The sequence below is a fragment of the Carcharodon carcharias genome, chromosome 1 (assembly GCF_017639515.1).
Source record: "Carcharodon carcharias isolate sCarCar2 chromosome 1, sCarCar2.pri, whole genome shotgun sequence".
Classification (NCBI taxonomy): domain Eukaryota; kingdom Metazoa; phylum Chordata; class Chondrichthyes; order Lamniformes; family Lamnidae; genus Carcharodon; species Carcharodon carcharias.
In genome coordinates, this window is record NC_054467.1 from 33943044 (window position 1) to 34949694 (window position 1006651).

The window sequence follows — 1006651 nt, forward strand, 5'->3', positions numbered from 1 at the left end:
TGACTACTTACAGATCAGACAGAAAAAAGGAATTCACATATCAAGTTTTCATAATCAAACATTTGCGTTTACAAGTACTTGGGCAGGCTCCCCTAGAAATTACAGGTGTATCTGGTGACACTAAATTGCAAACATAACAGGTTTGCATTCCTAAACAAATAGCTGGAGTGTGTACTAATAAAAAGCCACACGCATTTTGATACTCAGTTGCTGTCACATTTGTACTGTATGCCATGTTTTGGGATTACACTAGTTCCCATTCATCAAAACAAGTAGATACAATTTAATGCAATTTAAACACAAGACAATGCTCTACCCAAATTTACAAGGTCTATGTTTGGAGACTGCAAATATTTAAACTGTAACTTTTCTCAAATAAATAATCTTTGGTAAAGATTAAATACCTCAGCCAATGTAACACAATCTGTTTCTTTGCAATTTCTGTTACCTGCTGTTAACAAAGGTTTTCAGTATTTTCAAAATAAATCACAAAATCAGACCAGATTAATAACCAAGTTTATTGTGCAATATCCATCTGATCCATCATAACCTATAGCTCTGATTCAAGATTTAATACTCTACATGAAGTCGGTTCTGCCTAGTTGTATGTTTTCATTAAAACAGTTGCACACATATTTACAAAATTCACATTGCCTTACCATCCCAATTTCTTTTCCTATCCCACACAAGCTAAATAAAGGTACTCTCCTCTCCCACAGAATAGAAGAGCTACTCCAAACAAGGAGGAAAATAAATGCAACGTGGGTTTCAGACTATGACAACACAAAACTATACAATCACTACATAAATATGGCAGTATCAGTAGATATGCTAGCTACACTTACATTAGCACGAGTGGACTTTTCCTCCCACTCTACCAATGGCAATATCACACTACAGGCAATGATAAACAGAGGTACAGGCAATGACTGCTTTTCTTCTTTGAACACTATTACAGCATTGACTCAGGTTTGGGGAAATTGATTCACAATATTTCAAGTTGAAGTAGAAAAGTAATCAAAATAAGGCACAATGAATATTACCTACATTTCGATAAATGGAGGGGAGCCAGACTTCAGTGTTACATCATTGCAGAGAAATATAATTGCGTAACATTCAGTGGAAATAAACCACATAACATTTTGAAACTGAATCAGCATAATCAGTTAGCAGTACCCCTCTTTCCTTTGATTACTATATACTGATTTAGTGCAGTTTTATGGAAAAAAGCCTATAAAACCACACTGCGCAGAGAATTCAAAATTCATCTCTGAACCCCAGCTGTCAGTAGTGCAAACTACTTACTGTTTTACTGTAAAAGCAAGATCACTGGTGATTGTTTGTAATGTTGCTGTACATAAAAAATTGCACGAAACAAGGATCCCAAGATACAGGGTCTTGTCCTATTACACCCAGTTTAAAGAATCTTGAAACATTGGTGATGTCAGATGGTTTAAGCCCATCTCACTTCCACCAGCAAACAAAAGGTCCAAGAAAAGTCAACTCCTGGGTGTTCTTTTTTTTTTGCTAACATGGACGTAACCATACCTGACTTATACAACAACTGCAAAACAATGTTGGCAGCATATACTGGACATTTTAATTAAAATCTCCACACAAGGGTATTCATCACTTTTTACAAAATATATTTTGCATTCAATTATTTGTAGCTTGTGAAGAAAAAGAAAGCTGCAGAAATCTGAGTAAAGTAAGTTGCAGCACGGAAGGCCCTTGCTTTGGTTGCTGAACAGTTTTAGTCCTGCTTTGAGTGCTCCTTAACATCTTCCTCATCTGTATATTCTGACGGTTCATCCCATGGTTTCAGCAGCCGGCCTATGTAGTCATATTTTTCTGCAAATTAAATAACCAAAGATTTTAATTCAATAACACATCATGCTTTTTTAAAAAAATCAATGTTTTATTTCCTTCATAACTTAGTGCACCAATGCATACCAGTTTAAAGTTTTTGTTTTAAATGCTGTTTTTTGGGGATACAGGTATTGTTTAGTAGCCCCCATCTTTTTCACCAGCGTGGGCTATTGCAAAGCCATGGAGGAGAATACAGAATTTGATAATAAATCGTTACCCAATGGGCATCCAAGCAGAAGAATTTTAGAATAAGTTAAATACAGATTAAAAACACTGACTTGTAAACAATCAAACCTGTATTTCTACTCAAATTCATTCCATTTTATACCAAATCCCTCTCATTTACAGCAAAATGATCAGAATTGTACTTTGGTGGAAAATTTGATGAACCGTACAAATCACTAAACTTTACATAGGCTATTGTGAAGTAAGCAGACATCTGAGTATATCATAGAATCATTACAGTATAGGTGGCCATTTGGCCCATCATGTTTGTGTCAGCTGTCTGCAAGAGCAACTCACTCAGTCCGACTCCCCAACCCTTTCACCATAGTCTCACAAATTTTCTCTTCAGATAATGATCCCATTCAACTGAATCTGCTCCTGCGCCCCTTTTATAATTGTACACTCTTAGACAGTGCATTGAAGGTTTTAACCACTGTTTAATTTACTCAGTAATGAGGCCAATTGTTTACCTTCACTACTGGTACTCGGAATGAGAGAGACTTAAACCATGCCTCTTTGACGAAACAACAGAATTATTAGTTTACCATTAAACTGGTCTTGTCAAATAGAAAGGCAAAGCTTATCAACATACAGTATGGAATATGAAATTATACTAATTACTCTTGAGATACCTTAAGTCTCTCACACAAACACACAAAAAGAAATTAAATAAAAATAGAAATGGAGGAATTCGGCCAAAGCTTATAAGTCAATGGTTCAATGGCAAAGGACGGAGTCCTTGAAGATGAACCATTTTCTGTGATTAGTGTTTATGATACTGCTGCTTCATTTGCTATAAATCGATGTTCTCATTTTCGACCCTCCCACCAACAGCAATATAGTTTTCCACTTTCCACTCTGTCCAGGATCATGATTTTGAGCTCCATCATCAAATTTCCCTTCAATCTTCTCTTCTCCAAGGAGAACAGCCCCTACTTCTCTCATCTATCCACATAACTGAAGTTCCTCATCCCTGGAACCACTTACCATTTCTGCACTCTTTCTAACGCCTTCACATCCTTTCTAAATGGTTCTCAGAAATGGACACAATACTCCAGGTCAGTCTGAACCAGTGTTTTATACAGTATTATCACAACTTCCTTGCTCTTGTACTCTATGCCCCTATTTATAAAGTCCAGGATCCTATACGCTTTATTAATCACTTTTGCAACCTGCCCTGTCACCTTCAATGACTTGTGCACATATACCCAAAGATCCCTCTGTTCCTGCACCCCCCTTTATAATTGTACCCTTTATGTTGTCTCTCTTCATTTTTCCTACCAAAACGAATCACTTCACACTTCTCCACATTAAATTTAATCTGCTACTTGTCCACCCATTCCATCAGTCTATCTATACCCTCTTGAAATTTATCACTTTCCTCTTCACAGTTCACAATACTCCCAAGGTTTCTGCCATCTGCAAATTTTGAAAGTATACCCTGTAGCCCTAAGTCTAGGTCATTAACACTTATCAAGAAAAGCAGGGCCCTAACACTGACCCCTGGGGAACCCACTATATACCTTTCTCCAGTCCAAAAAAACTGACCATTCCCAACTGCTCTGCTTCCTGTTACTTAGCCATTTCCGTCTTTATGTTTCTACATTCCCGTTTATTCCATGAGCTCTAATTTTGTTGACAAGCTTGTTATGTGACACTTCATCAAATGCCTTCTGGAAGATCGACTACATAACCCTCATCAACCCTCTCTGTTAGGCTGCTTATTTTTTTTCCCTCTGCTTCCATCACAGCACAGCCAGGACATTAATAACACTGCTGTAATAAAGTGTGTTAATCATCTACAGGTGCTGGATACTCTTTTAAATCAATGTTCTGCACTAATCTACAAGGGCTGTTGCTTCAAAAGAAATAAAACATAGCAAGGCCAAGAATTTTCTTGACCTAGCTAAGGCCAATATTACCACAAAACATCCCCTGATATTCAATCAACTTCTGCCGAAATTTCCTGGAAAGTTCATTTAACATAGGCCAGCACGTAAAAACTGTTTACACAGATTTCCAACAATCTATGTTACGAAAATTGAAGTCTGAAACCATCAAACCATCATTTATGCGCATAAGGCACAGGCATTTTAGGAAAATACAATTGTGGAAGCTTTTCTTTTCATGGAGCAGGTTCTGTTGCCTTCAAGATATACTTCAGAGAAAATGCAGAAATATAGAAAAAACAGTACAGGTCTTAGCAGTGAGAAATATTTTTAAAACGCTAAATATCAGAAAGTGATTGTTGGGTCCTACTTTGCCAAATATAATGCAGAAAACTCAGTTCTCTCATCTTATGTCATTTATGCTTGAATTTTCTTAGAAAGGCAGAGCACAACATAATTCTTCTTTCTTTGTTGCACTGAAAATTACAGAGAAATTGCAGACCAGCACAACAGAGAAAATTTTAAAACATACAGATCCAAGCGTGTTAGTAGACTTGGTGCAAAGCGTCTTCAATCACTGAGTAACAACAAAGAAAAGGTAATGTTGAACTATAAAATATGTACATAACGGTACAATTCAGAATACGCTAATGTTGAACCTGTACAATACTTTGGTTAAAAAGCACATTTGGATCTGTGGACGCAGTAGTAATAAGCCTGCTTTGCAAGCAGATAATTTTTTGATGTTTGTGCTGTTGACAAATACATCAAAAGTTTAGGCATGCACTGGCCAAGACTTTCAGAGCAAAATCTCAGGCAACAAATATCCGAACCTCCACTTTAAGCTTCCATTCCACTGATGTAGATTTGCAATATCATCCCACCAATGTCAGGGGGAAAAAGGAGAAAAGGAGAGGACAATGAAGAAGGGTGAGGGACGAAGAGGGGGGAGGGACGAGAGGGAAGCGTTGGGGTGGGGGGGGGTTGAAGAGAGAGAGGAGGAAGCGTTGGGGGGGAAAGAGGAGAGAGAGGAAGGGGAGGAAGGGGGGGAAAGGAGAGAGGAGGAAATGAGGAAAAGGAGAGAGGCGGAAGGAGAGAGGAAGAAAAGCAGAGGAGGGGAAGGGATGATGGAAAAAAGTTTCATATCCATAATGCTTCAGGACATTTCAAAACTTTCCATATACAAATTAATTATTTCAAGTCTAGTCACTCCAGCCATGAAGGTGAACTCAGCAACCAAGGCGTACAGATACCTCTGAGAAATTACCAGAGTTTTTAAAAAACATACCTAAGAACTTAAAAACATGAATTTATTAACCGAGTAAAGAACATTGCCCAAAAAATTTCCTGATCCTTGGATCTTTTAACATCTAGGTAAACAGTTCAGCAGACATTCAGTATTTCACCAGTATCACCCTAGATTCTTTTCAATTTCTGGTATGGGGCTTGAACCGGCAATCTTTTGTTTCAAAACAATTATGCTAGTTAATCGCTATAGAGAAAAATAAATCAGAAACCCTACTTTAAAGTAAACTTTGACATTATGATGCAGCTCAGTTGGTAGCATCACTCTGGAGTCACAATGCTCTGGGTTCAAGTTCCACTCCAGAACTTGATTGCAAAAATCAAGGCCAACACTCCAGTGCAGTGCTGAGGGTGTGCTGCACTGTGGAGATGTCAACTTTTGGATGAAACGTTAAACTTGAGGCCTCATCTGCCAGTTCTGGTGAATGTAAAAGGTCGCACGGCACTATTTTGAAGAACAGCAGAGGAATTATCCCCAGTAGCCTGGCCAATATTTATCCCTCAATCAACTTTAGAAAAACATTGGTGTCTGTGGGAATTTGCTATGCACAAAATTTACTACCACGTTTCCTGTATGACAGCAGTGACTACACTTCAACGGTATTTCATTGGCTGTACAGCACTTTGAGACATCGTGCGGTCCTGAAAGGTGTTACATAAATGCAAGTATTCCTTTTTCATTGGAAAAACAGTTGTAGGTTCAAATTAGTGAGAAGTAAAATAAGGACTTCAAGAAGCCCTTCACAGAATAATCAACCTGAAGAATGAAATTCCAGGTATGGTAGCCGAGGCATTAAGTAGGGCATTCAACTCCTTGGGCCTGTTTCACCATTCAATTAGATCATGGTTGATCTGTATTTTGACTCCATTAACCCTCCCTTGGTTTTACACCCCTTAATACAATTACCAAACGAACATAACTACAGCTTTTACATTGGTTTTAATGGGAAAATGTGATTTGCTACAAGTTCTTTCGTTTAAGTTGCACTTCTCAGGAACAAAATACAAATTTAATGAGAACTTACTGTACTCCAGATGTCATCTAACCAGAGCTTCATACAACTTTACCATAACCTCCACCCTTGAGATAAAGGTTAACACTTCATTAGCCTTTTTGAGCCATCTTTTTAAAAATTCTGGCATAATGTATGGACTGTTGGATGTTGTGATCGAACTGCAGTGGGATGGGGTGGGGCAGCTAAGGTTAGCGGCAAGACTGCAGATTTTTCAATATGGATGAACAATCTGCTGAATGGCCTTCCTAGTTCAATGGCCTTGCAAAACTGAGCAGCAACTCAAATTAAAATGCACACCTAAACAAAACCTAGCTCTCCCAAATTCACTTGAATCATAATTTAGTGCCAAAAGTAAGATCAAGTATTTTTTAAGTTTTCAAAAGGTTTGCATTACATTCAATATTTTTACACAATAGTTCACTTGGTTATCTTTAATTCAATCAAGCTATTTGATCATGCTAATGTTAAACCCTAAAAATTAGAAATTCATAGTTAAAACTAATGGCCTGTTAAGATGAAAGCAAAAAACTGCAGATGCTGGAAATCCAAAACAAAAACACCTGGAAAAACTCAGCAGGTCTGTTAAGATGACACTGCTGAGTTGCTACTAGAAACAGCTGCACAGCACTTAACAGATTAGTTAATAATCTGATTTTGAACAAAGACGACAATAAAATGATGTTCACAATGACTACACATTACGTTAGAGCACTACCAACAACTAATGGTCATTTCAAATCCACGTTCTATAGAGCATTGCTACCTAGATAACCTACCATTCCTCAACCAATTCCTTGTGTAACTGGGAGTGAGAAATGCATCAGAAACATGCTCCACTGCAATACCCACTCATTTTGCACCCATTAAATTTTACATTAGAAGCCCATCAGGTGCAAAGAAGCACTTGTTGGCAGAAAAATGTAAAAAAGGTAGAATGAGTGTCATAATGCATCCCATTACACCTTGACTTACCCCTAGTGTAAAGGATACCACACAAAAACAGGTGTACCCTGTTTCTGTAGTGTACTGGTAAGGCGCTTTGTCACAGGACTTCTATATTGAATGTGCTGGAAAATCCTTGAACCTGTACAGAATTACAATCATAAACATACTTTTTTGTATTTTGTGTCTCCTAAGGTGAAACATGTCATGTTGCATGCCTTAAAATTATAGGCACCATTATTCCTTTGGAATCTAGAGCACATCGTTTAACTATATTTGACTTCCTTGGTGGAAAATAGGAAGATGACGAAAGGAAAAGCAGAAAGTCAGGCTACACATGAAGCATTCAGGGCCAATCAAATATCTTAATCCACAGATTCTATTTCCACCTCACCCCAAAACAGTGTCTTCATTTGCTAAGTAAAGCTGTCCAGGGGAGTAATGCCAGATGCTGTAAGGTGACCTCCACATCACCTCTGGCATACCGATTGCATTGTCAATTGCAGTTTAAGCGCTCATTGCACATTTTTTTGCCTGACTCCCTTCAGGCAGAAGCAGGGAGCATGTTGCTCAGTCAGCTCCCCAACACTCCATAAGGCAGGTCATTGAGTTTTTTTTTGCAGCTGAGTTCATCACTTTCTGTACAGATTAAATATCCCAGCAGCAAATTCTCCAAGTTGGCAAGATTCCCCAAAGTTCAAGAAGCCATCAACGGAGCCACATGGGAATGCACATTTCCTTCATTGATGGTGCATCATACATGCAATCATGTGTAGAAAGAACAGAAGACAACCAGTGAGCCTATCACATATAGTCATAATCCCTACTTACCAACAACTAACTTCCAATATAAGAATGTTTTATTTTAAAACCCCAGGTAATTCAGGGACAATAGTCTCTGACCATGCCCCAAAAGTTGATTAAAGCGTTTTCCAAGAGATATAAAGTGATCACGAGATACATTGCTCTATACCTCATACCTTCATGATTTTAAACGCTGAAATGAAACCTTCTCAAAATCTAAGCTTTTCTAGAGTAAGCAGATCAAGTTCTCCAAGCCTATTATCACAAACAAGGGCTTTTAAGTCAACAACGCATTACTATTAATAACCTTAAGCCTACAACCAACTCCTTATCCAACTCAACATCTCTCCTCTAATGGGGAGAGGCTTGAGCTTATACAATTTACTTTGGGGCACTTTGGTGAACATGTAGCATGTCAACCATGCCAACTTCATTCAACAATCTATTAACTTCAAAAAAATGTAACTAGATTAGTAAGACTTGACTTTCTTTTCCAGAAGCCATGCTAAGGATCTCACAAACGCTTTCCCTGTCCCAGTGGTAGGGCAGAGTATTCATAAACCCTCCAATCAGCTTTCTGCTCTTGCCACAGGACCAAAATGGCTTTGATCAAAATCATAAATGACATCCTGGGTGACAAAGGCAAACTATCCCTCCTCAGCTTTCTCGACTTGTTTGCAGCCTTTTATACAGTCACTCACATCATTCTTCTTTAACGCCTCTCCAATGTTGTCCAACTGGGTGGGACTCCACTTGTTTGGTTCAATTCGCATTTATCTAAACTTTGCTAGAGATTTGCCATCAACGGCTTCTCTTAGCGTTGCTAGTTACTGCTGGTGTCCCTCAAGTACCTATCCTTGGCCGCCTCCTATCTCATCTACATACTTCCCCTGTTAGATCATCTGAAAACAGCAGTTTCCATATGTCTGTTTATGATGCTCAGCTTTACCTCATTGCCACTTCTCTCAAACCCCCCACTATTTCTAAAATGTCAGGCTGTTAGTCCAACATCCAATTCTGGATAAGAAGAAACTTCCTCCAATTAAATATTGGGAAGACTGAAGCCATCGTCTTTAGTCCCTGCCATAAACTCTGCTTGTGGAGTAGGTGGGAAAGCGGAGTTGAAGCCCAAGATCAGCCATGATCATATTGAATGCAGAGAGGGCTCGGTGGGCCATTTGGTCTCTTCTCCTGCTCCTATTTCTTATGTTCTTACATTTTTATGCTCCCTTGTTGCCAACTCCATCCCTCTCCCTGACATCTGTCTGAGGCTCATTCAGACTCTTTTGCAATGCTGGTATCTTATTTGGCCCATGGATGAAGTTTCAACTGCATATCTACGTTGTCACTAAGACCACCAATTTCCACCTCTATAACATCACTCTGATTGCCTCCTTAAGCCTCTCCACCTCTCTACCTCACTTTCCTCCCTTCTGATACTTCTTAAAACCTGCCTTTTCGACCAAGCTCTTGATCATCTGCTGTAATATTGTGTTAAGTGGCCCGGTGTCATATTTCACTTTATAGTGTCTCTGTGAAGCGCCTCAAGGTGTTTTATTACATTAAAACCACTACATAAACACAAATTGTTGGTGTTATAATTTCCCCAACTAGCAACCAGCCTGTAATCCAGTTAAACTAGTGGGACTAAGTTTCCTGTTCTGATTTGCTGCCCTTTTTTAATATTGGCACACTATGAGCCACTCTCCATTCCATGGGAACATTCCTTAACTCCAGGGAAATGTTAGATATACAAACAAAGGGCTTGCTAAGCGTAGCTTCCACATCTTTAAGCACCTCCTAGTAAATGCCATTGGGACCAGCAGTCGGATGAGCTTTGTGAAGAGGGTGTTAATGAACAATAATTAGAGAGAAGGGGCCCAGTAGCAGTAAGAGTAAGGAAGAAGCCAAGGGGAGATCACTGGCAGCACACAGAAATATTCATTAACTTCAGTTGATTCCTTCTCCTGAGAATCAGCTGTTGCCACCTCAGACTCATTCCACGTAACACTATTCCCCTGCCTATTCCTGACAACTCACCATGCCTACAAGCATATAGTAAACACCTAAACACTTCAGGTTCCACAAATCGCAACACATTGTTAATCCTGAAGTAAAAAACCTAAGGAAACGGTATGTTAACAATGATTTTTCCAAGTATCTATACATAATAAGACATCTTCACACCAACACATTTTCCCTTGGTGCTGCTGTGACCATTCGATTCATTGTACCTTTGCTGGCTCTTTGAAATTAGTCCCACTCTCCCCCACTCCTTTTCTCCAATTCCCTTTCGGAAAGTATTATTGCTTCTGCAACCTTTTCAAGTAGTGCATTCCAGATCATAGCAGATAGCTATGTAACTTACTTTTTTCTCCTCACTTTTTTTTGCCAATCACCTTAAATTTGTGATCTTTGGTTAATGACCCTTCTGCCACCGAAAACAGTTTCTTCTTAAAAGCAAAATACTGTGCATGCAGGAAATCGGAAACAAAAACAGAAAATGCTGGAAAAACTCAGCAGGTCTAGCAGCAGCTGTGGCGAGACAAACAGAGTTAACATTTTGAGTCTGTATGAACCTTCTTCAGAGCTGAAGAGAAGTGGAAATGTGATGAAATTTATACTGTTTAAGGGGGGTTGGAGCAGGATTGCAGGCCAGTGATAGGTGGGAGCAAAGGGGGGATTGACAAAGATGTCATGAACTAAAGGACAAAGGATATGTTAGTGGTAGTGGCTAGTGTTAAAAAAATGTGCTGATAGTGGCATAAAGGTTAAGAAAACAGAATGCGATAATAGAAGAAGTGTGAAAGAACATGGAACAAGTAACAGATGGCCCTATAGGGGATGGGGTAGGGGTAGGTGGTGGTGGTGGTGGTGGTGGTGGTGGTGGTGGGGGGGGGAATAGAAAATGGGATAAAAGGGGGCATAAAACCACAGATAAATGAATAAAATTAAAAATAAGTGGATAAATAATAAAAATGAATGTAGAGAAAAGGGGATTAAAAAAAGGGGCTCAGGATGGAGGGAAGAGTTCATGGTCTGAAGTTGTTGAACTCAATGTTAAGTCCAGAAGACTGTAAAGTGCCTAATCAGAAGGTGAGGTGCTGTTCCTACAGTTTGTGTTGGGCTTCACTGGAACATTGCAGCAGGCCAAAGACGGACAGGTGGATATGAAACCAGGATAAAAACAAAAATACCTGGAAAAACTCAGCAGGTCTGGCAGCATCTGTGGAGAGGAGCACAGTTAACGTTTCGAGTCTGCATGACTCTTCAACAGAACTAAGGAAAAATAGAAAAGGGTTGAAATATAAGTTGGTTTAAGGGGGAGCGGGGGGGTTGGGACAAGAAGAGCTGGCCAGTGATAGGTGGAGATAACCAAAAGATGTCACAGACAAAAGGACAAAGGGGTGTTGAAGGTGGTGATATTAACTAAAGGAATGTGCTAATTAAGGGCAGAAAACAGGACGAGCAAGGTAGAGATAAAACAATGGATGGAAATACATTTAAAAATAATGGAAATAGTTGGGAAAAGAAAAATCTATATAAATTATCGGAAAAAACAAAAAGGAGGGGGAAAATCGGAAAGGGGTGGGGATGGAGGAGAGAGTTCATGATCTAAAATTGTTGAACTCAATATTCAGTCCAGAAGGCTGTAAAGTGCCTAGTCGGAAGATGAGGTGCTGTTCCTCCAGTTTGCGTTGAGCTTCACTGGAACAATGCACAAGCCAAGGATGGACATGTGGGCATGAGAGCAGGGTGGAGTGTTGAAATGGCAAGCGACAAGGAGGTCTGGGTAATGCTTGCGGACAGACCAAAGGTGTTCTGCAAAGCGGTCACCCAGTCTGCGTTTGGTCTCTCCAATGTAGAGGAAACTGCATTGGGAGCAACGAATGCAGTAGACTAAGATGAGGGAAGTGCAAGTGAAATGCTGCTTCACTTGAAATGAGTGTTTGGGCCCTTGGACGGTGAGGAGAGGGGAAGTGAAGGGGCAGGTTTTGCATCTTCTGCGGTTGCATGGGAAGGTGCCGTGGGAGGGGTTTGAGGTGTAGGGGATGATGGAGGAGTGGACCAGGGTATCACGGAGGGAACGATCCCTACGGAATGCTGCCGGGGGTTGAAGGGAAGATGTGTTTGGCATCATGCTGGAGTTGGCGGAAATGGCGGAGGATGATCCTTTGAATGTGGAGGCTGGTGGGATGATAAGTGAGGACAAAGGGAATCCTATCATGTTTCTGGGAGGGAGAAGAAGGTGTGAGGGCGGATGGGCGGGAGATGGGCTGGACACGGTTCAGGGCCCGGTCAACCACTGTGGGTGGAAAACCTCGGTTAAGAAAGAAGGAAGACATGTCAGAGGAACTGTTTTTGAAAGTGGCATCATCAAAACAGATCCGACGGAGGCGAAGGAACTGGGAAAATGGGATGGAGTCCTTACAGGAAGTGGGGTGTGAGGAGCTGTAGTCGAGGTAGCTGTGGGAGTCAGTAGGCTTGTAATGGATATTGGTGGACAGTCTATCACCAGAAATTTCTGGTGATAGACTGTCCACCAATATCCATTACAAGCCTACCGACTCCCACAGCTACCTCGACTACAGCTCCTCACACCCCACTTCCTGTAAGGACTCCATCCCATTTTCCCAGTTCCTTCGCCTCCGTCGCATCTGTTCTGATGATGCCACTTTCAAAAACAGTTCCTCTGACAGGTCTTCCTTCTTCCTTAACCGAGGTTTTCCACCCACGGTGGTTGACAGGGCCCTCAACCGTGTCCGGCAAATCTCCCGCGCATCCACCCTCACACCTTCCTCTCCCTCCCAGAACCATGATAGGGTTCCCCTAGTCCTCACTTATCATCCCACCAGTCTCCGCATTCAAAGGATCATCCTCCGCCATTTCTGCCAACTCCAGCATGATGCCACCGCCAAACACATCTTTCCTTCATCCCCCCGGCGGCATTCCGTAGGGATCGTTCACTCCATGACACCCTGGTCCACTCCTCCATCACCCCCTACACCTCAACCCCCTCCCACGGCCCCATTATAATGAAGCTGCATGCCTCATTGGGTTTTCCAGGCCTCAGGAAATCCAATAGTTAAAGGGAGGCAATGACTGTTGGATCCAGCAAACAAGTGATCTCACCACTTAACTGCTGGATCAACCTTATCTGCTTCCCCCCCTAACCCCTGAGCTACAATTTCCCAATTCTGCCACGCCACCCCCCAACTTCCCCATCCCAGGTCTTTCCAATTCCTCCCTCCTGTGCACTTTCCAGCTGCAGCCTGTGATCTTCCCGTTATTGCTTTGTGCATGCACCCCACCTCACCAACACCTACAGTGATCTTCCCTCCAGCCTTCCATCCCTCAGCCTATCTGACCCCTCCCTCCTCTCCCTGGTTACGAAAAGCTTACCCGCACGATAACTAGCCAACGCCTCAACCTAGCTGCAGCCAGGAAAAGGAGGCAATAAATGTTACTCAGGTCCAGCCGTTAAATTAGTCAGAACCTGAGGGAAGCCTATTCTTCCAGGTTTCCTGACCTTAAGACAGTCAATACCCACATTGAGCTAACATTGGGGCCTATGTCTTTATTTTTAGTGACAAGGATCCTGTGTGCTTTTTTAAAAATCTCAACTTGTCCTGTCACCTTCAAAGCTTTGTGTACATACATTTTTGGGTCTCTGCTCCTGCACCCCATTTAAAATTGCACCATTTAGGTTATATTGTGTCTCCATATTTTTTCTATCAAAATTAATCACTTCATGCTTCTTTGCCCTAAATTTCACCTGCCATGTAATTTGCCATCTGTTTATTGCCTTCTGAAGTCTGTTACTATCCTCTGCAACGTTGGCTATGTTTCAGAGTTTGGTGTCATCTACAAGCTTTGTAATTGTGTCCTGTATATCCAAGTCAAGGTTATTCATATCAAAAAGAACACTAGACCCAATACCAGCCCCTGGGGAAAAAGACTGAAAACATCCCTCCAACATGAAAGGGAATATATACATCAACTGCAGTACCACCAACCCTCTCCATTACTTCATGGAAGAACTCAAGTTGGTCAAAAAGTATTTGACTGACAAATCTGTAACAAAACCATATTGTTCCCCTGACCAATTCCCTCTGTTGCTCCTTCATGTTTCCCTCCATAGTCAGAAGCTAGGTACCAAATTAAGCAGAACCTCAAAGGTAATAATCTCTGGTTTATTACCTAAGCCACGTGCAAATTGGCATAGGGCAAATAAGATTAGAGAGATGAATGTGTGGCTCAAAGGCTGGTGTGGGCAAAGTGGTTTCCAGTTCATGGGGCACTGGCACCAGTACTGGGGAAAGTGGGGGCTGTACCATTGGGACTGTCTACACCTGAACCATGCTGGGATGTGTGTTCCTGTGAACTGCATAACTAGGGAAGTAGAGAGAGCTTTACATTAAACAAGGAGGGTGATCCCAAGCTTGGGTAGATGTGGCAAATCAAGGGGTAGATTCAAGGCAGGACACCATAATAGTAATATGAGAAATGAAGTTCATAGGATAGCAGGGAGGGACAGAAATAAAACCTAAGCATACATCAATAGTCAAGACTAGATGTTACAAAGATAACAAAAAAACAAAACTAAAGGCTCTGTATTTGAATACGTGTAGCATTCATAACAAAGTGAATGAATATGATCTGATAGCCATTACGGAGACGAGGCTGCTCGATGACAAGGCTTGAGTCCTGAATATTGAGAGGTGTTTCACATTCAATAAGAAAAGGAAGAAGCTAGGTAAAGGTGGAGGGGTAGCACTTTTGATCAAGGATGGCATTACTGTAATAGTTAGAAATGACCTTGATTCAGGTGCTCAGGATGTAGAATCAATTGGGGTGGAGATGAGGAACAGTAGGGGAAAGAAGTCACTAGTGGGAGTGGTATACAATCCCCCTAACAGTAACCACAATGTAGGAGAAAGTGTACAAGAAGAAATGTTGGATGCTCGTGATAAAGGGACAGCAATAATCATGGGTGATTTTAATCAATGTATAAACTGGAAAAATCTGATTGGCAGTAGTTGCCTGGATGAGGAGTTCTTAGAATGCTTCCGAGATAGTTTTTTTTAGAACAGCACATTCTGGAATCAACCAGAGAGCAAGTTATATTAGACCTGGCATTGTGTAATGGGATAGGGTTAACTAATGACTGCAGAGTGAATGCACCCTTAAATGCAATATAATTGAATTTTACGTCCAGTTTGAAACAGAGAAGAGTGGCTAATATTTTAAACTCAAATAAGGGCAACTATGTGGTCATGAAAGCTGAGCTAGCTGAAGTGAACTGGGATACTAGGCCAGGGGATAAATAATAGAGCAGTGGCAGACATTTAAGGGGATATCCCAGAATACTCAGAATAAGTATATTCCTACTATAAAGAAAAATTCTAAGGGGAGGACCCACCATCTGAGATTAACTAAAGAAGTTAAGGAAAGCATCAAACTTAAGGAAAAAGCATATAACTGTGCAAAGATGAGTGACAGGTCAGATGATTGGTCAGAACATAATGAATGACAGAGAAAGACTAAAAGGTTAATCAGGAGAAGGAAATTATAGAGTATGAGAGGGGGCCAGCTAGAAATGTAAAAATGGATTGCATGAGTTTCTACAAGTATTTAAAAGGGAAAAAGGTAAAGTGAGTGTTGGTCCTCTAGAATGACAATGGGGAGTTAATAGTAGATAATAAAGGAACTGACATGAAATGAACAAATATTTTACTTCTGTCTTCATTATACAGGGTACAAAAAATATTTCAGTAATAGCTGCAAATTAGGAGGTGTAAGGAAGAGGGGAACTTGGTGAAATTATTAATCACTAGGGAGCAATATTGAGCAAACTGATGGAGCTATGGGCTGACAAGTCTCCAGGTCCAGATGGAGTTCATCCTAGGGTCTTAAAAAGAGGTGGCTGATGAGGTTGTAGATGCGTTGGTATTACTTTTCCAAAAACTGCTTGATTCTGAAAAGGTTTCAGACTGGAAATTAGCAAATATAACCCCTCTATTCAAGAAGGGATGGAGGCAGAAAACAGGAAACTATTGCCTAGTTAGCTTGATGTCTGTCCTGGGTAAGGTGTTAGAATCGATCATTAAGGAAGTTCTAGCTGAGCACTTAAGAGAAACTCAAGGTAGTCGGGAAGAGTCAGCAATCATGTTTAACCAATTTATTAGAGCTCTTTGAAGGCATAACATGCACTATGGATAAAGGGTAACTTGTAGACATGCTGTACTTGGATTTCCAGAAGGCATTTGATAAGGTGCCACATCAAAGATTATGGTGGAAAATAAAAGCTCATGGTGCAGGGGGTAACGTATTAGCATAGATAGAAGATTGGCTGGCAGAAAACAGAATATACATAGGTGGGTCTTTTTCTGATTGGCAGGGTGTGATGAGTGAAGTCCCGCAGGGATCTGTGCTGGGGCCTCAACTTTTCACAATTTATACCAATGACTTAAATGAGGGGGGTGAAGGCACAATAACTAAATTTGCAGATGACACAAAGATAAGTAGGAAAATATGTTGTGAAGAGGGCATAAGGGGGTTGTAGACAGATATAGATAGGTTGAGTGAGTGGGCAAAAATCTGGCAAATGGAATATAATGTAGGAAAATGTGAAATTGTTCACATTTGGCAGGATGAATTAGAAAAAAAGAGGGTATTACTTAAATGGAGGGCAGCTGCAGAATTCTGAGATGTAGATGGATCTAGTTGTCCTAGTGCATGAATCACAAAAAGTTAGTATGCAGGTACAGCAAGTAATTAAGAGTAATGGAATGTTCCCCTCAATTACGAGGGGGATTCAAAATAAAAGTAAGGATGTCATGCTTCAGTTATACACAGCATTGGTGAGACCACATCTCGAATATTGTGTGCCGTTTTGGTCTCCTTATTTAAGGAGGGATGTAAATGCATTGGAGGCAGTTCAGAGAAGGTATACTAGATTGATACCTGGAATGAGTAGGTCGTCTTATGAGGCAAGGTCACACTGGAGTTTAGAAGAGTGAGGGGTGATTTGATTGAAGTATATAAGATCCTGAACGGTATTGACAAGGTGGACATGGAAAGGATGTTTCCTCTTGTGGGCGAGTCCAGAACTAGGAGGTACCATTTTAAGATTAGGGGCTGCCCTTTTAGGACAGAGATGAGGAGAAGATTTTTTCTCTCAAGAGGGTTGTGCAACTTTGGAACACTGCCTCAGAAGGTGGCATCGTTGAATGTTTTTAAGGCAGAGGTAGACTGACTCCCTTGCCTAACAAGAATCTAAGGCTATTGGAGGTGGAATTGGAAACACAAGCAGATCAACCATATTCTTACTGAATGACAGAGCAGGCTCAAAGGGCCAAATGGCCTACTTTTTCTCCGATTTTATATGTTTGACTTTCTGGACTTTGTTGCTTTTGATCCCCAGGTTTCAACCCCACTTCTCTTTTCTGTGTTAGTATGTTGGATCATTGGTGTAGCACCCAAGGTCATTATGCAATTGCTCTGGACATATTAGTGAACCTCTAATTTGTGGGCAATTCTCCACTTCTTCTCTGTGCCAATTCCACAGGCGAGTGTCCAGCAGTGCACTACCAATTTTTGCTTCTCACCCACTTTAGATTAATTCCTCCCCTATAACTGGATATTTTTCGAGGTTGAATCTAGTCTGTCTACAATGTGAATTTATATGGCACCAGTAATGCAGTAAAACATTCCAATCCTCTGCTTTCTGATTGCCCTGATGCTGCTCCAGGCTTGATGTCCACAGCTCACCTCTGTGCCTCACTTTGCATTAAAAAAACCCCATCAAAGTACCTATTGTGACCTAAATAGCAGTAACCCTTATTGCTTCAACATCCTCTCTTGACCTCCCTACCAAATGCACCCACTGGAGGGCACACTTCTCATCTCATGACTCCCACCCACCAATGCCCCACTGGACAGCTGGTAGACCAACCACTTGCATTTTCCATCAGGATGTCTGCTCGCTCATGAACAAGGTCCTTGACACCCAAAACCTTTTTGTGTGCATGATTACATTATCATGGCTTTAATTGCAACATTGCTCATGGAAACCAACATCTTATTCCTCACTGAAGCTTCTCTGCTTGCTTATACTTTCCACCACCTGCCCTTCCTAAACTATCAAGATACTGATGTGAGTTTAACAACAATTCACACATTAGTCTCGACCCTTATTCCTTTGTGTAGACGGCGAGTGAGGGGAGGGGGAGGGCAGGTGTGGAATATCCTAAAAATGCTAATAGTCTTATTATACATTTTTATCAGCAGTAGACAGTTACACACTTTAAACCTAAGAACCTACAATAGAAGCACAGCATTAACAGGCCAGCAACCTGTAAGGACAGAAATGGTTTGTTCTACGAACTGAGCCAAATCAGGAGATGATCAAAAGACTTACATATACTATCTCATGCTTTCTCAGCTAGCCTAATCTAAGGTACACGCCGTGAGAAAAGCAATGATAGTGTCAAGCAGGCATATTAAAGAAGATTACACAATTTATAAGATAACTTAATGGATTGTTTTATGTATTAATTAAAAATAACCAGAATATGTTAGAGTATTTTCACATTAGCAAGAAGTTACTAACACTATAAATGGTCAAAAAGTCATCGGGACTTTAAGTCCTAGCTTTTATCAGCGTAAACAGGTTAGAACTAAGTTAGAATTTCCAACTTTTCTTGAAGAGTCCTCCTGTGAATCTATACCAGAAATAAGTACATTAGTAAGTGATGGAGAGGATTTGTCCCTTTGAGCCTACTCCATCATTCAGCAAGATTATGGCTAATCTTTTACTCAACTCCACCTTTCTGCAGTATCCAGTGTCCCTCAATTCCCTGGCACCAAAAATCTATCAACATCTGACTTGAATATACTCAACATCTAAACATCCACAATCCTCTAGGGGTAGGGAATTCCAAAAATTCACACTCCTTTGGATGAATAAATTTCTCATCTCAATCTTAAATGGCAGACCCAGTGTTCGAGATTCCCCAGCCGGAGGAAACATCATCTCAGCACATAACCTGTAAAGCTCCTTATGAATTTTACATGTTTCAATTAGGTCACACCCCATTCTTCTAAACTCTTGGGAATATAGAACTAGTCTATTCAATCTCTCCCAACAGAACAATCCCCTCATCCCAGGAACCAGTCCAGTGAACCTTTGTTGCAGTCTCCCTAGGGCAAGTGTGTCCTTCCCTGGGAATTTGTTGTCACTTAGTCCTATTAATTTCTCCAGTACTATTGCTTTTCTAATAATCACTTCAAGTTCCTCATTCTTGCTAGACCCTTGGTTTTCCGTTATTTCCAGAATTTATTTTACATCTTCTACCAAGAAGGCAGACACAAAGTATTTGTTAAATATCTGGAGCCGTTTCTTTATTGTCCATTATAATTTCACCCCTCTCTGCCTTATGGGCTCTTTTACTTTAATCTTTTCCTACTTAGATGCTTGCAGAAACTTTTACAATCTGTTTTTACGTCTTTTGCTAGCCTGATCTTATTTTCTTTCCTCATCAGTTTCTTGGTCCTCCTTTATCAAATTCTATATCTGCCCAATCTTGAGGGTTGCTACTGTTTTTTGGCAATATTATAAATGTTCTCCTTTGATCTAATACTGCCAGAGATGATTGCTGTGGTGTTTTTGTGCATTAATGGAATGTATATTTGAAGCAAATTATGTAACAAATCTTTAAATGCTAGCTGTTTGTCTACCATTATCTTTTAATGTCGTTTCCCAATCTACCCTAGCCAACTTTCCCTTGTGATTATGTGATCTGCTTTGTTTAGATTTAAGATCCTAGTTTCAGGCTGAACTTAATCACCTGAAAACTCATTGTACAATTCTATACAATTATGGCGATGCTTCCCTGTCAGCTCCTTTACTGCAGAGTTATTAATTAACCCACTGTCATTGCACAGGTGATGAGTAACTCACTTCTTTACTCCCCATAGCCTGTCACCATCAGCAAGATCTAAGCCAAGAGAGTGATGGAACACACTCCACTCGCTTAGATGAGTGGAGCTCCAACAAAAGTCAAGAAGCTCAACACCAGCCGAGACAATGCAGCCCAACTGATCGGCACCCCATCCGCCATCTTAAACATACACACACCCACCCCCACACCACCACCACTGGTGGGACAGTTGTGTACCATCTACAAGAACTAGCCAAGTTTCCTTCAGCAGCACCTCCAAACCCACAACCGCTACCACCAAGAGCAGCAGATATATGGAAACACCAAACCTAGCAGGTTCCCCTCCAAGTCTCATACCATCCTGACTTGGAACTAAATCACCATTCCATCACCATTGTTGGGTCAAAAGCTTGGAACCACCACCGCCCCCAGCACCCCCTCCCACAACAGCATTGTCAGTGTACTTACACCACATGCACTATAGCAGTTCATACTGCTCACCACAAACTTCTCAACGGCAATTAGGGATGGGCAACAAATGCTGACCTTGCCAGTGACACTCACATCCCAAGAATGATTTAATTTTTTTAAAAAGATCCAAAATAGCCTGTTCTCTAGTTGGTTCTTCAGTATATTGATCTAGAAAACTAAACTTGCATACATTCCATGAACTTGTTCAATTTTTACGAAGATTAATGTCCCCTTGTTACATGCACCTCTAATTTCTTGATTGATATTCTGCCCTACACGACAACTACTGTTAGGGGGAAAATAAGCAATTCTCAATGGTTTCAGCTTCTTGTTGTTCCTTTGCTCCACCCAAACTGATTCAGCTTAATTTTCTGAGCTTAGATGCTTTCTTTCTCCTGTCTTTATCCCATATTTATCAGGGTTGCTTCTCTTTTTCCTTATTGTCCATCTCTTCTAAAAGTTAATCTCAGTCACTGTAAACAGTGGTTTATATAGTATGATTAGAAAGCATGAAGCCACATAACAACAATTCCTAATTGTCAAATTTGTTTAAAAGGTGTCTGGGTATGGATTATCCTGTAAAAGCCCAAGGTGAATATTGGGCATCTCCTGATAAGATAGAATGCCAAATATGAAAGAACACCAACGTGCTGCAATACAAGGATGTCTGCAAGCTAGACTTCAAGTTGACCAGGATCCAAGTTGATGCCTGGTAAGTCCTTGTTGCTGACCAGAATGCCTGGAGAAAAGCATCAGGAAGGGCGTGGAAAAGCCAGAGGACAAAAGAAATGACCAGATGGCAGAAAAGCAAACCCGCCAGAAGGAAAAAACATTAGTCAACCTCAGGTCAACGCTATTCCTCTGTGCCAGCTGTGGAATCAGCTGTCACTCACAAATTTGTCTCCACAGCCACAAAAGATGATGTTCAATACAGAAGCAACATAGGCCCTGGGTGAAGTCCATCATCTTCTGAGATGGGCGGATGCCAATACATACATTTAGCCTATTGGGGCAAAAACATGATAGCCTGGTACCTTGCCCTTTGAGCTCCTCATCTTGTTCCACCCTATTATCCACTACTCCAGGATCATCATGAAGAGAAGATCATGGCTTTTCTCCACTATCAAACATTTCCATAAATCCCTCCGTCTTCACCTCAAACAAGGAAGAGGAGCTCAGGGACTTCTTCATCATGTAGACTTAGGTGATCTTATGCTGCTTTCTCCTACTTTCCTGGCAAGTCAAGCTTCCACCAGGATTCTCTGCACCCCAGCCATAAACCTACGTCTTTCTCCAACGTTCACCTCCTGCTCCCTTAACCCCATTCCTACTGAACTCACCACAACTTCCTTTTCTGGACCCCATGCTAGCTACCAGTGTAAACAGTTGTATCTCCTCAGGTACTGCTTGCCTCTTTTAAAATTGCCATCATCACCAGCTACTCAAAAAATCCACACTCATTCCCCTCTTCTTGCAAATTATGTCCCCTTTTCAATTTCAGTTTCCTCTTTCAAGTTCTGTAACGTGTTATAGCCTCCCAGATCCATGTCCAACTTTCTGATAATTATTTGAAGCTCTCTAGGTTTCCTTCAGGCAACAACATAAACTGCCCTAATCAAAGTCATAAATTATATTTTCTGTGCCTGTGACCATGATGTACTACCTCTCCTTGACCTTCCTGCAGCCTCTGACACACATGACCACATGCTCTTCTTCTCCTTCACTGTCCAGTTCAGTGGGAATACATTTTGTTTGGTACCATTCTTAGCTAGAATACTTCCAAGTGTTTCTATATCAACAATGCACCATCATCAAATTTCCTTGGCATTTATTTATTCTTGGCCCCCTTCCCTTTCTCATTTATATGCTGCCCTTTGGGGACATCAGCCAAAGACACAGATTCAGTTCTGACACAGACAATGACGACACACTATTCTACCTCTCCATTACTTCTCGAGCCCTTCAATGCCTCTGTGTTCAGACTGCTTCTCCAGTTCTAAATGTGTTACAAGTTTCCTAATTAAACACCAAGATGAGAGCCAATGGGCTGATTGGCCTCCTTCTGTGCCATTAAGATTCTATGATTCTATGACCAAAGCCATCATTTATGGCCCTGATTCAATCTTTTTCTTATTCATTCACAGGCTTTTCTGGCTGGGCCAGCATTTCTTGCCCATCCCTAGTTGCCCTTGAGAAAGTGGTGATGAGTTGCCTTCTTGAACTGCTGCAGTCCATATGCAGTAGGAACACCCACAGTGCTATTAGGAGGGTGCTTCCAGGATTTTGGCCCAGCGGCAGTGAAGGAATGGCAGTATATTTCCAAGTCAGGATGGTGAGTGACTTGGAGGGGAACTTCCAGGTGGTGGTGTTCCCAGCTTAACTACTGTATCAGGTTGAAGCAGACAGTTTCTACTCCCAGCGACCTGCTTGATCTCAAGATGGGCTCCTGAGCTGACTCTCTCTGTGACCGGGACATCCTACCTCTACATCCATATTATTGCCCCCTCCGCCCTTAACTCAGTCCATTTGTTGCTGAAATCTTCATCCATACTTTTTGTCAACTCTAGGTTAGTTTATTCCAATAAGCTGGCCTCCCAGCCTCCACCTTCTAAATCTTAGCTCACCCATCAATCTGCAGCTCATATTCTGTGCTACAAGTCTTCAGCTCTGTCCGCAATACCCTACTATGGCCATCAGTCCCCCATCAGCTGAAATTTCAAACTCTTATCACAGTGCTTAAATTCCTAATGGTCTCAACCCTTCCCAATCTCTGCAACCCCCTCCAGTCCTAAAGTCTCCTCCCTTGAAATTCTATCCAAGTCTGGCTTTTTGTGCAGTCCTTCGTCCTATTATTTGATGATTATGCCTTCTGCCATCTAGGTCCCACACTTCTAAATTACCTCCCTAAACCTTTGCAGATTTAAGACCCTCTTTGACCAAGCTTTCATAATTTCTCTTTCTTGAAGTCTAAAAATTACATGTAATTTGAATATTAGAATCTAGAACAAAACAGTACAAATGAAATGGAAATAGGGATTTTAACAAAATCTTTACTATACAACCATCTCAATATGCCTTCCCTCAATAGCATCAATTGCAGAATGTCAAAGGTAGCCAATGAAAGATGTTGAATACTTACCCATAAATTGCATCTCCCATTCTCTAACACTTTCCATCTGTACAGCATTTAAATCGGACAGATCATCAAATTCATCCCTCAGAGCTTCTTTATCAAGACAGAAAGTAGCCAATCCTCTAGAGGCATCTCGGCCAGCAAATATGCCATAGGGACCATCTGTTTAAAAAAAAGTTTCAGAAATAGATTAGAAACTCCTTGAATTGGCAACTGACAACTGATAATTGATTTTGTCCCAAGCTGCTTTAAACAGCAGTTGACAAAAGAAATTCAAGAATATTTAATCATAAGTAATACCTCTAGGCAATTTAACATGAGTAAGTTGCTACTCATGAAATTATTTGGGAATATAGAATGGCCATTAGGTTTAACAAGCTTGTTTCCTTTTTAAAGGAATCAACCTTACTCATATGCCTTCTCATGAAATCCTTCATTTCAATCCACAGAAATACACCCAATTGCCCCTTGAACTCATTTTTACAAAATCCCTAGATGGCCTTCCTGAATATTTCAATATTTCACTTGATCAGTTAACTGGAAAGTATTAATATATTGTTATTATGCCATTTAATTGGAGTATAGAACACAGAAAGACTAGCCTATTGACTCAATTCCTTGTGGAAATACACTTTCAATCAAGAAACAAGGATGGAGGGCCATGCCACCACAATCGCTGAAAAGAATCTAAAAGGGAAATGGCAGATCAGTAGTAATTTGTCACCAGGCCTGGGTTGGGTTTAAAGCCTGAAAAATAAAAAGACTGAAAATAGAAATCGAATAGTTCTGAAGTCCCACGCCCTTAGCCTTCGATTATAGTCGAGAGAAGCAGACTTATTTTCCATGGGTCTAACAAACTGCCAGTGTAACAAGCTACTGCACTGATCTACAAAACATGTTGAGCTGGTTCAGCATGCTCACAAAGCAACACTGAAGCTCAGCATCAAAACAAAGCAAGTTATTAAAGACAATGAACAAAAAAATCTTAAAACACCGGCAAGTATCCAAGTGAGTTCAGAAAATAGAATATCCAATCAATACAATGGAAAAAATTCCTGTGGTTAAAGCAAGTCCACGTGGCCTCAACAGCCTACACTAATGGGATGCCTAGTACATGTTCAAGCAAAATCTGTCCAGTCTCCAACATGCATACCTAAGACTTATGATGCAGAATTCATTCACAGATCACTCTTCCAAGACTCAATCTACATAGATTTGTAACCTAAAAGTGCCTTTACAGCAGGTGTGTTTTGATGATGTAATGAGTGAAATTGGCTGCCAGAGGCCAAACACAAATCCAGGACATCACTGCACGAATTCCTCTGTGAAGCTTGCTCAGCCCAACCACTTTCAGCTGCTTCAACAATTACCTTCCACCTAAGAACAGAAATTGGCTGTTCACCTCTATCACAACTTCTCTAATAATGAAGCAACTTATGTCAACCTGGAAGGGTGGGGGGGGCTTGGATAGCATTTAGTTTGAGCTGACAAGTGGTCAACAACATTTGTGCATTATTGACCAACAGTTAAATTGGACCAGCCATAGCAAGGCATGCCTATAAGTTGAATACTCTACGACATGGGGCTCATTGCCTGAGCCCCCAAAGCTTCTTCCATCGTCCACAAAGTCGAAGTGGGTGTAGGAATAATCAACAGGCTAGGTGCAGCCATAACAATCAATTAGCACAATACCAGCTAGGACAGAGCAACGTGTTTGACTGGTGCCCTTGCCTTTAGGATCATTATCCACCTCCCCCATCATCGACATACTGGCTACAGGATGTACAATCTATGGGATACATTCAGCAAGCAAAAGTTACTTGTATTATACCTGTAACAACTGTCAGGGCAGACAAGATTAGCAATGTTGCAGGAACACATTCATTTCGAAGATCTCTTCCAAGTTGCACATCGTCCTGCATTGGGCATACAGCACCATTCTTTCATCACCAGAGGTCAATATCCTGGAATTCCCTGCCTAACATGGCATCACCATCACACAAGTGCTGCTGAAGTTCAGAGGCAAAAACCACCTTTTCAGGGGAACTCAGAATAGACAATAAATGCAGCATTGCCAGCGCCACCCACATTCCATGAGAAATAGTTTTGATTTCAATATGGGTCACTTACAACTTTCAACTACCTAAATCTTCGAGGGAGGTGAATAGTCATAAGTTTTTGAAGTTATTTTTCTAGATGACGTTAGATAGTGGCAGGGGGACAGGGTATTCAAAAGAAACAACATTTCCGTAACATATTTGATTAACTCTGTATACTTATTCACTTTCAATCCTATTCTTAACCAATTACTCAGGAATTTTCCCCCAAAGGAATTGTTTCACAAAGCATTATTTGATCATGACTGGAGTCCATTTCACAGCTACTATTCTGCAGATTGGTTGGAGGTGAGGTGGTGGAATTCCAATCTTTAGAATCACACAGGGATTTTTTTTTTATATTTGTGTTCAAGGTCAGTAATAGATTTCAATAATACAAGATATTAATCCATTCTTATCATCATTTTTTAAAATTATGGATAATCCCTCTCTTCTGTCTTTTGAATTGAGTTTCTTTTAACAACAATGTTTTAAGTCTTAGGAATTATCCTAGTGACTTCTCATTAAACGTTATGAATCATCTAATGGAAGATAGGGCCTAAAAACCATGCACTGTAGTGCACATGCAGCTACAGGAAAATAATGCACTCACAACAACCTACAATCAACTGTATAGTACTTAGCTTCATTGTGACACTTATTTTCAGAAGGATTGATACATACCCAAGTTACATTCCACTTTTGCCAAGGCTCTTGAACATTTAGCATTCAATTTTTCCCCAAAATAAATGTTCCTATTATACATATTAAAGTCAGTTGTTCCTTTGTTGATCCACTTAATTTATTAAAATAAAGTCAAATATTAACCGGTTCCCCTTGCCGGCTGACCGCAACTTGCTCTTAAGTTCTATAACATAGTGAACTGTTATCTTCAACACCATCAGTATTAAAAAACAAAACAAACCTGGTCTCCTCACAACTTGCTAATTATCTTAAAGTTTTTATCATCTACCACTTTCTCATTTTGTTCGTCAAACTAGTTTTCAATCCATCTAACCAATCCACCTTCAATTATTCGTTAAAAGCATTACATGCTGGACTTCAACTTCTGAAAAGCCAAGTCAGTTAGAAGCAGTAGGCAGCCTATGATTGCAATTCAATTAGCTATCTCATCAGAAGGAATTCAAAAAGATCTGTACAGCATGATGAAATGCTTCTAAAATCATGTCAATTGCACCTTATTGCCTCCAGGCTTTAAATGAATATCCCAAAATTGCTCTTCTGCATTAACCATGTTATTATTTTACCATTGTCTGATTCATGTGTCATTCTTTTTGATAGCATTACTTAAATTATTCTCCATTCCACATGTACAGTCTTGTACACATGCAAATCCAAAAAATATTCAGTGCTTCACCTACCTCCTTGAAGATTATAGAGTGATTCGTATCTGGTCCAAGTGCCATGTAGGCATAATCTTTGAATATTTTTTCCAAAATGTTTTCCAAAAAGTTCAAAGCTGAATGCTTATATACATACATTCTTCCTGTATCCTGTTGTAGGACAGCTGTCCACCTGTTGCTCTGCTTTGATTCTCCAACTTGAAGCAACACAGTCCGAGCACACTTGGCCATACTTCAATGCGATGGGATCAGTTGCCACGCTTACGTAACTAAAATGATTATTTTACATTCACATTGGTGTTAACGGCATAGGAACAGGCCATTCAGTCCAGATCCTCCTCTCACCCTTCCATTTAGGAATAGAAGCATATGCTTTTGCCCTCGTGTATCTATTCAGTTTTGCCTTAAATGCATCTATGCCAGTCATCTCAACTATTCCTCATGGATGAGAGTTCCATTCAGAATCACAGGCCTTTATCTTCAGGGTCTGCCATGCAGTCAGTTCTGGAGCCTGGGCTGGTTTTCACCAGTGCACCCACAAATGGGAGATGTATATATCTACAATCAAGTACACTCTTAGGAGTAATCCTGCTGCCTACATTTCAAAGAGCTGGATTTTCCTGTGAAAATAATGGTGAGTGATTCATAGGCAAACAGAGCAGCAATTTGCAGCGAGCGTGCATTCACAGTTAACTGAGAAAAACTGTAAGCTACTGTCTAAGGTGCACTGCCCCACCATGAGCTCCATGAAAATAGCAACTTTCTGCCTAGCACCTTAGGCAAATGACTTGATTGACGTGAAATTCTGGTGCTTGCAAGGTAAATACAGACTAAATTTGCCACAAAAAGTTAGAGTTTGTCCATTACAATCTAAGTGCCCTTTTAATAACGTAGTTAGAAGATTATTAAGGCAGTTTAAATAGATCTTCAATTTGTCTAGCCTGCTACAGAATGGCATGAAAAATTTAATATTTTGGGCATTTAATGCCCATCCCTAATTGCCCTTATTCAGAGGGCATTTTTAAAGAGTCAACCACATTGCTGTGGGTCTGGAGTCACACGTAGACCAGACCAGGTAAGGACAGCAGATTTCCTTCCCTAAATGACACCAGTGAACCAAATGGGTTTTTATAACAACTGACAATGGTTTCATGGTCATCATTAGGCTTTTAATTCCAGTTAGTTATTAAATTCAAATTCCACCATCTGCTGTGGTGGGATTCGAACCCGAGTCCCCAGGGCATTACCCTGGGTCTCTGGATTACCAGTCCGGTGACAATACCACTATGCCATTGCCTGGTATTGAACACTAAATCTATTTCATATGTATATTTTGTTTTAAATACAAAAACAATTAAAAATCCTATGAAACACACTTGACAACTTTTCTAATTACTGATTCGTCAACTTTTCTCATTATGCTCATTTATGATGGAAACTACTTGTACTTATATAAATTGGTCATGCTATAGTACATTTTACCTCCAATGATGGTATTAAAATTTTAAATGTCCTATATAGTCTTACAGACCATAGAAATTTATGGCATAAGAGGCAATTCAGCCCACCTGTCTGCGCTGGCTGAAAAAAAGCTACCCAGCCTACCCACCTTCTAGTTCTTGTCCCACAGCTTTGTAGGTTATGGGTCTTCAAGTGCATTTCCAAGTACTTTTTCAATGCAGTGAGTTTCTGTCGCTGCCATCTTTTCAGGCTGAGAGCTCTAGGTTTCCACAACCTGCATGAAAGAACTTTTTCTCAACTCCCCTCTAATCCTTATATCAATTACTTTAAATCAATGACCCTTGGTTGTTGACCTCTCTGCCAATGGAACAAGGTCCTTCCTAAACACTACATAGGCCTCAATTTTGTGCGCCTCAATTAAATCTCCCCTCAGCCTCCTCTGTTCCTAAGAAAACAACCCTAGCGTATCCAAATCCTAATAGCTAAAATTCTCCAGTCCTACCAACATTCTTGTAAATCTCCTCCATACCTTCTCTAGTGTAATCATAGTTTTCCCATAATGCAGTCACCAGAATGTCTAACTCGTGTTTTATTGTTAATCTCCCTGTTTACTTTCTATGCCTCAACTAATGAAGAAAAGTATCTGGTGTGCCTTCTTGACCACCTTATCTACCTATCCTATCTTCAGGGGTCTGTGGACATGCATTCCAATGTACCTTTGTTCCTTGACACTTCTCCATATTCTATCATTTGTTGCGTATTCTCTCTCATTTTTCCTCCACAAATGCATTACCTCACACTTCTCTACATTGAATTTCACTTGCCATCTTTCTGCCCACTTGACCAGTCCTTTGATACATCCCTGCAGTCTACAGATTTCTTTCTCACTATCAACCACATAACCAATTTCTATCATCTGCAAAATTCTTAATCTTACCCCTACATGTAAATATGGGTATTAAGCCAGATTTTGCTGTGAAAATAACAGTAAATGACTCATATGCAAATCTGATGGCAACTTGTGGTTAATGCATATGCAGGTTAACTGTAAAAAATTGTAAGCAGCTGAGATGCACTGCTCCGAGCTGCATGAAAATAGCATTTTGCTGCCTAGCTGCTGTTCAAATGCCTTAATCCATGTGGAATTCCTGTATTTGCAGGGTAAATGCTGTCTAAAAATGGGACAACAAGTTAGGAGTTTGTCCATTCCAGTCGAATAACATCTAAATGTTAATTACTGCCAAATACCTTTTCTGGCACTGAAAATTAACTTTTACAAGTGTAGAATCTCATTCCTTCATCTATTACTTATTGCTGGTTATTTCTTAAAACTACTAAAATTTAACCAAGGTTCTTAGTCTCTCTCTCTCTCTCTTTTAATTCAGGCTCTCTTTCCTACCATTGTGATCGATTTGACATTGAATTCACTACTGTATCTAACACATCTTGGTTTGAAGTCTGCCTGTAGCAATTTTTCAATTTGACTGGTTAAAGAAACACCATGGATTGTCTTGCTCGCATAGGTCCCAGATGCCCTGCAGGGGTGCTGCACTGTTTGGATGGTGGCCAAAGGTCCATGGACAAGTGCAAATCTGACAAACAGCCATTTGCTCATTGCTCACAGCAAAGTATGACCTATTATCAAATCAAACAGCATAAAGAACAGAATATGACTTTAAAATGGGGAATTAAATATAATGTGCCTTTCCCTAATTAGCCAATAGGCTCTAATCCCACTTCACCTCAGAACTACACATGGTCCTCATATACATCATCACAGGAGACTGACTAATAGCTTAAAAAAAAATTGGAATCATTTTGTTGCTATTCGTAATGAGGTTTTTCACTTTCGGTTGCCCTGTGATAATTCCTCCAATAATCCTAAACTAACTTTTGTGAATCAAGGCTTCATTGCATTTTAATTTATTCTATTTTTTTTAAAGGAAGGTGAAAATTTACATCCCTTTACCTTCATTCACAGGTTAATAACAATTTCAGTTAAGTATTAAATGCAATATTCACTCCCATGATGTCAATCATTTATTTCCTCTGAAATTACCTGTGTTGTTGTTCCACTTATTTGATTGGCCTTAATCATTCATTTCACCTTTTGAGGTATTGAAATATTCCATGGTCAGATTAAAATTACCTGCAGCTGCCTTCACTAGCCTAAATAGTAGAATGATCTACTCAATACAGGCAACTGACAACCTGTACACTTATCTCCCACTCCATACTTATTTCTACCCAATTTTCCTCGTTCATATGCCCTGAATTATAAAATCACAGAATAAGCACAGGACAGAAGCAGGCCAGTTGGCCCATCAAATAAATGCCAGCGCTCTGCAAAAGCCAGAAATACCTGTTGGACCTCGACCTCAAAGATTGGAAGACCTAAACCTGAAGGAAAAAATTGTGCCCATTCCAGAAGGGAGTGCTTTCTTCTTATTTAGTAATACCAATCCGATCAGAGTGGCTTGTCACAGACTTATAAACCACCACATCTTTACAAATCTGATCCTCGTGTTCATTATGCTCAGCAGCATTTCCTTGGCTGCAGAAGATCCTATACGTAATCATTCTTTTCGTATCCCATTCTTCTGCCCTTTACCCATAACCCTGAAAATGTTTTCTCCCTTCAAGTGCTTAAATAATTCCATTCTAAAAGCCATGACTGACTCTGCCTCCGCCACCCTTTCAAACAGTGTACAGTTATGATCTGGAATGCACTAAGTAATAAAATTTTTCCTCATGGGATCTTTGGTTCGTTTGCCAATCACCTTAAATCTGGCAATTCTACATCAGGTTCTGGTTCTAGACCTTACTGCTGATGTGAACAGTTTCTCTCTATCTACTGTGTTTAGATCCCTCATGATTTTGAGCACTTCTATCAAATCTCCTTTCGATCTTTTGTGCTCAAATGAGAATAACTCCAGCTCCTCCAATCTGTCCATCTAACTAAAGTCCCTCATCCCTAGAACCATTTGCGTAAATCTTTTCTATACCCTCTCAATCTTTCACATTCTCCCTGAAGTGTGGTGCCTAGGATTGGACACAATGGTCACCTCTGGAGTATAAAAGTACATCATAACTTCCTTGTGTGTGTACGCTATACCTCTATTTATAAAGCCCAGGATCCTGAATGCTTTTTAAACCGTTTTCTCAAACTGTCCTGCCACCATAATGATTTATGCACATCTGGCTTGAGTTCTCTCTGTTCCTGCACTCCCTTTAGAATTGTACCCTTTAACTTATATTGCCTTTCTTCTTTCCAAAACAAATCATTTTGCACTTCTCTACGTTAAATTTCATCTGCCATGCATACACCCTTTATACCAGCCTACGTCTTCTCAAAACTCTTCAGTTCACAATACTTCCAAAATTTGTGTCATCTGCAAATTTTGAAATCGCATACAGTATACCCCAATCTAAGTTATTAATATACAGGAGGCATCATGAAAAGTAGTGGCCCTAATACCGACCCCTCCAGTCCAAAAAACCAATCATTCTCCACTAATCTGTTTTCTGTCACCCACCAACTTTGTACCCATGTTGCCCCTTTTATTTCATAAGTTTCAATTTTGCTGGCAAGTCTATTATGTTGTCTTTATCAAACAGCTTTTGTAAGTGATATACACATCAACCCTGCCTCTCTGTTCCCTCATCAAAATACTAAATAAAGTGAGTTAAGCACAATTTGTCTTTAAAAAAGCCCTTAAGAACACATACTCGGGTTCTAAAAGTGGAAACTGTAGAGATAGTGAATGATTTGATTGTGATCTGCCAAAAATTACTAGATTCTGGAACAGTCCCAGGGGATTGGAAGGTTGCAAATATAACATTGCTATTCAAGAAGGAAGAGAGAGAACAAAGGAAACTAGATCCAGTTAGCCTGAAGGAAAATGCTGGAATCCATTATTAAGCACTATCCTTAATTAATCCTTGGGGAGGCGGTGGCACAGTGGTATTTTCACTAGTTGAAGGGACCTGGGTTTGAATCCCACCATGGCAGATGGTGAAATTTGAATTCAATAAAATAAAATCTGGAATTAAAAGTCTGATGATGACCATGAAACCATTGCTGATTGTTGTAAAATCCCATCTGGAGCAGGGTTGATGAGAGTGATGTGATTGATGTGTATATCACTTCCAAAAGGATTCATGTCCTTTAGGCAAGGAAATCTCCTTTCCTTTCCTGGTCTGGCCTACAAGTGACTCCAGACCCACAGCAATGTGATTGACCCTTAAAATATCCTCTAAACAAGGTCTATGGGGGGTGGGCAATAAATGCTGGCCTAGCCAACGACACCCACATACCATGAATGAATAAAAAACTTGTCCAAGTGATTGCTAATTTTGCCCCTGGTTCTTGTTTCTACAAGTTTCCCCACTTCTGGAGTTAAACTAACTGGCCCTTAGAGGCTGGTTTATCCTCACATCCTTTTTTGAATAAGGGTGTAACATTTAGAATTATCTTAACCTCTAGCACCATCCTGTATCTAAGGAGGATTGGAAGATTATGGCTAGTACCTCTGCAATTTCCATCCTTGCTTCCCTCAACAACCTAGGAGGATCTAATACTACAACACTAATTTGAACTACAGTCAGCCTTTCCAGTACCTGTTTATCAATTTTCAGCCCTGTATCTCAATAACCACCTTTTTAACAGTGACTTTGACATTACCTTCTTCCTTGGCAAAGACAAATGCAAAGTACTCATTTAATACTTCACCTATGTCCTCTGCCTTCATGCGTAGGTCTCCATGTTCCCTAATTGGCCCCACCCCACTAATCATTCTTTTACTAATTACATTTCTACAGAAGATTTTTGATTTCCCTGTTATGTTAGCTGCTCGTCTGTTCTCAAGCTCTCTCTTTGCTTCTCATTTCCCTTTCCACCTGCCTCTGAGCTTTTTATATTCAGTCTGGTTCTCACTTGTATGATCAACCTAACCTCATTCACACACATCCTTTTTTGCTTCATTTTACATCTCTCTTTCATCATCCAGGGAGCTCTGGCTTTGGTTGCCCTAGTTTTCCCCCTTGTGAGAATGTACCTGAACCAGCTCCTCTTTAAAAGGCCACCCATTATTCAATTATATTTTTGCCTGCCAATCTTTGTAATTTACCAGGACCAGATCCATTCTCAACCTGCTGAAATTAGCCTCCTCCAATTAAGTATTTATAATCTAGACTGCTCTTTGTCCTTTTCCAAAACTAATCTAAAGCTTATGATACCATGATCACTGTTCCCTGAATAACCTCCTATTGACACTTGCTCCACTTGACTCACCTCAGTCCCCAGAACCAGATCCATTCCTTCAGCTGCAACCCTCATCAGTCACAGCAGCCCTCTGTTTAACCAAACTGATATATAAAAATATAAAGTATACTTCTACAGCAGTAACCAAACGCAGACACAAGGTTCTCTTGTCTGAAGTAACACTCAATACAAGGCTGCCAGCTTATAATAAACAATTGGGTATCTGAATATTTAGGTTCTGATTTTCAGCTTTATTAAATTAAGTGGGGAAATTCGACTCTCATCTGTATTCTAGGTCTCCTTTGGTACTAAAAGCAGACTACGGCAGCAATACAGGGAGAAACTCCCTAATATAGACTGCAGAATGGGGATCTTGACACATAGAGGCTGCTCCTACCCCAAAAGGATCAAAATTCAGGGTCCATTTTGTTCATCTTCTGTTTACTTCCATTTCCTGTTATATCCACTTTTGCTAGCATTACGATTAGTCGTTCTTTTACTGGGACTGGAAATTGGCAAATCCCCTGGGCCTGATGGTCTATATCCTCAGTTTCTAAAAGTTTATGCTGCAGATGATGGATGCACTGATTGCAATCTCCTAAAAATTCCTAGATTCTGGAACAGTCCCTATCGATTGGAAGGCAGCAAATATAAAACTGTTATTGAAAAAAGGAGGGAGAGAGAAAAAAGGGGAACTATGGGCCAGTTAGCCTGACATAGGCCATCAGGAAAATGTTGGAATCCATTATTAAGTAAGTGCCAACAGGGTACTTCGAAAATCATAGTACGGCTTAGAATCAACACAATTTTATGAAAGGAAAATAGTGTTTGACAAATCTATTAGATTATTTTTTGAGGATGTAACCAGCAGGGTAGATAAAGGGGAACCAGTGGATGTAGTATAGATGGATATCCAAAAGAGATCCAATAAGGTGTCACCCAAGATAAGGGCTCATAGGGTAGTGGGAAACATATTAGCATGAATAGAGGACTGGTTAAAGGACAGGAAACAGAGAAGGAATAAATGGGTTTTTTAAAGTTGGCAAGCTGCTACTACTGCAAAGATTGGTGCTGGGGCTGCAGTTGTTTACAAACTATGTTAATACTTGGATACATTACACTCATCCAAGTGTGCTGATGATACAAATCTAGATGGGAAGGTAAGTTGTGAGAAGCAAACAAAGTGTATGCAAAGGGAATAGATAGGTTAAGTGAGTGGGTAAGATGACGGCAAATAGAGTATAATGCAAGGAAATCTGAGGCTATTCACTTTGGTAGTGAGAATAGAAAAGCATTTTTTTAAAAAAAAGGTGAGGAACTATTAAATGTTGACATTCAGAGGGGCCTAATACAAGGAGCACAAAGTCAACCTGTTGGTACAATACCAGTTAGGAAAGCAAATCGAAAACAGAATTACCTGGAAAAACTCAGCAGGTCTGGCAGCATCGGCAGAGAAGAAAAGAGTTGACGTTTCGAGTCCTCATGACCCTTCGACAGAACTTGAGTTCGAGTCCAAGAAAGAGTTGAAATATAAGCTGGTTTAAGGTGTGTGGGGGCGGGGGGCGGAGAGAGAGAGAAGTGGAGGGGGTTGGTGTGGTTGTAGGGACAAACAAGCAGTGATAGAAGCAGATCATCAAAAGATGTCACCAACAATATGGTATGCTGGCCTTAATTGAAGGGGGCTGGAGTACGAAAGTGAGGAACACTTGCTGCAATTCTACAAGGCTTTGGTAAAAGAGTACACCTGAAGTACTGTGTAGTTTTGATCTCTGTACCTAGGGAAGGACATACTTGCTTTAGAGGGGGTGCAATGAAGGTTCACTAGATTGATTCCTGGGCGGAGAGGGCTTTGAGGAGAAATTGAGTAGAATGCAGTTGTTCTCTCTGGAGTTTAGAAGAATGAGAGGTGATCTCTTTGAAACATAAAAGATCCTGAAAGGCTATGACAGGGTAGATGCTGAGAGGCTGTTTTACCTGGCTGGAGTGTATAAAACCAAGAATTGTCTCAGATGAGACAGCCATTTTAGACTAAGATAAGGAGAAATCTCATCATTCACTAGGTTGTGAATCTTTGGAGTTTTCTAACCACAATCCCCTCCACTGTCCCTGAAAGCTCTGGATGCTCAGTCTAGTTTATTCAAGGCTGAGATTGACAGATTTTTGGGCACTAAGGTAATTAAGTGGGGTGGAGTTGAGGTCAAGGATCAGCTGTGTTCCCACAATGACAGACATGATGGATACCTCAGTTTTAAATAGAGAAGGCGTATAGCATTAATTCATCAGAGAGGAAAACTGTAGATATGAGGAAAGGCTTGAGAAGTAACAAAATATTTCCACTGGAATGTAGAGAGATAGTTAAGAGGAGGTTACTAAAATTATGAAGAGGTTTGATAGTATTTATAGGAAAATTTATATCTTGTTAAGGAGCAGTCATTCATTTAAAAGAGTCATAAACAGAGTGAAGAAAGATGTAATGAGAATTTTATGCTGCAACATGGAATGCTTTGTTTTAGAGAATAACTAACACAGAGATCACTATGGGGAGAAAGTAGTCGGACCAGTTCAGAATTGTAAAGAGCTGCTGGCGTGAATGCAATGCAACAAATAGCCTCCTTCTTGGTCATGTATGTATATGGTTCTAAGGCCAAAAATCATAGTACGACTTAGATCAACACGATTTTATGAAAGGAAAATAGTGTTTGACAAATCTATTAGTTTTTTTTTGAGGATGTAACCAACAGGGTAGATAAAGGGGAACCAGTGGATGTAGTATAGATGGATATTCAAAAGGGATTCAATAAAGGTGTCACCCAAGATAAGGGCTCATGGGGTAGTGGGTAACATATAATGAGTAGCATAAACAGACATAACTTTGGCTTTAATCAAGACATCTGACCTAAACATGTCCAGGCCCTAAATGGAACACATACAATGTGATATAACCAAAAGCTGCCTTTTCAGTTTCTATTCATTGAAATTATGTTAACGAGATACAATGTGTTCAATATTTTGTGGGAAAAAAAGTAGTCCAACTTACCTTTTCTTCTCATCCTCACGTTGTTTTGCCGCATAATAACTGCAACAGTTAATTACAAACCTACGAAATGGGAGATTATATATACATTGTAAGTAATAGCAGCTGCCTTGGATAGTAAATTACAACAAAGCACAATCCAAGTTGACTATTTAATAAATCAGTTCAGTTTTACCTAGTTTGGAACGTCTGAGTCTTGATGCTTACTAGCTTGCAACATACTGTCCAGGGTGGCTACTATTATTTAAATACACGCAAGGCTACTCTTATTTAAACACATGCAAACTTCCACTTTGAAATCTAGCTTTGTAATTTCTGCAGGTTTCACAATTAGGTCTTTACAGGATTTGCTGCTTAATATTGCAGGAATATGAAAATGTTAACAATTGGAAAATTTTGTTTTAACTACAAGTTCTAGATTTTAATGGGAAAAAGAACTATTTAGAAGGATCCAACCACACCCCTCTCCCTGTAAAAGAAAATTCTACACACCCTGCACCCAAATGCAGAGCACCATAGCTTACAACTGGACAAGGGGGAAAGACTTGTATTTTGTTCTATAGCTCAGTTTTTAAAACCAAACTGATTTAAGAAAATGTCTCTTAGTATTCTGAGATAACTCCACTTAGAGATCAAATTAATATGGTGCAGAAATAATGAGCAGGGTTTGTGCTGAACACCGACTTGCCTGTAGTTTTCACCACAAATTACTGGTGTAGCCAGAAAGTCAAAGTCCAAAAGACGTGAATTGCATAAACTTCAACACTGTATTGCAGACATAACCAAAATTTCAGGTATTCCACTAGATAGTTAAAATCCCAACCAAGGGCTCCGATAAAGTCCAATTATATGTTTTAACACACCATCTTTTCTTCATGGTATCTATAAATGTCAATTGTCTTCATTCTTATCCTGGCATAAAGATAATAGATTTTGTGATGGTAACAATGGCAAAACTCAGTTTTTGCCATCATTATGCCACTGAGATTGACAGCAGCTTCTGGAGTCCTCCCATGCGCAGAAAAAAAACAGAATTCTACATTACTCAAGAGGCTGTTGAGGCATCACCAGACTGCAATCATTGGGAAATCAATTGATGAAAACTTCTACTCCTGTGCATGTCAGCCTTGAAAAAAATTTACAGCAGTTGAACGAGCTGTTCCTAACTCAGTAATTACTAAGAAACACCTTCACTGGCCATCAGAAGCTAATTTATCATTTTATATTTATAGAATGTCAAATTTCAATATTATGATAAAAAAATTAAGTTTTTTTTAAGCTTTGTTTTAGCTTCTATCTTAATGCAATTGTTCACTTATTTTGCTATCTGAATTAAATTAAAATTGAAGGATATCAAGTGTTTTTGATTTGCAGTGTGTGAATACTTGAATGTCATTGGCTGCTTGCCCACTTGCTGATATCACTACTACTGCACTCCAAGGTCCACATCCCCTCCCCCAAACCAACTTGGCGCCAGATTGAAACTATCATTTGGAAGGGGAAAACCATGCCAAAGGTCACCAGATCTTAGTGAGCCGATTTCAACAAGGCAATCCCATTGCTTTACCACTGACTGCAATACCTGCCCATCTATTACTTCTGCAAAGTCTTCAAATTCTTTTCTCCCATACCTAGCCATGGAGATAGAGGCACAAGCTTCAGGTTGGTATCTCAACTCTACCTCGCAGTGACTCAGTTATTACCATTCCTGTAGGACAACTTGTCAGCTGCTCATCGAAGATCTCCTACATTACTGTGGTAAATTACAAAGGTAGTCTTTAGAGGTCATATCATAAGCTTTAACTTTCCAAAAGAGATCAAGATCACAAGTTCAGACAGCTTGTTAACAAATGAAAAGATATCCAACATAGGAGGGTAAACAACATAGCACAAATAATCTGGAGAGGAAGCTAAAAAACCTGCTGTGCTGAGAAACTTCCCCAGAATATCTAATCCAAATACAACAAAGAGCGTGGCAACCTGGGAGGCTCTAAACTTATACAATGGGCAGCTAATGTGAGAAAAATAACTGAGGCATCAAACTGATCATTAGAGTTGAAGGTAAAATTAAAAGAATTTGTAAATTAAACTTTCTTTGATACCGGGGTGCTCATTAGAAATTGTTGACATGCTACAGATATGGCAATAGTGACATTATTTTGACCACTTGCATTAAGTAAATACTTATTACATAATACAGATAAACGTACTCAAAAGTTTGAAACTCTGGCTTGAATCTATTTGATACAACATATCTTTGTGCAATTTCTAGTTTTTTGCTCAGCAATTGCAAATGGGACTTTGACTCTAAAGTGATTGCTGGGAATGTAATGAAATGCAATATATCACCCCCACCCCATCCCTGTTCTCCAGCCACAAAACAGAGTGCTGCTTGCCTTTTGCCATGACAGACCCTGTTGGAGCTGCTCATTTGGTTTATCTTACTTTGTTCTGGCAGTTATTCCAATTGATCAAACTGACCAGGGCTCTCCATGCAACATTGCTGGCTTTTCCATAATGCTGAAGTCCAGCATTCCACCCATGTTAAAAACCATTTTAGCAGATGACAAATAAATAGTAACCATGGAAGTAAGGCACAACACAATAAGCAAAAACCTCTTTTTCTTAGATATGTTATTTGGCATTTTCCTCAGTCATGATTTAGTAACACTTCTGTAACTTTGGGAACTCCTGGAGATTAACATCTTTTCCAATTACTTTTCACAGATAACACCAATGCCTTCTGTTCGCTCCTCCCACCACTGGTGACACTAGCGCCAGTTATGTACCCCTGGCTGCCATTTACTTTTTCTCACTGGCTACAAGCTGAAGATATTTAATGAGAGCTGCAAAGATAAGATTTCTGCAGCTTTTTTTTTTAAAGTCTGAAAAAAATATCTTCACCATTCTACCATATGCCCTCAGTCTGATTCTTATTCACCCCTTGCAGGCTTTCCCTTCATTCAATTGCAGTTTTCTCACCATTCACTCACTCACTGGTTTCTTCTGGAATCCACTGTCAGCATTTAAAATCCTATAATTCTACCATTGCCCTACTTTTCTATTCCCCAGTGGCAAAAATATTGTCCTCAACCACATAATCAAAGGACATAATCTCAAAAAAAGAGGGCTTCATACATGTGCGCATCAAGAAAATCCACCCTATAGTTCAACCCAACAAATAAAACTGCAAGGCTTCAGGCATTATTCCAAAGAGGTCTCACAGATACAACAACAATTAGAGCAGAAACACGGTACATCTGGCCCAACTGGTCTATGCTGGTGTTTGTACTCTACATGAACCTCCTCCCCACCCTATCAGCATAATTCCTTAACAAAAACAAAAAGCACTGTAAAAACTCAACAATTTATATTTCACCATATTTTTACTTCTCTTTAGTTCTGAAGAAGAGTCATACGGACTTGAAGCATTAACTCTGTCTTTCTCTACACAGATGCTGGCAGACCTGCTGAGTTTTTCCAGCACTTTTGGTTTTTGTTTCAGATTTCCAGCATTCGCAGTATTTTGCCTTCAGCATAATTCCTTTCTCTGTCGCATGCTGAACTGGCTTCCTTTTAAATGCATTACACCAATCACCCTGACTACTAGTGATAAGTTCCCCCATTGTAACCACTCTCTGGGCAATGTCTCTCCTGAACTCCTTACTGAATTTATTATTTTGCTAAAATCAGTGCGTGTGACAATAAGTGTTGCAAACATGAGACACGAGTCAACAATTTCTAATGCACATGTGATACAGAAGAAAACTTAACATGCAAATTCTCTTAATTTGACTTTAGACTCTAATCAGGTCATTGGTTAAATTGCGTGTTGGTGTTATAACAAACAGAATTACCTGGAAAAACTCAGCAGGTCTGGCAGCAGCATCGGCGGAGAAGAAAAGATTTGATGTTTCGAGTCCTCATGACCCTTCAACAGAACTGAGTAATATTAGGAGACGGGTGAAATATAAGCTGGTTTAAGGTTTGGGGGGGGGGGTGGTATGTGGAATATTCCTTGTTCCAGTCCTACTCTGGCACCCTCCCACAACTCTCTCTCCGGTACATCGATGATTACTTCGGTGCTGCTTCATGCTCTCATCGGGACTTGGAAAAATTTATTAATTTTGCTTCCAATCTCCACCCCTCCATCATTTTCACACGGTCCATCTCTGACACTTCCCTTCCCTTCCTCGACCTCTCTGTCTCAATTTCTGGTGATAGACTGTCCACCAATATCCATTACAAGCCTACCGACTCCCATAGCTACCTCGACTACAGCTCCTCACACCCTGCTTCCTGTAGGGACTCCATCCCATTCTCTCAGTTCCTTCGTCTTCGTCGCATCTGTTCTAATGATGCTACCTTCCAAAACAGTTCCTCTGACATGTCCTCCTTCCTCCTTAACCGAGATTTTCCACCCACGGTCGTTGACAGGGCCCTCAACCGTGTCCGGCCCATCTCCCGCGCATCCACCCTCATGCCTTCTCCTCCATCCTAGAAACATGATGGGTTCCCCTTGTCCTCACTTATCACCCCACCAGCCTCCGCATTCAAAGGATCATCCTCTGCCATTTCCAACAGCTCCAGCATGATGCCACCACTAAACACATCTTCTCTTCACCCCCCCGGCAGCATTCCGTAGGGATCATTCCCTCCAGGACACCCTGGTCCACTCCTCCATCACTCCCTATTCCTCAACCCCCACCGACAGCACCTCCCGATGCATACGCAAAAGATGCAACACCTGCCCCTTCACCTCCTCTTTCCTCACCGTCCAAGGGCCCAAACACTCCTTTCAAGTGAAGCAGCATTTCACTTGCATTTCCCCTAACTTAGTCTACTGCATTCGTTGCTCCCAATGCAGTCTCCTCTACATTGGAGGGACCAAACACAAACTGGGCGACCGCTTTGCAGAACACCTGTGGTCTGTCCGCAAGAAAGACCCAAACCTCCCTGTCGCTTGCCATTTTAACACTCCACCCTGCTCTCTTGCCCACATGTCTGTCCTTGGCTTGCTGCATTGTTCCAGTGAAGCCCAACGCAAACTGGAGGAACAGCACCTCATCTTCCGACTAGGCACTTTACAGCCTTCCGGACTGAATATTGAATTCAACACCTTTAGATCTTGAACTCCCTCCTCCATCCCCATCCCCTTTCCGTTTCTTCTCCCTTCCTTTTGTTTTTTTCCAATAATTTATATAGATTTTTCTTTTCCCACCTATTTCCATTATATTTAAATCTATACCTTTCATGCCCTGTTAGTCTTTCCACCCCACCCCCACTAGAGCTGTATCTTGAGTTTCCTGCCATCCATTCTTAATTAGCACATTCATTTAGATAATATCACCACCTTCAACACCTCTTTGTTCTTTTGTCTGTGACATCTTTTGATTATCTGCTCCTATCACTGCTTGCTTGTCCTTATAACCACACCACCACCCACCCCCCCCACTTCTCTCCCTTTACACCACCCCCCCACCTTAAACCAGCTTATATTTCACCCCTCTCCTAATATCATTCAGTTCTGTTGAAGGGTCATGAGGACTCGAAACGTCAATTCTTTTCTTCTCCACCGATGCTGCCAGACCTGCTGAGTTTTTCCAGGTAATTCTGTTTTTGCATTGGTTTAATTGATGCCTCAATTTTTTTTGCATTTGGAGCCTAGTACGTTAGCGCCTCTCCGCTTCCCACCATTTTCATCATGTCTGGATTTGCTATTTTGATGAGCTTCTCAGCATACACACATATCAAGTGTCATGGACAGCCACAAACATGAGCAAGCACTCAAGCAACACATTTAAAAAACAATCAAACACACAACAGCAAAACACTTTGCATACAGATGCTTGCAGCAAAGAAATTACACCAAAAAACTTACACATAACACTCATAAGCACCAATATCAATGAAACTCAGTTAGCATTCTAACATGAGAAGCGAATCACAAGGTATGCAAAGGTATTATGGACAAAACCAGAAGCAACAGATCAAATTAAAACAACTCTCAAAGGCACCAGTATCACAAATGCAAAACATATAACATGAATGTAAGTTAGCAACTGGGACAAAATAAAAGTATCCCGTCCCAGGTTAAGCCCTTATGTGTCAAAATTTTATCTCCTTTCATCACCCAACAGTTTTCTCTGCCTCCCCCTCTTATGTGTAGATTAGAAGTTAATGATGCCAACGAATTGGATACAGCATTATTTATTGGTAATTTAGTTTTGAAACCAAGTTTTAGATATTAATTACTCCATGCTTACTCATCAAAATTGCTTTTAACTTCCAGTTTGTTTTTAATATTCAGTAAAACTTTTGCAGTATAAGCTGGTGGTTCCTATTGCTGGTTTTATACTTTTGAATTTCTTAAAGTGGAGAAATATAGCTCAAACAAATCTTTTAGACTGATATGTCTATTAGACCAGAATGGTCAAACAACTGGTTAAAAAAGATCCAAGTGAGAAATCAAGTCAAATATAGCTTTTTAAGATCAAAAAGGTTTATTAAAAGAATCACCTTCACTACACCCATGAATAATGGAACTGGGATATGATATTAGGTGTCAGCTGTGGTTCAGTGGTCAGTATTCTTGGCTCTGAGTCAGCAGGTTCAAGTCCTATCCAGAGTTTTAAGCACAAATTCTGGGCTGACACTTCAGGGCAGTACTGAAGGAGTGCCGCACTGTCAGCTGCCACATTTTTCAGATGAGATCCCATCTTTTCCCCCACACAGGTGGGTAAAGTACTCCACCATTGTCATATTTTGTTTCTTTATTATCCCATTATCAATGCCTTTTGTCTTGCACCATCAGCCCCTTTTGCCATTTAAAAAATCCTGCTCTCCATCTTATCACAGACCCTTCCTTTAGATTTTGCCTCCCCTCCAACTACACCTCCGGCCTTTTGTTTTCTCTGGCTGTGCACTATAAATTGTTAAATCGGTAACTTTTTCCAATTCTAACAAAAAAGGTCATCAACCTGAAGCATCAACTGTTTCTATCTTCACAGATGCTGTCTGCCCTGAGTATCTGCAGCATTTTTATTTTCAGGATGCCCCTTTCCTCAGTAGCACTTATCAAAATGATCACTCGTTTTAAAACACATTTAAGCATTAGCACCAAATAGTTGTTACCAAGATCCATTTAACTATGAAGTGTCAAATAAGGGTCCTGATCACAATTCTCAGATTTGACAGTCCTGCGATTGGCTGCGAAGCCCCTTTAAATGTGTGTGCTTTGCTTTTGCCTGTGGGTATGACTTAATCCAATGAACTCTAAGGTCCTATCACTGACACCAGACCCTGAAAAATATTAAGTGTATCAGTTGTTTTTGTGCCTGTATCCCTGCTGTTTGAACCCCTACCCCACTCAACAGGTCTCTCCCCTGCACCACCGTCTCACCAATTTTCACCCTGGGGTCACACCAACTGTGAAGCCTTAAAATGGGCCCACAGCAGAAAAGTTTAGGAAGCACTGACATATGTTATACACCCAAGCACTTTCTTCAACCTTTGAATAGCCATCTTGCTTTCTTTTCTTCATGTACTTAAGAACATTAAGAACAAGATCACTAATCATGTACTATCAGGAAGCAATGACACCTATGCAAAAAGGAAAGAACTGCCTAGACTACAGGCTAGGAAATGTTGGTACCATTGCATAATGCTGCTAATCTTAGTACAGCTATGTGATACATGCTGGCAGGTTGATTTGACATGCAAATGGATATTAGGGGCATCAAGGGGTATGGAGAAAAAGCAGGAATATGGCGTTGAGATAGAGGATCAGCAATTATCATATTGAATGGTGCAGCAGGCTCAAAGGGCCAAATGGCCTACTCCTGCTCCTAGTTTCTATCATTTTCAGAGTGATGTGTGCAAACTGGGGGGGGGTTTGAGGGAGGGAGTTAGCTGGGGTTGCCCCTGATTCCTATCCAATGATCCTTGCTAGAAATTCACTTTTGGAGATCGGATGCAGACTCATCTGTGGTGCCCCTCCACAAATGAATAACACTGGTACTTTGTGAAACTGCCTAATAAGTTTCAAAATTCACCTCTACACTAATTACATTTATACTGTATTCCTTGTGTCAGAACTATGCATACTAATACAGCATTACTATCTCGTAAGGTTTTCTAATAACATGATTGGAATGTGTACACAAGCATATTTTTGTTTCAGATTTAAATAGGTAAAAACATTTTTTTTAAATGTTAGTATCAAAACTAAAGCACAAATGCAAGAGAATGTAAGGATCCAATGGGGAGCCACAAATAAAAAATTTCAAACCTTCAGTCTTAAGTAATTTAAGTCAGCAGTTTCACTATCAGGTTATCTTTGCTGCTGGCGTATAAAAAAAAACCAATAAAACATCTTATTTTCTGCCCCTTATTCCTTGGCTTCTCTTGATTCACCTTGGTTACTTCTTAATTTTCAAGTCATTGTAACCTTTTCTTTAGTTCATAATGAATACATTAGGTATTTTGGTATTAGGTATCAGTTTTAGGAAATGAAACTGAAAAGGTAGCTACTTGGCACATAAGTGCATGTGCTAATATTATCTAAACTCAGCTTTTCTAGTGCATCGGAAGAAATTGCAACAGTTCCCATTCACAAGATGGAGTAGTAAACATGGATCATGCTAAGGAATATTATGAGTCACCAGGAATTATTCTGCTGCACCTATCAGGACTAATGGCAAATTTGGAGCATACAACTGCCCAGTCCCCTAAAGAGTAAGCGGTAGGGAATTTTAAAATTAATGCAAAAATACCAGTGAATATGCTTTCAAATGCAAAAAAAAAAACACCCAGTAAGGCAAAAATAACTCCAGTGCCACAGAGCACAAACATTTATTTCATATCAGAGATAAAAACAAGTTCTGTCGAAGGGTCATGAGGACTCGAAACGTCAACTCTTTTCTTCTCCGCCGATGCTGCCAGACCTGCTGAGTTTTTCCAGGTAATTCTGTTTTTGTTTTTTATTTCACATCAGTTTATCACAGGTCAGTAGCACTTGTGCCTCAGAGGTAGCAGTTCAGACTCCATTGCAGACTTGAGTTAGGGTGACAGAGTAGATTATATTCTGAGAAGTGTAGACTTTTGGATGAGATATTAATAAAAGCTTTGTCTGCCTATTCAAATGGACCTAAATGATGCTGTGGCATTATTTTGAAAAAAGAGCAGTGCTCTCCCAGTGTCCTGGCCCTATCAGTAATTCCAAAAAGAGGGAATGAGGTCATTAGTTAGTTTGGTAAAACCTGGCTGAGAGCAGATCAGCTGCTGTGTTTACCCTACATAAGAGACTACACTTAAGAAGTAATTGTAAAACACATTACAACATCCTGAGGAAGAGAAAAGCACCATAGAAATGCAATCTGTCTTTATTGCGAAACTTAGAATATAGGTTTAAAAGATTATGCAAAAACAGCATTATACTTCATACAAATATACGCAGAGATAACCATCCTGTGACCACTTACACCCCTTTGTTTGTTCTTTCTCCCTTTCTCTAAAAAACAAAATTAAGTAATGCCTGTGGCACAGAACTGACTAATGAGCTAAAAATTCTATTCTGTACATAACAGATTCTTGACAAATCTGTTATTAAACTGAAGCCAATATCCTGAGCACCTTGGTGGTAAAAGGCTATTTTAAATTTGGCACAAAGCAGAAATCAGTTGTAAAAGGGGCCCACGGAGGCCTTATAACAAGATTTTAACTTATTTTTTAAAAGATGAAACAGTGCATGGCAGTAAATCACTATTGGTTCTGACATATTAAGTCAAGGAGAGCTGTTTCAAAAGTATCACTTAAGTATAAAGATATTTGAAAATCTACAGTACTTTAAGCATACATGCAACAGTACCACAGCTCGTAATAAGATAGTGCACATTCTTATCTCAACAACTTCCAAATGCTGAGATTAGATCAGAATTATGTCAGTTCATTGCCAAGCTCACCACATAGGCAAGCCTCGATGTAACTAGCATAATGGTGCATATGCTACACATAAAATATATTGTCTGTGACACTGTATTTAAAAAGAGGAACTTAGCTGCAGTTTCCTGGTGGGAAAATATTATGTTGCTGATTCCATGAGGTGAAATTACTTCAAATCAAAAAGAAACTTATAGCATGCTGTTGAATACTAACCAGTTTTGGAAGAACAACAAAATTCAATGAAGACAATAGAACATCAGAACACCTGAAACGTGAATCCTACTTTTGTCTTCCACAGATTCTGACTGAACTGCTCAGTGTTTCCAGCATTTTCTATTTTAGATTTCCAATGCCTGCAGTATTTTGCTTTTCGGTTTCATTTACTGCTCCATCTCTGCTAGGACTGCTCACCGCCTTGAAGAGTGCGTTGTTCAACACTATTTTTATTTCTTACCCCCTTCAACTCCATTTCAATCCATTTTCCATCTTGTATTTGATCGCATGTTCACTAAGTCACTTTCATAATCACATCTCTCAGCAACTGTACTCCACTCCAAACTATTCCCCATGATTTAATTCCACTTTTTCTGCTTCAGATCCTCTCATGATCAGATATCTTGGTGATATTCAGTGTTCCATATACCCTGTCACTTTAAGATTTAACTTCGCCACCATGAGTCATGTTCTTGATCTTTCTCTTCAGCAACATTGACTGAAGGTTCTGACAAAGGGTCACAAGGCCTGCGATGTTACCCTACCTTCCTCCCTCTACAGGTGCTGTCTGATCTGATTACATAGTCTTGTGTAATAATCTTTTGGCTAGTATTTCTCCTAGGACATCGCTCAAACTAAGTTGGGGGATGTACTGTTTCATAAAGATTGGGAATTATACCATGTAAAAGTGTACCTATAATTGTATTGAATTCTTGAAGTAACTCCTGAGTCCATTGCAGGTTAGGTTGGCTTTCTATGTGTTTTAGAATTGAAAAATTTGATTTGCTGAACATATGCTTAAGTTGCTCTGATAGGGAGACATTCAGCCTCCTGTGTCATATGACTGTTTTTGCTGTTTGACATATAGGGAGAACTATGATGGGCCAGAAATATGAGTTTTTCCAGGTATTTTTGTTTTTGTGTAGGGGAAAACAGCATTTTGTTTTTGATCATGAGATAAGTATTGTGTGAGCATTCCTCACACCTGAGTATGGAACTTAAAAAATTTTAAAAATGTCAATCATTTACAATCCACAAAGGCATAATACTTTATTGACCCAGGACTCAATGTCTGTAACCTCTAACTGACCCAACCAGCTACTGATCAGAAGCCAATTGATTTCAAGAATGCAGAGCAATTGAATTCAGAGAAATCTGATTACGCTGTAGCAAAATACATCATACTAAAGAGAAAACACAATGCCCTTTATAAAACAGCACGACTTCTTTGACCCTTAAGGGTCCTTAACCATGAACAGCACGCAAGACGATCCATTACCATAAAGAAAAAATATACCAAACATTGTTTTAATTGCTGTTCCTTAGGCACATCTTTCAACTGCATATACTATTGTGATTTGCAAGGTAGACAGATGTATCTGTTCCTAGCCCTTAATCACTTGTGCTTTGCAACCATTAGTGAGTACAAGATCTAAACTTTTTTTTACATTTTGTGGTGAAATGCCTAGCACACATATTTGCTTAAAGCTATCCCCAATGAAATCATGAATTAAGCATAATGAGAAACAACGGTGTACTCTACAACAGAGCATTAATATTCTCAAGAGACTAGACTGGCAAGGGGATGGGAACCTGAGTGGGGAGACACAAGAGAGGGAAACAAAGATAGGAATGAAAAACAGACAAGGAGAAAGCTAAAGTGGAAGGCATAGGAAACAATGGTTAGCATCAAATAGGGCCACAGTACAAAAAAGTGTAGAAATGTTAAAAAATCGAAAGGCACTGTATCTGAACGCACGGAGCATTCGCAATAAGGTAGATGAATTAATAGTGCAAATAGATGTAAACAGGTACAATATAATTGTGATCACAGAGACATGGCTGCACGGTGACCAAGGCTGGGAACTGAATATCCAAGGATACTCGATATTTAGGATGGACAAACAAAAAGAAAATGGGGGTGGCGTGGCATTGTTCATCCATTGTTCATGAAATCACTGGGATAGTGAGAGAGGATATTGGCTCAGAAAATCTAGATGTAGAATCAGTCTGGATGGAGCTAAGAAGTGACATGGGGTAGAAAACATTAGTAGGAGTTGTCTACAGGCCTCCAAAGAGTAGTGATAAGGTAGGGGATGGCATTAAACAGGAAATTAGAAATGCATGAAACAAGGGTGCTACAGTAATCATGGGTGAATTTAATCTACATATAGACCGGGCAAACCAAATAAGCAAAAATACAGTGGTGGATGAATTCCTGGAGTGTACACGAGACGGTTTTTAGACCAGTATGTCGAGGAACCGACTAGGGAACAGGCTACCCTCGATTTGACATTGTGCAATGAGAAGGGCTTAATTAATAAACTTGTTGTGTGGAATCCTTTCGGAAATAGTGACCATAACATGGTAGAATTCCACATTAGGATGGAAAGTGAACTAGTCCAATCTGAAATTAGGGCCCTAAATCTCAACAAAGGAAACTACGAAGGTATGAGGCACGAGCTGGCCAAGATCGATTGGGGAACTTCATTAAAAGGCATGATGGTGGATTGGCAATGGCTAATATTTAAGGAACAGTTGTATGCATTGCAACAGTTATACATTCCTTTCCGGCACAAAAATACAACAGGAAAAGTGACCTAATAAAAGAACTTAAGGATATTAGGTCCAAAGTGGAGTCATATAAAATCACTAGAAAAAGTAGCAGGCCTGAGGATTGGGAGCGGTTTAGAATTCAGCAAAGGAGGACCATGACGTTGACAAAGAGGGGAAAGTAGAATATGAGAGTAAACTTGCAAAGAACATAAAAGCAGACTGTAAAAGCTTCTAAGTATGTAAAAAGAAAAAGATTAGAGAAGACAAATGTAGGTCCCTTACAGTCTGAAATAGAAGAATTTATAATAGAGAACAAGGAAATGGCAGAACAATTAAACAACTACTTTAGTTCTGTCTTCACGGAGGAAGACACAAATAACTTCCCAGAAATATTAGGGAGAAGGAGGAATTGAAGGAAATTAGTATTACTAAAACAATAGTGGAGAAATTAATGGGACTGAAAGCTGATAAATTCCCAGGGCCTGATGATCTACATCCCAGGGTACTAAAGGAGATGGCCGTGGGAATAGTGGGTGGGTTGGTTGTCATCTTCCAAAATTCCCATAGATTCTGGAACAGTCCTGGCAGATTGGAGGGTAGCAAATATAACCCCACTATTTAAAAAAGGGAGGGAGAAAACAAATTACAGACCGGTTAGCCTAACATCAGTAAAGGATGTGATAACAGGACACTTAGAAAATATCAATGGGATTAGACAAAGTTAACATGGATTTATGAAAGGGAAATCATGTTTGACAAACCTACTGGAGTGTTTTTTGAGGATGTAACTAGCAGAACAGACAAGAGAAAACCAGTGGATGTGGTGTATTTGGATTTTCAGAAAGCTTTTGATAAGAGATTAGTGTGCTAAATTAAAACACATGGGATTGGAGGTAATATATTGGCATGGATTCAGAATTGGTTAGCAGGCAGGAAACAGAGTAGGAATAAATGGTTCTTTTTCAGAGTGACAAGTAGGGTACCGCAGGGATCAGTACTTGTGCCCCAGCTATTCACAATACATATCAATGATTCGGAAGAGGGAACCAAATGCAATATTTTCAAGTTTGATGACGACATGAAACTTGGTGGGAATGTGAGTGGAGGAGGAGATGTTAAGAGGCTTCAAGGCGATTTAGACAGGTTGAGTGAGTGGGCAAATACATGGCAGACGCAATACAAGGTGGACTAGTGTAAAGTTATCCACTTTGGTAGGAAAAACAGAATGGCAGAGTATTATTTAAATGGTGATAGATTGGGAAATGTTGATGTTTAAAGGGACCCGGTAGTCATTGTACACCAACCACTGAAAGCAAACATGCAGGTGCAGCAAGTAGTTAAGGCGGCAAATGGTTTGTTGACCTTCAGTGCAAAAGGATTTGAGGACAGAAGCAAGGAGGTCTTACTGCAGCTGCACAGGGGCTTTGTGAGACCACACCTGGAGTAGTGTGTGCCGTTTTGGTCTCTTTGCCTAAGAAAGGATATACTTGCCATAGAGGGAGTGCAGGGAAGGATCATCAGGCTAATTCCTGGGGTGGCAGGATTGTCGTGTGAGGAGAGATTGGGTTGACTAGGCCTGTATTCACTGAAGTTTAGAAGAATGAGAGGGGAGCTCATCAAAATATAAAATTCTGACAGGGTTGGACAGACTGGATGCAGGGGTGATGTGTCCTCTGGTTGGGGAGTCCAGAACTGAGATGAGGAAAAGCTTCTTCACTCAGGGGATGGTGAACCTTTGGAATTCTTTACCTCCGAAGGCTGTGGAAACCAAGTCACTGAATATATTTAAGAAGGAAATTGATAGATTTCTGGATCAAAAGGCATCAAGAGGTATGGAAAGAGAATGAGAGTATGGCGTTGAGATAGAGAATCAGCCACGATCATACTGAATGGCAGAGCAGGCTTGAAGGGCTAAATGAACGACTCCTGCTGTATTTTCTATGTTTCAATTGTACTAATTCACTGGATCTCCAGATAGTTCATATTTTATAGTGCCTGAATAAAACATTTATCTGGACCTATTTTATTTGGCTTCAAAAATGCTTCCACATTTCCCAGGGTAAAGACAAACAGTATTTTGATGACAACAAATACAGTTCCTACCATTTGTTCAAGCTATGCATTCCAGATAACAACTCTGCAGTATACAAATATCTTTCCTTATCTCCCCTGTAGTTGTCAATTGCCAGTGGAAACAGTTGCTCATTTACCCTACCTTAATAGTTCTGCATACCTCTCTAAATCTCCCCTTGACCTTTTCAATTCCAAGGAAAACAATCCAAATTTTCCCCTGTAAAGTGCTGATCTTTAATTAATGTTGATTCATATGAAAAGGCTCTTTCAATCCATTAGTACTAACTATTTAATTGATTCAATGTTCTCTCCCAATTTAATTCATTTATCCTGCTTCTGCCAACTCTTAATTTTTTTTATATATTAATGGCACCTTCACCAATTCTGTTTTTAAACTCAGTAACCTTTTCATTCACTTTTACTTTTGACTTCTTCCTCCTCCATTTCCCATATCGCCACACACTCTTCTCCTGACGTTCTCTCCAGTCTCGTCTACACTTCCCTTCCTTCTACATTCTAATAGATTTCTGTCATGGCTACAATAATGCAGCCAGTTCATATAGCCTCTACCCTTATTTTGAGATCCTCAAGCAACATTTTCTCCCTCAGCCCCAATAAGCCTCTTTCTGTATTCCACCTACCTACCTTCCAAACCTCTAAAACAAAAACAGAATTACCTGGAAAAACTCAGCAGGTCTGGCAGCATCGGCGGAGAAGGAAAGAGTTGACGTTTCAAGTCCTCATGACCCTTCAGTTCTGTTGAAGGGTCATGAGGACTCGAAATGTCAACTCTTTTCTTCTCTGTCGATGCTGCCAGACCTGCTTTTTCCAGGTAATTCTGTTTTTGTTTTGGATTTCCAGCATCCGCAGTTTTTTGTTTTTATTTTTGTTTTTATTCCAAACCTCTAACACTGTTCTACCTAGCCTTTTTTTAAAAAATCATTCTAGTGATGTGGGCTTCACTAGCTAGGCCAGCTTTTATTGCCCATCCTTAATTGCCCTTGAGGTGGTGGTGGCAAGCTGCATTTTTGAACTGCTGAAGCCCATGTGGTGTAGGTATACCCACAATGTTATTAAGAAGGGAGTTCTAGGATTTTGACCCAGCAGCAATGAAGGAACAGCAATATATTTCCAAGTCAGGATGGTGAGTGGCTTGGAGGGGAACTTCCAGGTGGTGGTGTTCCCATGTATCTGCTGCCCTTGTCCTTCTAGACGGTAGCAGTCCTGAGTTTGGAAAGTGCTGTTTAAGGAGCCTTGGTGACTTTTTGCAGTGCACCTTGTAGATGGTACCCATTGCTGCTACTGTGCTTCGGTAGTGGAGGGAGTGATTGCTTGTGGATGGGGTGCCAATCAAGCGGGCTGCTTTTCCTTAGATGGTGACAAGCTTCATAAGTATCGTTGGAGCTGTATTCATCCAGGCAAGTGGAGAGTATTCCATCACAATCCCGACCTGTGCACTGTAGATGGTGGACAGGCTTTGGGGAGTCCGCAGATGAGTTAACTGCTGTAGGATTCCTAGCCTCTGACACTCTCTTGTAGTCACCGTATTTATATGGCTAGTCCAGTTCAGTTTCTGGTCAATGGTAACTCCCAGGATGTTGATAGTGGGGGATTCAGTGGTGGTAATGCCACTGAATGTCAAGGGGCAATGGTTAGATTCTCTCTTGTTGGGGATGGTCACTGCCTGGCACTTGTGTGTTGCAAATGTCATTTGCCACTTGTCAGCCCAAGCCTGGATTTTGTCAAGGTCTTGCTGCATTTAGACATGGGCTGCTTCAGTATCTGAGGAGTCACGAATGTGCAATGTTGAGCACCAATCAGCAGCAAACATCCCCACTTCTGACCTTATGATGGAAGGAAGGTCAGCTGAAGCATGTGAAGATGGTTGAGCTGAAGACACTATCCTGAGGAACTCCTGCAGTGATGTACTGGAGCTGAGATGATTAACCCCAACAACCATAACCATCTTCCTTTGTGTTAGATATGGCTCCAATCAGTGGAGAGTTTTCCCCGATTCTCATTGACTCCAGATTTGCTTGGGCTCCTTGATGCCGCACTCAGTCAAGTGTAGCCTTGATGTCAAGGGTAGTCACTCTCACCTCACCGCAGGAGTTCAGCTCTTTTGTCCATGTTTGAACCAAGGCTACAATGAAGTCAGGACCTGGTGGAACCCAAACTGAGTGACAGTGAGCAGGTGATTGCTAAGCAAGTGCTGCTTGATAGCACTATTGGTGACCACTTCCACCACTTTACTAACGATCATGAGGAGATTGATGGGGTGGTAATTGCCGGGTTGGATTTGTCCTGCTTTATGTGCGCAGGACATATCTGGGCAACTTTCCATGTTGCTGGGTAGATTCCAGCTTTGTAGCTGTACTGGAACAGCTCGGCTAGGCGTCCTGCAAGTTCTGGAGCACAAGTCTTCAGTACTTTGCTGGAATATTGTCAAGAGTCCATAAGTCTTTGCAGTATCCAGTGCCATCAGCCGTTTCTTAATGTCACATAGAACAAATTGGCTAAAAGCTGGCATCTGTGATGCTGAGGACCTCCAGAGGCCAAGATGGATCATCCTCTCTGCATTTCTGGCTGAAGATTGTAGCAAATGCTTCAGCCTTATCTTTTACACTGATGTGCTGGGTACCCCCATCATTGAGGATGGGGATATTTGTTGACCCTCCTCCAGTAATTTGTTTAATTCTCCACCACTATTCACGGCTGGAGCTCTGTCTATCACTTGCTGCTTTTGCTATTTGTCACGCAAGTAATCCTGTGTTGTAGCTTCACCAGAATTTCACCTCATTTTTAGGTATGCCTGGTGCTGCTCCTGGCATGCCCTCCTGCGCTGTTCATTGAACCAGGGTTGATCCCTGGGCTTGGTAGTAGTGGTGGGGTGGCCGGGCCATGAAGTTACAGATTGTGGTTGAGTACAATTCTGCTGTTGCTGATGGTCCACAGTACCTCATGGTTGCCCAGTCTTGAGATGCTAGATCTGTTCAAAATCTCTCTCATTTAGCACGGTGGTAATGCCACACAATACGATGGAGGATATCCTCAATGTGAAGGTAGGACTTCATCTCCACAAGGACTGTGCGGTGGTCACTCCTACCAATACCGTCATGGACAAATTCATCTGTGGCAAGCAGTTTGGTGAGGATCAGGTCAAGTATGTTTTTCTCTCTTGTTGGTTCCCTCACCACATGCTGCAGACCTAGTCTGGCAGCTATGTACTTTAGGACTTGACCAACTCAGTCAGAAGTGGTGCTACTGAGCCACTCTTGGTGATGGACATTGAAGTCTCCCACCCAGAGTACATTCTGTGCCCTTGCCACTCTCAAATAGTATTCAACATGAAGGAGTACTGATTTATCAGCTGTGGGCAGTGGGGGGGGAGCTAGACTTCATTGAGTCCGAAGTCGATGTTGAGGACTCCTATCCCACATTAACTTTGCTCTTACCTGTCTATCCGAACCTTGACATGTCTTCAGAGTTTTGGTCCAATTACCCTTGCCCTAAAGACACCTCTCTTGACTCCCTATATACTATTCAATCTTCTATAGTTTGCATCTGTAGCATCTAAATGCCAGTCATTTCCATTTTTCACATAATAAAGTCATGAAATTCGATCACAAAAACAACAGTAAAAATACAGAATATATTTTTAAAAAATTGAATGATTTAGTAATTACAAATTAGTGGACTCTCTTACATTACATAAACAGTCCTCGTGTTATAAAACCCACTGAGCAACAGTACGTCTGGTGCATATTTCTGGTCTATCATAATTCTCCCTACGTGTCAAACAGCAAAAACAGTCATCTGACACAGGAGTCTGAATGTAAGCAGAGTAACTTAAAGTCTGTTCAGCAAATCAAATTTTTCAGTCTTAAAACATAGAAAGCCAATCTGACCTGCAAAGGACTCAGGAGTTACATTAAGAATTCAATGAAATTATACCTGCACACTTACATGGTAAAATGCTCTAACCTTTATTTGTTTTTATTCATTCATGGAATGTGGGCGTTGCTGTCTAAGCCAGCATTTATTGCCCATCCCTAAGTGCCCTTGAGACGGTGGGGTGAACTCCTCGAAGGTGGCAGTACATCTTCCAACTTAGTTTGTGGAATGTGAAAGGAGAAATACTAGCCAAAAGATTAAAAGGTTATTATGCAAGATTGTGTATTTGGAAGTTTATAAAACATAATTATTATCTTTTCATGAAATGCGAGGATTGGATCAAAATTGCCAGGAACCCATGTGGATATTTAACATTTAATAATATTTTGTGAAGCACTCCACTACTGCAGTTAATTGAACTTACGAGAACTGAAACTGAATTTCATAGCTCCTTGTACAGTAATTTAATGTCAAAAGATCAGTCATGTACAACTTTTGATTTAATTGTATGCAAATGTTTCAATTTGATTCCTGAATTTGAATTCCATGTCTCATCACTTTCAAAAGCCACTGATTCACAGATATAGTAATTTAAATATTTTAGCATTAAATTCCTACTTCCTCATTTAATGTTGATTTAAATCAAGTTACTGTATAATTCCACTTTAGTGGTAAAAAATTACCTTGAATTATTAGAAGTCAGCTGTATCAGTGTGCACCTGATGATTCAGTACCAAGAGCTAAAGAGGACAGAACTACCATCCACACATCCATTTTTGAACATATACATTGTATGACAAAATTCATGTGATAGAAAGCTGAATGTGCATGGAATCTTAACTATCCACTACTTGGTCCATAATACTGTCATACAGGCATTATTGCACAAATGATAATCACTAAACATACCAACTAGCATTACATAATTTGAGAGTCTGCACAGATCTGATGAGTCTCCATTCTATAATAGTTTTTAGGCTTCTGGGGTGAGGATAGGTTACCCTAGATGGTTTCTTCAAAGAAAACTACAAATTTTCTGTATTAAATTTACTTACATATTAAGAACAGCTGTACTCAGGGCCAAAACTTGCATGTACAAATTTAGCTGAACATTAGCACTCAGATTTCCCTCACTGAGCTACCAATGAAAACATGACAAGTCGTCATCGCCCAAATTCAAAGGTGATAAGCAAGTCCTTGAGGTAGAATAAGCGGGGTTACAGATTACAATTTTCTGGATGAAGGACAAAAACTGGTGCACTAGAGACAGCTAGGAGACTAAGTTGATAAGTTACCAAGGCCAGATCAGATGTATCCAATGGTACTGATGAAAGTAGGGGTGGAAATTGCAGAGGCAATAGCTACAATTTCCCAATCATCCTTAGATACAGGGGTGGACTGGAGAATTGCAAATTTCAACCCTTCTGCAAAGAAGGGTTTAATGACAAGTCCAGCAACTACTGGTCAGTCAGTTTGGTGGGAAGGTTTATAGAAACACTAATCTGGTGCAAAATTAACAGTCACTTCAATAAGTGCAGTTTAAGGAAAATCATAATGGACAGACTAAGGGAAAATCATGTTTAATTTTATTAGTTTTTTGCTGAGGTAAGAGAAGATTGAGGATAATGTGGTTTTGTGGTATCGGTAGTCTTATAAGAGACATTTGATAAAGCATCAACTCTGGACACCACACTTTAGGAAGGATGTGAAGGCATTGGAGAGGGTGCAGAAAAGATATGAGAATGGTTCCAGGGTTCAGGGACTTCAGTTACATGGACAGATAGGTGAAGCTATAGCTGTTCTCTTTAGAAAGGGTCGAGAAGAGGTTTGAAGAGGTGTCCAAAATCATGAGGTCTGGGCTGAGTAGATAGGGAGAAACTGTTCCTACTGGCAGAAGGGTTGAGGAACCAAGCACACCAATCTAGGCCAATTTGCAAAAGAACCAAAAGGCAACATAAGGTAAAACATTTTTTTAAAAACGCAACAAGTGCTGACATTGAGGCAGCATTTGACAGAGTATGGCATCAAGGAGCCGTAGCAAAACTGGAGTCAATGGAAATCAGGTGGAAAGCGCTCCACTTGTTGGAGTCATACTTAGCACAAAGGAAGATGGTTGTTGGAGGTCAATCATCTCAGTTCCAGGACATCATTGCAGGGGTTCCTCAGGGTCAGGTCCTAGGCCCATTCATCTTCAGCTGCCTCATCAATGACCTTCCTTCCATCATAAGGTCAGAAGTGGGGACATTTGATGATGAGAGCACAATGTTCAGCATCATTTGTGACTCCTCATATACTGTAGGAGTGCTTGTCCAAACGCAGCAAGATCTGGACAATATCCAGACTTGGGCTGACAAGTGGCAAGTAACATTCACGCCACACAAGTGCCAAGCAATGACCACCTCCACAAAAGAGAATTTAACCATCACACCTTGACATTCAATGGCATTACCATCACTGAAACCCCCGCTATCAACATCCAGGGGTTTTGGGGGGGCGGTGAGGGGTGTTACCACTGACCAGAAACTGAGCTGGACTAGTCAAATAAACATTGTAGCTACAAGAGCAGTTCAGAGGCTTGGAATCCTGTGGCGGGTAACTCACTTGCTGATTCCCCAAAGCCTGTCCACCGTCTACAGTGCACAGGTCAGGAGTGTGATGGAATACTGCCCACTTGCCTGTGTGAGTGCAGCTCCAACAACACTCGAAGTCTGACACCATAAAACAGCCCACTTGATTGGCATCCCATCCACAAACATTCACTCCCTCCTCCACCACTGACACACAGTGGCAGTGTGTACCAGTTACAAGGTGCACTGCAGGAACTCATCAAGCCCCCTTAGACAGAACCTTCCAAACCCACAACCATTACCATCTTGAAGGACAAGGGCAGCAGGCACATGGGAACAGCACCACCTGGAAGTTCCACTCCAAGCCACTCACCACCCCGACTTGGAAATATATAGCCATCTCTTCAGTGTCGCTGGGTCAAACTCCTGGAACTCCCTCCCTAACAGCATACCCACACCATGTGCACTGCAGTTGTTCAAGAAGGCAGCTCACCAACACCTTCCCAAAAGTAAGTAGGGATGGGCAATAAGTGCTATTCTAGCCAATGACGCTGAGGTTTCATGAACGAATAATAAAAAAAAGTAGTTAGGACCTGGAATACGCTGCCCGAGAGTGTGGTGAAAGCAGTTTCAATCATGGCTTCAAAAGGACTTTAATAACAGGAAAAGAGAAAAAAATTTACAGGGCTAGGGGGGAATGGCAGGAGTGAGACATCAGCTGAGTTGGTCTTACAACGAGCCAGAAATGACAAGGCAGATCAAGTGGCCTCTTTCAAGCCTGCAACCATTCTAAATCCCCTCCAACGTGGTGTCAACTATGGCTCAGCAGCACTCTTACATCTAAGTCAGAAGGTTGTGGGTGCAAGTCCCACTCCAGACTTTGAAGATAAAACATTAACTTCTGCCAACACCGCAAAGTATTGTCAAGCGCCAATGCCATCAGGTGAAGTGCTTTCTTTAAAAAGTTTAAAAGTTACTAAAATACCAGTCCAATGCAAGTCCATAATTCACCCCATTTAAAGTACTTCCTCCTGTTGCAGTACACAATTATTGCACTATTGATAGATTGTTTAATGAAGGAATATTTTTGAAGTAATCTCTCACCAGTGTGAAGGGTCTGAACACAAACTCAAAACAGTTTAAAGAATAACTTCAGGAGAGAGACTGAGACACAAGTTCATTAGTATTCTGATGCACTGTCAAGAACTGCCATTAACCCAGTCATGTATGCATGCCTACTGGGCATTACTGATCGAAAATGAAATGCTACCAGGTCTGCATACTTAAATTTAGAACACCAAAGCAAGGCATGACCATTTCAGACTTGCTGATTATGTAAGTGACAAGAATATAAATACATCCAAAAGATTTCAGTTAAAGTTCCATAATTCCATACAAGACAGACAGCACAGTCTCAGTGTTGTACTCTTCCATTTCTACACAGGACTTTAATGGAACAGTTATTGCTCACTCAAACCTGTGGTGATGTAACCGATAACCATCATGCAACACTACACTGATATCATCGAACAGCACAAGGAGAGAAAAGTTTATCCGAGTGCATCAGTTTTCTTTGTGGTTTTTATAAATATTGACCCCATGTGCTTTATCGCTCAGCTTATAAAAAGTGCACATATTACTTGATGAAGGAAGCAACATTCTTTCAGAATCCAACAATTTCACTCCCCAAGATGTCAGGAAATTGTCAGCAAAAAGTACCAACACCACAATCCTGTATGCAACATCAACATATTTATATAGCACTGGTAAAGTGATTAAAAAGTCAAACAAAATATGATACCAAACCACATAAGAAGATAGCCCAGATAAGAAAAGCTTAGGTCAAAGAGGTAGTAGGTTTTAAGGAGTATCTTAAAGGAGGGAAAGAGGCGTTGGAACATATCCGGAGCTTAGGGCCTAGGCAACTAAAGGTGTAGTCTCCAATGGTGGAGCGAATAAAATTGGGGATGCTCAAAAGGTCAGAATTAGAGGAGATACCTCAGAAGGTTGTGGGGCTGGAGGATATTACAGAGATTGAAGGGGTTGAGGCCATGGAAGGATTTGAAAAAACATGAGAATTTGAAAAACAGAACATTACTTGACTGGAAGCCAGCACAGGGGAAATAGTTGAATGGGATTTAGTTCAAGTTAACACACGGACGCAGAATTTTGGATGACCTCAAGTTTACAGGGGGTAGAATGTGGAAGGCCAGCCAACAGTGCGTTAAAATAGTCAAGTCTGGAGCCAATTTCGGCATGAATGAGGGTAATACTTGTATTTTCCCAATGACAGGATTTACCAGGCTCTTGCATGAAAGTCGAGTTACATACAATTTTTGTTCCCAGCTGAAGATACTACATAAAAACTTCACCTAACTGATAGCAAAGACTGAATTAGAAGTAAAATTCTCAAAACTCTGGGAATGCAAAACCCTAAACGCATCTAATCTTCGGCAGTTCGAAACTCGAGTACACAACGCCTGAATAGAAAAGCACTGCAAACGCGCGCAGCCACAGTAACTTTACGCTATTACCAATTCCGAGTCCCTCTAATTAACCAAACGTCTTCAGATCCGTAACAAGATTCCACTGTGCAGTGTATGTTTGACAACAAAATTACTCGCCAGACACATGCTCGGAAGCACTTGGGGAGGGAAAACTCTGCAATTATCGAATAAAAGCAATTATTTAAATCTCTACTTCTCACCTCTCCAGCTTAACTAATGAATGTTGTGCTGGAGTAAAAAATTATACCCAGTATTAATGTGCTGCTCTCTCTTCCTGTACGTGAACAGTTTGCATACAAATACACCAAGAATAAACGAGTGGGAAATGCAAACACGAAGGAACACAAATTGCACATAGCTGAATGATCACAGTATACAGCGAAGTTGTACAGGCAGATGTCTATCTGCATTCCGCGGCAGTGGATGTAGAGCCCCTGTGTTTTGTTTATTAGGTGGGTAATTTTGTTGTTGCACTGACCGGGTCCGTAGAATTTCTTCCCTTTGGTCACATCGAAGACTTTGCCGTTGACGGCGAGCAGGAGCCGCGGGTTCTGAAGCCCGTCGTACTCACGCAGCTGTTCCAGGCTGAAATCGCGTTTCTTCATCTTGGGCAGCTCGGGCTCCTTGCTCTCGGTCTCCGAGCCGGCCCTCCTCCTCCGATACAGTCTGTACACCCCGAGCAAAGCCAGCAGCAACAGACAGACGTTAAACACTAACCCGCCGACGCCGAAACCGGCCATCCCGGCTGCTTCCTCCTCCTCCACCGATGGACCACCCCCCTCGCCGCCACCAGCACCACCGCTATTCCCTTCCACATTGTCCGCCATAATGCACGTTAGCAACCCCGCCAGCAGCGCGTACCCACTCCAGTATAATGGCATCCCATTGGCGGCACCTCCGCCAATCAAACACCGTCCCCGGGGCCTGACGGGGATTGTAGTCCTTCAAGCGTCTGCGCCTGATACGTCGACAAACGCAGAGTCCAGTGCGCGTGCGCGGCCAGTCTGGCGCAGGACTTGCTGCCTACGTGGCGCCTCTTCAGAATCGGCACGTGGAGTATAGATAAGTCCTGGAGCAATGTATTGGAGTGGAGTTTGCTTTTAGGAGAGTTTCTCTCACAACTTTTCGTGATATGGTGGCATAGCGACGCAGATGGACATGGGATCTTAGGCTAGGGGTTACCAACACAGGAAAACTTAAAACGCTTGTAACAGGAACTCGTAACACTTGTCTTCAATGCTAAATGATATATTTAAATGATCTTTTGACCCAATTTTGTTCTTGGATGTATTCTTTTTCCACACATTACATTGAGAATATATTTCATGTTATTTATCATCCCAATGGAGATATACCAACATTAAAAAGGTAAAAAATACTGAGGTTTTGTACTAAAATTGGCAGTTTCTGTCAATAGTTAGAATATAAAGATATGACGTCTCCTATATTAGGTTCTAGGGGGCAAGGCTCATGAGTAGTGGGGTCTGAGGTAAATCCCCTGAATGTTTAGCCTTGTTTGTTGTTGAGGATGATGAACTGTACAAGATATAAGGCAGTCTCATTCAGTGGCCAGGAAACTTATGTAGAAACAGCAGGATTAAGTAAAAGTACATCAAAAGTATGACGAGAAGCCGAAAAAGTCTGAAATTATGAAAGTTGCGCAGAGAAAGACCAAAGAAATTAGAGGACTGAGACAAGCCGAAATAAGTAACACCTAAGGGAGATTTTAAAAAGTAAAACAAAACATAAAGGGGAAGTAAAATTAAAATTGAGCATCAAATACAAATAAAATAAAAATGGAACATGTTGCACACCGGAACTTCTAAAGGCAGACAGAAGAGAGGAGATTGTTGAGTGTAGATGGAGAGTATTAGACTCAGTAAGTAAATTCCCTCGGGTAAGTGATATGACCAGTCTAGCATTAGAGACTGAACCTTCAAGGATTGGAGCTGAAGAGCAGCACAGTAAGAACGGCATTGATTTGATGAAGGGACAAAGCGCTAGAGGAAGCCAAGAAGGAGACACAGGATAAAGATTGATAAAGTAAACAACAATAAAGCTACCTAAGAGATCTTATTAGCGAACATATACCAGGCACAGTCCAACCTGCAGAAAGGTTTAATGTTTTAGAAGAAAAGGGGCTTAGAAAACCAGACAGGAGGACCACCACTTGGAAACTAGAATCTTACCAGGTTGTCCCCCCTGTCTTTTTAATTACCTTTTCCGGACCAGAGAGAGATTGTGATCTTAAGTGATTCATGCTCAATGAACGGTGATGTGTGTTGTAAAGGCAATACCTGAAGAATCATGAGTGTCTGACTGAAGCTAGCACAGAAGGAAAACTGAAGGGCCCAGCTAGGGATCCAGTGGGAGTGGTCCATGTAAGTGTAAATGAGATAGGAAAAACATAGGGACAATAGCCATATATGTGAAAAATGGCTCAAAAACTCAAGGATAGAGAATTTAAAATTGTGTTTGGGAAAGGAAAGAAAATTTGTGGAAGAAAATGAGTGCTTGCTAGCCTGTGAGAGTACAACATTGCTATCTTCATAAATAACTGGGAATACTTCCAAAAAAAGAGTGATACAGGAGAGATGAGTCATCTGGGGACAAATAGGTTTTGAAGCAGCAATAGAAAATCATTTGTGGAAGGGGAGGGCAGGGGGAAAAAAGTTAGGATTCCAGAAATTGTAGAATAAAAGGCAATAGCAGGTAGGTTTGGACACTGATTATCAGACAAACATACAAACCATGGCAGATACTAGGGAACTATGTAACAAGGAAACATATATAAGATCTATATACATGAATGTTAGAAGAGAGAACTGCAAAATATTGTTAGCAAGTTGATTTGCAACATTTATTTAAAAATGTCTAAAAAATAACAAAGTAGATTGACCTATTTTGTTTACTTTTGTTCCTATATGGCATGTTTTCTAAAGGGGTTTTCAATACGTCTCACTTACTCTTTAATCATGAATCTTACTCCTAACTTTTCCCCTATGCTAATTGCTCCATTGTGGGAACTGAAGGAGCCCAAAAACCTGTAGCTCACTTTTATTACTTAACAACAACAACAATGCTTTTGTTAAGGGGAGTCATGTCTGACCAATTTGATTGAATTTTTCGAAGAGGTGACCAGGTGTGTGGATGAGGGCAATGCATTTTACGTAGTCTACTTGGATTTCCGTGAGGCTTTTGATAAGGTCCCACATGGGAGACTAATAACGAAGGTAAGAGCCCATGGGATCCAAGGCAATTTGGAAAATTGGATCCAGAATTGGCTGAGTGGCAGGAAGCAGAGGGTGATGGTCGAGCGGTGTTTTTGTGACTGGATGGCGGTGTCCAGTGGGCTTTCACAGGGATCAGTGTTGGGTCCCTTGTTGTTTGTGGTATATATAAATGATTTAGACTTGAATGTAGGAGGGTTGATCAGTAAGTTCGTGGATGACACGAAAATTGGTGGGGTGATATATAGTGAGGAGGATAGCTTTAGATTACTGGAGGATATAGATGGGCTGATCAGTGGCAAATGGAATTTAATCCAGATACGTGTGAGGTGATGCACTTGGGCATGACAAACAAGGCACGGGAATACACGGTCAGAGGAGGGGGTCATGATTGAGGTGTATAAAATTGAGGGGCATAGATAGGGTAGACAGGAAGGAACTTTTTCCCTTGGTGGAGGGATCAAAAACCAGGGGGCATACACTTAAGGAAAGGGGCAGGAAGTTTAGAGGGGATGTGAGGAAGAATTTTTCCATCCAGAGGGCGGTGGGAATCTGGAACTCTGCCTGAAAGGGTGGTGGAGGCAGAAACCCTCATAACATTTAACAAGTATTTGGATGTGCACTTGTGATGCCATGGCATTCAAAGCTATGGGCCTAGTGCTGGAAAATCGGATTAGAATAGTTAGGTAAAACAAAAACAAAAACAGAATTACCTGGAAAAACTCAGCAGGTCTGGCAGCATCGGCGGAGAAGAGTTGACGTTTCGAGTCCTCATGACCCTTCGACAGAACTTGAGTTCGAGTCCAGGAAAGAGCTGAAATATAAGCTGGTTTAAGGTGTGTGTGTGGGGGGCAGAGAGATAGAGAGACAGAGAGGTGGAGGGGGGGGGGGGGGGGCGGTGTGGTTGTAGGGACAAACAAGCAGTGATAGAAGCAGATCATCAAAAGATGTCAACGACAATAGTACAATAGAACACATAGGTGTTAAAGTTAAAGTTGGTGATATTATTTAAACGAATGTGCTAATTAAGAATGGATGGTAGGGCACTCAAGGTATAGCTCTAGTGGGGTTTTTTTATAATGGAAATAGGTGGGAAAAGGAAAATCTTTATAATTTATTGGGAAAAAAAAAGGAAGGGGGAAACAGAAAGGGGGTGGGGATGGGGGAGGGAGCTCACGACCTAAAGTTGTTGAATTCAATATTCAGTCCGGAAGGCTGTAAAGTCCCTAGTCGGAAGATGAGGTGTTGTTCCTCCAGTTTGCGTTGGGCTTCACTGGAACAATGCAGCAAGCCAAGGACAGACATGTGGGCAAGAGAGCAGGGTGGAGTGTTAAAATGGCAAGCGACAGGGAGGTTTGGGTCATTCTTGCGGACAGACCGCAGGTGTTCTGCAAAGCGGTCGCCCAGTTTACGTTTGGTCTCTCCAATGTAGAGGAGACCACATTGGGAGCAACGAATGCAGTAGACTAAGTTGGGGGAAATGCAAGTGAAATGCTGCTTCACTTGAAAGGAGTGTTTGGGTCCTTGGACGGTGAGGAGAGAGGAAGTGAAGGGGCAGGTGTTGCATCTTTTGCGTGGGCATGGGGTTGTGCCATAGGAGGGGGTTGAGGAGTAGGGGGTGATGGAGGAGTGGACCAGGGTGTCTCGGAGGGAGCGATCCCTACGGAATGCCGATAAGGGGGGTGAAGGGAAGATGTGTTTGGTGGTGGCATCATGCTGGAGTTGGCGGAAATGGCGGAGGATGATCCTTTGAATGCGGAGGCTGGTGGGGTGATAAGTGAGGACAAGGGGGACCCTATCATGTTTCTGGGAGGGAGGAGAAGGCGTGAGGGCGGATGCGCGGGAGATGGGCCGGACACGAACAGCATCCAGATTTCCAGCATCCGCAGTTTTTTTGTTTTTATCAGAATAGTTAGGTACTTGTTTGACCGGTGCAGGCTTGATGGGCCAAAGGGCCTTTTTCTGTGCTGTAGGCCTCTATGACTCTATAACTTGTAGTTATATAGCACCTTTAAGATAATAAAATTCCCAGGCTATTATAAAACAAAATATAACACAGGAACGTATTAGTACAGATACATGGTCAAAGCTTGGTCAAAGAGGTTGAGAAAGGTGGGCACACAATTAGGAGTTAACAATACATTCAAGGACTTTGCTGAGGAAATGAGGTTGGAGATATATCAGTCGTGTGCAAGGATGGAGGGATTAGTGGCTGAGTTTTTGAGGAAAGTGGTGATGACGGAAAATGTGAAGGAGCAATGCAATGAAATTTACTGACAAATGACATGTAAGTGACATTATATTTTTATAAATAATGGGAGATATATTTCCTAATAATTTTATTAGGAGGGGTATAATGCTTCAACAACTTGAATTTATATAATGTCTTTCTGTAGCAAAACAACCCAATGCACTTCATCAGTTATCAAAACAAGGTTTGACACTGAGTGACATGAGATTTTAGGACAGGTGAACAAAAGCTTGGTTAAAGAGGTAGGTTTTAAGGAGTGTTTTAAATGAGGAGAGAGAGGTGGAGAGGTTTGAGGAGGGAGTTCTCGAGCTCAGGGCCTAGACAACAATGCCACCAATGGTAGAGCAATTAAAATTAGGCATGCAGAAGAGGCCATAGTTGGAGGAACACAGAACTCTGAGGGTTATAGGGCTTGAGGACACTACACAAATAGGGAGGGGTGGGGCTAAAGACGGATTTGAAAATAAGGACGAGAATTTTAAAATCAATTAATTGCCAAACTGGAGAGCCAATTTGGATAAACAAGAGCAGGTGTGATGGATGGCAGCGACTTGGTGCGAGTTAGGATATGGGCTGCAGAGTTTTACAGAGGGTGTGAAGTGAGAAGCCGGCATGGAAAGCATTGGAATGGTTGAGTCTAGAAGGCATGGATAATGGTTTCAGCAGCAGTTAAGCTGAGGCAGGGCTGGAGGTGGGCATTATGGAGGATTAAGTGAAGATCTTGGTGTTGAAGAGGATATGGGGTTGGAAGCTCAGCTTGGGTCTTCATTAAAGATCAGCACTTTTCAGCAGACGCTTCCCAACACCCCTTACCCTGCCCATCCAACCCAACCACCATTATTGTAAAGCCTGTCATAAGGGGTAATTGAATATTGCTCCACTTTGAGAGGATCTTCTCTATTGGTGCATGTTCAGAAGTAGTTCATGAATCTCACTGGTCTTGATATTTGAAGAACAGGACAGGCGCAAATGGAGGGGCAAAACCCAAAAGCCCACTCAGAATCAGAAGCCAAATCAGAACCTGCAATTGTAACTGAATTAAATCAATAAATTTTCACTTATGGGTTTTGTATCTTCAAATGTATAGAGAGCATGCCTATTTGCATGACATAATCTCAGCTTTTTTTTTTATAGGGACATTTTATAAATGGATATTGGAGGTGCCAGGTGCACCACAATGGATGTTGCACACAGAACAAGAGCAGAACCCAGGTTTAATTATAGAATGGTTACAGCACAAAAGGAGGTCATTCAGCCCACTGAGTCTGTGCTGGCCCTGCAGGAACAATTTAGTTTGTTGCACTCCTCTGCCCTTTTGCCATAGGCCTATAATTTTTTTCCTCTTTAGACGATGCATCGTTGTATTTACTGCTGGATTGTCAGGAGCAGAAGGGATATGCTTTTCCCCCAGTAATGAGGAAGAAATCTGCAGTTCTTACGAAGAAGGCATAGATGGATTGTGCCCTGGTCTTGATAGAAATTTCAGAAATTCTTTGCATTTCATTATCTTCCTATTTATCCATCCACTGTTGCCATTAATCCCAGACCTTATGTTATGTGGTGCATTTATTTCAGTCATCCTAACAATGCAATATGTCCATTGAGTGAATACCTAACTTTCTTATTCGTGGGTGTTTTATGCAGCCTTTGGAGTACAAGGGAAAACAGAACGTGAGGGAAAGGATTGGAGGTGGTAGAGTTACTTTCTTTTGACAGCCAAATCTTAATGCTAAATTGTACATATCCCTCCTGCAAAGATGAGCCAATATAACATGCATAATGAAATAAAAATAATTAATTTAACAATACAAGAACTTTCTCTGCCAAATGTTTGTCAGAGGGAACTGAAGCACCGGCTGTAATAGTGAGATTGGATTCAGATGCAGTAGTCTCCGGTTTAAATATTCACCTGAACTGCAGCTCAATTTCGCCTTCATTTCACCGATCAACTTCATGAGCCTCAGGAATCCTATGCAGGTCATGATCTCATTAACATCTCCTAAGGATATTAGTTGCTGCAATAAGCACCCATCTATCTGCATTAATCTAAGCCCCAATTTAGGTGAGGATGCTTGCAGGTATTCACACGCACCTCTGTTTAAACCAAACGTGGGTGTGTTAGATCTGGATTGCAAAGCATTGTAGAATTCAGTTATTTTAACTACCCAGCTAACCTCAAATCACCTATTCTTGGGAGTTAAATTCCCTCTGTTGTGTTAGATATTTTGACTAAGATGCTGTTGGTTGATGTTAAATTTGAGCTTGAAATTGAAGATCAACATTTTCCTGTTCCTGGATGTCAATCTTGGCACAAAAAAACATTCATTCATGTGTTAATAAACAGCTGAGTGACTATTGAAAGCAAGTTACAAGGTAGCAGGAAGAATCATTCCACCTTCCTGTAGTGCAGCATTATTCCAAACATAACTTCACCACTAAGAAGCAACAATACAATTGGGCACCATTAGACACTGGCAAAGTTCAACTCATGTTCTGGAAATCAAGCGCTGGTGAATGTCTTGTTCTCTCAGAATGGAAGTATTTACAAAGGAATGAAAATGCATATATCTTCACAAAAATAAGGAATAAGAACAGTCGTGGGAATTAAAATTCAAAACTCAAAGGCAAGGAGATAGTAACTTTTGAAGTGTGTTTATTAACACAATGTGTACCTACATTAATAGCATACCAATGAATAAATATGCATTTTAAATGTTACATTTTCATATTTCTAGTTCTTAACAAGTTTTGCATATTATGGAAGTGTATTGCCTGACTAACATTACTAGAATAATTTACTTTGCTTAGTGTTTTTAGTATGGGGGTGTTTTGTGGCACAGTGATGGTACCCCTACCTGAGCCATAAGCTGTGGGTTCAAGTCCCACTCTGTGATTTAATGGTCACAGGTGTATTCATAATGTGGTCAAACAGGTTGATATCAACCTGCAATCCTTTCAAATGCCTACTGCAGGTGGTAAGAGCAAGAGAGTCTCCTGATCAGCCAGAACATGCAGAAGACTGGCAAACTGCTGTAGTACCTTGCCAAGCATAACCGTAGACCAACACGAGAAAGTCCATGCTCACCAACACCCTCTTAAAGCACAAAGCATGGTGCCTGAAGAGTGAGAGTCTATCCAGTGCTACAAGTGATAAATTTGGATGGGTTGTTTTTACCTAGTAAGAAAGCTAATTGGAATTATGAATATTTGGCAGCACTTGAGATTTTTTTTTAAACTGTGTTTTGGAAGATAACTTATATCTCACCCATTAGATAGATATACTTAACCACTGTTTTCATGTTCCTGATCAAGTTATTTGTGGAGTCCAATTCAGCTACAACCTAGTGGAATTAAAGAGAAGAATCTTGCTTAAGATCGTCAGCAAGAGCACACCTTCATTAACTATGAGCATTGATGGTTTTAATGAAGATAAAAATGCATAAAAAATATGAAGTAACACATGAGAAGTGTGAATATAGTGCCTGAAGACAAGTAATAATGTATATTGTTCCAATGTTAAAACAGAATAGTTATCAAGGAAGAACCAAGGACATCACAGATGATGGAGGAAATTCACATACAAATTAAATGTTACTATGAAGGAAAAGACTAGATGATTTTAAATACAAAGAACTGGATAAGATTACAAAGGATAAGTATATTAAAGCCCAGGATATGTGGATCATAAAATGATGGAGATAAACTGGACAAACTAAGAGCATAAAACCCATGGAAAGGAATCAAACAGCTAACAAAGGGATGAAAATGTAATTATTGGTTGCATTAATGATACATAAATATTTCAAGTAATTAAAAGGTACTAAAGCTAGATGGAATATATATATATATATATATATATATATAGAATATTTAATTAACTGAAGATTGAAAAAATGTTGAATATTACAGGTAAGCTAGAAGTACTGTATCAGAAAATAGGCAAGCTACAAAGCATGACCAGTGAAGGCATGTTATATTCATAACTTTTAAAATTCAATGTCAACTGTTTCTTTTAAAAAATGGTTCATTTCAATGTGCTGCTACAAAGATGGCCACTGAAGGTCAGCTGACCTGGCCTGTATATTCAAAAACTGACCGTCTATCAGAGACAAAAGGGTACATCCCAGTTGAAAAGATGTCAACTATACATAACCCTAAAGACATTCCTGAATTGATCATCTTAACCCCCTGCCCCCGGATGAATATCATTTATTGTTGATTTAAATTCACCATTATTTTCACTCTCCATCACGACTGATGTTTGGTTGGTTGAAATTTTTTTTCCAAGACTTGGACATTAAAAACATGCAAATGGATTAAAATGGAGATCAGGAGTTAAAAAAACTGAATAAAGTCTTTTACAGTGTGCTTCAAATATGTAAACCCTGATGACAATTTAGTGACTAATTTTAAAGGAGAACAAAAGAAGTTGTTGAATCAAGAGGGCAAGAAACAATATGATAGGGAACTTCTCCTTGGATTCCATTACAACTGCCAGTACCCAGATAGATTGTCAACAACATTGCTGATTCCGGCAAAGTTAAATGGACCAAACAAATTGTAAAAACCTTTGGACCCATTACAAAACTCTTAGGGTCCAGAATGTCCAAAATCCAATGCAGATTTTAAAAAAAGCAACATGAAGAATGCAAATCTAAGGTACAATATTTTAACCAAAAATGAAAAGCTGTTTTGGAGGAGTTTAATGCTACAGCTGTTAACACTAATGCAGGCCAAAGCTGTGTGGTTGCAGGTGCCCTGTCAAGAGTTTAAAGATCAAGGGATGGTAACAATATTTTAAAGCCTGTTGAACTTACAGGGTTTATTATTATAAAATAGTATTGTATGTTTATAATGAAGCTTGTTTTGTGAATACAATATATCATTGTAACCTGTGTAACTCGTAATATGCTGGTTATGTTTAAAACTTTAAGTATTTCAAACATTATTGCAAAGACAACTTTACCATGGTAAAGCTTTAATTTTTTTGGGGGGGGGATTGTGGTGGGTTTTTTTGTTGGGGGGGTGGAGAAAGTGTCATGTGACAATCTTTGTCTAGGAATCATTAATTGGTTTTAACAATGTTTGAAAAGTTCTAAGAGTTTGCATTAATTGTAAAGGTATCAATTGTAATTTTCTCGAAATGAGGAGTATTACTGGTCCATTTGACCTTGCAACCATTGACCTGGAAGCAGTACCAACAGCAAGGTTAAGATACAAAAGCTCAGTGGCTGGCAGACACAAAGGAGAGCTGGAAGCAGATGATGATCAGCAAGCAGTTGCAGGAACTCTTGGAGGCAGTTGTGCAAGCAGGCTGAAACGGCTTAAAACCTGGAAAACCATGAATAGCTCAGAGACACTAAACAGCTGGACATTTTACCAGAAGAGCAAAACTGTGCATTAATGATACATAAATATTTCAAGTAATTAAAAGGTACTAAAGCTAGATGGAGAAAGGGTTCGCATAAGTGTGCCTTGCTAATCATAATCATACCAGTAAAACTCAAACATGAAAACCATTGTTGGATAAGACTCCTGACCAATACTGCGTGAATAAAGAACAGCAAATTGTGGAACCATGCAGCTACATAGTGCCACATTTGTGCCATGAGTGATGTGGAAGATGCATCTTTGTTGTAGCAACTATTTAAAGTGAAATTTACCTTTTTATTTTAAGTATCATTTAATTCATGTTTAATTTACATCAATTCAGATTTGTGTTAAAGTGAAAGCTACAGAGAGTGGAATGTTAGTAATTTCTTCATTGGGGGTCATTCAGTAAATTTGGTTATTTTGGTTTACGGTTCCCCATCAGGTATTGTAACAGTAAATTACTCATGTATTATGGGAATGCTACACATGCACTTTATCAGTTATATAACATTTCCAAAAATTCAAAGGTGCAGAACATGGAAAGAATACAAGCAATACCACTGCAAGAGACGTAGGATTTGGTCTAATTTCATGATTAAACTTAAAAAAAATTTAGCTTGTAGATATGTACTCTAACTCAAAATACTGAAAATGGTTAGAAGTTGTTGATACCCAGGATGCTTTACAAGCTTGTCTTAGTGCAATAGGAATCATACAATAAGAACATCTTTAACAGAATGAAGTTTGGAAGATTAATAGATGCCTTGCAAAGGGTTGTATTTAATGAGAAAGACATGAGGGGTCAATTTTTGGTAGCACATTCAAGTGTTAACAATCCTGAGCTGGCCAAAGTGAGAACTTAACCTGAAGCACAATTAACTTGGTAAAGGAGTTGAAGTTTGTACTAAGAACAACCACCTGATTGCCTCAAAATGCTTGCTAACACTCATGAAGGAAGGTTATACAGCATTTTAGCAGCTAAAATTTATTCTCAACCCCCTCTCTAAATAGCAACCAACTATTTGGAACCAAACATAACATTGATGCCAACTTCAAGCATGAGCAGAAGTGACTCTCACTATTTTATGTTCACTTGCTGCTGGAACTGTGAAAAGGACCTCAAACATATTGGGAAAAATATTGGGACAGAGTCACGATTTCACTAACATTTATTCTGCAAATTCTGAGCATTTCAACTAAGGAATGTGCAGTGTGCTACTCCACTTCAGCAGACACCATAAAGGAATTACTAGGAGAAAGGGAATTGGTCATGGGCATCTTGCTAAGGGACCACCCACCCCAGTCTGGATGAGGATTGGGAGGACATGAGGACAAGATGACATCCTTTCCTACCCTTGCAGGTCAGGACATCCCTCTTCTGGACCTCCTTAAACAGGATCGCTACTTCCAGTTCTGAGAACCTATGCCCCCTCTTCTGTTCCTGGACCACTGTGCAACATGCCATTGTGTGCAAGCCAACACATTCCACTCATTCAATGGAAATGGGTGTGGGGAGCCTACATGTAGTGCTCCACGAAAATTGCATCTAACCAGTAGTTGAGCTTGAAGCCTACCAGGTTTCTGTTTCAGCGTGTCCAGACAAATTCAAATCAAAGGAATCAGCAATTAGAACAGAAATTGTGGGCTAAATACAGACTTTCAAACATTTAGTGCCCTTTTGCCAAGAAAACGTATTAAGCTTTAATGGAAACAGCAAAGAGTAAGAACTAATGAGTTAACATAATGGACAATCAGTTGAGATGGGTTAGAAGTTAAAGATCAATGGATGTAATAAATAACTTAAGGAACAACTGTAACTCTTTCGGGTCACAACCAATTAAACTAAATTAACAAAATCAGGGATAATGTAAAAGGAAACCCCTTAAAGGGAAACTGCAAAAACAAAGACAAAATTTAAAGAAAACTTACCAACATTAAATCAAAATGTGATCAAAGGAGTCTATAAAGCACCACAGTCCCTGTGATGCACACAAGATTACAAGGGGTACTTAATGGTAAATTAGACAAATTGAACTACTGATTGAAAACAAAATTATTGTTCTAGATTTTAAATACACACCTATTGATAGGGGGAGGGAAGGAGTGAATGGAGAAAAATTGCAAAGATCAGGTAGGTGAGTAGGCATAGTCAACAGGTTAACATTTTAGGTCTGTAACCTTTTATCACAACCATTTTCTCCAAAGATGTTGCCTGTCCTGCAAAGTATTTCCAGCATTTCCTGTTTCCATTTCAGATTTGCAGCATCCACAGTATTTTGGTTTAATATTTGAGATAAAATATGAGTTTTAAAATCCAAATGAAAAACTAGGCTAATTTTAGAAAGATGAGTGAATTTAGATGAGATGAGAAACAATAAATTAATACACAGGACTAGATTTTTTTATAGAATAAGGAACCTGCAAAGTTGAAAAATAAATGTATACAATTTATAAAGACTACTTCAAGTTTCTAAATGTTGTGACTGAATAAAGCGGTTAGAAACTAGGAAGCAAGCTTATTGGGATGATAAAAATAATAGAATACAAGATAATGTGGGAATAAATTAAGAAAAATATAAAGAAAGCAATGAGGAAAAGAAATGAGAACACTGGAAAAAAAATTTAAAAAAGAAAAAGCAATTTGTTGAATGTGAGTGGTATCCTTAAGAGAGGGTAGGGAATTAGTAAAGGATAAATAGAAATTGGCAGGATATTTATCAAGTATTTCATTTCTGTAATTATAAAAAGGACATTGGTGTGCAGATAAATTATGAATTAATTAAAATCAAGTGATATTATAACACTCTACTAATACTACAATTAAATATCCATCTGTCAGCTCAGGTGTGACAACACAGCTGAATGAAATCACTCCTTTGTTGTCAATGCTAAACTAAGTTGGCCTCTTCAGTCACCTGTATCCCTCTCTGTGACATGTCACTCTTAATAAACAGAAATGAATTAAGCTATTGCAGGATAAAGTGCTGAGATCTAATGGAATACATGCAAGGATGCCGAGAGAAATGGGAAAAGAAATGTACAAAATCTTCGATTACAGATTAAATCACTAAACATCGAGATGTAGAGAAGATAATCAGAAGCAGCCAACAGTAATTTTAGAAACTAATATTGTGTTTCATGAAAAGATAACAGATATGATGGATTGGGGGTGGGGGACAGGATAAGAAATAGCAGTGTATTTGGTGTATAGGAACTTTCAGAAAGCTTTTGAATAAGTGTTAAACCAGAGACTACTGGAGAAGGTTGAGAGATAAGGTATTAAGGAAGTAGTAGCAATTTGAGATGAAACCTGATTGGGAGGAAACAGAGCACAAATTAAAGCACGGTTCTTCAGAGGTTAGAAGTGGATAGCGTGACCCACAGGGTTTGGTTCTGGAACAACTTCTGCATACCATCAGGGTTGTCCGACATATGGCCCGCAGGCCACAATCCGGTCCGGGGAGCCAGTGTTCAAAATACAAGTGTAAGATTCTGCAAAGAGCTGCTCCTCCAATCACAGGCTACTCCTCTCCTGCCTATGCTGCTGATAGGCTCATTAGCGAAGGAGAGAAACAGCTTGTGATTGGAGGAGCAACAGTAATATGTGTGCGTGCACAAGTGTGAGAGCGCAAGAGTGAATGTGTGTATGTGTGTGTGTATGTATCTGGCTCACTCCCAGTCTCAGGATGCTAACTCACCCTTAGTCCCATACACATGCACACACAATGGGCATGGTTGAGGATAAGTGAGTGAGCACCCTGAGACTGGGAGTGAGCTAGGCACACACTCTAATGGTCATCCTTATTAATTGCTCATTTTTAAAAAATTTTATTGCTTTGACATTTTTGTTGTTTCTTTCTTTCATACCTAAATTTTTTACTTGAAATTCATGTTTAATGTTGTGCCAAACCTTATCTTTCTGAATTTGCTCATCAACACCTTGAGTGAGAAAAAAAATTTAAATATGGCCCCTCACACGAAAAGGTTGGACAACCTTGGTGTGCATGAATTATGTGCGAGCTGGAAACATGGGTTTGAGAGATACTGCCTTAGCAAGGTGGCAAATGCATCCTGTAGATGTAGCCACAGTACATTGGTGGAAGTTTCAGCTAGTGGAAGATTATTGAGATTCCTTTTGCAGCATCAAACATCCAAGTAAAAGGAGAGTATCCCATCACACTTAACTTTTGTCTTAAGGTGGAGATGATGTTTTGGGGAGCAAAGGGAGCCATTTGCTGCAGAGTAGCCAGAATGTGTGTGTGTTTCTGGACAGTGGTGACTTCCAGAATGTTGACATCAGGGTAACTGGCACTATTTGCAACATTGGCTGGCAGGAGAAAATGGGCAGACTTTCTATTGTTGAAGATGGATTTTTGGAACTTAAGTCACTTCCACAGTTGAGGAAAAATGAAATGCTTTGCCCTTTCAGACCAATCGACATAGGCAATTTGGTTAGAATCACCACTTGCTTTCTCCAAAATTCTGGAGAAGCCTAACAACTTCAATGTGGAAGTTACACAAAGAATAGATCTTGCCAATTCAACATAACTAGCCATAAACCCAACTTGTGCTAGGATGTATTATAGGGTCTTAAGAGTCACTTTTTAAGTTGTGCTATGCCTGCTCTTTCAAATTTTGATTCCCTAATTGTAAGCAGATCAAAGAAAATTTTGCAGTTGAAAATAGAGATTCAGTGGCATTTCTTAAATATTTGAAGCTTCCAGACTGAATTTCTGAAATACAATTTGAAACAACCTATTCTTAAACCAAGCAACAAATAATGCATCGGACAAAAACTGAAGTCAGACCACCTGTCACTTAAATAGTGCAAGAGTAGAAATGGTCAGATAAGGCAAGGGTGTCCAAAATATTCTTGCCAATTCACTCTTGAATCAGTCAACTCAGCCTTATTTGGATTAATCTGTTTGTTTGGCCCGTTTGAATTTTGTAGGCCTGAAGGTTTGGAAAGAGCTGATTTTATCAGATCTTATTGATAGATAATTAACGGTTCATAGTTCTGATTTAGGACTTATCAGCAACTCAGATGTATGCTACTTTATAGCAACGTGGATTTAAAAGTTTATCTGGACCGTAAAACTCATAGTACACACCTTGTGCAACCTATCAAAACAAAAGTTTGGACACCTCAGACAAAAGTAATGGTATAGGCAACATTCTCAAAATACAACTCTTTCTCCAGTGGCATTTGTGGGAGCTATTAAGTGGTAGGAGAAAAGTAAATCTACTGCAGTAGAAAGTAACTTGGTGCACTGGATTTGTGCATGTGGATCAGAGGGGCATTGTAAATTTTATGTATTCTCAAAACATTAATTACATAAAAACTGGTGGAAAAATACATCTATGACACCTATGTATACAAGTCACATGATTTGTCATGTGTACAAGTGTTGCTCTAATGTATTTACAAATGTATACATTTTTAGCTTTAACTGATTACTTTGATAAATTTATCAAGGTACCACAATTTAAAATTATTGAAAGACTCTGAATAATTTTTTGCCAGGTTGTGTACACGCTTCTTCCACCTCTGATCTTTACATTGAAAACCAGAAATCACAAGATATACACAATTCATGTGATATTTGGAACCAAAAATTACACAAAAAGAATTATACCACATAGTTACCCTGTCCTGTACAGTTATGAAGGATGACTAAAAACATATTTCAATTTCTGTAAAGGTAGAAATTTGAGATGTTGCTGTAGTTTTTCAAATTGCACATACTGAGCAGAAAGAGAAGTTCTTGAAACCTACATCTTTAAGTGACTGTGAAGATCTGGTTAGCACAGCAGTAAAGGCTAGACACCTCCCCACAAAGAAACAAAAAAATCAGAAACCAAAGTACACAGTCACATTTTCCATACCTACCAGTGTCTAGCTCAAAAGCAGCTTTGGCAGAAGCCTAGGAAACAGATCACTTGAACATTAGACCAAAAACAATTGACAATATTAAAATAAATTCAAATACATAAAGTGCTACATGCATTTCAGAATTTTAAAACGTAGCATACAATAGCCATCATAGCGACAGAGTCAAGTTCTCCCCCCTCATCAAAATTAGTTTCCAAAGAATCACAGTGCAACCAGTTACATTTTCTGATTGATTTTGTATGTTTTTATATGCATTTTTATAAAAGTTGAGAAGATTGCCACAAATTACACACGCTAATGCTAGATGTGCACACTTATTTCATTAGATGAAAAAATTAGGGTAAATATTCTAAACTGATTACTTTAAATGGTATATACAATCTTTCATCCAAGTATTTTACAATTGTTTCGTTCAGTTGGGTTTAAGCCTGGATTATACATTAAGGTACGATATGAATGTTATTTCAGCAAATTAAATCATGTACAGCTGCAACATATTTATAATGGTAGTTATGTGGATTCCACACTGCTACTGTTCATTCTAGCCCTCTGATTACCAGCAGTAATTCATGTTTACTACCCAGACTTTCCTACATTCAAGTCTGAACAGATAGGAAGACCAATAGATTGTTTTCACTGGTTGCATTAGGATGCTACTCTTAATAGCATATATTTAAATATAATAAATGCGTCTGATTTTGAAGTTTTTCCAGTAATTTTCACAGATGTGAATACAACCTTTCAAAATAAACCAGCAACCCACCCACCTTTTGCGAAGTATAATTTAAAATAAATGACACTGTCTTAATAATTCCCAAGAGCAAAATTAAACAAAATCACTTCAGCAAATGAGCACTTAAGTTTTTTTGCAAATTTTCCACAAAAAATTAACATTTTACAACAATATAATGGCATTAAAATATTACAAATCAATTTGTGCTTTACTGAAAGCACACTATAAGCATAAAATAATGAAACAAAACCAGACCCCCCCCCACCCAGTACCTCCTGAAGTGAGAATAATTTGTTATTTTATCTTTACCTGCATAACAAGATGCAGATGATTTAAGCAGTGCAAGATATTAGTGATTCAGAAGACCATTTTTAAAAAGCTGCACAATCTTCTTCAGTTTTACTTTCATTCAAGCCCAAACCATACCATCTATGCGAGTCATTCTGTAACAATCTCCACTAAATTGTCAATAACTAAGTAACCAACTGCTTTAAACCTAAAACACTCTGCATCCAGGATGATGCACAACCATTTTCAACACACTTTGTTAATTAAATTATTCATTCAATTATGTTGCAACCTTGGTTATACCATCTTGGATGTAATAGTTTTTCTTTCCAGATTTTATTCTCTCCCTACCCAAGTAATTTCAATTGTACACTTCCCAGAAATAAATTTATGCACTCTGATATAGGTATATATAATTAATAATTAACAATAGGAGGAACTGGCTGCCAAAGCACTATGGTAATGGACTAAAAAATAAATTTTCTTCTTTAAGAAGTATGAGAAATCCTCATTGAAATGTAAGGCATCCCAAATTCAAATGTGTAATTTTTGCATATTGTGCAGGAATGCGTTTCTGTAAACAGTAGCTCAAGGTAATCTTGAAAATCAAAACGAGGGGTGTGACAAATTGATTAGATTCCAAGCTCCCCTCCTCCAAAACAGCTGGCTGAAAGCTCAAAACTTGGACTTAGTAGGTTTTCCTACCCCCCAAACTGAAAGTAAAAGAATATTTTCAAGTTTTTTTCTTTCATTGAGGCAGTGTCTAAAAACTGGACAAGGTCCTTGAGCTTAAAATACTGATGCGATTTGTATAAGCAGGGAGACGTGATGCAGAAAGTCTACTTCTCAGGTGTTTCAGGTTCAGTGGTAGTCATGGCAGCAGTATTCAGGCTCCTGTTCTCCTCAGATTTCCCAGATGATGCATCCCATTTGGAAGGGTTTGTTGAGACCTGAGGCTTATTGGTGAGTAAGGGCTTAGCAGCATTTACTGGTTTACTAGTAGAGGAGTTTGATAGATGTCTTCTACGACCACTGTCATCAGCTCCAGAAGAACGTCTCTTTCGACCAACCTCGTCACCAAATGGGGGCTAAGAAATAATAAGTATTATGAAAACATTTCAACAAACAAGAGAATCAGAAGCATAATTACATGCACACTGTAAGGTAGAGCAGAGAACACTTGTGACAACACATAATTATCTTTAAAATGCTGAAGCATGCAAGCAGACTATTTGACTAGATCAGAAAAATATAAAAATTAATTAGTAGCTTCAAGATAGTAGTGGATATGTACCAACCAGACTCTTGTACAAAAGATAGCAAGATAATTATCTGGCTGGAATCAGACTTAAAAAGATCAGACGAGCATAAGTAGTTTACAGGCTATATTCTTTTTGTGTTTCTGTGACAGTTTCAGGGTCAGGTCTGAATAGCAAAGATGTAAAACTACTCTGTAAGCTTTGCTTGACTATGCTGGAGAATTAATTGCAGGGTTTAGCGGCCATCTTCTAGATTGGACAAATGACCCGAATGGTCGTCACCTACTCATTGACAGTGCTCAAAGACAATGATGGACCACAGTCAAAAGATCCTGCAGTACTGATAAAAACTATTGATACAAAATTCTGATTCATCCATATTTATACTTATTTCATTGTTATTGTGCCTTGTAAAAAATATGCATGATCTTTCTTATTCACCAACATTTGTTATCTTTGTAAGGAGCATGGAGACGGGAGGAGAAATCCTCCAAAGACTGGTCTGTAAGGAATCCTACATAGGCAGATGATCGTTCTTCATTACGCTGTGTACAAGAGACCATGTTCTGTATTTAAAATAGTTCAGAACAATAGCCCAGAAACTGGCCTGCTGGAAGGGGTGGGTCCCATTGTGTCTCTATTATTTAAGAAATGGGGGGTCTTTAATAAACTGGTATTTTCTGCATAGTGTAGAACTTCTATGAGATTAGCTAACCAGCATTGATTCTCTCTCTGGAAAGGCAATTTCCAAACAGGCAACAATTCTAAACAATCCTGAGAAACATCAGTTACTTAGTTCAGAGTGCCTCGTTGACATTCCTAAGTTGGTAGGATGGCATTCGTGTCTCCCCTTATTGCCAGAAAATGACCCACAACATGGCTTATGCTAAAAACCTGACCTCAAGCTTGGTGACAAAGGGAGGAGGTAACCACCCTGACATTTTGGGTACCTGTCCTGTACTCACTGGTCATAAGGGTTTGAATAAGTGATTGACACTGGGTAAGCTACCAACTCCCAGAAAAAGGACATATTAACAAGTGCTCGGGAACAGGGGACAGTCCTGGGAGGTGGCAGTGCTCGACAGGCAGCTTCCTCTTCCATCTGAAGACAAAGAAGAGGACAACTGAGGGAAAAGTTCCCTAACAATTCAGCTAAAGAGCAGAATGCTGTTATCACAAGCTGCTGAGATCAGCACACTGTGCCAACCGTCCGTTTGTCCTCTGGGATCAGTAAACTGCTCTCAAACTGTCACAGGTTGTATACTTTTATCTATCTAATTAATTAATGCATTGCATCTAAACTGTTTCTTCTTAAACTTAATAAACTATCTTAAAATTACTTTTGAATAGCTGCCTGCCTACCTTAGGTATCTGTGGTTCCCCCAATCCAAAATCCTACAATTATACCAGACTGGCAAAACTGTTTCAACTTCAGGCCACTACATTTTCTGCCATTGGCCCTGAGGCATTGGGAGAGCCAAAAGGGAGACTGAGCCAGCGTAGATGGGAAAGTGGTGACCAGCAACAGCAAGTGGCATTAACGTGGAACCCAAGGGGAACACTGCTGTATCTGGGCCGGATCCACATTAAGCAAAGTTCTTTTTAAAGACTTACCTATTTGGTGGCGACCCCTTTAAAGTCTGCTGGTTTTGCTACATGTAGACTTTCAGGGTCAAAAAATTTGGTAAATTTGTTAAAGGAGGCAACGAATGTTGCACCCTTTATTTCCATATGCAAAGACTTTTCAGTGTGGACCTTAAACAACATTTTTATACCAAACCAATACGATGCTAAGTACATTTCAGGTTTGGAATGTTTGCATGCAGCTCGCCGTTTTGAATACTTTGGCACCACAGGCCAAGGTCGTACATATAGTAGGAATGGAATAGGATCATGACCAAAATGGGCAAACATTCCAACCAAAACAATGTTCCTAGGCGATTCATCTCCTTTCCAATTTGATGGCTACAACTGTTATTTGTGCATACATGCCGACCAAGTGATGAATAAATTAGCCGATTACAATAACAGATGGAGTACACTTTTTAAACCATTCCCATGTAACTGAAGAAATCCCCTTCTGTAATGAAGAACAAAATGCTAAATGTACTCACATCAACTCTGAAGTCCTCAAGACGCTTGAACTTGCTAAGGTATTCTTGGAGTTTGGGGTCAATTGGTAAATTCTTGGTTTGAGTGTACTTGAGAAAAGCCCAGAATTTTTCCAAACCATACAGTTGGCCTGAAATGAAGGCACTCAAAAGTCAGTATTTTAAATCTAAAATAACCCAATTTATTAGTACACGATTGCTGTAATTTCTTTATAACAGTTTAGAATCTGAAGGCTGAATACTTCTTATGCCATCAATGTATCTTCTAATCCTGTTACCATGCACATATGAAATGATTTCTAAAAGTAATAATTTTTCCCTGTAATATACCTGTAGACTGTTAATCTCATACAGAATACTACCTAATTAGCTGGTTTTTATTGCTTTGGAATGAAGGTTACCCGCTTCGTAGTCTTTTACGGTTTCCTCTTGGAAGTCCTTGAATATGTCATGACGAAATCTTCTCTCTAATCCATAACTGTAAAATCTAAACAGGCACTCCAACCCATATCTGAAAAAAAAAAACCAATGTGGAAAAATAAAGAGGAAAAAAAAATCAAATATTTTCAACTTAATGCAAACAAAAAATAAAGTTAGAATTTAAACAGTAGTGCTGTGTAACGCAAGTTGCTGCACTCATTCTGGCAGCAACTGTTTAAAGTATGAGACTTGTATGAACCAAATATACAACTGTACATAATACAATTAAGTTTAACATGCAATTGACCTAGTGGGAACCTATTAAATAAAAGTTGTGCACAGAGTAAAAGAAAATAGGACAAAAGACAAATTACCTAGTACTACCACAATTTCCTGACAATAACTGTGTCACCTCTAAGTCTGAACTGTATGCTGGAAAGCTCCACAATTCAATTGGTATGGATCTGTTACCTGAAACAAAATTTTTTTCTGATGGATTCAGTAAGCTAGCCAGTTAGTAACCTCAGCATTCCTTTTGCACAAGAATCAGTTGTAAATGTGTGCAACTTGCTTAGATTTTTCAACTTGAATGGTTTAAAACTTTTCTAGACACCTATTCAGATTTTACCCAGACAATTAATTCTAATTTTAGTATCCTTCTCCTGAAAAACATTGAAGGAAAAAATACGAAATGCTTCTCACTGCTAATTAATTTTCTACATTGCATTCAAAGTCCAATGTAGTTTGAGCCTGATGCATCATTTTCCAGCAAGACAGACAGACTTCAGGGTGTGCCAAAGCACTTTATAGCCAATGAAGTACTTTTGAAATGTAGTCACTCTTGTCATGTTTGAAATGCAGCAATTTGAACACAGCAAGGTCAAACAAACAGCAATGTGATAATTTTTTGAAAGAAGGTCAGCATTCATATATAATGCTATCATCCCATGGGAGGGATATCTAGGTCAGTGGCAGTCAGGTAATATTTTATCAGTTTGCCTTTCACTATTTGCCCAGGGCAGCAGTAAAACATAAGGAACCATCACAAACACTGCAATTCTTAGCAAAACTGTTGTCTTATACTATTTGGTCTAGAAGCAGCAAAATCTTTAAAATACACCATACAAAACAGATCAAGTCAGCAAGGAAGGAGCTTTGTTCGAGGAGGTTGAACCTTTCAAGTAGAAGATGGCTTTGACTATGGTAAGATGGTTAGCAATTCCCTTGGTTAAGATCACATGCAAACAGCAGCATACCAGAAGAGTCCAGGATAAAAGTGGCTTGCTGAAGGGGAAGGTGGTTCAAAGGGCCTGCACCTTCAGATGTTTCAAAAATAGAGCCAAAACTGGCAATCCTAACCTCAAATCAGCATAGCTCAATCATAGTGCTCTTACACTGACTGGTTCAATTATTTGAACACGTAATCTAGGGGAAGGGTTGAAAGCAGAAGTATGTGAAATGGGTCAGACATGATTGAAGGCCCATTTCCTCAACCATGGTGAGGAAAAAGGAAGCCATATCAGAGGAGCTGGTGTCGAAGGTTGCATTATCAGAACAGAAGTGATGGAGACGGAGAAACTGGGAGAATGGGACGGAGTCCTTACAGAAAACAAGGTGTGAGGAAGAAGCAGCTGTGGGAATCAGTGTGCTTATAATGAATATTCGTTAATAGCCTGATTGCCAAAAATGGGTTCAGAGAAGTCAAGGATGGGAAGAGAGGATTCAGAGATGGACCTTGTGAAGGAAAGAAAAAGGCAAAAATTGGTGATGAGAAGTTGAGAGAGCAGGAACTGGCACGTACCCTACAAAAAGGCAGATGTAGCTCGGACATATACAGACACACATAGCAACACCTTTAATTTGCAGGAAGTGAGGGGACTCAAAACGATTAGCTGTTCAACGTGAGAACAAGTTCAGCCAGGTGGAGGGTAGTGGTAGTGATGGATTAAAACTGATAGGGCCTCTGTTTAAGAAATGTAGGGAATGGGGGTGTAGAGAGATTGGACATCCATGGTAAAGAAAGAAGTTAGGGCTAGGAAATCAGAAACTGTTGAAGTGATGGAGGGCATCAGAAGAGTCATGGATTTGGGTAGCGAGAGGCAGAGATATTACTTTCCCTGATGGGTATGGCTGAACCAGGGTGTTTAAACTCCACTACCCTACTTATAAAAAGAGATCACAAAATCAATTAGCTAAAATTTGCTTTCCAAAGGAAACAATGTTTGAATTAATGAAGATTAAGCACTCTGTTCACATCAGAGGATGAAATGAAATATAGTTAATAAAACTTTTGCACATTGTTTTAACAAATTAGGTGAAACTCAAACTTGAGGTAAAAAGGAAAGTTTAAGATGGTATACAGAGAATATTAAGAAGCGTAGAGGAACTTGAGAATGCACATCCACAAATCCCTGGAGGTTACAGGGCTGGTTGATAAAGATAGTTAGGAAGGCATACAGGACACTTTTCTTTGAAGAGTATTGAGCAGGGAGATAACACTAGAATTGTATTAAACACCAGTTAGACCACAGCTAGAGCACTGCATTGAGTTCTGGTCACCCACTGCGCTACAAGGACCAGAAAGTATACACAGGAAATGTTGTAAGAACGTTGCAGGAACATAAGAATGTAAGAAATAGGAACAGGAGTAGACCATTCAGCCCCTCGAGCTGTTCCACCATTCAATAAGATCATAGCTAATCTTGAGTTTTGATTTCCACATTCCCATCTAACCCAGATAACCTCTGATTCCCTTGCCTAACAAGAATTTATCTACCTCTGCATTAAAAATATTCAATGACTCCACCTCTACCACCTTCTCAGGCAGAGTGTTCCAAAGTTACACGGCCCTCAGAAAAAAATTCTCCTCATCTCTGCCCTAAAAGGGCATTCCCCAATTTTAAAACAGTGCTCCTTAGTTCTGGACTCACTCACAAGAGGAAGCATCCTTTCGATGTCTACCTTGTCAAGGCCATTCAGGATCTTGTATACTTCAATCAAGTCACCCCTCACTCTTCTAAACTCCACTGGAAACAAGCCAGTCTGTCCAACCTTTCCTCATAAGACAACCCACTCATTCCAGGTATCATCTAGTAAACCACATCCTTCCTTAAATAGGAGACCAAAACTGCACACGGTATTCAAGGTATGGTCTCACCAATGCCCTGTATAACTGAAGCATAACATCCTTACTTTTATGTTCAATCCCTCTCATAATAAAGGATAGCATTCCATTAGCCTTAATTAATTGCTGTACCTGTATACAAACCAAGGTCGTTAGGAAGGCTTTCCTATTAATTGTGTGTTCCTTTTGAGTACACCCAAGTCTCTTAAGATCAACATTTAAATGTTTCAAAAACAAAAATAGCTGGAAAAACTCAGCAGGTCTGACAGCATCTGTGGAGAGGAAGACAGAGTTAACGTTTTGAGTCCATATGACTCTTCTTCAGAACTGAAGAGAAATAGAAATGAGGTGAAATATAAGCTGTTTAAGCAGGGTGGGACAGGTGGAGCTGGACAGAGGACCAGTGATATGTGGAGGCAAAGAGAGATTGCCAAAGATGTCATAGACAAAAGGACAAAGGGGTATGACAGTGATATTAGCTAAAGGCTGTGCTAATGGTGACATTAAGGGTAGAAAGCAGGATGAGCAAGTGACAGATGGCCCTAGTGGGGCTGGGGGGGAAGAGATTGAAATAGGCTAAAAGGTGAAGATAAAACAATGGATGGAAATAAATTTAAAAATAGAAATAGGTGGGGAAAAGAAAAATATATATAATAATTATTAGAAAAAGGGGGATCGGAAAGGGGGTGGGGATGGAAGACAGAGTTCATGATCTGAAGTTGCTGAACTCAATGTTAAGTCCAGAAGGCTGTAAAGTGCCTAATCGAAAGATGAGGTGCTGTTCCTCCCAGTTTGCATTGAGCTTCACTGGAACATTGCAGCAGGCCAAGGATGGACATGTGTGTATGAGAGCAGGGTGGTGTGTTGAAATAGCAAGCGACAGGAAGGTCTGGGTCATGCTTGTGGACAGACCAAAGGTATTCTGCATAGTGGTCACCCAGTCTGCGTTTGGTCTCTCCAATGTAGAGGAGACTGCATTAGGAGCAGCAAATGCAGTCGCCTAAATTGAGGGAAGTGTAAGTGAAGTGCTGCTTCACTTGAAAGGAGTATTTGGGCCCTTGGTTGGCAAGGAGTGGGAGAAGTAAAGGGGCAGGTGTTGCATCTTCTGCAGTTACATGGGAAGGTGCTGTGGGAGGGGGTAGAGCTGCAGGGGGCAATGGAGGAGTGGACCAGGGTGTCCTGGAGGGAACAGTCCATATAGAATGCCGGTGGGGCGGGGGGAAGTGGCGGGGGGTGAATGTGTTTGGTGGTGGCATCATGCTGGAGCCGGAGAAAATGGCAGAGGATGATCTTTTGAATGCAGAGGCTGGTGGGATGATAAGTGAGGACAAGGGGGACTGGGAGGGAGAAGAAGGTGTGAGGGTGGGTGCGCAGGAGATGGGCCGGACACAGTTGAGGGCCCTGTCAACCATCGTGGGTGGAAAACCTCGGTTAAGGAAGAAGGAAGACATGTCAGAAGAACTGTTTTGGAAAGTGGCATCATCGGAACCTTTCATGCCATTTAAAAAATATTCTACTTTTCTGCTCTTACACCAAAGTGAATAGTCTCATGTTTCCCTCATAATAATCCATCTGCTACATTGTTGCCCAGTCACTCAACATGTCTATTCTTTGCAGCCTGTGTTTGTCTTCCTCACAGCTTACTTTCTCACCTAAATCTGTAGCATCAGCAGACTTGGTTACATTATTCTTGGTCTCCTCATCTAAGTTATTACTATAGTTTGCAAATAGCGGAGGCTCCATCTTGGATTCTTGCACTCCAGTAGTTACAGCCTGCCATCTTGAAAATGCCCCGTTTAGCCCTACTATCTGCTTCCTGTCTGTTAACCAGTCCTCCATCCACGTTAATATATTAGCCCACTCCATGAGTCCTTATCTTACCTATTAATTTTATCTGCTGCAGCTTATTAAATGCCTTTTGGAAATGCAAGGACACTACTTGCTCTCTTTTGTCTACTCTATTAGTTACATCCACAAAAGATTCCAATAAATTTGTCAATCATGATTTTCCTTTCATAAAACCAAGGTGACTTTGTCTTATTATACTATGATTTTCTAAGTGCATTGTTAAGACTGCCACAATAATGAATTCCAACATTTTCCCAATGACTGATGTCAGGCTAATAAGCCTGTAGTTCTTGGTTTTCTCTCTCCCTCCTTTCTTAAATGGTGGTGTTACAGTTGCTAACTTCCAATCTTCTGCAACAGTTCCAGAATCCAGGGAATTTTGGAAAATCATAAGCAGTGCATTAAATAGCTCTGCAGCTACCTTTTTTTAGAACCCTAGGATGTAGGCTACCAGGTCCCAGGGATTTTTCTGTGTTTAGTCCCTTAAATTTCTCCTAAACTTTTGTCCACTAATGTTAATTACCTTAAGTTCCTCACTCTTATTAACCCTTTTCAGGTTCATTTCTTCTACTGTGGAGACAGACGAAATATTGGTTCAAAGTCTCAGTCATTTCCTCATTTCCCATGATAATTTCTCCTGTCTCTGCCTCTAAGGGACCAACATTTACTTTAGCTACCATCAATCATCCTTTCATATATTTGTAAAAGCTCTTACAATCTGCTTTTATATTCCTGGCTAGTTAACTCTCATTCTATTCTTTTCCTTTTTTTTTTTACAAACCAACATTTCAGTTATCCTTTGCTGGTTTCTAAAACACTCCTAAATACTTAGGCTTACTACTATTCTTTTGCAATATTATAAACCTCTTCTTTTAATCTAATACTATCCTTAACTTTCCTAGTAAGCTATGGATGGATCTTTCTTGCTTAGTTTTTTGGTTTTCAATTAAATGTTTTTTTTGAAAATGTAATTTATTCTTTACATGTTTCTCACTGTTTATTTGCTACCATACCTTTTAGTATATTTACCCAATCACCCATAGCCAGCTCTCTTCTTAAATTTAACATGGAATTCAATTGTGATGAAAGGTTGAGCAGGTTGGGTCTATTCTCATTGGAGTATTTAGGGGAGTCGATGGTGTAGTAGTAATGTCACTGGACTAGTAATCCAGAAGCCCGGGCTAATGCTCTGGGGACACAGGTTCAAATCCTACTCAAGCAGCTGGTGGAATTTAAATTCAAATTAAAAGCTAGTCTCAGGTCCATTAATGTGGTCTGGCCTACATGTGACTCTAGATGCATCAAACCACTGCAGTCTAACAGGAATGAAACCAGACAGACCACCAGCTCTTGACCTAGGCACCAAAAACAACTTTGACAAACCCAGCACTGTCGACGCTGCAACATCCTCATTACTAATCTTTCTTACTATCTGTGGGCTTGTGCCAAATTAGGGAGAATTGTCCCAGAGACTATTCGAACAAAAGCCTGACCTAGTTATTCTCACTGAATCTTACCTTGCAGACTGTGTCCCAGTCACCACCTTATATGACCTTGTCCTTACCAATCTACTTGTCCATGACAGTATTGGAATGGGTGGCCACCGCACAGTCCTTGTGGAGACAAAGTCCTGCATTCTCCTTGAGGATTTAAAAAAATTCTTTCACGGGATGTGTGTGTGGCTGGCAAGGCCAGCAATTTTACTGCCTATTCTAAATTGCCCTCTAGGTAACAATGGTGAGCCGCATTCCTGAACTGCTGCAGTCCAGGTGGTGTAGGTACACCCATAGCGCTGTTAGGGAGGATGTTCCAGGATTTTGACCCAGCAACAATGAAGGATTGCCGATATAGTTCCAAGTCAATAGTGCATAGCTTGGAGGGAAACTTGCAGATGGTGGTGTTCTCATGCATCTGCTGTCCCCATTCTTCTGGATATCATCCATCATGTTGTATGGCACCACCACAGTGCTAAATGAGATAGATTTCAAACATGTCTAGCAACTCAAAACTGGGCATAATGAGGTAATGTGGGCCATAAGTAGCAGCACTGTATTCAATCACATATGTAACCTCATGGCACAGCATATCCCCCACACTACCCCTGCCATCAAGCCGGGGGATCAACCCTGGTTCAATTAAGAGTGCAGGAAGGCATGCAAGGGGCAGCACCAGACATACCTAAAAATGACACGTCAACATGGTGAAGCTACAACACAGGACTATTTGCATGCCAAACAGCAGAAGCAGCATGCGATAGACAGAGCTAAGCGATCCCACAACCTACAGATCAGATCCAAGCTCTGCAGTCCTGCCACATCCAGTTGTGGATGGTGGAGGACAATTAAACAACAGGAGGCTGCAGCTTCAAAAATATCCCCATCCTCAATGATGCCCAGCACATCAAGGCTAAAGCACCTACCTGCAACCACCTTCAGCCAGAAGTGCCAAGTGGATGATCCATCTCGTCCTCCTCCTGAGGTCCCCAGCATCACAATTGCCAGTCTTCAGGCAATTTGATTCACTTCGCGTGATATCAAGAAATGGCTGAAGGCACTGGATACTGCAAAGGCTATGGGCCCCCAAGAACAATCCTGCAATAATACTGAAGACTTGTGCTATAGAACTAGCCCCGCCCTTGGCCAAGCATTGGCACCTGCATCTTGTCTATTGTTGTAAAAATCCATCTGGTTCACTAATGTCTTTTAGGGAAGGAAACCCGCCATCCTTACCTGGTCTGGCCGACTTGACTCCAGAACCACAGCAACATGGTTGACTCTTAACTGTCCTGTGAAATGGCCTAGCAAGCTACTCAGTTCTAGGTCAATTAAGGATGGGCAACAAATGCTGGTTTTGCCAGCAATGCCGACGTCGCTTAAAAGAATAAAGGATCCACCCGGAAATGTGAAAAACTGCCCTAGTACGTCCTGTACACAAAAAGCAGGACAAACCCAACCTGGGCAATTACCGCTACATCTGTTCTACTCTCGATCATCAAAGTGACAGAAAAGGTCATCGACAGTGCTATAAAGCAGCACTTACTCAGCAATAACCTGCTCACTGACACTCAGTTTGGGTTCTGCCTGGGCCACTCAGCTCCTGACCTCATTACAACCACGGTCCAAACATGGACCGAAGTACTGAACTCAACAGGTGAGGCAAGATTGACTGCCTTGACATCAAGGCAACATTTGATCAAGTGTAGCATCAAGGAGCCCCTAGCAAAACTGATGTCAATGGGAACCAGGGAAAAACTCTCCACTTGTTGGAGTCATGCCTAGCACAAAGGAAGATGGCTGTGGTTGTTAGTAGTCAGTCAATCACCTCAGTCCCAGGACATCACTGCAGGAATTCGTCAGGGTAGTGTCCTAGACCCAATCATCTTCAGCTGCTTCTTCAAAAGACCATCACTTCATCATAAGTCAGAAGTGGGGATGTTCGCTAGTGACTGCACAATATTGAGCACCATTTGCAACTCCTCAGATACTGAAGCAGTCCGTTTCCATCTGCAGCAAGACCTGGACAACATTCAGGCTTGAGATGATAAGTGGCAAGAAACATTCACGCCATATAAGTGCCAGGCAATGACCATCTCCAAAAAAAGAGCATCTAACCATCGCTCCCTGACATTCGATGGCATTACCATCACCCAATCCCCCACCAGCCATATAAATACAGTGACTACAAGAGCAGGTCAGAGACTGGGAAGCCTGTCCACCATCTACAAGGCACAAATCAGTAGTGTGATGAAATACCCTCCACCTGCCTGGATGAACACAGCTCCAACAACACTTAAGAAGCTCAACATCATCCAGGACAAAGCAGTCTGCTTGACTGGCACTCCATGCACCACCGAGGCTCAGTGGCAGTAGTGTGTACCATATACAAGATGCACTGCAGCTACTCACCAAGGCTCCTTTAACAGCACCTTCCAAACCCGTGACCACTACCACCTAGAAGAACAAGGGCAGCAGATACATGGGAACACCACCCACCTGCAAGTTCCCCTTCAAGCTACATACCATCCTGATTTGGAACTATAATCGTCCTTCCTTCACCGTTGCTGGGTCCAAATCCTGGAACTCCTTTCCTAACAGCACTGTGGGGGTGTACCTAGGCCATTTGGACTGCAGCAGTTCAAGAAGGCACCTCACCACCACCTTCTCAAGGGTAATTAGGGATGGGCAATAAATGCTGGTCTAGCCAGCGATGCCCTCATCCCCTGAACGAATAAATAAGTTTAGGAGAATGAGAGGTGAAAACATTGAAACATAGATTCTGAGGAGGGCTTGATGCTGGGAGGATTTTCCTCTTGAGGGGCAATCTAGAATTAAGGGGCAGAGTTTTCAGGGGTCTCTTACTCAAGTCAGGGATGGAGGAAGAATTTCTTCCCTCAGAGGGTTGTTTGTCTTTAGAATTCTCTTCTCCAGTGAGGAGTGGGAACTGGATCATTGAATATATTCAAGGCTGAGTTTGACATATTTTTGACTGACAGGAGAGTCAGTCAAGGATTTGTGGTGACAGGTAGGAAAGCAGAGTGTAAGCCACAATCAGATCAGCCATGATCTTATTGAATGGTGGAACAGGTTCGAGGGGCTGAATGGGCTACACCTGCTCCTGTTTCTCATGTTATGTTCTTATGCATTGTGATCAATTCCCTAGCCCCCAGCAGAGGATATTACCTACAAAATTACTAATTAACCTTGCCTCATTGCACAATACCAGAACTAAGCTAACTTTATCCTTAATTGATTCAACCGAACTTTTCTTGAGAACTATTGCAAAAGCATTTTACAAATTCACCTTACAGACCATCTTTACCAATTTGATTGGTCCTGTCTGTAAGAAGATTAAAGTCCCAACAATTATTACAAGCTTCAATTATTTCTAGCTTAATGCTCCATCCAACGGTATAACTGTTAGGCAAACTATAAAAAAGTGTTCCCACCAGTGTTTACTTTTTTTTTCTAATCTCCACCCAAATTGATTCTACTTTCTGATCTTTTAAGCCATAATCCTTCATTACAAATGTCACCCTTTACGATCAGGGCTACTCCTCTTCCTTTACCAGTCTGTCCATCCCTTCAAAATGTGTATCCTGGAATATTTACTTACCAACCTTGGTCACCTTATAACCACATTGTCATTTGCTTAGATTTCCAAATCTCCCTTCACCTGAACCCCCCTGAACTGTTCAGGTTAAAGCCCTATCCACATCCCTGGTTAGATGATTTGCCAGGGCACTGATCTCAGGCAGGTTTAAGTGGAGCCCATCCAAATGGAAATCTCCTTTTCCCCAGTAATGCTGCCAAATACCCCATGAATCAAAATTCCTTCCCACACTTTGAGCCACATGTTTAAATTCTCTAATCTGCTTGACCCTATGACAAATGGTGTGTAACTCAGGTAATCCAGAGATTATCTTTGAGGTTCTACTTTTAATTTAGATTCTAGCTTCTCAAACTCTCTTAGCAGATCATTCTTAGTTCCTACATGAACCAAGACAACTGAATCAAACTCCTCACGCCAGGTTCTTCTCCAGCCATGAGGAGATGTCTCTAACCCTGACACCAGGCAGGCAACACAAACTTCAGAACTCCCAATCTCAGCAGCAAAAAACAGTATCTATCCCCCTGACTATACTGTCCTTATGTCACTATCTCATTTCTTCTTCTCACTCTCCCCACATGAATGGCTTTCTGCAGTTTACCATCCATACAGGTAACAAGTATCTTGTATCTGACTGTCAAAGTCAAGGGCCAAGGTTCCTCCATCACTAAACCTTGGGCCTCCAAACTTGCCTGACACTCAGTCATAGCCTCCAGTCATGATCACTGACGAACTCTAAAGTTCGACATAACCGAGGGGATTTGAATGCCTCCTGGAACAAGTGTTCAGGTAACTCTCCCCCTCCTTGGTGCCCTGCAATGTCTGCAGCTTATACTCCAGCTCTCTGCCAAAGTTGAGCTGCAGGCCCTTACCATAAATGTGGTCGTCCAGGATCGCAAAGCTTTCCACTTTCCACATCCCAAACTCCTAGAAGTCACAGCACACTACCTTTCCTGACAAATCTGTCTATCCTTACTTGTTTGTTAACTAGTTACTAGTTTATCACTAAAGTAATAGTGCATTCGATTTTCACCACTCCATCATATTGCCTTCAGCTACCAATTCCTTCAGCCTTACTTCCTCTCTAAACTCTCCCAACTTCATTTTCCTCCTCAAAATGTCTCTGATTGAGCTTCTGAATACCTGTTCTAATATATTACAATGTCAAATTCTGTTTTATGAAGCACCTGTGATATGCCTTGGAATGTTTTATTACATTAAACATGTTATACAAACACAAGTTTCTGTTATGTGAGGACCAAAATCTTTCATTTGATCTGCATCAGGAATTGCTCTTTTTCTATACTTTGTAATTGCATCTTCCACTGTAAATTATTACTGATCATTATACCTGTAATTGTCTTTTGCATCCTCAAGAGATAGCTGTTTAAACTCTTCATACATCTTCCTGTTGAAGTGGTCTCTGAGGAAGAAGGACCAGAAACGGAACAGCGTGTTCATTTCCTGGGACTGCCCAATTCCTAACCTCTTCCTCTCTGAAAAGAAAAGATTATGCAATGAAGTCTGTGGCATTCCCAATGTCCCTTTAAAGTGAGCTTGAAGAATCTGGAAAACAGATGCCAGAACCAGAGCAGTGTAATATTTTGGAACATGATTTTAAGTGGAGAGTAAAATACATTAAAAACTGCACTTAAATTGGCTGAGATATGGTGCGGCTGTGATTTAGGATTATAGCCAGTACACAAAACTGGTTACAGCCATCCACATTTGTATGTTTCCGAGCTGCCTTACCTTCTATGACGTTGCCTGTATTCCGTAGTTAATTCTATCTGCTGATCATGATATCCATTGTCATTACCACTAATCTGACTCATCAGGGAATATTTTGAACATACGAATGAGGAATAGGAGTAGGCCATGAGGCTCCTCGAACCTGCTCTGATATACAATATCATGGCTGATATGACGATAACTTCCAGCCCGCATCAAGAATCTACCTACCTCGGCCTTAAAAATATTCGAAGATTGTGCTTCCAAATCTTCTGAGGAAAAGTTCCAAAGACTCAAAACCCTCAGAAAATATTTCTCTTCATGTCTTAAATGGGCAACCCCTTATTATTAAACAGTGACTCCTAGTTCAAAACTCTCCCTCAAGAGGAAACATCCTTTCCACATCTACTCTGTCAAGACCCCATAAGATCTTATATGGTTCTTACTCTTCTAAACTCCAGCGGATACAAGCCGAAGCTATCCAACCTTTCCTCGCAAGACAACCTTCCCATTCCAGGTATTAGTCTAATAAACCTTCTCCAAACTGCTTCCAATGCACTTACATCCTTCCTTAAATAAGACGACCAATGCTGTACACAACACTCCAGGTGTGATCGCACAAATGCCCTATATAACTGAAGCATAATCTCTCTACTTTTGTATTCAACACCCCCACACTATAAATGATAACATTCTATTAGCTTTCCTAATTACTTGCTATACCCGCATACTACCCGTTTGCAATTCATGCTCTAGGTTACCCAGATCCCTCCATATCTCGGAGTTTTGCAATCTCTCACCATTTAGATTTTTAAAAATTCTTTCACAGGATGTGGGCTTCGCTGGCTGGGCCATCTCTAGCTGCTCTTGAGAAAGTGGTGGTGAGCTGCCTTCTTGAACCGCTGCAGTCAATATGGTGTAGGTATACCCACAGTGCTGTTAGGAAAGGAGTTCCAGGATTTTGACCCAGCAATAGTGAAGGAACGGTGATATATTTCCAAGTCAGGATGGTGAGTAACTTAGGGGGGGAACTTCCAGGTGTTGGCATTCCCATCTATCTGCTGCCCTCGTCTGGTTGTGGGTTTGGAAGGTGCTGTCAGAATAGCCTTGGTGAATTCCTGCAGTACATCTTCTACATAGTACACTGCTGCTACTGTGTGTCAGTGGTGGAGGGAGTGAATGTTTGTGGATGTGGTTCCAATCAAGCGGGCTGCTTTGTCCTGGACAATGTCAAGCTTCTTGAGTGTTGTGGGCTGCACTCATCCAGGCATTCCTGACTTGTGTCTTGTGGATTATGGACAGGCTTTGGAGAATCAGGAGGTGAGTTACTCAACACACGATTCCTAGCCTCTGACCTGCTCTTGTAGCCACAGTATTTATATGGCTAGTCCAGTTCAGTTTCTGAATACTCTTTTTTTTATTCTTCCTGCCAAAGTGGACAATTTCACATTTTCCCACGTTATACTCCATTTGCTAGACCTTTGCCTACTCACTTAACCTATCTATATCCCTTTGTTGCTCTATGTCCTCTTAACAACTTACTTTCCTATCCATTTTTGTATCGTCAGCAAATTTAGCAACCATACCTTCGGTCTCTTCATCCGTGCCCTTGATATAAATTGTAAAAAGTTGAGGCCCCAGCACGGATCCCTGTGGCAAACCACTCCTCCCTACATCTTCCAACTAGAAAATGACCCATTTATGTCTACTTTCAGTTTCATGTTAGCTAGCCAATCTTCTATCTATGCCAATACATTACCTCCTACACCATGAGCTTTTATCTTCTGCAATGTTTGATGTGATAGCTTATGAAATGCCTTCTAGAAATCGAAGTATAGCACATCCACCAGTTCCCCTTTATCCACAGAACATCTTACTTCCTCAAAGAACTCCAATAAAATTGGTTAAACATGGTTTCCCTCCCACAAAACCAGGTTGACTCTGCCTGATTACCTTGAAGTTTTCTGCTATAATATCTGTAATAATAGCTTCTAACATTTTCCCCATGACAGATGTTAAGCTATCTAGCTTGGAGTTTCCTGCTTTCTCTCTCTCCCTCTTTAAATAAACATGCACTATTTTCCAATCTAATGGAAACTTCCCTGAATCTCATTAGCCTGCAGCTCCAACAATTTGCTTAGTACCACTACCCTGATGATTGTAATTTTCCAGAGTTCCTCCCTCCCTTCCATTTCCTGATTTACAGCTATTTCTGGGATGTTAGTTGCATGGTTTATAGTGAGGACCGATGCAAAATACCTGTTCAATTCATCTGTCATCTCCTTATTTTACATTATTAATTCCCCAGACTCACTTTCTATAGGACCAATGCTCACTTTGTTAACTCTTTTCTTTAAATATCTAAAGAAACTCTTAGTGTCTATTTTTATATTTCTAGTTAGCTTTCACTTGTACTCTAAATTTTCCCTCCTTATTAATCTTTGTCATTCTTTGCTGTTTTGAATATTCTGTCCAATCTTCTGAGCAACCATTCATCCTTGCGCAATTATATGCTTTTTCTTTAAGTGCGATATTATCTTTAACTTTTTTAGTTAACCACAGATGACGGGTGCTCTCCCTTGGAATTTTTCTTTCTCATTGGAATGTATCTATTCTGTGTATTCTGAAATATCCCTTTAAACGTCTGCAACTACATCTCTATTGGCTTAAACCTTAACCCAATTTGCCAGCTCACTTTAGCTAGATCCTGCTTTCGTGCCCTCATAATTGCCCTTATTCAAGTTTAAAATACTGGTCTTGGGCCCACTCTTCCTCCTCACACTGAATGTAAAATTCAATCATATTATGATCACTGCTACCTAGGGGCACCTTCACCATGAGGTCGTTAATTAATCCTATCTTGTTGCACAATACCAGATCTGCTATAGCCTGCTCTGGTTGACTCCAGAACGTGTTGTTCTAAGAAATATCCTGAGAACATTTAATGAACTGCTCATCTAGGCGACCTTTGCCTATCTAATTTTTTCAGTCTAAATGTAGATTAAACTCCCCTGTGATTATTGCCGTACCTTTCTAATCAGTTGCACTATGTCTTCCTTTATACTCCATCCTACCGCATGGGAAAACGAGGCGGTTGACAAAAGTGCAACAATCTTCATTGTCTGGCCCACTGAAAATACTCCATTTGATATTCAGGTGCTACCTCTCTTTGAAGGCCCAGAAAAAAGATGTCTTTTTCTGTAATCTATAGATTTTGGTTTCACATGATGCAGCTAAGTGCAGTGGATGCCAGTACGCTGAATAAATTTAAGGAGGAGATAAATAGATTTTTAATTCTTAATGGGTTGAAAGGTTATGGGGAGAGGGCAGGAAATTGGTGTTGAGGCCAAAATGAGACCAGCTGTGATCGTAATGAATGGCGGGGCAGGCTCGAGGGGCTGAATTGCCTACTCCTGCTCCTGGTTCTTATGTTCTAAGAGGAGCTTTGTGACGTTTTCATATAGCATTTCAGAGAAACTCAAGAGCTACAAGGTTTATGTATGACAGAAAATCAAGTACTGTGCAGTTTGTCCATTTCTGTATTCTTCTGCATTCATTTTTTGTTTATAAATAAATTTGATTAGCTTGGGCCTGAAGTGCATACTACATCTGTGATATTTCACACGAATAGACATGTGTCTAAGATGAGCAGGCCAAGCATTCTTCTGGTGTATAATCCTTTGAAAAAGTATAACCTAATCCTATACAATGCTCTTTTATTCATGACATGCAAAAACACTGTAGGTCTCAATTCACTCAAGTTCATACAAACTTCCTTTTGCACTGCATACAAGTCAAATGCAGGAGAACAGCAGAACTATAACAATGAGGTTCTATGGAGCTACTAGAAACTTAATATTTAAACACAGGATCCTTAAGCCAAGAAAAACACAGTCTATCCTGGATTTAAACGCAGGTGCCAAAAGTGTCAGTGGCATTTGCAATTAATTGCTACACTACCCAAAAATACCCTTTTTGTGACAACTTACCAGATTAAAGTACTTTCCTTTCTTCACTTTGCATATTAGAAAAACATTCCAGTACGATAATTTATTTTAAAGCTGCAAAGATATCTTCAAATGAAAAACATCGCACAAACTGTTGTAGAACTGCTACTATTTTTGATGAATGACATCCGTTGTGTGCACTGTGCTCAGATTATCCAACCTCAACTTAAAACCAAATACAGGAAACAGGCTCACCATTTAAACACCTCCGACGATATTTGTGGTAAACTTGTTGGGTGAAGCCGTTTTCTCTTAAAAGCTCATGGGAAGGATGCTGGAACTTGGGTAGAGAGTTTGGTGTACAGCCGTAACTTCCAACTAATGTTGTGCCTTCCGAAGGACTGGCATTTGAACTACTAAACAGACAAAATAAATATCAGAGCTAGGAATTTTATTTTATTTTCTTCACTGCATTGTCTCCCATCATATTTCTTGTGAATCCGATGCTGAAGCTGGCCTGTAATTTCTGCACTTTTACATGCAGGAGTTTTGTTAGTATGCGCTGGTTACCTCAGCAAAATTAGCCAGAAATCATCCAAACTGACATGGAGAAGTGCAGAATTTTATGTGCAAGTACATTCAATACCATCTTGTGCGCCAGATTAAAAAACATTTAATCGGGAGTTGGTCCTGCCCACAAAACTGGCCAACCCCCAGATCAAAATTATCACTACTGAGTTTCCACTAATTGCAACCATTTGTAGGCCTTCAAGCAGGCTTAAATTAAACTTTAAAAAAATGGCAGACTGCCACCAAGACAGTTTAAAAGTCTTTGAACCATTTTTATATTTATCAAGAAACCGACTACTGTGCACAAATCTAACTTGTAAATGGTTGTGTATAGTTTTTTTAAAAATCAGTTTCAGTTATTTAAAATTAGGTTAATCATTGGTGGTGGACTATACACTGATTAAAAATTATGATTTTAGGAACATAGGAATGGGAGGTTATTTAGCCCCTCAAGCCTGTTCTGGTTTTCAATGAGATCATGGCTGATCTGCAACCAACTTCGTGCACCCCATCTTTGCCATATATTCCTTAATAACTATGGTTAACAAAAACTTATCAACCCTCAGATTTGAAATCAACAACTGATCTAGCTTCAACTATTGAATGCAGAAGAGTTTTAAACTTCTACCACTTTGTGTGTGTAGAAGGGCTAACCAGCAGAAACAGTTTCTTTCATCTATCCCATTTGTTTTCTGTAATATTGTGAAAACTTACATTGCTTGCACGGTGTTCCATGCCCAGAATTGCTCACAATACTCCAGGTGTGATCTATCCAAGGCTTTGTAACTGGAGCATAACTTCTAGCCCCTTGTATTCTAGTCCTTTAGATATGAAGGCCAGGGTAATCCATTAGCCCTTTTGCTTATTTTCAATATCTGTTCAAGATATTTTTATGATCCATATACCTGGCTGCCACTCCGCAGCCCCCACCAAAACTTTTTGTAAATGGTGAGAAGTTAGGAACTGTTCTATCCTTCTTAGCTCCAAAGTGATTGCCTCTCATTTGCCGACATTGATCTATTTGCTACGATTTTACACATCCTTGTAATCTATCAATATCGCTTCATAATTTCATGCTTCTAAAATACACTTCTTAGAATGCCGGCCATTTTTGTGTCATCAGCAAACCCAAATATGTGGTTATCTCACCACCTAAGCTGTTAATAAGGGTGCTGAACAGAGATCCTTGTGGGACACCCTTGTGAATTATATCTTGTCCATTATCTCTACTTTATCAATTCTACTTATCCAATTTTTTTAACAAGGTCAATAAGTTGCCTTCAATTGCGTGAGCTTTAACGGTACCTGTCTCTTATGAGGGGCTTTTGAAACCTTATGGAAGTCCAAATAACTAACATCCATAGCCACTCCCCCGTCCACTATCTATTTAACTCACCCAGAAAATTCAAAATCAGGTTAGTCAATTATAACAAATTCTTGCTCTGGCCCTCTCTGATCAGCTGAAAAATTTCAAGGTGTTCAGTCACCCTATCCTTAGTTATAGACTCTAGTAATTGTCCTGTCAACAGATGTTAGGCTAACCGATCTATAATTCACTGATGTCTCTCTATTTAAGAAAGGGACACGCATAATTTTCCAGTCTAAAGGAATAGCTCTTGAATCAAGAATTTGTGATTAATCCAATTTCAATTAATTAATAAAAAGCTGCGCCCAGGTTACACCTCAAATATAAATCAGGGAACTATTTTACTGTAAATTTTTAATGTTATGTTCTAAACGCTGCCCAATTATGCTGGTTCATGGCAATATGCAAATTAGTCTGAGCAGAAACCTAAAGGGAAAAACATTTCTCACAACTAGCACAATTTGTGCTCCAATCATGCCCAAAATGGAAACTTCAGACCTTTATACCATGGGTTGCCCTCTGTCTGTTTGGGCCGGTGGGCAAGTCTGATCCTGCTCTATTTCTTCTGCTGCCATGGTTTTCATATTCTCCCTGTATAGGTGTATAATTGCTGTTTTGTGTTGGTGTCAACGGCAGCAAAAATATTTTTAAGGTTTAGGATTAACTGCCAATTTGGGTGTTATCAAATAGAAAAGCAATTAATTTAAATTGAATGCCAACATTTCTAACAAACCCCAGCTTCAAAGAAGGATCCATTAATTACTTTTCTGCGATGCTTCTGAGAAATGCAGTTGAGAAGTAATATCTATAACCAAGCAAATGTCTCAAAAGTGGTCAGAGATTCTTAACTTGGAATATTCCAGACTAACATTTGTTTTTAGCTCTCAAGAAACTAGTCATATGCAAGTAACTACTGAGCTCTGCTGGTACAGAATAAATCTGGAATACTACTGCTGCATGAAAAAAAATTTGCTTAGTTATGTTTTCTACTGCTAAGGAAGTCTTTGTTAGTTTAGAATGGCATTTCTGGCATTTGCAAGTTAGATGCTGATCTTCCACAAACTTCAATAACTATTTCACTGTAGGGCTAGATTTTTCACATTGTTAAAGGCTAGATTCCTACCCAAACACCAACAAATAGTAATACATTTGGGTTAAATAGATCTGTGCACATGTGAATTGCATATTCCTGTAGCATAAATAACTGAATGTTTCCGAATTCAGCATAAATTAATGAAGGAACCCCCTAAGATTTAATACCTTAATAATGATATTTTCAGTGAAGAGACAAGTGAACATATGCAGTCTATTGATCATGCCATAACAGATGTCAAGGATACAATTATTGTACGTGTGGTTGCATTTTCTATTTTTGTGGAGGACTAATGAAATTGCTACTTATGCATTTGATATATATCAACTAAGCATTTTTGTAAAATTGATGCAATGATACAAGTATCATGATATTGGTTTATAATTGCATTGGGTTTCCTATTTTTCTAGATAAAAATAATGTGATCAGATTATTAACAAAGGCTATAAACAAAAGCATTCACCTAACAGACGATGTTCTTGGTCTGTGTTCTTTCGAATCCATAACCCAGCCAATATGACACTCAAGTGGTGGATTTGAACTGTGCCTTGTTTTTCTTTTCCTTGGTGTCTGCAATAACAATTACCATGGAGTTAAAAACTACCAATAACTTAGCTTCTGCCTCAGTAAATTAACGTTACCCTCAGTGCACACATTCACATCATGTATTTGGGCCAAGTCACTGTGAGGTCAGAAAGGGCCTGAGGTAAAGAGATTATGATGTTAAATAGGGATGTATTGCAAGACTAGTACTGTATAAAATGAATAAAATGGTAATGAAACATATCCTGCTATAAATTCATTTGAGTTTATAACATAAATTCAGATAATAAAACAGCCTGAAAATGTTAAATGGCTTATTACTGATAACTCAGGTTCTAGAACTTTCATTCCATTTTATGGAAATCTTCAAATCACTAATTGAATGAGGATTATCTTTTCTGAATTTCCTTGAAAGCTAACTCACTTTCTGAGATAGAAAATAATGTTTGATAAAATAATGCTATAGGAGGCCATAAATTGTTATACCTATAATTTGTTGAGAGAAAAAAAATGAGACAGAAGAAGAGGGAGACATAAGGAAAAAATGGCAATCACAGCTAAGGATAACATCCAAGTTGAGATATCTTGTAACCAGCCTTGTACCATCCTATACACCTGAGTAACGATATAGACGGACGCTACATAAGGAGAACCCACAGAAAAAACCAACCAAAAAACTTTTACATTTATGATTTTTAAAAATCATATGATAAAGACTGGACTAATAAAGATTGTGATAATTGTAAAATTTCAAATGAGCATTAAACTGATGCATATCTTGCAAAGCATAGTTCTCATTGGCTGCCTATTCCCAGCTGTGACATGGCACCACTGTATGGCCTAAGTGCATTCCGAACTGGGCCAAAATAATGCCATGTAAGATCTTTACTTTTTATCTTTATTTTAAGAGAAATAGGATAAAAATTTATTATACCTCAATGTCTATGGGTCGTCCTTCTTTAACAACAGGATAGAACCGTGGTGTTTTATTGGGATCCTGTAGCCTAGGTGTACGTGGAGTCCTTGGGGTTCTGGCAGGACATACTGGAGATTCTGGTACAGTTGTAGGCAAAGAACGGGCTAGGTTTGATGGTGGGGCCTCAGCAACACCAAACAGCTTGTTGGCTAACTCTTCAGCATAATCTGTCAGACACAAGCAATTCAAGATTTGTTATTTTTTAAAATAGTAGCCAAGTTTCTCTACCACCACAAAGTAATTTACCATTTAAGTACCAGTCTTCGCTAGCATTTGGATTCAGCTCTTCTCAGGTTAATGCCCTTTAATTCTCAGCCAGGTACTCCAAAAATGCAAAAGTAGTAGTTGAACAATATATTAAAAGCCATGGGCTAAAAAGAGGATGGCAAGCATGCAGGCAAAGGTTGCAAGCATTAACCATATTCTTTTTTGTTTTAAGGTTACTGTACACTCATAATTCATCACCCCTAAGCAGTAAACGATGTCTTAGTCATTTAGATTTTATTCTGATAAAATAGAGGGAAGAAAGGTAACGTGAACCCATGTGACAAGCATCAGTTGCTAATAGGATTGATTGAAGCCTGTCTATGCCCTGATTTGCATCGTCTATTTTTGAAGGTGACAGGAAAATTTGAGAAAGCAATTTTAAAAAATCATACAGGATTCATAGCTTTATAGTCATGAAGTAGAAAAGTAAGGGAATTATGCTAAATCATTATAATCATGGGTTAGACCTCACCTGGAGCCTCTAATTATAAACACCTACTTTGAGGATGCCAAAGCTTTGGAGAAAGTACAGAGGATGTTTATTAGAATGACACAGGGACAAAGGACCAATTATAGGGAAAGAGTGGAGAAGTTAAATGGAGATTTATCAAAGAATTATAGAATAATTAGTGGTATTGGCAGAACACAAACCAGTCAATGGTGAGCAAGTAATGCTTGATAGTAGTGTTAATGAATCCTTCCATCTTTTTGACGATTGAGAGCAGGCTGAGAGGACAGTAATTCATTGGGTTGGATTTGTCTTGCCTTTTGAGGACAGGACATACCTGCACAATTTGCCACATTTTTGGGTAGCGTTGAAGTTGTTCTACAGCAGCTAGGCTGGAGGCATGGTGAATCCCAAAGCACAAGTCTTCAGCAGCACAACTGGCTTTGGTCAGTAGCATCTGTAGTATATGCTGTATGCAATGCATTCAGTCACTTTTTGATATCACTTAAGTGAATTGAATTGGCTGAAGACATGTTAGGAGAATGGGCAAAGATGTGGCAGATGGAATACAATGTGGGGAAGTGTGAGGTCATGCACTTTGGTAGGAAGAATAGAGACATAGACTATTTTCTAAATGGGGAGAGAATTCAGAAATCTGGAGTGCAAAGGGACTTGGGAATCCTAGTTCAGGATTCTCTTAAGGTTAACTTGCAGGTTGAGTGGGTAGTTAGGAAGGCAAATGCAAAGTTGGCATTTATTTTGAGAGGACTAGAATATAAAAGCAGAGATGTGCTGCTGAGGCTTTATAAGGCTTTGGTCAGACCACATTTAGAATATTTTGAGCAATTTTGGGCCCCGTATCTCAGGAAGGATGTTCTGGCCCTGGAGAGGGTCCAGAGGAGGTTCACGAGAACGATCCCAGGAATGAAAGGCTTGACATATGAGGAACATTTGAGGCCTCTGGGTCTATACTCGATGGAGTTTAGAAGGATGAGGGGGGATCTGATTGAAACTTACAGAATACTGAAAGGCCTGGATAGAGTGGACGTGGGGAAGATGTTTCCATTAGGAGAGAGTAGGACCCGAGGGCACAGCCTCAGAGTAAAGGGAAGACCTTTTTAGAAAAGAGATGAGGAGAAACTTCCTTAGCCAGAGAATGGTGAATCTATGGAATTCATTGCCACAGAAGGCTGGGGAGGCCAGGTCACTGAGTGTACTTAAGACTGAGATAGATAGGTTCCTGATTGGTAAAGGGATCAAAGGTTCCGGGGAGAAGGCCGGAGAATGGGGTTGAGAAACTTATCAGCCATGATTGAAAAGCGGAGCAGACTCGATGGGCCGAATGGCCTATTTTCTGCTCCTATGTCTTATGTCTAAGACTGGAATTTATGACGGTGGGTCCATGTTCCCTCTAAGCTGCATGGTCACAAAGGAACCCAAAGCTTCCCATACACAAGCCAGTCCCTGAAAGTTATTGCACATGCACGGCCACACAAAATAATATAAAGGGTCCGTGTACTTAAACAAAATCGACCATGCACTACATTGAAGTCCCCCACCCAGGGTGTATTCTTTGCTTTTGCTACCCTCAGTATATCGTCCATGTCGTGTTCAACATGAAGGAGTACTGGTTAAGTGGTTGACAGAGTGATAAATGCTAATCAAGAGATTGCCATATAAGTGGTTTACCTGAAGCCTTGAGGGGTTCCAAGTATCAAGGACTCCCAGGGCCACTCCCACCTGACTGTGTTCACACCACTGATATGTCAGTCCTGACATTGGGCAGGGAATACTGGGAATGTTAATGGCAGAGCCAGAAGCATTGGCTGACAGTCATACTTAGAAAATCATACCTATGTCAGCCTGTTGCTTGACCAGTCTGTGGGCAACCGTCCCCATATCAGCACCAGACTCCAAGATGTTGGTGAGGATAGCTTGGCAGGATTGTGGTGTCTAAATTTTGATGCCTAGCTTACTGCCAAGTGACCAAACCAGTGGGCTTTTTATGGATACCAAACTTTTATTCCAAACTCATTTAATTTTTATTAAAATAAATTCAAACTTATAAACTGCCATGGCGGAATTTTAATAGTGTTCTCTGAATCATTAGCTCAGTAGCTTAACAGTAACACCACAATACCCCTGTGCTGTCTTATTGCTTCATAGATCCATACACAAACATAAATGGGGTTTCTTATTTTCTGCAAGCATGTCAAATAGAAACATTGATAAAATCTGGTACAAATATTTGATCCACTTTAGCTAAAGCCATAAAGACAAAATGGATCAATTTGCATTACAGATATAATACAGTAACTGTGATCTAGTCTATTTCAATTCGTAAATAGAATTTACTTCAGAAGTAAAAGCAAACGTCACCCATCACTTTTTAGGCATTAACTTCAGCTAATGAACTTGCTCTTGAAATCACAAAGAGGAAACTGGAATGAGGCATTCTTAAAGATACTCTAATGGAAGGGGTCATCAACAGTGCTATCAAGAGGCACTTGCTTAACAATAACCTGGTCAACTGCTGCCCAGTTTGGGTTCTGCCAGGGCCACTCAGCTCCTGACCTCATTATAGCTTTGTTCAAACATGGATAAAGGAGCTGAACTCCCAAGGTTAGGTGACAGTGACTATCCTTGGTATCAAAGCCACATTTGACCGAGTGTGGCATCAAGGAGCCCTAGCAAAATTGGAGTCAATGGGAATCAGAAGGAAGTTGGTTGAGTCATACCTAGCACAAAGGAAGATGGTTGTGGTTGTTTGAGGTCAGTCATCTCAGTTCCAGGACATCACTGCAGGAGTTCCTCAGGGTAATGTCCTCGACCCAACCATCTTCAGCACCATTCATGACTCCTCAGATACTGAAGCAGTCCATGTCCAAATGCAGCAAGACCTGGACAATATCCAGGCTTGGGCTGACAAGTGGCAAGTAACATCCGTGCCAGACAATGACCATCTCCAACAAGAGAGAACCCGACCATCGCCTCTTGATGTTCAATGGCATTACCATCACTAAATCCCCACTATCAACATCCTGGGGGTTAACATTGATCAGAAACTGAAATGGACTAGCCATTTAAATACTGTGGCTACAAGAGCCTGTCAGAGACTAGGAACCCTGCAGCGAGTAACTCACCTCCTGACTCCCCAAAGCCTGTCCACCATCTACAAGGTACAAGTCAGGACTGTGATGAAATACTCCCCACTTGCCTGGATGAGTGCAGCCACAACATTCAAGAAGCTTGACACCATGCAGGACAAAGCAGCCCGCTTGATTGGCATCACATCCACAAACATTCACTCCCTCCACCACTAGCAACAGCATGTACCACCTACAAGATGCAGTGCAGGAATTCACCAAGGCTCCTTTGAGAACACCTTCCAAACCCATGACCACTACCATCTAGAAGGACACAGGCAGCAGATAGATGGGAACACCACCATCTGCAAGTTCCCCTCCAAGTCACTCACCATTCTGACTTGGAAATATATCGCCATTCCTTCACTGTCGCTGGGTCAAAATCCTGGAACCCGCTTCCTAACAGCACTGTGGGTGTACTTACACCTCATGGACTGCAGCAGGTCAAGGCGGCAGCTCACTACCACCTTCTCAAGGACAACTAGGGATGGAGAATAAATGCTGGCCCAGCCAGAGAAGCCCACATCCCATGAATGAGTATATAAAAAAAAAATCAAGAATTAGGTGTTTGGTGTCGACGATACTGGTCTTACCTTGGTGGGCCTTTGGTGGTGCAGGAGGCACCTCCTGGTTTGGATCAACAGGTGGTTCAGGTGCGAGGGTATCAAAATGCTCTTTACTGATCACATTCAACTTCTTAAAATTCTCAATTTCTTGCTATATTGTTGGTAGAAAAGCAAAAAGAATGTTATTTTGGGACAATTTTCACTTAAACAGGTGGCTTATTTGTATACATGGAGGTTAAAAGCCCACCGAGACTAAATGGGCCAAATGGCCAGTCTCCAGGTAGTAATTTATGTATTTATGCATACTGATCAGGTTAGGCCATAGCAACCTTGTGACCCATGTTCAAAGCTATCATCTGTTTAGTCCAAGAGAACCACAAAACCAACAAGTAAAATACCATTTTTTTTCTGTGTGTGTGTGTGTGTGTGTGTGTCTGTGTGTGTGACCATGCTGGAGTGACTCAAATCATTTTATTGCATATATTTCAGTGCAGATCACAACTTTGGGACTGATATAGGAGCTAATCCAGAGCCATCCCATTCAAACAAAGCATGCTACTGACTGGGATGATGCCACATACTCAACTTTTTTGTATGGAAAATATTAATGATTAAATGCACATCCTTTTTCAGAAGAACTAAAGGAGTTTATAAAACATGCAATGACACTGCAGCACTAATGTTCATTTTCCCATTTTGATTCACATCTCCAGAAAGTAGACGAGACGAAACTATTTATATATTCATCATATCTCAAACATTCCAAAATGCTTTACTTGAAATTACTTTTTAATGGAATAACTATTAGTAGGCAAATATGGTAGCCATTGATACAGCAACTAGATGAATAATCACTTAATATGTTTTTGGTGGTATTGACTGAGGGAAAAAAATATTAGTTAAGGCATTTGGACGCTCCCTGCTTCAGACGAGGCCTTGCTTCAACCTCAAAATCTAACAAAGCAGCAATTCCCATACGAAGAGACACTCATTGAACAGACAGTATATTATAACTGCCAAGTTCAAATTGAGAATCCAGTTCAGTACGTTTCTCTAGTCCCTAACACCTATCCCCATCAGCTGCAAGTAAGTGCTATGTGGAGAATGGCAAGATAGATGGTCGCTTTAACAGAGACATCTTAACACACGACACGATTACATTTGATAGAGCTACAGACTCAAGCCACTAACCAAACCTAAAAGATTAGCAAAATGTAGCCAGTCTGGAATTCACCTTTATTGTTGAATATTCTGGCCCATTTTCTTCCATCCAAAGATCTTGTTCATAGTAATACAAGCCGTCATTGATGGCCTTTGCCAGCTCTGTTGTGATTTTTGCTCGTGAAACATGATTTCCTGTACGGTCGCCACCCGGGTGTTTGCGCATATGAGGAGGAGTCTGAGTCACAATCAAGATCTTGTTCACATCACGATCATCAATTTCATAGTCCGAGTCATCATCTGACCAATCGGTGAAGGTATTCTTGCGTCCTTCTATCTGTTCCATTTCTTCATCAAACATGAAATCCAATTCCTCCTGCTCTTCTTGCTCCTGTTTGTGAGCTTGTTGAGGTTTGGGTGACTCATTTTCCTACAAATCAGCAAAATTAGATAATTTAATTTTCATTATTTTATACAAACATATGAACATAAAAATTCGGAGCAGAAGGCCATTCGACCCCTCCAGCCTGCTCTGCCATTCAATAAGATCATAGCTAATCTGACTGCAGCCTCAACTCCACATTCTGCCTACTCCTGGTAACCTTTGACTCCTTTGATAGTCAAGAATTACCTACCTTTGCCTTAAAAATATTCAATGACCTGGCCTCCCCGACTCTCTGGGGAAGACAGTGCCTCAGAGAAAAAATTTCTCCTGACCTCTATCAAATGGGAGACCCCTTATTTTTAAACTGTGTTCCCTAGTTCTAGTCTCACCCACAAGGGGAAACATCCTTTCAACATCCACCCTGTCAAGTCCCCTCAGGGTCTTATGTTTCAATCAGATTGCCCCTCATTCTTCTGAACTCCAATGGATACAGTCCAAGCCCGCCTAACCTTTCCCCATAAGATAACTTCCCCATCCCAGGTATCAGTAGAGTGAACCTGCTCTCAACTGCTTCTAAAGGATTTATATCCTTTGTTGAATAAGGAGACCAAAACTGTACACAGTACTCCAGATGTGGTCTCATTAATATTGTACAGCTGTAGCAAAACATCCCTACTTTTATATTCCATTCCCCTTATAATAAACAACAACATTCTATCAACATCCTGGAGGGTTACCATTGACCAGAAGCTGCACTGGGCTAACCATATAAATACTGTGGCTACAAGAGCAGGTCAGAGGCTACGGATCCTGCAGCGACATAACTCACCTCCTGACTCCCCAAAGCCTGCCCACTATCTACAAGGCACAAGTCAGGAGTGTGATGGAATACTCTCCACCTGCCTGGATGAGTGCAGCTCCAACAACAACATTCAAGAAGCTTGGCACCATTTAGGACAAAGCAGCCCACTTCTTATTTGTGGATGGAGTGCCACTCAATTCCTCCACCACTAATGCATAGAGGCAGTAGTGTGTACCATCTACAAGATGCACTGCAGGAACTCACCAAGGTTCCTCAGACAGAACATTCCAAACCCACAGCTACTATCTAGAAGGACAAGAGCAGCAGATGCATGGGAACACCACCACCTGCAAGTTCCCCTCCAAGCCATACACCATCCTGACTTGGAAATATATTGCCATTCCTTCACTGCCGCTGGGTCAAAATCCTGGAACTCCTTTCCTAACAGCACTGTGGGTGTACCTTCACCACATGGACTGCAGTGGTTCAAGGCAGCAGCTCACCACCACCTTCTCAAGGACAATTAGGGATGGGTAATAAATGTTGGCCTAGCCAGTGATGTCCACATCCCATGAGTGAATTATCCACTTATTTTTCTAATTACTGCTGTACCTGTCTACTAACCTTTTGCGATTCATGTACCAGGACACTCAGATCCTTCTGTACAGTAGGGTTCTGCAATCTCCCGCCATTTAAATAATATGCTGCCTTTCTATTCTTCCTGCCAAAGTGGACAAGTTATATTTTCCCACCTTATACTCCATCTGACAATTTTTTGCCCACTCACTCAACCTATCTATATCCCTTTGCAGGTTCCTTATGCCCACTTCACAACTTAATTTCCTACCTATCTTTGTGTCATCTACAAATTTAGCAGCCAGTCATTTGGTGCCTCAATCTAAATCATTTATATAAATTGGAAATAGTTGAGGCCCCAGCACTGATCCCTGTGCCACTCCATTTGTCACATCTAAGCAACTGGAAAACTCATTTATGCTTACTCTCCATTTCCTGTTAGCTAACCAATCTTCAATCCATGAGCTCTTATTTTGCGCAGTAACCTTTGATGTAGCATGTGATGTGGTTATAAACTATGAAGTTACCTTTTGGTACAGCAACAAGGAACAGAGTTGGTTTATCTTGATAAGTACTAGTCTTAAATGCTTTTGTCAGGGCTCATTATTCAAATGTTTCAGAAATGAGACTTTACCATAAAATTTCTTGTGAATCATCATTACATGTTTTTTGCAGAGGGATACAAAGGTTGAGGGACTTCAGCTAAATGAGGAGAACCTGGGGTTGTTCTCCTCACACCACAGAAGATTTAAGCCAGCTATAATAGAGGTGACCAAAAACACAAAGGGCTTGTTCCCATTGACAGAAGGATTGTCAACCAGAGGAGCTGTTTGTTAAAGTAATAGCAAAAGAGGCGAAATGGAGAAAATTTTTGATGCAGGGAATTACGACCTGGAATGCACTCTGAAACAGTGGTGTAAGCAGATTTAATAGTAATTTTCAAAAGATACTTGGACAAATACTTGAAGGTGACAAATGCAGGTCTAGGAGGAAGGAGCTGGGACTAATTGGATAGTTTTTCCAAGAGCCAGCATAGACATGATGGGTTGAAAGACTCTGTGACCACATGTTTTTATGGTGGACAATCACCATTAAATTACAATTTGGCAATTGCAACAGGCTCCCATCAGGTTTCTCCAGGATACATCGTGCTTAGATAACATATTGCAAGCATACAGACTTTTAATGTAGAATAATTACTCAAGACATTTCATAGAAAAAGAAAGCTTATGTGGATGTGTAAAGGTTTCGTCAAAGAGCTGACTTGAAATGTCTTTCGAAAGCATGGAAAAGTGTCAGTGAGGCAGAAGGGTTTAAGGAATGAATTTCAGAGAGAAAGGCAAAGATGGCTGAAAGCTTCGCCAAAGATGGAGCAAGGAATAGAGTTAAATGAGCAAAAGATGCTGGCAGTGGAGTTTTGGATGATTTAAAATTTATGGAAGATAAGCCTAGCTTGAAGACAACATAGAAAGCAGTGGGGATCCATTATCTGACAGAAGCTAGTCTGTATTTTGAGTATTCTGTAATGAAAAGTGGCTCAAGGCCAGGCACAAAAATTCTACTTTATTCTGATTGGTGGGTAAAACTGGTACTTCAAAACTTGTCCTAGACCCTACAATAAAAAGAAATGTCACACAAACTATTGTCAGGTGTGTCAATAAGGGTTAAAAAGGAAACGGTCATAATTACCTTCCCCACAACCATAGGAATGTGTACCCATTTAGCCTACTCGTGTAATGTTTGGAATTGTTAAAGTCTATTTAAGACAAAATAAAAAAACTGGGATCCGAGTAAAAGAAAAGACAACTTCTTTGGAAGCTTAAGACAAAACATTATAGAATTACATTACCATTTTTCCTGTATTCTCCTATTATATACTATGGGCTAAAAAGACTTTTAAAATTTTCTTTGATGGGAAGGAGAGAAAAGGAGGAATTAAGAAAAGAAATCATTCTGAATTGGGCATTGTCATGACTATAACTGTCCATTTTGCATTTAAGTCATGAGAGCTGCAGAGATTGAAAATAATTAGCAAGACTCCAAGAAACGTATTAATCTGAAAAATCATTAGCCAACAACTTTGAATGGAAACATTCAAATTCAAGCGTTAATTTTTAAGAGTGCAAACATGATTTTTTTTTAGTCCTTGCATAACAGGATTTTCTTTTTTAAAAACTAGTGTAGAGGTTGTACCAAAAAAAATTCACTAAATGCAGCTGTGACTATGACAACTTGGAGAAATAACATTAAGAATCTACAGTCTAAGGCAAGGAACAATTCAATGGCTGCATGCACTTGCCCCTCACAAAAGCTACTTTCTGTCAGATATTAATGCTGAATGCAGGTCTTTTAAAGGTTACAAGAGCTTGTGGATATACATTAAAACTGGTGAAAAGAAAGTTCAGCGCTGTTGGCAAAACATTTTTTATACAAACAGTAAAGATAAGGTAGCATTAATGATAAAGTGAAGGTAAGATCGTGATGGCAAAAGCCTTCGATTAACTTAGACAATCAGATCTTGTGATGGGGAATTCTGGGTTTTATGCTGGATGGACGAGCTAAAATGGGCCAAGTGATCTCTCTCACCTGTTTAAAAATTTTGGGGTTTTCAGCGAATACTGTATATAGCACAATCAGAAATGAAATTTTAGTTATCTTCATACAAACGGAATTTTTAAATATATGCACTGTGACAGAAAACTATGAAGCACATCCCCAGTCTACAAACTTCAAAAATCTTTATTTGTCCAATGTGTCTCTATTCTTTCCTCTAAAGTTTATTTCCTGCATGTTTCACCTGGGTGGGAGGGGGTAAGGGAGCAGAGGTGGAAGGAGTCTGCTGATTGTTTTACACGTTTTGAACATTTTTATCTTCTAGTCTGTCTGGTGCCTCACTATTAATAGTCTTCTTGTTTTGCTGTTTTTTATTTCTCTACCACAGTAGCAGGTTTTAAATCTTAAGCTGATCGGTGTTTTTATATTTCACATATTGGAAATTAATTTTTGAAAGCAAATCCATGATCTTCAACTTTAACTGAGTTAATGCAAGGACAATATTGGGTATCACTGGACAAGGGTTTCAAGTTCCATTGGAGGCTGGGGCCAATTCTTTCAAAGACCTTGGAGGGGAAAAAGAGAGGTTAGATTTGAGTCCCAGCTTTTTTCTTTGTGCTCTACCAGGACCACGGCATAAAAGATCAAAATGCTACTCAATTATCTTTTACCTTACAATCAGGAGGGGCGGGGAGAGGGAAAGTAAGTAAGGGGAGAGTTCGAAAGAGAGAAAACACAGGAGGACAGGATAAAGAGAGAAGAAGCAAGAGGGCAGGAAAGAGGTGGCGAGAAAATCAGATGAGCAGGAAAGATGAATGATTTTACCAAAAAAGGGAAAGGAGGTTGCATTTTGAAAGGAATGACAGAGAAAGCAAGCATGTTAGTAAAATAACAACAAAGGAGAGCAAGGGACAGCGTGAAAAAACACAGAAGATGGAAATGGTGCACACCAATGACACCATAAAGATTGGGACATTCTTACAGCCCATTCAGGGTCCACTATTTGTGACACAGTCTTCGGGTTCATTGTTTCAACCAAGATCGGCATCCTAACACTATAACAAATTGTTTTTTTGAAACTCTAAACCTATGCTCCATTTAACTGACAAATTTTATCAAGTTGATTAAGTGAAGCGCCATAAACTATAGTTAAACATTACAGAATTGCTAAACTAAAAAAATAGCTTGAGATTAAAAGGAAATTTACTTAAAATTCAAGAGGAAACTATGTGGCCAATAGGCTACCATACTATCATTTAACCTCTGAAACCCTAGGTTTGTGTGCAATAAACGTGTGTTAGGATGAAAAGTCTCCTCTTTAAAAAAAAAACTAAGGATTCCTACTTGAAAAGAGTTTGGATAGTTTCCATGTCAACTAACCCAAAATACATATCGCCAGCAACTGTGCACCATTTGACAAAATTGAGTGTGGTAAATACAAAATATTATACTGGGTACATAAGTGTATTCGATACTGACAAAATTGGAAAAGCTATCCCCAAATATTCATTATGAGTTCTACTACTGGACAAATTAGCTTCCATTAAGTGAATTTCTGGTCACACTCTAAACCTTACACGTGCAAGAGTCTCCTCAATACACATTGCACCCTTATCGCAGACATTAATTAGTCTGGGCAGCTAACCAAACAAAAACATGCATGTGTTAAGTCTCAAAGGTTGCTTAGTAGAAGAAAGACATGAAGTTAAAGGTATACTGTAGTACAGCTTACTTTGTCTAAGGAATAAGTTTACAATTCAATATAGACCCCATATCACTCTAGTTTCAATTACAATATATAATTTAATACATGATGATGTGAACACTTTTGGCACTAAGGGATCTGGCATTAAATTAACTTGCTTCATAATGAAGTATATATTTCATAGATGAGGATAAATTCATGTATACCTTTGGACTGAGTTGCGATGGACGGTGTCTCTTTTTCACTTCTATCCAAGGATCAGATTCCAGATCAGGCAAACTTGTAGAAAGTCCCTTAGACATTGTCTGGAGGTTATTGGTTTCAACATTTTTCTTTGCGTCAACAGGACTTCCCACCCTAGGAGAGCTAGGAGCAGATTCTGAAAGTCACAAAAGACAAAATACATTACAATAACATTTCTTGCCACATTGCATAGGATTAATTACTTACAATTACACAATCTACAGGCTACAAGCAGGCCATTTGGCACAAGTTGTCTATGGCAGAGTTATACTCCACATTAGTCTCCTCTAATTGTAATTACCTTTGCACACCGTTCATATCTTTCTGTTCCTGCTCCCTCAAGTATGCAATAAGCCTTAACTGTGTCGATGCAACCTACTTCAGCCTTTTCTTGTGGCAAGTTTTACATTCTTACCATTCCATCAAAAAATATCAAATCCTTTTAGGTGTTTTGCTATATTTATGCCCCCTTGTTCAATACTCACCAGCAAGTGGAGACCATTTCTCTATGTCAAAAACTTTGTATTGATATAACAGCTTTAACATGATAAAATCTCAAAGCGTTTCACAAGAGCATTATCAAACAAAATTTGACAGCTGCATATGGAAATATTAGGGCAGCTGACCAAAAATTTGGTCCAGCTGTTAGATTTTAAGGAATTTCTTGAGGAGAGGAAGAAAGGCAGGGAGGTTTAGGAGGGTATTCCAGAGCTAAGGGCATTGGCAACTTAAGACACACTCAAAGGTGAGAGCAATTAAAATTGGCCAGCATTGGATGAGCACAGATAGCTGGGGGTAGAAGGGCGAGAGAAAATTAGAGAGCTCGGAAGGAGCAAGGTCATGGAGGGATTTGAAAACAAGGGTGAGAATTTTTAAACTGAGGTGTTGCTTAACTAAGAACCAGTGTAGACTAGGGAGCACTGGAGTGGTGAAAAGGATTTGGTGAGAGTTAGGACATGGCCAGCAGCTTTGGATAACCATAAGTTCATGGAGGGTAAAACATGGGAGACCAGCCAGGCATACACTGGAAGTTTTGGATCTAAAGGTAACAAAAGCAAAAGTTAGCTGATGTTAAAAGGTTGAAATAGCAGTCTTAGTGATGTGTGGCTGGTAGCTCATCTCAGGGTCAAAAAAACCAATGTTGTGAACAGTCCATCTAATTCAGCCTCAAGACAGTTGTCTAGGAGGGGGATGGAATTGGTAGTTCAGGAAAAGTTTGTAGCAGGGATCAAAGACACAGGTCTCTGGTCTTTCCAACATTTAGTTGGAGGAAAGGTCGAATAAGCAGTCGAACAACTTAAAACAGTGCGAGGGTCGAGAGAGGTGGTAGTTAGGCAGAGCTGGATATCACAACGTACCTTTTTTTATTATTTGCTCATGGAATATGTCACTGACAAGACCAGCATTTGTAGCCCCATCCCTAATTTCCCTCAAGGTGGTGGCTGTGAGCTGCCTTCTTGAACCGCTGCAGTCCATCTGGTGTATGTACCCAGAGTATCAGAAAGGGGCTTCCAGGTTTTTGACACAGCAACAGCGAAGGAACAGTGACATAGTTACAAGACAGGATGATTCAGTAATTTGGTAGGTTTAGAAATTTGATTAGAGGAATTCAAATATGGGGTTCCAGGAAAATTGGTAATGGATTTGGGAAACGCTAACAATTTTGAGGACTTGTGTCTTGTAGGTGGTGGATAGGCTTTGGGAGTCAGGATATGAGTTACTTGCTGCAGCCTTGTGGCCAATGATGTGCTATTGTAGCCACAGTATTTATGTGGTTGGTCCTGTTCAGTTTCTGGTCAAAGGTCACCCCCCCAGGATGTTCATGGTGGAGGCTTCAGTGATGGTAATACCAAAGGGAAATGGTTAGGTTCTCCCTTTTTGGAGGTGGTCATTGCCTGACACCTATGAGGCACACATGTGACTTGCCACTTATCAGTCTTAACCTGAACGTTGTCCAGGTCTTGTTGCACATGGACACAGGCTGCTTTAGTATTTGAGTCACCGTGAATAGTATTCAAAACTGTGCAAACATCAGAGAACATCTCCACTTTTGACCTTATAAGGGAAGAAGGTCATTGATAAAGCAGCTAAAGATGATTGGAACTAGGACTCTACACGAAGGAACTCCTGCATGTGGAAACTGATGCTATATTTTCAGATAATGTCATCAAGTGGCAACATGTTGATGGCAAATTGGAGGGGACCAAGGATATGGATATTAATTTAGAATGAGAAACCACTGTAAGTTATTCTCTGGCTACAAAAGATTGGTGAGAATGGCACCAGGTGAGTGCAGTTCCATCCAGCTGAGCAACAGAGGAGAGGAGTTGAAGAGCATTGTGGTCAACTGTGTCAAAAGCTACAGATATGTTGAGAAGGGATTATTTACCATTGTCAGGGTCACAAAGTCAGCAATGACACCTTAGCAGCCATTTCAGTAACTTGGCAGATTTAGAAATTTTATTAGAGGGATTCAAATATGGAGTTCCAGGAAAATGGCCATCGATTTGGGAAATGATAACAATGTTGAAGACTTGAGAGGAAGGGAAAGTTGGAGATGGGGTATAAGTTTGCAAGGACAAAGCAAAAGAAGGTAACTGAGAAGAGAGAACTGAATAATATCAACTAACCTGAGAGGCAGGAAGGGAAGCTGGATGGTCAGCAGTTTATTGGGATGAGGCAGAGGGAGCTGCAACTGAACAAGTTTAGCTTAGTGAGGCCATGAGGGAAGAAAAGAAAGAAAGAGAAAGGTTCAAGTTTGGGCTTGGGGAGCCCTTAGAGGAAGTTTAGTTCAGCAAGCTAGTGGAAGCAGCTGTAGCAGCTGATCAGATGGTTTCAACTTTAGTGATAAAAAAAAAGTCTAAGTTTGTTGTACTTGTTACTGGAGGCGAGGGTGGAGGAGACAGCAGAAAAATTTAAGATGACGGTTTGGAGCAAAGAAGGGGCTCTTCCAGGTTTTTGAACATCAGCCCGATAGAACATAAATTTTAAAGAGATCTCTTATTCTCTTTTCCAGAGGAAAGAGCCCCAGAGCTAAAGCAGCATGTAACCAAAAGAGTGCAACATTAACTGAATGCATCTATAACATCCTGGGAAGTTTGGAATTTGGAGAGAGTAGAAATTTGGTGAAGGGGAACTGCTTCTTTTTGCCTTTAACATTGGGGTTTGTGTAAGCTTAAGGCATAGAGTTGCAGAGTTAAACAGCATATGAGAGCCAGCAGCAGCAAGGCCTATTAGAATCAGAGGCACAGACACCAAACAGGAAAAAAAAAATTGAAAAGTTGCGTCATAATCAGCACCGAGTTTGCAACAGTGCAAGTATCTTACAGTTAATAATTATTATTGGTAAGTGCTTTTAGTGGTTAATGTTTGATTTACTAAACAGTTAAATAGCCTTAAAGCTAACAAAAATCTGTAAATAACTATAGACTAAGATGTGGCAGGACATGTCGTGTCTCTAGACTGCAGTACGTGGGAGTTGGTGGATCACAGCGAGACTATCCCACTATAACAAATCTGGAGACAATGTCTTTCAGGTTTATAAAAACAAAAAAACTGCGGATGCTGGAAATCCAAAACAAAAACAGAATTACCTGGAAAAACTCAGCAGGTCTGGCAGCATCGGCGGAGAAGAAAAGAGTTGACGTTTCGAGTCCTCATGACCCTTCGACAGAACTTGCGTTCGAGTCCAAGAAAGAGTTGAAATATAAGCTTAATAAGGTAATTCTGTTTTTGTTTTGGATTTCCAGCATCCGCAGTTTTTTTGTTTTTATCTCTGTGTTTAATTGACTGCCACTGCTCTTCAAGAAATGCCTACCTCCTTGAAGAAGTTCTGTTCCTCTCTGTGACAAGATTTCCGTATCTCTCTGTTGTCTTGCTCACCTTCCTTGCTTTCCATTTCCCTCCTAGTGTTTGATCTCTCCGCCCCCCACACACACACACACACACCTTAAACCAGCTTATATTTCAACTCTTTCTTGGACTCGAACGCAAGTTCTGTCGAAGGGTCATGAGGACTCGAAACGTCAACTCTTTTCTTCTCCGCCGATGCTGCCAGACCTGCTGAGTTTTCCCAGGTAATTCTGTTTTTGTTTTGGATTTCCAGCATCCGCAGTTTTTTTGTTTTTATCTCTGTGTTTAATCGACTGCCACTGCTCTTCAAGAAATGCCTACCTCCTTGAAGAAGTTCTGTTCCTCTCTGCGACAAGATTTCCGTATCTCTGTTGTCTTGCTCACCTTCCTTGCTTTCCATTTCCCTCCTAGTGTTTGATCTCTCCGCCCCCAACACACACACCTTAAACCAGCTTATATTTCAACTCTTTCTTGGACTCGAACGCAAGTTCTGTCGAAGGGTCATGAGGACTCGAAACGTCAACTCTTTTCTTCTCCGCCGATGCTGCCAGACCTGCTGAGTTTTTCCAGGTAATTCTCTTTCAGATTTATATTCATTTAGCTGAAGCGCAGAGTTGCAGATACTCTGACATAAGAGGTGGGGGAAGGAGCGTCTGGAAAGTTTGCTCCAGACAACTCTAACACCCCTGAGAAAGGTGCAAGATCAGAACTCCGATGTGCTATTGATAACATGCAGAGTAAGGGTAACCTCGATGAGATGATTCACAGAAACAGATCCTATCAATAGGTACAAGATTAAGGATGAAGACCGCTGAAGGGCAGCCAGAATGCTGACAATAATTGGAGAATCCCAATAAACTGCTGACCATCCAGCTTCCCTTCCTGCCTCTCAGGTTAGTTGATATTATTCAGTTCTCTCTTCTCAGTTACCTTCTTTTGCTTTGTCCTTGCAAACTTATACCCCATCTCCAACTTTCCCTTCCTCTCAAGTCTTGGAGTTAAGAGGTTGTCCAAAGGGAAGAGCAGGTGAAAACCTAACGTGATAGTCATAAGGATTCAATAATTAGGGAGACAGACAGTATCTTTTCTAAGTAGGATCAAATGATATGGTACAATGCCTGAGTGTGCGGCAGAGCCAAATTCATGCACGGCTTTCAAAAGAGAACTGGATCATTTTCAAAAGAGGAAAATGTTGCAACTATACTAGGAAAAGGCAAAGGAGTGACACTGTTTTTGCAGAGAGCAGTACAGACATGACAGGCCGAATGGCCTCCTGTGTTGTAACCATTCTACGATTGTGTCCACCAATTCCTTATTTTAATTTATAACATCACGATGGTCAGTTTTTAAGGGCCCACATTACTCTTAAAACAACCTCTTTTCTTCCAGGACAACTTTAAAAGTTGTGCTGATTTTGATACCCTTGCAAGTTTCTTTTCAGGCTTCCTTTCCATAGCTCTGCTTTGACTCTAATCATCTAAAAGTTTGATTTTGGCAAGCAGAACTCTTTCCCCTTAGGAGGATAAACTAGTTCTGTATCATGTTAAAATTTTGTTTCGAACACCTCCCAGTGTTTTTTTTTTGTCATTTATACCCATAACAGATTTGCCCAATTAAGTTGGCCTTGCCTAAATCTAGAATCTTAGTAGCTGTCCGATGTTTCTCTCTTTTAAACACTGAAATGCCAATCGTATTATGGTGACTTTCAGATAAATGTCCGGCACTGTTAGGCTGTTGGCTAAACCTAGCTCTTTTCTCATTATTAAATCTAATATGACCACCCCCCTCAATAATTCTAGGAAATATTGGTACGGATTTCACGTGAAGATGTTGGCCCCGTCCACAGGCCAGAAAGTCAGGGCAAGCCTGGAAGCCATGACTCAAATTGATGAGGTTCAGGTAATTAGTTGCTAAAAGTCATGGCTTCCGCCCCGCTGCTGTGGAAATGTCCTGCCTCCAAAATTGCCTGCCAATCAGTGGACCGACAGCTCCTCGGTCCTGGGATGCCGGAGGAGCGGTGGTCAGGGCTGAGGCTGCAGCAGGCCCAGAAGAGAGCCAACTATGATTGGGGACCGCCTGGGCCGATTGGGCAGGCCCCAGTGAAGAAGTGTAGGGGGACAGTAGGGAAAGAGGACGGCATGCCAGACACCCTAAACAAACCAATATTGAATCAAGGACGGGGACTGACCAAAGTTAACTTAAGCAAATTAATAGCAATGAAAAAAATAATGGCACAAAACTGTGACAAATCCCCAGGACCACTTTTTAAAATCACAATGTTTTAAAGGAAAAAAGTGGGAGCATTTTAGGTGCCTGAACTATGATTTTCAAAAATAACAGAAAATACCGGAAATACTTAGGTCAGGCAGCACCTGTGGAGACAGAAATAAAACTAATGTTTCAAGTTGATTAACCTTTGTCACAACGCCCAATAACCGCAACACTGTTTCTCTCTCCATAGGGATTGCCTGACCAGAATGTTTCCTACATTTCTTGTTTTATTTCCAATTCTCAGCACCTACAATTATCCTGCATTTTCATGGTCTTCTAAAATTCTCAATTCAGGAACCATTCCTTTAGATTGGAAAATTATATGACACACTGCTATTTAAGAGAAGACGAGAGAAAGTTACCAGGTTCCTAACATCTATTTTCAAGGAATTACTAGAGTCATAATTAAGTATGGAGTAACTGAACACCTGGAAAATTTTTAGCTGATAAGAACCAGCATCATGAATTTTTTTGAAGAGATGGCTAAAGTAACGGACAGAGGAACGTCTATGGATGTTATTTACAGCAAGATTTTTTTACACTGCATTGCCTTTACATTGCCTTGTTTCACTTTAACACCTGTCACTAAATGGGCCCTGTATTCTCATTTAGAGCTGCAAATTTTATTCTAAAGTTGTTTTACACCAGTCTGAAGTAGGGCATGTGACCCGATTGGCACCATTTTGGAATGGCCTTTCACACTGCCTGCTGACCCTCCGGTTCACGCCCCTGCTCCCTGACCCAGGAAAATAGGCAAATATTCTAACTGACAGCGTGTGACGAGTGGCATCCCGCAAGAATCCATGTTGGGGCCTCAACTATTCACTGTATTCATTTAATGACTTAGGTGACGGAATAGAAAGCTACGTAGCCAAGTTTGCACATGACACAAAAATAAGCATCATTGTAAGTAGTATAGATGGGACCATAAAATCACTAAGTGACATTAATAGATTAAGTTAATTGGACAGAATTGTGGCAAATAGATTTCCATACAGTCAAGTGCGAGATCATCCACTTTGGACCTGAAAAGGATAAAAGAGTACTTTCTAAATGGTAAAAAGCTAGAAGCTGTGAAGGTCCAGAGAAACTTATAGGAGCATATACATAGATCATTAAAATGTCATGCAAAGATCCAAAAAAAAATCAAACGCGTGAATCTAATGTCAACCTTTATTTCTAGCAGATTGGAATATCAAGGCTCAGAGGTCCTGCTGCTATTCAAAGCCCTCGTTAAACCATGCCTGGAGCACTGTGGACAGTTCTATCTCAGGAAAGATATATTGGTTTTGGGGAGAGTGCAGCCAGGTTCACTTGAATGACACCTGGACTCCAAGGGTTAAATTACAAGGACAGTACACAAACTAGGTTTGCATTCCTTGTAATTTAGAGATTAAAGGGTGATTTGATTCAAGTTTTCAAAATATTAAAAGGGAACAGGAACATGGTAGGTATGAGAAAAACAATTTTGCTGGTTAGGGAGTCTCAGACTAGGGAACATAGCAAAAATTAGAGGCAGGCCTCTCAGGAGTGAACTTGATGCTGGGTCAATTAAACCACACCCCCCCCCCACCCAAAACCCCGAGACTGATAGATTTCTGTTAACCAAAAGTATTGAGGGATATGGAAATGCACATACATGGAGTTAGCTCACAAATCAGCCACAAGCCCATTCAATGGTGGAATAGGCTTACGAGTTTAAATTTTAAAGTTTAACTCCTGTTCCCATGTTCCTATCCATTTTTTTTCCCTATCAGTCAAATCCCCATGTAAATCTTGCCTGCACTTTCTCCAGTGCTTCAATATTCTTTTAGTAAAAATCCCAGAGCACGCAAATATTTAAGAATTGATCAGTTTTAAACTTCCAAAACACAATGGTGCAAGTAGTGAAGTCTGTCTTACATACAACTACAAAGAGATCAAGCATCTAGTGTCTGAAATAGTCCTGAAGCTGATCAGCAGAAAGTCATAGTTTTTTTTAAAATCCGCTGAAATTGGCACCTCCAGTGCTGCAATTACCCCAAAGAATTTGATTCAGGTACTGTACTTCTCTAATTGAACTATTTCATCAGCCTTTTTGATTAGACCATGAAAAAGCATCAAAAAGCCAGCAAGACCAGTCTGACAGAGTTGCGCTTTTGTTTCAGACCATCTCCTTCTCCCAGCTGAGGGAAGAAGCACAATGCTGGTACACAGCAGCAAGGGAGGGGAAGACAGTTTTAAAAAAAATGCATAAACTAGTTGAGAAATTCGCCAAAACTTTTTGAATATAAAAATGAAAATATTAGGAATGTTTGTTAACCACACTCTTGTGACAAACATATAAAGGAAGAATGTCCAATACTGAACTACTATTTTCCTTCTTCAATATTTGCCCTGTCACCATGGCCACTTGCCTCCATATATTCTTTTTCAGCAGTAAGGGAAGGCGACTTCCAAGGCCAATGCCTGTCCTTCCTTAGCCTATAGCAAGCATACGTGCTGTAGGGTAAAGACAGATAAAGTGTCAGTTTACACTAAATTGAGGCATGTTACTTTGCCGGTTCATGTCCAATAGCCTTGCTGTGGACTGCGATATTTGGGGCTGCAAGTTGAGACACTAATGCAAGCACTCAAACCAGAGGTGACAACATAAAGGCACAGCAGCAGTCAACTGCCTGACTCAAGTTGCGTGCATTACCAATTTGGATATTGGACTAATATTTGAACTAAAATATTTACAGTATGCTTACCAGTTTGAGAGCCATACATCTGTCCAGGTACAAATTCTGGACAGTTAATTAAACGGGAGAAGTCAGTTCTTGGAATGTCAGAAACAGGTGGGCCTGGAATAGGCCATTTTTCAGGGCTCTCTTTTTTCCTCATTTTCTGGTCCACGATTTGTACCTCCGTACTCCCTTTTAAAGCCTAAATGATTTTGAAAATACAGCAATAGCATTGGTAAAGAGACTAGAAGATTTTTTGTAACATACCACCTTAGCTAATACATAATAAATGCAAAAGTTCAGAATAATCTACCAGGCAGTAGGTGGAAAAGGCCTGGAATTATTCAAAATACAATTCGATAATATGATGAGTTAAATGTACCAGAAAAACAAGTTTCCAGATGCAAGCTCATATTTCTGATTTTTGTTATTTGTCTGCTCTGAAGCACATTTCAGTGGTATGCTATTTTTCTTCATTTTTTCTGATGCACTGTGCCATACAACTTCTTAACTATAATTAGAGAATTTAAACCCCTCCTCCTCCAAAACATGAATTATAAGAACTCACATTCACATGTCTTAAAGACTCCTTTCTCTGCTTTAAATTCATAAAGTAAATAAATTGGACAAGGTATTTGTTATTGCAAGTCTAATTTTTGACACTGACTTTATCCACTGAGCTTTCAGAATAATCTTTTCAGAAATACATTCTAGAATTTATTCTGCAATTCTGTAAACTCCATCTCTTAACATTTTACATAACTATTACAAATATGGTCTGCTTTCTTCTTTGAAACGAGTTCAACCTCCATATACAAACTAAGATAGCCTAAAAAAGCCTCCCAACAATTTCAATCAGTTGCACAGAAGTCCTGATTGTAAACTATGCCCATGATTCTCTATTCGGAAGAGAAAAAATCTAAGGTGCAAAATCACTGAAAGCTAATGGGGAAGAAGCTCCAAGTAACTCAAAATCAGAAACAAAGGACAAGGCTGTAGCAAGAGCTTGTTATATGGAAATCAAAACTTATCAAAAAATGAGGGCAGCTATATCTATGGTAAGCAATCAAAATTCTTCAACTTGAACTGTCACAATTAGGAGCTCACATTGTTATGAGAAAAAATTAGTAAGGCATGTCAGACCCTATATGCTTAGGCCAATGGGCACCATTTGTACTGGTCCTGCAGTTAAATTGAAACAGCGCTGCATAGTGAAAATATGCACGCTGCTCCAGACAGCTATCCTGTAAACTTCTAAAAAGCCTGCACACGTTTGCCCAAGAAGCATCATATACTTAAGTAGAGGTGTCCTGCTAAGTTTAACTATTTTTTTTATTCCATGGGGAGATTGTGGGTTTTCACCAATCCTAAGTATAGGATTTTGAACGCTGTTAGTCAACCCCCTACACACATAGAAGTCTCATGCTTTGTACAACTTAAATACTGAAATCCCTTACTCCAAACATGCAGAAAACCTAAAATTCAGCATAAAACAGGGTGGGAATCGATTGATGTCAGGGAGTTGAGCATAAGCTACCCTCGGCAGGACAAGAATGGAAAAAATATTGGATCTCCTTGAGGATGAAATCCATGAAGTTTGTTTTAAGTTGATTTTGTAAAACAAAGTGCTTCTTGCTTTTATTGTGTTTTGGGGACAGTGTCACCATTTCCTACTGAAAGCCACCACTTTAAACTAATCCTCTCAAGGGTAAAGTATTTAGTGGACACTTTTGAGGGTACCAAGTGAGTTAGCAGGTCAGGAATGCTAGATAGTCTAATAATCACACCCACCTCAGCCAATCTGGGACCACAGATATCACAAATATAGATTTATTTCCTCTCATTTGTTGTGCTCTGATGCTGTTTAAGCTCTCTTAAGCTCTTTCTCCCATCTTCAAGACCAAACACCAATTTATTCTGAAAGCTCGACCAGAGTATCAGAACATCACATTAAGAGGTAAGGCTGAATCTATATGAGGCACTGGTTAGGCCACTGTTGTTATGTGCAGTCTTGGGTGCAATATTAGAGAAATGAAAATAAAGTCAAACACAAATAAGATTCACCAAGATGAAAAATTATGAGAAAAGGCTTAAGACACACGTGTTCAGTATCAAGTCATTTCCAGTTTAATAGAGGCTTTTAAAATTCTAAAAGTTTTTGATAGGATGAATAGGGGGCAATTATTTCCTCTGGCTTAGATGACAATCTGAAATTGTCACTGTGTGAAGGAAGGGAGTTGAAAGAAATTTGTTAAAGCAGAGAACGCAGTTAAAACGTGGAATGCCATCACAGGGAGTAGATGAGGCAGAGTTCATGAGAAACATAGGGCTGTAACCTCTGAGCTATCCAGTATCAGATTTGGGAGGTACCGTGAAGATGTGCTGGGGAATGCCTCTGAAAGGTTCCCAGTTAGGGGTTTGCACAGCAATTGCCCAGAAGGGCACACTTCCTCTGGGCAATTGCGCTGCGCTGGGAACCATCAGAAAATGGGGTTTAAATCACAAATGTCCGATGGTTTCGCCAGGGTTATACCAATAGTTACCTAGAAAAAGTTAGAAGAATCAAAAGCTCTAACTTCTCGGAGTAGCTATTGTAAAGACGCCCCCCCCATGATTCCCAACCCCCCAGGGGACTCGCAACCCCCCAGACTAACTACCAACCCCCCCCCACGGTATTCCCTGTTTCCTACCTGCTGATCCCCTGGCCATGGGATTCCCTCACCTAACACACCTCCTGCCCCTGTGGGGCCAACTCTTACACCCCACCTCACCCCTAATGTCTGATCCCCACACCATGAAATTCCAATCCCCGGGCCCCCCAAATGTCCCCCCAACACCCTGATCTCCTTCCCCCTCCCCCACCTCCTTGAAGACAGAACCAAAGTGGTTGTTTTTAATTGCTCTAACATTTCCTTGTTCTCTATTATACATCCCCCCGTTTCAGGCTGTAAGGGGCTTACATTTGTCTTCACTAATCTTTTTCTTTTTACATACTTGGAGAAGCTTTTACAGTCCGCTTTTATATTCTTTGCAAGTTTATTCTATTTTTCCCCTCTTTTGGTCCTCCTTTGTTGAATTCTAAACTGCTCCCAATCCTCAGACTTGCTACTTTTTCTAGCAACTTTATATGACTCCTCTTTGGATTTAATACTATCCTTAATTTCTACTGTTAGCCACAGTTGGGCTGCTTTTCCTGTTTACATTTCTTGAAGAAAAAGTGAAGAAATATTTGAAGCACAGGAAGACAGTGTATTGAAGAGAACAAGGCAGTTGAACGATGGCCCTAATTAAGAGTTGGTACAGTCAAAGGACAGAATAGCTTCCTTCTGTACTGTAATTTATCATCCTAAGAAAGAAATTCGTTTAAATTATTTGTACCTCAGTGAGAATAACTTTATTATACAATGGAACACTATTTGCAAGCTTTTGGACAAAAATCTTCTCTACTAAATACTTTCATGCATACAGAAAGCTGCAGGTCAATTGCTTAGCAGCACTACACCATTGGGCTTCCCATCTCCCACCACCTCCCTCATCCCCTTTTTAGGGAATCAAGATTGGCCAGGATAGCTTTTGCCAAATCTGAAGGCAGCTTCAGAGTTCTGCATATTGAATAAGGTATGAGTTATAAGTTTTGAATGCACATCTCTATCAGTCTTTTCCACAATGCTATAGTATTACAATGGGACAAGAAATTGAGGCAGGCCTTAAGAACTGCCTCAGCTGACTGAAGCTGCACAGGTGCTCTTAAGCACCACACTAACTATCTAAGCTAACTGGCCCTTCTAAAATGGCAATTACTAAGAAAATTTAGCTTTGTCAAACTTCTGAAAATATATTTCAAAAGCTATCATAAGACTCTAAGGAATTAAACTGACTTTTAAGAAAGGCGAAGAGCCAAAATGGCAAACCAAAACAGACATGAGTTAATAGTGTCACTCGAGAGAAAAAAAGTTTAAAGTGCAATTCAGAACAAACCCTAATGTTCAGCCAAGTAAGGGGAAATTACAGATAGTAAAAAGCTGCAAATGAAATTCAAAAGGATAGCCTCCTTGGTGGTACTTCAATTCGTGAAGAAAAATGATATTCATATCTGTACATGGCAGGCAGAAGAACTTGTATATCATTGTGATTTAACATATTGTTTCATAAACAAGGGTGCTACATGCCATATATGTACAGAATGTCAATTTCTTTAGACATATTCAAGTTTCAAGATTTTAAAAACATATCGTTTTAACAGTGCACATACAAAACATTGTCTTTTAGTTGTGCCACGTCAACGTGTCAAGCATATTGGAAATAGCATGCATTTTCAAGTAGCAGTTCAACACTGTGGGAACTTTAACACTACTATATGCTACAATTTTACATTTGGGGTGTCATTAGATTATAATTTCAAGGTCACTGGATTTGTGGCCATTAGTTGGCACCCTCTCCTCTCTGAGCCTCACAACAAGATTTGATCAATAATTTAAGCTGAGACTCCAGTGCAGCAATTCAGGCAGATGCTACATTATCAGAATACTGTCTTCATAGGAAATATTAAACCATGCCTTCCTGTTCAGATGATCATTTAAGATTCCATGACATTATTCAAACAGCAGGAGATTCTCCTGGCCAACATTTCCACCTAATTCCTCCCCCATCTCCAACCACCCGACAACAAACACCAAAAATGATCAACTATTAATTAATCTCATTGATGGTTGTGAGGCATTGTGAGGCATTTCCCACTATATTTCATTATTTTAAAAATCACATTACTCGTGGGAAACTCAAGATAAATCATTTTTCTTAATACGATTAGAAAGGGAGTTACTGTCATTTAAAAAAAGCTAGCATTAACCTGTTAGCTTACAGCAAAACTTAAATTTATTCAGCACCTTTAACATTGTCGAATGTTCCAAGGCACTTGACAATTGCATTATCAACCAGCAATGTACATTGGGAATGCACAATAGGCCAGAATTGAAGGAGCAGCATATCTTGGAATGTTGCAGGGCTGGAGGTGGGGAAGGGTGAGGATATGAAGAGATTGGAAAACAAGGACGAGAATTTTAAAATTGAGGCATTGTTAAACAGGAATCAATGTAGGTCAGGGAGCTTATAGGTGATGGGTGTGCAGATCTCAATTGTTAGGATATGGTCAGAGTTTCGGGTGAACTCAAGTTCTCACAAGGAGAGAGGCTATGAAGTGTAAGCTCTAACGATAGCTACTGAGCATATGAGTAAGGAGGTATATAACAATGATGTCACACAGAAGAGAATGAGGAGAATCTGAGAGATGAGCAGAGGCTCATGCCCTAATTCTTCGTAATCCTGTACATAGTTGAGTGTGTAAATGAAGGTTATTTTGAAAAAGGATCTTTGCCGTCAGCCAGATCTCCGAGATTAAGACACCCAACATCCTCCAAGACGACCCAAAGACAACAATAGGTTGTGAGCAATGGGGGCTCCAACAAGAGAGACCAGCCAAGAAAACAAATGCAATGACCAAGTTCAGCGCCATATCCTGCATTTCACATTAGGCAAACATTAAGACATTACCTCCAAAATGAGATTTACATCTGTGGTCAGAGCCTGTACCCGGTGGAAACTAGCAATCAGGGAAATGGGTAGAAAACCTTGTTCATCCATCTTTCGCCGTAGAAAAAAATCTCTTTCCAGGTTCTCTGTACTGAAGTAATATTCGCTAAAAAAAAATTACCGATGTTAAAATACTTCCCAGCTGTCTTCATTAGGAAAGCATTGCTACAGGAACACAAGAAATGCTCACATACATTTGCCGTTTTATGTACTCCTTCAGTAAGGTTTCATCCACTGTGTACATCTGTGCTCCACTTCCATCATCATAATAGTACATCATGTTAGTGTTGTACTCTGGTATATATTGGTCAGAGGTGTCATATGAATGCTTGTACCCATATGGGTAATCGTAATTCACTGAGGAAAGAGTAATCTAAATCAGTTGTGTTAATAAAATTTACATTCATACTATAAAATTACATCATATAGTGCCCAACATCAACTCACATAATTGCGCTTTGAGTACAGTTATTTCACGGGACTGTTTGAATTTGCGTACAACACACATTAATGAAATATAAGGCTGGAAAAGAGTATATTATTCACTTGCTCTAACAAAGCTTATTTCGCCAAACTGCTACTGTAATTTCAGTTTCTTGGACCAGAAGTATTACAGCAGACTTTGATGGAAACCCTGATTTCCTTCAAGAAAGGGGAATTTCCTTCGAGGAACACTGATGAAACATGATGTGATATCGTAAAAGTACCTCCTTCTGGAATTTAAAAATATTTCAGAGAAAAGTGTCAAAAAATCTATTCATCAATGAAGTTTACCTATGCGGATCCTTCTTGACTGGAATAATTAAAACAATGAATGGAAATACAGAATGTGATAAAACACTGGAAAATCCTGTAATCTCATGTGACAAAAAAAATTACCTTTTCACCCAACATAAACCAGTATTTTTGTCATGAGTCATTCATCATTCCTGTTGTGCATCGTCTGATAATCTGCTCTTAAGCCAAAAGACAAACCCTTAAACTCTGGAAAAGTGACCTTATGGCTTAATGTTTGTGGAATTCAGCCAGATCAAGTAGCAGATCCGAAACATCAATTATCTGTTCAGTTTTAGAAGGGTGGCTGCATGTCCACATAGAAGCATGCGAGGTCAGAACTAAGTTCAACTTTTGTATGTTCTATAGAGGGCCAGCCAATTGTTAACTGTTGAGGCCTATACATGAACGAACCAAGCCAAGGCACGGCTACCAGGTTTCCTTAAATATTGTATATTTGAATTTGTAGATTTTTTTTTCAAAATGGTTGTCTGTACAGGCCAATGGATTAGCCAAATATCCTGGGATGATGTGCATCTCCGACACATTCCCTCTTTACCTGCTGATGCCATGTGCTTACCTGGGTGTCCAGTATTCCAAGTTGTAAATGGACTTACTGTTGATGGGATTGGTAAACCAATACTATTCACTTACCTCGTGAGTTTCCCCTGCCACGTCCTCTTCCGCGACCCCGACCTCTACCTCGGCCTCTGAAACTTCCTCGCACGCCGCTGCCTTCACTTCTGACACTGCCAACTTCATCAGCATCATCTCTTCTGTCTCTATCACGCTTGTCATCTCGGCGCCAACCTTTACAAAAATGAGTCCCTGTGTTATTCAAGTGCAGTTTCTAAGAAAAGTGCTCCGAAATTTTGTTCACTTGTAACCGGGCGCAATGCAGACCCACCAGCAAGGGTGAATACTGCTGAAGCACATAGGGGAGTGCGACGGTGTCTCAGAAACCTCGTAGAGCCATCGGGTGGAAATGAAACATCTCCAGAGTGAGGCTTATGGGTGCAATTTTTTTCTTTTGTTTATTTTTATGGCCCTCCAGGGATCAGAGAGGAAGTTTTAATGCCCCTCCCATCTGCCACTGGAAAGCTGCCTATTGCTGCTGCTAACCTCCCAACTCTTCAGAATCTGGGAAAATCCTGACAACTTCACCAAGTTGCTCCCAGGTGAGCACTTAGTTGCTGCCTGGGGGTAGATGGTGGCTAGTTTGATTGTGCCTCTGGCAAGATCACTAGGAGACAGGAATGTGTTATGGAGCTGATCCTACATTTTCACATTTTGCTTCCGGTCCCACCAAAGATATCTCCATGGGACTAGGAATGTTCTGTCCATTTTGTCTGTACTTTGTCAGTCTGATTGCTGAAAATCTGCTCAAATGCAAATCATCAGGTCTAGATACAATCCAGTGAAACTCTTACATGGGTAATTTGCTTTAATCAAACTTGCTATATAAACATTTCCAATAGAAGCGCCAATGTAAAAGAGGTCCACACATTGCTATTCAGTTTTTATGTTGAGTCATGTAGTTTCCACTCTAATGCTGCCAACGATCACCTGATCATCAGCCTGTAACATTTCCCTGCAATACCACATGATGCTGTATAATCTTATTCCTCAATAAATCACTCAGCAAATTCTCAGGGAAAAAAAAATTTTGGAAAAATTGTTTTCCTCTCTAAATGTTCTTAATGGCCATGGTAACGATTTGAACAAAAGCACAAAAGTTAACTATATTTTTTTATAATAGAAAGTGACCGTTGAATTTAATGTATTTTAGTATCTTCATACAAGTTTTTAAAGCCTTTCTCCAACAAGGTGCAATGTTATTAAGGACTGTCATTATTAGCTGAATGGAGATTGTACATATGCTCAAACTGCACAATTTCCCAGGACAAATCAATACCAGTTAACTGAACTGCTGGATATTTTTCTTCAGCTTCTAGTGATTCTGCTCAGCTGTTCTTCAGAATTCTTTGAAGAAAAAGAGAGAATAAATTCCAGATGCTTTACTGAAGCAAAATTTATAGCGGATTTTTAAAGAAGTGCGTAGAATGAATAAATTAGTTTGTATAGATAACAACAGTAATACTGTTGCACTGTGCTTTAAACTCCAGAAAGGTGCTGCGCATTTTTACTTATCCATATCTGAGCCCATGTTACAAAGACAAGTTGAATTTTGAGACGAGGTATTACCTGTGCTTTGCCGACAATTAGAAAATGCATATCTTCTAACTGCTGATATCCGAGAGACAAGGAAAGCAAAGATATGCACTCATGTCCTTTGCAATCAGCTGATTGTCAAGGTTCTATATAAAACAATGCTGGGTACATTTAAGCAAGCATCAAAAACTGCATTGTGCTTAAAAAAACATTTAGGTCACTTACTTCTTGAATAATCATTTCTTTTGTTGTTTTGTAGTGATCGTGTTGTATCGGACTGAGATCGTGAACTGTTACGTGAGCTAGGCCTTTCTTGACCATCTTGTTTCATGTCTTCTAGGTGTAATGGAACCCATTTATGCTTGTTTGCTAAAATGTTTTTAAAACAAAATAGAAGTAATTGTGCGTGCTTACATTGGAATATCCTTCAATGTGATTTTACAGGAGCCAAAAGTTCTAAAACAGGGAAATTATTAAAAAAAGTCTTTTGATCTGAACATCTAAACCAAAATATTTTCTCCCAAACATAACTAATGGTTTCAACTTGAACCATGATCTCTGAAAAGGAATTACTCAAAAATATGAAAACCATGAACAGAAATAGGTACATAAATAGCAAGAAGTTGAATTATTTGACTTCCCAAGTCACAAAGAAATGCAAAAGGAGTTTAAAAAAAGATCCATTGATCATTATTTTATACCAGTGGACTATCAGCGAAGTACCGCCACTTTCTACAAATGAATCACTTAAAAAAAAAATTATAGCCCACTGACGGCAGGCCATTGTACAGCTCTGAACTGTACAACCACGTTTTTTTATAAGATCAGAGATACAAAGAAAAATAGTTTCTGTTAATCTACTGGTCATTTTAGCTTTATCCACGAAGTATAGCTTGTTTTATTTCAAATCTCACACAATAGGTTCTAAATTAGATAACAAGCAAGGCAGAGAATACTTGTTCTTATAACGGATTTATAGTCATTTGCTGGCAGTACAAAGAAAATTATGCATCTTGGATCAACTGTAAAAGAATTAACTGCACAAAACAGTCCATCCCAGTGTTCATGGTCCATGTTCCTCCCACCCTATTCATCTCACCCCATCAGCATATTTGCTTCTTTCTCATGACTGTACATAGTTTCCTAAAACACTGAAGTGCAACTTTGAACAAGAGCACTGAGTTGGATGAGCAAGGGAATCTTAATCTCTTTCTAAAAATCTAATTTTGTTTGTATTTAATATTTAACTTCAAACTGAAATTTACTATTTAAAAATTCTAAACTTCATCCAGGCTTAAGCAGCAATATGGAGGAAACTAGCTTAAACTAGTTTTTCTGTACCCAATGCTGAGCTAACTCTTTAGTTTCAGGACATATAAATAGGATGACTTTTAATGTGACCTTGAACAGAAGTGCTGGGAGTTGGGTCATAGAGGGAGTTAGGTGAAGAAGTTGGGAAGGAGGTGCTCCTTTCCTTTTCCTAACTTTGTCATGCTGTAGGAATTGGCTCTTACTATACCACAGAGGAAGTTTGGCAAGTATCTGGCACGTGGTAAAGGTTTACTCTATTTCTAAGATTTAAAATAGAAAACAAACTGGTAAAGTTAATAAAATACATAAAATGGAAAGTAATTAATTGACTAAAATAATTAAGTAGTTCATCAAAACACATCAAGATGGCGGGACAGGTGATGTGTCGTGGTTGCAGCTTGTGGGTACTCCTGGATGCCTGTGATCAAAGGCAAACACATCTGCAGTGTTTGGAGCTAGAGGAACTTTAGCTCAGAGTCATTGAGCTGAAGGCCGAGCTGCAGACACTGCGCTGCATCAGGGGAGGTCAAGTTACCTGGATACTTTGTACCAGGAGGCAATCACACCCCTTAGGATTGGGTCTTCTGATTTAGTCAGCAGTCAGGGACAGGAGAGTGCGACTGTGAGTGAGGCAGGTAAGGGGGCACAGAGGGTATGAGGGCAGGAAATGAATCCATGGATCAAAGATTGGTGTGGTAGAAGTGGGTTCAGGTACATGATCCGGTACTTTGCATCAGTCTTCACTATAGAGGATGCAAGTAATATCCCAGAAATAGCTGTAAATGGTGGTTTGGGGGGGGGGGGGGAGGGAGAAGAAGAACGGACCACAACGACTCAGGAAAATTATCACTAGGGAAGTGGTACTGAGCAAATTGTTGGAGCTGCAGGCTGACAAGTCCCTGGGTCCTGATGAGCTTCATCTTAAGGTCTTAAAAGTGGTTAGTGAGATAGTTGCTGCATTGGTTTTAATTTTCTAAAATTCCTTAGATTCGGAGAATGTTCCATTAAATTGGAAAATAGTGAATGTAACTCCTTTATACAAAAAAAAGTGAGGGAGAAAGAAAGCGGGAAGCTACAGGCCAGGTAGCTTAACATCTGTCATAGGGAAAATGTTAGAATCTATTATTATAGATGTTATAGCAGGGCTCTTAGAACAATTCAAGGTAATCAAGCAGAGTCAACTTGGTTTTGAGAGAGGGAAATCATGTTTAATCAATTTGTTGGAGTTCTTTGAAGTAGTAACATGTGCTCTGGACAAAGATGAAATTGGTGGATGTATTGTACTTAGATTTCCAGAAGACATTTGATAAGGTGCCACATCTAAGGTTATTGTGGAATATTTTAACAAGTGGTGTGCCACAGGAATCAGTGCTGGGGCCTCAACTTTTTGCAATTTATATGAATGACTTGGACGAAGGGACCAAAGGAATGGTTGCTAAATTTGCTGACAACACAAAGATAAGTAGGAAAGTAATTTGCGAAGAGAATATAAGGAGGCTACAAAGGAATATAGATAGGTTAAGTGAGTAGGCAAAGATCTGGCAAATGGGAATATAATGTGGAAAATGTACAAACAAACATACCAACTAGGAGCAGAAGTAGACCGCTCAGCCCCTTGAGCTGCTCAGCCATTGAACAAAGTCACAGTCGATCCGATTGTAACCTCAACTCCACATTCCTGTCCAACTTCGAAAACCTTTCACCCCTTTGCTTATCAAGAATCCATCTACCTCTGCCTCAAAAACATCCAAAGACTCCACCTCCACCACCCTTTGAGGAAGAGAATTCCAAAGACCCACGATCTTGAGAGAAAATATTTCTCCTCATCTTGGCCTCAATGGGCGACCCCTTATATTTAAACACTAAAATCGTCCATTTTGTCAGGAAGAATTAAAAAATTAACTAATTGGTGAGAGATTGCAGAGCTTCGAGATACAGGGATCTGGGTGTCCTAGTGCATGAAATGCAAAAGGTTATTATGGAGGTACAGCAAATAATTAGGAAAGCTAATCGAATGTTAACATTCATTGCGAGGGAAATTAAATACAAAAGTAGGGAAGTTATGCTTCAGTTATACAGGGCATTAGGCGACTTGATTGAAACATATGAAGATCCTGAGGGGTCTTGACAGGACGGATGCTGAGAGGATGTTTCCTCTTGTGGGAGAATCTAGAACTAAGGGTCACTGTTTAAAAATAAGGGGTTGCCCATTTAAGACAGAGGTGAGGAGAATTTTTTTCTCGGAAGGTCATGAGTCTTTGGAGAACTCTTCCTCAAAAGGCAATGGAAGCAGAGTCTTTGAATATTTTTAAGGCAGAGCTCAGTGGATTATTGATAAGCAAGGGGGTGAAAGGTCATGGGGGGGGGGGGGTTAGTTGGAAATGTGCAGTTGAGGTTACAATCAGATTAGCCATGATCTAATTGAATGGCAGAGCAGGCTCAAGAGGCAGAGTGGCCTACTCTTGCTCCTAATTTGTATTTTTTGTCTTAAATGTACCTATGCCATTTGCCTCAATCTATCCATTCTTACCACTCTGGGTAAAGGAGGGGAATCAGAATAATCTCCATGGTGGAACTATTGACTAAAACAGTTTATCAACAAATATAGAATGAGTTATTATCGCATGAAATAATCTAAGCTCAGCATGGTTTAGAAGAGGGCTTTATTTTGAAGTTTATGGTGTGCCAAGAAGTAAATAATGCAAAGTAATATTTGTGTCATCCACTACAGGTTGGATGAATCACCCAGATCCCAATAAAGGCCATTACAATGGGCTGCATAATTTCAATGCAGTTTATGTTCACACAGCTTTCAGAATCTTGGAAATTCTGTTTCAGCAGGAGGCTATAACAGAATGCACCTGGAGAGAAGTGTATGACACCAACTGGAAGGCTAAATGGTGTGAGAAAAGAAAAATCTCTCTTTCCAGAAAGCACGAATGTCTATCTGCTATTTGTTACTGATTTTTTTAAACTTGGTGAACTTTAGCTGGAAAGCCATTTTTCCAGAAATATTGATTACTGCAATGATTAGAATAAAATATTAAAGTAAAACTATGAAATAATAATGATTGTGCAATTAACAACAAAGAATAAAGATACGCAATAGGCACAGATTTGCGTATGTTTTATTCCTATGCTGAATATCTTATCATGGTTGTATATGGATGTTACTACATACAGACTTCCAGAAGGCACTCTCAAAAGGAAACTAAAGTTGAAGCTCATGGAATTAAAGGGAAATTATTAACCTGGTTAGGAAACTGGCTGTACAGAAGGTGACACAGTAGTAACATTTCATCTTTTCATAGAAGAAACAGAAAAATTCCTCACCAGCTGTCAGGCTGAGCATGTCCCGATTCACTATTTACCAATCATCTTGAATTTAAACCTAGATCCCCTCCTTCCCCTGCTCTCCATAACTTCACCTGTAAATAAGGTGCAAAAGTGATTCCAATGGTATTTAGTCTGGGAAGAAGGGGAGAGCAATTTGAATTTCATTTGTCTGATTTGTCATCTGCAAAAAAATTTGAACTTGTTCTGTTTATTCATAATGGCCAAGTTCATATCCCTGTCTGCTAGAGGTGCCAGCAGTTCCACAGCAAAATTTCTGCAAAAGAAACCGTGACCGCCATAACCAGCCTACGACTAGTCTTCCTTTATTTGCTTTGACCATTGCAAATTAGAAAGTAGAAATTTTGAAAAATTTTCATGAGTGCACAGTACCCTCTCTTAACATTGGCTTTTGTTACTCCCATTGCTAGATGGCTCAGTAGGTAAATGCATCATATAGTGTGATACTAAACATACATAATATGCTAATTCCATGTCTAGCCCCTAGCCTTTGCTTGTCAGATATCACCAGGGAAGTAAATATTTGTTAACGCTGCATCAAATTCTCACTTAGGAGTAAAGATGGGGCTACACCTGAATATACTATTTCTGATTCCTAATATGTAATCCTTGCAGGAATACAAGCACTTGCAAGAGGGAGGGGAGGAATTAAGTACAAGAACAAGAAGAAACAGAGGGGGGAAGATGGGCAGCAGTAAAACCAAGAAAGATGCCTTTAAATACATTTTTGGGTATGGTGTTGATCCCCATTTTATTGCCTAGGGGGATCAAGGCAAATGTAGTTACCAAGCAAGCTCAGGGCCAGGTCAGCACGTCAGCAAACAGTTACTACCTCGGCAAGGGAAGGAGGGCTGTTTGCTATGTGAAAGTGTGAGTCACCCATCTGATGCTAATTTTCCAGATCTACTCAGTATCAATATTTCCTCCAATTTGGGCAACATGTTTTCAATTTATACTGCAGCAATAAAAAATGTAAAATCTTGATCTGAAAAAACCCAAATTGAGCTACTAGATTGATCATAAGCAGCTTCCCAAGGAAGACGACATCTCATTCAGATCTTGTCAACAAACTTAAAACAACTGGATTGGAGAGCTTTCACTTTGAAAGATGCTGAAAGCTGTGTCTGTTGCTTGAAATTCAGCCTGAGTTTTGCAACATGACTAAAGCAAGTACTAGAAGGAAATTTCTATCCTAAGCTCTTCAATTTGCTCAGTTACAGAGAACTGTAAATGGCTCCTGGGGATAAAATTCAACCTTCTGCATTTGGAGTGAAGACCAGCCACCTCCAAAATAAAAAGTTGAAAAACAAAAAAACATTGCACCCTTGTTCAAAAAAAGGGGAGTCAAATAAACCTGTTAACTACAGACCAGTCAGACTAATGTGGCAATGGGGAAATATCTAGAGACAATAAGAGGACAACATTGTCACTTGAAGGTTAATAAATGAAAGCCAACATGGATTTGTTAAAAGCAAATCATGTCAGTCAAACCTGCTCGAGTTCTCTGATTAAGGAAAAAGTTAATAAAGAATCTGTATGTGGGTTTTCAAAGGTGTTTAAGTGCTACAATATAAATTTGTCAGCGAAAATCAAGCCCATGGGATTAAAAGGGTCGCAGCAGCCTAGTTACAAAATTGGCTATGAGATAGAAAGCAGGAGGTAGTGGTGGATGTGTTTTTCAGATTGGAGAGGAGTATACAGTGGTGTCTCCCGGGGGTCAGTATTTGGACCATCCTTCTTTTCAATACATATTAAAGGACTAGGGCTGATATTAGTGACATAATTTCAAAATTTTTTTGCAGATGACATGAAACTTGGAAATGTAGTAAACAGCAAGGAGGTCTGTCGCAAGCTTCAAGAACACACACCTGGCAGATTAAATTTAAGGCTGTGTTTGCTGACAATGCTGTGCATGCGCAGTTCTACTGTTTCTCTGCCATGCTTGCTGTTTTGCAGACACATGCAGCCATGAGCACATTGTTATCAGACTGACAGCAGAACAGGACTTCATAGATCTGAAACAAAAACAGAATTACCTGGAAAAACTCAGCAGGTCTGGCAGCATCGGCGGAGAAGAAAAGAGTTGACGTTTCGAGTCCTCATGACCCTTCGACAGAACTTGAGTTTGAGTTCCTGGACTCAAACTCAAGTTCTGTCGAAGGGTCTTGAGGACTCGAAACGTCAACTCTTTTCTTCTCCGCCGATGCTGCCAGACCTGCTGAGTTTTTCCAGGTAATTTTGTTTTTGTTTTGGATTTCCAGCATCCGCAGTTTTTTTGTTTTTATCTTCATAGATCTGACACTGCTAGACTGAAATTAATTCAGTGTCAAAGAAAACAAATGTTTTGCACCATTTTAATGCAGAAGTGGATAATTTAAAGCAGCAAACTAATGAACAGAAAATCTTGGAGACACTCAGGCAGCATCTTGCGTTGAATGCCACTAGAGTTTTTTGTTTCCAAGTTGCAGCATCGGCAATATTTTGCTGGTCTCTTTTGTGAATTGTTAATGATGGTTCTTTGACAATCATGCAATATTAGGAGGGGGAGCTGGTCCTGAAGATGTTAAGATGCATACATTTCCTGCCTAAAAAAAACCCATGTTTTGAGTGCAGCAGAGTGACATCTGCGTGGACCAGTGTGCATGTGCAGACGGCAATTTTGCATTGGCAGGAGACACTAAATTTAATGCCATGAAGTGTGGAGTGGTGTATTGTAGAAGGGCGCTAAAACAGAGAGACCTGGAGGTTTAGGTTTGTTGGTGGCAGGTCAAATTAATGAGGCTACTGAAGTGTAGAGGACTCTGCTTTATAAATAAGAGGCTTAGAGTGCAAATGCAAAGAAATTTGTAAATCAATTGTTAGGCCTCAGGTGGAGTAATGTTTCCAAGGCTTTGGAGACTCTGCAGAGAGAATTAACTAGAATGATATAGGGATGGGGATATCCAGTTATGTGCAGAGACTAGAGAAACTGAGGCTGTGGTCCTTAGAATAGAAATGTTATGGGGAGATTTAATTTAGGTGATGAAAATGTATAAAAGTTTTTACAGAGTTGGACAATTTATCTTGCAGGAAATGTCAGCAACCACAGGGAAGATGAGGATAGTTTTCTTTTTATTCAGGCAGTTACACCTGAAATGCAATGCCTGAAAGGGAGGTAGAAGCAGTTTCAAAAATAACTTTTTAATGTATATCCAAGGAATTGGATATACATTTAAAAAAAAACTACTTGCAGGGCTATAGGGAAAGAACAGGAGAGTGGGACTAATTGGAAAACCCCAACAACTGGCACAGGTATCTCCTACTCTGCTGTAAGGTTCTGGTGTTAAGTCTGTTGAATTATTAAATGACATGACAGGCCTTCTGTATTGCATGATTCCACGAAGATTGACTCTGATTAATTCGTTGAGGTTGAAGGCCCAACTCCCCAGCTGCTGTCTAAACCTACCCTTCAGGCAACATGGAGCGTTCGTTAAGTTGAACTTCGTGAGTAGGAGCATGCCCCTGGAAATCGCTATCTATTCAGTGACTTTAAAACGTAATACCACCAAGCAATCTCCATTTGATGCCGTGTTTGTCAGTGCCAGAACATTTTAACCCAAACTTGACAAAGAATTCCAGTAGAAACTTGAATACCAACAGATGACTAACTGTAGCATAAGAAGTTCTACCTATCCTTAGGGTTGCTTGCACAAACATACAAAGTGATGATTTGATTTCAGGCACTGCAAAGCACATAATACTGTGGATAAAACTTTGAATATTCTAAAAGGATGTGAAAAAAAATAATTTTGTCTAAAAAAAAAAGTACAATCAGAAAGAACAGCAAGCAAGGAGAACAAAACCCCCACAAAACAGAAATGATGCATCAAACCAGGAAAGGCAGCCTGCGTCTCTCAACATTAAACACTTGTACTAGGAATATACTCGCAATAATTCTAAAGCTTGCTTCCTCAGCATTCTTAATGTACTGAAGTTCTCAAAAGGTATGCAAGTGCTCAAGTTCTCAAAAGGGCTGTGGGTGGCGAAGGAGGGGAGAGGGGGAAGGTGCAGTTGCTCAAGCCCCATTCTAGAGAATTAAGCCAGTAATCTAGGGCAACAGTTCAGTGCAATATTGCAAGGGTGCTAGAGTTGAAAGTACTGTCTTTCGGATGAAATATTAAACCAAGCCTTTGCCTACTCCTTTGCCTACTCTCTCAAATAGATGTAAACGATCCTATGGCATGATCTGAGAAGGAGGGGGCTTGCAGGTGGTGCCTTGGAAAACATTTAACCCTTAAAGCAACACTGAGAAACAAGATTATCTCACTGCTACTCGTGGGACCTTGCTGTGTGCAAGCTGGCTGCCATGTTCTCCTACATTAAAATAATAACTACATTTCGTAGTACCTCACTGGCTGTGAAGCGCTTTTGAGGCATCCCGAGGCCACAAATAAAACTACAAAGTGCAAGTTCTATTACTGGCCATCATTGGAGAAAAAAAAAAATTAAGTCTATATTTCAGAAGAACCATTTTTTAAGTAGTACTGTAAATACATGACTTGTGGATTTGTTTAAACATCCAACACCGGTAGCAATGGTCTCCATTTTGTTTTCATTTAAAATTTTAGGAAACCAGTTAAATAAGAGCACTATGCAAATATATAAGCCATTAAAGTATTACCAAGATTATTAAAAAATGCCTACCAGCAAGAAGAATTTGGCCAATTTGTAGTTACTTGCATCTGAAGAAAAGACTTGCCCGGAAATAAGAGTTGCTTATAAGAAACCCAGCCATCAACCATATGGTTGGGGTGGGGGGGAGAGGAGATATGAAGATGTATTTATGCCTCAGTTACCATTATGGACAAGATCATGAGTTTGGCATGTAAATTGTGACCTTACTGTTTGGCTGGTTTACATATGGAAATGAACTGAAAGAAACTAAACTGAAAACTGCTATCTGAATGCAGACTGGAATGATGCAGAAACTCTTAATTTATCCATATGCACTGCTAAACTTTTCACAGGGATTAGAGACAAGGTGATTTTGTTAAGGTTCTCCTATCAAGCTAAATCACACCTTTGATGGTTTAAAAATATAACAATTAACTTTTAAAGCCAATTTATGTCTGCTTTCACATGTCTTCTAAGGACCCACAGCAATGTGTGTAAGGTACAAGTGTGATCACAACACTGTTGGAGCTATTTAACTCCAAGTTGAATATTATATGAAGTAATAAAAAAGCAAAATACTGCCAAAGGTGGAAATCTGAAACAAATGAAATGCTGAAAATACTCAGGCCAGGAATTTAACCTCTTCTGCCTTCTACTCTGCCAGACATTCCCTTTTGTTCTTTCTGCCTTTTCCCTGTCTCTATACTTGCTAAAAACATGATACATCTTTAACTTTTAAAGTTCTGTCGAAAAGTCATAGATTTGAAATGCTAACTTTTTCTCTTTCCATAGATGTTGCCTGTCATGGAATATTTCCAACTTTCTTTCATTTAAATGTATTTGTTTTTCTGCATTATCATGCTTGTGAACCTCAGATTTGGAGAAGGTTAGCTAGGATGCAGGAAAGGATCACAATATAACCCTTAGAAGTTTCTGTACAAAACATGCTACCTTTCTTCCCCTTTTGTGAAGATCCCTGGGATTCATCTTCAATGGTTGACTTTTCCTCGTCATCATTTTGCTGCGTTTCTCGGTTTTCTTTGCTTTCACTGTTGTCTTTCTTTTCAGTCTTGTCTTTTTTCTTATTTTTATTCAGAGGCTTTTTGTTTGGTTGGTTCATGATGTTATGGTGCTGTAAAAATGAGATTCAAAAACTAATATTCAGAATTGCACATTTCAATACAGTATAACCTTTCAAATCAACTATCCAAAAATCCAGTGATTATTCCAAATATTCTAAGTTAAAACCATCTAAAGCAGCTATGTAGCAAGGGTATACTGGTAAATTCAATCCTTGGGCCAAATTCAGCCAGAGAAATTCAAACGTGAATAGCACAATATGTAGAATAAGAGAGAGAAACTAATTACCAATTCCTCTGGTGTGAGAGTCAAGAATGGGGGCACAGCATTAAAATTATAGCTCGGTCATGGTGGCTTTGCACAAAGGAATCTGGAACTCTCTTCAAAGTTATTGATGTTAGTCAATCGAAAGTTTAAATTCTTAATTAAAGGGCTCAGGCACAAGATAACAAGGCGGAAGTTAAGTTTTACAAAAAGACAAGAGTTTAAAACAAAGTTCCACTTAATACAGAGTAGATGGGGAAAATAGATCAGTGTTTTCCCCATGGTATATATTTGTGGGTCACAGAAGAAACTCCTTCAGACATTCTGAGCTAGTGATCGACATGCTGAAACTTCTTCTGTATAGAAAACAAGCCTTTGCCATCAATGACAGGTGGAAAAATATTATCAGAATGTTGTTATAAACCTTTAGTGGAAAGGAAAAGATAGTGGTCAGTGCACAGAGTAGGTGTATCTTAAAGGCCTGCATTCCAAAGCACTCCTGGCTGGTCTCCCATATTCTATGCTCCATAAACTTGAGTCATCCAAAATTCTGATGCCCCTGTCTTAAATCGCACCAAGTCCCATTCCCCTATCCTGCGCTCACTGAACTACAAGCAATGTCTTGATTTTAAAATTCTCATTCTCATTTTCAAGTCCCTCCCCATCTCTGCAATCTCCTTCGACCCAATGCCTCAGAAATATCTGTGCGCCTCTAATTCTGGCCTCTTATGCATTTCTAATCATAACTGTTCCACCATCTGTGGCTGTGCCTTCAACTGCCTTATCCAAAACTCTTGAACTCCCACTCTACACCTCCCTGCTTCGCTTTCCTCCTTTAAGACAATTCTTAAAACCTACCTCTCCGACCAAGCTTTCAGTCATCTGACCAAAAATCTTGTGTTGTTCAGTGTCACACATTGTTTTATAATGCCCGTACTGCGCCTGAGGGCTCATTACATTAAAGGTCCTACATAAATATTTATTGTTGCTACATGACAAGGGAACTTCCCCTATTGGATAACAAGTGTGCTTTTGGGAAATAGTTTGAATGCAAAAAGAGAAAACCATTTATACTCTCAGATACAGACTGAATCAAAAGATTAATTCTTCACTAGAGAAACCATTTAAAAGGCAGTGTTGCACCTCATTTCAGATTGGGGGAATCATTTCAATACAGAAGCAAATGCACTGCATAGTAACATACCTCTTTATTAGCGATTTCCCCTGGAGTAGGCCAGTTTGTGATGTCACTAAAGTCACTTGCCTAAAATAGGAAGAAAGTGTATATCATTCAAAAATTCAACAGACTTAACACACAATCTTACAGCATAGAAGATGCCATTCTGGCTCTCTGGAAGAGCCATCTGATTAAACCCAGGCCCTTGCTCATTTACCACAAAAAAAAATCTACATTCCAAGCATATATCCAATTCTCTTTGGCAAGTTACTATTGAACCTACCTTTTCCACCCCCTTTTTCCAGATCATCACTTGCAAAAAAATTTTTCCATATCATTACTCGTAAAAAAATTCTCATCTCCCCTGTGATTATCGAACCTCCTGGAAAGAGTTTATCTTTAATTTACGCTGTCAAACCCCTTCATGATTTTGAACGCTCCTTAAGTTTCCCCTCAACATTTTCAGATCTAAGCAGAACAATCCCATCTTTCCATATAACTGAAATCCCTCAACCCCTGTATCATTCTGGTAATCTCTTCTGCTCCACCCTAACTATATGCAAATGAGATGAGGCATTTAATGATCGTTTCATGACAAGGTGTAAAATAAATCACAGGTTTAAAAGTTGCTGATATTTATTAACTTCAAGAACTTAAGTAACTTGAAGAGCATGCAGTTGCAACATCAGGCTCCTTTTATAAAAAACTGACATATTATGGGGGTATCTCCTAAAATGTCATTCCAGCAATGGCAGCTGATGGATAAAACTGCAACATTAAATCCCTAATCTCATCCATTCATCAATACCTCTGTGGTTGTCCTCACATTCCAAGGTGCTTCACTGGATCATTACAAAGCAAAATTTGACACCAAGTTGCATAGAGAGGTATTAGGGCAGCTGGCCAAAAGCTTGAGCGCCGATGCAGTGTCCTCAAGGAGGAAAGCAAAGTAGAGAGGTAGAGGAAAGGAATTCCAGGGCATATGGGCCTAGGCATCTGAAGGTGCGGCCACCAAAGGGGGAGCAATTAAAATCAAGGATGATCAAGAGGTCAGAATTGGAGGTGGCGCAGATAACCTGATGGTAGAAATTACTGACAGAGAGAGGTAAGCCCATTGAGGGATATGGAAACAAAAATGAGAATTTTAACATCCAGACATTGCTTAACAGGGAGCCAACATAGATTAGTGGGCACAGGGGTGATGGGTGAACTGGACTTGGTGTAAATGACAACATAGGAAGAAGTTAAGAAGACTTCAAGGCAACTCTGGCACATGTATTATAACACACACTAAATTTTGCTTATCCATCACCCTGTGCTTGCTGACCCACACAGGATCCTGATTCACATACAGCCTGATTTTCAAGTTCTTGTCCTTGATCATATATAGATTTTATTTTACATTGTCCCATCGTCTCACCCATCTCTATTTCTGTAACCTCCTACAGCCTTACATACTCCAAGAACTATGTTCCTCCAACTCTGGCCTCTTGTGCAATTCCCACTCCTTTCACTGCACCATTTGTGTATTCAGTCATCTTGGCTCTAAACTCTGAAATCCCTTTCCTAAACCTCTCCATCTCCCTCTCTCCTCCTAGACCGTTATTAAAAGAGCTAGATTTTAACAAAGCTTTTGGCAATCTATCCTAATATCTCCTCCTTCAGCTCAGTGTCAAATTTTGATTGTGCTCGTCTGAAACAGGGAGAGACGTTCTTAAGTTAAAGGTGCAATATAAATATTAGTTGCTTCTGTTGATCGAATAGGTTTTGTGAATATGATAAAATTGCAAACAGGTCGTTACTGAATAGAATCAAGTGTACATATGCTGCACAAAGTCCCCCACGCTCATCACCCCAGTGTCCCTGTGGTTGCCTTTAAAAATCTCTCATCTAAAAGCTCTCCAAGGCTTCACTACATTAGCTTTGCAACCTTAAACACTATTTCTTAAAATACATCCCCCAATTGTGGTTTATGCCTGCCACTTTTTCCATTCTACCGATGACAAATCCTTCAGCCACTAACCCTTCACGTTATGAGGTTCCCAACGAAAATCTCTAAATTACCCCCTCCTTTCAAAAATTTTGTCCAAACTTATTTCTTTAAGCAGTGTCCTTCAACAACTTCTTTCCTATTTCTTGATCAGTGTTCATTAGTTTTTCAAGGCAAGCAGTACATAAATTTATATGCTAGCAGCAACAAATGCACAAATTGCTTCCGTTTGTTGTTGCAAGCCTTCAAAGTCAAGGATTCTTGGGATGCCAGCAACCTGGTGACTCATCGAAAAGTGACTCAGGGTTTGAACAAGATAGCACTGTCACAATTATCCTGCAGCTCACTGTAATCGTCTATTCTTATAGTGAGGACCCAGACAGCAGACAATAGCACACAGTTTCCTTTGAAGAGAGGGGTGAAAGAATAACATCAAGCCAAAATCCAAGGATACTTTCCACAAATAATAGCTTTAGGTGACTTTTTTCATTTGGTTCTAAAGCTCAGCAGCTTTCGCCTGAAAGCCTCTGATCTATGTGCTATGCAGGGCAGAGAGCTGTAAGAGATGGGAGAGGAGCAAAGTGTGCAATTCAGACAAAGTATTATACATAAACTAGTAAGAGGAAACATTATAAGCTCACAGGGTACAAATTTCATCAAAAGAGCAGTGCTCACAGGTAGTTCAGATTTTTTCTCCTCCCTTTTCCCAACCCCTCAATGAGATACCGTTTGGTGGTGGAGGGTGAATATTTGTGGAAAGGTTGCCATTCAAGCAGGATTTGTCCTGGATGGTGTTGAACTTCTTGAGTGTTGTTGCAGTTGCACCCATCCAGGCAAGTGGAGTATTTCATCACACTCCTGACTTGTGCCTTGTAAATGGGGAAAGGTTTTGGGGAGTTAGGTGGTGCATTACTCTCTGCAGAATTCCTAGTCTCTGACCTGCTCTTGTAGTCAGTGTTTATATGGCTAGCCCAGTTCAATTTTTGGTCAATGGTAACCCCCAGGATGTTAATATTGGGGCAATGATGGTAAAGCCATTGAATATCAAGGAGTGATGGTTGGATTCTCTCTTATTGGAGATGGTCATTGCCTGACACTTGTGGTGCGAATGTTACTTGGCAGCCCATGCCTGGATATTGTCCAGTTCTTGCTGCATTTGGGCATGGACTGCTTCAGTATCTGAGGAGTCACGAATGGTGCTCAACATTGCACAATCAGCAGCAAACACCCAACTTCTGACCTTATGATGGAAGGTCGGTCATTGATGATGCAACTGAAAATGGTTGGGCCGGCCTGGGACACTACCCTGAGGAACTCCTGCAGTGATGTCCTGGGACTGAGATGACTGACCTCCAACAACCACAACCATCTTCCTTTGGTTGGAGTCATACCTAGCACAGTGGAGAGTTTTCCCCGATTCCCATTGATTCCAGTTTTGCTAGGGCTCCTTGATGCCACACTCAGTCAAGTGTAGCCTTGATGTCAAGGGCAGTCATTCTCATCTCACCTCAGGAGTTCAGCTCTTTTGTCCATGTTTGAGCCAAGGCTGCAATGAGGTCAGGAGCTGAGTGGTCCTGGCAGAACCCAAACTGGGCATCAGTCAGCAGGTGATTGCTAAGTAAGTGCTGCTTGATAGCATTGTTGATGACCCCTTCCATTACTTTACTGATGATCAAGAGTAGACTGATGGGGCGGTAATTAGCCGGGTTGGATTTGCCCTTTGTGTGTTGAGGACAAGCCTGGGCAATTTTCCACACAGCCGGGTAGATGCCTGCGATGTAGCTGTACTGGAACAGATTGGCTAGGGGGCGCAAGTAAGTTCTGGACTAGTACTATTGCCAGGGTCCATAGCCTTTGCAGTATCCAGTGCCTTCAGCCGTTTCTTGATATCACATGGAGTGAATTGAATTGGCTGAAGACTGGCATCTGTGATGCTGGGGACCTCCGGAGGAGGAGGCAGAGATGGATCATCCACTTGGCATTTCTGGCTGAAGATTGTAGCAAATGCTTCAGCCTCATCTTTTGCACTGATGTGCTGAGATCCTCCTTCATTGAGGATGGGGATATTTGTGGAGCCTCCTCCAGTGAGTTGTTTAATTGTCCACCAACATTCACGACTGGATGTGCTTCATGGCTAAATTTGATCCGTTGATTGTGGGATGGCTTAGCTCTGTCTATCACTTGCTGCTTATGCTGTTTGGCACACAAGTAGGCCTGTGTTAAAGCTTCACCAGGTTGATGCCTCATTTTTAGTTATTCCTGATGCTGCTCCTCGCATATCTTCCTGCACTCTTCATTGAATTAGGGCTGATCCCCTGGCTTGATAGCAATGGAGGAGTGGGGGATATGCTGGGCCATGAGGTTACAGATTATGCTCAAGTACAATTCTCCTGCTGCTGATGGCTCACAGCACTTCATGGATGCCCAGTCTCGAGTTGCTAAATCTGTTCGAAATCTATCCCATTACCACAGTGGTAATGCCACACAACACAATGGAGGTCATCTTCAATGTGAAGGCAAGATTTCATTTCCACAACGACTGTACGATGGTCACTTCTACCGATACTGTTATGGACAGATGCATCTGCAGCAGGCAGAGTGGTGAGGATGATGTCAAGTATGTTTTCCCCTCTTGTTGGTTCCCTCACCAACTGCCACAGACCCAGTCTAGCAGATATGTCATTTAGGACTCGGCCAGCTTGGTCAGTAGTGTTGCCTCTTGGTGATGGACATTGAAACCCCCACCCAGAGCACATTCTGTGCCCTTGCCACTCTCAGTGCTTCCTTTAAGTGGCGTTCAACATGGAGGAGCACAGATTCATCAGCTGAAGGAGGTCAGTACAAGGTAATCAGCAGCAGGTTTCCTTGCTCATGTTTCACCTGATGCCATGATACTTCATGAGGCCTGGAGTCGAAGTTAAGGAGTCCCAGGGCAACTCTCTCCTGACTATATCACTGTGCCGTCACTTCTGGATTACCAGCGACAATACCATTCCGCCATCACTTCCCCTTAAGGGAGAAACATGGAACTTTCTTGGTCTGTCTAGATGGACTACTTTACTTTTGCTTCTTTGGTCATTGTTACTTTCAGAGTCATTTAACGATCATTAATGTGGGCATCAAGCTCACAACCTGCTCAGCAACAATCAATGCCAAACACAGTGCGATGTTTATTTCACATAATACTTAGGCAGTAACTTGTTAAATCTTTTTTGAACTGATGTTCTTGTAGAAGATTCAAATGGAAAGGCTGCAGCAGCAAAATCAGTAGAGTTAATAAATCTGGGCTCTGCTTCTTGCAGTATGAATCTTAATAAAGAAAACTACGATAGTATGAGGCGCGAGTTGCTATGATGGATTGGGAAACGTTACTTGAAGGGATGATGGTGGATAGGCAATGCCAAACATTCAAAGAGCACATGGGTGAACTGCAACAATTGTTTATTCCTGTCTGGTGCAAAAGTAAAACAGGAAAGGTGGCCAAACCATGGCTTACAAGGGAAATTAGAGATAGTATTAGGTCCAAGGAAGAGGGATATAAATTGGCTAAAAACAAACAAACCTGGGGATTGGGAGTTTAGAAATCAGCAAAGGAGGACCAAGGGATTGATTAAGAAGGGGAAAATAGAGTACCAGAGTAAGCTTGCAGGGAACAAAAAAGCTGACTGTATAAGTTTCTATAGGTATGTAAAGACAAATGTAGGTCCCTTACAGTCAGAAACAGGGGAATTTACAATGGGAACAAAGAAATGGCTGACCAACTAAACAGATACTTTGGTTCTGTCTTCACAAAGGACACAAATAACATACCAGAAATGCTGGGGAACACAGGGTTTAGTAAGAGGGAGGAACTGAAAGAAATCAGTATTAGTAAGGAAATGGTGTTCGGGAAATTGGTGGGATTGCAGGCAGATAAATCCCCAGGGCCTGATAATCTACATCCCAGAGTACTTAAGGAAGTGGCCCTAGAAATAGTAGATACATTGGTGGTCATCTTCTGAGATTCTATAGACTCTGGAACAGTTCCTACAGATTGGAGGATAGCTAATGTAACCCCACTATTTAAAAAGGGAGGTAGAGATAAAACAGGGAATTATAGACCAGTCAGCTCGACGTCGGTAGTGGGGAAAATTCTAGAGTCTATTATAAAAGATTTAATAGCTAAGCACTTGGAAAACAGTGGCAGAATTGGACAGAGTCAGCGTGGATTTAGGAAAGGGAAATCACGCTTGACAAATCTACTGGAATTTTTCAAGGATGTAACTAGTAGAGTTGATGAGGGGCAGCCAGTAGATGTGGTTGATTTGGACTTTCAGAAGGCTTTCGACAAAGTCTCACATAAGAGATTAGCGTGTAAAATTGAAGTGCATGGGATTGGGGGTAGTGTATTGAGATGGATAGAAAACTGGTTGGCTGACAGGAAACCAAGATTAGGAATAAACAGGTCTTTTTCCGAATGGCAGGCCGTGACTAGTGGGGTACCGCAGGGATCGGTGCTGGGACCCCAGCTGTTCATAATATATATTAATGATTTAGATGAGGGAACTAAATATAATATCTCCAAATTTGCAGATGACACAAAGCTGGGTGGGAGGGGGAGCTGTGAGGAGGGTGCAGAGATGCTTCAGTGTGATTTGGACAAGCTGAGTGGGCAAATGCATGGCAGATGCGGTATAATGTGGATAAATGTGAGGTTATCCACTTTGGTAGCAACAACAGAAAGGCAGGTTATTATCTGAATGGCTATAAATTGAGAAAGGGGAATGTTCAACAAGACCTGGGTGTCCTCGTACACCAGTTGCTGAAGGTAAGCATGCAGGTGCAGCAGGCAGTAAAGGTGGCAAATGGTATGTTGGCCTTCATAGCAAGAGGATTCAAGTACAGGAGCAGGGATGTCTTTCTGCAATTATACAGGTCCTTGGTGAGATCACACATGGAATATTGTGTGCAGTTTTGGTCTCCTTATCTGAGGAAGGATGTTTTTGCTATAGAGGGAGTGCAACGAAGGTTTACCAGGCTGATTCCTGGTTTGGCGGCACTGACATATGAGAAGAGATTGAGTTGGTTAGCATTATATTCACTGGAGTTCAGAAGAATGAGGGGGGAAATCTCATAGAAACCTATAAAAATGTAACAGAACTAGACAGGGCAGATACAGGATGGATGTTCCCAATGGTGGGGGAGTCCAGAACCAGGGCTCACAGTCTGAGGATACGGGATAGACCACTTAGGACTGAGATGAGGAGAAATTTCTTCAACCAGAGAGTGGTGAACCTGGGGAATCCGCTACCATGGAAAGTGAGGCCAAAACATTGTATGTTTTCAAGAAGGAGTTAGATATAGCCCTTGGGGCAAAAGGGATCAAAGGATATGGGGAGAAAGCGGGAGCAGGCTATTGAGTTGGGTAATCAACCATGATCGTGGTGAATGACAGAGCAGGCTCAAAGGGCCGAATGGCCTACTCCTGCTCCTATTTTCTATGTTTCCCCACCACCCCACCTTCTGACAATGGTAAATCTTGCTGGCGTATAACATGATAGGTGCTGCAAGTGGTCCATGGTAGAGGTACCATGGTAGTGTGTTCATTCTTTGCAGGCAAATGAGGTTGTGGAAGTTACCAAAAAAGATATACACTTTCTATCAGGTATCACTACGGTCAGAAGCAGAAACTCTAGCTTATTTTGTTCCCTCATAAGGTAACAACAAAGTAACTCAACAAAAAAAAAAAAAATTTTCAACCTTTTGTAATGCTTGTATTTGCAGGATTCAGGTTAACCAACTCTATTGACTTGCTGATGCTTCCTGACCATTTGAATCTGTTACAAGTAAACAATGCAAGAAACAACCAAAAAAAATTCAGACCCAAATGCTGCTGTGAAGAAAATGTCATTGTATTAAGCACTGATTCACACACACAAGATCCTGCATGACAGTTTAAAAAAAAGCAGGACAGTAGGTGGAAAAGGGTCAGTTGAGAGCTAAAGAAAAATGTGACAGAGGAACTGAAGCGTGGATGAAGTACAAGAAAAACCCAGCAAACTAGCAGGAGCTGGTGAGGCAATAAAATCAGGGGACAAATATTGCAAACAAGCAGTTAGAAATCATATGGAAAAAATTAGTCAGATTCACATTGCGGGTTTTGCCTTTGTCAGAACTGGTGAAGGATCCATACTCAAAACGTTGACCTGTTCCTTGTACCTCTTTCCGGATAGAGTAACCTGAACAAGAATACCTAAAAAATACCTACAACTATTTATATTTACAGCACATCTCTAACATAATTAAACATTCCAATGCTCTCCTCAGAGCATTATAAAACAAAGTATGGCAGCTGAGCTACATAAGGACATATTAGGTCAGATGACCAAAAGCTTGGTCAAAGAACTAGTTTTTAAGAAGCAAGTGTGGTAGAGAGGTGTAGGGAGGGAATTCCAGAGCTTGAGGTCCAGGCAACTGAAGGCGCAGCTAAAGGTGGAGCAATTAAAACAAGGGGTGTTCGAGTGGCCAGAATTAGAGAACAGCAGATAACATGGAGGTTTGTGGGGCTGGAGGAGATTAGAGGATAAGGAAGGCTGAAGCAATGGAGGGATGTGAAAGCATGAAAATTTTAAAATCAAGACATTTATTGATCGCGAGTGAATACTAGTGGCTGAGCACAGGAATGATGTGAATGGGTGCAAGTTAGGCATGGGCAGCAGGGTTTTGGTAGCCTCAAGTTGTTTACCAACAGTAGAATGTGAAGACACCAGCAGGAGTCAAAGTCATGAATGTAGATCAGCCCAAGACAGAGGTGAAGTCGGGTGATGTTACGAGTGGAAATAGGCAGTCGTGGTTATGGCACGATTGAGGTCAGAGCTCATCTCAGAGCCAAATATGACACCAAGGTTGCAAACAGGCTGGCTTATCTCAGACTGTTGCCAGAGAGGGGGATGGAGGTCAATATCTAGGAAATAGAAAATGGTGTAATAACCTTCAGAAATAAAGAAAATTAGAAAAGTAGAAAGAAATTGGAATTTGGAAAAATAAGTCAAGGCGGAACATGCAATTTGAAACAAAACTTACATTTCTAATGTGCATTACCACTACAAATTTGATTTATCATTTTATCAACTCTGAAATGCATGGTGTCAAAACATTTTCTGGGTGGTGTTGGGAGTGCAGGAGGAAGAAGAACAGAGAGAAAAAGGTAAAGAAGAAAATGTTATTTCAAGGGTGGCAGGGGTTGGGGGGGTGGTTTGGCCTATACAACTAAAAGTACAGCAGATTATAGAACTATTTTTTGACCAGACCCAAAATTTAAGAAACACTTTGCTGGGCAATTCATCAACAAAACTTTCTAATATATCCATCTAGTTTATTGGTTTCTATGTACGGTATAGCTTCATTATATAGCTTCACTAAAACCAAATAAGGACAATCCTTTAAAAGGATATGATAGCTTATTTTACATACCTTTCCAGTTTTCTTTGTTTTGGGCTTGCCTGCCTTGATAACTTTGGTTGAACTTTGTTGCTCTGAAAATTAAAGTGCTCAGTTAAGTCTCTTGTACACAACTGAAAATTCAAGAATTCAATCAAAATAAAATACATTACAGCAAGAATGAAATACTGCATGTGGATTTAGCCAACAACAGAAAGCCCACAAAATGAACTCCTTTTAAAGGTGAGACTCCTATAAAGGAAAATGTTTCCTTCTTTGTGCCTTGTAATGATTTCTCTACTCTATATATAAAATCAAGTCAGCTGTTGGTTTTCACCCCATCACTCTGAAGCCTGCACAAGAGTAGCCAGGGAACACACTCCCACTGATACTTCCCCTTGATTTCCTAATGTCAATGGAGCAAATCCATACCTCGTTATTTCATGATGCAAGATATTAAGGTTCCATTGAATAAGACATTAACATTCCTTTGAAATTCACCTCATATTTCCATCATAAGGTTCTAAATTCACTTACCCTGTACAAAAGCATTTTCAAAAATTAGAGAATCAGGCATTTCTGTCTTCATGGTTGACAACACAAAAAATTCTGAAAATTATGGGAAACAAAAGGTACAGTGGAAGTGAGGAACTTAAAGTGAAGAAATTAATGGGACAAAGGGTTGACAAATCTCCAGGGATAATGGCCTGCTTCTGTTGGTTTTAAAAAAGGTAGCTACAGAGACAGTTAATGCATTGGCTTTGATCTTCCAGAATTCCCTGGTTACTAGAACTGTTTACATGGATTAGATAGTAGCTAACGTAACCCCACTATTCAAGAAAGGAGGGGGATAACGTGGAACTATAGGCCAGTTAGCCTGGCATCAATAGCAGAAAAAATGTGAAAATCTATTATTAGGGGCATGAAAACTGAACACTTCAAGATTCATAACATGATTAGGCAGTCAATTATGAATTATGAAAAAGAAATAGTGTTGAAAAATCTGCTGAGTTGTTTTGAGGTTATAGATAGCAAGATGGATATGATCAGGGGAAAAAACAGTGGACATGACTTATTTGGATTTTCAAAAAGCATGAGATAAAAGTACCGCACAAGAGGTTATTACACTAAGTTACAGCTTGTGGGATTGGGGGTGATACATTAACATGAATTGAAGATTGGCAATGGATAGAAAAGAGGGGGAAAACTGGTCATTTTCAGATTGGCAAGCTGTCACTATTGGGGTACCATAAAGATCAGTGCTTGGGGCTCAGCTACTTAAAATCTATATCAATGACTTAGAAGAGAAGGAGACCAATTGTAATGTATCCAAGTTTGCTGATGTTACAGTTAGGTGGGAAAGTAAGCTGTGAGGACAATACAATAGCAGATGGAATGTCATATGGATAAGTGTGAAGTTATCAACTTTGGAAGGAGATAGAGAAACAGCAAATTTTTTTTATAAATAGTGAGACTGGAAAATGTTGGTGTGCAAAGGGGCACGTGTGTCCTTATACATGAATCATAAAGATTAACATGCAAGCAATTCAAACATCAAAGTGGAAGCTAGCCTTTATTACAAAAGGGTTATAGAGTATCAATGTGAAGAAATCTCACTGGAATTGTATACAGCCTTGGTGAGAACACACTTGGAATATTGTGTGCAGTTTTGTTTTTTTTTACCTTAAATATGATATGCTAGCTTTGGAGGTAGTGCCATAAAAAAAAATCATTAGGCTGATCCCTGGGATAAGAGGATTATTCTATGAGCAGAGACATTTGGTCCAGGAACATATTTCCTAGAATTTAAAGGAAAGAGAGGTGATCTCATTGAAAGATTTATATTTTTTAAAAAAGGCATTATAGGGTCGATGCTAGAAGGATGTTTCCCCTCGCTAGGGAATCTGGAACTTGGGATTGCAGTCCCAGAGTAAAGGTCATTGAACATATTCAAGTCCGATTAATAATTGTTCTTTGGATATTATAGGGGTTCAGGAACATAGGGATAGTGCAAGAAGGTGGAATTGAGGTAGAAGATCAACTGTAATCATATTGAATGGTAGAGCAGGCACATAGGGATGAATGGTCAATTCCTGTTCCTATTTCTTTAGGCTATTTTCTTACAATTTTCTAACTATTGAAAGGTTACTATTATACATTCTGACATGCAGAACAAGTCATTGGTCTAGAGATATGACTGCATACCACAAAGCCATGAAGCAAAATAAGTGCAAAGAAATCATTTTCATTTTTAATGAATTAAGCAATACACAAAGTGGTGTTCTACAAGGATTGGTGCCAGGACCACTGTTGCTCACCACTTATATAAACAATTAGGACTTGGAACTTGAAGTATGTCAAAATTTGTGGATGACACCAACTTTGGTTAAGGACTTAGTTAAGTGTTGCGAACTGGCACAAAATACTGAAACAGATTAATAAACTTCCAGGATGGGTACATAATTGCCAAATGAATTTAAATATAGACAAGTGTGATATGGTACATTTTGGTAGGAAGAAAAAGGAGGCCACATACTCCTTCGAAAATAAAAGTGTCTAAACGGGGGAAAAGGGGCAAAGAGATCTGGGGTACAAATGCATAAATCACAACGTATCAATGCAGGTTAATCAGGCTACAAAACTTAAGTGCAGAGAATAGAATTGAAAAGGAGTGCATTTACATTAAACTTGTACAGTTAGAGGGACTGGAGAATGTGCAAAAATGATTTACTAGAACAATACCAGAACTCAGAGGTTATACCTATTAAGGAGGATTTTACTGGCAAAGATTCCAGTAAAGATGGAGGGATGACCTGGTAGACATTGAAGATTGGGTTTTTTTTTAAAAAAAGTTTCTCCTGACTTCCCCAGAGTGCAGAACTTGCTACCGCAAGTAACAGTTGAGGTGACTAGCAAAGATGCAAGTAAGGGGACACTAGCTAAACACATGCAAAAGTGAATAGAAGGATATGTTCCTAGGGTTAGGTTAGAAAACTGGAAGGAGGCTCATGTGGAACACAACACCGGCACGGATCCAATGAGTAGAATGGCCTGTTTCTGTGCTGTAAATACTATGTAATACCAAGTGTACAATGCTCACAATGCTGGTCCTTCCCAATGTCCACAAAGAGAGATAACTTGATAACAAAACGTACAAACAATGCATTCTTTTAAAATACATTCACGGGATATGGGCATCAGTGGCAAAAACTGGCATTTGCTGCCCACTTCTAAGTGCCCTTGAAAGTTAATGATGAGTCTGCTTGAACCACCACGCCAGCATGTTGTGAAAGAAATCGCATGGTGGTATTAGGGAGGGAGTTTCAACAATAGCAATGTATTCCCAAGTCAGAATGGTATACCTGATTTAAAGGTGATGGTATTTCCATGCACCTCTAAAGGAGCGGTAGAGCAAGCGTGGGTGGGGATGGATGAAAGAGAGCCAGGACAGAGACAGAGCACGTGGGATGGTCAGAAGAATAGTTACATCACGAATCCCATTAAAATTGCACACACACTAGAGAATTTTCTCCAAAGCATTAAAAACATTTAAGACAACTTCATAAGTACATTATCTTTCCCTCTCCTCAGGTACCATACCCCAAGAGGGCATTAGCAACCATGGACTTCCATGTGTTGGTCCATGGTTGTGCTTGACAAGGTAGGGCAGTTTTCCATTCCTTCTGCAGGCTGTAGCTGATCAGGAGGCACTCACTCTTACCGCATGCCACAGGATCACTGGAAGGATTTGCAGGTTGATAATCTACCTGTTTGGCCAAGTTGTGAATGCACCTTCTGTGGCCATCAAGTCCCAGAGTTGGGGACTCTCACTCTGAGCTTCTGACTCAGAGGTAAGGACGTACAACTTTCAAAATAAGACTTAAAAACACAAAAAGATCCTTTACATGAGGTCAAAGCTAAAACTATTCTTTTTAGTACTTCTACATAGCTTTCCAGATGCTCCAAAACTACAGTTTTAAAACAGCAGCTGACTTGACATTATTGTACTTCAAGCAAGGGAAAGGTATACAAAATGTAAACTGTTTGAAAATGTGATTACATGCAATAACCAAGGTCCAGCAGTCAGGTCTTAAACATTTTTAAATTTCATTTTAACAACAACTGTTTCTGGGAAACCTCATCTGCTAAAGTAGAAGAAAAATTCACATGGACTGCAGTTCTCTGAAATTCTTTGAAGAATTTTACAACCTTCACGACTACTAATCTGGTCATTCAGAAATCTATATTACATCATTTCAACCTTTTCAGTCTTGTTCAAAAAGCACTGTTGCCACAAAAGTAGCTTTCTATCACACCAACCTTCAGACAAATGGAGCTGGGGCAGGGACAAGCCAGTTTTTAAAAAACAACAGCGTATAACTGGTTGGCCAATGTTCCAATACCAGTCAAAGAAACTCTCTAAACATTCTATGTTGATTATTTAGGTAATAAGCATTCTATCATTTATTTTAATAGAATGCACAATTATGGATGATCGAAAGCAAATAACAGACTTCTTTCATATTACGTGATATGCATCTTCAAGCTGCCTGGAACACAAAATATGGACAGCTATCATACAAGCTGAGATAAGTAAAAACACTCTCTTCCACAAACTGACATTTATGCACAGTCAAGACAAACATGATCAAATGCATGTACACTATGGACCCCTGCAATTTACCCAGGAATTACATCCCAAACCACTGCATTCAATACATGTAAAAAGCAAGTTACAACTTTTTTTTTTAAAAAAGTACTTTGATTTAAACTAACACACTAAAACGCTTTGTTCCCAAAACTAAATTTGGATTGGCTACTTGGTTTCAGGAGAAATTGCAGGAGAGCAAATTACTAAAACATTAGGCGAGCTAACCAGAACTATTCTCAAAATTTACTTTTCTGCAGCCCTTTCAGCATGAAGAGCCTATATCAACAAGTAGTGCCTTCCCTCTTTTGAGCATTTGCACATTTCCCCACAGATAGCATTCAGTGAAAATACTTGTGGTTTTGATACCTTATTCCACAGCAGAGGCCAAAAATGTAGAATTTTAAAATTTAAGTTGACAAGTTAATACCCATCTACAATGCATAGACCCATGCGGAAAAATAAGTCCTAAGACACTGAAGCAGTGTGTGCCCATATGCAGCTTGATCTGGATAACACATTCAAGCTTGGTCTGTTAAGTGGCAAGTATCATTCTTGCCACACAAGTTCCAGGCAATGCCCATCGCCAACACAGAGAATCTAATTATCGCCCCATGACATTCAATGGCACTACCATCGCAGAGGGTCACCATCAACCAGAAATGAAACTGGATCAGCTATATAAATACGTTGATTACAAGAGCAGCTCAAGGACCTGGATCACTGGCCTGTCACCATCTACAAGACACAAGTCAGGAATATGATGGAATACGCTCCAATTGCCTGGACAAGTGCAGCTCCAACAACACTCAGAAAGCTCAACACCATCCAAAACAAAGCAGTTCACTTGATCGGCACCCCACCCACAACCTGAAGTATTCCACCACCAAAGCACGGTGGCAGCAGTGTGTACCATATACAAGATGCACTGTAGCAACTCAAAGTTCCTTTGACAGCATCTTCCAAACCCGCGACTTCTGCCACCTAGAAGGAAAGGGGCAGCAGACACATGGGAACACAGCCAGCTACAAGGTCCTTTTTAAGCCACATAGCATCCTGACTTAGAAATATAATCAATGTTTCTTCACTGTCGCTGGATCAAAATCCTGGAACTCCCTTCTTAACAGAACTGTGGGAGTACCTACATAAGATAAACTGCAGTGGTGCAGCACTCTGATCTTGACTCATTCTTTCCCAGAACACCCCTAAGTGTGGAGCTTATCTTTTTCCTTTTGCACCTTTTAAGCATTTAAAACACAATTTTACTGATTTTTCATACCCTTCAATATTCAGGAAGAGGTGAAGGACCTATGTGACATTTAAAAAGGGCAGGAAAATAGGAAAAGGTGGAGGGGTGGCTCTGTTAATTAATGATGGCATTAGCACATTAGAGAGAGATTACTTATGTTCAGGAAACCAGGATGTAGAAGTGGTTTGGGTTGAGATGAGGAATGATAAAGGCAAGAAGTCACTTGTGGAAGTGGTGTACAGGCCCCCTAATTGTAACTACACCGTAGGGCAGAATATAAAAGAGATAATGGGAGCTTGCCAGAAAGGTACAGCAATAACATGGGGGATTTTGATCTAAATATAGACTAGAAAAGTCAGATGAGCAAAAGGTTGCATAAATGTTACTCGAATGTTTTCGGGATAGTTTCTTAGAACAGCACATTCTGGAACCAACTTGAGAGCAGGCTGTACTAGACCTGGTATTGAGCAACGGGAATTGATAGCCTCCTAGTGAAGGCACCCTTAGGTGGCAATGATCATAATATGATTGAATTTTACATTCATTTTGAGGGGGAAACGAGTGCATACAAGGCTAGTATTTTAAACTTAAATAAGGGCAATTATGAGGGCTTGCACTGGCAAATGAGATTATGGGATAGGTCAATAGAAGTTCCAGTGGCAGACATTTAAAGGGATATTTCAGAATATGTACATTCCAATGAGAAAGTAAAATTCCAAGGGGAGGGCCTACCATCCGTAGTTAACTAAAAAAAAGTTAAAGACAGGATCACACTTAAAGAAAAAGCCAAAGACGGGTGGCAGGTCAGAAGATTGAAAAGGACATAAAGAACAGCAAAGAACGACAAAAAGATTAATAGGGAAGGAAAAATTAGAGTATGAGAGAAAGCTAGCTAGTAATATAAAGGCAGATAGTAAGAGTTTCTATAGATATTTAAATATGAGTTAACAAAGTGAATGTTGATGCTATAGAAAGTGCTTCTGGGGAATTAATAATGGAAAATAGGGAGATGGCAGATGAATTAAACAGGTATTTTGCTTCAATCTATAGAAGACACAAGTAACATCCCAGAAATAGCTGTAAATCAGGAAATGGAAGGGAGGGAGGAACTCTGGAAAATTACAATCACCAGGAAAGTGGTATTGAGCAAACCGTTGGGACTGCGGGCTGACAAATCCCTAGGTCCGGATGGACTTGACCCTAAAGGTCCTGAAACAAGTGGCTAGTGAGATAGTTGATGCACTGGTTTTAACTTTCCAAAATTCCCTAGATTCAAGGAAGGTTACATTAGATTGGAAAACGGCAAATATAACTCCTTCATTCAAAAAAGCAGGGAGATAGAAAGCAGAAAACTATAGACCAGTTAGCCTAACAGCTATAATAGGGAAAATGTTAGAAGCTGTTATTAAAGATGTTATAACAGGACACTTAGAGTCAACATGGTCTTGTAAAAGGGAAATCATGTTTAACCAATTTATTGGAGTTCTTTGAAGGATTCACATGTGCTTTGGATAAAGGGGAACTGATGGCTGTACCGTACTCAGATTTCCAGAAGGCATTTGATAAAGTGCCACATCAAAGGTTATTGTAGAAAATAAAAGCTCATAGTGTAGGGAGTAATATATTGGCATGGACAGAAGATTGGCTAGCTAACAGGAAGCAGAGAGTTGGCACAAATGGGTCTTTTTCTGGTTGGCAGGATGTGATGAGTGGTGTGCCACAGGGATCGGTGCTGGACCTCAACTTTTATAATTTATACAAATGACCTGGATGAAGGGACTGAAGGAATGGTGGCTAAATTTGCCGATGACTCAAAGATAGGTAGGAAAGTAAATTGTGAAGAGGATGTAAGGAGACTACAAAGTGACAGATTAAGTGAGTGGGCAAAGATCTGGCAAATGGAATATAATGTGGGCAAATATGAAATGGTTCATTTTGGCAGGAAGAATAAAAAAGATTATCTAAATGGTGAGAGATTGCAGAGCTCAGATTCAGAGGGATCTGGGTGTCCTTGTGCATAAATCACAAAAGGTTAGCATGCAGGTACAGCAAGTAATTAGGAAAGCTAATAGAATATCATTTTTTGTGAGGGGAATTGATTACAAAAGTAGGGAGGTTATGCTTCAGTTGTACAGGGCATTGGTGAGGCCATATCTGGAGTATTGTGTACAGTATTGGTCTCCTTATTTAAAGATGGAGATGTGTTAGCAGTTCGGAGAAAGTTTCCTATACTAATATTAGGAATGGACCGGTTACCTTATGAGGAAAGGCAGGACAGGTTAGGCTCGTGTCCAATGGAATTTAGAAGAGTAAGAGGCGACTTAATTGAGACCTTTAAGACCCTGAGGTATATTGACAGGGTGGATGTGGAGGGGAAGTTTCCTCCTGTGGGTGAATCTAGAACTAGGGGTCACTGTTTAAAAATAAGGTACACTCTTTTAAGACAGAGATGAGGAGAAATATTTCTCCGAGGGATTCCTCAAAGGTGGTGGAAGCACCTGCCTTTGAATATTTTTAAGGCACAGCTAGATAGATTCTTCATTAACAAGGGGGTGAAAGGTTATCAAGGGTGGGCAGGAATGTGGGGTTGAGGTTACATTCAGATCAGCCATGATCTTATTGAATGGTGGAGCAGGCTCGAGGGGCCTAATCCTCCTCAGAATTCATATGTTCTTCCCTTTCAATCTTGATGGTGCCCTTAGAGACATTAGCTTGGTTTCTCAACTAACAAACATCCAGTAGAAGAAAAATCAAGGATTTTCACTGCTTTTCAAAATAATCCAACTATCTTCTTACACTTATATATCAAATCATAATTAACTATGACTGCTATTTTTGTGTATTATACTTACAATCATCACTTGCAATGTTGGTTTCAAAGCTACAGTTTAACTGACATTCTGTGAAACAAACTTGGCAAATCAAAACACAGAAATCCAACTTCCTACATCAAAAATCATCCCCAGTTCCAATAATGATTCAGAGTAACCTTCCTGCAGTTTATAAGATAAACTATTTTACTGCTCAATGCCATTTTCAATTGCACCTTGCATAAATGCTTGTCAAATTTACTAAAAGCGAAAATTCACCTCAATCGTAGATAGTTTGATGTTATAATAGGGGTGTGATGTCATATTAGATTCAGCCACAAGCAGGCAAGTAGAGGGGGTTTTGTATAATGGCAGGGCAGCCTGGTAACATATTACATTGATGCATGAACATACTGCATCATAAAGTCAGTCTTAGCTGCACAATGCAATTTCCCAAACTGCTACTTACATGTTCAGTTAGGCCACTGGGAGCCAATACCTGAGGGAACTGACATATTATTTACTTTATTTATAGGCACACTCTAAGTGCAGCTTTCATACAAAATAAGCAATTTGCCAACACACACCTTTTTTAATCGTGGGGTGAAGAAAACTGGAGAATTACCTCAAAAATAAACTATTTTAAAATTATCTTAGGTAATCGCTCTGTTACACGACAGTCTTGTTGCTTGGCAAATATACAAAGCTTTTGCCTGCAGAGGGCAGGCTTGGCAACTCAGTAACAAATCAATAACAAGGGCAGCTGTTCAGCACTGGGCAATTACCAGATACAGTACATACGATCATAAGAAATGGGAGTAGGCCATTTGGCCCATCGTGCCTGCTCTGCCATTCAATAAGATCATGGCTGATCTTGATTGTGGCCTTAACTTCACTTTCCTGCCTGCCCTCCATAAATCTATAACTCCCTTGTCAATCAAAAATCTGTCTAACTCATCCTTGAATATATTCAATGACTCAGCCTCCATTGCTATCTGTGGAAAGAGAATTCCAAAGATTAACAACAGAGAAAAATTTCATCTCACCCCAGTCTTAAATGGGAGGCCCTTTGTTTTTAAACTGTATTCCCTAGTTCTAAATTACCCCATGACAGGAAAATCCTCACAGCATCTATCCCATCAAGCCCCCTCAAAACCTGATGGAGTATGTGTCAATAAGATCATCTCTTATTCTTCTAAACCCAAAAGAGCATAGGTCCAATCTGTGCAACATTTCCTCATAAGACAACCCCCTCATCCCAGGAATCAGCCAACTGAACCTTCTCTGAACTATTTCCAATACAAGGATATCCCTCCTTAAGTAAGGACACCAAAACCATACAGAATACACAAGGTGCAATCTCACCAATGCCCTGTACAGTTCTAACTTTTCCCATCACCGCGCACCCCCCCCCCCCCCAGTGCAATGAAGGCCAACATGCTTGCTGCCTTCCCAATTAGTTGCTGCACCTGCAAACTAACTTGGAGATTCATATACAAGGACACTCAGAACCCCTCTGAACTGCAACATTCTACAGCTTTTCTCCATTTAAATAATGTTGCTATTCTATTCTTCCTGCCTAAGTGGACAAGCTCACATTTTCCCACATTATACTCCATCTGCCATACATATCAGTCACACTCCATTTCATTGAGCAGGAACCTAATTATTTTTAATTAACTCTTAGGAAGTATGCACCGCTGGCAAGGCTGACTATTACTATCAATCCTTGGTTGTTCTGGGCCATATCTTTGAACCACTACAGTCTGTGATACATTCTTTGTAGTGGTTTGACAAGTCAAGTGATTTTCAAGGCCACTTCAAAAGGCAGCTAAGAGTCAATCACATTGGCTTGGGCCTGGCCCAGTGAGACAGCAGAGCCTTTCTTAAAAAGCACATTAGTGAACCAGCTGGGTGTTTATGACAATCTGACAGATTCACACATGTGATCTATAGCATGGAGTATGAGAGAAAAAAAATAGGAACCGCTAGACAAAAAAAATGAAGAAAATCCATTTAGTTCACTGTCTCATGTTCTGGTAGTCTCATGACAAAATGAAAATAGAGTTGTTAAATAATCATGGCAATCTATCTCGATCAACAACCTACATCAGACCCAGAATAAGGCAAGAAAAAACAGTGGTGGAAAGCTTTGGGAACTATAAGTCCAAAGCCAGCTGCTCTTCCCAAGCATGTTATTTTACCATATGAAACATCCAACATAACAGATGGGGAATGAGATAGATTTTGAAGGAAGCAAGCACCTTGGCAAGGTGATGGGGCTCAAGAAGAGAATTCACTAATAATGAACACTAGATCAGCGAGGGGTAACTGTGCACTAAATAGTTACACCAGTAGGACCAATGGTTGGTGGATCAAACATAGATGATCTTACACCAAAAGTTCAAACTGCTTTGCACTACTTAATGCCAACAAATACAGTTCATTGAAGCCTCGTAAAATAGAATCTCATGCTTGCTTTAAATTATAACACTGCTGTTTCAGCAGTTCAGACACTGGGGACAGCACTGTAATATAAAAGCGGCAATTGCACAACTGTCCTGACAAACAATAAGCCTCTTCAAAAGACATGTTAGCCATGTTTCTTGAAACAGCAATATTGATATCTATTTTTCTGGCCAGCAAAAAACTCAACATAACTCGTGTAAGTATCTCGTTTGCTGGTCCTTAGGGACACCTGGTCATCAGGGAAGCTCTGCAGTCAGGAACAAAGTTTACAATTCCTAGCTTTGAATCCACAATTTCAGTTGATTCAATGAGTTCTGTATTTTTGCAAGTGCTGCAGAATTCAACTGCAATGTGATGCTGCAATGCAAAGCGGATAATAAAAGAAAAGTCTCTCATGCTGCAAATTTAAAGATACTCTGAACCAAGGCACACACAAAGAATGGCTTAAGTGTGCACATGATGTTCACAGATAATATAACTTTCAGTAAAACACATGTTTCAAGATCTCACCAGGACAGAACTCAACAAACTTATTTCAGATATTTCTGAAATACTGTCTAATATTTACTACACGTATAAAAAATATTGTACTTAATAGCATAAATTATGCCCATGTTTAATGATATTAGGCATTCAGTGCAGATTACCTGAACTATTTAAGGCAATACATGTACCCAAATGTACTGCCTACTAAGTTTTCACAGAATAACAGAAAGGAACAGGAGTTCAGGAGTTGGTCATTTAGCCCCAAGCCTGATCCGCCATTCAATGAGATCATGGTTGATCCATGACCTAACTCCAGATATGTGTCTTTGCCAGATACCCTTTAATACCATTGATTGGTTAACAAAATGTGTGCCTGGGCCAAAGCTTTCAAAGAGCTAACCAATTAGCCCTGTCCCTATTCTTTCTGCACAGCAGTCCAAAGCTTTTTCAAGTATATATCCAATTCTTTTTTGAAAGTTACTATTAAATCTGCTTCCACCACTACTCTTACAGGCAGTGTATTCTAATACAACTTGCTGTATACAAATAATTCTCATTTCTCCCCAGTTCTTTGCCAATTATTTTACATTTGTGTCATCTAGTTATAGGACCTTCCTCCCTGTGAAAACAATTTCTCCATAGTTGCTCCATCATAACCCTTCAATATCTTGAACACCTGTTAGATCTGGCCTTAACCTTCTCTGCTCTAAGGAGAACAATTCTAGCTTCTCCAGTCTCCCCACAGAAGAAAAGTCTCTCTTCCCCCAGCTTCCTTGCTTTTATACACTACATCTATATTTATAAAGCCCAGGATCCCGCAGGTTTTATTTTAAAAACCAGTCACAACAACTTGCACTGCCACCTCCAATGATTTTGTATATCCAACTCCCAAGTCAGCATCATTATAACACAGGAGGCCACTATTCAGTCCATGTCTTACAGTCCAAATCTATTATATTAACAGAAATTGCAGATCAGGTAGCATCCCAAAGCCTGCCCACCATCCACAAGGCACAGCTCAGGAATGTGATGGGATGCTCTCCACTTGTCTAGATGAGTGCAGCTCCAACATCACTCAGGAAGCTTGACACCATCCAGGACAAAGCAGCCCACTTGATTGTTTATGGATGGGGTGCCATTCACTGCCTCCACCACCTACGCACAGTGGCAGCAATGTGTACCATCTACAAGGTGCACTGCAGAAACTCACCAAGGCTCTTTCAACAGCACCTTCCATGACCACTACCATCTAGAAGGATAAGGGCAGCAGATACATGGGAACACCACCGCCTGGAAGTTCACCTCCAAGCCACTCACCATCTTGACTTGGATATATATTGCCATATCTTCACGGTCGCTGGGTCAAAATCCTGGAACTTCATTCCTAACAGCACAGTGGGTGTATCTACACTACATAAATTGTAGTGGATCAAGGCAACAGTTTATCACCATCTTCTCAAGGGTAGTTAGGGATGGACAATGAATGCCAGCGATAGGAGTAAGAGGGAAGAGAAGGAATTAGGAAATAGGCACCATTTTTGAGCCAACTGCTTAATATCGCAAAGGAAATTCCAATTTTCCCTCTATCTTCAGGCTACACGTTTAGCACCTTTTATTCCAGCATGCCTGAAATTGATGACTTTCATTGAGGGGTTGACATTTCCTAATTAGGAACCCAGCTCCCTGAAGGAGAGACTTGAAACAAGTACAAAATACCATCATTTTCAAATTAAATTTTCTCTTCAGTTTTCCACAGGCAAACTTGGAAGATCTAGAAACATTGATTTAAATAGACCAAAAAAAAAAATCACATGAACAAAATTATGTACAGGTTCTAAACATCAAATTTGGAACACCTTTCCATAGTCTTCCCTTTGGCCCTGGAGTTTATTATGCAAATGTTATGCTAGTAATAAGCAGAAAGATGCAAACAGTAAAAAGCATCCTGTCTTAAAGAACTACTTTGCATGCGAGTGCTACACTTAAATTGAGGTCTTTGTGATCACATTAAGCGTTTCAAGGATAGAAGGAACTATCAACAAAACCTTTTTAAATAGTCGACATTCACAGAACTTGTAAAGTCAGTATCCATACGTTAACGACTAGAATAGCAGTGCACGGTCTATAGCTAGTTTCCCATTTTCATGATGCTAAGAAAGTCATAGGTCAAGAGATTTCCCACAGCAGCAAGGGTGTAATTTTTTTTTACACTTCACAGATAACTCAGGTCTTGATACCACAGCTGACAAAAAAGTGGATAGAGCAAGAACAAAATTGTATCCTAATTAAAAATGTAACCACAGTGCACAGAAACATTTCAAATAAATTTAACATGTTAAGGCTTAGCTTCAACTGTTACTTGAGGTCAAAATAATATTTAATTGACAGTAAAGGACATTAGGTCTAATTTTCAAGCACAGCATTCATAGGACAAATGTACCGAAAGTCATTTTTCCACTGATCTCAGATAGAGTACTTTATTTTTATTCATTCACGTGGTGTGGGCTAGGCCAGCATTTATTGCCCCAGTCCATGTGGTGTGGGCACACACATAGTGCAGTTCGAGAGTGTGTTCCAGGATTCTGACCAGCATTGAAGGAATGGCAATATATTTCCAAGTCAGGATGGAGCGTAGCTTGGAGGGGAACTTCCAGGTGGTGGTGTTCCTAAGCATTTGCTGCCATTGTCTTTCTAGATGGTAGCAGTTGTGGGTTAGGAAGGTGCTGTTTAAGGGTCTTGATGAGTTCCTGCTGTACATCTTGTAGATGGTACACACTGCTGCCACTGTGTGTCAGTGGTGGAGGGAATGAGTGTTTGTGAATAGGGTGCCAATCAGGTGGGCTGCTTTGCCCCAGATGGTGTCAAGTTTCTCAAATTTTGTTGGAGCTGCACTCATCCAGGCAATGGGAAAGTATTCCATCACACTCCTGACTTGTGCACTGTAGATGGTGGAAAGGCTTTGGGAAGTTAGGAAGTGAGTTACTCGCTGCAGGATTCCTAGCCTCTGACCTGCTCTTGTACCACAGTCTTTATATGGCTAGTCCACTTTGGTTTCTGTTCAATGGTAACCCCCAGGATGTTGACAGTGGGGAATTCAGTGATAATAATGCCAATGAATTTCATGGGGCAATGGCTAAGTTCTCTCTTGTTGGAGATCAACATTGCCTGGCACTTGTGTGGCACGAATGTTACTTGCCACTTGTCAGCCCAAGCCTGGATATTGTTCAGGTCTTACTGCATTTGGACATGAACTTCTTCAGGACCCAAGTCATCACAAACGGTGTGGAGCACTGTGCAATCATCAGTGAACATCCCCACTCCTGACCTTACGATAGAAGGAAGGTCATTGATGAAGCAGCTGAAGATGATTGGGCTGACATTACCCTGAGGAACTCCTGCAGTGATGCCCTGGAATTGAGATGATTGACCTCCTAAAATCACAACCATCTTCCTTTGTACTGGGTATGACTCCAACCAACGGAGAGTCCCCCCCAACCCCGATTTCCATTCACTCCAGTTTTGCTCGGGTGCCTTAGTGCCACACTCGGTCAAATGCTGCCTTGATGTCAAAGGCAATCATTCTCATCTCACCTCTGGAGTTCAGCTCTTTCATACATGTTTGAACAATGGCTGTAAAATTAATAGCTGCTAATATCAAAGTAATTTTGTTGTGAAAGAATTCTCCATTTCAAAACAAAATGCAGGGATTTCACAATAAAAATCAAACAGTTTGAACTTAAATTGTTGCTTCAATAATGCTTACCTCTCCAACCCATAAATTAAAAACAAGTATACAGAGGACCCAAATTACTAAATTAACTTGTGCACACGATTGGCAATTAGCTATGCGCAAAATTCTATAGTGCTGCAATCAATTTTACATTTAAGGCGATGCAGTGAAGGGAAAACAAACCAGTACCTAGTTTAAAGCAGTTAGCAATAGAGGAGAGATTGAAGAAATTGAGGCCATTTACTTCAGAATGGGCTTAAGGGAGGCTTTATTGCAAGTCCTTAAGCGATTAAATCAAAGGAACCCCATTAGCACAATGGAGACTCCTGCAAACTATGAAACCACAGGACATGGGTGGAAGCTTAGAAGACTGAAGTGCACAGGGATTTTAGATTTAATGACTTTACTCAAAGGGAGGAACACACAGCAGGAAAATGCTGAAGGGAGAACTGGACAGAAACAAGCAGAGTCTTTTCTATTGGACAACGTAGAATTGAAAGTATGGAATGAAGGATTAACTGATGCCTAATTCTAGTTCATTCCATCAGTGGACTACAAAATATTTTTCCATATCAAAATTCTGCAATGCTATAATGGTTCCCATGGCACCAGAGTATTTTATAGTAGTGTTTCCACAATTAGGGAGTGATTTTCCATTTTAGCTATATTTTCCAAATGCAGAAAGTAAAATTTATTTATCTCCTTAATTTTGGGAAGCAGTGCAGGGTAAAATTTAGTTACCAAGAGTATCTTCTTAGCCCACTTTATCAGATTGACAAAAAGTGAAAGCACATTTAATAAAAGGAAAAGGAATGGCAGTTCAATGCTAAAATATAACAAAGCAAATCTAGGTAGACCCAAGTGATGAACAAAATTCTCTATTGTAAATTCTCCATGATCATGGCAAACTTTGGACCTTACAGCAATTAAACCATGAGTAATTAAAATACTACTGTCCTTAACATTATAAAACCTTCTGCAGTTTTGAGATGGAAAAAAAAATGCGCACACAATTGCAATTTCCCCACAAACAGCACATCATAAACAAGTAATGGCAGCAAGATTTACTATGACCCAAATCATCAGGGATTGCATTTGTACAAAGGTGGAAATTGGACAGGCAATTAGATCAGAATCACAAACCACATCTTGTATGATTTGGGCTGCCCATGAGCCCTGGTAATCTGGTCCATGAAGGTGGTCACACAATTCAGTTCTATTTGCGCTGAAGTTTCTTACTAGCTGATTTGTCCTATTTGAATTTATGGACCTGAAGGTTTAGAAATTATTCTTAGTGTTTTTGGATAAAATCTTAAATCAAATCTTAGTATTCACAAATTTAGATACATTGAAATTAATGTTTTATTAAAACTTTATGTGTGGGCCATGAAAAAACTCAAATAGTCCTGCACTGAAAATAATTGCAGTCTTCCTAGGAATGACTTTTTTTTAAAGTAATATTTTACCTTTACTAAAGGAAGCTAAGTGTGAAGGTCAGTATTTTTGTTTCAACTGCACTGATTTTTTGCTAAAATGAACGTGAAGGATTTAAGTTGATTTTTCGGTACAGTACAATACTAGCTTTTTACACCCGTTCATGATATTTTTCAGTATGCATTTCTGCTTTATATTTTTTGAAAGTTTCCAACTTGAGAAGATGTCTAACACATCTAAAAATGTACTTGCTATTGTGGTGAATCTATCTTTCAGAATATTTGATCTTGCCCTGTATTTTGTTTAAATTGAGTTATGAACATGCTGGTATGTCACAACTTCTGTTATAAAGCGGGTTAAAAGGAGGGTATAACATAAATAGGAAAGATATTGCCATGTGTGCTTTGGTGACTTAACTTTTAGTTTCTGGGGGTAAATGTTATTCTCCGTTTTACATCTCATTTTTCTGCAAAAGAATACAGGCAAGATGAAGCACAAGAGGTGAGTCTCCTCACAAGGTACAGACTAGGTGGCTAGAATTCATTAATGAAGCCATGGGACCTCAAAACAATGATAAGGGAATCTGATCAACTTTTAAAGTTTTTAAGTGGCATTGAAAAATAATTGGTGTTTGCAATACAAATAACTAAACTGAATTTAACGTACTGAAGCTCAGTATAAAATGTACAGCCTCAATTTCACCAGTAACAAGCCATGTCAAATGTCCTTTTCGTTTGAGCTACTGCCTTTTAACTCTATTAAATAATGCAAATTCCTCTAAGTGATAATTATAGATTCTACTTGGTCACACCACACAAAATGGCTTCTGCAAGTACACTCACACTAGAGGACAGCAATAAGTTAGTATTAGGCCGCTGCAACAAATCACACAGCAAAATTATCAAATGATACAGGATCAATTATGGTTATTCTAACAAGGTAAAGGGTAAAAATACAAGGTACATGAATGGATGTCAAAAGGACAATGCCTCATTTAAAGGAATTGGATTGCATAGTATTAAATTCACACAAATTCTTCCACTCCTATGTTGTTTACACTTTCAAATTATAGTGTCATTCAACTACATACACAAAAATTAAGCACAACCTTCCCTAAAATACTTAGGCCTCAGGTCTCTTATTATCTGGGATGACTAAACAAAACCTTAAGTCTGTTCATACCATACAATATTAGAAACAACAGGGATCACCTGTTTTCAGGGAACAAAAGGTGCAGCTGCAGCTCTTGGAGCTGGCACAGTTCCAAGACACTAGCTAAGAAGCCACACTTTTACCTTTTCAAACACTTATTCCTAGGTGATTTTCCAGGAGCACTTAAGGGAGTATTTGGTGTCAAATTTTGTTTGACAATGCTCCTGTGAAGTGCCTTGGATCCCCAAATCAATTTCGTAAGAACCAAAATTATAAGGGATACACTATTCCTTCAATATTCTGCACTAGGTTTTAGTGCTACAATAAAATCAATATAGTTGGCTTCGAGTACATATAATAGCAAAGTATCAAAATCCAACTCTCTCTGCAGGAACACAGGAGTCACTCTGGGCTGCCAGAGCAATTCACTGATTGACAGGAATTAAATTGATCCACCAAATCAAGATTTCTCAGATACAAACTTGCTTGGAATCAAGCTAATTAAAGCCCTAATAGGATACAACAGTAGTTAACTTTTTGCCAAGTCAAAATTTCCCGATATATCCAGTCAGCACTGACCATAATATCTGCAGCAAGTGTTAAAACTTCCACATCAGCTCCATTGCTGGCCAATGAATAAAGGGAATACCCAGTGCAACATGGAGCTGCACAGAAAGGTCCTAGGTTTGGTTTCCTTTTGCTGACATTTAGAACATTTGAGGCCCCTGGACTATATAATGGGTGGGAAAAAAAAAACAGCTGGGAATTCTTTCCTCAATGCTGCGAGTGTTGGGTAAAAGGAGGATCCAACTTAATGCAATACTCTCTGGAGTCAACTGCCACATGACATTCACTGTTGAAACCTAAAATGAACAAATTCTTGGGCAAGGTACAGAGTTGGGCCAGCTTGCATGGGCCCACACAAAACCTTTTTTAAAAAAGGTAGAGAAACAAAATTAAACTGTACTTTAATTATATTGTCACTTTTCTCCCAGAAAATGCTTTGATTCCAAATACAAAATGTTGTAATGTAGGTCCCATTAATAAGATATTAGAAACAACTCCACTTACGTTCTTTATGAACTACATATCAACCAAACTCACAACTGGTATACCATATGTTCATGCCTCCAAATGGTCACAGGTTGAGTTCTTAAAGGTTTGCAACCTTAGTGTCATATTTGATCCCAAAATGAGCTTAAAACCACAAATCAGTACCATTGCTAAGACTGTCTACTTCCACCTCCATAACAGTCACATGTACCTCAGCTCACCTGCTACTGAAACCTTCATGGCATGCCTTTGTGACCACCAAACTTGATTGCTCTTTCGTACTATTGGCCAGTCTCTCAGATTTTAACCCACCAGCACTGGAGGTTAACAAAAACTCTACTGCCAGTGTCCCAAGTCACATCAAGTCTCATTCACCCATCAGCCCTATGTTCAACCTGGAACCTATGCCTCGATTTTAAAATTAAAATCCTTGTTTTCAAATCACTTCATGGCCTCGCCAGTCCCCCACCCCTCATCCCCACGCCCGCCTGGATCTCCACACTTCTTGAATTTTGGTCTCTCAGTATCTCAGATTTTAATTGCCACACCACTGGTGGCAGTGCCTTCAGCTGCCTAGGCCGTAAGCTCTGGAGCTCCTTCCTTCAACCTATCAGCTTCTCTAACCCAATTTCCTCTTCTAAGACACTCCTTAAAACCTACCTCTTTAACCAAGTTTTTGGTCACCTACCCCCATATCTCCTTATGTGGCTTAGCTTCATATTCTATGTATTTTATTATGCCTGTGGAGCACCTTTGGATGTTTTATTAAGCTAAAGAGGCTATATAAACACAAGATGTTGTTAAACTCAATTTGGGAAGGGAAATGTTGAGCGGGATGGGGTGTCAACAAGGGTGTGAAGGCATAGCAAAGGTTAGCCAATTCCCAACAGCAAGGGAAAAAGTAAAAGGTTAGGGCAACTCACCCTGGGATGCTCTTGCACACCTCCTAGCAACTGGTTAGAGCAGCTTTGGCAGAGGCCTGGGAGCAGGTCGCCTGCCCGCCCTCTCGGCAGGGGGGTGGTGCAGGGAGACCTAAAGAGGGGGGAAGAAAAATAAATTTTTAAAATAAAGTGATGGAGAAATTTGATCTCCAGCCCAATCAAATTTCATCCCACGGCAAAACAAGTTCTTAGCTCCAAATTAATCTTTTAACTTTAAGGGTTTAAATTATATTTGGAACACTGTCATCATGAGAAAAGCATCCCCCCCCCTCCTTTCCACCAATTTTCTCACTTCTCCTTAGAGCATTAATTATCTTCTGGGATACAGTTCTACCAGTGCCAAACATGATCTGGTAGCTTGCCAAGCAGCCATTTTTCTTGCGAAAGCCAAGGCAGTGGCAGTGACATAACAACTCATATTTATACATCACCTTTAACATAATGAAACATCCCAAGGTACTTCATAGGAGCTATGTACGATAATTTTTGATATCTAAGGAAATATTAGGTCAGATGACCCTCGGCTCAGTCAAAGAGGTAGATTTTAAAAATCTTAAAGAACGCAAGGGAGGTAGAGAAGTGTAAGGGGGGAAATTCCATGGTGGAGCAATTATGATCGGGATTGTGAAAGAGGTCAGAATTAGAAGAGTGCAGATATTTCATGAGGGTTGCGGACTGGAAGAGATTACAGACATAGGGAGGAACAAAGCCATGGAGGGATTTGAAAACAAGGATGAGACTTAAAATAAAAACTGTTGGCTCCCAGGCAAGCAACATAGGTCAGTGAGCACAGGGGTGATAGGGAAAAAGGGACTTGCTGCAAGTTGAGACATGGGCAGCAGAGGTTTGGATGACCTCAAGTTTACAGAGGGTAGAATGCAGAAGACCAGTCAGGAGTGCATTGCAATAGTCGTGCAATAGTTGTAGGTAACAAAGGCATGGATGAGAGTTTTCAGCAGCAAGCAAGCTGAGACAGGGATGAAGTTGAGTGATGTTACGGAGGTGGAAAAAGGCAGTCTTAGAGATGGCACGAATGAGGTCAAAAGCTCCTCTCAGGATCAAATGTAACACCAAGGTTGCGAACAGACTGGCTTAATCTTAGACTGATGTAAGGGAGAGGGATGGAGTCAGTAGTTAAGGAATGTAGTTTGGGGCAGGGACCAAAAACAGTGGCTCCAGTCTTCTGAATATTTAACTGCAGTCTGAATTTAGCAACAGTAGATGAAGCAAGGGAGTTGGTGTGAGGTAGAGCTGGGTGTCATCAGTGTACATGTGAAAACTAATTTTGTGCCTTCAGACAGTCACCAAGAGACAGCAAGCAGATAAGAAATGCGCGGGGGCCAAGGATTGATCCTTAGTGGATACCAGGGGCAATGTTGTGGGATAGCAAGTGATTCTTTGGCTACAATTAATTAGATAAGAATGGAAACACATCAGGCAGTTCCACCCAACTGGATGATGGTGGAGGGGCATTGAAGCAGGATTGTATGGTCAACCATGCCAAAGGCTGGAGACAATTAGAGAAGGATGAGGAGGGAAATTTTACCTTAGTCACACAGGATGTCATTTGTGACTTTTATAAGAGCCGTTTCAATACTGCGGCCGACGTAGACGCTTAATTGGACGGAGTGAAATATGGAGTTCAGGGAAAGATGGGAATGGATTTGAGAGGCGACAACATAATCAAGGAATTTGGAAAGGCAAGGGAGGTTGGAGATGGGGTGGTAGTGTGCAAAGACAGAGGGGTCAAGAGGTGTGTTTTTTTGAGGAGGGGGATTTTGACAGCAGATTTAAAGGATGGATAACAACGGTAGAGAGAACTATTTATAATTTCAACTAACATGGGGGCCAGGAGGGGACAGGAGCTGGGTCTCATGAACAAGGTGAGCTCAAACAGACAGAAGGGAAACTGGAGAAAGATGCAAGTTCAGGGATAACTCAAGGAGGAGCACTACACGAAGTGTAGCCAGACAGGCTAGTGGAAGGGATGGACAGGGGAGAGGCAACTAATCTAATTTTCTCAGTGATAAAGAAATCCATGAGGTCCTTGCACTTGTTAGAGGCAAAGGTGGATGGAACAGGGAAGAAGAGTTTAAGAAGACAGCAGGCAGACAAAAAAAGCCGGGGTTATCTTTGCATTCCAAGATAATCCTGAAATAGCGAGCAGTTTTAGACAAGAGTAGGACCCAATAGTGTTTTAAGGTCTGGCAGTGGATAGCTAAACTAGCTGTGTGCCCCATAACCTTTCAAGTCTGTGTCCCTTGCACTTAAGTGGAGGTGAGGGCCACGAGAGGGGGAATGGCCAGGGTGAGACCATGTAATGATTTTATTGGGAATAGGTCAAAGACGTTGGTGAAGATGCAGTTGAATAAATCAGTAGCCGCAGAAATGTTGTCACAAATGAAGGGCCGAAGGTTAGATAGATGGAATCTGAAAGTGCATTAAGTGAACTTGGGGATAGCTTTATCTAGGGCCTGATTCCCTCCTCACTTATTCACTTCAATTGTGCCACTGGTTTGTGATCAGCAATAGGAAAGCTGCTCACAGCCTAAAGATGCCTAGATTGAGATAAGTTCCAACTAAGTTGGGAATTAAATCAATGTGGAATCTTCCTGGTCTGTGTGGTCTTTACCTTATGTTTTAAACAACTAAGCCACTGGAGAATTGAACACAAACTTTTAACCAAAGCTACCCCACTAGATTACATGACCACTGATCTCAAATATTTACTAGGCTTGTGCACTTGCCAACTGACATGCCCAAGTAATGCTAAGAAGCAATCTCAAGAAGTAATTCAATCTGGATAACATGCTGATCATAAAATAGGATTTTTAAATAGATGCATTTTCAAAGCTGAAAGGCCACATGTGCTAGTTAACATAATATTAACTTCAAACAGGAAATGGCTGATTTACATCAAAATATAGATACAAGAGGGAAAATCTTGACACTTGCAGCCAACCAGTGATCATAAAGTCTACTGGCTGCAACCCTGAAGTAGAACACACGAACATACGAATGAGGAGTAGGCTACTTGGGTCCTTGAGCCTGCTCCGCCATACAGTAATAACATGGCTGATCTGACTGTAACCTCCACATTCCTGCCTTTAACCTCTTGGTTAATCAAGAATCTATCTAGCTCAGCCTTCAGTCTTCAAAGGCTCTGCTGCCACTGCCTTTTGAGGTAGAGTTCCAAAGGCTCACAGCCCTCAAACAATTTCTCCTAATGGTCTTAAATGAGCAACCCCTTACTTTTAAACCATGAACCCTAGTTCTAGATTCTCCCACAGGATGAAACATCCTCTCCACATCCACTCTGTCAAGACCCCTCAGGATCTTAAAGGTCTCAATCAAGTTGCCTCTTAGTCATCGAGACTCCAGACAATACAAGCTGCTTTTGCAGTTCAGATGGTCCAAAGCCAAGGATTTAGAAAGATTTAAAAAAAGGCAAACTTGCCCAAAACAAGGTTAGAAGAACAAAGATTTCATGCCCAAAAGGATTGGGCTTATTGCAATACCTATCAAATTATCTACACTTGCGAAGACTTAGATAAATAATAATGGTCCTTTGGGCAATGAGTCAGGAACCATGTAACAATAACAGCAAATGCCTTCTGAACAGGACAGGGAAGGATAATAGTTTGTTGAGAATAGGAATACCAGAAATACGGCTGTCAATGCCTCCAATGTTAAACCTAACTTGCTTTGTAATGTTACCAGGGGAGTATATAGTAATGCACTGCAAGTATATTATAATAAAGTGGAAAAAATGATGCAATCACCACCAGAATTCCTCAGCAATCAAACAATGTTAACAGTAAATTAAATTCAACTACATGACATTGAACATTTTCAGTAACTTCTCACCATTTATTCAACGTGATAAGAATTTGTTAAACAAGATATTCAAACACTAAAAACGAACGGTGTCGAAGAATGCGGGTCATATTCTTCAACAAAGTTACTAATATTTGCTACAGACATATCTGCTGGTAACAGCTGGAAAGAAGCAAGTCAGGTTTTAAAAGTTAAGCATATGCCTACGACCATGTAAAATATCAGTTTCGGTTATCGGGCACAGCCGGTTCAATATTCCGTTCCAACACTGTTCACTCACCTCCCTCCAACACTATTAAAACCTGATTTCCTCCCATGAAACACGGCCTGCCTATAGTGGAACTACACGTGCTAGACTGAAATTTGATCAGAAATGGGGGATGGGCATCATTCAAAATGCGCTGTAATCATGAATGTGCTTCCATCAGCAGATTCGACTACTTTCAGCCTTCCCTACGAAATTGAAACGATTTAACTTTGGGGGGTGGGGGGGGGGGAAGAGATAGAGAAATCTAACAAATCCACAATTTTCAAAGCCATATATTCTATTGGAATATCAAGTTAACAGAAAAACCACCACGTTTCTTTCCAGTAGGATTATGGGTAAAGCCGCTTTGATCTTTATTGTCTGGGTTAATGCAACTTGCTGATACCAACCCAGTACTAGTAAACTCAAGAAAACCGTTTACTTTCGAGTGTAAATCATTACAAAGTTGCTCACGGTACCGAAGAATGAAGTGTATTGTGATAATTATCATGTACATAAATTCTGTCAAACTAAAAATAAATTTGATTAAATCCCCAGGAATCGATTTCAAGTTTCCCGACTGACCTCCTTCCTTGACAGCAATAATATAGAAAACCTCGACAAGGCTGCAGTAAACAGCAGTTCTTTCATTTAAAAATTATGGATAGATTTCACTCCAGACTTCTAGTATAAACAGACCACACCTCTTACCAGATTTGCTTAACCTGATGCCCATTTATGTAAATAAAATGGGTGAATGACACATACCAATATGGCAACACAGCATGAAAACATGGACTGTATACAGATTAAAAGAACGAGTACTCTTAGGCACGTGGGCTGGCTATAAACTAATCCAATCAGATATTTCACCAAACCGAAAGACTGTTCACACAATTTTAAAACAGCAAGTCAGATTAAGAAACGGTTAAAAGCTCGTTTTAAAATGGATGCATGCCACCATTTTTTAAAAAACGCTATTTTTCCCCCCAAGCTATTTACTAAATCACAACTTCGTCAGGTATAAATAGCAAACCACAGGCGATTAGAAAAATAAAGGTTGTCGCCACTTGACTGTCACCTTGTAGCTTTCCTTCAAAAGACCCCCTCAGTCAGATTTTAAATAAAGATCCAGTGCACAAACCTGTCTCCTGGCTGCTGACATTCATGCTGTTGGCAGTGACCATGTTTTTCTTCTTGGTCCAGGGGTTGATTTTAGGAGGGGGCGCCTCCGTGAATTTTTTCTGCGACTTCTCCGTCGGCTCCCTCTGGGTTTGGTCGTTTTCCTTATTCTCGGCGTCGGTCGCTACCTCCAGCGCGCCGCTTCGCTGTTCGGACTGGTCTCGGCCTCCGGGCTGGGGCTCCAGCCTCGCCGATAGGCCGCTGCCCGCCTCGTCTATCCCCGCAGCCGACGACAACGTGGAGCGGTCGCGGGTCACCGGCTCATCTTGAGGGCTGCCTCCGCTGCTGCTGCTGCTACCTGAAGGCTGAAGAGATGTGTCGTGATCCGTGGGCTGAAGCATGGGGGACTGAACCTCCGTGGCCATCATGCGCTGCACGGCTGGGCGGCTCTCCAAATTCACCGCTCCTCCCTTGCTCTCTCTAATAATTGGCTTTTAAATATTCACGATTTACTGTCAAATCAAAATACAAGATGGGCAATTAAAACGTGTTCCCTCACTTCTTTAAAATCCCTAGAGTCACTGGGATCAAAAGCATAAAGGCAGCGAGTGGCTCTCTTCCCCCAAACCCCCCCCCCCCCATACCCGAAAAAGGGCAAAGTTTAGGCGATTTAAAAATGGAGGGGGTGAAAGCGAAAGGAGCAGTTAATAAAAAATGAATAAAAGAGTGTCAGTTGGGGTTGCAAATCAAACAGCTGCTCTAATGTTACTTGAAAGGGGGGGGGGGGGTTACAAAATGTATCTTAAGGTAACAAATATACGTGTTCTTTCAGTCTAGACTCTATAATGACCACGCGTCCTGTTGCTCACCTCCCCTCGGGGGAGGGGGGAGGAGGGGGTGTGGATGTGAGCGCTTGATCAGCTGCTTAAAGCGCTCTCGCCGGCTCTCGGCCACCACGTGTGAGTGCTTCACACTGACGTGTCCAGACTTCGGGATCTCTTCGCCGGCCTAGGGCCGCCTGTTCCCGGGCTTCGGGAAGCTCTCCGCCGGCCTCGAGTCCCCTCTTTCTTTCCCTCCCTCCCTCCCTCCCTCCCCTAGCCTCAGGAGCCCTCCGCCGGCCCGGGCCCCTATCCCTCCTCGGGCTTTCTCCGCTGCCTCCTCCTCCTCCTCCCTCCCGGGCTCCGGGAACTTCGCCGGCCTAGGGTCTTCTTCCCTCCCCCCTCCTGGGCCGCGGGAGCTCGCCGCCAGCCCGGGCCTCTCTCCCTCGGCCCGGGCTTCGGGAGCTCTTCCCGGGGCCGCCTCCCTTCACACCATTGTTACGACATCCAGCTGTTACTGTGGAAACAGGCCTTGTTTACTGTGTGTACCCCCCTCCTTCACCTGAGTCCGGTGAAATGTTTAAATTTTATCTTAGACCAAAAGCACGTGAGAAATTTGAACCCGAGGATTCCATAACGACCAGACGGGGAACGAGGCCGCCAAGGGTCAATTCAATGCCACACACCAGCCCAACAATATGAAGGGCAATGTCCTAATTCTCCCCTTACCTTGGATCAGCATCTAAAAATACACCCTCTCTCTCAAATCGCTTTGCAAAAAAAATCCCCAAGAGGGAAAACGTGTTTTCTCTTTTAGCTTCAATGTCTCAGCGGGATTTCTTCGGGCCGGGGTGGGGGAGGGTGGAGTGGAAAAGAGAAAAAGAAAACGAAGGAGCGTCCTGCGAGAGGAAATTCCAGCTCGCGAACTGAAAGCAGGAACCGGGAGGAGTCGAGCCAGCACCAGCACAATATGGTGGACTAGAGAAAAAAGGACGAGTCGCTCCCCCTTCGGAACTTGAGCACTGCAACAAACGTGGTTACACGCCAGCCTCCTCTACCACCCCCACCCCCCTCCTCTCCTCTTTTTCCTTTCCCCTTCCCCCCCAACCCGAGACCGCCCAGCAGGAGCAGCCTTTCTTCTTTAATCCGAGGAGCGCTCCGAATCTTCTCCTTCCTTCCCCTCCACTTACTGCTGCACCCGCCGGCCATCCGCTGCCATTTGCGTAAGTTCACACATGCTTTCCCCGCACCATTGTCGATCGACAGCTCGGTTATGGCGCTGCGCCTGCGCACTCTTGGCTTCGGCTGTGTTTCTTTTGCTCCTCTACCGTCCCCGGGAAATAGGGTGGTGGGGGGGGGGGAAGGGGCGGGATTACGCATGTACGTCTCGCTTTCCCTCCCTCCCTGCGCGTCGCCCTCCTTTTCAAAAGACGCTGCCGGAAGTGCGTGTCCTTGTTGCAGCATGATCCGTTTAAGAGCAGGGTGCGCAGTTCACTGAACGGCGTCTTCCCAAATTCACATTTCTTACCTTCTTCATCAATAGAAAATTAACATCACATCCCCAGTCCTTGCAAGAGCCAAACTACCAGAAAAGACAATTTACTGGGTGAGTTGCACTCAACGCTGTGGGGCTGGAGCAACTAGAAGTATATGAGATTTCACTTCTAACGGACAGCATACCACAATTCATGAGGAAAGGTATCATCACCCTCATCTACAAGCAGAAGGGGGGAAATGGAAGGAAATTAGCAACGACCAGGTCAAGTCAAGGGGTGGGGGGGAGGGGGCGGGGGAGATACCTACCTCATCAACGTGGAACTGGAGAAGGCCAATATTACACACACACATGCTTGGCCTAAACAGCCAAGTGGTTATGGTACTGGGCTTGTAACCCCAAGATCAAGAGTTCAAATCTCACAATGGCAAACTATGAAACAATGTAACTTCATCTGAAACAGATGGAAACAGGTTTACTCAAAAGAGTATCAAGAGTTCAAATCTCACAATGGCAAACTATGAAACAATGTAAAACAAAAACAATTACCTGGAAAAACTCAGCAGGTCTGGCAGCATCGGTGGAGAAGAGTTGACGTTTCGAGTCCTCATGACCCTTTGACAGAACTAGGTGAATCCCAGGAAGGGGTAAAATATAAGCTGGTTTAAGGGGGTGGGGGGAGAGAAGTGGATGGGGGTGGTGTGGTTGTAGGCAAAAGCAGTGATAGACAGCAGAACAAAAGAACACATAGGTGTCAAAGTTGGTGATATTATCTAACTGAATGTGCTAATTAAGAATGGATGGTAGGGCACTCAAGGTATAGCTCTAGTGGGGGTGGGGGAACATTAAATATTTTAAAATCTTTTAAAATAATGGAAATAGGTGGGAAAAAGAAAAATCTATATAATTTATTGGAAAAGAAACAAAAGGAAAGGGGAAGAAACAGAAAGGGGGTGGGGATGGAGGAGGGAGCTTAAGACCTAAAGTTGTTGAATTCAATATTCAGTCCGGAAGGCTGTAAAGTGCCTAGTCGGAATATGAGGTATTGTTCCTCCAATTTGCGTTGGGCTTCGCTGGAACAATGCAGCAAGCCAAGGACAGACGTGGGCAAGAGAGCAGGGTGGAGTGTTGAAATGGCAAGCGACAGGGAGGTTTGGGTCATTCTTGCGGACCCCCTCCACTTCTCTCTCCCCCCTCTCCCACCACCACCACCTTAAACCAGCTTATATTTCGCCCCTTCCTGGGATTCACCTAGTTCTGTCGAAGGGTCATGAGGACTCGAAACGTCAACTCTTTTCTTCTCCGCCGATGCTGCCAGACCTGCTGAGTTTTTCCAGGTAATTCTGTTTTTGTTTTGGATTTCCAGCATCCGCAGTTTTTTGTTTTTACACACACACACATGATGACTGTGCCCTCCAATATGGGGTTGAGGGAGGTAATTTGCAATTGGGGATGCAACTGCTCTACACAACATCAATAGCACAGTTTCAATCAATGGGTGGGAGTCGGAAATCTTTCCAATCAAATCTGGAGTCAGGCAGGGTTGTCCTCGCTCCCAAGTCCTGTTCGTGTGTTGTATCAAACGTTTTGTTGAGTCCATCAGGAGAGAAGCAGACATAAGGCGGAGATGTGCAGGTTAAAGCCCCCCCTGTACATAGACAATCGCCATCTTCTGCTCAGATGCACTGTTGGTATGCAAACTGATAAGCATCTGAGACCAGTTCGAACTGGCCTCGGGAGCCAAGGTAAATCTCGGCAAGAACGAGGCCAGGTTCTTTGGTTAGTGAGCCAACCAATCTTTTCACCATCAGATCAGACTACCTGATATGCTGGAGATATGGTTTGGTAGGGCTTGAGCATGTGCATAGCTCTAGTGAAACAAAAGTTGAACTTGTGAGTGGCCTGTTGGTCTTGTGCCGATAGCAAGCTCACCATAGAGCATGTCTTTGGGAATTCAGCCATCATCCATGCAGGCTAGCATATTTCCATATTTGGCACTCTGTCCTGCCAGGAGATGCCCAATATCTGTCTTAGGTCAGAGATGCAGAGGTGGAAGCTGGTCAGCCACTTTTCCTGGCTTGCATAAGTTGTCAAGGCTTCACTACTGTAAAGGTGGGTACTGAGAACACAAGCACAGTACATAAGGAGCTTTGATTTGTGTTAGTTTGCTGTTGGTCCACATTCGTCTTCTCAAATTTGACATAACAGCTGCGACCTTGGCAATCCTTGTGCTAATTTTGGTGTCAAGGGACAGGTTGCTTGTGATTGTTGAACCAAAGTATGTGAAGCTTTGATGACCTCCGCAGTGAGGTTTGTCAATGTTGATGGAAAGTGAAGTCACTAAGTCCTGGCTCACAATCTTGTTCTTCCTGACACTGATTGTCAGCCTAATTTCCTTGCAGGCCCAAGAGCAGCGATCTACAAGCTGTTGCAGGTGAACTTCAGTATGAGATGTCAGTGGTGTCATCAGCAAATAACATTACTCCTATGAGGCATCACGGGACATTTTACTACAGTAAAGACACAATAAAAATGCAAGTTGTTGTTTTACACAAGTGCTCTCTAATTGCCCTTGTCCAGAAGCAGATGCTTTTTGCCATCAGCTTAGGTGTTTTATTACATTTGTTTGTGTTTTATAAAAGTATATCTTTGCCTAACTTCACACCTGCCTCAGCTCATCTGCTGTAGAAACCCCCATTCATGCCTTTGTTCCTCTTGACTTGACTATTCCAACGCTCTCCTGGCTGGCCTCATATTCTTTCCACCATACATTTGCCCACTTCCGTACTCACACCAAGTTCTGTTCACCTGTGTTGATTGACTTACATTGGCTCCCAGTCATGCAACACATCAATTTTAAAAATGTTCAATCTTGTTATCAAGCTCCTCTATAGCATTGCCCTCCCCATCTTCTCCAGCGCTCCAAGATAATGAAACTCACCTACTTCTGGCCTCTTGAACTTTCTCAAATTGGTCTGCCATTAGTGGCTGTGCTTTCAGCTGCCTAGGTGCCAAGTCCTGGAATTCCTTCCTAAACCCCTCTGTCTCTCTTCCTTTATCTTTGACCTAGCTTTTGGTCATTTGCCTTGATATTGCTCTATGTGACTAGGTGTCTAATTTTGCTTTTTAAGGCTCCTGCAAAATGCTTCTGGACATTTTATTACATTCAAGGTAGTATATTAAGATGTCGTTGAGAACTGCACTGTATTTTCTGTTTCTTTAAATGCATTTTTATGACATCAGTGTACCCGCATTAAAACTTTTGCTTCTTCAGTTGCAGATTTTTAAGTATGCTGTACCTGAATGGTGGTTAAATTAATTGACATTTCATTTTCATACCTAAGGATATTTAAATAATGGATTATGTGCTGTCCTTGGGCCCTGATTTTCACATTAATTTTACATTGGAGCACATTCTAATGAAATTGGCAAGAAATTTGAGCGTACTTTTACATTGGGATTTTTGGGTCTAACTTCCAGGTTGTGTCCACAGAGGAAATTCCAAGTCTACTCCCAGGCCTTGGTCATTACCTTTTACCCATAGTTATCTATTTACTTGTTAAAATTACAAATTTTGATTTCACCAGATGTCATAATAATCAAGTGCAAAAAATTGTTCCAATTTCTCCTTTCATTCTTTCGATGATCTTAAGTTCCCTAGTTATCAACCACTGGAAATAGACTTTCCTTTTCAGAATACCCAAGTGCTATAATCTTGGTAGAGACCAGCAATATTTTCAATTTTGTTTTAGTAAACACTTGGGTTTTGGATTCTAAAAGAATGAATCCACAGGCTCATAGTTTAAACAAAAAATTATTACACAAAAATCAAAGAACATGAATAATAACTACACTATCTTAAATAGTCAGTTACACTAAAAGTGCAATGAACACAGTTAACTATACTCCAAACCAAATTTATAAATTTAACTTTCCTTCTATGCCCATTTGACTTACACCCCCAATAACTCAAGTCAGATACTTAAGAAATTGGAAGATAACCCACGATCTAAGTACTGTTTCAAAGATTCATATAAGGGCTGAGATTGTCCCTTCAAATCTCCTCCATCTCAGTTGTAGACTCTCAGTTCAACACAGGTGGCACTAGCGTCTTAAGCATAGTTGTCTCAGGTCAGAACTCCCCTGGTTCTACTTTTTAAAATCCACAGTCTTGCATCTTAAACTTGCTCTCCATCTTCTCAGCTTGGCTATCTCTAGAAGTTCAATTCAGTGTTAGTTCCTTCAGTTATTAATGTTTCTACATCCTTTTAACCAGCACACAGAATTTCAACTGAACTCTGCTTGAAAGAGATGATTTTTTTCCCCCGTGTTCTAAATGAAAAATTAAAATCCTGCTCGAGACAATCTGTTTCCCCCCCCCATAATTAACCTCCTATTTTTCTATCATTTAGTTCACAGACAACTTGGTCACCTGATCAATTGCTGGAAGCAAGGTGATTTACCAGAAATCATCTCCTACAGAAATTGAGTTCTTAAAAAGACCTTCTTCGCAACATAAGACATAGATATTTCCCCCAAAGCACATGGACCATCATATGTGACACAATACAATGCAAACAATCAATCACTTGCATTACTGTAACACTGTTCATGGGTTATAAGGTTTCTTCAAACATTTTGCATTGAGCAAAAGAAACAGTGAGAGTTGTGGTGGTAACCTGAGAGAACAAAGCTTGCTATGATCCCCATAGAGACCAATAACTTTTAAAGACAGATTGCTTCCCAAATGACCAATGGAAATAACTAAAGAACAAGACTTAACATTAAGATTTTTATTGTAACAAACAAACTAATTCAACGTAAATCAAACACTACTTAACAGGCAACTAATACATTGAAAAGGTACTCTAACATTAACCAAGACAATTAAGATGTCATCCAGCCTCTTTTGCTACACCTCTGGCAAATGTGTAGCATTACAAGGACAAGTCCAATGTTACTCTTGGCTGTCCAGCAGGCTTGCTTCTCCCTGCTACACTAGGTCAAAACTTCCAGTGTCCTTCATAAGTTGCTCCACTCAACCTTATTCTTCCAGATCCAAGGCCCACCTTGCAACTCGTTATTCCTTAAATTTCCAAAAGTCTTGTTGTTTCAGTTCACTTCCTTTCAATCAGAAAATGAACTCTTACAAGCATACTGCTTCTCCACAGCAGTAGTTGCTTTTTCCCTCTCCCTGTGTCTCACAAAGCAACTGTCCCTTTACTGAGAGTTAGTCTACAGGAAAACTGTCACTTGCTTTCAATGCATTTGAATTTCACCTCCCTGGCAACCAGACCACATTGGCATGTTTCTTCTGGAGTGCTTCCAGAATCCCCACTTTTACCTTAATTTAAATGAGACATTTTAAAAAATAACAGTCTTGTAAAGTCCAGCACTCCTAAGGTTTGATCAAAGAGAATCAGCTTAGGAGGTCTAGATGAAGTATTTCAGAGCCTAGACTGGTTGAAGAATTGGTCACTAATGTTGGGAACAAAGTTGGGGGTGGTAACAGGGCTATGTAGAGGCACGAATTAGAGGAATGGAGATTTCAGGGGAATTTCTAGCTTGGAGAAAGTAATGCAGATAGGCCACAGAGAGATTTAAACACGAGTGAGAATTTTAAATTTGAGGTAATGGAGAACTAGAATCCAGTATAGGTCGACCAGGGAAGGGATGAACAAACAGTCAGGATATGGGATCAGAAGGTTAGTTTGTGGTTGACTAGGTGACTGAGGTGGTGACCAAGGAAGATGGTGTCTGGAGCAGGGACATAAGACTATGGCTTTGATCTTCCCAAAACTTAGCTGGAAAAAAATATGGCTCATCCAAGATAATGTCAGACAAGCAATCAAACAGTTTAGAGGTAGTGGAAGAGCCAAGAAAGAGATGAGAGGTAGAGCTGTTGGTCATCAGCACATATGTGGAAGATGTCCTATTTCTGCAAATTATGTTATGAAAGGCAGTATGTAGATAAAGAGGGGCACAGTGCTAAGGATGGATTCTTGAGACTCCCAAAATGATAGCGCAAAGAAAGGCAAGAGGCCAGTGTTAGAGATACACAAAAAACAACCTGATTGGCATGAGTGGAACCAAAAAGGAAAATGTAATTGAGCTGGATAACAGAGGAGATGCACTAGGACAGCAGTCCACAACATATTCCAAAGTTTTCATAGAGGGGGCAGGATATTGCACTGATGGCCACAGGGAGTGTGAGAGACTTTGGTTAGGGCGTTTAGGTGCCACCGAAATGGAAGAAATCTGATTGGAGAGATTCAAATTGGAATAGCTGGAAAGATGAGCATAGATCTTGAAGTCAACATGTTCAGAGGATAAGGAAGTTCAATTTGGTGCAGTATTTTGAAAAGCCAGAGGTTGAGTATTTTTTTTTGGATAATGACGGTGGCTGTTTTGAAAAGGAGGGGTCAATATCTGAGGAGGGGGAACAATTTACAATTTAGCATGGGGCCAGGGAGGCAATTTTGGTTGTTAGTAGTTTAGGGGGAAATGGGGTTGATGAAGCAAGGGTGAGCAAGGTGAAAGCTGATTTAGGAGCTGATCAGATAGGCTGGAACAATCCAACTGAAGAATACAAAGCCAAGAACTAAAATTATTTAAATCAATGGCATGGGGAGCCACTGAAAGTTCAAGAACCCACAGAGTGACAAGGGTGCAGGCAAGGGTATTTTGCAGGAGTTGGAGATTGTGGAGAGTTAAGACAGGAAGGCCAGCGAGAAATGCATTAGATATATATTTTTTAAATTCTTTCATGGATGTCGGTATTGCTGGCAGGGTCAGCATTTGTTGCCCATCCCTAATTTCCTCTGATCTCTTCGGCCATTTCAGAGGGCAGTTAAGAGTCATCTACATTGCTGTGCGTCTGTAGCTACATGTAGGCCAGACCAGGTAAGGATGCCAGATTTCCTTCCCTAAAAGGACATTAGTGAATCAGATGGGTTTTAACGACAATCAAATGATAGCTTCATGGTGCTATTAGAGGGACTAGCTTTCAATTCCAGATTTTTTTCCCTATTAATTGAATTTAAATTCCACCAGCTGCCATGGTGGGATTGAACCCAAGACCCATAGCCATTAGCCTGAGCCTCTGGGTTACTAGTCCAGTGACATTACCAAGTTGGAAAGCCTGGGCCAAGGAGCAGAACATAAGCTACCAAAATCTACATTTCCTTGTCCAGCCCGATAAGCAAGACCTCAAATGTGTTATGAAATGAAAATACAGTAGGAATTCTAGTCTCAGTAAGGGTCCTATTAATTAACTAATTAAAAGCACAGGGTAATCTTTTGAATGGGGGAAAAAAAGTTAAGGATAAACATTTGTATAATTGATATTTTTTTTGATTAGTGATTTTAAGCTGAGGGTGAATATAAAAATGTCATGCAAGAAGCATTATAAATTCTATTTAGCCATTGATCATTTACAAAGCATGGAGAGAAGTGGGGGTGAACAGTCAAGAACTTTGCAGAAACATTGAGACTCTCTAAATACCATGTCTTAGCAAATACATTACCGATAACACACTGTCCCCATTCATGTCATTGTAACAGAACTCAATGTCCTCATATCAGGAGCGCTATGCAGAATGTCTGGTGCCAGCCTGCTTATAACCTGTAGCTTTGAAAATATGAAACATATTAAACTCTCAAAATGGCAATTATAAACATAAAAATATCTCCTGAAATGATATTTAGAATTAAGAACTATTTGATTATATCTCTGCTTTAGAGAGCAGTTCAATTTTATGTATGACAATTCCACTTTGAAAGGAAGGAAGCAAGTTCTGGGTGTTGAATATTCAGCTTTGAAGAACATGATCAAAACATATATTCTGAAGAAAAGTATTGTAAAACAACCAATACAGCAGCAGTTGTTGAAGCTCTTAAGTTCTATTTGTATGTCATAATTGGTTAAGTACGTTACGGACAGGAGGGGTTCAACTTAAACAGCCCCAATTTCTCCTGTAACCACCCACCCATAAACAGAAAGGTGTTTTGATTTGCTTCCCCCTTTATAGGTGGTGTATTTCCCAACCCCTTTTTTGGTATGATCCAAGTTCTATCAATAACCCCACAGCAAACTCGAGATAGGATGAACTTGAAGTGTTAATTTATTTGCACGCACTCAAACGTGGGAGGAGGGTTGCTACATAGCTCCCTGTGCACTCATACAGTAAAAGAGCAAAAGAGGAAAGAACGAGTTACAGGGCAAAAACCACAGAGAACAGAATTATTGTTTCACATGGGTCCAGAGTCCAGAATAAATGTCCAATGAGATATTCCTTACCTGAGGTCAGCAGCTAAAACTGATGCTGTACAATTCACTTTTCCAGTAGAGCTGACTTCCACGATGAATTGGCACATGGAGATGAATCAGCACATGGAGATGAATCAATCTTGTAGGTGATGGTACAGAAGTTCCAGTAGACACTGGGTGGGGCCAGGCATTCAAATCTAGGCAGAGCCCCTTTTTTTGTGTTGCTGCTTGTAGATAGTAAAATGGCAGACTGAACTTTGCAGCTCCACAAGGCAATATACCGGCTCCACCAGCTAGAGGTTCATATATGACTGCCATCTCTCCACCCCACTTTTGACAAAGGATGTATATTCCTCGTCTGGGTCCCCGAGATAGTTAAATGTCCAAGCCATTAAGAATTGAAAGGAAGGTTGCAAGGTTCTTTGTCCAAGCAGACTAGTGGACTCTGGGATTGGCATGCACTTTGTATAGTTCTTCGAATTTGGTTTCTGCAGCACACGGGTGGGGGGGTGGGGGCGCAGTTGTTAGGGTCTCTTCAGAGGTAACGAAGTGTAAGCTTCTTCAAAACTGCCAAATAGCTTCTTTTGTTCAGGGTCACAGACAGACATAGCTTTAGCCATTTTAAAAGGGTCTTTGTCCAGTTTTTAAAATTTTAGAAATAGCCATCAGGATATCCATATATATTTTACAAAAACATACAGCGTGAGGGCATAGTCCCATTACAAGTGATGATGCTAATTCTAAAATTCCAGTAGCAATAATACCATCATTTGGGAAAGATTTTTCTGCTGCACTGTGTACAAGTCTCAATGAAGACGTTTAGGGAATATATGATTCCTTGGAGCTCCAGCAGTCTAAAGGTTTGGAGAGACATATGGGGGGGGGGACATTAAAAGGAGGAATGATTGATTATGCTTTGGACTTTCAAAAGTACTCTTTTCTACCTTTGCTTAATGAATACCACCTATGAAACTCCATGACCTGGTTGCACTTGAGGGAATAAGTCATAAATTCTTCACTCTTGTTGCCTTTAAATAAAAGGAGCATTCCATCTTTCAAGAGTTTTAATGAAAATTGTAAATGATTAAATTTAATTAGAAAATTCACATATAACATTGAGCTACCTCATCAATTTTCAGTTACAACATTTCCATGCAAACTGTGCTAAACTCAAACCAAACATCATGGTTTTCATACATGCATCCAAAGTTTAAGAAATTAAGATGGGAAGATTACAGTGTGATTTCAATTCCAGTGTAGATTCAACAAAGCCGTTTTAACAAATTAGAACTAAAATGTCAATGTTATTTCCAGTTATTTCAGATAGACAGAATTTGCAATATTTTTATTCAAAAATGTCACCTTGTTACAACATGGTTTCCAAATGTTGTAGGCACTATATAGTACAACGTAGCACCAGATTTCTCATTTTTACATTGTGTTGTGCAGATTTCTATTACATTTGTTCAAGTCAGTTTTAATTTGTAGTACACACATTTAGTTTATTACTTTGTATTTATTCTTGTAAAAAATGCAATTTGTATCTGCTTTCCCTGCATTGCATACTTAAGTCAAAAAATAAAATTAAGCATGCTTCAACCTATCCAATATTTTACTAGTGAAAATGTAAAAACTATTCAATCAAGTTGACTGTTAATGCTGCTAAGAGCATCTTAGTTGCAACACTTATGACAATATAATAGTGTTAGTTTCAATCAATTTTGAAATATCAGACTAATAATAATTTGTAATAGGTTAGAGTACAGTGCATTTTTTTTGTTCCTGTAATACTAAGTGAATTACAACCAGTACGGAACAATTAAGTTCTCTGTCCTCAGTACAAAGTTGCTTCTACAATTCTTTTGCTTGCAGCAATAATTTGGACCAGCCGTAGTGCTGTCAGATATAAATGGAAAAAAAAATCACATGACAAGATGACGGGAATCAGCGTGGCATCCAATGCTCAGTTCTAGATGGAGTACTTCTGAAGAAAGCGGTCAAATGCATCATAAATGGCTCGCCTGTAAAAAAAAATTGTTGAATTTTGAAGAAATGTGCAAGAGGTGGAATGTGATTATTTAGCACCTTCAACAGGAAATTTAGTATACTCATACCAGTTTATCCCTATTATATACAGTTAATCAATGATGGAGCTTGTGAACAAAGTATAACAAAAAGAGAAGGGACACATTTGATCGGAACTCTAAACATATCCTGAATTCGCACACACAAGTCTGAATTTTTACACTCTGAAGCTACAAAGCAGTTCCCAACCACTAATAAATCTCATAACCTTTGTCATTACAACTTTTATATTTCACATTGTACCCTCATCCTACCCTAATAAGAACACAAGTGAGTATGCCTTCCAACGGTGCACGTTTCACCCAACCCAAAAGTGTCCATCTGTGCTTTTCCCCACTTGGCTCAAACCCTTCTTAAATGCATCTGCCCGCATTCCCCATTGTATCCCAACCATTTCAGTGCCAAGACTGCAAACCATATTTTCAAAGCAATACATAAAGCAGTACTGGGAACCAGGGCTGTTCCAGCCTATGTAGCAAATGAGAAAGAACACTCCATCTCCTATTTTTATATGGAATAGGAACCACTTACATCAGGTACAGGCCATTTGGCCCAACTGATCTATGCTGGTGTTCATGCTCCACATGAGCCTCCTTCCATTTCTCTTGATCTAACCTCATCAGTATAACTTATTTATTTCTTCCTTGTGCATTTAAGACAACTTCACCCGAACTGCATCTATGCCATTTGCCTCAACTAACTCTTGTGGTAATGCATTTCACAATCTTACCATTCTTTCAGTATGGAAATTTCTCCTGAATTCCCTAATGAATTTATAAGAGACCATCTTACATTTATGACACCTAGTTTTGGCCTCCAGCACAAGTGGAAACATCCTCTGTACCTTAACAAATCCTTTCATGATCTTAAATACCTCTATGACATTACCCATGAGCCTTCCCTATCCTGGAGAAAGAGCCCAACCCATTCAGTCTTTCCTGATAAATAAATCCTCTGGATTCTGGTATTAGTACTTGCAAACCTTTTTTGCATCTTCTCCAATGCATCTATATCCTTTTTTAAAATATGGAAACCAGAACTGTGCACAGTGTGATGTAAACCAAGATTCAATACCAGCACATCATTTCTCTGCTCTTCAATTCTATTCTGCTAGAAACAAACACTTGTGTTTTATTTGCTTTGTTTTTAAAAACATGGCCTTATCCACCTGTAACACTACTTTTAGTGATTAATGTATCTAATGCACTGAGACTAGACAGTTGAGCAAGCTGGGAGATACCTAGGCACATATATAAACACATTCCATACGTTTCTGAGTATATGAGTATTCACCTTCATCATTATCTTGACGCCTGCCACAGATTCCATATACCTTCTGGTCCTTTATACCTCCATCAGTTGTCCTCCAATATTCAACTTTCAATTAGCTTCTGGACTTCACTCACTACACCTGTTTGTAAACTTGGACAACATTTTGTTAATGCTCCATATTGACTCCACCCTACCTACGTCAACATTATCCCACCATGGGACCTCTGACTTTAACTTTGGACACCCTCCTCTTGTCTCCAATCCATTTCCCATCAGATTTTTATGTATTCTAATTGCTATGTAATCAGGCCCACGTAGCTTGAGATTTCCCTGTGTCCATATACATGCACATTTTGGCTGCCGCTGCAGACTCAAGTCCATCGCTTCTATTTCCACTTTTTCTCCCTTCTTTCAGCCCAATTCCATCTTCCTGCATTATCCCCATACCTTTTAATTCCCTTAGTACTCAAAAATCTATCGACCTGTCTTGAATACGCTCAACGACTGAGCATCCACAGCTTTCTGAGGTAGAGAATTCCAACAATTCACAACCACTTGAGTAAAGAAATTTCTCATTTCAGTCCTAAATGGTCAACCCATTATTCTGAGACTGAGACAACTGTGATCGAATACCCCAGCCAGGGAAAACATTTTCTCAGCAACTATCTTGTCAAACACTTTAAGGATTTATTGTATTTCAGTTAGATTATCTCTCAGTTTTCTAGACTCCAGGAAGTATAGCCAAGTCTACTTAATCTCTCTTTATAGTTCCATCCCACGAACCAGTCTAGTGAGCCCTCATTGTACTCGCTCTAGGGCAAGTATGCCCTTCCTAAGATAAGGAGACCAAAACTGCATACGGTACTCTACATGTGGCCTCAAAAATGCCTTGTATAAATTTTATTAAGTCTTGTTTACTCTTATACTCCCATTGTTTTATTAAAAAAATACTAAAATATCATTTTCCTTCCCAATTGCTTGGTGTACCTACATGTTAACTCTGATTCATGTACAAGGACATCTTTGAATGCAAAACATTGCCAATCTTTTCACCATTCAAAAAATATTGCCTGAATATTTCAACGTTCATCTCAATTAATCATACTATCCTTTGAGTTCACGGTCCTCTTATCTCTCCTTTCATGTAAACTCCCCAACCCATATTCACAACTATTCCCTTGACAATGCTATCTCATGTGGCTTTGTGACTTCCATGCTATCAATCACAGATAAGGTGATCTCTGATCACTTCCTCGTATAACTCTCCATCCACATTCTCCGTCCACAGCACTCCCCTACTTCTTTCTATATCTGCCCCGGGAAAGAAAAAACTACCCCCAATTCACTTATAACTGTACCTTGAAAATTCCAATTGTCTCACCTCTGGTCCTCCATTCATCACAACATTTCTGCAGCTGATTTGATCAACTGGACCTGACCACCACCTTTAACGCCATAGCCCCACTAAAACTATTACTCTCTCGCACCTTGGTCAGTCGCCCTGGTATTACTCTCATCTCTTAAATTCAAGGGACGCAGACATGAATGGATATGGCTGACAACTGCTTTCCTCATTCCCTACCAGATCTGGTTGGACTAAACACAGCATTATTGGGTCCTGCTCTCCTCTGCTAAAACAATGTTCCCTCTAGGCTGCAAGGCCCCACAGCAATCTGATATTCTCATGCACAGTTGGCTCCTTTGTTACACCGCACATGTATGGCTTTTGAGAAAAAATTTTAAGGGGCTGCACACAAACTAAATGCCCACTCACTCCACTCTCAAAGAAACCCACCCTTGATCCCACTGTTGCTTCAGACTCCTGCCCCATCTCCAACCTCCCTTTCTACTCCAAGTTCTGAAATGTGATTTTGCCTTCCAAATTCACATCCAACTTTCCCAGAACTCCATGTCAGAATTCATCCAGTCAGATTTTTGCTCTCATCACGGCACCAAACAGCTCTCATCAAAGACACAAATGACATCCTATGTGACTGCAACAAAGGTAAACTATCCAACATTGCCTTTCTCAATCTGTCTGCAGCCTTTGACATGGTTGACCTCACCATCCTCTGCCAATGTCTTTCTATTCTCCAGCTGGGTAGGCTTGCACTCACTTATTTAATCATAGTCAGGGCATCACTTCCAATAACTTCTCTTCCTGCTCCCATAAGCTTGTCTCTGGTGTCTCCCAAGGATACGTCTTTAGCCCCCACTTTCTCATCTAGCTTGAGAAATGGCCCTTGGCAACATCAACCGAAAATAGTGCTAGTTTTCACATGCATACTAATGACATCCAGCTCTACCTTTACCACTGCATTCTCATCTCCTCCACTGCCACTAAATGCTTGATCTGGATGAACAGAAACTACCTCCAATTAAATATTGTGAAGTCAGAAGCCTTTTGCCCAGATCTTCCCCACCAATGAGGATGTGCTACAGGACCTCTTGGAAGTCCCAACTCAAGGATTTAGCAGGAACTGCCCAGAAAGCTTCAACTTCTGAGGGACCACCAAAAGATTCTCCAACTCTGAGTTGGACTTGGAGACTTTGGAGGGTTCCGACTTATTTACCAAAGAAACGTAAAACAGAAAGAAACCATGGTCTAACTCCTGGGTAACTATACAACTGACACCTTCTGACCCTCTGCCGACCCTCCAACTCCCCCTGGCCCCCCAACCTACATCTCCCCGACCCTCCCACACCCTCCCTTCCACCCAACTGGCACCCTAACCACACTACCATCTACCTCACTCAAACTCATTCACTAACACACTGAAAAGCTATTTAAACATCCCAAAGCTTTTCAGTGTGGTAGTAAGTGAAGACTTACCAAAATATGGCAGCTAGTGCCATAAAAAGTAGATATGGCTTGACTTTCCCTGACAATCCTGCACGCTGCATTTCTGAAGAGGCCTGGTTTGGAAGTCTGGGCCAGAAATGCAGAGTTCCTGCTTAGTGCAAAAAAATAGCAGCGGAATGGCAATCCGATTGTAACTGCCACCCTTGGGAAGATTCGGCCCACTGTCTTTGGTCCCCACTACAAACTCTGTTCCCTGGTTATCAACTCCATCTCTAGCAACTGTCTGAGGCTGAACCAGACTGTCTACAATCTTAGTGACCTATTTGACCCAGTGATGAATTTCTGACCACATATCCACGCCATCACAACAACCACCTACTATTTCCACCTTCCTAACATCGCCCCTTTCTGCCCCTGCTTCAGCTCATCTGCTGCTGAAACCCTCATGCATGCCTTTGTTACCTTTAAACTTGACTATTCCAAAGCACTCCTGGATGGCCTCCTACTCTCTACCCTCTATAGTACAGAACTATTCAGTTGTACCCATAAACATTAGCTATGAGAAAGACTTACCTCTAATTTCAATTTCTAATGCATCTTTAATTTAATAGCTTGCATTTCCCTTTTATACCTTTTGCATCTTTCTCTTCTCCCCTCATTACCAAAAATCAGACAATAATGCTCTATATTCAGCATGCACATCCAGAAACAGCACAGTTAAACACAAGGAATTTGTGTTGGCATCAACATTCCCTCAAGTTGTGCAGCAACCCAAACGTCCTCGTGCAGGCTGCACACAAGTCAGTCCCTCATGTGTGAGCAGCCATGCAAAATAATTAAAGGGGTAACATACTTAAACTCCCTATGTACTCCAAAAAAACCTTAGGGAATAGGTTGGGAACTAAATTCAAGCAAAATCTCAATACACTGGAAGATCGTTAATAGATCATGTTTAGGCAATGCAGTGAGCAGTATTCTGCAATCCAAGACTTCGTTTTGGGATGGTAGGGGGGGGAGGAAGAAAGACTTTAGTTGAAAATGACACAGGGCTCCATTCAACCTTTAAAGTATTCTTCCATCTGAAACTTGAGATGAAACAATTATCATGGTTTCAGATCTCTCCGATTCATTTTCTGTATTGGAATAAGTTTCAGAAAACATCCTGCAAATGGTACTGAAGTCTGGTTGATTTAAAATACTAATTAGGGTAAATTTTTGACTTTTTCAAATTTAAAAAGATTATTGGCCTTACCAGATGGAACTAGTTCTCACTTAGGATATATACACACACTATATCCATTAGAAGCTGGCAAATGAGCTGAAGAGAATCTTTGTTTGTGTGTGTGGAGCTGGAGTGTCCCTCTGGGCCTTGAAAAATACAGCAGACCTCTGCCGGGCTTGCCGCCTAGGTGTTGTGCTTGACCCCTTGGTCTTGATACTCCTTTGAGGACCTACATATAATTGCAGAGATTCCTATGGCCCAAAACCAGTGAGCTACCTGCCTGAAGCTGCCCGTTTGCCAATGCAGCTCACCAATTAGTTTCAAAAGAGACTCTGACCTCAAAATCACAGTAACTTCTTCACCACCAGAGTGGCCAGTCAGATGATCTGCTGGTTGGCTGCTCAGAAGTTAAATCTATGTCATTATGGCAGATTTTGAATTGACTGGCAAAAGAACCAGAGGCAAAATGAATGTATTTAATGCCATGAGTTGTTGGGCTATAGAATGCACTGCTTGAAAGGATAGTGACAACAGCTTCAATAGTATCTTTCAATAAGGAATTAGGTTAATACCCAAAGGGGAAAAATATTACAGCTTGATGGAGATAAAGCAGGGAAATCTAACTACTTGGAGAGCTCTTTAAAAGAAGCACATGCGCTATGGGTTGAATGGCCTCCTATGTTATATCAGTCTATAATTCTATGCGTCAGCAAATTATCAAATCAAGGAGTTATCCTGTCCTCATGTGCACAATTTCAAACAGAGGTGAAACTTTCAAACAGAGATAAATGATCGCAATCAGGAGTGGGAACCCTGGCTAACTTGTTTTGGTCTCCTTACGAACACAGAGATACTACAAATTGCTATCATACTCCTAAGATGCTGTGCCATAGCAGCATTCTAGCTTCTAAGTCAGAACGTCATGGGTTCAAGCCCTATCCCACAGACTATCCCGATGACATAATCCAAGCTGATACTTCTGCATCGTACTGGGAGAGTGAAGCACAGTTGGAAGTGCAGTTTTTCGGATGGAATGTTAAATCAAGATCTTGTCCTTGTCCATAAAAGAGCCCATGGCACTATTTGAATAGATCGGGGGAGTTTTTCCTAGTCTCCTGGCCAACATTTATTCTGCAAATAACACCTAAACCAGATCTTTTCATATATTTCACTACTGTTGTTGGGACTTTGCTGTGTTCAATTTAGCTGCTGTGTTTCCTACAAAAGTGACATTTCAAGTACTTCTTTGACAGTAAAACGCTTTGGAATGTTCTGACATTGTAAAAGGCTGAGAAAGAGGTAAATAGGTGCATGACTCAGCCAGAGTGGTAACAGGTGTGAGAGGAATAATGAGTGGTAGATTGATCAAGCAGGCGAAGATTAAAAAGACACAAGGCCCAAAATAAAGAGTTTCCCATTCACCCATGCCAGCCAGTAAAGTCATCATGAACATATCTATAAGGTAGAGTTCAAAAATTGGAAAACAGTAATTTCATCCTCTTGTATATTACCAAATAGTTAGCTAGATTCTCATTTGTCTCCTCACCTGGGGACAGTGTTTGATATGGGAAGAATAATCAACCACCTACCAAAAAATTAGTGTTTGGATCTATATACTCGGCAATTTCTTCCCTTTAAACAACAGATAAATGCCAGTTTGGTAACTTTTCTCTCCTTTTACCTGAACAGGCCTTGTTTGAAGAGATAAGCACTAATGTGACCACCTTCCAAGTATCTGATTTCACACCCAGGCCAGATTTCATTAAGGCTGCGCACTCCAGCTCGGGGAATGTAGGCATCTTCCTTTGCTTGGACCACTATGATCAGACTAGGATCTACTGGCACTGTAATGTAAATCAAAGGAAAGATAATTAGAACTTGCAGAAACAGAGCATAATTTCTTCTAATTGTTTAGAACTAATGAATGCTAATTGGAATGCTCCACCAGAGAGAAAGCACAGAATTTAGTGCAATAGGCAGAGGTACAGGTTGTAGTTTACATTTGTTCTTTTTAGGGCATGACAGCCTACTTCTGCTTCAAATATTTATCGAATTTTCCCCATTAAAAGATGCAATGGTCTCTTGCCTCAACCATTATAATTTCATGCTCAACAACGCTATGTAAATAACATTTTCCAAGCCTGTTTCAGTGATAATTTTAATTGCCACCTCACCACCCCAACTTAAGACAATCTTTCTTCCTATTCTCCCGATGAAAAGAAATTACATTAAAATAAAAATCCTCATCTGTGCCACCAGAAGTAGTCCCACTAGTTCACGTTTCAACTCAAATATTTTCCCAATCTTGCTATCATCTTATGCTCTCTGTCATTTTCATATTTTGAGAAATGGAGCACCAAAAGCTGCAAACGTCACTCTTATTTGAATGTTAAGCAATGTTTTGATTCCGTACACCCACTAATTCTTTGCTCTTCCACTATTTCTAAAATGCAAAATTTACTCGCCTTTTTTATGGCTTTATGCATCAGTACACCAATTTTCCAGAAATTATGTACTGAATACATCTTTGTTCACTGTTCACACTCTTCCGTGTCTTTAAATTAATTGCATAATCCCAGAACTATATTCCTTCCATTAAACTGCATTCATAGTTGAATTACTTTTCCACATTAAACCGCATCTGACATCTGTCTGCCCATTCTGCTAACCTATCAAGGTCCTCCTGATGTTTAAAATAAAAATCCAGTCCTCCACAGAGTTTACCAAACATCCTACTTTTCAGTGATCATTTTGGCATTCTGTTCACCCCACCAAAATCCAACTCATCTCTATTCAGGAACAAAAGTTGGCCCAACAGTGACTTCTATTAACCCTAACCTTTTGTTTGTTGTAAACAAAATGTCTACTCATGTGCAACATGCTCTGTGACACATTTTACTGAACAGCTTCTGGAAATCTATTTACACTATATTAACCGCATTCCTTCATCCAGTCATTTCTTAAAAAGAGAGAGTATCAGGTTTGTCAAACGTGACATGCCTGTAATAAATCCTTGCTGGTTGTCCTCAGTTAAAACATCCACTTCTAAATGCTTATTACTTTGTCTCAAATTTTGGATACTAAGAGTCTGCAACAATAATAACTGTTGTTATTCTAAGAGCTTATCTACAACTTCTTTTAGACTAATTGGTCTATGATTACCCATATTATTATTACAGTCATTTGGTAGTACAGAACTTGAGTATTGCTGAAAAAAGAGACATGTCTAAGCTTTTCTTCTTGCACTCATCAGCCTATTCGCAAGGTTATCAATATAAGGGGGAAAACAACAATTTATACCGTATGTGAAGAGAGTGCTAATTGATTTGCAAGTGGCATTACCATGGAGAATGCACCACTGATGGTGGCTGACAGTTAACAAGCGGTATTCGCCACTAACAGGGTGCTGCCATCAAGCCAAAAAGAAATTCTGCCTAAAACAAAAATGAGTAATGTGGTATATGAATTCCAGTGCCCATGAGATGCTAGGTATGTAGGCCGTACATTCCAAAGACTGGATGATCTTATCAAACAGCATGCCCCAGCCGCTCTTCTCAATGGGCAGGATACAGACCATACCCAACTAGTCCGTGGTTGCAAAACTCAAAACATGTCCAACATTAGGTGTGAATCGGTGATTGGACAACATTTGCTGAATAATCCTCAATTACGCTGACAACCAATTTAAGATTACAAAAACAAAAACAGAATTACCTGGAAAAACTCAGCAGGTCTGACAGCATCGGCGGAGAAGAAAAGAGTTGACGTTTCGAGTCATGACCCTTCGAAGGGTCATGAGGACTCGAAATGTCAACTCTTTTCTTCTCCGCCGATGCTGCCAGACCTGCTGAGTTTTTCCAGGTAATTCTGTTTTTGTTTTTGTTTTGGATTTCCAGCATCCACAGTTTTTTTGTTTTTACCAATTTAAGATTGTTAGTTGGGCTCACAATGTGGCACATTTGCATGTACTGGAAACTACATACACAGGGCCCTGTTCTTTGCAGACAGAAAGAACATGTACACACATTGCACCTGTTTCAGCTGAACAAAATAAATGACAGCCTTTCGCAGACTCATTCCTCAGGGGCAATGCCTTGACCAATCAGGGTCAAGCTGCCCGATTTAACTGCCAAGCATTGTTTGAAATTTAACCGTCAGTCATTATCAGTGATGCATTCTCCATGGCAATGCCACTTGCCAACCAATCAGCAAGCTCTTCACATACAGTATAAATTGTTGTTTTCCCTCTTGCATTGGTATTCTTGCAAGTATCCTGATGAGTGTACAATGAAAAGCTTAGATGTGTCTCTTTTTCAGCAATACTTATATTCTTCTTCTTGAATAAGCCTTGCATTCTTGAAGATTGAAAATTATGGCCAGAGCTACAGTCTTTGGAACTTTGGCATCTGTGAGACACTGCATGCAGAAAAGGTCTACGTGCAATATGTAATTATTCCATGTGGAGCACTTCAGAAAAACTTTGAAAAATTATAAAGGTACAATATAAATGTAGTTTTTCTTGTCAGTGTATTCTAATCCACCTTGGTATAAGGATTTATTTTCCAATTTATATTCAAATGCTATGTGAACAAAGATACTTAGTCTGGGAAAAAAACTTTTGAACTTTATTTTCTTTTGGTTTTATTCCTTGCATTCATTAGTACCATGTGGGCTTAGAGGCTTTTTTATGAACGGACTGCAGCAGTTCAAGAAAGCAGCTCACCACCACCTTCTCAAGGGCAACTGGGGATGGGCAATAAATGATGGCCCTGCCAGCGAAGCCCAAATCCCGTGAATAAATTTTAAAAAACAATTATTCCACTGGAAATTTTAGCCTTAATTGGCAATTATCTAAGTAGCAAAATTGTTCTTTTAAGTCTTTATTCCTGGCTTTTGTAAGTCTTCAAAGAGGGATAACATGTATTCAGCATAAACAAAAAACTGAGGATTTAAGTCAAACACAATTTCATTTATGTATCAAAAAGAAAACGTGAAATTTAAAACAAAAAGCAGCTCTACTTGATATTTTATGCATAACTCTCACTGTGAGCATGGTGCCATATACCAGGTTTAAGAGCTCCAAAATCCAAGCAACCAACATAAAGCGCACATTTTTTTTTCTTGGGCAAGTTGGGTGGGGTTGGGGGGATTTTTATGCAGATGAGCGTGTCAGTACTAAATAGGAGGTTTTCCATGTTTGGCACAAGGTACTAGCAACTTCAGAAGAGCAACCATTTTGCATCAGTATGTCATTTTAAGAATCCCGACTTACCTTGTCGTCTGAAACTACAAGTCCCGATAGGCCTCAGGAGTTTCTGCACGTGCACGGAAAGGGAGCAGGATGGGCATGTGTAGCCCTGCGTCTGAGTTCTTTGGGCAAGGGACAAGTTCTCAGTGCACCCGCGTGAAAAAATAAATAGCGCCAAAACCTGATCACATGTCCCGGGAGCAGGGTGCCATAATCAAGGGAGTCCCAGGGCAGGGGATAGGGGGAGGGAATGGGGAGAGCTCCCATAGAGGGAATCCAGGGAGAGGAGATGGAGAGAGGTCCCAAACAGAGGGAGAGAACCAGGGAAGGAGCCACCAGGAGGAAACCACCAGTAGGAACCACAGCAGGGAAGGAGCAAAGAAAAAGGCTCCAAGCAGTAAAAGGGCTGCATTTAGCGAGTTTCAAGTAGTGAGGGCTTGGAAAAAGCCCTGGAGATCTGGGAAGACATAAGGTTGGTGATTCCTTGCTGCAGACTGTTGGGGCAAAGGTAACCCTTTGGAGCAGCAGTGTTCTGCTCAGTGTGGTTGAAGGGCTGAAGTTGTGCTTGTGAGCTGCAGCTGCAATGCAGACTCAGGAATCCAGCTGAACAGAGCCTTGGGAGGTGAGCAGTCATTGAGGTAGTACAAGTGAATTTTGGAGGGGATTCAGAGGTTAGATCTTTGAAGATGAAGACTGGAATGCCCGTCAAAGAGACAGAGTTTCAATGAGATTGGTTGACTCAGTGTTTACTGGGGTCTGGGTGGGTTGCTGAGAATTTCGTGGATCTGTCTTGGTTGCATCCTTTTTGTGCAGTGTTTTGTGTTTGACCACTGTTTGCCTGTTAATTCACATTTACCCCCAATGTTAAAGTATAAGACATATATTGTGAATTGCTTTATCTTTCTGATTTATATAGTAAAGTTTATTTTGTTTGTTCAAAAACCATGGAATCTTGTGGCTTTGTTTGTTAGCAAATAGCTTGGATCTCAAACTTTGTCTACTTTAAACAAGGAGTTACTGGACCCTAACTCCAAAAACTTAAGGGTCGAATGCAAGATCATAACACATTTCTATCATTTGCATTACACACATTCAGTGCAATGACTAATTCAGTGTTAAGCTGGAACAACGGTGTACTGTGAGCTCTCACTATTAAACGGGAAGGTGGATGTGAGATAGGGAATGGAGACATGATCTTCAGGCATTTGGAGAAGATTAATTCAGGAAATAGAAAGTGAAATGTGGAAGAGTGTGAATAGGTTACTATTGCAGTTTTATATCTTAATGTACAAAGCATTAGAAGTAATATAGAGATAAAGAAGGAAAAATTGGATGATGGGTGATCTTATTTATTGAGGACATGGTTACAACCAAAGTTCTCACTGATGGAGCATATCTACACTGACTTAAGAAATAAGGGATATGTTACCATACTAGAAATACATTTACGGATAACAGTGCGAAATAAATTATGGAATGTTTCTGTAATTTTGGGACTTAGAATAACAATTGCAATAATGATGAATTTTATATTTGTCTACCTTGGGATAGACAGTGTGTTTGTGGTGAAATTAGGAGGTGTTCTGAGAATGCAACCAGGACTGTTTCACTGATTAATGCTGAAGCCCTATATGAAAGGACACAATTAGATTCATTTCCAGGTACAGTTGGAAATGGTTACCAAAATTTAATTAGGTGCACATTGCAAATAAAGATAGTCAAGGATAAAGATACTGAACAGCGCTTTAAATGGCATTATGCGGAAGCTAGTTCAGAACAACTGGTTGGAAAAAAATGGCAGATCAAACATTAAAAGTAACATAGTCCAACTAAGTGTAAAGGGGCTGGATCAAAGACAGGGGTTCAATGGATAATGGTTACAGCAAAAATAACTTTTAAAAATCTGTTAAATAGAGGGATAATAGAAGGGAAAACTGAGGAACTTAAGTATTGAAGGCAAGCAAAAAAGGAAATTAATAAGGCTAAGAGAGTAAGAAAAAGGATTCAATAAAAGGAAAAACAAGGGTTATTATAAGCATGTGAGTAAAAGGATAGTCAAAGAAAACATATGACTATTTGCAATGAAGGGAGCCATCTTGTATTTGAGAGTCAGAAATGGCAGCAATACTTGCTTATCAATTTTCAGAGAAAGATGGAAGTGGAACTGTAGATAGGCCCAAAGTGTGCATGGAAGAATTATGAAAGATTTAAAGATCAAAAGGAAACTATTAGAAAGGTTGTGCAATTAAAAGTGGAGAAGTCACCTGTTCAGAGAGCATGCATCTCAACATTTCAGGAAGTTTGACAATACATAGACAGGCTTGAATGCAATTTCTTAAAAACTTTTGTCAACAGGAATTGAACAAAAGAACTATAGAATTTTTGAAAGATTACATGCATGTTCAAGGAGAAACAGACAAGCTTGTAAGCTGTAGGCCAGCTATTTAGTCTTACCTTGGCTGTGGATAAAATCTGTGGAATCATAATATGGAGCCAAATTACTTAACACTTAGGAGGTACCAGCAAATTAGGAATAGTCAGAATTGACTTCTAAAGGGTAGATCATGCTTAACTAATTGAATTTTTGATGAAATCACAATGTGCAGATAAAGTGAATGCAGTAGCTTTTCGGAAGTTGTTTGCTCAAGTGTCACATAGGAGACATTACGAAAATAAAGACATTGCTATTAAAAGAAAGTTTTTTTTATTCTTTCATAGGATGTGGGCATCACTGGCAAGGCTAGAATAATTGCTACAACTAAGGGGTTTGCTTGGCTATTTCAGGTTGAGTGTCAATCTGCAGTCACATGTAGGCCAGAGCAGGTATGGATGGTAGATTTCCTTCCCTAAATCACATTAGTTGTTTTTTTTAATGACAGTTTCACGGTCACTAGCTTTCAATCCAGATTTAATTAAATTTATTAAGTAATCACATTTTAATTCTGCCAGCTGTTGTGGGATTTGAACCTGTGTCCCTACAGCATTAGCCTAAATCTCCGGATTACTAGTCCAGTGACATTACCACTATGATAGGGACAGAAAACAAAGAGTATGTGTAAATTCATGGTTTTAGATATTAGAATGTGAGTTGTGGAATGCCACAGGAATCTGTGCTGGAACATCTTTTGTTTCCCATTTTTAAAATTTGCATAGGCACACAAGTTGTGATACTGAAGTTTGTAGGTAATGCCAAATATGGGGAATCGTAAACCATGAAGGGAGATGCAGAGTGACATATATATAGGTGACAGATATAGTTCAATGTGTGAAAAGATGAGTTAGTACCTTTTGGGTAAAAAAAGTGATAGTCCTTAAAGGTAAAATCATTAAAAGGTCAAAGGAACAAAGATTTCTAGGGGTGGAGATGCATAGATCTTCAAAGAGGAATGCAATAGAGAAGACCATAAAAACCAAATGGGATTCTGGATTTTATACATAAAGATATTGAGTATAAAAGCAAAGAAAATATTTTGAATTTGTAGAAGACATGGGTTGCAGATGGAGCATTGCAAGCCGTTGTGCCATCCTATTATAGAATACAGTAGCTATTAACTAGAGTTAAGCTAGGAATGAGAGACCATAGTTTTTGATGAATAGAGTGTTAAAAATTGAGGGGTATTTCACTGCAACAGAAAAGGTTAAGTGGGGGGTGTATGATTTCAGATTTATGAAAAGTTTTGAGGAATTCATAATCAAAGACTGATTTTCTGTTGGCGAATCATTAATGGAACTAAAGGCTCAGTGCTATCACTGGAAGAACAAAAAAATTACCAGAAACTCTTCTAGTTATTGGAGCATGGGATGTTTACCATGAATGGTAATTGAAACAGATTATAACTTCATTTAAAAACAGACTTAAGCAAAATATAAAAGCATACAGGGAAACAAGCATATCGCATTAGACTAGAGAACTTCAGTTGGATAGTTGGATCTGTTATGGTGGACATCAGTGCACTCTATTGATATGCAAGATTGGTGACAGTCAATGCAAGTTTGTTGAGTAATATTCAATAGCTGATTAGCAAGAATGAACAAGTCAAGGATATGTAGATGATTATAATTATTTCTCATTTAATTGCAATGTTGTCTGTCCTGCCCTGCCAGGATTGGCTCCACGTTTGACAGTAAAAACAAGTCCAGGTCTCTGTCAATGCAATTATCAAATGAACTCAGGCTGGGACAAGTCCCAACTGATTTCATTTCTCATCTCATGCCCTCTGCTACATCACTGTTGACATTGGTCATGAAGATGTGAAGCATGCTCTAGCACAGAGCTCTAAACATAGGTAGTGATTTATAGTAACAAAAGCTACTATAGTGCCCAAAGTGAAAGTGAATCTGAATCTTTAAATGAATCTCAGAATAAGGCACAGGTCATTTAAGACTGAGATGAAGAAGAACTTTTTCATTCAGATGGCAGTGAATCTACCCCAGAGGGTTGTGGAAGCTCAGTCATTGAGCAAGTTCAAGACAGAAATCAATAGATTTCTGGATACTAACGACATCAAAAGATATGGGGATGGTGGGAAAAATGGCATAAGGGGTTGATGATCAGTCATGATCTGTTTGAATGGCAGAGCAGACTCGATGGGCCGAATGGCCTGCTCCTGCTCCCATTTCCCATGTTCACTAACTTCATTTTGTAACTTGTTTTATCAATTCTCTCTTTGGAGCAGTGACTGATGCTGAGATTTCCATGCATATTGTCAGCCTTCCAAGTACCTCAACCAAGTTGCCATTCTCCACATTTAAGTTTAGACAGAGTTTGGCGGACTATTCCAAAATAGAATCCATTACTGTTGAGCCAATCCTACTATGACCAAATCAGCAGCTGAACCATTGCGTGAATCTTTTCTCTTCCTTTCTGGGTATAAAGACCAATCGTTAAAACCTAACTGCTGCCTTCACTGAGATAAGTTAACTACATGATGAATTTACCCAACAAACCATCAGGAAAGCCCCGAGCGGTTCCTAAATGATAAATTAGGCAAAGCTTCAATAGAATAAAAAAACAAAAACAGAATTACCTGGAAAAACTCAGCAGGTCTGGCAGCATCGGCGGAGAAGAAAAGAGTTGACGTTTCGAGTCCTCATGAGCCTTCGACAGAACTAGGTGAATCCCAGGAAGGGGCGAAATATAAGCTGGTTTAAGGTGGTGGTGGTGGTGGGAGAGGGGGGAGAGAGAAGTGGAGGGGGTCCGCAAGAATGACCCAAACCTCCCTGTCGCTTGCCATTTTAACACTCCACCCTGCTCTCTTGCCCACATGTCTGTCCTTGGTTTGCTGCATTGTTCCAGTGAAGCCCAACGCAAACTGGAGGAACAACACCTCATCTTCCGAATAGGGACTTTACAGCCTTCCGGACTGAATATTGAATTCAACAACTTTAGTTCGTGAGCTCCCTCCCCCATCCCCACCCCCTTTCTGTTTCCCCCTTCCTTTTTTTTTCCAATAAATTATAAAGATTTTCCTTTTCCCACCTATTTCCATTATAAAAAAAAAACCCACTAGAGCTATACCTTGAGTGCCCTACCATCCATTCTTAATTAGCACATTCGTTTAGATAATATCACCAACTTTAACTTTAACACCTATGTGTTCTATTGTACTATTGTCGTTGACATCTTTTGATGATCTGCTTCTATCACTGCTTGTTTGTCCCTACAACCACACCGCGCCCCCCCCCCCCCCCCACCTCTCTGTCTCTATCTCTCCGCCCCCCACACACACACCTTAAACCAGCTTATATTTCAGCTCTTTCCTGGACTCGAACTCAAGTTCTGTCGAAGGGTCATGAGGACTCGAAACGTCAACTCTTTTCTTCTCCGCCGATGCTGCCAGACCTGCTGAGTTTTTCCAGGTAATTCTGTTTTTGTTGTGGATTTCCAGCATCCGCAGTTTTTTTGTTTTTTACTTCAATAGAATACATCACATCAGTACATAATTTGAATATAATTTGCACTTCATTGAAAGTTTTAAATTACCTGAGAAATTTCCAATGTGTGTACATTCATCCATGACTCCTTTCATGAAGAGTATAGATTCTCGTGCTAGGGAGGCCTTCCTGTTTTTCATCTTTAACAGCTCATGGTTTACAGTGGATGAATATTTGCTAGTACTTGTTGACGACATTTGGTGATTCAGGCAACCAGTGTTTGAGGTACCTTGAAGCAGAATTCCTTGTGTAGAGGCATTTAAGGCAGCTGTGTTGGTACTAAACTGAGAAATTGTCGCAGTCCTCATCATTTCTCTCTTCGCATTTAAACCTATCATATCTGTGGTAAGTTCATGGTGTTGCAAATTTTCCAAACTGGATGGGGAGTTCTTCATAAAATCTTGGCCCATTTTAAAGGAATCTGTCTAAACATCAAATACTTGAAAGTTTATAAATAATTTCAAAGATATTTTGATAAGTGTTCAAAACAAGCATTAGACTAAGTATTTGTTCAATTTCTCCTTTCTCCCTCCACTCCCAACACTTACATATATGCAGTTGGAACAGGAATCTTAGACTATGATCAACAAAGAAATGCCAAGCCAAATTTCTCCATTTTAGGAATGCTGAAGACAATTATAACGCTCTTCAATTGAGACTAGTGTGTCAGTTCCACAGAAAACATTTATGCACAAACATTGAAAAGTAGGAATTTCATTCATTTTAATGAATACAATACCCAGCAATTTTCCCTCATTTGAATACCCATTTTACATCTTTCCTACAAAGACTTTTTGCTCAAAGAGAGTTGAGTGTACATAATTCTGTCAAGTGATCTTTTCTACAGACATCAGCCAAAAAAAGCAAGAGGTAGGGTCAGTCAAAATCTACAACAACTGAGGCACTAAAAAACCTTCGTGAACATCATTTGCAGAGGATTGGAAAGTCAGACAATCATGCTGGGATTCAAATTTAATCCCCTCCAAATTAGGTGAAAGTGCTTTAAGCTAGAGCTCCCAACAATTTCTTTCTCCTCACTCCTGAAGTCCTTCTTTACTTCCCAACTCCCATGTTATTTTTCCTGCAGCGGTAATGCAAGAGAATGGAAGCTTAGATAGTCAGTTATAAAGCTTCACAACAGCGGACACAAATCCAACTTCATGGTCAGCTGACACAAGGTGTACTCTAACAGGACAAGACTGAACCCCTTAGGTTTCAGCTTTCCCGAAACAGGGATGTTCAGTAGCGAATATTACTTTCTTTAAAAAGCCACCCAAGGACAACTAAGTCACCCAATAACATGGTTTTAATATCTGAGGCTGAAGTAAATAATTTTATATACTTATCAAAAAAGTGAAAACTCATTCAATAGCAGGAGGATGTTTGCAGCATGAAACAATGCCATGGATTTATGCAAATGATCTCCTATGATCAGGTCCCTTGTCTTACATGGGTGAATGGTTTAAAAACAAGCATCAGTCACTTCCCCACAAGGGCAAATAAATGCAGCAAGTCATTTTGGACTCCTTTCTCTTTTCCTAGCAGCTGGCTTTTGACTATTTGGATACTGTCTTTTGAAAGGTGAGGGATTTGCAAATGACAAGCATTGCTTTAACAGTAAAACAAGAGAGGGACAGAAGAGAGGCTGTATTTCAAGCAAGCAGGGTCAGGTAGGCTAACCACTTTTCTACTAATGCTGGGAATATGCAAAACAACATAGCAAAATTAGAAATGAGCTTTGAAGGGAAATTACAATAGGTCAACTAGGACATTATTTGGGAAATTAAGATACTGGATCTGGGTTAAGTATCTGGAGGAGGGGTAGGCAGAACAAAACAACAAAACATAACAATGCACTCCTGGCTGGTTTCCTTCTGTAAATTTGAAGCTATCCAAAACTTTGATGCCCATAAATAACTCGCAGCAATAACTCTGATCACCCCTTTGCTTGCTGACCTACATTGGTTCCCAGTCAAGTAATATCTTGATTTTAAAATTCACATCCTTGTTTTCAAATCCTTCCATGGCCTCACCTCTGTCCATCTCTATAAATCTTCTGCAGCCCTAGAACTCTCCAAGATATCTACGCTCCTCTAATTCTGGCCTCTTGTGCATCTTCAATTTTAATTGTTCCAGCATTGGTGGGCATGCCTTCACTTGTCTAGGCCCCAAGCTCAGGAATACCCTCCCTATCTTGCTTTCTTCCTTTAAGCACTCATTAAAACCTACCTCTTTGATCAAGCTTCTGGTCATCTATCCTAATATCTCAGCTCGGTGTCACACTTTGCTTTTAATGCTCCTGTGAAATGCCTTGGGATGTTTCATTACGTTAAAGGCATTATATAAATATAAGTTTCGGTCGTAGATTGGCAATGCAAGTAAGAGGCAATGCACTTATAGAGGTAATAGAGGCACCTTGATAGACTTTAGGACAATTTGGGTAGAGATTAAGGATGTTATACAATTCCTGGTCATGAAAAGATGAACAGTAAAATGATTTTGTACATCAAGGGGAATCACAGCAAGCCCTTTTAACTTGGTTTTGGTAGCTATGTTGGATGATACAGTTACAGATTTGAAGCAGGGCATCAGCAAGGAAAAAGGCAGCATTTCCAATCTCATGAGACTAAAGATCAAAACTGTAATATGGCAATGCATGATTCAAGAAGTTTTTTTCAATGATAATTAAGTTACACTCAACATTCTTAAATGGATCCACAGCATGTTATTTATCAGTTTTTTGTGACCTGTCAGTTTAAAAGAATCTAGGTTATGTTCACAACTGCACTGAGTCAAATCATACAATAAACCCATGATTATAATTCAGAACAATTTCCTCTAGTTTCTGCATTCACTGTAGATTGCACTTCTCACAAAGCCTTCCCTATAAAATAAAATTTAAAATATGGCAGCAAACAGGAGTGATATACCTCAAAGTTAACAACAGCCTTGTATCACTGGATTATGCAAATGAAGTCAAACAAGATGTTCACTGTACATTCCCAATCTTTGATAACCAAGAAACAACACAGCCAGGCCAAATGATTTAGGCTAAAGCTACAAACCGGATTTAACATAGGAAATATATATAGAAGCCAAATAAACCATTAGACAAAAAAAAAGAAAAAAACTTGCATTTATATAGTGCCTTTGATGACCTGAGGATGTCCAAAAGTATTTTTGGAAGTGTAATCACTGTTGTAATTAAGAGAAATGCAGTAACGAATACATATAACGGTCCCACAAACTGCAATGAGATAAATGAAACTCCCGTGTGTGGCTTAGTGATGTAGGTTGAGGGATAAACATTGGCCAGGAAACCAGAAAAAAAAAAATCGCTTACTGACCTTCAAATAGTGCCAAGATCTTTTACAATGGTCTCAGAGGGCAGATGAGGTCTCAGTTTGAAGTCTCACTCCCTTTGCATTGCACTAAAGTGTCAGCCTAGATGCTGTCCTTAAGTTTCTACAATGGACCTTGAATCCTTAACCTTCTGACCCAGAGGTGACAGTAAAATTCACTATTTACTTTAAATGGTTTCCATGACCAAAATAATTTGTTTGAATTTTTAAGTCAAACATATACAGGACATGCCTCTGCTCCCAAAGAGAACTCGCCAACCCCCACAACATTGAAGATAAATGGTTAAATTTAGTAAATCAATAAATAGCAGCTGCTGAACAAATCCCTTCTACCTTTAAAGTAGAAGACAGTTCCTTTTAAAGACATCAACAGACACTACTTAATAGAACAGAAACTTTATTTCCACCATTTAACTGGATGGGCTTGTGAATAAAAGTCTCAGCTTTCTGGTAAAATGCTTACTAGATCAAACAAGAAAAAAAATGTTTTTGGAATATCTGTCTGGTGTAACATGCCCTTGATGGCTGTGATAGTTCAGACATTAGGCTCTGTTTCTTCTTGGAGGTAAACATGGCCACAAATAATCTGACCGAATTAGGTCCAATTCGTAGACTGTGTCCATCTCCCAACTCCTGCTCAATGGTCTCCAAAGTTAGCAACAATTCTCCGTAAACAATTTATTTCTTGGCCCTCAGGCTCAAAGGTAAAAGGGATAATTTAAAAGTGCAGCTCAAAGACTTCAATTTAGAATATATTGGCCAAACTAAATTTTTAACAGAATGATTTTTTGCTAAAATGTAGGGTAGAATTTCATGTTCAATCATGATCAGGTGTATCAAGCAAAATAATAAACCTGCGTTTATGCAGTGCAATATCAATCCAAAGGGCTCCATGAACTGCTTTTTGAAGCTGAATAATTTATTTGGGAAAATATACAGCAACCATCTTGTGCACAGCATGGTCTCATATATAGTACATTATACTTACAGTGCAAAAACAAGCCATCTGGCCCAACTGGTCCTTGCTTATATTTCACACAAACCTCCTCCCAGTCCTCCTGATCTAAACTTGCAGCATAACCTTTCATTCCTTTCTTTCACTTGTGCCAGATCATAATAATGCACTGCATGAAGAATTTTCTCCTCATCTTGCCTTAGATTTTTTTTTCAGAATTAGCTTGAAATCGGTGTGCTCTGGCTACTGACCCTTCTGCCACTGGACAATTTCTCCATCAAAACCTTTTATGATTTTGAACATTTTATTATATCACTTAAGAGCCAGGAAAGGAAAAAAAGCTTGCTTTTGCTTCCAAATGATTTTACAAGCTTGAACAGTGTAGTATACGGATGAATTATTAAAAGCATTCTTCCAAAATCACTGTTTTTGTATGACTAGAGTTATCATAAGCTTCTCCTGTTTCATGAGCAGATGTCACCTGACATTCCCTCGTGCAGTACAATGTCCAAAAACACTGTGCAAAAATGCTCTTGCAGATCTTTTGACCCAATGCTTTCAGCATCAGGCATGGGATAACAGTTAATTTGAAGTTGTCAGGGCTTCCTTTAATTGGCAACTTCAGTAGCAAAGTGTCCAACTATATGAAAGCTATGAACATACAGGCCAAAGACACAAAATACACAGTATATCACCACAAATGAATTACTCCCAATGGCTCAATAAACATATTCATAATGAAAGATATAAAATGAGTCTGACATGTATTGCGCAAATGCTGACAGGCAGCTCAATGCTTACATAGTTGACTGACATATCACATGCCTTTTAAAAATATTGCATTTGTTTTGGAGGGGGGTAGATTTGGACAAGCGGTGAAAATCTCAAATAATTCATGTAACCATTTCTTTTCAGTACCAAAAGCCTTTAATTGTTTCACTGATTGTGTGATTCTAAAGTGACAAAGATAGGAAAGGAAAGAATAAATTGTTGTCTTGATATTTAGTGTTCATTTTTAAATTAAACCTGAGGTGATACTGATTAACTAAATTAGCTTATAACAAGAGACACTGTTAACAAAATGACCAAATAATTATATAAACTGGGCACAGTTTGATGCTGGAAAGAGGTCTCAAATTGTTTGTGACTTTGGTTTCAATGAAATATCAAAGGCCCGGATTTAAAGGGGGCTGTATTATACTGGGACCTCAGTCCTCAGATGACATGCTACCCATGGAAAATCTTTGAAAGCAGTTTATATAATTTGAAACAACCCAAAGGCAATAAAAATATTCAGTGCATAGGTTTGTAGCACTTTTCAAACTAAAACAAACTTACTCCACAGTACTCTAGCAGTCTGATAATTTCTTCTTCGTAAACAGTTTCTGTAGCATACTGCTTTTCCAGCTCTCTCCAATTCACGGCTTTGCTTAAAACACCCTGTGAATAGCATTAATATTAAATAAGACAATATTCTGTGTACGCATACTTAATACTTTAGAAGGCCGCAGCTACATTTATGTATTTCAATAGATCAATTTTCCATTGTTCAGACCAGGGAGAGATTTGTCCTATTTAGTATATGCATGATTTGTAAAGTTCAGCATTGTATCATCAAACATAAAACTAACAAACTTATCGATTGAGAAATGCAAGTATTCATAACAAATATATTAACTTACATAAATTGATCTTGGAAAAATTGATCTTGGAAAAAATAAAACCACTAACTTAAATGGCAAGGTTATATCATTGCCAGCTTGTCTTTCTAACAGATTTCTTTTCTGAAGAAATTAAAGGAATTAAAACTGTAGAAGCCTTTCCACCAGTCATATCTGTGCCAGTTCCTTGCTAACGTAATCCATATGTAATTCCATTGCCTTGCTCCCTTCCAACAGTCCTGTATCTTCCTCTGCTTCAAATATTTATCCAAGTTTCTCCAAAAAGATTCAAAGGATTGCCATAATGAATCCCTATGGCAAAGCATTTCATGCTCAAAAGCTGCACATCATGACATATCTCTTGACCTCTCCTGCCACAGTTATCATTTTAATAATGACCCATCACTGACTCTCCAACTAGGGAAAATCGTTCTTCCCTATTGATTCTATCAGAGCCCTTCATAATTTTAAAATACTCCAATAATTCTTGGGACTTCTTTCCTTCAGTAAAAATAGTTTCAGTATCTCCCATCTCTCCTCCTAACTATTTTTTTCCATCTTTGGCATCATATTGGTGAGCCTATGTTATATGCACTTCATATTTCTGAGGTCTTAAAAAGAAAACCCTGGAGTTGCATGTAGTACTCTAACTATTAGCTTATACAATACTACTTAAATTCTATAGACCTTGTATCATCCATCTCCAATTGTATTTTCACAAAGTTATTATTTGTACTCTTAAACATCTGTTCTTCCACTCGTGCTAATACCTTTTGAATGGATATTCCGATTACTTGTTTTTCCTCACAAAATGCATTACTGCATTCTGCCCCACATTAAACATCACCTGACACATATTTGCCTGTTCCACTAATATGTCAAGTCCTCAATAAAGCTTTCACAGTCCTCTTTGGTATTTAGTAAACCTCCCACTTCCATGTTATCAGCAAATTTCAACATTATGATCCCGAAGCTCAAATCCAAATCAGCTTTATAGACTGAAAACTAAAGTGGATTCTGTATTGTTGTAAAGATCTAGTTCATGGTTCATGTGTTTTAGAATATAAAGTTTAGCTTCAGGAATTAAAGTTTAATTGTAGAAAAAGTGGATAAAGGCAATTAAAGCAAGCTTGGAGTCTATTACACTTAAAATAAGTTGGAGCCATGGTGCCTTAAAAGGTTCACAGTTAGAAAGGGAAGATAATTAAAATACTAGGCTTTAGAGATTGCCAGAAAACCTCAAGAAAGATCAGTTTAAAATGTGACCCATGTTTGTACAATAAAGTCAGAATAGAACAGATAGAACCATAAACAGCAAGCAGGCTTACTTAGCTAAAGAGCTGGAGATATGACGGCTGCAATGCTTGTAAGAACATTGGAAATCCAGAGAGATGATTTTGTTTTGGGAAATATTCAGTAAACCGTGAGAGATTGCAAAACCCACTTGCTTCATCAGATGTCCCAGAAACGACCATCACCATCCCTGGGTATGTCCTGTCTCACCAAGGTGGTGGCACAACAGTATATAGTTGAGAGGGAGCTGCCATGGGAGTCCTCAACATCAGGATATTAAAGGAGGTAGCTACAGAGATAGCGGATGCACTGGTAGTAATCTTCCAAGAATCTTTAGATTCTGGAAAAGTCCCAAACGATTGGAAAACTGCCAATGTAACACCCTTATTCAAAAAGGGAGACAGACCAAAAAAACAGGTAACTATAGGCCAGCTAGCTTAACATCTGTCATTGGGAAAATGTTAGAGTCTATTATAAAGGATGTAGTAGCAGAGCACTTAGAATTACATAATCTAATCAAGCAGAGTCAGCATGACATCATGAAGGGGAAATCATGCTTGACAAATTTATTAGAATTCTTTGAGGAGGTAACTAGCAGGATAGATAAAGAGGAACCAATAGATGTAATATATTTGGATTTCCAAAAGGCATTTGATAAGGTACCGCACGTAAGGCTACTTAACAAGATAAGAGCCCATGGAGTTGGGGATAGTATACTAGCATGGATAGAGGATTGGCTAACTAAAAGAAGACAGAGTTGAGCTAAGGGGGGTTATTTTCAGGATGGCAACCTGTAACTAGTGCAGCATTATAAGGATCAGTGCTGGGGCCTCAATTATTTAAAATATATATTAATGATTTGATGAGGGAAGTAAATGTGCTATCACCAAATTTGCAGGTTATACAAAATAGGTGGGAAAGCAAGTGGTGAGGATGACACAATGAGTCTAAAAAGGGATATAGACAGGTTAAGTACATGCGTAGAAACTTGGCAGATGGAATATAATGTGGGAAAATGTGAGGTTATGCACTTTGGCAGGGAGAATAGAGGAGCTGAATGTTATTTAAATGGAGAAAGACTGCAGAAGGCTGCAGTACAGAGGGATTTGGGAGTCCTTGAAGTTAGCTTTTTGGGATTCATGCACAAGTTCAACAGTTAATAGGGAAGGCAAATGAAATGTTGAATTTTATTTCAAAGGAATGGAGTATAAAAATAGGGAAGTCTTGCTAAAACTATACAAGGCACTAGTTAGACCACACCTAGAATGCTGTGAACAGTTCTGGTCCCCTTATCTAAGGGAAGATATACTGGCATTGGAGGCAGTTCAGAAGTTTCACTAGGTTGATTCCAGGTATGGAGAGATTTTCTTATGAAGAGAGGTTGAGTAGGTTGGGCCTGTACTCATTGGAGTTTAGAAGAATGGAAGTCAACCTTATTGAAACATAAGATTCTTAGGGATCTTGACAGGGTAGATGCTGAAAGGTTGTTTCCCCTTGAGGGAGAGTCTAGGACCAGAGGGCATAACCTCACAATAAGGGTCACCCATTTAAGACAGAGATGAGGAGGAATTTCTTTTCCCAGAGGGTAGTTAATTTATGGGATTCTTCACCATAGACAGCTGTAGAGGCCGGGTCGTTTAGTATATTTGAAGCTGAGATACAGATTTTTAATCAGTAAGGGAATCAAGGCGTAAAGGGGAAAAGGCAGGAAAGTGGAGTTGAGGATTAGCAGATCTAGCATGATCTCATTGAATGGTGGGGCAGACTCGATGGGCCAAATGGCCTATTTTTGCTCCTATATCTTATGGTCTCATGTCATAAGGTCAAACATGGGCAAGGAGACCTTCTGCCAGTTCCCACTTACTGCCCCAAGGCTCCTTCAACAGAACCTTCCAAACCCATGACCTCTACCATCTAGAAGGACAAGGGAGGCAGATGTATGGGAAGACAACCACCTGCAGGTTCCCCTCAAAGTCACACAGCATCCTGACTTGGAACTACATTGCAGTTCCTTTAATGTTCCTGGATCAAAACCCTGGAATTCCATCCCTAGCAGCAATGCGTACACCCCTGCACCACGTGGACTACGGTGGTTCCAGAAGGGTGGCTCACCACCACTATCTCAAGGGCAAATTGGGATGGGCAAAAAATACTGGCCTAGCCAGTGATGCCCACATCCCAAGAAAAAATAAAAACACGATCAAAGGAGAAATTGTAAATGAAGAATCATTAACTTAAAGGACAGTTTGAGGACATCCCAGAGCAGTGTAAGGTCATTATGGAGATGGGTGGAGCTTCAGAAAATTCTCTGGTTTCAATTTATCCGGGTGTTTGCTGAAAAGATAGTTGCAGTTTGCATGTGATGCAGTTTGCAGCTCCCGGAGAAGATAGCCAAAGTAAATGACATAATGCACAGGAAACAGAATAAAACTCTTAACTTCATCACTGACTGTGTGGAATGTGGATGAGGCTTAATTTTAGTTTGAATGTTGAGAACAGAACAGAAGTGGCAGATTGCCTCATTTGAAGCTAGGGGAAAATATACAGTGGGCCACAGTATTGTTATTGCAAAAGAAAATAACTAGCTGAATTAGCTTGGAAGTATTGAAAAGTAACCAGAACAAGGGACTGGGGTATCCACAGTCAAGACGTGGTAAATGGAAGTTTTACCTATGAGAATAGTTGGGGCTGAGGAGAATTCTCCAGAGAACTGTGGCATACTTATGGGTGGTCCCTGCAGAAGTAAATAACTAAGATTGATGTGTTTTATAAGACAATTCTTGAGGTAAGAAAGTAAACCCAAGTACGTAACATAAGCTATAATGTTAACTTAATTATGTTTGCTTTAATTCTTCTTTAAACAAAGTTTTTTTTGGTTGAAAAGTGAAATCTTGCGGCGTTGTTCTGAGTTAAAATGATGTATTCAGATTTCTTTTTAAATATTAATGGTCCCTAACCGGACTGTTAACAATATTGTCCCAAAAGAACCCAACTTTCAATCCATCTTTAATCTGGCTATCTACTAACCTAAACATAACCACCTACTTCATCCAACATTTGATCTATGCTGCTATATTTTCTCATAACATATGCATGAATTTTCATAACAAGCCAACTTATCAAATGCTTTTTTAAAATTAATATACAACACATCTACTGCACTCACTTCCTTTACCTATCCAACCAATCACTTCTTCAAAAAACTCAACAGAACTTGCAGAAGGAGCAAGGATCTTGGCTACTTTTGCTCTCCCTAGTCCAAAGGTTTTGAAGTAATTACAGTGCCTTTACTGCATCCAAGATCAGTCAAATCAGCACATCAAATCTGAGACAGTCCTGTTTACATAATTCAATTACAGCTGAATTTAGCAACTCAGCGATTAGCTGCAATAACAGTATTGCAATAAGTTTTTATTTTCTAGCTTAACTATTTAGATTTAATATTTTTTGCCTTCTACATTCCGTCAAATTTCACACCATGTGAAATATCATCCACCACAGAAAAGTAGTGTATTTAGGTCGTACAGTGAACAAGATCACAGATTATAAATTCCATTCTCCTGCATCACCTCAAAGGTCAAATCCTGCAGAATTGTTCTCTTGCTGTTATACCCCTGGTTGTCCTAAAAGTCATACTTCCTTCAATGGTTTTTTTTTAACCTGTATTTACATTGGCTCCATTCTTGGCCTCTTCTTGGTCAATTACCTTCGTGGTGTCGTATGAAAGTACCTTTTACTGTCCACCCCATCCACTCAACTGTAACAGTTTAATTTTTCAGTCACTAAAATCCTGTCCTTTAGAACGCTATCTTGAAACTACTGCCCTCCTTCTTTGCCTTTGAGAATTCCTGGCATTGCCTTCAATTTTCATTCATTAACACTCAAAATTCCTCTTTTTCCTCCTACAGAAGGCCTTTTCCCCCCATCATAAAATGCTCTGAAACTTAAATATATGACAACAAGGTGTTCTGCAAATTAAGCTCTTCGGCCAATGAGGTAAACACCAATCATTTGCACTTCAGAAATGGATCTTATTCTGGAGCCATATTCAAGGAGGATCCGACTGTAGCACAATATTAGTCTTGCACATCAAGTGCATTAAAAGACAGCCATATATGTCTAGTCCTTCTGTTTTATAGTCATTTTATTAATGAATTTAAATAGAACAGATGATGGAATGCTTACAGACTTCACAATAAGTGTTGTTATATTGAATATTAAAGTATGCAAATATGCAAAGACACATAGAAAATCTTTTCTTCAAAGAGTGCAAGCTTTACATACACTGCTGTATGTGACATGAATCAAAAGTTACTTGACAAAAGGTTCAAAGGTAACTCTTAGCAACCTTTCTACAAAATAACTCCCAACCCTGAAACAATTTGGGACACAAAACCGAAAGATTACAGAACACATAGACCTGAATAAACCTGGCACCAAACCTGGCTGAACAGCCAGAGGCAACTTATTTCCATTGCTCCCCAATATCAATCCAAATACCTGAGAGCTATGGTCATCAACTCTCAACCCCCATCAAAATGAAATATAGTAAGGGTTTTCAAGTAATCTAAATCATATGTTTCATGAGTAAATGTGGAATATAATTTATTTTGCATGAAGGAAGAAACATTTCTTAGCTCCAATCTATCTGCTATTTCTTTTAGTCAAAAATATTTTGATTAAATTCTATACTCAATTTAGGGAAATTAAATACTTTAGAAATTCAGACACCCAAAAGCAGCATTCTTATTAACTCAATAGGCACAACCTAAAGGAAATATCTTCCATATCCTACACCAATGAGTTGAGACTGACCAAATTCATTTCACACAGGACATCAACCATCACAGACCTTCACCTAGCACTATGAGTGAATTCGAAACAAAATTTCAGAGCTGTTTTCAGATCTAATATGCTAATCGACTTAAAATTAGTTAACAAGATTTTCTAAGTTTGAAAGCAACTTGGAGATAAATTATCAGAATTTACTCAAGTCTGCTGAGGTTTAAATATTAATGATGAGGGGGAGACACAGAGAAATTTAGGGAGGAAAGTAGAAAGCTTCGGGGCTAGATGGTTGAAGGTATGACTGGCAATCATGGGGTAAAAAAAGTGGGAGATGCAAAAGTGGTCAGAATTGGAGGAACACACAATTCTTGGTAGTTTATGGCTTGCAAAGATTATAGAGATGATGGTCAGAATGTGGGGACGGTGGTGGTGGGAGATGAGGCCATGGAGTGATTTGAGCCAATGTCGATCAGCACAGAGATGATGGGAAAATAGGACTTGGTGTGGGTTAGGATACAAGCAGCAGAATTTAGGATAATCTGAAGCTTATGGAGGTAGCAAAAGCATGCATTAGGGTTTCAACAGCAAAAAAGCAGAGGCGGGGCAGAGAAGTGCAATGTTAGGTGGTAGAAGGTGGCCTTTGTGATGGAGAGGAAATGGGCTTGGAGCTCAGGTTAGAGTTAAAGTTAAAGAGTAGTGCAAAACCTGGTTCAGACCAAGATAGGCGGATGAAATCAGTGGTGAAGGAACAAAATTTATGGTTAAAACAAGGAAATTGCAACAATAAATGTCAGACAAGCCATCTGACAACACAGAAGAGATGGAGGGAAGAGGTGGTGAGGTAGAACTGAGTATCATCAGTGCATATATGGAACCTAACATCTCATCTTCAGAAAAGATTGCCAAGGGGCAGCATGTAGAATACAAATAGGAGCAGCCCATGGACAGATTTTTAGGGGTCTCCAGAGGTAACAGATCAGGGGCAGGAATAGAAGTCATTGCAGGAGATTCTCTATTTGTTACAAGATTGATAAGAGCAGAACTAGGTGAGGACAGTTCCACTCAGCTGGACAATCAAAGAGAGGTATTAAGAGTTGGATGATATGCTCAGCTGCATCAAAGGCTGCAGACAACTCAAGGAGAACGAGAAGGAATAGTGCACCATGATCACAGTTACATAAGATATAATTTGTGACTTTGATTAGGTAACTCTCAGTGCTGGAGAATGGGGCAGAAACCAGATAGGTACAACCATTAAGTCGCAGGGAAAATGGGCATGGATTTGGGAGGTAACAACACATTCAAGGATATCGGAGGCTAGAAATCGAGCTGTAGTTTACAAAGGAGGAGTTTTTTTTTACACTGTAGAAGTGGGGGATGAAAAGAGAACTGCACCCAATGGGAGGAAACTTATTGCATCATCAGCTAATTCTGGGTGGGAGACTTCAATGTCCATCGCCAAGACTGGCTCATTAGTACCACTACTGACCCAGCTAGCTGAGTCCTAAAGGACACAGCTGCTAAAGTAGGTCTGTGGCAGGTGGTGAGGGAACCAACAAGAGGGAAAAACATCTCTGACCTCATCCCCAGCAATCTGTCAGTACCTGTAGGAGTGATCACCGCACAGTCCTTGTGGAGACGAAGTCTCAGAAATTCAATGGGAAAAGGATGGAGAGAGCTGGAGGTCGATCTCATGGGCAAGATGAGCTCAAATGAGGCATGAGGGAGATTGGAGAGGAATGTGAATTCAGAGATAGGGTCTGGTGTTGGGGGTGGTGGGGTGGGGGGGGAGAGAGCATTCTGTGGGGGGAGGAAGCAACCTTGGCTTAGTGGACAGATGGGAGGGATGCAGCAGAGACATATAAATTGATGGTCTCAACCTAAGTGACGAAGAAGTCCACTCAGATAAGAGCAAAATACTGCGGATGCTGAAAATCTGAAACAAAAACAGAAAATGCTGGAAAAACTCAGCAGCTCTGACAGCATATGTGGAGCGTGAAAAACAAAATTAACGTTTCAAGTCTGTATGACCCTTTTTCAGAGCTCCGAAGAACACACACAAAAGGTACACAGAAATATGGATTTTAATGGTGGGATAAAACAGTTCAATAGCACCAGTTCTGGAGTACAGGGTTCAATAGGTTGATTTTGATCGATGTCTTCCACTCTCTCCACAGATGCTGTCAGGCCTGCTGAGTTTTTCCAGCATTTTACGTTTTTGTTTAAGTAGTCCACTCATGTTGGAAGTGAGGGTGAAAGGAGAAGAGGAGGCGGATCTAAGGAAACAGTTGGTATTGGACTGCATTCCAGGATGATCCTAGAGCAGTGAGCATTTGCAACAGAAGAGAACAGTGCTTGATGTGGTCCAGCTGATCTGGCAATGGTTGGCTAATCCAATTGTGTGCAATTATGTTCAAGTCTGCAAAAATGGGGGCTGTACCAGTGGGGGAGGCCACCTACGTCGGAGACAGCAAGTGTTTTACTGAGGACAAGGGAATCAAAAATGGAGGTAAGGGTGCTATTGAGTAGATTGACATCTGCAAACATAACAGGGGCTCAAAGGCTAGACAGTTGGGAGTCTCAAACTGCTGCCATAAATGACGTGGGAAGAGATCTTTTTCCAGAGGTTAACTCAAAGGAAGGAAGGTTGGAAGGGAGAACAGAATGCTGAATGATAAGGAATATAGGAAGGGATCAGAGGTGGTCTAATCTGCAATTCAGTTGATGGGAAGAGAGAGGCCATGCAACATGGCAAAGTCAAGGGGTTGGCTGTGAACATGGGTAGTACGGTTTATGTGGTGGGAAAGATTGAGAGGACAGGAAGCTAGAAACTCAATAGAGAGAAAACTAAATCAAGGTGAAGGTTTAAATTACTGAGAAGTCACTCAAGTGCAGAGGCAGAAATCAGTAAATTCCATTCTGTGTGCCTTGTGTGTGTGTATAGAGGGATTTAAGAAGGGGATAGAGTTCAAGTTATAGTGTTATAAATTAGCAGTTCATATTTCTTTCTTTTGCCACTGGTTAATGACAGTTTGTTCAATAAACAGTTATTTACTCACTAAGTTTACAAACCTGGTGCTCATATTCCATTAACCTAATTTAAACAGGTAGAATTGGGGCAATTTGGCGGCTTGATCAAACTTTTTCACATTTGTCATGGCTCGGGGAACAGTGGGGCTTGATATTACAGTGTACCATCCCCAGAGTCATGACAATATCTTAGTGAGAAGCTTAACAAGGAGCTTGGGTGGGCGATAGAGAATGAGGACTGTAAAAGAGAGGCGATAATAATAGAACAAAATGAGATGCTCAAAGGAGAAGAATGTGCCAGAGGAATAGGGGATGGATCAAGGTAGGGTTGGCAAGCAAAGTCACTGTGAGGCACACTGGGTAGGAATGACAGTATCATGCTGAGCAGGCCCGAGGACATTACAAATTTTTAACAACTTATAAGACTGCTTTAAAAAAAATTGGACATTGCTGATCTTTAAGATGGCTGCCACAGGTTACCTGACTTTTGGAACTGCAAGCTGGCCAAGCTTCTGGAAGCTTCTAATAGGTAGATTATAATGAACATGCCTAGACCATATCCTTGTGGAATATCGCACCAGACTTACATCAAAACAGCAAGGACAGTAAGGTCTTAGACTGTCTGTCACCAGGACTACTTGGTTTCAAAGGAGAACTCAAGAAGCTGTTTATGCACAAGGAATGTGCCAAGGACTCCTATCTGCCTCTATTTTATGTCAATGGTTTTTGACCATGAGAAGGGGAAATTCTTTCGTTAATATGAATAGACTATCGATTGTTTTTCACTGTGCATCAATGACCAGTCATCACATGACTGGAACTCTGATTTTTCAAAGTCTTTTATTATAAACCCTACTTGTTTTTTGCAGCAGATGATTAAGATCAGAAGGAACATCAGTGCTGAAATCAGGCTATAACATTTAGCCTCCTACCAGGCCACAAGGCTTAAAGTTTTAATGTTTCCTTGAAAACCTGTTTTCAATATAATTCACATATTTCTGGAAAAGGGAAACTGGTCCTTTAGCTTTAAGTATTATCAAGACTGCCTACTCTACTTGCTACATATCTCTTATCCCAAAGGAACTCCACAAAATTCTGTCATCAGCTATCTGGACTCATCTAAGTGGAAATGCCCCTCTCATTGGACTCTTACAAACACTTGAACTGTTAACTATTTGGTTTTAATATTTATAGAAGTGAAACTCCTTTCTTTTACTCTATCTTGCTTGTGTGTATGTGGTATATGCGAAGTAGCAATAAACATTTTTGGGAAAAGTGCGTGAATAAATAATAGTACTGGTTTAAAAATCCATGAAAGTCTGCTGCTAGTGACTTTGTAAAATCTGACCACACAGAAACATGGAGGTTTGGGAACACATCTCAGCCTTACCTAAATTAAACCACACTGACTATGGGCAGAAAGGTAGAAGAATTAGGGCAATTCAGTCTGTCTCTCTCCTGTGTCCGTAACAGTATGCAAAACTGTGAACGGGGGCTTGTAAAGAGGCAGCTATGAGTGCTAAGCCCTTCACTCGATGCTGCAAAAGGCATAGAAGGAAGCTGCAAGCATGGACCAGATGCATAAACCACTTTCAAACGAAGGTATACAGTATTCAGGATTAACAAATGGCAGTGTCAAAACAATTTGGTGCCTCTTCCTCCTCCCCATGGTATTGGGATAGTGAGATAGAAGCAGAAAAGTGAGTATTTAATGTAAAATTTATTTTGTGCAGCATACCAAGTTGTGAACTATTAGAGGTTACTTTAAAAGTTAGTTAGCTCAGGGCTTAATATTTATAATTTAAATTGAAAACCAGAAATCAAAACTCAACATTACTATCAAGGATTTCAATTCCATTTTCATAAACGACATCATAGAGAATCCATAGTGCAAACGTAACAAAACAAGAAGTTAATTGAAACAAATAAACTCACAAGGCTAGCAGGACCTTTTCAGAAAGTTTAAAAACCTTCCACTCAGTCTCTACACACACAATGTTTAAAAATTTCTTCAGATGCAACAAAGTAACAAATCATAAATTTGAAACCAATTATAATTACTCACTGTAGTAAAAACTCCCGAAGCTGTGGACCAAGACAGGCAGGGTACCAGTGGTATGGGTTTGGGCCAGTTACTTGCAGCTAACGATGCCATCTGTAAATGAAATATTTAGTCTGTCACTGCAATTAATGGAAAGCAATCTTCTCTGGAAGCCACAGATCAAACTTCTTGCAAGATAAAACTCAAACTTGCTTCTTTTACTCAAAATCAATTGTTCTAAAATTCTATAATAGCAGTGGATATTTCAGTGTATATCCTGAGATGACGCATATGCTCTTGGAGAAAACCCTATGTTTTATTTTGGTGTCATGGCCCCTTTAAGAATTAAGTTTCTTTGGAAGATGATTTCATGTAAAAAAGCAACTTGCTTCCAGTGACTGACCAAATGACCAAGCTGCCTGGAGAGAAACGATAGTAAAACAAAAAGGGGTCAACAAGAAGTTAATTACAGGTGGGAGTAGATTGTGTGTGGCGCTTGTACTTTCAAGCAGATTAGTGTACAACAAGCTGGCTGCAGGGAACATCTCTTTCAAGCAAAATTCAATTGAAATTCTGTGTGCTGGCTAACAGGTTTAAAAACCTTGATAACTGAAGGACTCTAACAGTGAGTTAGACTTCTGGGATAGCCAAGCTGTGAAGAGAAAAAGGGAGAGTTTCTAGATGCATGACTCTAGAGTTAAAGAACATTAGAACCAGGAGAGTGATGACCTGAGGTAGCTACAATTAAGACTTGTGCTGCCTGCATTGAACTGGGAGTCTACAACCATGGGACTGTTGGAGAAGATCTGAAGGGCCGACTTTACTGGAAGCATGTGGAAGGCCTAAGAAATCTCAAACCTTACACAAATCTTTGAATCAGTACTCAGATCAAGTGGTTAATCTTCCAATTTCTGATAAGTATCTGACTTAAGTTTTTAGGGTGCAAGTCCAATGGGTGTAGAAGGAAATTTGAGTTAAGAAGTGCAGTTTAGAGTTTAAGTAATACATTATACTTTTAATGCCTTTAACGTAACTGGTTATTTAAGCTAGAGTATGGTTATTAACATACATATTCTTTGATTTTTGTGTTATAAAATTATTTTGTTTAAACAGTGAACCTTGTAACTTCATTCTTTTAGTAAACACTGGATTTTTAGATTTCTAAGAAGTAAAACTATTGCTGGTCTCAACCGAGATCATAACAATTCTTCAAATCTGACTGATTTAACCCTCCTGTCTCCATATCATTCTTCCCATTTTTTTGCCCTGCTCATGTTTGTTATGCTCCCATTTGATACAACAATCAGCCTTTCTCTTATGTATTGCCCATTGCAGTCTAACCATTTCTGTCCTGGTCTACCCATCTCATCCTCTTCTGGCTTTATTCCCTTCTCTTCCCATCCATTTATCAAGTAATCCCATGACTTTATCCACTCCACAGGTCTTCACTCTTTCAGTTAAATGAAACTGTCAAAAAGTCTAAATCCTTTACATCTGTAATTTAAAAATACAAAAGTTCTACAATATTCAATGAAATATCCGAGTTTTTTTATAGCATGTTAAAATGCTATTTCATAGTTTTACAAAATTCTGTCAACTCAATTCTTTCAAAAATGATCAGAGTATGTGGCAATGATAAATCAATATTAAATTGGTCTTTTCTAAACTCAGGAAAGAAGCAGTGGCCAGCTGAAGCCAAGCCAAGGGAGCAGAGATTTCAGTGGTAAAGCCCAGGAGGAAGTAAGCTGACTGAAAATGGAGCCATGAGGGAGTGGCAAAACAGATAGAAGGACACTGAAATCACCAAGCAGAATCTCCAAATCTAACAGCTGAAGTATAGGTAAATAGTGGAGAGGCTGGGTGCGAGAGGGTCTGGCAAACATTAGGTGTGGAGGGATTGACCTCTACTAACTATATGACCAATAATTAACATTTCTTTATTGAAATTCAGGATAGAAATACCAAACCTAAAATTGAGAATCACTTAGCATAGTGGACTTGCAGCATTTCCAACCTTCATTTTCCTCAGATATGATACCTGCTCACTGTTGGACAGTTCAGCAGCTTTATACAATGGTGAAACTTACATGACCTCCCATTGATATCCCAGTCATTCCTAGAGGTCCATAACCCCCTCTCTCCAGCCAATGAAGAAGAGCTGCAGACTCTAGGACTAGAGCTCCTCCCATCACAAAAAGATCAGAGACATTCCTTAAACTTGACCTCCTGTCCAGAGAAAACAAGATAGAACAAGTGAAACCCAAGACTATTTAACAGCAGCTTTAACATTTTCCCCTTCAAACCATCTTGTTAAAAGTATATCATCATCACTATAAAGTACAATAGAAATCCCTTAGTGCAAGTTACTAAAATCCAAGATTCTTTCTTGAAGACGTCAACACATCCTGATGTATGGTTCACATTTTCTCGTACCTCAACCAAGTAACCATTCTTGATGTATGAGCCTAAATGATGAAGCTCCAGGCTAACTGACCACAATGGAGGCAAATATTGAAGAATCCACCCCTATCCCCATCAAACCTCATGGGCCACAGGATAGTGATCAGTGGTGGGCTGGTTGGCTCAGCTTCCCCTCCCAAGATCAGATATGTGAAGGCCATTGTACCACTTCTGTTGTCATGGAAACTACTATTCACTGATTAGTGTGGATATAATGCAGCACTGGAAAAAAATTCCAATTAACTCTTATCCTATATGGAAGCCCCATAAGATATCATAAAATTCAATAGACTGACTTTTATTTAACAGTGCGCAGGAGGGCCTGAATGCTAAAGGTGGAGGATGAGGTGCCACTCAAGTGGGCTGCTTTATTCTCAATGGTGCTGAGCTTCTTCAGAGTTGTTAGATCTGCACCCAGTCAGACAAGTGCAGAGTATGGTATCACATTCCTCACTTGTTAGTGGTGGAAATGTTTTGGGAAGTGAGAAGGTGAGTTACATACCACAGAATACCCAACCCCTGACCTGCTCCGGTAGCCACACTATTTATGTGGCTAGTCCATTAAGTTTCTGGTCACTGGTGAATCCCTGGCTGTTGGTAGGGAATTCAACATGGTAATGCAATTGAATGTCAACGGGAAGTGGTTCGATTCTCTCTTATTGGAGATAGTAATTACCTGGCACTTCTGCAGTATGAATGATATTTGCCACTTCTCTCAGCACAAGCCTGAATGTTGTCCAGGTCTTGCTGCATGCGGGCAGGGTTTGCTTCAATATCTGAGTTGCAAATGGTACTGAACACTGCAATCGTCAACAGAATACCCCACTTCTGACCTATGATGGAGGAAATGTCATTGATGAAGCAGCTGAAGATGGCTAGGCCTAGGACACTACCCTGAAGGACTCCTGCAGCCATGTCCTGGGACTGAGGTGATTGATCTCCAACAAATACAAACATATTCCTTTGTGCTAAGTATGAATCCAGTTGAGTTTTCTCCCAGTGACTTCAATTTTACTTTGGCTCCCTGACATCACACTTGGTCAAATGCTACGTTAACATTAATGGCAGTCACTCTCAGTTCATGTCTAGAATTCAGTTCTTGTACATGTTAGACCAAAGCTGTAATGAGGTCTGAAGCAGGATGATCTTAGTAGAATCCAAACCAGCCATTGGTAAGCAAGTTATAGATAAGTGCTGCTTGATTTTGCTGTTGATAACACATTCCACTTTGCTGATGATTAAGAGTAGGCTGATGAAAAGAAAAATTTGCATTTTTATAGCATCTTTCACAACCTCAGGGTGTTCCAAAAGTGCTTTAGAGCTAATGAAGTACTTTTGAAGTGTAGTCACTATTATAATGCAGGAAGCACAACAGCCAATTTTTGTACAGTAAGTTCCCACAAACAGCAATGGGGTGGCAATTGACCAAATCACATTTTGCCTGCTTTTGTGGGCAGGACATGCCTGGGCAATTTTCCACGTTGTTAGGTAAATGACAGTGATGTGTATTCATTGCAATACAGCTACAATAAATGATAGGTTTCTGAGAAATTTGAGCAAAAGGGACAGCACGTCCACAGATCCTTGAAGGTAGCAGGATAGGTAGATAAGGTGGCTAAGAATTAGGGATATCTTCCTTTCCCACCCAAGGCACAGAACATAAGAGCAGGGAGGTTATGCTAGAACCTTCTCTTATATCTATTTTTTAAAGTTAGAATTGTATAAAACATTAGTTAGAGGTACAGTATTGTAAAGGGTGTGATCACACTGGAGAGGGCACAAGTAGATACTGCTAGGACTGAAATTTTAGCTACATGGAAAGATTGGACAGGCTGGGGCTGTTTTCTTTGGAACAGAGGAGGTTGAGGACAGATTTAGATGACGTGTATAAAACTATGAGGGGCCTTGATAGAATGGATAGGGAGAACCCATTTCCCCTAGTAATAACCAGGGAGCAGAGATTTTAAATTTTTTTTGCTTTATTCTTTCATGGGATTTGGGTGTCATTGGCAAGGCCAGCATTTGTTGCCCAAATCCCTAATTACTCTTGACCTGAGTGGCTTACTCCGGCATTTGAGGACAATAAAAGGTCAACCACATTGCTGTGTGTCTGGAGTCAAATGTAGGCCAGAACAGGTAAGGATGGCAAATTTCCTTTCTTAAAGAACATTAGTGAACCAGATGGGTTTTTATGGCAGTCGATGATAATGTAATTGCAACCATTACTGAGGCTAGCTTTCAATTCCAGATTTATTAATTAATTGAATTTAAATTCCACCAGCTGCCATGGTGGAATTTGAACCCATACACCCAGAGGATTAGCCTAGACATCTGGATTTCCAGTCCAATGATACCATCATTATGCCACTGCCTCCCCATTGCAAAGGATTAGAGGGGAATTGAGAAATTTTTGCACCTGGAGTGTGGTGGGGGTCTGGAACTCTACCTGAAGGGGTGATTAAGGCAGAAATCCTCGTTACATTTAAAAAGCACTTGGCTATGTATTTGAAATGCTGTAATCTATAGGGGCTATGGACCAAGAGCTGGAAAGTGGTATTCGGCTAAATAGTTCTTTTTCAGCCGCCATAGAGACAATGGGCTGAAAGGTGTAAATTTCTAGGATCCTATGAACAGCTTGGCTAGAGGTGCATAATTATAGAGCACAAGTCTTCAGAATAAAAGGATGTGATGCTGTTGAGGCCCACAGCCTTTGCTGGATCCACTGTATTCAGCTGTTCCTTTATATGATGTAGAGTGAATGGAACTGGCTGAAGACTGGCTTTTGTGATAGTAGGGATTTTAGGAAAAGTTTACTCAGCTCTTCTAGCTGAAGGTATTAGCCAATGCTTTGGCATTGTCTTTTGCATCCACATGCTTGACTCCGCCATCAATGAAGTTGGTTTTTCACAGATTTAGATTTCATTTCTGGTAAAGCTGTTTATCAAATCATCCACATTAATTTTAATGTGGATCCCCAAACTTCCCTCTTCCTCTTTAAGATGCTTTTTAAAATTTCTCTCCTTGCCCAAGGTTTTGGTCTCATGTCTTAACATACTGTTATGCGGTTCAGTGCAAAATTTGGATTGATAATTCTTCTGTCACATGCCTTGGGATGTTTTACTAACTTCAAGGGACTATATAAATGCAAGCTGTTTTGTAGTAGACAGATGTGTTTTGGAAAACACATCAACTCATACAATTTCAACTGAAACAAAATACTGGAAAAATATAGTTAACGTTTAAGTTCTGATGAAAGATGATTGACTTGAAACATAACCGTTTCTCTCTTCACAAATGCTGCCGGACCTACTGAGTATTTCAGGCATTTTCTATTTTTATTTTGATTCCCAGCATTACTTTTGCATTACTGAAAATATACATTTGTTTTAGCTAGTCTATAATTCAACTAGTCCGTAATTACTTGGTTACAAATTTTAGGAGTAAAACTAGCAATCCAATTTCTTGTCTAGTTGTCTCATCTCCTAGCACAGAGTTGATTTCAGAAAAATGGATCCTACATTACTTTTTAAATTAACAGTTCTGTGTACTGCACATAAACATATTTAGACAGTTAAATCCAAATAGCTACAATATATTATATAAAAATCTTGCCCCTGCATGATTTCCTGCCTGGACCTGACTTCCCACTCCCCACTGTTTTAATTTTTGTGTCAACCTTTTCTCAATTGCTGTGGACAAAGCTTCTAATCACAGAAGTTCCAATAAGGTGAAATTGCTTCCAACTTTTAAATGTTGATTTTCCTGTTTGTTTATTTTGCTTCTTTCCTGTAGGCATTTATACATTTACATAAAGTATGTTTAGCAGAATTAATTGCTCCTCTTCCACATTTCTACCCCTGCGCTTGCCAGACACAAAATGTCTTGCGCTATACTATTCCTGCCTCATCCCTTTTCAGCTAGATGGTCAGCCGATGGACCACTCCTGTCTGCTCAGCCATTCTCCAAACTAGTACTCCCCAGCCTTCTGCCTTGGCTTCTCAACCCATTCCTTCCGAGTAGTATTACATGCCAACCTACTCAGTGGCTGGCCATTTCTGGAGCCATTCATCTGTTTGGGCTGGTGACTTCCACTCCCGCATCCAGGGAGATCATCCAGAATTCTTGCTCCTAGAGTACTTTCAACTCCTGCTGGTTCACTGTCTAGATGTCATATGAGGCCATAATTGGATTTAGGACAGAATATCTCAACACAAATGAAAAATTATCACTTGGACAACTTCATCATAAATAAAATGTCAAAACGTATTGCTGTCCTCATGAAGGAAGGGGAGACAAATATGGGAAAAAGTGGTGGTGGAAGGAGCAGAAGAAACAAGTGAAACTGAGCAAGAGATCACAACACAGGCAAATCTTAGATTAAAGATACACAACAAACCAATTTTAGATTTGAAAAAAATTAATTTCTATAGTTTTGAAGATTCCCTAAATTACACAACATTCCCGAGCAAAATAGGCAAGCAAGAAATCCACAACCTGTCCTAATGCAGCCTCCAGGTACAAGAAAATAATGGGAAGGTCTTGCCCTTGTTTCACCCCATCTGTAGACATTTGATTTCATTCCAAATCTCCTCCATTTTGGCTCACCAGGATCAGAACTAGTGAGAAACTACAGGCCCTAACCCATGTATTACATAATTTCTTATGCCACCAGGGGTTTCCAAATGTTACAGCTACAAGAGGGGAAACACCTCCTTGCTGTGTAATATGGAAAATAAATAATGTCTGGAAAAGCTATTTTCTAAAGCTAATTCTACCGAACAGAATGCCTAAATGGATAACAGCACAATTTGACATAATGCCACATTTTGTGACCTCTAAAACAGGCTGTAAATTTCAATCCTAAAGTCAATACCAGCATTTACAATCTCAGCACATGCACATATAATACAAAAAAAGACAAATATTACTTTGTCGAATTATTTACTAATGCTGATATTACAAACAGCACCTTGGATTTCAATACTGGCACTGATAGTACCCCAAGTTGTTGTATAACAATACTAAAGCAATATTTCAACATCATAATAGAGACGATAAATACTAACTTAGTCTATGGATTTTGGCTATAGCATGCCTGTGACAACATAATTTTGAGTGGGTTCCCAATTCTGGGCATCAGTGATACTTTTATATATTATTTTATAAAAGTGATTAACGACAGGGCTACAAGTAATTGCTTCTTACTATCTGGAAGTTTAACAAAGGGAACACAATACTTAACCATTATTAATTTTTCTCCAGGATAATTTTTAGCAGGCCTATGGAATAAAACCATAATTAATGCTGGGTTGAGTACATCAAGGACAAAAATCTCAAAAAATACCTCCTTCAAAATCTTGGCTTCTTTTTACTGGAAGGATCCATGATAGGTTGGTTCCTCTTCAACATTATCATGGTTATTAAACATGGTGATTACAAATAGTTATATTTATTTAGTGCTTTTTTAACACTGTGAATGTCCCAAAGTGCTTCATGGACAAGGTGGTAAATCCCAAGATCATTTAGCTCTGCACTACTGTAAGATTCTGAAATTAGGACCTCAGTTTTGTCCAGGCTCCAATTTTCACACTAAATTTTTCAAGGAATCAGACTGTTATGCCCCATGATGTATTTATATGTTTAACTAATCATTAATTACTAAATGCAACATTTTGAGTGTTAACGGCAGAACATCACTACTGCACCACTGAAACCACACTGAAGTATCATACATGGAAATTTCACAATCAGTATCTCAAAAATTAAACAGATCTAAATAATGATTAACCTAACAGCCCTTTGTTCATTTTAGCAATCTTTATTGAAATAAACGTTCCTTTACTTATCAGGGCTTTAATAGTTTAGTGCTCTTAACATCCTGCAGGACCAAAAACAGCTCGAACAAATCATAATCTTGTTTTGTTCATTAATTTGGCTAATTTCCTAAACATTTACAACTCTGACCTTAACTCTTACCATTACACTCTTCTACCCACTGTCTCATATGTATTCCTTGAAGAATAATCCTTAACGAATGTCACATGGTACCCTACAACTATTACTGCTACTGCATTTGAATAGTGCCTTTAAAATATTGAAACATCCCTAGACGCATCATGGGAACATTATCAAACAACATATGATACCGAATCACACAAGAAAATATTAAAACAGATGCCATGTAGGTTTTAAGCAGATTCTGAAAGGAGGCAAGAGAGAGGGACAGAGCAACATAGTAGTTTAGGGAGGGATCTCTAGCTGAAAACATAGCCACCAAGGCAGAGTGATTAAAACAGGGAATATGTAAGAGGCCAGAATTGGAGGAGCACAAAGATCTTGGAGAGTTGTATGGCTTAGAGGAGGTCATAAAGATAGCAAGGGACAAGACCATATAGCAATTTGAAAACAAGGATAAAAATTTTAAAATTGGAATGTTGCCAGGCTGGGAGCCAATGTAGTCAGTGAGCACAGGGTTTATGGGTATAAAGAGAGTTAGGATACTGGCAGCAGTATTTTAGATTACCTCAAGTTTATGGAGACTGAGGTAATAAAAGCATGGTGAGGGTTTCAGCAGCAGATGAGCTGAGGTAAGAACAGAATTGGGCGAAGCTATGGAGGTGGAAATAGGCAGCCTTGGTGATCTGCGAATGTGTGATGGGAAGCTCATTTCTGGGTCAAATACGACACCAAGGGAGCAAATTGCTTTGCTCAGCCTCAGACAGGAAGAGGGATAATGTCAGTGGCTTGAGAACAGAGATTATGGTAGGGACCGAAGACAATGGCTTTAGTCTTTCCAATGTTTAGTTGGAGGCAAATTGCACTTATTACTGGATAAAGGAAAAGCAGTCTGACAATTCATAAGCAAAGGAGCGGTCAAGAGAGGTAGTCGTGAGACGGAGCCAAGTTTCACTAGCGTATGTATTGAATCTGATTTTTAGATAATGTTGCCAAAGAGCAATATGTACTATAAATACATATAGTGCCTTTAAGGTAATAAGATGTCACAAGATGTTTCACAGAAGCATTATAAAACAAAATACGACAGTCACAAAAAGAGATATCAGGTCAGATGATGAAAACTTTTGTCAAAAAGCTAGGTTTTAAGGAGTGTCTTAAAGAAGGAAAATGAGATGGAGAATTGTAGGAAGAGAATTACAGAGCTTAGGGCCTAAGCAACTGAAAGTATGGCCACCAATGGTGGAATGATTAAAATTGGGGATGCATAAGAGGACAGGGTTAGATGAGCGCAGACATCTCAGGTGGATTGAGGGGTTGGAGGAGAAAACAGAGATAGGGAGGGGTGGGGCCAATGAGGAATTTGAAAACAAGGATGAGAATTTTAAAAGTCAAGAGATTGCTTGACCAGGTCAACAAGCACAGGGGTGAAAGGTGAACAGGTCCTTATGAGGGTAGGACCCAGGCAGTGTTTTTTGGATGACCTGAAGTTTATGGAGAGAAGAATGTGGAAGACCAGCTAAGAGTGTGTTGGAATAGTCAGGTCTAGAGGTAGCAAAGACATAAATGAGGATTTCATCAGAAGAGCTGAGGCAGGGGTAGTTATGGAGGTGGTAAAATATGGATTTTAGTGATAGCACAACTACATGATTAGATGCTCAAGTCGGGATCAGCTATGACACCAAGGCTGTGAACACTCTGGTTCAGACTCAGACAGTTGCCAGGGCGAGGGATGGAGTTGGTAGCTAGGGAACAGAGTTTGGAGCAGGGACTGAAAACTGGTTGGATGTCATTAGCGTACATGTGAACTGTGCTTTTCGGTGTTGTTACCAAGGGGCAGATTGTAATTGAGAAAGAGGAGGGGATCAAGGATAGATCCTTGGGGGACACCAGAGATAATGGTGCAGGAAGAGAAACCATTGCGATACACACTCTGGCAACAATTAAGTAGATGAGAATGGAACCAGGTGAATGCAATGCTACCAGCAAGACTATGACAGAGGCAGTGGAGGAGGATGGTTGGATCAATTGTGTCAAAGGCTGCAGACAGGTTGAGAAGGGATAGTTTACTTTTGTTACAGTCACATAGGATGTCATTTATGACTTTGATAAGGGTTGTTTTGGTACAGTGGCAGGGGAAGGACACTAATTGGAGGGATTTAAACATGGAGTTCCAGGAAAGTTGAACACAGATTTTGGAGGTGACAACACATTCAAGGATTTTGGAGTGAAGAGAGAGGTTGGAGATAGGTGGTAGTTTGCAAGGATGGTGGTGAGGTCAAGGGTTGGTTTTTTCAGAGGTGACAATGGCAGATTTAAATGAGAGAGAGGGACAGCACCTGAAAAGAGTAAACAATTTGACTAACAAGGGAACCAGAAGGGGAAGATGGGCAGTCAACAGGTTAATGGGAATAGAGTTGAGGGAGCTGAAAGTGGATGTAGATGAGAAATAGAAGGGGACCGAGGATAGATCCTTGGGAGACATCAGAGGTAACTGTGCAGGAGCAGGAAGAACAGTCATTGCAGGTGATCCTCTGGCTATGACCAATAAGAATGGAACCAGGTGAGTTGGCTCCCACCTAACTGCATGATGGAGGAAAGAATTACAGAAAGATAATATGGTCATGAAGTCATTTTCCAGTCACATAGGATGTTTACTGTGACTTTGATAAGGGCCATTTCAATTCCATCTCATCTGGCTTAAATAGATCATATTTTCAAGAAATCTCTAGGGTTTCGTCTTGATCCAACTGTTGCTTTCATTCTTTTTATCCTTTTACGCCAGTGATGTGATTTGTATTAATTTAGCTATTTCCCCTGCATCAGATTTGATATTACATTTTAATCTAATGAACAAAATGGCAGGCAGTCTCGTTTTTTTAAAAATTGCACCCGGCTATACTTGGTATGTTTGAAACACTCCAGCTAACTTCATCTCAGTTTACAACTTTTGGAAATCTACAATAAAAACTGCTAAATGCAACACATGGGAATTGATGCTTTTTTTTATTTTTCTGCCCTGCAGCAATCACTTCTTCTAATCTCTTGCTGAAATTGTCTTTCCAAATTCTTTTCCACAAATCTTCTATTCTGATGGCATACAGACCTCCTGAAGAGAAAAAAAACTGTTTGGCTCATCTTTCTGTTCCAACTCTAATCTTGAAGAACTTAGCAAGAACATTCTTTCACTACTCCATTCTACTCTACTATTATGGCTAAAATATTGGGCCAAATCTTGTGCCATATGCCATTACTTAGACATTTTCCTGCACCTTTACAGTGTAACGTATTGGAAGTGCAAGCTGATAATGGTGTGGCAAGGACAGCAGTGCATCAGGGACCTACATCAACTGAAACACCAATAATTTCATTGGTTAAGGGGGCAGAATTTAAGGATTGAAAAAGCCACAAAGGAATGAAGGAGGAGGACAATGACAAATTAAGAGTCAAATCAGGTAAAGAAAGAAAAATAAGGAGGGAAAGATAGACTGGATTGCAGGAGAAAAGACACAATGGAAAAGCAGGAAATTTTTTAAAGTTCTAAGAAGAATCTACTCCATGCAAGAATGAGACTGAATACTGCAGCTTAAATACTTCCCTTTCTAGGCCAGAGAAGTTGATTGGCGTGACAATAACTATTATTTAATTAAAAGTATACTTGCGTTCTTAGTGCATTCCAGTGAGCTCTCAAAATAACAGCTAGGATTAGGGCAGGATACCATTCAGTGGAAAGACTAAATTGACCAGCAAGTTCTGGAGATTCACTGTTCCAGACATATTTCAATATCCTGAACTTGAAGGCTGATTTGTGCATTAATAAGAGAATATGTCATGAATACGTCATTTGTTTTCCAGCAAGATTTGACCCCATGAGTATCCTATCGGTCCGTCAGAATCCTCCATTCTTGGTGAATCGTTACTGCTATTTTCACTTTGTATCTCCTGTCTTAATCACTCATTTCAAGATCCATCTTCCTTGTCAAAAATTCACTAGTATTCACCCCATCTATAAGAAAATGGATTCTTATTGTTCAAGCTATTGCTCTATTGCCTTCAGGTCCACTCCATAATCCAGACTCAACTAGCTCAGTTGGCTAGCCTCCATAAACTTAATCTCCTCTAAAATGTCACTGCCTGTATCCTAACTCGCACCAAGTCCAATTCACCCATCACACTTGTGCTTGCTGGCCTACGTTGACTCCCGGTCTAGTGATGCAATTTTAAAATTCTCATCATCTTATTCAAATACCTCCATGGCCTCATCCCTCCTCATCTTTGTAATCTCCTCCAGCCCTGCAACCCTTCAAGAATGATGTATTTCTCCACCTTTCCACTCTTGTGCATCCTTCACTCCTCAACTGGTGACTGTACAAGTGTCTAGTTCCTCAGCTCTGGAATTCCCTCCATAAGCTCCTCCACATCTCAGCCTCATTCTTCCTTTAAGTGGCTTCTGAAAACCCATCTCTCTGACCAAGCTTTTGGTCACCTGTCCTGCTATCTCCTTCATTGGCTCGACGTCAATTTTTGTCTGATTACACTTAAGTAAAACGCTTTGGGACATTTTACCTCTTTAAAGGTGTTGTATAAATACAAGTTGCTGATTACTTCAGGTTTCTTTTACCAAGTCAAGCAGAGCCACTAGTCTTATATGATGACCAGATTACAAAAAATATTGCACAGTTCAGTTTCAGAATTCTACTTGACAGCTTCCCTTGAAAAGTATCTAAAGAAAACCCTACTTACTGTTGCTTGCTTTTCTTCAACCTTACTGTAACATCCAATGCACCATAACACATTAAGCATAGAATACAATGTGCAAACCAGCCATTTTCTATTTTGAGGAATAAAAGCTGTTTTGCAATTTATAAACTATACTGTTTTAAAAAATTTAAAAGAGAACATTTCAGAGATTGTAGCATTTCAAACATTTTAAATGACACTGTTTAAAACAAAAATCAATCTTCAAATCCTTAGCTGAATTTGGGTTTAGCTAAAGTAAAATGCACTTTGGCGCGCACAGCCTATTAAGTGTGAATTTGTTTCAAATTAAGATTCACCTGTAGAAGGACCTATCGCATCCTCATTCTTTTGATTGATAGCACGCCTAACGCAATGCGGCATCTCTCCAATCGATTGATTCTAGGAAACGCAGACATATTTTGTCCAGCTGCCATTATAATTACCCCATTTGATTTGTTGCTTCTGCTTAAATGAAGGCCTAATGTTGGATTGATTCACACAACTCAAAGGTCCTATTTGATAGAAGATCTAATTTTGGCGATTCACATCTCTCTCAAACACCATTATGAATCTAGGAAGGTGGAAGCCCCAGTTGAGGCGTTACAAATGCTGTTGCCAGGACAAAACTGCTAGGAATACAGCCCCAAGTTTTGATCTCCTTCCATGAAACATGAATTTTATGGAGGAAAATTGCCCAAAGAAAGAAATGCAAAGCCTCCCTCCCTCTACACAAGACCCATTTGCTTTTCAAAATTAGGAAAAATAAGCCCCACAAAAATCATAAGAAGCCAACGGCTAACGGAAAGAATTTTTTTGTTGATAAAAGTTCTATCACTGTACTATCAACATGCAAAGGGCCTTCCTAGGGAAACAAAATCATCTATAGCTGGGTGGCACTCTACATCTATGAGGAGTTAGAGAGAGGATGGATCAAGGATATGTTGACCTATTAAAGGTGAAGTTGGATAAACTGGTCTCCCTTAAGTCAACAATATCTACCAAATTTGAAGTTCTCAATAAGAAAGTATCTGTGCTGAGATTGTCCAGCATGTCCTGGCTGAAGACAAGGGCCCTTTCTAATCAGACTAGTCAAGTGTGAAGTTCAATAAACTTGGTTGGAGCCTCCAAAATGGTACATCCTAATCAGAGAACATTTTTATTTAGATGCACTCTTCCTAGTAACAGAAAAAGTTCTCCACAACCAAGCTAGAAATAATTATGGAGATCACTGCAGAAATCAACATGTGCCCTTTAAGACTCTGATGCTCTAAGGTGATCGACATGTTTAGCTGAACCAGTCAGAGACAGCAAAAAAGATCAAAGGCAATCTGGAGGTTGATTTATCAGGAGTATTTCTATACAATAGGTCATGAGCTGGGAGCTCTTCAATTTTAAAACTGTTCAATTGGAGCAATCCATTAGTATATCTAGATTTACATACTGTAACCTATACCCCACAGAAATATCAAGACCAAACTGACTGAACACTTTAGATATCAAAGAAACTTTTTTTCTTTTAAAAGAACTTTTATCTCAATTTCGGCTTGCCATTTCCACCATTAAAGGCTAAGGAGCCTCACTAGGGTGACATACAATTTAGCAACTGTAAGGATTAGGAGTTGTGAAGAAAAAATTTAATCAATTCTCAAGATTAACTACATCAGAGTGTGGACCATCACAATTATAACAGTTTTTCAACCATAGAATCGCTAGGCCAGCCTTGAATTTCTAACTCAAAGTTCTAGATCTGGAAAGAGTACTGAGTCTGGGGAATAAAACAAAGACCTCACCCATACAATGCCATTTCTTAGGTACAGATAAAACTTAAGTGCATCAGAAATCCCCTACTTTAATTATACTGCGACCTTATGCTAAGGCTTGGTTCCTGCTCAATGACAGGGTAACGAGTTCTAAGTTTTACACCTGACTAGGAGGTCAAGTCCAAGGGTCAAACATATGAATTAGGAGCAGGAATAGGCCACTCGGCCCCTCAATCCTGCTTCGCAATTCAATAAGATCATGGCTTATCTGATTATATTCTCCTGCCTACCCCTGATAACCTTTCATTAATTAAGAATCTATCTAGCTCTGCCTTAAAAATATTCAAAGGCTCTACTTCAACCACCTTTTGAGGAAGAGAGTTCCAAAGTCTCACAAAGTCTGCGGGAAAAAAATTTCCTCATCTCTGTCTTAAATGAGCGACCCCTTATTTTTAAATAGTGACCCCTCGTTCTAGAATCTCCCACAAGAGGAAACATCCTTTCCACATCCACCCTGTCAAGACCCCTCAGGATTTTATATTTTTCAATCAAGCCACCTCTTACTCTTCTAAACTCCAGCGGATACAAGCCTAGCCTGTCCAACCTTTCCTCATAAGGCAACATTCCCATTCCAGGTATTAGTCTGGTAAACCTTCTCTGAACTGCTTCTAACGCATTAACATCTTTCCTTAAATAAGACCAATACTGTACACAGTACTCCAGATGTGGCCTCGCTGGGGCCCTGTACAACTGAAGCATAACTTCCCTACTTTTGTATAAAAGCAAAATACTGCGGATGCTAGAAATCTGAAACAAAAACAAAAATAGCTGGAAAAACTCAGCAGGTCTGACAGCATCTGCGGACAGGAATACAATTAATGTTTCGAGTCCGTATGACTCTTCATCAGAACTACTTTTGTATTCAATTCCCCTCACAATAAACGATAACATTCTATTGGTTTCCTAATTACTTGCTGTACCTGCATACTGGTCTTTTGCGATTTATGCACTAGGAGACCCAGATCCCTCTTGAATCTCAGAGCTCTGAAATCTCTTACCTTTTAAATAATGTAATTCTTTTTTATTCTTCCAGTCAAAATGGACAATTTCACATATACCCACATTAAACTCCATTTGCCAGATCTTTGCCCACTTATTTAACCTATCTATATCCCTTTGTAGCCTCCTTACAATCTCTTCACAACTTACTTTCCTACCTACCTTTGTGTCATCAGTAAATTTAGCAACCATTTCTTAGGTCCCTTCATCCAAATCTTTTATATAATTTGTAAAGATCTGAGGCCTCAGCACTGATCCCTACGGCACACCACTCGTTACACCCTGCCAACCAGAAAATGACCCATTTATGCCTACTCTGTTTTCTGTTAGCTACCCAACATTCTATCCATGCCAATACGTCATCCACTGCATCATGAGCTTTTATTTTCTGCAATAACCTTTGATGTGACACCATATCAAATAGCTCTGAAAATCTAAGTACAATTCATCCACCGGTTCCCCTATATTTACAGCAATGTGACTCCTTCTAAGAACTCCAATAAGTTGGTTAAACATGATTTCTCTTTCACAAAACCATGTTGTCTCTGCCTGATTACCTTGAATTTTTCCTCAGTACCCTGCTATAGCATCTTTAATAACAGCTTCTAACATTTTCCCTATGACAGATATTAGGCCAACTGGCCTATAGTTTCCTGCTCTCTTTCTTCCTTTTTGAAGAAATGAGTTACATTTGCTATTCTCCAATCTCATGGAATCTTCCCCGAATCTAGGGAATTTTGGGAAATTAAAACCAACGCATCAACTATCTCACTAGTCACTTCTTTTAAGACCCTAGGACGAAGACCTGGAGATCTGTCAGCCCGCAGCCCCAACAATTTGCTCAATAGCACTTCCCTGGTGGTTGTAATTTTCCTGAATTCCTCCCTTCTATTTCCTGATTTACAACTATTTCCAGGATGTTACCTGTATCCTCCATAGTGGAGACCTGGGAGGCGGTGGCGTAGTGGTATTGTCACTGGACTGGTATTCCAGAGACCCAGGATAATTGTCTGGGGACCTGGGTTCGAATCCCGCCATGGCAAATGGTGAGTATTTGGATTCAATAAAAATCTAGAATCACAAGTCTGATGATGACCACAAACCATTGTTAATTGCAAAAACCCATCAGGTTAATTAATGTCCTTACCTGGTCTGGCCTATAAGTGACTCCAAACCCACAGCAACGTGGTTGATTCTTAAATGCCCTGTGAACAAGGGCAATTTGGAATGAGCAATAAATGCTGGCCTAGCCAGTGACACCCACATCCCATGAACAAATAATAAAAAATACCTGTTCAATTCATCCTTATTTTCCATTATTAATTCCTCAGACTCACTTTCTATTGGATCAAAGCTCACTTTATTAACTTATCTTTTTAAAATACCTATAGAAACACTTTCTCTCGTACTGTATTTCTTTCCCTCTTTACCAACCTTTTAGTCATTCTTTGTTTTTTTTTATAATGGGCCTGAACTTCCTCGGAATAATAATCAGTATTGGATTGCCACTCCTCACCCAATTACTTATATCAGATTTTTCGATCCTATCTCACCCAACCTTCCGACTGAGGCTGGGCGAGATCTAGGCAGTGCAGTGCGTCCCCAAAGCCCCAAAGACCAGCAGCGAAGTACAAGAGTCAAAGGGAAAGACGTCACGCCTCTTTTTTACGGCATTAGCTGCCTTAAACCAGATAAGTTTTAAAGATGCATTGAAAGTTAAAAGTCCTTGACAGGCCAGGGAGAATGTAACTGTCTAAGGTAAGTGGATAGAATTTTGGAGGGTGAGGGGAGTGATTGGAGGTCTGGGGGAGATTGTAGGTCATGCGGTGCCAGAGGTCAGGGGAGTCAGAAGTCGGGGGTTGAAGATCGTGGGGTCAGAGTCAGACATTGGGGGGTGGGGTGTCAGATGTCTGTGTTGGGGAAGGTCAGAGGTCTGGGGGGGGGGGCAGGATTCAGATATCGGGGTCAGGGGTCAGAGGTCTGGTGTCTGGGCCTTGCCTTTGGGGGGTGGGGGGGTCGTCAGGACTCGGGGGGTGTCAGGCCTCGGAGGGGGACAGGGTCAGGAAGTCTGAGGTCACTGGGAACTGGACTTTGGGGGGGGATGGGAGGTCAGGAGGGTCAGTGGTTGGCGAGGTCAGATGTTTGGGAGGGGTCAGAGTTGGAGATTGGTGGGTCGGAGGTTAGGGGAGTGAGTTGGAGTTCCAGAAAGGGTGGGTGTGTCAGAGGTTGGAGGTTGAGGGGTGGTTAGAGGTCAAGGGAGGTCAAAGGTCGGGGAGTCAGGCATTCAGGGATGGGTTGTTGGGCCTCAGGAGGGGAGCATGTTGGGCTTCTGGGGGGTGGGGGGGGTCAGAGATCAGGGAGTGGTTGGAGGTCAGGTGGTTGGATTGGAGGTGGTGGGGGGGTGTCAGTTGGGTGTTGGGTCTTGGGGTGAGGGGGTTAGGCCTTGGGAAAGGGGCAGTTTGGGCCTTGGGGTAGAGGATGAAAGGCCTTGGGGGGTTCTGGGCATTGGTTTGGGGGAGGTGGTGTCAGGCCTTGGGTTGTGTCACGTTGGGTCTGCGGGAGGGTGCTGGTGCCGGGCCCGGTGGGGGTCGGGGGGGTTGGGGGAATGGTAGTTCCATGCAGATGAGGTGGAATCCCATGGTGGGAGGTTAGTGGGAGACTCCTGGGGGCCGTGGGGTTGTGGGTTGCAGGTTACTGTGTAGGGTGTAGGTGAGGGGTGGAGGGAGGGGGGAAGAGACACCCTTGGGAAGTCTGATGTGTGGGGGAGTCTCAAAGTGGGGGCAGGTAGTCAGGGGTTGTGGGGTAGTTCCCTCTGGGGTCGGGGTGTGTGGGCAGTCAGTCTGGGTCTGTACAATCATTAGCCAGAAGTTAGAAGAGGTTTTAATTCTTCTAACTTTCTCTGGGTAACTATTGGTATAACCCTGGCTGATGTCTGTGTTGGGGGAGGTCAGAGGTCTGGGGGGGTTGGGGGGGGGGGGGGGGTGGTCAGATATCGGGGTTCGTGATTTAAACCGTATTTTTGGATGGATCCCAGTGCAGGGCAGTTGCCCAGTGAAACTTGCACTTTTGGGCAAATGCTGTGCAAACCCTTACCTGGGAACCTCCGAAGGGGATTCCCCTGCGCATTTTTGGGAATCCCCCAAACCGACACTGGGGAGCTCAGAAGTTACAGCCCATTCTGTCCAATCTTCAGACCTGCTAGCCATCTTTGCGCAATTCTGTGCTTTTTCTTTAAGTTTGATACTATCTTTAACTTCTTTAGTTTGAAAGTCAAAGAAGAAAATCCTGATTGGACGGACACCTTGGCTCATGATGTAACTGAGTTGCATTAATATGATCTCGAATTTCCTGGTTTTCCTCCAAACTTGTTTTTTCCTGATGTTTGCTTCACAGCTTGGGCACAATCAGAAACTTTTGAAGCGGGAGATGGTGGCAGACTGCCAATGTCTCTGGACGAACACAGAGGCCCAGACTCTGGGGACATGAGTTCAAATCTCACCACAGAGGCTGGTGGAATTTGAGAGACCATGAAACTATCAACAATCATCACAAAAACCCACCTGGTTCACTGATGTCCTTGAGGGAAGGAAATCTGCCATCCTTACCTGGCCTGGCCTACATGTTTCTCCAGACCCACAGCAATGTTGATGCCCTCTAAATGGCCAAGCAAACCACTGAGTTCAAGGGCAATTAAGGATGGGCAACAAGTGGTGGAACAGGCTTGAGGGGCTGAATGCCCTCCTGATTCTACCTCCACTATGTCCCCTCGCACTTACTACAAACCTCTGTGACAGGGATTAGGGTTTGGGATGGGGTGGGCGGTCTGGGATGGGATGGGAGCAGTGGGATTAGATGCAGGGTCTGAGATGGGTGTGGGTTATGGCATGTGGTAAGGGGTCTGGTATAGGACGTGGGGTTTGGGATGGGATGCGGGTTCTGGGAGGGAGTGGGAGGGTCTGGGATGGGGTGGGAAGTCTGGGATGGGTTGAGGGGTATGGGATAGGTTGAGGGGCCTGGGGTGGGCTGGGAGGTCTGGGATGTGGTAAGGGATCTCAAACATTGAGGTATCAAGCTCCATCTTGAGGAACAAAGCTCCCTGCTGCAAATCCATTTTTTTCTTGTTTTAGTTATTGAAAGAGGCTACCATCTGGAGAAATCCACAACTAAATATACATAAGGACTGACGGAGAATCTCAAGTATTCATTGTTTTACAGGCTAGGCCTGCATAGAGAACAGTAGGCTTTGTACATAAAAACTATTATCCCATAGTAAGCCAAGTGTCACTGAGTGATAGAGAGAAATCCCTCCAGTCCAAGCATGTGTAGAGGAATCAACGAGAAGAAAAACACAAACAGGTAAAAGTATAACTAAACATCATGTGTGCCAGATTTCTCTCCAAGAACTCAATGACAAAGAAGAGTGAAATTGGGAGTTGGGAGAATTTTCTCAAAATTAGGTGGGTAAGAAATGAATTCTCTTGCAGGTCTTGGGCATTTACAGAAGGCAGGTGCAAAGGGTCACGCTGGGGACAAATCTTGACTGCATCAAGACAAAATACTCCAGTGCAATTCCTCAAGCAATCCAAGGTTAAAAAAGTGTGGGATGTCTGAGCACCAAAGAATAAAGATATTGATTCAAAATTATATCCGTTATGGAAACAATCCAGCATTCTTAAGAATTATCAAAATTTAAACAGAGAAAACAAAATATTAAATTCTTGGAGGAGAGGGAGGGAGAGATTAAGCATGAGGGGATAATGAGTACAGAAACACTTTTAATACTTACATTTGATCTCTAGGTTTTCTGTATCCATGTAAAAATACTGTCAAGGAGAATAGTTAATTTTACAATGTACTTTAAAAACAGATATAGAGGGAGAACAGATTAAAGAAATTTTTAAAATACAATAAATATATATACAATCTATATGACTTAGATGAGGAGACTCAGTGTAACCCATCCAAGTTTGCTGATGATAAAGTTAGGTGGGAAAGTAAGCAGTGAGGAGGACCCAAAGAGGTTGCAGGGGGTCGGAATAAGAACATGGCAGATGAAATACAATGTGGAGAATTGTGAAGTTATCAACTTTGGTGAAAAAATAAAAAGGCAGATTTTGTTTTGAATTGGGAAAGATTTGGAATGTTTGCTTTCAGAGGGACCTAGGTGTCCTTGTATATGTATCACAAAGTTAACATGCTGTTACTGCCAGCAATTAGAAGGAAAATGGCATATTATTTTTTGTTACAAAGAAATTGGAGAATAATAGTTTTTATACAATTATACAGGGTGTTGGTGAGGCCATATGTGGAATAGCATGCACAGTTTTGATCTCCTTATTGAAGGAGGAGTGTAACTAAAGTTCACTGACTTAGCAAGGTAGATGCTGAGAAAAGTATTCCCCTGGCAGTGGCATCCAGGACACAGATTGGGATTTTACTAGCCTCTGAAAGTCAGGCTGGGAAGCAGAAGGGCTGGTAAAATGGTGGCGGAGGGAAGCTTCCGTGCGATATTTCGAGAGGCGAGAACAGCAGAAGCTCGGCCACCCACCGACCAGAGGCAGGCAGCCAATTAATCCAATTGGCCATTCTACACCCAACCCCCGCATTCTACCAGTGTTGGAACAGTGCCTAATCACCGGGGAAGATTGCAGGAACATTGAAGCAACCTCTCAGCAGTTTCCCAGTGGTGGGGGCCCGTCCTTCCCAGAGGCTCCACGGTCCACAGAGAAACTCACTGGTCACAACGGCCACCCCCGCAGTTCTGACTGCTGCCAGAGTGTTCACTCCGATGATCTATGGGCCTCTCTCCCTGGTCCTGCCACAGTAGAAAAAAATTCTTACCTGCCCTTTGAGTGGATTTCAACAAGGAGGCATCCTCTTCTTCTCCCTACTCCCTTAGCAGCAGCCTCCGCCTTTATCGGTGGCGCTGCCGGCCCTTTGGTTGGGCCAGTAGCTTGGAAAGACAGGCTGCCAGCTAAGAAAGACAAGCCACTGTCCTTTCCTTATTTGGCTACCTGCAGAGAAAAGCTGTCGTGGTCCTGCTGTCGTCAGTGCAGGCTCAGGTCTTGCATTCTAGCCAGATAATAGGACTTCACTGTTGCCAGTAAAATTCCAGCCAGAGTCATAATCACAGAATTGAGGAGGTCAGCCATTTAGGACTCAAGTGTAGAGAAATTTCTACACACAAAGAGTTGTGAATCTTTGGAATTCTTTACCCCAAAGAGCTGTGGATGTTCAGTCATCGAGTATATTTGAGGTATAGATTGATAGATTTTAGAGAATCAAGGGATATGGAGATATTGTGGGAAGATGGAGTTGAGGTTAAAAAAAAACAGCCATGATCTTGTTGAATGGCAGAGCAGGCTCAAAGTACCAAATGGCCTACATTGTTTTATGAAGTACTCAGGTCTAGAAGATCCAAGGAAGAAATTGGCAAGAGCTCAAATCCTAGCCAGTGGAAAAATTATTCCTTCCCACCTCTTGGTAATGAGTAGCTACTTGGATCATCAAAAATAGCTAACACTACTATACTAAGTTAACTCGTTTATTATATATATAAAAATTGCACCTGCCTGCTTCACCCAACTCTCAAGCCAATGTAAAGAGATTGAAGGTTACTGGAAAGTATAGACACAGATGATCAAATACTCTATGGAGCACTGTGGCTCCCACTCTGCTCTGAAAAACAGAATGAAACGTGCTGGAACTGAATATTATTTAGATAACCCAGAGCTTTCGGTCACTTGTTTTCAAGGTTACAAAGAAGTTTAGCATTCAGGAGTTTTACTCATTCACTATTTGGCACACACAAAAGATTAAATAGGTTAAGAGTTCAGGCTAGCCCAGAGGGCAACACAGTTACTTGGACGCCATGACTAAAAACTGATTAATTTCTTCAATCCTTGGAGACACCAATTTCAGTAACATTGGTGCGAGGAAGCACTCAGCAGAAGAAAGATATCACTCAAACCTCTTACTTTCCTCCTGTCAGATGGGCAAATACCACATTGGCAATGTCCTGGAAGCAAACACTTGCACATTTGCATCAGCTGGAAAGGATTCATACAAGAAGTGAATCAAGTGAACAAAAGGTAACAAGGTCCAGAAAGAATCACAGGATCACAGAATCGCACAATGCAGAAGAAGCCCTTCGGCCCATTGAGTCTGCACCGACATGTGAGGAACACCTGACCTACCTACCTAATCCCATTTACCAGCACTTGGCCCATAGCCCTGAATGTTATGATGTGCCAAGTGCTCATTCAGGTACTTTTTAAAGGATGTGAGGCAACCCGCCTCCACCAACCTTCCAGGCAGCGCATTCCAGACCGTCACCACCCTCTGGGTAAAAGGTTTTTCCTCACATCCCCCCCAAACCTCCCACCCCTCACCTTGAACTTATGTCCCCTCGTGACTGACCCTTCAACTAAGGGGAACAGCTACTCCTTATCCACCCCCCTCGTAATCTTGTACACCTCAATCAGGTTGCCCCTCAGTCTTCTCTGCTCCAATGAAAACAACCCAAATCTATTCAACCTCTCTTCATAACTTAAATGTTTCATCCCAGGCAACATCCTGGTGAATCTCCTCTGCACCCCCTCCAGTGCAATCACATCCTGGAATGCAAATAAAATTAGGGTGAATCCATCACAGCACAAATAAGATACAACCTTTTGGAAGGAATAGATTTGATAGGCCAGTTTATCTTATATTTCATGTGGGTACTTGTATCTATCCTTCCCACATTTTCTTCTTGAATATTCCTCAAGTAATAGCATAATAATATTTACGACTGATCCATCCCCCGCTAACTCAGCTGGTTATGGTAGTGAGTTGCTGATCCATACAAACTAGGTTCAATAACATGGATTGTACTGATCTAATCTCAACTAGAGTAGTGATAAATGTACAATTGACCTCAATGCCCAGATTTTTCAGGCAGGGGGAAGCAAAACAGCAAGTTTCTCATTCTTGTTCATTATTTGTTGTACCCTACTGGAAGTGTACATGTAGAAGCCCAATTTTAGACAGAACTGGGCTATGTTTAAGTAAGGTGAAGAAAACGGGAGGAAAAAGAACTCCTGTTTATGTTAAGTCCTGTCTTCACTATTTAGGGATCATGACCACAGTCATGGGTTGTTCTTCCAATAAGGGAGACGACGATCACCTCTGAAATTATGTTTAGAATCATGTTAAATTCTTCAATTTATAAATAAATTATGTCCACTAGTCCACTAGATAAAAGAAAAAAATACATGTTATAACAAATAAGAACTTAAAAAACATTCAGGAATTGCCTTACCATTTTTATTCTAAAAGTAAAAGCTATACTTTCCATGGTTGTTTTAGGAAATGTAGTTTATTGATCTCACCTTTTCCAAACTAAACGCAATTCTAAACTTTCTCAAAATACTTAAGTGTAGCACCACAACAATTACTGTGCCAACAAATTTCTAAATGTGCACAAAAGGATATAGTAAGGATTTTCCAATAAAAGCGATCCAATGCATGCCTCCTTTATCATTGGACGAGCCATCAATGTACGTCTTCGCCAGTAAAACTTGGAATAATTTAAGGAAAATGAGTTAAATGGAATGCTTAATATGTAATTTCTAATAAAAGCCATAAATAATTCAAAACCACATTTTTAAATACGGTAATGCCACCATTAAGTTCAATATGTCAGTGTTTCCCAAACTTTTTTCTGCTTGGCCCCATTATAATACTTAATACTTGATGTGACCCAGAGTGAAAACTGCGGAAGGGGGAGGAGAGTTGTTGAATGGAGTGGATGTTCAACAGTGTTGATACATGCACAAAAAAAATCAGGCATCAGATCTCATTGGATTAGGCCAAAATTTATTTATTTTTTTAAAAACACATTTAAAAGGAGCCTGACAACCAATTCCAGGATTGTCAAATCCTAGTCTCCACTCTGTAACCTCCATTGCTGCCTTGAAGCTAGCGACCCCAATTACTCGTTCCCCAACCCCACTGGGGGTTGAGACCCACAGTTTGGGAACCCCTCCAATAGGTACTTATTATGTGATTGCTTCAAGTGACAAAACTTGCAACATCCAGAAATGGAGATCAGTTAACTTAGTTCTTACTAGTAATACAATGTGGGGCCTTCATGGCTTTGTATCTTTAGTACCATACCAGGTAATGCATTCACCAAATTTTTGGATTGGCTGGGGGGGGGCAGAGGAATTGAGAACAGTGCCTTTTTTTATTGAAACCAGTTGCTCTGAAGATAAAAACAAAAAAACTGCGGATGCTGGAAATCCAAAACAAAAACAGAATTACCTGGAAAAACTCAGCAGGTCTGGCAGCATCGGCGGAGAAGAAAAGAGTTGACGTTTCGAGTCCTCATGACCCTTCGACAGAACTCTGAAGATGTTGACTTATTGATGGGATACTGTTCCAGAGACACACAGTAACACACTTTATTACTAGTCAGGGCTACGTTAACTGATCTCCATCTGAGCAGTGATTGGGTTCCTGCAATTGCTGTAAGCATATCTGGTCTGACAAAGGGAAAAATCAAACAGGATTTCAACTCCAGATTGTTAGTTTTTGGTCTCTTCTTAGAAAGTACATGTATCTGTACAGAGTAAAACATGTTAAAAGTGACCTCCATAATGGATACCCCTCATGCTGTAGTCATTCTACAGCACTTCACTCAAGTGACCATGAATGTGTTGCATGAGGGGTATCAAAACATAGTTCAATCCTACCTCAGACATTTGTAATAATTTGGAATTTGGTATGACCTGGAAGCAGCAAAAGATGAAGGAGATAAAAAGGGCAGGACCAGGCTCAACTATAATGACCCCTCACAGTCAAGTAACCAACTAGCACTTTTTGTCAAGGCTTATGAATAATAATTATTTGGGTGACCATGGTATCATATTCCAGCAAAATTTCAATGCATTTTGAACAGAGAAAATATTTGAAGCAAAGGTAAATGATGCTGTGAATACAAAAATAACCCCATCACAATTCTAAATTTGTTTTAATGATACAATACTATGTCATGTATTCAAGAAATCAGGCTACTTTAAGTAAACCAATTTTGTTATATTATCCACTTACATGGTCTCCAGTGCCAGCCAGATGAACACATACAGGTCGGTATTTACTCTTCCATTCTTTGGGAACTATGAACTGAAACCTGCAGCAATGGCAGTGTGAGTAACTTCACGTTGCTAGTTGTACAATGATGTGATAACCATAAATCCTAAACACACAAAACTGGTCTGAAAAAACAGCTGATATATGATTAATATCTCAGCAAACTAAAAGGCAAGCTGTATAATCTGTTCATGGTGTGAGGAACTACAATGAACAGCTCTATCCCAAACTAGCAAAGCTGAAGCTTTTATGACACAATAGCCAGGATCTTACCAGCCTTCTGGAGACTGACTGGGAGGTGGGAGCAGGTGACCAACCCTCAGGGAGAAAATTAAGGAACATTTTGGCATGGGAGTCCATTAGGACAAGTGATCAGGGGTGGGGGCCAGGGTGGTGCTGCCTGATCCGCAGGAGTGAAGTTCAGCCAGTCGGTAGTCAAAGGCGGGCAGCCGATTGATTGAACTAATTTGCATATTAATGGCCATTTTACCAAAATCACAATGGCCTCCCACTGAGATGGGAGTACGCCTGGTACATTGAGACAACTTCCAGGTGGGGGAGAGACAGTGTCCATGCGTCTCCACCGCATTCAACCCACTGATCACCAGGTTACGTCTGCCTGACCGTGGCACACTAATAAAAAATTCTCGCTAGCCCTTCAAGGGTGTAACAACTTTCGCCACCACTAAAATCTCTACCACGGTCCCACCGTTCACCCACCAGCAGCAGGACCCAAGGCATGCCAGTAAAATTTTGGCCATTATGTTCTTAGTACCCTACCAGATTTTAAATATGTTTCATATATTTCCATTCATTATTAAATAGAATAAGATTGTTTTTGTTTCTTCTCCAAATAACTAGGTAATACCAAACATTAGAATTTAGAATATATTTTGTTTTATAATGCTCCTGTGAAGCATCCTGAGATGTTTTATTACATTAAAAGGTTTTATGTAGTTGTTGTGTAGATTATGCTAAGTCTTGCATTTGTGTCAGCATAAACTTTTCCCTTACAAGGAGAGGGAAATATAAGCTGGTTTAAGGTGGGGGGGTGGGGGAGAGAGAAGTGGAAGCGGGGGGTGTGTTGTTGTAGGGACAAGCAAGCAAGCAGTGATAGGAGCAGATCATCAAAAAGATGTCACAGACAAAAGAACACAGGTGCTGAAGTTGGTGATATTATCTAAACGAATGTGCTAATTAAGAATGGATGGTACCATCCATTCTTAATTAGCACATTCGTTTAGATAATATCACCATCTTCAACACGTCTGTGTTCTTTTGTCTGTGACATCTTTTGATGATCTGCTCCTATCACTGCTTGCTTGTCCCTACAACACCCCCCCCACCCCACCCCGCCCCCCACCCCCCCAAAAAACCTTAAACCAGCTTATATTTATTTCCCTCTCCTTGTAAAGAAAAATCAGTTCTGTTGAAGTGTCATGAGGACTCGAAACGTCAACTCTTTTCTTCTCCGCCAATGCTGCCAGACCTGCTGAGTTTTTCCAGGTAATTCTGTTTTTGTTTTGGATTTCCAGCATCTGCAGTTTTTTGTTTTTAAACTTTTCCCTCCTTAACCCTTATTAATTCACAACAACATCATATCCATCCCAATTCTGAACTGAACAGAACAAGATATCTGGCAGCATCGGCGGGGAAGAAAAGAGTTGACGTTTCGAGTCCTCATGACCCTTCGACAGAACTTGCGTTCGAGTCCAAGAAAGAGTTGAAATATAAGCTGGTTTAAGGTGTGTGTGGGGGGGGCGGAGAGATAGAGAGACAAAGAGGTGGAGGGGGGGGTGGGGGGGTGTGGTTGTAGGGACAAACAAGCAGTGATAGAAGCAGATCATCAAAAGATGTCAACGACAATAGTACAATAGAACACATAGGTGTTAAAATTAAAGTTGGTGATATTATCTAAACGAATGTGCTAATTAAGAATGGATGGTAGGGCACTCAAGGTATAGCTCTAGTGGGTTTTTTTTTGTTTTTAGAACAAGATATCTATTTAATTATATACTCATTTTTAAATAGCAATCACTATGAAAAGTGACCTTGCATAGAACACAAGCCATTTTTTCCCACCCCAAAGAAACTGACACCATTTCTGAACCACCCCAAAAGATATCACCCCGCACTGAAATCATAGAAATCAGGTCTTCTGATCTATTTTGCTCAGCGCTACACAAAAAGTGCATTTACCCAATAGGCTATCAGATAGTTACTTCATTTTAATTATCAGATGTGCAGCACCATAAATTATTGACAATGTAACATTTTTTTTTAATTGATTGTTAGTAGGTCTGTGATGCAATAATAATGTTAATTATCTCAGTAGTCAATCTATAAACTGTAATGTTCAAATTTCACAGAATCACAGAAATGATACGGCGCAGAAGGAAGCCATTCACCCGATAGTGTCTGGACTGGCTCTTCACATGAGCAAGTCATTTAGTGCCATTCTCCCACCTTTGCCCCATAGCCCCACACATTCTTCTTTTTAGACAATTGTCTAATTCCCTGTTGAATGCTTTAATTGAACCCGCTTCCACCACACACACAGGCAGTGCTTTTCAGACCCTAACCACTTGCTGCGTGAAAAAGATTTTCCTGATTTCGCTTTTGCTTCTTTTGTCAATTGTTATAAATCTGTGCCCTCACATTCTCAATCCTTTCATGAGTGGGAAAAGTTTCTCCCTATCTACTCTATCCAGACCTGCCATGATTCTGAATACCTCTATCAAATCTCCTCTCAGCCTTCTTTTCTCCAAAGGAAACACCCTAACTTCTTCAGTCTGTCTTCATAACTGAAGTTGCTCATCCCTGGAACCATTTTTATGAAACTTTTCTGCAGTCTCTCCAATGCCTTCATATCATTCCTAAATTCTGATGCCCAGAACTGGATGCAATGCTCCAGCTGAGGCTGAACTAGTGTCTTATACAAGTTCAACATAACGTCCTTGCTCTTGTACTCTATGCACCTATCAATAATTCTCAGGACACTGCTTTATTAACCACTCTCTCAATGTGCCACCTTCAATGACTTTTGCACATATACACCCAGGTCTCTCTGCTCCTGCACCCCCTTTAGAATGCTGCCCTTTATTTTATATTGTCTCTCCACGTTCTTCCTAACAAAATGAATCACTTCACATTTTATGCATTGAACTTCATCTGCCACCTGTCCGTCCATTCCATCAACCTGTCTATTTAAGTTCTACACTATCCTCCTCGCAGTTCACAATGCTACCAAGTTTCTTATCATTCGCAAACTTTGAAATTGTGCCCTGCACGCCAAGCTCTAGATCATTAATACATATCAGGACAATGCAAGGGTCCCAACACAAACCTCAGGGGAACTCCACTATAAACCTTCCTCCAGCCAGAAAAACATCCATTAGCCACTACTTTCTGTTTCCTGTTACTCAGCCAATATTGTATCCATGTCGCTACTGTTCTATGCAACTGGTGCAGTGTGGAATCACTGCAAGTTTGGCGAGAAGAGAGTTCAGTGAGGAGATGCTCTTTTCTTTGGGGAGAACTTTCTCCCCATTGGGCGGACGGTTCAGGAGCCAATTAAGGCCTGCCCAGCGTGATACGCACACGGAAGCGCTCAGCACTACCTGTGTGGGTTTGGGTGGGGGGGGGGGGGGGGAAAGAGTATGCGTGAAAGAGCAAAGAAATCTCTGAGGCACAGAGCTGCCTCAGGGAGATTAACTGAAGAATAAAACATTGCAAAAAAGAAAAATTACTCAGACATGTCCCCTCATGTGACACTGTCACATGAGCTGGGATATGTTTATGCATTAATAAAAAATTTTATTTAATTTATGAAGTCTTCATGAAACCTCATCCCGCCCATGGATGAGGTTTCATTAGAAATGCGAAGACTGCCTGGGCTCTTCAACTGCCTATCAACCTTAAGGTTGGACGGGCAGCCCAGGCAATCAGTTCAATTAGATAATTCATAGCTTTAATTGGCCTTTGACAGTTCGGCCGGCACGCAGCCAACTCTGGTGCGCGCCCGCCAAACTGAAAATCGGAATGACGCACAGTGACATCAGGATGCATGCCCAATGTCACTGCATGTCATTTTACACGTTGGCCCTGCACGCCAAACAGAAGACTCTGGCTTTTGTCTTTTTCTATTTTGCTCAGCCTGCAGGGTCCTGGAGTTGAAAAGCTGCACAAGGGGGCTGAGTTTTGAAAACATCCAAGAGTGACATCATAGGAGAAACACAAGTTCATCAGTTGGTAAGAACTGCTGTTAGGGAGGGTCTTCAAGTAGCTGAAAATTAGAAAATCAAATTAATTTTAAAAGAAGGAGCTACTTAGATTTCAGTAAGAAACAGAAGCAATAGGAAAGTAAAGTTAAGTCAGGGCTAGATAAAATAAAGAAGTACAAGTGGACGAAAGTAAAATAAAGTTAACATAAGGGAAGCAAATTGAAGCCATGGCAGGACAGCTCAGTCGTATGGAATGCACGTCATGTAACAGGTGGACAGTATCGGTGGCCTAGACAACATGTGCAGGAAATGTCACCAGTTGCAGAACCTTGAGCTCCGGGTTTCAGAGCTCGAGCAGCAGCTGGAGTCACTGTGGTGCACTGGCGAGGCTAAGAGCAACATGGCTAACGTGTTAAGAGAGGTCATCACATCACAGCTTAGGAGCCTGGAGGCAGAAAAGGTGACCACCAGCCAGCCCAAGAGAACTAGACAGGTAGTGCAGGGTACCCTGGGGTACCGCTCGCCAATCGGCTTTCCATTTAGGATGCTGGTGAGGGCGTTGGTTCCTTGGAGGATTGCAGTCAGAGGCAGGTTTGTGGCACCAAAGGCAGCTCAGGGGAGGAAAAAGAGGGAAAGAGCAGCAGTGATAAGGGATTCCTGAGTTAGGGGAACAGACAGGTGTTTCTGTGGCTGTAGATGTGACTCCAGGATGGTATGTGGCCTCCCTGGTGCCAGGGTCAAGGATGTCATGGAGCGGCTGCAAGACGTCCTTCTGTGGTAGGGTGATGAGCCAGAGGTCGTGGTCCATGTTGGTACCAATGACTTTGGTAGGAAGGGGGATGAGGTCCTGAAAGCAGATTTAGGGAGCTAGGAAGGAGAATGGAAAGCAGGACCTCGAAAGCAGTAATCTTAGGATTATTCCCAGTCCCATGTGTAAAGGAGTACAGAAAAAGGAGAATTGAGTGATTGAACACATGGCTGGAAAGCTGGTGTAGGAGAGAGCGCATCAGGTTTCTGAGGCATTGAGACAGGTTCTAGGGAAGGTGGGAACTGTACAAGCCAGACGGTCTACACCAGAACAGGATTGGGACGAATATCCTCGCAGGGAGATTTGCTAGTACTGTAGATAAAAATCAGAGCAGGGAATGGGAAATGGAGAATTAGTGAATGACTCCGAAAGACAATAGCAGCACAAGTTAAAAAGTTATAGCACAGGAATTTGGCAGTATCAAAATGGTAGATACGTAAATGCATGGAGTATAGCAAATAAAGCCAATGAGCTGAGGGCACAGATAGATACATGGCAGCATCTCATTGCTATAATGGAAACCTGGCTTAAAGGGGCAAAAATGGCAGCTCAACATCCCCAGATATTGAGTTTTCAGACAGGATAGAGAGAGGGATAAAAGAGATTGGGGTGTATCATTATTGGTTAAAGAATCAGTTACAGATGTAGGGAGGGATGATATACTAAATGAAGCATAAAATTAAGCCATATGGGTTGAGCTCAGGAAATAAAAAGGGGCAAACACATTGGGGGTCTATAGTATACGCCAACAAATAATGGAAGGAAGTTAGATGAGAAAACATGTAGGCAAATTTCTGAGTGCAAAAACAACAGGGCACTAACAGTTAGGGACTTCACCTACCCTAATACCAATTGGGGTACAAACAGTGTTAAGGGCGCAGGAAGCACAAAACTCTTTCACAGCATTCAAGTGAACTTTCTGAGCCAGCACATAACAGTCCAAGGAGAGGGGATGCAATTCTAGATTTAATCTTAGGAAACAAAGCTGAGCATGTGGATGAATGGGGGACCATTTTGGAAATAGAGACCATAATACAATTAGATTTAGCATCATTATGGAAAAGGACAAAGATAGAACAGGAGTAAAAGTTCTAAACTGGTAGAAGATAAATTTTACAAAGCTGAGAGGTGAACTGGCAAAAGTGGATTCGATACAGCTACTAGAAGGGAAAACTGTGTCAAATCACTGATAGGCATTCAAAAGTGAGATTCTACAGGCACAGTGTAGACATGCCCCTAAAAAGAAAAAGGGTGGCGCTGCCAAATCTAGAGCCCCCTCGTCATCCAGAAGCATACAGGGTAAGATAAAGCAGAAAAAGAAAGCTTATGATACTCACAAAAAGCTTAATACTGTAGAAAGGATTTTAGAAAGCACAGAGGCGAAGTAAAAAAGGAAATTATGAAAGCAAGGAGAGGATATGAAAAAATATTGGCAGGAAACCCATAGGTGTTTTACCAGTACATTAAGAGCAAAAGGAGAACTAAGGAAAAGGTAGGGCCTATCAGAAACGTGCATGGTAACCTGTAGGTTGACGCTGAAGATGTGGGCAGGATTCTCAATGAGTATTTTCTCTCTGTCTTCACTAAGGTGAGGGATGATGCAGATATTCTAGTTAAAGCGGAGGAGTGTGAAATATTAGATACAATAAGTATAATGAGAGAGGAAGTACTGGAAAGACTTACTCCTAGAAGGTTTATATATCACCAGGGCTGGATGGATTGTATCCCAGGTTGTTAAAGGAAGCCAGGGAGGAAATAGCAGATGTCATTTTCCAATCTTCACTCGATGCAAGTGAGGTATCAGAGGATTGGAAGTCCATGAACGTTGTACCAATACTTAAAAAGGGTGTGAGGGATAGGCCAGTCAGTCTAACTTCAGTGGTGGGCAAATTATTGGAATCAATTTTGAGGGACAGGATAAACAGTCACTTAGAAAGACAGATTGATAAGGGATAGTCAGCATGGTTTGTTCGGGGAAGATAGTGTCTTGCTAACTTAATAGAAAGTTTTGAGCAAGTAACAATGAGGGTAGTGCAGTGGATGTTGTCTACATGGATTTTAGTAAGACATCTGACAAAGTCCCACACAGCAGACTGGTCAAAAAAGTGAGATCCCGTGGAAAACAGGGGAAGGTGGTGAGTTGGAAGTTGGCAATTTTTTTAAACATATTCTTTAAATATATAAAAAGGAAGAGAGGGGCCAAAGTCAATATAGGCCCCTTAGAGAATGTGGCTGGGGAAATAATAATGGGGAGCCAGGAAACAGCAGAAGAATTGAAACTTTGTTTCAGTCTTCATGGTAGAAGACACTAATAGCATTCCAAAAATACTAAATAATCAAGGGGAAAAAGGGAGGCAGGAAATAAATGCAAAACTATCAATAGAGAAAAAGTACAAGGGAAACTAATAGGGCTAAAGGCCAATAGGTCCCCTGGCCTTGATGAGTTGCATCCTAGGATATTAAAGGAAGTGAATGTACTATCGCCAGGTTTGCGGGTGACACAAAAATAGGTGGGAAGGCAAGTGGTGAGGATGACACAAAGACTGTACTGAAGGATATCGACACGTTAACTGAGTGGGCAAATACTTGGCAAATGGAATATAATATGGGAAAATGTGAGGTTATGCACTTTGGCAGGAAGGATAGAGGAACTGAATATTATTTAAATGGAGAAAGACTGCAGAAAGCTGTAGCACAGAGGGATTTGGGGGTCCTCCTGCATGAATCAAAAAAAGCTAGCATACATGCTCAGCAGGCAATAGGGAAGGCAAATGGAATGTTGACCTTTATTTCAAAGGGAATACAGTATAAAAATAGGGAAGTCTTGCTAAAACAATACAAGGCACTAGTTAGACCACACCTAGAATACTTTGAATAGTTCCTTACCTAAGGAAAGGTATACTGGAGGCAGTCCAGAGAAGATTCACTAGGTTGATCCTAGGTTTGGAGGGATTTTCTTATGAGGGGAGGTTCAGTAGGTTGGGCCTGTACTCACTGGAGTTTAGAAGAATGAGAGGCAACCTTATTGAAACATATAAGATTCTTAGGAGGCTTGACAGGGTAGATGCTGAGAGGTTGTTTCCCCTTGTGGGAGACTCTAGGACCAGAGGGCATAATCTTAGTGTAAGAGGTCACCCATTCAAGACAGAGATGAGGAGGAATTTCCTCTGAGGGTAGTGAATCTGTAGAATTCGTTACTGCAGAGGGCTGTAGAGATTGGGTCGTTAAGCATAGTCAAAGCTGAGATGGACAGATTTTTAATCCATAAGGGAATCAAGGGTTACGGGGAAAAGGCAGGAAAGCGGAGTTGAGGATTATCAGATCAGCCATAATCTCAATGAATGGCGGAGCAGACTCCATGGGCCGAATAGCCTACTTCTGCTCCTACTTCTTATGTCAGTTTTCAGTGGTGTTCCACATGGGTCAGTGTTGGGCCCTTGCTGTTTGTTGTATATATGAATTATTTGAACTTAAATGTGGGAGACATGATCTGGAAATTTGCAGATGACAAAAAATGGCCGTGTAGTTGATCGTGAAGATGATAGCTGCTGTCTCCAGATTGATGTCAATGCTTTGGTTGAATAGGCGGGAAAGTGGCAAATGGAATTCAATCTGGAAAAGTGTGAGGCAAGTGCACACAAAGCAAGGAAATATCCAATAAATGGAAGGATATTGAGTGGTTGAGGGATTGAGACACCTTGAGGAGCATGTCCACAGGTCCCTGAAGGTGACAGGACAGATGGATAAGGTGGTCAAGAAAGCATATGGAATGTTTTCCTTTATTGGACGAGGTAATGAATACAAAAGCAGGAACAAATTGATGGAACTGCATAAAATGCTGGTTTGGCCACGGTTGGAATTTTGTGTACAGCTCTGGTTACATTACAGGAAGAACATATTGCTCTGGAGTGATTAGAGGAGATTTACAAGAATTGTTAGGGCTTGAAAATCGTAGCTATGAGGAGAAACTGCATAGGCTAGGGTTGTTTTCCTTAGACAGAGGGGGCTGAGGGGTGACCTAATTGAGATGCAGAAAAATGACGGGCCTAGATAAGGTAGACAGGAAAGACCCATTCCCCTAGCTGAAGGGTCAATTCTCAGGGGGCATAGATTTAAGGTGAGGTAGGATAGTGGGTATCTGGAATTCACTGCCTAATTTGAGGCTGAAATGTTCAACTCATTTAAAAAGTACCTGGAACTGCACCTGAATCACTGTAACCTGTAAGGCTACAGACCAGGTGCTGGAAAGTAGGATTAAAAATTAGCAGCTAGTTTCTTTTTTCTGGCCAGCGTAGACATGATGGCTTGAACGGCCTCTTTCTTTGTCGTAGCTTTTCCATGGTTCTATTTATTCCTTGATCTTTAATTTTGCACACAAGTCTGTTGAATGACACTATATCAAACACCTTTTGGAAGTCCATGTACATCACATCAACTACATTTCCTCATCAACCCTCTGTTATCTCTTCAAAAATCTCCAGCAAATCAGTTAAACAGGATTTTATCTTAAGAAATCCATGCTGGCTTTCTTTAATTAACCTGCATTTGTCCATGTGACTATTAATTTTGTTATAAATTATTGTTTCCCCATCACCAAAGTTAAGCTAATTGGCCTGTAGTTGTTGGGCTTATCTTTACAGTCGTTTTTGAACAAGGGTGCAAACACTTGCAATGCTGTAATCCTCTGGCACCACCCGAGTCTAAGGAAGACTGAAAAATTACGGCCAGTGCCTTCAGTTTCCACACTCACTTCCCTCCGTATATTTGGATGCATCTCATCCAGTCATGGTGCCTTTAAGCCTATCCAAGACCACCTCCTTACCAATTTCAAACTCTTTTAGTGTCTGAATTACCTTCTCTTTCACCAGGGCTTGGGTAGCATCTTCTTCCTCAGTAAAGACATGTAAAGTATTCATTTAATACTCAACTATGCCCTGCCTCCATGCATAAATCCCCTTTATGGTCCCAAATCAACCATACTCCCCCTTTTACCACCCTTCTACTATTTATTTACCTATAGAAGACTTTGGGATTCCATTTTATGTTAGTTGCCAGTCTCTTTTCATTTTCCCTCTTTGTTCTCTTATTGGCTTTTTCACCTCCCCACTGAACCTTCTATATCCAGCCTGGTTCTCAATTGTATTTGCTACCTGACATCTGCCATAAGCAGAATTTTTTTTCTTTATCTTAAATTTCTTTCTCTTTTATCATCCAGGGAGCTCTGACTTTGTTTTCGCTATGTCTCTGTTTAACAAGCCAAAAATATTTTCAGTGCTACATTTTGCATGACCGAGACTACAGTACACGGATATAAAGTATAACTAAAATAAACATGCAATTTGTTATATTGAACAGCAAATCTTCAAACTGGGAATAGATATAGTGGTGGAAAATTTACCATGCAGTCTTGTAAATGACGTCGACAAAAGAAAGGCTATAGATGTTGGATTTGGTTAAGTGACCTTGAGCTTATCACCACTAATTTTTGGGGCAAGAAGTTGTTCTTGACCCCCAAATATTCAATGGCATAATGAAATCTTGAAATTCACCCACTTCATTATGCTGCTACAGAAACTGTTGCTTAATGTTGGGTGAAAACCATTAAACATGGCCAGATTAGATTAGGTACAGAGTAATTGAATTTTAGAGCAGGCTATCTGAACCAACAGGTATTTGTGGTGTTTTATTCTAATGAGCGCGCAAAAGTGAGAGAGATCATGTGCAAGGCACATACACGTTGGATTAGTATTTGGTTTAATCTCATGATTAAGATTTTTCTTTACTTTTTATTTGTGGCTTTGTACTATGGCTAGAAATAATGAACTGGTTAACGATGTTCATTCCCAGGATGCCTTATGGTTGAATGCATCAATTCACAATTTAGCTGACTGTGCTGTTATTTCAAGCTAAAGGATGCAAGATTCCAGCCTGTTGACTTGACGTTAGTCATAAATATATTGTGAAATGAGATTGCTATGCTAGTGACAGGGAACGGGACCATGGATCCGAGATGGTAAACAAGTTTGCACCTGGTGTTTTATAGGAACTGCTTCATTTTTGGGGTCTTTTTCACAATAACTACTGTCATGCTGTAATGATTCATTTGGAATAGTATTTATGACTAGAAGTGTACAAAATTCTTGAGCTTTCCTTCACAATTTTAAGAGACACAAACAAAGGTTGATAAGGCTATGCCTTTACCCAAAGAAAACAAAAAGGAATAATTGAGTTCATTTCTGTGTTTGACTACGACTTTAAGACATTGAATGTGTCAAGACTTGGTTGAACAGAGGAGAAGGTTTAAATTAAAACCATATTTGGTGTCAGATTTGAATTTTCTCACACAGGCCTTCTCCCATGGTCAACATGGGCTTCTTTTCTCCCCTTTCCCGATTCCTCTTGAACGTATCTATGCAATTTGCCTCTACCTCTCCTTGTGGCAATGATTTCAATATTCTCATCACTCTAAGATTTCTTGAATTCCTTATTGAATCGATAGGTGACCATATTGCATTTATGGTCCTCAATTTTTGAAACCCCATAAGTGGCAACGTTCTCTCCATATCTATCCTATAAAACGCAAACACCTTCATAATCTTAAAAGCCTCTACTAGGTCACCTCTGAGTCTCTCTTTCTAGTCTACTCACTCTCTCTCAAGAGTTGCACTCTCTGAGTTCTGGTATCATTCTTGTAAATCTCTTTTGTATTTTCTCCTGTACTTCCAAATCCTTATTATATGGTCAGAATTCTAATTTTTGTTTAACCAAGGTTATATGCATGTTTAATACAACTTGTCTGCTTTTAAATTCTAAAATACTTGAAATGAAACCCACTGCTGTGTTTGCATGTTTTATAGCTTTGTTAACTGCACTGCTATTTTTATGATGTGAATCTGTACCTCTAGGTCCCTTTATGCCGCTATCTCATTCAGGCTCTTATTTTCAAAAGGTGTAGATGGCATCCTTATTCCTCCTACCAAAATGCATAACCCTCACATTTATATTGAAATTCATTTACCATTTACATATCCATTCTACAAATTTGTTAATGCCCTGTGTTATGTCGCAGTCTTCCTTGGTATTAACTATAACCTCTAATTTTGTGGCATCTGCAAGTTGATAATGTACGTCAGAGACCAAATAATTTATGCCAATGGTAAATAATGGTTCTAGCACCAATCCCTGTGGAACACCACTGCTAATTGCACGTTAATTGTTTTTAATTGTACACAGGTGGTGGGCATTAACTGGGGATTCACTTGTGCTTCTATAAATAAGAACAGCTGGGGTGTGCCACCACCCCAGGAAATTACATTTTGATTTAAAATTTAAGTGCCTGTTGTAGTTTTGTCTTTAGTTACTGTGCCCCTTTAAGGGGTTATCCACTTTCATTAGTTCATTTGATCTTTTTATTAATTTGTTAAATTGTCCCTAATTTTATTACAAAAACAAAAAGCACTGGAAAAACTCAGCAGGTCTGACAGCATCTGTGGAGAGAAAGACAGAGTTCACGTTTCGATGACTCTTTTTCAGAGAAGAGTCATACGGACTCGAAACGTTAACTCTGTCTTTCTCTCCACAGATGCTGTCAGACCTGCTGAGTTTTTCCAGCATTTTTTGTTTTTGTTTCAGATTTCCAGCATCTGCAGTTTTTTGCTTTTATCATATTTTGTTAATTGGTTTACTTTCAAAACCCAAATAGGAGCAGATTGAAACTGTGATTGTTGGGTGAGGAGGTGCATCCTTTTAAGATGCATCCCTGTAAATAAATGATTTTATAAAAAGAGTATAAAGATTGGTTCCAGTTCTATCCTTCTTTCTGGCTTTCTGAAGTACATCAACTGTTTATCACCTTCTGCCAGTCCAAGTAACTACCATTAATCCCTGCTCAGTTCTGTTTTGTGGTCACTTTGCTATCCATTATGCTACTTACCCACATTCCACAGTCATGAGACTACCAATTAGAACCTTATCAAAGGCCTTTTGAAAGTCCATGTATATTATATATGCTCTCTCATAATTTGTCTTCAGTTATTTGAAGGTTGCTAATCATGGTTTGTGACAGATCATTATCTCTAGCAGTCTTTCCATGATATCACACAATCGTAATGAGGCAAGTAGAAGTGGCAGGTCCCAAGAACTACCTTAGCCGTTATGGGTACCCACACTGTCAGCATTATTAAACACGGCACTCTAACTATCTGAACTAACCAGCCCTATGTATTATGTATATTGCATTATCTTTATCTACCCTCTTACTCCAACAAATTGAATACGTTTGGTCAAGCATAAACCCTTTTGAAATCTGCTCTGCCTATTGCTTTTATATATTGGGTTTCTACAAATTTTCTATTATATCATTGAGTGAAGTCTCCAATATATTTCCTACCACTGATATTAAGCTAACTGGTCTATAGTTCCATCTCTGTTTTTTGAATATAGAAATAATGTCAGCTGTCTGTCAGTCTTCTGGCATCATTCCCTTTTATTAGGTATTAGTACCTCTGCTATCTCTTCTTTAGCTTCTTTGAGTAATTGCGGAGATAATCCATCTAGATCCGTGATTACAGTAAATCTTTATAAGTCACATGCCAGACTTCAGCTGGAGTATCGTGTTCAAATCTGGGAACCACACTTCAAAATGGATGTCAAGATGCAGAAGAAATTTAAATGTTTAATATCAAGGATGTGGAATGCAGTTGTGGAGCAACTAGAAAACCTGGGATTGTTCTCAGAGCATAAAAGGTTAAGGGAAGATTTAACAGGTGTTCAAAATTGAGTAATTTTGGGTAAATAGGAAGAAACTGCTTCCACTGGCACAAGGGTCAGTAACCAGAAGGCACAGATTTAAGATAATCAGCAAAAGATCCTGGGGGAAGATATGATGATCTGTAATGCACTGCCTGAAAGGGTGTTTGAAGCAGATTCAATAATAACTTCAGAAGGGTATACAGTACTTTAAAAAGATGAAAATTTAGGACTAAGGAGAAAGAACACAGGAATGGGAGTAATCGGTAGCTTTTTCAGAGAACCAGCTCAAACATTCAGAGAACCAGCTCCTTCTGTGCTATATGATACTGTTTGATTAGTTTATTATCTCCCTCCTTCCTTTCTTAAATGTCTTGATAAGTATTTGATCTCTTCCCCTAAAGTCACATCCACCTTGTTATTCTCCCTGGTTAAAAAACTGAGGCAAAATAACAATTCAATATCTCCTGCATTTCACTATCATTACCTGCAAGTGTACCTTGTGCATCCCTATGTACTCTTAACCCAATCTTAATTTTTCTTTGTTATTTATGTATCATAATGTTACTTTTTTATATTCTTTGATTATTTCATTATTTCTCTTTGCCTTCCTAATCATATAACTTTCCTAACTTCTTCATATTCTCCCTCATTAGCCTCTGCTTCATTTTGTACTTAGTGCGTACTTTTATTAAATTTCAGTGTTATCCTTATTTTGTGACTTTATTAGCTAGTTTGTCCATGATTTTTAATGAGATATACTTCTCCTGAACTGTACTAATATTCTTATCAAATATTTCCCACTGTTCTTCATCTATCAGTATTTTTTCAGTTTACCTTCCCTATGTCCATCCTCAACCCCTCATAATTAGCTTTTCCCCCAACTTTTGTCTGTCTTGTTTCTTGAAATCATGATAAATCTTACTATGTTGTGATCATTATTCTCTAGATGTCCCTCCCTACCCCCACTCCCCCCCCCCTAAACATGCTTACTTCTCTTAATTGTTTTGGTTTGTTTCCCATACTAAATGCAGCAGTTATTCCTCTCTTGTTGAACATCTTTGATCAGCTTAACTTCTGCATCCGTCCAGTAGGATCAGCATCCATACTGTTTCTGGATGTTGGCAAAAGTAATCAACTTAGTGTTGGCTAAGTACTGCCCTACACTCCGTTTCTAAATTCAAAGCTATCAACCATGGTAAAAATCTAGAACCAAAAATATAGTCTCCCTGTTAGCTTTGTCCAATAGCTTCCAACTAATTCAAAATGTCAGGGTCACAGCAACATGTGGTAGAGGCATTTCATCTTTAAGGTTTGATGAAGGAAGCATTTTACTTCCTGAAAACTTAACCCCTTTTTCAATACTAAATAGCAATTGTAAGCTATCTAAAAAAAAATGTTACACTGAAGAATTGTGGTATAGTCAAGTGACATAACACATTAGTTTATTCATTTACTGCCCCATAAAAGGAATGAAAGATTATCCGACAATTTTTGGCAGCACTAGCTTTTGATCTTGACCAAAGTATGAAGGCCAAGGGAGGAGGAAAGAAAATTCAAGAAAATAGCAGGAAATTATCTAAAGGCATCAGTCACAACTCATGTTTGCATTTATACCATACTAATAATGCAAATGAATGGAAACTCAATTATATAAATAACCATTTAGGACATCATTAGATAACGTTTCAATCACATAGTTCAGGAAAGAAATGCAAGAACAGTGAGAATTCAATTGTGTGCTTTTATTTCCTTACCTAGCTTTGACAGATTCAGCTGGCATTATCCCTGGTAGATAATGATCCAGTGGGGATACAAAGTGCCCATCCAGGATCTGACAATCAGCCTGTTCCTCCATCTGTAACAAATAGCTCTGTTACAATTTTATTCCTTCAGGAACAGAAAGAAACAATTTTTTTGATTTTTGAATGGTTAATTTCTCACTCCTCAGGTAGCGTGGCACCAAAGACCCAGATTTTGTTGGCAGCAGTGAAAAATCAGCATGCACCATTCAACTGTTCAACAGCTGCCCACAAAGTTTTCTCAGCCTTTTGACTGTAGACTTGCTCTAATCCAGAATCTGATCCAGCACAGCACCCTCTACAAGGTTAACTATGGCATTCGTAAGCAGGTCAAGAAACAGTAAGGCTGTTCAACCAATCCTTATGTGACATGCTAGCTAAGCAGGACACATACATTTGATTTAAATTCTGTACAGAAAGTAAACTAAAAATTGGAAGAGACTTGAGATTAAGGTAGAGAAATAAAAGAAAAAAAGAATTTGTAACTAACTTGTGAAGAAATGAGACTTAACATCTGTGAAATTGAACTCCAAAGCCTAGAAAGCTGATTTGGCAGCAATTATCACTTAACATGCCATCAAAAATTCACTTACTCCTGAATGCACTTGTCCTAACTTTTTACTGGGATATCTTTGACAGCAACCTCTAGATTTCCATGTTTAACTGCACGCGTGGATGCCAAAAGTTACTGTCAGATTTTCTCTGTTATAAGAGTGAACATTTTTAACCTCACCCTTACTAACTATGCAAAATTTGGACCAAGCACCTCTGAACCAAGAAAGCAGTCAAAGACCCTGTGCTAAGCATCTCATTTTCATAGTGGTCATCCATTCCTCTACACACCTGCAGCCCCAAATAGCAAGGCCTGATGGTTCTCCATTTCTTCCATTAACTGAGGCGCAACCAGTCCCAATTCACAAGTAGCCTCCTCTGCCGAAATGAACTTCTTACATCGAACAACTTCCCCTTTGGCACCATTCACTTCTTTCAAACAAAAGATATTGCTATAGAAACATATGGCTATTAGGCAGGCCTGCCTTTAAATGACATATATGGTACATGCTTTGGTCCAGTTCTACTCTGGTCCCCTCAATCAACTCTTGTTCCAGAGCGCTAATGACTGTCATTGCCAATTCTTGCCCTTGCCCCGAACTGGAAAATTTCAAAAACTTTGTTTCTAATTTCCACCCTTCTCTCAAACTCTTCCCTTCCTCAATCTCTCTATCTTCTGTTACGAAGATGTGCTATACAGAATATTAATTTGTAATTTAATCAGCTAGTCAGGAAAGCTATCAGTATCTAGAAGGCCAGACAATTTATCCTTGGGGCAATGAGACCAATTATTGTCCCTGCTAAATTCATGTGGCTTAGCACTGACCAAGGACCTTGCTGGTTTAATTATACAATTCAAAAAATCTTTTGGTCAGGAATTTTCTGGAATGACATAATCAGCATATTATGCCTCAAACATGCTGGTTTCTACAATGTCCTTCCAGTCGCAAACTTGCATCTTAATTTCCTGGGACACTACTTTGCATACTCTGCAGCAAACATAGTGGTGTTCAATCAACTACAGAAAGTGGCAAGGCCAGTGGCATGTCCCAAGAATTTTGTAGTGCTTTCACGCAAAAAAAAACTCAGAACATACATCTACTACCATGATGCCTGATATGTTGTGCCTCCCACCTCTGCTTTCCCTCTATAATGATGATAGTAGTGAATGATGAATAGTCAAACAGCCTTTGCAACTATTTTGTCCTTCTGAATGGGGTGGAGGGGATCCTAAAAATAAATTCTTCAGGCACTCACAGGACTTTGATCAGGGAAAGTAAAGTTATTAGTACGAGAAGAGCAAAACAAAAACACCTCAAAAATTCAATTCAAAACAAGTGAAGCTGCAAAACTTGAATAGTCCTGTCAGATTGAAAATTGTCTGAAAGCCACAAGATGAGCTTATGTAAGCAGGTGATGTCAGGTCCAACAGCACCTGGAATTTTAAGTGAAATTGAAAGCCACAAAAAAGAGTAAATCCAGGAATTTAATCTTGCAGATGTTTTCAATGGTGGTTGAGCTATGTTAATAAGCTTTCTTAGATTTTAGGGAAGAGCTATAGAAAGTGGCAAGGTGGCACAGATGTTCCCAGGAGATTAGAGGTAGCGTAAAATTTGGCTTAACTCACTTACGCCAGTCACATTGGAGTCACATGTTGGCCAGACCAGGTAAGGACAGCAGATTTCCTTCCCTACAGGACATTAGTGAACCAGATGGGTTTTTACAACAATCGACGTGGTCATCATTAGATTTAATTCCAGATTTTTACTGAATTCAAATTCCACCGTCTGCCATGGCGGGATCGATCCGGGGTCTCTGGATTACTAGTCCCTGGATTTGTTGGTCCCACCCTTTGTCTTTACTGGAATATGCTGGCCCTGTACTCTCCCTATTTCCTTCTTGAATGAGTCCCACTGCTCTGACGCAGATTTACCTAAAAGTAACTGCTCCCAGTCCACTCTGGCCAAATCATATCTGATATTAAAATTGGCCTTCCCCCAATTTAGAACTCTGATTTCTGGCCCATCCTTGTCCTTTTCCATAACAATCTTGAATCTAACAGAGTCATGATCACTATCTGTAAAATTCTCCCCCACTAATACCTCTACCACTTGCATGGCTTCATTCCCTAAAATTATAGGACCTTCTACGCACTGGCTTAAAAAGCTCTCCTGGGTGCATTTTAAGAATTCTGCTCCCTCTACACCTATCACATTATAACTAAACCAGTTAATGTTGGTGAAGTTGAAATCCCCCACTATTATTACCCTGTTATTTTTACACTTCTCTGAAATTTGTCTACATATCTGCTCTTCTACTTCTCTGACTGTTTGGGGGCCTATAGTACACTCCCAGAAATGTGATTGCTCCTTTTTTGTTTTTAAGTTCTACCCATATGGTTTCTTTTGAGAAGCCTTTTAAGATGTCATCCCTCCTTACTGCTGTAATTGATTCCTTTATCAATACTGCGATACCCCCTCCTCTTTTACTTCCTTCCCTGTCTTGCCTGAAGACCCTGTATCCTGGAATATTGAGATGTCGATCCTGCCTCTCTCTCAACCACATCTCTGTGACAGCAATGACATCATATTACCATGTGTTAGTTTGTGCCCCCAACTCATTTGCCTTATTCGTCAGACTCCTTGCATTAAAACAAAGACCACCCAATCTTGCCAAACTCCCTTGTGCCTTAACTGGCTATAATTTCTATGCCTTCCAGACTCACTTGCTCTCTCTTCTAATTTTGGCTGCACATCTCCCCCTGCTGAATCTCCTCTCAGGATCCCAACCCCCTGCCAAGTTAGTTTAAAGCATCCCCAGCAGCAACAGCAAACCTCCCCGCAAGGGTATTGGTCCCATTCCAGTTAAGGTGCAATCCGTCCTTCCTAATTTCCTTCCCTAATATATTACTTCCCTATCTCATGAACACTTAGTTTGTGCAATAACCCCTTGTCTGGATCTTATTGAATGCTTTTTGAAAATCCAAACATGTTACACCCAATGATCTCCCCTTCTCCATGTTACTGATTATATTCTCAAAAAACTCCCAACAGCTATGTCAAATATGCTTGCCTTTTCATAAAAATATGTTGACTCTGCTCAATCATTCTTTAAGTTCCAAATGTCCTGTTATCATATCCCTAATAGATTCTAACATTTTCCCTACTATTGATGTCAGGCTAACTGGTCTGTAGTCTGTTTTCTGTCTCCCTCCTTTCTCGAATATTGGGATTACATTTGTTGCCTTTCAATCCACGGTGACCATTCTAAAATCCAGGAAATTCTGAAAGATCAAAACCAATTCATCCATTAACTCTGTAGCAAGTCTTTTAAGGGTGCAAGCCATCAGGTCCTGGGGATTTGTCAGCTTTCAGTCCCATTAATTTGTCCAGTACTATGTCATTACTAATACCCTTAAGTTCCTCATTGTCACCTGATCTTTAACTCCCTGCTATTTCTGGAATGTTTCTTGTGTCTTCTACTGTGAAGTGAAGATGGATACATAGTATCTGTTTAATATCTCTGCTATTCCCTTATTCTCCATTATTATTTCTCCTGTCTCCGCCTGTAAAGGATGCACGCTCACTCTCACAAATCCCTTCCTTTTTACATACCTATAGAAGCTGTTAAAATCTGTTTTTGTCACTAGCTAGTTCACTCACAGCTTATTATCTCTGTAATCCTTCACTGAACTTTAAAATCCTCCCAATCCTCAGGCTTACAGCTCTTTTTGGCTACATTATAAGCCACTTCCTTTAGTCCAGCACTATTGTTAGAAATTTCCCTGCTAATGTTAGACTGACTGATTTATAGTTACCTGATTTCACTCTTTCTGAACAGAGCCTCCACTCTTCATATTGGGGAATTTTGATTAAAAGGAGACTGTACAGTTTGCGTACCATTTTCCTAATGTTTCCAGTAACACTGTTACCATGCAAATAAAATGCAATGTAAACAAAGAGGGTACCTTAATACATGGTCTATCTCAGAAGTCCATCATCTAAGTTCATTTACGATTTCCTACATAGCAAGTTCCTAATCTCAAATATCGTATCACAGGGTGTTGCCTGGCGTTGGCTTAATACTGGTCCAAAGAGATGAAAATACTGAGCAGCCAAACATTCTCATTCCCTTTGTGTATCACCTAGCTGCAGCAGAGTTCAAGGAGTAGGGAAGATGCATGGTGAAAGGAAACACGGTGATTAACAAACAGCATCCAAAACTGAAACCAGTCTTTGTTCCTATTTTGTTTTATAGGTATTTATATATGAAATCCATGGAACTTGATCTTCAATCTCCCCACCTAAGCTTTTGAACGCTTCTAGTTCTGCGATGAACCTGTGAATGGCCAATGCCACCCAATGTATTTGCACTGTGAGTTTAAGCACATGTAAACTGACAACCAGTTTTAGCTCTCCACCACCCAAAATTTATGGGAAGGTGCCTAAAGGAGGCTAGATATTGTTCCATAGGGACTGGAATATTGAGTCATGAATCACTCTTGACTAGCTGTGTTGTCTGACATGATTGAGTCAGAACTTTCCCCGGCTCAACATTAGTAAGAGTGAAGCTACTGTTCAGTTTTTTAACAGAAACTTGATTCTACCTTCCTCTTGGCTACTCACAAAGACCAAATCCAATATTGTGCAACTTCAATGTCCTGCTTGGCCTCAAGCTGGGCTTCACAATCCACAACCAGCCCATTGTGAGGAACTATTTTCTGGAAAATTTGAAGAACATTGAATTTTGGACATTCTGCCTCCTGAGTTTTTTTTAAAGTTTGCAATATTACTTTGGGGCTTCGAAAATGCCATTCTTCAAGAAACCATGCATCAAAATAGATGTCCGGCAGGGAATGCCTGGAGAGGGAAGAAATACTTTGTATATCCAAGTTAACAAAGAGCTGCTGTTTCCAGGCTCAAAGCTCTTGCTGTTTGGTTAAAAACACCTTGCCTAAGGGAAGTATTCTTTAAACATCTTAGTCTTTAAAACTCTAAGAGAGAGTGTGGGTGCCTTAGAAGCAAGCTGCCTGAAAAAGACACTCTCTTTCCCTCTCTCTTCACACCTTTGTGTTAAACTTTCCTCAGAAATGGCTCATCAGAATAAGTCTTTTTTTGAGAGTTCGCAAAGTTGTGAAAAGTGAGAGTCGTTAAGGATAGTTTAATCAAAAAAACATCTGAAGGAACTTCCAGAACTATTATGGGCAGAATTCTGTTTGATCAACAGCGCCAAGATCTTTGTGAATTTTTTCATTTTAAAAGAAACTTTGTCCTGTTTTATGTCTGTGAGTGTTAGGGGGTTTGTATATTTTTTTCAAAAAGGAGAAATCGTTACACTTCTAAACTACAACTTGTATGTTAACCAGTTTATTAACTTGTTTTAAAAGTAGTTTGTTTTATAACAAATCGATATTTTTATGTTTACTTAAAGAAGCTTGGTTAGTATCTTTTTATGCTAGAAAAAACAATATCAAACGTAAATAATTGGCTAGTTTTGTGGGTGAATTAAACATTTAAACTACTGTTACAACCTGTGAAGAAGTGGGGCTAGAATTAACTGTGCACTCCTCCCATCTTGGTCAGTAACACCATCAACAACATAATTTCTTTCCACCTACTTCATCTCCACTACTACTAAAGCCTCAACCATACCCTTCATATCACTAGACTGGGCTTTTCCAAATCCTCCTAATCAGTGTCCAAAACTCTTCTCAAAAGTGCTCCAATTCAGCAGCAACTAATTTTCACTAACCTCCAAGGGCTCTTTGTACCCACTGCACACTGATTTAACTGACAAATCATTTCATGGCTCATTCTATCCTCCCTCTCCATCCTCTTTGATGTCTAATCCCAGCTCATGTTTTCTGCACTCAAGTCCGAGCCACTACTCTCATCTCCTCCCTCTATCCTACTAATAGCAACATTATTGTCTTGAGTTCAAGGTCATTCCTAAACATCTAATTCTTGCTAAGTTTCTCCCGACCTTTGAAAGCCCTCTCAAAACTAATATCTTTGACAATGCTTTTGGTTATCTCTGCTATCCTCTCCTAATTCCCACCGTCCCTGATCTGACCTGCCCTGTTTGACAAGTTGTTTTCTACATTAAAAGGCTCAATCTAAGTGTCAACTATTAGTGAAAAACGCATCATGGTACAACTGGACTCATCTGGAGGGAACCATGGCTGCACACAGTTGGTAGCTGAACTTGGTAGAGGAAATATCCAAATAAACCTACAATGGTTACGTGCACTATATTTGACTATCCGTGAGAAATTTTGCATGAGTGAGACCAGAGTTAGTGCTTGCCTGCTTTCACAATTGAGACAAAATTTTGATTTATTGGGGTGTACAAGTTAAATTAGGCAAAAAAGCTTTGAATGATATTTTATCTTGTCCAACAATACAATCAGAAACAAAAATAGTGCACCTTTACAAAAGGCCATTTCATCACTAAATGATTACCTTGTCAATGAATATGGGGTAGTCTTTTGGGACCAACTGTTGACATTTTTCTCGGTTTCCTATTTTTTTCCTAAATTCAAACAACCTGCAATTAAAAATAAAACCATGATACTTTCAAAACATGCTTTTAAAAAATATCCAATTAAATGCAAGTCCCATATCAGTCCACATTATAACTATAGGAAACCAAAGGTACAAAGAGCCATTTTGTTGCTTATTTACAGCTGCAATTTTCAAAATTTGATCATTGATTGCTATCAACTACTAATAGCAACTAAAAAAGACAACGTTTGGATTTATAATTTTTAAGGCATTAAAAATCTAAAAATAAATCCTACAGATTTTAAATTACTCTAAAGATTTTAGTCTAATTAAGTAAGCATATGATGCCACCATATTGGAAAACCCAATACCCATATCAGCTGTAGTTCAACCCATCCTACTGAACTCCTAAACTCAACTACTTCACCATAGAGAGACACTGGGTATATATGAGATATTTTCCATCCAGGGTTCTCTTTCTTTGACTGCAAATGTGATGTGAAACGAATGGTTCGGGTCTGGAATGCACTGCCTGGAAGTGTGGTGGAGGCGGGTTCAATCAAGGCATTCAAGAGGGCATTAGATGATTATTCGAATAGAAACAAGGTGCAGGGGTATGGGGAAAAGGCAGGGCAACAGCACTAGGTCTTATTGCTCACTGGAGAGCCGGTGCAGACACAATGGGCTGAATGGCCTCCTTCTGTGCCGTTAAGATTCTGTGATTATACAGACACACACACAGGTTTAGGACTGTATTCGAGGAGGCTTTTCAGGCAGAGGAGGCAAAGTAAACATCAGAATTCATCGCCCCACTGCATTAAACCTTCAATCTCCTCTTTCTATAAGTCAGTATAGCAGCTTTAGCGCTAATACCCATGACTGCAGGACAATTACTCAAGGTAGAAAACATTGAAACAAGTCAAGGCTATGCATCCTGTGCATACACATGTAGCATGCAGTTTAAAATTTAACCAAAATCTTCTCCACTCCACCCCAGATTTGAACAACTGCTGAGGATCCACAATATGTATAAAATGGCAAATCCAGTAGAGCATGGACAAAGGCAGAATAGGAGAATGCAGAACACTTGAATTTGCTGCATCCATTCCAAAATTCCTACATCAGGTAAAAGAAAACCTTACCTAATACATTATAAACAAGGCAATAGTATATAAGCTACATCCCACTCATTACTGTAACTCAACTTAGATGCTCACAAGTCATCAGGTCAGATCATTCAAGAGGTCAGACTGTACATCACAGCCCATCAGATAATTAGAAGGAAACATTTAAAGTTACACTAAAAATGTATTTTTTTTCCCCAAACATCAATAGCAAATTTTACTTCTATCTCTACTATTCTTTAGTCAAGATAAGCAACTAGTCTGAAAACAACGTTTGTCCACAGACACCAATTAATCCGTATTGCAGCTGAAAGGTGATATGTTTCAATGTTGCTGGAAAGGAGGAATCATTTCCCCACATGACAAGAACAAACTCAATTTAAATACAAAGGCTAGCTTCAAAAGCAGTCCCTCAAAAGAAATAATGGATCACAAGGACACCTCAAAAGTGCAACACAAAATCATGTTGAACGGAGGTCAATAAATGACACAAACAGTATCTTTATATAGTACCTTCTGAGATCATCCGGCTTTCCCCATCCTTGAATGAAAAATTTTGAAAGAAGGAATCGCCTGTAGAGAACGTCCAATTTACTGACACCCATCCGAAGGAGCAATTACTCTTAACAGCACATCTAATTAAAGAAAGACGCAGTACTTTTTAAAAAAAAAAGCATAATCATATCAGGATCTACATTACGATTATATAAAATAGTTACTGTAGCCAAAATGATTTAAGAAAAATCAAATTAGAAAAATTCATTCATAAAATCTAGTTCTTCCACAGACCAATGTACAGTGGTCAAGCCGAAATCTCTGGCACTTTACAAGTTACATGTATCCTATATTAGACTACCACACTTACCCAACACTAGTTAAAATACTCTAATTCCTGAAAGAAATATAGAAATCCTGAGTAACTCTCAGCCTTGCTAGACCCCAAAATCAATAATCATTTTGCCCCATGGAGAAGCTGATTACTTCAGTCCACACTTAATCTACATTTATCCCTTCAATAGAACCTTACCGCACAGTAATAGGCCATTTGGGCCCTCATACCTGTGCCAGCTCTTTGAAAGAGCAATCCAATGAGTCTCAACCCTCTGCTCTTTCCCCATAGCTCTGCATTTTTTTCTTTTTCAAGTACATATCCAATTTCCTTTCGAAAAAGCTACGCTACTATTGAGCCTGCTTCCCCACCCATGCAGGCAGTACATTTCAGATCATACTGCACTGCACAAAAATATTACATCTTGCCTCTGGTTCTTTTGCAGGTTACCTTAAATCTATTCCTTTAGTTACTTACACTGCTGTCAGTAGAAACAGTTTTTTTTAAATTATGCATCCATGGGATGTGGGGAGGGGGTAATGGGTAATGGGTGGGTCGCTGGCAAGGCCAACATTTAGTGCACATCTCTAAACGTCCTCAAGAAAGTGTCAGTGAGTCACCTTCTTGAACCACTGCAGTCTGCCTGATGTAGGTACACCCAGTGATGCTCAATAGGATGTTCCAGAATTTTGACCCTGATTTTTTTTTTTTAAGAACATGAGAAATAAGGGTAAGTCATATGGGGCCTCAAGCTTGCTCTGCCATTCAATATGTCTTTCTCCTGAGTTCCACTTTCCTGCACAATCCCACATTCCCTTGATTCTCTTGGTCTCCAAAAATACATGGACCTCAGTCTTGAATATACTCAACGAATCAACATCCAATGCCATCTGAAGTGGAGATTCACAAAGATTCACAAGCTTTTGATTGAAAAAATTTCTCATCTCAATCCTAAATGGTCGACTCCTTATCTTAAGACTTGACCCCTAGTTTTAGACTCTATAGCCAGGAAACAACAGCCTTTGAGCACTTGACCAGATAGATGCTGAAAGGATATTATACATTTCAATGAGATCATCTCTCATTCTTCTAAATTCCAGAGAATATAGGCCCATGCTACTCAATCTCTCCTCACAGAGGAATCCGCTCATCCCCAGGAATCAATCTAACAAACTGTTATTATACCTCCTCTAGGCATATATTTCCTCACTTTATTTAAGATACGGCCTCATTAAAGCCTCATATAATTGCAGCAAGACTTCTTTACCTTCATACTCCAACCATCTTGCAATGAAGGTTAACATACCATTTGCTTCCCAATTGCTTGATCTGCCTGCAGGACATTTCCAATCAAAACCCTTCATAATTCTGAACACCTCCATTGAATCACCCTTGAACTCTTTCTGTTCCAAGGAGAACAACTGGCTTTTCCAGTCTCTCACAATGCACCCTCACCAGTGAACTATGTACAGTTTTAATTTATTTCCATATACAGTTAAAATCAACAGGTATGTCAGCAATGCAGTACTTACGTGACAAAACAATCACAACTTATAACATCACATCACATGAAATCATTATACATTACAGGTTGCTAATGCTCAAATATCTGTTGTGTCATTATGACCTTGTCATTATGATCATAAATTTCTGGAGTTGATTCATAAGAATAACAATTTTATAGTGTACAATAGGGAACAGGAATGCCTATGTATTGGGTAAAAAAAGACACTTAAAACATTAACGAAAGGGGAAAGACAGACTATGTTTTATAAACAGATGTTTCATTCTGGCAAGCCATACAAATTAATAGGATGAGAAAGCTATCACCTGCAAATATTTTCAAACACAAGGTTTTTTTTAAACTCAACCTATTAAAAAAGGCCAACTTTTTCCTCAAATATTGTCTTTGCACTAAATTCCTCTCTAATGAAGTACCATGTACAATCAAGAAGGAAAATGATTTTTCTTTCAGATATGAATCATATAAAGGAAAGCAATAAAACATCACAGACTGTAGCTATAAATTTATGTTCAATGATGAAAATGCCCAAAAAAAGTTTAAAACAATGTTATCATTGTCAAGCACAGATTTGATCAATACCAAGGGCTATGCAAATGTCCCTGGCTAACGTGAAAAAAAAATCCATCATGAAAAGTCACTATTCAGTTTCACATACAATTTCCTTTTGTCATCTTGTGTCTTTTAATTTGGAATTAGGACAACGTATTGTAAAGTCTAATTTAGCCAATTGTGTAGATATTTTCGTAAAAGAGATAATTTGTAGAAAAGTGGCAATGCTTCATTTGTTACTATTTTGACCTTCAACAAATGCAACGTTCTACAACCACCATCACAATTATAACCCACTACCAGCAACCTTTTTGTTGAATGGCCTTACAGCTTATACATTTGGGAATATAAAAAAATTGTACTCATCCCCGATATTCCAGTTACATTTATCCGTCCATTTAACACACTGAAGAGAAAACCAACATAACCAACCACTCCCAACAGGCTCGAGCAACATTTGCACACTAGCAATTCCTTTCCTCACATGATAGCTAGCTGACCAGCACATCATCCATCCCGGTTAACACTATCCACTTAAGGACTTTGAGCAAGGCCCCAGTAAGGCAAATGTTGACCCCCATCTCATCTTCCTCTTCACTGTTTCTATGCTTCCCTCTTTTGTTTCTTTCTCCTTCTCTCACTTGATTCCAAGGCTCCTGTTCCCTCCCCTCACCCTGCCTCCCTTTCTGCCTCCTTCCCTAGCCCTGCGTTCCCCAAACCCCACCTCTAGTTTGATTCAAGTAACTCTCAACCATCTACAAATAAAAATCAAATGATCTGACAAGCCTCTGAGACTGACATTGTGTATAACTCCTTCATACAATCCTCCCTACCTGCCTCCAACCCACTAGACACACAATCTTATTGGAGAGATGAAAATAATGTTGGGAAACAATGCTTGACCTAAAAATGTTTTTTTTGACTTGAACTTGACTTGTGTAGCTGATTGGGAGATTAACTAATGTCTCCAAACTTTTGCAATTTTTGTGCTATTGCAGAATAAAACTCATTTCCAGCAGTAACAGAAAACATAAAAAAATGAATGTGCCATCAAAATCTACAAATCAGAACAGGAGCAAGAACCACCCTCTAAATATTTTTTTGACAATTCTTTTGACCACCTGACTGGCTTCCCTGATATATTTCCAGCAATAGGTGCCTAATTTATTTGTGACACAATAGACAAAAAAAAAACATGAAATTTACTAGGAAATAAAACTTGGCACATCTAGGGCCTATACATGAAACCTGAGCCTAGTATGTCTGCAAATATGTTGACCTACTACTGTTAGCTTCAGCTCCCGGCATACCTGTGTGCATATTTCTGTCGAATGACACCCTTCACAGAGCAAGGCATAACTTGATCTTTGTAAAACTGACCCCACTTCCATATTAGTTCACCAATGGATAATTGCTAACAAATACAGAAAATACTGAGAGTAAATAAGTTGTTTCTTTAAAATAAAAAGCAATAAAGAGCATAAACTTTATAAGGTGGTTTGGACAGGGAACTATCTATACAAGGAGCTGATTATTTATGCAACCTATGTTCACTCAAAGATTTCTATTTATTCTTCTGAAGCAATTCAATTATTTGCACCCTCTTTCGGAACAGTACTTAGATATTGCTGAAAAGAGAGACGTTGCCAAAGCTTCTCATCTTTCACTCATTTAGAACAACACAAGAATACCAAATGATCACAACTTATAATAAAGGAGAAAAGGGTGCTGATTGGTTGACAAGTTGACTGATTACTTTCTCCATGACAATGTCTCGGCCAAAGGGCTCCTCAAGCTCCCAGTTAATTGAAAAAAGGCATAAGGCTTGAACATATTCCTTTTGTTTATAGAGAATGGGTTCCTGCATTTGAATGTATGTCACTTCCAGCAAGTGTAAATGAGCCATGTTATAAGCTCAACTGATTATCTTAAATGGGTTGTTGATGTAGCAATGAGCACACTCAGGATTGTTCAGCGAGTGCTTCCTAATTGCGGAATCACATCTAACAGTGGATGTTTTGTTCTGGGTTTTGCAAACATGGGCTGGTTGAGTACGTTCTGTACTCTACATAAAATAACAACCGAAGAAGCATGCTGCTTGATTCATGCAGTGGCTATACGAGTCAGGTTTTCCACTAACCGGATTGAGCTGTCAGTCCAAAAAGGATGTTCTGCCTACCACACAGTCGAGCACTGTTGTGTATGAATAATGGTGCCAGTGCAATGCCAGGTACATAGGCCATACCTCCCAACAATTGACTGATCGAATCAAAAAGAGTCCTTTCCCTCAGTTGTCTGTAATAGGGAAAGTACAGATCATACTCAACCAGCCCCACACTTACAAAACCCAAAACAAAATGTCAACTGTTGGATGTGATTCAGCGATTGGGCAGCACTTGCTGAATGATCCTGAGTGTGTTAATAACAACACTTAAAACCAGTTTAAGATAATCAGTCGAGCTCATACAAGGCTCATTTACACATGCTAGAAGCAATGTACATTTATATGCAGAGACCCATTCTCTGCAAACAAAAGAAACGTGTACAAGCCTTGCACCTATTTTGAATTACCCTGGAGCTTGGGGAGCCTAAAGTTTTCCTTTGCTTTCCCCATGGCAACGCGTTGGCCAGAGTCGACTTGACAACCAATCAGCATCCTTTTCTCCTGTAGAAGAAATTGTTGTGATCATTTGAAATTTGATATTCTTGTGTTCGTCATCCTGATAAGCTGGGCAAAAAGCTTTGGCAACATGTCTTGCTTTTCAGCAATATTCAAGTTCTGTACTACCAAGCAACAGTACATAGGTTTGTTTTTTATTCCAGTATACAGTTTAGGTGTCACCCATGCCTTTATAAACTCTAGATCTGACTATTCAAATGACCTCCTGGCCAGCCTCTCTCCTTTCTTTCTACATGTACTTGAGCTCATCCAAAACACTGCAGCCTATACCCTAACTCACACCAAGTCCTGTTGACCCCTCAACCCTCTGCTTGCTCTCCTACATTTGGATTCTGGTCCTGGAATACCTCCATTTTAAAATTCCATCCTTGCATTCAAATCCCATGGCCTTGCCCCTGCCTCTCACTGTAACCTCCTCTACCTCTGCAATCCTCCAAGTTCTCTGCATTCCTTCAATCCTAGCCTCTTGCATCCGATTGTAAATCACTCCACCAACTATTCCACCATTGGCTGGAAAAGTCTGGACCACCCTCTCTAAATCATACCACCTCCCTGCTTTGGTCTCCTCCTTTAAGAGGCTCTTTATCCTACCTTTCTAACTAAACTTTTGATCATATATTCTAACACCTTCTTTTATGGCTGGGTCAGATTACGTTTCTATGAAGTGCTCAAGACTTATGACGTTATAAATTAAAGATCGTGTTATTTTCTGGAGATTTTTGTACCCCTGTAATTTTTACAAAGTTGATCAGCAGTTAAACAATAATTTTCATCCACTAAATCACTGTATTTAATGGGATAAGTAATTATCCAGTTACATGATCCTAATACAGTTCAAGGGAAAAGTAGCATGGCAAGGGCTTGAGACAGGTACTAGTCACAATGGGATTGAAGGAAGCCCAACTGCACTCCAAAGGTCCTCCACTCATTGGTGCTTTTCCAGCTAACTGCAAAATTTGACCCCCCATCTGTCTCCCAGTCAGCCCACAGTCTCCCTCAACTAGCTCAAAAGTACCCATACCACAATACCACTGACTATCCCCAGGCACAAATGCAACTCAACAACATTAGAGGTCCAACCTTTCCCCCACTCCTTCCGCCTTCCGAGAACATGCTCACCTCCTTAAGCTCCCTTACAAATTTTAGTGCCAATCCCTTTGCTTATTAATTTCCTCCCACCAGCCTACACCCCTGTCTCCAGTATCACTTCCTCTCTTAACAAGCTATATTGTAGCATATCTCTGGCAGCTGTTCAACAAACACAGGGTTACCTCTCATCTTCCTGCTTGGAAGAAGTTAAGAGTCAAATATTAAATACATCATTAATGGAACACAAATGAAAGGGAGGAGACTTCGAAAGTGAAAAGAACATGTGGCAGTAAGAGTGAAATATAGATGATTAGTTTTTTTGTCGCTAGGTAATCAGTAATGGGCACACGAGGAGACAGCCACGGGGGGGGGGAGAGAGAGAAGAGGTGTGGTATACACAGGAATTATTCTAAGTTAATTAAGAAAGTAATTAAATTAAGCTAACTAAATAACATAAAGGAGTCCATAAAACAGTGGGAGTTCGGAAAGGGAACGCCACCACGAAGCAGCAGAGAGCACAAGCCAGGAGTTTACAGATAAAATCTGTAACTGATGTCACAGGAGTCCAGTAAATTGATTGCTGGGTAAGACTAGGCCTTTCCAGACTCGGTAGAGGAGACAATTGGTGAGTGACAGGTGAGTTATTATATTATACCATACTGTGGTAAACATTTTATATAAACTTTAAGGTATGTCAGTGCAGCTCGGCCATGTGGAATGTGCATCCTGCAGGATGTGGGAAGATGTGCAGGCACAAAGTGCCCTCGAAGACTACATCTGGAGGAAGTGTCACCAGCTGCAGACTCGAGCAGCAGCTGGAGTCACTGTAGAGTATCTAAGAGAAACAGGCAGGTAGTGCAGGAATTCCCGGAGGCTCTCTCACTCTCTAATTGTTTTGCCATTCTAGATACTGGTGAGCAAGATGCTTTCTCAGGGGGTGTAGCAAGAGCCAGATTGTGGCACACAGGTGGCCCAGATGCACAGGATGGGAGGAGGAAGAGTAGAAGTGCTATGGTGGTAGGGGATTCCATAGTTAGGGGAGCAGACAGGCATTTCTGCGACCGTAGACATGACTCCAGGATGGTACTTTGCCTTCTTGGTGCCAGGGTCAAGGATATCACAGAACGGCTGCAGGACATTCTTTTGGGGAGGGTGAACAGCCAAAGGTCATGGTCCACATTGGGACCAATGATATAGGTAGGAAAGGAGAGGAGGTCCTAAAAGCAGATTTTAGGGAGTTAGGAAGGGAATTAAAAAGCAGGACCTCAAGAGCAGCAATCTCAGGATTATTCCCAGTGCCACGTGCTAGTGAGCATAAGAATAGGAAGATTCAGCAGTTCAACACATGGCCAAAGAAGTGTCGTAGGAGAGTGGGCTTTAGATTTCTGAGGCATTGGGACTTGTTCTGTTGCAGCTGAGACCTGTACAAGAATGGGCTACACCTTAACAGGACTGGGACTAACACCCTCACTGTGAGGTTTGCAAGATAGTTAAGGAAAGCCAGCATGGATTCATTAAGAGAAAATCATGTTGAACTAACTTGCAGATAACTTGGAGTTATTTTGAGGAGATAACAGAGAAGGTTGATAAGGGCAGCGCTGTTGATGTGGTGTATATGGATTTTCAAAAGGCATTTGATACAGTGCCACACCACAAACTTGAGAGCAAAATTCTCTCTCAGAATAAAAGACAGAGTAGGCACTTGAATAAGAAATTGGCTGCGTGACAGGAAACAAAGAGCAGTGGTTAATGGATGTTTTTCAGATGGGAGGAAGGTTTGTAGTGGAGTTCCCCAGGGGTCAGTGTTGGGACCCTTGCTCTTCCTGATCTATATTAATGACCTAGACTGTGGTGTTCAGGGCATGATTTCAAAATCTGCAGATGATACAAAGATTGGAAATGTTGGCAGCTGTGATGAGGATAGCCTTGAACTTCAAAAGGACAGATGGGGCAGACAAGTGACAGATGAAGTCCAGTGCGGAGAAGTGAGAGATAATTCATTTTGGCAAGAAAAATATGGTGAGACAGTATAAAATAAAGGGAGAAACTCTAAAGGAGGTGCAGGAACAGAGGGACCTCGGTGTATATGTACATAAGTCATTGAAGATGGCAGGGCATGTTGAGAGAGCAGTTACAAATCATATAGTATCTTAGGCTTTATTAATAGGGGCATTGAGCACAGGAGTAAGGTGGTTATGTTGAACCTGTATAAGACACAAGTTGGGTTTCATCTGGAGTACTGCGTCGTTCTGGGCGCCATACTAGAGGAAGGCATTGGAGACAATGCAGAGGAAATACACAAGAATGATTCCAAGGGTTAAGAACTGTAACTATGAGAATAGATTGGAGGTTGGGACTGTTTCCCTTGGAAGAAAGGCTGAGAGGAGACTTGATAGAGGTACTCAAGATGCTGAGGGCTATGGACATGGTAAATAATGCGAAACTGTTCCCACTCAAGGGAGCATCAAGAACTAGAGGGCACAGATTCAAAATAATTGGCAAAAGAAGTAAGGGACGTGAGGAAATTTTTTTCACCCAGAGGGTAGTTGGAGTCTGGAACGAGCTTCCTGAGAGGTTGGTGGAAACAAGTTCAATCGAGGTATTCCAAAACAAATTAGATGGCTATCTGAAAAGAAGCAATGTGCAAGGTTACGGGGATAAGGCAGTGCGGTGGGACTAAGTAGGATGCTCTTTCAGAGAGCCGGTGCAGACCCGATGGGCCGAATGGCCTCCTTCTACACAGTAAAGGTTCTGTGATTCTGTAATGTCATATAACTTGACATAGCTATCATGTAAAATCTTTAAAATGGCCCTAAAGACCCTGAAGCCTAAACCAATTGTAAATCAAGTGTAGCAACTGGCTCATTGGGTCTGAAAAAAGATTGGTGACAATGTCTTATTTTTCTTTACCATGTCTCACACAAAGTTAAGAAATTTTTGCTTTTTGACCATTATTATTTTAACATTATCAACCTCTCATACAAAGCATGCCAGAAAGAGCTAAATGATCCCACAATCAGTGCATCAGATTAAAGTTCTGCAGTCCTGCCACATGCAGTTGCGAATGTTGGCGGGCAATTAAACAAATAAAAGGAATGGGGAGTCCAGCTCGAGTGCAAATAAAAATCCTCAAGTATGTGCCTTCATCTTCAGAGATGCCTATGACATCTTTTGGCAATCTCCACCTATCACTAGCCCTTTATTCAGCTCTACCTGTCCCACTCCCCTTAAACCAGCTTATATTTCACCTCTCTTTTGTTTTTCCTTAGTTCTGTTGAAGAGTCATACGGACTCGAAACCTTAACTGTATTCCTCTCCGCAGGGGAAAACTCTTTATTGGTTGGGGACATATCTAGTACAAAGTGGTTGTTGGAGGCCAATGATCTCAGCTTCAGATCATCACCACAGGGGTTCCACAGGGCAGTGTCCTATCAAGCATCTTCAGCTGCTTCTTGATGACTTTCCCTTCAAAATAAGGTCAGAAAGAGGATGTTCATTGGTGAATGCAGCATTCAGTTCCATTCACAACTCCTCAAATAATGAAGCAGAACACGCCTATATCCAAGATCTAGACAACATTCAGGCTTGGGCTGCTAACTGACAAATAACATTTGTGCCACACATGTGCCAGGCAACAACCATCTCCACTTGACATTTAACTGCATTTCCTGGGTTGAATTACCAACATTAATACCATGGAGGGGGTCATCATTGACTAAAGTCTGAACAGGATCAGCCACATAAATACTATGGCTACAACTGAAGATCAGTGGCTGGAAATTCTGCAGCGAGTGACTCAATTACTGACTTCCCAAAGCCTGTCCACCATCTACAAGGCAATGTTAGAGGTGTAATGAATACTGTTCACATGCCTGGATAGGTGCAGCTCCAATACCGCCATGAAGCTTGACACCATCCAGGAAAAAGCAGCCCACATCCACCACCTTAATCTTTCACTCCCCCCACTAGTCTACCGTGCCTGCAGTATGTACTGCAAGATGCAGTGCAGCAACTCACCAAGGCTTCTTTGGCATCATTTTCCAAATCCGTGACCTTTACCTCTAACGGTAGCAGGCTCATAGGAACATGATCACTCGCAAGTTTCCCTTCAAGTCACACAGCATCCTGACATGGAAATATACTGTTCCTTCATTGTTGCTGGGTCAAAATCTTGGAACTCTCTACCTAGCAACTCTCTGGAAGTACCTATGCCACATGGACTGTAGCGGTTCAAAGGATAATTACCATCACCTTCTCAAGGGAAAGGCAATATATTCTGGCCTCATCAACAACATCCATATTCTATGAACAAATTAAAAAAGAGACAATTGAGTTTTCCTTCAGTAGTATCAAGAACAAAGTACATGCTCAAGTGCTGACTGTAGTGGGGCTTGAATCAAAGAAAGTTGCCAAGTGAGCACTGACAGTTAAATGTAATAAGCAACATATAAATAAATTTACTATTCAATTTAATTGAGGTGGTAAAGTGAAAGTAAGTGGATTTTTAATTCAATTTTCCTTCTTTTGGCTTTTACTATTGCATCTGTACCTCTCGACAGTTCACCTAAAATGAAGCAGTAACACTAAAGTCAATTACAAGTACTTTATAAGCCAATTGTAAGGAAGGTTTCGGATCATGAGTCAACGAGGTAGTATGCCTCAGGGTTCCTTCTTTTGTTCATTCCACTTGCTTACTCAAATGCTATCCTTCGGCGATATCATTCAGAAGTTCAGGTATGTTTAGTGAAACGCATTCCATCTCTCTACATCTTTCCAGCGATCCCAACACTCCTCAGTTTTTGAATCTTTACCTCAAGATGCCTTTCTTATGCTCAGTGCCAAAGACCAATGATAAGCAAGCAGTTGCTGCCCAAGCTGCAGTGTATTTCTTGATGCTCATTATCTGGGTAATTCTAACAAATCAAGAGTTAAACAGAAACCCTTGTTAGTATTTTGTAAGCCAATTAATCACATGCCCATACATGATGTCCTTGATCCCAGAAAGCAATGTAATAAACAATCTACAGTTTAGAGTATAAACTACAAGCAAGTTTATTAATAGCCAAGAAAACAGTACAAGAGACTAATAGCAAATTTACAGTAACAGAACACAACTAATCCTACTTGTAATATAGAAAATAAGTTGTGTCCTTAGCATTAAAATTTTCAATAAAATTAGTTTGGAATCAAGGATCTTTACCATAACCTTATGTTACTAAGCTCCCACAATGTCTACTAGATCAACTGAAACAAGTCTCATATTTTGTTACTGTATTTGGCTTGCAAGATACATCACAAGAAAGTCAATATGGGATTAGGGCTACTAAGGGTTAGACAGGATATTAGAAGCAACAAAACGGAAGAAATATTACATCACTAATGGAGAGGGAAACAGTTAATGTTTCAAGTCCACATGGCTCTTCTTCAGAGCACAATAATAGACAGAACACATTTCAGTATTTCAGCTCTGAAGAGTCATACTGACTCAAAATGTTAACTCTTTCTCTCTCTACAAAGGCTGCCAGACCTGCTGAGTTTTTCAAGCATTTTCTGTTTTTATTTCAGATTTCCAGCATCTGCAGTATTTTCTTTTATAGTAAATCATTATTCTGCTTTGGTATTTACCCAGGAGGCAGATCAGGTAGAGATGACATTGGAAGATTAGATTAGATTGATATAGCCACATTTAAAATTGAAAAGAAATATTAAATAAACAAATTCAAAAAGGATAAAAACCCCGGTGCAGTCAGATTGCATCCACACATTTGAAAAAAAATCTGGAGAAGAGGTAGCAGATGTACCATCACACATCTTTAATAATTTGCTAAAATAAGGTGTAGCCAGAGGATAGGCAGATAGCTAACGTTATTTCAATATTTAAGGTAGATACAACATAGCTAGAAAACTATAGACCAGTCAGTGGTGCAAGAATGCAGCTCACCACCCACCTTCTCAAGAGCAACTAGGGTTAGGCAATAAATGCTAGCCCAGCCAGTGAAGCCCAAACCCCGTGAATGAAGGGGGGAAAAAGGAAATTCCTACTGCAGGAGAAAAAAAGAAAAAGTCCTATATGGCCAAACTCACTGAACCTTAAGAGTTAACAGAGAGTAGCCGAGTGGAATGCAGATGTAACGTATCTCGATTTCAACAGCACCTTCAATAAGGTGCCACACAATAGATAATGAAGTTAGAGCATGCAGAGATAAGTAGCAAAATGGATAGCTAGCGGGCTGCAAGAGAGAAAGCAAAGGGTTAGGGTAAAGGGTAGCTATTCAGAGTGGCAGAAGGTGGAAGATGCTGTCCCACTAGGATCAGTGCTGGTACCACTTTCGTTCATGATCTGTATTAATGAGTTAGATGCTAGAATTAAAAAACAATTTCTAATGTGTGGATGGCACTAAATATTTTTGGCAGTGGCGTGGAAGAGGACAGTCACAGGTGAGGTTGACTGTAACGAATTACAAGACAATGTTCATAAACTTCCAGATTGGGCATAAAATTGTCAAATTAATTTCAAAACAGATAAGCATGAAGTATCACCTTTTGGTAAGAAAAATAGGAAGCTCATATTACTTGGAAAATAGGAATCTAAATGGGATGGGGGAGCAAAGGGATCTTGGAATACGACTATACAAATCACTAAAAGTAGCAAGGCAGGTTAAAAGGCAAGCAAACAAAGCACCAAAATTTATTTAGGAGGGACAGAATTCAAAAGCAGAAAAGTTATTCTAAACTCATACCTAGCCTTGGGCAGACCACACTTTACAACAGTGCCTACACTTACAAAGTATATCATTGACTGTAAAGCACTTTGGGATGTGCTAAGGTCATAAAAAACACTATTAAAATGCAGGTTGTTTATACCTGTTGGAATCTTAGTATATGCAAAATGTTTGCATGATTCCCTATAACACAGTCACGCATCTCGATAATTCAGTTTATGAAACTTTTTGATGTGATAACACAAATGCAAATCTTTCTTATGAAAGAAAGTTGTTCAATATTAAATTATACAATTAACACAGTGTGCAGTACAATAGCATCCACTACATTTTTTCACAATACAATAACTCCTTAATGCAGCCTTAAGCTAGAGATTCCACATTAATTTGCAAGGAATTAATTACTTCAGTAACTCCAAGTTTTCCTGGCTCCCAGTTAGCCCCGTATTGCTTTGACAGGTTCAAAGCTGTTCTCTCCCCATCACAACCCCTCCCCTCTTGACCTTTCATTCTTCCACATCCCATTGGATTTCGCCCTTGCCTCTGAGGAGACTAGTCTCCAGACTAATATGAGGCCCATATAGCATTTACGTGGCAGGTTTGAGGTTCAGAGACCAGTTGCCTGTGCACTCAGTTTGCTATGCTTGCACTTGCTTTGAAAGGGCTGTGACCTATATTTCTAAATCATTCCTGAACACTGCCACGGATGCTGAAGCCTGTACACAGACAACAGTGACCATTCAATTCCTCGCTGCCTCTCCCCCAGCAACCCCATTCTCCTCTGCAGCCTCCCTCACCACTGCCATTCCAGTACTGAGGCTGATGCGCCACCACTCACTTTCCCATTGCTTGCTACTCCTCCAATAACAAGCTGTTTCTCTCCTGCACTAGTAAGCCTATGAGCAGCAAGTAAGGGAGAGAAGCAGCCCCTGATTGGAGGAGCAACTTCTCAGGGATTCTTTAACTTTCACGTTCACGGGGTAGGTTTTCGCTCATTGGTTGCCCCTGTGATTGAATTGTCCTGGGCTTTTTTGGGGGCTTGAGGGCAAATTCATCCACCATCTCCATGTATTTTGAACCCTGCCTTCAATATAAGAAATTAAATATGGAATTCAAAAGAGACTTCTTTGCCTGGAGACTGAAGAGAATATAGAACTTGCTAGCACAGGTTGTGGTTGGGACAAATAATACAGCTTAATTTAAGGAAAGGCTAGATAAACATATGAGAGAGAAGGGAATAGAGGGTTATGCTGATACAGTTAGATGAGGAAGTATGGGAGGAAGCTCGAGCGGAGCATAAATGTTGCCATGGACAGGTTGAGCTGAATCCATTCCTGATTCTATACTTTTTAATCTCTTTAAGGTTCTACGACCGAACAAAGGAACTTGTGTCAGGATGTAAAACATCCACAGGATGTAACTTATAATGGTTCTACTTCCCAGAAAACATCACAAGATATATTTTGCCTTTTTGCCAAATTCAAGCCTGCATAGAAACAGCTTAATGGAATTTTTTTTTTTACTAATACACTTAATAGGTTGTGGTCATTGTAACTTTTTAATTAACTGCTGAAACCCAAGAGATGCAATGCAATAGATCTTTGAAATTAAATGAATAAAAGGGGCAGGTAAAGAAGAACGTAATCTAAGGCATTTATTTAATGATACCTGCAAGCGGAACAGCATCTGTTTCCTGGCTGCTACGTACCCAATAGAACATTGATACAAAAGCAAAATTCTGTGGATACTGGAAATCTGAATTAAAATCAAAAATGCTGCAAAAACTCAGCACCTATGGAGAGAAACAGAGTTAATGTTTCGGGTTAATGACCTTTCATCAGAATCTTACTGTTCTGATGAAAGGTCATTGACCAGAAACATTAACTCTGTTTCTCGCCACAGATGCATTCCCAACAGTGTTATTTTCTTTAAATTAACTTGTTTTTAACCACAAAAAGAACCAAAAACAAATTACTACAGGTATGGTCAAACATTCTACCTTTTGTCACAGTCATCAGTGAAATTTCTAAAAGCCTTTCCAATGTTAAAATCTGTATGAGCTGAAATTTCTGAACTCAACCTCAGTAAAATCAAAGCTAATCAATTCAGTTCCCAGCAACTCTGCACCCAAGCAAAAAACTCCAGATTAAGGCCCAAGATGCACAACACTGTCATGCCATTCAACACCAAACTCAGCCTCTTTCCCCACATTTAATGCATATCTAAATTCTCAAAAACATCATAGGTCTCCAACTCTATTGCTCCCTCACTGCTGCTGAAACCCCACTTGCGCCGTTATGGCTGAAGTTTGATTTCTCCAGCATTGCCACCTCACCTCCAGTTCCCAGAGTAATCCAATTCAGAAGTTATATCCTCACCAGTATCAAACCCAACATTATGTCAAACTTTGTTTCCACATCATGCCCCCAGAAAACTGACTTCAGGATCCTCATCCTCACCTTCAAGTTTCTTCACAATCTCAATAATAAATTATCTGCAGCCCCATGTCCCCTCAGGGAGCAGTTTACTCTTCAAAACAAAAAAATCCAGAAGCACTCAGCAGGCAAGGCCGCATCTCTGGAAAAGGCAAAAAAGTTCAGATGTATAGCCTTTTGACAAGTTCTAACAATGGGAATTATATCTGGAATGTTAACTTATCTTTCCCATTGAGGTTACCTTACTTGCTATGTGTTTCCAGCAATTTTCTGTTGTTTCAGATTTCCAGGAAATACAGTATTTTATTTTATGAACTTACTCATTGCTTCCTACTCCCTCACCCACTCAGTACCTGCCTTCTACAAATTGCTCTCTGAATATCTACACCCAACAACACACTTCACAGCTTTTAAAGCCTTCATAAATTTTTTCTATTCAATAACTAATTTTTCAACTTTTCTATTCCTTCTTTATCTCTCCACTTACTATCAATCTGTCCTCCACTGTAAGCCACTCATGAGGATGCTGTAGAAATGCAAATAATTGAGAAACAAAATGTACCAAAAAAAATCCACAACATTAGAAGTGTTCTAAGGCAGAGGAGGCCTCACTTCTGAAAAGCTTCAAAATGCTTTGAATGGTTTCAAGTTAAATAACATATCAAGATTCACAGGATAGTTCAGTTCAGAAGGTGGTCATTCAGCCCATCAAGTTTACGCTGGCTCTTTCAAAGAGAAATCTCGTTAGCCCCACCACCCAGCTCTTACCCATATCCCTGCATTTTATTTTCCTTCAAATATTTTTCAAATTCCCTTTTGAAAGCTGCTACTGAATCTGTACCCATCACCTGATCAGGCAATGTTTCTGCTAACCCGCATGGGTGGCAGTACCTTGCTACATACTGCACAAGCCTTGTGCTAGGTTAAATACTGCACTTTGCAGCTGCATAACAAAATTTAAAGGTACTGAACAGTGAAAAAACTGGTCACGCAAAACAATAAGATTTTACAGGGAACATTCCAGTCCATTCCAAATTGCATTAATAAAAGTTTTACCTCATGTCACCTCTGGTCCTTTTGCCAACTTTAATCATTGCCCTCTGGTCATTGACCCTTCACCCACTGGAAACAGTTTCTCTTATTTACTTTGTCTAATCCCTTTATAATTTTAAACACCTCTATCAAATCTCCTCTTAGCTTTAACTGTTCTAAGGAGTACAACCTCAGCTTCTCCAATCAAAGTAATCTGTCATCCCTTGCACCATTTTAGGAATTCTCTTCTTTATCCTCGCCAACACGTTCATTTCCTTCCTAATACATGTAAACAGAATTGAACATAATGGGGGGAATTTTATGGAAGCGATGGGAGTCTTGGCCACCGAGTGCCAGCAAGAGACCCGCTTTGCCTCCTTTGGGGAAACCCTGCCGAATTATGAGCCAAATAGGTAATTAACAGGTGGGCAGCAGGCCTTCCACAGGATCAGGACCCTGGGGATGGGAGGTCCTGCCGATAGTTATTGGCCAATCAGAGGCTGGCTGCTCTTTTGTTCAGCAGCGCCCCTGGGGAGGTGGCAACTGCTGCCTTAACAACAACAACAACCAGGGGCCCAGTATTGCAGAGCAACCCAGGCCAGAGGTAAATGATCACAGGAGGGGTTTCACAGGGTGGGGGCCACAACAGGAAGCAGTGAGGGAGGTCAGGAGCAAGGGATGGGGCTGGCTTTCAGTGGGCACTCCCTTCCCGATGTCAGATCCCTCGATCAGGCACCAAGTGCTTCTGAATGAAGACCGTCTCCCCGCCACCCTCCCACATTTGCTGGTCATGCTATCTATATGGCAACAGAACGGCCTGTCACTCGTTTAATACTAGTGGCGGCAGGATGAGGCCCTTAAGCAGGCATTAATTTCCCTTCAAGCTTCAATTGGCGGCAGGGTGTGAAGGCCGTCGACTGGTCTTCCCACAACAGAATTAATCAGGGTGGAGGTGGGAAGGTGGCATGGCCTCCACCCACCACCATCCTGCCCAATTAAGCACCCACCCTGCCAAACATGACACATGGGTGAGCATAAAATACCACCCAATATTCCAACTGGAGTTAAACTAGCATTTTTATCTAGGTTTAGTATAAGTTCCTGCATTTTGTACTCTATGCCTAAAGCTCAGGATTCCATCTGCTTTATCAACCTGCCCTGCCACCTCAAAGACCTATGTGTACAAACACACCCAGGTCCCCATGTGTTTCACCCCCTTTAAAATTGTACCACTTAGCTTGTATTGTCTTTCATTCTTCCCACCACATGAAAGAAAAAACAAACTTGCAATTATATAGCACCTTTCACAACCTAAGGATGTTCCACATTACAAAAATGACTGCTTTACAAAAAAATGTAAAAAGAGGAAATGTAGCTACCAATTTGTGCACAAGAAGGTCCCACAACAGCAACGAAATAAATGGGTTTTAGTGATCTTGGCCGAAATATAAATGTTGGCCAAAACATCAGAACACCCTCTGCTCTTCTTCAAAAAGTACCATGCAATCTTTTACATCCAAATGAGGGGACAGACAGGGACCAGCTTTAAGATTTTATCAGAAAGTCAACTGCTCCATTATTGCAGCATTCCTTGAGTTCTTCATTACTATACTGATGCGTCATTTTAGATTATATGCTCAAGTCTCTGAAGTGATGCTTAAACCTACAACCTCCTGACTAGGAGACAAGAGTAACACCGCTGAGGTACTGTCATCCTAGAAAATTAAAATCTATACAAAACCCACTTAAATTTTGCTCAGACCATTAAAAATGTTACACGGGAACATTCTTCAGCATTTGAAATTATTCCCTGGCCTAAGCGTTGGACATAAGCGTTGAGATTTTAACAGGCTTGGCAGTGATTCCTTTTGTTCAAGTTTTAAGTTCTGTGCACGAATGGACTCCATTTTCATTAATTGAGAGTAGCTTTGAGGGAAATTATGCATAAAATTACAAATTATGCATTCGGTGGTTTACACTAAGCTCGTTCTGATCCCAACCATTTCAGCACTTTGCAGCAATTCTTCACATTTTTTTTCTAAAATCTCAACCTAAATGCTCATGAAAAATTTTTTCCTGGAATATTAGCCCAGGTGCTCAACAGCAAATGTCCACTTTCGTCAATTGAAAAAAATCTTCAACGACCAAAAACATAGCCAGAACAAAAGTAACCTTTAACCTTGGATTCGAACCCCTTTTCAATCCAATCAGTTACTTATTCGCTTAAAAAAAAAGAAAGCAATTACCAAAGCACATTAAAAAAAAATCTGTAATGTGCCCTTCGGAGCTCCCCGACTTAAGCTAAAGTTTTGTCCTCTTTCGCCGGTCGCTTTTCACCATCACCCTGGACTGGGCTGAACCAGGCCGGACCATCCAGCTACAAGTCTGCAATTCAAACGGGCCTCAGAGGGTAACTCTCAGCGACCACCTAAATCAAAAGTCGGAATAAAATTAGCTCGACGGATTGTTGGCACACCCTTAACCTTTGTCCCATTTACAGGCACTACAAACTCTCACGGATCCCATTAACCAGGCCTCCCCCCCATCTTGCAGCCGCCGGTATTCGGCAACCGTCCAATCAGCACTCAGGACGGTCGACACTCATAGTATCGCGAGTGCTGGGCTTACGACAGCCAACGGCCCCCTGTAACTCAGCTCATTTATTCATTCATTCATTCATTCTCTCACTCACCTACCTGCCCGCCCACCTTTAGCAGGTGAGGAAGGATATCCGTCCCGTCTGCATTAATCTATCCAGAGAGGTCCCAATGTCCCCGTTTCTTCACTGATTCCATGGTTTTGGCCTTCACGACTTATCTGCAAGTTTAATGTTTGTGTTGGGCCCTCTTGTGCAAGGAATGTTCCCCGTATCAGTGATAAAATTACTAGTTTGAACCCAAGACCCCTAATTCTAAGAGCTGAGTGGATGATCCATCTCAGCCTCCTCCAGAGATCCCCAACATCACAGACTCCAGTCTTCAGCCAACTTGTTCACTCCATATCAAGAAACAGCTGAAGGCATTGGATACAAAGGCTATGGGCCCTGACAGTATCCCAGCACTTGTACTGAAGATTTATGCCTCAGAACTAGCTGCTCCCCGGTCTAAGCTATTCCAGTACAGCCACAGCAATTGTATCTTCCCAAAAAAGTGGAAAATTATTGCGGCCCTGTCCACAAAAAAAAAAGGAAAATCCAAACCGGTTAAGTATCATCTCATCAGTCTACTCTTGGTCATCAAACATGGAAGGTGCTGGGATACTTGACAGTGCTGTCAAGAGGCACATACACAGCAATAAACTGCTCACTGATGCTCAGTTTGGGTTCCACCAGTGCCACTCGGCTCCTGACCACATTACGCCCTTAGTCCAAACATGAACAAAATAACTGAACTGAGATAAGGTGAGAGTAATTGTCCTTGACATCAGTGTAGCATTTGATCAAGTATGGTATCAAGGAGCTCTAGCAGAATTGAAATCAATGGGAAAAAGGAACCTAGCACAAAGGAAGATGGTGTGTTTGTTGGAAGCCAATCATCTCAGTCCTGGACATTGCTGCAGGAGTTCCTCAGGTAGTATCCTAAGCTCAACCATCTTCAGCTGCTTCATCAATGACTTGCCCCTCCATCATAAGGTCAAAGTGGGGATGTTCACTGGTGGTTGCAGTGTTCAGTAGCATTTGAAACTCCTCTGACACTGAAGCAGTCTGGATCTTTCTTTTTCATTCATTCCTGGGATGTGGGCATTGCTGGCTAGGCCAGCATTTATTGCCCATCTCTAACTGCCCTGTTCAGGGGGCATTTAAGAGTCAACCACATTGCTGTGGGTCTGGAGTCACATGTAGGCCAGATCAGGTAAGGACAGCAGATTTCCTTCCCGGAAAGACATTAGTGAGCCAGATGGGTTTTTGGTCATCATCAGACTTTTTTTTGTTGGATTCAAATCTCACTATCTGCCATGGGATTTGAACCCACGTCCCCAGAGGATTACCCTGGGTCTCTGGAATACTAGTCCAGTGACAATACCACTATGCCACCACCTCCCCCCTCTGTATGCAGCAAGACCTGGACAACATTAAAGTTTGGGCTCATAAATGGCAAGTAACATTTGTGACACACAAATGCGAGGCAATGACCATTTCCAACAAGAGAGAATCTAATCATCTCCTCTTGACATTTAACAACATTACCATCTCTGAATCCCCCACCATCAACATACTGGGGCCGGGGGGTGGTGGGGGGTCATTACCATTGACCAGAAACTTAACTGGACCAGCCATACAAATATTGTGGCTAAAAGAGTAGCTCAAAGGCTAGGAATTCTGTGGCAAGCAACTCACCTCATTCCTTCTTAAAGCCTCTCCACCATCTGTAAGTCATAAGTGTGATGGAATGCTCTTCACTTGCTTGGTTAAGTACAGCTCCAACAACACTCCAGAAACTTGATGCAAACCAGGACAAAGCAGCTGGCTTGATTGGCATCCCATCCACCACCTTAAACATTCATTCCCTCCATCACCAGCACACAGTAGCAACAGTGTGTACCATCTACAAGATGCACTGCAGCAATTCATCAAGCTTCCTTATACAGCACCTTCTACAACATCTACCACAGAAGGACATGTGCAGAAAACACATGGGAATACTACCAACTGCAAGTTCCCCTCCAAGACACACACTATCCTGAATTGGAACTATATCGCCATTTGTTCACTGTCACTGGGTCAAAAACCTCCCTAATAGCACTATGGGTGTAATTACACCACATGGACTGCAGCAGTTCAAGAGGACAGCTCACCATCATCTTCTCAAGGGGAAATGGGGATGGGCAAAAGTTGCTGGCCTTGCCAGTGCACTCATCCCATGAAATAATTTTTAAAAATATAATTTTCTATGCTTTTAACAATCCTCTTAAAAAAATCTTTCTTCTAAGGTTGAAAAGCCAAAGATTTTTCAGTCTTTCTTCATAACTGGGAATCACATTCATGATTATCTTCCAGGCTTTTCTCTGCATTGCCTCTAGTATTTGAATACATCATTTGTTTCTTGGCAATCCAACACAGTATTCAAAGATGGCTTGAACCAGCAGAGTATAGTTTTAGTATTACTTCCTGTAGTTTATATTCTACAGCTTTGGCTATGTGGTTCAACATCTTATCAGCTTTGTTGATTGTTGCTCTGCATTTGTTGAACATGATTAGTGTAGAATCTTAGACTCCTCAGTCTCTATCACCTTCAGTACACTCCATGGAATATGTTTGTGGTCGATTTACCCTTCCTATGTGTAGTGTAGTACTATATGCGTATATATTCAATTTTCTCTGGCATTAAAGTGTTTGACACCCTTGAAAGTGGATAAATTGCCAGGCCCAAATGAAATGTATCCCAAGATGCGAAGGGAAGAAATAGCAGAAGCTGTGATCATCATTTTTCAATTGTCTGTAGCTACAGGCAAGTGTTGGAGGACTGTTTCACCTTGCACCATAGTTTAAAATGGAGGGAAGTGGTACCTGAGTAATTACAGGCCAGTCAGCCTAACCTCAGTGGTGGGCAAAGTATTGAAAAAAATGAGACACTGTATAAATCATTTAGAAAGGTATAGATTAATCAAAGACAGTCAGCATGGAATTTTTAGAAGAAAGTTATAACTAACTTGATTGAATTCTTTGAGGAGGCAACAAGGAGTGTCAATGAAGGTAGCATGTTTGATGTAGCCTACATGGATTTTAGCAAGGCTTTAACAAGGTCAGATGTGTGACCTTAGCCCAACCATCTCCAGCTGATTCCTCCTCCATCATAAGGTCAGAAATGGGGAAATTTGCAGAGGATTGCACAGTGTTCAGTCCCATTTGTGACTCCTCACATACTTAAGCAGTCTGTGCTCAAATGCAGCAAGATCTGGACAACATTCAGGTTTGGACTTATAAGCAACAAGTAACATTCTCGCCACACAAGTGCCAGGCAATGACTATCTCCAACAAGATAGAATCTAACCATCACCCCTTGACATTCAATAGCATTACCACCGCAATATACCCCAACATCAACATCATGGGGGCTGCCATTGATCTGCAACTTAACTGGACAAACCATATAAATATTGGGTCTACAAGAGTAGGTCAGAGGAGGGAAATTCTGTGATGAATAACTCACCTCTTGACTCCTCGTAGTCTGTCTACCATCTACAAGGCCCAAGTCAGGAATGTGATGGAATATAGTACTCGTGGTATGCTTGCAGCTCCAACACCATCCAGGATGAAGCAGCCCACTTACATGGCACCTCATCCGCAAGTTAAATATTCATTCCCTCCACCATCAGTGCACAGTGATGGCAGTGTACACCAATTACAGGATGCACAGCAACAACTAACCAAACCTCCTTCAACAGTACCTTCCAAGCCCACAATCTCTATCAATTCTAAAGACAAGGGCAGAGACAGATGGGAAGTCCCACTCTGAGCCACACACTACCCTGACTACACGACAAGTATATGAAACATGGTAGCAGCAGCGATTACACCAATCTAATGAAGTGTTGGTGCCATCAACAGAACACCCATGGCATGAAACTGGAACAAAACCTAATTGAACAGCAATCTGCAAACATACATAAGAAGGGGATCAACAGGAAAGCAGTAGTGATGGCAACACCATGTAAGCAGTCGCTATCCCTATCCCATCCATTTGAAAGTGTCGCGGTCCCGCACAGAGGCCAACATTGGAAGTCATGGCGAGAGAACCTCTTAAGGTATCGAGCAGCCTCAGATCTCCTTACCAAAAAGCAGAAGAACCAAGTTAGTTCATTCCTCTAAGCCAACGAGGTCCACCTGAGACAGTGGGTACAAGAAACCTCTGCAGACTTCAAATCTGTCCTAAAAGCAGCTTAGTACAATTCAAGCAGAGATTCCACTAACCAGGGGAATCCGTCGAATTGTTCCTTACTTACTGACCCGTCCAAGCTAGCTAATTGCTGCAAGCATGGGGTATTAAAAGACAACTTGATCAACTGCTTCACTCCATTAATCAGACAGAACTAAAGAAGTGAGATCAGCCCCCCATCCAACACACCAAGGCATTGGTGACCTCCGCTAAATGCTTAGCCCTGCACACTCAAAAGCCTGCCAAAACAGCCAAAAGGACGTGATCCCTACAACAGTCATCTTGAAGTGCTTATGCTGCAGGGCAAAGAAGCAGCACAGACAGCAAGATTTCCCAGCAGAGGGCGCATAGTGTTTCTGATGTGGGAGGACAGGACACTTCAAGCAGTTCTGTAAATTTAAAACCTCCTCTAAGGGAAGAAAGCAACAAAACAAATACAGCACACAAGGCACTCAGAAAATTGATCATCAACAAACAAATGCTATCAGACTTCCTGGGCGAAGTAAAGAATCATGAATAAGCCTACTAGTCCATCACATTGGAAGTAATAGGTTCTAAAACAACTTTAAGCTTGATACTGGAGTTGGTGTTTCCTGATAATTTAGCATGGCTCAAAACAATTCCTGTCCAGCCATCAAACATCGAACTTCAAGGTATGAATCTGCAAGTGTAAGGTTCGATCACAGCCACCTTCGGCTGTCTCCTTGGATCTCCTGGCTTCTCACAAACCTATTTTGCTTTAAGTCTGGGTCCTGCAGTTTTCTCCCTTTAAGGTTGGAGCCTTTCTCTGTGTCTCACTCTTGACTTCACTTTTCCAGAGTCCTGTTCTTCCTTTAACCAGAAGGTCTTCTTGGGATCTTTCTCCTGTTCCACTGCCTAGTTTTGGCTTCTTCTTTAATTGGGACTTACTATCAGTCACTCTCCTATGCTGCTTCTCCTGGCAGCTCCGTTCAACTGAACTGAAACTACTTTTCAGTTTTTCTCCATCTCTGTTGGTCCCTCTCTCTGGACCCCAGTTGCTAGGCAACAGTACAGTTTTTTCTACCTCTGGTTTGTTTTAACTTCCCTTCAAGAGTCATTAAACCTCATTAGAATGCAGGCATCTTTTAAAGTGAAACCAAAACTTAAGTTCCCCTTTCTTAACACACCAATACGGAAACACAAATCAAACAAACTTAAAGCTAAAACTCATTCCTAACACCCACAAATACACATATAACATACTTAAACAATCTCTAGTTCCAAACACTTTTCAGCTTGAGACCAACCATAAACCATTAATCACCCTCTTGAATTCCACAGAGATCGTCAAAATGCCCCTATGCATTCAAAGGTTCAGGCTTTGGTTGATGCGTTACCAATACACATCTGTGTATGTGCCAGGAAAGGTGCAGACCACAGCTGATGCCCTATCCAGAGTGATGGTGGACAAAGCTATTGCCGAGGACTTCATACTTGTATCCAAAATGGAAACATTCTCCTGAACCATAATCAATTCCTTGCCAGTCTCCACCAGAAAGCTGCAAGATTTATGGAGAGCACAGAAGGAAGACGTGGAACATTGCCCAAGTCCAAGAACTCTGCCAGGACAGTTGGTCTAAATATAGTCCTGTTGAGCAGCTCTGCCATAAATATCATGAACATTGCAGGCAACTAATGATAGTGGATGATCTCCAGGTCTTCAACCACCGCTTGGTCATTCCCAAGTTGATACAGAAAGAGATCCTCCATAGGCTCCATGGAGTCTATCTGGGGGTTGCAAAGTTCAGAAGATGAGTACCACAATCTTTGTAGCGGCTGGGTGTTACACATACTATCCAAGATTTTGTTTTCTCTTGCCACACCTGCAAAATTAATAGCCAGTTATGCACACAGCCCCGGTACCATCCTGGTTGGCAGAAGCAAGATTTTCAAGGCAAAGCATACTTCATTGCCATTGACTTCTACTTAAGGTGATTGGAAGAGACCAGACACCACACTACTCCAGCTGAGTCTGTGATCAGGGCACTGCAGACCATGTTCTACACACACGGGTTTCCATACAAAATTGTCTCAGATAATGAGCCACAATTCGTCAATGACCACTTCAGGAAATTTACCAAGGATAATGGGATCACCCATGTCACCAGTTCTCCCCTCCACCCTCAAACCAATGAAGAGACTGAAAGAGCCGTGAGAACCATCAAGACCTTAATGACAAAGAATTCTGACTGGAATTCAGCTCTGCTGTACTACAGAGCTACACCTTTAGCTAATGGTTTCTCAGCAGCAGAATTGCTCATGGGCCAACAGCTAATGACACATGTCCTTCTGCTGCCAAGGAACCTCCAACCTAATGTTTTGCCAGCTGACCACAAAAGGATGAGGAACATGGAGACTGGCCTCTGTGAGAAGCAGCAGCATTGGTACAACTCCAGACATAGGGTCAAGATCTAACCCACTTAACACCGAACCAGAGGGTTTGGATTCGGGATCGTAAATCAGAAAGTGTGGTCCTTCAAAGAATGGAGCATCCATGATCGTACCTGCTCCAAAAACTGTCTGGTACTTTCAGATATAACAGGAGAGCCCTGATTTCATTGGAATCCACAAGAACACAGGTCTTCGATTACTACATAATGTGGGATGGAAGTCTCAAGGTACTTCAAGCAGCTTGTGGAATGCTAACCCACCTAATGACCCAGTTCAAGACCACCTACCCAGCTCAGCAGCCAAAACAACGTGGTCAGGGAGAGTTGTGAAGCTACCACAAAAACTTAACCTCTGACCAGTGGACTTTGAGGGGAAGAGGTGGTAGAGCAATCGCAATGTAAATAGTTTAAAGGAAATGCAACGTAAATAATTTTTAAAATAGTTTAACATCGTTATTAAAGAAGTTGACAGTATGTTTGGGGGTAGGTCCCATGTAATGGGTTAATAGAATAGATATGGTAATGAGTGATGTACATGATGATGCAACAGTGACATCAACAGTCATGTGCTAGAAACTCTGTACAGCACATGGGATAGTCAGCACTCAGGATAAAGGTGCCTACTTAGTAGCTCATCATGTACATACTGTAAATAAATCAGTTTGAAGTAATTACCTGAGTCAAACTACAGTCTTTCTAGATAAAATCGGCCATGAAACCAGTATATGAAACATTATCCCCGGTGTCCTGGCCAATATTTATCCCTCAATCAATATTACAAAAACAGATGAGCTGGTCATTATCACATCGCTATTTGTGGGAGTTTCCTATGCGGCAATTGGCTGCTGCATTTCCTACAGCAGTAACTACACTTCGAAGGTACTTCATTGACTGTAAGGCACTTTGAGGTGTCTGGTTGCCATGAAAAGCACTATATAACTGCAAGTCTTGCTTTTTTTGTTGATATAGTTGCTTTGGTTATCTACTGGCTGTTACTGTTCAGTCATTTTCATTTCTTCATGCCAATAGTCTTACATTCTCACTAAGTGGATGATGTTGATAATTTGATGCTCTGCTGAGTTAGCATAAATTAGAATTGGAATTCATACAGAATTCCCATGACAACTATGTCAGTGCAGGAAGCGGAAAGTATCAAGCACCAGGCACACTTTCTCTAGGTTAAATGTATTAATCAAATTTATTTGTGATTGGGATTTACAAAAGTGATGATATTGGCAATATAAAGCACAAATGGTAATTCTGATGAACAGGGAGTAGGGTCCAATCCTAAAATGTTCCTTGAAGTGATCTGCCTGCTGGTTCCTTCTAATACAATTTGTGCTCTCTTGGCACTAAACAAGTTACATGTACCAATGTAGATTGTTAAATTCAAAATAAAGCATGCTATTTGCAGCCTTCAAACATTGCAGACATTGCTGCTGACCAGTGAACCAAGAAAAGCAATAACTGAAAGTCAAAGAGATTAAGTGAGCAAACTGGATATGGAACTAGCTCCCTCCAGCTAAATATAGCTTGAAGCAGCTAATTGTATATCGATGAATAATGCATATTGACACTTGCACTTACCTCCCCCTGGACTATGACCCCACTACCGAACATCAAGCCATTGTGTCCAGGATTGTCACTGACCTCATATCCTCAGGAGATCTTCCCTCTACTGTCTCCAACCTCATAGTTCCCCAACCCTAAACAACCTGCTTCTACCTCCTTCCCCAGATTCATAAACAAGACTGCCACAGTTGACCCATTGTTTCAGCCTGTTCCTGCCCCACTGAACCTCTTTCTTCCTTTCTTGACTTTATTTTTTCTCCCGTTGTACAGCCTCTTTCTACCTACATCTGTGACTTTTCTGATATTCATGTTGCCTCAATAATTTCCCACCCCGAACCTCTTCCTCTTCACTACAGACGTCCATCTCTCCATACATCATCCCCTACCAGGATGGTCACAGAGCTCCCTCTGAATTTCATTGACTTTGTTTCCAATTTTGACCCTTCCCTCACCTTCACCTGGTCCATCTCTGATTTTTCCCTTCTGTTCTTTGAATTCTCTGGCTATCTACTAATGTTCACTACAAACCCATGGACTCCCACAGCTACCTTGACTACAATTCCTCACATCCTGCTTTCTATAAGGACTCCATTCCATTCTCCCAGTTTCTCCTTCTCTGTCGCATCTGTTCTGATGACACAATCTTCCACATCAGTGCTTCTGATATGTGTCTTCCTTCTTCCTCAACTGAGGATTCTGACCGAGCGTGGTGGACAGGGCTCTCCAACATGTCCAATCCATCTCATGCATCTCTGTTCTTACTCCTTCTCCTCCCTCCCAGAACTGTGATAGGGTTTCTTGTCCTCAACTTCCAGTCTCCGTATTCAAAGGATCATCCTCTGCCATTTCCACCAGCTCCAGCATGATGCATCCACCAAACACATCTTCCCCTGCCCTCCCCTATCAGCAGTCTGAATGGACTGTTCACTCTGTGACATCATAGTTCGCTCCTCGGTCACCCTTAAAACCTCTTCCTTTTCCAATGGCACCTTTCTGTTCAAGCGTAGGAGATGCAATACCTGCCCTTTCACCTTCTCCCTTCTCATTGTCCAAGGCTCCAAACACTCCTTTCAAGTGAAGCAGCAACTTACTTGTACTTCCTTTAGTTTAGTACAGTGTATTCATTGTTCATAATGTGGTCTCCTCTACACTTGGGAGATTAAACACAGACTGGGTGACTGCTTTGCAGAACACTTCCGTTTAGTCTGCAAGCACGACCCAAGTTTCCGGTTGCTTGTCATTTTAATTCTCCACCAGCACCTCTCATGCTGACCTTCCTGTCCATGGTCTGCTACAGCGTTCCTGTGAAGCTCAACACAAGCTCAAGGAACAGTACCTTATCTTCCAACTCGGAACTCCATTGCCTTCTGGACTCAACATTGAGTTCAACAATTTTAGATCATAACCTCTGCCTCCATCTTGTTTTGTGTTTTTTTCTTTTTTTATTTTGCTTGGTCATCTTCACCTTGTTTCTTTATCCCTTCATGTTCCATTCAGATGTTTTTTTATTTAGCAATTAGTATTTAGTTGAGCACTTGAAACGCCATAGCATACAGGGCTATGGGCCAAGTGCTGGAAAATGGGATTAGAATGGGTGGGCACTTGATGGCCACACGGATACGATAGGCTGAAGTGCCTGTTTCTGTGCTGTATAACTCTATGACTCTATTAATGCTTCATTTAGACACAACCTTTGTTTCTTTACTATATCCTTTGCCACTGCTGTTGTATCATGAGATCTTTTGTTATTTAATCTCCCCTGGCCTCCACCCTATCATAGACCTTCTCCTTTGTTCTTCCCCACACCCACCCCCACCCCCACCCCCACCTCCCCAACCTTTTCTACTGGCTTAAAAACTCTTACATTTCCATCTTTATTCAGTTCTGACGAAAGGTCAGCGATCTGACACGTTAATTCTGTTCCTGTCCACAGATGCTACCTGACCTGCTGAGTTTTCCAGCTTTTTTTGTTCTTATTGCATATTGATGAAGGAACCACTGCAATGTTTTGTAATTAAGTCAATACTGTACAGTAGTGCATTATTCAGGAGATTCCCTCCCCACTAGGACAACAATGTAATTAATAACTAAACAGGGTTTCTTATTGTCACAAAAACAGAAAATGCTGCAAAAACTCAGCAGGTCTGACAGCATATGTGGTGAGAGAAACAGAATTGACGTTTTGAGTCCATACAACCCTTCTTCAGAGCTACAGAGAAGTAGAAATGTGATGAAATTTATACTGTTTAAGGGGCTGGAGCAGGTGAAGCCGGAAAAAAGGCCAGCAATAGATGGGGGCAAAGGAGAAATTGACAAAGATGTCATGAACAAAAAGATTGTTAATGGCAGTGGTAAGGGCCCCATGGAATTCATTTCTTCCTATCTTGACTCTGTTCTCTGTCTCCCCTTGTCCAGTCTCTTTCTACCAATATCTGTGATTCCTCTGATGCCGTACGTCATATCAACAATTTCCAGTTCCCTGGCCCTAACCGCCTCCTCTTCACCATGGATGTCCAATCCTTCTACATCTCCATCCCCCACCAGGATGGTCTGAGGGATCTCCGCTTCTTCTTGAACAAAGGCCCGAACAATCACCATGCACCACCGCTCTCCTCCATCTGGCTGATCTAGTTCTCTCACGGAACAATTTCTCCTTTAACTTGTCTAATTTCCTCCAAATAAAAGGTGTGGCTATGGGTACCCCATGGGCCCCAGTTATGCCTGTCTGTTTATGGGGTATTTGGAACATTCCTTGTTCCAGTCCTACTCAGGCCCTCTCCCAAAACTCTTTCTTTGGTATATCAATGACTGTTTCGGTGCCGCTTCAAACTCTTGTCTGGACCTGGAAAAATTTATCAATTTTGCTTCTGATTTCCACCCCTCTATCACCTTCACATGGTCCATTTCTGACACTTCCCTCCCCTTACTTGACCTCTCTGTCTCCATCTCTGGTGATAGGCTGTCAACCAATATTCATTACAAGCCCACTGACTCCCACAGCTACTTCGACTACAGCTCCTCACACCCTGCTTCCTGTAAGGACTCCATCCCATTCTCTCAGTTCCTTCACCTCCGTCGCATCTGTTCCAGTGATGCCACTTTCCAAAACGGCACTACTGACATGTATTCCTTCTTCCTTAACTGAGATTTCCCAGCTACTGTGGTTGACAGAGCCCTCAACCATGTCTGACCCTTCTCCCGAACCTCTGCCCTCACACCTTCCTCTCCCTCCCAGAACCATGATAGGGTCACGCTTGTCCTCTCTTTTCACCCCACCAGCATCCACATTCAAAGGATCACCCTCGACCATTTGCAGCAACTCCAGCATGATGCCACCACCAAACACATCTTCCCTACAACCGCCCATCAGCAATCCGTAGGGACCGTTCCCTCTGGAACACCATGTCCACTCCTCCATCACCCCCAACACCTCATCCCCTTCCCACGGCACCTTCCCATATAATCGCAGAAGGTACACCACCTGCCCCTTCAGTCTGTCCGCAAGCATGACCCAGACCTTCCTGTTGCTTGCCATTTCAACACACCATCCTGCTCTCATGCCAACATGTCTGCCCTTGGCCTGCTGCAATGTTCCAGGGAAGCCCAACGCAAACTGGAGGAACAGCACCTCATCTTCTGACTGGGCACTTTACAGCCTTCCAGACTTAACATTGAGTTCAACAACTTCAGATCATGAACTCCTTCCTCAGTCTACATCCTTTTTTATCCATTTTTTCAAAATTCATTCTTATTTTTATCCATTTATCTTTATTTTCATTCATTTATTCATTGTTGTATCCCCTTTTATCTCTCTCTTCTTATCACATTTTCAATCCCCCTTTTTCCCCCACCTCTGCCCCCTCCCCCCACCCCACACAACAAAGGCCATCTGTTATTTGTTCATGTTGTTCTTTTCAGAGTGCTTACCCTTGTCCCACTATTATCACATTCTGCTTCCTTACCTTAATGCCACTATCAGCACCTTTTTCAGCCCCTAGCACTGCCATTAATACTTCCTTTGTCCATTACATCTTTGTCAATCTCTCCATTGCCCCCAATCTCTCCATTGCCCCCACCTATCGCTAGCCTTCTATCCAGCTTCACTTGCTTCACCACCCCCCCCCCTTTAAACTGTATAAATTTCATGACATTTCTACCTTTTTGTGGCTCTGAAGAAGGGTCAAGGGTCATAATGATGTAAAACATCAACTCTGTTTCTCTCTCCACAGATGCTGTCAGACCTGCTGAGTTTTCCCAGCATTTTCTGTTTTTGTTTCAGACTTCCAGCATCCACAGAATTCTGCTTTATCTTTTTTATTGTCACCACTGCCTTTGACTCGTTTCTATTTGATTGTGTCTATGGTAGTACAGCCCTGAGTGAACAAAATTACGATTGAAGAAAAGCTGTCTCACTTGTAATACATTTAGGCGGTATAAGATTTTAAGAGTATCTTATGCATGACATCAGCAATTACTTTTTTTGCAACCATAATTTGATCTTGTATTCATTGGTTTGAGAAAAGTAAATTGACTGGCTTATAAGTAACTAACTATATAATTATTCTGTTATCTCTGTACATAATTTGTTGCCAAGCGACAGCGACTCAAAAATAGAAGCTGTAGCTCGAGTTTCAAATTCCTAAAGCAAAGCACTATTTTAAAAAGGGACACATGGATGCTGTGGTTATTTGAATTTAGTTCTCAAATAATGCAAATATTTTGTTGACTGTTTTAGTTTTCACAGTAAAGCAACATTATAGGTTACTAGGGGAGGATTTTTTAAAAAGAATCAACAATGATAATTGTTAGCAATTCCAGGGAGGAAGGGAGCAAAATGATGTGACTTCACAGAGAGTTCTGGAAGCCATCAGGTGCAATCACTTTTTTCTTTATCTTTAAAAAAAAGTCAGTGTCCTAATAACATTTTCAAGCAAGCTTCTTGACACTGATTAAAAACATGCAAAAGCGATAACATAATTATATTACAAATGTGTAATTATGTCACTTACAAATGATCTAAATGTGATACACTAATAACAAAAACTATACTGTGAATACCTTGGTTCTTTTCAGTGTCAGCTTCAGTTAAATGGTAGCCCTCGTATTTGAGTCGCAGGTTCTAGGTTTAAATAACACTTAAGCATTCAGTACGGTAGTGAGTCAGAGTTGCACAGTTGGGGGTGCCATCTTTCCAAGAAGACATTAAACCAAGGCTCCATCTGTTCTCTTAGGTGGATATAAATAATCCTATGGCACTCTCATAATCACAGAACAATACAGCACAGACTATATTTTTTTTTTAAATAACTCTTCTTGTTATTAAAGTTGTTGACCCTTGTATTGGACAGAGGGCTCTTTCCAGGCTGCTGTAAGTGTAAACCATGAATCTCTTACAAGTTTGTGTCTCTATGAATGTTGGGCGTTATTTTTCCTTCTGACTGATTAATCTGTGCTAACCATGTGACATCAGTATCAGCCTTGATTTAGTGGTAGCATTCCTGCCTTGTCAGAAGATCAAAAGTTCAAAACTCACTTAAGGACTTCAGCACATATTTCACTACTGAGGTGCCTATCAGAAGAGCTGTTTTTCAGATAAGACAATGAACAGAGGCGCTGCTGCCTTCTCAGGTCCCATTCACTATATTCATACAAGAGCAGGGGAGTGATTCTGGCATTCTGGTCAATATTTATCCCTTGACAAACCTCACTAAAACATCAGATTATCTGATATTACAGGGTCCTATTGTCTCGGAGCCTCCTTTCTCCTATAAGCGGTTGCCCTAGAAACCTCCCCAACCATCAGACTCTTTCAGCTTTGTTTCTATTCTTGAACATCACCTTTTTATGCTCAGCCGGCTGGGGAAGATCTCTCCCCAATCCGATTATAATTACCTTTTAAAAGTGAGGTTCTTAAAGGGGCCAAAACTTTACTCAGGCACACATCAGCCTGTGGCTGACATACTGACCTTTAATCATCTTGCTATACATCCTCCCTTTCCCCTTCCACTGCGGCCATAGAGCTATCAGCTCTAGCATTCTCATGCCTGATGTCCCACCTCAAGACAATAGGGCTACAGTGACAAAAACCACTGGGTAACAAGGGTATTTCTTTCTTTGTTATACTGCATCCATTTGATCACTTGGTCACTTAGAGAAACAGACAACCAAGTCAGCAGTACTCTACTGTTTCTACAGCCCTTGTTTTTTATTTTTTCACAGGATGTGGGCATTGGTGGCTAGGCCAGCATTTATTGCCCATCCTTCATTGCCCTTGAGATGATGGTGATGAGCCACCTTCTTGAATCATTGCAGTCCATGTGGTGTAGGTACACCCACAGTGCTTTTGGGAAGGGAGTTACAGAATTTTGTCTCAGCAATGGTGAAGGAATGGTGATAGATAGTTCCAAGTCAGGATAGTGTGTGGCTTGAAAGGCACTCCTTCACTACCACAGGGTACTGTTGCTTGCTAGGAAACAATTCCCTATTCAGGTAGAGCACGAGATGTTCTTCTCTATCAACTATTTGGGTAAGTACAGTTCCCAAGCTCACTTGAGGCAATGGTTTGAAAAACAAGTTCTTTGCTGAAGTCTGGAATCATGAGCACAGGATTATTATACAGCACTTGGCTCAGATTCCTAAAAACAGCCTATGCCTGAAGGCTCAACCACATCTGGATTGGTGTCTCAGTTCCATAAGGGGATTTGGCCAAGTAACGAAGTCTGGAATAATTCATTGGTAGTAACTGAAAACATCTAAAGATTGGCCCAGATTTGATTCTTACACCCCAGGTAAGGCCAGACTTTTATAGCTTCCATTTTCTGTAACTGAGCTTCACCACCTGGTGCCCTACAGTGTACCCTAAGTATTTGGTCTCTGACAACCCGATGTTGCACTTCTCTGGGTTTGCCATGAGCCCTAATATGCTTCGGTTAAATATGGCCTCTACCTAAATGAGAACCCCAGTCTCCACTGTAAACAATTATGTCATCCAAGTGCATTGCCTTGTACTGGATATGAAGCCTCAACACTGTCCACGAATCTCTGGAAGGTGTTTGGGACCACCACACAATTCAAACTGCATGATTTTGTACTGATTGAGTTCCTCAGGAGACACAAAAGCAGTTTTCTCTTTTGTGGACTTCATTAAAGGAATCTGCCACTACCATTTGGTCTATACTAAGGTGCTGAGTTGAATAAGCAACTCATCCACCTGAGACATCAGGTGAATTTGGATTCCTCATTTAGTTTCTGAAAAACAGAACCATCAGTTCCCATTGGATTTAGGAGCTAAGACAAATGGGGTGCTCCATTCACATCCATGCCTTTTAATCTCCTGTTCGCCTCCCTCCATTTGGCTTCTGAGATTTTGTAAAGTCTTATCTTTATTGTCAACAGATCATACCAGATTGTCCTCAACCTCCCAGGTTGGGATGTGACTACATCACGATTCTGATCTACTATGTTCTGAGCCTGCCTACACAGAACCCCATTCAGTTCATTAGAGGTGAGCTGTTCTTTGTACCATGGGGTCAGGGTCCCTTAGCGGTTCCACCACCACTGCACGGGCCTCTTCCAGAGCTTGCTTGGTCTCCATCAGTTCTCTAAACATTTCCTCTGTTGGGATTGGTCTCTTTCTCCCTCCATGGAGACACAAATCCCACAGCTGACATTGCATGTGACATGGTCCCACTGTCTCAGAACCTCCTTTCATCGACCAACAGTAGTCCTAGAAAACTATCCAAGTCCCAGCCACTTTCAGCTTGCTTACTTCTCTTGAATTTCACCCTATTATGCTTAGCTGTCTGAGGAAACTCTCCCCATTCCAGGAGGAGTGTGCTGCAAGTCAAGATCACTGTGAAGGAGACCGGGAGATATGAAGCAAGTTGGAGATCACTGTAAAGCAGACTGGCAGGAGCGTGCAGCAGGTCAGGGTCACTGTGAAGCAGACCAGAAGGTGCATGCAGTCGGTCAGGATTACCGTGAAGCAGACTGGGAGGAGTGTGAAGCAGGTCAGGATTACTGAAGCGAGGGGGGGGTGGGGAATCAAACTGTGACATCACAGGAAGGCTATGAGTTGATTGGATGGTGGGTGGTGAAGCTTTGTTTCCCTTCCTCAAAACTTAGGAAGTTAGTCTAAGGACTAGGGAAATTAAAAAAAAACTATTTTTGTTTTAAGGGTTTAAAAAAAGCATTTCAGTTCACCTCCTTATATTTAAGTGATGACAGAAAAGAGAGTAGCTAGTAAATCTTTATTGCAGTACATTTTATTATCTAATTGATGGAGGAATGGCAGGGCAGCTTTGACCCCTGAAGTGCAAATCCTGTTGCATGTGGGAACTTCAGGACATTTCCTGTGTCCTGGATAACCATTTGTGCAGGATTTGTCATCAGTGGCAGCCACTTGAGCTCTGGGCTTTGGAGCTGGAGCAGCAACTGGCCTGACTGTGGTAAGTCCATCAGGTTAAAAGCTGTGTGGATAGCATTATAGTAGGTGTGGTCACCCTGCACATTAAGAGTATGCAGTAAGAGAGGGAATGAGTGAACACCAGAAAGTCAAGAAGGAATAAGCAAGTAGTGCCGGAGTTCCTGAGTCCAGGTTCATCTAACTCTCCAACCAGTATTCAATTCTGAATGCTAATGAAAGTGATGCTTCACCTGGTGGGTGCAGCCAGAGCAAAGACCATGGCCCCAATGCTGGTTCAACTGTACAGGGGCACAAACAGGAGCAACAGTGAAAGGAGATTTGATAGGGGAACAGTCAGGCATTTCAGCGGCCACAAATGTGAATCCAAGATGACATGATGCCTCCCTTGTGTCGGGGTCTAGGATGTCACTGAACAACTGCAAGGCACCCTGAGGGGGCAGAGTGAACAGCCAGTGGTCGTGGTCCACATCGGTACCAATGACATAGGTAGAAAGAGAGATGAGGTCTGCAGTCAGAATTTAGGGATCTAGATAGGAAATTAGCAAGTGCATCCCCAAAAGTAGCAATCTCAGGATCACACTCAGTTTCATGCACAACTGAATAGCAAAATAGGAGAATACAACTGAAAAATGCCTGGTTGGAACAAAGGCTTTAGATTCTTGGGATATTGGGATCAGTTCTGGGGGAAATAGGACCTGCACAGGCTGGACAGGTTGCACCTAAATAGAGCTGGGACCAATTTCCTTGCGAGATGATTTCCTACTGCTATTGGAGAGGGTTTGAACTAACTTGGCAGGGGTTTCGGAATCAGGAAGTAATACTAGAGGGGGTATCAATGTGTAGAGAATATTAGGGGAGACAGATAGTACTAGAGCAATAAATAACAAGGTATTAGGCAGGTTCAGTGTAAGAGGGAAAAGTAATGAAGTCTGAATTAGGGTTACTAGCTGTTGCACGCTGCTACTTTGCAGTAGCAACACGAGTGGTATTCGCCACTAACAGGATGCTGCCATCAAGCCAAAAAGATGTTCTGCCTATCACACAAATGAATAATGTGGTATATGAATTTCAGTGCCAGTGTACATCCCAAAGACTGGAGGATCGTATCCAGCATGTCCCAGCCGCTCTTCGCAATGGGCAGGATACATTTGGTACCCAACCAGCCCGTGCTTGCAAAACTCAAAACACAGTGTCCATTATTAGATGCAATTCTATGATTGGACAACATTTACAAAATAATCTTCAATGTGCTAAGAATTATGCTGACAACCAATTTAAGATGGTCAGTCGGGCTTGCAATGTGGCACATTTGCGTGTACTGGAAGCTACATTTATTAATATACAGGGCCCCGCTCTTTGCAGACAGAAACATGTACACGCACTGCGCCTGTTTCAGCTAAGCATAATAAGTGATAATCATTTGCTGACTCATTCCTCAGGGCAACGCCTTGACCAATCAGTGTCAAGTTGCCTGGTTTAAATTTCAAACAATGCTTGGCAATTAACTGTCAGTCGCCATCAGTGGTGCATTCTCCATTGCAATGTCAGTTGCCAATCAATCAGCACTCTCTTCACATACAGTATAAATTGTTGTTTCCCCCCTTATATTGGTATTCTTGTGAATGTCCTGATGAGTGCAAGACAAAAAGCCTGGACAGGCTTCTTTTTTCAGCAACACTCAATTTCTGTACTACCAAACGACTATAAGTATACAAATGCTGCATTGCAATTCCAAGAATGGCACTTGAAACATATAAATATCAAACAAGTTACTCATGTCTCTGTGTTTCATTAGAATTTACCCACATGGGAGCAGCAGAACTGTTGAAGAATTGGCAATTAATGCAACACATACTCTGGTTATTCAGCCTGGGATATGGTGGGCAAAAGGACAGGTTAAGCAGTTGTAAGCACAACTACTACTACATAGAAAATTGTTGACTGTGACTATTATGATTGTGCTTAAATCAAACACATTTTACTTTGAAGTACTGTGATACGTTATGGACTGTTGTATGTATTACATTTTATTTTTGAGGGAATCATGAGCCTAAATGAATTGTTTCTTTGAAAAGCCATGAGTATCTGTCCGTTGCAGAACATTTTTGTTGATTGAACTTTTGATGCATGTTATTTCACGTAAACAAAAAAAAATTGGGGTATTTGCTTTAATACAAGACATGAAAATAAACGTAGTTACAAGTTGACCTAACACAACTCCAAAGTCTCTTGCTTCATCATGCTTAAAGTGACATGTTAAAATAAGCCTTTTCTACGTGTGTATCAGTGACCTGTGAAACATGACCAACTCCACAAGCTAGAGCACGTAATTTCAGTGCGTGGAATCCACTCACGTACGGCTGACAGGTAATTCATAAGAGACAAAAATCAGAAGGGAATTATTATTGTCCCATCAGGGAGAAATATTCCAATGATCTCCATAATATACTCTGATACACCGTATGTTAAAGCTCAAATAAGTAAAGAATGAAAATATGCCAGCTTTCGACTAGAGATTTTAAAAGTTGGCAGTTATTTTCAATATTCTGTTGTTTTGGTTCTGGTTTTGCTTGAAGAAACATGACTAATGATTTGTCAACATTATGTGATGCATTTAAAATGTTTACCCAGTGACCATTTACTTAAAATGTTGTATTTTTAAAAAAAACTTAAAGCTTTGTAATTATTACATTATATAGAGAAAGGACTCTACATATTTTGTAACAGTGCAGATGTAGAAGTTTGGCAAAGGATTATGAATAATTAGTGGAATACTTAATTACTTAAAAAAATGAAATTGCATCCAGTTGACTAAAATGGTTTTGTATCACAACCAATTTATCAGAATAATTAGGCATTCAGACAAAGCTTAATTTTTCAGTTTCACTAAAGCTTGATTTAATATTTTCCCAGCAGCCAAAATGTGTTCTGATGTTTTCTCCACAAGAAATTTTTATTTCTTAGTTAGTCCAAAGTCCTGTTAATTTGATAAGAATGAAAGTCAAATATTGCAATTAAATAAAAGGAAACTTCTGCAGATGCTGGAGATATGAAATAAAAACAGAAAGTGCTGAAAAAACTCAGCCGGTCTGGCACCATCTGTGGAGAGAGAAACAGAGTTAATGTTCCAAATCCATTATGGTCTTTCTTCGGTTCTAGGATTTCTTCACTCAGAGGGTAGCAAATTTTCGAAATTCTGTACTCCAGAGGGGTGTGGGGACTCAGTCATTGAGTATATTATGATGATGTCTAACTTACCATAATGTGGAATGGGGACTGGAAACTCCTGGCATGCCTTGGCAGTTTCATGCATGTGCAGGTGGCACATGCACAATCTGGCAGTTAAAGGGCTCCACCTTCATGTTTTTTAATTCTTTCATGGGATTTGGGCATCCCTGGCTAGGCCAGCATTTAATGCATTCCCTAACTATCCTTGAGAACATGGTCGTTCGCCATCTTCTTGAACCGCTGCAGTCCATCTGGTGTAGGTACACCCACAGTGCTGTTAGCAAGGGAGTTCCAGAATTTTGACCCAGCGACAGTGAAGGAATGGTGATATAGTTCCTAGTTAGGCTGGTGTGTGGCTTGGAGGGGAACTTGCAAGTGGCGGTGTTCCTGTGCATCTGCTGCCCTTGTGTGCTAGGTGGTAGAGATCAAGAATTTGTAAGGTGCTGTCAAAGGTGTCTTGGTGAGTTGCTGCAGTGCATCTTATGGATGGTACACACTGCTGCCATTGTGCGTCAGCAGTGGAGGAAATGAATGCTTATTGTTGTGGATGGGGAGAGGCCAATCAAGTGGACTGCTTTGTCCTCGATGGTGTCAAGCTTCTCGAGTATTGTTGGAGCTGCATTCATTGGGCAAGTGGAGAGCATTCCATCCCTTTTCTGACTTGTGCCTTGTAGATGGTGGACAGGCTTTGAGAAGTCAGGTGGTGAATTACTCACCGCAAGATTCCCAGCCTCTGAACTGTTCTTATAGCCATAGTATTAATATGGCTGGTCAAGTTCAGTTTCTGGTCAAAGGTTATCCCCAGGATGTTTATAGGTTATCCCCAGTGATGATAATACCATTGAATGTCAAGGGAAGATGGTTGGATTCTCCCTTGTTGAAGATTGTTATTGTCTGGCACTTAAGTGGCAAATTGCATCTGTGCTACACATCATCCCAACCTGAATGTTGTCCAGGTTTTGCTGCATGCATATGGACACAGACTGCTCAAATATCTGAGGAGCCATAAATGATGCTAAACACTTGCAATCATCAGTGGACATCCCCACTTCTGACCTTATGATGGAGGGAAGGTCATTGATGAAGTAACTGAAGATGGTTGGGTCAAGGACACTACCTTGAGGAACTCCAGCAGTGATATCCTGGAACTGAGATGGTTCACCTCCAACAACCACAACCATCTTCCTTTGTGCTAGGTAAGACACCAACTAGTGAGAGTTTTCCCTGTGATTCCCATTGACTTAAGTTGGGCTCCTTGATGTTACACTTAGTCAAATACTGCCTTGATGTCAAAGGCAGTCACTTTCACATCACCTTGAGCTTGGCTCTTTTATCCATGTTTGAGCCAAGGCCATAATGAAGTCAGGAGCTGACAGCGATGTACCCGAATAAACCAGGTCATGTGACTGGGAGCGGACGCCATAGTCGAGAGAATCTCAGGCAGGGGGAGGGGACAGGGAGAGGTCCCAAAACGGGAGTCCTAGACAGTAGACAAAGAGAAGGGACAGGGAGAAGTTCCTGTTAAGGAAAAAGAGGGAGGAGCAGAGAAAGAGGCTTCACTCAGAAAAAGGGCTGCAGTTGGTAGACATTAGGTAGTGAGAACTCAAGAGAAACCCCTTAGCTAAGAAGTACACTAACAACTAATTTAAGATTATCAGCTGGGCTCACAGTGTGGCTCACTTATGCGTACTAGAAGCTACTTATATTTACACACAGGGTCATGTCCTTTGCAGATAGAAGTTGCATCTTCATGCATTGTGCCTTTTTCAACTAAACAAAAGCTTGAGGGACAGCCATTCCCTGGTGCATTCCCAAAGCAATGCCCTGACCAGAGTCACCGTGTCTAGTTTGAATTTAAACAGAAGCTTGGCAGTTAACTGTTCCCTGATGCATTCTCCATGGCAATGCCTCTACCTTTCAGAGTCCACTTGTCACTCATGCAGTATAAATTGTTGTTCCCTTTACAATTGGTATTCTTGCGAATCTGTCCTGATGAGTGCATGACGAAAAGCTTTGACAGCATCTCTCTTTTTTCAGCCCCCTCATATCTGTGGCACCTTACATCAGGGTCATGATGTAATAGTCATGAGAGCTCCCTGGGAACCTAGCACAAACATACAGGATTTGCCTTCTGTGACCACAAATTAGTTGGGCATTCAGAGAGTGAAATACTTTTAGATTAATGAATCTCACATGCTCCTGCCAGGGAGCTCTCAAACCCACATGTATGCAGTTGACGGTGACCTGCACTTGTGGAAAACCAGATATTGCTGTGAGTCCCACATTTGGCATCCATGCAGAACCGAACATAATGGTGAGCTCTAGTGAATAGGGCATCTGGCCCCTATGCAATTGTGTGTCGCCGATTGGGAGATGCCACAAAGGTCTCCAGTAGAGCCCTGGAAAGACCCACTGGCAAAAAAGTTCATGGTAGCACTGACCTTCAATGCCACCAGTATGGTATGCCTTCCATGTCCTTGCAGCTTCAGTTCTAAGGAGAAGCTACCACATCCCTGAACAAGTGAAGGCACCTGTGGCATTGCCTTTCGCTCATTTCCACATATGAGCAGTGCCTCCATTATACCTGTGGTCAGGCCACTGGTCTTCATTGCTTTTGCCCCTCTCTGAGAGGATCTTGGACATCTTGGGACCTTGCTCCCTCTTGCTACTCATGTCGCTGCTCCTCCTGGACCTGTGTTAATCAACAATGGGCCCTTCTACTCCTCATTCATATTGGAGCAATAACCAAAGCAGGATTGCCTGCAGCCTGAATTCTCTATGCCTCTTTGTATCTGTGAACAAGTATATTAGATTACTTTATTAAGCTTTGGATTACCAGGTTTCCCTCCATCTCCAAGCCAGTAGGCCAGTGCTAAGTTCTTGGCCTGTCCTCCATCAAGATATGGCATCCCCAGCCCACCCCTTACAGGTGAAGGACATCCTGGAGGACCACAGGTGGGTGTCCCTCCCCTTTATAAATGACTGGGCGTGTAGATATTGAACCTTGACCACGGTGATTACAGCCATGTGAGAGAATCCTCCGTTCGGAAATTATCAGCTTGCCTTCAGGATCCTAGACACTCTTTAGAGAGAACATGGCCTTGGCATAATGGAGTGAGTTTATTGTGGGATTAGTGAGGCTTGAAGTGTGCATCTAGCTGCTGCCCAGCAGCTGTGCCTCTTGAATCAATTTACCTCCATCCCTTCTTTCATGTCTGTCAGGAACAGATGGCCAATCATACCTACTCATCTCCAGCTCCAAATCTTAATGGATTCTTACACGAATGCCCCATTAGTCATGGAGCATTGCTCCTTCAATGGACATTTGAACCTCGAGAACAGTACTCAGCTAAGCCTGGTTCTCCACTGCTTGAGCAAATAATTAATAGAGTGCCCCTTCACTCGGCCCAAAAGAGGAGTCCTTAACTCCTCTCACCTGCTTTGAGATGGCACCCATAGAATTTTTTTCCTAATTCCACAGTTATGACAGAGTTCAAAAAGCAAAGTGGAAGATGGTTCTTCTTCAATTTGTAAGTGCTTCCAGCACATTCCAACCTCCCCGTCACCCACCAAGCTCCTCCCATCCTCCTCCACAGTCACCACCTCCTAATTCCACTCCCTCCTGTGGCCTCCCCCAGTTACACTGGCCCCATTATCATTTATGTTGACATTCCTGTTCTCCCCCCATTCCCTTTAATGTTGATGTCCCCATGCCCCTTGTTAATCTGACCTCTCCCGTTCTTGAGACCAGCTGAACCATTACTTTTAAGAATGACCCACCATGAGACCAACCACAATCATTCTCCGGACAGTCTCTTAAGCATGCCGCTGACAGTCCGGCCTCATTCCCCAAGCAATCTTTTAAGCATGCTGCCGACTGTCTGGCCTCATTCCCTGACAGTCTCTTAAACATGCCCCCCCAGACAATCTTTCACCATTCCCCTCTGCTCCTTCCTTCTCACTCCTAATCCTGCCTCCATCTCACCCTTCCCCTTTGGCCCTCTTCCCCTACCCTACTACTCCATCTCATTCTTAACCCCTGGTCCTTCCCCCCCACCCCAGTCCTACCTCCATTTCACCCTTTGGGCCCTTTGACCTGCCTCCATCCTAGTCCTCCATCTCATCCTTGCCCTCTGGTCCTTCCGCCCCCCCGCCCCCCCCCCAGTCCCAATTCCATCCCACCCCCTCCCCACTGGTCATGTTTCTTGTGCCCAGCCTTGGCACAGCACCTCATCTTCTGACTAGGCACTTTACAGCCTTCCGGACTGAATTTTGAATTCAACAACCTTAGATCTTGAACTCCCTCCTCCATCCCCACCCCCTTTCCGTTTCTTCCCCCTTCCTTTTGTTTTTTTCCAATAATTTATATAGATTTTTCTTTTCCCACCTATTTCCATTATTTCTAAATCTTTTATGCCCTGCTAGTCTTTCCACCCCACTCCCACTAGAGCTGTACCTTGAGTGCCCTGCCATCCATTCTTAATTAGCACATTCGTTTAGATAATATCACCACCTTCAACACCTCTTTGTTCTTTTGTCTGTGACATCTTTTAATTATCTGCTCCTATCACCGCTTGCTATTCCCTACAACCACACCACCCCACCGACTTCTCTACCCCCCACCCCCATCACCTTAAACCAGCTTTTTTCACCCCTCTCCTAATATTCACTCAGTTCTGTTGAAGGGTCATGAGGACTTGAGACATCAACTCTTTTCTTCTCCACCAACGCTGCCAAACCTGCTGAGTTTTTCCAGGTAATTCTGTTTTTGTTTTGGATTTCCAGCATCCACAGTTTTTTGTTTTTATGGACTGTAAATAGCCTTACAGAATGCTTCTAATTGAATGAAATTGCTTGACTGATTGATTAGTTCCAAACACTTTTAATGATAGGTCTCAGAGATGGGTCCTTGTCAAAAGTTAATGGCTGAACATCACATTGTGTATGAATCCGCAATGATCACAGCAAGTAGTAAACATTCACACCAATGCCTTTGTCATATCAAAGCATAATAGGTAGTCTCTGTGATTTACAAAAATAACTAGCAGTAACCAAGTTTAATCTTGTGAGTGGCAAGAAAGAAACCATAAATACTCCATTGCTAATAATAATGCTTCATTTATTCATAACTTGTATGAAAAGATGTAGTGAGAAGTTACTGTTCCCGACCACATGTTCTTCTTGGTTCTTCACTGTTGTCAAATACTTAGGAGCAACAATTTTTCCAAATTCATTCATGGGATGTGGGCATCACTGGCTGGGCCAGCACTTATTGTCCATTGCCAGTTACCCTTGAGAAGGTGGTGGTGGGCTACCTTCTTGAACTGCTGCAGTCTGTGTGATGTAGGTACACGCACAATGCTGTTAGGGAAGGAGCCCAGGATTTTGACCCAGTGACAGTAAAGGAAAAGCGATATATTTCCAAGTCAGGATGGTGAGTGGCTTGGAGGGGAACTTCTAGGTGCTGGTGTTCCCATGTGTCTGCTGCCATTGTCCTTCTAGATAGTAGTGGTCGTGGGTTTGGAAGGTGCTGTCTGAGGAGTCTTGGCAAGTTCTTGCAGTGCAACTTGTAGATGGTACACACTGCTGCCAATGTGTGTGGAGGGAGTGAATGTGTGCTGATGGGGTGCCAATCAAGTGCGCCTCTCTGTCCTGGATGGTGTCAAGCTTCTTGAATGTTGTTGGAGCTGTACTCATCTAGGCAAGGGGAGAGTATTCCATTACACTCCTGACCTATGCCTTATAGATGGTGGAGAGGCTTTGGGGAGTCAGGAGATGAATCACTCACTGCAGGATTCCTAGCTTCTGACCTGCTCTTGTAGCCACAGTATTTATATGGCTAGTCCAGTTCTGTTTCTGGTCAATGGTAACCCCCAAGATGTTGATAGTGGGGGATTCAACTATGGTAATGCCATTGAATGTCAAGAGCCAATGGTTAGATTCTCTTGTTGAGATGGTCATTGCCTGACACTAGTGAAGCACCAATTTTACTTGCCACTTGACAGCCCAAGCCTGGATATTGTCCAGGACTTGCTGCATTTGGACGTGGACTGCTTCAGTATCTGAGGAGTCGCGAATGGTGCTGAATATTGTGCAATCTTCAGCAAATATCCCCACTCCTGACCTTATGAAGGAAGGAAGGTCATTGATGAAGCAACTGAAGATGGTTGGGCCTAGGGCATAACACCAGCATGGACCAGTTGGGCCAAGTAACCTTTTCTATACTGTAAATTCTATTTCATGTAATTCACACCCACAAAACCTCTCTAAAGTTAAGATTCTTTGAATATTCAAAATCATTTGATAAAACATCTCCTACTGGTTATGCTTCACAATTTTACTGCCACTGAGTATAAACCCATGCCATACAGGAAAGTGAAATACTGCAATGTCCGCCATAACATCCTGGAACAACAAACATCGCACCCACCATCAGACTTTATAGATAGCCTTGTGCACCTCCTGAATTGTGGGTTAAATTGTTCTGGAAAAATGTCTGAGTTCAAAAAGACTATACTCTCACTGCAGCTAAAAAAGAATATTTTCTAACTGCCCTTTTGTCACCAATATACAATATATTCCTACATAACAGATACCAAAGCAAAAGAAAAATAAATTACACCACAAGCAAAAATAAACATACATGTGGATATGACAGGAGAATAAAATAACATTCCAAAACTAATTGGTAAGGAAGAACCTGCTCCAAAGGGAACTAGATTTGGTACAGAATATCCTTTTATTAGTAGAAAATGTGAGGAATGCTTACAAAGCATTTACAAATATTTTCTACTTATCATGCTTTACAACATACAATATATTACAACATAATAAAGCATTCACTGTATGTAGTACAGCATTACACAGTGAAAGGGAGAAACAATTGCATTTTTAAAAATGAAATAATTTTTCTGCTAAGGAAATTTATTTTGAAACCCTTGCTTATTAATTTACAGTAATTAGTTTTGGCAGTGCCTAACAGGACTGAATATGTAAGCAAATGAAATATTCTTCTGTTTGAAATGAGTCAGTCTTGTTTAAGAAACTGTATTAAAAGGTTTTGGAGGAGGGCAACTTACCGAAAGAGTCAGGAACAACCCATTCAAGAACTCAGCTCAAAGTCCATGTTGGCTAATGATAAACATGCATTCAGCAGATGCCATATCTTTTACTTTGCTGGTCTGGTGAGCTTGTTTAACCAATACACTAGGATGAAACTTTAAATTCAAAAATTCAATGGAAAAATATAACACCATCTCTATAATTTATAAAATGTTAAATTTTTTGTGAAATTGTTAAAATAAGTTCTCACCAATTCTCTCCTTTTCCTTCCTGAGGGCATCAACATTAGTATTGCTTACCCTGGCACCTCAGTCTAGTGATCATGTCTTATGCGTGAACTTAGGTGGTGAGGGTTAGCAAGTTATTTGACTGTATGGGACATCACTTTTCAGCCTGGTCCTGTCCTCATCTTTAATTCACATATACTCTATGAAAAGGATTAACTTGCTTATGAAGAGGTATGGAAACTGATTTTTCAACTCCCTCTCTGAGGAGTGTTGAACCAATTTTAGTCATTCTAGTGCCACCCCAGCTGCTGAGATCAGCTAATAAAGCATAATTGAACCTAGGACATTGCTGTTTTGTATGGTTCAGTTGCCCACAGAAATTGGAGGATGTTTAAGAAAAAGGAATTTACAATGCAATGCAGTTTTCTCCTTCCCAATCAAGGCTCTCATCTTCAGGTAGTAGTTTAAGACAGGATACTGTAAATATTTATCACTACAATTTCTCCTTTAGTGATAAATTACTAAATCTACTTGCATGTATGCAAGTAGACTTTGTGCTATGATACTGAGCCATACAAGTTTATCTGTGGTCTGTCCCAAATGATCTGGGATAGTTTTAGGAATACAATTTCTCTCAGTGCCCTTAGGTGAGAGAGGGTGAGAAAGAAATGATTAGCCGAGGTTCCCATTCCAGATCATTATTTAGTAATCCCTGCTACAAAATTCATGTATGAACGTGAAATGAAAATAGGATCATGTACAGTTCTGATAGTCCATGTAGTCAACAATACTGAACATCTAGGCTCACACACAAAGTGACCATTTGGATGAAGGAGTGGAGAACTATTAAAAGTTTAATAAAATTGTAATGCTTTTCCAGCAGGAAACTTTTTTTAATCCTTGGGCTACCTATTATTTGGATAATATAATGTTTTGAGAATAATTACCTCACGAAATCTGTAAGTAATTAAACAATTATTGTGACTGAGTTGAAGGCAGTCAGTCTTGTTCAAGGGATATCATTGCTGTATTAGGCTTTTAAGCAGGCTCAGTTCTGAAGATAATCAGGCACAAACCATTCTAAAAACTTTGCTCAAGCAGCATGTTAACTGCTGATAAATGTCTATACAGCAGCACGTATTGTATCATTTACTGGGCAGTTTTGGTGGTGATGGGTGCAGGTGTTTGTTTAAACAAATACTTCAGGGGAAAGCCTCCATAATTATTCTATTTATATAAATGATACCCATGATACCTAATCCCACCATGGCAGTTGGTAGATCGCTGTATAAATTGACCCTAACTTTTAGCTAAAAAATCCAAAGTCTTTGTACCTACCGTCCACCCACCACTGAAGTCAAACTTGCCCTGGTGCAAATCTACTCACTGATAACACACCATTGAAGGCCGCTGTTTATCTCTTCCTGTCTGCGCATGTCAACATGTGATGTCAAGGCTACCACCTCACTGGCGCGCGCTGCGTTCCTGCCAATCCTGCCCTCTAAAATGGCAACATGTTATCAAGAAGAAACAGCAGATAGACAGCCAGTTCAAACTTAACGTCATTGAGATTGCAGAGCAGACAAATAATTGCGCAGCAGCTGGAGAATTTAAGATATCAAAGAACATCAGAGATTGGAGGAATTTCTCTACACATCTTAGATTCCATTTGCGCTTCTTTTGCAGGTGGGGTTGGCAGGAACAATTTCCAACGTGGCAACTTTACCATACGGCAGGATGAGAGATGGTGGATTTCAACCCTCCAAAACTATTACTTGTGCAAAAGTCGAACCCCTACTTTTTGGCTAAAATGTTAATCTTAGAAACTCGACTTTTACACGAGTATATATATTACTTCATTGGCTATAAAGCACTTGAAATGTCCGGTGTCGTAAAAGGCCCTATATAAATTCAAGTTTTTTTTTCACAATTACATAGGAAATGGGCCGCACTTAACTTCTTTTCCTCACAGAGTTTCAAACCCACCCTAATTTTTTGTATCTAAAAATCTCCCCTTGACATGCAACAAAATTACTATTGCTGAAACTCCACCATCAACATCCTAGGTGTTATAGTTAAGCAGAAACTTAACTGGGCCATATAAATACTGTGGCTGGAAGAGTGGGTCAGAGACTGAGAATCCTGCAGCACAATTTGGCCAAACCAGTGCAAAGCATAGTGGAATTTTAAGAGCAAATTATGTTCAGAGCAAAACGAATTGCCTTCATCTTTTGTGCTGGTTTAAAAAAACATGGTGTCCAAAGTTAGCCCCACCCATAAAGCTGGCCACATCTCCTGATCAAATTAATCACTGTGGTGAGTTTCCACTAATTGTGCCCATTTGGGTCTTTTTGGAGGCTGAGAGCTGATTCTTTTGGGCACACTTACACTAATGGGCACTTTTAGATGCTTCACCTCCTGTATCCCCAAAACTTGTCCACCATCTACAAGGCACAAGTCAGGAATGTGATGGAATGACCTCTGCCTGATGAGTGCAGCTCCAACAAGACTCAAGAAGCTCGATACCATCCAGGACAAAACATCTCTCTTAATTGGCACCCCAGCCATCTCAAACATTCTCTCCCACTGATGTATACTGGTACCAGTGTGCACCACTTATAAGATGCACTGCAGTAGCTCACCATTGATAGCACTTTCCAAACCTGCGACCTCTGCCACCTAGAACAGGATAGCAGATGCATATGGGAACACCACAATCTTTCCCCTCCAGATCACACACCTTCCCGATTCAATTATAGTCGAATATAATCGCTGTTTCTTAACCGTCTCTGAATCAAAATCCTGGAACTTCCTTCCTAACAGCACTGTGAGCACACCCACACCACATGGACAACACTGGCGCAAGAAGGAAACTCTCTATCACCTTCTCAAGTGCAACTAAGGCTGAGCAAAATACTGACCATGCCAGCAGTGTTCACATCCAATGAGCAAATAAAATAATTGAACGGATTTATAATATACAACTGCAACAATATACATGAAATTCCCAATGCTTAAAATTGAGATATTTTATATCAACCAGAACAAACTGTGACAAAGCCCTTGAATCCACAAATCTGCATCTATATAATGGTTAACATTAAAAATTAGGAGCAGAAGCAGGACATTTGGCCCCTCAAACCTGTTCTGCCATTCAAAAAGGTCATGGCTGATCTCACACTTGCCATCCCAACCCCTCCCCCCATAACCCTCAACTACCTTGACAATCAAAAATTGGAGGGAGTGAATATTTGAGATGGTTGGGGTGCCAACCATCAGCCTCGAATCTATTCAATGACCCAGCCTACACAGCTTTCTGGTGGTAGAGAATTTGAAAGTTTAATGACCTTCTAAGAGAAAAACATCCTCCTTCTCATCTTCATCTTAAATGGGAGACCCCTTATTTGTAAATGGTGCCCCCTAGTTCTAGACTCCCCCATGAGGGGAAGCATCCTCTCGCCATTTACTCTGTAAAGCCCCATTGGAAGCTTACATGTTTCAGTAAGATCACCTCTCATTCTTCTAAACTCCAATGAGTACAGGCCCCAACCTGCTCAATCTTTACTCATAAAACAACCCCTTCATCCCAGGAATCAATAAGTATAATTCCCCTTAAGTAAGGAGGCCAAAACTAAAAGGTAACCAGGCTTCTTTCTCAAAAAAAGCAAACTACTGCAGATGCTGGAAACCAGAAACAAAAACAGAAAATGCTGGAAAAACGCAGCAGATCTAGCAGCATCTGTGGAGAGAGAAACAGTTAGCGTTTCGAGGTCATAATGACCCTTTTTCAGAGTTCTGTTTCTCTCTCCACAGATGCTGCTAGACCTGCTGAGCTTTTCCAGCATTTTCTGTTTTTGCTTCACTCTCAAACTTGGAAATCTCTCCCCTAACTTTTACTACATAATATATTTTAAAGGAATCCTGTACCGATTTTTAAAAAAAACTTACACATTTTAATGTAAATCACATCAGTGAAACACAGCACGATTTTTTTGTCTTCAATATCCTCTCGATAATACCATACATACAGGTTTTATGTTAGAGCATTTTTTCTTTAATCTTGTCTGACTTAATCCATTGATATCGGTTGATTTCTTCTCGGGTTAAACTTTAAAAATCAGTGATCCCTAGACAACAAACAGTAACATTATATCTACCTCCCCCAATCAGTTCTCACGTCCTTATGGTTTGTCCGGAACATAGTATCAGGAACGCAGTTCCCTTCCTCTCAGTGGAGTGGAGTTGTTACACATCCTGCTGTCCCGTCGGCTTTAATGGGTTCGTCCGCCGAAGCTGTCACTTCCGATCATGAATTTGTTATTAAAAATAAATAAATCTGATTAAAGTCAGGAGATATTTCTGAAAAATGGCGGAGATTCAGGGTGAGGCGGATGAGAGAAGCCCCCTATTAAAGTCGGAGTCCGGCAGGTGAGTGATCGGAGGGCGGCAGAGTAGCTGCCGGTAAACATGCAGCAGCCAGAGACAGGGATAAGAGTGATGGCCATTCGGCAGGGCTGCTCTTTCATCTTACATACATCAACACAGTCCACACACATGTCTACACCTGATATAAAACCAGAAAATGGTCATACACCGCAGCATCTGGAAGAGAAAAGCAAACAGTCACATTTGGAATGTTAACCACCTGCCTTTTTCAGATGCTGACTGATTTTTTTTTTATTATCCTTATACCTGTGAGGAGACACTGCAACTTGCAGCAACTTCTAGAACGGATAACCAATTTTTTTCCCAGTCAGAAATCTTATTCAGGAATTGTTAGCAGTCTTCAGTTACAGTTGTAACAGAGGATTGTTAGTTTTCCAAGCCTGGGTGGTTTTAAAAGACAAGCTTTAATGTACATTGACTAATACAAGCATTGTTTTTTTTAAAAAATATGACTTCCAAAGTTAGCCATTAAATACAAAGCGAGTAATGCAACCTGTTTCCTTCATGAAGTCTCATTCAAGTTCACCAGACCTTTAACCTTCCTGGGTCATCGTTAATGCAAATGGACTCTATGTTTCCCAAGAGTGCTCTATTAGAGAAAAATGTCCCATTTTTGTGCCATTTAGCTTGGGTTGCACCTAAGCACAACATTATGTGTAGATGCGCATTTACAGAGGCCACACATTCAAGTGTTTACTCTGCTTTTAATCTTTCATCCTTCATCTCTGTTCTGCTGGGTTTGTTTATTATACATAGGCCGTGGCCTTACAGCCTTTCATAGTTCTAACTGACTTAGCAATATCTCAAAGCTATCTCTTGCTGTGATATGCCATCTCTTAGTAACTGCACCTCTATCTCGGTGACTGATTCACAAGACTTAGCCTGGTTTCTCCACATTGAATCCCTGGCTAAAATACCAAGACAAAGCCTGCTGGGACACCTTTGCCAATTAAACCACTTTAAAATATTCTCACAGGAATTGACACATAATCAGAATAGCTTCTAAATTGAGGTATGGCATGGTTTTCTGGTTTGTGTATGCATGATTATATAGCATTGGCTATTCTTTTCCATTCATGCAGAAGCACACTAATTTAAAAAAGAATCATTCTTGGGATATTGGCATTGTTGGTAAGGCTGGCATTTATTGCCCATTCCTAGTTGCCCTAAGAACGTGATAGTAGGACATCTTCTTGAACTGCTGTAGTCCATGTAATAGTTTTCATAGCAGTTTGATAGAAATGTGTGGCTTGCTGGTCCACTCCAGAGGACAGGGCAGTTAAAAGTCAATGATGTTCTTTTGGATTTAAGATGCACTATTTTCAAATGATATTTCACATTATCCTATGCATTCGTAACAGTTGGTTTTTTGAAATGCCTGATGAGAGACTCAGCTAAATGGCTGTTCACAAAGAAAGAATAATTTATCTTAATAGCTTAGATTTTTCAATTGTAATGGATAAAATTAATGGGTTACTGTGATCATGACAATCTAAAATCCAAGGCAATGTCTCCACACTGTAACCATAAATGAATGAAATTAAAATGTTCCTTTCAAAATTTTAAGGTACAATTCTCAATTTAATTGTGTCTTATAATATTAGAACCTACTACATGCTGCAGCATGAGGAAATAACTGCGTAGTTTGGAAATATTTAATGTCTCTGTTCTGCAGCTACCTTTATAAGTTCTATTTCAAATGTAAGTTCTATTTCAAATGTAATGGATATATTCTGAAAATATTGGGTATAATCTGAAAATATTAGGCATATGTTTGCTTTTAATTTCAGAATTTTTGGTTGAAAAATTACCCAATTCTGTTTCTCAAATTATCTTGCCTGGAATGAGATACTCGAAATGCAAAGTTTAACTACTCTATCCAGACTAGTATGTACAAAATAATTGATTTGGGGTAGATATTCTCTAATTGACTATCTTGATAAAAACAAAATATAGTTCTTAATGTTTCAAGAGGATAATGTAAATATAGTGCATTCACTATCTGGGTTATCAGTTGAATTTGCCATGCAGATTCATCATTTCATCCTATCTAGACATTGCAAAGTTCTTTAGATTATTCATGTGCTGAGCTTACCACATTCCCAAACCTGTTAGTCTTTGATCTTTTGTCAGTTAGAGGTTGTTGCTTCTTACTTCAATTTGCATTAGTATACCTTGTCCCCATTCCAGCAGGTATAATTTCCATTCAGTCATCATCCTTTCTGGTGCCATTGCCATTTTACAGGCTTAACTCCTCCCCCCCCGGAAACTAATGCTCAATTTGGGTTCTGTCTGGAACACTCAGTTCCTGAGCTCATTGCAGCCTAGGTCCAAACATGGACAGAAGAGTTTAACTCAAGAGGTAAAGTGAGAGTGGCTGCCCTTGACATCAAGGTAGCATTTGACCAAATGTGGCATCAAGGAGCCTTGGAAAAAAATTGGTCAATGGGAATCAGGGGAAAACTCTACACTGGTTGGAGTCATACCTAGCACAAAGGAAAATGGTTGTGGTAGTTGGTGACCAATTATCTCTGCCCTAGGACATTATTGTAAGAGTTCCTCAGGATAATGTCTTAAGCCCAACCATCTTCAGCTGCTTCATCAATGACCTTCCCTCCATCATAAGTTCAGAAGTGGGGATGTTCACTGATGATTGCACAGTGCTCAATACCATTCGTGACTCCTCAGATACTGAAGCAGTCCTGTCCATATGCAGTAAGACCTGAACCACACTCAGTCTTGGGCTGATAAGTGAGAAGTAACATTCATGCCACACAAGTGCCAGGCAATGTCCAACTCCAACAAAAAATAATCTAACCATCTCTCTTTACATTTAATGACATTACCATCACTGAATCACCCGCCATCAACATCCTGGGCATTACCATTGACCAGAAAATTAACTGGATCAGCCGTATAAAGGCACAAATCAGGAGAGTTATAGAATATTCTCCACTTTCCTAGATGGGTGCAACACTCAAGAAGCTTGACACCATTCAAGACTAAGCAGTCAGCTTGATTAGCATCCCATCCACCACCTTAAACGTTCACTCCCTCCACCACTGAGACACAGTAATAACAGTGTAAAGAATTTACAAGATGCACTGCAGCAATGTGCCAAGCCTCCTTCGAAACCACCTCCCAAACCTGTGAACTCTACCGCCTGGAAGGACAAGGGTAGCGTTCGCATGGGAATGCCACCACCAGCAAGTTCTGCTCAAAGCCACAGACCAGCCTGACTTGTAACTATATCACCGTTCCTTCACTTCAGATTGAGCTGAATCAGCACCATGAAACACCCTTCCTAACAACACTGTGGGTGTACCTACACCAGTTGCATGGTAGTGGTTCAAGAGGTGGCTCACCACCATCTTCTCAAGGACAGTCAGGGGTGGGCAACAAATGCTGGCCTTTCCAGTGATGCTCACATTCCATGAAAGAAGCTTTCACAAACTTGCCCTACCCTCTACCTACTAGCTGGATTTCCTATTCAAAAGTACCCTCCCTCCACTAGGTCGATTTTTCATTCAAGCCACCCTTTCGCTCAATCTCTAGTTCACAGCAACCCCCCCAGTTTGAATTCCCTCTCACAGGACCACTTCATTGCCATGTTGGCTGAATTTCTACTTCCTCAGCACCCACCTCTCCACTTCACTACCCCTCAACCTTGGCTGAATTTTATGGTCATTTACCACACGTTGAGAAGATTTCCCAGGCAGAGGCAGTTTGCTGAAAAGCACCTCCTCCTGTGTCCTTTGTTTCCTCTCTCCTCATCTTCCTTTCCTTTCTGCCCCCTCTTCACCTCATTCTCTCCCCCACTTCTTTCCCTACACCTATCTACTTTCCCTTTACTCCTCCTTCAGCCTCTCCACCTGCTTCACATCCTTTCATTCTTCATCCTCGCTCGCTTCCTGCTATCTTACGTCCTCTATTATTCCCTCCTCGCCATCCTCCACCTTTTCACTTGCTTTCCTTCTCACTCCTCCCCTTTCCTTCCACCCCCTCTCCACATATGCTTCCCTTTTTTTCTCTCCCATCATCTACCTCCTTCCCTTCCATCATCCTAACATATCCCTTCCATCCTCTAAACCATCTCTTCCATTTTCATACCCATCTCCTTCCCTCTATTCTTCTATCTCCCATTTCCCCTTTCACCTTTCTCAAACTCCTCCCTATTTGTATAATAAAAGCAAAATACTGTGGATGCTGGAGATCTGAAATAAAACAGAAAGTGTTGGAAAACCTGAGCAGGTGTGGCAGCATCTATGGAGAAACAGAGTTAACATTTCGAGTCCAATATGACTCTTCTTTGGAACTGAAGAGAGATAGAAAATGGTGGGTTTTATGCTTTTGGAAAAGGAATGGCGGCGGGAGGTAGGGTCAGGTGGAACAAAAGGGAAGATCAGAGATAGGTTAGAGGGTGGAAAGATTAAATTACAAAGATGATATGGAACAAAAGGCAAAGGGAGTGGTAATGGTTGTAGTAAATAAACAAAGCTCTTCCGCATTAACTTCTCTTCTCTTTCTCTGTCCCTACTTATCCTTTTTTCCTCCCTCCCTCAATAATCCCATTCCCCTCCTCCAATTCTTTCCTCCCCACCATTAATCCTCTTCACCCATCACCTCACCATCCCATCTCTCTGTTCACCACCTTGGCCTAATTATTTCTCCCGCCCTTTAACTCCTTTTGAGTTGAATACTACCCAGGGTTTTGACTCCCCTTACACAATGCTTCTGATTTTTGTCAAATTTCTGTTTAGGTATTTCCCATCCCATAATACCCTAGGCTGCAAGATCTGAATGTTACCAGCACAGCCACAATGCACTGCATTATGCTCTATGCTTTTTTGCTTTCAGACAGGTCACTCTTGAGCTCTTATAGAGTACTGTTTATTTTACTCATTCTGTGAAAGCTGCATTTTCCTTCAACAGGTTTGTGAACGACAACAATAGCTTTTAAACTGGCTTTAAAGACCATCCCAGCTTGCACTACATATGTGGAGTAAATAGGCTTAGTTGGCTTGAATATTACACTCAAGTCTGCACATCCAGCTTATTTAAATGTGTTTTTCATAGAACATTGTAGTTTGGAAAATAAGCTATGGTAATTAATCTTGCATATATCCCACCTTTTCTTATTGACACATCTACCAGGTCAATATTAAATAAATAAAAATACCATGGTTCCACCATGACCCAGTGATTCTGCACACTGACTCCACAGGAGTATTTGAGATTGAAAGCTGCCTGCATGCATATGGCTACATAGGTGAACGGTTACCGTAAAATGTAATATTGCTTATTTTGTAAAAAAAAAAAAAATTTCTTGTTATGAACAGTGTTCCTTTCAACACCTCCTAGATATCAACAATGTCCAGTGTCCAAATTTCAGGGGAAAAAACTGTTTAGTTGGCAGTGAATCTGTCTGGTAAGTAGTGTGGTTTGGCTTCCTTTTGGTCCAGATGTGCCAGCTACTTAAAATTAATTATAAATTGGTCTCGTTTACATTAAAGCTGCTTTGCAGTGTACAGTTTGGATTAAACATACAGCATTATGGTTGCCAATCCAGCTGATGCTAGATCCAGTTTTTGAACTAAGGCACAACCATGGTGCAACAGAAACTAGTGTTAACATAGGGATTTAGTTACATTCGTAGCTCCGTGTAACTTTAGTATTTAAAGCTTACTGCAAATGCATTTGGATTTTTAAAATTTTATTTTCAAATTTCCCCTAGCCCTGATTTTTGGTGCTATACTATATTTTTCCAACAGTAGGTGGGGGGGGGGGGCTATAATCTGACATCTGGAATTTTCTGTGAGAACTCAATCCAGAAGTTGCACACAAAATCATGCTAATTTGTGTGGCCATTTTGCCGATGCCTATATATGTGTTTTTCCTTACAATTCTCGTTCACATTTGCCAGAACCTAAAAATGGGTATAAATGAACAAGAATCAATGTAAAGAATTGATAAAAATACTGAACTCACAACATAAATTCCTTTTTAACATAAGAAAACTAAAATTTCAAGCTATATGACTATTATTCAGGCAAATTAGGCACAATGGTGTGGAGCTTTTTGCTGAGTTGTGCTAGATTTTTCAGTGTAATTTGTCCAAAATCGGCAAAAACGGCCTAAATGATTTCAGAATTTTAAGTGCAAATTGTGTTTTGAACAAATCCACGTCTTCTGCGCTCACTTAAGAAACGACAAGCTAGAAGCTGATGTTGCCCAAAAAAATGGCTACACTGCCAGATCAGAATAATCACCTTTGTGAGCTTCCTCTAATTACTTCTGTTTGCAGGCCTTCAAGGAGGCTCTGAAAGTTAAGCTTTTTTTAGGCTCAGGGCCTAATAAGCAAGTTTTAAAAGCTTTTTTAAATTTTCCTAAGAAATTGATGATTTTATGCCAGTGAAGCGAGTAAATGGTTCTGAATAGTTTTTTTACAAGTCATATTTAGTTATTTAAAATTCAGTTGCTTGCAGGTGATGGGCTAGATGCTCAGGCCAGAATTTTCCGGCCCTGGCATCAGATGTCATGGCAGGCGGAGGGTGGTGGGAGTGACAATATAGCGAGATGGCCAAAAGTCGGGGTTACGTCGTCGTGAAACCAGTTTGCCATGGTCCGCTCCACCCATTCAATGGCGGGCGGTGTTTCCTGCCGCCACACAACGGGAAGTTATTTTAGTACCTTTGTATCTAATCATTAGCCCTGCTCACTGGAATCAACCCCCCACATCAAATTTACTGCCCACGTCGGTGTGCTTCACAACTGCCTTTAAAAGGAGTGCACCTGGCGACGTGAACTTCGAGGGGAACTCGGAGTTGAGTGCACAAAATGTTGCACAGCGCTCGTGAGCAGCATCCGCAGGATACAAAGGAAAAGGCACTGTGTATTTGCGGGGTGCACAGGCAAGTTGCTTTTAGTCTGCTGGCTTTCAGTGTGGTGTTGGGCCAAGAGCTCCAATGCTGGTCAGACCGGTGGTGGTGGTGGTGGTGGTGGTGGTGGGTGGGTGGGTGGGTGGGGGGTGTGGGGGGGTGGGGGGGGGGGGGGGGGGGGGGGGGGGGGGGTGGTTGGTGGTGGCCAGGGATGTGAGAGGCATAGTAACACAGGTAGAATGAAGAAAATACTCAAGCACATGTCTTGGGGGTTAGTTGGGGAGAGGGGGGTGTGGGGGGTGTTGCGGTGGTGAAGGATGATTCGGAAAAGCTTGTGAGAAGTGAGCGTTCTTCCACAGCAGAGACCGTTCAGCTTCATGCTTGGAGTTGGGCCCCTGAGGTTTTTCTGCCCGCTCAAGCAACACAAAACATGAAAATGCTACAAAATGCTCCAGAATTTTTCACCCCTCGGGCACAGACTGTAAATTAATGTGTGTTATAAGAGGCAGTAGAGCAATTGGCTGATTAGGCAGGTTGTAGAATCCCCTTACTAAAGTGGCCATGGTGCAGTCACTGGTGGAGGTACATACAGCCCCTTGCAATGTTGTTATTAAGGTTTGGACCAGTATCTGTTATGTTCAAGCTAACAGCGCATCTTTGCAGTGCGAGTTAGGAGAATGCCTGCACTTGAGCTGAGAGCACAGCATTCAGTCCAATGGGCAAAGCTGCCGCCAATCGGTCAAGTGGAGTGGGGCGGAGATAGGTGGGGTTTCGGACAGCCAATGAGTGCACTACACACTGGCCAGCACTCTCCTGCATGCGTGAAGGGGCCTTCAGACTTAACCAAGAGAGAGTCTTAGTACACTCATGCTAAACCACGCATCTCTTTGATCCTGCAGAAGGAGAACATCAGGATCATGGAGCCTAGTGATTTAGCCGTATGCCTCATGGCATACAGAGAGCAGAGAAGAAGAAGAAAGCAGCGGAGGAGCCTGGCTTGGCAAAGGGAGGAGCACCTCTCTCAAAATGAAGACGCAGAAGGGCCTGTTGTGCACGCAGCTGAAGATCCACAGTAAACTGTCGCTTCCAGGTGCCTTGCTAGACTTAGGAGCTATAAACAGTGCCTGTCATTCCTGCAGACGTCGAACACTGCGCATGTCTAGGGAACTGGTCGGTCAGATATGCCACCTGTTGTAGGATTTGGCACTACAGGGACATGGAAGGTATCCACTGCCAGTGGCTGTGAAAGTAACCACGGCGCTCAATTTTTACACCAGTGGCTGTTTCCAGGGCTCCATAGGTGACCTATGCAGGATCTCGCAAGCTTCCACGCACAAGTGTATCCAGGAGGTCACAGACGCCATCTTTGCCAAGGCACAGAATGTTCTGCATTTTGCACAGGATCAGGAAAGTCAGGAAGCAAGAGCGCTGGGATTTGTGCAGAAATCAGATTTTCAACATGTGCAGGGTACCATTGACTGCACTCACGTGGTGCTTAGAGCTTCATGTCAACTACGTCAACTGCAAGGGTTTCCATTCGCTGAATGTTCAGCTGGTGTGTGACCACCACAAATGCATCCTGCAAGTCTGCGCATGATTCCCAGGGAGCATCCACGACTCCTATACCCTTACCAGGTCTTGGATCCCTGACATCTTCTGGGTCCAGAGAGACTGCAGGGTTGGCTCCTCGGCGACAGGGGCTACCCACAGAGGAGTGGCTGATGACGCCCGTTTGGCAGCCTCAGACTGCAGCAGAGCAATGGTACAATGCTCATGCCGCGACCTGGACTTTGGTGGACCAAACGATAGGTATTTTGAAAATGAGGTTCCAGTGCCTCGTTAGGTCCGGTGGAGCACTGCAGTACAGTCTCCAGAGGGTGCCACACATCATGCTTGCTGCACGCTGCACAACCTGGTGCAACAAGTTGGGGAAGCACCTGGCTGAGGAGGATATGGATGCATGTTTCTTCCAATGAGGAGGACATCGAAGGGGATGATGATGATAATGAGGCCCTTGAAGGCGAGGATGCCGACGATGAGGCCATTGTACTGGCCAGGCGAGCCAGGCCCTCATAGCTGTACAATTTGTGGAGGATGATGATGAGATACAGTGAGGACAGTCCTGACATCCTCACCTTGCATCTGAACTTTTGACTCCTGTGTGGCCGATGGCAGCGCACATACCCTCAGTGCTCAGGCTCATGTCAAGGAGATGCAACAGAGGCCCTAACAGTCTCTAGATTCCAGGAGGATGATGACAACATGCAGTGAGGTTACTCTGTAGATCTTCACATTGCCTCTGTGAATGCCTGAATCCTTTCTGGCTGAGGACAGTTCATTTGTGCTCTGCGATCAGGGTCAAATCATGGAGATGCAGTCTTGAACTTTAAATGCACTTGATCCTTTGTCAGCTTTCAGCACCTGACCCCTTCAGAAGCACATCGTCACCGGTCACAGATGCTGAAGAGATGGTGGGCAGCCCCACCTCAAAGGTGCTGAGAGCACACAAAGAGAATGACAAAACTCCGTGATGCCTGCCCGTCACATTCTGGCTGCAATAACAAGCACCATCGAGGCGCAGGCTTCACTAATATGTCCAGTGGGTGTGAAATTGGACTATCTCTTTGGTCTGAAGGTTACACACTGCACAGGGCAGATACCCTGGACTCAGACACCTGCCTTTATTTTGTGCAGAAAACAACGTTTCACGTTTGAGTGAGATGAACACTGCTCATCATAACATGGAGCTATAGGCAAGGAGACATTCTTGGGAGTTTATTTGCAATATTGAACATTAAATACAAGTGATTAACACCTGTACCCAGGCTGTGCAACTATATCTTCTTAACCTTCCTAACCCTGCCACTATGTCTTGGTGCTCCCCAACATGCACAGCAAAGGTGGAGGCAGCCTGCTGACTGCTACGGGCTGTCTGTGATGACCTTTGTGGGCGTCCTCTGGAGAGCCAAGACCTGGAGGGGCCCAGCCTGCTTCTGGGGTCCAGCTGTGTGGCAGTGGCACGCTACCCGGCTTGTGGAGTTGGAGCTGCTGGGGTCACAGGTAGAGGGGATTCGTATGGACTGGACATTCCCGGAGTCATCTGGGTGGATGGCCCTAGGGTGTGCACCTGCTGACCCTCCTGCCCATGAGTGCCCGAGGGACCCTGGCTGACTCCTTGAGGAAAAGGGGAAGCTAGAGCGAGATCAATCTGGTCCCACCCCTTTCACACTGACGCTGTTGGAGGTCAACAATGGCGTCAGCAATGGTGTTCAGCGTGCGCAGCCCTGCAGGACTGATGTCCTGGACCAAGGTCTCCATGGCGGCCGCCATCCTAACGGTGTTGACCTCAGTGCATTGGCGTGCTGGCACTATCATCTCAGAGTGAAGGTGGACGGACTCCTCCATCAATCCTTGCAATCTGAGAAGTACAGCAGACATCCTTTCCTGATGTTCCTGAGCTTGCCTTTGCAGCTCCAGCAACTGAGGTATGAGCAAGTCCAGAGGCTCGTCACCGAACTCGGACTCAGCAGATTTCTAGCCTCCAGCAGTCCTCTGAGTGCCGGAAACTTGGGAAGTCCCTGCCACCGCTTGCTTGGATCAGACAGTGCGATATGCTCATCAGATTGTGATCCTGAGGTTACACTAGAACTAGGTCCCCCCGAGGTGTGTGTCTCTGCATTGGTGGAGAGTGTGGGTGAACATTGTGACGGGCCTTTTGGGCTTGACTCAAGGACCTAGGTTGTGGATCCCCCGGGCTGCTTCCCAGATGTACCTGCGGAAGCAAGGAGAGATAATTAGTGCATGGCAGGGGACTGCGGAATAGGGAACTCACTCTCTGCCTGGTTGTCTGATGGATGTTGTATTGCTGGATCCTCACTTGGTTGAGCACCACCAACCTGACCATCAGCGCAGGAACGGTCCAGACCATCACTGGCCAGTTGGATGACTTTATTTTCAAAGTCTGTGAGGACTTTGACGTCGGGTATTTCTCCACCAGTCAGTGGCCTCTCCCTTTTGTTATGTGCCAGCTTGTCCTGCATGAAGACAGATGGAGAGAGTGTAAGCAGGACGCCTGCTAGACCAGATGATAAGGATGCCTGGCAAGTGTGGGTGGTGAGTGGTGCCATGGATGGGATGAGAACATTATCCGCAGGGCAAATTAAGAGGTGTGTGAGAGTGAATGGTGATGTTCATTGAACTGCCAGTGAGTGAGATCCCTGTGGATGTGTGATGCGTTTGTGAGTGTGTGAGTTGAGAGTGATGAGAAGAGTGACTTACCCTGGTGGAACGGAGGAGATCATTCATCCTCTTTTGGCACTGGGTGGCTGTCCTCTTTTGCAGGGCGTAAGCACTGACCACTGCTGCGACTGCCTCCCATGCTGGATTTGTCACCTTGCTTGTTGGTCTTTGCCCAAAGCAGGGGTGGAGGAATCACGGCGGGCCTCCACTGCCTCCAATAGGCACGTAAGGAAGGCGTCGTTAAATTTGGGGGCAACATGTTTCCTCCCTTTGGCAGCAATGACTTTGCAGCAGCTTCCAATCCCTTAGAGAGTGCTAGCTCTGTGCAGGGGCACCCTTTAAATAAGGCATCCTGTTACTGAAGACATGAGGTGATGGCAGGGCAGTTGAATCAGAGGCTCCCCTGCCAGCGATCCGGCGTGTTTCCCGAGAATGCATTACTTATGAGGCAGGACGGGTCGAAAATGGGATGACATAGCGCGAAAACACACTCAAGCGGCCAGCGAGTAAATGTCCTTTCTCCCGCCTGCTACCAGGGTTTGTGCAGATCTGGGACGATTCCGCCCTCTGGTTAAAAATGCTTAATTTTTGTGATAAACCCATTTTCAGATATATTCATTAAACTTGTGCCATGCAACCACTTTTTAATATATCAAGGAATATTTTGCAAATTTTTAAAGAAAAATTATGTTACAAAAAACTGTTCATAGCTGATATGAGTTTGGCAATATGCAGATAAATTTGAGCAGAAACATGAGAGAAAAAACTACTTTGCGAAACTAGTGCGAATTTGAGCGTAGTTCTGATCACAGCTTTCACTCTTGGCCAGCATGTTTAAGAAGATGCAATCGTACAAATTTTTCAATTTTGAATGTGACTTATGCTGGGTGCAATAATAATGAATTCAAAGAAAAAGAAATTGTAGTACCGGACTCAACGAGATTTATTTTTAAATTGCTCAAAAATATAAATAAAACACCTTAAAAATGACTGTTACCTGCTGCATGTAAAATCCTGGGGTTACTTTTGCACCCAGTTTGAATCAGCATAATTGCAGAAAGTTTGAATGATTTGTTCTTTTGCTTGGAAGTGGAGCCATTATGACAAGGTGACAAGGTGTGGGAAGGGATCAATAGACTTGCATAAAAGAACAAAGAACAAGCATAATATTGTGGAAAATACTTGCACCTGCATCTCATTGATCTTTCATGGCAACTATTTGAACATTCCTCAATTATTTCTATCTTTGGGTTCAATACACGAATCTTCAAGCTCAAAGTTCGTTGTTGACTCGGCCATGTCATAGTGCCACCTACAGGTATTGCAGGAACATGAAGACACAATGGAGGAGAAATTTGTTCATGGAAGCAGTGCTACATAGACATACGTCAATCCACCAGGGGAGGTGGTGTGTGAGCCTCTACGTGCACAGTTTGTGCACTCTTCATGATTAATATCATTGAAGAACGCTTCACTGGCAATCAGGTACTGGCTTGCGGCACTGCCTCCATTGGTGAATCAGCGTAAGTCTGCATAATGACCCTATGTGAGCAAATCTTTTCCCCAGTGCATTTTCTCATTCTTATTGAGTGACAGGGCAGTTTTCAATGCATGTTGAGATGAAATGTGGCGTCCCACTTAGACCCCCCAACCCTCCAACTGCCTCTGTGTGCTCTGGCCATTACCAAACAAACTGTCCTGCTACCTATTCCTGGTGTTGGATGGGACCAGACATCCATTGCGACTATCCTTACAGCTAGCTTTTGCATGCCTTGTGCATTTCCTCCTCCCTGCCAAACAACCTCACTGGCCTTGGACATTTTATTTTATAAGTGTGGTGTCTCATTCCTTCAGTATTTAGTTAGTGTTGGACATATATTTTTTGTCTCTCTCTTTTTCTCTCAATTTGATCTTTCTTCCCAATCATTATTTCACTTTATGTACATGATTTAAATCTAATTTATACTTTCTGGTTTGCAGTTTGCATGCCTCATTGTGGATTCTTCAATCTGATTAGTTGAAATGCCTCACTGTTGCTTGCCCTGCTCCCAGTTGCCACAGATCCCCTGTAGAGGGCCCTGTGATGAACCAAATGATTGAAGACAACAAGCCTCTGCTCAAAAGCTTCTGAAAACTCTGTGAGCAGCTGTCAGTTTCACCACCAACCTGAAAATCCGTTGTACTTTAAAATATTTATGCTGCCAATGAGTCACAGAATTTAAACAGGCTCTATGAGTATTTGGTGTCTCGGTATCTATGCTTTCTTTGAGTTTCTAACTTTAACCTGCACTTGGGAACTTTCCAAAATGATGGCCAAATACCTTTATTGGTATTTATTGGTAGTCTAGTTCTAAAGTATTAAAACATGCTCCATGCATATAAAGACTTTTAAAACCATATTTTTATTGGAAAAAGAATAAGATAGTTAAAGCTTATAACTTGATAGGTAAAGCTAATGAATATGGAACTTATCTAAAATATGTAAGGGCCCTACTGCACAATTTACACACAGCTCTTTTTGTTGTGAATTATTTGGTTGCTATTGCTCAGATAAGAGTTTCATAAGCTGTTGTCTGCATGTGTACTTCAGTCAGCTTATATCCTAATGATGATTGTTATATTCTTTTAGTCTGTTTATGCCTTTCCCTCGTGGGTGGAACCAGCATATTATATTGTGGGACAGTTTGACTAATAAGAGGGAGCAAAATGTGGCAGCAATGACCCTGTCTGTGCTCTACCCTTGTGATTTCAGAGGTACCTATCTTCTTTATTGCTCTTCTTGGTAATATTCAAATAAAGGTTGAAATTATATGAAAGAAGAGGGGAACTGTGCATGCAGTACATGAATGAATTTGTCTTAAATTTGCTTACTAGCAGATGAATAGCATCTTCCTCTCTTCCTTCTCTGCTTGAACAGCATCAGGATGAGGTAGATCTATCAACAACTTTCTTTAATAGAGTAGGAGCTCAAGGAATCTGGTGATGGTAATGTCTTGTGTACAAAATCTCAATTGTCTAAGTAGTGAAATTTGTTGTAACCACAAGGTTTATCAGATTGTTATCTTTTGGAACTGTGCCTTTAAGGCAAAACAAAGGGGTCATGTGAGCAGCTCTGAAGTCTGTTTGACAACAGGCGTGGCATGATTGAAGATCAAATGGAGGTCCAGATTGTGTTGCTGGGGTTTTGGGGGAAGTTGTTCATGCTTGGATACAATGGCAGCAGTCTCTTGAGTTCACAAAGGGTGAACTTTGATTTCCCCAATGTCCCAGAAAGTTGTTGAAAGTATCGGGTTGTGAATAGTTGTGCTGTAAACTGCCCATTTACTTCTAAGATGAAAGATTGAGGTCAAGAATGGCTAATCAACATTTCTACTTGGATGCAAGGCTAATGTATTTCACATTGACATGGGGAAGAGTGCAGAAGAAGCCATTTGTGAGATCAAGTCCAGGCTTCCCAATAAATCAATGAATATCACAGCCAGACATCAGTTTTTGTGTGGCCAGCAGAGAGAAGAGGCTGCTTGGCTTTGCGGACTACCACAGCCAGATGTGGGAGGGAGATAGCCTCTCGTCAAAGAGATGCATCCCACAGTCAGAGAGGAAAACTCATCGAGACAGGCTTTGCTGTTGGTAGTGGATTTAGGAAATTCCCTGAAAACTAAGGGAAATCTTGAGGTAGTCATTCACATTACTACTCAGCAAAATGGGGAAAAATTGAACTCATTGGAAGCTGGAAACGACAGTGGACTGTTTGCTATAAGGATTGTAATTCTGTAGCGAGTGAGATATGTGATAAGTATAAAAGAGGAATGTTTCTTTCTGCGGTTTAAAATATAAATTGGCTACAAAAATAGCATTTAGTCAATAGTGTTTTTAGTCATTTGTTACATTAAAAACCTTAAAACGTGAAATCTTGTCACATTATCCTTTTCAGCTACTAACTGGAAGTTCGAATTTCTTTTTAAACATCATTGGTCTATGGAGATTGTTATAAATGAAACAAAGCTAAACAATGATTCCAAATAAATGGTTTATTTTGCAGTGAAGGCACATTGGTTGAGACACTGCAGGAAAATCAAAGCCGCTGGACATCAATCCGGATAATGTACCTCACTATGTTCCTCAGTAGTATCGGTAGGTATTGCACTTGGAGTTAACCACTGAGATCCATTTTATGTATAAAGATTAATTGTGACGTAACTGGACTACATTTGAGTTGAATTATCTTTTTTATCCACTCCAATGGAATCTCATTCCAGAGATTGAGTGCAAAGATCTGGCTGATACTCCAGAGCAGTACTGAGGTAGTACTCTGCTGTCAGAGGTGCTATCTTTTGAATGAGACATTAACCAAGGCCTAGTCTGTCTTTTAAGTAGGCATAAAAAATCCTGTGGCACTATTTCAAAGAGCAGGGGTGCTATCACTGGTGTTCTGGCCAAAACTCCCAGTATATCTGGTCATTATCATATTACTGTTTGTGTGAGGTTGTGTGTAAATTGACCACTGCTTTTCCAATGCTACAGCAGTGACTACGGGCAGGATTTTCTGGCCCCGCTTGTTGCGGGACCAGAAATTCCTGCCAAAAGTCAATGGACCTTTTGCTGGCTGTCTAATTTTCCATTCCGCCCATGACGATTCCCGTGATGGGCAGGACCGGAAAATCCCAGCCTTCAAAAGTACTTAATTGGCTGTCAAGTGTTTTGGGGTGCCCTGAAGTTGTGAAAGGTACTATATATATGCAAGCCTTTGTTTACATGTGACCTTAGGACAGCAAACACTTTTAAGTATTGTACGTTTATATTCATCCCATTTTACTCCTGAAGTATTATTTAATAGCTAGTAAAGTTCTGCTTTCCCAAATCCATTAAGTTAATATTTTTCATTCAGCATTTAGTTCTTTCTCTCACAGCCCTGCCTATTTAAAAAAAAACATTATGTTCCTGTGCCAACCTAGGGTGTGGGCAGACTTTCTGACCTCAGGTCAGTGCTGCTGTTTATGTGGAGGTGTTTGAGGCAAGCCTGCCATCAGATATATTTATTTACTTTATTTCCCCCCTCCTCCACCCCCAGCCTTTGGATAAGTCCCTAGTTGCACAGATGAGGAATTATCATTAATGCTCTATAACATGTAGATTTCACTTTTTTTTTTAATCTTGAGCATTCTGCCAGAGTAGATTATTTTCTGACATGTCTTAAAAAAATTGACTGTAACAACATACCCAGAAGCATCAATGTGATCTCAGCAGCATAGTAGAGAGTTGGCCATTGGGGCTAGAAGGAAAGGAGACATCAGGCAGGAAGTTGTTACTGGATTGCTCTCAAATACTTTCTAGTGGGCCAGACCAAGTCAGCATTGCTTGAGGACAGGAGGCAGATTGCAGAGCTGTCACCACTAAGACCAGAACATAATGGGGAAGGAAATAAGTTTTTTTCAAAGTGGGTAGCTTAAAAACATGGGGCTGGATTTTTGCAGAGTTAGAAAGACTTCACTGACCTTTAAAAATGGTGAGAAGGACTTGGATGCAGAAATAGCCCCCCCTCCCCATTTCTGACGGATCCAATTTTTGCTGGCAGGGGTTAGCGGGCAGGACATGACTCATGCAGGTGTGAAACCCAAACTCTGCAGAGCCATTTGAAATTAGTGCCGAGTTCAAACAGACCCTATTTTGGCTTTTCCGAAAGCCTTAACCCACAGTGTGGAAGTCATGAATTGATGGAATAGACTTTAAAACTCTTGAAGGGTCTGTTTAAGTGTCATGATTTGAAGTTTACTTTAAATCCCCTGATCTTTGAACTCAAAAAAATGTAAACTGTCAGTAAGAGTTTAAAAAAAAAAGTCTGCTGGACTGCTTTGATTGACAGGCCATCTGGTGCAGATTAGAACAAAATTACCATCTGTTCATGCAGTTTCAATAGAGTTCTTGTTGACACTTTCCAAGGGCTATTATTATGTCATTATGAATGCTTACCCGAGCTTCAGAGGCTACATTTATCCCAGCAGGGAGTTCTGAGTTCACAGTTTGATTGACAATTTAAGAGGATATTAAATGATTAGCTGTCTTTGATATGGGGTCTGAGTAGAAATTTATTTGTTTTTATGAGATTGAACACTTGAGGAGATTTAAAAATTTAAATGGGTTTCATGAATTAGATTTTTTTCACTATCAAGCGTGCATGAAATTGTTAAAAGCTGCTGCGATCTGGCCATGGTGGATATCGGATAAGTGGCAATGGAGTTGGCATGAGGGGCTATGAGAGTGCATGGAGATGGGTGAGGGGGTGGAGGAGTGAGAGCTCGAGGGCCTAACAGCTTCTAAAACAATTGGAATCAAGTCCAAGAATTGAGACAAGCCTTCTACCCAGCCCACCTCGGCACTTGCCCGTCCCCATGGTCATCTAGGATTTTGCTTCTGGGGTCGGTGGACCTGACTCAATTGCATTCCCACCTCCCTGAAGCAAAAAATTTAGTCTAACGGTGTCCGGTTAACCTTGGTGGGTCTGCCGAGTCAGGAAATTTCCCAACTCAAGCTACCTACCTCAATTGAGATAATTCGGCCCATGGTCTTAAGATATGAAAGATCAGACTAACAATATTCATTTGATTTGATATGTATTTAAACAACAATGACTAAAACATAAATATCTTTGTTATGAAGAAGGCTGTACTGACTATATATAGTAAATGATCTTTTTTTCTGCAGGTTTCTCAATTGTAATGGCTTCTATATGGCCATTTCTTCAAAAGGTTTGTGACTTTCTTCTTAGTCATTTCATATTGAATTACATAGTTTTGTATGAATCACAATTTTCAATACCTGTATAACCCCAAGCTGATTTCGGATCAGGATTATTTAAGCTGTCAGCCTTAGCTCTGTGGTAGTGCCTTTGCCTCTAAGTCAGAAAGTTGTAGGTTCAAGTCCCTCTCCAATACTGAGGGAGAGCTGCACTGTTGAATGAGACAGTAAACCACATGCAAATTGGCTACCATGTCTACTACAGTGCAATAGAGACTACAAGTTAAAAAGGACTTAATTGACTGTAAGGTGCTTTGGGATGTCCTGAGGTTGTGAAAGACGCTAAATAAATGCAAGTTCTTTCCTTTTTTTCTCTGAAGAATTCTCTAATATAGATACGTATCCTAAGAGTAGGTTGTACCAGATCAAAGCTTCCCTTTTATACTGATATCAGTGAGTATCTGGAGGATATGTGTTTTTTGAAGCATGTGATGATGGCTTTTTTGGACACCTCATGTAGACACTTTTCTTTCCACCATGGTGCTCCTATTTGATTATGATTGAAGAATGCTACTTGAAAGTGACCCTAGTTCACTCTCACATAGGTGGTACAGCAAAGATATTAACATTAGGCACAGACTGGAAACCAGTGCTGCCTAAATTAAATGTTAAGTGGAAAGGATATACTGAAGTGTCAAATAGAGATTAAGTAATCATAGATGGAAAAACGTTAGACATCCTTAATACTGACTGATTAAGATTGTTTGTTCTTAACATGTTTTAAGTTATATACAGAAAGTTGTTTAACATTGCTACTATATGCTTCTTTATTGCAGGTGGATAATTCTGCAGATGCCAGTTTTCTTGGATGGGTCGTTGCTTCTTATAGCCTGGGACAAATGGTTGCTTCTCCACTATTTGGTGCATGGTCAAATTGCAGACCAAGAAGAGAACCTCTTATTATATCAATTTTCATTAATGTTGCAGCAAACATACTTTATGGCTATGTACATGCCCTTCCATCACATAATAAGTACTATATGCTGCTTAGTCGAGCATTTATTGGATTTGGAGCAGGTAAGACCAAGCTTGTGTGAAAGAAATGCAAGTAGCACTATTATGAATTTTAGCAAAATGGACAAATTCTAGGGTAAAGGCTAAGTTTATTGGGCTATCCTTATATTCTGATTCAGAAAGCATTGAAAACTTAAATACATATAAATAACAGGGTCGTTTAAGAAAATTTGCTAGGCTTTAGTTTGATTCTGAATATTCGGGTTTAATTTATATAACGCTGATTGTTCTGTTAAAATCTTTCCTGAAACTATTATCGTTCCATTTGGCTTATTCAGTTTTCTAAATATCATCATATCCAAAAGCCATTTCCCCCACTAATCAATTGCTTTGCTGATGATCTCCTGAAATGGTTCTGCATAAAAGTTGGATCTTTAGGTGTTGTGAATCATTTTTGAAATAAAAGTCCTCTTCAGTAATGTGCTGCTGAGATTTCTGTTCAAATAGCTATTTTACAGAGTAAAAATAAGTTTCTGGTGTGTGGAGGATTCTGTCTTTGAACATGTCAGGTGACTCTTGCAGTCCTGTCAAGAATTAGATAACTTACATAACTGCTGGAGTTCATTTGAAACTTTAATTTAATTCAGTTGATGTTGTGTTATTTCCTGTTTTGTTAGGAAACCTTTTTACCTTCAATAAACGAGTCATGGGGCCTCTTCATCTCTTTCCCTCTTTTGCCATTGTCTTTACCCTGCAGTGGGAATTCTGACAACCGTGATCCTTGATACAGCTCAGGGATGTGATCCTGGTTGTGCTGCCATCTTCAACTGAAACTAATTGTACCAAAATGTATGCACTGATATATAGATGCTGTGCCATGTGGCATAACACAAGTAATACTTCTCCAGTGATTAGATGATGATGGATAGCCAGTTTGTATGACAAATATGACCTGGCTAGTTCTGTTGTGTTTGTCCATCAGCATATTGCCGGTTGGTTCCAAGAATCAGGTTTGCACCAGTGGTTAATGGTACAAATTTGGTGTCAGCCATGCTTCAGTTGGTAGTATTCTTGCCTCTGAGTCAATAGGTTTTTTGTTCAAGCCCAACTACATAGGCTTGAGCACAAAATCTAGGTTGACACTCAAGTGCAGTACTGAAAGAGTGAGAGGTGCCATCTGTCAGATGAGATATTAATCCGAGGCCCCGTCGAATCTCTCAGGTTGGTGTAAAAGATCCCATGCCACTATTTCGAAGAAGAGTAGAGGAGTTCTCCCTGGTGTGTTAACCAATATTTATCCTCCAACCATCGTCAAAAACAGATGATCTATTCGTTTTCTCATTGGTGTTTTTTCGAACCTTGCATATGCAAATTGGCTGCCGCATTTCCTACATTACAACAGTAAACTGTACATCAAAGTATTTAATTAGCTGTAGGGTGTTTTGGGACACCCTGAGGATAGAGCAAATGCAGTACTTCTGAAGTGTTATCACTGTTGAAGGAAATGTGGAGCCAATTTGTGCACAGAAAGATGCCACAAACAGCAATGTAATAATGACCAGATAATCTGAGTTTTACTGATGTCAGTTGAGGGATAAATATTACACTGGTCACAGGAGAGATCTTCTCTGCTCTTCTTCAAAAAGTGCCATGGGATCTTTTACATCCACCTGAGAAGGTATATAGGACCTTGGATAAATATCTCATCTGAAAGATGGCACCTCCGACCATGCAGCACTCCCTCAATACTGCACTAGAATATTAGCCTAGGTTTTTTGTTCAAATCTGATGCTTTAGACAAAGCATTAAACTATACAGCATAGAAAGGTATAGGTTTGATTTCTTGTCCCTGCTGAATTAGTTGATCTTAAAGCTTGTAATGGTGCTAAAATATGTCTTGGTGTCCTTGGGCTAGGGAGGGAGAAAATCAGCCAAAGAGTCCTGTTCTTGATTGCTATCTGTAAACCCTGGCTACTAAGTGTGATTATGTTGATGTTAGGTAATGTCAGGATCAGTCTTTGGGTATGAGGTTCCCTTTAGTTGAAGAATTTGTTGGCATTGACTCAGTATATGAATGGCTGCTTGGGTGAGGTGCTGCAGGGTGATCAGCACCTTTCAAATTGTACCCCAACTGCTTACAGAAGAGGGCAAAGGGAAAACATTTGGCCTGAAAGAACTGTATGTAAGGCTTGCGGGTTTTTTTCCCCTACAATTTTCCCCCCACAGTTTTCTCTTTTCTGATGGTACTGGCTCTTGCACAATTCACAGAAAATGTCACACACACACACACACACACACACACACACACACACACACACACACCACACCACACACACACACACACACACACACACACACACACACACACACACACACACACCCACCCCCCCCCCCCCCCCGCCCAGGACCATGTGGAAAGCTGGACAGTGCATCTCAGTATAGGTTTTCATACAGTTGAGAATGGCTGTCAAGCTCAAGCTCAATCCTGATTTTGCTCCCTGGTGGCTCAGGTGCACTGAGGCCAACTGTGGGAGTGCAGTATTCACCTGGCTGAGAGCAGCAAACTCAGCACAGATCAAAAATTAACTCCAGAATTTTCTGGGCTGTATGATTTGGTATTACACCTCATGAATGAAATATACAGTAAAATATAACAATATGGATAGTAGAGGAATTTTTTTTATGTGAAAGTTTCAATAGTCTTTTGGTCTCTTTTCAGTTCCACCTTCAGGGCTTGGTGGTGTACACAGCTTTGTCCAATCTAAAATGCAAAGTGTACCGTAATCTTCGACTCTCAATTCTTGGGGCCCTACTGAGGCAATTTCTCCATTATCTGTGTGGGCACAAGATAAATTTAGGGCAAGACCCAGTTACACTAGATTACAACATCTGGAAAGCCTCACACCTCATTCATGTGCAGGAAGTGTACCCTGCCTCTCACCTGTCAACTAATAGGTGTGCCTGAATTTCTGGGCTGGTGTTTATAAAATAAAAAAAGCTTAATGACTAATTTTTTCTTTTTTCTTTCATGGGATGTGGGTGTCGCTGGCAAGGCCAGCATTTATTGCCCATCCCTAACTGCCCATGAACTGACTCGCTTGCTTGGACATTTCAGAGGGTAGTTAATGCCCAGTTGGGGATTAGCATTCACTGGCCAGCACATCAGGGCATATAATTAATTTAATCATGATCTTAATTACAAATCAGAGCTGTCCATCTTGTTTTTTGTTTTATTTATATGTTTAAATGTGGCAGATTCATAAAGAAATGTATCAGTAAAGATGGTTTAGCAGCGCAAATGCAACTCGCTTCAAGGTGTGCAGATTACAGCATCAAGGGATTAAAGAATTTCCAGTTAATTCCTAGAAGGTTGTAAGAAATATGAGCATTTTTATCAATCTAGTTAGAACATACTTTTGCAATATAAATATCTATGCTAAAGCAATAAAACTTTGAGAATGTAAATGTTTCCAAAGTGTTTCACCAGATGCAGACTCAATTTGTCTTGCCGTTAAAGCAAGGAAAACTTCTTGTAGTTTGTTTGAGGTTAAATTTGCTTATGAATCCACATGAAAGGTTTTTTCTTATTCATGGGATGTGGGCATCGCTGGCTAGGCCAGCATTTATTGCCCATCCCTAATTGCCCTTGTTCAGAGGGAATTTAAGAGCCAAGCACATTGCTGTGGGTCTGGAGTCATATGTAGGCCAGACTAGGTAAGGATGGCAGATTTCCTCCCCTAAAGGACATTAGTGAACCAGATAGGTTTTTACAACAATCGGCAATGGTTTCATGGTCATCGTTAGACTTTTAATTCCAGGTTACTATACAAGATAAGAGCTCATGGGTTGGGGGTAATATATTGGCATGGATAGAGGATTGGCTAACCAACTGGAAACAGAGGTCGTGATAAGTGGGTCATTTTCAGGTTGGCAAACTGCAACTAGTGGACTGCACAATGATCAGCGCTGGGGCTTAAATTATATGCAATCTACTGTATATTAATAACTTGGATGAAAGGGCTGAGTATATCGTAGCCAAATTTGCTGATGATACAAAGATTGGTAGGAAAGCAAGTATGAGGAAACACGAATCCACAAAGGGATATAACTGGGTTAAGTGAGTGGGCAAAAATTTGGCAGATGGAGTATAATGTGGGAAAATGTGAGATTGTCCACTTTTTTGAGAGGAGGAAGAGAAAAGCAGAATATTAGTTAACTGGAGAGAGAATGCAGAGTGCTCCGGGGGATCTAGCAGTTCCTGTACATGAATCACAATATGTTAACATGCAAGTACAGTAAGTAACTAGGAAGGCAAATGAAATGTTAGGGTTTATTGTAAGGGGACTGAGTATAAAAGTCGGAAGTCTTGCTACAACTGTACAGGGAATTGGTGAGATCACACTGTACTGCATATAGTTTTCGTCTCCTTACTTAAGGTGGGATATACTTGCATTGGAGGTAGTACAGAGCAGATTCACTAGGCTGATTCCTGGGATGAAAGAGTTGTCTTATGATTAAAGGTTGAGCAACTTGGGCTTATACTCACTGGAGTTTAGAAGAATGAGAGGTATTCTCATTGAAACATGTGAGGTTCTGAAGGGGTTGATAGAATGAATGGTAAGAGGATGTTTCCTCTTGTGGGGAAGTCTGGAACTGGGGGCACAGTTTACAAATAAGCCATTTAAAGTGGAGATGAGCAGAAATGTCTTCTCTTAGTGGTTCATTAATCTTTCAAATTCTCTACTCCCAGGAAGTTGTGGAAGCTTGGGCATTGACTATAGATTTTTGATTGAGAAGTGAGTCAAGGGTTATGTGGGGGGGTTGAGGGTGAGGCGGCTGTAGGAATGTGGAGTTCAGGCCATAATTAAATCAGCCATGACCTTATTGAATGATGTGCAGGCTTGAGGGGCCAATTTGCCTTCTTCTACTGCTAATTCTTATGTTATTCTTATTTAAGGAGGCACTGCTTTTCTTAAAGGGTCTTTTTTTACGAAAAGCTTATTTATTGTTTAGTGAATGTTGAATGCTATGCAGCAAGTTGCTTAAACAATTATTCTTTTTGGAATATGTCAGTGCAATGGAACTAACATGGGTAATTCCTTTACCACCGTCAAAGAGAACATCTTGCTACTCTAAAAGCAGATTATATGGTCACTGGCTGAGGGACAGGAAACAGAGAGTAGTGGTGAATGGTTGTTTTTTGTAAATGAGAAAGGTAAACATGGGGTTCGCCAGGGGTCGGTACTAGGACCAATGCTTTCCTTGATACATATTTATGTCCAAGACTTTGGCATGCAGGACAAATTTTCAAAATTTGGAGATGACACAAAACTTGGAAACATTGTGAACCGTGAGGAGAATAGAGATAGACTTCATGAGGACATGGACAGGAATGGGTGAACACTTGGCAAATAAAAGTTAAATGCAAAGAAGTGTGAAGTGACAAATATTGGGAGGAGAAGGATCAAGGAGAGGCAATATAAAATAAAGAATATGATTCTAAAGGAAGCGCAGGACCAGGCGGACCTGGGGGTACGTGTGTGCAAATCATTGAAGGTGGAAAGGCAGGTTGAGAAAAAGGTATATGGGATCCTGGGCTTTATAAACAGGGCAGTGGGTAGAAGAGCAAAGCAGTTACGATGAGCTTTATAAAATGCTGCTTCAACCTCAACTGGAGTATTATGTGCAACTCTGGGCACTATACTCTAGGAAGGATGTGCAGGACATTTTAGGAGGGTGCAGAAAAGATTTACTAGAATGGTTCCAAGATGAAGGACTTCAGTTACATGGATGGATTGGAGAGAAGATTGAGTGGAGATTTGATGGAGGTGCCCAAAATCATGAGAGGTCTAGACAGAATAGATAGAGAGAAACTGTTTCAATTGCCTTCAGTTGCCTAGCTCTGGAATTCGCTCCCTACACCTATCCACCTCTCCATCTCCCTTTCCTCCTTTAAGGCACTTCTTAAAACCTATCTCTTTGACCAAGCTTTTGTCATCTGAGCTAATACCTCCTTATGTGGCTAGGTGTCATACTTTGCTCTATAATGCTCCTGTGAAGCAATGTTTCATTGTGTTAAAGGTGCTGTATAAATATATGTTGTTGTATTGTCAGATGGGTCAAGAACCAGAGGGCACCAATTTAAGCTGAAAGGCAAAAAAACCAAAGACAACAAGAGGAAACGCTTTTTTATGCAGTGTGTGGTTAGGGCCTGGAGTGAAATGCCTGATATTATGGTGGAGACAGATTCAATCATGGCTTTCAAAAAGGAATTGGATAATTACCTGCAGAGAAAAGGGCAGGGAGTGGCACTAACTAAGTTGCTTTTGCAGAGAGCTGGCGCACACTCAACAAGCCAAATGGCTGTCTACTGTGTTGTAACCATTCTATGATCCTATATTGCTGTCTGTGGGAGTTCTTTGTGTACAAAATATGCTACATTACAACAGGAACTACACTTCAAAAATTAGCTGGAAAATATTTGGAACATCCTGAGGCTCTGAAAGGCTTTATATAAATGCAAGTTTTCCTTTCTTTTAGAGCGTTTGCATTTTATCACAGAGGCATTTTCTTTATTTGTTAAAAATGAATATCTGTTTTATTTTGTGTTATATCGATGCAGTTTTTTATTACAAGAGATTTCCCATTTTTCATTTGTTTGTGGAGTTTGGAAAGGATGTTGGAAAGGCCTAAATAAAACTTAAGGAGTTTGATGGCCTGATCAACTGGAAACAAAAATTTCAGTTAAAAATTCAATTTGTTACTGTATTTTATTTGGAACAACTAGGGAACTAATGATTTAACTTCAGACTTTTGATCTTTTAAGTTGATTTTAGAATTTAATAGTAGATAATGAGCTTAATTGGAAGTCATACCCCTTAGATTAAGTACAACTTTAGAGTTGGTCAGTGCAGGGACAGGAGGATATGACTGAGTCAGACAGATATGCGGATCCAGAATGTAGTGATGGAGGAGCCTGAGCTCTTGTCTTTGACCAACAGCCATGGGGTACTTGCTACGTGTGAATGAGAACAAGGACAGCAGAGTGGATGAGCAAACTGATCATGGCCCCATGGTGCAGGACGCCATTTAAGTCGGGGGAGCAATAAGAAATGTGGTAGTGATAGGGACACTATAGTCAGGGGGATAGTTACTGTTCTCTGCAACTGGGACCAGAATGTCGTGTTGTCTGTCCTGTGACAGTTTAAGGACATCTCCTCATGGCCGGGGACAAACTTGGAGTGTGAGGAGCAGGATCTTGTTGTCATGCACCACATAGGAATAAAAGAAATATGTAGAGCTGGGAATCTTGATCTGCTGAGAGAGTTTGAGGAATTAGCATCCAAATCAAAATACATGACCTCAAAGGTAATAATCTATGAGACACATGTCAATTAGCATAGGGTCAAGCATCTTAGAGAATTAAATGTGTGGCTCAAAGAATGGTGTGGGAAGAATGGGTTTCGATATCATGGGAGACTGGCACCAGTCCCAAAGAGGGAGCTGTTCTGTTGGGATTGGATCCGCTTAAACTGGGTTGGGATCAGAGTCCTGGCAAATTGTAGATCTAAGGCTGTGGATAGGGCATTAAACCAAAAGAGTTGGGGGGAGGGTTCAGGTAAAGGGAGGTTTAGAAATCTAAAGAGAACAGCTGAGGCAATAGAACAGTGTAGCAATTTAGGTAAAGACAAACCGAGTGGGAAAGACGGGGACAGAGAGTTGAATGGTAATAGTGCATCAATGAATAAGGCCCATGCAAATAATAATAATTTTAAAAATTAAACACTCTTTATCTGAAGGCGAGAAACATTTGTAATCAGATAGATGAACTACTGGCACAAATAGAGATAAATGGTTTAGATCTAATTGCTATTACAGGGACATGGTTAAAAATGACCAAGGTTGGGAAATAAATATTCCAGGGTACACTGGAACAATACACTGTAGGACTAACTAGGGATAAAGCTATTTTAGATCTAGTATTGTGCAACGTGGCAGGGTTAATAGTAATCTCATAGAAAAAGACTGGCTGAGAAAAAAATCACTATAATACAATTGAATTCCATATTAAGTTTGACCCAAACAAGAAACTTAAACTTAAACAAAACCAATGCATAATTATGAGGGGAGAGCTGGATAAGGATGATTAGATAAATAGACTAAAAGGTATGGCAATAAATAAAGTGGGAAATACTTAAAGAAACAATTCAAAATGTTCAACAAAAATATGTTCCATTAAAAAAACAAAACCTCAGCAAGAAAGATCCTTTCTTAGCTTGCTAGGATTGTTTAGGATAGTATTACATTAAAGAAGAGGCTTATAATGTCACAAAGAATAATGGTAAACCTGAGGATTGGGAATGTTTTGGAAACCCAAAAAGAGTGATCAAAATGTTGATTAAAAAGAAAAAAAATAGAACAAGAGTAAACTGGCCAGGAATATAAAAACATGTAGGAAGAGCTTTTGCAACTATATAAAATGGAGGAGGGTAGCTGAAGTAAATGTTCGTCCCTTGGAGGCAGAGACAGGAGAAATTACCATGGGGAATTTGGAAATGGCAGAGATATTTGTTATGATATGACAGATGGTATTTGCCAGGCTGAACTAATCCACAAGGGAAACTTGGCTATGCTATCACAACGATTTTGCAATCCACCTCCATCCTTATGGAAAAATAAACTTTCATAATTTTAAAAGACGGTTTCATTTTCTCAACCCATTTTGCATTATTTACTGTACTTATCTATATACACAAAACTATTACACTATCAGGTGCATGCATTAACATGACAATATATACAAATTCTTTGTATCAGAGGTCATTTCAGTCCAGTGTTCATGTTTTAAATGTCCAATTTCCTTTGAACTTTAAACTCTTGACAATGCACCTGCAATTAAATTTTCACATCCAGCCGCATGTTTAATCTGTAAATTAAACTGTTGGAGTAATAAACTCTATCTGAACAGTCTTGCAGTTCAGTCTCGAAATTTGTCCAGAAATTTTAAAGGATTGTGGTCTGTATAAAGAATTGTTTCTGAAGAATTGCTTGCAACATAAACCTCAAAATGCTGCAATGATAACACCAGACCTAGAGTCTGTTTTTTGATGGTTGAGTATCTTTTCTGATGTACATTCAGCTTCTGTGAAAAATATTCTACCAGCTTTTCAATTCCTGTTTCATCTTCACAGCATCAATACCCAAATCACTTGCATCAATTGCCAACTTAAACTGCTTGGCATAATTAGGTGCTGCCAAAACTGGTGTAGTAGTCAACACAGTTTTTAAACTGTCAAATGCATTTTGACAGTCTTGTGTCCATTGAAATTTCTTGTTCATTTTTAGAAGTTCCGTCAATGGAGCAACCACACTGCTAAACTGTCATACTAACTTCCTGTAAAATCCACTCATACTCAGAAATCTCAAAACTTCCTGTTTTGTTGTCGGCACTGGGAAATTCACGATGGCTTTTACTTTCACATCTCTTGGAGCCACGTGACCATGTCCTACAGTATGGCCTAGATATGTAACTTGCGCCTTTGCAGTTTCACTCTTAGCCAAGTTCACCAGCAAATTAGCTTCTTGCAGTCGATCAAACAGTTCCTTCAGATGTTGTAAATGCTCCTCCCACGTTTGACTGAAAACTACCAAATTGTCAATATGAACAGCTTAATTGCTCAGTCCTGCAATCACTTTGTTTGTCAGTCTTTGAAATATTGCTGTTGCATTCTTCATACCAAATGGCATAACTTTAAACTGATATAGTCCATCTGGCATTGCAAAAGCCGATATTTCTTTTGCTCTTTCCGATAACGATACCTGCCAATATCCTCACAGCAGGCCAATCTTTGATAAACTCTTGATTATCCCGCTTTCTGAAGACATGCTTCCAACCATGGAATAGGATATGAATCCGCTTTTTGTCACTGCATTTACATTTCGATAATCCACACACAGTCTTTGTGTTCCATCTGGTTTCAGTACCAACACAATAGGTGAACTCCAGTTACTGCAACGAGACTCTATATGTCATTCTGAAGCATGAATTCGATTTCTTTTTGTACTCGAGCTAATTTTATTGGATTTAATCTATAAGGATGTTGCCTTATTGTAACTGAATCTCCCACTTCTACGTCATATGTAATTAAATTTGTTTTCCCCAGCTTATTCCCACAAATAGCTTTGTGTGACTGCAATAGCTTTTCCAAATCACTTTGACACTTGTCTCAGAGGTAACTCAATATTACATTTAAATTTTTAAATACCTCCTCATTATCCAATTTGATTAGAGGAAAATCAATTTCAGAATCCCTCATTTCTACCTCTTTCTCTTTATCCACTACTATTCATTACTCCTTTTGGTTCTCTTCCCTGTCAAAGTACTTTTTAAGCATATTTACATGATACACCCTCTGCTTCTTTCTTCTATTTGGAATATTTATTAAATAATTTACTTCACTCAGTTTCTTTTCAATCCCATAAGGCCCACTAAACCTTGCCTTTAATGGTTCACCTGACACTGGTAACAAAACTAAAACCTTTTCTCCAGCAACAAATCTACGAGCTTTTGCCCTCTTATCTGCCTTCGCCTTCATCACCTGATTTGTGATATCTTTAAATGTTTCTCAGCCAACTCACATGCTCTGTTCAAACTTTCTCTGAATTTTGCCACATAATCCAGGAGAGTAGTTTCTGAACTCTGACCCACTAGTTTCATCTCAATCAACTTAAGTGGTACCCTCACCTCATGACCACAGACTAATTCAAAAAGACTAAATCCTGTTGATTCATTAGGGGCATCCCTAGCAGCAAATAACGAACGGAATCCCTCAGTCCCAGTCCTTTGGATTGTCTTGACTATAAGCTCTCATCGTAGTTTTTAAAGTTTGATGCTGTTTCTCTAAAGCACTTTGTGATTCAGAATGATAAGCTTATGACTGAAACTGTTTTATATCCAGGCTGTTCATTACTCCCTTAAACAGCTGTGACATGAAATTCGAACCCTGATCCGACTGTATTTCTTTTGGTAACCCATATCTTGTAAATCATTTGGTCAACTCCTCTATAATTCTCTTTGCTGTAATATTTCGTAAAGATATCCCTTCCGGAAATCTTGTAGGTACATCCATGATAGTCAGCAAGTACTGATTTCCACTTTTGGTCTTAGGGAGGGGCCCCACACAATCAATCAGGACTCTGGTAAAAGGTTCCTCAGATGCTTGAATTAGAATTAAAGATGCAGGTTTAATCACTGCTTGAGGTTTTCCTGTCATCTGACATGTGTGATATGTTCTACAGAAGTTGACCACATCTTTATGCAGCTCAGGCCAATAAAAGTGTTTTTGTATTTCGCCTGAGTTTTCCTAATTCCTAAATGTCCAGCTATTGGAATTTCATGAGCTACCCTCAATATTTAATTTCTGTATCTAGATGGTATAATTATTTGATGTACTACCACCCACTTCTCATCTGCTGGAATATGAGACGGTCTCAATTTCCTCATTAACACATTACCTATGAAGTAATAACACTCCGGAATACATTCTGCCTCTGTTTCTGAATAAGCTGTCTGATATAACTTCTTTATTCGTGAATCCTTCTGCTGTAACTCTATCAATTTCATTGAGCTGAACACTTCTGCCTCATTCTCTTCAACCTTCACTTCCTGCACAATCTTTTCAAAAACAGATTCGGCTAATTGGATATCAGCATCCTTCCCCTGCCTTTTAGATTCCTCCTTTTCCTGTTTCAACCTGTGATTTTGTGACCTCGTTACTACAAAATCTGGAAACAATCCAGGGTGTTCTTTCTGCAACACCTCTGTTGAATGCATCTCCACAGACTGCTTGATTACAGTAGGCATCACCAACATCTGTGACCTAGGTATATCATTACTTAAGATAAATTGCACCCCTGCAATGGGCAATTTTTCCTCTACTCCAACAATCACCTCATCTGTTTTCCACTTACTTTTTAAATTTACCTTCCACAATGGAATAGGTCTATGGACTAGCTGATTGCCTAGCCGCTTTAACCCTCTGTTCTTCCACATGAGTTCTAACTACCGAAGGAATTGATTCTTTAAATTCTTCCAAAATAACTACCTCTCTGAGAGCTATATATATTGTCTCTACCTTTAATGCCCATATTCACCGGTCAAAATGATTTTGTTTTACTCTCTCAAACTCAATATAAGTCTGACAAAGCTGCTTCCTTACATTCCGAAATTTCTGCCTGTACGCCTCAGGAACCAACTCATATGCACTCAGAATAGCCTTTTTTACTGCCTCATGATCCACTGATACTTCTTCTGACAGCAATACATATACCTCATGAACTGTACCTACCAACCTAGACTGTAAAAGCAATATCCCGATTTCTTGTGGCCATTTCATTTGCTTAGCTGTCTTCTCAAACAAAAGAAAGAACGCCTCTACATCCCTTTCTTCAAACTTTGGAAGAGCCTGCACAAATTTAAACATTTCCCCTCTGGGCTTCGGGCTAAAAGTGGTTGTTTCCAGATCAGAACCTTCCCCAGCATCTGAAGTGTCTTTTTTAACTTCCAACCTTTTAAGCTGATCTTCTCTTTCCCCTCCCTTTTCTCTTTCCACTATTGCTAATTTCTCCCTCTGGAGGTTAAGTTTTCTCATTTCTATTTCTCTTTGAAATGCTCTCTCTTTTTCCTTTCCCTTTACTTCTGCTTCCAGCCTTTTCAATTATAATTCATTTTCTCTTTCTTTTTCTGCCCATTTAGAGTTCCTGTGTTTGCCACCACACCTTGATCCACTCCTATTAGTAAATAGTTTCTTCTGTATGTCAGTTAAATGCTACCACTACACAGATGTCCTTGGTTGTAGATTGCTCAGTGTTGAAAGGGAGATGGGTACATAGAAATTAATTGGACCAGTACTTCTCTGTATAATTTTAGTTCTTGTTTTCTGATTATAGACTGATATCAGTGGCAGCTTTGGGCAAGGCTGCAAAGTAATTGGTTTCACCCTGTGTAACATAAGAACAAATTGTGGCTGGGGAGACAGCAGTAGAGATTTAATTTCCTGTTTTGTCCCTTGCCACTCCAACCCTCATACTACTTAGCTGATCTTTGACAGCCTCTTCAGTGCAGGTGCTGAATTAACAAATTTAGAATTTTTACTGCATCATATGGAGGTCAGACTTGTGATAAGATTGCTTGAATGTGACGATTGATTTCAGGAAATTGATGAGAATAGCATTTATATTATAATGTTAATTAGGCTACCAGGAAACGAAGACTAACTTCACACTCTTTGGCCGCAAAACTTGGCTTTGTGGTGCCCCTGGTTTTGGCACTATGTGAGCAGGGAGGGCAAAATAATGGTGTGGGGCACACTCCTAATGACTTCTAGCATAGCCTGTGCTAATTGGCATCTTTTGAAGAGTGATATTGTGCTCTATGCATGCCACAGGAGGCAGATTGCAATATCAGTGCCTAATGTTCATTTAACCCATGACCTGCCATTTTGGACCTTCCTAGTTCTGTTAATGCCTTCTTTTAAATATGCCCAGCTGAATAAGTGTTCAACTGCTCAACTAACACAACTTAAGGACATTGCCATGGAACTTTCAGGCCAGGTGATTTTGATTTTGTTTTGCTGCTGCAGAGTTAGTATACGCATTATTGGAGGAATTGACAGAAGTTCTTTCAGCTAGAATGGAGTGGTGCTGGACGTTTTGGAAGGTGTGGATTTGAAAAGCTGCTAAACAGAAAACACTCTCAGTCTTGGACTTTTGTTCCAGTTTTTCTTGAGCTGCAGCAGGACATAGTCATGGATCAGAGGCAGTAGAGAGAAGGTGCTGTTTGTAGAGGGAGTTGGGTTCTCACTTTGGGTCTTTAGAGAACACTTCACCTATCTCCACCTCAGCCAGGAGCAGCGTCTGCAGTGACTACGCTTTAGCAAGGAGAAGGCCACAGAACTGTGTCACTTCTTTGAATTGTGTCTATAGCTGCAGAGCAGAGCAAGGACAGCACTGTCAGTGGCCACCAAGGTCACAGTGGCCCTCAATTTCTACACCAGCGGATCCTTCCCAGATACAGCTGGCAACATCGCAAGATTTCTCAGTTTGCTATGCGTTGCTTCACCTGGGAGGTCACCAAGTCCCAGTACATAAGTAGAGGGGAATTAACTATCTGCTCTCTAAGCAGAGAGAGGCAGTAGGAATGGGCACCTAGTTCTGCAGAATTCCCAATGGTACAGAGAGCCACTGATTGAAAACATGTGGCTCTGTGGGCACCACATTTCAACAGGGGGATATACTCCCTGAATGTTCACCTGCTGTGTGATCAGACTCAGAAAATTATGCTAATGGGCCTTATTCAATTTTTAGCCTTTGAATGTTAACACACATTATGAAGCCCAACACTCAAGAGGAGTATTTCAATATCTCTGTTCCAGGAATATTTATAATGACAACTTAATACCTACATGAGCTCAATACCAATTTCATAATCATATGAGTGATGTGATATCAGTATAAGATAAAATTAGCTAGCATTTCAGATTTGACAGCTTTAGTTGTAATTCAAAAACAGCAACCATCTCGATGAAGTAAGGTCACTTTTGAAAAAGGAATACATTTGTTCTTGTTGGATCTGTGGGAAACCCACTAGTGCATGCTTGTGTAGACATTCGAGACTAAATACTAAGAGCATGTTTCTATTTCTTGATGTACTGCTTTCTCTTTTGTTTAGGAAATGTGGCTGTTGTAAGATCATATGTTGCTGGTGCAACTTCACTTCAGGAAAGGAGCGCTGCTATGGCAAATATCAGTGCTAGCCAGGCACTGGGTTTTATACTGGGACCAGGTACAAATCTTGTATTTCTAACAATATTTTGGCCATTAACAAGTTGGTACTGATGAGATTCACAAGTGGACACATTACTTACCATCAGCCCACCCTCTTCCTCCATGTGTTTCCTGCTGTGTGTTTTATTTTCAGTCTGCATGTTTTTTGCCTTATAATTGCTTTACTGAGCTGTCAACTTTGTTTTTGTCTAGTTATTGAGTTGATCATGCCACATTTAATGGGAATTGAACTTGAAAGTACAAAGAAACTATTCTGATACTGCTGGTAGTAGCACTGCCACAGAAAAGGAAAAGTTGGGTTTGAGTTTGGTAGTTCACAAATCTTCTTTAACCTCACCTGTTCCTTGTCAACATGGCTAGGTTATTACCATTTTCACTCCTGAGTCAGAAAGTTGTGTGTTTGAGCCCCAGTGTAGGATTTCAGTTCATAACCTAGGCTGACACTCCCGTGCAATACTTAGGGAATATTGCAGTGCCAGGAGTCCTTCACATGAGGTACCGATCTAAGGTCCCTTCAGTTAGTTAAAAATTCTGTGGTACTCTTTGATGAAGTGCCAGGAATTCTCCCAGCATTTTCTCTGAACGAACACCGCCACAATAGATTATTGGTCAAATTGGAATTTCCCAAAGATCTATCTTCTAACCCACATCTCCATATAAATAATAAATCTATTGATTGATCAGCATTATTCACTTCTTAGCTGATAATTCTATTCTACATTAATCAACTTCCTCCATATTCCTCAGGGTAGTGTCCAAGGCCCAACCATCTTCAGCTGCTTCATCAATGACCTTCCTTCCATCATAAGGTCAGAAGCAGGGGTGTTCGCTGATGATTGCAGATTGTTCAGCATCATTCGTGATTCCTGAGATACTGAAGTAGTCCATTTCTAAATGCAGCAAGACCTGGACAATGTCCAGGCTCGGGCTGACAGGTTGGAAGTAACATTCACGCCACCCAAATGCCAAGTAATGATCACCTCCAACAAGAAAGAATCTAACCATTGACCGTTGACATTCAATGGCATTACCATCTCTAAATCCCTCACTATCAATTTCCTGGGGGTTACCATTGACCATAAACTGAACTGAATCGCCATATAAATACTGTGGCTACAAGAGCAGGTCAGAGACTATGAATCCTGCAATGAGTAACTCACCTCCTGACTTCCCAAAGCCTGTCCACCATCTATAAGGCACAAGTCAAGAGTGTGATGGAATGCTCTGCACTAGCCTGGATGAGTGCAGCTCCAACAACTCTCAAGAAGCTTGACACCATCCAGCCAACACAGCCCACTTGATTGGCATTCCTTCCATAAACATTCACTCCCTCCTCCACCGATGAACAGTGGCAGCAGTGTGTACCATCTACAAGATACACTGCAGGAACTCCTTAGGCAGCACCTTCCAAACCCAGAACTGCTAACATCTAAAAGGACAAGGGCAGCAGATACATGGGAACACCACCACCTGGAAGGTCCCCTCCAAGCCACTTATCATCCTGACTTGGAAATATATTGCTGTTCTTTCGTTGTTACTGGGTCAAAATCCTGGAACTCCCTCCCTAATAACTGTGGGTGTCCCTACACTATACGGACTACAGCGGTTCAAGAAGGCAGCTCAACACCACCTTCTCAAGGACAATTAGTGATGGGCAATATATGCTGGCCTAGCATCCCATAAATGAATTTTTTAAAAATCACACCTCTTGTGTATACAATTTAAAATTCCTCTTATGCATCAGTGACTGACTCTTGATCTCCTTCATGCCATTTCATGATACATTTTGCTGTTTTTAGTTCATTAGAAATATGGGTTTTTACTTTCTTTTGCAAGATCAATTATCACAATGATGACCTGATTTTGGTTACACTCTCAGCCCTCATTATCTCCACTGACCTTGAGTGGATCTCCTGCAACAACTCCACTACTAAATTTGGTTCCAAGAAGCTTTGCTCAGCTTTCATGCCAAACATTCAAGTCATAATTATCTATTTAAACCCAAGATCATTAAAGGCTTGAATACTGCTGCCAGATCTGGGGAGTCTTTTCTAACTCAGCTCTTCTTGAGAAGAAATTAAATGTTTGGCATAAAAGATGAAGCCAGACTTCTTGGAGGCAATGTTAAAATGTTAGAGTTGTAAACAATCTATTGGAGATGAGCGGGGATAATGAGATAACCTGGAGAGGTGCATGACCTCAATGGAACAGAACAGGGAACAAAGTGTAAGCAACTGATTGTTTGGGTGACATTAGCTACTCCCAACATGGAGAGTTCCAAGTCATCTGGAGATTCAGGGCTTGACCTATTTTCAGTTGCACTTGCCTTTATTGGTGGAAATTTGATTCTTGTTTGAAGGCTCAAAAAGTGGGCTGTTGTTTATTTGTGGTGGATATTCACTTCCAGGAGAAGAATTAAGTTCACTTGTGCAATTCTGGTTTTAATAATTGTGCTCTAGTTAGCATTAGTATATTTTATTGATGTTCAAAAGCAGGAGAATTATTGTACTAATTACCTTAAATGTTACTATTCACAGAGGTAGTTAAGTTGGTTTTCTGAATTTATTCTGGTTCAGCTTTGCAGGCTGCTATGACAAGCATTGGACAAAAAGGAGTGTCTTGGAAATTAATTGACCTTGACTTGAACATGTATACTACCCCAGCTTTCCTAGGAGCTTTTCTAGGAGTTGCAAATATTGGGCTTATTATTGCATTATTCAGGTAAATACTAATGGATGCTTTATTTTACCAAGTTCCATGATATCCTTAACAAGATGATGGAAATAATTAAGTTCTGCAGTTGTTTCTAGAATTTAAAAAAAAAATGCTTTCCAGTGCTAGTCTTTAAAGTTTCATACTGGAGTTTTGTTGACAGTGATTTCGTAGCAAAACCTGTTTTTTTAAATTCCTTCTTTAAGTATTTTCTTCTCAGTACAAATCAACATGGTGTGCACTCCCATGAGGGATCTGTTGTTATTTCTCACGAGTGTTCCTTTGTGACCAGTTGCCTGGAGTGTACCTGTGTAACGGGAATTATACTTCCCCTCTCCGCCTCTCTAAATAAGATGGCATTCCATCCGAAAGGATGTGAGATTGCATCCAGGACTCTCCACATGTTGTGTCCTTTTGGAGAAGTTACCAAATACAATGGTTGTATTTCATGTCCTGGTGGTTGGATTAAGGGTAGTTGCCTGGAGTGAATAATCTGCTGACTGCCTTGGCGAGGGAATAAAGGGTGAAATGGTCAGACAAAAAGTAAGCGGACCATGTGAAACAAAGTAAAGCTATTGAGACGTAAGGATGGTGGCTGGGTTAGGAGGCACATTTATTCCTGAGACAAAGCCTAGAGAAAATCTAGTTCAAGCTGGTGGAGTAAAGGTATTCTCTCTCTCTTGCTAACGGGAGCCTTCATTTTCATGTTTGGGTCATGGCAGTTCTGTTCCTAATGGAGTGTAATGGAACACTCTCTGCTCGCCTGGATGAGTGCAATTCCAACAACACTTAAGAAGCTTGACACCATCCAGGACGAAGCAGCCCGCTTGATTGGCACCACATCCACAAACATTCACTTCCTCCACCACCAATGAGCAGCGGCAGCATTGTGTCCCATTCACAAGATGCACTGCAGAAACTTACCTAGGTTCCTTAGGCAGCACCTTCCAAACCCATGACCACTACTACCTAAAAGGACTAGGGCAGCAGATACAAGGGAACACCACTGCCTGGAAGTTCCCCTCCAAGCCACTCATCATCCTGACTTGGGAATATATTACCATTCCTTCACTGCCGCCGGGTCAAAATCCTGGAACTCCCTCTCAAATGGCACTGTAGGTATACCTACAGCACATGGACTGCAGCAGTTCAAGAAGGCAGCTCACAACCACCTTCTCAAGGGCAATTAGCTATGGGCAATAAAAGTTGGCTTAGCCAGTGAAGCCCACATCCCATAAATGAATAAAAAAGATATAGCCACAGCAAAAAATTGGCACCAAATTCGCAATCTCGTTCACAACCATATCTGTTCTGGCAAATTAAAATGTCACATTCGCAGAGGAGAAGGGCTTTTATTCTGCAACTGAGTGGAGTGTGCTTAAAGGCAATGCAGAGTATCTGAAATGGAAGGAGTTTTGGCTACCAGCACCCACACCCTTCACCCTAATAAGTATAAATATTTTACAAACACAAATGAAAAGAAATATATGAAAGTGCATATCAACAGTCATGCAGATTCAGTTTTTAAATACAGTCTATTCCATAATAGTTGAGATTTCATGATATTAAAAGATATAATGACTCTAAAAAGTAAATTTTAATCATGTTTTTATTATCTCAGTGGAGCTTGCTACAACATTATGTTGAAACCTGTCCCAAAATGCTTATGATCATTATAAAATTGTGTATTTAATTTTAACATTTAGATCAGAGACCAACTCTAAACAAACATTATTTTTCAATTGACTCAAGAGTTTGTTCAGTATAATGTAGTCAGCGTGCAAACTGACTCAACTAGACCAGAAGTTCCTGGATTCAATTCTCAGAGCCTTAGGCTAATGGACTTAGGACCTAAGGTTAGAGTAGAAAAAATCAGCCTGGGTTCTTGCTCCTAATCATTACTCAGTGATTCACTTAAAATACATATACCTGATTTTTCTTTTCAAAACTGAAAATCAGCCATTTGTGATTATGCTCTTTGTCCAGCTTTTGTATGAATGCTGCGTTCCTTAGTCGAGGTGAGATGGCTCAACTCATATAGATCTCCACTACCCTTCCCTTTTTCTTCCATATGCAACAGGCAAACATTACTTAAGTTTAAGTGTAAAATTTAAGTGAAATGTTAGTATTCTGTAGAGACCAGTAACTTATAAAAAGAGATAAATTTCCCAGCAACTGACAGAAATTACTGAGGGACAAGATTTCATGTTTTAAGACTTTTGTTGTAATGAACAATCTAAAATCAACATAGATCAAACACTACTTAACAGGCAATTAATGCACCAAACTAAAGTAAAGGTACTTTTACATTAACAAACTAACAAAATCAAGATACGTCTTACAACCATTTTTGCTATGCAGCGCACTTCTAGCAAATTGCAGCATTTCAAGAACAAGTCCAAAGTTACCCCTGGCTCTCCAGCAGGCTCACTTCTCCCTGCCACATTAGGTTGAAACTCCCGCTGTTCTTTGAAAGTCGTTACTCTTAGTCTGAGGTTATCCAGTTTCGACTTTCATCAGCAAGGTCTGCCTTGGCAACTCCTTGTTCCTTAAATCTCTAAAAGTTCTGTTGGTTCTATCCACTTCCTTTTGAACAGAAAATCAACTCTAACAAACATTATGCTTGTTTGTTAATACAGAACAGACCTTCTCTTTTCTTCACGCAGCTGCTTTGATCCTCTCCATAGCAGTATCTGCTTTGTCTTTCTCTGAGACTCAAAAAGCAGCTGTTCCTGGTGTGCAAACTGTCACTTGATATTTCAGTAGGTTTCTTTTGAGTTTTACCCCCCATAGCAGCCAAATCACATGGGCCAAGCTGAGGTGCTTCCAGAATTCTCTGTCTCACTTTAAGTTAAAGGAGACATTTTAAAACATGATCATCTTTTAAAGTCTAGCATTTGTAATAGATAATAACAGTAAAGACTGGCATTCAGATATGACTCTCTTGGATAAACCCTTGCTTTAACAATAGCCCAAAATTTGCGATGAGAATAATAGCAAGACTATCAGTGCTCACTGTTAAACTGCAGAAAATTTGACAACAACTTCTGGGGTATGCATAGGTGCAGTTAAATGTGGGAACCCAAAAGTTCTTGTCAGAGATACCTGAATAACTCCAATTGGTGCAATGTTGCAGTCTTCACCAATAGAATCAACATTCAGGCTATTGCACAGGTATGAGCTTGGGGTACTTAGCCACTAGTCACATGCTAAAAATGGCTGAATATTTTAGGGCTAGTGCATTTGGGCTTAAGTGATTTTTTTAACATCATGATAATTGCTGCTGAACAGCTATACTGGCCCATCAAAATTTATTTTATTAGTGTGGAGTCTCATTCCCTCAGAAGGAAATTAATATTGGAGATTTTTTTATTTTTTTCAGATTTCTCTTTTATCTCTTCCTTAATCTACTTTGATTTGTATCTCCTAATTTTCATTGCGCTTTCGGTTCATCGTTTAAATCTAATTTCTATCCTTTTCCTGGTTTGGACACAGTGTGGTTAAATGAAGATACTTCTATTTGATTGGTTGAAGAGCCTTGCTATTGTTTGCCCTGTTCACCAGAAGCCGCAGACTTCCTGTAGAGTATGCTAGTTTGAAAAAGATGCTGGATCATTGAAGTTCTCCCCTAATGTGCCCACAAAAGATCTGTTGGCGTTGTGTCAGTGAGGTGAATGGCAAGCACCATTCCTTTGCTGTTGGAGAAAAATGCAGACCATTGTAGCTATTGGGCCACAGCAGACTATTATTTTTAAAATACATGTACAAATTTTCAATTTTAAATGAAGTCATTTATGTCTGAATCACAATTTTAAACACCTCTACAAGAATATATTTGTTTTCTAGTCCAAATTTAACCTTAAATATGTGTTTTTCTTCCCCCAGGGAGCACTGTGGTATGGAATTGAATAGAGTGAAAGGTTTAAATGGTAATATCCAAGGTAACTCATTCACATTTTCTTGCGATTTCTGCAGAATCAAATTATTGATATATGGCTAGTGTCCTATGTAGTGATTCTGTGTTTTTGTGTAGAAATTCCTGAGGTGCTTGAAAATTCCTTTGGCAGCATTGATCTGATTGCAGTGGTGACGTCTAACATCCTATTCTTCATCATCCTATTTGTGTTTGCTATTTTTGAAACGTAAGTGTTTTTCAGGTTTACAAAGCTATTTTTCTTTTCTGCGCTTAATTAGCAAACTTGGTTCTGTATGACCCAGATTTTTTTTCTTTTCCTACCTGGGATGTGGGCGTTGCTGAAAAGGCCAACATTCATTGCCCATCCCTAATTGTCCTCGAGAAGGTGGTGATGAGTTGCCTTAAACCATTGTATTCCATCTGGTGCAGGTATACCCACAATGCTGTTAGGAAGGGTGTTCCAGGATTTTGATCCAGTAACAGTGAAGGAATGGAAATGGAGTTCCAAGTCAGGATGGTGTGTGATTAGAGGGAACTTGCAGGTAGTGATGTTCTGATGCATCTGCTGTCCTTGTTCTTCTAGATGGTAGAGGTTGTGGGTTTGGAAGGTGCTATCAAAGGAGGCTTGGCGAGTTGTTGCAGTACATCTTGCAGATGGTGCACAGTGCTGTCACTGTGCACAAGTGGTATAGAATGAATGTTTAAGGTGGTAGATGGGGTGCCGATTAAAGGGGCTGCTTTGTTCTGGATGATCTTGAGCTTCTTGACTATCTTTGGAGATGCATTCATCCAAGCAGTGGAGAGTATTCCATCAAACTCCTGACTTGTGCCTTGTAGATAGTGGACAGGCTTTATGGAGTCAGGAGGTGAGTTACTCACCACCGAATTCCCAATTTCTGAGCTGCTGTTATAGCTGCAATATTTATATGGCTGGTCCAGTTAAGTTTCTGATCAATGGTAACTCCCAGGAAATTGATAGTTCTTCTAATCATCAATAGATGATGTACCAAATGAATAGCAGTTCACAGGATCCATTCTTCAACTTGTTAAATATGAATGAAAATAATTCAACCCCCATCCTCAAGCTCTATTTGAATGCATTGACTGTAAGCCCATAGCAGAACAGCCCCATATTTAAAAAGCAGTATAAAATTATAATTTTGAGGTTTAGAAATTAGATAATTAAGCCCCCATGGTGATGGTGGATATGGGCCTCTAAGACCGTATGTACAGTCACATTACATCTTAGAATAGCGATGAAAAGTTTGAATGTTTTGTCTCTGGATGTTAAATTTAAAGGGTGTAATTGAAGTGACAAATTTTTCTTAGATAGTTCAGGCATGGTGTGTAACAGCAGATTTTACTGTGTGTAAGTGAAGAGCTTCTACCTTTTGGATTACGGCAATAAAAGACCCACAGTCCAACAATGTTGGCTGAGGTTCCCCAAGTGGTTCTTCAGGAGAATTAGAAGAGTAGAGTAAAGAGATTTTAATAAAACTGACTGCAGAACAATATAAATTTCCTGGAAATACTGAAAGATGTTGGTGATTTTTCTTTCCAAAAACCCTTTCTTCCAGAGCTGCTGTTATAGAATACAAATAGTTGCCGCCTAAGTTTTTCCATTCACTGATGGATTTCACTCATTGACAGCATTAATACACTGCTGTTTTTTTTTTTAGGACTTATTGCAGTCTGCTAAAACAGAAGGCAGTACAGAATTGTGCTGTTTAGCAGTTACTGTGCATTCTTAACTTATGCTTCTTTATCCTTTGTCCTTATTGTATAGCAGGATTGGCTTTTGTCTTTTAAACAGCCATTTTGAACTTCTTAGCTCAGCAGATCAGAGTTGATGTATCAGAAGAATTATTGTCATTTCCTGTCCTCTTTGTGTGCATCATTGTGTTTGTAGTTGACTTGTCTGTACTTTTTTTCTTGGGATCCTGAATCCTGTGACTTTCACATTGCTCTGTAACTTTCTTTTTCTGGTTCCATCTTAGTTTTCTCTGGCAATTTCAAGATGATCTACTCTGTTATTTACAAGGGTTGCATGAACTGTAAAATGGCTTAACTTGGATTTGAAGTGAATTGCTTGGGAAGTTCTCAAATTTGGGTGGATCAGCTTAGAATTTCTATATTTAATTCATGCACATAATATTAATTATAAAGAAAAATACTTGAATTTATAAAGTGCCTTTATGACTTCAGGATGTTCCAAAGCACTTCATTGCCAAGGAAATACTTTTGAAATGTAGTCACTGTTGTAATGCAGGAGAAACATGGCACCAGTTTGCTCACAGCAAAATCCCACAAACAACAATGCAATATTGACCAGATAATCATTTTTGTGATGTTGATTGAGAGGTAAATATTGGCCAGGGCACTGGGGAAAACTCCCCTGCTCTTATTAGAAATAGTGCCATGGGATCTTTCATGTCCATCTGAGAGGACAGATAGGGCTTTGGTTTAATATCCCACCTGAAATATGGCATCTCCAACAAGGTAGAACTCCCTCAGTAATCTACTGGAGTATCAGACTAGATATTTTTGCTCAGGTCTTGGAGCTGATCTTGAACCAACAACCTTCTGACTTGAAGGCAAGAGAGCCACCAACTAAGCCACAACTGACACAGAAAGGACTAGACTGTGATCGTTCCCTTACTCAAGTCACAAGCTTGTGAATTCAAAGCCCACCCAGAGACTGCAGCAAAAACCACATAATTAACCAGATTTATTGGCCCAGAATTTATAGTCAGCAGGAATGTATAGCATTTACCATTCACCTTAAGAAAAGCTGTGAATCAAAGTTTTAGTGGGAGCAAAGATGCAGACTTCCTCTTTCTGACATTAATTTGAATTTGCTGCCTCTGCAGGGGATCTGTGGTGTCCAAGAACAGACAGGCAGCCAATTAATAAAGCAATCAGATTGAAGAATTCTCATGGATGGTAAAACAAAAAATATAAATGAAATCATTCCTCCTGTCCTGATTGTAGCTACTCCTACCAGGTGATCTGCTGTCATGGGATATGTGGATGACATTCCATGACTAACTATGGGACTTATACCATGTGAGACCTCAGACTCTGCACAGGTGTCTGGGCACTTGCCTTGCTAAGCATCATGACAGTGCCTGGGATGTGACACACATCTTACTGGTCTCTGCCTTCTGAGCCATTGCCCTACTAACTTGTTAGGATATTCTACCTCATTCACCATTTCCAGTCTTCGTATACTTAAAAAGGGTGACAACCCCACACCACACCAGCCGAAGCTGATGCACCTCTCACTTAATTTTGCATGCCGAGTCGAGATCCAGGGATATGGCAGCTGGCGTACACAATCAGCTACTTGGAGTCATAAGTGAGAGTTGGAGAGTTGTGGGACACCTGTTGTTCCTACCCACCACCCTTTTTGACATGGATGTGCAGCTTGATAGGGGATCAATGGTACTGGCTCTCACAAACATCTCCCATTTGCCCCAAAACCATTGTACAGAAGGCAGAATAAAGATTGAGATGTACAAATGAGATTAGGAGAGAAACTTTAATAGAAAAACATAAAATGTAAAAAAAAAGTTTTTTACTTTATTTTGTTACAAAGTTTGCAACACTTTAGTTTTCCTCTGATGGAATGAAACTCCGTACTTATAAACTTATTTTTTCAGGGCCAGAGATATTGTTCATCTGTAATTATGACTTATTTCATTGTTAATAACTTAATTTTTCTTACATACTTGTTCTAGCAATGTGGGCATCACTGGCAAGGCCAGCATTTATTGCCCATTCCTAATTGCCCTTGAGAAAATAGTGCCGCGCTGCCGCCTTTGCAGTCCTTGTGGCATAGGTACACTCACAATGCTGTTAGGTAGAGTTCCAGGATTTTGACCCAGCAATAATGAAGGAATGACAATGTACACCCCGGTTATGCTGGTGTGTAACTCGAAGGGGAACTTGCAGATGGTGGTACTCCCATGCATCTGCTGTCCTTGTTCTTCTAGAGGTTGCAGGTTTGGATGGTGCTGTCAAAGAACCCTTGGTGAATCGCTGCAGAGCATCTTGTAGATGGTATCCACTGCAGCCATGGTGGGCTGGTGGTGGAAGGAGTGAATGTTTAAGAGAGTGAATGTTTACCATGTTTGTCCTGGATGTTGGTGAGCTTCTTGAATGTTATCGGGTCTGCACTCATCTAAGCAAGTGGAGAGTATTTCATCACACTCCTGACTTTTGCCTTGTAGATGGTGGAAAAGTTTTGAGGAGTCAGAAGCAATGTTCCCTCAGATTGCAGAGGTGCATGGTGCCTCAAGCAAGGAACATATAGACTGTGCACAAGCAATGTTCCCTTTAAGGTGCAAGCATGTGTGGCTATATGTTAATTTTAATGGGTTGTGCACTATGACAAGCTGGCCACCAACAGAAAACATTTGTGAGAGGGAACATTGCTCAGGAGGTGGGTTATTTTCTGTAAAATACCCAGCCTCTGACTTGCTCTTGTAGCCATGTTATTTAGGTGACTGGTCCAGGTTGCAGACGGATATAGATAGGTTTAGTGAGTGGGCATAAATCTGGTTGATGGAGTATAAGATGGGAAAATTTGAAGTTGTTCACTTCAGTGGGAAGAATAATAAAGCAGAGCATTACTTAAACGGATAACGGCTGCAGAATTCCGAAGTGCGGAGGGATCTAGGTGTTCTAGTGCATGACTCACAAAAAGTTAGTATGCAGGTACAGCAAGTAATTAAGAAGGCTAATGGATGGTTTCCTTTATTACGAGAGAAATTGAACATAAAAGTAAGGATGTTATGCTTCAATTATACAGGGCATTGGTGAGAATGCACCTCGAATACTGTGTGCAGTTTTGGTCTCCTTATTTTAGGAAGGATGTAAATGTGTTGGGGCAGCTCAGAGGAGGTTTACTAAATGGATACCTGGAATGACCTTTTAAGGAAAGGTTAGACAGACTGGGCTTGTTTCCACTGGAGTTTAGAAGAGTGAGGGGTGACTTGATTGAAGTACATAAGATCCTGAATGGTCTTGACAAGGTGGACATGGAAAGGACGTTTCCTCCTGTGGGTGAGTCCAGAACAAGGGGCACTGTTTTAAAATTAGGAATTGCCCTTTTAGAACAGAGATGAGGGGAATTTTTTCTCTGAGGGTTGTGTGACTTTGAACTCTCTGCCTCCAAAGGTGGTGGAGGCAGGATCATTGAATATTTTTAAGACAGGGGTAGATATATTCTTGTTAGGCAAGGGAATCAAAAGTTATCGGGGGTAAATAGGAATGTGGAATTCGAAATGCAAACAGATCAGCCATGATTTTATTGAATGGCGGAGTAGGCTCGAGGGGCCGAATGGCCTACTTCTGTTCCTATTTCATATGTTTGTAGTTAAGTTTCATGTCAATGGTGACCCCCAGGATGTTGATAGTGGGGGAATTTAGCAATGGTAATCCTTTGGACTGTCAATGGAAGGTGGTTAGAATCTCACTTGCCGTTGCCTAACACTTGTGTTGTGCAAATGCTAGCCATTTATCAGCACAATTCTGCAGTCCAACCAATGACTCTCAATGTCATGGAGTGTCCGCTAACTAAACTTGAAGGTGGGCTTAAAGAACTCCATCTAGTCACTGACAAGGCTATTGATTGGCTCTGTGACTATGTACACTCTAGATAATCATAAGTCTGAATGTTGTCCACGTCTTGCTGCATGTGGGCATGAGGGCCTCGTTATCTGAGGAGTTGCTAATGAAGCTGAAAATACTGCAATCATCAGCCAACATCCTCACTTCTAACCTTATGATGGAGACAAAGTCGTTAATGAAACAGCGGAAGATGGTTTGGCCTAGGACACTGCCTTGAAGAAGGCATGCAGCCAGGTCCTGGGGATCATTGGCCTCCAACAGTCACAACAATCTTCCTTTGTATGACTCCAACCAGTAGAGAGTTTTCCCTCTTATTCCCATTGACTTCAGTTTTTTTAGGGCTCCTTGATATCACTATCGGTCAAATGCTGCTTTAATGTTAAGGGCAGACATTCTCACCTCACTTTTGGAATTCGACTCATTCATCCATATTTGGATCAAGGCTGTAATATGGACCAGAGCTAAGTGCTCCTGGCTGAACATAATCTGAGCATCGATGACAAAAAGAGAAAATGCTGGAAAAACTCAGCAGGTCTAACAACACCTGTGGAGAGAGAAACAGAGTTGATGTTTTGAGTCTGTATGACCCTTCTTCAGAGCTAAAGAGAAGTAGAAATGTGATGAAATTTATGCTGTTTAACAGGGGTGGAGCAGGTGAAGCTGGATAGAAGGCCAGCGAAAGATGGGGCAAAGGAGAGATTAACAAAGATGTCATGGACAGAAGGACAAAGGGAGTGCCCCACCCTGACAAGGGCCATCTGTTACTTGTTCATGTTGTTCTTTTCAGAATGCTTATCCTGTTCTGCTATTATCACATTCTGCTTTCTTACCTTTGCCACTATCAGCACCTTTTTTAGCCCTTATCATTACCATTTACACTCCCTTTTGTCCTTTATTCATGTCATCTTTGTCAATCTCTCCTTTGCCCCCACCTATCGCTGGCCTACTCTCCAGCTCCATCCCCCTTAAACAGTATAAATTTCATCACATTTCTACTTCTCTTTAGCTCCGAAGTAGGGTCATACAGACTCAAAACGTCAACTCTGTTTCTCTCTCCACAGGTGCTGTTAGACCTGCTGAGTTTTTCCAGCATTTTCTGTTTTTGTTTCAGATTTCCAGCATCCGCAGTATTTTGCTTTTATCTGAGCATCAATGAGCAAGTTATTGGTGAGTATGTGTCACTTTGTTGATGATTGGGAATAAACTGATGGGGCAATAATTAGCCAGATTCAATATGTCCTGATTTTTGTCGCCAGGATATGTCTTGGCAAATTTCCACATTGTCAGGTAAATGCCAGTATTGCAGATGTACTGGAACAGCTTGGCTATGGGTGCAGCTAGTTCTGGAGCCCAGGGCTTCACACTACATCTGGGATGTAAGGGCCCATGGCCTTTGTTGTATCCAGTACCTTCATTTTGTGATTTGGAGTGGAGTGAATAAATTGGCTGAAGACAGGCTCACTCCATCCTGACAGTATACCACTCTGCCAGCACATCTGGATGTACCCAGGGATGCTGATTGAAGAGTCTGGAACATTGGAAGTAAGGTACCATTTATTGAATATGACTATGTCTGGCTGTGATGCTGGGGATGTCTGGAGGAGACAGAGATGGGCCACCCACTCGGCACTTCTAGCTGAAGGTGGTTGCAAACGCTTCAACCATGTCTTTTGCATTTATGTGTTGGGCTCTGCCGTCATTGAGGATGGGGATGTTTTTGGAGCCTTCTCCTCTGGTTAGTTGTTTAACTGTCCACCACCATTTATGACTGACGTGGCTGGACTGCAGAGCTTAAATCTGATCCATTGGCTGTGAGATCACGAAGCTCATTCTGTAACAGACTGCTTTTATCATATATAGCATGCATGTCACCTATATTGTAGCTGCACCAGTTTGGCATCTTATTTTTAGATACACCTGATACTGCTCAAGAGACATGAGTTCAAATCTGCCCATGGAAGCTTTGAAATTTGAATTCAGTTAATTAAATAAACCCGGAATGAAAAGTTAATATCAGTAATGGTGACCATGAATCTACCAGATTGTCATAAAAACCCATCTGGTAAACTAATTCCTTTTAGGAATCTGTCATCCTTGCCCTGACTGGCCCATATGTGACTCCAGACCTACAGCATTGTGGTTAACTCATGACCGCCCTCTGAAATGGTTCTGCAAGCCACTCAGTTGCATCAGACAGCTACAAAAATGTCCAATAAGAATAAAACTGGATAGGCCAATCAGCATTGAGGCATCAAACATAAAGGTGCACCTGCCCAGTTGAACCTGGAAATTCCTTTTCACTAACATCTGGGGACTTGTGCCAAAATTGGGAGAGCTGTCCATAAGACTAATCAAGCAACAGCCAGACATAATCATAATCACCGTATCATACCTTACTGCCAATGCTTCAGGCTCTTCCAGCACGATCCTGCATACATCCTGTCCCACAGATCCACCAGAGCTGGTGGTAGACTGGTATACAGTCGGGAGGGAGTGACCTTGGGAGTCCTCAACATTGACTCTGAATCCCATGAAGTCTCATAGCATCAGCTCAAATATGGGCAAGGAACATTCCTGCTGATTACCATCTACCACCCTTCCTCAGTTGATGAATCAGTGTTCCTCTATGTTGAACACCACTCAGAAGAAGCACTGAAGATAGCAACGGCACAGAATGTGCTCTGGTTGAACTTCAATGGAACCTATCCGCTATGCTACAGTACCCAATATTGAACAAGACTTAAGTTTTTCTTCAATATAAATTAAAAACAAAAATTCAGCACGTCTGGCAGCATCTATGGAGAGAGAAACAGAGTTAATGTTTCAAGTCTTGTTTCCTCTAGCGGAACGGTCAATTACCAGTGGGCACAGATTTAATGTGATTGGTAGAAGGATTAGAGGGAATATTAGGAAAAACTTTTTCACCCAGAGGGAAATAGGTGTCTGGAATTCGCTGCCCAAATTGGCAGCTGAGGCAGAAACCCTCAACTCGTTTAAAAGGTACCTGGATCTGCACCTGAAGTGCTATAACATACATGGCTACGGATTGGGTGCTGGAAGGTGGGATTAGAATGGGCAGCTAGTTTTTTCAGCTGGTGCTGTGACCTTTCCATGGTTCTGTGGTTCTAAGTCCAATACAACTTCTTTGGAACTGCTGAATTTTTCCAGCACTTTCTGTTTTTATTTCAGATCTCCAGCATCTGCAGTATTTTGCTTTTATTTAACTTTTTCTTCGATATTTAGTATGATAATAGTAGATAATTAGTTTAAGTTGACAGTGTTAGTGGTGATTTCAGGCGGATCATGTCCCTTCTACTCTTTGCAACGGGCAAGGTACAGACTGTACCCAACCACCTGTGCTTGCAAAACTTAGAACACAGTGTCCAACATTAGATATGATTCTGTGATTGGACAATATTTGCTAAATAATCCTCAATGTGCTAAGAATTACGCTGACAATCAATTTAAGATTGTCAGTCAGGCTCTCAGTGTGGCATATTTGCATGTACTGGAAGCTTCATATATTAATACCCAGGGTCCTGTTTCTTTGCAGACAGAAAGACATGTATACACATTGTGCCTGTTTCAGCTAAACAAACCAAGTGATAGCCATTTGCTGGTTCATTCCTCAGGGCAATGCCTTGCTCAATCAGAGTCAAACTTCCTGGTTTTAAATTCAAACAATGCTTGGTAGTTTACTGTCAGTCACCATTAATTGGTGCACTCTCCATGGCATTGTCTCTACCAATCAGAGTCCACTTGCCAACCAATCAGCACTCCCCTCTCAAACACCATAAAGTTGTTGCTTCCTCTGTCATTGGTATTGTTGTGAGTGTCCTGATGAGTGCAAGACAAAAAGCTTCAACAAAATGTCTTTTTTCATCAATAATCAAGTTCCGTACTACCAAACGACAATTTGGAAACTGATGATGATATAAGGGATTTTAAAAGCAACAGTTATTAAAGTGAAAAAAAAGCATTATTGCCTTTCTCTTCTGTTTAAATACTGTACGGGGAAAAGGGTTCAATTTTCCACCTGTAATGGAGCTCACCAAAATTATGAAATCCGTTTTGGGAAAAAAACATGCTTGACTTTTTGTAAGATTACAAAACAAAATTCTTTACCGGAGTTCTATTCATTGTTTACTATATTCCTTTTCTCCCAGAGTAAATCTTAGCACAAACCAAAAAATAATTATCTAGTCATAGCACCAAATGCAATGAAAATCATCTGATTCAGCTGTTAATATTTAATATAAAGATGGCAGAATTCTCTGTGCGTATGTTTGCACTGCAGATAAAACATGAGAAACCTATCCCCTTCTAATTTTTGGCTATCTTCAAATTTTAGATTAATAAAGGTTATTGCAGATTGAAAGTAGTTTGGCTCAATGTCTTGGTTAGATGTTGTGTGCAACTTTGGAATAAAGGCCAAAAGGGCCTGTGTTCAATTTGCCCAATCTGTGTATTGAGTTAGACAATTTCAATCAGTGTGGTGTCTGAGTTCATTGATCTTGGAGTAGAGAAGGGAAAGTTAGATGGAGTTCCTGCTCCACGTCACTATCTACTGACTATACTGAAGGATGATAGCAGCATCATTCTGTTCTGATATTCCTCCATGATCAAATAGTCTGCCAGCACTCGCTTGTGAGGACCCATGCACAAAGAATGGATACTTGAGGTATCAAAGGGCACCAGGTGTCCATGGAACCATATAAAAGGAGTCGATCCCTTCAGGACAAAATGGAGAAGAATGTTAATTTCCTGTTACACTTGCTAAATATGATTACCAATATGATAAATACTAAAAATAATACAGTGGATCACCAAAAAGAACTTACAGTAGTAAAAGTAAACCTATAGAACTTGTACAATCAAAGTTGAACGCAAGGGAATCAAAGACCAATAAGCAACATTACAAAATAATTGTATAATTAGCAACATGTTTATATTAAAAAACATAAGTTAGTGCAGCTGTTTTAAAAGATGATTTCCTTTTGAATCCCTTGCAGGATAGCCACCCCGTTAACCATGGACATGTATGCATGGACTGGGAAGCAGGCAGTCCTGTACAATGGGATTCTCCTGTTGGGTGTTGGTGTAGAATCCATTGTTGTTTTTATGACAACAAAAATCCTTACAAAAAGGTAACTGTAATAAAAAAATTTTGATTTTCATAAATGTTTGAATTTATATTTATTGCAGTACCCATTTGGCTTGTTTCCTTAACAGATTTGAGGATCGTTTATTGCTGCTTGGAGGATTTGTTTTAATTTTTCTTGGCTTCTTTGTTTTGCTACCATGGGGAGACCAGTACCCACAAATCCAGTGGACAGGTACAGTTTGATTAGTCTTCAAACACTGAAAGAACTCGTGATGTTTTTGTTTTTTTCTAACTTTTTATTATTAGTGCAAGTGCAATGTGTGTTCGTTGTTATCTTTTGCTTTTAAATGTGCTGATTGTTTTGGGGGTTTTTGTGGATTTTAATGTTTTTCTTGACGGTATGCCCAGAAAGACATTTTGCTAATTGCTGGAAATTTCCAGAACTGTAAACAAGAAGTTTTGTTTCATGTTATTGATTTCTTTTGCACTAATAAAGGTCACTGTTGTTAATTATCTTGTAAGTTCAGCTTAAGAATGAAGGCATGCTACCTTTGAAAATGACAACTTAGCACAACACTTAAATTCACAGCAATATTAAAGGGACCTGAGAATAACTTGGCTACACTATTGTTAAGGAGATCACCTTGCTAGCAGTAGTTGTGATACTCGTTTCATATGAAAGGGGAAGGGCTTATGATTTTCAGCTGGATTCCTCACTATTCAATGATTACATGGCTGTCAGAGTTACTGGTGTTGTGTGGTAATTACTGTTTGGGTACACTGAGTTTAGAGGGACATTGTTTCTATAACAATGCTGGCAGGCAGTCAGTCAGCTAGTACCAGACTGTAGTAAATAGCCACCTGGTTAAGCTTCGTCATTGGAGACTTGACATTTGGAAAAACCTCTCTTGTGCACGGTTGCATGAGTAACTGTAAGTAGAGAGTACAGAGAGATAAAAAAACTTATAGAATTATGCATTAATTGAAGCTTATTGGTCATGGTGGGAACAATAAATAAAGTACTTGGACCTTAGAAAATGTACCATGGGAAGGAGCCAAAGCTAGGAATCTTTGGATGTTACAGTGAATTAATGTACAGTGGAATAATGCACTAAACACAAAACACAAGAATTAGAACCAGAAGTGGTTCCTTGACCTCGCTCCACCAATCAATAAGATCATGACTGATCTGATTGTGGCCTTAACTCCACTTAATGTCTGCACCCCGCCCCCCCCAATAAAAACCTTGACTGCCTTGTTAATCAAAAATCTATCTAACTCAGCCTGCTTTAGCTAAACATGATGCGTCTGTACAAGTTCCATCTTCAACAAGGCAACATCCTGATAGCTTTGCTGGATTTAATCTATCACAAGTACAAAAAGAAATTGAATACATCCAATGATCCAGCCTCCACTGCTCTCTGGGGAAGAGAATTCCACATACTAACAACTCTCTGAGAGAAAAAATTACTCATCTCAGTCTTAAGTGGGAGCCCCTGATTTTTAAACTGTGTCCCCTAGTTCTAGACACCCCACAAAGGGAAACAACCTCTTAGCATCTGCCATGTCAAGTTCCCTCAAGATTTTAGATGTTTCAATAAAATCACCTCTCATTCTTCTTCACTGCAGGGAGTTGTACATTTAATTACACAGAATCTAATTATTATTGATAGATCATTAGAATAATTAAAGGTTAATTACTGTTGAGAAGGAAATTTTGCAGATTGACAGATGCTTTGTAAACTTTCAGCTCTAGGTCAGAAGAAACCAGCACTGTTAATGTCTTAAGTTAGGTTTAAAAGGTAACTAAAATGCTAATAACTGAAATAAGTGGTAGGCAAACAGTATTACAAATAATAATTCTGTATCATTCAGTATCAGTAAGATATCATTGACTGGAAACTGAACTGGACTAGCCATATGAATACAGTAGCTACAAGAGCAGGTCGGAGGCTCAGAATCCTGCAGCGTGTAACTCACTTCCTGACTCCCCAAAGCCTGTCCACCATCTACAAGGCAAAGTCAGGAATGTGATGGACTATTCCCCACCTGGGTGAGTGCAGCTCCAACAACACTGAAGAAGCTTGACACCATCCAGGACAAAGCAGTCTGCTTGATTGTCACCCCGTCTACAAGCATTGACTCCCTCCACCACCGATGCATAGTGGCAGCAGTGTGTACCATCTACAAGGTGCACTGCAGGAATTCACCAAGGCTCCTTAGACAGCACCTTCCAAAACCCATGACCACTAACATTTAGAAAGACAAGGGCGGCAGCTGCATGGGAACACCACCACCTGGAAGTTCCCCTTCAAGTCGCACACCATCCTGACTTGGAAATATATCGCCGTTCCTTCACTGTCACTAGGTCAAAATCCTGGAACTCTCCCTAACAGCACTGTAGGTGTACCCACATCATATGAACTGCAGCAGTTCAAGAAGGCAGCTCACCACTTCTCAAGGGCAATTAGGGATGGGCAATAAATACTGGCCTAGCCAGCAATGCCCAAATCCTATGAATGAATTAAAAAAATGGAATATTTTTACCTTCTGTCAGTCATGTAATGATGTATATTCCTTCGGTAGAATTTTTTAACGAATGAACCATAGTCATATGTGGCTGCTGTGAAACAATGGAAAGTATGAAAAAGTTTTATCCGGCTCCCAGGCTATTCATACCAATGCCATGGGAGATGTATCAGATAGCAAAATAACTGATATATCAGAGAGATTATAATTCAGAATCTTGACATACTATTTTGGATTAGATTATAAACATCTCAGAGTTTAAAAGGTTTGCTGTGAGATATTCTGGCCTCCCTTTGTGTTTTATCCTCAAACAATATTTCTAATGCAAAAATTGATAATGTGGGCAGTGATATGAGTCACACTCAGAATAAATAAAGGATATAAGATACTGGCAGTGTGTTGTGAAGCAGTGATTTGTTGAGCATTTCTGATGGAGTTCTATTCTGCATTGAAGTTAGGATAGTTTAGAAATGCCAACAGAAAGTAAAGATAGCATGATTCTTTTTAATTGATATTGATATGAGCTGGTATGGTGTAATACTTACATTTATTTATTGTTTTCACATCTAAATAACAGAACAGTTACACATGGTGTGTAATGTCAGCTCCCATGTATTCTCTCTCTCTCTCACCCCTCCCATCCATCCCATCATCACCCTCAGCCACACAGCATATTGCTGGAAGATTGTACCACTGACTATTCATTAACTGTTAATAATACAAAACTAGCAAATACTGTACTTTTGGGTGAGAATTTGTTAGGATTAGAATAACAATCTGCAACAATAACCTAAACATACAAAATTTTAAGCTACTATGCCAGAGCCACCATTTTCCACAGATGTGGGCTGCAGCATAACTTCATTTTCTGTGGAAAGTATTATTCAGGAATAGATTTAAAAAAAAATTCACTCGCTTACTCATCTGTCACTGTTGCTGCCCTTGAAGGATCTTGGAGATTGGTAGAATGACAAAATTAATGGTTTCAGACTTTTATAATAAAGTTGAAGTATAACAAAAACTTCTTTGGACTTGCAAGGGTATCTGTCACACTTCAGACTATTAAATAATATGTTTTTTTTAATTTACAGTAGTTATGGAATAAAGGTCAATGCATTAAACAGGAATTTTGTAGTGGGTTTTACATATTTGCTTGCAGTATCTATCCCATCATTTTAGAGTCCCTTGATCTATTTATGCAAAATGTTTGGCTGTGAAAATAGGCAACAAATAATGGCACGGCTGCCTTATCATGATGGCTGCAGAACAGGATGGCCTTCATCTCAGTGGGTCCATGATGGATTGCTTTGCAGAGTGCGTCTCTGGCCAGTCCTGATCGTCACCATTCCATCTACAGGCTCCAGCCTGGGGATTGTTTGGTGTATGAAAAATCCAGACACTGTGAAGAGCGCCCTCAACTGGCATTTTAATTGGCCAAATTGGTTACCCGCCATTAGTGAACTGGTGGGTAACATCACTCCCCAGCAGACCAGTATGCCTGCCAGTGTCGAGAAATTGCCAGTACATCCACCTCCAAACTCCCCTCCTTCTTGGGATGAAAATTCTGTGTTCAATGGCCTTTAATTATTAAATTTCACTGAAAAGGAAATTAGGCTGTATCAGAATTGTATTTAAGTGTTTTTTTAATGCAACATTGTGCATAATTTTAAAAGAAAAGCTTTTGAAAAAATACCTATGCCACACTAGCATAGGATTTGTTTTAAGGGCGGGATTTTCCGCACCCGCCCGCTACCGCGATCTTCTGGTCCCGCCGCAGGTCAGTAGACTTCTGACTGGGGCAGTGCTTCGGGGCTGGAAAATGCCGCCCTAAATCTGAAAATAATAGACAACAGATTGCACCATCTACACTGCATAAGTAAACTGCTAGTGATAGTTTAAATGATGTGCTTACTAACTTTAATTATTTTACCAGCTAATCTAGCATTTCACATACAGAATGATAGCCAAATGTAATCCTACTTAAGGTGAAGTCTAAAGGGCGGAAGGTTCTGGACTAGAATGCACAGATAGAATTAAGTCATCATTTTAAAGTCCATACATTTGATCCATACTTTTATGTAATACTTTGTTTTTCTATTTTATATAATATAAAATCATATGGAAATTTGAGAAGCAGAAGATGTACTTGGTGCAGAGATTATTTGTAGTACAGGCTGAGGAGCTAGATGCTAAAATTAAGTGTTATGGCACCACTATTGGCAGACACTTGTCATTGCAAGTGTACATGGGCAGTTTCTACTCTAAAGGTAAACCTAGTAACAAATTGCTGCATTGTGCATCAGATGTAGGATACTTTAATATGGCATTACTTTCATTTGTGTTCATGTTTCTTTGAAACAGCTAATTGCAGAGGCAACTGCATGTATTAATAACCTAATTAATTTTTCTATCATTGACAGAGATCAAGAATATTTCCAACTACACTTCTGCTGAAATAAAGTACAATGAGTCATCCATAGTTACTTGGAATTTCTTTATGCAGCCTTCACTCAGTCTCAGTGCTGAGAGAATAGGCTGTCCTTTGCAGCAAGTGTGGTGTCAGTATGTTCCCATTATTCATCTATCTCAGTACATCCTTTCTGCTACCCTGATTGGAATGGGGTACCCAGTCTGTAATGTTATATCTTATACATTGTATTCAAAAATTCTTGGACCAAAACCCCAGGTAAGAGATGTTTAATTATAGTAAAGTGTCAACAGACATATAAGATCAGAAGCATAAGAAGAACCAATAACATGTGTTTCTGCAAGTCTATGGCTGTATTTGTATGATCACCTTTTAATTTTTGTGTAATTGTAGCTTTAATCCTTTGGTTCCCCTCTTATGTTTTTCCATTTTAAATTGGTGTAATCCAAGACCATAACTAGGGCACGTACTTTGACTGGTGTGGCAAGATTTGCAAGTTTCAGATTCCACAACGTCCTCAGTTTCACTTCACTGGCATTTTAATTTCAATCAACAATGTATCTTAGAGGAGGTATTCTGTCTTCCTTTAAATAACATTGAAGTAGTTTCAATTTGCTTGGATATTTGCCACAGAAACAAGGTGGGGTAGGGGTGAAAATTCAAAGGGCCAGGTTTATATTGGCTACTCTCTGCCTCATTCTCGCAGGTGGCGAAATGTAGATATGGAAAGAGACCACAAAATAAAAAGTACAAAGAAAAGTACAGCACAGGAACAAGCCCTTCGGCCCTCCAAGCCTGCGCCGATCATATTGCCCGTCAATTAAAACATTTTGCACTTCCGGGTCTGTATCCCTCTATTCCCATCCTATTCATGTATTTGTCAAGCTGCCTCTTAAACACCACTATCATACCTGCTTCCATCACCTCCTCTGGCAACAAATTCCAGACACTCTCTACCCTCTGCGTAAAAAACTTGCCCTACACATCTCCTCTATAGTTTTCCCCTCTCACCTTAAATCCATGTCCCCTAGTAATTGACTCTTCCACCTGGGAGAATTGATGTACTATAACATCATAGATTGTTTGGTATCTGCAACAGCCATCCCCATGGTGGGTTCCTGATCTCAGCCAAAATCTTAGGAGGTAACTTGATGTGCTTTCAGAATTTAGATCCGTCAGAGGCTGAGCTTTACACTGACTGAGTGATTCAGATGGGATTAAGTAACTTGACTGTAACAGTAAATATGTTTTATAGTTAATTTTCACTTCCAACAGTATACCTATATCTTTATTTTGGGGCTAAACAGCATCAGCGCACACAAAAAAAGCTTCAGCTGAAAAAGAAACTTTCATCTTGCCCAACTGAGGAGAACAAGCTGCCTTTAGCATTTTTCCCAATCTCTCTATTGCTATGAAAACATAACTGCAAATTTGCCCCTTAAGTGACATGACTTCACATGTAGTTGGCAAGGATACTTAAACATTAAGAACCACTTGTGTTTAACCTCATCACAACTGATTAAAAAGTATGGATTTCCTGCAGATTAGTAATTCTTCCCATCCTGTGACCATTATTACGACCAGTTTAGAAACAGATGAACTAGAGCAGGGTAGAATTTTTGAAACCAATTCTATAGCAACTTAAATAATTTTCTTGTGCAAGAGTGTTTGACATCTAACTTTGTTCTCATTTTTAACCTCTTAGGGTGTTTATATGGGCTGGCTAACAGCCTCTGGAAGTGGAGCACGCACATTTGGACCAGTGTTTGTTAGCCAAGTTTACACTCGTTATGGACCTCGTTGGACGTTTGGTCCCATTTGTGGGATAGCGATGGCTGCTATAATACTAACGGGTTCAATGTATAAGAGACTCATAGGATTCACAATCCGATATCAGAGATTACAGTAACAATGGGCTAAAAAAAAAACAAATTTATGTATCCAACCTTGAAACCACATTGATAAAGTCTAACTGATTTGCACTTTATTTTATATTAAATTGCTGTAAATTAAAATAGTACAGAGAAATGATTGTAACTGTCATTTTTTGCTTTATATCTTAATGTAACTTACTTAACATTGTTTTATATGCAACTTGTACTATAACTTAATTAGTAGGTTAATAGCTTTTACACTAAAATTGGTGCATCATGATGGTGAGATTTTCAAGTGATAGCTTTAAATAAACAATTTCATTGGCTTCTAATTTTGAAATTTCAAGAATAACATTATGAACCAGTTTTGTATGAAATGGATTAATATAATTTTGTCCACAAACATTGTTTTCATATATAATCATGACTTGCATACTAAGGAGACTCCCACTTAGTGCCAGGTTATCTATACTTTTATCATATTAAAGTTGATAAGAGATTGGGCATTAAAAGGAAATTTAGGGGAAATATTGTCATTGGCACATTTTTACCTAAGGATGAGTTTTTAGGTAATTTTATTTGTACATGTTTCACTGAAAAACTCAAACAGACTCTCCAAAAACACACCACCAGTCTCAAAAAATCTTACATTTCAGTAGATACAAAGTGCTCTTGAAACTACTGACAGCCAGTGCATCCAAGTCTGTTTCCAACTTAAAACACTAGATATGTAGGTAATTGCGAGGTAGAAGTGCATGAAAAAATTACTTTTGTAAAATTGCAAACTCTTTTTCCCATTATGCATAGCAGCAAAGAAACCTGCGGAACTCTATCACAAGAATGGAGGAGTTTCTTTGCTGTTTTGGATGCTGGCTAAAAAGATCTCCATTACACAAAAGCCAGAAATTAACAATCTAGGGAGAGAAAGGAATCAGAAATCTAAACAGAAAATGAACCAAAATCACATCCTTCCAGAATTAGGCACGATCCTAGGTGAGGATGAAAAGGAATGTTACAGGAAATGGTGCCAATGCTAGTCTACTACACATACAATAACCATTTTGAAATTAAGGACAGATGTGATAACAGATAACTGATCCAAGCCCCACAGCTGTCTCTGATTAACAAGTTTCACTGCATCATGTACATATTCATATTTACAAGCATCTGGTGGAGTGGAAGCATACAGTGACCAGGTTTTTCTGCTAATTTTATCAGCTTAACTTAGCTGAAATCATCCAAAACTGTGTAGAAGACCCTGGAATTTGAAATGCACGTATTAATCGAGTTTCCCAATCTTTAATGCTGGTTTTAAAAAAACCCATTGTGCAGGAAGCTTGATCACCCAAAAGACTGGCCACAATCTAGATCAAAATCATGTACATGGCAAATTCCTGCCAATTGCACCCATTCAAGGAGACTCGTTTTTTTGGCACTCAGGACTGACTAGGCATGTTTTTAAAAATATTGAATTTACTAAAAAAATTGATTAATTAGCATACACTGAAAACTAGTAGATGTTTCTATTTTTGTTAGTAATTTTCAGTGGTTTAAGATCAGGTTATTCACCAATGGAGAAACATTTACTAAAAATACTTACTTTAATACAGACACATTTTCAGCTGCATTAATAAAACTGCACCAGGTTACCGCTTAATTTTTGTATTTAAAATCCATTGTATTTATGTTCTATTATGCTGACCAATTTCACTGATTAAAAATTATATTTGCAATAATGCAAATAATTTCAGAAACTTGAACTGTAAACTAACCAGTTCAAGTTGCAACTATATTACCTACTTGTAGCCAAAGTTGGAAACTACATCACTATGTCCTTGATGGAGGGGAAAGATTTTAAGTCATCTCAATTAACACAACCTAACAAAGATGCAGACTGAGCATTAGATTCAGTCTACTGGAAATTCCATCTGTGTCAGATGTTTTCTTTAATGGCCTCCAACTTGGTATTTGGTTTTCTTGCACCAGCTTTCGTCATCATCCTGTCTGACTTTTCCTTCATGAAAATTCTATTAACTAAAATTTTCTTCCTTCCAATTTCTGCTTCTATTGAACATTTTTAAATATCACCATTTATTAAGTTCATTTAATTTTAACTGCATTAAATCACCAGTGTAGCCCACTGGATTAGGTAACTGCTACTAATTACCAATTTAGGTCAACTGTAAATAACTTCATTGGCTCAGTGGCAATTATACATATAAAGTCTACTCTACCTGATGACATACTAGAGGAGTAACACTGTGCCCTTGTGATCTGTATTGGATATTTGTGATATTGTACATGTACTACAATGTTTTCGAATGTGAACCAAATATTTGGAAAGGAAAATGCTGCAGAGGCTGAAAATCTTAAATAGAAAACAATGGCAGTTCATCAACCTGATTCATCAACTGTCTCTCCACAGATGCTGTCAGATTTTGTTTTTAAAATTTAAATATTTGGTGAGAAAAGGCCAGATTACAAATGTTAAAGTGTGCTTTATTTCACAGTAAGGTGAGCATACAGAACATCCATTATGATTGAATTTAGGAAGCCCTATTTATACAGCTTGTGTATAGAAAACAAAATTTGAAAACTGTTATATCAATCATTGGTCCACTTAAAACAAGATGGTCCATCACTTCTAACACGTTCCCTTCTATGAAAGCTTTTAACTTTCCCTAACAAATTAGATTTTTTTTGCAACCTTCCTAAGTGCCTGTTTTCTATCTCGCTATTCATAACCAGAAAGAGGAAGTGAAGATTATCTAATGTAATGGATGAGGGATTTGATTGCTGTGACAATCACAAATTGGAAAGAATCACTACCAGCTCAATACCATTTTAAACTATCTTTTAGCTCAGCCGCTCTTTCTATTGAAAAAAAATTGTGATACGGAACACCCAACAGTACTTTTTTCCAAATTGTGTAAAAAGTCAAAAGACCTGGAAACGTGAGGGGTCCGCTTTAAGGGGAATTGAGAAAGTAGACTAGAATAAGAGCATCAAAATACAAAGCAATTATTGTATTAAAATAGTCAACTATATACAACACACAGCAATATGATACAAATATATGCATGATTTACATAATTCACAATAATGCAAGGAAAAGATGGGCAAGCCTAGACTCCAGTTTCCACAAGAGACTTAATTTCTGCGCACATTTCTGCCCCCCCGCCCCGCCCCCCCCCGCCATACCAATTATGACCAATATCACACAATACATAAACAATTCATACTATGTCAGCAATTTGTGTTAGTTGCAGCTGATCATCACTTTTCAGCCAAAGGCCAAGGTTGGACCCTGGAGATTAAAAACAAATCAGTAATATTTAATACTTAATGATTTAAAAATCAAAAAAGTATGAGGCAGTACAGTGACCAATTTTCTCAACATGCTTTGCACATGTAAAATACTGGAACACGGGCTGAAAGTGGAACAGAAAAGAGTGACCTGCTTGCTACTGCCTCCACTGTTTCAGTTTGTCGAATCAAGCATCAGATGGCCATTTAGAAGTGCGAAAGGGGCCTTCATGCCCAATCGAAAATCTGAGCCAGGATGTTATGTGGGAGAGGGGTTCTGCTGTTTACAGGAAGTCGGCCATGGCCACAAATTTAAAAGGTCCCTGCCCTCTCAATCTTTGTTTGTTTTTATGGCAGGCTCCAAAAAGTTAAAAATTAGTTGAAAAAAAAACATACAGGCGCTGCCTCTTCCACCAGCAGAATCTGCTGGCTACAGAGCTATGGTTGTGGTGGTAGGCTTTTTCTTCGGCCCATGTGTCACCTTGTCATTGCTTTTGTAAAACACACCCAAACCTTTCCACATCTGGATGCCCAAAAAATGCAGCAGGCAACAAAAAATTGCAGATGATTGGGTTGTTAACAAGCTCAGCAGCTTGTTAATTAGTAATCTCAAAACGGCAGGCGGGTCCGATTTCTATGCCTGCTCACCTTCTGTAATTTCGGACACTGGCATGGTGATGTTATATTACCAACCTGAAATCAGCACGCCCTATTTTACATTTTTGTGGGGAGAATGGTCTACCCAATTTGCAGCTTCAAGGTTTTCATTTTGCACAAGAGTGTTAAAAAAAGAATCCAGGATAAAGGAAGTATGTCACGTAAAGGATTAAGTGAAATTCCCAATTACATTTTGGGAGAAGAAAAGAAAGAAATGTTCCACTAATAATGGATGAAAATGTAAAGCCACAACATGCCACAAATAGACAAATGCTAAAATGGTTGAAATCAGAAGGCATCCACTACAGAAGTATATAAAATATCTATATAAAATTATCTTACAAAAACAGAAGTTCATTTACAAGTTTATATAATTGGTATAAATCCCTTTTATACATAAAGCAGATAAATACAACTCAACAATCTGCCATTTCAACTGTTTTAACACTGCATTGATAGTCACTCAAAAATACTTTTAAATGAGCAATAGAAAAAATAAAAATCTTTCATGTACATTAAGTATTACAAAATATACAAAATATTTACATAATTGGTTCAATATTTACACTTTGCTACATTGAGATCTACCATCTTTGTTTTATAACATTTTTCAGTTTGGGCTTGGTTAGTTATTGTTACTCAGCAACACAAGTTCCAAACTACTTTTAGAAAAGGGTAAACAGCATTACGCAGGATAACAGAAGAGAATATTGCCAAACTTCTGACTTCACATTACAGCAGATGAGCTTGCTTCACTGGATTCTATGTTGGTTTGTTTGATTTGCCAACAATCCAAGGATTGAAGAGAGGCACTGTAGCTTCTCTTTCACATGGTCAGGAATCTTCTCATTTTGCCCATACCTATCAAAACAAAAACATTTTCATTTATCATTGAGATGAGGAAGTGGCTAATCCTGTATAAAATCAATATCAGCTTTAAAAAAAATTAAAAATTGGTACACATTCTGTAATGTTCACCAAGAGATCCAAGTGTGGAGATGAAAGCATAGCAAAGTAGAATTTGCACAAGTTGCTAACAGTACAATGATTGGATATGCAGCTGTTTGTACCAATGGTAAAATGCTAGAATAATAATTACATTTAGAAGCAGATTATGAGTGCAGTGTGACTGCATTATAGAACTATAAATATGAAATAAAACCAGAAAATGAAGGGTACACATCCAAAACACCTCTTTTCAATGATGCTCAACCTATTTATAATTCCAATATTTCTTTTATTTTAGCAGGATTGTTTAACTCAGATTTAAAATTCTAAATAGAAAATTCTCATCCACATTTCCCTTTCAGCGTTTATAGAAATGTCAAGCATTTTGCTATTTAACATGACAGAATTTAAAGTTTATGAAAAATTGAAAATTCTGAATTAGAATTATTCTTCCCACTGCATATATGACTTGTATAATAACTCTGCTTACAGTTAGTTACTAAGAGTTCGCTTTCTCTTTTATAAAATTATAAATTTTTGAATCTCTATTCAATCACAGCTGAGTTTTCAGCAGCCTCATGACCACTTGCAGACTGAATATTTAGGACCTGCTGCAGTGATTTCAGACAAATCCTCCTTTGGAAACATTTTCAAGGTGGCACCTGTATACCTTTGAAGACAATGCCTTAAGTAAATATTCTAAACATGTGTCCCATGAAAGGCATTAGAGGTTTATGAATATTAAGATTCCCAGATGGTTTTTGTTACCTTATAACAGCTAGCCATACACAAGAGGAACTGCAGCCTGATACCTGATTAGAAATGACAGCATTCTAGCAATTAGAGTGCTGTAAAAAGCTATTTGTGATTAGGAAATAAATATATCAGTATTTTATCTCACTATATGTTACTTAAATCCAGTTAGTTATCCATGTTGAGGGGATATCTCAACAGTAATCAGATAAATATATGAGCCAAGTCTTGGTCTGCATCTGTTTTTGTATCATGGATTAGACTAAACTGCATTTCATGTAAATGAGCTTAGATTGAAAAACAGTGGTATGTATATTAAAAAAAAATTACCTGACCGCCTGGCCCTGAGGAGATGTGTAAACAACAGATGCGACTCCAGCTTGCACCAGGAGCTGGGAACCATCATTAAATTGAACCCAGACTTCACCACTGATTAGCTATCAAAGAGTAATAAACATTATTTGTAGACTTAACCACTTCATTCCATCAATTATTTCAAAATCCAGTGCATTAATTGAAACTCTTCTGATGATTCCTATTTTTGTTTAAGACCAAAAACATCTTTCATACTTCCTCATACTTGGTGTTAAAAATGCACATTTCACTCTTCACAGACAGTGCGTATGGATAGCAAAAAGACAGATGGGCTGAAAACAAGGAGCATTATGAAAAACATTTTCAAATAAAGTATCACCTTCAGTAATTGCTTTTTAATATTGAACCTTTCTACTGGTTTAATTAACCTCAGAGACTTATCAGTTTAGCTATTCTTATTCATAGTTCATTCTGGTTTGGCCTCTCAGTCTCTTTTCTCCTACAAGCAACGCGGCACAGGGAAGGTATAAAGTCAAACATGTGACTTTAACTTGATAGTCCCTCTGATAAAGTCCCTGGCTGTAGTTGCTCCCCCACCACATTAAACAAAGGTATCAATGGTTACAAAACCAAGACAATTCTCGCGTTAACATACAGTTCAGTCATGATCTAATTGAATTGAAGAACATGCTTAAGGGCTGGATTCATAAAATCATAAATTTTTAAAATATACTTTTACGGGATGTGGGCATTTTCTGGCAAGGCCTGCATTTGTTGCCCATCCCTAACTGCCCTTGAACTGAGTGGCTTACTAAACTACTTCAGAGGGCAGTTAAGAGTCAACCACATTACTGCGGATATGTAGTCATATGTAGGTCATACCAGGTATGAATGGCAGACTTCCTTCCCTAAAGGCCACTAGTGAACCAGATGACAATCAATGATAGTTTCATGGTCACCATTAATGGGACTAGTTTTCAATTCCAGATTTCATTAACTGAATTTAAATTCCACCAGTTGCTGTGGTGGGATTTGAGCACATGTCCCCAGAGCATTAACATGACACCACCCTCTTCCCCAACTTAAGGCACAGAAGGAACCCATTCATCACACTATGCCCGTGTTCTTTTGAAAAGCAAATACATTTAGTCCTCGATCCTCATGTTTTGTATGTAACCCTGTTAATTCCTCATCAAGTACCTGTAAAACTAATTTCTAAAATTGTTTATGGTCTTCTTTAGTTCCTTTGAAACAGAAACATGCCCATTCTTACCAATGGGGACGACCAACTTAATTAAAGCCCCAAGTACTATTCAGAAGTGGAAAACAGGATAGGATTAGATTTTCTGTTACTTTCCTCCAGACTTAAATTTAATAACCCAAGTGACGCATGTTGAGAACTTTGAGAATAAAGGTTAGAGACAGCACGGTTTTATTTCTCTATAGGAAGAAACAAATCAGTGTTCTTCAGAAAAGAAGGGAGAGAAGAGGGAGAAGGAGCTTGGATCCCACAATAGAAAAACCAAACTAGGACTTTGGATGGATCAGATTTGAAGGACCTAGTAATCTTAAGCTTGCACAATTGCTGGTTTTATTTTCACCCTCTCTTATGCTAACTCAAATTCTCAAAATAATGATAAAAGCAAAATACTGCGGATGTTGGAAATCTAAGACAAAAACAGAAAATGCTGGAAAAACTCAGCAGGTCTAACAGCATCAGTCGGGAGAAAAAAAATAAGCCAATGTTTCGAGTCCGTATGACTCTTCTTCAGAGCTCTGAAGAAGTTATACGGACTCAAAACGTTAACTCTCTTTTTTCTCTCCACAGATGCTGTTAGACCCGCTGAGTTTTTCCAGCATTTTCTGTTTTTTGCCTCAAAATAATGACATTGGCATAAAATTAAAGTGAAGCAGATCACACCTTTTCTCACTCAAATGTTCCCAAGATGGAGCTTTCAGAATTATGGAAAAAAGAATTTGGCTTTTCAAACAGGAAATCCTCCAATTCACTGAGTGGCAGTGAGCCATATCATAAAATTCTACTAGCCTAACAATTACCAAATAATTTGTTCATGGGCATGGTTGTACAAAATATACCTTAGAATTTTGAGATGAATGAATCATTATGCATACCTGGGAAGCCCAGCCAACGTTGGGTACAAATACAGATTTCAGCACCTGTCCTGGACTTGGAGATACCACAGTCTGTGTAGAAGGTGCAGATTTATTTTTAGCAACAGTGGTAGTTGTTAAATTGGAACTTTCATATGAACAAATCTGCAAGGTCAGAAGCAGCAATCAAGTTGTGTTATTCCAATTTGAAAGTAACATTCCTTTTGTAACCAAGTATATACAATAATGTACACAGTATATTAAAAGAATAGACACTCAAGCATTTATGGAACCATACCACACAGCATAGATAAGCAGCTTCTGAAGATGTGGAGAGAAAATTTGAGATTTTATTTTTAAAGTACTGAAAGTAGTAATTATAATAAAAGGAATGAAGTACTCAAGTTAGCATATGTGGCTAAAATGGTGTCATCATTGCCACACCTGTGGTTAGTGTGCAATTTCTATTAAATAGCCCTGCTTTAATTTCATGACAGAAAAGGAAGAAATCAATCATAAAGAAAGATAACTGCAAATAAAGAGAAATCCTGCTTGGGAGGGTGAAGAGGCAAACAAATAAATTGCATGACTGCAGTAAATTCAAAAAGCATCCATAAATCCAAAAACACACCATCCCAACTCTCTAATATTGACTGGTGTGCAAGCATCGGCTATCAAGAGGGCATATTCTATTAGTGCATATCACAACACCAAGGGCTGCCAACAGCATGAAGCCAGCCTATACCGATTTTTTAAAATCGCAATAGAACATGTCTTTACATTTGCCTAAAGCAAAGTAGTTGCTGCTATCTGAAGATCAACCTTACTCCAACACAGGGAGATTGTCTTTTGAACAAGAAGATTTCCCATATCTTATGAATGTGTACCAAGCTAAACAATCTATCCGCATTGACTTTAACCCCTCTTAAAGGCATTTTACACAGCATCCTATCTTGGACGAATGATATATTTATTCTGAAGTTTAAGGTGCATCATTCCGGGCAAAACAGAGCATAACCCACGCTGCACCAAAGGAAATAATGCTAAAAAAGGCATTTTGACAAACTTTCAGATAAAGTGATCTGCAGCATTGTGTTTAAAACTTGGAAAAAAAAGCATGAACTGCTTTATTTAGACGTTAATAAGAATTACTGGAAAACAAATTGATTTCAAAGTAATGCAAATATCAAAAACATCCAAAAAAGTTGATGTCCTAAATGCTATTCCTTGTTGCAATTATATGGAAAAATGTTGGCAATAAGGCATTTTGCTTTCTTATATATAAAATATATAGATTGGTTACTTACAGAGGGACTGCTGCTTGCAGCCTGGCTAGAAGAGATATGCTGGATCAACGGTTGCTCCTCTGCTGCAGATTTTGGGTCCACTGAAGGAGTTGGGGACAGCATTGGATCGATATTGGATGGCCGTCTATCATAAGGAAGCATATAAGGTTATCAGGCAATGAACCATTCAAATAGTCACCGTCAAGCCTCAACAGTGCTTTTAAATTCATTGCATTTTTCCTATTTCCAAACTTGTTCCAAATTGTATACAATGATTCATAAATCAATGTTTTTACCTTCCAATGATTATTGGAAAAAATGACACCCGCTTTTCCTTCCTTTCTTCTTGTACAGCAATAATTGATTCCAGATCAAGGCAAGTCTGATGAGCCTGTTAGATACAAATAGCTAATAATGATCTTGGGATATTTATATTTTAATTTTGAAGTATAACTTTGTTACTCTTACATACTTGTTAAACTTACTTTCCAAATTCAATGAAAGATTCCTGCTTTACATCGCGGTAATTTTCCCAACAATACTCATTATGTCGCGCATTCAGGAATTGGAATCCGAGCATTATTCAGCACCCTACACGCACAATGTCCTCAAAATTAAGTAAATGTAAATGGAATAGTCTAGCCACGGAGTGGCCTTCTTTCCCCAAGGTCAGTGTTTCTGAATTGACTGTCAAAGTGTAGGCTCCCACTCGAAATCAATAAAAGGGACTCCAGAATACAGAAAGAAAATGAGCAGATATCCAAAGTGACAGGTCTCATTATTAAAACAAGGGTGATTCAACAAGGAATTTTTATAATTACTATTGTTTCATTATGTATAGGCTTTGGCATCCATCTCTAGCTACAAGCTGTTGAAAATAAACTTTTTGACTTCAGCAGCATTTAATCCTACTAAGTTAATTTTGAACATTACTCATTTTTACCCTATAGCATGTTGCTTGTGTAGTTTTAGAACTTATGGTAACCACTGACATTGATTCATGATACAAATTAACATATAAATATATATGTGTATTTGGATTGAGTTCAACAGTTACCTTGTATCTTCTGATGCTTATATGTGATTGAAATTGCTTTTTCAAAAATATATTGCTCCATTTCAAACTGTAATCAAAGCTTTGACTCATTTAGGCCAAATCAGGATAGGAGGATAATTTTTAGTTACAGGTCACAAAATGCATTATTATGGATTCTCATAATTACAAATGTCCTAGCTAGGTCAGAATTTATCTGAACTGTATTAAGTCTACTGCAAGAATCCTATGCAAACTTTTTTTTAAAATAACAGAAGAGTATGCATAATTCATGCATTACACAAATACAGAATATTTAACAGTATGAAAGCAGATCAGCCACATCAGGAATAACCTTTTTACCTCGTGTGCATGTTCCACATAAGAATTCACTACTTCACTTGGTCCATTCATTTTTGCTCCTTTGAGTGTGTGTGATTTCCCAGACTTCTCTATGATTCGAAGAAACTCTGATGTCTTGTTAATTTTGGCTCCTGTTAAACAAGTTATCAATGTAGTTAAAAACCCACAAGCTAGTAGCACCAGCATGTTGTTGTACACCATATTTAAGCACTTAAGACTCACCATCATAAAAGCAGACTTCAACATCAGCTTGTGGGCTATTCTCCATCAGCATGCATTTGGCATATTTAGTGTACAGTGTAATCTTTGGGGTTTTGGATCTCACCAAATGGACAAACTTAGATGCATATTGATATTTCTTCCAGTATTTTTCTGAAACCAAATTTGTAACAGTGACAGTAAGATATAAATGAATGAAACACAAGGCCAATTGTTCTTCCTGCAATTTTTTTTAAATACACACATTGAACAGAAGAGTACATCTAAAACAAAAGCAAAACACCTAAAGATGCTACAAATCTAAAACAGAAAATGCTGTAAACACTTAGCAAGTCAGGTAACATCTGGGAAGCGCAAGAGAGTTAATGGGCAGAATTTTAATTGCCAAGCAGAGGCAAGTTCATGCAGGAAGTTAAAGTGCTGAAATTTGGCATCAGGTTGGAAATATGATCCCACCCTATTTCTGGGTTTTTAACTCTGGTGAGTTTGCAGGTGAACAGGAACATTCTATTGAGCTGTCGGTAGGTAATTAAAAATATTTTAATCTCCATTTAACTCACTGTTTAACCCATAATTCTTCAGAGTTCCTGAGCTGTGTAGAATTTGCCAGGGTTAACCAAGCCAGAGGACAGTGGAACTTTGTTGTACAGTCAAACTCATCGGCTGGGAAAGACTTCAAAGAAGTACTGCCTGGGGGCTGGTGCTCACACCACTTCTGAGAATGTAATTTCACTGCTTGACAAGTGTGTTCCAATTTCTTGGAAATTATTCCACCCATTTTAGATTTCACTCATTTTGACCTGTACTTCCCTGCACGATGGGAGCAGTTTACGCAACACTGCTTTGCAGCTCTGATAAGAAACAACAGCAGTGGGAGCAATGCCAGCAGCAGCTGTCTTTTCCTCAAGCACAGGCTGCTCCACAAAAGAGAGGGAATGGACACGGATGCAGCTTGAAGGAGGCAAGGCCTACAGGTGGAGGATACACTCTTGATGTGTGAGCACCAATGCCTCAGGAGGCTGGGGCTTTCACTGAAAGTCATTGCTGATACACGCAGCCTCCTGGAACAAAACAAACTTCCCAATGGACCAGGTAGGCACACATTACCAATGGCTGTCAAAGTGGGTCTCACTGGAGGGCCTTCCTGCAGCTTGCTGCCTCTCCCTGGATTTCTTTAGTCTCAGCCCTTGCAAAGTGAGAAAGAAGAGTGTGTGAGGAATAGATTGTGTGGTGAGGATGGAAGGAAAACATTTTTGGAAGGCAACTATAATGTATGTTGTGAGATATCACAAAGATGAATGTGAGTGTCACATCTGGCGATTCAATTGGATATATGAGGAGATACCTCGAGAAAGAGGAACAAGTGCAGCTGCAAGGTGTGTTGGTCTGAGGATCATTGTGCAGGAGAATGCTGGGAAAGCCAGTGTGGGGTTTGGCATCTGAAAATGAGATGCCACTCACCTTTCCTACCCTCCTGTGTACCTTGAACCTCTAGGGGCACCTCTTTAAAGAACACACTCCTGCTGCTAACTTTCTTGGCCACTTCTATTCATGCCTGCTTCATTTCAGAGCCTGGCTTTTTCCTCCCATTCTTGGGAAACATCAGCACACTTCAGTCCCTCTGTTCCCATAGAAGGACCTCTGGGTTAAGAGTCCAAGACCTGGAGGACAGCCTGCTATGTCTCCTTTCCAGTCTTTCGGTTGATGAAGCCTCAGGAATCAATGTACAATTTTACCATTCTAACCCCAGCTCAGGGTCCCTTAAACCAGATTTCCTTCCTTTGACAGATGCGGAATGTCAACCTACCTGCCCTCTGTCATTGGTTGGGAAATCTGAAAACAGGGTGTTAATGCTATGGCTGAGTTAAAGGGACACAGCAAGGCTATCTTCAATTACAAGCAGGTTCCAAACCACTAAAGCACCACCCCACCCCCAAATAAACTGTTCAGAGGTCTATTAAGGTCAATAACCTTTCAGCAGACTGTGAGGATGTTGGAAATGAACAGCTTTCAAGAAAATACTTGCTTAAAGGCATTTGCTTAAAAGCTGTTCATTTTTAACATTCAGTTCTGATAAATTATCAAATCAAAATGTTTACCCTCATCACAGAACGCTGCCTGATTGTCTCATTTCTAGTACTTCCTGTTTTTAATCAGAGTACATTTACCCTTAAGGCTTTCAGGTAAAATAATCATCCATTAAGAGCTGTGGTAAGTTGTACTTTGTAATGCATTTGGGTGAACTACCATATCATAAACATCTCATTATAAAAATAAAAAATGTTTGATTAATCATGTCATCGCAAGATTGTGTGCAATATACAGTGACAAGATTCAAACAAATACTCAACAGGAAGGGAAAAATAGACCCACGTTTTAAATTTTAAAATCAAAGCTGTGTGTAAACAAAATTCCAAGCTGATGACCTGAACAGAGCTGGCACTTTTCTCATTTTAAAACAGAACTGAGTCCTAGAACTCAGCTCGCACAAAGTTACATATACCCATTCTGCCCTGTTACTCACAATGGAATATATCCAGGCCAAAGATTCTCCAAATAGACAGCTTCAGACGCTGTCTATAGTATTGAAAAATCAAATAATTCTCAAAATCTAATATAAGATTCCCCAATAAATTAATTTCCTATAGTAATTTAAGCTTAAAAATATATTAACACATGAATTACATGAAGTGTTCATGCACTATAAGAATGGTTGTTTCCAATTATTAAAAAGTTATTTTTGATCAGTTTAAGTGTGTATTTCTGATCAAGTTACTCCCTTTTCCTTATCACTACCCATCTCAATAGTTGGATTTTAAAATGAGTGAAAACAAATTCTGCTCCACTATAGTTCTGTTTGCTACCTGGGCCCACAAAATTGTTAATATTTCCATTTAAATTATTGGAACTAAAATAAAACACTAAGTTTTTTAATTCTTATTTATGCTTCCTTTTAAAATTGATTTTTATAACCAATCATTTTAAAATTTTAAAGCATTAATTTGGACCGTGACAACAATAGCCAGGCATATTTAACAAATCGGTGTACATTTCTGTTTATTGGGTAACTGGAATGTGATATTTATACATAATGTACATCAACAAGACAAAAATGCTCAATTAAGCCAACTAACTTATGCTCTAAATAATTTCTTGCAACCAAAGCTAGATATCCTGGCAGTCTTCCATAACATTAAAAATATATGAAAACTCAAGAAAATGTTATCTTCAACAAGGAAAAGCATTGCCTATTAATAATGGATACCTGGCAAGTTGTCAAAACTGTAAACAAATACATCTTCTGGTGGAGGTGGAGGTCTGTCTTCTAATGGGAAGCCTCTTCCCTCATTTGGGTGATAAATATGGATCTGTGAAGAGTAAATGTCAAACACATGAAACAGTGTAATTTTGTGGGTAATGCCTAGTGTAATGTATCATAACATTAACTTTACTTCAGTGAAACCTTGAGTGAAATCTAGATATTGTTGCTAAAGTGACGCAAGTGATTTACAAAATATTTTTCTTCTAGATTAGTTGACCAATTTGAATATAGTTACTGGGATGCATTAGAATATGACATATAGAAACTATAAGTATTGGCAGAAGTTATCAAAACAACCTGTGTTTAGAAGAAGTCCTCCTACACCCCACATACAGACATTCCCATTTGTACAAAAGAAAACAAAGATCCAAGCCATTGAAGCAAATATCAAAATTTTTAAATAACCTACCGTGCTTCCATCAGAAGATATTCTAAGTACCTCCTTTACATGCTCTTGAACGCTGCTTCCTTTTAGAAGTTCCATACATACTTCTTCTGAGTCGAGAATACTCACCTGAAGAACAAGTTTAATTATGTATAGCAATATGTTAGAAATAGAGATATTCAAACATCGAATAATTTATTGCACAAAAACAGGACATTCGGACCAACTGGTCTGTGTAGGTGTTTATACTCAAGTGTCCTCCCATTTTATCTACTAATTTCTATTTTTAAGCATATCCTTCTTATTCTCTTTTCTGCCATGTACTACTTTTGTTTCGGTTTGAAAGCATCACAGCTATTTAACTCAACCACTTCCTGTGGTGGCAAGTTTCACATTCTAACCATGCACTAACTGAAGAATTCTCTTCTCATTTCCATATTAGATTTAGTAATCCCCATCTTTAGTAATACCCATTTTGTATTTATGGCCCCAAGTTTTTGATATTCCCATAAGTGTAAACATTCTCTTCATAGCTACCCTGTTTAGCCCATTCATAAAGATTTCAATCAGATCATGGCCAAAGAAAAGCTCTGATCTGTTCACTCTTTCTGGATAGCTGCAACTTCTCAGTTCTAATACAATCCTTAGAAATCTTGTTTGTACCTACTTTGGGGCTTCTATGATTTTTTAAAATAGTATGGAGGCCAGAATTGTGCACAGTATTCTGAGGATGGCCTGACCAAGCCGTCATACAAGAATAACATAATTTCACTGCTTTCGAATTCTATACCCTGAGAAATATATCTGTAGTTTTGAGGTACTGGAAAAGCACATGCTACAGGATGAAAATACAATGGAAACATACAATGGATTAATTTAATCTTGTGAGAATGCCTTTTTCCCTCAACCATACTATATCATTAATGTGATAGGCCAGTTGGATCAGTGGATGACAGCAAATAACCAAACAGTGAAATTAGAACGGAGTTGCAGCAACAATAATATTGGCAGGTTAGGCGATAGCTGGGAGACTGTAATTTTACATTTTAAAAAAAATTGCGAATGAGTTCAGCTATATGAATAAAATTAATTCATTAAATAATTATAACATAACATTCTACCAGCTGAGCTGTTGGGAATCCAAATTCTGTGCGTAACTCGGCAAAAACAATTATGGATGGAGAACAAATGAAAGAATAAAAATACATTTCAGAAGATCCCAGGTTCAAAATGTTGCCTCATTCATACAACAGTAGTTTGCATGTTCAAATCCCTCTAATATAGTACCAAAGTGCTGCACTGTAAGGGGCAGCATCTTTCAAATGAGATATTAAACCAAGACCCCGCCTGCCAGGTGGATGTAAAAGATCTCATGGCATTATTCAAAGAGTTCCTTGAAATCTTGGCCAATATTTATACCTCAACCAACATCATTAAAACAGATTATCTATTCATTATCATATTGCTGTGTGCAAATTGGCTGCCACATTTCCCTAAGTTACAGCACTAACTATGCTTGAAAAGTACTTCATAGACTATAACCTCCTTTTTGACAGTCTTATCTCATGAAAGGTCTGTTATAATTGTAAGACTTATTTTCTTTTCAACCTCATTTGAAATTCAAAGGGAATAAGTTTACTGTTAAAAGTCAGTTAGTGTTTTATTTGATAAGTACAGCGCTTGATCCTTAAAAGGTATATACTGGACCTGTATTACCCATTGACACAACCATTTTCTGTTGTCAGTCTCTGCTTCATCCTGTTAAGTGGTTAGCCTAACCAAAATATAAGGTCTTAAACAATATGATATTATTCCTTTTCAATCTTTATCATATTATGACCACTGTTTGATAAATGTTCCCTATGAGATTTACTAATTCTGGCTCATTAATTAGTACTAAATCTAGTACGGTCTGCCCACTTGTTGGTGCTAGGAAAGGGTTCCAGAAGGTGGTTTTAGAAGAACATGTTGATGGGATTAGATGATGGGTGAGAGGAGGTTCATGTGGAGCTTCAACACCAGCATGGATCAGCTGGGCCAAATGGCTTATTTTGTGCTGTAAATATTGTAAGTGCAGAAAACACTCTGGAATGTACTCAAGAAATTCACTACCTTTCTAACTCAAGATACTCTGTTTTTGCCTAATCCATTTGAAAATTAAAGTCCCCTTTAAACAAGGCTGCTTTTGATACAAGACTCTCTAATTGGAGAGTCAAGATATTGTCATTTCATTGTTGCTAAGAGACGCCTGTAGGCTACTCCCATTACAGTTTTAAGTCCTCTCATTCCTTAATTCTAACTGTAGAGATTTCTTTCCTTGACCTATATTCTGAGGAGTTAGTAGTGTATCTTAGATTTGCAAGGAAAAAACCGATCTGTATGGCAGGGACATAAACAAATTTTAACGAATACAGTATATTCTTTTGTTCCCATGCAAATGATTCTATTTTTGTTCCTCTTTACAGGTCTCCAGGACACAGTAAACCAGAAGATATGCTTCCAACTGTTAAAATTGTCTCCAGTCAGCCACTAAAATGAGACTCCTTTGTGGTCTCAAGTCTGCCCTACTGAGACTCCTCCAAGTATAGCATGGCACTACACTAATATGTTGCACTGTCACACGGCGTGGTGAATGGCTTCTAATAAAGCCATTGTGGAAGGAATTAAATAATACTAACACAACATTAGAAAGTATGGGTCATTTGCTCTCCTTAACAGCAAAAGCTTAAATAGCGGAGAAAACTGTACTGTCTACACTAGTGTGATTTTCTATACAGTGAAAAATATAAGCTCAAACTGATAGAGAACACATTTCATTGAAAGATTCAAATCCTCCAACATTTGAATTCTTTCTTGCTCATTATAGTAGAAATAAAGGGTTTACCTTTTTATTACCCAACACAAAATTGAACATGTCATTTGCTCACTTCACGTGCTCAATCACCTGTCCAAAAATACATCTATGCTTTGCAAAAACACTCCCCTCCACCTGACTGAAAAGGTTTTCACTTTGAAGGACCTTGCTATCACAACTTCATTGAGAATGACTGCATCAGTATCCTAGCTTTGACAGAAACTTGACTCATGGCAGTGGCAGTTTATTGAAGTTTCAGGCCTTCCATGCTCAAGCCACCACAATACGGGCAGTGTGGCCCATATCATCAATTAACATCTTGTGCCTCTTCCACAACTTCCCTTTTGAGCAACTTGCATTATCCCTTTCATTGGTCTTTAAAATCCTTGTCTGTCTCTAACCAAGATATCTACCCTTACTGTCTGCACTGAGTAACTGATAGTCACTTCAGATTGCCTTGCCTTCACCCTAAATTTGGGGACCACCTACCCTCCCTATGCCCCTTTCATCCATTTACTTGCTCCTACCCATTTTTATGTTTACCTCCTACCCATATTTATTACCTGCTCAACCTTGCCATCTTCCATGGCTTCTCTGGTCCCATGGTCACCATTACAAATTCATTTTCAATCAGTCCCTTCTGTGTTTCCTACCAATATCTCCCTACCATAGCACACTTCTTTGTCTCCATCCATGAGAAAAAACACTCCCCAAATCACTTAGCTGTATTTTCTAAGTCCCAGTTGTCAATCTTTTGGCCCTCCATTCAACACACTATATCGTCAACCATCAATCTACTTAACCACCCTCATGCCCACTTTTGATGCTCCAGAAAAATCTTTATGCTCACCGATTCTGGTCAAGCATCATGCTAAGGAGTCCAAGAGGGACCAACTTGAGAAAAATCAAGCACACAACTGGTTCAGTCATCTGTAAGATTTAGCTGGACCTCTCCATATCTGCCAAAAGCAAAAGTTACTCCAGAATTATCCTGAAGCAAAGGAATTCTCAGCATCTTTTCTCCACCACCAACCATTTCTTTAAGTCCTTCTCCATACCCTCTCTAATTAGTATGAGGAGCCCATGGACTATTGCCATAAAGATAAAAAATCTATTCATCTGCTTGCCTTCCTTTCTTTTGCCAAGCCAAGACTTCCCCAGTTTTCCCTCATGTCCTCTGAACTGCTCATCTTATTCACAAGACCCAATTCATATTCCCTTAACTTCATTCCCATTAAATTGCTGACCACCCAACTTTCCTCCCTGCCCCTATACTAGTTAACTAGAAAGATTTCCTTTCAAATCGAATCATCACCCCCTCCTGAAAAACCCTGCTCAATTCCTCTGCCCTAGCAAATTAAAGCCCCATCACCAACCTCCCTGTCCTCTTCAAAATTCCTAAACATGTTGTCACCTCCCAAATTTATACCCAATTTCTTGTAACTCATGTCGGAATTTCACCAGTCAGGTTTCTGCCCATGTCATAGCATAAAAAGTCTGAAACATACTTACAAATGACATCTTCTCTGACTATGCTGCTTTACACCTCTAACCCTGCCACAGACTTCAACATAGTCATGATACCATTTTCATCCTACACCTTGCCTCCATTGCCCAGCTCATTGGGATTGTCCTCACTTGGTTTTACTCTTACTTATTTAAGCAAACCCAACAAATCTCCAGTGATCAGTTCATTTCCCACGCTGCAAAGTTACCTCTGGAGTCTAAAGATGTGTCCCTTATATTTATTCTATATGCTTTCTTCTAGTGGCCACCCACAGATGTACGGTTAATTTTCACATATAGATTGATGACACCGAGCTCTATTTCTTCATCTATTTCAACCTTCCACTGCTTGTCAGGTTCCCAGTCTTCAATAAGCTGCAATTTCCTTCCATTAAACATTGAGAAGACCCAAGCCACAAGCTCAGTGTGTCAAAGATTCCAGTTCCTTCCTCAGCCACTGATGCAAACCAAATTAGACTGTTCATGATCTTGGTGTTTTAGTTGACCCCAAGCTTTTCTTCTGAATGCATATTCTTGATGACATCCATCAGCTGCCAAAACACCTATCTATATCTTTGTTATCTGCAAACTTTAATGCTCTCCTGGCTGATTTCCCTTTCTCTTGACTGCATGAAGTTCAACTCATCCAAATCTCTGCTATCTTTATCTTATCCTGTAACAAGTCCAACTTGCCAATCACTCCTATCCTTGCTGGCCTACTTTAGCTTCTGGTTCTTTCAATCCCCAGTGTCCAAGCACAGTATCAGCTTTGGCTCGGTAGTCGCGCACTCACCTCCGAGTCAGCAGGTTGTGGGTCCAAGTCCCACTCAAGAGACTTGAGCACAAAAATTCAAGCCAACACTCCATTGCAGTACTGAGGTAGTGTTGCACAGTCAGAGTCACCGTCTTTTTATTGCTAAGTTAATTCAAGGCCCTCTCGAGTATATGTAAAAGATCCTATGGCACTATTTGGAAGAGCAGGGGAGTTATTTTTGGTGTTTAAGTCAATATTTATCTCTCAACCAGCATCACCAAAGCATTCTCACATTGCTCTTTGTAGGACCTTGCTGAGTACAAATTGGTTAGAGTGTTTTCTGCATTGCAACAGTGACTGCAGCCTAAGTGTAAAAGACTCTCGGGAGCTTAGATTGTGAAAGATACTAGGAAAACGTCCAACACCTCAAATTTAAAATTCCAAAGCTGATGCTCAAATGTCTTCATGGCTAAAACAGCTGAGGATTACTGATTATAAACACCTTGAATTTTTTCAGCTAGAAACCGAAACAACAATTTTGTGTAGCTTTTCCTTTTCAAAAAAGTCAAGTCCCTCATCAAGTTTGATAAAATTCACTAAAAGTCATAACAATTAGTCATTGTTCTGGTACAGAAAGTTTAGGGATGCTTCCTGTTATAAGTTTAGGGGGTCTTGTCTTTGAGACATTGCAGTCTTAATGTGTTTAGGAGCACTATGCAGTATCTAGCTTTACAAAAGCATTATTCAGGGGTGAACAAATAATTTCTGTTTACATTTAATTTCAGTTTATATGAGATTAGGGCTGAACTTGCTACCTGTCTTCTCTTGAGCCATCAGGCATGGATGGCCAACTGCCCTTCATCCAGTTCCTGAGCTTTACTATCCAGGACTGAGACACCTTAAAGTCATTTGAGATGGGACTTGCCACAGCCTCTAGAGTCCACTGGTGCTTGGAGCCAATCTGGCAAGCCATCCATCTGAAATTGCTTTTGTATCTGGTGTTTCTTCAGGCACGGGAGCCCTCAGTTAATGACTTCTGCAGCTGTTGTGATGGACCAAAAACGTTAGTTCTGCACCACGCTGCCCTGACATCATCTTCCCCAAGCTGTATGTCCATAACCCAACTCAGTATCTATGTCATTACTTATTTAGACACTATAAAGTTCTCCCCCCAGGTTGCCTATCATATGAACTTGGATATATAATGCCATTCCTTCATCATTGCTGGGACAAAACCATGGAACTCCCTAGCTGACAACCCTGTAGGTATACCTTCACCAGATGGATTGCAGTAGTTCAAGAAATTGGCTCGCCATCATCTTCTCTAGGGTACCTACCTAATGATGGGCAATAAATGTTGGCATTGCCTGTCTTACATATCCAAAAATGAATTCAAAACACAGCAAGGACAAAAAGTTCTATGATGCTGGCACAGCTGACATATTCATCTAAACTCTGACCATAGGTGCCTCTAGTCACCTAGTCACTGAAGGCAAGGAAATTTGTCCTTTGCAAATATGAGAGAAAATACCATTGTGTAATTTATTGTTGAGAAAGCCAGGCTAATATCTGAGTCATTATGTACCTTGTAATCCCTTCACTTCTGTTCCATTCGCCACAACCAAGTGAAAGTAAAAGCAGTCAACCTATGTCCATGATTACCACATACCATTGCAAACCAATCATTGCATATCTTAGTTTCTTTGGATTGAGTCACAGGATTTCCTAGTGACAAGCAATAGTTTACTTTTTTGCCGATCTAATCAACAGTCTTTTCATCTGCACTCTCACCCAGCAGGAGCTATTTGACCTGGTGAGCTGTTCATCCATGGTATGACGTAAGATACCTGGTCTTCCACTTATGTAACTACTCACGAGGCCATAAAGTGATCAGTGTGCATAATAGCTGTTCAAATTTTTGCATCCCAAAAAAGCAGATTCTTAAATTAGCTGAAACTATTTCCATAAATTCATCCTTTAACACATCAAAAGGCAGTTTATTAGCCTGGTAATGTTCTCTCTCCCTGTCAACTTCATGCCCACTATTTCTCCTGCTCACTGGCCTCAAATCCATATTATCCCTTCTTCCCAAAATCTGCATTGCACTTGAGGTCTAATTGAAAATCATGCACTTTCAGCTAAAACTCTTTCTTTTTCAGCCACTAATCTCACTATCACAAGCTTGATCTCCTTTCATTTTAAATTACCTGAATCATGAGTCAGCTCAGTATCCCAGAGGCTGCCTGAATTGTTACAAAATTAGAGTATTGCCTTAGGTAGTCACTTGGGTGCAACGGTTTTGTTTTGCCTGGCCTAGCTCAGGGATGTAGAGGCTAATTATATTGTGCCAAGTGCTGTCTTTCTTGAGGTCAATCAGGCCTAGGATTTTCTGATGTGGACGGCATTTTAATATACTAAGCAGTACTTTTATCCACTATTAACCTATGTTTCTGCTTACTATCAAATCAAGAAATTTCTCTACAATTTCTACAGCAAATACATTTATCGGTAATAAATTGAAGTTGTAATCCTTACCACTGCATTTTTGGTTTTCTGACGGATTGCTTTAAGTCTGTGGGCCCTCAACGGTGACACCAACTCTTGTAATGTCCTCATCTGATTCTCAGTAGGTCGTCTTTCCTCTTGTATGAAGCTGTGTTGTTTCAAAACTTGACGACAGTTATACTGTATGTCTGCTTGCCTGTCATCCCCTTTTGCAGAACCCCATCCAGATGGTAAAAAAATCCCATCACATTTCTGAACTCCAATCTGTTTTTTGCAGCAGTTCTCTTCATAAAAAGCATCACTTTTTATTTTGTTGCTCGGATTTTTTTCCCACGCATTTGCTGATACTACTTCATTCATAATCTGCTGCTTTCTTCCAATGTGGAAACTTCCACTAGGGCTACTTGTGGCACTAACATCCACTGTATTTTTGAATGGAGCTAGAAGATAAAATGATTCATATGTTAAACTTAAATGAATAAATCTTAATCTAAATTTGCCTAAATATGGTACAAACTTATGTACAATACCCAAGAGATACTCTAAGAGATGCTTTTCAGAAAACCGGACACTACTTCAGCAAGAGAAAAAAAATTATAATGGGCTGGATTTTACACTCCCCTGCCAGGGTTTCAGGGTTTGAAGGTTGGGGTGTGGGGCTTGTAAGATCCAGTGCATAGCTCTTCCGCTGCCAACCCCTGACCTATATGAAACTTTATTTGGGGGTGGGGGTGGTGGGGAGGAGTAGTGGGTGCTTCAGCTGGGCTTCGGCTTATTGAGCTCCTTAAGTGACCATTAATTGGATGCTTAAGGGCCTCACACTGCCTTTCCCTGCCACTATCTTACTTGAGCCAGCCGAGGCCCACACCATGTGCCTAGCAACTAAAGCAACGCAAGCTGGTATTGGGCAAAAAGGGTGGGGGGCCTCCTTTGCAGGTCTCCTGTGCCCATTGGAGGCACCCCTCTCCTAAAGATCACTGCCCCTTTTTGCCTCCCCCCACACATCAACCAGGGCTTGCCAACCTGACCCCGGTGAAATCCTCCCCACCCACTACGATGTCCAGCTTTTGTGACAAACTCCATTGGAGACTGCCAGGAACCCTGGAACTCCTGCCTGGCGCTGCCGGGACCACTGGGGAGGTGAGAGAGAGCCTTTGCCATCAAGGTGGCATTTAACCAAATAGCAAAACTGAAGTTAATGGAAATTGGGGGGGAAACTCTGCAATAGTTGGAGTCACACCTAGCACAAAGGAAGGTGGTTGTAATTGTTGGAGGTCAGTTATCTCAGTGCCAGGACATCACTTCAGGAATTCCTCAGGGTTGTGTCCTAGGCCCAACCATCTTCAGATCCTTCATCAATAACCTTTCCTCCATCATTAAGGTCAGAGATGGGGATGTGCGCTGATGACTGCACAATGTTGAGTACCATTCACAATTCCTCAGAGCCTGAAGCAGTCTGTGTCCATATGCAACAAGACCCAGACAACATTCAGGCTTGGGCTGATGTGTAGGGTGAATATTACTTGCCACTTAAGTGACAGGAAATGACCATCTCCAGCAAGAGAGAATCCAAGCATCTCCCCATGATATTCAAAGTCACTATCATTGCCGAATCCCCTATCAACATCCTGGGAATTGCCATTGACCAGGAACTGACCTGGACAAGTCATGTAAATACTGTGGCTACAAGAGCAGGTAAGAGGCTGGGAATTCTGCAGCGAGTATCTCACCGCCTGACTCCTCAAAGTCAGTCTACCATCTACAAGCCACAAGTCCGGAGCATGATGGAACACTCTCTACTAGCCTGGATGAGTGCAACTCCAACAACACAAGCAGCTCAGGACCATCCAGGACAAAACAGTTCACTTGATTGACACACCATTCATCACCTTAAACACTATTCCCTCCACCACCGACACAGTGGCAGCAGTGTGTACCATCTACAAGATGCAATGCAGCAACTCACTGCATGGATTCCTCAATAACTCCTTCCAAACGCACGACCTCTACTGCCTAGAAGAACAAGGGCAGCAGATGCATGGGAACACCATCACCTGCAAGTTCTCCAAGCCACACACCCAATCCAGACTTGGAACTATATTGTCATTCCTAGACTGTTGCGGCATCAAAACCCTGGAAGTCACTTTGCAGCAGCTCTGTGGGTGTACCTGCACCAGATGGACTGCAACGGTTCATGCATGTGGCTCACCACCCAGCACCTTCTCAAGAGCAATTAGGGATGCACAATAAATGTTGGCCTTACCAGCGATGCCAACATCCCATGAAAGAATAAAATAAAAATTAAGCCTGATCAGCCTGCTGGCAGATCTCCAGCCAATCAGCTCATTCTAAAAAGATGAATGACACGGACATAGTACAAGGGAAAAAAGTTAATGAAAGCAACGCACTTCTCATTGTATAAACACTTTTGAAATGTCTACATTTTATTGCATACCATTTTCAAACCAGTGTTGTGTTGTACCAATCTGCGACGTCTGCTCCAAGAATGGCCCACTGCACACAGGCTGATAAGCAAAATTTGGGCTGTGAATAAAATTAGGAAAGATAAGTGCCTTGTTAACAACTTGAGAGGTTGGCTCCTAGTTAACAAAAAAATTTAAGAGCAACAAGTGAGAAGAGGTCATTTTAATTTTCATAAGGCGGATCAATAGTGAAAAATACATATCTGACCTCACACTCACTCAAAAGCTACCATTACCATGCAATCATCGAACATGCTGAACACTATTTTGTCACAGATCAAAGAAAGGATCTTTCTAAGCTTGCCAAACAGCTTCTTGACAAATTACTATCTGAAGTCACAAATTTTAATTATGTATTTTATTCTACACAAGGTTTTGCCTAGAGCTCTCAGCCTTCATTTAGCTACTCTGGGTCCCCGCTATAAATGTTCCACTGAATCCATAACTCAAGGCTGCATTATTTCATTGCTTTGTCTTTTGCTTGTGCCTAGCGCTTAGGCTTTGATCCCACCAGTGTCAGGGTCAATATTGCGTGCATATCCCAACAGTTTCTGGTCCTCATGCTCCAAAATAAATTAATAAAGGTGCTGTATAAAATCAACAAAACAATTAAATGGATGCTTTTAAGTTTTCTTTTCTTAAAGTGGGTGGCTATGTTCATAGTGGGAGGTGGCTTGTGGTTGCATCTTCAGAATAAAAATTTTGGAGCCCAAGACTTTCCCATGTTATACCGAGTTCACACTACAGTGAACAGTGTAGTAGTTTTCCTGCTAAAATTCATTTTCTATATTATATTTATACAAATCATTTATTGCTATCAATTGTATCCAAGCTTTCACCATCTTCTAGCCCACAACACCCGCAGTGCTAGGTTACAACGGATGAAGATGTATTATTTGATGAAAAAAATTTGTACTTACTTTGCTGTCTGCTTGACAGGTGGAGATATGGTGGGTTTATCATGTGAGCCAGCAACACCTAAACCATCTCTACTGAACTGCTGACTATCTGTGTAACCATCTCCATACAAATTTGCAGGACTGTACATTCCAGGTCTGGCAGACTTTGTCAATGCATCAACAGAGTGACATCGCTCCAAAATACTATTGGGCTTTTCTGGGTCCAGGCTTTGAAAGGTACCAGAACGATCAGTGGAGTGTGCTCTGCGAAGCCATCTAGAGTGGGGTCGTTCTTCCTCTGCATGTTGCATAGTTTTCCCCCTGCCACCTCTGAGAATTTCAGAATTTTGTACACTTCTCTCACTAAAGACTGTACTACCTTCCATGGATGAAGTATCATTGATAAGTCTATTGTGTGAGGTAATGACTGCCATTTTGTTTGGAAGAAACTGTCCTATTACTTGTTTAGTCTTTTGATGCAAGCGTCCCATTGTACTAGCACTACAGGATCCTGTTCCAGTGGTAAATCCAGTTGAAATTGTGGCATGCCCACTATCCATTGAATCCTCTACAGTTTCTGAATTTTTACTTCTAGATGAAGGGCACTTCATCATGAACGAATGGTCTAATACACCAGAAAGACTGATACGGTCTGCTGGATTTTTTCGAAGCAACTGGTAGATTAGATCTCGAGCTTCATTTGAAATAAATGTTGGCATTTCATAATCTGCCAGCATCACTTTGTTCAATGTATTTTTAACTGTGTCAGTGTCAAATGGTGGCTTTCCCACCAGGAAGGTATAAAACATGCACCCAAGAGACCACACGTCAGATTCAAGGCCATGAGCACTATGTGTTGCGATCTCTGGTGCAATGTAATTGGGAGTGCCACACATGGTGAAATGCTTTTCGTTTGGCATTTTCAGCTGTGCTGCTAATCCAAAATCAGCGATCTTTATGTTCATATCACTTGTAAGTAGAAGGTTGGAAAGAGTGAGATCCCGATGCAGTATACCATGTGAGTGGAGATATAGCATTCCAGTAACAATATGATGCATGAAGTGTCGAGCTGTTCAAAAAAAGTTAATACATAATTATTTCAAATAGTTTTATAGAAACAGTTCCCTTCTTTGCCACTTGAGTTACTTTCTTTCCTCTGTGTATCTTTGGATAATTAAAGTCACCTATTATTATAGCCTTGTTATTTTTGAATGCGTCTCCAATTTGTCTACCCAGTTCTTCTTCCAATTCATCTCCACTGTTGAGTTCATGATAAATTCTGAATAGATTGTTCCCTTATTTCTCATTTGCAACCAATTAAATTATTTCTTCCACATCTCAAATATACAAGTTTGGCTCGCTTTGGCAACTATACTCGATTGGACCCACTGGTTGGTTAGCTGATTTGGAGAGCTGGGAGATTGGACCAAAAGAGTACAGAATAATGTGAACAGTGTGCAGGAGAGGAAGTGACTCCAGACGACACCTATATACACATAAGTATAAGGTACAACAGTGGTGAGAAAGGCTAACAACATCTGAGTGCAGAGCTCAGCAGATATGAGTACAAATCCAAGAAAACAATAATTGGTTTGCACAAAGTACCTCAAGAACTGTGTAAATTTCTGGGCACTACAGATGGGTTCCTAACTTTGGAAGAAGTGCAAAAAAGGGAAACTAACTTGATAAACGGATTTTGGCACCTGTGCAATGTTACAAGTCTACAACAACAATAGCTTGTATTTATATAGCACCTTTAATGTAATAAACATTAAAAGATGCTTCGCAGAGGCATTATAAAACAAAATGGGACACCGAACCACATCAGAACTGATGGCCAAAAGCTTGTGTAAAGAGGTAAGTTTTAAGAAATGTCTTAAAGGAGAAAAAGCACGGTAGACAGGCAGAGAGCTTAAGGAACTCCAGAGTTTTGGGCCTAGGCAGCTGAAGGCATGGCAATCAGTGGAAGAATGATTATAATCAGGGATGCTCCTCAGAGGGCAGAATTAGAGGAGCACAGGGTTAAAAGTAGCAGGAGGGGTTGCATAGACAAGATGAGTTCAAAGAGAAGATAGCATGAAATGGGAAAAAATAGTCCTGAACAAGTTGCAAGTTCAGTGTTAGGTCCACAGGGAATATTCTGAGAAGTTTGGCCACTTGGGCTATGGGCGGGGGGTGGGAGAGGGAAGGACGCAGTAGAAGCAGGTGAATGGATGATGACCAAAAAGTCTATGAGGAGCTCTTTGCGCTTGCTATTGGAGGAGGGTGTTTACGGCAGTTTGTGGGGGAGAAGAGAAAGCCAAAGTGTTTTGTATATCGATATTTTCTTTAAATATATGGAGAAGCTAAACAGAGAATCATTATGACACATAACCATGAAAAGGTATCACTGTTTTTAATTCAAATTTCATTTATGTATATGTCCCTTTTAAATGTTTTCTGATGGTAGTTACCTTCATCTTCCGAGAAAGTAGCTTTCCTGTTCTTTAAGTATCTGCTCATCTCGCCATTGTGACACATCTCCAACACTAAATAGACATAATTGTTGTCTTCAAAATAATTGTAAAGCTGAAAGAAAACAAGAACCATCTTGAAGTGTTTTGACATTAGAATGAAGAAAGACTGTTAATGAAAGGTAACATTTTACCTCCAATATAGAGGGATGCTTCAACTGACAGTGAATCTCCACTTCATTGCGGACTCTTTGCACCATTCCTACTTTGTGCATGGCCTTTTTGTCAATCTGGCAACAGAAAACCATTTTGCATCAAGATGGGCAGAAATGTTAATCAACAATACTTATATTAAAGGTTGTCTATCCTCAGTAATTGATTATTAAAGTACCAGCCTTATGAAAATAATATTCATTACAGATTTATTTAATGGAACATACATATTGTCATTATAATCATGTAACTTCAGTAATATATAAATAGATTAATTAAATTATGTTCTGTTCATTCTAGGAGTATTTCATAACTACTTTAAAATTTCACTGAAGTGCAAAATTGTATACCTGGTTAGGGAAAGTGATTATTCAATCCTTTCATATATAAATTTAAGTTGATGGCATTGAAAGTTGCATTATTAGCACAGTAGGACAGGAATTGCAATTCCTTACCTTCATGCTCCTGCACATCCCAACAATGCCAAGCGAATGTGAGACATTTTCCCACATAATAGGGCATATGTCAAGGGGAAACTTGGTATTCTTTTTATACACTGTTCTATTTTGCTTTTAACTTTTCCAAGTAGGAGGACATTAGGACCTTGAGCTGTATACTGGTGCAGTGTCTTACAACTCCAATGTACTAAAGAGTATTATAGAATGATTTCAAAATTAGGTTCCCAAAACATTAAGCACAGGTCACAGGACCTTTCAAGTGTCTGAAAGTTAAACTGTAGTGTGGATTCTAGACAAGTAACGCCACATTTATATTGTCTGGCTAGAATTCCAATTATTCTTTTCAGGAGAGCAATTTGCACAGATCTACTCCTTGCAATTAAGTAGTAAATTTTTGGCAATGCCCACATTGTCTAAACATCTTAATTAACTCCAGGTTAGTTAAAAGTATCCAAGAGTTCCAACAGACCCTTCCAGTTTAATATGCCACTTCTCTCTAGGATCATATTAGGCCAAGACTCCAGAATTATACAATAACTTCAGTGATGGTGTGAAGCAGAAATAGTTCACAAGTAGGTTAAGGTTTTCATGCAAACACACCCCTAAACATCCAATTCAATTTGGAAGTGCAGAAAACTGCTCAGAGTTAGTCATAGTTTGCATTATCAAAAAACAACAAATTTATATGGAAACCCAAAATATGGCATATGTTGGAAATTTGAAATAAAAACAGAAAATGTTAGAAATATTTATCTACAAAGAGAGAGAGTTAATATTTCAGATAAATGACCTTTCATTAGAACAAATTGCCTTTAGCACAAGGAAATACCCGAGGCAGTTCACAAATAGGCAGACATTGTGCCAGGGAGAGATTAGGTGGGGCACCAAAAATTTAGTCAAAGAGATGAGTTTTGAGAGGGTTTTTAAAAAGTGGTGGAACATTTTAGGGCAAAATTCTAGAGAGTACAACCAAAGTAGTAGTACGTTCTGTCATCAATAAATGAATTAAGGGGGTACACAGAAGATCAGAATCAGAAATTGAATCTTTACATACAAACATACACAATAGGAACAGAAGTAGGCCATTTGGCCCCTTGAACCTGCTCCACCATTCAATAAGATCACAGCTGATCTGTTTGTGTTTTGAGTTCTACATTCCCAAAAAAAAAACAATAATCCCTTGCCTAATAAGAATCTATTTACCTCTGCCTTAAAAATATTCAATGACCCCACTTCCATAACCTTCTGAGGCAGAGTTTCAAAGTCTTACAACACTTAAGAGAAAAAAATCATCACCTCATCTGTCCTATAAGGGTGACCTCTAGTGTTAAAACAGTGCCCCCTAGTTCTGGGCTTACTCACAACAGAAAACATCCTTTCCACGTTCACCCTGTCAAGACCATTCAGGATCTTATATACTTCAGTCAAGTTACCCCTCACTTTTCTAAACTCTAGCAAAAATGAGCCCAGTCTGTGCAACCTATCCTCATAAGACAACCTGCTCATTTCAGGTATCAATCTAGTAAACTTCCTCTGAACCACCTCCAACGCATTTACATCCTTCCTTAAATAAGGGGATCAAAACTGTACACTGTATTCAAGATGCGGTCTCACCATGCCCTGTATAACTAAAGCACAACATCCTTACTTTAAATTCCTCTCGTAATAAAGGATAGCATTTCCATTAGCCTTCTTGATTATATGCTGTACCTGCATAGTAGCTTTTTGTGACTCATGCACTAGAACACCTAGATCCCTCTGCACCTTGGAATTCTGCACTGGCTCTCCTTTTAAGTAATACTTTGCTTTTTTTAATTCTTCCTGCCAAAGTGAACACCACAGTTTCCCACATTATACTCATCTGCCACTCACTCAACCTATCTATATCTGTCTGCAAACTCCTTATCTTCTTCACAGCATACTTTCTACCTATCTTTGTGTCATCTGCAAATTTAGCTACCATGTCTTCACTCCCCTCATTGCAGTCATTGATGAAAATTGAGGCCCCAGCACACACCCCTGTGGGACCCCACATCCTGCCAATCAAAGACCCATTTATGCATACTGTTTTCTACCAGCCACTCAATCTTCTATCCATGCCAATATGGTACTCCCTACACCATGAGCTTTTATTTTCCACAATAACCTTTGATGTGGCATCTTATCAAATGTCTTCTGGAAATCCAAGTACAGCACGTCTACAGTCTCCCCTTGATCCACAGCACATGTTACTCCTTCAAAGAATCCTAATATAAAATTGGTTAAACATGATTTTCCTTTCACAAAACCATGCTTACTCTTCCCAATTACCTTGTGTTTTTCTAAGTGCCCAGCTATAACCTCTCTAATGATTGACTCTAACACCTTCTCCAGAACTACGTCAAGCTAACTGGTCTATAGTTTCTGTTTTCTGCCTCCCTCCCTTCTTGAATAGAAGGGTTATATTTCCTACTTTCCAGTCTGATGGAACCTTTCCAGAATTTAGCAAATTTTGGAAAATTAACACCAACACATCTACTACCTCATTAGCCACCTCTTAAGACTCTAGGATGAAGTCCACCTGGACCTGGAGACTTGTCAACCCACAGCTCCATCAGTTTGCTCAGTACTGCTCCCTGGTGATTGTATTTTCACCAAGTTCCCCTCTCCCCTCCACCTCCTGATTTATAGCCATTACTGGAATTTTTTATATTTTAGGAAGTAGTAGAGGTCTAGAAGGAAATTGCAAAGGTAGTGCAGGGTAAATCAAGCAGAAATTTGTATGCAAAAATTTTAAATGTGATGTTTTGGATGATGGGAAGCCAACATAAATCAACAAAGACAGGCATGATGGGAAAGAGGGATTTAGTGCAGGCAGATCTAGTTCACCTCATGATTGGCTAAGGTGGGGATGGAGTTAATAGCAAGGGCTTAAGACAATAGCTTCCCAATATTGAACTGATGAAAACTGGTGAAAAGACATTAGTCTTTGATTAATCACAAACAGATCAAAAGCACTTTGACAGTCTGAAGGCCAAGGAAGTAGTGGAGCTGGGCAACATTACCATTCACATGAAAGCTGACCCATACCCTGATGTCACAAAGGGATAGCATATAGATTTGGCAAGAGGGGAACAAACAATAGATCCTTGTGGGACTCTGGTGAGGATTGTATAGAAGAAGGAAGAGAAGTCATTGTTGGAAATGCACTAGCTACGTTCAAATAGGTAGGAATGGAATCACACAGTAGTAGCCCCAGAGAAGAGATATTGCAAGAGGCCGGTGTGGTTAACTGCATTGCATGCAATAGAAAGATTTAGGGGACTGAAGGATGATTGCACTCATAGAGGATGTCAAATGTTGGAGGGTTGTGCCAAAGGAAGAGTGAACTAGAGGAATCTAAATAGAATTTTGGGAAGAATGGGCACAGATCTGAAAGTCAAGATACCCTTGAGGGACTTAGAGAGGAAAAAGTAGTTAGGGGATGAGTAGTTATGAGGATGAACAGGCCAAGTTTTGTTGAGAAGTAATAACAGCAGTTCTAAGGAAGGCAATGTTGCTTGAGGAAAATGGCAGTCAATTTAGGATGGTTCAGTAGTTTCGAATCGAAAGTTTAAAACAGATTCTGTTGATACAAGTGTGGAATCTCGTTTTACAAACCTAGCCAGGAGTATAAACGTTTTCATTTATTCTAGTATGGACTTTAAGTCACGGTATTTACAAGATAAGGAAAGTTCAAGATTGATCTTTTTCTTTATGATTTGATTAAATATTGCATTCTTGAAAGCAATAATTTGTGCCACTGTAATAGATGAAAAGACAAATAAGGTAATTTACTAAAAATTATAATGTAAACATACCATTTTTATCGCTACCTCCAATCCAGTGCTCACAGATTTTGCTCTATAAACGCATGCAAATGAACCCTTCCCCAGGAGCGTTAAGACCTTGAAGTCCTGTAAAATAAACATTTGAAAAGATAACATAGCTTACGCGTGGATTTTAGAAAAACGTAATACGTTTTCCCATCAGCGATTACAACACAACGATGCAGTTACGGTTAAGCTACGTGCAAGTAGCTAGTTCAAACGGCTTCTATATTTTAAGTGCTCCATCCTGCTCACCTCGATGGTATTCTCGCCATCTGTAACTGACATTCTCACGTCGCCCGAGACCCCACTCTTGCATTTTAAGAAAATGTAATTCAACACTCGATCAAGCATTTTAGAACAAACAGCAGGAACAGAGACACTGTTCGTTTGATTGCATTACCAGCCGGCTAACGATTAAGTGGAATCAAAGGCAAATGACTGAGTCATTAAAAAAGAAGCCCGGCTTTATTCCCGCGTTAGAACCGAAATCAACGGCTTCTCATCGCCAGGCAACAGCCTTAACTATTAGTTACGAGCTCTCCAAGGTCTCACCAAGCGAAATATCAACTGTCGTTATCGAATATTTACTATGAAATATAAATTGCCGCCTTAATTAAAGTTTAAAATACATTTGTCATGTGGCACTCACTGGAATTATAATTTGAACTGCCTTAAGTTTCTCGTAAACCAAATATTTTATAATTGCGGATTGAAAGTCATATTACAGTGAGCTTTTTATTGTAACCACCTAGTTTCCTTTCAGCTATCTGCTATTAAACTCCACAGTATAAGTGTAATCCTCTATATACACACGCGTATATGTATTTATATATACGTAAACCCACTTACAATTTCTGTACAAAAGTAATTTCCCTCATCAACAACCATTTAAAAAAAAATCCAGCGTTTCCCCGATCGCATATTCTATACATTGGCCACTTGGTGTAAAGAAGATTTCCTGACATCAGTGGTAAATTTATCTTTGACTAGTTTGATTCTCGACACAGGCGACTTACTTTGCTATCTAACAGACTAATATCCTAGATCCTTTGACTACCTGAAATACTTCTCTCTCATAATCACCTCTCAAACACCACATTTCCAAGCATCACCAAGCTGAAAATTATAAATTTCTTCAGTTTTTTCTATACACCAAACTTATATCACTAGAGATCAGCTTTGTTATTCTTAGTGCCTCTACTGCCTGAACATCTTTCTTGCCTCTCAGATCAGATCAAGACTTGTCCTGACCAAAGCATTTCAGATTTGGTCATTTCTTCTTCAGACTTGTATTCCACTCTTGGTTACTAGTTCAACATTTTAATTGGCTTTAATTCATTGATGTTCTGCATTGGGTAGACACTCTGAACATTGAATCCACCATTACTCCTTTGTATCATTCAGCTTCACCTTAAACTAATTCAATACAAATCATTCTCTGGCAGTATAAATGTCACTTAACTTTGTGTGCACATATTACATGTGTCTACATTAAATTTCAGCCGCCATTATTCTGTCCACATTTATTTTATCCAACTCATTAATTACAAATGATTTCTTCCCATTCTGCTGCCCCTCTTCACTTAATTGCACTCAGTCCTCAAAGATACAATTATGTACCTTAGAATGTAGACATAGTCGCAGCCCTACGCCAGAAGCCTCTCAACAAAACTCCTCTGAAGAGGTGCTGTTATACTACTGGGTATATATAGACCAAAGAGCAGAAAGGAGATGGAGGAGAAAATTTGGAAACAAGTTGAAGAGCATTAATTTCAATTATCCAAAGATGGAATCGGTGAGGGAGATGTGAAGAGATAGTTTCAAGGGCAAGGAGGGGAAAGAATTCCTAAAGTAAATACACAAGAACTTTCTTGATCAGTATGTTTCAAACTCAACAAGGAAGTTGTGCCGGTTTCAGTCATAGGGAATGAAGTTGGGCAAGAATTTGGGAACGCGAACATGATATTATGCTTAAGAGTAGTTGTACTCAGTTTAAAAAAGCAAGAAGAGAACCAGGATTTTCACAGTTTAAAACAGTGCGAGGACAGCCGGGATTTTCACCATTTAAAACAGTGAGAGGAGAGCCAGGATTTTCACCATTTAAATCAGCAAGAGGAGAGCTGGGATTTTCACCATTTAAAACAGCAAGAGGCAAGCCGGGAGCACATGGAGACCCGGGAGCACACGGACACCAGACCTGTGTGAAAAGGGCAGCAGCAGCAGGAGAAAAAAACCAGCGGCAGAGAGTCCCTTCCACCTGTTTCTACCTGTCAGAGCTGAAGAATGATGCCACAGGAAAACAGGTAGGTGATTGGTGGGTATCGCTTCCCTGTCTCTTTTGATTGGCCAAATGGTTCAAATCAGGAAACGTTAATATAGCTGAAGAGTACAGTTAAGAATTTCACTTAACATATTTAACATCCAGATTTATTAAATAGAATAGAGATGGCTGGGCAGGCAATACTTTGCAGCTGTAGTATGTGGGAGTTGGTGGACGCCAGTGCGATCACATCTGCAGCAAGTGCTGGCTGCTCGAGCAACTTCAGCTCAGGGTTGATGAACTGGAGTCTGAGCTGCGGACACTGACACATCAGGAAGGGGGAGAGTTATCTGGACACCACTTCAGGAGACAGTCACGCCCTTAGATTAATTACATCAAATTTGGTCTGTGGTCAGGTACAGGAAGGTGTGACTGCGGTTGAGGCAGGTATGGGGATCCAGAATTTAGCTTTGGAGGAGCCTCAGCCAGTGCCCTTGTCCAAAAGGTACAAGGTTCCTGCTCCCAGTGTGGATGAGGGCACAGACTGCAGGGAGGATGAGCGAACTGACCACAGCACCGTGGTACAGAGCGCCATTCAAGTAGGTGGAGAAAAGAGAAATGTAGTAGTAACAGGGGATAGCAAAGACAAAGACTCCCAAAAGCTGTGTTGCCTACCTGGTGCCAAGGTTAAGGACATCTCCTTTGGGCTGGAGAGGAACTTGAAGTGGGAGGGGAAGGATCCAGTTGTTGTGGTCCACATAGGTAGGACTAGGAAAGAGGGACTACAAGCAGCTCGGGGCTAAATTAAAAAGCAGAACCACTAATGTAATAATCCGGAGATTATTACCTGAGCCCCACGTGCAAATTGATGTAGGGTAAATAAGGTTAGAGAGGTAAACGCGTGGCTCAAAAATTGGTGTGGGAGAAATGGGTTCTAGTTCATGCGGCACTGGCACCAGTACTGGGGAAAGAGAGCGCTGTTCCGTTGGGATGGGCTTCATTTGAACCATGCTGGGACCAGTGTCCTGGCAAATCATATAACTAGGGTTGTAGATAGGGCTTTAAACTAATTTGGGGGAGGGGGGGGGTTCAATTGAAGGGAACTTTAGAAAATCAAAAATAATCGAGAGAGCAGAGGTGCAGGGTAGTGAAGGGGTGAACGATAATCAAAGTGCAACAGGAAGGGGCAGAAAATATAAGCAGAAGAGTGCAGCAGAAATTAGAACCAGAATGAGTAATAAAGGTAAAAAGTCAAAGCTTAAGGCTTTTTATCTGAACACACCCAACATTTTAACATGATGGATGAGTTGACAGCACAAATAGAAATAAATGGATAGGACTTGATAGCTATTACAGAGATGTGGTTGCTGGGTGACAGAGACTGGAAACTCAATATTCAAGGGTATTCGACATTCCTGAAAAATAGGCAAAAAAAGGAAAAGGAGGTAGATACCTTCGTCTATTAACAAAGCTATCTTTGGAATGCTTATAGTACCCTCTACCATGAAGACTAATGCAAAATATTGATTTAAATTATCTGCCATTTTCCTGTTCCCCATTATCAATTCTCCAGTTGCATCCTCCAAGGGTCCCACGCTCACTCTAGCTACTCTCTTTTTATATACCCGTAGCTCTTGCTGCTTGTTTTTATATTTCTTGACAATTTACTTTCATAATCAATTTTCTCCACCTTTGTTAACCGCTTTCCTGCAGTCACATTCTTTGGGTTTCTTGTTTATCACTTTTTAGGCCGTAACCCTCTTCAACCATATCAAAGCTTATAAATGGGTCAAGTTCATTTGGAGCCTTGATAAAGCCTTGTGCAACTTTTATTTCCCCATTTTAACAATCCCATTAACCACCTCTATTCTTTTATTGCTCTGACCACCTGTCCAATCTGCAAATGAACTTCAGGATTGGGCTAAACAGCGCACTTCTACATGCATTTGGCTAAAACCAACCAATTTCAGTGTGTTATTGCTCAGTAAAATCCTCATTAGACTTCCAATTTTCAATCTAATCTTTGAGTTTATTTTGAGATTTTGTACCTTACTACAACCACCAGCACTACTGCAAAGCACTTCCCATGTGGTTTAGAGCAAGGGACAAATGTTTGATAACTGTATTATTGTTGTGATCACTAATCAAGATTGAGATGGTCAAAAGATAAAAGCCAAAGTAATAAGTTGGTAAATAGGATGATTTTAAGGGGATTCCACTAAAAAGAAAGAACTAGCCAATAATGGCACATCATGAATGAATTAAAAAATGGCATAATGTGAAAGTAAGAAACATACACTGAAGTAAAAGACTGACAAAAGAGAAAATGAAAAAACAGTCAAGGTAAAAAGAAACTACAAAATAATTTCAAGGAACATAAAAAAAGGACACAAAAACAAAAGAAAAAAATCAAGATAGGGATGCTAAAGGACAGATACACAATAAGCTCATAAAAAATGACAGCAAATGACAGAAAAATTACTATCTGTGTTTACCAGGGAGACTAATAGGATGGATATGACATAAGGACAAGAGATCAAAAAAAGATATAAAGACACAAGATAGAAAGCAGGTGATTAATAAACTAATCAAACAGAGGATAAAACTTCTGGTCCAGATGGATTACATCTGCACATATTAAAAAGGTAAGATAGATATAGCAGAGGCTTATTTCATGCATATTATAATTCATTAAAAAAAGAGAATAGTGCTCAAGGAGTGGCAGAAAGCCAATGTGATTCCTAGATTTAAAAAGGAGAACAAGTTCAGGGAACTACAGACCAATTAGCTTAATACCAATGGTAGGAATGGATTTCTTACTCAGACCGAATAGGAAATCATCTAGAAACTGAAAGCATACAAAATAATGAGCACAGATTTCAACAGGGAAGGTCATACTTGACCAACCTTATCGAATTCTTTACAACAACAAAGAACACACAAAGTAATTCAGTAGACCAAATATATTTGTATTTTCAAAAGGCCTTTGATAAGGTACTGGATTGTAGATTTATGATTAAGGTCAGAATATATTGAGTCAGATGACAAGCAGCAGAATAGATAGCAAGTTGACTAAACAGAAAACAAGTAGGAATCAAAGTTAGTTAATCAGGATGGCAGAGTGTGGGAAGCAGTATTCCATAAGATTTGGTGCTGCGACCACTATTGCTCACAATTGACAAAAACAATTCAACTTGGGAATCGGAAGCACAATTTGTGGACAACACCAAATTGAATTGTGTAGTTAATATAGAGGATGACTGTGACAAAACACAAGACGACATTAAAAACTTTCGGAATGGGTAAATGAACTTCAATATAGTTAAGTGTATGATGGCATAGTTTGGTAGGAAGAATAAGGAGGCCACATAATCCTTAGAAAATCAGTGGCTAAATGGGGTGGAGGAACAAAGACACCTGGGGAGTAGAGGCATTGGGGTTTACAGATATACAAGTCATTAAAACTAACATAAAAGAAAAAAATACATAGCACTAGGGTCATTTCTAAAGGGTTAGAATAGAAAAGTGGGAGAAGTTATGTTAAACATATTTATAAAAAAACTTGGTTAGAACACATATCAGTGTACTATGAACAGTTCTGGTTTCAACATTGTAAAAAAGGACAAGGGACACTGGAGAAGTCGCAAAAAATAATTTACTAAAATGATAGCCAAATTGAGAAATTATACTTATTAGGAAATATTGAACAGCTTGGGGCTCTTACCTAAACAGAAAAGGAGATTGAGGTGTAAAAAGAGGCATTGCAAGACTTAAAATGACCCGAAGCCTTTTGCATTATTGTGCTCAGGATGGTCATGATCCAACCCAACATTTTATGCGTCTCAGTATGCCCCTCAAAGTTTCTGTACCTGTTGTCTCCCTATTAATGACTCAAGCCTACACTAGCCAGTTGTCCAAAATACTCAGGATGTAAAATGCGTAGCTCCAGGAGGACATATTTGATGATGGAAGGTTTCAAGAAAACAGCTAATCTGCTGTTGCAAACTCAGTAATAAAAAGAAAAAATAATAATAGTAATACTGGAGTCATGAAGGTCTCTTATGTGTCACAGTTGCATTGATCATTAACCAACAGTTGATTAGGCTCATTAATTATAATGAAGAGTTAGTTCTGTCTTTGAGGGCTGGGATTCCTCACATTCAGCTCCAGGTAACTATACAAGGCTTTGCCAAGACATAGAATGGCCCAGTCAGGTCAAGGCAGGAAAATAATCGATTTCCTGCTACTGGTACCATGTAGCCTAGAACAATTTATCACAGGGTCAGATTGTTGGCAACTAAAATGGCTCCCCCACCAGGCTTACCTGATGAGGATGGTTCCTTGTGTTCCAAAGAAATCACATTGGGCTCGAAATATTAACTCTTACGTTTCTCTCTCCACTGATGCTGCCGACCTACTGAATTTTTCTAGCATCTTTTTATGTAGGTCAAAGAACATGGCCTGTCAAAGGGCAGACAAGCTTTCAGACTAGCCAAAGTCACCCGAGGGTGATGTTGTCACTGCTGGAGCAGTGTGGCAACCCCTAGAGTATCAGCCTATAATCAACTTGCATGAAAAGATCACATCATTTAAGGTCAAGGAAGCTGACAGCAGAGACCCCCAGGATTGTGCAGCAACTAGATGTGACATAGAAACAAAGGAAATAGCAGGAGTAGGTCATTTGGCCCTTCGAGCCTGCTCCGCCATTCAATATGATCATGGCTGATTCTCTATCTCTCTCAACATTATGCTCCCGCTCTCTACCTATACACTTTGGTGACTTTAGAGTCCAGAAATATATTTCCTTCTTAAATATGTTCAGTGACTTGGCCTCCACAGCCTTCTGTGGTAGAGAATTTCACAGGTTCATCACCCTCTGAGTGAAGAAGTTTCTCCTCATCTCATTCCTAAATGGCCTACCCCATATCCTGAGACTGAGACCCCTTGTTAAAGACCTCCCTCCCAAACCAGAAGAAACATCATCCCTGCATCCAGTCTGTCAAGTCCTGTCAGAATTTTATGTTTCAATGAGATTCCCTTTCAGTCTTCTAAACTCCAGTGAATATAGGCCTAGTTGGTCCAATCTCTCCTCATATGACAATCCTGCCACTCCAGAAATCAGTGGGGAGAGAAGTACCTTTGACAATGTGGGAGAGGCACTGTATGATGAAGCATGTCTAAACTCTTGTCTCTCTCTGATCAACCCGACTCTGTTCAATCACACGTTTATGAATGTCACAGGGAATTGAACTTGGCAACCTCAAATATCAGGACACTGATAAATACAGTAAAGCTAAAGTAAGTGCACGTGGAAGCAGAAGGGCTGACTATTGTCCAGATTGGTCTTTGAGGTCAGATGGACAGGCAGTGGCCAGAATAAATCAGAACATTGGACTTTACCCTATAGCAGAAGAAAAGTATAGTCATGGAATGGGTTTTTTGGTGTCATCAAGAGTTGATAAAGTTGTCACAGTAGTGACGTCAGTCAGTGACAGGATAATAATGACAGTAGATGCTAAGCCCAAACCTATTACTATCACACAGGTTTATCTCCCAACAATTGAGACAGATGATGACACAATTTTGGCAGTGTATCAAAAGATCCAAGAAACTGTTGATGCATGTCCAAAGAGAGAGCGTCTGGTAGTTATGGGGGAACATTAATCCAAAGTAGAGAGCAAATATACAACATCTAGCTTGCAGCAAGCATGGGCGTGGTGCAACTAAGGAACGGGGGCTAATGCTCCTTGATTGGTTAGAAGCCAACCAATTACTTGCCCTAAATACATGTTTCTGTCATAAACATAGTTAGCAACATACATGCACTTCCCCTGGTAAATGTCATAAGGATCAAATTGATCATATAGTCAATAGAAGAGAAGGGCTAGATTCCAGAGCCTTGCCTAGTGCTTGTTGTGGTTCTGATCATCAAATGGTATGGAGAGATCAAAGCAAGAAGTTGGTGTCATAAGCTACAGAACAAGAAAAGGTCAAAGAGAAAATTGGAATTCATCATGAGAAATTCAACAGAATTTGAAGTAAAAGAACAAAGAAAAGAGATGGCTATCATTATCAACAGTGCTACTGACTGCATTAGATGAACACATCTTGAAACATGAAAATGCAAAACAGCCATGGACGACAGTTGAATAGTTAGACCTAATAGAGAAAAGGTGTGACGCAAACACCAGTGGTATACAAAGCAGAAAATACCTCAAACTGTGGGCTAATCTGAGGAAAACATGTACAAAAGCCAAAAACAACTGACTGAGCAGAAGAGCTGAAGAAGCAGAAGCTTTCAAGAATAGTAATGCCAAGAAAGTATATTCAATAGTCAAGTTTATTCACTAGTCAAGGTCATAGCTGGAAAGAAGTGTGCAAACCCAGGAATAAGTAGAAGAATGAAAACGAAGACTTGTTATACGATAAGGACAACACCAAGTTGAGATGGGAAAATTATTGCGGGAAACTGAGATGAACTAGATTAGATAAACAAAGAAGAATAGAAGTTAAAATAATAAGAGTTTGAGTCTGGGGTACTGAAGGAGGAGATGGGAAAAGTTATAAAGAACATCAAAAGTGGAAAGGCAGAGGGCAAGATCAGGTACCAGCAGAAACACGGAAATCATAAGGCGAAATAGTAGTAGATGCAATGAAAGCGATTATTGGTGGGATATGGACAACTGAAGAATAACACCCGAGTGGACCTTATCTGAGATAGTCACAACACCCAAGATAGCACACACTCAGGACTGTTCTAAACATTGTAAGCTAAGTCTCATCGGTCATGCATCTAAAGTTTTACTTGATATCATCAGGCAGGGAGTCACTCCCTGTGTGAACAGGGACGTGGCAGAAGAGCAGTTTGGCTTTATTCTTGGAAAAGGTGGGACTTACCCTATGCTTGTGCTCAGAAATCTCATGAAGAAATATGAAAATAAGCAGGAAGCCCAGCTCTGGCTCATGTTCATAGACAATGCCAAAGCTGTCCAGCATGACACACTATTGAATACACTTATAGACTTGAGCACCCAAACAACTTGTGTGGCTCAGACAAGAGCTGTAGAGAAATACTTCAGGAGACCTCAGAATTGGTATATAAACCAATTACAAATTAAGGAGGGAATCGGGCAGGGGCATCTTCTGACACCCATTGTTTTTTAAGCTGTGGGAGAGAAGATAATGAGGCTGGTGCAAGAAGAGTTACCAGGGAGAATGGCTGCATCATATGGAATCTCAAGTGTACATGTGACACCACACTCATAGCCAGAACAAAGGAAGGGCTTGCAGACTATGTCAACAATACTCCTCAGTTATGTACATTCCAAAAGACTCAAAGACCAACATTATAGCTCTAAATGGCAGTAGGAAAGTCAAGTTTAGAAGCACCAACATAGGGGCAATGAATAATTTCAAGTTCCTTGGCTTAATGATAAACACAAAAATTACACTCAAGAATGAAGTTCAGGTTAGATTAGCTGAGGACCAGTGATTTAAGTAGCATCTGGAAGTCCAAAAGCATCAGCATAAAGCTGAACAGGAATCTAGTACAGTCGCTAATATGAAGTATTGCACTCTATGAATACAAGAGGTGGACTCTGAAGAAAGATGATGAGGCGCAGGTAACAGCTCTTGAAATGCGGGTATGGCAGAGGATTACCAGAATCAGCTGCATGGACAGAAAGACAAATGAGTGGGTTAGATCAAGAATCAGGAATCAAAAGGTTTGCTAAGTACAGTTAAAGAGAGAAATATAGCCAAGTACAGACATTGGAAAGAATGATGGCAAGAACTAAAGGAGAATGACGGTTAAAAACTACATAAGGAAGAAGAAAAATCAGATGGGTGGATAACATTGAGATGTGCACTGAGGGAGGCATAAAGAAAGCCAGGGAAGCAAGGCAATGCCAATGGGCCCACTAAGGCTATGGTGAAAACACACAAACAAGGGTAGACCAGGATCAATAAGTTGTGACAAAAGCAAAATACTGCAGATGCTGAGAATCTGAAACAAAAACAGAAAATGCTGGAAAAATCTCAGCAGGTCTAGCAGCTTCTGAAGAAGGGTCATACAGACTCAAAACGTTAACTCTGTTTCTCTCCCCACAGATGCTGCTAGACCTGTTAAGTTTTTCCAGCATTTTGTCAACTGTATTAGTGCTTCAAGCTGGTGGACTATGAAGTTTTATCAGTATAGTACTGTATTTATTTTTGTACTGCTCCAGCAAGAAAGAGCTCTCAGTTCAAGACGCATCATTAATCTAATAAATGTGGGGAAAAATTTCTGGGCTGGCACTCGGAGAAAAAAAATCCAGAAACTGTTAGATTGTCATAAAAAACCCTATAAGTTCACTAATGCCCTTTAACAATTTGTACCAATGGCCTACATATTAACTCAGTCCACACTACCTGGTTGACCGTCTCCTCAAACTAAAATTGCATAAACAAGGCATTCAGATGCAAAATAAAAATCACAGTTACAATCTCAAGGCAAACTAGGGGTGAACAAATGTTGTCAATTCTTTATATAAACTCTTTGGAGTTATCTGAAGCAGTTGTTATCTCTTTGCAGAAAGAATGAATAGCAACTTGTGTGGATTTCTCATTAGCTTGGCTGGGAGGCTTGGCTTCCGGGAGCATCAGACGCCCCTTCTGTGTGAACAAAACAAACCACGTTGGCGCCTTGTCAGAGGCGCAATCATTGGCAATTTGCTACCAGAACAAATGTCGGTAAAAATAAATTCAGGACACCAAAACGACAACTGGTAAGAGGGGCGGGGTGGGGGGGATGGAAGGCCAGCGCGAATCAACTGCCGAGATCTGGACGGAAGCCGCCGATGGCAATCGGGCTACAACTCCGATTAGTAACCGAAATGTACGGTGAATAATCGATTCTACCTTTATCTTGTCGCCAATGCAGACGGTCGCCATGCCGTTGGTCAGTATGTGAGCCACTGCCCCAGTTGGGCGCGGGCTCACTGATCGACTACGCACCACCTCAATCCCTCCACCGCGCGACACAATCTCTCCATTTTCAAAAAATCCGCCGTTTACACCCACAACGAGGCTCCACTGACGTCATTGATGGGGGCGGAAAAGAAAAGAATACAACAAACAAAAAACAAAATCTAATTTCTAATATAATAAATCACGGTAATAACTACTGGGATACACTAAAAGGGCACGCTTCAACTCAGACTTTTCAAAAATATTTGCGTGACTTTATTGTGTCACGTGACTTGCCCGGCCGACTACAACGCATGTGCAGATCTGCTGTTTGCTTGACGGCAATGAAGGCAGTTTGAGTGGAGTTTATGAAATGTGACGTTTAGAAATGATATGTACAGTCTTGTCGCACTCTCATCAGCCTTGGGGATAATCGTTGTATGAAGACACACATACAGCTATAATTTCTTGATATTCAGAAGCTCAATAGAGCAGCAGTGTTTGGAACGGAGGTTTCAACATTTCGAGCCCGCTTGACTTCTTCAGCGCTATAGCTGCCGGACTTGTTGAGTTTTTCCAGCATTTTTTTTGTTTTTATTTCAGATTTCCAGCATCCGCAGTATTTTGATTTTATTTAAAAATAGATTTTTTTCTTTTATTCAGAACAATGACTCAGTGCAAAAGTAGTGTCGCCTGACGCAGCGGTGGAATTGGTCTCTGTTTTCGTGGGCTAATTTTAGCCTTCTCCCCTCCCCCCCATTAATTGCGTTGGAAAGGTTATTGATGTGAGAATCTCGCATAACCGACTTGCAAGTTTGAGTTATTTGTACGTTTTTAATGTAAATAGCAGCACGTGAGGACTAAAATGACCAGATTTTTCAAAAATCAAAACCAGGTTGGTGAATCTTTAAAAGTCTCTGCCCTAGAGGGCTGTGGAGGCTCAGTTGTTAATTATGTTCAAGAATGAGTGTGATAAATTTCTACATATTAAAAACATCAAGGGATTTAGGGATAGTGCACGAAAATGGTGTTGAAGTAGAGATCAGCCGTGATCTCAATGAATGGAGGAGTGGGCTTGAAGAATTGGCTTACTCCTGCTATGATTTCTTATTGAAAAGCCTGTGGAAGGTGGGTTCCTGTGATGATTGACATGTTGGGTGACCAATGGCAGGAGTCTGGGGGAAGGGTCAATTGAAGGTGTGTGGTCATGAAGAACAAAGAAAAGTACAGCACAGGAACAGGCCCTTCTGCCCTCCAAGCCTGTGTGGATCATATTGCCTGTCAAACTAAAACATTTTGCACTTCCGGGATCCGTATCCTTCTATTCCCATCCTATTCTTGTATTAGTCAAGCTGCCTCTTAAACACCACTATCGTACCTGCTTCCTCCACTTCTTGGCAGTGAATTCCAGACACTCACTACCCTCTGCGTAAAAAAAACTTGCCCTGCACATCTCCTTTATAGTTTTCTCCTCTCACCTTAAATCTATGTCCCCTAGTAATTGACTCTTCCACCCTGGGAAAAAGCTTCTGACTATCTACTCTGTCCATGCCACTCATAATTTTGTAAACTTCTATCAAGTCGCTCCTCAATCTCCGTCGCTCTAGTGAGAACAATCTGAGTTTCTCCAACCTCTCCTCATAGCTAATAACCTCCAGACCAGGCAGCATCCTGGTAAACCTCCTCTGCACCCTCTCCAACGCCTCCATATCTTTCTGGTAATGTGGCGACCAGAATTGCATGCAATATTCCAAGTGTGGCCTAACCAAGGTTCTATACAGCTGCAGCATAACTTCCCAGCTTTTATACTCAATATCCCTGCCGATGAAGGTAAGCATGCCATATGCCTTCCTGCCTACCTTATCCACCTGCGTTGCCACTTTCAGTGACCTGTGGACCTGTATACCCAGATCCCTCTGCCCATCGATGCACTTAAGGGTTCTGCCATTTACTGTATAATTCCTACCTGTATTAGACCTTCCAAAATGCATTACCTCGCATTTGTCTGGATGAAGCTCCATCTGCCATTTCTCTGCCCAAGTCTCCAACCGATCTATATCCTGTTGTATCCTTTGACAATCCTCTTCACTATCTGCAACTTCTCCAATCTTAGTGTCGTCTGCAAACTTACTAATTAGCCCAGTTACCTTTTCCTCCAAGTCATTTACGTATACTACAAACAGCAAAGGTCCCAGCACTGATCCCTGCGGAACACCACTAGTCACAGCTCTCCATTCAGAAAAGCACTCTTCCACTGCTACCTTCTGTCTTCTATGACCAAGCCAATTCTGTATCCATCTTGCCAGCTCACCTCTGATCCTGTGCGACTTTACCTTCTGTACCAGTCTACCATGAGGGACCTTGTCAAATGCCTTACTGAAATCCTTGTAGGTAACATCCACTGCCCTTCCATCATCAATCATCTTTGTCACTTTCTCAAAAAACTCGATCAAGTTAGTGAGACATGACCTCCCCTTCACAAAACCATGCTGCCTCTCACTAATACACCCATTTGCTTCCAAATGGTAGTAAATCCTGTCACGAAGAATTTTCTCCAATAATTTCCCTACCACTGACGTAAGGCTCACGGGCCTGTAATTTCCTGGATGTGATGACATCTCCCAGACTATGTCCAGCCAGAATTGTTAAGACACCCAATTACTGAAGATAGCAGTTACAAACCACATACTTTTGTTTCAATGACATTTCTGCTTCATTTTCTTAAGAACTGAACCAAGACTTTGTTTGTCACAAGATCTCAGCCAGAATCCTCTCTTGCATTCTAACTTTATTGTGCAATGCACAATGGAAAGACCAATCTCCATTTAAAAGCCTTGTTTATTTTCATTTGCAACTGGGTTCTGACAATAGATGTTTTCATCTAGAAGCTGGATTTTAAACTAGCAACTGTATGTCAAGCGGGAAAGCACAGTCTTTCAGTGAGAAGTTTGATTGAAAGTGTCACAGTTCAACTAAATTTGCCTGCCATCTTCTTCAGTGCTGTTTGGTGGTTAACCAATGAACACTGTCCAACTACCTTTTAAAGTGCGGCTTGCAGTTGGCAGACTATTTTGTCAATCTTCTGCTGTCACCCAGAGGCTCCCAGGTAAATTACTCCTGTGATCTCCTATAAATCAGGAGTGTGATGGAATACTCTCTACTTACCTAGTTGAGTACTTCTGCAACAACACTCGAGAAGCTTGACACCTCCAAGACTTGATTGGCAACTCATTCACTAACTTAAACATCCATTCAGTCCACCACCAGTGTACTTTGGCTTCTGTTTACAGAGTGTACTGCAGCCAGTCACCAAGATTTATTTCGCAGTATCTCCCAAACACAACTTCCACACCTAGAAGGACAAGGGCAGCAGATGCCTGGAATCTCCATAACCTTATCCATGTCACAAACTGTCCTCATTCGTCATTCTTTCATTATCAATGGGTCAGAGTTTTGGAATTCCCTACCTGATGACTCATGGCAACATCTTCACCAGCCCAGTCGACTCTGCAAAGTCCTTCCCACTACTGGAGACTCGTGCCAAAATTGAGAGAACTGTTCCGCAGGCTAGTCAAGCAACATCCTGATGTAGCTATACTCACAGCTTACAATCGTACCTTGCAGCTAATGTCCCAGACTCCTCCATCACCATCCCTGGGTGTTTACTGTCTCACTGGCACACAAGAGGATGGCACGCAGTAGTATACATTTGGGAGGGAGTGGTCAAGGGAGTCCTCAACATTGATTCTGTATCCAATGGAGTCTCATGCCACCAGGTCAAACTTAGACAAATGTGGCACTGCCACTGTGCTAAATGGGATAGATTTCAAACAGATTTAGCAACTCATGATTGGGAATCCATGAGGTGCTGTGGGCCATCAGCAGCAGCAGAATTGTACTTGAACATAATTTGTAACCTCATGGCTTGGCATGTCCCCCACTCTACCATTACTATCAAGCCAGGGGATCAACTCTGGTTCAATGAAGAGTGCAGTAGGGCATGCCAGGAGCAGCACCAGGCATACCTAAAAATGAGGTGTCAACCTGGACAAGCCAAAACACAGGACTGAATGGATGTTTAAGTTAGTGGATGAGGTGCCAATCAAGTCTTGGGAGGTGTCAAGCTTGTCGAGTGTTGTTGCAGAAGTACTCAACTAGGTAAGTAGAGAGTATTCCATCACACTCCTGATTTATAGGAGGTCACAGGAGTAACTTACCTGGGAGCCTCTGGGTGACAGCAGAAGATTAACAACATAGGCTGCCAACTGCAAGCTGCACTTTAAGAGGTAGTTGGACAGTGTTCATCGGTTAACCACCAAACAGCGTGCCAAACAGCATAAGTGGCAAATGATAGACAGATCCCACAACCAACGGATCAGATCTAAGCTCTGCAGTCCTGCCACATCCAGTCATGAATGGTGGTGGACAATTAAACAACTCACTGGAGGAGGAGGCTCCACAAATATCCTCATCCACAATGATGGAGGAGCCCAGCCCTTTGGTGCAAAGGATAAGGTGAAGCATTTGCTTCAATCTTCAGCCAGAAGTGCCGAGTGAATGATCCAGCTCTGCCTCCTCCAGAGGTCCCCAGCATCACAGATGCCAGTCTTCAGCTAATTTGATTCACTTCATATATCAAGAAACGACTGAAGGCACTGGATACTGCAAAAGCTATGGGGCCTGAATATTCTGGCAATAGGACTGAAGACTTGTGCTCCAGACCTTGCCGCGTCCCTAGCCAAACTGTTCCAGTACAGCTACAATGGCATCTACCTAGCTATGTGGAAAATTGCCCAGGTATGCCCTGTAGACAAAAAGCAGGACAAATTCAACCCAACCAATTACCGCCCCATCAGTCTACTCTCGATCATCAGTAACGTAATGGAAGGGCTCATCAACAGTGCTATCAAGCAGCAATTGCTTAGCAATAACCTGCTCATTGACGCCCAGATTGGGTTCCACCAGGGCCACTCAGCTCCTGACCTCATTACAGCCTTGGTTCAAACGTGGGCAAAAGAGCTGAACTCCCAAGGTGAGAGTGCATGCTCTTGACATCAAGGCCGCATTTGACCGAGCGTGGCATCAAGGAGCCCGAGCAAAGCTGGAGTCAAAGGGAATTGAAGGAAAATCCTCCACTGGTTGGAGTAATACCTAGCACAAAGGAAGATGGTTCTGGTTGTTGGAGCTCAGTCATCTCAGCTCCAGGACATCACTGCAGGAGTTCTTTGAGGTAGTGTTCTCGGCCTGACCATCTTCAGCCGCTTCATCAATAACTTTCCTTCCATCTTAAGGTCAGAAGTGGGGATGTTCGCTGATGATTACACAATGTTCAACATTCGCGATTCCTCAGATATTGAAGCAGTCTCTACCCATATGCAGCAAGACCAGCACAATACCCAGGCTTGGGCTGACAAGTGGCAAGTAACATTCACAGAAGTGCCAGGCAATGACCATCTCTAACAAGAGAGAATCTAACCATTGCCCCTTGACGTTCAATGGCATTATGATCACTGAATCCTCCACTATCAACATCCTGGGTGTTACCATTGACCTGAAACTGAACTGGACTAGCCATATAAATACTGTGACTACTAGAGCAGGTCAGAGGCTAGGAATTCTGCAATGAGTAACTCACCACCTAACTCTCCAAAGCCTGTCCACAATCTATAAGGCACAAGTCAAGAGTGTGATGGAATACTCCCTACTTGCCTGGATGAGTACAGCTCCCACAACACCAAAGAAGCTTGACGCCAAACAGGACAAAGCAGCCTGCTTGATTGGCACCACATCCACTAACATTCACTCCCTCCATCACTGACACACAGTAGCAGCTGTGTATACCATCTACAAGATGCACTGCAGGAATTCACCTAAGCTCCTTAGATAGCATCTTCCAAGCCCACGACCATTGCCATCTAGAAGAACAAGGGCAGCAGATAGATGGGAACACCACCACCTGGAAGTTCCCCTCCAAATCACTCACCATCCTGACTTCGAAATATATTGCTGTTCCTTCACTGTTGCTGAGTCAAAATCCTGGAATGCCCTTCCTAACAGCACTCTGGGTGTAACCACAACACATGGATTGCAGTGGTTCAAGTAGGTAGCTCATCACCTTGAGAAAAGGGCAACAAGGGATGGGCAATAAATGCTGGCCTAGCCAGCGAAGCCCACATCCCGTGAATGAATAACTTTTAAAAAAAGCCTCCTGCTGATTACACCTATCATTGTCCCTCAGATGATGAATCTTTACTCCTCCATATTGAACACTACTTGGAAGAAATATTAAGGGTAGCAAGGACACTGAATGCGCTCTGAATGAGCAACTTCAATGTTCATCACAAAGTGCGGCTTCGTGGCACCACTACTGACCAAGCCTGCCAACTCCTGAAAGATATATCTGTCAGATTGGGCCTGAGGTAGGTCATGAGAGAACCAACATAATACTTGACCTTGTCCTCACCAAGCTACCTGTGGCAAATGCATCTGCCCATGACAGTATTGGTAAGACTGACCACCACACAATCCTTTGGGAGACAAGTCCTGTCTTCGCACTGAGGTCACCATCCATTGTGTTGCACAGCAATGCCAACCTGCTAAATATAGTAAATTCAGAACAAATATAGATCGAAACTGGACATCCACGAGGCACTGTGGGCCATCAGCAGCAGAAGACTTATATTCAAGCAGAATCTGTAAGCCATGGCTGGCACACCTCTCACTTTTTACCATCAAGCCAGGGGACCAACCCTGGTTAAATGAGGTGTGCGAAAGCACATTCCGAAGCAGCACCTTGCCAAAGACAAGGCTGAAGCATTTGTAACCATCTTTTTGCCAGAAATGCAGAATGGATGATCCATCTCATCATCCTCCTGAGGTTTACAACACCACAAACAGCAGTCTTTAGGCAATTTGATTCACTCACGTGATATCAAAATGGCGGAAGGCACTGGATTCATCAAAGCCCATGTGCCTTCCCTGACATTGTCTTGGCTGTTGTAGCGAAGTACTCCAGAACTAGCCGAACCCCTAAATAAGCTGTTTCAGTTCAGCTACAACACTGACATACACCCAACAATGTGGAAAATTGCCCAGTTATGTCGTGTCCATAAAATGCAGGGCAAATCTAATCCAGCCAGTTACCACCCCATCAGTCTGCCCTCAATCATCAGCACAGTTATGGAAGTTGTCACTGATAGTGTTATCAAGTGGCATTTACTCATCAATAACCTTCTCACCGATGCGCAGTTTGCATTCCACCAAGGCCAGTCAAGTCCAGGCCTCATTAAAGCTTTGGTCCAAGCATGCACAAAATAGCTGAATTGTTGAAGTGACATGAACATAATTGCCCTTGACAAAAGGTCAGCATTTGACCAAGTGTGTCATCAAGGAACCTTAAAAAAATTGAAGTTAATGGGAATCAGGCGGAAAACTCTCCACTGGTTAGAGTCATACCAAGCACAAACAAAGATTGTATTGTTGTTGGAGGCCAATCATCTCAATCCCAGGACATTTGTGTTGAAGGTCCTCAGGGTACTGTTCGAGATCCGACCATCTTTAGCTGCTTCATCAATGGCCTTCCCTCCATCATAAGGTCAAGTGGGGATGTGCAATCATCAGTGATCAATGTTCAGCATCATTCCCAAATCCTTGGATAGTAAAAAGTCCGCGTCCACACACAGCAAGGCCTGAACAACATTCAGTCTTGGGCAGATAACTGACAACTAACATTCACGCTACAGACAGGTAGTATTGAGGAGGCGGGGAGGCTGCAGAAGGATTTGGACAGGTTAGAAGAATGGGCAAAGAAGTGGCAGATGGAATACAACATGGGGAAGTGTGAGGTCATGCACTTTGGTAGGAAGAATAGAGGCATAGACTGGAGTGCAAAGGGACTTGGGAAACCTAGTCCAAGATTCTCTTAAGGTTAACTTGCACATTGAGTCAGTAGTTAGGAAGGCAAATGCAATGTTGGCATTTATTTCGAGAGGACTAGAATATAAAAGCAGGGATGTGCTGCTGAGGCTTTACAAGGCTCTGGTCAGACCACATTTAGAATATTGTGAGCAATTTTGGGCCCCGTATCTCAGGAAGGATGTTCTGGCCCTGGAGAGGGTCCAGAGGAGGTTCACGCAAATGATCCCAGAAATGAAAGGCTTAACATATGAGGAACGTTTGAGGACTCTGGGTCTATACTCGATGGCGTTTAGAAGGATGAGGGGGGATCTGATTGAAACTTACAGAGTACTGAAAGGCCTGGATAGAGTGGATGTGGGGAAGATGTTTCCATTAATAGGAGAGACTTGGACTCGAGGGCACAGCTTCAGAGTAAAGGGAAGACCTTTTAGAACAGAGATGAGGAGAAACTTCTTTAGCCAGAAAGTGGTGAATCTATGGAACTCATTGCCACAAAAGGCTGTGGAGGCCAGGTCATTGAGTGTATTTAAGACCGAGATAGATAGGTTCTTGATTGGTTATGAGGAGAAGGCGGGAGAATGGGGTTGAGAAACTTATCAGCCATGATTGAATGGTGGAGCAGACTCAATGGGCTGAATGGCCTAATTTCTGCTCCTATGTCTTATGGTCTTACACAGTGCCAGGCAATTACCATCCCCAACAAGAGAGAATTTAACTATCTCCCCTTGACATTCACAGCATTACCATTGCTGAATCCCCCACTATTAACATCCTGGGAGTTACCATTGACCAAAAACTTAACTGGGTCAGCTACATAAATACTGTGACTACAAGAGCTGATCAAAGGGTAGGAATTCTGCAATGAGTAACTCACCTCCTGTCTCTCCAAAGCCTGTCCACCATCGACAAGCCACAAGTTAGGAGTGTGATGGGATACTGTCCATTTGCTTGGATGAGTGCCGCTCCAACACTCAAGAAGCTTGATACCATGCAGGACAAAGCAGCCCACTTGATTGGCATCTCATCTACGACTTTTAAAACATTCACTTCTTCCAGCACCTACGCACAGTGGCAATAGTATATACTTCTATAAGATGCACTGTAGCAACTTGCTGAGCTCCTTTGACAGCATCTTCAAAACCCACAACCTCCACCAACTACAAGAACACAGGCAGCTGACGTGTGGGAACACCACCACCTGCAGATTCCCCTCCAAGTCACACACCATCATGACTTGAACTATATTGCTGCTCATTTTCTGTTGCTGGTTCAAAATCCTGGAACTCCTTTCTTGACATTATAGTGGGTGTATCTGCACCATATGGACTGCAGCAGTTCAAAAAGACAACTCGCACCATCTTCTCGAGTGCAATTAGGGCTGGGCAATAAATGCTGTCCATGTCAGCAACTGTCACATCCCATGAATGAGTATTTTAAAAAGCTTGTGCCCATCTTTCCTACAGCTCGTTTGAATCTCTCCAACAGGTTTTTGCCCCTGCCACAACACTGAAGCGGGTGTTGGCAGAATCACAAAGCACCCAAAGTGACTGTGACCTGCCTTCATCCTTTGGCACAGTTGACCACACCATTCCCTTCCAACACCTGTCTATCGGCAGCTAGTTGGGACTGACTTAACCTGGCTCCTATTTATGCAGTCCTAGCCAGACAGTCAATGCTGTTATTTCTCTCTTGTTCCTGCATCATTGGGCCATAACTTCCGACCATTGACAGAAAGTGCTGGCCCACAGAAATTAGAAAAATAAATGCACCCTTACCTGGCCTTGAAAATTGCATTGCCACTTCCATTCGTTGGAGCTGCTTGGAGCCTGCATCAAAAAAATCCTCGCAGGTGCCAACAAAGTCTAGATCCAGCATATTCAAGGAGGCCACGCCCATTTTTTAAACTACCTTAAAGCAGGTAAGTTTAAAGGGCCAGGGAAATTGACAGGCCAGGGGAAGGCAAGTTTCTAAGATAAACATATAGGATTTGGGGGTTGGGGTGTCCGGAGATCGAGGGATCTGAGGTTTTGGGGAGGGAAGCCCAAGGTTGGGGTTGGGGGGTCTGAGACTGGAGGTCGGGGGTGGGGGGGTCCGAGGTTGAGGAAGGGGTCTGGGGTCGTGTGGGGGGTCTGGGGAGGTCCGAGGTCTGAGGGGATGTCCGAGGCCTGGGGGTGTGGGTTCCGAGTTCTAGGGGAGATGGGGGTCTGGGGGAGCTTCTGAGGTCTGGTGGGAGTGGGATTGGGGGTCTGGGAAGGGGGGGTTCTGAGGTTTGGTGGAGGTGGTGGTCTGGGATGAGGGGTTCTGAGGTCTGGTGGGGATGGGGTCTGGGCTGGGGGGTTCTGCAGTCTGGTGGGGGTCTGGGGTGGAGGTTCTGATGTCTGGTGGGGGTGAAGATCTGTGGATGTGTGGGGTCGGGGGTTTTGAGGTCTAAGGGGATAGGGGTCTGAGGTGGGGGGCTCCGAGATCTAGGAGGGGTGGGGGTCTGGGGTTGGGAGATTCCAAGGTCCAAGAGGGGTGGGGGTCTGTGGGGTGAGGGGAGTTCGGGGGGTTCCGAGTTCTGATTTCTAGGAGAGATGGGGGTCCGGGGGATTTCCGAGGTCTAGGGGGTGGGGGTCTGGGGTCGGGGTTCCAAGATCTAGGAGGGGCGGGGGGTTCTGAGGTCTGGGGGGAGTGGGGGTTTCTGAGGTCTAGTGGGTTGGGGGTCTGGAGTGGGGTTTCCTAGATCTGGGGGCATGGGGGGGTTCCGAAGTCTGGGGGTTGGAGGTCTGGGCTGGGGGGTTCCTACGTCTAGTGGGGGGTGGGGGTCTAGGATGAGAGGTTCCAAGGTCTAGGCGGGGTGGGAGGTTCCGAGGTCTAGTGTGGGAGGTTCCGAGGTTTGGGGGGGGGTGGGGATTTGGGATGGGGAGTTCCAAGGCCTAGGGAAGTTGGGAGGTCCCTGGGGGGAGTCTGAGGTCGGGGACCGGGTTCGAGCTCGCGAGGTGGGGGCTGAGGTCAATGTGGGGGGCTGAGGTCGGTGGGGTTGCCGGTGGTTGGGGTAGATGGGGGCAGTCCCGTGGTGGGGGGCGGGGGGTGTGTGGGGTGTCCCTTAGAGTCAGTCTGGGCCTTTACAATAGTTACCCAGAAGTTAGAAGAGGTTTTAATTCTTCTAACTTTTTCTGGGTAACTATTGGTATAACCCTGGAGGAATCATCGAAATTTGTGATTTAAATCGTATTTTCGGATGGATCCCAGTGCAGCGCAGTGCAACACAACGCAATTGTGCAAAGGAAGTTAGCATTTCTGGGCAAATGCCATGCAAACCCTTACCTGCGAACTTGCCAGAGAGATTCCCCAGCGCATCTTTGGGATACCACCCCCCAGAATCTGAAACTGGGGAGCGTGGATGTTATGGGCCATTACCTTTGGGACATCCTCAAAAATCTTTCCTTGACCTCCTCTTCTTTCTCATCCAGAAGTTATCCATCAGCCAAAACTGTCAGATTCCACACAAGATCATAAAAAATAGGAGCATGAGTAGACCATTTGATCCCTCAAGCCTCCTCCGGCATTCAATAAGATCATGGCTGATCTGATCATGACCTTAACTCCACTTTCATCCCTGCCCCACCATAACCTTTGATTCTCTTGTAGATCAAAAATTTGTCTAACTCAGCCTTGAATATATTCAATGGTCCAGCCTTCACTGCTGTCTGGGAAAGAGAATTCCAAGTGACCCTCTAAGGGAAAAAAAAATCCTCCTCACCTCTGTCTTATCTGACATCAGACAGCCAACCTGACCTCACCACCACCTCCCCTACCACTCCACTGCTTCTAGATTTGTCATGCTACTTGTCCGATACCCAGAATTGAATAAAATGAAATGCCCTCCAACTAAATATTGGGAAGACCAAAGCCATTGTCTTCTGTCTCTGCCAATGACTTCACTTGCTGATTACTGACTGAGGCTGAAACAGACTGTTTGAAATCTTGGCATTCTATTTGACACTGAGTTGGACCTCCGACCACATATTCTCTCCATCTTCAAGACCAGGGCAAATAACATCAAGGCGATCAGTATAAATGATACAAGGACATCCTAAAAAGAGCCTTACAAACTTCTGCATTGTAGACTACCTCTCTTGGGAAAACACCGCAGCTGGCTGGCCCATGTGGAGGCAAACATTGAAATTCGCTTTAGTAAACGTTGAAGTCCACCTACAACAAATTCGCAATGTCCAATGTACCTAGAGGTAGGCCAAAGGTGGCACAGCTGCAGAAGTTCCCCCAAGCATCAACAGCATTAACTGCCATTTCTGAGTACACCCATGCTGATCTCACACTGGCTCTTCAGTCACGAGAGGACCCACAGAATACGATAAGGTCACTTTCAGCTTGGCCATACTCAAGTAATGAGGAGTCTACCACCAAGATAGGGGATGGTAAAAAAGCTGAAATTATTGAGTTAAGGTATAGAAGGGAATTTGTAAACTAAACAATGGAAAGGAAATAGAAGAATAGTCCAGTCTGGAAGTGACAAAGGTATGGAGGAGAGTTTCAGCAGCCAATCAATTCATGTTCAGTGAATAATATTATGTAATATGACATTCTTGATATTTTACTTAGTTTAAATTCTTATTTTGGACAATAGAATTTTCAGTTAAAAAAAGCAGTTGAAGAAAAAAAAGCAGACTTTTTTGTGATTTGATTGGTTCACATTTTTTCCTTTATTGGTGCAATCTCCTGATTGGTCATTCAGGATTGGATGATTTGCATGAATTTAATAGCCTCTAATTTTCCAGCTGCTTTCTTTGCTTTGAAATTTTACATTATGTCTTTAATTTGCTGCTATTGTACTTAGAAGCAATAAAATATGGTGCTGAAAATGTGACAACCAATTTGATAAAGGAGAAGAGTGTGCTACTTGTAAGATTTTTAATATATTATGAATAGATTCTTTATATTCTTTATAATCCATTATGTTGATTTGGTCATTTTGAATCATAGACCCTTTGGGAATTAATTCATTCATTCATTGGCACGTGAGAGAGATTGAAGAAACTGATGCATTTCAGAATGGCTGTATATGAACTTACTTTTACACAGTAAAAAAGTAAGTAAATGTACTTGGAAATAATACTTTTTTGCAAGTTTAGCTTAGGGAGTTAAAAAATCTCAATTGGGTCAAAGAACAAAAGTGGATCATATTTCAGAGTAACTCTATATAGGTCTTAACCTCACATAATAAAGTTGTTATGCGCACATGGTAAAACATGATTTTAGTGCTATGTTTAAGCTGAAAGGGAACTTAAAACTCATGATTGAGTTCAGCTAGATTTTTCTAAGTTTAGTTGTTGCTGAGCTATTGTTGCCATAGTTGCATGTAAATGATCAAGAAAGCTTATTATAAGTGGTGTTTTAAGTGCCAGCAACACTACACTTGAAATGGATTTGTTTCTTTACACTTTCTAACCACTAAAATTGGGCAAACCTACAATGGACGAAATACCAGACAAGGCTTCTCACAGAAATGAATTATACCAAGATGAACCGGTAAGTACTAGGAAACCCAGTACCTCAAATAATTATTAAAATATGTATTTTCTGCTGTAGTTTTTCATAGATCTGTATTATAATTGACAGTGTCATATAATAGACTGCAATAATCTGTTCAGAAAAATGTAAGAAAATTACAGATATTTGTGAATGCTCTTAGATTTACAGCAATGATACCAGAATTGAGACGTTATATTTATCAGATAAGATTGAATAGGCTTGGGCTTTTTTTCTCTAGAAAATAGGGCTAAAAGGAGAAATTATAGAGCTCTTAAAAATTTTGGAAGTGTTTGATAGAGTAGATGTAGAGAAGATGTTTTCACTTGTAGTAGGGGAGATCAGAATAGGGACTATAAATATAAAATAGTCACTAATAAATCCAATAAGAGATTCAGGAGAAACTTCTTTAACCAGAGTGGTTAGAATGTGGAACATGCCTCCGCAAGAAATAGTTGAGGTGACTAGGGGAAGCTTGATATCACATAAGGCAGAAAGGAAAAGAGGATTATGCTGAAGATGAAGAGGTCTGTGAGAAAGTTTGGAGGAGGGGGTTGGAAGAGGGCCCTGTTACAAACTTTGGATACTTGCCTTAATTGTCATAAGTCATGAAATTGTGTGTGCAATAGTTGTAAATTATCATGATTGGTCCAGTATTTGCATTCGAAATAACAGTGAAGCTGCTATTAACAGGCAGATCATACAGCAGCTCTCTGCAAGGACAGATGTGCAGGCAAACACAAATATCTGAAAGTATCTGTCTGAGGTGCTCCATCATTAGCTTTGAAAATAGCATTTTGCTGTTTGACTCAACATTCAAATACATTGAGTGGCACGATGTTCTAACACTTGCACCACAGATACAAACTGAACTTGCCACAAAAAGTTGGTGCTTGTTCTTTTCAGTCTAAGTACCCTTTTAATTGTATGGTAAGAGTTAGTTACTGCCAGTCAACCTCTCTGGAACTGAAAATTTAACTATTGCCAGTGTGGAATCTCATTCCTCCCTTAAACTGTTGAGAGAGTTCCTTTTTAAATATTTTTATCTTTATCTTTCCCTTTGTCTCATTTTTCTTCCCCTTCATGCAATCCTTCTTTCCCTCTCATTTCTCATTCTGTGCCTTATTTGACGTTGAATTCACCATTCTAATCTTTCACATTCAAACCTTGTGATGTTAATTTCACAATCCTTAAATCTGGTTAAGAAGGCGCACAGTTGCTTGTGTTGTTAACACAGATCCCAGATGCCTTGAGGAGGGCACCATACCATTTTCATCTGACTCTTCCAGCAATTCACAGGACAAAATTTCATGGAAGTTAAAAGGAAAGGGCAAGTCTAAGTAATGGTGGGTGTCATTTGTTAGCCAACTGCAGTAATATTTGGGCCATTAAATCTCACTCAAATGAAATTAATCTCTCTGCTACTTTAGTAAACTTTTAAATGGATTAACAATGAGAAATTCGATATGAATAACATTTTACCCCAAAAATCCTAGAGAAAGAGAAGCCTCATATAAATTGTAGTGTTTCAACTCTGGGAGTACTATGAAATTGTACAATGTATATAAGTTGTAAAGTGATATAATTTGAGTGAAACAGTACTTACCGAAAATAAATGAATTAGTGCTGTTAGTAATATATAATTAAATGTTTGATGTAATCAGGAAGTTAACACGTGACCTGAAAATTCTATTCTTTCTTTCTTTACCTTTAATTCACCTTCCATACCTGATTTGATTTTAACTCACCTGTTCCAATTCATCCTCTTTCTCGTTATCGTTTTTCGTTATCTTGACTCCCTTCTCTCTCCCCTGTCCAGTCCTTTCTCAGCTACATCCATGATTCCTCTGACACCTTATGTCACATCAACAATTTCAAGTTCCCTGGCCCCAACGGCCTCCTCTTCGCCATGGACGTCCTCTACACCACCATCCCCCACCAGCATGGTCTGAGGGCCCTTAGCTTTTTCCTCAAACAGAGGCTCGAACAATCCCCATCCACCACTACTCTCCTCCATCTGGCTGAACTTGTCCTCACACTGAACAATTTCTCCTTCAACTCCTCTCACTTCCTCCAAATAAAAGGTGTGGCTATGGGTACCCGCATGGGCCCCAGCTATGCCTGTCTCTTTATGGGGTATGTGGAACATTCCTTGTTCCAGTCCTACTCCGGCCCCCTCCCATAACTCTTTCTCCGGTACATTGATGATTACTTCGGTGCTGCTTCGTGCTCTCATCAGGACCTGGAAAAATTTATTAATTTTGCTTCCAATCTCCACCCCTCCATCATTTTTCACATGGTCCATCTCTGACACTTCCCTTCCCTTCCTTGGCCTCTCTGTCTCAATTTCTGGTGATAGACTGTCCACCAATATCCATTACAAGCCTACTGACTCCCACAGCTACCTCGACTACAGCTCCTCACACCCCGCTTCCTGTAAGGACTCCATCCCATTCTCTCAGTTCCTTCACCTCCGTCACATCTGTTCTGATGATGCTATCTTCCAAAACAGTCCCTCTGACATGTCCTCCTCCTTCCTTAACCGAGATTTTCCACCCACGGTCGTTGACAGGGCCCTGAACCGTGTCTGGCCCATCTCCCGCGCATCCGCCCTCACGCCTTCTCCTCTCTCCCAGAAACATGATAGGGTCCCCCTTGTCCTCACTTATCACCCCACCACCCTCCGCATTCAAAGGATCATCCTCCACCATTTCCGCCAACTCCAGCATACTCCACCACCAAACACATCTTCCCTTCACAACCCCCCATCCCCCCGCCCCGGCGGCATTCTGTAGGATCGTTCCCTCTGGGACACCCTGGTCCACTCCTCCATCACCCCCTACTCCTCAACCCCCACCTGCAGCACCTCCCGATGCATTCGCAAAAGATGCAACACCTGCCCCTTCACCTCCTCTCTCCTCACTGTCCAAGGACCCAAACACTCCTTTCAAGTGAAGCAGCATTTCACTTGCATTTCCCCCAACTTAGTCTACTGCATTCGTTGCTCCCAATGCAGTCTCCTCTACATTGGAGAGACCAGACATAAACTGGGCGACTGCTTTGCAGAACACCTGCAAGAATGACCCAAACCTCCCTGTCGCTTAAATAAAAACAAAAAACTGCGGATGCTGGAAATCCAAAACAAAAACAGAATTACCTGGAAAAACTCAGCAGGTCTGGCAGCATCGGTGGAGAAGAAAAGAGTTGACGTTTCGAGTCCCCATGACCCTTCAACAAAACTAGGTGAATCCAAGGGGAGGGGTGAAATATAAGCTGGTTTAAGGTGGGTGGGTGGGTGAGGGGTGGTGGGGGTTGGGGGGGGGGGGGGGGTGGGGGAGAGAAGGGGGGCTGTTGGGTGGGAGGAGAGGGGGGGTTGGGGGGGGGGGCGGAGAAGTGGAGGGGGGCTGTGGTTGTAGGGACAAGCAAGCAGTGATAGGAGCAGATAATCAAAAGATGTTATAGACAAAAGAACAAAAGAACACAGAGGTGTTGAAGTTGGTGATATTATCTAAACAAATGTGCTAATTAAGAATGGATGGTCGCTTGCTATTTTAACACTCCACCCTGCTCTCTTGCCCACATGTTTGTCCTTGGCTTGCTGCATTGTTCCAATGAAGCTCAACACAAACTGGAAGAACAGCACCTCATCTTCCGACTAGGCACTTTATAGCCTTCCGGACTGAATATTGAATTCAACAACTTTAGATCTTGAACTCCCTCCTCCATCCCCACTCCTTTTCCGTTTCTTCCCCCTCCCTTTTGTTTTTTTCCGATAATTTATATAGATTTTTCTTTTCCCACCTATTTCCATTATTTTTAAATCTATACTTCTTATGCCCTGTTAGTCTCATTTCACCCCACCCCCACTAGAGCTGTACCTTGTGTGTTTTGCCATCCATTCTTAATTAGCACATTCTCTTAGATAATATCACCACCTTCAACACCTCTTTGTTCTTTTGTCTGTGACATCTTTTGATTATCTGCTCCTATCACTGCTTGCTTGTCCCTACAACCACCCCGCCCCCCACTTCTGTCCCCCAACCCTACCCCCCCCATCTTAAACCAGCTTATATTTCACCCCTCTCCTAATTTTACTCAGTTCTTTTAAAGGGTCACGAGGACTCGAAACATCAACTTTGCTCTTCTCCACCGATGCTGCCAGACCTGTTGAGTTCTTCCAGGTAATTCTGTTTTTGTTTTGGATTTCCAGCATCCGCAGTTTTTTGTTTTTATCTCTGTGTTTTCATCCTCTTTCTCTGTTATTCTGCTGTCGTTTTCTCAAAACTTTAATCTCACTGTTGGTCCTGTTGTCCATTAATGTCCCAGATGCCCATGCTGCAGTTATCAGTTTACAGTTCCAGCAAATTAGATTTGAGGATGGGACAGCCACAATTCAGTTGGTAATAGTCTTGCCTCTGAGACAGAAGGTTGTGGGTTCAGGTCCCACTCCAGGACTTGAGCACAAAAAATCAAAGCTGACACTCCAGGGCAGTACTGAAGGAGTGCTGCAGTGTTGGAGGTGCCATTTTTGGGGTGAGATGTCAAACCAAGTCCCCCATCAGTCCTCTTAGAAAGAGATCCCATGGCACCATTTTCAAGCTATCCCCTTTATTGGGAAGGTAACTCGCCTCCCTATCTCTGTCAACTCCTTCACATTTACAATTCCCCTGCTTGAGATCTCTTCTCTCGACCAATTCTGAACCCTTACATGTCCCCTATTTTCATAGCTGCACCATTGGTGGCCACACCTTCAGTTCCTCAGGCCCGAAATTTTGGAATTCAATCCCTAAGATTCTACCTCTCTATCTTCCATTAAGTCCCTGCTATGAGGACCCCGTTTTTGAAAAATTTGAAGGATGTGGAATTTTGGACAATCTTCCTCCTTAGTTATTTTTAAAAGAGCAATATTAATTTGGAGCCGTGAATATGCCATTCTTTAAGAAACCATGGATCAAGGTAGATGTCCAGCAGGGAACACTTACTGAGGGAAGAGATACTTTGTATATCTAAGTTAACAAAGATCTGCTGTTGCCAGGCTAAAGACACTTGCTGATTGATTAAAAACACCTGGTCTGAGAGAAGTATCCTTTGAACATCTTAGTCTTTAAGACTCTCAAGTCAGAGAGAGAGAGAGAGAGTGAGTGTGCAGGGGTGCCTTAGAAACAAGCTGCAAGAAAAAGTCTCTCTCACCCTCTTTCTGCCCTAGCTTTTGAGTTCCATGCGGTCTTGAGTGAGTTAAGCTTTCCTCAGAAGCATCTCATCAGGATAACTCAACTTTTTTTTTTGAAAGCCTGCAAAGTTGTGATAAGTAAGAGTCATCAAGACAGTTTCACCAACAAATCTGTATAAAAGAACTTCCAGATCTATTATGACCAGAATTGTGTTAGATCATCAGTGTCAAGATCTCTTTGAATTTTACCCTTTTAAAAGAAACTTTCCCATCCTCCAGCCTCTGGGGACTGTTTTAACTTGTGTTGTGTTTGTGTATGTGTATAGTGGTTTGAATATGTTTTTTAAAAAAAGGGGAAAGTCGTTACATTTCTAAACTACAACATGTATAATAAACTGTTTATTAACTTGTTTAATAACTTGTTTTTTAAAAATAGTTTGTTTTATAATTTTTTTGTATTTACTGAAAAAAGCCTGTTTAGAGTCTTTTTATGCTGGGAATAACAGTATCAAAGATAACAGTTGATCAGTTTTGTAGGTAAATAAAACTATTGTTACAAGCTGTAGAGAATTGGGGCTAGAATTAACTGCGCTCTCCTCCCACCACAGTCTGTATCACAGCATTGGGTCTTTTATGGGATTCGAAGCATGGACAATGAGTGATTGGATGCAGATTAATAATAACTGTTAAAGGATAAAAAGACAGATACCAGGTTTCTGATTCATCGGTAACTGATATGGCTTTGGAAATTGCTATGACTTTTTTAAAGATGGAAGATTTATCCCTGACTGGTTTACAAAAAGTAACCAAGGTTAAGCTAAGGGAATTGGCAGATAAGTTGAAGTTAGATGCAACTGAAGAGGCGAGGAAAGCAGATATAGTTGAGGTAATAGCACAGCATTTGAAATTGGAAGGGATACAAGAGAGACCACATTCCCCAGGGGGTGAGCCAATTGAGTTAGCTAGGATTCGGTTGCAAATGAAGCAGCTTGAACACGAAAAAGAAATGGAGAAACTTAAACTTGAACAGGAAAGAACAGAAAGAGAGAGCATTTAAGCAGCTAGAACTGGAATTTCAGGCAAGAGAGGAGGAACAAGAAAGAGAATACTAGCTTAAAAGGCTGAAATTTAAAACAGAGGCACCAGATGTTGGGGTGCGTTTTGCAGATGGACATGTTCAGTGGGATGATGTTTAAATTTGTACATGCTCTTCAAAAGTTTGAATAGCCGTACTCTTATGGATATGACAACATGATTTCCAGAGCCCATCCCTTTGAGAATGATTACAGCTAAGGTCATGGTAGAGAAGTTAACCCAATTTTTCCTAGATATGGATCACTAAAGGAGATCCAGTCAGATCAAGGTTCTAATTTTATGTTTAAAAATTTTAAGAACATAATGAGTAGCTTGGGTATAAAGCAGTTAAAGTCCATGGCTTACCATCCATAGACACTGGAGCTTTAGAGAGGTACCATAAAACTCTAAAAACAAAGATTAAAGAATGTTTTCATAAATATCCCCATGATTGGGACAAAGGACTGGACTTTATTTTATTTGCCACCCGAGGTTCACCAAACGAATCTACTGGTTTTAGTCCTTTTGAATTAATCTCTGCAAATGAGATAAGGGATCCTCTGAAATTAATTAAAGAAAATTCTTTAGGACAGTTAGACAACATGTTCTCATACTTAAGAAGTAGGACAACAAAAAGATCTAGCGAGGTTACTTATGAAATTCAAAGGAATGTGCAAGGGTGAACCAGGGGGTACAACTTTAGCCACACGTAATGTGGATTTAGGGAGGTCTTCTCTTATAAACCAACACCCTTATCATTTAAGCCTAGAGGAACAGGCTTAGGTAGAAGCAGAAATCCAACACATTGAAAAATCACTTAATTGAACCGATGTTGGCTGCCCCTAACAACTAAACCTTTCAAGGTGACAATCCATGCCAGTGACTTGGGGGTGGGTGCAGTCTTATTACAAGAAGATGAATCAGGCAAAGAAAAGCCAGTGGGATACTTTTCTAAAAGTTAAATCAGCATCGAAAACATATTCTACCATAGAAAAAGAAACCCTAGGATTGTTACTGGCCTTTATAGAAAAGTTATGACTCAGAATGCCAGGCTGTTTTGATGGAATTTGTTACTATGGCCATATACTTTGAAGGTCATCCATATTGCTGGAAAAGATAATGTAATTGCTGATGCGTTATCCAGAATGTAATTTTTGTTAGTATAATATAGAAATAAAAAGATCAGAACCTATATGGAGAATGGGTGAACATATGTTTAAAATGTTAATATATATGTTGCGTTATGATCCCCAGCTGAAGTTACCACTGGACAAGCCTGATCCCAGGGTGGAACCCAGCTTGATAGATCCTAACTTTTACTTTTGTTGTTTAGATACGTGGAGAATAGCTACTGAACAGAGTCACCAGAGTCAGCTAATGAACTTGCAATGAAAGAATAAAACATCTATTAAATAAGAAAAGATGAACTACATTACAATACTCCTTCACCCACAACTATACCTTTACAGATATATCAAGATTTGTAAGGATAACACAAGTTGCAAAAACTATTTTGTACTCTAATGTTCACAGTAAGTACACAGTCCATGTAAACCACTAGGCAACCTATGGTCAGACACATCACACTCTGAAACCAAGTGACAGTTGCCACCTCAACCAGATGCTATGGATCTTTCCTCAACTCCCCCCCACCCCAGACGCATGTCACACCGTGAGCCAACCGGTCCCACTGAACTCCATCTTTCACACGAAGGTGTCCAATCTCCAATCTCCAGGAACTTGCTTTGGAATCTTCTTCCAAACTGACACTTTTTCTCAGACTCCTTCCGCAAGAGTTGACATCCAGGATTTTGAAATTTCCTTCTGATGTTCTTCTTCCCTGGGTCACCGAATGCATTCAAACTGTCTTCCACACACTCACCCTCACCAACTCAGCTGTCAACAGCACTACTGCTTCACATGCCCATAGCAAAGAGTTACAGACCTTCAGTTGTCTTTTTGGACCTCCTGGCCTCTTGCATGCTATTCTCACTTTAAATCTGCTTTCTGCAGCTTTTGTCTCTTTAAATGTGAAGCTCGGAGCCTTTCTCTCTGCCCCTCACTCTTAACTTCATATAACAGGACCTTTTCCAAGCTCCTGTCCTGCCTTTGACTAGAAGGTTTCTTGGGACTTTCTCCTGTTCCACTCCCCTGGATTCTTAGGGACTTTCTTCTTTAGCTTAGGACTTCCTATTTGTCCCTTTTACTCCAGTCTTTCTCTGACAGCTACTTTCAACCAACCTTAGCTTGGAACTGGCTATCTGCCTATTCTAGATTGCTTCTGCCTAACAGCTGCCTTCAAAAACTAAGTTAACTCCAACAGCTTCCAAATCAAACTGTTGTTTCTAGTTTTTTCTCTGTGTGTGTCTGTGGGGAGGGACCTACCTCTATGGACCCCTGTTGCTAGGCAACAGCCCAGTTGCTCTACTCTTGTTTGTTTAACTTAGCTGCAGCAGTCCTAAAACTCTCATTAGAAATGAGACACCTTTCAAAGTGAAACTAAAACTTGATTTAACCGTTCTTAACACACACATACAGAAATACAAATCAAACTTAAACTTTAAAGCTAAAACTCATTCCTAACAACTACTATTACGAATATAACTTACTTAGCCTATTTCTATTTCCTAACAGTTGTTTTCTTATATGTTTTGTAATGAAACACATTTGAAAATAATGTTTCATTCCTTATGGGTGGATGCATGTGAGGAACTCGTTTTTGAAAAAATTGAAGGACATTGAATTTTGGACATTCTTCCCCTGAGTTATTTTTAAAAGTTTGCAATATTATTTCGGAGCTGTGAATATGCCACGCTTTAAGAAACCATGGGTCAAGATAGCTGTCCAGCGGGGAACATCTGCTGAGGGAAGAGATACTGTGTACATCTAAGTTAACAAAGACTGCCATTGCAAGATGGGAGATTCTTGCTGATTGGTTAAAAACACCTGGCCTAAGAGAAGTATTCTTTGAACATCTTAGTCTTTAAGACTCTCAGTTGGAGGAAGTGAGTGTGTGGGGGTACCTTAGAAGCAAGCTGCGAGGAAAAGACTCTCTCTTTCCCTCTGCCCCAGCTTTGTGTTAAATGCAGTCTCAAGTGAGTTAAACCTTCCTCAGAAGCATATCATCGGGATAACTCAACTGTTCTTTTTGAAAGTCTGCAAAGTTGTGATAAGTAAGAGTCATCAAAGGCAGTTTCGCCAACAAATCCATCTGAAAGAACTTCCAGACCTATTGTGACCAGAAATGTGTTAGATCAACAGCGTTAAGATCGCTTCGAATTTTACCCTTTTAAAAGAAACTTTGCCATCCTCCAGCCTCTGCAGGGGACTGTTTGTTTTGACCTGTTTTGTGTTTGTGTATGAGTGTATGTGGGTTCAAATATCTGTTTCTTTTTAAGTAAAGGAGAAAATCATTATATTTCTAAACTACAACTTGTATGTTAACCAGTTTATTAACTTGTTTTTAAAAAGTAGTTTGTTTTATAATAAATCAATTTTTTTGTGTTTGCTGAAAGAAGCCTGGTTAGAGTCTCTTTATGCTGGGAATAACCAGTATCAAAGGTAAACAACTGGCCAATTTGTAGGTGAATTAGACATTTAAGCTATTGTTACAATCTGTGGAGACGTGAGGCTTGAATTAACTGTGCATTCCTCCCATCACAGTCCTTAATACTGCTTAAAACCTATCTCTTTGACCTAGTTTTTGGTCACTTGCCATAATACCTCTTTATGTGGCTCAATGTCAGATTTCCTCTGGAAACATTCCTGGGATGTTTTAATTACGTTAAAGACACTATACATGCATGTTATTGTTTAAGGTGAAAAATCAATTAAATTTAATATTGAGAAGTCTAAACTGATATGCACTAGTTATAGTTTTAAGAGTACCTGAAGTACAGAAGTTGTTACTGAGCACCGGAAACTATCTCGCTTGACTATGAGATATGCAGAAAAGGAGACATGAACCAGGAAAATATAGACCGTGTAGTCTAATACTTCGATGATCACAAATAGACTTGAAGGTTATAGTGAAAAGTATAGGCATAGATGGTCACATATCATATGGTGCATTGTCATTCTGAGTTTGTTAACAATAGGTCAGATTGAATAATATTAGGTACTTATGTTCATAAATCAGGAGAGAATAGTTCTTCTTTAATCTTTCTATGTTCTGCACAGGGTGAATATTGCAATGTCACAAAGCCGGAGTTTTCAAAGAAGAATGAGCCTAACCAGCAATCGAAAGATGTTCTTTTCCATCTTCCAGCTATTGTCAAAGAAATCCCTCACAGAGAATCAATCCTCCGCATTTGCCCCACTGCAGACAATATCTTTATGCTCATGGGACAGGATGGGCTGACTTCCTCCTGGTCATCAGGCCTGATGTTTGTGAAAAGCAAGCCTCTCTTTGTGAGTAATTACAGAAGAACTATAGTGTTCTTTTCATGAGGGGGGTGGAGTGGAGGAGGTGCTCAGAGGTGGATAAAGGCAAAGTAGTTTTGTAATAATGTACTCACTAAGACCACACAAACATTTTAATTTGTACCTTTGGGCTTCATGAACTTTTCTTTGGATAAAATCAAATTTACCATGATTTTGTTTCACAATCGAATAGGGTATACAACAAACAAAAAGTACCATGAGTTCCCCTTTAGACAGAACAAACCTATGCAAACAGACATCAATAATGCATGCTAATCTGTTACTCGGAGTATTACTTGAGCAGAAGTAATACTCTTCTGTATTGCATGTGATTTTCATGCACACGATTTTCATTTAATATTCTGCTAAAATCGAAAAACTCATTTTCACAAAGCAGTTCTGTTGCCTAGTTGCAGAATCACAAAACCACCCTGAGCTGAGATAAATGAGTTCAAGTGTGCTAGATCACTTTAGAGCCATGAGCTTGAGGTTTTGATCAATTTGTTTAGAAACCAGGCAAATTTCCCTGCAGAAATTAAATCTATTGGATAGAATCCGTAGTAGGGAAAATTATACATAGTCAGAAGAAGGATAGTGGGGAGAGGAGGAGATTATTTAACTTATTTTGTTAAATGTTTTTCTTGTCTCTCCTTAGGAACCAATCAAATGAATTAACAAACCACTGAAATAAAAATAACTAATGAAATAAATAAATATTGTGAGAACATTTACTGATGCAAAACTTTCATGGTATTTCAGGTGCAGGAAGAAAACAGAAAGTTCAAATGGATTGCTGATTTCATCCTAATTAATCAATACAACAAATTCGTGATTGGAACATGGTATCAACATCTGAAAAAAATTTATACAATATAAATGACATTTCAAAAGTATCTTTGTGTTAATATGATATCTCACTTGTGATGTCTCCTCCAACTTACCTACACCACAAATCTTTCCCTTAATCGCTTATTAGCGGAGGCCGGGAGTGGTTTCCTACCTGTTCTTCAATGTAGAGGAAGAAAAATAAAGAAATGTTTTCAGTGGACTATTGATTGTACCTCTGAGCTGTCCATCAGGAGTCCCATTAGGTTTAGCCAGGTGCTAAGCCTCTTAGCTGTCTCTATATGGATCAAAGTAAGGTGGGAAATAGAATACTACGCTGTAGTAAGTTGGTATATAGCCACTCCTCCCTTCACCCAGAAATAAAAAAAAACAGCTATGGGATAACATGAGGCTGTAACACCAGAATGTCGATCATTTTGAGGACTCCTCGAGCAGTGATGTCAATTTTTTGATGTAACTGAAATCTTTTGATTAAATCATTGTAAATATTCATGGTCAACATGCTCAATAGAGGTAATTTACTTATCTCTGCTGCCAGTGTGGATCCTCAGTGGATTGGAGTGCACTAACAGAATTGATATTATAGCTGTTATAGCTCTATCTCTGACCCATAATTCCATTGTGTGAGGATTCCTGTCAGGAGCAGAGCTTTACAGAGTTGCACTTTATATGTGCACATTCATTACTGGTTATATGTATATATTCATTGCTGGTTAGCTTGTGTGCCTGGAAGAAGCTTTATTAAAAGACTGCCAGAAATTGTACTGAAATAGGAACATTGACACTTTTATATATTCACAGATTGTCTATGACTTTAGATAGAATGTGCACGTGTTAAAAACAGATTGGGTCTAGTGGCTGGGTCACAACTGTTTAAGGATGCACCTGAATGGTGAGGCTCAATGTTATCCAGATTTTGGGCTTCAGTGGTGAAGCATGAAATGCCTGTCAGTGAGGAGGTATCCAAGTTAGGTAACCAATATCACAGGACTGGGGCCTTTGACAGGGCCACAGTTCAGTCGGGATAAGCGTTGGCAGAGGAAGACAAGTATGATGGTGGCAATATGGGGTGGTGGGGATTAAATGTGCGGTTGTGAGGGGCATTCCTGCTCCCTGCCCTTTCCACTTTCAAGTTAGTTATCATCTTTGCTGCAGGTGATGTCACTGGCTATCTCAGCAAGCCATTTTTGGGCATTCAGTCCCTTGCCTACAAATGTAAAGGGCTTAACATCTGCTTAAGATGTGGCAAAGGACGCTTCTTGTTTGTCCTTAGCTAATATGGTAGATGGCACGTTTCTGTACTCAGTAATGTGCTCGTGTTTCCTGTCTTCCAAATTTGGGGCCTTGTGTAGCCCAGAAAATCAGGTGCTGTGTGAATCAATTTCTCAGCAGTTGGACAAGAGTTGCTCCTTGGCAGAACGATATTAAAAGCGTTTCCTTTATTACACATTGTAATGGGGGTTTATTTCAGTAGTAATACCCATCATGCCACTAGAAATCTGCAGTTCCTCTCAGAAGGTAGCAGCGAGGCTTGGTGGAGTAACACTAGCAGTCACCACTGGTTTTGGGACAAAATTTCTAGCAGTACACCTTGTGATTTACTCTCTTCCACAGATAAGATTAAATAAAATCTGATTTTAACAGTGAATCGAATTAAATTAAAAAATAATAAGCAAATATTTTTGAGAAGGCAGGTTTCCTATTAAGCTCCAAAATAATGATTCATTTGCACTGAATTTAGTACTGGTGACAGCTGAAGGGAAAATTGTGGGAAATGTGCTGTTTAAAAAAACGTAAATGTAATCTGAAATTTCTATAATAAATTTAAGGTTATTTTCAAGTTTAAAAAAAGATTGGAATTTGAAAGTCAAGAATGAATTATATAGAGAGCTCTTATGAACAGTTTTTCTTTAGTTGCAAAAGCTATTAAGTGTTTCCCCAAGTTTAAAGAGGAAATTCAACATAGTAAACACCAAGAGCAAACTCAATTAATTTGCAGAATCTTCAGAACCCTGAGAACAGCCTTGTATATTTCAACAATTATAATGGCTTGCTGCTTTTTTATGAGTACAATATTTGATCCGGTCAAGCAATTGTGACATATAATGTGAAATGCACTTTGCAAGTCTGACATTCACTTGTGTGACATGTAGGCACTAGCTACATTTTAATTATTTATTGGACGTCAGCCATCTAATTTTGCTTTCCTTTCATTTTTTTTCTCTTAGATGAGTACAAGCCTACTGACGTAACATGAAGTTCAAAATAAGAACTACAGCATCAATAAAAGATGTAATTGGAAAGTAAAATAAATCAGAAGAAGAAGTGATAGATTAATGCTAATCTAGATAAAACTATATCAATTTCTTAGATATGTTTTCTTTGAATTGTATATTATTTAGTAGCCATAATGTCTTCAGTGTTGTCGTTTCAGGAACAATAATAATTAAAATTTCAAAGCAGGTTATGTTATTGCTGCATAAACGTTACTAAATCATGATCATGTTTTGACCCTAGTGATCGAGAAATCCGTATGTATGAACTCTCCAACTTTGAACCATATTGTCAAATAATTGGCCTTGAATCTGTACCTCTTCGTCTAGATTACAGGTAATCTTTTTGCTACTTAATGCGGTTGCAGATAAGGATGAGTTTAGTGAATTCCATTCTTCACAGGCTATCTGCAAAGTTCTTGCAACTCTTGTTAAATGTTAGAGTGATATGAGTAGTATTCAGATTCCCAGGTGAATAACATCAGAAGAGTGACAAAATTAGTTCTGAAAATAGCCACAAAAGCACAACACAAATATTATAAACAGATAATTAAATCAAAATCCCCCATTACACTCCATTTTAATAATTGAAGAGGGCCACCACTAATTTCTCACATTTATAGTAATGCCTTACCAATGATTCCCACATCAATATCGACAATAACTTGCATTTATACAACATCCTGAATGTAATAAAGTGTCCCAAGCAGCTCCACAGGAGAATTATCAAAATAATTTTTTTAGACCAAACAACAAGAGGCATTAGGATGGCCGACCAAAAGCTTGGCTATAGGGTTTTGTGTTAGCATCATCTTAGAGGAGAGGTAGAAGGATAGGGAGCTTTAGGGAGGAAACTCCAGAGCTTAGGGTCAAGGCACTTGAAAGTATAGCCACCAGTGGTACAGCGGTTAAAATCAGGGGTGCATGTGAGGCTAGAATTGGTGGAGGTCTTGGAGGATTGTAGGGCTGAAAATTAGGATAGAAGCAATAGAGTTTTTCATCAGTTCAAGTAATGGATGGTGAAGTTAGGAGGCCGACCAGGAGAGCATTGGAATGGTCAAGTCTAGAAGGCACAGATCAGGATTTCAACAGCTGGTGAGGTGAGGCAGGGATGGATGGGTAATGTTACAAATGTAGAAGTAGGCTGTCTTGGTGATTGGAAGCTCATCTCAGTCAAGTATGATGTCATATTTATGAATAGTCTGACTAAACCTCAGTCAGTGATCATGGAGAGGGATGTAGTTATTTGGTAGCTATGTAATTAGTAGGGAACCGAGTTTGTGACAGGGACCAACGACAAGGGCTTTGCTCTTCACAATATTTAGTTGGAGGAAATTTCTGCTCATTTAGGACTGGATATCTGATGAGCAGCATGACATATCAGACAGTGAAGGGGTTGAGAGGAGTGATAGTAAGGTTGAGTCAGGTGTCATCAACATGTGGACCTTACATGTTTTTTGATTATATCATTGAGGATAGGGATAGTTAAGAAATAAGAGGGGGTTGAGGACAGATCTTTGGAGTCTCCAGAGGCACCCATGACCACTACCATCTAGAAGAACAAGGGCAGCAGATAGATGGAAACCCCAACACCTGGAAGCTCCCCTCCAAGTCATTCACCATGACTTGGAAATATATCACTGTTCCTTCACTGCTGCTGGGTCAAAATCCTGGAACTCCCTTCCTAACAGCATTGTGGGTGCACCTACACCACATGGACTGCAGTGGTTCAAGAAGGAAGCTCGCCACCACGTTCTCAAGGGCAAATAGGGATGGGCAATGGATGCTGGCCCAGCCAGTGAAGCCCACATCCTATGAATGAATTTTTTTTTTAAAAAGTGTGGAGCGGGAAGAGATGCCATTTCAGATGTTTCTGTGGCTACAACTGGATAGATGAGAATGGAACAAGGCGGGGGCAGTCCTGCTCAGTCAGACATTGGAGGAATTGACGACTGCAGACGTTCCATGAAGGATGAGGAGAGAGAGTATAACAGAGCCACAAGATGCCAAGAATTAACTTTTTATAAGTTACCTGTAAATATGCTCAGTGTTTCACATATGGATATCAATGTCTTTATATACATCTTGTTTTCTTTAGTTCCACAGGAGATGATGAGTGTGTGATCCTCTATGGTGATGATCAGGTATGTCTTCAACATTTGAATCTTACAAATTTTGCTTGTGAAGATTTGCATCTTAGTTGGCCACAGTTTCAAATCCATCAATTTTTATAGATCAATTCAGTTAATTAAACACAGTAGGGCCCAAAAGACTTGTTTCTGCTTTGCAGACATTATGTGCTGGAGATATTCGCTTCTCACCCTGTTGGATATCTGGGGTCAGGGCAAGGATCACATTAATAATATAGCTTGGACTGGCATGTTTGACCCTATGAATGCCAGAAGTGAAGCATGAGAAAAGTAGTACCAGATGGCTACTTGAGATGACCATTTGTGGGCTCAACCTGATTCCAGGCTGATTGATCTTTCCTTGACAGCAAGGCCTAGTCAAGCACAGCATCCCTGAATTGCAGTATTTTCCAAGCTGTGATCCCAGCCTGGAAATCGTTTAGAGCTCCCCTTCCAATGCTGAATTGTCCTGTATGCCAATCTCAATCTTGCGTTAAGGTTAATGGGGAGGCAGACCCAGGGAAATTCTGTGTAGAAGTTCCTTCCTCTTGACTGCACCCTCTTTTCATAATACAATCATGTCTGAGGCAAATGAACGCACCAAGCCCCATCACAAATTGAAAAGCAAAAGGATTCAAAGTGGGGGTTTGTTTCTGAACCCTGTCAGAATTACCATTGTCATTAGACCTCCTAAATTTAACCTGGACCTCAGGAAACTAATGAAGCAAAGCACTTTCGGCCCCAGTGGTTTTATGCATATGCATAGTTTAGTTTTATTCAACCATGTAAGTAAAACAAATCCTTCTGAAAGATGTTTAAACATTAATATTTTTGAAAGCATCAATTTTTATTCCTCCAATTTTCTGCCCGTACCCCATCTCGTATAAAAATGCCAACTTGTGCTGAGGTGCAGTTATAGGGTCCTAGCAGGATTCTAGTTCCTTTCCCCACTGGCTATTGTTCATTTGTCATTTAAGCCTCGATATACTATTTGATTGTGAGAATGTCACCAGGCCATTAATGTCCTCAGACTTACATTCATATATTAGTAATGCCCAGCATTGAAATGTAGTGAATAGGAGCAGGGAATCCTACAGTTTTTTCCCCGGTTTCCTAGCACAGGATACTGAGACATCAAGAAAGGTCTAGTGGGCAGGAGCTGTTAAAAGGACAGTGAACTTCTGATATGCTTTTAATTTTCTTTTTACTTTTTTGTTTATTTGTTGGGCAGTGGGTGGTGGTTGATGGCAGAAGAGTTAGGTGGAAACAGAGTATATGCAAATACTGTCTGTAACATCATTAGAAAGCTAACTCCCATAGAGGCATTTGCAAAACCTCAGTAAAACAAAAAGGTATTGCAAATCGTTGGAGCCATGCCTGCTTTGCAGGTGTAAAATAAGCACCTAAATGCCAGTATGGCAGGCAGAGTTTCATACAAACATTTCATGCTGAAAGTGTGATGCCCACCATATTGTTAAAGGCTTCTGTATAGGCATTAGCTCCTCTGCCCAACACCAACTTCAGACCCTCTTTATAAAATTTGTTAATAACTGACCACAGCATGTACCTTGCATAGTGTGTGTTTGGCAGCCAAGCTGGCAGTCCATGAAGGAACTCCTGAAGGCTGTGTCCATAAAGGTAAGTTTTGTTTTTTTTTAACTTATTGTGTAGCTGTGTAGAGGGTGGGTGCATAAACCTTCAACACTACAGTTGGGAGATTGCGAGGTCCAGTGCACTTAGTTGTTTCTTGATGTCATGTGCAGCAAATGGAATTGGCTGAAGATTACCCACTGTGATGGTGGGGTCTCAGGTGGAGTTCGAGAGGGTGCATTTTCTCAGCTGATTGGAAATGGTTGCCAACACGTTCACAGCTGGATGTGGCAGGACTGCAGAGTTTGACCTGATTTTTTTTTGGTCTGGAGGTCATTTAGCTCGATGTGGCATGCTACTTCTGCTGTTTAATATGTATACAGCCCTGAGTTGGTGTTTCACCACGTTTTGAAGTGGGTGCAGGAGCAGAAAGGCCTGGGTGTATATTTGCATAGATCATTTAAGGTGGTAGGACAGGTAGAGAGAGCAGTTAATAAATCATATAGTATCTTGGCCTTTATTAGTAGGGGCATAGAGTGCAAGAGCAGGGAGGTTATGCTGAATTTATATAAGACACTCGTTAGACCTCAACTGGAGTATTGCATACGGTTCTGGGCACCACATTATAGGAAGGCAGTGAATACATTGGAGAGAGTGCAGAAGAGGTTTACAAGGAGGGTTCCAGGAATGAGAAACTTCAGCTATGAGGTTAGATTGGAGAGGTGGGACTGTTCTTCTTGGAGAGAAGAAGGCTAAGAGGAGATTTGATAAAGATGTTTAAAATCATGAGGGGCTAGACTGATTAGATAGGAGAAACTGTTTCCGCTTGTAAAAGGATCAAGATGAGAGGGCACAGATTTAAAGTGATTTGCAAAAGAAGCAAATGTGATGTGAGAAAAAACTTTTTCACACGACAAGTGGTTCAGGTCTGGAATGTACTGCCTGAAAGTGTGGTGGATGCAGGTTCAAGGAGGGCACTCAGGAGGGCTTTAGATGATTATTTGAATAGAAACAATGTGCAGGGGTACGGGGAAAATACAGGGCAATGGCACTAGATCATAATGCTCATTTGGAGAGCCAGTGCAGACATGATGGGCCGAATGGCTTCCTTCTTTGCCGTTAAAATTCTGTGAGTCTGTTGGCACCTCATTTTTAGGTACATCTGGTGTGGTCCTGGCATGCTCCTCTACACCCGTCAGTGAATCAGAGTTGGCTATCTAACTTGATCTTGATGGTGATGGAGCAATGAATGATTTGCTGTGCTCTGACCTTACAGATTATGATGGAATATAATTTTACTCCTGCTAATGGCTCACAGTACCCTCTGAGTGCCCAGTTTTAAACTACTAGGTCTGTTTCTAATCTATTTCACTTAGCACAGTGATAGCGTTACATGACGCAACAGATATGGCATACTTAGAGTGAAGATGAGAATTTGTTTCCACAAGGACTATGTAGTAGTGATCAGCTTTACCAATACTGTCATGGACAGATGCATCTGCAACAGGTGGATTTGTGAGCACAATGTCAAGTTAGTTATTTACTTTTATTGATTCTCTCACCACCTGCTGAAAGCTCAACCTGACAGCATTATGATTCAGAATTCGACCAGCTCAGTCAGTATTGTTATAACCAAGCCACTCTTAGTGACAGACATTGAAGTCCCCCACTCAGAGTACATAGCTGTAAAGAAGAGTTATACAAACTTAAAATGTTAACTCTGTTTCTCTTTCCACGGTTGCTGCAGACCTGCTGAGTATTTCCAGCATTTTCTGTATATATTTCGAATTTCCAGCATCTGTGGTATTTTGCTTTCATCAGAGTACACCTGTGCCTTGGTACCTTCAGTACTTCCTCCAAGTGGAGTTCAACATGAAGGAGTACTGATTCATCAGCTGAAGAAAGGCAGTAAGTGGCAATTAGCAGGTTTCCTTGCCCATGTTTAACTTGAACCTGTGAGCTTTCATTGTGTTTGGAGATGATGTTGAGGACTCCTTAAAGTTGGGTAACCTAAAAACAGCACAAAGTCCCGTAATTTCTGATTCTGAGCCAAAATATGTGCAAGAAAATTATTTTTTTGTATTTACCATTGCAGCTCTTGTGGAAGTTATTGTAAAATAGCTGCTTATGACTGGTGATTAAGTAAGTTAGAATGCAAGAAGAGGCTAGCATGTTATAGTAGATAAAAGTAATGTTCTACTTTTCACAGGGATGTGTCAACATCTTCCTCGTGTCAATGGTGGGGGAAACCCTGAGGTAGGAGAAATAATTCTATTTTCAGAAACAATGTAACTAGATATTGCCTGTGAGCTAAACTTTTATGCCATATTGTGTAATGTGATTATTTGCTATTATATAACCAGTTTCTGCCACTTCAGAAATACAGGTCTAGCAATTTAGGCATGCATGGTATAATCCCTGTGTCTGAAGAGTATGGCCTGAGCTGTCCCTGATTTTGGACCTCAGCTCTCATTTTCATGGTACCGGTTAACTGTGTTGAGCTGCTGGCCAATCAGTACTGAAGATTCACCTACATATCAGCAGCAAAATGATTCATTGTCGCAGAAATTACAAGGAGTTCTCCAATTTTTCCACTGTAACTTTAGCAGGAGATCAGTGGAATTTACTGAGAAATGGAGTACAAAGCCATTTGTGCCATTTCTCTGAGTGCTGCCGGTCTTTCATTGAAGTACCCCCAAAGAGTTTTCAGCTTAATATGTGTTTTGTATTCTATAATGCTCCTATCCTTAGCATTTCCTCTGATTTACCATGCTGTGGGTGATTTGCTAATATTAAATGACCTCTCTGTCTGTATGCACTTTGTCCATAACTCTTAAGGTGTAAACTTCCTATGTTGGATTTCCTGTCATACATGAGTAGCATACTTGACATTGACTAATTTAGATGCAAATTTCTCACTACTGATTTGTTATGTTTAATATACATAAACCACTAAAAAAAATCATAACTTAGAAACTAAGGAGTGACAAAAATCTATTAACCCAAAAAACCCCAGAAACTCAGCCTATCAAATCAATGGTTTTACAAAGTGCTTTGCCCCAGTAAATAATCTAGCCTGAAGAAGATACACCAATTTTAAAAAGAATTCAGATTGAACCAGCCAAATTGCCCTAGGACCTTTTGCTTTTGAACAGTGAATGCAGAAGTGAAAATACATTTATCCAATCTCATGTATATATTTCTGAAAAAAAAATTATTTTTGCCACTTCAGCAAATCATTAATATTCATTCCTGAAAGTACTTTAATCTGCAGGAACTGGACAAAGGGTCCAACAGTGGATGGAATTCTAAGCATTACCATTGAGAAACTTGCAAATAGTGAACAAATCTCCTACATACGTTGGAAGGTTCACAATGATTGGGTGATAGAGATAAAGTGTTACAGGATGATTTGTGGGGCCTCAATGGCTCATTTCTTCAAGAAATCTTACCGATTAATTTGAAAATTTAGATTTAGTTGCTTTTTTTACAGATTAAATACATTCGCTCTATCAATAAAATTATATCAAGTTGCAATGAGGAAACAACTTCACTAGTCATAGGTAAGATTTTTTGTTCTAGCAATTAATGTTACTTGTATTATGGTAGCATATCAGAAGCATTTTTCACTGCAGGAGTTCCTTAGGACAGTGTCTCAGCCCAACCATTTTCAACTGCTTCTTCAATGATCCGGAGTCCATCATAAGGTCAGGAGCGAAGCTGTTTGCTAACTCTTCCATTGTGTTCAACTTGGTTCACAACTTCTCGAATAATGATGCACCCCATGCCAGCCACAACAGGACCTGGATAACATCCAGGCTTTGGCTAACGAATGGTAGGTACCATTTGCACCACTCAATTGTCAGGTATCGACCATCTTAAACAGGAGAAAGCTCAAATATCTAGCCATGATCTTCAAACAAAGCAGTTTGCTTGATCAGTAGGCCCGTCACTTTTTATAAAGCCCTTGTGAAACTTTAAACTTTAATGACTTGAATATACAAATGATAGAAGAAAACTGTGAGCAACATGTGAAATCATAATTCATAAAGTTTCTAAATACTAATGTTATTAATGCTGTCTTAATGATACTGGAACTGAAAATAGTAACAGTAGGTGAACTGTTAGAAAACAGGATTGAACAATATATCCCAAAAAATGTGATTATGTTGAAGCCTAAAAATTTTAACTGTTTTGTGTTAAAAGGTTATGAATTGTGCTTTCACATGCCGCTTACAGTTTGTTTCTATCATGTGTACATCTAAAATTATTAAAGTTTCACACGGACTGTATAAAAATCCTTTGTGATAGATCTTTCATGTTGCTGGATCAATATCTTATAATTTCCCTATCTAAAACAAATTGTGGGAGTACCATCGCTGCAAGAACTGCAGTGATTCAAGGAGAGAATCCACGACCTTCTCAAGAATGGGTATTAAATGCATCCCTGCAACCTCGCCCATATCCCAAGAATTAAAAAACATTCCAGACATATTATGCAGCAGTTACAAAATGTAAATTTAAGTTGTTTAGATGCTTTCTTGACATTGTACTTCAAAATATACATTACAGGCTGCGTCATTGGCACAAAGACCTTTCAGCAGAAGATGAAAGAAATTCAAGATGCAGTTCATAATAAGAATAGACATTCCCAGCCAGGAGGGACTGTTCTGCAGAGGAGATTGAGTTGTGATGAAACAGTATTCTTAATCTCAAAAGGAGTAAAAACCTTTGACTTTTGTAAAGCAAAGAATCTGGTTGTCACAGGCGGGTTAGACAGAACTATTCGACTGTGGAACCCTAACCTCCCAGGGTAAGAAAACATGTGAAAAATATGATGCTTTGAGAGTGTTATATCAGGACTGTTGAGCTGCCTGTTCTTGTATCAATTTCAATTTCAAACTGAGGACAGGTAGTTATTGCAGTATCCTTCAATAGATAAAGTTAATGAGGTAGATAGGGAAACCTAACTTGTTTATGCTATTTATCATTATTTGATGGTATAAGTAAATGGGCCCTAAAGTTCTTCGAGGGTTCTTCTGTTCTCTGCCATTTATCTTGAGTTTTGCCAATCTCCCAGTAAAGTTATAGCAGGAAATTTGGAGAATCCTCATGGAATTTTAGATTATTGTATTACCAGAAGAAATGGAGTTAGCAAGATGGATAATTATTCTGATGTCTTGCTTAACTGTTGGGTATTATAGAGTATTTTTGGATAACATTTCCTGGGGAGATCAAATGGATGGGGTAGAGACCATCATTGGAGAGATTGTGCGCAACCTGTAAAACCAACTTCCTTGATGTACTGTATGGCCTTTTTGAACTCCATGCTTTTTTTCTGTTAGTCTCTGCTGATTGCCTCTGCAAGTGTTCTTAGAGCTCCAAAATGGCACGCTGTTGCTTGGACTGATCTAGAGGAGCCCTTCAGTATGTGGTGGAGCAGTGTCAAGATTATGGTGATCTGCTCCATGCTGCAAAACCTCATCATCATGAGGGGGTCAGCTCTAGCCATGAGAAGGAGAAAGTGAGAAGGAACCTACACAGCCTTTTTCTGCTAATACAGTTGGTGAAGTATTCATCCGAGTGCTATGTGCAACTCCAATTCCCCCTTCATCCATGACCAGTCCTACAACTTACCTTCCCTGTGTCACCATCACAGCACCTGCTTAACCATAATGCGAAGTTAAAAGACACCAGAAAATAGACATTCCCAACCAAATTTTTTAATTAAAACATGTCATCTTGCAAGCAAAAGTCACATAATCACCCTTGTGTATTCCCTTAGTGCCTATCTACCATGCACTTTTGCCTGCCCTTGTGCTTCTGTGCATTCCTATCACAGTTGTTTCAGCATGCTAATGGTCTGCCCCACCATATATCATGTGGTAGCATGGATTTCATTGTGTGCATGCTGTGCGCGAATGTGTGGGTTGCACAGAGGAGTCGTCAGCCATATGGTCAGTGGATAGCCCTTGCAGCTCAGTAGCCACCCTTAGATTTATCATGAAAACTTAGATGTAGCAGGACAATGGGCTGCAGCAGAATGAGGGCATCATAACTTCTGACATGATAGGGCAGAACTCCTGCGTGATTGGCTGCATTTCATCACACAGCAAATGGACATTGAGGAAGTGGAACATAATTTGGTTGTATAAGACAGAGTTGACATGCAGCATCCACAAAGTAATGTACATGCAGTCAATGGCACCCTGCAACATGAGTAAACCTGCAATCCTGGTGAAGCCACAGCTTGCTTCTCCCTGGAATAAGAGAATGAAATGTAGTTAGCTCTCATTGAATAGAGAGTTGCAGTGGATGTTGCAAATATCTGCAGCACCAGCCAGAAGGAGCCTGATGCTTATAAGCTCATCACCACTGTTATCTGGACAGCCAGTGACAGTACAGTCCTTGTCCTGCTCTGAGGTTGCAGTCGAGACTACAGCAGAGGACAGATTTCAGTGAGGACATCCTTACTGAAGCACAAATGTCATATGTTGTTCTTGAGAATTGCTCCTTCAACACCCTGCGTGGATATGGTGTCCTGCTGAGACCCCTTCTCACTCACTTCCTCCTCAGTCTTCCAATAGCTTGTCATGCTCTGCAGGGACTCTGTTTGCAAGGCTATAAGAAAGAGGAGCAAGAGTAGGCCACTTGGCCCATCAAGCCTGTTTCATCGTTTAATAACATCATGACTGATTTGATTGTAGCCTTAACTCCACACCTGCCTGCTCCCCATAGCCCTGGACTCCCTTATAGATCAAAAACCTGTGCAACTCAGCTTTGAATATATTCAATGACCCTGCCTCCACTGCTCTCTGTGGAAGAGAATTCCAAAGATTAACAACCCTCTGAGAGAAGAAATTCCTCCTCATCTCCATCTTACATGGAGGACCCCTTATTTTTAAACTATACTTTCCTAGTTCTAGATTCCTTTATGAAGGGAAACATCCTCTCAGCATCTATCCTGTCAAGCCCCCTCAGAAATTTAAAAGTCCTATTCCAAGGGAATGCCTACTAGTCCACCCATGTTTGGGAGTAACTAGTTTGTATGTAAACCCTGAAGTTGGTATAAAATTCTTCAATTGCCACACCACTCCGTGTAGACTTTTGCAACTTTAGCAACTATAGAAAGTATCAGATACTTATAAAATTGAAACAGTGGCCAGAAGAAATCAGAAAGTAGTTGATGATCCCTTTAAATAGTGCTGGAGGAGGTGGGGGTGGGGGTGGGTGTGGGGTGGGGGGATCCTTCCTGCTGCTGAATACATGTTCTGCTGAGCGAGGTTAAGGGGGGAATTACCTGCAGCATTGAGTTCCAAAATGGCACTGCTGGCATGAAATAAGCATTGCATGCTGATTGATGTCAAGATCTGCCTAATGTTTATACACCTGGCAGCTGTTCACTGTCTTCAGGCCAGCATCTTCACCTGTATTGCATCGGGTGCAATTTGCCCCACAAGTGTATACGCAAACTATTTTAAACTCTAAGGACATTCATAGCATCCGGAAAAAGGCATAGACAATCCAAATTTCTCTCCCATGGAGTTTGAAGCTCCACTCTTTGTCCCCTGCTTGACCTAGTTTGCAGACCATCTGGTGCAGCCTTTCTAACAGCTGTCAAGTAGTTGGGAAGAGGAATGAAATGAATGGCGAGAGTACAAGTTTTGCGTAGAGGTCAAATATGATAGTTTCAGTTTTCCCAATAATCAATTGGAGAAAATTTTGGCTCATCCACAACATGATCTTAGGCAGTCTGGCAGCATGAAGGTAATTGTGACATTGAGGCAAATGATGGACATGTAGAGTTGGATCTTGTCAGCATAGATATAGAAAGCAAACCTTTGCTTACTGACTACATTGCAAGGGGTTGCAAATGAAGAAAAGGAAGGGGGTATGGTTGGAACTTTGTTTAAATCAGAGATGGTCATTTGAGAATGAGAGGTGAAGTCAATGCTGCAGGTCCATTGGATGTGTTAGGACAGATATCAGTAGAATCATTGAAGGGACAGACCTGTTACTGAAGCTGGAATCAAAATAGGGAACGCTGGAAAAACTCATCAGGTTTGGCAGCATTTGTGGAGAAAAAAAGAGCTAACGTTTCGAGTCTGTATGATTTCTTCAGAGCTGGATGTCTCTGCAAGCCGATGGCCTAAAGATTAGGGAAATCAGCAGGAGGTTAAGCAGATTGGTATTGGTAGGTCATGCAGTTTCTGTTGGTTAAACTTTGGCAATAGAACTATGAGCATTTGAATCCCCTAAGTCTTGGTCCTTGGCAACTTGTGTTTAAGTTCCCTGAACTTGGATAAGCGTGGTGTATCCCTATGCTACACTAAGCAAACAGAAACTCCACTTGCATGTTTTCCTTAGTAGCTTGATTTGGTTCTTAAACCTGGTGATAGGTTTCCATGCGTGTCCATGCCTTGTCAAAAAAACTACTTTTCTTTTGCTATTTCTTTCTTTACTTCTCTCAGTCAACTAAACTTTCTTCGTGTGGAAAATTCAGCAAGGCTGTCCTTCTAGCACCAGTTTCAAGGAATTGGGCTATACAGTGTAGCATTACAAGCCAAACTTCAACTTCTGCTCCACTCTGAGAACTATTCCCCACATTTGCCTTATATGTAGTGACCCACTTCCACTTCCATCTGATTCTATCTTACTGTCTACCAACATGAACGGATTATTTTACTATCATAGCCAGAGTCAGGAAATACCACTAGGAGGCAGAGCTAACCCAGCAATATGGATATCACTTTGACAGAAGATGTTTATGGAGGCAGATTGGATGGGAAGGCAGTTATAACGATAATGACTGGCTAAACAAATTATAAGGAAGTCTCCTCTTTCTGACAGCTGCTGCAGCTTATACATAAAGTTACAGAATGTTTCATTTCTGGGTGATTTGATATTTTGCTGGTGATCTTTTTATACAGACGACCAAATGGTAGACTGAATGGACACAATTCACCTATCATCTTCCTCAGTATTGCTGCGGGAGACAGTAGGATATTTTCTATCTCCGTAGACAAGATAATTAAGGTTTGAAAAGTCACATTCTTCATTTTTTAATAAATGTAAAATTTTAATTCAACCCCTCCTAGAAAGCATCCTGTAAAAAAAAACAAAGTATAAAAAGGACATACATGTCATCGGGAGGGAGAAGAGCTGCAGCCTTTCTGTATTATTTTCATTATTATTATGCCATATACCAGTGAGATGATAGCCTTTTCATTATGGATCGAAAAGGTTTATGATTTGTTGAACTGTGTATCTGGCAAACAAAAAACTTGTCGAGCACTTTTTTTGTGATGGTGATTCATTCAGAGACTTGCCCATACTTATGTGAAATTATAATCACTGCTTTCCAGCACCAAATAAAAGTCTAGGACCTCAATTTTTTTTCTTTCAACCTTGCATAGGAATGCAACAAATCTAGTCCATTGGGTTGTTTTTAATGGCTGGGCTTCATTTGCAGGTTCCTTCCAGCGGGAAGGAGCTGCCCAGTCGTTAAAATTATGAGGTCAGAGGGAACTGGTGGAGGGCCAGAGGGAATGGTCCCCATAGTAAGGAAAGTAAATGGGCAAAGGGGAGTGGAATTCCTTGTTGCCAACAAGAAAACTAAAAAAAAACTTCCTTTACTGAGTCTTTTCCAGTCTTGGCTCTTATTTCTAGATGTTTGATCTGGCACAGAAACCACCTGTCAGACCTCAGATTAAAATCACAAATCAGGCCCAAATACAGTCAAAACGGTCATATTTAAAGAAGATCCTCCTGGTTTCAGTTTCTAAGCCTTTTTGCTTCAGGTTAAACTGCAAATTATAGTTTTTTTTAAGACAAGTATTTATTCAGAAGCAAAATAAATCGGATAAAATAGTGATGTAAGTACTTAACTCTCACTTACATTTAAGTGTTTCCTGAAACCAAAACAACACAGCAATTTTTAGACGTCTCCCACCCTCTCAGTCTTTTAACTGGATCCAGGATTAAGGTGAATTGGGCACTTCAATTAATGATGTTGTGAAAGACTGCAGTAATTGTACCTCATCCAGTCAGTTTCTTGTATCTCAGATTAAAGGTTTATCATAATGAGCAAGTCTGTTTTAAGGAAGACACACTTATTGAATATTCCAGTAATTAATAACTAATTCTATTTTTCCTGTTTATGAAGTGAAGGACAAGTCTTATTGTTGTCCATTTATTTGTTTATTATATCAAAGGCAAGACAAAGCCCTTCATAATTTTATATGGGGATAAATTGATCTGGTTCAGGTATCAAGATGGTTGCTGAAATCAGATTGAAAAAAATCTTCTCAACAGTTTTTCTAGCATTTACTGGTTACTGATCAGTAACTGAAGACATAATTTTAAATATATATGTGAATTTATTTGGTTGCAAAACAGCAATGCAAGACCAATTCAGTGCTCCTTAATATTTATGTCTTCAGATTAGATCTCATCAATTAGAGGTTTAAAACCCAATATAACCTAGTCAGCCAGGCATTCCTATAGTGACTACAAAAAAATTTACATTTGAACCACACCTTATACAGCTTTTGTTTTCACTGAAGCAACAGATACACAGATCATATAGTATGCACTACTTTTCTTACATCTGCAAATCTTACATCGTTACTATCCATCACAGTGGATGGGATCCCTGGAAATTAGTATTTCCAAATTCTGATCTTATTCAGAAGTAACATCCAAAAATGAACACAAATACGGTGCAAGTGATGAGAAATATTGTTTAATCTTCTTCACCTAGACAAGGAAATGAATTACAAATTTAAAAACATGTACAATGGAGTGAATTCTTGAGCAAGTTTTAAACCTGCAGAAATTATGATGGACAATAGGAGTGTGGATTACAGAGGTTCCACTGTTTATTATTATATAGATAAGAAAGTACTTTACGCTGAAACTGTTCTCCTCGACATTATTCTCTCCTATAAATTATCAAGTGGCTTATGCCTTCATAGCAATGATAATTCAGCGGTGGTATCTTATTGAGGTCTATCTTTTAGATTTGGGATATTGAAGGTCAGACATGCCTCATCACTGTGAAATCTAAAGATAGTCAGATCAATGGAGATCTGGCTGCTTGTTATCATTCTCAGGAATTGAAGGCTCTCTACATTGCAACTGATTCACTGGCACTGCTACTGCTCCAGGGCAGGTAAGCAATGGAAAGTATCTTGCTGAACAAGTGTGGACATTACTCATGGCATCAATTACAGCCAAATGAAATCAAACAGACATAAGAAACTGAAATAAATTTCTCAAAAAATCACTAAGAAGAAGTATAATAAAACTGATTATATTGTTTGAGGGCACTGACCCCGATCAGAATTTTGTGGATAGCTAGCTGTTTTATGTTTGAAATTAGATTAGTACAGGCAATATTGATTAAAGTTAATGAATCCAATGGTGTTTTATCTGCAGAGAGGAGCTAAATAGAGGTATGTCACACAAGAAACCTGTTCTATGTTGCCAATACAATAAGTTAATGAGACAAGTCGTCACTTGCTGTGAAGGATCTGTAAGTAAGCAAACTGTTCAAAGAAAAAAATATTTTTGTTGAGAATGTGATATTGCAGCGGTGTTTGTAATTATGAATGGATTCAAGGGCCTTTTGTTTATTTTAAGCATTTGTGACTTATGCAGCCAAGCATGACTATTACATGATCTTTCCCATCAGGATTATTGGGTAGTTTGACCTCATTAACCTTGACGGTTCTGTTCTTGGCTCTACTACTAGGATGTGCTTCGTTGGTGCATGTAGGTCCCTCCTTCATGATTTTCTTACTCCTTCTTTAGCCTAATGACATGTTTTCACTTGATCCTGTGTTTGATGATCTGACTAAGATTGACTGAGAGCAGGATTAAAAATTAATCTCCTATCCCTTGAACCATGTATTTTACTTTGTCCTAGATCCCTTGTTTTCCCTTAAAAGTAATTTCTCTGATGCCATTTAACTTTGAATAACGTGCTTCTGAGCTGCAATGCCATTGTTTAAATTTAATTTACTTTTGAGTGGGGTTGGTGGTAGCTTTGTAATTGTAAGCCATGGGAAGAGATTTAGGTCCAGCTTTAAGGTTCCTCTAATGGTGAACTCCCTTTTTCATCAAGAGAGGAGAGGTGTCAGTGGCAAAAAAAAGGTGAAGGATGAGGTATACAAATTGTGCCTAAGACCTGGAAGGTGACAAGAATGCTGCACTGTTCAGGCAACGCTAACCATGCTGTTTATTGGCCAGAACTCGAATGCACAAATCTAAGCTGGCACTCCAATGCATTACTGGGGTAATACTGTGCTGTCAGATGGATGTAAAATATACAATGCTACTATTTCAGAAAAGAGCTGGGAGTTATTTATCCCTGTTGTCTGGCTAATGTTTACTCCTCAATCAACATTAAAAAATCAGATTGTTTGGTCATTATGACGTTGCTGTTGTGGGAGCTTGCTGCATGTAATTTTGCTGCTGTGTTTCCTGCATTACAACAGTGACTACACTTTAAAAGTACTTCATTGGCTGTAAAGCGCTTGGGACATTCTTTGGTCATGGAAGGTGCTATATAAATGCAAGACCTTTTTCTTTATTCTTCTAGGTGTGGTATTTTACACTTAGCTGCATCGACTTTTATCTGCCGTTATTCTGTATATTTTGGAATTTTTTCCTTCGAACTGTAGTTTCTAAGTCGCCTCCCCTTCCTTTCCCAGTTTGGTATCATCTGAAAATGTGGCTGCTTTGCAATGAGTTTCTGAATTCTCCATTTAAGAGAGTGCGCCCGCCATCAAAACGATGTAATTCCCAGGAATGCATAATTAATGTGGCGGGTTTGGGACAATACGGCATGAGAAGCCACCATTGCGGCCAGTGGGTAAAACGTCGTTTTCCCTGCCCACTACCACACTTAGTGCAAATCTGAATATTTATTATCTTGTCTTGGTCCACGGTTTCAAGCCCATTTGCACCTTTTTGAATTTTGCTGTGATTTCTCTTTTAATGTAGGACTGATCACATTTTTTTTCAGTATTTTGCTGCTGCTGTTTTTTCTTGGCCGCTCTGACGCCTTTTTATTATGTTTATGCATTTTCCTATATTCACCACAGTGATCTTAATACTGAGCCCTGAGACACCCTCAGCAATGCTTCTTCGTGCCCCTACCCCCATCAACCCTAACAACTTCTCTGATGAGAACTGACGGTTCTCTATTTTTTAGCCAATTTATTACCCAGAATCCCTACAGGTTTATGCTTTGGAAGTCCAGGTGCACCATTCTTATAGAATTTTCAATAGTCCATTTAGGTTGTCTCATCCTCATAGACACTTGATCATGCAGAATCTTTGTATTCAGGGTCCAGGTTTACAGCTGCTTACTAAATTATCAAGTTTATTTGTGATAATCAATTTTGTTATGCCACACACAATGGCCTGTCATGGCTTATATCTGTTTTGTCACTCCTTTTTAACATGTGTACCATATTAGCCTCTTTCCAATCTATGGTACCTCCCTACTGTCCAGATACTCCCTCATAATGATTGTCATTATGGTAAATTTCATTCCTAACCCTGGAATTTTTTAGTTTGAGCCCTTTGAGCTTGTTGAGGGCTGCCATTTAATTTACATTGAAGTAAATTTTATTTAAGTTACTTTTGTTTAAACAGTACGAGTTACTCATGCCTTCCCTTGTTTTACTGGAGGAAGTCATTCATCTGAATATTCATTATCTTGTCTTGGTCCTCGGTTTCAAACCCATTTACACCTTTTTCAATTTTGCTGTTTCTGTGACTTCTCTTTTAATGTAGGACTGATAACATTTTTTTTAGTATTTTGCTGCTGCTGTTTTTTCTCAGCTGCTCTGACCGCCTTTTTATTGTGTTTACGCATTTTCCTATATTCACCACAGTGAATTTCTTAAAGATCATTTTCCTCCTTATTTCGCTTTTAATTTGTTTGTCAATCCAAGTAGGATAACATTGTTTAAGCTTTATAAGTTTAGGAATCCTGTATAGTATCTGACTAGATTAATATTACAACAGTGTAAGCTACTTCAAGTAAAACTATTGTTTACAAGGATGTCAACCCTTTTTAAGGAGATTTTGGGTGGAATTGTCCCAGTTTTGCACTAAGTGTGGTAGTGGGCAGGAAAAACGACGTTTTACCCGCTGGCCGCAATGGTGGCTTCTCATGCCGTATCATCCCAAATCCGCCACATTAATTATGCATTCCTGGGAAATACTTTATTTCGAAGGCAGGCGCACTCTCATTCGTCCGCCACACCATCACCTTGCCAGGCCCCACATTTAAAGTGCAGCAGTATGCACATCTCTCAGTGCTTCCAGCCCAGGACTGCTGCACAGAAGGCAGGGTGGCCCTGAAAGGCAAAAAGACTGCAGCGACCCGGTTTAGTGACATGTCCCGCAAGCGCCTTTTGAACGTTGTGGAGGCCTGCCATGATGTCCTCTACCCCCACTGTGGCCACAGGATGGGCAGCAGCATCACCAATCCAGCATGGGAGGTGGTAGCAGCAGTGGTCAACATCAATGCCCTGCCAAACAGGTTGCCACCCAGTGCCGCAACAGAATAAATGGTCTCATCTGTTCTGCCAGCGTAAGTCACTCTTCTCATCACTCTCAACTCACACACTCACAAATCCATCACACAACCACAGGGATCTCACACCTCAAAGGACAACACTACTAACTCCCTCACACACCCTCACATAAGAACATAAGAACTAGGAGCAGGAGTAAGCAATTCAGCCTCTCAAACCTGCACCACCATTCAATACAATCATGGCTGATCTCATTTCGGCCTCAACTCCAATTTCCTGCCGTCTTCCCCATAACCTTTCAACCCATTACTAATTAAAAATCTGTCTATCTCCTCGTTAAACTTATTCAGTGTCCCGGCATCCACTGCACTCTGAGGTAGTGAATTCCACAGATTCACAACCCTTTGAGAAAAATAATTCCTCCTCATCTCTGATTTAAATCTACTACCCCTTAGCCTAAAACAATGGCCTCTCGTTCTAGAATGCCCCACAAGAGGAAACATCCGCTCCACATCTACTTCTCTCTAGCATCTTATATACCTCAATTAGATTTCCTCTCATTCTTCTAAATTCTAGCAAGTATAGGCCTAAACTGCTCATTCTCCCCTCATAAGACAAGCCCCGCATCTCTGGAATCAATCGAGTGAACCTCCTCTGAACCACCTCCAATGCAACTACATCCTTCCTCAAGTAAGGGGACCAAAACTGTGCACAGTACTCCAGTTGTACAATGCCTTGTACAGTTGCAACAACACTTCCCTATTTTTATACTCTATTCCTTTAGCAATTTGCCTCCCTTATTACCTGCTGTACCTGCATACTAGCTTTCAGCAATTCATGCACCTTTGTTTAACTCCAGAACACTAGTGTGGGACTCAAGTTTCTCACTCTCAAACTGAACTTGAAATTCTAACAGGCTATGATCACTCTTTCCTAGAGGATCCTTTTCTTTGAGATCATTAGTAAATCCCGTCTTATTACACAAAATGCTATGTGCATTCAGATACAAAGCCTTTAAGTTTGTCCTATTGTCAATTTTCTCTACTCTTATATGATTCTTTGGTGCAATATGGCATTCACACACTCTGTCCCTTCCTTTCACTTTTTGGTAACAATCAGCCTGCACTCTTTCTCTCTCCTTAAACTTTGATTTTTTTATATTTCCATGCAACTAAACCCTCCCCCGCACTATTTAGTTAAAGCCCTATCTACATCTCCATCAGGCTCATATCGTCTTGAGCTCATGTCGTCATCCCATCTATATCACCACACATACATTCCATGAAGTGCCATTTGTCCTACTCACACTCTCTCCATCTGTTTGCAGAAGAAGCCTGCTCACATCAGCAGGGAGAGGTCCCAGACCGGGGGCGGGGAGGTCCACATTGGGCCCCTCACCCACTTTGAGGAGTGTGCCATCATGCTGACTGGTGAGGGCATGAACCGTGCCTGTGGTGAGGTTGAGGTCAGCGGCGAAAACCCTTGTGAGGATCCTGCACCACATCATCCCTCTCTTAATGCAACTGTGAGTGCTTTCTCCTGCTTTTGACTCTGCTGCACTGATTATCTCTACTTTGGTTCACAGGGACCTCTGCCAAGTGACTGATACCCTCAGGCAGCCAGTCCCTCTGCTCCATCCAGATCCTCACCTCCGGCCAAGAGGGCACCTCCTCTATTGAAGAGCTGGAAATAAGCAGCCTGGAAGACCTGTCACAGCCCTTACCCACACTCTGCACCAGCACAGAGACACACATCTTGGTGGGGCTTAGACCTAGAGCAGGCTTGGGTTCACAATCTGGTGGTCACCACATGGACATGTGTCAGCAGCAGGAAGAGGCAGGTGTGGCCCAGCTCCCCAGCACTCGGAGGACTGCTGGGGGAGAGGCATCTGTGAGGTCCGAGTCAGATGACAAACCTCTGGATTTTGCTTTCCATCTCATCTTGGAGATTCAGCAGAAGACGGGGGAACATCATGCAAAGCTGTTGGAAGCCCTCACAGAGTGGCTCGCGAGTCGGAGGAGTGCGCCTGCCTGCTCTCTGATGAAGTGGTACCCACATGGATGCGTATGGAAGTCTACATTGGAAGGATGGCGGACGCCATGGAGACCCTGGTCCAGCAGAATGCAGAGATGTGTGCAGACCTGCATTTCATTGCAGGAGCCATGGATTAGTTCCTGCAGTGGCAACACAAGAGAGAAATGGGGCACCTCAATGTCCCTCCAGGTGCTCCTTCCCCTCAAGGAGTCACGCTGGGGTACCCGGAGGGAGGAGGAGTGGCAGCTGGACACCCCGGGTCATCCACTCAGTAATCTTGGAGGCTGTCCTCTCCCTCCAAGTCCGTTTTTGCCTGTGAGCCCTCAACCTCGTCCTCTGTCACCGCAGAGGGAGCAGCTGGCCAATGAGTGATTCTGGAAAATGTTTGAGTGGTGGCAGGTACTTTCGGAGCCTCGTGCAAACATTCTCCCGTGTATGAGGATTATTCCCATGTCACATTCACCTCAGTGTCCTGAGCATTTTCAATGCTGCTTGTTGGCGTTTGCTTTCAGTTGTCCGTCTGAGTTGACCTGCATCTCCGCCCACGAACTGATCACACTCCCAGGCAGCACCTGATCTTGCTCAATACGACTCTTGTTTAACTTTTGATTTAGACAGCATGGCCGTGATACAGTATTTCATTTGCTCCTCCGTCCTTTCTCCTCCCCCCGAGTCACCCATTTCCTATCCCCCATTACTCTTGACCTCCCTGGCATCATCTTCCACCTCCCCTCCTTGACCTACCAGCCACAACACTTTTCTTTTGGAGATGACCAGGTGAACATGCATGCTCCCTTGCTTCCCAAAAATCCCGCCCTCATCCACATTAACCTCCTGTACCACCCCCTTCCTACCCCCAGGATCCATGTCTGCTCTGAGCCCCCACCAACCACCCTCACCATCCCTTCGATCAATACCGAATTGCATTCACCCTTCACCCTCCTACCCAACTGCTTCACTCTGCCCTTGGTCATTCTCACCATTCCCTCATACCATGCCAATCCTCAGTTTGCTCCCCAGAAGGCAGCCATGGACTCATCAGAGCCCTCCCTTGCACGTTCACCTGGAGACCCGCCCACCTCGGAGCCCCTTCCTCTGCCTCACTGCTTCCTCACCCCCCCGGAACTCCTCCCTCACAGACTCCTCTCTGCCCACGCTTAGTCCCTCCCATGTCCTAACTCCTTCAGACACCCTTACTCCTTCCACTACCCTTAGTCCTTCCTGACTCCTTCCTCCAGCCTTACTCCCTCCCCTGTCTGCACCCCTTCCTCCTCCTGGACTCCCTCCCCTCTTCACACTCCTTCCCCCTCCGAACTCCTTCCCTTACACATTCCACCCCCTTACACCTACCTCCAAAGTTGCCGCCTTCTCCCTGTTACCACCTCCTTGTGCCATTCTCCCTCCCCACATCCTCACCGCCCCCCCCCCCCCCCACCCCCCCAACCACCACCCCGCCATGGCACCTTAGTTTCCCCCTCCCAACCTCACCCGGCCCGACACCTCTTTCTCTGCCAGTCGACCCTTGACCTTCCTTTCCCATCCGCCAGTACATCTTCCTCTCCCAAACACAGCTCGACCTTCCTCTCCACTCCCTTGACCATCATCCATTGTGAGCAGATCCTCAAACAGTGACTTTCCAAGTTCAGTGAGCTCCTTTACAGCAGAGCTGTGTCCATGAGAATCTACCCAGCATGCCATGGATGTTCCTCCAGTGTGCTGTTGCTGTCAGGTTCCAACATCTTCTGCTCCTCTGGATGTCCGCAATGTGAGCAAGGACCTGCCGATAAGTCGCAACTTCTGCACGTCACTCTTCATCAAGACATATTTGCATTGGCGTGTTTTCCTGCCGATGCGAGCAGACGATCCAGCATGAGGGGATGGTTCTGGCAGGCTGGCCCTCTAGTGATATGCAGAAGTATTACAATGAGGTTCCCGTGTGAAATATGGCCCGCCATCGACTTGCTGAGCGGCCAACCGCAAACTGGTTTCACGACATTGTGAAACTGATTTTTGGCTTTCTTGTCATATTGCCCAGTCACACAGCCGAACAGTGGGCACGGAAAATTCCGCCCTTTGTTATTTTACATTATTGTATGTTGACTCTTAGCTACTGCTCTAAATCACCTAAACAAGGCTCCTGCCTTGAACTTGTTCTTATATCTCCCCATATGTCCAGTTGCATCCCAAAGTTGTGGAAGAACTAATCTCTTTGTGGATTAACCATCTGATGTACATTAAAAGCACTAAATGTTAAGTAGGGGGCATGTTAGGATGCACAATATTTGGTTATTGTAACCAGCTGATAACTTCTTGTGGATCAGTGGGAAAGCACTGACATCTGATCAGTGTGTTAACAACAACAATATTTGGTAGCAGTCCTATTTTGCTTGATTATAAGAGGTTTTTTTTGTTGGCAAAGCAACAGAAACAAAACCTTGCAATATAACTTTGATGTAATGTATATTTGTTTTACTAATGACTCTTATTGTGCTATAAACAGATTAACTAGTATTTAATGCCAGCGGAAGTACTTGCAAATTCCTGTTGTTTAAATGTTCCCCTATTTGTTCAATGAGGATGTGAAGATGTGGGATCTGGACACTGGCCATCTTGTATTTGAATTCACTAGAGCTCATGGAAATGCTGCCGTAACTTGCATGACATTTGACACCAGTGAAAGAAGGTATAGTATGATAGAACTAAATGCTGCAATAGTAGGGCTTGTTTATAAGAATTTGGGCATGGTGCAATTACAATTATAAGAAAATCTCATTATATTGATTCACATAACTGTACTGAATTGAATAATGCTTTCACTATGATGAGCATCCAGGAATTTATTTTGATAGGAAGAATGAGGAGAGACAATTAAAAAAAAAAGGGTATGATTCTAAAAGAGGTATAGGAACAGAGACACCTGAGCATGTATATGCACAAATCACTGAAGGTGGCAGGGCAGGTTGAGAGTGGTTTAAAAGGTATGGGATCCTGGGCTTTCTAAGTAGAGGCATAGAGTACAAAAGCAAGGCAGTTATGATGAATCTTTATAAAACGCTAGTTTGGCCTCAACTGGAATCTTGTTTCCAATTATGACCACTGCACTTTAGGAAGGGTGTGAATGCTTTAGAGGGAGTGCAGAAAAATTTATAAGGATGGTTCCAGGGATGAGGGACTTCCGTTATGGTGTATGGATTGGAGAAGCTGGGTTATTCTCCTTAGAGAAGAAAAGGTTAAGAGGAGATTTGATAGATATGTCCAAAATTGTGAGGGGTCTAGACAGAGTAGATAGAGAGAAGTTGTTTCCATGACAGGTAGGTTGGTAATCAGAGGTTGCTGATTTAAGGTGATTGACAAAAGAGCCAATGGAGGCATGAGGAAAACTTTTTTATGCTGCAGTGCACTGTCTGAGACTGTGGTAGAGGCAGATTCAATCATGGCTTTAAAAGGAAATTAGAAAAGCACCTGAAGACAGAAAATTTGCAGAGCTACAAGGAAAGGGTGGGAGATTGGGACTAGCTGAGTTGTTAGAGCCAGCAGGGACATGTTGGGTTGAATGGCTTCCTGCTATCCTGTAGACATTCTATGATTCTCATGTAAAATTATTTAATTTATACAGTTGTTTTGTACTGAAAAAAAAAGATAATTATTTGAAATTATATCATATGGAGAAGAAGGAAACAATGCATGTGAATCCTGCTGAGTGGGTGGACCAGTAAAGGATGGTCCCTCTCGCTATTTGCATGTACTTTCCTTGATTCAGGAGGCTGGGATGGAGATTTACATGCGGAATTTAAGAGCAGGCCTAGCCATTTCTGACATTTGTGCCACCAAATCTCTCCAGAAAATAGTATGGCATAAAAAGCCACTTAATAAATTCTAGGAGAAAACAGTGTGGTATTGCAGAGATCCTGCTCTTCAGAGAGCTGTACCTCTGAATGGCTGGTTCAGAGCTGGATCTCGCCCTGTCCTCTCTCTTATTCCCTGATGAGCTCTTAATACAGTGATATTTTTGACACAGTGAATGTATTTTGTGCCATCAATATTTCACATGACTTCTTTTAGCAGACACGGTTTTCAACTCCCGTTTAGATGGAACTGATTGCCAGGGAATTCTGCAGAAAAATATATATTGTTAGAAAATTATAACATCTTAAAGAATAGCCAGTATCTAAAAAAACAATGTAAGTTAGCTACCATAAAACATTATACACACAGAAAAAGAAGTGGAAATTCCTGTAGAATAATAATAGGTATTTCAGTCATTTTCAAATAATCTAATAAAGCATTCACTCACTGTTACAACCTTGATTGATGGCTGGTGTCAAATGCAAACACATTCAGCATCTTCTGAATGAGATGTCAGTTCAGTTAAATGTTTGTGAGCATAGTTTAATGCTTCATTCATTGCCTGTTGAAGTATTATAATAAATCTGTTGATGCGTTTGAATTGCCATTAACACATTTTTAGAATCATATAACTGCTTTGTTTCCAGGCTGATAACGGGTGGCAGAGACGGATGTGTGAAGATATGGGACTATCAGAATATGCAATGTATACAAACCCTGAGACAAGGTAAAGTGGCTTTATATAAATGAATGCTGTATTTCTTTATCTAATTTAATGCATCAGGAAACCATTGACTGATTTAATAACCTGACCTTTCATCTGGGGATAAAACTGAAGAAGTTAGCGACTGCATTTATGCTGAAATATACAAAAATGGGTAAGTGCTTGATGTATCTTCAAGAATGTTTGAGAAAGTATGGAAAGTCATCCGTTCCTAACCAATATATTTCCGCTTCTCTGTCTCTCTGATTTTCAAAGATTTATCATATCTGTTGGCTGGGACAAAAGGATCAGTGTTTTCCCGGTACGTCCAAACAAGAGTCATAGATACATTTGCAGGAGGATGCCATACGACCTCAACAAGCCCATGCTGGCAGAGTTGTAATTGTGGGTTTTTTAAAATATTTGCATATTTTTGTGCAGACAAATCATATAAAGCAAAATTAAGTGTATGATCAAGTGAAAAAAGAGACTACAGTAGACTTGATATAGGCTTTAGCATGCCTTCTGTTTCCAAGTGAACTATTTCTTTTCTGACCTAATTGATGCTTTCATTTCAGGACATTCAGGCTGACCAATGTGATATTCGGTATCCATCACTCCACTGGACAGATGATGCAGTAAGAGCTGGCTGAACGATTGTTCCATAAAATTCTGCATTTATAGTGTCAACAGTTTTGTTTATTTTTGTCGTCTTGTGCTAGCACCTGTAAAATATTTTGCAGTATTAACCAGAGTTTTACAAGAAGCCAAAATTGTGTAAACAGTTAAACTTCATTTATCTTATGAGTTGTGTTGCCAAATTAACAGAAAAGGAACATTTTGAGATACAGCACATTACTGCAATGTTGCCTAAAATAATTGATGAATAACTTTGTTAAATACGATATTGAATTAGAAACCTCTGATATTCCACTAGAACAATCACATTACCAACGTTTCAATTATGCTACAATGATCATACCCTTAAAAACCTGCTATAGCACACAACTGTCATATTTTAATATTTTTCAGGGAAATAATTTTGTTTTTGAGTTATATTTAAGTGTTGTGTCTTAGCACAAAATGAGTTTGTACAGATTTAAAGAAAAAAATAAAAACACAAGGCAACAGACATTGAATATATGTAAGTAGTAAGGCAGATGGAGAGCTTAGCTTTTAGAATGCCATTAGAGTGTTATGTAACTGGAATTTGCTTTGACTGTTAGTCTGAATGTTCAAGCCCTGTCTGAAATGAAGTAATTTAATAATTCCTATCTGGTTTCCTGTGTTTCTGAGTGTGCCTTTGAATGGACTGTAGAAAGGCACATGTGGAAAACACAATATCCAGTTCAGATCACAAGGGGGTGCTTCTAAGATTCTTGGGCCACTTATGGAGGAACCAATATAATTATATCCAGGGGAATATAACAGACCAGAAATTCACAACACTGTTAATGGTAACATTTATAAATTTCTGATATAACTCATTATAACAGATGCACCATCGATATCTGAAATATTACATTTAGTCACCTTAACAGATTTTGACTTGCCACACTAAATGAAGTGGCTGCCATGTGCAGTATGTGCCATCTTGCTATACTGATGAGCTGTGTTATGAGTTGTATTCATATGGTGGGTTAAGACACCAGACATAGTAACTTATCCTGTGATGAATATGGAAAATTGCTTTTTTGCAGGTTGATAGTGGTTATACACTAGCCAGATTTTGGTTTAACTGTTATCATTTTCTCAGTCTATATGAGTTTTTAAATGGTTTTAATTTTTAAAATAAATACAGGAAAATGGCCACAAGGATGATATTTTGTCCGTTGCCCTGTGTGCTCCTAACCTGCTGGCCACTTCAAGTTATGACGGTGAAATTATTATCTGGAACTTCACATCAGGTCTCATCTTCTGTAATCTTCATTCTCCAACCAGTACAATGATTCAGAAATTGTCAGGTGGTGTTTGAATTTCTTTATAATAATTTGGTAGCTCGCATTTGAGTATCTCGTTTACTTTAATTTATGGGAGTTGAGTACTTTATTCTTGTTAAGCAGTCCAAAGGCTTTTTGACCCACTGGGGGAGTTGGACACAACTCCTTGAAAAGTTAGAAGTTCATGTTTGGGAAAAGAAAAATATTTTCCTTCCAAATTAATCAGAAATATATAGATGTGAGGCGTATATTTTTTAGCATAAACTGAATCGGGTAACAAATTCTCAATGTTGGAGGGAAAATACAATGGGTCATATTATGTGTAACAGCAAAACTGCAGTGTAAATAAAGAAATAGTACTGGAGAAATTAAAGAGACTAAGGGTGGAATTGTCCCGGATTTGCACAAATTGTGGTTGTGGGCGGGAAAAATGTCATTCCACCTGCTGGCCGCAATGGTGGGTTTTTCATGCTGCATCATCCTGTTCTCGGCGTGTCCCACCTCATTAATAATACATTCCTGGGATTGCTGGCGGGGTGGCCTCTGATTCGCCCACCCTGCCCTCACCTCAGGCTTTCAGTAATCTGGGTGCTGTATTTAAAGGGCTCCCCTGCACTCTGTAAAGGCTGCAAAGCCATGGCTGCCAAAGGGAAGAAACATGCTGCCCCCAAATTTAGCCAAGCTTTCCTTGGGCACCTACTGGATGCAATGAAGGGCCACTATGAAGTCCTCTACCCTCGCTCTAGGCAAAAGCTAGCAAGATAGGTCACCAATTCAGCATGGGAGGCAGTGGCAGACGTGGTCAGTGCCAAAGCCTGTAAAAGAGGACTGCCACCCAGTGCCAAAAAAGGATGAATGATCTCCTCCGTTCTGCCAGGGTAAGTCACTCTTCTCATTACTCTCAACTAACACACTCTCAAACCCACCACACATCCACAGGGATCTCACTTGCTGGCAGTTCAAGAGACATCACCATTCACTCTCACACACCTCTTAATCTGCTCTAGATCATGCCCTCATCCTGTCAGTGGCACTATTCACCACCCACCCACATGCCAGGCATCCTACTTGCGCTCTCTCCATCTATCTTCATGCAGGACAAGCTGGCACACAACAAAAGGGAGAGGTCGCGTCAAGGTCCTCACAGATATTGAGAATAGAGCCACCCAGCTAGCCAGCGATGGTCTGGACCATTCCTGCGCTGATGGTGAGATTGGTGGTGCTCAATCAAGTGAGGATCCAGCAGTACAACATCCATCAGACAACCATGCTGAGAGTGAATTCCCCTGTTCTGCAGTCCCCTGCCATGCACTAATTATCTCTCCTTGATTTTGCAGACACATCTGCGAAACAGAAGAGGGGGTCCATGAGCCAGGTCCTCGACTCAAGCTCTGAAGTCACCTCGGAAGAAGAATCTGATGATACCCTAATTGAAGACCCATCACAGTGCTCACCCACACCCACCACCAATGCAGAGACACACACCTCGGTGGGGCCTAGTTCTAGAGTAGCCTTGGGGTCACAATCTGGTGAGCATATCACAATGTCTGATCTGCAAGGACTTCCCAGGTTCCCAGCACTCGGAGGACTGCTAGAGACCAGAAATATGCTGAGTCCAACTCAGATGAGAGGCCTCTAGACTTAGTCATACCTCAGTTGCTGGAGCTGCAAAGGCAAGCTCGGGAACATCAGAAGGGGATGCCTGTTGCACTCCTCAGATTGCAAGGCAAAATGGAGGAGTCCGTCCGCCTTCAGCCTGTGGTGCTAGCATGCGGGGAGGTGATGACATTATGGTATTGTTGCTGAACTAGTAATCCAGAGACCCAGACTACTTGCTCTGCTGCCCTCTAAAAAGCACATTAACTTGCAGTCTGCGCCTGAGGAGTGAAAAGTTCTGTATCATTTCATGGCACTTTCATGCTTTTGCTTTTGCTTTTGCATTGCTTGAATGGGCAGAAAAGCTTTGCAGGGCCCAACTCCAAGCACTTCAGTGGAGCTGCAGCTGAATGGTCTCAGCTGTGGAAGAATGCTCACTTTTGACAACCTTTTCCAAGTGCTTGGCCACTTTTCTCACTCCAACCGCAACATGTGCTTGAGTACTTTCTTTGGCCTGTGCTACCTTGCCCCCTCACCCAGCCCCCACCCCAGGCATGACCCGCACTGCAGCCCTTGCCCCAGCACCACACTGAAAATCAGCCAGGGAAAAGCGACTTGCCTGTGCCCCCTGCAAATGCGCGGTGCCTCTTCTTTGATGTCCTACGGGTGATGCTTGTGAGCGCTGTGCAAGATTGGCCACTAATGGTGGATAATTATGATTGGATATGCACAAGAGGCCAGAATTAGAGGAGTGCAGACACCTCAGAGTTGCAGGTTTGGAGAAGATTATAAAGATGGGGAGAGGCAAGGCCATGGAGGGATTTGCAAACAAGGATGGGAATTTTAAAATCAAGACTTTTTACTGAGAACCGATATAGATCAGCAAGCACATGGGTGATAGAGGAATGGAAATTGTTGCAAGTTAAGACATTGGCAGCAGAGTTTTGGATGACCTCAAGTTTACAAAGGGTATAATGTGGGACATCAGTCAGGAGTGCATTGAAATAGTCAAATCTGGAGGTAATGAATGCATGGGATGAGAGTTTCAACAATAGATGAGCTGAGGTGAGCAAAGTTGAGCAATGTTACGGTGGTAGGAATCAATGGTTCTGGAGAAGGCATGAATGTGAGATCGGAAACTCATCTCAAAATCAAATCTGACATCAATGTTGTAAATTTCAGACTGTTGCCAGGGAGAGGGATGGAGATTGGAGTTGGATGGAAAGCAATGACTTCAGCTTTCCCAATATTTAATTGGAGGAAGTTTCTGCTCATCCGGTGCTGGATATTGGATAAGCAGTCTGATAATTTAGCAACAGTGGAGAAGTCAAGAGAGGTGGTGGTGAAGTAGAACTGCATGTCATTAGTGTACATGGGAAAATTAATGCTGTGCCTTTGGATGATGTCACCAAAGGAGAGCACATAGATGAGAAGTAGGAGGGAGCCAAGGATTGATCTTTGGGGGACACCAGAGGTAATATTGTGGGAGCAGCAAGAGAAGCCATTGCAAGTGATTCTTTGGCTATGATTATATAGATAAAAATGGAACCACATGAGAGCAGCTCACCCAGCTGGATGACAGTGGAGGTGCATTGGAGGAGGATGGTGTGGTCAACCTTATTAAAGGCTGCAGACAAGTCAATAAGGATGAGGAGGGAAAGTTTATCTTAGTCACAGTCACGTAGAATGTCATTTATGACTTTGATAAGAGCCGTTTTAGCACTTTTGCAGGGGTGAGCACCTGATTAGAGGAATTCAGACATGGAGTTCCAGGAAATATGGGAACGGATTTGGGAAGAGACGACATGTTCAAGAGCTTTGGAGAGAAAGGGTAGTAGTTTACAAGGACCAATGTTGTTGCCCTGATGTTCTAACATATGCTGAACTCTTTGCAAATCTTCATTGTTTGGTAGTTCATAGTGTACACTAAGAATTGTACCATTTTCCTTCTTATTTCTTAATTTTATTCATATGGATTTTGTTTTAATGGAACCCCGAGAATATCCTAGCATTGTGATAGAATCCTTCACCATCACTGCCACTCCTCTCCCAACCTTCTCACTTCCTATCTCTCCTGAAAGCGTTATAACCAGGAATATTAAATTCCCAAAAACAAAACACTGTGGATACTGCAAGTCTGAAATAAAAACAGAAAATATCAATAATGTTCAGTAGGTCAGGCAGTATTTAAATTCAATCAAAATTTGGAATTAAAAGTGTAATGATGACCATGAAATCATTGTCGATAAAAACAAAAAAACTGCGGATGCTGGAAATCCAAAACAAAAACAGAATTACCTGGAAAAACTCAGCAGGTCTGGCAGCATCGGCGGAGAAGAAAAGAGTTGACGTTTCGAGTCCTCATGACCTGAGTTCTGAGTTCTGTCGAAGGGTCATGAGGACTCGAAACGTCAACTCTTTTCTTCTCCGCCGATGCTGCCAGACCTGCTGAGTTTTTCCAGGTAATTCTGTTTTTGTTATGAAATCATTGTCAATTGTCGTAAAAATCCACCTGGTTCACTAATGTCCTTTTCGGAAAGGAAATCTGCTGTCCTCACCTGGTCTGGCCGACATGTGACTCCAGATCTGCAGTAATGTGGTTGACTCTTAAATGCCCTCTGAAATGGCTTAGCAAGCCTAGAAAATCAATATGGAATGAAACCGGACGGACCACCCGCTATTGACTTAGGCACCGGAAATGGCAACGGCAAACTCAGCCCTGCTGACCCTGCAAGGTCCTCCTTACTAACATGTGGGGACTTGTGCCAAAATTTGGAAAGCAGTCCCACAGATTAGTCAATCAGCAGCTTGAGATAGTTATACTCTCGGATACGATCTTACAGATAAGATTTCAGACACCACCATCGCCATCCCTGCAGAGGGATCAGCAGAGGTGGCAGCACAGTGGTATACCTTCAGGGGGAAGTTGCCCTGGGAGTCCTCAACATCAGCTCCAGGTCCCATGAAGCCTCATGGACAAGGAAACCACCAGCTGGTTACCACATACCACTCCCCACCACCCCCTCCACTCTGCATCTCAGCTGATAAATCAGTACTCTTCCACATTGAACACCACTTGGAGGAAGCAGTGAGGGCGGCAGGGGTGCAGAATATGGGGGACTTCAATGTCCATCACCAAGAGCAGCTCAGTAGCACCGGTACAGACCGGGTTGGCCGAGTCTTAAAGGGCATACTGCTATACTGGGTCTAAGCAGGTGGTGAGGGAACCGACAAGAGGGAAAAGCATACTTGACTTCATCCTCATCACTCTGCCTGATGCAGATGCATCTGTCCATGACAATATTGGAAGGAGTGACCACTGCACAGTCCTTGTGGAGACAAAGCCCCGTCTTCACATTGAGGATACCCTCCATTTTGTTGTGTAGCACTACCACCATGCTAAATGGGATAGATTCCAGACGGATCTAGCAACTCAAGACTGGGAAACCATGAGGTGCTGTGGGCCATCAGCAGCAGCAGAATTGTATTCGACCACAATCTTTTACCTCAAGACCTGGCATATTCCCCACTCTACTCTTACCACCAAGCCAGGGGATCAACCCTGGTTCAATGAAGTGTGCAGGTGGACATGCCAGGAGTAGCATCAGGCATGCCTAAAAATGAGGTGTCAACCTGGTGAAACTACAACTCGACACTACTTGCATGCAAAAGAGCATAGGCAGCATGCAATAGACAGAGCTAAGAGATCCCCAACGGATCAGATCTAAGCTCTGCAGTCCTGCCACACCCAGTTGTGAATGTTGGTGGCCAATTAAACAACTCACTGGAAGAGGAGGCTAAACAAGCATCCCCATCCTCAATGATGGGGGAGCCCAGCACATCAATGCAAAAGATAAGACTGAAGCATTTGCAACAATCTTCAGCCAGAAGTGCCGAGTTGATAGTCCATTTTGGCCTCCTCTGGAGGTCCCCTGCATCACAGATCCCAGTCTTCAGCCAATTTGATTCACACCATGTGTGATATCAAGAAACAGCTTAAGGCACTGGATACTGCAAAGGTTATGGACCCTGACAATATTCCAGCAATAGTTCTGAAGACTTGTGCTCCAGAACTTGTGGCACTCCTAGCCGAGCTATCCCTGTACAGGTACAACACTGGCAACTACCCTGCAATGTGGAAAATTGTCCAGATATGTCCTGTATGCAAAAAGCAGGATAAATCCAACCTGACCAATTACCATCCCATCAGTCTACTCTCGATCATCAGTAAAGTGATGGAAGGCATCAGCAGCAATGCTATCAAGTGGCACTTGCTTAGCAATAATCTGCTCACTGACGCTCAGTTTCAGTTACACCAGGATCACTCAGCTTCTGACCTCATAACAGCCTTGGTTCAAACATGGACAAAAGAGCTCACTCCAGAGATGGGGTGAGAGTGACTGCCCTTGCCATCAGGCAGCATTAGACCGAGTGTGGCATCAAGGAGCCCTAGCAAAACTGGAGACAATGGGAATCGGGGGATAAACTCTCCTCTGATTGGAGTCATACCTAGCACAAAGGAAGCTGGTTTTGGTTGTATGAGGTCAATCATCTCAGTTCCAGGACATTACTGCAGGAGTTCCTCGGCCCAACTGTCTTCAGCTGCTTCATCAATGACCTTTCTTCCATCATATGGTCAGATGTTTGTGATGATTGCACAATGTTCAGCATCATTCACAACTCCTAGATACTGAAGCAGTCCATGTCCAAGTGCAGCAAGATCTGGACAATATCCAGGCTTGGCCTGACAAGTAGCAAGTAACATTCGCGCCACACAAGTTCTAGTCAATGACTATCTCCAACAAGAGAGACTTGAACCATTGCCCTTTGACTTTGAATGGCATTACCATCACTGAATCCCCCATGATCAACATCCTGGGGGTTACCATTGACCAGAAACTGAATTGGACTAGCCATATAAATACGGTGGCTAAATGAGCAGATCAGTAGCTAGGAATCCTGCGGTGAGTAACTCACCTCCTGACTTCCCAAAGCCTATCTACTATTTACAAGGCGCAAGTCAGGAGTGTGATGGAATACTCTTCACTTGCCTAGACAACAGCATTCAAGAAGCTCGACACCATCCAGGATAAAGCAGCCAGCTTGATTGGCACCTCATCCATAAACATTCACTTCCTCCACCACTGATGCACAGTGCCAGCAGAATGTACTCTCTACAAGATGTACTGCAGGAACCCACCAAGGTTCCTTAGACAGCACCCTCGAAACCTGCAATCCCTACCATCTAGAAGGACAAGGGCAGCAGATGCATGGGAACCTCAGCACCTGGAAGTTCCCCTTCAAGCCACTTACCATCCTGACTTGGAAATATATCATCATTCCTTCACTTTCACTAGGCCAAAATCCTGGACCTCCCTTCCTAACAGCACCGTGGGTGTACCTAAACCACATGGGCTGCAGCGGTTCAAGAAGGCAGCTCACTACCACCTTTTAAAGGGCATTTAGAGATGGGCGATAAATGCTGGCCTAGCCAGCGATGCCCACATCCCATGAATGAATTAAAAAAAGCTAAAAGCAATTACAAAGTAGAGTGGGAAATCAGATAATGCACTGACTGAGAAGTCAAGCTCCTTTTACTAATCAATTTAATTTCATACTATTCTAAGTTTCTCATTGTTCTTTCCCTTTGACTTACCAAAATACATAAGCCCAAATGTTCAAGTGCAGAATCATGTTTACAGAAAAATAAATTTTCTGGTTTCTGTACTTAATTAAATCTTCATATCAGCATTGCCACCAAAAGCCAAACTTGACTCATACCTCCAGACAATTAGGAACAGCTCTGAGGTGTGAGAAACAAGTCTATGGAGGTAGCGGGGCTATTGAATTAATTTGAATTGCTCGTACAAAGAACGCTCACATACATGATGCGCAAAATGGTCACTTTTGATGTTTTAAACTTCAATGGATCTATGGGTACCATTAATAGCAAGTGGAATTTGCCAAATAACAATGATAGAGGTAGCATTGCTATTTTGTAAATGTAGCTAAATGCCGTAGAACTTTGCATAAGTGATCAATCAAAATAGCTTAAATGACACAGTGGAGAAGAAGGTTAAAGCCCTGAGGCCAATAGTCAAGAAATAATTATATCTGGCAATATTTCCCTACTTGGTTAAAACAATGCAGTTTATAGTGATCCTCCAGAAGTTGTTACAAAATTGTGCCTTCAGAATTATTGAAAGTCAAGCCTTGCTGTCTAAACCTCAGACATGTATGCATGCTCTGAAAATCGTAATTGAAATCAAATTTTGACTACAAAATTACTTATTTGGACTTTCTCTCCTGTTATACCCCTCAGTCTGTCTTTCCTCCTACATTTTGAACCTTTTAAAACACAAGATTGGTGTAATCTAATCACTGCTTCCTGATTTTATCACCTCCTGATACCTTTCATTTCTTCTTCAAACATTGGTGTTGTCTCATGATAGGGCTTGAACCTTCATCTTGAATTTACAATAATATATATGTAAAAATGTGCATAATAAATTTTCCTTTACTCTGGAAGCTGAGGAATTGAGTATCTATAAACTACTGTGCATCAGATCCCGAACTTCTTGCGCAAAAACATCAGCAACAGTGGTTGCTAGCAGACCTAGAGGTATAGTATACAGTTCTACAAAACCACTATGGCTATTTATTACTATTTCCTGCAATTAATTATTTCAATATTATGTTCAATATTATTGTATGGCTCAAGTCCTTAATGAAGCACTTAAATGATGAAATGTATATGTATGTCAGTGTTTGGAATGTATGGCATTGTGCATTGGTTTGTAATTTTAACATGTTTAGCTCAACATTACCCTTTCTTCAATGCACCACCCACCATTTCCGTTACTTGCTGAATTTGTTTGTCTACTTTTGTTACTACGTGATTGTTATATGTTTGCATGCTTTTAACCTGATTACTTAGTTTATATAGAATTTTTCAATATAAGTAACACTTCAATTCAGCCTTTGGGCTCCAAGTGGTTTCTTGAATAAAATACCATTTTTTGAATGTTCGTTTAAGCAGTCATGATTTATGATCCCTTAAAACAATACTCCTACGTAACCCTTAACTCAAAGTATCATTCTGAAAAAATCAAACCCTTAGTCATTTTTGTTTGTTTAGAACTGAAATATTATTTTAAAAATAAGTTCATCATGATATGAACGCTTTCCTGTTAGCTGCTATCTTTGCTATGTTTCTAAGGTTGGGAACTGAAATGTGACATTTCTTCTCTCATACTTGACCTGCACTACCCACCATCTCCTAAAAAGTAATTGACGGCAGAGTGTTGGATTAGAAAAATTGGATATTAAGAGCCCTGCAATCTAGGAAATAATGCTGAACTCAGATGCCTCCAATTTTATCCCTTTAAAATTTCATAGAATCATAAAATTTTATAGCAGGGCCCTGTCATTTGGGGTCATCACCACTTTACCAACTCTCAGAAAAAGGTATTCCCCAATCTTTCCCATGCCCTTTTAATTTTTTATTTCAAAAATGTATCAACTTCCCTTTAAATGCAATTATGGATTTTGTTTTTGCACTGAGCATTCAATGTTTAAGCAACCCTCCGTACTGAAAAAAATCTCTGAAACATTCTTTCTCTTGTTCTTTGGGTGATGATTTTATAATCCCTCCAAGTACTGACTTGATGACCAGTGGAAATATTTTCCTGATTTATCCCATCAAAACCTTCAATAATTTCGAACAACTTTATCAGCCCTTCTCTTGATTCTTTTTTACTCTAATGAAAAGAGCCCCAGCTTCCCTCAATTTCTGTCATAACTGAAGACGTTTATTTCTGGAACCTTTTCTGTACCAATTTCAAGATATGCTAAGCTGTTCAAAACTGGTCACGATATAGTTACTGCAGTTAACCAACACATTGTATAAAGTTAGTAATACCTCTTTGTTTTGACACTATATGCTCATATTTATAACGTCTGGAAGACCTGGCTAATTGTTTACAGCATTATTAGCTCGTCCTCCAGCATTTTAAACTTGTCCTCCTACCGTTAAGGATCTGTGTATCTGAACCTCTTAAGCTTTTATGCCCTTCTATACCTTTTAAAATTTTACCATTTTGCCACCTTATTCTTCCTCCAAGCCTGCATTGTCTCACATTGTTCTGCATTAAATTATATCTGACATCTATCTGCCTAATGTAAAAGGAAAATATTGCAAATGCTGGAAATCTAAAATAAAAACAGAAAATGCTGGAAATGCTCAGCATGTCAGGCAGCATCTGCAGAGAGAGCAACAGAGTTAATGTTTCGGGTTGGTGACATTTTGTCAAATCTGCTAATCTGTCTACATTCTCTTAAAGTCTCATACTATCCCTTTTGGGTTTACATTCTTAAATTTTGTACTCTTTATAAACGTTAATATTTTATCTCCAGGTCTGTATCTTAAGGAAGTTTAGTGTGGTTGGGATCAAAAGATTGGAAGATAGGTCTCATGGTTGAGATGAACTGGACGAGGGTAAGGGAAGATAGATTACAAGCTAGAGAGAAACAGGGGATTCAAGAATGGAACCAGTGGAGGACATTTGGTTTAGTGGTCAAATGGAAGGGGAAATATATCAAAGGTAACTGGTCTTCATCTTGAAGACAAATTCATGAGCTCTTTATTCTTGTTAGAGATGAAGGTGGAAGAGTCAGTGGAGACAGATTTACTGACGTGGCTGACAGTAGGGAAAAGAAAACTGGGGTTGTCTTTTTTTCCTGCAAAAACAACTTTCCTTTATGTAGAACCTTTAACATAGTAAAACTTAGCAAGGCACTTCACAAGTGAAGATGATCATGGCATGGTAGAGCTAGTTGTGGTCATGCCACAATATGGAAATGAGTGCATAAGCCACATGTGTGACCCTTGAGAGTGAAGGTGGGGACTTTACCAAAGGAACAATTTTGAAGAGAGATGATAAAAATTTTGCTGGAGATGAGATGGATGTGAGAGAGTGGTTAAGCAAATCAACAACTGTACAAATATTATGGAAAATGGAGGGCTAGAGAGAAGGCAGTTTTTCCTCTGTCAAAACAAAAACAGAAACAGAAATACCTGGAAAAGCTCAGCAGGTCTGGCAGGATCGGTGGAGAAGAGCACAGTTGACATTTCAAGTCCTCATGACCCTTCAGCAATTTTTCTTTCATGTTTATCTTTGCTCATTCCCTATTTATCTTATTGATATGTATTTTGTTCCTGTCAAGTACCTTTATCTTTGACTTTGTCCTTTTCAGTTTGAGCATTGTAATCTAATTTTGTTATAGTCTTTGTTTCCTAGTTGTTCCCCTCCTCTTGCGTTTCTGACTTCCCCATTTCATTTTTTAGAACTACTTTCAGCAATGCTTCTTTACTTGTTATGCTATAAAAAATACTGACCTGGAACATATATTATAGGAACACTTCCATTTCCTTGATGCTTATATTACTGTTATCCCGGTGCCTTTAGATCATTATTAAGGCTAAATTGTTTCAGCATTTTTCTGTCAGCTGTCCTCTTTCCTCTACTTGGATGTCTATAATGTATTCCCTATAGAATAACAATTCCTTTATTAATCCTTCATGCTAACCTAATAGGTTTAGTTTTTTCAGCATCTGAATGCACAAATATACATAAAAATGGCTTATGGTGTAGTTTTTCAGAATATATTTGAGGATGAGGTCATTATGGGATATCATCCTGGAGTATTCCTTGGAAAAAAATGCATTTGTTCATGAATGTTTACCATTTACACAAAATACTTTTGAATGAAGATATTCAGATATACTGATAAAAGTGTAGAATTGTCATCTATCAATGTCATTACAAAAAGGCTCTAATTCAAGTACAAAGTAGCTCTGAAAAATTTGTGCTTTTAATCCAGAGTCAAGTGTGCATTATTTTATAGCCACATTCAGGAGAGCACTTCCTTATTTTGTTGACCCATTGAAGCAAGATTTTATGTAGTAATTTCAAAACCAAGTAAATAATGCCATCAAATATATGAGCTGACTCACTGAAAGTGTAATAAATTAATCTTACTGGACATGTTGCATTAGAAATGTACCCAGTGCATATTTATTTCATGTGGCTATGATTCATGCTAATGCCTTGCTTGTGTAATTTGCTACAGCTACTGTCAATCATGTGATACATAGCTATGCCTCTGCATGATTAGTTATAATATCTCTGAACTTACCACTTACATATACAGGGATAGATTTCAATGGGTGTTCTTCCAGTTCCCCACTGTAACTTTGGAATATCAGTGGAAGCTCTGAACAAATGCTGTAAATGGTTGTTAGCAGTATTTCTCCATAATTTCTGTTGATCTTCCACTGAAGCTATGACAGGTAATCAGAAGGATCCCTGTAGAAATTTGAACTCTCCCTTTGAGGTAATGGAAGGGAGAAGAATTGGAACAACCACATATCATTTTCTTTGACATACTACTTGCAAGTGAAGCAGTGCTGAATTTGTGCTACAAGAATATGTAAATAGCATTGTTTTATTTCCAGATAATTGTTCATTTAATGCAACTTGACCATTGTTCAATAAAGTAGTTTCTAATTGTGATGATATGTCTATCTCAGGTTACATTCATTTTTGGAACATATTTCATGGTGGAAAACTACTAGCTCACTTTCTTTGTGTAAGTTTCAAGTACTTTTGAATTTATATTTATATTATCTGATTGTGTTGCTCTCTCCTGCCATGATTTTCCACTTGGATGAGCAAAAGGTATGGGTTGGGTACTGGAGATTTGTGCTGAGGTTTACCACACAATGGATTAAATATCTGTAGGGGGCGGCAGGCAGAACAGTCCGTCCCTGGAGAAATTGTGTAAGTGGCCATTTTTGCTGTGCCTGCGTGGTTTTATCCAAAGGTGCTGCTACAGAACCACAAAAATTCTACTCCACTGACTACTTCTGGTGCTTAGCTATTGAAGGCATAATTTTGGTCCAGAGTCAGACACGTTTTTGTTACTATATGAGGAATTTTAACCCCCAAAAGTAGGTGGATTTGAGTCAGACAGGAGGTTAAAGTGTTAAAAATTAGAACCCTGACACCAATCTGCCTCAAATCTGCCCACTTCTGACTTTAAAGGAGGCTGCAAATAGCCTGTTCCAAGGAGGAGGGTGGGCACTTTAAATATTGCACTGAGGCTATGAGCCTCATTGTTGTTCATCATTTTGAATTTTACTCTGGATGACCAGGTTTCCCAAGCTTGGATTCAGGGTGCAAGTGCCTTTCCATCTAGCTGCCCTCCTCATTTGGCTTCAAACCCATGGCTTTAATTTTATCTGACAATCTCTTATGTGGTATTGTATTAAGTGCCTCCTGAAAGTCTGCGTCAATAACATTCATAGACGATCTCCTGTCCACTGGTTTAGTCACCTCTTCCAGAAATTCAATCAGGTTAATCAGGCATGACCTACTTATAAACCGATGCTAACTCTCTCCGATCAGCTGAAAATTTCCAATGTGCTCAGTAACTTATCCTTCCTGGCAACAGATGTTAGGCTAACTGGTCTATAATTTCTTGAATTCTCTCACCATTCTTAAATAGAGCAGTGACACGTGCAATTTTCCAATCTAAAGGAACAGTTCCTGAATTGAGAGAACTTTGTAGACACTCTAACTATAATCTTCCAATGTTCTTAGTGTTCTTTTAAAACCCTAGGATCGGAACCATCTAGTCCTAGGGATTTATCACTTTACCTTGCTTTTTGCGATTCCCTGTCCTTGATTCATTATTAGTTTCCTTGAAATTTCTGGCAAGCTGATCTGTTCCTCAACTGTAAACACTTAAGCAAAATAATTATAGATCATGTTTGCCATTTCCTTATTTCACTGATGATATTACTGTTATCAGTTTTAAAGGGGTGAATATTACTCCGACCTCTTTTTCTTAAATAATAAAAATGTTTGTGTTGATTTTATTATCCCCTGCATGTTGCTTTTTACACTACCCTTTTGTAGCTCTCACAATCTGTTTTGTTGCCCTTTGCTGTTCTTTATATCTTCCCCACTTGCCAGGATCTCAGCATTTATTTTGCATTTTTATATGTTTTTTCTTTTAGTTTTATGTTGTCTCTTATCCCTTTAGATATCTGTGATTTTTATTTTTGGCAAGTAGAGCTTTTATTCCACAGGGGTATGAACTGATTCTGTACTCCATTAAATTCTTTTTTGAACAACTTCTACTGATCCTCTGTTGTTCTACTCATTGACAGCTTTGCACACTTTATTGTCCAGTCTCTCTCATCCCATTCAAGTCAGCTTTGCCTAAATATAGAATCTTAGTAGCTATTTCACATTTCTCCCTTTCAAACACTGCCTTGAACTTGAACCCCCTTGAACCCCCTTCCCCAACAGAAGCCCTCTTCCTTTACTAGTTTAATGTCCCTGTGATCGCCCTATTTCTTTCAGCTAGGATTGGGCCCAGCCCAGTTCGGATGGAACCCATCCCAACAGTATAGTTCCTTCCTGTCTCTGTACTCATGTCAGTGTCCCATGAAATGGTCTCGACATAAACCACAATGATTGCATCCTCCTCTTCCATCTCCAATATTCTTTAAGGCTGCTACCGGATGTCCCCTACTCTGCTACCAGGTAGGCAACATACCATCTGGGACTCTCAACCCTGCTTGCAAAGGATGCTATCTATCCTTCTTAATTATGAATCCGCTACAAACACCGCATTGTGCTTCCCCCACTCCATCCTTGCAGTCCTCCCCCTTTGGACAACCTTCTGCTCCAAGGTGCCATAGTTCAAATTCTGGCTGTCCATTCACAACAATCTCTATGCTTATCCTTACAGTCAATGCACCTATTGATTAGGATCAGTTTCTGCAGATCCTAATTCTCTATCTCACCTGGGTTCCCCTTACTGTGTACACTGTCAGTTACGCAAACTCCAGTCTGGACCTGTACCTCACTGCATGGTGCAATGAAAGTCTGCAGCAAGCTGCGCAGATACTGCTTCCCCTCCCTCTTGTCAGAGTGTCACCAACTTGCACTTCAGCTCAATGACTCTGAGCCAGTTCAGGACAGAGACATTTACTGTGGATGTGTGTGCTCTGTCCACAAACCCCCACGTGCTGCAGTCCAGGCACACAAGTTGCTCTACCATATCTTAGTCCAGATTATTTATATTATTTATATCCACTTTTTATTAGATTATTGTTATTTTCCTTTTTCTATACACTGACTTGCATTGAGCACTAAAACACTGGAAAACATTTTTAATGTCTCTTTAGATAATATTCTAATAAATACTTAAGTTGTTGTTGTAAACTTACCAGAAATAAACTCAAGACTTATCCCTGATCGGGAAAAGAAAATGCTCACCAACAATGTACCAATCAGTTTATTCCCTAATGCTAATGTCACTTAGGTGTTTTTACCTCTCTCTCCTCTGTGCTCTCCAGTCCTTGATCTAGACGATTGAATAAAAATACACAAGTATAGTATATATAATTATATAGATGCTTAACCCAGAAACTCATATTAAAATCCTTGGGTTCTGCTGTTCCTTCAGTGGTTGATTTAACTTTTTGAATTTTTCCCTGCCTCTGTTTCTGTCTTTACTTTGCTGCACAGCCACTGCTGCATAGTTTCCAAACCTCTTTTAAATGCTTTGTTCTCCCAGTGTGTTTTTCTGTGCTGGTCAAGAAGGCCAAACGTCTGACAACATTATGGCTTGTGACTTTGATTTGTAACCTCTGCACATGCAGGTAGATGAAATCTGATGGAACAAACCATAGTTGGGGTGAAGTAATGATTCCATTGCCTGTATTGCTGCAGAGGAGCCCTGCTGTAGTTGGCTGAGTGGTTATCAAAATATTCAGTGGTCTGATGCATGCTGCACAACCTAGCTATCTTGCAGAAACTGTTCTTGCCACTACCCATTAGATGAGCAGATGAGAAGGAGGAGGATGTAACAGAAGAGGAGGAAGAGGAATGGAGGCTGAAACCTAGACAGCTCCTTCCTGCCTGGGCTGTACATGAAGAGCTAATTTGAGTGTGGTACCATTAAATTCAATCACAACTCTCCATTCACCACCAGTTTCACACTCCTTGTCTTCCCTCCTTCACAGACCATCACATGATCGCCTTTGTTACATTGCAAAAACAAAAGCCAACACAAAATACATACTCCAACTCAAATTTATAAATTAACCATGCCATATTGCATACAGAATGAAACAAATCACCCTTCACACATCAACGCCTATCTTCTATGTGTCTTTGTCTGCCTTAATTCTCTTACAAAATGCTATTCCAGTGTCCGCAGCATGCCTGGTGGAAAGCTGCTGGCTTTCAGTGGAGGGGACTGCTGATAGCTTTGGAGGGTGACTTTGAGCAGCTTTGGGCCTAAGAGGCCTGGCTTCAGACTACACTATCTCAGCACAGGCTGCAATGGTCTGAGCTGGCTGGCTGACAGGGCAACAGCAAGGGGACTGACAGAGTGATGGGATGGGTACACGAATCCTGTCATCCTGACAGGGAAGAGCACTCATCCTGCATGGCATCTCCGCAATTTTAGTAATTTTTGGAGGACCGGTTGCTGGACTGCTGTGACACACTGTAGGCATGTTTGAACACTGATATCAATAGCCATGACCAAATTGACATTGCATGACATCAGTCACAACTTCCATTGCAGCACTCTGACTGTTGGTAGAAACTGCTTATCACGCAATGGAACCTGAGATATTGGCCGTCAGATGGTGCATCATGTTCGGCCACCAGTTCCACGCTGGCCAGGATGACTCCAAGCTTTGCACAAAGCTTTGTGCCAAGTTGATGCCAGACTCTTTGACATTGAATGCAGCTTTCTTGCAGGATTCCCAATGCATTAAGCATTTTGGTGTGTCGACCCATCAGCCTCCTTCAGTAGTCTGGTCCATCGATGTATACATCCGAGTCCTCCAATTGAATTTGTGTATGACTTCACCCTCTGGCAAGCTGGCACATGTACTATCCCGGGCTGCAGAGCGTGCAGAGCAGTCTGATGCCTCACCATGCACTAATCTTAACTTTATGCTATCCTCTAAGACGGGAGTTCCCAAAGGGTCACAAGATGAGCAGTGAGGGTCGCAAGTTCTCCCTCCTTTAAGGCAGCAAGGTAACTGTGGAGAGGAGACTCTGTTGGGACTCCGTGCTCGACTCCGAGGCCTCGTGACATCCGTGTGTCATTTTTTTTCTTGACTTGTATTGGAGAGAATATACTAAAGAAATGAGCTCTGAGGTTGCATCTTCCAACAGAACCTGCAAAATGGTAGGGGAAGAAACCATCGCTGGATGCCATCCAGCATTCCCCCTGTTCTGACAGCTGCTCCACCCACCACCCCGCCCGCCCTGCTATGATTGCTACACACCGCCCCCAACTCTGATAGCTCTGATACCTCTATACTCCTCCACCCTTGCTCTGGCACCTGACATCACCTCCCCCCACTACTCTTACTCTGGGGTTACTCCAATTTTCAAGCATCAAAATGGGGTCAGAGAGGGAAAATGTTTGAGAAGCACTGCTCTAAAATGTGTGCAATGTCAGTTTGAGTTATGGCTGCGAGTGTGAGATCAGGTGAGAGTATCTTTATCATCACTGCCTTTTTGGTCATCCTCCGCTGCTTAGCTAGGTTGCAGTTCTTGGTCCTATGAAAGAAAAAAGGGACAAGGTATAAGGCTGTGATGAGCAGGGAGGATAGAAAGGATTACATGCTTACACCATTTTCAGCTTTTAAGTCAGAAGGAATTGTGAGATGAGAGGGAGGAGAATTAAATATCAAGATACTAACACTGCAATCCCTCTGCCCATTTTTGGGAACTATCTAATTTAGCCCTTTTAGTGTTCAAGTTATTTCAAAGGACAATGCTTTTTTAGCCTAGTACTCTTTCCCAAATCTTTGTGGTATTCATTAGTATTTGAATTTACTCTTCACCAGGCCTTGCACTTGAGCTCACCATTTTCTGATACTAAGTCAGTATAACTGTGTCAGTGGTAAACCCAAAGTGTATGTCCTAGGGATGCTCATACCAGCGGAATAGCTGATGTCTGGTAACATTTCATTTATTGTATGAAGGTGAGTCAGATCAATAAATTCCTCAAGAATAAAAACCTGTAATCCTCCCTATATTCATTTCATAAGGATCATAGTTGAGTTTATAATAAACTGGATATTTAATAGATGGTCAGACATTGTCACTAATCTAATTCTACAGTTTACTAGATAGGTGGAACCTTTCAGTGCATTCACGCTGTAGGAAGAAAGTGAGAGGGAATTGTCCTGAGTTTAGTTTTGGTTTATATGGCTCTTTCAAATTCTGATCTTACTTCTTGGGTTTTATGGCTGTGGTGCTATTGACATTTTTGCTTCAGACTAGGTGTGTCTTGTTTTTTGTCTCAATGACGCACATTGCATGCCGACATTGTAGGTGAGCTAACTTTATTGATAACACATTTTCCTAACAAACACATATCTCTGTAGTAACTGAATTCTATCAAGACTGGCTCCAACATGTGCTATCTGACCGGCAGGTGACCCCACCTATCTAGTACAGAGTACCATATAGTATGTAATACTGGAGTCCGCTATCACAATCAACTATTATTATGACAATATGTCTCATTATGTCACAAAACCAGTTCACAGGACAATTAAATTTGTGAGCAAATAAAGAGATTCTCTGTATTATCCTTAAGAGTGATTACAAATTCTTCAATACCTTTCCATTAAATTTCTAATTTTTCTTTTGCCTTGTTAGCAAGGTTCCAGCTGTATCTGAGCCCAACTCTCCATTTTTGAACCTAAACTGTAAAATAAATTGTTTATACTGTGGTCAGTGGTGAACAGTTCAGGTGCTGGAAATTGCCATTCTGGATGTGAAGTTTTATGCAATCTCTAAAATTGCCACTGTTAGGCCCTGTTCAAACATCTTCATTTGGTGAAATGCAAATCAGCTACTGCAGCACTGAAGTTGGTTAATAGCACTTATAACAAATGTTACATTTAATAATACTGCTAGTTGCTCAGTGGGTAAATGCATAAACTGGTGCTACCATACAAATCCAAAGCACCTAAGGTCAATCACTGGTTTGTACAGTGTTTGTTAGCCTAGGCCAGATACCGATAAATGAGTTGTTGATGGCATTAACATCCCTGGGCAAGGAGAACATGTCAGCCAGGATCCTTCAGCTGTCCTTGCATAGATGCATTTAAGGGGAAGCTAGGTAAACATGTGAGGGAGAAGGGTTGGTTGAACTAGGGTGGGACGAGGCTTATACGAAGCAGAAACACTAGCATAGACCTATTGGACTGAAAGGCCTGTTGCTAAGTTGTATTCAATGCAATACTATCCAGCTACCATGTTGGCTTGAAATTAATATGTATGAGGATAGGGTCAGGGTCAAAAGCAGTGGCTCCTGGGATATCCCACTAATATTTATTATTTAGGCTCACACACAAAGGACAGCTATTTCGGTGAGATGTTGGTGAATTCTTAGCATTGGTGGATTCGTATCAATGTGATTCAGTGAAAAGAATATGTGAGGGTAAAGAGAAAAGAAACAAAACTGAGATAGTTGCTGGAATTTTTTAACTTGTGTAAAATGCAGTAAAATATTTTAACATATTGTATATTTTGATCAGTCTGCTTATAAAGCCACAGTAACTAGCATGGCAATTAGTGAAGACAGCTCACTCCTGTTTGCTGCTGATCACTGTGGACACATCTACATCTTTCACGTTCTTCAGTATGCACTTCATGGACCTGAAACACACCCTCCAAAAAGTAAGAATGGAATTTAATCAAATACTTGAGGCATTTTGAACAAATTGCTGAAATTGAATGTACTGTAACTAATCTTTTGAATAAATTACTTTTCTTTTAAAAGCACTGACGTATTGGAGGGCTCATGAGTGCAGTGTTACAAGGTAAGCTGGAAGTTTTAGAAATGGATGTGCTAATGAAGGAATTGAAAATTGAACATGCTGTGAACTCCCTAAAAGGAATTTTTTTACTTCATAGTCTCCCTAAATATTTGGATATATTACCAGAATCTTGATATACTATAAACTGTCGAGTCTGGAATGCTTGGGACCAAGTTTTCTGGATTATAGAATGATGTTAGAATGCTTAACCACAAGTGCATGAACAGAAAACCACCGTGGAGATAAATAGTTACCTGAAACAGAAAACAGTGAAACATAAACATTATAAAGCAGTAACTAAGATCGTATAACTTATCCAAATACTGTACTTTCCATGTTTCAGTGCCCAAGGTACTGTACTAAAATGATGCTGGTGACATTGAGGGAACGCATGTTTCTATACATGAGAGAGAGGGGTATGGAGAAATAGACTGACAGGGAGAGAGACAATGGAGCGAGATGAAGAAAGAGATTGAGAGAGAGAGATAGGGACAGAGAGAGATGGAGAATAGACTGACATTTCCTACCCTCAATCCGAAGATAGGTGAGCCCATGCTTCTTGATTTGTTGCACTGTCTGAACAGTCAAGTGGTGAGTCTGTGAATTGCTTGGGTCTGCCCAACCAATTTCTGGGCAACTGGCGGTTCTGGACTTCATACTTCCAGACTGGAGACGTTATAATGTATAAATACTGATAATTAAATCACAGACTTGTTACTATGCAGAAGGAGGCCATTTGACCCGTCTTGTCTGCATCAGCTCTCCAAATGAGCCTTTTAACTTGAGCCATTCTTCGCCTTCTCCCTGTAACCCTGCACACTCTTCCTTTTCAGATAACAGTCTAATTCCATGTTGAATGCCTCAATTGAACCTGCCTCCATTACACTCTCAGGCAGTGCATTCCAGACCTTAACCACTCACTGCATGAAAAAGTTCTTCCTCGTGTCTCTTTTGTTTCTTTTGCCAAATACTTTAAATATATCCCGTCGCAACCTGAGATCCACACTCAGTGCCATGCGCCGCCATATGAACACACTCGACCTCTCCCTCCAGCAGCACCGCCGTACCCTTTTTCAAAGCTGCGCGTGCTCCCAGTTTCATTTTATTCTTCGTCTCATCCGACGCCTCAACAAGAAACTTTTTCTCTTTCTCTCAAGTGCTAAGGAACGCAAGCCCCAACAACTCATCGACACCAACACCCATCTAGGACCCTCCACCCCTGACTGTCCCTCCGTCCCCACCCCATCTTCCAATCCCAGCCCCAGCCGTGTATTCACTATACCCCCTGACCTTCCCCTCTCCGATGCTGAACGTTCAGTGCTCAGCAAAGGACTTAGTTTCATACCCCTACGCCCTTACCTTAATGAATTTCGGGCTCGGCACGATGCTGAACTTCCGCCGTCTTCGTCTCCGGGCTCACTTCTTTGGGCAGGAGTCCTTTCCCTGTTCAACAGATCCTTTCACCCACCTCCAATATTCTCCCTCCACCTGGACCCCTCCCTCTGGATTCTTACCTTCTCTTGATCTTTTCATTGAGAACTGTCGATGCAACATTAGTCGTCTCAATTTCTCTGCTCCTCTCACCCATTCTAATCTCTCTCTCGCTGAACTTACTGCACTCCATTCTCCCAGGTCCAACCCTGACATCGTCATCAAACCCGCTGACAAGGGTGGTGCTGTTGTTGTCTGGCGCAACAACTATCTCGCGGAGGCTGAGCGTCAACTCACAGACACTTCCTCCTACCTCTCCCTGGACCATGACCCCACCACTGAACATCAAGCCATTGTTTCCAGGACTGTCACTGACCTCATCTCCTCTGGGGATCTTCCTCCCACAGCTTCCAACCTGATAGTCGCCCAACCTCGGACGGCCCGCTTCTACCTCCTACCCAAAATCCACAAACAGAACTGTCCCGGTAGACCGATCGTGTCAGCTTGCTCCTGCCCCACAGAACTCATTTCTTGTTATCTTGACTCCCTTCTCTCTCCCTTTGTCCAGTCCCTCCCCACCTACATCTGTGATTCCTCTGACACCTTACGTCACATCAACAATTTCCAGTTCCCTGGCCCCAACCGCTTCCTCTTCACCATGGACGTCCAATCCCTCTACACCTCCATCCCCCACCAGGATGGTCAGAGGGCCCTTAACTTCTTCCTCGAACAGAGGCCCGAACAATCCCCATCCACCACTACTCTCCTCCATCTGGCTGAACTTGTTCTCACACTGAACAATTTCTCCTTCAATTCCTCTCACTTCCTCCAAATAAAAGGTGTGGCTATGGGTACCCGCATGGGCCCCAGCTATGCCTGTCTCTTTATGGGGTATGTGGAACATTCCTTGTTCCAGTCCTACTCCGGCCCCCTTCCACAACTCTTTCTCCGGTACATCGATGATTACTTCGGTGCTGCTTCATGCTCTCGTTGGGACTTGGAAAAATTTATTAATTTTGCTTCCAATCTCCACCCCTCCATCATTTTCACATGGTTCATCTCTGACACTTCCCTTCCCTTCCTTGACCTTGCTGTCTCAATCTCTGGTGATAGACTGTCCACCAATATCCATTACAAGCCTACCGACTCCCACAGCTACCTTGACTACAGCTCCTCACAACCTGCTTCCTGTAAGGACTCCATCCCATTCTCTCAGTTCCTTCGCCTCCGTCGCATCTGTTCTGATGATGCTACCTTCAAAAACAGTTCCTCTGACATGTCCTCCTACTTCCTTAACCGAGATTTTCCACCCACGGTCGTTGACAGGTCCCTCAACCGTGTCTGGCCCATCTCCCGTGCATCCGCCCTCACGCCTTCTCCTCCCTCCCAGAAACATGATAGGGTCCCCCTTGTCCTCACTTATCACCCCACCAGTCTCCGCATTCAAAGGATCATTCTCCGCCATTTCCGCCAACTCCAGAATGATGCCACTACCAAACACATCTTCCCTTCATCCCCACTGTTGGCATTCCGTAGGGATCGTTCCCTCCGGGACACCCTGGTCCACTCCTCCATCACCCCCTACTCCTCAACCCCCACCAATGGCACCACCCCATGCCCACGCAAAAGATTTAACACCTGTCCCTTCACTTCCTCTCTCCTCACCGTCCAAGGGCCCAAACACTCCTTTCAAGTGAAGCAGCATTTCACTTGCATTTCCCCCAACTTAGTCTACTGCATTCGTTGCTCCCAATGCGGTCTCCTCTACATTGGAGAGACCAAATGTAAACTGGGCGACCGCTTTGCAGAACACCTGCGGTCTGTCCGCAAGAATGACCCAAACCTCCCTGTCGCTTGCCATTTCAACACTCCACCCTGCTCTCTTGCCCACATGTCTGTCCTTGGCTTGCTGCATTGTTCCAGTGAAGCCCAACGCAAACTGGAGGAACAACACCTCATCTTCCGACTAGGCACTTTATAGCCTTCCGGACTGAATATTGAATTCAACAACTTTAGGTCTTGAGCTCCCTCCTCCATCCTCATCCCCTTTCTGTTTCTTCCCCTTTCCTTTTTTTTTCCAATAAATTATACAGATTTTTCTTTTTCCCACCTATTTCCATTATTTTTAAATATTTTTAAATCTTTTATGCTCCCCCCACCCGCACTAGAGCTATACCTTGAGTGCCCTACCATCCATTCTTAATTAGCACTTTCGTTTAGATATCATCACCAACTTCGACACTTATGTGTTCTTTTGTTCTGCTGTCTGTGACATCTTTTGATGATCTGCTTCTATCACTGCTTTTGCCTACAACCACACCACCCCCCTCCACTTCTCTCCCCCCACCAAACCCCCCCACCCAACCCCCACCACCACCACCACCACCACCACCTTAAAGCAGCTTATATTTCACCCCTTCCTGGGATTGACCTAGTTCTGTCGAAGGGTCATAAGGACTCGAAACGTCAACTCTTTTCTTCTCCGCCGATGCTGCCAGACCTGCTGAGTTTTTCCAGGTAATTCTGTTTTTGTTTTGGATTTCCAGCATCCGCAGTTTTTTGTTTTTAAGTTTAAATATGTGCCCTCTCGTTCTTGATCCTTTGAAGAGTGGGAGCAGTTTCTCCCTATATTCTCTGTTCAGACCTCTAATGATTTTGGATACCTCTATCAAATCTCCTCTCAGCCTTCTGTTCTCCAAGGAAAACAGTCCCAACTTCTCCAATCTATCTTCATTACTGTAATTCCTCATCCCTGAAACCATTCTTGTGAATCTTTTCTGTATTCTCTGCAATGCCTTCACATCTTTCCTAAAATGCAGCGCCCAGACTTGGGCACAATACTCCATCTGAGGCCAAACTAGTGTCTTATACAAGTTCAATATAACTTCCTTGCTCTTATTTTCTATGCCTCTATTAATAAAGCCTAGAGTACTGTATGCATTATTAACTGCTCTATCAAGCTGTACTACCACGTTCAATGACTTATGCACATATATACACCCAGGTCCCTCTGCTCCTGCACACCCTTTCGAATTGTACCCTTTATTTTATATTGACTCTCTCCATTTTCTTCCTACCAAAATGAATCACTTCACATTTCTCTGTATTGAACTTCATCTGTCACTTGTCCACCCATACCACCAAATTGTCTATGTCCTTTTGAAGTTCTAGACTACCCTCATCGCAGTTCAAAATGCTTCCAAGTTTTGTATCACTTACAAATTTTGAAATTGTGCTCTGTACACCAAGGCTTAGGTCATTAATATATATCAGGAAGAGCAAGGGTCCCAACATTGACCCTTAGGGAGTCCCACTACATGCCTTCCTCCAGCCCGAAAAACATATATTAACCACTACTCTCTGCTTCCTGTCACTCTGGCAATTCTGTATCCATGTTCCTACTGTCCCTCTTATTCCATGAACTTTGCTCACAAGTCTGTTGTGCAGCACTGTATCAGACGCCTTTTGCAAGTCTATGTAAACCACATCAGCAGCATTGCCGTCATCAACCCTCTTTGTTACCTCTTCAAAAACCTTCAGCAAACTTTTAAACACAATTTCCCCTTAATAAGTCCATGCTGGCTTTCCTTAATTAACCCACATGTGTCCATTTGACTATTAATTTTGTCCTGAATTATTGTTTCCAGAAGTTTCCTCACCAATGAGGCTAAACTGACTGGCATGTAGTTGCTGGGCTTTTTTGTAACATTTGCAATTCTCCAGTCCTCTGGCACCACCCCTGAGTCTGAGGAAGACTGGAAAATTATGGCCAGTGCCTACGCAATTTCCACTCTTACTTCCCGCAGTATCCTTGGATGCATTTCATCCAGTCCTGGTGCATTATCAACTTAAATATAGACAAACTTATCTAATACCTCCTCATCAATTTTAAATCCTTCTAGTGTATTAATTACCTCCTTTCACTGTGATCTGGATAGCATTTTCTTCCTTGGTAAAGGTGGATGCAAAGTATTTATTTAATATCTCAGCTATTCCCCCTGCATCCATGAGTAAATCCCCTCTTGGTCCCTAATTGGCCCTGTTCCTCCTTTTACCACCCTTTTACTATTTATGTGCCTATAGGAGACTTTGGGATTCCCTTTTATGTTAGCTGCTAGTCTCTTTTCACACCCCCTCTTTGCTTTTCTTATTTGCTTTTTAACTTTCCCCTCTGAACCTTTTATATTCAGCCTGGTTCTCTATTTATTATCCACCTGACATCCGTCATAAGGATGCTTTCTTTTTCTCCTTCACCTCTATCTGTTGACTGCCCCGATTGAACCTGCCTCTATTAGACTCTCAGGCAGTGCATTCCAGATCTTAGTCATTCACTGCATAAAAAAGTTCTTCTCATGTTGCTTTTGCTTCTTTTGCCATTTACTTTATATTTTTTCCATCTCGTTCTCGATCCTTTCACAAGTGGACATAGTTTCTCCCTATCTACACTGTCCAGACTGTTCATGATTTTGAATACCCCTATCAAATCTCCTTTCAGCCTTCATCCCCATCTCTTTTGACACCCAGGGAGCTCTGGATTTCTTTGCCCTACCTTTCCCCCTCGAGGGAATAAACCTTCACCGTGCCTGAACTATCTCTTCTTTGAAGCTACCATTTTTCCTGCTAACTTTTGATTCCAATCTATTTGCCCCAGATCCGTTCTTAACCCATTGAATTTTGCTTTCCCCCAATTATTCTTATTCTTGTTCTTTGTCCTTTTCTACAGCCGACCTAGATTTTATGATACAATGAGCACTGTCCACTAAATGTTCTACAGATATTTGACCCACTTGGCCCATTCTGAAGAACCAGGTCGACAGTGCCTCTCCTATCATTGGACTGGAAACATACTGCTGTAGAAAATTTTCCTGAACACACTCTAGGCACTCTTGCTCCTCTCTCCCTTTACGCTACTACTATCCCAGTCTATTTTCGGATAACTAAAGCCCTCATTGTCACTGCTCTATATTTCATTACCTGTCTGTAACTTCTTTGCACATTTGTTCCTTTACATCCTTTCCATTAGTTAGTGGTCTATGGACTACACTGAGCAATGTAATTACGCCTTTTTTTGTTCCTTAGCTCTAGCCAAATAGATTCTGTCTTTGACCCCTCTGAGATACCTTCTCTCTCCAGCACTGCACTGCTCTCTTGGAATCAATATCGCCACTCCTCCAACTTTTCTTCTTTTCCTGTCAGTCCTGAACACCCTGTATCCAGGAATAACTAACATCCAGTTCTGCCCTTTAAGCCAGGTCTCACAACATTATATTTCCACAAAAAAAACAAAAACAGAATTACCTGGAAACACTCAGCAGATCTGGCAGCATCGGCGGATAAGAAAAGAGTTGACGTTTCGAGTCCTCATGACCCTTCAACAGAACTGATTTTTGAGTCTCCCCCAGAGCCAGTACCAGTGTCCCAAGAATCTCAAGCCTTCCACTTTGCACTATCTCTTGAGCCACTCATTCATCAACTTTTTCTTCCTATTTTTATACTCACTTGTACATGGTACTAGGGGTAATTGGGAGATGACTACTTTTGAGTTTCTGCTTGTTAATTTCCTACCTAGCCTCCTAACTTTTGCATGATCACATCCCTCTTTCTACCTCTGTCGTGGGACTGATGTGGATCCTGACTGCTGGCTGTTTACCCTCACCCCTCAAGGGTGCTGTGCAGCTGTTCAGTGATGTCCTTGACCTTGGCACTAGGGAGGCAACATACTATCTTGGATTCATGTCTGTGGCCACAGAAATGCCTGCTCCCCTCCAACTATCGAACCATCTATCGCTATTGGTCTTCTAGTCTTCCATGTACACTCAACACCCCCACCCCAACAAATGGGCTTGGCTCTGGCTGCACTCCCCAGATGAACCATCAGTCTCATCAGTATCCAGAATTGAATACTGGTTGGAGATTGTGATCTACTAGGGGACTCCTGCATTATCTACCTGTTTCTACTTGACTGATGATTTCCCATTCCCCTTCTCCCTGCATACTCTTAAGCTGCAGGATGAGCACATCTATAAACGTGCCTTATGGATGCACCACAGTAACACCAGCTGTTGCTTAAGTTCCGAAACCCAAAGCTCAAGCTGCTGCAATTGATGACACTTCCTGACAAATGGTTATCCAGGACATGGTGGGCTGTCTTGAAATTCCCCCATAGCAGAGGGTGTGCACTCTAGATGTTGTAGCAACCCTGCCATTCCTCTGTCTATTAGTTAATAACCTTGCTGCTGCTAATAAACCTTACTATTTCTAATAAACCTTATCACTGTTAATAAACCTTACCACTATTAATAAACTTTACCAATGCTAATATTGATAAGCCCTACTAATACTTAATACACCTCACTAGTAGTAATAAATCTTACTTCAAATAAAAGGTGACTCACTAGCTGCTCTTTTATTACTTGTTATTAATAATTAATACTTTTAATGTTTTTTAATCTGCCATTTGTTTAGACTGAGTCCATAAGCAACAATACTCACCAGTCAGTCAACTCAGGACTTACCTGTGATGTCACAGTTTGATTTTTTTTTCCCCCCAAACTCCAGCACACTCCAAACAGCTGCAGCCAGCTCCTGCCTCTGCTCCTGACTCCCAAATAATCTCAATTTAAATTTTATATGCCCAGATTTAAATTCCTTAGGTTAGATAAGATAATTAGGAAATCACCTACCTGTTTCCTTTGATGCCATACCTCGAATTTGTTTTCCAAACACAGGCTATGAACCTACTGACTGGCAGTGGCTAGCAACCCCAACCACCCCCCACCCCCCGACTCCCACAGCTCTCACTACTTCCCAAAGTGGAATCTTGCTCTCTCTGCCGCTTTTCAAGCCCCACTCAGCTCACACTCCTTCCTGAAGTGAAGTCTCGCTCTCTCACCTACTCTTTATTCTCCGCTCAGCTCTCGTTCCTTCCGGAAATGAATTGTATTAATCATTTTGCGGCAATGTTACCAGAAATAAAAAAATGCCTTCCATTTACTCACCTCTCCTGAGGAGATTGAAAAGGATTTTATATTAGATTAGAAGCTGAAGGTGACCTTTTATGCTCCATAAAGTTTTTAAGCCATTTTGGTGGTACAGAACTTGAGTATTGCTGATAAAAGAGACATTTTTTGCCAAAGCTTTTCTTCTTGCACTCATCAGGATGATTCGCAAGAAAATATCAATGTATTCTTTAATTCAGTATTGCGAATTGTACTGATGAGTGCAAGATGAAAGCTTTGATCTTTTCTCAGCAATACTTAAGTATCTCCTTGAGGTAATGTTCCCATTTGATATTCTTATGTTTTATGACTTTAAAAGACTTTGGTGAAACACTAAATGCTGAAAATGCTAGTAATGGAATTCTTTCTATAGCATTTGTTTCAGAAATGTTTCCTAGACTCACTTGTTTGTGAAATTTTGTGGACTTATTCAAGAACAGATTTTGACCAAATATTTTTTGAAAGACAGTCAGTCATGTAGCTGCTACTGTTTGTTTTGTTGCAAAGCACAAAGAGGTGATGCTTAACAGCTCTCTGCCAGCATGTGCTTCGTGATGCACAGGGTAAATATATTTTAAGAAACCACAATCAATTTTTCTCTATTATTATGTCTACAGTATTACGCTGGTGGATGAGAATCAGTGGTTGCTCACATCCTCTGTGGATTGTACTGTGAAGCTTTGGAATGTCAAAGGAGAGTTTATAGGTAGGCACCTGAAGGCCATAAGAGCTGGATCTGTTTTGCTGCACTCACTAGCCTTGCTTTTCTGTTATTGCACAGACGATGCTTGCACTTTTTCATGATTGGGGTGGGGAGCAGTATTTTGAATTTATCATATCCAAATTTTAATTATTTGACTCATTAACTGCATTTTCCATCCATACTCGGGTGTAACAGAAGTTTATTCATAAGATACAAAACAAACACAGAATTACCTGGTAAAACTCAGCAGGTCTGGCAGCATCGGTGGAGAAGAAAAGAGTTGATGTTTCGATTCCTCATGACCCTATGACCCGTCAACAGAACTTCAACAGCGTTCTGTTGAAGGGTCATGAGGACTTGAAACGTCAACTCTTTTCTTCTCTGCCGATGCTGCCAGACCTGCTGAGTTTTTCCAGGTAATTCTGTTTTTGTTTTGGATTTCCAACATCCGCAGTTTTTTGTTTTTATTCATAAGATGTCTTTTGTTGTGCAAAATTTAACTTCATTTTATAAAACTTTATAATAATATTTGTTTAAAAGTTTGTGACGGCTGCCGGCTGAGATCCCCCTCCTCCCCAGATAGATCAGACCCCCCCTGGAAGTGGTGTCCCTACCCCTCCACTTCCGATCACAGTGGCCAGTGCTCCGACATAGTCAGACTCTTTCCCCCACCCCAATTCCCCCAACCCCAAACACCACCTGTTTCTGCCACCTGCCACCCCGACCTTACTCCGTCACATCCGGTTCCGGCCACGCCCTCAGAACACCTCACCAGCGCAGAGAAAGTTGCTGCGCGGAGAAGGAAAGTGGGGGAAGGTGCTGCAATCTTAGGGGTTGGGGTGGGGAGTAGGGACGTACTCCAATCCAAGGTTAGGGGCAGATGAGGGTGGGAGGTACTGCAATCTGGTAGTAGGGGAAAGGGTGGCAGGGAGATGCTGCAATCCGGGATGGGGCTGGGAGCAGGGCACCTAGGTGACCAGGGTGTAGAGCCCAGAGAAATTTGCAAAGTGCCTGGTGGATGCAAGGGTAAATACAATTCTAATGAATAATAACGGAATAAAAAAAAACAAAGTCTGTGATTGAGATCATGAAATAAACTTTTTATTGTTTTTATGATATAGAATATTGTAAACGTATGAGTTCACATAAATACCAAGTTTATTCTCAAGAGTCAATTAAGATGAGGTATACATTGCAACACTTGCGAATCTCAAATTAGTATTGACATTTAAGTAATTCTTGCAACTTTCTGCTCAAAATTTTTTAAAAATGAGACAATGTACATGCACCTCAAATGGATTTTCATTCAGGTAACACACCTAATCATGAGAAGAGACAGTAAAAAATAAAGGTTAAAGGATGTAGGAATGGGGAGGGTGGAGACTGAGGATGAAAGTCAACTGATAATGGTAATAGCTATAATGGGTCATTAATGCCTCTGTGCATATGTTAAGGGACCACCTGAAACTGTGTTTGGAAAATTTGCCTAAATTTGTTTAATGCACTGTTCCTCCATACAATGCAGATAGAGGATGAATAATTTCATCCATATAGCCAGGGTATGGCAACCATCTCATCACTCTAAACTCACACATTCAAGCCCATCACACATTCACTGGCATCTCATTTACTGCAAGCTCAGGGGACACCACCACCCATTCTCTCACACACATCCCCTCATCCCCTCTGGAGACTGCCTTTTCAGCCCTCACCATCTTGAGGCCACTTGCATAGATCAACATGTGCCCCTACACACATCCCGGGATAACCTCCTTCCCCAGTACAACTCTTGTTCCACAGCCTCTTCCCTTGCCAGAGGCCACATCTCCCCTTTCCCCAACAGGACTTTGCCCTGCAGCCATTGAAAAGCCACCCACATATGGCTGACCTGGTAGGTAGAGACCTACCCATGAGCTCCCCTAAAAGTGATGTGGTGCTGTCTGTGAAGCCTGGCGCTGATGATTGTGAGTGCTGACTGAAGCAAGGTAAGCAAGCAAACCCTGAAGTCCCGAGTGAAGTGCAGCCCATCAAGTGCACACCTTATATATGCTGTTATGAAACACGTTGGTGTGTTTTCCTGCGGACCTGGGTGGATAATCCAGCAGGAGGGGATGAGTCCGGTGGGCTGGCCTTATAATGATATGCTGATGTACTATAAAGAGGTTCCTGACGTCCAATGGTGGGGATGCAGCCCACCATCGGTGGACGGAGCAGATGATCGCAAATTGGTTTCGCGATGTTGTGAAACCGATTTTTGACCTTCTTGCCACATTGTCCGCTCACGCCACTGAACACGACTGACTCCTGTGGGCATGGAAAATCCCAGCCTTAGTCAATTTTGCCATGATTGCAGAACTTAGAGTTTTACCTAAAGGACAAGCTCATTGATCGCAGTTGATGTTAGTTGAATACCTTCTGAGCATTTAAATGATGCTAGGTGATTGCTAATGATATTGTTTGAGCTTTGCATGATTTCATTTTGTTTAGTTGATCACCAATGATGGATCATTTAACTGCTATTTGATGTCAAATGATGACTAAATGATTGCTTTTGAATGCAGATGATCGTAAATGAGCACATATGAACACTGAACGCAGAATTATGTAAAAATTTTCTGGTAGAGTTGGTAGCACTCTTGCCTCTGAGTCACAAGGTCTGGGTTCAATTCCCACTCCAATGCTTGAGCACAAAAATCAAGGCTGACACTCAAGTGCAGTACTGAGGGAGTGCTGCATTGTCAGAAGTACCTTCCTTCAAATGAGATGTTAAACCAAGATCCATCTGCCTGCTTAAGTAAATGTAAAAGATCCATGCCACTATTTCGAAGAAGAACAGGGGAGTTCTCCCTGGTGTCCTGGTCAATGTTATTCCCTCAATCAACATCAATAAAAAAAAATTATCTGGCCATTATCACATTGTTGTTTGTGAGAGTATGCTGTGTTTCCTACATTACAACAGTGTCTACACGACATAGTTTGTGGCCTTAGATGTTGGGCCTGTAACAGCATCATTTGCCTGCACACAAAGCGAGTCAAAGGCTAAAATGACACACTATATTCAATGTAAGGGGTTTATTGTTTACTTTGGGTACTCTGTGCCCCAGATTATTTTGTGTGGAGGATCTTATATCAGTTCATAGAAAGTGTTGGCTGGACTATTGAAGCGAAGACAAGGATGGGGTGCTTGATTGGCACCCTATCCATTATCTTAAATATTCACTTATTTCACCCAGTGGCACCATTGCTACAATGTGTACCATTGACAAGATGTGCTACAGCAACTCCTTTAAGGCTTCTCTGATACCACCTAGAAGAACAAGAGCAGCAGGCGTATGGAAACACAATCATCTCCAAATTCCCTCAAGTCATGCACCATCCTGATGTGGCAATATATCACCATTCCTTCGTTGTTGGTGGGCCAAAATCCTGGAACTCCCTACCTAACAGTGCTGTGGGAGTACCTTGCAAAGGATATGAAGGCTTCTGCTGGCAACTTCTGAACATGCAGCAAAGTATGTTTGACATTCATTTGGGCCAGCAAGGAAAAATAATGGGAATGCATCTCAGGAGCCATATAAGGTGTATCCAACGTATCTTAAAGAAACAAAGGAGGAATTTCTAGGAACTCCAGCACAAACCTTCCGGAAATCACTGAGTACTGGAAGAAAGCAGATGTCACTGTTTTTTTTTAGAAAAGTAGCATAAGTGACCCAGTAAACTAGAGCAGAGAGTTTTCACCTATTGTGGATAAAGTTCTACAAACCCTCATTAAAGTTAAGATCATGGAGCATCTAGATAAAAATCATAAATGATAGAACCATAGAAAAATTACAGCACAGAAGGAGGCCATTCGGCCCATCTTGTCCATGCCAACCCGATGACACCCAGTTGCCTTTTCTAATCCCACCTTCCTGCACCTGGCCCATAGCCCTGCAGCTTACAGCACTTAAGGTGCAGATCCAGGTACTTTTTAAAAGAGTTTAAAGTTTCTGCCTCTACCACTAACTCGGGTAGCGAATTCCAGACACCCACTACCTTCTGCGTAAAAAAGTTCTTCCTCATGTCCCCTCTACACCTACAGCCACTTATCTTGAATCTATGTCCCCTGGTTCTAGAATTCTCCACCAAGGGAAACAATTTTATCCTGTCCACTCTATCTAGTCCCTGCATAATTTTGTACACCTCAATCAAATCACCTCTCAGCCTCCTTTGTTCTAAGGAAAATAACCCCAACCTATCCAATCTTCCCTCGTAGCTACACTTTTCTAACTCTGGCAACATTCTTGTAAACCTCCTCTGCACGCTTTCCAGAGCTATTATGTCCTTCCTGTAATTTGGTGGCCAGAACGGCACACAATACTCCAGTTGTGGCCTCACCAGTGTTTTATACAATTCCAATATTATATCCTTACTTTTATATTCTATACCCCTGCTAATGAAGGAGAGCATTCCATATGCCTTCTTTACAACCTTGCCTACTTGAACTGCTGCCTTCAGGGACCTGTGTACTTGTACGCCAAGATCTCTCATTTCATCTACCCCTCTTAGTATATTCCCATTTATAGTGTAATCCCTGTAACTGTTTGACCTCCCTAAATGTATGACCTCACAATTCTCTATGTTAAAATCCATCTGCCACTTTACCGCCCACTCCACCAACCCATCTATATTGTTTTGGAGATTATCTCTATCCGCTACACTATCCACTACTCGGCCAATCTTTGTGTCACCTGCAAATTTCCCAATCGTGCCCCCCAAGTTCACATCCAAATCGTTAATATATAACACAAACAGCAAGGGTCACAACACCGAGCCCTGTGGAACACCACTTGAGACAACTTTCCATTCGCAAATGCATCCATCGACCATTACCCTTTGTTTCCTGTTACAAAGCCAACCTTTAATCCAGTTTGCCACATTACCCTGAATCCCATGGGCTTTTACTTTCCTGACCAATCTGCTATGTGGGACCTTGTCAAATGCCTTGCTTAAATCCATGTACACAACATCCACTGCACTACCTTCATCAACACTTCTTGTCACTTCCTCAAAGAATTCAATCAAATTTGTGAGGCAAGACCTTCCTTTAACAAATCCATGCTGACCATCGCTGACTAGTCCATGTCTTCCACATGACAGTTAATCCTATCTCTCAGGATTGATTCTACTAATTTGCTCACCACCAATGTAAGACTAACTGGCCTATAATTGTTTGGCATTTCCTTTGATTCTTTTTAAACAATGGAACTACGTTTGCGTTTCTCCAGACCTCCGGTACCTCCCCTGTATCTAGTGAAGATTGGAAAATCATCCTCAGAGATCCGCTATCTCCTCCCTGACTTCCTTCAGCAGCCTCGGAAACAATCCATCTGGCCCTGGTGACTTATCAACTTTCAAGGATTTCAACCCTTCGAGTACTTCTTCTCTCTTAATGACTAAACTGTCCAATATCTCGCAGTGTTCCTCCTGGACTATTATATCCAATTCTTTTGTATATCCAATATGGATTCATGAAGGGAGATCTTGCTATCTAATTTACTGATTTTCTTTGAGTGTGTGATAAGCTTGATAGGGTAAGACAATGGATGTGGTGTACCTGGATTTCAATAAGGTATTTAATACATTGCCTCTGGAAATGCTGAAAATAAAGAAAGAAATCAGTAAAAATATATTACAATTGACATGAGTTGCTGTAGAACCCAGAGATTAGTGATACAAAGATTGTCATCAGCTTGGAAGAATGTTCGCAGTGAGATTCCCACCATTGCCTATTTTTGGATCTCTTTTGTTTAATACCTTTTACAAATGATCTGGAGTTGTGAGTTAAAAGCACAATGGTTAAATTTGCAGATGACAAAGATAGAGGAAAGGAGGAGAAGAAAAATCATCCTGAATTTATTTTCATTTCTGGGATGTGCCACAGATTGAACCTTGATGAAATTCTCTCCTTAGTTTAAGGTTCCCCTTTGATCTGAGACTCAAACATAGCAAAAAGGAACGGAATTATTTATTGTTCAAATCCGCATCCATGTTTTTGTTATCTCCAGGCTCAATTATTCCATTGCTTTAATGACTGGTCTCCCATCTGATATCCTCCACTGATGAGCTGTTCCAAAACTCTGATGCCTATATTCTAACTCACCCCATGTGCCATTTACCCATTGCCCCTGTGTTTGCTGATCTACATTGGCTTCCAGCCTGACATTGCCTCAATTTAAACATTTTCCTAGTTTTCCAATCTCCCCATGCCCTTGCCTTTCCCCATTTCTATAAGCTGCTCCAGCCCTACAACCCTCTAAAATCTCTGCATTCTTCCAATATGGCCTTTTATACATCTACAAATTTCATTGCCCTACCATTACGTTCAGCTGCCTAAACTGCTACCATCCTTAGACCTCTCCATCCATCTCTCTCCTCCTTTAAGTTTGTCCTTAAAACCTACCTATTTAACCAAACCTTTGGTCATTTGCTTTATATATCTCATGTGACTTGGTGCCAAACTCTGATCTTGCTTCTGGGAAGAGCCATGGGATGTTTTACTACATTAAATGCACTATATAAATGCAAGTTGTTATGGACCTAAGACAAAATTGCCCAGAATGATATTAAATTAACCATCACTTAGAAGGGCCCTTAAGAGAAAGTGTTGTGGGAGATGAAAATGCTACTTTGTATGGGGTAAAGGAAAACAACTTTTTGGAGAGGGAAGAAATGCAAAAAAAAAACAGTCTCCAAAGTTAATTCCATTCATCTGCAAGGGGAAATTACAGCATTTCAGAGATTGGCATCCTTCCATCATCTGTTTCACAGATACAGCCTCATATTTATGGCTTCTTCAAACTGTCAGCTCATTTGCAATGAGCAAAAAGAAAAACTTGCATTTATGTATTGACTCTACACAACAAACCCAAGTGAAATGATTGTTGTGACATAGTTAAAACTCGCTATAGTGTCAGAGTAAGAAACCATAAAAATTAATGAACTGAAAACAGAAAATGCTCAGCGGATCAGGCAGCATCTGTGGAGAAACACAGTTAACATTTCCTGAAACATTTATTCTGTTTCTCTGTACTGCTGCTGTCTGATCTGCTGATTATTTCCAGCATTTTCTGCTTTTAGTTCAGATTTCCAGCATCTGCAATTTTTTGCTTTTATAATAGTAATGAACTGACTGAATTTAGTTTCAGTGATTGATGCTGGGAGTTTTGGCCAGGCTGTCAGTATTTCATTATTCAAAATAATGTCATTGGTGAACAATTTGGGTCAATTGTTCACCCAAATAGGACCTCAATTTAATTTAAACCAAAGGACAGTATTGTAATCATGCTCACCTACATTATTTGTTCACATTATGAATCTGACTTAGAGTCCTACCAAGTAAACTAAACTGACACTTCAGGTTAGTTGGTTATTAATCAGGTTTCTAAGTCAGGCACCTTAAATTGATAATGCATCACACATTCATGTGAAGAAAGATTAATTTTGCACCCCCTCTCCTGTCTGGACAGTAATACTGAAAATGAGGCTGCAGTTTTGGTTATACTACCCTAAAAAATAAACAAAAATGCATTTTTCCTGCAGGTATTTTTGGCCAAAGTGAACTATGGAATATTCACAGCATAACATCAGAAAAAGATCAGGAACGGTTAGAAAAACAGCTTCCAGGCGTAGTAGTTAGCAGGGAGTCGAGGCAGAGTCTGCAAAGTGACACTACAACAAATGAAAAGGTAAGTGTGAAAGTTTTGAACATAATTTAATTACAGTATTAAATTGACCTGAAAATTCATGTCTATTATTGAAATTATGGCAGTAGCCGGGTACGCTGGAGAGCGTATGAAATAGGAGCAGAAGTAGGCCATTCGGCCCCTCAAGCCTGCTCCACCATTCATTAAGATAACGGCTGATCTGTTTGTGTTTCGAATTCCACATTCCCATCTACCCCCGATAACCTTTGATCCCTTTTCCTAAGAAGAATCTATCTACCTCTGCCTTAAAAATATTCAATGACCCTGCCTCTACCGCCTTCTGGGGTGGAGAGTTTCAAAGTTGCACAACCCTCAGAGAAAAAATTTCTTTTCAACTCTGTTCTAAAATGGCAAACCCTAATTTTAAAATGGTACCCCCTAGTTCTGGACTCACCCACAAGAGGAAACATCCTTTCCATGTCCACTTTGTCAACACTGTTCAGGATCTTATATGCTTCAATCAAGTCACCCCTCACTCATCTAAACTCCAGTGGAAACAAGCCCAGTCTGTCTAACCTTTCCTCATAAGACAATCCGTTCATTCCAGGTATCAATCTAGTAAACTTCCCCTGAACAGCCTCCAGCACATTTACGTCCTTCCTCAAATATGAAGATCTGAACTGCAAACAATATTCGAGATGTGGTCTCACCAGTGCCCTGTATAACTGAAGCATAACGTCCTTATTATTACGTTCAATTCCTCTTGTATTGAAGGATAGCATTCCATTAGCCTTCTTAATTACTTGCTGTACCTGCATACTAACTTTTTGTGACTCATGCACTAGGACACCTAGATCTCTCTGCAGTCACCCTCTGTTTATCTAATAATCTGCTTTTTTATTCTTCCTGCCAAAGTGAACAACTTCACATTTTCCCACATTATACTCCATCTGCCATAATTTTGCCCACTCACTGAACCTATCTATAAACGTCTGCAAACTCCTTATGTCCTCTTCACAATGTACTTTCCTACTTATCGTTGTATCACCTTCACTTCCCTCATGTAGCTCATGGATATAAATTGTAAAAGGTTGAGGCCCCAGCACAGACCCCTGCGGTACTCTGCCTGTTACATCCTGACAATCAGAAGAAGACCCATTTATGCATACTCTGTGTTTTCTTCCAGCCAACCAATCTTCTATCCATGCTAATATGCTACCCCCTACACCATGAGCGTTTATTTTCCACAATAACCTTTGATGTTGGCACCTTATCAAATGCCTTCTGGGAATCCAAGTACAACACATCCACAGGTTCCTCTTTGTCCACAGTGCATGTTACTTCTTCAAAGAACTCCAATAAATTGGTTTAAAAATGATTTCCTTATCACAAAGCCATGCTGACTCTCCCTGATACCTTGAGTTTTTCCAAGTGCCCAGCTATAACCTCCTCAATGATCGATTCTAACACCTTCCCAAAGACAGATGTCAAGCTAAATGGTCTATAGTTTCCTGTTTTCTGCCTCCCTCCCTTCTTGAATAGAGGGGTTATATTTGCTACTTTCCAGTCTGATGGAACCTTTCCAGAATATAGGGAATTTTGGAAGATTAACACCAACACATCTACTCATTACCCACCTCTTTTAAGACGCTAGAATGAAGCCCTTCAGGACCCAGAGAAAAAACAAAATACTGCAGATGCTGGAAATCTGAAATAAAAACAGAAAATGCTGGAAAAACTCGGCAGGTCTGACAGCATATGTGGAGAGAGAAATAGAGCTAATGTTTTGAGTCGGTATGATCCTTCTTTAAAGGTTCAGGAGTTCTGGACCCGGAGACTTGTCAGCTCCATCAGTTTGCTCAGTACTGCTTCCCTAGTGATTGTAATTTCACCAAGTTTCCCTCTCCCTTCCATCTAGTGATTTACAACTATTATTGGAATGTTTCTTGTATCCTCTATACTGAAGACAGAAGCAAAATATTTGTTAATTTCTTTCACCATTTCCTTTTTATCTTCTATTAAACCCCCATCGTCACTCTCTACAGGACCAGCACCCACTTTACTTTTTTCCTTTTTAAATACTTGTAGAAACTCTTGCTATCCATTTTTACATTTCTAGCTAGCTTCTTCTCATACCCTTATTTCTTACTCTTGATTAACTTTTTAGTCATTCTCTGCTGCTTTTTATATTCTGACCAATCATCTGACTTGCCATTCATCTTTGCAGAGTTATATGCATTTTCCTTAAGTCTGATACATTCCTTAATTTCTTTAGTTAACCACGGATGGTGAGTCCTCCTTTTAGAATTTTTCTTTACAGTAAGAATATACTTATTCTGAGTATTCTGAAATACCCCCTTAAGTGTCTGCCACTGCTTCTTTATTGATCTATTCCCTAGCCTAGTATCCCACTTCCCTTCAGCTAACTCAGCTTTCATGCCCACGTAGTTTCCCTTATTTAAGTTTAAAATACTAGTCTTGGACCCCTCTTTTCCCTTTTAAACTGGATGTAAAATTCAATCATATTGTGGTCGCTGCTACCTAAGGGTTCCTTCACTCTGTCACATTTCACAGCAAGATATCATGGGCAGAATTTTCTGAGTCTGCTGGCGATGGGTGTGATAGATGGCATGCACGAAAAATATGGCAGGACCCACTTCGTGACGGTGTGAAGGCAGGTCGCGATCTTCCGCTCAGCCCGCCAACGATGGGCTGCATTTCCTGCCATCCATCAACGGGGAGCTAATTGTAATACATTGGCATATAATTAAAAGGCCATCCTGCCAGTCTCTTGAAACTCCGCCATATCTTCCGTCCATGTTGGCGGGAAAGCACAGTGAGGTGTTTTACAACAGCAAGCAGGCGATGTGCACTTGGTGGCTTTCACTTTGGAGGAACTGAGTTGAGTGAACAGCAGCATTGTCCACAGCTTGCCCATTGTTTACAGGCCTCAGAGGTGCCGGGGGCAGTGGAAACTGATGCCTGGACCCACAGGTGACAGCTGAGGGATGGGGGTGTCTGGGGGGGAAGTGCTGGCCAGACTTGGAGGCGATGGCTGAGGGGTTCGGGGTGTCTCGGGGCAAGTGCTGGCCAGCCTTGGAGGCGGTTGGGGGGGGTGGGGGGTGGGGTAAGCAATTGAGATGGGGAGCGGGGGAGCGGGGTAAGCGAGGGAAATGGCATTGCATTCAGGGCACCTGTATCAACTGACCATGCCTCTGCAACTAAGACAGAGCAGGTGCAGCCATAGTGATATGATTGGGGTCAGGCTCCTAGCCTGCCCACCCATGGATTGCAGATGTACCAAAGGGCCACCAATCGCTCCATACCTTACCCCATCACTTTATTGGACTGCAGAGTAGTTGGACTGCACACGTTGTACAATCTCTTCGCCAATGCTTTCCATGTAGCAGTCACTGCTGGAGGTGCTCACAGCCCCTTGTATTCTCAGCATCCTGGTTTGGATCAGTGTCCCCCATGTCACAGTTGACAGGGCAGCCATGCAGTGCACTCATCTCTGGCCATCTGAGGGGTGACAAGCACTCTCTGGGAAGCATTAAGGGGCAGTCACACAGGGCCAGGAAAGGTGCTAAGTGCAGCCATGATAACCACATCTCCCTCTCTTTCATGCTGCAGGAGGATTACAAAAGGATCATAGATCCTAGTGATCTAGCTGTATGCCTGATGGCCTACAGAAACCGTAGAAGATAGAGGCACCTGGCTGCACAAAGGCAGGAGCAGCAACCTCATGAAGAAAGGGCAGCAGGGGCTCCCGCACACGCTGCCCAGGAGCGACAGGGAGCTATGGCTGGTTGGCACCTAGCGACAACCAGGTCTATAGACACTGCGTGCCATTCCTGCAGATGACTGAGAACCAGTGTCGCCGACGACTGCGCATGTCTAGGGACTTGGTAGCTCATATCTGCCACTTATTTGGCACCAAGGGGACATGGAGGGCATCCACTGCCAATGGCTGTGAAAGTGACTGTGCTGCTCAATTTCTATACCAGTGGCCCTTTTCAGGACTTCACAGGTGACCTCTTGGGATTTCACAATCCGCCACCCACAAATTCATCCATGAGGTCACAGATGTCATCTTCTCCATGGCACACAACTTTGTGCATTTTGTCCGGGACAGGGACAGCCAGGATGCAAGGGTCATTGGATTCACCCTGATCTTGGGATTCTCACAGGTGCAAGGTGCGATCGACTGCACTCATGTGGTGCTCAGGTCTCCGTCGCTACACTCAGTGGACTTCATCAACTGCAAGGGCTTCCATTCACTGAACGTGCAGCTGGTATGCGACCACCAGAAACGCATCCTGCAGGTATGTGCACGGTTTCCTGGGAGTGTGAGTTGCTTGAAGATCCCTGCAGTTTTCCAGGGTCTACAGAGGCTGAACGGTTGGCTCTTTGGGGACAAGGCTACCTGCAGAGGCTGTGGCTGATGACACCTGTGTGGCAGCCTCAGACCGCAGAGATCAACAGAGATGAGGCTCATGCTACAGCTTGAAACTTGGTGGAGCAGTCCTTCGGGATGCTGAAGATGTGGTTCCGGTGCCTGGACTGGTCTGGTGGATCCCTGCAATACAGTCTGCAGAGGGTGTAATGCATTGTCATCGTCTGCTGCGCCCTTTACAAACTGGCGCTACAACAGGGTGAGGAACTGGCTGAGAGGACATGGAGGAGCTGCATGTCTCCTCCGATGAGGTGAACGCTGACGGAGATGAGGGTGAGGGAGTCCTTTGTGGTGACGATGATGGGGAAGAGGCTCTCTCACTGGCTGGATGGGACAGGTGCACTTGGGAGGCTCTCATAGCTGCCAGATTTGTGGAGGATGATAACAACATGCAGTGAGGTGTCCCCATAGATCCTCACATCGCAGCTATGAACGTTTGACTCCAGTCTGGCTTATATCAGCGCCAATACCCACTGAGAGAATACTCCTGTCATGAAGATGCAGTGGAGGCCCTAACAGTCGCTTGATCGCTGGAGGATGATGACAACATGCAGTGAGGACACTCCATGGCCTCTGAGACTGTCTGACCTAGGGCAGCTTGCTTGTGCTCCATGATCAGGGCCATCTCAGAGACGCAGCCATGAAACTTTAGATGCATCTGATGGCTGTGTCCGACATCAGCACCTCAGCCCTTCAAGAACTGGTGCACTGCATCACTGGTCACAGATGCTGGCGTGATGGGGGCCAGCCCTACCTCAAAGGTGCTGAGAGCACACTGAGAGAATGAGAGAACTCTGTGGTGCCTGCCCACTACATGCTGGCAGGAATGACCAGCACCACAAAGGTGCAGGCATCAGTAATGTTTCCAGTGAGTGTGAGGCTGGACCATTACTGTGGTCTGAAGGCTGCACAGAGCACAGGCAAGAGGCCCTGGACTGAGATACCTGCCTTTTATCTTGTGCAGAAAGGTTTCACATCTGAGTGACAAGAACACTGCTCATCAGAACAAGGAGTCATAGACAAGGAGACTTTCTTGGGAGTTTATTTACAATAGTTAGCACTATATACAAGTGATTAACACCTACTCCCAGGCTATGCAACTAATTCTCCTTAACTGTCCTAACCCTGGTGCTACATCTTGGTGCTCCTTAGACATCCACAGCGGAGGGGAGGCAGCCCGCTGTCTGTGAGGCCCTGTCTGTGATGACTTTAGTGGGTGTCCTCTGGAGGGCCAAGACTTGAGGGCCCTGGCCTGCTTTTGGGGTCCTGCTGTGTAGCAGTGGCACTTCCTCGGCCTGTGAAGCTGGATCTGTGGAGGTCACAGAAAGAGGGGAGTCACTCTCAGACTCACCTGGGTGGATGGCCGAGGAAGGTGCACCTACTGATCCCCCTCCCTGTAGGTGCCTGATGGCCCCTGGCTGACCCTGTGAGCGGAAGGGGTAGCTGGAGTGAGATCGAACTGCCATGCATACACACTGTTGGAGGCCAACTATGGCATCAGTGATAGAGTTAAGCCCGCGCAGCATTGCAGGAGTGATGTCCTGGACCAAGGTCTCCATGGCGACTGCCAACCTGCCAGTGTTGACCTTGGTGCATTACAATGCCGGCGCTATCACCTCATACTGAAGACAGATGGATTCCTCCATCATGCCTTGCAATCTGAAGAGTGCAGCAGCTATCCCTTCCTGATGTTCCCGAGCTTGCCTTTGCAGCTCCAGCAATTGAGACATGACTGAGTTCAGAGGCTCATCATCTGACTCGGACTCAGTAATGTTCTGCCCTCCAGCAGTCCTCCGAGTGCCGGGGACCTGGGAAGTCCCTGCCTCTGCCTGGATCACCAGATGGTGGTCCCAAGGCTATTCTAAAGCTAGGTCCTACCGAGGTATGTGTCTCTGCGCTGGTGGAGGGTGTGGGTGGGCGCTGTGATGGGACTTCAGGGAGGGTGCCTTCAGATTCCTCTTCGGAGGTTTCTTTGGAGCTTGCTTGGAGGCTCTGGATCATGGACTCTGTCTGCTGCTTCCCAGATGTGCCTGCAAAAGCAAAGGGAGATAATTAGTTCATTGGCAGTGGCCTGTGAAAGAGGACACATCACTCACAGGATGGTTATCTGATGGATGTTGCACTGCTGGATTCTCACTTGGTAGAGCACTGCTGACCTCACTGTCAGCACAAGACTGGTCCTGGTCATCGCTGGCCAGCTGGATGGCTCTGTTTTCAAATTCTGTGATGAACTTTGAATTCCGGCATCCCTCCACCTGTCTGCAGCCTTTCCCTCCTGTTGTGAGCCAGTTTGTCCTGCGTGTATAGAGATGGGGAGAGTGTATCAGGACGCCTGCCAGGCCAGATGATAAATATGCCTAGCCCTTGTGGGTGGTGAGTGGTCCCAAGGACGGGATGAGGACAGTGATGGTGTGTTTGAAAGAATGAATGGTGATGTCCCTTGAACTGGCAGTGAGTGAGGGCCCTGTGGGTGTGTGATGGGTTTGTGAGTTGAGAGTGATGAACAAAGTGACTTACCCTGGCAGAACAGAGATGATTCATCCTTTTGCAGCACTGGGTGGCTGTCCTCTTCTGAAGGGCATTGGCGCTGACCACTGCTGCCACCACCTCCCAAACTGGGTTGGTGACATTGCCACCCATCCTGCGGCCAGAGCGGGGGCATAGCACATCCTGGCGGGCCTCCATGGCATCCAGCAGTTGCTCGAGGGACCCGTTGTTGAAGTGGGTGGGGGGGTGGGGGGGGAGTGCTGCAGTCTTTTTGCCTTTGCATTCCATGTCTCTCGGATAGTGGTGGTGAGCTGGTGATGATAAGTGCTTTGCTGGCAGCTGCCTTTTAGAGATGGCAGCCGGTGTGATGCAACAGCGGGGTGATGGTGAGTGGGCGAATGAGGGTCCGCCTGCCATGGAAATGGCGTGTTTCATGGGAGTGAATATATAATGAGGCAGGCTCAGGAAGATATGGCGTGAAAACACACCATTTTAATCGGCAGGTAGGACTCCATTTTACCCGCCACTACTGCACTTAGTGCAATTCTGGGAAAATTCAGTCCCATGTGTATTTTGTTACATGGAGGTGGAGAGAAAGAGGGGGACGTTTAGTTCACTTAGAATGAAGTACCTTGAACCAGCATGAGGAGGCAGGTTTGAGGATTTCCAGGGAGTTAAATCCCTAAAAATGACATCAGGTTTGGATCCTGACATCATTCTACCACTTAGGGGTTTCACCTCAGCAAGTTCAGACGAAAGAGTGGAACTGTGCAGCTGTTGGATAAGATATTTAAATAATAGAAATATAGAAAATGGGAGCAGGAGTAGGTCATTCGGCCCTTCGGGCCTGCTCTGCCATTCAATATGATCATGGCTGATCCTTTGGAAAAACCTCAACGCTGTACTCCTGCACTCTCTCCATATCCCTTGATGCCTTTAGAGTCTAGAAATCTATCTATTTCATTCTTAAATATATTCAATGACTTGGTCTCCACAGCCTTCTGTGGTAGAGAATTCCACAGGTTCATCACCCTCTGAGTGAAAATGTTTCTCCCCATCTCAATCCTAAATGAGTTACCCTGTATCCTGAGACTGTGACCCCTTGTCCTAGAACCCCCAGCCAGAGGAAATATCACCCCTGCATCCAGTCTGTCCACCCCTGTCAGAATTTTATATATTTCAATGAGATCTCCTCTCATTCTTCTAAACTCGTGAATAGAGGCCTGGTCGGCCCAATCTTTCCTCATATGACAATCCTGCCAGACCAGGAATCAGCCTGGCGAAACTCACTGCACTCTCTCAATGGCAAGTATACACTTTCTTAGGTAAGGAGACCAAAACTGAACACAATACTCCAGGTGTGGTCTCACCAGGGCGCTGTACAATTGCAGTAAGGCATCCTTGCTCCTGTACTCAAGTCCTCTCTTACAATGAAGGCCAACATACTATTTGCTTTCTTAACTGTTTGCCACACCTGCATGCTTGCTTTCAGTGATTGGTGTACAGGGACACCCAGGTCCCTTTGTACACCAACATTTCCCAATCTATCACCATTTAAATAATACTCTGCCATTCTGTTTTTCCTATCAAAGTGGGTAACTTCACAATTATCCATGTTATGCTGCATTGCCCACTTACTCAACCTGTCTAAATTGCCTTGAAGCCTCTTAACACCCTCCTCGTCGCTCACATTCCCATCAAGTTTCGTGTTGTCAGCAAACTTGGAAATATTACATTTGGTTCCCTCATCCAAATCATTCATATATATTGTGAATAGCTGAGGCCCAAGCACTGATCCCTGTGGTACGCCACTAGTCGCCGCCTGCCAATCCAAAAAAGTCCCATTTATTCCTACTCTCTGTTTTCTGTCTGCTGATCAATTCACAATCCATGCCAATATATTACCCCCAATCCCGTGTGCTTTAATTTTGCACACTCTTATGTAGGCCTTTATCTCTTTGCCTTATCCTACTCTATGCTCTTTGACGCTCAGTTGGATCTAGATCTGGGAGTCCCACCTTTCTTCTTTATTGAATGTATTTATTTTGAACTCCAACTGTCTCTTCCTTGAATTCTTCCTACTGCTCTGACACTGACTTACTTTCAAATAGCTGTTTGCAGTCCACTGTGGTAAATCGCATCTCAGCTTAATAAAATTTGAAACTTTTATTCTTGGTCCAGCTTTAACCTTTTCTAGCTTTAACCTTTTCCATAATTGATAAATCTAACTGAATTACGATCACTGCCACTGATACCCCTTTCACCTGCTAAGATTCATTCCCTAAATCCAGAACTGCCCCTTCCAGCATATAATAATGCCTCATATCTGTGATTATTTCCTCCTAGCGAGAAGTTGGAAGGGGTGTGGGGCGGGGGGGCTGGATTTTAAATAGATCACCACAACATCCTGGACAGTAGGGTCCAAAGTGGCTACTCCTAGCTTTGGTTTCTGTAGACAGCAGCTTATTGCACAAGTACTGGAGGCTTTTCACACTTCAGGTAGATCTTGCAATGCTTTCCCCTCTGACACATAGCCTCTTCTCCTTTATACATGTTTCTCCCTTTTCATGCAAATTCCATTGTTCCCATATGTCTTTGGAACCTTACCTTTCTCATAGTATTAGCACTATGAATAGATTTATATTATCAGTAACCTCTGGGAAAAATAAACATACTGCTTGGCCTAGCTTCTCTGGCTAGGTGTAACATCCTACCATCTCTTTGAAACTTGGATTACTCTGATTTATTTAAAAATGCAAATTCTGCTCACTTCACCTTCTAAAACTTTAGCCAGGTTTACGTATTTAGTATTTAAAACCTAGCTTCTTTTGATGGATCAAAAACCTCCAGATTAGCTGTCTCCAATTCAATTAAATCCCACACAAACAGACACACACAAAGAAACTATTAACCTACTTTTACAATAAATCACAATAATATTGTGATAATTCTTATACTTTCATGACACCATGCCAAAGCACTATAAGCCTGGAGGAGGGGTGGGGAGGGGGTGCATGGTGAGCTCAGGTCCAGCATGCTCCAGAGTTGCCAATGTTCACTGTTCCTCCAATTGCAACCTGTTTCTCTCCCACATTTGCTGCTGATAGGTTCAATAGTGAACCAATCAGCATCAAATGTGGGAGAGAACCAGGTGGTGACTGGAGGAGTAGGCCCCTGCAGACATCTTCAAACTCACTGGCTGTCCTACCGGCATTTTCAACAAGTGGTCCGGGGGCCACATGGAGTTGGTCAAGCCTGTTCTAAGCAGACCAGGGGACCATGCATTTGTATTGCCAGTAGTTATCAAGGTTACCACGACCTTGAATTTCATCTCATCCAGGTCCTTTCAGGCATTGGCTAGACGTCTCCTGGATATCAGTCTGCTGCTCACAAGTGTATCACCCAGGCAATCGATGTCCTGTTTGTCAAGTCCATCAATTCCATCAGCCTTGCCATGGATAGGGCCACTCAAACCCAGAATTCATTTCACTTCATTTCAATGGCTGGATTTCCACAGGTTCAGGGAGTGATTGCCACATGCATGTAATAAATCAAGGTGCCTACAGCTCGGGCAGGCATCTTCATGAATTGGAAGGGCTTGCCCTCCCTTAATGTCCAGCTAGTTTGTGACCACAGCAAAGTAATCATGAATGTCTGCACCAGATTTTCAGGGAGTTGACAATTCTTTCATTCTTTGCCAATCACTCCTGCTACAGGCGAGCTATCCACTAAACAGCCTCAGTGGCTGGCTCCTGGGAGACAAAGGCTACTGACCGAAGACCTGGCCAATAACTCCTGTCAAGAATCTAGCCTTTGATCCAGAGGAGAGGTGCACTATTCTCACTAGAGCAATAATAGAGCAGGTGATTTGATTTGTTCAAGATGTAGTGCAGGTGTCTGGACAGATCTGAGGGTGCTCTTCAGTTTGCTTCAGCAAGGGCCTCCAGGATTGTCATGGTCTGTTATGCCTTTCATAACATGGCACTGCTGAGAGGAGTGAAGCTACAGCAGGAGGAAAGTGAAGAGTGGTTAGCATCCTCTTCTAAAGAGCCTGGTGTGTCAGTTATTTTAGTAACTACACACCTGGTTGCTAGAGAAGCCACAGTGATCCCATTCAGGCACGCTTCTCTTAATTAAAAAAAAAATGCTTGCCAATCTGTGATTCCAATTTAACTGGGCTTGATCTTTTCTCTCCCTATTGAAATTGGTCCTTCCCCAATTAATTTCCTTTACTCTTGATTGCTCCTTATCCTTTTCCATAGCTAACTTAAACCTTATATTATGATCACTGTCCCCTAAATGTTCTTTGACTGATAATTGAGCAACTTGTCGTACCTAGAACCAAATCCAGCAATGCTTCCTTTTGAAAATAGTGTGTCTGTGCAGGCAACTATCTCAAAGTCCTGTGCCCATCAACCCTCATTTTAACATTCAATGACCCAAACATCACATTAACACTCCTTTTCAAAGTTTGATCAAACCATTCACTTGAAGGCTACAGTCCAGGGGATGCAATGAAAGGCCAAAGAGACCATGAGTTGATAAGTTCACAACAAGTGCTCTAAGTGTCCCACCTGTTGCTGTGTATGGGCAGATTCAGTCATTGGGGAAGGAGATGCCTGAGGCTCTATATAAGGACATAAGGACTGAAAAGTGGGGGCACTTTGAGAAAAGTCCTCATTATCCTGCACTCTTTCTCCATCTTCCCTCTCAGGGCCCACCTGTACTTCCTTGCTAGCCAGGAATGGAGAGCACTTGATCACAATGAGGTGTTGTGCCACCAAGGTTCTGTCACTTTAGAGGATGGAACAGAAACTACAGGTCATTGATCTAGGCCAACATTCACTTGGTGGCCTGCTGTGTTTAATTTTGCATTACAGTGGCCACTTGACATGGATATGTGCTAATACCTGTGATGTTGTAACACATCTGCTAGAGATAGAACCCTCTAATTTCATTCCAAGACAGCCTATGGAAACGCTGACAGAAGCACGTTTCCTGTTGCTGCTCCGGAATTTCCCTTTTATTGGATGACAGCTGAGGCTCAGCTGAGCAGAGCTTGGAGTGTCCTGTGTTCTCCATTGGGGATGTATCAGTGAAAGGGAAGTCATTGTCTGACAATTAAAAAAAAAATCCAAGCTCAGCATAATGCATTTTTTGCAAGTTTGGTTATTGTGAATGTCAGTTCAACGTAAGTGAATATTATGGATCAAATGAAGTGCATCATAGTGCTCTCACCTTGTCCCTGGCCCACACCCCTCTCTCCATCATAGATGCCCAATGTTGGTCCCACCCAGTGTGTTGCCCTCCAATAGTCAGGGTGACAATTGCAGTAATGGGTGTTCTTGTAAAGAAAAACGGTAGAGTGTGATGTGTGGACCGTATCAAGGATGGAATGAACACATTTGAAGGAGGGTGCCAGTGAGGAACGGATGTACAAGGACAATAGGCTGAGTGTGTGATGTTTATTGAGATGAAATTTGAGGCGGCAGCTGCAAGAAATGAATGTATAATTGCAAAGTGCGTCAGAGAATGCTAAGGAGGTGAGAGTGATGGCTGCTGTGATCACTTTGCTAGGCCTAAAGAGGTCATTAAACCTTTTATGACACAGTGTCCATGTCCTCATACACATCCACATACTTCAGCTACCGACAACCTCAGCAATCCCACCATGCCTGCTTTCTCCTCTCGTCCTCAGGGAAGAGGACTTCTCTCCTGACCCTCAACGCTTTCATCGTCGCTTCTACATGTGTCCAAGAATCAGTTGGGCAGCCTTGCAAGGTATAGCTTCCATCCTACATTGGAGAGGAAACTGCTACAAGAGTTCCTGCAATTATTGTCACCCCTGCCATTAAATAGAAGTTCTTAAATGACAGGTCCAGCATGTCATCCCATCCACCCTCCCTAATTGGTCAGGGAACAGGACGCTAATACTATGATTCAGTTAAAATGCCACATTTCAGTGGATTCCTGACCTGCCCTGTTAATGGTTCCACTGTTTAGACAGGAACTCAATGCTGAAAATTCAACCCATGTTCCCACTTCTGCCCTGGACACCTTTTCATTTAATGTTTTCTCTTGAGTAACTAATTAAATATATCTGAAATATAATTCCAATAAATACATAATAATGAGCACAATGTGTCAAGGGAAATATCAAAATTGACACCTACAATACTGCAATTGAAACAGACCACAAGTGATAGAAAGATGAAAGCAACAGAATTCAATCATCAAACCAGTGAGCTTGGTGTGAAGGGCTCAAGGAGTCTACTTTTTAAATGGAGGGGGAACCAGAACAGAAAGGAACAGATGGTCATGCTATATTTCCTAGTAATGAACTGTTTTCACTTTCCTCCCTCCTCAAACTCATAGGTTCTCGCTTTGCTGCATTTTAGTTTTGCATTTAAAATGTAGGGTTGGTATTGGTTCTACAAAGAAAGGTGCTTTTTATAATATTACATGAAGGAAATACTGGTACACTACGTACTGCTTAAATCAATTTTATACCAAAACCAAATAGTAAAAGTTTGTTGAAACAGACTAGATTCTACTGTAGAATAAAACTACCAACAAAATCAGTCTTCCAAGCTGACTTGGAAATGCAGTGTGATTCCTTCACTGGGTCAAAATCCTGGAACTCCCTCCCCCTAACAGCATTGTGGGTGTAACTCCACCACATGGACTGCAGTAGTTTAAGACAGCTCGCCACCACCTTCTCAAGGGCAATTAGGGATGGAAATAATTTAAATGAATTTAAAAATTGATTTTAATAATTCTATACATCTATTTAGGTAGAGGTATGTATGAAGATACAGGAATCGGTGTGCGGTTAGGAATGTATCTGATTTAAACAATGTTTTTACCTGCTGTAGGTTAAAAGTAAAGCCGAAGATGCATTGTTCCTACTTAAAATGAAATATCAAGAAGTTACAAGGGAGTTAGAACAGCTAGATTCAGTTGTGAAAAGAAGGTAATTGTATACAAACCATTCTCTTCCTAGAAGTATCAAGAAATATGGCCATTGTGGATCTCCCCGAGTGTATATAATAGCAAGTTTAATGTTAACTGATTTTTCTTTTAGGTTACATGAACAAAGGCTAAAGCACATTGAAAAGCAACAAATTTATGGAAAACTGACTGCTTATCAATCATTGCATTGTCACAAGTTGGCTGACATTTCCTTGAACATCCACAAGCCTGATCCAGCAGCTGAGCTCAATGACCCATTCGACTTCATTTAAGAGTTCTGAAAGCAGAATAAAAATGGGATATGCCACTCTCCTAAGCTGCAAATGTCCTTCATAGTTGTTTTAAATAACTGTAGTTTTCTAGGTTTACTGCTTGAATAATTTAGATTTCAAAATGGAGTCTTAAGTCATCATAGATAAAAGGCAGCAATTAATTTTCATAATTTTAAATTTTATTTAACAGTTGGGATTGTGACCATATTCGATATTATCACTTTAATGTTCACTGATTGCAACTTTTCTCCTGAGTTCTGGTTTTAGTGGTTTATCATTACAAGATAACTTCAGCTTCCCTTAGTTTGTTTATTCCAAAAGACAACTTTTATAAATTTTGTCTGTGCTAGATATTCTCTCATCTCTAATCATTCCTGTAAGCATACTTCACATTTAGCACTTTTATTTCCCAATATCTAGTGAAACAATGGTGCATCCAAGGTACTGTATTAGATCCCTTGTTCTGTGCATTGGATATAATAATTATGCATGTACCACTTTGTGTCACATGATGTTTTGTAAAGACAGAGTGAAAAGCACTTTAGTTTTTAGATTGCATAGAATATACAGAAGCAGGCCATTCAGCACAACTTCTGGTGTTTATGCTTCATGTTATTTCTACCTCATCTCAGCCTTTAAGCATATTCCCTTTTCTCTTGTGCATGTTTAGTTTCTTTCTGGAAGCACCTAAACTATTTTCCGCCAAACTGGAAGCAAATTCCACATTGTAACCAATGAGTTAAAAAAAGAAACATTTCCCTATTGGATTTTTAATACTTATGGGCCTCTATTTTTGGATTCTCCCACAAGTACTTACATCACAAAAACAGGCCATTTGGCCCAGCAGGTCCATGTTGGTGTTGCTCCAAATGAGCACCCTTCCACCTTTCTTCACTTAACCAAATCAACATTTTTATATTCCTTTCACCCTCCTGTTTATCTAGTTACCGCTTAAATGGATCAATGTTAGATCAGCTGAAAGGATTCTAGTTCACTTCCACCCCCTACCCCCCTGCCCAGGAAAGTTGCTGTGCCATCTGCAGATCATTTTTCACTACCTGGCAGAAACAAACACACCGCACAACGGTGATTGTGGAAACAGTCTCTCTGCATGTACCCTGTCTAATCCATTCATAATTTTAAAGAGCTCTATCAAGACCCCACTAAGTACTCTAAAGAAAAAAGCCTCAACGTTCAAAGTTTTCTGTAAACTGTAATCTCTCACTACTACCATCTTTGTAAATCTTTTTACACTTCTCCAGTGCTTCTACACCCTTTATATAGTATGGCGATCAGAACTATGCAACTTGGTCTAAATGAGGCCTAACTAGGTCCTACACAAGTTTAAATTAAATAACGTTGTTACTTTTAATGATCTGTTTACCTATACCCCTGGATGATGAGCCAGAAGCTCTGGGTTTGAGTCCCATTCCAGGACTTGATGGCCAAGGAAGATGTGTTCATAACATGGCTAAACAGGTTGAGTATCAACCTTCAAATCCTTCAACACATACCAGTAATAGTTGTTAAGTACAGGAGAGATTTCTGGTCAGCCATGTGATGGAAAGAACATTGGAGCCTCTACCATCACTATCCATAACTCCAGATTACTACATACATGGAAAAGTGCATGTTGCCACAGCAACTCAGACTGCAAGTTAACTGTATTACATTACCTACCTTTGCTCTTCTTATATACAACTTATTTTCTAAGGTGTAGGTGATGTGTTCCTACTATGCAGCACCTCACAGTTATCTAAAATTCATTTGCCATTTCACTGGCCAGCCCACACATTCTCTAATATTATGATGTTGCAATGCACTCTTCCTTAGTGTTAACTATACTCCCAAGATTGGAATGATTTGTAAATTCTGATATTGAGCTCCTTGTTCCCAAATCACTTATGTAAATTATGAATAATAATGGTCCAAGCTCTGATCCTTTTGGAACATTTTCTACCTTCCCCAACCTGAATAACTACCTTTATTTCTCCTCTCTGGCTAAAAGAAAATAGAAAGCAATGTGCTACCCCATTAGCTATTTGCCCTAACCTTCAGCTTAATGTATGGAATGGTGTCAAAGGCTTTTTAAAAATCCAAGTATATGACATCCACTACATTAACCTTGTCTACCCTTTCCATTACCTCTTCAAAGTTTTAGCAGAAGTCAGAAATAAAAACAGAAAATGCTGGAAATACTTAGCAGGGCAGGCAGTATCTCTGGAGAGAAAAAGTTAATGTTTCAGGTCAACAACCTTTCAGAATTGGGAAAAGTTAGACATGTAATTGGTTTTCAGCATGTGAGAAGAGAGAGGGCAAAAAAGAACATAAAGATCTGTGATGGGTGGAAGACAAGACAGGTTAAATGACAAGAGTTGGTAGTGCATGGCCAAAGATTAGTCAGTTTATTTGGAAAATTATATATATTGTCTCTAACTGCTCTTCTATTGCATCTTTAGATATTGATTCCAATACTTTTCCTATCTCTGCCCTGTAACATTAGCTGTCTGGCATTCTTCTGCCACTACCAACACTTCATTGGAATTTGTATATAATTAAAATAAATCAATGCCTCTTCTATCTCCTCCCTGGTCACGTTGGCCTTGCATATCATTTGGACCTGGCATTTTATCCTCATTTAGGCATTAACTTGAGTTTATCTCAATCATCCTTTAATGACTATATACTTTAAATTTCCTTTTGTTATATGTGGCTATTGAACACTTTTTAAAATCATTGATGATTTAATGCCATAATTTTCTTTTTTTAAGCTTCTCCAAGTTCTTTATTTTCCCTTTGGTATCCAAGCACTTGCATCGTTTAGATTCAGATTTCCCTTTTATGCCTCATCATCTGTGGTGCTCTACAATTAGCTTGTTTCCTTTTAGCTTTGTGTGAACTTTTTAATTATCCTTTTAAAGATTTTTCACTGCTTTTTTTCAATTTTCTCCCAATTTACCTTTCATTCCACCCTAAATTTGCTTTCTTCAATCCCTTAATCTTTATCCCAATTAAGTCACTTGATCCTAGTTTGTAACTTTCCATATCAAGATGTTCTTCTACTCTTATCAACTTTGGTTCCTGGTTCATTACCCATTACAAGATCCAGCAGTATTTCTTTTCTTGCTGGACTTACATATTGAATGAGAATGGAATTCTGAATACACCAAACTCGGTTCCCTTCTCTCTACCAGCTGATTTGGAGGCAGTTGAAATCTTCCGTGATTATTAATATGCCTACTATTCACCTCTTAGATTTGCCTACATATTTCATCCTCTAATTCCTGCCCATTGCTTGGTGATCTGTAGTATAACCCATTTGATAAAAAACCTCATCTAATTCAATCCATATAAATTCTGCAGGTTAATATTAGTTACATCCTTGTTTTTCTATTAGTGCAGGCACTCATTCCTCTCTCCATCCTAACTGCGTTATTTTTCAGTACAAGATCTACCTATTTACTAATTGTTCCACACAATTATGTTTACTCACAAGACACTGGTATCTGAGCTACCTGGTGCTAAATTTAGAACATGACAACTTCTCACCTCATTTGTACAGGTCCAAACCAATTTAGTCTGGATGTTTTCCTAAAGGGGGAAGGAATACTTACATCTCCCTTTGAACTTGTATTCTGTTTAAGTGTCTTTTTGGTCATACCTCTCCCTAGCTGTGACCTCCTCCAGCCCAGTTCTGGTCTCTCTGCCTTCATAATTTCCATCTTTTCCCTCCATTTACAGTTGTGCCTTCAGGTGCTTAGGCCTCAAGCTCTGGTATTCCCCTATCCATCCCTAAACCCCTTTGTCCCTCTCTCCACATTAATAATTGTGGTTCAGTGTCAAATTTTGTTAGAATGCTCATGTGAAGCACCATGGGAAGTTTTACTTGGTTAAAGGTGCTATGTAAATGCAAGTTGTTAATGTCAAGCAACACCAACACCTAGGCTAAGAAACCACCCACCACCCTGGAACAATTCTCCCTGAACGCTTTCATACTTCCTGAGCATATGGTGTGAAGATTGCTCCAAAATCAAACAGCTCCAGAATATACACCATCCGTAAACTAATATGGATAATCATGTTCAGCATCTACAGAATTTTAAATATTATAAATGTATGCTAGAACTCTTGGTTTGGGCAGGGTGGAAAAAAATAACTTTTCAAACCTAAACCTAAGTCAAATTGAAAATTTGATTCAAATTTAGATTCTATGCTTTACTTCTCAAATCACAAATAGCACATCCCCTAAATCCATACTCATTGTACTTATGCCTAAATATTCTACATGCATTTGGAATATTATGTAATTTTAAACATTAAAAGTCCACGCAACTCCCTTAACCTGTATTGAACTCCTGTTTCCGAATGTTGAAGCAGTGGTTCACAGAAAGCATCACTCTTTATTCTAGCTTCCTTCACCATTCAAATGTTGCAGGTGAAACTGACCAGACTACTGCATACTTTAGTATTTCTGAGGTGGTCCCTCAATTCAAGGATGATGTCTACTCAGGATTGTGAATTTTTACCATTGGTCTTCATGTGACTGAACAGGTCACTTCTTGGTCTGCAATCTTTGGGCACATGGGGCACACCCCACGAGGTAATGGGAACCTGGAGTGCAGGATTTGCTTAGTTTTCTTTCCTTCTCTGTGCCTGCCTCATTAATACTTTGGGACTCAGTATGCTGCAGCTTGGAGAAATTGTCACCATTCTGAAGGATTGGTAGCAAGCTCCTCCCAATAATTAAGGTTAGTGCCATTGTGCTTCAAGGAGAGCTTCAGTGTCTTTACAGAATTGAGAACAAGACCTGGCAGGGGAGGTGGTTTTAGCTATCTGAACACAGTGCCCAGTCCAAAGTTGATTTTATAAAGCTTTGCCTGAATGCTTGTGGAGCTGGCTTCACGGACACTGGCATTTGTTGGATGGTCCTCCCATTGAATCTGGAGGATGTGGTGAAGGCATTACTGTTGGAATTTATAATTTCTCTAGCTTTGTGTATCACTGACACATAGTCCAGGTCTCACTGCAGTACACGACTGTAGTGACAACAACTGCTCTGTACACAAGAATTTTTCTCGACTTGCCGAGGTCTTGTTCTCAAACACTTGCAGTGGTTTGCAGAAGGCTGAACTGATGCAGCTGATCTGGTGTTGGAATCCTCATCAATGCTGGTCTTTTGAGACAGGTAGCCAATTAATGGGAACTACTTAACATATTCCAGAGTCTCTCCTTCAACACCAGGCGAAATATTTGGCCGACCAGGTGTGGGTTGACATACGAGTTTCGTTTTGGCAACATTTGAGGACAGCCAAGTTTCTTGTATGCAGAATTGAGATGAAGTATGGTTTGCAAATCTGGTGCAGAGTAGGCAACAATACTGCCGTCATCTGCAAACTATAAATCTTGTATACTTATGGTGGTCAGCTTAACCTCTGTCACCTCTGTGCCAAATGCCATCTACGTTGATACCAGAAGACAGCTGATCTTTACCTGACGGTGGCTAGCAACCTCATTAGTATTGGGGTTATCTCATGGCCTTGCTTGACCCCATTCCAGATTTAGAAGGTATCAGTTTCAGATCTTTCACTCAAGACACTTGCAGTCATATCATCGTGAAGCAATTATAGGATTTTGTTGAGGTTTCTTGGGACATCCATAAATTTAACGCACAATCCAGTCTCGTGATTTTAAAAAATCATTCATGGCATGTGGGCTTTGCTGGTTGAGCCAGCATTTATTACCCATCCCCTTGAGGTGGTGGCAAGCTGTCTTCTTGAACTGCTGCAGTCCATGTGGTATAGGTACACCCACAGTGCTGTTAGGGAGTTCCAGGATTTTGACCCAGCGACAGTGAAGGAACGGCAATATATTTCCAAGTCAGGATGGCGAATGACTTGGAAGGGAACTTCCGGGTGGTGGTGTTCCCATCTATCTCCTGCCCTTGTCCTTCTAGATAGTAGTGGTTGAGAGTTTGGAAGGTTCTGTCAAAGGAGCCTTGGTGAATTCCTGCAGTGCATCTTGTAGATAGTACACTGCTACCACTGTGCGTCGGTGGTGGAGGGAGTGAATGTTTGTGGATATGAAGCCAATCAAGCGGGCTGCTTTGTCCTGGACAGTGTTGAGCTGCTTGAGTGTTGTGGCAGTTGCACTCATCCAGGCAAGTGGGGAATATTCCATCACCCTCCTGACTTATGCCTTGTAGATGGTGGACAGGCTTTGGGGAGTCAGGAGGTGAGTTACTCATCGCAGGATTTCTAGCCTCTGACCTGCTCTTGTAGCTACAGTTCAGTTTCTGGTCAATGGTAACCCCCAGGATGTTGATAGTGGGGGATTCAGTGATGGTAATGCCATTGAACATCAAAGGGCGATAGTTGGATTCTCTTGTTAGAGACGGTCACTGCCTGGCACGAATATTACTTGCCACTTGTCAGCCCAAGCCTGGATATTGTCCAGGTCTTGCTGCATTTGGACACGGACTGTTTCAGTACCTGAGTCGTTGTGAATGGTGAACATTGTGCAATCATCAGCAAACATGCCCACTTCTGACCTTATGTTGGAAGGAAGGTTATTGAAGAAGCAGCTGAAGATGGCCATACTAGTCTGAAAACACCCGATCTTGTTCGATATACTGAGTCAAATGCTTTGGTCAGGTTGATGAATTCAGGAGTTCCTGGTGTTCAACATTTTTCTTGGATTTGTCTGGCAAAAACCACCACGTCAGAGATGGAAGATCTAAAGCCACACTGTCTCTGGAAGCATTTCCTCAGCCACAGGGAATAGGCAATTCAGGAGAATGTGTTTCAGAATTTTCTCACTACGGACAAGAGGGAAAATACCTCAGCAGCTTCTACAACATGATTTATCTCCTTTCTTGACAATAATAGTTACCATTGTTGCATTCCTGGGGGAGTTCTATTTCCTCCCAAACCTGTATGGATTAATGCACAGATTCTTAACATGAGCAAAAGTCCGTCAGTTTTAAGGACCTCAGCTAGAATCTATAGGGGCCGCAGGCTTTGTTATTTTACACCTGTTTCCTATTGATGGTAGTGCACCAATTTATTCTACCACAGGGTACTGAGGGATAGCCTGGACAGTATCAGCTATCACTGTGGATTCATGGTTGAGTTGTTCAAAATGTTCTTTCCAGCATTTGACCAATGGCATCGTCATCCTCAAGAGAAGCACCATTTTATGAATGAAGGGGATTTTGTCTACTTAACCTTGGTACACTTCAAAAAAGCTTTGCATGCAATGATGATCAGCATTTTGTTGGATCTCTTAGGCTGTCTTCCCATCACATGTCTTTTATCTTCCAGATTGTTCTTTGGCGTCAGACTTTAGCTGAGGAATGCTGCCTTGAGTTGCGACTTTGGGTTTTTTGACAGGCAATGAAGGCTGCTCATTTTCGTTCCAGGAAGTCACATATTTGAGCATCATTTTCATTGAACCAGCCCTGGTGATGACGATGCGTGAACCCAGTGGTCTGGGCATAGGAGTCTAGTACAACATACTTTTTTGATCTTACTGTTCTGAACCACAGCTTTCGCTACAATTACATGGGATCTAAAAATACTAATGCACCAAGGCCTTCTTTGGGGTGATGTACATTTATTGAAATCCTGAAATATTTATAACTACTTCCTCTACTCCCATGTGTTAGTCGAAAGGATCTGGTTTGTGGATATTCACCCCACAATACTGCTCCCTCACCACTCTACAGAAAACATGTTTCCTTGGGGTGCAGTTGGTCTTAATGACCATGTGGGGAGGGGCAACAATCGCTCAAGCTGCTGGACCTTACGGGAGAGAGAAAAAAAGCTTTAGAATTATAAACCACTGATTTTCTCCATACCAGAATTTGGAATAATGAAATTTGAGCTCTAACCCAAAAGTATCCAGTGAAATTTCCCTGCACAAGTGCCATATGGATAAAGTTGACCATGTTTATGATTTCAGTAAATTAATTGATTAGATACTGAAACTAAAAGCTTCCAAATAACATTTTCTATTTCTAACTGTTATTATGAATTGGGATTTGTCTAGCACTTTTTCATATTTTTGTCCAGCATTTGTGTTGGCCTATAATGCAAATTATCCAACCGTAATTATTATATCCATCTTTCAATTTTACCGTGCTGGTGACCATTTCAATAATCAGCTGCTTATTGTTTAGAGGACTAAATTAAAGGGTTACATCTGCACACAAGCCCAACACAACTTGCGTAGAACCTGCATGAGCCCGATGAAACTGATTAACAAGCATTTTAAACATGTTTAAAATGAGAATATTGCCCAAAGTTTTCTAGAGTCTATTTAAAACCAGATTAAGTGAACTCTCAAGACAATTGCATTTATACTTGGACAATACTCAAAGGCTACATCCACCTCTAATTACTTAAAAAAAACCCCCAAAAATTCAGTACATCTTTCTAAATGTTTAATTCTCCATAGGCATTTCATTTTCATACCTGCTGAGCTGAATTGTGGAATCTGAAGAATTCATTTGGAGTGTTGCCGTACTTGTCTTGGACACTGTCCATTGACATTACTTAGATACACTGTCAGCCACATACACAGCAAAACCAATCATAATGATTACCACATAGAATGCCCCTCACTTAGGATTTACATTCATGGGTAACAGAACAATTGCATTCCAGGAGTGCTAAAGTATCACAAACTTCAAAGCACAACCAATTTAGCAAAAGTATCAAGCTTAATAACAGATCACGTCAATGTTTTCTGTCAGTTATGAAAATAACACCTATCAGTAAATTCAAGGAGCAAAAAAATTATAAGCAACCAATGTCCTGAGCATAAGCAGATTTTTTTTTCCTGTTGTCTCTGCAAAGTTAGACATTTTACAACAGCATTATTCGAAAGAACAAGTTTATCGTTCTGCCTTTATCATTTTTTAAACCATCTGTTTGACAGAATAAACTTCACACTACTAATCATTTAAAATGCTCCCATTAACTTGCATTGTGATTTTCTGGCCATTTTATGCAACAGTATTGCTAAGCAGAGCTGAAAATGACTCAGTTACATGTATTTTTCTTTATTACAGCTCAATATTTTATAGTTTTCCGAGGGTGGGCAGTATGGATGTCCCAGTAGTACTTCAGAAACATCCTGCTTTGTACTTAAATATGTTTACTGGAAGGTATGATTCATCAGTGGTATGAAAAGGATGCTTGATTGCACAGATACTTGCATGTTAGATGGGGGAAGGTTATCAAATGAAACAATTCATTCCGTAGACCAAAAAAAAAACACCCCCTGGTGTTTTTGTAATAAAACAGCTATGTTCAAACACTACAGTTTTCTTGGCTGTTACTTTTCACTTCATATTGTGTATATGATCTATCATGTGATGCCAAGTCAAAGAGGAAATAATTTAAGGCATGGAGTTACAGAAAAGCTAGTGATTGTTCAAGTGCTTGTAAATTGGATAGAAAAAACACTCCCAGAAAGATTGTAGAATATAGATCTGCATCTAACAGCACTGCTACATTCAAACAAATTTTGCAGGATTCTTGTTTCCACCATTTTAATACTAATGACACTGAACTAGGTACATTTGAGAATAATTGAATATGTGCCATGTAAGCTAGACGTACAACAGAAACTGTAGTCTTGGATGATGGGCACAAAGGACTTTTTTTAAATATACAAAAGAGGCTGTATTCAATCCACTTCCATTTCTGTGCCCTGGTTTTCTGCTGGCTTTTGCTGTTTGGTATTGTCTCCAGCTGCAGCATTAGATTCAGACTTTGGATCAATCCCTTCCCTATTAAATGGTCCATTGGCTTTCTCCTCCTTTTCAGGAAGTGGTTCCACTTTGGGCTTTGTTTGGTTAACAATCGGGTCACAAGCAGTCTCCAGTTCCTAGATGAATGGGTAAATGGTGAATTTAAAAACATTTTAAAAACTCCTCAAATCCAGTTACTAGGACAGATGCAATTAATGGATTCTCACTGTGCTATTAATTTTCTGTACCTAGAAAACACCATTTATGAATTTCAAAGTCTTTTTAAAAGAAAATTTTGTAAATTTTGGCTCAAATCAAAATCATAGAATACAGCATACGATGTTACTCAGACCATTGTTCCTGTGCCAGCTCTTCAAATGAGCTATCCAAAACCAGTCCGACTACAGCCTGCAATTTTCCCTTTTGAAGGATTTATTCAATACCCCTTTAATCTTGTCATTTAATTTGCTTCCAGCACCCTGTCAGTGCATTCCAGATCATAACTCAATGTATAAAAAATATTTTCATTTCTTAGTTCCCTTGCAAATTACCTTGAAATTGCATCCTCTATTTATGGATCTTTCAGCCACTGCAACCTTTTCAAATCATTTATTCTATCAGAACCTTTCATGATTTTGAACATCCCTATTAAATCTCCCTTTAACCTTTTCCGCTTTAAGGAGAGTAACCCAAGCTTTGTTACTCTTCACATAAATCCCTGCTCCATTCTAGAAAACTTCCTCTGCACCCTCTCTAAGATCTTAACATACTTCCTAAAGCATAATGCCCAGAATTGGCCACAATATTCCACCCGAGACCTAATCAGTGTTTTTAAATGTTTAACATTTAATCCGTGATTTGTACTCTATGTCCCCAACTATAAAGTCGAAAATCCTGTATGCTTTACCAGCCATCTTAACTTGTCCTACCAGTTTCAAAAGTTTGCGTCTGTACACTTCTAGGTCTCTTCATTTCTGCACTTACTTTAAAATTGTACCATTTAGTTTGTATTTTCTCCCTAGCAAAATGCATAACTTCACACTTTGTTCAATTTCACCTCCCAAAGCTAAAAGTCCTGGATGGGTGAAGATGTAGAGGTTATATGAAACCAGTAAAAAAGTACATGATATGGATGTCTAGCTTGTAATACAGATCCTCTTTCACATAAAAATTAGCCATCCTCCATTTGAGTATTTTTCGCATTTGATTGCTCCTTGTCCTTTTTCAGAACCACTCTAAATGTAATGATATTTTGATCACTTCTTCCCAAACGGTCAACTTAAGTTCCCGGAACCAAATCCTGTGCTGCTTCCTTCCTCATTGGGGCAGAAACATACTGATCAATTTCTCCCCTTCTTTTCCCATGATAACTATTACGTTCCCAATAATTGAGTCTATCTCTTTTCATTACTGTTTTCCCATCTGACAATTACTCCTTTCCTTCCAATAAATGGTGGCCCATAGTATACAACCAGCAGCATCAATAGTTCCTCTACTATTCCAAATATCTTTGAACCCTGAAGGACATCATCCTTTTTCAGTGCTGCAACTATTTTTGAGCATTATTATCTGCCACTCCCATTCTTTTTCTTTCCTAAATACTTTGTAACCTGAAATATTAAGATCCCAAACTTCACCTTGCTTCAGCCAAGCTTCCATGATTGCCAAAATATCATAATCCAATATAGCAACTTGCACCTGCAGCTGACCAACCTTACTTATCACACAAACACAAACTACGATCACTTCTTTTGATGACAAACTGTGCTCTTAAGCTATAAGACATACGTGATTCTATAGAAAGTCAAACTTGCTAATACTTGGGATCCAATGTAGTTTCAAGACAATTTTGATTAGAGTCAAAAGTAGATTATTTCTTTCTGCTTACCTTTAATTTATTCCTTATCTCAGCTGCCTTCACAATAGGGTCCTGAAATAGCATCTGCTTGTTTTGTGCAATCATTCTGCTGTTCATCCAATCCATGGCACTACTGGCACTTTTTTCAACTTTTGCCATCTCTGCTGCATCGATATGTTCATAGTTTTCATCCTAAACATAAAAGATGCATAGTTATGCCCTAAAAAGAGACAGCTTCAGGATATTAGAATTACAATCCACTCAATCAAATTACTAGATAATTCAAATATTAAGCATTAAAACAGCTGAATTATCACTAGAATGTTATACACAGCTGTTTAGGAACATTACTCATTGTATAAATTTTCCATGACAGTATATTTGGCTTATACAGGTAGAGTACCTGAAGTCTGGCTACCCAAAAACCAGTGGTGTCCAGACATTGTTTCTCCCTGCATTCCAGTGAACCTTGACCCCATCTGACCCAGCTCAGAAAAGTTAAGGGAATTGCTGAGTACTGATCGACTTCGCGCGCCTGATGTTTCCCGTGATGCAGCGAACCTTGACCTCATGCAACCCAGTGCTGATGTGGTAGAGACAGTTGAACTCACCCAGGAAGAGCAAAAGACTCTTGCAGAATCCAATGAGGTAGAATATTTAGTTATATATTTGGGATTAGGACATATGCCTGTTCCTGCTACAGTACAAGATAGCTATATTGGGTTGAGTTTTGATGTCATTAAGGCCACCCAAATGGAAGCCCACAGGCCTAAATTCAAATATTGCATCTGGATTCCCAAAAGCCTTTAAGCTCCATGGGCACTGGTTGTGGTCTTGCAGATGGCCCAAGTTAGTTCAAAGAGAGTTATTAAAGAATACAGTATAATCTTTAAAAAAAAAGTTCAGTTACAACTGCAGGGTGTTATAACATTTCAGTCTGATTGCTCTTTTCTCATTTTAAACAGTTCTGTTGAAGAGTCATACGGACTCGAAACATTAACTGTGTTCCTCTCCGCAGATGCTGCCAAACCTGCCGAGTTTTTCCAGGTATTTTTATTTTTGTTTTGGATTTCCAGCATCCACAGTTTTTTGCTTTTACGTATAGCAATATGTTGTGGCTAAGATGATTGACCAACAACTGCAGCCATCTTCCTTTGTGCTAGGTATGATTCTAACCAGTGGAGAGTTTTTCCCCCCGACGCACTTGGTGAAATGCTGCCTTGGTGTCAAGGGCAGTCATTCTCACCTCACTTGTGTAACACAGCTGTTTTGTCCATGTTTGGAGCAAAGCTGTAATGAAGTCTGAGGCCAAGTGACCCTGGCAGAATCCAAACTGAACATTATTGGTTGTTACTGGTGATTAAATACCACTTGATAGTACTATCCATGGCACCTTCTATCACTTTGATGATTGAGCGTGGGCTGATGGGACAGTAATTGCCCAGTTTGGATTTGTTCTGCTTTTTGTAGACTGGGCATACAGGGGCCTTTCTCCAGTGTTGGTAGATGCCAGCGCTGTAGCTGCACTGGAATAGCTCGGTTAAAGGTGCAACTAGCTTTGGAACACAAACTTTCAGCACTAAAGTCAGGATGTTGTCAATGCCCTTCACCTTTCCTATATCCAGTGTGCTCAGTTGTTTTGATAATTGTGAATTGCATTGGTTGAAGAATGGTTTCTCAGAGTAAGCCAGGCTATATCATACACTTGGTTACTTCAGGCCAAGAAGGTTGCAAATGCTTCAGCCTTGTCCTTGGTACTCAAGTGCTGGGCTCTGCCATCATTGAGGATGGGATGTTCATGACCCCTTCTTCTCCCCCTGTTTAACTGTGCATCACCATTTACATCTGCATGTTGCAGGACTGCAAAGCTTTGATCTCATCCATTGGTTGTGGGAACACTTAGCTCTGCATATAGCAGACTATTTCTACTGTCCAGTATGCACACAGTCATATGTTATAGCTTCATTAGCTTGGCATCTCATTATTAGGCACACCTCGTGCTGCTCCCAGCATGCTCATCTACATTTCACATTGGATCCCTTGCTTGATGGTATTGGTAAAGTGAGATCAAAGATTTGATGTAATACAAGTCTGTTGTTGCTGATGGAACATGGTGCTTCATGGAGGTACTGTTTTGAGCTTCTAAATATTTCTGAATCTATCCCATTTAGCATTGTGGTAGTGCAAAACACAATGGAAGGTATCTTTAGTGTAAAGGTGGGACTGCATCTTCACATGGAGAATGCAGTACTAACTCCTATCAATATACTGCCATGGACAAATGCATTTGGAACAGGTAGAATCGAGGGGACAAGGCCAAATAAGTTTTTCCTTCATGTTGGTGTTCTCAACATCTGCTGTAAGCCTGAAAGCTATGCCATCAGGACTTGGCCAGTAGTGATGCAACCAGACCATTTTTGGCGAGGGACATTGAAGTATCCACCCATAATCCATTCCTGTGCCCTCGCTGTTTCTTCCTTGTGGTATTTCAAATGAAAAAATACAGATTCATCAGCTGAGGAAGGGCAGTAGGTGGTAATTAGTAGAAGGTTACATTACCTTCCTTGTCTATGTTTAACCTGATGCCAAGACTTCATCAGGTTTGGAGTCAAAGTTGAGACTCCCAGGGCCACTCCTTTCCAACTGCATACCACTGTTCCACCATCTTTGGTGGATCTGTCTTGCCAGCAAGATAGGACAAAATCAGGGATGATGATGGAGCAGTCGGTGAAGTTTGCTGAAAGGTACAAATCTTTACAGTTTAACTGCCTGCCTGTTGCTTGACTAGTCTGTGAGACAGCTCTTCCAATTTTGGCCCAAGTTTCTAAATGTCAGTGGGGAGGACTTTGCAGGGTTGACTGGACCTTGTACGTCTTTGTCATGTCCAAATTTGATGTCCAGTTGATGTCAGGTGGTCCATCCAGTTTTCTTATACGAAAACACTACACAAGGTGTAAAGGATTGGCTTATTAGGTCATTTCAGAGGGCAATTAAGAGACAAGGACTTTGCTATGAGTCTAGGGTATCATATAGGCAAGTCTGGGTAAGGACAGCAGATTTCATTCCCTAAAGGATATTAGTGAATCATATGGGTTTGTTTTTAGGAAAATCTAGTAGTTACATGGTCACCATTACTGATTTCAAGTTTATTTCATAAGAGAATTTAAGTTTCCCCAGTTACCATGGTGGGAATTGCCTAATGTCTCCAAACCATTAGTCCATGCCTCTGAATTACTGGTCCAATAAAAACCACAATGCTCCTGGTCCTGGTGGTGTTTTTACTTGCAGAAATTGGATCCATAAATGCAATTTCGGTCTGCTAGACTTAACAAGGAAAGTTCATCTCCTTTTACCAAGTCATCCAAGGAATTTTGAACTATTTCTACATTTAGCGAGAATTTTGCAAGGCAAAATGTAATATTCTCCTCCAATGTTTTATTTATAAATAAAAATTGTTAGAGTGGCATATTTAGGACAAAATATCACTTGAACATAGTCCTTACCTTATTTTTATATGCTTCTACAGTCTTCATGAAAAGCTGAATCTTTTTACCCAGCTCATCAAATGCTTTTGGTCTCTCCTCATGCTCCTTGTATCGGTTCTGAACTGGCTGACCAAGTTTCTATGGAAAAGGAATCTAGCTTTTATTCTCTGAAGGGGGCACATTAATCATACCTGACCTCATCCAGCTTCATTGGTTCAGTTGCACAGACAAAATCAACATAAAATCCCTGCCCTCTTTTGACACCCTACATGGCCTCACACCATGTCACCTTACTTAGGAAATCTTCAAGTAAACCATTCCTGCGCATTGTTATTTTTCCTTACCCACCCCATATCTCTTCCTCTGTGCCTTCAGTCTTTTCACTACAAGAAATTCCATACGTCTTCTTCAGTGTCACAAGCAATCATTTTCTCGTGGAGCACTAAATAAATCAATGCCAGATAGGTCTGACTTTGAAGTAATTGTAACCTGAATCCAAAATGCTTTCTTTAAATAGAAAGTGAAGTTGGCATTAGATCTTCAATAAATATATGTAGAGTAGATACAATACAATAGATTTTCACACAAGTAATTAAAAATTAATAAACTATTCCAGATGAATCTTTGGTTAAGGCTACAAATATCATTGCTGAGGAAAAGCATGCTTTTTAGAACCGAGTGAGTAGCATTATCATGAATAGTGTGTCCAGTGTAGCAAAATGTTTTCAATGGTCAAAAATGCACCTTACTTTCAACTTTAAAGCAATATCTCATATTACATCAATGTGAACTTTTCCATTTCTAAACCTTGGAGGTAATATGGTGATGCTGTACATTGGGAGCAGCCACAGATCTGTTCAACTGCCAGTCTAAAGCCATTCTATGCAGGGGAACAGACATTAGAAAAAGAACATTCCCCATGTCCTCCCAGGCAGAAAATTGATTACCATTGACAGTGCTCAGGAACATGCCACTTATCAACTGTCACTGATGAGGTGGGCATGTGACAAGTAGATAAACATTAAAGTACTATAGCATCCATGAAATTTCGGATACCATGGATGCTGACCTCTATATAATTACCAATACACAAAATTAGACAAGTTTGAGTTGTGGTTTGTTTAATCAAGAACCATTGTGAACATCTTACAAGCATTATCAGAAATACTTTGTATGGAGGGTCAGTAGCTGTACCTTTAGGTCATTCAGTTTATCAAGATATATTTGTTTAGGCTGGTCCTCTCCATCTTCATACAACCAGTTTTCTGTTTCTTCCAACAACAGTGTGAACTTTTTTTTGTCCTGAAAGGGAAAGATGCATTGAACTTCATGATATTTTGCGTTAGGTGTCCCAATATAGCAATGGCGTGAAATTACAAATGAACATTACGATTCATGAAAGCTCTCCTGGTGTAGTGGTTAATATTTATCCCCCAACCAGCACTAAATACTGATGATCTGGTCATTTTTTGTTTCATTGCTATCTGTAGAACCTTGCTGTGCACTGCAACAGATGACTACATTTCAGAAGTGCTGTTTAGAAGTCATGAAGCTGGGAAAGGTGCTAGAAAATGCAAGTTCTTTCTTTCATTAATTCACTTTACATAACATCTAGATTAGATATATAGAATGTTGGTAACATTGACTATAACTTTCTCATATCAACTTATATCTTGCATAGCACTGACTACACTTCAAAGAATGTGTGAAATTCTTTGACATTACTCAAAGACAGAAGTGTTACATTAACGCAAGATTTAAAAACATATAGGATATATACTTCAGCTATTTTTCACCTCATTTTATTCCAAATTCATCCCCATATTCAGTAGGTAGAATATCTTTAGAACTTTCTTTGTTGAAAATTTTTTTCACTGATGAATTCTACAATTTGCATTTCTGTACTATTCCTCATATGCAGGGATGTATATAGAAAGATTGTACATTGAATTGAAACCACAGGCACAATTTAGGAATCATTTTTACTACCTCTAATAGGGCAACATCCACAAAGTGTTGTACGTTCTCAGGATATCACAAACCAATGGATTACAATAAAATTAAATCACCATAATGTACACAAATGTGGCAGCCAATTTGCACACAGCCAAGTATCAAAGACAGCATTTAAGGTCACCAACCAGTCCTCCCTCTGTTTTGGCTGTGTTGGTTGAAGGATAAATTTTAGCAGGCCAGAACTTTCCTGCCCATCTTCCAATAGTGCCAAGGAATATTATATCCATGAGAGGTGTACAATAATCAACTTGCATTTAAATTGCACCTTCAGCGTAGAAAAACATCCAAAAGCACTTCAGAGGTGTAACGAAAAAAAAAATTATGCAAAAGAAATATTCAAATGGTGACTAAAATCTTAGTAAGAGATGCCAGGACTTTATCCAAAAGATGTCACCTCTTCAGCACAGCACTGGTTATGCACTATGAGACTTGAGCCCACAACTAAAGTTCTGTGTCCTGCTAAAATTTATCCCTCAACTAACATAACCAAAACAGAGGGAATACTATCACTGAGCTTAATGGACAATAAACTTAAGAATTAGCAGATCCCCTGAATGCAATCAACAAAAGCAATTTCAAATTAAAACAATCTAAATGTATGATCTTTAGTAACAGACCTTTGGGGTGGAAAGAACAACTACTTAACTGTTATACTTCTACTGTCCTGGAATGGAAGTGTAGACTTTTTCTCCTTTTGCATTTGTACCATCTACCTGTTACAGTATTAGCTAAAGCAGATTTTCTCTTGTAACATGCTTTTCAGCAGTTTTAGAAAAGCACCACCTATATTGCACCAGAATGATATTCATTTCCCACCTCGGACATCAAAACCTCCAGTAAAGTGGCATGTCTGCTTAGTGCCATCCTGAGTGAAGTAAAGAACTCCTATGTGGGAAATTACAAGCTATGTTGATTTTACAATTCCACAATATCTAGTAATACCACCAACTACCACAATTACAAGAACATTTAGAAAGCCAGTTGAGCTACTGTTGTGGCTCAGTGATTTTACCAAGCAACAAGAAAGCAACAGGCTAGGAAACCTCAGATTTACTCCCTAATAAGTACTCAGTTAGCAGACTAGGATGGTGAAAAGGTGGTTCACTTCCTGCTTAATCACTATCCAATAATCTATGCTGCGAGTGGAAGTCTGAATGTCATGCAAGGAAAAAATTAATTTGACTCTTGCATTACAATAATGACTATTTGAATGAGAAACAGAAGGATGCTGTTATTTATTTTTTGGAAACTGCTCTGAGGAAAGAAATAATACCTTCAGCACAGAAGCAGGTAATTGCCAGGAAGAAAAAAATCCAGTTCTGTATGTATTTATGCAAAAGATTTTGTATTTTAATTCTGTCCTTTGATTTAGGTTACCACCTTATCATACTGTAGAGAAACCAAAAAGGCAAACTATTCCCAGACATCTGCTAGTATTTCCCGGAGGCCACTCATATGCATACTTGCAGGATTGATAGACTATTCTTCAGTTCATTTGCCAGGCCAAGATCAGCTTTAAGTAAAGTAACATATGAACCATTCTTGCCACTCTGGTGCACCAATGCTGCACATTAACTTACTGACTAGCTGATGGAATAAACTACTTACTGCCTCACTGATGAATTTTTCATAAATTCCACACAACTGGTCTCTGATCTCATACACATATTCTTCTACAGCATTTTTGGCATCATTTCTCTCTTTTTCCAGCTTGTCCTGCATAATCATTTTCCCCTGGAGAAATAAAACAACATGTTAGGACTCAGACCTTTATTCTTAAACTAGTACCAAAAATCATATCCTGTACAATACTGTTCCCCTAAGCATCAAGCAAGTCATTTTACTGGTACTGTGTTTACATAAAACCCCGGTCAAAAAAATAAAAGGCTGGACTGCTTTCTCTACATTCACTGGCTAGTACAAACCTGCGTACAGTTTGCCCGTCTACCACTTCCAAAGACAAAACTAATTACTGCGATACTCTCTTGTTTCTCCCCACCCCATCACTCCAATCACATGCATTCCTCCAACTCCACTCCCCGGCCTGTGTTGCCCATGCCTGCCTCTCTCTTGGGGTGCACACTCCTTAACCACTACACCCCGCCACCACCCCCCTCCCCCAGCATGTGCTCCTCTCCCCTCCACACCCCTCGCTGTATGTGCCTGCCTTTGCGTTGGGGCCAGTGGTACTGAGCCAGAGTGAACATGAAACTGTCAGATTGTCATAAAACCCAAACTAGTTCACAACAATCCCTAATGGAAGAAAGCTGTTATTCTTAATGTCTTTATGTGACTCCAATCCTACATTAACATGGTTGACACAGTTATCTTCTGAACTGGTCCAACACACTTAGTTTCATTTAACCTGCAGCAGTTCAAGATACTCCATCAACCTTTGAGGATGGAGATTAGAAGATGATCTATCTACAGCAAAAGAATAGATTTTAAAAAGCACCAGACCATCATCTTATAACCCACATTCAACAAGTATTAAGTAGTAAAAGGGTTAATGTAGGAATCTGGATAATCCATTTCTTCTTAATGATGGTGAAACACTTGACAGGACACGTACCTCAATTTCAACATAGTTGTTGAGAAGGTCCTGACCAAGATGTTGGGGCAGATCACTTTGGATTACCAAATCCACACTTTTCACTTTTATTTTGGGTTTTGTGCTATTGTCGTCTTTATTTTCTGCAGCTGGATCATTCTGTAGAGTATTAAAGTTATGAAATACAAATCTCAAACTGAAGCTTTTTTGGTAAAATATATGGCTTTGCCAACTTTTCTTTAATCCAGTATCAATGCTCAATACCTGAGAAACTTCATTCTGCTCTTCAGCTTGGTCTTTTTGCTGTGAATGTACTTCTTCCTGATCAACTTGCATATTGCCCTTAAAAACGTAAACGTATATATCATTTTTTTATTGATATGGCAAAATGAAGTACTGCATATACACAGGTATATCTGTACCAATGTTTCAATGGTTTTGAGTACATTGGTAAAAAGGTCCCTCCGGTGAAGGGACGAGCTTTTCATTTCCGGAAGCCAGTACAAATAAATATTATTTGAAAAATAAGATGTCAATATTATCACCTAACATGAACTATAATACCTAAATATGAACATAAATTTATTTAAAAAAAAAATCTTGGATTAATTTTAAATGTAAAGACAAGGAATACAGGGCACGCACTATGATCGTCGGAAATTTTTAATTAGATTAAATTAACTTAAATGATCCTGCAAGTGCCTATTTTGTTTCCTAAAATGGTTTATTAACTGAACTGTATGTTTTAGTTTCATGTTAAAATGTGCAACAAATTCAAAAGGGGGCTAAATAGAACTGTAGATTAGAATACTGCCTTTTTATCCGTCTTCAAATTCTAATGGGGTAAAAGTTTTTTTTTAGCAAAGATTGAATGTGAAATAAGCATAGATAATTTAAAATGAATTAAGTGCTCACAATCCTTACTTTGCAAATTTCAGCTTATGTACTAAAAATGCTATCGCAATCAGACTACACAATTGTGAGAATATCTTAGAAATACTTCCTTCGCCATTTCTTACTTTCCAACTTCTTTTGCTCACTATCTGATCTTTTCTATACTATTTCTAATATTTTTCTTCGAATTTTACAACATTTTCAGCCATTGTGAAACTTGCAAAGTGTGTTTCCTTTAGTTAATAATTGGTTTTAAAATCCCATCCAAGTAGAAAAAAAACCCTGAATTTGAATATCAATGTAAGAGACATGATAGTATCAGCAAGCAAGTCAAACACAGATGGGACCACTGAATAAGCATGGTAGCTGCCAGAGCCTTAATGATTAAACTAATTATTTTAACTTCTCTTTGGTTCAGAGGACATCTGATCATGTGGCAGATACCATACTGCACATAAAACCATTTTCAAACTACTCTGAGGCAACTGAACTATAAGGGAGTTCAAGAAAAGACTGGCTCGTTTCAAAAGTAAATGACTACCCAATTGAATAAGAGATATGCTCTAAAATGTTTGTTGCATATATAGACAAAACAGGAATTCCTAGACCTCAATAACTGTTGGTATCAGGAAACAGTACCCATATGATATCAGCTAGTTATTCTTATGAAACCACTGGTCAATCAAAATGAGTCAATCTTCTTTATACTTCTATTTTTGATTCCCTGATGCACTTCCTCGTTCCCTCCAAATTGTCCACCTTCAGCCAAGATGGTTTGGCTCCCATGCTGGATAGGTATTTGATCAATGTCAGAATAGCTTTCTCTGCCTCAAGAGATGGAGTACCAGGCATCTTGTTACCAACTTTTCCATTTGGAGAATCAGATTTGAAATCTCGACCTATAAGTTCAAAAGCAAAATGGCATCGCCTGCTCTACCAACTACTGAGTCATCCTCATTTTAACCTTTCCAATAACATTTTTAAAAAATCATAATTAGATGTGAATTAATTACATCACCTGACAATGAATTTAGTTTTACGAAACACCTTTTACGAACTCAGGATATAGAGTGCTTCCAAGTGTAGTTATGCCTGAAGGCATTCAATAAGGTGCCGCACAAGAGATTTGTTAGAAAAAAGTGGAAGCATATTGAATCGGGGGGAACCTTTAGAAAAGGTTGATGTGACGTGTGGCGTGCCGCGTGCCATGGGGATCAGTGCTGGGGCTTAAAATTTTTACAATTTATATAAATGACATGGATGAAGGGACCAAAGGAATCGTTGCTAAATTTGCTGACGACAGTAAGAAGAGGACATAAGGGGGCTACAAAGTGACATAGATAGGTTAGGTGAGTGGGCAGATATCTGTCAAATTGAGTATAATGTGAGCAAATGTGAAATTGTTCATTTTAGCAGGAAGAATAAAGATGATCTAAATGGTGAGAGATTGCAGAGCTCTGACATTCAGAGGGATCTGGGTGTCCTAGTGTATGAATCACAAAAGGCTAGTGTGCAGGTACAGCAAGTAATTAGGAAAGTTAATAGAATGTTATCATTTACTGAGAGGGGAATTGATTACAAAAGTAGGGAGGTTATGCTTCATTTATATAGGGCACCGGTGAGCCCACATCTGGAGTATTGTGTACAGTACTAGTCTCCTTATTTAAGGAAATATGCAAACACATTAGAGGCAGTTCAGAGAAGGTTTACTAGACTAAGACCAGGAATCAGCAGGTTGTCTTATGAGGAAAGGTTGAACAGGTTAGGCTTGTATCTACTGGAATTTAGAAGAGTAAGAGGTGATTTGATTGAAACCTTTAAAATCCTGAGGGGTCTTGACAGGGTGGATGCGGAGAGGATGTTTCCTCTTGCGGGAGAATCTAAAATCAGTGGTCACTGTTTAAAAATAAGGGGTCGCTCATTTAAGACAGAGATGAGGAGAATTCTTTTCTGAGGGTTGTGAGTCTTTGGAACTCTCTTCCTCAAAAGGTGTGGAAGCAGAGTCTGAATATTTTCAAGGCAGAGCTAGATAGATTCTTGAATAACAAGAAGGTGACAGGTTATCGGCAGTAGGTAGGAATGTAGGGTTGAGGTTACAATCAGATCAGCCATGATCTTTTGAATGGTGCAGCAGGCTTGAGTGGCCTACTCTTGCTCCTAATTCATATGTTCCTATTCAAGGGTAGGGAATTGGTTAAGAAGTACAGAGTAGAGCTAATGGTGGGTATGTACTGAAATTGAGATATGACCAGTGATATCTCCTAGGTATCTTGCTTTATAAGTGATAGAAATGAAGCAGAAAGGCAGCTGTATATCCAAGCTTGCTGACAACACCAAGTTACATGGTACAATAACTAACGTAGATGGGTACTGAAAGTTACAAATGGATATTGATAAGTTTAGGATTTAAAAGGGTATGAAGGCATTAGAATGGATGCAGAGAAGATTCACGAGAATGGTTCTAGGGATAAGGAACTTCAGTTATGAAGATAGACTGGAGAAGTTAGCACTGTTTTCCTTAGAGAAAAGAAAGTTGAGAGGAAATTTGATAGCAATATTCAAAATCATGAGGGGTCTGGGCAGATTAGATAGGAGAAACAGAAAGAAGATTCAAGAGTGGGAGGGCACAGATTTAAACGAATTAGTAAAAGCAGCAAAAGTGATATATGAAGAGGAACTTTTTTTTAAAGCAAGTGGTTAGGGTTTGCAGTGCACTGCCTGACAGTATGGAGGCAGGGTCAAATGAAGCATTCAAAAGTGAATTAGACTGTTATCTGAAAAGGAAGAATGTGCAGAGTTATGGCCGGGGGGGAGGAGGTACCAAGTGAGTTGCTCATTTGGAGAGCTGGTGCAGACATGGGCCAAATGGCCTCCTTCTGCGCTGTAACAATTCAGTGATTGTGTAGAGAGTGGGCAAAATTGAGGCAGACGCGAGTTCAAGATAGGAAAGTGTGAGGTACCTGCTTTGGATCCAAGAAATAAAGATCAGAGCATTATCTAAACAGCAAGAAGCTAGGAAATGAAGAGAAGAGGGGTCCACGTACAGAAATTACTGTAATAAATGATGGATGAAGGGACCAAAGGAATGGTTGTTAAGTTTGTTGATGATGCTAAGAAGAGGACATAAGGGGGCTACAAAGTGACATAGACAGGTTAGGTGAGTGGGCAGCTATCTGTCAAATGGAGTATAATGTGGGCAAATGTGAAATTGTTCATTTTAGCAGGAAGAATTAAAAAAAATGATCTAACTGGTGAGAGATTGCAGAGCGCTGAGATTCAGAGGGATCTGGGTGTCCTAGTGTACGAATCACCAAAGGCTAGTATGCAGGTACAGCAAACAATTAGGAAAGTGGGCAGTTAAATAGAATTTAAAAAGCTAATGAAATGTTGGCCATAATCTCAAGAGTACTGGAATGTAAAAGGGTGGAAGTTGTGTTACGTTGTATAAAGCTGTTTAGACTGCTCCTGGAGAATTTGATCAGTTCTAGGCACTACCTAATTCTAACAGGGCTAAACTGGATTGAAATATGAAGACAGGTTGCATAGACAAGGCTTGTGTTCCCTTGAACATAGAAGAGGGAGGGGTGCTCCAATAGAGGTGTTTAAAAGGATTGAATGATTTGATAGGCTAGAGGGGGACATAAAAATAAACTATTTCCTCCCATGGAAAGTCCAGATCAAGGAGATATAACCTTAAAATTAGACAAAGGCCATTCAGGGGTGGTATCAGAAGGCACAAAGGGTAGTGGAAATCTAGAACTCTTTCTCCCAAAAAGCTGCTGAGGCTAGATCAATTTTTGAGAATGAGATTGAAAGAATGTACGTCTGGCAAGGTCATTAAGGGATTATGGAACTAAGGTGGGTAAATGGTGTTGAGATACAGATCAGGCATGATCTAATTTAATAGGCTCAAGGTGCTGAAAGGCCTACTCCTGTTCCGATGAAACAAAGTAGCCAATTTGCACACAGCAAATTCCTACAAACAATTAATCAAAATCAGTTATGGATTAGGTTTATGGCACAAATATGTTCATTCTCCAATGGGTTAGTGTTACTTACTGGAAGTGGCAATGCCATAGCAGAATGAGGTTATTACATTAAATCTGAGACTTATTAGTGTTAAACTGCTAAAATGCTTAGAATATTTTAATTGTACAGTTTAGGCAAAGACAGTAACTAAGAAAAATCAAGCTTCAATGTTATATGATCAATAACAAACCTCCTCCGAACTAAAGATGTCATCTATTAGCAAACAGCAAGGCTGGCATACAGCAAAAGAGGAAACACAAAGTTATTGGAAATTTTAATAAAAGCACAATACTCAAAATAAATAAGCAGAAAAATCAAAACATGAAACTAGTCATCTTGCAGGTTAATTAATTTTGCCAGAAAATGCTGTATTTTTATATAACAGTTGTTTCAACAAATTTACTAAAATAAGATTGGTTCTTCAAAACTTATGTACGTACAAATTAGGAGCAGGAGTAGGCCACTCGGCCCATTGATCCTGCTCCGCCATTCAATAAGATCATGGCTGATCTGAGTGCAACTTCAATCCCACATTCCTACTTACCCCTGATAACCATTCACCCCCTTGTTAATCAAGAATCTATACAGCTCTGCCTTAGAAATATTCAAAGACTCTCTTCCACTGCCTTTTGAGGATGAGTTCCAAAGACTCAGAACCCTCAGAAAAAATTTCTCATCTGTCTTAAATGAGTGGTCCCCTACTTTTAAACAGTAACCCCTAGTTCTAGATTCTCCCACAAGAGGAAGCATCCTCTCTACATGCACCGTCAACACCCCACAGGATCTTAAAGGTTTCAATCAAGTTGCCTCTTACTCTTCTAAACTCCAGTGAATACAAGCCTAACACGTCCAGCCTGTTCTCATAAGATAACCCGTCCATTCCTGGTATTAGTCTAGTAAACCTTCTTTGAGCTGCTTCTAACGCAGTTACATCTTTCTTTAAATAAGAAGACTAGTACTGTACACGATACTCCAGATGTGGTCAATGCCCTGTCCAACAGAAGCATAATCTCCCTACTTTTGTAATCAATTTCCCTTACAACAAATGATAACATTCTATCAGCTTTCCTAATTTCCTGCTGCACCTGCATACTAACCTTTTGTGATTCATGCACTAGGACACCCAAATTCCACTGAATCTCAGAGCTCTGCAATCTCTCACTATTTAGATAATCTTTTTTATTCTTCCTGCCAAAATGAATAATTTCACATTTTCTAGAACATTGCCTACTCACTTAACCTATGTGTCACTTTGCAGCCTCCTTACGTTGTCTTCGCAATTTACTTTCCTACCTATCTTTGTGTCATCAGCAAATTTAACCACCATTCCTTCAGCCCCTTCATCCAAGATTTTTATATAAATTGTAAGAAGTTGAGGCCCCAGCACTGATCCCTGTGGCACACCACTCATCACATCCTGCCAACCAGAAAATGACCCATTTATGCCAACTCTCTGCTTCCTGTTAGTGAGCCAATCTTCTATCCATGCCAATATGTTACCCACTACAGAACTTTTATTTCTGCAATAACCTTTGATGTGGAACTTTATCAAATGACTTCTGGGAATCTAAGTACAGTGCATCCACTGGTTTCCCTTTATCCACAGCACATGTGACTCCTTCAAAGAACTCCAAAAACTTGGTTAAACATGATTTCCCTTTTACAAAACCATGTTGACTCTGCTTGATTGCCTTAAATTTTTTGAAGTGCCCTGCTATAAAAACTTTAATAATAGCTTCTAACATTTTCCCTATGACAGATGTTAGGCTAACTGGCCTATAAGTTCCTTCTTTCTGTCTCCCTCCCTTTTTGAATAAAGGAGTTACATTTGCTATTTTCTAAACTAATGGAACCTTCCCCGAATCTAGGGAATTTTGGAAAATTAAAATCAGTGCATCAACTATCTCACTAGCCACTTCTTTCAAGACCTTAGGGTGAAATCCACCTGGACTTGGGGATTTGTCAGCCTGCAGCCCCAACAATTGTTCAAACATGTTGCTTTTGTTTCATGCACAATATACAACAGATATCCAAATGCATCAGCTTGGAACTGGAGACTATGTCCATTCTCCTGGTCTGTGCTGTGGTTGGAGGTAGGGGCACTATAATTGGCTTCAATGCTTCTGAATTAGGGAAAAGTAGGAAAATACAGCCCATCACTATCCAAGCGATGTGTACTAGAGCTGCACATGCGCATCAGATGATGACAGCAGAACAAAATCAAGTCAGCTATGATAACCCCCCCATTGGGAATATGCTGCTGCCAAATATTTGGGGAGTACTGAGGCATAACCTAGAGAAAGAGAGACAGATATTCAAGTGAGACTGAGTAACCTATTAGTGCAGATAATTTTAACTTTAAAGTATGTAACACCAAAAAAGTGCAAGGGTCACTGCAACAATTTGTTTAAATGGGTTTCTACTTGATCGAGAGATTTCAGGGAACAAAACACCAAAATGACAGCAAAGAGTGCGTCAGAATTTGGAAAGTTTAGAAAGCTTCGAAAAAGATACACCTTTGGCCTTGACACCAACTATTTTGTATACTATACCTGATCATCCATTTTTGCATTTGCTGTGCCCCGAGATGAGTGGCCTGTTTCCATTGGAACATCTTCCTGACCAACCTCTGGTCTCGGTTTCTCAATCAGTGATGCACTGGACACATTGAAAATACCATGGATATTGACTCTAACTTTGACTTTGATTTTTGAACTTTCACCATCATTTTGAGGAACCACATTTTGAATAGTAAACCGACCTGATTCAAAACACAAGTTGTATTTTAATTAAATAAAGCACTACAGAGGTTACTTATGGAATAATCCATTTTCATTCTCCAAAATATCTGTCCCAGAATTGGCTGAAAACCATAATTGACAATTTGGAAAAGTTACAAATGGCTACAGTACAAAAATAGCTATATAAAATGAAACAACAGCCTCTAACAGCTACGCAAAAATGGTGCGATACCAATTATTTGCAATATTTGAATGTTTTATTTGTTAAATACCTCCATAAGTATTGTTAATCCATAATCTTTGAGAGAAGTTCAAGCTTCCTGTACATGGAGATGACTAATAATACCGAAATCAATAGTAGGAATCCAGGCTAGAACTTTTATGTAATACAAACTATCAGCTGATTGAGACAATAAGCGCCCAAGGATTACAAACCAGGAAAGTTCTAGGTTTCATTTTTACTCTCTGCTGACTAACTGATGCTAGCTAAAGTGGTAGTTGAGGTGGGGGAATCCAAGGTTAGCTGCAGTGCAGTGTTTGGGTAAGGAAGAAATAAAAAAATTTTGCAATCCTCATCTTGATCCAGTGACCCCTGCTGGAAGGGCATGTTTGTAGAGGTCAATTAAGGACAGGTTTGTTTGGATTCAACTATGACGTTTTTGTGGTCAAACAGCCCACTGGCATTTACTGTCTATGACTATACATGAAAAATCATCATGCTACTGCAGGGTACTCAGCGGCTGTGGAAAAATACCTTATTTAGAAGACTAATTACTTCAGATAGATGATGGGACTGGTGGAAAAAAGGTAAATAATTTCCCTTAAAATACTCATCTTTGTCAAAAGACTGCAGCTAAAATATTGTTTCTTCATTGAGAAATATCACAACATGATTTTGCATGGCTCCCATTTGCTGCAGAGGCACTAATGTTTATTGCTTCAACCATTCAGGTACATTAGTTTTTTAAAATTTATTTGTTCATGGGATGCAGGTGTCGCTGGCAAGACCAGCATTTATTGCCCATCCCAAATGGCCCTCATGGTGGTAGTGAGCTGCCTTCTTGAACTATTACACTCCATGTGTTGTAGAAACACCCACAGTGCTGTTAGGGAGGGAGTTCCTGGATTTTGACCCAACAACATTGAAGGAACAGTGATAACTAAGTCAGGATGGTGTGTGGCTTGGAGGGGAACATGCACGTGGTGGTGTTCCTATGTACCTGCTGCCCTTATCCTTCTAGGTGGTAGAGGTTCTAAGTTTGGAACATGCTGTTGCAGGAGCCACGAACTGCTGCAACACATCTTATAGATGGTATGCACTGCTGCCACTGTGTCTGTGGTGGAGGGAGTGAAAGTTGAAGGTGGTAGATGGGGTGCCAATCAAGAAGTTGCTTTTTCCTGGGAGGTAATCGAGCTTCTCGAGTGTTGTCAGAGCTGCACTCATCCAGCCGAGTGGAGAGTATCCCATCACACTCCTGACTTGTGCCTTGCAGATGGTGGTCAGGCAGCAAATCCTGAGTCAGGAGGGAACACCACCATCTGCAACTTTCCCTCCAAGCCACACACACATCTTGTCTTAATTATATTACTGTTCCTTCACTGTTGTTGGGTCAAAATCCAGGAACTCCTGAACAGCACTGTGGGTGTTCCTTCAACACATGATCTGCAGAGGTTCAAGAAGGCAGCTCACCACTGCCTCGAAGGCCATCCAGGATGAGCAATAAATGCTGGTCTAGCCAGCGATATCCGCATCCTGTAAGCAATTATTCACCACAGAATTCCCAGCATTTAACCTATTCTTGTAGCCACAGTACTTATATAGCTGGTCCAGTTCAGTTTCTGGTCAATGGTAACCCCTAGGATGTTAATGGTGGGGGACTGAGTGACGGTAATGTCACTGAATGTCATGGGGAGGTGGTCACTGCCTGGCACTTGTGCGGTGCAAATGTTACTTGCCAGTTACAAGACTGAATGTTGTCCAGGTCTTGCTGCAAAAGGATACGGACTGCTTCAGTATCTGAGCAGTCGCGAATGGTGCTGAATAATGCTGATGACTGCACAATCATCCCCACTTCTGACCTTATGATGGAGGGAAGATCATTGATGAAGCAGCTGAAGACGGTTGGGCTGAGAACTACATTGAGAAACTCCTGCAGCGACATGCTGGGGTTGAACTGATTGACCTCCAACTACCACAAACATCTTACTCTGTGCTAGGTATGACCCCCAACCAGTGGAGAGTTTTCCCCGATTTCCACTGACTTCAGTTTTGCTAGGGTTCCTTGATACTCCACATTGTCAAATGCAGCCTTGGTGTCAAGGGCAATCACTCATTTCACCTCTGGAATTCAGCTCTTTTGTTCCTGTTTGGAGCAAAGCTGTAATGAGGTCAGCTGAGTGACCCTGGTGGAACACAACTGAGCATCAGTGAGCAGGTAATTGCTGAATTAGTGTCACTTGATAGCACTGTTGACAACACTTTCCATCACTTTGCTGGCGATCAAGTAGACTGGGGCAGTTATTGGCTGGGTTTGTTGTCCTTTGTGGACAGGACATACCTCAACAATTTTCCACATTACTGGGTAGATGCCAGTGTTGTCACCGTACTGAACAGTTTGATGAGGGATACAGCTAGTTCTGGAGCAGGTTGTCTTATGAGGATAGCTTGGACAGGCTGTGCTTGGTTCCACTGGAGTTTATAAGAGTGAGGGGTGACTTGATTGAAGTATAAGAGATCCTGAATGGTCTTGACAAGGTGGACGTGGAAAGGATGTTTCCTTTTATGGGAGAGTCTAGAACTAGGGGGCACTTTTTAAAATTAGGGGTCATCCTAATAGGACAGAGATAAGGAGAATTTTTTTCTGAGGGTTGTGCGACTTTGGAACTTTCTGCCTCCGAAGGTGGTGGAGGTGGGGTCATTGAATATTTTTAAGGCAGAGATAGATTGATTCACTTGCTTAACAAGAATCTAAGGTTATCGGGGTAGATGGGAATGTGGAACTTGAAACAAACAGATCAGCCATGATCTTACTGAATGGTGGAGCAGGCTCAAGGGACCAAATGGCCTACTTCTGCCCTTATTCATATGTTTGTATTTCTGGAATGTTTTCAGGGCCTATGACTTTTACATATCAATAAACGGTTGAAGGCACTGGTTATCATGTGGAGTGAATCAAAGTGGCTGAAGACTGGCCATTTGTGAAGTTGGGGACTTCAGGGGGCGGCCAAAATGGATCAGCCACCTGACACTCCTGGGTGAAGATAGTTGCAAATGCTTCAGCCTGGTCTTTTGGACTTATGTGCTGGACAGCCCCATTGAGGATGGGTATATTTGTGGAGCCTCCTCCTCTTGTTAGTTGTTTAATCATCCACCGCCATTTACAGCTGGATGTGGCAGGACTGCAGACTTTAGATCTGATCTGTTAGTTGTGGGATGATATGGTTTCCAAAATGACCTTGTAAGCTCAAATGTGCAGAGACAGCATCATGCAGAATCCTTATACTGGCAATAACACTCAATGTACTTAGACAAGTATTCATCTGGATCGAAGCGCAACACCAGCAAATATTGCTTTTCAGGTAACACAGCCCAAAATTATATGAATTGCTTTGTTCCAGTTGTCACATTTATATTGAATGTTAATCTTTAAAATGCCTTTAATGCATACAAAACAAAAAATTGAAGACAAAAAGTGATTTCTTGTGTGTCCCTGTCATGAAGCTATTAATGTACATAGTATTATTGGAAAACATTTTTCTTTTAAAATAGAGGATTAAAGCCAGCCAGTCTGGGTGCTTTGACGTGTACTCTTTTTGATATGTAAGAGAGATAGAGTGTATTTGCATTTTTGAATAGAGCATTCAAGGAGTGGGGTGAAAACTACCACCTAGCTAGCAAATACAAGCAATATGTTTATATTACTAATAAAATTGGTACTATGAACTGTTTAAAGGTAGAGTTCAAAGAGGTTGGTGATACAATGAGAATTTACATTCAATGAGCGATGCTAGGTATAACTTCAGCAGTTTTGTGTTTGTAGGGCAGAGGCAATGTAGGATAACAGCAGTTGTAAGCCTCCAACCATCTCCACAGGAACCAGAGTGAAAAGAACCTCATTTTTAACTCATAAGGTGAAAATGCTTTGCTGGTGTCAGGTTAAGGAATTGGGTTGCTGTTGCCTTAATGGAGATTAGTTTGGGAACTTGTTAAAAGTTAAGATAGTAGTAATTTGTAGCCATGTATATATATATTTTAACCTGTGTAAATTAATAAAATATTTCATATAGGGTAATTATATTAGGTGATTTCAAATTTCCCAACATTAATTGGGATAGACATAGTATTAAGACCAAACGTAAACTGGGCGACCGCTTTGCAGAACACCTGCGGTCTGTCCGCAAGAATGACCCAAACCTCCCTGTCACTTGCCATTTTAACACTCCACCCTGCTCTCTTGCCCACATGTCTGTCCTTGGCTTGCTGCATTGTTCCAGTGAAGCCCAACGCAAACTGGAGGAACAACACCTCATCTTCCGACTAGGCACTTTACAGCCTTCCGGACTGAATATTGAATTCAACAACTTTAGGTCTTGAGCTCCCTCCCCCATCCCCACCCCGTTTCTGTTTCCCCCTTCCTTTTGTTTTTTTCCAATAAATTATATAGATTTTTCTTTTCCCACCTATTTCCATTATTTTTAAATATTTTTAAATCTTTTATGCTCTCCCCACCCCCACTAGAGCTATACCTTGAGTGCCCTACCATACATTCTTAATTAGCACATTCGTTTAGATAATATCACCAACTTTAACACCTATGTGTTCTTTTGTTCTATTGTTGGTGACATCTTTTGCTGATCTGATGATCTGCTTCTATCACTGCTTGTTTGTCCCTACAACCACACCAACCCCCTCCACTTCTCTCCCCGCCACCCCCCCCACCCCCCAACCACCACCACCCACCCACACCTTAAACCAGCTTATATTTCAACTCTTTCTTGGACTCGAACTCAAGTTCTGTCGAAGGGTCATGAGGACTCGAAACGTCAACTCTTTTCTTCTCCGCCAATGCTGCCAGACCTGCTGAGTTTTTCCAGGTAATTCTGTTTCTGTATAGTATTAAGGGCTTGGATGGAGTGGATTTCTTGAAATGTGTACAGAGAACTTTTTAGGTCAATATGTAGAGGGTCCAACAAGGGATGGTGCAGTGCTGGACCTAATTCTGGGGAATAAAGCTGGACAGGTGGCTAAGGTGGTGGTGGGTGAGCATTTTAGCGATAGCAACCACAACATAGTACAGTTTAAGTATGTAATGGACAAAGAAATTGACAAGTTGCAAAAAGATGTTTTGGATTGGGGGGGGGAGAGTGGATTTTAGTAAAATAAAGCAGGATCTGGCCCATGTCGACTGGGAACAGTTACTTGCGGGGAAATCTACAGAGGAACAGTGTTCAAAAAGGAAATGGAGAGGATACAGGCCCAACATGCTCCCTTTGGGGTGATAGGAAGGAGTAACAAGCCCAGAGAACCATGGATGACCAAAGATATTCAGGTTACGATGAGAAGAAAAAGAGAGGCTTTTAGCAGGTACAAGGGAAGCAAATCAGCAGAGGCATTAGTGGAGTACAGAAAGTGCAGGGTGCAGCTTAAGAAAGCAATTAGGAGAACAAAGAGGGGATATGAGAAAGCTCTGGCTGGTAAAAGTAGGGAAAATCCCAAGATATTCTATAAGTATATCAATGGGAAGAGGATAACCAGGGAAAGAGTAAGGCCCATAAGGGACCAAGAGGGCAATCGATGGGTGGAGCCAGGGGACATCGCTAGAGTGTTGAATACTTCATATCCGTCTTCACCCAAGAGAATGAGGATGAAGGTATTGAATTCGGGGAGAGACTGCGAGGTTCTTAAGCAAATTGATATAGGGAGTGACAAGGTATTGGAGGTGCTGGCAGGCTTAAAAGTGGATGAATCTCCAGGTCCAGAAGATTTGTGTCCCAGACTGCTGAGAGAGGCAAGGGAGGAGATTGCAGGGGCTCTGACCTAAACTTTTAATTCCTTTCTGGCTACGGGGGAGGTGCCCGAGGACCGGAGAACAGCTAATGTGGTTCCGCTATTTAAGAAGAGTTGTAGAGATAAGCCAGGGAACTACAGGTCAGTGAGTCTCACGTCAGTGGTAGGGAAACGAATGGAGAAAGTTCTGAAGGACAGTATCTATCTCCACTTGGAGAGGCAAGGTTTAATCAGGGATAGTCAGCATGGCTTTGTCAGAGGGAGGTCATGCCTAACAAATTTGATTGAATTTTTTGAGGAGGTGACCAGGTGTGTGGATGAGGGTAGTGCAGTTGATGTAGTTTATATGGATTTCAGCAAAGCCTTTGACAAGGTCCCACATGGTAGACTTATAAAGAAGGCACATGGGATACAGGGTAATTTGATAAGGTGGATTCAAAACTGGCTTAGTTGTAGGAGGCAGAGGGTGATGACAGAAGAATGCTTTAGTGACTGGAAGCCAGTGTCCAGTGGCGTACCACAGGGGTCTGCGCTCGGTCTCCTATTATTTGTCATTTATATAAATGACATAGATGACTATGTGGGGGTAGGATTAGTAAGTTTGCCGACGACACAAAGATTGGCCGGGTGGTTAACAGTGAGGTTGAGTGTCTTGGGCTATAGGAAGATATAGACAGGATGGTCAAATGGGCAGATAAGTGGCAGATGGAATTTAACCCTGAGAAGTGTGAGATGATACACTTTGGAAGGAGTAATTTGCCAAGGAAGTATTCAATGAACGGAACGGCATGACATAGGAAATTCTGAGGAACAAAGGGACCTTGGCGTGTGTGTCCATAGATCTCTGGAGGCAGAGGGGCATTTTAGTGGGGTGGTGAAAAAGGCATATGGGACACTTGTCTTTATCAACTGAGGCATAGATTACAAAAGTAGGGAGGTCATGTTGGTGTTGTATAGAACCTTAGTGAGGCCACAGCTGGAGTACTGTATGCAGTTCTGGTCGCCACATTATAGAAAGGATGTGATTGCACTGGAGCGGGTGCAGAGGAGAATCACCAGGATGTTGCCTGCGATGAAACATTTAAGTTATGAAGAGAGGTTGGGTTGACTTGGGCTGTTTTCATTGTAGCAGAGAAGACTGAGGGGCGACCTGATTGAGGTGTACAAGATTATGAGGGGCATGGACAGGGTGGATCGGGAGCAGCTGTTCCCCTTAGTTGAAGGGTCAGTCATGAGGGGGCATAAGTTCAAGGTGAGGGGCAGGAGGTTTGGGGGGATGTGAGGAAAAACCTTTTTACCCAGAGGTTGGTGATGGTCTGGAATGCACTGCTTGGGAGGGTGGTAGAGGCAGGTTGCCTCACATCCTTTAAAAAGTACCTGGGACGAGCACTCGGCACATCATAACATTCAAGGCTATGGGCCAAGTGCTGGTAAATGGGATTAGGTAGGTAAGTCAGGTGTTTCTCATGTGTTGGTGCAGACTTGATGGGCCAAATGGCCTCTTCTGCACTGTGATTCTGTGATTTAGCTTAATGTAAGTCCTCGAGAACTGGTGGTCTGATTCCTGGATTTAGAGTTGCATTTCAATCATAGCACTTAAAATATAGGTTATGTCAGTTATTTAAAGTTTTCCTCTGGGATTTTTAAATAACTCAGTTTTACCAACTGCTCAGTCATCACAATCCCTATTAATTTTTTGGGCCAGATTTTGTGGTCAACGGCAAAGCAAGCTTTAGTGATCTCTTGTGAGAACTCCACCTCTATTATTGTGCACTGGTTGGAGTATTCTTTACTGGACATTCGCAGAGTGGACCTGGAGTGATACCATCAGGTCACCTAAGTAGCCAACCAAATTGAAGGATTTTCACAGAATTCCAAACTAAACTAAAAGCACCAAAAGAAAATCACTAATTTACTTAATTATTTATTTTACATACAGCAAATCAAAGATTGGGACACACATGGTGTGAAGTTCGAAGCCATAATATTCTGAAAAAAACTTTTAAAATTTGTCAAAAATGTAGCTTAAAAAACCTTCTAATCATTTAACAGCAAACCAATTTTGAAATTATTTTTTCAGGGTCAGTTCTGTTGTTCAAATGTTATTAATCAGATTGCCATCAAAAACCCAATTAAATTTGATCCAACAAGATGCAACTTTTTAAAATGGGTTTCAACTTGTAACGTGGAGGTGGGAAAGTTTAAATTCTCAGATTTCAATGATTGCCATATCTGGGGACGGGGACCATGCCAAAGCCTGTGTTGAAGCCCCAAGTGACAAATTACCACTTCAGGATTTCTGCACTAATCTACACATGCTTAATGACCTGGAGTTGATCATTTCCCACTTAATAGTGTACATTATTTTGCACAAATAGTGGACAACTGATTAGATCTCATATTATGCTATAAATTGTCCACAAGAAGCTATGCTACAGCTGTCCAAAATTACTCTCCCCATTTCCTGCGGGGAAGGGGTTTGTTCAGCATCTCTCCAGGCAGCCTTGCTGAAATCCAGGCAGCCTTGCTGAAATCAAGATTTCACCCATGTTCTAAGCCAATACCTAAGTTACACTGGGATGACAGGATAAATTGAAATGCTTTTCCAATACACTACTTGCAAATAGGGTTGCACATTACAAATAAAACTTGCGACATTTGTCATTTAAGAATTCTAACTGACTTGATGTTTCAAGTATGAATATAGTTCAAATGTCCCTAAACTTTATAAAAATTCATATGGCTTAGTGGGTAAATGCATTGCAGAGTGTGCAGTTCAAGAAGATTCTAAATGTAATGTTTAGATCAGCCAAGTGTTTGCAGGGGCACTAGAACTGGCCTTAACATTCCAAGTAGAGAAGGAAGAGGGGGAAAGCCATGGTTCCTACTCCTGATCACATTGACAATGTAGACAATTGTAGACTCAGTATCTGCTCTGGGTAGTGACATAGCTTGGAAGCTGTCTAGACTCTCAGTTGGGGCAACAAGTGAAACTGTATCATGGAGTTTCCTCCTCCAGCATGGTTAGGATGGGAGTGATGGTAATTAATCAAGGTTATAAAATGTTAGAGCATTTTGGAACTAGGAACTAAATTAAAGAACAGGTCCTCAAGGGTTATAATCTCCGGATTACTACCCGAGCCACGTGCAAATTGGCATTGGGATGCGAGAATAAGGGAAGTAAATATGTGGCTAAAGGAGTGGTGCGGGAAAGAGGGGTTCCATTTCGTGGGGCATTGGCATCAGTATTGGAACAGGAGTGATCTGTACCATTGGGATGGTCTCCACCTGAAGTGACCTGTGACCAATGTTCTAGCGAAAAGTGTAAATAGGGTGGTCAACAGGACTTTAAACTAGAAAGTGGGGGCGGGGGGAACTCCAAGAAGTATGACTAATGGGAAACAAAGCAGCAGGTTAGCATTTGGGGGTTGGATTGAACTTCATGGAAAATTATGAAAAAACTGAAAAGAAGGGAGAGCCCAGGAGAGGCTATTAAAGTCCCCAGAACACAAAATAGGACAGAGTGTTTGGAAAGGGCTAGGAATCTAACTTCAAGCACATCAGATAAACGGATGACAATGAGAAAGGGGACGGGAAATACAGGACTGAAGGTGTTTTATCAGAATGCACGCAGTATACGAAATAAGGTAAATGAGCTTGTGCCGCAGATTGAAATTGGCAGGTATGATGTGGTGGGCATCACGGAGACATGGCTGCAAGGGGATGAGGACTGGGAGCTAAATATCCAAGCATATACATCCTATCGAAAATATAGGCAGGTTGGCAGAGGGGGTGGGCTTGCTTTGTTAGTAAGAAATGAAATTAAATCGATAGCAAGAAATGACGTAAGGTCAGATGATGTAGAATCTGTGTGGGTAGAGTTGAGGAACCGCAAAGGTAAAAAAACCATAATGGGAGTTACGTACCGGCCTCCGAACAATAGTCAGGATGTGGGGCACAAGATACACCAGGAGATAGAAAAGACGTGTAAGAAAGGCAAGGTTAGAGTGATCTTGGGGGATTTCAATATGCAGGTAGACTGGGAAAATCAGTTCGGTAGTGGATCCCAAGAAAAGGAATTTGTGGAATGTCTACAAGATGGCTTTTTGGAGCAGCTTGTGGTGCAGCCCACTAGGGAACAGGCAATTCTAGATTTAGTGATGTGTAATGAGGCAGATTTGATAAAGGAGCTTAAGGTGAAGGAACCCTTAGGAGGAAGTGACCATAATATGATAGAATTTACCCTGCAATTTGAGAGGAAAAAGCTGGAATCAGATGTAATGGTATTACAGTTGAATAAAGGCAACTACAGAGGCATGAGGGAGAGCTGGCCAGAATTGACTGGGAGATGAGCCTAGCAGGAAAGACAGTGGAACAGCAATGGCAGGAGTTTCTGGGAGTAATTTGGGAGACACAGCAAAAATTCATCCCTAGGAAGAAGAAGCATACTAAAGGGAGCATGAGGCAACCATGGCTGACAAGGGAAGTTAGGGACAGCATAAAAGCTAAAGAGAAAGCATACAATGCGGCGAAGAGCAGTGGGAAACCAGGGGATTGGGAAGCCTACAAAGACCAACAGAGGACAACTAAAAAAGAAATAAGGAGGGAGAAAATTAAATATGAGGGTAAACTAGCCAGTAATATAAAGGAAGATTGCAAAAGTTTTTTTTAGATATATATAGGGTAAGAGAGAGGCAAAAGTGGACATTGGGCTGCTGGAAAATGGCGCTGGAGAAGTAGTAGTGGGGAACAAAGAAATGGTGGAGGAACTGAATAGGTAATTTGCGTCAGTCTTCACAGTGGTAGACACGAGTAACATCCCCAAAATTCAAGAGAGTCGGGGGGCAGAGTGGCCATTACCAAGGAGAAACTGCTAGGAAAACTGAAAGGTCTGAAGGTGGATAAATCGCCTGGGCCAGATGGATTACACCCCAGAGTTCTGAAGGAGATAGCTGAAGAGATAGTGGAGGCGTAGTGGTGATCTTTCAGGAATCACTGGAGTCAGGGAGGGTCCCAGAGGACTGAAAAATCGCTAATGTAATCCCCCTGTTTAAGAAGGGTGTGAGGCAAAAGAGGGGAAAATTACAGGCCAATTAGCCTGACCTCGGTCATTGGTAAGATTTTAAAGTCCATTATTAAGGATGAGATTTCAGAATACTTGGAAGTGCATGGTAAAATAGGGCAAAGTCAGCATGGTTTCATCAAGGGGAGGTCATGCCTGACAAATCTGTTAGAATTCTTTGAGGAGGTAACAAGTAGGTTAGACGAAGGAGAGCCAATGGACGTTATCTACTTGGACTTCCAGAAGGCCTTTGACAAGGTGCCGCACAGGAGGCTGCTCAGTAAGATAAGAGCCCATGGTGTTAGAGGCAAGGTACTAGCATGGATAGAAGATTGGCTGTCTGGCAGGAGGCAGAGAGTGGGGATAAGGAGGTCCTTCACAGGATGGCGGCTAGTGACTAGTGGAGTTCCGCAGGGGTCAGTTTTGGGACCACAACTTTTCACTTTATACATTAATGATCTAGATGAAGGAACTGAGGGCATCCTGACTAAGTTTGCAGATGATACAAAGATAGGTGGAGGGACAGGTAGTATTGAGGAGGCGGGGAGGCTGCAGAAGGATTTGGACAGGTTAGGAGAATGGGCAAAGAAGTGGCAGATGGAATACAATGTGGGGAAGCGTGAGGTCATGCACTTTGGTAGGAAGAATTGAGGCATAGACTATTTTCTAAATGGGGAGAGAATTCAGAAATCTGGAGTGCAAAGGGACTTGGGAGTTCTAGTCCAGGATTCTCTTAAGGTTAACTTGCAGGTTGAGTCGGTAGTTAGGAAGGCAAATGCAATGTTGGCATTTATTTCGAGAGGACTAGAATATAAAAGCAGGGATGTGTTGCTGAGGCTTTAAAAGGCTCTGGTCAGACCACACTTAGAATATTGTGAGCAATTCTGGGCCCCGTATCTCAGGAAGGATGTTCTGGTCCTGGAGAGGGTCCAGAAGAGGTTCACAAGAATGATCCCAGGAATGAAAGGCTTAACGTATGAGGCACGTTTGAGGACTCTGGGTCTATACTCGATGTTTAGAAGGATGAGGGGGGATCTGATTGAAACTTACAGAATACTGAAAGGCCGGGATAGAGTGGACGTGGGGAAGATGTTTCCATTAGTTGGAGAGATTAGGACCCGAGGGCACAGCCTCAGAGTAAAGGGAAGACCTTTTAGAACAGAGATGAGGAGAAACTTCTTTAGCCAGAGAGTGGTGAATCTATGGAATTCATTGCCACAAAAGGCTGTGGAGGCCAGGTCATTGAGTGTATTTAAGACCGAGATAGATAGGTTCTTGATTGGTAAGGATCAAAGGTTACGGGGAGAAGGCAGGAGAATGGGGTTGAGAAACCTATCAGCCATGATTGAATGGTGGAGCAGACTCGATGGGTCGAAAGGCCTATTTTCTGTTCCTATGTCTTATGGTCTTATGGACAATTATACTAGTTCTAACATTTTAATATGTGCTATTTCCATATGGTGCAGTAACTTGACAACATGTTGAATGATACTTCGGTTTCAGACTGCTCAAGATAAGTCACTTGTTGCAAAATAGGAATGAAATCAATGTAATGTGCTAATTTTATTCCACTGTTGGCCAGTTCAGAAAAATTACTGTACATAGGGAAATATACAACACTGAATCTTTCTGATCTTTAATATTTAGCACAAGTGCAAAATGTTCTCTCAAAAATTGAGGGTGTCTGTTCGATACTTGCCCACTGAAAGCACTAATGTTCCTTAATGGCTGACTAGCACTGAAAAATTTGATGAACAATATTCAAATGCTGACTGTAAGGGTGACTGAAAAATTAAGAGAAAACATATCAACTAAATATGAACACCAATGTGAAAGTGACAGGAGAAAGGAGTTTTGAAGATTCCACTCAACTGCTGGTGAACCAATACATAGAAATAGTACCCCACTCAACCTTGCTCTCACTAATCTACCTGCAGCAGCTGCAAGGAGTGACCATCAAAGTTCTCAGGAGCAGCAATTGTGTCTTCAGTGGACATTGTCATAAATAGTGATGGGCAATTAAGCTATTAACATGAAAAAGCTCCACGAACATCCTTTTTAAAATTCATTTACAGGATATGGGTGTCACTGTCTAGGCCAGCATTTATTGCCCATCTCTAATTGTCCCTTGAGGTGGTGGTGAGCTACCTTCTTGAACTGCTGCAGTCCCTGTGGTGTAAATACACCCACAGTGCTGTTAGCGAGTGAGTTCCAGGATTTTGACCCAGTGACAGTGAAGCAATGGCATTAGATTTCAAAGTCAGGATGGTGAGTGGCTTGGAAGGGAACTTCCAGGTGGTGGTGTTCTCATGTTTCTGCTGCCCTTGTTCTTCTAGATGGTAGCAGTTGTGGGTTTGAAAGGTGCTGCCTAAGGAGCCTTGGTGAGTTTCTACAGTGCATCTTGTAATGGTACACACTGCTGCCACTGTTCGCCAGTGGGGTGGGTGTGAATGTTTGTGGAAGGGGTGCCAATCAAGTATGCTGCTTTGCCCTGGACGGTGCCAAGCTTCTTGAGTGTTGTTGGAACTGCACTCATGCAGGCAAGTGGAGAGTATTCCATCAAACTCCTGACTTTTGCCATATAGATGGTGGACAGGCTTTGAGAAGACAGGTGAGTTACTCACCGCAGGATTTCCAGCCTCTGACCTGTTCTTGAAGCCACAATATTTATATGTCTAATCCAGTTCAGTTTCTAGTGTTTTTAGCATATACTGGAACAAAGCATCAATCCCCATGGAGAAGGCCAAGACCTATAATTTCTGGAGCACATTCACCATTCAGAAAGGAAATATGGGACACCAAATTACCATCCTACATTTCTACCTTCTGTTCAAAACATAACCAATGGAAATTAGTGCAGTTAGAACAAATAATTTAAAGGTTAAATCATTACATAAATTATGTGGGATCTGATTTTCTATACCATTCTTCAATCCACATCCTTGCTCTCCCTTTCCCCAAAGCAACAAAGCAGTATGATAGCATTAGTTGGGACAACATGAGAGCTTTACTGGCAATTAAATTTGATAAGGATGCTATAGTTATGGTCACATATGCATGACTGGGTGCACTTAATTTAACAAATTAAAAGCACAAAGACTGGTTTTAACAATTACTTCCTTGGTTGAACAGAAAAAAATATCCTACCTATTCTGGAATCAGGATATAAAATTTCCCGAGGATTACTGTAACATGCATCCAGGTCAAAAGGCTCTTTTTTGTAGAAAGTAATGACTTTGGAGAACGGTGCTGGATGATTTTTGTTGAAAACTTCACACTCTCTGAAAGAATTCAAACATTCAGAAACAAATCTACAAGATGACTAACAATTTAATGCTATTACTTTGTTGCAAAACGTTATCTGCTGGTATTGTTACATTTTTAAACAGTTTGCTCATTCGGTTATCAATTTTATCATGTTCCAGAAAAAGGAACAAACTACCTCCTGGCAGAGGAATGTGTGTAAATGTCCTTGTTTTTTAAAATCTTGTAGGTTAGTCCAAGGAAAGCTTGTTACACACCAAAGAAGTCATACGCCCACACTGCGTAAATTATCCCAGCTATTCTGGAATCAGGATATAAAATTTCCCAAGGATTAGTGTAACACACGTCCAGGTCAAAAGGCTCTTTTTTGTAGAAAGTAATGACTTTGGAGAACGGTGCTGGATGATTTTTGCTCCAACATGGCCACTTTATTCAATCTTCCTTGGAGGACAAGGGATGATAACATATGAATGAGACAATGAGACAAGGAAAGGATTAGGTAGTCCACTGAGCCTGATCTGTTGCAAATGATATATTGATCGTGTGGCACTATCTGCAATACATTAGGCCAATAGGAAATTAAAAATTGAAAACTGCGTATCAAAACTGTATTATTTTAAAAAATTGACTTTCTGCCAAACCAAAAGGGATGGCTGCTCCAAGTCACATGACCACAGGGTTCGACATTTGTTCTGGGAGCTACCCACAGCAGTTATGAGAAAAAAAAAAGAATCCTCCTCTCATCATCACACCCAATTGTAACGATATTATAATCATGAAACCTGGGGACTCACAGACTGAAACTTTTTATGTCTGCAGAACTGTTAACAGACTCACCTAACACCTGGGATTGTACAGGTCAATTTGAAAACGGGACCATTGAAGAGTCAATGGACATCATTTGCACCTTGATAAGCTGACCCCTTCAGGGGAATCAGAGGGTCTGCCTAGACAATGGCTTCAATATAGATGACAACTCTTTCAAAAGACAATGGCCAGGACAATATCACTCCTGAAATCAAAGCCAATTCCAGGCACTAGATAAACTAGGTGAAATCCTTTGTGGAGAAAGGTCACAAGACTTGAGTAGCCATTTTGAAATCTTTGATAAGTGAGAAACCACTAGTCTGTTGTTAAACATCCAACCTGTGAACACCAAGAAGCAGGACTTGAGGCTGAATAACAGTCTGCTCCTTGAATCTTATCTGTGCTGGAAGATTTCCTACCATCAATTGCAGAACTGACCCAGTCTGTATACCAACTTCATCTTGTGGTATCAGCACCAACTGTAAAGAGAACTCTACAACTCTGATCTTCAGCCAGCTGAACTTGAGCTCCTGTGTGAAAGAACTCATCAATGAACTCTGATAATCACGTGAACTAATATTCATTTCTGTGATTCTTTTACTGTTGCTATCCATGGTTGTAAAGCTTTCTTCTTTTTCCTATCCTCCCCTTACTGTGTGTGTGCAGTGAGACGTTGTGAACACTCCTTCATGTGTTTGAACATGAATAAACCAACCTTCTGGGTTAGTCATAATGTGTGTTTGCTGCAACTTATTAGTCAACTGGATTATACAAACTGAGGGTCTAGGAAAACACACCACAGCCATCTTTAAAAATAATTCCAAAACACCTACTGCTTACAGACAGTTGGCAAGGGGAAAGAAGGTCAGTTTGCTTTTCTCTCCTGTTTGTAAAAATACAAGAATTACTATGCACATTCTGTACAATTTCTCCAGAATCTAATTAAACAAGGCAATTGCACCTATATGAGAAAGACAGTTAGTTGGGAATCTTGAAATGCTGACATAATTAGCACAAACTCACTGTGATATTATGTCACCCAACATGAGGCAGATGAATGACGGTGGAGATAAACTAGGATATCAATAGAGTTTCTTGCACTGCAGGGTATATAAAATCGATGCCAACCCCTCCAATACTAGCAGTATTCCATTTAAATATTGCTCTCCACACAAGAAAAGGATGCAATGATTACAACAATTCCTTTGGGGCACAGATAAAGATGTCATCAGGTAGGTACTTTATATCAGAACTACTTACCCCAACCCTTCAGTTGCAGATTTCCATTTCAAAGTGATTGGAAAAGGAACTACATCTGTGATGGAAAACTCACGTACTTTAAATGCTGGTGAAAGAATTGCACACTGGGTAAGGGGGTAGTGGGGGAGAGAAAAATAAACGTGGTAGTACAATTTTCAATTATATCTACATTAAAAGGTATTATATGAAAAGTTTGTAAAACAATTCTCTACTGTTAAAACGTAACATGCAATTTAAACTGAATGCAAACTTGATTTTAAAACCTGTGCAAATATTATAAAAGTTAAGTGTATAAACCTTTACACTAAGTGCAGAAGTTAGCATGCAGGTACAGCATGTAATCAAGGTGGTTAACAGAATGCTATCCTTTATTATGAAAGGAACTGAACATAAAAGTAAGGATGCTATGCTTCAGTTCTACAGGGCATTGGTGAGACCACATCTCGAATACTGTGTGCAGTTTTGGTCTCCTTACTTAAAGGAGGATGTAATTGCATTGGGAAGCAGTTCAGAGGAGGTTTACTAGATTGATATCTGGAATCACTGGGTTGTCTTATGAGTTAAGGTTGGACAGGCTGGGCTTGTTTCCACTGCCATTCAGAAGAGTGAGGGGTGACCTTATTGAAGTATAAAAGATCCTAAATGGTCTTGATAAGGTGGAAATGGAAAGGACATTTCCTCTTGTGGGCAAGTCTAGAACTAGGGGCCACTGTTTTAAAATTAGGGGTTGCTCTTATAGGATAGAGATGAGGAGAATTTTTTTTCTCTCAGATGGTTGTGCAACTTTGGAACTCTCTGCCTCAGAAGGTAGTGGAAGCAGGGTCACTGAATATTTTTAAGGCAGAGGTAGACTGATTCCCTTGCCTAACAAAAATCTAAGGTTATCGGGGATAGATGGGCATGTAGAACTCAAAACACAAACAGATCAGCCAAGGTCTTATTGAATGGCAGAGCTGGTTCAAGGGGCCGAATGGTCTACTTCTGCACCTATTTCATATGCCACCAGTAGTCATTAGCTCTTAGTACAGTTATAAAGAAAAGCAATGAGAGATAACTTGGCAAAATAGCAAGTTGGATTATTTTCCTATTAGAGCATAACTGACCAAATTTGACAATGGAAAGACAGGTTCAATTCCCTTAATAGCCTTTGTCCTACCTCTAAAACGCCGGACTACATCTTTTTCCAATAGCCCATATGGATTGATTAACATTTAGAATTTGATTCCTACCCCTTTTCTGTACTGATTATTAAGGTTTTATCTAACAACCTGTAGGTCTAAACTTAGATTAGAGCTTTTACTAACATATTAGAAGAAAAGTTATTGGTAAACTAGACTGATTACAGGAATCTCTGGTAGGTACTGCACTGAAAGCTATTGATAGATGCCCCCATAGTAGCTTAAAACAAAGATCACCGATAGAAACCACTTACACAATTCTTCTGAAGAAGAGGATTTTCAAACCATGCAACTGGTAAAGTACTTAAATACTCTTATTGTAAATGCATGATAATTTGAAATATTTCCTAACTTTCCTGCTTTTCTGAACAGGTCAGCTGACTTAAATTTCAGAAATACATTCCAAGGCATGTGTTCAATTTGATAAGTCTGTTATTTACCATTTATAATGTGTGGATTATTCAATTTCCCCCATTACCAAGGCAATGAACATGACTGTTGACATACATGATACAGTAATAACGAAAAGGATTCCAACCTCAAAAGCAGCTAAAGATGTGTTTAAGGACAAAAGAAGAAAAATCCATTTTTCATCAGTTTATACATGATCAAACATGAGCCAGAAATTTACCTGCAATGCACAACCTCGTGCTACAGCTTCATCTGCATTAAGTGTCATGCTCAAATCTTTGTGAAAGAATTTTGCAATTCTTTCTTTCACTGCTGGAATTCTTGTTGCCCCACCCAAAATTTCAACAGAGTAGATGTCTTCAAATTGCAATTCTATAATTAAAACACAGTTACTACTAACAGGACACATTTCACAGTGCACAAAAATTTTACACAATGGATTAACACAAAGAAAAGTATTTATTTTCTAGCAGAGTGCACTGATCTGAGATCAACAATTATTTAAGTTGCAGTAATGCTATTTCACTAAGCATGGGCTTGTGTCATGCTCAGTTTGAAGTAGACATATTATACACACACCCAAGGGGAAGAAAAGTTTTAAAATAATATCTGCATAAGCACAGCGAATGCATTCCAAACGTATCTTTGGATTGTTCAGCCAGATAAAAATCACACTGGTGCTTGAAACACTGATTTTGCAGCTTACAAGTCTTTTAATTTTTATTCCAAAGTCAGGATTGCAGAGTTAGGAAATTCCTGACTCCCGAGTCAGGTTTGTGGAGAAAGCACTCTGGATGGCCTGATCTTCATTCCGGGGAGTGGGTATTAAGAGGAGTTTGGCTCGCAGATGCCAGAAACATTTGGGGCAGCCACAGGGCCTGCCTGTTACAGAGGCGGATGTCTGAAAGGCTGGCCTCTGTGTTCCAGCACTTTGTCCCAGCTACAGAGCAAACAAAAAAACAGCCTTCTAGCCCTCAACTCTCACACACACACCACCCCCAATTCATACCAACCCATGCCACCTCATGCCCCCCACACCAAACTACGCTCCTCTACCCATCCCCATGGCCCTTTGTAGCCAATTTAATGCTAATTCATGCCAAACCATACCCAACCACCACCTTTTGCCTTTACACCCTCCATGTCAACTCACCCAGTATCCACCATGGGCAGATCTCAGGGCCCATACTGAGATTAAAATAAAGTTCTAAGTATCTATTGTGGATTTCACTATTTTAAAAAAACAATCAATTAAAAAACCAGTCATTATATTTAAATTTCTTCAACTATTTAATCCTTTATAAAAACAAATTTTTGTATTCATAGCCCCAAATCAAAGACTTTATAATCACTTGGAGCTGTCAATCAAACTGAACTGACAGGTACCCCACTGTGATAAGTTGTGGAATCAGTCATGCAGCACAAATCCCATAATGATAACCCTCACGCTTATGTCAACAGACAGTGAAATAGCAAGCACTAAACAGCTACATGCCAAGAGATTTAAATACTTTGACAGCTTGACAATTCCAACGAGTTCATCCACTTTTTTACACACATTCATGTCAACTTTTAACAACCCCAAGGCTAGGATGGACGTCCACCCACCAACCAACCGCACTCCCCCCAACCCATCCCACCAAAAGAGTAGCCTTAGTGTGCACTTCCCACCCCATGTCTCCCTTTTCCTCTCTAATCATCATTCTAACTTTTTTTTAAAGTTTAGATAACTCATCCCAAGTGAATCACTTCCTCTTTCTTGCTGCAGGATTTGGAGAAATTTTTTATCCTTTATTTTTCTTAGAATCAACAAACAGACAAAACAATCATGACCCAAATTATAAATATGAATTTATTACTGTCAGCATTACTCCTTTAAAATGCTTTCCATTTTTTCTCTATTCAATATTGAACATATTGTTACAATTTATTTGCTTTAATTGTTGCCAGATTTCACTGAATTTAACTCAGTGTTATAAACCTGGTTCCTAGTCTTTGGCAAATTTGAATCCCAGACGGTTCATTCGCCAGGGCAATGTCTTGACCAGAGTCATGCTGCCTGACTCTTGCTTGGCAGTTAACTGTCAAGTGGTGCATTCTCCATGGTAACACCTCTACCAGAGTCCACTTGTGAACCAATCAACACTCTTCTCATACAGCATAAGTGTGTTGTTTCCCCTGATATTGGTATTTTCTTGCAAATTGTCCTGATGAATGCAAGATGAAATTCTCTGACAAAAAAAGTATCTTTTTTTCCAGCAATACTCAAGTTATGTACCACCAAATGACTACAGATATTTTAAACTTGTGCATGCTGTCTCAAGCATAATATAACTTCCGTTGCCTGTATAATGCCTGCATCTTCAACAGATAATGGGTAATAACTATAAATTATTCAAATGAATTTATTCAAACTATTCTAAAGCCAAAGTGACAAGCTACCATTGTAGTTTTCGAATGAAAATCTATAAAGAGTTCCCAGAGGTTCGCATTATCAATTTACTACAAGTATTTGGGTATCTGACAGCGTAGCAAGAGTTCAGGTGATGAAGCAGGAAGAAATTGAGAGCTGTGCCTCAAGCAAACTATCAGGATTAGAGTAGAGTTCAGGAAACATGCACCATAAAGTACATTTCAAGTAGGTTATTGTTTGGCTCTGCTGTGGAAAATACAGGACCCTCCACGCAATTTACAATAATCTCACCCCTCTCCTTTACAATCGAATGCCAGATGAAACTTAAAAGGGATGTGAATGATGATGGTCCTGTCAACTATTAAAACAATTCAGATCTATGTAGGAATAAATCTTAAAACAACGTAAATGATACTTAAGGATATTGGGAACTGATCATCCAACAGCTACTGAAACAACACTTCCAAGTTTAACTTCAAAGTGCTGACAGAGGAGAGTAATAATGGCATGTTCACATGGACAATTTCCATTATAAAAATTAGGGTGGAATACACAACTTAAATGGGCACTGAATTGCACCTTCACATCCTGATTGACTTATCCCAATCCACTATTCCTATTGCACTTGGCAAAAAAAAAATGCTCATGACTCTTATACGTAAAGTTGAAGTACAGAGTTACAAGTTTACCAGCTTTAAGGAGGTCACTTACTGGCTTGTTCCATTATGCTTTTTAAAGGGGTCTCCACTTTGCTTAAAAATGAAGCACAAAGTTCTTCAAACTGTGGTCTGGAAAAGAAAAACAAAATATGGCTAACATATCACATTGCTGCCAAGAGATTTTAAGCAATGCATATAGGATGAATATTTTTAGTTGAGTAAAAAAATTTGAGAAGAGATGACCAATTCCAAAAGATAACCAAGTATCTTATATAGGCATCCTTTTTCAGCAAGGATATATAACAAGCTAAGAAGATACTCAAGGAAATTAAGACTAAGCTGCAAATAGTTAACATTCTAAATAAAACCACCACCATTACATATTAACAATGTAATTTTCTGGAACTGATTAATTTAGTTACAATAAACTTCCATTATACATTTGATACAGCCACTTTTAGGTATGTTAACAATGCAACAAATTTTAAATCTGCACATAGTAGAAACTGGCCAAGATCTCACTACAGTAATGCACTCCATCCAATCTTTCCTGGCAGAGTGACTTTTGTGGGAGATGCAGTCTGAGTTAGTTATAAGAAAGGTCATGTTCAGGTTGATCTATGACAACAGATCTAAATTCTTCAAAAATTTAATGTTATAAATTGCCTTTGCATTTCCTCCTTCCCTTCAATTCAGCAAGTACAAAATAACAGAACTCAATTTGGAATGAAAGGACACAAAATACCTGTTCATTCTACCAGAAACATCAATATCGTTCATGAAGCACTCTATGTTCATTGGGAGATCAGATGCATTTGCACTCATTAGTTTCTTCAATTTCTCACACTCCTGGTACAGGCGGAGTAAAGCTCTACCATTAGCCTTCACATTTAGTTTATATTTCGTCTTGAATTCTTCACAAAAGTGATCTACCAAGGCCTCATCAAAATTCTTTCCACCCAAGTAGGGATCAAATGCAGTTCCCAGAACCTATAATTTGAGAGAAAAAAAGAAGTCATTACAAAGATAGTGTTCCAAAGGCATTAATGCTTGGCTTTCTGCAATAACTAATAGCTTTGCACAGTTACATAATATTCAAAATCATTTAGAATACTGACAAGTTCATACAACAAATATTATACACACAGGGTGCAATGTAGGTTCAATGAAAAGCTGTCTTTAGTAGTTTACTTAGAAACAGCATCCAGGAAAAAAGCTCAATCAGCACCAGAATTCATATGCTGTATTGAACACATTAGGAAAATTTATTCTGCAGATAACCACAGGACTGCAACTGGACCAAGAATACTATTGCTCAATTAATTGCTCCACTACAGCTTCTCAAAGCAGTTTCCATGTTTGGATATCTATCAATTTACAAATAAAATGAGCAATGTCCCCAAAAATCCCTACTCAAAGCGTTACTGAAGTAATCTGAAAATCTTCTGGAAAAGTTATCAAAGGGCAAACAAATTTCTCTGTCAATTTTCAAGGAGCTAACCATAAAAAAATGTAATATCAACACAAAATAAGTTCTCCCCAATTTCATGTTTCTATATTACCTTAAATGTATTTTAAGCAGACAATAATACATGCATAAAAACTTCTGCAAGTTAATTTAGAATCATAGCTTCCTAATTGCTCAAAGCATTCAATGAGTGAGTAGTTAAGGCATGATAATCAGGAAAGCCCAAGAGTGATTCCCTGTCTGTTTAAAGTTAGCTGATCTTGCTCAGGATAGCAGGCATCTACCATTAACTTCAGCACCCTGAGGGAGCAAGGAGAAAATAGAAACAGTTGTTGCTGCTGATGTTATCCAGCAACCCATGCTCAAAAATCACACACGGAGAAAACAGGATTGGGCTCAATTGCAATGTCATACCTCATCCCTGTCCCAAGGTCAAATAAACTAGTGACACTCATCAAATATTAAACATGAATAATGGTCACTTGGGCAAGATGGTGACTTGGATGGTGACTAGTGTCCAAAGAACTGAATTCCAGTCTTTAGGAGGAGGGCAGAGGAGAAAATTGACATTGTTTAAGGCTGACTGAAAATATAATGCTTAATTGGATTTAAAAATAAATTTTAAATAAAAAAATCAATCATAAAAACCTCCAAGCTAATTATGCCTACAAATCCAGTTTCAGATAACCAAGTCCTTTACAAAAAAGTACTAAGGTCTAACTAAATGTGATTATTTGTACAGCAAAAGATTTTGGGCCATTAAAGTATACAAGCAGTCTCCAGCTTGTCTAATATCACTAAGCTAAGAACCCTTAAAAATTGTCAAGCTTGGTGAAAATACGAGGTGATCTTATCAACATCCTTGGGCGGGTTACCATATACCAGAAACTGAACAGGACCAGCCATATAAATACTGCAGCAGCGACAGCAGGTCATAGACTGGGAATTCTGCAGTGAGTAGCTCACCTCCGACTCCCCAAAGCTTGTCAACCATCTACAATGTACAATCTACAAGTCAGGAGTGATGGAATACTCTCCACTCGCCTGGATGAGTACAGCTCCAACAACACTCAAGAAGCTCAGTACCATCCAGGACAAAGCAGCCTGCTTGATTGGCACCCCATTCGCAACCCTTAACATTCAATTCCTCCACCACCAACACACAGTGGCAAGTGTGCAGCAACTACAGATGCACTGCAACTCACCAAGACTCCTTCAACAGCATGTTCCAAACCCATGACCTCTAATATCTAGATGTCAAGGGCAGCAGATGCATAGGGACAACTGCCAGTTCTCCTCCAAGCCACACACCATCCTGACTTGGACCTATATTGACATTCCTGCACTTATACTGGATCAAAATTCTGGAATTCCATTCCTAACAGCACTGTGGGAGTACCTACACCACCAACTTCAAAAGACAATTAGGGATAGGCTATAAATGCTGCTCCAGCCAGCAACACACACATGCCAGAACAAATAAATAAAAGTCAAGGTAATGTTCAGGTCATCAACTAGCTTCTAGCCCCAAGCAGGGGTTCTTCTACACAATGATAGTGGGCACAAGGGAAAATGAGACATAGTCCTACAATTGACATTTTATGCAAAGTTAACCGCTGTGGATAGGAAAAAGAAAAACTGTGCACTCTTCTTGCAACTGACTCTCTACTTTTACACTAATTTTCTCTCACCATCTTCCTTTCTCTCTTCTGATCACTGTTTCTCTCTCATCTTCTCCACCTCAATTGCCTTTTCCTTTCATTGGTTAGTGGGAACTGGACAGACATTTCAGGCTGTAAATCACAATGGTCAGAAATGACCTGTGTCCATCTCTTGGAGCAGGGATGTTGCAACATGCCTTGAAGTCCAATGCAAAGTAATGGAAGTCAGAAATTCGGTTCAAAAACAAGTAAGCCAGAGCCCTGGAGTTACCTGCACAGTAATAGTGGGATAATGGTTCTCACATCTTTCTCATGGCCGTGGAACATGGACAACCTATCAGTATCTCAAAGCAATTAGATGTATTCCACCTTGCTGCAACGTCAAGCAGCAGGACAAAATCCCTAACACTGAAGTTTTTTCAAGGTGTTGCATACCTAGTATCAAGAGCATGCTCATCAGAGCTCAGTTTCACTTGGTCAGGCATGTGGTTTGCATGGAGGATTCCTGCACACCAACACCTACAGCCATCTGAGCACAGGAACCTGTACCATAGGATGCCCCAAACAGATACAAAGACATTCTGAAAGCCAATTCAGAGCTTTCAAGTTGGACCCCACAGCGTTGGGAAAAACAATAACCTTGGACAGATCCAAATGGAGAAGTCTCCTTCAAAAAGCAATTTTAACATTTGAGAACAGAGTCAGGCCCCTACAGGACAAGTGAGCATGCCGCAAAGCCAGAGTGTTCACCTACCCTCAAACAATTACTTCATGTGTTATTTGCAAATCAAGATTTGGCTCAACATCATATGTGGGAAGACACCAACCTAGATTTTGAATAATTGGTTTCATTGGTAAATAGTCATCAAAAGTGCTGGGATAATCCATCATTATAGTTGGGCTAAACAGCAAACAGAGACTGTCCCAGAGATAACATGGATAACCTGGTACAGAGTTACCTTGAAAATCAGTGAACAGAAGACAGGCCAAGTCTGTGCTCAGTGGATGCCAAATTGTTGAATCCAGGACAACATTGTGCTCAATAGCTAGAGGCTGGATGCAAACACATGACGTAAGCAGGAAGCATTACAGTAGAGACTGATGGCTCCAAATCATGGGGCAGGATTTTGCCCATGACGGGGGTGCTCGGGAAGCCTACCGCCACCTAAGATTAGCTCCACACCACGATTTCATGCGGGCGGGAAAATTAAAGCCTGCCCTGCATGGATCACGAGCGGCAGTGCTGTGTGCTGCCTGTGTGGGCAGGAGGACGACAACGAGCCAGGCCTCACGCACAGTTCCTGCATGCGCGAGAAAGAGAGCTTCAATCTCCGAGGCACGGAGCTGCCTCGGAGATTGAAGCGTGTTTAAAAAATTAATAAAGACAGTTAAAATTTAATAAAACATGTCCCCTCATGTGACTGTCACATGAGATGGGACATGTTTTTAATTCCAAAATAAAGTTTTTATTTAATGTTTATTTGCTTTAGGAAACCTCATCCCACTCGTGGATGAGGTTTCCTAAAAAATGTAAAGGTCGCTTGATCTTTTCGCCTTCCTGCCAACCATAAGGTTGGATGGGGCAGCATAGATTTGAATTTAATTAGATTGTTAGTGGCTTTAATAGGCCTTTTAATTGTCGGTGGGTGTGCAGCCGACTCTGGCACACGCGCCTGCCGAACAAAATAACGTAAAATGACGTCATCGTGCGTCATTTTATGCTCGGGCGTATGCCAAGTGTAATATTCTGCCCGTGGAGATGGTGGCGAGAGCAAGACTCAACTTGGTGGCTCTTAAGCTAGGTATTCAGTTGAAACTATTTTTCTTGCATGGCATAAGGCCAGCCAAGCAAGATACAAAATAATGAGGTTAGTGTGAGCTTGCATTCTCTTTCATGTGCCTCACAATTGGGAGAGGGGGGTCAACTGTTGGAATGATTGGGGATGTGAAGGACAATTTTAATAGATTTTTTTGCGAAATTGATATTCATTAAGGTGTAACAATTTTTGGACTGAAGAGAAGATGGGTAACAAGCTTTTCTGATAACTGTATCTTGCAGGTTTCCTGCTGTAATGTGATTGATCTTGATAGAAACATAAAATTGGGAGAAAGATTTTACATAATATGATGGTGGGCAGCTAAAGTATACAAAAGGTGAAACAGACATTTAACCATTGAGGAAGAAAACTAGCATATTACGAGAACATAATCTAATTATTTCTTACAGAAGCATTTCTGATAACAGCCAAAGTCTGAGAAGGGTCAGGGAATAAATGTTAAAAGAAAAAAAAACACAAGGTCCTGTTGGCTTTCATATTTATGCAATGAATTGACCCAAACACAAGCTATTTTGCCTATCCAATAGGCAAAACCATTTTGTGTAAAAAGTGCCCCAATAGACCACAAGCAGTCAGCTGATACTTTGTCTTTGAAACCACTGTATACATTCTGTATTTTTACTGTGAAGCCTCTGATTCAAAGCCTCAGCTGTAGCTCAGTTGGTAGCACTCTTGCCTCTTCAGTCACAAGATTCTATGTTCAAGTCCCACTCCAGTGCTTGAACTCAGAAATTGAGGCTAACACTCCAATGCGGTGCAGAGATTTTTTTTAAAAAAACCAAAACCCATCTGCCTGCTCGGGCGAGTGCGAAAGACCCCATTGCACACAAGAGGTAGGGAAATTCTCTCTGGCAGCCTGGCCAATGTTTATCCCTCAACCAACAGCAATAGAAAAGATTATCTGGCCATATGTTATAACAATGACTACGTTTCAAAAATATTTCATTGGACTGTAAGGTGCTTTGAGACATCTGGTAGTTGTAAAAAGCACAATGTAAATGTAAGTCTTTTTTCTTTTTAACATAGGAGGATTAGTTTTTAATCTGTATCAAAGAAGGTTTAAAAAGATTTTTTAAACGACTAACCTTGAGCTTTCCCTTGTTAAATGCACAAATAGAAGTCTGATAGGCTGAATGTCCCATATCTACAAAGACCACATTCCTTGGTTTCTCTTCTGGAGCTGGTAAGTCCTGTTTGTAAATACCATATGCAAGAGCAACTAGAAAACAGAAAACAGATCAACATCTAACAATCCTATACTTGTGCTTGGTTTTGTACAATGTTTGTCAAGACTATTACTAAATTGCAGCAGAGAAATCATTCGTCAGCGGCACTGAGCATTAAGCTAATCAACATTCGGTACTACAGTAAAAACAAAAAATGCTGGAACTCAGGTCTGGCAGCATCTGTGGAGAGAGAAACAGAGTCAAAGTCGAGTCCGTATGACTCTTTCAGAGCAAAACAGAACTAGAAATGTGATGGATTTTATATTGTTTAAGAGGGGGTGGAGCAAGATAGAAGGTCAGGGATAGATGGGACCTAAGGAGAGACTGAGAAAGATGTCATGGACACAAGATGAAGGGACTGTTATTGGTAGTGATAAGGACCTAAAAAAGGCGCTGATAATGAAGAATGTGTTAATAGTAGAACAAGGGTGAGTGCTCTATGTAAGCGCAACATAGAAACAAGTGATTGGTGGCCCTGTGAGGGTGGAGGTTGGGGAAAAAGGATAAAGGAATGAATAAATAAAAAACGAAAATAAACAAGAATAAGATTAAAACGGAAATAAACTTTTTTTTAAAATTGGATTTAAAAAGGAGTAGAGATGGAGGAGAATGTTCATGGTCTGAAGTTGTTGAACTCAACGTTAAGTCCAGAAGGTTGTAAAGTGCCTAAACGGAAGATGAGGTGCTGTTCCTCCAGTTTGCGTTGGGCTTCACTGGAATATTGCAGCAGGCCAAGGACAGCAATGTGGGCATGAGAGCAGGATGGGGTGTTGAAATGGCAAGCAACAGGAAAGTGTGGGCCATGCTTGTGTACTGAGCGAAGGTGTTCCACAACGCAGTCATGCCCAGTCTGCGTTTAGTTGCCCCAATGTAGAGGAGACCACATTGGGAGCAGCGAATACAGTAGATCAAATTGAACGATGTGCAAGTGAAGCGCTGCAGAGTACTGCAGCATAGGCACACAGTCCCATGTTCATCTTGATTTGAAATACATGAAGCAGTAGTTGCTCAAAGTCCATTGAACTGTCCACAGTGAACAGGAAAGCAAAGAAAAAGGCGGCTGCTCTTGGCAGTACACATAACTCCTGCTACTGCCTCCTGTGTTGTAATTTCTATGAAAGCTTGCCCATAAATAAGCCTATACTTTTGACAGCCTGGGAGTAGATCTCAGCAGTAGAGGTATCAAGTTAATTGGACAAATGAAAATACATAAAAATTACAGAAAAAAGGGAAAGGCCAGGTGAATCAGATTATTCTTCAGCCAAAGAACTGGCGCAGACACAGGAGTGATAGACTGAACTGCTGCCTTTAGAGGACTAGGGCTAGTAAAATTTTAAAGTGTAATTCAAAAATGTACAATTCAACTTGCATTGTTTCATCACCAAAGGGTTTTCCTTGAAGCCCAACTGCCTTTAAAATATTATAATTTAATTTGTAATAAAGCCAAATAAAAAGTGTTAATATTGGATATAACAATTGTACAATTTCTACATATTAGCTCACTATCACAAAATTGTCTGTTTTTTTTTAAACAGACAATCAGCTTCCACAGAATTTATCATGTGCATTCTCAATGTCCTTTCAGGTTGTTCATCTCAAGATTTAATACTTGAAGCACCTTTTAAGTAAAGAAAGCACAGCTGAAGTAGAATGTTCTGCATGGATTGTGTCCAACAAACTGATCTCAGATACAAGACGTATTTGAAAAGCAACGTTGAAACAACTCCAAGCTACACAATTTAGGGGCAGGTCTGTACCTCCATTACCACTACTCAGGCACAATTGCTGCTCATCTTTAAAGTTGTATTTTTTTCCTTATTAGGTACAAATAAGAAACCACCCAAAAAAGAAAAAGAAAATCTCCAGGCATATTCCCGTAATTTGAAAAAAAATTATGGGAAATTGGAACACAAGTTAAAGTTGTTGTGTTTAATGGGAGAATGAAGTAGGTAAACAGGGAGGAGGACTACTTTGGAGTATGTCCCCTTCCCAATGCCAGGCTAAAACATGTATACCAAGCAGACAAATGTATTTATTTTTTTAAAGACAGATAAAAATGAATGTTAGTTAGAACAATCTAACTTGCACACATTACGTAGAATGTACAACAGAAATATTCAGCTCAATTGGTCCATGCCAATAAGGTTATAAAAGTCTTCTTCCATCCATCGTCACCTAAACCCATCAGCAAAATGTTCGATTTCATTGCTTTCCTCTTCATGCATTTATCCAGCTTCCGCTTAAATGCATTTATTTAACTTGCCTTTACTTACGGTAGTAAGTTCCACATTGTAACTACTCTGGGTAAAATTTCTCCTCAATTTCCCATTGGATTTATTAGTCACCATTTTATATTTGGTTTCCCCCACAAGTGAAAACATCTTTCAAACTCTTTCATAAACTTGAAGACCTCTGTCAGGCTACCCTGATTCTTCTCTTATACAGAAAAGTGAGCTCCAACCTGTTTAATCTTTTTTGATAGTCACAACAGCCGAAAATATGGCCATTCAGCCCATCAAAACCATGCTAGCTCTCTGTAGGACAATCCAGTCAGTCCCATTCCTTTGTGCTATCCCCATAGACCTATGTATTAAGCTCACTCAAGTGCCCATCCAGTTTCCTTTAGAAATAATGGATAATCTGTTTCCACCATCCTCAATTAGGGAGTTGCAGATCATTATCGATTGCTGCGTAAAATAATTCTTCCTCCCAAACCCCTTGCCCAAAACTTTAAATCAGTGCTGCCTAATCCTTGTATATCAGCTAATGGGAACAGTTTTTCCTCATCTGCCTTATCCAAACCTGTCATAATCTTGTACACCCCTAACAAATCACACCTCAAACTCCTTTGCTTTGAGAACAACCCTAGCTTCTCCCGCCTAACCTTGCAGCTAAAAATACTTCATCCCTGGAATCATTCTGGTAAATCTCCTCTGTGCCCTCTCAAGGACCCTAACATCCTTCCTAAAGTGTGGTGACCAGAACAGGATGCAAAACTCTAGCTTGCCTAACCTAACCTTGATAAGGGTTCAGCATGACCTTCCCATTTTTGTACTCAATACCCCTATTTTATGAACTAAGATCCCATATGCTTTGCTAACCACTCTCTCACTATATCCTGCCACCTTCAAAGATCTACGCACATGAAGCCCCAGATCCTTGTGTCCAGCACAAGCTTTAGAACTGTTCTAAGTCTGTATTACCTCTCCCAAAGCCAAAATGCATCACCTTGCACTTCACAATTAAATTCCGTCTGGCATGTGCCTTCCCATTGTGCTAGCCTATTTATGTCCTGTTGCAGTCAATTGTTACCATCCTCACTGAATGCCACATTACTAAGTTTGGTACCACCTGCAAATTTTGAAATTTTACTGATTTCTAAATCAGTAAAATTATCTAAATCATTTGTATATATCATTAAAAAATCAGTGGCCCAGCACTGTCCATCATTCATTCCCCTGTATGAAAAACAACCATTTACTATGATCCTCTGAACTGATCTGAAGCTAACATTGAGGCATGTGGAATAGGAAGGTCAATGTTGGTAACCAGCCTTTTGCAAGATATTTTGTCAAATGCTTCCTTAAAATTTATATATACAATATCCATTGCATTCCCTTCATCAACCTTTCTCCAATTGCATTCATCCATTAGTCCAGCACAATCTTCCCTTTACAAATCAGTGCTGGCTCTTCTTAATTAACTCAAACCTCTCCAAATGCTTGTTAATTTTTTCCCCCAATTATTATTTCTAAAACCTTGCACACCATTGATATTGAACTGTAGTTCCTAGGAAAGTCCTTGCTCTCTTGCTATGGAGAGTGGCAAATGTGCTCCTCATATCTAGGAGAGATGTTAAGATTATGGCAAGCCCTTCTGCTATCCTTATCCCTGTTGTAATATGCCTTTAAGGGATTGCAGCATGATATCACTAGAAAGGAAGCATGTCACGCAATCTAGTTTTAGTTTCACTTTTGTTTTTGAGCAAACACAGCTCTGTTGCTGGTGTCTTCAAGCTTTACACCTTTGTATAAATGTTCCCAAGTGTATAGTCTCAATTAATGAGCCCAACCCCTGAGCGACTGGTGTTTTTATCATTATAAAAACACATGGTGTTCCTCAGCTGCTCCTTCTAAACGATGTGCTCAGTCTGGCAGCAGTTCAAGAAGGCAGCTCAGCACCACGTTCTCAAGGACAACTAGGGATGGGCAATAAATGCTGGCCCAGCCAGTGGATGCCCACATCCCATGAATGAATTTTTTTTAAAATCAAGATATGTCATGCTACATGGCAAGAGACAATTCTCAACATTTCGGTCAGACCACAATGGATTCAAAGCATTGGAGAGTATTGAGAACACAACATGCTGACTGTGGAGAAAAACTTTGGAGACAGTGCCAGGATAGTGCTCAAATAAACAGCTCATAAGCAGATTCTTTGAGGTGAGTAGGACAGCGCGTCAAGAGGACCAGCACCGGGTTAGCTCAGTTGGGAAAGGCAAGTGACCAGGGTGTGGGCCAGATTGATAGCAAGCGAGGAGTCAAACAAAAAAAAACAAAATCAAAAATCGAGCCAGAGAAGGTTATAATTATAATGGACGGAGCCAGGAAAAGCATGCAAAAGCAGCTATAGTGACATTCATCCCAGGTTCTATAGGAGAAGGAAGGTCAAAGGGATATTGTCAAAATGTTCACAAAATACCCCAGTCTGATTTGGGAAGCAGCTAACCTATTTTCCAAATTAAAGATCTTTAAACAGCATACAGAGCTATGGTTCCTTGATTCTGGTCTCACTGAATCAGACAAGCAAGCAATAAAAATTCACCTAGCAATGGGGAATAAAAGTCTACGCAGGCTGAACATGTCAGAATTAACAGCATAAGACCTAATGGATCCCTAAAAGCTATGGACTACATTGGAAGACCAGTTCAGTATAAGGCTAATCTTCCACATTTGTCAACTAGAGTTCATGTCATTTCGACAACAGCCTACAGAAGCCATAGACCACTTCACCAGCAGATGCAGAGCGAAGGATACGTACTGCGACTTTTCATACGTAGAACTAGCAGAAGAATTAAGTTGGCAATTCCCTCCACTCACATGGAAGCGTTCCAGAGAGATGCTGCACAAGCCCAAAACATATAGCATTGAAGAACTACAAGTATGGATGCAAGTACGAAGCGATCCTTGCAGGTCGATGAAGCTTACAAGTCTCTAAATATAACCCCAATTGTTGACACACTTACTACAACATATAAACCTAGCAAGAAATGTAGAAGATGTGGCGTTCTGCATGCACCAAGGAAATGCCCAGCTTTCCAGCAATTCTGCAAGGCACCTGAGGAAAAAGGGCCATTGGTAGCAGCAGTGCACTAGAGTAAAGGCTGATGCAGTGACAAAGAACCATGCACTGAATCAAACAGACCATACACAATGGGTACCTTGAAGCAATAAGAATGACCGTCCGATATCCCGTAAGAAACCCATACATGAGGTAACTGACAAACAAGATAATAACGACAATGTGCAAGATGAGATGAAGAGTGATGAACATGTTTCAAACTATCAATCTTGTGAAAAACAGGTCCCGTCACACCATTCCAGGTGTTGGCCAAGATTCAAATTATCTGCCCCAAGAAAGTTAGTAACTACAGGGGCAAGTGCCAACACACTACCCCTGCCAATTCTAAAAGACATGTATCCACAGATAAGGAAGGCCACAGTGAAACCTCCTACTGCGCAACTTTCAGTGTGCAACAGTTCACAAATTCCATGTGCAGGTTCTATAATCCTGAAGTACAAGTGCAATCAATCCTCCTGGGTGTCACAGGTGTTCTACATTGTGGAGACTAAAGGCCCAGTGAATGCAAGCCTACCAGCATGCTATGAACTCACACTAGTAACAATCCATGGAATTAGTTAGACCTCATACAGCAGATCAAAGTCAGAACTACTCCTTTCACCTCATTCACAATCTAACATTGAAATATGCAGAACGTTGACAAAATTGGCAGTTTCAAGGGAGTTGCAACATTACACTTAAGAGAATGCAAGCCATCAATTAATCTGCCACTTAAGTGCAACACCCACTTACAAGACAAACTGAAGGTCGAATTAGACAAAACGGAGAAAGATGGAATAATTAGAAGAGTACAAGGGCACACAGACTGGTACAGTTCAATTATGAGTGTCAAAGAAGGATGGATCATTGAGTGTATGCCATGATCCACGATGTTTAAATGCAACTTTGAAGTGTTGTCCTTACAAAATACCCACATTAGAAGGGTTAAATCCCAGATTTGCAAGTGCAAAATTCTTCTTAAAGCTTGATGCCAAACTTGGCTACTGGTCAGTACATCTCATGGAGAAGTCCCAAGAGCTGCTACATTTCATACCCCATTCAGATGATACAGTTTTTAATGACTTCCTTTTGGGCTGTTAGTCAGGTTCCCTTTTAAGCTCACATGAACTGTATTACATATACTGTGCCAGGATGCATCTGTATCGCTGGTCACTTTGCTGTTGTAGTAATGAAGTAAGAACAGGACTATAATCTGCACTTACTGATGCAAGTGGCATGTAATAAAAGGACTGGCGTTCAATTGTCTGAAGTGTGCCATCAACGTGCAGATGAATTTCTTTGGTTCTATTTATTCCAGTCTCAATAAATGAACCCATAACATCCCTTATGAGTGATTGGTGTCTTTATATCATTATAAAAACACAAGAATCCACACTTCTTCAGCAACCTGGGATGCAAGCCATCCAGACCAGGAGAATTATCCACTCTTAAGGACAGCCAGTATTTACAGTACATCCTGCCCATCAATTTTTACCCCATCTATTACCTCTACCATCTCTTCTATTGATAGGTATAATACCCTTGTAATTCTTTTTGCATTTTATCCTATTTATAGTACAGAAAACAGAACCATTCTAACTAAGATTCTATATAAATTTAACATAACTTCCCTACTTTTCAATTCTATCCCTATAGAAATGAACATCAGTGGTTTGCTTCCTTGTTTTTTAAAATGCTCTTATCACTATTTTTTAGTGACTTGTGTATCGGTACCTCTGATCCCTGTGCTCTCAACCCATATACTTGCTTATTTTCCATGGAGTATATAGCCTTATGATTCCCACAAAAAAAATGCACAACCTAACATTTATCTATATTGAAATTATTTTGCCAATTGCACACCCATTCAGCAAGTTTATTGATATGTTGCATTTTATAATCACATCCTCCTCAACATTAACCAAATCTCCCATTTTGGTATTGTCTATAAATTTTGAAACTGCACTTTCAATTCTAGAGTAAAAATCCAGGTTTCGTGCACAATCCACTTTTTTCTGTTTTATGCAAAAAAATGTAAACATTTACAATTGCTGCTTTCTGACAGAACATTTTGCTGAAGGGGTTTGCCTTTCTGTTGGTTAAAAGAACATACATCTCTATTTAAATGGGGAGTAACAATGGTTCCAACTGTTTTGCCAGTTTGAGTAACTAGCCTTATTCTTTTTCTGTTTTGTGGTTAGTTGACCATCCATTCTGCTACCTGTCCCTGACTCTACACTCTCTGGCTTTAGCCTCAAACAGTCATGAGTGTACCATTGAAGGCCCTTGGAAAATCCAAATACATTAGTTCTACTGCATTACACTCATCTACATAATTATTTATTCAGAGAATTCAGCAAGATTGGTTAAGCATGACTTTCCCTTTTGACCATGCTATTATAACTTCAGTTAATAGATGTTTTACTATTACATCTTCGAGTAAGATTCCATTATCATTCCTATCACCGGTGATAAGTTTGCTGGTCTATAGCTTCCTGGTTATGTTCTTTCTCCTTCTTTAAATATAGGCATTATATCATCTGTCAAGTTTTCAGCATCATCCCCTATGTAATACTGCTGTGTCTTCCCTACTTTTTAATATGTATGAATACACTTCATTTGGAAAAGGGTTTTTATCCTCCAAGCTTGGGTAGTTTATTAGTTTAGTATCTCCCTCTTTCCTATCTTAAATGGCTAATCCCATTTTGATCTTTTCTAATACTATGCCCACCTTGTTAATCTCTGGAAAATATTGAGGCAAAGTAATTATTCAAAATTTCTGCCTTTCAATGGCAGAATCTGAGATTTCAATATATGCATTTACCATGTGCATCCTTTAGTGTCCTATCCCATCCTTATTTTTCTTTTATTTATGTGTCCATTGAATGCTTTTCAATTCTTTTCATTTCCTTCTGAAGTTTAAGTATTTTACTTTCTCTTTTTAAAAGAAAGCATTAAACTTTACCAGATTTTCAAATGCTCCAATCAACTTTCTGACCAACAAATCACCAAGCTGCAGTTATTGGTGTACTGTTTAAAAAACACTACTTGCTTCCTCTGCTTAGCACAGTCAGATTGGAAAAGCAGATCACCACACACATGGTTAAAGCAAGTAAAAGCCCTGCTACCTAGAATTAAGTAAAGGCGCTTAAAAAGCCAAAAATAGCTCTTTGCTACTACTAAAAATATAATGATGATCCCAATTATTGGAATTAAACTGGGGGACCAATAAGAGTCCTTCATTTGGTCTCAACACCAATGCATTATAGGAAAACCATGATTAGTGCTCCCAATTTCTATCCTATTGCAGGTACGCATGTGCAGGCACTGGGCGTAAAGAGTTGGCTTAGCTATAAATCCCCCGTACTAGCAAAAGGCCTGTCAAAATGTCAAACCCCATGTTTGAAACATGACCATGGTATGGCACCCATGGAATCAAATTCTGGTAAGAACTGAACACTCTCCCAAAAGGGTGGCAGCTTACACTGGTTTCAGAAGAGAACTTCTTGAAGTTATCACAGCAAAATACATTCTGGCTTAGCTGCGGTTAAATATTTTACAATGTTGTTAATACAAAGCTGCTGCTTTATAGTTACATAAAATCTTCAGTATCACTGCTTTACTAGAATAATTCAAGCTAGAGAAATATGTCCAAGAGCAAATAAATTTTTAAGTTCATATTAGGGTTTGCACCACAATGGAATAATGCTGGCTCAACATTATATTGCTACAAAATGCTAAGAACGACTGCAGTATGCTGGCCTGTTCTTTAATGACCAATGTTTCAACTAGTGTTTTAAAGTTAATGCTTTGCACTAGCCCGATATTCTCTCAATATGACAAAATGCACTGTTTCCATTCATTGTTCTTTTTAAACATTCCTACTAATCTTTTACCTCTGAAGGAGGGCTTGACAGGGTAGATGTTGAGAAGATGTTTCCACTAGTGGGGAATCTCAAACTAGGGGAAATAGTTACAGAATAAGGGGACACTCATTTAAAACTGAGATGTGAAGGAATTTCTTCTCTCAGAAGGTAGTTAATGTCTGGAACTCTCTACCCCAAGAGAGGCTAGATCACTGAAAGTGTTTAAAGAGGAGGTAAGAGAGATTTTTGAAATATCGGGGAATTGAGGGCTATGAGGAGCTGACATGAAAGAGGAGTCGAGGTCTGGGGCAGATCAGTCATGAGAATGGTTGGGCAGGCTTTGAGGGGCCAAAAAGCCTACTCCTGCTCCTGTTTCTTATGTTCTTAAGTTTTATTGAACACACACACACACTTTTGATTGTTCAGACAACTATCAACAGATTTAAGTCTAGGAAAACGCCTCAGCAACAGGCCAAGATATCATGCCTTTCTTTTACCTGCCGTGGTGTCGTTCATCAGCCGCAGACAATTAAGTCCTGCAATCTCAGCAGCAGCAATCACAGACCTTCTTTCTGCATCGGTGAAAAAACTAGGGACCTGCCAACAGATTCGGAAAACTTTAGTTTTTTAAAAAATGTTTCTGTTTTATCTATAATTCAGGATCCAATATTGCACTGACATGTTTCCAATGTGACATGCCATCCTCATATCAAGTAACAGTTACATACTACAGATGAAGAAAACTTAATCAAAATTTAATTATTTACCTTAGCCACTTTACAGCAACTTAATAAAAATTTCAGCTCATACTAATTTCAGCATGTGCTTCTATACTTTCAATCAGGATTCAAACACAAAAGCCTTTGCTGGATTATGTAGAGATCAGGGCAGCAAACTAGTCTCAAAAAGAATGGCTGTGTTCAGAACAAGTGTAAAACATGCATAATCGAGTCAATACCCCAGAATTTAGCACATACTTAATGCATAAAAATCAGAGAAATTTGTGATGAGAAAGAGGTAGGTTGCAAGTTGCAAATAGTCACAAATTGATTAATGATTTGAACCGCTCTGCCATCAGTCTCACAAATACAGGAGCTCACCACTAACTTCCCCATGGGTTTCAAATTGATAAATTTGTATTTTATGGTGATAATGTAACTCAGCAGGTACAGCTACTATTTCACTTGCTAATGAAATGATCTATGGCCTAGATATGCCATTTAATTTTGGAGACCTAGAAAGGGGCCAACTGAAACTGCGGAAACTTGGAAATCTAAATTGTTCCTACAGGGTCTTTTCTCTCTCTTTCTTAATCCAATCTTTCCCACTTTTCAAATTTGACTCGAAATCACCCCATTTTCCTTTCCATCCAATGCTTGATTTCTTTCTCTATCTTTAAATTGGTTAATATAAACCATTATTCACCAAGGTCCCAGGTGGCCACTTCACCTTGATGCAGTGTGACCAACTTGCACTTCCAGCAGCTTGTGGCACAAAAATAATTGGATCTGAAGGGCAAAGGAAAAAAATCCAATTCATGGCACCAACCACAAGATGCAGCTCTCCAGCAAATCTGGGACATTGAAGTTTATTTGTTTATGAATTTTTATGCTCAAACTGAGCAACTTCAGTACAAATGAATTCGGATACCCAATAATATTATCAAGTCGAATATATAATGGTCAAATGTAAAGCAACGCATTTGAAACAATCTACGAGGGCTTTTGTTTCAGTTGGAATTATTCTCATTTTCTCCTTGATCCATATTTATGAAGGATCAGTCCGTACCAAACTATAGATCCTCACTAACTATGAAATGTGTTGCTACTGACCACATTAATTCAACTGAGACTGTTACAGCTAGGGAAGATATTTTCATGCCACTTCGCTTGGACTAGTATCCAGACAGAATGTATAGCTAGATAGCCACAGGGCCCTACAAAACCTGTTCAGTAACCAATAAGAACCACTGCCAAAAAAGTGCAGAAGCATGGCATAGTAGCAATTTGTGTTAATGGAATTTTGAGCTCTCCAGCTACTCTAACTAAATATGGTTATAAACTTGTTACCTAAAAGTTGATTTACTAATGACACTTAAAACAGCTGAATTTGAATTTTAAAAATGTATTGGAATGTGGGCAACATTAGCAAGAAAGAATTTATTAGCTATCCCCAGTTACCTCTAGGTAGTAGTAATGTAGGTCCTTGAACTGTTGCAATCCTAGTGGTTATAGCCCTACATGTTATGTTAGACATTCAAGGATATGATCAAACAATAATGAAGGAAAGCTGATGTACATCCAGGTCAGGATGGTGCCAGATACGGAGGAAAACAGTGTTCTCATGAGGTTGCTACTTGTCCTTCTCATGGATAAAGGTCATAGAACTGGAGGCATTGTTGAAACAAGCTTGTAGAACCACTGCAGCATACCTGCTTCATTGCACATATTGCAGCTACAGTATACCAAACAGGCATGGATACTGAGCTAAGTGTCAGGGTGCCAATCAAATGGTCTGCTTTGTCTTCAATAGGTTTGAGTTATGTTGTGACTTGTGATGAGTATTCAAACAATTCTGGTTTGAACTTTTATGGAAAAGATTCAAGTGGTTATAAGGTGAACCACCCATCACAACACAATCAGTCTCTACCCTTATTTTGGAGCCATTAGTCCAGTTAAGCTTCTGGTTGACAGTAACTCAAAACGTTTTTGGTGGGGCACTCAACCACAATAGTGCTGTTGAAGGCCAGAAGAAGTGGTTAGGCCATAGTTGGAAATCACTGTAGAGCACTTGAATGTTACCTGCCTCTTTTCAGCTCAAGTATGGATGCTGGTTGTCCAAATCTTGTTGTAGTCTGCATAGGCCACTTCATTAACAGGAGTCATGAACAGAGCTGAACACTAGAATTATCAGCTAATTGCCCCGCTCCTGACCTTATGGAAGAAAGAACATTGTTGAAGCAGCCAAGGATGCAACTCTAGCAGTGATGCCCTGGAGCTGCAATAACTAACCTCCAAAGACAACCATATTCTTGTGCATCATCCATTACTCTAGCAATGGATTGTGGTTTCTCAGTTAGCTTAGTTTTTCTAGAGCTTCTTGGAATCATATTTGGTAAAATGTTCTCTTGGCCTTAAGGGCAGCTACTCCATCAGAGAAGGCTCAAATCAGGTGCTGGATTCAAATTCGGATCAACACTAGCTAGACCTGGAGCAAAGTGGCTCCAGCAAAACTGAAATGAAACCAAGGTCATTGGTGGGCTGGTGCTGCTGATATTTTCTTCCCATCATTTGACTGAGGGTTGGAGGAGCCTAAGTTAGTAATTGGCTAGATCAGATTTGTCCTGTCTTGTAGATAGGGCATACCTGAGCAATGTTCCACATTGTCAGGTAGCTGCAAGTGTCATAGTGTACCGACTAGCTTGGCTAAGGAACTGGCTATTTATTCCCAACATTTTTATTTATTATATACTCAGGTCAAGCAGAGTCTGTGGAGAGGTTAAAAAAAGTTATGTTTCAGGTTGATGGCCTTTCATCAGAACTAGCTGGCTCTGAAATGCAAGTCTTCAGCACCACAGCCCAGAATATCATCAGGATCCACAGCCTTCATTGTGTCTAATGTACTTGACTGTTTCTTATTGTCATATGGAGTGATCCAAATGTGGCTGGTTAGAGGCATTTATGATGGCAGAAATTTTGGGAAGACGAAAAGTAGGGTCACCAACTAGGTACTTTTGGCTGAAAATAGTTACAAATACTTTAGCCTCATCTCCAACAGTCAAATTCTGCGCTCTGCCAGTTGTTATAGAGGAAGATGCTCATGGAAGCTCCACTTTCTTTTATCAGCCCGAGTGGTATGGTTACTAGAGATTTGGTCCGGTGGCAGGACTGCTAAATATTTATATAGCCTGGTACTTTAAGTGGTTGGGTGTAGATAGCCTCATTTGAAAATGTCTGGAGCTGCTCCTGGCATGTCTCCAAAATGAACCAGAGTTGACCTACTGGTGTGATGGTAGCTTCAGGTATATATGAGGTTACATATCAGGAATGGAGATAATATAAGCATGGACTGAAGATTCATTAAGACAGAAAACAGTGGGAATAAACAGGTCAGTTTCAGGTTGGCAGGCTAGAACTAATGGCGTAGTGCAAGGATCAGTGCTTGGGTCTTTGCTTTTAAAATCCAAGTCAATAAGTGAGTGGAATGAGGGTAATGTATCCAAGTTTACCGAGGACACAAAAGTTAGACAGGAAACTAAGCTTGAGAAAGATTCAAAGGATATTATAAAAGAATTTCAATTTGTTAAATGTGGGCACAAGAACATGGAAGATGAATATAAAGTGGATAAATGAAAGTTACCCACTTGGGTAGGAAAAAATAGAAACGCAGAATAATTTTTAAATGGCGAGACTGGGAAAGTTAGTATTAGGATGCCTTTGTACATCAATCACAGAACGTCAGCATGCAGATACAGCAAGCAATTTGGAACACAAATTAATGCAAGTCTTATTACAAAGGGTTTGAAGTACTGGGATAAAGAAGTCTCACTACAATTGTAGAAGGTTTAGGTGAGAGACTTGAAGTACTATAGTTTTAATCACCTTACTCCAGGAAGGAAATTACTTACTTTACAGGGATTGCAAGCAACGATGATCAGACGGATTCTTGTAAAGGGGAGATTGTTGTAGAAGGAGAAATTGAGTAGGTCTGTATTCCCTACAGTTTAGAAAAATGATAGGTGATCTAATTGAAACAAAATTCTTAAGGGGCTTGACAAGGTGATGCTGGCAGGATGTTTCCCCTAGCTGAGCTGACTAGGATTAAGGGTCACAGGCTCAGAATAAAAAATTAGCCTTTTAGGACAAAGACACGAGAAATGGCTTCAAAGGATTGTGGATATTTGTAATTCTCTACTTCAGAAACGTGGATGCACCGTCAAGTATATTTAGGACAGATTTTTGGATAGTAAGTGAATCAAGGGATATGGGGGGAAGAAAGAGAGAGAGAGAGAAAGGGAGAGAGAGAGAAAGGAAGAGAGAGAGAGAGAGAGAGAGAGAGAGAAAGGAAGAAACAGAGAGAGAGAGAAAGAGAGAGAGGCACAAAACAGAACAGAGAAGAAAAAAAGGAGGGGAGGGAGGAGTGTAATAGGTGGTAATTTTACAGCCTCACATGACCTAAAACCATACGACTACAGGGTCTGCATGAAATCCAAACTACACCCCATTACCAGTTGCTTGACCCTGCCAATGGGAGAGGATAGATGCACAGTCTTGGTATGGCAATCTAAGTCCAGCTAATGCCTGGTGGGTTTGTCAGATAGCTCCCAGCATTGGTTCAAACAGTTGACTGGGCTGTGTCTTGTCTTGATCCAATGTCGGGGTCATTGCTGATAGGTCAGTAATTACATTTGCATTGTTGCTCCAATGCAAAGACAAAATTCTGTGGATGCTGGAATCTGAAACTAGCAGAAAATGCTGGAAATACTCAGGTCAGGCAGCATCTGTGGAGAAACAGTCAGAATTTCAGGTCAATTATCTTTCATCAGAACTCAAAGATTATTGACCTGAATGTTAACTGTTTCTCTCCACAGACACTGTCTGACCTGATAAGTATTTCCAGCCTTTTCTGTTTTTACTTGTTTTGTAGCAGCTGTTTTACAATTAAATATTTCACTATGCCACTGCAGGAGTGGCAATAAGAATCTAACAAATACTATTGTTCAGGAGTCAGATATAGGCCTGACTAGGTAGAGGTGAATAGGTTGAACAGCTTTTATGGACAAATTTCTGGTGCTAGCCCACAAATTAGCAGATTTATTGAATTTAATTTCACAACTGGCCATAAGATTTGAACTCACGACTTTGGGTTGCTAGTCGAGTACTATAAACACTGTGATAATATATTGCAAAAAGCAGTACCAATTTTGCATTCATGGTAGTTAGATTTACATTAGCAAGTTTACTCATTCCTGACCATGTAAATGACAGAATAAAAAGGAATAAGATCTTGTGATTTAGATCTTAACATCTTTGGAGTAGCACGTGATTCCTGTGATCTGTTAACCCATCTGCTAGGGTTTGGTCTGGGATTGCACTTCAAAACTTTGACAGGATATACAAAGAGCTTGTTAATCAACGTACCTTCAAAAGAATGAAGACAATACTTGAGAGGTACCCAACATTTTTCCTCAACTATGTACAGCGCACTAGAGCAAAGTACAGAATCTCTTGAATTTCATCTTGGCAAAAGTCAAAATGCTCATCATCTCGAGCAGTTAGATTAAGGCAACAGTTCTTTTACATAAGGATGTCCCCGAGGAAGCTACTTCTGAAGAAGAATTATTCACTACCATCCAGCGGGTAAATAACTTCCTGGCAGTTGACTGATGGTACAATCTTTATAAACTAAATCTAGGATAGTTTTGAGATTTTTGCCGGCGTTACTTCAATCCACCTACCGAAATTACACAGTCTGTCACTGGCTTCTTCAGTGCATTTTCTGAAGTCTCTTTGAGTTTAGTCAGTAACATCCCTGTAATTTGTTCAATAGCAAAAATTCGTTCTTCGTTCATGTAATGCACCTGTAAGAAAATTAAGCTGTATTATTTAACTAATTTAAAAAAGTAACTGCAGAAGAGGCAACAGTTTCATTACATTACTTTTTCATTACATCAGAGATAAATATATCGTCCATCATATATTTTTCAGTGGAGATGTATGCAGGATGCATTTAGCACATTGAGCTGAACGTTCAGTGCAGCTTTAGAAGTCACAATCTGCACATGTTAAATAAACTGCTCAAAACATTCACTCAGAGGGTAGGATTTTCCAGCCCTGCCCATCACCAAGTTTGTCTGGTCCTGCTGGAAGTCAATGAACTTTTGGCTGAGATGCCGAATCTCCTGCGCAGGTCCTGCCATGGCTGCGCCAGAAAATCCCGGCCTCAAATCAGGTTATTAATTTAAAAATTTTTGCTTGCTCTCTTCAAAGAATCTTTTACTATAAAGGAGAAGAAATAATCCCTACAAATGTCTACACTTCAAAAATAATTTTAGTTGCAAAGCACTTTGGGATATCCTGAAAACATGAAAGGCACTGTGATTCTTGTACAAGGAGGGTCCAGCAAACATTAATTTATTCAAGCATTCTCAGTGAATAACAGGAAAACTGTTTAAGAATTAGCTCATATGTCAAAACATTTAATCATCCTCATACACCTTCAAAATTCCTTCATTAACAGTGTCAAATTGGCAAGGGGGAAGGAGCATCATCCCTGGCCTGATAGCTTGGTTTGAACATCAACTAACAGCTGCAATATACTTCAAACTTCTCATTTAAATTCCACTTTAAGGTACATTTCCATTTAAAATTAAACTTACTTTAATTCCAACACTATCACTGGGCATCTTCTGAAGCTCATATAAAAGTTTGCTCTTTTCAGCTTGCACAAATGGGTCATCAAAAGTTCTCCCATGCATTCGTTTAAAGCCTTGTACGGTATTCTTTGCATTGGTCACAATCTATAGATAGAAGCATTCTAATTACTGCAATCCACAGTGCAACACCATCACACAGGCACCACGGATGCACGGTTTCAGAACATGCAAATCTCAGGTAAATATGGCAATCCAAACAATGGTATTATGTCCTCAACAGTTAATTTCAACTAAAGTTGTTTCTACGAAACTGCTTCAGTTTTGGAAACAAGAAATTCATCGATATGCATTGCAAAATTAGTCACTGCCATTGAACTCATATTATAGAAAATAAGTACTTAATGAGTGACATTGTTCAAACACTGAAAAGTTATTTGCTGACAAATTAAAAAAAAAATTCATTATAAGTTAATATTCAGTGGTTCCAATGGGTTAATTGTACTTGTACCCAACCCTCCCACCAATCATTTTAGAAAACTGATTCCTGAATTTTTGGTGTGCAAAAGATAACATCTACTATTGTGAGTGCTCCAATGTTAAGAGTCAGACTCAACTTAGTTACATTCATAATTAGATACTAATAACACTGACAGAAAGAGATGAGGTCCTGCAGGGAGATTTTAAGGAGCTACAAAATAAATTTTTAAAAAGTAGGACCTCAAAGGATTACACTCTGGGTAATTCCCGATGCCACATACTAATGAATATGGAAATAGGCAGATAATGCAGGTGAATGTATGGCTGGAGAGGGGGGCACTTCAGATTCCTTGGGCATTGGGGCTGGTTCTGAGGAAGATGGGACCCGAGTGTAGATTCAAAAGAGAGAAGCAAAGCTGGGAATGGAAGGCAGGAAATTAGTAAGTGAGAATGGAAGACAGAGAAAAGAAACAAAAAGAATTGTTCTGCTATGTACGTTAATGGGGAGTAAGAAATGAGCTAGTGCACAGTTAGACACTTGGAAGACTGGAGCTGAATTTCATTCTCTCTGCCAGCAGGTTTGAAGGTGAAGGGGCTTGTAAAATCCAGCATGTGGCCTGCCTGTCACCTACCCACCCGTCCTGGCCTGTCTCAAATTTAGAGGGGGTGGGGGAAGGGGGGGGATTGCTGCACTGGTGTTGAGCAATCCACCTGCCCTTGGGCCTATTGAGGCCCTTAAGTAGCCAATTGATGGCTACTCAAAGGCCTTATCCCATTCCCACCACTATTGTACCTGTAGGAGTTTTGTCCTGGAGTGCTACTTTGGGCTGCATTAGAGTGCTTAAGTTGGAGTTTGGTGAGGGGGCTTTTAAACTAAAGTCTAATCTTTCTTTAATTTAGAAACTAACTGAAATTTGCTTTTTGGGTAGGTAGAAGGCGAGTTTTGGTCCAGCTTTAAAACAGGTGTTATACAGGCTCTGCTTGCAGCTTCAGCTAGTTAAGTAATTAACTGGTTTAAAGAGGTTTTGAGCAGCTAGATTCAGGCAGTATAAAGACAAGCCATCTACAGCGCTGCACTGGAGTGCTTCAGTTGGAGTTTAGAAGCATGAGAGCGAGAGTGAATCAGTACCAATGACATAGGTAAGAAGAGGCATGAGGTCCTAAGAGCAGAATATAGGGAGCTAGGAAATAAATTAAAAAGCAGGACCTTACAGGTACTAATCTCAGGATTACTCCCAGTGCCACATGCTAGTGAGATCAGAAATAGGAGAGTAGACTAGATAAATTTATGGCTGGATGGTGTAGGATGGAGGAATTTAGATTCCTGAAGCATTGGGACCAATTCTAAGAAAGATGGGACCTATATGAGCTGCACCCCAGCAGGACCAGGACCCAATATCCTTTCAGGGGTATTTGGTTGTACTGCAGGGGAGGGTTTATGCTAGACTGGCAGGAGGATGGGAACTTGAGTAGGGAGACACAAGAGAGGGAAACAAAGATAGGAATGAAAGACAGAAAAGTAGACAGCAAGAGTGGAAAGCAGAGTAAACAAGGGCTGTAGTAAATAGGGACATAGTATAAAAAATGTGTAAAAATGTTTAAAAGACAAGTTTAAAGGCACTGTATCTGTACGCACAGAGCATTTGCAATAAGGTAGATGAATTAACAGCGCAAATAGACATAAACAGGTACAATATGACTGATTACAGAGACATGACTGCAGGGTGACCAAGGCTGGGAACTGAATATCCAAGGATACTCTATTTAGCAAGGACAGGCAACAAAGAAAAGGTGGTGGCATAGCATTGTTAGTTAAGGATGAAATCAGTGCAATAATGAGAGGGGATATTGGGTCAGAAAATCTAGATGTAGAATCAGTCTGGGGGAGCTAAGCAGCAATAAGGGGTGGAAAACTGGACTGGTTTACCAGAGACCCAGGGTAATACTCGCAGGACCGGTGTTCGAATCCCAGCACAGATGGTGAAATTTGAATTCAATAACAATCTAGAATTAAAAGTCTGATGACCATGAAACTATTGCCGATTGTCAGAAATACCCATCTGGTTCACTACTGTCCTTTAGGAAAGAAAATCTGCCATCCTTACCTGGTCTGGCCTACTTGTGACTCCAGACCCACAGCAATGTGATTGACTCTTAAATGCCCTCTGAATATGGGTATTGAGGGATGGGTAATAAATGCTGGCCTAGCCAGCAACACCCACATCACATGAATAAAAAAAAAAATTAGTGCTAAGTTGTCTAAAGGCCTCCAAACAGTACTGATAAGGTAGGGGATGAGAAATAAGGGAAGTTAGAGATGCATGTAACAAAAGTGCTAAAGTAATTATGGGTGACTTTAATCTACATTTAGACCAGGCAAACCAAATTATACTGTGGCGGATGAATTCCTGGAGTATGTACAAGATGGTTTTTCTTAAGAACATAATGTCAAGGAATTGACTAGGGAACAGGCTATCCTAGATTTGGTATTATGCAATGAAAAGGGGTTAATTAACAATCTTGTTGTGCAGGGTCCTTTAGGGTACAGGGTCCTTTAGGGAACAGTGACCATAACATGATAGAATTCTTCATCATTAGGATGGAAAGTGTAGTCGTCTGATCTGAAACTAGGGTCCTAGATCTAAACAAAGGAAACTACGAAGGTATGAGGTGTGAGTTGGCTAAGATAGATTGGGGAACTTCATTTAAAGGCATGACAATGGATAGGCAGTGGCTAATATTTAACGAACGATTGTATGCATTGCAACAGTTATACATTCCTTTTTGGTGCAAAAACACAACAGGAAAAGCGGCCCAACCATGGCTAACAAAGGAAATTAAGGATAGTATCAGATCCAAAGAAGAGTCATATAAAATTACTAGAAAAAGTAGCAAGCCTGAGAATTGGGAGCAGTTCAGAATTCAGCAAATGAGGACCATGACATTGATTTACAAAGGGAAAAATAGAGTATGAGTGTAAACTTGCAAGGAACATACAGAAGCTTTTACAGTCCACCTTTATGCATGAAAAAAAAAGATTGTTGAAGACAAACGTAGATCCCTTACCGTCCAAAACAAGATAATTTATAATAGAGAACAAGTAAATGGCAGAGCAATTAAACAACTACTTTAGTTTTGTCTTCAGGGAGGAAGACACATAACTTCACAGAAATATTAGGCTACCAAGGGTCTAGTGAGAAGGAGGAATTAAAGGACATCACTATTACTAAAACAACAGTGTTGGAGAAATTAATGGGACTGAAAGCCAATAAATCCCCAGGGCCTGATAATCTACATCCCCAGGTATTGAAGAAGGTGGATGTGCTGGTTGTCATCTTCCAAAATTCTGTAGATTCTGGAACAGTCCAGCAGATTGGAGAGTGGCAAACGTAACCCCACTATTTAAAAAAGGGAGGGAGAAAACAGCAAATTACAGACCGGTTCGCCTAGCATCAGTAGTAGGGAAAATGCTAGAGTCTATTATAAAGGGTATCACACCCTATCACAGCAGGACACTTAGAAAATATCAACAGGATTAGACAAAACCAACATGGATTTATGAAAGGGAAATCATGTTTGACAAACCTACTGGAATTCTTTGAGGACGTAACTAGCAGAATAGATAAGGGAGAAACAGTGGATGTGGCGTATTTGGATTTTCAGAAAGACTTTGATAGCGTCCCACATAGGGGGTTTGTGTGTAAAATTAAAGCACTCAGATTGGGGGTAATGTACTGTCATGGATTAAGAATTGGTTAGCAGACATAAACAGAGTAGTAATAAATGGGTCTTTTTCAGAGTGGCAGGTGGTGACTAGTGGGGTACCACAGGGATCAGTGCTTATACCCCAGCTATTCACAATATATATCAATGATTTGGATTAGGGAACCAAATGTAATATTTCCAAGTTTGCTGATGATATGAAACTTGGTGGGAATGTGAGCTATGAGGAGGGTGGTAAAAGGCTTCAAGGTGATTTAGACAAGTTGAGTGAGTAGGCAAATACATGGCAGATGCAGTGTAACATGGATTAAGTGTGAAGTTATCCACTTTGGTAGGAGAACAGAATTATTTAAATGGTGACAGATTGGGAAATGTTGATGTACAAAGGGACCTGGGTGCCCTGGTACACCCATCACTGAATGCAAGCATGCAGGTGCATGAAGCAGTTAAGGTGGCAAATGGTATGCTGGCTTTCATTGCAAGAGGACTTGAGTAGGGGAGCAAGCATGTCTTACTGCAGCTATACAGGGCTTTGGTGAGACTGCACCTACAGTATTGTGTGCAGTTTTGGTCTCCTTATCCAAGAAGGAATCTAGCCATAGAGGGAGTGCAGCAAAGGATCACCAGACCGATTCCTGGGTTGGCAGGATTGTCTTATGAGGAGAGATTGGGCCTGTGTTCACGGAAGTTTAGAAGAATGGGAGGGTATCTTATTGAAACATATAAAATTCTGACAGGGATGGACAGACTGGATGCAGGGATGATGTTTCCTCTGGATTGGGGGTGGGAGGTCTGGAACAAAGGGGTCACAGTCTCAGGATACAGGGTATGCAATTTAGGACTGATGTGGAGAAACTTATTCACTCAGGATGGTGAACCTGTGAAATTCTCTACCACAGAAGGCTGTGGATGCCAAGTCAGTGAATATATTTAAGAAGGAAACAGACACATTTCTGGATTCTAAAGGCATCAAGAGGTATGGGGAGAGTGTAGGAGTATGGCATTGAGATAGAGGATCAGCCATGGCTATTAAATGACGGAGCAGGCTCGAAGAGCTGAATGACCTACTCCTGCTCCTATTTTCTATGTTTCTATGTAGCAAGGGAAACTCCATGTCATGTGGGAAGCCCGGCTGCTTTAGCTGCACAGTGTCAAACAAGGGTGGTGGGTGGGCAGACCTCCTTTGTAGGATCCCTGTGCCCCTCAGAGGCACCCCTTCATCCTTCCCCCTGCCCTCCCTGGTGTCTCAAACCCATCCTTCACACCTCCGCCCCACTTGCCAGCCTGGCCCCGGCAATAGCCCAAACGTACTCAAATCTGAGCTCCTCTTAGTCAGGACTGCCTGCAATCCCAGCAGTTGCCACTGCTCCCACCTGGCACTGCTGAGATTACAGAGCTGCTGGCCATCCGATTGGCTGTCAGCCCTTTAGGGCAGGGCTTCCTCCCAAGGTACCAGCAGAATTAACATTACTCCCAATGTTAAACTGGTGAACGGCAGTCAACACTATTGTAGTTGTGTTCGCCACCTACCTTTTAGTTGGGCAGTGAGGGAGGTACTCCGTAAAATTCAACCCATGATATAATAGTTTTAACTGAAATATGGTTTAAAGGAGGACAGGAATTGCATCAACACTAGGTTACAAGTTTTCATGAGGATAAAACGGGAGGCTCTCGCAAGAAATAGGAGTAGACCATATGGACCGGCAAGCCTGCCCTTCCATTCAATATGACCATGGCTGAATAACTTCACACTTTCCTACTTTATAATCCATATGCTGTCTTGCTGCCCATTCACTTAAACTGTCTATATCTCTTTGCAGCCTCTGTCCTCCCCACAGCTTACCTTCCATCCAGTTTGGTATCATCAAACTTTGATACATTACTCATTGTGTTTTCATCTTAGTCATAACATTGGTTAATGAAATAATCACAGATGAGGCATTATTATATGCTGGAAGGGGCAGTTCTGGATTTAGGGAATGAATCTCAGCAGGTGAAAGAGGTATCAATGGCAGTGATCATAATTCAGTTAAATTTATCAGTTATGGAAAAGGTTAAAGCTAGAAAAGGTTAAAGCTAGACCAAGGATAAAAGTTTCAAATTTTATTAAGCTGAGATGCGATTTACCACAGTGGACTGCAAACAGCTATTTGAAAGTAAATCAGTGTCAGAGCAGTAGGAAGAATTCAAGGAGGAGACGGAGGGAGTTCAAAATAAATACATCCCGATAAAGAAGAAAGGTGGGACTCTCACATCTAGACCCAAGTGAGCGTCAAAGAGCATACAGAGTAGGATAAGGCAAAGAGGGCAGTTTACGTCAGATTAATGAGGATTCAATACTGCAGAAAGCCTAAAGTGTAGGGATGATTACAAAAGCAAAGATACTGGCAAAAAGAATCAAGAATTAAGGAAGGTAATGTTTTATAACTACATTTAAAAACAAGTGAATAACGAAGGGAAATGAATGGCTGAATAGAGACCAAAAAGGTACCTTTGTGTGAAGGTGGAAGGTGTGGGCATGGCTCTTGAATACTTTGTCCTTCATAGGAGGAGTAAGATGCAGACATTTTGGTTAAAGAGAACTATGAAATAGAGTTGCCAGCAACAGAGAAATTTAGCTATTATGCAAGGCTGGATGGCTGGGGTTAGGTGTGGTATATAAAATCATGACAGACCCATTTCTCCCAGCAGGAAGGCCAATAACCAGAAGGATATAGATTTGAAGCCATTGGCAGAAAGATTTGAGGGAAGTCGAAGAAAAATGTTTTAACTCCGGACAAGAAGGGTCTGGAGCTCACTGCCTGAAAGGAGGGGGAGGGGGGGGGTAGAAGCAGAAACCCTACTTGGAAATGCACTTGAAGGACTGTAACCTACAGGGCTATGGATCAAGAGCTGGCAGGTGAGATTGAGCCAGATGGCTCCATTGACTGGTGTGGACATGCTGGGCTGAATGGCTTCCTTCAGTGCTTAAATTTAGTTTTCTATGACTTAATCGAGAGGGAAGTTTATATTTATGCTTAGTGACTATTGAGCCAATTACCAGAATGCCACTTCTCTTCCCTCATGTATAAGATATATAATGGAAGACTGATATCATTTGCGACAAGAGCGCAACTGTCTTAAGTTTCAGGCATCTGAAGACTTGTAAGCTTGTCATCACCCAGTCATATTGTTAGGTAGGTCTTTTTTTATTTGGGGTTGTGGGTAGGAGGGAGATGCCAGCTTGTTCTGGATTAGCTTCCAAATCTATTCATTGATGTTAAAAAGTCTGTGAGAGAATTCATATTTCAAGGCAATGAATATTTATGGTTTTCATCATGTAAAATTAAATGCAGCACAGCCACCGACATTTCAATTTAATTACATCTAGGAAAAGCAGGTGTGTGCATGATATTTTTGCATTAAATCTACACTTCATTTAAAAAATAAAGCTACTATATCTCTGCCTCTTAAGCACACCAAAAATTTTCACAGACCTATATTTGACTTAAGTTTATTAAATGATGTACTGCAGTCCAGGCAAATTACTAGTTCAGTTCTGCTGAAAGTAAAAAAAGTCACTCTGTAAATAATAGCTGAGCTATACAGACACAAAATTGTCTACTCGGCAGAATACAACATTACCATACCTGGGTCTTGGCAGCTGCTCCAATTGCCCGATTCTTTGATCCCAGTGATATACAAGCCCTGGAGGAAAACAAATTTAGCATTCATTAAGATAGTGCTATTTGGTTAAACAGAATATAATATTTTAAAACCCAAATTCTAAGGATGACAACAAATGGATGACAGCATCTTTACATGACTAGGTCAATGTCCTCATGAAAACATTCAACTTTTCCTGAACTTTGCTTGGTTTTCCTTACTGCCGAGAGCACAACTGCATGAAAATCATTTATTCTGTTGGTGCTAACCAAGTTGTGTGGGTCTGCTATTCACTGCATTGAATATCTTGACATGCCGGCCTTGGGCTCATTATAGCAAGAGTTGATGTCAACAGTGAAGAGCTCAAATCCAGATTTGTTTTTAACCTTAAATAACCTTTAAAACTCTTGCAAAATTTAACTGAAAACTTCAAGCTATTTTCTGTTCATTTGGGGGGGTGGTTAGGAGGAAGAGATGAAAGAGGGTGGTTGGCAAAAAGAAGAAATTAAATGTTCAATGATAGAACTCGCGCAGAGTCAGGTCGGGAGTTAAAGTCCTATGCCAGAAATTTGAGCACGTATTCTAAAGGGTCATTTATGTGCAGTACTGAAGCAGTGTTGTTCACCCAAATCTTCTGTGTCAGAGGAGCATAAAGATTTTTTTTACTAATACTTGGAGGGGAGCTCTCTCAATGTCCTGGGCAACATTTAACCCTCAACCAACATGACAAACGCACTCTGGTCATTTATCTCGTGTGTGTGAAATAACTGCTCCATCACAATAGTAGGTCAAATTCAAAAGTGTTCCATTGACTGAAGAGATCTGGGATAGCACATCCATATAGAAACTCAAAATATATTTTGAACATTTGTACTGTAAGGTGGTGATGATGATGAAAGGGGACCTTAAGATGTACAGACAGATCAGAGGCATAATACTCCAATTCAGGGGAGTTCAAAGTTAGACTTGGGTGTTGACTTTCAACTTTGCTTTCTTTAAAGTTAAAGCTAGATTAGAAAATCAAGCAACTTTCAGGGATCTATCAATAATTGACAATATTGTTACAGTGAAGGAGGAAAGGAAAAGGATACAAAGATAAAGAGGAGATATTTAAATAGCGGGCAGTGTTAAAAGTAGAAAATTAACCACACCCAGATAGGATACTGAGGGAAGCAAGAATGAAAACAGCAGAGGCTTTGATTACAATCTTTCAATCCTCCTTGGACTTTCAAGGGGCATTCGATAAAGTGCCACAATGTTCTTAGCAAATCTAAAGTCCATGGGATTAAAGGAGTAGTGTGGATTTAAAAATAACTGAGACATGAAGCAGAAAATAGTAGTGAACTGTTCTTGTTAGGCTGGGGAGTGTACACTGGTGTTCCGCCAGGGGTTGATATCAGAATCACGATTCTTTGATACAATGACCTGGATTTAAGTACAGGGCATAACTACAATACTTACAACTTGGACATGTAAAGGGAGGAAATTAATGAGACTGGAAAATGGGCAGATACATGGCAAATGAAATTTGTTGCAGAGATGTGACGTGATGCATTTTGGAAGAGAAAAGGACATTAAGCAAATGCGGTTCCATCGTCTAACTGGATAATTCCAGGATTTTCACGCACTGGTATATCCTGTTCATTCGACAAATTAATCACTCCATATGCCTTTCTGGTTTAAAAACAGACTTCCTGTCCTAATGTTTGAACTTTAAACACATCTATAAGATGAGGTGTCAGCCATCGTCTTTCAAGGCTAAAGAAAGTCACTCTCCCCAGTCTCTACTCACAAGATCTCAAAACTGGGGATCATTCTTGTGGCACTTTGCACCATCTCTTGGGCTTGTCTCCACTGTATATCTGCAACCAGAAGCCATAATCTGAACAGATCATTTCAACTTGATCATGCCATCCTCAGACTTCTACTGTTTTACCTGTAAATTTCAACTCTATCCTGCTCCCTAACCACCGAGGCTGAATCAGATCGCTTGCAATCTTTGTCGTGTATTGGACCCAGAGTTGAGCTTCTTTCTACTATCCATTCTATTGTTGAGACTGCCTACTTCCACCTCCAACATTGCTCAACTCTGACTCTGCCTCAGCTAAGCTGCCACTGAAACCTTCATCCCCACTTTTGTTACCTCTAGGCTTAACTGTTTCAATCTACTCCTGGCCGATCTGTTGTCTTCCACCCTACATGAACTTGAGCTTATCCAAAATTCTGCAGCCTGTATCTCTAATTCGGACAAGCCCTGTTCGCCCATCATTCCTGTACTTGCTGACCTACAACTCTTGATACTCAATTTTAAAAAACATATCCTCATTTTAAAATCCTCATGGCCTCACCCCTCCTGATCACTAACTTTCTCCAGTCTTCAACCAAAACCCTTCCTTTTATTTGTTATGCTCGGCATCTTCATTTAAATGCGCTGTGCCTTAGTTTTTTTGCAGTGGTCAGACGCACATGATATCTTAAAGGACACAACTCGTGAGCAGTCAGCACCGTACATTCTAGTTGCTACATAGCTCAGCTCAGAAGGAATATCTTGTTAAACACGTTCTGGAGATTTAGCTATGTTGTTTTGGGGTTTACCAGAGTCCACTTAGGATGTCATCAAAGAACTCAAAGTTGAAGTAGGGTTTTACCCCTCTGAATCCACATTGATAATAATCCATCACATTTCTACCTTTCTTCAGCTCTGAAGAGTCATATGGACTTGAAACGTTGACTGCTTTTCTCTTCACAGATGCTGCCAGATCTGAGTTTTTCCAGCATTTTCTGTTTTATTTCAGATTTCCAGTATCCGCAGTATTTTGCTTTATTTTATTGATAATTGTATTACTTCACACATGCTTGAAGAAAGAATGGTTCTGAATTGACATATGCCATCCATCACTGAATATGGACACTAGATTAGCCAGTTTGGAATTTGCTGGCAACACCTAGTACTCCTTACAATTGTCCACACCATGCAAGTCACCTCTTTAGTCTCCTTTAGCACTCTAGGATAAGCATCTATCCCAGAGCATTCAATTGTTTGAGGCCTTTTTGGCCAATCCAGGATTTTCACCTCAGTTATATCATTTTTCTTGGGGTAACTGTTTGGGAGGAACAAGCTGTGTAGGTCCTGCCTTTTGTATGTTTACATCTTATGCTTTTGTTTCGATGCTGGTAGCATCTTTTATACTTTCTCAACTGCCCCCTTACAATAAGTTTTCTGCAAATATACTTTTTTTGGGTCTTACTATGTCCCTTTGATCACCCTTTTAAATTTTCTTCCCAGTTCTTCTCACTGGAATGAAAGGCTTTTTTCTCCTGTATTTGGCTTTTGATTTTGTGATCCATCGAGGGCTATATCTATGTAGCCTAGCTTGCTGATTCTAGACATGTATTTATCCTGCAAACTTAGTAACCTGCCTCTTAAACATTTCAATTTTTCCCTACTTAAATGATAAAAGGTACTCACAATCAAATTAATTAATTTGTTCCCCATTTCTTTGGGATTAGCTCTGAAAGGTTATATTGACTTCCTGGAGGTATTTCAAATTCCCAGGTCATCAGTCTCTGATCACTGCCCTCAGATGCCACAATTTCTATTTTTGATGGCGGTCTGGTTCATTTACAAATACTGGGTTAACTTAAGCACCATCTCTCATGTTTTATCTGATGGGTTGAATGATGAAGCAGTTGAGCATTGCATTTACCACATCTGACTTTGCAGTGCATGTCATAACATTAATCCCATTGTACTATTAGTACAGCTCCAGGATTTTGACCCCAAAAATAAGAAACAATATTATGTCCAAGTCAGGATAGTGGGTGACTTGGGGGTGAAATTTGGAGGTGATTGTGTGCCCATGTATCTGTCGAAGATGCCTTGGTGACTTGCCTGTGTATTTTCTAGATAGAACACATAGAAGCTATGGTACACCAGTTTTCGTGGGAATGATGTTGTCGCTGATAGGAGGGGTACCATTAGCAGACGGCTTTGTCTTGTAATGGTGTGGGACCACAAGGTATTGCAATTGTGCCCATCCAGGAAAGTGAATAGCACTCCATTTCATTCCCAAAATATGCCTTGTATTGGAAGAGCTTTGGGGATTCAAGAGGTGAGCTACTCACCTCCGAATAGACAGTTGCATTTAAGTAGCAATCTTGACTTCAGGAAGTTCCAGACAATTGGGTACTTTTGAAATATAATCGTTATCTGGCACAAACGTTACTTGCCACTTAAGACCAATCCTAGCTGCTTGCAGAGATAACTGCTGCATTGAGAAATTTATATTAGATTGATTGAAGTCTCCTATTAAAATAACTTTGCTGTTCTTGTATGGCCTTCCTATCGTTTGAAGGACTACAGCATTCCTAGTGTTAGCTTTGAATCTAGAGATGTCTATACAGTGATGTGTTGCAAAATTTTCTAGTTCTTATTGGAAGAATTGCTTGCTCTTCACAGCTAAGTTCATCTTTTTAACAGTTCGAGTGAAAAATCACAACAACCAATGAACAGAAGTATTTGAGATACTCCTTTACAATTCTATTCACACACACACACACACACACACACACACACACACACACACACACACACACACACACACACACACACACACACACACACACACACACACACACACACACACACACACACACACACACACACACACACACACACATTGCACAATTTTGTGAAGGCAATATTGCAAGCTTTTACTAAGTTTCAGAAGTGGCAAGCCATGACAGAAAACAGGATTACACTTGGGCATGATTCTTTAGTATACAACTCTGATCTGAAATGAATGTCAACTAATCGTGGCAAATTTGATAGATGTCTAAAATTTTCAGTTAACCTAGCTTCAGCTTTTTTGGGGAAAAAAGACGAGTGTCTCAGATTTCTCCTTCCATGTGAACAACTTTCTGACATCACCCCTAAGCCTAGCTCCAATTTTGAAGATTGTTTCCTTGCAGTGATGTCTAGGTCTATCATAAACAGGAACTAATAGTTTCTCTAAAAACCCTATCAAATCCTTTGGGCATCTTAAATATCTCAATTAGATCAGCCCTTGATCAATACTCTCAAAAAAAGCCTAGTCTATCCAACCAGTCGTCATAATTAAATCCTTTTAATCCCAGTATCACTCTGCAAGGCCAATCTATAACCCAACAGAATTGAATGCAATTCTCCAAATTAGGTCCAACTATAGCTTTGTATAACTGTAACATGGCATAATTTTTCCTGGACATAGATGACATCAAACTTCTGTGATAAAAGCAAAATACTGCAGATGCTGGAAATCTGAAATAAAAACAGAAAATGCTGGAAAAACTCCAGTCATATGGACGCAATGTTAACTGTTTCTCTCTCCACAGATGGTGTCAGATCTGCTGAGTTTTTCCAGTATTTTCTGTTCTTATTCAAACTTCTCTGCAGAGTTGTCTACCAGTTTTACCAATGCTCACCAGCCACAACCCCCCCAACCCAATCTGCCCATTCTCCAGAAGGATTTCAATAGTTAAATTCCGATGGCAAGCTGCATAAACATGGTTTCTACTTAAGTGAATGAGTTAAGTGGTGTTTAAAATAAGGATTCGATTGCATGGATAGAGAAACTATGCCCTCTGGTGGGGGAATCTTACAAGGCCGAAAATCAATTCAGCCACCAAGCAAAGTAGAAATTAGGAACTCATTGCCCTAAAAATCTATGGATGCTAGGACAATTGAAACTTAAAACTGAGATCAACAGAATTTTGTTAGGCAAAAGTAAAGAACTGAGATAACAGGCAGCTAAATAGATTCGTAGTATAGATAGGATGGTCAATGAATGTAGAAAAGATTGAGGAGCTCAATCAAAAACAAAAAAGCTGGAAAAACTCCAGGTCTGACAGCATCTGCGGAAAGTAATACAGTTAACGGTTCCAGTCAGTATGACTCTTCATCAAGAGTCATATGGACTCGAAACGTTAACTACATTCCTTTCTGCAGATGCTGTCAGACCTGCTGAGTTTTTCCAGTTACTTTTGTTTTTGTTTCAGATTTCCAGCATCCGCAGTATTTTCCTTTTATCTTGAGGATCTCAATGGTTTACTCTGTTCGGTATTCCGTTCAGTTTTTCAAGCACACGCAAGATAATTTCACTCAGGTAGAACAATTTTGATAGGTGCCAATCACCCTCCTGCCTAACTCCAATCAAAATTTTCATTTTTTTTGTATGCTACACAGTTCTGATTATGTACAAATAGTTACAACGAGGATTCTGATGAACGGATCGCCCAAGTTTACGTTGAAGAATCAGTTAATTTAAAAAATAGAAAGCAAAATGCTGCGGATACTGGAAATCTGAAACAAAAACAGAAAATGCTAGAAAAACTCAGCAGGTGTAGCAGCATCTGTGGAGAGAGAAACAGAGTTAACGTTTCGAATCCGTATGACCCTTCAAAAAAAAACTCAGCCTTTAAACTAGACAGATTAATAAAGAGGGGCGGGAAAAGAATGATCAAAACTGCATCGACCAAAGTGAACGTGAACTACATATCCATTTAACGAATGGGAATAAATCTCATTCAAACGCGTCATTTTAAGAAGTAAAACAATCCGCAAATCGCATTCAACCGTTCGATGTAATTAAGAAGCATGCTGGAAAACAGTGAGTGAAGGATGTTCCTTCGTGTCATTTCGTGACGACCGCAAGCTGGACGGCTGAATGAACAGGCCCCGGTGTTAAGGGCAGGCTCACGGCCAACCGTGCTATCGTGAAACCCAGCGCCCACTGAGGCCAAAAACACACAATCATTAACAAAGCGATCGTTTTTTTTTTCTGCAAGGCAATAAAATGGGTCTAGAAGGGCCGCTGAGAAAGGAGGAAACTTAGCTGAGTCAGTTGCACACCTGGTTCCCTTGCTGCAGTGAGAGGGCGAGATCAGAGCGGCAGCTTGTCCTCTCACCGGGGCTCGCTCTCTCCGCCCCGCCCCCAACGTCTTGGTGCAGGCGGGGGCTGAGGACACCCGTTCTTCACACTAACTGTGAAGGGGGTGGGAAGACAGGCCCAGCATCTGGCAAGCAGCGTGGAATCACTTCCTTATCCCGCCGCCGATCAAACCTGGCAGGTTAATGACCACAACCAGCTTCCCCCCCGGTCAGTATAACATGCCGGAGAGCCGGCTTTAGACCGCGGAATCTCTGCCGATACTCACGGTGTACACCTGTCGCTGTACTCATTGGCGATGGTCTCGATGCCTCCGCTCCTGGCCACCGCTATGTAACAGTTCTGGAAACCCACATCAAAGCCGACCACCGACATAACGGCCCCTTCAATTATAATTTAAACAAGGTTTAAAATCGGGACGAACAGGCCGTTAATTTGGCACCCCGTTAGTCTGACAAGGAGAGAGATACACCTCCGCCTCTCTCCTCACTCAACCGGCCGGTAGAATGCTCCAGAACACCGCAGTCCTAACGCATGACGTTCTCCGAAGTCCCGCCCACCTGCAGCGCTGATTGGTTGTCATATCCGCCCAAGGGTTTTGCAATCTGTCAATCAAACGTGACATTTGATTGGCCGTAGCGTCACAAAGAACAGAGGAGGTGGCGTTAAGTCCAATGTCAGAGTCATCGAGTAGTTTATGACATTGCACATCCCTGTTATCAATCAGTCAGCTTCACACCCCACCCTAAAAAATATTTGTGCTGTCTGACTTTGAAAAAAGAAGGCAATCCACAATCATAATGTAGGAAGGCACTGGTAAACTTGCAGAATAATCCTGTAATGGGAACATGAAATTCAATGTGACAAGTGTAACGCAGTACATCTTTGTACGAAGAATAAGGAGGCCACATACTCTTTGGAAAATAAGTGCCTTAATGGGGAGAGGAACAGAGGATGGTTAAAGGGATAGGTCAATAGAAATGCAGTGGTGACATTTAAGGGGATATTTCAGAATACACAGAATAGATACATTCCAACAAGAAAGAAAAATTCCAAGGGGAGGGCCCACTATCCAGGGTTAACTGCACAATTATATGCTTTTTTTCTTTAAGTTTGATACTATCTTTAATTTTTTTAAAGATGGGTGGCAGGTCAGAAGATTGGACAGAATATGAAAAAAACAGCAAAGAACAACCAAAAGATTGATAAGGAAAGAAAAATTAGAGTATGAAAGAAAGCTAGCTAGAAATATAAAGACAGAGTTTCTATAGATGTTTTAAAAATAATCAACAAAGTGAGCATTGGTCTTATAGAAATTGACTCTGGGGAAATAATAATGGAAAATAAGGAGATGGCAGAATTGAACCGGTATTTCGCATTGGTCTTCACTATAGAGGATACTAGTAACATCTCAGAAATAGCTGTAAATCAGAAAATGGAAAGGAGGGAGGAACTCAGGAAGATTACAGTCACCAAGGAAGTGATTGTCTGTGTTGAATTTCATGTGCCAGTTACAGGCCTGTAGTTTCCTGCTTTCTGCCTCCCTCCCTTTTTGAGTAAAGGAATTACATTCATTATATTCCAACCTTAATGAGAGGTGGTGGTATCAGTGGTATTGTCACTGGACTGGTAATCCAGAAACCCAGAGCAATGCTCTGGGGACCTGGGTTTGTATCCCACCATGCAGATGGTGGAATTTGAATTCAAGTCCCACCAGTGAATTTGCATTGTACCCTCTTGAAAGCCTTGAAATCCTTCCTGTTGCATGGATCCAAATGCTGCACACAGCAATCAAACTGAGGTTTCATTAAGGATTTATATAGGCTCATCATTATCTTGACTTCTATATTCTATATCTCTTGAGATAAAACCTAAAATTCTATTAGCTTTTTTATTAACAGGCTTATCAGCCTGAGTTGCTGCCTTTAATATTCTGAGAACTTACAAGTCCCTCTACTCCATTGCACTGAGTTTTCCATTCCAAATATAATAACCAGCCCTATTTTCTTTGCTAAAATTTCAACATCTCATGTTTACTGACATTGAAATCCAACTAATATCCCTTCTAAGCTGTATGGTCACATTCCTCAACTTTATCTCAATGGGCAGTTCATAAATCACAATCCCCATGTCTAAAACTCTGTGGATAATTTTCTAATCTTGTTGTTACTTGAACACAAAGTCTTGTTTGACTTTGCAATATTGTGGGAGTCTGCTGTCTTTTTGATGAGTCATTACTTTGGGATTGTATAGTATATTCAGGGAGCTGAGAGTTTTTCTGGTACGTTGACCAACATTGGAGCTGAGAGTTTTTCTGGTACGTTGACCAACATTCGCTGTTCAACTAATATGACCAAAAAAAAGACTATTTGGTCATTAGTCCATTTCTTGTTTATGGGATTTTACTATCTGAAAACTGACTGCTGTGTTTGCCTGAATAGCAACAAGAACCATTCAAAAACTAGTCAATTACTTGTAAAGCACTTTGCATGTTATGACATAGTCCTCCGACATACAGTTCAGTGAGTTTGTATTTGTCCCAGTCGCAGTAGGATGTGGTTGTAGGTTAACCTGGAAGGATAATTGGAGAACTAGACTGCAAATATTAGCTGTGTAGTGCTGCTGGAAGGGGATGCATCGGAAGAATGCAGAGCGGGCAGACTGTGAATTCAAACAGCGTCTAAGGCAAACTTGATGCATGTTCTGCCAATTTGGACAATATAACCACCTCTCATAATCATTCACTGCTGGAGGGAGTCAATTAAAGAGCCAGCCATCCAACTTGCAGGTGAAGTACTTTTGAGATACTTTTGCAGTTGCCAAAGGTTGTGGAAATAATACATTGGGCGGAATTTTATGGCTCCGTCATGGCAGGGGTGGGGCTGTAATTTGTGGTGAGTTGTTCAAAAGTCCATTGATTTTGATGGGACCATAAATTCCTGCTGGCATAAAATTCTGTCCATTGGGGGAAATTTCTGTGCCCGCTGACGTAGTGGGTGCTTGGCGGAGTGAGTGGACAGTATGGCGAGAAGACCAGAAATCAGTATCATGATGGCGTTGCCCACTATCAGATGTCGGGAACCTGATTGTAATACATCTGCATAGCATTATTGGGCCAGCCTGCCAGAATCTGACCCCCCCCATGGACCGGACCGGACCGGACCGGACCGTCCGTTGTCCACATCAGCATGATTGCATGCCGGTGCAGAAAACATCTTGACAAGTAAGATGTGCAGAAGCTGGGATGTAGTGCCAGAGTCTTGCTCACATCGTGGACATCCGAGAAGCAGAAGATGCTGGAGCCTAACAGCAACAGCACATTGGAAGAACATCCATGGCATATTGGGTGGATTCTCATGGACATGGCTCTGCTGCAAAGCAGCCCACGGAAGTTGGAAGGACACTGTTGACAGTCTGCTCACAACAGATGATGGTCGAGGGGACGGAGAGGAAGGTCCAGCTGTGTTTGGGAGATGAAGATATACCGGGGTTTGGAAAGGAAGGTCTAGGATCAACTGGGAGAGGAAGAGGTGAGACTGGGAGGGGGAGAATGAAAGCGTCAGGATGGGGTGAGGTTGGGAGGGGGTAATGAAGGTGTCAGGATGGGGTGAGGCTGGGAGGGGGGGAATGATGGTTTTGGGGGGCAGTTGGGAGTACGGGGAGGAAAGGGTAATGGGGAGAAGATGGCAACTGGGGAGGTAGATGTAAGGTGGGGTGGGTTTTGTAAGGAAGAAGTTTGGATGTGGGAAGGAGTATGGAGAGGGGAGATAATCTGGGTGGGTGGGGGGGGAAGGAGTGTGGAGAGGTGAGGAAGTCTGGGAGAGGAAGGAGTGCCTAAAGGGGAGGGAGTCTGGGGAAGGAAGCAGTGCAGAAAGGGGAGGAGTAAGGCTGGAGGAAGAAGTAAAGATGCCTGAAGGAATCAGGGAGGGGGGAGGGGTAATGCTGGAGGAAGAAGTAAGGCTGGAGGAAAGAGTCAGGAGGGGGGAAGGACTGAGGATGGCAGAAGAAGTAAGGGTGTCTGAAGGAGGCAGGAAGAAGGACTACGCGGGGTTAGAGGGGGAGGACCAAGCGGAGGTGTCCGGGCAGGAAGGCGTTCCAAGGTGGGATGCGGTTCCAAGAGGGGAAGGGGTCCAGAGGCGGGATGTCCAGGTGAACGTGCAAGGGAGGGCTCTGATGGGTCCATGACTGCCTCCTGGGGAGCGAACTGAGGGAGGGCGTGGAATGAGGAATGATGAGAATGACTGAGGGCAGAGTGAGGCGATTGGGTGGAAGGGTGAGGGTTCGACGGTAGTGGTAGAGGGACGGCGAGGGTGGTTGAGGGGGACTTGGAGGCAGACAAAGGCCCTGAGGGTGGGAAGGAGGAGGTCGGGGAGGCGAATGTGAATGGGGGTGGGATTTTTGGGAAGGAAGGGAACGTGCACGTTCACCTGGACATCCCCAAAGGAAAAGGGTATTGGTTGACAGGTCATGGAGGGGAGGTGGAAAATAATGCCGGTTGTGGCGGGGGGGGTCAATAGTGATGGGGTAAAGGAAATGGGTGACTGGGGGAAGGGTAAAGACAGGGGAGTGCATGAAAAACCAAACCAAGACCACGCTCTAAACTGAAAGTGAAACAACAGTTGTGGTGGGCAAGATCAGATGCTGCATGGGAGTGTGATCATTGGGTGGCCAGAGATGCAGGTCAGCTCAGATGGATAACTGAAAGTGAACCCCAGTAGGCAGCACTGAAAATGCTCAGGTCATTGAGGCAGGTGTGATAAGTGAAGGATCCACATGCATGCGAGAGTGCTTGCATGAGGCTCCGAAAGGCCCTGCCACACACACTTCTCCCTCCAGAATCACTCGTTGACCAGCTGCTCCTTCTGTAGTGACAGAGAATGAGGTTTAGGGGCTCACAGGCAAACGGGACTTGGAGGGATAGGACAGCCTCTGAGATTCCTGAGTGGATGACCCAAGGAGCTGGTGCTCCTCCTCCCTTCGGGTGCCTGGGGGCCTCGGCCTGACTCCTTGAGGAAAACAAGCACCTGGAGGAACATCAAGGTGCCCCATTTCCCTCTTGCATTGCCACTGCAGGAACTCACCCATGGCTCCCGAAATGGAGGGCAGGTCTGCACACATCTCCGCATTCTGCTGGACCAGGGTCTCCATGGTGTCCGTCATCCTCCCCATGAAATCTCCATACATGCACGTGAGCATCACTTCATCAGAGAGCAGGTGGACGCACTCCTCTGACTCACGTGCCACTCTGTTGAGAGCTTCCAACAGCTCTGCATGATTTTCCCCCGCCTTCTGCTGACCCTTCAGGATGAATTGGAAGGCCAAATCCAGATGCCTCTTCTGCAGCAGTTCTCCAAGTGCTGGGGAGCTTGGCTGAACCTGCCTCCTCCTGATGCAGACATGTGTACATGCAGTGACCATCAGATTGTGAACCCAAGCCTGCTCTAAATCTGGGTCCCACCAAAATTTGTGCCTCTGCGCTGGTGCAGGGCGTGGGTAAGTACTGTGACGGGTCTTCCAGGCTGCTAATTTCCAGCTCTTCATAGAAGGAGGTATCCTCTTGGCTGGAGGTGAGGACCTGGATGGAGCTGAGGGCTTGGTTGGCTGAGGGTGTCAGTTGCTTGGCAGAGCTCTTTGTGAACCAAAGTAGAGATAATTAGTGCATAGTAGCAATGTCGAAAGCAGGAGAGAGAGCACTCACAGTTGTGTTGAGAGAGGGATGATGTGGTGCAGGATCCTCTCGAGGGTGTTTGCCGCCGACCTCACCGTCGCAGCAGGCATGTTCTAGATCTTAAAAATAAAAACATAAAACTGCTTGCTTGTCCCTACAACCACAACACCCCCCACCCCGCCCCCCCCACCCCACCTTAAAACAGTTTATATTTCATCCCTCTCCTAATTTCACTCAGTTCTGTTGAAGGGTCATGAGGACTCGAAACGTCAACTTTTTTCTTCTCCGCCGATGCTGCCAGACCTGCTGAGTTTTTCCAGGTAATTCTGTTTTTGTTTATGTTCCAGATCTTCATCAGTCAGCGTGATGGCAGATCCTCAAAGTGAGTGAGGGACTTAATGCTGGCCATTCCACTACTCCCCCCATCTGAAACCTCTCCCTGCTGATGTCAGCTGGCTTCTCCTGCATGGAAACAGATGGAGAGAGTATGAGCAGGATACATGACACTGCATGGAATGTTTGTGTGATGACATAGATGGGATGAGGACATGAGCTCAAGATGATATGAGCCTGATGGAGATGTGAGTGTATGTATGAGAGGTAATAGTGTTGTCCCTTGAGAAGTGAGATCTCTGTGGGTGTATGATGGGTTCGTGAGTGTGAGTTGAGAGTGATGGGAAGAGCGACTTACCCTGGTGGAACGGATGAGACCATTCATCCTGTAGTGACACTGGCTGGCTGTCCTCTTTTGCAGGGTGTTGACGCTGACCACCACTGCCATCGCCTCCCTCGCTGGATTTGTGATGCTGCTGCCCATCCTCTGGCCACAGCGAGAGTAGAGAACATCACGGCGGGCCTCCATGGCATTCGAAAGGCGCTCAAGGGACGCACCACTGAAGCAGGGGGCTGCAGTCTTTATGCTTTCAGTGCAGCAGTCCTGGGCTGGAAGCACTGAGAGGTGGGCGTGCGGCTGCACTTTAAATATGGTGCCCGGCGTGTTGAAGCGATGAGGTGATGGTATGGCGGGCGAATGAGAGCCTGCCCACCATCAAAACAGCGTGTTTCCTGGGAATGTATAATTAACGTGCTGGGTTTGGGACGACATGGCGTGAGAAGCCCCCATTGTAGTCGGTGGGTAAAACGTCACTTTACCAGCCCGTTACCACACTTAGTGCAAACCTGGGACAATTCCACCCATTGTGTTCTTGAGGGAGTTTTTGTAACTTGTTGGATTTTGAAGAGAGAATTGCTGCATCCTGAAAAGGTCAGAGGAGGTTTTTGCCTTGACAACAGAAAGCCTGTTAGAGTGCTGGGGGTTATAATTGCTGTCCTTGTTGGGCTGCAAGACGTCAAGGACATGGAGCACTGGTCATAGAGAGAAGCTTTGAGCAGAGGAAGGAGAAACATCTTCAAGATCTGCTTCTCCTTTCTCCATCTCAGTCAGGAGCAATGTTTGAGGTGCTTACAACTCAGAAAGGAGGTGGTCATTGGAATGTGCCATCTCCTTCAACAGGACCTACAGCCACACAGAAGGGTGAGGGCAGCGCTACCAGTGGCCACCAAGAATTCCATCACCTTCAATTTCTACATATCCAGAGTCTTCCAGGAGGGAGCAGGCGAAATGACAAACATTTCATAGTTTGCTGTCCATTGCTGCATCAGGGAATTGGTATAGATCTTGTATACCATGTGGGGAGACTTCATCATCATCTCTCTTTCCAGAGAGAAGCAGAAGGAGTGGGCACTTGTCTTTGGTAGGCTAACTGGATTTCCAATGGTGCTGGGAGCCATCGATTGCATGCAGATGACTCTTGGGCCCCACATGTGAACATGGATACGTACCAGAACCATAGGGGTGACCATTCCATCAAATGCACAGTTCATTTGCAAGCATTCACAGTACCTCATGTTGGTGAATGTCTGCTATACTGGCAGCAGTCACGACACCTTTGCCCCAAGATAGTTAGTGCACCTGCCATCTTTGGGTCATCACAATGAATCAAAGGCCGACTGTCTGGTGACAAGGATACCCACTGTACACATAGTTCATGACTCCCCTCCTCCACCCAATCACAGGAGAGCACTGCGCCAATAGTGAGAGCTATGCAAACCACAAGGAACATCATGGAGCAAACCATCAGCTTCTTGAAGCAACAGTTCCATTGTCTGGACAGCTTGGTGGCAGGGGTGGGGGTAGTGCAGCTTCCAGTACTCAAGAGAGTGGTGTCCAAGCTCATAGTGGTCTGCTGTGTCCTCCACAACTTCATTATCATGAGGGTGCACCCCTTCTCAGCAGGTATTCAGAGGCCACCCCAGGAGGAAGAGGAGAATGAAGAGCGAAAGCAGGCCTCCTGGACCCCATCTTTCCAGGAAGGCTACCTATGAGCAGTTACTGAGATTCCGGTTCCCCTAAGATAGTATCCCATCATCACCATTGCTCACAATTCCCCATCTGTCAATCCATCGGCAATGTACCATCACATTGTCCTCTTGGCTTGAAATAAAAACCACTAACAAAAAAAAAACATTCCATAACATCTTATCCAACAATACATCCAGAAATATATTCAAACTACTCATCTTTGTGCAACTCATTAGTGCCTGTTTGGTAAATGCCTTTGCCTGACCTATTGCTGCTAGGAAGTACTACACGAGCGGCTGCTGCGTGTCCTGTGGAAGGCTGCTGACTGTCAGTGGGAGAGGCTGGAGATGGCCTTACAAGATGAACTTTAGAAGCTCTGGGCCTTGAGGACTTGGCTTCGGACTGCACCACCTCAGCATGGGCAGCAGCAGTCTGGATTGGCTAGTTGACAGGCAACAGCAAATGCAATAGTTGAGTGACAGTGGTGGGAGCACAAATGTTATCACCTTGAGAGAGAACAGCAGATTCATGCACCACTGAGCCACTGTCATTCCGCTGGGGCAGCACCTCAGCAATCCTACTATTCTGCTGGAGGACAGATTGCTGGACTGTTGTGTGAGCATGCATATCCCTTTGAACACAGATTTGCAGTCATGATGGCAGCAGTCTGCACTATGGCTGCCTTGGATCTCATGACACTCTGAGCATTCACTGCTGCACTGAGAATGTTTGATGGTTTCTGTCTGTGCTGCAGTGGAAACTGACATATCAACCACCTGATGCTGCATCACATGTGGGACTGCAAATGCTGCCATGGAGTTGACCATCACTCTCCATGCTGGAAAGAATGGGTTCCAAGCACTCTGTGAACCTGTGCCAAGTTGAGCTTACTCCTCCATGGTCTTTGACAATGACAAGTGGATCGGTGGCAGGCCTGACAATGTACCATGCCCATCAGTGCCCCATCGAAGTATTCATCTGAGTCCCCTCCAACAGAATTCATCTGTGATCTTGACCTCTGGGAGCTGGCATACAAATGGCCCTTTTCCTCTGGTCTGGCTGAAGTCCACTTGTGCCTGGTGACCCCATGTGCAGATCCTGACTCTATAAGGTACGCATAGTGCCAGTATCTGAGCTGGTGGCTGCAAGTGTCAGATCACTTCTTCAGAGATTTGGTGCTGCTCTCACCTTCCCTCATGAGGATGCAGTTGATAGTTCTTGGGCATCTGAAAGCATAAATACAGAAGGCTGGGTTTGTTTTTTTTGGAACACAGGAAATTTAATGGAGGGGCTGGCATAGGGTGGATAGGAAGGATTTTTTTCGATTAGCAGAGGGATCAATAACCAGGTGTCGTAAATTTAAAGTAGTTGGTACAATGATTAGGAGAGAGTTGAGGAGTTATAGAGGGTGGGGTGAGTCTGCCATTTTTTATTGGTTCATGGGATGTGATCGTTGCTGGCAAGGCTAGCATTTATTGTCCATCCCTAATTGCCCTGGAGGTAGTAGTGAGCCACCGTTGCAGTGTAGGTACAACTACAGTGCTGTTAGGGCTTGGCCTAAATAGCCAAGTGGTTATGGTACTGGGTTTGTAACCCCAAGATCAAGAGTTCAAATCTCACAATAGCAAACTATGAAACAATGTAACTTCATCTGAAACAGATGGAAACGGGTTTGTACTCAAAAGAGTTACAGTGCTGTTAGGGAGAGAGTTCCAGGATTTTGATCCAGTAACAGTGAAGGATCAGTGATATAGTTCCAAGTTAGGATGGTGTTTGGCTTGGAATCTGCAGGTGGTGGTGTTCCCAACATGTGAACATACCTGTGAATCAGAAGTAGGAGTAGGCCATTAGGCCCCTCAAGCCTGTCCTGCCATTTGATAAGGTCATGGCTGATCTGGTTGTGGCCTCAACTCCACTTTCCTGCCTACCATCTATATCATTTGACTCACTTGTTAGTCAAGAATCTATCTTCCTCTGCCTTAAAAATATTGTGACCTGCCTCCACCTCTCTCTGGGGAACAGAGTTCCACAGGCTCACAGCCCTCTGAGGGAAAAAGAAATCCTCTCATCTCTGTCTTATATGGGAGATCCCTAATTTTAAACTGTGTCCTCTAGTTCTAGTGTTGCTCACAAGGGAAACATCCTCTCAGCACCCACTCTGTCGAGACCCGATAGGATCTTACATGTTTCAATAAGATCACCTCTCATTCTTCTAAGCTCAAATGGATACAGGCCCAACCTATCCAATTTTTCCTGATAAGATAGCCCCTTCATCCCAGGAATCAATTGAGTGCACTTACTGTGTACTGCTTCTAACGCAAACATGCCCTTTCGTAAATAAGGAGACCAAAACTCTACACAGTACTCTAGATGCAGTCTCACCAACACCCTACTAGCAAAACATTCCTACTTTTATATCCCATTCCCCTTGCAATAAAAGACAACATTCCCTTTGCCTTCCTGATCACTTGCTGCACCTACATACAACCCTTATGTGATTCATGTACGAGGACACCCAGGTCCCTCTGTACCTTGCAGTTCTACAATCTCTCTCCATTCAAATAATATGCTGCTTTTCTATTTTTTGTCAAAGTGGACAAGTTTATATTTTCCCACATTATGCTCCTACTCCCAAATCTTTGCCCACTCACTAATCTATCTATGTCCCTTTGCAGACTCCTTACATCCACTTCACAACTTTCTTTCCTACCTATCTTTGTGTCATCAACAAATTTAGCAACCATACTTTCGGTCCCCTCATCCAAGTCATTGATATAAATTGTAAATAGTTGAGGCACCAAGACTGATCCCTGTGGCACTCCACTTGTCACATCTTGCCAATCTGAAAATGGCACATTCATGTCTACTATCTAATTCCTGTTAGCTAACCAATCTCTATCCATGCTAATATGTTACTCCCTAGGCCACGAACTCTTATTTTGTGTAGTAACTTTTGATATAGTGCCTTGCCAAATGCCTTCCGGAAATCCAAACCAAACCCACAGGTTCCCCTTTACCCACCTTGCTTGTTACTTCCTCAAAAAACTCGAATAAATAAGTCAAACACAATTTCCCTGTGACAGAACTATGTTGACACTGCTTGATTGCATCAAGATTTTCTAAGTACCCAGTTCTGACCTCCTTAACAATAGATTCAAGCATTTTCCCCTATGACAAATGTTAAGTTAATCGGCCTGTAGCTTCCTACTTTCTGTCTCCCTCTTTTCTTGAATAGAGGAGTTACATTTGTTATTTTCCAATTTGATGGGACCTTTCCAGAATCTTGGGAATTTTGGAAAATTAAAGTTAGTGCATCTACTATCTTCGCAGCCACTTCTTTTTAGAGCCTTGGATGAAATCCATCAGGGCCTGAGGACTTTTCACCTTTTGGTTCTAATAATTTTCTCAGTACCCTTTCCCTGGTGATTGCAGTTGTTTGAAGTTTCCCTTCCCCGCTTTCACCTCTTGTTTTACAATTATTTCTAGTTTGTTATTTGTAACCTCTACATTGAGGACAGATATAAAATATCTGTTCATCCACCATTTCCGTATTTTCACAGAATTTTAACGGCACAGAAAGAGGCCATTCAGCGTGTCTGCACCACCTCTCCAAATGAGCATTATGACCTAGTGCCATTGTCCTGCCTTTTCCCCATACCCCTGCACATTGTTTCTATTCAAATAATCATCTAATGCCCCCTTGAATGCCTTGATTGAACCTGCCTCCACCACACTTCCAGGCAGTGCATTCCAGACCTGAACCACTTATTGTGTGAAGAAGATTTTTCTCAAGTCACATTTGCTTCTTTTGCAAATCATTTTAAATCTGTTCCCTCTCATTCTTGATCCTTTTATGAGCGGGAACAGCTTCTCCCTCTACTCTGACCAGCCCCCTCATGATCTTGAACATCTCTATAAAGCCTCCTCTTAGCCTTCTTCTCTCCAAGGCGAACAGAATCCCAATTTCTCCAATCTATCCTCATTGCTGAAGTTTCTCAACCCTGGAACCATTTTTGTAAACCTCTTCAGCACTCTCTCCAATGTGTTCATATCCTTCCTTTGATGTGGCGTCAAGACTCATTCTCTGGAGGATTAATGCTCACTTTAGTTACTATTTTTCTTTGTAAATACCTGTAGAAACTTTTACTATTTTTATAGTTCTAGCTATTTTTCTCTCATACTCTAATTTCTTCCTAATTTTTTTAGTCATTCTTTGCTGTTTTTTCATATTCTGTCCAACCTTCTGATCAGCCACTAATCCTTGAGGAATTGTATGCTTTTTCTTTCAATCTGATACTATCTTTAACTTCCTTAGTTAGCCACAGTGGTGCATCCTTCCCCTAGAGTCTTTTGTTCTCACTGGGATGTACCTTAGCTGAGTGTTATGAAATAGCTCCTTAAATATCTGTCAATGCATCTCTATGGATCTATCTCTTAACCTAATTTCCCAGTTCACTTTAGCTTTCTCTGTCTTCATACCCCCATAATTGCACTGATTTAAGTTTATAACACTAGTCCTAGACCCACTCTTCTTTCTGTCAAACTGAATGTGAAATACAATTATGTCACAATCTCTGCAACCTAGGGCACATTTACTATGTGGTCATTAATTAATTGTGTTTTTATATATATGTGTGTGGAATATATATATATATCCTCATGGCTAACTTATAAAGATTTTAAAACTGGACAAAGACTTTAAAATTACTGAAGCCATGTCTGGCTGTGACTTTCAAACAAAAGGAATTTTCTGGCGGTATCAGAGATGCTGACACCTCATTATCTCTGAAGAGATGCTAACGATGCTGTGTGCTGCAGAAATCAAAGTTAAAGGGAATTATACAGAGGCCGTCTACATTTCCTAAGCCAGGTCTGGCCAATGGAGACTACTAGTCCGCTAGGACAAAGGACCCTGCAACCTCCTATCAAACTCTTAACGGTTGAAACATTAACAATCTTAAGAATCCAGATCCAGACAAAGGAATATAATCCTTTATCAAAGCCAAAGTGAAGAGGTGGGAGTCACATGAACCCGCTACCTGGGAGAGCCAGTTACACTGTCTTGTTGTATTGCCAATCAGTCTGCCATCTTCCATCTAGCAGCTCAGAACAAGAGCTCGGACCAGGTGAATGCCTGACCCCCATCTACACTGGTTCTACCGGGACTTCGGAACTTCTATGCCTATCCCATTGTGGAAGTCATCTCTCCTGGAAAGTGTAGAATCTAGCGTCAGTCTTCAACCTGCCAACCTCTATGAAATAATACACTATTGGACTTTTAATTCTGGACTCATATGAAACATAATTCTTTATTCTTGGTCCTTGTCCTTTGAATATTTCTTTCTCTATCCCCCTTCTTTTTTTATATGAGTGAAAAAGGAGGCTACGTTTTGACCCTCCTCTTGTGTTTGACTGTGTACAAATAAACCAACTCTCTGAGTTTTCCCTTTCTCAATTATTGCTGTGGGGTTATTAATAAAAATTGGATCACACCAAAACTGAGGGGCTGGGAAATATGCCACTGCTTATAAAAGGGAATATCAAAATCAAAACACCTTTCTGTTTATGGACAGGTGTTGAAAAGAGAAATCAGAGCTGTTTAATTTAAACCCCCTCTTGTCTGTAACATAATCATGTCTCATTGTGCATTATGACTCTAGAAAAGCTTGCTCTCCTGTTGGCTCTAGAACCTGCTGCTTTAAGAAACTGCCCCCAAAACACTGTATAGACTCATCTTCCAGGCCAATCTTATTTGTTCAACCTTAAAATTACCCATGATTATCACTGTAGCATTCTCACAAACCTTCATTATTTCTTCCTGTATACCCTGTCCTACAGTGTGGTTACTATTAAGGGGTCAATAAACTATTCCTACAAGCAACTTCTTACCTTTGCTATTTCTTATCAACTGATTCTACATCTTGATCTTTAGTACTAAGGCCATCTCTCTCTATAGAACTAATATCATACTTAATTAACAGAGCTACTCCTCCCCTTTTCCTAGCTTCTTGTCCTTCTGAAATGTCACGTACCCTTGAATATTTCGGTCCCAGTCTTCGTCATCTTTTTACTTTTATTGCAACATCTAGCCTTACCTGCTGGGGCACTCTCAAGTTTGTAGGCTCTGTCCCTTCCTGCTACGCTGTGATTATCATTACCTTTATTGGTACCCTGCTCTCTTTGCCTTACCCTCTCCCTTTAACTTATCACATCTTCCTCAACTTAGTACCTTGCCCCCACTATTTGGTTTAAAGCCCTTTCTACTGCCCTAGATATACAACTCGCCAGATCACTGGTCCTAGCATAGTTCAGGTGAAGCCCATCCCAATTGTACAGCTCCCACTTGCCCCATGAATCAAAACCCATTTCTCCCACAATCTTTCAGCCACGCATTCAATTCTCTAATCTGTTACCCTACAAAAATTTTTTCATAGCTTTCTGCTTCTTAATTTAGCCCCCACGCCACTGCTTATAAACAGGGAAATCAAAATCAAACACCTTTCTGTTCACAGACAGGTGGTGAGAGGAGCAATCAGGGCTGTTTAAATGAAATCCCCTCCTGCCCATAACTAAAGGTGGAATCATCCCAGATTTAGAGTCCAGTAGTGGGTGGGAAAAAGTCATTTTACCCACTGACCGCAATGGTGGGTTTTCGAGCCACTTCATCTCATCCCCACCTCATTAATTATGCAGCCACAGGAAACATGCCATAGTGCTGACGGGTGGCCTCTGATTTACCCACCGCATCATTACCTCGCCACTTACAGGGTGTCATATTTAAACTGCAACTGCATGCACACTTCTAATGCTTGCAGCCCAGGGCTTCTCTGGTGAAGACATGGCCCCAAAAGCCAAGAAGGATGCAGCCCCCCCCCCCCCCCCCAATTCAGTGATACATCCCTGGGGCGCCTTCTGGAAGCCATGGAGGCCTGCCATCATGTTCTCTACCCCCATTCTGGCTGCAGAAGGCCCATCAGTGTCACCACTTTGGCTTGGGAGGCGGTGGCAGAAGTGGTCAATGCCAATGCTGCACACAAGAGGTCGGCCATCCAGTGCAGAAAACGGATGAATGATCCCATCCATGCCACCAAGGTAAGGCAACCATCTTATCAGGCTAAGCTCACACATTCACAAGGTCATCCCATATTCACTGGTATCTCACTCATTGTCAGCTCAAGGGACATCACCACTCACTTTCACCCTCGCATTTCTATCTGGCCTCATCTCCTCTGGAGACTGCCTCCTGAGCCCTCACCATCTTGAGGCCACTTGCACAGATCAACATGTGCCCCTCCCCCCACCCAGAGATACCCTGCTTCCCCAGTACAGCCCTCGTCCTACAGCTTCTTCCCTTGCCGGATGCCACTTCTCTGCCTTCCCCAAGCAAGCACTAGCCCTGCAGCCGTTGAAAAGCCACCCCCGCCCTACAGCTGGTCTGGTAGGTAAAGGCCTGCCCGTGCGCCCCCCCCGTAAAAGTGATTTGGTGCTGTCTGTGAAGCCTGGCGCTAATGACTGCAATTCTGCCCAAAGCAAGGTGGCAAACAAATCTCTAAGTCCTGAGTGAAGTGCAGCTTGCTAGGTGCACATCACCTATGTACAGTTGTGAAAGTTGTCAGCGTGATTGATGCCCGGAAGATCCATTATGGGGGGATGATTCTGATGAACAGGGCTATAATGAGATGCTAAAGTATTGAAATTAGGCTCCCAGCGTGCTGTTACGGGAAGCACGGCCAGCTATTGACAGGTGGAGTGGACAATCGCAAACTGGCTCCACAATGGCGTGAAACCGATTTCTGGCCATCTTGCCACATTGTGATTGCACCACCACCCCCTTAACCCGCCATGATGCTGACATCAACGGGGCCAGAAAACTCTGGCCATAATCCTGTCTCATTGCATGTTACAAATCTAGAATAGCTTGCTCTCTGGTATGGCCATACTCCCCAAGCAGAACCTACTTCCTAGTCCTACCTATTTTGCTGGTGCCTACCTGAACCATGACAACTGGATCCTCCCTCTCCCAATGAAAGTTTCTCTCCAGCCCAGAGCAGATGTCCTGAACCCTGTTACTGAGCAGGTACATAGCCTTCTGGACTTTCGCTCTTGGCTGCAGAGAACGACGTCTATCCCCCTAACTCCACAGTCTCCCACTACCACTACATTCCTATTAACTCCCCCTGCTTGAATGGCTTCCTGTGCTACATTGCAATGGTCAGTTCACTCATTGGCCAGGATTTTCCAGCCGCGGCATGGTGGGACCACCATGGGAGATTTGGCGGCCCAGCCAAAAGTCTATTGACTTTTGGTGGGAGCCAATGATCTCGATGGTGGGCGGGGCCGGAAAATCTTGCTCATCCACTCTGTAGCTTCCACTTTTGGCCATACAGACTGCAAGCATCTTGAACCTGTTGGACAATTACAAAGGCTGAGGCTCCTCCACTTCTATCTTCTCCAACCCCATATTTGCTACATTTGCAGTCACCCTGATCATGGATCAAATCAGATGCTCCTATCCTAAGGGGGTGGGGTGATTGCCTCCTGGAATAAAGTATCCAGGTAACTTTGCCCCTCCCTGATGCATCACAGTGTCTCCAGCTCAGCCTTCAGCTCAATGACTCTGAGCCAAAATTCCTCAAGTTGCAGACTTACTGCAGACATGTTTGCTCTGGATCACACTGCCATTCCACATTTTGCAGCTGCAAACATAACTTGCCCTGCTATCTTTATAACATTTTAATTAATTAATTATTTTACTGATTAAATTTTAACTAATGTCTCTAGTCCTACATGTGCTTGTGTTATTATTTCAATAAATGTTCTACTTACCACAATTGAAATTCCCTAGTTAAGATAAATAGGAAATACTAATCAACCAGTCACACACCTGCTTCCTGTGATGTCACACCTCAATTTTTCTTACCAAACACGGATTCTGACTGGCTCCTGATTATATGTGGCAGCGGCTAGCCCTGCAGGTCTCGCTGATTCTCAGAAGGGAAGGCAAGTCCCTGCTCTCTCTCGCCACGCTTTAAGTCCCACTGGTCTCGCTGATTTTCAGAAGAGGAGATGCCATGCATTTGCTCCCTTGTTCTTCTAGGTAGTGGAGAAATTGGATTGGGCAAGTGCTGTCAAAGTAGCCTTTGTGAGTTGTTGCAAAAATTTTGTAGATGGTACATACTGCTGCTACTGTGCGCCAGTTTTGAAAGGACTAAATGCTTAAGCTGGTGGATGGGGTGCTGATCAAGCAGGTTGCTTTGTCCTGGAAGTTGTCGACCTTCCTGAGTGCTGTTGGAGCTGCACTCATCCAGGCAAATAGAGGGCATTCCAATACATTCCTGACTTGTGTCTTGTGGACAGACATTGCAGAGACATGAGGTGAGTTACTTGCTACAGAATTCTCAGCCTCTGGACTGCTCTTACAGCCACAATATTTTTGGTGAAGGGTAACTCCTAGGAAGTGGGGGATTCAGTGACGGTAATGCCATTGAATGCCAAGGGAAGAATCTTGTCTTTTTGGAGATAGTCATTGCCTGGCATTTGTTTGGATTGAATATTACTTGCCATTTATTACCCCAAGCCTGAATGCTGCCCATGTGTAGCTATGTGGGCACAGACTGGTTCATTATCTGGAGAACTGTGAATGGAACTGCACTGTGCAATCATCAGTGAACAACCCAAATTCTGACCTTATGATGGAGGGATTGATGAAGCAGCATAAGCTGGATGGGCTTAGGACACTGTTATAATGCAGCAATGTCCTGTGGTTGACTTCAAACAACCACAGCCATCTTTCTTATGCTAGGTGTGACTCTGGCCAGCATTTTACATCCTGATTTTGGCTTTCAAATAAACATGATACAACCGACAAGATAAATGGGGCAGGGCTATTACATTTATTTTTCCCAAAAGGAAAAGGCCATATTGACAACATGAAAGATTTTTATAGTACGAGAAAAGTAAATTCCAAAGACGTATGGTAAAAATGGGGTTTATAAATTAAAGAGGAAGGAATATTTTAAAGGAGGAGGGAAGGTTGTATCGAGGTGGTCGTGTAAGATCTAAAAGATACACCATGTGAAACAGACTTGATGAAACAGCCTCTAGCCACTTTGCAGAAGTTCGCTCTTCTAGTAATCAAGTTGTGTTAAAAAGCCTTTGGAATTCCAGAGCTTTGAAGAGTTATGCGGACTCAAAACATTAACTCTTTCTCTCCACAGATGCTGTCAGACCTGCTGAGATTTTCCAGCATTTTTTGGCTTTTGTTTCAGATTTCCAGCATCCACAGTATTTTGCCTTTATACTACTTTGGAATTCCACTGTTGAGTGGGTGCAGTGGTAAACTTGCTGGATTGTCTTTCCATGTTTAAAATCTATTTTAGATTGTTGCCTTAAAGGGGGTTCGTAGTTGGGAGTCAGGTTACTTAGGAAGTTTGGGATTTGTTATAATATTAAGTAATGGTGTAACTGTAATCTTGTGTATGTGATTTAATTCCTTTTTTTTTGCTAATAAACGTTTTAACTTAATTTTTAAAATCTCTAAAGGCGTTAGCAAACTCATTACTTCTAAATTTAATGCAGAAACCTTCTCGTAATAAATACAAATAGAAAAACCATTATAATAGTGTGGTCACGATTCCCTTGTGGATTTGGTCAGCCTGGCAAATACCACCTGCCGTGTCATAACACGTTCATGTTTGATTCAAAATTGTAACGCGATCTAGAGCTGAGCGATCCCGATGGAACTCAAGCCATACATTGGTGAGCAGACTTTTGGTGATTAAATGCCACTTGAATGCCACTGCCAATGACCCTTTACATCATTTGCTGATGGGGAAGTAATTGGCCAGATTGGATTTCTTGTTCATTATGTGGACAGGACTTACCCTGTCAATTTCCCCACTTTGTTGCATAACCATCAGTTTTATGTATTGGAATAACTTGGCTTGAGGTGTGGCTAGTTCTGGAGCATAGTTCTTCAGCATTACAGCTGGGATGCTGTACACTCAGCCATTTCATGATATAACAAGGAGTGAGTCAACTTGCCTGAAAACTGGCATCTGTGGCATCAGTAGGAAGCTAAAGTGACTGCAATGTGTGCCATCTAGAACTTGACCAACAGCAATTAGCCAAGGCTTCTTCAACAGCACTTTCCAACCCCATGACCTCTCCCACCTAGAAGAACAAGGGTATCAGATGTATGGGAATTCTATCTATTGCAAGTTTGCCTTTCAGTGATGCACCATCCTGAGTTGGCATTTATATTACTCTTCCTTCACTGTCTCTGAGTCAAAATCCTGAAACTCCCCTAATAGCACCACACCATGACGACTGCAGAAGTTCAAGAATGCGGCTGACCACTACCTTCTCAACCACAATGTAAATGACCATGGGTGGAATGCCCTCCATTGAAAATTCATTCAAAACGCTAAACCACTTGTGAATTTACACCTCCTATTGACTGTATTACTTACCAAAATTCAAAACTTTCCAAAAGTCGATGTCTACAAGAGGTGCAGAGACACAAGCAGGTGTGAACAGCCGCCATTCTCCCCATATTGTGTAGCAATGGCTTCTAACTTTAAATCCTTTGTGTGCACAATAGAAGTAATGATCATTTGGGCACATGATCTGAAGCTGACTTCAGATAACAAATCGTATTACTCCAATAAGCAGCCAGGGACAGGTCAGTTTGGAAACCAACAGGACAAAAGGGACCAATGCTCCAGCAAGAAGATTAGAACCCTACTGAAAAAATTAGTCAACCCAGGCAGTGAGAGAGAGGGGCTAATTTGTTTTCACCTGCAAAGATTTGTCTCTACAGAACCTCAGCCAGGACTTTGTCTGGAAACCAAGAGGCTTCCAACTTGCATTCATTTCAAGAACGAGACAGAATCCAGCCAAATCTGCAGCACTTGCATCTTAAAGTACTAAATTTAGACACATGATTTGCTTCTTAGATTTCTGTTAAGAAACTAAATGCATGCTTCGTCTCTAGAATCCATCTTTACTTTTGTGTGTTGTGTGTGTTTGTGTCTGTGTGCGTGAGGGAGCGAGTGTATTTTGTTTTGTTTACATTTCGGGACATTGTGTGAAAAAGTATTATTTTTCTTCTAATTTAAATTTACCTGAAAGTCTGTTTTGTGTCTATTATTAAGTCACAAAAGTCAAAATGTTTAAAACATTCTCTCTAAACAACCGAAAGGTGAGGAGAAAGGAGAAAGGCATCCCAGCATCTCTTCCCCCATGTGTAACAATCCTTAGCTTTATTAATAGCAGCACAGAATACAAATGCAAGGGGTGGGGGTGGTTATGCTAAGCTGTCATAAATCCCTAATTAGGCCCCAGCTGGAATAACATATCCAATTCTGGATACACAATCTAGAAAAGATGTCAAGGACTTAGGTTGCAGAGGAATCATGAGATCTAGTACAACTGGCAAGACCAGAATTTATTGTCTATCCTTCATTGTGCTTGAGAAGTGACCTGCTGGGGACCACATGGTGTAGTACCATTAGGAGAGTTTCATCATTTTGATCCAGAGACAGTGGCCAGGATTTTCCGTGCCCACTGGCGTTGGCCATGTTTGGTGGCTTGAACGGACAGTATGGCATGATCGGTTTCATGATAACATGAAACCAGTTCGTGATCATCCGCTCAACCTGCCAATGGCAGGTTGCATTTCCTGCCATCGCACATCGGGCACCACATTGTAATACATCTGCATATCACTATTAGGCCAGCCTACCGAGATCATCCCTCCCCGCTGGATCTTCTGTCCCTGTCGGCGGGAAAGTATGCCGACGTGTTTCACAAAAGCATATAAAAGGCGTGCAATGGGCAGGCTACATTTTGAGGGGAACCTGATGGTGAGTACACAGCAACAAGCGCCAAGCGCGCCAGGGTCGCCTGTTGGACTTCAAGCTTGAGAAGCATTGGGTGGGGGGGTCAAGGGCAGCCCTGCCGTTGAGGCGATTTGTCGGGGGGTTGGTCAACGGCAGCCATGCTGTTGAGGTGACTTGTGGGGGAGGCGTCAAGAGCAGCCCTGCTGTTGAATATAGCACACAAGCATTCGGGGTGGGGGTGAGGGAAGCGGCCACAAATTAGGGACACTTGTATAAAGTGCCCATTCCTCTGCAGCTGAGACAGTTCAGGTGTAACCACATTGATATGACTGGAATTGGGCTTCTAGCTTATCTGCCCTCTCAAGCAACGCAGAGGCATCAAAGTACCACCAAGTGCTCCAGAACTTTTCACCCCTCCCAGCACAACTGCAAAGTAATGAGCGTTTTGGTAGGCTACAAAACAGTTGGATGACTGTTGTACAATCTCCTCGCTAAAGCTGGCCATGGTGCAGTCACTGCTGGAGGCCCGCACAGCCCCTTGCAATGTCATCATCCCGGTTTGGACCAGTCTCCCCATGGTTCAAGCTAACAGTGCAGCTTTGCAGCGCAGGTTAGGAGAATGCCTGTGCCTGAGCTGAGAGCACAGCATGCAGTGCAATGGGCAAAGCTGCCGCCAATTAGTTGGGTAGAGTGGGGAGGAGGGGGGGATCTCGGGAACCATGCAGTGCACCCCACTCTCTAGCCATCCAAGCTGTGGTCAGCACTCTCTGGGAAGCGTTAAGGGGCCTTCACGCTTAATCAGGACAGGTTCTTAGTACACCCAAGCTAGCCCTGCAAGAGCTAGTCCTGCAAGAGAAGTACATCAGGATAATGGAGCCTGCTGAACTAGCTGTATGCCTGATGGCCTATAGAGAGCGAAGACGACAGAGAAGAAAGAGTGACTTAGGCTCCTGGCTGTGCAGAGGCAGGAGCAGCAACCTTAGGAAGAGGGGGCGGCTGGGGCTCTCATACACAGCACGGAATAGCCACAGTGAGCTGTCGCTGGTTGACACCAAGCGACACCCAGAGTCTAGAGACGCTGCCTTTCATTCCTGCAGATAACTGAGAACCAGTGTTACCAAAGACTGTGCATATCTAGGGAACTGGTTGGTCACATCTGCCACCTGCTGCAGGATTTGGCACCACAGGGACATGGAGGGCATCCACTGCCAGTGGCTGTGAAAGTGACAGCAGTGCTCAATTTTTATGCCAGTGGCTTCTTTCAGGGCTCCACAAGTGATCTCTGTGGGATCTCACAAGCCTCCATCCACAAATGCATCCATGAGGTCACGGATGCCATCTTTGCAAGTGCACACAACTTTGTGCATTTCGCCTGGGACCAGAACAGCCAGGGTGCAAGAGCGATTGAATTTGCCCAGATTTCGGGTTTCCCACAGGTGCAGGATGCAATTGACTGCACTCACCCAGATCTCTATCACAACATGCAGTGAACTACATCAACCACGAGGAATTCCATTTGCTGAATGTGCAGCTGGTGTGTGAAAACCAGAAACGCATCCTGCAGATCTGCGCACTGTTTCCAGAGAATGTGCACGTTTCCTACATCCTTAGTTGGTCACAGATCCCTGAAGTCTTCCAGGGTCCACGAAAGCTGCAAGGATAGGTCTTCAGGGACAAGGGTCACCCGCAGAGGTCATGATTGGTGACACCCGTGCGGTGGCCTCAGGCTGCAGCAGAGCGACGGTATAATAAGGCTCATGCTGCAAATCGCAACTTGGTGGAGCAGACTATCGGGATGCTGAAAGTGAGGTTCCGGTGCTTGGACTTGTCTGGTGGAGCCCTGCAATACAATCCACAGAGGGTGTCATACATTGTCATTGTCTGCTGTGCCCTTTACAACTTGGCGATCGAACGGGGAGAGGAGCTGGCTGAGGAGGGGCTGGAGATCTCCTGCGATGAGGAGAACGGTGACTGGGATGGGGGTGAGAAGGTCCTCAAAGGCAACGATGACAAGGATGAGGCCCTTGCACTGGCTAGAGGAGGCAGGTGTGCTTGGGAGGCACTCATAGCTGCTAGATTTGTGGAGGATGATAACGACATGCAGTGAGGAGACCCCATAGATCCTCACATTGCATCTGTGAATGCTTGACTCCAGTCTGGCTTATGGCAGCACGCATACCCTCTGTGAGAATGCTCCTGTCATGGAGATGCAGTGGAGGCCCTAATAATGGCTTGATTACAAGAGGATGATGATGACATACAATGAAGACACTCCATAGTCTTGACATAGCCTCTGAGAATGTCTGACTCTTGTCTGGCTGAGGGAAGTTCACTTGCGCTCTGTGATCAGGGTCATATCATAGAGACGCAGCCATGAAACTTTAGAAGCATCTGATCCTTTGTTTACCTTCAGCACCCTTCAGGAGCACAGCATCAATGGCCACAGATGCTGAAGAGATAGGGACCAGTCCCACGTTAAAGGTGCAGTGAGCACACAGAGAGAATGAGGAAACACTGTGGTGCCTGCCCACAACATTCTGGCAACAATGACAAGCACCGCCGAGATGCGGGCATCAGTAATGTGTCCAGGGAGTGTGAGGCTGGACCATCACTTTGGACTGAAGGCTGCACAGCACCCAGGGTTGAGGCCCTGGACTGGCTGCCTTTATCTTGTGCAGAAAGATTTCACATCTGAGTGACAAGAATGCTGCTCATCAGAACAAAGAGCCATAGGCAGGAAGACATTCTTAGGAGTTTATTTACAATAGTGAACATTATGTACAAGTGATTAACACCCATGCCCAGGCTGTGCAACTGATTATTCTTAACTTTCCTAACCCTGCAGCTACATCTTGGGGCTCCCTGGACATTCACAGCAAAGGTGGAGACAGCCTCCTGACTGCAAAGCCCTGTCTGTGATGAACTTGGAGGGCAACCTCTTGGAGGGCCCCAGCCTGCTTTCGGGGTCCTGCTGTGTGACCCTCCTCAGCCTGTGGAGCTGGAGCTGCTGAGGTCACAAGAAGAGAAGAGTCAAATTAGTCGACACTCTTGGAGTCATCTGGATGGATGGGCCCAGTGTGTGTACCGCCTGATCCTCCTCCCTATGGATGCCCGAGGCCCCAGGCTGACTCCTTGAGGAGCAGGGGTAGCTGGAGTGAGATCGAGCTGCTCAGCACCCCTCTTGCATACACACTTGTGAAGGCCAAATATGGCATCAGTGATGTAATTGAGCTCACGCAGCAGCAAAGTCCTGGACCAAGGTCTCCATGGCGGCCGCCATCCTACCAGTCTTGACCTCGGTAAGTTGGCATGCTGGCTAATTCGCCTCAGCTTGAAGGCACACGGACTCCTCCATCGTGCCTTGCAATCTGAGGAGTGCAGCAAACATCCCTTCCTGATGTTCCTGAGCTTGCCTTTGCAGCTCCAATGACTGTGACGTGATGGAGTCCAGAGGCTTGTCATCTGACGCGGACTCAGCAAATTTCTGGACTCCAGCAGTGCTCTGAGTGCCGGACAAGTGGGAAATCCCAGCCGCCACCTGCTGTGGATCAGACAGTGCGATGTGCTCACCAGATTGTGATCCTGAGGCTATTCTAAAACTAGGTCCCAACGAGGTGTGTGTCTCTGTGCTGGTGGAGGATGTGTGTGAGCGCTGTGACGGGACTTCAAGGAGGGTACCTGCAGATTCCTCTTCAGAGGTTTCTTCGAGGCTTGATTGGAAGCCCTGGTTCGTGGACTCCATCGGCTGTTTCCCAGATGTGACTGCAGAGGCAAGGGGAGATAATTAATGCAGGTAGTGGCCTGTGAAATAGGACACACCACTCACAGCATGGTTGCCTGATGGATTTTGCACTGCTGGATCCTCACTTGGTCGAGATGACCTCGCCATCAGCACAGGACCGGGCCAGATCTTCGCTGGCCAGCTGAGTGGTTCTGTTTCCAATGTCCTTGAGGACCTTGATTTCAGTCATTCCTCCAACGGTCAGCGACCTCTCTCTCTTGTTGTGTGCCAGCTTGAGCTGCATGAATAGAGATGGAAAGGGTGTAAGCAGGGCACCTGCCAGGTCAGATGATAAGTATACCTGGCTTGTGTGGGTGGTGAGTGTTCCCCTGGACAGGATGAGAACAATGAAGATGTGTGTGAGAGATTAAATGGTGATGTCCCTTGAACTGGCAGTGAGTGAGATCCCTGTGGATGTGTGATGGGTTTGTGAGTGTGTGAGTTGAGAGTGATAAGAGTGACTTACCCTGGCAGAATGGAGATCATTCATCCTCTTAGTGGAGTTCCCATGTGCCAGATGACTTTGTCCTTCTAGGTGGGAGAATTTGAGTTTTAGTGAACACTTTTTGAAAGTCAATTTCCCCAACATCAAATGCATAACCTGATCCACCCCCTCTGTGACTTCATCAAAGGACCCAACCCAATCAGTCAAACACGATTTGCCTTTGATAATTGTGCTGACTTTCAATTATTCGCTCAACTTTTCCAAATGCCAGTTAATTTTGTCCCAGATTATCAGCTCAATAAGACTCCACCACAACGACATTAGGCTAACTGGCCTGTAGTTGATGAATTTATCACCCCCTTTTTTTTAACTGAAAATGCTCAGCAAGTCAGGCAGCTTGTGGAGAGAGAGCAGAGTTATGATTTAAGATCAATGATCTTTCATCAGAACATGAAATGGTAACTGTTTCTCTTATTTTCTTTTGCTGCCCAATTGCTGAGTGTTTCCTGTACTTTATGTAAGATTTCTAGCTTTGTTTTTGAATCAGAAGAATTATAGTCAGAATCAGCAATAAAGCTATTGGGTAACACTGACACATTGCTGAGTTGTTCGCCAGTGCTAAGTTTGAGTTGACTTTTGGGCCCCTTTAAAAATGTGACTCCCATGTATGGGTGATGCAAGATCATGCAGGGTACTTTAGCCATTCTTCTGAGGCTGAATTTTGCATAATTTGAGCTGCAAGGAAAACAGGTACATAAGAAGGCATTACGAGTGACATCACTAATAGAACCATAGATTTTTAATATGCGCTGAGAATGAGATCGAGCAGGCCAACTCACACAGGATGACACCATGGGTTAACCAGAAAAATCCACACGGTCGCTAATTACCCTGCCTAACTAAATATTCTGTTAAGAGGGACAGTGCCCTCAGGGATATTGTGTGGGTCATGGATTGTAAATGGGTTTATTGGGTAGTTAATGTGGGGGTTGGGGATGGTCACCTTTTATCAGTGATTCCCTGCAGACCGAGTCATTCTGAAGGCAGTGTTCATTGCCATCTTGTGGTACAAAATCTCTACTGCACTTCATTAATTTTCTCACTATCTCTATTGGGATTTATGGTAGATATACAATCATATGCTTCCTGTAAATCTTTGTGTTACTTTCCTTGTGAGGGGAGATACTTATTGATCGTTTAATGTCATCAACCAATGGTATCTGCAAAGATAAAACCAGTCACCAAAAGAAATTGGCAACTATTAATTTGTTAAATTACTTTAAGGAAGCTCCTGATGACTCTGTAACTTAAGCTGGAAAGTAGTTCAATTATATAAACTGAAAGATAGGAGGTGTTGCAATTGAACAGTACTCTACATTTGAGAGGGGAAAATAGTCAGGATTCTTGCTTTAAATTTCTTTCAGTAATCCCTGGAAATAAGTGTGCATGTGTGACAGAGGTAAATACCCAAGTAGTGAAACAGCCTCATGCCACTCAATGTCGTATGAACATATGAAGTAGGAGCTGAAGTAGGCCATTCGGCTCCTCCAGCCTGCTCCGCCATTTAATAAGATCATGGCTGATCTGTGTTTTGAATTCCACACTCCCATTGACCACTGATAACCTTTGATTCCTTGTCTAACAAGAATCTATCTATCTCTGCCTTAAAAATATTCAAGATCCCACCTTCATCGCCTTCGGAGGCAGAGAGTTCCAAAGTTGCACAACCCTCAGAGAAAAAAATTCTCCTCATCCCTATCCTAAAAGGGCCACCCCTAATTTTAAAACAGTGCCTCCTAGTCCTGCACTCGCCCTCAAGAGGAAACATGCCCTCCACATCCACCTTGTCAATGCCGTTCAGGATCTTATATATTTCTATTAAGTCACCCCTTATTCTTCTAAATTCCAGTGGAAACAAGCCCAGTCTGTCTAACCTTTCCTTATAAGACAACTTGCTTATTCCAGGTATCAGTCTAATAAACATTTTCTGAACCACTTTCACGCATTTATAGCCTTCCTTAAATAAGGAGACCAAAGTTGCACACAATATTCAAGATGTGGTCTCACCAATGCCCTGTATAAGTGAAGCATAACATCCTTACTTTTATGTTCAATTCCTCTTGTAATAAAGGATAGTATTCCATTATCCTTCTTAATTATTTGCTGTACCTACATACTTTTTGTTTGTGCTTGGCCTAAATAGCCAAGTGGTTATGGTACTGGGTTTGTAACCCCAAGATCAAGAGGTCAAATCTCACAATGGCAAACTATGAAAAACAATGTAACTTCATCTGAATAGGAACAGATGGAAACGTGTTTGTACTCAAAAGAGATACATACTTTTTGTGACTCACGCACTAGAACGCCTAGATCCCTCTGCACCTTGGAATTCTGCAGCTGTTCTCCGACTAAGTAATAGTCTGCTTTGTTATTCTTCCTGCTGAAGTGAACAACTTCACACTTTCCCACATTATACTCCATCTGCCAGATTTTTGCCCACTCACTCAACCTATCTATCTGTCTGCAAGCTCCTAGGTCTTCTTCACAACATACTTTCCTACCTATCTTTGTGTCATCTGCAAATTTAGCTACCATGCCTTCACTCCCCTCATTTAAGTCATTGACATAAATTGTAAAAACTTCAGGCCCCAGCACAGACCCTTGCGATCCTCCACTCGTTACATCCTGCCAACCAGAAAAAAATCTATTTATGCATACTCTGCTTTCTGTCAGCTAGTCAATTTTCTATCCATTACCCCCTATACCATGAGCTTTTATTTTCTGCAACAACCTTTGATTTGGCACCTTATCAAATGTCTTCTGGAAATTCAAATAAAGCACGCCTGCAGGCGCTCCTTTATCCACAGCGCATGTTACTCCATTAAAGAACTCCAATAAAATGGTTAAATATGATCCCCCTTTCAGAAAACTATGCTGATTCTTCCGGATTACCTTGAGTTGCTCTAAGTGCCCAGCTATAACCTCCTTAATGATAGATTCTAACACCCTCCCCACAGCAGACATCAAGCTACCTGACCTATTGCTTTCTGCCTCCCTCCCTTTTTGAATACAGGGGTTATATTTGCTACTTTCCAGTCTGGTGGAACCTTTCCAGAATCTAGCAATTTTTTGAAAATTAACACCCATGGTTAAAATCACCCATGATTATTACTGTCCCTTTATCACAAGCACCCAATACACTTTGCACTTTGTCCTACGTTGTGGTTACAGTTGGGGGCCTGTAGACCATTCCCAATAGTGACTTCTTTCCCCTACTATTCCTCAGCTCCACCCAAACCAATTATACATCCTGATCTTCTGAACCAAGGTCACCTCTAACGTGTCAAAAGTTCAAATACACTTGAGGCAGAATCATCCCTGATTTGCACTAAGTGTGGTAGCAGGTGGGAAAAAGTACGTTTTAACCGCCGGCCACAATGGCAGCTTTACACGCTGTATCATCCCAATCCCAATCCCACCTCATTAATAATGCATTCCCGGGAAACATGCCATTTCGATGGCTGGCAGGTGGGCTCTCATTCGCCCACTGCGCCAAAACCTCACCGCTTCATTAAGCTAGGCACCACATTTAAAGTGCAGCCACGCGAACACCTCCCAGTGTTTCCAGACTTGGACACCTGCAAAGACATGGTCCAAAAAGGTAAGAAGACTGCAGCCCCCACCGGTTAAAGGATGTGTCCCTTGGGTGTCTTTTGGACGTAGTGGAGGTCATCGGGGTGCCTACTACTCCTGTTCTAGCAGCGGGAGGGGCAGCAGCATCACCAATCCAGCATAGGTGGGCGTGGCAGCGATGGTCAGCACCAATGCCCTACAAAAGAGGTCATATGCCCAGTGCCAAAAAAGGATGAATGATTTCCTTCATTCCGCCAAGGTGAGCTACTTCTCTCATCACTTTGAACTCTCACTCACAAACCCATTACACATCCACAGGGATCTCACTCACTGCCAGTTCAAGGGACATCACCATTCGCTCTCTCACACACACCTTCATTGTCCTCAACCCATCCACTCACTACCCACACATGCCAGGCATGCTTATCATCTGTCCTGACAGGCATCCTGCTTATACTCTCTCCATCTCTATTCATGCAGGACAAGCTGGCACACAACAACACAGTGTGGTTGCAGACTGGTGGAGGAATGCCTGAAATCAAGGCGCTCACGGACTTTGAAAATAGAGTTAGCTGGTGACGATCTGACCCGGTACTCTGCTGACGGCGAGGTCGGCGGTGCTCTACCAAGTGAGGATCCAGCAGTGCAACATCCATCGGACAACACGCTATGAGGTGTCCTGTTCTGTAGTCCCCTGCCATGCACTAATTATCTTTCCTTGCTTTTGCAGACACATCAGCTGACAGAGTCCACAATCCAGGGCCTTCAATCAAGCCTTGAGCAGTGGAAGGAACCAATGGCGTAAAAAATTGAGCGCTGCGGTCACTTTCACTGCCACCAGCAGTAGATGCCTTCCATGTCCCCGTGGCGCCAAATCCTGCAGCGATTAGCAGATGAGACCGACCAGTTCCCTAGACATGTTAAGTCTTCGGCGACACTGGCTCTCGATCATCTGCAGAATATAAGGTGGCGTCTATAGACCCTGGGTCTAGCTAGGCACTGAACAGTGAATGACTCGCTGTGGCTCTTTGGCGGCCTGTGTGGGAGCCCCAGCCGCCTCTTCTTCCTGAGGGTGCTGCTCCTCTCTCTGCCCAGCCAGGCGCCTCTGTCACTGTCTTCTCCTTTGTCTCCATTCTCTGTATGAGACGAGGCATACAGCTAGGTCACCAGCTCCATGCTCCTTATGTATTCCTTCTGCAGGATGAAAGAGAGAGACACATGGGTAAGCTCGGGTGTTCTGAGAACCTCTTTTGGTTAAGTCTGAAGGCCCCTTAATGCATCCCAGAGAGCGCTGACCACCACTTGGATAACCAGAATTTAATGCGCTGCATGGCTGCTGAGACCCCACCCATGTCCGCCCCACTCCACCTGGCTGATTGGCAGCAGCTTCACGCACTGGACTGCATGCTGTGCTCTTAGCTCAGGCATTCTCCTAACCCACACAGCAAGGTTACACTGTTAGCTTGAAACATGGGAGAGACTGGTCCAAACCTGAATGATGACATTGCAAGAGGTTGTGAACACCATCACCAGTGACTGTTCCATGGCTAGCTTTAGCAAGGAGATTGTACAACATGCCCAGTCATCCAATTGTTCTGAAGTCCACTAAAACACTCATTAGCTGGCAGTCTGTGCCCGAAGAGTGAAAAGTTCAGGAACATTTGGTGGCAATTTCATGACTCTGAATTGCTCAGGTGGGCAGATAAGCTAGAGGCCCGACTCCAACAATGTCAACGTGGCTGCATCTGAATTGTCTCAGCTGCGGAGGAATGGTAACTTTATACAAGGTTTCCCTAATATGTGGCTGCTTCCCTCCCCCCAAGACCCGCATGTGCTTGTGCACTATCAACCATAATGCAGCGCTTGCCCACCCCACAAAATCGCATCAACTGTAAAGCAGCGCTTGCCCACTCCAGCCAATCGCCTCAACCGTAAAGCAGCGCTTGCTCACTCCAGAAAATCGCCTCAGCCGTAATGCAGCGCTTGCCCACTCCAGCAAATCGCCTCAACCGGAATGCGCTCGCCCACTCCAGCAAATCGCCTCAACCGGAATGCGCTTGCCCACTCCAGCAAATCGCCTCAACCGGAATGCGCTTGCCCACTCCAGCAAATCGCCTCAACCGGAATGCGCTTGCCCACTCCAGCAAATCGCCTCAACCGGAATGCAGCGCTTGCCCACTCCACCAAATCGCCTCAACCGCAGTGCAGCCCTTGCGCCCCCCCCCCCTCAAGTCCCTCCACTGCAGTACAGCCCTTGCACACCCCCAACTTGCCTCAACCACAGGGCAGCCCTTGGCCCGGCACCACACTGTCAGCCAGGTGGGAAAAAGCGACTTGCCTGTGCCCTGGCTTGAATGCGTGCGCCTCAACCCTGAAGTCCAGCAGGAGACCCTGGCGAGTGCTGTGCAACGTTACTGTGTACTCACTTCCGAGTTCACCTCAAAGTGCAGCTTGCCAAGTGCACACTTGGTATAAAAAACAGAAACACCACCTACACCTTAGAAAATAAAAAAATGAATAGGATAGAAGAGCAAAGGGACCTAGGGATATAGTTGCACAAAATGGCATCACAGATCAGTTAAGCAATTAAAAATGCAAGCAAAGCATTGAGATTTATTTCTAATGAAGTTACGTTAAACTCTATAGGCCCTGGTTTATACATTAAAGAGTACTATGTAAAGTTCTGGTCTCCATATGATAAAAATGACATGGAAGCACAGGAGAAAATACAAAAAAGATTCATATGGATAGTACCAAAACCGACAGATTACAGCTATTGAAAAATACTGAACAGGTAGGATGTGTTTGTTTCAGAAAAGAATTTGGAGGTGATTTGATAGAGGTCATTGAAATTCTGAATAGGTTGGCATGGTAGATGTAGAGAGAATGTTTCTTGTGAGAGAATCAAAAACTGTTTAAAAAAAAGATGTTATTAATACATCCAATAGGGAAATAAGAAATTTTGTTACTCATGGGTTGTTAGAAGTGTTTTAAGTAAATAGCTTAGGAAACTAAATGAATACGAAAGAAAAAGGAACAGAAAAATATGGGCCCAGAAATTCCGATCTCTGGATGGCCATACCCCAGCAAGATGTGCTATGGGATCCCTCAGGCGTCCAGAGACTCTGACTACATGGGAATTGCCCGGGAAGTTTGGTCTTCTGATGAACAATTTCCATGCATTTGGGACCCTCTGAAAAAGTTTCCAACTCTGAGTTAGAGTCAAGAGATTTCGGAGGGTGCCAACTGACCTGGATAATTACCCAGGAAATGGTACAACAGAGAAAGCAGATCTAACTCCTGGGTAACTATGCATAATCACTCATACTGTCCCTCCTTCTAGGCTCCCCATCTGGACCCTCCAACCCCATCTGAAACTACCCCCGACCCTCCCTGACCCAAGCACCCTGCCCCTCAGATTCCCCCTTCACCCCCGACTACACCCCACAAACTTCCAGCTCCCCCTCAACCACCACCACTACCCTCCAACTCCTCCTGACCACCGACTCCTCGCAACCTCCTCATCCACCCGTCACCTGCCTGCCACCCTACCCCCTCATCCACTTACTGACACAGATCAGAAAATTTGGGCCATGGTGAAAGGCTCAGATGAGATACATGTGGAGTTGAGAGTCCAATCAGATCAGCCATCATTTTACTGAATGGCAGAACAAGCTCAAGAAGCCAGGTGGCCTACTCCTAATTTGTATGTTTGTATGTACATCAAATGGGAGGAGACTTGTGTGGAGTATCAACTTCTGCACCATCTAGGGCTGGATAGCCTGTTTGTGTGCTGTATATTGTTATGTTGCCTTAGTTGGGTGTCTGGTTGGGTGAGCAGAATCATACATCACTCCTAGTGCATTACCTTGGACAGTATACAAAAAATGTTATTTAACATACTTCAGGATTGTAGCAAACCTTTGTTGCTTTTCTAGGTATATTTGTATTATTAACCTCTCATTAATTTGTTTTGCTTCTATAAACAACTTTTACATTTAATTTTAGCTTTAATGAACATTACTGTGCCTTGATTGCCCCCTCCTTGCCTTCAAGGTTATCCTGACAACCTCTTCACTTTAGTTGTGTTTTTCTCCTTTTCCTGCTTACAGTCCATCCTTTTGCCAAATAAAGCATACTGAGATGTTACTTTATGTATTTTTCAATGAAAGTTTCATGCAGAAGCCTGGAGGGTTGCTAATGTAACACATTTCTACTAAAAGGTGAGAAACAGATAAAACAGGGATTCATTGGCCTAACGTGCTGTAGCGGGAGTTGGGGACGAGAGAAGCTTCTGAAAATAATATGGGGGATAAAATTAATATTCATCTAGAAAGGTGCATTCAATTTAAGACAGCTACATTCACTTTTGAAAGTTATGTTATCCACAACAAATTTAAGAAGATTCTTTGAGGGTATAATGGAAACACAGAAAATTATGGCACAAAAGAAGGCTACACAGTCTATTGTGACTGCTGGCCAACAAAGAGCTACCATGCCTAAACCCACTTCCCAGCTCTCAGTTTGTTGCCCTATAGGTTCAACGGAGTGTATGGATAAAGGAAATGTAGTGGATATTGAGTCCATGAATTTGTGATCAATAAGGTATCATTTAGGAGGCTCTCGATAAAATGAAGGTAAATGGTACTGAAAGTAACGCGGTTGCATGAATAGGATGTTGTCTAATGAACAGAGTAGTGATTAATGGTTGGCGTTTGAATTTCAGGGATGAAAATAGGTGCGCCTACCAGTTAATATTCTAATTTCTTTATAGGCTCAACCTGTTTATTGCACTGTATTGTATGTTCCAGATTACTCTGCAGCTGAGCAGTTTGGGGGAACAATGTTCCTGGTGGTAGGGGAGTAATTGTTAGGACATTAATCCTCTCAATATAAATGATCTGAATTTGGGTATAGGGGACACAATATATAAATTTGATGATAACACAAGAGGGATACAATTAATTGTGCAGAGCTTTATACAATTGCAGAGGGTAAAATAGGTTATAGATTAGAGGCATTAATGTATAATCAAATTTAGTGTGGGTATGCAAGCTGATGCATTTTTGGGAGGATGAAGAAATATACACCAATGTGAAAACTTTAAAAGTAAAAGATATGAGACTTGAGGTTGAGGATGGCCTTTCCACCCAGAGGTCAATTCAGGCCCTTAAGCGACAATTAATGGCCAATTAAGGGTGTCTTCCTGCCCTTACTGGAATTCTAACAGTGGCAGGGGACCCTCCGCCATGTGTGAAGGCAGCCAAGTAAAACTGGGGCCCTCCTATGCGCTGCGGAGAGGAGGGGGGCACAGGGAGGGTCTCATTAGGCATTTTGTAGCCCACAGAAAGCCCTGTTGGCAGCAACGGCCCTCACTAACAAGCCCCCACCTAGCCTGGACCTGCCTGACCCTGGCAATTCTGATCCCACTTACCATGGTTCCAGGGTGGCGTCTGTGATGTTGCTCTCAGCTGGGTGCAGTCCCAGCAGTGGCCACCATTCCCTGTGGCTTTGGCTGGAAACTCTTGGAGACAGCATCTCCAACCTTAACATGACAGGAGCTGTGATGCCAGGCAGTTAATTGCCTGATAGCTACTGAGCCACCACTGCCCCAACGGATTTTCAGAATGATGAGAAGTTCTGATGAGATTCATGGAAAAACCATTTCCACTGATTGATAATTAAAGGGCACAGACCCTCAATTTTCTAGAATGGCCCATTTGGCCCTAGACACCTCAAATTAAAGCCATTCCGTGTCCCATTCTTCAAAACTAAGTTACACAAAAATTTGCTGTAAATATGCATTAGAATAAGCCAGTCATAAATGAAGCAGCCAATGGCCATTGAGAAATATTTGTTATTAATTCTGCATTATTTATTCACTTTTTATTCGGGGTTATAAAACCACAAATTCAACTGGAGTCCTGTTTTGTTTTCTCAAGTTAATTCCCGGGTGTAATATGGGCAGCACCTATGGCTGCTGATATCTAAGCTAATTGGAGATTTCTGAATTATAATTATTTTTACATGTTGGTAGGCAAATTCATTTCAAAGCACAGGTGCTGAACTTTGCAGGGAAATAAGTGTATAAAAATTCAATGCAACTTCTGTAGGAAGTAATTATTTAATAACTTATTTCACAGCTCTGCCTTTAAATTCAGAAATGTGGGATGGGAATCTTCTGCCCTGAAGTCTATGTTCGCTGGTGGGCGCAGAAGTGGGAGTGATTCCTGCTGGGCGGCAGGATGGCATTGCTTACGTATCCATGCTGAGCACGGCGAATCTCGTAGTGGGACAGGCAGGAAGTTCCCATCCCTGCCGTTACCTTATGCGGTCCAAGATCCGGGCACCAGAAAAAAGCCAGTAAAACTTGGGAAATGACTGGTACTGGTCCGAACTGGTCTTGTATACCTTAAAATGAAATTCCAGTTTGGACCAGTACCAGTCATTTAAGGTTTTACTGTTTTTTCCTTCTTGGGGTTGGGGGAGGTGCAGCCGGACAGCCACACACAATGCAGGCCAGGAGCTCTGGATTCTGCATCCACAAAAACGTTGAGAAGATAACAACTTGTGGCCGCACAGTTCAGTGATGGCTCCCTGCAGATTCTCCTCCAGGCTGTCCAGGAAAGGTAGAAGGTGGTTTCCCAGAGATGGCAGCAGGAAGCCCTCCAATCTGACCATGGTAGCCTGGACAGAGGTCGCTGCGGAAGTAGCACCCATGAGATCCAGCGCAGACATTCCCAACAGTGCAGGAAGAGGATGATTAGTCTGCTGCGCTCTGCCAGGGTAAGTGCACTATCTACTCACTGAAAACTGACACTCTCGTAAGGGCATCAGGCAGTCTAAGTGTGCAAGTTCACAGGGATGTCACACAAGTTTGGGATGCAGCACTCATCAAATCTGCACTGAATTTATGCCCACCTCAGCATGGTCTCAATCTCATATAGGTAGCAGGACAAATTACTTAGTAATTTACTGGGGAGGGCCCTGCAGCTGCCATGACATGCACATTCCTGAACTGCTTATACAAATATTGGTATGACAATCAATCCTTCTTTCTGCAGGAGAACACCCATTACAAGCAGGAATATTCCTAGACCAGAGAAGGAAATAGCTGATATTCACGTCCTCACTCCGTATGAGATGGCCGCCGAGCTACCTGGGGAGGAACAGGTCCGTGTCAGTGCTGAGGGCAAAATATGACTTACCCAGGAAGCCAGTGAGGATGCCTCCAGTCTGCAAATGATAATTGGGCCCATATAATGTGATATGTATTTAATTAAGGAGCCTGCTTAGTCAATCATTACATTTTTCTTCTCTCTATTCCAGATACCAGCAGGAAACAGGGGAGGTCTGCAAGCTGAACCAGCCACAGCCCCAGACCCACCTCTGACAGAGTGCCAAAGAATCCTCAGAGGATGTACCGTTACGCCGTTCAGCTGCACCCTCCACCAGCGCAGATACACTCACCTCAGTGGGTCCAGGTTCTAGAGTAGGCTCGGAGTCACAAGCTAGTCATCACAGCATTGACACGGGTCCAAAGCTGGCAGCAGCAGTGATAGCTGAGGTCTCAGGCACTAGGAGGGCTGCTGGAGACCACACCCCTACTGAACCCCAAGCAGATGATTAGCCTCTGAACTTGGTCCTAGGAGATCTGATGGAGATGCAGAAACAGGCAGGGTAATGTCAGGCAGAGTTGCCAGAGACCATGCGCATTGGATTGAAGATTGGAAGAGTCTGTTCATGTGCTGCCTGTTGCTGTGGCTCTGGCATGCGAACACTTGGTTGCCTCCATGGAAAGTGTGGCGGTCAAGCTGGAGACTCAGTCCAGCAGAACACTCAGTGGCTACTAGATATGCACTCAGGCCTGCACTCCATCGCTCTAGTCATGAGTGCAGTGCAGCAGCGGCTACGCGAGAAGGGGATTGACACCCTGACTTCCCTCAAAGTGCACATTCTCAAGTAGTCAGGGAGATGCCAACAGGGGGGGAAGAGCGCCAGCTGGATACGCATGGCTTCTCCCCAAGACACTCCAATGGTGTCTGCCGCTCCACATCTCCTCTGCCTGTGACCCCATTGACTCCAGCAGTTCAGGCCAAGGTGGCTGCAACCGAGCAGGAGTGCAGGCCGGGGCCCTCAAGGCCTCAGGCCACCAGAGGATGCCCACTGAAGTCATCATGGTCAACATGGCACAGCAGTCAACAGGCTACCTCTAATGTCGCAGTAAGAAAAATTAAAGGTATTGAAGGCACACAGGTGTATAATCATTTATATAGTTTTGACACTTGTAAACATATGTTCACTTTCATTGTTTCTTGCTGATTGTTGCTTCAATGGTCGTGGGCATTTAAGGCGCTGGAATGTGGGCCTCCATCACAGTCTGATCATGGATTCCCATATATTCAGTTCTCCCACATTATCAACATAGTGATTACTTAATAATCCTACATCTGCATGATTTAGCACTGGCTATCAGTTGTGAATGTGCTGTCTGGCCACTCCTCATGCAAGCCATTACTTGCGGCTTACCATGTCCTGACCTCTGTGATTGGAGCATCCGGAATGGTTGTACCTCAGCAACCCATATTGCAGGTGAGGCACTTTCAGTGTCTGGACTGCAAAGTTACCTCAAAACTTCTCAGCATGTCAAGGTTATACGGGTTTATGGGGAGTGAGTGGCAATCATCCCTCATCAATCTGCATGGAGGGGTGATTTTGAGGGGCCAAATGGTGTTCTCATGCTGCCACTCCCTGTGGGCCCATTTATCCGACTCTGCCTGAAAGAGCACTCTGCTAGTTTGGCCCCCCTTTGGGAGCAGGTGTCAGGGTGATATGAGTGTATCTCTGGTGAGTTTAGATTTGATATTGTTTCCAAGTTGCCATCCACATTTTGAAAGTGCATGGGTGGAATCACAATACTACTTACAGGTGCTTGAGTTCTCAGGAGAATGGAATGCTATGCAGGTTCTAATGCACGCACTTAGCACCAGGGCTCTGCATTTTAGCTTAGTTTGACACATGCAAAGGATCAAACCACAGCAGGGCAGGCCTTACCTAATGCAATTTAATTCAGCTATCATAAATCAAGGTACATTACAGAAAAAAGGTGCTGGGGCCTTCCAGCCAGCAGAGGGTAGAAAACAAAAAAGTTCAACAAATGTGCTGGTAGCTTATTCTGCCTGGAATCTGTAGGTACCAGATTGGCGCAGGCCTGTCTGCCACATTTTACCCATGCTATTGCCTCTGCATGTGGCTTAGCGACATCGTGGCCCTCATCAGCTCCATCTCCTTCACCATCCTCCTTGTTGGAGGAGACATGTTTCTGCTCCATGTCTCCTCAGATATGATATCCCTCCTTTGTAGCGCTAGGTTGTGCAGGGCGCACCAGACAACAATGATCTGGGACATTGTGATGAGTATTGGAGAGTCCCTCCTGAGCAGTCTAAACTTCTGAACCTCAACTTTAGGAAGCCCATTGTCTGCTCAATCATGGACCTAGTGGAAACATATGCATCTCTGTAGCCCTTCTAGGCAGCACTCTGCAGACGGTGACTGGTGCCACCAGCCACATATTCTAAGGGTATCCCTTGTCCCCTAGAAGCCAGCCCGGCAATCTCTGAGGTCCTTCAAAAACCTGTGGCACCTGGGAGTGGGTAATGTATGTGTTGTGAGAGTTTCCTGGGGGGGCTGAGCACAAACATGCTGGATTTGCCTTCAGTGATCACAAATGAACTGCATGTTCAAAGAGTGGGATCTTTTCTATTGATAAATGTGATTGGCTGTTGCCAGGGGGTTCTCAAGGCCATATGTGTACAGTTAATAGCACCCTAAAGTCAATAGGGCAGCAATCTGAGGTTGCTGAAAATCCCAACTCTCTTGTAGCCTGGCTTTTGGACAAATTGGTGTGTTCTCCTGAACAGGCCATCTGCGACCTCCCGTATGAATTTGTGTGTTGCTGACAGGGTGATGCGGCACAGGTCCCCAGTGGAGCCCTGGAATGATCCACTGACAAAGTCCAAGTTGGTGGTGATCTTCAATGCCACCAGTGTGGGATTCCCACCAAGTCCTTGTAGCCGCAGCTAATCTTGGAGAAGCTGGCAGATATGAGCAACCACATCCCAGGATTTTTGAAGGTGCCTTTGGCATTGTTTATAGCTCATTTCTAGATAAGGGCACTGCCTGCAATACATCTGGGGTAAGGTCAATGGTTGCTGTTGCAGTGGACCGTTTGTCAGCATCTTGGCCTTCTTTAGGCCCCGCTGCGTCTTGCTGCTCAGGCCATTGCTCCTCACAGCCCTGTACTAAGCTGCGAGGGGCCTTCCTTCTCCTTATTTGGATGAGAGCCAATAATAAGGCAAGGTACCTGAAGCCTGCATCATTGGTGCCTCAGTGAACACATTGAAGTAATATATTTAGTGAACATACCCTTTACAGGTTTCTCTCAAGCTCACAGCCAGCAGACCAGTGCTAAGACCTATGCCTGGCTCCCTTCTAGACACAGGGGGAGGTAATGATGTAGGGGTATTGTTGCTGGACTAGTAATCCAGAGACTATGGGTAATGCTCTGGGAACCTGGGTTCAAATCCTGCTATGGCAGATGGTAGAATTTGAACTCAGTAAAAATCTGGAATTAAAAGTCTAATGATGTCTGTTGTTCTATTTTTCCCTTTAGGAAATGTGTCTTCCATATCAAGTCAACATGTGACTCCTTGGCTGACTTTGACCTAGCAAACCACTCAGTTGTATCAAACCCCAGCAAAGTCTCAAAAAAGGAATGAAGTGGGACAATGAAGTTTCATGGTATCAGGTACTCTGGCTGGGGTACTTCAATGTCTATTACCAAGAGTAGCTCTGTAGCACCACTGCTGGCCAAGTCCTAAAAGACATAGCTGCTAGACCAGGTCTGCAGCAGGTGGTGAGGGAAGCAACAGGAGGGAAAAACATACTTGACCTCATCCTCACCAACCTGCCTGCTGCAGATGCATCTGTCCATGATAGAATCACTAGGAGTGACCACCGCATGGCATTCCCAAACCACCCCTTCCAGGTGAAGGACATCCTGGGGGACCAGAGATGAGTGTTCCTCCCATTCATCCATTACTGTGCATGGAGGCATTGCACATTAATGTGTGAAAACCCTCCCTCAGACACCATTCAACTTATCTCAATTTCCCTCGAGATTTTATAGAGACCATTGCCTTGGTATCATAGGAAGATTTACCACATGGGCCCTTGTCAGCTATGACCATTTACCAGGGAGAAGAGGGGTTTGGAATCAGGAGTTTGCTGCCATCCACCACATTCACCTCCCTCCCTGCCTCTGACAACAACAGATGGTTAATTGCACAGAATGAACAGCAGCTCCATACACTGATATGTTCTTGCTGGAATGCGACCCATTAGTCATGGAGCAATGCTGGTTTATTGGAACCTCAGGAGCAGAACTCAGCTGAGCCTTTTTCTCCATGGAGTGGACTAATAATAGGGTGCCCCTTTACTTGCCCCAGAAAAAGACATTACCTGTTCCCATTTGTCTAAGACACCTCCCATACTGAATGCTTGAGAGCTTTAACAAACTGCGCAACAACCTTGAGAACTTCAGCATTGTGTGTGAGGTTTGCCAGTGCATCAAGCACCTTCTACCCTCCCCCTGTTACCTACCAACTTCTCCCCATCCTCCTCCACAATCACCACCTCTCATTTCTCTCCCTCATATAATCATTCAGCCTCACCCACGTTACCCTGGAACCAATTATCATTTATGATGATGTCCTGTTCTCCCCCGTTCCCATCACTGTCGGCATGCCTATGTTCGTCCTGACTCCTCCTGTTCCAAAGCCAGCTGTACCCTGACTTTCCCCCATTAGACCACCCATTATCAGCCCCCTGCCACGAGGCTAGTACTTCCATCTACCTGATCCAACTCCCTCATCTGACTGTGACTGTATCCTCCGAGTCCCAATACCCTCTTTAAACCCCTAGGACCAAATTCAAGAACTCACGGACTACACCCTTTAGACATCACTTTACGATGTTAACTGCCCAAAGAGGTAATTCACTGTCGTAAAACAGGACCAAGACATGCATGCCTTTCTAATATGCCCAGAACAGTCTACCTTCCTTGCCTGGACACCCTTCTAAACATGCCTGGCAGAGTTTGGCTCCCTTTTCCTGATAGCCTTCTAACATGCCGGGACAGTCTGTCTTCCTTCCCAGAGCAGCCTTGCTCCCTTCCCCGCTGGCCCTGTCTCCCATGTCCAGCCGTCGCGCAGCTTGACTCAATCTCAATCAGGCAGCTGACATTTGTGAGCGGTCCCCAAGAAGGTTCAATCAATGGCTATTCACTTCAAAGTCATGGAAGAAGTCAACCTTGCCAGGTACATACCACTTATATGCAGTCGTAAATGTGAATGTTCTAATTTCTGACTGGTGGGGAACTTAATTCCGGCGAGGTGTCCTTTTAATAAGCATGCATGACTTTTTAATGCATGCAAAAGGGCTTCCTGACATCGTTCGTCAGGAAGCTTGACCTACCTTTAATCCACCTTGAAAGCCCTGAGAACAAAATTGCTACAGTTCATCTCAAACTTGGGAAGCTGATTTTTGGCCTCACACCAAATAAAGTTCCTCCACCTGCCACACTTCCTGCTGCTGGCAGGACCGGAAGATTCTGCCTGTGGTCTCTAATAACTATTTTAACTCTTCAAATTGACTAATTTTACATTTATTCCTTCAACAAAATATTTACTGATGCATGGAGTGTGAATTCAAGAAAGAAGTGTATGGATTCATAAAATTATGAATTGAATCGCTACAAACATTAAATGGTTTTTAAAAATTCAATTCTCTTAGCAGGAATGTTTACAGAAAAATAATTATTTTTACATTAAGTGAATTGGCAAAGTGGCAAAGCTCAGTAAAAAGATCTTCATTTAAGTGAATGCAATCTTGGAGCAATAAATCATTGCCAACAAATCAGGTCAATAATATCATTCTGGTTCATACCAAATGGGAACTGCGATCAAAGCAGTATTAATCCACCAAATTGAAAAGTGGTATTGATTTTATGGGTGGGGGAGGGTGCAGGTGGAATGGAATTATATTTTTATGGAAACAGTAATGCCATGCACCATAGCAGTGCCATTTTCCTTCAAATTCCAGTCCAGTAATTTAAGATTCTCTCGAAAGAACATAAAGGATCCTTTCTTAATGTGCAGTCATTAAGATAGCAGTTCCCAAACTGTGGGTCATGACCCCAACTGGGGTTGCAGAAATAGCAAATGGATTCACGGACCCCCTCTCCTCCGAGACTGCACCCCTGCAACAGGGCCTTGGTGGCTCCAGTCCTGCCCTTGCCCTGTTAGTCTCTTGGTCTCTCTCTCCAGGCCATGGGCTCTTACCCCAGACGGCTTCAGAGTCTTAAAGTCTAGCCCTGAACATGAACTCAGCAGCAAAGCCTCTGCTGCTGAGCTGTGGCCAGCCTGAGCCCAACCCCGTCACCCTGGCACCGTGGAATAACCTGGGCCCTAACGTCAGCCACCTCAAGAATTTCAACTTTCGTTTCCACTGCTTTCTGTTCAAGGGTCCATGACCTGGAGTGGCTCAGGTGAAGTAATGGACTAGTGAGTACATAGAATAACAACATTTTTACCAAGTATTTTAAAAACACAGATTTTCATATTTATATATGTTGATCTACAATACAAGAACTTTAATAATTATATACTGAATGTTACTATGCTGCTTTATTAAAGTTTTGCTTTTGATGCTGTCTGGGGTTATGTTAATTTTCAAATGTTTTAATGCGGTCCTATTGGAAAATAGTCTGGGAAGTGCTGCATTAAGATATCGAATGTCCCATCAGAAATCTGATGGTGTGCATAATCATTAAAAAGTAAATTAAATTAAAAGGATAACTGGAAGAGCAATGGGAATTACTGAATAGTTCTTTTAGAAAGCCCTGCTGGTGCGATAGGCTGAATGGCTCCCATAATGCTGTATTCAAACTGATCTTATTTTTTGACTTAATATTGTATCCTGATGGCAGTGACTCATACAAATAAAGCAGAAACAACAACCCTCATTTTACTCTCCCTTACCTTGCAGTAAATTCAGTGTTCTCATTGTTAAACAGCCTGAGATCAGCTAACTAAACACAGATTGGAAATATCTGGGATTTTCCCTGTCCATATGGCTCAACCATCAAAAAGCCTTGAGACACCCAAGTACTTGACCGTTCAAAGGTATACAAAACTGTGGCTCACCAATGCCAAAAACTTAACTCTGAAGATCCTAGTTTGAAAAGAGAAGGGCCAAAATTATTAGATAAACACAGCAGTCTGAATTTCTGTGTTTTATTATTGTTCTAAATTGTCAGTAATCTACAAAAAAAGATGCACAGAAATCAAATTCTTTTAGTGATTTAAAGAAAGAATTCACATTCTGCCTTCATTATTAGTCATTAGAATGAAGCATTTTGCATGCTACATTGAGTTATGGCTTGAATAACCAATAACTGCTTAAAAGATAACATAAACAATGTTGCTAACTTGCTGCGTTCTGCATTGAGGTTGTTTTTGTGTTAAAACCCATCTTTGTTTTGATATCTTGTAATTATGATGGAAGCTGTCTAAATACTATATTCATCTGCTCCACTGATAAAACCATTTGATGTTGCACTCTACAAACCTAATCCCATGTATGTGTGGATTTAATAATGTGCGGATTGAAGTGGAGGCCAGTCATGATATCTAGACAAGTTCTACTAGAATCTGGAGGAATCTCCTAAATACTGCAGATATCTAAGCTAAGAGCTGTCTATGAGTAAAGAATGCTTTGACAAACACCGGTATAAATGATGGTAGGGAACACAATCAACAGGGACACACAGTATAAGAATTATACCCCTTTTCAGACTCTTGCCAATATACACCATTCTCTAATTAGAAAGGTAGAATGGCTGACCTATGAATTTCCATGACCAGTCAGCATTTTGGAATGCCTTGTCACCTACAGGGCTCAATTAAATAGCAGGAACATAATATCTCATGAACTCATGACAAACAGCATTAGGAATTTGAATTCAAGGTTCTAGTTATGGGTCATAGTTAAGGGTCAACAACCAAAGTGTTTTAGTGATTAAAAATAAGAGCAAGTAAAGGTTTTTAAACTCATTTTTTTCTAATTATAAAAATACATTGCCCAAGGAAAAATCCATTCAGCAAATGTACAACAATGCTTAACACACACATTTGAATTCTGAAACTAACTTTTTAAATCAGTTTCTCTTCCAGCATAATTAGCAGTTTCTTAATTTCATCATAAAACACAAGCACTAAAGCACCACCAGTGCCACGCAAGATATTTGAAAAGGCTCCTCTGAAGAAAGCACCGATTCCCTCATTCCTATAGATCTTTGTGAAACAGTCAAATGTCCCACTGTATTGTCTAATCGCTTCACCGCTCTGTGGTTTAAAAAAAAGATAGGATTCAAATTCACAGTATATTCTTTAGTTTCATAATCTGCCTATTATATATATTTTACGTGGAGTACACATTTCACCTATAACTTTTTATGAATACATTCAGTAGGTGTTGCTGAGATATTTACAATGCGAAAGATGCTACACTGTAACATGCAGTAGCTGCTATTTTACATTGAGGGTACATCACCCTTTGCACAATTTAGCCTCTTAAATTCCCATAAGATTAATTTTTCAGATGCCATTTTTCTCCTCAGTAACTGGAACTTCTAAATGGAAAATAAGGGTTTAACAAATTTGAGGAAAAAAAAATTACTAAATTTGTCCATTGAATTGTCTTCTAATATTTTTAATTCAAATTTTACTCAAGGCCTTAGACTCTTGCAAAAAACTTGATTTTTTTGCTCACATGACTGAGATGAATTTGGATTATGCAGTGTGATTATGAATCTATATTTCCAGGCTGTATCAGTACTGTTCATTCAGCTCTAGTGGCAATGTATTTCCTTTTAGCACACAGCATTCTCTACTTATTTCTTAAGATTATTTGAAAACGAGAGGACACATTTCAAAAGCTTTACCAAGGTAACATTCACACAATATAAAAAGAGATAGGTTATACATTTATGTGAAAGAGGAAGTGTTCTGATTATATAATTCTGTATTTTAAAAAAACATATTAAACTTAAACTGAGGGGGTGAGTTAAGTGCTTTCTTCAATTAAAATGCTTCAATTTTCAAAATAAATCACTGGTTCAATTTTGATGCCAACTAATTAGCCCCACCAGATAGTTGGTAAATGTCAAACAGTAACCATGTATATCTGCACAATAGATTCAAATCCCTCATAGCCAAGAGACAAAGAGGGAAAGACATAAACAAAGGACAGGTATTTTTGTTCCTCATACAGGTTTGTTTTTTTATGAAGGAGAGTTGAATTTTGAGAGCCAGCAAACTCTTCGAAGAAATAAGATGGGAAGACAAGGTAGGGAAATTGGTTGAGCAGGCCACAGCCTCTTGCTACTCTCCCTTGGAGAAAGCAGTTGGGAAGGTTTAGAGTGAGGGAAGACGCAGTGAAGCAAGGGGAGGATACAAGCACTGAGTGGACTGTTCAAGAAGAGGGGATGGAAGGGGAACAGGTAGTGGATAGGTGAAAGGATAAGAAAAATGGGGATTATGAATGTTTGGGGTAGGTAGAAGAGGGTCACATTTTCCTTCCAACTCCGATCCCAGCAGCAACTAGTGGATGCTCTCATCACACCATACTATTCCACCTTTCTTCTCCGAAAGGAAAGGGAAAGAGACTAGCACAAGGAGATGACAAAACCAGGGCCCATCTAGTTTGCCTGCCACCACCTAGCAATCAAATGATACAAGAACAATGCAACTGACTAAAAACAGATAAGCGCTGAAAATACTCTGCAGGTCTGGCAGCATTTGAGGAGAGAGAAACAGGGTTAACATTTCGAGTGGAAAATGACTCCTGGAATATTTCCAACACTTTCCATTTTTATTTCAGATTTGCAGTATAAGTATCAACTTCCTGGGGGTTACCATTGACCAGGAACTTAATTGGACTAGCCATATGAATACTGTAGATACAAGGGCAGGTCAGAGGCTGGGAATTCTGCAGTGAGTAACTCATCTTTCTATTCTGCAGAGCTTGTTCACCATCTACAAAGCACAAGTCAGGAGTGTGATGAAATACGCTCCACTTAACTGGATAAGTGCAACTCCAACAACACTCAGAAAGTCTGACACCCCATCCACCACTTCAAACATTCACTCCCTCTACCACCGACACTCAGTGGCAGCAGTGTGTACTACATACAAGGTGCAATTCAGCAATTCACCAAGACTCCTTTGACAGCACCTTCCAAACACGCAAATTAACATCTAGAACGACAAAAGCAGCGGACACACGGGAACACCACCATCTGCAAGTCACACACCATCTTGGCTTGGAATTATATCGCCATTCCTTCAATTTTGTTGGATCAAAATCCTGAAACTCCCTAACAACACTGTGGATGTACCTACAACACTTGGACTGCAGTTGTTCAAGAAGGTGGCTCACTACTAATTTCTCAAGGGCACTTAGGGATGTCCACATCCAGTGAAATAATAAAAAATCATGGGAATCAATCAATATCGATTAGTTTACAACAGATCCAGACATAAGAAGCAGAAACCCAGTGGTGAAAAGTTTTGGGAGACTTTAGTCCAAAGTTTGTTCCTTTCAAGCATGCTACATTTACAATGTCATATCCCAAATTACTCATATATTGTGTCACACAATACTTTTTTAAAATAACTCTAATTTGCATTTGAATGAATCAACAATACCTGTTTCTACATCTCTCTAAGGAGCCTGTTCCACAGATTAACCACTTGCTTACTGAAATTATGTTTCTGCACATTGGGTTATAAACTAATCTTCTAACTGCATTAGAATGCTTGTTACCCCTTCTGTATCATTTTAATAGGGAGAGATGATGGCATAATGGTATTGTAATTGGTGCTAGTAACCCAGAGATGCAGGATAATGCTCCAGGAGCTTGGGTTTGAATCCCACCACGGGAAATGGTGGAATCTGAATTCAATAAAAATCTGGATGACCATAAAACCATTGTCAATTACTGTAAAAACCCATCTGGTTCACTAATGTACTTTGGGAAAGGAAATCTGCTGTTCTTACCTGGTCTGGCCTACATGTGGCTCTTGATTCTTAAATACCTGGGACCTACAGTGGTTCAAGAAGATGGCTCAACCCCACCTTCTTGGTGAAGGCAGTTTGGGTTTGTGACTCTGTGCTTCCAACGTGGGAGCAAAAAATTTATAAACACCATCACACTAGCCACATCTAAAGATTAAAAAAAAGTTGATATATATCTTCTTCACATTGCAACCAACCAGAATCGTGCACAGTATTCTAAGTATGGGGCAGAATTTTATGGCTGACGTGAGGGTGGCGGAGCCTGCACGTCAGCGCTTAAAATGTCGCGCGCGCATCCCAATGTCAGCGCATGGCATTGCAATATTTAGGTGAGCACGCGTGCGCGCTATGAAGCGCGACGTGCGCCCTCCATTAATTAAAGGCCTTGTTAAGGCCCTTAATTCAGCAATTGAAGCCGATTTGAGAAGCCCGTGTGATCTTTGCCTCAGCACACGGGCCCAACAGGCAGGCAGGTAACCGATTTTTTAACAAACCTCATCCATGGGTGTGTTAAGTGGGCTCAGAGGGATTGTTTATGTTTATTCTTAAGTATTTAAGGCAGAAAGTGTTTTAAACTTGCCTGTGTGATTGTTAACAGTTCAGATCGATTTCCAAAAGCTTTCTCTGTACTTTGAAGCTTCAGCTCAGCACTCTGCAGACAGCAATCTTTATTGGGCCTGCAGCTTTCTGGAGGCCTTCATTTAGCCTGGGTATGCGTTCTGACATCTCCACTGGAGGCAGCTCCTGTGAGGAGGAAGGGAAGGATAGAATAAGGAGGACAGGAGTGCACAATCAGCCTCCAGGGGAGCCACCTTTTGGAGGCCAGGCGCAGACACAAGGGGTGCAGGGCCAAGAGGTTGTCGAAGGTGGAAGGGGCCGCAGAAAACGCCATTATCCTGCTGCCAGGGTATACAGGCAGTGAAGCAGCTACCACAATATGACTGAGGTGCAGTGCCGAAGGAGGCTCCATCTGTCAAGGCAGACAGTCAACTATATCTGCCAGATGATTGGCCCTGAGATCTCCCCTAATTGTTTGGGTGGACACCCCATGCCAGCTGCTCTGAAGGTCACAGTTGCCTTCCCCTTCTATGCATCTGGCTCCTTCCACGGCTCAGTGGGTGATCTTTGTGGTATCTCCCAATCAGCTGTCCACACTTGTGTCAAGCAGGTTACAGATGCTCTGTTCAGACGGGCATTGACCTTCATCCACTTCCGCTGTGGCCAGACGCTTCGCAGCCATTGCTGACTTCCCCCATGTCCAGGGTGCAATAGATTGCACACATGTGGCCATCAAAGCACCAGCAGGTGAGCCCGGTGCCTTCGTCAACAGGAAGGGCTTCCACTCCATGAACGTGCAGATAGTTTGCGATCACAGGATGCAGATTCTGTAAGTTTGTGCAAGGTACCCAGGTAGCTCCCACAACGCCTACATCCTCAGACACTCCCAAGTGCTGGCACTCTTCAGTGCTCTGGCTCGGCTGGATGGCTTGCTGTTGGGTGATAAGGGCTATCCCCTCAGAAGGTGACTCATGACACCTCTCTGCCATCCAAGAACAGAAGCTGAATAGCACTACAATAGGAGCCATGGCACCACAAGGGCTGTGGTGGAGAGAGCCATCAGTCTTCTCACGATGCGCTTCCGTTGCCTGGACCGCTCAGGGGGCACACTCCAGTACCCCCCAGATCGCATCTCTCTGATAGTGGTAGCATACTGCGCTCTGCACAATCCTGCGCTGGAAAGGGGGGGTGTAGTTGACGATGAAGACCTTGACACAGTAATTGTGGCTGTACATGATGAATCCAGCAGTGGCTCAGAGGATGAGGAAGCACAGGGCAATGATGAGAGGCAGCACGTCGATCTGCTACTACACCAAGGAGGCAGGGACACTTAGGACACTTTAATTTAACGAATCTTCAGCTAGCTCCACACACGTTGATCAACAGGACCAGCATTGCCTGGTGCTTCCACACTGGGCACTTAGGTGCTACATCTTCCACCTCATCAGCTGCAACTACAGTCTTAGTACAGAAACATCTATGTCCATTCAAACACTCATGAGATATCTGTGAAACATACAAATGCAGCAAAAAGGAAACACCCTCAGCTATGGTCAGAAAAGTGAACTTTATTCCCACCAAAACAAACCTCAAATGTCACTCTGACATACATAATTATATATTCCCTAATCTAGGTCCAACACAAAATCACCAGTGGCAAACCCGTGGAGTGCCTAACGTGCCTTATGCTTACGTTTGTGGGTGCTATGTCTAGGTGCGGCCCCTTCGCTCGGAGTGGCTTGTAAAAAAGCCTGTTGACTCTGCTGTCCTGTTGGCCTCGATGACCTTGGTGGCCGTTCTCTGGCCCGTGGAGCCTGTAATGGCCCCGCCTGGGAGGGAATGGCCAGTTCCAGAACTGGCACCTCCCTAGTTGTCGCAGCCTCAACGGATGCAGCGGTCACTGGCAGAGGGGTGGAAGAGCTGCTGCCCTCATCCGGAGCACCCTGAGAGGAGCTCGCAGTGACAACAGGCAGCTGCTGCGCCGACGTGAGGTCACATTGGACCTCCCTGCTCACCGCAGATGGATGGGCACCGAGCGGCAACACTTGGTGCCCTGAACATCTCCCACATTGCAAATGACCACCTGTGGCCATTAGCACTGTGAGGGCTTGCAGGTCAGAGTATAACCAATCAGAAGATTCTCAATCCGAATGAACATGACAGTCGCCAATCTCTCAATGGAGGAAGCCTGAAGCTCTGCCCTGAGGTTCATGCCTTCACTGATACTCTGCCTGAACTCCTCCACCACAGAGACCAACTGAAGCACACCCTCATGCAACCCTGCCAGATGCTCCCATGCACCCTGCGCTTGTCCTGCAGCTGCTGCATGGCTGACATCTCCAGAGGCACATCATCACTGCTGGACTCAGCATGTGCCTAGTCCCCTGCAGTCTTCCGGCTGCTGGCGCCATCGGCACTCTCTGTGCCATCTCCTCCAGCGATTGTGAAGTGCCCTCTCCACTGTGCCCCGGGACACTAGCCGACGTCATAATCCCCACCCAAGTGTTTGTTGCTGCTCTGGTGCCTGGCTCACTGAAAGGATGTGACGCAAGTTGCAAGTCTTGGCCCTCAGGTGTGGATGGGGGGCTCTGGACATGTTGGTGGTGACCATGCGGTGGTGATGCTGAAATTAACAACAAGGACAGTGCATCAGTTGGCGTTCAGACAGTAACACCTTTCATCCCTTTCCCCCCCAGCCTCATAAGTCTCTCACCCTTCAATAACCTAAGGAGATGAACATTGGTGGGGTGGTAAGTAGTCAAGAGGAGACCACAAACATTACACGCGCATACAGACAGTGCGGTCAGATGGCCTAAGGAATGCCACATGGAATGTTATGTGGATAAGTGTTCGGTTAAGCATTTGGGCAACACAGGCAAGGTACTAGAATACATGAGTAATGGTAGGACCGTGGGAAGTCACGACGATTACAGGGACCTTGCTGGGTAGACCCGTTAAGGTAGCAGAACAGGAACATAAGGCATTTAACAAGGTCGAAGCCAGACTTGCCTTTATTAGCCAATGAATAGAATGTAGGAAAAGGGAGGTCATGTTGCAAGTGCAGAAAACACTGTCGAGGCCACATCTACACCTCTGCGTTCAGTTGTGACCTGTGTTTCATGGGAGGGATGGCATTGGAGTGGGGAGAGTGCAGAAGTTCCTGACTTGGATGCATGCTGGCCTGGAGAGTTGGAGTGATGAGGAAACATTGCATACACTTGCGACATTTGCCATGAAGCACAGGAGATTGACAGGTCACATTATTGACCTTCATATCATTATGAGGGGCATAGAATGGGTGAACAGAAGGCAACATTTCCCTTTGGTGCAGGGATGACTAACGTGCTGGCATTTATTTGAGTGCCATGAGGTTGACAGATGAGGTGCTGAGGACCTTTTGGACAGAGTAATTTGGGACGCACTGGCTGAAAGTGTGATGGAGGTACAAACCCTCCTAAGATGCAATAAGTCTTTGGATGTGCACCAGCAATGCCATGGCATGTTAGGCCATGGGGATAGTGGTCACAAATCGGATTTGGCGACTTTGGAAGGTGCTAGAGATGTGCATCCTCAAGGGCCCGAGGGACCTTTGTGTATGACCTACACGTCTGACTGTATCAGTCTGTGAATGAGCAGTGTTGCTGCATTAACGATTATAGCAACCATCAGTGCTTTGGATGGTGGGGAGAGTGTGGATGGGACTGTGGCCCTCAAATACCTGGCCGCTGCACCCCAGCCTCGCCGACACCTGCCAACCTGGCCGCCTGCCTCCTCCCCAGCTCCATGGCCTTCTCCTCATAAGTGGTGAGGCGCTGCAGCACAGCGTGCCCATCACCAGTCCGCTGCTGCTCCCGCATATTGCTCTCAGTTTTTGCCTGCAGAACATAGAAGAGCATTTATTAGGGCTGATCGCTTATGTACTTTGCACGCGCACGCCGCACCCCAACCACAGTAGCCCGTCCATACTACTGATGATCAGTCCCCAGAAGATAGTACGGCTGGTCTCAAACATCTCCCCCAACGGACACCTTATGCACATTCAGCGTCCATCACTTTGAATAACACACGGGTCTTAGCGCCCATGGCAATGAAGCGCAACTAGGTGTGGCGCCGAGGCCAGCAGATGGCTCTTGGCCACGACACCTTGAGGCTCCCCTTCCACCATCTCATCATCATCAATAAGACATGTGTTGGAGTTCTGAGTATATGTCTAGCTGCCTCCCCTGCAAGTTGCCCCCAGACTACTCAAATGCGACAAACACCAACATATGCTGCAGGGAGAACCCATCTTCTCCTCAACCACTAAGGCTGATGTAAGCATGGTCACTATCTGTTTGCCCACCCTGCATGCACCAAATGCCCAATGCAGTAACGACACTAAGACATGGCAGGGGGGTCTCAAAGGCTAAGGCTACCTGCTGGGTCAAATGGCCAAGGCTGACATGGTACTCACCCTTCCAGAGCGCAATAAATCATTGAAGCGCTTGCGGCACTGCGTTCCGGTGCACTGCATATCATAATGATAGCTACCAGCCTCTGCCACCTCCTGCCACACCTGCCTGGTGACGTGGGGGGCCCTCCTCCTCCCATCCTCCGGAAACAAGACATTCCTATGGTTGGACACCTCTTTGAGGACAGCAAGGCAGGCATCTGAGAACCGAGGGGCACAGTGGTCCCCCGCTGGCCTACCCTGCAGCCTGCCCCCCTCCTCCTCCTCTGCCCTCAAATCTTGTGCTGCCTGATGACTGGCCATGGTGAACAGCCTAAAGGAGGCTGCCCGGTCGCTCTTTATACAGACTGCCGGTTCCCCATTGGAACTGGCGGTCTGAACACGCCCACTGCCGATTTAATTTTCCCGATAAACATGGGAGTCGGAATCTTGCTGGGCGGGCCTTAATTGGCCCACTCGTGCAAAATGGCAGCGTGGCCTGTTTCAGTAGCGGGGATCAGCTGTCCACCCGCTGCCGAGGTCAAGCGCAAAATTCAGACCATTATTTTAAAAACACTCATTCATAAAACTCATTTACTACATTTAATTCCTTCAACTACATTATCCTTTCTAACATCAAACATTTAATTCAATTGCATAATCCCTTGTAAAAACATTAGAAATTTTAGTCCGACTTCAAAGAGTCTATAACCACTTAGAGCCGTCAATAAATCTGTGCAATGGCAGTCACCGACTGCAGTAATGTCAGATTGTGAAATCGATCATGCAGCACCAATTGTTATGTCAACAGTGAAATCGCAAGTAATCCTTTTTTAAAAAAATGCTCCAAACAGTTTTTTCAAGGAATTAAAGGGCAAGAGTTTTAAATGCCTTGACAGTTCATCTTGGCACTTCTGACAGTTGCTTTTGACAGTTCCAATGAGCTTCACATTTCCGGTGAGTTTATGCACTCTTCATGCACTTCATCCCTACTTTTAGCAACCCCAAAATATACCTGACCTCCCCCAAAGGAGTCCTAAGGCGATATCCAAAAGGGTATCCTGGCTATCATAATGAATCCATAAAGTTCAGGCCTGCTCCTACCAGGTCTGAGCTGCGCACATTGGGTTTCAGACCTTCTTACACCAAAATGGCATGACCGGAGGCAGCTGCTGACTCCTATGGTCAGGCATCTCCGTGAACCCCACATGCGCAAAGCCTGACCTGGACCTATTTTTGCTCCTGTGAAAATGTTAAGTGCATTGCTTATGGACGAGACTTCACGATTCAGGCCTCTGGCTCCATTTTCGCTACAACAGAAGGACATTGGAGAAGGATGAAATTTTAGACAATAGGACAATATCTTGACAGGATGATGGTCACCTTTGTTTGTAAGTGCAGCAATCTGTTCTATGATCCAAGGATCATAAACTACCCAAAGTTGAAACTCAAGTCAGCACTGGACAATGTGCTAGTTAATGACAAAGATACTTGTTTGTGAAAAATGGTATAAAAAAGGGATACAAAGCTTAACTCAGTTAGAAACTTTACCTATCTTCAAGGAGAGGTGCCATGAACACCTTGAATAGATAATCAGTAACGATTTCTGGGAAGTTTTCTAAACTTAGACTGTATATACACGTATATACAGTCATGTTGTCATGACTGTTTCAAAACAATAAATGAAGTTATCTATTAGACATATTACTGTATCTAGCTTTCACATATCTGTTAAAAAGAGGGTAATAATTATCCGAACAAGTGTTTCTTCTGGCCCACAAGGAAACATGTCTCCTGACCCACAATACATGCCCAGGTCTGTCCTGACAGGAAAGCCATCAATGCTCCCCAGCTGAGGCTGGGTTTTGGTGCCATGGGACCCGATTGGATTGGAATTGGAACCTGGTCAACATATTTAAAGGAGGACCCTGCACCCTTCCTGCAATGTCCCACTCACTTGGTTCAAAAGAGCAGGTTAACACCAGGATATGGTGGGAAAACAGGGTGAGCAGACAGAGTAGATGACTGCTCTCTTTTTAACTATTCCCTGACCTGGTTTCAGCTAGACATGTGGAGTTAAAATTGGGCCCTGGGTATTTTACGTTCTAATTTGATTTACATAGGAACATACAAATTAAGAGCAGGAGTAGGCCACTTGGCCCCTCAAGCTTGGCTCCGCCATTCAATAAGATCATGACTGATCTGATTATAACCTCAACCCCACATTCCAGCCTATGCCCAATAACCTTTCACCCCTTTGTTAATCAAGAATCTATCTAGCTCTGCCTTAAAAATATTCAAAGACTATCTTCCTGAAAAGACGATGGAAGCAGACTTCCAAAGACTCTCAACTCTCAGAGAAAAAAATTCTCATCTCTGTCTTAAATAAGGGGTGACCCTTTATTTTTAAACAGTGACCCCTAGTTCTAGATTCTCCCACAAGAGGAAACATCCTCTCCACATCCACCCTGTCAAGACCCCTCAGGATCTTAAAGGTTTCAATCAAGTAGCCTCTAATTGTTCTAAATTTCAGTGGATACAGGCCTAACCTGTCCAACCTTTCCTCATAAGACAACCCACCCATTCCTGGTATTAGTCTAGTAAACCTTCTCTGAACTGCTTCTGACGCGTTTACAACTTTCTTTAAATAAGGAAACCAGTACTGTACACAATACTCCAGATGTGGTCTCACCAGTGCCTTGTACAACTGAAGCATAACCTCTCTACTTTTGTAATCAATTCCCCTCACAATAAATGATAACATTCTATTAGCCTTCCTATTACTTGCTGTACCTGCATACTATCCTTTTGTGATTCGTGCACTAGGACACCCAGATCCCTCTGAATCTCAGAGCTCTGCAATCTCTCACCATTTAGGTAAGCTTTTTTATTCTTCCTGCCAAAATGGACAATTTCACATTTGCCCACATTGTACTCCATTTGCTAGATCTTTGCCTCACTTAACGTATGTCCTTTTGTAGCCTCCTTATGTCCTTGACAGAAGCTGTTTTGACAGATGTGCAATGGGTGTATGCATGGTTGAAGGACTGTTTAGTGCGAAGGTGGAAGAAGGTGTTCTGATGGTGGGAGTGTCTGGTGGATTTTATTTATGTTTTGGTTTGCCATTCAGCAGTAGCTGAGCCTTTGTGCTATTAGGGTCTCCCAGACACCAACGTATACAGCTGGTCAGGCCTATCATCAGGACAAAACCATCAGAGGTGGCGGTGGCACCGTGGAATACAGTTGCGACTGAGTATCCCTAAAAGTTCTCAACATTGGCTCTGACCCATGAAATCTCATGGCATCAGGTCAGACATGGGCAAAGGCCCCTCCTGCTGATTACCACCTATCCTTCATGTTGAACAGCACCTGGAAGCAGCACTGAGGGTAGTAAGATTATCTCTCATCTCCTCCTCCCTCCCGTAGTCCTTTCCATCCTCTCATTTTTTTCAACTTCAATATTCCCCTTTCTACTTTTCTTTCTCTTCTAGTTTTGACCTCTCCCTTCCCTTTAACTCCTCTCTTCTGCTTCCTTAAACTTTTGTCTCCTGTGAAGGAGGAGAAAAGAAGCTGGAGGATGTGAAGCAGCAAGTAAAACTGCTCCAGTAGCAGGGAAAATTCAGTCTTTTTTTCATTCTTTCATGGGATGTGGGCATCTTTGGCAAGGTATTGCTCATCCCTAATTGTACTCGAGAAGGTGGTGGTGAGCCACCTTCTTGAAATGCTACAGGTCATGTGGTGTAGGTACATTCACAGTACTGTTAGATTGTTCTAGGCAATGGTCATCTCCAGTGTAAAGAATCTAATCATCTCCCTTTGACATTCAATGGCATTACCATTGCTGAATCTCCCAGTATCAGCATCGTGGGGGTTGCCATTGACCAGAAACTGAATTAGACCAGCCATATAAATACTGCAGCTACAACAGTTCAGGGGCTGGAAATTCTGGAGCAAATAACTCATTGCCTAACTCCCCAAAGCCTGACCTAATGACAATTAAGGAACGGCAATATGGCTCCAAGTCAGGATGGTGTGTGGCTTGAAGGGAACTTGCAGGTGGTGTTGTTCCCATGCATCTGCTGCCATTGTCCTTCTAGAGGGTAGAGGCTGTGGGTTTGGAAGGTGTTGAAGGAGCCTTACTGAGTTGCTGGAGTGCATCTTGTAGATGGTACACAATGCTGCCACAGCATGTCAGTGGTGGAGGGAGTGAATATTTAAGGTGGTGGATGCAGTGCCAATCAAGAAGGCTGCTTTGTCTTGGTTGGTGTTGAGCTTCTTGAGCATTGTTGGCCCAAGCCAGAATGTGGCCAGGTCTTGCTGCATAAGGACACAGACTGCTTCAGTATCAGAGTCACAGATGGTGCTGAACATTGTGCAATCAATCATCAGCGAACATCTCTTCAGACCTTATGATGGAGGGAAGCTCATTGACGAAGCAGGTAAATATGGCTGGGCCTAGGACACTATTACGAGGAACTCTGCAACAATGTCCTGGGACTGAGATAATTGACCTACAACAATTACAACCATCTGGATAAAAGCAAAATACTGCTGAAGCTGGAAATCTGAAATAAAAACAGAAAATGCTGGAAAAAACAGCAGGTCTGGCAGCATCTGTGGAGAGAGAAACAGGGTTAACATTTCAAGCCCATATGGATATGGTCCATATCTCCACCAATGCTGCCAGAGCTGCTGAGTTTTTCCAGCATTTTCTGTTTTTATTAACCACAACCATCTTCCTTTTAACTAGGTATGGCTCCAAACACTAGAGAATTTTCCACGATTCCCACTGACTTCAGTTTTGCTTGCACTCCTTGATGCCACACTCGGTCATATGCTGCCTTGATGTCAAGGGCAGTCACCCTCATCTCACCCCAAGTTCATCTGCTTTGTCCATGTTTGGACCAAGACTATAATGAAGTCAGGAGCTGAGAGGTCCTGGCTGGAACCCAAACTGAGTATCAGTGGAGCACGTTATTGCGAAGTAAGTGTTGCTGGTTGGCAGTGTTGACAACCTGTTTATTCCCTAGATGATGATTGAGAGTGGACTGATGGGGCGGTAAACGGCTGTGCTGGATTTTTCCTTCTTTTTGTGGACAGGCCGTATGTGGGTAATTTTCCACATTGCCAGATAGATAGATGCCAGTGTTGTAGCTGTACTAGAACAGCTCAGCCAAGGATGCAGCTCATTCTGAAGCTTAAGTGTTCAATACTACTGCTGGAATGTTGTCAAGCCCATAGCCTTTGCAGTATCCAGCACTGTCAGCTGTTTCTTGATATCATGTGGAATGAATCGAATTGGCTTAAGACTGGTATCTGTGAAGCTGGGGACCTCAGGAGGAGGCCAAGATCCAGCACTCTGGCTGAAGATGGTTGCAAATGCTTCAGCCTTGTTTTTTTGCACTGTTTTGCCTGGTTCCCTCATCACTGAGGGTGGGGATATTTATGGAGTCTCCTCCTCTAGTTAGTTCTTTACTTATATGCCACCATTCACGACTGGATGTGGCAGGACTGCAAAGATCTGATTCATTAGTTGTGGGATCAATTAGCTCTGGCTATCACATGCTGCTTACTGTTTGGCATGCAGGTAGTTGTGGCTTCACCAGGTTGACAACTCACTTTTAGGCATGCTTGCTGCTGTTCTCGCACCAGGATCAATCCCCTGGCTTGATTAAGATCCCTCAGAAAAGACTGTCAACTAAAGCTGAAGCTTGTGGAATTGAATGCAAATTGTTGACCTGGTTAGGAAATTGGCTAAAGCAGCAGGAGACAGAGAATAAGGGTTCAAATGGGAGGATGTGACTTGTGATGCGATGCAAGGATCTGTGTTGAGGCCTCAACTGTTCACTAATTTTATTAACAACTTAGATGTTAGGATAGAAAATCACCTTCAAATTTGCCAAAGCCAGGCAGCATTGTAAACAATGGAAATGGAATTATAAAATTACAGAGATATTGATAGAATAAGTGAATGGGCAGAACTGCGGCCAATGGATTTCAATGTTGGCAAATGTAAAGTCATGAGAACATAAGAAATAGAAGATGGAGATGGCTATTTGGTCCTTCGTGATTGCTCCCCCATTCAACAAGATCTTCTACCATAACTCCACCTTCCTGAACTATCCCCAAATCTGTCAACCTCTGTCTTGAATATAATCAACAACTAATCAGCCACTTTTTAGATTTAAGAATATTAGAAGTGAGTGCTTTCTAAATGGCAAAGAGCTAAAAGCAGTGGAGGAGTTCAAAGACAATTGAGAAACCAGGTAATATCACTAACATATTGTGAACAGGTACAGAAAATAATTAAAAAGGCTAATAGAATGCTGGCCTTTATATCTAAAGAATGAGAAATACAAAGGAGTAGAAGTCATGCTACAGTTATGCAAAGTCTTGGTTAGACTACACCTGGAATACTGTATGCAGTTCTCAGCACCACACGTATCAAAGGGTATTTGGCCTTAGGGGGAATGCAGCATAGATTTATCAGACTCTAAACGTTAAATTACGAGGAGAGATTACACAACTCGGACTGTATTCCCTGGAATTTAGATGGTTAAGGGGTGATCTGGTCAAAGTTTTTAAGATACTAAGGGGAACTGCAAGGGCAGAGACAGAAAGAAGCTATTTCTGCTGGTTTGAGAGTCCAGGACAAGGAGGCATACTTAAAATTAGCACCAAGCCTTCCTGGAGTGAAGATGTTAAACACTTCCAAATTCAAAGGATGGCAGAAATTTTGAACTCTCTTTTGCAAGAGGCAATTGATGCTCAATTATTAACTTTAAATCCAAGATCGGTAAGACTTTTGTTAACCAATGATATGAAGGGAGACTGCCCAAGGTGTAACGGAGTTAGGTTGCAGATCAGTTACAAACTCAATGAATGGTGTAAAAGGCTCAAGGGGTTAAAATGGTCTCCTCCTGTTCCCATATTCCTAGTTGACTGCTATTTCATGCCATAAAGTTGAGGTTGACCATTACCATTGTATTCTCTATTTTAGTTATTAAATCTAGCTGGCCAATTTATTCAAAGGAAGCAGTTTTTTTTCCAGTTGACCTCGATATGAATGCCTGACTGAGCTCCAAGAATGATTAATGTACTCAGCTTTGCAAGCAGTGGTTATACAGCTTGAAAGTAAAAACTTGGTTTGACTGACATCTCTAATACCTTGTAATGCTAATTTTTCTTTTATGTCGTTTGTATGTTTATTTACACAAGATTTAAGAGGAATTAAGTGGATAAAAGCTTTTGAAATTGATACTATAAATGGCTGTAACTGATTGATTTATAAGAAGGTAAGAAGGCCAATGTATTTCAATGGGAATGTTGAATGCCTGTTTCTTTTTGTGGCTGGTAACTCGGTACTGGGTTTCCCCTGTGGTTCACGACTCCTCTGAGAGGCTATGAACCATGTCTACTTATAGAAGGGGCTCGATGTTATGACATGGCAGATGATGTGTGCCAGGCGGATCAAATTGCGAGGGAAACTTGATCACGCGGTCACAACGATTTTGCAATTTGTATTTTATTTCGAGGTGTGTGCCTTGAATTTAGGTAATAAGGCTAGCACAACATCAGAGGTTTTTAGATAACTAAATTAAACATTTACTAACAAAAGATTTCAAGCACATACATAGATCTACAAATTACTATAATAACTCCGGAAACCCCTAATTAATCTGGCTCCCAGTTACACCTCTGTTAAAGCAACAGTAAAAACAAATAGATTTAAACAGACCCAGGCAAAGCAACAAAATACCCTGGCCAGTACTTGATCATCGAGGCTGGAGGCTTTTCACACTTGTGTTAGATCTTTGAATGCCCTCTCCTCTGACACATAGACCGGGATTTTCCGGCCCCGTTGCAAGCGGGACCTGCCACCGGCAAGGCGGCGCCCCAGCCAGAAGTTCATGGACTTGCAGCAGGAACGAGAGATTGCGGCAATGGGCGGGTGCATAAAATCCCGCTGATAGCCTCATCTCCTTTATACATGTTTCTCCATTTGTACTGCAAATTCCATCGTTCCAATAGGTCTTTGGGACTTAACTTTTCTCATAATATAAATCTTTCATAGTACTAATTTTATCAGTAACCTTTGGAAAAGGTAAACACAATGTTTGGCTTAGCTTCTTCTGGCTAAGTGTAACATCTTACCATCTCACTGAAATTCAAACTAACCTAATTTATCTACAAATGCAAATTTTCCTCACATCTCACATTCTAAATCTTTGGCCATGTTTACCTATTTAGCATTTCAAACCTAGCTTCTTTTTGATAATTCAAAGCCTCCAGACCAATTGTCTCCAATTCAATTAAATCTTACACACACCTACACACAGATAAATTAATCCAAAACCCACTAATTACCCACTTTTACAATAAATCACAATAACATTATGAAAATTATTATATTTTCATGACACTTGATCTTGAAACTTGACTAGGGGGAGGCAGTGGTGTAGTGGTACTGTCACTGGACTAGTACTCCAGAGACCCAGGGGATCCAGAGTTGATTCCCACCACAGCAGATGGTGAAATTTGAATTCAATAAAAATCTGGAATTGGAGTCTGATGATGATCATGAAACCATTACCAATTGTTGTAAAAGCCCATCTGGTTCACTAATCTGCTGTCCTTACCTGGTCTGGCCTATATGTGACTCCAGGCCCCCAGCAATGTGGTTGACTTTTAAATGCCCTCTGACCAAGGGCTATGAGGAATGGGCAATAAATACTGGCCTAGCCAGTGCCTACATCCCATGGACGAATAAAAAAAACATCCAAAAAATTGGAGGGAGGTTTGAACTGCCCACACTCACAATGGAATCGGCAAGGGTGGGAATGCTGCCTCAGGGCCTGTGCCCTTATCCTGCACTGGCCAAAATTGCCAGAAATGGGAACAGGAGCAAGAATCCCAGAATCATTTTCCACCCGCCATTTTTAAAGGGTTCGAGTCCCTTGGTGAATATCCATGGCATAGTTTTATGTGTCAGATGATCTTCCAACATCCTAATTCTCTCAAAGGCAGTCAATGCTTCTTCGGCCCAGCGATTTTATGAAACTAGACTGAGATAGACCTGACCAAACTATCACCAAGTCTGTGAGGGAAACCCCTAAAGTGAAAGATAAAATTCTGCCTCTTTTTAAAAACTGTTCCAGTGAATAGCTGTTAAATGCACAGACTGAAGTCTCCCAGAAATTCTAGGAAGTAAGTTTTTTTCATATTGCTGTTGTCCTCTCTGTTCAATATGCTCTGCCGTTTAGCTGACTTTTTTTAGCAGTAAAGTATTTTAAGAATGGAATGTGGATGATTATGATAACAAAGAGAGATTGGATAAAAGCAAAATACTGCAGATGCTGGAGCTCTGATACAAACAAAATGCTGGAAAAACTCAGCAGGTCTGGCAGCATCTGTGGAGAGGGAAACAAAGTTAATGTTTCAAGTCCATATGACTTCTTCAAAGAGACTGGACCTTCTGTTACAGTTTTTGGATAAGTTTTACAAAAAGGATGATTTATTGGAAGCATATCAAGCATGGTCAACCTTTGATAGATTTAAAAAAACAGATGATCAGTCCACGTAGGAATATATTATGGACTTTGATAGATGGTATAAGAGATTGAAAAGATTTGAACTTGAAATCCCAGAGTCTGTACTGGCATTTAAGTTACTCGATTGTGCATGCATTTCTCATATCAATAGACTTGTAGTATTGATGGGGGTTCAATTCGAGGTAAAGACTCTCTTCTGGACCAAATGGCTGCTGCCCTAAAAAAATTTCTAGGAAGACAGTCATTTCCAGTTACTTTCCTATCAAATACAGGCAACTCTGTGGTAAAGCAAAGGATGGATGATTCAATGCTGGCTGAGTTTCGAGATTGGAAGGTTTTAGTAGCTGTTAATAAATTGGAAGATAAGCTGATAAAAGAAGCCAAACAAAAAGAGTTGGAAAGAATTTTGAGGTATATACTGAAATACCAGACAGGGGACAGCCAACTTTATTACACAGATGGATCTGTACAGAGAAGTTGCTTACTGATGGCATGTACAAGGCTAAAGCTAGACTAATGGCTCAAGGTTTTGAAGAAAGACTTGGGGATCAAGATGTCAGTGTGGACTCCCCTACTGCAAGGAAAGTGAGCTTGAAAATTTCTTTGAAGCCATTTTAGCATCATATTCCTGGGAGTGCAAATCGATTCATATAAAAGCCACATTTATGCGGGGTGAGAAATTTCAAAGGAAGTATTTTTGAAACCACCTAAAGAAGATGACAATATAGAAGGAACGCTGTGGGAATTGAACAAATGTGTTTATGGCTTGAATGATGTATCAAGAGTAGGTATTTTTCCGTGAGGTCCATCCTGGTAAAAAAGGAAGCATTCAGTTAAAGGCAGACCCTGTGATGTTCTAATGGTATCACAAGGAGAAATTATCAGAAATCTTTATCATGCATGTTGATGTTTTTCTGTGGCGAGTTTCTGTAGAGTTTGGGCAACGGGTGATCCATAAAATAAAGAAGGAATTTAAGGTTGGAAGCCAGGCTTCAGGGGCCTTTAAATACATAGGTTTAGACATCAAGCAGAACAAATCAGAAGTGACATTAAATCAAGAATCTTATTTAGAAAATGTCAATCCCGTCCCAATAAATATTTCAGATCCTCACAAAAAGAAGATCCTGCATCTAAGGAAGAAACAGACAATTGAGACGTTTGATTGGGCAGTTGAACTGCTTGTGCACTCAGACTAGACCCGATGGTAGTTATGACCTGTTGGAACTGAGTACTGAGTACTATAATGAAGCATGCTACAGTTGAGGAAGTTCTGAGAGCAAATAAAACATTAAAGAAATCGAATTCAGAGAAATGCACATTCGAGTTTCCAGCCTTGGATGAGATGAGGTTGGTCATTTTTAGAGATGCTTCACATGCCAAACTTCCAGATGGATATTCTAGCACAGCGGTGTTTATCATATTCTTGGTAGGAAAGAATGATAAATGTTACCCATTGGCTTGGGAAATTAAAGAATATAAAAAGGGTAGTGAAAAGTGCCTTAGCTGCTGAAACACTGATTCAGTAGAAGCAACAGGGATAGGGGTCTACTTATCCAATATACTGGCTGAATACTAACAAGGGGCAATGTGAGAAAAGTTTGCCCATAGAATGATATTTTGATAGCTGGTCCCTTTGGGATAATGTTCATTCAACGAAAATTGTCACTAAAATAGGCTAAGAATAGACCTAGCTAGCAGAAGAGAAATGTTAGAAGGGAGATCTCTAAGATATGATGGGTTAACACAAGTCACCAATTATCAGACTATTTTACAAAAAGAAATGCCTGCTCTAAGAAATTACTAAATGTATAGGAAGAGGGCCATCTTATGTTACAATGACGAAATAGAAAACCAATTTTTTGTTTTTGCTTTGTAATTATTTAGTTATATGGTAAAGGAAATGTGGGATCTATAATGTGAAAATATGTGATTTGTTTCCTATTGTTTGATGTGAAAAAAATGTTCAAACATTTTTCAAAACTAATTTAAAAGAAAAAGAAGGGAATCTGTCAATGTATTGGTAATTATATTGTCACGGTCCAATAACAATCATGTTGACTGGCAATTATGTTGTATGGCAATTATATTGTTAAGAAAATTCATTGTTAAAACAGGTGATGGGCACTGGCTCACCAATAAACGGGCATAGCTGTAACACTCCAGGGGAAAAGGAATTGCTCTGCTGAACTGTCTTAAGAATAAACCTGCTTGATGTAAAATCACACGATCTGAGTATCCAATGGCAGAATAGCAAAGGTTACCTCTGCGGTTAGTGGTCTGTAATCAGTAGTTAGTAGTTGGAGTAGCACAGAGATAGAGTTTGAAGTGAGAGTTTAGTTGCTGCTGAGTATCTTCGTAAAAAAACACAGTTTCTACCTATGAAGTATCTGCTACTTAACTCTATCATTAGTACCAAATCGACCACCCCTTACAGCAAGCATGCAAACAGAATCCAACATACTGATGACTAGGATCCAAAAAAGTGGCGACAAGGATTAAACAAGTTAAACAAAAGCAAGCAAGAGAAACGAAATCGGCACTGTACCTCGCACAGCAATTATAAGTAGAAGCTCCATTCAAATCATCGAAGTCGCTTCCTCACAGCATGCTGCAATTCGGAACAATTGGTCCTTTTGATCCAGCAACAAACGATTGGTCCCACTGTACTGAGCGTGTCTCATTCTTTTTCCAAGCAAATGAGATTGTGGGGGAAGAGAAGAGGCGGGTGATCCTCTTATGCACATGTGGGAATAAGAATTATGGTTTGATTCGAGGTTTGATGGCACCCAGTGCCCCAGACTTGAGAAATTTTGATGGAGTTAGTGGACTTGGTGAAGGGCCCTTACCAACCAAAGCCCTCAATAACGATGCAATGGTTCAAGTTTAATTCAAGAATTAGAGGCCCAGGGGAGACAGTTGCAAGCTATGTGGCATGCATGAAACAATTAACAGAGCATTGTGATCCTTAAACAATATGCTTATAGGTTAATGTACAGTGTGAATGAGGACACAATTCAGAAGTGATTGTTATCTAAAGCAAATTTGGATTTAAAGAAGCCGCTAGAGGTTGCACTGGCAATGGAAAGTGAAGTTAGATTTGAAAGCCACACAGGGCATACAAAATGGCATCGTCCTCCACATCGGGTGGGAAGCCCCAGCCAAAAAGGCCGTGAAAATGAGAGGCGGGAAAGAGCCCTGGCTAGTAGGAAAATGAGAAAAAACGACTCAGCAGGCAAAACATGGAGCGATATCAATAAAGGTGGAAATAAACAATCTTTTAACGACTGACACTTTAAAAGAAATAGAATGTTTTTATTGTCACAAAAACAGTCACAATGAGAGTGTAAGGAAAGACTCAAGCAAACTTCTAAATGAAATTAAAAAAACAGTGAGACCTACAATGTAGAAGAGCCTGAAGCAACAGATTCAGTTATTTATTTGTTGTATAACTTGAAGGTCGGAAAAACAGAATCAATCTATGTAACAGTGAAAGTGAATGGTAGACCTGTTCGAATGGAAGTAGACACAGGAGCTTTCACTACAGTAATTGGGGAACATACCTACAAATATCCGAGTAATGGGGAACATCAATTAAATTTGGAAGAAACAACTACCCAATTAAAAACATATACGGGTGAAGACATCCCAAGTCGAAGGCATCAAGTTCATTGGCTCCCATAATCTGTAAAGCTACCAGTGCTGGTATTGAGAGGCAGAGGACCAAGCCTCCTAGTGCGAAACTGGCTAGGGGTGATCGACCTTGAGGGACCACTGAGAGCGTTTCTGATTTGGAAAAGGAGTGTGTAAAGACTCAACAACCTGAAGAATTGCAGGCTGTCTTAAGCCAAAGCATGGAAGAACAGCAGAAGGAACTTGAAAAGACCTTGCTTAAGGACAGATGAGGACAGTAACCTCCAAAAGCAAAAAGAAAACTTGCTGAAAGACCTTCACACACTGCAAGATTCCTTCAGGTCAAAGTTGGTACTACGGGAAAAGGACAAAGAAAAATGGAAAGAATTCAGCATCTCTCTAACCAAAACGAAGGATGGGTTGGCAGAGAAGACACATCGATGCTTAATTTTGTTGTTACATTTCTTAGCTTCATCACCGGTATGTGCTCAACAGATCAGAGACCAGACAAGTAGGGACTAAGTACTATCGCAAATACGAGAACAAGTACTTCATGGTTGGTCACAAGAGCCTGTAATCTGACTAAATGAAACCATATTTTAACAGAAGGACTGAAATAACCAGCCAGGATGTATCTTATTGTGGGGAGCACGAGTGATAGTACCTTCAAAGGGTAGAGAGCTAATTGAACTACACAGTGCACATCTAGGAATATCCTGAATTCAGATCAAAGCACGCAGCTACCTATGGTGGCCTGGGATGGATGGAGAAAGAGAGAGATTAGTGAAGAATTGTCAGCAACTGCAAAAGTTACCTTCAACAGCTCCATTACATCCTTGGGAGTGGCCAGGAAGACCATGGGTGTGGTTGCACATGCAAGATCCTACATAGTCAATGTTTCTACTCATTGTTGATACCCATTCAAAATGGATGGACATATATGAGGTGAAATCACCAACGTCTTCTGCTACAACTGAAGTTACATCAAAGTTTTGCCATAACGGACTACCAGAAGTGGTTGCTTTTGGTAACAGCTCGGCATTTATGAGTGCCGAGTTTCAGTGGTTTATTAGCCTCAACGGTATCACTCAAGTAAAAACTTCACCGTACCACTCTTCCTCAAATGGACTGGCCGAAAAGATAGTTCAAACATTCAAGGCTGGCATGAAGAAATTAACTGGAGATTCCAGTAGTTAGTAGTTGGAATAGTATAGAGATAGAGTTTGAAGTGTAAGCACATGTTTAGTTACTGCTGAATATCTTTGTAAATAAATATTTTCTCACTATGAAGTGTCTGCTACTCAAATCTATCATTAGTACCAAACTGGCCACCCCTCACATCAAGCATGCAAACAGGATCCAACATATTGATGACTAGGATCCAACACTTCCCTTATATACAATTATTGAAATTAACAAGCAGTGTCTGGAAAATCAACTAAAGCTTTTCTCTGTATACAGAAGGATGCAGGAGGGATGTCCAAAAATGCACAGTGTTTCTAGTGAAATTATATCTTCTCCACTTTCCAGTTGTAGATGGAAGCTGAATGTTATGATACAATATTCATTAATTCAAATGAGGATACAGTTTGTATTCTGCACAACTCACAACCCAAGAATTAACTTCAAATTCCAGTACAAACCTGCATCATCATGCGTCGTCTTACAGTATCAAAAGGATAAGACAGTATCCCAGAAAATGAGGTTACACCTTGAGCAATCATAAATGACACATAGACTGGAGTATTCTTCTGGTCTGGTAACACACCCTGTGGAAAATAACAGAACAGTTTTTACTATTGCTTGCTAAAATTAGAGTAAATTTTCTTTTTCATTGCATGGGCAGAGCAGATTGCTTTTCAGTGAAATCACTGGAATGAAAATTTTGTGAACTCTTTACCACTAATACAGAGATGATGTAAAAAATACAGGGGTAAATTTTCAACAGCTGATGTTTTCATACAATTTTGCTTTAAATGTCAGACTTGCTCCGAGACCACTGCAAATATCCCTTTCATTTAATATTACGGACCACTCGGGCAAACCTTTAACTATACTCACCTCAGTGGAGGGGTTCTACAGCGTGTATTCACTCCCTTTCAGCTTAAGCTCAAATCAAGAAGTTGGCAATTCCAATGAATTGAATATTATTCAACCTCTCTCCTTTTTCATGTTTTAAGTACTATACATTGGCACACATTACAGCATTTCAGAGAGATGGTCATGCTTCATGCGCTCAAAGCAGGCATTTCAACACCAATCAGTTGTTTTAAATCATGGTAAAACGTGAGCACAACTGAACCAAGCAAAGCCATTTCTGATAAATGAAAGGTGTGGGTTGGTCCCAACTTTAGGTATCAGCTGTGGTTGAATTGGTACAGTTCTTGTCTCTCAGTCATAAGGCTGTGGGTTCAAGGCCTATTCCAGCACTTGAGCATAAAAATTAAGGCTTACACTCCAGTATAGTCCTGAGGGAATGCTGTACTGTTGGAATTCATCTTTCAGATGAATCATTAAACCAAGGTCCTGCATCCTGTAAAAGATCCCACGGCACCATTTTGAAGGTGAGCAGGAGAGTTATCCCTAGTGTCCTGGCCAATATTTATCCCACAAATCAGCATCATAGAAACATATTGCTGTTTATGAGAGCCTGCCGTGTGCAAATTGGCTGTTACATTTCCTACAACAGCGACTATAATCCAAAATTATCTGTATGGCTGTAAAGCGCTTTAGTTCATCCTATGATAGTAAAAAGCACTACATAAATACAGGTCTTTTTTTCTTTTGACTTCACAATATTGGCTCAAATTTGATCACTGGATTTAGCTGCCTATTAGGATTAACAAGACTGCACACAGCCCCTTAGTATCCAGTGAAAGTTATTGTGGTTTCCAATGAACCACAATTAGGAGAAAACAATCACGTTGTTCAATTACTGGGGAAAGATGAAGTTCTGCTTTTCTTCTGTTTCAACTTGCCTATGTACCTTCAAAACAAGAACACAAGAAATAGGAGTAGACCATTCAGCCCATCGAACCCATTCTGCATTCAATACAACCATGGCTGATCTTAACTACACTTTCTCATCTGCTTGCCATAACTCAATTACCTGAGACACCAAAAATCTGTCTATCTCAGACTTAAATGTATTTAATCATGGAACATCCACAACCCTCTTGGGTAAAGAATTCCAAAGATTCACAACTCTGAGTGAAGCAATTTCTCGTCATCTCAGTCCAATTGATTGGCCCCTTATCCTGAGATTGTGCCCCCGTGTTCTGGATCCCCCGATCAGCAGAAATAATCTCTCAGCATCTATCCTATCAAGCTCCTTCAGAATCTTGTACATTTCAATGAGATTGCCTCACATTCTTCTAAACTCCAGAGAATACAGGCCCAGTTTACCCAGCTTCTCATCATAGGGCAACCACCCCAGCCCAAGGACTAATTTAATGAACCTTCACTGCACCACCTCCAATGCAAGGAAATCCTTTCTTAAATATGAAGACCAAAACTGCACACTATAGGCCAGATGTGGTCTCACCAAAACCCTGTACAATTGTAGCAAGACTTTTTTATTCTTGTACTCCAATCCTCTTTCAATAAAGGCCAACATGCCATTTGCCTTCCTCTAGACTGGGGACAATCAAATTGGCAAGAGTGGTCTAGAAGATGAATTTGTAGGATGTTTCCATGACAGTTTTTTTTTTGAGCAATACATTATGGAGCCAACTTGGGGCAAAACTATCTTAGATCTAGCATTTTGTATTGAATCAGAATTAATTAGTAACTTCATAGTAAAAGATCCACTGGGAAATAGTGATCGTAATACCAATGAATTCCATGTTAGGTTGGAGTGTGACATACTCCAATCACAAAGAACAATCTTAAACTTAATATAAAATAGATTGTAAAAGCTTATATAAATATGTTAAAAAAGAGAGTAGCTAAAGTAAATGTTGGTCCTTAAAGCAGAAACAGAAGAAATTATCACAGTAGAAGACCTAAGTTTCATATCAGAAATAGATAGTAACCAAGGGGCTAGGTAACATTTGCCAACTTCCAAACAGATGGAACTCTCATCTAATTTAAGGAATTTTGGAAAATCATAGCTAGCGCATCCACTACCTCTGCAGCTATCAATTTTAGAATCCTGGGTGTAGGCCACCAGATCTCAGGGATTTGTCCAATTTTAGTCCCTTAAGTTTCTCCAATACCTTTTCTCTGCTGATATTAATTTCCTTAATTTGTTCGCTTCTAAGCCCTAGGTAACTTTTTGCTTGAATTCTATGCACTGCAGGGAAGCCAAAAATTGGATACAATTTGTCCAAACCTTTAATAATTTTAAACATTTCCAACATATTCCCAGACCCAGGGCAGTCAAACTTTTATCATATCTCATTCCCTTAAATTCTGGGGTCAATCAAGAAGCCATTCCGTTTCCCTGTTCCAGTAACTCAGTATCATTTTTTCAAATAGGGAGGCCAAAGTTGCATGCAGTAACTTCAGCTGCCGTCTCAACAAGGACTATTACAGATTTAAAATTACCTCCCTGGATTCATACCCCTTATACCCCCCTTGCTATGCATCCTAATACTCTGCTTTCTTTTCCCAAACCGTCCGGGAACTGTTTGTGCTGATGATTTCAGTGACCTGTATATTATAACTCCAAAGAACTCTCGCCAGCTCTAGCATCTCAAGTATACTCCCAGTGAGGATATAATTCACATCAACACTTCCTCTGTCAGATCTCATAACATTATTACAGTTTTCAGTGTTAAATTACATTTTGCATTTGTAAGCCAACTGATCAAGCACATCAAACTCCTTTTCAATTTGTATGTGCACATTGCTATTCATCATTTAAATTTGGTACCAAATTGATAGTCTGCAAATTTGGTCACTTTAAACAATTTCTCCTAAATTTCTAAAAATTATACACAGCCATCCCAACTATGTAGTACTCCATCGCTAACTGACTTCCAACCCATGCACTCCTACTCATTTTTGAATACAACTAACCATTTGCTAATCTATTTTAATACATTTTTCATCTATCCCATGGACTTTTATGTAGAAGCTTATTGTATTAGGCAGTGTCAAATGCATTCTTGAAATCCATTTGGATAATCAATGTCTTTCCTGAAAAAATTTTTAAAAGACTGGAGAAAAATAAGAGGGAGACCGCTTTCTGGGGCTGGTACAGGTGTGATAGGCAAAACAGACTCATGCTGTGTTCTAAATTTCAATCATTAATTAAATTCCTCTTCTCAAAGAAAGTTAGAACAAAACAAAAACTAACACCACCACGACACCAGAATTCCCTGCTCACCATAATCTTGGATGCTTCCTCAGAAACACCTAGTCAAAGAATGACATGCTTTTTTGACAAAGCATGATGTTGATCAAAAACTGGCGTAGCCTGAACTGTCTGCATTCACCTCTTCTGCAGCTCCTGGCACATCTCCCTGACAATGATCTTGAACTATTTTGTCAGCTAGGATGTGCCATCTTCTGCAATGATAACTGCAGCACATATCCATCAGATTTGGTGATACTCTCAATCAACTGTGGCCTGAAATATACCTTTGCCTCTGCAGTGCTGCAACCTTACCAAAGGAGATGATGAGGATGGAGGACCACTAAACCATTCTCATAACCACCTCACACAGCAACACATTCATTTCAGTAACTACCAACCAGAGATTGGGTGCTGGGTGTTCCGTCACTTTCTTCTCATCTCCCACCTGTACCTTGGTTTGCCCTGCTCTTTATTTTGTCATTTTCTCTTAGTCCCCAGCTTTATTCTAATTTCATCCCACAAATTTTTATACAAGTAGAAAATTAACAATTTACAATGGTTGTAAATATTAACAATAGTCTCAAGGCTAATTGCTGCAACTCATCTGTCTGTCTTCTAGTAATTCAGGCAACGGTGCCAGTGGATTTAGACACCTTTAGAGAAACTGTAAATGCCTTTGTAATTCTTTAAAAATCTATTCTTTCATGGGATGTGGGCATCACTGGCTAGGCCAGCATTTATTGCTCATTCCTAATTGCCCTTGAGGAGGTGGTGATGAATGGCCTTCTTAAACCACTGCAGTCCAGGTGTGTAGTTACAGCCATAGTGCTAGTATGAAGGGAGTTCCAGGATTTTGACCCAGCGACAGTGAACGAACAGTGGTAGAGTTCCATGTCATGATGGTGTGTGACTTGGAGGAGAACTTGTAGGTGGTGGTGTTTGCATGCATGCTGCCCTTGTCCTTCTAGGTGGTAGAGGTTGCAATTTTGGAAGATGCTGTCAAAGGAGTTGCTGCAGTGGATCTTGTGAATGATACACACTGCTGCCACTGTGTCAGTAGTGGAGGGAGTGAATGTTGAAAGTGGTGGATGGGGTGCCAGTTAAGCAGGCTGTTTTGTCCAGGATGGTGTCGAGCTTCTTGAGTGTTGTTGGAGCTGCACTCATCCAGACAAGTGGGGAGTATTCCATCACACTCCTGACTTGTGCCTTGTAGATGGTGGACAGGCTTTGGGGAGTCAGGAGGTGAATTACTCACCGCAGAAGTCCCAGCCTCTGATCTGCTCTTGTAGCCACAGTACTTGTATGGCTGATCCAGTTCAGTTTCTGGTCAGCGGTAACCCCTGGATATTGATGGTGGGGGATTCAGCGATGGTAGTGCCATTGAATGTCAAGGGGAGATGGTTAGATTCTCTCTTGTTGGAGATGGTCATTGCCTGACATTCGTATGGTGCGAATGTTGCTTGCTACTTATCAACCTAAGCTTGAATGTAGTCCAGGTCTTGCTGCCTACGGACACAAAATGTTTTAGTCCATTTTTGTGACATGTCTTTTTAATTGCTCTCATCTATTAATTTTCCATAGTCAATTTTCTGCTAGCATCACCACGGTGCTCCCTAACTGAACCACTTGTCCAAATTTGCATTTTAAGCTATGAAAGTGTGATGATCTGGGTAACTTGGTGCAAACAGCAAACTTCTATTTTAGTTTGTCTGAAACCTGCCAGTAGCCATTCTGAAATAAATGGTACCAAAAGAGAAAACCAACACAACTGTACGAAAGAAAAAAAACCCTTGTATCTACTACTTAAATGAATGCACTTACAAGGTCTTATTTACAGTATACGGTCTTTTTTATTGTAATTTTGATTCCCATTTGGCAAGTTATGTATTTTCTTCATGTTCTGTACCATTCCCTAACAACAGCCACATTCTATTATACTTCAGCCAGTCTGACATGCTACTAGATACACAAAAGTTAAGTAGGTTGACATGCCCTTTCAGTTTCCCTCCCTCCTACTGGGGAAAATATTATTTTCCAAGTGACCAAGCGGAGATCAGGAACAAAGCATCTTAAAAACACAATGAAGAGCATGTGCCCTAACAATCTGCATTTACTTACTGTATGCCGGCTCCCAGATCTATCTGCTGTCAATGTACTCCTTGTAGCGTAAAGATATAATATCTTAATTCCTTTAATGCCTAAACCTTGTTTAAAATGTGAAAACTATAATTAACAACTTAAAACAATCCCTTCATAGTACTACTCGCCATTGATCTGACAGATGAGATTATACAAGCGTGGCACTGTTTGGAGTGATTGTTGATAGTTTACATCATCAGTTTTCATTCATCAGTCAATAAAGCATTACAGCAATTTTTTGTGAACTCCACATTTGGGGGAACAATACCTTTGTATAAACAATACCATCTGCAAGTGCTCCACCCCATTTGTACCTGTCCTAACTCACCTCCAGACTATCCCTCCTCTTTAATAACTTTAAGTTTTTCAAATTGTTGCCAACGGTCTGACATAACTCACTGTTTGCTATTGCTGTACACAATGCTCTGGGAACAGATGAAGATGAAAGTAGGAGCCATCCGCTCCATTCCCTTAGAATGATAGAATGTTACAGTATAGAAGGAAGCCATAGACAAGTCCACATCATTTATGTAAAACAAATTTGAATTAGGTATCTCTAGTCGTCTGCTAGCTTGTCCTCAATTCTGTTTCCTGATATGAAGAGGTTTAGTACTTTGGACAGTGCATTATGACAGCTTCCAGAGAATCTGCATGAACCACACTCTGGTTGATAAAATCTCCTAGATCTGCTGGTCCTCAACTCGTCACGTATGTCCTTTGGGATGCCAGACAGGAGACAGGAATCTGACTACCCCCACATTTTGGGCTATCCCAGGGGAAGTTGACCTAATTTGATGTCATAAAAACAATGCAACCATGGCTAGCCCTACATGTTAATGTACAACTAACCGAAGAGATATCTCCACTAGCACACTGGAAGAAGCCAGAATCAAAGAAATTGGGGGCAGTGTTGATTTTCATATTAACAGGCAATGTGGCATCACTAGGAAGAAGCTCCTCTCAAAGATGGTGAAAGATGGCTGCCATGACCAGCCACATCAATCTGAGCCTGCAGAAGCACCATTTTTCAGATAATTGAAGGAAGTTGAGCCTCTGTCTGTAGATCCTCTCATCTGGGCAGTGCCTCCTGTGACCTCTGACCCTCTGCTGCTCTCTCTCTGCCATTTTCACCTTTGTTCTCCAGTTGTGTGCTGTGCACCTCTCAAAGATCACTGCATATCCCACTGCAGCACAACGCTGCTACCATGGATGGTCACTGCCTTCTTCATCCAATTGAAAACATTCATGTGCCACCCACAACCCTCATCATGATGTCTATTTGAAAGCCTCCAATCTTTTGAAAAACACCTATGACCCAAAAAATACTCTGCAAAACACTTGTCAGAAGGAACTGGCTAAGAAGTTGTAACAAAACAGAATGCCAACCAGTCGATGTTTACATTTATGTTCCCTCAAGCCTCCTCCAATCGTTCCTTAACTATTAGCATAACTCTCTGTTCCCTTTACCTCATATTATCCTTAAATTTATCTTGATTATTTGCCTCAACTATTCTGTGGTACAGAGTTCTACATTTTCAACACCTGGCAAATAAATTTCCTCTGAATTCATTATTTGGTTTCTTGGTGACTACATTATACAGATGGTCTCTTAGATATTCCACTCCCCACAAATGAAAATTCTATGTCTACTCTTTCAAAACCTTTCATAGTTTTAAAGGTCACAAAGTCAGCTCTCAGCCTAAAGAGACTCAGCCTATTCCTCCCTTCCTGTTAGGTATGAGATGGCAGTTCACTCTATCCAGTGCCTCTATATCCTTTTCATATGACAAGCAGAAATGCAGACAACACTCAAGTGCAGTCTAACCGAGGTTTGATACAAATTTAACATAACTTCTCCACTTTTAAATTCCATCCCTCTAGAAATAAACCCAAAGTTGTATTTGCTTTTGTTTTGATCTGCACATAAACTTTAGTGACTTCTGTTATTTGTATTCCCAGGTTCCTTTGCTACTCTACCTCATTTAGATTCTTATTTTCCAACTAATACGTGATCTCCCTATTTTTCTTAAATGTAATACCTCATACTTATCTTTGTTGAAATTCATTTGCAAAATATATATCCAAATAAGTCATTCATGTCTTCTTATAATTTGAAGGAGCCCACATGCTCAGCTTGATTGTGCCAGCTGAAAAGATACCCCAACCTAATTCACCTCCAGGCTCTTGGTCTGTAGCCTTGTAGGTTACAACATTTCAAATGCAAATACAAGTATTTCATGAATGTGATGAAGGGTTCTGCCTCTACTACCCTTTCAGACAGTGAGTTCCAGCCCCTCACCCACTCTGGGTGAAAAACCTTCACCTGAGCTGCTCTAATTCTCCGACCAAATACTTTAAATTTATGACCTTAGGAGTGCAGCTAAAGCCAAGTCCATGGCATCATGGTTGGCTCAGCTGTACAGGGGGACAAGAAGAAGAATGGAACAGCAATCATGATCAGAGGTTCTATTGTTAGGGGAACATACAGGCATTTTTATGCAGCCGCAGACGTGAATCCAGAATGGCATGTGCCCTTGTGCCAGGGTCAATGATGTCCCTGAACAGCTGCAGAGCACCCTGAAGCGGGAGGGTGAACAGCCAGCATATCAGTACCACATCAGTACCAATGACGTAGGTAGATAGGAGAATATGGTCCTGCCGTCAAAATTTAGGAACTAGGCAGGAAATAAACAAGCAGGAACTCAGAAGTAGTAATCTCCGGATTAGTCCTGGTACCACACGTAAGAAATATAGAAATTGGAGGATAGAGCAGATGAATGCATGGCTGGAGAGCTGCAGGACAGAGGGCTTTAGATTCTTAGGATATTGAGATCAGTTGTGGGAGAGATGGGACCTGTACAGGTCGGACCTAAACAGAGCCGGGACCAATTTCCTTGCGGGGTTATCTGTTAGTGCTATTGGGGAGGGTTTAAACTAACTTGGCAGGGGTGTGGGAACCAGGAAGCAATAGTGGAAAGGGGTAACAAGATACAAGGAATATTGGGGGAGACAGATAGTACTAGAGTAGGAAATAGTAAGGTATTGGGTAGGCTCATCTAAGAGGGAAAGTACTACAGTCCAAATTAAGGTTACCGTTCATGTATGTGGATGTGCAGAGTGTGATAAATAAGATTAGTGAGTTGCAGGCCCAGTCAGCCACATGGAAATGTGATATTGTGGCAGTAATAGAAACCTGGCTCAAAGAAGGACAGGACTAGGTATTAAATATCTTCGCTACAAAAGGTATTCAGGAAAGATAAGAAAGGGAGAGGGGGGCGGGGTGGTGGCAGCAGAATTGATTAGGGAGAACATTGTAGTGCTGGAGACAGAGGATATCCCAGAGGGGTCAAGGACAGAATCTATTTGTGTAGAACGAAGGATCGACAAATTACATTGCTCGCTGTCATCTATAGGCCACCAACTACTGAGAAAGGAGTAGAGGAACAAATTTGCAAACAAATTTCGCAGAAGTGCAAGAATTATGGAATAGTTATAATGGGGGACTTTAATTATCCAAATATAGACTGGGATACTAGTATCGTAAAGGGCAGAGAGGGTCAAGAGTTCATAAGTGTGTGTTCAGGAGTATGTTTCCAGTCCAACAGGAAAGGAGGCATTGCTGGGCCCGGTTATTGGGAATGAGATGGACCAAGTGGATCAGGTGTCAGTAAGGGAGCATTTGGGGATAGTGATCATGGTTTCATAACGTTTAAGATAAAAGCAAAATACTGCGGATGCTGGAAATCTGAAACAAAAAGAAAAATAGCTGGAAAAACCCAGCAGGTCTAACAGCATCTGTGAAGAGGAATACAGTTAATGTTTCGAGTCCGTATAACTCTTCATCAGAATTAAGAAAAATAGAAATGAGTTGAAATATAAGCTGGTTGAGGGGGGTGGGACAGGTAGAGCTGGATAGAGGGCCAGTGATAGATGGAGGCAAAGAAGAGATTGCCAAAGATATCATAGACAAAAGGGGAAAGGGGTGTTGACGGTGGTGATTTAGCTATGGAATGTGCTAATGGTGATATTAAGGGTAGAAAGCAGGATGAGAAAGTGACAGATAGCCCTAGAAGGGGTGGGGTGGGGGGAAGGGATCGAAATAGGCTAAAAGGTGGAGATAAAACAATGGATGGAAAATAAGATTTAGTTCATTTAGTTTCATAAGGTTTAGTTGGCTATGGAAAAAAGACAAGGAGCAATCCAGAGTTAAGAATAATTAACTGGGGGAATGCCAAATTCAATGGGATAAGAATGTATCTGGCCCAGATAAACTGGAACCAAAGATTAGCAGGTTAAACTGGAAATGAATAATGGGCCTAGAGATAGTTCAAGCACAGTCAAGGTATAGTCTCACGAATGGGGAAGGTTAGGGCACACAAATCCAGAGATGAAGAAAGGGATAAAGATGAAGCAGGAAAAGGATGCTTATGACACATGTCAGGTGGATAATACAATTGAGAACCAGGACAAATATTGAAGATTCGGCAGCAATTGATAAAGAAAATAAGAGAAGCAATGACAGAATATAAGAAAGGACTGGAAGCTAACATAAAAGGGAATCCAAAAGTCTTCTATAGGCATATAAATAGTATAATGGTGATAAGAGGAGCAATGGGGCTGATTAGGGACCAAAAAGAAATTACCCATTGAGGCAGAGGCATGGCTGAGATATTAAATGAATACTTTGTATCTGTCTTTACCAAGGAAGATGCTGCCCAGGTCACCGTGAAAGAGGAGGTAGTTCATACACTTGAGAGGTTTAAAATTGATAAAGTGGATAATTGGATAGGCTGTCTGTACATAAAGTTGTTAAGGCACTAAGACTGGATGTAATGCACCAAGGATACTGAAAGCAGTGAAAGTGGAAACAGCAGAGGCATTGGCCATAATTTTTCAGTCTTTATTAAATTCAGGGGTGCTGCCAGAGGACTGGAGAATTACAAATGTTATACCCTTGTTCAAAAAAGTGTATAAAGTTAAGCCCATCAGCTACAAGCGAGTTTAACTTCAGTGTTGAGGAAGCCTTTAGAAATGATAATTTGGTACAAAATTAATAGTTACTTCGGTTAATTAAGGAGAGCCAGTGTGGATTTATTAATGGAAAATTGTGCTTAACTAACCAGCTGGAGTTGTTTGAGGAGGTAACAGAGGTGGCTGATGAGTGTAATGCTGTTGATGTGATATACATGGATTTCCAAAAGGCATCTGATAAAGTGCCACGCAGCAGACTTATGAACAAAGTTAGAGGTCAAGGAATAAGAGACAGTAGCAACATGGATATGAAATTGGCTGAATGATAGGAACAAAGAATCACGGTGAACGGTTGGTTTTCAGTTTGGAAATTTATATCGGAGTTCCCCTAGGATTGGTGTTAGGACCCCTGCTGTTCCTGATATACATTAATGACCAGGATCTTGGTGTCCAGGGCACAGTTTCAAAATTTGCAGATATAAAACTTAGAAGTATTATGAACCGCGAGAAGGATAATGTAGATCTTCAAAAGGACATGGGCTGGTGGAATGGTCAGACAAGCGGCAGACGTAGTTCAATGCAGAGAAGTGATTCATTTCGGTGGGAAGAGCAGAGAGACAACATAAAATAAAATAATTCTAAAGACTGTGCAGGAGCAGAGGAACCTAGGTGCATAAGTGCATAAATCACTGAAGGTGGCAGGACAGGTTGAGAGAGTGGTTAATAAAGCATATAGCACACTCAGCTTTATAAATAGGGGCATAGAATACAAGAGCAAGAACGTGGTGTTAAACTTGCAGAAAACATGATTCGGACTCAACTAAAGTAGTGTGTCCAGTTCTTGGCACTACACTTTAGTTAGGATGTGAAAGCTTTGGAGAGAGTGCAGAAAAGACTCACGAGAATTGTTTGAGGGATGAGGAACTTCACTTAGGTAGAAAATTTAGAAAGCTGGGATTGTTCTCTTTGAAGAGAAGATTGACAGGATATTTGAAAGAGGTATTCAAAATCATGAGTGCACTGAAAAGGGTGGATAGGGAGAAACCGTTCCCATCGATGAAGGTATTGAGAACCAGAGGGAACAGATTTGAGATGATAGGGCAAAAAAAAGTAATGGACACAAGAAGAAAAACCATTTTACACAGCAGTCAGGATTTTCCCGTGGCAGGGGCACGAAGTTGGAGCAAGCGACACCCGCCAAAGGGTGTCGTGGGTAAACCTACCAAATTGCACAATGTTCAGCTCATTAATTATGCAGCCACGAAGTTCATGTTGAATTTCTTGGCAGGTCGGGCAGGCAGTTGGCTGCCCTGCCGTCATGTCCAGACACCCCCGCCCTTTCCTTGCAGAGCTGCACTTCCCTGAACCTTACCCCTCCACGCTGCAGAGTTGCCCATCCCCAGCTCCCCAAACCCTCGACCCACTGCAGCGTTGCCCTTCTCCGAACACCACTCGCCCGCACCACCTTGCAGTGGCCCTTCCTCGGACACCTCTCCCCTCAGCAGAGTTGCCCCTCCCCGGAAATCACCCCCCTGCAGTGTTGTCTTTCACTGGCTCCACCCATCCCCTGCAGAGTTGCCCTTCTCTGGGCATGCAAATTACAATCCTGATGTTCACGAGTGGGAAAGACGACCCACCATGAATGTGCTAATGGGAAAGCGACCTGCAAGTGGATTTTTGACTTTTGACCTCACTCCAAATTTTCTGGTCTCGCCCACCACGATTCCCACCACTGGCAGGACTCAAGAGTTCAGCCCAGAAAGTGGTTAGGAAATGGAATGCACTGCCTGGGAGTGTGGTGCAGGTAGGGTCAACTGTAGCTTTCAAAAGGGAGCTGGATCATTAATTGAAAAGGAAAAATTTGCAGGGCTACGGGGAAGAGGAAGTGGCTATAGGTTTATTGGTCCTTCAGAGGGCCCACACACGGACAAAATAGGTTGAATGGCCTATGGTTCTATCCACTCCATTTCGACCCTCAATTTTATACATCTTAATTAAATCTCCCCTCAGCCTCCTGTGTATGAAAAGCAACTCCTCCAGGATAGCCTATCCATCCTAATTGTTAATATTCTCTATTTTTGGCAACATCCAACATTCAGGTGGTGGCATAGTGGTATTGTCACTGGACTAGTAATCCAGTGACCCAGGGTAGCACTCTGAGGACTTGGGTTCAAATCCCACCATGGCAGGTGGAATCTGAATTCAATGAAAAAAAAATCTGGAATTAGAAGTCTAATGTTGACCATGAAACCATTGCCAATTGTTGTAAAAACCCTTCTGGTCCACAAATGCCAAATCTGCTGTCCTTACCTGGTCAGGCCTACATGTGACTCCAGATACACAGCAGTGTGACTGACTCTTAAATGGCCTAGCAGTTGTATCAAACCATGAGAAAGTCAACCAGACTGACCACCCTGTATTGACTCAGGCACTGCAAATGACAATGGCAAACTCAGCCTGCTGACCCTGCAAAGTCCTCCTTACTAAAATATGGGGGCCAGTGACCACCACACAGTCATTTTGGAGACCAAGTCCTGTATTCACATTGAGGATATTCTCCATCATGTTGTGTGACACTAACACTGTGATAAATGGGATAAATTTTGAGACTGGGCAACTATGAGGCACTGTGGGTCATGATCAGCAGCAGAATTATACTCAACCACAATCTGGAACCTCATGGCCTGACATATCCCCCATTCTACCATTACCACCAAGTTAGGGGATCAATCCTGGTTCAATGAAGAGTGAAGGAGGGCATGCCAGGAGCAGCACCAGGCATACCTAAAAATGAGATATCAACCTGCTTGTTAGGGAAAAATTAAAATTGCTAAAAGAGAACAGTGCAAGAATTTACTGAAAAACACTTAAAATCTCCAGGCAGACATGACTGCTAATTATATTAAGAGTTGAAGATTGTCAGATGAACATTGCACAGCCTTGAGAGTCTGGAGATACTGGAGACACAAAAAAGGACATAAATTAGATTCAGTGTACTCCCCTCTCACATAGGGAAGAGGCAGATGGTTTTAGCTTAGATATGAGAAGACATACAATAGACAAAGAGGGGGCTCTGATGAAACACAAACAGTGTTGAGCTGTGAGAACCAAGGTCTTTGCATACATGTTTTAATTTTGATTGGATAATATAATTATATATACATCCTTTAGAATAATTGGTTAGCAAAATCACATGTTTAAGTACTCAATAGGATAGAGTTAGCATCGTGTCAGTTACCGATTGGATGTATTCAAATATACTCAAATGTATTATGAAAAGGAAAAGTACAAAAATAATGAAATGTAATCAATCTGGGAGCTGGGTCTTCATTCTTAGGAATGATTGCAGCTCCCTTGCATATGCTTGAAAAAGCCAGTTAAAGGAAACCTGAGTCTCTGTGGTCGCTGTGTGATCGGGGATTGTAATTTCTCCTCTTCAACTGGCCTATGTGGTAGTTGCACGATTGGAGGGAGTACCTTCTTCACTGCTGAAGCTACAACAGAGAACTACTTGTGTGCCAAACAGCATAAGCAGCAAGTGACAGGCGGAACTAGGCAATTCAACAACCAATGGATCAGATCTAAGCTCTGCAGTCCTGCCACATCCAGTCGTGAATGATGGTAAACAACTCAAGGGAGGTGGCTCCACAAATGTCCCCATCCTCAATGATGGGGCAACCCAGCACATTAACGCAAAAGACAAGACTGAAGCATTGCAAGAATCTTCAGCCAGATATGCCGAGTGGATCATCCATCTCGGCCTCATCCAGAGGTCCCCAGCATCACAGATACCAGTCTTAGGCCAATTCAATTCACTCCACATGATATCAAGAAACATAGAAAATAGGAGTAGGTCATTCAGCCCTTCGGGGCTGATCTTCTATCTCAACGCCATACTCTTGCTTTCTCCCCATACCCCTTGATGCCTTTGGAGTCCAGGAATCTATCTATTTCCTTCTTAAATATATTTAGTGACTTGGCCCCCACAGCCCTCCATGGTGGAGAATTCCACGGGTTCACCAACCTCTGAATGAAGAAGTTTTCCCTCAACTCAGTCCTAAAAGGTCTACCCCGTATCCTGAGACTGTGGCCCCTTGTTCTACACTAATTGTCTGTGGGCGCGCTGCCAGCTCTGGCAGCACACCCACCGACCAAACAATTGCGTGGCTGTGCGCTGACCTCGGCACACTTGGCCGTCATCGCACGTCATTTCACGCTCAGTCGGGTCGGGCGTGCGCCCATCCGCTGAGCTAAAAATTCTGCCATGCTATCAGACCTGAGTTTTCCCATCATTTTCTATATTTATTTCAGATTTCCAGTAGCTGCAGCTTTTTGCTTTTAAGGTTCCTTCCAGTGATTGGTGTACAAGGGCACCCAGATCCCTTTGTACATCAACAAAAATGGAATGATACAGAGAAGATGAACATTTCCTATATAAATAATTTAAATAATACTCTGCCATTCTGTTTTTCCTACTTCACACTTATCCACATTATACTGCACCTGCCATCTATTTGCCCACTCACCCAACTTGTCTAAATTGCCTTGAAGCCTCTTTACATCCTCCTCATCGCTGATATTCCCACCAGGTTTTGTATCGTCAGCAAACTTGGAAATATTACATTTTGTTCCCTCACCCAAAACATTGATATATATTGTGAATAGCTGGGGCCAAGCACTGATTCCTGTGGTTCTCCACTAGTCACTGCCACTCGAAAAAGACCCATTTATTCCTACTCTGTTTCCTGTCTGCTAAACAATTCTCAATCCATGTCAATTTTTACCCCCAATCCTATGCGCTTTAATTTTGCACACTAACCTCTTATGGGACTTCACTAAAAGCTTTCTGAAAATCCAAATACACCCATCCACTGGTTCTTCCTTATCTATTCTGCTTATGTCCTCAAAATACTCCAGTAGATTTGTCACACATGATTTCCCTTTCATACATCCATGTTGACTTTGTCTAATCCCGTTGAAATTTTCCAAGTGTCCATTTATCACATTCTTTATAATAGTCTCTAGCATTTTCCTTACCACTGATGTTAGGCTAACTGAGCTGTAATTCCCTGTTTTTTCCCCTCATTCCTTTTTTAAATAGTGGGGTTACATTTGCCACCCTCCAATCATCCAGGACTGTTCTAGAATCCACAGAATTTTGGAAGATGACAACCAACGCATCCACTATTTCCATGGCCACCTCCTTTAGTACCCTGGGATGTAGATTATCAGGCCCTGGGGATTTAGTGGCTTTCAGTCCTATTAATTTCTCCAGCACTGGTTTTTTCAGTAATACTAATTTCTTTCAATACCTCCTCCTCCTCCTCCTCACTAAACCCTCAATTCCATAGTATTTCTGGGAAGTTATATGTGTCTTCCTCCTTGAAGACAGAACTAAAGTAGCTGTTTAATTGCTCTGCCATTTCCTTGTTCTCTATTATAAATTCTCCCGTGTAGAAGTGTAAGGGATCTACAATTTTCTTCACCAATCCTTTTCTTCTTATGTACTTATACAAGCTTTTACAGTCCTCTTTTATGTTCCTTACAAGTTTAATCTCACGCTCTATTTTCCCCTCTTAATCAATCTTTTGGTCCTCATTTGCTCAATTCTAATCAGCTTTCAATCCTCAGGCTTCCTACTTTTTCTAGCAAATTTATATGACTTCTCTTTGGATCCATAACCTTAATTTCTTTTGTTATCCATGGTTGGGCCATGATTCCAGTTGTGTTTATGCGCCAGAAAGAAATATATAACTGTTGCAATGCATACATTTGTTCCTTAAATATTAGCCATTGCCTATCCACCTTTTAATGAATATAAAAACAAAAAGCTGCAGATGCTGGAAATCCAAAACAAAAAGAGAATTACCTGGAAAAACTCAGCAGGTCTGGCAGCATCGGCGGAGAAGAAAAGAGCTGACGTTTCGAGTCCTCATGAACCTTCGACAGAACTTGAGTGCTGTCGAAGGGTCATGAGGACTCGAAACGTCAACTCTTTTCTTCTCCGCCGATGCTGCCAGACCTGCTGAGTTTTTCCAGGTAATTCTGTTTTTGTTTCACCTTTTAATGAAGTTCCCCAATCTATCTCATCCAACGCATGCCTCATACCTTTGTAGTTTCCTTTGTTTAGGTTTAGAACCATAGTTTTGGATTGGACTACTTCAATTTCCAACTTAAGAAAGAATTCCATCATGTTATGGTCACTGTTCCCGCACAACAAGATTATTAATTAACCCCTTCTCACTGCACAAAACCAAATCTAGTTGGTTCCTCGACGTACTGGTCTAAAAAACCACGTTGTACACACTCCAGGAATTCATCCACCATAGTATTATTGCTAATTTGGTTTGCTCAGTCTATATAGATTAAAGTCACTCATGATTACTGTAAGCACCCTTATTACATGCATCTCTAATTTCCTTTTAATACCATCCTCTACCTTACCACTCTTGTTTGGCAGCCTATGGACAACTCCCACTAATGTTGCTTTTTAGCTCCACCCACGCTGATTCTATGTCTAGATTTTCTAAGCCAATATCCTCTCACTATTGCACTGATTTCATCCTTAACTAACAATGCCATGCCACTTCCTTTTTCCCTATCCTTCCTTCCTAAATATCAAATACCCTTGGGGATTCAGTTCCCAGTCTTGGTAACCCTGCAGCCATGTTTTTGTAATTGCAATCATATAATACCCATCTACATCTATTTGTGCTGTTAATTTGTCTACCTTGTTGCAAATACTCAGTGCATTCAGATAGTGCTCTTAGACTTGCCTTTTTACACATTATTTTTGTACCACGGCCCTATTTACTGCCAGCCCCTGTTTCCTCTGCCTTCCACGTTTGCTTTTCACTTTTCTGCCTTTCATTTCTATCTTTGTTACCTTGCCTTGTGTCTCCCCACTCAGGTTTCCATCCCCTGCCACTCTAGTTTAAACCCTCCTCCACAGTACTAGTGAATCCCCCTGTGAGGATACTGGTCCTGGTCCTGCTGGGGTGCAACCCGTCCAGCTTGTACAGGTCCCATCTTCCCCAGAATCGGTCCCAATTCCTCAGGAATCTAAAATCCCTCCCTCCTACACCATCTCTCTAGCCACATATTCATCCAGTCTATTTCCTGATCTCACTAGCACATGGCACTGAGAGTAATCCTGAGACTACCTTTGATGTCCTGCTTTTTAATTTATTTCCTAGCTCTCTATATTCTGCTTGCAGGACCTCATCCCTCTTTTTATCTATGTCATTGGTACCGATATGGACTACAGTCTCCGTTCATCCTCCCCCTTCAGAATGTCCTGCAGCCGCTCAGTGACACCATGAAACATACCATCCTGGTGTCACATCTGCAGCCGCAGAAACGTCTGTCTGTTCTCCTTGCGATAGAATCCCCTATCGCTATTGCTCTGCAATTCTCTTCCCCCCCCTCCCCCACCCCGTGCAACGGAGCCACTCGTGAGGCCACGGACTTGGCTCTTGCTGCATTCCCCTGAGAAACCATCTCCGCCAGCAGTACCTGTCTAGTGCCTTTACTCTGTCTGGTGATCAGTCATTCCCTTTCTGCCTGTGCACGTTTTACCTGCGGTGTGACCACCTCGCTGTACATGCTATCCACAATGATCTCAACCCTGTGGATGCTCCACAGTGAATGCAGCTGCTGCTGACTTTGCTGCGGAGTAACTGCAGCTGGAGGTAGTTCCTGCACATGTGGTCACCCAGGACCCTGGAAGTCTCCCTGATTTCTTACATCGCACAGGAGGCGCATTCCACGTCATGGAACTGCCCTGCCATGACTTACCCTTAAATTATTCCCTTTACTTTTACTTCTAATTTACAGAGTATTAAGGACAGCAGAACTACTCACCAAGTCCTACCTACCAAGGCTGCTGCTATTCTTTGAGGAAAGATAGAAAAATGAAAGGATCACCTCCTTCTTTCTTCACCAAACTCCCTCACTCACAAAACTGAAGCAGTCAAATACAGCTCAAGACAGCACTCAGTGCAGACAAGGCAGCACTGTTGATGGCTTGTTTTTGTGCTCCCTGAATCCATTAATGAGCTACAAGCAGAGCCTGAAAGAGCCCTGTTTTAAAGCTGGGCTGTTTGAAAGCTGGACTAAAACACACAAACTGCTGAAGGCACTGGACATTGCAAAGGCTATGGCCCTGACAATATTCTAGCAATACGACTGAAGACTCCTGCTCCAGAACCTGTTGCGCCACTAGCCAAGCTGTTACAGCACAACTATAACACTGGCATCTACCTGGCAATGTGAAGAATTGCCCAGGTTATGTCCTGTACACAAAAAGCAGAACAAATCCAACCACACCAATTCCCCCCCATCAGTCTACTCTCGATCATCAGCCAAGTGATGAAAGGGGTCATCAGCAGTGCTATCAGGCGGCACTTGCTAAGCAATAATCTGCTCAATGATGCCCAGTTTGGGTTCTGCCAGGGTCACTTAGCTCCTGACCTCATTACAGCCTTGGTTCAAACAAGGATTAAGGAGCTGAACTCCAGAGGTGAGTGAGAGTGATTGCCCTTGACATCAAGGCAGCATTTGACTGAGTGCGGCATCAAGCAGCCCTAGTAAAACTGGAGTCAATGGGAATCAGGGAAAATCTCTCTGCTGGTTGGAGTCATACCTAGTACAAAGGAAGATGGTCGTGGTTTTTGGAGATCAATCATCTCAGTTCCAGGACATCACCACAGGAATTTCCTCAGAGTGATGGCCTAGGCCTAACAATCTTCAGCTGCTTCATCAATGACCCTCCTTCTATCATAGGGTCAGAAGTGGGATTGTTTGCTGATGATTGCACAATGTTCAGCACCATTCATGTCTCCTCAGATACTGAAACACTCCATGTCCAAATGCAGCAAGACCTGGACAATCTCCAGGCTTGGGCTGACAAATGGTAACAAAGATTCACGCCACACAAGTGCCAGGCAATGACCATCTCCAACAAAAGATGCCAGCTTCGATGGCCGGGCCAGCATTTACTGCCCATCCCTAACTGCCCTGGAGAAGGTGGTGGTGAGCTGCCTTCTTGAACCGCTGCAGTCCATGTGGTGTAGGTACATCCACAGTGCTGTTAGGGAGAGAGTTCCAGGATTTTGACCTAGCGACAGTGAAGGAATGCCGATATATTTCCAAGTCAGGATGGGAGTGACTTGGAGGGGAACTTGCAGGTGGTGGTTTTTCCATCCATCTGCTTCCCTTGTCCTTCTAGATGGTAGTGGTCGTGGGTTTGGAAAGTACTGTCCAAGGAGCCTTAATTCCTTCAGTGGATCTTGTCGAATGTACAAACTGCTGCTGCTGTGTGTCGGTGGTGGAGGGCGTGAATGTTTGTGGATTTGGAGCCAATCATGTGGGCTACTTTATCCTGGACAGTGTCAAACTTCTTCAGTGTTGTGGGAGCTGCACTCATCCAGGCAAGTGGAGAGTATTCCATCACACTCCTGACTTGTGCCTTGTAGATGGTGGACAGGCTCTGGGGAGGCAGGAGGTGAGTTACTCATCATAAGATTCCTTGCCTTTGAGCTGCTCTTATAGCTACAGTATTTATATGGCTAGGCCAGTTCAGTTTCTGGTCAATGGTGACCCCAGGATGTTGATAGTGGGGGATTCAGTGATGGTAATGCCATTGAATGTCAAAGGGCAATGGTTAGGTTCTCTCTTATTGGAGAAGGTCATTGCCTGGCACTTGTGGTAAGTAACATTCACGCCACACTTGTCAGCCCAAGCCTGGATATTCTCCAGGTCTTGCTGTATTTGGACATGGACTGCTTCAGTACCTGAGGTGTAGCCAATGGTGCTGAACATTGCACAATTAGCAGCAAACATCTCCACTTCTGACCTTATGATGGAAGGAAAGTCATTAATGAAGCAGCTGAAGAAGGTTGGACCAAGGACATTACCCTGAGGAACTCCTGCAGTGACGTCCTGGAGCTGGGATGACTGACTGCCAACAACCACAACCATCTTCCTTTGAGCTAGGTATGAATTCAACTAGTGGAGAGTTTTCCCCTGATTCCCATTGACTTCAGTTTTGCTAGGGCTCCTTGATGCCACATTCAGTCAAATGAAGACTTGATGTCAAGGGCAGTCATCTCATCTCACCTTGGAAGTTCAGCACTTCGTTCCATGTTTGAACCAAGAATGTAATGAGGTCAGGAGCTGAGTAGCCTTGGCGGAACCCAAACTGGGTGTCAGTGAGCAAGTTATTGCTAAGCAAGTGCCACTTAATAGCACTGTTGATGACCCCTTCCATTACTTTACTGATGATTGAGAGTAGACTGATGGGGCAGTAATTGACCAGGTTGGATTTGTCCAGTTTTCTGGGGGGGTACAGGATATACCTGGGCAATTTTCCACATAGCCGGATAGATGCCAGTGTTATAGCTGTACTGGAACAGCTTGGCTAGGGGCGCGGCAAGTTCTGAAGCACAAGACTTCAGTACTATTGCCAAAATATTGTCAGGGCCCTTTGCACTATCCAGTTTCTTCAGCTGTTTCTTGATGTCACAGAGTGAATAAAATTGACTGGAGACTGGCATCTGTGATGTTGGGGGTCTCCGGAGAGGCCGAGATGGATCATCTACATGGCACATCTGACTGAAGATTGTATCAAATGCTTCAGCCTTATCTTTTGTACTGATGTGCTGGGCTCCCCAATCATTGAGCATGGGGATATATGTGGAGCCTATTCCTCCAGTGAGGTGTTTAATTGTCGACCACCATTCACAACTGGATGTGGCAGGACTGCAGAGCTTAGATCTGATCCATCGTTTGTGGGATCACTTAGCTCTGTCTATTACCAGCTGCTTATACTGTTTGGCATGCAAATAGTCCTGTGTTATAGTTTCTCCAGGTTGACACCTCATTTTTAGCTATGCCTGGTGCTGCTCCTGCTCCTCTTCGATGAACAAGGGTTGAGTCTCTGGCTTGATGGTAATGGTGGAGTGGGGTATATGCCGGGCCATGAGATTAAAGATTATATTCTGAGTACAATTCTGCTGTTGTTGCTGATGGACCACAGCACCTCATGGATGCCCAGCCTTCACCACTACCATCCTAGATCTGTTCAAAATCTATCTTATTTAACACCACGATGGTGGGCATCCTCAAAATAAAGGCGGGACTTTGTCTCTTACAATGACTGTGTGGTGGTCACTCCTACCAATACTGTCATGGACAGGTGCATCTGCGGCAGGCAGGCAGGTGAGGATGAGGTCAAATATATGTTTTTCCCTCACCACCTGCCACAGACCCAGTCTAGGACCTTAGGACTCAGCCAACTCAGTCAGGTGCTAAGTCCCCCACCCAGTGTACATTCTGCACTCTTGCCACCCTCAGTGCTTCCTCCAAGTAGTGTTCAACATGGAGAAGCACTGATTCATTAGCTGAGGGAGGGCGGTACGTGGTAATCAGCAGAACGTTTCCTTGCCCATGTTTGGTCTGATACCATGAGACTTCATGGGGTCCAGAGTGGATGTTGAGGACTTCTAGGGCAACTCCCTCCTGACTGTATACCAATGTGCCGCCATCTCTGCTGGGTCTGTCCTGCCAGTGGGACAGAACATACCCAGGGATGGTAATGGTGGTGTCTGAGACATCATCTGTAAGGTATGATTTTGTGAGGATGACTATGTCAGGCTGTTACTTGACTGGCCTGTGAGACAGCTCTCCAAATTTTCTCCCACTAGTCCCCAAATGTTAGTAAGGAGGACTTTCAGGGTCAACAGGGCTGAGTTTGTAATGCTGAGATTGATGGTTCCATTCCCTTTTTGAGGCTTTGAAGTGGCTTGATACAACTGAGGTATTGCTGGGCCATTTCAGAGGGCATCGCTATGGGTCTGGAGTCACATGTAGGCCAGACTAGGTAAGCATGGCAGATTTCCTCACCTAAAGGGCATTAGTGAACCAAATGGATCTTTACAACATATCAACAATAGTTTCATGGTCATCATTAGACTTTTAGTTCCAGATTTTTATTGAATTCCATACCACAACAGAATTCGAATCCAGATCCCCAGAGCATTATCCTGGGTGTCTGGGTTACTAGTCCAGCGACAATACCCACTACGCCATTGCCATTTAAAATGTCGGAGACACGATGAAGCCTAAATCATTGATAAATGCCATGAAAAGCAAGGGGCCCAGTACCGAGCCCTGCAAAACCCCACGTGAACAGGCGTTTCAGTCAAAAACATTGATCACCTCATCACCATTACCGTTTAACTTCCTGTTATTGATCCAATTTTGGATCCAACATGCTACTTTCCCTTAGATCCCTTTGGGTTTACTTTTCTGACCAGAATGTCACAATGGACAATCAGGGATGGGCAATAAATGCTGGCCTTGCCAGAGACACCCATTTCTTGCAAATGAATAAATATTTAAAAATTGCTTGGCAGTTGAAGCTTAAGACAAATGTCTGAATGAATTTTTGCTCCTAAGGCTATTAGAAATGCCTGGGTAGAGGTGCTGGATGGAATTGGAACTTCCACCCCAGATACAGATCGGAGGTGGCCAAAGGGGCTGACAAGTGCCGAGGTCAGCTGGTTAAAACATATTAAACATTGGGCCCTCTAGGCCTCACCCCTTCTCAACCCAAACCCACTCCCAATGCCCATACATGCCAACTTACACTCCTCACCAATCCCCACGGCCCCTTATTGACCCTATGCCAACTCATGCCCCCCAAACTTTTGCCCTCGTACCTTCAATGCCAACTGACCCAGTATTCACCATGGACCGACCTCAAGAACCATGCTGAGATAAAATAAAATAAAGATCTAAATATCTATTTAAAAAACCTCATTCATGAAAGCCCATTCAATACATTTAAATCCCCTCAACTTCATAATACTCTATAAAAACAAATTTTGCATTCATAACCATAAACAAAAGACAGCCAATCCTTTAATAACCTCTGTGAGCTGTCCATCAATTTTTTAACTTACACCCTCCACTGTGATGATAGGTTGTAGAAAGTAGTCAAGCAGTAGCCATGTTATAATTATAATACTTAGGGTTCTGTCAATACACAGGTATTGACAGTGATGGCACATGTTTTATTTTCAACTCAGACAGGGAAAGGCAGTTTTTAAAAAAATTTTCAAAGGGCAGGCTATTTAAATATCTTCACTGGGTGACAAGCATACAGATCTTATCTACCCTTCACGAGCATTTATATCTCCTCTAAAAATTTGCAACTCTCACACTGCGGCTTAAGGCCCTTGCTCTAGCAAAAAAAGGGTTGTTTGATCTCAGTGCGGTGTTCAAATGGCCCTGCTGAGTTCAGATTTCCTACATGTGGGAGTTACGCTCCATTCTTTTTCTCTTACTGGCAAAAATATGATTGATTGAAAATGGGGGCTTCAGGATTTGGGTCTCTCCGCCATTTTTAAAGGACCCCAGAGTCTTCATGCTCTGTGAAAATTCTCATTGATTTTCTTCTGCCTTCAGAAGGCAAGAAATATCACAACAGGTCACACAATAAAATCAGTAGATGAAATAAATAAATAAAATGTAAGCTAAACTAAACAACTTATTTGACTAAACAATTCAAAATGCTTGTTCCCTGGATTTGCTATGAAATCTCTGGGACCCTGGCACTGACAGGAGTTTGAAATACAGAAATCAAAAGTATATACAGTAAGTTAAAAAAACCCTCAAAACATTTTTAAATGTCAATAGTTAGCTGGGGAATGCACCATACATACTCAATAAGTAAACATATAATTTTTCACTCATTCTATTTAGAAGTACTTTTAAAACGTTACCTTGATTGTGTCATAGCACCCAAAGTAGGAAGCTCGATACACAATGATGCCATTCACTGAAACAGCAAATCCCTGATAAAGTCCCCGAGGCCCATCCCGCTTTGCAACTTTCATGATGCAATCAGCAAGACCTGTAAACTGCCGCTCCTTCGGACCTGTAGTTTAAAAGAACATGTTTAGTTACTTTAAAAGAGGTCTTAGTTTTCAATACATAAAATTAGTGCATAATTGTGAATAAAGATGCTGAATTATAGAGTGCACTGTGGTTGTCCAGCCCAAATTAATTACACTAATTGTATTACGTTGGCTCAGCAGGCCAGGCCGTACTCTCAATTCAGCCAGGTGCTAAATCCCAATCCAGGGCTGGCATTTTCTGCTCTGGGCCTAAGTCAGGTGGCGGGAGTGGGAAGTCAGAGGGGCTCCCGCTGGAGAGCAGGGCAGGTTAGCATGTTGAATTGTGCGCTGCTGACCTAACGAATTATGCAGCCAGGAGAATTACATCGCATCATGTGGTGGGGCAGGTAAAAATTTGCATGCCCCGCCATTATGTCTGGGCACCATATTTAAAAGGCATCCAGACAGCAATTCATCACGTTGAGTCCAGGACATTGAGATGGCTTCTAGAAAGCAGCAAGCACTGGACCCATGGTTCAGTGATGCCTCCCTGGAGGCTCTTCTCCAGGTCTTTGAGGGCAGAAGGGACGCCCTCTTTCCCAGAGATGGAAGCAGGAGGCCCACCTGACTCACCACAGCAGCCTGGGAGGAGGTCGCTAGAGTAGTCAATGCCATAGGGGTGCAGAGGAAGACTGCCCTACAGTGCAGAAAACACGAACAGCTTAATCTCTGCCTTCCTAAAAGCCCTTCAGAAGCTGCTGGGGTGCTGCCTCATTGCCTCACTGCAGTCTGTGTGGTCAACTGGTAGGAAGGCGACTGTGGGTTGCTGACCCAGCCGCACTGAAAATGGGGTGTGGTTGGGGGGGGGTGGGTGGCGGGAGAGGTGTGTTGTAGTAGAGGGCTATGCCATGCCTCTGCAGCCCTTGTCCACCTAACTGCTAAAGCTCACAGGTCTGGTGGGGGCTGCCGAAGTATCCTTGGGAACTAGCAGAAGTGCATCATTTACATAGCGCACACAGCTGCCAATGGGTCAGTGGTAGAGGGGCTGAATGTTGAGGATGCTGGATGGGGTGTCAATCAAGTGGCCTGCATAGTCCTCAGTGGTGTCCAGCTTCGTGAGGGCTGTTGGAGCTGCACTTCTCCAGGCAAGTGGGCAGTATTCCTCCAAAACCCTGACTTGTGCCTTGCACATGGTGGACAGGATTTAGAGAGTGATGAGGTCACTTATCAGCCACACAATTAGCAGCATGCACCCAGCACCTGTATCAGAAGTGCTCACAAACCATCTACCTTTACACAAGAGAAGACAGTGCACAACAGATGAGAGGGAGAAGACAGGAGGGAGCACACCCAACATCCAGCCTCACTCACAATATGAGCAGTGGGCTACTGAGCTGGCAGGGAAAGATCATAACCACACACTGCCTCCTCCAAGCATCCAGTGAGGAAGCATGCTTAATATCTGCAAATTGGGTTCTGAGGGTGAGGCTCTGTGCAATAAAGGAGGCAGCCTAGGCAATCACTCATTCTCTCCTCTTTCCACTTAAAATGGCAGTAGGAGGCCAGACCTCGCACCTGGAGTCAGTCCCAGCCCGCAGGAGGCCTCGGAAGAGGACAACTTTTCACCTGTACAGCCATCACAGCATTCACCTGCACCCTCCACCAGCCTAGAGACACACACTTCGGTGGCTCATAGCTCTAGTTTAGGCTTGGGCTCAAACTCTGGTGGTCACCTCACAGACACATGTCCACAGCAGGAGGAGGCATTGACAGCGAAGATCTCCAGCACTCGGTAGACTGCTGGAGAAAAGGCCCCTGCTGAGTCCGAGTCAGGTGATGAGCCTCTGGGAGAGGTCTTGGAGATGTTGCTGGAACGTCAGCGAGAAGCAGAGGAACATCAGGCAGAGGTGTCAGGGGCCCTCAGAGTGGCATGTGAGGTCGAGGGGTCTGTTCGTGTGCTCTCTGATGTAGTGGTTCCCACATGTGAGGGCATCGAGGTCCGTAATGGGGAGGATCGCAGATGCCATGGAAAACCTGGTCCAGCAGAATGCCCAGTTTCTGCCAGAGATGATCTCAGACCTGCACGCATTGCTGGAACCATGGGTGAGCTTCTGCTGTGGTTGCGTGAGAGTGGGGGGTAGGGGTGGAGGAGAGACAGGTACAAAAAGAAATATAAGAAATAACAAAAGCAACACAAACATTTTTAAAAATCATACTAGGATAAAGAGAACAGTCAGGAACAATATGGGCCCCTTGACTTGCTGCAATATTCCACTGAAACTTGATGCAAGCTTGAGAACAGCACCTCATTTTCCAATTAGGCATTTTACAGGCTTCTCGGCTCAACACTGAGTTCAAAAATTTCATACTATGATCTCTGTCCCCAGTGTTGATTGTTTTTTTTTGCCATGTACAGTCTGAATTTTGGTTTCCCTGGGCAGAATTTTACAGTCGGTGTGCGGGAGCAGGTCTGAGACACCGGCACGTAAAGTGATGCACGATGATGTCGGGCATGCACCATAGCGATATCGCGGAAGGCCGCGCTATGAGGACGGAAGTGCGCCTGCCATTAATTAACGGGCTAGTTAAGGCCCTTGAAGCATCAATTGAAATCGATTTTGCTCAGCCCGTGCAATTTTCAGGGCTTGGCACGGGCACAACAGGCAGGCGGATAGGCCATATTTTCAAGAACCCCATCCACGGGCGGGATGAGAGGAGTGAGTGGGCTCGCTAATGTGAGTTGTTAGTACTTTAGATTATAAATTATTGCTACTTGCTTGTGTGAACAGGGCAACTTTACTTCGCTTCAGAGATGCTTTTACAGAAATAACAGGCTTCAGTTCTGGACTCCGGAGGAGTCATAACACTTGGGGACTTCCCTTACCCTGGGAATGGGGATTGTGATCTCTGCTGGAGGCACTTCCTGAGGAAGAGAGGGCCAGAAGGGGGAGGAGGCCAGGTGTCCCTATTCAGCCTCCAGGGGAGCTACCTGTGGGAGGACAGGGCAGGCACAAGGGGCGCAGGGCCAACAGGAGGTCCAAGGCAGAAGACGCCACAGAAGATGCCACTATCCTGCAGCCAGGGTTTACAGGCGGCGATGCAGCTACCTCAATATGTCCAAGGTGCAATGCTGAAGGAAGCTCTGCCTCTCAAGGGAGAGCATGACCTCCATCAGTCAGATGATCAGCCCTCAGATCAGCTCCAACAGTGTGGGGGGACACCACATGCCAGTGGCGAAGGTCACGGCGGTCCTCAACTTCTATGCCTTCGGCTCTTTCCAGGGGTAGGTGGGTGACCTTTGTGGAGTCTCCCAATCAGCTGTCCACAATGGTGTCAAGCTGGTGACAGATGTGCATTAACTTTCATTCACTACTGCACGTACGTGGCCATCCAGGCAGAGCTAGCCAGAGGCTTTACAGCGATTGCTGTGTTCCCCCGCATCCAGAGTGCAATCGACTGCACACATGGCCATCAAGGCACCAGCAGGTGAGCCGGGCGCCTTTGTCAATGGGAAGGAATTCCCCACTCCATGAACGTACAGATAGTGTGTGACCATAGGATGCAGATTCTGCAAGGTACCCAGGCAGCTCCCATGATGCTTACATCCTTAGACACTCCCAGGTGCTGAGGCTCTTCAGTGCTCCAGTCAGGTTGGATGGACGGCTGCTGGGTGACAAGGGCTATCCCCTCAAAAGGTGGCTCATGACGCCACTCCGCCATCCAAGAACAGAGGCCGAAGCGGTACAATAGGAGCCATGCCTCCACAAGGGCAGTGGCAGAGAGAACCATCAGTCTTCTCAAGATGCGCTTCCGATGCCTGGACTGTTCAGGTGGCGCACTGCAATACCCGCCAGATTGTGTGTCACTGATAATGTTGCACGCTGCGCTCTCCACAATCTGGCGCTGGAAAGGCAGTGGAGTAAGATGATGGTGACACAGCTGCTCTGGCAGCAGACGATGTGCCCAGTAGTGAGTCCGAGGACGAGCATGCTCAGAGGATGGAAGCAGACCTGGGCAACCTCCAGGGAGGCAGCGACACCTGGGAGGCTTTGATCCAATGCTCCTTCAGCTAGCCTACCAAAGATGAAGCACCACCATATGCCAGGGCTGCAGGCTCCAAACTCGATAGCTGACAGGAACATTTGCTTGATGGAGTTCCCCAGAGGTCAATGTTGGGACCTTTGCTCTTTCTGATATATATTAATGACCTAGACTGGTGTGCAGGGCATGATTTCAAAATTTGCAGATGATACGAAGATTGGAAATGTTGTCAACTGTGATGAGGATAGGCTTGAACTTCAAGGACAGAGACATGTTGGTGTTTTGGGCAGAATAGTGGCAGATAAAGTTCAATGCAGAGAAGTGTGAGGTGATCCATTTTGGCAGGAATAATACAATGAGACAGTATAAAATAAAGGGAGAGACTTTAAAGGAGATGCAGGAACAGAGGGACCTTGGTGTATATGTACACAGGTTATTGAAGATGGCTGGGCATATTGAGGTACCAGTTAATAAAGCATATAGTATATTAGGCTTTATTACTAGGGCATTGAGTACAAGAGTAAGGAGGTCATGTTGAACTTGTATAAGACACTAGTTAGATCTCATCTGGAGTACTGTATCCAGTTCTGGGAGCCTTACTTGAGGAAAGATGTGAAGGCATTGACGAGAATACGGAGGAGATTTATAAGAATGATTCCAGGGATAGAGAACTACAGCTATGAGCATAGATTGGAGAGGTTGAGACTCTTTTCCTTGGATAAAAGAAGGCTGAGAGGAGACTTGAAAGAGGTATTCAAGATCCTGAGGGGTATAGACAGGGTAAATAGTGAGAAACTGTTCCCACTCAAAAGAGCAACAAGTACTAGAAGGCACAGATTCAAAATAATTGGCAAAATGAGTAAACGTGATATGAGGAAATTTTTTTTCACCCAGAGGGTGTGACTGGAATCTGGAATGAACTTCCTGAAAGGTGGTGGAGGCAGCTTTAATCGAGGTATTCAAAAGGGAGTTGGATTGCTCCTGTAAAGAAATAACGTGCAAGGTTACAGGGATAAGGAAGGGGAGTTGGACTAGGTAGAATGCTCCTTCAGAGAGCCAATGTAGACCCAATGGACCAAATGGCCTCCTTCTGTACTATAATGATTCTGTTATTCTGTGGGTTAACAGGAATGTGGGGTTAAGGTTACAATCAGATCAGCCATGATCTTATTGAATGGTGGAACAGGCTTGAGGGGCCGAGTGGCCTATTCCTGCCCCTAATTTGTATGCTCCTAAACCTGGAGTACATTAAGCAGTTATGGGCAACAGCTTAGAAAGGATTTGTTTGCCTCTGAGGGAGTTCTGCACAGATTTATTAGAATGTTACCTGGATTCCAAGGTTTAAATTATTAGGAAAGATCACACAGAGCATGGTTGTATTCCCTGGAATTCAGCAGTGGTTAAGGGGTGATTTGATCAAAGTTTTCAAGATGTCAAGGGGAAATAGATAGGGCAGTCAGAAACTATTTCTGCTGGTCGGGGAGTTCAGGACTAGGATCATAGTCCAAAAATCAGAACCAGATCTTTCTTGAGTGAAACTAGGGAGAACTACTGTCTACATAGGGTCAATTGTTAATTTCAGATCTAAAATAGTTAGATTTTTGTTACTCAAAGGCATGAAGGGATTATGGGCAAAGGCGGGTATTTTGGAGTTAAGTCACAGGTCAGCCATGAACTCACTGAATGCAGAACAGGCTTGAGGAGCTAAATGGCCCACTCCCTGTTCCTATGCTCCTGTACTTATTTTCTTCCATGCCTCCAAGCCACACAGAGTTTCTCAATTAAGTAGAAGACATCTTTTCTCCTGTCCTCCCTCAGCCTTTAAACTGAGACACCTAATCCTCCGTGATTTCATTTTCCATCTCAGGTCTCTTTAGCCTTTCTCGTTTGAATTAACTGCCTTCCTTCCCTCCCTAAACATTTCTCTTGAAGAGAAGCTCCAACTCATGCTCACAGCCGTCTCCCACAGCCTCCCATGATCTGGATAACTGACAAAGCCATTTGCTTGTATTTTTCAGCACTAATATACCTGCTTTCAATCCCACTTCCTTCTGCAACTGCTATTATAACTTACCCTATTCCGCACCCCCCCCGCCCAAGTAATTTACAAATTCCCAATTACTGAGTGCGTAACCTTCCCTCTTCACTTCTGTAGCTGTTGATTTGCTCAGGCATTCCCTCACTTCCAACCTTTTGTACTCATGTCTCCAGTAAAATATTTAGTCTTTCATCCTCTTTGCTCCCCCTGGTATGACTCCCAGTTTTGTTCCCTCAACTTCAAAGGCACAGCCTTCAGGGTATCTGGCATGTAACTGATTTAGCGGTATACTACCAGGTCTGGCTGGATCACAAAGTGCTATCTAACTTCCTCCTCCGCTAAAATCACTCACTACTCCATGATCATCTTGGAGAGCAAAAATAACTCCTGGCTTCTTTCCTCCACAATCAACCATCTCTTTAAACATTTTTTCACTGTCTGGTTCAACTGTGAAGGGCTTGTCACTAAGATTGTTCAGCTACTTCCAACCTTCCGCCCTGCCCTTGTCCTGAACCTGTGTCTCTAGTTTCATGCTCATCTCCCTCATACCCTATTACATCTCATCTCTTCCCATGAAACCTACCTCATGCTTCTATCAAACCAGCCCTACTAAATGGCTAATCAGCCAACAACTCTTCCTGGGCTCTATGACAGTTGACATTGTAAATTCTTCACTCTTCATGAGGGCAGACAGTGCAACTTGAGTACTTGGTTGGAGAGATGCCTTAGAAGGGATTGCTTTAGATTCCTGGGGCATTGGGACCTGTACAAGCCAGACAGAAACATAGAAAAATGGAAGCTGGAGTAGGTCATTCTGCTTTTTGAACCTGCTCCGCCATTCAATATGATAATGTCTGATTCTCTCCCTTATTGCCATACTCCTAATCTCTCCCCATACCTTTTGACGCCTTTGGAGTCCAGGAATCTATCTATTTCCTTCTTAAATATATTCAGTGACTTTGCCTCCACGGCTCTCCGTGGTAGAGAATTCCACAGGTTCACCAGCATCTGAATGAATGAAGAAGTTTCTCCTCATCTCAGTCCTACCCTGTATCCTGAGATTGTGACCCCTTGTCCTGGAACCTCCCCCCCAGTCAGAGGAAACATCATCCCTGGATCCATTCTGTCCAGCCCTGTCAGAATTTTACACGTTTCAATGAGATCCCCTCTCATTCTTCTAAACTCCAGTGAATACAGGCCTAGTCGGCCCAATCTCTCCTCATATAACAATCCTATCATCCCAGCCACCAGTCTGGTGAACCTTTGCTGCATTCCCTCTATGGCAAGTATGTCCTTTCTTAGGTAAGGAGACCAAACCTGCATATAATACTCCAGATGTGGTCTCATCAAGGCCCTGTATAGCTGCAGTAAGACATCCTTGCTCCTGTACTCAAGTCCTCTCACAATGAAGGCCAACATACCATTTGCCTTCGTATGACTCTTCTTCAGAGCTCTGAAGAGTCAGAGTCATACAGACTCAAAACGTTAACTCTGTCTTTCTCTCCACAGATGCTGTCAAACCTGCTGAGTTTTCCCAGCATTTTTTGTTTTTGTTTCAGATTTCCAGCATCCGCAGTATTTTGCCTTTAACATGCCAATTGCCTTCTTAGCTCCTTGCTGCACCTGCATGCTTGCTTTCAATGATTGGTGTACAAGGATAACTAAGTCCCTTTGTACATCAACATTTCCCAATCTATCACCATTTAAATAATATTGTGCCATTCTATTTTTCCTACCAAAGTGGATAGCTTCACACTTATCCACATTATACTTCACCTGTCATGTAGTTGCCCACTCACGCAACTTGTCTAAATCACCCTGAAGTTTCTTAACATCCCTCTCACCACTCACATTCCCACCTAGTTTTGTGTTGTCAGCTAATTTGGAAGTATTACATTTGGTTCCCTCATCCAAATCATTGATATATGTTGTGAATAGCTGCGGCCCAAGCACTGATCCCTGCAGTACCCCACTAGTCACCATGTGCCATTCTGAAGACAACCCATTCATTCCTACTCTGTTTCCTGTCTGCTATACAATTCTCAATCCATGTCAATATATTACCTTCAATCCCATGTGCTTTAATTTTACACACTAGTCTCTTATGTGGGACTTCATTAAAAGCTTTCTGAAAATCTAAATACACCAAATCCGCTGGTTCTTCCTTATCTATTCTGCTAGTTAATCCTCAAATTCCTGTAAATTTGTCAAACATGATTTCCCTTTCATAAATCTATGCTGTCTAATCTGTCTAATCCCACTGACATTTTCAAAGTGTCCTGTTATCACATCCTTTATAATAGATTCTAGCATTTTCCCTACCACTGATGTTAGACGAACCAGTGTATAATTCACTGTTTTTTTCCCTTCCCTCCTTTTTTAAATAGTGGGGTTACATTTGCCACCCTCCGATCGGCCAGGACTGTTCCAGAATCTACAGAATTTTGGAAGATGACAACCAACGCATCCACTATTTCCATGGCCACCTCCTTTAGGACCCAGTAGATTATCAGGCCCTGGGGATTTAGTGGCTTTCAGTCCTATTAATTGCTCCAGCGCTGTTTTTTTTAGTAATACTAATTTCATTCAATACCTCCTCCTCACTAAACCCTCGATTCCCTAGTATTTCTGGGAAGTTATATGTGTCTTCCTCCCTGAAGACAGGACTAAAGTAGCTGTTTAATTGCTCTGCCATTTCTTGTTCTCTATTATAAATTCCCCCGTTTAGGGCTGTAAGGGGCCTACAATTTTCTTCACCAAACCTTTTCTTCTTATGTGCTTAAAGAAGCTTTTACAGTCCTCTTTTATTTTCCTTACAAGTTTGCTCTCATACTCTATCTTTCCCCTCTTAATCAATCTTTTGGTCCTCATTTGCTCAATTCTAACCTGCTCTCAATCCTCAAACTTCCTACTTTTTCTAGCAGCTTTATATGACTCCTCTTTAATACTATCCTTAATTTCTTTTGTTAGTCTTGGTTGGGCTACATTTCCTGTTGTGTTTATGCACCAGGAAGGAATATATAACTGTTGCAATGCATACATTCGTTCCTTAAATATTAGCCATTGCCTATCCATGCCTTTTAATGAAGTTCCCCAATCTATCTTAGCCAACTTATGCATCATACCTTTGTAGTTTCATTTGTTTAGAGTTAGGACCATAGTTTTGGATTGGACTACTTCACTTTCTAACCTAAGGAAGAATTCTATCATGTAATGGTCACCATTCCCTAAAGGACCCGGCATGATAGGATTATTAATTAACCCCTTCTCATCGCACAAAACCAAATCTAGGATACCCCATTCCCTAGTTGGTTCCTCGACGTACTGGTCTAAAAACCAACTCATACACACGCCAGGAATTCATCTGCCATAGAATTATTACTAATTTGATTTGCCCAGTCTATGTAAATTAAAGTCACCAATGATTATTGTAGCACCCTTGTTACATGTATCTCTAATTTCCTGTTTAATGCCGTCCCCTACCTTAACACTACTGTTTGGAGGCCCATAGACAACTAGCACTAATGTTTTCTGCCCCTTGTTAATTTTTAGCTCCACCCAGACTGATTCTACATGTAAATTTTCTGAGCCAATATTTTCTCTCTGTTTTAACCCCTTGTTCACAGTGAGGAAATTCCCCAGAACCTTAACGAACTCCAGAGCAATTGGGCGACTGGAGAAGATTCAGAAGCCTGTTAGAAAGTTAGCACTGGATGGTTCACAGAAGAGAAGCCTTGGGTCCCCCATCAAATAATCTCATTTCCTGGCTAAATGCTTACCCTCACGATTACTCCGAAGAGAGTAGTATTAGAATGCAGTGAATGAAGATCCCAGCGCCTGAGCTGAAAGCAGCATATCCAAGCGCCTAGCCAAAGCAATGTTATAACAGTCGGTCATGTTGGGCGCGGGGAGGAAAAGGACACCGTGATATGTGCCCTGCACGGACCATCATTTCAGGGGCAACTACTTTCCAACACAGGAACAATGCCCTTGTACTTGTATTCACTGGTGACTCATTGACAGAAAGAGAACCTTTGGGGACTAATGTTTACTCTTGTCTGTTTCTCACTGATACTGCAGAGGAGAGACCATCACAAAGATGGAGCCTGGATTTATCACTACCTGTATTATCATTTACAGGCAGAAGAAAAGATTGCGACGGAAGTGTCTAGCTCACCAAAGGCAGGAACAAAACCCTTAATACCAAGGGCCAGCAGGGCCCCCTGTAGACGCAGAGGATGAAGTTCACAGAAACGTCATGCATAGGCAGCTTGCAAGACCCAGAGTGTACAGAACTTGCATGTCTTGTCTGCAGATGAGCTAGAGCCAGGTTCACTGATGCCTCCGCATGTCCAGAGATCTGATAACTCACATTTGTCATGTTCTCCAGGTATTGGCACCACGGGGACTGGGAGGGCACCCATTGCCGGAGGCCATGACAGTAATGGCCGCACTCAACTTCTATGCCAGTGGCTCCTTCCAGGGCTCCACTGGAGACCTCTGCAGTCTTTGGAGACCTCTGTGCGTCAACGCACAATGCATTGATGAGGTCACAGACACCGTTTTTGCCAAGAGCCACAATTACATCAACTTGACAGAGATCAAGCAAGCCATGACGCCAGAGCACTGGGCTTCGCTGAGATTTCCACATTACCACAGGTGCAGGGTGACATCAGCTACACTCATGTGGCTATAAAGGCTCCCTGGCAATAAGCGCTCCTATACATAAGCTGGAAAGGCTACCACTCGCTTAATGTACAGCTGGTCTGTGACCATAAGAAACTTATCATGCAGGTTTTTGCCAGATAGCTAGGAAGCATCCATGACCTATACATCTGAGTAGATCACAGATGCCAGACATCTTTGAGAGACCACACAGATTCCAGAACTGGCTCCTCGATGACAAAGGGTACCTGCAAAGGATGTGGCTGATGACACCCATCCAGCAGCCTTAGACTCCTGCAGAGAGAAGGTAGAACAAGACTCATGAGCTACCCAACAAATGGTGGAGCACACCAAAGGCATCCTAAAGGTGCAATTCTGACACCTGGACAGATCTGGCGGAGCACTCCAGTACAGTACCCAGAGGATCTCAAATCATTGTGGCTTGCTGCGCGTTGCACAAACTGGTGCTGCAAAGGTGGGAAGGCTTGCCAGATGACGAGCTGGAGGAGCTGCACATCTCCTCGAAGGACCTCGAAGGGCATGAGTTTGAGGAACTCAAGGATGCAGGGTAAGAGGCCACAGCACAGGCTAGATGAGGCAAGCATGCACATGAGGCCCTCACTGCCACCAGATTCCACCAGGAGGATAACAAGTTGCAGTGAGTACCCTCTTGGACAAGTTCCCTCCATCATGGGCCAGCATGAACATCAGCGTTACTATTCCTCTCATTTCACCCATGCACTTCAATACGAGAGCGAATAGTTACACATCCAGCTCATGTCGTCCTGATCCTCTGAAGGATGGTGAAGCCTCGGGAGCACGTGTCCTTGCTGAGAAGAGGTGCCGACTAGAAGAGGGTGTCCCGGCATCAGACGTCAGGAGGTGCTGCTTCTTCAAGAAACTTACCGGCATCGTAGTTGCAAAGGCACCCTACAAGAAACAGTTGTTGCACGATCCTCAGTGGGCTTGTAGCTGAATGCCTTCAATCTGACAAGGCTGCTCAAGGAGATGGTGAATCAGATAATCCACACTTTGGACAAGGCAGTCGATGACATTCCGCTGCTGTGAATCAATTTAGAGATGACCCAGTCTTCTGTGGTGCAATCTTCCAAATCACACTGACATCCAGCACTCTCAGTTAGGGATCCTGGGCTGCATTTATCCTCACCTTAATATGGATGCGGACTACTGAGCATGACAATGTCAAACAGTTGCCTGCCAGACAATAAAATTTCTCCTCTTTAACACAGACATTGTGCCCTCATAGCCAGCCCTGGCCTTTGCGAAGTCCAAAATGCTCAGACACTATGAAGCTCTCAAGGGCACGCGTCATTGCTAAACAGCACATTTCAGCTTCAGTACATCCTCGCTCCTTTACCATTGCTCCCCTCCAAATTGTCTAAAGCAAAGACATGCGCTTCCAAAGCACGCCCAAAGGCTCTACTGCCCTTCAAAAATCACCATTTGGAATTAGCATCAGTGACCTCAGGTGCACAAGGGCCTCTGGTTGACTCCTGGAGAAGGGGCAGCTGGAGTGGTATCGAGGTGCAGGACCAAAGTCTCCATGATGGCCACCACCCTATCAGTGTTGACCTCGGTATGTTGGTATGCTGGTGCTATCACCTCAGACTGAAGGTAGGTGGTCTCTTCCATTGTCCATTGCAATCCAAGGAATGCAGCTGACATCCCTTCCTTAAGTTCCTGTGATTGTCACTGCAGTTCCACCAAGTGATTTAGGACTGAGTCCGGAAGCTCGTCATCAGACTCGAGCTCAACAAAATCATTGCCTACAGCAGTCCACTGAGCGCTGGTGACTTCAATGTCCCTGCCTCCATCAGTTTTGGACCAGATTGTGTGCTGACCCCGAGGGTGCTCGAGAACTAAGTCCCACCAAGGTGTGTCTCTGCGTTGGTGGAAGGTGTGGGTGAGCGCCGTGACGGATCTTCTGCTGTGGCGTCCTCTAGTTCCTCATCCAAGGTGTCACTGGGGGCTGAAGCGGAGCGCCTGGCTTGTGGATGCCGTTGGGAGCTTTCCAGAGGTGCCTATGAGAGGAGAGATAATTAGTGCATGGCAGGCAACTCTAAAACAGGACAAAGCACTCAGAATGGTTGTGTGAGGGATGAGCTGGTGCAGGATCCTCACTTTGGTGTGTGCTGCTTACCTCACTGTCAGTGCAGGTACGGTCTATGTCCTCTCTGGCCAGCTCTATGGCTCGATTTTCGAACTAAGAGAGGATCCTGATTTCCGGCACGTCAACCCCATTCTGGACATCTCCCTGTGATTGTGCATGGATTTGTCCTGCATCAGGACAGATGAAGAGAGTGTGAGCAAGACACATACCAGGGCAGATGACAAGGATGCCTGGCACGTGTGGTTGGGAGTGGAACCATGTACGGGATGAAGATGCAAGGTGCAGAGGAGATGAGGTCAGATGGAGATGTGATGGTATGTATGAGAGAGAGAATGAGTGGTGATGTGTTTTGAGCTGGTAGTGATTGAGATGCCAGTGAGAGTGTGATGGGCTTGGTAGTGTGTTAGCTGACAGTGATGCAATGGTTGACTTACCTTGGTGGCATGGATAAGATCATTCATCCTCTTCCTGCAGAATGGCTGACCTCTTCAGTACTGTGTTGACACTGACCACCTCTGCCACCTCCCAAGCTAGATTGGTCACCCTGATGGACATCCTGCAGCCAGAGCAGGGTGGAGAACATTGCCATTCAGGGCCATGTCTTCAGTGGAGCAGTCCTGGGTTGCCGACATTGAGAAGGCTGTGTGCAGCTGCACTTTAAATATGGCGCCCGGAATGAGGAAGTGGTGAGCCAACGGTGGGGCCGGCTGATCAGTGGCTGTCCACCAGTGATCCGCCATGTCTCCCGTGCATGCATAATTCATGTAGCAGGGAATGGACTATATGGCGCAAAAATCCGCCATTTTTCACGCCTGCTCCCGCACTTAAGTGCAATGGGGGGAAAATCGTGTCCTTGGACTTGGACAGTTTTACTGCTGCTGCTTCAATTTTGCCAGAGTCAAACTGTTTAAGGGGGCTGAAGTCAGATAAAAGAGTCTCTGGGAATCCATGCCTTCAAGATTGTTGTGAAGGTTCTGAGCAGATTCTGCAGGGGTGTTCCATTCTGGTAATGACCGTCTCCAGGGACCTCAAATGGAATAATGCTGTTGGTGAACATGACTTGAGGGCCAAGTCGATTGAGTGTATGTACAAGTGACCGAGTTAGAGAACTTTGGAAATACATGTGATGTCACAAGTCTGTGGGAAGTGATGTGTGTGCTTGTGGTTGTCTAAGACATGTCTTTGTTGTATCTGCTATTTGAAGTCAAATTTCGCAATTATTTGAAGTACAATTTGCTTGTTGATTCATGTTTAATTTGCATTAGTTCTGATTCATGTCAAAATATGAGTTACAAAAAGTGAAATCTTGTCGGTAATTTATGAATTTTTAAAAATTCATTCACAGGATGTGGGCTTCGCTGGCCGGGCCAGCATTTATTGCTCATCCCAACTGCCCTTGAGAAGGTGGTGGTGAGCTGCCTTAAACCGCTGCAGTCCATGTGGGGTAGGTACATCCACAGTGCTGTTAGGAAGGGAGTTCCAGGATTTTGACCCCGCAACAGTGAAAGAACGGCAATATATTTCTAAGTCAGGGCGGTTAGTGACTTGGAGGGGAACTTCCAGGTGGTGGTGTTCCCATCTATCTGCTGCCCTTGTATTCTAGATGGTTGTGGTAGTGGGTTTGGAAGGTGCTGTCTAAGTAGTCTTGGTGAAATCCTGTAATGAATCTTGTAGATGGTACACACTGCTGCTCCTGTGCTTCTGGCTTGTATCTTGTAGATAGTAGACGGGCTTTGGGGAGTCAGGAGGTGAGTTACTCGTCGCACGATTCCTAGCCCCTTACCTGCTCTTGTAGGCACAGTATTTATATGGCTAGTCCAGTTCAGTTTCTGGTCAATGGTAATGCCCAGGGTGTTGATAATGGGGGATTCAATGACGGTAATGCCATTGAACATCAAGGGGCGATGATTAGATTCTCTCTTGTTAGAGATGGTCATTGCCTGGCACTTGTGTATTGTGAATGTTACTTGCCACTTGTCAGCCCAAGCCTGGATATTGTCCAGGTCTTGCTGCATTTGGACATGAACTGCTTCAGTGTCTGAGGAGTCGTGAATGGTGCTGAGCATTGTGCAATCATCAACGAACATCCCCACTTCTGAATTTAAGATGGAAGGAAGGTCATTGATGAAGTAGCTGAAGATGGTTGGGCCAAGGACACTACCCTGAGGAATTCCTGCAGTGACATCCTGCAGCTGAGATGACTGACCTCCAACAACCACAAGCACCTTCCTTTGTGTTAGGTATGAATCCAACCAGCGGAGAATTTTCTCCGATTCCCATTGTTCCAGTTTTGCTAGGGCTCCTTGATGCCAAACTCAGTCAAATGTGGCCTTGATGTCAAGGGCATTCACTTTCACCTCACCTCGGGAGTTCAGCTCTTTTGTCCATGTTTGAACCAAGGCTGCAATGAGGTCAGGAACTGAGTGGCCCTGGCGGAACCCAAACTGGTGTTAATGAGTAGCTTATTGTTAAGCAAGTGCCGCTTGATATCAAAGTTGATAACCCCTTCCATTAATTACTGATGATCAAGAGCAGACTGATGGGGCAGTAATTGGCCAGGTTGGATTTGTCCTGCTTCTTGTGTACAGAACATACCTGGGCAATTTTCTACATAGCCGGGTAGATGCAAGTGTTGTAGCTGTACTGGAACAGCTTGGCTAGGAGCGCGGCAAGTTCCGGAGCACAAGTCTTTAGTACTATTGCCAGAATACTGTCAGGGCCCATAACCTTTGCACTATCCAGTGCCATCAGCCATTCCTTGATATCATGTGGAGTGAATTGAATTGGCTGAACACTGGCATCTGTGATGTTGGAGACCTCTAGAGGAGGCAGAGATGGATCATCAACTCGACTCTTCTGGCTGAAGGTTGTAGCAAATGCTTCAGCCTCATCTTTTGCACTGATGTGCTGGGCACCCCCATCTGTGAGGATGTGGATATTTGTGGAGCGTCCTCCTCCAGTGGGTTGTTTAATTGTACACACTATTCACGACTGTATGTGGCAAGACAATAGAGCTTAGATCTGATCCGTTGGCTGTGGGCTTGCTTAGCTCTGTCTATCACTTGCTGCTTACGTTGCTTGGCATACAAGTAGTCCTGTGTTATAGCTTCACCAGGTTGACATCTCATTTTTAGGTACGCCCGGTGCTGCTCCTGGCGTGCCCTCCTGCACTCTTCATTGAACCAGGGTTGACCCCCTGACTTGATGGTAATGGCAGAGTGCGGGATATGCCAGGCCATAAGGTGACAGATTGTGTTCGAGTACAATTCTGCTGCTGCTGATGGCCCACAGCGCCTTATGGATGCCCAGACTTGAGTTGCTGGATCTGTTTGAAATCTATCCCATTTAGCATGGTGGTAGTGCCACCCAACATGATGGAGAATATCCTCAATGTGAAGACGGTACTTTGTGCGGTGGGCACTCCTACCGATACTGTCATGGACAGATGCATCTGTGGCAGGCAAGCTGGTGAGGATGAGGTCAAGTATGTTTTTCCCTCTTGTTGGTTCCCTCACTACCTGCCACAGACCCAGTCTAGCAACTATGTTCTTTAGAGCTCGGCCAGCTCAGTCAGTAATGTTGCTACTGAGCCACTCTTGTTGATGGACAAAAAAGTCCCCCACCCAGAGTACATTCTGCACCCTTGCCACCCTCAGTGCTTCCTCCAAATGGAGTTCAACATGGAGCAGCATGGATTCATCAGCTGGGAAGGTGCGGTATGTGGTAATCAGCAGGAGGTTTCCTTGCGCTTGTTTAACCTATTGCCATGAGACTTCATGGGATCTGGATTCAATGCTGAGGACTCCCAGGGCAATTCCCTCCCAACTGTATACCACTGTGCCGCCACCTCTGCTGAGTCTGTCCTGCTGGTGGGACAGGACATACCGAGGGATAGTGATGGTGGTGTCTGGAACATTATCTGTAAGGTATGACTCCATGAGGTTGACTATGTCAGTCTGTTGTTTGACTAGTCTCTGATTCAGCTCTCCCAATTTTGGCACTCGCCCGCAGGTGTTAGTAAGGAGGACTTTGCAGGGTTGACAGGGCTGAGTGTGCCAATGTCTTTTTCAGTACCTAGGTCGATGCCGGGTGGTCCATCCTGTTTCATTCCTTGTGTGTGATTTTGTAGCAATTTGGTACAGCTGAGTGGCTTGCTAGGCCATTTCGAGGGCATTTAAGAGTTAATCACATTGCTGTGGGTCTGCAGTCACGTGTAGGCAAGACCAGGTAAGGTTAACAGATTTCCTTCCTTAAAGGGCATTAGCGAACCAGATAGGTCTTTACAACAATTGACAATGGTTTCATGGTCATCATTAGGCTTTTAATTCCAGATTTGTATTGAATTCAAATTCTACCATCTGCTGTGGCAGGATTTGAACCCGGGTCCCCAAAACATTACCCTAGGTCCCTGGATTGCTAGTCAAGTGACTTGGGGGTCATTTAAATTTGGTTATTTTGGTTTCTATTCTCCCACAGGGATCGCAACAACTAATTCATTTACACTCTCATGAGTATGGGGCCATGGAAGGTGGCATGAGACTGGATAGTTTTTTTTCCTGCCAGCACGGGTATGGTGTGGCTGCTTCTGCGCTGTAAAGTTTCTCAGTATTGTCATCCTGCTTGTCAAAACCACCATCTTCACTCCTCCCTTCAGTCTTTGAAAATTGCCACCCGATTACAAATCTCCTTTTCCTCTCAAAATTCCTTGACTGTAACTGCTTTCCAAATCCATCCTGCAACTCCTTGTTTAAAGCTCTGCATTCAGGATTTCAGTCTTGTCAAACATTTTTTTCTTTATTCTTTCCAAGGGATGTACATGTCATTGTCAGGGCTAGCATTTGTTGCCCATCCCAAATTGCCCTGCAACTGAACATTTCAGAGGACAGTTAAGAGTCAACCAGATTATTGTGAGTTGGGAGTCATATGCAGGCCAGAACAGGCAAGGAAGGCAGATTTCTTCCCTAAAGGACAATAGTGAACCAGATGGAATTTTACAATAATTGATAATAGTTGTCATGGTCCATTATTAGCTTCGTATTCCAGATTTTTAATAATTAAATTTAATTCCACCAGCCACCTGAACATCAGCATGGGCCTCCTTCCAGTGACGTTACCACAATGCCATCATCTCCCTTTAGCCCTGATCAATGTGACAAATTACATCTTCTGTGATTGGGGCCAATGTTCATTGTCCCCAGTTGCACTCTGGTTTTTTAAGATAGTTGACCACACCATACTCCCTGAATGCCTCTCCTCCACTGTCCAGGTCAGTGTGAATACCTTTGTTTGATTCCACAAATACCTGTACAATTATAGTCCAAGTATCTCCAGTAGCTGTTTTACTTCCCACCTCCACACTGTTACCAAAGCCCCCCCAAGGATAAATCCTTGGAATCACAACTATTCAAATCCATTGCGTAACATTTACGCCAAACAAGTGCCAGGCAATGACCATCTCCAACAAGAGAGAATCCAACCATCACCCCTTGACATTCAATGGCATTACCATCACTGAATCATCCATTATCAACATCCTGGGGGTTAACCTTGACCAGAAACTGAACTGGACTAGCCATATATATACTGTGGCTACAAAAGCAGGTCAGAGACTAGGAATCCTGTGATGAGTAACTCACCTCCTGACTCCCCAAAGTCTGTCCACCACCTACAAGGCACAAGTCAGGAGTGTGATGGAATCCACTTGCCTGGATGAGTGCGGCTCCCGCAACACTCAAGAAGCTTGACACTGTCCAGGACAAAGCAGCCCGTTTGACTGATACCACATCCACAAACATTCACTCTCTCCACCACCGACGCACCGTAGCAGCAGTGTGTACCATCTACAAGATGAACTGCATGAGTTCATCAAGGCTCCTTCAACAGCACCTTCCAAACCCACTGCCACTACCATCTAGAATGACCAGTGCAGCTGACACATGGGTATACCATCACCTGGAAGCTCCCCTCCAAGTCACTCACTATCCTGACTTGGAAATATATCACTGTTCCTTCACTGTCGCTGGGTCAAAATCCTGGAACTCCCTCCCTAACAGCACTGTGGGTGTACCTACACCACATGGACTGCAGCAGTTCAATAAGGCAGCTCACCACCACCTTCTCAAGGACAACTAGGGGCGAGCAATAAATACTGGCCCAGCCAGCGAAGTCCACATCCCGTGAATGAATAATTTAAAAAAATCCTTGCAGCCTTCCATCTTCCCAAAATGCTGAGTTCTCACGTACTGCTTAAAATTAAGAGTTTGAGTCATGTGTAGTGAGTATTGACTGTGCGTGCTGCTGTTTCAGTAACAGGCCGGAATTTTCCTTCAAATGTTCCTACCTTTGCCAATGTCAGCAGCCAAGCGTGTTCGTGCAAAATCCAGGGGATACACAAAACAGAGGGATGTGGCACCTGCAGCTCCTCCAGATGCTAAGTTTGCTAGGAACCATTTTCCAAACTGAAACAAAGGAAATAGTATTTGTGAATGAAGGTTTGAACTGGACATCAATGCTTTCAATTAAAGCTACTCATTTTGTTCTCTCAACAATTGGGAAGGCTTCTAAACATGGTGCATCTATCTCTCGTCTAAACAATGTTTGCTTAAGTCATTGATGTTTACTTACAAGTTTTTCATCTTTCCAGATCAGGTACATGGGGCAGAATTTTATGATGGCGGGATTTTATGGTCCCGCCAAAGTCAATGGACTTTTGAATGGCTCGTCACATTTTACGGCCCCGCCCCTGCCATGGCAGGGCTGTCAAATTCTGCCCATGGTTTAAAACTTAATTGTGATACAAGACACAGGGCAAAGATACACAAGAATCATTAAAAATATGGAACTGTAATGCATAGTTCAAGATCTATCACTGCAGCCACTGCTTTTTGATGATCCAGACATGAGATATTCCTGGGAAAGTAAGCACATTAAGTTCATTGGCTAGCACAACATTAGGCAATAAGCTTTAATGTGAAAATTAAATCCAGCCATTTTATATTTCTTCAGTCTTACTAACACAGATTGCCAGATTTCCGCTTCCCCACTCTCTGCATCAAGGAGGCAATTTAGATCTATGCAGACTTAGCCAAACATTCTACTGGAGTAAGTAGAGCTATACCGCTAGAGTATCTTCCTGCAGTCAGATGGCTTTGTGTGTGTCCCAGACCAATAAAAGAATGCCTGCAAGGAACTACAGTCACACTAAGATACAGATGGCTCCTTTCCATTAACGACATCACTAAAGGATATCTGAAGAGGAGAAAACATGAAATGGGTTCTCATGACATGAGAATTTTGATGTGATTTTATAACAGTAAGGCATATTAATATAGCTATTATTTTTACTGAAACAGATTGGAGATGTACTTTGACCAACAGGTACTTTTACAGGCATGTTTTCATAATAGCAGCAGGGTCCATTTGCAGTCCATATATCTTCACATATGGTTCTCGGCATACATGTTTTGCAATGTTCACCTAGTAAGGAGATGATACTGTTCCCTCTATTCTTTTACTCTTAGCAAACTAAAGTAAGGGAATAATATTTAGAAAGCAAAGTTACACACTTTGTATGCAGTAAATGAGATGTAGTTGCACTGTAGTTTTTTTTTGTATCAGATTGGTTACAGCAGAAGGAAGCTATTCAATCTGTAGTATTCATGCTGGCTCTCTCCAAAAGCAACTCCACTAGTCCCATTCCCCCTGCCCTTTCCTGTAACCCTGCAATTTTTGTTCTCTTCAGGTGTTTATCCAATTCCATTTGAAAGCCATTATTGAATTTACTTCCACCACACTCTCACACAGTGCATTCCAGATCCTAAACACGTGTGCATTAAAAAAATCCCTCATGTAGCCTTCAATTCTTTTCCCAATCACCTTAAATCAATGTCCTCTGGTTCTCAATCCTTCCACCAATGGATACAATTTCTATCTACTCTGTCTAGAACCTTGATGATTTTGAACACTTCTATCAATTCTCTCTCAACCTTCTCTTATGTAAGAACAACAACCTCAATTTCTCCAATCTATCCTTATATCTGAAATCGCTCATCCTTGGAACCATTTTTGTAACCCTTTTCTGCACTCTCTCTAAAGCCTTCACATCCTTCCTAAAGTGCAGTGCCCTGAATTGGATACAATACTCCAGCTGAGGCTGAACCAGTGTTTTTGTACACTTTTGCCTCCATTTATAAAACTCAGAATCCTATATGTCTTTTTAACCACTTTCTCAACCAACTTGCCACCTTCAACTAATACCTCCAAGTTTCTCTGTTGCTGCAACCACTTAAGAATTGTGCCCTTTAGTTTAAATTGCCTCTCCTCATTCTTCCTACTTCGCTGTCTTAAATTCTATCTGCCACAAGTTTACCCATTCGGCCAGCTTGCCAATGTCCTCTTCATATCACAATCCTCCTCACAGTTCATAATACTGCCAAATTTTGTGTCATCTGTAGATTTTGAAATGTGCCCTGTACACCTAAGTCTGTCATTAATATATATACACATCACAAACAACAGGGGTCCAGAGGAGCCCCACTGTATACCTTCTTCCAGTCCAAAACACTACCATTCATCACTCCTCTTTTCCTATCACTGTCCTTTTTATTCCATGGGCTTAAATTATTTGGCATAACCTTCATGTTATGCCAAATAATGTGGCCCCTTACCAAGTCAATTTTGGAAATCCATGTAGACAACATGGTGTTACCCTCATCAAAAAAACTAAAATCAAGTCAGCGATACATGATTCATCTTAACAAATCAATGCTGGCTTTCCTTAATTAATTTATGCTCATCCAAGTGACTGATAATTTTGTCCCAGATTATTGTTTCTAAAAGTTTTTCAATACCATGGTTACACAGATTGGTCTGTGGTTACTGGGCTTGATCTCTTATCATTTTTCGAACAAGGGTGTAGTATCAGCCTTTAGAACCACCCCTGTATCTAAGGAGGACTGAAGATCAACATCAGTACCTCTACAATTTCCACCATTGTTTCTCTCAGTATCCTTGGATGCATTTAATCCCATCCTAATGATTTATCAACTTTTAAGTGGAGCCAGCCTTTCCAATACATCCTCTATCAATTTTAGCCTACCCAGTATTTCAATTACTTTTTCTTTCACTAGGATTTTGGCAGCATCCTTCTTTCTTGATAAAGACAAATGCAAGGGGGTATGGTAGTGGTGATGTTTCTAGACTAGTAGAGGCCAGGACTGATGCCCCAGAAATATGAGTTCAAATCCCATAACAGTAGCTGTGGGAATCTAAATTCAATTAATCAATAAATTTTGATCAAAAAAGCTAGAATCATTAATCACTATGAAACTACCCATCTGATTCATTAATGTTCTTCAGTGATGGAAATCAGCTGTCCTTACCTGGTCTGGTCTACATGTGACTCCAGACCCACAGAAAAGTAAAAAAAGAATAAAACCAGACAAATCACCCAACATCGACTTAGGCACCAGCAATGTCAAAAGTAAACCTTACCCAGACAACCCTGCAATGTCCTGCTCACTAACATCTGGAGACTTGCACCAAGTAACAGCCTGATGTCATCAAACTCACCAAATCACATGTTACAGCAAATAACCAAGACTCCTCCATCACCTGGTATGTCCTGTTTCACCAGAGGGACAATCAGACCAGAAGGGTGGCACGGTGGTATATAGTCAGGAGGAAGTGGTCCTCAGGAGTTCTCAACTTTGACTTTGGAAACCATGAAGTCCCTTGCCACCTATTGCCCTCCCTCAGCTGATGATTAAGTGCTTCTCCCTCTTCAGAAGCAGCGAGGCTAGCAAGGACACAGAATAAGATTACCCCACCCAGAGTCCAATGTCTGTCACCAAGAGGGAAGAACCTATTTGACCTCATTCTCATATATCTACCTGTCTTTGATGCATCTGTTCATGACAATATTGTAGGCAGGTAGGAGTAACCAACATGCAGTCCTCGTGGAGACAAAGCCCTGCCTTCACACTGAGGATACCATTCATTGTGTTGCTTGGCACTACAACCATGCTAAATGGAATAGACTTAGGGTGGGATTTTGCCCGCATTGCACTAAGTGCGTGAAAAACGACATTTTTCCCGCCGGCTGCAATGGTGGGTTTTCACGCAGTATCGTCTGCTTCCCATCTCTTTAATTATGCACACACGGCAAACACACAGATCACTGGCAGGCTGTTAAATGTGAAAGGACGATGGTTAGGTTTTCTCATTGATGGTCATTGCTTGGCATTTGTGTGGCATGCATGTTACTTGCCCAAGTAAGCCCGAATCTGAATGCTGTCCAGGTCTTGCTGCATGCTGGCTTCATTATCTGCAGAGTTGCGAATGGAACTGGAATTGGATGCCAAGAAAATCCAAATTTAGATAATGTTCCAAAATTTATCAACAATCTATTGGAAATAATTAGTTGGCAAATAGGGTGCGGCTAGCATTGTTCCCTTCACCTCTGGTGGTTTGTAAACAGTCCAGTCTAATGGAAATACAAATCTTGTCTCCTTTGCATAGTGATTAAGTGCAACTTTGGACATTTTAACTCAGTTTCCAACAAACCATATGATAACAGCTGCAATGTCTCACCTCCAGAGTGCAGATGAAATTCAATCAAGTATTAGAGCCATAGGAAGGTAAATGTTGATTTATGGCCATTAACTTCTGTCCTACCTAAAACAAAACTTTGAGAGGCCTACCATTAACTTATACCTTAGGTTACAGCACAGAGGTTTAAAATCACCAGGTTAGCAGCAGTGAATGTGTAATTACATAAATTACATGTAGTGATGTCACAGGCTATTCAAATGGATATGACAAAGCTGGTTGCACGGCCAACCATTTATTGCATATCAACTGTATGTACTGTATATTAACTTTTGCTTGTTACCTGTGTTTGTATCTTATTGTCTTTTTTGGGTATGTTGTCCTTTTGTGCTCAGCATTGTGAAGAATGTCATGTTGAAGACTGGATTATTGTTCTACTTCTCGCACCAAGTGGCAATTACTCCCATGTCAAGATTGTGTTAAAACTACTGAGCAGTTCTCATTCCCTTCTGTCCCAACAAATATTCATAAACTCAATTTCAACAAAACACCTTTAGGCCTCACAGATCTCTCCATCCACCCCCTGTATTCCTTAATGCTGTCTTGCCTCTGGTGCATGTCTGTTTGTTAGTTCCTGAACATTTTGAAGTGGATGTGCCTGCGGCCTGTGTGGACTTCACTCATCACCATCTTGAGGCCACTTACACTGTTCAGTGTATTCCACACCCTCCCCGCAGTCATGTGTCTGAGTGCAACCTTCACAACTCGTAATCCCCAGTACAGCCCAAGCCCTGCAGCACCTTCTCTTGCCTGAGTCTAGCTGCCCACCTTCCCCAATGTAGCCCTAGCCCTGCAGCCCACTGAAAGTCACACCAGCCTTATTGTTGGTCTGGTAGGTACAGGCTTGCCAGTGACAACCCCCTGAAAGCAATGTGGTGCTGCCTGTGAAGACTGACATGGATTTCTGCAAGTGCTGCGCAATGCAAGATAGGCGAACTAACCTTGAAGTGACAAACAAAATGCAGGTCGCCAGGTGCATGTTGCTTATGTACTGTTGTGAAATACGCTGTTCTAACTGCATGCTGAAAAGTGGTTTCACAATGACGTAAAACTGATTTTTGTCCTTTTCATGATATTTTCTACTTCAGCCTGCCATGACACCTGCTGCAAATGGGGGTGGAAAATACTGGCCTTAGAATAGATCTAGCAACTAAAAAATAGACATCCATGAGGCACTATGGACCATCAGCAGCAGAGTTGTATTAAAAAAAGAGAAAGAAAAAACAGAGAATTACAGGCCAGTCTAACATCAATAGTGGGGAAAATGCTAGAGTCTACTATAAAAGACATGCTAACTTGGAAAGCATTAACAGGATTAGACAAAATCAGCATGGGTTTATGAAAGGGAAATCATGCTTAGCTAATCCACTGGTGTTTTTTGAGGATGTAACTAGTAGAATACATAAGGGAGAACCAGTGGATGTCGTGTATTTGGATTTCAAGAAGGCTTTTGATAAGGTCCCACATAAGAGGCTAGTGGGCAAAATTAAAGCACATAGGATCGTGGGTATGATACTGGCATGGATTGAGAATTGGTTGATAGACCGGAAACAGAGAGTGGGAATAAATGGGTCTTTTCCGGATGGCAAGGTTAGTGGTGTACCGCAGGGATCAGTGCTTGCGCCCCAGCTATTCACGATATACATAAATGACTTGGGTGAGAGAATCAAGTACAATATTTCCAAGTTTGATGATGACACATAACTGGGTGGGGTTGTGAGGAGAATGCAAGGAAACCTCAGGGCAATTTAGACAAGTTGTTTGTGTGAGCAGATGCAGTATAATGTGGATAAATGTGAAGTTATACGCTTCGGTGTGAAAAACAGAAAGGCAGAGTAATATTTAAATGGTGATATATTGGGAAATGTGGATGTACAAGGGAACTGGGTGTCCTTGTACAGCAGTTAATGAAAGTAAACAGGCAGGTGCAGCAAGCAATTAGGAAGGCAAATGGTATTTGGCCTTCATTGCAAGAGGATTTAAGTTCAGAAGTAGGGATGTCTTACTGCAGTTATACAAGGCCTTAGTGAGACCACACCTGGAGTACTGCTTTCAGTTTTGGTCTCCCGACCTAAGAAAGGATATATGTGCCATGGAGGGAGTGCGAGTGCAGCAAAGGTTCACTAGGCTGATACTGGGCATGGCAGGACTGTCGTATGAGGAGGGATTGGTTCGAATGGGCTGTGTTCATTAGAGTTTAGAAGAATGAGAGGGGATTTGATTGAAACTTTTAAATTCTAACAGGGCTAGACATATTAGATGCAGGGAGGATGATTACCCTGGTTGGGGCATCTAGAACTAGGGGCCACAGTCTCAGGAGATGGGGCAGGCCATTTAGGACTGAGATGAGGATAACTTTCTTCACTCAGAGGGTGGTCAATCTGTGGAATTCTCTACCACAGAAGGCTGTGAGGCCGGGTCACTGAGTATATTCAAGAAAGAAATTGATAATTTTTTGGATATTCCGGGCATCAAGGGGTATGGAGAGAAAGCGGGAATATGGCCTTGAGACAGAGGATCAGCCATGATCATATTGAATGGTGGAGGAGGCTCAAAGGGCCAAATGGCCTACTCCTGCTCCTAGTTTCTATGTTTCTAACCACAATCTTTAACCTCATGGTCTGGCATATTCTGTACTCTAACATAACGATTTACCCTGGTTCAATCAGGAGTGCAGGAAAGCATGCCAGCAGCAGCTCCAGGCATACCTAAAAGAGATGTCAACCTGGTTAAGGTACAACACAAACTACTTGCACACTAAACAGCAGATACAGTATGCAATAAAAAGAGCTAAGTGATCCCACAACCAACGTAACTGATCAAAGTTAGGCGGTCCCGCCACATCCAGTTGTGAATAGCTGTATACTATTAAACAATTGACCAGAGTAGGAGCCTCCAACAATATCCCCAGCCTCAATGATGGGACAGCCCAGTATAAAAGACAAGGCTGAAGCATTTGAAACTATCTTCAGCCAGAAGTGATGAGTGGCTGATCCAACACAACCTCTTCTTGAGGACCCAACATCACAGATGCCAGTCTTCAGCCAATTCAATTCACTCCATGTGATATCAAAGAACAATTAAAGGTACTGTATACAGCAAAGGCTATAGGCCTTGACAACATCCTAACTGTAGTACTTAAACCTTAGGCTCCAGTTAGCTGCACCTTAGCCAAGCTGTTCTAGTACAGATACCACAGAAGCATCTACCTGACAATGTGGAAAATTGCCCAGGTATGGCCTGTGTACAAAAAATTTAATCTGGCATATGTCCACCAATCAATCCCGCTCTCAATCAAAGTGATGGAAGTTACTGTCGACAGTGTTATCAGAAACCAACCTACTCACTGGTGTTCAGTTTCAGTTCTGCCAGGGCCTCATTACAGCCTTGGTCCAAACATGGATAAAAATGCTGAATACCAGAGATAAAGTGTGTGATTGCCCTTGACATCAAGGAGCTGCATAAAATTGAAGTCAGGGGGAAACTACTTGCTGGTCTCACCTAGCTGTGTTTGCTGGAGGCCAATCATCTTAGCCCCAGGACATCGGTGCAGAAACTCCCCAGCGTAGTAATATCCTGGGCTCCAAGCATTTTCAGCTGCTTCATCAATAACCTACCCCGAACATTAGGTCAGATGTGGGAATGCTCAGTGATAACTGCAGCATTCAGTACTATTCGTAAGTCCTTGAACTCTGAAGCAGTCCGTATCTGCATGCAGCAAGATATGGTCAGCACTCACTTGGGCTGATATGTGCCAAGTAACAAGTGCCAGGCAATGGCCCTCTATGACAAGTGAGAATCTAACCATCTTCCATTGACATTCAATGGCATCACCATAGCTGGATCCCCCACCATCAACATCCTGGGAAGGATTTTCCCCTCATTGGGTGGATGCAGCAGGCGGATCTGGGTGCGGCCAAGAAACGGTCCACCGCTCACAATTGGGCCTTGACTGTGATTTCATGCTGGCTGGCCAATCGACAGCCAGCCAGTGTGAAATGCGTGCTGAGTGCCTCAACATTGCTGGGATGCCCCCGGGAGAAGTGCGAGCGCTGAAGTTTGCACATACGTGGGGGTAGGCTCATTGAAAGTTCTCTGAAGGCACAGAGCTGACTCAGGGAGCTGAAGGATTTAAAAATGAAGATTGGAAAAATAAGGGAAACATGTTCCCACAAGTAACTCTGTCACATGAACAGGGGCATGTTAAAAAATGACTTGAAAAAAATCTTTTTTTTATCCACGGTTGGAAACCTTATACCTCCTGTAGATGAGGTTTCGCAAAAAATGCAAAGGCTGCCAATCAAAAGGTTGGACGGGCAGCAAAAAATTCAATTTAATTGCCAGCTTAAATGCCTTAATAGGCTTCTTAATTGTCAGCAGGTGCGCTGCCAACTCTCGTGCCCACCCACCGGCCAAAATATCGCACGAGTGCACGGTGACTTCAGGAAGCCCGCCTGATGTCATCGCGCATTATTTCACACTCAGGTGCACAGCCACACGCTGAGCTGAAAATTCTGCCCCCTGAGGTTACCATTGACCAACAATGTAACTGGGCCAGCCACATAAATACTGTGGCTATAAAAGCAGGTCAGAGGCTGGGAATTCTGCTGTGAATAAAGCCTCCTGATTCCCCAAAGCCTGTACATTATCTCCAAGGCACAAGAGTGTGATAGAATACTCTCCACTTGACTGCAACTCCAACAACATTCAAGAAGCTTGCCACCATCCAGCCTACTTGATCAGCACACTAGCCACCATCTTAAACGTTCACTCCCTCCACACCGGCACACAGTGGCAGCTGACTGTGCTATCTATAAGATGCACTGCAACAATTCACAAAGGCTCCCTCAAGAGAACATTCCAAAACCACAATCTCTACAACCTAGGCCATGGGCAGCAGATAGCAGATCACATGCAGGTTCCCCTCCAAGTCACTTACCATCCTGACGTGGAAATATATTGCCATTCCTTAACTGTCAGTGGGTCAAAATCCTTGATCTCACTCCTTAATAGCCCTGTGGGTCTTCCAACACCACACGGACTGCAGCAGTTCAACAATGTGGCTCACTAACACCTTCTAAAGGGCAATTAGGGATAGGCAACAAATCATGGCTTTGCCAGTAAAGCCCACATCCCAAAAACAGATTTAAAAGACTCTTATTTAGCCTCTCAGCCAAGCTTTCTGCCTCTAAACATAGATTGCCTTTTTGGTCCCTAATCGGCTCCACAATCCTTTTAGTACCATCTTTACTATTTATATGCCTGGAGAAGCATTTTGGATTTCCATTCATGTTGACTGCCATCCTCTTCTCATATCCTCTCTTATTTCCTTTCTCACTTCCCCTCTGAACCTTCTATTTTCAGCCTGGTTGTCACTTGCATCTGTCATACAGGCCCATTTTCTGCTCCATCTTACTCACTATCTCTTTTGCCATCCAGGGAGCTCTGGTTTCATTTGCCCTACCTTTCCCCTCATTCCCCAGAACCAGATCCAGTAATGCTTCCTTCCTCTTTGGGCTAGAAAGTTACAAGTCAAGAAAATTCTCCTGAATCCACTTCAGGAACACTTCTTCGTCTCTGGCCCTTTACACCATTAGTGCCTGAGTTTATATTGAGATAACTGAAGTCTCTATAATTCTTCCATTTCTCTCTAATTTTCCGGAAAATCCGCTCCTCTATATTTTTCCCACTTGTTGGTGGTCTAGCAAATACACCTAGTAGTGTAATGGCACATCTCTTAACTCTAATCAAATAGGTCCCGCCTTTATTTTGCTCATTTGGTCAAGTTATCAAGTCTTCACTTGCAGACTGTCCATAGTGACATGAATAATATTATCAGTTCACCATGTGAAGAGTACAAATTCAGACTAGTGTCCCATCAATCCATGGTGCAAGACACTGCAAAAATCTTGAGATTTGCTTCAAACAAGACACTGCTTACGACTGAAGTCCTTAAAAATTAATGAATAAAAGTATCTTTGACTCTCCTTTTGGAATCCATGTACCATTACAATACTGTTTCAATGGCATAAGCTATCGGTTCACCCAAGACAGAAGGAATTATTGAGTATTTGGCATTAGTAAGGTCCAGACATTTGTGATAATGCTGTATCATTTAATCATACCTGTTTCTCTTTGTCAATTCCTGTCATAAATATTTGCTTGTACTTGTCCTTGAAGGCAAAGTTCAGAGCCTGAGTTGGGAAATATCGAATCACATTCGCTAAGTTGCCACGCCAAAAACTCAGAAATCCTAAATAGAAAGAACTTTTTTGTGAGAAATATTTGCAAATATGGAAAGTGAAAATATCAGAAATACTTGCAGGTAGCAAAAATTAAGCAGTTAAGGGCCCAGATCTTTCAGTTTCAGAATTGTCAGATGCGCGATGGGACCCCAAGTCTCAACGCAATTACTCTGTGGGAATTGCCCAGGAAGTTTGAACTTCCGATGGGCAAATTCCCTGCCCCAGGACCCTCCAAAAATTCTCCAACACTAAGTTAGAGTCAGCAACTTCGAAGACTTCCGAGCTGACCTGGATAGTTACCCAGCAAGCGTTAGACAAATTGAAACCTAGTCTAACACCTGGATAACTACACAACTGAACACCTACTCTCTCCTTTGACCTTCCCTGAGCACAACCCAACTCCTCCCTTGTCCCCCCAACCCAATCTGACTCAACCTCACCACCCGACTCCCCCACTTGACCCTCTAACTCACCCCACTTCGATCTCACCACTCTACCTAGCTGCCATGCTACCTCACCACCCTAATCCCACACACACTTACCTTCTCTATGTAGCTTTTCAAAGTAGCTTGGGACATTTAAACTATTTACTTACCAGAATATAGCCGCTAATGCTGTAAAACGGGGTTGTGGTATATATTCCCCCAATGATCCAGTACTTCGAAGAAGCAGTTTCATTTCAGGTACACTCCACAGTTCTGGAGAAGCCAGGACCAGAAGTCCCGGCCAGAAATGGGAAACTTTAGTGTGGTGCGGAAAAGCAGAGGCGGAGTGGCAATCTGGAAGTGGTTGCCACTCCCTGGAAAATTTGGGCCCAAATCTCAGAAAGCTCTGCAAAAATGCAGAAATAACATGCTAGTTGAACTGTTGTTTTGTAAAACAATTTTATAGCCTGGAAACTGAGCCGCTAAGCAGCCTAAGTTCCTAAAATGGCAGCTCAAAGCGCAGACACGCTTCCAACTGGAAGTGTGCTGCCTGTCATATTGCTTAAGGACAAAGAAATGATGTCATTTAAGTATTCAAGAAGCAGACATTTTGGCCGTTATATATGCAAAAATTGTCTATTGTGCTATGTTTGAGCTACCCTCACCCCCCCTTGCCGCCCTCCTCCAAGGTTGGTTTGCCTTGAGGCTAGCGCTGGCTTACAAGAGGTTCCCAAACCTTAATTATTGCTCCCAGATCTATCAGGTGCCCATGTACCCCTACCAGCATACAGGCTGAAACGTTCAACTCATTTAAAAAGGTAGTTGGTTCTGCATCTGAAGCGCTGTAGCTTGCAAGGCTACAGACCAGGTGCTGGAAAGTGCGATTAAATGAGTGGCTAGTTTCTTTTTTTAATCTTTTTCTGGCCAGCACAGGCATGATGGGCTGAATAGCCTCTTTCTATAGTTCTAGGTTTAATATCTTCATTCCTTTAATGTCCAAGCCTTGTTTAAAATATACAATCTGTTCATTTACAGTTTAAATAATCCCTTAATAGTATATGATGGGTGAGATTGTTCGAGCATAAATGCTGTTTGGAGTGAAAGGTGATAGCTTGAGTCATCAGTTGCTCAGTAAATTGGTCAACAGCAATTTTTGTACACTCCATTTTTGGGTGAACAATACCATCTGCCTCTGCTCCACCCTACCACCATTCTATCCTTCCTCTTTAAAAGCTTTCAGTCACAATTTTTCAAATTGTTGCCAATTGTCTGACTATGGGACTACGGTCTCAATGTTTGCTATCGCCATGCTGTGGGGGTATATGAAGGTAAAAGTGGGAGCCATCAACTCCACTTCCTTAGAATCATTGATTATTACAGCACAGGAGGCCATACTCAAGTCCACATCATTTATGTGTAACAAGAAAAGCAATGGTCCCAATAACAAATCCTGGGGACCCGTGGCATCCTTTCCTCCAAACAGAAAAACATCGATTCATCAACTCTTTTCTTCTCCGCCGATGCTGCCAGACCTGCTGAGTTTTTCCAGTTAATTCTGTTTTTGTTTTCGATTCATCATTACTCCATGTCTCCAATTCCTTAGTGCATTATCCATTTTCACTACTTGACTCAATTATTCCTCCCATCCATCACAAACTCCCAGCTGTCCAAAACGCAGTACAGAACAAAATGCTGTTTGCCAAGTTCCATTCCTTTATCAATGATGACACTGTCCTCTGTCTCATTTAATTTTCAATTACTTATCAAATTTTCACTGGCAAATAAGGAGGGTAAAGTAATATATGCAAATGCTCCTGCTTTTCTTGACCTCTCATTTAAGCTCTCTCCTGATTGCCACCTAATTTGGCCCACTGACTTGCCCCCTCAATCCCTGGGACACATCTACCATAGGGCCATTGCAATGCTGACTGCCTGATTTTTCACTGTTCTTTAAGATGCACCAGGCCTATGATAAGGGCTAAAATCTGGGGAGCCTCAGGTCTCAAAATTATGGCTCAGCCTATGTGGGAACATTTGGGTTGCTGGGCGACTGCAGCTTAAAAGGAACATTTCTGTTGAGAAAGCCTGCAAGCCCCGGTGAACACTGTGATTTACAGCCATAACTATAGCAGTTTGAGTTTGCATGACAACAAGTTGACCTCCCATGCCCATAATTTGAGCTTCCATTACAGCACTTAGAAGTTGGGTGGCTGTGCTTGTGCTCTAAAAGGAAGTTACAATATCAACTGTGAGACGCTGCAAGATGGTTAGATCCACAAGTATTCAAATGGAGTTGGTCATCACTTCCATGCCAGGAAAGATGAGCTCCAAGCTCTGTGGAAAACCCTGTGCCAAATTGGTGCTGCATTTCTCCATGCTCCTTGACACTAACTCAAATGTTCTGGGAAGCTTCTCAATGCACCAAGTATTTCATTGCGTATAGCCATCAGTGTTCTTTAGTAGGTGGCCCAATGTCCCCATCAGAATCCTCTGTAATGGAACCCGTGTGTGACACCACCATCTGAGATCTGACACCTGCGCTATCCTTGCCCCCTGCCCTGGTTGCAGTGCACTCATGCCTGCTGCCTCAACATGTGCAGATCCCACCTCTAATCTATCCTCTAAGATACATGCAGTGTCGGTATCTAAACTGGTGGTTGAGAGTTTGGAATCAAGTGATAATGGAGAAACATCAAGAAGGCAGCATCACCTGGCCAGGTACTATCTCCAGCCTATGCAGCCTTCAGTTATATTACAGACTTCTATTGGGTCACTTCTCAGTCTACATTGCTCCACATAAGACCACAAGGAATAGTAGCAGGATTAAGCCATCTGACCCATCAAGCCTGCCCTGTTATTCAGTAAGATCATGGCTGATTTGATTGTGCTTTCATCCACTTTCCTGCCTGCTCCCCATAACCCTCGACTCCACCGTAGATCAAAAATATGTCTCTGACATAAATGAATGTCTTGACTGAACTTCCTCCACCACTTTCAGGAAATGCATTCCAGATCTTAACCACTCGATGCATGAAAATATTTCTCCTCTTGTTTCCATTGCTTCTTTTGAAAATCACCTTAAGCCTGTGACCCCTTGTTCTCCATCCAACCAGTGGGAACAGTTTATCCCTATCTACTCTGCCCAGATCCCTCATGATTTTGAATATCTCTATTAAGTCTCTTCTCAACCTTCCCTTCTCCAAGGGAAACAGTCCCCACTTTCCCAATCTATCTTCATAACTGAAGTTCCTCATCCCTGGAACCATCCTTATTAATCTTTTCTGTACTCTCTCCAATGCCTTCACATCCTTCCTAAAATGTGCCACCCAGAACTGGACACAATACTCTAACTGAGGCTAAACCTGTGTTTTATGCAAGTTTAACATAACCTCCTTGCTGTTGTAGTCGATACCCCTATTAATAAACAAAAACAAAATGCGGGAAAACTCAGTAGGTCTAGCAGCATCTGTGGAGAGCGAAACAGAGTTAATGTTTCAAGTCTGTATGACTCTTCTTCAGAGCTGAAGAGAAGTGGAAATGTGATTAAATTTATGCTGTTTATGGGGGGTGGGGCAGGTGGAACTGGACAGAAGGCCAGCAATAGCTGGGGACAATGGAGAGATTGACAAAGATGTCATGAACTAAAGGACAAAGGGAGTGTTAATGGTAATGGTTAGTGCTGATAGTGACATAAAGGTAAGAAAGCAGAATGTGATAATACCAGAACACGTTGAAAAGAACATCATGGAACAAGTAACAGATGGCCCTGTAGGTGATCGGGTGAGGGGAGAGGGCAGTGGTCCGGATAAAAAAGGGGATAAAACCACGGATAAATTAATAAAAATAAGTGGATAAAAATAAAAATGAATGTAGAGAAAAGGGGATTACAAAAAGGGGGTGAGGATGGAGGAGAGAGTTCATGGTCTTAAGTTGTTCAACTCAATGTTAAGCCCAGAAAGTTATTAAGTGCTTAAATGGAAGATGAGGTGCTGTTCCTCCAGTTTGCACTGGGCTTTACTGGAACATTGTAGCAGGCCAAGGACGGACATGTGGGTATGAGAGCAGAATGGTGTGTTGAAATGCCAAACGACAGGAAGATCTGGGTCATGCTTATGGACAGACCAGAGGTGTTCCGCAAAGCGGTCACCCAGTCTACGTTTGGTCTCCCCGATGTGCAGGAGGCCATATTGGGAGCAGTGGATGCAGGAGACCAAATTGAAGGAGCTGCTTCATCTGAAAGGACTGTTTGGGGCCTTGGATGGTGAGGAGGGAGGAGGTAAAAGGGCAGGAGTTGCACCTTCTGCGACTGCATGTGAAGGTGTTGTGGGATTGGATGAGGCGTTGGGGGTAATGGAGGAGTGGACCAGGGTTTCACAAGGAAACAGTCCCTACGGAATGTTGACAGGGGGGTGGTGAGAGGAAAAGGTGTTTGGTGATGGCATCAGGGAGTTGGCAGAAATGGTCCTTTGAACGTGGAGGCTGGTAGGGTGAAAACTGAGGACAAGGGGGACCCTGTCATGTTTCTGGGAGGGAGGGGAAAGTGTAATGGCAGAGGCGTGCAAGATGGGGGGGGGGGGGAAAGAGAGACCTCGGTTAGGGAAGAAGGAAGACATGTCAGAAGTGCTGTTTTGGGAAGTGGCATTATCAGAACAGATGTGACGGAGGCAAAGGAACTGAGAAAATGAGATGGAGTCCTTACAGGAAGCAGGGTGAGGAGCTGTAGTTGAGGTAGCTGTGGGAGTTGCTTATAATGAATTTGGTGGACAGTCTATCACCAGAAATGGAGGCAGAGAGGTCAAGGAAGGGAAGGGAAGTGTCGGAGATGGACCATGTAAAGGTGATAGCAGGGTGGAAATTGGAAGCAAAATTGATAATTTTTCCAGGTCCAGACGAGAGCATGAAGCGGCACTGAAACAGTAATCGATGTATTGAAGAGAGTGTTGTGGGAGGGGGCCTTAGTAAGACTGGAACAAAGAATGCTCCACACACCCCATAAAGAGACAGGCATAACTGGGACCCATGAGGGTACCTTAGCCACACCTTTTGTTTGGAGGAAGTGAGGTAAGTTTAAAGAGAAATTGTTCAGTGAGAGGACAAGTTCAGCCAGGCAGAGGAGAGTGGTGGTGGATGGTGATTTTTTTTTGGCCTCTGTTCAAAGAAGAAGCAGAGAGCCCTCAGACCATCCTGGTGGGGGATGGGGGTGTAGAGGGATTGGACATCCATGGTGAAGCGGCAGCGGTTAGGGCCAGGGAACTGGAAATTGTTGATATGACGTAGGGCATCAGAGGAATCACGGATGTAGGTAGAAAGAAACTAGACAAGGGGAGACGGAACAGAGTCAAGATAGGAAGAAATGAGTTCCGTGGGGCAGGAACATTCTGACACAATCGGTCTACCAAGACAGTTCTGTTTGTGGATTTTGGGAAGGAGGTAGAAGTGGGCTGTCTGCGGTTGGGAGACTATGAGGTTGGAAGCTGTGGACGGAAGGTCTCCGGAGGAGATGACGTCAGTGGCAGTCCTGGAAACAATGGCTTGATGTTCGGTGGTGGGGTCATGGTCCGGGGGAGGTGGAAAGAAGTGCCTGAGAATTGGCGCTCAGCCTCTGTGAGGTAGAGGTCAGTACGCCAAACAACAGCACCACCCTTGTTAGCAGGTTTGATAACAAAGTCAGGGTTGGACCTGAGAGAATGGAGTGCAGCAAATTCAGAAAAGAGACAGGTTAGAGTGGGTGAGAGGGGTAGAAAAATTGAGACGGCCAATGTCACGTCAACAGTTCTCAATGAAAAGATCAAGAGCAGGTAGGAGGCCAGAGGGAGGGTCCAGGTGGAGGGAGAATACTGGAGGTGGGTGAAAGGATCCATGGAACGGGAGGAGGACTCCTGCCCAAAGAAGCGAGCATAGAGACATTTGAAAGAACAGTGAGCAGTCACTTGAGGGAGAATATTTTGCCAGAGGTGACATGAAAGGAATGGGGCATGGGGGGGAAGGGGAATAGAAAACGACATAAGAAAATGATTCAGACTGCCTTATCAGTACTATGGCAGGGACAGAACCCTGATTGGAGGGATGCCAACATGCAGATCCTCAAAAAATGGGAGTGGATTTGGGATACAGCAACAAATTGAAGGACTTTGGAGAGGAGAGGAAGGTAGGAAATGGTTTGGTAGTTTGCAATGATAGTGAGCTAAAGGGTTGGTGTTTTGAGAGGGGTGATAACAGCAGATTTGAAGGAGAGGGGAACCATACCTGATGAGAGAAGACCATTAATATTATCAGCTAACATAGAAATTAGGAAGGTAAGTTGGGTGGTCAGCAGTTTGTATAGTCTGGAGAACAAGAATTGGGCCTCATGGACAAGATGAGCTCAGAAAAGGCATCAGGGGAGAAAGGAGAGAAATTAGAGAAACTTGGGGTCGGAGGGAGCCCTAGAGGAAGTCTGGTCCCTGTAGACTAGAAGAGGGGAGAGAAGCAGCCGAGGCAGCTGAATGAATGGTCTTGATCTTTGTAGCAAAAGAAATCCATAGGCACTTTACACTTGTGAGAGCGGTTAAGACAGGCCGTGAGGAAGAGAAATCAGATGTTATCTTTGCTCTCCAGGATAATCTTCAAATAGTGGGCAGTTTTAGCAATGCAGAGCAGCCTTTATTAATTTGTTACGTGATCCAACCAGTTATCTACCAAAGAGGTACAGATTTGCATCCCTTAGACATAATGGTGCAAAAATAGGGGATAGGGGTATATCAGCTGAATGACTTGGTTGGTTTTAGTGGGGAAAAGGGCATCAAAGATGATGGCGAGAACATGATTTAGCAAATCAGTAGCTGGAGAAGTATTATGATGAACTGTAGGCCAAAGGCTAGATAGTTGGAATTTGAAAGACCAGTTAGCAGTCACTTGAGGGAGAATATTTTGCCAGAGGTAACATGAAAGAAATGGGGCATGTGGGGAAGGGGAATAGAGAGCAACATAAAGAAATGATTCAGACTGCCTCATCAGTGATAGTTACAATGAGTTACCAAGGTAAGGAGGGATGGCCATGAATATGGGTGGGGCAGTTTATATAGAGGGCAAGGTACAGGAGGGCAGTAAACTCAGAAGAGAACAGAAAACATTGGGATGGATCTTGGATGGTTGTAGGGCTGGAGTAGGTGACAAAAGATAGAGGGGTCGTGGAGGGATTTAGAAACAAGGATTAGAATTTTAAAATCCAGGCATTGCTGCATCAGAAGCCAAGATAGGTAATTGAGCACAAGGTTGTTGGGTGAACGTGATTTGGTGCAAGTTAGAATACAAGCAGCAGTGTTTTGGATGAGCTTAAGTTTGCGTAAGGTGGAAGATGGGAGGCTAGCCAGAAGAGCACTGGAGTAGTCAAGTCCAGAGGTAACAAAGACATGGATAAGAGTTTCTGCAGCAGATATACTGATTTAGGTGCGCATGGGGAGTGGGCCACACAAGACGAATGACAGTTAGCTTGGAGAAATGTAATGCATTTATGTTGATAGGGTTAACACAGAATAGATGTGTCATTGGCAGGGAGCATTTTTGAAACGGGTTGAGAGAGGAGATCTGCTAGGTGAGGTTATGCACAGATCACTGAAAAGTCATGACCAGCACAGAGAAGAACTGTGAGAAGGATAGTATAGAACTTGAAGGAACATAGGCAAGTTTGTGGAATGGGTGGACAAGTGGCAAATGAAATTCAGTGCAGAGAAGTATGAAGTGATTCATTTTGGTAGGAAGAATGCAGGGAGACAAAATAAAGGATAGAATTCTAAAGTGGGTGCAGGAGGGACCTGGATGTATATGTGCATTAGTCATGAAGGTGGCAGAACAAGTTGAGAGTGGTTAATAAAGCAAGTATCCTCGGCTTTATTAATAGGGGTGCCTAACAAGAAACGTTTTCTCTTCCTTTTAGGTGCTAAGGAACGCAAGCTCCAACAACTTATTGTTACCAACGCCCATCCAGGATCCTCCACCCATTCCCATCCCTCTGACCCCATCCAGTCTTCTAATCCCAGCCCTTGCCATGTATTCACCAAAAAACAAATACCTTTCACAAACTTGTGGTCATTCAAAACTCTTCTGCCAGTGTCCTAACTTGCATCAAGTCCTGCTCATCCATCTCCCTTATGCTCATTGACATACACTGACTCCCTCTCAAGCAATGTCATGATTTTAAAACTTTTCATCCTATCAAATCCCTCCATGACCTCACCTTCCCTATCTCTCAACTCCTCCAGCCTTACAGCCCTGGAGATCTCTCCACCAATTATGTTCTCTTGAGCATTAACTATTTTAATTGTGCCACCATTGGTGGCTATGCCATGCCTTCATTTGTTAATGCCTTAAGAACTGAAATTCCCTCCCTAAATCTCTCTACCTCTCTAATTCTCTTTCTTTATTTAAGGCTATCTTTAAACCTACCTCTTTGATCAAGCTTTTAATCATCTGACCTAATATTTCTTTGTGATTTGGTGTCAAATTTTATTTAATACTTTTAAAGCACCTTGAGACATTTAATTCTATTAAAGGTGTTATATAAATGCAAGTTGATGTTATCATCACATTTTACAACATGGCATATATTCCTGGAAGCCATTGGCCCCTTCCCTTTCCCAGTTATCATAAAGGGCACCTCTTGTGATTCCCTCCAGCATCTTCCTGGTGGACCTGTAATTCCTGGCTCCGATTTGTCCCCCTTTTTGTGATATGAGCTAGCCTCCAGTCGAAGTATTATCACTGACTCTACTGAACTAGAATTTGGGCATGCGTGCGATAGTAACTCAAACAAGGGAATTTATTCATCAATTTCATCAGAGCACAAACTAGACAGTATTCACTCTGGACCAAAGAGACCCATCTCTTTAATCACACTTGGATGGATATTATCTGAACCAGGAAGTCATTAATTTTGAGCTTTCCTACTCTACCTGCTTTATTTGCTATTAATTAATTAGTTGATATCTGAAAAGAAAGAGAATATGCAATGTTATGGGGATAAGGCAGGGGAATGGGACTAGGTAGAATGCTCTTCAGAGAGCCATAATGTTAATACATTATCTTGGGAGTGGAGACATGAAAGATACAGTATTTGGATAAGCAAAAAAATTTTTATTACTGCTTTCTAGCGCTTTATCATTTTGGTGCTAAATATGTAAATATTTATATCTATGGCTTTTTCTGGTTCACACACTTGTGGTTCTAATGTCATTCTACAATCCAGAATTCCTAAGCATTCTGGACTGGAGAGGTTACAGTATATTACCATAATTGCACACCATGTTTTCCAAGGATTACGTGGCTGTTCTTATGGTTTGCATATGATTCCTGCCTCTGTTCTCATGCAAGTTAAACTCCTTAATTGTGCAAAAGCCAACTGTTTCAATCTGAATTACCTCTGAACATGGCTTTGCTTTGCCATGTATCATTCTTTTAACCAATGGTTTCATTCTCTTTGAAGATAAAGATAACTAGAACAAATATGTCCTCAGTTCTCAACTGTCTACCTATATAAAAGCATATGACCAAAACATGAATTATGGGTACATCAATTTAATTTTGATCCCATTCTCTTTGGAGATGAAGCTAATTAGAACATATATGTCCTCAGTTCTTGACTGTCTACCTACATACAAGCATGAATACCAAAATTTGAATTATGGGTACATCAATTTAATTTTAATCCCAACTACTTACTTAGAACATGGAATCAAAGGGTGCTTCCCCCAATTAAACAAGTCACAGAACTTTGAAAATTCTATTTTATTCATATTGTTGTTATTTCAATCAACTTTGAAAAAATGCTGGAAATATTCCATGAGATAGTCTATTGATTTTGTGTTTTTCCACATCACAAATTTGTTCCAAGTCATGTTATACACTATTAATGAGCACTGCTACGAGATTAAGATTGAGAAATAGTACAGAACCACTTATGTTGCTTCCAGTTCATTTTAGCTCTGTAGTTAAAAAGCTATGAATTAGAAAACTGCAAATATAACTGACAATATAGCACAAGGCATTTCTGTAAAGTGGTTGTAAACTGTGTGCTTTTTGAGTTAGGGCACAGTTTGGATTGTAATCTCTAACTAACCATACAGCACAATTTGTGCCTTGTTAATCATAAACATTAACACTTTCTGTACAACTTCAGGATCATAAAATGTTAGAATAGACTGAAACATCCTGATAGACACTTAGTACTGAAAATATGGGGGTGAAAGATTATGGATGCAGAGGCCTATAGATTAATGTAACTTAGTACTGTAAATATAAAGCTATAATCTTGTCTCATTTAAGTGAAAGAGTAAATTGAGCTCAACTGGGTGTCATGTGGTGCCAACTGTTCATATCATGGTTCAATGTAACCCTAAATAAACGTCCAAATGCTTTCACATAATTTCAAAAACATTTTAATTACATGGATAGGCCTATAGCCTTTGTCTATCTAACAAAAATAATTCTTTCCAATTGACACGTGTTCTTACATATGGCAGGTTTATTCATTTCATCAATACTGCCTGCATTACAGTTTATTTTTGTTTTATTGTTTTGTTCTAAGAGTGTAAAATGACCAAATTACGGCACTGGTCACCTTAAAGTCAAATTCAGATGCAACAATCAAATGCCTCTCCACCCACAGACATAAAGATATTAATCTCACACAAGGAAGAATAAAAGCAGGAATTAAAAAGGAATATTGGTCCAAATGTTACGTATGCACTGTCAGGCAATAAGAAAAAACTAGGATAGTGCTCAAATATTGTAATAAAATGAAGGAAATTGTACAGGATAATGGAAAAATTGTTGGAAACGCGTTCACAGCAGATAGAGACTGTAATGGACATAAAAATCTTTGGTCATGGTAAATGTTGCAGAAATATTAGGGAAAAGGAAATTAAAAGTCCACAGGGTCATTGCTGTTAATGGATAATGAATACCTAGTAACTCTTTCGAGTACAAACACATTTCCATCTGTTCCAATTCAGATGAAGTTACATTGTTTCATAGTTTGCCATTGTGAGATTTGAACTCTTGATCTTGGGGTTATAAGCCCAGTACCATAACCACTTGGCTATTTAGGCCAAGCCCATGAATACCTAGTAACTCTTTTGAGTACAAACCCATTTCCATCTGTTTCAGATCAAGTTACATTGTTTCATAGTTTACCAGTGTGAGATTTGAACTCTTGATTTACTGTAAAGGTAGGTTAATAATGTGGTTTGGATTAGTTTCTCTGTGTAACTCTTTCGAGTACAAACCCGTTTCCATCTGTTTCAGATGAAGTTACATTGTTTCATAGTTTGCCATTGTGAGATTTGAACTCTTGATACTCTTTTGAGTAAACCTGTTTCCATCTGTTTCAGATGAAGTTACATTGTTTCATAGTTTGCCATTGTGAGATTTGAACTCTTGATACTCTTTTGAGTAAACCTGTTTCCATCTGTTTCAGATGAAGTTACATTGTTTCATAGTTTGCCATTGTGAGATTTGAACTCTTGATCTTGGGGTTACAAACCCAGTACCATAACCACTTGGCTATTTAGGCCAAGCTTTTTGAACTCTTGATCTTGGGGTTACAAGCCCAGTACCATAACCACTTGGCTATTTAGGCCAAGCTTTCTATAATGTAACTCTTTCGAGTACAAACCCGTTTCCATCTGTTTCAGATGAAGTTACATTGTTTGCCATTGTGAGATTTGAACTCTTGATCTTGGGATTACAAACCCAGTACCATAACCACTTGGCTATTTAGGCCAAGCTAACACGTTTCCATCTGTTCCTATTCAGATGAAGTTACATTGTTTGCCATTGTGAGATTTGAGCTCTTGATCTTGGGGTTACAAACCCAGTACCATAACCACTTGGCTATTTAGGCCAAGCATAAATGGGGTTTGGAGTGGGAATCTGCAACTGGATCCAACTCTTTCGAGTACAAACACATTTCCATCTGTTTCAGATGAAGTTACATTATTTCATAGCTTGCCATTGTGAGATTTGAACTCTTGATACTCTTTTGAGTAAACCTGTTTCCATCTGTTTCAGATGAAGTTACATTGTTTCATAGTTTGCCATTGTGAGATTTGAACTCTTGATACTCTTTTGAGTAAACCTGTTTCCATCTGTTTCAGATGAAGTTACATTGTTTCATAGTTTGCCATTGTGAGATTTGAACTCTTGATCTTGGGGTTACAAACCCAGTACCATAACCACTTGGCTATTTAGGCCAAGCTTTTTGAACTCTTGATCTTGGGGTTACAAGCCCAGTACCATAACCACTTGGCTATTTAGGCCAAGCTTTCTATAATGTAACTCTTTCGAGTACAAACCCGTTTCCATCTGTTTCAGATGAAGTTACATTGTTTGCCATTGTGAGATTTGAACTCTTGATCTTGGGATTACAAACCCAGTACCATAACCACTTGGCTATTTAGGCCAAGCTAACACGTTTCCATCTGTTCCTATTCAGATGAAGTTACATTGTTTGCCATTGTGAGATTTGAGCTCTTGATCTTGGGGTTACAAACCCAGTACCATAACCACTTGGCTATTTAGGCCAAGCATAAATGGGGTTTGGAGTGGGAATCTGCAACTGGATCCAACTCTTTCGAGTACAAACACATTTCCATCTGTTTCAGATGAAGTTACATTATTTCATAGCTTGCCATTGTGAGATTTGAACTCTTGATACTCTTTTGAGTAAACCTGTTTCCATCTGTTTCAGATGAAGTTACATTGTTTCATAGTTTGCCATTGTGAGATTTGAACTCTTGATCATGGGGTTACAAACCCAGTACCATAACCACTTGGCTATTTAGGCCAAGCTATAATTTCTAATGTAACTCTTTCGAGTACAAACACATTTCCATCTGTTTTTCAGATGAAGTTACATTGTTTCATAGTTTGCCATTGTGAGATTTGAACTCTTGATAGTTTGCCATTGTGAGATTTGAACTCTTGATACTCTTTTGAGTAAACCTGTTTCCAACTGTTTCAGATGAAGTTATATTGTTTCATAGTTTGCCATTGTGAGATTTGAACTCTTGAGTCTTGGGGTTACAAACCCAGTACCATAACCACTTGGCTATTTAAGCCAAGCCCATGAATACCTAGTAGTTGAAGTTAATAAGATGAACAGGTGTTGGGTATTGATTAGTTAATTATACTCAGATTTATATAAAGAGCCAGCCAGCACTATGAGGATGGTATTAAAGTGGAGAAGTAAGCTCTGTGAAAAGCAATAAACAGTCTCCACCAAAGCATCCTAGTCTCAAGATCTTTTTCACAACCAGGCTTGGTAGTTTCTCTAACAATTATGCCAGACTTTCTCTGTTCTATGCTTGGATAAAGGTATGGACTCCTCATACAATAAAGACACAAGAACATGTTTATGCAGGTGTGTGCAAGATTCCTGGCCTGCTGCCATGATGCTTTTGTCCCGCAGCAGTTCGCCTTCCTTGATGGCTTCACAGCTCAAAGCAGTTACCAGTTGGCTACTTAAGAGATAGGGATACCCACTTAAAACCTGGCCAATTACCCCTCTCAGAAAACCAAGGAAACAGGACCAGATACATTGAATGCCATATGGGCACCAGATGTACCACCGGGCAAGCCATCGGCATGCTGAAGATGTGCTTCAGTTGCCTAGGCAGATTGAGAGGCATCCTTCAGCACGCACCAGTCAAGGTCGCCAGAATGGTGTGCTGCACTACACTCTGAAAGACATTACTCAGAGCACCCAGTTTTGGATGTGCTCAACCAGCCTGCACTTGCAAAACCCAAAACAAAATGTATACTGTTATGTGATTCCACATTTAGGCAGCATTTATTGAATACTCAAATGCACTTATAGCTACACTAACAACCAATTTAAGATAATCTGTTGAGGTAACATGATTCATTTACACTTGCTAGAAGCGACATAAATTCATGCACAGGGACTTGTTCTCTACTAAAGAACATGTTCAAGCTATGCAATTTTTTTTGAATTACCCAGAAGGGGAGCCGCTAGTTTACCGTTACTTTCGCCTTGGCAACATCTTAGCCAGAGTCGACTTGCCAACCAATCAGCACCCTTTTCTCTGTAGTTTAAATTGTTATGATTGTTTGAAATTTGGCATTCTTGCATTTGTCCTGATAAGTAGAAGACAAAAGGTTTCAGCAACATGTCTCTCTTTTCAGCAACATCACTATGCATTCATATTTCGGTGGCTGTTGACATCGAAACAACATGATTGAGTGTTGAATGCCATGTGGCTGCATGATACTTAATATTGTCACCCATTACCCTTAAGAAGCTGCCAGGACTCCAGCTTCCCAACTTTGATGACCAGACTCCTTTGATCTTCAGCACTACGTTCTCTGCAGATATGATTGAGAAATAGCTGGAGGGCTCCCTCTGGGTCTCTGCCTCTCCCTGGCATTCTCTACTCCATGACCCAATGCTGATTCTTGCACTTTGGTGGGAGAACGTGGTGACTCACACTTCACAAGTGAACAACAGGAAATCAGGTTTAAAAATTTAGTTTGTACACGAGTGGACTCACCAAGTTGGCTGCACCTACAGGAATTATCGAGCCTATGGGAGAGTGCAGCTGTGACCAAGAGTTCTTTTGATGTATACATGGAGCAGTTAGAGATGATTTTCACCGCTAACAATATCCTCAAAGATCCTGGTAATCCAGCTGTCAACCAGGCAGTGCGAGAAAGGAAAAGGGCGTTATTTTTGACTGTTGTAGGTTCGGAGGGAATGAGATGCTCAATAACTCACCCTGGCAAACCCAAAGGACGTGCAGCTGAAGCAGATTTTGAATAAACTTGAACAGCACTATAATTCCAATCCTTTGAAGATTACAGAAAACTATCATTTTCAAACAAGGAGTCAGCTGCCCAATGAGGGCATTGGGGAATTAATTGTGAATTAACAGCTTTTTCAAGGCCATTGTAATTTTGGAGAATTTCAAGAGAGAATATTGTGTGGCAGATTTGTTTGCAGCTTATTGCGGCACATTTGCAGTAAGTTGATGACACTGCCAAAAGTTGACTTTTGACATAGCTTGTCATGGGCATGGCAGGGTGTGATTCAACAGAAGAAAGAGTTGTTAGTTGTCTGAAGTAAATAAGCTGTAGATCAGAAAGCAGAAGGCCCCAACAACAGCAACTGGTGCTGATCATGCGGATGTTATGAACAAGGGAACAGGAGGTGGTCATCAGGGTAGTCAGGGTGGTACAACATTGGCCTAAGCACCGGTAACAGGACAACAGTTGGCAAAAAAATTAGAAATTTATGTATGCACATGCTACAGTTGCAAGTAGAAAGGTCAGCTTGCTAAGGCATATCACAGTGAGGTCAATAAAGAAAACACTAGCAGGAGGAAACATCAGTTGTTGCATAGGGTTGTCGAACAACAACAGGTTGCTGTGGGCTCGCTGGGAGATCCATGTGATCAGAATCACAAGAATGTCTCTTGGAAAGTCACGGGGCATCATGGTCCAAGTAGCATTGGATGGAGCTCCGGTAAACATGGAGGTCGACACAGGTGCATCAGTTAGCATGATTTCTGAGTTGTTGTATCATGAAAAGATGAGTCAACATCAGCTGGAAAAATGCAAGTATAGTTTTGCAATTATGGAGGAAAGAAAATCCCCATAATTGGAAGTGTGTCGGTTCCAGTCATAGATAAAATTGCCTATCATTGTGGTGAAAAGTGACAAACCAGCCTTGGTAAAGAAGAAATTGGTTAGTTGCATGCAAGTTAAACTGGAGCAAATTTTTTCATTTTGAAGTGAAAATCAGATTGCAAGACAATGTGGCCAACAAGGTGTTTACTGAAACCAGCAAGCCGAATTAATGGTACAAGGCTAATAAGAGCTCAAAGGAACGTAAGACCAGTTTCATATCCAGTACCCTACGGCCTAAAGAGAAGGTTCTGCAAGAGCTGAAAAGGCTTGAGGCTGAGAACATTATCTCTAAGGTAGAGCTGAGTAATTAGGATACTCCCACAGCAGAAGTACCAAATTCAGATGGTAGTGTAAAAGTATGTGGCGATTATAAGGTAACTCAAAAAAAAAATCTGGTACTGGAATGTAAGCCACCTGATACTTTACCAAATGTGGAGGATCTGCTCACAATGTTGACAGGAGGCCAATTTTTTTTTCAAAGTTAGATCTGAAAAATGCCTATTTGAAACTTGAGTTAGTCAAATATGATTTGGATTTATCATCTATCAATACGCACATGGGTCTATTTCAAATTCATTGGCTGCCATTTGGTGTTTCTTCGGTCCCCATTATTTTCCAAGGGATGATGAACCAAATTTTTGCAAGAAAGTGTGCTCTTTGAATGACATACTTATTTTAGCTCTGAACAGGTAAAGCCATGATGACAGTCTGAAAGAGGTGCTCTAATGTTTGGAAGAACATAGGTGTTCAGGTGAAGGCACACATTGTGAAATGTTTCAAAACTCTACATAAGAGTATTTTGGTCACAGGGTGGACAAGGATGGGTTACATACTACCAAAGGTAGTGCTCAAGCAATTCAAATGTGCCACACTCAAAACGTTTCTGAGCTCAGATCTTTATTGGGCCTAGTGAATTATTACGATGCATTCACACCAAATTTGGCAACATTACTTTATCCACTGAATGAACTCTTGAGGAAGGGTACTCATGGAATTGGATGAAGGAATGTGACAAAGCATTCAATTTGTGTAAAAGTCAACTTATAGAGGGTACAATACTTATACAGTATGACGTGTCCAAAGATATAAAGCTAGCATGTGATGCCTCTCCATACAGAGTAGGCGCTGTGATCTCTTGTGTTGGATAGTGGTGGTGAGACACCGATTGCATGCCCTCATAATTTCAGTGCCAGTAAATGAAAATATGCTCAGATAGAACATGAAGCACTGTTCTTGATTTTTAGAATAAGAAGGTTTCATAAGTACTTGTATATTCATAATTTCATGATCGTAACAGACCATAAGTCTCTCAATCCAAAGTCTTTAGTACCTGCTTTAGCTGCAGCTCAAATGCAGAGATCAGCTTTGATTTTGTCTGCTTATAAGTACAACATTAAAACAGATGATCAGAAGATCATTGTAATGCTGATGCGACATCTAGATTACAATCTCCATCAGAGGTAGAGCCCAACAGGAAAGAGGCATTTTTTTTTTCATACCTAGGTGAGTTGCTAGTCACAGCAGATGAATTGGTAGAACAACTCGTCAAGACTATGTATTAGCAAGGGTGGACAACTATACTGCAAATGGATGGCCAACTCAGATACTGGATTTAGAAATCAGGCCATTTTTAATGTGTACAAGTTGTCAGTTGATAAAGGTTGTGTCATGTGGGAGCCAGAGCTGTAATCCCTGAGAAATACAGAATGCAGAGACTGTGTGATCTTTGTGATCAACACATAGGGGTGTGTTTGACTAAGGCTTTAGCAAGGAACTAGCTTTGGTGGCCAGTGCTAGATAAGGATATAGAACACACAGTGAAACAGTGTACAGTACATCAAGCAGTAGAAAAGAAACTGCCCTTGGTATCTTTGGTGCCTGGAAATGGCCAGCTAGAGTGTAGCAGAGGCTGTACATGGATTTTGCAGAATTAGAAGGGCAACAGCCATTCATTGTCATAGATAGCCATTCCAAGTGGATTGAGAGGTTTCTGATGAATCTAACTAGCAAAACTTTGGGTAATTTGCGTAGTTTGTTTGCTGCTTATGGGTTCCTAGAGGAAATTGTGTCTGACAATGGACCTCAGTTTTGTTCAAGAGTTTACACAATTCACAAAAATGGTGTAAAACACACTATAGTGCCATCGTGTCATCCTGCTTCCAATGGAGCAGCAGATCTCATAGTACAAATTGTTAAGCGTGCTCTTGTCAAGCAAATGCTAGATACAAATCTGAAGAAACAAGTTTTCACTGGATCACAGATTGGTGAACTTTCTGCTTACCTATCGTAAAATGCTACTATTGGCAGAATGCCAGCTGAATTGTTTCTTAGAAGACAGCCCAGAATAAGGTTTTCACTACTGAAGCCATATTTAGTACAGTTAGAAGAGAAATAAGTAAGAAGGTCATGATAGGGTACAGTAAGAGAAAGAAGTCTGAAGTTGAACCAGGAGGTGAGAATGAATAATTGTCAGCAAAAGCAATTGTAGTGGCTACCAAGAAGAATCTTGAAAAATGTGGTCAAGGTGTTTGGTAGTGGGAAAGTTAGGTTTGTACATATAGATCATGGTTTACTTTCAGAGGTTCACAAAAAAGAAAGAAGTTGGAAAGAATGAAATGAGTCTGATATATCAGATAGTTTTTGGATATGAGTCAAGTACCAACAGTTACTCCAACACATGTCGTGCCAGAAACCAGTTCTGATCCAAGTCAGAGTCAGACAGACATGTCTGAATAAGTGGAAATTTCAATTGTAGGTCAAGGTCAAAATCAACCTTTGTTGGAGAAAACTTCTCATACTCAGTCCAAGATGTGTCAATGTATTTTCACAAGTTCTGAAAGTTTGTTTCAGGAGAGGAGGTATCCTCTAATAATAAGGAATCCAGTGGTTAAGCTTGATTTGTTCAAAAAAGGAGACAAATGAAACAGTTATACACTGAAATTGTCATATTTCACACCAATTGTATGTAAGTTTCATTAAGGGAGAAGTCTAATAGCACCATCTTGTGACCATTGTGTGTATTCACGCACAGAAAAATCCAGAATAGACCAGTCTCCTCTACCAAACTCCACGTTGTGCACAAATGATTTTGTTGGGAAAGATATGACAGCTTGCAAGGGAAAGCGAGAAACCTACGAGAGTATTCTGTTCACTGGTCGATTGAAAGCATTTGCTGAGGGTGACTGTAAGAAATAGCATTACATAAGGTTGAACGGGAGTATCAGTGATGGATGGATAGGTGGGAATTTAAATAGGTACAATAAATAAGAGAAGGATGGTTGCACTTGCAAAATAGGTTGGTGTGATGAGTGATGTGCTGGAGCAGGCTCAACGCTTGAGAAGATACAATGAAGGTGATAGGATGTGGCTGAATAAGGCACTGTATTTATCTTTTCTGCCCTATTAGGTCATTAAGGAGTTTTCTGGCTTGAATCTAGGAGCGTGGCATGATACATCATTAAACATTTTTCTGCATTGAAACCAGGATGGTAGCATCACGCTCCTGACCTCCAGGGGAACCTCCAACCACACCTTCTTTGTGTCACCTGCACACTTCTACCTCCATTTTGGTCAGGAACAGCATCTCCCTCCAGACCCCTACAGACCCAGGGAGGTGTCACTTGGGTAGGGCGCAGCCTTTCCGAATCTCAATTCCATACCAGCAGATCTGTAGTTCTCCATCCCAACTCCAAACTTCTTCAACTTGGATGTAAGGAGTGCCACATTAAATACTAGAGTTGAAATTGTCTACTCCACCACATAATCCCTCACCCTGATCTACCTTGCAGATGCAAACATCTCTCTTTCTATGCACTTACTCACATACACAGTTGCCTATGCCCCATTAACACCCACACTCATCCTCATGTAATAACATGCCTATCCCTTGTAGTCATCTTTATTATAACCCGATATAGACAGTTAGAACAAGGGTTAAGAATGTAGAGTTTTGGTTTCAGTTTAGGGGAATTGAGGGTTGGTTATTTTTGGTTAGGTTTAGTATGTGTCTGGGTGTTTATAAACAATGCTTGCACTTTTGACCAAGCTGAGAGGCTTTTAGAAGCAAGAAAGCCCTAAAATTGCTGTGGAGAAAATTGCTGAGGGTAGAGCTATGCTTGAAAAGGAAAACTGGTGGATTGTGATTATTTTTTTAGAAAATAAGTAAATGTAAGAGAAGTTGACCAGAAGGCTGCAGACATCCAGTCTATTGTTTAACTAGAGAACTCAGTCCTGTATGTTTAGAGAGGAAAAGAAAGAGTTCTAGAGAATTGGGTAGGTCTATGTAGCTCTGCAAAGAGAAGTCAAGCTAATGGATAGATGCCAAAGGAGTGTGTACATGTGTCTTGTGGGTCATGGCATGTGACCATCAGCAATGCCTATACTTGGATGAGGTCGTCGTATGTTGGGGATATACCATACCATAGACTTAAGCTATGACCTGTGCAGCCAGACCAAGAGGAAAAAAGGAACTGCCTTCCAGACTATGAGTATTTTTAAAAGCCTATGAAAATAAAAGCCACAGTAAAATGATTAAGCTGGGCTAAATCTGTTGGAATGAGTTTAAGGTTAAAGCTCATACTGCTTAGAATCATTATCTTATTTGCTCAATGTACCTCTTTATTTTAATTCATTCATGGGATGTGGCCATCGCTGGCTAGGGCAGCATTTAATGCCCATCCCTAATTGCCCTTGAGGAGGTGGTGGTGAGCTGCCTTCTTGAACCGTTGCAATCCATGTGGTGTAAATACATCCGCAGTGCTGTTAGTTAAGGAGTTCCGGGATTTTGACCTAGGAACAGTGAAGGAACGGCGATGTATTTCCAAGTCAGGCTGGTGAGTGGAGGGGAACCTCCAGGTAGCAGTATTCCCATGTGTCAGCTGCCCTTGTCCTTCTAGATGGCAGTGGTCGTGGGTTTGGAAGGAGCTGCTTAAGGAGTTCCTGCAGTGCATCAGGTAGAAGGTACACAGGGCTGCCATTGTGTGCAGTGGTGGAAGGAGTGAATGTTTGTGGATGGGGTGCCAATCAAGCAAGGTGCTTTGTCCTGGATTGTGTGAAGCTTCTTGAGTGTTACTGAAGCTGCACTCATCCAGGCAAATGGGGAGTATTCCATCACACTTCCGACTTGTGCCTTGTAGGTGGACAAGCTTTGGGGAGTCAGGAGTTGAGTTATTCACTGCAAGATTCCTAGCCTCTGACCTGCTCTTGTAGCTACAGTATTTACATGGCTAGTCCAGTTCAGTTTATGGTCAATGGTAACCCCCAGGATGTTGATAGTTAGGGATTCAGTGATGGTAACGCCATCATTGAATGTCATGGGGCGATGGTTAGATTCTCTCTTGTTGGAGATGGTCATTGCCTAGAACTTGTGGGGCACAAATGTTACTTGCCACTTGCCAGCCCAAGCCTGGATACTGTCCAGGTCTTCTTCCTTTGGACATGAACTGCTTCACCTATTTAGTCATTATTGCTTATGTTTGTTTTGTTCAAATTTGTATAGTAAAGATTCCTTTGGTGTTAATTTTGGAGTCCTGTTGCTTATTTCCTTACCCTGGGTCCTTCCACATATTATATTCTTTATATTCCTAAGTATCTGGCTTATCCAGTATTCTCATAACTGGGATCATAAAGTGGGGGCTCAGGTGGAATTTGTAGACAATCCATATGGATTCCTTAATCCTGTCAAGATATGGGTTTAAATGGGATCGTTGAATCGATAGAGGAAGCCAAGTAAGTGGAGATGTGGTGGAATTAAGCGAATAAGATTTCTTGGTGAATTTTGCTATTCTTATTGAACAGCAGAATGGCTTTATCAGTTGCTAAGACTTTTCTGGCATGGGAAGCTCTGTCCCTGAGTGATTTGCAAAAAAATAACCAAAGCTAAGTTAATAGCATTAGCAGAGATGTCAGAGCTCGAATTAAAAGTAGGGGCTAAGAAAGCCGATAACTAAGATAACAGCACAGTTCTTGGAATTGGAAGAAGGAGAAGTTAATCCAGATAGCAATTCAATTGAGAATTCAGTTGCAGATGAAGCAGCTTGAACTTGAAAAAGAGTGAAAGAAACAGAAATGCGAAAGCTTGAACTTGTATTTCAAAGAGAGAAAGAAATCAGACAATATGAACTGGCTAGAGAAAAGCTTAGGTTATGGGGTGAAAGAAAGTCCAGTAGTTCAGATGAGGAATTGAGTCCTAATCTGGGCTTTGATATAACAGAGTCTTGACATAGTGTCTAAATTAACCGAATATGGAGTTGAGAGATATTTTATCTCATTTGAAAAGGTGGCTACATAGCTGATGTGGCCAAAGGACACATGAACTTTCATTTTGTAAAACATTTTGGTCAGATGGCCATGGATGTGTATTCTTGCCTTTTGGAAGAACAATCCTCAGATTATGAGGTAGTTAAAATTGCAGCACTCAATGCCTACAAGCTTGTCCCTGAAGCGCATCAATTGAAAACTGACTTTAAAGAAAAGACTGAATGAAATGTTTGTAGAATTTGCTAGGAAGAGAGAAATGCTGTTTGAAAGGTAGTTTTGATCAATCAAGTTAGAGCAAAATTTTGAGTATAAGAGAGCTAATAATACTGGAAGAATTTTGAAACAGCATTCCAATAGCTGTGAGGTCACACCTGGAAGACTGTGGGGTTTCTAAGGTGCGGGCAGCAGTGATTCTGGCAAATGGGCATGATTTTACAAATTGGCAGCTAGGGGGCAGTTGATCTCCATTTGTAAACCCACCGGGAAGCTGGAGAAATTTTAAAAATGATAAAGGGAGAAGTGTTGATTTTAAGGAAAGGACAAATCATGTGGGTCATGTTAACAAGAGCGATAATTTGGAATCCAGAAGAGAAGTAAATAAAGTAATATGTTTCCATTGTAATAAACCTGGACATTACAAACAGCGTGTTGGAAGCTAAGAAGTAAATCAGTTGCAGTGGTAGGATGCCTAAGGAGTCTTCAGAAAAGACTGGTTTAGAGAACAGATTGAGTGATAAAACAGTGGCAACCGTACAAGTGCAAAATGAGTTCTCAGACTCTACCAAAGCAGTGGCAGGACTCCTCAAGATAGTCAGGTGGAATCTTCACTGAGCATAGATGCTGGGAAACAAGTTACAGAAGGTTATAAAGATTTAATTTCTAGGGAGAGGTATCCCCTTATTCTTCCAATGAAGTAGGTAAGCAAATGGGATGTTGGAGCAGTTCAGTCATTGATGGCAACTGTGATACAATTTGTCTTCCAGATGGAATGATGAAAGAGAAAATATTAATTGGGGGATATTTATGGAAGTTACAAATCTGTCCCACTGTACCAAGTTAAACTGAGGAGTGATTAAGTGAATGGGGATGTTATTGTTAGAGTGGTTCCTAGTTTGCCTATCAAAGGGATAGATTTTATACTGGGAAATGATCTGGCTGGTTCAAGAGCTCTGGCTTCTCAGAGAGTGCTGGAAGAACCAGTGGAGGTGAGAGAAACTGAAATGTTGCAGGAGAAACATCCTGGATTGTTTCCAGACTGGTAACTAGGTCTCAGCTCGTAAGATTAGTCCTCCTTGGAAAATGAGGATGATTCAGAGTTTCAGTTATCTGGGAATATTCTGGAGAAGTGAAGAGGAAGGCACTGAAAGTGATAAGGCTGACATATTTTGTCAAAATAGGAAATGCTCTACCAATTAACTAACATCCTTACAGGCTTAACCCTAAGAAATTGGCTCATGTAAGGGAATAACAATTATATTATTGAACCAGGTCAGTGTAGCAGGAGTTCACCAGTGGTGATGATGCCAAAACCAGATGGATCACAACAACTTTACACTGGTGGAACAGGTTCCACTAACAGATCATGCTAAGGAAATATATGCATTTGTAACCCCTGACTGACAGTGTCAATGTAAAGTTATGCCATTTGGAATGAGGAATACATTGTTCCTTAGCCTCTGAAATGGAGGCAAAGTAACTGGACAACTATGTTGTATATATTGATGATTGAGTGATCTACAGTAAAACTTGGGAGGAATGTGTGGAAAATCTGAGTGCACTGTTTGACCAGTTGCAAAAAACTAATTTAGTGAGAAATCTAGCAAGAAGTGAATTTGCCAAAGCTAAAGTCACTTATTTGGGGCACATTATGGGACAAGGCCGAGTATAATCAGAAGAAGCTAAAATGGAAGCAATTCTGGACTTTCCTGTTCCTAGAAACAGTAAATTCTACGGTTTCTAGGAATGAGTGGATTTTATCAGAAATTTGTTCCAAATTTCTGCACCAATTTGCTCCCCTGACAACCTTGATAAAGAAAGACAAGAAATTCAACTGTACAGAGTCTTGTCAAATTTGAACTTCAAAAGTTCAAGCTTTTGAAGGCTTGAACGCCATATTAACAAATGAACTTGACTTGGCTAATAGAAAGACAAAGCTAAAGGCTCTGTATCTGAATGCACGTCGCATTCAGGACAAAGTTAATTAATTGATAGTGCTCATTGAAATAAATAAATATGAACTGATGGCCATGCACAGACGTGGCTGCAAGATGACAAGGATTGGGTCCTGAATATTGAGGGGTATCTGACATTCAAGAATAGGAAGCTAGGTAAAGGTGGAGGGGTAGCACTGTTAACCAAGGATGGCATTGGTGCAATAGTTAGAGATGACCTTGATTCAGGAGATCAGGATGTAGAATCGGTTCGAATGGAAATGAGAAATAGTAAGGGAAAGAAGTCACTAGTGGGCATGGTCTACAGGACCCCTAACAGTGACCACAATGTAGGACACAGTATACAAGAAGAAATATCGGGTGCTTCTGATAAAGGGACAGCAATAATCATAGGTGACTTTAATCTACATATAAACTGGAAAAATCAGATTGGCAATAGTAGTCAGGATGAGGAGTTCATAGAATGTTTTCGAGATTTTTTTTAGAACAACATGTTCTAAAAACCAACCAGACAGCACTTACATTAGTCTTGGTATGGTGTAATGTGATAGGATTAATTATTGACCTCAGGGTAAAGGCACCATTAGGTAACAGTGACCACAATATGAGTGAATTTTACATCCAGCATGAATGCGAGAAGAGTGGGTGTATGACGAGTATTTTAAACTTAAATAAGGGCAACTATGTAGGCATGAAAGCTGAGCGAACTGAAGTTAACTGGGATAGATCAATATAGAAGCAGCAGTATACATTTAAGGAGATATTTCAGAATACTCAGTAAGTGTATTCCCACTAAAATGAAAAATATTAAAAGGAGAACCCACCACCCGTGGTAAATTAAAGGAGTTAGGGAAAGCACATAAATGCACAAATGATTGGTCAGAATATAAAGAATAGCAGAGAATGACTAAAAGATTAATCAGGAGAAAGAAATTAGAGTATCAGAGGAAGCTAGCTAGAAATGTGAAAATGGATAGCACGAGTTTCTACAGGTATCTAAACAGGAAAAGAGTAAGTAACAAGAGCGTTTGTCCTCTAAAGAATGAGAATGGGAGGTTAATAGTAGATAATAAGGAAACGGTGGATGAAATGAACAAATATTTTGCTTCTGTCTTTACTCTGGAGGATACAAAAGACATTCCAGTAATAGCTGTAAATCAGGATTAGAGGGGAAGGAGGAACTTGGTGAAATTACAATCACTAGGGAAGCAGCACTGTGCAAACTGATGGATCTGCGGTCTGACAAGTCTCCAGGTCCTGATGGACTTCATCCTAGGGTCTTAAAAGAGGTGGCTAATGAGGTAGTAGATGCATTGGTGTTAATTTTCCAAGATTCTGGAAAGGTTCCATCAGACTTGAAAGTGGCAAACATAGCCCTTCTATTTAAGGGAGTGAGGCAGGAAACTATAGGCCAGTTAGCTTGATGTCTGTCATGGGGAAGAGTCGATCATTAAAGAGATTACAGCTGGGCACTGTGCTTGGATTTCCAGATGGCATTTGATAAGTTGCCACATCAAATGTTACTGCAGAAAATAAAAGCTCAGTGTAGGGAGTAACATATGAATCCCAACAGAAGATTGGCTGGCTGGCAGAAAACAGAGATTTTGCAAAAATGGGTCTTTGGCTGATTGGCAGTATGTGACAAGTGGAGTCCCGCAGGGGTCTGTGCTGGGTCCTCAGCTTTTCACAATTTACATCAATGATTTAGATGAGGGGAGCGAATGCATGACAGCTAAATTTGCAGACAACACAAAGGTTGGTAAGAAAGTTTGTTGTGAAGACGACATAAGGAGTTTGCAAACGGATATAGATAAGTTGAGCGAGTGGGCCAAAATCTGGCAGATGGAGTATAATGCGAGAAAATGTGAAGGTGTTCACTTTGGCAGGAAAAATAAAAAAGCAGACTATTACTTAAACAGAGAATGACTACAGAATTCTGAGGTCCAGAGGGATCTAGGTGTTCTCTTGCATGAGTCACAAAAAGTTAGCATGCAGGTACAGTATGTAATCAAGAAGGCTAATGGAATGCTATCCTTCATTACGAGAGGAAGTGAACTTAAAAGTAAGGATGTACCGAAATGCCGTGTGCAGTTTTGGTCTTGTTATTTAAGGATGGATGTAAATGCAGTGGAGGCGGTTCAGAGGAGGTTTACTAGATTAATACCTGGAATCACCGGGTTGTCTTATGAGGTAAGGTTGACAGGCTAGGCTTGTTTCCGCTGGACTTTAGAAAAGTGAGGCTGACTTGACTGAAATATATAAGATCCCAAATGGTTTTGACAAGGTGGACATGGAAAGGATGTTTCCTCTCATGGGTGAATACAGAACGATTGGGCACTGTTTTAAAATTAGAGGTCGTCCTTACAGGACAGAGATAAGGAGAATTTTTTTCTCTGTGAGGGTTGTGAGACTTTGGAACTCTGCCTCAAAAGGCAGTGGAAGCAGGGTCACTGAATATTTTTAAGGCGGAGGTAGACAGATTCTTGTTAAGCATGGGAATCAAAGGGTATTGGGGCAGATGAGAATGTAGAAATTGAAACACAAACAGATTAGCCATGATCTTACTGAACGGCGAAGTTGGCTCGAGGAGCTGAATGGCCTAATTCTGCTATTTCATATGTTCGTAAACTACAATAAACCTTTCAAAATGGCTATTGATATCAATGATATCGGAGTAGGAGCACTGTTGTTACAAGAGGACAATGCTGAAATCAAGTTTCTCAAGAAAACTTAGCTCGTACCAATGGAAACACTCCACAGTTAAAAAGGAAACATTAAGACTGGTCTTAGTCCTTCAACAATTTGAAATATATGTTTCAAGTAATCAAGGAGAGATAGTAATTTACACAGAAAATAATCCTTAGCGTTTTTGTAGAAGTTCCACACTAAGAACCTTCGGCTATTTTGTTGGAGTCTGATGTTACAACCTTACAACTTAAAAGATTATTCTTGGTACAGGGGAAAAAATATCACTGCAGATGTTCTATTATGGATTTGACTGTTTACATGATTCACTCTGGGGACACTGACTTTGTAGAATTCATTTGTATACCACAAGTCTGTAAGAATCTTTTACCTGTATTTCAATGTACAATGAAGAGAATGTTAGTATATAAGATATATGCAAAGATAAGAATAAGGTATATGCAAAGATAAGAATTAAGAGAGATAGCATGATAAGGTATGTTATTTGGTTTGTAATTGAAAAGGCCTCAAGTTCAGATACAATTTCATTTTTTTCTGGGGAGATGTTATAGCTGTCCATATCCTGGGTTATATTAAGGGTTTTGATTTCAGTTTAAGACAAATTGGTTATTTCCTGCGTGTTTACAAACAATGCTTGAACTTTTGACCCAGCCAAGAAGTTTTTAGAAACAAGAGGTTGTTATAAAGAAAATTGCTGAGGGTGCAGCTATGCTCTCAAAGGTAAACTGGCAGGTTTTATAGTTTTTTTAGAAAATAAGGAAGCGTGAGAGAAGCTGACCGGGAGGCTGCAGACATCTAGTCTGTTGTGTTTAACCAGAGAACTCAGTTCTGTATGTTAGAGAGGAAAAGAGGGAGTTCTAGAGAATTGGGTAGGTGCAAGTAGCACTGTAAAGAGAGAAGTCCAGCTACGAAATAGATGCCAAGGGAGTGTCTATACTTGTCTAGTGGGTCATGGCATGTGACCATCGGTGATGCTTATACTTGGACAAGGAGGTTGTATTAAGATATATCATAGAATTGAGCTGTGAACTGTGCAGCCAGACCCAGAGGAAAAAAGGAATTGCCTTTCAGAGTATGAATATAGCTGATTAATGTGAAAGCCACAGTAAAAAGATTAAACTGGATTAAATCTGTCAGATTGAGTAGATGCTCATACTATTTACAATCATTATCTTATTTGCTCAATGTACCTGTTTAGTCATTATTGTCTGTGTTTGTCTTGTTCAAGTTTATATAATAAAGATTCTTTTGGTGTTCAATTTAATCTTGGAGTCCTGCCACTTATTTCCTTACTGTTGGTTCTTCCATGCATTACATTCATTAAATGATTATGCTCTTTCCAGTATTCTCATAACTGTATTTCTTAACAAATGTTCCCAATCCATTGGTGAACACTGCTTTCTCATGCACATTGTCAACATGCCTTATGATGTTAATTGGTAATGAAACCCAGAAGTTAATCGATGATGAGTTGGCTCTGTTAAAAAGCCACTGACATGTGCACTGCATTTATTTCCCACATGTTATCAGCAACCGCTTTCCAATGGGTCTGTGAATTAAAATGCAAAGTGTCTAATCAAATTATTAATGACAAAAAGATGGCTATTCTACTGCAGAAAACTGGGTGAATAAATTATGTGAACAATCTGTAGTTCACAAAAACTAAAAGATGTGAAGTTATATGAGAAACATATGAGTAAATCATTAGAGCAGAAAATCAGATTGGGGTGTGCACATTCTTTATAAAAACACATGGAGCACAAGGAAAAAACTTGCAGGCATTCATTCAACTTAGAGGGTATGACATGGCAACCATTACTGAGACATGGCTGCAAGATGGTTAGGACTGGGAACTAACAATACGAGATTAAAATATCTACAGGAAAGACGGGGAAAATGATAGAGGAGAAGGAACAGCCTTAGTGATTAACGATGGAATCACTTTCTTAAGTGATAACGATATGCCAGTAGGCAGAGGAGGCTAAATGGGTAGAATGAAGAAACAGAAAAGGATTTAATACTATAGTGGGAGTTCTGTATAGGCCCCTGGTATAGCTGTGAAATGGCAGATTATTTAACGGCAGGAATCCAATGCCACGAAGGTACAATGAGTCTAATGGAGTGTTTTAACTTTCAAATAGATTGAGATAAGCAGACTACCATGTCAGAAAGGTAGTCAAGTTCTTGAGTATGTCTGTAATATTTTTCTGCAGTAATATGTCCTTGAACCAAGAAGGAGGTATGCCATGTTGGAATTACTTATGAACCAGCTTTAGTTAACAGCTTAATAATGTGAATAGTTATCCAGTAGCATTCATAATGTGATCAAGCTCATCACAGTGATTAAAAGGAAGTAACACAAGACAGCTATTAAGATTGTAGATTTAGATAAGGCTGACTTCAATGAGATGAGACAAAGACTGTCTACAGTAACAAAAACAGAATTACCTGGAAAAACTCAGCAGGTCTGGCAGCATCGGCGGAGAAGAAAAGAGTTGACGTTTCGAGTTTTCTTTAGTTGCCTATGTTTTTTGGAAGTCGACTTCTTGCCCCTCAGGCATATAAACAGCTACTGTGTCATATTACTTTCTTTCTGAACATTTCATGCAGGTCTGTTGTTTTACCAATTAACACATTTGCCCAGTTTACTGTAGACAGTGATAAAAACAAAAAAACTGCGGATGCTGGAAATCCAAAACAAAAACAGAATTACCTGGAAAAACTCAGCAGGTCTGGCAGCATCGGCAGAGAAGAAAAGAGTTGACAATTCAAGTCATGAGAACTTGAAACGTCAACTCTTTTCTTCTCCGCCGATGCTGCCGGACCTGCTGAGTTTTTTCAGGTAATTCAGGATTAAAGAGAAAGCTGATAACAGATAAGACATAGGAACAGGAGTAGGCCATTTAGCTCGAGACTGTTTTGCCATTCGGAGACAGCATGATGTTACAATCTCTGTAGACACCTATAACTTTTAAAAAGAGATTCGAATTTCAAGTTGATAGCTGAAAGAATGACAACAAAATTTCATGTTTTACAACTTTACTGTGACAAATGACCATGCACTATTAATGGAACTATTTTATTTTTTGTAGGCAACTCATAGTTTAAATTAGAGGGAAACATTCCCCATTTATACTTATCATACATCTCACTCTCCATGGAATTACATTCCTTACAACAAACAGTTGTTCCCAGCTTCCAATGGGTTCCTTTATCTCCACTTCATTGAGTAGTATCTTTGAGTTATCATTTCCAAGCATTTTCCTGTTTTTGAAGACATTCTTAAATCCACCACCAGCAATAAAGCCTGCTCCGATGACTCTTCTTCCCCTGGCAATGCCAGGATGAATCTCACGGAACCCTTTGATGACTGCAGGATGCATCTCTTCAACTAGAGACCATCTCCCTCCCATATCTAACTATGGCAGCTCACAAAGCCAAGCAGCTTCTTCTTTCTGCTGACCACATAGAACTGCTGTCTGTCTGAGATAATCACTGATTTGTACAGGAGCTTGTAACCTGATCTCAAAAATGTCTTCCTCTGCCCTCTTCCCCATGGCAATATGAAGCACATTAACCGTGCATCCAGTTTGAAATGCTAATTGGCTATCCATGATCCCAATTCCCTTTCATCTTAGAAGTAGATGAACAGCTTACAGCACAATTGCTTACAACATTTGAGACTTTAGGAGACTAAGAATCTGTTCACTGTAAACTCAGTGAATGCTGCCATTGTCTCCAATGCTGCCAAGTGTAAATACCTTACATCTTCTCAGTAAAACAATCTAAGCCTTTCTGTTCCCTGACAATCAAACCACCCAGGTTCTACTGTCAGACTCCAGAACAGGTCACATGACCCTCTTCTTTTACCCTAAACTCAAAGCTACAGTACCAAAATATAATAATTTTATTCCTGAGTTCTCTGTCCAAGAGTAGGTCTGACCCAGAGTGCCACAACCTCTACCATGGGTAGGGCAAAGAGACAGGTCCTGAAACTAACCCAGCCCAGAACAGCATCGAACCCAGTGCTGTTGGCACCAATCTGATCCACATTAGCTATTGAGCCAACCAGGCCCTCAAGCAGTCCCTGTTGCTATAGTAACATGCACGTGGAAGCTTGGAGCTATGGATAATAATGGTGGAGGTTCCAACATTCTTTCCATCACATGGCTAACCAAGAATCTCTCCTGCTCATAGCCCATGCCACTGGTGTGTGTTAGAAGTATTATGCGTTGATACTCAAGCTGTTTGGCTGCGCTACGAATGCACCTTCCTTAGCCATCAAGTCCTGGAGCAGGACATGAACCTGAAGCCTCTGACTCAGAGACAGGGATGCCACCCACTGCACCACAAGACCTCATAATAATCTTATAAACCTCAAAATTGTAACAGGTTGATCGGTGACCAAATCCATGTATGTCTTCTCTACTATCTTCCATTGACAAAGAATCAATTTCAGATTTAAAATTAACAACTGATCTATCATCAACTGTCAATTGCACAAGAGAATTCTAAACTTCTAATACATTTTGCATATTATTGTTTCCCAATTACACTCCAAAATCTGGCTCTATTTTTCTGACTATGCTCCTTAGTCCTAGACTGCCCAACTACTGGAAGTAGTTTCACTCTATCTTCCCTTTCTGTTCCCCTTAATATCTTGAAAACTTCCAATTAAATCACCTCCTAACCTAAATTACAGAAAATGTAACCCTAGTTTATGTAATCTCCTCATATTTTAATCCTTGGAGTCAAGGTATCATTAAGGTAAATCAACCCTGCATTGCCTCCAATGCCACTAAATTGTTCCTAACATGTGGCACCCAAAACTGTTCACAGCATTCCAAGTGTGGTGTAACCAGGGCTTTGAATGGCTGAGTTATGACTTCTACTCCCTTGTATTCTACTCCTCTAATCATATTTACATACAATGAATTCCATTTGCCATGTTTTGCCCAGTTAACCTATCAATAGCTCTTTGTAATGTTATACATTGCTTTACAATGCCACCTATCTTTGTGGCATTGGTAAATTTGGATATGTGGAAGCTACATACAAGCTGTTACTAAATAAGGTAAATAGTTGAGGCCCCAACACATATCCTTGCTGGACACCACCAGTCACATTCTGCCAATCAAAGTCCCTGACATTATCTTTACTTTCTGTTCCCAGCTGCTCAACCACTTGACAGCTATAAAGACAGAACGAAAATAAACTTGCAAGGGATAGCAAAATCAACGTAAAAGCGTCTACAATTGTAATGTGGGCACCTTGTAAACTGGTAAGTGTTTCTGTCAGTGAAAGTAAGGAAACAGCGGACATGCTGAAAATTCCTTTGCATCAGGATTTACAATGGAGAAAAAGGACAGTTTGCCAGACACCCCATGGAAGCTAATACTGAATCAGGAGCAGGGATTCACCAACATAAGCAACATGACAGTAATGAAGAAAATAATGGTACTAAAGACTGATAAATTCACACCTCCACCTCCAACAAGTGCGAGGAGCTCATGAACTTCTTTGTCACTAAGATTGAGACCATCCAATCAGCTACCTCTGCTATTTCACTCCCTTCCCCTAGCACATCTGGCCAAACTTTCTTTAATGCTCCTCTCTGCCCTTGCCCTGAAGTCACATCGTTGTCTAGTTTCTCCTCTATTGCCCCTCATGCCCTCTCTGAACTCACCTTGTCAATGAGATTGATCTCATGTTCCATCAATCCTATTCCTAGTAAACTATTGACCACCCAACTTCCTCTCTTGGCCCCATGTTAGTAGAAATTGTCAACAGTTCTCTTTTCAGGTGTTGTCCTTCTTCCGTCATCACCCTTCTCCTCAAAAAAGCAAAACTTGACCCCCAACATCTTTGAAAGCTGTCACCCCGACTCCAACCTCCTTTCCTCTCCCAAGTATGCCCAAATCCAGTTTCCACCCCTCTCACAGTACCAAAGTAGCTCTTATCAAACAGGATCCTGTGTGATTGTGACTAAGATAAACATTTCCTCCTTGTCCTTCTTGACCTGTCTGCAGTCTTTGACACTGTTTGCCATCCTCCCTCAATGCCTCCCCACAGTCATTCAGCTGGCTGGGACTGCTCTCACCTGCTTCCATTCTTATCTAATCATAGCCAAAGAATCACTTGCAACGGCTCATCTTTGTGCTCCCACACAGTTATCAGGGTCCCATAAGGATAGATTCTTGGCCCAACTATTTCACATCTATATATTGTCCCTCAACAATATCATGCAAAGGCACATGCTCTAAGAACAATCCCAGTTTTTCTCCTGGCTAAAGAATTAGAGAGAAGATGCAATTTTTTTTTTAGCCACGACTTGTTTTGTACTGTCTGAAAGGGTGGTGGAAACAGATTCAGCAGTAACTTTTAAAAAGGAATTTGGCATATGTATGAAAAGGAAAAAAAAATTGCCAGACTATAGAGACACGAAAAAGAAGGACTATGGGACTAATTGGATACATCTTTCAAAGGCTGATGGATCAAATGTAATCTTAAAAGGAAGCTATTACATAATATTCAGAAATAAGAAAACTGATGCATACCAGCAATTATAAAAGTATGAACTAACTTTGAGCAAATCAGTACAATCCTCTGGAATTTTTCAAAATTCTATCATTCTTTAGTCTGGATTTGAGAACACGAGTTGTTTAATCCCAAATAGCTTGACACAAGTGTAAAGTTCACTAGAAGGATGTCATGCTGATTTTATGCAATGTTCCAAGTTTGTTGGCATAATTATTCAGAGGTCCGTGTGCAGCTTCAGCCTTGTAAAGAAAGGTTCCATAATTGAAGACCAGAAAATCACAAATTCAAGTATATTTAAAGGGATATATAAAGATAGGTATCTTAAAATCAGATCTTTTTTTAAAATTAGCTATTTGCAAAATGTCACTTCAAGTGGCTGGCAGTCTCTGCCAAGGCTTTTGGGGCAGAAGAGGGAGAAGTGACTGAGAAACAGTCACAAGTTAGTTTTCAACTGAATGAAGGAGCAGCCCAGCAAATGACTCCCTTTGAGGCCAGAGATATAGACGTAATAGTGCAAGAGAAAAAAATAATTGTCTCGGATCAGCTATTACAAATTCGAGTCTGCACTACATTTTCTTTTGGATTCAGGATGACTGGCTTACCCTATAGGTGGATTTCCCCCATCTCTTATGAGCAGGTGTTCACTTTTACAACTCATTATCTGGGTATACTTTAGCATGTGCTGGAGTTGTAACAACAAAATGCATTGTTATATGTACTGGATAAGATAATCTCAAATCTGTAGGTGCACTTTTCCCATCTTCCAAAAAGAAGTCTGATGAGGACAATAATAAATCAACAGACTGATGTATTTTACAAACAATAAGTGCACCAAATGACATTTTATAGTGAATCTCTCCTTACTTCAACATTGTTCTGCAATAATCCTGGCATCAGAATGCAACAAACATTGTCCCCGTTAGTGAGATGAATGCACTTTTCTGGTCACAATCTGGAAGCTTTGGTCCCCATTTCCTTCATTGCCAAAATGTGAACAACGCACAAAGTGCGTGCATGACTGAAATAATCGATTACTGTCTAACTCGTTCCCATTTATTGGAAAAGATACCCATCTCCACCCAGATGGCTCTCACGTTATGTGCAATCGTGTGGCTGTCAATCCAAGACCCGCCAAGTCTCACTGAGAAGGGTGCATACATTTTGATTTAAAAAGTGCAACTCACTTCAAGCCAATGCAAGCCACTCTGAAGGGTGCCCATCAAACTATTTTACCAAATGGAAGCCCAAACTTAAAAAAAAACGCTCGTTTACATGCAAAGAAAATCTCAAGCCTCAACACTTGCCCGGTGTCACCAGTCGTGGGTCATCGTCATCTCGAATATAATGCCCTTCAGACTGCAGCAGAGGCAGAACAAGACAACCAGGATGGTGATGGTGTGAACCTCTGGCTCAAGCCCAGGCTGACCGCATTCGGCTGGCGGCGGCAAAGCGGCCATGTGTTTGGCCAGGTCGCGAGTGCTGCTCCAGCCGAACTGCGGACTCCTTACAAACGCCACCAATTCCAATTCAAAACATTTATCATCGCGTCGCGCTCATCGGGCATTAAGAAAGAGTTAGGCATTTCAGGTGAAAGCCCGAAGCTGCAGGCGGTCGAATGGCCAAATTAACAATTCAACCAAAACTAAAAATCGGGAAAGAAAATAAGACGCAAAGCCCACAAAATTTCAACCTGGCATGGATTTTTATTATGTTTGACATTTGTTCGTCTTTAATTGCCTCGCTTACCCTGCTCCCGCGGTATCCGGATCACGCAGTCAATAATTCCCTTGTACCGTTGGTCGACGCTGATCTGCTTGCTTGATGCTTGCACCTGCAGCAGCAACTTGACCCTCTCGATGGGTGCCACAGTTGTCTTAGAGACGGCAGCGGCGACACCGCCAGCTAGTAGGTCTTTGACAAAGGACGTTAAGTCAAAAATATTCGACCCAGCGGCCATTGCTAACGGCGAACGAGATATATATATAAAGAAATGCGTTGAGCACGCAGCCAGCACCGTTAACGGGCTTCCAAGCACGAGGGACAGAGCCAACACTTAATCGCGCCGCCTCGCCTGAGAATGAAGGTTTCAGGCCACGTGACCAGCTCGTTGCCTGTGACGACAACACATGCCGCCGACCATGTGACGTCAGTACGTAAACAGAATTACCTGGAAAAACTCAGCAGGTCTGGCAGCATCGGCGGAGAAGAAAAGAGTTGACGTTTCGAGTCCTCATGACCCTTCGACAGAACTTGAGTTCGAGTCCAAGAAAGAGTTGAAATATAAGCTGGTTTGGGGGGGGGGGGGGCGTGGAGAGAGAGAGAAGTGGAAGGGGGTGGTGGTGTGGTTGTAGGGACAAACAAGCAGTGATAGAAGCAGATCATCAAAAGATGTCAACAACAATAGAACAAAAGAACACATAGGTGTTAAAGTTGGTGATATTATCTAAATGAATGTGCTAATTAAGAATGGATGGTAGGGCACTCAAGGTATAGCTCTAGTGGGGGTGGAGGGAGCATAAAAGATTTAAAAATATTTAAAAATAATGGAAATAGGTGGGAAAAGAAAAATCTATATAACTTATTGGAAAACAAAGGAAGGGGGAAACAGAAAGGGGGTGGGGATGGAGGAGGGAACTCAAGACCTAAAGTTGTTGAATTCAATATTCAGTCTGGAAGGTTGTAAAGTGCCTCACCGGAAGATGAGGTGTTGTTCCTCCATTTTGCATTGGGCTTCACTGGAACAATGCAGCAAACCAAGGACAGACATGTGGGCAAGAGAGCAGGGTGGAGTGTTAAAATGGCAAGCGACAGGGAGGTTTGGGTCATTCTTGCGGACAGACCGCAGGTGTTCTGCAAAGCGGTCGCCCAGTTTACGTTTGGTCTCTCCAATATAGAGGAGACCACATTGGGAGCAACGAATGCAGTAGACTAAGTTGGGGGAAATGCAAGTGAAATGTTGCTTCACTTGAAAGGAGTGTTTGGGCCCTTGGACGGTGAGGAGAGAGGAAGTGAAGGGGCAGGTGTTGCATCTTTTGCGTGGGCATGGGGTCGAGTGTGTTCCCTCCAGCAGCACCGCCGTACCCTTTTTCAAAGCTGCGCGTGCCCCCAGTTTCATTTTATTCTTCGGCTCATCTGACGCCTCAACAAGAAATTTTTTCTCTTTCTCTCAAGTGCTAAGGAACGCAAGCTCCAACAACTCATTGACACCAACACCCATCTAGGACCCTCCACCCCTGCCCGTCCCTCCGTCCCCACCCCATCTTCCAATCCCAGCCCCAGCCGTGTATTCACTATACCCCCTGACCTTCCCCTCTCCGATGCTGAACGTTTAGTGCTCAGCAAAGGACTTAGTTTCATACCCTTACGCCCTCACCTCAATGAATTTCGGGCTCGGCATGATGCTGAACTCTTCTTCCGCCGTCTTCGTCTCCGGGCTCACTTCTTTGGGCAGGAGTCCTCTCCCAGTTCAATGGATCCTTTTACCCATCTCCAATATTCTCCCTCCACCTGAACCCCTCCCTCTGGATTCTTACCTTCTCTTGATCTTTTCATTGAGAACAGTCGGCGCGACATTAGTCATCTCAATTTCTCTGCTCCTCTCACCCATTTTAACTTTTCTCTCTCTGAACTTACTGCACTCCATTCTCTCAGGTCCAACCCTGACATTGTCATCAAACCTGCTGACAAGGGTGGTGCTGTTGTTGTCTGGTGCACTGACCTCTACCTCGCGGAGGCTGAGCGTCAACTCGCAGACACTTCCTCCTACCTCTCCCTGGACCATGACCCCACCACTGAACATCAAGCCGTTGTTTCCAGGACTGTCACTGACCTCATCTCCTCTGGGGATCTTCCTCCCACAGCTTCCAACCTGATAGTCGCCCAACCTCGGACGGCCCGCTTCTATCTCTTACCCAAAATCCACAAACAGAACTGCCCCGGTAGACCGATCGTGTCAGCTTGCTCCTGCGCCACAGAACTCATTTCTCGTTATCTTGACTCCCTTCTCTCTCCCCTTGTCCAGTCCCTTCCCACCTACATTCGTGATTTTTCTGACACCTTACGTCACATCAACAATTTCCAGTTCCCTGGCCCCAACCGCTTCCTCTTCACCATGGACGTCCAATCCCTCTACGACTCCATCCCCCACCAGGATGGTCTGAGGGCCCTTAGCTTCTTCCTTGAACAGAGGCCCGAACAATCCCCATCCACCACTACCCTCCTCCGTCTGGCTGAACTTGTTCTCATGCTGAACAATTTCTCCTTCAACTCCTCTCACTTCCTCCAAATAAAAGGTGTGGCTATGGGTACCCGCATGGGCCCCAGCTATGCCTGTCTCTTTATGGGGTATGTGGAACATTCCTTGTTCCAGTCCTACTCCGGCCCCCTTCCACAACTCTTTCTCCGGTACATCGATGATTACTTCGGTGCTGCTTCATGCTCTCGTCGGGACTTAGAAAAATTTATTAATTTTGCTTCCAATCTCCACCCCTCCATCATTTTCACGTGGTCCATCTCTGACACTTCTCTTCCCTTCCTTGACCTCTCTGTTTCAATCTCTGGTGATAGACTGTCCACCAATATCCATTACAAACCCACCGACTCCCACAGCTACCTCGACTACAGCTCCTCACACCCCGCTTCCTGTAAGGACTCCATCCCATTCTCTCAGTTCCTTCGCCTCCGTCGTATCTGTTCTGATGATGCTACCTTCAAAAACAGTTCCTCTGACATGTCCTCCTTCTTCCTTAACCGAGGTTTTCCACCCACGGTCATTGACAGGGCCCTCAACCGTGTCCGGCCCATCTCCCGCGCATCCGCCCTCACGCCTTCTCCTCCCTCCCAGAAACATGATAGGGTCCCCCTTGTCCTCACTTATCACCCCACCAGCCTCCGCATTCAAAGGATCATCCTCCGCCATTTCTGCCAACTCCAGCATGATGCCACCACCAAACACATCTTCCCTTCACCCCCCCATCGGCATTCCGTAGGGATCGGTCCCTCCGGGACACCCTGGTCCACTCCTCCATCACCCCCTACTCCTCAACCCCCTCCTGTGGCACCACCCCATGTCCACGCAAAAGATGCAACACCTGCCCCTTCACTTCCTCTCTCCTCACCGTCCAAGGGCCCAAACACTCCTTTCAAGTGAAGCAGCATTTCACTTGCATTTCCCCCAACTTAGTCTACTGCATTCGTTGCTCCCAATGTGGTCTCCTCTACATTGGAGAGACCAAACGTAAACTGGGCGACCGCTTTGCAGAACACCTGCGGTCTGTCCGCAAGAATGACCCAAACCTCCCTGTTGCTTGCCATTTTAACACTCCACCCTGCTCTCTTGCCCACATGTCTGTCCTTGGTTTGCTGCATTGTTCCAGTGAAGCCCAACGCAAACTGGAGGAACAACACCTCATCTTCCGACTAGGCACTTTACAACCTTCCAGACTGAATATTGAATTCAACAACTTTAGGTCTTGAGCTCCCTCCTCCATCCCCACCCCGTTTCTGTTTCCCCCTTCCTTTTTTTTCCAATAAATTATATAGGTTTTTCTTTTCCCACCTATTTCCATTATTTTTAAATATTTTTAAATCTTTTATGCTCTCCCCACCCCCACTAGAGCTATACCTTGAGTGCCCTACCATCCATTCTTAATTAGCACATTCGTTTAGATAATATCACCAACTTTAACACCTATGTGTTCTTTTGTTCTATTGTTGTTGACATCTTTTGATGATCTGCTTCTATCACTGCTTGTTTGTCCCTACAACCACACCACCCTCCTCCACTTCTCTCTCTCTCTCTCTCTCTCCCCACTCCCCCCACACACCTTAAACCAGCTTATATTTCAACTCTTTCTTGGACTCGAACTCAAGTTCTGTCGAAGGGTCATGAGGACTCGAAACGTCAACTCTTTTCTTCTCCGCCGATGCTGCCAGACCTGCTGAGTTTTTCCAGGTAATTCCAGGATTTCCAGCATCCGCAGTTTTTTTGTTTTTGTTTTTATGACGTCAGTACATACTTGGCTTTTTTCAGAAATACTGGACATGCTCAGAACGTCGGGGAGTATTCTGTGCAGCGAGGAGCGATGTTAACGTTCATAACGTTCCCTGGTGTTCTATCCTCCCCTCCCCTTGTTTTCACCTCTATGCTTGCTTAAAATTGGTTACATTTTACAATTGTGACAAAAGGCCAGAGAGTCCTAGAGGTCTACAGCACAGAGAAAGGCCCGTCAGCCCATCGATCCAGTCAAACAAGTACCTAACTATTCTAAACAAAAACAGAATTACCTGGAAAAACTCAGCAGGTCTGGCAGCATCAGCGGAGAAGAAAAGAGTTGACTTTTCGAGTCCTCATGACCCTTCGACAGAACTTGAGTGAATCCAAGAAAGGGGTGAAAACGTCAACTCTTCTTCTTTGCCGATGCTGCCAGACCTGCTGAGTTTTTCCAGGTAATTCTGTTTTTGTTTTGGATTTCCAGCACCCGCAGTTTTTTTGTTTTTACCTAACTATTCTAATCCCATTTTCCAGCACTAGTCCCATAGCCTTGTATGCCATGGCATCACAAGTGCACATCCAAATACTTCTTAAATGTTATGAGGGTTTCTGACTCTACCACCCTTTCAGGCAGTGAGCTCCAGTTTCCCACCACCCTCTGGGTAAAACAATTCTTCCTCACATCCCCTCTCGACCTCCTGCCTCTTACCTTAAATCTGTGCCCCCTGGTTATTGATCCCTCCACTAAGGGGAAAAGTTCCTTCCTGTCTACCCTATCTACGCCCCTCATAATTTTATACACCTCAATCATGTCTCCTCTCAATCTCCTCTGCTCCAGGGAAAATAACCCCAGTCTATCCAATCCCTCCTCATAACTAAAACCCTCCAGCCCAGGCAACATCCTGGTAAATCTCCTCTGCACTCTCTCTAGTGCAATCACATCCTTCCTATAATGCAGTTTCCAGAACTGCATGCAATACTCTAGCTGTGGCCTAACTAGCGTTTTATACAGTTCCAGCATAACCTCCCTGCTCTTATATTCTATGCCTCGGCTAATAAAGGCAAGTATTCCATATGCCTTCTTAAGCTTGCACCTGCAGCAGCAACTTGACCCTCTCGATGGGTGCCACAGTTGTCTTAGAGATGGCAGTGGCGATACCGCCAGCTAGTAGGTCTTTGACAAAGGACGTTAAGTCAAAAAGATTCAACCCAGCGGCCATTGCTAACGGCGAACGTTATGCCTTCTTATTTACCTGTCCCACTATTTTAAGGGACCGATGGACATGCACACCAAGGTCTTTTTGCTCCTCGGTACTTCCCAGGGTCCTACCATTCATCTTGTATTCCCGTACCTTATTTGTCCTGCCCAAGTGCATCATCTCACACTTATCCGGATTAGATTCCATTTTCCACTGATCAGCCCATCTGACCAGCCCGTCTATATCCTCCTGTAATCTAAGGCTATCCTCCTCACTATTTACCACCCCACCAATTTTCGTGTCATCTGCGAACTTACTGATCAACCCTACTACATTCAAGTCTAAATTGTTTATACGTACCACAAACAGCAAGGGACCCAACACCAATCCCTGTGGAATTCCACTGGACACAGGCAACCAGTCACAAAAACACCCCTCAACCATCATTCTCTGCTTCCTGCCACTTAGCCAATTCTGAATCCAATTTGCCAAATTGCCTTGGATCCCATGGGCTCTTACATTTGTTATCAGTCTCCCATGCGGGACCTTATCAAAAGCCTTGCTGAAGTCCAAGTAGACTATGTCAAATGCATGGCCCTCATCTATACATCTAGTCACCTCTTCGAAAAATTCAATCAAATTGGTCAGACATGACCTCCCCTTAACAAAACCATGCTGACTGTCCTTGATTAATCCCTGCCTCTGCAAGTGTAGATTAATCCTGTCCTTCAGAATTGCTTCCAATAATTTCCCCACCATTGATGTTAGACTGACTGGCCTGTAGTTCCCTGGTTTATCACTTCCTCCCTTCTTGAATAAGGGTACCACATTGGCTGTCCTCCAGTCCTCTTAGACCTCTCCTGTGGCCAGAGAGGTATTGAAAATTATTGCCAACACCCCTCTTATCTCCTCCCTTGCCTCACTCAACAGCCTGGGATACATTTCATCCAGGCCTGGAGATTTATCTACTTTTAAGCCTGCCAGACCACTTAGAACCTTCTCCCTTTCTATGCTAATTTATTTAATTATATCACCATCCTTCTGCCTGATTTCCATACCCATGTCGTCCTTCTCACTTGTGAACACTGACACAAAATATTCATTTAGAACCTTACCTACGTCTTCTGGCTCCACACACAAATTACCACTATGGTCCTTAATGGGCTCTACTCTTTCCCTAATTATCCTCTTACTCTTAACGTACTTGTAAAATAACTTTGGATTTTCCTTTATTTTATCTGCCAAGGTTTTTCATGCCCCCCTTTTGCTCTCCTAGTTTCCTTTTTAAGTTCCCCCCTACACATTCGTTTTGAGCCTTCAGCATCTGCCATAAGCCTCCCTTTTTCTCTTTATCCAGTCCTGTATATGCCTTGACATCCAGGGTTCCCTGGATTTGTTGGTCCCACCCTTTATCTTTACTGGTACATGTTGACCCTATATTCTCCTTATTTCCATCTTGAATGAGTCCCGCTGCCCTGACGCAGATTTACCTAAAAGTAGCTGCTCCCAGTCCACTGTGGCCAAATCATATCTGATCTTATTAAAATTGGCCTTCCCCCAATTTAGAATTCTGATTTACTTGTCCTTTTCCATATCAACCTTGAATCTAACGGACTTAGATGAATATTTTGCTCTATCTGCAAAATGCTCCCCCACTGATACCTCGACCACTTGCCTGGCTTCATTCCCTAAAATTAAGTCCAGGACCATCCCCCTCTTGTAGGACCCTCTACTTACTGGCTTAAAAAGCTCTCCTGGATGCATTTTAAGAATTCCGCTCCCTCTAAACCTATCACACGATGACTAACCCAGTTAATGTTGGGGAAATTGAAATCCCCACTATCACTACCCTATTATTATTACCCTATTATTTTTACACTTCTAAGTGAAACGTCAACTTGTTTTTCTCTACACAGATGCTGCTTGGCCTCCTGAGCATTTCCAACAGTTCCTGTTATATGTAAAAAAGGAAAATGTGCCCAGGTGCTTTGCAAAGACACCTTATAAATGTAAGTTGTTGTTGATGTACTACAAAGAGTTTCACACTGGCTGCATGAAGGATGGTGGCCCTGCACCTCTTTTGTACAAATGAATGATGTATTGTTGGTCCTGGCACAACAATCTACAAACTAGTAAGAGAGAGGCCTGAGTTAATCCTCCTGAGATGAGAGTTCAAATCCCACCATGCCAAATCGGGAATTTAAATTCAGTTAAACAAATAGAATGGTTAACAGCAAAGGAGCACTTTGGGTTCGTTGTGTCTATGCAGGCTCTCTGCAAGGCCGACTCAGCTAGATCCACTTGCCCATCCTTTCTCTATTGTCCTGCACATTCTGTTCAGGTTTTTATCCAATTCTCTTTTGAAAGCCACAACTGAATCTGGTTCCACCACATTCTCAGCTAGTCAGAATCTGGAATACACTACCTATGTAAAGAAGTTTTTTATGTTGCCATTGGTTCTTTCGCAAGTCACCTCAAATCAGTATCCTCTGGTTTTTGACCCTTCTGCCAATGGGAAGTTTCTCTGTCTACTCTGCCTAGACTCTCATGATTTTGAACACCTCTATCAAACCTGCTCTCAACCTTCTCTTCTCTGAGGAGAATAACCCCAGCTTCGCAAATCTATCCATATAACTGAAGTCCCTCATCCCAGGAACCTTTCTCATAAATCTTTTCTGCAATCTCTCTAAAGCCTTCACATTCTTTCTAAACAAAGTATTAAAAGATAGTGTTATGGCTAGGTGAGGAGTGGTAGAATGGCACCCCTCTCTTTCCACATCTCAGTTGATGACAACAGGTGTTTTTAATAGAATTTGCCTAATTCAGTGAATGTTTAACTGTTTAAGTGCTGTGACTGTAAAAGACATACACAGACAGGTTTTCTTGTAAGTTTTAAAAGGAGAGGAAATAGTATTTATTGCACATAACACACGACCTATAATAAATAATAAAATTGTTCCAACTCATACATACATCCAAGAGATTCACAAACACACAGAAGTAAGTTACAAGTAGGCTAAATTGGTTGAGTGTTCAAAAAGATAGTCAGTCATATACAAGTCTTGTAGGTTGACGTGGTGGACAGTTTCAGGCTGTGTTCGGTGATGTTTTTCCATATTCAGCATAGAGACAATTTAAAGACTTGACAAATGATCTCTGTTCTTTATTCTGGAGTCAGCAGCTGCTTGGTTTATGTTGAAGACAGTGCCTGTGGTGTTTGGTTGGTCAGATACAGGCAGATCACAGGCATGCAGAATGGCTAGAGATAAAGAGAGAGAGAGAGAGAGAGAGACAGTGATCCTACACAATCAATCATGAACATAGTAAAAGGTTCCTAAAATGCTTGGATTAGAATTAAAGGTGCTGGCTTAATTACTGCTTCTGGTCTCCCTATCACTGGACATGTATGACATGTTCTACAGAATTTAACTATATCTCTGTACAATCCTGGCCAATAAAAATGTTTTTGTATCTTTGCCTGTGTCTGTCTAATTCCTAATGTCCCCCTATTGGAATTGCATGAGCTATTCTCAGTATCTCATTTCTATATCCAGATGGCATAGCAATCTGATGCACTTCCATCCATTTTTCATCTGCTGAAACTTGATATGGTTGCCAATTTCTCATTACCCTTAAGAATAGCAACATTCTGGAATACACTCTGCCTCTGTTTCTGATCTTATTCATGAATATGTGGATCCCTTTGCTGTAGCTCTACCAACTGCCTTGAGCTAAACACTTCAGCTACATTCTCTTCCATTCTTTCTTCCTCAACAATCTTATGAAAGACAGTGTCAGCTAATTGAACTTACAACACTTTTTCCCTACCTTTTAACTTCCTCTTCTTCCTGTTTCAACATGTGTGCTTGTGATCTCATTACCACACAATCTGGAAACAATCCAGGATGCTCTTTTTGGAACACTTACACTGAACGCACCTCGACAGGCTGCTCAACTACCATAGGCATCACCCACATCTGTGACCCAACTATACCATTACCTAAAATAAATTGAACCTCTACAATGGGCACTTTTTCCATTACTCCAACAATCATCTCACCTGTTTTCCATTTACTTTTTAAACTTACCTTCCACAATGGAATAGGTTTAGCATCTCCATGAACCCCACTTATTGTCACCTGTTCTTGAAATACTTCCTCTGAACAACAAATATCACTATCTCATAACATTAAGGATTGACTAGCCCCTGTGTCTCTTAAAATTTTAATATATTTACCTGCTCCACCCTGTACACATGGAAAGACTTCCCCTTTGCATACAAAATCTTTGAACATTTCTGCAACCTGCTCTTCAGAACTCCCTTGGGTAAATTGTGAACACATTCTCACTTCTTTACTGATCACTGATTTTTCCTGCTTTACCTGTATACAAACAACTGGTATTTCCTGCGTCTGAACCTCAGAACCCACAGTACTTCTACTTCCAGAACTTTTCTGCATCTCAATAATTGCAACAGATTTTTCCAGTAATTTTCAACATATTTACTTCATTTGGCAGCTTTATTACAATGAAAACACCTCAATTTTTGAATGTCATTTCTACCCTCAGTACATTCCTTTTTAGTCTGAGAAAAAACTTCCTGGGAATTTCCACCTAATCCTTCTCTTCCCTGGCTACCTACCTTCCTTTCACCTTACCATGTTCAATCCTCTGATTTAAAAGGGTGATGTAAAAAAGGTTTAGATCTATGAACTAACTCATAATCATCAGCTATCTCTGTTGCTTGCCTTACCATTTGAAACCATCTGTTCCTCCACATGAGTTTTCTCTACTGAAGGAAGTGAATCTTTAAATTCTTCCAAAAGAATTACTTCTCTAAGAGCTGCATACATTGTCTCCACCTTTAATGCCCATTTCCACCAGTCAAAATTACCTTGTTTTACTCTCTCAAACTCAATATAGGTTTGCCCAGAACAAAAACAAAAATACCTGGAAAAACTCAGCAGGTCTGGCAGCATCTGTGGATAGGAGCACAGTTAACATTCTGAGTCTGAATGACCCGTCCCTTCAACAGAACTAAGTAAAAATAGAAGAGAGGTGAAATATAAGCTGGTTTAAGTTTGCCCAGGTTGTTTCCTTATATTACTAAATTTCTGCCTGTACACCTCAGGAACTAACTCATGCACTCAAAATAGCCTTTTTTTTTAACCACATCATAATCCACCAACACTTCTGACAGTGAAGCATAAACCTCATGAGCTCTACCATGAGCAATGTCCAATTTTCGCGTGGCCCATCTGTTTAGCTATCTTCTCAAATGAAATAAAGATGCCTCCACATCTCTTCAAACTTTGAAAGAGCTTACACAAATTTAAACATCTCCCCACTGGTTTTTAGGTTAAAGGTTTTTCATCATCAGAGCCTGCCTCAGCATCTGAGGTCTCTTTTTTAAAGTCCAGCTTTTTAAGTTGGTACTCTCTTTCTCTTTCCTTCTCCCTTTCTTCCCTTGCTAACGGTTCCCTCTGGAGATCAATTTTTCACATTTCCATTTCTCTTTGAAATACTCTCTCTTTTTCTCTCTCTGACCCTTTTCTGCTGCTTCTAGTTCACGTTTTTTCATTTCCATTGCTTGTTCAAATTCAAACTTCTTCATTTGTACCTGAAGTCTCTCTACCTCCAGCTGTAACTCACTAGTGTCAGGTGTCACTTCCAACTTCAAATGCTGTGCTGTCACTTCAACTATGTCTGCTTTCCTTGCCCCTACAGGTAACCTCAGCTGCAACTTATCTGCCAACTCTGTTAAGTTCCCCTTAGATACTTTTTGTAACCCAATCAGAGTTACATCTTCTACTTCAAAATTAAGTTTTAGCCATGAATACAACCATTTTTGCAATCTCATCACTTTAAAATCCCTCACACCAACTCCTGAATTCAAAATGCTTCTTGTTCTCATGACCTTAAGAGTCATCAACTCCAAACCAATCAAGGAATTTCAGATATCCCAGACATGCTCCCAGTTTGTCACAGCACGGCAGATGATGTGTGCCAGGTGGATCAAATCCATGAGGGAAACTTGATCGCGCTTTTGTCACTACTCACTGGCGATAGTGTGCTGTAGTATCAAGCCCCACTGGTCCCCAAGCCGTGACAAATGTGAGAAGCTTAATCAGACCACCAAATTGCCCCAGTTCTACCGAACTTTTTAATTTAGGTTAAAAGAATACGAACACCAGGTTTGTAAACTTAACAAGTAAATAGCTGTTTATTAGACAAATTGTCTACAACCAGTGGCAAAACAAAGAAACATGGACTGCTAACTTTTAACTCTATAACTTAAACTCTATCCCTTCTTAAACCCCTGTGCATAAACACACACACACACAGGTAAGACACGCAAAACATGAATTTTAAGGGTGAGATAAAACAGTTCAATAGCACCAGTCCTGAGTTCAGAATTAGGTGGATTGATTTTGATTGCTTTCTTCCAAATTTCTTGCAGGCTGACATAAAGTGGTCTCCCAGCACTTGCAGTCTGTGGTTCTCTGGTTTAAACTTGCTTTTAATGTCTCTGCTGGTGATTTTTCCCCTTTTCCTCCTGACAGGGGTCTCTCAAAGAAAGCGACATGAGAAATAGTCAGCTAGCTATTATGGCAGGATTTACTGGAGTCTTACAAAACAAAGGAGAGAGAGGTTTCAGGTCTTTTCTTTTTTTAGGCTAGGAGCTGATTTATGGCACTATCCTCACACAGAACCTGGCCACTCAGTCAGGAGCCAATCAAAATGCCATCACTAGGCAGTTCCCTCTTAAACCAGGTCTCTGTTCCAGCACTATCCTGTCCAACCTGGCCCACACTGTTCCAGGAGGTAGCAACATTGTAAATTTTCTTCTTCCTGCTCTTATGAACATCTCTTTTAAACTTCAGCCTTGGTAGTTTTTGAAGCCATAGCCCAATTTTAAAGCCACAGTCCAAAAAATATGTTCTTTTCACCCTTAAAAAGATGAAATGCCATGTAAAAAATGTGTTTCATCACAGGGCAGGTGATACATTGACAACAAACATGAGTCTTATACTCATTCATTTATACCCGGGACAATGCATCCGCAATCACATTATTTTTACCAGCAACGTGAACAATCTTTAGATTGAATGGTTGAAACAACAGACTCCATCTAAACAGTCTCGCATTTTGCGTTTTAAACTTCTCAATGAATGCCAGTGGATTGTGGTCAGTGTGGATTAGTATTTCCTTGTTATCGTGTTGGGCATAAACTTCAGTGTTGAAGAGACAGCAACAATGCTAGAGTTTCCTTTTCGACTGTAGAGTACGTCCTCTGATATTGGTTTAGTTTCTTGGAAAAGTACCCCACTGGCTTTCCTATCCGTAATTTATCATCTTGTAATAGAACTGCACCTACCCCAAGTCACTAGCGTCAACCACCATTTTAAAAGGTTTGGAAAAGTCAGGGGCAGCCAACACGGGTTCATTTATTAAGACTGCCTTCAGCTTTTCAAAGGCTGATTGGCATTCTGCTGACCGTACCACTTGTGCCTGTTTTCTTAACAAATTGGTTGGAGGTATGGCTATTGTGCTGAAATTAGGCACAAAATTCCTATAAAATCAACACGTTCCCATAATCATCATAATTTCTCCTTTGGTTTTAATAATGGGAAATTCCATTAACTTGTTCACTATTGCTGTTCTCGGCAACACATACCCTTGTCCTGTAATGTGAGCTAGTAAGTTACCCTTGCTTGTACAAGTTCACTTTTGGCTAGATTTATGACTAAGCCACCTAATTGTAGTTGTTTAAACAGGTCCTCTAACTGCTTTACAAATTCTTCTCATGTGTTGCTATATATTACGACATTGTTGAAATAAACCACACAGTTAGGTACTTCAGTTATGACTCAATTCATAAGTCTCTGGAATGTAACTAGGGTGTTCTTAAACCTAAAGGGCATTGATACAACCCACTTGGTGTAACAAAGGCAGGTATTTCTTTAGCCTTTGATGTTAATGGCATTTGCCAGTACCCCTTCAATAGATCAATTTTAGAAAGAAATGAGGCACTGCCCACCCTATCGATGCAATCCTTTAACGAGGAATTGGGTACGAATCTGTCCTCTTTACTACATTTACTTCCTGCAGTCTATAAAAAATCTGGTGGATCCATCTGGCTTAGGAACCAACACGACTGGTAAATTCCAGCTGCATTGGCTGAGCGCGATCAATTTATTTTCTAGCATATATTTGATCTCTGTTCCTAACTGAGCTCGTTTTTCTGGGCTCGAACGATATGGATATTGTTTTATCGGCTCTGAGTCTCCTACGTCCACATCATGTTTAGTTAACATAGTGCATCCTGGTGTACCCCTACAAATTTCCTTATGCTTCCTAAATAACTTTATTAAATCTTCCTGTGGTCCTTCCTCGAAATACGAGAATGCAGTGTTGAACTGTCCCATTATTTTCGTATTGGCTAGTCAAATTGTAGGTGGCTCATTTTGTGCACTGTCTACTTTTCCTTCTACCTGACTTTTACTGTCTTTGTCATCCTCCACTACTCTGACCACCTGGCATACTTGCTCTTTCTGATCATCTCCTCTGCGATGATATTGCTTCAACATGTTTATGTGGCATAACCGTTTCTTCTTCTTACGCTCAGGAGTATCTCTCAGATAAGTCACTGCACTGACTCTCCGATCTTGTAGGGGCCACAGAATTTTTCTTTCAAGGGTTCACCCAGCAATACTTTGTCTCCTGCTTGGAACGTTCTAGTTGTAGCAGGTTTGTCTGTCCATTCTTTCATTGTGGCTTGTAAGATTTTTAACTGCTCTCGTACTACTTTACAGGCTCCTGTAAGTCTTTCTAGAAACATGGACATGTAATCCTACATGGAGAATTCGTCTTTCTGCTTTGGGAACTTTTCCTTAATCAATTTTATGGACCTCTTATTTCATGACCATAGATCAAGTCAAATGGACTAAATCTAGTAGATTCATTGGGAGAATCTCTGGTATCAGATAGTAAGGAATCTAATCCTTTGTCCCAATCCTTTGGGTATTCATGGCAATAGGTCTTAATCACGGTTTTGAAATCTGATGGTATCTCTCTAAAGCTCCCTGTGTCTGTGGGTGATAGGTGGTAGACTTCAGTTGTCTGATACCCAAACTGCTGATTATATCCTGGAAAATTTTAGACATGAAGTTAGAACCTGGTCAGATTGTATTTCAACTGGTAGGCCATAATGAGTGAAAAACTGAATTAACTTTTCCATTACCACCTTCGCTGTAATTGCCCTTAAAGGAACAGCTTCTGGAAATCGGGTGGTCATATCCATGATTGTCAGGATATATTGACGTCCAGCTTTTGTTTTGGGCAATGGTCCTACACAATCTACTAATACCCGACTAAATGGTTCTTCAAAAACCAGTATGGGTATTAAAGATGCTGGTTTGATTACATGTTGAGGTTTACCTAATACCTAAAATGTATGACACATTCTACAAAATTGCACTACATCTTTATGAAGTTTTGGCCAGGCAACATGCCTGTTTATCGATGCTTCGGTTTTCTGTATTCCCACATGTCCTGCCATGGAAATCTCGTGCGCTACTTGTATCTTAAAGTGCGGAGCATTCGCAATAAGGTAGGTGAATTAACAGCGCAAATAGATATAAACGGTTATGATATAGTTGCAATTAAGGAGGCATGGCTGCAGGGTGACCAAGGATGGGAACTGAACATCTAGGGGTATTCAATATTTAGGAAGGACAGACAAATAGGGAAAAGAGGTGTGGTAGCACTGTTAGTAAAGGAGGAAATCAATGTATTAGTGAGGAAGGATATTGTCTCAGAAAATCATGATGTGGAATCTGTTTGGGTGGAGATAAGAAACACCAAGGGGCAGAAAACATTGGTGGGGGTTGTCTATAGGCTCCCAACCAGTAATGGAGATGTAAGGGAAGGCATTAAGCAGGAAATTAGAGACGCATGCAATAAGGGTACAACTGTAATCATGGGTGGTTTTGATCTACATATAGATTGGACAAACCAAACTAGCAATAATACTTTGGAGGAGGATTGCCTGGAGTGTGTACGTGATGGTTTTTTAGACCGATACATTGAGGAACTAACTAGAGACCACCCTATCCTAGACTGGGTATTGTGCAATGAGAAAGGGTTAATTAACAATCTTTTTGTGCGGGGTCTCTTGGGGAAGGGCAACCATAAAATGATAGAATTGTTCATTAGGATGGAGAGTGAAGAAGTTGAATCCAAAACTGGGGTCCTGAATCTAAATAATGGGAACTGCAAGGTGTGTGAGGCGTGAGTTGGTAATGATGGATTGGGGAACCTTACTAAAAGGGTTGACAATGGCTAATATTTAAGAAGCGTGTACATGAATTACAAAAATTATTCATTTTTGTCTGGCGCAAAAATAAAACAGGAAAATTGGCTCAACCATGAATTACAAAAGAAATTAGGGATAGTATTAGATCCAAAGAGGAGACCTATAAAATTGCCAGAAAAAGCAGCTAGCCTGAGGATTGGAAACAGTTTAGAATTCAACAAAAGTGGCCCAAAAATTGATCAAGAAGCAGAAAATGGATTATGAGAGTAAACTTAGAAGTTTACAGCAAAAGCTTCTATAAATATGTGAAGAGAAAAGGATTAGTAAAGACAAATGTATGTCCCTTACAGTCAGAAACGGGAGAAATTATAATGGGGAACAAAGAAATGGCAGAAGAATTGAACATATATTTTGGTTCCATCTTCACAAAAGAGGACACAAATAATTTCCTAGAAACGTTAGGGAATCAAGGGTCCAGTGAGAGGGACAAACTGAAGAAAATCAGTATTAGTAAAAAAATGGTGTTAGAGAAATTATTGTGGTTAAAGGCTGAAAAAATCCCCAGGACCTGATAATCTACATCCCAGAGTACTAAAGAAAGTATTGGATGCATTGGTGGTCATCTTCCAAAATTCTGTAGACTCTGGAGCTATTCCTACAGATTAGAGGGTGACAAATGTAACCCCAGTATTTAAAAGAGGAGGGAGAGAAAAAACAGAGAATTATGGACCAGTTAGCCTAACATCAGTGGTGGAGAAAATGCTAGAGTCCATTATAAAAGATGTGGTAACAGAACACTTGGGCCAGAATTTTAACATTGTCGTGCGGGGGCGGGCCCAGCATGCTGATGCAAAATGACGTGCGGTGTTGTTGGGCGCTTATGGGTGCTACATCTAGGTGCTGTCCCCTTGCTGGCATTGGCATCTGAGGCAGCCTTCTCACTGGCACTGCTCACTGTGCTGTCCTGTTGGCCTCAATGACCACTCTCTCCATGGAGGAAGCATGGTGCTCGGCCATGAGGCTCATTGCATCAGTGATGCTCTATGTGGACTCCTCCAGCATGGGCACCATGCCACACATAGCCTCATGTATCTCCACCAGATCCTCCCGCATATCCTGCTGCACTTTCAGTGTTTTCTGCCTCATGGACGACTCTGGAGACACATCATCAGCCACCAACTGAGCATGTGCCTGGTCCCCAGCTGTCCTCTGACTGCCGGCACCCTGGGCACTCTCTGTCTCCGCCCGCAACTCAAGCGAGTATGAAGTGCCCTCACTGTTGTGCCCTGGGACACTAGCCAAAGATCTAATTCCCACCGAGGTGCTAATATCTGCGCTGGTGCCTGCCTGGCAGAGATGGTGTGACGTTGGTGAGTCAATTTGTTCTATGCCCTCGGTTCTCAGAGGTGGACCCTCTGCCTCCTCCTCCCGTCCTGCTCCGGTGATGCTGAAAGGAAGAACAAGGACATTTGATTAGATATAGTGCAATGTCAATTTGCATGCTGGTCCCCCGAATCATTATGCGCTCATTCTTCCATTATCAATAGCCAACCAATGTTGCAAACTTTAATCACTGAGCAGGCAGCAGTGCCATGGCTGCTGGGACACACATGGTGACCTGAGTGCTCGGCAAACATACCTCCCCATGGCACCCCAGCCTTACCGCCACCGGTGGACCTGGGCACATGGCGCCTCTCCAGATCCATGGCCTGCTGTTCAAAAGGAGTCAAAATGGCCAACTGGGCCTGGCCTCTACCAGACCACATCCACTCGGTGGAATTGTGTGCAGTCTTCTCCTGAAAAAGAGAGAAGAGCACTGATTGGTCCAGCCTGTACCTGGATTCCCATCACATCCTGCCACCCCAACCAGAGTGAGACACTGGAGGGCTCTAGTTCTTAGTTACCTTGCAGCTGCCACACACTCATGCAAAGTAGCTAGGGCTGACCCCGCCTTGCTCAAATGCTGCCTCCATCATATGTGGCACCACAAGGTGTAACCTTGCAAAGCAAGGAGGCACAAGCACGTGAAACGCAAAGGCCAGCAGATGGATTGGTGCCTCACCACCTGGAAGCTCCCCTTCCAGCATGTTAGCACCCTGACTTTGACATGCTTTGCACTTCCAACACCATGCCTAGGTGCAGATTCTTGGGTTTCAGCCCCATTCTATATTCTGTGTCTCACATGCTGCAGGTGCAAAACCCATCTTAGCTCAACCCCCTCAGGGTGAACTAGGCATGGGCAATATCTGCTGGCTCACCCAGCGAGGGAAACATGTCGCGAAGGATTCAATGCTGTAACTGTACTCAGAGTTGCTCGGGGGAGGGGGGGGGGCTGGGGGGGGGGGGGGGGGGGGGGAAGGGGGGTGAGGGTGACGGCTGCATTGAGTGACCTCAGCCAACCTGGTACTCACCCTTGCCGAGCGCAGGACTTCGTTGAATCTTTTTCGGCAGTGGATCCATGTACGTCGCACCACACCATGGGAGCTCACTCTCGGCCACCTCCTCCCACACATGTTTGGTCAGGTGGGGAGGCCTCTGCCTCCCATCCCTCGGAAGCAGGACCTCCCACTGTGCTGCCACCTCCTTCAGGAGGGTAGCTGGGCACTCATCCAAGAACCAAGGGGCACACTGCCCTGCTGCCATATCCTCCGGCCTGGCCTGCCTCGCTGGCATACCCTCCGGACTTGCTAGCTCAACAGAAGTCCTCTGCTGAGCTCTTCTGCTGGCCATCATGAGCAGCCTAGAAAAGGCTGCCAGGCCTTAATTTAAACAGGCCACCAGGTTGCCATTGGACCCGGCAGTCTGTGCACACCCACTGCCACCAGCCCACTCCCGCTATCCTCTGGAGTCGAGAAATACATTGGGTGGACCTTAATTGGCCCACCTGCATAAAATGGTGGCACGGACCCGATCGCGGGCAGCAATCAGGTCTGCGCCCACCTGTGCCTGTCTGATATGGGGAAAATTCTCCCCCAGGAACCTGTTTTTGTAACTGCTCTGTCTCTTTAGCCTCTTTCGGACTTTCTGTGATTATGGGTGAAGCTATAACTTTCACTCCTGCCAAATCATTCCCAAGGAGTAGATCCACTCCATCCACAGGTAATTTCTTAACCAATCGTACAACCACCAATCCAGACAACAAATCAAATCCAATTGCACTTTGTACAATGGAACCGGGATATACTCTCCACTTATCACATTTACCAATACTTTAGCTTTCATTGATGTCTTTGGAGGGAAAACTAGGTCTGTCTCCAGCAAGAGTTTGAGTAACCCCTGTGTCCATTAGGCACACGAAAGAGTGCAGAAATCTCTCTGAGGCATGGAGCTGCCTCAGGAAGATTAATTTAAGAATAAAATGTTGCCAGAAAGACAAAAAAATATTACTCAGATATGTCCGCTCAGTGACAGTATCACATGAGCTGGGACATGCTTATGTATTTCAATAAAAATTTTTATTTAAGTTATAAAGCCTTCATGAAACCTCATCCCGCCCGTGGATGAGGTTTCATGAGAAATACGAAGGCCGCCTGGGCTCTTCACCTGCCCGCCAACCTTAAGGTTGGACGGGCAGTCCAGACAATCAACTTAATAAGCCTTTGACAGTTCAGCGGGCGCGCAGCCGACTCTGGTGCGTGCCCACTGAACTGAAGGTCGGAATGATGTGCGGTGATGTCGGGCTTCCTGACGACATCAAGCATCATTTTACTCATCAACGAGCAGGGACCGCCTCTGCATGCCGACCAGAAGATTCAGGCCTATGGGTTTAGGTGCATCATTTAATGAAAAATGGGTTATCTTCCCTTTAGACAAAAACCCTTTATATCTCTCATCTATCTTATTCACTTCACCTGTATTCACAGCAGTGTTTATGTCCAGACCCTTATTTGTTGTTAAAGCTACAATTTGATCTGTAGCATTTCCTTTTCGGACTCATTCTTACAAACTCCAATAAGTCCCATTGGCTTTGTTTGCAAGTTCCAGCTTTCTGAACTAATGTGTCCCACTTTATTACAGTGGAAACACTTAGGTCTTCGAGTTTCACCTCCACCCTCAGCATCTTCCTTCCTGATCTAGGGAGGAGACCTCAAGATATTCCCAGCTATCCATTCCTTACGCTGGCTCCTCGACTTCCTTTCACTCTCCCACTTTCTATCCTTCTCAAATTTACGGGGGTGATGGAAAAAGGTTTGGTTTTATGGATCACCTCATAATCGTCAACCATTATTGCTGCCCGTCTCGCAGTTGCAACCCTTTGGTCTTCCAATTGGATTCTTATTAAAGAAGGTAAGGAGTTTTTAAACTCTTCCAAGGGAATAATCTCTCTGAGAATTTCTTAGGTAGTTTCAACTCCTAATGCCCGTATCCACCTGTCAAAACTACTTTGTTTAAGTCTTGCAAATCCAATGTAAGTTTGTCCAGGCTGTTTCCCTAAACTTCAAAACTTTTGTCTATGTGCTTCAGGTACCAATTCATATGCACTCAAAATGGTCTTTTTCACCACATCATAATCCCTAGAAACTTCCTCTGACAGTGAGGCATAAATTTCCTGTGCTCTACCTGTCAATTTGCTTTGCATGGGCAATGTCTAGTTTTCCTTTGCCCAGTTCATCTGTTTAGATGTCTTCTCAAATGAGATAGAGAATGCTTCAACATCTCCCCACTGGATTCTGAGCTGGACATAAGTCCTGCCTCACCTCCTGGTATCTCTTTTTTAACTTCCAGCATTCTAAGCTGGAACTCTCTGCCTCTCTTTTTCTCGTTCCTCCTTTTCTAACTTTGCCATTTCTAACTCCCTTTTAAATGTCCTTTCTCTTTCCTTTTCTGCCTGTTCCCTTTCTTTTTCTGCTGCCTCTAACTCAAGTTTTTTCATTTCATTTGCTTGTTGAAGTTCAAGCTTCTTCATTTCTAACTGAAATTTCACTACCTCCAGCTGTGACTCACTAGTGTCAGGTATCACTTCCAACTTTAAATGCTGTGCTAAACCTTCGATTATCTCTGCTTTCCTAGCTTTGGCAGGCAATCCTACTCTTTATTTACTTGCCAATTTGACTAACCTGGCTTTTAGGATCCCTTGTAAAATTGTCAGGGACGTCTCTTCCATTTGTAGGAAGGTTTCAGCAGTTTCCAGTGCCATCTTATTATTGATAGTACAAACCTGGTGCTTTCTCTTTAGCTTTTATCACTTACAAAATCTACACCCAAATCATCATTGTCTTTTGTTCCAAAAGATCCCGGACAAGCCCCCAAACTTTGTCACGACTCACTGAGGAGAGTGTACTGACATATCAAGCCCCATTGCTCCCTGAGCTATGACTAATGTGAGAAGTTTAATTAGACCACCAAATTGTCCCAAATCTACCGAACTGTTTAATTTAGGTTAAAAGAATACGAACACGAGGTTTGTAAGTTTAACAAGTAAATAACTGTATATTAAACAAATTGGCTGTAACCAATGGCAAAGGAAAGAAATATGAACTGCTAACTTTTAATTCTATAACATAAACTCTACCCCTTCTTAAATCTCTATACACAAACACATACACACACAAACCATGAATCTTAAGGGTGAGATTAAACAGTTCAATAGCACCAATCTGGAGTTCAGGATTAGATGCGTTGGCTTTGATTGCTTTGTTCCAAATTTCTTGCAGGCTGACACAAAGTGGTCTCCCAGCACTTGCAGTCTGTGGTTCTCTAGTTGAAACTTCCTTTTAATGTCTCTACTGGTGAGTTTACCCCTTTTCCTCCTGACAGGGGTCTCTCAAAGAAAGTAGGATACAATGATATGAAAAATAACCAGCTAGCTATTATGGCAGGATTACTGGAGTCTTACAAAACACAGGAGAAAGAGAGAGAGAGAGGTTTCAGGTCTTTTCTCTTTTTAGGCTAGGAGCTGATCTACCTCACCATCCTCATACAGAACCTGGCCACTTGGGCAGGAGCCAAAGTGCCATCGCTAGGCAGTTCCCTCTTAAACCAGGTTTCCGTTCCAGCGCTATTCTGTCCAAACTGGCACATACTGTTCCAGGGGATAGCAACATTGTAGATTTTCTTCTTCCTGCTCTAATGAATGCCTTTTTAAAACTGCAGCCATGGTAGTTTTTAAAGCCACAGTCCAAAAAATAAAAATATGTTCTTTACACTATCACAATGGTTTTGCAACTTGTATTTATTTCAAGATGCATGTACTGAATTCAGGCTTTTAGAGATTTTTTAGAAAGTAAATTAAAATATTTGTTAACAAAAGAAAAGATTTCAAGTACATACACAGAGCTACAAGTTACTACTAATTTGTAACTACTAACTAATCACTCCTAAAATTTCTAATTAACCTGACTCCCAGTTACACACCCTTTAAGGCAACGGTCCAAAAATAGATTTTTAGATTTTAAACAATACCCTGGACAGTGGAATTCCAAATGATTTTTCTCCAGGTCCAGTTTCTGTAGACAGCAGGCTTATGCACAAATGCTGGAGACTTTGTTATGCTTCACACACTTCTGTTATATCTCACAATGCCTTTCTCTGACAAAGAGCCTTATTCTTCTTTATAAACAATTCTCTCTTCTTAATATGTAAATTCTATTGTTTCGTAAGTCTTTGGAACTTTACCTTTCTCATAATATAAATCTTTTCATATTGCCAATATTCTCATTAAGCTCTTTGACATTCAAACCTCCCTTCATCAATCTAAAAATGCAAATTCACGCTTTACATGCTAAGGCCCCAACCACGTTTACCTACTTAGCATTTTGAAGACACTTCTACACCTTACTTCTTTTGATAGCTTCAACTTGCAGTCTGCTTGCTACAAAATATAATTAAATCACACACACAAAGAAAAACACAAGCCCCCCCATAAACCTACTTTACAATAAATCACAATAATATGAAAATTATTATACTTTCATGACAAGGTATTTCTGGACTGTTTGGGCTTAGAAAAGCAGATTCTTTAAACACAAAGGGTGGAATTTTCCATGCCCGTTGGCGTCTGGCACATGGCGGGCATGAGCGGACAATATGACAGGAAGGCCAAACGTCAGTTTCATGCTGTTATGAAACCAATTCACGATCAACCACTCCGCCTGTCAATGGCAGGCTATGTTTCCCACCGCCGCATCTAGGGAACTTTGTTTTCATGCACCTGATATCATTATAAGCTTGTCTTGCTGGTATCATCCCCTCATGTCAAAATTATCGCCCACGTCGGCGGGAAAACATATGGGTGCAGAACAAGTCTTGACGAGCGTGACATGCAGAAGTCGGGACTTACTGTCAGACCCTTGCTCACTTTGCAGACATACAAGGGGCAGAAGATACTGGAGGCTTACAGCAACCAGATCCTAGAGGAACATGTGCATCGTATGCTGGGTGGAGTCTCATGGACATGGTTCCATCACGAAGCAGCCCATGGAAGTTGGAAGGTCACCGTTGAGGGTCTGCTTCAGGACATTAGTGTCTTGGCTATGATCGTCGAGGGGGTAGAGGGGAAAGTCCATCTGTAAGTAGGAGAGGAAGGTGTACTGGGGGAGGGGGAAGTAGGAGAGGAGGGTCCAGCTGTGGGTGGGATAGAAAGGTGTACTGTGGGATGGTGGGAGAGGAAGTTCTAGGTTTGACTGAGAGCAAAAGGCATACCGGGGTGAGGCTGGGAGGACGGGAACAATGGTGTCAGTGGGGGGGGGACGTTGGGAGGGACGGAAGGGAGTATGGCAGGAGGGTGTAGGGTGTAAAGGGGGGAGAATGTGGCAACTGGGGAGGTAGGTATGGGGGAGGAGGGTGTAAGGGCAGGAGTTTGAAGGGGGAAAGAGCTTGGAGGTGGGAAGGAGTTCAGGGGCGGGGGAGTTTGGAGGGGGGAAGGAGTTCGGCGGGTTCTGTGGAGTCAATGGCTGCCTCCTAGGGAGCAAAATGAAGGTAAGCGTGGTAGGAGGGAATGGTGAGAATGAGGGGATAGCTAGCTGGTAGGGGGAAGGTTGGGAGGGTGAGGCTGCGACGGTAGCAGTAGAAGGGACGGCGAGGGTGGTTGGTGGGGACACGGAGGCAGACACAGACCCTGGGGGTGGGAAGGAGGAGATTGGGGAGGTGGGGTTCTTGGGGAGGTAGGGAACATGCATGATCACCTGGACATCTTGTAAAGAAAAGGGTTCTGGCTGGTTGGGGAGGTGAAAGTTGATGCTGAGGTGGGGATCAACAGTGATGGGGGGAAAGGACATGGGTGACTGGGGGAGGGGAAAGGACGGAGGGGAAGCCAAAAACATACTTCACCAGTACTTTGATTCTAAAATCGAAAGTGAAAGGAGCCTTGTGTTGGGTGGGAACAGGTGCTGCATGGAAGTGTGATCAGTGGGTGGGCAGACATGCAGGTCAGCTCAGCTGGACAACTGAAAGAGAACCCCAGCAGGTAGCATTGAAAATGCTCAAGACATTGAGATGAGTGATACAGGAAGGATCTGTGTGCTTGGGAGAGTGCTTGCATGGGGCACACGCTTCTCCCTCCAGGATCACTCGTGGGCTGGCTGTGTGCCACTGAACTGCTAGTGAGAGGGTGGGGGAATGCAGGGGGAGGACTCACGAAGTCTGTAAATTAAACTTAAATACACCATTACACTTTATTCAGTGAAAGTGGATATATTTTCAGATTATAAAGTGACAAAACGTGTTCACTCATGCAACCGCTTGTGATCAGAAACTCTTAACTTTTCTAGGCTTACCACTTCTAGGTGCTGCCCTGACATCTGTAGTGGGGGTGAAAACAGCCTTGAGGGGGTCATCCGACTGTCTGCCCCTCTTCTGTGGCTACGTATGTGACCGTGTACCCCTGGAAAGGGAGCATGCGGTATCTGCTGGCACTGTTGAGGCCTTCCATGCTCGGTGGGCACCACGGCGACTGGGTTGTTTTATTGACCCTCTTAATCACATTTTGATGTTCATAAGTTTCCTTTAAATGTTGTCTTAACTTTTACAATTTCCCTTTAAGGGGCTGCTTTTTACTTTGCCCCTGATTTTGTTAATTTAGTTTAATTGTTTGGCTGAAAAGAGTTACAACTAGGCAGATAAACAAGGCTAAGGAATGTGTTTATTTTTCCTAAAGGTTACTGACAATATTGGCAGCATGAAAGTTTTTATTAAGGTACAGTTCCAAAGACATAAGGAACATTGTAATTTAAATATTATAGAGACAGAAACATAGGGCAGAATATTCACCTCGGCAGGCAGGCGCACGCCCGACCTGCTTGAGCGTGAAATGATGCATGTTGACGTCGAGTGAATGTCCTGTCAATGCGCAGTCGTGCATTAGTTCAGTCGGCAGGCGTGTGCGGGAATTGGCAGTGCACCCGCTGACAATTAAAAGATCTATTAGGCCATTAAAGTATCAATTAACTTATATTTTTTTGCTGCTCATCCAACCTTATAGTTGGCGGGCAGGCGAATAGGCCAAATGGCCTTTGCACTTTTTTTGGAAACCTCATGCACGGTCAGGATGAGTTTTTCAACATCAAATAAAAATGAAATAATTTTTTTAAAATTTCATTTATAACATGTCATATGAGGGGACAGACCTGTTTAATAATTTTTCAAATTTTTTTTTGTTGAAAACTCATCTCCCTGAGGCAGCACTGTGCCTCAGGGAGATTTTCAAGCGCACGCTTGCCTTCCTCCCATCCCCCCGGCACAGGCAGCGCTGAGCGTGGCAGCTCACGTTTCATGCTGGGTAGGCTTTAATTGGCCTGCCAGCATGAAATTGCAGTCCGGCCCCGATCATGGGCGGCAGTCGGCTTCTTAACCGGCCCTGCCGAGCCTGCCCCATATAGGCAAAATTCTGCCCATAAATAGAAAATAAAAGGCTATGTTTGGTGGGGTGGGGGGGGGGGGGGGGGGGGGGGGGGGGGGGGGGCGCGCGGCATATGAGATCTAACAGGAGTGCGTGAAACAGCCTTGAAGAAGCCTCCAGCCATTTGTGTACAAGTCTGTTGTATCCAGTAACTAAAGTTGGAGGAAGCCATTTGGAATTCCACCGCCAAGTGGGTACTGTGTTAACATGCTTATTTCTTTTAAATCTAAAATATATTTTGGACTTTGCCTTAAAGGGGGAATGTAACTGGGAGTCAGGTTTATTGGGAATTTTAGGATTTGTTATAGTAGTAAATAGTTGTAGTCTTATGTATGTGCTTGAAATCTTTTATTTTGTTTAGAGATTTTAAACATTGAATTAAAATATTTATTAAGGTCCTGGTGGACTTATTACTTCTGAATTTAGTGCACCCAACTTCTCTTAATAAATACAAATTGGAAAACCGTTGTGATAGCGTGCCAAGTTCCCCTTGTGGATTTGGTCTGCCTGGCACACATCATCTGCCACGTCATAACACCCTCTTCGGCCTGTGGACCTGGAGCTGCTGAGGTCACAGGAAGAGGGGATTTGGATGGGCCAGACACTCCTGGAGTCACCTGGATCGATGGCCTTATGGAGTACATAAGTTGGTCCTCTTCCCCATGGGTGTCCAAGGGCCCCTGGGTAACTCCTTGAGGAGAAGGGGTAGCTGGAGTGAGAGCGAGCCACCCCGCACCCCTCTCACGTACACACTGTTGGAGGCCAACTATGACGTCAGCGATGGAGTTGAGCCTCTGCAGCATTGCAGGAGTAACGTCCTGGACCAAGGCCTCCACGGCAGCTGCCATCCTACCAGTGTTGTCCTTGGTATGTTTGCATGCTGGCGCTATCATCTCAGCCTGAAGGCAGACGGACTTCTCCATTGTGCCTTTCAATCTGAGGAGTACAGCGTACATCCCTTCCTAAAGTTCCCGAACTTGCCTTCGCAGCTCCAGCAACTGTGGACTCATCCTCTGACTCGGACTCAGCAAATTTCTGGCCTCCAGCAGTTCTGAGTGCTGGACACCTGGGAAGTCCCTATCGCTGGCTGCTGTGGATCAGACAGTGCGGTGTGCTCACCAGATTGTGATCCCGAGGCTACTGTAAAGCTAGGTCCTACTGAGATGTGTATGTCTGTGCACTGGAGGGTGAGGGTGAGCACTGTGACTGGACTTCAAGGAGGGTGCCTCCAGATTCCTCTGAGGTTTCTTCAGGACTTGATTGGAGGCCCTGGGTTGTGAACTCTGTCAGCTGTTTCCCAACCATGCCTGCGGAAGCAAGGAGAGAGAATTAGTGCATGGCAGTGGCCTGGGAAACAGGATACATCAGTCACAGAATGTTTGCTTGATGGATGTTGCATTGCTGGCACCTCACTTGAGCACCGCCTACCTCACCATCAGCACAGGAACAGCCCAGATCGTCGCCAACCAGCTGGGTGGCTGTTTTCACAGCTGTGAGGATCTGGATTTCAGGCATTCCTCCACCGGTCTGCGATCTCTCCCTCTTGTGTAGCAGCTTGTCTTCTATTAATAGAGATGGAGAGTGTGTAAGCAGGATGCCTGCTAGGCCAGATGATAAATGTCCCTGGCATGTGTGGGCAGTGAGTGGTCCCATGGACTGGATGAGGACAATGAAGGTCTGTGTGAGAGAGTGGTGATGTCCCTTGAACCGGCAGCGAGTGAAGGCCCTGCGGATGTGTGATGGGTTTGCGAGTGTGAGAGTTGACAGTGATGAGAAGAGTGACTTACCCTGGCAGAACAGAGTTCATTCATTCATTCTCTTGCAGCACTGGGTGGCTGTCCTCCTTTGAATGGCATTGGCACTGACTACCACTGCCAACCAAGAAGGATTACTGAGGTTGCTGCCCATTCTGCGGCTAGAGCGGGAGTAGAGGACATCATGGTGAGCTTCCACTGCATTCAAAAGGCGCTTGAGGAATGCATCATTGAACCTGGGGGCTGCAGTCTTTTTGCCTTTCAGGGCCATGTCTGCTTTGCAGCAGTCGTGGGCTGGAAGCACTGATATGTGCGCGCAGCTGGATTTTAAATATGGCGCCTGGCGTGATGATGGGTGAATGAACAGCCTGCCCGCCATGGAAATGGCGTGTTTCCTGGTAACACATAATTAATGCGGCGCATTTGGGACGATATGGCGCGAAAAGCTGCCATTGTGGCCGGCAGGTAAAATGTCATTTTACCTGCCCATTATCGCACTTATTGCAAATTTGGGATGATTCCGCCCAAGTCTGTCTTTTGTGGCCTTGTTCCTGGATTCAATAAGGCCATTTCTCCTCAAGTAACATCTTCCAGATTAAAATCAGTTTCCTGTGAAGTACTGGCATTCTCAATGGCGCATTACTTTTCCCAAGTATTCTTTCATCAAAGACATTATACAAAAACAAATGCACACTTTCTAACTTTTCTGATGTCAGATTTTGATAACACTAATTTTTCGTGTTCTTTGTCAATTTGAAGTAATATTCAAGTATTTTACCTTAACCATTTTTAAATAGCCCAGTTTGAATTTCTGCTTGCTGAGTGAGACACATTTCATGCAGCCTGGGAACAGGAAAGCAGCTGTGTGTGAGGAACTGCTCTTAATAAATTAAATTACATTAAAAGAAAGTCTCAGTTCAAGCAGTTGTATCTATCCATAATCACACTATAGGTGATTAGAGGCCTCTGTCAGCTTTAAAGCAATAAGCAAAAGGTTTGAACTCAGCAGCTTAGTATGACAAGAATCATGTATTTTAGTTAGGTTTTAGCTTATTAACTGCTTTGATCTATTAACCATATCTGTGGGATAGAACACTTATAATTTAAAAATAAATCCTTTCTTGACATCCTGCTAGGAATTACTACTGACATTTGCTCTTAATTTCCTTAGTATCCGTGGAAATAGGTTAGTATGTTTATACAACATTTTGTATTATTAAGAGGATTTAGCATTGTTTGTACAACAGCAATCTGTGTATAAAGATGATGTATCGTTTGTTCACAACGTAATACAACTTCTTGGGACCTAAGGAAAATGAGATTTGTCTAACTTACATGCCTCTAGACAGATGACATGACACCAGGTGACCATTACCCTTAGCCAATGAAAATAGTTAATTTGGGAGTTAGTTTTCCCTAATAAGGAAATCAGAAAGAGTCAGAATTAAGGATAAAAGTTGAAAACCCAGTCTTCCTTGGCACAGTTCTGCCAATATTTCTATGGTGTAATTCTGTGACACAGTTCAAAGTCATCTCAGAAACAGAAGGAGAAAGACTTTTCTTGTGCCATCCGCACTCAAGAAACCTAGGCCTTGAAGGATAAGAAACCTCCATGCTGTCTTCACTGCTTTTTGTTAAGTATATATAACATCTTGCTTAATAAATTTTACTTCATTCATATCTTGTTAGGCTGGGCACAACCGAGGACCCCATTGCTATAAATTAGGAAGTTGGAATCTAAATATTCTAATTAAAAAGGTTTTATACCTCAAACCCCTCAAAACTTACACTGCTGTCTAATTTTGCAAGCAGCATGAATGATTTGTATCATTGTGTAATGTCACTCATATCGAATAAAATAACACGTTTGTCAATAAGTTTTAGTTACCTCATTTATTACCTTTTTCAAACCAGGGAATTTATAACCAAGGTGGGATATTAATGCAAAAATGTCACATTTTGCATAAATTGTCAAAGGCACATTTCAAGTAATGGTTCAAATCAAATTTCATATTTACCTATACAGTCAGAACAAACAAAACCCAGAAAGAAAAATGAACATTACACATCTATTCCCTTCATTTAAAATTACAATTACATTCAGATCATGACAAGCCAAAAAGAGTTATGACTTTGTTATATGAATATTTCAGTTAGCAATCCAAGTGATTGTATAAATATAGAGTACATATATTATCAACAAAAATTACGGACCATGTTCTTTTACAAATCTACTTTTCCATACATTTTGGAATGTGTCAATAAACTGCTGTCAAAGTAGACATTACGTAATCAAACCGAATGAGAGTTTGAAAGCAAGTTCTACAGCAATCTCCGTCACAGAATCATGGAAACACACATAACACTCTTGAGGATGAGGATCTGCAAAAAGTCTTCTGCAATGGAATGAACAAAATCATTTTACTAAAAATGTGGCTCAGTCCTCTTGATAAGTTTGAAAGTCAAAATTTTATTCAAGTACTGAAAAGTTTATACAGTTCAATATAGTCACATATTCAGTATCTTCATTTGCTTACAAACTATGATGACAAATTATATATAAACTCATGATAACACAAATTGCATCATATAAATGCGCAACAGTGTGCTGTTATATTGGACACAGCTTGAAACATCTATAGTGGCAAGGCTAATTAGGGAAGTTTTTAAATTAATCTTGTTTAACCCACTGACAGTAGTACAATGAGTAAATCAGGGTGTGGACTGCCTTTATTTTTTTGAAATTTGCCAGCAGCTTCCCATCACTAGGACCACAACAAAGAAAGAAACTTGGATGAATTTTGCAATATTCTATTATACTCTTTCTGGGCAAAAATTACTTTACTGACCATATAAAGCATGTTATATGGCTACATATGATCATTATTTTGTTTATTATATATATTAAGGCAAACAAAATTTTAAACTTTGTTGGATCTCTTCTGGCCTTGCCTGCTGTCCCCACCATGGTTTTCCTGGCAGAAAGCCAGTACTACTTCCCTGCTTAGGTCTCAGATTCAAATGATCGATCTTACCTGATATTCATAATACCAACAAAGTAGCTAAACAGAAATCAAGAGTCAGAACACTAGTCAGTTCCAATCCAGAAGTACCGAGGCAGAGTGTAACTAATCTACCACCATTCCAGTTGAGGTCAGTTAATTCAGCACAGATCTGGGATTGATTGCATATGTTAGATCAGTGGCTGCTATTTGCTGAGCCAATATATGAAGAATTTATTTTCTGAACACGAGTTTTATCCCCAATACTTTCATGGTTTCCTTTTAATCACTGACAAAACATTTTTTCAGCTGCTAACTTAAAGTAATCAAGAGAATTGACAAATTCAAATTAAATACATAATCTATTTAAAATTGATGATTATGATCACAATTCTCACGCCAAATTACCATCCAAGCTAGACTGCTGTCTGGAAGTGCTGAGTGGAGGCCAAATTTTCCCCACCGGAAGATAATGAAAGTTAGAGAGCTGGTCAATCACTTTTGTGCAGTTCGCAATGACTGATATTGGAACAGACCCAGGAACAGTTCTAGGCTATTCTTTCAGTGAAGAAAAGTGAATGGTGACTTTAGCGAGTAAAAATAGGGGAGACAAATTAAAGCATATTATAAAGGAGGGAAAAAGACATCAAGCCAAATACTAAAGCAAAATACTGCGGATGCTGAAAATCTGAAATAAAAACAAAGTGTTGGAAATACTCAACAGGTCTGACAGCATCAGTGGAGAGAGAGAAAAAAAAAGTTAACATTTCAGGTTGATGAACTTTCATCAGAAGATCTCAAATCCCCATTTTTCAGGTGTAATTTAAACTTTAACAATGTTCCAAAAGGCCTTTGATAAGGTAGCATGCAGAAGGCTCATGACAAAGATTAGGGCTTGCAGAGGCAGGGAAAAATTAGCTGAATGAATAGAAAACTGGCTACAATTAGAAAGTAGAGGTAAAGGGTAGTTATTCAGATTGGAGAAAGGTAGACAGTGATATTCCACAAGGATCAATGTTGGGATGACATTAATTCATAACTTACATTAATGATTTGGACTTGAACAGATTTCACGATAACAAAATTTGCAAGTGATACCAAACTGGGGAGTGTAGCAAACACTTGAGGAACAATGCAGCATATCACAAGAAGATATTAGAAGGAGTGCAGACTGAGTAGTTAAGCAACAAATAAACTTTAACATATATAAATGTGAGGTGATGTTTTTATCCGTTCCAACACAGATTTCCAACGAACTTCATGCACCTGTCACCTGGGTGCAGCATCTTGATTATGGACTCCCAGGTTCACAGCCGTCCCCAGCTGTGTCTCACTGGCTGCAAAGTTGAAAGAAGACTGTAGTGACCAGATGGTCCCAGTCATCACATGCAGGCTTCTACCTGGGTTCATTGGAAAGTCCTGTAGTGATATAGGATTGGCGACAGGGACAGGACTGTGAACCTAGGAGTCCCTAGTCAAGATACTGCACACAGGCGATAGATGTATGTGACAGAGGTGCCTTTGGGCAGCAGCAGCATCTGTGACACTGCAGCCCTTTTCAGGATACCCTCTGCTCATCCCAAATGGGAAGTGGGTTAGAAAAGGTGCCCTAAAAATAGGATGTCCCACTTTCTGTTGGCTGGGAAACTACACCCTGCAGGATGACCATCTTTGTAGTCAAAGAAAGAAAATTCTAAATTTGGAATCTTGGAACACTTATAGGTAATCTCAAGAGTGACCTTCAGGAAAGAAGAATTGCAGTTGCAACATGTGAGCTGTCAAGACTCCAAATTGATATCGCTGCCGTCAGTGAGACCCACCTTCCTGGGGAGGGGCAGCTGAAGGAAGAAGCAGTGGGACACACCTTCTGCCAGAAAGGAAAATCTGACAGCGACCCTAGTGTCAATGGGGTTGGTTTTGCCATCTGGAATAGGATCTTGGATGCACTGCTAGAACTCTCCTATTGTACAAATGACATTTCACCTACAGCTCAGCCATAATTAATATGCCACCATCATTAGCACTTATGCTTCGACCCGCAACTTCAATAATGATGTTCAGGAAAAGTTCTATTCTGACCTTGATAAAGTTCTTTCTGCCATCTGAAAAGAAAAAAAAAAAATCCTTCTGGGGGGCTTCAATGCCAGGTTTGGCTCTGACTCCAATGTCTGCAGCTGAACCATTGGGAAAAACGTGGCGGGAAAAGCCAATGCAAATTGCGACATTCTGTTGACAAAGCATAGCCCCATTATAACTAACACCCTCTCCTGTCAGAAGCACAAATACAAAATCATATGGAGGCATCCTAGATCAAACATTGGCACCTCCTGGATTATGTTATTGTGTGACTCATAGATCTAGGTGATGTCTATATCACTTGATCCATGAGGGGACTGGTGCTTGCTGGGTCCATCAATGATGAACATTCACCTAGCATCAAGACATCGTAAGGCCCAAAAGTCAAGAGAAGAAGGAAATCAACATCTCAGCTCTAAAATAGGCTGACCAAAGAAAGCAATTCCAAGTGCAGCTCACAACTGATCTGAAAAATCTTCACACATCCAACACAATTCCAGAACAGTGGGATCAAAAAAATCAGCTGGACCAGACTCCTGTGCTCAGACCATAGGCTTTGAGCGTTATCACCAGGATGATTTGACAAAAACGTGCTCACATATGTTATGAGGTGGCAGATGATGTGTGCCAGGCGGACCATATCCACAAGGGAAACTTGGTTGTGCTATCACAATGGTTTTATAATTTGTATTTATTTTAAGATGATGTGTGCACTAAATTCAGAAGTAATGAGTCCACCAAGACCTTTAGAGATTTTAAAAATTAAATTATTAACTAAATAAAAGATTTCAAGCACATACATAAGACTTCAATTACTTACTACAATAACAAATCCTAAAATTCCTACTTGACCTGACTTCCAGTTACACACCTCCTTTAAGGCAATAGTTCAAAATAGATTTTAGATTTAAAACAAAATCAGCAAGTTAACACAGTACCCACTGACAGTGGAATTCACAATGGTCTTTCTCCAACTTCAGTTACTGGATACAACCGACTTATGCACAAATGGCTGGAGACTGTTTCACATACTGCTGTTAGATCTTACATGGCCCTCTCCTAACATAGCCTTTCATTTTCCTTCATACATGTTTCTGTCTCTTTAATGTGTAGATTCTATTGTTCCATATGTCTTTGAAACTGTATCTTCCTCTTGATTTAAAAACTTTCATGTTGACAATATTGTCAATAATCTTTGGGAAAATAAACACACTCCTTAGCCTAGCTTATCTGGTGAGTTCTAAAAAGACTAAGATCCCTTTGAAATCCAATCAATCCCTTCATTTATCTAAAAAAAAATGAAAATTCCCTTCACACTTTACATGTTAAGATAACATTCATGTTTACTCATTAGCATTTCAAGCACATTTCTCTACCTAGCTTCCTTTGATGATTTTAAGCTTACAGACTACTTGACTCCAAATTTAATTAAATTACAGACAGAACCACCTAAACTTACACCCATAAACCTATTTTACAATAACCAGAAAAATACTACAAAAATTATTATACTTGCATCACACATATGTAACCTCCTGGAAGAAAAATGAGCAGCCTTCAATGCATGGCAAAACAGCTGAAGGTCGCAAGACATGGCGTGAAGTGAACCAAGTGAAGCATGAGTGAACCATCATCAATAGGAAAGCTGCAACAATCAAACAGATGAAAAAAAAACAAAGCCTGCAGTCCTGATGTATTCCACTGAGGTCTTCAACTCAAATCAACACTCCAAGCACTCATTCTACAGATTTGGGAGGCAAAAGAACATCCCCCCAACTTCATCAATTGTAACTACCTTCCAGAGGGAGATGAATAGTGCTGGCCCTGGAGAGGGTCCAGAGGAGGTTCACGAGAATGATCCCAGGAATGAAAGGCTTAATATATGAAGAACGTTTGAGGACTCTGGGTCTATACTCGATGGAGTTTAGAAGGATGAGGGGGGATCTGATTGAAACTTACAGAATACTGAAAGGCCTGGATAGAGTGTACGTGGGGAAGATGTTTCCATTAGTAGGAGAGACTAGGACCCGAGGGCACAGCCACAGAGTAAAGGGAAGACCTTTTAGAACAGAGATGAGGAGAAACTTCTTTAGCCAGAGAGTGGTGAATCTATGGAATTCATTGCCACAGAAGGCTGTGGAGGCCAGGTCATTGAGTGTATTTAAGACAGAGATAGATAGGTTCTTGATTGGTAAGGGGATCAAAGGTTACGGGAAGAAGGCAGGAGAATGGGGTTGAGAAACTTATCAGCCATGATTGAATGGCGGAGCAGTCTCGATGGGCCGAATGGCCTAATTTTTGCTCCTATGTCTTATGGTCTAATGCTGTGGGAAGTATTGAGGTACTTCCCTCTAGTCCATGGCTGAAAAAGTCTTGACACACATTCTCCTGAATCATCTACTTTCTGTGGCTGAGGAAATCCTCACAGAGGCTGAGTGTGGCTCTAGACCTTCCAGATGAACTTCTCACATGGGTTTTATTGCCAGACAAATCAAAGAAAAACATCAAGAGGAATTCTTCATTGCATTCATCGACCTGACCAAAGAATTTGACTCAGTAAATAGTGAGGTTCTGTGGATTGTGCTTCAAAGTTTTGTATCTCCAACATAATCCTGCAATTACTTCATCATCTTATGACTGCAACTGTGAGTCGGATATCTGAAACTGATGCCTGCAAAATCTGGACTGGGGGCAAGCAAGGCTGTGTGATAACCCCCAGTACTATTTACAATCTACCTGACAGTGGCTAGTCACTATATTAAAGATCAACTGTCCTCTGGTATTATATACCATCTAGGTGGTCTAGATGGAAATCTTTTACCTCTGTCACCACCATGCCAAAATTAAACCGACCTCCATAGACATACATGGTCTACAGTTTGCAGATGTCTGCAATATTGTTGCCCACTCTGCATTGGATTTCCAAACCACTCTCAATCCTTTCAATTCTGTATAAGAAACTCAGTCTGTCCTTGAATGTTGGCAAAACAAAGCTAATATCAACGCACACCTGGTCATCCAAATATTCCATCTCCCATATATGTTGAAGGAGAGTGTCACAACTCACTCGGGATAGCGCTGCAATATTAAGTCTCACTGCTCCGCGAGCAGTGACAAATGTTGAAAGTTTAATCAACCCACCTAACTGTTTAATTCAGGTTAACAGAATACCAGGTTTGTAAACTTAATAGGTGACTATCTATTTATTGAACAAATTGTCTTTAACCAGTGGCAAAAGAAAGAAATATGAACTGCTAATTTCTAACTCTACTACCTAAACTCTACCCCTTCCTAAATCCCTATGCACACACATACAAGACACAAAAACACAAGGCAGAATTTTGCCCTTGGTGGGCGTGCAGGCCCCACCGGCTCGGCAGCGGGCAGACAGCCAACCCCCACCGCCGGAACGGGGCCCACTGCCATTTTGAGTGGGCGGACCAATTAAGGCCCGCCCAGCGGCCTGCCTAACAGGAGGCGCTATGTGCTTCCTGTGTGGCGGGGGGGGAAATCCCCAGCTGTCAACATGAAAGAGCGCATTGCTCCCTGAGACTAAGTGCTGTCTCAGGGAGATTAGTAACAGTGTACAAAACTTAAAAAATAGAAAAATAAACATATTATTAACATGTCCCCCTCATGTGACAATGTCACACGAGATGGGACATGTTAATAAGTATCACATTACATTTATTAAAGTTTTTATAAAGGAACATGAAACCTCATCTCACCAGTGGATAAGGTTTCATGTACTATCAGAAGCCCCTGGGGCTCCTGGCCTGCCCGCCAGCCTTAAGGTTGGACAGGCAGGGCCTTTAATTACCCTGTCAATGGCCTCAATTGGCCAATGACAGGTCGGCGGATGGACAGCTGACTTCCTGAAAGTTTAAGGGGACCGGGATGACGTCGGGGGTTCCTCCCAACGTCGTCCCGCGTCATTTTCCCGTCGGCGAGTGGGCCCCGCCCCCAAATCATGGACAGGAAAATTCTGGCCACAGATTTTAAGGGTGGGATAAAACAGTTCAATAGCACTAATTCCAGTGTATAGGATTCAATGGGTTGATTTTGATCGATGTCTTCCAGATTCCTTTCAGTTCTTTGTTGATGACACGAGATGGGCTTCCCAGCACTTTCAGTCCTTAGCTCTCTGGTTGAGCACTTGCTTTTTAATGTCTCTAACTGTGATTTTCCCCTTTGCTTCTTGACAGAGGTTTTTCAGAGACAGAACAGGTTATAGAGATATGAGGGGAAAAAAAAACAGCTAGCTATTATTGTAGAATTACTGGAATCTCACACACAGTAAAAAGAGGTTTTAGATCTTTTCTCTTTTCAGGCTAGGAGCTTTTTTCTGCTGCACTGCTCTCACACAAACCCTGGTCACCTGGTTAGGAGCCAATTAAGATATTGTTGCCAGGCAGTTCCCCATTAGGCTGGACTCCTCCTCGGCACCATCCTGTCTTTCATGGCATACTCTGTCCTAGGACAGCAACATTGTATATATCACTCACACTGTTCCAGTAGACATGTCTTTCAAACTGCAGCCATTGTAATCTTAATCCACAGTCCATTGAAATAAAAGGCTACAAGAGGCTCCTGTTGGGCAGGCTGCTGGGCGGGCCTTAAATGGTCCGCCCACTCAAATTGGCAGTTTTGGCGGTGGGGGTTGGCTGTCTGCCCGCTGCCGAGCCGGTGGGGCCCGCACACCCACCAAGGGCAAAATTCTGCCCTGTGTTTTTGTGTCTTGTATGTATGTGCATAGGGATTTAGGAAGGGGTAGAGTTTATGTAGTAGAGTTAGAAATTAGCAGTTCATATTTCTTTCTTTTGCCACTGGTCAAAGACAATTTGTTCAATAAACAGTTACTTAGTTTTTCTGCTGCACTGCTCTCACACAAACCCTGGTCACCTGGTTAGGAGCCAATTAACATGTTGTTGCCAGGCAGTTCCCCATTAGGCTGGACTCCTCCTCGGCACCATCCTGTCTTTCATAGCATACTCTGTCCTACAAGAGGCTCTGGAATATGTTGAGCACTTCCCATACCTTAGCAGCCACCTTTCTCAAAAGGCCACCATTGATAAGGAGATCCAACGCTGGATAGGCTGTGCCAGTATAGTCTTCTGCAAACCACAGCAGCAAGTGTTTGACCACAAAAATCTCCACAAGTTAACAAAAGTCCTAGTGTACAGAACAATTGTCGTCACCACACTCCTGTACCACAGTGAGACTTGGACTATGCATAAGCAACACATGAGAACACCAGAGAAATTCGGTCAGCAATGCCTCAGCCGCATCCTTTGGATTCAATGGGAGGATCATCAAACAATGATGAGATAAAGTGGAAGAACAAAGCAAAGAAAAGGAAGCAAATCCTGCACTCTGGATCCCGCTACCACATGGGATGTCATGTCCCATGTGCCTGAAGATCTGCAGTTCGAGAACTGCCTGCTGAGTCACATGAAGATGGCAGAAACTCATGACTCTTGGGTAGACCTCATTCTCGAATCAAGGGACAGCTGCCACCACCGACAATGATTTTATTCCTCCTAACAATGTACATCATATACACACTAAAATGTTTTAAAAATTGAGCAAGGTAGAAGAGCAAAGGGACCTAGGAATACAGGTGAATAAATTATCAAAAGTAGAATCACAGGTCATGGCTCAGTAAAACAATTAAAATGCGAACAGCAGTCAGATCTTTTTCAAGGGCCATAGAATCCAAAAGTAGTAAAAGTTACACTAAATTTGCATAGGGTGCTGGTCAGACAGTTCTGAAGTGTACTGTGCACAATTCCAGCTTCCAAACTATATAAAGGATACTGGAGAAGGAGCAAAAAGGACTTACAAGAATGGCACAGAACTGTAAGATTACAGTGAACAGGAACGACTGAAAAGATTGTTTTCTTTCAAAAAAAAAGATTTAATGTGACCTGATAAATGGCTTTAAAATTATGAATTGGTTGGACAGCATTGATGTGGAGAAAATGTTTCCATGTGTGAGAGAAGTCAAAACCAGGGGCCATTAATATCAATAGGGAAATAAGGACTAATTTCTTTACTCGAGTTGTTAGCATGTGGAAATGATTATGGCAAATAGCTTAGGTACTTTCGAAAACAAAAACTAGATGAGTAATGAGAGAAAAGAGAATAGAAAGATTTGCCGAAAGGCTGAGATGCGGCAGATGGAATGGGGGCAGGAGAACTCTCGTGTGGAGCATAAACACAAGGGCTAGTGGTGCTGAAAAGCCTCTTTCTGTGCTATATATTCTGAACAAAATTTCAGGAACCTTTAAAGTTTAGTTTGTTATCATGCATGTCACCACTAAAACTGAGAGATGAACAATTGGGCAGCGAAAAGAACAAACTGAGAAATTAGAACTCCAAATATGATAGCTATTGATCAAGGTCATGCTAACTCACCCAACAACCCAGTAGGACATGGTAGGTGGCGGCTTCTTTTGATCAGTCCAGTTTTCAGGACTACACTGGAATAAGACACCATGTTCCTTCACTGGACCAAGTCCTGAGTTACTTTTCCTGAGATTCATTTGACTTGAATTGTAGATAGTATCTGGGCGTTTCCTTTCCTATTAAAATATATTTATAAAAAATCATAGTGGTTATCTATCAGGTTTTACTCTAAATTACAATGTACATCTTCAAATGCTAAAAGGTTTTTAAAAATTAATTTAGTCTCTTCACAATGTGTTCTAAGACTGAAATGGTGACAATAGACTTATCAAAGGGTAGCACAGATGTTATAACTTAGTGCACAGATGATTGGAAGTCATCTTGATGGATATATCAGAAACTTATGATGGAAAAAATAAAGCATGCATAGCAGGAAGCTGTGAACTGTTTAATTCAGAAGTACACAGTTAAAATGCTGGTATTGGCCATCACTCTCACTATTCTCCATACCAAGTGAGCTTAGTTGAATACTTGAATAATTTTCTATACCATAGCAGCAACTCATGTCTACCAGAGTAAATAAAGGAAGATTGCTAAAGTTGGTTGTTGTGATTTAATGAACAAATGGTCTCATTGAGTAAGACTGCCAACTTTGTTGAATTATGGGCAGCGTTGTGCCCTGGACCAGCATCCAATACAACTGAATTGAATTGATTTATCATTTTGGAAATTCACAGCCAAGAAAATGAAGCTACATCCACCCTATCTATTTGGGCTGGATTCAACCTCAAGTTAAATGAAATAATTGTGTGCTAGATCACTCCGCAGCATTGCTCAGTAGTTTGAATCTTCCATGCAGTATGAATGCTACAAATATCAGCACAAACCCAATTACTATATACTTTAAGCAACCTCACCTGTTTGTCCAAGGTCTGTTGGAAGATTGACCGTATTGATAAGCAACAACGATGGAAGTTTTTGATTAGCTGTGAGTGAACAGAACCACTGAGCTGTGCAACTTCTGTATGTGTGGGTGCTATGAATATTCCTTGTACTGTTTCTAAAGAAATGTAATAAAATAAAGTGTTTTCTGAGCCCGATGTCAACCTGAAAAACATGAGATAGTAGATTTTTAACAACGTTTGATACAAATGTTCTTAGGTAGTTAGTAAATAAGCAATATTAAATTTTCATTTGAGAAAATGCTTAATGTACAAATCATTGACGAGGTTGCCGTTTATGTAGTTGTGTGCCCAAACATTCATAATTACCCACATTCTTTAGAATTCCATCATGTAATTGAAGGGGATACTAGGGGTAATTCTACAAACTCATACTGCTGGTGGGAATCTTGCACATTGATGAAGCTCATCACAACTATGCTGCTCATGACTTTCTGACCAAACGGTTGGAAAATAATGAACCATTTGTGCCCTTTGACTTCCAACATGTGCTGCTGGTGGGCCCTCCACTGTCAGTCCTGACTCAAAATAATCCTTGCTAAGTCTGCAATAGAGCACTTAATTTGGATCACTTCCCCATGTTCTTTAAGAACATTGTCTTCTCAAGTCTCATACTGATTTTGTATCACCCAGATCCTCTCTGCTTAGCTTCCACGCCAGATGATTTTAATTTTCTAAATTCCACTTACATTCTCGCTAAATTCTCTGTTTTAATTTCCCTATGCAGTCTTCCTCCTACATTTTCTTTCTGCCACCCAGACCGGAGGACACCCATTTGGCCCAATCATTTTGCAAGACCTCGCAGTTTTCAAGGTTTCACTCAACATTGCTACCATAGGTAACTTTAGGAAATCTCCTTTACTGCCTACATCTCCTCACACGCTTCTAAACCCCATACAACTATGCCTCCAACTTTCAACATCATGCTAATTCTTAACTCTGTCTTCAGCTGCTCCACTTGACATGATACTGTTACTAATGTTGACCTAATCAACAATTTTCTTAACTCTGCTTTTGATCAGCTGATCCCCACCAAGTCACCAATGCTCTCCGACCTTCACTGTTGCTTCCTGGTATAATTACTCTCACAATTTTCTCACATTTAAAGATCAAATACTTGAGTGTGCCTGGTGCATGACTGACCTGTTAATTGCTGACAAAGGTGGCCTGACCATCTCATGAAGCACTGCACCTTGCTTCTTCCAGCAGATCTTTCAACTACTTCAGGATCATGCTGCAGGACAAGGACAAACCCAGGCTATCAACAATAATACCACAGCTCCTACTTCTTCCTTGCCTCAAAGCGTGAATACCTATGGAATTTTTAATTTCTAAAAAAATGCAACTGTTTGCATAGTTGTCATCCTCTCTTTCCATATCAGCAATTTCATCCAACTTCAGTCCCCTCCCCAAGTACTCTCAGGCTGAATTGGATAATGTGAAATCCTGTTGTCATGTTTGACCTGGAGAGAGCTTCCAACCTTGTTCATCACCATGTTAGTTTACTTTAATCTCCATAACTTGGAGGAAACACTGCCCACCTTGAACTGACTTCCATTACTGCCATCTATGGTCTTGTTGCAGATCATGGTTTCAACAGAAACTTGGTTTGTAGATGACAACTACTTGCTCCTTACTGATGCCTCCTTCATGGCAATACTTCCCACTTGCATTCCCAACCAAACTGCTGAAATGGGCAACACTTCACTAAATTATGCCTTCACTTTACCCCTCTTCCTTGAGATCTTCTCCTCCTTCAAGCGCCTCGTCTTATTCCACCTCCTTGTCACTATGTTAAAATCCTTATTCTCTCCTGCACCACCACCCGCTGCCCCCAGCTCCAGCCTGAATTTTTCACTTAGATATCCTTTCTCCTTTTCTCCCTCAGCCTCTGCAACAGATGATTGTTCATTCTCATTGATTTCATTTCCATTTCAAATCCCCTGGTGCACTTGCTATGATTTTATTGTCCTCCTGCCCTTCGTTAATTTCTCCTTCCATGCCTATATTGAGGCCACAATCAGATCAGCCTTGATCTTTTCAGATGGCGAAACAGGCTCGGAGGGCCTCATGGCCAACTCCTGTTCCTAATGCATGGCTGCCCTCTCGATTTTGCCACCTTTTGTGGCTGCTCAACTCCTATTGTCCCTATCATAGATGAAGCCATCTTTAATGATATCCTTGTATCCCTCCCCCAATTTCCGTCCAAGTCCGCCCCTGGAAAATCTCCCTTCAAGCTCTGAACTACCTAACCTTTCACCCTCCATTTGCCACAATACTTCAGCTGTCAATTTACATCACCACTCCCTCACCTGCACTCTTGATACTCTTGGTTCCCAGTAAACCCCTCAAGTCCCAAGAGATTTCAACTGCATCTGGCTCACCAGTTCAGCCATCCATTGTCAGTTCTGGCTGGACTAAATCAGGTGCTGGTAGGCATTGTTCTGCTCACGAATTATCTTCCGACTGTGCCAGCTCCATACCCTTGCCAACATTTCTATCCCTCACACTGGCCACTGTCTCAGCCTACTTGCAACTTTGGTGCCCTCTTCGATCTTGAACTGATTTTCCAACCCCATATCATCTCCATCACGATGATTGCCTATTTCCACTTTGGTAACGTCATCCTTCTCCATGGCAACTAACTGGGAAAGTGTCTCTTTTGACCTGATGCATAACTGTCCAGGACTGACTTGATGGAGCAGCTGGTCTTTTCCTGACAACTATTTCCACATGTTCTCCACTTTTGCCCGAGAATATCTGCTGCTGAAAGCCTCATTCATGCCTGTGTCACCTCCAAAGTCCAATATTCAAATGTTGTCCAGGCCAGTCCACCAACCTCTGTAAACTTCAGCTCATCAAAAACATTTGCTGCCTGTACCCTATCCCACAATAAATCTCACACACCCTCCTGTGTTCACCGAGCTACTTTGACGCAGACCCCAACAACTCAAATTTAAAATTCCTATCCACATGCCCCGATTCCTTTGTAGTCTCACTCCGCCCTATCACTGAAGTCTTTGTCAGCCCCACAACTCTCCAAGAACTCTATGATCTGCTAAATTGTGCGACCCCACTCACTTTGTCCCAACATTTGTAGACATGCCTTCAGCCTTCTAGGCCATGCGTTTTGGTGCACTTTCTCTTAACCTCTTCCTGTGTTTTTAAGACTTCTTAAAAGCTCTCTCTTTAACAAAGCTTTTAGTCACCCCTCTTAATATCTTCATCTTCGATTTTTGACTGCTAAGGATCTGTGAAGCACCTTGGGATGTTTTCTCTATGTTAATGTGACCATAGGAATGTAAGTTGTTGTTGCTGAATCTCTGTCCACACTTTCATTACTTAGAAGCCTTTGCAACACCCTCTTTACTGGTCTGCATATGTTCAGTTGCACTGATAACAATGGACAAGCTGTCTAAACTACTGCCCTACCTGCTTGCCCTACCTCAACAATCTTTGTTGGTTCATTACCTCCCAATGCACTAAGTTCAAAAATCCTCAATCTCACTTACAAATTACTTCACGACCCAATTAACTTTACCTCTGCAACTATTTCTAACTCCACACCCTGGCCTATGCTCTTTGATCCTACAATCCTTGTATCCTGTGCATCACTACATTTTTCTTTGAGGGCCGAATTTCCAGTCACCTTGGTCGTACTCTTTGAGAGTTTCTATCTAAATCCTCCCTCTTTACTGCTTCTCTTTCCACATTTACGGGACGGCGATGGCATAGTCTAGTGACTAGTAATCCAGAGAGCCAGGGTATTGCTCTGGGGACCTGGGTTCAAATCCCGCCACGGCAGATGGTGGAATTTAAATTCAATAAAAATCTGGAATTAAAAGTCTAACGATGACCATGAAACCATTGTCGATTGTTGTAGAAACCCATCAGGTTCACTAATTTCCTTTAGGGAAGGGGATCTGCTGTTCTTACCTGGTCTGGCCTACATGTGACTCCAGACCCACAGCAATGTGGTTGACTCTTAAATGCCCTCTGAACTAGGGGGCAACTAGGGTTTGGTAATAAATGCTAGCCTTGCTGGCGATGCCCACATCCCATAAACGAATTTTTAAAAAATTAAACTGCTGCAAAATCTTTCCTTTTGATCGCAATTTTGACCATCTCTCCCAGGCCTTCTATGACTGTTTGGTATCCATTTCTCCTCTTCAAAGCATCATGGAATGTTTCCACTTTAACGTCAAATTTATGTACCATGTTTTAGGTCCAGAATTTTTTTTTTAAGGTGTAGCACTACAAATACAAACTCATATCCTACATTTAAAACCTGAAAATTAACACCTTTAATGCTTGCATTGTGCACACACTATTTTTAATGCACAGGAGAAATGTCCTCTAGGATAAGTACATATCATTAAGAATTTCATTGATACATCTCAAATCATAAAGAGTGCTCATAGCAGGCTCTTGTTCCAGAGAGTAAACAAAATAATGAACACTGAAAAGAGAAATTGAAACCAAGTCTGGAAATTAAAAGGAAACACCACAGCAAGTTTTTACTTACGAAAACATAAAAGTGTACTAAAAATCTTTAATATACAATTTTAAACTTACTTCATCATACTGGACACTTCCTCAGTCTCCTGCTCAGAAAGGCTTTTTTTCATGCTTCCCAGATAAAATGGATTGGGAAAGTTTTGTTTCTTCTTGTTCTGAAATTGTATTTTTTTTTAATAAATTCATTATAAGTAAATTTATTGAAAGGCGGACATTAAACAACTTTAATTTAACAGCTACCTTTATATGCAAAGTGTAATCAAATAAAAAAAATTAGCTATGATTAGCATTGTTCTACATTTAAAAAAATATAAATCTGAGAACTTAATATCCGAGTCAAAACTAACAATTTCTACTGTTAAGCATTATTATGACAAAGCCGATGGTAAATACTGAGCTATTCAAATCCCAGAGGGAAACATGAAACAACTTTTTGCAGTTTGTATGTTTCAAGATGCAGGTTTTGAATTCAGTAGAAATAAGACCACCAAATCCCAAGAATGTTTTTACAAAACTAAATTAAACATTTGTTAATTAAAAGATTGTAAGCACATACCTATGTCTACAAATTACTACGATAATAACTTCTAAAAAAAAATCCACTAATTAATCTGACTCTCAGTTACACCTCCGTTAGGGCAACTGTAAAACTCAGATTTAAACAGACTCCTGGCAAAGCACACCCTGGACAGTTGAATTCAAAATGAGTTTCTTCCAGCTCTGGGTCCTTGCAGACAGCGGCTTAAGGCTTTAAGATCTTAGAATCTCTCCTCTTTTACCAACAGCTTTTTCTTCCTTTATACGTATTTTCCCCTTTGAATGCAAATTCTCATTGGGGGGAGGATGCGTGGGAGCGGGCTGGTTCCCGATCGGCGCCTTCAATTGGGGGGTGCGCCGCCACTTTACATGGGCATGCCAATTAAGGCCCGCCCAATGTGACATCCGCCAGGAAGTGCTATGTGCTCCCTGGACAGGCAGGCGGGCCTCAAGGAAATTGGCTCAGATTTGAAACTTTAAATAAACATGAGAAAAAATTTCACTGCCATGTCCCCTCACGTGACACTGTCACGAGTTGGGACATGTCCATAACTTTTATTTTGAAATATTCTGAGATTTTGAAATCACTCATGAACTCTCATCTCACCCGTGGATGAGATTTCATGCTTTTTCAAAAGCCCGCCAGGGCTTCCAGCTTGCCCGCCAACCTTAAAGTTGGATGGGCAGGTTCATTAATGATAAAAACAAAAAAACTGTGGACGCTGGAAATCCAAAACAAAAACAGAATTACCTGGAAAAACTCAACAGGTCTGGCAGCATCGGCGGAGAAGAAAAGAGTTGACGTTTCGACAGAACTGAGTGAATCCAAGAAAGGGGTGAAATATAAGCTGGTTTAAGGTGTGGGGGGGGGGGGGGGTGGTGGTTTGGGTGGGGGGAGAGAAGTGGAGGGGGTTGGTGTGGTTGTAGGGACAAACAAGCTGTGATAGAAGCAGATCATCAAAAGATATCAGACAACAGAACAAAAGAACATATAGGTGTTAAAGTTGGTGATATTATCTAAACGAATGTGCTAATTAAGAATGGATGGTAGGGCACTCAAGGTATAGCTCTAGTGGGGGTGGGAGGGAGCATAAAAGATTTAAAAATATTTAAAAATAATGGAAATAGGTGGGGAAAAGAAAAATCTATATAATTTATTGGAAAAAAACAAAAGGAAGGGGGAAGAAACAGAAAGGGGGTGGGGATGGAGCTCAAGACCTAAAGTTGTTGAATTCAATATTCAGTCCGGAAGGCTGTAAAGTGCCTAGTCGGAAGATGAGGTATTGTTCCTCCAGTTTGCGTTGGGCTTCACTGGAACAATGCAGCAAGCTAAGGACAGACATGTGGGCAAGAGAGCAAGGTGGAGTGTTAAAATGGCAAGCAACAGGGAGGTTTGGGTCATTCATGCAGACAGACCGCAGGTGTTCTGCAAAGCGGTCGCCCAGTTTACGTTTGGTCTCTCCAATGTAGAGGAGACCACATTGGGAGCAACGAATGCAGTAGACTAAGTTGGGGGAAATGCAAGTGAAATGCTGCTTCACTGTCTCAATCTCTGGTGATAGACTGTCCACCAATATCCATTACAAACCTACCGACTCCCACAGCTACCTCGACTACAGCTCCACACACCCCGCTTCCTGTAAGGACTCCATCCCATTCTCTCACTTCCTTCGCCTCCGTCGCATCTGTTCCGATGATGCTACTTTCAAAAACAGTTCCTCTGACATGTCCTCCTTCTTCCTTAAATGAGGTTTTCCACCCACGGTCGTTGACAGGGCCCTCAACCGTGTCCGGCCCATCTCCCGCGCATCCACCCTCACGCCTTCTCCTCCCTCCCAGAAACATGATAGGGTCCCCCTTGTCCTCACTTATCACCCCACCAGCTTCTGCATTCAAAGGATCATCCTCTGCCAACTCCAGCATGATGCCACCACCAAACACATCTTCCCTTCACCCCCACCCTATCGGCATTCCGTAGGGATCGTTCCCTCCGGGACACCCTGGTCCACTCCTCCATCACCCCCTACTCCTCAACCCCCTCCTATAGCACCACCCCATTCCCACGCAAAAGATGAAACACCTGCCCCTTCACTTCCTCTCTCCTCACCGTCCAAGGGCCCAAACACTCCTTTCAAGTGAAGCAGCACTTCACTTGCATTTCCCCCAACTTAGTCTACTGCATTCGTTGCTCCCAATGTGGTCTCCTCTACATTGGAGAAACCAAACGTAAACTGGGCGGCCGCTTTGCAGAACACCTGCTATCTGTCACTGGCTAGGCCAGCATTTATTGCCCATCCCTAGTTGCCCTTGAGAAGGTGGTGTTGAGCCACCTTCTTGAACTGCTGCAGCCCATGTGGTATAGGTACACCCACAGTGCTGTTAGGGAGGGAGTTTCACGATTTTGACCCAGTGACAGTGAAGGAATGGCGATGTATTTCCAAGTCAGGATGGTGAGTGGCTTGGAGGGGAACTTCCAGGTGGTGGTGTTCCCATGTGTCTGATGCCCTTGTCCTTCTAGATGGTAGTGGTTGTGGGTTTGGGAGGTGCTGTTGAAGGAACTTTAGTGAGTACTTCCCGCACATATGCGGATGCAGTCAGTGACATCAGAGTCAGCAGCAAGGACCGATCTCACAGCAGCAGAGAAGATTGTAACAGCATTTGGTGCTCCAAGCTCCTCTTTCTTGGGCATTAATGTTAAGAAAAAGTGTGGTGATCTGTGACACTGGACTTCCTTTCCTTTAATGTTGTTCCCGTGCTTCAATGGAAATAAGACTGGAAGAGCAGTTCCTCCCTTCCTCCTTTGTCCAGCCTCACTTTCCACCAAAGTTTCATCCAAACAACACCCATTCCAGCAGCACCTGAACAAGTTTGCAGTGGGTTTTCCCAACGATCATGGAAAAAGAGTTGAGTTAATTTATGATATTCTGTGGCTCACTAACTAAATGCAGTGCTTTGAGTGAATGCGAGTCATACAGATCAAACCATGGTTCAGTATCAGTGTCAACGTCTTGCTGATCCATTGGCTGTACGAGTGAAATACAATAAGCCGAGGACATTTTTATGCCAATTGTCATGCTTTTTTGGTCTGCCCCTTCTGTCAATGTAATTCTTTAATTGTGCTCTTTGCAATTATCCCATGGGACACAGTACAATAAACAATCTTCAGATACTGTAAATGCATAGATTCTTTTTACTGAAATTACACATCCTACAATATTAATATCTGTAAGAAATCCGTAGAAAGAGCACCTAAAAGATTTCTCCTAACTGAGCATGCGACGGCAGCTACTGTGCGAGCCAAGCGTTCTTGGCCAGTGTCAGGAGTTAGTGTTCTATGAAACATAAATTGTGATGGTAGAGCTCCTCAGATATGTTAGGCATGATGTATAGTTGATTAAGGGTGAGCGTGGCATCAATTCCTCTTTCCCATTGTCTTTTGCTATTTAGCTCCTCCTTCCTTTTTAAGGCCTTGCATTTCCCTTATTTCTTCTTTCTTCAGTGATACTGGGATTAAACGGTTAAATTATAAGAAAAAGGCAGCCTAAGCTTGGCTGTACTCTCTAGAGTTTCGAAGGCTGATCTAAATGAGGGTATTTAAAATGATAAAAGGGGCTCAATAGGATAGATACCGAGAAGCTTTTCCTCTGATGGGAGGAAAGGGGGCATAAAAGTTGATTTAGGCATTTAAGAGTGAAATCAGGAAGCATTTTTTCACATAAGAGTGGTGGAAATCTGGAACACTCTCAGCCAAAAGGCTGAGTCGGTTGAAATTTTTAAGACTTAGATTGAAAGATTTTTTATTAGTTAAGGGATATGGATGAAAGGGTCCTTAGAATTGAGGCACAGATCAGCCATGATCTGACAGAATGGCAGAACATGCTCAAAGGGCCAAAGACTCCAAAGTTTTTCCCTTGGCATTACTCCTATTTTTGTCTTGTTGCTAATGGAATAGATTCCTGTGCTCACAAGGAATCCTGCCTACACAAATCAGTGACTGGAATCTTTTCCAACAGCAGCAGGATTCCTATAGGGGCAGTATTAAGGGAATAGGTCCATGCTGATTCTCTTTGGCAATTGTTGAAATCTAAAAGGGGCTACTAAAATGCTGGCTTTTAGCCTTAAACCTTGAATAATGCTTGGTGTTGAATAAGGAAAATTATGACACCAGGTTAACTATTTTAATTCACATTAATTTTTAAAGAGGCTACTATAAAATAAATGCCACGATCCTCTACACTTAAAAGTGCAGAAGAACACCTGGTATGTATTAGGCAAAAATAAGACCCAAGGCCTGCTCACCTGATTGGGTACTGGTGCTATCAGTACACCTGACCTAAAAGCATTTCAGTTTCTTTTGTCGGAATAAGTACTAATTGTATTCCCCTCTCTGTAGTCTGGACTATAATTCTCTGGGAATCTCTGATGCCAACTTTATTTCTTAGTTTTGTTCTCTTGCTTCCTGTAAATCTGCCTAAACTTCCATCTCCTTTCCCATTTGTCTTTCACTTTCCATATGCCTCTCACATGTTTCTTTATATCTCCAAACTTTTTTTTAAAAATAAAGGCTAGAACATGCAGAAAGGTATCAGTCAGCACGTACTGGCTGGGAGGCAATATCTGACCTGAGGTAAGGTGCAGATTGGATGAAATCACCTGGGAACTGCTACAATATGGGCAGAACAAACAGAAATTGGAAACCAAGGTTTGGACTGACGGAGTGAGAAAGGCAGCAAAGAGAAATTCTATGGCTAAGCTTGGGAGAGAATGAAAATTTAAGGCCAGGACCAAACTCCTTGCACTGGGAAGCTATATGTTAGGAAACTAGATGTATACCTGCTGTAACAGCTTCAGGGTTCTGGTTGTAAGGCACCACAGAGAAACTCAAACAAAATTTACTCTCGCCTGAAGCTTCTATCCAGACCTAAGTACTTGTTCACCCTCCAACCCCCTGTCAACATTCAAACACAATTCTGAATCCAATCCTGTAATGGTTGTAAACTTGAATTGCCAGAGTCACTAGAATTAGGGAGCCTACTACAGTGAGGGAGTGGCGGGGTGGAGGGTACGGATTTCAGCCAAATATCCTTTTTAAAAAGATGAAAAACATCAATAGTTGCTCATTTCTCAACAGCTATTCATTGCTCTGTGTCAGGCATGGACTGAATGGACTAACCAACTTTTTTTGCAAAGGCAGTGGGATTGGTGTCCATTTCTTGCTTATGACATTGCACCTCCTTTGATGTGCCCCTTGCCCACACAGGAATTTCACAAAGGGAAGAAAAAGTGGTCGGTGCCAACTAGAACCAGGTTCTACCATGAATTCCTCTCCACTTACTCAGATCATAGTGGCTTTCCATCATCAGAGGCCATGAATTTATAGTGTCTCAAATATAATTATTGAATAATTGGAGAACACAAACATGTAAATTATATACCCAAATTTCATGATTATATACCTCATCAGATTTCTCCCCTTACCTTAAATATATTTCCACTGCCTTCAGCTCCAACAGGACCTTGGGATTCTCTTCGAGGATGCTTCTTGATTGTGTCAGATGTGGAATATGGGCTAAAGTTCATACTGAAGGAACCAGCATCTCCATGTCTTTCACCACCGCTGTCAGAAGCACTATTGCTCCGTGGAGGACTAGATTTCTGCATCCTTAGGCTGGAGTCTCCAAATAGCGTCCTACGGCATGTTGATGATTGATTTGATTTAGTTGTACCTTGCAACTTGCTGATGATAGGAGAACTGCTGATACTTTCAAACTTGTCACGAGAAGGAAGGAACCAATCAGCACATGACAGGCATGCAATGGAGGGGCTATCCAGTCTATCTTGTATACTGGTTTCTAGTCCCTCAAGCTGAAGTAAAGTTGATTTAACTTGATCAACATAAACACTGTCAGGCCCTGGATTTCCGTTTACTTTGGATGCACATCCTCCTGCTTCCAGCAGCACACACAACATCAAGTGCCTCTGAAGAGATGCAAGTCTTAATTAATTTTTGCATTTCAAAAACTGTACGATCTTATCAAATACTATTAATGAAAAGGTCCAAATATTATTAATCAAAAGGAGACTTCAGGAGCTATGGGCAAAGAGCAGAGGAGTGACACTAACTGGATACCTCTCAAAGAGCTGCTACAGACACAATGAACTGTATGGCCTCCTTCTGTGTTGCATAATTCTATGATTCTTGAATTTATTTTGACTTTTTAAACCTAGAACTGATGTATTTAACAGTCTGCAAAAGGAACCAACGATTGTGGTACTCTGGCCAGTACAAAATCAATTCCAAAAATAATAAATTATTCCACTAAAGATTAGCATGATTTTTTTTACTATTTCTGCTGTTTGATCATTCCTTAGGAAAATTGCGTTATAAATTCAGAATCACACAACATTCAGAAATTCTGGTGACTCTTGAAATACAACATATGGTAAAGAAATAAAATTTGTTGCTATTAAACACAAACTCCATTTTTTAAGATACAAAACCCTACCACCTCGGGGTTTAATGGTCAGTCAGCTGTGGTTCAGTATTAGCACTCTTGATTCTAAATCAGCAGGTTGTGGATTCAAGTCCTGTTCCAGAGATTTGAGCACAAATCCTAGGTTGTCACTCAGCGTAGTACCTGAGGGAGTGCTGCACTTCAGAGCTGCTGTCAAACCAAGGCCCTGTCTGCTCTCTCAGATGGACTTAAAAGATCCTAAGGCACTACTTTGAAGAGCAGGGGAGTTGCCTCCCATGCCCTAGCCAATATTTATCCCTCAACCTACATCACTAAAAAGAATTATCTGGTCATTATCATATTGTCATTTATAGGACCTTACGGAGTGCAAATTGACAGCTGTGTTTCCTACAACAGTGATTACACCTGAGAAGCATTTCACTGACTTTGGGACATTTTGAGGTCATGAAAGATGCTTTATAAATGCAAGCCTTTCTTTCTTTACTGGGAAGAGGCAGAGCCAACTGGCACAAGGCATGTGGCAGCTGACACAGTGCTTCTGGATGACATCACCGAGAGTGCTTTAAAAATGAGAGAAAGATCAACTGGGGACATCAATATAAAATAACTGGTAGGAGGATTAGAGAAATTGGTTTAATAATGTCATTAGACATGGGGCTGAAAATTTAAAACTGGGTGGTAAAGAGCTGATATAAGAATAATTCAATTTGGAAAGAAAGTTGGGAGTCAAAGGGATAAGAGAGGGAAGGTCAGGAATAAGAGACAGAGGCAGCTTGAGGAGATGTTCTTGATTTTGGCTATGAAGAAACCACAAACTACTCTGAGTTTGACATAACTATGTCAATCAAAATGGAACTAAATACAATAAAGATAATTACAGCATTCTGAAGAATAAGTGATGCCCGAGCCATTGCCACATGGAGATGTCAGTTTAGAATATAACTGGCTAGGGTTGAATGGTATGTGTTTTGGGATTGGACTGATGTTCTGAGTTTTGTAGAAGTGCCTTTAGCTTTTTGAGAAAACGTATACTTTATTCTCTTGTCGACTTTATCTGTAATTCACTTCCTGTAGCTTATTGTCTAAGTTGGGTAGCCCATGCTATTTGATAAGACTGGTGGCCTTTATTTATTCCACATTTATGCTATTAAAACTTGTGCTACTGTATTATCTTTTACAGTTAGTGGTAGTTCCTGCTGTTGGACTATTTATATAGAATGAACATTATTTTAAACATTCATAATTAAGAAGGTAGTTGCACATTTTAAGATCTGATTATTTCCTTGACAATGGAAATGACATCAGTAACTGAATCATCGTGGTCTTGTAGTGAAGTGGGTAATGCGCTCTGAGCCAGAAGCTCCAGGTTCAAGTCCCACTCTAGAATTGATAACCAAGGATGGTGCATTCTTATTTTTTAAAAAATTCATTCATGGGATGAGGACTTCGCTGGCTAGGCCAGCATTTATTGCCCATCCCTAGTTGCCCTTGAGAAGGTGGTGGTGAGCTGCCTTCTTGAACCGCTGCAGTCCATGTGGTGTAGGTACACCCACAGTTCTGTCGGAGAGTTAGTTACAGGATTTTGACCCAGCAACAGTGAAGGAACGGCGATATATTTCCAAGTCAGGATGGTGAATTGCTTGGAGGGGAACCTCCAGGTGGTGGCGTTCTTATCTATATGCTGCTCTTGTCCTTCTGGGTGACAGTGGTCGTGGGTTTGGACAGTGCTATCGAAGAAGCCTTGGTGAATTCCTACAGTGCATCTTGTAGATGGTACACACAGCTATTACTATGCGTTGGTGGTGGAGGGAGTGAATGTTTGTGGGTGTGATGCCAATCAAGTGGGCTGCTTTGGCTTGGATGGTGTCAAGCTTCTTCAGTGTTATGGGGGTGCACTCATCCAGGCAAGTGGGGTGTATTCCATTACACTCCTGACTTATGCCTTGTAGATGGTGGACAGGCTTTGGGAAGTCAGGAGGTGAGTTACTTGTCACATGATACCTAGCCTCTGACTTGCTCTTGTAGCCATGATATTTATATGGCTAGTCCAGTTCAGCTTCTGGTCAATGGCAACCCCTAGGAAGTTGATGGTGGGGGTTTCAGTGATGGTAACGCCATTGAACATCAAGGGGTGATGGTTGAATTCTCTCTTTTTGGAGATAGTAATTGCCTGACACTTGTGTGGCGCGAACGTTACTTGCCACTTGTCAGCCCAAGCATGGATATTGTCCAGGCCTTGCTGCATTTGGGCATGGACTTAAAGTGGCCAAAACAGTTGAGTATCAACTTGAAATCCTTCCAACATACGTCAATGGAAGGGCATAAGAGCAGGAGAGATTCCTGGTCAGCTAAGTGATGGAAAAAAATTGGCGCCTCTACCATCACTATCCATAGCCCTAGGCTACAATATGCATGTAAAAGTGTTTGTTACCACAGTAACTCGGACTCCTTGGGGGACAGGTTGACTCAGTTGGCTGGATGGTTGGTATGTATCAGATTGGTGCCAACAGCATGGGTTTTGATCCCCATTCTGGCTGCAGTGGATTTGGGATCTGCCTCCTTGCCCTACCCCGTGATGAAGGTTGTGACTCTGTTGGTCAGACCTGCCTTTGGTCAGAGAACAAGAAGAAGGGAACTAAATCAACACGGAGATCCAAAGCCCAACAATATATGAACAATTACTTTCATTTACTTGTTTGAATTCGAACTACACTAAATTACATATAAGAAAAAAGTATATGTAAACGTAATTTAATGCATACCAAACCAACAATTAGCAAAAAGTATCTTCCTTCAGGCTGTTGATAACCTTCAATGTGACTTGATAACAGGTGTCTATATGGAAACGTCTCCCGCCAAATGATCAGCTGACCAATCCTTTGCTCCGCTGCAAGGGGTAGTAAGCAATAATGCTGGCAGTAAAGTGCAATGTCAAGGAGGTCATCTTTGGGCAAATGATTGCCAATCAAGTAACCCTTAAAATTACAAAAATTCAACAGAATAAGGTTAACAAAGTATTGCTAGAAAGATCAGCATTAAAGAAAGTAAGTTGCAAAAACGACAACTTAATTGAAAAGCAATTTTAGTTATTTGCCACAATGCAACAAATAAATAGTCTTTTTTTTGAAAAATATACTTTATTCATAAAATATCTGGAAGAACATTCCAAAACATTTCAAAATCACCATCACAAAAATCTCTCTACAAGTTGTACAGGTTGTACACCAACATTAAAATGTCATGGCCAGTTGTATGCAAATTCTAACTACATACAAACACTTCTTGCTCAAATTTGTACTACTGAGATTTACCAAGATTGCTCAAGTCATTCCTCTGGAGTCAGATTTTAGTCAGAAATGATGTATTATCACCATATTTGCACCCTTCAGCATAGGTGAAAAACCCGTTTAACCTTAGTTTTCAACTATGCATAGAAACTCCCAGATTTTCAAATGCACCAACAACTTCTTGGTGGCCAGAAGCTTAATTGGATAAACCACATTAACACATGGCTACAAGGACAGGATAGAGGTTATGTATTTGGTGATGAATATCTCTTCTCCTTCTCCCTTAAAGCATATTTAACATCTACAAGACTCAAGCCAGGAGTGAGATGACATACACACCATGTGCTTGGATCAGCGCACATTCAACAACACTTAAGATGATCAATACTGTCCAGGATATAGCAAATTGTTTCACTGACGCTCCTGGCACCAAGACTGAATAACTACCCTGCTCCATCACTGACCTATTGTGGCTGCCATATGTATGATCTCAGGATACACTGCACTAACTTACCAAATTTAGTTCGGCAGCACCCCCCTTAAGTACCACTGAGAAGGACAAGAACAGCAACGTCTTGAGAACACTATTATCTCAAAGCTACCCTCCAAATCACACACCATCCCAAACTTTGGCACAAATTACAATCCCTTTGCCATTGGTATTTGGGAATTTCTTACTTAGTATCATTATGGGAGCACCATCACTACAAAGACTTCAGCAGTTCAAGGTGAAGGGCAACCATTCCCTTCACAGGGTAAGTAGGGATCGGAAATAAATACGGGCATGCCAGTTGCCCATAATCAGAGAACAAATATTAAAAAAAACTATCCACAACTTTGCACAGTTCATTGCTTCCTTTTGTGACATCTTTGAAGCTTAGTTTCTTCTATATTTCCACTCCAGTCCTTGTTATGTCAGTCAAAGTGTTGTGCTGTGCTTGTGCATGCTGCATGTAAAGTTGTTTTTTAATCTCATACAATAGTGTCACCTATACAAAGGGAAGCAATCTTAACACATTACTAGCTACTATACATTGCTGAAAGCTACTATACATTGTTGAAAATGGTAGCAGTGTCCAATGTAGGTTAGAATTAATCCTTTAAACTAAACTACTAGGAAATGTTGAACTGTGAAAAATGAAACAACTATTTCATTGGAAAGGATCCATTCAGAATTCAAACAACAGAGATCTATTTGTACCACAAGTTATTAAAAACTACAAATTTTATACACTGAAGTTGAACTGTTTTGAAGTAAAGGAATTACCATATTTTTCCTGATATTACAGTGGGCCAATTTAAAGAAGGCTTATGTTTGTGTATGTGTGAATAATTTAAGTAAACTACAGACTATTAGACTGCAAGGTTTGAATCATTAACGGGATTAAGTGTAAAAAACACTTATTTGAAATGCTAATGGACAAACTAAGTAAAATGGAATTTGTATTTTTAGATAGGGGGACATGGTAAGATGTTTACAACTGGCAAGGTAAATAAGGCAAAGTTATGATGTTTATTTTTCCCAAAAGTGCTGGCCATAATGACATCATGAAAGGTTTTTATATTCTGGAAAAAGTAACTTCCAAACACAGGTTGAAACAATGGAATTTACAGATCAAAAAGGAGAAAATATATTTAAAGAAAGAGGTGGTTGTGTGAGATCTTGAAAGGTGCACTGTGTGAAACAGAATTGAAGGTAAAGCCTCTAGCCATCCTGGGGCAGTTTGCTGTTCCGGTAACCAAGGCTGTGTTAAAAGCCTTTGGAGTTTCATTGTCCAGTGAGAGGGAGAGAGAGAGAGAGAGAGAGAATCTGTGAAATACCTCCCTTATAGAAACAGTGGATGTTTGTGGTAATTTTGCTGGATGGTTTATAGATTAGGAATCTATTTTGGACCGTTGCCTGACAGTGGTGTGTAGTTGGGAGTCTGGTTAAGTAGAAATTTTGGGAACTGTTATAAGACTAAATAACCATGCAGCAGTAATGTTGTGTGTGTTTAACTTTTTCTTTTCTTTTGTTTTAATTTAATCCTGAAAATCTAAAAGTGGTAGTGGACTCGTTACTTCTGACTTCAGTGCACAAACCTTCTCGTAATAAATACAAATTGCAAAATCGTTGTGCTAGTCTGGCCAAGTTTCCCTCTGAGATTTGGTCAGCCTGGCACATACCACCTGCCGTATCATAACAAGTATCACAAGAAAATTGCTCTAAACCATGGGGAGCTATAACTTATTAGGAGGAATATTATTGTAAATAAAATCTGCAAGTGTATAAAATCACTAAGTGGTTTGAGTGACATATAAACAACAGAAATGCTGATGGCATTAGTGGACATTATAACACTTTTATATGATGTACTTCCAACCATTATTTTAATACCGACACCAACAAGTTGTTGGTGGCTAAGGGACAGGTTTCAATTCACTCAATTTATGCAGTACAAAACTGGTGGGAAAGTAAGCTGAAAGATAGACCCAAAGCATCCACACAGGAACACAGAATGGTTAAGTGATTGGGCAAGAAGGTATAATATAGGGAAGTGTAAAATTACCATTTTGGTAGGAAGAATGGAAAAATAGAATTTTTTTTTTAAAAAATGGTTAACAGACAAGTAAATATTGGTATGCAGAGAGATTTGGGTGTCCTTGTACACAAATCATAGAAAGTTAACATGCAGGTACAGCGAGCAATTAGGAAGGAAATGGCATGCTAGCCTTTATAACAAAAGAAATGGAGCATGAGAACAAGGAAGTTTTGCTGCATTTATATAGGGGTTTTCGGAGACCACCCCTGGAGTACTGTATACAATTTTGTTCACTTTACCAAGAGAAGCATATACTTTCCTTGGATGGGGCGCAACAAAGCTTCCTAGATTGATTCCTGGGGATGGGAGGGTTGTCCAAGAGGAGGGTTTGATAGACTAGGTCTATATCCTCTAGAGTTTAGGAGAATGAAAGTTGATTGTATTGGAGTATAAAATTCTTAGAAGACTTGAAAGAGTAAATATTCAGAGGCTGTTTCTCCTGTCTGGAGAGTTTAGAACCAGGGGTTATAGTCTTAGGATAAGGAGTCGACCATTTAGGACTGAGACAAGGACAAAACGAGGAGTGAATCATCTGAATTCTCTACCCTAGAGATTTGTAGTCAGTCGATCCTTATACTAAAGACTGAGATTGATAGATTTTTGGGCACTCAGGTAATCAAGGGGTATTGGATAAGGGTGGAAAACTGCAGTTGATGTAGAAATTTTGTCCGGGTCTTACTGAATGGTGGAGTAGACTCAAAGAGCTGTATGGTTAACTCCTATTTCCCGTATCTTATGTTCATGCTCACTTATCAACTTACTATGGCTCCAATATCTACTTGCATATTCTATGCTCAACATTTCACATCTTGTAGAACAGGCTGCTGATTGGGGTACCCTCAATTTAACTTCTAATGTGCCTTCATTTTCATTTCAAAAGGAGTAGATTCTGCACATCGACCAGCAAGTACGTCTAACCATGGTAGCGTACCAGTCAACCTCCAACATTTCATGCCGTGAATAGCGGGCTCTCCCAGTACTTAGAGTGGAAGCCACTGAGCATATGGGCGAATGAGAAATTGATAGCTTCATGGTTACCCTAACAGATAACTGTTGACTTCAAAAATAAATGCACTACATCTAATGCATAAAAATCTATTATATTAAAAACAGCAGTCAAAAATGAAACTTTTAACTAAGGCAACCTAACATTAATTGATGGAGTTCTGGAATAAATAGCTTGTGGGTCATCCAGCGGTCTTTTTATACTGGCAATAAGGAGCCAATCTGCAAAACAGTACAGGGAATTTGTAGGACCATGATGTTTAATTCATGGATCTCTTGCACTGATGACTCACTGAACTACAAACAAATTATGCAAAATTCCACGAACATCCACCTAAAAGTTAAAGGGCTACAAATGATATAAGTTACTTTTCTTTAGTACTGTCAGCTCATGCACAGGCAGGTCTTAAACAGTTGATGGTACTGGTAAATGTAAAATTACTGATCTCTGTTTAGCCAATGACAGCAGAGATCAACGTTTTCATGGATCTTCCAATCTACCGCTGGTAACTTAAGTTCCCTCATTACCTTTGTAGTAATTATAGTTTTGGGAAATGTTGGACTGTAGCTTTAAGAATATTACCATGTTGTAAGATCACATGATCTGTGTAAACCAATGTGTTAGCAACGTGGGGATTCTCCAAAGGAGAGTTCTTCTTTAGTTATGAAGTCTGATGCACACTTGTAGTTGCTGCTGCTGTCTTGTAAATAAAGTTAAATGTGTCCACTAAGAAAAGTTGTCTGAAGATCAACTTTACAACAAACTGGTGACAAGGATAAATCAGATTCAGTGCTGTACCTCGCCCAGCGATTATGAGTATCTCAGTTCTTAAAAATAATAGAAGATATACTCATCTGAAATGCCAGTTTGGCAGAATCAATCCCTTTGAGCCAGCCACAAATGATTGGTCTCGATGTATAGAACATCTTGAGTTCTTCTTTCAAGCAAATGAAATCACAAGGGAGGAAAAGAGGAGAGCGATTCTCCTGAGTATTTGTAGGAGCAAGACCTACAGTTTAATTCGAAGCTTGATGGCTCCCAGCACCCCAGATTAGAAGACTTTCAGTGATTAATAGACAACGTTAGGGGTCATTTTCAACCCAAACCCTCAGTTACAATGCAGAGGTTCAGGTTCAATTTATGGAATAGAGCCCCGGGTGAGACAATTGCTACCTTAGTGGCGCAAATAAAACAACTAATAGGATATTGTGATTTTAGTGAAACCCTGAGTGACATGCTCAGAGATCGTTTAGTATGTGACGTGCAGGAAGACACTATTCAGCGAAGGTTGCTGGCTTAAGTGAATCTTGATTTTAAGAAAGCGTTAAAAAAAGCACTGACGATAGAAAGTGCTGTAAGGGATTTACAAGCAATTCAAGGGGTGCAAAGTGGCATTATTCTTCTAGTTGGTGAGAACAGTCAGCCAAAAGTGGAGCAAAAAGCCAGGACTCTGCCGCGAAGCAGAAAACAGCCCCCATTAAAAATGGAAGTAGATACGGGTGCTTAGAGTCATAGAGGTCTACAGCCAGAAAAAGGCCCTTCGGCCCATCGAATCTGCACCAGTCAAACAAGTACCTAATTATTTTAATCCCATTTTCCAGCACTAGGCCCATAGCTTTGTATGCCAAGGCATCGCAAGTACACATCCAAATACTTCTTAAATATTATGAAGGTTTCTGCCTCTACCATCCTTTCAGGCACTGAGCTCCAGATTCCCACTGCCCTCTGGGTGAAAAAATTCTTCCTCACATCCCCTCTAAACCTGTCCTAACCTTCCTGAATGAGCCATGATGGGTTTGTTGCTGATTTTTTTTTTTTGATGAAATGTATTTCTGTTGAACATTTTGAATTGCTTCTTTAAATGTTTCCCACTGTTTATTTACTGCCACACCTTTTAGTCTATTTACCCCATCAACCTTGGCTAGTTCTCCTCTCACGTACAAGCAATTGGCTTTGTTTAAATTGAAGATTTTTACTTGGGACTGGAGTATGTCACTTTCAAACTTAACATGGAATTCAATTGCATCATGATCACTATTTCCCAGCAGATCTTTTACTATGACATTACTAGTTAACCCTCCCTCATTACATAATGCTAGAGCTAAAATAACTTTTACCCTAGTCGGTTCCACAATGTATTGTTCCAGGAAACTGTCACAAAAACATTCTACAAACTCATTTTCTAGACCATCCTTTCCAATTTGATTGTCCTAATCTATATGAATATTAAAGCCCTCACAATTATTACATTGCCTTTGTTACAAGCTCCAATCATTTCTTGTTTAAAGCTCTACTGTTGGATAACTATTTTTGGGGGCTATAAGCTACACCCACCAACATTTCCTGACTCTTCCTAATCTCCACTGATACAAATTCCACTTCTTGATCTACTGAAAAGGATCTGCGTTCAGAAATGTCATCCACTGTAATAGGAGAACACACTTTCGAATTTAAATAAAGTTGATCAACAATTAAATTTGGAACAAACATCTGCCAAGTTGAAAATGTACACAGGTGAAGAAATCCAGGTGAAGTAAAAGATATCACCAGAGCAATTGTTCATTATAAACACCAATCGGAACAACTACCAGTGATGGTAATAGAAGGCAGAAGACCAAGCATTCTAGGTCGAAATTCGAAGAGGGGAATTAATTTTGACTGGCCAGTGAGATTTCAAAAGGAAGCTGGAAGAATTCCTGTCTGGAAAAAGGAACAAAGCAAGGTACTTCAGAAAGAGCCTGGAGAGTCCAAGGACAGGAACAGGATGACAAAGGAGTGCTTAAGGATTCAACAACCTGAAGAAATGAAGAGTGTCTTAAACAACGACAAAGGAGAAAATAAAAGAAACCCGGAGAGACTCTTCAGCATGACAGAGTTCAAGATGAACTGAGTGAATTTTGCAAAGAAAAGGAAAACCTGTTGAAAGACCTTCACACATTACAAGATTCCCTCAAGTAGAAGTTTGTGTCTCAGGAAAAATACGAAGAGAAACAGGAAGAATTTAAAAACAAAAAACTGCGGATGCTGGAAATCCAAAACAAAAACAAAAACAGAATTACCTGGAAAAACTCAGCAGGTCTGGCAGCATCGGCAGAGAAGAAAAGAGTTGACGTTTCGAGTCCTCATGACCCTTCGACAGAACTTGAGAATTTAACACCTCCCTGAACAAACTGAAGAACCAGCTGGCAGGGAAGATGCAGCTGTGCTCAAGTTTCCAGGAGGAAGCCAACGGATACATAAAGGAGACAGAAGAGCTGAAGAATCAGTTAAATGAAGCTTGTTAGGGGGAAACTAAAAATGCTAAAAGAGAATACGTTAAGAATTTACTGAAAACCCCCTAAAATCTCTAGGCAGACATGGCTGCTAAACATACTAAGAATTTAAGATTACCAGATGAACATTGCACAGCCTTGAGAGTCAGACTGAAAAGTATAACATAAATTAGGTTAAGTATACTCCTTTCTCAGAAATGGAAGGGACAGTTGGTTTTAGCTTAAATATGGGAAGAACAACAATGGACAAAGAGGGGGATTTGTAAGAACCAAAGGTCTTTGTGTACTTGTTTTAATTTTGATTGGATAATATAATTATGTATACATCCTTTAGAATAACTGGTTAGCAAAATCACATGTTTATGGTACTCAATAGGATAGAGATAATGGACCGGTGTGTCAGTTACTGATTGGATGTATTAAAATATGTTATGATAAGAAAAAGTAGTGAAATGTAATCAATCAGGGAGCTGGGCCTTCATTCTTAGCAATGATTGTGGCTGCCTTGCATATGCTTGAATAAAACCATTTAAAAGGAAGCCTGAGTCTCTATGGTTGTTGTGGGATTGGAGAGCGTAACATCTCCTCTTCAAAGCTAAAGAGCTTTTAAAAGCAATAGTCGTAGAACTTTCCAAGGTGCGAATAGATAATGAAGTCATGGGTAGCTCAACTGCTGAACTAAAACAAGTTGAGACTGCATTTGAGAGAAGTCTGGCTGGCAGTGAAGTCAAAAAGAAGGCCAGGACTAAATTCTCTGGTAGAAAGAAGTCGCGTAGAAAGAGGATGCAGAATTACTGATAAGGCACCAACTTTAAAAAAAACAAACTGTGTAGGATTCAGCATTGCTCAACATCCTGATTTTGTGAATCATTCTAGAACTCTGGATCAGGGGCAAATCATGACTGTGCCATTTGTTTACTTGCATCTACCAGAATTACCATACATGAATGCTGGTCAAACACAAATTAGTCCAGCAATACAAGTACCAGTTTGCACCATTTGCTTACCCAGGAGTTCCAAAAATGCCTCTGTCTTTTTACCAAGGCTTCAGACTGAGTTTTCAGACAAGACTAAACCTAATACTTCTTAATTTGGAGGGGAAGGTGGAGAAAAGACAAGTGAACCAAAAAGTGACTTATAATTTGCATAATTGTAAGTGACAATTTATTGTTGGAGAAGCAGTAAAGGATTTCGGTGGAGGACCAAAGTGGTTACCTGGTAAAATAAGTTCTGTGACTGGACCATTGTAGTACCACGTGGAAGTGGAGGACCGGATCACCTGTGAGCATGTGGATCATTTAAGAAAAAGAGAGATACCGCAACAAAATGATGCTCCACCTGTAACCATTACTGAACCAGTGGTGCCTGTTGAAGTTGCTCAACCAAGGACGGAGATGCCCGATGTCTCTGTCAGAGTCCAAGATACTCTGCTGCATGTGCCTAATGAGGTACCTAATGTTAATGCGGTTCCAGCGAATGTGTTTCCTACAAAAGAATCCAAAGTCGTGGAGCTGCGACGTTCCACATTGATCAGGAAACCACCTGAAAGACTCAACTTGTAATTTCATGGCTTGTGCAAATATTGTAATGTCATGAGATAAATTTCCTTGTGAATACAAAATGTACAGAAAAGTTAAAGGGGAGGAATGTCGTAATTATAGCTTTGGGAATGTTGGACTGTAGCTTTAAGAATAATCTGTGTTGTAAGATCATATGATCTGTGTAAATCAATGTGTTAGCAGCGCAGGGAACCTCTGAAGGAGGAGAGTTCTTCTTTGGTTATGGAGTTTGGTGCACACATGTAGTTGCTGCTGCTGTCTTGTAAATAAAGTTAAATTTGTCCGCTAAGAAAAGTTGTCTGAAGATCAACTCTATAATTAGGCTGAGCCAGTTCAGTGCATCAGTGTACTTAAATCAGGGTTTAAAAAAAGTACCTTGCCACATGCACCCAATCTTGGGCCTAATTTCTGCATTAACTCTGCAGTAATGAAAACATTACAGTGCCAGCTCAAGACCTGTGCATGCAAGGAACAGCAGGTTTTCGAGGCTGCATTAGATCACTCTCCCAAGACTTGGATGAAGATGAAATTTCAGGTCTGTGTCAGACATTGTTGTAGGTTCTCTGCCAATGGTTTCTTACAATTAGGAGACTGCCAAGCTGCTCAAAATCTAGTTGTTCATAGGATTAATAGCAGGAGCCTGTAGCTGAATGACTTGGATACTAACTGAAGATACACTTCACCTGTCTTACCCTACCCCACTCTTCCCCAACTTTCTTGTCTGTAACTTCATTGTTTATGTAACTTATCAAAAATGTCAGATTGCAAGGATGAACAGTTGTCCACTTCTTATTTCTGGCCATGACAACTCTGTGGTATTCCAAAGTTCCTGAATTTGGACAACTTTCCCCCTCACATTAAGGGGTCAACCCAGCATCAGCAGTCACTGTACTATTGATCATATGGACATTTCTAAATATCACAGTTTCAACTCCTCTCCACCTCTAAACAGCTCTGCTTGCAAAGTGGATTTTAACTCTCCAGGAATGCAATTCAACTTAAAAGAACCAGTTCAACATAAATCATACCCAGGTTCTTCCATGGTAAAAATGGTTAAATGTCCTATCACAACTATCTTATGATATATGGAGCTAATATTACATCCAATGCAAATTAATTTACTCTTGTCTTTCATTAATATCTGTTCAGTAATTTTGCATGTGTGTGTGTGTATATAATTTTGAACACTTTTTTAAAACTGCTAAGAAATTGTTGGGTGCCTACTTATCAAAGTCACAAGTGATATTACAATGCACTCATCAATTTCAAGCTTGCAAGCAAAAACTTCCATTTGTAGGTGTTTTAAAAAGTAAAACAAGAATGGAAGCAGATATCTGGAATACAAAAGTACTTGATGCTCAAATACAAATGGCAATTTTAGGTGCTGTAATTTAAAATTATGGAATTCATTATGGACTTTAATATATTGTATGTGTACTTTAAATCTAAAATAACCATAGTCTGACATATATGTGTTAATAATAGTTAATTAGATTTCAAAATGAAATTAAGCACAGGGTCTTTCATACTGTTGCAGCACTGTTCTCTTAAAAACACAATAACCTTATTATGGTCTATTGTGTACTAACACTTAGCCCACTGTGAATTCAATCATTTGCCTTGTAGCAGAAATCTTGGTTTAATATTCTATTGATATTTCAAAAAGGTCAGTTGTGTTCCACTCCAAGTCCCATTCTGCTTAAATCCCCTGACAACCAGATGCAATGTCAGTACATTTTTCCTATTAGTCAAGTTCATGGATCAGTTACTGAAAGTTTTGTTGCTCAGGCTTCAAGTTACAGTTTAATTCCTTCAATCAACTCTAAACTTCCAACCATCAACATGCTCACCTTGAAGAACAGACAGGAGCCCAATATCACATACAGTCGTCGCATGTCATAATAATCTTCAGACTAAAATTAAACCAACAAGATAATTAGGTTCCTGGTTACTAGCCAATTACATATCAAACAGATAAACTAATATAGGAGAACACATTTACTTTATTTACATTTAATTTTGAAGAATGGCACCATCAATAATTAAATTTTGAGCAGCTGTAAACAGACAAGTAAATGAAGGCAGTGTAATTTTGGCGAACTGCTGTTTTGTACATATTGTTCAGGTGTCTGTATTGGGAAGATTTCATCTATGACACCATGGTACAACACCTACTGCATGTGACTTTTTTTGAAACCGTACCATTATAATTCCAAATAAGCCATACTAAAAACACCTGAGGTCATGTGGTCAGCCCATACCTCATCTGCACATTCTAATTCTAATTTAAATTCCATTCGACTTGTACACTCAAGACTACCCACCAGGAGCATTTGTCAGATATTTCGGCACAAGTTCGTCACAGCTTTTTATTCATCAAAATGAATGTGCAGAAATACATGGGGTCCATAAGCCTAACTTTCATACGGTTTTAAATGCACCCTCATGCAAATGCAAAGATGGAATGTTGGAGGTCATTCAACTATGTTTATCCAATACCTAGACCTACATAAACTAAGATCTTCTTTCCTGCTGGCCCGATGAACACTCAGTTCCCAGATGTAATGACAGGTACCTGTCTCCAGAATGCAGCCCAGAGATTTCCTGCAGTCTTCCAAACTTGCATTATGGACTGAGTGCTGGGGATAGATACAGGTCTCTTGGGCCTGCAACATTAGGTTAAATTTATCTTGCAAGAGCATGTGGATTTGGGAGCACATCAGGAAGCTGGATCCAACTCACTGCCTTCCACATTAACCATGGGACGTTAGGCTATGTGCAATCAAGTTCCTTGGGAGAGGCAGGCTGTCAATGTTAATACGCTAATCATTCAATTACAACAATATTAAGATCATAAGAAATAGGAGGAGTAGGCCATTCGGCCCACTGAGCCCGCTCTGCCATTCAATAAGGTAATGACTAATCTGATTGTGGCCTTAACTCCACTTTCCTGCCTGCCCCCCTTAACCCTCGACTCCCTTGTAGATCAAAAATCTCTCTAACTCAGCCCTGAATATATTCAATGTCCCAGCCTCCACTGCTCTTCATGGAAGAGAAATTCAATGACTAATGGCTCTGTCTTAAATGGGAGACCCCTTATTTCAAAACTGTGCCCCTAGCTCTAGATTCTCCCATGAGGGAAATATTCTCTTGCATCTACCCTGTCAAGCCCCCTCAGAATCTTACATGCTTCAATAAAATCACCTCATTCTTCTAAACTCCAATGAGCATAGGCCCAACCTGCTCAATTTTTCCTCATAAAACAAATCTTTCATCCCAGGAACCAGCCTAGTGAACCTTCTCTGAACTGCTCCAATGCATGTATATCCATCCTTAAGAAGACCAAAAGTGTATACAGTTCTCCAGATGTGGTCTCAGCAAAGCCCTGAACAGTTGTGGCAAGACTTCCCTACTTTTATACTCTGTCTCCCTTTCAATAAAGGCCAACATTCCATTTGCCTTCTTAATTACTTGCAGTATCTGCATGTTAACTTTGTGATTTATGTACAATAACAGCCAGATTTCCCTGTACCAAAGCACTCTGCAGTCTCTCTTCGTTTGAATAATATTCTCCTTTTCTATTCTTCTTGCCAAATGGATAACCTCACATTTTTCCACATTATATTCCATCTGCCAAATTTCTCCCCATTCACTTAACCTATCTATATCCCTTTGCAGACTCTTATGTAACTGCCTCACAACTTGCCTATCTTCGTATTGTCAGCAAATTTGGTTACAATACATCTGGTCCCTTCATCCAAGACATTAATATAGATTGTAAATAGTTGAGTTCCCAGCACTGATCCCTGTGGCACTCCACTAGTTAGTTTGCCAACATGAAAAAAGCATATTTATTTTGAACGTGTTGCCTGATAGTTAGCCAATCTTCTATTCATATATTCCCCAACACATTGGGCTCTTATCTTGTGCAGTAACCTTTTACATGGCACCTTGAGTGTCAAAATCAAATAGACTACATTTGTCAAACATGATGGGTGGAACCTTGTGCCCCACCCCGTGGTGAGTTTGCTGGCAGGGGGACATTTAATCGGGCGTTAGGCTGGTGGGTGGGGACCCCTCCATCTTTCTGACTTCATCCCAATTAAGTCTGTGGCAGGAAGGCCTGTGGATGGCCTTCCATCCCACTGCCAATTGAGGCCTTTAAGTGGGCATCGGGAATGGAGGGCCCACTGAGAGACACCCCATTCCCCTGTTGCCACCACCCCCCCATCCTGCTTTCCACCTCAATTCACCTGTGTCTGGGTCCCTCCTCGATCCAAGGTCTCAGGTGGGTATAGTACTGGCAGTAGCCAACACCTCCCCAGTGGTGCTAAGCACAGAAGACCTGCTGGCCTCTTATTGAGTAGGTCTGAACTCAACCAGACCCCACTTGTAAAATGTGAAACAAAATGTCTACTGTTAGATGTGATTCTGTAATTGGCCAGTGTGTTAATAGGTACACTAACAACCAATTTAAGATAATCAGTTGAGCTCATAACATGGCTCATTTATATCTGCATTCATGTGCAGGCACCCATTCTCTGCAAACAAAAAGAATATGTTCAAGCCTTGCATCTTTTTTGAGTTACTGGGAAGCTTGGAGAGCCTGGAATTTCCCTGTTGCTTTCTCCATGGCAATGCCTCAGCCAGAGCTGACTTGTCAACCAATCAGCATCCATTTCTTCTGTACTATAAATTGTTGTGATCATTTGAAATTTGACAATCTTGCACTTGTCCTGGTAAGTACAAGATGCAAAGCTTCGGCAATATGTCTTTCCAGCATTATTCAAGTTCTACACTTTGAAGCGACTGATAATTAAGGATTCCAGCAATTTGCCATTGACAGGTTAAGCTAACAGCTCAAATTTCCTTCTTTCTGTCTCCCTCCTTTCTTGAATACATTTGCAGTTTTCCAATCTGCTAGGACCTTTCCAGAATTTCAGGAGTTTTGGAAGATTACAACCAATGCATTCACTATCTCTGCAGTCACTTCCTTTAAGACGCTATGATGCAGGCCATCAAATCCAAGGGACTTTTCAGCCTTTAGTCCCATTAGTTTTCTCAGTACTTTTTTCCAGTGGTTGTAATTGTTTTAAATTCCTTCCTCTCTTTTGCCTCTCAATTTTCTGCTATTCCTGGGATGCTTTTTGTGTCTTCTACTCTGAAGACAGATACAATATACTTGTTCAATATTTCTGCCACTTCCTTGTTTCCCATGATTAATTTTGCAGTCACAACCTCTAAGGGACCTCACTTCAGCTACTTTTTTTCATTTTATATACCAGTAGAAGCTTTTACTGTCTGTATTTATATTTCTTGCTAGTTTTCCCACGTACTGATTTCTTCCTCTTTATACATTTTTAAGCCATTCTTTGCTGGTTTCTAAAATTTCCCCAATCTTCTAGCCTCCCACTAATCTTAACAGCATGGTACACTTTTTCTTTCAATTTGATACAATCCTTAACTTCCTTAGTTAGCCAAGGATGATGCATCTTTCTCATGAAATAATATCTTTGTTGACAGTTATGAAATATCTCCTTAAATGTTTGCCATTGATTCTCTACAGTCTTATTTTTTAACCTATCTTCCCAGTCCACTTAGTAAACTCTGTCTTCATTCTCTTGTAATTGCCATTATGTAAGTTTAAGACACTAGTTTTAGAACCACACTTCTCACCCTCAAACTGAAAGTGAAATTTGATCATCCAATGATCATTCTTACCAAACCGATCCTTTATTATGAGGTACTAATTAATCCTGTCTCATTCCACATTACTAGGTCTAAAATAGCCTGTTCCCTGGTTGGTTTCAGAACATATTGTTCTAAGAAACTGCCCAAACACAATCTATGAACTCACCCTCCAGGCTACCTTTGCCAATTTGATTTGGCCAATCTATGTGAAGAGTAAAATTGTCCATGATAATTGCAGTATCTTTCTTACAAGCGCCCATTATTTCTTAGTTTATACCCTGTCCTACAGTATAGCTACTGTCAGGGGTTTTGCAATTTAACTGTGGGTCCTTGAGTTTCCCATACTTCCTGGAACTTTCCAGTGAAAGCAGAGTGGGAATGTAGCATCGAGTAAGGGACCTAAGATAAGGAAATATGCCAATAAGCACTGACACCTCTCAGCTGCTTTCTCACCTGCTTGTGTGAAAGACTCTGCTTACAGTACTTGCTTTGAGAGGTTACTTTACAACTTTGGACGTTTATACATTGGATTGCCACTTTGGAGCTCCAATTTATTAGATCAGTGGGGGCGTCACTTATGCTATTTTAATTCATACTTCAGATGAGGACCGAGATGACCAGCAGCACGAGTAAGAGCAGCTGCAGACCAACTTGCTCCTCACAGGCCTGGGAGGGATGAGCAGAGAGATGCAGCTCGCCAAAGACCATATACAGCACACAGGGTGTATGGACACAGGATAACCTTCCTCAACATGTTGGGACACCAATGTTGCAGGAGGCTCAAAGTTTCGCGTCAGGTAGTAACAGACATTTGAAGCCCAATGGAATAAGATCTGCTGTCAACAGGACCCGGTGGCCATTTTCTATTAGTGGCTGTCCATGTCACCACTGCCTTTCAACTTTTTTGCCCTAGATCTTTCTGGGATTCTACGGGAGACACCTTCGCATAAGATAGGTGACTGATGCCTTGTATGCCAGGGAAAATAATTATGTCAACTTTTCCACCCACAATGCCAGTCAGAATGAATGGGTGTTAGGGTTTGCAGCAATAGCTGGCTTCCCATAGGCATTGAGACGTCATTGACTGCAAGCATGTGGCAATTAAGGCACCCCTCCAGATCACCCTGGAGTATTCGTCAACCGCAAGAGCTTCCACTCCATCAGCATGTAGCTAGTGTGTGCAACTACAAAAAGATGTTTATGTAAGTGTGCACAAGTTTTCTGGGCAGCTGCCATGATGCTTTCATTCTGTGACACCTCACCCCCTAATCTCTCCCCACCTTGAAGCTGACTTAAAGGCTGAGTCAAGGAATAGCCACTTAAAATAGGACTGCTGAAACCCATAAGGAACTGTGGAATGGAAGGATTCGAAAGACTGTTTTTGTAGGCTAGTGGTCCATGATCAATAGTTTTTCCTCCTGGTCTTATTTGAATGTGCCAGGATGGTTAATTTGAGCCCTTAAGTCCAGGACACTATTTAAATATGATGTACCATGTCCCACATGGCATGGGCATATGCCAAATGTAAGATTTTTCATTATATTGATATAAATGTTTCTTTAATTCTGTATAGTTTCTATCGCCACCATCACACATTATGCTTCCTCCAAATAGGTCCACAAAATTTACGAATGCAAACATGAGTAACTAGTTTCATTTTGGACATAACCGAGAGTGAAAGTGCACGAGATGATGTTCAGATATTGCACATTATTCTAGTTTTATTACCTGTTCTCCAAAGTCTGCTGATTCTAGATCACTCAGTGCAGTATCAATATCCACCTGAAATTTGAATGTTGAGAATTAAGGATGCAACAAGGAAAGTACATACCAGAATCACTAAACTCATTTAAAAAAAATCTTTTGGAGCCACCTCTCCACTCAGCATGTGAAAAGCACAAATGACGGTTTAATTCATAAATTTACAGGCAAAATGAAAGATTTAAATAGCTGTGAGGAAAGAGCAAGTTCTTTTTTAAACTACGCTGCAGATGGGATCTGCATTTATAAGAAGCAGCAATGCCATTCTGCCTAACACCAGTTTATTCTTCATAAACTGGTGTGCATGGTTGGTTGTTTCATTGAAAGCTGATCATTTACTGTGTACATCGATGAGTATAGTTAGTTAACTAAGGAAAAAAAAACAGAAAAATCTAGATTTTAAAAATAGTCAACTAGTGTGGTACAGAATGAAATATCCACTATTTGCTAATCTTTATCATTCCATCAGGGAAAAGCAAGAATTACTCCACAGGGAGGGATAATTCAGTGCAAGTAACCATGGGCTACTCTTCCAAATTTCTTAAGAAGTGAACCAGAGTCTCAATTAGATAATAGTGCGTCGTGAGGAAGCTAAAAAGGGGAAGATGAAAACATTTTGGAAAAATGGACAGAACAAAAAAACAGCTCGCCTAAATACCTTGGAAGAAAAAACAATCCAAAATGGACTTTAGCAAGGCTTCAATTGGTCTAATCGTTAAATAATAGCACTAAGCATCACATGTTCCGAGGGTTGATTTGAAATTGAAACAAACAGGTTGACTGACAATTACATACAGAGCACTTGCATGGAGCTTAGTTATAATCCACTCTTCACTTATTAGTCTACCTGGGAATTATCCTATTTGTACTTTTTAAAAATATGCTGGATTTGATTTTGTGGGCCTAAAAATTGGGCTGTTTTTAAATGTTGCTGCTTCATTGATTGATAAATCCTAAATTATCAACAGGAATAGTTAGCATCAGAAACTGGAGATATATGCAAACTAATGGGTACATTGACTCAAACATGTGGTCGAGTTCCGTAGTATACACTTATATTGGCCGCAAAAAGAAAAGTTGAATGTGCCCATCAATATGATTTCCAACTTTTACTTGGATCACTGAAAAAAAGTTAAAGAAGTTGCTCAGGTAAAGGTGGATAGAAATTCTGGAGTTTCTCTTCATTGAAGTATTAACAAAGATTTTTTTTCAAGGGACTGGCTGCAATAAAGTCAATGATCAAGGTTGCATGATTTTGGAACAAGTGATCTAATCGGATGAATAGCCCTTTTCTCCCCCATTCCATAGCATCCTATGCTCTTATTAAGAACTGCTAAATTGGTTGGTCATGGTGCAAAACCATTAACTAGTAAGACTGTAAAATCTTCCACTCCCCATACTCAAAACCTACACGAATTAAAACAAAAGGGGCAGTTATAAATTTAAAATGCACTGACTGCGATTAATTTCAAATGCTACTTTTACAATGTATTTAATGTCAAAACAAAATTAAAAACACATTTCAGATCCAATATTTTCTCAGCAGGTATGGAAATCCTCCTTTATTAATTAATCTTGCTTGTCCTGAAAAGCTGCAATTTGCAGTATCCCCTTTTAATTAAATACACATTCAATATTTCCTCGTACTTTATAAAAGGACTTGGGACAAATCACATGCAATAGCAGCAAGAGGCCAATGAGTGGCATTGAAGATCATTAAAAAAAATCCAGAACACATTCTTTATCCTATCTTTTTAATCCACACAGAGCATGGGGTGAATAATACAGGAGGTCCGACACACTCCATGCTCATCCACCCGCAGCCATAAAGTACTTGGGGGGATGATTAATGAGGGCCAAGTGGGACTTCCACCCCTCATTGGGGCCCTCTGAAGCTACTGGCCAATCCAAGTGGCCAGCAGCCCAATCAGTCTCGGCAGCTTCAGGAAGGCGCCAGTGGTTGCTGCCAGGACTGGTGAAAAAAGGACCCCAAGGCCTCAGATCCCCGAGCAGGTAAGTCCGGGGTCTTGGGCCTGGAGGATTTGGGCAGTTTAAAGAGAGAGCCAGTGGGGTGGGGTTTAAGGGAGGGATTGGGTAGGAAGGAAGAGGGATTCAGCCTAAGTGGGGGCCTCCTTGCAATCAGCAAAGGACAGCCCCCAAAGACTGACCCCATCCCTTCTTTCCTGCCCTTTAACAACTTTATATGAAAATTGGGCTTCCCGCTCCTGACCTGCTGCCCACAAACATTTGATAACAAGCCCAATTGACCGTTAATTGTTCATTTAAATGTGACAGGCAGGCTGCCGATTTCAGCCCCTCCTCCCCATATTATGGGGGTAAGCTGGAAAGTGGTGGAATGGGCACCCACCCCATTTTACGTGCCTCCCCCAGGGGCACATAAAATTCAGCTCCAGCTTTCTGCAGGCATTATGGAACTTTATGTTGAAGAGGGCACATATGGATTTCCCTTCAATGGCAAAGCAGAGATTCATAATATTTTATGTAATTACATATTCATCCTGAGGTGGCACAATATTACTATAACTGTTTGAACATCATAGTTGCTAACTTTCAAGCAACATACATATTAAAAGAAAAAGGACATTTGAAATGTCATTAAGGGGAAAAAGGAGGTTAAGTGAAAAACTGTATAACCATGCAATACAAGTCACATTGAACTTGTGTGAAATTGAGTCACTTGAAACTTTCCAGTCATAGAGACATCATTCATCTATGTTATTAAAATGCACCATAGCAAATGAGCAGAATTAACAAGATTGCAAGGCTATGCTCTCTTCCCTCTTCCAGATATTGCAGGGTTCAGTACTTTGCAGTAGGAAAGTCAGGTTGTAAGGTGGCAAAAAGAGATGGGGCCTGAAGTACCCCAAACAAATGATTACAACAGATCATTGTAAACAAATAAAGAAAAGCTTGATGGACTTTGCAATATTGGAGCGAGTTCCTTTGAATGTTATGCGCAGTGACAACTTAACAAATTGATGAAGATTTCCTCTCAGCAATATTTGTGGTGAAATGGGAAGCACCGTTAAAAGAATACTATTCCCCCCTTACAATTAGTACAATAACAACTTGCATTTAAATAACAGATTTGACACAGAGCTGCATAAAGTGACCAAAAGTTGGTTAAGGAGGTAGGTTTTAATGAACATCTTAAAGGAGGAGAGATAGATAGACAGAATGGTTTAAGAAGGGAATTCCAGAACCAAAGGCATACCTGTCACATGTGCGGCAATTAAAAATCGGGGATGTGAAAGAGCCTAGAATGGGGGAAAGCAGAGATCTCAAAGGGTTATTGGGCTGAAGGAGGTTACAGAGATAGGGATGGATAAGGCCATGGAGGGACTTTAAAACAAGGATGAGAATTTTTAAATCCAGGTGTTGCTGGGCCGAGAACCAACGGGGGTCAACGAGCACAGGGATGATGGGTGAATGGGGCTTGGTGAGAGTTAGGAAATGGGCAGCAGGGTTTTGGGCTGGCCAGGAAAACAAATTAAAATACAAAATCATGGTTGCAATTTCCTATAAATTATCAGTGCCTGTAGGGATCATTTATTATTATTTGTCAGTCTAATGAATTGTATGTATCTTGCACATTTTTCTCAATTTTTAATTTTTCTAGAAACTGAACATACGAAACCTTTATAAACTAAATTGCAACGTTGCTTCCGAGTGCCCAGAAGAATTTTTGTCTTGCTTTTTTGTACTTTGTAGAAGTCAGTTTCTAACTTTCACATCAGAAAACTTCAAAACTTTTCACACGATAATGCAATGGGTGATATGTATTTGAAGACTAAGGTAAAAGTTCTACAATAAAGAAGGGTAAAAAAAAAGTTTGACTGCACACAACAATTGTAGTTGTCCTTTGAATAGAATGAGCTTACCTTGATACCCTGGGGTAACGTAAGCCAGCGAACTCCAGGTAGACCGTCAATAAACAATGCGCTCGAACTACTATTACACTGGGAACTTGGACTTGCGCTGCAGTTTAACTTTGCTGGCTGGATGGCTCGTTGGAAGTACAGATTGAAAAAGTGGTCCAACCGGGGAATATTCTCCAACTTGCAAAAGGCACTGAAGGAGGACAAGATACTTAGAATTAAAGAAGCTGAACGACAAATTACTTCATTAACTGTTTAAAAGCAGAACATGATATGAAAATAAATCAACAAACAAAATGACAATAACTCGTCATGTAATAATTAATATCACAGAAGTGCTAGTTTGAGATGTTTAGAAGTCACTTTCAACCTTAGCTTAGTATAGCTAGAAGTAAATACCCCTCGCCATCCGCTCTTTTGTCTAGATAAAAAGCAGTTTAACCATCAAGACCTCTTATACGTTACTATCATTAGCAGTAAGTTCAGCACCAATTTATTTTTCCAGCTATTTTTCACTTTTTTGGTCTGAACAGTGAACGCTGATATGAATTGGAAAAAGAATTAAACAATAAGTGAGAGGAGTTGTTAAGCCTGAATTTGTGGGTCAACTGTTATTAAGATTTGATGCCAATCCATGGAAAAGCACACCCAGTTTAATGAGATACTGCTACCCTTTCCCCAGCCACAGTCTTAGGCTAACTATTTGCAACGTTTGCATCCTGTTCAACTCCAAATGGAGTTTCTGATCCATATCCTCTCTCGCAGAACAATTATTTCTATATCTATAATGCTGTCTGCCTTAGTCTTTACCTAAGTCTATGCATTGCTGAAACCCTTATAGTTTTCTTTCATCACCTCCAGACTCTTTTATTCTAGTTTTCTCATTGCTAGTCTACTATTCTTCACCATCCATACAAACCATAATGACCAAAACACTTCTGTTCACATGCTTTCCTGCACTAAGTCCCTTTTGCCCATCACTCCCATCTTCAGTGACCTATATCAGCTCTTGGTCCTTACAATACCTCAAATCTAAAATTCATGTCTTGTCTTTAAATCTTATGGTTGCTCCATTCCTATCTCTAATTTCTTCCATTGCTACACCCCCATCAAACTCAGCTTCTCTAACTGCAGCCTCTTTGCATGCTTCCCACTCCCTCCCTCAGCCCCATCACTGGCAGTTACATCAGTCTCACTCTCTAGAAATTCCCCTCCTAAATGCCTTCATCTACCTTCCTTTAAGACCTTCCTTAAAAACTCACTCACCAAACTTCTGGTCACCCTTCCAAATGTCTCCTGCTTTGGTAGATTGACATCCATTTTACTGATGCCCCAGATGTTTTTATACATGTGAGGCATGATATGAATGCAACCATTTGTTGTTTTTTTTACAGAACAGGTAATGTTCATGAAACAATTCGGAACAACTTGTTTCAAAAACTTTGCTTTTAAACAGTCATTTTGGACACTTGGGGCCAGATTTTCCTTTTTGAGATGGGAACCACAAATCAGGCCATTTTGCAGCATCATGATTCTGCTACCCAAATGGCTGTGCCCCCCATGGTATCTTCATGATGGGGTGGTGAAAAAGGGCTAGAGTCAGGGCCGCTGCCTTTGGAAGCATGCCCCTGAGGCAAGAACAAAGGTGGACAGACGCAGACAGGTTAGAAGGCCAGCCTCCATTTATTGGGACAATGGTCCATTTCTGAATATATGAGCAATACACACCCGATCCCTCACCTCTCTCATACTTGCGCCTCCTCCACCCAACCACATTTCCCCTCCATAACACTGATGTCCACTGACTCAGTATCCACTATGGACAGAACTCATGAGCCCTATAATACAATTGGGAAGTCTTTTAGATGCTCATGAAACTGTCAAAATAAACAGTCATTCAAAAACCTCTTCAAAAAACTCCAATCCTCTTAGGAGCTTAAAAAACTTGTCAATGAAACACAGTCATCCAAACTGTATTGAAAATGTTAATCATCTTAAGTGCTCATAAAGCTGTCAAAACAAACAGCCATTCAAAACCCTCTTCAAAAGTACATAATCATATTAACTGCGCATAAAACTATCAAATTAAAGCTCACAGCTACCTTGACAGCTATGTTAACAGTCCCTGCTGAACTCAACCCGTTAGTGGAGTTTAGAGCATAGCAAGGTATTAATTATGGGATTCCATTACACAATAAATAAATAAATAAAGACTGTGGAGCTGAAGACATTAAAGCCTTTTGAAGTAGCCTAAACAGATGACTCTCTGTTGCACTGCTTCAAAGGCTGTTCAGGTCCCTGGACTGTGAATCAATGCAAAGGTTAAAGCACAGGGTTCAAATGACACGTATCAACATTGTTGAATGCAAAAGAGCACTTTATCTAGTGAGTACTGTACTCTAATGCATCTGAACACTTTCACAATGCTGGTCCATTTAATTGTCATTTCCCTTTTAAGAAGAAAGCCCCAACATCAATCACTACATTAAAAACATACTTAAATTAACATACAGCATCTAATTATCATGTGTGAAGTTGCTACCAATTTTTAAACTAACCTGTGAAAAGATTCCCGATTCCAGAACAGGCTTCCCCATAGTTCACAAACACTTTCACCTGGCATAGTCCACAGAGGCTTCAGAAACCCACCCACCTTGCTGAAAATTTCAAGCTCCAGGAAATATAAAAATGGGATAAGACAGCAACATGGAAATCGTGACATCCATTTACGTACATGTCAGGTCACGACCTGCCACATTTCCCAGTCAAAATGGCAACGGGGAGAGAGAGAGGGGGGTGGGGTGGTGGGGGCACCAGCTGGCAAATTAGGAATTCCAGTCCCTCCCGCCTTTTCCCCCGTCATTGTTTGCCCTGTGTTTAGATGGCAAAATCCAGCCCAGGGCATTGGCGCACTAACAAAAGAATAAGTGCCTGAGGGCAAATGGTGCCTTGGTTTGACATCTCATCTGAAGATGGCACCTCTGACAGTGCAGTGCCCCCTCAGAACCGCACTGAAGTAGTATCCTTGATTATGCACAAAAGTCTCTAGAGTGGGTGCCTGAAGCCACAATTTTCTGCCTCTGAAGTGAGAGCACAATTGTTGATCCAAGCTTAGCACCTGTGATATCTACTGTACTAAAAATTTTGCACATTTGCTAAATATAATTTCATATCAGCATTCACTCAACTACATCAACAATATTGCATCACAGATGCTACAATATACATCAAAATGCTTAAATATCAGCTATGCTTCTTTAATCCAAATTCAATTGCTCAAACACATCTAAAACAAGCTGTATAGGTCACAGTACAGATTTTCTCTATCCAGAAAACGCAACATGATGAGGTGTTCACAATCCTGACTGGAACAGGTGAAAATATCTCCCATCAAGTTGGAGATTTTATACACTGACTCTAGTGCAAAAGGGAGGCATAACTCACTCTCACGTGGTACTCAAGATATTTTCACTTTCTACTGTGAATTAATATTCATAATCACACTTGGAATTTACTATAAATCTGGTGCTTGTAATAATTGTTTTTTGGTACTTGCCTGTCTAATGAGTTGTACATATACTTCAAGGTTCTCACAACATTCTGGATCATGTTCCTTAGCTGTGGAAGCGGTACCCTTTGAAGGAGAGAACAGCCTGTCAATTTAGCATGTGCATATGTTTGAATGAATTGCAATTGTTTTTGTACTGGAGGAAATAGATCAACAAAAACTCCTGTTTGTGTTTTTGGGGGAGAAGAAGTGGGGAACAATAACTTGTATTGATACAGTGCCTTTAATGCAGTAAAACATCTCAAGGCATTTCACAGCAGCATTATCAAACAAAATTTGACACCAAGCCACATAAGGAAATATTAGGACAGGTGATCAAAAGTTTGGTCAAGGAAGAATGTTTAAGAAGTGTCTTAAAGGAGCGGAGAGTTTAGGGAGGGATTTCCAGAGCTTAGGCAGCTGAAGGCACAGCCATGACTGGTTGAATGAGGTCGGCACCCAGTGCCGAAACAGGATGAATGATCTCATCCATGCCGCCAGGGTAAGTCAACCATCTCATCACTCTCAGCTCACACACTCACAAGCCCATCACATATTCACAAGGATCTCACTCACTGCCAACTAATCGGACATTACCATTCATTCTCTCACACATCTTCACATCTCCATCTGGGCTCATCTCTGGAGCCGCATCATCAACCCGCCCATGGCTCCCTTCACCACCCACACATGTCAGGTGTCCTTATCATCTGTCTTTATGCAGGACAAGCTCGCACACAATCACAGGGAGAGGTCCCATACTGGGAGTGGAGGCCAGAACTCAAGGTCCTCTCTCAGTTCAAAAACCAAGACATTGAGCTGGCTGGAAAGGACACGGACTGTGCCTGAAGCGATGGTGAAATTGGCAGCAAACACCCATGTGAAGATCCTGTACCAGCTCATCCCTCAGACAACCATACTGAGGGTGCATTGTCTTGCTTTAGAGTCGCCGGCCATGCAAGAATTGTCTCTACTTTCTTTCATAGGAACCTCAGCCAAATGTCAGATGGCCTTGACCAGCCAGGCCCTTAGCTCGAGCCCTGATGACACCATGGATGAGGATCCTGAGGACACCAAAGCAGAAGACCCTTCACAGCACTAATGCACATTCTCCACCAGAGCAGAGACACACATATTGGTGGGATCTAGTTCTAGAGCAGACTCGGGGTCACAATCTGGCGAGCACAGCACACAATCTGGTCTACAACAGGTGTACGCAAGGACATCCAAGGCTGGCAGCACTCTGAGGACTGCTGGAGACCAGGATTCTGCTGAGGCTGAAACAGATGTCAAGCTTCTGGACTTGGTCCTGAGTCAGTTGGTGGAGCTGCAGTGACAATCACGGGAACATCAGGAAGAGTTGTCAGCTGTATTCCTCAGATTGCAACGAACAATGGAGAAGTCATCTGCATTCAGTCTGATGTGACAATGCCGGCATGCCAATGCACTGAGGCCAACACTGGCAGGCTAGCAGCTGCCATGGAGACCTTGGTCCAGGACATCGGTCCTGCACTGGTGCAAAAGCTGCACTCCATTACTGCAGCCACTGATGGCCATGTGAGAGGGGACGGGGCACCTAGATCTCACTCCAGCTGCCCCTGCTCCTCAAGGAGCCAGCCAGGGACCCTCAGGCAACCATAGGGAGGAGGACCAGCAGATGGACAGCCCAGGACCATCCACCCAGGTGACTCCAGCCACGTTTAGCCAATCCCAACCCCTGCTTCTGTGACCCCATCACCTCCAGCTCCACAGGCCAAGGAGGGTGCACCTGCTCCACAGCAGGACATCCAAAGCAGGCCGGGGCCCTCCAGGTCTCGGCTCTCCAGAGGACGCCTGCCAAAGTCATCACAGACAACGGCATAGCAATCAGCAGGCTCGCTCCACTTCCGCTGTGGATGTCAGTGATGCAGCCAAACATAGCGCTAAGATAAGTTAAAAAAATGTAGGAGCACAATGGTGGCACCAGTGTTCACAGAATGGAAATAATGTTCACAAATGTAAATAGAATCACACCCATTTCACATCTCTTGTGTATGCTTCCTTTTTATTATGAACTGTGATGCTGTCAATCAGGCGGGATACCATATTGCCTCCCCCCAGTTATTGTCGCTATCATGGGCCTCTTGTCTATGTAGTGTGCTTCCATATTACCAGAGTGTGTGCCTCTTTTACAGATCATTCCCAACATCAGTGATGCCTCAACCTTAATGTAAAGCATGCTTGTGGAAAGAACCTCATTCACATGCTTTGCAGGGTCATGTCATGTTTATTTTTGGCTGTGTAAAATTCAGGCAGAGGTGTTCTCCTATTTCGTATGCATTCTTGAAATGTGAGGGCGTAATGTACAAGGAGAGATTTGTTTACACATGGAAAAGGGTCATATATCATGCATCTCCATGCGCTCTCTGTCACCTGGCAGGGTTTTCAAGCTATGAGCCCATACTCAGTGCTCGTATGCACTCATGTCTGACAACTGCATTTCTGACTTTCCGAGTGTACATTTGCTAAGCTCACCAATAAGTGGGAGCACCTTGCCACCTCAAGGTGCCAAAGCTCTGCCCCTTTCAGCCACAAGATTGCCTAGTGCTTGAACTTACAACCCCGATCATTTCTCAACTTGTAATTGCCTGTATTGCGGTCATAAGGCTCTTGTCACAAATGTTGGGGTGTAGCGCTTTGCGTCCCATCACTTAAGTGCTTGCCAAGACATGTGAGGCTAATGGAAAATGGCAATTTTTGGTGGCCAATTGAGCCTTTGAGCATGCTCTGGAAGCGTACATTGTAGGTTTAGACAATGCTGAGGGGAGCAATGGGATAGGAGCAAGGATGTACTGAATTTGAAGTCTGGTCTTTATTAGCAACGATTCATCACCTTGAGAGCCACATGATGTCTGAACATTTTGGAGTTTGCAAGGGCCAGGACTGGCCATGAGGACAAATGTGTCTCTTAAAAAGGCAGCGTTTTAACGTCTGGCATGCAAGTGGTTGAACGTCGTCACCTTCAGGTGGTCCACATGCATAGTGAGAGGATAAAAAGCAGGCCAGCATTCCTAACAGAGTGCCGGATATTAATGTAATAGAGAAGATGACACAGAGGATTGAGTAATTTCTGATTAGATCTACATCTGCGGAAGATGTTGCGTTGCCTTGGCCAAAGTGTCACCTATCAGCTTCACCATCGAGATTACATAGAATGCGTTGTCCCATTGCTGAGATCGATCTGCTTGAGGAGCTTTGTCAGATTGAAGGCATACAGCTATGAGCCCACTGAGGATAGTGCAATAGCTCCTGACTCTTGTAGGCTGCCACTGTGATTGGGATGCTGAAGATACGCTTGAAGAGGCAGCACTTTCTGGCGTCTGATGTCAGGATTCCCTCTGCCAGTTATCACCTCATCTCAGCAAGGACACATGCTCCTGAGACTTCATCATCCTTCAAAGGATCAGGACAATGTCAGCCTGATGTGTAACGATTCACTTTCATATTGAATTGTATGGTTGAAATGAGAGGAACAGCAACACTAATGTTAATGTTGACTCATGATGGCAGGCAATTGTCCAAGAGGGTATTCACTGCAACTTGTCACCCTCCTCGTGGAACCTGGTGGCTACGAGGGTCTCATGCACATACCTGCATTGTCTGGTTAATGCTATGGCCTCTTTCCTTGCAGCCTCGGCTTCCTCGACCTCAATGCCCTCACCCCCTTAGACATCCTCTTCATCAGAGGAGATGCACAGCTCCTCCATGTCGGCATCTGGCAAGTCCGCCCCCCTTTACAGTGCCAGGTTGTGCAACAAGCCTCGATGATCCATGAAACCTTCTGGGGACCGTGTGGAATGCTCCGCCAGGTATGTCCAAGCATCGGAATTGCATCTTTAAGATGCCTGTTGTCTGCTCCACCAGTGCTCGGGTAGCAGCATGAGCATCATTGTAACTTCTCTCTGCAGGATTCTGCAGCTGCCGCACGGGCGTCATCAGCAACATTCTTTGAGGGTACCCCTTGTCACCAAGGAGCCAACCCTGGATCCTGTGTGGTCCCTTGAAGATGTCTTGGATCTTCAAACAACTCAAGATGTATGTGTCGTAGATACTTGTAGGCATCCGGCGCAAACCCGCATGATAAGCTTCTTACGGTTGCAGACCAGCTGTACATTGAGCAAGTGGAAGTTTTTCCTATTTATGTGTTCGCGTGCCTGTTGCCAGGGAGCTTTTTGGGCACAAGTGTAGTTGTTGGCTCCCTGCACCTGTGGGAATCAAGAAATCAATGCAAAGCCCAGTGTTCTGGTGTCCTGGCTTGCTTGATCTCTGTCAAAGTTGACGTAATTGTGGGCATTGGCAAAAATGGGGTCTGTCAGGTATGCCTTTTTGATATTGGAGAGATCCCGCAGAGGTCCCCAGTGGAGCCCTGGAAGGAACCATACATAGAAGTTTAGCGCGGAGTATAATTTTACAGTGGATGCCCTCCCAAGCCCTGTGGTGCCAATTCCTGGAGAACGTGGAAAATGAGAGTCACCAGATCCCTACTAACATGTGGTGGCATCGGCGACACTGTCTCTCTCTCTCTCACTCTCATCTGCTTATAAGACACGTGAATTCTGCATACCCTCGATCTTGCGAGGCACCTACACACGACGTCTGTGAACTCCATCCTCTGCATCCGGAGGGGGCCCTGCTGCCGCTTTGTCTTGAGGGTTCAGCTTCTCCCTTTGCCAAGCCTGATGCCTTCATTGTAATGTTCTCTTTCTTCTCTCCAGCCTGTATGCAATTATGCAGGTAGCAATAAACCCAGGCTCCATATTCCTGATGATCCCCCTCCCTGAAATATCAATGAGATACAGGCACAAGTCAGCATCAGCCTGTAAAGGTCCCATTTCTGTCAATAACTCGTCAGTGAATGTGGGTTCAAGGGCTTTGTTCCAGTTCGGAAACTAATCGCTCCAAAAATCCAGGCCAGCGCAGGATTAGTTTCAAGGCGCTGCAGCACCCCCACCCCCCCACCTTTACATGACAGAGTACTATGGAATTACTTAGTCCGGGCTCTTGGAGGCACTGCTTTCAGCCCAAGTGCATAGATCCCCATTCACTGCACTCTAATACCACACTCTTTCCATAGGGAAAATGCTTAGTCAGGAACCGAGATCATGGGGGGGGGGCGGGGGGGTGCGCCTGAGGTTTTGCTTCTGTGAAGCTGCCAGAACCACGATTCTAACACGCATCTGAAGCTTGTCCAGTCGTTTAATTGCTCTGGAGTGCATTATCACTCTGGGGAATCTCCACGCTATGAACAAGGTGTTAATACAATGAGATCGATTAGTTCCACTTTGCAGGATTAGTCTCACACGAATGCACATCTTAGCTCCACTTTCCTAATTCCCTGCATTATAATTGAAAGGCTCCTAACATGTCTCAGCCATGCATCTCTCTTCATTTGGGAATGCACAGTTCAGTTGGGTGCCCCTTTATTCGGCTCCCCAGAGCTCAGTGCCCTCACCAGAGTATCTCCTCATTTTCATTTTGTACTGCGCCATCGCTGCAGGTTGGAAGATGGTGGTGCTGAGATCTCAATACCAGATTTACTTGGATCCTCCCTGTGAGTATGTGGAAATCCCTCCCATCGTCCTGGAGAGGCTTAATGTTCAGGTTTCCCTCCCTCAAAGAACCTCTCATTCCTCCCCCCTGCCTTCCTTGATCACATCAAGATTGTGGTGGATATCCTTTTGTTAATTCTCATTGTATCAACAACCTCCAAACTAAACCTCCCTAACAATGAAACTCGTTTCATAGTACCAATTTTATTAGTAATATAAACATATTGCTTGGTAGCTGCTAGATTGGCGTCAGTGTTCACCCCACTTCATGAATGCCCCATTCAAAAAATGCAAATGCACGCTGTCTCTCTTACATATCAAAACTAGTACACATCAAAGCACCTAGACTAGCTGGTTTTAATCCAATTAAGACGCACTCAGACTAAACCTCTATTTAAGAAAAATATCACCCTGAACATGGTGACGTAGTTGTGCCTATGGCCTGTGTAGAGCTCACCCCTCCCCATCTTGAGTCTACTTGTACAGTCTGACATATACCACCCACCCCCTTCCAACACCCCTGAATGCCCCCACAATAGATTTTCCCCTTCTGAAGGCTGCAGATGCCTCCCCTGACTGAATGTGTCATCTGCTGCCCGGTCTGATGACAGAAAACCCCCGGCGTAATGTCACGCCAACGCCCTGCGCACAACATGCTGGATGTCATGAAGCTATTAATGTACATAATATTTTGGAAAATATTTTTCTTAAATAGAGGATTAGTCTGTGAGTGTGTCTTAATTGGATTAAAGCCAGCTAATTTGGGTGCTTAGATGTGTGCTAGTTTTGATATGTAAGAGAGATAGCGTGCATTTGCATTTTTTGAATGGGGCATTCATGAAGTGGGGTGAAGCCTATCTAGCAGCTACCAAGCAATATGTTTATATTACTAATAAAATTGGTACTATGAAAGGGGTTCCCTAAGGATGTTAGGGAGGTTTAGTTTGGAGGTTGTTGATACAATGAGAATTAACATTAAATGGGAGTGGAAGGAATAACTTTAGCAGTTTTCGGGTGTGTAGAGCAGAGGTAATGTGGAATCAAAGGGCAGCTGTAAGCCTACCACTGTGTCTGCAAAGAACCAAAGTGAAGAGAACCTCATTTTGAATTTGTAAGGTGAAAATGCTTTGCCTGGTGTTTGGTTAAGTCTATGGGTTGCTGTTGTCTTAATGGAGAGTAGTTTGGGAATTTGTTAAAAGTTATGATAGTAATTTGTAACCATGTGTATATATATTTTTAACCTGTGTAAATTAATAAAATGTTTCATTTAGTTTAATGTAAAACCTTGAGAACTGGTGGTCTGATTCCTGAATTTAGAGTCAAACATAACACTTAAAATTATAGGTTATAACAGTTGTTTAAAGATTCCCCCTGGGATTTTTAAATAACTCCACTTTACCAATTGCTTCAGTCATAACACTGGACACGACTGAGACTGGACTGACATCCCAGTCCAGGCAGGGGGAGGGCATAAGGACAGTCCTTGTAAGCTTGAAGCGCTTCTTCACTCAGCGATCCTCCCATTCTGGTCCAAAGTTGCTTATGTCATTCTATAACCATCTCTCTCCCCATTCTGGTTCTAAGGATGTTTCCCCAACACTGCCCACCCCCCATGCCCCCCTCTTCCATTCATGTGTTTAAGTGCAACCTACCCCACTCTTCCCCCTCAGTGGAGGCCTAGGCCTGCAGCCTCCTCCCTTGCCTCAGGCTAGGTTCCCCCCCTTCCCCACTAGAGGCCTTGCCTTCCAGCCCCCTCTCTTGCTTCAGGCCATTTTCCCCCCCTTCCCCAGTGGAGGCCTTATCCTGCAGCACATTAAAAGCCAACCCTGCCTTACCGCTGGTCTGGTAGGTAGAGACTTGCCTCTGACACCCCTCTGAAAGCGATCTGATGCTGCCTGCAAAGACTGGGCTGAGTCTGAGTTGCCGTGGGCATTGTCCGATGCAAAGTAGGTGAATGAACCTCAAAGTCATAAGCGAAGTGCAGGTCGCCACAACTGACATTGAGATACACGTCAGTCTAATTGGATGCCAACATGCCCTGGTGATCCAGCGTTGGGGAATTAATTCCGGCGTGCAGCCCTTATAAATGCAAATGTATTAAAATGATGTTCCCGACATGCCATGGCGGGAAACAGAGCCTGCCATTGACTGTTGCAGCGGACAATCCCAGACTGCTTTTACAACAGCAGGAAACTGATTCTTTTAATCATGTGATATTTTCCACTCCCACCTGGCATGACACCCGCCATGGGTTGGAGTGGAGAAAAAAAATAGATAAAAACAAAACTGCGGATGCTGGAAATCCAAAACAAAAACAGAATTACCTGGAAAAATTCAGCAGGTCTGGCAGCATCGGCGGAGAAGAAAAGGGTTGACGTTTCGAGTCCTCCAGTTCTGCTGAAGGGTCATGAGGACTCGAAACGTCAACTCTTTTCTTCTCCGCCAACACTGCCAGACCTGCTGAGTTTTTCCAGGTAATTCTGTTTTTGTGTTGGAGTGGAGAATCTTGGCCTGCGTTTTCAGATGATGTTGCAGAGAGACAGTAGATATGAGAAATGGGAGGGGCCACGGATAGATCCTTGGGGAACTCCAGAGGCAATGGAGCAGGAGCATCAGCTTCGTACAACACATCTGTGTCTACACTTCAGAAGTACTTAATTGGTTGTAAAGCGTTTTGGGGCATGAAAGGCGCTATATAAAAGCAAGTCTTTCTTTCATATGTGCCAAAAATTATTTTACTGTCTGTAAAGCCAAATCCTGGAAACCACAAAAGTATATTTGACCTTCTGGGTTCAGTGCTTCCGAATACAATTAGAAGTATTCTTTTGGTGAGCTAAATGTAAAAAGAACATGCTTAGGCCACTATGAATTATTAATTACTCTTCCAAGAATTTTTCTACAACATTAACCACAAAATGCTTTTTTTTTACCTTTCAGCTGGTAGTCCTATGAGCAGCAAGTTGCTACCTTCCTTCCAATAGCCTACGTGAATAAGTTTTCCATCCAGCAGCAATGATGAACTAACAAAGAGAATTGCACAAAAGTAAACTATTTTAAAACATTAATTAAACATCATGTTCCTTCCTGATTTTCTATGCCTTGATTTTCTTGGTTATATTTACATTAAAAAAAGGGAGGAAAGGATAGACCAGGAAATTACAGGCCAGTCAGCCTAACCTCAGTGGTGGGGAAGTTACTAGAAAGAATTCTGAGGTACAGAGTATATCTGCACTTGATGAGACACGGATTAATCAGGGATAGTCGGCATGGATTTGTTGAGGGATGGTCATGTTTGGCAAATTTGATTGAATTTTTTGAGGTGGTAATCAGGAGTGTTGATGAGAGTAATGCATTTGATGTGGTCTACATGGGCTTTAGCAAGGCTTTTGATAAGGACCCTCATGGCAGACAGGTCAAGAAAGTAAGAGCCCATGGGGTCCAAGGCAAAGTGGCACACTGGATCCAAAATTGGCTGAGAGGCATGAAGCAGAGGATGATGGAAGGGGGATGTTTCTGTGACTGGAAGTCTGTTTCCAGTGGGGTTCTGCAGGGCTCAGTGCTGAGGCCCTTGCTGTTTGTGGTGTACATATACGATGGACTTAAATGCAGGGGGTATGATCAAGAACTTCGCGAATGACAAAAAAATTGGTAGGGTGATAAATAGTGAGGAGGATAGCCATAAGCTACAAGAGGATATCAATGGACTGGTTAGGTGAACAGAGCAGTGGCAAATGGAATTCAACCTGGAAACGTGAGACGTAATGCACTTGGGGAGGGCTAACAAGGCAAGGGATTACACTATGAATGGTAGGACACTGGAAAGTACTGAAGATCAGAGGCAAACATATCCACAGATCCCTGAAGGTAGCAGGGAAGGTAGATAAGGTGCCACCCCCGCGGCTCCTTCTGTGACTTCCCCCCACCTTTCTGGGTTTCTTCCATGTATCCACCCCCACCCAATCCGACTGGCTTTTTCCACATCTCTCCCTCCACTCTTGGCTCCGTTGGCAGCCCCCTCAGATTCACTGCCACCCCACCCCTCCTAACAGAATGGGAAAGGAGGCAGACAGAGACAGAGTGGCAAAGGAGAGACAGAGACAGAATGGGAAAGGAGAGACAGAGACACAGTCAGAGTGGGAAATGAAAGAGAGAGAGAGAGAGAGAGAGACAGCTGAGTTTCAGGAGTGCTGTGGGTGAGGCACAGAAGCTATGTTATTCAGGGCTTGTTTGGGCGATTTAGTGTTACTTAATTTGAAAATATGTAGTATTCCTGTTATATTCGGTAATTAATTTTATTTTGCAAGTTATTCCAGCTAGGAATGCACGGTGCTGCATATGTACAGTACAGTATTTCAACTTGGACATTTCTTGCTCAGAACAACCAGAGGAACCTAATTCCGGCTTTAACATCGATTCCTATGGGAAGCCACGATTGACTTAAGGTCGTTTCACTTAAAGTCATGATTGTCAGCAACACAAACAAGACTTTAAGTGAGGACTTACTGTACATGAGCAAATTAATATACTAAAACATTGGACAGGACAAGATCAGTTGTGATGCCTGATGCATCCCATCAAGAGAAACCTTTCTCCCTATGTTCCCTATAGTCTCCTGAAAGAGGTAAAAACAAGATGAAAAAAGGGTTAAAAATTACACTAAATAAAGGATTAATTGCTTGGAAAAAGCTCAAATTTTGGACACATCAAAACAGCTAGTGCTTAGTGTTGAAAAATAATCAATGTGTTCATGGAGGGGATTGAAATTGTAACGTCCTTATTAACTTGACCTCTGCTGTCAGTCTCAATCTGAGTCAACCTAACCTGATACTTAAATGAACAAGTTTACAAGTGACAAATTAGTTATTTGTAGCATGGGAGTGGATGGACATCTCTGAGAATGTGTTTTAAAAGATATGAATAAAATACACACTAAAATGGACAAGCTTACAGCTGACTTTATAATTTCATCACAAACACATATCTATCCCATTCATATTAACTGACCTCTCAACAGTGGCTGGGTGTGCAAACTAGCAGAAGTTGGGTCATGTAAGGGATGCTAGCAGACCTTGAGCTGCAATGGAGCTGAGAAAGGAGGAGCCAGGTCAGGGCACTATCCATTTGGGTCAAGCTATCTACCAGGATCTCTTTTGATTGAACTACCTTGGTTATATTTTGCACACTCCACAAAATATTCACCATATTTACCAGTTACATGTCAATTCAGTTACTTGAGAGATGTGAATTAGTGAGATATTTCATGATTAAGTCAATTACTTCCACTTTATAATCAACTTTGGATGAAACTAGTCCAAGAAAAATCAGGAGAACACACCAATTTGATCGGTGACCATTCTTCAATGGTCAGCTAAGTTGAAATAGAGTAACTAGCCCTCGAGTTAAAAGGGAAATATGCCAAAAGTTCACCAATATGCAAAACACAAATGCAAAACAAAACACCTTACAAAAATGTGGGAAACTGTATACTGGACTATTTGGGTACAATATGGCATTTTGTAGCTAGTAACAAAGGAACAGCACTTGCTGTTTACCTTACTGACAGCTGGCCACAAAGTTCTTGCAAGCTTTCCAGCATGGGATTTCTTTAATTCAGTGTCCATTTCAGCAGAGTGCCTTCTACTGAGCCTGGGGGACGGGGGGCGGGGTGGGGTTAGTGCTGTGCAGTCTGAGTTGGACAAAAAAAACAAGTTTTAAACCAGATTGGATCCTCACTGAGACCAGGAACTATAAAAGCTACAAAAATGCATATATACTTGATGTACAGAAATCAAAATTAAGATTGAAAAATACAGATGGAATTAAGGGTGAGTAATAAGAGACAGAAAAAATAAAATATTTTTGAAATCTCCAACACTAAATTTCTTCTGAGGAGTGAGTCTCTAAAGAGATTCCACATTTGTTAAATTACATATTTCAGGTCCAGCGAGATTTTCCATTAGTAATTATCACCTACAACACCTTAAAAGCTAAATTGCTCCCGAATGCACCAGTCAAAGTTTTTCAGCTTTATTTGAAGTGTAGAACTAGAGGCAAGTGTCCCAAATTCACAATGTTGCAATCATTTCAGTGATGGGTCTACTGGTGAGGAAGGCAACAACATACCTGTGGAGCAGTTTGGTATATCTGAGCATCTTCTAGATTTACACAATTAACTGCACATCTGTAGATTTGAGAACGTGCTGCTTTAGTTACTTGACCATAACAGCGAGCTCTATTAACCTCGCTGTTACTTATACCACAAAACCAGGCCATAATACTCTAAGTCAATTTTGGGAAGTCTGACAAAGGTTAATTTTAGTCATCAGAAGCCTCAAAATTGATTTACACATGTTTGTCACACCAAAATATCTTTTACTTTGCACAGTACCAACAAAATAAGTTTTTAAGCACTTAAACTTGAATTCTGGTACTGTGACATCTTAGTCTTATTGGCTTGTGGGGTTTCACATGCACAATTTTCTTCAACAGATCTTTTTCGTCTGTCCTGTAAAAGCTACTGAATAGGAAGCAATAGTACTGCAGAAGACATTTTAAATATTCTCGGACAAAAACTGATTGATATTTTCCATCTTTGCCACAATAAAATAGTTGAGAATGGAATGGCATTAGTCTTACAGGCAAGTATTGAAATATAATCACTTTTTTTTTTAAGGGCACTGAACTGATTTTATAGCCTATTGTATAAACTAATTTTTGTCTGTTGAAGTGGTCTGCAAGGTAGGACTTTTTGTCTTTAAAAAGAAATGCTCAAGTTAAAACAAATTCATTTGAATTCTTCTGATTTCTTAGCTGATCCCTACAGAACTAGTAAATCTATATGTACAACACAATATGTGCTGCTAGTCATATCTTGCAGAGGTCTTGTGGTACAGTGGGTAGCATCCCTGCCTCCTAGCCTGAAGCACTGGGTTCGAGTCCCACTCCAAGCCTTGATGACCAAGGAAGTTGTGTTCATAACGCAGCTAAACGGATATCAACTTATAAGTCCTTCCAACATACACCAATGGCAGGCGCTAAGTGCGGGAGAGATTCCTGGTCAACCATGTGATGGAACTAAGTTGGTGCCTCTTTCATCACTATCCATAGCTCCAGGCTACAATATGCATGTAAAAGCGTATGTTGCCAAAGCAACTCGGACTTCTTGGAGGGACCGGTTGGCTCAGTTAGCTGGGCAACCAGCATCAGATTGGTGCCAAAAGCCAGTGTTCAATCTCCTTTCCGGCTGGGGCATAGTTGGGACCTGCTTCTTTGCCCTACCTGTGGCAGAGATCGTGGCGCTGTAGGTCAGACCTGCCTTTGCGCAGAGAGCAAAAGAAGAAGAAAGTAGTCACATCTCATCGATAGTGAAATACTCAACATGCAGTAGTGATTAGTAAAGAAATAAAGCATGTTAAATAGAAAAAAAGCATATACACACTTTTGCAAAGTGTGGAAAAATCACATATTGCACTACATTGAACTCGGAATGGTTGACTGGAGAATCACTGATGGAAAAGAACATATGAAGAGTCATACGGACTCGAAACGTTAACTGTGTTCCTCTCCGCAGATGCTGCCAGGCCTGCTGAGTTTTTCCAGGTATTGTTATTTTTGCTTCACTAGATATCACTTGAACAATTAACCTTTAACATAATGGCAACTTTTGATCAACAAAAGCTCGATATCTTTTATCCTACTAATGAAATAACATGTTTTGGTCACCTGATAATTTGATCCCCAGTTATATTCTCCAGCATGTCGCATAGTGTAAGAAATATTCCTCGAACACTTTTCAACTTTTGGGATACGTTAGTCATCGGATACTGGTAAAGAATTTCTTGCTGTTGAAAAATAAGAAATGCTTCACATCATTACAGCTAAACGCAAAATATAATCGCTAACATTAACACACTGTATATCACCACCTGCACCACATTTTTATATTTTTTTGTGCATTGTAGAATAACTAGGTCAAGAATTTTACGATTTGAAGCTTCAAATTTAAAGGTACACACAAATACGCAATGTATAAGAAATAAATCCCATTTAATATTACCTAAACAACATCATGATGTAGGCCTTGTCAGTGATGATGGTCAGTATTTCATGTTGGGACAACACTAAGTACTGCAGTCATAAAATATAAACTGAGGCACCTTGATTTCGAAACATTTTTCATTGCAAGCTGGTTTCACTAAAAGCATGATGTAAAAGATTGCTGCAGTAGCATTTTAAGCGGTTTTAACTATGATTGGTTGTTTACCTGCTTGCTGACAAACTGCTGTTGCATGCCATGATATCACCTTGCCTTGGAGTCATATTTAAATTGTTATCAGGAAAGGGGAAAACCATTCGCAAAGATCATTACATCATTGTGAGAAGCTTTGAAGTCAACGCAAGCGCCATTTCATGGGCAAAATACAGGCCATTGTTAAATCACGCACTTCACCATGTTACATTTGGCATTTTAATCACAATTTCAAGACTTAATTTCTGTTACCAGTTCTATCTTAAACATATACCTATACTACCAGTTAATGCCTAGTTGATTGGTTATTAAAAATAAAATGAATAAATATCTTTTTAAGAACATGATTGAAGAGAACGAGAATTGGGTAGACATCAACAACCACTATTCCATGAAACACAATGATTCCTGTGTTCATAAGATGATTGATGTGACATCTGATTAGTACAACAGTTTATTAATATAACTTGTAAAATTGAGGTTTCACTTGTTTTTAGTGAAGGGCCATGTTGAAATGTTTCAGAGTTAGTCTTCTTCAGGGTCACACTTAGGAAATTGAGCCCAATAGACAAACTGTAGAGTGTTTGGAAGGAATTGGCTCAATAAGTGAAATTAACTTTTTTTGTTTCATTAGTCCAGAAATGAGAATAGGAGTTGATATAATTAAAAGAAAAAAATTATAATGGTATGATGGCACAGGTTCCTGGGCCAGACAGGTTATGTACTTCAGCTGACACCAAATGTTTTGTAAATCAATTAGATACACTACATTTTTCCTTGTAGTTCATTCAGGTAATTTTCAAATTGAAGCTACCTAGCTTATGACTGAGCTCTTGAGTTAAATCTTTAACAATGGATTTGCAAAAAGAGCACCAGCATGAGAGTTTTTTAAAAAACTACTTAAGAACACTATCATAAAATCTCATTTACCCAGCTCTAATATGGAGGCGGATTAAAGCTGTACTTGTAAGGGTTTCTATGGCAACGTAGGTTAAAGCAGTTGATGAAAATACTGTACTTAGCATATTTATAATCACATACTGAAAAAGCCTTCGAAGAATGGTTTTCATATAGCTGGCTTTATTAGAAAAAGATTCTCATTTATCATTCTTCCTTTGTGTTCCAAAAATAACTTTTCAATAATTTTCATTCCTAAAACTGTTATAAGTTACCACGCTCGAATAAAAATGTCTACACAGTATTTTTCAATCGAAGCAGTAAAAAAAATGACCCAACACAAAACCTGGTGTGAATCTCACATACTTCTGTACAGGAAATATATTCCAATGACGTGATTTAAAAAGAAACATTTCAAGGCTAAAGAATCACTGCCCCCCATCCCACCACCCCCAGCTCTTAACACGAAGGAATATTCCAATGGGGGAGGGGGAAGGGATTGCAAAGATTGATTCACAGTTTACAATACAACAAATTTAAAAATTTGTGGACAGGAACAACTAGCTGAATTGGCACAAAGTTTCCTTCACAGAACCTCCCATGACCCGAACTCCCATTAACCTACCAACTAGTATTCATCATTACAAATCACATAACAGTTTAAAAAAAACGTTTTTGCATTTCTGCTATAGAGAAGACAGTTCAAAGAAATAACTATTTTCCCAGAGAAACTAGAGACAAGATGTGTCAAAGGTCCTTCATTCTCCCTTGTCCTTCTGCTCTGCACTTTTCAATGATAAGAAAGCAGTTATTCAACTCTAGCTTTCGCTTGTCATTTTGCCCTAAACAAACAAAAAGCCTGTATGGTTCAGTATACAAATAGGAAAAGTGCAGAAGCAAGGGCACCCTTTCCCAAAACATGAAACATTTAATTCTACTTGAAGAAACCTAAAAGAAAGCGCTGCAGTCAAAGCAGAATCTTGAGACTTATCGTCAAGTCTGCACAGTTCATCTTTCACCAATTATTACCCTTCAAATTTGCATTTTAACATAAACCGAATAATGTCTCTGGAAATCTTTGCTTAAACACAGCAGCATTTTGGCAGGGATTAAGATACTCAACAGTCCTCTGGCAAATAAATGATCGTACTTCTAGAATGCTGTTAAGACTAAGAAGGGTTTTAGACTTCGACAAACATTACACTCAAGGAGGATAATGTTTTGTTATCTTAAGATACATTCAGGGCTACCACTGAAAAGTACAAACTTCACAAGGTTGAAGGTTTTCTAACCATGGCTCTTATGCAAGGCCACTTGCAAACTAGCCCTGATCTTGACTAGGATGGGTTTTGTCAGCTGGGGGTGAGGGGGAAGGGATTTTGCTCGAGCTATGTGCTGTGTTGTTTTAATGCCAAAGCTTGCATTCTTTCCTCCCCACAAGCAGGTTCGGCTCCCCATTGGGTGGAGAACACTGCAGAAGGCTGCAGGCCAGGGGCAGGTAGTGAGCCTGCAGTTGGGTTAATGGCATGGTGGGGCAGTAGTTGCAAATCCCCAGCAAGGGGGTGGGGGTCTGATGCCTGGCAAGAAAGCATGGTGGGTTGGGAGGAAGTATTCCTACTCCACTTAGCCCACAGTTAGTGCTGTAAAGCCACTTACATCACAGGCAGCATTTTCCCCCCTTCGGGGGGGGGGGGGTTTGTGCGGGAGCGGGTAGGTTCCTGATTGGTGCCCCTGATTGGGGGTGCGCTGCCATTTTACATTGGCGGGCTAATTAAGGCCCACCCAGTGTGACTTCCGCCCAGAAGTACTGTGCGCTCCCTGTGCAGGTAGTGGGGGGGAGGGGGGGGGGGGATTCCCTGAGCTGGGAGTGCGCTCTCTCGCGTATGCGTGTGAAAGCGTACAGATCTCCCTGAGGCAAAGTGCTGCTGCCTCAGGGAGATCAGTGTTACTTTTAAAAAGATATAAAGGATGAGAAAAATTTTATTGACATGTCCCCTCATGTGACACTGTCACATGAGTTGGGACATATCAATTACTTCCATTGAAAATGTAACACAAATTCTAAATCCCTCATGAAAGCTCATCCCACCCATGGATGAGGTTTCATGTTTTTTCTGAAGACCGCCTGGGCTCTTTGCCTGTCCGCCAACCTTAAGATTGGTCGAGCAGGTCCATTAATCATTTTAATTACTTTTTTAATGGCCTTAATAGGCTGTTGACAGGTTGGCAGGTGCGCAGCCGAGTCACCCCGCATCATTTTATGAGGCAGCGAGCGGGGGCTGCCCCATGAAACAATCCTCACATCCTTTTAGCTGCTGGGTTCCTGGAGCCCGGGTAACCCAGTTGGCCAAGGTTAATTCTGGAAGATCGGTTAAATCTGAGAATGAGGCAGCCTCATTATAATATTTAAAAGACTAACCCCCCCCCCCCCCCCACCCCCCCCCCCCCCCCCCCCCCCCCCCACCACCGCCCCCCCCCCCCCCCCCCCCCCACCCCCCCCACCACCCCCACCCCCCCCCCCCCACCACCGCCCCCCCACCACCCCCCCCCCCCCCCCACCACCGCCCCCCCACCACCGCCCCCCACCCCCCCCCCACCCCCCCACCACCCCCCACCCCCCCCCCCCATACCACCTCTGTAAAAATTGGAGATGGATGAGTTGGGATTTGGTTTGAGATTTTTAAAATTTCACTACTCATCCAACCCTAACCCACCCATCTTTGGGCATTATAATTCAACCCAAAATTTGCCCAAAAACAAGTTAATCAGTACTCACATCAAGACCTACAGTAATGAATGATACAAATAGCAGAAATTTAGTTTTCTTAGAGTCTGACAGTGCTATTCCATCAGAAATAGGGACTACATGTCAACATTAGTCATGAAATGGATAAATGGACTATATTTATTTAACTGAACAGCGAATCCATGCTGTAAACATATAGTTTTGAAAATAGCTTCATAGATAAGTGCAACAACCCTTCTTGTTTTTGATATTACAGAATGCAATCAGCGATGCAAAATATTAATTTCGAGGAGAATTAATAGCGACTGACATTATTTGATAATATTAAGGTCTGTCTTTAATTCATTCACTTACACTGTTTTAAATGAAGCTGTCAACCTCTGAAACTGCACAGCCTCATGTTCTGACTTTGTTCACCCCAATAATGCCAAGCCCCCCTCACCCGACATTGTTCACACCCTCCCTTAACCCCGACAATGCTCCCCATTCCCCCCTCAACTCCTGACAATGTTCACCCCTCCTTCATCCTAGGCAATACTCCCCCTGACATTGCTTCCCCCCCCCCACACCGTCACCCTGACAATGCTCCCCCAATACCTCACTGCTCCCCACCCTCCCTCACCCTGACAATGTTCCCACACTACCTTACTCCCTCAACAATGCTCATCCCCTCCTTCACCCCGGCTCCTGGCTCACCCATGCCCCCACCACCACTCCAAACAATGCTCACTCTCCTTCCCACAGGTAATTGAAACTGCTCTATAATGCTGACTCTCCCGACATTGGCCAGACAGGAACCAAGGATTCAGGAAGGTGAGTCAAGCATCGGGTGAGGGGTGAACATTGTTGGTGGGCAGAGGGTTACGGGTGGTGGTGGGGGGAGGGTTGGGGCAGTGAGCATCACCAGGAGAGTGGGGTGGTGGGGCAGAGCATTAGGGCATCCCAGGAGGGGAGTGAGGGAGAGCACTACTGGGAGGGAGGGGTGGGTTAGCACTGCCGGAATGGGGGGTGTGGTGAGTGAGCAGATGAGCTCCAGATTCAGGTGATGTTACTGAGGTCAAAGTAGGCCGTCTTGGTGATGACTGACATGTGGTGACAAGCTCACTGCCCAGTCAAACATCAAAGTTGTGAAAGGTCTGGCTCAGCTTTTCACAGTTGTCAGGGAGAGAGACAGGAACAGAGATCAGGGAACTGAGTTTGTGGCAGGGACCAAAGACAATGGCTACACTGTTCTCAGTATTTAACTGGAGGAAATTTCTGCTCATCCAATACTGGATGTTGGACAAGCAGTACAACAAATCAGAGGTAGCAGAAAGGTCAAGAGAGGTGATGGTAAGATAGAGTTATCTGTTGTCAGTGTACAAATAGAATCTGATAATGTTTCAGATGATGTCACCGAGGGGCAGTATATAGATCAGAAATAAGGGGCCCATGGATAGATCCTTGCGGGACTTTAGCGATACCGGTATAAGAATTGGAAGAGGAGCCATTGCAGGTGACTGTCTGGCTATGATTTGATAGATAAAAATGGAACCAGGCAAAGACAATTCCATCCAGCTAGATAAGAGAGGAGAGATGTTGGAGGAAGATGGTATGGGTCACCTGTGTGGAAGACTGCAAATAGGCCAAGAAAGATAAAGAGGGATAGTTCACCACAATTACAGTCAGTCTGAGGCATTGATGAGGGCTGTTTCTGTAAATTTGTGGGACTGAAGCCTGATTGGCAGGATTGAAACGTTGGTTTGCAGGAAAGACCCATGGATTTTGGAGGTGAAAATAAGCTTAAGGGGAAACGCAGGTTGAAAATGGAGTGGTAATTTGCAAGTTCAGGTGGGTCAAGAGTGGACTTAGTCAGGAGATGGCAGATTTTAAGGGGAAATGGACAGTACCGAAGGAGAGGGAACTGTTAACAACATCAGCTAACATGGGGCCAGGAAGGGAAGTTGGGTTGTCAACAGTTTTGTGAGAAATAGGGTTGAGAGAGCGGAAGATGGGTCTAGTTGACAAGATGAGCTTGGTGATAGTTAGAAGGAGATGGAATAGAATCTAGAGAAAGATATGAGTTCAGATTTAGGGCAACTGGCAACATTAGGGGAAGTTTGACCCAGTAGGTTCGGGAAAGGGAAGTGGCAGAGGTAGCTGAATGCATCGTCTCGATCTTTGTGACAAAAAAGTCCATGGGCTTGTTACTGGACGTGAGCGAAAGAGGAATGGGAGGGTGTTCAAAAAGATGCTTGTGATTATCACAGACAAAACAAAATAACTTAGAATTACTCCAGTCATAACACATCAGAATAAACAATAAATTGATGGAGCAGGCGATAAATCTACCAAAGTGCATAAGCTTGAACATTCAGAATGACACAGCAGTGATTCATAAGTATCAACAAAATTGCATCTTTATGGCCAGAATTTTACATTCATCAGATGTCTCTATATTGATGAAAGCCTCGGACATGGTCCCTATTGATAATGAAAAGACAAGGGCACCCTGATCCGGGTGCCAGGCATGCACAATAACAGTGTAATGACTTCAAATAATGACATTTCCTCATTCTTCCTTTCAGGCTCACCAGAAGCCCATTGGGGTGAGGAGCCTGAAGGCCTGCCGCTGACCCCAGAGGACAGCGACCATGGAAACGCATCTGTGTCACACCCTCTCAGCCAGGCAGGCACCAGCGAAGTTACTAGCACCTCTGTGGGCATTAGATTGGCAGATAGTATCTTGGTGCACAGCAGTGAGGGTACTTCACACTCGCTTCAGGTGCAGGCGGAGGCAGAATGCACCTAGGGCGTCAGCAGTCGGAGGACTGCTGGGGACCAGGAACATGCTCAGTTGGTGGCTGATGATGTGCCTCTGGAGTTGTCCCCGAGGCAGCAGATGCTGGACGTCCAGCAGGTTGTGTGAGAGGATCTGACGAAGATACTTGAGGGAGTGCGTGCCATGGTCTCCGTCGTGGAGCACGAGTAATGCAATGACACTCATGGCCGAGCGCACTGCCTCCTCCATGGAGACAGTGGCGGCTCTCATGGAGAGGTTCCCCCAGGAGCTAAATCAGGGGTTCCTGGGGATGCGCTCAGACCTGTAAGCCCTCACACCAGCAAAGACCTCAAGTGGTCACTGTGGGAAATGGATTGGGCACCCAGTATCCTAGCTAGGTGCCCATCCATCAATGGTGAGCAGGGAGGTCTCTGACTTTGACACGACTTTGGCACATGAGCTGCTTGTTGTCTCTATGGGCTCCTCTCGGGGTGCTCCAGATGACGGCAGAAGCTCCTCCGCTCCTCTGCCAGTGACCGTGGCATCTGATGAGGCTGGGGTGACTGGAGAGATGCCAGCCATGCCACTGGCCGCTCCCTCCCAGACGGGGGCCAGCACAGGCTCCATGGGCCAGAGGACGCCTGACAAGGTCATCAAGGCCAACAGGACAGCAGAGTGAGCAGACTGTCTCCAATATCGGTACCAGCGAGGGGGGAGCACCTAGATGTAGCACTCGCAAGCAAAAACTTAAAGCACCTTAAGCACAACACGGGCTTATCACTGGTGATAATTTTATCCCCTCACTTTTACATTAATTATGTGTGATAGACAACACCTTTCAATTTAATTTGATTTATGTATGCTAGGCACCACACCATTAAATGTGTTTGTGTTCAACAAGCCTCTCGGTGCTTCATTAGTTCTGCAGGTGCAGGGTAACCCATGATGTTATGGGTGACTTGTTTGTCATTGAACTTCATTGAAATGGCACACAGTGCATGTTGTTTACCAAGCAAAGGTTCCTGTCAGGTGTCAAGTATGGAGCCTGCAGCCCTGGCATGTGGTGGTGGTTCTTCTTTGGTAGGATAGCTGAAGCAGCATTGGATCAAAACCTCCTGGGTGTCCCTGCCTCTCTGGAGGTTGCCCAGGTCAGCGTCTCCCCTCAGTGTTCTCCTGACCGTGAACGTACTTGGATTCACTACTGGACTAAGCGTCTGCTGCCAGAGCAGCTGCATCAACATCATCTTCCTCCACTGCGCCCCCACTTTCCAGCACCAGAATGTGGAGAGTGCAGCATGCAGCCACTATCAGTGACATATGATCTGGGGGGTATTGTAGTGCACCCCCTGAACGGTCCAGGCATCGGAAGCGCATCTTGAGAAGACCAATAGCTCTCTCTACCACTGCCCTTGTGGAGGCATGGCTCCTATTGTACTGCTGCTCAGTCTCTGTTCTTGGGTGGAGGAGAGGCGTCATAAGCCACCTTTTGAGGGGATAGCCCTTATCGCCTAGCAGCCATCCACCCAGCCAGACTGGAGCACTGAAGAGCCTAGCACCTGTAAGTGTCTCCAGATGTAAGCATCATGGGTACCTTGCACAGACTTGCAGAATCTACATCCTATGGTCACATACTATCTGAACGTTCATGGAGTGGAATCCCTTCCTGTTGACGAAAGCGCCTGGCTCACCCGTTGGTGCCTTGATGGCCATGTGTGCAGTCGATTACATCCAAATGCAGGGGACCCAGCAAACGCTGCAAAGCCTCTGGCTCGCTCTACCTGGCTGGTCTCGTTCGTGTGGTAGTGAAAGAAAGTCAATGCACATCTGAGCAGAGCGTCTGTCACCAGCTAGACAACTGTGGACAGCTGATTGGGAGACTCCACGAAGATCACCCATCAACCCCTAGAAAGAGCCAGAGGCATAGAAGTTGAGGGCCACTGTGACCTTCAGCGCCACTGGCATGGGGTGTCCACCCACGCTGTTGGAGTTGATCTCAGGGCCGGCCATCTGACACATGGAGGTCACTGTCTCCCTTAAGAGATGGAGCCACCTTTGGCCTTGCCCATCAGACATATTGAGGTAGCTGCATCGCCACCTGTAAACCCTGGCAGCAGGATAGTGGCGTCTTCTGTGACCGCTTCCGCCTTGGACTTCCTGTTGGCTCTGCATCTGTCTTCCCACAGGTCACTCCCCTGTAGACTGAAAAGTGACACCTGGCCTCCTCCCCACTCTGGCCTTCTCTTCCTCCTCAGAGGTGACGACTCCAGTGGAGACCACAATCTCCTTTCCCAGGGTAAGGGAAGGTTGTCTGGTACCTGGAAGGCCCCAAGGGTATGACTCCTCCGGAGTCCTGACCTGAAGCCTGTTATTTCTGTCAAAGCAGTTTTGCAGATGACACAATGATTGGCCAAGTAGTGGATGGATAGTGTAGAGGGTAACCATAAACTCCAAAATGGTTGGTGGAGTGGGCGGTAAAGTGGCAGATGGATTTTAACATAGAGAAGTGTGAGGTCATACATTTAGGGAGGTCAAACAGTTACAGGGATTACACAATAAATGGGAATATACTAAGAAGGGTAGATGAAGTGAGAGATCTTGGCGTACAAGTACACAGGTCCCTGAAGGCAGCAGTTCAAATAGACAAGGTTGTAAAGAAAGCATATGGAATGCTCTCCTTCATTGATTGAGGTATAGAATATAAAAGTAAGGATATAATGTTGAAATTGTATAAAACACTGGTGAGGCCACAACTGGAGTATTGCGTGCAGTTCTGGTCATCACATTACAGGAAGGACGTAATAGCTCTGGAGAGAGTGCAGAGGAGGTTTACAAGAATGTTGCCAGGGTTAGAAAAGTGAAGCTACGAGGAGAGATTGGATAGGTTGAGGTTATTTTCCTTAGATCAAAGGAGGCTGAGAAGTGACTTGACTGAGGTGTACAAAATTATGAGAGGAATAGATAGAGTGGACAGGATACAATTGTTTCCCTGGTGGAGAATTCTAGAACCAGGGAACATAGATTTAAGATAAGTGGCAGAAGGTGTAGAGGGGACATGAGGAAGAACTTTTTTTACGCAAAAGGTAGTGGGTGTCTGGAATTCGCTGCCCAAGTTGGTGGTAGAGGCAGAAACTCTAAACTCTTTTTAAAAGTACCTGGATCTGCACCTTAAGTGCTGTAAGCTGCAGGGCTATAGGCTGGGTGCAGGAAAGTGGGATTAGAAAGGGCACCTGGGTGTCCTCGGGCTGGCATGGACAAGATGGGCCGAATGGCCTCCTACTGTGCTGTAACTTTTCTATGGTTCTATGAAGCGAAATGAAGTTGTCTTGTTCACACAAGCCAGCAGCAGCAACTTATAACCTCGAGTAAAAACAACTCTCATTAACAAGTCCACTCACCCCTCTTATGCTGCCCGTGGTTGAGGTTTTTGAAAATGTGGCCTACCAGCTTAGCTGTGCGACGCCCTGAAAATCTCACGGACTACGTAAAATCACTGACAATTGGGTTCAAGGGCCTTAACTGGCCCGTTAATTAATGGTGGATGCGCCTCCCTCCTCAAAGGTGCACGGTGATGTCAGGATGCATGCCCGACGTCATCGCATGTCATTTTACTTTCCGGCATGTCGGGCACCCGCCCACACGCTGAATGTAAAATTTTGGCCTAAGATTCCTTCAAATTCAGTTTGGAAAATCACCTCTGGTATTTAAGAAGCCTGCACTTCTGTCCCATTTTGATTTTCTTTCTGCTTATGTTTCTCCACACGATATACCTTTATTGGTCAAGACGGTAATTGAAAGACTTGCACTCAAGCCTTTAACTGATTTCACTTCTGAGCCAGGTACTAGTGGTGCATCAAATAGACTCATTCTCTCCTCACTTCCCTATCTTGTACCGGGGGAACCACCTATATCTGCTAGGTGCTAAATTTTGATTGCTTATTCAAAATAATAACTACAGAGTTAGGGAGTCAAAAATACAAACCCTTATCCTTCAATTCCACTGAAAATCTAGTTCATCAAATGCCCCACAGTAAAGTCCCACCGTTCATGGGGGTTACGTTGTCACGAAACCAAAATCGTGAATGACGAACATGCTTTACAATGGGAGTCAATTGGGTGGGTTCCAGCAATGAGGGCAGCATTGGTGCGTGCAGTTACTGTACAGCAAATTGTGGTATGTGGCAGATGGGGGGAGACTTTGAGCTCAAAGTGGAAACAAAAGAATCTAACTACAGGCTTATCTGCTCTTTTAACATCCAAGACATGTATTAAAAATTTTAGGAAGAGACAATGCTCATTTAAGGAAAACATGGATCACCTCAAAACCAGCAGAAGCTTTTTACATAAAAAGACAAATAAATTGGTCGACATTTCAAAATTGAACAGACCCGTTATTGCAGCTCTGGGCCAAGAGATTCGGACATTTCCAGGTTAATCTCTCTGTTTGGGCTGCACTTCAGTTGCAACCATTCCAGGCACCACTTCTCACCTGTCAGAAAGGTCCTTAAATAAGAGAATTAAATGTCCATGACCAGGGCTAATAAAAGAATCTGTTTCCAGAATGTTCAACATCATCTCTCCATTAAAACTTGCCAAGGTCTTTGCTCCATTATGGCTAATGTAAATTATTGGAAAAAGGGGGAATATATTGGGTTCAACAATTTTTTCCAATAACTTACATATATTTTTCTTTTCCCACCTATTTCCATTATTTTTAAATGTATTTCCATCGTTTTATCTCTACCTTTTAGCCTATTTTGATCCCTTCACCACACCCCACCCCCACTAGGGCTATCTGTACCTTGCTCGTCCTGCTTTCTACCCTTAATGTCACCATTAGCACATATCTTAGCTAATATCACCACCGTTAACACCTCTTTGTCCTTTTGTCTATGACATCTTTTGGCAATCTCCACCTATTGCTGGCCCTCTATCCAGTTCTACCTGTCCCACCCCCGCTTAAACCAGCTTATATTTTACCTCCTTTCTATATTTCCTTAGTTCTGATGAAGAGTCATTCGGACTTGAAACTTTAACTGTATTCCTCTCCGCAGATGCTGTCAGACCTGTTGAATATACTGAATGGAATGACTTGCAGAAAGGGGTTGAAGGCAAACAGTCAGAAGTGGCAGTCATTATCCCTCTAAAACTGATCACAAACTCAGGGTGTCTGGCGCGTGCAAATTAGCATGGAAATCCTGAAATTGTACTCTGTCCTCAGGACTCTGATGTAGGCTGCAATGTGACTGCTCTTCCACCACCCACTCACAGCCAGCAATCACCAAAATTAGAGAGAATTTCAACCATCCTGCCTGCACATTGCTATTAGAAATCCCATAAAAAGTTACACCTTGTTCAAATCAGGTGTAACTGAATTTTCAACAGCAGTGCGATTAATAGAATCTGATGAACAACAGAACTTGCCCTGAAAAAATAATTTTACAACCGTGGAGTGTCACCAAATGATTAGATTTTAAAAAAAATTTGTTCAATAATTTTTAACAAGTTTTTCCAGAATGTTTTAGCTACCACCTTCACCGCATGCGTTATGTACCAATCTTTAATGTGCTCTATGTAAAAAATTAAGTGATTTTATTTTACTGCTTTTTGTTCCCTGTTTGCGAGCCTATGAAAATCCTTTAATGTGACTGGTTGCTTGGACACCCTGATGACATCACTCCAACTTCACCCTGGGAATGCCCTGTAAAGAACAATGCAATCAGTTGCAGTGATGGAGGTGAGTTTCTTGCTAGAGAGACTAAGTCTCAGCGAGACTGAGGGCAGAATCGTTCCAGATTTTCACAAAGTGTGGTAGCAGGTGGGAAAAAGGTTGTTTTACCCACTGGCTGCAATAGTGGGTTTTTGTGCCATACCGTCCCATTCCTGGCATGCCCTGCCTCATTAATAATGCTTTCCCAGGAAACACGCTGGATCGCTGGCAGGATGGCCTCTGATTTGCAAGCCCCTAGTCACCTCAGGTCTTCAGTACTCTGGATGCCAAATATAAAGGGTGCCCCTGCACAGCACTAGCACTCTCTAAGGGATCAAAAGCTACTGCAAAGTCATGCTGCCAAAGGGGGGAAACATGCTGCCCCCAAATTCAGCGATGCCTCCATCAGGCGCCTACTGGACACAGTAGAGGCCTGTCCTGAAGTCGTCTACACCCGCTCTGGGCAAAGACAGGCAAGTAAAGTCACCAATCAAGCATGGGAGGCAGTGGCAGTGGTGCTCAGTGCCAACATCCTGCAAGAGGACAGCCACCTAGTTCTGGAAGAGGATGAATGATCTCCTCCATTCTGCCAGGGTAAGTCATTCTTCTCATCACTCAACTCACACTCACAAACCCATCAACACATCCACAGGGACCTCACTCACTGCCAGTTCAAGGGACATCACCATTCACTCTCTCACACACACCTCAAATCTGCTCTGTGGGTCTTGTCCTCACATGCCAGGCAGCTTTCTCATCTGGCTTGTCAGGCATCCTGCTTACACTCTCCATCTGTCTTCATGCAAGGCAAACTGGCACCCAACAAAAGGGAGAGGTCACAGACTGGTGGAGGAATGTCCGACATCAAGGTCCTCACTGACTTTGAAAACAGAGCCATTGAGCTGACCGGCGATGATCTGGACCATTCCTGTGCTGATGGTAAGGTTAGTGATGCTCAACCAAGTGAGGATCCAGCAGTGCAACATCTATCAGATAACCATGATGAGTGTCAGTTCTCCTGTTCCTCAGTCCCCTGCCAAGCACGAATTATCTCTCCTTGATTTTGCAGTCACTTCTGGGAAGCAGCCAAACAGGTCCACGAGCCAGGTCCTCAGCTCAAGCCCCGAAGAAAATTCAGAAGAAGAATCCAATGACACCTATTGAAGGCCCGTCACAGCGCTCACCCACACTCTCCACCAGCACAGAGAGACACACATCTCGATGGAAGTTAGTTCCAGAGTAGCCTTAGGGTTACAATCTGGTGAGCACATCGCACCATCTAATCCACAGTAGGCAGTGGGCAGGGACTTCCCAGTTTCCCAGCACGGAGGACTGCTGTAGGCCAGAAATCTGCTGAGCACCAGGCTCCATGGTCCTGATGTTCTCCTCCTGCAGGATCAAAAAGAGAAGTGTGTGGGCCAGCAAAGGTGTACTAAGAACCTCTCTTGGTTAATTCTGAAGGCCCCTTCATGTATGTAAGAGCGTGCTAGTCACCATTTGGATGGCCAGTGTGTAGCACGCTCATTGGCTGTCTAAAACCCAACCACCTCCACCTGACTAATTGGCGGCAGCTTCAGCCACTGGACTACATGCTGTGCTCTCAGCTCAGGCATTCTCCTAACCCGCACTGCAAGGCTGCGCAGTTAGCTTAAACCATAATGGATACTGGTCCAATCCTTAATAAAGACATTGCAAGGGGCTGTGAGTACCTCCACCAGTGACTACGCCATGGCCACCTTTCACAAGGGGATTCTACAACTTGCCCAGTCATCCAGTTGTTCTGCTGCCCACTAAAATGGACATTAATTTGCAGTCTGAACCCGTGGGGTGAAGAGTTCTGGGGCATTTGGTGGCACTTTCATGTTTTCACATTGCTTGAGTAGGCAGAAAATCTTCAGAGGCCTAACTCCAAGCATGTCAACGGAGCTGCTGTTGAATGGTCTCAATTGCCAAAGAATGCTCACTTTTGACAAGCTTTTCCAAGTGCGTGGATGCTTCCCTCAACCCCCACCCCAAGCCCACCAGCATGTGCTCAAGTAATTCCTTCAGTCTGTGCTGCTTTGTTCCCTCTCATACCCTGGCCTGATCTACACTGGAGCCCTTGCCCTGGCGCTGCACTGAAAGCTAGCTGGGAAAAAGCGACTTGCCTGTGCCCCCCATGAATGCTCTTCCTTGATGTCCTATGGGTAATGTCATGTGTAGTCACCTCCGAGTTCCCCTCGAAATTCACGTCGCCAGGTGCACACCTTTTAAAGCTGGTTGTGAAGTACGCCATTCTGAAATCACGCTGATGTGGATGGTAAATTTGACGCTGGAGGGCAGGGGATGATTCCAGCAAGTAGGGCTCATATTTAGATGCAAACATATTAAAATGACATTCCTGATGTGCGGCAGCGGGAAACACAGCCTACCATCGACGAGTGGAACGGATGATCGCAAACTGGTTTCACAGCGGCATAATACCAATTTTTGGCCTTCTCGCCATATTGTCCTCCCCCACCTGCCGTGACACCCAACACCAACAGGGCCGGAAAATTCTAGCTTTACTTTGAGGTTAGCAGCGAACACCCTTACTTCATTTGTGATCGCAAACTCTGGACCAATCAGCTGCAGTACTGATGGATGCTTTGACTAGTGTCCTGCAATCAGCTTAAAAAAAAAATAGCAGAATGCTAACATCATCTTATTTGTGCACTTTACTCTGCTACTCACATGCCAAAAAGGCATGATTGAGCATTGTTTCTGCACAGGTACTGCTCAAATGTGGCCAATATTATACTAGCATGTGCAATGTAATGATGCATTGTTTAGTTAAGGCCTACTTGTTGCAAACAGACTAACCCTTACCAAGTAATGCTGTACTTCCTATAAGCTGTGAAATGATTTCACAGAATCAGCCTCTCAAGCATTTTAAAATACACCATAATAACAATTTTGTACGTACCTTTTCCTTTGAATTTTCAGATTCCAGCTTTAAAGTTAGATACATAGCAATATGAGGATTATTGTCAATTCCCATTTGGAGATCTGTTGTGTCTTCACCCCACAAGAGTTTCACTAGATTGCTGTCAGTGCGTATTGGTTTAGTAGGGTTCGTGAAAGACAGATCCGTTCCTACTGGGTCAGGGCTCAAGGTTTCAATTGTCAATTTCACCTGTTCGAAAACATAAAAAAAGGAAAATTGAAATCACTCAAAGAAAGCAATATTGGAAACAGCATTGATGTTGAGGAAACTGGAATTATCAGATTTCACTGTTCAGTTGCATTTACACTATTCATTTACTGCATTTCCAATATAGGGCATACTTAATCTTCATCGTTGCCTATATTTTAAAAATAAGCTTCAACTTAACACACCTCTGATCTCCTCCTTTTAAATCATAGGATAGCACCACACAGGAGGGATCCATTCATCACATCTGAAACAAAAACAGAAAATGCTAGAAAAGCTCAGCAGGTCTAGCAGCATCTGTGGAGAGAGAAATAGAGTTAACGTTTCGAGTCCATATGATCCTTCTTGCAGCATTTTCTGTTTTTGTTTTAGATTTCCAGTATCCACAGTATTTTGGTTTCATCAGATCTAGTCTGTGGCACACTGGCACCTCCCAAGTATAGGAAAGACTGAAAAATTATGGCCAGTGCCCCTGCAATTTCTATTCTCATTTCCTTCAATATCCTTGGATGCATCTTGTCCAGTCCCTGTGCCTTGTAATTACTGACAGTCTATTCAAAACTTCCTCCTTGTCAACTTTGAGCGCTTCTAGTGACAGAGTTTCCTCATCTATCACCAAGGCCTGGGTAGCATCCATCCTCCTTGCTAAAGATGGATTCAAACTATTAATTCAATACCCTCAGCCATGGCCCCTTTTGTTCCAGTCTATCTGGCCCAGCTCCGTTCTTGCCCCACCAAAGTCAACTCTTGTCCAGTTAATTTTTCTTACTCTGGATTGCCTATTGTCCTTTTCTATCATCATCCTAAAACATACAATACAATGATCACTGTCTCCTAAATGCTCCCCCACTGACACCTGAACTACCTGGCCCACTTAATTTCCAAGAACCAGGTCCAACAATGCATCCTTTCTTGTTAGTTTGGACACACACTGCTGTAGAAAATTTTCCTGGAACTTATGCCCCTCTCCACCCTTTATACTACTCGAATGTAGTAATTAAAGTCACCCATTATAACTACTCTATAATGCTTGCATCTCTGTAATTTTCCTGCAGATTTGTTCTTCTACCTCATTCTCCCTAGTTGGCAGTCTATAGGCTACACCGAGCAATGTAATTGCACCCTTTTTGTTCCTTAGCTGTAGCCAAATTAATTCTATCCTTGAACCCTCTGGGACGTCCTCTTTCTCCAGCACTGCAATGCTCTCCTTAACCAATACTGCCACCCCTCCTCCTTTTCTTCTCTGCCTATCTTTTCTGAACACCTCGTACCTGGGAATGTTTAACACCCAGTTCTGCTTTTCCTTCAGCCAGGTCTCTTATCATCACAACATCATATTTCCACATGGCAATCTGCGCTTGTGACTCCCCAATTTTATTTACTTCACTCCGTGCATTCACATACATGCATAGTAACCCTAACAAGAGTTTGTTACTTTCTCTCTCACCCGACTTCACCTATTAACTTACTATTCTCTATACCAGTGTCAACTGTCCCTCCCAGTATTTTGTGCACCCTGGTATTCCTCTCTAATATTTTCTCTTGGTTCCCACACCCCTGCCGAGTTAGTTTAAAGCCTTCCCAACAGCTATAGCAAAACACCCCGCAGGGAACTCAGTCCATTCTCTGTTCAAGTGCAACCCATCTGGCTTGTACAGATGCCATCTCCCCCCAGAGCCAGACCCAGTTTCCTAGGAATCTAAAGCCCTCCCTCTCTACCCTTTCTTCTATCCACGCATTCATATGCCTTTTCCCCTATTTCTGTACTCACTGGCACGTGGCACTGGGAGTAATCCGGAGATTACTACATTTACGGTCCTGCTTAATTTTCTACCACATCCCCCTTCCTATCTAAGTCATTGGTACCAATGTGGACCACAACCTCTAGCTGTTCACCCTCCCCCAGGAGAATGTCCTGCAGCCGATCTATGACATCCTTGACCCTGGCACCAGGGAGGCAACATAATATCCCGCATATGCCCTCACGCCTTCTCCTCCCTCCCAGAAACATGATAGGGTCCCCCTTGTCCTCACTTATCACCCCACCAGCCTCCACATTCAAAGGATCATCCTCCGCCATTTCCGCCAACTCCAGCATGATGCCACCACCAAACACATCTTCCCTTCACCCCCCTATCGGCATTCCGTAGGGATCGCTCCCTCTGGGACACCCTGCTCCATCACCCCCTACCCCTCAACCCCCACCTATGGCATCTCCCCATGCCCACGCAAAAGATGCAACACCTGCCCTTTCACTTCCTCTCTCCTCACCATCCAAGAGCCCAAACACTCGTTTCAAGTGAAGCAGCACTTCACTTGCATTTCCCCCAACTTAGTCTACTGCATTCGTTGCTCCCAATGCGGTCTCCTCTACATTGGAGAGACCAAACGTAAACTGGCGACTGCTTTGCGCAACACCTGCGGTCTGTCCGCAAGAATGACCCAAACCTCCCTGTCGCTTGCCATTTTAACACTCCACCCTGCTCTCTTGCCCACATGTCTGTCCTTGGCTTGCTGCATTGTTCCAGTGAAGCCCAACGCAAACTAGAGGAACAGCACCTCATCTTCCGACTAGGCACTTTACAGCCTTCCGGACTGAATAATGAATTCAATAACTTTAGGTCTTGAGCTCCCTCCTCCATCCCCACCCCCTTTCCATTTCTTCCCCCTTCCATTTGTTTTTCCAATAATTTATATAGATTTTTCTTTTCCCACCTATTTCTAATATTTTTAAATCTATACCTTTTATGCCCTGTTAGTCTTTCCACCCCACCCCCACTAGAGCTGTACCTTGTGTCCTGCCATCCATTCTTAATTAGCACATTCGTTTAGATAATATCACCACCTTCAACATCTTTGTTCTTTTGTCTGCTCCTATCACTGCTTGCTTGTCCCTACAACCACACCCCCCACCCCCCCGCCGCCCCCACCTTAAACCAGCTTATATTTCACCCCTCTCCTAATATTACTCAGTTCTGTTGAAGGGTCATGAGGACTCGAAACGTCAACTCTTTTCTTCTCCACTGATGCTGCCAGACCTGCTGAGTTTTTCCAGGTAATTCTGTTTTGATAATATCCTGGAGTCACGTCTACAGTCACGGAAACATCTGTCTGCTCCCCTAACTAATGAATCCCCTATCACTATTGCTCTTTCTTTCTTCTCCCTCCCCTCCTGTACAGCCAAGCTGCTCGTGGTGCCACAAACTTGGCTCTGACTGTATACTTCTGAAGAGTCAGCTTATATCTGTGCCTTCTCATTATCTACTCCTTCTCCAATGGAGACTGTTTCTTTTCATAACTTGTCTAAACAGCTCATGGTTCTAAACACCTCTGTCAAACCTCCTCTTAGCCTTCTCTGCTCCTGGGAAAATAATACAGCTTCTCCAACCTATTCACATAACTATAATCCCTTATCCCTAGAACCATTTTTGTAAAGCTCTTCTTTACCCTCTCCAAAGCCTTCCCATTCTTCCTAAAGTATGGTGCCCAGAATTGGACACAATAGTTTAGCTGGCACTGAACAAACTATGACTATTTTAATGCTTGAAAATTAGTGTGACCACAGCATTTGTGGGGGGATGGGATTCAGTGGGGTTTGGTGGGGTGATGGGGTGCAGGAGTTGTTGAACAGAGACCAATGGCTTTGTCCGCAACCAGTCTGATGGGGCCTCACAACTGGCCATCATGTGTGTGCATGTAATGGCGCCTCAGTGCCAATCCCAGGACTGTCCCACTGGAATCTCTGCTCAACAGTCGTAATTGCTACTTCGGAGCAAACTCAAATGATCGTCTTGCGAACCCAAATGTTTGGGAACCCCTGATCCGTGTTAATGGCCAACAGCATAAAATTTAATTAAGGCTGATGGCAGTAACATCAGACAATATAAACCTTCCACTATGGTTTACATTCATAGTAACTCCAGCTCTCATAATCAGGGCATTCAACTCCATGATAGCATTACTGATAATCACCAACTAACACACTACAATTGACTTCCTTGTCAAGAAGGGAGAGCTTTAAATACTCAATTAACTAGGTTTTCAAAACCAAATCAGTCATGTTGAAAATTCAAAAGGAAATTTTAATTTAACTTGTTGATATACTGTGGCTTTGCTTGCAGACCCTGCTTGTATTCTACTCACTTCTTTTTGTTTTTCATTTACCACACTTTGTCTTCCTCTTTCTTTTTCGCTTTTGTATTTTCATTGTTGAAATATGCCCGTCATCGACTGGTTTTCTTAATCTTTCTCTTCCCTTTTCTTCAAGTCTCTGCAACCCCGTCTCCTCCTGTTCCTTTTGCATATTTCCCAATCTGTCTGCAGGCCACTAAACCAATCCCTTCTAGTCACATTTTTGTCCATCTCTCCTCCTAGAAAGACTTCTAAAATTCTGACAGCTAAAAGTAGATTTTTGTCTTTCCCTGGGTATTCACATATTCACAGGAGAGCGGTGATAGGGGCTTGGAGATTTTGCCAGGGAGAAGATTTTAAATTATATAGCTGTACATAAGTATTCAATTTGGTAATTTAAAAAGAGAGCTCCTGGCTTTCAGGTTCTCGGTTTTTGTACACTTCTCAAAACCAAATAGATTGGAATTCAACTGTTAAATCATAGGAGGATCTAAAGTTCAAACTCCTTGATACTTGGAACAGCAAAAGCAAACTGTGGGAAAATAAAATAATTAAAAATAGGGTCAGAAGCAGACAGCTGGGAATGATATCAGCGAGACTACTTGCTCGATTGTACAAATGAAGTTAGACAGTTGGCAAGATGCCAGATCAAGTTGCTGTGTTAGGTCCACGCTAGAGGGGAGGTTGGGATTGAGCTGGGCAGGATTTTAGTCTTTGACACAAAGCTGTGTTCAGAGGCGTAGGTTTGAGTTGGTGGAGCAAAGGAGCTGAACAGCTCAAGAAGGAGCAGTGCAGGATAAAAACTACATAATAAAGTGAGGGAAAATTCTAAAAACTATCAAAAACTTAAAGTTGAAAATAGGACAAAATTTGCCTCACATTCTTATGGGGATGCTAATCAATATCATTCATGCTCAGTGCTGCATAATGGACAATATTACATACTCAAAAATTTAAGTCATACAGATGAATACAAATATTTTATACTTGGGTCATTGCATTAACATCCATAGAGGTTTACAGCATAGGAGCATATCAGCCCCTCTCCATCAGTGCTCCATACTTTATCAGAGCTTGGAAACTTTAAGGCGAAATTAATATCTGCATCACCAACCCAAGATAGTGCAAATGTGCAAAATTCACTGCTCTGTTAATTCAGTATTCTCTCACAAAGCTCAATATCTCCACTAATGAAGTTATCAGCAGTCATAAAAAATTTTTATTTTCCATTCTCAAAGTTAAAAACCAAAAAAAAATTAAAATTTGGGAACTGTCTGGAAAGTGTGGAGAAAATAAAAGTAATCAGAAAATGCTAAAAAAAAGTATAGTAAATCAATGATTTGAAAAGTGAAAGATAGACTAAACTCAAACATTAACCGTTCAATTAGAACAGTCATGGTTATGCTAGATTACAAGGGCATAAAAAATTAGCATTCAAACGAAGAGGAAGGAAAGATCAGGTGAGTTCAAATCTCAAATACTTTCACCATGTAAATAATGGTTTTTAAGGCTTATGAAGAAATGTTAAATGCTGAAAAGGCTTGGATAAGATATAAATGTAATCTTAAATTTAAGCAAGCAAGCATATGAAAAACTGGGAAAAAGGAGTCTCCTCACCTCGTACTGAGCCAAAACATCAGTTAGCAGCTATACCAAAAGCATTTACGAGCAGATTTGGCCAGGAGAATCTTTTCATTCCAAACTGTGAAACCACTGCCCAAACCTCCTCCATCTTCCCCAGAAGACAACAGTTATAACTCTGTCTCATTCCTTTTTGAGGCAAATGTTGACCCCCAGCTCTTCGACTCACTTCCACACTGAATTGCATTTTGATGCCATAATTAAAGGTTTTACTTGAAGGCCTGAGCCTCCCCTCAAAAGTAGTGGCACATCACTCTGAGCAGAGTTTGGACTGTGATTTCTGAAAATGTTCACTGTAGCTAATTTCTCAGGATACATCAGCATTGTTCAGCCAGCTGGACTGCTGCAATGTTTTTTTCGCCTTAAACACTTTCTGATCAGTAGTTTTACTTCAAATAATTTTGGAACATATGAAAATGTGAAAAGCTTTGGAATAAATGTATATGCAGGTGGTCCCCTTGGTTTTGTCAATGCAATCCACCCAAAATGGTCAAATCAGTGAAAAATATCCAAGAAATTCAAACGCAAATTGAGTTTCCTCAATCTTTTACATTAGTTTAAATAACATCACACTTGAAGCCAGTACCCAGGCTCTTTTCACAAGGCGCGAGGACACACTCTGGCACATTTTAAAAGTGTTTAAATATAATTTTTTAAAAATTTACTAGGACACTGAGTACTGTACACTGACATTTAGTCATTTCCAGCTATTAAAATAGAGTGAACTAAACACTGATTAAAAGTGTCTTTTTGTGATAAACCCATTTTCAGCCATATAAAGCTACATTATTACCTTCCCCAAACCAAGTTTCTGGTACTAGATCAGTTGAAAGCACTTGGTGTTTGCCAGTTGACAACTGAGCAAGCCAATCTTGGCTGATGACTGGAGTAAAGGAGTTAACAGACTGGCTACAAGCTCAGAGCAATATTTGTTATGTGAAAACAATATGCGTGTGATACAGTGATATGAGCGGAATTGAAGACAACAATTTACACTGACTAGGACAATTTACATTGAAATAAAACAGTTAATTGCAGTTACCTCTCTGGCTTCGATCAGTTTATCACAGCGAGAAGTTGTCCTTATAAGCTAAGCCAATGGAAGACAACTTGGGCATACACTTACCAACCAACAACTAATCATGCACTCAACTAGCCATGGGTTGAAATCAGAAGCACCTGATATTGATAACTATGATGTAATGTTATATGATTAAGTAACTGAGATCTGGACAGAAGGAGAACCATCTCGTGTCAAGTTACTGAGATGTAAATAAATCTGTAAATAAACAAGAATTTTTAACAGCGTGGGATCCACCCAACAGTATCAGTGGATGAAAATCTTGCCAAATTAGCAAAAGGTACTCTCTTCACCAAATTAGGTGCAAACAGCAGCTTTTGACAGTTGCCTCTGGACAAAGAATCCAGATTGCTAACTACTTTTATAACACCAGTCATTATTGTTTTAACAGGTTACCATTTGGAATTGCTTCTAAACCAGAGATATTCCAAAGAACAAATGTCTCAGATCCTGGAAGGCATGGAAGGAGTAAAATGCCATATAGACAACATACGCGTAAGTGGTTCAGTGAGGGAAGAACATGACTGTAGAGTGAGAGCAGTCCTCAAAGTTCCACAGGAAGCAGGTTTGACCTTGAATGAGAAATGCGAATTTGCAAAGTCTATGATAAAATTCCTAGGGCACATTGCGCAAGCTTCAAGAATAACAGCTGACCCACAAAAAACCAAGGTAATTAGAGAGTTCTCATTGCCTAGGAACATCACAGAGTTGCAAAGATTATTCGGGATGGTCAACCAAGTAGGCAAGTTTCTACCAAAGTTGACGGAAATCAATAAGCCTGTTGGGACAAGGTCAACAGTGCAGCTGGAATGTGGACCAGCAAAATGCTTTTGACAAGGTTAAAAATTTTCTAATTTCACTTAAAATTCTAGTGCACTATGGTCTAGAAACTTCAATTGCAGCAGCAGATGAATCATCTACAGGTTTAGGCGCAGTTTTGTTTCAAGTTCAAAGAGATGAGAAAAGACGACCAGTTTATTGTACCTCAAGATCACTCACAGGCACAGAGAAAAGGTGTGCAATAATTGAGAAAGAAGCACTGACAGCTACATGGGCATGCAAGAAGCTCTCTGATTATGTGATGGGATTAAGATTTAAAATTGAAACTGACCACGAGCCTTTGGTTACTCTTAACCTAAAGGAGATTGCAAAATGCTGCCTAGAATTCGACACTTCAGATTCAGGCTGATGAGATATGATTCAGTGACTGAGTATGTTCACAGGAAATACCAGATAATAGCAGATGCACTAAGAATCAGTGGAAGGAATCAAACTGGAAGCTTTGAATTACATGAAGGAAGTGGAAGCATATACTGCACTCGTGATCAAACACTTGCGACCACCGAGAAGAGGCTAAAAGGGTATAAGCAAGCACAACAGCAGGATGTCGAATGCATCTAAATAGAGCATTGCCAGAGGGGATGACCAGATTATACTCCTAGCAACCTAGTATTTTGAAAAGAGAAAACATCTCACAATCATTGATGATTTCTAGTTTTTAATAACAGACTAGTCATCCCTAAAATACTTCAACTTGAAATTCTCCAAACAATACATCAAGGTAGCTTGGGGATAGCAAAATGCCAAGCAAGAGCCCAGATGTCAATCTGGTGGCCAGGCATGAATCACTCTATTGAAGAGTTACTCTCGAATTACCTTACGTGTGCAGCGAGTAGCCAACAGCAAAGCAAACCACTGGCACCCCCACTTTTCCTTCAAGGCCACAGGAGCATCTGGGGACATATTTATTTGAGTTGAAAGATAAAGTATTCATCGTCATCATTGATTACTACTCCAGATGAATTAAAGTGAATATTTGTACAGCATCATGGTGGAGGCATTCAATCACCGAAGGGAGTCTTCACGACACATGGCATCTCGGACAGTGTGTTAGACAATGGTCCAGTTTGTTAACAAATTATTCCACAACATTGCACAGGAATGCGCTTTCATGCAAGTGACTAGCTTGCCTAAATACCCTCAGATGAATGGAGAAGCAGAAAGAGGAGTTCAAACACTTAAAGAATTGATGAAAATGAACGAAGATATTAACTTAGCTCTTCTTAGCTACAGAACCTCACTACAATAAAACGGGCTCTTTCAATCAGAATTACTGATGGTCAAAAGGTTGTGAACACAACTTCCAGCTCTGCAACAAAAACTACAACCTAACATTACCTCAGATGATGAGAGAGTGAAAAAGCGTAAGGGACAACAAAGACACAAACAAGCTTGTAAATTCAACTTCAGACACAGAGCACAAGACTTAAAATTGCAACAGCCTGGGGAGCGAGTGTGGATACAAAACCAATAGAGAGAAGGCATAGTAGTAGAAAGAACTCCACAACTGAGATCTTACAGAATTGAGAAGGACCAGGGAAATGTAAGGAACCAAAAAGCTTCAATTTCAATGGGGATGGAGACAAGTAACCAGAGACAAGACAAAGTTCTACAATCACCCAGGAGCAAGACAATCATATCGAACAAGAGAGTGCAGATTGGCCTCGACATCAGAATGAGATCAGAACCAGGTCAAGGAGATTGGTCAAGTTATCACAGAGATTAACCCTGTGATGTCTGAGACTTTGTGGGGGGGTGGGGGGTAGAGGCGGGAGAAAGAGTTGGAGAATGTATATAGTTGGGATAAAAACTTGCGGGGGGGGGGGTGGAAAAGAGAGATGTGGAATGAGGAGTTAACATAAGTACCTGATACTGATATAACTATGATGTAATGTCACATGATTAAGTAACAGATCTGGATAGAGGGAGAAATATAACGTGTAGAGCTACTGAGATGTACATGGATCTGAAAATAAACAAGAATTGTTTTTACACACTACAATCTAAGGTGGCTTTCTTAGGGGAAAGGGCAAACCCTAAAGAACCACACAAGACGAAACACTAACCAATCCGCATCCAGAAGAGGATCATGCATGAGCTCTTTACAAACTGTTTGTAAACCTCTGGCAAAGACTCGCACAGCAGGGCTTGAGAAGGCAGAGGATATGTGTTGAAGGGAAGAGTACCGGTGAATCAAGCAGGAAGATCTGAGTCAAAAATCATTGCCAAGCGATCTACAGTGATCTCAGATTGATCCCGAGGGGAAACTGTGCAATTCAACTGAAATTGTTTTGCTTAAAATTCTCAATAGAAGTGCTGGATTTAGCGTGAGATTGTGTAATTCTTGGTCTCCGAATCTGTCAAAGAGGCAAAATCTCCTTCGTTAGGAATAACTTAAGTGCATTTTTGGGTCTTAGCAAGAGAGGACACTTATTGGTATGGTAGGATATGCAGATGGTTCCGGAATAGATGAGATATTGGCAGCAGCATGTGAAGAAAAAGGACTGAGAATTGGATGGGGGCTTGATTCACAGGTTGATTGGAGCACATGCAATGAGCACTTAAGACAGCATATGGGTTGTTAGCATGGTGGGAGTGCCAGGCAAAGGCAGCAGCACTGCTTCATTCTCCCAAAATAGATTCAGTACAAGTGTAAACATAAGAGCTGACTAAAGTATAGCTTATGAAGGAATAAAAACAGAAAATGAGTATTTCAGCAGGGCAGGCAGCATCTGTGGAGAGAGAAAAGAGTTAATGTTTCAGGTCGATAACCTTTTATCAAAACTGGGAGAAGTTAAATATGTAATAGATTTTAAGCAAGTGAAAGGGGGAAGCGTGGAAAAAGAGCAAAAGGGAAAGTCTGTGATAGGGCAGAAGATGGAAGACATTAAATGACAAAAACAGTTGGTGGTACAAGGTCAAAGGGAGTGGTAATGGGTCAATTAAAGAAAATCCACATTTATAAATCAAAGTATGACATAATGCATACAAATATAAGCTAATCACACTTGTGCATTCCCTTAGTGGCTCTTGCATGTGCCTTTGCTTCTCATGTTCCTATGCGGCGCTTCTGCAGTGGCTGCAGCATTCGTAGTGGAAGGCTCCTGATCTTCAATTAGAAACTAGGTGATCTTTGAAGGCAACCTTGATCAGCTCTAGGCCTAGAAAGCCTAGCTTCAGGCTGCAACATCTCAGCCTGCTTTGCAGCAACTTGAACCAGCTGGCTAACAGGCCACAGGAAGGGCACTCTCAGTGGCAGGGGTGGGAGCACGAATGCGGACATCCTGAGAAAGGACAACGCGCTCCATGGTGCCAGACATCTCAGCAATCCTTGCAATCTGGAGAACAGAATTAAACTGATGAACCCCTCTGGAAGCCTCTTTGAACACAGGTATCCAGAGCCATGATGTCAATTCCTGAACTTCCATTACATCATTCAGGCCTTTGGTGAAAGCTGTTTGCGTTGCAATGAAACTGAAGATATCAGCCATTAGGTGCTGTTCCACAGGTGTGTTGATAGAGCTGACCACCTATTCCAGCATTATGCAAAGCCCTAATGTTGGATTCCTCTATACTCCTTAAAATTGAGCACAGGCTTTCTAGTAAATAAGCATTTGGTTGTGTAAACCCATTAGTCGTCCTGTAGCTTTGCTCATTGAAATCCTCATCTGAGTCCTCTGTAGCAGAACTAGTATGCAACTGCACCACCTCTGGTAAGCTGGCACCTACAATCTCTTTTCCTCCTGCCCTGGCTCATGCCCAGCGTCTCACTGCATGCAGATTTCTCTTCTATCCAAACCACTAAAATACACACATTGCCAGCATCTGAGCTGGTGAGTGTCTCATTATCTTTAATGTCTTAATCGTCTTCCTCCACTGATTCAGCAGGTTCCAATTTTTGGGTATCTGTAATGTAAAAGGGACAGGGGTAGGATTTTGGTGACAGGAGAAGAGGAAATAAAAGATGCATGCTAACATCCTCTGCAGCCTCTCAGTAAGAAATGATTGAGCGATAAAGGAGAAGAACAATGAAAGAAGGAAGTCATATGTAAGTACCCATATCATAAATTGCTCTAGCACTGCAAGTGGCCACAGCCTCAGCAAAGCCACTTCGCATGATGGCAGCACTGTCTTTTCCATGAATGTTAGAAAAAAATGCAGGCACATTTGTCCTCCTCCAGTTTTTTGTTGCTGCCTGTTGTTGTGTGCCACTTCCTTCTGCAAGCAAGAGGGAAGTGCATCAGTGAATGTTGTGCAATATGCTTGGACGATAAGGATGTCATGGTTCAATAACTGTCAGCATGTGCAAGTTGTGACTTGTGGGTATGAGGCTTATAACAGTGCTTAGTGTGTGAGGGTGAGATTAAGCCAATGAGTTGAAGGATTGAGTCCTGACTGCTAGAAATTGTTAATAGGAGAGTGATGGAGGTGTAGAGAACTGAGGAGTGGATGAGGCTGCTGATGCAGTTGAAAGGATATGACACTGAAGTTAATCACTCACTTTGAAAACCTGTGAGAGAATGTTAAACTTCTTCCTGCACTGCATCCTTGTTTGATGAGCAATATTCCTGGCATTGACATCCACTGCTATTTCTTCCCACTGTCTCCTGAGCATGTGTCTCAAAGGCCTCATTCACCCGAGGACACAGGGCATCTCGCATTCTTTCCACCACTTTCACCAAGGCCTCCAATGCACTGTCTGAAAACCTTGGTGCATACTCTCTTGAACGCCCAACCACCACTTCTTGAAGCCACAATGCATCTCCACTTTATGACGTGCAGGCTGCCTTCAAATAGCAACAAACACTCATGATATTAGGCCCCTTTCTGATGTTTGCAGCCAATGAACACAGCAGCATTAGCTTCACACAGAAGTCATTTAAAAGAGCAGGCAGCACAAATTTAACATGCTGCCTGCAACGTTATGAACGGTCGCAGGTTAACTGCACACCCCAATCCCTGTGACAATTTTCAAGTCTTATACAAAGGCTCCCTGCAGGTTTTTAAATTACAATTCAGATAACAATGTTTCCTGACTTCCACCAAACATTTTGTACAGGAAGCAATTTTTGAATTTATCTTTTGTTGCGAATGTGGGTAATCTCTGAAGATTCAATTCTTGCACTTAAAAGCAATATGAATACAAGGGTTACTTTAGCACAATCCATTTTTGCTGACTTCTGTAATTCCATGATTATTTATTAATAGCACAACATGATAAAAAAAAATACTTGCTTCTTCCCTAACTGAAATATTTATTAGCAGAACTCTGACAAGTGCACCATGGTGACTTTAGGACAACTTGTTGTTTTTTTATTCTTTCGTGGGATGTGAGCGTCACTGGCAAGGCCAACAATTGTTGCCCTTGAAAAGATGCCCTTGAACCATCATACTGAACCGTTGCACTCCATCTGGTGTAGGTACACCCACAGTGCTATTTGGAAGGGAATTCCAGGATTTTGATCCAGTGACAGCAAAGGAATAACAATATAATTCCAAGTCAAGATGGTGGGTGGCTTGAAGGGGAACTTGCAGCTGGTGATGTTCCATACATCTGCTGCCTTTGTCCTTCTAGGTGGTAAACATCACAGGTTTGGAAGATGCTGTTAAAGCATCCTTAATGAGTTGCTGCAGAGCATGTCATATATAGTGCACTGCAGCTACTGTGCATCAGTACTGAATGTTTAAGGTGGTGGACGGGATGTCAATTAACATATGAATTAGGAGCAAGAGTAGGCCATTTGGCCCCTCAAGCCTGCTCCCCCATTCAATAAGATCATGACTGATTTGATTGTGGCCTCAACTCCACATTCTGCCTAACCGCTGATAGATTCTTGATTAACCAAGGGGTCAAAGGTATCTACCGCTGCCTTAAAAATATTAATCCTGCCTCCACTGTTCCCTGGGGAAGAGAATTCCCAAGATTCACGACACTCAGAGAAAAAAAATTTCTTCTCATCTCCGTCTTAAAATGGGAGACCCCTTATTTTTAAACTGCAACCCCCCCCTCCCCCCTCGACATTCTAGGTCTCAGTTGAGTGAACCTTCTCTTAATTGTTTCTAATGCATTATATCCTTTCTTAAATAAGACCACTAAAACTGCACACAGTACTCTAGATGTGGTCTCACCAACACCCTGTACAACTGTAGCAAATCATCCCCTACTTTTATATTCCATTCCCCTTGCAATAAACAATAATGTTCCATTTGCCTTCCTAATCACTTGCTGTTCCTGCATACTAACTTTTCCTGATTCATGTACCAGGACACACGCATCCCTCTGTGCCTTAGAAAGTTTGGCAATCTCTCTCCATCTAAGTGTCCCTGTAGCCCTGCAAGTTTATTTCCTTCAAGTGTCTTGTAGTCAAAGTATTTATATAGCTAGTTCAGTTAAGTTTCTGGCCAATGGTAATCCCCAGGATGTTGATGGTGGGAGATTCAGCGATGGCAATGTCATTGAATGTCAAGGAGAGATGATTAGATTCTCTTTTGTTGGAGACTGTCATTGTCTGACACTTGGCGTGGCACAAATGTTACTTGCCACTAATCTGCCCAGACCTGAATGGTGCCCTGGTCTTACTGCATATGGACACAGGCTGCTTATCTGAGGAGTCATGAATGGTACTGAACAATATGCAATCATCAGGGAACATCCCCACTTCTGACCTTATAATGGTGGGAAGGTCATTGATAAAGCAGCTGAAGGTATTTGGGCTTAGGACACTACCCTGAGGAATTTTTGCAGCAATATCCAGGGGATGAGGTGATTGGTCTCCACAAACCAAAGCCATCATTTGATTTTCACTCACCATTACAGAATACTACTCGACTTCCACACAGTACAGCTGAGGTCAGGAGCTCAGTAAATCAGATCAAATCTTTAGCCTAGGTGCTTGTGTGTTGTGTTCCAATGCAATACATCATCCTGAAAGCATCATGCAATTTTCTTCACCCTCATAGAACTGGATATCTTACAAAGCAGATCGTAACGTCTAATAAACAGATTGGAGATCATGCTTATTTTTTGAAGTTTGTGGCATTGGATTAATGACTGAAATTGGATCAAGATGGGTAAATGCTTTTGACTGCCAAGAAAAATTTTGTTTTATAAAATTAACATTCAGGCATTTTGATAAGTCAGTACATGTTCCGCCCATCAACTCCCATCTCCAAAGAGACGAAGAATAAATAAATTCATTCCAATATGTAAAAATAACCTATCCACTTGCTCCAATCTTCTAGTGGAGCAAATGAAAATATATATTGGATTGATAAACTTGGTTAATAGCTACACAAATAACCAGGTCACTTTAATACTGATAAATTGTTATTAGTAAGTGTACTGGAAAGTACTAAAATTACCAAAGCTTGTAACCATCTTGTCAATTATTGCAAATTTTTTATATTTTCATTTTTTAAATTAGACATCGTAATTTAAGAATTTTTGTTAAAACAAATGGAAATATCAATATTTTGAAAATGCAACATTGATATTTAAAGTAGCTGTTAATGTTCAAATTGGCATTTTAGGGAAGACATCCTACAGGAACAAGTGCACAAGAGGTCGCCAGTATGGCACAGATCTAATCAACTGCCTCGATTCACACAGTGCTTGTATGCATGTGGATTCATAGCCAGGTTTACAGAACTACCCAACTGAGAAGCCTAAAAACAGAGTATTTTAAATTCCTGAGATTAGGTTTACACATATAAAATCAAAACCATAGAACCACTGAAAAGTTACAGCACAAAGAGAGGCCATTCAGCCCATCGTGTCTGCACCAAAAAAGAAGAAAAAAAAAGCTACCCATTTTAATCCCACATTTCCAGCACCTGGTCCATAGCCTTGCAGGTTACAGCACTTCAGGAGCAGATCCAGGTGCCTTTTAAATGAATTGAGGGTTTCTGCCTCCACCACCAAACCAGGCAGTGAATTTCAAACACTCACCACCCGCTGGGTGAAGAAGTTTTTCCTCATGTCCCCTCTAATCCTTCTAGCAATCACCTTAAATCTGTGCCCCCTGGTAATTGACCCTCTGCTAGGGGTCTACTCTGTCTAGGTCCCTCATAATCTTGTACACCTCGACCAGGTCACCCCTCAGCCACCTCAGTTCCAAGGAAAACAACCCCAGCCTATTCAATCTTTCCTTATAACTGCAATTTTCAAGTACTGGCAACATTCTTGTAAATCTCCTCTGTACTCTTTCCAAAGCAATTATGTCCTTTCTGTAATGTGGCAACCAGAGCTGTACACAAAATTCCAGCTATGGCCTAACATGTATACAGTTCCATAATTACATCCCTACTTTTGTAATCTATACCTAATGCATTAAAGAAATGCATTCCATATGCTTTCTTTACCACCTGTCTTGCCACCTTCAGGAGCCTGTGGACATGCACACCAAGGTCTCTCACTTCCTCTACCCCTCCCAATATCCTCCCATTTATTGTGTATTCCCTAGCTTTGTTTGCCCTCCCCAAATGCAATACCTCACACTTCTCTGGGTTGAATTCCATCTCTCATTTTTCCACCTGCTCAACCAAACCATTGATACCATTCTGGAGGCAACAGCTATTCTTTTCACTATCAACTACACGGCTAATTTTTGTACCATCTGCAAATTTCCCAATCATGCCTCCCACATTTAAGTCCAAATCATTAATTTATGCAGTAAACCGCAAGGGACACAACACTGAGCCCTGTGGACCGCCAGTGGAAACCGTTTTCCATTCGCAAAAACATCTATCAACGATTACTCTTTGTTTCCTGTCGCTGAGCCAATTCTGAATCCAACTCACCACATTCCCCTGTATCCCAAGGGCTCTTACTTTTCTGAGCAGTCTGTCATGTGGAACCCTGTCAAATCCTTACTAAAATCCATGTAGACAACATCCACGGCACTACCCTCACCAATCCTCCTTGTTACTTCCTCAAAATATTTAATTAAATTAGTAAGACACAACCATCCCCTAACAAAACAATGCTGCCGATCCCTGATTAATCTGTTCCTTTCTAAGTGACGGTTTATCCTGTCGTCTCTCACAATTGATTCTAATAATTTGCCCACCATCGAAGTCAGACTGACTGGCCTATAATTATTTGGCTTATCCCTAGCACCCTTTTTAAATAATGGTACAACGTTTGCAATCCTCTGGTACCTCACCTGTATCAAGTGAAGATTGGAAAATGATCCTCAAAGCATCTGCGATTTCCTCCTTGGCTTCCTTCAATAGCCTGGGATACAATCCATCCAACCCTGGTGACTTATCTACCTTCAAGGATGTCAGTCCTTCCAGTACATCATCTCTCACTATGCTTATTATATTTAATATTTCGCACTCCTCTAACTAAAATCCTCTCCTTAGTGAAGACAGAGACAAAGTGCCCACATCTTCAGCAATAAAGCACAAGCTACCATGTACATCTCTAATGGGCCCTACCTTTTCCTTAGTTATTCTCTTGCTCTTAATGTACTGGTAAAACATCTTTGGGTTTTCTTTGATTTTACCTGCCAATATTGTTTCATATCTTCTCTTTGCTTTCCTAATTACCTTTTTTACTTCACCCCTGTACTTTCTATACTCCTATAGGCTGTCTACAGTATTAAGTTTTTGTGACTGTCATAAGCTTTCTTTTGCTGCTTTATCTTGTCTTGTATACTTCTAGATAACCGGGGGGGCTTTCGATTTGGCAGCACCACCCTTTTTCTTTGTGGGGACATGTATACAGTGTGCCCGTAGAATCTTGCTTTTGAATGCCTCCCACTGGTCTTTCGCTGATTTTCCTTCAAGCAGCTGTAACTAGTCCACTTTCACCAGATCACACCTCAGCTTCATAAAATTTGTCTTTCCCCAATTTAGAACTTTTATTCCTGTTTTATCTTTATCCTTCTCCATAATTATATTAAATCTAACTGTATTATGGTCACTATCTCCAAAATGGTCACCCACTGCTACATTATCCACTTGTCCAGCTTCATTTCCTAATACTAAATCTAGAATTGCACTCCCTCTCATCAGGCTTGTTGCATGCTGGCTAAAAAAGTCCTCTTGAATACAGTTCAACAATTTTGTGTCCTCTGTCTATTACGTATCCCAGTTGATATTACGGTAGTTGGAGTCCCCAACTATTATTGTCTTATTGTTTTTGCACTCAGAAATTTGCCTACATATTTGTTTTGAAAAGCCTTGAAAATGTAGGATGACATTTGATTTTTGGTTTAGGCCTGGATCAAGGTAGGTTATTTCTTGATGGGGGGTGGGGGGGGGGGGGGGGGGGGGGGGGGGGGGCAGCGGCATATGAAGGAAGAGAAGTCAATATTATGCTCTATCCTTCCCTGAGCAATGCTTACTGGCTAACTCCAACTCCCTCACACTATTGGGAATCTATAGTACACTCCTAGAAGTGTGGCTGCTCCCTTTTTATTCCTGAGCCGAATCCATATAGCCTCACTTGATGATTCATTTAGTATATCAACCCTCCTCACAGATGTAATTGATTCTTTAACCAATGATGCGACACCCCCAACCTTTTTACCCCCCTCTCTACCCTGCCTGAAAACTGTGCATCCAAGAATGCTGAGCTGCCATTTCTGCCTCTCTTGAAGCCAAGTTTCCGTTATAACAATGACAAACCCCAACTAATTTAAAACTACATTCAGAGTACTATAAACTGAATTTAAAACCCACTCATCACTTCACAGTTTATTTGAAACAGATTCATCAGCAATTCATTGACAAAGAAGTGTCAAAAAAAAACCCAAAATAACAATGGCAACTAAAACAAAATGACACATCAAAGCTCTGGAACAGCAATTTTGACATTTGTCTTCACTGCAAGATTACAGTGGGAAAAACATCCTTGGTGTTTAACAATAAACATACTTAATGGCTTTAAAGGTCAATGGAAGAGTTAATGGCAGTGTTAAATATCCAATTAAAAAGGATCAACGGGGAAGCAATGTTGGTATGGTTTTGTTATAATCACTTGCAAAGGCCAACAAAAAGCCCCATCTTCCTGCATTGAGAAAGAAATGAGAGAAAAAATCAGTAAACTTAACTAAAGATCTTGCACAAATATAACTTGGAACATTAAACCATTTATTATAATGATGCTCAAGCAGAAGGACAACATAATATGTAACTGTGGAAACAGAAATTTAAAACATCCTAATATACTGATGATGCAAATAAACACGGATTGCAACACAACCATTTAGATTTGATAAAAGCAAAATACTGCAGATGCTGGAAATCTAGAACAAAAACAAAAATACCTGGAAAAACTCAGCAGGTCTGACAGCATCTGCGGAGAGGGATACAGTTGACGTTTTGAGCCCGTATGACTCTTCATCTGAACTAAAAGCTATAGAAATTAGATGAAATATAAGCTGGTAGAGGGGGGTGGGACAGTAGGAGCTTGATAGGGGGCCAGTGATAGGTGGAGGCTAAGAAGAGACTGCCAAAGATGTCATAGGCAAAAGGACAAAGGGGTGTTGACGGTGGTGATATTACCTAAAGGATGTGCTAATGCGGACATTAAGGGTAGCAAGCAAGACAAGCTAGTGGCAGATGGCCCTAGTGGGGGTGGGGTGGGGGGGACGGGATCGAAATGGGCTAAAAGGTGGAGATGAAACAATAGATCGAAATAAATAGGTGGGAAAAGAAAAATATATTTGTAAAAAAATTATAAATTATTGGGAAAAGGGGGAATCGGAAAGGGGGTAGGGATGGAGGAGAGAGTCCATGATCTAAAATTGTTGAACGCAATACTAAGTCCAGAAGACTGTAAGATGCCTAGTCGGAAGATGAGGTGCTGTTCCTTCAGTTTGCGTTGAGCTTCACTGGAACATTACAGCAGGCCAAGGACGGACATGTGGGCACGAAAGCCGGGTGGTGTGTTGAAATGGCAAGCAACAGGAAAGTCTGGATCATGCTTGCGGACAGACCGAAGGTGTTCCGCAAAGCGGTCACCCAGTCTGCGTTTGGTCTCTCCAATGTAGAAGAGACTGCACTGGGAGCAGCGAATGCAGTAGGATAAATTAAGGGAAGTGCAAGTGAAATGCTGCTTCATTTGAAAGGGATGTTTGGGCCCTTGGACGGTGAGGAGGGGGGAAGTAAAGAGGCAGGTGTTGCACCTTCTGCGGTTGCATGGGAAGGTGCCGTGGGAGAAGTAGGTGTAGATCCAGCTTCCTGTAAGGACTCCATCCCATTCTCTCAGTTCCTTCGCCTCTGTCACATCTGTTCTGATGATGCCACTTTCCAAAACAGTTCCTCTGACATGTCTCCCTCTTCCTTAACCGAGGTTTTCCACCCACATGGTTGACAGGGCCCTCAACCATGTCCGGCCCATCTCCTGTGCATCTGCCCTCACACTTTCCTCTCGCTCCCAGAACCATGATAGGGTCCCCCTTGTCCTCACTTATCACCAGCCTCCACGTTCAAAGGATCATCCTCCGCCATTTCTGCCAACTCCAGCATGATGCCACCACCAAACACATCTTCCCTTCACCCCCCCCCCCGGCAGGTTTCCGCAGGGATCGTTCCCTCCGGGACACCCTGGTCCACTCCTCCATCACCCCCTACACCTCAAGCCCCTCCCACGGCAGGACTTTGCAGGGTCGACAGGGCTGAGTTCGCCGTAGTCTTTTCCGGTGCATAGGTCGATGCCAGGTGATCCATATGGTTTAATTCCTTTTTAGTGACTTTGTAACAGTTTGATACAAATGAGTGGCTTGCTAGGCCACTTCAGAGGGCACTTAAGAGTCAACCATATTGCTGTGGGTCTGGAGTCACATGGAAGCCAGGCCAGCTAAGGACAGCAGATTTCCTTCCCTAAAAAGACATTAGTGAACCAGATGGGTCTTTACAACAATTGACAATGATTTCATGGTCATCATTAAACTTGTAATTCCTTATTTTTATTGAATTCAAATTCCACCATCTGCCGTGGCGGGATTCGAACCTGGGTCCTTTACCCCGGGTCTCTGGATTACTCATTCAGCGACAATACCAATACGCCATCGCCTCCCTGAATTCTAGACTCAAGTGGGGCTTGAACCTACAATCTTCTGACTCAAGAGGTGAGTGCTGTGAGTGCTACCACTCAGAGAAGCTTACACTTGTCAAACTGTTCCAAAAGTACCAAACTGTTGTGGTGTTAATTTTCAGTTAGATTAAATACAGTAAAAACATATTTGGAGGACAATCATCTTCTCAGGCTCCAAACGAAAGACAATACCATTGACATTTCCAACTATTGAGAGAAATTAATTTTAGATCGTTAATGCCTGAAGCTCCTTCATAAGCTGTGAGCATTGTAGATTTCCGGCAACGTGCTTCTGATAATTGAGGTTCTCACTCTATTCACATTTTAACCACACAATTGACTACCAAATGAATCACTGTCCATGAATCTCAGTTATGAATCTTGGCTAAGAATTTGCACCAATACAGCTCTTGACCAAACACTGACTGAAAAATAAATGAAAATGTTGAGTTATGAAAACTCAGTTTGGTATATTATGCATTAGACAGTACAGAAGAAAACTATTGTATGACCATACTGCTAAAACTCAAAGAAAAAATAACCAGTAGGATGCAAAGCTGACAATGTAGAGTTTGTTCCAATTTATACTGAATGTTGGCAGTTCATAGATATCCACTTCCTGCTATTTCAATTATGAATCACATCTCACCTCCCATTGTGAACATCTGGAGTTCCGTCTTATTAACTGAACTGTATAATTCAGGACAGCTGCTCCTATTCAACTAGAATTTCTATATTCAAATCGCTGTCATTATAAAGTCTAGAAGATAAGATCAAATTAGAAAGTGATATCTACTGTAATTCACTTAGTATTATAAATGTTGAAAAACTGATCTATGAATTATATAGTACAGTCTCTAGCTTAAACAGATTTACTACCTGATTAATGTGAAATATTCTATGTATTTCCATTGTCCTAAATCTGACATCATGGCCAGATTTATATTTCTCAAAATTGCTAAGAAAAAAAGGCTAGAAAACATGTTACAATAAGTTCCATGAATACATTTGTAAGTTAACTGTGGTTTTAAATTCAACTTTAGATTTTTGTGCTGCAATGGAAGCCTGGGTACAGTAAACAAATATTTAATTTTAAAGTAAGAGAATTGAAGAAATAGAATTGACACAAAACATGAAGACCATACAACAAACATGGGTAGTAGATAGCCTACAGTACAGAGGCCAGATTAATAAAAAGGTATCACTGTATGAAATGAAGTCTCTTAAGTATCTATTAAATAACAATGTAAAATGCTATTTTGTGATTAAGCACACAAGTTAGACAAAGATGTTTTAACTTAAAGAGAAGCTATATCCACCTTAATTGCCAGTTACTTCTAATGCTTTATTGGTAACTCTCTAACAGCTCATCCAAACCAGGAGAAAGTTCCAGGAAGGAGTAGGGATTATTACGTCAAAGTTCCACTTCAATTTTAACTACACATGTATCTGTTGTCAGGTTACTCCTGCTAGCACTTTTTAATGGTTTAAATTATGCAGGACAAAAGGCACAAGAAACATTTTAATTTTGGTTTTCCCTTCTTCTACAAACTTATTGCAACTGTGTCATAATACTAAGAAGTGTTGGGGTCAAAAGAATCTGACACTATGACCAGAGGGCAGAAACTATGCCAGTTGTAATAAAAACCAAGTGCTGAAAAAAGTAAGCAGACCTCGCAGCATTGGTGGAAAGAGAAACGATCAATGTCAGATTGCCACTCTGTGCCCAATTACTTACAATAAATTTCCGTGCCTGTCTTGCCCGACCTTCTGACTCAGGCTGGGCAAAATCCAGGCAACACAACTGCCCTCCGGGTCTAGCATCGCAGTCCAGCAGAATCAGATTGAAGCAGGACACACCCCTTTGTTATGGTACTAGCTGCCATAAACCAGATAAGTTAAAGGTCACATTGAAATTGACAGGCCAAGGAGCAGGTTAAGCGTTGGAGGGGGAGTCGAGCTGGTTTGGGAGGGTGAAGGGTGAGGTCAGGTCGGTGGGGGGCTGCTTAGTTGGGCGGTGGGGGAGAGCAGTAGGGAGAGTCTCCTACAAGGTCAAGGGTGTGGGGGAGACCTGTGGCAGGGGTTCAGTCTAGGTCTTTATAATAGTTACCTAGAAGTTAGAAGAACTTTCAATGATTCTCCTAACCTTTCCGAGTAACTATTTGTGTAACACAACTGGAACCTTCCGATCTTTGCGATTTAAATCTCATTTTCGGATCGTTCTTAGTGCAAGGCAATTGTCCTGAAGGAACTTGCACTTTTGGGCAATTGCTGTGCGAACCCTTACTTGTGAAGTTCCAAGAGGGATTCCCCAGTGCATCTGTGGACTACCCCCCCCACATCCGAAGCTGGGGAGCTCTGAGGCTACCTCCAATGTTTCTTCAGTTTCAAAGTCATCAGATTGGACTCAAGACGTTAACTGTTTCTCTCTTCGCATACGCTGTCAGGCCTGCTGATTTTTTCCAGAATTTTGTTTTTATTTCAGATCTTGCCTATCTGCAGTATTTTGCTTTTATAGCTATGCCAGTAGGTTTGGCTGACAGAGAGTAATGGCAGTAGCATAGGATAAATATCCTCATTGTGCACATGATGAGCTATCCTTATAGTCTTGGAGCTGGTTTAAATTAGCCTCATGGTTCATGCTAAAAGTATTAAACTAAAATTATGGTAAATAAAACTATATTTAGTGAAGCGATTGGCATCAGCTATCTTTAGTAGCAAGTGCTGTTATTTTGAAAACGGGCATTTATGTACTGCAAAAAACTTTCCCAATCTTGAAGAACCAATCGAGATTATCATCGACACCTAATCACCTGCAACAATGTTAATAACTTTGGAAATTTGGCAGGGGATTAAAAAAAAACTGGTGTGCCAAGTACTGTGAATCTGTTCCTAATGACAGCCTCAGATCATGGACAACTATGTGAGGAGGCGGTGGCGTAATGGTAATGTCACCCGACTAGTAATGCTCTGAGAACGTGGATTCAAATCCCACAATGGTGGAATTTAAATTCAGTTAATGAATCCTGAATTAAAAGGCTAGTCTTGGTAATAATGATCATGAAAACATTGTTGATTGCCGTTGAATGACCTTTAGAAAAGGAAATCTGCTGCCCTACCCTCTGGAATGATCTAGCAAGCCATTACAAAGCCTACAAAAAGGAATGAAACAAGATGGATCACCCGGCATCGACCTAGGCACCGGAAACAACAATTTGGGTGCACCTACTGCACCCACCGCCCTCCAGCTCAGCTGATGAATCAGTGCTCCTCCATGTTGAATGCCACTTGGAGGAAGCATTGAGGGTGGCAAGAGCACAGAATGTACTCTGGGTGGTGGAATTCAATGTTCATCCCAAGGGTGGCTCAGTAACAACACTACTGACCGTGCTGGCTGAGTCCTAAAGGACATAGGTGCTAGACTGGATCTGTAGGAGATGGTGAGGGAACCAAAAAGAGGAAAAATCCTACTTGACATTGTCCTCACAAATCTATCTGTCTCAGGTGCACCTGTCCATGATAGTATTGGTAGGAGTGACCACCGCACTATCCTTGTGGAGACAAAGTCCTATCTTCACATTGAGGATACCTCCATGTTAGCTCCATGTTACGTGGAACTACCATGGTAAATGGGATAGATTTCAAACAGATCTAACAACTCAAAAACTGGGCACCCATGAGGCGCTGAGGGCCATCAACAGCAGCAGAATTGTATACAACCACAATTTGTAACCTCATGGCCCAGCATATCCCCTCTACCACTGCCTCAACCGGGTATCAACCCTGGTTCTATAAAGAGTGCAGGAGGACGTGCTCAGAACATCACCAGGTATTACTAAAAGAAAACGGTGTCAGCCTGGTGAAGCAAGAACACAAGGCTACTTTTGCATGCCAAACACCAAAAGCAGCACACGATAGACAGAGCTAATGGATCCCACAACCAATGGATCAGATTCAAGCTCTGCCGTCCTGCATCCAGCCGTGAATGATGGTAGACAATTAAACAGCTCACTGCAGGAGGCCACTGCATAAAGAACCCCATCCTCAATGATGGGGGAGCCCAACACAGTGCAAAAGACAGGTCTGAAGCATTTGCAACAATCGTCAACCAGAAGTGCCAAGTGGATGGTCCATCATGGCCTCCTCCTGAGGTCCCCAGCATCAATGATGCCAGTCTTAAGCCAATTCGATTCACTTCACATGATTAAAGAAACAGCTGAAGGCACTGGATACTGATAAGGCTATGGGCCTCAACAGCATTCCAGCAATAGTACTGAAGGCTTGTGCTCCAGAACTTGCTGCGCTCTTAGCCAAGCTGTTTCAGTACAGATACCATGCTGGCATCTACCCAGCAATGTAGAAAACTGCCCAGGTATGTTCTGCCAATAAAAAGCAGGGCAAATCCAACCTGACCAATTATTGTCCCATCAGTCTACTCTCAATCATCAGGAAAATGTTAGAAAGGGCGTTGACAGCGCTATCAAGCAACACTTACTCAGCAATAACCTGCTCACTGATGCTCAGTTTGGGTTCCACCAGGGCCACTCAGCTCCTGACCTCATTACAGCCTTAGTCCAAGCCTGGACAAAAAGGCTAACTCCTGAGGTGAGGTGAGAGTGACTGCCCTTGAGGTCAAGGCAGCACATGACCAAGTGTGGCATCAAGGAGCCCTAGCAAAACTGGAGTCAATGGGAATCAGGGGGAAAACTCTCCAATGGCTGCTTGTTGGAGGTCAATGATCTCAGTCCCAGGGCATCACTGCAGGAGATCCTCAGGGTGGTGTCCAAGGTCCAACCATCTTCAGCTGCTTCATAAAAGGCCTTCATTCCATCATAAGGTCAGAAGTGGGGATGTTTGCTGATGATTGTACAATATTCAGCACCATTCACAACTCCTTAAGTATTGAAGCAGTATGTGTCCAAATGCAGCAAGACTCAGGCGTGGACTGACAAGTGGCAAGTAACATTTGCACCACAGAAGTGCTGGGCAATGACCACCTCCAATAAGCGAGAACCCAACCATCTCTCCATAATGTTTAGTGGCATTACCTTTGCTGAATCCCCCAATATCAACATTCTGGGTGTTACCATTGACCAGAAACTGAACTGGACCAGACATATAAATACTATGGCTAAAAAAGGTCAGAGATTGGGAATTCTATGGTGAGTAATTCACCTCCTGACTCCCCAAAGCCTGTCCACCATCTACAAGGCACATGTGATGGAATACTCTCCATTTGTCTGGATGAGTGCAGCTCCAACAACACCCGAAGCTCGACACCATCCAGGACAAAGCAGTCTGCTTGACTGGTACAAGCACCTCACCAAGGATCCTTCAATACCACCTTCCAAACCAGTGGCCTCTGCCACCTAAAAAGGGCAAGTGCAACAGAGGCATGGGAACACCACCGCCCACAAGTTCCCCTCCAAGTCACACACCATCCTGACTTAGAACTATATTGCTGTTCCTTCATCGCTGCTGGGTCAAAATCATGGAATTCCCTCCCTAACAGCAGTGTGCGCACACCTACACCACATGGACTGCAGCAGTTCATGAAGGTGGCTCACCACCACCTTCTCAAGGGCAATTAGGGGTGGGCAATAAACGCTGGCCTAGCCAGCGACATCTACGTCCCATGAATTTTTCTTTTTTTTTTTAAATCCCATGGGGTCAAGTGGACGTGCACCTTCTAGCTTGCATTATGAACAAGGTTGCTTGTGGAAGTGGGACAGTGGCTACAGGGATGAGACAAACCCAGATAATAATCCATTAGTCATCACAGTCTTCAGACTCCGACAGTGCACACTTTGAACATTTTAAAGTGACATCACGCTGTTTCCCATGTTTTAAGTTTTAAAAGGATTTGGTGTATTGAAGGCCATCTATAGTTCATAATTTATAAGTGTCTGTGGTTTCTTCGTGGCCTTTGTATATTTCCAATGCATTTTTTTTTGCTAGCGTTCTTCCTTTGTGACTGTCCGTTAATACATGTTCACTATGAACATTCTGTCCTACAGGCCATAACTGTGTAATTTAAAGTCTGACCATTAAACTTGTTCATAATTCTGTTCAAGTAAAATGGAAGCATCTATAACAAGTTAAGTTTCTCTTTTTAAGAAAATTTAGAAGAATATATCATGAAACCACTAAAGAAGTAAAATTCAATTAAATCATGCATCATCTCATTTAGTTTGCATGTCCCTTCACATGTTGTGTCCTAACGATTTATCAAAATAAATGGTAAACCTGGGATGGCATTTGGCATTGCTACACCACTTCAATGGGTTATAATGGCAGTAAGATGCAAATTTTCCATACATAGTTTTTATTTTTAGTAGTGACATCAGAGGAACTAGAGAGTTGAAACCATGAGGTTTCCGTATTGCAATGAAGGGGACCATTTACTTTTTTTTTTTATTCATTCGAAGGATGTGGGCTTCACTGGCTAGGCCAGCATTTATTTCCCATCCTTAATTGCCCTTGAGAAGATGGTGGTGAGCTGCCATCTTGAACTGCTGCAGTCCATGTGGTATAGGTATACCACAATGCTTCACTGATGTTAGTTTAGGGAGGTATATTAGCTATATTACCTGTATATTACCTGAGCATGCAGATGGAGCCTTAGCTTAAATGCCTCATGTGAAAAATCCGCCTAAATTTTGTGTTCAAGCCTGGGGGTTGGACTTGAACCCATGACATTCTGATTCAAGACCAGAGTGCTATCACTGAGCCCTGTTGACTCAGTATTAAACTACTGATAGATTCTACTTATAAGTCCCTTGCAAATGTTAGGAGCATACATTGTTCAATTATGGAACTGCAACCTATGATTTATCAGCCAACAAAAAGAATGGATAGAAAAGTCACCAAGCTGGTGGTGAGCAATTTTGTGTTAAACACATCCGTCAATTTCTGGTTGTGCAATTGTAGAACTGCAATCTATGAATTATGAGCCAAACGGATGGAAAATCACTGGCTTGCAGTCAGCATTTTATGTTAAACACATCCTTTAATTGCTTGGAGCGCAGAAGTGGAATATTTACCTGTCATCATTTACCACCCAAGATTTAGATTTATACTAACAGTCTATAAAATTAAAGAAAAGCTAGGGATTTAATGGCACAACTAGTTGGCATGCTGTTCTTTTCTCTTTGGATCTTTGGTATAAATCCAGTCCAAACTGATGGAATAAAGGTGTTCTCTGCTGGTTGTTAGTTTTCCACACTGAGTGAAGATGACTTAAAATCACTAATTGCCAGCAGAGATGGATCTACAACAAAATTATTTGCAATTTGGCAAAACTGGCAATCTCACTCAAAACGTAACTGGTCTGGGAATTAGAAACCCTCACACAGATGTGCACTTATGAAATTAAGATACATCTTCAGGAGAAAAGCAGAGACAGCTTTACTTAGCATCTGTCTATTTTGTAGCCGAGAAGAGAATATTTGACGGTAACATTGGGTGCCCAAAGTGTCAAAATATCCCACTCACCAAAAACAATGAAGAGGTGCAGCTTGCCTTTCTTAAAATATTTTCATGGTCACAACATGGTGTCATGATAATATTTAACCATCAAATAACTTCCGTTTGTATGACTCTTTATATCTCTCAAACCACGATTAAAACTGAATTTTCTACTGTGTGACATCAACCATTCAGGGGATTTTGACACAAATATTGCCTTACTGAATTCTTAAAGCTTTTAAAATATTGGCCAGATTTTGCAGTCAAAATAGCAGGGAGGTTAATGGTAGTTGTCATTACTTTATCATAAATTTGACAGAAAAATTCAGATGAGGGGCAGGTGCAGAGTTAAATGGCAATAACCAAATGTTATTATCCGAGGTGCATCACTTTCCCATTAGCTTCACAAAACAGGGTTTTGCTGTCTGACTCTACATTGAAATGCATTGAATGGCACGAACTTGCTGCGCCTGTGTAGTAGATATGAACTAAATTCCCCAAAAAGTTGTCTTGTCATTGTAATTACAAGCATCTTGTAACAACATGATAACCATCAAATTACTGCCAGTCAGCCTCTTTGAAAAGAGGTTGAAAATTAGCTATTAGAAGTGTGAATCCTCATTTTCATTAGGTATTACTTGCTGTTAGAGGTTTTGAAAGTAATTGATTTGTCATTGAATTCACCCATTTGCACTTTCCTCTTTGTCATTGTTTATTTTTGATCCTTAAATCAGATTGGTTAAGGAAATGCACAAATCTTTGCCCCAATCAGTCAGAACCCAGATGTGGTTTCAACTTGCTGCACCATTATCAGCTGGCACTTTCAGTAACTTGTCACACAAATTTTGAAAACCTAAAAAAAGTGCAAGGGCAAATCCAGTTGATGGCAGATGCTAGTCGATGCCCTCGTGCAACCAAGTTTAGATCAAGTCTAAAGAAGTGACCAGAAGGAAATAAAAAAAAATCAGGCATGATTGGTATTCAGCTGATCAAATTTAGTGTTTCCATTCAAAAAAAATACAGAAAAGACAAATGAGTTGGCTTTGTGCTTTCCATTTTATTTTCATTTCGGTGTTAATTCCTCATACACTCTATCCTTATTTAACAGTCCTTAGAAATGTTTTCTTATTCGTTCATGGGATGTGAGTGTTGCTGGCTATGCCAGCATTTACTGCCCATCCCTAATTGCCCTTTTTCAGAGGGCATTTAAGAGTCAACCACATCGCGGTGGGTCTGGAGTCACATGTACATATGAACATGAGCAGTAGGCCATTCAGATCCTTAAGCCTGCTACGCCATTTAATAAGATCATGGCTGATCTAATAGAAACCTGAAATCTGCATCCCACCTACCCTGATAACCTATCAATTACCTCCTTGCTTACCAAGAACCTATCCACCTCTGCCTTAAAAATATTCAGACTCTGCTTTCACTACCTTTTCAAGAAGAGGGTTCCAAAGACTCTCAACAATCTGAATGAAAAAAATTTGCCTCATCTTTGTTTTAAATGGGCGACCCCTTGTTTTTAAACAGTGACCCCTAGTTGTAGATTCCTCCACAAGAGGAAACATCCTCTCCGCATCCACCCTGTCAAGACTCCTCAGGGTCTTATATTTTCAATCAAGTCACCTCTTACTCTTTTAAACGCCAGTGGATACAAGCCTAATCTGTCCAACCTTTCCTCTTAAAACTACCCACCTATTCCAGGTATTAGTCTGGTAAACCTGCTCTGAACTGCTTCCTTTCCTACCTATCTTTGTGTCATTAGCAAATTTGGCAACCATCTCTTCAATCCCTTCATCCAAGTAATTTATATAAATTATAAACAGTTGAGGTCCCAGCACTGATCCCCATGGCATGCCACTCGTTACATCTTGCCAACCTGAAAAAGACTCATTTATACCTACGCTCTGCTTCCTGTTAACCAGCCAATCTTCTGTCCATGTCAATATGTTATCTCCTATGCCATGTGCTTTTATTTTCTGCAATAACCTTTGATGCAGCAGTTTATCAAAAGCCTTCTGGAAATCTAAGTACAGTACATCCACTGGTTCCCCTTTATCCACAGCATATGTTACTTCCTCAAAGAACTCTAATAAAGTTGATTAAACATGATTTCCCCTTTACAAAACAAAGTTGGCTCGCCCTGATGATCTTGAGCTTATCTAAATGCCCTGCCATAACTTCTTTAATAGCTTCTAACATTTTCCCAAGACAGATGTTAAGCTAACTGGCCTGTAGTTTCCCACTTTGTCTCCCTCCCTTTTTGAATAATGGAGTTACATTTGCTATCTTCCAAGTTAATAGGACCTTCACCGAATTTAGGGAGTTTTGAAAATTAAAACCAATGTATCAGGTATCTCACTGGGCACTTCTTTTCAAGACCCTAGGATGAAGTCCATCAGGACCTGGGCTCTTGCCAGCCCACAGCATCAACAATTTACTCAGTACCACTTCTCTGGTGACTGTAATCTTCCTGACTTCTTTCACTTCCTGGTTTATAGCTGCTTCTGGGATGTTAGTTGCATCCTCTATAGTGAAAACTGATGCAAAATACCTCTTCAATTCATCTGCCATCTGCTTGTTTTCCATTATCAATTCTCCAGACTCATTTTGCTTAGGACCAAAGCTCACTTTGTTAACTCTTACCATCTATTTTTATATTTCTGGCTAGCTTTCTCTCATACTCTAATTTTTCCCTCCTTATTAGTCTTTTAGTCATTCTTTGCTGTTCCTTATATTCTGTCCAATCTTCTAGCCTTCCACCTATCTTTGCACAATTATATGCTTTTTCTTTAAACTTGATACTAGCTTTAACCTTTCTGGTTAACCACGAATGGTGTGTCCAAGCCTTGGACTTCTTACTCGTTGGAATGTAACTATTCTGTGTAATCTGAAATATCCCCTTAAATGTTAGCCACTGCATCACTATTGACCTATCCCTTAACCTAATTTGCCAATTCACTTTAGCAGATCAGTTTTCATGCGCTCATAACTGCACTTAGTTAGTCTCAGACCCACTCCTCTCTCCCTCAAACTGAATGTAAAATTCAATAATATTGTGGTTGCTGCTAACTAAGGGCACCTTCACTATGGGCAGAATCTTCTGGTAGGCATGCAGGGACAGGCCCTGCATGCTGACGCGTAAAACGAGGTGTAAAATGAGGTGCAGTGATATCGGGCGTGCGTCCTGTCACCGCGTGTCATTCCGATCTTCAGTTCGGCGGGCACGCACTGGAGTTGGCTGCACGCCCGCCGAACTGTCAAAGGCCTATTAAGGCCATTAATCAACAAATTGAAGCAGTTGTCAGGGCTGCCTGTCCAACCTTAAGGTTGACAGGCAGGCGAAGAGCCGAGGCAGCCTTTGCGTTTTTCGTGGAAGCTCATCCACGAGCAGGATGAGATTTCATGAAGGTTTATAACCTTAATAAAAATTTTTATTAAAGCACATTGACATGCCACCGCTCATGTAACACTGTCACATGAGGAGACACATCTGAATAATTTTTTAAATTCTTTTTCTTCAAGCTCTCATAATCAAATTAATCTCAGAGGCAGCTCCGTGCCTCGGGGAGATTTCTGCGCTCTTTTGCGCACATGCGTGAAAGAGCGCAGGCCCCGACTCTCCCTCCTCCCCTTGCCCGCACAAGTAGCGCTGAGTGCTTCCGGGTGCACGTCACTGGGTGGGCCTTAATTGGCCCACCCATGCAAAAATGGCAGCACGCAGCCGATTGAGGGCAGCGATCGGCTGGGCTCCCGCCCACTTCCACTTCCGCCCAGCCCGCCTGATGGGGAGAAGATTCTCTCCTACGAGATCATTAATTACTCCTGTCTCACCGCACAATACCAAGTCTAGCATAGCCTACTCTCTGGTTGGCTCCAGAACATGCTGTTCTAAGAAGTTATCCCAAAAACATTCAAGGTACTCCTCATCTAGGCTATCTTTGCCATCTTACTTTTCCAGTCTGTATGTAAATTAAAATCTCCCTTGATTATCGCTGTGCCTTTCTGACAAGCTCCAATTCTTTCTTCCTTTATGCTCACCCCCACCATGTGGTTACTGTTTGGGGGTCTGTACACAACTCCCACAAGTGACTTCTTGCCTTCACCATTCCTCATCTCTACCTAAACCGCTTCCACATCCTGGTTTCCTGAACTTGGGTCATCCCTCTCTATTGTGCTAATACCATCATTAACTAACAAAGTCACCCTTCCACCCTTTCCTTGCCTCCTAAGCCACACCAGGTAAGAACAGCAGGTTTCTTTCCCTAAAGGACATTAATGAACCAGATGGTAACACAGACATGCTTCAATGAGTGCCCAGCAATAACCATTAAATTCAACAGAAATATCAATATGATTACAAAATAAGGCAGCTGGGATGAATAAAAAAATAAAACAAATGAAACATTTGCAGAATGCGGTATCACAATTATTATAAGTCACTGAGGTAACTCTGATTTCACCATAAGGGTAGGAATTTGGCTGAGTGGATCATCTGCCTGATTTTAATGCCAATCACTTCAATGGAATTGAAAACACACAGGTTCTATAATGAGTGGTCCACTTTGACAGGTTTCCAACAATGTGGTGAAGACAAATATTTATCACAATGTGAAACCAAAGGGAATAATGCAAAATAGTTTCCATGGTAGAGTGTATTGTTTCAATACCAATGACATAGCTCATAAACATACCTGCATTGGACCTGGAATACATGATAACACCCGCTCAATGTTCTCAGTAGTTACTTCTACATCATTCACAGCAATGAGAGCATCACCTAATGGGCAGAAGTCCAATATTAGTACTTGTGACTATTTTAACAATTTAGGAAATTCACACAACCAACATGCAAATACTGCCTTAATCTTCAATTATTTTCCAAACTCAGTTACTAATATACTACTTTATTTTAGGGATTATACTCATTGCAGCGAAGTCAACTGCAGATTCCCCCATAAAACTCTGTATTAAGTTCTCAATTTAAGTTGAATCGGTTTCAGCCAAAATGTTTGGTTCTTAATAATGTTACAATCCCTGTGGAGACTAATGGTGTGAAAGAACCCATTTTCCCAAACGACTCCATCAGAAAAAAACCCAATGGGCAAGATTTAACTTTTTTAAAAACTTTTACTGTAACAATCAAACTAAATTCATTAAACATGAATTAACAGGCAAATTATATTTCACAGAAACTATAAGATTCACTTTTAATTGTTGATACAACAAAGATAGGTCTCTCAGATTTCTTCAGTAACCCCTTCATCATATACGGCTACCAAGTACCATAAAACTGTTTTTCCCAAGTAGAATTTCAGTTTAATTCATTCATGCCGGAGTTAGGTCTGAAATCCCAACTAACAACAGCCACCCGAGTTTCATGGGTGGCAATTGCCATCAAAAGGCAGACCGTTCCGAATCCTTCAAAACATTTGTTCTCAGAATCAGCCATGTCATGACTTTCCACCTTAGCAATCTTACACTCATAGCTTTAAAGCCACTTTCGTGTTCTCTGTTCTCTCTCTTCTGAAAACAAGCTGCCCTTTTCAGAGCCCTGCTTGTTCTGACCTGTACTGTTCAGCTCCTGTTCTTAATCTCATCTCCTACTGCTGAAACAAAAACTACACTTTTAAATTAAACAAAACAAACATAATTATGATAATTCTGACCCAATGGGCTGAAATCCGATCTCCCAATCAGCTGTTTCCCTAGCAACGGAAGGCACAGGTTAATTTCTCAGAAATAATCTTACAGCCAAAAATCCAGGGTTACATACCACTTGAAAACTAAAGCTTAGCTTCACTATTGCTAGGGAGTATCCTAAAGATACAGGCTTTAAAATAAGTTCATCGCAATACACAGAAATAAAAATAAACCCTAATAAGCCAAACAATAGCCCACACCATTCCGGAATGCTTTGAAGTGTTTTAATGAAGAATGACAGGTTGCTTGCTGATCTTTAGCCAGCAAACAGTATGCAGAACAAAAAATATTAGAACATTGGGCCTGAACTCAGAGTGACAATCAGCATCAGGCAGCCAGTCCACTCCTGGCTCTTTACATTAATTTTTTTCCCAGCCTGTCTCACCCAACTTTCCAACTCAGGCCAGGTGAGATCCGAGAAGTGCAGCGTGTCACCGGGGCTTAGCGTCAAAGGACAGCTATGTCAAAACTATGTTGAAGGGAAGGAGGCTATGCTCCCTTTTTCCTTTCACAGCTGTAGCTGCCATAAGCCAAGTAAGTGAAAGGTCCATTGAAGCTTAAAGGCCCTTGACAAACAGGGAGAAGGTAAGCCTATAAGGTAAATGGGTAGTGATTGGGGGGTTGGAGGTGGTGGGTCGGGCCTGACAGGCGGGAAGGGGCAGGGGTAGGAAAAAGAATCCCCCATGGGGATGGGGAAATCCTGTGGGATTGGAAGTTTCTGTTTGGGGGGTGGGAGGTGGCAGGTTAGTCCCTTAAGGGTACGGGAAGTCACGTAGTGGGGGTAGTTAGTGGGGGTAGGGGGCAATGTTAGCCTAAGAGCCATGGGTGGGTCCCCAATACGATGGTGTCCTGGAGCTCCGAAATTACAGCCCAATAATTTAGACCATAGGCAAGAAAACAAAGTGCAATGGAGAGTAATTGCTTTAGAAATTTGAGAATAGCGATAGAAGGACAGTTATTTAGATTGCAGAACATTGCTTTCTACCTTCCTCCAAAGTAAGTAAGTGTCAGCCATGACTCAGTTGCTAGCATTCTCACCTCTCGGTCACAATGTTCCAGTTCAAGTCCCACTGCTGGGCTTGATTACAAAAATCAAGGCTGACACTCCAGTACAGTACTGAGGGAAGCACTGTAGGAAGTGGTGTCTTTTGGGTGAGACACAGGCCTCATCTGCCTGTTTGGGTGAACGCATAAGATCCCAAGGCACCTTTTTGAAGAGGAGGGAAGTTATCACTGCTGTCCTGGCCAATATTTATCTCTCAATCAACATTCAGTTTCTCACTTTCTAAGGTGTAGGTAGTTTGTTTTCTCTCTTCCAAAGTGCACCACCTCGCATTCAACAATGTTGAAGTCCATTTTCCACTTAATGACTAGATAATCTGCTTTCATTTATCACATTGCTATTTGTGGGAGTTTGCTATATTGCACCAGTCACTACACTTCAAAAATACTTCATTGGCTGTGAAGTGCTTGGAGACATTTGGTGTTTCTGAAAAACTCTACATAAATGAAAGACGTTTTTTCTTTCAATGATCACTCCTGGGACCACTGCTATTCATGAAAAGATATTAATGGCCTGGATTTAAGAACAAGTCAAAATTTGCAGATGATACCAGAATGTGGGATATGGTTAACACTCAGGAAGAATGCAATATAATACAAACACATTAGGAAACTTGCAGACTGATGTTGATTTTCCACTTAACTGCCCAAAATAGATGAATGAGAGATGCTGTGCTTTGGTAGCAAAACAAATATCACCTACATCTCAAAGAAAGAAACTGAATGGATACAACAGCAAAGGGACTGAGGGATACAAGTGAAGAAATCATTTAAAAGTAGCACTGCAGGTTAGCAAAGCAATTAAAAATAACAAAGCACAGGGATTTATTTTTAAGTGCGTATAATTAACAAGCAGTATTTGTGAGGCCGCATAACGCACAGTTCTGATCTCCATACTAAAAGTGCTGGAGAACGTGCAAAAAAGATTTATATGGATGGTACCAGGAGTGAGTGATTACAACTATTGGGAAACATTGAACAGATTGGAGCTTTTTTCTTTAGAAAAGGAGAAGACATATGGAAGACCTGATAGAGATCTTTAAAATGAATAGGTTGGACAGGATAGATGTGGTGTGGAGAGAGTGCTTCCACTTGTGAAATAATCCAAAAGTAGAGATCATAAATTAAAAGTACTAAATAAAGCCAACAGGGAAATAAGGAGAAATTTATTTATTCAGGGAATAGTTAGAAAGTGGAACTTGTTACACATAAGCATAGCAAATAGAAGCAGGAGTAGGTCATTCGGCCTTTCGAGCCTGCTCCACCATTCAATATGATCACGGCTGATCTTCTATCTCAACGTCATGCTCGCGCTCTCTCCCCATACCCCTTGACACCTTGAGTCTGGAAATCAGAATTTTAAACGTTTCAATGAGATCCCCCTCATTCTTCTAAACTCCAGTGAATGCAGGCCTAGTCGGCCTAATCTCTCCTCATACGACAATCCTGCCATCCCAGGAATCAGTCTGGTGAACCTTCGCTGCACTCCCTCAATGGCAAGTATATCCTTTCTTAGGTAAGGAGACCAAAACTGAATACAATGCTCCAGGTGTGGTCTCACCAAGGCCCTGTATAGCTGCACTAAGACATCCTTGCTCCTCCACTCAAGTCTTGTCACAATGAAAGCCAACATACCATTTGCCTTCTTAACTGCTTGCTGCACCTGCATGCTTGCTTTCAATGATTGGCGTACAAGGACACCAAGGTCCCTTTGTACATCAACATTTCCCAATCGATCACCATTTAAATAATACTCTGCCATTTTGTCTTTCCTACCAAAGTTATATTGCATCTGCAGTGTATTGGCCCATTCAACTTGTCTAAATTACCTTGAAGCCTCTTAATCCTCCTCACCACTCACATTCCCACTTACTTCTTGTGGTATGACACAAAACTAATTGAGAAAAATAAGTTAGCTAGTTTTCTTTTGAAAGCATCTAAGTATGAGAGAAAAGGGAATAGAAAAATATGTTGAGACTCAGGCAGGGTAGATGGAATGGAAGGAGATTGTGGGGAGTATAAACACCAGCACAGACTAGTTGGGCAAAATATCCCATTTCTTTGCTGTATATTCTATCATTCCTTATACAATGTCCTTTCCTTATAAGCTGATTGGCCTGTTGCATGCCGTCCCGTTCTAACAAGCTGATTTGATCGCTAATGGCTTTTATTTAGATTAGTTGATTTCTTTAGATTAGTTGATTGTAGCTTTACCAAATTTGTCAAAAGCTGAAAATGTTACCTCACTGGTGTGTCCTTCCAGTTACAGCAGAGGCAAAAGGTATATTTTGTTCATTCATTTGAAACCAATACAAATTTGCACTTTTGGGAATTTACTATAAAACTAAATTTCGACATTTGGACCTATTATTATTCGATAAGATCATTATACATTTTTTTTTGTCTGAATTATCTCAGAACAATACAGAGATGACACTAGTTCCAAATCTACAACAGGTTTATTTACAATACTTTAAAACATCTCAGAGCTCATAGGATTTCTACACACACATGGTGGCAACAAATAGAGGTTAATGGGTATGATCTTATAGCCAAAACAGAGATATAGTTACAAGGATATCAAAACTAGGAACTAAATATTCAGGGTATGAGAATTTTCAAAAGGACAGCCAGGGAGGAAAGGATGGTGGGGTAGCCTTGCTAGTACGAGATTGAATAAGTATGATAGCAAGAAATGATCTTGAATCAGAAGGTGTAGAATCCATATGGGTAGAGGTAAGAAATAAGAAGGGGAAGATGACACTGCCGGGAGTAGTCTATAGGCCTCCGAAAAGTGGCTATGCTGTAGGACAGAGAATAAATCAGGAGGTAATGAGGGCATGTAAAAAAGGCAGTGCATTAATCATGGGTGACTTTAATCTTCATGTAGATTGGGAAAATCAAATGGCAGAGGTAGCCATGAGCAAGAATTCATAGGGTGTATTTGGGACAGTTTCCTAGAACAATATGTTGTGGATCCAACCAGGGATCAGGCTATTCTGGATCTGGTAATGTGTAATGAGGCAGGTTTAATAAATAATCTCAGTAAAAGATCCCCGAGGAAACAGTGACCATAACGCGGTAGAATTTAGCATTCAGTTTGACAGTGAGAAGCTTGGGTTGGAAACAGCTGTGCTAAATTTAAATAAGGGTAATCATGAAGGAATGAGGGCCAAGTTGGCTGGAGTGGACTGGGAAAGGAGTTTAGCAGAAAAAACAGTTGATAAACAATGGCAGACGTTTAAGAAAATAATTCATGACTCTCAACAAAGATATATCCCAGTGAGGAAGAAGGATTCAAGGAAGGTGATAAACTGACCATGGTTAACCAAGGAAGTCAAGGATAGTTTCAAATTGAAAGAAAAAACATACAATGTGGCAAAGATTAGTGGTAAAGCAGAGGATTGGGAAAGTTTTAAAAACCAACAGAAGATGGCCAAAGAATAATAGAGAGAGAGAAAATAAACTTTGAGGGTAAACTAGTAAGTAATATAAAAACAGATAGTAAGAGCTTCTTTATATATGTAAAAAGGAAGAGATAGGCCAAGGTCAATATAGGCCCCTCAAAGAATGAAGCTGGGGAAATAATGGGGAGCCAGGAAATGGCAGGGGAGTAAATACTTTGCATCAGTCTTCACAGTAGAAGACGCTAATAGCTTTCCAAAAATATGAAATAATCAAGGGGCAAAAGTTTGGGGGGGGTGGGGGAAAGAGGAGAGAGGAAGAGGAGGAGGGAGGAATACATACAATGACTAATCACTAGAGAAAAAGTATCAGGGAAACTAAAGGCCATTAAGTTCCCTGGACCTGATGGGTTGCATCCCAGGATATTAAAGGAAGTAATTGCAGAGATAGTGGATGCACTGATAGTAATCTTCCAAGAATTTTAGATCGTGGAAAAGTCCAGAACGATTGGAAAACTGCCAATGTAACACCCTGATTCAAAAAGGGAGGAAAAAAAAGATAACTATAGGCCAGTTCGCTTAACATCCATCATTGGGAAAATGTTAGGGTCTATTATAAAGAATATAACAGCAGAGCATTTAGAAATGCATAATTTCATCAAGCAGAGTCAGCATGGCTTCATGAAGGGGAAATCATGTCTGACAAATTTATTAAAAATTTTGAGATGATAACAAGCAGGATAGATAAAGGGGAACCAGTAGATTTAATATATATGGATTTCCAAAAAGTGTTTAATAAGATACCGCACACAAACTCTTCTGAACCCCAGCTTCCTATGTTAAAAAAAACTGAAGGTTCCTTTATTCCTTATTCTGCACAAGAGGGGGACTTAGCACACCCTGCTGGCTGTTTATTTTTATATATATAGCACTTCTTTTTAAACTAAAATGTCCTTTTACAAAAAAGCATAAATGTTAAACACAAACATCACATCTCCTCCTCCTTCAGCCAGGAACAAATCAGTCAGGTGAACTGCAGATTTGCTTTGGTCTAGAGAGGAGTGTTGGCTTAGGTGTCTCAGTTTGTTTGCTTAGAAATGGAAGGCTCTGCTGTTCTGCTCGTCTCTGATCAGGTTCAACAGTTGCAGCCACAGGTTTGTCAGCTGAATCAAGTTGGGTTTCACCAACTGGAGCAGATGTTTCCCAGAAATCTTCCACCATGACTGGAGATCCCTGGAAATTTGGTTCCTTGAATTTGGCTTCTCTAATATGGTCACTGTGTCTCTTCCAGATTCCACAGGAAGATTCAACATCATAGGTCAGTGGTCCTCAACTCTTGATGATTCTTCCCAGGAGGCATTTTGGTGTTCCACAGTAATTTCAGACCGAAACAGACTGATCTAGATTAAACCCACGAGCTGGTTTACTTGTGTCATGTGAACTCTTCTGATCAAGTTTCCTTGAACCAATCTTTCCTTTCAAATCTGGACACAGCAAATCCATTCTGGTACGCAGTAGTCTTCCAAACATCAGCTCAGCAGGTGATATGCCTGTTGTTGAATGTGGAGTATTGCGATACATCATAAAAGTTTTTTAGCTTCAATTTCCAATCTATTTGTGTCCTCCCTTTCAATATGGCTGTTTTGAAAGTCTGGACAAAGCGCTCTGCTTCACCATTTGAGGATTGGTGGTAAGGAGAATAAAAATCTGTTTGATCCCACTGTTTTCAGGAACGTTAGCAATTCACTTGATGTGAACTGTGTGCCATTGTCAGACACAATCTGCTCGGGCAATCCAAAAGTAGTGAACACATTCCAGAGACCATCAATGGCTTTGCTGAAGTAGTCGACTTCATGGGAATATCGAGGCCACTTTGTGCAGGCAACCACCTCAATCAGGAAAGTATGTCCAAGAAGCGGTTTGGCAAATGAAGTCTCTGCCATGATTGGTCAGGCCAAGCCCATGGATGTAAAGAGGCAGGTGCAAGAGAAGCCTTCATTTCTTGGCATAGAAGGCAATTACTGACCATACCTTCGATGTCTTTATACAGATGTGACCACCATATATGTAGAACAGATAATGCCTTCATTTTGACGATACCCATGTGACTGAGGTGAAGTTCTAACACTCATGTTTGGAATTTTGGAGGAATAACAACTAATTCCCCATAACAAACAACTATCTTGCAGAGTCAGCTCAAATCTACACATGTAGTAAGGTTTAAGCTCAGTAGTCACTTCTTGAGATACATACCAACCCTTCTGTGTGTACAGGAAAACTTGAGAGCACAGCATCCTTCTGAGTTTCAACTCAAATTTGATCCACTTTAACAGGTAACATGTCTATCTGGTTCACATTGAAAGCAGTGACTTCACTTCAGGTTGTGGGGCTGTGGTGTAACAGAAGTCTGGAAAGTGCATCTGCATTTCCATGATTCCCAGTAGAGCGAAATGTAATTTTTTTTACTGGTAAGCAGATAAGATCAGTGCCCACCTTTGGAGGAGTTCAGTGGAAAGTGATGAGGTTTGTGACTTTGGGGTAAGCTACCAGGTCAAAGGCTTGAGGTCTGTAATTATCGTGAATTTATGCCCATACAAATACTGGTGGAATTTCTTGACTCCATTGATTAATCCAAGAGCATCCTTCTCAATTTGGGCATAATTTTGTTCTGCCTTGGACAATGTGAATGAGGCGCATGCAATGGGCCATTCACTGCCATCAGGAAATGTGTGGGAGATGACAGCTCCAACACCATACCCAGATGCATCACAAGCCAGGCTGACAGGTAACTTTTCACCGAAATGTGCCAGGACTTTAGGAGGAGGGAGATCTTGCTCATTTCTTGAAACTTTCCTGACAGGCTTGTGATCAATCCCATTTGGCGTTCTTCAGCAGATTCAGTGCTGCTGCCTTGGTAGCCAAACCGGAAACAAACTTACCATAGAAATTCACAAGTCCCAAAAACAATGTGGGCTGTGATGCATTCACCACTGCCTCCACCTTTCTGGTGAGGTTGAGGCACCGGTTTCATTGATTGCATGTCCCAGGCACTCCGAGGGCTTCGGGGATGAACATTTGGAATTCTTAGCAGATACTGTATTTTTTCCAGTCTACACAGGACCCTACCTAGGTTCTCTAAATGAGTTGGGAGGATTTTCCCACTGATGAGCATGTTGTCTTGGAAGCAGATTACACCAGGGAGGCCCTGCAATATTTTGGCCATAGCCTGCTGGAATAAGGCTGGTGATGACAATTCCAAATGGTAGTCATTTGTATTGATATAGACCTCTGTATATTTCCTGGAATCTTTACTCAGCTACATTTGTAAAGATGCCTGTGATAGATCAAGCTTTGTGAATAATTCACCTCCATTCAGAGCAGTGGGCAGGTCCTCAATTTTCAGTAGCGGGTACTGATGCACTTACAGGAAAGGACTAATGGTGATTTTATAGTCACCGCAAATTCTTGAGAGATCCGTCATCCTTCGCTACTGGGACTGTTGGAGCTGCCCTCTCTGCGTAATCAACTTTCTCAATTATCTGAAAGTTTTCAAGTCGTTCTAGTTCCTACTTGATTTTCTGTTGCATTGAGCAGGGAACTGAACGTTGTTTGAAGAGCCTTGGAGAAGCTTTGGTTTTCACAGCAAGTTTGGCTTCAATGTCTTTAATAACACCAAGAACTTCTTTGAGGACATCAGGATGCTTGTCTAACAAGGACTGCAACAGAGGGCTGCACTGCACTTTATTTTATTCCAGTCCAGCTGAATTTTTTTTAGCTAGTCTCTACCCATAAGTGATGGACGATCCCCTTTCACAATGATAAGTGGCAACCTTGCTATTTGATCTCCATATTTAGTTAATTACAGCAAACAGATCAAAACTTGACAGGTAATCACAGCAGGACAAGAAGTAGTCCATATATGGTTAAGCCAATGGAAGGCAATTTGGGAATACACCAACCCAGGTTTGTCCAATCTTTTTGCTAGAGAGCCATATTTGCATATTTTTCTCACTCAACGGCCCGGTGAGCCAATTTTGGAAAGATAAGGCTTGGTACAACAATCTGAATTTCAAAAAAAGAGGTTTAAAGGAAAAAAAATTGCTGAGCAAAAGTACAGCAATATCATAGCAATAAATTAAGTTAAAAAGAGCAATTAATAAAAATGACCAGAGTGTGACAGGGTCAGTGTGTGCATGTGTCCGGCTCACTCCCAGTCTCAGGGTGCTCACCCATTCACCCTCACCCACTAAGTGGATGTGCGTGTGTTTGCTATGGTGGAGAGCGAGAGAGAAACCTGAGACTGGCATAAAGCAGACTCTCGTTCACTCCCACATGTTCAACATGGCATCATCTCCAACCTGAGCCCAACATGACTTCACCCTTTCTAGGCTCCAGCCCTGCCACTGCTTGGCTCCCCAGGCTCCAGACCCACCATACCTTCGCTTCCCTTGGTCCTACAGCCCTCAGCACACTCTTCAATGCTGGTGTTCACTGCTCCTCCCATCAGAGACTGTTTCTCTCCCTTATTTGCAGGAGAGAAAGTCTCTGATGGGAAGAGCAGCAAATACAGGAGAGAAATGGCCTATGATTGGAGGATCAGCTCCATACAGAATCTTCCATTGAAACTCACTGGTTAAACCAGAATTTTGAAAATTGGATCCAGAGGCCACATAGAGGGGCTTCATGGGCCATACATCGGACAAGTCTACACTAACCAATCAATAGTCAATCAAGCACCCAATTAACCAATTTGCATCGAGAAGAGGATTGTGCATCAGCTCTGTCAAAACTGTATTCTGTATGTAAACCCCTGAAAAAGTTTCCCAGAGAAGTGCTTAGAAAAGACTGAAGATATGTATCAACAGAGAGTACTCGAATAAAGAAGGCAAGAGATTTATATTGGCAGGAAGAGTGCTGGTGCAACAAGCAGGAAGGTATCAGTCAAACATCACTCCTAAATGACCTACAGTCATCTCAGAATGACCACCCGAGGGGTAACAACATGATTTAACAAACTGTTTTGTTTAAAATTCTCAATAAAAGGCATTGAATATATTGAGATGGTGTGAATCCTTAATCTTGGTCTCCAAACTTAAGAAAAAGACAAAATTGCCTAGAAACTGAAGTCCCTGACCCCTAGAATCATTTTGTCAATCCTTTCAGCACTCTCTTGAAAGCCTTTCCATCCTTCCAAACATACAGTGTCCACAGCTGGACACAAAACTCCAGTTGAGGCTGAACCAGTGTTTTATAAAGACTTAAAAGGTTCATCATAACTTCCTTGCTTTTATATTGTAAGTCTGTAATTATAGAGCCCAGGATCCTGTGCGTCTCTTTAACCACTTCCTCAACCTGCTCTGCCACCTTCAATGATTTGTGCAGATATACACCCATCTCTCTCTGCATCCCCTTCAGAATTGTGACCTTTCGTTTACATATCCACCCCTCATTTCATCCTACCAAAACACAGTAGATCACTTACCACTTCTCTGCATTAAATTTCATCTGTCACATGTCTGCCCATTCCATTGGCCTACATCCTCTTCAGGTCTACCATTATTCACCACAATGTTTACAAGTTTTGTGTCATCTGTAACTTTTGAAATTGTGCCCTGTACAGTCAAAGTCATTAATATGCAAGAAAAGCAGTGATTCTTGTACAATATGCTCTTGCTTCAAGTCACCCCGCTTATCATGTTTTGTTTTAAAGTCATTTATTCTTTTGGGCCTGTTTTTCCAATTTGCATTGCCACTTTCATTTTTACGTAGTTTGCATGTATTGGAATCAGAATTGCGCATCAGAGTTGGAGATCAGTCTACAGTAAGTGAATAGAAATCCCATTGATGTGAATCTGTGGAAATTTAGGGAAAGAATACTGGAAACCTATCTGAAGACGATTGAAGGTCTTGGGCAGCCGTCTGTTACACTGGATTAAATGTTTTCTTCAAAGGGTGAAAATTGCTCTGAAAGAAAATTATTGGGGCAACTAAATACAATGATGTATAGATAAAAGGAGATATGAAAATGTAATATAGCATTTCATGATTGAAAGGTTACCAAAAGAGCTTTTAAAAAAGTGCATTTAGCTGTGAGACTGGAAGAGCTGCAGAAGAAAGCATGTAGGGGACAAGGTTTCTGAGCCTTACAGAGGAAAATATGGCAGAGACTTTCTGCTGAGTTTAGGGAAAGGCTCAGAGGACCAGACTTAGGGGCCTCTTCAGCCTCTAATCATAGAATAATCAATCAAATTATACAGCAGAGAAGAAGCCATTCAAACTATCATGCCTGTGCTGGCTTGTTGTGACACAGCAATTGGTAAAGCTGAGTTATTTAAAAATCCCAGAGGGAAACTAAACTATCATAACCTGTATTTTCATTTGGTATGTTTGAGATGCAATTCTGAATTCAGGCATAAAACCACCAGTTCTCGAGAGGTTTTTATATCAAACTACATGAGACGTTTATTAATTTACACAACATATACATATGGCTACAAATTACTATCATAACTTTTAACAAATTCCCAAACTAATCTCCACTAAGGCAACAGCAACCCATAGACTTTAAGCAGGCACCCAGCAAAGCATTTTCACCTGACAAATTCAAAATGAGGTTCCTTTCACTTTGGTACCTTTGCAGACACAGTGATAGGCTTACAGGCTTTGATGCTACATGCCTCTGCTCTGCACACACAAAATCTGTTATACCCAGCACATCCCTTTGAATATAAATTCTCATTGTATCACCACCCCTTCCAACAATAAAAATCCTTTCATAGTATCAATTTTATTAGTAATATAAACATTGCTTGGTCTCTGCTACCTAGGTGCCAGGTTTCACTCCCCTTCTTGAACGCTCTATTCAACAAAATGGAAATGCACTCTACCTTTCTTACATTTCAAAATAGTATACATCAAACCACCCAGACTAGCTGGCTTTAATCCAATTAAGACACACCGACAAACTAAATCTGTATTTTTTTTTTAAATTTCCAACAATATTTTATACAATAGCTTCATGACATGGCTCTTTAAAATAACTATCTAACTACATGTAGTCCTACTACTCTGCTCCTTCCCCATGGCCCTGCAATGTTTTCCCTTCAAATTATACAGTATTCCTTTTTTATTTTTTAGTGTTTTATTTTGCAAGTTATTTCAGTTGGGAATGCACAATGCGGCACACGTATGGTACAGCATTTCAACTTGAACGTTCGTTTTTTCCAGGGGGGAAATGTCCAAAGGAACCCAACTCTGGCTTTAACATTAGATTTCCATTGAAATTACTGATCACTTCAAAGTTGTTTCAATTAAAGTCACGATCTTCAGGAATGCAACTACAGCTTTAAGTGAGGACATATTGTATTGACACCTAGAGAACCCCACCTTCCTCCAGTCCAAAAAAATCATTCACCACTACTCTGCTCCCTGTCACTCAGCCAAATTCATATCCAGACTGTTGCTGTCCTTTTTATTGCACAGGTTTCAACTTTGCTGACAAGTCTATATGTGGCACTTTATCCTTTTGTAAGTCCAAATAGTATCACAAGATCTTTCACTCCCCCTTAAAAGGGTAGATGAGATCTGTGTTTAATGAAAGATTGTACCTCCAATAGTGCAGCATTCCCTCAGTATTACACTGAAGTGTAAGTCTAGATTTTTGTGCTCAAGTCCTGGAGTGGGACTTGAACCCACAACATTGAAAGGGAAAAGCATGTTTGACAAGTCTTTTGAGGATGCAACTAGCAGAATGGATAAAGGAGAACCAGTGGCTGTGGTACATTTAGATTTTCAGAAGGCTTTCGATAAGGTCCCACACAAGAGGTTAGTAAGCAAAAGTAGGGTGCGTGGGATTGGAGAGGATATACTAGCATGGACTGATGATTAGTTAACGGGCAGAAAAGAAAGCAGGAATAAATGGGCCATTCTCAGGTTGACAGGCTGTGACTAGTGGGGTACCGTAAGGATCAGTTCTTGGGCCTCAGTTATTCATAATCTATATCAATGATGTGAATGTAGGGCCAAATGTAACATTTCCAAGCTTGCTGATGACACACAACTTGGTGGGATTGTGAGGAGGATGCAAAGAGGCTTCAAGGGGATTTAGATAGGCTAAGTTAGTGGGCAAGAACATTGCAAAAGGAATATAGTATGCTAACATGAAGTTATCCACTTTGGTAGGAAAAACAGAAATATAGACTATTTCTTAAATGGTGAGAGACTGGGAAGTCTTGATGTCGAAAGGGACCTGGGTATCCTTGTTCATAAATCACTGAAAGCTAATATGCAGGTGCAACAAGCAACTAGGAAGGCAAGAGGATGAGCATAGGAGTAAAAAGGTCTTGCTGCAGTTGTGCAGATCCTTGGCGAGACCACACCCAGAGTATTGTATACAGTTTTGGTCTCCTTACCTAGGGATATACTTGCCATAGAGGGTGTGGAACAAAGGTACAACAGACTGTTTGTGGGATGGCGTGACTGTCCTGTGAGGAGAGATTGAGGAGACTGGGTCTGTATTCCCTACAGTTAAGGAGAATGAGAGGTGATCTTACTGAAGCATACAATTTCTTTTAAATAGCAGCGCACAACAGGGTAGATGCAGGAAGGATGTTTCCCCTGGCTATGGGGGTGGGGGGGAGGAGGAGATGGTCTAGAACCAGGGGACACAGTCACAGAATAAGCAGTAGACCATTTAGGACTGAAATGAGCAGGAATTTCTTCACTCAGAGGGCGGTGAAACTTTTGAATTCTCTAGACCAGAGGGCTGTGGAAGCTCAGACAGTCAGTCATTCAGTCAAATAAGATAAGATTAGAGAAATGAATGCATGGCTCAAAGACTGGTGTGGGAGGAGTGGGTTTCGGTTTGTGGGGCACTGGCACTAGTATTGGGGAAAGTAGGATCTATACCATTGGGACGGTCTACACCTGAACCATGCTGGGGATGGTGTCCTTGCGAGCTGCCTAACTAGGGAAGTAGAGGGGGTTTTAAATTAAATAGTGGGGGCAAGGGATCAAATTTGGGAAGGTGCGGTAAACCAAATAGTAGAGGCAAAGCAAGGGAGACAGGTATTAATATGGGAAATGATAAACACACACTGACAGGAAGGGACAGCGAGTACAAATCTAAGAGTAAATCAGCAGATAAGGCTAGGCACTACAAAAATAATAAAAGGACAAAACTGAAGGCTCCGTATCTAAATGCACATAATATTCAAAACAAAACAGACGAACTGATAGCACAAATAGAAATAAATAAGTACAATCTGATAGCCATTACAGAGACATGGCTACTGGATGACATAGATTGGGACCTAAACATTGAAGAGTATGTGACATTTAGAAAGCACAGGAAGTTAGGAAAAGGTGGAGGGGTGACTCTTAATTAATAATGGTATTAGCACATGAGAGGGATGACCTAAGTTCAGGAAACCAGGATGTAGAAGTGGTTAGGGTTGAGATGAGGAATGATAAAGGCACGAAAACACTTGTGGGTTGTGTACAGGCCCCTTAATTGAAATGACACAGTAGGACAGAATATAAAAGAGATAATGGGAGCTTGCCAGAAGGGTACAGCAATAACCATGAGGGATTTTAATCTAAACATATACTGGAAAAATCGATGAGGAATTCATAGAATGTTTTCGGGATAGTGTCTTAGAACAGCACATTCTGGAGCCAACCAGAGTGCAGGCTGTACTAGACCTGGTATTGAGCAAAAAGATAGGATTAATTGATAACCTCCAAGTGAAAGGACTCCTAGGTAACAGTGATCATAATATGATTGAATTTTACATTCATTTTGAGTGAGAAACAAGGGTGTCCAAAAATAGTATTTTAAACTTAAATAAGGGCAGTTATGAGGGCACGAAAGCAGAGCTAGCTCAAGTGAAGTGGCAAATGAGGTTAAAGGATAGGTCAATGGAAGTTCAGTGGCAGGCATTTAAAAGAGTATTTCAGAATACACAGAAAATATACATTCCAATGAGAAAGAAAAATCCACCATCTGTGGTTAACTAAAAAAGTTAAAGACAGTATCAAACTTAAAGAAAAAGCATATAATTACACAAAAACGGGTGGCAGAGCAGAAGATTGGAAAGAATATAAAGAACAGCAAAGAATGACAAAAATATTAATAAGGAGGAAAAAGTTAGAGTTTGAGAGAAAGCTAGCTAGTAATATAAAGACAGACAGTAAGAGTTTCTACAGATAATAAAATAAGGAAATTACCTCAACAAAGGTAATTGCAATCAACAAAGTTAGCCTTGGTCTTACAGAAAGTGCATCTGGGGAATTGATAATGAAAAGCAAGCAGATGAATTAAACAGGTATTTTCCTTCGGTCTTTACTATACAGGATACAAATAAACGTCCTGGAAATAGCTGTAAATCAGGAAATGGAAGGGAGGGAGGAACTTGGAAAATTACAATCACCAGGGAAGTGGTATTGAGCAAATTGTTGGGGCTGTGGGTTGACAGATCTCCAGGCCCGGGTGGATTTCACCCCAAGGGCTTGAAAGAAGTGGCTAGTGAGATAGTTGATGCACTGGTTTTAATTTTTTCAAAATTTCCTAGATTCAGGGAAGGTTCCATTAGATTAGAAAATAGCAAATATAACCTCTTTATTCAAAAAGGGAGTGAGACAGAAAGCAGGAATCTATAGGCCAGTTAGCCTAACATCTGTCATAGAGAAAATGTTAGAAGCTATTATTAAAGATCTTATAGCAGGGCACTTAGAAAAAAATCAAGGCAATCAAGCAGAATCAACACGGTTTTGTAAAAGGGAAATCATGTTTAACCAAATTATTGGGGTTCTTTGAAGGAGTCATATGTGCTGTGGATAAAGGGGAACTGATGGATATACTGTACTTAGATTTCCAGAAGGCATTTGATAAAGCGCCACATCAAAAGTTTATTGCAGAAAATAAAAGCTCATGGTGTAGGGGGTAATATATTGGCATGGATAGAAAATTAGCTAGATAACAGGTAGCAGAGAGTTGGCATAAATGGGTCTTTTTCTGGTAGGTAGGATGTGACAAATGGTGTGCCATAGGGATCAGTGCTGGGGTCTCAACTTTTTACAATTTATATAAATGACTTGGACGAAGGGACTGAAGGAATGGTTGCTAAAATTGCTGATGACACAGAAAGGTAGAAAAGTCATTTGTGAAGCAGACGTATGGAGGCTGCAAAGTGACACAGATAGGTAAAGTAAGTGGGCAAAGGTCTTACAAATGAAGTATAATGTGGGAAAATGTGAAATCTTCATTTTGGCAGCAAGAGTTGAAAAGATTATCTAAATGGTGAAAAATTGAGGAGCTCCGAAATTCAGAGGGATCTGGGTGTCCTAGTGCATGAATCACAAAAGGTTAGTATGCAGATACAGCAAGTAATTAGGAAAGCTAATACAAATTATTTGAGGGGAATTGATTACAAAAGTAGGGAGGTTATGTTTCAGTTGTACAGGGCATTGGTGAGACCACATCTGGAGTGCTGTGTACAGTACTGGTCTCCTTATTCAAAGAAAGATGTACATGCATTAGAAGCAGCTCAGAGAAGGTTTAATAGACTAATACCAGGAATGGGCGGGTTGTCTTGTGAGGAAAGGCTGGATAGGTTAGGCTTGTATCCACTGGAATTTAGAAGAGGTGACTTAATTGAAACCTTTAAGATCCTGATGGGTCTTGACAGGGTGGATGTGAAGAGGATGTTTCCTCTTGTGGGAGAATCTAGAACTAGGGCTCACAGTTTAAAAATAAAGGGTCACTCATTTAAGGCAGGGATGAGGAGAAATTTTTTCGGAGGGTTGAGTCTTTGGAACTCTCTTCCTGAAAAGGCAGTGGAAGCAGAGTCTTTTGAATATTTTTAAGGCAGAGCTAGATAGATCCTCTATTATCAAGAGAGTGAAAAGGTTATCGGGGGTAGGCATGAATGTGGGGTTGAGGTTCCATTCAGATCAGCCATGATCTCAGTGAATGGCAGAGTAGGCTCGAGGGGCCAAGTGGCCTAGTCCTGCTCTTATTCGTATGTTCATATGTACATAGGATATTCAAGACAGAGATCAATAGATTTCTAGATATTAAAGATATCAAGGGATATTGGGAAACTACAAGTAAATGGCATCAAAGCACAAGATAAGCCACGATCTAGCTGAATGGAGGAATAGGCTTGAAAGGTTGAATGGCCTACTCCTGCTCCTATGTTGTTAACCTTCTAATGCTGAAACAACAATGCTCCCTAATGAGCCACAGCCACACTGAATTTTTTTTTTTTTACATGATAAAATTAAAAGGACATACTGGCCATTTTGGCTTATAATTTTTTTCCTTAAGAGACCAATATTACTGCAACACAAGAACTGGTATCACTTCATAATCCAGTAATTGTGTTTGAAATGCAAACATTAATGAAACAGGTTTTATCACACACTAAATTAATCATACAGTGAGTAAATCGTAGCTGAAACTCATGTACAATTAGGACAAATATGGATTTGTCACATTGTTTTAAACAGGTGATTAATAAAACAAGCCAAAATTTTTGTTTCCACTTATGTCTCTCAAAGGAGATCTCTTTGCCCTTTGAACTATTCAGTTATACACAATTGTGACCAGAAAAAGTACCTCATTGACAGTCTTTATCCATAGCTGATAAAAACATAAGATATAGGAGCAAGAGTAGGTCATTTGGGCCTTTAAGCCTTCTCCACCATTTTAATACGATCATGCCTTCTACATCAACTGCACTCTATCCCCATAATCTTTAATTCCCTTAGAGCTCAAAAATCTTATCGATCTGTCTTGAATACACTCCAACTGAGCATCCACTGCTCTCAGGGGTAGGGAATTCTAAAAGTTCACTACCCTCTGAATGAAGGAATTTCTCATTATCTCTGTGCTAAATGATCAATTCCTCACCCAAAGAGCTCCTAGTTCAGACACTGCAGCCAAGGGAAACTGGACTCTCAGCATCTATCCTGTCAAGCCCTCAGAATCTTACAAGATCATCTCTTATTCTCCTAGACTCCAGAGAATACAAGCACACTCTATTCAACCTCTGCATAAAAGGACAGTCCTCTCATCCCACAAACCAATCTAATGTGCATTTAAGACCAAAATTGAGAAATTGGGATTGGTGCCACCTGTTCTTTGGGCAACACATGTGCCCTTAGAATTTCAAAATGGCATTTGCAGCACACGCACACATTTGTGGGGTGAATCACGCTGGTGCCATAATGAAAAGGGCATTAATACACACACAGTCAACATCCATTGGAAGTACGCATAGCAGACAGATCATAATTTCAGGAGTGTCATTTTGGAGTCCAACGCTTCAGCTTAGTCCTCTCTCAACTTTGCACAGCTGGACATGTTCAGTTGCAGGGAGAACCTCATACCAGTGGCACTTAAAAGGATCAAGGACATATGGATTATTTGTTGATTGATTTCTTCTGGTTATTGCTTCAATTCCACAAGCATTTGGTGCTTTCTATAGTTGTTTTAAGTTGCAAAAATCTATAAGGATTGATGTGACAGGTACTGAAGGACTTTTGTCTTCTTCAAGGCATCTACACAAAACAACTGCTCCCAGACTATTCCCTTTGGAATGCAGCATCACTTGGATAATGAACAGAGGTCACACAGGGCAGGACAAGCAGCCAGTAGATGGAGGAAGTAGGGAACAAGGTCTTTCAGCAAAGACCATATCCACAGAGTGTTAAGGGATCTATTCACCAACCTGAACCTCAAGTGAAGAACTGAGAGAGAGAGAGAGAGAGAGAGAGATGTCTGCACTTCAGTAAGGACAGCCTCACTGAAATCTGCCACTTGTTGGAGTCACAACTGCCAACTTAGTGGTTGTGAAGGTAACTACAGTAATGAATGTTTTTGCACTTGGCTCCTTCCAGGTTGGAGCTGGAAATATTTGCAACATCTCAGCTTGCCATCCACTGCTGCAAAAGGTCACTGAGGCTCTCTAATCAAATGAAAGAATTACATTTCATTCTCTTTGCACACATCTTCACTATGATTACAGGCTTGCCCAAGTGCAGGGTGCCATTGAATGCACAAACATCACTTTGTGAGCAATATATGTCAATACTGCCCTATACTCGACCAAAAAAGGATTCCATTCCCTCAGCTTCCAGTTAATGTGCGACCATAGGCAGTGTATCATACAAGTCTAATATCTAATATTCTGGTATCAGTCACGATGCCTATGTTCTGTACTGCAGGATGGTGTTGGACTCCTCTATGCTGCTTAATATTGACTGCAGACTGACTGGCAGGCTTCCTAATTCACAAGCGTTTTGTTGTCCGTCTCCAGCAGTGTTCTTTGAAGGCTGCCCCACTTAAGTGCTCATCTGAGTCCTTTGCAGCTGAACTCATGTGGATCCTCACTCACTGAGTTGATGAACTGGCACCTGGACTATCCTTGCCCCCTGCCCAAGCTGCAGACTACACCTCCTCACTATTGCACCGTGTGCAGATCCCCCTTCTATGCTATGCTCTAAATTACATGACGTCAGTACCTCAGCTGATGACTGCAATTATAAAATCAAGTGAATTTGCAGAGCTCAGAATCCATCTTGTTCAGCATGGAAGTGGTCATCAGCTCCGATTGCAAACTTGTGGACCCAAAGGATGCACCAGCATCAGCTAGCTGATGTTGCAGCTTTCATTGCAGTGCAAGCAGCAGCCACCCAAATGTCTTAATGGTATTTCTCCACTACCTAGTCAGGTTGTGCTTCTTTGTTATTTGGAAGGCACAAGGGTAAGATTGTGGCACAGGGGAGGTGCAGAAATAAGAGATACAAGCTTATAAATTAGGCAAAACAAAAACACCTGGAAAAACTCAGCGGGTCTGACAGCATCTGCGGAGAGGAACACAGTTAACGTTTCGAGTCCGTATGACTCTTCAACAGAACTAAGGAAAAATAGAAAAAAGGTGAAATATAAACTGGTTTTGGGGGAGGTGGGACAGGTAGAGCTGGATAGAGGGCCAGTGATAGGTGGAGATAACCAAAGATATAATAGACAAAAGGACAAAGAGGTGTTGAAGGTGGTGATATTATGTAAGGAATGTGATAACAGGTGACATTAAGGGTAGAAAGCAGGACGAGCAAGGTACAGATAGTCCTAGTGGGGTGGGGTGGGGGGAAGGGATCGAAATAGGCTAAAAGGCAGAGATAAAACCATGGATGGAAATACATTTAAAAATAATGGAAAAAGGTGGGAAAAGAAAAATCTATATAAATTATTGGAAAAGGGGGGGGGATCTGAAAGGGGGTGGGGATGGAGGAGAGAAATCATGATCTAAAATTGTTGATTAAAATTGTCAACAATTTTAGATCATGAACTCTCTCCTCCATCCCACCCCCTTTCTGATTCCCCTTTTTTCCAATAATTTATATAGATTGTGCAATTTGTTTGGGTGATTTAGGCGTCACGGTTGACTAGCTGACTGTATATGGAACCTGTGAGATGTGGATGTGAGGTTTGCAAAGTATGAGAGGGTACTGTTAAATATATGAATGTTAGGTACAAGGCCTAATTGACGAAGGTTGTTGACAGGCAAGCAATGGGGGTGGGGGTGATGAATTTAGTAGTGGCTGAAGCTATTGGTGCAGCTGATGGGATCTGGCAGGGAAGATGCATTCACTGACCCGGACAGCTCGTGAGGTCATTGATCTTCTTGTGACAGTGCATCCATGTCCACGGGGCTTGACTCCTGATATTGACCCTTATGGCTAACTGGTTCCACTGCGTTCTAAGTGGATGGCTGGTGGGCCTTTCGGTCCCTGGCGAGTGCAGGATCTCTCTACTTCCAATCCCACCGCCCCTCCACCGTGTCAAATTCTGTAATATTTTAGACACAGCCAATTTACATTATTGTTATGTAGTCACAACATATTTTGTTTGGGATTGGATCCAAAACTGAGCAGCCAGCCATTCATTGTAAGCAGAATCTAAAGTCATTACTAGAATCACTTTCATACTGCAAAACATAAATCAGTTTCAGAAGTCTCTTACACTATGAGCTTAAAAAAAAGTATAAATTACATTGCTGCACAGCAGTTCTTTAAACTGCTAATATACTTCCAACATTGACAACTAGTTCGAAAGCAGTACATGGTAATTAGAAAAGCTGTCCAACTTTCTTCACAGAACCAGATAGTTCCAGAGAAATCAATCCAAATTCAAAATGCAAAACAAAAAAAAAATTCCTGCTGCTTGGTAACCTCCTTCTTAAGCAGTCTCAGGATTGAGGGTGCCTCTGAAGCTCTTCCTCTGCCCTCCTGGGGCTCGCTTGCCGTGTCGAAGCTCCGAGTAGAGCACTTGCTTCTGGAGTCTTGTCAGGCATGTGGATGATGTGGCCCAACCTGCAGAGCTGATCAAACATGGTCAATGCTTCGATGCTAGGGATGTTGGCCTGAGCAACAACACTGATGTTGATGTGCATATCCTGCCAATGGATTTACAGGATCTTGCAGAGGCAGCACTGGCGGTACTTCTCCAGAGTTTTGGAGGTACCTGCTGTTTATAGTTCATGCTTCTGACCCACAGGACAGCGGGTATCACTACTGCTCTGTAGCCCATGAACTTGGTGCTGGGTTTGAGGTCCTGGTCTTCAAACAATCTTCATGTGGCCAAAGGCTGCACTGGCACACTAAAGGCGGTGTTGAACCTCGTCAATGTCTGCCCTTGTTGACAGAAGGCTTCCAAGGTATGGAGAGCAGTCCATGTTGCCAAAGGCCTTGTCATCGATTTTGATAATGGGAGGGAATGGGGGTGTGAGGAAGTTTGTAGAGGACCTGTGTCTTAGAGGTTGAGTGTAAGGCCTATGCTCTCGTACACGAAGGATTATGGTAAATGTGTTGACAATGGCTTGGAGCTCAGCATGCGAGTGTGCGCAGACAGACAAGCATCATCTGCATACCATAGATCAATAACAGAGGATGGGATAACCTTGGATCTGGTTGCAGGAAGCGGAGGTTGAACTGATTCCCACTTGTTCCGTAGTTTAGCTCCACTCTAGCAAGGTGCTTGCTGAAGGAGATGGAGCAATACAGCAAGATCGAGAAGAGTGTCGGTGCAGTGACAGCCTTCCTTGTCCCTGGTCCGAATGTGGATTGGGTTTGTGGTGGATCTGTTGGTCAAGATCACTGCTTGCATGCCATCATGGAGCAGGCGAAGGATGGTGACAAACCTTTGAGAACAGCTGAAATTGAAGAGGATGCTCCATAATCCTCCGCGGTTGACAGTGTCAAAGGCTTTTGTAAGGTCAAAAGCAGCCACGTACAAGGGCTGGTGCTATTCTCTGCATTCCTGTTGCAGTTGCCTCACGGTGAAGATCATGTCTGTTGTGCCCCATAGTGGGCGGAATTCACATTGCAACTCGAAGGAGCCCTTTCTCGAAGATGCCGTAATCATGACCATCTGAGATTTCCTGGCATGCTCTCCTCCTTCCAGATAAGGGAGATGAGGCCATGTACTCGTGCCAACAGTACTCCATCTACTCCCAATGCCTTATTGTTCTTCAGCTGTTGAATGGCCTTTTTTACCTCATGCTGGGTTGGGGCTGTGCTGAGATGATGATGGGTAACATGCTGTGGGATGGAGTCGAGGACACTCACGTTGAAGACAAAGTCTCTGTTAAGATGATCTTTGAAGTGCTCCTTCCAGTGGGTGCTCACTGCCTGTCCTTGATGAGCACCTCTCCATTCTTGGCCAGCAGTGGAGTGGGGCCTTGAGCGCTTGGGCCATAGGTGGTCTTGACTGCATTAAAGAAACCTTGCACGTCATGATTATCAGCTAACTGTTGGATCCCCTGCACTTTCTCGATCCACTCTGTTCTTTAGGTTGAGTATTTTTTGCTGGAAGGCTGTTCAGTCTTCAGCCATCTGTAGAGATGCTTGTTTGCTCGAGTTGGGTTGCAGTTTCAGGTTCAAAAATGCCTTGCGCTTGCAGCTTATCAGCTTCTGGATCTTCTGCTCATTCTCATCAAACCAGCTTTGGTGTTTCCTGGTCGAATGACCAAGCGTCTCTTTGCAGGTGCTAATTATGGAGGCCTTGAGGGCAGACCAGGCACTGTGGACACTGTGCAGCTCTGGGTCACCAGGAGTCGCCATGTTGGCAGTGAGATGTTAGCTAAATAGGGCTCTTTCATCAGGGTCTTTGAGTGCCTCATGATTTTCCTGTGGAATCGTTTCTGTTGCCGGTACTGCTTTGGGACTAGATTGATGTTGATGACAGAGCGAATTAGGCAGTCTGTCCAGCAGTTGTCAGATCCCGTCATGGCGCAAGTGATACACATGTCCTTGTGGTCCTTCACTTGGACAATGATGTAGTAAAGCAGGTGCCAGTGCTTGCAGTGAGGGTGTTGCCATGAGGCCTTGTGCTTGCCTCTCTGATGGAACAAGGCATTGGCTATGACAATTCTAGGCATTTTGTCAGGAGCAAGGTACTGTTGGTGTTGAATTTCCCTAACCCCTCCCTGACAATTAAACTTCCCCAGATGTCTGTGTTCTTCCCAACTCTGGCGTTGAACTCACGAAGGTGGATCAGCTTATCAACAGTTGGGACTCGGGCCAGGGATTACTCTTTGGACTCATCTGTAGCATCCAGTGTTGGGGCGAAGGCAGAGAGGACTGTAGCGTATTGGTTCTTGGCTAGGGCGAGCCAAAGGCTCATTATCCTGCAAGGGGTGCCTTTGAGACAGCCAACTAGTTAGTTTTTAATGGTGAAGCCAACCCTGCAGAGGCGGTGATCTTCTACTGGTTTACCTTTCCACAAGTTGCAACCACCACCTTGTTCCTTGAGCTGGCCTCGTGTGGCAATGGCAACATGTCCAAGCTCCTGGGTAAAGAACGCAGTACGCCGTTCTGGTCTGTCACTGTTGGGGTTGTCCCTGAGGGTCCTTACGGTTCAGATCCCGAACTTCATTTTAAGGGGGTGGAAGACGCTTGTGCACGAATTCTTTTAATGTGGGGTGGCCGTTGCACACCAGCTACCACATGGGCTTGATGGAGCAAGGCCTTGGTCCAGTGGCAAGGGGGTCCGAGATGACTGGAGACCAGTCTGCGTTGTGTGGGCCTAGGACATACATATTCCTACTGTCCTCTTTTCTCCTTCTCACGGGACCTCTCTCCCTGGGATTCATAAAGAGTGGTGGCGGATGTGTGATGTCTCTATTGGCCCGTGTTGCGCTACTCCGGGCAGTAACCATCATGTGGTGATTCCTGCCTCTGGCTCCTCACCCGCTCTTTTGGGTAGTGATTGCTGTCTCCAGGCCCTCTTTTTGCCTGCTCTTCTAGACGATGGTTACTGCCTCCAGGTCAGGTACAATAGGCCAAAATACCATGATACTGAAGGCCTGCAGCATTTGCCTTGCCAACCCATTAACCTTTAACCAAACCTTTTCCTACTTAAATAGCTTCCACCTCTTCATTTCAAAAGCAGAATTTGAAAGTCTATAGTTAAAAATTCAAATTTAATAACTAACGCACTAAGGGCACCTCAAAATTGGGGTCACACAACAATTAGGAGTTCTACATTGCAGAAATAGGGAGAAGTGCTGCAGGTCTTTAGTATCATGGTATTTTGGCCTATTGTACCTGACCTGGAGACAGAATGTTAAAGCTCTAACATTCTTAAAAGCTCTAAAAATCCAGACATTGATGAACAGGGAACTAATGCAAGCTAGCAAGCATAGTAGTGATAGATGAACTGGGCTTGCTGTGAATTAGGATACAGGCAAAGTTTTATATGATCTTGAATTTCTAAAAGGGTGGAAGGTGAAAGGCCTTTCAGGAAAACAATGGAATACTCAAGGCTGGAGATAACAGAAATATAGATGAGGGTATCAACAGCATATGGGCTGAGCTCAGGTGGAGATGGGCAGTATTATAGAGATAATAGGTAGTCATTGTGACATACTGACTATGGGGTTGGAAGCAACAATGTGTCTCTTCAACCAATCATATTGAAGAACCCTTACCAAGGCACGTAAAAGCTAAACCAGGAAGTACAAGGTAAATATTTAATTAAATGTAAAATAATTTATAGAGTGAGGGGGTGGGTTAAAAATCAAATTTCCAACAGTAATTAATTAAAATCTGAAGAAATTTCTAAAAATTCATTTTCCGTGCCAGAGGTTCTTTGGTAGAAATAAAGAATTTGTGGGCTGTAATGTTATCCTGAACTGGCCCTCAAATTCTGCTCAAGAGTAGTTTTAGGAATTGCTTCTATACAATGATGACCTCAGCTACCAATTCCCTTTGCATGCCAATTTCAGGATCCACCATACACTGAGAGTTTCCTATTGCGCAAAATTGTAGAAAGAAAGAAACAAACAAAAAGAAAAAATTGCATTTATAAAGCACATTTCATGATTAAATGATGGCTAAAAGTACTTTACAACAGTGATTGCACCTCAGAAGTACTTTATTGGTAGTAATGTAGGAAAGGCAGCAGCCAATTTACACATAGCAAGCTCCCAGAAGCAATGTGATAATAATCAGATAACCTGTTGGTAGAATATTGGACGTGACAACTCCCCTGCTATTCTTCGAAATAATGTATGGGATATTTCACATTGACCCAAGGGGACAGGTAGGCCTCTGTTTAATGTCTCACCCAAAAGACATCATCTCCGACAGGACAGCACTCCCTTAATACCACACTGAAGCATCAGCCTTGATTTTAATGCTCAAGTCCTGGAGTGGGACTTGAACTCAACCTCGTGACTCAGAGGCGAGAGTGCTACCAACTGAGCTATGACTGACATAGCTAAAAAGGGGTAGTAAATCCATTTTGATATAGTGGAACTCTTTGCACAATAAACAAGCTTTGGGAACATATGACAATCAAAAAGATTGTCTGAAACTTTAAAATGCCAGATGGTATAGAACCCATTCTCATAAGCTCACAAAACCAAAACTACCCTCCGTCCCCAACCAAATTCCAGGGACCAAGCTTATTCGACAGTATTGTTTTCAAATGTGTGCACACACAGCGTACCTAGTACTTCAATGTATTCCTCTGCAAAGTGACTATGAAATATGTAAATGCTTAAAGGAAAATTAATTTTTAAAAATATCACTGTGAAGTGATCTATGGGCTGTGTGTGACTGTTCTAACTATTACACTAACTACAAATATGAAGGAGAAATCAAAAAAACGTTCATTTAACACAGTGTGAGAGTCGCTAGGCACCAATGTTGCAATGCTGAGACTTCTTAATAATAGCCTGGATTTTACATTGAGAATAACAGTGAATTTATTAGCACTCGTTTTTTTTTAAAGAGTAAATTAGACAACGTCCGCAGATGTGCAGTTAAGTGCAGAAATTCAGAAGCTGCTATCAGAATTACCCTGCTCCTCCACAGGCTGCATTAAAACAGTGCTTCAAGGGGTTTGGCATTGAAATCTATGCAAAAGGTGTAAAGTTACTTTACTTACCCACTAAACACACCTGGAAAAATTAGGGCTGGCCCTAATTCAGGTGCAAGTGATTTTTCATAATGGCATAAGTTAGTTACTTCCAAACAACCTCTCTAAATTTGCAAAATTACATTTTCCATGCCAAAGTGTGGAATCACACATCTTCAGAATTGAATTAGATTTAGAGATCTAAAAAAAGAAAATTAGTCTGATTCATTGAGGAAATAAAAGCCCATGGTGTTAGAGGCAAGGTACTAGCATGGATAGAAGATTGGCTGTCTGGCAGGAGGCAGAGAGTGGGGGTAAGGGGGTCCTTCTCAGGATGGCAGCCGGTGACTAGTGGAGTTCCGCAGGGGTCAGTGTTGGGACACAACTTTTCACTTTATACATTAATGATCTAGGTGAAAGAATTGGGGGCATCCTGGCTAAGTTTGCAGATGATACAAAGATAGGTGGAGGGACAGGTAGTATTGAGAAGGCGGGAAGGCTGCAGAAGGATTTGGACAGGTTAGGAGAATGGACAAAGAAGTGGCAGATGGAATACAACGTGGGGAAGTGTGAGGTCATGCACTTTGGTAGGAAGAATAGAGGCATAGACTATTTTCTAAATGGGGAGAGAATTCAGAAATCTGGAGTGCAAAGGGACTTGGGAGTCCTAGTTCAGGATTCTCTTAAGGTTAACTTGCAGGTTGAGTTGGTAGTTAGGAAGGCAAATGCAATATTGGCATTTATTTCGAGAGGACTAGAATATAAAAGCAGGGATGTGCTGCTGAGGCTTTATAAGGCACTGGTCAGACCACATTTAGAATATTGAGAGCAATTTTGGGCCCCGTATCTCAGGAAGGATGTTCTGGCCCTGGAGAGGGTCCAGAGGAGGTTCATGAGAATGATCCCAGGAATGAAAGGCTTAACATATGAGGAACATTTGAGGATTCTGGGTCTATATTCGATGGAGTTTAGAAATATATGGGGGGGATCTGATTGAAACTTACAGAATACTGAAAGGCCTGGATAGAGTGGACGTGGGGAAGATGTTTACATTAGTAGGAGAGACTAGGACCCGAGGGCACAGCTTCAGAGTAAAGGGAAGACCTTTTAGAACAGAGATGAGGAGAAACTTTTTTAGCCAGAGAATGGTGAATCTATGGAATTCATTGCCACAGAAAGCTGTGGAGGCCAGGTCATTGAGTGTATTTAAGACCGAGATAGATAGGTTCTTGATTGGTAAGGGGATCAAAGGTTATGGGGAGAAAGAGGGAGAATGGGGTTGAGAAACTTATCAGCCATGATTGAATGGCGGAGCAGACACGATGGGCTGAATGGCCTAATTTCTGCTCCTATGTCTAATGGTCTTATGAAATATGCCCGTGCTTGCTCTGCTCGTACCACCACAGATCACCCGTGGAAGCCAGTGTGCTCCAAATGATTTTTAGGAACAAGTTTCTGCTCAAAAACCTGCAAAAAGTCCATGGGCAGCTGTCAGCATAATGAACGGCAAGTGCTGCTACTTTGCCACTGACCGCAAAATGTGGTCCAGTATGTCCACATTAAAACTTCAGCTCTGATACGATACACTGCCACTGTAGCTTCCAATATTGCAATTACTGGCTGTGTGAACCCTGTGTCAGGGTTGGAACCATCAGCATTAAAGTGATAGCAACATAACAATTTCATATTACAGCATTTGCTGTTGATTGTTATTGGACACGCAAGGGTGCAATAGTGTTATGATTGTTTTGGGATTGTGACAGAACATGCTTTTTAATTTTACATAATTTGTACACTGTATAAAAATATATCTTACTTCCATAAATATTTTCACACTTACCAATTAATATTTGGCCACATTTCATTGCAGCACTGCCATGGACCAAACTGTGTACAACAAGTCGCTCTTCAGTTTTCATTTGTGTGTCTGTCAATCTGTCCGAGTGCTTTCCTGCCACTGGGTTTTTCCTTGAAGGCTGGTGAATAATCCCCACAAAAGCCTCCAAAAGCTTTTTCCCTTTGTCTAATGATTTGTCACTTATTTTATTCGGATTAATATAAACATACACATTCTTATAAGATAACTGAACTGAAACTCCAACTTTGGGATTTGTCTGGTGCTTTAATATTGAAGCAGGTCCTGGTAGCTGACTACTTCTCTGTTCAATGTCTTTGTTGGAAACATCTTTGCTGCAAGAATGTGTACACCTTGCTTTTTTCTTTTTTAAAACATTAGCAAGCTTTTTAAGTTTGTGTTCATGTTTGCAAATCCCTTTAGGTTTATGATCAGTAATGACCTCTGCTTCGTTCTCACTAAATCTGACATGATTGATCAAAGGTGCAGAAATCGAATTCGCTTGGATCAGAACATCTTCCTCGCTTTCACTCAACTCCAGGTAGAAGAGCTCACCATTTCTCTGCACATCATCCAGCCACTCTGGTTCAAGATTGCTGCAAAAAAAAAAAAGCGACAGAGGTGAATACAGAGGAATATGAGGAGAACACCAAAGTCCTCAGTGGGCAGCTGCAGCCCGATTTGTTGGGATTCTTCAGAGTTCCTGGTCTGGTTCATAATGGGCTGTATAAATCGGGTGTCTGTAGCTGAGAGAAAAAAAACTACAGAACACCAATCTGAGTTTCAGTTTTCCCTTAGCAACACCATAAACAGCATACGCAATCATTCACAAAAGCGAATTCTGTTGAACAGCTTCACAATCACCCTCAAAAACAGCATTATTCAACAAATACTTTGCCCTGTAATTTGTTCTGCATCATTAGCATCTCTAACTCACTCCCAGTGTTGCCGGCAGTCACTCTGCAAGTCTTAAGTGGCTTGCAGATAAACAAAAGTAAAGTCCTCATCATTCAAATGGCATATAAAGACATATAATGCTTATCTAAATTGGCCTTCAAAATGACTGCATAACACTTTTTTGATAATTGCTACCATTATAAATACAACTGTACTAAATGCAAGGGAACAGTAAGCGGATTCTCTTTTTATATTGTGATCAGACAGGGTAGTCAGGGAACTGGGGCAAGGGGGTGAGGGGGGCGCAGTCAGGCGGAGGTCCCTACCATCTACAGGGTATCCTATTATTTAAATTCTTATGAACATATGAATGAGGCAGAGGCCATTCGGCCCCTTGAGCCTGCTCCGCCATTTAATATCATGGCTGATCTGATAGTAACCTCATATCTGCATCCTGCCTACCCCTATACCTATCATCCCCTTCCTTACCAAGGATCTACCCACCTCTGCCTTAAAAATATTCAAAGACTCGACTTCCACCACCTTTTCAGGAAGAGTTCCAAAGACTCACGGCCCTCAAAAAAATTTGCCTCATCTCAGTTTTAAATGTGCGACCCCTTTTTTTTTAAAGGGGCCCCTAGTTCTAGATTCTACAAGAGGAAATATCCGCTACATGTCCACCCTATCAAGTCCCCTCAGGATCTTATGTGTTTCAGTCAAGTCACCTCTTACTCTTCTAAACTCCAGCGGATACAAGCCTAGTCTGTCCAACTTTTCCTCATAAGACAACCCACCCATTCCAGATACGAGTCTAGTAAACCTTCTCTGAACTGCTTCCAATTCATTTACATTCTTCCTTAAATAAGGAGACCAATAAATGTGTACAGTACTCCAAATGTGATCTCACTAGTGCTATGTGTAAATGAAGCATAACCTCCCTACTTTTGTAGTCAATCCCTTTGCAATAAATGATAACATTTTATTAGCTTGCCTTACTAATTTTTTTTTAGGAAAAAAAAACTTTCCTAACCTTTTCAGATTCCCTTCATCTCCTTTATTGTTTATTCACTTAGTGTGTGCCTTTTACTTCAATTTATGCTCATCTATTCATTCATCAATGGTGTGTCTCATTATTGGTTAGTTTGTACATGTTTTTCAAAACAGAATATATTTCTTCTGAATACCTTTTATAAGATTAGTCACTGCTGTTCTGTGTCGATACATTTTCCAGTTTACTTTGGTCAACTGCATATAATTAGTAATAAATTTGGAAAAAAGGACTTCCTGTCATCTCACTTATGTCTCTCTCATTATCTTAAACCTTATTGTGTTATATTGGAAGCAGTCTGTGTCTATGGTGGTGAGGGCAAGGAGACTGAAATAGCAGCATATTTTCAGTCAATCTAAGTGGAGCCTGGACAACCATTCTTGTAAACAATCGTTAAAAGCAATTAAAAGTTTCCAGACCAGGACAGGCATTTCTTTTTATATAATCGCTTTGTACTTTGTATTCAATAGAACATGAAAACATTCTATTTCTGCATTAGTACTCAAGTGAAACATTTTACAGATTTCACTGTAAAAAATTCATGGCAAATTATTTACACTTTGTCTAGCTGCAATATCATCTGCAGCACACACAGGCATGCTACCAAGGTATTAACACCTAAACATAGAATGTAAATTTATATCTGCAGATCTGTTTTAATCAGTTCAGTTTACAGAACCAAGACTTAGAAACAGGTTTAGTATGTTCTGAAGATCAATGTACTTTACACAGTATTGATGGTAGAATCATAAATTTAACAGATTAATTTTTTTAACTAACAAATCAGTAGAGGTTACAACACCAACATACAGTACCACAGATGTATGTTCACACACGATTGTTCACTTGCTGCTGAATTACAAATCTTAACCACGGCACGGAGGAGAAATTTTAAGCAGAAGCCCAATGTGGCCTCTAAAAGGGGAACATTGGCAGAGGTTTGAGAAAAGGTCATTCCATCTCCAACTGAACAAGACTAATTTAGGAATACACATTTTTAAAGAAAAACAACTTTCCCTCTATTCTGCACCAATACAAAAAATTAAAAAGAAAACACACCCCACCCCCATTAGAAATGAAACAATGAAAAACATTGCATTTTAGACAGTTTGAGCAATTCCACCTAACTGCAAGAAAAGAAGTTGGAACAGGGGAAGGGAACTCAGGAGAATATGGAGATAAGTCTTTAGACCAAGAAAAACATTGCAGCAATATCTTATTCCCAACTACTTTTGAACTTCCTGCAGCCAACACTGTGACGAGTAGCTCACCTCCTGGCTCCCCAAAGCCCATCCACCATCTACAAGGCACAAGTCAGGAGTGTGATGGAATCCTCCCCACTTGCCTGGATGATTGCAGCTCCCACAAAACTCGAAGCTTGACACCGTCCAGGACAAAGCAGCCCGCTTGATTGGCACCATATCCATAAACATTCACTCCTTCCACCACCGATGCACAGTAGCAGCAGGATGCTACATAATGCATTGCAGGAATTCACAAAGACTCCTTCGATAGCACCTTCTAAACCCACAACTGCTACCATCCAGAAGTACAAAGGCAGCAGATGGATGGGAACACCACCAGCTGGAAGTTCCCCTCCAAGTCACTCACCATCCTGACTTTGAAACATATCATCGTTCCTCCACTGTCACTGGGTCAAAATCCTGGAACTCCCTAACAGCACTGTGGGTGTACTTACACTACATGGACTACAACGGTTGAAGGAGGCAGCTCACCACCACCTTCTCAGGCAACTAGGGATGGGCAGTAAATGCTGGCCCATGTGAGAGAACAGTAATCCTTTGGTTTTTTTTTCCCCTCCGTGAGAAAGCCATATGGTGTCGATTCGTTGGGTCATCTATACTGGTAGATTAGAAATATAATCTGTCCCTCCAGTCAATGGCAATCAGGTGGTCTGCTGCTACAATATATTATACAAATCATACAATCAGGATTTAAAACTAAAGATATAATAATTTTATAATATTGTAATTATTTGTTAGAATTAGTATTTTAAAAGTTACCATTTGATCCACAGGTTGCAACATTAGACCTTAGAGATTAGCCAGTCCTTTCTGAATAGTTCTCTTTTAAAAGATAAGACAACTTCTGTTAAGGAACTCATCCTACTGGGACAAAAAAAAGAGGGAAGCATACATTTGTGGGGTTTTTGTGACTCTTAATTGCAGTTCCTATATTTAATACCCCTTTTGGTCTTGCAAAGTACCAAAAGATTAACTCCACAAACCTCTGTGGTCATCTAGAAACAAGCAATGGAAATAATAAAAGGGGAGATATACTATGTGCGATTTGTAGCCACTACTTCAGAAATGTTCTTATGTCTACTACCACGGGAACAAAATATTTGTTTCATGTCTCTGCCATTTCCTTATTCACCCTTATTATTTCTCCTGTCACTGCCTAATAAACACATTCTCACTACCTCTTCTTTTATACATTCAGTTATACGATCTGTTTTTATGCCTCTTGGTAGTTTACTTCCATATTCTATTTTCTCTCCATTGATCTCTTAGTCATCCTTTGATGAATTTTAAAATCCCCCAATCCTCAGGCTTTTTGGCAATGTTATAAGCCTCTTTCTTCAGTTGAACTCTATCTTTAACTTCTCATTAGTCACAATTGGACAATTTTTCCCCATGTCTTTTTTTCTTTAAAGGGATTGTTTATTTATTTCAAATTATGAATTAATTCTTTAAAACGTTTGCACTGCTTATCTACCTTCACATTTTGTAATTTAGTTTCCTAACCCACTTTAGCCAATTCGCTCCTCATGGCTATGTAGTTTGCCTTGTTCAGATTTAGGACCCAAGTTTTGGACTTAATCAAATCACTCAAGTGCATTTTAAAATTCTAGCATTTTTCTGATCCACTCAATTTTACTCAAATTGCTACCCTGCTTTATGGCATTGACATTTTTCTTGCTGCTTTCCTCAATCTTCCCTCCCCACCTGCATTAGTTTCAAACCATATTTATGCCCTAGCTATTGGATTCTCGAGGATAAAAACAAAAAACTGCGGATGCTGGAAATCCAAAACAAAAACAAATACCTGAAAAAACTCAGCAGGTCAGGCAGCATCGGCGGAGAAGAGCAAAGTTGACATTTCGAGTCCTCATGGCCCTTCAACAGAACTAAGTAGAAATAGGTTCTACTTAGTTCTGTTGAAGGGTCATGAGGACTTGAAATGTCAACTTTGCTCTTCTCTGCCGATGCTGCCAGACCTGCTGAGTTTTTCCAAGTATTTCGGATTCTCGAGGACACTGGTCCAAGCCTGGTCCCAATGAAACAGCTCCCTCTTTCTATAGTACTGGTGCCAGTGTCCCATGAATCTAAACCACTGCTTCCCAACACCACTCTTTCAGCCACGCATTCAACCTTTCAATCTGTCAGTCACACATGGCTCAGTCAAATATCCAGAGATTAGTTGTGAGGATCTGCATTTTAATTTCAACCCTAGTTTAAGTTCTTTCAGCAGAGTCTCATTCCTAGTTCTAGCTATGCAATGGGTTCCAACATAAGACCATAACAATTGTTTCCTCCCCCTCAAAGTTATTCTCTGGCCTGAACTAATGCCATTAACCTGGCACCAGGCAAGTGACAACCTTCTCAACTCCCAGTTCCGGCTGCAGAAGACAGTTTCTATCCCTCTGGCTATACGGTCTTTACCACTACCACATGCTTTTTCACTGCCTAATCTTGAATGGCTTCTTGTGCCATGGCACTTCATTCTAGTTTTTCTTTTGTACCACAATTAAAAAGCATCAAGTAAACAAAATAGATTCACTATTTCTCTTGCCTGTGGAATTCCAAATGTTTCACCAAAATTCTCTTTTAACACACCAGTCCTGTTGTACACAATCACTTACTGAACCAGTGTTGGTGAAGCATGCAAACTGCATGTTTTTCTATAGTTATCTGACTGCTACCATCTTCCCCAGGTTATTCACACATTCATCCCAGCAACTTTCCAAAGACCTGCACTGACTCTAAATGCAAATGTTTTGCCACCTAATATACATCAAAAATGTTTCTCCCCCCATGATTTACCCATGACTTTCAGAGTTTTAAATTATACCACTTTAAGTGTATAGTCACTATTTGTGCTGTTCAAATCATGCATGTGTACAATAATTATGAATAAAAGACAAAACAATGTTTTATTGCATTGCTCTTTTCAGATGGTAACTTTTTAAATAATTTTAATCTTAATGGTGTTTATCTTGGTCATTTGCCAAGCATATTTGCACCTTTAGTAGCCCTATTTTATTCACCGTTATGTTCTGAGCTGCATTTCATTAATTTAGATATGATAACCTGTTTATTTGTAGCATTGTTTGACTTACTTATTTCTACCATTCAATTTGCTCAGATTATAAAGTAAACTGTGTGAGGTTTAGTGTTTGCAACTCTCTTGCTGGATAGAAGTGTAGTGCAAATCATAAAGTGGTTTCTGAAGGTCAAAAAAAAATGCCAAGAGGTCCAATGCAGAGCTAATAATTATTTAATGCACAGATGTCAGCTTCTCAGAAGGTTCAAATCATGCTTCAGAGGCTTGACAATATAACCTAAACTGGCACTTCAGCGCTACACTGGGGCAATGCTGCGCTGTTGAAGATGCTCTCAGATTAGATTAGCTCTCATCTAACGTTCAGGTGGGTGTGATAGATCCCATGGCACTATTTGAAGAATAGAAAGAGGGAGTTCTCTAAGCCAACAATTAAACCTCAACCAAAAACAAAGATTTGGTAATTTTGTTGTTGTTTTTGGAACCTTACTGTGAGCAAAGTGATTATAGTATTTCCTCATGTTGCAACAGTTACTACACTTCTAAAGCTATGTAATTGGGATGTCCTGAGTTTATGAAAAATCTCTATACTGTTATAAAGCATGGCTTTATATCAAAAATGACTATTTACCAACTGAAAACTACTGGAATTTTAAAAGACTGAAACATACAAATTAGAAGGTCATTTGGCCCCTCAAGCTTTCGCCACCAATTGATAAGCTCATGGCTGATCAAGATTGTGGCCTCTACTTTTCTGTCTACCTCCATACCCTTCTGAGTCCCTCGTCAGTCAAGAATCCACTCAACTCAGCCTTAAAACGTTCAATGACCCTGCCTCCATGACTCTCTGGGACAAGAGAATTCCACAGACTAATGACCTTCAAAAAACACTCATGACCATCTTAAATGGAAGACCAGCCTTCCATTGATTTGAAGCAGCAGTTTTTAGGATAGCTGAATATTTGCATTACTGTACCTCATATTTTAAAGCCATTAAAACGGAGTCAAACTGTCTAGAAAACCCCATCAGAAACAATCACCTTGAAGGAGTGTGAATAGGTCATCACCTAACCCATTTGCAAAGCATCCAGATAATCACCTGGGTACTCAGCTGTTTGGGGGCCAAACATTAGGCATAAATCAGTTCAGACAATGAACTCTGGTTGAGAAAGGAATACATCCAGCCATAATCCAAATCATGTAAACCATGAACTTGGAATCTACTAGCCCTGATCATGTTTGGCTAACTGGTCAGCTGGAGAGGGAGGATCAAGGGGCAAGCCAACTAACCCTCTTGTATTTAAGAAACTGCTTTTCTCTAGGCCACAGAACAGAAGCAGAAGAGATGTGGAAGAGACAGGACCCCTGACCCGAATGGGACACTCTCCCTCTCTATACAGCCTGGAAAGTTTGAGCCCTGTCTGTTCGACCATCCAGATACCACAGGCAGCATTTTACAAATTAGCCCAGCAGCTGCTGACTCCATGAAAACAGAGATAAATTGTCTGTCCACATCTCTTAAACTGCTTGAATGTCAAATCCTGTGGGATCACTGAGCCCAGCCAAGTCCTCAAACTACAAGATCCATAACTGAATAACTTTTATTGGACTTAAAAAAAAACCGCCTAATCCATCCTCCCACTCTAACTTATTTGTGTTTGTGTGAACCTTTAAGTGCATGAAAGTTGGAGAGTTTTTATTATTTTCATTTAGACTGACTGTTAAAGGACAACAAATACTATTCAACTTTCTTTCGAAAAACCTATTTTTGCGTGTCTTTTACAGTCACAACACGTAAACAGTTAGACATTCACTGAATTGGTAAGCATATCCTTTGTTAAAAAACCCGTGGTGGTCAAAACGAGGAGCTGGAAAAGAGGGGAACCATTCCACTCTCCTCATCTAATTGGAACAATAAATCTATAAGCTTTCTTTTTCACTTATAAAAGCAGGAGAAATGAAGAGTCAGAAATTCCCTAAGATTTTAAATATTAGAGGACACAAAACCAGCAAAATGTCAAAGTTAGATTTGAGTATAGCTAAAAAAGAGACTTGTCGAAGCTTTTTGCCTTGCACTCATCAGGACACTTCGCATGAATATCAATATAAAGGGACAACAACAATTTATACTGTATGCGAAGAGAGTGCTGATTAATTGGTAGAGGCATTGTCATGGAGAATGCACCAGTGATGGTGACTGATAGCTAACTGCCAAGCATTGCTGAAATTTAAACCAGGCAGCTTGGCAATTAACTGTCACCTTCACTGGTGCTTTCTCCATGGCAACGCCTCTACCAATCAGCACGCCCTTCACATAGTTGTTTTCCCCTTAAATTGGTATTCTTGAAGTGTTCCCATAAGTGCAAGATGAAAGTCTTCGACATGTCTTTTTTTCCAAGCAATACTCAGGTTCTGTACTACCGAACAACTAAAGTTAGATTTCATTATTTGAAGAAAATGTGTTAAACAGCCATGAAACAAATTCCTCCATGTGACAAGGATGCTAATTAATAGTTGGATCTGGTTCGAGTTCAACGCCATCAGTAGCGCAAGAAAAGATCCTCAATTCCTCAGCAAGTCAGCAACAAATGCAACATTTTCAATTCAAAATGATTTTCAGAAAGATAATCGTATTTCTTCATCTACTATGACGTGGCAAAAGTGAAAATGTGCCAAGAAAAGCAGCAATTGCATATTAATAAATTGTTATCCATGGTTAGCATTTATACAATCCATATATCTTAAACATGCAACTAGTGGTTCCAAATAAATAGCACGTTTTGAAAGGAACACACTGAAAACAAAGGGTGGATGATGGCTCAGAGTTGAATCCCTGCGTGATGCAGAGATCAGAAAAAGATCATCCTTGCAAACATAAGAACATGGAACAGGAGTAGGTAATTTATCACTTTGACCTTGGTCTAGTATGAGAACGGTTGTAGCACCAGAAGGAGGCCATTCAGCTCATTGTGTCTCTTCCAGCTCTCTGCAACAACTACTCTGATCATCCCATTTGCCTGCCCTATTCATGAAGCCCAGTAATTTTTCTCTAATCAGGTGTTTATTCAATTTCCTTCTGCAAGCCACGATTGAATCTGCCTTGACCTCTAGGGTAGTGCATTCCAGAGCCTAACTACTTGCTATGTAAAACAGTTCTTCCTCATGTCTCTATTGCTTCTCTTGTCAGTAGTCTTAAACTGGTGTCCTCTGGTTCTCGGCCCTTCCGCCAATAGGAAGAATTTTGCCCCTCTGCTCAGTCTAGACCCTACAGGATTTTGAACACCACTGTCAAATCATCTTTCAATCTTCTCTCAGCAGAAGAGCCCAGCTTCTCCAATCTATCCACTTAACTGTAGTCTCACACCCCTGGAACCATCCTTGTAAACCTTTTCTCTAAAGCCTTCAGATCCTTCCTAAAATGCGGTGTCCAGAATAGGACACAATATTCTGATCGAGGCCAAATCAGTGTTCTATAAAGGTTCATCATAATGTTGTTTTTGTACTCAGTCTCTTTTACCAAAGCCCAGGGTGCCTTTTTGACCAACTTCTCAACCTGCCTTGCCACCTTCAATGATTCGTGCCAACATACCTCCACATCTGTTTGTGTACCATTATAATTGTACCCGTTATTTTATATTGCCTCCCCTTGTTCTTCCTACTAAATGTATCACATCACAATTCTCTGCATTAAATTTCATCTGCCACCTGTCCGTCCATTCCAACAGCCTATATGTTTGCTTGAAGTTTATCACTATCCTCCCCACACAATTCACAATGCTTCTATGTTTTTTATCATCTGCAAATTTTGAAATTGTGCCTAGTACACCCAAATCTGTATTATTTATATTTATAGTTTTTGATTGGTTGCTTTTTCCACATAGTAACTTGCACCAGGCAGTGGATAAAACTGAATACTTACTGCCTCAAACTTCCACCACTAATATTGAAGGTTAAAAACAAAGCAGCGCCTCTGACCCTCAGCATCAAATTCCCACTTGCACCAAATTGCTGACTTCAGCTCACTTAGCATTGTACTCTTTCACAATCATCGTCAGCAAGCCTTGCTGCAACAAACTCTTGACACAGGCCACTTGTGACATGCTATGTAAATAAATACACTATGATTCTCGGAATTTGACTGAAGGTGAACAGAAATGTAAAGCTCTTCCCTTTCTTGACATTTTTGATTGTTACCTAGGTCTGTTACCTAGGAAAGAAAAACTTAAGTATCAGAATTTCAGAACGCTCATGTTGCAGTTATTAGTTTCCAAAACTGACACTAGTGACAGTGCTATGGATAAGCTGAATGGCATTATGATCCTAGGTGTTAAATCACTGAAGCAAGTATGGAATTAGATCAAACAGCCCGAAGATAGCACCATGAAAATATTTTTTCGGATTCAAGATCTCCAGTTAAGGCTGACCATCCTACAAATGATGGTCATAAATTGTCTGAATTCTGATGCTTCACTAATTAATTGTGTCAGCATGGCTCTGTTAGTGGCACACTTGCCTCAGAGTCCAAAGATTGTGGGGTCAAGTTCCACTGCATGACTTAAAGCACAAAAATCTAGGCTGACATCTCAATGTGGCACTAAGGGAGTGCTGCAATGTTGAAGGTGCCTTCTTTCAGATAAGACTATTGGGGAGGGTTTAAACTAACTTGGCAGGTATGTGGTATCTAGGAAGAAATGTCAGAGAGGAATACCACAGTGCATAGATTAGAGAGAGATAGCTAGCACTAGAGTAGGAAATAGTTGTTATTAGGTGGGGTCAGAGTAAGGGAGAAAGTAATAAAGTCTAAATCATGGTTAATGTGCATGGACGTCTCATGGAGTCATAGACAGAGTCATAGAGGTCTACAGCACAGAAAAAGGCCCTTCGGCCCATCAAGTCTGCGCCAGTCAAACAAGTACCAAACTATTCTAATTCCATTTTCCAGCACTAGGCCAATAGCCTTGTATGCCATCGCATTGCAAGTGCACATTCAAATACTTCTTAAATGTTATGAGGGTTTCTGCCTCTACCACTCTTTCAGGCAGAGAGTTCCAGATTCTCACCACCCTCTGGGTGAAAAAATTCTTCCTCACATCCTCTCTAAACCTCCTTAAATCTATGCCCCCTGGTTATTGATCCCTCCACTAAGGGGAAAAGTTCCTTCTTGTCTACCCTATCAAAGCCCCTCAATTTTATGCACCTCAAATCTCCTCTGCGCCAGGGAAAATAACTCCAGTCTAACCAATCTCTCCTCATAACTAAAACTCTCCAGCCCAGGAAACATCCTGGTAAATCTCCTCTGCACTCTCTCTAATGCAATCACATCCTTCCTATAAAGCGGATTCCAGACATGCATGCAATGCTCTAGCTGTGGCCTATACAGTTCCAGCATAACCTCCCTGCTCTTATATTCTATGCCTCGGCTAATAAAGGCAAGTATCCCATACGCCTTCTTAACCACCTTATCTACCTGTCCCGCTACCTTAAGGGACCGGCGGACATGCACACCAAGGTCCCTCTGATCCTTGGTACTTCCCAGGATCCTCCCATTCATGTATTCCTGTGTTTTGTTTGTCCTGCCCAAGAGCATCACCTCACACTTATCTAGATTAAATTCCATTTGACATTGATCAGCCCATCTGACCAGCTCGTCTATATCCTCCTGTAATCTAAGGCTATCCTCCTCACTAGTTAACACCCCACCAATTTTTGTGTCATCCACGAACTTACTGATCAACCCTCTTACGTTCAAGTCTAAATCGTTTATATATACCACAAACAGCAAGGGGCCCAACACCGACCCCTGTGGAACCCCAATGGACACAGGCATCCAGTCACAAAAACACCCCTCGACCATCACCGTCTGCTTCCTGCCACTTAGCCAGTTCTGGATCCAATTTGCCAAATTGCCTTGGATCCCATGGGCTCTTACCTTTGTTATCAGTCTCCCATGTGTGACCTTAACAAAAGCCTTGTTGAAGTCCAAGCAGACTATGTCAAATGCATTGCCCTCATCTACTTACCTGTCACCTCTTCGAAAAATTCAATCAAATTGGTCAGACATGACCTCCCCTTAACGAAATCATGCTGACTGTCCATGATTAATCTCTGCCTCTCCAAATGTAGATTAATTCTGTCCCTCAGAATTGCTTCCAATAGTTTCCCTGCCACTGAGGTTAGGCTGACTGGCCTGTAGTTCCCTGGTTTATCCCTTCCTCCCTTCTTGAATTAAGATTGGCTGTCCTCCAGCACCTCCCCTGTGGCCAGAGAGGTATTGAAAATTATTGCCAGCACCCCTGCTATCTCCTCCCTTGCCTCACTCAACAGCCTGGGATACATTTCATCCAGGCCTGGAGATTTATCTACTTTTAAGCCTGTCAGGCCACTTAGAACTGCCTCCCTTTCTATGCTATTTTATTTAATTATATCACAGTCCTTCTGCCAGATTTCCATAACCATGTCGTCCCTCTCACTTGTGAACACTGACACAAAGTATTCATTTAGAACCCTACCTACATCTTCTGGCTCCAAACACAAATTACCACTATGGTCCTTAATAGGCCCTACTCTTTCCCTAGTTATCCTCTTACTCTTAATGTATTTGTAAAATAACTTTGGATTTTCCTTTCTTTTTACCTGGCAATGTTTTTTCATACCCTTTTGCTCTCCTAATTTTCTTTTTAAGTTCCCCCCCTCAACATTCTATAATCCTCTAGGGCTTCTGTTAGTTTAAGCACTCTGTATCTGCCATAAGCCTCCCTTTTTCTCTTCATCCAATTCTGTATATCCCTCGACATCCAGCGTCCCTATTTCTTTCTCGAATGAGTCCCACTGCTCTAACACAGATTTACCTAAAAGTAAAAACAAAAAAACTGCGGATGCTGGAAATCCAAAACAAAAACAGAATTACCTGGAAAAACTCAGCAGGTCTGGCAGCATCGGCGGAGAAGAAAAGAGTTGACGTTTCGAGTCCTCATGTTCTGTCGAAGGGTCATGAGGACTCGAAACGTCAACTCTTTTCTTCTCCGCCGATGCTGCCAGACCTGCTGAGTTTTTCCAGGTAATTCTGTTTTTACCTAAAAGTAGCTGTTTCCAGTCTAAATCATAACCGATCTTGTTAAAATCAGCCTTCCCCACCATTTAGAACTCTGATTTATAGCCCATCCTTGCCCTTCTCCATAACAATTTTGAATCTAACGGAGTTATGATCACTATCTGCAAATGTTCCCCCACTGATACCTCTGACACTTGCCCGACTTCAATCCCTAAAATTAAGTCCAGGACTGCTACCTCTCTTGTAGGACCTTCTCAGTTCTGGCTTAAAAAGCTCTCCTGGATGTATTTTAAGAATTCCGCTCCCTCTAAACCTATCATACTAGAACTAACCCAGTTAATGTTGGGGAAGTTGAAATCCCGCATTACTACTACACAATTATTTTTACACTTCTCTGAAATTTGCCTACATATCTGCTTTTCTATTTCTCTCTGACTGTTTGGGGGCCTATCGTACACTCCCAGCAATGTGATTGCTCCTTATTTGTTTTTCAGTTCTACCCATATAGCTTCATTTGTGGAGCCTTCTAATATGTCATCTGTGAAGGCACAGAGTGTGGTTAATAAGATTAGTGATCTACAAGCACAAATTGACATGTGGAAATTTGATGGGTTGTGGCTACAACAGAGGCCTGGCTCAAAGAAGGGCAGGACTGGGTGTTAAATATTCCTGGATACAAGGCATTCAGGAAAGATAGGAAAGGAAGGGGGTGAGCGAGCGTGAGGGAGCGAGCGAGCGTGAGGGGGAGAGAGAGGGAGCGTGAGGGGGAGCGAGAGGGAGCGGGAGGGGGAGCGAGAGGGAGCGGGAGGGGGAGCGAGAGGGAGCGGGAGGGAGAGCGAGAGGGAGCGGGAGGGAGAGCGAGAGGGAGAGGGAGCGAGAGCGAGAGGGAGCGGGAGCGAGAGCGAGAGCGAGAGCGAGAGCGAGAGCGAGAGCGAGAGGGAGCGGGAGCGAGAGCGAGAGCGAGAGCGAGAGGGAGCGGGAGCGAGAGCGAGAGCGAGAGGGAGCGAGAGCGAGAGCGAGAGGGAGCGGGAGCGAGAGCGAGAGCGAGAGGGAGCGGGAGCGAGAGCGAGAGCGAGAGGGAGAGGGAGCGAGAGCGAGAGGGAGCGGGAGCGAGAGCGAGAGCGAGAGGGAGCGGGAGCGAGAGCGAGAGGGAGCGGGAGCGAGAGCGAGAGGGAGCGGGAGCGAGAGCGAGAGCGAGAGGGAGCGGGAGCGAGAGCGAGAGGGAGCGGGAGCGAGAGAGAGAGGGAGCGGGAGCGAGAGAGAGAGGGAGCGGGAGCGAGAGAGAGAGGGAGCGGGAGCGAGAGAGAGAGGGAGCGGGAGCGAGAGAGAGAGGGAGCGGGAGCGAGAGAGAGAGGGAGCGGGAGCGAGAGAGAGAGGGAGCGGGAGCGAGAGCGAGAGGGAGCGGGAGCGAGAGCGAGAGCGAGAGGGAGCGGGAGCGAGAGCGAGAGCGAGAGCGAGAGCGAGAGGGAGCGGGAGCGAGAGCGAGAGCGAGAGGGAGCGGGAGCGAGAGCGAGAGCGAGAGCGAGCGGGAGCGAGAGCGAGAGCGAGAGGGAGCGAGAGCGAGAGCGAGAGGGAGCGGGAGCGAGAGCGAGAGGGAGCGGGAGCGAGAGCGAGAGCGAGAGGGAGAGGGAGCGAGAGCGAGAGGGAGCGGGAGCGAGAGCGAGAGGGAGCGGGAGCGAGAGCGAGAGCGAGAGGGAGCGGGAGCGAGAGCGAGAGGGAGCGGGAGCGAGAGCGAGAGGGAGCGGGAGCGAGAGCGAGAGGGAGCGGGAGCGAGAGCGAGAGGGAGCGGGAGCGAGAGCGAGAGGGAGCGGGAGCGAGAGCGAGAGGGAGCGGGAGCGAGAGCGAGAGGGAGCGGGAGCGAGAGCGAGAGGGAGCGGGAGCGAGAGAGAGAGGGAGCGGGAGCGAGAGAGAGAGGGAGCGGGAGCGAGAGAGAGAGGGAGCGGGAGCGAGAGAGAGAGGGAGCGGGAGCGAGAGAGAGAGGGAGCGGGAGCGAGAGAGAGAGGGAGCGGGAGCGAGAGAGAGAGGGAGCGGGAGCGAGAGAGAGAGGGAGCGGGAGCGAGAGAGAGAGGGAGCGGGAGCGAGAGAGAGAGGGAGCGGGAGCGAGAGAGAGAGGGAGCGGGAGCGAGAGAGAGAGGGAGCGGGAGCGAGAGAGAGAGGGAGCGGGAGCGAGAGAGAGAGGGAGCGGGAGCGAGAGAGAGAGGGAGCGGGAGCGAGAGAGAGAGGGAGCGGGAGCGAGAGAGAGAGGGAGCGGGAGCGAGAGAGAGAGGGAGCGGGAGCGAGAGAGAGAGGGAGCGGGAGCGAGAGAGAGAGGGAGCGGGAGCGAGAGAGAGAGGGAGCGGGAGCGAGAGAGAGAGGGAGCGGGAGCGAGAGAGAGAGGGAGCGGGAGCGAGAGAGAGAGGGAGCGGGAGCGAGAGAGAGAGGGAGCGGGAGCGAGAGAGAGAGGGAGCGGGAGCGAGAGAGAGAGGGAGCGGGAGCGAGAGAGAGAGGGAGCGGGAGCGAGAGAGAGAGGGAGCGGGAGCGAGAGAGAGAGGGAGCGGGAGCGAGAGAGAGAGGGAGCGGGAGCGAGAGAGAGAGGGAGCGGGAGCGAGAGAGAGAGGGAGCGGGAGCGAGAGAGAGAGGGAGCGGGAGCGAGAGAGAGAGGGAGCGGGAGCGAGAGAGAGAGGGAGCGGGAGCGAGAGAGAGAGGGAGCGGGAGCGAGAGAGAGAGGGAGCGGGAGCGAGAGAGAGAGGGAGCGGGAGCGAGAGAGAGAGGGAGCGGGAGCGAGAGAGAGAGGGAGCGGGAGCGAGAGAGAGAGGGAGCGGGAGCGAGAGAGAGAGGGAGCGGGAGCGAGAGAGAGAGGGAGCGGGAGCGAGAGAGAGAGGGAGCGGGAGCGAGAGAGAGAGGGAGCGGGAGCGAGAGAGAGAGGGAGCGGGAGCGAGAGAGAGAGGGAGCGGGAGCGAGAGAGAGAGGGAGCGGGAGCGAGAGAGAGAGGGAGCGGGAGCGAGAGAGAGAGGGAGCGGGAGCGAGAGAGAGAGGGAGCGGGAGCGAGAGAGAGAGGGAGCGGGAGCGAGAGAGAGAGGGAGCGGGAGCGAGAGAGAGAGGGAGCGGGAGCGAGAGAGAGAGGGAGCGGGAGCGAGAGAGAGAGGGAGCGGGAGCGAGAGAGAGAGGGAGCGGGAGCGAGAGAGAGAGGGAGCGGGAGCGAGAGAGAGAGGGAGCGGGAGCGAGAGAGAGAGGGAGCGGGAGCGAGAGAGAGAGGGAGCGGGAGCGAGAGAGAGAGGGAGCGGGAGCGAGAGAGAGAGGGAGCGGGAGCGAGAGAGAGAGGGAGCGGGAGCGAGAGAGAGAGGGAGCGGGAGCGAGAGAGAGAGGGAGCGGGAGCGAGAGAGAGAGGGAGCGGGAGCGAGAGAGAGAGGGAGCGGGAGCGAGAGAGAGAGGGAGCGGGAGCGAGAGAGAGAGGGAGCGGGAGCGAGAGAGAGAGGGAGCGGGAGCGAGAGAGAGAGGGAGCGGGAGCGAGAGAGAGAGGGAGCGGGAGCGAGAGAGAGAGGGAGCGGGAGCGAGAGAGAGAGAGAGAGGGAGCGGGAGCGAGAGAGAGAGGGAGCGGGAGCGGGAGCGAGAGAGAGAGGGAGCGGGAGCGGAAGCGAGAGAGAGAGGGAGCGGGAGCGGAAGCGAGAGAGAGAGGGAGCGGGAGCGAGAGAGAGAGAGGGAGCGGGAGCGAGAGAGAGAGAGGGAGCGGGAGCGAGAGAGAGAGAGGGAGCGGGAGCGAGAGAGAGAGGGAGCGGGAGCGAGAGAGAGAGGGAGCGGGAGCGAGAGAGAGAGAGGGAGCGGGAGCGAGAGAGAGAGAGGGAGCGGGAGCGAGAGAGAGAGGGAGCGGGAGCGAGAGAGAGAGGGAGCGGGAGCGAGAGAGAGAGGGAGCGAGAGAGAGAGGGAGCGGGAGCGAGAGAGAGAGGGAGCGGGAGCGAGAGAGAGAGGGAGCGGGAGCGAGAGAGAGAGGGAGCGAGAGAGAGAGGGAGAGGGAGCGAGAGAGAGAGGGAGCGGGAGCGAGAGAGAGAGGGAGCGGGAGCGAGAGAGAGAGGGAGCGGGAGCGAGAGAGAGAGGGAGCGGGAGCGAGAGAGAGAGGGAGCGGGAGCGAGAGAGAGAGGGAGCGGGAGCGAGAGAGAGAGGGAGCGGGAGCGAGAGAGAGAGGGAGCGGGAGCGAGAGAGAGAGGGAGCGGGAGCGAGAGAGAGAGGGAGCGGGAGCGAGAGAGAGAGGGAGCGGGAGCGAGAGAGAGAGGGAGCGGGAGCGAGAGAGAGAGGGAGCGGGAGCGAGAGAGAGAGGGAGCGGGAGCGAGAGAGAGAGGGAGCGGGAGCGAGAGAGAGAGGGAGCGGGAGCGAGAGAGAGAGGGAGCGGGAGCGAGAGAGAGAGGGAGCGGGAGCGAGAGAGAGAGGGAGCGGGAGCGAGAGAGAGAGGGAGCGGGAGCGAGAGAGAGAGGGAGCGGGAGCGAGAGAGAGAGGGAGCGGGAGCGAGAGAGAGAGGGAGCGGGAGCGAGAGAGAGAGGGAGCGGGAGCGAGAGAGAGAGGGAGCGGGAGCGAGAGAGAGAGGGAGCGGGAGCGAGAGAGAGAGGGAGCGGGAGCGAGAGAGAGAGGGAGCGGGAGCGAGAGAGAGAGGGAGCGGGAGCGAGAGAGAGAGGGAGCGGGAGCGAGAGAGAGAGGGAGCGGGAGCGAGAGAGGGAGCGGGAGCGAGAGAGAGAGGGAGCGGGAGCGAGAGAGAGAGGGAGCGGGAGCGAGAGAGAGAGGGAGCGGGAGCGAGAGAGAGAGGGAGCGGGAGCGAGAGAGAGAGGGAGCGGGAGCGAGAGAGAGAGGGAGCGGGAGCGAGAGAGAGAGGGAGCGGGAGCGAGAGAGAGAGGGAGCGGGAGCGAGAGAGAGAGGGAGCGGGAGCGAGAGAGAGAGGGAGCGGGAGCGAGAGAGAGAGGGAGCGGGAGCGAGAGAGAGAGGGAGCGGGAGCGAGAGAGAGAGGGAGCGGGAGCGAGAGAGAGAGGGAGCGGGAGCGAGAGAGAGAGGGAGCGGGAGCGAGAGAGAGAGGGAGCGGGAGCGAGAGAGAGAGGGAGCGGGAGCGAGAGAGAGAGGGAGCGGGAGCGAGAGAGAGAGGGAGCGGGAGCGAGAGAGAGAGGGAGCGGGAGCGAGAGAGAGAGGGAGCGGGAGCGAGAGAGAGAGGGAGCGGGAGCGAGAGAGAGAGGGAGCGGGAGCGAGAGAGAGAGGGAGCGGGAGCGAGAGAGAGAGGGAGCGGGAGCGAGAGAGAGAGGGAGCGGGAGCGAGAGAGAGAGGGAGCGGGAGCGAGAGAGAGAGGGAGCGGGAGCGAGAGAGAGAGGGAGCGGGAGCGAGAGCGAGAGGGAGCGGGAGCGAGAGCGAGAGAGAGAGGGAGCGGGAGCGAGAGAGAGAGAGGGAGCGGGAGCGAGAGAGAGAGAGGGAGCGGGAGCGAGAGAGAGAGGGAGCGGGAGCGAGAGAGAGAGAGAGCGGGAGCGAGAGAGAGAGGGAGCGGGAGCGAGAGAGAAAGGGAGCGGGAGCGAGAGAGAGAGGGAGCGGGAGCGAGAGAGAGAGGGAGCGGGAGCGAGAGAGAGAGGGAGCGGGAGCGAGAGAGAGAGGGAGCGGGAGCGAGAGAGAGAGGGAGCGGGAGCGAGAGAGAGAGGGAGCGAGAGAGAGAGGGAGCGGGAGCGAGAGAGAGAGGGAGCGGGAGCGAGAGAGAGAGGGAGCGGGAGCGAGAGAGAGAGGGAGCGGGAGCGAGAGAGAGAGGGAGCGGGAGCGAGAGAGAGAGGGAGCGGGAGCGAGAGCGAGAGGGAGCGGGAGCGAGAGAGAGAGGGAGCGAGAGAGAGAGGGAGCGGGAGCGAGAGAGAGAGGGAGCGGGAGCGAGAGAGAGAGGGAGCGGGAGCGAGAGAGAGAGGGAGCGGGAGCGAGAGAGAGAGGGAGCGGGAGCGAGAGAGAGAGGGAGCGGGAGCGAGAGAGAGAGGGAGCGGGAGCGAGAGAGAGAGGGAGCGGGAGCGAGAGAGAGAGGGAGCGGGAGCGAGAGAGAGAGGGAGCGGGAGCGAGAGAGAGAGGGAGCGGGAGCGAGAGAGAGAGGGAGCGGGAGCGAGAGAGAGAGGGAGCGGGAGCGAGAGAGAGAGGGAGCGGGAGCGAGAGAGAGAGGGAGCGGGAGCGAGAGAGAGAGGGAGCGGGAGCGAGAGAGAGAGGGAGCGGGAGCGAGAGAGAGAGGGAGCGGGAGCGAGAGAGAGAGGGAGCGGGAGCGAGAGAGAGAGGGAGCGGGAGCGAGAGAGAGAGGGAGCGGGAGCGAGAGAGAGAGGGAGCGGGAGCGAGAGAGAGAGGGAGCGGGAGCGAGAGAGAGAGGGAGCGGGAGCGAGAGAGAGAGGGAGCGGGAGCGAGAGAGAGAGGGAGCGGGAGCGAGAGAGAGAGGGAGCGGGAGCGAGAGAGAGAGGGAGCGGGAGCGAGAGAGAGAGGGAGCGGGAGCGAGAGAGAGAGGGAGCGGGAGCGAGAGAGAGAGGGAGCGGGAGCGAGAGAGAGAGGGAGCGGGAGCGAGAGAGAGAGGGAGCGGGAGCGAGAGAGAGAGGGAGCGGGAGCGAGAGGGAGAGGGAGCGGGAGCGAGAGAGAGAGGGAGCGGGAGCGAGAGGGAGAGGGAGCGGGAGCGAGAGGGAGAGGGAGCGGGAGCGAGAGGGAGAGGGAGCGGGAGCGAGAGGGAGAGGGAGCGGGAGCGAGAGGGAGAGGGAGCGGGAGCGAGAGGGAGAGGGAGCGGGAGCGAGAGGGAGAGGGAGAGGGAGCGGGAGCGAGAGGGAGCGGGAGCGAGAGGGAGCGGGAGCGGGAGCGAGAGGGAGCGGGAGCGGGAGCGAGAGGGAGCGGGAGCGAGAGCGAGAGGGAGCGGGAGCGAGAGAGAGAGGGAGCGGGAGCGAGAGCGAGAGCGAGAGGGAGCGGGAGCGAGAGCGAGAGGGAGCGGGAGCGAGAGCGAGATGGAGCGGGAGCGAGAGCGAGAGGGAGCGGGAGCGAGAGCGAGAGGGAGCGGGAGCGAGAGCGAGAGGGAGCGGGAGCGAGAGCGAGAGGGAGCGGGAGCGGGAGCGAGAGCGAGCGGGAGCGGGAGCGAGAGGGAGCGGGAGCAAGAGAGAGAGGGAGCGGGAGCGAGAGAGAGAGGGAGCGGGAGCGAGAGGGAGCGGGAGCGAGCGGGAGCGAGCGGGAGCGAGAGGGAGCGGGAGCGAGCGGGAGCGAGCGGGAGCGAGAGCGAGAGGGAGCGGGAGCGAGAGCGAGAGGGAGCGGGAGCGAGAGCGAGAGGGAGCGGGAGCGGGAGCGAGAGCGAGAGGGAGCGGGAGCGGGAGCGAGAGCGAGAGGGAGCGGGAGCGAGAGCGAGAGGGAGCGAGAGCGAGAGGGAGCGGGAGCGAGAGCGAGAGGGAGCGGGAGCGAGAGCGAGAGGGAGCGGGAGCGGGAGCGAGAGCGAGAGGGAGCGGGAGCGAGAGCGAGAGGGAGCGGGAGCGAGAGCGAGAGGGAGCGGGAGCGAGAGCGAGAGGGAGCGAGAGCGAGAGGGAGCGGGAGCGAGAGAGAGAGGGAGCGGGAGCGAGAGAGAGGGAGCGGGAGCGAGAGAGAGAGGGAGCGGGAGCGAGAGAGAGAGGGAGCGGGAGCGAGAGAGAGAGGGAGCGGGAGCGAGAGAGAGAGGGAGCGGGAGCGAGAGAGAGAGGGAGCGGGAGCGAGAGAGAGAGGGAGCGGGAGCGAGAGAGAGAGGGAGCGGGAGCGAGAGAGAGAGGGAGCGGGAGCGAGAGAGAGAGGGAGCGGGAGCGAGAGAGAGAGGGAGCGGGAGCGAGAGAGAGAGGGAGCGGGAGCGAGAGAGAGAGGGAGCGGGAGCGAGAGAGAGAGGGAGCGGGAGCGAGAGAGAGAGGGAGCGGGAGCGAGAGAGAGAGGGAGCGGGAGCGAGAGAGAGAGGGAGCGGGAGCGAGAGAGAGAGGGAGCGGGAGCGAGAGAGAGAGGGAGCGGGAGCGAGAGAGAGAGGGAGCGGGAGCGAGAGAGAGAGGGAGCGGGAGCGAGAGAGAGAGGGAGCGGGAGCGAGAGAGAGAGGGAGCGGGAGCGAGAGAGAGAGGGAGCGGGAGCGAGAGAGAGAGGGAGCGGGAGCGAGAGAGAGAGGGAGCGGGAGCGAGAGAGAGAGGGAGCGGGAGCGAGAGAGAGAGGGAGCGGGAGCGAGAGAGAGAGGGAGCGGGAGCGAGAGAGAGAGGGAGCGGGAGCGAGAGAGAGAGGGAGCGGGAGCGAGAGAGAGAGGGAGCGGGAGCGAGAGCGAGCGGGAGCGAGCGGGAGCGAGCGGGAGCGAGAGGGAGCGAGAGGGAGCGAGAGGGAGCGAGAGGGAGCGAGAGGGAGCGGGAGCGAGAGGGAGCGAGAGGGAGCGGGAGCGAGAGGGAGCGAGAGCGAGAGGGAGCGGGAGCGAGAGAGAGCGGGAGCGAGAGAGAGCGGGAGCGAGAGAGAGAGGGAGCGGGAGCGAGAGAGAGAGGGAGCGGGAGCGAGAGAGAGAGGGAGCGGGAGCGAGAGAGAGAGGGAGCGGGAGCGAGAGAGAGAGGGAGCGGGAGCGAGAGAGAGAGGGAGCGGGAGCGAGAGAGAGAGGGAGCGGGAGCGAGAGAGAGAGGGAGCGGGAGCGAGAGAGAGAGGGAGCGGGAGCGAGAGAGAGAGGGAGCGGGAGCGAGAGAGAGAGGGAGCGGGAGCGAGAGAGAGAGGGAGCGGGAGCGAGAGAGAGAGGGAGCGGGAGCGAGAGAGAGAGGGAGCGGGAGCGAGAGTGAGAGGGAGCGGGAGCGAGAGTGAGAGGGAGCGGGAGCGAGAGAGAGAGGGAGCGGGAGCGAGAGAGAGAGGGAGCGGGAGCGAGAGAGAGAGGGAGCGGGAGCGAGAGAGAGAGGGAGCGGGAGCGAGAGAGAGAGGGAGCGGGAGCGAGAGAGAGAGGGAGCGGGAGCGAGAGAGAGAGGGAGCGGGAGCGAGAGAGAGAGGGAGCGGGAGCGAGAGAGAGAGGGAGCGGGAGCGAGAGAGAGAGGGAGCGGGAGCGAGAGAGAGAGGGAGCGGGAGCGAGAGAGAGAGGGAGCGGGAGCGAGAGAGAGAGGGAGCGGGAGCGAGAGAGAGAGGGAGCGGGAGCGAGAGAGAGAGGGAGCGGGAGCGAGAGAGAGAGCGAGCGGGAGCGAGAGAGAGAGCGAGCGGGAGCGAGAGAGAGAGCGAGCGGGAGCGAGAGAGGGAGCGGGAGCGAGAGAGGGAGCGGGAGCGAGAGAGGGAGCGGGAGCGAGAGAGGGAGCGGGAGCGAGAGAGGGAGCGGGAGCGAGAGAGGGAGCGGGAGCGAGAGAGCGAGCGGGAGCGAGAGAGCGAGCGGGAGCGAGAGAGCGAGCGGGAGCGAGAGAGCGAGCGGGAGCGAGAGAGCGAGCGGGAGCGAGAGAGCGAGCGGGAGCGAGAGAGCGAGCGGGAGCGAGAGAGCGAGCGGGAGCGAGAGAGCGAGCGGGAGCGAGAGCGAGCGGGAGCGAGAGAGCGAGCGGGAGCGAGAGAGCGAGCGGGAGCGAGAGAGCGAGCGGGAGCGAGAGAGAGAGCGGGAGCGAGAGAGAGAGCGGGAGCGAGAGAGAGAGCGGGAGCGAGAGAGAGAGCGGGAGCGAGAGAGAGAGCGGGAGCGAGAGAGAGAGCGGGAGCGAGAGAGAGAGCGGGAGCGAGAGAGAGAGCGGGAGCGAGAGAGAGAGCGAGAGCGGGAGCAAGAGAGAGAGCGGGAGCAAGAGCGGGAGCGAGAGAGGGAGCGAGAGAGGGAGCGAGAGAGGGAGCGAGAGAGGGAGCGAGAGAGGGAGCGGGAGCGAGAGAGAGAGCGGGAGCGAGAGAGGGAGCGAGAGAGGGAGCGGGAGCGAGAGAGCGAGAAAGAGAGCGAGAAAGAGAGCGAGAAAGAGAGCGAGAAAGAGAGCGAGAAAGAGAGCGAGAAAGAGAGCGAGAAAGAGGAGCGAGAAAGAGAGCGAGAAAGAGAGCGAGAAAGAGAGCGAGAAAGAGAGCGAGAAAGAGAGCGAGAAAGAGAGCGAGAAAGAGAGCGAGAAAGAGAGCGAGAAAGAGAGCGAGAAAGAGAGCGAGAAAGAGAGCGAGAAAGAGAGCGAGAAAGAGAGCGAGAAAGAGAGCGAGAAAGAGAGCGAGAAAGAGAGCGAGAAAGAGAGCGAGAAAGAGAGCGAGAAAGAGAGCGAGAAAGAGAGCGAGAAAGAGAGCGAGAAAGAGAGCGAGAAAGAGAGCGAGAAAGAGAGCGAGAAAGAGAGCGAGAAAGAGAGCGAGAAAGAGAGCGAGAAAGAGAGCGAGAAAGAGAGCGAGAAAGAGAGCGAGAAAGAGAGCGAGAAAGAGAGCGAGAAAGAGAGCGAGAAAGAGAGCGAGAAAGAGAGCGAGAAAGAGAGCGAGAAAGAGAGCGAGAAAGAGAGCGAGAAAGAGAGCGAGAAAGAGAGCGAGAAAGAGAGCGAGAAAGAGAGCGAGAAAGAGAGCGAGAAAGAGAGCGAGAAAGAGAGCGAGAAAGAGAGCGAGAAAGAGAGCGAGAAAGAGAGCGCGAGAGCGCGAGAGAGCGAGAGAGCGAGAGCGCGAGAGAGCGAGAGCGCGAGAGCGCGAGAGAGCGAGAGCGCGAGAGCGCGAGAGAGCGAGAGCGCGAGAGCGCGAGAGCGCGAGAGCGCGAGAGAGCGAGAGCGCGAGAGCGCGAGAGAGCGAGTGCGCGAGAGAGCGAGTGCGCGAGAGAGCGAGTGCGCGAGAGAGCGAGAGAGCGAGAGAGCGAGAGAGCGAGAGAGCGAGAGCGCGAGAGAGCGAGAGCGCGAGAGCGAGAGAGCGAGAGAGCGAGAGAGCGAGAGAGCGAGAGAGCGAGAGAGCGAGAGAGCGAGAGAGCGAGAGAGCGAGAGAGCGAGAGAGCGCGAGAGCGCGAGAGCGCGAGAGCGAGAGAGCGAGAGAGCGAGAGAGCGAGAGAGCGAGAGCGCGAGAGAGAGCGCGAGAGAGAGCGCGAGAGAGAGCGCGAGAGAGAGCGCGAGAGAGAGAGCGCGAGAGAGAGAGCGCGAGAGAGAGAGCGCGAGAGAGAGCGCGAGAGAGAGAGCGCGAGAGAGAGCGCGAGAGAGAGAGCGCGAGAGAGAGAGCGCGAGAGAGAGCGCGAGAGAGAGCGCGAGAGAGAGAGCGCGAGAGAGAGAGAGCGCGAGAGAGAGCGCGAGAGCGAGAGCGCGAGAGAGAGAGCGCGAGAGCGAGAGCGCGAGAGCGAGAGAGCGAGAAAGAGAGCGAGAGAGCGAGAGAGCGCGAGAGCGAGAGAGCGAGAGAGCGAGAGAGCGAGAGAGCGAGAGAGCGAGAGAGCGAGAGAGCGAGAGAGCGCGAGAGCGCGAGAGCGCGAGAGCGAGAGCGCGAGCGAGAGCGCGAGCGAGAGCGCGAGCGAGAGCGCGAGCGAGAGCGCGAGCGAGAGCGCGAGCGAGAGCGCGAGCGAGAGCGCGAGAGCGAGAGCGCGAGAGAGAGAGCGCGAGAGAGAGAGCGCGAGAGAGAGAGCGAGAGCGCGAGAGAGACGAGAGCGAGAGAGAGACGAGAGCGAGAGCGAGAGCGAGAGAGCGAGTGAGAGAGCGAGCGAGAGAGAGAGCGAGAGCGAGAGAGAGAGAGAGAGAGAGAGAGAGAGCGAGATCATATCCCAGAGGGGTCAAGGACAGAATCTATATGGCTAGAACTAAGGAACAAAAGGTGCAATTACATTAGTTGGTGGCCTAGAGACTACACTAGGCAGTGGAAAGAATCTGGAGGGACAAGTTTGCAAGAATTATAGAGTGGTTATAATGTAGGGCTTTAGTTATCCAAATGTAGACTGGGTAGTAATAGCGTGGAGGGCAAAGAGGGGCAAGAGTTCCTAGGGGGTGCTCAGGAAAATTTTCTATAGCAGTATGTTTCCAGTCCAACAAGAGGAGACACTGTTAGGCCTGGTTCTTGGGAATGAAGCAAGTTATTGGGTCAAATATCAGTAGAACATTTAGTGGGCAGAGATCATTGTATCATAGGATTTAGGTAGGCTATGGAAAAGGACAAAGAAAAATCTAGAGTAACAATAATTAACTGGAGGAAAGCCAGCTTTAATGGGGCAAGAATGGATCTGGGCTGAATGAATTAGAATCAAAGGTTCGCAGGAAAAACAGTTCCTGAACAATGTGCTACCTTCAACAAGGAGACAGTTCGGGCACAGTCAAGGTATATTCCCTCAAAGGGAAAGGTAGGGGAAACAAATCCCTGTATGACAAAAGAGATAGAGATCAAGGTGTAGAAGAGGAAAAAAAAAGTGCTTATGACAGATATCAAGTGGATAAAACAGTGGAGAACCAGGCAGAATATAGAAGGTTGAACAGAAAAAACAAATGAAAGGAGCAAAGAGGGAGTTTGAAAAGAGACTGGCAGCTAACAAAGGGAATCACAAAGTCTTCTATAGGCAGGTAAACAGTAAAGGATGGTAAAGGGAGGAATAGGGCCAATTAGGGACCAAAAAGGGGGATTTGCACATGAAGACGGGAAATAGCTTTGGTAATAAATGTCTTGTGTCTGTCTTTACCAAGGAAGATGATGCTACCCAGGCCATGGTGAAAGAGAAGGTAATTAATACAATAGAACTTAAAATTGATAAGGAGGAGGTATTAGATAGGCTGTCTATACGCCAGAGATGCATCCAAGGATACTAAGGGAAGGGAGAGTGGAAATTGAAGGGGTAGTGTCCATAATTTTCCAATCTTCCTTAGACTCAGGAGTGGTGCCAGAGGACTGGAGAATTGCAAACATTACATCCTTTTTTTGAACAAGAGTGTAAAGATAAGCCCAGCAAATACATGCCAGTTTAACTTCAGTGGTGGGGAAGCTTCCAGAAATAATAATTTGGGACAAAATTAATAGTCAGGTTAGTTAAGGAAATCTAGCATGGATCTGTTAAGGGAAAATAGTATTTAACAAACTTGCTGATATTTTTTGAAGTAACAGAGAAGGTTGATGAGGGCAATGCTGTTGATGTGATGTACATGGATTTCCAAAAGGCATTGGATTTATACCACACAACAGACCTATGAGCAAAGTTATAGCTCATGGAATAAAAGGGACAGTAGCAACATGGATGCGAGATTGACTGAGTGACAGGAAACAGTAGAGGTTAATGGGTGTTTTTCATGCTGGAGGAAGGTTGGCAGTAGACTTCCCCATGGGTCAGTGTTGGGACCTTTGTTCTTCATAATATATATTAGTGACCTACATCTTGGTGTACAGGGCACAGTTTCAAAGTTTGCAGATAACAGGAAACTTGGAAGCATCGTGAACTGTGAGGAAGACAGTGTAGAACTTCAAAAAGGACAAAGAACAAGATGGTCAAATGGGCGGTGGCAGATGAAGTGGAGTGGAAAAACGTGATGGGATTCATTTTGGTAGGAGGAACGTGCATAGGCAATTTACAACAAAGGATACAACTTTAAAGAGGGCGCAAGAGCAGAGGAACCTGGGTACACAAGTCATTGAAAGTGACAGGACAGGTTGAGTGTGCAGTTAATAAAGCATACAGTATCCTAGGCTTTATTAACAGGGGCATAGAGTACCAGAGCAAGGAGGTTATGTTGAAGGTGCACAAAACACTGGTTTTGCCTCAGCTGGAGCATTATATCCAGTTCTGGGCATTGCACACTAGGAAAGGTGTGAAGGCATTGGAAAGAGTGCAGAAGAGATTCACGAGAATGGTTTCAGGGATGGGGAAACTTCAGTTATGAAGATAGAGTGGAGAAGTTGGGGCTGTTTTCCTTGGAGAGGAGGTTGAGAGGAGATTTGATAGAGGTACTCAAAATCATGAGGCATCCGGACAGAGTAGATAGGGAAAAACCATTCCCACTCATGAAGGTTTGAGAACAAGAAGACACAGATTTAAAGTAATTGACAAAAGAAGCAAAAGCAACAAGAATAAAACTTCATGTGAGTGGTTAAGGTCTGGAAAGCAGTGCCTGAGAGAGCGTGGTGGAGGCAGGTTCAATCAAAGCATTTAATTATCTGAAAAGGAAGAACGTACAGGGTTACGAGAAGAAAAAGGCACTAGGTTAATTGCTCATTCGAAGAACCAGTGCAGAAACAATAGGCTAAATGGCCTCCTGTGTTGTAACAATTCTGTAAGACATTAAACAGTCCTCTCAGCCGAATGTAGACGATTCCATAGCATTATTTTGAAGAGTCGAGTAGCTATCTCGTTTCTACTCAAGGTTTATCCTTCAATCAACACCATCAAATTATCTGGTCTTTACAACATTGCTATTTGCAAATAACAAGCGCTTACAAATTGGCTGTGTTTCCTACATTACAACAGTGACTATATTTCAAAAGTACTTTATTGGCAGTGAACTACTTTGATATGTCCTGTGATTGTGAAAGATAAGTATTTCTTTCTTTAATAACAATGAGCCTAAGATAGCCTTGGTGAACTACAGAACCAACAGTCTATCTCCTTAACCAATTAAAATTTATGGATACAGAAAGGAACAGAACAAACAGAGGAAATAGGGTGTATAAGAGTCAAATTAGACACTAAGAAATACAGTGAAAGAAAAATTGGAATGAGAGAAAGACATAAGAAAAAAGAGAATTTAAAATTGTAAAAATTCTGGAAACTTTGGGTGTAAGACTGCAGTTTCAAATATTCCTTTTTCTGTGTAGCCAAGATTGTGTTTTATGTCAGGATCATAAATCACCCCCATAACATGAAATAGCAGTCCTGTCTTTTAGCGGTAAATCTAATCCATATCGACAAAGCAAATCCAGCAATTTCATGACACTCATGGGGAGGTTAAAAACCCAAGATCCCATTTTTACGTGGTTAACAGTGGAGTGACACAAATAATCCAGTGTTTTATCCTGGCTCGCAAACTCCCAGCGTGTATGTTCCTCACTACAAATTTGTATAACGGCATGCGCCATAAATTCAATTATTTTTCTAACAAACTCTGGACTTTCAAACCCAGGGCTTTTTCTGCATTACTAAACTACTGTCAAAACTTTACATTTTGCACCAACAGGAACTTGATAACAATTTCCATTAGCAAAATTATGAGATTAGATTACCACCATGGATAATACTTTTATCAGGGAGTATGATTTACCAGAAGACACTTTGTATACCCCAGTCCTCATTACAAATAATATTGGCACTGTACATCTACTTTTCTAGCTAAGAACATACTACTAGTCAAATCAATAAATACGTTAGGATGCCCGGTAATTCTGTAAATTAGTGATCACCAACCAAAATATTGCTAATAGATACACCAGAGCTATTTAACTTTTTGCAGTTAGAGACTATGCAGTTGTCAAGTAACAAAATGATATTGGGAACTTGCACGGTGCCTGCTGCGGCTTGTGAGTACGCGCTTCCGGATAATCTCCACTCTTTCTGCAGGCTAACAATACCGTCATCACGCCCGGGCTGGCATGCAGCCAGCGCCGCGCTACAACTCCGCACTTACTCGGAGGAGCACGAGTCGGTGTCGGTGGTGAGCGCACCGGACGATGTTGACCCCGTCTCAGCCTCACTCTCCGGACCTCCATCCTCCAGGGTGCAAGGGGTCTCGTAGCTCCGCTCTCGGGAGATGCTCGCACCCCTGCTCAGCCCCGCATCCCGGTAAGACATCGCCTCACTGTAATGCTCCTTCACTCTTCCAGCAGCAACATCCCGGTCAACTACCTCCCGCCCTCACCCTTACTGCCGCCATGTTGTTAGCATCCGGGGGTCCTTTGCCTGTCACGTGATCGGCGGCCGCCTGTCGCTATTGGTTCCTCTTCGGTAGCCATAGAAACGAGAGAAGCTGTTAAACTGAGCGAATGTAATCAGTAAATTTAATTGCGTGGATGATATTTAGTTGTTGCTGGTCGTGAGCACGGACAATAATTTTAAATATTAAGTTTACAGAATTAAGTATTACAATCTTCATCGAAACCACGAAAAGTGTGAGGCGCCAGTTTAAGGCAGTCTAAAACCAACCTTAATACAGGCATGGCCCAATCCATAATATTTACCTCAGACAACAGTACCCTGGCAATAAACATGGCAGAAGTGTTATTCTTAAACTTCTGAGATATCCTAGATTGTACACCTAAAGGCATCTTAAAAAGGTACATTTATAGTAATAGTTTACCATTAGAGAGAAAGGCAATTTCGTTTTGCACTAATACTAAATACTAATCGCATCTTAAGACCCGGAATGATTCGGAAGCGAAGCTGAGTAAAAGCAGGCGGGATGATTTTGCTTTACTCCAAAATCTGACGGAATTCATCTGCATTTGTGAACTTTGGGTCAGCAGGGATATAAATGACATCGCATTAACATTACATACAGTTGTAATGTTAGACACCAGTAGAATCCAATTATGTTAACAGCATTGAAACTTAGTAAACAGACAGAGGCTATTGCTGCTTAGGACACGGATTTCTAGGATACCAATGTGCAATCACGTTGTCAACATGGTTAATGACATCTTGAAGATTGAAAGCAACAAAGTGCTCTCGTTGTTTACAAGTTGTCTCCCCGTTCATTTCTATCTACAATAATATTAAAAGTCGTATGTTTTTGCAAATTTCCTATGTACAAAGACTTGCTCTCCGTTGCAAAAACAAAAATATCTGGAAAAACTCAGCAGGTGTGACAGCGTCTGTGGAGAGGAAGACAGAGTTAACATTTCGAGCCCGTATGACTCATCAGAACTGATGACGAGTCATACGGACTCGAAATGTAAACTGTCTTTCTCTCCACAGACGCTGTCACACCTGCTGAGTTTTTCCAGCTATTTTAGTTTCTGATTTCTAGCATCCGCAGTATTTTGCTTTAATCTTACTCTCCGTTGTCTTGTTTCAACTTACTGTCATTATAAATTCCTATGCAGTATACACACAAACTGGAAACTGCTTATCAAAACTTGGCATTGCAAACATATAATCTCACCATTGGTGGTACTATCACACTTCACTTTTGTATCTCTCAGCTCATTAGCCTGCATTGTAGAGAAATATCTTATGAATAATCTTATAATTGCAGGCCTTGGTCCAACTATACCCTGACATCTAACCCTAGGGCAACTAGGACTGGATTCCTAGTGTGCAATGCCATTGGAGATTAAAGAGTGTAGGTTTTACATCTATTTGTCCATCACACCTCTGTCCTCATACAAATGTGTGTCATACAGTCACGGAATAGGTATGCTGCCAAGTGGTTATGGTAGTAGACTAGTAGCACAGATGTTATGAATTTAGATCTCACCTTGACAAGTTATGAAAAAAAAATCAAGACTCAATAATTTTGGGCTGGGACAAATTAAAACGATCATGGAAGCTGCCAGACTGTTGCAAAACTGAATTGATGTACTAGTGTCCTTCTGGAAAGGGGTTTACAGCTTCCACATTATCTGACCTACCCTGACTCTTAACATCCTCATGCTAGTAAATATTGCCTGTCACGCAAATCCCATGAACAAATAAAAAATAACTCAAATTTACTATGCATAAAACAGCACCAAATCACAACTGAACTGTTAAGGAATGTACCAAATGTGAGTGGCAAGCAGAAACAATATTAAATCATGATATTCATGAAAAGCTGTGATTCAAAAATGGGCAGCCAGCAACATCTACCAATATAAAAGGAATAAAGGTGAATTAATAAAATCACTATTCTTTTCTTACAAATAAATGGCTTAACTGTATTAAGTATCTTGCAGAGATATATAATAAAAAGGAAAAAATACAAGTAAGAACAAAAATAAAGCATTCAAAATTTAGACTGGAAATTGCAGAAGCTGGACCACAATCTGTCAATCCTCCTTAAATATGGAAGTGATGGCAGATGACTGAAGGATTGTGAATGTTACTCCCATATTGAAATAAAAGGAGAAGGATAAACTGGCAACTACAGGCCAGTCAGCCTAACATTAGTGATGGGGAAGCTACCTTTAGAGACAATGATCTGGACAAAGTTAATTGGCATTTGGGGGGAAAAAACCTGTAAATAAATGAAAACAAGCATTGATTTTTAAAAGACAAATCCTGTCTGACTAACTAGATAGAGTTCTTCGATGGCATAATGGAGTGGGTTGATGAGGTTATTGTGGTTGATGTTTCTTCATGGGATGAGTGTGTTACTGGCAAGGCTAGCATTTATTGCTCATCCATAATTATCTTCGAGATGTACTGGGGTGCTACATTCTTCAACTGCTACAGTACATGTGGTGTAGGTACACTCAGTGCTGTTGGGGAAGGAGTTCCAGGATTTTGACCCAGCTATAGCGAAGGAATGATAGTATAGTTCCAAGTCAGGATGTTGAGTGACTTGTAGGGGAACTTGCAGGTGGGTGCTGCCCTTTTCCTGCTAGATGGTAGAGGTCGCAGGTTTGGGAGGTGCTGTCAAAGGAACCTTTGAAAGTCTATTTACACAGCAACTTGCCAAGGGCATTTAATAAAATACAATATTAACAAATTTGAAGTCCATCATTAAAAGTGACAATAACAGCATGAATACAAAATTGGCTAAGGGACAGAAAGCAGAGGGTAGTGCTGAACCATTGTTTTTCAGACTGGAGGGAAGTATATGCTGTAGCCATGTCTCTTAGGGCTTGTATGCTAGAACCACTAATCTTTTTTAAAAAAAAAACTGACCTGGGCATAATTTCAGAATTTACAGATTGTCATGAAATTCAGAAAGCCACTGAGGAGGATAGTAAAAGGCTTCAGGATTATAAACTGGTGAACTGGGCAGGCATGACAGATGAAATGTACATAGAAATGTGAAGTGATTCATTTTGGTAGGAAGAATGAGGAGAAACATTATAATCTAAATTTTAAAGGGGTGTGGGAACAGAGACACATGGAGGTGTACATCTACAAATTTTTGAACGTGACAGAACAAATTGAGAAGGCTGTTAAAAGGCTTATTGGATGCTTGGCTTTATGAAAAAAGAGGCAGAGCACAAAAGGAAGGAAATTATGCTAAATATTTATAAAAACCTGGTTATGGAGCATTGCAGTCAATACTGGGCACCACGCTTTAGGAAAGATGTCAAAGCTTTAGAGAGAATGCAGAGGAGATTTACTAGAATGGTACCAAGGAGGAGAGACTACAGTTATGTGGAGAAATTTGAGAAGCTAGAATTGTTCTCCTTATAGCAGAGAAGGTTAAGGGGATGTTTGATTGAGGTATTCAAGGGAAGAAGAGTTTCTTATTTATTCTGTTTCTAATGGCAAAAGGGTCATTAACCCAAAAACACAATTAAGGTTATTGGGAAAAAAAATTCAGAGGCAGCATGAGGAAAAATATTTTTACTCTGCAAATTATGGGGATCTGCAGTACATTTTCTGAAAGAATCGAATCTGTTTCCTTCACTATCTTTCAAAAAGGGAATTGGATAAACACTTGAAGTGAAAGAATTTGCAGGGCTGTGGGGAAAGAGCAGGGGAGTGGAAGTAATTCAAGACAGTTCTTTCAAATAACCAGCAGAGGTACAATTGATCGAATGGCCGTCTTTTGTGCTGTATCATTTTATCCTATCAGTACATCAGCCCACCCAAGTTTATCCAATACATTAATACATTGCAATGGTATCTTGTACATCAACCCACAATAAGATCCTTTGGCCAGATTTATTGTCCATTTTGTGTTACTGTCTAATGTTTTGTCTTCACAGCAATACAATGTATAGAGTATAAAGGCCCAATTATAAAGCAGATTTTGTATCAATTTGATGTCTTATAAATAATTACAATGACACACAAAATGGAGACAATTATTGCAAGTTTAATGCTGTGCATGCCTTACAGTAACAAACTTTAGAAAGTTCCCAGGACTGCCTTAGAACATTTTGAAGTTACCAAATAGTGGGTAGTCCTATCAACATTTTGTAAATATTAAGAATTTCACCAGCATTTGGATACTTCCAAATGATGCAACTCTAATAAAAAGACAAGTAGAGTGAGAGTGGTTCACTGCATCACTGGTCCATGCCACTCAAAGAAAAGGTATTGGAAACAGTCAACCAATATGTGCACAACAGGGCCTCAAACAGTAAATGTGAATAAAAGACCAGTTAATCTTTCTTTGCTGGTGTATGTTGAGGGAAGAATGTTGGCAGGAAAGCAGAACTACTTTTTCCTCTTGGAACAGTGCCATGGAATCTAATCTGCCCACCTGAGCAGGCAAATGGGGCCTCGTTTCATCTAAAGGACAGCCCGTCTGACAGAACATTGTTTCCCCAAGTGTAACAGCCTAAGTTATATACTCCAGTGCTCAAGAACAAAATGTTCTAGGCTTGGTTAGCATCTTATTCCCATGCCCAAATCTTGGGCATTTTTCCATTGCAGAAAATACCATCAAACCAATGTTTACTTAGCAAAAGTTAATGCCTTCCTAGATTTTTGTCTGCATAGAAACATGTCAGAATCAGCAACATTATTAAAGGACAGCAATCTAATCAAGGCAACTATCTCCAATCACCAAGGTATAATTAACCAAACAGCGTGCAGATCACTCTGACCCGAAATAATGCATCTCCCAGACACCTTTTATTACGTCCTGTACCTTTATTTCTAAATTGTAGCTTTCCATAATGATCAACCTTAAAATGAACATAATGATTGGTCGCAAAAACAATTGATAATGAAATAATTTATCCAAAAGTAAAGCTAAACGTTTTAACATGAAAATGTAAAATAAATGCGAGTATAAAAGGTGACCGTCGAACGGGAAGTTTCGGAATTTAATGCAACTATGATTGTTCACATCATTCAAAAGAAATCTTAGAAACGATTCCTATTTAAAGGAAGGAGAAAGCCAAATTTGTTGATGCGAACTCCGATAATCTCGCATTTAATGTGGACCTTTACACAGATGCCAAAAGAAAAGAAAGGAAAAATATATTTCCCCGAGTATAAGTGCTCAGTGCAATTTGTTGTTGCCAAATAAACATTATCTCAGGATCTTTAAACAGATCTGTAAAATTGGCTAGCTGAATTTGATTCAAGTGGTAATCACTATCATTATGGATATAAGGCGCCAAAATGTTGAAACGTTGAACTGAACATAATCCAAATCCCACCTCTACAAAAAAAAAATCAAACTCTGCACCTGCCCTGTAATTCACTGAACCAAAGTATACCCAGGCTAGCGGAATGAAATTGACTACGGGTGATGGAGTACCAGAATTCACAACCCGCAATAATCTTTGTAATCTCTCAATAAATATAAACGACACATCTCAGTTCCCTACCAGAACAGTAGATTTTCCGTTCCAACCTCATGCGAAAAGATTTCAAATCAAGTGTCCAAATCGCCCCAAACACAGTAAAAGTTCACTTGGAATTAAAAGCTCCTTATACTTAACCTCTGCTACTTCGTCTTCTTATTCTGCTACATGGTAGGGATATGCATTAAAATTTTAAACTACTTTGTTACTTAAGAATAGCGAGGTTTATCACAATTAACCCGCTTGTTTGTCTATTTAACATTTGAATTTAAATTATAGAGAATATTGGAAATTTATTTTTTCAGCCGTTTGGGGGAAGCCATCTCAGTAAAAGGTTCACTCAATTGCTGAAGCACAGTAAGAGTGAAACGTTTGCAAAGAGAGGGTGTTGCTGTGGAAGACTTCTGAGCCCCTAAATTCTCAGGCATATCGTTTAAATAGAACCTGTAAACGGAGAAGTTGCAATCACAATAGTTATAGCACAGAAGCAGGCTATTGGCATTCTGTCCCTGCAGACCTCTGCAAGAGCAACTCCCCTGTCTTTCCCCATTGCCCTGCACATTTTTTTTCCTTAGGTGCTCATCCAATTAATCAGTAAAGTGATAATCTTTTAAATGAAAACCAAATCAACAAAATTGGGATAAATCAGGCACAGCCCCTAATTCAGGTCAGCTGTAAAACCAAGGACAAAAATTTAAAGGAACCTTACAAACTTTAAATCAAATCAGTAAAGTGATGGAAGGGGTAATCAACAGTGATATCAAGTGGCACTTGCTTAGCAATAACCTGCTCACTGACACCCAGTTTGGGTTCTGCCAGATAAAAACAAAAAAACTGTGGATGCTGGAAATCCAAAACAAAAACAGAATTAGCTGGAAAAACTCAGCAGGTCTGGCAGCATCGGCGGAGAAGAAAAGAGTTGACGTTTCGAGTCCTCATGGCCCTTCAACAGAACTAGGTGAATCCAAGGAAGGGGTGAAATATAAGCTGGTTTAAGGGGTGGGGGGGGGTGGGAGGGGAGTGTGGTTATAGGGACAAACAAGCAGTGATAGAAGCAGATCATCAAAAGATGTCACAGACAACAGAACAAAAGAACACATAGGTGTTAAAGTTGGTCATATTATCTAAACGAATGTGCTAATTAAGAATGGATGGTAGGGCACTCAAGGTATAGCTCTAGTGGGGTGGGGGAGCATAAAAGATTTAATAATATTTAAAAACAATGGAAATAAGTGGGTAATGAAAAATCTATATAAATTATTTGGAAAAAACAAAAGGAAGGGGGAAGAAACAGAAAGGGGATGGAGGAGGGAGCTCAAGACCTAAAGTTGTTGAATTCAATATTCAGTCTGGAAGGCTGTAAAGTGCCTAGTCAGAAGATGAGGTGTTGTTCCTCCAGTTTGCGTTGGGCTTCACTGGAACAATGCAGCAAGCCAAGGACAGACATGTGGGCAAGAGAGCAGGGTGGGGTGCTAAAATGGCAAGCGACAGGGAGGTTTGGGTCATTCTTGCGGACAGACCACAGGTTGTGCAAAGCGGTCGCCCAGTTTACGTTTGGTCTCTCCAGTGTAGAGGAGACCACATTGGGAGCAACGAATGCAGTAGACTAAGTTGGGGGAAATGCAAGTGAAATGCAGGTCTGTCCGCAAGAATGACCCAAACCTCCCTGTCGCTTACCATTTTAACACTCCACCCTGCTCTCTTGCCCACATGTCTACCCTTGGCTTGCTGCATTGTTCCAGTGAAGCCCAACGCAAACTGGAGGAACAACACCTCATCTTCCGACTAGGCACTTTACAGCCTTCCGGACTGAATATTGAATTCAACAACTTTAGGTCTTGAGCTCCCTCCTCCATCCCCATTCCCCTTTCTGTTTCTTCCCCCTTCCTTTTGTTTTTTCCAATAAATTATACAGATTTCTTTTCCCCCCTATTTCCATTATTTTAAAATATTAAATCTTTTATGCTCCCCCCACCCCCACTAGAGCTATACCTGGAGTGCCCTACCATCCATTCTTAATTAGCACATTTGTTTAGATAATATCACCAACTTTAACACCTATGTGTTCTTTTGTTCTGCTGTCTGTGACATCTTTTGATGATCTGCTTCTATCACTGCTTGTTTGTCCCTACACACACACACACACACACACACACACACACACACACACACACACACACACACACCTTAAACCTTAAACCAGCTTATATTTCACCCCTTCCCTGGATTCACCTAGTTCTGTTGAAGGGTCATGAGGACTCGAAACGTCAACTCTTTTCTTCTCCACTGATGCTACCAGACCTGCTGAGTTTTTCCAGGTAATTGTTTTTGTTTTGGGTTCTACCAGGGCCACTCAGCTCCTGACCTCACTGCAGCTTTGGTTAAAACATGGACAAAAAAGAACTGAACTCCCGAGGTGACGTGAGAGTGACTGCCTTTGACAGCAAGGCAGCATTTGACAGTGTGGGGCATCAAGGAACCTGAGCAAAACTGGAGTAATTGTGAATCAGGAGGAAAACTCTGCTGGTTGGAGTCATGCCTAGCACAAAGAAAGGTGGTTGTGGTTGTTGGAGGTCAGTCATCTCAGCAGGAGTTCCTCAGGGTAGTGTTTTCAGCCCAACCATTCAGCTGCTTCATCAATGAGCTTCCTTCCATCATATGGTCAGAAGTGGGGATGTTCGCTGAAGATTGCACAACGTTCAGCAACATTCGTGGCTCCTCAGATACTGAAACAAATGTCATGTCCAAATGCAGCAGGAACTGGACAACATCCAGGCTTGGGCTGACAAATGGCAAGTAACATTCGTGCCACACACAAGTGTCAGGCAATGACCATCTCCAACAAGAGAGAATTCAACCATAGCCCCTTGATGTTCAATGGCATTACCATCACTGAATCCTCCACTATCAACATCCTGGGCATTACCATTGAGCAGAAACTGAACTGGACTAGCCATACTGGTGGCATACATGGACTGGTGGCTACAAGGGCAGGTCAGAGGCTAGGAATCATGCAATGAGTTACTCACCCCCTGACTCCCCAAAGCCTATCCACCATCTACTAGGCACAAGTCAGGAAGGTGATGGAATATTTCCCACTTGCCTGGATAATCACAGCTTCCACAACACTCAAGAAGCTCAACACCATCCAGGACAAAGCAGCCTGCTTGATTGGCACCACATCCACAAATATTCACTCCCTCCACCACCGATGCACTGTAGCAGCAGTGGTTGTATCATCTACAAGATGCACTGCAGGAATTCACCAAGGCTCCTTCGACAGCACCTTCCAAACCCACAACCACTACCATCTAGAAGGACAAGGGCAGCAGATAGATGGGAACACCACCACCTGGAAGTTCCCCTCCAAGTCACTCACCATCCTGACTTGGAAATATATCGCCTTTCCTTCACTGTCACTGGGTCAAAATCCTGGAACTCCCTTCCTAACAGCACTGTGGGTGTGCTACACCAAATGGACTGCAGCGGTTCAAGAAGGTAGCTCACCACCACCTTCTCAAGGGCAACTAGGGATAGGCAATAAATACTGCCCCAGCCAGCGAAGCCTGCATCCAGTGGATGAATTTTTTTTTAAATTCCCTTTGGAAAGCCAGGATTGTATCAGTCTCCCCCACACTCTCAGGTAGTGCTTTCCTGATACCAAACTCACTGTAAACAAAGATTTTCCTCATGTTGGTTCTTTGCCAATCTTAAATTAATGTGTCCCCTCTGGTTCGGGACTCTTGTGCAAATGGAAATAATTTCTTTACATTTACTCTGTCTAGACCCTTCATGACTTTGAACAATTCTCTTGCACCTTTCAACCTTTTGTAAGAAGAACAGCTCCAGCTTCTCCAATCTATCCAGGTAACTGAAGTTCCTCCCTCATCCATGAAACCTGTCTCCTATTATTTTTCGACACCCTCCCTAAAGGTTTTCACACCTTATCTAAAGTGCAATGCCCAGAATTGGATGCAGTGCTCCAGCTGAGGTCGAACCAGAGCGTTCCTTTAAAAAGGTTAATCAGAAATTCAAAATACCTCAACTCAATTGTCAGTGAGTAAATAGTGTACTAAGTGTGGTTAAAATATCGAAAAAGAACATATTTTCTGAAAGTAAGTCTTTTAACTGAAGTTATGCGAGTTGTTTGCACCAAGGCAACAGGCTCTTTCCCCCTACTATATAAAACAAATTATGCATCGTGCCATATTTTATAAACCGTTGTAATCATTGTAATTACATTTATCTTAACCTTGAGGTTGACTTGGGTTCTTTAAATAAGCTTTTGTGTGCCATTAAATGAGATTAATGGCGGCAGGTCTAGGATTTCAAATTCTTAATTTTGTTTGAGTTCTGATTCATAAGTGTGTCTTTATGGCGCTATGTATTCTGTTAGCTCCTTCGGCTCGATTAGACATTCTTCTCGAACCACACAGTTTGCTGGATTGACTTGGGAATTGAGTCAACGGTAAAAAATCAGTACAACAGTACAATATGACCTGGTATTTAAATAAAAACAGGCCCGAAACCCGCTGTGTTCTCTGTGAAATCTCACGTTTGTTGTTTAAATTACTCCAGGCATGCATTATATTACATTAAAAAAAATAATCAAACAGAGCCGATCTCAACTGTCATTTTGGGGGAAGGGCAAAATATTTTGGATTATTTGAAAAGTGACCCAACTCTCAGACTCAGTCATCCGAAATTCATCAACTGGATCGATCAGATTTTTAACGAGTTGGAAGTTTTACAGTTCTTAATTCCCCATGTTTATTGAACAGTCCAGATCTTAGAAAAGACTAAGGACAGAGCTGACAGATTTCTAGGAAATTCCGGAAACCTAAAATCCACTAACCAAATTTTCTCGGATTTAAGATGATTGCCAATTATAATTTAACTTAATGTTCTCAAGACTAGTATAAATGTTTTCACCCAAAGCCCCCCCAAGTCATGATGTACCCTTCAAATTATATTTGGGAAAATCATGGAAACCGAGGCAGGTTTAACGTTTCCGACATAAAAGATTTCCATTAGGTGCTACCCTTCATCATGCTCACCTGTGAACAATGATACTCTCAACTGAATCCAACTCATCCAGACTTCTTGCGGGTTTAGAGATACCGTATCTCCCAACATTGAACATCATTCCCTTCAGGTCACATTTCACTTGAACGCTTATTTTCCACTAAGCAATATTACTTTAGTAATATGCAGCTCCCGAGGTTGGGTCAGACTGTGCTATTTAGTAAACAGCGCAAGGCGAATTGCTGATTTACAACTTGGCGAGTTTGCAACTTCAGTCATTCTAGCAGAGCCTTTACATTGCGTCTCATGTCCTTCAGAGATTCCAGGGCGGATCATTTCTTACCCGAAAACGTGTCAACGAGCATTTTTCTTACAGTTTCTCTTATTCAAGCGAATAAAAGCTTCCTCTCGCCCGTGTGAGGTTAAAACTCAACTGCCAATCATCTAGAGACGACCCTCCCCCCAAATTTCTTTGAAAATCGAGCCACGATATAAAGCGTACCGACTGCCGGAAAGCTCGCGAAACGTAGCTGACTAAATCGCCGTCTCCAATGAAGCAGGTGGGAACCGCCAGTAACTCCACTCGTCAAGCCACATCCCCGAGGGTCCTAATGCCCGATTATCTCCTGAGGACCGTGACTACTCTCGGATCATTGCTGAATCATCAGCATTCAACAAAACTGAGACATATAAATGCTTATTGAAATTATTGCAATTAATGTAATTGCTCATTTGCTTACTCTGTTGAAAGTTAGTTATCAAAAAGATGGAAAGTAAAACAAAAACAAATGGTTAAATTGAGCAGCCCCTAAAAGGTATATGAGAATAGCAGGCACGATTAATCTATACCTTTGATTGATTGTAATGCCAACTTTGTAGTGCCTGCTACGATTTGAACGATTTCTGTATGCAGCCAGGGCTAACTGCACTGTTGATTGGCTGCACACATCAGCAGGGGGCCTGTAGTATATTGTGGTAACCGAGCATTTTGTTGTATTGCCCTCTCTGTTGGATAGGTGTAACATTAAGTTAGTTCACTAAGGCTACCTACAATGGAACATGTATGTGTTAGTCTTAACGCAATACGAAACAGAAAGATGACGACCGGGCTGGGCGGAATTTTCTTTTATGTTTAATTTGAAAATTAAGAACTGAAGGATACTGTGATGTATCTGTGGAACTCATAAAGTTGATTTTGAGGAAGAGAGCAATTTGAAAGATTGTTTCATGTGCACATCATATTCAGGTACATAGTGAATGGCATTGAAGATACATTTGGGGACAATGGGGAAAGTCAGCTCTAACAAAGAGGACCAGTATAATTTGAAATGAAGGTTACTCATTTGGCTGAAAACAAATTAAATAGGAGATAAGGATAAAGTAAACGTTTTCCTCACCATGCTGGGTGTCTAACCAATCTTGTCCATAAGATCCCAGTACTATGGACTATTCTGAAATTAAGGAGATTCTGGACTTGTACTATGACAGGACTAAGAATGAGATTGCACTGAGCGTTGCATATGGTGAAAGGAAGCCAATACCAAGAAGAGGCTGTTGCAGATTACATTCTCAAATTAAAGAAATTCTCTCATCACCATGGAAATTAACCTCAGAGACATGGTTGTAGGAGGACCAAACAACAATAAAACCCAGGCCAAGCTTTTGGGCCAAGGCAATAAACTGACATGGCAGGAGGCCTGTGAGGAGGCCACAGCCATGGAAATGGCAGGAAGAGATATGGCAGAAAGAGATATCTGCAAATTACAAGGGAGCTCTTTTCTGAGCTGGCAGGGAAAGTCCGCTGTATTTCAGTGGGATCCAGGCCATGGCAACCAAGTTCACAGTCTCAGAATTTGAAATTTAGATGCTACCATTGCCATGGTAGCCACCAACCATTCAAATGCCTCCATTCCCAGTCAAAGTGCAATGCCTGTCAGAAGGTTGGTCAGATCCAGATGGCATGCAAGGTTAGAGGAAACAGTAATGCTCCAGGTTGTGGTAAAGCTCCAGGTTGCATCCATGTATCTGATCAAGGCGCTGGTAGATCTAAAGCTAGTTCAGGAGTCCAGAAATCCTCAAATGTGCATCTGATAGATGTAGAAACAGAAGTTGATGCTATTGAGCAGGAAGATTAAGAGTTGCACACAGTCAGAGGGGAAGAAAAGCAGCACATGGAAGTTGAGAGTATTAGGCCTGAAGATACAGTTCCAGTACCCATAGTGGAAGTGAAAATCAGAGATTCATAACTTACTTTCACCATTAATACAGCTGCAGCCGTATCTGTTACTTCAGAAAGAGAACACAAAGATCTGAGTCACATTCCCTTATGCAAAACTGGGGTGAAGCTAACTAGTTATTCCAATAACAATATTCCAGTGTTAGATCATTAGTATTAGGGTGGAATATGATGGTACATCCTATTATTTGTCAATGGTAGTAGTAAAAGGGAACAAAGACTCACGGATGGGAAGGAATCGGCTTGAGAAAATACAATTACAATGCACCAAGTTATTTACAGTAGAGATCAGTAAGAGTACACTTGACATTGAGCAAGGCTAAGAAAGCACAAAGTGATCTTTGAGCAAAGAGGAACAAATTATAAAATTAGGCATCACAAGGCCGAAGTCAAGATAAAGACAGCTGACACCTTGCAAGGCTAGGCCAGTACCTCATGCATAGTTAGAAGCAGTAAAGAGCTGAATAGGTTAAGAAGAACGGGGCAATTAAGAGAGTGAAGAGCAGTGAATGGGTTGGACTCATTGTGGTAGTTCAAAAAGCAGGCAAGTCGATTCAGATTATAAACAAATGGTAAATAAGGAGATCAAGAATGATACCCACTGCCTACCAGTGAATATTTGTATTCTAATTTAGCCAATGGAAAGGTGTTCAGTAAGATAGATTTGTCAAATGAATATTTGCAATTAGAATTAACTGACAAGAGCAAGGAACCATTCATACACAGAAAGGGTTGTACCAGTATGAAATGTTACCATTGTCCACACAGTGTTCCAGAGGGTTATGGATTGGGTAATAAGTTGAATGAAAGGAGCGTGCAGCCTCTTAGTTGACATTCTAATTAGCAGTAAGAGCACATTGTAAGTTTGAACAAAGTTCTAGATCGATGCAAGAGAATGGAATCAAAGGTAAAAAGCACTGGTGTTGCTTCATGGTGTCAAGTGTAACATACCTAGGTCACCAAATAGATGGTGAAGGCGTCCACCCAATGCAGGGGAATGTTAAGGAGATTTTGAAATCAAAGGGACCAGATAATAAAGAACTTAGAATATTCATTGGAATTGTGTGTTATTCTAAGTTCATCCCCAACTTAGATAATACATTTGGTCCACTGCGTCAGTTTCTCAAAGATGGAATAGATTGGGAGTGGTCTGTGGACTGTCAAAAAGCATTTGAAGAAGTGAAAGAAGTACTGACTACCGATGCTGTTTTTACCCACTATGATCCCAAGAAAAAATGGGCTTTAGTATATGATGCCTCACCACAGGGGTTAGGTGTGATGTTACCTCACATATGGAAGATGATGTGGAGAAGCCTGTTGCATATGTTTCACGTACTTTAACTAAGTTAGAGCAAAATTACTCAAAAGTCAAGAAAGAGGCATTAGGGATCATATATGATGTTACTAAGTTCCACAAATACTTGTATGGTAGGAAGTTCACTTTGTTAACAGACCACCGAGCCCTTACCTCCATATTTGGTTTAAATAAGGGGGTACCACCCCGAGTGGCAGCATGGCTTCAGTGATGAATGTTGTTTTTGATGGCCCATCAGTATCATATTAGGGTTTGTAAGTCAGCAGATCATTCAAATGCTGGCTCTCTTTTGAGATTTCCTGTGAAGATGGGAATCTATAGCCACTGAGTTACCTGTGTATTACATTACATACACAAATGACATGCCAGTATCTGCTAAAGAAACTTGCAAGGATATGGTGCTCAGTAAAGTGCTCAATTATATCATGAATGGCTTGCCTAGAGAGTGTGATGATGAAAAATTGCAGGTGTATTTCACATGTAGAAATTAACTGAGTGTAGATCAAGGCTGTCTCCTATGGTGTTTAAGAGTCATTATTCCACCAAGCTTTATAGAGACATTGTTAGAGGAACTCCATCAAGAGCACACAGGGATAGTCCATATGAAATCAGTAGCAAGAAGCTATTTTTGGTATCCAAAGGTGCATAGAGATATTGAAGAGTTGGTGAAAAGTTGTGAGGTATATCACAGAATGATAAATGATCCAACCAAGGTCCCTTTCATTCCATGATCAAACACAATAAAACCGTGGGAATGAGTGTACATGTCGATTTCTTTGGAAGGGAAAGAGTACCCTGTTTTGGTCAATAGCTCTACTAAGTGGACAAATGTTGAGTGTCCATTAGCATGTGCCAAAACTATTGAGGTTTTGTGAGGTTGATTTGCAGTTAATCGGCTGCCAGAGGTGTTGGTGTCAGATAATTACCTACAGTTTACGTCAGAAGAGTTTGAAATATTACTGATTAGAAATGAAGTCAAACATCTTTGAATACTACTCTATCACCCAGTGTTGATTGGTGTTGCAGAAAAAAGTGTACAGATTATGAAGAGGCCTTTCCAGAAGTATTTGCTAGGTGACATCTAGGCAGCAGTTTCCATGTTCTCTTCAACACAGGCTAGACAATTTTCTGTTCTCTTACAGACTCTGCAGTCTATAACAAATTCTTTACCTTACGAGTTAGTGTTTAAACATGCTCCTGGGACAAGATTTTGTTTCCTTAAGCCTGACATCAATAGCAAAGTAAGAGAAAAGCAAGAAAAACAAGGTGAGTCATGACACACCAAACTTATAGAATTCAGTGCTGGCCAGAAGGTCATGGTGAAAAACCATTGGAGTGAAAAGGAGAGGTATGTGATTGGAGCTGTTGTAAAGTGATGAGGTGCATTCAAATATACAGTGAATATAGGAGAGAGACTCCATCAGTGTCATATAGATCATTTGCTTGAAAAAGAAAATCTGACAAAGGGAGAGGAGAGGATACCTCTAATAGCCCAGATTTCTCCTACAGCCCAAAGTGAAAGTCAGAAAGAAACTAGAAGTCTGCTGTTATTACAGAATCCACTGGTAAAGCATAGTGAGTCAGTGTCTTTGATTAAGACAAATCAATCAATATCACAGTCCCAACCATTAAGTACAGTTAGTAGTCAAAGTCAAAATTCAGATTTGACACACTCATTGATGTTGGGAGAGCAGGGTCAAGCTAATGGAAATGGAAGGAGATACCCAAAGATACAGAAAAAGAAAGAATCCACATAGCTTAACTGAAAGTGTGTAGGAAGGAAGAAGAAAAAAGTTGTTTTTTTCATTATTTCTTGTCAAATTATAATATTTTTGTTAAACACATACTGATGTAATTGGTTATGATTACAGTAAAAAAGAACTGCCAAGAAAAAGGCTCAGGATGAAACATTGGCAAACAATGAGCCAAGGACATGCCTGTGGGCAAAGCACACAGAAATGAAGGAATATTGCTTTTACAAAATGTTTGTTATTTTATAAATGAAACACCTTTGTGGAAAACTTGAGTTGAAAATTTGAAAATGGAGGCAAATAATTATAAATTGAGGTGTAAACAAGGGTATTACTGAGAAATTTGTTCAAAATTATATGAACAAGTAACAATAAGTGCTATGTGATTTTTTTTTCTAGATTTCAAAATTATAAACATAAGCTTTATCTATAAACAGGAACTTTCATTGCAGCTTGATACTGCCTTAGCTCTGATGGTTTGCTGTTTTATGAAATGAAGGAATCTGTAGATAAACCAAAATATAAGGCAAAACAACTTTGAACTGAAGTAATACAAATTTAAAATGAACCAATCAACTGCAAGAAATTTGATTTTGTTTTTAAGTATTAGACAAGTGGAATAAATTTGCCTTTGATTGTGAATAGGAAGTGTGGTAGTAAATGTAACATGAAATGTGACATGTTCCACAGGAAATGCATGTGTCATTATTATAATAATGTTAGTGTATGTCTTGTGTTATTTATAGGGAGGATATGTTGGTACCAAGAGAAAGGGAGATCTTTTGGTTTCGCACCTATCCCAAATGAAAGATACTGGTATTTTGTAGTGGTGAGAACTGGGGAGATCCTGGCTTTGGCAGCTGTGGAAGGGGCTTTATGGGACTTGGCAGCATTGAGGAAAGAGGACTTCTTGAGATTTGGCAGCAATAGAGAAGGGGGTACTTTGGGTTCAGTAATAGTGGAGGAAGAGCAGGTCTTGGGGTTTGGTATTGTGAAACATTGCAGCTGCATAATTGAATTGTTGCATAATTAGTTGATTTGGAATTCTCAGTCATAAACAAAAGAATTACAGCTGGTATAAATTGACCATCTTTCTGAGATAGATCCAGAAGTAAAATATAAAAACAGTTTTGATTTACTTAAAAGGCTTCTTATAACAAATCATTTTGGAAACGCAGTCAAATACTATTAAAGCTTGGCAAAGATATGCTTTAACATTTATACTGATAAACGTGCACTTTGAGTACAACCATTACTTATGGTTTCTAAGTGGGAACAAAGGACAGCACAGATGGTGTAAACACTATTTAGTTCACATTCCTTACTAAGAACTTTGCATAATTTGAATTACAATTAATACATTTTGAATCACACTAGCATGCAATCTAATTTGTATTTGGCCGGCCAGGTGGAAGGCATTTAAATTGTGGTGGGCCAAATCTGAATATGAACCAAACAATTGTAAATATGCCACAAATTTGTTTAATCCAGGCATGATGCCATTGACACAGGAAATGTATCAGACAGGACGTGTGGATGGTAGATGCAATATTTTTGAAAGATGGAAACTGGTTGTAGTGAAGCAAAATTATTTACCAAACCCAGTAATGGCCTATTTAAAGTACTTTTACCTTGAAGAAGTTAGCAGATGCATAGTCCTCTCCAGCTGGCAACAATACAAATATAAATGACTTCTGGAATTTTAATGGGTTACAGACCTAGATTATTGTAAGTACCACTATCTGCCACTGTATTAAACGCGTCTGGTTTTGACCTGCTCAAAGTCAGGAGCAAATTCTATATTATTGCATCATTTGCCAAGATGATTTCTAGTTTCCAGATACAAAGAATTGATATTGAGGTCCACCCTGCAAAATTTTCGATTGTTTTCATTGTATCTCAAGGACCTTAAGACAAACATATGCTGTTCATGGGTTATTTTACTAATTTATTTAGCCTATTTTATATTTTCCTGCATATTGGCTCAGATCTTCCCGTCTCATGATTGTTGGAGACTGGATGTACGATCCAAGTTGCGTGTGGAGCTTGTGGAAGTTCTGATGGGCTGACCTCCGTGCAAAATCTGAACTTCCAATGCACAATCCCCTGCTCCCCAGGGTCCTCTGTAAAAGTCTGTGGCTCTGAGCTGGAATCTGAGACTTTGGACAGTCCTGTAGGATTGACTAGTTACCTAGGAAATATTAGACAGAAAAATCCTGGTCTAACTCATGGGTAACTTCAGAACTGACCCTCCAATCACTCACACTGACCCTGCCTGACTCTCCTCTCCACCCACCTACTCCAACTCCCCCTCTAACCCAGACTACACCCCGACCTGACCCAACTACACCCCCCCACTGACCATGCTGACCCCCAAGAACCTCTTAGCCCAACCTGACCAACCCCCGACCAGACCTGACTACCCCTAACCACCCGATTACTCCCCGACGCAACCTGACTAGCCCCCTAACTGACTACACCTCCTGATCTAACCTGACTAGCTCACTACCTGTAAACTCTCCTGACTCAACTTGATTGCCATCCACGCACTTGCCACCCAACCCACCTGCCACCTCACCCAACTGTCAGCCCCCACCAACTTACCTCATCCACCCTACCCAGTTACCTCACCCGCCCTTAACCATTTACCTCACCCAGCTACCCACCCAAACATTTTACCCATTCACGAACATTCATTCATTCACCATTCGCTAATATTTACTCTGGACATTTAAATTTACCATAAGGCAGAAAAAAGGGGAGGGGGAGTGTCTTCAACATAGAAAATAAGAGCAGGAATAGGCCATTCATCCTTTCGAGCCTGCTCTGCCATTCATTATGATCATGACTGATCATCCAACTCAATAGCCTGCTCCCGCTTTCTCCCCATATCCTTTGATCCCTTTCTCCCCAAGAACTATATCTAACTCCTTCTTGAAAACATACAATGTTTTGGCCTCAACTACTTTCTGTGGTAAGCTCACCACTCTCTGGGTGAAGAAATTTCTCCTCATCTCAGTCCTAAATGATCTACCCCGTATCCTCAGACTGTGCCCCCTGGTCCTGGACTCCCCCACCATCAGGAACATCCTTCCTGCATCTACCTTGTCTAGTCCTGTTATAAATTTATACGTTTCTATGAGACCCCCCCTCATTCTTCTGAACTCTAGCGAATATAATCCTAACTGACTCAATCTCTCCTCATATGTCAGGCCTGCCATCCCAGGGATCAGTCTGGTAAACCTTCACTGCACTCCCTCTATAGCAAGAACATCCTTCTTCAGCTGAGGAGACCAAAACTGCAGAAACTATTCCAGGTGTGGTCTCACCAAGGCCCGGTATAATTGCAGCAAGGCATCCCTGCTGCTGTGCTCGAATCTTCTCGCTATGAAGGCAAATATACCATTTGCCTTTTTTACCACCTGCTGCACCTGCATGCTTACCTTCAGCGACCAGTGTACGAGGACACCCCGGTCCCATTGTATATTCCCCCCTTTTCAATTCATAGCCATTCAGATAATAATCTGCCTTCCTGTTTTTGCTACCAAAGTGGATATCCTCACTATTATCCAATTATACTGCATCTGCTATGCATTTGCCCACTCACTCAGCTTGTCCAAATCACACTGAAGCATCTCTGCATCCCCCTCACAGCTCACCCTCCCTCCCAGCCTTGTGTCATCTGCAAATTTGGAGATATTACATTTAGTTCCCTCATCTAAATCATTAATATATATTGTGAATAGCTGGGGTCCCAGCACCAATCCCTGCAGTACCCCACCAGTCACTGCCTGCCATTCGGAAAAAGACTCGTTTATTCCTACTTTTGGTTACCTGTCTGCCAACCAGTTTTCTATCCATCTCAATAAATTACCCCCAATCCCATGCACTTTAATTTTACATGCCAATCTCTTATGTGGGACTTTGTCGAAAGCCTTCTGAAAGTCCAAATAAACCACATCCACTGACTTCCCCTCATCAATTCTACTAGTTACATCCTTGAAAAATTCCAGTAGATTTGTCAAGCATGATTTCCGCTTCATAAATCCATGCTGACTCGGTTTAATTCTGCCACTGTTCTCCAAGTGCTGAGCTATTAAATCTTTTATAATAGACTCAGAATTTTCCCCACTATCGACGTCAGGCTGAGTGGTCTATAATTCCCTTTTTTCTCTCTACCCCGCTTTTTAAATAGTGGGGTTACATTAGCTACCCTCCAATCTGTAGGAACTGTTCCAGAGTCTATAGAATTTTGGAAGAGGACCACCAATGCATCCACTATTTCTAGGGCTACTTCCTTAAGTACTCTGGGATTATCAGGCCCTGGGGATTTATTGGCCTTCAATTCCATCAATTTCTCCAATACCATTTCCATACTAATACCGATTTCTTTCAGCTCCTCCCTCTTACTAAACCCTGTGTACCCTAACATTTCTGGTATGTTATTTGTGTCCTCCTTTGTGAAGACAGAGCCAAAGTATGTATTTAGTTGGTCAGCCATTTCTTTGTTCCCCATTATAAATTCCCCTGTTTCTGGCTGTAAGGGACCTACATTTGCCTTCACCAGTCTTTTACTCTTCACATACCTATAGAAACTTGTACAGTCAGTTTTTATGTTCCCCGCAAGCTTACTCTCATACTCTATTTTCCCCTTCTTAAATAATGCCTTGGTCCTCCTTTGCTGAATTCTAAAGTGCTCCCAATCCCCAGGTCTGTTGTTTTTTCTGGCCAATTTGTGTGCCTCTTCCTTGCATCTAATACTATCTCTAATTTCCCTTGTAAACCATGGTTTGGCCACCTTTCCCATTTTACTTTTGTGCAAGACAGGAATAAACAATTCTTGCAGTTCACCCATGCGGTCTTTGAACATTTGCCATTGCCTATCCACCATTATCCCTTTGAGTAACGTTTCCCAATCCATCATAGCCAACTCGCGCCTCCTACCATTGTAGTTTCCTTTATTAAGATTCAGGACCCTAGTCTCAGAATCAACTACGTCACTCTCCACCTTGATAAAGAATTCTATCATATAATGGTCGCTCATCCCCAAGGGGCCTCGCACAACTAGATTGCCAATTATTCCTTTCTTGTTACACAACACCCAGTCTAGGATAGCTTGTTCTCTTGTTGGTTCCTCAACGTATTCGTCCAGAAAACCATCCTGTATAACTCCAGGAATTGCTCCTCTCTACGGTATTGTTACTAATTTGATTTTCCCAATCTATATGCAGATTAAAGTCACCCATAATTACAGATGTTCCTTTATTACATGCATCTCTAATTTCCTCTTTAATGCCATTCCCAACATCGCCACTACATTTTGGGGGTCTATATACAACACCCGCTAACATTTTTTGCCCCTTAGTTTTTCTCAACTCTACCCATACAGATTCCACATCGTCAGAACTAATAACTTTCCTCACTACTGCGTTAATTTCCTCTTTAACCAGCAATGCAATTCCACCGCCTTTCCCTTTTTGTCTGTCTTTCCTAAATACTGAATACTCCTGGATGTTCAGTTCCCATCCCTGGTCACTCTGCAGCCATGTCTCCGTAATCCCGACTATATCATACCTGTTTATATCTATTTGCGCGGTTAATTCATCCACTTTATTGTGAATGCTCCTCGCATTAAGGCACAAAGCCTTAAGATTTGTATTTTTAACATTACTTGTCACGTTCCCCTATTTTTCACTGAGGCCCTGTTTGATTTTTGCCCTTGATTTCTCTGCCTATCACTTTTCTTATTCCCCTTTCTGTCTTTTGTTCTTGTCCTTGATTCCCCCTCCTCTGATTCCTTGCATAGGTTCCCATCCCCCTGCCATTTCAGCTTAAACCCTCCCCAACCACTCTAGCAAATATTCCCTCTAGGACATCAGTCCCAGTCCTGCCCAGGCATAACCCGTCCAGTTTGTACTGGTCCCACCTGCCCCAGAACCAGTCCCAGTGTCCCAGGAATCTGAAAGCCTCCCCCTCACACCATCTCTTCAGCCACGCATTCATCCGTTATATCCTGCTATTTCTACTCTGACTAGCATGTGGCACTGGTAGTAATCCTGAGACCACTACCTTTTGGGTTCTACTTTTCAACTTACTTCCTAACTCCCTATATTCTGCTTTTAGGACCTCATCCCTCTTTTTTACCTATGTCGTTTGTACCAATGTGTAGCACGACCACTGGCTGTTCACCCTCCCCCTTCAGAATGTCCTGTAGCCGCTCTGAGACATCCTTAACTCTAGCAGCAGGGAGGCATCATACCATCCTGGAGTCTTGTTTGCAGTCACACAAATGCCTATCTATTCCCCTTACATTTGAATTCCCTATAACTATTGCATTCCCATGCTTTTTACTCCTCCCCTGTGCAGCAGAGCCAACCATGGTGCAACAAATTTGGCTGTTGCTGCTTTCCCCTGAGGGGCCATTCCCCACAACAGTATCCAAAGCAGTATATCTGTTTTGCAGGGGAATAGCCAAAGGAGATTCCTGCACTGCCTGCCTAGTGGTCACCCATTCCCTTCCTGCCTGTGGACGCTTAGCCTGCGGTGTGACCACCTCTCTATATGTGCTATCCACGATACTCTCCACCTCACAGATGCTCCACAGTGTCCCCAGCCACCGCTCCAGCTGTAGCTCCCGGGCTTCCGGGAGCTACAGCTGGAGACACTTCCTGCATACATGCTGGTCCCAGGCACTGGAAATGTTCCTGGCTTCCCACATAGGGCAGGAGGAGCACACCACGGTTTTGAGCTCTCCTGCCATGACTTACTCTTTTAAATTAAGTTAAACCTTTTGGAAGATACTTAATATCAAATAATATCAATTACTCTAGGGCCCTTCTTCCCTGCTCCTTGTTGTTACAGAATATAGCCCTTACAAACGATGAACCACAAAATAAGACCTTAAAAACTATAAACAATAACAGTAGTAAATACTTACCTGACCGTACTCATGATTGTCAAAGGATCACCTCATTCCCTCCTCACCTCCTCCCTCAGTCACCAAACACCAACTTAAGCACTCTACTGCAGCCCAAAGCAACATTCCAGTGCAGTCTTCTGTGCTGATTTCCTTCCCAGGTCTCTGCACTGATATCTGTGCTGAGCAAGTTCCTCTGGCTGCTACATTGAAAGTCAGACGCTGTTAAACATAACCAGGTAATGCCCAGTTTTCTGACTGATCACTATTGGATGCAGTGGTTCTGACACTGATTGGAGGATTTGAGACAGTACAATATTGCTACAACACCTTTCCTCATTTATATATGTGTAGGTTGTGGGTCTCCATCTTAGGACCAGATCATTATGTTAATCAGGATTTTCAGCATATGAAAGTTATCTGCCTCTGTTTGATTGCCTCTGTCCTGGGACAAAAGTAATTTAAATACATTTACATTAGTTGTTTGTCATTGCCTCATACTTAAAGTTGGCAACAAATATACATTGTAAATAAGGTGATGCACTTATCTTCAAGTATAATGTCAATCACCTAATGCAAATTATTTGCACTTCTTCTTGGAGAGCTAGCAATGTTTCAGTCTTCAATGTGAGCATCAGAGTGATTTGCTATTAAAAACAGAGGGGAATAAAAAGCTTTGCCTCCAGCAGTTTATAAGGTCAAAGTGTTCCTTTGCAGTTTTGTTACTCTGGCCTGGAGGTTATAAAGACTTTGAATAAGTGTGGCTACCATTCCCTAGCTAGGAGGGCATTCATGCGATTCTGGCAATGCCAGATTGTAACTGAGTCCTAAGGTCTATAAGTGTTATGTCTTCTGGTTCCTCTAAGTTTGAAATAATCACACTTCTAGACTCAAAATGCTGGAGTTTCTTCAAGTATATTTCTTACAGTTCTCCCTGTGGCTGGCGGAATGATATGTTGTTGTTTGGAGCTGACTGCAGTGCAGTAGTAACTGTGGCATCCTAGATGTACATTCACATAACAATTAGTTCCTAGCTCTTTATGAATAAATAATATTATAACATTCCTCTTTCTTTAAAAAAAATGCCTCTAAATCAATATAATTGTTCCAGTCATTAACTTATATATATAATATCTATATAAATATATATATATATAAAATATCTAACTAAAGGAGATTAACAATAAACTGTTATAATTAAATTGAACACCTTTAGAGCTTGTTATAACTTGTTTTTTCAAAACATTATTCAGGCTATCGCCTAGGTGGTAGGATGTGGTGCCTGCAACTTGTAGATTTGGCATTCTTCACTCTCAGTGAGGATTTGGCATTATGCATGTTATAGGGTGTTGAATATTGTTCAGTTGGTCTTAATGAAGTCTTCGTAGTCTTAAGTAGGTTAACTGTATGTATTTATTAATCACAAGAACTATGTACATATATGCAGTAAAGGGTTCAAGCTAGGAGCTGTCTCCATGCTTGCTTGTGCTCATGGCTCTATCCAACACTAGACTGACTCCTAAATGTGGGTCATATCCTCTCTTATATCACTATGTGGGCAGTACTGCCTTCAGTCCTATGTTAACCTGATATGTGCCAGATCCTTATACTACACCACCCCCAGTCTTTATACAATGTATTTCAAGTTATTTTAGTTTACCCCTATGTATTTAGATTGTTATTACGACCCCATCTCCCCCCTTCAAGTCTCTGAGTTCATAGGTTCAGGTGATCTGGAGGCCTTATAACCCTTCCATATCTCATTCACACTACTGTCAGAGGAGTGGCAGGCTCTATAGTTGCAGGTAAACTCTGTTGATTTGGAGGTTGTTCTGGCATATGGATATCTTTTCGTCTTCTTTTTCCATTCTATGCTCTTTGTCGATTTGGCAGCTGCGGTGATAGGTGGTTGTTGTGTGTCCTGTTTCCTGCAGGGTGGACAAATGTTGTGCTCATCTACATGTCATTTTTTTCTCTTCTTCCTTTGTCATGTGGGTCATTGTGATGTCTTCTGTGATGGAAAATGGCCATTCCTGTTATGAGGATGTGATTTCTTAGAAAGCTCACCTTTGTGTTTGGCTGTGTGGTGTGCTATTTAGTAATGGACAGCTGCTATTTGGTTCCAGCATCATTTGTAGTACTGTCAAGCTAGCTGGGAGTTGCAGTGTTTGCCCTGTGGTTGCAGTGTTGACCTCATCAATAGTTGTCGGAACCAAAGGTTTATTATCTTCTGGTTGTTGGTTGCTCTCTTGTCTATCCTCAACTGGAGACATTGTGGTAACCATTTAAGTGGTTGGCTGCTCTGACCAATGAGGGCTTTCTGGCACCTGTAACAAAAATGCACAAACCTGCTCTGCAAAGAGAGAACACGTTTCAGAGCTGAAGTCCCAGTCAGGATACTCTTTCTTGTTTCAGCTCTTGAGAAGATACAGTCCTGTGTAATTTACAATAGTGGTTGTCTTGACATCTTCTGACATATTGAGGAGATTCACAGGCATCTCTGCTCAAGAGAGAAAAAGAATGGTTATGGATGTTGTGCATCAGCTCTAAGAATTCTTTGCCGCCATACCTTAGTGGCTCCTGAATCGTGCCTATGACTGGAAGTTGGATTCCTCCGGACCCATTGAGTGGTGTGTCTGTTGTTCGAAGCCAGAGGTCTCTCAGCCATGGTTCTTTGTCCGATAGAACTGTAAGACTGGTTCCCATGTCCAGTTTAAAGTTTGTGAGATGCCTGTTAACTGAAATGTCTGCATTCCAAAATGAAAATCAAGGATCTTATACCTCATCCAAGAAGCAATGCTGTGTGTCCTCTTGGTGTGCAATCTCACACTCATGAATCATCTTTGAGTTTTCTGTGCATTTAGATGCTTTGGCCTTGCACAGTTTGCCAAAATATCGAATTCTGTTGCATTGAAAGCATTGAGCTAAAATTGCAGTTCATTGATCTTACCTGTGGGTGTGTTTTGTTTCACAGGACTAGCATGGTCATTCTGCTGGTTGGTTAGGGAATTGCTTCCCTGGGCCTGGGTTGTGCCTGTTTCTGTTCTGTTTAACTAATGGACTGTGGGGTTTCCTTTGTACCATGGTTTACTTTCTCCCCTTAAAATAGACCTGCGCCGCACATGGAGTTCACAATGCCTAACAATCTGGATAGCTTTTTCCTGGCTTAGATCTTCGTTCGCTTGCAGCATGTCTGAGACTGTGTTCTCTACTAATCCTACAACTATTCTATCCCTGATAAGTTCAGATTTTGGGTCTCTGTATTTGCAGCCTTCAGCCATCCTGTATAGATCATTAATGAATGAGTTGACAGGTTCTCCTGGCTGCTGGAGGATTTTGTTACTTCTTAGGTTGAAATAAACATCAAATAATTTTAGTACTTCTTATTTAGCAGATGATTCGTTGATTCCTTGTCCAGAAATTATATTGTCTGCTATTGAGCCTACTGAGTAAAGCAATGTGTTAACTTGTTGAACTCCTGTCTTTTTATAAGCAATCATGTACAGTCAATTCCCACAGTTCGCGGACGTTCCGTTCCCCTGAGATCTCATGAAGGGTGAAATTGTGAACGGCGAGCACAAGAAAACAAAAACAATTTAAAATATTTCAATTACAGAATACAATTTACAAGTAGTACAATTTATAAATCATAGCATATTATTGTACAGCCCATTGAAGATAATTTTACTGAAGAAATTGTTTGTCAACACAAGAAAACATGAACAATTTAAAACTTGTCCATTACAGAATACAGGACGTACCTGTCGTACAATTTACAAATTACAGTACTGTACAGTACAGGTACCGTACTTTACTTGTAAGTGGAGGAATGGGTGACTTGGCTGATGCAGGCATTGATGTGGATAATTCGGATGAGAAGAACAACGTTATTGTTGACTGCTTTGCCTTTTGTTTTTCAATTTTGTAAAGTTCTCTGTAAGGATCAATAGCTGTGTCAATTGCTCTACAAAAGTTGATGTCTCTTTCCATGCTTGTATCATGGTCTGTTGCCTGTTTTTTCAAATCTTTGGCTGACCTTATGGGATCTGCCATCATTTTGGTTGTGAACTGAGCCTTCTTAGGCTCTTCTTCTTGCTCCAGCTCCTGTCTAGGCTCATTTAATCTCATCGGTTCAACCAATTCTTCCGTAGAGAGTCCTCTTGATGAGATTGAAGCAACTCATCCACTTCAGCTGTGGTGATGTCTTCGAATCCCTCCTCTCCAACTTGTTTTGTTAAGTCAACAATCCACCCCTCCATCACTTTCACATGGTCCATCTCCGATAATTCCCTTTCCTTTCTTGACCTCTCTGTCTCAATTTCTGGTGATAGACTGTCCACCAATATTCATTACAAGCCTACCAACTCCCACAGCTACCTCAACTACAGCTCCTCACACCCTGCTTCCTGTAAGGACTCCATCTCATTCTCTCAGTTCCTTCACCTCCGTCACATCTGTTCTGATGCTGCCACCTTCCAAAACAGCATTTCTGACATGTCTTCCTTCTTCCTTAACCACGGTTTCCCACCCACTGTGGTTGACAGGGCCCACAACCGTGTCCAACCCATTTCCCTTGCCTCTGCTCTCACACCTTCCTCTCTCTCCCAGAACAATGATAGGAGCCCTCTTGTCCCCACTTTTCACCCCACTGGCCTCTGCATTCAAAGGATCATCTTCCACCAACTCCAGCAAGATGCCAACACCAAACACATCTTCCCTTCACCCCAAATGTCGGCATTCCGCAGGGATCGTTCCCTCCGGGGGACACCCTGGTCCACTTCTCCATCACCCCCAACACCTCAACCCCTTCCCATGCAATTGCAGAAGGTACAACACCTGCCCCTTTATCTCCTCGCTCGTCACCGTCCAAGGGCCCAAATACTCCTTTCAAGTGAAGCAGCGCTTCACTTGCATTTCCCTCAATTTAGTCTACTGCATGCGCTGCTCCCAATGTGGTCTCCTCTACATTGGAAAGACCAAACGCAGACTAGGTGACCGCTTTGCAAAATGCCTTCGCTCTATCCAAAAGCATGACTCAGACCTCCCTGTCACTTGCCATTTCAACACACCACCCTGCTCACATGTCCACATGTCCATCCTTGGCCTGCTGCAATACTCCAGTGAAGCTCAACACAAACTGGAGGAACAGCACCTCATCTTTCGATTAGGCACTTTAAAGCCTTCCGGACTTAACATTGAGTTCAACAACTTCAGACCATGAGTTCTCTCCTCCATTCTCACTCCTTTTTTATTCCCTTTTTTCAATATTCATTTTTATTTTTAAATTTTTATATATTTCTTTCCACTTACTTTTTTTATTATTATTATTTTTAAAATTTATTTTCATTTTTATTCATTGTTTTATCCCCAGTTTTTAGCCTATTTTCAATCTTTTTTCCCACCACCGCATCCCCCCCCTACCCACCCCATGAGGGCCATCGATCACTTGCACATGTTGTTCTTTCCAGAGTGCTTACCCTTGTCTGGCTGTTATCACATTCTGCTTTCTATCCTTAATTTCACCATTAGCATCTCCTTTAGCCCACACTACCATCAACACTCCTTTGACCTTTTATTTATGACACCTTTGGCAATCTCTCCTTTGCCTCTACCTATCGCTGGCTTTCTATCCAGCTTCACCCCCCCCACCCACCCCCCCACCCCCCCCCACCCCCACTTAAACAGTATAAATTTCACCACATTTTTACTTAGCTTAGCTCTGAAGAAGAGTCATACGGACTTGAAACGTTAACTCTGTCTTTCTCTCCACAGATGCTGTCAGACCTGTTGAGTTTTCCTGCATTTTTTGTTTTTGTTTCAGATTTCCAGCATCCGTAGTATTTTGCTTGAATCCTGGCCACTTCAGCTTCCACACTGGGGAACCCTGTGAAATCATTCAGGCCAAACTTTTTCCTGCAGGCATTTATGGTTGAAGCTCTAACTTAATCCCATGAGTCCTTAATTATGTCTACTGCTATGAGGATATTGAATTGCTTCCAGAAATCATGGACTGTGGTTGAAGGGTCTGCTTCCAGAAGATGAAGGATGTGGCTGAAGCTTTGTCCAGTGCAGTAAGCCTTGAATGAAGCAATGACTCCCTGGCCCATTGGTTGGATAAATATGGTCGTATTTGGGGGCAAAAACTAAATTTCAACATCTGGATGGTTCTCAGTGAGAGAATGTGGATGCCCAGGTGCAGCAATGAGGATTAGTAGGACCTTGAAAAACAGGTTCTTTTCCCTCAGATAAATGCGTAACTTTGGCTGAAAGCAATTGGCAAACTTGTCTTCAAAGAGTGTCATCTGCAAATTTAGCTACCATGCCTTTGCTCCCCTCATCTAAATCATTGATGTAAATTGTAAAAGGTTGAGGCCCCGGCACAGACCCCTGCATGACTCCACTCGTCACATCCTGCCAATCAGACAAAGACCCATTTATGTACACTCTTTGTTTTCTGCCAGCCAGCCAATCTTCTATCCACGTTAATACGTTACCTCCTACACCATAAGCTTTCATTTTCTGCAATAACCTGTCAAATCCTTCTAGAAATCCAAGTGCAGTATGTCTACAGGTTCCCTTTTATCCAGAGCACATGTTACTCCTTCAAAGAACTCTAATAAATTGGTTAAACATGATTTCTCTTTCACAAAACCATGCTGACTCTTCCCCATTGCCTTGACTTTTTCTAAATGCCCAGCTATAACTTTTTTAATGATCAACCCTAACACCTTGTCTACGACAGATGTCAAGCTAACTGGCCTATAGTTTCCTGTTTTTTGTCTCCCTCCTTTCTTGAATACAGGGGTTATATTTGCTACTTTCCAATCTGATGGAACTCTTCCAGAATCTAGGGGATTTTGGAAAATTAACCCCAACGCATCTACTGCCTCATTAGCCACCTCTTTTAAGATCCTAGGACGAAGTCCATCTGGACCCGACGACTTGTCAGCCTGCTGCTGCATCAGTTTGCCTAGTACTACTTCCCTAGTGATTGTAATTTTACCAAGTTCCACCTCCTGATTTACAGCTATTACTGGAATCTTTTTTGCATCCTCTATCGTGAAGACAGGAGCAAAATATTTGTTCGTTTCATCAACCTTTTTATCTACTATTAACTCCCCATTGTCACTCTCTAGAGGACCAAATCTCACTTTACTTACTCTTTTCCTATTTAAATACCCGTAGAAACTCTTGCTATCCATTTTTACATTTTTAGCTAGTTTCCTGATACTCTAATTTCTTTCTCCTGATTAATCTTTTAGTCATTCTCCACCGTTCTTTATATTCTGACCAATCATCTGACCTGCCACTCATCTTTGCACACTTATATGCTTTTTCCTTAAGCTTCATGCTTTCCCTAACTTATTTAGTTAACCACGGATGGTGGGTTCTCCCTTTAGAATTTTTCTTTATAATGAATATACTTATTCTGAGTATTCTGAAATATCCCCTTAAATATCGGCCGCTGCTTCTCTGTTGATCTATCCCCTAGCCTAGTATCCCAGCTCACTTCAACTAGCTCAGCTTTCATGCCCACATAGTTGCCCTTATTTAAGTTTAAAATACTAGTCTTAGACCCACTCTTCTCCATTTCAAACTGGATGTAATATTCAATCATATTTTGGTTACTGCTATGTAGAGATGCCTTTACTCTAATGTCATTAATTAATCCTTTCACATTACACAATACCAAGTCTCAACTCATCTGTTTTCTGGTTGGTTCCGGGCTTGCTGCTCTCAGAAACTATCTCAAGCTTGAAAAGGGTGTCAGTCACCTCCTCATGCATTTATATGTGGCTGATTGTGAGATTTTGCAGAGGTCCCCAGTGAAGCCCTGGAATTATCAGCTGGCAAAAACTCTGGACCATAACTTCCTCGGAGTGGCAATCGGCATTGGATTGCCACTTTGTGCCCAATTACATTTGTGGATTTTCTTTGGTGCTTGTCTCACCTGACCTTCCGACTCAGGCTGGGCAATTCCAGGCAGTGCAGCTCGTCCCCGATGCCCAGTGTCGAAGTCCAGCTCCTTTCAACTGAAGGAGAACATGCCCCCTTTTTTTTACAGCATTAGTTGCCATAAAACAGGTAAGCTAAATGCTACATTGAACTTGACAGGCCAGCAGGAAGGTAAGTGTCTAAGGTAAGTAGATAGGATTTGGGGAGTGTGGGAGATCAGGGGTTGGCGGAAAATAGGCGGGAAAGGGTGTTGGAGGTTGGGGGTAGGGGAGGTTGGAGGTCGGAGTGGGTCAGAGGTCGGGGGGATTAGGGGTCGGGTTGGAGGTTGGGGAGTCTGGTCAGGGGGTGGGGCTGGTTCGGGTCTGCAAGGGCTGGTTGGGTCAGGGGTAGGTCGGGCTTGTGGGGCGTCGGGTTGGGTCGAGGGCGGGTCAGGTCGGGTCGGGGGGTTGAGAGTCCAGTCCTTGGTGTGGGGGAGGAGTCCCGTGTGGGAGGGGGGAATCCCATGGAGTTCAGGAGATGGGGGGTACCGTGGGGGATGGTTATTCCTGGGGTGAGGGTATTCCGGGGTAGTCCCATGGGAGGTCCGGGGTACTCGGGGAGTCCCAAGTAGAGGGGTGGGTCTGGTTCCTTACAATAGTAAAGAAGAGAAGTTAGAAGAGGTTTTACTTTTAACTTTTTCTGAGTAACTATTGGTGTAACCATATCGGAACCATCTGAAGTTCACAATTTAAATCGTATTTTCAGGTGGTTCCCAGCGCATGGTAATTGCCCAGGGAATGTTTGTACCTCTGGGCAATTGCCATGCAAACCCTGACCTGTGAAGTTCTGAGAGGGATTCCCTAGCGCAGCTTTGGGGTTACCCTACCCCCCCACAATCCCACACCGGGGAGCTCGGAAGTTACAGCCTGTTGAGTGCAGTGGCAACCTTGAGAGCTACCAACATTGGATGGCCTCCAAGTCCATATGGCATCAGAGTTCCACGGAGAATATGGCAAATATGAGCTGCCACATTCCTCGACAAGCAAAGGCATCTGTGGCACTGTCTTTCGCTCATCTCGAGTTATGAGTTGCATCTTCTGTGGACCCTTTCTCAAGCCAAATATCTCCATGGATTTGGTACCTCCTCGTCAGCATCTGGGTTTTCTAGGGGTCCTGCTGACTCTTGTTCCTTGGGCTGACGGTATTCCCTGAGCTGTGCCAAATGGCAATGGGTCCTTCTTCTCCTCACTCATGTCAAAGCTATCAAGAAGGCAGCCTTGCCTGCAGCCTGCATTCTCCATTCCTCCTTGTATCTGTGAAGAATTGGTTTGAGACATCATTGCACCTTCCCCTTGAATGCTCCCTCACCATCTCCAAGGCACGAAGCCAGTGTGAAGCCTTCAGCTTGACCTCAGTCTATGGCATCCCCAGGCCACCCCTCGCAGCTGAAGCACATCCTAAAGGTTCACATGTGGCTGAGCGTTCCCCTCCAACATGACTGTGCATTAACAAAGTGGGCCTTGATCAGGGTGCCTACACACATGTGCTGTAACCCTCAGTCAGGCCACTGTCACCTTGTCTCCATTAGTCTAGACACTAGCTTAGCCTTGTACTAATGTCGCAACTGTAAGCATTGTGCCCCGCAAGCCACAACCATTAAAATAAGGATATTGAGACTTGTAATTCACATATATCTTCTGTCCAGCTGCCGTGGCCCTTGGTTGTTTGATCGTCTTTCCCTTTTCACATGCCTCTGTCAAGGACAGGTGGCCAACCAAACCAACTCAAATGTAGCCCCAAACCTTAATGGATTGGTGCATGAATGCGCACCATGTATAAAGGTACAGTACCCCTTCAATAGTCATTTGACTCACAGCAACAGTACTCTGCTGAGCCTTGTTCTCCATATCTTGAGCAGATAATTATTAAGGTGCCCCTTCAATCATCCTAAAATTGTAGTCAAGAACTCCTCCCACATGCCTTGAGATCCTTCCCCTATCATTTTTTTCATACTTGTTTTTCGAACTACATCATTATTGTCTAAAGGCGAAGATGCTGTTGCTAACTTTTGTGAGTGCCAACAATACTTTCCAACCTTCCCCTGTCATCCACAAATTTCCTCCCATTCTCCACCATAGTCACAGCCTCCTAATCCCCGTCCCTACTGTAACTATTCAGCCTCCACCATTACCCTTGCCCCCGTCATTTGTGCGCATTGTTATCCCTGTTCTTCCCCCTGTTCTCTTCAATGCTAATGTCCCCGTGCTATTTGTTGATCTTAGCCATCCCTTTCCCGAGGCTAGCTGCATCCTCACTTTCAGAGAACCACCTCATGAGACCATACATTACTCCCCCAAGACACTGAATTTGCTGACCTAGTGATTCGAGATGCTTCCCATCAATGTAACTGTGCCCTCTGCGTTCCAGTACTATGACTCCAACCCCCAGGGCCAAATGTCTTAGTTCACTAACCATGCCCTACACATCATTCTGTGCATGACTGTCACTGCCTAGAGAAGCCTTCCCCTGCTCAAGACCAGGACCAAGACAGGCATGCAGAGCCCTCTTACATGGCCCACACCGCCCCAGGACAATTTGCTCTCTCTCCCCTCGGCACCGTTGCCTCAATCCCAGGATAATCTGCTCTCTCTCCCCCTGACAGTGTAGCCTCAGCCCCAGGACAATCTGCTCTCTCTCCCCCTGATGATGTAGCCTCAGGCCCAGGACAATCTACTCACTCTTCCCCTGCCAGCATAGCCTCAGCCCAGGGACAATCTGTTCCCTCTCTCCCGCTGATGATGTAGACTCAGCCCAGGGACAATCTGTTCTCTCTCTCCCCTCAGCAGCACGGGTTCAGCCCCAGGACAATCTGCTCTCTCTCCCCTGACACTGTAGCCTCAGCCCCAGGACAATCTGCTCTCTCTCCCCCCGACAGTGTGGCCTCAGCCCCAGGACAATCTGCTCTCTCTCCCCCTGGTGATGTAGCCTCAGCCCCAGGACAATCTGCTCTCTCTCCCCCCGACAGTGTGGCCTCAGCCCCAGGACAGTCTCTCATTCCCCCATGGAGAGTCTTGCCCCAGGACAGCTTTTCATTACTCCATTTTGTTCTTTTACTCCCATCCCCCCCAGTCACGCTTCTGTCTCCCCTCCTTCGCTCTGGTGTTGCCTCATGGGCATCAACCTTGACACAGAATCGGAGAAGCACTGGAATATCACAGCACTACTGTTAAAAGTAGGTGAAAGCAGCATCTACATATGTCAAAGTCGTTGATGAGGTGAGGCTCGCCATGTGCAAGCCACTTATAGACGGTTCAAGTATTTGTTGGCAGGCCACTTAATTTGGAGGGGGAATGTGATCCCAGTGAGTTTGCCTTTTAATGAGCATTCATGAGATGCAAATGAATGCAAATGTAATTCCCAGCATAGACAACGGAAAAGTCGACCTTTAACCTGTCAACAAAGTCAGGAGAACAAAATTCGAAACTGATTCCTCAATGATGGGAAACTGATTTTTGCAAACAGTCCAAATTTTGTGCTCCTGCCTGCCACACTTTTCACCACTGAAGATAGTGAAAAATCCTGCCCCTAGAGTTGATGGACAATTTCAAAATTTGCAGGTGATACAAACCTTGAAAGTAATGTGAACTGTGAGAAGGATGAGCAGGCTGGTGGAATGGGCAGACATGTGGCAGATGAAACTTAATGTATAGAAATATAAAGTGAAACATTTTGATAGGAAGAACTAGGAAAATAAACTATTGGGTACAATTCCAAAGAGGAAGCAGGAACAGAGGAATTTGGGGTCTATGTGCACAAATCAGTGAAAGTGCCAAGGCAGGTTGAGAAAGTACTGTAGTTAAAAAGGCATCCAAAATCCTGGGCTTGATAAATAGGGGCATAGAGTACAAAAACAAGGAAGTTATGATGAACCTTTATAAAACACAATTGCAGGAGCATTGTGTCCAATTCTGGGCACATTACTTTAGGAAGGATGTGAAGG

General features: G+C 41.8%; 9 protein-coding genes across 34 annotated transcripts; 2 read left to right on the plus strand and 7 right to left on the minus strand.

The window, feature by feature from the left end:
* Positions 1-499: 499 nt before the first annotated feature.
* LOC121280939 (membrane-associated progesterone receptor component 2-like) lies at positions 500-61430 on the minus strand. Of its 2 annotated transcripts, XM_041193406.1 has the most exons (6): positions 61048-61179; positions 36821-36880; positions 27078-27679; positions 25431-25515; positions 23606-23761; positions 500-1851 (listed from the first exon to the last, which is right to left on the minus strand). In XM_041193406.1, the coding sequence occupies exons 3-6, from the start codon at positions 27288-27290 to the stop codon at positions 1754-1756; spliced, it is 552 nt and encodes a 183-aa protein (XP_041049340.1). In that variant the 5' UTR covers positions 27291-27679; positions 36821-36880; positions 61048-61179; the 3' UTR covers positions 500-1753. The 2 variants fall into 2 exon arrangements, with proteins under 2 accessions (XP_041049340.1, XP_041049331.1); XM_041193397.1 differs by lacking the exons at positions 25431-25515; positions 27078-27679; positions 36821-36880 and having other exon boundaries at positions 61048-61430.
* Positions 61431-76719: 15289 nt separating this feature from the next.
* LOC121277894 (la-related protein 1B-like) lies at positions 76720-180189 on the minus strand. 6 transcript variants are annotated; one of them, XM_041187706.1, is made up of 20 exons: positions 180081-180189; positions 178095-178584; positions 152928-152989; positions 143513-143572; positions 141916-142096; positions 131872-132015; positions 130129-130284; positions 128895-129057; positions 128662-128806; positions 123139-123313; positions 114247-114419; positions 108093-108449; positions 106886-107009; positions 102390-102598; positions 101376-101482; positions 98139-98299; positions 93557-93701; positions 82109-82218; positions 81711-81838; positions 76720-79425 (listed from the first exon to the last, which is right to left on the minus strand). In XM_041187706.1, the coding sequence occupies exons 2-20, from the start codon at positions 178498-178500 to the stop codon at positions 79177-79179; spliced, it is 3255 nt and encodes a 1084-aa protein (XP_041043640.1). In that variant the 5' UTR covers positions 178501-178584; positions 180081-180189; the 3' UTR covers positions 76720-79176. The 6 variants fall into 6 exon arrangements, with proteins under 6 accessions (XP_041043640.1, XP_041043658.1, XP_041043668.1 ...); XM_041187724.1 differs by lacking the exon at positions 180081-180189 and adding an exon at positions 172849-172957 and having other exon boundaries at positions 178095-178229; XM_041187734.1 differs by lacking the exons at positions 178095-178584; positions 180081-180189 and adding exons at positions 172849-172957; positions 176984-177000.
* Positions 180190-189705: 9516 nt separating this feature from the next.
* abhd18 (abhydrolase domain containing 18) lies at positions 189706-325095 on the minus strand. 15 transcript variants are annotated; one of them, XR_005944211.1, is made up of 14 exons: positions 293324-293634; positions 274730-274851; positions 273051-273135; positions 265993-266093; positions 250418-250496; positions 248798-248882; positions 245109-245136; positions 226436-226574; positions 224373-224462; positions 212874-212975; positions 207268-207643; positions 197718-197880; positions 192033-192161; positions 189706-190675 (listed from the first exon to the last, which is right to left on the minus strand). XR_005944211.1 is itself a non-coding variant. In XM_041197519.1 (13 exons), the coding sequence occupies exons 2-13, from the start codon at positions 274819-274821 to the stop codon at positions 190624-190626; spliced, it is 1392 nt and encodes a 463-aa protein (XP_041053453.1). In that variant the 5' UTR covers positions 274822-274851; positions 325035-325095; the 3' UTR covers positions 189706-190623. The 15 variants fall into 15 exon arrangements, 14 of the variants coding, with proteins under 14 accessions (XP_041053453.1, XP_041053444.1, XP_041053461.1 ...); XM_041197519.1 differs by lacking the exons at positions 192033-192161; positions 293324-293634 and adding an exon at positions 325035-325095; XM_041197510.1 differs by lacking the exons at positions 192033-192161; positions 293324-293634 and adding an exon at positions 324826-325028.
* A 52-nt stretch (positions 325096-325147) lies between these two features.
* Positions 325148-383558, plus strand: mfsd8 (major facilitator superfamily domain containing 8). Of its 3 annotated transcripts, XM_041200249.1 has the most exons (13): positions 325148-325305; positions 330685-330751; positions 340483-340574; positions 343143-343186; positions 344012-344252; positions 358918-359031; positions 361610-361754; positions 365631-365686; positions 365779-365887; positions 376308-376442; positions 376528-376631; positions 381349-381614; positions 383062-383558. In XM_041200249.1, the coding sequence occupies exons 3-13, from the start codon at positions 340544-340546 to the stop codon at positions 383263-383265; spliced, it is 1449 nt and encodes a 482-aa protein (XP_041056183.1). In that variant the 5' UTR covers positions 325148-325305; positions 330685-330751; positions 340483-340543; the 3' UTR covers positions 383266-383558. The 3 variants fall into 3 exon arrangements, with proteins under 3 accessions (XP_041056183.1, XP_041056178.1, XP_041056190.1); XM_041200244.1 differs by lacking the exon at positions 330685-330751; XM_041200256.1 differs by lacking the exon at positions 330685-330751 and having other exon boundaries at positions 381349-381490; positions 383062-383215.
* Positions 383559-387512: 3954 nt separating this feature from the next.
* On the minus strand, positions 387513-427190 carry plk4 (polo-like kinase 4 (Drosophila)). The gene is made up of 16 exons (XM_041202043.1): positions 427064-427190; positions 415894-415989; positions 411578-411673; positions 411384-411498; positions 408952-409999; positions 408004-408092; positions 405579-405988; positions 397954-398058; positions 397488-397590; positions 394226-394375; positions 394004-394134; positions 392904-392998; positions 392629-392752; positions 391343-391414; positions 389225-389331; positions 387513-388054 (listed from the first exon to the last, which is right to left on the minus strand). The coding sequence occupies exons 1-16, from the start codon at positions 427094-427096 to the stop codon at positions 387946-387948; spliced, it is 2883 nt and encodes a 960-aa protein (XP_041057977.1). The 5' UTR covers positions 427097-427190; the 3' UTR covers positions 387513-387945.
* Positions 427191-440500: 13310 nt separating this feature from the next.
* LOC121270160 (WD repeat-containing protein 49-like) lies at positions 440501-531677 on the plus strand. Its single transcript, XM_041175499.1, is given in 21 exon segments — positions 440501-440557; positions 446497-446613; positions 450981-451211; positions 451983-452065; positions 454587-454679; positions 456441-456486; positions 460271-460317; positions 461336-461444; positions 461555-461624; positions 462634-462874; positions 466992-467097; positions 469083-469255; positions 469516-469597; positions 477227-477333; positions 479144-479223; positions 479476-479521; positions 479778-479837; positions 509720-509808; positions 517387-517532; positions 531309-531406; positions 531518-531677. Coding segments are annotated over 21 exon segments (2241 nt in total).
* Positions 531678-541213: 9536 nt separating this feature from the next.
* On the minus strand, positions 541214-618144 carry hspa4l (heat shock protein 4 like). The gene is made up of 19 exons (XM_041192200.1): positions 617880-618144; positions 610670-610727; positions 602844-602984; positions 601923-602045; positions 595963-596062; positions 586119-586252; positions 580812-581056; positions 580119-580195; positions 577215-577366; positions 575406-575509; positions 573222-573355; positions 558817-559025; positions 551606-551683; positions 551363-551500; positions 550399-550524; positions 547969-548076; positions 546793-546912; positions 543320-543481; positions 541214-541568 (listed from the first exon to the last, which is right to left on the minus strand). Exons 1-19 carry the CDS (start codon positions 617984-617986, stop codon positions 541368-541370), a joined length of 2517 nt encoding a protein of 838 aa, XP_041048134.1. The 5' UTR covers positions 617987-618144; the 3' UTR covers positions 541214-541367.
* A 43470-nt stretch (positions 618145-661614) lies between these two features.
* Positions 661615-774487, minus strand: LOC121270245 (ADP/ATP translocase 4-like). Its single transcript, XM_041175592.1, has 6 exons — positions 774277-774487; positions 738630-738757; positions 728237-728354; positions 708908-709062; positions 684352-684477; positions 661615-661806 (listed from the first exon to the last, which is right to left on the minus strand). Exons 1-6 carry the CDS (start codon positions 774485-774487, stop codon positions 661615-661617), a joined length of 930 nt encoding a protein of 309 aa, XP_041031526.1.
* Positions 774488-803522: 29035 nt separating this feature from the next.
* Positions 803523-971968, minus strand: intu (inturned planar cell polarity protein). 4 transcript variants are annotated; one of them, XM_041201672.1, is made up of 17 exons: positions 971716-971968; positions 942978-943588; positions 914236-914321; positions 881103-881312; positions 865522-865640; positions 860730-860819; positions 856815-857027; positions 852221-852298; positions 848668-848857; positions 844733-844786; positions 839164-839226; positions 828370-828582; positions 824610-825110; positions 818652-818749; positions 814032-814221; positions 813124-813290; positions 803523-804024 (listed from the first exon to the last, which is right to left on the minus strand). In XM_041201672.1, the coding sequence occupies exons 1-17, from the start codon at positions 971877-971879 to the stop codon at positions 803913-803915; spliced, it is 3159 nt and encodes a 1052-aa protein (XP_041057606.1). In that variant the 5' UTR covers positions 971880-971968; the 3' UTR covers positions 803523-803912. The 4 variants fall into 4 exon arrangements, 3 of the variants coding, with proteins under 3 accessions (XP_041057606.1, XP_041057624.1, XP_041057615.1); XM_041201681.1 differs by lacking the exon at positions 803523-804024 and adding an exon at positions 808231-808351; XM_041201690.1 differs by lacking the exon at positions 856815-857027.
* Between the last annotated feature and the right edge of the window lie 34683 nt (positions 971969-1006651).

Bases quoted from the DNA above. Each gene is read 5' to 3' on its own strand.
- LOC121280939 (XM_041193397.1), bottom strand. From the start codon at position 61,396: ATGGCGGACAATGTGGAAGGGAATAGCGGTGGTGCTGGTGGCGGCGAG. The intron at 23,762-61,047 runs GTCAGTGCAACA...TTTTTTAAACAG, and splicing joins GAAGAAATTCTACGGACCCG to ATGGTCCCTATGGCATATTT. The intron at 1,852-23,605 runs GTAAGTATTCAA...TTTAATTTGCAG, and splicing joins ATGGGAGATGCAATTTATGG to AAAAATATGACTACATAGGC.
- LOC121277894 (XM_041187706.1), bottom strand. From the start codon at position 178,500: ATGATGGCCACGGAGGTTCAGTCCCCCATGCTTCAGCCCACGGATCAC. The intron at 114,420-123,138 runs GTAAGCATACTG...TGTGACTTTCAG, and splicing joins GATGTATGGCTCTCAAACTG to AATCTGCTCCTAGCTCTCCT. The intron at 101,483-102,389 runs GTATAATAAATT...TTGTTATTGCAG, and splicing joins GACGACCCATAGACATTGAG to ACACCAAGGAAAAGAAAAAC.
- abhd18 (XM_041197519.1), bottom strand. From the start codon at position 274,821: ATGGGTGTCAGTAAATTGGACGTTCTCTACAGGCGATTCCTTCTTTCA. The intron at 250,497-265,992 runs GTAAGGAAATAA...CCATTGCTGCAG, and splicing joins GCTGAATCTGTCAAAGCTAG to GTTTCAGTTCATAGTTCCCA. The intron at 224,463-226,435 runs GTAAGTTTCACC...TTTCATTTACAG, and splicing joins GGATATCAATGGGAGGTCAT to ATGGCATCGTTAGCTGCAAG.
- mfsd8 (XM_041200244.1), top strand. From the start codon at position 325,244: ATGGCGGAGATTCAGGGTGAGGCGGATGAGAGAAGCCCCCTATTAAAG. The intron at 344,253-358,917 runs GTAAGACCAAGC...TCTTTTGTTTAG, and splicing joins ATTTATTGGATTTGGAGCAG to GAAATGTGGCTGTTGTAAGA. The intron at 361,755-365,630 runs GTAAATACTAAT...TTCTTCCCCCAG, and splicing joins CTTATTATTGCATTATTCAG to GGAGCACTGTGGTATGGAAT.
- plk4 (XM_041202043.1), bottom strand. From the start codon at position 427,096: ATGGCGACCGTCTGCATTGGCGACAAGATAAAG. The intron at 397,591-397,953 runs GTAGGTTATTTA...TACTCTTCACAG, and splicing joins TATCTTCTGATGGAAGCACG to ATCCATATTTATCACCCAAA. The intron at 394,135-394,225 runs GTGAGTCTTAAG...CTTGTTTAACAG, and splicing joins TGAAGTCTGCTTTTATGATG to GAGCCAAAATTAACAAGACA.
- hspa4l (XM_041192200.1), bottom strand. From the start codon at position 617,986: ATGTCGGTGGTCGGCTTTGATGTGGGTTTCCAGAACTGTTACATAGCG. The intron at 602,046-602,843 runs GTAAGTTTAATT...ATTTTCTTACAG, and splicing joins GTGATAGTGTTGGAATTAAA to GTGCATTACATGAACGAAGA. The intron at 548,077-550,398 runs GTAAGTAGTTTA...TTTCCCTTTCAG, and splicing joins AAAAATTCATCAGTGAGGCA to GACAAAAAAAAGTTCACACT.
- LOC121270245 (XM_041175592.1), bottom strand. From the start codon at position 774,487: ATGGCCGCTGGGTCGAATATTTTTGACTTAACGTCCTTTGTCAAAGAC. The intron at 728,355-738,629 runs GTATGATTAAAT...CCTTTGTTTCAG, and splicing joins GAATTGACAAAGAGAAACAG to TTTGGAAAATGGTTCCTAGC. The intron at 661,807-684,351 runs GTTTGTACTGGA...TTTAAACCACAG, and splicing joins GACGACGCATGATGATGCAG to AGCGGTGAAGCGATTAGACA.
- intu (XM_041201672.1), bottom strand. From the start codon at position 971,879: ATGTCTTACCGGGATGCGGGGCTGAGCAGGGGTGCGAGCATCTCCCGA. The intron at 852,299-856,814 runs GTATGCAGAATT...TCTCCTTCAAAG, and splicing joins GGTGCCTCGCAAGATCGAGG to GGTACCGCTTCCACAGCTAA. The intron at 825,111-828,369 runs GTATGCATTAAA...GCATCTCTTCAG, and splicing joins TTTTGCTAATTGTTGGTTTG to AGGCACTTGATGTTGTGTGT.